The 1,153,433-nt window shown below is 42.4% G+C and overlaps 4 protein-coding genes, 2 non-coding genes and 1 pseudogene across 14 annotated transcripts; 5 read left to right on the forward strand and 2 right to left on the reverse strand.

Annotated features, from left to right (window-relative positions):
- Positions 1-111,533: 111,533 nt before the first annotated feature.
- On the reverse strand, positions 111,534-111,930 carry LOC144484801 (large ribosomal subunit protein eL33). Its single transcript, XM_078203174.1, has one exon. It carries the CDS (start codon positions 111,901-111,903, stop codon positions 111,571-111,573), a length of 333 nt encoding a protein of 110 aa, XP_078059300.1. The 5' UTR covers positions 111,904-111,930; the 3' UTR covers positions 111,534-111,570.
- A 1,233-nt stretch (positions 111,931-113,163) lies between these two features.
- On the forward strand, positions 113,164-113,237 carry trnay-aua (transfer RNA tyrosine (anticodon AUA)). Its single transcript has one exon. It is a non-coding gene; the product is annotated as a tRNA-Tyr (tRNA).
- A 111,289-nt stretch (positions 113,238-224,526) lies between these two features.
- On the reverse strand, positions 224,527-227,642 carry gpr27 (G protein-coupled receptor 27). The gene has a single exon (XM_078203181.1). It carries the CDS (start codon positions 227,640-227,642, stop codon positions 226,527-226,529), a length of 1,116 nt encoding a protein of 371 aa, XP_078059307.1. The 3' UTR covers positions 224,527-226,526.
- A 19,686-nt stretch (positions 227,643-247,328) lies between these two features.
- eif4e3 (eukaryotic translation initiation factor 4E family member 3) lies at positions 247,329-336,262 on the forward strand. 2 transcript variants are annotated; one of them, XM_078209447.1, is made up of 7 exons: positions 247,329-247,548; positions 310,888-310,960; positions 326,866-326,960; positions 327,067-327,127; positions 329,018-329,084; positions 330,549-330,704; positions 333,574-336,262. In XM_078209447.1, exons 1-7 carry the CDS (start codon positions 247,367-247,369, stop codon positions 333,618-333,620), a joined length of 681 nt encoding a protein of 226 aa, XP_078065573.1. In that variant the 5' UTR covers positions 247,329-247,366; the 3' UTR covers positions 333,621-336,262. The 2 variants fall into 2 exon arrangements, with proteins under 2 accessions (XP_078065573.1, XP_078065574.1); XM_078209448.1 differs by lacking the exon at positions 247,329-247,548 and having other exon boundaries at positions 310,917-310,977.
- Positions 336,263-458,876: 122,614 nt separating this feature from the next.
- On the forward strand, positions 458,877-961,315 carry foxp1b (forkhead box P1b). Of its 8 annotated transcripts, XM_078209450.1 has the most exons (21): positions 458,877-459,014; positions 508,277-508,399; positions 572,581-572,710; positions 660,714-660,787; positions 696,933-697,114; positions 779,745-779,834; positions 830,914-831,051; positions 843,273-843,362; positions 860,542-860,698; positions 862,677-862,872; positions 886,810-886,914; positions 895,093-895,180; positions 906,380-906,463; positions 907,128-907,181; positions 916,639-916,840; positions 917,037-917,113; positions 917,669-917,770; positions 925,857-925,978; positions 931,253-931,322; positions 949,131-949,297; positions 957,464-961,315. In XM_078209450.1, the coding sequence occupies exons 5-21, from the start codon at positions 696,944-696,946 to the stop codon at positions 957,606-957,608; spliced, it is 2,058 nt and encodes a 685-aa protein (XP_078065576.1). In that variant the 5' UTR covers positions 458,877-459,014; positions 508,277-508,399; positions 572,581-572,710; positions 660,714-660,787; positions 696,933-696,943; the 3' UTR covers positions 957,609-961,315. The 8 variants fall into 8 exon arrangements, with proteins under 8 accessions (XP_078065576.1, XP_078065580.1, XP_078065577.1 ...); XM_078209454.1 differs by lacking the exon at positions 907,128-907,181; XM_078209451.1 differs by lacking the exon at positions 572,581-572,710.
- A 50,562-nt stretch (positions 961,316-1,011,877) lies between these two features.
- LOC144491859 (protein phosphatase 1B-like) lies at positions 1,011,878-1,015,845 on the forward strand (annotated as a pseudogene).
- A 63,906-nt stretch (positions 1,015,846-1,079,751) lies between these two features.
- trnac-gca (transfer RNA cysteine (anticodon GCA)) lies at positions 1,079,752-1,079,823 on the forward strand. Its single transcript has one exon. It is a non-coding gene; the product is annotated as a tRNA-Cys (tRNA).
- The last annotated feature ends 73,610 nt before the right edge of the window (positions 1,079,824-1,153,433 follow it).

Below are 1,153,433 nucleotides of genomic sequence, written 5' to 3' on the forward strand. Positions count from 1 at the left end.
CCACTCTCTCTCCCACCAACACACAGTGGCAGCACGTATACCATCTACAAGATACACTGCAACATCTTTTCAACGCTCCATCGACAACAGCTTCCAAACCTGCAACCTTTACCATCTTGCAGGACAAGGTCACCAGATGCATCACTGCCCACAAGTTCCCCTCTAAGTCACTCACCATCCTGACTGGGTCAAAATCATGGAACTCCTTCCCTAACAGCTCTGTGGTTGTACCTACACTGCATGGACTGCCACAGGTCAAGAAGGCAGCTCACCACCACCTACTCTGAGGCAATTAGGGATGGGCAATAAACGCTGACCCAACCAGCAACACCCACATCCCATTAAAGAATTTAGAAAAATAGGACATTGAGCTTTACCGCACTTGTTCCCAAAGCCTTTCAGCATATTTGTCCTCCTATTCTACCGCATTCTTTAATTATCATTTGTAACATTCTTTTCACATATTTGCACATATTTGGAGCCAGCTCTGAAAAATTAGGTGCAAATAACAGGCTCCCATTTGAGTTGGTCTAAAACTTACAGCTAGCCACTCAATATAGAATAACCATCTATGCTGTAAAATCCATATGTTTGGGCTTTAAAAGGCCAAAATGCTCAACCAATTTATTGCATATGGAAGATTTCTCTTGCACCCGAGGGGAAAGTTTCATAGCAAGCACCCGATTAATTTGGCAACCAGATCAGCCATGACTTTATCAAATGGCAGAGCATGTGCAAAGGGCCGAATAGCCTGCTTCTAAGTCCTATGTTGCTGTGTCCTAATGATTGGAATTTTCCTTTATGTCTGTCATTTTAGCACGGGTACTGCCACAGCTGAGGAACAGAAAAAAGAACATCATTTTTCTCTCCCATTAGACTTTCCCGCAGAAGCTAGCTTAACAAACAGATGAAATCTGCCTAAATACAGGGTGGCATATTTAACTGAGACAGTAATGCCATGGTGACATCCTAGCTCGTTTATCGTGTTAATAACACTAGTTTTAATTAATGCTTCTGCAAAGCAGGCAACCAGCATTACTCAGCATTGGAAAAGATGGATGTTGGTCTTAAAGGGCAACAGTGTCAAACCTGCAAAGAGAGGCAGAGACACCTCAGAGGAGTTCACCCAAATTCAGCGGATCTCAGGGTATTCAACATGGTCTGTGGAGTAAGTGCCACCCTTTCACACTCTAATGGGGAGGTGGCGGCCTAGTGGTATTATCACTAGACTATCAATCCAGAAACTCAGCTAATGTTCTGAGAACCTGAGAATGAATCCCACCACGGCCAGACGGTGGAGTTTGAATTGAAAAAGGAATATCTGGAAATTAAGAATCTACTGATGACCACGAAACCATTGTCGATTGTCCGAAAAACCCATCTGGTTCATTAATGCCCGTTAAGGAAGGCCATCCTTACTTGGTCTGACTTACATGTGACTCCAGAGCCACAGCAATGTGGTTGACTCTCAACTGCCCTCCAAGGGCAACTAGGGATGGATAATAAATGCGGGCCAGCCAGTGATGCCCATGTCCCAGGAACAAATTTTTAAAATGGACAATTGAGCTGGTGAGCTATTTTATATAAGTACTTTCATTTTGATTTCAACAGCAATGTAATTTCAAATTAATTCCATTCCAATTCTCTTCCCGCACCTAGTGGTGCACCAAGGCAGACTTTTGTCTGTTTCCATAGCTAGTAATTCCCGGAACATTCACCTGTCACCAGAAGCTTACAGCCTGAGGGGCACCACTCCACATCAAGCATGGCTGACCAGGAGTCCCGCCAGCTCTTACTTCCAGCCATTGGCGTGTTTGGAAGGATTTGCAGGTTGACGCACTCAACCTGTTTGACTGGGTTATGAATGTACCTTCCTTGACCATCAAGTTCTGGGGTGTGGTTCTAATCCAGAGCTTCTGGCTCAGAGGCACCACAAAACCTCCTCTTTCAAATTAAGAAAGATCAAAAATAAATTCTGGTTTGGTAATTACAGAAGTATGACACCAACAACGGAACCGATACAGGAGAAAGTTGTGCAAAGTATGCCTCTAAAATGTGACTGGTTAAGTTACAAGTTATATATTACACATAATGTACTCTCTTTAAAATTATTTTGTGAACTGTAAGAGACAGTCTAATAAAAAGGTAGCTGGGTCTCAGTGAAAAGGAACATCAGCCCTACTCATGCCCACTTTGTGTTCAGCACATTCAGACAGCATGACACAAGGAGTGCTTTAAAGGTTCAGGGCACTGAAAGTGTCTTTGATACTGTGCAGTCTGTTGCACGTTGACATTACATCTTTGCATCACAGCATGCAAGTTGGCCTGTCACAGTTGGTTGAACAGGCTGATTCTCTTGTCAATCTGCTGCCTGCACTAGCATGCCAGTGCTGAAGTTCCCTTACTCAAATGTGTTCCAATTGGCATTCAGGATCATGAATTTTGCTGATGCGCATTATTCCTCTCACTACTCGACATCTCGGCCTGGAATTGTAGCTCTCCAGGGGCCTGAGGAGTTTCAGTGTCTCATACAAAGTAATCCTCTAAGTGACTTCTGCGCCTTAATTTGATGGGAGAAATCCTTCACATTGAAAGCACTCCTCCTTCGCCATCTCTTTACATCACTGTCCAACCCCACGGGCCAGTAACAATAGCAGGTCATCACATTACAAAAACTGGAGTAAGAAACCATCCATTATCTAAACCACCACAGTGGAACTATGAAGCAAGAGGGATGAAGAAAGAGCCTTTTGTTAAAATCAAAATGATAATTAGCTGGAGGTTTGTTCACAGAATTAATCTAGTCAAGGGAGAGCAGCTGATTCTCTAAACTGTGACTGAAACAAGATGTAGCATGCTGTTCGAAGACTATTTTCCCTGCAGTTTTAGATTTGTTTAATCTGCTGCCAGCACCAAGCTTTGCAATTTATTATGTACTTTCCACTCCTCCAGCCATGTTCTGTTGTCTGGAGTTGACTCTCCCGCAGCCACTGCAGCACTGCAACATGAGCATTGTCAAGTGGAACGTCACCAAGTGACAGAAGCAGAAGGTCAGGCATTTATTTTTCACAGTACGTTAGTCGAGTATACACTGTTTTAGAAATCACATGAGTGAATTTGGTTAACTAGATTTTGTCTTATGCTTGAACATACTTGTTCGACAGTGCAAAGTAAAAGTGCTGCCAAATGCAACTTAATTTGAATATGATTCCAACTCGTGCCTGAAGGAGCAAAGGAATTCTTCTTCTTTCACTTGGAAAACTTGGTATTATCATATGAAACAAAATCTGTTTGGTAGGAAAATTATTTTTATGTAAACAACCTAGAGTGAACTCTGTGATTGTCACATCACTTCACCATACCAGTGATTCTGTCGAAATCTTGGGAGCAGTGAGGAACAGGATGTATGGTTTAAATATCGCAAGCTAAGATCAAGCATCGGGTCAAGCCCAAGATGGGGTCCAATGTCCTAACTTGTCTGCTTGGATCTTGCTTTTTCTCTTGTGGGGAGCATGAATTGGATTCAATTTGAATTTGGTGTCTGGGACAATAAGGAGATGGATTTGGGTCTGCCTTGTCCACTCTGAGCATTGGCTTTGTAACTTTAAGAGAATAGAGTAAAAAAAAATTAAAATCATATTCATAAATGGTCTCATTGCAATAACAGTGTTTAATCTGTGGCCCCAAGGAACTGGGTTCAAATTCACTTAATGTTGCAGTATTACACCCAGTATGAAATTGAAACTGCTCTCTCATTAAGCTGAGATCTAACTTAGGTTGCATAGAAAGGTTAATAAAATAGTCTATTGTATTTCCAAACCACTATCAATTAAGATGCTGTAATCAAAATTAGTGAGAACAATGAAGCAGATAGAACTGAGGTGGCAGCAGCTATAGCAATTCAATAATTTGTTGCCATTTAGCACTCTTCCATAATCATCATGACTTCCATTTAGAAGCAGTAAAAGAACAAAGAACAAAGAAAAGTACAGCACAGGAACAGGCTGTTCAGCCCTCCAAGCCTGTGCTGATCATAATGTCTGCCTAAACTAAAACCATATGCACTTACAGAGTCCGTATCCTTCCATTCCCATCCAATTCATGTATTTGCCTAGTTGCCCCTTAAATGACGCTCTCGTACCTGCACCCACTACCTCCCCAGGCAGCGCATTCCAAACATTCACCACCCTCTGTGTAAAAGATTTGCCTTGCACATCTCCTCTAAACTTTTCCCCACGGCACCTTAAACCTATATCCCCTAGTACTTGACTTTTCTACCCTAGGAAAGAGCATCTGACTCTCCACTCTGTCTATGCCATTCATAATCTTGTAGACCTCTATCAGGTCACCCCTCAATCTCCGTCATTCCAGTGAGAACAAACCGAGTTTATCCAGCCTCTCCTCATAGCTAATAACCTCCAGACCAGGCAACATCCTGGTCCTTAAGCATTTGCAGCACAAAGAACACATGTTTTGGTCTTCATACATATATCAGGTCCCACTGCAGCAAAGGAACTGAGAATGTTCACCATTAGATATCATCATCCTCAGTCCCATTGTCTCCATATCTACATCTTTGTTTGGCACGCATCCCTTTCGCCCAAATCATACACCCAGTTAAAATCATGGGCAGGGTTCTCCGGCCATTCAACACTAGCGGAATTCTCCGGTCCCGCTGCAGTGAACGGAGGTTTGGCTGAGCGCCAAATTCTCTGTCCTCTCTGGCAGTGGCAGCGGGGCGTGAACAGCTGGACAATTCTGACCATTGTTCCCTTATTCATGGGAAATTAGACATTTACAATATTTTGCAAAGAAAAAGCTGTAACTGGCCAGATTCAGAATGTGTTCACTCACCAACAGGGAAAACACATGAAATGTTCTGTTGATAATATCTTTGTTCATTTAGAAAATGTATTAAATGTATTAGGGTTTCTCTTTTTCTAGTTTCACTTGTCAGTTTTATATGTTCTCTTCAATACACTGATTGGTTTTTTTTATAGCCTTCTTTTTCTCCCTCAGTGAAAAATGTATTTGGACCCGCTGATAGCTCACAGCGAATGCTACAAAACTCAACAGTTTTTCCTGAGAGAAGAAATTCTAGTTAATGCAATATTAATGCGAGCACTGGTAGATAATTTCACCTGAACATGCTGTGCAATCCAAGCATGCTGTCTCCTCAAACAAATCAAAGCTGTGTCCTCATTTTTCCCTTTTCCAATTTTACTCCTTCCTTGCCTGGCTTACGCTTGGCATCTGAGTCATTTTTAACATGTGAACTGATTCAGTGTATAAACAGGCTCTGTCACTGAGAAGGGAGTAGGGGCTCCACAGCTGAGCATCATACACATCTTCTTTCCAATAGGAATCATTAGTGGTGAGGAATGCCATTTACTCTCCCCTGTTGAGCCAGAATTTACTGTGAAACTAATTGTGGGGCTAACTTGGCTCCCCGTTCCTTATGCACCACTTAGCCATCAACTTCGGGCAAGTGCAGATGCACAGTTCAGTAGGAAACTCCAGGAGGTTGCCGTCCAAGATGTACCACTCCACTGTTAGCTTCTTGCAGATGGGATCTTGCCATCTGACTTCCCCATCAAATGTATTGAACAGCATCAAGTTCATGGACATACCTAGCAGGTACAAACTTAACACAGTGGGTGGTATTTAGTGGAGGCAATAAGGGCTTGTGCATTCGCAGAGGAGTCAGCGAAAGCCCTGTGCCATCTCTTTTCAGGAATATCCACCAGCTTCAATAGCACAGTGGTTAGCACTGCTGCGTCACAGCGTCAGGGACCCGGCTTCGATTCCCAACTGGGGTCACTGCCTGTGCGGAGTCTGCATGTTCTCCCTGTGTCTGCATGGGTTTCCTCTGGATGCTCCAGATTCCTTCCACAGTCTGAAAGAGTGTGGCGACTGGGGGATTCTCACAGTAACTTCATTGCAGTGTTAATGTAAGCCTACTTTTGACACTAATAAATAAACTTAAAACTTTTCTAAAAACTCATCAATTTTGGCTGGCTGCAAGGTGAGAATCAGACAAAAAAGTTATAATGAAATCTTGCTACCAAATTCAGAAGGAAATCTGTAGTCCCAGCCTTGCTGGGTCCTTCCCACACTGTCCACCTCCCTGCATATTGTTTCCATAATGAATTGCAAAGAAAATCTGAAGCATCGGCAAACAATGGTGAGATGGTAGGTTTGATAGCGAGATAGAAAAAAAGAAAGGTGTGTTGATTGATAGCTGATTAAAAGAAGCAGTTAGGTAAGTTAGGAGGAATACAGAAAGACAGAAAAGATATTTTGTGAGGATTTAATGAATATTAAGGACCCTTGACCCATGTGCACTTAATCTTGTTATTTCTAAATTTAGAATTAAAGAACTATTAAATTCCACTTGCTCTTTCCATAATTCTACTCATTGGTTATATACAAGTAGCACAATTAAATTCACTTCTCTTTCATGCCATAATCAGGAGTAAAGGGACATTTCTAAGAATTTAGAGAATTGCTAAATCTTCACAACTGGGCCAACAGCCAAGAATAATTGCTTAAAAAGAATGGTTCAGAATTTAGCATTTCAAGGAGCCAGTCAATTGCATTGAATAAGAATTAAAAGTGAATTGAATTTGATGGAGTCTAAGGCTTGATTTTTTGCAGAGCTTCTACCACTCCATGGATCATCCAGAATGGTGGGCAGAACCTGGATCCAGAAGTTCCACCTCCAGTTCCATCAGATCCCATTTTCACTGGTAGGGAAGGGGGGCAGGGTATGACTCAAACAGGAAGAAACCCAAATGCAATAGAGTCATTTGATGTCCAAATGGATCCCATTTTCAATGTAGTAAGGGTCCTAACCTGCAGTTTGGGAGTTATGAATTTATAGAGTAGACGTAAATACTCTTGAAGGGTGGAGGTCTGTAGAACTGTCAAGTTATAATGTTATTTAAATCCCCATCCCTTTAAAAATTGTAAAAGGCTGCCAGTGTCAATGAAAGGTAGAATGAATCTGTCCCAACAGTGTCCTAAGTTCACAGTTTGGCTGACAGTTCAAAGATGTTATTGAAGGATTAGCAATCATTGATGTACAAGTCTATTTTTTTATGATGGATAAAATACTTGAAGGGATTTAGAAGTTTTGAATGGGCCTTAATGTACATAGAGAAGGCTGTAATAGATATTTAGAACGCTATCTTATTTAATCTCAACATGGCTCTTGAGGTCTGCCCACAGTGCATACGGGGTGAGTTGGCATTGAGATATAACACCAAAGGGTGGTGGATGGATGGGTTGGCATTCATTGTCATGAGTTGATATCAAGTTGATATCATGAGTTTGTACAGAGGGCATGAGAGCCGATAGAGTGTTAGGTGAGTGCATAGTTTAACATGAGTTGGCATAGATGGGGCATAGAAAATGGGTGGGGGTGAAAGAGTGAGAGCTCGAGGACCTAAAAGATGGGAAAAAGACCCAGAGAACCAAGACAAGAGTTTTAAAGAGCCTGCCTCAGCCATCACCAACCCTTGTGGTTGTCTCCAATTTGGCTCCAGGGACAGTGGGCCTAAATCCATTCTGCCCTTATGCCCGGAACGCAGATCCCGCCATCCAAGGGGGTTTATCCCTGGGTAGGTTTCTCAAGCCAGGAAATTTCCTGACTCATGCTACCCACCTTTGGAGCAAAAATCTGGGCCAAAGATTTAAAGTAATATTACAAAATGCAGTGAGAAAGTTGAGAAGATGCAGGAATCTCAACTACTGAGCAAGTCAACAGAGAGTCTGTCTCTCATGCTAGCAAAGCACCAGTTTCCCTAAAATCTTTGTATCCAATTTTCTATTATTAGAAATGGCAAATTTGCTTTTCTTAAAGAAATCTGAGTTGGCAGCTAACAAAACTTCCAGAGGGAAAAACTCTGAAGCGAAATGTAATCTTTGTTGATGATAACTGTATCTAGTTCACAAAAGATGCACACTAATGATTAATCCCTTTGATGGAACAAAGAACCCTACCTTCTGAACTCTTCAGAAGGAAGAAATTGAAGTCCTGATTCCACTATAGGTAAATCTTAGTAATTAAAGGTTTCTGCAAGATTTTGATTTAATAGCTGACTCGAGGCTCCTTCATAAAGGTCAGCTAGGCTGGTAAATTAATAGACTAGATGTGATAAGTTCAGATACATTCTCATTTGCTCATACTTACACATTGAAATTCAAGATTCTAATCATTGCTCCATCATGGAACTAGGGGAGACATTTAATAGGGACTGGCTACTTGGATTTAGTTCATTTTTCCAGAGCATTTAGCTTCTCCACATGGCTAGTGGAGGGGTGGGGGGAGATTCTCCGGGTCCACTAGCGAGTATCGTGATAGCCCAGAGAATCAGGAGTCGGTGCAAAACTCACTTTTCCGTCAGGTGCCAAACCCATTGCAACCCTCCCAGGGTGCGCTGCCAACCCCGATCGGGTTCCTGCCAATAGCGAGAGGGAGACTGACGCATTTTCAAATTCACAAATTTAAATACGATTAGTGCGCTTGCAGCTTGATTTCATAGCTCTCGCTATTCACCCGCCTCCCCAGTGGGACCTGGCATGTTGAACCCTGAGGGTCAAGGAAACACCACCAGCCCCTCAGCAATGAGAGGTATTCCATCCGCCCCACCCACCCACCCCCCCACCACACACACCACGCAGGCATGAGGTTTATCCAACCCAAACCCCCACTTAGGCCCCCTACCCACTCAGACACCCTAGACAGCCCCCTTCCCCCTCGGAACCCCCACTCAGCCCCCCCTTGCAAACCACAAAGGAGTGAAACCACAGACTGTCAATCAGGATTAGACTCTGCCAACATTGCAGTTAGGATCAATGGGGTACTTGAGATGCATTCAACCGTGAAGGGAATTTAAAATAAACACAGATGGCTCCAGACTGATAGAAAGCCCTTGGTCTGACAGCTGAATCTTTAACCAGGCGCTGCACATTGAACTTGTTACAGATCAAAGACTTCAAGTGCAATGGAGAGGGTTCAACGATATCAACTTGCTGGGAAACCTCAGCAACTTCAAATCAAAGTTGGATACATTGAGGTTGGGTGCACAGCTGTACAGACTGAACCCCCCCCCCCCCACCCCCGCCACCCCTCAACACACCCCCAGTTGAAATTTACATCTCCTCTCTATCAGTGGATTTCAAAGGGCTCTGCTCTCACCTAAAGCTTCTGACAGGGAGAAAGGAAAATCTCTGCTGCAGAATGCAGTGTTTCTTTTTGGACGTCCCAATACATTTCATAAACTGCACTGCAGGTGGCAGTGCAGAGTGAGCAGCTCATAGTAAATGACAAGGACAAAGTGCTACTGCAGCTGAAGCAAGAAAAAGCAGAAATTTTTTGTATGAAAGCTGGATTAGAAGATTTGAAACATAAAATCCATGCTGAGTGTATACCATTGAAAGTGCATGATACACTAGAGTCTTCAATGAACCCAACTATTTGAGATCTGGACAAACACATTTCGGAGGCATCACAATTTCCACTGTTGGTAAATTGAAGAAAGAATTTGTAAAAATCATCCAGATGTACAACCAGGTACAATAGCAGGCAGAATGTATTCAAAGAGGTTGTGGCCTTGAAAGATTCTTTGAAGAACCTATGAGGCCCCAGGAAAAATATGGAAGTTAAAAAAAGAAATTCAGAAACATCTGCGCTGGAAATATCATTAGTGACAAATCAATACACTGAAGTGCAGAGTGAGAAGGCAAGGGCTGGACAAGAAAATAACCAGTTGAAAGACCAGCTCATTGTCCTTCAAAGTCACATTGAAAAATTATGAAGTGAAACAAAATTAATTTAATTCCACTTTGAAAGAAGTGGAGAACCGATTGGCAGAAAAGAATCAGGAATGCTCTATTTTCCAAGAGGAAGCCAAGAATTAAGAGAAAGAAACTAAAGAGCTGAAGAAAATGTTTGGACATTTGGAAAAATACTTGAGAAAGTATTACAAATCCAAAGAGGTATATTAAGGGATGAAAATTAATAACTTAGAATGACAAGATCAAATAGAACTTCGCGTAAAAGAACGTGAAGAATCTCAGAAATAATTGGTAAAAGTGCAATTACAGGATCTGAGCTTGAAGGATAGCACAGCGAAATTATACTCCACTAAAGAAAACCTGTATTGGAAAGATGAGAACTGATGAGAACACTGGAATATTGTTCACAGGAAGACTTGAAAGAGGACTTGAAACATTTAAATGACAAAATTGTCAACAATGTTAAGATCTTCAATTAAAACTTGATGAACATCAAGCATCTGAAGTCTGGTCAGCATCGTGAAAATCCTTGGGACAGGGGAAAGAATTGCTGATGCATCAGCACTGTTACTTGAAAGCAGGATTAACAACAAAAACTGATTCACTTCTTGATCTTCAGTCCTCTCTGAACAACATGAAGGTTGAGGTACATGGTATGGAAGAGCAAATCCAGATTTTGAAAGCAGATAAGGGAAATTCTACAAAACAGACTGATGACCCAAGGAGTGAATTGAAATTGTTCAAGGAGCAGTCATTGATTTATTCAATTTATTTATTTATTATTGTCATAAGTAGGCTTATATTAACACTGCAATGAAGTTACTGTGAAATTCCTCTCGTCGCCACATTCCAATGCCTGTTTGGGTACACAGAGGGAGAATTTAGCATGGCCAACGCACCTAACCAGCATGTCTTTCAGACTGTAGGAGAAAACTGGAGCATCCGAAGGAAATCCACGTGGACACAGGGAGAACGCACGATGGCACAGTGGTTAGCACTGCTGCCTCACAGCACCAGGGACCCGGGTTCGATTCCCGGCTTGGGTCACTATCTGTGTGGAGTTTGCATGTTCTCCCCATGTCTGCATGGGTTTCCTCCCACACGCCAAAGATGTCCAGGTTAGGTTAATTGGCCATGTTTAATTGACCCTAGTGTCAGGGGAGCTAGCAAGGGTAAATATGTGAGGTTACGGGAATAGGGCCTGGGTGGGATTGTTGTCAGTACAGACTTGCTGGGCCAAATGGCCTCCTTCTGCACTGTAGGGATTCTATGATCTATGAACGTGCAGACTCCGCACAGACAGTGAGCCAAGCTGGGAATCGAACCCAGGTCTCTGGCGCTCTGAGGCAGCAGTGTTGACCACTGTGCCACCATGCCGAGCAATCAGTGACCATGGAGTAAATATTCCAAACAGAACTGAATGCCCAGGCAATGTTGTCAAATTTTTCTAAGAGTTCCACTCATAACTCTGAAAAAAAGACAACTGAACTTACCAAAGTTGCTGAGCTGAATGATAAGATTCATAAGCTTGGAGGACAACTGGGAAAAAGAAGATACTCAAAATATTAGCTAAAATTTTGAAACAGGTCGGAATGAGTGCTCAATATCTGAAACATATGCTTGCGCGTATGTCAGGATGACCCACATGATGATGGAAGAAATGAAAGAATCGACAAGGAGATGAGCACAATGTTCATCCACTCTGTAAGAACCAGATAAAGTAGAAAAGACTGACCAGTGCAGCTGTCAATCAGATTAAGCACAATTCAACACAAAAGAATGGAAGAAAAGGATGAAAACATATGCAGATGCTTCTAATTTTCTTTTCCGTATCAAAAAATTACCAGGTATTCAATAAACCCATTAATTGTGAGCAACCGATTCAGATTTGGGCCATCAAATGAATTTGGGTGATGGGGTAGATATGGTGGAACATATTTGAGCTCTTACTTAAGATGTTGCTCTCTTTCAGGGCCTGATTTTACCATTTTGAGTCTAAGTGCCAAATCTGGGCATCAAATAGATCCGTGCCTGGAATCCTCTTTACAGCGTGCCCATACGCGTTTTGCCGGCTCCAGTCCGATTTGCGCTGTGGGCGGGACTTAGCACTGGCGGACCGATCGGAGCTCTGAACTGCGCATGCACAGTTCGAAAAAAATCTGACAGAGCGCGCCCGGATGCGAAAGAAAAAAAAAGGAACAAAGCGGAGAGAGCGTCTCTCTGACGGTCATCCTCTGGGGCGGGGGGGGGGGGGGGGGGGGGGGGGCGGGACCCAGATCATCCTCTGGTCGGGGGGGGGGGGAGGGGGTCCACTGCCAGTCTGCGGCCAATCCCTCTTCCTGGAGTGGACGTGCGGCCATGCCATCCCACAAAACCTTCAGGATGAAGCGATTCCTCGCTAAGAAGATGAAGCAGAACCAGCCGATTCCACAGTGGATCCGCATGAAAGCCAGCTACAAGATCAGTACAAGTCCAAGAGGAGACACTGGAGAAGGACCAAGCTGGGCCTGTAAAGGGATACACCATCACTGGTACACTACCAGCCACAGATTACTCTTCCCTGCAGGGGCAAGAGAGCGGGAGAGATGTACCAGTGATGGTGTATCCCTTTACAGGCCCAGCTTGGTCCTTCTCCAGTGTCTCCTCTTGGACTTGTACTGATCTTGTAGCTGGCTTTCATGCGGATCCACTGTGGAATCGGCTGGTTCTGCTTCATCTTCTTAGCGAGGAATGGCTTCACCCTGAAGGTTTTGTGGGATGGCATGGCCGCACGAGCACTCCGGCAGGAGGGATCGGCCGCAGACTGGCAGCGGAACCCCCCCACCCCCGACCAGAGGATGATCTGGGTCCCGCCCCCCCTCCTCCTCCTTCTAGTGTATAACTCTTGTTAATAGCAGTTGTGCACTCTGTGCTGCGAATTGATTGAAGTCAAAATTATTTGAGCTCGGATTAGATTCATTTAGTAAGAAATTCTTTGCAACTGGAGGTTTTCTACAACTACGTTTAGTACGTGCCACTAGTTCCCCCACCCAGCTCCCCACGTCCCCGTGAAGCCGAGTCGAGTTAATTTGTAAAATTTTGGATTCGCTTATAATTGAATGCAAAATATAACAATGGCAATTAAGAATTTTTGCATGTGTCAATTTCCAAATCTTGTGGAAAAAGTTGGTTGAACAATAATTTCAATCTGAAATGGTGAGATGTTCAAAGCTACACGTGAGAACTTTGCTGTATTTTGGTGAAGGTGATAGAAATGAATGACCTGCCCACGATCAATTATCTTGTACCAAGGCTTCTTATTACAAATGGTGTTTACAAGGAAATTAAATGTCTGCAGCCCACAGAACTGAAACACCAATCGACTTTGATTCCCCAACCCTTAATTATGCCATGACCTTATCAAGTGCTGGCTGCAAGCTAATGACTCTTAAACCAGTACAATATCAAGATGGATTAAAATTGAGTGGCACATTCTGTCACCTTAGTGATTATAATTCATGCAGGAATTGTAATACATTAATTAGAGAAGTTATTGCAATGATGAAAATGACCAAGAACAAACATGCCTTGAGGTCCAATTATTACAGCATGAACCTAATTGTGGAGAAACTGATTGAAAAGCATGTGGTGAACCGAAATATATTGATAACCTACTTGATGTCTAAACCTCAAATTATCGTGTGACATTTTAAGGTCCCTCCCTTTGATGGGAGAAGTGGTGGTTTGTTACAGTAGATGATATGGTGCTGAATCTGTTGTGTGGAAAACCGCAAACTGAAGCTTTTCTTCATCATATAGCTCATGATAGATTTGTTCATAAATCGAGAGGAGCAATCGTTCAGAAGAGCAGTTTGTTGGGAGTGAATCTGATGTACAACAATGCTTTAGAAACTGCTCTGATGATGGGAAAAGCTGTGAGTTCACTTGGCCATGAGATAGAACTTAGATAAATTCCTCCCAATCAAAATCAAAAGAGTTTTGCTAGTTATAGGCGTAATATGATTCAAAGAGACCTGGTCACCAGAATATATGTTTTTAGTGTGTTAAAACAGGGTAGTCACCTTCTATTTGAAGACTTAAAACTTGTAGAAGGCTGAAATGTTGTAAACAGTGATTGAGGTGAGTGTAACTATTGTGACAATCTTTGACTGGATATTAGTCCAGTAAGGAAAATTTATTTTTTCTGGAGTAAATAAAAATGTTGGTCCATGTAACCTAGTAACACTTGACCTGGAAGCAAGCCAACAGGAAGCAAGTTAACATACAAAAGCTGTGACAAGGCAAAAATGAGAATTGCAGATAAAGGAAAGCTGCAGGAGAGGGGAGAACAGAGAAGGCACACTATGTGTGTAATACAGACAACCTGAACAGAAAACTGAAGACAGGGTTAGAGCAGGGATTGTGAACTAGAAAATTTTACTGCTGTTGCTTGGGTTATGCCAGACCCAACCAGACTGTTTAATGTGGTATTTGAAAGGGACGGATAAAGTAGACTCTTGGAAATCCGTACCATCAAGACAGTTGTGAACTTAGCTAAGAGGTTTCAGTAGGAATGTGCTGTTTGGGTGAGTAGGAAAGCTGGGAATGGATCACAGGTGCCAGAGTATGTGACTTCAGGGCTGAGCTGATTGTGTCAGAAAGTGAGATATCCGATGTACAGAGGTTGAGTTAGAGAACATTGGAATTGCATATGGTGCCACATGCCCACAGGAAATTATATCATTTATTTATTAGTGTCACAAGTTAGCTTACATTAACACTGCAATGAAGTTACTATAGAAATCCTAGTTGCCATACTCCGGCACCTGTTCGGGTACACTGAGGGAGAATTTAGCATGGCCAATGCACCTAACCAGCACATCTTTTGGACTGTGGGAGGAAACCAGAGCACCTGGAGGAAACCTACACACACACGGGGAGAACGTGTAGACTCCACACAGATAGTGACCCAACCAGGAATCGAACCCCAGTCCTGGTGCTGTGAGGCAGCAGTGCTAACGACTGTGCCATCGTGATGTGGGTGTCTGTGGTTGTTTAAAGTTGTATCTTTGTTGTATTGACGATTTAAGATGATATTTACCTTCATTTTAAGTATAATTTGCCTATTAATTCATGTTTAGTTTGTGTTGCTTCCAATTTGTGCTAAAGCAAAAGTCACAAAAAACAAAATTGTGCTGATAATTTTTCATTTGGTTATTTACGGTTTCCCCCACATGGCCCGTAACACTATGCAGAGTAGTGGAGCGAAATGAAAATGAATAAATGTACAAGCATGGCCATCATTCCCAGGGCTGTGCACCAAGCACTTCAGTTACATTTATTCAATCATGTGTACAATGCACATTTTACCTCAAACGCTGCTGGTATTGAAAACCCCACCTTTGTCCAATTAACTCTAAAGTTAATATTTGAATTCTTCCGAATTAGAAAGTAGCTGTTCTCAGTAGACATGAATTATCCTTGAAGCAATTTATATAAAATATTTCAGTGTAAGATGTTAGCTTGTTATTCTCAAAATTCCATTTCTGTACAGCCATGCAGACCTTTCAATATTATAATCATCTTCAGCCAGAAGTGTTGACTGGATAAACCATCTCAGCTGCTTCCTGATGGATGGAGACAGGCAACAATAATGCCAGTCTTCAGCCAATTTGATTCATATCACCTGATCTCAAGAAATGGCTGAGTGCACTGAACAAAGTGTTAATTGTAAAAGTTAATGTTATGTGTACACAAGTAGAGGGACAGTCGTTGGATAATAACTTGTGCACAAACAAAGAGTTGGTTGATCTTGAGCAGAATGCCTGAGGTGATGGCTGCAGCTAAGGGCAGTGGGTCCCACAAGGCTTCCCAACAGTCATTGACTAAAGTCACCAAGGTGCCATCCAAAAAGTGGAGGAACTCTCGCAAGTGCAGCTACTTCATTAACGTGTACTGGACGTTGACCCAAGTCCACCCTTCCACCAGGATCTTGTCCTGAGTTTCAAATACATTCCGTCTGAGGCCTCACACTCATGCTATAACCAGCACCATGCCATCTCAGCAAAGGATATCCATCTGCCTCATGCTGCCAGGGGACCTGGGCCAACCACGTCCCTTCTGAAGGCACAAATGCAGTTACCAAATACATCAACTCCATTTATCTAGATTATACTAATGGTAAATATAATTGCCTGTCTCCTGTAGTTGCATCTGCACTTGTTGTCTATGGGGAGGGAGCATGTGGTGTCCACCAATAGGCCTGCGGCCTACAACAACTCATGGGCACTAGAGACCGACGTTTGACACCAGAGATCACATTTTAATTTGAGTTTCCTTTTTGTTATGTGGTTAATAGTGCCCCATTTATGGGGGTAAGGTCTTTTGGCTGTTCATGCCAGCGGGATCTTGTGGTCCCACTGATGGTGCACCCCCACCATGGGTTTCCCAGCAGTAGATTCAACGGAAAATCCATTGACAGAGGCAGGACCAGAGGATTCCGCCACCGGCCAATGGCAGGCTGTCTCTTGCTGCCAAGGAATGCCATGGGGAACTAAGAGAATCATGCCCAAGGTATTTAATTGATTCATTGGTGCCAAAAGGAGGTATTTATTTATTTCATCTTTTATGTATTTGTTACAAGTAGGCTTACATTAACACTACAATTAACTTACTGTTCGGGTACAGTGAGGGAGAATTTAACATGGCCAATGCACCTAATCAGCACGTTTTTCAGACTGTGAGAGTAAACCGGAGCACCTGGAGGAAACCTATACACACACGGGGAGAACGTGTAGACTCCGCACAGACAGTGACCCAAGCCGGAGAATTGAACCCAGGTCTTTGGCACTGTGAGGCAACAGTGCTAACCACTGTGCCACCATGCCTAAAGAGACACGCAGTGACACTAGTGGTGGGTTGTAGAATTAATCCAAAGCTGAGTAATGATTAACTTCCAATCGCCAACTGAAAGATATTTAACACACTGCAAAGGCTATGGGTACTACATCCCAGATATAGTACTCTGGACTTGTACCCCAGAAATAGCCGGGCCACTGTGGAAAATTGCCTTAGTATATCTGGTCCATTAAAAAAAAGCAGGACAAATCAATCCGGCCATTTATCACCCTATCATACTGCTATCATCAATCATCAGCAAAATGTTGGAAGTTGTCATGAGCAGTGCTAAAAGGGATTGAATATCAGAGGTGAGTTGAAATGACAAGGCAGTATCTGACTGGGGAATCATAGTGCCTTTGCACAACTGAAATCAATGATAATCAGGGGATAAACTCTCCATAGCTGGAGTCATACCTGGATGACAAAGGATGATAGCTGTCATTGTTGGAGGTCAATCATCTCATTTCCAGAATATCACTCTAGGCATTAAACCATAAGACCACAAGACATAGGAGCAGAATTAGGCCCTCAGCCCATTGAGTCTGCTCCGCCATTCAATCATGGCTGATATTTTTCTCATCCCCATTCTCCTGCCTTTTCCCCATAACCCCTGATCTCCTTATTAATCAAGAACCTATCTATCTCTGTCTTAAAGACACTCAATGACCTGGCCTCCACAGCCTTCTGCGTCAGAGTTCCACAGATTCACCACTCTCTGGCTGAAAAAATTCCTCCTCATCTCTGTTTTAAAGGACCATCCCTTTAGCCTGAGGTTGTGCCCTCTGGTTCTAGTTTTTCCTACTGGTAGAAACATCCTCTCCACGTCCACTCCATCCAGGTCTCGCAGTATCCTGCAAGTTTCAATAAAATCCCCTCTCATCCGGCTAAACTCCAAAGAGTACAGACCCAGAGTCCTCAACCGTTCCTCATAAGACAAGCTCTTCATTCCAGGGATCATTCTTTTGAACCTCCTCTGCACCCTTTCCAAGGCCAGCACATCCTTCCTTAGATATGGGACCCAAGGTAGTGTCCTGATCTAATAATCTTCAACTGATTCATTATGACCTTCCCTTCATCATAAGGTCAGAAGAGGGAATGTTCACTGATGTTTGCACAATGTTTGGTATCACTTGTAACTACTCAGGTAATCAAGAAGCAAGAACTAGAAAATAATCAGGATTGGGCTGATTAGTGGCAAGAAACATTTGCACCACACACTTGCCAGGCAATGACCATCTCCAGTCAGAACATTCAACCACTTCCCTTTGACAACTTACCGCATTACCAATGCTGAATTCCTGATTATTAACATCCCAGGGATTACCATTAATCAAAAACTTCATTGCATTAACCATCTAAATACTGTGGCCTCAAGAGCATGTCAGGTGCCTGTCCACCATTCACAAGTCACATATTTCTAAGTCAGGAATGTGGTGAAATACTCATCACTTGCCTGAATGAGTGCAGCTCCATTAACACTCAAGAAGCTTGAAATCATCCACGACAAAATTGCAATCTTGATTGGAATCCCATCTACCACTTTAAATATTCATTCTCTCTTCTGCCGGTGCACAATAGCGACAGCATCTAAAAGATGCAATACAGCAACTCACCAAATGCCCTTTGACAGCACCTTCCAAAGTTGTGACTCTGTCACTACGAAGACCAAGGGCAAGAAGCACATGGAGACACACCACATTCAAGTTACCCTTCAAGTCATACCCCATCCTGACTTAGAAATATGTTACAGTTTCTTCATTATCATTGAGTCAAAACTCTGAGCTCCCTTTGTAACGTCACTCTGGGTGTCCCTGCACTACCAGCAGTTCAGGAAAGAATTCACCATCACCTTTTCAAAGGTGCTTGGAGATGGGCAATAAACACTGGCCTTGCAAATAATGTCCACATCCAGGGGACAAATTAAAGTATAATATAACCTTAGACAAAAACACTTGTATGTTCTTGCAGATAATTGCCCAGAAATGCAAAAATAATACTCCAATTGTGGTTTAATAAATGTCCAGTTCAAATTCAACATAATTTCTTTGCTTTTGTGTTTAGTATTCCTATGAATAAAATGCATAATCTTATTTTCCCTTCACTGTTTCTTCCTCAGTCACTAATGAACAGTTTAATTTTCCCTCTGATTTTTTTTTCTCTTTTTTTCTGGTAAAATCTAAAGTTTCTCTAAATGGCTTAAGTAAGCATAAGAAATGTTATGGTTGAAAAAGGTCATTTGAATATTAAAGATCATTGCTTTAGTAACCTAAATCTCTCAATGCAATATCCAACTAAATGTGATTCCCATTACCCTATCTTGCAAATTATTCTAACATTTCATTGCTCAAGAAGCTCTTGTTAATATTTCTAGTTACCACATATGCTGCATATTCGCTTTGCTAAGATGCAAATGAGATCAAACCTTGGAAGAGGTGAGTCTGCACTTACTCCAATCAGCTTGGCTCATGTAGATCAGGCCCAAGACAGGAGTGGAGGCCCTGTCTTGTCAGCTTGGATCGGAAATGTCTCAACTTGTTGAGACTCTGAATTGGACTTGATTTGATTGAATTGGAATAAAAATACAAAAGAAAATATGCTGCATACTCCTATTTTCTTGGTTTGTTTTCAGCTAATGAGTTGCAAAGAACAAAGAATAAAGAGAAGTACTGCACAGGAACCGGCCCTTCGAGCCCTCCAAGCCTATGCCAATCATGATGCCCTAACTAAACTAAAAAAAACCTGCCCTTACTCGGTCTGTATCCCTCTATTCCGTCCCTATTCGTGTGCCCATCCAGATGCCTCTTAAATGTTGCAATGTGCCTGCTTCCACCGTCTCCTCTGGCAGCAAGTTCAAGGCACCCACCACTCTCTGCATGAAAAGATTCCTCCGCACATCTCCCTTAAACTTTTCCCTTCTCACCTTGAACCTGTACCCCCTTGTAATTGACACTTCCACCCTTGTTAAAAGCCTAACTATCCACATTATCTATGCCCCTCATAATTTTGTAGAAAACTATCAGGTCTCCCCTCAGCCTCTGTCTTTCCAGTGAAAACAATCCTAGTTTATTCAACCTCTCCTCATAGCCAACACCCTCGAGCTTCCATGTGCTTTTGCTAGTGTGGTGACCAGAACTGCATGCAATACTCCAAATGCGGCCTAACCAAGGTTTTATATAGCGATAACATGATTTCCCAACTCTTGCACTCAGTGCCCCTGCTGATGAAGCAAGTATGCCATATGGTTTCTTAATCACCTTGGCCACCTGTGTTGCCCCTTTTAATAATGGTATGCATTCTAGGACAAGTGTCATATTCTAACTACTTTCTTTCCAGCCTCTAAAGTTCCAGTTTTATTTTTATATTTCCTCATATTTCTCCCCTGGACCCTTACAACTAACGCTGTTACCCTTCCTTGCATCCTTTCCAATGCATGTGTGCCTTCCTGTTCCATGGTGGTCAAATCTCTATACAGTACTCTACTGATCTCACCAAAATATTGTAAACCCAAATGTAATTTCTCCAAATGTATTTTTAACTGAAACACTTGTATCTCCTTCTTTATGTTTCACATTTTTTGAACTCTGAAGGTGTTCTCCCATGAGGGAGAATAGTGTTGAGCCTCCATTTTCTCATGGCCTTTTACCTGCCCATTTCACTCCCCCCCCACCCCAAGGAGAGAGTGACCCCCAGCCCTGAGCTGTACTTATCTGTGTCCCCAGAGTTCTCCCTGGTGCCCCTGGAGTGTTGGCTAAGCTGAAGATAAAAGCTGCCTGTGCGTTCACCTCCAATATCCCTCTCGGAGGCAAAGGCACCAGGTTCAAGCTTATCTGGAGCTGTTGTAAATGGCTGAATATTTGGTGTGGGCTCAATATCTGGAGTGGGTGCTCGATAATGAGATGCTAATGTATTAAAATTAGATTTGCAATGTTCCGTGGCGTGTTTTACATCACTCCACTGGCTGGGCCTGGTCCCAAATTGCAAAATACGATCTCGCCAGCGATAATCACATTTGTCACAACTCTCTGGATTTTGAGTCTGGGTTCAAGGTTCCGCCCAATTATTTTTTTCCGGATTCTTGCTGCAGTAGAGACTGTCAGAGGTAAATCCACAGTTACAAACTGAATAAGATTGATCTCATAAAAGACCTAAGATGAAATGCTTCCTGCATTAATGTGAGACTGGATTATTCTTCCTTCAGTTATTCTGAAAGAAGGAAAAGCAGGAAGTGTTCTGGAATGTCAGCTGAACAGCTGATTACCGATTCAGGAGCCTCACACGCCCAACATGTTTGACCTGCTGTGATCCCGTGTTGGGGCATTATTTTCAGTTTTGAAGTCATTGAATCCCAGCTCAGTAATGATGTCAGTGCCAGCGGGAAAAGCAGCAATTTTCCTGCTGGTGGCAACACTTAGAATTCATTTGGGAGAATCGTGGCCTATAGAGAGTTTTCAGGCAGCTTAAAGCCATGGGGAGAATAATAGGAATCCAAATTTACTGCTATATTTTGATTGTCAGGGAAGTATACACTGATCTGCTGCAACATATTCTTCCTCAATGTAATTTTCAAATTTTGCTCTTGGTATTTCAATACAGTTGAATAAGAAGTGACATAAGCAATAAGTATGATTGTTGAAGTGAATAGAGTTGTATCACGAATTACCCTGTGCATTGTCCAGATATGGAAAGGTACTTTTTAAATATAATGCATCAACAGCTCTAGACTTACAAAGTACACACATTCAAATGGAAACTTTTTTTATTATTTTCATGTCAAACACAATGCTAATAGAATGTTGAGATGCGGTATAACCTAATAAAAATGTAAACCTTCCGGAAAGGGAAAACAATAGATTCACATCATACATGTTTACCCGAATTTTTAAGATGGTGGGATTTCTTTCATCTGAAGAGTTCAGAGAATCATAGAATCACTACAGTACAGAAGGAGGCCATTCGGCCCATCGAGTCTGCACCGACCACAATCCACCCAAGCCCTATCCCCCGAACCTCAGTATTTACCCTGCTAGTCCCCCTGACACTATGGAACAATTTAGCATGGCCAATCAACCTAACCCACACATCTTTGGACTGTGGGAGGAAACCGGAGCACCTGGAGGAAACACACGCAGACATGGGGAGAATGTGCAAACTCCACACAGACAGTCACCCAAGGCACAGTGCTTAGCACTGCTGCCTCACAGCAACAGGGACTGGGTTCAATTGAACCCGATCCCTGTTGCTGTGAGGCAGCAGTGCTAACCACTGTGCCACCATGCCATTGGTGGAGAATGCATTTCAACTGTTACTGCAAGCAGTCCCTGGTGCCAAAATCCTGGAAATCCAAAACCAGGTAAGTGTGGGAGTCTCGAAGAGGAGGCCTAAGTGAATGGGCAGAGGGGTGTGGGGGTTTTGGTACAGAGGCTCTACCAACAGTGGGGGAGGCAATGTTAAAAGGGGCTGCTGATGGAATATTTGAGGATGGGTTGCCAACCAAGCAGGCTGCTTTGTCTTAGATGCTGTTGAGCTTCTTGACTGTTGTTGGATCTGCACTTATCCAGGCAAGGATAGAGTATTCACTCACACTCCTGACTTGTGCGTTGTAGATGGTGGACAGGCTTTGGGGAGTCAGGAGGCCAGTAACTCACTGCAGGATTCCTTATCAGGCTTTTCATGGTGGCAGATTCAGCAATGGTAATACCACTGAATGTCAAGGGGAGATGGTTAGATTTATTCTTGGTGCAAATGGTCATTGCCTGGAACTTGTGTAGTCTGAATGTTATTCTGAAATTAAATTATCAATGTATATAGAGCAATTTAGTAAAATAACAGTGAGCACGGACTGAGAATGAGTGGGAACAGATTTAAAATAATTGGCAAAAGAAGCAAATGCGACATGAGGTAATACTCAAAACAATCTAGAACAAAGGGGGCGGCACAGTGATGCAACGGTTAGCTCTGCTGCCTCACAGCGCCAGGAATCCAGGTTCAATTCCGGCTTCGGGTCACTGCCTGTGTGGAGCTTGCACATTCTCCCCATATCTGCATGGGTTTTCTCCGGGTTCTCCAGTTTCTTCCCAGACTCCAAAGATGTGCAGGTTAGGTTGATTGGCCATGCTAAATTGACCCGAGTGCCAGGGGGGTTAGCAGGATAAATATGTGGGGTTGCATTGAATAGGGCCTGGGTGGGATTGTGGTCAGTGCAGACTCGATGGGCTGAATGGCCTCATTCTGCACTGTAGGGATTCTATGAAAGCAGCTCATTTGACTGGCACTCTATCCACCAGCAATGCACTGTGGCTGCAATGTGTACCATCCCCTCAATGCATTGCAGCAAATCAATAAAGCATTTTCACTGCACCTTATAAACCCATGACCTGTAACACCTCGAAGAACAAGGACAAGGAGGCACAAAGGAATACCATTAATTACAAGTTAGTTCCAAGTCATACACCACCCTGACTTGGAAATATATCCTCATTACTTCATTGTCTTTGGCTCAAAATCCTGGAATTCCCTTTCTAACAGCACTGTAAATGTATCAGCATTACATGACTGCAGTGTTTCAAGAAGGCAGCTCACACCTTCTCAAGGGGAATTAGTGATGGGTAATAAATGCTGGCCTAGTGTGAGGTGTAGGTTTTGAGGCATAAGACCCTTCTAATTTAAACAAGCTTTAAGGTGCAAATTGTTAATTTCTAATGCGAGGGTCCTCAGTTGTGCTTGGCGTACAAGGTACAAATTGCTAGTATTTATGAAGTACTTAGGTGGATTTCCTCCGGGTGCTCCAGTTTAGGGGGATTGGCAATGCTAATTTGCACTTTGGTGTCCAAAGTTGTGTAGTTAGGGGTATTAGCGGGTGCATTTGCGGGTGTTACGGGGATAGGGCCTGCAAAAGATGCTCTGTCAGAGAGTTGGTGCAGACTCAATGGGCCAAGTGGTCTCCTTCTGCAGTATAGGAATTCTATAATTCTATGATTCTATCCCTCAATCTCCTATTCCTCCTTCCTTTTTTGGAGATGGTCCAAATTTACTCCTCCTATTGGCTCTAGGATGCTATTCAGTTTGTGTCACCTCACCTTTGTAACAATCCCTGCTTTATGGGTCATAAACTCCGGGGGGGAAGTTTTCCCACCCCGCCCACCACGGGAATCGTGGCACGGGGAGGATGAACAATGCAATGGTCCGTTGACCTCGGGCGGGATTTTCCAGTTTTGGGGTGAGTGCGGCCGGAATATCCCGCTCCAGAAGTTTACATTCCATTATAAACAAATGCACATCTCCTTCTGCTACAGAGAAGCCATAAATAGTCATATTCTTTTGTCAATATATCTTAACCCAAGCTCCACTCTAAAGCTGCTCAAATCAACAATTATGACCACTTCTTTTCGTAATATCAGGGAATAAAAAATTACTCTCTGGTACAGATCATTTAAAACATGCATCGTTTGTTTAAATATCATCCTAATTTCACACTGTTTTAGCCATTCCTTCAGCTCAATTCAAATGAGCTCTTTCATAAAACAATGAAACAAGTTTGTTTCTTCACAAACATCTGCTTTTTCTGTTTCCCCAACCATCCTGATTTGCCAATTGCCCAACAAGAAGTCAGGACAGAACCATTCAATTTTAAATTGTGCTTACAGGATAAAACCCACAGCATTTTGGTAGAACTAATGCACGGGGGAGCTATACGATAAATGGCAGAACCATAAAGGGTGTAGATACGCAGAGGGACCTGGGTGTGCAAGTCCACAGATCCTTGAAGGTGATGTCACAGGTGGAGAAGGTAGTGAATAAGGCATATGGCATGCTTGCCTTTATAGGACCCGGCATAGAGTATAAAAGTTGGGGTCTGATGTTGCAGTTGTATAGAACGTTGGTTCGGCCGCATTTGGAATACTGCGCCCAGTTCTGGTCGCCAAACTACCAGAAAGATGTGGAGGCTTTAGAGAGAGTGCAGAGGAGGTTTACCAGGATGTTGCCTGGTATGGAAGGGCTTAGTTATGAGGAGAGATTGGGTAAATTGGGGTTGTTCTCACTGGAAAGACGGAGGATGAGGGGTGACCTAATAGAGGTGTATAAAATTATGAAAGGCATAGATAGGGTGAACAGTGGGAAGCTTTTTCCCAGGTCGGTGGTGACGTTCATGAGGGGTCATAGGTTCAAGGTGAGGGGGGGGGAGGTTTAACACCGTTATCAGAAGGACCTATTTTACACAGAGGGTGGTGGGGGCCTGGAATGCGCTGCCGGGCAAGGTGGTGGAGGCGGACACACTGGGAACGTTTAAGACTTATCTAGATAGCCACATGAACGGAGTGGGAATGGAGGGATACAAAAGAATGGTCTAGTTTGGACCAGGGAGCGGTGCGGGCTTGGAGGGCCAAAGGGCCTGTTCCTGTGCTGTATTGTTCTTTGTTCTTAGAATCATAGAATCCTACAGTGCAGAAGGAGGCCATTTGGCTCATCGAGTCTGCACCGACCACAATCCACCCAGGCCCTATCCCCATCACCCAATGCATTTACCCTAGCCAGTCCCCCTGACACTAAGGGGCAATTTAGCATGGCCAATCTACCTAACCTGCACATCTTTGGACTGCGGGAGGAAACGGCAGCAGCTGGAGGAAACCCACGCAGACATGGGGAGAATGTGCAAACTCCACATAGACAGTGACCCAAGCCAGGAATCGAACCTGGCCCCCTGGCACTATGAGGCAGCAGTGCTAACCACTGTGCCACCGTTCTGCCTGTTATATACTAATATTACAGCTTATAAAAATTAGTAGAATTCTCAAAATCTTACACTAGCCAGTGACCCACATCCCATGAGTGAATTTTAAAAAGTGAATGATAAAAATCAGTGGCAGGTCAAATTAACTCAGATTGTTAAACCTTCTTTCTGAAAGGGATTGAAATTTATTTTCAAGAATTTCACCTTCAAAAACTTCGAAGTATATGTGGCTATTTTTATGAACTGAATGATGAATGGTTTTCTGCATTGCAGTGATATATTTTTAAAAATCAATCGTCGCAGTTAATTATGTGTTGATCAGGATCGGCTTTGGCCAAGGTCTGGTTTTTTTTTCCACAGCAGAAACAGCAATTGGCTTGCTGCCAAGATGAAGGAAAAATATTACACTGCCCCATTTCTTCTCTGCATGTCATACAATATGCATATAGGCTCAGTGGCAAAGGATATTTTTGTTCCAGATTAAATATAACATGTAGGAGATGATCTAACAAGATGGTGAGGTTGAAGACTGCTCTCTTCACCTCGATGGTTACTCGCCTAGTTCCAGGTTGAGACTGTGTGACATGTCAGCCTTCTCAATCAATGACCTGATGGATTCGATAGTCGGTGGGGTCATGGCTTATCAGTTGCCTAACTTGGGATCACCCACCACTCTGTTCATTGGAGGCGCCATTTTGTGAAAATGGCACCTCCAACGAACCGATACAATGGGCAGGATTTTATGTGGGGATGCATTCCCTGCCCCTACTCCCCCCACCTCCTGCCCCATGGAAAAGTCAGCCTTAAGTCTCCCAATTCAGAACCAGCTGCTGCAGTCATCAGCAAACATCCCCACTTCTAATCTTATAGTGGAAAGAAGGTCATTGATGAGGCAACTGAAGATGGTTGGACCAGGACACAAATTTCAATCCCTTTCAAATATGCAGATTTGACAATCTGAGCTCATTTGGCTTGCCAGTGATTTTTATTATGCTGGGAACAGCATTCATTGATTCATTGATTCAGAGAGGGACTACAGTTCCCATCTGGGAGGAAGACTTGCCCTACAGAGCTGCTAGCTAATCAGTTAGGCTGGAAACACTATAGCCCCAGCGGTGGCAGGATTGAATGGCAGCCACAGTTGGGAGGGACTACAGGGAGTCAGTTCCCCTGAGAGGAAATGTCATGGAAACCAGACTTCAGGTAAGTCTGGAATTTTGGATGGGCTTGCCTGGCAGACCCCAGCGAGGAGACGGGGATGGGCAGCCATGTTTTGGAGGCTGGGAAAAAGGGTTGGGGGGTGGGGGGGGGGGGGGGGGGTGGGGGGTTGCGGGGGATGGTCGTGATGGTGAAATGGAAATCTTTGAGAAAGTGTCTTTGCTGGGCACTGGGAATCCTCCAATGGTGGAACCCCACCTTCCTGACAGCAGCCTGTGCAGTGAACGTTGTCGGGCTATCCATCTTGCCTCTGCCTTTCCCTATCGGCAGAGGTAACATGAGGCCCTTAAGTCACCATTGATTGGCTACTTAAGGGCGTCAGTGAGCCCAAGTGTGGGTAAGCTACCTGAGGTCCACCGTAATATGGAAGGCAGGTCAGGGGTGTGCTGGAAGGTGGTGTGAAGGCCATCATTTTGTTTTACCTTCAAGTATGGTGGTGGAACCGGAAAATCAAGTGCAATGGGAGTGGGAGAGTGGAGGTGTGAATATAGGGGCTTGCAAGGGTAGTAAAAATTTTAAAAATTAAAATTTTATACAATATAAAATCCCAAGGTAATCATTAAATTTACCTGAACTGTTCACAAAAATAGTAAGAAAAAATAAAAAGTGCTCTTCAAATAAATACTCAACTACAATGCAAATTATTCTGGATATTTTGACAATATACAAAAAAATGTATCAGTTTCTACTTTATTAGTAGATTTTTAACAAATATATCTCAAGGATAACTTTGAGTGGTTTCACTTTAATATTGTACTACCAATTAGACATTTAGGTGTGTTCCTTACTCTCCTTAAAATCATCATGAACATCATGTGTGCCTTGTGCGAAGCCAGGTCCTTAGCTCGTATTGGTCTTTTCATTTACCAATAAATTCTTTCAATTTTCAAGTTATCCAGCATTGGTATTCTCTTCCTCTTCCTCCTTGAAATCTTCACCCCATAATATATCTTACAAGTCTGTGTCTCCTTAAATGTTTATTTCCTAGGCTGCTTCTCCCTAATTACTTTCAGCAAATTTCCTTGTCCATTCACTCTCCAAAACATCCCATCATTGGTTAATATTTCTGTCCAACTGATCCTTTCCATTGTCCTCAAAACCCTTAGGTATTTAGCAAATTAGTCTCCTCTTTCCATAAATTCCAAGTCTCACATTCATATAAAACAACATTTCAGATCAAATACTTTTATCAATCATTCTTTGGGTTGTTTATTCAGCTTTCTGATAAAAAATACCACTAAACCTCACTAAATACAGCTTTTCCCATTGCCCACCCTGTCTTATTTCCTTGTGGCACCTTCCATCTTCAGATACCATGGTTTCAAATACTTGAATTCTTGTGCCAATTCAATGGATGCATGAATATTTCTTGGTGATTTAGATTTGTTCATAATTTTGCTTTTGTAATGCTCACTTTCATTCCAAAGCTCATGACTACTGTTACTAGTTTATCACTAGTTTTACAGTGCTTGCTACAAGTGCTTTGTCATCTGCAAACATAACTGATGTTATCAGTCATCCCCATGTCTTAATGCCAGATTCTATGACTTCAAACTTCTTTGATCATTACTGGAGCACCCAAAGGAAACCCACGCACACACAGGGAGAACATGCAAACTTGACACAGCCAGTCACCCAAGGCTGGAAGTGAACCCAGATCCCTTGCGCTGTGAGACAGCAGTGCTAACCACTATGCCACCATGCTATGTGAGTCACCTATTTTTCCAGTCTACTCCAATATCTTTCGGCACTGTCACAAGCTTAATCCAGTCAACGCAATCAAAAGTATAGCAGGTATTCTTTGTCAAAATCACCACAAATCTCACCTCAAGTAACTACAGGTCCGTTTATTTGACATTAATATCAGGTTAAAAAGTTGAATCTATGCCAAAAGAAAGGCAAAAATAAATTTAAGAAACACTCAGAATGTATTAAGAACTGAAATCTTCTGCATTGAAAATCCTTTTACTGTCTCGAGGACTGCCTGTGATATTTAGGCCAGGAAGTAAGTCTGCACAAGCAAGTACATTGACTTCTGACTCAGAAAACGTTTTGGTGCCATCTTACTGAGGTCCCTTTAAGCATCATTTCTTGAATTTCAGCTGCCTTAATGGCAGTTCAATTTTATAAAGACTGCTTTGACTAAGATCCACTGAAAGATTTGATTAAACCAAAAGCCACATGACTCCAAGCTTGAATACAGTATCAAGAAACTGGTTAGAAGATGGGTGTCTATTGAGTGGAATCCTGCAAGAGTTAGCATTTGAACCCCTGTTCTTCCTTATGTTAGTGAATGGTTTTCAGATAGCCAGATAACCACAAGGCTGGCATATGCCTATGACTGTAAAATAAGGGGGAAAGTTGGGAAAAAAAGGGATTAAGATTGGTTATGCATTTGGGATAGCAAGGTGAATTAAAATAAAGCACCGTGCATTGTTTGAAATAATGTGAATTACAAGTATACAATGAAGGAAACTGAATTAGCAACAGATGATTGAGAAAAAATGAGACTATTTGAATTATATTTGCAGAGTCCTTTCCCACAACTGCAGCAAACAATCAGAATAGTTGCTTGTAACAATGCTCATTTACTAGTTTAGGAAAAACACAGCTCATTTATTTACAGGCTAAAACTATACTTGATGGAGTTTAGAATGAGTGAAACTTACAGAATACTGAGAGGCCTAGATTGAGTGGATGTGGAGAGGATATTTCCACCAGTGGGACAGACTAGGACTCAAGGACACAACCTCAGAGTGAAGGGACGCTCCTTTAAAACTGAGATGAGGAGGAATTTCTTCAGCCAGAGGATGGTGGATCTGTGGAATTCATTGCCACAAAGGGCTGTGGAGACCAGGTCATTGAGTGTCTTTAAGACGGAAATTCATAGGTTCTTTATTAATAAAGGGATCAAGGGTTACGGGGAGAAGGCAGGAGAATGGGGATGAGAATCGTATCAGCCATGATTGAATGGCGGAGCAGACTCGATGGGCCGAATGGCCTAATTCTGCTCCTATATCTTATGGTTCACACAAAACTCATGGTCTAAATCAAGTTGGCATTAACAAGCTTCTCCGGCCCAGGGGTGAAAACAATGGGCCAGATTCCCTGACCTTGCCCGTAGCTGAGATTCTCCGGTCCCGCTGAGTGCCAAATTCTCCATTCTCACTGGCAGTGACAGCGGAACGTGAATGGCCGAAGAATTCCAGCCAATATCCACTTATTCCATCTAATTACAAGATTCTAGCAACAGTTATTTCTGGTGGAGACATTGCCCGTAATAGCAGTTTGTTTTGTTATACTCTTCATTGATCATCATTCAGTTCCAACAATGTTCAGAATTGCCCTCCGCTGTCTCATGACCACCCTACATGTGCTCAGACATGGAACCGCACAATTTTGAAACTAAATCTTGTGTTCCTCCTGGTACTGTTTTTACAACAAATTTTCTGGGGGATGGTTAAGCCTGACAGACAGAGCTTTATTTGTGAATGAAATATAATTGAGGTCAAGTGGTGACATTACAATACCAATGGTAGCAGGGCGGCATGGTAGCACTGTGGTTAGCACTGCTGCTTCACAGCTCCAGGGACCTGGGTTCGATTCCCGGCTTGGGTCACTGTCTGTGTGGAGTTTGCACATTCTCCTCGTGTCTGCGTGGGTTTCCTTCGGGTGCTCCAGTTTCCTCCCACAGTCCAAAGATGTGCGGGTTAGGTTGATTGGCCATGTTAAAAATTGCCCTTAGTGTCCTGAGATGCGTAGGTTAGAGGGATTAGTGGGTAAATATGTAGGGATATGGGGGTAGAGCCTGGGTGGGATTGTGGTCGGAGCAGACTCGATGGGCCGAATGGTCTCTTTCTGTACTGTAGCGTTTCTATGATTCTTCTATGATTCAATGCTATTTCCAGCATCATTATGTAACTAATGCCATTTCCTGATCCTGCTTGCTAACTATGGGTGATGCAGGCCCAGAAAACAGCCATTTTGAAAGCCATTCAAAGGAACTCACAGCTGCTATTAGGGAAATCTGTGGAGATCTTGGAGATATATTCCTAGTGGTTGCTGCAATGGGGTATGAACTGTGAAGGAGGGTCTGGACATTGATCCTAATTGTTGGCAGTTCATGAGACTGGAAACTGGGATAAGCCTCCAGGCAAGTCTTCCAGACAATTGTTGTACTCAACATACTCTCTGTCCACTTGTTTGCTACTTAGTGTTGAGAAATAACTCCACAGGGTTTATACCAAGTCTGGTTTTATCAATACAGCTTTATTTATTATACTAATGTCCTTGAAATGTTCCCTTAATGCAGGTATGCTGTCAATATGTTTGCAATTACTTTTGAACATCAAAATCATACAAAAGGGAATCTAAGATTAATTGAAAAGATTTGCTTAGCTTATTAAATATGGATGTGCTATTCTACTGGGAAAGTTACTTTGTGTGTAATAAATAGTGCACTAGAGGAGAGGTGCTATTTTCAAATGAATAGGAACAGGAGTAGTCTATGCAGCTTCTCGAGCTTGCTCTACCATTCAATTAAATCATGGCTGATCTGTTCCCCAAATGTATTTACCTACATTTGCCCCATTAATACCTTTGTCCCTTTTGTCTACTTTTGCCCCTTAATACTGTTTCACAAATCTAGCAATCTCAGTCTTGATCATTCAAATTGATTCAGTATCCACAGCCTCTTGAGGAAAAATTCCACATTTCCACCACCATTTCTTTGAATCAATTCTTCCTCATTTTACTTTTATCTGATTCAGCTCTAACCTCAGTAGCCGTGGGAACACCAATTTTCACATCTTCCAAAACTTCATCCTTATATGGAGATTCAGTTCCTGCAGTAAGCACGGTGGCGCAGTGGTTAGCACTACTGCCTCACAGCGCCAGGCACCCAGGTTCAATTCCCAGCTTGGGTCACTGTCTGTGTGGAGTCTGCACGTTCTCCCCATGTCTGCGTGGGTTTCCTCTGGGTGCTCTGGTTTCCTTTCACAGTCTGAAAGATGTACTGGCTAGATGTATTGGCCATGCTAAATTCTCCCTCAGTGTACCCAAACAAGTGCCGGAGTGTGGCGACTAGGGGATTTTCACAGTAATGTCATTGCAGTGTTAATGCAAGCCTACTTAGAATCATAGAATCATAGAAACCCTACAGTGCAGAAGGAGGCCATTCAGCCCATCGAGTCTGCACCGACCACAATCCCACCCAGGCCCTACCCCCACATATTTACCCACTAATCCACGCATCCCAGGACTCTAAGGGGCAATTTTTAACCTGGCCAATCAACCTAACCCGCGCATCTTTGGACTGTGGGAGGAAACCGGAGCACCCGGAGTAAACCCACGCAGACACGAGGAGAATGTGCAAACTCCACACAGACAGTGACCCGAGCCGGGAATCGAACCCGGGACCCTGGAGCTGTGAAGCAGCAGTGCTAACCACTGTGCTACCGTGCCGCCCTTGTAACGCTAATAAATAAACTTAAACTCGGGGTGACTTGATGTGGCAAGGAACAAACTAAAAGATATATTGACTGAGAAGAACTATGTACAGCTAAGCGTTTAAGAGCACAACTATCCAGATCCGCTCCCTACAAAGCCCTGACTCCAACTGAAGCCTTCCTGCCCTGGGACTGCGCGCCCTACCTCCCAGTTGGCCCAGGTTTGTGTGTTCCTGCTCCATTGCTTGAAAATTACTAATATTATTCTTTTAAATTTACTTGCAGGTCGAGAGATCCTCTGACATCTAAAGGAAGACCCGACCTGGCAGTGACCCAGAGGACCCTAACATGTGGAGTCGGCCATCGGCTCATCCGCAACCGCGATCCCAGAGGCAGCATCCATTTACCAGCCTTCGACCCATCCACACCAGAGTGTGGTCTGGACATCCTCCGACCTCTGAAGCCAAACTGCAACTCGACAGCGACCTGGAACGCCCGAACGCACAGTCCCATCTACCGACACAGGAAGCGCAAACAATTCTCCATCCACACAGCGACCAAAGCAAAAAACCTCACTGGACGCACCTACACCCTTAATATAGCATATCACTCTCACTGTCTCCCAGCCACAAAAAGAAGCAGCCACTCCAGGAAGCGCGGGAAACGTGTAGACCTGCAGGTGAGAGTAAAACAATGTGGTCCCAAGGTCCCCCTCCCCAGCTTATTCCTGGCAAATGTCCAATCTCTGGAAAACAAGCTCGATGAACTTAAAGCCAGACTCACTTTTCAAAGGGAACCAAGAGACTGCTGTGTACTCTGTTTCACAGAGACATGGCTGACTCCTGTTTCACCGGACTATGCCCTACAACCAGAGGGCTTCTCAATCCACTGAATGGACCGTACAGCAGCCTCAGGCAAGGCTAGGGGAGATGGGGTCTGCTTTCTAATCAACACCTCTTGCTGTCTAGACGTAGCATCACTGGCAACTTTCTGCTCCCCAGACCTAGAATACTTGACGCTGAGATTCCGCCCCTACTACCTTCTGTGGGAGTTCACCTCTGTTATCCTGACAGCAGTTTACATCCCACCCATGCAGACGTGAAGACCGCGCTGGATGTAATATACACCACTACCAATAGCCTTGAGATGAAACATCCCGAGGCCTTGTTCATCATGGCTGGGGACTTCAATCAGGCCAAGCTCAAGAGAGTCATACCAAGATGCCACCAACACGTCTCCTGTTCCATCAGAGGCCCAAACATTCTATACCACTGCTACACAAACATCAAACATGCCTACTGCTCTATCACCCACCTACACTTTGGCAAATCAGACCACAAGGCTGTGCTCCTGCTCCCGGCTTACAAGCCAAAACTGTAATGGGAGAATCTGTTAAAGAAAGTCGTGCAATGTTGGTTTGAGGAATCGGATGATCTCTTATGGGACTGTTTCAAGTCAGTAGATTGGTCGATATTTAAAAATTCTGCGACCAGTCTGAACGAGTACGCCACTACAGTAACTGACTGTGTGGCAAAAAAGCAAATCCGTGTGTTTCCCAACCGGAAACCATGGATGAACAAGGATATCCATCGCTTGCTAAAGTTCAGCTCTGAGGCGTTCACGTCAGGCGATGCTGACCTATACAAGAAAGCCAAATATGATCTATGGAGATCCATCGAAGATGGCCAAAAGACAGTATTCCCAGACAAAGCTAGAGTCCCAGACTAGCCACACAGACACCCACTGACTATGACAAGGTCTGCAAGACATAACAAGCTGCAAGATGAAGGCATGCAGAATCACTGGCACCGATGCACCCCTCCCCGATGAAGTCAGCACATTCTATGCCTGTTTTGATGAAGAGGTTAGCAAGAGCATGCCCTCCATTCCAGAAGCCTTGGACAAACTGGTGCCTGAGGTCACCATCGCAGACATCAGATCAGCCTTCTCGAAAGTCAACCCATGGAAAGTGACTGACCCAGATGGGGTACCTGGACGAGCACTCAGATCATGCGCAGACCAGCTGATTGTGGTATTCGTAGACATCTTTAACCTCTCTTTACACCAACCTGAGGTCGCTATCTGCTTCAGGAAGACAGCCATCATCCCTGTACCAAAGAAAAGCCAGGCAGCGTGCCTTAATGGCTATTGCCCGGTGGCTCTGACATCCATCATGATGAAGTGCTTCGAAAGGTTAGTCATGGCATAAATCAATCCCAGCCTCCCAGATTGCCTGCATCCGCCACAGTTCACCTATCACTGCAACAGTTCCACAGCTGACGCCATCTCCCTGGCCTTGCACTGCACCCTGGAACACCTGGATAACAAAGACACCTATGTCAGACTCCTATTTATTGACTGCAGCTCAGCCTTCAACACCATTATTCCTACAAAATTCATCTCCACATCCACGGACTGGGGCTCGACTCCTCCCTCCGTGACTGGGTCCTGAACTTCCTAACCCACAGTAAGGATAGGCAACAAAATCTCCACCAAGATCATCCTCAACACTGGTGCCCCACAAGGCTGTGTTCTCAGCCCCTTACTACACTCCTTATACAGCTATGTCTGTCTGGCTAAATTCCACTCCAACTCGATTTTCAAGTTTGCTGATGACACCACTGTAGTGGGTCGGATCTCAAACAATGATGAGACGGAGTACAGGAGAAAGATAGAGAAACTGGTGAACTGGTGCGGCAACAATAATCTCTCCCTCAATGTCAACAAAACAAAGAAGATAGTCATCGACTTCAGGAAGTGTAAAGGAGAACATGCCCCTGTCTACGTCAATGGGGCGAAGTAGAAAAGGTCGAGAGCTTCAAGTTTTTGGGTGTCCAGATTACCAACAACCTGTCCTGGTACCCCACGCCGATGCTATAGTTAAGAAAGCCCACCAACGCCTCTACTTTCTCAGGAGGCTAAGGAAAATTGGCATGTCCACTACAACTCTCACCAACTTTTACAGATGCACCATAGAAAGCATTCTTTCTGGTTGTATCACAGATTGGTATGGCTCCTGCTCTGTCCAAAACCATAAGAAACTACAAAGGGTTGTGAATGAAGCCCAGTCCATCACGCAAACTATCCATTGACTCTGTCTACACTTCCCGCTGCCTTGGAAAAGCGGCCAGCATAATTAAGGACCACATACACCCTGGACATACTCTCTTCCACCTTCTTCCGGGGGAAAAAAGATACAGAAGTCTGAGGTCATATACCAACCAACTCAAGAACAGCTTCTTCCCTGCTGCCGTCAGACTTTTGAAAGGACCTACCTCGTATTAAGATGATCTTTCTCTATACCCTACTGTGATTGTAACACTACATTCTGCACCCTCAGCTTCCCTATGTACGGCTTTGTCTGTATAGCGTGCAAGAAACAATACTTTTCACTGTGCACTAATACATGCGACAATAATAAAGCAAATCAAATCATTGGTTCCACTCCGGTCACACAGCCCACGAAGGATAACCCATTAAAGGGGCCACGTTACCTCAGTTTCCACACACACACACACACCCCCCCCCCCCCCCCCCCCCCCGCCCCCACGTTAGTTCTGGAATCCCAGGAATTACGAGAAAAAAAATGCATGCAACACTGAATTTGGGTCAACTTCAGATTTGCTTGTTTATTGAACCTACAAAATTCCCCAGTACAAATCCCACTGTGATTTGACTGGAATTAGCAACAATGATGTGTGGGTTAGGTTGATTGGCCATGCTAAATTAACCCTAGAGTCAGGGGATTAGCAGGGTAAATATGTGGGCTTATGGGAATAGGGCCTGTGTGTGTTTGTGGTCGGTGCAGACTCGATGGGCTGAATGGCCTCCCTCTGCACTGTAGGGATTCTATGATTCTATGATACCTCCCAGTACAAACCCTGATATGAGGTTGACTGGAATTAACAACAATACGTCCCAGTACAAACCCTTGTATGATCTGTCTGAAACTCACAATCACTCCCAGAGTGGTCGTTACCAGGGTTGATTGTAGGCCTGGATCTGGAAATGAGCGATTTCCATCCTTCTTCGCCTGACTGCAGTCTCTGCTTTCCAATGCCATCCTGTTTCATGATTCATAGAATCATAGAATCCCTACAGTGCAGAAGGAGGTCATTCGGCCCATCGAGTCTGCACCGACCACAATCCCACCCAGGCCCTACCCCCACATAGTTTACCCGCTAATCCCTCTCACCTACGCATCTCAGGACTCTAAGGGGCAATTTTTAACCTGGCCAATCAACCTAACCCGCACATCTTTGGACTGTGGGAGGAAACCGGAGCACCCGGAGGAAACCCACGCAGACACGAGGAGAATGTGCAAACTCCACACAGACAGTGACCCGAGCCGGGAATCGAACCCGGGACCCTGGAACTGTGAAGCAGCAGTGCTAACCACTGTGCTACCGTGCCGCCACGTCACAATCTCACAAAGCACAGATCCTGTTACCATTTAGCTGAGACATTCAGTGCTTAGCACCTCTTTATCTTGGTTTCTTCAATGCCCTGGTCTAGACAGGACTGTAAGAAGTCTCACAACACCAGGTTAAAGTCCAACAGGTTTATTTGGTAGCACAAGCTTTTGGAGTGTCACTCCTTCTTCAGGTGAGTGAAGAGTTGTGTTCACAAACAGGGCATACATAGAGCGGAGAAGCTACGACATCTTCTCCGGAGCCTTCAACATGTCATTGACGGAGACGAACATCGCGCCAAGGCCACCCCACACCCCCACTTCTTGCCTTCAAACAACCGCACAATCTCAAACAGACCACTGTCTGCAGCAAACTACCCAGCCTTCAGGAGAACAGTGACCATGACACCACACAACCCTGCCACAGCAACCTCTGCAAGACGTGCCGGATCATCAACACAGATGCCATCATCTCACGTGAGAACACCATCCACCAGGAACACAGTACATACTCTTACGACTCGGCCAACATTGTCTACCTGATACGCTGCAGGAAAGGATGTCCCGAGGCATGGTACATTGGCGAGACCATGCTGACGCTACGACAAAGGATGAATGAACACCGCTCGACAATCACCAGGCAGGAGTGTTGTCTCCCTGTCGGGGAACACTTCAACAGTCACGGGCATTCAGCTTCTGATCTTCGGGTAAGTGTTCTCCAAGGCGGCCTTCACGACACACGACAACGCAGAATTGCTGAGCAGAAACTGATAGCCAAGTTCCACACACATGAGGACAGTTTCAACTGGGATCTTGGGTTCATGTCACGCTATCTGTAACCCCCACGACTTGCCTGGGCTTGCAAAATCTCACTAACTGTCCTGGCTGGAGACAATACACACCTCTTTAACCTGTGCTTAACCCTCTCTCCACTCACATTGTCTGCACCTGTAAAGACTTGATTATCTGTAAAGACTCGCATTTCAACCATTATCTTGTAAATTGAGTCTGTGTCTATGTATACCCTATTTGTGAACACAACTCTTCACTCACGTGAAGAAGGAGCGACACTCTGAAAGCTTGTGCTACCAAATAAACCTATTGGACTTTAACCTGGTGTTGTGAGATTACTTACTGTGCTTACCCCAGTCCAATGCCGGCAACTCCACATCTAGACAGGACTATACAGACATAGCCAGTTCTCCTGCTGTTTGCATAACTGACTCCAGGGTTGACTAAGGTGTGAATGTTCCTTTCATTCTTGGCAGGAACTAATTGTGCCATGCAATGCCAGTTGCTCTGTGCCACTTATAATGGCCCTCTCAGTCTTCAGATGAGCCAGAGTTTCAATTCGCGCCAAACTCTGAGAGTTACAGTTAACCCCTTAGTGCCTGTACAGTTCACCTCTGTGTGTGGTTTTAAGGTTTGGCTATTTTATATCCTTACAGTTCAGGGAACATGTCCTTCAATCACAATCAATTAGCAATTGTAACAATGTTTTGCAAGAAATGATGCAAGGAAGGAAAATCTGTGCATTTTCACTTTTGCTAATAATCCCTCATGTTGGTGAATATACACTCGGGCGGAATTTTACCAGCTCGCCACGCCCATCGATTTAACGAGAGCCGGATTTTCAGCAAGGTCAGCCTCTCGTCAGAAATGGGCGAGAGGCTGAATAATTTATTTAAATATATTTAAATATAAATTTACATGTGTTTAGTGTGAGCCCGGCACTCAATCGTCCGGGCTCACTCCATTTATGGTTTTGCCAGAAGAGGTTCTCTCCGGTGAAGAGAACACCTGCTCCCCATGAACGGGGAACAGTCCTGTTGGCTTCGCTGGTGGAACTGGAGGCCATTGAGGCCCCCTAGGGAGACCACCTCAGCACTGCCAACCTGACACCTGGGCAATGCCCACCAGGCACCTTGCAGTGCCCACCAGGCAGTGTCAGGGGGCAGGGCATGTGAGGGCAGGGCCTATGGGGCAGGGCATGAACGTGGTGGGACTTGAAGGGGTGGGGCATCAAGTGGGCAATCCAATCAGGGTGAGGGAGGGGGCCCCATTGCAATGGGATCGGATCGGGGGATGCGTATCTGCTGCCACTCTGCAATGCGTTTGGTCTAGGTGGCAGGGGAGGCGGCGGGGGCTAGATGTCCATGTGTTATGGGCCCCTGTGATTGCGGCGGGGGGGGGGGGGGGGGGCGGGGAGGCGGGGGGCGGTGTTTGGTTCAGGCTGGCTCCAGCAGCAGGGGCCTGACAGCTCTTTCTCTCTGTCTGTCAGATCCCTGCTGCTAAAGTTGCACATGTACAGCAGCAGAGGTTTGCACATGCACAGTAGCAACCTCTACAGGTTGGCTGGCAAATTAAGCCCAGCCCACTGCCTGCAACAGCTAGAAATGGTCTAGACCATTTTTTCAGTGAATAAGTACATAAGATTGAGCGTGAAAACTCACCCAAAAAACAGATTAGGAACTCCTCCCATTCTACACTAGCTGGACACTTAGAATCATTCTCGTAAAATTCTGCCCTTGGACTCTAAAGGGGCTTATGGTGGAGATTAAGCCAAAGTTGGGGTATGCACCTATGCAGGTTGCAAAGATGTGTTTTAATCAAACCCTTGAAACTGAGGGCGCCAGTTACTAATTTCTAGAAGGGAGTCTGGCATCATTTACAACTCCCCCCACCTCATCAATCACCACCATCACCCCTTCTCCCCACCCCCCAACACTGCCCGCAGACCGGAGCCAACAGCTCACAGGGAGAGGCAAACACAGAGAGGTAGGTGATGCTACAAGGACCTCATGAGTGTTGGCAAGGTCAGCAGCTAAGTTCCATCATGGACACACCTCTGGCTTAACATCTGGAATCATGCCACTGCAGACCTTGTTAGAGAATGCGCATCACAACTGGTTACCAGCTTGATTTGTCTGAAAACCTTCAGACAAGTTTAGAATGAAAAATCTTATTGATCAAGATGGAAAAAAGAAAATGGACTCATTGTGGGTATTTGTGCAGATTGTTGCTTTTATTAAAGTTCCAGCTTCCGATTATTTAACAGCTTATATTTGAATACATCTATTAAAAGTAAAGAGTAGAGCATGTATTGCCACTGTCCTTGGATTGTGTGAAGAACATGACTTTGTTAGACTGTACAAAATGTTAGCAGCCATGTTAAACTCACAATTTTCTGTGAATAACTAAGATTTAGTGCACCAGGTTTTTCTCTTGCTATTTATTATCTAGACTCATAGTCAAGTGCTTTCAGTACATTTATCTTGTCATTAGAAAGAAAATGAATTTTTTGTTCAGGTGAATGCAGGAATGAGCTATTAAAAATTGCACTCCACATTTAATCGATAATGAAGTTTCGTTTTCCTACAAGATAAATTTGCAGAATGATCATATTAACATGGAATTCCACACAATGTCCAATTCATTCCCATATAATTTCTCACTAAGCTACAGTGAGGTCTGTTAAATGGTTGAAATCTTTTTAAATGAGCAGGTAAGATCAAAAATTACTCATATAATTTTTACACATGGGCTAGGGATGATTTCCTCAATTAGTGCCATCATTTCATGCAGGATTTTTTTTCTCCTTTCAATTTCAATTTCATGTCCTCTAAGAAGGCAACCAAATACCTGGGTCTCCAGTCTCTGTAAGAAGTCTCACAACACCAGGTTAAAGTCCTACAGGTTTATTTGGCAGCACTAGCTTTCGGAGCCTCAAGCTCCTTCTTCAGGTGAGTGAGGACTTGTGTTCACAAACAGGGCATATAAATCAATTTACAAGATAATGGTTGGAATGCGAGTCTTTACAGGTAATCAAGTCTTAAAGATACAGACAATGTGAGTGGAGAGAGGGTTAAGTACAGGTTAAAGAGATGTGTATTGTCTCCAGCCAGGACAGTTAGTGAGGTTTTGCAAGCCCAGGCAAGTCGTGGGGGTTACAGATAGTATGACATGAACCCAAGATCCCGGTTGAGGCCGTCCTCATGTGTGCGGAACTTGGTTTTCAGTTTCAGCTCAGCGATTCTGCATTGTTGTGTGTCGTGAAGGCCGCCTTGGAAAACACTTACCTGAAGATCAGAGGCTGAATGCCTGTGACTGCTGAAGCATTCCCCGACAGGAAGGGAACACTCCTGCCTGGTGATTGTTGAGCAGTGTTCATTCATCCGTTGTCGTAGCGTCTGCATGGTCTCATCAAGTACTATGCCTCGGGACATCCTTTCCTGCAGCGTATCAGGTAGACAATGTTGGCCGAGTCACAAGAGTATGTACCGTGTACCTGGTGGATGGTGTTCTCATGTGAGATGATAGCATCCATGTCGATGATCCGGCACATCTTGCAGAGGTTGCTGTGGCAGGGTTGTGTGGTGTTGTGGTCACTGTTCTCCTGAAGGCTGGGTAGTTTGCTGCGTACAATGGTCTGTTTGAGGTTGCGCGGTTGTTTGAAGGCAAGTAGTGGAGGTGTGGGGATGGCCTTGGCAAGGTGTTCGTCTTCATCAATGACATGTTGAAGGCTCTGGAGAAGATGTCGTAGCTTCTCCGCTCTGGGGAAGTACTGGACGATGAAAGGTACACTGTCAGCCGTGTCCCGTGTTTGTCTTCTGAGGAAGTCTGTGCGGTTTTTCACTGTGGTGCATCGGAACTGTCGATCGATGAGTAGAGTGCCATATCCTGTTCTTATGAGGGCGTCTTTCAACGTCTGTAGGTTCTGTTGCAATCCTCCTCATCTGAGCAGATCCTGTGTATTCGGAGGGCTTGTCCGTAGGGGATAGCTTCTTTAACGTGTTTAGGGTGGAAGCTGGAGAAGTGGAGCATCGTGAGGTTATCAGTGGGCTTGCGGTACAGTGAAGTGCTGAGGTGACCACCCTTGATGGAGATGTGTATGTCCAAGAATGCAACTGATTCTGGAGAGTAGTCCATGGTGAATCCGATGGTGGGATGGAACTTGTTGATGTCATCATATAGTTGTTTCAATGATTGTTCACCATGAGTCCAAAAGAAGAAAATGTCATCAATGTATCTAGTATACAGCATCGGTTGAAGGTCCTGTGCGGTGACGAAGTCTTGTTCGAACCTGTGCATGAAGATGTTGGCATATTGAGGTGCGAATTTGGTCTCCATGGCTGTTTCGTGTGTCTGGATGAAGAAGAATTGGTTGTTGAAGGTGAAGACATTGTGGTCCAGGATGAAGCGAATGAGTTGTAGAATTATGTCTGGAGATTGGCAGTTGTCAGAGTTGAGTACTGAGGCAGTTGCAGCAATGCCGTCGTTATGGGGGATGCTGGTGTAGAGTGCCGAGACATACATTGTGATGAGGAGTGTTCCTGGTTCAACTGCTCCATGGGTGCTGAGTTTCTGTAAGAAGTCCGTAGTGTCGGGACAGAAGTTGGGGGTTCTTTGTACGATGGGTTTCAGGATGCTCTCGACATAGCCGGAGAGGTTCTCGCACAGGGTCCCATTGCCTGATACGATGGGACGGCCGGATGTGGTGACCTTGTGTATCTTTGGGAGGCAGTAGAGATCTCCAACGCGAGGAGTACGTGGGATGAGAGCTTGGAGGGTGCTCTGAAGGTCCGGATCAAAGGTCTTGATCAGTCTGTTGAGTTGACGGGTGTGTTCTTTGGTCGGATCAGCGGGTAACTGTCTGTAGTGTTCCTCATTGTTCAGTTGTTGGTACACTTCTTTGCAGTAATCCGTTCTGACAGGGGCCCCTCCTTTGTCTGCTGGTTTGATGACAATGTTGCAGTTGGTCTTGAGAGCGCGGATGGTGTTGCATTGTGCTTGGGTGACATTCGGGGCTGTCTTATGTGTGCGGCTGATGAATCTGGCATTGACGCACCTCCTGACGGCTTGGCCATACATATCGAGTAGAGGGCAGGAGCCTTCTGGAGGAGTCCAATTCGACTCTTTCCTCTTCGGTCACTGCACCATGGCTCTCTCTGTCAGCTGTTCTGGTTCATTGGCTGTCTCATCAGGTTCGCTGTTGGCCTCTTGGGGTTTGTGGAAAAACTCCCACAGCCTCATTCGCCTGATGAATTCCTCTGTGTCCGCTGTGAGACTGATGGGGTTCATTTTGGTGGTCCGGCAAAAATTGAGCCCTCGGCTGAGAACTTCGATTTCGTCTGGTTGAAGTGTGTAGTCCGACAAGTTGACAACGGACTTCCCTGCGGTGGTACTGTTATCTACTGTGGTACCGGGGAAGGCTTGGTTGCTGCTGGTGATGAATCGCTGAGCAGAAACTGATAGCCAAGTTCCGCACACATGAGGACAGCCTCAACCGGGATCTTGGGTTCATGTCACATTATCTGTAACCCCCACGACTTGCCTGGGCTTGCAAAATCTCACTAACTGTCCTGGCTGGAGACAATTCACAGCTCTTTAACCTGTGCCTAACCCTCTCTCCACTCACATTGTCTGCACTTGTAAAGACTTTGATTACCTGTTAAGACTCGCATTCCAACCATTATCTTGCAATTAAGTTTGTGTCTATATATGCCCTGTTTGTGAACCGAACTCTTCACTCACCTGATGAAGGGGTAATGCTCCGAAAGCTCGTGCTACCAAATAAATCTGTTAGACTTTAACCTGGTGTTGTGAGACTACTTACTGTGCTTACCTCAGTCCAACGCCGGTAACTCCACATCATGGCTATTCCAACCTAAACAACCCCAACAAATGTACACCCTGTTCTTGGCTTGGCACAGAAAGCAAGTATGCTCATGTGATTGCGGACGTTGCAGCTTTCCAACACCTAGTGTGGATTTCTCCTTTGGATGTTGAATTGAAAATGCTGAGGCCTTCCCACTCCTGGAACCTCCAGCACACCTTGAGACACAGTGATACTACTTGCCTCTAGCTTCTCGCTGCACCTCACAGACAGCAGAACTTTCACTCCAGAGAGAGACATCGAACACAGCTTTCCAATCCCTAATACTGGCCTTGGGTGACTGTCTGCGCGTAGTCTGCACGTTCTCCCCATGGTTACGCGGGCTTCCTCCGGGTGCTCCAGTTTCCTCCCATAGTCCAAAGATGTATGGTTAGGTTGATTGGGTATGCTCAATTGCCCCTTAGTTTTGGGAGATTGGCAGGGCAAATATGTGAAGTTACAGGAATAGGGCCTGGGTGGGATTGATGTCGGTGCAGATTTGATGGGTCGAAGGGCCTCCTTCTGCACTGAGGGATGCTATGTTCTATATTCTATGTTTTAACCGCCTCTGAGAAGAGGTGATGAGCTGCCTTCTTGGACCATTGCAATCCATGATGTATAGGTACACCCACAGTGCTGTTAGGGAGGGAGTTCCAGGATTTTGATCCAGAGGCAGTGAAGAAAAAGTGACATCGTTCCAAGTCAGGATGGTGAGTGACTTGGAGCGGAACTTGCAGGTGGTGGTGTTCCCATGTGTCTGTTGCCCTTGTTCTTCTAGGTGGTTCTTCTCGGTCTTCATGGTGGAAGACACAAATAGTTTACCGAATATTAACGATAGATGGTTGGTAGGAGGAGAGGTACTCGATACAATTAATGTTACCAGGGAGGCAGTGCTTGGTAGACTAACGGGACTGAAGGTGGACAAGTCCCCGGGCCCGGATGGAATGCATCCCAGGGTACTGAAAGAAATGTCAGAGGTAATAGCGGATGCGTTCGTGGTTATTTATCAAAATTCGTTGGATTCTGGGGTAGTGCCGGCGGATTGGAAAATGGCTAATGTTACGCTGCTGTTTAAAAAAGGAAATAGACAAAAGGCGGGTAACTACAGGCCGGTTAGCTTAACGTCTGTAGTTGGGAAAATGCTGGAATCCATCATTAAAGAAGAAATAGCAGGCCATCTGGATAAGAATGGTTCGATTAAGCAGACGCAGCATGGATTCATGAGGGGAAAGTCGTGCTTGACGAACTTGTTGGATTTTTATGAAGATGTGACTAGTGCGGTTGACGGAGGGGAACTGGTGGATGCGGTGTTTTTGGATTTCCAAAAGGCGTTTGATAAGCTGCCTCACAAAAGGTTGCTGAAGAAGATTGGGTCACACGGAGTTGGGGGTAGGGTGTTAGCGTGGATTGGGGATTGGCTATCCGACAGGAAGCAGAGAGTCGGAATAAATGGGTGCTTTTCTGGTTGGCAGATGGTAACTAGTGGCGTGCCGCAGGGATCGGTACTGGGGCCTCAACTATTTACCATTTATATAGACGATCTGGAGGAGGGGACTGAGTGTAGGGTAACAAAGTTTGCAGACGACACAAAGACAAGTGGAAAAGTGAATCGTGTGGAGGGCGTAGAAGGTCTGCAGAGAGATTTGGACAGGCTGAGTGAGTGGGCCAGGATCTGGTAGATGGAGTATAACGTTGACAAATGCGAGGTTATTCACTTTGGAAGAAATAATAGCAAATTGGATTATTATCTAAATGGAAAGAAATTACAACATGCTGCTGTGCAGAGGGACCTGGGGGTCCTTGTGCATGAAACGCAAAAACCCAGTCTGCAGGTGCAACAGGTGATCAAGAAGGCAAATGGAATGTTGGCCTATATCGCAAGGGGAATAGAATATAAAAGCAGAGATGTCTTGCTGCATCTGTACAGGGCATTGGTGAGGCCACAGCTGGAATACTGTGTGCAGTATTGGTCCCCTTATTTGCGGAAGGATATATTGGCCTTGGAGGGAGTGCAGAGAAGGTTCACCAGGTTGATACCAGAGATGAGGGGTGTTGATTATGAGGAGAGACTGAGCAGATTGGGTTTGTATTCGTTGGAATTTAGAAGGCTGAGGGGGGATCTTATAGAGACCTATAAGATAATGAAGGGGCTGGATAGGGTAGAGATGGAGAGATTCTTTCCACTTAGAAAGGAAACTAGAACTAGAGGGCACAGCCTCAAAATAAAGGGGGGTCAGTTTAGGATGGAGTTGAGGAGGAACTTCTTCTCTCAGAGGGTGGTGAATCTCTGGAATTCTCTGCCCACTGAAGTGGTGGAGGCTACCTCGTTGAATATGTTTAAATCACGGATAGATGGATTCCTGATCGGTAAGGGAATTAGGGGTTATAGGGATCAGGCGGGTAAGTGGATCTGATCCACTTCAGATCAGCCATGATCTTATTGAATGGCGGGGCAGGCTCGAGGGGCTAGATGACCTACTCCTGCTCCTATTTCTTATGTTCTTATGTTCTTATGATAGAGGTCGTGGGTTTGGAAGGTGCTGTTGAAGGCGACTTGGTGAGTTGTAGCAGTTCCTCTTGTAGATGCTGTAGGTGGTGGAGGGAGTGAATGTTTAAGGTGGTGGATAGAGTGCCAATTGAGTGGGCTGCTTTGTTCTGGATAGTGTTGAGCCTCTTGAGTGTTGTTGCAGCTGCACTCATCTAGAGGAGTGGAGAGTATTCCATTATTCTCCTGAATTGTGCGTTGTAGATGGTAGACAGGCTTTGGGGAGTTAGGAGATGAGTTACTCTCTGCAGAATTCCCAGCCTCTGACCTGCTCTTGTAGCCACACTATTGATATGGCTGATCCAGTTCAGTTTCTGGTCCATGGTAACCCCCGAGGATGTTGATGATGTGAGATTCAGTGATCTTAATGCCATTCAATGTCAAGCGAATATGGTCATTGCTTGGCGCTTTTGTGTTGTGAATGTTACTTGCTACTTATGGGCCCAAGCCTGAATGTTGTGCAGGTTTTACTCCATATGGACACAGACTGCATCAGTGACTAAATACTCTATTTCTCTCTCCAGCAAAGTTGCCTGGCCTGTTGAGTATTTCCAATATTTTTTATTTTATTTCTGATTGAACCAGTTTGGGTTAATTCACAATTCCATGTATTTTCAGCACTTTTTTTCATGTTTCAGATATCCAGTATCCGTGACATTTTAAAGTTTAAAGTTTATTTATGAGTGTCACAAGTAGGCTTACATTAACACTGCGATGAAGTTACTGCGAAAATCCCCTAGTCGCTTCACTCTAGTGCCTGTTCAGGTACACTGAGGGAGAATTTAGCATGGCCGATGCTCCTAACCAGTACATTTTTTGGACAGTGGGAGGAAATCAGAGTACCCGGAGGAAAAACAAGCAGACACAGGGAGAATGTGCAGACTCCACACAGTGACCCAAGCTGGGAATCGAACCCAGATTCCTGGTGCTGTGAGGCAGCACTGCTAACCACTGTGCCACCGTTTTTGCTCCCAACCCAATTTGGGATGCTTCCTGATTAAGATTTATTTTCCAGCTGTTTAGGGAACTACATATCTGGCTTGTTCTCTGTCAGTTTTGTGCAGTGGTCATAGAACAGAAGAACTATTTTTACTTATTTCTGTAAGCAGGCAAGAATATAGATACATTTCTGGATAGTGAGAAAGAATAATACTTGCCATTGTAATATGCCTTTAAGTGATAGCAGCATAGCATCACTGGAAGGGAAGTGTGTCATGTGATCCAGCAAACACAGTCTTGCTGCTGATGTCTTCAAGCTTTCTATCTATGTATATAAGTTCCCATGTGCCTAGTTTATATAAACGAACCCACAACATGTTTACACAATCCCTTGTGAGTGATTGGTGTCTTTTGTCATTATAAAAACACGACACTTGCAGTTTCCGAGTATTCCTGTCGAGCAGTAAATACCCTGAGGCACTTTATGTTAAGTAAGACAACTTTGTGGGTGCCAAATGGTAAGAAAAATTGGAGAATCTGCAAAGACAAAGTCAAAAGGGAATCAGCTATGCCCTCTATACAAAACTAACATAGAGAATAAGCTACTATATTTGGTTCCCTAAACAGCAAGGAAATAAAACTTAATTGAGCAACAACTCAAATTGGGTCAGAAGTAAAATGCATTGAATACTGAATATCTGAAAATTGAAAATGCTTTTTAAAGGTGGGAAGGATATGGCGTGGCACAGACGACTGAGCAGAGTTAAAAGAGAGTGGGACTAGTGGTAGAATAGCTATTAATGTCGTGTGAATGGAGCAGGATGCAAGGAGCAGCACAGTGCGAGGACTGGAGCACTTTAAACAGGACGAGATTATTAAAACAAGAAGAGGGACAAAAATGGATTTAAAAGTAAAAAAGTTGAAGTAAGCTCCCTGTCATAGGGCGAGTGAAATTTGAAAAGGATCAAGTGGTGGGAGTGTGCGATTTTATAAACAAGCATCTTTTACATCCCTTAAAAGCACAAAGTTCTTTTGATGATGTCTCCAGGCAGATGTCGCTAAATCATGTACAACAACACAACTTTGGTCAATTCTTGACGTTGATACAAATACCAGGGTGAAATGAGAGAAAGGCACATATGCAATGCTAAACACCTGAACTATTTAGTCACAGAAGATCTTTTGTTGCCAAATTTTATTTTCGGTATTCACATCAGGTACAAAACTTCTGCTTCTTAAAAGCTTATGACATCTGGAGCAATTAACTGAAATATCCTTTGCTGTTTAAAGACAGCTCCAAATCATGCTGCTAGGTCTGTAAAGTTCCCATTGTTTTAATTTACTATCTGACAGGAGGACTTGCTACTTCACTTGTTTCTAGTACTTGCACAATGAAGAAAATTGTGCTGCAGGTTATGAAAATAATATTAAACACTCTTGTTCCATAGTTAATAACATGAATTAAGTTGACTGGATTTTTGACTTAAACCTCCATTTAACTAACAGTTATATCAGCATGTTATTTTGAAAAGTAACACAAACTCTGGGCCTGTCATACTTCTCCCTCTCAGTCTGGGACCGACTGATTAATGCCACATTAGTTTAGGAAAGTTGAACATTATTGTGATATCTGTGGGTCGCAATTATAAAAGAATCAAGGCAATGTTTTATTCGCTCTGTCAGAACCTAATCGGTGCATTCTGTACATCGTGTTCTACTTTATAAAATTCCACGGAGATTATTGTATGATCGCCCTTTTGTCTATTTTAAAAGGACTAAAAGGTCAATCCTCTAGTACTTTAACCCTTTGATTGATGCAATATTTCAATTAAACAATGTGTATTCTGATAGAAATCATACAAACCCTCCAGTATAGAAAAAGGCCATTCGGCCCATCGAGTCTGCACCGACCACAATCCCACCCAGGCCCTACCCCCATATCCTTACATATTTTACCCGCTAATCCCTCTAATCTACACATCCCAGGACACTAAGGGGCAATTTTAGCATGGCCAATCAACCTAACCCACACATCTTTGGACTGTGGGAGGAAACCGGAGCACCCAAAGGAAACCCACACAGACACGAGGAGAATGTGCAAACTCCACACAGACAGTGACCCAAGCTGGGAATCAAACCCAGGTCCCTAGAGCTGTGAAGCAGCAGTGCTAACCACTGTGCTACCGTGCCGCCCCATGTGGATATCAGGATAGCATGTGGTGCGGAGCAAGCAGGGGTTTTAGCTTGGAGTCAGTTATGAGCAGGCAGAATGAGTTATGAGAAATTAGATAAACAAATATACTCTGAAGCAAAGATCACAAATTATATAAATATGATTGTTGAATTGAACACAAACTGTGCAGTACTGATGGGCTTATTAAAATGATACTGCTGGAAAAATGCATTTTGTGGTTCAAAAGAAACTCTTTGGTATTTTGGTACAAAATTAATGGCTCTTCTAATAATTGGTGCTGCATGTACCTAAATAATCTCTTCTAGGAACTTTAACTTTTTATGTTGTGATTATGTATCATATTCAAAAGATGTTTTTTCATGGTGCTTGTGGGCTAAGTAAGACAAGCTATGACTTTTACTATACTTATCACAGTAAACAGATCTCAAGGATGGAAGCCTTTGTGGATGAGAGTGAATGATAACACAGGTCTACCAAAAGGGATCGATCTGTTACTAAATCATTGGTTCAATAGCACAGAATCATCTTTATAAGGCTAACTACTTTGTAACTATGTATAATTTCCATGAGATCTAGATCTCGACTGTTTAGTGTTTCCGCAACAGATTAATTTTGGTCTGCTCCTCCTTTGCTTAAGTAGGATCATAATTCTGACTTGACTGGCTTATTGCACAATAAAAATATCCTTCTGTAGATATCCATATAAAAGAGTTGTGGAAAGGTGTGGTTAAACATTTTATGGCACCACCTGTTACCTCAGGAGATTATGTTATTGTCTGCATTCATTGTGTTTCCTGGTACACTATTACAGTTGATTTATCATTGCTTTATATTGTAACCAATTAGCATATGAATAGTATTGTGAATCAGTAAATGTCAGACAGAATGATATGTACGGAATTGTTAGGAAACTGTTTAAAGGGTCTCCGATATGATTTATGTTTAAAACTGCAATACTCTCAATTGGAGGTAATATTTCAGGGGATGCATTGTGAGCCTAACAAAATGGTGACATTCCTTATAATATGGGTGCGAGCACAGTACATTGTTAGAAAGCTTACATTGCTGTATTATTTTGAAGTGTGGGGACAAGCTCATTCTGTTCTGCCTTCCCTCTTTCTTCAGTGGGCACAGCACTTCCTGCAGCCAAGGGAGCACAACAGACCACGACATAGCTGATTATAGCCTAACAGAGAGTCCCCTCCTCTTTTACCCAACCGGGTGGCAGCTGCCTCCAGTCAGCATCTCTCCACACACCACAGTTATAATCAGGAACTCAGCAATAGTAGGTTGTCAAGCTTACGTCCCATTATGCCATGGCACCACACACACTGACATCTCAATGACAGTATGACAAAACCACCAGAAATTTCAAAATAAACATTAAATTTAAGCACAATCACACTAGTTAATTATCAGCAGTGCTATTCTCCTGCATTTTATTTGAATGGCCACAGGAGGAATTGTGAAATCTAACAGCTCCTATCAATGCATTATCTAATTTAATATTCTGTCTGGAATATTAAATTTATCATGTTTTGCAAATGTATCCTCTGTGTTCAACCTCTGTTCCTCCAACACTTAGGCCAATTAATATCTGACCATAGGTAGCATAAGTATAAAGTTGACATGTGAAAATTCTCCTAATGGCCTAATGAATAAGTGTACTGTCTGATAATATATTAAGTCACAAAGAATGTCCCAGTTGTGCTGAGTTAGCTAATCTCAGCTGAAGTATGGAAATACATTGACAACAAGTGAGTACGCGGCGAGGTATGGCTATTAAAGTCTCCACTGCAAAATAATCTGCTGACCTTCACTAGTTATGTTCAGCCATGAAGAATAGTAACTTGGATAACATATCAAGGACTGTTGATCATCAGCAGGGAAGGGTATAACATTGATATAAAAACAGAATTAGATGAATCTAAGTAAATGTTTTCTCTTTTCTAAAGTGACTACCGTATTCCAGGAGATGATTATGAAATTCCTATTGCATTAAAATATTTGTTTCAGTCAAGATGCTAGGATGTGGATCTCCATTGCAAGTTTAAAGCGTTGGTGACAATTCCAGTTGTTCCACCATGGACTGCGTCCTGGATAAACTAAATTTCACTGAAAATGTAGGCATTGTAAAGAGAAATAATAATTGTGAATACAGCACAATAATTGCCATTAGTATGTGTTGTGGTGCCTGCATGCCATTGTAATGTAAAGGTGCTCAACAGAGAAAGAGTTAATGTGGGACTGGAGGATGGCACCGCCCATGGTATGATGTATAAAGTCACATGATAATAGACTCAGAGAGAACATTCTAGAAAGCATACTCTGTAAGTAAGCAGCCTACCTGCAGCACCATGCCTGCCAGTAAGCTGAGATCTGCAAATAGTTAAAGGCAACCAATAAATGGTTCATGTTTAAACATACAAGTCTCAAGATCTCCTTATTGAGACATTTAAAGAACACATACTACATGTATGATGGCAGCAAATAGAACTGGATTACAACAATGTCAACAATATCTATAAAGGCTTTGAAAATATTTACGTCCCTTCATTTGTTGTAGGAAGAACACAATTTATGAAAATAATTCAGCCTTCACTCAATCTACCTCTATTGTTATAATGGAGCTGACAGTTTTTTCTTTTCATTTTTTTTAAACACAGTCATTCACGTTATTCTATGCTAGACAAGATTCACATAGAAAGAGCTCTAATTACACACACCCAATATACAAGCTCCCACCATTATGACAGTTTGATGTTGTGATCTCTCAGCAAGACAGAAAAGAGACTACGAGCAGCACATCAGAGTTCACAGTACCCACTGAAAATGAGTCTGTTCCAGTTTGACTATATATACATACATATGCAAATGGCTACAAAAGGATACTTTCCATTCTTCCCTCCTTAATTAAAAGATTACACCATATCTGAGTTCCATACAAATTATAATAAAAAGAAAAAGCAATATCAGTTCCATTATAACAATAGAGGTAGATTGAGTGAAGGCTGATTTCATTTTCATAAATTGTGTTCTTCCTACAACAAACGAAGGATCGTAAACATTTTCAAAACCTTGATAGAAATTGTTGACATTGTTGTAATCCAGTTCTGTTTGCTGCCATCATACATGTAGTATGGGTTCTTTAAATGTCTCAATAAGGAGATCTTGAGACTTGTATGTTTAAACATGAACCATTTATTGGTTGTCTTTAACTATTTGCAGATCTCAGGTTACTGGCATGCATGGATTCTGCAGGTAGGCTGCTTACTTACAGAGTATACTTTCTTGTTTTTCATTTATTTATATATCCAAATTAACCACAGGTTTCTTATTCTTAAGAGGATGTCTTATTTCTTAACCCAAATTTCCAGAACTTGGGGAAGGACCTGAACTTATTTTGGTCTGAGTCTGAAGAGAGGTTTACTCCAACAAAGGCTGATTTTGATTTCGACATTCAATTGAACTTTCCACTCCATCAGATGTATCTGTCTGACTTTGACTGAGATCAAAACTGGTTTCAGGGACAACTTGTACTGGAGTAACTATTGGTATTCTCATATCCCAACTATCCAATTCATCAGACTCATTTGATTTTTCCCAACTCCCTTCTTCTTCCTAAAATTCTGGCAATAAAACATGGTTTCCATGTACCCAGCCTTTCCACTACAAAACATCTTGACAAAATATGTATAAGAACCACATATTTTCTTGACTCTTCCTGGTAACCACTTCAATCACTTTTGATGATGTTCTTACACCTTAACCTTCCGGGTCATCTCAGACTGCTTTCTTTCTATCCCTATCATGATTCTCTTTCTGCCTGAATTGTTTCTCTTTTACTGACTGTGCTAAGTGTGGCTGAAGTGCTGCTAACCAGTTTCTTCCGAACGTGACTGGGTTTTCACCCTTCACTACAATGATAGGCAATTTTGCACTTTGCAACTTGTATGTGCCTGGAATCAACACATTTGCCATTCTGGGGATTTTGTCTTAATGTGGAGATGTCGGCGTTAGACTGGGATAAACACAGTAAGGAGTCTAACAACACCAGGTTAAAGTCCAACAGGTTTATTTGGTTTGGCTCCGAAAGCTAGTGGCGTTTGCTACCAAATAAACCTGTTGGATTTTAATCTGGTGTTGTTAGACTCCTGACTGATTTTGTCTTATCCATAGCTTTGTAATTCTATGTGTGGTTTCTCCAGTTGATGCTGACTCAACTTTTAACAATACAGTAATTCAAAAATCATATTGTCTGATGCACCCATGTGGATCTTGATGTTTATTGGAGTTCCATCCAGCGCTACTTAGACTACGATGCCCTCCAAACATCCACTGGACATCTCTGTGCTTCAAAACCTATAGGTTTCAACCAAGCCCTCATTGACCTGATGTCTGATAGGGTGTGTCTTTCGATTTAGCAGAGTTTGACTGTTTGATACATTTCTGGGGCTGCTTCAGTCAAAAATATCACACTGTTCCTTTCCCCCATTGTCTGGTTATCAGCCAGATTATCAAGAACATTGAGGATATTATTAGTAGTGAAAAACATATCTGGCCACTCCACATACAACTAGGCCCATCACTATGTTCTTCCAGTTGCCAAATAATACTTGTTGATGCAGTCATCTCCACAGGTCAGTCCACCCACATATGCAATCAGCCTTTCCATTAAATCTGGATTTTCAAAACTATTTCTCAGCAAACAAAACTCTCAGCTCTTCGACTAGTTTTGCTGGAAGCTTCTCCAAAACCAAATTTGTTCAGCTAGCAAAATCTATAGCTGTCGCTTGTTGCCAAATGTGATATACTTGCAGGACAGGATAGAGACTACATGCAGCACATGAAGTTCAAAGTACCCACCTGAAAATTTGTTTATTCTGGTTTGACTGTACATACATACACAAGTAGTGCTAATATGGATGATTAAAGGGAAAAAGTCACCAATGATTTATAATTATTTCCTTATTGAATAGATGTTCAGTTTTATCTCTATAAACATTCCCTGAGGACTATAATCACCATGATATTCCTTCATTAATCCCCTCATATGTGATATCCAGCAATTTCCAGATGCTGTATAAGCTATCCTAAAGTTTCTCATTTATTCTTGATCAGTATTTGATAATGAACATGACTCTCCATGCTACTTTGAAGTGATCCCAATTGGAGCAAATTATATTTGTTTCCTAAGATATTTAGTCCCACTTCCCTGTAATTCTCCTAACTCATAAATAGTGACCAACCTTTAGAAAATAAGAATTTCAAAAACGAACATATCGATGAAATGTTATTGATAAAAAAACTGGAATGAAAAAGCGGCTTCAAAATATTACTCCTTCATAAATATTCCTGAAGTGATCCTGATTTCCAGATACCAAGCCATTGTACATAAATCATCGTTAGGGTTCTTTGTGCATTGCCTATTAATCTTATTTGATTAACCACATAAAGATGGGGGAGGGGAGCGGGAAGGTAGTTGTAGGGGTGTTCGGGTGGAGGGAGAATAGGAATCATTCTTTGACTTCATAAATGTCAACTTTAAAATGAACGAAATCACAGATAAACTAAATGTTTTCTGTAAATTTTCTCGCAAGTATTGACGATTTTTTTGTTCAGGTGGAATTGTTTCTTTTGTTCTGGAACAGTACTCAATGAGGGCTTGAAGTGGAAGCCTTTTTGAATCAGCTCATCCTTCTGAACACAGATGAACAATCCCCAGCAGTTAATTATTTTTTCAGACTACTGGGTCATTTATTTACTGCTGAGCCACTGAGTCATTCTTTTGAATTTGCTCATAATATTAAACCAAGAAATAGGAATCTGCACAATTTCCCAGTGCCGTCTGCTTTTCACAATTTCAGGTTACAATCAGGCAATGCTGGAAAAGAAAAGTTACAAAGGGTCCCAAACCAGATAAGCCACATGAACAGAAAAGGGCGGCACGGTAGCACAGTGGTTAGCACTGCTGCTTCACAGCTCCAGGGACCTGGGTTCGATTCCCGGCTTGGGTCACTGTCTGTGTGGAGTTTGCACATTCTCCTCGTGTCTGCGTAGGTTTCCTCCGGGTGCTCCGGTTTCCTCCCACAGTCCAAAGATGTGCGGGTTAGGTTGATTGGCCGTGCTAAAATTGCCCCTTAGTGTACTGAGATGTGTAGATTAGTGAGTAAAATATGTAGGGATATGGGGGTAGGGCCTGGGTGGGATTGTGGTTGGTGCAGACTCGATGGGCCGAATGGCCTCTTTCTGTACTGTAGGGTTTCTGTGATTTCTAAGAAATCATAATGAATGAGGCAAAAAAATGTAGTTCTGAAGTCATTGTCATTATTAATACAAAGTAATAAATGTCAAACGAGGTCAGCATTGAAAACAATTCCTGCGCCCACTGCCATGTCTTCTCTCATAGTGTGTCATACTCCAAGAAATCCCTTGATGCTTATTCTGATGTCTCGGCACATCTTTCCTCAGCAGTAACGTGCTAACTGAGCAATATCCAAATGGGGGATAGCTACAGCAACTGGAATGTACAACTGTGCAAATGACCATCATGAGCATCAAGTAGTAGGGGAGGCGATGGCCGAGTGGTATCATCGCTAGACTATTAATCTAGAAACTCAGTTAATATTCTGGGGACCCCGGTTTGAATCCTGCCATGATAGATGGGAGAATTTGAATTCAATTTTTTAAAAATCTGGAATTACGAATCTGATGTCCATGAAACCATTATTGATTTTCGGAAAAACCCATCTGGTTCACGAATGTCCTTTAGGGAAGGAAATTTGCCCGCCCTTACCTGGTCTGACTGACATGTGACTCCAGAGCCACAACAATGTGGCTGACTCTCAACTGCCATCGGGAAACTAGGGATGGGCAATAAATGCTGGTCAGCCAACAGCACCCATGTCCCACAAATGAATGGATAAAAATAGGGTACAAAATCAGTGATTGGAGTTTACATTGAATGCAGTTTACATTGTTAAAGCAATTAGGGAAATATTAATCATCAGAAAAATATATAGACTACAGTGCCAAGTATAAAACAATTTATATGTGTCCTGAAGTTGGCGGGAGGACACTGTAGTGACTTAACCTCATATTTAAACCAGTGATCTTCACCTGAATTGGGCAACCACCCCCCCCCCCCCCCCGCCCCGTGACCCCTGAGCCCCCATCCAAACAGTCAGTGGGGAATACATTTCCACCCACTCTGACTGCTCCACTCCCAATTTACGCTGTAATGAATGTTGATTGCCATTAAGCGGGACTTACGACCCTCAGGAGGAAGTCCTGCCTTGGAGGGCTCTGGCCAATCAGATTGGCTGGCAGTTCTCCAGTCTGCACAGTAATAACACTGCAGAGGCTGGAAGAGCAACTTGCACACAGCTGTCTGAGACTAAGTCCTGGGAAGCGGAGACCCAAGTGTGTGTCAAAGGGTCCCAGTGTGAGTAGGAATTGGAAGGCCTGGAAGACTTAAACATTGAGGCTGGTGGGAAACAAGGCTTAAAGGACAGAAATTGGCTACTTAAGAGCCTCAACTGTGGCAAGGGTGGGCATCCCAGCGAGGCCTGGCCAACCTCAGTGTAAAATCACTGTGAATTCAGGCAGGCAGGAAACTGGAGGGAATCCCTTCTTTGCAATTGGATTGGCCGTGCTAAATTGTCCCTTAGTGTCAGGGGGACTAGGTAGGGTAAATGTATTGGGTTATGAGGATAGGGACTGGGTGGGATTGTGGTCGGTGCAGGCACGATGGGCTGAATGGCCTCCTTCTGCACTGTAGGATTCTGTGATTCTATAATTTTACACTGCCCCTTCTCCCCACCTAAAAACTGCTTTTACTAGTGTAAAATTCTGGCTGTTACATTTCTTCATGTGCTCTTTCTCCTGTCAATTTTATACTCTGAGCTAAAAGTTGCAGGCGTTCTAGGATTGCCCAGAAAATGTTTTTGCATAGGCCCTGATTGGCAAAGAAGTTTCCCAGGGGCACTTTTTGATCACAGTATCAGGGTAACCTTCAGCTTCTTTCTTCTTCATGTGGTCTATGAAGTTCCTTGAATGTATTTTTACTAGAATCATAGAGTGGTTACAGCACAGAAGGAGGCTATTCAGCACATTTGCTGGAATTTTACCACCTCATCCACCTCGGAATTGGGGCGGGCGAGGCTCGCAGAACAGAATTCTCCGTTGGTCTCAGGTGGTATTTTACGAGCCTCACCCGAGCAAGGTCGTAAAATCACAGCCATTGTCTCTCAGCCTCCAAATCTTTGTTGTCCTCTTGTCATCAGTCTTTCTATCTTGCCTTTGTTCTGCTGAGTTGACCCAGCCATGCTTCCCTTTGGAACCTGTGCAAACTGTGTAAAATCACTCGGGCAGCGGAAAATAAGGATCAATTGACTTCTTAATTGCTTCAACCTCAGATTAATTGGCCTTTATTGGAAGGCAGGCAAGCTTCCAACTTTATGCCTTCCATTTTATTGGAGTGGGACATGATAATATTGGGGACAGAACCTGACAACATGATGCCTGATTTTACGGAAGAGCAGGAGGAACAGGTAGCCAAATAGCAAGCCTAAAACTTTGCCTTAATTTTGTATCGAACGTATTTACATTGAACATTAAGATATCATGAATTCACTTTCAGGGACATTCGTTTAAACTTAAATAGGGTGGCTCGGAAGCACAGTGGTTAGCACTGCTGCTCCACAGCTCCAGAGACCCGGGTTCAATTCCCAGTTTGGGTCACTGTCTGCCTGGAGTCTGCACGTTCTCCCCATGTCTGCATGGGTTTCCTCCGGGTGATCCGGTTTCCTCCCAGGTTTGATGAATTGGCCATGCTAAATTCTCCCTCAGTGTACCCAATCAGGCGCCGGAGTGTGGCAACTAGGGGATTTTCACAGTGATTTCATTGCAGTGTTAATGTAAACCTATTTGTGACTGATAAATTAATTAATTAATTAAACTTATTTGCCCTGCTTTGTTTCTGTTTCTAAGATTGAAAACAAATGATATATTCCTGGATCACCTCCACTCCTCTTCGACTTGTCGTTATTCAACTCTTATTTCTTGTATTTCGATCTCATCTTATTCTGCTCTAATGGTATGTAATGATTCAGTCAGGCCATCAACTTCCTACCTGTACTGCTTGTGTAGCAGTGCTGATCTGCAGGCTGTTATAGGAGGATAACCTCTGCTCAGAGATAGATAATAGGATCCCCTGGCTCCTATTCACTCATTTTGGTTTTTCCTCAGTGGAACATATTCAGTAACAACCTTCCTGACAAAAACATGAACTGCTCATAGATTTTTGGAGATTACAGCTTCATTGCCCTCTCTGTCCCCATGTGCAACTGCAGAGTTATGAATGACTACCATGTTGTTACCATGGTTTTCTGAAGAACACATTTCTCTAGCCACCTCCAGCCACATTAGCCCAGATCTATTTTCATAGTGCTTTTCTCTTTCAGAAAAGCGAAAGAAGTGGTCTACAGTTTTAGAAGGCCCATTTGTATCAGCTTCTTGCTGCAGCTTTCTGGAGATAGTTGATGAAGTAAAGGTACTGATTTTGTTCAGCTTTCTCTCCTTTCCTCCAGTAAACAAACTAATGTTACAAATTCATCCTTTGGGGGAAATTCTGGTGTGAACATTAATTACCACAGCGATTCAAGCTCGTTTTCACCTGAATAAGAGTGCTGCAATTTATCTTTATAGCTCCCAGTCCCATTTGAAGAACAATTCAAACAGTGGTTGTTATCTAAATTCTATGTATATTTCCCTGAAGGCAGGTCAAAGCCCCATTATTCATGCAGTCCAAGGTAAATCTAGTCCACATTTTAAAATGTGGTGAAAATAAGAACTGGCAATCCGCAATATTTACTGGGATTAAGCCCAGAATTTCTTCAAAGCTATTGCTTCCTTACAGAAAGGAGAGGGAGTTAAATGTGAGTTTCCGAGGTATATTCATTGGTATTCATGTTGGGGCAGGTATTGATGTTCAAATTGTGTAGAGCAGGATGTTAGCAGCTGAACTGTGAAGAATCTTTGCAGAATCTTTGAAAACAAAGTCCCGCCTGGACTTTTCAGCAACTGAATGGGTTACAAACAGATGCGAGAGGAACAATGCCTGGGTCATTTACTCCGAACTCAAATAATGTCATTGCATGTCTTAAATTTTCATTATGTTTGTACTGAATCTTGACTGGGCAAATGCCAACTGGATCCAGAAGTCACCAAGTCCAAGAAGACGGGATCAGAATTCTAAGACCTCAGACAAAGTTGACTGGGCACCAGGTGCCACACAGCCATCTTGGGGCACTGAGTTCCAACTCCTTCACTCCCGGACTACTGAGAAGTTGCACAAAAAGGGCAAGGATTTCACAAAAAGAACACACTGTATTTTCTCCCCTTTCCTTCTTTGCCCACTTTGTTCAAGATCACAGCTTTCTAAGTGTTGAATTCATGTAAAAACTGAAGTAAATCCTGCTGGTTTTTCAGCGGAATTTTTAAAACAAATCTTCCACATTCTGTGCACTGATGAGTGCACTAGGGTGAATATCATTAAAAAGATGTTGACAGGGCCTAATCCCGCTGGAGAGGCCGACAGCATAGCGCTGAGAGGGCCACTGCGCATGCGTCGATCTGTCAGTGCTGAGATTGGCCCGCACTGCCAGCCTCTCGATCGCTAGCCAGCTCCACAACCCCACACCGCTGGCCATGCAATCACCCCCCTCACAGCCCGATCACTAGCACCCCGGACGTGTCCGGGCCAGCCCCAAACCGCCCCCCCCCCCCAACCCCGGCCCACCTTGATCTCCCTCGCCCCGGTAGCCCCGACCACTGCCCCCCCACCTCAGGCAGTCCCCGCTCCCCACCTCCAACCCCTGCCCACTCTGATGGCCAGCCCCGATCGCTGGCCTTCCTCCCTCTGTCACCAAGCCCAAAGTGCAGAGTGGCAGTGGGATCCCCTACCACCCCCACCCTCACTAATTTCCCCTCCCCTCCAGAGGCCCTGCCCCCATTAGACTCCACCCCCCTGGCCCTTCCCCCTTGGCATTGCCCGACAAGGAGAAAAAGAAGTTATGGAGTTTTTAGCTCACTGGTTTACATATGGAAGTGATGAGGTATGCTGTTGATACCTTGTTATTTGGCTGTGTAACATGGATAGCCTACAACTATCAAGGAAGGACGATCGATAATGTTCATCTTCAATGTTTACAGTGCATACTCAGCATCTCGTGGAAGGAACAAATCATGAATCCGAAAGTCCATTCAAATTATGGCAACACTCAGCAAGCAGAGGCGACCTCACTGGCTCCAGCATGTCTGCAGGGAAGACAGGCACATTCCCGAGGGTGTTCTGTACAGCGAGGTAGCTAGAGCCAGGAAAACAGTCAGACATCAACTGGAGCAACAACGCTTGCAAATGTGTCATGAAGGCCTTAAACATTGATTTTTAAAGAGGGAGACACCAGCTGATGACAGGGGGAAATAATGACATTGGGTGGCATTTACAGCCTCGCTCGTCCCAAAACCGTAAAATCTCGCCCGAGATCAACGGACCTTTCCATGTTCTACCCCGCGCCCGCTCCGATTCCCGTGGTGGGCAAGGCGGTAAAATTCCAGCCATTATCTGAGGGACAGCATGATGGTCAGAGGCTGCAGCAACTTGACAGCAGGCACCAATGCCAAAAACAGCAACTCAAAATGACATTGGATTCACATGCGCCATTTTGGCAGAACCTGCCTCTCTGCCTCCCTCTCTCTCTTCAGCCCTCAACAGAATTACACCATACAAAATGATCCCACCAGCAATGGATTTGCTGCATACCCATCACCTCGCGTAGATGGAAGGATGTCGACAATGATGCGATACAAATAGAAGCAATGATGATTTGGAAGAGAAAGATAATCAGTAGTCAATGTGCCAATTGTCATTTCTTCACCCTCCAGCGATTTCCATTGTCTCAACCTCCTCTACACACTTCTGTCTCTCTCCAGGCACCAATCCAGGCCATCACCCAGAGGTAATTAGATAATAATAGAGAATGATTCACAGAACATTAAATAACCAGGGAAGTGAGTGTTGGCACTGAGGGGATGAGTGCCAATGACTTTGGAGACATGGGATCCAGAACTCACGAGTACTTGCCTGAAAAGTAAGCTATCGGAGGAATACCCAATGTTATGCTGGCTCTGTAGGTATGCAGCAGCTGGCAAGTCTCCTCCGCAGCTGTTCCTTGCAACAATATCATAGAGTTTTATCCATCTTGCAGGGAGCAATTGAGTGAAGATTCATTGAGATCTTCATTTCCCCAGCTAAGAGATGGCCAGTCCTGTGGAAGTTCAGATGGCAGCACTGCAGGCAATGCAGGCAGAATGAAGAGTACCATGTTTAATGGTTTCTAAGCCATTGTAGCTGTTCTATCTCAAGGTTTTCAGAATTGGATAGCTCCCATTAGATTAGCCAGCCCACCAATGAATGGTTCCAAGGCCCGGTGGATTGGTGATGGCTGAGGTCAACCTGCCTGATACAGCCATTACTCAGAACTGTATCACATGCCAAGCCTTCGGACATCCACAGCATTAAACAAGTGGAACATGGGACAGAAGGTAAGATTGCCTGGAAGAATCCTCCAGAGCTTAAACCAGCAGCCCATGCTATAAACAAGCTGGCATGAGGGGAAGGCTATCTCAGATTCATGAGTCATTTGTTGGGCATTAGCATGCAACCACCTCCCTCAATCATAGCCCTCACACAGTACCTAGCTGACACACAAGAATAGGTAAAAGGTACATGTAGACTCCTGGGAAAGGATGATGTTAAGAAATAGTGTGTTGTCTGTCTGCACTTTGAAATTGACTGTAAGTAGAATGTTCACTGACATGGCACTTTGTTCTTGGTGAAGGTTCAAATGCTTAGGAAGTGCTAACATGCTCAGTCAGGTGATGATAATTGGCATGGTTACGTGTTGAGATGTCGGTAGTGATTTGAGAAAATTACCCTTTATTTGAAAGCAGGAGAGAAAGAGATAAGGCTGTGCTGTCAAAGCTAAACTTTGTTCCACAGAGGAGAGCTTCAATGAAGATATGCTATAATGCTATAATCACTGCCTGAGTCTCATCCACTGATGGTCCTCCTCCTCTCTGATAATGTAGTGTGATGATAATAAGGAGAAGCATAGCAGCGACTGAACTGTAGATTTGGAATTCCAAAAACCATCCAGTGTCCTTCAATAGTTTAAGTTTATTTATTTATTAGTCACAAGTAGGCTTACATTAACACTGCAGTGAAGTTACAGTGAAAATCTCCTAGGCGCCACACTCCGGTGCCTGTTCGGGTACACTGAGAGAGAATTTATCATGGCCAATGCACCTAACCAGCGCGTCTTTTGGACTGTGGGAGGAAATCGGAGCACCGGGAGGAAATCCACGTAGACACGGGGAGAATGTGCAGACTCCACACAGACAGTGACCCAAGCTGGGAATCGAACCCGGGTCCGTGGTGCTTTGAGGCAGCAGTGCTAACCACTGTGCTGCCTGATAAAATCAAGTGAATGGAATATATGTGTTTGACCTGAAACTGTCTTGGTTTTGCTGGAGATATAGATTAAAATTGGGGCTTATTTTTCAACAGTGTGGAAATACCCAATTCCTTAGGATGGAATTTTCCAGTCCCTGCTCCCTGCAGCGGGTTTAATGGCAGGGAAGAGGGAACAAAGTGATAGAAGCCAAAAATCAATGTGGCCATCGCTCCCGGGCCACAGAAAGCGGATAAAGCGGCCCGGGAGCGAAAATCAGGAGCGATGGCCCCCTCAGACATTGCCCCACCCCCACAACATAACTGTCCCCCTTATCCACTCCCCCGCCCCCCCCCCCCTCCCGCCACTACCCAGACTGATCGCGACCCTCTGCCCCTTTCCCCCACACCGATTGCCCACAGAATGGCAGCGGACCCCCCTACCTCCCCCACCAGACAACAATCTGGCCTCCCTCCTCCCATCCCCCCCACCAGAGAGTGATCTGGCCTTCCTCCTCCCTCCCTCCCGCCCCCAACCAGAGAATGATCTGGTACACCTCCCTCACCCCCTCCCCATCCCCACCCCACCCCACCCCCCCACCAGAGAATGATCGGACCTCCCCCCCCCCCCCCCCCCCCACCCCGACCAGACAACGATCGGGCCTCCCTCTGCACCCACCCCCCACCCCCCCACCCCCGACAACAATCTGGCCTCCCACGGCCCTCATCCCCCCCCCCCCCCCACCTCGAACCAGACAATGATTGGGCCTCCCTCCTCCCTCCCCCCACAACCAGAGATACATCTGGCCCTCCTCCTCCCCCTCCCAACAAGAGAATGATCTGGCCCACCTTCCTCGCCCCCCACCCCCCTCACCAGTGAATGATTTGGCTCGCCTCCCCCGCCCACCGACGCACACCCCATGCCCATTTACACCTGCACACCCCATGCCCATTTGCACCTACACATCCCATGTCCATTCTCACCTGCACACTCTCATGCCCATTTACACCTGCATATGCCCCAAGTGCTCACTCACAGCTGCATAACCATCACCTCCTGCAGCACTGACCTCTCCACCATCCTGCACAATACCAGCTCACTCATCCAATGACTCCCGCAGTATCTCTCTCTTTCCCCTAGCACCTCAACCTCATCCATCCCCCCACTAGGAGAATTGTGAAGGACTGGACCCCCTCAGAGAGTCCTATGTGGAGGTCCCAGAGGTATCCAACAGCCACTCCTCTTCCCTTTGGATGCCCAAGAGCCCTTGCTTGCCTCATCAAGGGGAAGGGGTACCTGGAGGAAGGTCGAGGGTGCCCATTGTCATATTGCGTTCCTTTGCCTATTCTGCTGTAGAGGGCTTTTTTGGACTGCACTTGGTGTGGCAACTCATCTTGATTTTGCCACTATGGATGGCTTTACCAGGAGCAAGAAGCTCCCAAAGACATTGCTCAAAGAATCATCACAATCTCTCCAACACATCAAGGTGGCGAACCATGGAGAACTGACAGTTGCAAGAGTGACCATCCAGAAAGAAAAACTGCAATTGTATCACATGAGCTATCAAGAGTCCAAACTGATATCACTTTAGTAAGAGCCACCTTCCTGCAGAAGGGCAGATGAAGGAACAAGGAAGAGAATAGACCTTCTACTGGTAAGAAAAGGCTGAGAGTGACCCTTGTGTTCTTTTTTTGATTAATTTGTGGGACATAGGCATTGTTGGCTGGCCAGCATTTATTGCCCGTGAGAAGGTGGTGATGAGCTGCCTTAGAGTCATAGAATTCCTACAGTGCAGAAGGAGGCGATTTGGCCCATCGAGTCTGCACCAACCACATTCCCACCCAGGCCCTATTCCCATAACCCCACATATTCACCCTGCTAATCCCCTCACACTAGGGTCAATTTAGCATGGTCAATCAATCTAACCCGCACATCTTTGGACTGTGGGAGGAAACGGAGCACCTGGAGGAAACCCATGCAGACACGGGGAGAATATGCAAACTCCGCACAGACAGTGATCCTAGGCCGGAATTGAACCCGGGTCCCTGGCACTATGAGGCCGCAGTGCTAACCACCATGCCGCCTGTGCCTTCTTGAAACGCTGCAGTCCACGTGCTGCGGGTTGACCCAAAGTGTCGTTTGGGAGGGAATTCCAAGATTTTGACCCAGCGACTGCGAAAGAACAGTAATATATTTCACAGAGTTGGTTTTGCCATCTGGAATAGGGTCTTGGATGCACTGCCAGGACTTCCCAGATGTGTAAATGAAAGACTTCACATACAGCACAGCCGTAACCAATATGCTACCATCATTGGCCCTTATGCTTTAATTCATGACAAATGATAAGAAAAAGTTCAGTTCTGACCTTGATGAAGTCTTCACCGCAAAAGAAGAAAACAAACATCCTCCTGGGGACTTTAATGCTAGGGTTGAATGTGACTCCAAAGTCTGGAATGGAACCAATAGGGAAAATGGGATTGGAAAAACCAATGCAAATGGTGACCTCCTGTTGATGAAGTCTGTTCATCATGACTTCATCATAAACAACACCATCTGCTGCCAGAAGTGCAAATACAAAACCACAGGGAGTGATCCTAGATCAAAGCATTAGCACCTCATGGATTATGCTATTGTTCAGGTCAAAGGCCTAAGTGATGTCTGGATCATGCGATCCATTTAAAGGACGAATACAGCTGGACAAATCATTGACGTGTTCACATTCGCCTTTATCAATCGGGATATAGATTACAAAAGCAGAGAGGTCATGATGGAGTTGTACAGAACTTTGGTGAGGCCACAGCTAGAGTACTGTGTGCAGTTCTGGTCGCCACATTTTAGGAAGGACGTGAACGCACTGGAAGGGGTGCAGAGAAGATTCACCAGGATGTTGCCTGGAATGGAACATTTAAGTTATGAAGAGAGATTGGATAGGCTTGGGTTGTTTTCTCTGGAGCAGAGAAGACTGAGCGGCGACCTGATTCAGGTGTTCAAGATTATGAGGGGCATGGACAGGGTGGATAGCGAGCAGCCATTCTCCTTAGTTAAAAGATCAGTTACGAGGGGAAACAAGTTAAAAGTGATGGGGGAGAGTTTAGGAGGGATTTGAGGAAAAACCTTTTTACTCAGAGAGTGGTGATGGTCTGGAATGCACTGCCTGGGAGGGTTGTGGAGACAGAGGTGGAGGTGGATCCCTTAAAAAGTATCTGGATGAGTACTTGGCACAAGTTCTTTAATACTCTGGGATGTAGTGAGATCTGGGGTGCAGAATTTGCTTCCCTTTCTTCTTTCTCCGCCTCCATTCTGCAGTATCATTGAGGGATTGTGACACAGAGCACAATGTAACTTGATGGATAAGCTACCGCCATTCTAAACAATTGCTTACAAACTCCTCCCAGTCATTAACGTCAATTATACCACATGTCAAGGAGGGCTTGAAGTGTTTGCTTTGTCCTCTCCTGAAACATTGACTATTTGTAAACTGAGAGAACAGGACTTGAAGGGGAGATGGTTTTTCAGCCACCCTGACACGTTGGCCAGGCCATCAAAGTCGATTATCCAGGAGTTTACCCGGATGCTTGTGGACCTGCTTTCAAGAAGGACACTAGCATTTGTTCAACTGTCTTCCCATTGAATCCAGACGATGTAGCAGAGGCATTGGAATTTCTCCAGCACTCATTTGCGTTGCTGATACTCAATCTATGTCTCATTGCAGGACAGGAGTGCAGTGGCAACAACTTTTCTGTACACAAGGACCGATGGCTTTGCTAGATCGGAGTATACCCTGGCTATCCAATGGGAGTCGCAAAACTTTGTAGCCCATTTTAGTGCAAGTAACCTTCAATAGCACTTTCCACCGAAACATATTCTTCACGGCTGGGATTTTCCAGACTGCCACAGTGAATGCCGCAAGCCAGACAAAAGTCCATTGACTTCAGTGGGCCCAGAAGATCCCACCAGCAGGCGGGACTGGAAAATGTCAGCCCATGTTCCCAAAATTTAAAACCTCCTTCACTTGTGCTGCTCCCCGCATAAGCTATTCGACAAATTCAAGTTGTCTAATGCAGTATGATAATTCTTGTACAAAAGGTAAAATATTGCGGATGCTGGAATCTGAAACAAAAACAGAAAATGTTGGAGAATCTCAGCAGGTCTGACAGCATCTGTGGAGAGGGACTAGCACCAACGTTTTGAGTCTGGATGACCCTTCGTCAGAGCCTCATCAACTCTAGTGAAGGGTCATCCAGACTCGAAACGTTGGCATGATCATTCTTGCACTGGGAATGGGAAAGGCAGTGCTGCACATAGAGAATAGTCAATCAGTTTTGGATCATGCAAATGTCAGGATGAATGAATAGCCTGAGCTTTCTCTCGATAACATTTGGGGACCGGTAAATATTTTTGCTGAAACTTCTGAGTTTAAATGGCTGGAGCAGTGTGCATTAAATTGTGGATTTTGCGTGTTCTGTGGAGGATTGAACTAACAAGGCCAAAGCCTCTCCTATTGTAAGGTTTCTTATGTTATATAAAGGGGACCGCAGGGCACTTTTCCAATTACAGTCTTTGAAAAACAATTATTTTCAATTGTTGTAGTAATTGGTATTTTCTACCCAGAAGTGTTCTGAGGACCCAAACAACATACACCAGAGGTTCAACTCTGTATTCATTTAGTTCTTGAAGATAGGCAGTAAAATTTGTTGCAGCAATTGATCCATACACATTCTGGTCTTAGATGTCACCATAAAGATGTTGCATTTGACAGATGTGCTTTCACCTCCATTACTTGTATATTAGAGTCAGGAGAAAAGGAAGGACATTTCTTTTTTATCAGAGGCATTCACAACCAAAGTGGAAACAAGTCTTCGACAGTGATCATTTTAAACGTTGAAGCGGTATCACAATGTTTTTCATTGTTGCTCTCCTGTTGTGGATTCTTTTATCTGTTACTTGTAGGCATGTTGCAAAAAATAAAATGGAGGAAACAAAGCCAATGGTGCTTTAAAAGAAAACCAAAAATTTAGTGTAATCAATTTTCGCTGAGGATGTACTTAGGCGCATTCCCATAGAATCCCTACAATGCAGAAGGAGGCTACTTGGCCTATCAAGTCTGCATCAACTCTCCAAAAGAGCATCTTAGCCAGGCCCATTCCCCCATCCCTGGCCCCGCTTTTGCCCTTTTGCCATAACACCACACGTTTACCATGGCTAATCCACCTAACGTACACATTTGTGGACCATGAGAGGAAACCAGAGCACCCGGAGGAAAACCACGTAGACACAAGGAAAACGTGCAAACTGCATTCAGTCACTCAAGGCAGAAATTGAACTGGGTCCCTGGCACTGTCATGCAGCAGCATTAACTGCTCATTGTGTCCGTAGGATTATGGATCACAGGGAAGTATGTAAGAATAATGTAACTGGTTTCATATGTCAAATTGATCATTTTTACTGGAAATGTTTTGTCAAATATGTGTTCTTTTTCAAACAGTTTCCAAGTTCCAAAACACATATTTGGAAAGCATAAATACTTACATGCCAAGTGTAATGATACATGCTGTAGGGTTTTTTTTTTGCCAATGAACATCTGTTGCTATCACAGCTGGCTCTCCCTCCTCCATTAGCAGAAATGTTTCAATTTTTTAAAATAAGTAATGCTCTCATACTAATGGCACAATCAGAAAAGACCTGGATATGATTAGTTATTATAGAAGCAAATGTTCTGTAGATTAATGAGAATTTAACATGGTATTTAACAATATACCAAACAGATTGAAAACTAAGGCAGTAATTCTATTATGTACGGTGTTGTAACAATCATCATGCAGTCTGTGTGACAGAAAGATTGTAAAAACTACAAAGACTCATGATTGTAGTGTTGCTATGTGAATGGACTCACAGAAGATGAGAAAATTGGACAAGAATGGAATTTTCAGGTCCCTCCACAGATAATAATGGAAGCAGGTGGAACCCCAAAGTAACAACACTGGGTGGCATTGATTTCAAAGTGCCAATCCCAGTGCCAGTGATAAGTGCAGGGTAAGGATAGGGAAGGAATCTTGCTGTCCCTCTGATACAGACCACTTAACATAGTTTGAAAGTTTGTAAAGAACTTTTACGAGGTTGTACTTCTGATTTTGAAAGGGTGAAACAAGTTACCCATGCCTTCACATACTGATGAGCTGGATGCAGACAGGTACACTGTCAGGCATTATCATGGCAGCCCCAGGGCCTCAACCTGGCACCATAAGAGGGTCAACAGGGCAAAGGGGAAACTGGGCACTTGGCAAGTATTTGTCCTTGGCTTTGAGGGGCAGAACAGGAATGGGCAAGCCAAGGACAACTGGCAGCCCTTTACCCAGAGAGAAGGCTTCAGCTGGCAGTGAATCATAGGATCATAGAATTCCTACAGTGCAGAAGGAGGCCATTCAGCCCATTGAGTCTGCACCGACCACAATCCCACCCAGACCCAAACCTACATAACCTAATGTATTTACCCTAGCTAGTCCCCCTGACACTAAGGGGCAGTTTAGCATGGCCAATCCACCTAACCCGCACATCTTCAAACTGTGGGAGGAAACCAGAGCACCCGGAGGAAATCCACGCAGACACAGAGAGAATGTGCAAACTGCTCACAGACAGTAACCCAAGCCGGGAATTGAACCCGGGATCCTGGCGCTGTGAGGCAGCGGTGCTAACCACTGTGCCACCGTGCCGTACTGTGAGGGCATAACTTTTCAGATTTTTGGCCCAGTGGTAACGGGGGGCAGCAACCTGGGCATCAGAAAGGCAAAAGAAGCAGGAAGGCAATGGAAGCCAAACCTTCGACACGGATCTACCACTGAAGACAGAGTGACCTGCAGGTGACCAAGAGCGCAGAAACTCTGAGACTCCAGACAGATGGTGTGCAATCACTAAAAGAGCTTCTTGTCTGTGTGTTCTCACTGACCTGGCAGCCACTATGACTCCTTCATCATCTGCCAGCCCAGAGCACCCAAAGTTATAGCTGGATCCTCGGGGAAGGGAATTCCCCTAAAGAGATGGCTACCCCAGACAGAGGTATAGATGTGATACAAGCAATATCGCTTGCTAAACAGGGCAACCATTGAGCAGGCTATCAGCCTCCTGGAGATGTGATTCAGTTGCTTTGACCGGTCAGGTGACACCCTCCAATACCCTCCGGCAACGTCTCGATTATTGTGGTGGCCTGCTGTGCTCGCCAAGACAGCTCCATATAGCTGTGTGCCTTGAGGGAAATAAGGGCCTGGGAGGAGCTAGCTCACCCGGGAGGAGCAGGAGAGAAAAATTCAGCTGGAGTTTTTTTTTATAGCTGTAAAACAGAATAGGGGTGAGTTTTGGCTCTTAATTCGATGGTTTATATGTAATGAGCTGCAGTTCTTCCACAATTTGGCTCGTGCCTTGTACTTTGCATTCAACAGAATCAAGTATGCACACAATAGGATTGAAGATAAGAACATAAGAGCTAGGAACAATAAGATCATGGCTGATCTTTTTGTGGACTCAGCTCCACTTACCTGCCCACTCACCATAATCCTTAATTCGTTTACTGTTCAAAGATTTATCTATCCTTGCCTTAAAAACATTCAATGAGGTAGCCTCAACTGCTTCACTGGGCAGGGGATTCCACAGATTCATAGCTTTTTGGGTGAAGAAGTTCTTCCTCAACTCAGTCCTAAATCTGCTCCCCCTTATTTTGAGGCCATGCCCCCTAGTTCTAGTTTCACCCGCCAATGGAAACAACCTCCCGACTTCTATCTTATCTATTCCCTTCATAATCTTATATGTTTCTTTAAGATCTCCCCTCATTTTTCTCATTCTCATTCTTCTTTGCATCATAACCAAAGCACTGGTAGGCACCAGCTTACACCTTACCATAAAAATATATTCATTCTTCCTAGCTGAAGACTGAAAGGGAGAATTAACACCAACAAAGATCAGTGAGTGCAAATTAGTTTTGTTGTGTAAACAAGAAACTCCATGAGTATCTCTTTAATTTTTCTGAATTTTATGCCAAAACCTAATTTTGGCAGTATTGAATTCCTCTGCAAAGTGATATAAAATGAGCGTGCACAGGAAGTTTAACTATTGCAGAATTTTGGCATTAGTAACAAGTAGGAGGGATACAAGGAAACTAAGACTAATAATGTAGCATTTCTCTGCAATCTTATTTTTTCTTTGTTCCACTTGTAGAAATGACCTATATATCTCCCTTGTGGAATGGAAAGTGCATAAAACATAATCCCGTGGGGCATTCCCTTTTGACACTGCATATGCCAGCTAGCAAAGTGTTGTATTCGGTGTTGTACAATATTTATCCTCCGGGTGTTGGAAACGCTAAGAATAGAATATAGTTGCATTCTCCCATGAAGCATGAATTAAATGGGCACTGCCTTCATGGAAGAACATTTGACAAACAGCATGGGGGGGCGGGGGGCAGAGGGAGTGAAAATAAAATGGAATTAATGCCATGTCAGCAGAGTTATTAGTTAACTTTTTCTGCTGAGTCAGAGGATAAACACAGTAAGAAGTCTCACAACACCAGGTTAAAGTCCAACAGGTTTATTTGGTAGCACAAGCCACTAGCTTTCGGAGTGCTGCCCCTTCATCAGGTGAGTGGGAGTTCTGTTCACAAACAGGGCATATAAAGACACAAACTCAATTTACAGGTAATCAAGGCCTAAAGGTACAGACAAAGTGAGTGGAGAGAGGGTTAAGCACAGGTTAAAGAGATGTGCATTGTCTCCATGATGTGAAGATGCCGGCGTTGGACTGGGGTAAACACAGTAAGAAGTTTAACAACACCAGGTTAAAGTCCAACAGGTTTATTTGGTAGCAAAACGTGTGGCTTTTGCTACCAAATAAACCTGTTGGACTTTAACCTGGTGTTGTTAAACTTCTTACATTGTCTCCAGCCAGGACAGTTAGTGAGATTTTGCAAGCCCAGGCAAGCTGTGTGGGTTACCGATAGTGTGACATGAACCCAAAATCCTGGTTGAGGCCATCCTCATGTGTGTGGAACTTGGCTATCAGTCTCTGCTCAGCGACGCTGCGCTGTCGTGTGTCGTGAAGGCCGCCTTGGAGAACGCTTACGCGAAGATCAGAGGCCGAATGCCCGTGACCGCTGAAGTGTTCTCCAACAGGAAGGGAACAGTCTTGCCTGGTGATTGTCGAGCGGTGTTCATTCATCCGTTGTCATAGTGTCTGCATGGTCTCCCCAATGTACCTTGCCTCGGGACATCCTTTCCTGCAGTGTATCAGGTAGACAACATTGGCCGAGTTGCAAGTGTATGAACCGTGCACCTGGTGGATAGTGTTCTCATGTGAGATGATGGCATCCATGATGATGATCCAGCACATCTTGCAGAGGTTGCTGTGGCAGGGTTGTGTGGTGTCGTGGTCACTGTTCTCCTGAAGGCTGGGTAGTTTGCTGCGGATGATGGTCTGTTTGAGGTTGTGTGGTTGTTTGAAGGCAAGAAGTGGGAGTGTGGGGATGGCCTTGGCGAGATGTTCGTCTTCGTCAATGACATGTTGAAGGCTCCGGAGAAGATGTCGTAGCTTCTCCACTCCAGGGAAGTACTGGACGACGAAGGGTACTCAGTCCACCGTGTCCCATGTTTGTCTTCTGATGAGGGCGGTGCGGTTTTTCGCTGTGGCGCATCGAAAGTGTCGATCGATGAGTCGAGCACCATGTCCGGTTCTTATGAGGGCATCTTTCAGTGTCTGGAGGTGTCTGTTGCGATCCTCCTCATCTGAGTCAGAGGATACCAGCGAGGCTCGCTGATTGGTAACAAATTTTATTTGTTTTGTGAATGCAGAGTCCCTAAGCCAAACAGTTTCTTCTGGTCCTGCTGTGTTGAGTGAGAATAGACCTCCACTGGAGTTTATGGATTGAACACCCTTCTATGATGTGGTGCGTAGTTTGCTCTCTCCCACAGGCACATAAGGGGCTGGCATTAATGCCCCATCTGTGGAGTTTGGCCAAACAGGAGCCTTGGCCAGTTCTGAACCTGTTAAGGGTGGACCACTCTTTCTTTGGAAGGTTGAAACCAGGCAGCTGTTGGGTTGGGTTTGAGACCAGGTACTTGTTTGGCAAATCCAATGATTCCCATACATTTGTTCAGGTGGAATTTGCATCAAAGTTCGGTTTGGGAAGGTTTTCCCAGATTGGCCAGTTGGGAGTCGTACCTTGGGTGGGCTGAATAGATCAGCATGAAGAGGCAGGTGGGGCATTGAGAACTTCTATCATTTTTTGGGTTGTTACAGGTCGGTGAATATATAGAAGAGTGATGTTTGCCAGGACAGGGAGGTGAGTGAGTGAGTGTGTGTGAGTAAGTAAGTGAATGACCAAATGGGGGCACACTATTCTGCTGCTGATATGAGAGTGTGAGTGCTGAGGTTCAGAGCATTGTGGTAGCAGCACCCCTTCTAGTGTGGCAATCAAGTTATTTCTGGACTTGACCTTGGCTGCAGTTGTTTTTAGATGTTCCCGGAAGGTCAGTGTCCTACCTAGGGTCACTCCAAGGTATGTTGGAATTGGGTGCTACTTTAACTTGCAGCCATTCATTTGGATGTGGAGCTCTTTATTGGTTTTTGCATTGTGAAGATGGAGCTTTTGCATTGTGAATCAGGAGGAGGCGAATTTGCCGAACACTGTGGTTTACATAGGCCTATGTGTTCCCTCAGCAATGAGGTCGAGGAAAAAGCACCTGTCTTCAGGTTTTTCTGAAAGCCATTTTCAATGTAATTGGTAAGGGCGAGTACCTGTTCCCCTGTGCTGTGGTCCCTGTGAAAATCAGTTTGGTCAACCTAAGGACTTCTATGATTAGAGGTTTGTGCTGAAGGATAAGACATTCAAGGATTTTCTATGAGATCAACAGGAGAAAGACTGGACAGCAGCAAGCTGCAAGTATGGGGTCTTTGCTGGATTTTGCTATGGCAATGATCTTTGTTGTCCGCCATTTCTTTGGAATGGTGCTGGAATTTATGACCATTGTGTGAAATCAGGCCAGACAACAGCTTGGGGCTCAGGTGTTTCATAAATTCTGGTGCGATATTGTCATATCCTGTTGCATGTCACACTTCAAGCCCTGTAGGATCTTCTTTAGTTCTGTAACCTCAAAGGAGGTGGGTCTGATGTATCTTCTGTGTTGCTGATGGTGTTGTCTTAGTTCACCCCGGATGTTTCTTTTGGGGACAACAACAACACCATGCCGTATCTATGGCAAGCAGATAGCTTGAGACATGGTTAGGAGTAACTGAGGAGTGGTTTTTGAGTTGCTTTTGGGCTGCTCCAAGATGACAGATTACGCTCCAGCATTTCCTGATGGAGAGTGTATGGTTTAACTCTGTTACGTTTTTTTCCACTTGGTGTGGCACGCAGCACTGAGGGACTCGATCAGATGGTCTCCTATCTCTGGGTCCCCTGATGTTTCATATGCATTTAGGAGGCCGGCACTCTCTTCATCTAAACATGGGACGTAGATGGCTTGGTAGCCTCAGGGAATTGTTGTGCTGGCTGCTTTGTAGATGGCACCACAGCGATGGTTGTATGCTTCACCAACAGTGATGTTTCGTAGTGGGATTGTTGAGATGCTGCATTCTAAGGTTTCACTGTATTTCAACCGGAAGTTCCATCAGATCTTCTTGGGGTTGTTGACGACTGGAACACATAGGCCTATGTAAACCAGTAGAGGATTGAGTTGGCTGTGCGGCAAGTCATCCAAGTCAAGGTTCTGTTCAGGGTGGGGAATCCCATTGAGAGAATTGACCCAGCACAGGTCGGGGGAGTAATCCCTGTGCCATCAGGCTGAATGGAATATTCCTCGCTGTTTGCGGTCATGTATAAGTGTCAGATCATTTTGGGATGCCCACTCTGTAAGCGCTTCATTGTCACTCTCCTGTACTGGTTTCCCTAGCCTGAATGGTGAATGTTGAAGTCCCCCACATAGGTGGCTGGGTGGAGGAGGGTGGATAAGACTCGCTGCTCCCAGTTCGTGCTTGGGGGCTTGTAGACATTGGCTATGTGGAACCCACCAACTGCTAGTGTGTCAGAGAAAGTGATCATTGACAGATGATTTGCTTGAGCAATATCGGTTTGGACATGTTTGGCATGAGGGTGGTAGCACAGGAGGTCATGGTCTTTGACGGAAAAGCATCCTGCTTCTTCAGTTCCAATGTGGCTTTCTTGCAGGAAATGATATCAATGGAGCGTTGATCAGCAGGGACTTCAATGAGGCTTCGTTTGGCTACTGGCGGACCCTCAACATTGAATTGGAAGATTGAGAGAGCAGGCCCAACCGTAATGTAATCTTGAGGCATTTTTTCATTAATCCTTTCGGTTTTGGAACTTTGAGTAAGATTCCTTGTGTGCACTCTTCTCATGAAGCTTTCTTTTGGAATTTAGTCTGCAGGTAGGATCATTAGCTCCCCCGGGCAAGCCTGGGATTCTGGCTGCGGAGTGGCGTAAATACTGACCCATTGCTAATACGGCACCAACATTATTTAGCGCATTGAGTCAGATTCTGAAGACATATGAAAAAGGATTTCAGTCTTTAAGATGTATTAGACTCTCTCAATCTAACAACTTTTTCTACATCTAATTCTTCTAATAATTCTTTAAATTTATGTCACCTAGTTACCAACTCATTGGCCAGTGGAAAGTAATTTTGCCAACTGACTTTATCAATGTCCTTCATAATTTTGAACATCACTATTAGATCTCCTTCTTTAAATTTTCTTTATTCTGATATGAACAGCCCTGTTTCTCTTCATCTCTCGAAGCTATCACTTCTGGTACTGTCTCAGAATTCTCCTGGATACCCTTTCTGTGTCCTTCACATTTTTCCTAAAGTCGAATATCCAAAACTGGATATAATATTCTAAATGTCTCTTGTAGTGCCGTCTGAAATCTCAGTCACCTTGTCCCATCTGCCTAAGCTCAGATAATTGATCTATATTTATTCTTAAAGAGAGAGATGAAAGCAGTTATTCCAATAACGATCGATGAGGGAAACACTACCGTTTTCATCCATCAAATCTATGAAAACATTTAATTAACTGGTATTTTCTGTTTAGTGTCCCTTAGGATACTTCCAAGCTGTGCTGTAATGTTCACTTTAATATTTTTAACTGTTTAATACAATGAGGTTTTTGAAGACCGTGGCTTATTGCTTAGGTCATTAGCTTTTCTGGGTCACATTCTCCAATACTTATCCTGCCACATCTAAATGTCTGGGTTGTGTGATTGTTGAGTAAAGCCAGGACAAGGCCTAGCCATGATGCTCAAATGGTGGAATATTTCATCAAAGGTTTATGTTTGTGTTCACACATGGAGCTGGATTGTATGGCCCCCATTGGGTGTGTAAAATGCAGCGTGTGGCCTTGGAACAATCTTCCCACTCACTTCCGACCTGTCTCCCAGCTTACAGGGAGCGAGGCAGGCGTCAGGCCACCTGCTAATTAATTGCCACTTAAATGCCTCATCATGCCCTCACCTTTATTTTACGCATGGCAGGGGGAGGCCCACACCATGTGAGAAATCTGACAGCTTTTACTAGGCAAACTGGTGTCAGGCAAGTTGCGGTGCTGGGGTGGGTGGTGCGGTACAGTTCTTTGGAGTTCCTTATTCCTATCGGAGGCATATCCACCCTAAAATCATACCTCCTTTTAACCCTCCACCCCAGCCTCTCAAACCTCTATCCTTAACCCTGTTAACAGGTGAATGTCTATTCATTGAATTAGACAGGAGACTTCTGATAATTCACAACAGTTTTATTGTGATATAATAGTTCAGCAAAACACTGGCTTCTGGATCCTCTCCCTATCCAGAAGCCCCCTCAACTATGGAAAAACCTGGCTCTTAAATACAAGCTTCAATGTTCAATGAGCATCACCAATCCTCAGTTCACTGTGAAGCTAGTCCTGGTTAAGTCTCAAGGGACCTGAATTTCAAACACTGACAAACCCCCTCACCCTTACCACCCGCCCTTGCCAGAGCATGTCATCCAGACCCAGCCTCTACTCCGGACTCAGCTGAGGTATGGATTCCATAACCTCCTCTTGTTCAGGGCGTGCTATTCATCCCAGCAGTGGTCATCACTCAGCTGGGAATACCGAGCTGCCAGCTAGCAGCTCTCCACGGCAGGGTCTCCTCCCCGGCGGGGACAGAAATCTCATCCTGAGCCAATTAAAGCTGCTCCCGCTGTTAAATGGCTGCAGGGAAGCCAGCATTTTTGTGGGCAGATTTCCCACTGACGTTTTAGTCTGGGAGTTGGGTTTTTTTTTGGGGGGGGGGTGGCGGTGGGGAGGAGGGGGTTGGGGGGGTGTTGTGTACGGGAAATACGGTGCCCCATAAAATCCAGCCCACCAAGACTTCCATGATTCACCAGAGACCCTGAAGCACAAGCAAAAGCCCAGCCAAGGTTATATCTCCAGGATAAGGAGAGAGCAAAGTAAAATTTGGAAATATAATAGGGGTGAAGTTGGATGAGACTAGAATGCAAAACAAGCAGAATGACATTGTATGGAATTCCTTCTATTAAATTTAATGGAGGGGTGAGGCATATAACAGATGACTGCTGTGTTCATCAGCAGCCATGTCCAATTTAACCTCCAGCATTTTGGAGTTGCATTCAATCAGACTCACAGTTAAGATTACAGGCATGCTGACATCTTCTGGTACAAATAGGAACCATATAGGAATTTGATTTTATTGAAATTATTGACTCATTAACATTGATATATAACTGTGGAGAATTTGGTGAAAGAATGGTACTGCCTGGGAGAGGTATTTCATATATGGCTAACCTGTTGAGAGTGCCTCATGAACTACAACTCAGTTGGATCTGGTTAATAAAACCCTGGTAACACAAACATAATTATTTGATTATCACTGTTGACAGATTGATGAGGTATGATTTTATTAACAGATGTCGTGGTTCATTGGCATTTCCACACCTGTCTGAATAACCATGGAGTTAAGACTTGCTCTGGGTACCTATACAGGGTGACACTGTAAGAACAATTGCTTTGAAAGCACTTGCGGAGAAATTATACCCAAATCTATGTTAGTTGTGCACCAAACCTCCTGTGAAGCTTATTTGCCCATGAAGGAACGCAGAGCAATTGTCAATTCTGCAGTGTTGCGTTATGATTTCTTTGGTCTAAATGGCTGGATGAGGCTTAATTTTAGATTAGTTTAGCCACATCCTGATGAAAGTAATCAAAGTTAATCAACTATACCCTAACATTTTTACTTAACTTTAAAATTATTTAAATAATAAAGCTTGTAACAAGTGAACTACTCTTCACCACATTGGCCTTTTATGGATGTAACTAACTCAGGAAATATCCAAATTAAAACTTCACACCTGAGAATTGCAGTTACTCCTCAGACATCAGGTGGCTCTAAGAGTTGCTGTGCCTAAGTTCTTGAATGCTGAAGTGCCTTAGGACATTGTACTGCATTGAAGGCACTAAATAAATGCAAGATCATTGAATCATAGACTGATACAGTACTAAAAGAGATTGTACCTGTGCTGACTCTTTGAAAGAACTATCGAATTAATCTCTCTGCCATAGCTCTGCAAAGCTTTCCCTTTATGAGAAGAATAATTTATCCCCACTCCCTCATGTGACAAATTCATGCCTATCAAGAACGTGGTTTCTTGGAGCACTTTCATAATATTGCACTGTTCAAAATGCGTTGCACATAACTACTTAGAAGTATTTCACATATTTCATCTATGTTTTACACCAGAAAGTACCATACAGTTCTAGTCCAATATATTTAAACAGTATAAGCAGAAAATATCATCTGCACTACTGATATATCATAAATAAAACCTTCAAAATTATCTAGCTAACAAGCTGCCCTACGGAGGTAAAATATAACATTAATTCTTGCAGAGTTAAGGGTTAATTCTAACACTCCTCGCATAATATTACCAAGCATGTGCATGAGGAGTCAATTCATAATGATGTTATTCAGACAAAGATGAGTGAGAAGAACCTAAGAGAGGAGCAGTAGCTCTGCCCTGGTGTACTGTAATAGTAATGTAAATAAAAATACTTTTAAAAAGAGTTTTGCCTCCAGCCATATCTCTGACACCCAATGCCTTATGAGAGATTGCAACAATAACAGAGCTTTCAGTGAGAAAAGATGTACAAACCACTTTCTACCAAATTGAAAATATACACCACTAAGTTACCCTTCAGGGTTTTGGGATACCCTCGCATTTAACACCAGCGGAGTTCTTAACATTTCTCACACAAAGCCCATATCCAAAGAAGACTGGAAGATTGTGGTCAGGTCCTCCTCAATTTCCACCTTTATTTCCCTCAGTAACCAAAGCTGTAATCCATTCAGACAGGGTGACTTTCCTACTTTGAAAACTGACATCAAGCTTTTAACTACCTCCCTTTTATCTTGATTTTATTCTATCCAGTATCATTACCAGCTCCTCCCAGATGACTACATTCTTTGTCAGTGAAGACAGGTGCAAAGTATTTACTTAAGACCTCAAGCATGCCCTCTACCTCCAAAAGAAGGTCTCCTTTCTTGTCCTTAATCAGCCTCACCTTTCAATTGACTACATTTTGACAATTCATTTGCTTTGGATTCCCTTTCATGTCAGTCACTAATCTAGCAGCTCCCAACCAGTGTGCTGTTGGACATTGGTGTGCCATGAAACAACCACCTCCCTCTCCCCACGAAAGGCATGTAATTAAACTAAAATTAGTCTTCATCCTCAGCTGTGTGCTCAGCATCTCCAAGACCTGACAAACCTCAAGCCTCCTGCATTAGCCAGGCAAGAGCCGCACATGTGCAGTTTAGATTTTCTACGTTGGTCAGGCCCATGCGCATGCCCCAACAGGACTTGGGGCTGAAGGCAAAGGCCCCATGTGCCTGCACAAAAAGCGAAAGCTGAAAAAGGGTTCAAAAACCCTGGGAGAAGCTGGTGATCGGGAGTGGGGGGTCAGGGAAGCAGCTGGACAAACTGGCGATCGGGAGGCCGGTGATGGGGGAGGTCCAGTGCACATGCCGGCCTTGCGAGCGGGATTAGGCCCCGCCCCCCCTTACCAGCGTCAATCCCCCAATGGACTCTGGGATGCACAGAGTGCCGGAAATTCACCCCGGTAGTACGCCCAAAAAACAGGCAGGAAAATCTCCCGCCCGTTGGGCACTTAGATTCTTTGGGGAAAAATCATGCCCGTGATATAGTTCATGGCAAAAGCATTTTTATTTATTTTGTGTCCATTTCACAACAAAGTAAAGTTTATTTATTAGTCACAAGTAAGGCTTACATTAACACTGCAATGAAATTACTGTGAAATTCTCCTAGTTGCCACACTCCAGCGCCTGTTTGGGTCAATGCACCTAACTAGCATGTCTTTCAGACTGTGGGAGGAAACCAGAGCACCCGGAGGAAACCCACGCAGACACAGGGAGAACATGCAAACTCCACACACACAGTGACCCAAGCGGGGAATTGAACCTGGGATCCCTGGTGCTGTGAGGCAGCAGTGCTAACCACTGTGCCGCTTCAATCAAGTAAACTCAACTTCTTACCAATAAGATCTTCACGGAAAACCAAATTTTGGGCAGAACAGTTATCTTCCTATTGTTATGTTACAGTTTACACTTTTGTTTTGAATCCTGGTCATTTTTTTTCAGCTGACATAGTTCTTTAGATTTAAAAACCTGCCAATTTTAGTTCGATATTCCTGTTGCTACATTGGTTTATTTGATAAGTTTTCATGTTGCCTTGGGTTTGGATTCACAACAGCAAATGTGTAGCTTCACAGATGATACTTTGTATTGTGTTTGTGTTGTTTTACATATTCCACTTTTTAAAAGTGTACATTTTACAGAACAGAAGGAGGGCATTTGGGTCATCATGATTGTACCAGCTCTCCACAAGAGTTATCCATTTAGCCTCGTTACCCAGGCTTTACCACATACCCTTTTAACCTTTTATTTTTCAAACATTTATCCAATTCCCTTCTAAAAATTGTGGTGACTTCTGCTTCCATCAGTGTCACCACTGGGACATAACCACTTGCTAAAAACTGATCATGCCAGCTTGTTGGGGTGAACTCAGTGCAGGAAACAACCTCTGTGATAGAATAGGTCAATGAATATCCATTGGTCCTCAGGCTTCATTCACATCCTGCCAGTGAGCTGCAGACACCTATTGGACGTCACTGGGAAGCTCATAGGAGAAGAAGCTTGAAATTCCCAGCCAGTGGGTTCCTGCAAAGGACCTCTGGTAAGGACAAGGGAAGGCAAGCAGGGTGGGAAGGTAGGGGTGCAATCAGAGAGGAGATGACCAGGTCAGGAAGATGATCAGAAGGATGGGTGACCATGAGAGGTGGATCAATTGGCACAGTCAGAATATCGGATCAGGGAATGATCAGAATGTTGGAATGGAGAGGCAATCGGGAGTGCAGGAGAGCGAGTGGTGGCTTGTATCAGCCCATGCTTTTAATGAGGAGCTAGAAGGACATTCCAGGCTCTATATTAATAATTTGGTGGTGACCTAGGCTGCAAGAAGACCTGGTTTTGAATAAATGCAGTTAAAACATTGCTGGCTACATTCATTGGCCTGAAACATCTATATGACCCTTTATTTACATATGCAAAGGGAAGAATATCTGTTTCAGGTTTGGTCCCTGGAAATTATTTTTTGCCTTTACCAATATGGCAGATGGTATATGCCTGGCTCAGAATGAAAATCACACAAGCTGCTATGAAAAACAAAGGTCTTCTTATAAGAACCTTCACAGACAGGCACCAAGGCCATTGAACATAGAACAGTACAGCACAGAACAGGCCCTTCGGCCCTCGATGTCGTGCCGAGCTTTATCTGAAACCAAGATCAAGCTATCCCACACCCTATCATCCTGGTGCGCTCCATGTGCCTATCCAATAATCGCTTAAGTGTTCCTAAAGTGTCTGACTCCACTATCACTGCAGGCATAGTCCCATTAGTCTGGGAAAAGCTCATTAAATCAGACATCTATAACTGGAAAATGGGAGTGATCCAGAGATACAGGAAAAAGCTGTACCATGATAACTTGTAATAAAATACAATGATGTATTAAGTCTTCACGCCGATTAGGTATTATAATGAAGCAAACGTGAAGTGATCGTGATTGGTATGTGCTAATTATTTGAAATAGAATTTGAAAACTATAATTGCTCATGTACCTCAGAATACTTCGCTCTGGCTGGCTACAGAGATGTGAGCTATAGCTTTCCAGCGCCCTTTCTATAGCTTGCATTAAAACAGCTGTTTAAGAGAACTCTGGGACTTGGTCTGGTTACTTGAAGGGTGAAGTTGTGATCAATTAAAAGGCTGACATCAAAGCCCGCAAAAACATGAATCCTTAATGCTATATTGGAAGCTTATGTGCTCATTTACTGCCTGACAAACAGGTGTAGTGTCATCAAATATCAAGGTTTCTGAACGTAAAGTGAAGTTCTTTGATATTGATGTTGCCCTTCGTTCATTTGGTGTTCATCTTAAATTTTTGTCCCCTCGTTTTTTTACTCACCAACCAATGCAGCTTTTCTCTGGTACAATATCTTTCAAGTTTAATTCTGACACTATCAATAATATAAACCTCCATTCTCCATCATATCCTCTGAAACTTTGCATGCTCAACCAATGCAACATTTTGGACTTGGTGCTAGTTACGTTCTGATTTGCTGTTAAACAATACTGAAACTGGGTCACTTTATCCATGGTTTTTATTTGGATTTAAAACCACATTTTTCGCATTACAGAGGGAGAATGCCTCCTTCCACTGTGAATTCTGACAAATGATGAATAACATCATAGACATAGATTTAAACGATCCAAAAATCCAATCTAATATGAACTGTATTTTTCTCACTGAAGAGATTTGCTGTGGATAAAGACTTGGGCATATGAAACTAAAAAACAATATATATCGCGCTATCCTTTTGATCTATTAATTTAAACTATTAAGTAAATAATGTGCAAATCTAGTTTAGCTGAACAATCCTCAACAGAAAGTCTCAATCAAAAAAAGCCGACTGGCTGATAAATGAAGAGTAATGACAATATAATGGTTACACATTAGGATAGTGTCGATATCCCCACACAGCTGTGAAAACCATCACATGACTTACAGATAACTTCAATGTTTTTAATATAACTGTTTCATTATACCCCAACATTGAACCCATCAGGACAGCATTTCTAGGTTTCTTCTGGAGAAGATCAATTTGATTACATTTTAGCCATTAAAGGAGAATGAATAGAGGGGTGGGGGTGGGAAAGGGAAGGGATGGTGAAGATTCTTCTTTAACTACAGATTAATTACAGTGTGGAACTTGCTACTATGTGGAATAATTGAAGTGAAAAACTTCAGATACATTTGAAAGAAAAGAACCTGAGGGTGAATGAATAGAAGGAGAGGCTGACAGGGTTTGATGGAAATTGGTAGAAGGCTCACGTGGAGCACAAACACCAGCATGGGCCAGATGGGCCAAATGGCTTTTTTCAGTGCCATTAATATAATTCTGCAAATACCAAACTGAATTAAAAACCAAACATTATTTCAATATAGTTGCTATTGGCACATTCATGAAAATCAAATTCACCTAGATTTTGACCCATTCAATGTATCCTCCTAACTATTGATGCCTTCTATGCAGAGAATGCTATTTTTGTTTTCCCTGCTTCATAGACACACAAGTGCACACAGCTAATCATGTGCTTTTCAATCACAGTGCCACTGTCATTGTCTTGTCATCATAACAACCTGTTTTTCTGTCTAAGCTTACTGCAGAAAATGTCATGTTTATTTCCATTTACCAATCTGTGATAACGTTGTGAGGCATATGCATCTTCTGGCAAAAACTGGAATCCACACTATTTTGAATGATGCAATGTCCATATCATATAGGTCAAAAGTAGGAAATTTGAACCAGTTACTGTTATTAGCAATTCAACTGTTCTTTTGTTTGCTCAAAGCAAACAAAGAGTAACAAAGCAAAAGAACTGGGAGTGGAAACCCAAGTCCTTCCCAACTCACTAAAAGGGCATAGAAAGCTGCTGTAAGGTTGGGAAGATACAGGAAAATTGTGTCTCCAGAAAATTGTATCTCTTGCAGGGTGAATTTGTGGGGTTACGGGGATAGGGCCTGGGTGGTATTGTGATCTGTGCAGACTCAATGGGCCGAATGGCCTCCTTCTGCACTGTAGGGATTCTATTCTATGGATTCTAAAAAAAAACAAAATTCAGTATTTCGTGGCCCGATTTCGCACTGGGAGACTCAGAATCTGGTTCACTAATTTCAAAATCATGAAAGGTTTTCAAAGAGTGGGCATGGAGAGAGTGGGAAGAATCATCTGCAAACACAACCTTTTGCAGTTGACACTATCATAGAAATCATAGAAACCCTACAGTGCAGAAAGAGGCCATTCGGCCCATCGAGTCTACACCGACCACAATTCCACCCAGGCCCTACCCCCATATCCCTACATATTTTACCCACTAATCCCTCTAACATACACATCTCAGGACACTAAGGGGAAATTTTAGCATGGCCAATTACATCTTTTGGACTGTGGGAGGAAACCGGAGCACCCGGAGGAAACCCACGCAGACACGAGGAGAATGTGCAAACTCCACACAGACAGTGAACCAAGCCGGGAATCGAACCCAGGTCCCTGGAGCTGTGAAGCAGCAGTGCTAACCACTGTGCTACCGTGCCGCCCCACTATTTCTAGATCTAGACTCCATTTGGGTCAGCAGTATGCTGAGAGGGAAGATCTTCCTGAAGGCGGATAATTAGTAAAATGCCTCCATGTTCATCATCCCACTGAGGATGGTGGGTGGAAGGAGGATGTGCCCTCAGGAATGCCTGGTCTACAGCACCACTGGGAAAATAGAGTGTTGCTGAAAAAGTGGTAAGTCAACAAGGGAACTCAAAATAAAGGCACTAATGAAAAGGTCCAAAATCAGTTTTTAACAACAAGGCCCAGAACTATGAGGGAAACTATCTAGACGAACACCTGCAGGTGCGAACAGTCCTCTTGGAGCCTTATGATGGTCTCATACCGACTTTTCATCCAGCCTTTAATGGCTCTCAGACCTCCTACTGAGATGTTGCTTCCAAAGCATTGTCAGACTCCAGAAATAGCAGTGGGCCCATGCCATATCATGGAAGTTCCATTCATGTAAGAAATGGCCCTTAATTGAAGCCATTATAACTGTAATGACTTTCCCACCTCATTCCAATGGATTACCAATTCGAGTAGCAGTCCATCCTGGGAAACCTGCCTGGGGACAGGAAGACATCGGGGAGCCATCCCAACAAGGTTTTCAGCTACTCTCCCAACTCACTACCTCTGAAGCTGCTTCCAAGGGTCCAGTCTTCACCAGTTGTGGGGCAAACACAAATCTAGAGGCAATGAATACAAAACAATCACCAAGAATTCAAATAGGAAATTCAGAAGAGACCTTTTTACACAGAGTGATGAGAATGTCAAGCTTGCTATCACAGGGAGGTGTGGAGGCAATTTGTATAGATGCATTTAAGCAGAATGAGGAAGCAAATGAGGGAGAATAAAATATGCTAATAGAGTTAAATAAGGCAGGATGAGAGAAGACTCGATTGGATCATAAGCATTGGATTGGGCTGATTAAGCTGAATGCTTGTTTCTGTATTGGATATTTTATGTAATTCTATATGCAATTTGACTGAGGTTTTAAAGTCATATGGGAGTGCAATATTTATAAATAGATGCAAAAGAATATGGGTAATTTTGAACCTACTGTTCAAGACAATTCTGAGTACTCTGCTTTATGTGCAGGTTGTGGTAAGGTTACGGAAGAGAGTTCCTGTGATTATATCAGTGGTGACATGTCTTAGTGGTAGCAGATTCCTGAGAAACTGGGGCTTTACACTAGAAATAAAAAGTTTAAAAAGTGAATTGAAACAGTTGCTCAAAATTATGAGTGATTTTGATCACATAATTAGGGAAAACTAATTATGGTGCATCAGTAATGATAAGACATAAATCAAAGATCCTGCCTGAAAGAATAGTTCAGGATCAATTTATTATACAATGCTATTTGACATGGATTGCCTTACATGCAGTAGTAGATGTAGAATGGTTATTCAAATGGAAGTGAATAATTATTTGAAAAAGAAAAATCTGAAAGGCCTAATTTTGTGCTGTAAAATTTATGATCAATTGGCTCCAGTGAAAAATTTTAATTGACTCAATGAAGTGTAAACCTGGTTCCAACTGGTAACTTTCTTGCTTCCGTATTAGAAGGCTCTGAGTGGGTCTGAAAGGTCTGAAGGTGGATAAATCACTTGGACCGGATGGACTACACCCCAGGGTTCTAAAAGAGATAGCTGAGGAGATTGTGGAGGTGATCTTTCAGGAATCACTGGAGGCAGGGAGGGTCCCAGAGGACTGGAAAGTAGCTAATGTAACACCGCTGTTTAAGAAGGGAGGGAGGCAGCAGACGGGAAATTATAAGCCGATTAGCCTGACTTTGGTCATTGGCAAGATTTTAGAGTCCATTATTAAAGATGAGATCGCGGAGTTCTTGGAAGTGCATGATAAAATAGGACTGAATCAGCACGGCTTTGTCAAGGGGAGGTCATGTCTGACAAATCTGTTCAAGTTCTTTGAGGAGGTAACAAGGAAGTTAGATAAAGGAGAACCAGTGACGTGATTTATTTAGATTTCCAGAAGGCCTTTGACAAAGTGCCGCATAGGAGACTGTTAAATAAGTTAAGCGCCCATGGTGTTAAGGGTAAGATCCTGGCATGGATAGAGGATTGGCTGACTGGCAGAAGGCAGAGAGATGGCAGCTGGTGACTAGTGGTGTGCCTCAGGGGTCAGTGCTGGGACCGCAACTTTTCACAATATACATTAATGATTTGGAGGAAGGAACTGAAGACACTGTTGCTAAATTTGCAAATGACTTAAAGATATGTAGAGGGGCAGGTAGTAATGAGGAAGCAGGGGGCTGCAGAAGTTCTTGGACAGGTTAGGAGAGTGGGCAAAGTGGCAGATGGAATACAATGTGGAAAAGTGTGAGGTTATGCACTTTGGAAGGAGGAATGGAGGCATAGACTATTTTCTGAATGGGAAAATGCTGAGGAAATCAGAAACACAAAGGGACTTGGGAGTCATTGTTCAAGACTCTCTTCAGGTTAACGTGCAGGTTCAGTTGACAGTTAGGAAGGCAAATGCAATGTTAGCATTCGAGAGGGCTAGAATACAAGAGCAGGGATGTACTTCTGAGGCTGTATAAGGCTCTGGTCAGACCTCATTTGGAGTATTGTGAGCAATTTTGGACCCCATATCTAAGGAAGGAAGGATGTGCTGGCCTTGGAAAGGGTCCAGCGGAGGTTCACAAGAATGATCCCTGGAATGAAGAGTTTGTTGTATGAGAAACAGTTGAGGACTCTGGGTCTGTACTCGTTGGAGTTTAGAAGGATGTGAGGGGATCTTATTGAAACTTACAGGATACTGCGAGGCCTAAATAGAATGGATGTAGAGAGGATGTTTCCACTGGTAGGAAAAACTAGAACCAGAGGGCACAACCGCAGGCTAAAGGGACAATCCTTTAGAACAGAGATGAGGAGGAATTTCTTCAGCCAGAGAGTGGTGCATATGTGGAACTATTTGCCACCGAAGGCTGTGGAGGCCAGGTCATTGAGTGTCTTTAAGACAGAGATAGATAGGTTCTTGATTAATAAGGGGATCAGGGGTTATGGGGAAAAGGCTGGAGGATGGGGATGAGAAAAATATCAGTCATGATTGAATGGCAGAGCAAATTCGATGGGCCAAGTGGCCTAATTCTGCTCCCATGTCTTATGGTCTTATGGGTTCAAGTCTGCCTTCGGGGTTTAAACATATAATCTAGGCTGATATTTCAGTGCTGTACTGAGGGGATGCTATGTTGGCAGAGTTATTGACGTTCAGATGAGATATTGGACTATGGCCCCATTTCCTTCTTCAGTTGGAATGAAAGATCATTTTTTAAAGAATATTAGGGATTGCCTCGCCAACATTGCTCTGCCAGTTAACACCACTAATATTACTTTAACTGATCATCTGTGTAATTTTCATTTCTGGAAACTAGCCGTGTATAAATTGGCTCTTGGGTAGATAACAACAGTGATTACATTTCAAAAATAATTAATTGGATTTGAAGAGCTATGAAAATGCAAAAATCCTTTCTTTAAATGGCTGTTGAACTGTAGCTAGCCAAATTGTATACAATCTCAAGGCAATGGTTGTTTTGTTTTGTAGGTTCCAGGCAGTTGGATGTCAGAGAATGCAAGGATGCAAACCAGATCATCATCCTAATGGCTCAGCTATCAAAAAATAAGTTCCCCAGTATACAGCTAGGTCCTCGGATTTGGAAATTAGCCAGGTGCATAATTCACTATTCAAGACTAATACGATGATGCATCATTAAGTCACTAATTGGGGATGACAAGCCTGGACATGATGTGAGCTACTAATCAAATGGTGAGTGTTCAAGATGCTCCATTGTATCTCTGAAGCTGACTTCAATGTCAGCTTTCTACTTCAAGGCCACTTTAGAATGTAATAAATGCAAGAAGCTGCGGGCCAGTTCTTCCCATCTTCTTCAATGTGCTTATCCAATTATCTGAAATGAGAGCAGCGGGTTGTTTTCATTGACAAGGGCATGCAACTGCATAAAAATTATTCTCCAGCTTTTTTTTCTATTTGCTAAGTTCTATTGTTAGCTCTGAGCAAGAGGGTTCTTGTACCAATAACTAGCCCAGTCTCTTCTTTGAGTCTGTGAGGGCATTCTCAGGTGTGCACACAAAAAAAACCGAGTTGTTGCCCTCCTAAAAGATAGCATCGAGAAGTAGAAAAATGGCTTAACTGTGTGACTGATTGCTCTGATGGATGATTGTAACCACTGCTCTCGCTCCATCTACCCAATAATGTGAATTGATACATTTTGGAAAATATAACACTTGAAAAGATTAATAGTAGATTGGGGAAATCCTGGATTTGATTTGATTTGATTTATTATTGTCACATATATTGAGATACAGTGAAGAGTTTTTTCTTGCAAAGTACACAGACAAAAACATACCATTCATAGAGTACATAGGGGAGAAGGAAAGGAGAGAGTGCAGAATGAAGTGTTACAGTCATAGCTAAAGTAAAGTAAAAGTAAAGTTTATTTATTATCACAAGTAGGCTTACATCAACACTGCAATAGCTAGGGTGTAGAGAAAGATCAACTTAATATAAGGTCGCTCTGTTCAAAAGTCTGATGGCAGCAGGGAAGAAGCTGTCCTTGAGTCGGTTGGTATGTGATCTCAGACTCTTGTATCTTTTTCCTGATGGAAGAAGGTAGCAGAGAGTATATCCAGGGTGCGTGGGGTCTTTAATTATGCTGGCTGCTTTTCTGAGACAGCAGAAACTAGCAAAGGATAACTAAAAAAAGAGGGAGAAATTAAAGCATGATAGAAAACTATAGAAATAGACAGTATAAGTATATGAAAAGGAAAGGAGTAGCTAAAGTGAGCATTGGTCTCTTAGAGATTGAGACTGGAGAATTAATAACGAGGAACAGTGAACCAGTATTTTATATCTGCCTTCAGAGTAGAAGACACAAAAAGCATGTCAAGAATTGTAGAAAATCAAGAGGCAAAAGGGACCATATTAAAACCATCATGATCACTAGAGAAAAAGTATTCAGGAAACTAACGGGACTAAGGGGTCATAAGTCTCCTGAACCTGATGGTCTTCAGCCTCGGGTCTTTAAGGAAGTGGCTGCAGAGATAGTGAAGGCATTGGTTGTAATCTTCCAAAATTCCTACGTTCTAGAAATATAATACTGCTGTTCAAGAAAGGAAGGAAATAGAAAGCAGAAAATTATAGGCCACTAAGTTAGTTTAACATTTGACATGGGGAAAATGCTAGAATCCAGTAATAAGTAGTAGCAGGACATTTAGAAAATCAAAATCCTATCAGACAGATACAGAGTTAACATGGTTTTGTGTAAAAGAATTTGTATTTGACAATTTTATTTATTTAAGCTCTTTGAGGATGTAACAAGCAGGACAAATAAAGGGGAAACAGTTGCTGGAATTCTACCACCTCGCCCGCCACAGAATCAGAGCAGACAAGGGACGGACAATGGAAACGCCCGTTGACCTCGGGCAGGAATTTCCAGTCTCCCTCGATCAAAGCCGTAAAATCCCACCCAGTAGATGTAGTCCAGGATTTTACGACCCCCGTGGTTTTCCTGCGGTAGATACGTTAAGCCATTGCCCACCAGTGGGATCTTCCAGTCCTGCCAAAGCTTTTGAGCTTTTGTGCAGCTCACCAATGCCAGGAAGCCCACCACAAGGGGTTGACTTCAGCAGGACTGGAAAATCCAACTTGCAGGAGGGGCTAGTAAATCCTGCCATAGTGTATTTGGATTTCCAAAAGGCATTTGATAAGGTGCCACATAAAAGGACACTGCATAAGGTAAGAAGTGGTATTGGGGTAACTTATTAGCATGGATAGATTGGTTAACAGGAAAGAGAGATTTGGGGTAAGTAAGTCATTTTCAGATTGACAAATTGTGGAGTACTGCAGGGATCAGTACTGCGGCTTTAGCTTTTCTCTTACTTCGTGGGATATGGGCATTGCTGACAAGGCCAGCATTTGTTACCCAATCCTTATTACCCTTGAGAAGGCGTGTTGCAGTTCTAGCTCCTTTACACTAAACTCACACACACAAAATTGGTCAACTCTAGGTGGGTTCAATTTATTTGAAGATTAACCCATTACAGGACAGCTCTACTCAATAGATTCAACACATACAACAGCAACCACCACTAATCACAGCAACAGCTACTACAACAGATTGCTGGTCGCATGCTGCTTTACATCCTGGTTCTGCAATGACACCAATACATTATTTGTGTATTCTCTTAAAGTGTTATTGCAACATTCCCTATTTTTCTAAAGATCCAGTGTGGTTGCAAAAGCAATTTACACAAAAGATAGATCTATATTCATCAGATAAGTGTTTAAGATGTACAGGTGGCTGACTAATCCTCCTAGATGTCAAAACGGAATAATCTTCCTGATACCTAGACCGGGTTTTTCCAGTCCTTCCCACTGGAAATTCCTGCCCAAACTCAACAGACTGTCAGGTTTTCCATCCCGCCTGTGGTGATATCCACCATAGACAGAACCAGGAAATCATGCCCCTAGACTTATCTGTTTTGTAGCTTCATTAGCATCATGTGTATGATGGGAGTGCTGATTGTGGAAGACCATCATAAAAACAATTTCATTTTTTGAGTTCTGCTTTGGATTTGTTCACGACACAGTTGGAGTGCTGGATGTTATACAGCTGGACAGTTCCCTTAAACTGCCTCTATTTCTCCTTAACATCACCCCATTCGGTATTGTGACTTCATAGGGTTAAGGCTTACTGCTGACTTTAGATACTTCTGTGAGTAACCAGGTTCTCTGGATGGGATGTATGACCTGAACGTTTTCTCCTCCATGCAGACCAGGCAATTCTGTGTCTGCATGTTAGTAATGTGCTATCTTCATTCTCTCTTGTTTCCTTTTTGAGAAGTGTCTCCTGTATTCTTGAGAATTTGGACAGATGATGACTTGGTAAGGTTCTCCTAACGTGCCACCCAAATATGAGAAGCCTCAGTCTCAAGGTGTAACATGACAATATGGAGATCTTGTTTTGTTTCTTTGCACTTCACGATTAAATTCTTAACAAGGTGGACCATTCGTTCAACAAGACCATTAGATCTGGGATAGTATAGTGGGGCTGTCACATCATTTGAGCCCCATTTAGCTCATACCTCTCTAAAAGGTCTGCCAATATATTGTGGCCCATTGTCCCATATGATCTCCTCAGGTATACGGAACAAATTGAATATTGTGCTCATTGTGTCTGCTATGGCTACACTCACGGGACCATTCAATGGTCTGATGACTGGAAACTCTGAAAATTAGTCAGTAACTAGGAGAAAGTTGAAGCCATAAGTAATGAGAAAATCTGTTACAATTTTGAACCAAGAATGTGATGGGACCTCCTGCAGGTGGAGGGGATTTTTGTGTTGATGTGATTGGTGACTCTAGCATGCTTCATACATCCTCACTACTCTCTTAATGTCGCTGTTGATCCCTGGCCAATGCACAGTTTCTCTTGCCAGGCACCTCGTTCGCTTTTGCCCACTTGCCCCGGTGTAGCTGTGAGAATATGTCCTGGCGAAAAGATTCATGCAAAAGCACTGTTTCCGTTGAAAATCACACATCTTTGTATGGCCAAAATGGGTGTCTGGAACTTTTAATATCATATCAGGCTAGCCAACTATAATGACCCACATAATGCCTTCAGTCCTGGATCTTCTTTCCTCCAGAAGTTGGCTGCACTTGTATTGACTAAATCTCATCAGATCGACATTAACTTTGTTCTTCTATGTCAATGACTAAGTTTCAACTTATAGGTCCAGCAAAGTATCCACATTTTTTTTTTCAGATTGGGTAACCTGCTTAGTATGTTCAAGATAACTATTTTTGCCACCAGATTTGTAACAGCCTTCGAAGTCGTAGCCTCGTATTTTTATGAGAAGACGCTGCAGAGCAGGATGGCACATTCATCAGCAGTTGCGCCAAATTATTTCTAATGGTTTGTGATCTGTTTCCATAATAAATTGTTTCCCAAATAGGTACATGTGGAATTTTGTGATGCCAAACACCAGAGCTCTATCTTCGAATAATAATATTGCACTCGCAATAGACATTTGGAGCCAAATACAATTGATTTTCCATCCTAACCCTTTTTGAGATGCATCAACCTCTTTTTTTGGATCATAGTATTGTAGAACACATGTCTCTCATGGCAATGTCTGTATAAGTGACTTGAACACGTATTGATGGTCCCCCAGTCATACGTATGTGATGTCCTTCCTTAACACTTCTCTAAGTGATGCTTAATCGGCAAAGTTGGGTATATTTGGTGCTAACAAATTGAAGAATTCAAGGCATCGCTGCAAGTCCCCTCTGTCCTGGGGAGTAGGCATACATCTTTACATTTTCCTTGCTTAGGATAGACACAGGAAGTTGAACAAATAGAGCTGAAAAAATTAATCCGACCCACATTCACCTTGCATTTTCTGTTGATGGAAACAAGTCCTTCACAGCAAGCTGCTGCCATCAATGAGTGTAAATTTCAGTCATGTTCTTCTTTGGTTTTGCCCATCACCACAACATCATTGATGCTGTGTATGCAGCCAGCAACATTTTCTGTCATTCTGTCCATATACTGCTGGAACAGATCCTAACTCCATGGGGCAGCACGGTAGCACAGTGGTTAGCACTGCTGCTTCAGAGCGCCAGGGATCCGGGTTCGATTCCCGGCTTGGATCACTGTCTGTATGGAGTTTCCACGTTGTCTGCGTGGGTTTCCTCCGGGTGCTCCGGTTTCCTCCCACATTCTGAAAGACGTGCTGGTTCAGTGCATTGACCCGAACAGGCGCGCCGGATGTGGTAACTAGGGGAATTTCACAGTAACTTCATTGCAGTGTTAATGTAAGCCTTACTTGTGACAAATAAATAAAATAACTGATGGATAAACCAACAAATAATCCCTGGAAGCAGTATCTTCCAAATGGTGTCCTGAAAGTAGTGACTTCTTCAGATCGCTCTGTCAAATGAACTGACCAAAACTCATGTTTTGTGTCCAATTTAGAGAAAAACTGTGCTTCTATAAATTTGGGATTCAATACCTCTAATGTTGGAATCTTGGGAAGGCACCCCTTTAGAACAAGATTTATACATCTTTACGGGAAGGTGATGGCCTAGTGGTATTATTGCTAGACTATTAATCCAGAAACTCAGCTAATGTTCTGAGGACACGGGTTTGAATCCCGCCACAGCAGATGGTGGAATTTGAATTCAATAAGAAATATTTGGAATTAAGAATCTGAATGACCATGAAACGATTGTCAATTGTCAGAAAAACCCATCTGGCTCACTAATGTTCTTTAGGAAAGGAAATCTGCTATCCTTACCCGGTCTGGCCTACATGTGACTCCAGAGCCACAGCAATGTGGTTGATTCTCAACTGCCCTAAGGGCAATTAGGGATGGGCAATAAATGCTGGCCAGCCATGCAATGCCCGTGTTCCACGAAAGAATTAAAAAATATATACATCTTGAGCCTAAATGTATCAGGATAGTGCCATCTTTTCTTAGTTGGCATGTAATGGAACTGCATCATTTAGTATGCAGATAGACATGATAGATAATGCTGTGCTGTCCATGTCATCCAACTTAAGCTTCTCCTGAACGTGCACACTACACCTTCTAGGAGGGTTGATCGATGGAATTGCATCTTCTCTGAGATGTCGTACAGCATCGACTCTGAAATTTCCTACACCATCAAATCTGTCTGGGTATACCCATTGTAGGCCATGGACTGACTCAATGTGATTATTTTTGCCTAGCCTTCCACAAATGGTGCATTGATGATCACACGTATAGTCACAATGTTGTGTTTTGTACATGCTGGTAATGCCTGCTCCAGCTGGTTCACTCATGTCCATGTGGTTCCATGCAGACTTGTTGTAGCCGCACCTCAATGTCAACATACTGAAACAATGAATATGTGACCCATTGTATGCAATTAGGTTGGCTGACATAGGTTGTAACATTGACTTCCAATAGCCCAGATACATATCCTTCAGGATTCTCACAAGATGTTCATTCTTGTCCCAGTCTCAACTTTGGCATTCAAATGTGTTTGCTGCTTTTCTTCAGGCACATGATGTTGATAGTAGTGAAAGTCCCTAAATGTGTGGCTGCATAGTGTCACAATCGCAATGTGGAAAGCCTGTTCACTTTCTAGCTGAAGATTTCTCCATGCCGAATCATCACTCTGGTCTGTCTTACTGCTAACCTCGAGTATGTGCTTGTGTTTGCATGTTTCTCCGACATATTCCCTGTTGTTCCTGCCAGTACGTTGCACATACTTTTTGTTTGGTTGTATCTTATTTTAACCCCGGTCACGCCTCTGGAACCAGATTTCCTGTGTTGGCATCCCAATGTCCTCTTATACCACTTAACTTGCAAAGATCTTGTTACACAGGACAACCACACAGTGTGTTTGCTTTCTGTGTCCTGGCTAACATGCCAGTACTGGTAGCTGCACTCAAAGCTTGCAGGGGTTATTGTCCAGCCACAATGGCTTCTTATTATCTGTCAGCTTTTAGAAGTGTGCCAATATCATAACCTTTCTTTTTCTCCAAAAGATCTTCTTGGAAGCCTCCAATCAGCATTGAAGTTATAACTAATTCCATTGTCCATCGAGGCAGAAAATCACGGTCCTTGCCCTTATCGTGCCACCTGCTGACAGACCAATAACTGATTTTTGGGATTGTTGTCCGTAAGCTCCAATCAGTGTATTCTGAAGTTCATCTTCATGAAGCTGCTCCTCCAGCATGTTCCATAGCTTAACAGGGTCTTTCTGATCCTCCTCAGATAGTGTTGCCTCTCTGCAGCATCTAGTTTCCAATGGTTGTCTTCATTTTCACTGCTTGTTTGTCCAATTCTGTGATGGATCAATCTAAAAAATATAACTCCATCCTTTATTTAAAAGTCTAAATTGGGGTAGGACATCTGTGTCTGTCCAATTCATGCCGTCGAATTTTGGTAGCCATCTCCCTGATGGTCCCTGTCTTTCTCGACTTATAGGCAATTTGTAACCTGTCTATTTCATGGACAGATTCAGCAACAGTTTTTCATACTTGTCCCTCTTTTTTCCCTTTGCGGTTCAGGTTTTTGCTATACTGACTCCAGTGACACTATTCCCTATTTTGTGCACTTTTTGCCCTTTACGCAGAATGGTTACCAGAGATATCTCAATGACCCTGCAGCCTTTCTGCTCAATTCAAAACCCACTGCATAGTCCGACCCTTAACCACCTTGTTGCTCCCACTCACCACCAATCCAGCTAGCCCGTCAATCAGGTACTCACTGTTCTGCAAAGTACTGTCTGCAGAATGACTCTGCCTCCCAGAAGTTTCAGTACATATGCAGCCTCGGTGTTTGCTGCGGGAAGCCTGTATTGCACCAAATCTTGTAGCTCATAAGGTTGCCACTATGTTGCATTTCTGGCTGCTTATGCAGACTCAATCACACTCAAAGCACTGGTAAACTATCAGTAGGTTCAATTTATTTGAAGACTACAACTAAATATGCATGTTACAGGATAGCTCTCGAGATTCAACACACAACAGCAACCACCATTTCTCACAGCAGCTGCTACAGACTGCTTTACATCCTGGTTCTTCAATGGTATGTGTACATCATTTGTATATTCATTTGAAATAACATCACGAGTGATACCAAGGTGATGAACCACCTCCTTGAACTGAGTGGCTTGCTAGGTTATTTCAGAGGGCAGTTAAGAGTCAACAACACTGCTGTGAGTCTGGGGTAGCATGTAGGTCATGATGGTAGATTTCCTTCCCGGAAGGACATTGCTTTTTACAACAATCCATAATAGTTGCATGGCACCATCACTGAAACTAGCTTTCAATTGCAGATTTCTTATTAATTAATTGGACTTAAATTCCACCAGTTGCCCGAGTAAGATTCAAACCTCTGTCCCCAGGGCATTAGCCTCAGCCTCTGGATTACTAGTCCAGTGACATTGCGACTGCACCACTATCTCCCCGATCACATTATTGATATTAATGACCTGGATTAAGGGGCCTACTGTACTATAGACAAATTTGTTGATGATCCAAATATAGGTAGGAAAACAAGTTGTGAGGATAAGAAGTATCTGCAAAGGGATATAGACAAGTTAAGTAACCGGGCAAAAATTTGGCAGGGGGAGTATAATTTGGGAAAATGAGTTTCACTACTTTGACCAGAAAAATGGAAAGCCGAAGATATTTTAAACAGAGAGACTGCAGAATGCTGCAGTGCGGAGGGATCGGGGTGTCCTTGTACATGAACTCAAAATATTATAATACAGGTACAGCAGGTAATTAGGACATCAACTTTATTGCAAGGGGGATGGAGTATAAAAGTAAGGAAGTCTTACTACAACAGAGACCGCACTGAAGTACTGTGTACAGTTCTTGTCTCCAATTTTGAGGGATATAATTACACTGAGAAGGTTCACTGGGCTGATCCCTGGGATGGAGAGGTTTCTTATGAAGAAAAGTTGAGCAGGTTGGGCCTATACTCCTAGCAGTTTAGAAGAATGAGATGATCTTATTGAAAGATATATTGGGAGGTTTGACAGAGTGGATGCTGAGAGGTTATTTCCCCTTGTGAGAGAATCTAGACTCGGGAGCCACAGTTTAAAACTAAAGGGTCTCCTATTTAAGACAGAGATGAGGAGGAATTTCTTTTCTCGGAGGGTTGTTAGTCTTTGGAATTCTCTTCCACAAGGAGCAGTGGAGGCTATGTCATTGATTATAATCAAGGCTGAGCTAGACAGATTTTTGATCAATTATGGAGTCAAGGGTTATGGGGAACAGGCAGGGGAGTGGATTTAAGGCCACAATCATATCAGACATGATCTTATTGATTGGCAGAGCAAGCTCGTTGGACTAAATGGCCCACTCTTACTTTTATTTCTTATGATCTTATGAGACAAAGAACAGAGAATGGAAATAAAGCTAAATGGTTAATCAGTAAGAAGAGACAAATCTTCCCCATGGATGGTAAGTTAATGGATCAAAAATCTACTCATGATTTTATTTTGTTTCCTTCTCTATTCTAGCACATTCCCCTTTATCAATGTAGAGAATTTCTCTGGTAATTTCAAAGGAATCAGCTTTAAAACTATATTCGAAATAAAATAGTGGAATTGCAATTCAGTTGTATAAAAATGGATGAGTAACAAAATGTTGACATCAATTGAACCTGTCGTGATAATAATCTTGCAGTTAGTAAGCTTGATTTTAACTCAGAGCAGTGGTACAGTCGATCAGATTACTAATGTACGGCAGCTTGCAATAGTTGGACATGTGTTTTCACCTCTGATTCCTTCACACAAGAGCATATTTCTCTTATGGTGTAAATCATTACAAAAAATGTGAGGAAAACTGATAGATTTCGCAAGTTTTCACCAAGGTGCATTATTTACACCTCTCATGGGTTTTTCCCATTCACAGAGCATTGAGATGTAAATAATGAAATCAAAGAGGAAAATAACTTTTTAGTATCTCAGAGTACTCACTGGGATTATTTGACTAGAAGGAGTTATTTTTTTCCTTCTTGTCTATTCAATTGGGTCAATGTTCAAGCAGATCTGAAGCTATCAATTGGATAAGTGGCCAGGATTTTACAACCTCGCTTGAGCAAGGCTCGTAAAATCCCCGCCCTGATTTCGGGGCGGGCGAGGAGGTAGAATTCACTATCTAGATCAGTCTGGGTGTTTTTAGTGGGATGTAGGTGATGATCCTATTTGTCATTGTCACATCTGAACTGACCCCTATTGGCATTTCAACATTTACCATTGCCTCTACTTGCAACCCTGAACCACATTTCCACAGTTCACCTCAAACCAAACACAGCTGATTCCTAATAGTTGGTATATGAGACATTTACATTTTGTGAACATGATGTCCACTCTCTATATTAAGCATACTCTGGGGTCGAGCTGGTTAGTGATGCTGAACGATGCCAACAACGTGGCTTCAATTCCCGTACCAGCTGAGGTTATCCATGAAGGCCCTGTATACTCAGCCTTGTCCCTCGCCTGAGGTGTGATGATCCTCAGGTTAAATCACCACCATTCAGCTCTCCCCCTCAAAGGGGGGAGCAGCCTATGGTCATCTGGGACAATGGCGACAAGGGCGACTTTACTTTTACTGCACGTACACAATAAATATCACTTGTATAGACCAGGGTAGAATGATTGCCTGCTCACACGAAATGTAGTGCAATGGCATTGACTTGCAGAAAGTGATGAACAGTCATAATGTTATGTAATATTGTCACTATGAATTCCAGCATCCATTTCGACTGAGCCTTTGCCTTCAGTAACCAGAAACATTGCTCTGATTGCCCAATGTACCAAACAGGGTTAATTGATATTATGAATGACAGACTTGTGAATAAAATCTCACACTTTAAAATGAATGAAGCTTAAATTTGAGATTAAGTTTTAATTCATTCAGTACAGATTTAGAAGTTACAAAGGAGGTTTTGGGTGGAAGGGGAAGGTCGCTCTCAAAGCCATGTAAAACCACAGGCGCTAACGCAGAGCTCATTCTGACATCTCTGTCATTTAACTGTTCCTGAACTTTTGCACACATGGTACTGCTGGAGAGCACCTCCCATATTCTGCTCATCTATCCATTCAATACTGCAGGTACAATGCCAAAGAATTCCACATGGTATATGTCTTCAATACATTACATCAGTAACAGTGGCCGCGATTCTCCCAAAAGTGCTGAATTGGCGGGAAAACTGTTCTAAATCCCGACTGTTTTGTCAGTTTAGCTTCTCACCTGAATCTCCACACTCTGTGCACTGCAGAGATCCCAGTCGTGAATATCATTAAAAACCCAGGGGGGGTGGGGCCTATTTGCGTTTGGCAGTTCTAGAACTCTGCGCATGCGCTGTGGTCCCGATCCGTCAGTCTCCCTGTTTACTGGCCAGCCCGATCGCTGGCCAACCCGGGATCCCCGCAGTGCTGCCTCTCCAGCCACCACACCCCCCCCCGCCACAATGGCCTGATCGTGGCCCCCACAACAATTCCCCGGCCAGCTCTGACGCCGCCCCCCCCCCACCCCGGAGCACCCCGATGTCCAGTCCCCCGCACCCAGCAGTAGCGATCCCCCCCACCCCCCCCCCACCCCCCTCACCCCAACAGACCCCCCTCCCCCCCTGCTGACGCCACCCCCCCCCCCCTCCCCGGGGTCCAACCTCCCCAGAGGCAGGGTCCCACACCAGCAGACCACACTCCCATCCCCAGCCCGCCCCAATCACTGCCCTCCCTCCATCCCAGACCAATCCTGTCTGCAGAGTAGCAGTGGGACCCCTTATCCCCACTGATCACCCCTAGGCCCTGCCCACAATAGGCCTCGCCCCCTTGGCACTGCCCGATGCCCAGTGGGCAGTGCCAAGGCTCCCCCTGGGCAGCGCCAGGGGGAACTGGCTGACACTGTCAGGGTGCCGATGCACAGGGGGCACCATGCCCCCACCACCCGCCCCCCCTGAGGGGCCCCAATTGCCCCCCTTCATTCCGGCAGGGTCTCCCGCTAGTTCCCCGAATGTGGGGAGCTATTCTGAATCCCGCCGGAATGAAATACTTCTGGCAGAGTGGGAGATTCAATCGGGACCTGAAAGTTCCCGATAATGAGCTGATAAACATATTTAAAATACATTTTTAAAAGATTTAAAATTACTTACCTGCCTTCCTGCCGGTCTCCAGCGTTGTCTGACCGGTGACTGTTCGCCGGCTCTGGGAGATGCGCCTGCGTTCCCGGCGCATGCGCAAATCCCGGTTCAAGGCCGGCGACGCGCATCTCCCACTGCGACCCGCCAGAAAAGTTGCGGTTCACGATGGGAGAATCACAGCCAGTATTTCAAAATATTTCATTGACTATAAAGCTTTTGAGATGTGCTAAAAGGCACTAACAGAAATGTAATCACAGCTCCAGACAAGTATCTGGAGCAGAGGCAGCCACACAACAGCTTTCGCCCTGGTCTGTCCTTGCCTTTTTTGACCCTTCACCACCACACTGTTCTGAATCTTACTCTCTGAAAATTGAAAAAATTACACATTTTAGGGAGAGCATGCCATGTAAATAATGATACTGGGCGGCCAAGTGTACTGTCTTTCTTTGATTCTTACTATTGCTTCCTGCACCTTCACCCATGAAGAGAGCTGAGAGGACATTTCCAAGTACATTAATGCACATCTTCAATTCACTATTTATTGTGGAATTACTGAGCAGCCAAGCATGTTCTCTGTGTGAGAGTATGAAACATTGATGCTGCTGGCTCGGAAAATCAGAAGTTACCGTACACCTCATATGCTGCAGCTGTAGTGTACTGCACTCACGCCTCTTCAAGAGGATTGTCTTTAACCATCTCCATCTCAGTAAAACCCATCATTCTGTGTTAAAATGCTCTCAGGGTCTCCAATGATCTGAAGCCACATTTAGCACCAAGGTCAAGCAGGCTTTTGAATGCCTTCTCTTTACTAAAGCCCTGAAGGTTCATTTCCTTCAAGTGCCAACCCAATTTCCTTTTGAAGTCTATTGAAGTAACTTCCACTTCCACCAACAAGTTCCAAGTCATTACCACTCATTGCATAAAATATCCTCCCTGCATCCCTTCTCCAAAACCCTCGTCCTTGGCACCATCAGTGAATGAGAACAGCTTTTCTTTGGCTACCTTATCTGAACCTGTCATAATGTTGTGCACTTCTATCAAATCTCCCCACAGTCTCTTTTGCTCCTTTCTTCCTCCAACACAACCTTGTTGCTAAAGTAATTGGAGTCATTCTGGTAAATCTCCTCTGCACTCTCTTAAGGACCTGTACATCATTCCTTACGGATGTTGAACAGAACTGGATGCAATACATTAATTATGACCTAACCAGAGATTTACAAAGGTGAAGCATAACTTCCCTGATTTTGCATTTAATACCTCTATCTGTGAAGTCCAAGATCTCATATGCATTGCTAACTATTCTCTCAATATGTCCGGTCAAATTCAAAGTTCGATGCACATGAACCCCCAGGTCCCTCTGTCTTCCTACAATCTTTTGCACTGTGCCATTTAGTTTATCTTGCCTCACCTTCTGCCAAAATCTCACACTTCTCTGTGTCAAATTCCATCTGCCACTTATTTTCCCATTCTGTTAGCCTATCTGTGTCCTGATGCAGTAGATTGATGTCATTCTCACTATCTACCACACCTCCAAGTTTGAAGTCATCAGCAAATATTGAGATTTTACTCTGTATTCCAATATCCAAGTCATTTACATATGAACACCACAGCCTACCATCCTGCAGTCTGAAAAACCATGACTCGCTGTTTTCTATCTTAAGATATGTTTTACAGTGAACCTCTTGTTCCATGCTCCTCAATGTTGCTAATCAAACTTTGATATGCTTTTCCAAAAGCTTTCTTAAAATCCAAATAGACAACGGATGGGATTTTCCAGTCCAAGACCGGAAATTCCCACCCAAGCTCAGCGGACCTTTAAATGGTTCACCAAATTTCCTGTCTCGCTCGCTATGATTTTGCAGCGGGTGAGATGAGAGAATTTCAGCCAATATCTGTTGCTTTCACTTCATCTACCTTCTCTGTTACTTATCAAAATTAGATTAGTCAAGCACAATCTACCTTTTACAATCCATCCTGCCTCTCCTTAGTTAATTCAAATCTCTCCAAGTGTCTGTTGATATTTTCCTGACTGAATCTTATCAACCACTGATGTTAAATTGTAATTACAGAGAGAGGCATTTTCCTTGTCTTTGACAGAGTGCAATGGCAAGCTGGAAAAGCGGCATTTAGCCCGTTGACGCGATGGTGGATTTTTTAAGCGTCAGGCACTTAGAAAAAATTATTTCCAGGGGATGCACGCCAGTTCCCTGGCGGGCAGCCTCTGATTCACCTGCCCCGCCATCCCCTTGGTACATTCGTCATGGGGGCGCAGTATCCAATGTTCATCACCCACTTCTCTTTGGTCCACCTCAATGGATGGCTGCAAAGATGTCTGCCCCCATATTATCAGAAGCCTCCTTCACAGACTGCTGGATGCAGTGGAGGCGCATCGTGATGTCCTCTATCCACACACAGGGAGGGGACCAGCTGGCAGGGACACCAACCCGGCATGGGAGGTGGTGCCATCGGTGGTCTGCAAAAGAGGGCAGCAACCCAGTGCTGAAAGAGGGTGAATGATCTCTTCCATTCTGTCAGGGTAAGTCACTCCTCTCATCACTCTCAACTCACACACGCAGGCCCATCACACATCCACAGGGAGCTCGCTCATTTCCAGCTGAAGGGACATCACTGCTCGCTCTCCCACACACATCTTCATCTCCCCTGCAGGTTATGTCCTCAACAATTCATTGATTCCCATTCATCATCCGTACATGTCCGGCATCCTTACCATCCTCGGTGAGGGTGTGCACTGCCAGCAATCAGACAGGAGAACAATGCTCATAGAAAGGATGTCAGGATCATGGGAGGTGCTCAGTGTTTCACCTCATCACCATCCATGAATCTGGCGGCCATGAGCATTTCCCGAGCTCATCTGCCCCATCTGGCCATCACCTCTGCCTCATGGCTGACATCTCACCCTCCAAGACCTATTCTTCATCATCCACCTCGGCATCTTCCTCATCTGAGAAAACATGCTACTCCTCCATCACCTCCTCAAGCAGTTCCTCCTCCCCCCGTTGAAGTGTCAGGTTGTGAAGGGCACAACAGACAACCACGATGTGCGACGCTCTCTGTGGATTGTATTGCACCAGGCTGGTCCAGGCACTGGAACTGAATTTTCCGCATTCCTACGGTCTCAAAGTGCGAGTTGCAGCATCAGCCTCATTGTATCTTGTCTCAGCTGCACTCTGTGACCTGCGGCACAGGCATAATCAGCCACCACCTCAGTGATTATTCCCTGTCCCCGAGAAGCCAACCCTACAGCCACCGAGGACCCTCAAGCATAGTGGAGCTCTGAAAGTGGCTCAGGATATATGGGTCATGCACACTCCCAGGGAACCAAGAATACACCTGGAGGATGTGTGGTCATAGACCAACTGAGTTTTCAGGGAATGGAAATCCTTGTGGTTGATGAACTGTCCTCCTCGATGTCCCAGGGATCTGAGAGCCACGTGAGTGCAGTCGATTGCACCCTGCACCTGTGGATACTCAGAAATCTGCATGAATCCCATAGATCTTACATCTTGGTGAGCCTAATTCCGGTCAAAATGGAATTTTTACTTTCACCAATTAAAATACTAAAACATGACAAAATATAATTCTTAACAGCTAGCTATCTCTATTGGTCCATTTCAGCAGTATCTCCCATAGACATAAATCCCTTCTGTAGAACCAGTTAGCACAGAAACCAAAGATGCTTACATGGTGCTAGATTTCCAGCTTTTTAACACTTTTGGACAGAGATCCAGACAAAAATTTTCAGAGAAGGATATATCCTCAAAACAGCAAAACTTCAGAGAAATAAACCTAGTCTCTGGCAGCTCCCAATCTCCAGAGTTCAGGGACAGAAAGGGATACCTCTCTCTCTCTGCAGCTTCCAAAACAGCAACTCTCAGAGAAAGATCTACTCTCATACAGAATCTCTAAGAAAGAGACTTATCACCTGGCACATTTCTGTCTCCAACTCCAGAGAGGGGAAAAGAGAGCCCTGCTCTTTCTCAACTCAAAAGCAGAATCTAAGCTTGAATACTCTGTGTAAAGAAGAGTTGGTGAGTTTCCACAGTACACCATTTAAAATACATTCACAGCAGCCACAATACTCCAATGGTAGAGAGGGTGAATGTTTACAGTGATAGAAGGAATGCCAACTGAACAGATTACAGCCTTCAGGACTCAGTCAGCTTAGTCAGTGGTGTTGCTACTGAGCCACTTTTAGTGACGGACATTGAATTGATGGGCTTTACTAATATATATTTAGGGGAGGCATTGGCATAGTCATATTGTCACTGGACTAGCAATGTCTGGAGACCTGGGTTCTAATCCCACCATGGCAGATGGTGAAATTTGATTTCAATAAAAATATGGAATTAAAGGTCTAATGATGATCAAGAAAGCCATTGTCGTAAAAACCCATCGGGTTCACTAATTTAGGGAAGGAAATTTGTCATCCTTACCTGGTCTGGCCTACATGTGACAAGTGGTTGACTCTTAAATACCCTTAGGGATGGGCAATGAACGTTGGCCTAGCCAGCGACGCCCACATCAAAAAAAAGTACCCAACTTAAAAAGGTCAGCTTCACTTATGCAACATTGGAAGTTCTTGGCTTAGGTAAACCTTGGCCTAGGGAATCATCAAAAGAGGTAACAGCTTTTAAAGATTCCAGTGAAGTCATTTGAGAATCCATCCAATTTGCTGATACATTTGCTGCTTTTAAGAGATGATGACATCAATGGGGTGGGGGAAAATGTTGCCTGCCTTTATTTTTCAGGTATATTTCAGCCTAGGGGCAGCACGGTGGCACGGTGGTTAGCACTGCTGCCTCACAGCGCCCGGGACCTGGTTCGATTCTCGGCTTGGGTCACTGCCTGTGTGGAGTTTACATGTTCTCCCCGTGTCTGCGTGGTTTCCTTCAGGTGCTCTGGTTTCCTCCCAGAGTCCAAAGATGTGCAGGTTAGGTGGATTGGCTGTGCTAAATTGCCCCTTAGTGTCAGGGGGACTAGCTAGGGTAAATGCATGGGGTTATGGGGATATTACCTCGGTGGGATTGTGGTCGGTGCAGACTCAATGGGCCGAAAGGCCTCCTTTTGCACTGTAGGATTCTATGATTTTATGCAAAGCATATTTGAGGGTTAAAAAAATAATTGTAAGAGCCAGCGGCTGACACAGTGAAAGTGAAGATACAAAACAGTTTACGACCAATGATTAAAAGGCCACAAACTCACATCCACTACCTGGTGTCTGGCACCGTGTAGCTGGTGACAGTGAGGAAAGTTGTCTGCTCTTCCTGGGTACTGTTTCCTGGAGGACAGTAGTGTGCCTGGAAGAGGGTAGAGGTAGCGAAACCGAGGGCACAGCTGTATGTAAACTGCAAACATTCTTGCGGGGGATAACAAAGCTGACTTTGCAGATGATAAACCTGCTCAGAAAATCACAGTGTTAACAAGCAACACCCCACTGAGAAGGCAATTGGAAGGATTCATCCAGACAGATCAGTCACTGATTTATCCTTTTTGCTGCTGGTTAACTGTTTGACTTATTTTTCTCACTTCTATAACTGATTTTTGATTTTTGAGAAGAACTGTTTGCTGGTGTTGCATCATTTTTGGCTACTTTTAAAACTACTTCATTGGGTTGCCTTTGGGATGGGAAGATCGGGTGAAAAGACAGGAGAGAGCAGAAATAGACAAGATATACACCAAACCTTGGTCTATTTTACTCCCAGTTAGTAAACCTAGACTGCTATTCTATAAAGGCTGGTGATCTCCATGGTTGCATACTTGTCATTCTATAGCCAATTCCACTTCCACACACTGAAGTGAAATTGGTCTTTGGTGCAGCACCGAACAGCCAACCAAGGTCAACGGTGAAGACAATCGTGCAGAAAAGTAGAGCAATTCGCCCATTTAGTGCTACTGCCAAAGACCAATGCTCGCCACGTTGTTTAGGAAAAACAACCTTGCTGTTTTACAGTTTCAAAATTTATGGATGTCATCTTAATCTGCTGTTGGTCTTTACATTCTACAGCAGTGCGTAATTTCCCACCACCAGCCAGTGGACCCTCCATGAAGGGCAGCCTCTTTGCCCAGAGCTCATATTTACATCAAACTGATCACCAGAAACTTACACAGGGCCAACTCGCTATGTATCAGCTAGGTGCAAATTGCACAACAACCGACTACTGGCTGATTATTTGCCCAATCAGACAATCTAAACTAGAATGCTGAGGTGCTGTGGTGAACCATAGTTGGTTACCACTATGAGTGCTGAGCCATGGATGGTCAGCACTATGGGGTTTGTAGATATGTTACTGTAGTTACTGTTGGTGTTAGGGTTGGGCTGTTCTACCTGTTGATATTGTTCTGTGGTACACTCCAGTTGGCTCCGCCTACCAGGGGAAGTATAAAGGTCACTGCACTGCCTGGTGACCCTTTAGTCTGGGATTGTATTGTATATAGTGTGCTCCATTCTTGTCAGTAATAAAAGCCTTTATTTCCCGGGTACAATCTAGCCTCCCGAGTGATTTAATCGCGCATCAGGTGCAACTGCAGATTATGTTTCTGGTGAAAATGTTGTAATCTGATGCTGTTGAACTCACAACCTTGATGATACTAAAAGCTTCATTACGGCTCTTCAGTGTTACTGACCAGGGCTCTGTTATGGGTGGGTCATTCACAACCAGTGCAGCAATCTTAACAATTTTCTGCTATATTGAGACTGGAACCAAAGAAAGATATGAGATTGGTTATTCCACAGTTGGCTCAAGTTATCCTACTGCATCGCAGGATAGATATCGACATTGTGTTGCATTGAGGTTTCTGATGCTATGTTTTTCAGGGATTCCCAAGAAGCTGCCAGTTTTGGTGGCCAAGCTTTTGACTAGATTACACCAGTGTCGAGTGGGTGCGTGTGCTGAGTCACATGCTGAACCTTGTAACTGAAAAGCATGAACAATTCTTTTAGCATTGATGCAGAAAGGGAACATCTTGTTCCATTTTTTTCCCCCAGCAGAATCACAGGCTTGGTTTTCTGCAGATAATATCACTTCTTGTGTATATTTGACCCATGTCAGCTTACGAAATGTCTTGTAGATAGCAGCTAAACCACTTTGAGGAGGAGAACAACATTACTTTTCACAGCATCCAGCAACTCATTACTGAAAACGGCCAAAAACAATTCCCCCAGAAAGCCTTTTGAATTACTGTTAGAATAGGAAGATGAATGTCCATTATCACAACATGATATTTGTATCCTCCAAATAAATTCCACATCCAGTACAAAAGCACAAAAGATCAACTTCTCGCTGAGACCAGGTTGCTTCAGAAATGTCAAAAGCTACTAATTAGACTTCACACGGGCTATCAAGACAATCACGCCATTTCTGGCCTGTTATCATCATTGCCCTGCAACCAAACAGCTGGTTCTGACTGTTCAAATGTACAGCAGCTTGCCGTTCACTGTAGTTTCCAAAACCATTGTCATTCTGAGTAATAGGGAAGCAGGTCCACAATAATTGACATCTGATTTTGATTTGTTTCCTGTTGATGGGGAAAATCTTTGATTTACATTTGAATGGGATATTGGTTGGCAGGAGTAATGAAAACAGATTAGCCAAGGTAGCAAGTGTTTATAAGATGTGTCAATGCAAATTGAATCACCTCTACAATGTGAATAAGTAGTTGTTCTGGATCACACCTTTTGAGAGAAGTACTTAACGAGATACATTTCCTTTATTTAACTTTTATTTATAATAAAAATAACACTGTAAAGTTACATTAACACTGCAATGAAGTTACTGTGAAAATCCCCTAGTCGCCACACTCTGGCGCCTGTTCACGTAACTGAGGGAGAATTTAGCATGGTCAATGCAACTAACCAGCACCTCTTTCAGACTGTGGGAGGAAACTGGAGCACCCGGAGGAAACCCACACAAACCTGGGGAGAACGTGCAGACTCCGCACAGCCAGTGACCCAAGCTGGGAATCGAACCCAGATCCCTGGCGCTGTGAAGCAGCAGTGCTAACCATTGTGCCACCATGCTGCTGTATCATAGAAGACCTATGGTTATCACAAGTGGAGGCTTCCCTTTTCCAATAGTGAACACTACATTTTGTTCTCGAAATATTACTTCAGAATGATCACAGTATAGAATAGCTACGGTATAAACTACCTACAACATAAATAAATTCCTTGGTATTCAAAAAAAGATGATATATCTTAGGGATTTTACTTCAACTCCACATAAATGGATGGCCTGATATCAAAACCAAAAATAATCTTGTCATATAACAAAAACATAAAATGCTGGAAAAACTCAGCAGGTCTGACAGCATCTGTGGAGAGAGAGTAGAGCCTCTTCTCTCTCCACAGATGCGATCAGACCTGCTAAGTTTTTCTAGCATTTTCTGTTTTTGTTTCGGATTCCAGCATCCACAGTATTTTGCTAATAACCTTGTCATATTTGCAAATGACTAAAATGGAAAATACAATAGAGCCAGAGATTAAGCTAATATTTTGGAGAAGCACAAAAGGCTAAATGTAGGAACTGGCAGTAATAGAAGGCTAAACAGTTTTGATGTTCAGCAGTTTAAAACTTTCACTGAGTACACAGCCAGAGTAGAGGAGTAATTTTCTTATCCTATATTGACAGAAAGGAGTCTTGCCCACCAGCAATGGCAGAAAAAATGATTCCAACCACACTTTGTATACAGGGCTCCATTCTGGTCATCACACCATGGACAAGTGTAGAGATATCAGAAAAGAAGAGCAATAAGATTGATCTCAAATGTAACGGGCTGAAGAAAAGTTAGTGAAGCTGAAGATCTGCAAGCCAAAAAAACTTAACAGGGACCATCAATGAGGTGAATGAAAATATTAAATGCCCAAACCTAAATTATTGCTACAAAGTAAACCAGCAAAGTCAGATCAGAATAAATTAATTGAAATGTGAATAAATTAAGGCATTTTTGATTTGGGGAAGGATAAACAAATCCGTTGGCGATAATGAAACAAAAATATTCAGGACTCCAAGCTGAATTTTGATAATAAGATGGGAGAGAATACAAGAAGGAAAACCAATCAAGTACATTACTTTTCCTTCTTCTTAAGAGCTAAAAATCAGGGATTACATATTTCTGACATAGCAGCACCATGGACAGTCGTCTGAACATTTAGGCAATTTTACCTGATCACATATGACTCAGATATTTAAAATGATAAAAGTCATAGATAATGTAGACGTGAGCAAGTTATTTAATTTGGAATGCGAGCACAGAAGTCAGGAGTAGAAAACCAAAAAGCTTCAAGCAAAATTAGAACATAGAACATTTTCTTTCTAAATGCAATGTGGTGAATTTGTGTAATGAATTTCTGGCAAAAATACTTTTATGTGATGAACTCCATTAAACAATAACTGAATAGATATATGCTTAGGGAGAGGAATATTTCAGTGTAGAGACAGATGAAGCAACTGGGGGGGGGGGGGAGGGGTGAATGCAACACCACCCAGTTTGTAGCTGGCTGATCAAGACTTTCCCAGGATTAGCCCTAATTATGTACACAAAGTGAGATGTCAGAGTCAGCAGAGGCCAGGACTGGGGGAATGGTGAAGTGTTCCCTGTTGGAAAACCTAAAGGAACATATAGAAAACAAAAGAGAACATCTGTTCAAACAACCTCAACACACCCGAAAGCACAACCAATTATGCATTAGTTATAATATATTGCTCATTCACTAGGTAAAGGAGAAATCTGGAGCCAGTTTTAACATAGGTTTATTCACAAAACCCACAGAACACAGGCACAGATTCCTTTTTCCTTCCCTTGACTGGTGAAAACCGGTTCTTATACTTACAACTAGAGCATGCACTGCATTACGACAGGATTGCAACAGCACAGTCACTGTTGAAACCCAGGAAGCATAGCAACAATTGCACAGTCCAGGCATATGTATCAGTTGTGTTTCAGTAAGCAGCACTCACACTTTTGAGTCACGATGGCACTGTGGTTAGCACTCCTGCCTCACTGCGCCAGGGACGCGGGTTCGATTCCTGGCTTGAGTCACAGTCTGTGTGGAGTTTATACATTCTCCCAGTATCTGCGTGGGTTTCCTCCAGGTGCTCCAGTTTCCTCCCACAGTCCAAAGATGTGCAGATTAGGTGAATTAGCCATGATAAATTGCCCCTTAGTGTCAGGGGGACTAGCTAGGGTAAATGCATGGGGTTATGGGGATAGCGCTTGGGTGGGATTGTGGTCGGTGCAGGCTCGATGGACCGAATGGCCTCCTTCTGCACTGTAGGATTCTATGATTCACCAGCTTCTGGGTTTGAAGTCCCACTCCAGAGACTTAAACACAAAAATCTACACTGATGATTTAGAGCAGCACTGAGGGAGCACTGCACTGATGTGGAGATGCCGGCATTGGACTGGGGTAAACACAGTAAGAAGTTTAACAACACCAGGTTAAAGTCCAACAGGTTTATTTGGTAGCAAAAGCCACACAAGCTTTCAGAGCCCCAAGCCCGAGAAGGGGCTTGGGGCTCCGAAAGCTTGTGTGGCCTTTGCTACCAAATAAACCTGTTGGACTTTAACCTGGTGTTGTTAAACTTCTTACTGGGAGCACTGCACTGCCAGAGGTGTCATTTTTCAGAAGAGACAGTATACTGCTGCTCTCTCAGGTGGATGTATAATATCCCACTGTATTATGTTGAAGAGTAACAGAGTTATTCCTAGTGGACTGGTCAATAATTATTCCTCAAACAACATCATTAAAACAGATTATCTGGGTTATCAGATTGCTGTTTCTAGAGGTTTACTGTGCACAAATGGCTGTTGCATTTCCTACATTGCAAGAGTGATAAGACTTCAAAAGTACTGTGTTGCCTAGAAAGTGCTTTGGGATATCCTGAGACCATGAAAGGAGTGATATAAATGCAAATATTTCTCTCCTACCCTGTGTACCTCACAACACCTGCTTTATTTATTGAAAGGATCTACTGCCTGAAGCAAGCATCACTTCTGCTTCCCAGTGGAACCATGTGACACTTTGCTTCCACCATTACTCTCTAATGTAGAACCTTGTCAAGTGTTTCCTCTTTGAAAATCTAACTCTATTTCATCTACCGTATTTTTTCTTTGGTAGAGAAGTATTTGAACAGCTCCAGTTAGTCAATAATGATTAAATCCTGCCCCAATGATCTGTCACATGTTGTCTAAATTGAATTATCACAAAATTGAATAGAATTAAGATGGTTAAAAAGAACTTATTTTTGCGAATTCATACTTGTTATCAAACTGTTCTCATCCAGAAATTAGAGAAATTTCTGAACTTCACAAATTTTCCTCCTCTGTCACGGATCAACTGGTTTCAAATTTTCAAGTTCCTATCACAGGAGAGAAAAGATAGTTTTTATAATTGATGAAGGTTGTCTCTTATGAAATATTTTGCAACTCAGATGTGGTGAAATAAATTATTTTTACCATTTATTCCAATTCAATTTTGTGAGCATTCAATTCAAATTGCTTTCAATCACTGATGTCAAGGGTGGTCACAGTAAGAAGTCTCACAACACCAGGTTAAAATCCAACAGGTTTGTTTGGAAGCTTTCAGAATGCTGCTCCTTCAAGGAGCAGCCCACCCCAGTCGATAACACCAGCATCTCCACATCATGTCAGGGATGGTGTGATGCGTCTTGAGATTTTCAGTATTTTCCAACTTTTCCTATCTTTTTTTTTATAATAAATGATCATTTTACTATTTATTGTCAATTTATGTACATCTGTGCTTTAAATCCTTGATGGATACAGCATCACACGAATCCTGTGCCCAATAGCCTTAGCGGGCAGGTTACTCCTGAACTTGGCACGCACCATGCCACTGTTTCCATGAGCACGGGTCACTTTACCCCAAATGACACGAGTCTTGTTTGGTTTACCGCCAGGAGTGACAGTATTGTTCTTTGCTTTGTAGACGTAAGCACATCTCTTGCCCAGGTAAAATTCTGTTTCAATGCGGCAATAAACACCCTCAATCTTGAGGAGAGCAGTGTGCTCTCTTTGGTTTCGAAGGCCTCGTTTATAGCCAGTAAACACAGCTTTGCACCATAATCTTCCGGGCATTGCGAGCGCGCTGGAGGCAGCTGGATCCTCCCCGATGACAGATAACTGAAGCGCACAGTCCCCTGCGCCGGGCTAAATTCCTATCTTGCATGCTTGGATTGGACTATCTTGCTTTACACAAGATGCTTTTCAAATAAATGTCTGTTCCAGTACTTAACCGTAGGAGTATTCAAAAGCAATTCAAAATACCATTTCCTAACACTAAATACATCACAGAACTGTTAACGCTTCCATTAAATAAAAGTTACAGTGAAGAAATTTTTCATAATCAGAAGAAAAATAGACTTAATAATTTAATGTTGTGCAAAAACAACAGTGTTATTCTCTACATTTGTTTATTAACGTACCATATTATTCATGAATTTGTAATTGGATCTGCACAATCAAATTCCTCCCTTGTTTTCACTTCATCTTGTGTTGGAGTTAAAGGCTGCATTGAAGAATATCAAATCACAATACTGTTTTAAGATGCGGTGAATAGAAAAAGTATCAAAGAAAGGAACAAGGTTTTGGACGAGGCTATTCCCACCCATCTGAAAAAAAACAATCTCTTTGTACCTGAGCCACGTTTAAGTATCACATTAGGAGGTGGAAGGTTGTGATCCAAATAAGCATTTATGTATTGTAATAAGTTCAGAAGTAACCTAAATCCAGAACAAATCTAAATTAACAATTGTTAATGAACTGTTAATAATAGAGGATATGTCATGTCTGGTGATGAGGATAATAAGGATTTCCACCAGTGAAGTTGATAAGATGGCCCATATAATGAAATGACAAATGTAGTTACATCAACTTCATTTTGATTTGATTTGATTTGATTTCTTATTGTCACATATTTTAGTGAAAAGTATTGTTTCTTGCATGCTATACAGACAAGGCATGTCATTCATTGAGAAGGAAAGGAGAGAGTGCAGAATGTAGTGTTACAGTCAAAGTTAAGGTGTAGAGAAAGATCAACTTACTGCGAGGTAGGTCCATTCAAAAGTCTGAAGACAACAGGGAAGAAGCTGTTCTTGTGTCGGTTGGTATGTGACCTCAGATGTTTGTATCTTTTCCCTACGGAAGAAGGTGGAAGAGAGTATGTCCGGGGTGCATGGGGTCCTTGATTATGCTGGCTGCTTTTCCGAGGCAGCAGGAAGTGTAGACAGAGTCAATGGATGGGATACATGGGATACACATATATGCAATAACCCTCATGACAGAATTCATAGCACGTTTGGGATGTTTCCAAGTGAAAAATTGTATAATATGTCAGTTGGCACCATGGTTTAGTTGGTGAAAGCATCTGTCTATACAACAGAAGATTCTGAGTTCAAATCTCAGTGGTGCCTGGGTCCTTTTGGTCAAAAGATCTTTTTAAATCAAAACCATCCAGAAATGGTGTTGGCAAGATTGTGATATTATAGGGGTGGCACAGTAGTACAGTGGCTAGCACGACTATCTTTCAGCGCCAGGGACCGGGTTTGGTTCCAGGGTGACCGTGCGGAGTTTGCACATTCTCCCCAAGTCTGAGTGGGCTTCCTCCAGGTGCTCTGGTTTCTTCCCACTGTCCAAAGATGCGTTAGGTGGATTGTCATGCTAAATTGGCCCTTAGTGTCCCAAGATGTGTAGGCTAGGGGGATCAGTGGGAAAAATACAGGGATAGGATCTGGGTAAAAGTCAATGCAGACTTGATGGGTTGAATAGACTCCTTCTGCATTCTAGGATTCTATGAAACATCAGTTTCACATTGGTAATCAAAAAAAAGGAAAATGCCATGTGGTGAAGAGACTTTGCCAATTTGATGTAACGGTTTTGAGTTTAGAGCAAGCCTATAATTCAACAGACAACACCTACTGCATAATATATTGTACCTTCCTTAACAAAGTTACAAAAAGTTGACAAATATGTTTCTTTGTATTAAATCTATTCACATATTTTTCAAGAACGTTGTAAGTATTTTTATTCTCCTGAGATAGATGTCCAAAAATTTGCCACAAACGTGAAGTGTTTTGATCCGGATCACAAAGACCATGCTAGCAGCTTTTCACTTTATACGTTGGTGCATGACACTGATCTTGACTTCATGTCTATTTGCTAGTTGTTGGGGACTGAAAAATACTTTTCCCTGACTCTTTAACTTTAACATATCGGAGAGCAGCCTCTACCCATCACCCAGGTCTGGTACTCCAACAGACTCAAATTTCCAAATTTCCAATGTTCAGGAGAGGAGAAGGAGTAGAGAAGGTAGATGGTGGAAAGAAGGAATTGAATAAGGCAGGATGGCTGAAAAGATGATGAGACAGAGAAGCATCTGAATTAATGTGTGTAAGGTGAGGGAATCTTGGAGTTTATCTGTACGGAATACTGTATTCCATTTTGTTTTATGAAAGTCTTGCATTTTTTTGTATTGGACTTCAGTTTTGCTCATTTCACTCCTTGTGTATTTGGGGTTGATGTTGCATTTTGTGTGTATTACAATCTTACACTTGCATATTAAGGCTTGTATTTTTGCATAATCATGTGGTACTCAATCATTGCTTTTGACATATGTATTTGGTCCTCAGCTCCAAATAATCCTGCCTTCAGATACACAAAAATGCATTTACAAAACCTCATAGATGTCAAATGAATATCATGTTGTACTTAGTCCGAACTGTCAATGAGTCAAAGTCAACCATCCCTCTGTCTCACTGACCTACATTGGCCACCAGTTAAGCAACGCCTCAGGAAGTAAATATGTGGGGTTACAGGATAGGGCCTGGGCGGGATTGTTATTGGCGCAGGCTCAATGGGCCGAATGGCCTCTTCTGCACTGTAAGGATTCTATAATTCTCTGATTAGTTGGCAAGTAATGCTTCATTCCGCAACACCTCAATTCTAAAATTCTCATCCTTGCCTTTTGTGGTTGTGCCTTCAGCTGCCTGGGACCTAAACTCAGGAATTCCCTCCGTAAGCTCTCCGCCTCTCTTTCCTTCTTTACAATGCTTCTTAAAATCAACCTGTTTGACTAAGCTTCAGGTCACCTTTCCTAAAATCTCCTTACACAGTTCAGTGTCATATTATGTATTATGATGCTTTTGTGATGTTTTGCTACATTATAGGTGCTACATAAATGCAAGTTATTGTTTTTAAGGCATTCAGCTAAACTATGAAGCTATCAATAGTCATGTACATTTCCGCAAACTGACCCTATCAAATAATATGAACTGATTATTGATGCAATAACACCTGTTGCTGTTATTATCAGACCTGGCTAGGTAAGGGAACATAAAAATTTGTAAGTTAGTTAAAAATCAGTAAATATTTTAAAGCAAAATGAAGTGCAAAAAAATCAGGACAATAATTGGAAAGGACAAGCACTGTCGTTACGATATTTCTATAAATTATACATAAATGATTCCCTTAAAAGTACCCTCTGACAGTTCTTTCATCTATTTACATGTTCCTCAAATTGCGTCACAAGAATGTCTACACCAGCACATAAAGGTATATTGAGGTCCACTTACAGAAGAGAAGTTTCCCTAACTAAATTCACAACAGCTACAGTTTCAGAATTATTAGGCTGGGTTTTGCTGAGATCCCTGGAATGCCAGCACCAGGATCACTTGGTCCTAACCTCGCTGGAGTTCAGAATGCAACATACATCAGCATCTTGTCGGAGGTATTGGGTGACATCCATCTAATTACATATAGATCAGCAGGTGGAAGGAAGAAGTGGCAGACTTTGTTTAAAAGACTCACAATACCCTCAGAGTGGATGCAGCTCCAGACAGTGTCAATAATGAGAGAACAGGGTTTCAGAACATTATTCCACTTCTCTTCCTGCATTTAGTGCTGCACTGAGGCAGACTTTCATCTGTTTCCACAGTTAATAATTCCTGGAACAGGCCGCTGGTCTGGCATAGCCCAACGGTTCAATGATGCCTCCCTGGTAGTCAAGCTAGTGAGAGACAAGCGGACCATTCTATTTCCAGGGAATGGCAGGACAAGGCCTGCCAGGCTAACTAAGGAGGCATGGCTGGAGGTCACAGGAAGGTCAGCAGCTTCAATGTGGATAGTAGGACACCATTTTCACATTTGATGAGTAGAAACCCTTCCTGTTGATGAACGCTGTAGGCTGAGACAGCCGAGCTTTGATGGTCACGTGTGTAGTCAATCATGGCCTGTAACTGAGGGAATACTACCATTGAGGCAAACCCTATCGCCGTCTGTGTCAGATTGACTGCATCAAAGTCAATGGTCTCTGAAAAAGAGCATCCTTTTGCTGATAGATGCTGCTGTGGACAGCTGATTGTAAAATCTCAACTGCTGCCAACCCTGAAACAAGCCAGATGCTAGGAAGTTCAAGATTAGATTGACTATTACTGGCAGAAAGTCTCTCCACCCCACGGTCCCCCTTCCCCCCCCTCCCTGCCCACACCCCCCACTAAACCCAGGCCCTTATGGCATAAAGTAATCTTCCAGGAGTCCGCAGAATTCAGTCACCGTTTGCTTGGATGGATGAAGCCATAACCAGCACTGAGCTCTGATATGCTCAGGAAACCTTTCCTCTGCTGCTACATTCATTTCCATGGGTATTAACAGCTCCAGGCAGCGGGTGGTCGAGGAAGTCATTCGGCCCCACTGTATGCCGCTCTTCTGTGGCTATGTCTGAGGCCAGGTGAACATGAAGAGGGAGCAGGTGGTGTCCACTGGTGCTAGTGAGACCTTCTGTGACTGGTGGGTGCTGCGGGTGCTGGAGTTCCGCCATTAGTCCCCATCATGACATTTTAATTTGATTTGGCCAGTTTTCTTTAAGATTTTTGTCTTTTGTTACAGTGCCCCTTTAAGGGGCTATCACTTTAGTTTGAGGGGCCTTCTGGCTCCTCCTACCCCTCCACCAGCATCTCTGCATCCATGTCAACAAGATGACTGCCTTTGAGGCTGAGGCTCATCCCCATTGATTCAACCCATTTCTGAGTAAGTGGTGCCTATATTCAGATACAGCCTCAATCTCTAGGATCACAGCTGGCAAATTGGCCTTGCACTGTGTGGTGAACCATAGATGATTACCACTATGGGTACTGAACCACAGATGGTTATCACTATGGGTACTTGTACATATGTTACTCTTGTTACTGTTGGGGTTAGGGTTGGGGTGTTCCACCTGTTAGCATTGTTCTGTGGTACACTCCGTTTGGCCCCACCTTCCTATAGGAGTATAAAGGTCACTGCACTTCCTAGTGACCCTTTAGTCTGGGATTGTATTGTTAAGCAATAAAAGCCTTTATTCCCGGGTACGATCTAGCCTCCCGAGTGAATTAATCGCGCATCGCACTGCACAGTTTGAGCCATTCTCCAAGGTCCTCACGCTCGGTCAGCACTCCCAGTCTGAGAGCTCTGCTTATGCTATGGCACCTCACAGATGACATGAGCTCCTGTTTGCTGATTTCCCCCTTTTATAGAGAGGATTTAATGTCTGCCACTTCAGCTAAAGGTTTCCCACTGTGAAACCGCCTCATCTGCATAGACATGATACTGACACAGCATGAGACTTATGCACCTCTGATCAAATTGCAACACTGTGCTAAACGGCCTCTCAGGTGCCTGCTTAATTGCCCTAATTGCCCGCCTGCTGTTATCTCGATCCCAAACCAGTGGAAGTATGAAACTAGACGCTAATATGTTTCTCGCTAATGGGTTTATTTACAGAATACAGCATTGCATATGTCTGCTTCCTATCTACCCACCTAGTGTCCCAGAAGTCAGTCTTTATTTACTCTTTGGAGCTTTAACTGTTAACAGGTGGGAAAATTAACAAATTAGCCAATTAAACTAAAGTGATAGCCCACTGTAACAAAAGACAAAAATCTTAAAGAAAACTTGCCAAATCAAATTAAAATGTCATGATGGGGACCAATGGCGGAACTCCAGCACCCACCAGTCATGGAAGGTCTCACTAGCACCAGTGGATACCACCCTCTTCATGTTCACCTGGCCTCAGACGTAGCCACAGAAGAGCAGCACACAGTGGGGCCAGATGACTTCCTCGATCACCTGCTGCCTGGAGCTGTTAATGGGCAGCTTTGCCAGGACTAGGAGCAGCCTTACGAGGAGGTCCTCCTCTCTCCCTGCCGTCCTCTGCACTGGATGGCCAAAGATCAGGAGGATGGGGCTGAAGTGCAAACTTGAGGAGCAACTCCCTAAAATAACTAAAAAGGGAGTGCTTTCTCCCACAGCCTATGTAAAGTCTCTCTTTATTAGTGTTGTATGTACTTAATTAAACAATGCTCTTTAACTGTGTATGTTGACAATATAGTTACCATGCCATTAATGTCCATTGCTAATGGACAGTTGGCCATCCTCCCTGTGAAGATGCCTCCAGAAAATTCATGCAGTGGCAACAACAGGTCAGGCAAGTCACTCTGCAGGCAAGTTTACCAGCTGACCCATCTCCTAACCCATAGCAACATCCAACTAATTATGTCTCAAAGGAGCAGAGCTGTTTGCTTTTAGTACTATTCTTCAGTTCCTTCCACTCGGGACGAAAAGTAATTTCTTCAATTTGTGTTCTGTATCTACTTTCATTGAATAACTAAATTGCTGTTTTATTGATACTTTTGTTGCACTACATGGAATTGTCAATGTTTTTGGCATGTTCACTTAATGCTTAATAGTTAAACTATCTGAAATTTGTTAAAAGTTATTGGAAATAAAGTTGAAGTGAAAACATTCCATAAATCAAACAAATTGTTCAAATAAGTTACTAATTGGAACTTGTGGTTTATGGAAAATAAGTTACACTTTTGATGACCATAGTAACTCATAACTCTCACATGGCAAAGGCATGTTGGGGTTTGGCAAACTATTCTGCTTAAAGTACGAATTTCTGCAGTGTATTTTCTATTATAACTTACAAATTAAAAATAAATGCATTTTGGACTGTTAAACATAGTGCTGTAGACATAGTCACGTTTATGAATGCCAATAATGCATGAGTCCACTATTTAGTAAGATTTTGAGAGATGTCGTTTGCATCTGAACAGCAATAACTAGCATTAGTGCCTATGTTAAGGACAAAGAGGTCAACTATACACTGCCACTTTGAGAAACGTCCCATCCATTGACATTAAGTAACAAGTTGCATGTTTCAGTATCAAAGCCAAAGCATATTCAGTTAGGCCTTCTCACATTACTACTATTATTTAACACTGTGCCATGACACATTTAAGTCTTTAAAGTTCAGGGGCCAAATAAGCAAATCTTACGTAAAACAGCCTGCCAATTTCAGTTTCTAATAGTTTTTCAGTTAAAATAGTCACCAACATGAAGGGTGGATTTTACGGCCTCGGTTGTCTCGAACCGTAAAATTCCGCCCGAGGTCCTTTCCATGGTCCGCCCTTCGCCCTCTCCAATTCTCGTGGCAGGCAGAACAGTAAAATTCCAGCCTGTGAATCAATAGAGGTGGAGAAGAAGGGAGGAGGTCTAAAAACTCCTAAATTTAGAGCCTAAATTTATCTGATTATTATTTTTTTTATTTCAATACCTTTGGAATTAATTGTGAAATTATTCCCATCAGCTGGAGCAATCTCCTATTTCAGGAAATACTTTGAGATCTCTTAAATCAACATTAATCAAAAGATGTAGAAAACATTCTACTCTAGCTCAATTATTTAAATAAACGGGTTTAATTTCCATGGAACTTATGGCAACCTTCGTTTTTTTGATTTGTAAAGTCAACCTTTACACAAATCCCAATAATTGTGTGAAATGTTAAGCTGTTTCTCCAACTAAAGTGAACATTTCCACCTCAACTAAACACAAATAAAGAACCTTGTGAACTTAGTACATGTTAAATTGAATGATGTGCTTTTTATAAACGACAACGGCATTATACAATGTGAAACAGATCATTATTTTGCTGCTGAAGTGAAGTTGTGTTTAAAATTACTTGCCCTTTACCATTCTAACTGCTTTTTCCAAATTAGAAGATGTTTGTTTTTTTTGGTCGTTGGCTCTAGGACTGAATAACCCAAATTATAGCTTTCTCTCTCATCATTTTGTTATGATTGTTTTGTACCTGTAACAAATTGTGACATCTGGAAAGTGAAGTTTGAAAACTAACAACATAAAATAAATGCAAAACATAGATCTGAGTGGTTCACCGGTGCCAGAAATTCTGTTTTCTAAGCACAAGATCATTATTCTGCAGAATGCTCAATGCAGTATTCGCCTGCTAAGGTGCAGTTGTGTGTAACTTAGCACATCTCTTCAAGGAATTATTACAACAACTGCCCGTGTTAGTTAGAGGATAATTATTCTTGAATAACTTGGCTCAATTAGAAGTCAATTTGAATTTTTTGTACCTTTTTAAAGTGAGATATCTAAAGCAAATTATGATAGAATGCGTTTTCTATTGATGAGAAGGTTTGGCTGTGAAGTTCAGCCTTCACTGTGAAGTTCAGCCTTCACTGTGAAGTTCAGCCTTCACTGTGAGTTTGCATTGGTTGGACAGGTGGCAAATCGTGGGTATCAGAAAGCACAAATGCGGAAAGGAAATGCTGGGGTGAGGACAGGGACTGGGCTAGAAAGCAAGAGGTTCAAGGTTAAACTATCAAAAGCTTGCACTTCATATCAGATAGCAGGACAAGGGTAAAGTAGGATTTCAGAATGGGCATTAGACAGCATAATACTGTCAACCTGACAGATACCACATTGAACAGCCTCAGTAACAGCTGGCCCCATGATGTAAAGCACCATCTCTTACAAAGGACAGAGAAAATGCATGCATATCTATCCTCTGATAGTTCTCTGCTGCTCCCCAGTTATGTGCAAAATTAACCTTATTGCACAAGAGAAAGGGCAGAATGAAAGTGAATGTATTGCAATGATGTGTCTGTCATAGCTGAACAGTTGAAGAAATCGGGATGAAGGAATTGGTGTGAGGCTGGCAGCATTGGCAAGTGTGTGTTGGTGAGGTGGAGCATCCGAATGTTAGGCATGGGCCCTAGTTGCTGCTAGGTGAGTGATACGTCTGTGGTACATTAACCCAAGTGTGAGGTTGGTTGTGTGGTGGATGGATGTCATGTGACGATGCATTCATTTGGCCTTAACCACCTGTGTGAGGGAGCTCACTGATCTTTTACTGGCAGTGTAACCAGGCCCTCCAATCTGGACTTTGGCAATTGACCTCCCTGGATACCTGCTCTATTTCCCTTCACAGGTTTGCCTTGAGGCCTCACAGCCCCTGTGAAAATATGGCTAAAATTATTTTATTCAATTTGGCAGAAATGTATGTGGCACCTGAAGTGACACGCGTACCTCAAGACAATATACTTCTTGTGGCATTCTGATGGTAAGTAGATGTTTCATTGTTTTATTAGGACAGAATTGTTTCATCGTGTAATACCCGATGTGACATTCTGCTGAAGAATTAAGTTGTGCCAGCTCGGTTTTAGTAGTTGAACTGTCACATCTGAGACAGATGTTGTGTGTTGAAGTCCCAGTCCAGAAATCTGAGCTCATCTAGGCTTTCATTTCAGTGCAGTACTGAGGGAATGCTGCATTACTCCCATTTGGATGAATTGTTAAGCTAAGGCTACATCTGTCCTCTCAACTGGATGCTAAAGATTCCACAGCATAACTGTTCAACGGTTAGGGGAGTTTGGTAATTGAAATGTGCTTGTCCCTTTCATGTTGCAACTTAAAAGCATCCAATATTCATAACCTTTTTGTTTATCTGCTACAGAATGTGATATCTATACATGCTATATATGCTTAAACATTTTAATGGATAGTGATTATAGTCATAGAATCAGACACTCATAGACACTCATGAAGAAGTAGGCCATTTGGCCCATTGAGCCCATTGAGGGAAATTGAGGATCTGATCAAAAAGAAAAGAGAGGCGTACGTTAGGTCCAGGCAACTGAAAACAGATGCAGCTCTGGAGGAATACAGAGAGAGTAAGAAAGAACTCAAACGGGGAGTTAAAAGGGCAAAAAGAGGTCACAAAATGTTCTTGGCAGACAGGATTAAGGAGAATCCTAAGGCATTTTATTCATATGTTAGGAACAAAAGAGTTGTCAGGGAAAAAGTCGGACCTCTCAGGGACAAAGGAGGGGAATTATGCTTAGAACCCAAGGGAATAGGGGAGATCCTAAATGAATACTTTGCATCGGTATTCACAAAAGAGAGGGACTTGTTGACTGGGAGTGTCTCAGAGGGAGGTGTTGACCCGTTAGAGAGAATCTCCATTACAAGGGAGGAAGTGTTAGGTTTTTTAGGTAACATTAAAACTGACAAATCCCCAGGGCCTGATGGCATCTATCCTAGACTGCTCAGGGAGACAAGAGATGTAATTGCTGGGCCTCTGACGGAAATCTTTGTCTCTTCATTAGACACAGGTGAGGTCCCTGAGGCTTGGAGGATAGAGAATGTGGTACCGTTATTTAAGAAGGGTAGCAGGGATAATCCGGGATATTATAGGTCGGTGAGCTTGACGTCCGTGGTAGGGAAGTTGTTGGAGAGGATTCTTAGAGACAGGATGTATGCGCATTTAGAACAGAACAATCTCATTAGTGACAGACAGCATGGTTTTGTGAGAGGGAGGTCGTGCCTTACAAATTTAGTGGAGCTTTTTGAGGAAGTGACAAAAACGGTTGACGAAGGAAGGGCCGTGGATGTCGTCTATATGGATTTCAGTAAGCCGTTTGACAAAGTCCCTCATGGCAGGTTGGTTAAGAAGGCTAAGGCTCATGGGATACAAGGAGAGGTGGCTAGATGGGTGGAGAACTGGCTTGGCCACAGGAGACAGAGGGTAGCAGTTGAAGGGTCTTTTTCCGGCTGGAGGTCTGTGACCAGTGGTGTTCCACAGGGCTCTGTACTGGGACCTCTGCTATTTGTGATATATATAAATGATTTGGAAGAAGGTGTAACTGGTGTTATCAGCAAGTTTGCAGATGACATGAAGATGGCTGGACTTGCGGATAGCGATGAACATTGTCGGACAATACAGCAGGGTATAGATAGGCTGGAAAATTGGGCGGAGAAATGGCAGATGGAATTTAATCCAGATAAATGCGAAGTGATGCATTTTGGAAGAACTAATGTAAGGGGGAGTTATACAATAAATGGCAGAGCCATCAAGAGTATAGAAACACAGAGGGACCTAGGTGTGCAAGTCCACAAATCCTTGAAGGTGGCAGCACAGGTGGAGAAGGTGGTGAAGAAGGCATATGGTATGCTTGCCTTTATAGGACGGTGTATGGAGTCTAAAAGCTGGAGCCTGATGTTGCAGCTATATAGAACGCTGGTTAGGCCACATTTGGATACTGCGTCCAGTTCTGGTCACCGCACTACCAGAAGGACATGGAGGCTTCGGAGAAAGTGCAGAGAAGGTTTACCAGGATGTTGCCTGGTCTTAGCTATGAGGAGAGATTGGGTAAACTGGGCTTATTCTCCCTGGAAAGACGGAGAATAAGGGGAGACCTAAAGAGGTGTACAAAATTTTGAAGGGTATAGATAGGGTGAACAGTGGGAAGCTTTATCCCAGGTCGGAGGTGACGATCATGAGGGGTCACAGGCTCAAGGTGAGAGGGGTGAGGTATAACTCAGATATCAGAGGGACGTTTTTTACACAGAGTGGTGGGGGCCTGGAATGCGCTGCCAAGTAGGGTGGTGGAGGCAGTCACGCTGGCATCGTTTAAGACTTACCTGGATAGTCACATGAGCAGCCTGGGAATGGAGGGATACAAACGAATGGTCTAGTTGGACCAATGAGTGGCACAGGCTTGGAGGGCCGAAGGGCCTGTTTCCTGTGCTGTACTGTTCTTTGTTCTTTGAGCCTGCACTAACAACAATCCCACCCAGGCTCCATCCCCGTAGCCCCACATATTTACCCTGCTAATCCCCCTGACACTAAGGGAAAATTTAGCATAGCCAATCAACCTAACCTACACACCTTTGGACTGTGGGAGTAAGCCGGAGCACCCAGAGGAAACCCACGCAGACACAGGGAGAAAGTGCAAACTCCACACAGACAGTCACCCAAGGCCAGAATTGAACCCGGGTTCCTGGCACTGTGAGGCAGCAGTGCTAACCACTGTGCCAACGTGCCCCCCAATTTCTATATACAACATTAATAATGGAGCAGTGTTTCAAGGGTGTTTTTACCTGTGATATGAAATAATATTGCTGTGAAATTTACACACCAATAAGTTTTTACAAAGTAAAGAATTTTGCATTAATATCAATAAGGGTTCATTGTGAAAAAGCCCATATGTTTCTCAATAAATGAATTGACTGCAAATAAATTGTTGGTAGATTTGAACTTTTTGAAATTCTTAATCTGTCTCAGACTATTACTTTCCATATATTTGGGTTTGGCAGCTAAGGGCAGGGAATGGCTATTACTGCACATACTATCCTAACATCATTATCCTGAATCCAAGCAGTAAATTACCCTACAGGCTCTTGAACTTGTATGGGGATTGTGATCTTTGCTGGTTGATAGCTTTGGGTAGTCTCCTGTTATGTTTCCAGGTGTTTGTCATGCTTAGGGTTCTGGCCACTGCCAGTTTGTGAGATTAACAGTGAGCTGGGACGGAGTGTACTGTACTTCGGTAATGTTGGAGTCAGGCAGAGTTGCCAATGCTTTTTCCAAGTTTGCTGCGTGCAGTATTGACAATTAGCTGTGTGGCCACAGCCTCTGATGAGTCATGTTATCGAGCTGAATGATGATTCGCCCCTTTTGCTCAGACTCCGGTTATATTCCAGCAGCTCAGGTTCAACTCAGCAGATCAGTCACTCCTACAGAAGGAGCAACCTGTGTAAGTACCCCAGGGAGCCCAGAACTTCATCCAGACAGCACCATGAAGAGACTCTTCTTCGCTTTCATCAACTTCGCTGCCATCAGTTACGTTTACACCGTCATAATTACTGGGGTGAGTGAAGACATTTTCATTAGAATTATCTCCTAATGGTTTGACTATTTGAACTACTTTGGAGATGATAAATGTAATCACACCCATCCTAAAAGAGATTGTATTCTGTGCTTCAAGTTTAAACGTGCAGTCAAAAAGTTTCCCCTGTGCTAAAGCAAATTGCAACCTCCACTTGTTGCGGTGATAATTCTCCAATGAAACGGTGTTAATTCTCTCCTGAAACATCTGCTGAGTCTCAGGTGAGCTTTTTTATTTTCAAATGGCTATTAGATGTGAAACTAGAACCAATATTTGCCATTGGGAACTTCGATTTTGTTTCCCTGCATTTTGGGGGTTTGTGTGAAAAGATCTTCCTCCTCAGAGAGTATAACATTAGACAAAGCTGGTCAGATTGAAGAATACTGCAGGTTAGATTGATCTGCTGGCTCTTAGCCCAGTATCTGAGCTTCAAGAATAGGAAGACTGCTGAGAGCAACAGTGGGTTTTTTTTTGCCTAATTCTCATTAATACCACTGCCCTGACTTGCTCGAATTTGGTTTAATTGTTTCATTCTTCCTATCATAATAAATCTCCAGGTTATAGGCAAGGCGACTTCAGCAAACTGAAACATAAAGCCAGTGTGAGTCAAGTGGTATATCCTTTTGTCTTTGAAGTCACAGAACTCATTGACACCTGGAATGTCAACCATTTCAATTAATCGTCTCACCAATGAACGAAAAATTGTGCATGAAATTCCTACTGATAGAAAATCTCCTTTGCTCACTATTTTCTTTCAGCTGAAGGACCTGTGACTTGTACAGCTGTTTGTCACAAGACGGGTGACATTTGAGAGCTCCTGTGGTGTAACAAAATCATCTGAAGGCCTGTCCTTTGGTGTTTTGTTCTGATTGAACCACAGGTGTTGCAGTTTTCCAATTCACTCCTGTCTTTTTAAGTTTTTTATTTATTAAGTCACAAGTAAGGCTTACATTATCACTGCAATGAAATTACTGTGAAATTCCCCTAGTCGGCACACTCCAGCACCTGTTTGGGTAAATGCACTTAACCAGCATGTCTTTCAACTGTGGAAGGAAACCGGAGCACCTGGAGGAAACCCACGCAGGCACAGGGAGAATGTCTGCCATCCAAGATGGAAATACTTGGAATAACAGGGGCTTTGGAAAGAATTACAATTATGAGATTGCAGCAGCAACTGCATTTATATCATACATAAAATAAAAACTTGCATTTATATTGTGCCTTTCCCAACCTCGAGATGTCCATAGTGTTTTACGGTGTAGCCCTTGTTGCAGTGAAGGATATGCAGCTGTTTACACAGTCCCACAAATAGCAAGGTGATAATGGCCAAATATCACCCAGACTTTGCCATCTGACATTCAGCACCCATCTGACCCCAAAGTAAGTGATCTAGGGGACTTCATCTTTCTTGACAGCAGTTAAAATGTGGCGCCAGGTCAGGAGGATGTTTTGATGATCCCTGGAGAGATATCGCCAACGTTGCCTCCGCAAGATCCTACTAATCCACTGGCAGGATAGGCATACCAATGTGAATGTCCTCTCCCAGGCCAGTATACCCAGTATTGAGGCATTGGTCATGCTCAACCAGCTGCAATGGGTGGGCTACGTTGTCCACATGCCCGACACAAGATTCTCGAAACATGTGCTCTGCTCTGAGCTCTGCAATGGCAAGCGATCACTAAGGGAGCAGAGGAAACGCTACAAGGACACTCTGAAAGACTCACTAAATGAATGCAACATCCCCATCAACAATGGCAATTGGTTGCCTTTGAATACACAAACTGGAGAAGAAGCATCCGCAAAGACACTAATCACCTCAAACGGCACGATTTGGAAGCCAAGTGTAAACAGCCGAAAGCGCAGCCGAAGAGTGTCCCACCCACCAAACTCATCAAACCTGCCAAACCTGTGGCAGAGTCTGCAGCTTCCGGATTGGACTATTTAGCCACTGCAGAACCCAACCTCCTGGTGGGGAAGTAAGTCGTCCTCGACCCTAAGGGACTGCCAAAGAAGAAGACCACACGATAACACAAAATCATGAGGCACAAGGAGAATGATGACCATGAAGAATCCGATGAATGCCCACCTGCATATTTCCCTAATCAATACCACAAAGGCTGTAGAGATGCTCTGGTGTTTTGCACCTCAGCACAAAAACACCACAAACTTGTCGACTGCGGTGACAAATGGTGGAGTATATTGCACAAGTCCAAAGACAGCACACTAAGCAAAACAAAAATGGAGTTTTTCTGGACGTAACTCCCGACATTTCTCAATGCAAAACTTTGGCCTTTTACAAGTTCAGGTCATTGTAAGGTGCAAACAAATTGAATAATTACTTTTTCACACATTTACTGCTTTACTATATTTCCATTTTGCATTTGAATCTGTTGTTTTTGACATTGACTACATTTGTATACATATTGGGTTACATAGAAACGCATTCACAAGAGAATGGAGTCTCCTTGGCTATTATGAAACTCTGCTTAATGCAAATTTGGAGGCAGTTCCTCTGGGATTTGAGTCATCAAAATTTTACTGTATTCACATACAGCAAACTAGGAAGTTAAAAGCTCTAAATAGCCTTCTTTTTGAAATTTTCAGATAGCGTAGTAAAGGATTAAGAAAAATGTTTTTTAGAAAATACAGATTTTTTTAAGCGTTATGAAAACATTTGGAAATGCACAAGTACAACACAGCTTTCTAACAATTCTAGCAATATCAGTGAAATTAGGTACACCATTAAAAACACGGTTACACATTAAGGTATAACCTTTATAGTGAGATTAGCAATATAGCAATCAAAGCTTTCATCAAATCAAGATAACAATGGAAATTACACCTTGTTACAATCCCAGCAAATATTAGTACTGGACAAGAAGTCAGAACTGGAAAAGAAGTCAGATCCCAGAGTGAAACCTGACTCGATAAATCCTAACTTTTTTTAGAATGAGAAACTGTGGCAAAAAGTTACTGAACAAATTCAGAGGAGTCTGCTGATAAATCTTTCACACAAACAATAAAATATTTATTCAGACAAAAGAAGCAAATTATTACATCAGATAAAAATGTTGGGAAGATTTCAATACAAACACAAGAAGATGATTCAATTTCCCCATATTTCTTTATCCAGCATTATTTTTACAGACATATAAACCAGTGAAGAGTTACCACTAGCCTGACACAAAAGCTCTTTACTCGAGACTGGCACATGACAAAGTGAACTTCTTCTGGTGAATTTTTGTGCAGCCATTTGATACTTCTCACCCAACTTGTATCTCTCCCCAAGATACCCAAACTGACCTCTAAACTCACTATTGCTTCCACTGCAGAGCAAACATGAGTTGCCGAATCTCATTCGTCCCAGTATCCTCGTAATGTTTTTTTATCTCAGAGCTGAAAATCCCCGACTTCACTCTCTGACACACGATGACTAAACTCTTCCCCCATCTTTCTCTGTCTCTGTGTCACTTCAGCAGAGTTGCAAGACAACAGTAAGGCCTTTGTAATTTGCTTTTGATTCCCAAAATCGCTAAACTTCTAACATCTTTTTGAACCATCTCTTTAACTGCAAGGGTGTTAAACCTCATTAATAATCTACATATAAACAAAAGACTGACCTTTCAGCCCCAGGTCCACCCAGACCTATCGGCACCAAGGTTCATTAAAAAATAAACTTAAATAAAACTGGAAACACCTTACCATTCTTAACACAAATATATATAAATATATATATATATATAAATTCAACTTAAAAATTATACATTATTCGTCATGGGTCTATGAGAACCTCCACAGTGTACCTTATAAAGGAGAGTAACTGACTGACAGCAACTCCTCTATTTGGCTTCACTGGAAAATGACAATGAACACTGGCTGTTTTGCCATCATAATCACTACACAATCTGGGCACATCTGTTTTTCTGGTGGTGTTGGTTCATGCACAAATATTGGCCAGGACACCAAAGAGAGCTTCTTTGACGTGATGCCATGGGATCTTTTACATCGACCTGATGTAAAACAGAGCGGGCTGTTTAACATCTCATCCAAAATATAGCACTTCTGATGGTTCAACACTCCATAGAATCCTACAGTGCAGAGGGAGGCTATTTGGCCCATCAAACCTTTACCGACCACAATCCCACCCAGGCCCTATCCCCGCAACCTCAAGTATTTTACCTTGCTAGTCCCCCTGACACCACGGGGCAATTTAGCATGACCAGTCAACCTTTCTTTGGACTGTGGGAGGAAACCAGAGCACCTGGAGGAAACCCATGTAGACATGGGGAGAATGTGCAAACTCCACACAGGCCGGAATTGAACCCCGGTCCGTGGTGCTGTGAGGCTGCAGTGCTAACCATTGTGCCACCATGCTCACTGTCATATTTGTTGGATAATCACTCCTGTGAACTGCTTTGGGATGTTTCACTTTATCAAATGCACTATATGGACAAAAGTCAATGTTGTTGAGCTTCCACTGATACAACAAGGAATGTCGACTCGCTCCCATTCCTGCAATGTTGAGAAATAGCTGACTTCACTATGCTTTCAAACTCCAGGCTGGAGGAGAGATTGGGTTGAAACAGAATTTCTAACTGAAACACCAAGTTATTTTCCAAATATTTTTCCCATACTTAAAGAAATCTGTAACTATCGTTTGTCAGTCCAGACTTTGCGCTCAACTGCCTGGACTGGAACCAGAACCCACAAACATCCGTCTCTCAGGTGTAAATGAGTCATGGCTAAGCTGTTACTTCTCGGAGAGAAAGAAAGAAGAAAGACATGAGGGACAGAGCCAAAGGAGTAGCTGAAAAAAAGGTTTACAGAAGGCATTGTCAAAGGAATTGGAAGCTTCAAGAATGATGAGTCTGCATACTGAACTGTAGCTATAATCACAGCAGAGGAATATCGGAGCAGAAGGAAACCATTCAGATTTCAAGCCTGCCTACCATTCGATAGGATCATGGCTGATCTGATTGTGGGCTGAATTCCACTTCCCTGTCAGTAGTCGCATTCAACAGAATAGGCGCTGTTTGGATAAGGCAGAAATCAGACTAAGATAGGAAAAAAATAGAAGAGAGACGCATGAAGTTCAGGCAACAATATGTGCCACAGACTGCAAAGCCTGACCCAAAAAGGTAAGTGAAAAATCACTTTGAAAATTAAGGCTAAGAAGAGCAAGAATGATCCTCTGCACTCCACAAGAATGTTGTGGGCTGCTGCCATCTGGGCCATCGCCTATTCTTAAGACTTATCTTCCTGCTAGCCTAGTCTGTCTCTGGACCACGTCATATTGCACTGACCCAAAGCCAGCAAGCTACACTAGACCGTGCAGTTCACTGGTGGCATGATAATGATGCATGACCATTAAAATTAACTAAGCTTCCTGCCTGATGGATCAAGCAAGCAGTCTGCCAACGTTACCAATCAGCCAGCCCACACCTAAAGCCTAGCCAGACTGCACTTTGAACTTAATCATCCATCAACTATAACTTATTCCTCAATAAACTTGTGATATTTACATCATTATTGTTGGTCTCACACTGTGATTATGTTCATCCACTAAAACAAACATGGGAAACTACAATCAGAAAGATCTGTGCATTCCATCTAAGGCTCCTAAAGACTAGTACCTTCAATTGGCAATTTTTCAAATACCTTCTTAGTTTTCCTAGAAATACTACAGGAATGGTAACATAGTGGTACTGTTACTGAACATGTAATCCAGGTTTCCAGTCTAATGCTCTGGAGACGCAAATTCAAATCCTGTCACAGGAGCTGGGGGATTCAAATTTAAGTAATTAACGTTACATTTATAAGAAAACTAGTCTCAGTAATGATGATCATTAAGAGACTGGATTGTCACAGAAATACTATCTGGTTCATGAATGTCCTTCAAGGGAGGAAATCTGCTGTCCTCACCCAGTCTGGCCTACTTGTGACTCCAGACCAACAGCAATATGATTGTTGCTTAACTGCTGCCAAAATCACCTAGCCACTCAGTCTTATCAACCAGTACAAAAAAGTTAAATAAGGATGAAACCTAGGCACCACAAACTACAAGGGGTACTCTGCAAAATCTTCCTAATTAACATCTGGGTTTTTGTGCCAAAATGGTACAGTCTGTCACACAGACTTGCCAAGCAATAGCCTGATATAGTCAGACTCACCAATTCATACTTTGATCAGATAACAGTTCTACTGAGGCTTTGCTTCTCCACATAAATAAGGCTAGATTCTTTGATCTCTCCTCTTGTACAAATCCTTAAGCTATTAAAGTATGATGGGATATCCTTGCCACGTGTTGACCAGAATTTTACACACAGTCTAAATGTGGTCATGTCAGTGTCCTTACTCTCCTCCTTTAAGGCACCCTTTAAGATTTAACTCATTAGCTAATATTTTGGTCATCTGTCCCAATATTCTGGCTGCCACCTATCCTAATATCTTAGAGTCATATGGTGCAGAAAAGATCCTTTGGCCCATCGAGTCTGCACCGACAATATCTATCACTAAAGGCGCAAATCCCATTTTCTGCACTTGTCCCATATCCTTGAAAATTAGAATATTTCAAGTGCTCATCCACATATTTCTTAAAGGTTGTAGGGTTTCTGGCTTTGACTATCTTCCCAGGCAGCACATTACAGATTCCCACCACCCTCTGAGTGAAAAAGTTTTTTTCTCAAATCCCCTCTGAATCTCTTGCCCCTTATCCTAAAACTATGTCCCTCATGATTGGCCCCTCAACCAAGGGGCACAGCTGCTCCCTACTCACCCTGCCCGTACCCCTCATAATCTTATACTCCTCAATCATTAGCCTTCTCTGCCCTAAAGAAAACAATCCAAATCTATTGAGTTTCTCCTTATAGCTCAAATGCGCCATCCCAGACAACATCCTGGTGAACCTCCTCTTGAACCCCTCTAGTGCTATCACATCCTTCCTGCAGTGAGGTGACCAGAACTGCACACAGTACTCCAGCTGTGGCCTAACCAATGCACTGTACAACTCCAACATTACCTCCTTGCTCTTATACTCTATACCACAACTGATGAAAGCAAGTGTCCCATTTGCCTTCTTAACTATCCTATTCATGTGCTCTGCTAATTTCAGAGACCTATGAATAATTACCCCAAGATTCCTCAGTTCCTCTGAGCTTTCCAGTGTCCTACCATTCATTAAATACTCCCTTCTTTGATCCAATGCCAATTGTTAAGTGCTTTGGGATATTTAGAGGTGTTTATATCAATGCAAGTTATTGTTATTAGACAGACTAATTACTGGGATTTGTGCTCTATCCCTCTGGCTATAATAAAATGTTTCCTTATTGTTGCAGTGCACTTTTGCTAGTTACAGTAGACTATTCACAATTTCCTCCAGATCCCTTTCTGTTTTGTGTCTTGCAGTCGAGAACCATTTACAATATATTCCTCCATTTTATTTCCCTTCCTAAGTTTAATTATATTGCATTTGTTCGTGAATCATCAGCTCATCTTCTTAACTGATCTCTCTTTATATTGCACTTGCCCGTTCCCAATTGTTCAGACACCAAAGTTTAACTTTGCTTCTGTTCCTGTTCCAAATATACCCTGTAATTTGTAAGATCTCCAGGTCCCTGTGGCACCTACTAGTGATTTCTAGCCTGTCAAGTGCAGCTCTTTTCGCCATCACACTTTGCTTTCTCTGATCTAGTCAATTTTCAATCCCCTCAGGAGCTTGCCTCCTATTCCATTACCTTCCTATCTTGTGGACTAATTGTGACATTGTATTAAAAGCCTTTTTGAAGACTAAATATATCACACCACAGAGTTTCCATTGTCGACAAAGTCCCTCAAAGAACTCCAGTAAATTTACTGGATGTATTCTCATAAATCCATGCTGACTTCCACGTAGCTCAATATACCCATCCAAGTACTTCATTATTTCTTCAATTCGTATCCCTCCTAATATCTTGCCCAAGGAAATGGATTAACTCTTGCCATTCCTTCTCTTGCAGGCAGCATGCAAACTTTGTGAATCAGAGAATCATAGAAATTTACAGCACAAAAGGAAGTCATTCAGCCTATGACAGTAGCCATCAGGTCTAATCCTACTTTACAGCTTCTTGGTGTCTAACACTGTAGTACATCTTTAGGTACTTTTTGAAAATGTTATTGAGGGTTTCTGCCTCTACCATCCTTTCAGGCAGTAAGTTCCTGATCTCCACCACCAGGGTGAAGAAAAATCCCCTCCAATCACCCCAGCCTTCTTACTCTAAATACATGCCCCCTAGTTATTGGCCCCTCAACCAAGGAGAATAGGGTCTTCCTATCCAATCTATTCAGAACCCTCACAATTTTAGGCACTGCAATTAAATCTCCCCTCAACCTCCTCCATGCCAAAGAAAACAACCCTAGCCTGTCCAATCCTTCCTCATAACTAAAATTCTCCAGTCCAGGCAACATGCTCGCAAATGTCCTGTGTATCTTTTCTAGTGCAAGCACAGTTTTTCTGTAGTGCAGTAACCAGAACAGCATTCAATACTCTAGATATTGCCTAATTAGTACTTTACACAGTTTTAGCATAACCTCCCAGCTCTTATATCGTATGCCTCAACTAATTCAGGAGAGTGTACCATGTGCTTCTTGATCAACGTATCTGCCTGTATAGTCACCTTCAGGGATCGATGGACATGGAATACAAGGTCCCTCTATTCTGCTACACTTTTCAGTGCCTTACCATTTAATGTGTATTCCCTTGCCTTCGTAGCTTTCACCAAATGCATTACCTCGCATTTCTCAGAATTGAATTCCATTTACCACTGTTCTGTACACTTATTGATACCTTCCTGCAGTCTACAGGTTGCTTCTTCATTATCAAACACACAGACAATTTTTTCATCATCGAGAAACTTTGTAATCAGAATTATTTCACTCAAGTCCAAATCATTAATATATACCACAAAAGGCAATGGACATGATACTGAGTTCTGCAGAACCACATTAGAAACAGCCTTCCAGTAGCAAACACCCATCAACCATTACCCTTTACTTCCTGCCTCTGCATCAATTTTGAATCCAACTTGTTACTTTGCCTTAGATTTTATTGGATTTCACTTTTGGAAGATCTGCCATTTGGGACGTTATTGAAAGCCTTGTGAAAATCCATATGGACAACATCAAATGCACCACACTCATTGACCTTCCTTGTTACTTCCTCAAAAAATTCAATCAAAATTCAATAACAAATCCATGCTGACTGTCTTTGATTAATCTATGCCTTTCTCAATTAAAATTTATTCTCTCCCTCAGAAGTTTTTCCAATAAATTTCCCTCCACGTAGGTTAGACTGACTAGCCTGTAATTATCCAAATCAGTTCCGCACTGATTTCCAGACCCCGGAGTTGCATGGAGGCTGTGTCGCCCAGGGGGGAGCCCGCTAAACGGCCTCCGCTGATGTCTCCCAGCCCACTGTGCTGGCTGGGAGAATCGCGCCCCCCCCCCCTCTCCCCCATATCTTTTCTTTTTGTTAAAACCCACAACACCTAACATGGTTAGGACATGACAAAAAGAAAATTGGTGAAGAGTCAGGAGTTTATTCAATCCAAAACACCGAGAAAAGATCCCATGTAGAAGAAAAAATATTGTTAGTCCTCACACTTTGAATATTAGAAGCTGGGGAGAAGCAGTAACAGGATTAAAGAGTGAAGTATCAGTGCAGGAAGACAAGTAAGAAAAAGCTCTCTATGTGGCTTTAAAGGTGGGGTTTTTCCAATCAGAGAAGGGTGAGATTCCAGTCTGTATCTGGCATATTTGAAAAGAAGGGATGTTCTGCCGTATGGCTGGGGTCATTTGAAGAAAAAATAGAACAAGTCAACAGTCTCCATGGTAAACTGTGGAGTACTGGGAAGACAGTAAAAAATATATATACCGGGCAGTCTCGAATCGCAAGTGTCTGCAAGAGAAATGACAAGTCAGTTAGAATCCATGGGGCCTTTCAATGAAGAAAATGAATCATGGAGTTCCTATGTGGAACATTTTCAGTACTTTGTACAAGCAAATAAAATTGCAAACTAGTTGCTCTTGCCAACCTTTCACTGTACAGTAAGAAGTAAAATCTTCAATTTGCTTGATTCATCCAGCAAAACCAGGAACCAAAACCTATGATGATTTGATAAAGATTCTTGAAGAGCATTACTCTCCAAAGCCACGAAGGAATTAGCATGTACTTATTTTTGGTGGCCGGGTCTGGATGCTCAGATTGAAGAAAAGGAGATACAGTGTTAATCCTGTGGACAAATAAGAAATACACCACCATTGTCTCCTTTACACCCTTGCGAGTGGCCTGAAATGCCATGGCAACGATTGCATTTAGATGTTGCTTGTCTGCTTGAGGGTTACATGTTTCTTAGTCTAAAACAGGACAGAATGCTCGCTCTGAGACTCTGGGCAGGATTTTACAGGCTCACTCGAACAAGACCGGAAATTCCCACCCAAGGTTGATTCTGTGGCAGGTAGGGCAGTAGAATTCCAGCGTCTGACACAGGACTTGAGGCCTTGGTTCAGGAGGTGGGCAAGAGAAGTGAGGTTCTCCATCTACAGGAGGCAAGGAAGTCCTCCAGATAAACACTGAGAAGGAAGTCGATGCAAATAGCCATTGGGCCCGATTTTACCAATCGGAGCCTAAGGGTGGGATTCGGGTGTAATACGGATCCGAGCCCGGAATCCTCTTTGCAGCGCGTCCATACACGTTTTGCCGGCTCCGGCCCGATGGGCGCTGTTGGTGGTGTTTAGCGCTGGCGGACCGATCTGAGTTGTGAACTGCGCATGCGCAGTTCGAAAAAAATCCAAAGCAGCGTGCCCGGCCGCGAAATACAAAACAGCAGAGAGAGCAGAGGGGGGGACGGATGGACTTGGGAGGATCTTGCAAACTGCAAATAATGTAGCATCTTCTTTGTGCTGTCTAATTATTTATGAGAAAGGTAGTTAAACTACAGTGTCCTAGTGAGCAAGTAGTGACCTGTATAATACATTTGTGGTCTGTAACTGGATTGTTGATGCTCAAATGTTCAGAGTCCTGTGGTGAACTTGGCAGAATTGTCCCCGTGGTGGAACTTGGTTGGAAATAAGATTCAAGGAGATTACTAAATCTGGGAAACCAACCAGAGTGAAAAGAAGCTTGTATTGGCAACTCTTCTCTCACATTCCATGGCAGATGTGCCCCTACTTATGAATGTGACTTGCATGGGCAACGTTGGGTGCAGTTAATCTGCCTCTGGAGCAGCCTTGGATCCTTTGTCATCTTGTTTTCATCTGAACATTGCACAGAATTAGAGGAATTCCCTTTGGAAGATAATGTCAAAATTATAATCTCAGGGACTAAAAACCTGACAGTCAAAAATCTGGGATAATATTCCAGAACATGGATGGGGGGATATACATTTTGAAATATTATCCCAGATTTTTGACTGTCAGGATTTTAGTTCCTACGATTATAACTTTGACATTATCTTCCAAAGGGAATTCCTCTAATTCTGTGCAATGTTCAGATGAAAACAAGATGACAAAGGATCCAAGGCTGCTCCAGAGGCAGATTAGCTGCACCCAACGTTGCCCATGCAAATCACATTCATAAGTAGGGGCACATCTGCCCTTGAATGTGAGAGAAGAGTTGCCAATACAAGCTTCTTTTCACTATGGTTGGTTTCCCAGATTTCGTAATCTCCTTGAATCTTATTTCCAACCAAGTTCCACCACGGGGACAATTCTGCCAAGTTCACCACAGGAATCTGAACATTTGAGCATCAACAATCCAGTTACAAATCACAAATGTATTATACAGGTCACTACTTGCTCACTAGGACACTGTAGTTTAATTACCTTTCCCATAGATAATTAGGCAGCACAAAGAGGATGCTACATTATTTGCAGTTTGCAAGATCCTCCCAAGTCCATCCGTCCCCCCCTCTCTGCTCTCTCTGCTGTTTTGTATTTCTCACCCAGGCGCACTGCTTCTGATTTTTTTCGAACTGCGCATGCGCAGCTCACAACTCAGATCGGTCCGTCAGTGCTAAGCACCGCCAATAGCGCGTATCGGGACGGAGCCGGCAAAACACGTATGGGCGCGCTGCAAAGAGGATTCCGGGCTTGGATCCGTATTATGCCCGGTTCCCGCCCTTAGGCTCCAATTGGTAAAATCGGGCCCACTGAGGAAGCGTCAGCTTCCGACTTTTATTTACCAGGTCATTAAAAACGCGGACGCGGATTGGGCCGCACGGTGGTAAAATGGGATTTGGGGTAGAGTTGGGCACGCGCTTCATTAAGTCGATTTAAATGCATGCAAATGCATTTAAATCGGCGGGCCGCCCAATCCGGGTGCAGACCCAGCCCACGCCCGAATCGGGTGTTGGTAAAGCCGCGATCTGCTAGGAATTGGGTGTGCACCGCGTTAAAGGCCTCGACGCCCAACTTTACCGCGAAACGGGCGCGAAGTTTTTGTAAAATCGGGCCCATTAGAGTTAATAACAACAGTGTAGCCATAAGGATATGGGTACAGTATCAAGAGAAGTTTAATGACCTGAAGCGGTCAAGGTTAGTTGAATCATCCTGAAATGCCATAACCCACTACCTCCCATCACTCGCCTCACACACTGCTCAATTCACTCACATACCAACAATCTCTACTAGTCACAGTTCATGCTCCATATTCATAGCTTCATCTCACCCTCTTGCACTTAACATTGCTGCAAGCCTCATACTCACATCTCACAGCTTGTACAAACTGCCAGTTCTTCAACCATAACTCAAACAGATTGCACAACATTCATTCATAAACTTACCAGGTGTACAGATGGTAGCAACATGAGCTAACCAGCAGAGGACAGACATTTTCACAGGCCAATGGAGGAAACTGTAAATGCCAACATTGGAGTGGCCATAACTGAGGCTGTGACCAGTGGCAGGGCAATCTTCCTTCTCAGAACCCACTTCCCCTTCATCCCACAGTCCCTTCTGATGTACAAGCTGCAGATGGTCTAAACTTGCACATCTCACATTCCCACACTACACTCACCCCAATTCTACTCTGGTGCCTTTCTCCTTCCGCGGACTGGCACCTAACCAGGCAGTGGAGCAAGTGTATGAAGTGCAGAACAGCTAAAGGCTGATAATGATGAAATACAATGACTACATCTCAGATTCACTGCCAGCAGCTCAGATACTGGCATTGCACATACTCTAGTGGCTAGCATAGAGGTGGGATTTGCACATGGTGAGACGCTGGACATGGCCAACCATCAGTATTGGCAGGTTGCTTCGTTGCTCAGGTTCCAGCTCCATGGAAGGTCGCATATGAGAATTTGAATGAGAACTTTGATGGGATGGTGTACAGAAAAAAGGCAGGTAGAAAAGCACAATGGAATGCTTGGTACATTGGTAGGACTGCCAGAAAGGCTGCTCAGTCATGGTACATGGAGAATTCCAGCTCCAATTTGACACAGGATTAAGTGCAGCATTTGGAGCCCATACTATCCAATGAGGAAGGGGTGGCCAACTCCAGGAGAACAATTGCAACCATGATGCAGTGTCAGATAGCCATTGTCTCCATTTCCAATGCAACACAAACAAAAACCACCCAATATCTGTGCGCTGCTGTGGATACTCAGACAAAAGACATACAATCTCATCTTGTTGGCATGCAACTTCAGTTTACCGCCATGCAGACTCGGACTGCTACCATCATGGATACCAGTACTGAAAGGAGTTTCAGGGCCTCACAGCAACAGTACCAAAGACATCAACATCTTATATTTATATTTATATTTATGTATTGAAATGTCCCAAGGTGCTTCACAGGAGCTTTATAAAACAAGAAATGGCACTGAGACACAAAAGGCAATGTTAGTTCAGATGATCAAAAACTTGGTCGAAGAGGTAGATTTTTAAACCATTTCTTAGAAACATAGAGAAACATAGAAACACTACAGCACAAACAGGCCCTTCGGCCCACAAGTTGTGCCAAACACATCCCTACCTTCTAGACCTACCTATAACTCTCCATCCTATTAAGCTCCATGTACTCATCCAGGAGTCTCTTAAAAGACTCTATTGAGTTCGCCTCACCACCACTGACAGCAGCCGATTCGACTCGCCCACCACCCTCTGTGTGAAAAACTTACCCTTAACATCTCCCCTGTACCCCCAGCACCTTAAACCTGTGTCCTCTCGTAGCACACATTTCCACCCTGGGAAAAAGCCTCTGAGTGTCCACCCGATCGATGCCTCTCAACATCTTATACACCTCTATTAGGTCTCCTCTCATCCTTCGTCTCTCCAAGGAGAAAAGACCGAGCTCCCTCAGCCTATCCTCATAAGGCATGCCACTCAATCCAGGCAACATCCTTGTAAATCTCCTCTGCACCCTTTCAATCTTTTCCACATCCTTCCTATAGTGAGGCGACCAGAACTGAGCACAGTACTCCAAGTGGGGTCTGACGAGGGTCTTATATAGCTGCATCATTATCCCCAGACTCCTAAACTCAATCCCTCGATTGATAAAGGCCAGCACACCATTCGCCTTCTTAACCACCTCCTCCACATGCGGGGCCGATTTCAGAGTCCTATGTACCCGGACCCCAAGGTCCTTCTGATCCTCTACAGTACTAAGTCTTTCCCTTTATATTGTACTCCTTCATCCCATTTGACCTACCAAAATGGACCACGACGCATTTATCTGGGTTGAAGTCCATCTGCCACTTGTCCGCCCAGTCTTGCATCCTATCTATGTCCCTCTGTAACTTCTGACATCCCTCCAGACTATCCACAACCCCACCAACCTTTGTGTCATCGGCAAACTTACCAACCCATCCCTCTGCTTCCTCATCCAGGTCATTTATGAAAATGACAAACAGCAAGGGTCCCAGAACAGATCCCTGGGGCACACCACTGGTGACCGACCTCCATTTAGAAAAAGACCCATCTATACCCACTCTCTGCCTCCTTTGGACAAGCCAGTTCTGGATCCACCAGGCAGCAGCCCCTTGGATCCCATGCCCTCTCATTTTTTCCAGAAGCCTTGCATGGGGGACCTTATCGAACGCCTTGCTAAAATCCATATAAACCACATCTACCGCCTTCCCTTCATCAATGTGTTTAGTCACATTTTCGAAGAACTCCACCAGGCTCGTAAGGCACGATCTGCCCTTGACAAAACCATGCTGAGTATTCTTGAGCATACTAAACCTCTCTAAATGCTCATATATCCTGTCCCTCAGGATCTTCTCCATTAGCTTACCAACCACTGAGGTAAGACTCACCAGTCGGTAATTTCCTGGGCTATCCCTATTCCCCTTCTTGAAAATAGGAACCACATCCGCAATCCTCCAATCCTCCGGCACCTCTCCCGTCTCCATCAACGACGCAAAGATCATCGCCAGAGGCTCTGCAATCTTTTCCCTCGCCTCCCACAGTAACCTGTAATTTCTTAGAGGAGGAAAGCAAGGTAGAGAGGTGTAGGGAAGTAATTCCAGAGTTTGGGGCTCAGATAACTGAAGACATGGCCACTAATAGTGGATAAATTATAATAGGGAATGCATGGGACATCAGAATTAGAGAGACACAGATATCTCAGAGGGTTGTCGAGTTGGAGGATATTAGAGAGATGGCAAGCAATGGATGGATTTGAAAACAAGGATGAGAATTTTAAAATTAGGACATTTCTTGACAGGAAGCCAATGTAAGTCAGCAAGCATGGGTGAAGGATGAACAGAACTTGCTGGGAGTTAGTTCACGGCAGCAGAGTTTTGGGTGGCCTCAAGTGTACAGAGGGTAAAATGTGGGAGGCCAGTCGGTGTGCACTGGTATAGTTGAGTCTCCAGGTAATGAAGGCATGGATGAGGATTTCAGCAGCAGATGAACCAAGACAGAGGTGAAGTTGAGCAATGTTCCAGTGGTGGAAATGGGCGGTCTTAGAGATGGCATGAATATGAGGTCGGAAGTTCATCTCAAAATCAAATGTGATACCAAGGTGTGAACAGACGAGATAACGCCAGACTGTTGCTAGGGGGAGGTGGTGGAATCAGTAGTTAGGGAACAAAGTGTTGGAGTAGAAAATCAGTGTTCCAGTAAATTACTAGAATTAGCAAGGCACTGCCCTGGTGACATGGTAGTGGCTCCATGGAATAGCAACCCACTGTCCAGCTGCAGAATGTCGTTCACCCACTACTGCCGCTCCACCAATGCTCTTGCCTCTCAGTCCCAACTCCTGACATCTGTATCAATGCGATGCTGTCTGAAGCCAGGCTTTCTATCAGCAGAGCTACTCAGGGTCATCCTGCAGTCTCATTGCAGTCTTCCCCACTGAAAGTCAGTAGCTTTGCATCAGCCATGTTGCAGCCTCTAGGGTAGCACAACATTGGAGCACAAGGCCAGGCAAAGCAAGACAGGTACTAAACAAATGCACAAGAGTGAATACTTGACTCTTGTGTGAAATATTAGACTTTTTTTGATAAAATTGTTTTGAAATTGTTATCTTCAAAGCTGATTCTCATATTGGATCCATGCACATCTCTCTCCCTCACATACACACCTCTCAAACACTCACCACTCACAAACTCACCCCTTTCTCACACACACACTCATCCCTCTCTCTCACACATACACACACACTCACCTTCTCTCACAAACTCACTCACCCTCTCTCTCACATACCTGTTGGGCAGCATGGTGGCACAGTGGTTAGCATTGCTGCCTCATAACGCCAGGGACCCAGGTTTGACTCCCAGCTTGGGTCACAGTATGTGCAGAGTCTGCATGTTCTCCCCGTTTCTGCATGGGTTTCCTCTGGGTGCTCCGATTTCCTCCCACAGTCCTAAAGACGTGCTGATTAGATGCATTGGCCATGCTAAATTCTCCTTCAGTGTACCCGAACAGCCATCGGAGTGTGGCAACGAGGGGATTTTCACATTAACTTCATTGCAGTGTTATGTAAGCCTACTTGTGACACTAATAAATAAACTTTAAAAAAAACTCTCTCATACACAAATTCACCCTTCTCTCATACACACTGTGATGACACTGTGCCTTTAAGAAATGTATTTTAATCATGTTCCTTTGCAGGGTTTTGTTGGCATTGTGTTGTCTGCAGCCAGTGTCCTCTAATTGTTACTGAAGTAAGATAATGGATGTCATACTGATTTTAATCTGGACTAATGCAGTGTTCTCTGGATGAATGGTCCTTTGGGGATTGCTGAGTGGAGCTTGATTGGGGTTGATTAACAGGTCAGGTGATATGCTGGAGGACAGGTTTTTTTTCCCACTGTAAAGTCCAGTTTTTAGTTTCATTTCCCAGTTGCTACTAGAAGTTGGTAGAAGAAGGCAGTGTCACTGTCTCGCTCTCTCTCTCTCCAGAGGCTGGCTGAAAGTCCCAGGGAAGCTGCAGAGATTTGATCCAACATTCAAAGTACCAATTCACAGCAGGTGTTAAAAAGCTGCAAATCCAGCTTTTCATGAGCATACATGATTCTGTGCTAAGTCTGAAGAAGGGTGAATGTCTGTGGGATGGTGTTTAACTTGGAACAACTGAGATATCTAGCTGTTGGGAATTATACTGTGTCATGTTTAATCTTTGTAATTGGTAAAGTTTATGCTAATTCTACTTGTTATATTTTAACTGTATTCTTAAATAAACTTTGTTTGATAAAAAAGCTTCCTAGTGGGTCACTTGAATCATACTTGGAGTGAAACACCTTACGCTCACCTATACCAAAATCAAATGTAAAAGTTAGGGTCTAGGCTAACTTCATAAAACACCTTGCAGTTTCTGACCTGAGTCTCAACAACACACTCACCCTTCTCTCACACACACTCATCCCTCTCTCTCCCATACACTCGCCTTTCAAACACTGGCTCTGAGGACCACCCACTCACTCTAAGTACCACCACTTTCTCTGAGGACTGCCCACTCACTCAAAGAATCACCCGTCCACTCCAAGGACTGCCCTCACACTCCCAGGTGCCCAACACAGTGCCTTACTTCCGCGCATTCTTTGCTGTTGGCTGTGGATTTTTTCAGCAAGATCAAATAAATCAAATTGCCCAATCAGAGCAAGGCCTCTTGGAGCATTCAGTGCTACATAATCTCAAAGTAAGGGGGTCACCCAATTAAGACAGAGATGATGAGGAATTTCTTCTCTCTGAGGGAAGTGAATCAGTGGAAGTCTTTACTGCAGAGAGCTGTAGAGGCTGGGTCATTAATTATGTTCAAGGCTGAGATGGCCAGATGTTTCATCAGTAAGGGAATCAAGGGTTATGGGGTTAAGGTGGGAAAGTGGTGTTGAGGATTATCATATCAAAACCTCATTGAATGCTGGAGCAGACTCAATGTGCCGAATGGCCTACTTCTATTCCTATGTCTTATGGTCTATTCCATGTGTTTCAATGCCCAGTTTGTCAAAGAGATTTCATTATCGCACAGTTTTCGCAGTACACAGTAACTCAGTCAGCAACTTCTTGATTTCCACATTTAACTACATATACATTGTGTTACCCTTAAAGGGACCATCACCATGTGGTGATGATCCCTTTAAGGGCAGCATAACAGAGTAAGGATCACATGAACACATGCATGATCATAGGACTTGCTGCCTGATTTACCCTCAAGCAATGGTGAACACTGATAGCCTCGGTGTTATTTTGAACACAAAATGCTGGCTCTCATTATCAGCTTTCCCAATAAGACTTGCTAGAAACCTTGAGGATTAAAGCACAATGATTTGAACTGGCAATTAGGAAATAAGGCAGCATAGTTTTTAAGTCTAACAATATATATCTGTTTCTCATACTCTGGACCCAGGGATGAAAACTGTATGTAATGACCAAGACAGGGATCTCTCTTTCAGGGAAATAGATGATGAGCAGGTTGGGGCTGTTGGTAACAGAGAGAAAGGTGAAATGCCCGGGAGGAGTGGAGAAAAACCCTTTACTCCCAACCTCCATAGGAATCAACCATATCCTCACGATTAAATGTTGAGGATACTTGGAAAAAAAACAAGACCACTCAATTGCAAATAAAAATAAATATCTTGGCTGAGACATTTCAAGCCCAGATGGATTCCCAGCGGTGAATTTGGCAAGGCTATATCAAGATTCAACAATATATTTGAGAACCAGTGCAGGAATGAAATGCGTGATGAGTACCTAAATAGATCAGCGTTCTGCAATATTAAAGATGTTTGGAGATGTGGCTATAATCTTCGTTAAATACAGATAAGAATTATGAAAACGTGTGGTCTGTAGCTAAAACAGGATGAATGGAAAGAGGAAATGCTCTCAGTTGAAGGAAAAGTGATCTAACAATAAGTGGGGAACTTCAGCTAGACAAGAAATTGTCACCTTTCCATTGATTCAGGTAAAAGATTGTTGAAGAAATAAGAGATGTGATGGTGGTTCCAATGTATAAAAGAGAATCACAGCACAGTACATCTGATCCAAAAGCAGCAACGAACAGACAAACAATAACTAGTCTGCAACCTCATTCACTGAACTCTGAGCTCAGTGTTAAACCATCCCTTAAGCTATCTAAATAATTGTCAGAGAATTAAAACCCTCAATTCAAAACAATGCGTAGGTTCAAAGGAAAAGCCAGACAAAGCAATATGTAAAACTCCTAATTAACTTACTGCTTGACACCTGAGTAATTATTATCCTGCTGGGATCCAATACATACAACAGTTTTCTTTTTATTAAGAGGCTTCATGGAGAAAATAAGTAGGCACCTTCCATTTTAAGTGAAAGAATAAATAACTGAGCTGAGGTACTTGATCAGAAGTAAAACATGAAATCACTGTGAGCATTTGTGAAGCTAAAGGGTGGGTTCATGTTTGGGTGGGCCTTTCACCGAAACAGTATTCATTTTAAAATCAACTGCATCAGATCAAGCAAGTCTTTGCTTGTTAACAGCAATGCAGAGATTTACAGAAATATTGAAAATCACTGACTTTAATTTTTAATCACTTGTACAGTTGCACTATGAGTAATCAATGAAACTATTTACTGAGTATGCACTACCACTGCAACACAGAAGTGTGAAAACATTGGAGTGGTACAGGTTGCTATTCCTTTCAAAGCTATAAAAGCCACATGCAAACTCAGTAACAAGGGAAGAGAAAGAGTAACAAGACTCATGGGCAGCACAGTGACACCGTGGTTAGCACTGCTACCTCATAGCACCAGGGACTTGGATTCAGTTCCAGCCTTGGGTGATTATCTGTATGGAGTTTGCATGTTCTCCCTGTGTCTGCATGGGTTTCCTTCGGGTGCTCCTGTTTCCTCTCACAGTCCAAAGATGTGCGGGTTAGGCTGATTGGCCTTACTAAATTACCCCTTAGTGTCAGGGGGACTAACAGGGTAAATAAGTGGGGTTACAGGGATAGGGCCTGGGTGGCATTGTTGTTGGTGCAGGCTTGATGGGCCGAATGGCCTCCACCTGTTTTGTAAGGATTCTATGATTCTATGCACAAAGTTACGGCAATTTGGAATTGCCACCGAAGATGAATCAGATTCAACTGGAAACGTTGGACCCGATTTTACCATTAAGTTGCGCCCGTTTTCAGGTGCAAAATCTTGGTAAAGTTGGGCATGAGGCGAGTAGTGCATTCCACGCCCGCCTCTGCGCCTGTTCCCGCTTTATCAAGGCCCGAAAATAGCCGCAATCGGGACTGCATCTGAAACAGGCACGACGGCCATTTAAATGCATTTGCGTGCATTTAAATTGACTTATGAGGTGCACACCCAACTTTACCAGCACTTCCCCCTTTAACGCCGCATTTGCCCAAACAGAATCGGCGCGATTCTCAAAAGTCTGATTCAGGCTCTCTATTTAGTGAGGAGTTAAGTGCCGAGAGTCCAACGGTTCTCTGCTTGAGATCGGTGGGAGGGTGGAAGGTGGGGTCCGCTGCCACTCTGCCTGAGATCAGGGAGGGGGAAGGGGAGGTCTGCTCCAACTCTGCTGAGATCAGTGGGGGGGAAGGGGAGGGGCCCGCGATCGGTCTGGGTGGTGGGGGCATAAGGGGGTCAGTAATGTTGTGGGGGTGGGACAATGTCTGTGGGGGCCAGGGAGAGGCATTATCCGGCGCGGGGAAGGATTCAAAAGCAGGGATAGGTGGGAGCAATGGACACTGATATAAAAGGAGACAACACATTCATGGATTTTAGAGGCAAGTGTGGTTGAGGATGTGTTTTCTGAGGCGGATATGATAGTTTAAAAAGGGAAAGGGACAGTACTTAAAAACTTTATAATTTCACCTCATTTGAGAATTAGGGAAGGAGGTTGGATGGCAATAGGGACAAAGCAACATGGAACATGAGAAAGGGGAAAAGGAGTAGCCCATCCGTCCCTCAATCCTGCTCCCAAAAGGAGGGATGTGGCAGGGGAGCTGCATTCTATCATTTTTTTTCTGCGCGTGCGCAGTTGGAGACGTCAATCAGAGCTGCAGGATTTTGGGCACATTAAGCCCCGCCCAAGGCTTGTGCAGCATGTTTCAGAATCGTTGATATTCATTCAGGCAGTGTGCGAATGGGGGCGCCTGAGAACGGGTCTAAAAGTCGGATCTGAAACAGTCCCAGCACTTAGAATCAAAATGGTTAACTTTGTTTCTCTCTCCATAGATGCTAACAGACCTGCTGAATATTTCCAGCACTTTCTGCTTTTATTTCAGATTTTCAGTATTCACAGTATTTTGACTTTATTTCACTGTAGCCCATATCATGTTCAGTTGCTAACTAATTCTGAATCATAATTGGAAAGCAATTAAACACTATTGCAGCAACCCAGCTAAAATCTAAACTGAATACCCTGCAATAAATGTGCACTTACGACAATAAGATGAAGCTCACAGCAAGAAGAAATTGATTTGCTTTTGCAGACAATAGGGAATTCATTCGTGGAAATTAGGGAACCTAACAACACGCTGTACCCAAAACATGATATCTGAAGTGCTTGATCAGCCACAAGCACTGTTGATATGTTGGCACCTAGTTATCTGGATGACTGACAGAATAATGTAACAACCATTACTTAAGTAGCTGGAGCTGATACAACAATATGGATTTGTGTCGCAGCGTTAAAGTAGAAAGTCATACCAAAGTGTTACACATAAATGGGATCACAAAATGGACATTGAGCCAAAGAAGGAATGATTGTAAATGATAGCCATTAGCTTAGTCAGAGATGGGTTTTAAGGTCAGTTTTAACAGAAGAGAGAGAGGGGAAAGGTGGAGAAGTATAGGGATGGAATTCCAAGACAAGGGCTTACACAGCCAGCAGTGATGAGGTAAACTGATAGAGTGATGCGCAACAGTCAGGAATTGGTGGGGCAGGAGTTCTTGGGAAGAGAAAAGAGGTGTTATAGGGCTGGAGGATGTTACTGAAATAGGATCAGATTAGCACATGAAGATACGAAAGGGTGAGGCCACTGCCAGAGTTGTTCTGTTTATGATCAGAGTGGAATCAAGCAAGAGCAGTCTTGGCAGTTATACAACTGGGGGACATGGTGGCACAGTAGTTAGCACTGCTGCCTCACAGCACCGGGTTCGATTCCAGCTTTGGGTGACTGTCTGTGTGGAGTCTGCATGTTCTCCCCATGTCTACGTGGGTTTCCATCAGGTGCTCCGGTTTCCTCTCACAGTCCAAAAATATGCAGGTTAGGTGGATTGCCATGCTAAATTGCCCCTTAGTGTACAAAGATGTGCAGGTTAGGCGGATTAGTGGGGTAAATACATGGGGTCATGGGGATAGGGCCTGGGTAAGATAAAAAGATGGGTCAGTGCAGACTCAATGGGCCGAATGGCCTCCTCCTGCCCTGTAGGGATTCCATGATTCTAAGAATAGAGGAGAAATGCTGAAGAAGGATAGTGTGGTCACATCAAAAGCTACAGAGAGGTTGAGGAGGATGAGAAGGGTTAATGCAAATCACAGAGGATCTCAGTTGTGACTTTAGCTGTGCGTGTTTTGTGCTGTGTGCGGGGAAGGATTCAAAAGCAGGGACAGGTGGGAGTAATAGACATTGATATAAAAGGGGACAACACATTCATAGATTTTAGAGACAAGTGTTGTTTGAGAATGTGTTTTCTGAGGCGGATATGATAGTTTAAAAAGGGAAAGGGACAGTACTTAAAAACTTTATAATTTCACCTCATTTGAGAATTAGGGAAGGAGGTTGGATGGCAATGGGGACAAAGCAACATGGAACATGAGAAAGGGGAAAAGGAGTAGCCCATCCGTCCCTCAATCCTGCTCCCAAATTCAATACAATCATGATCAATCTTCTGCCTCAAATCCACTTTCCTGCCTGCTCCTTAATGCCTTGATACTCTGAGAGGTTAGGAATGCTGTGGCAGGTAATTCACCTCCTGACTCTCCAAAGTCCATCCACCATCTACAAGGCACAAGTCAGGAGTGTGATGGAATATTCTCCCCTTGTCTGGGTGAGAGTAACTCAAATAACACTCAAGAAGCTCAACACCATCCAGGACAAAATGGTCCAGTTGATTGGCACCCCATCCACAAACGTTCACTCTCTCTGCCACTGGCAAACAGCAACAGCAGTGTGTGTACCATCTACAAGATGTGTTGCAGGAAATCACCAAGGCTTCTTCGACAGCACCCTTCCAAACCCACGACCGCTACCATTTAGAAGGACAAGTACAGCAGACACATGGGAACACCACCACCTGGATGCTCCCCTCCAAGTCACTCACCATCCTGACTTAGACATGTATCGCTATTCCTTCACAATCACTGGGTCAAAATCCTGGAGCTCCCTCCCTAACAGCACTTAGGTGAACCTACACCACAGGGACTGCAGCAGTTCAAGAAGGCAGCTCACCACCACCTTCTTAAGGGCAATTAGGAATGGACGATAAATGAAGGCCTAGCCAACAAAGCCCACATCCCTTGAATGAATAAAAAAAATCCTGCATGCTAACGTTCTGAACTTCTTGGATGCGTACACCAGAAACTCTGATCATCAACATTTAAAAGTTTCAAGTTTTAAAAAGATATTCTGCTTTCCTTTTCTTACTACTTAAAATAAATAACCTCATGCACTATAGTCTACCTGTCACTTGTTGCCCACTCACGTAACCCGTCCATATCTCTTTGAAGTCTCTTTGTATCCTCCTCACATCTTACATTCCCACCAAGCCTTGTATTATCAGCAAATGTAGATACATTACTCTTGAACTCTTCAAATATATCATTGATGTAGATTGTAAATGGCTGAGGCCTCATCACTGATCATTGCAGCAGTCCATTAATTATAACATATCAACTTGAAAATGTTTTGTTTATCACTACTCTCTGCTTCTTGTCCACTAACAAATTCTCCATCCATGCTATTATATTATCTACAACTCCATGTGACCAAAGGACAAAGCGGAAATAGACCATTTGGCCCATTGCGTCTGCATCACCCTTCAATGATATCATGACTTATCCGGTGTGATAATCCTCAACTTCACTTTTCCATCTTATCCCAATAACCCTTGATTCCTTTACTGATGAAAAATCTGTTTATTTTAGCCTTGAACATACTTACTGACCCAACCTCTACAGCCCTCTGCGGTAAAGAATTCCACAGATTCACTAAACTCTGAGGGTGGCATGGTAGCACAGTTAGGACGGCACGGTAGCACAGTGGTTAGCACTGCTGCTTCACAGCTCCAGGGACCTGGGTTCGATTCCTGGCTTGGGTCATTGTCTGTGTGGAGTTTGCACATTCTCCTCGTGCCTGCGTGGGTTTCCTCCAGGTGCTCCGGTTTCCTCCCACAGTCCAAAGATGTGCGGATTAGGTTGATTGGCCATGCTAAAATTGCCCCTTAGTGTCCTGAGATGTGTAGGTTAGGGGGATTAGCGGGTAAAATATGTAGGGATATGGGGGAGGGCCTGGGTGGGATTGTGGTTGGTGCAGACTCGATGGGCCGAATGGCCTCCTTCTGCACTGTAGGGTTTCTATAGAAGAAATTCCTCCTCATCTCTGCGGCCCCTTACTCTGAGATTTTGCCTTCTGGTCCTAGGCTCTCTAGGGTGCCAAAGGGGAAACAACCTCGCAGCATCTACTCCACGAGTCCTTATCTTGCATAATAACGTTTGGTGTGGCACCCGGTTGAGTACAGTTTGGAAATCCAGGGACTGAATTGAATGGAGTACTCGCCTGGCTAAAAAGTCAGTGCTGAGTCCATTCACAATCCCGATGACTTCCCACAATAATTTAATGTTGGGGACAGTTTAGTTGCTTTGAGATTTACACCCCCATCTCAGTAGGAGATTCCACCTTAGAAAGCTGCCAGACAATCCAATTGAAGAAGCCAGAGGAGTGGATTAAAAGGTGAGATGACCTTTGAGGTTTGAGGTTTCTTCCAATGGGCTCAGGGGATGCACAAAGGAGGTTCTACCCCCTGCCCCCACCCTTTCCGACACCTGGCCCTAGCCCCCACAACTACAACTGTTGGGTTTCTGGCATGCTGTGAGCCTCCCTGTGCTATGGGTAAAATACTGGTTGTGTTGGATAAGACCCTTGCGTGGGCATTAATTGGTTACTTTCTAGCCTCAATAAATCCGTGCATAGATGTCCAAAGCCCCCATTACTCCCTGTAAAACTTTAGACAGGTTGGGAGCAGGTAGGTACGTGGTTGAAAGGAAACCTACTGGATTTTATTTACTGCATGCCTTCAAACCCATCAGTAGGGGAGTGTAAAATCCATCCCAACTATGTAGGGTGGGATATTCCTCCCCCTCCATAGTCTATTTCCTGGCTGTGGGAAGCAGTGTGTCGCTCGCTGGCCCTGTGATTTTATAGTCCCACTGTTGTCACAGAAGAGGATCTTCTTTCCCTCTGAGGACTCATCCTTGAAATCCTCTCACTTCATTCACCCAATACAACAGACAATATGGCAGAAAGAGTTGTGGGACTACCTTGAGAACTATTACAAGGAGGTATAGGGCACTGAGGCCCAACAGTAAGGCACCACACTTATTCTCACCTTAAAATAAATGATATTTTAGGAGTTAGAAGTTGCACATGATACATTAGAAATGAACAAAAGCAACAGGGTGAAAAAAAGCCGTTAACTTACAATGCAAGATGGAGTAATAAACTGGTTACGGTGTATCTGCACATTGTCCAAAGGTGCCAGAATAGCAGATGAGTAGCATTGATAGCAGTTGAGATAGAGGAGAGGACAATGTTCCAGTTATTGCTTTCATATCCATGTGGACAGCGGATTTCTTCAAATGACCAGCTCAGATGCTGACTTTGAATGTTTTGTATGAATGTCTGTCACACTGGTCTCCTGGCTATTCAGATGTTCAGGCAGCATATGTGTTCTAGGTGTTGAAATACTTGGTGTAGAGTTAAACACTTCTGATCTATAGAGACATCTAAAGCAATACTTCAAAATGCCAATTATATGCTGTACAATGGCCCTTACCATTGCATGAACCTTATTATTACTGTGGCCTACTTCTGTCTGCAAATGCAAAAGCATATCATTAGCCAGGACAGAAGAGGATCTCCTCTCCCTCTGAGGACCCATCCTTGAAATCTTCTCACTCCTATGTGAATATATTAAAAAGAAAGACTTGTATTTATGTAGTGCTTTTCATGACCATTGGACATCTCAAAGTGCTTCACAGCTAAGTAAGTACTTTTGAAGCTGTAATGTAAGAAGAACACTAGCTAATTTGCACTCAGCAAACTTCCATAAACAGCAATCTGATAATGACCAGATAATCTGTTTTTTGTGATGTTGATTGAGATAGATTTTGGCCAGGACACCAGGGATAGCTCTCCTGTTCTTCTTTGAAATAGTGCAATGGGATCTTTTACATCCACCTGAGCAGATCGATGGAGCCTTGGCTTAAGAGCTCATCCAAGTGATGACACCTCCAACAGTACTACACTGGATATTTTGTGCTCAAGCCCTTGAGTGTGACCTGAACCCAGAACCCTGGTGAGTGTGCTACCTACTGAGCATGGCAGACATAAATAAAAAGAAAAATAAAAGAAATGGTATTGGAACAGCTGCAATAATGCATATCTAGAAATGATTACAAACTAGTAATGATATCAGCATTTTGTCAACTGAAATTTAAAAGCAGGTTGCGATCACCCCAGGGTATCTGCTATCTCTATAATACCTGTGGAAATTATTTATTTTCATGGTTTGGGGTCCTTATTCAGTTTCAATGCTTCTGAAGTGTCATGTGATAATCTCCACCTAGAACAATTAATGACTAGAATGTAGCCATTGGACAATGAATAGATTAATGATAAGAAAATAATGCAATTTGTCATGAAAACTGCATTTTGCAGGATGGTTATATTTTAAAATATACCCTTTAACTTGAGGTGAATTAGATCCTTCTGAAAAAGAGGGATGGTGAATTCTGAATAAACACCTCTGTTCAGAGCCAGGTTCATGTCATCTTGTTGCCATGGAAAGAAAAACACAAGCTGAAACACATTAAAGCACCGGGTGCAAGTTTTAACACCTTTATTCAATATCTTGCAGAAAAGGGAGAGTTGTTTTGAGAGAGCGGAGACAAAGAAGCTACTGCTGTGGTGAAGCAGGTGACTTGTTTTGTGTTAACAACCAAGCAGGATGTTTGTGGGAGTTAGGTTTCTGTTAAAAAGAAGGGAACAGCATTGTTGAGTCTCTTGGAGGTTGAAGAAATTTAGAGTAGTCGAGGGGTGCCTTGTTGGTGATGATTGGACCTGAAAAGCTCAGGCTGAGTGGATCTGGAAATCTCAGGCTGAGTGGAACAATTGTCAAAGGAAACAAGGTTTCAACCTGCTTTGCTGGGGAGAAGTGAACCTGTTGGTGAGCTGGGATACATTATGGGATTGTTCCTGTAATGCTACATATCTGTCAGAAGCAAGATGTTGCGTAAGCGTATTTGAGACATATTTGAGTTGTGTTAATTAGTTAATGCAAAGGTAACTTCTCTTTAATTTGATGTATCAGTTGCCTGTTAATTTATGTTTGATCTATTCTGATTTTAGTTGGTTTATTACAGTAAAAGATTTAACACGTGAATTCTTTTCTTTCGGTTTTTTTCATCATCTGGGAAATTTAAAGGCATCATAACAAATTGGTATATACAAGAGCTGTTTGACATTGATTTTGATATGATTTATTATTGTTACATGTATTAGCATACAGTGAAAAATATTGTTTCTTGTGTGCGATGCAGACAAAGCATACTGTTCATAGAGAAGGAAATGAGAGAGCGCAGAATGTAGTGTTACAGTCATAGCTAGGGTGTAGAGAAAGATCAACTTATTGCGAGGTAGGTCCATTCAAATGTCTGATGGAAGCAGTGAATCTCAAACTTTTCTATCTTTTTCCCGACGGAATAAAGTAGAAGAGAGAATGTCCGGGGGAGAGGGGAGGGGGGGTCCTTAATTATGCTGGCTGCTTTGCTGAGGCAGCGAGAAGTGTAGACAGAGTCAATGGATGGGAGACTGGTTTATGTGATGGATTGGGCTACATTCACGACCTTTTGTAGTTTCTTGCGGTCTTGGGCAGAGCAGGAGCCATACCAAGCTGTGATACAACCAGAAAGAATGCTTTCTTTGGTGCATCTATAAAAGTTGGTAAGAGTCATAGCTGACATGCCAAATTTCCTTAATCTTCTGAGAAAGTAGAGGCATTGGTGGGCTTTCTTAACTATAGTCTCACCATGGGGGGGACCAGGACAGATTGTTAGTGATAGGACACCTAAAAACTTGAAGCTCTCACCCATTTCTACTTCGTCCCCGTTGATGTAGACATGGGGATGTTCTCCTCTGCGCTTCCTGAAGTCGATGACAATCTCCTTCGTTTTGTTGACATTGAGGGAGAGATTATTGTTGCCGCACCAGTTCACCAGATTCTCTATCTCATTCCTGTACTCTGTCTCGTCATTGTTTGAGATCTGACCCACTATGATGGTGTCATCGGCAAACTTGAAAATCGAATTGGAGGGGAATTTGGACACACAGTCATAGGTGTATAAGGAGTATAGTAGGAGGCTAAGAACACAGCCTTGTGGAGCACCAGTGTTGAGGATGATCGTGCAGGAGGTGTGATTGCCAATCCTTACTGATTGTGGGAAGAAGGGAATGGTGGTGCAGAGAGCAAGGGGGAAGTTCCCTTTGCAACCAAGGTTAGGGAAACACTGGTGGTGGCAAAACTTTGAGTATTTCATGTTTTTCCCTGATTATAACATAACAAAATGTGAATTGGCTGAGGTCCAAATATTACCATTGATATCCAATTGCCATTGAAAACACAGCTAACCCAGGAGGGAAAGAATGTCATATCTTCTTGAGTTCTCTGCCTGAAGGCAGTCCAACCCGTGGCGCCATGACCTCCACCATAGGCTGGGCAAGGTCCCAAATCCACCCCAGCTGGGACATGGGCATTCTGGGGGTCATGAAGGAGGACCCACTGGGGGAGCCCCAATGCCCCTATGCTGGCAATCCATGTCGCGGAGGAGGTGGGGAAACATGCCGCTGGAGGGGTGGAGGGTCCCGATGTCTGTGGGAGGAGGGGGATTCTCCCAGTGCACTGTGAGATTTTAAAATGGCACCCAATCACTTTGCAGCAGAACTCACCAGCATGTTTAAGCCCCGCCCCTCCTGAACCAGAGCACAACTCACCACTCTCCCAAAAAATGACTGTGCGTGGGACGATTGCGGTCCAGACCACACCTGACAGAACGCACGGATCGCTCTGGTTTTCTCACCGTTATGACATTTTGTTTATTTTGGAAAAACTATGGCCAGAAACCATTTGCTATGCACATTGTTGCTTTCACTGCACTGATACCTGGAAGAAAAATATGTGGAAACTCCAGATCGCTTGGTTTCTTCATATTCACCTAAAAGTATGCATGTTGGTCGATGACACTTTTTCAAAGCCTTTCGTCAACTTATTTTTAAAAATACGTAAGTGCCAATAGAGTTTGTGCAAACTGTCGAACATGCTGTTGGAACACCTCAGCATGTTTGATGGTGTTGGTATTAATTTGCTGTTGTTCAATCCAACTGATGTTGAACACATTTGAACACAGATAATATTTCCATTGTTCTTATTCTGCTAATTTTATGTATTTGCATCCAGGCTTGCAACAGCGACCAATAATGCGGAAGAGGCCAGTGTTGTGCTGCCTCTCTGTGAATTCAGAATCCCCGAGTATGCGTATCCTTGGGCAATGAAGGGGACAAATGCCATTCTCTGAGTCACCAAGTTAGCATCTTTAAGTTTTTATGCCAGATGAGAGTTGGCAAGTTAGAGAAATAATGCATGAAAGTGCACAGTTGTTAGTGAAATTTCTTAATATCTGCCATAATTGTGGCATTTTTCATTAATTTATTTACATTTTGCACCTCTATGTTTAATTGTAAATATATCAGTAGAGCACATTACAAGAAATGTTGATTTTAAATATCAGTAAAAATACAAATTAACACCGTTAAGAACATTCATCTTTATTTATAATATGCAAACAATTGCAATCTTATCTTTGTGCTGGGCTGTTTTGTAAGTTTTCAGCTTAATTACAAAATGGATGTTGCTGAATAAAACATTAATGTTACAGCAATAAAACTACTCAAATACCAGAAATGGCTTCACTGCTGTTATATTAAGGCTAAAGCTGAAAAGTACCATTTCATGATATTAAAAATCTTGCAGGTGGCACATACTTCATGTGAATTTAGCAATATCTGTCACACTTTTTGTGCCCTCACACATTCTCCCTCTTCTTTTCTGACTCACTGTGAACAATGCCTCGGGAGTCTGTTAGTGTTATTAATAATACAATATAAACACTTTAGATTTGGTTGCTCTGAGCCATTTGCTTTCAATCCTCCCCATCCTTTTGCATTTCAAATTTTAGCTTTACTCTCTTTTGGTGAATTTGTACTTCTCTATGACACAAACAAAAAGGGAAACCGATAGATGTAAACTCATTGTTAGCATGCAGGAAAGAGTATACACAGGGGAGAACTTTGATATTTTAAGATATAACATATCACAGGGGACCCCGTGATGTATTAAATCTTAAAATATCAAATGCTGAAAAACGATTTTACAAGATACTTCAAGCATACGCACTGTTTCATACAATTTCAAATAGCATAAAATCATTTATGGGAATATTTTTGTATTCAGTACCATTAAAGAATTCTCCCTACATAGTCAGTCCAGGATGTGAAGTGGCCTGAATTTGCCATAATTTATTCACAGGCTTGTCTCAATTTGGACCATTTAAAGGTCGTATGTATTTGACTCCCCTAAAAAAAACCGAAAGAGTCACAACTGAGAGGAGAGAAAGAAAGATGGGAAGGAGAGAAAATTATTTGAGAAAGATGTTTTTTTTTCTCTAAGGATGCAATCATGAGTTTAAATACAGAGGTTATAGTGACACATGCGTGGAGACAAATGCTGGGAGCTGTTTTGTAATTTGCAGCATCTTAAGTGAATCATACAGCCATTGTGTAGGAGGCAAACTTGAATTTATTTTAACAGCTCCAGAATAAATGTAGGATTTTTGCACAATCCCAAACAAATGAGTGCAAAATTCCAGTGCATCTTTAATTCAAATTTGTGGATACTTCAACAATTTTTTTGAAACTTTACTAACCTAAATACATTTCAATACCTGTTCTGTAAGTTAAAACAAGATCATGGAATCCCTACAAGTGCAGAAGAGGCCATTTGGCCACCAAGTCAGCACTGACTCTGACAGAGTATCTTACCCAGGCCCCGTCTCCCATCTTTTCTCTGTAACCCCAGGCATTAATCATGGATAATCCATCTTTGTGCCCACCTTGGGACACTAAGGGGCAATTTAGCATGGCTGATCCACCTAACCCTGCACATCTTTGGACCGTGGGAGGAAATCAGAGTACCCAGAGGAAACCTACATAGACATGGGGAGAATGTGCAAACTCCACACAGACAGTCATCCAAAGCCAGAATTGAACTCAGATACTGGAGGTGTGAGGCAGCAGTGCTGATCACTGTGCCACTGTGCCGTCTTTTTTTGTAACACAGTTATCTTTGATTTGTTGCTTTGTTAGTTTTACTTACTTTAGGCATTTATCTCTGTGAAGCCGTCATCTTCTAGTTACTCATAGAAAAGCAACAAAGTTAAATCAGAGGAGAACCTGAGTCCTAAGACCCGGGTTTTGGCAATTTTGTGCACAATTCAAGACAATCATCTCGCTATCAAGTGACACATATCATCCAGGCTATGCATGACAATATGTGATTGGGTGGCATTAGCAGGCTAACTTCCATAGGAAGCTCCTGCAAAGGCCTAATACAGCACACATAACCACAGTATATTGATAGAATGGTGACAATTACAATCCAATTGATAGCTCTCTGCACCTTTCTCCGAAAATTTTACTCATTTGCTTTCCATGTGGCTTCTACCCATGACAGCCATCCTTTGAACACATTCTGACTTGCTGCAGCTGCGGAGCTTTACTGTCGGAGTTAGCAGTTTGCGTAGGTTCAGAGATGACACATGAAAAGAACATTAGGTGACTTTGGTGGGATTAGTATCTAAAATTCATCCAGTTAATTAGCTACTAATGACCACATTCTGACAAAAGGAGGGAGATGTGGTTGATGCTGACAGCAGCCTGGCCAGTACCTCGAGCTGTTCTGACCTTCATCATTAGAAGGCAGCAAGTTTAAATCCTAGGGATGTCTGTCACAGTTTTAGTTGTTTGTTCCGGCATCAGGTGGATCAATAGTCCAATTCAAAGGCAATATATTAATCTCTCCCATTCTCTTAATGATCTACTTAAAAAGCAGTAATATTCATTTTAAATATGTAGGAATGGGTGTAGAAATGGGTGTGCATTTTTACGAATGATAAGTGCTATCTATTGGGGTAACTTTTCCCATCCTGCACTCTCAGCAGGAGCCAAGCTCAAAAGACTATCCGAAATAGCTTTACAGCTGTGCATTGCTGATTTTTTTTGACTGTGCTTCCTTTGAACATACATTTCCACTGGAAATATAGGTTCATGAATTTATCCCTAACTGCTCATTTTAGGTTCTTTTTCTTGTGAGACACCAAGCAAAAGCATCCTGTTTATTAATCCCATCAAGCACTTCTATGTACAGTATCCACCGCTGCAATAATGAACTTGGATTCACCTAATTCTTTCACTTTTAAAATGGTGTGATACAGGTTGCATTTCCACAAGGGATCATTTTAATGACAAATTAGTGTGAATCATACAAATGATACACAGGATATGATCAGCTGCAGAATATTAAGCATCTCAACTAAAACAAGCTGTGAGCAATTAGTTTTAAATTCAGGTGGTGCCCTTAGCATCCTCTCCTCAGTAACTTGAAAGACTTTTCTTAGAAATTAAGATGAAAGTACTTGGTCAGTCATTAGATATTTCTTTTTTGTAACAAAAATAACTTTACAGTGATTTTTTTTCAACTGCTACCTTTGCACTGCTTAAATATCTACTACAACTATAGTCCAAGCTGTAACTCATCTAATTATTTGTTCAATAACAGGAGGCAAGTAAATAATGAATTCATTTAAATAATCTTATAACACTGTCTATTTGGGTGCATGGGTTGTGCATTCTTGTTTACAAGAAAACCTATATAAATCAGCTTCATTTTTTGTATGGTTCCCAAAGATTAGCCTAATGGAAACATGCAACAAAGAACAGTTCATTGAATCATTCCTGAAATAGTAATAGTAGGTCTTTCATCTAACAATATTTCAGGCAGCATTTTGAGTTATGCCTTCAGGAAGACAGAAAATCACTTCACATTCACGGAGAGATAAAGGCCACTAGCTAACAACTTTAAAAGTGATTTTAGAGTAAGGCTGTTATTTTTATCTGGTCAAATATAAATAAGCAGGTCTGTGGATAATTTATGATGTGATGAAGAAACCTACTTTTGGAATACTGAAACAACTCCTTTTTCAGTCAATGTGCGTACAGTCTTTAGAAGCTGAGTTTAAATAGGCAAGCCTTCTTGTTATGCAACTCACACCCACAGGACTGTGATCATAGAATCACTACAATGCAGAAGGAGGCCATTCAGCCCAACGAGCCTGTACCGACAGCAATCCCACCCAGGCCCTATTCCTGTAACCCAATGCATTTACCTCGCTAGTCCCCTGACACTAAGGGGCAATTTAGCCTGGCCAAACCACCTAACTTGCACATCTTTGGACTGTGGGAGGAAACCGGAGCACCCTGAGGTAACCCATGCAGACATGGGGAGAATGTGCAAACGCCACACAGTCACCCAAGGCCGGAATTGAACCTGGGTTCCTGGCACTGTGTGAGGCAACAGTGTTAACCACTGTGCCACCGTGCCGTGGTAGGATGTAAAATCAAATGCAATCAATCATCAATCTAGGTTAAAGTGGGCCAGGATAATGCAAACAATCAATCACCGGTATCTTACAATGTCACCTCGAAACATTCTCATCGTATTCAAAAATGGTTATTTGTTTTCCACTGGCCATTCACAACCTCGCATAATCAGGAAAACATTACAAGTATATAGATTATACTGCACAGACGCAGGCCATTGCCACTCCTTGCCAGTGTTTGCGCTGCACTTGAGCCTCCTCCTGTTTATCCTCATCTAACTCTTCTAGCCTTGCCTTGAATGCATCTAAATCATTCAGGTCAACCATTCCCTGTGGTAGCGAGTTCCACATTCTCACCACTTTCTGGGTAAAGAGATTTCTTGTGAATTCCCAGTTTCATTTCTTGATGATTATCTTATGTTGATGACTCCAAGTCTTACTTCCCTCTGCAAATGGAAACATCCTCCCTATGAATATTCTATCAAAATCTTTCATAATTTAGAGATGTCTATTAGGTCACCACTCAGCCTGTTCTTTTCAAAAGAAAACCTGTTCATCCTCTCCGGATGAAAACCTGTTCATCCTCTCTGCCTATTTTCTGATATCCGACTGGTAAATCTTTTTGCAGCCTCTTCAGTGTCTTTGTATCCTTATTTTTATAATAAGCAAGCAGAATTTTGCACCATACTCCTGATGTTCTCCAACCAATATTCCATACAGGTTTAGCATCATTTCTTTACTTTTCCACTCTATTCCTCTAGAAATAAACCCAAGTGTAAGGTTTACTTTTTATGGCCTTGGTAACCTTTGTCATTACTTTTATTTGTGCTCCCAGATCCCTTTGTTCCTCTACCCCATTTAGATTTTATGGACGGGATTCTCTGGTCTTGTCCATGGTGGGGCCCATTGCTGGTGAGAACGGGGAATTTGGTGTTCCAGTCATAGCTCCATTCACTTTCAGCAGCACTGGAAAATCCCAGCCACGAACAAGGATGGAAGATTTCAGCAACCTCCTTACTTTTATTACCAACATTTAATACATTACGTTTATCTATATTGAAATTAATTTGCCAATTGTATGCCAATTCTGCAAGTTTGTTCATATCTTTTTGTATTTTGCTGTTCCTTAGTACAGAGTATGTTCCCCAATTTGGTGTCATCTGCAAATTAAAATATTCTATTTTTGATTCCAAACTCTAGTCATTGGTATAAATTGTAATTCATATCAAAACATTGACAAAACCTGGCTGCACTGAGATTGGGGTGCCATCTATGAAGGGTGCCTCAAACATAATAGGAATAAACCGCCAACCCACAGCCCACCATGGATATCTCAGAGGCTCCCCTTCCCATCCCCGATTGGAGTAGGCACATCTCTTACCCCCCCTTCCATCAAATTATTGGTCCCTACCCCCCCTATCCCCAATCATTGGCCCGTTTACCCCTCCCCTCCCCAACAGTCAGAGATGGCACACACTCCCACCTCCCATCCCCACCCCTCATCAGCCATCGCCGGCATCGCATGTTCCCCCATCCACTCCCAGACAACAACCAAATCTGAATGAATCCCCCTGCTCCTCTCCATGAGGCTTCCATTGGGGCCCACCTCATGGCACAGATTGGCACTGCTGGGTTGACATGGGCATGGTGTCAACCTGCTGTCAACAAGGGGCTGTGCTAGAGCATAATGTCAGGCCAGTTTCTGGCCATGTCCCTCTCCCCCAGGGGCTGTATGCACAGTTATGCTCCTGGGGAGACCCCCAAGACAGGTTCATATCTAGGTGACTCTGCTGTGAATGGCACCAGTGTGATGTCACAGCAGTACCTGCTGAATATCCGGTGAGGGGGGAGCAAGTCCTGGAGAGAGTCCTCACTAATGACATGCTAATGTATTAAAAGGAGTTGCCTGGGATCCCGCAGCGTGTTTGACACTATTCTGCCGGCAAGGGAACTAGAAGATCGGAACTTGGAAACTCGCCAATGCGAATCATGCTTTTCAAGTGTTTCCAGATTTTGAGCATGGCTGTCATTCCCGCAGATGGAGAGCGCGGGCTCAAAATCGCCCCCATTGTTTCATATTCCTACCATTTCTCTATCCTCAGTTTCTATATTGTGCATTAGCCACGGCTGAGTTGGCAGCACTCCTGCATCTGAGTCAGAAGGTTCGGGATCAGGAGCCTCTCCAGGACACGAGTGCAATAAACCATGGCTAACATTCGAGTGTGGAATGAAAGGAATGCTGCACAGTCAGAGATGTTGTCTATTAGATAAGATGTTAAACTAAGTTCCTCTCAGGTGGAATAAAAGATCCTGTGGCACTATCTTGTAGAGCAGGAGAGTTCTCCCGAGTGTCCTGGACAATCTTTATCCCTCAATCAATATCACAGAAACAGATTATTTAGTCAGTATCACATTTCTGTTTGTGAGAGCTTGCTGGGATCAAATAAACTGCTGCATCTCCTACATCACAACAGTGACAACTTTTCAAAAGTACTCCACTGACCCTAAAGTATTTTGAGACATCCGGTGGTCATGATTTGTGTGATATAAGCAAAAATAGTTATTCTCCCGTCTCTTTTATCAGGTTTATATTACCTTGTTTTTCATTGAATAACCCTATTCCCATCATGATTTTCGCTTCTTTATTTATGTGCCTGTAAAATATTTTACTATTCTGTTTTATGCTCCTTGATAATTTAATTTCATAGTTCTTCCTTGTCCTTTTTTTAATGCCTCCTCTGATCTCTTCATATTAGCATTTATCATGCTTTCCCCTGCTGTTCATTTATTTGGGGTGTGATCTTACCAGAATGTGGCAGAGTATTGATTCTGGCGAGAAGAATGGCATGCTTCAACCAGCTGGGTGTATTTCACTCTGTCATTCAGGGGAACGGGGCCTCAACACGCCAGCAAAGACCGGCAGCACTGAGATCAGGATACCATGTTTAAAGAACGCACACACGAGAACGTGAATGATCCATCCCCCCAGCCCGTCATTCTGGCCTCAGGGCGAATCTGACTCCTGACCCTTGACCCCCGACCTGAGTTGGCACTCACTCTCCCCCCCCCCCCCCTCCCCAATAACCACTCCCCCCTTTCCCCCCCAGCTCCTGATCAGAGTCGGCACAAACTCACGCTATCTTTCCACCCCCCTGATCAGACTCGGCACTCATGCTGCCCCCACCCCCCACACACAATCAGAGTCGGTATTCCATCTCTCTTTATCCCCATCTCTCAATTCTGGTCCTGCTTTCACAACTGAAGCATTAAAATATCCTTTCTGAGTGTGTACTGCCTATTGCACGTCAGAGTCAATCCTGATTCCTTCATTTATTGGTGACTGACCAGACTTACCTGAGATAAATTGATGGGTGGAATTTTCCAGTCCCTCCCACTGTCAGGATTTTCCAGTCCCATCGGAGTCAATGGACTTTTGAATGGCTTACCACATTTGACCATCCTGCCCCACTATAGTGGGTCATAAAATTCCACCCGACCTTTCTCAGGTAAGTTTAGTTTTTGAAAGGTGATTTGCTCTTTTCCTCTTTCTAACCAACAGCCACAATGCATTTCCTTGCCTGAGGCTTCACTCAAGACTTGATAAGGAGTTGAATTTTCACTGGATTTTGTATGCAGGATTCCTATTCGAAATAAGGTTTCTCAAAACAAAATTCCCTTTAAGAAGTGTGGTTATTTTCAGGATCGGTTAAATTTGTTGCTTTATGTCAATATGCTTATCCACAAATCTGAATACAGTAAACAAGCAGTAATAGTTCAGAACAACTGGACACTGTTCTGTTGTGTAGTCAGGGTTTGGAGGGAGGCTTCGGGGATTGTTCTCCCAAAGTATACTGTTCGAGTCTCTAGTTTCTCAAAACCATTACCTATTTATTTCCAGCAAGTATTTACCACATTTGGGCCTCTAAACAAGGTCCTCCTTCCTGATCTCTCTTACTTGTCAGGCATGTGATCTGACACCATTATCACATCAGAATATGTATGTTAACCCTTTATTCTGAAGCTATTGTAAGTCGCAATAATGAAGTGGAATTAACATATAAGTGCAAGATTGGGCACAAAACATCTTTGATGTTCTGAGGGCTAACCCTAAGGTTTCAACTAATGTTCCTGATGAAGAGAATTCATTAATCTACCAATGAACACAGATCTAGCGAGAGATAAAAGTGAATGTAGATTATAGAATTCCAACTATAGCGTTGAAAGAAAGAGACAAAGGAACTTGTGTTTAAAAACTTACGGCAAGAAACAGTGATGTATGTATATCAATTAAAAAATTTTGGATTTAATCAAGAATCATTTTGAAGAATGTACATAAAGCACACAAAATCAGGTTATCATTTTTTAAAATTGATTAATTGTTCTTGCTCCTTTTTACGTATGATCTGATATTTGTGGAATCATAAAGCTGTTAGGGGTAATCAAAAATTACTCAAGATAAGGAAAACTGAGAGCCTCCCCTCCCCCCCGCACCTCCCCTCCCCTCCCCCGCCCACCCCCCCCGCACCTCCCCTCCCCCCCGCCCCCCCCACACCTCCCCTCCCCCACCCCGCACCGCACCTCCCCCCCCACCGCACCTCCCCTCCCCCCCCCGCACCTCCCCCACCCCCCCCCGCACCTCCCCTCCCCTCCCCGCCCCCCCCCGCACCTTCCCTCCCCCACCCTTAACAAATTCCATTTTAAACAGAAGATATCTTCTTTTTCAATTTTTTTTCCGTTTCTGGTGAATACAGCCCTACAGCAGGAACCTGAATTAATTTAGCATAAGTTGGCAATCACCCCCAGGGAGGTAACAATTTGGTTGGAAGTGGGGAAAAAATCATTTGTTCCAGCAAGAGGTTGGTGTGAAATAGTCTATAAGGCCCAGGTTGTCATCCCCTTGTCAAACTTGCTGTGTCAAGTGGTTTCCCAGCTCAGTGAACCCGATCTTTAAAAGTGTCCTCCCGCAGGTCAGATTTTTATTTGGTGGTGGGGCAGGGACTGAAACAGATGGCGGGGAAGGCGACCCCAGCACAAATGCACAGGTTGCAGGGTGTGTTTAAATAAGTAGATCTGAATAAAACAAAAACATTTCTTCAGCCCTCACCCCCCCACCCCCTATACAGTCCTGATAACAACTTATGCCAATCCATGCCCCCCCACGCACTCCATCCATGTTCTTTGAGCAGTTCCTTGACAGCTTTGACTCTTCCTGGATACCTATGACAGCTTTAACATTTCCTTGGGAGATATGCTAGCTTTAAAACATTCTGGACAACTTTGACAGGTTTGACAGCTGGAAACCTTTTTAAGAGCTGGACAGTTCCATGACAGCTAGACAACTCCGTAACTGTTCCTTGAGAGCTGGACAGTTCTTTGCCAGCTTGAAAGTTTGAATGAATATTTTGTGCATAAAATGTGCTATCCAAATGCATCCCCTAAGTTCAGACCTCCTCTTACCTGTTTTAATCTGTACATTCCAGATTCCACACTCCTGTTCTGCCAAAATCCCCATTCAGTAGCAACAGCTGCCTCTACAAATTGCATATGCGCAAACCCTTGTCCAACTCTAGTCCAACCACTGAAGAGATGGGAAATGCTGGGTTTGAGGGTGGGGCTTAGAAATTTCAGCCATTTCTGTGTGAGCCTCTCCATTTTGATGTAAATCCAGCCTTAAAATTGTTTTACTTTACTGGTTGTCCATTAATGTCTGACCTTATCGTGTTTGACGCTGACACTAAATGCCACAATTTTTTTTTCAAGTGTTAGCCCAGACCTGAAGCCATAAGATTTAATTCACTATATGGTCAAACAGACCAGGTTTATGTATGTGCGAAATGTTCTATTTCCTATCATTAATATTCAACACCTCTGTGAGCACAAAATTTACCAAACAGAAAAGGTAAGTAAAAGTCCCTATAGAAAATCACTGAAGACTCATACTTTAGTTAAAACAATCTTGAATGGTGTATAACTGAAGTATGGTATTTGCATTTCCATAAAAGGTATCTTTCAAAGGCCAGTTACAAACTACATTGAATAATTATTTACTGCAAGTGATAATGGTGCTTCAGTTATCTGTTATTTATATGACAAAGGAAAACTTCCTCCCATCTGCTGGAAGACGAATACATCACAGATTCCCTTGCTTACCCAATTTTACTTGTGTGAGGTCTGGAGATGGCCAACACAGATGTTCATCTTAGTTCAAATTGGAAGGTGTCTTCTTTTAGCTGAAATAATCCGGTTTAACCAAGTGTGCATTAACTAGCCTACTTCCAATAAATAATATTTTTTTAAAGTTGTACATCATTGTAACAAACATTTGTGAAATAATATTCAAGCTTAAATAAAGACATCTTGTGTATGAATATTTTATGCATTTGTCCATCATCTTTTGGGAGTGTCTCTGAATGGATTTTGCTATTCGAAATTTCTGTTCAGGATGGGAGGAAGTTTTCCTTTGTCACATAAAAGGCAAAGTGAAACCATTTTGGGGATTTTTCTGGGGAAAGAGGACATCCACCATACACCATGAAGGAATTAGCTGAGTGGGAGGTCTTCTGATTTTCATGACCGTTGAGTACCACCAAGATCTGTAGCTGCTGCTTTAATTTAAATAATTAAAAGGAATGCATACATTCACGTTTGACTAGGCAGTAAATCGAAGAAAATCTTTTGGAGTTAGTGACAGTTAAAGATTGTGTGAAGGAATTTCCAGTTGTATACGTCAATAATATCAGTGCAATGTTCACAGATTCAGCCAAGTCAGCGGAAACCATCAGCTAATTTTAAACATAAGTGAGTTACAGCCAAAACCACTTATGCTTTTCTTTCCTCAATCTTTTATGCCAGTTTAAGATTCAATATTGTCAGATCAAGGCGTGCACACAGAATTGACTTGTACTCCCAAGTGACCATTTTGATTGTGCTAGTTCAAGCAGGTCCTTCAAATTGCCCTATTTTCCTAGACCCATGGGTTCAATTGGGCATGTGGTAAAAGCTTTTCCTGGTCACAAAATACCAAATTTACTCAGAAACTGATGAGCTCTTGGTGTTACATCTTTTTCACTGATCTTAAATCAAGTTACTTAAATCAAGTGGAGAAACAGACATTCTTAAAAATGCTTATTCTTTATGATTCACCAATTTATGAATAAAACTGGACCAAGTTGCAACTTTTAAATGCATTACTAAGTATGTTGTTAATAGAAGTAAAATGAAATAAATGATTACGTTCTATTTCACGGCCCGATTGCTCTGGTTCATGGAAGGTTTTACATTTGTAATTTTGTAAATGATTTTTACCAGAAACTCATACCGTAATTTAATCAAAGCAATTCCGAGTGCATTTTGGGAGCAATTTCCTAAATATGCCTGATGTGAAAACTACCCCTGCCAAGAATCACTTCCCTTGAAAGATGGAAGGGCAGCATCCCTTAACTCCCAGTAGCAGGTTTCACTGGAAGGGGTCCTGAGAGCAGTGGAGCCTACTTGGTGATGAAAAAGCAAACCCCAAGGACAGCAGAAAATCATGTTCAATAGCAGGAGGAGGAATTAATACTGTTTCACCTTTTGAAGATAATATTCCATGCTAATGAGTGATCTGTGTGCAGAAACAAGGGCCAGAATTTGGCGCCAGTTCACGCAGTGGAATTCTCTGGTCCCGCTGGCAGCACACCCCCGCCCACGAGTTTCCTGTCACTGTGGGGTGAGGTCAATAGGAATTTCCATTGACAGCGACGGGACCAGAGAATCCCGCTGCGAGCAAACAACTCGCCACCTACCACCGGCGGTAAACATGTGGCTGGGAGGCCGGAGAATCTCGCCCAAGTTGTTTGTCTGTTTTGACTTCCCAAATGCCTTTCTTAGAAATATCAGCTATGTGCCTTTCCTTCTGAATATAAATTCCTTTTTTTGTAATTTTGGTCCAGTTCCTCATGGTGTTTAATGACCTATTTTCTCGCTTGGATTATCCTGAAAAAAATATGTTGTGGCATCATTCTAGCAGATCATCAAAATATCAGAGATGAAACAACTGTTCTGGTCAGATTCAATTTGAGAACCTTTCTTAGTACATTCAGAGGATATGCACCATTGTCACACGACACGAAGCCAAGCATAATGATAAAGCCACCATTAAGGTGGCTGATGGTTTTCAAGTTCTTAGCGAGTAATGCTATTGTATGAGCATTATTACCAAGTGAAAGTTAAAGATTGGTCAAATTGGAAGTTGCATGAAATCCTGATAGATTTCCTACTGAAAGGTTATAATAATTTAACAACTGTATATCAAGAACAGCACACTAATTTACTGTCACAACTGCCAGCAAAGCAGCTTGCACACAACTTAAAGCAAAGCTTGCTTGCACCACTGAATAATTCACATCCCAAATCTCATAGCTCTTGGAAATCCAGATTAATGCGCAACACAAAGTAATTATGTTATGTTTTTGTTTTGTGGCTGAAAAGATTTTTAGGCTGAGAAGATTTTTATATCTTAAATCCCACAGAAACATGGAAAATAGAAGCAGGAGGAGGCCATTCAGCCCTTTGAGACTGCTCTGCTATTCATTTTGATCATGGCCGATCATGAAATTCAATATCCTGATCCCACCTTCCCCCGATATTCCTTGATCCCTCTGGCTAGGATCGACCATATCTAATTTCCCCTTGAAATTACAAATGTTATACTATGGCTCTTGTTCTATATATTGCTGGGCCAAGGGTAGAATTTCAGTACTCATTCAAAACCCACAGTCCCTTGACAGATGTAAGTGCAATCAAAAAGAGTAAAAATTTCTAAACCACCTTGCTGGCTGTACCCTCCTTTCTCGTCCTATCATTTTTATTCATTCTTGGGATGTGAGAGTCATTGGAAAGGCAAGAATTTATTGCCCATCCCTAATTGCTCTTGAAAAGATGGTGGAGCACCGCCCTCTTGAACCGCTGCATTCCATGTGATGTAGGTATACACACATTGCTGTTGGAGAGGGAGTTCCTGGATTTTGACCCAATGACAGTGAAGAAACGCCAATATGTTCCCAAGTTAGGACAGTGTGTGACCTGGGGGAGATCTCGCAAATGATCATATTTCTGCCACCCTTCTCTTTCTAGCTTGGTCAAGTGCATGGAAAATGCTGTCGAAGGAGCCTTGGCAAGTTGCTGCAAAGCAGCTTGTAATGATGCATACTGCTGCCTATGTGCACCAATGGTGGAAGGCGTGAATGATTACATGGCAGATAGAATGTCATCAAGGAAGTTGCTTTGTCTTGGATGGTGTTGATGTTTTTGAGTGTTGTTGAAGCTGCACTAATCCCAGAAAGTGGAGAGGATTCCATTGCACATATGAATTGTACCTTGGAGTTGCAGGATAGGCTTTGCGGAGTCAAAAGGTGAGTTACTCACTGCTGAATTCCCAGCTTCTGACCTGTGGCTGCAGTAAATGTGTATAGCCGGTGCAGTTAGGTTTGTCAATGATAATCCCCAGAATATTGATCATGTGCGATTCGATGATGGTAATGCTGCTGAATGTCAAATGGAACTGATTAGATTGCGTTGAAGGTCGTTGTTGCCTGGCACTTCTATGGCACGAATGTTACTTGCCACTTATCAGCTCAAGTCTCAATGTTGTCCAAGTCTTCTTGCACATTGACATGGACTGCTTCAGTATCTGAGGAGTTGGAAATGGATTTGAACACTACAATAGTCAGTGAATATCCCCAATTCTTGATGGGAAGCGGAAAGTGCACTGACGAAGCAACTGTTAAAGTTTATTTATTAGTGTCATAAGTAGGCTTACATTCACACTGCAATGAAGTTACTGTGAAAATCTCCTAGTCGCCATACTGTGGCGCCTGTTCGGGTACACTGAGGGAGAATTTAGCATGGCCAATTCACCTAACCTCCACACCTTTGGACTGTGGGAGGAAACTGGAGCACCCAGAGGAAACCCACGCAGACAGGGGGAGAATGCGCAAACTCCACACATACAGTGACCCAAGCCGGGAATTGAACCTGGGTTCCTGGTGCTGTGAAACTGCAGTGCTAACCACTGTGTCACCGTGCCGCTCCCGCAACTGATGGTTGGGTCTACGACTCCGTCTTGAGGAATACCTGTATAAATCCTGCAACTGAAATAATTGGCCTTCAACATCCACAGCTATCATCCTTTGTGCTAAGTGTGACTCAAGCTAGACGAGATTCCCTGTTTGACCTCAGTCTTGCTGGGTACCGCATGCAGTCAAAAGCTGCCTTGATGTCAAGGGCAGTCAATCTCGCCTCACCTCTGGAACTCATCTCCCTTGTCTTGTTTGGACCAAAGCTGGAATTCAGACTGAGCATTGGCGAGCAAACTGTTGCCAAGTCAGTGCCTCTTAATCGCAATGTCAACAACACCTCCCATCACCTTGTTGATGATTGAGAGTGGACTGATGGGACAGTAATTGGCTGGATTGGATTTGTTTAGTTTGTTCTGGACAGGTCTTACCTGGGTAGTTTTCCACGTAGCCTGATAGAGCTGTGTACTCTAAATATATGGAGGAGAATGTATTGCAGGAAATTAAATTGTCTGCAAGCAATGGGCAGCTGTGATAGCTCCTTGATGAAAAGATTGCAACTCCTTAAAACAACACAAATTTTAATATTCTCCAACTACATAACTTGGTATGTTTCCAAATAGCATTGTCAAAGATAAGGGCATTTTTTTCTGAAAAACTGTTGTTTTTCTCAGCATAATAATTTAACCAGGCAAAAATGATTTTGTTTTTTTGCTTACAAGTGTGCCCTAAAATCATTTTATGAGAAATTGTTCTGATTAATATTTCAGAATTAGACAATAATATTTGGTTGAAAATACTATTGAAAAATTGCCAATTCTGCCTGTCTGCCTTGATTTAAAATGAATCAATGAGATGTGAATTACATTGGCTGTAATGACTGTTCCAGGGTGCTTTGTGGTACAAAAATGGACGTGCCACTGACAAAAGAAGAGGCACAGCTGAGTTCCATACTTGGCTTGTGATCCTCAAACTGGAATAAAACACACTTGAATGTTCATTAGGATAAATAATGAACCATTGCTTTGAGTTTTTGCTTGATATGTTAACTTTTACTGCTCATTAACACATGCTGTTTCAGCAAGCAGAATCCTACTAATTACATTATATACTTAGAAGCCTTCATTCGCACATGATTGAGGAGAGTTTAAGACCATGTTTGACTGACCATCAGTAATTCATTCAGGAGAAAGATTTTTGTATTGACTACAGTACAAAGAGCCGATGGGTAGAATCTTCTGTTTTTTTCCCAAAGTGCTGGTTCAGGTGCTGTACCGCTGGCTTTTCTCGTCATACCTTCCAGCACTAAGAGATTAAAAACATTGGCGATGTGTCCCGTGCTGTCACACTGGCATCTGCAATGTCGACTTAAAAGGATGCCCCAATCTAACAGAAAAGAAAATTAAAACAAAGGACCCCCTCCAGAGATAGGCAGACCACTCTTCCGCATGCACACAGGCAATCCCTCACAACACATGAAGAAACACCCCCCCCCCCCACCCCCCCACCCTCCCCTCCCCCCCGCCATGCCCACAGGGACAACCCCTCCCCCTGGAGCTCCCCAGATGAAGCCTACCCCCAGCACTGCCCCTAGACACTGGCATTGCCCAGGCATGTCCCACTCCCCCCCCTGGGGGCTGCACTTAACTGTGCATCCATGCCAGAATCCCTTCGCCTAGTTCACATTGCTCCAGTTCAGTTGTAAACCTTGCTGGTATGACTTTGGGCCCGATTTTACCATTGCGTCGTGCCCATTTTTGGGCGTGGAACATGGTAAAGTCGGGTGTGAGGCCATTAACGCAATCTGCGCCCGCGTCCACGCAGACTGCCACTTTACCGAAACCCGGGAATGGCGGTGATCCAATTCGCGCCCAACACGGGCGCAACAGCGATTTAAATGCATTTGCATGCATTTATATTGAATTAATGAACTGCCCGCCCAACTTTATCAGCATTTCCCCCTTTACCACCGCGTTTGCCAATCCGGAACCGCGCCGTAATGGACCTGCTAAATAAAAGTCTGAATCGGGTGCTCCAGTTGCTGAAGAGGCGGTTCAGCGCTTCCAACGGTTCTCTGACTCAGATCAGTGATGGGGGGGAGGAGGGAGGCGGGTCAGTTGTTCCACCGGGGGGCGGGGGGGTGGGAGAGTGAGGCCAGACCATTCTCTTGGGGGGGGGGGGGGCAGGTGGGGGGAAGTGAGGCCAGATCGTTGTCTGGAGGCAGGGTGGGGGGGGGGCAGGTGGGGGAAAGTAAGGCCAGATCGTTGTCTGGAGGGGTGAGGGTGAGTGAGGCAAGATCATTGTCTGGTTGGGGGGAGGGGAGGCCCGATCGCTCACTGGTGGGGGGAGGAGGCAGATGGACCTCTGTTGGGGGGGGGGTGCAGATGGATCTCTGGTTGGGGGGGGGGCAGATGGATCTCTGGTGGGTGCGCGGGAGGGGGCAGGGGAGTCCGCTGCCACTCTGCGGGCAATCAGTGGGGGGGGGGAGGGGGGCAGGGGTGGCGATCAGTCTGTGTAGCGGGGGGTTTGATAATGGGGACAGTGATGTGTGTGGGGGCCATCCCGGGCCGCTTTCTCCGGTTTCTGCAGCCCCGGAGCAATCTGACACAGGCGCGCTTTTTCACATTTTTTTCCAACTGCACATGCGCAGTTCAGAGCTCCGATCATTTTGGGTGCGCTAAGCCCCGCCCACAGTGCAAATGGGATGGAGATGGCTGAGTGCGTATGGGGGCGCCTGAAAGCAGATTTCCAAGTCGGATCTGCATTATGCCCAGATTCAGCACTTAGAATGAAAATGGTAAAATCGGGCCCATTATGTTCGTGAGAGGGGAGATCCCAATGTGGGGGGACAATACATTGGGGTGCTTGCTAATAATATTAAAATGTATTTAAATGAGGTTCCCAACCTTCTTGGGAAGACCTCATTACATCAACGGCAGGGTGTTGGGATGATTGTGTCACGTGATCTCGCCAGCTATATTCTCGCCTTTGGCATTTCGTGGGATTTTGTGCTCACATCAGCTTTTATGCCTGCAACAAAGGCAGGAGTAAAACCACAGCAAATATGAAAGAGTAAAATGCTACATTTTCACACAAGAAACGTTTGACATTGAGGTTAAGTAATGTCTACTTTCTGAAAAATGAGGAGTATTTATTCTTCTTTCCTGTGTGTACGGATTCTGTCAAGTTGGGACTGGGCACTCAGTCAAGCAACTGCTGGTGGATTAGCTCATCTTTTAATTTACTAGCCCACACAAGGACATGTGCCTCAGCTGTTTACTTGAGATAAGCATTTTTATTCTGTCCTTGGTAATGTCTACTATGATTTGCATTGAGTAGCAAAGTTATACAGGACATCAAACGCCACAAAAAAGCTGTCAAACCTTTTGAGGGCTGGATTGTCTTATGCATCTAGAGTGATCCAGACATATTTAAGCAATAAGCATTTACTGCAAGTCAAGATGATCAATGAATTTGATTTTAGTGTTTTTCAACAACGGAGCAGCTAAGTTTAAGCAAAACTGTCATCATCAGTCATAGTTTCAAACCATAATGACTATTGGTTAGTTTGGTTTGTCTGAAGCCCTTGAGAGATGGAATGAATCTCTTGACAGAAACCTACTTAATTGTCAAAAGCCTATATAAATGCTCTGTGAAAATTGTAGGATCCATGCACATTCCTAACAATGTAATATGTCTCTGTTCCAGAAAATAGACAGTAAACTACACCAGTGGTGAAATCATCATCAATGCTGCCTTGGAAGAAAGTTTAGCAGGAGCAGCCCTAACTACTTCACATTCCTGTCTCCATTGCAATTAAAAGTTATTCTGGGAACTTGTCTCTGCTATTGAACAGCTTCATGTCAGCAAAAGATAGCCCTTATCAAAATAGTTATTTTAATAAACAAAAATTAATTTGTGACAAACGTATATTGATGAGCACATACGCTCGTGTTTTCATTTTCTTCACAATACCAATGTGAGTTGGGATACATGTCATTTGTTTTTAAAAAGGATGCACACCTTTGTTACAGTAAGGGTGGGAATGAGGGATATTGAAACGGGTAAGATCTAGCCATCCCAGCGACAGGTTTGCATTGTCTCTGCCTCATTCTAGTTGCTGTGATTAAGCTTTTCATTTAAAATATAAGGTGCCACTCTTAAGGTTCAAGAAAGTCTTATTATTCTTTGCTGATACTCCTTTCTAATTATATTCTGAGCTTGGTGCTATGCGCACATTCGATGCTCTCAATTCCTTCGCTACTAAACTGTGAACACAGTTCTCCTGTTTCTGCCCCTTAAATTTTAAAAGAAAATGGAACCAGATTTCTTATCTGTTAAGAGAAGTGTTCAATTTCCTTTACCCTTTCACGGCGCGTGGGCATCATTGGCAATGCCAACATTTGCCCATCCCTAACTGCCCTTGGGAACAGTTAAGAGTCAGCCACATTATCGTGGGCCTGTGTTTTAGAATAAGCCATGATGTGGAGATGCCGGTGTTGGACTGGGGTGAACACAGAAGTCTCACACCAGGTTAAAGTCCAACAGATTTATTTGGTAGCAAATAATCTGTTATTTGTTATTCTGTTATTTGTTATTTGTTATCAAATCTGTTATTTGCTACCAAATAAACCTGTTGGACTTTAACCTGGTGTTGTGAGACTTCTTACTTTTAGAATAAGAACAGGAAGAGACAATATAAAATAAAGGCACCATTCTATACCTGTGCATAAGTCATTGCAGGTGGTAGATTGAGAGTGCAGTCAAGAAGCACACAGTATCCAGGGCTTTGTTAACAGGATGTGGCGATGCCGGCATTGGACTGGGGTAAGCACAGTAAGAAGTCTCACAACACCAGGTTAAAGTCCAACAGGTTTATTTGGTAGCACAAGCTTTCGGAGTGTCGCTCCTTCTTCAGGTGAGCATACATAGACACAGTCTCAATTTACAAGATAATGGTTGGAATGTGAGTCTTTACAGGTAATCAAGTCTTAAAGGTACAGACAATGTGAGTGGAGAGAGGGTTAAGCACAGGTTAAAAAGGTGTGAATTGTCTCAAGCCAGAACAGTTAGTGAGATTTTGCAAGCCCAGGCAAGTCGTGGGGGTTACAGATAGTGTGACATGAACCCAAGATCCCGGTTGAGGTCATCCTCGTGTGTGCGGAACTTGGCTATCAGTTTCTGCTCAGCGATTCTGCATTGTCGTGTGTCATGAAGGCTGCCTTGGAGAACGCTTACCCAAAGATCGGAGGCTGAATGCCCATGACTGCTGAAGTGTTCCCCAACAGGAAGAAAACACTCCTGCCTGGTGATTGTCGAGCGGTGTTCATTCATCCGTTGTCATAGCATCTGCATGGTCTCGCCAATGTATCATGCCTCGGGATATCCTTTCCTGCAGCGTATCAGGTAGACAACGTTGGCAAGAGTATGTACCGTGTACCTGGTGGATGGTGTTCTCACGTGAGATGATAGCTTCTCCACTCCGGGGAAGTACTGGACGACGAAGGGTACGCTGTCCGCCATGTCCCGTGTTTGTCTTCTGAGGAGGTCAGTGCGGTTTTTCGCTGTGGCGCGTCGGAACTGTCAATCGATGAGTCGAGCGTCATATCCTGTTCTTTTGAAGGCGTCTTTCAGCGTCTGTAGGTGTCTGTTGCGATCCTCCTCATCTGAGCAGATCCTGTGTATACGGAGGGCTTGTCCGTAGGGGATGGCTTCTTTAATGTGTTTAGGGTAGAAGCTGGAGAAGTGGAGCACCGTGAGGTTATTCGTAGGTTTGCGGTACAGTGAAGTGCTGAGGTGACCGTCCTTGACGGAGATGCGTGTGTCCAAGAATGCAACCGATTCCGGAGAGTAGTCCATGGTGAGTCTGATGGTGGGATGGAACTTGTTGATGTCATCATGTAGTTGTTTCAGTAATTATTCTCCGTGAGTCCAAAGGAAGAAAATGTCATCAATATATCTAATGTATAGCGTCGGTTGAAGGTCCTGTGCGGTGAAGAGGTCTTGTTCGAACCTGTGCATGAAGATGCTGGCATATTGAGGTGCGAATTTTGTCCCCATGGCTGTTCTGTGTGTCTGGATGAAGAACTGGTAGTTGAAGGTGAAGATGTTGTGGTCCAGGATGAAGCAGATGAGTTGTAGAATTGCACCTGGAGATTGGCAGTTGTCGGCGTTGAGTACTGAGGCAATTGCAGTAATGCTGTCATCCGGGGGGATGCTGGTGTAGAGTGTCGAGACATCCATTGTGACAAGGAGTGCTCCTTTGTACTCATGGTGAACAATCACTGAAACAACTACATGATGACATCAATAAGTGCATCCCCTATGGACAAGTCCTCCGTATACACAGGATCTGCTCAGATGTTCTGCAAGTTTCGCACACATGAGGACAGCCTCAACCGGGATTTTGGGTTCATGTCACACTATCTATAACCCCCACGACTTGCCTGGGCTCACAAAATCTCACTAACTGTCCTGGCTGGAGACAATACACACTTCTTTAACCTGTGCTTAACCCTCTCTCCACTCTCATTGTCTGTACCTGTAAAAACTTGATTACCTGTAAAGACTCGCATTCCAACCATTATCTTGTAAATTGAGTCTGTGTCTATGTATGCCTTGTTTGTGAGCACAACTCCTCACTCACCTGAAGAAGGAGGACACTCCGAAAGCTTGTGCTACCAAATAAACCTGTTGGACTTTAACCTGGTGTTGTGAGACTTCTTACTTTGTTAACAGGGGCATAGATTACCAGAGCAAGGAGATTAAGCTGAACTTGTAAAGCAGACTAATTTGGCCTCAGATGGAGGATTATGTCCTATTCTGTGGACCACAATGAACAAAGAATGTGAAACCATTGGAGAAAGAGCAGAAAAGATTCACAAGAATGTTCCAGAAATAAGAAACTTCAGTTATGAAGACAGATTGGAGAAGTTAGGACTGTTTTCCCTGGTGAAAAAAAGAATGAGAGGAGATTTGATAGAGATATTCAAAACTAGGAGGGGCCTGGACCGAGTAGATGGAGAGAAACTATTCCCACATGTGAAAGGATCGAGAACAAGAGGGCATGGATTTATAATAATGGGTAACAGAAGCAAGAGCAACATGAGGAAAAGCTTTTTCACACAGCGACTGGTTAAGGTTTGGAATGCATTGCCTGAGAGTGTGTTGGATGCAGATCCTCAAAAATTCTGAAAAAGAAGAATGTGCAGTGTTACAAGGAGAAGGTGAGAGAATGATACTATGTGAATTGTTCATTTGGAGAGCCAGTGCAGACAGGATGGGCTGAATGGCCTCCTTCTATGCTCTAACAATTCTGCGATACTGTCACGTGCAAACCAGATCAGGTAAGGAAGGTAGATTTCCTTCACTAAAGGAATTAGTGAACCAAATGGGTTTTTAATGACAATCGATGATAGTTTCATGCTTACCATTTCAAAAATCTTTATCTTAAAATGAAAGTACAATTGGATCAATGTGAAGAAGGCTATAATGGTTAAACTTCATCAGGCTTCAGGATGAAATTGAGGACCTTTAATTAATTGGAATACTGAACTCTGATCTGAAGTATTAATTAGCTGTCTGGCAATAAAAAACCTGCTGTTGCAGTTACATTCATGGCTGGGTGGCCTTGGAGAGGAAGCATGGGGTGTCCACTGGCTTCAGGCTTTCCACTACTGGTGGGCCCTGCAGGGGTGAGGTACAGCATCAGCCCTCGTAATGACATTTTAGTTTAGTTAGTAAAGTTTTCTTTTGAATTTTATTTTAGTTACGGTGCCCACCAGGGGCTTTCACCTCTGTCATTTTTGCTTAATTTAATGATCATTATTTTATTCAAAAGAGGATAAAGCCCGCTGGATCATTCACCACATACTTAATTCATATATCATTTTAGAGATTGCATGGCCATAATAGTGTGTGGAAAATTATAAATAGTTCTATAAGCATCGTGAAGCATATTCATTTCTAACAAACTCCAAACTGATTTTCTGTCCTGATGTGGGGGCAAAAACTGAGACATGCAGGTATGTAATCTTGTTCTGTCAGCCAACATGCTGATTGGTTGACATGATGCCACCCACGTCATTTTCCCAGAAGCAGTGTCAGGAGCAGAAGGCCTACCCGCTTCAAGCAGCAAGTAGCCAATTAGGGTGAATAACAGGCCAATTAAGGCCAAGTGACAGAGGATGACTTGAATTTTTCTGTTGGCCTGCAAACCTCCTGTGACATCGGGAACTGACTAGCTTCCTGGGGCCAGACTGGGGAGCAAGCACTCCAAGTAGACTTTGAGGCCCTTCCTGCCTACCTTGTTCCAGTTCTAGCCTGTGTCGGGATTTCCTCTTTATGATGGTGGCCTGGCAATTTTCAATTGAAAAGGTTTAAAATTGTTGAGGAGACCTCAAGATGGAGGCATCCTCTTCCTCTCTTACCTAAACTGTAGGCCACAGCTCCTTTCAAGCTATAGGGCCTCCTATTGGCCCTGCAACTTTGAGAGCCCAACCACTGTCATTAATTGGATGGTGAACACGCCTACTGGCACGAATTGATCAGTTCAGGTGTAAAGATGGACACTCACAGATTTCATCAGGAACACAAAGGTATTTATTTACAAGGGACAACTGTTCGCAGGCCAGCAGCTCACCACCACTCCCCTGCCCCCAGCTGCCCTAGAGCAGTCCACCAGCTGCCCCAGTCCCTACATGTAGTCTACAAGTCTTCTGCTTAAGATAGGACTCCACACTCTGGGATGATTAGCTACTCTCAGTCCTAATTAGTCCCTCAAGCCAGGTGATCCTCTTCTACTGTGATGTCCTTAAAGGGAAAATCACAACATCCCTCCCCCTTTAATTCCTTTATATAATTTTCAATAACTAAATTACTCAGTCCTAGATGCTAACTAAACATTATGCATACAAGGTGGACAATCATCGAGTCTTTGAGGGTTTTTGCTGTTTCTTGTAGAACGGTGTAATTCTGTGGTCTGAGATGTTTCCACAGGATCGACATTAACAGGAACTGCAAATAACAGGTACCTCTTCTGGTACAGGCAGCTCATTACTACTTGCTTCCACGGAGACATCGGTCATGTATATAACAGGTTAATCAGATACTTCGATGCCCTCAGGTTTGAAAACATTTATTGACGGCAACACTGATTTATTGGAGCACCTTTCTACTCCACAAGTGACCCACGTGTTTCAGAACAATCCATCCCTCTATGTCTACTGGGTACAACAGGAATCTAGTCTCAGAGACAATAATTCCAGAGATCTAATTTGGTTCGTTACTGAAGTTTCATATTACAAAGAACAAAGTAACTTACAGCACAGGAGCAGGTTCTTCGGCTCTCCAAGCCTGCATCAACCATGCTGCCATGCTGAACTAAAACCCCCTACCCCTCTGGGGACCATATCCCTCTATTCCTATCCTATTCATGTATTTGTCCAGACGCCTCTTAAAGATCACCATCATATCTGCTTCCACTACCAGCCCCGGCAGCGAGTTCCAGGCATTCACCACCCTCTGTGTTAAAAACTTGCCTCGTACATCTCCTTTAAACCTTGCCCCTCACACCTTAAACTTATGTCCCCTAGTAATTGACTCTTCCACCCTGGGAAAAAGCTTCTGACTATCCACTCTGTCCATGCCTCTCATAATCTTGTAGACTTCTATCAGGTCGCCCCTCAACCTCCATTGTTCCAGTGAGAACAAACCAAGTTTCTCCAACCTCTCCTCATAGCTAATGCCCTCCATACTGGGCAATTACCTGGTAAATCTTTTCTGTACTCCACATCCTCTGGTAGTGTGGCGACCAGGATTGAACACTATATTCCAAGTGCGGCCTAACTAAGGTTCTATAAAGCTGCAACATGACTTGCCTATTTTTAAACTCAGTACCCCGGCTGATTAAGGCAAGCAAGCCGTATGCCTTCTTGGCTACCTTCTCCACCTGTCTTGCCACTTTCAGTGACCTGTGCACCTGTACACACAGATCCCTCTGCCTATCAACACTCTTAAGGGTTCTGTCATTATTTATATTTCCTCTCTGTGTTAGACCTTCCAAAATGCATTACCTCACATTTGTCCAGATTAAACTCCCTCTGCCATCTCTCCACCCAAGGCTCCAACCGATCTATATCCTGCTGTATTCTCTGACGGTCCTCATCACTATCCGCAAATCCACCAACCTTTGTGTCATCCGCAAACTTACTAATCAAACCAGTTACATTTTCCTCTAAATCATTTATATATATATTACAAACAGCAAAGGTCCTAGCACTGATCCCTGAGGAACGCTACTTGTCACAGCCCTCCATTCAGAAACGCACCCTTCCACTGCTACCCTCTGTCTTTTATGACCAAGCTAGTTCTGTATCCATCTTGCCAGCTCACCTCTGATCCTGCGTGACTTCACCTTCTGTACCAGTCTGCCATGAGGGATCTTGTCAAAGGTCTTACTCAAGTTCATGTAAACAATATCCACAGCCCTACCCTCATCAATCATCTTCGTCACTTCTTCGAAAAACTCGATCAAGTTCGTGAGACACGACCTCCCCTTCACAAAACCATGTTGCCTCTCGCTAATACATCCAAGTGGGAGTAAATCCTGTCTCAAAGAATCCTCTCCAATAATTTCCCTACCACTGATCTAAGGCTCACTGGCCTGTAATTACCTGGATTATCCTTGCTACTCTTCTTAAACAAAGGAATAACATTGGCAATTCTCCAATCCTCTGGGACCTCCCCTGTAATGTGGAGATGCTAGGGTTGGACTGGGGTAAGCACTCACCTGATGAAGGGGCAGTGCTCCAAAAGCTTGTGCTACCAAATAAACCTGTTGGACTTTAACCTGATGTTGTGAGACTTCTTACTGTACCTCCCCTGTAGTCAGTGAGGATACAAGGATTTCTCTCAAGGCCCCAGCAATTTCCTCCCTTGTCTCTCTCAGTATTCTGGGTATATCCCATCAGGCCCTTAATGTTTCTCAAGACTGCCAATACCTCCTCCTTTTTGATCTCAACATGAGCCAAACTATCTACACACCCTTCCCCAGACTCATCGTCCACCAAGTCCTTCTCTTTTGGTGAATACTGACGCCAAGTACTGATTGAATACCTCGCCCATTTCCTCGGGCTCTACGCATAGATTCCCTTCCCTGTCCTTGAGTGGGCCAACCATCTCCCTAGCTCTCTTGCGCTTTATATATGTATAAAAAGCCTTGGGATTTTCCTTGATCCTGCTGGCCAATGACTTTTCGTGACCCCTTTTAGCCCTCCTTACTCCTTGCTTAAGTTTCTTTGTATTCCACACTTGCTTCCTGTGTTCCCAGCCTCCTAGCCTTGACAAATGCTTCCTTTTTCTCTTTGACTAGGCTCACAATATCTCTCGTTATCCAAGGTTCCCGAAACTTGCCATACTTATCCTTCATCCTAACAGGAATGTGCCGGTCCTGAATCCCTATCAACTTACACTTGAAAGCCTCCCACGTGTCAGATGTTGATTCGCCCTCAAATATCTGCCCCAAATCTACATTCTTCATTTCCTGCCTAATATTGTTGTAACTAGCCTTCCCCCAATTTAGCACCTTCACTTGAGGACTGCACTTACCTTTATCCATCAGTACTTTAAAGCTTACTGAATTGTGGTCACTGTTCCTGAACTGCTCCCCTACTGAAACGTTGACCACCTGGCTGGGCTCATTCCTCAGTACCAGGTCCAGTATGGCCCCTTCCCTAGTTGGACTATCTACATACTGTTTCAAGAAGCCCTCCTGGATGCTTCTTACAAACTCTGCCCCATTAATGCCCCGAGCACTAAGTGAGTCCCAGTCAATATAGGGGAAGTTAAAATCTCACACCACAACAACTCTGTTACTTTTACACTTTGTCAAAATCTGCCTACATATCTGTTCCTCTATCTCCCACTGGCTGTTAGGGGGCCTATAGTAAACCCCCAACATTGTAACTACACCCTTCCTATTCCTGAGCTCTACCCATATTGCCTCACTGTCTGAGCACTCCGAGGTGTCATCCCGCAGTACAGCTGTGATATTCTCCTTAATCAGTAGTGCAACTACCCCACCTCTTTTACATCCCTCTCTATCCTACCTGAAACATCTGTATCCTGGAACATTAAGCTGCCAATCCTGTCCATCCTACACCAAGTCTCTGTAATAGCAACAACATCATAGTTCCAAGTACTAATCCAAGCTCATCTGCCTTACCTGTTACACTTCTCGCATTGAAACAAATGCACTTCAGTCCACCAAACCCTCTTTCATTAGCAACCACACCCTGCCTGCTCTTTCTCTGAATCTTACTGGCCCTACTCTCAGTTCCCCTTCAGTTAATTCATCTTTGCTTTGGTTCCCACCTCATAGTTTAAATCCTCCCGTATGACACTAGCAAATCTCCTGGCCAGAATATTTATGCCCTTCCAGTTTAGATACAACCCATCCTTCTTGTACAGGTCTCACCTGCCCCGGAAGAGATCCCAATGGTCCAGATATCTGAAATCCTCTATCCTACACCAGCTGTTTAGCCACGTGTTGAGCTGTACTATCTTCCTATCTCTAGCCTCACTGGCACGTGGCACAGAGAGCAATCTTGAGATTACAACCTAGAGGTCCTGCTTTTTAACTTTCTACCTAACTCCCTAAACTGCTGCTGCAGGACTTCGTCACTCTTCCTATATCGTTAGTTCCAATATGTACCACGACCACTGGCTGTTCACCCTCTCCCTTCAGAATGTTTTCTACCCGTTCAGAGACATCCTGGATCTTGGTACCATGGAGGCAACATACCATCCTGGAGTCTCTTCCATGTCCACAGAAGCGCCGATATGCACCCCTATCTATAGAGTCCCCTAAAACGATTGCTTTAGTGCTCTTTGTCCCTCCCTGCTTAACAACAGAGCCCGCCATGGTGCTATTGCTCTGCTATTGTGGCATCATGTCATGTTATGTATTTAATATGGGTTTTTTTTATTGTTGCAGTGGTGATGGCTGATTGGTGAAGTCTTGAGGCTTGTGTGTCCAGTCATTAACACATTTATTGGTAGGCTTTTAATATGTACAGTTCCAAATATGGTCTTGCATGTTGCACTTCTATACAGGCTTGCTGTGTTTCCATTTGCGTGACCAATTCAGCAATCTCGTTCTGGCACGTAATCTTAGTTTCTCTGTTTGAATTGTTGATTCTGCTTCAATTTCAATGTTTTTCCCTCTTCAGTTAATTTCTCATTGCCAAATTTCCCTTCTTCAATCTCTTAATCACCTGATTCAATTCTCCAGTTGACTTGTTCTTATTTTCTAGTTGCTCTTTTACGGAGTTCAGCTTTTTCTACATTGTCTCATTAAGTTCTCCTTAACTTCGTTTTGTCAATTTTGCAACTTTTTTTAGGTTTTGCTGCCAGTCATTGCATCTTGTTGTTTTAATGTCTCCTCTAGAGCTTTCATTCTTTTTGCTGATTCACCTTTATGTTCAATAGTTCCTGGTTTCTTTTGAAGTCTTTAAGTTCTATCTTTCTTCTGAGATGAATCCATCATGTTCTTACTGGGCATACCCATTTCACAAATGGAATCTTCATTTCTGCTTGTCTCAACTTCAACTAAACCCTTTTTGGCTTCACTGTTGGTCAGTTCTGTCTCCAATGAAATGTTGACTTGTTTCCATTCTGCAATTATCTTGTTGCCCTTCCTTCGTCATTTGCTGTCTTCCATTGCCTGATTTTCACAGTAGGTCAGGTTGCTGCCATATTTGCCTCTGCATCTCATGAATGCTAATTTTAAAAATTCCAGCTCACTGGAGTTATGCCCTGAACATGGGTGAAAAGCATTTGATTCTTCTCAACACCATCACTTATCATGGCAAGTCCTGGACTGAAGAGAGGGAATGTGTTTTTTTTTAAGTTTTAAAATTTATTCGTCACAAGTTGGCTTACATTCACAAAGCAATGAAGTTACTGTGAAAATCCCCTAGTTGCCACACTCCGGTGCCTGTTTGGGTACACTGGGGGAAAATTTAACGTGGCCAATGCACCTAACCAGCATGTCTTTCGGACTGTGGGAGGAAACCAGAGCACCCGGAGGAAACCCACGTGGACATGGGGAGAATGTGCAAACTCCACACAGACAGTGGCCCATACCAGGAATTGAACCCGGGTCCTTGGCACTGTGAAGCAACAGTGCTAACCACTGTGCCACCGTGCCGCCCGGGAATGTATGCATGGGTGCTGTTAAAAATGGTGCACAGAAATATGAGCCAATGAGCTAACAGTGGGGTGGACAAATCCCAGACTGCCCTGCCACGAGATATGATGTGCTCCTCATTTTTGCATAGATAATGAAGCGCAATGCTATCAAGCCACATTTATGCAGCATTTGCCCACTCATGATGCTCAGTTTGGGTTGTGATAGGATCACTCAGCTGCTGGCCTCATTACAGTCTCGGCTCAAACATGGACAAAAGAGCGGAATTCCAGAGGTGAGGGAAGTGACTGGTTTCAGCATCAAGGCAGCATTTGGATAGGTGTGGCATCAAGGAAACTAGTATTATTGAAATCAATGTGGGGAAAGTCTCCACTAGCTGATGCCAGATCTGGATCAAAGGAAAATGGTTGTGGTTGTTGGAGGTCCATCATCTCAGTGTTGGGGCACTGGGGCATTGCTGCAAGCGTTCCTCAAAGCAGTGTCCTAGACCCAACATCTATGCCCCATGCCCAAAGAGGTGAGGGTTTGGTTGATTGGCCATGCTAAATTGACCTTATTGCCAGACGATTAGCAGGGTAAATATGTGGGATTATGGGAATAGGGCCTGGCTGGGATTGTGATTGGTGCAGATTCGATGGGCCGAATGGCCTCCTTCTGCACTGTAGGGATTCTATAATCTTCAGCTGCTCCCTCAATGACCTTCCATCCAACATAAGGTCAGAAGTGATGATGTTCACTGATGATTGCACAGTATTTAGACATTTAGTATCACTCACAATTCCACAGATACTGAAACAGTCTGTGCCCATATGCAGCAAGACCTCTACAGCATTCAGGCTTGAGCTGATAAGTGGCATTTAGGATACACAAGTGCTAAACAATGATCTTCACCAACAAGAGAGAATCCAAACATCTCTCCTTGATATTCTGCATTGTCATTACTGAATTTCCCACCATAAACATCCTGAGGCTCATGATTGACCAAAACCACAACTGGATTAGCCATATAAATACAGTGGCAATAAAAGCAGGTCAGAAGATAGCAATTGTCCAACGAGTTGCAGCCAAAACCTTTCTGCCATTTACAAGGCCAGAAAAATGATGGAATAATTGCCTGGATGAGTGCAACAACACTTAAGAAATACAACACCATTCAGGAAAAAACAGTCCATTTGATTGGAACCTCCATCCACTACTATAAACATTTACCCACTCCACCACATGCTCAAGATGCATTGCAATAACACACCAAAACTTATTTGACAGCACTTTCCACAGTCATGGCATCAGGCACATGGGAACACCACCACTTGATGGTTTTGCTCCAAGCCACTCCACAACCTGACTTGAAAGTATATAGGCATTCCTGAATTATCACTGAGTCAAAAATCTGAAACTTCCTTTAAAACAGCACTGTAGACGTACCTTTAGCACATGGACTGCAATGGTTCAAGAAGACAGCTCACCATCACCTCTTCAAGGGAAAATCAGGGTGGAGATAAATGCTGGTCTTGCCAGAAACACTCAGATCCAATGAATGCGTGAGAAGGAGCCTTTTTGCCCCAAGGTGACAATGCTACAAACTGAGCCAGGGTTTACACTTGTAAATGCACAAATAGCATATTGGAATGAAAACCACCAATCATGCTGTCCTGAAGAGCTATAAATACGAGATCAGTCTATTTTCGAAATGGTAAGAAGAAAAGAGATTTAGGAGTCTAAATACAAAAATCATTAAAAGCTTCTGAAGAAGTACAAAAATATCTTAAAGGGCTAATAGAATGTTAACTTTTATCTCAAGGAGATTGGAATACAAAGGAATGTAAGTTATTTTAAAGAAAATCTCTAATTAGGTCTCATTTAATGAAGTACTTTCAATTACGGATGCCAAACCTCAAAAAAAACTATATTAGTCTTGGAGGGAATATCATATAGATTCACCAGAATTATACGGGGATTAAAAGGATTGAATTACGGGAGGAGATTGCATAGATTAGACCTTGTTAGGGACCAGATCAGAAACTCCTAGGTATATTATGAAGTTAGCCTAGACCCGAACTTTTACTTTGGCTTTTGGCATTAGGGTGAGCACAAGGTGTTTTACTGCAGGCATGATTCAATTGACCCACTAGGAAGCTTTTATCAAAACAACCTTTATTTAATAACACAGTTAGAATATAACAAAAAGAATTAAAATAACTTTAATCAATTAAAATATTTAAACATGACAAAGTATAATTCTTAATAGCTATCCATCTCTGGTGTTCCAATTTATCAGTATCCCCATAGACATAAATCCCTTCTTCAGAACCAGTTAGCAACACAAGTAGATATGCATACATGGATACCAGATTTCCAGACTGTTAACACCCCTGGACAGAGATCCAGACAGACTTCTGACTTTCATACCATAGACTCTCAAAGAAAGATATATTCTCAAATAGCAGAATCTCAGGGAAAAAGACTCAATTCCTGGCAGCTTCCAACTTCAGTTTACTTAAAAGTTTACTTTAATAGTGTCACAAGTAGGCTTACATTAACACTGCAGTGAAGTTACTGTGAAAATTCCCTAGTCGCCACACTCTGGCGCCTGTTCGGATACGCTGAGGGAGAATTTAGCATGGCCAATGCACCTAAACAGTATGCCTTTTGGACTATGGGAGGAAACCGGAGCACCCAGAGAAAACCCCATGCAGACACGGGGAGAACGTGCAGACTCTGCGCAGACAGTGAACTAAGTGGGTTGGATCTCAAACAATGACGACACAGAGTACAGGAATGAGATAGAGAATCTGGTGAACTGGTGCGACGACAATAATCTCTCCCTTAATGTCAACAAAACAAAGGAGATAGTCATCGACTTCAGGAAGCATAGTGGAGAACATACCCCTGTCTACATCAATTGGGACGAAGTAGAAATGGTTGAGAGCTTCAAGTTTTTAGGTGTCCAGATCACCAACAACCTGTACTGGGGTGGCACAGTGGTTAGCACTGCTGCCTCACAGCGCCAGGGACCTGGGTTTGATTCTCGTCTTGGGTCATTGTCTGTGTGGAGTCTGCACATTCTCCCCGTGTCTGCTTGAGTTTCCTCCAGGTGCTTCGGTTTCCTCCCACAGTCCAAAAGACATGCTGGTTAGCTGCATTGGCCATGCTAAATTCTCCCTCAGTGCACCTGAACAGGCGCTGGCATGTGGCGACTAGGGATTTTCAGAGTAACTTCATTTCACTGTTAATGTAAGCCTTTTTGTGGCACTAATAAAAAAAACTTTTGCTCTCCCTATGCTGACACTATAGCTAAGAAAGCCCACCAACGTCTCTACTTTCTCAGAAGACTAAGGAAATGTGACATGTCAGCTGCAACTCTCACCAACTTTTACAGGTGCACCATAGAAAGCATTCTTTCTGGTTGTACCACAGCTTGGTATGGCTCCTGCTCTGCCCAAGACCACAAGAAACTACAAATGGTCATGGATGTAGTCCAGTCCATCACAGAAACCAGCCTCCCACCCATTGACTCTGTGTACACTTCCTGTTGCCTTGGAAAAGTAGCCAGCATAATTAAGGACCCCATGCACCCCGGACATTCTCTCTTCCACCTTCTTCAGTTGGGAAAAAGTTTGAGGTCATGTATCAGCCGACTCAAGAACAGCTTCATCCCTGCTGCTGTCAGACTTTTGAATGGACCTATCTCGCACTAAGTTGATCTTTCTCTACACCCTAGCTATGACTGTAACACTACATTTTGCACTCTCTCCTTTCCTTCTCTATGAACAGTATGCTTTGTCTGTATCGCACACAAGAAACAATACTTTTCACTGTATGCTAATACATGTAACAATAATAAGTCAAATCAAGAAATCAAATTAAGGAATGTTTAAGATGATTAAATGAGTTGATAGGGGACATAGAGGGAAGCAATTTCCTCTGTGTTCATATCAAGAGAGCATAACCTTAAAGTTTCAGCCTGGCCAATCAATGATGATGTCTGGAATACTCTGCACCCCAAAAGCTTGAGATTGATAGATTTTTGTTAAGCAAGGATAATATGGGTTAATTAACCAAGGCAGGTTAATGGAGTTGAGATTTAAGAGCCACCGTGGTTGAGGCAATAGTACCCTACCAGTGAGCCAGAATGCTCTGGGTTCAAGTTCCACTACAGGACCCACTGGCAGTCACTGGTGCAGGCAAACCAGTTTGTATTGGTGCCAGTTCCCAGCCTGAATGAATGAGGAGAGGTAGCTACAGGAAGGGCATCCAGCTGCAAAACTACCTACCAAATCTAAAAATGCTGGTTGATATGAAGGGATAAAAAGAAAGACCGAAAATGGAATTAAGATACAGGGCAGCTGTAATCTATCTCAATGGCGATAGCAGCTGAATGGCAAGGTCCAGGTACTATGAAAACCATCAGTTAAGATTGGCATTCAGCAAATAGAACATAGAACATAGAACATTACAGCACAGTACAGGCCCTTCGGCCCTCGATGTTGCGCCGACCAGTGAAACCCATCTAAAGCCCCTCTAATCTACACTATTCCAATATCATCCATATGTTTATCCAATAACCATTTGAATGCTCTTAATGTTGACGAGTCCACTACTGCTGCAGGCAGGGCATTCCACGCCCTTACTACTCTCTGAGTAAAGAACCTACCTCTAACATCTGTCCTATATCTCTCACCCCTCAATTTAAAGCTATGTCCCCTCGTGTTAGCCATCACCATCCGAGGAAAAAGGCGCTCACTATCCACCCTATCTAATCCTCTGATCATCTTGTATGCCTCTATTAAGTCACCTCTTAACCTTCTTCTCTCTAACGAAAACAATCTCAAGTCCCTCAGCCTTTCCTCATACGATCTTCCCACCATACCAGGCAACATCCTGGTAAATCTCCTCTGCACCCTTTCCAATGCTTCCACATCTTTCCTATAATGCGGCGACCAGAACTGTATGTAATACTCCAAGTGCGGCCGCACCAGAGTTTTGTACAGTTGCAGCATGACCTCCTGGCTCCGAAACTCAATCCCTCTACCAATAAAAGCTAACACACCGTACGCCTTCTTAACAACCCTATCAACCTGGGTGCCAACTTTCAGGGATCTATGCACATGGACACCCAGATCCCTCTGTTCATCCACACTACCAAGTATCTTACCATTAGTCCAGTACTCTGTATTCCTGTTACTCCTTCCAAAGTGAATCACCTCACACTTTTCCGCATTAAACTCCATTTGCCACCTCTCAGCCCAGCTCTGCAGCTTATCTATGTCCCTCTGTAACCTGCCACTTCGCTCCACACTGTCTACAACTCTACCGACTTTAATGTCATCCGCAAATTTACTAATCCATTCTCCTATGCCCTCATCCAGGTCATTAATAAAAATGACAAACAGCAGTGGCCCCAAAACAGATCCTTGCAGTATACCACTAGTAACTGGACTCCAGGATGAATATTTCCCATCAACCACCACCCTCTGTTTTCTTACAGCTAGCCAATTCCTGATCCAAACCACTAAATCACCCTCAATCCCATGTGTCCGTATTTTCTGCAAAAGCTTACCATGGGGAACCTTATCAAATGCTTTGCTGAAATCCATATACACCACATCAACCACTTTATCCTCATCCACCTCTTTGGTCACCTTCTCAAAGAACTCAATAAGGTTTGTGAGGCACGACCTACCCTTCACAAAACCGTGCTGACTATCCCTAATCAAATTATTCCTTTCTAGGTGATTATAAATCCTATCTCTTATAATCCTTTCCAAAACTTTGCCCACAACAGAAGTAAGGCTCACCGGTCTATAATTACCAAGGTTGTCCCTACTCCCCTTCTTGAACAAGGGGACAACATTTGCTATCCTCCAGTCTTCTGGCACTGTTCCTGTAGACAATGACAACACAAGGATCAAAGCCAAAGGCTCTGCAATCTCCTCTCTAGCCTCCCAGAGAATCCTAGGATAAATCCCATCCGGCCCAGGGGACTTATCTATTTTTACCTTTTCCAGAATTGCTAACACCTCCTCCTTATGAACCTCAATCCCATCCAGTCCAACAGCCTGCATCTCAGTACTCCCCTCGACAACACTGTCCCTCTCCTGTGTGAATACCGATGAAAAATATTCATTTAGTGCCTCTCCTATCTCTTCAGACTCCACACACAACTTCCCACTACTGTCCTTGACTGGCCCTAATCTTACCCTAGTCATTATTTTACTCCTGACATACCTATAGAAAGCTTTAGGGTTTTCCTTGATCCTACCTGCCAAAGACTTCTCATGTCCCCTCCTGGCTCTTCTTAACTCTTTCTTTAGGTTCTTCCTGGCTAACTTGTAACTCTCAAGTGCCCTAACTGAGCCTTCACGTCTCATCTTAACATAAGCCTCCTTCTTCCTCGTCACAAGAGATTCAACCTCCTTAGTAAACCACGGTTCCCTCACACGACTGCTTCCTCCCTGCCTAACAGGTACATATTTATCAAGGACGCGTAGTAGCTGTTCCTTGAACAAGTTCCACATTACAATTGTGCCCAGCCCCTGCAGTTTTCTTCCCCAACCTATGCCACCTAAATCTCGCCTAATCGCATCATAATTTCCTTTCCCCCAGCTATAACTCTTGCCCTTTGGTATATACCTATCCCTTTCCATTGCTAAGGTAAACGTAATTGAATTGTGGTCACTGTCACCAAAGTGCTCACCTACCTCCAAATCTAACACCTGGCCTTGTTCATTACCCAGTACCAAATCCAATGTGGCCTCGCCTCTTGTTGGTCTACCTACATACTATGTCAGGAAGCCTTCCTGCACACATTGGACAAAAACTGACCCCTCTAAAGTACTCGAACTATAGCTTTTCCAGTCAATATTTGTAAAGTTAAAGTCCCCCAGAACAACTACCCTGTTACTTTCGCTCCTATCCAGAATCATCTTTGCAATCTTTTCCTCAACATCTCTGGAACTTTTCGGAGGTCTATAAAAAACTCCCAACAGGGTGACCTCTCCTTTCCTGTTTCTAACCTCAGCCCAAACTACCTCAGTAGGCGAGTCGTCATCAAATGTCCTTTCTGCCACCGTAATACTGTCCTTGACTAACAATGCCACACCTCCCCCTCTTTTACCACCTTCCCTGCACTTACTGAAACATCTAAACCCTGGAACCTGCAACAACCATTCCTGTCCCTGCTCTATCCATGTCTCCGAGATGGCCACAACATCAAAATCCCAGGTACCAACCCATGCTGCACGTTCACCCACCTTATCCCGGATGTTCCTGGCGTTGAAGTAGACACACTTCAAACCACCTTCCTGCCTGCCAGTACACTCCTGCGACCCTGAAACCTTATCCATGACCTCACTACTCTCAACCTCCTGTACACCGGAGCTACAATTCAGGTACCCACCCCCCCTGCTGAATTAGTTTAAACCCTCCCGAAGAGCATTAGCAAATTTTCCCCCCAAGATATTGGTACCCCTCTGGTTCAGATGCAGACCATCCTGTTTGTAGAGGTCCCACCTACCCCAGAAAGAGCCCCAATTGTCCAGGTATCTGAAGCCCTCCCTCCTGCACCATCCCTGTAACCACGTGTTCAACTGCTCTCTCTCCCTATTCCTCTCCTCACTATCACGTTGCACGGGTAACAAACCAGAGATAACAACTTTGTTTGTTCTAGCCCTAAGCTTCCACCCTAACTCCCTGAATTTCTGCCTTACATCCCCATCCCTTTTCCTACCTATGTCTTGAGTGCCTATGTGAACCACAACTTGGGGCTGGTCCCCCTCCCCCTTAAGGATTTCAAAAACCCGATCTGAGACATCATGGACTCTGGCTCCTGGGAGGCAACACACCAACCACACCAATGGCTACCAATAAAGCAAGAAGAGCAATAAAATCACTTATTTTTTGCAAATCATTTTGATGACCACTTTGTATTGTCAGTGATCACAGACTTATAAAGCTAAATTTGTACTTTTTAAAAATTACATAATTCTCAACAAAGTCTTCCAATTTAGCCATATTACATAGGATTAAAATGAATATACTGCACAAAAACAAGGCATACAGCGCTATTATTCTGTGTTGGTGTTTTTACTCCTTCCATTCCAACTATCTTATCTTCAGCATATATTTCTATTCCCTGCTGTCTTATTAATTCACCTTGCTTCCTTTGAAGGCATCTAAATTATTTGTCTGAACCACTTCTTGCAGTCCTTCCTTCAGCATTGTAAGCATCTGTGGATGATATTTCTGTTCTTCTACCGAAGTGTTTCATCTTATATCTACCTGTGTTAAAATTAATTGGCATTTAATTGTCCAGTCTGCAGGTTTTCTAATGTCTAACATGTTTCAAATGTCTTATATTGCATTCTGCCTCAATAATAGGGTGGCACGGTGTCACAATGGTTAGCACTGCTGCCTTACGGAGTCAGGGACCTGGGTTCAATTCCGGCCTCGGATCACTGTCTGCGTGGAGTTTGCACATTCTCCCTGTGTCTATTATGGTTTCCTCCGGGTGCTCCGGTTTCCTCCCAAACTTCAAAAATGTGCAGTTGAGGTGGATTGGCCATGCTAAGTTGCCCATTAATGTCCAAAGATGTGTAGGTTAGATGGATTAGCCATGGTGAATGTGTGGGGTTATGGGGATTGGGTGGGGGAGAGGGCCTGGGTAAAATGCTCTGTCAGTGAGTCGGTGCAGATTCGATGGGCTGAATGGCCTCTTTCAGCACTGTAGAAACTCAATTACAATAGCTATCTGCTTCAGTTTAGTATCATTTGCAAAATTTGAGATTGGGTTATTTATCCCTAACTTCAAATCATTAATGTAAATTAGAATTAAAAATATCCTAGCCTTGATTGTTGTTGAACACTACTTCCTACGAAGTTCCAACTTGCTATGATGCTTTGAGTTTTCTAGGTCTCAGGTTTTGGAGGGAGCTGTTAATGGTGATGATGACTCACTGGTGGATAAATCCCAAATCAATGAGCAAAATCTGTTAGTACTAGCAACTTGACACATAAGTCATTTAATAGGAAACTTGAGCTAAATTTAAATATAGCTCCACATCTTTGTGCGATCAACAAAAGACAGAAGCATTCCTGCTTCCATTGTTTACTAAGGTGCTTCTTCAAGTGGGCGGCACGGTGGCACAGTGTTTAGCACTGCTACCTCATAGCTCCAGGGACCCAGGTTCAATTCCAGCCTCGGGTCACTGTCTATGCACATTCTCCCCGTGTCAGCATGGGTTTCCTCCGGGTGCTCCAGTCTCCTGCCACAGTCCCAAGGTATGCAGGTTAGGTTGATTGGCCACACTAAATTGCCCCTGAGTGTCAGGGGGATGAACAGGGTAAATATGTAGGGTTATGGAGATAGAGCTTGGGTGGCATTGTTGTTGGTGCAGGCTCAGTTGGTCTAATGGCCACCTTCCGCACTGTAGGGATTCTATGATCTACATGTTTGGTTTGAAGGAATAGCATTTTAGAATCAGGAAAACTGTAATATTGATGTGTTTGTATTTTGCACAACGTGTCAATTGGTGAAATCATGCCAACTAAGCTGAGACAGAGCCATACATCAGGTTTCTTTTATTTTCTATTTCAATCAAAAGATATTCTCTTGACTGTTATTCACGTACAACATGTGATCCCAGTCAACATTTTTGATAAATAATATTTTATTCTGGTCTCTTAGTTTTAAAATTCTAATTATTAGGAATACTTTGAGTGTACCATGGTCTGTACTTTAAGGAAGCATGGTATCCTCTTCAAGGCTTAAGCACTATGCAGCTAGAAAACAAGGAAAACTTGATAATGTAATACCAACAGCAAGCGGGGGGCTTGTCATGCACGAGGCACCACAAACAAACCCATGTAGGGTTTCATGTGGGGTCCCAAGAGGGTGCTCTTAGGTACTTAATGCCTAATCGCGGGACCGGGCATCAGGAAGGAGGCCTGATTCCATAACCCCCACCTCTCGAACACCCACCCAACAACGCTCACCTGTGTCCTGGAATCCAGCGACATTCCTAGACCCCAGCTGTGTGTCGTACCGGCAGCAGCCACCACCTCTCCAGTGGCACTGCCATTCAAATGAGCTGGCAGCCTCTGATTAGCCAGCAGCTCTTGGCAGCCAGGGCTTCCACCCCGGAGTCCTTGATCCTGGAAAAGACTTGACTCGCACTTAATTCAACCTTCACTAAAAGAGGAAACATGGGGCTCTCGCCGACTCTCCAGCCAGCAAGTAAGACCCCCTCCCCCATTAAATATCGCTCATAGAGTTATTACTTCACAGAAGGACATTTGGTCCATTGAATCCATGCTGGCTCACAGTAGAGCAGTTTTATCAGTCCCATTTCCCCAGTCTCTCCCCATAGAGTGGTAAGTTTAATTCTTTCAAGTGCAGAACCAATTTCCATTTAAAATTACTCATCATCTCCACTTCTACCACTGTTATAGGCAGTAAGTTCCAGTTCGTTACCACTCGCTGCATAAAACAATTCTTCCTCATACCCCACATATCTCTTACCCAAAATCTTAATCTGTGCCCCCTAGTCCTTGTCACATCAGCTAATGGGAACTGATTTTCTTTGCCTACCTTATGTAAGTAAGGTAGTTTGCAATTTAAATCACATTTTTGAATGTTTCTCAGTGCAGGACAATTGCTGAGAGGGAGTGTGTGCTGTTGAGCAATAGCTGTGCAAAACCTTAGTTCTGAGAGGGGTTCCCTAGCTCATCTTTGGGGTACCCTCCCAAATCTGATGCTAAGGAGCTCAGATTCTTAGAAAAAGATCCAAACTAATCTATACCCTTGACCATGGACATTTGTGAAATATAGTTTTCTTCCAAATATTTGGCTATTTTCAACTCCGCTATTGCTTTGGTTGTTATCCTTAATCCTGCTAAGAATTCATTTGGAACAAGTTCATTCCTCTCTTAATCTCATTAATCAATATCAACCTTCACCTCAGCCCCCCCCCCCCCCCTTTGCTCTGAGGAGAACAAACCCAGTTTCTCCAAGATAACCTTGTGGCTAAAATCCCTCATCCCAAGGAACATTCTGGTAAATCTCCTCTGCACCCTCTCATCCTTCTGAAAGTTTGGTGACCAGAATTGAGCACAATGCCATAGTTATGGTTGAACCAGAGATTTTTACAGGTTCAACACAACTTCCCTACTTTAGTAGCCAATACCTCTATTTATGGAGTCCAAAATCCCATATACTTTGCTAACTGCTCTCTCAATATGTCCTACCATCTTCAAAGAGCAATGCACATAGGTCTCCATGTCCCTCTGTCACTGTAGAGCTTTTAGAACTGTGCCATTTAGGGAGCCATTTTGAGCCCGCTTTCACCATCCGTGCAAATGCCGGCTGGGCCTTAACATCCGGAAGTCGCAGTTCTCGCCGGCGATAACATGATTTCGGATCCTCACCGACGAAATGTTATAAACCCATCCCCTCACCAGATATTGATCCCCCGCCATATATTGACACTTATTCCACTGGGAAGGAGGTGTTATTCAAGGAGATTGCAGATGTGATGGTTTGTGTGCATTGGAGGTGGGTGTGAGCCCTTAGGGCAGTAGGGGCGTACCGTGGGGTCTCGATCTGGGTCTTAATACTCAGAGGTTAGAAGAGGATTTCATTCTTCCAACTTTTTCTCAGTAACTATTGGTGTAACCCTGTTGGAATCATCCAAAGTTTGCAATTTAAATCACATTTTTGGATGGTTCCCAGTGCAGGGCAATTGCTCAGAGGAAGTTCGTGCTGTTGAGCCATAGGTGTGCTAAACCTTACCTGAGATGTTCTGAGAGGGGTTCCCCAGCTCAGCTTTGGGGTACCCTCCCAAATCTGACGCTGAGGAGCTCAGGTTCTTCGAAAAAGAGCCAAACTAATCTATATCCTTGACCACGGACGTTTGTGAAATCTTCCAAATATTTGGCTATTTTTAACTCCGCTATTGCTTTGACCCATAATCCAGCTAAGAATTGATTAGGAACAAGTTCATTCCTACGAAGTACATCAATTTTACTGCTAATCTTCAACACTGTGCCACTAAACTGTCCTCTGTGATATAGATCAGGAATTTATGCCATTGCATAAATGTTGGAACATTGATATGTTGTTGTGACTTGGTGCTGTGGTATTTTACTCAGACCTATGGAGATGAATAGGTGAAAATGACAGCATATATTAAAGCAAATGTTCTTGCATTCAGAGCTTGATCAAGAGATTTAAAACAATTTTTTTAAAAAGCCAACAACTTAATCGAGCAATTCCCCAGTAGTCTATTTTTATATAGAGTGCTTGGTAAGCGTGATGTGAAATAACATAGTAGGTGCTGCTAATACTATTTACTGATGGGTCTTCAGGGATAAAATAGTAGTCCTGTCTGTTATGTCAGTAGGAGCACTTGTGGTCTTTAATGCATCAAGTTATCAGTAAGTAATAAGATATCCTGTGTGATTTATGCCAACAAATTCTGTGTGATTGTTGCCGACTCAGTGGGCAGAATTTTCCCAGCTCCGGAGAGGCAGTTTCCAGTGCAAGCAGGGTGGGAAAGTTCCTGAAATTGACATTGAGTCGGAATGCTAGTGTAAATCCTCCTTCTTCCAGCTTTCCCTGGGGTGGGTTTTAAATCCAGTGGGGAACTCCTTGATTCTGGTAGGAAAGCAATTGAAACAATCAAGCAGGTAATTAAGAACCTTTTTAATCGTGGATTCCCAACAGTGCACAGGCTTCATGTTATGTCTGCACCTTGCCAGAGTCACCATGGCAAGTGTACAAAGAGAAGAGCTTCTTTAGTGAAACTGACAAACTGTGAAGGATTTGATTACTTACACTGAAGAGCTCCAGACATGTCTAGGTGAGAGACTGTTGTTGAAGGCACTTCTCTCCAAATGCACTATCTCTGCTTGAGAAGTGATTCCAACTTCTTAGAAGGCACTTCACCAGTCTAAGCACATCACTTACCTTCAACTGCACATCCCTGCTGCCTGCTTTCAACACCAGGTTAAAGCCATTAGCTTTCGGAGCGCTGCTCCTTCGTCAGATGGAGTGGAAATCTGCTCTCAAATTTCCACTCCATCTGACGAAGGAGCAGCGCTCCGAAAGCTAATGGCATTTGCTACCAAATAAACCTGTTGGACTTTAACCTGGTGTTGTTAAAACTCTTACTGTGTTTACCCCAGTCCAACGCCGGCATCTCCACATCAGGCTTTCAACACAACATGGGAGCAACTTATGCAGTTCCACCTGCACCTCTGATAAATAGCAACAACAGAAACCACACCACCACTACCTCCAGCAGCAGCAGAAGCAACACCCGCAGCAAATGAAATGGAGACTGAGATTCAGCTGGAAGGTGGGAAATCCCTCCCACACAGGCTCTACAGTTAGAGGGTTATCTCTCTCAACATGTCTGAACACCAGTGCAGAAGGAGGCTCAAGCTATCATGACACATCACTGTTGACATCTGCAACCTCCTTGAACAACACCTCCTTCCCAGTGGAACAGGAGGACACACATTACTAACGGCTGACAAATTGCCTATCACTGGAGGGCCACCCCTAACATTGGCCCCACCCCCAAGATCACAGCAGTATCTCTGCAATTCACCAAATTTCAGGGAGTGTCAACAAAGAGGTGCAAGTGATCTCAATGGCTTATGTCAAAGGAGGGTAGGACAACATTTGAGGAGGTTGACTGTGGTGCATGTGAGTGGGCAATATGAGGGTGAGTGTGAGATTTGTGTGAGTGTGAGATTTGGATGTTTGAATGGGGAAATGTGGTACCGAAAGAGAGAGGACAGAGTGGAGCTGCAAGGTGCGTGCGTGTGACAAAGTACTGTGTAGGAGAATGCTAGTTAAGTCAGAGTGTGGCTATTGGGACCTGAATTGTTACATCACTCGCCTATCCTGCCCTCCTGAGGTTCTTAATCTTTTGGTGCACTCTCTCAAGTCTGGTGGGAACACATTTTAGCTGTTGGCTTCTTGGTTTCTTCCATCCACACTTGCTTGATTTGAGCGGCTGGCCGCCTCCTCTCCTCTTTGAGGGAGCTTACCGTACCACAGCCCCAGGGAGCCCACAGTGGGCCCTCCAGGTAAGAGTGAGAGACCTGGGGAGCAGACTTCCTAGGTCTCCACTCCTATGTGCTACAAACTTCTAACCCATGCCATTTGATTAGAAATCCTTTATTTGCCATTCCACCCCACCCTCCTTAATTGGTCAGAAAACTCAGAGATCAAATGCTAAGGCCTTGATTCTGGGAAAGAGCCATGGTAAAGTCCACCCATTAATAAATCAGGTTCCTGCCCAAAAAACAGTCTCAATGTTCCAGCAGCGACTAAGTCCCTAAAAATCTGTGCAACATACAAAACAGTTGCCAAAGGATTTGGACTCCGATTGCTCAGTAACTATTTATTGGTCTGAATTCCACTCACACACACACATTTTGAATATGTCTCGTGACATCCATACTCATCTTGGAGTTTCAATACATTTGCAGCAAAGCAAGCACATCTAAAACCATGAAGTGCTTACAGTACATCCTTTACACTAATCTCAGCTCGCTTGTCATCATAATTGTAGCAGTGGTGCTGCATCACCGCCTCCCTGCTTGGTATGAGCCATTGTTTGGAAACAATGGTGATAGATGAAAGAGACTCAGAAGCATCATGCAGAGGCCTATACCAGATGGATGAAAGTGCAATAGTTCAAAAACTTGTAGGTCAACACTGATTTTAAGAAGTAACACATCTTAGTCATTCTGATTGTACGAAGTGTTCTTATTTTGGAGCGGCACGGTGGCACAGTGGTTAACACTGGTGCCTCACAGCGCCAGGAACCTGCATTTGATTCCGGGCTTGGGTCACTGTCTGTGTGGAGTTCTGCACATTCTCCCTGTGTCTGCGTGGGTTTCCTCCAGGTGCTCCGGTTTCCTCCAACAGTCCAAAAGATGTGCTGGTGAGGTGCATTGGCTATGCTAAATTCTCCCTCAGTGTACCCAAACAGTCACCGGACTGTGGCGACTAGGAGATTTTCACAGTAACTTCATTGCAGTGTTAACGTCAGCCTACTTGTGACACTAATAAATAAACTTAAACTTATTGCATTGAAAAAAGACCATTCAGCCCCATCAAAGCTTATCCCTCTCGTACCGTAACAGTCCCATTTTGGCACCTAATTATATTCTAAATATCACAAATGATTTTTTTTCTCTGCTTCTTGGCTTTGTAGAGATGCCCACCATGTATCATCATTGAATAAAGAAGTATTTATAAAAATAAATGATCCTACTCAAAAAAGCTTTAGTGCCTTCCAGCCAGTTCCCATTGCCAGAGTTCTATCTGACAATGTTATGCTAAATCCAATTGTTAAATAACCCTCAAGCCTGAAGATGCAATTCATTCAACACCCTCTTTCCTTTAACAATAAGAGCTCATAGCACTTTTCAAGGCTCAAAACAGTGAAAAGAAACGAGAGCTTATAATATGAAGAGTCACTAGGATAAATTCACTTATTGTTCCTCAGTGGAATCATAGAATTCCCGCAGTGACAGAAGGAGGTCATTTGGCCCATCACTGACTCACTGACAGAGCATCCCACCCAGGCCTTATCCCCGTATACCCATATATTTACCCCGTTAATCCCCTGAACCGACACATCTTGAGATACTAATGGACAATTTCGCATGGCCACCCCACCTAACCTGCACATCTTTGGACTATGGGAGGAAACCGGAGCACCCAGAGGAAACCCATGCAGATATGGGTAGAACGTGAAAGCTCCACATGGGCAGTTACCAAAGGCCGGAATTGATCCTGGGTCCCTGGCGCTGTGAGGCAGCAGAGCTAACCACTGTACCACCATGCCGCTCCAAGGTCCAGTACTGTTTCTTTAACAGGACTCTTTTTGGCCAAAAGTGTACCTCATTTTTGATATTTTTATCACACGGTGGCAGAGTCTTATATCCTTTAGAAGCTTGCAAATGTGATCAATTGGGCCAGTGGGCTGACAAAATGGCAGATGGAGTTTAATTTAGACAAATGCGAGGTGATGCATTTTGGTAGATTGAACCAGGGCAGGACTTACTTAGTTAATGGTAGGGTGTTGGGGAGAGTTACGGAACAAAGAGATCTAGGGGTACATGTTCATAGCTCCTTGAAAGTGGAGTCACAGGTGGACAGAGTGGTGAAGAAGGCATTCGGCATGCTTGGTTTCATCGGTCAGAACATTGAATACAGGAGTTGGAATGTCTCGTTGAAGTTGTACAAAACATTGGTAAGGCCACACTTGGAATACTGTGTGCAATTCTGGTCACCCTATTATAGAAAGGATATTATTAAACTAGAAAGAGTGCAGAAACGATTTACTAGGATGCTAACGGGACTTGATGGATTGAGTTATAAGGAGAGGCTGGATAGACTGGGACTTTTTTGTCTGGAGCGTAGGAAGCTGAGAGGTGATCTTATAGCAGTCTATAAAATAATGAGGGGCACAGATCAGGTAGATAGTCAATATCTTTTCCCAAATGTAGGGGAGTGTAAAACTAGAGGGTGTATGTTTAAGGTGAGAGGGGAGAGATACAAAAATATCCAGAGGGGCAATTTTTTCACACAGAGGGTGGTGAGTGTCTGGAACAAGCTGACAGAGGTAGTAGTAGAGGTGGATACAATTTTGTCTTTTAAAAAGCATTTAGATAGTTACATGGGTGCGATGGGCATAGAGGGATATGGGCCAAATGCGGGCAATTGGGATTAGCTTAGGGGTTTAAAAAAAAAAGGTGGCATAGACAAATTGGGCCAAAGGGCCTGTTTCCATGCTGTAAACCTCTATGACCTCTATGACCTCTAAAAGACTGTTCCACTCCACTTTAATGATTTTCACTGATTGTTAATAAAGACATAAACACATTGATTAGTTCTAACTCCTTATTACGTATGATCTGATACTTGTGGAATCATAATGCTGTTAGGGGCAATCAAAAATTACTCAATATAAGGGCGGCACGGTGGCACAGTGGTTAGCACTGCTGCCTCACAGCTCCAGGGATCCGGGTTCAATTCTGACCTCGGGTCACTTTCTGCGTGGAGTTTGCACATTCTCCCCGTGTCTACATGGGTTTTGTCCGGGTGCTCCGTCTTCCTCCCACAGTCCAAAGATGTGCGAGTTAGGTTGATTGGCGATGCTAGATTGACCCTAGTGTCAGGAGGATTAGCAGGGTAAATATGTGGGGTTATGGGAATAGGGCCTGGATGGGATTGTGGTCGGTGCAAACTCAATGGGCTGAATGGCATCCTTCTGCACTGTAAGGGTTCTATGATTTCTATGACAGAGAGGGATTTTCCGGTCATACAAAGAACAAAGAAAAGTACAGCACAGGAAAAGGTCCTTCGGCCCTAACTAAAAAAAGCTTTCTACCCTTACTCGGCCCTTATCCCTCTATTCCCTCCTTGTTCATGTCCCCATCCAACTGCCTCTTAAAAGTTGCTAATCATCCCCACCCACCTGGGACCAGAAATTCTCGCCTAGAATCAATGGACCTTTGGCTGGTCCAACAAATTTTCCATCCCACCTGCAATGATTCCCGGGGTAGGTGGGACCCAAATATCCCACATTATATGCACTTTTGCTAAACTGGGTACATTGGCAATCACACAGAGACTAAGGTTACCTTTTAGTTTCCATGGCTACAGAGCTGCTTAATTTACAGAGACATTAGGTTTTACAGCTTTATCATGAGATACATTGTCAGTTTATATATTGCCTCATTAATGATGTTATAGTCTACGCAGGCTGAATTATAGAGGATAATTTAAACTGGAGTTCCTCCCCTGTTGCAGTGCCAGGTTGTGTGCAGAAGGCAACACAATGCGTGACAACGTCCATGGATTTTATTGCAGGGCTCCATCAGACTGGCCCAGGCACCAGAACCTCATGGTTTGCTCCACCAAAATGCGAACTGCAACATGAGCCTCATTTATCTTTTCTCAGCTGCACCCTGTTGTCTCCGCACAGGCGTCATCAACCATCTCCTCAGTGGGTAGCCCTTGTCCCTGAGGAGCCAAACCCGCAGCTCCTAGGGACCTTAAAGATGTCCAAGATTTGAGAGTGACTGAGAATATATGAGCCGTGCACACTCCCTGGGAATCAAGCATATACCTGCAGGATGCATTTGGTGTGGTTTTTATGTTGGAGGGAAGATCAAGGATGAAGCACCTGAAGATGGTTGGGCCAAGGGAATTTCCCTGAGGAACTCCTGCAGTGATATCCTGGGGCTGAGATGAGTGACCTTCAGTGATCACATACCTTTGTGTGAGAGTTTGGGATAAATGGTTCTTTTTCTGGATGGCAAAAAATAACTAGTGCAGTGCCACAGGGTTCAGTCCTTGGGCCACAGCTATTTACAATCTGTCTTAATGGCTTGGATACAGGGATTGAAGGCTCTATAGCCAAATTTGCAGATGACACAAAAATAGGCAGGACAGTAAGTTGCAATGAGAACAGAAGAACCTTACAAATGGATATAGATAGATTGGAAGAGTGGGCCAAAGTTTGGAAGATGGAGTTTAACGTGGATAGGTGTGAGGTCGTGCATTTTGGTCAGAAAAATGGGAAAGCTACTTATTTAAATGGGGAGAGACTTCGGGATGCTCTGGTGCAGAGGAATCTGGGTGTCCTCATTCATGAGTCACAGAAAACTAACATGCATGTACAGCAGATAATAAAAAAAGCGAAGGAAAGTTGGCATTTATAGCTAAAGGAATAGAACATAAAGGTAAGGAAGTATTGTTGCAACTATAAAGGCATTGGTGAGGCCGCACCTGGAGTATTGTACTCAGTTTTGGTCCCCTTATTTGAGGAAAGATGTGGTGGCAATGGGGGCAGTTCAGAGGAGGTTCACTAGATTGATTCCACTAATGAGGGGTTTGTCGTATGAAGAGTTTAGGCCTATACTCTCTGGAATTTAGAAGAATGAGGGGATATCAAATTGAAGTATACAAGATGATAAAAGGTATGGATAAAGTAGACGTGGAGCGGATGCTTCCTCTTGTGGGGCATTCTAGGACAAGAGGTCTTAGGATAAAGGATAGCAAATTTAAAACAGAGTTGAGGAGAAACTACTTCTCCCAAAGGGTTGTGAATCTGTGGAATTCGCTACTCCAAAGTGTGGTTGATGCTGGGACAGTGAGTAAATTTAAGGAGGAGTTGGACAGATTTTTAATTGGTAATTGGTTGAAGGGTTATGGGGAGGAGGCAGGAAAATGGGGATGAGGAGTGTATCAGCCATGATCGAATGGCGGAGCAGAATCAATGGGCCGATTGGCCTAATTCTGCCCTTACATCTTATGAATTTATGAACTTATGGTCACAGACCAGCTGAACATTCAGCGAGTGGAATCCCTTGCAGTTCACATAGTTCACTGCTTGATGTCATCGAGCCCTGAGTGCCACATGAGTGCAGTCGATGGCACCCTGCACCTGTGGAAAACCAGAGATCTGTGCAAAGCCCATTGCTCTTGCATCTTGGCTTGCCTGATCCAGTTGAATTGGATGAAGTTGTGTGCCCTCAGGAAGATTGTGTCCGTCATCTCTTGGATGCACTTGTGTGCGGAGGCTTGTGAAATCCCACAGAGATCACCCGTGGAGCCCTGGAAGGAGCCACTGGTGTACAAATTTAGTACTGATGTAACTTTCATCAACATTGGCAGTGGATGCCCTCCAAGTTCACCTGGCACCAAATCCTGCAGAAGAACATAAGAACTAGGAGCAGGAGTAGGCAATACATCCCCTCAAGTCTTTTCACAGACATGACCAAAGATTAGGAATGCATTCCTGGAGTCAAACCCCCTGTACCCTTCGAGTCTCACCCCAGTCTCCCTTTGAGTCTCACACCTGTCACCCTTTGAGTCTCACACCATTCTCTCTTCGAGTCTAACCCCGGCCTCCTTTCGAGTCTTACCCCAGTCTCCCTTCAAGTACCCTGAGTCAAGCTTGGAGACTTCCAAGTCAAACCCTGTTACCCCCAAGTCAAGCCTGGTTACCCCTAGTCAAACCCCAGTATACCCTTGTTATACATTAAAATGGTTGCGGATTGCTTTAAGAGCAGGTCACATGATTTGATGGTGATGTCATTAGGGTGTTGCACAGGTTGATGTTTCAATTTCAGTTTGTCCTCTGTACAGGCAAGAGCTCCTTTAATAAATCTGCTGTTGCTAGTTTGAATCGATGTCTGCAAACCACATATTTTCTTTTTGTTAAAACCCACAACCCCTAACATAGTTGGGACATTACAACCCTTTTCCCCTTGAACACATGGAGCCGCTCCACAAGCTCTGCGTTCACTTCCAAGCTCCCCTCAGTGATCTGCTTGCCAGGTGCACACCTTTTGAATCCAGTTGTGCTTTGCGTCATTTTGACATCACACCGCAGTGGAGGGATTTTTTGACCAGGGTGTGATTCCAGCATGTAGGCCCGACAGCATGATGTAAATTCATTATAGTGAAGTTCCCGATGTTCAACGTTGGGAAATGCGGCCTGCCACTGATGGGGGAGGGAACAATCGCGGCAAGGTTTCACGCCAATATAAAATGCAACTTTGCACTTCTCGCAGTAGTTTCCACTCCCATCAACAAACTCACCTGATGTGAACGGGAGTGGAAAATCCTGGCCAGAGAATAATATTTTCCTCCTTTAAAAGAAAATAGATTTCACCTGTCTTATTGGTTTACCTGTTGCTGTTTTCTCCTATAGTTTAGATCTATCTACATGCTATTATGTCTGTCATTATTCCATGTATCTTTCAGCAGTGCCTGTTATTACTGCTGTACTCAAAAGAATGCCCATGTAGAGTAGTGCGTTTACAGCTGATGTCAAGCTGTTCTTTGTGGATGACATCAACAGTGGTGTTCATCAATTATGCTTGATGTCTCTGGCATGATAATCATTAAATGTAAGATTACAAACAGGCAAAAAATGTTCATTCTTCTCATTTCTGTTAAGAAAAAATTAATCCAACACTCTGAGTTGCTGTAGCGTTTACCTCTTAGAATTGCACATTTTTATGAAATGTTTTTGTTTATTTAGTTCTAGGCTGACATAAATGCAAGACAGAATTAAACTAGGTTTGACACTGCATCATCAGTCAGACTGATATGAAAGATATGCATAACACTGTGACTGAACAGCATCACATCTGTCACATTATGTGTTTTCTCAATAGAGCGTAGAAAATGTTACGGCCTACATCAAACAGTGGAAGATAAGACAGGCAGTCACATGGTTACCACTGTTCTTTGAGAAGACCGATGAGGCCTGTTTCCTGAGGGATAAAATATTGGCAGTGCGCCACCACACAGTGATAATCTATGGTCATTCTTTTGGTTGGCTTGAATATTGTTGTCAGCTTTTTCATATAGCTCATGCAGATTAAATCCCGGGTGTGTGTTACATATTGCAGCAATGTCACTAGGCTTTTTTTAATACTTTATGCTGCATTAAGGTTGTACTTATGCCAATGTGTTTTAATTTTATGCAACATGCTTCATGACTTCCAGCTTTAATTTATCACCTGAAATTACTCTACCACTACAAACATTGTTACAATTATGAGATTTATACAATTTTGGGACTATCTTCAAATTTAGGGCAAATTAAAGGGATCACGTGACCTGTTCTGCAAACTGTCTGACAGGAACCCTGGGTGGTTTGATTGATAGAAATCAAAGGAAGACTTAGATTTTACAGACAAGATGGTGCAAGGTATTTGCACTTGGACACAATGGAAGCAACCTCTGAGTTTGCAATGAGTAGACTCTGAGTCTCCCAAAGTCCCAGAAAGGTGTTATAGGTATCGGGTTACTGTTGTGCTGTTAATGATCCATTTACTTCTAGGGTGAAAGTGAGTTGGGATCAAAGATAGCTGATTATCATTTCTACCTAGATAGATAGAATCATAAAATCCTACAGTGCAAAAGGAGGCCATTTGGCTCATCGAGCCTGCATCAATAACAATCCCACCCTGACCCTGCCCCTGTAATCCCACGTAATTAACCTGCTAATCTCCTTGACACTAAAGGTAAATTTAGCATGGCCAATCCACCCAACCAACACATCTTTGAATGTACAAAGTTAAGAGGTTTTCTGTGCCATGAGGCAGAGGGCAGAAAAAAAATAATTTTTATATCTGTTTGAAAGCTTCCCTACAAGACCCATCAGGCCCCAACTCTTGGTAGTGCCAACAATTCACTTCCCCCTGGCTTTTCACTTCCTCTTTGGGGTAAACATTGTGGTTAGGAAAAATGGGGGTACTTGAGATGCATTCAAGCATGAAGGGAAAGGTAAATAAACACAGCTGACTGCATGCTGAATAAAAACCATTAAGCTGTCAATCAATTGAGAGTTTGAAAGAATGGACTGAAATTGAATGGATACAAAGATTCCCGAAGGGTTGGAAGGTATTTCAAAGACACATAGCTTTCTATGAAGGCTAAGAGATTTGAAATAAATGCTGTGTTAAAACATGGGGCTGAGTGAACAGCTGTAGAGGTGGGCATTCACCCGCACCCCACACCCCCCCTCGGCGAAAGTGACTGTTTTCTGACAGTCAGAAGACTTGAAAAGGATTTGCTCAAACCAGCAGCTTCCTAGACAGAGAAAGGGGAATCCCTTCTGCTGAATGGAGTGCTGTGGTGATTTGTAAGCCTTCCAGCTGTCCGGAGACATGAAGATTTAAGTGACATGGGGACCTGAATGGTTTTAGAGGACAGAGACAATAACAAGTATCATACCCCAGGATAGTGTCTGAATTCACCATCCTGAAACTGAACAACACCACTCCCAGGGCTAGAAGAGGCAGACCAGCCTAGAGACCCCCACCCTGGGGGAGAGTGTTGAGGTCAAACCCTTGCCTCAAACCTGAGCCTTGCCAACCCCCAGGACCTTTGGGGGAACCCCTCTTCCGCAGCCTTGCAGCAGCAGAGGGGCACATGGCAACTGAACCTACCTCCTCGACCACCTTCAGAGCCCAAAGTGCCAGGTTCACGTTGGTCATAACCAACACCAAAGCCTGCCCGGTGCTGTTCCCGCTGGGGAGGTGGATGAATGGCAGGTAGCCATTAAATAGGTCATCCAGCCCATCAATGAAATGTCAACAAGTCGTTTTTCTTAATTATCGGGTTCCTGCCCAGGCCAGTGGTGCAGGCTGGGTAAATCCCTCTGCTGGGAACCCCATTTCTAGCCCCAATATCCGGTTCAGCAAGCAATCAGGATTCCCAACATCGATGAATGGGGCCGGTGAATCCCCCCCGAAATCGTGATGTGTAATTGTTTTCATAGAAACCCTACAGTGCAGAAGGAGGCCATTCGGCCCATCGAGTCTGCACCGACCACAATCCCACCCAGGCCCTACCCCCACATATTTACCCGCTAATCCCTCTAACCTACACATCTCAGGACTCTAAGGGACAATTTTTAACCTGGCCAATCAACCTAACCCGCACATCTTTGGACTGTGGGAGGAAACCGGAGCACCCGGAGGAAACCCACGCAGACACGAGGAGAATGTGCAAACTCCACACAGACAGTGACCCAAGCCGGGAATCGAACCCGGGACCCTGAAGCTGTGAAGCAGCAGTGCTAACCACTGTGCTACCGTGCCGCCCTAGGGTGAAAGAGGATTGAAGCTGATCTCATGAAATGTGGTAAATTCTGCTGATACCAAGCCTGGTTTAAAGGGGCACCCAAGTTGTCTTATTAGGAAGAAGATACAAGCTACGCACACCTCTGAACAACGGCTCATGATTTTGTGCTGCTGGTGGTTAAACTATTAGTCCCCAACTCCCATGGAGACATTAGGAATGTCAGACTTTGTAAATGGGTAAACTTTAAACTACTTATTTTAATTCCATGATAGAATCGAGTTGGCTTAAAGGAATCAACATTTTCATCTGGATATGAGGCCCATATATTCCATGTTGCCATGGAGATGAACTTTTAGAGGGGAAGAGTCCATCTGAAGCCATTGTAGGATAAGCTTACAGGTTTTTCTAAAAATAGAATTGAGAGAGGAAAAGAGAGAGGAAGTAAGGATGGGATTTTCCGGCTGCACTCGCCCCAAAACCAAAAAATCCTGCATGAGGTCAACGGACCTTTGCATGTTCTGTCCCCCACCCCATCCCATCCTCCCTCCCCCACCCATTATGATTCTCATGGCAGGCAGAACGGGAAAATTCCCCCCGAGTCTCTATTGTTCAGCTCGCAGAGTGCAGGTGTGAACTCATGCTTGGATTGAAGAGACCAAGCTCATGAAGATTTAAACCAAGCCGGTCCGATGGTAGTGGGTTATCATTGACATTTGCTTACAAAGTCAGTTACAGATTTCCTTGTTTTTTCTTTGTTCTTTCAAGTACATGAATAGGATGGGAATAGAGGGATACGGTCCCCGGAAGGGTAGGGGGTTTTAGTTCAGTCGGGCAGCATGGTCAGTGCAGGCTTGGAGGGCTGAAGGGCCTGTTCCTGTGTTGTAATTTTCTTTGTTCTTTGTACTTTCAAAAGATTTGCTTAGCTTTGGCTAGAGGGAAGGATCTCCAATTTGTCCGTCAACATGAAAGCCATTTCAGGGAGTAGAAGTTATTGGGCTGGAAAAGGAAAAGGGAGCTGAGAGTAACTTGGGACAGGTTCCTAGAGAATAGAAGGTTTGCGTAAACGACAGAATAAAGGATAATAGTGGAGGGAGATTTTTGGTCATTTTAAATGTAAAATGGGGGATCTTTTCAGTAAAGTATAAGCTACCTACTGAAATAGTGTCTAGTCAATGTCACTTTTATTTTGTTACAGTAAAAGTCTTAAACTTGAAATCTTGTTGTTTGATCCTTTCACGCATTCACTTGAAATTCAATTTTTTTCAAGTTATCGTCTCTCCAGGGAATAATTTAAAACACTTCGTGCACATACACTCTGAGATTGGAAATATATAATTTGCTGAATAGGATATGAAAGTCCTATAAACTTACTGTTACACTTCACATAAGAACACAGGCCTCAAGTCTGTATCAACATTTAATGAGATCAAAACTTTTCTACGCCCTAACTCCATATACCTGCTAGAAAGAAAGACTTGCATTTATATAGCACCTTTCACAAACTCAGGGCATTCTAATACAGCTTATAGCCAATGAAGTACTTCTGAAGTGAGTTCACTTCTGTCATGTATGAAATACAGCTGCCAATGTGAGAACAGCAAACTCCCACAAATAACAGTGTGGCATTGACAGCATAATCTAGAGGGATAAATACTGCCAGGACACCATGGATAAATCTCTTCAAAATACAGTCATGAGATATTTTAAATCATTCTGAGAGAACAAACCAGGTTTCAGCTTAAGCTCTGTAGGACTGTGCCTCTAACTATGCTGCTCTACATCAGTACCACACTGGAATGTCAGATTAGGTTTTGTGCTCATGCCTCTGGAGTGGAACTTGAACACAAGAAATAGGTGCAGGACTAGACCATATGGCCATAGTTCCTAGCCCAACATTCTTTACAATCATGGCTGATCTTGGTCTTCAACTCCATTCCCCTGCCTGCTCCCCATATCCCTTAATTCCATTCAAGACCAAAAATCTGTCTATCCCAGCCTTAAATGTATTCAATGATGGTGCCTCCATAACCTAGTGGGGTAGAGAATTAATTTGCGTGAAGTAATTTTTCCACATCTCAGTTCTAAATGATTGGCCCCTTACCCTGAGACTGTAACCCCATGCTTTAGATTCCCCAACCAACAGAAAAACGGTCTCAGCATCCACCCTATCAAACCTGTCCGTTGATACTTTCTCTTGTCTCTACTTCTAAGGGATCAATGTTTACTTTAGCGACTCTGTTCCTCCTTATGCACTTAGAAAAGCTCTTAAAATCTGTTTTATATTCCTGGCTAGTTGACTCTCATATTTTATTTTTTCCCCTTTTTATCAAATTTATGGTGGCCTTCAGCTAGTTTCTAAAAGACTCCCAATTCTCAAAATTGTTAGCATTTTTGGCAACATTGTAAACCTAATCTTAATCTAATCCTATTCTTAACTTCCTGAGTGAGCCACAGATGGATCTTTCTCATTGAGTTTTTGTTCTTCTATGGAATTTACGTTGTTGAAGATTTTGAATTGTTTCTTTAACTGTTTCCCAATGTTAATTACCACAATACCTTTAAGTCTATTTAACCAATCAACCTTAGCTAATTCTGCCCTCACACCTATGTAATTGGCTTTGTTTAAGTTTAAGATTCTTATTTGCAATTGGAATATGGCACCTTCAAATTTAACAAGGAATTCAATGGTTTTATGATCACTATTTCCCACAGGATCTTCTACCACAACATTACGAATTAACACTATTTCAGCACACAATACTTGATCCAAGATAGAAGTTGTCATGAAAACATTTTGCAAACCCATCTTCTAAACCATTCTTCCAATTTGATTGAACCACTCTATATGAAGATTAAAGTCCTGACAATTATTACATTGCCTTTGTTATAAACTCCAATGATTTCTTGTTTAATGCTCTATCCAATGATATAATTACTGTTAGGAGGCCTGTATACCACTCCAGCCAGTGTTTTCTGTCTCTTGCTATTCTTAATTTCCACCCATATTGATTCTACTTCATGATCTTTAGATGTCAGATCTTTTCTCATTGATGTCCTTTGATTTAAGGGCTAATCCACAACCTTTGGCAAATATTGTGTACCCTGGAGTATTTATTTTCCTTCCTTGATCAATTTATCTTTGTAGTGGCGATTAAATCTCAATAAATGATTTCTATTTTTGCAATTAGTTCATCTACCGTATTGTGAACACTTCACACATTCTTGTAAAGAACCTTTAATTTCAATTTTTTTACTTCTATTCTCCAAAATGTCTTTATTTGTTAATGAAAAGATGTTGTTGAATTTTCTGCCCCTTCCTGACTCACTCTGCTTTAGTCATATTGCAATATTGTTCAGATGCCTCGACCTTTCTGACTATTCACTCATGCCCACCCCCCCACCCCACCTTACCAGCCTTCACAACCCCTTTAATGCAAGGAGCACCTTGACATGAAGGGAACTTAAGGCCAACAAGTAACCCCTCCTGACCTTCTTCCTGAAATGGCAATTCTGGGACCCCCACCACCAGCCCTGCATTGAACCTATCTCTGTCCCCCATGTTCTCACTGATGCCCCGTGAGCAGTGCACACCAAGGAGGGTCCTGGCTGCCTGAGTGCTCACTTCCAAAATCCCCTTCAGAGGTGAAGGCACCAGGTTCATGCTTATGTAGACCTGTTGTTAATGACGCCAGCATGATGTCAAGCTATCGCCTACTATATGTCCAGTGACGAGGGAGGTTCCGGAGAGAGTGCTCACTAATGACATGCTGATGTATTAAGATAAGCGTTCTGCAGTTCCGTAGCGTGTTTCAGGCCACTCCGCCAGCAAGGGGCTGGGGAGATCAGAACTCAGAAACTCACCAGAGCGAATCATGCTTTCTGGATTTGAGCGTGGCGCCATTCCTGCAGACAGAGAGCGCGGGCTCAAAATTGTCCCCATTTTCCCAAACTTTGTTATCTTGCACTGGATCATCATCTAACCACACATTTAATTCAAAATATTTGTTCTTATCCATCAATTTGTCCAAGGTTTTGTAGAGATTTTAATATTTCCAATTTGTTTTTGATCAGAAAGTTAACAGAAATCAATTGCGATCAATATGGTGGATATATTTGAGCTTAATCAGAGTTTAGGATAGGATAAATCACATCAGTTATACAGGAAAAACATGTAAGTAAGAAAAATAGCAAGAACCAGTCCAGGTCACAAAAGCTGGCTAGCACATGCAAACATGTCTTCTTTTCTTCTTCTTTCTCTTTTCTTAGTGTCATTACATCGCAATAAGAGGCCCTTTGGTCCATAATGTCTGAGCCAGCCATCAAGCACATATCTATTCTAATCCCATTTTCCAGCACATGGTCCATAGCCTTGTATGCTATGGTGCTTCAAATGCTCATCTAAATGCTTGTTAAATGTTATTCTTGGTGCATTATTTCTTCAAGACTTCCCAAACTATCTAAGAGTGTTAGCATGAATCTACACTTTGGGGTTTCTTCCAACTGTCTGTTGTGCAGAGGCCTTCCAAGTCTTTTACTTTATACACTTCTTCAGAGGTGGACCTGGAAGAATTATTGACAGACCTTATCACCCTGTAAAGATATCTTTTATTAAAAAATACCCAGTAAAATGTTGAGTTCCTTGTCCAAACTATGGGGGAAAACCATCTTTAATGTTACCCACCTGCTATTAACTTTAGTGAGGCTTCGCACACGCCTTCGGGCCCATACCTCATCCTTTCCTGATCTCACCCTAGGTTGTTTCCCAAGACTGGTTTAATAACTCCCTTCCATCTCATCCTTGACCTTCAATTAACTTTCAGGGCCGCCATTGATTGTACTGGCCTATAATCATTTATTTATTCTATTCATAAGGCCTGTTAATGACCTGTACATAATGAATATCCAGCCTAAGTGGTCTAATCCCTTATCAAAATATTGTATCATGGGATTGTTCATTAAAGTGACTTGTAATCTACTTTCACAAATGAATTAACTTTCACATTTCAGCAAGCAACTTAATTAAGTAAGGTTAACTGAAAACCCTAGCAGTTTTGTAGTTATTTGTTTTAAGTGTCTGCCCTGTTGCTCTCCCATGATTGCTAAGGCCTCAGCTGACCATGGCCCCCTTAGGTTAGCTAGAGCTGTCATCACCTAAGAATAATCATTCCATTAGTTTGTTTCTAGAGAAATTTAACCCTAAGATGTTTTCAGTACAGACAAAACTTACACACTAAATTATTCCTATACCTATTTCAGACGGACGGACTATTAAATGTGAGTTCATTCTAAGCATATTTTTAACAATTTTGCTCCCCCCTACTTCTGCAAACTTGTTAGTCCTATTCAACAACTTCTACAATTAAAGGCTACTTTGTGGCTTCCCATTCCACCAGTCGACCATTTGTGGCGGTGTCTTCAGGCATCATGACCTTAATCTCTACCTAGCTTCATTTGTCTGACCTTCAAAGGAGTCCATAATCTCCTATTTGGTCACTTCGACCTCTTTCTCCCAACCTTTAATCAATGCTTGCTTTCTCCCCTCCTGTTTATGAAGCATCACAGGATAGTCTAATATGTTTGCTCTCTGTTTAAGTTATTTCTGTTGTTTAACAGAATATTAGTTTCAGAGTGTGAATGATTACGGCTAATGTTTCTTAAAAAATGCAACTTTTCTTCATTTCTTTTAAGGCTTGCATATTTGCATTTGCAATATTTTGGAGTTTGTTTTTGGATGGCAATATTTTTCAGTTGATGTATCAAGCAATAACTACACATTTATCAAAAATGTGTGTGTGAATATAATAATAGATGTCACTACTAGAAAAACGTATCTTAATCCATTGACACCCACACACTCACAACAGTTTACGCTGATGTCTAGCACTTGCATTACTATAAATTTGCCCTTCTAGTGCATCTGAAAGTGTTTCTACTCATTACAGTGTGTTAACTAAAGTGTGAAAATATGGACTAATTTATTCTACCTAACGTGTGGCTTTCCGAATTTCATAAAGTGGCACATCGTGAGTTCATCATTTATCGTTTCCATTTGTAAATAATTTGTCAGACAAAGTCTGGTGACTATTCAAATACAAGAATATAAAACTCAATAGAGATTAAGAGGAAAACTGAAGAGAATTAGGGGAGGCATTAGCCCAGTGATAATATCACTGGACTGGTAATCGAGAGAGCCAGGCTAATGTTGTGGGGACAAAGATTAATATCCCACTACGGAAACTGAAGGAATTTTAATTCCATTAATAATCTGGAATCAAAGCTATTCTCAGTAATGATGGCCATGAAGCCATTGTCAATCATTGTAAAACTCTAGTTCACTTACTAGTCTTAATCTGATCTGACTCCAGTCCTGTAGCAATGTGGTTGACTCTTAAATGCCCTCTGAAATGGCCTAGCAAGCCACTCAGTAGTATCAAAAGCCACTCCAAAGTCTAAAAGGAATAAAACCAGATGCACCACCCAGCATTGACCTCATGGCTTGGCATATCTCACACTCTACCTTTACCATCAAGCCGAGGGATAAACACTGACTCAGTGAAGAGTGCAGGAGGGCACATCAGGAGCAGCATCAGACATACCTGGTGAAGCTACAATACAGGACTACTTGCATGCCAAACAACAGAAGCAGCATGCAGTAGATGTAAGTGATCCCACAAAGAAAGGATCAAATCTAAGCTTTGCAATTTTGGCCGATCCAATTATGAATGGTGGTGGACAATTAAACAATCAATAGGAGGAGAAGGCTCCACAAGTATCTCCATCTTCAATGGTAGGGGAGTCCAGCATATCCATGCAAAAGACCAACCTGATGCATTTGTAACCATCTTGAGCCAGAAGTACCAGATGGATAATTCACCTTGGCCTCCTCCTGAGGTTCCCAGCATCTTAGATGCCAGTCTTCAGCCAATTCAATTTACTCCATGTGGTATCACAAAATGGCTGAAGGCACTGGATAATGAAAAGTCTGTGACCCTGACAACGTTTCAGCAATAGTACTGAAGACTTGTACTCCAGAACTAACCACACCTCCGGACAATCTCTTCCAGTACAGTTATAGCACTGGCATCCTCCCAGAAATGTGGAAGATTACCCAGATATGTCCTGTCCATAAAAAGTAGGATAAGTCTATCCTGGCCAAATATTACTCCATCAGTCTCCCCTTGATCATCAGCAAAGTTATGGAAGATTTTTTTGGCAGTGCTATCAAGGGATACCTACTCACTAATGTTCAGTTGGGTTCTGCCATGGTCACTCAGCTCCTGACCCCATTACAACCTTGATCCAAACATGGACAAAAGAGCTGAATTCAAGAGGTGCACTCAAGAGGTGAGGTGAGAGTGATTGCTCTTGTCATCAAGGCAGCATTTGGCTGAGTGTTGCATCAAGAAGCTCTGGAAAAACTGAAATCAATGGCAATCAGGAGGAAAACTCCACTGATCATACATAGCACAAAGGAAGATGGTTGTGGTTGTTGGGGGTCAATCTCTCAATCCCAAGATATCACTGCAGGAGTTCCTCAGGGCAGTGCCCTAGATCCAACTATCCTCAGCTGCTTCACCAATGACATTCCTCCAAGGTCAGAAGTGGGGATGTTTGATGATGACTACGCAATGTTCAGCACCAATTGCAACTCCTCAGATACCAAAGCAGTATGTGACCATATGCAGAAAGACCTGTACAATATTCAGGCATGGGCCATTAAATGGCAAGTTACATTCATACCAGACAAGTGTCAGATAATGACCATCTGCAACAAGAGAGAATCTAACTATCTCCCACTGACATTCAATGGTATCATCCCTCCACCCTCCCCCATCAACATCCTGGCAGTTACCATTGACCAGAAACTGAACTGGACCAGCCATATGAATATTGGGGCTGCAAGAGCAGTTCAGAGACTAGGAACCCTGTGGCAAGTAACTCACCTCCTGATTCTCTGCAGCTTGTCTACCATCTACACGGCACAAGTCAGGAGTGTGATGGAATACTCTCCGCTTGCCTGGATGAATCCAGCTCCAAAAACACTGGTGGCACTGCTGGGAATACAGAGCTGCCAGCTAATCAGTCTGGCCAACCATTCTCTGAGGCAGAACTTCTCCAAGTGAAAACCACAAGGCTGAAAAATCCTGCCTGAGGTCAACGGACCATTTGCATGGTCTGTGTCCCGCCTGCTACGATTCTCGTGGCAGGTGGGATGGAAAAATTCCGCCCTCTGTGATTCAGATCAATGTATTTCCCTTTTGTTGTCAACTATACAGGCCTGTCTTGTGATGTACTTAAGTTTGCAGGCATTAGGTAGTATGTGGTCATTCATCACATGTAGAGCTATTGGTGTATTACATGTTGAGCCCATTCTGTCTCCATACACCAGTAATTTCCAACAGGGATCACTGGAAAATGTTCAGTTGTGTGATCCCATGCTTTAACCTCATTAATTGGGGCTCTTTGTGACCACTGGTAGTGTGATACCAATGCATTGGCCTATTCTGTCCTGGGACTATCTCAGTCTGTTGAAATGTCAGGAAAGTGATTTAGGTATTCCACAATGGCTGAACAGTACCGAAAGCTGCAGAAGCATCAGTGAAAAGAGATTGTGGGATGTCTGACTCAAGATTGCAAAATTCCCATTTTTAATTTTTTTCTAACATCCTTTTTCCACATGCAAAATACAAAGAAGAAGCATTCGCAACCATCTTCAGCAAGAAGCACCAAGTAGCTGATCCACCTCAGCTCCTCCTGAAACCAGCATCATAGAAACCAGTCTTTAGCCAATTTGATCAACCACATAAGAACAGTGGCTCCAAGAACAGGTCAGAGATTGGATATTCTGTGGCTTGTAATGTATCTCCTGACTCCCAAAACTTTTTTCACCATCTACAAGGCATGAATCAGAGTAGGGTGGAATATGGTCCACTTGGCCAAATGAGTGGGGTTCAACAACACTTAATAAACTCAAGGCCATTCAGGATATCCTTTGCCATCTAGAAGGACAAACACCACCACCTGTAAGTTTCCCTCCAAGTCACATACTATCCTGACTGGGACATCTTTCTCTCATTGTTGCTTCATGAAAATCCTGGTACTTACTCTCTAACAGCATGGTGGAGGTACCTGCATTGCTCAATGGTTCAAAAAAAGGAGCTCATCACCACCATCTCAAGGGCAACTAGGGATGGGCACTTAACACTGGCCAGCCAGTGACACACAAATCCCGTGAATGAATAAATTTTTAAAATTCCATGGAAATGTAGATGTCCCATAGAGACTATGACTCACCTCAGTAGTGTAAAGCAAACAACCTGATCCAATATAACTAAGCATATTTAACCAAAGCTATTCTTTCATGTTTTATGCATTAGAACAATGTAAGTAGCAAATTTTAAAAATCCGCTCAATTCACGTAGCTTTAACTGTGGAGTACAATGCACACAAACTGGCGACAATTACTGAGGTCTTCAGGGTAGACTTATTCTACATTGAACGATGTGTACTCAGCTGATCTCAGGTGAGCTGGTGGGAGCAAAGTAATGATCAGCCTCCACAGCACTGTAGAGGAAGGAAGAAAAAAGAAAGAGATGAAGGAAAATAAAAGAGTTCCTGGTCCTGGTTGCTACCATTCTCTTCCTGCTGGAACTCAGTTTATGGATGTTGAGCCTCTTGTAATATCCCAGAAATAACCATCAGGTAGGGTACTGTGAAAGCAATTGCAGCCCGTGCCGAATAATGGTCAATGGTTTCAGCATATGAAAGGGCAGCTAAACTGATGAGAAGAGAACTGGAAGGAAAGATGTTAACATATTTGCATATAAAGGAGGATGCCAGCAGTGATAAAATGTTCTTTGGAAATTGCCAATGTATAATTGATATTTTAAACAAATTTTTAGCAAATTTTAACAGAAATGTTTGATATGGTAGGCTAGCACAGAATTCTTCCAACTCAAATTGGCAGTTTCCATTGGCACTATTTCAAAGAAGAGCAGGGTAGTTCACCCCAGTGCCCTGGCCAACATTCACCAACATCACAAAAATGTAAAAGATTATCCGGTTATCATCTTATTGCTTTTTCTGGGACCTTGCTCTATGTAATTTGACTCCCACCTTTTTCTACATTACAACAGTGTTTCATTTGATGAAAAGCATTTGAACACACCTTGAAGACTTGAAAGGCACTTTATCAATGCAAGTGTTTTTGTGTTTTCTTTGTTGGGCTACTGTGGGAAGAACAAAAATGCGTGTTATCACATAAAGATTGCTTTGGATTATATCATATTGGAGGGGCAGGTTGGTGGGAGCTATGCTCTGAATGCAGTCTCTTCAATACCCGACTTGAGAGTGAAGTTCTATAACCCTGACATCCTCTTCACTTTAAGGCATTCATTTATATATACACTTTTAAGTATGATGCAAATTGAAAGATCAGATTGCAAATGTATAACACCTGAAGCAAGATAAACTTTCCTGGCAGCCAGTCTGACAGACACCCAGTAGTATTTTCAGGAATGAAACCTGCTTTATTGTTCTTCAGCAAATGATGTTAGCTATTCAATAACAAGGTTTCAATAAAATGTTTCATATATCGAGTTTCTTTGCTTCCATGAAATTTTACATTAAATCTCGGAACCTACTCTTTACTTAAAAGGGAGGTTGCATTATTTTGGATTATTTAGCAAACAAAATAGAGGAGAGATGGCAAAAATTTCCCATCCCGCCCATCGCAGGATTCGTAGTGGCCGGGACAGAAAATTCGGTGGATTATTTAGAAGTTTGTTAACCTTGGGTGGGAAGTTTTGGTCCTGGGGCATGCAAGGCCGGAAAATCCTGTCCTTGTTTTTCTTTCCCTTTTCCTCTAGATTTTTCTTCTTTCTTAAACACTGTGAATCATACTGGGTTTGGGTCAAGCAGTGTCAGCTACACTTCAGCCTGAATATTAAACCCAGCCAAAGGTTAAAGGCAGGGCATGATTCAAATGTTTTTGTCTCCATTTCTGGGCCACAACCAACCAGGTTGAGGAGCTGGCTGGCTGTAGGGTAGAGAGGCCTTTGGTACCAGGTCACAATTGGGGAGCAGAGAGGAAGATAGTGGGTTAATGAGGTTGAAAACCTGCTTAATTGTTCATCAGCAAGGTTTCAATATGAAATTTCATATATCGAGTGAGAGGGTATCCAGAGACAGTGTGCTGAGCTGGTGACATGGGCAGCAGGAGATATTGGAGCCAGGGTCATCATGGAGGATATAGAGATCAAGAGGTACTGGACACCTGGTGACATCAGATTGATGTGGAGATGCCGGCGTTGGACTGGGGTAAACACAGTAAGAAGTTTAACAACACCAGGTTAAAGTCCAACAGGTTTATTTGGTAGCAAAAGCCACACAAGCTTTCGAGGCTCTGAGCCCCTTCTTCAGGTGAGTGGGAATTCTGTTCACAAACAGAACTTATAAGACACAGACTCAATTTACATGAATAATGGTTGGAATGCGAATACTTACAACTAATCCAGTCTTTAAGAAACAAAACAATGGTATCAGATTGCCAGAGGTATCAGAGACATTAGGGGGCCAAATACACTGGGGGCAGGGGATGTGTTAAATATATCAGGACTGACAACATCAGAGAGTTAGTGACACTGGAGAGATGGAGAATTCCAGGAATTAGAGTTATTAGTGGGTCAGAAACATTGAGTGCAGAATACTTTGGGGTGGTCATGATAATCAGGGGTGTGGGCCTGGTACAGTCAGAGACAATGTAGGGGGTGGGGGGGGGGGGGGGGGGGGGAGGGAGCAAGATTCATTGCAAATGAAATCAGAGACATCATTGGTACCCCAAAGGGCAGGATGGATTGGAGGCTGGGGAGAACAGAGGTGTGGTTAGGGAGCAGATGAAGTGGTCAGATCAGAGACATCCTGGGGTGGGAGAGAGAAATCAGAAGGGTCAAGTTGGTGGGAGATATTGACTGTGGGTGGTGTTCAATCGCATTGAGGTAGGCATCAGAAAAGCTGGATCCGACAGATAAGTGGAAAGGCATTTACTGAGGACAGGGAAGCCAAGCCAAGTGTGAAATTTATAATGGAAATTAAATCTGAAGCATCCTCATTATAATATTTAAACCACTTCCTGAGAGTACAGCACGTTGGTTGTTTGCCTATTGTCCAGCCTCAATAATAACAGAAGTGTGGAATTTGGAGAAGGCTTCTGGTCAGATTTGAGATTTTTAATATTTTTATATCTGATCTGAACCAAACCCATTCATTAAATTCCTAGTGTTAGTTTTAGCTAAATAAATTTGAAATGTTGCATCTTAAACATGACTTTTATTTACTAGGCAACAAATACAACCTATTTTGAACTGAGTAATTGGCACAAAATTGATACATTTTAAGTAAAAAGCTATGTCCCCTTGTACAAAACTAGTCTGTAGCTGGACGTTAGCTGAATGGCTAGCTGAAATGAGATTCACCAGCTCTTGGTAAAAAGATAATCAGAGGTTGTTACAACAATTTGAGAAGGTGCAGCTGACAACTAGTGTTTATATGAGGAAGATTGAGGAAGTAACAAAGTCCCACACATCAGGTACTGCATCTGGAAAAAGAATGATTTAAAACTGGGTAACATGGAGTGAGCCTACACTTCTGCACTGGGGGAATGAAAAGATAGCAAGAGTCAACATTCATAAGATCAGTTTTTATATGCAACTCGTGGAAAGGCTATGGTATGCACCTACTTAACCCAGAAAGACAAAGAAAGCTAAAAGGATTTGCTCTGTACCTTTGGTACCTGATCATATGGTTTATATTGGTGCTTTTAAACATCATTATTGATTATAATATTAACATTTAATTGTTTTAAAACAAAATAAAAATGTATCAGAAAAAAAATACTCAAACTTTAGTCTATTTTGTGGTTCAAGAGCACAATTATTCCAAACATTACTGCTCCATAATTTAATCTCTGAACCAATTTAAATCATTTGAGATTTAGAAAATCAGCATTGAAAAAATTGCTTTAATCTCTTGAGTTCACTGCAGATAATCCAGTAAACATAGAGCGGCTAACATGGTGTTGCTTTCAAAAAGATTGCCCTAAATAAAATAGCCCAATTACAATTATATTAGGCAATTCACGTTGCCTATAATAAATTACTGTGAAAGTGACAAGACTGAATCTCTGAAGACCTAATTTGATTCAAGCTCAGGGATGATGGTCACAAATCAGCAAAGGCTGTTACATGACACAAGATAAATGAGTTGTGGCAAATTCAGTCTACTCCCAGCAGATCCGAGTGCACCACGCAAACATGTTCCTCATTTAGCACGTCAGCACTGGATGTAGGCTGGTATTCTCCCAATGTACAGTGCGTGTTTGAAGATGTGATTCAGGAATTAATGCCTGTAGCTGACCTACTTGCACTTTACCTGAACTGCACAGCTAAAGCAAAAGGAGAAACATCAAATATGTTAATTACCAGTTTTGTCTCCTACTCCATTATGCAAAAACGATTAAAAATCTGAAAATTCTTACATTTGTTTACAAGGAGCAGGAATTATGCCGAAATATTTTAAGCATGTATATGTACACTCACATATGCTGTGCTGACACAATATCAATAAAATGACTTCCATCATCTGACTCTTAAATAGGCCATGTAAAAGATGATTAAAGAGTTGTGTCATTATTAAGCTGCACTTTAACCTAAATAAGTACAGTAGAATGAAGATAAAATTCTATACAAAAGAGATTGATGAGAGAAGATCAATGATATTAGATTGATATATTACATTGGGTCTGATGTACCATGTTTACTGATGATTCTTGCATGAGAAGACCATATTTGTATGAGCACTGGACAGCAGTAAAACAACTTGAATTTATATACTGCCTTTCATAACCTCAAGATGTAACAAAGCGCTTTACAACCAATAAAGTACTTTTGAAGTGTAGTCACTGTTGTAAGAAAGACAGCGGCTAATTTGCAAGATTCACAAACAAGATACAAATAGCAGTACCATAATGACCAGTTAAGCTGTTTTAGTGATGTTGGTTGAGGGATGCTTATTGACCAGGACTTGGAAGGATTCCCATGCTCTGCTTCAAAATAATGCCATGGAATCTCTTATGTCCACCCGATGGCCATTGGTTTAATATCTTACCCAAAGGACAAAGACTGATCAATATTCTGTGTAGAGCACAAAGACTTCTGGTTGATTTTATAAGTGGAATCACAATGAATGCAACCAGGAAACTGGGTTTGATCTAAGAAACTGCTTGTATTTAAAACCATGGTGTAGCCATACTTAAAATTTTTCACTTCACATTATGAAGACAGATTACTTAGGCTGTGTGATATATCTAACTGCAAAATGGTTGTGATGGCATCCTTTCTTGTTTTATTCAGTTTGAATGGTCAAATTAAAGACCTAAGTTGTTAAAAAGAATTAACACTAAATTGGGAAAAGCAAATTGTTTGTGCAGTACATACTATTGGGCCAATATAGGAAATAAACAGTACAATTTTTCAAGATCACAATTACTCACACATTTCTACCATCACTTTGACCATTCTATTGAATTTAGGCAATAATACAGCTGCAAAGATGGTCTTATCATTTCTTCTGAAGTTATAGAAACATAAAAGATAGGAGCAGGGGGAGGCCATTCGAGCCTGCGCCGCCATTCATTACAATCATGGCTGATCATCCAACTCAATAGCCTAATCCTGCTTTTTCCCCATAACCTTTGATCCCATTCGCCCCAATAGGAATTAAAAATGTCCATTTAGAAAGTTGGATTTTGTTTCAAATACAGGGGCGAATTTTACTGTACTGCCTGCCACGGGAATCAGAGCGGGCGAGGGCCGAACTATACAAAAGTCCGTTGACCTCGGGCTGGATTTTCCCGTTTTGGGGCGAGCGCAGCCGGAACCTCCTGCCCATAAATTCCATATTTCATATGCAATATAGATTCTGTAGGTTAGACACAGAATCACTCAACACCTAACAACCCAAACACGGTGCCTTAAAACTAAAATTTAGATAAGCACCTTGAATTAATGTGGTAAAGAAATCACCCTAAAATAGAGTCTTCAACAATTTTGCTGAAATCTAGTGAAACAGAAAGAGTAACGGTACTTCAAGATAAACACATTTCACTACCAGTGGTGGTGGACCTAAGTTGTTAAGGCCACAAGCTTAAAGGTAGCATACGTTGGGATTGACCCAGAAAAGTATCACTTTTATCTGACTTTTGATTTTTTTAAATGAAAAGCTGAGAATTTATGGGGAGCCACTAACCAGTTAGCATGTTGGCTTTTGTTTTGTGGTTAAAATTGGTTCTAAACAGACATCTGTTTATGATTGTTGACAACTAAAAGTTAATCCTTACAATGGGGTGCGTCACTTAGGATAGCTAAGATGGTATGGACGGTAAGAAAAAGTTACTTTTGTGAAAATGAAAGGTATTAAAGATGGTGTTTATAAATCCAAATGAGAGAGGGAAATCAAAAGATGTTGTACCAGATGGTTTCTTTCTCAGATATTTTTCATTTATCTAAAAGGTCATAGGTGAGATGGAGGTGCGCCACTTTGATGTTCCTGGTAGCCAACATGAGCATCCCAGAAGAAGGCAACACAATCAGCTGTGCTGAGCTGCATGGAATGATGCAAGAACCATTGATATGCAAGAACCATTGTTGAAGTTGCAATCTTATCAACAATAAGCTGAATTAACTGGACTTTCAATATATCCAATAGGTTTGTTTTTCAAAGCTGTTAATTTGTCAGCTATAGCATCTAATCAACACTAACCTTGTTGGCCTTATGTCAATATTGAATATTGTACTTAATATCAGCTTGCAATTAGCGAAACCCAGTTGGCGCTGAATTACTTTGATATACCTAATTGTCTTTACAAACTTCAGTTGATTGCATCCAGGTGGTATCTTGAGTACTCTGTGTTTAGTATTAAAATATTGCCAATTGTTATCATAAGTGTGAAAGAAGAAATGGTAGTTCATGACTTTCTTGTCTGACATCTTTAATAATCTGAGAAGAGGTCAATTTAGCTCATTTGGTGCTACATTGGAGAGGGATGATTTATTGTGCAATTGTTAATATAATTTTATCTGGTTGGTGCAAAAAAATTTAAAATTTTGATAACTGATAATCCCTTAGATGTAAACAGTGAATCTCCAGATGGTTCTTTAATGAGAAGATGAAAGAGTTAAGAATTCATCTGATTCTTCGACTGTCTTGTGAGGATTAAAGATTTACTGACCATTGTATTCTTCTTACAATTTTTTTCTATTTACATACCAGCAGACTTGTGGCCTTTCTGAGTGAGCTAACCAACAAATGCTAAATAACACTGACAGTTTTATATTCATGAATGCACCACCCCCATAGTCAGGAACACAATCATTTCATATAAAATCACTGCAGTCACCAAAGATGGAAGACTTTAAGACTGGGTTGCATTTATTTTGGTGAAAGAATAATACTTTAACCCATTGCACCACCCAGTCTCTAGAAAAGTAAAACTCACGTTCAGTCTGAATTTGTAAATTCTTGAATTATTTGTCACTGTTGGGCTGAACTTATTTGTACATTTAAGATTAGGTTTACTGATACCCTCCAAAAAGAAAGACATATAAATGTTCTTGCAAATGCACATCAGAAAATGTAACATTCATTATTGAGCAGAATCTATCATGACACTAGAGATTCTGTTCTATATTTACCAATGATGTCTGTCACTTTTATTTTTGCCTTAATGACTAAGTCACTGATATTCTGAAATTTTCAGTTGCCCGAGGCTGTTGATTTTTCAGGTCACTAAGCCCATCCTTTTAAAAATCTTTTTAGTGCATTCTCAGTTTAGTGAACAGACAATGTTGAGAAAAGTAAAAGCTGTTGAATGTGACCATGGGAAATATTAAAATGTCCTACATGTTGTTAATAGTCCTAATTAGAAGGACTGCTTTAATTTCTATTTAAAATGGTATAAATAGGTTGTTCAATGGATAAATGTGGAATACAATTTTAATCCCATTTGGAAGGAATACATTTATAACTCACTCATGGGATCTGTAGACTTCCTCATTCAGGACAAAAAAAATCCACAATCCTTAATTAGAATACTTTCATTTCTTTAGTTTCAGGCTGAGTCTATAATGTCTTTGATGTCTTAAGTAGAATCTATGTTGGTCAATTCATGTTGTAGTACAATGGAACTTGCTAATTACCATGCATATTTCACCATACTCAAATTATAGAATTCCAAAAACACTAAACCATTAATTATTCCTAAGGATTGGTTTTATTGTATCAAATTTTCCACTACACTAAGACCAATTTACATCATAGGAATTAGATTCAAGCACCTCATTTTGTCACAATTCATCTTAATTTGGTATTCAAACACATCTAACATCTCTTCACTTTAACCCTTTGATTAAATCACGTGTTTTTGTAATATTTCTACCTCTCCTCAAATTGCCCACTTAAAATTTCTTTCTTGGCCTTCTTTTTACTTCCTTTTGTTATACCATTTATTTGACTTTTACAAACCATCACAGTGTTACAACCCACTTTATAGTCAAAACCTAGCTAGCAAATTGGACGGGTAATAAAAGGCCTCCAGTATATTTACAATTTATTTTCATAACCTTTATTTTTTTCAACTTTGTGACAGGGTTCCAACATGCCAAATAAAGAATTATAGTTTTCATTTAAAAAAGGTTCTCTTTCACTTTCACATTAACAAAAGCAAATGATGAATTGTTCTAACTTATGGGAAGAAGTTATATCATTCCAGAATAAGTTGCACTGCATTTAGTAGGTTGCATATCCTAATTAAATACAGTACACGTATTTCAATGTCTGTTGGAGTTGTACCATGTGTTGGAGTCTTAGTAATATGTTGATCCAAGTCAATTGTCCAGTAAAACATTTGCATCACAATCTCAGCAACAGGCTAAACAAAGTAACTGTATTCCGGTAACCTTTACCTGATCTATGTAGACATTTTTGGCTGTCATTTCTTGCATAATAGTTTGAAACTGTTGAGCCATTCAGTAGCATTTAAGTTGCATTTTACCAACTTTGCCAGTTACTATGCCATTTGAAAAATGTATAGGAACAAGAATTATCCATTCTACTCCCTGCCAATTCTGCCATTCAATTATTCAACTCAACTATGGCTGATCATAAGAAAGCTACAATTTTAAAGATGAAATAAATTTGTCATCTCCTATCTGATACTTGACATAGTTCCTTTGATATGGCTCATTTCTTTCTAGAATTGGCTTTTTTATTCATCATTGTCATTCCTTATGGAGTAAGGCAGAAAGTTGGGCTCTCAACTTCTCCTTTTCTGCTTAAATTACGTTAGTTGTAACCTTTACTAAAATGAACTCCAAAGTACATTTAATTTGAGATCCATTAATTTAATTTCCCACTGCAGAGAGAAAAACTGTTCTTCTGCTCAATAAATTTATTTTCAAGTAAAAACAGTGGAAATGTACAAGAGGAATAAAAGCTACCATCTTGAATCAATCAAATCATGAGTACAGTATAACTTACTAAGTTGCTCATTTTGTATGACAATAACTACAGCTAACACTAAACCATTAGACTGTTATTTACATTCAGCTAGAGAAAGTAATGTAAAATTGACATTTGTTTTTTTTCAAAGACAGTCTGTAAAATGTACATTAAGATATGAAATTGCAAAAAAGTAACGTTTAAAGGTCAAAACATTTTTCCAATATATTACAACGCAGAGAAACAAGCTAAGAAAATATCAAAAGGGAAGGTAGGGTCATACAAAGTTCTTAAATTGGAGGGGCAGGGGTGGGGGGGAGGTGTCACTGAAATTATGATTTGTACAATTTTTACATTCCAGTTCGTTTTCATCTTCTGGATATTAGCAAATAATTGGCTGGCCAGCGTAAAGAACAGCGCAGCTAGCAAACAAACATTAAATTCATTTGTTGTAAAACGACACTGAGATTGGGGAAAGTGCTTATTCATGTTTGAACTCCCTGATCAATACGTTTTCGAGCACTCTGATTCTTCTCTCAAATTGGGGCCAACGTGAGATGACGTTAGAAATCCCATTATAAAGTGGTCTCGATGAATTCGTATTCCAGGAGAGATTAACTTGTCCTCACAACACTCCATCCAGCATCTCCCATGTTTTCAATGTAAACAGAAACCAATGGATTTGACTGTCCCTGTTGACCCAGGATTAATCCGCGTAAACGCCTGCATGTACATCATTAAGATGAATCTGGATTTTGGTGTGTGGTGTCAGTGTGGGGTTTTCAACCTTGTATAAAGGAAAAAAAGGGATGATGTGTGTGTGTCTGTATGTGTTCCTGCTCTTCAAGTGTTCTTATATAACGCAGTAAGCTTCCCTGGGCGTCTGTGTGCTTTGAAAACAAGGGAAGTGGGTTCTGAAGCAAATCCTCAGCTCTTTGTTGAAGATAAAGCATAGGATGGGGTTGACCCCCGCCTGGGCAAATGTCATCCAGACAGCGGCGGTCAGGTAGACCTGCGGGATGGCACTGGCTTTGACAAAGACCCGCAGGTAGCACGCCACAATGTAAGGGGACCAGAGCAGCAGGAAGAGGACGGTGATGATGTAGAACATCCTCCCTATCCTCTTTTCCATCTTGAATTCATCCAAGACCAGGAGTCTCTTGTTCTGGTTGTGGCTGGTCTGCCGGATGCCCACCAGGGTCGGGGGGGTGGGTCCGCGGCCGAAGCCCGCGATCCAGTTGGCGGCCGCTTGGCCGGTGGCGCCGGGGCCGTGAAACGTCCAGTTCTGGCTGATGGCCGGGATGAGCTGGGCGGGCTTCATCTTGCGGTGGTCGTACACGAAGAAGATGAGCTTGACGTACACCATGTGGGTGGCGGCCACGATGACCGCCAGCATCAGCATGAAGCCCAGGGTGTCGTTGGCCTTCACGTAGCGGTGCTCGAAGATGCACTGCTCCTCCTCCCGGATGAACTTGTAGGTGCCCACGTCGAAGACGGGCGGGAAGGCCATGGCCACCGAGAGCGTCCACACCATGCAGATGACCGCCACGCAGGTCCACACGGTCATCCGCTTGGAGTAGAAGCGGTGGTGGGCCACGGCCATGTAGCGGGTGATGCTGATGCAGAAGAGCATGAAGGCGGCGTGGAAGCAGAAGAGGACGGCGGCGAAGGCGATGATCTTGCAGCTGAGCAGGCTGTAGGTCCAGGCCGAGCCGCTGCTGATGGAGATCATGACGAAGGGGAAGCAGAGGAGCGAGCGGACAATGTCGGCCAGGCACAGGTCGAGCAGGAAGTAATAGGGAGCCCGGTGCAGGCTCGGCTCTCGGAAGATGAGGAAGGAGAGCAGCAGGTTCCCGCTCAGGCTGATGCAGATGATCAATCCCAGGGAAGCCAGCTTGACGGCGGAGGCGGTGATGGCGTAATTCTGAAGAGAACTGTTGGTCTCTTCGAACTCACTGGCGTTCGCCATCGATGAAAAAGCCTCAATCCTCCTTCCCTCCCTCTCCCTCCCTCCACCCCCACTCTTCAGCCGCTCAATCTTTCCATCTCCATCGGAAAGGGCAGAGCAGACACCTCACAAAGTTCCTCTTCATCTTCACCCGCCAATCTGCCCTCCCCCTGAATGATTTTCTCTCTCTCCCTCTGTTTTTTTTGGTTGTTGTTCTCTCTCTCTCTTGCTTTTCTCTCTCTTTTTTTTCATCCACCCTCAATCATTTCTGAAATAGGAACAGGAGACATTTGTTTAACTGAATCGCTCTCTCAAAGCCCCATCAGCTTGTGTTTACCAAAAGGAGAGGCACGGTTAACACCACAACATACACACCACACACACACACACACAATCTCCACAAAGGTGAAAATCAGAATAAATACTAATACCTCTTCTTTCCCAGCCATGGCAGTGGGAGCTGAACTTCCGGTGAGTGGTTAAGAGAATGACTTTAGGGTTAGAGTGAGGCTGCGCAGAAGAGAAGAAGGTGACAGCTTTTTTCCTCCATAAAAAAAAATCCCAATCCCCTTTGTTTTCAGCTGGTAAAATCCCTGACCCCCGCCATCTGGCCAGCCCGGGCTCCCAGCTTTCTCTCTCGCATGAAGACAAATCCAATGCTTCCCAGCCCAACTGCGCAAGTTCCCTGCTGCACTGTGTAAGAATACCCCCCCTCCCCTCCTCTCAGCTCCCCACCCTCCCTCAGCTCCCCCCCCCCCCCCCCCCCCGGCAAAGCAGGGTCGCTCTTTCTGTGCTCCTGTCTCCCTCCACCCCCAGAGTGACTGCCTCTAACCACTGTTGATCAACACAAAGAGATGACAGTCTTGTTTTTTTTGTCCCCTGATTTTATTTTGCAGCTATTCGAAGCCCAAACCGTTCCCAGATAGATCAGAGTCCATTATACATCCGTGGGAATAGGAAATCCTTATTTTGTTGCTGCTGATTTCATTAATAACCCGGAGGATTTGTTCTCTTGGAGACATTATACAGCATTTCGCCCATCTGTGGATTGCAGAGAGGAAAGACTGATCCTGCAAATTTCTGCTGCACTTATTCCATAGCCACTCCAATAAAATACAAAGGCATACAGACCAGCACACACACACATTGCACGGTTGACAAGAATTAACACTTTAACTACGCTGCCACTCTGTTCATTTTTCACTCGGGGTGGGGATGGGGAAGAGGGGTGGGGTGGAATTAAGACTTTCGAAATGCATAGTAATCTCTGCCCACCTTTTTGATTAAACCCGATGCATGTTTTACACTACTGTCTCAGAGTACAAAAGCATGATGCAACAGAGAATCCATTTTACATTATTGCGACGAAATACCTGTGGGTTTTTTTTGGTTTAAGGTTTTTTTTACACCAGGCACTATCACAGCAACATTAGAAGCAAATGAAAGGAGAGTGGAAGGTAAGTAATCCGGTATCTTTCACACAAACAATTGGAGCAAAGCAGCCTATTCGATGCCAGCTTGGAAGCAGCTGCGACTCTCCTCTGCTTGAGGTTTCCTATCATGTAGTTAATACACATGCACCCCCTATGGACACGTTCGCTGTAGCTCTCTGATCCTGTCAGAAGGCAGGCTTCACTGAAGTCCAAACAGAGGAGCTCCGGAAGATTTCCGGGCCAGAGAGCTGGGAAGGGACTCGCATCTGTTCCCGTTTTTGGGAGAGTAAATAAAAATCCCCTAACAGGCTATGGGTATTCACTGGATACTCAGACCCGGAGATTGCTAAGTGAATATGTAAACCACTAAAGCCACCGCAGTTAAATTGGCAAGACCATAAGAAACAATGGAGTGAGTGTAATTTAACACAGCAGACAACAACTGTAATTTTATATAAGCCCTTTAACCTAGTGAAACGTCACGGGAACGTTATCCAACTAACTTTGAGACGGAGCCACATGAGACACACTCGAGGAGATGGCTGAAGGCTTCCTTAGAGGTAGGCTTGCAGGAGCTCTTATAAAGGAGAAGGCAGGGAGAGGCAGAATGGTTTAGGGGGAGGATTCAAGAGCTTAGCAACTAAAGGCAGAGCCACTAATCATGGAGTTATTAAAATCGGAGCTGGTCAAAAGGGCAGAAGTGGAGCAGCACAGATATCTCGGAGGGTTGTAGGGCTGGAGGAGATTACATCGAAGGGGAAGGTTTGATTAGATTTATTATTGCCACATGTATTGGGATGCAGTGAAAAATGTTGTCTTTTGGCGCTATGCAGTCAAACATACCTTTCATTGAGTACATGGGGAGAAGGAAAGGAGATGGTGCAAAATATAGTATTACAGTGACAGGTAGGGTGTGGAGAAAGATCAGCTTAATGTCACAGAGGAATGATGATTATAAAGAATAGAATTTGAAATCATTGTATTGTTGTATCAACTCGCATTTTCAATTTGAGACCACTTATGGGAAGAGATGCTTGGCAGACAGGTGGATAGACAGTCACACAAGAGGGGTGAAATCTATGCATATCGGCCTGGAGTTTCCACCTGATTTCTGTTCAAGGGATCCGCAGAAATTCAGCGTGATCCAATGAAATAACACTAAAGATTGCCCAACTTGATTTTTTTTACACTGGTTCAGAAGTCCTATTAACAACCGAAGCAGTCCCTGCCTACAGAACTGGTCATGCCTCCAGGTCAAAATGATCAGGTTCTGCAGGGTGCACCCATTCTCGTGTTCTCAACACGTTGCTCTCAGATTCGCAAGCCCCCAGGCTCGGTATTTATCACCTTTGCTGTACCAGCAGAGTCCAGCAAACAATTGAAGACTGACTCAGGTTTGTTTCTTCATTTGCTGCTACTGCAATTACTTTAAATTCAATTAAAATTCAACCAAAAACAGCTTAACAGGACACACTTGTGTAACTTCAAATGACTGCTCCATTCAAATGTTTTATGTACTACCAATAGATCAAAAGAGACAAGTGAAATAAAATTTTAAAATATGACCATGTCTATTAAATTGATCATTCCCTGGCAATCTTACAATTATAGTGATGCTTATTTTTATTGTTCGATTGCAGTGATTGACGGGTGATTTTAGATTTATGTAAATAAGCACGAATGGAAACTTGCCTGTAACTTCACCTCAGCAAAACTGAAACAGTCCAAAGATGTGTGGGTTAGGTTGATTGGCCATGCTAAAATTGCCCCTTAGTGTCCTGAGATGCATAGGTTAGAGGGATTAGTGGGTAAAATATGTAGAGATATGGGGGTAGGGCCTGGGTGGGATTGTGGTCGGTGCAGACTCGATGGGCCGAATGGCCTCTTTCTGCACTGTAGGGTTTCTATGATTTCTATGAGTGTTCTGGGCAGATATGGTGCAATTGGAAACTCCCTACCATTGTACTTAAGTAATTCATTCAATGAAAGTCGCCTATTTGCTTTGTATCTAGGTTGCATAGATCCGTGGGCGTAATATGCAGGGAATTCAATGTGGCCATGTAAACGCAACGTACGATAGCGAGCTGGAGGGCTCCTCACTCTACTTAATGCACTCTAAAATCAGACTTGGGCTTTCATGCGCACATCCGAAAAACAAACCCTTAACATGAATGTAAAAGTAGCAACACAACTGAAGTCTTACTTATTAAATAAATTACAAAGGGGCAAATTATTGTATATAGGAATCCTAAGAGCAATATTTTAAGTGCATCCTTTTCTTTCGTCCTCCAAACAAGTTTCCCATCTAATTTCCAAATTCTTTTTACATGTTATTTTTCATTTTTTGCAGATAGTCCTTTTGTCCAGATCTTCCCTTTCATTCCTGACATAATTTTACAGGTAGAAAGTCTCATGTTTTATTTTATTGCTCAGTTCTCCAGTCCAAAATGGATGACCTCATGTGAAAAATTCTGATGCAAAGCTCTTTGCAGTGAAGTTTTTTAAGTGCAAAATGCAACCCACTTTTGAAGGATTGGATAACAATGAAATGGAAGCATTTACCCCTGTTTCTGCTGTACAGTTCAGATTAATTCAGTTCTATCATATTGTCAGACTCAATCAAGGAGGTGATTTAACCCATCATCAAGTTCCATTTTAAGGTTTTTTTCTTTGAAATCAATGTTAACAAAGGGCTTGTTCGTAATGAACTTGGCTTTTGTTTGATAAAGCAAATATAATGTCTGGCAAACGCTTAATATTCATCTCTTCACAAAGGAATTACATTTTTTTAAAACTCAACTTTTGAAACTAACAGCTAATCACTTTCTGAATAAAATTTCAGTTTTACACATTATAACAGTCCCAACCATTAGAATACTTAAATTTGGCATTATAATTTGTTGACAGTTCTTGATGGTCACAACTCTAATTGTGAGCACTCAACCTTTATCGACATATTAATCTTCAGAAATAAATATCTATTTGCCATTTCACCTTGTTGCCCATTTACTAAGATTACATTATTCTTCATCTTGTACACTATTGCAAAGAGAGGGAGGAGTCAACTCTATCCAGATTTAATATTTCATAATGTGCTGATGTTAAATATTCTCTAGAGTATAATTCGCTCATCCTTTTCATTAGCTGTTAAGGTCCCACAGAGCACATTTATTATAAATATGGATTCTTACTCATGTTGAAAGCACACAGAGCCCATGTAGCAGGATTTGCGTTACACAGAAATGGTTAGAAGCTCAACTGCAACAATATACATCAATTCTACTTAAAAGATTTGATTAAAGATTGGACTTTCTGGGAGCTATAGAATAAAAATCTATGATTATCTGATAATTAAGCAGACCAATTTGATATATATCTTATGTAAGCTCTTTTGAAAATATTAAATACTCTGAGTCAAATTCAGAGCACACACAGTTAAAAGAAAAATGTCCAATCTTCACATTGCTGTAATCTGAAAAATAATTTTATGAAAAATTATGTCTCATTAAACATCTACAAAGTGCAATATTTCATGGCTTTGCTTTTGAATGATTAAATTACAAAATGTATATGTAATATTTGTATGTTCAAATATGCTGACGTGTTTTACCTATGGTACATTTACACTGCAGTTGTAAATATTGGTGAAAAGTGAATTCAGGTTCATCATATTAGACTGATGATGTAAATCTAGAGTCAGGGTCCAGGATGATTCTGGTGAGAAGTGAAATGAAGCTCCCTAGAAGCAGGTTGACATTGCATGGACTGTTAACCCAATTCAGTGTCACACCTAGTCTGCAAGGTGCATGGGGACCCATTGACCTTAATTTAAATTTTTAGAGGGCAAGCATATGCCCCTCCCCATCTTCTTAGCATTGACATGTAAAACTTCTGGGGAACAGCTCTGGGCTTATATGTATCCAGGCATGCTAAAAGGCTCTCTTACACAGTACAGCTAAAGTTGTCAGGCACCAGGCCAATAATGTGAATAGAATTCTGCCTGACTGGAAGTGAATTCAGTCCAGAAAGTGCAGAGTGAATGCATCATTAGAGCACTTTTGTTTTTTATCTGCAGCAATCATAGACAATTGCCTTATCATCAGATGATTGTGGCTAATCTGATTAGAAGAATGCTTATGATGTTGTTTGTGATTAGTGGGTAAACTGGCCCAAAATAAAGAAGTACCTTTTGAAACTGAAAAGTAAAATAATCTACTAGAAAAAGTACACAAACCTTAAATTAGAAAGGCTAGAGAAGAGGTTTACTGTAAGAATTCAACTGCATAATAAGTAGCAAGAGCAGCTGCAATATAGTCCAGATTCAGTTCTATTCTCCTTCCACATGGGTGAATGATGGAGAAAAGTGATATCTTTAAATGCAAATCTACATTCTGTCACATAGGACAGAATATCAAGATCATTAGCTGTCATATCACAATTCCTCTAACCTACCAATGTTTGGATATTAAAGGACAATTTAGCATGGTCAACCCACCAAATTCACACATCTTTGGACTATGGAAGGAAACCAGAGGAAACCCATGCACACACGGGGAGAACATGCAAACTCCATACAGTCACCCAAGGCTGGAATTGAACCCAGGTCTTTGGCACTGTGAGGCACCAGTGCTAACCACTGTGCCACCATGCCATCATTAGGACCATGACCATAACAATTTGCATGTAAACAATACCTTAGCACAGAAAAAAATGTGTCAAGGTGCTTCACAGAGGCATATAATCAAAAATAATTGGATATCAAATCAAAAAAGTAGCTATTAGGAGCAATGACCAAAAGTGTGGTCAGATGAGGGCTTTCAAAAAAACTTTGAAATCGGACAGGACAGGAGAGAGACGAAGGTGCTTAGGAAGTGATTTTCAGGGCTGAAGGTTTAGCCACCATTAAGTGTATCCAGTGCATTCTGTCATTTCTTAATATCACATGGAGTGAATCGAATTGACTAAAGACTGGCATCTATGACACTGGGGACCTTAGAAACAGCTGAGATGGTCACCCACTTGACACTTCTGGCTGAAGGTGGCTACACTTGCTTCAACCTTGTCTTTTACACTCACTGGTTGGGCTCCCCATTACTGAGGATGGGGATGTTAATTGAGTCTCCTGCACCAATTGTTTAATTGTACCCACCATTCATGACTGGATGTGGCAGGACCATAAAGCTTTGATTTGATCAATTTTGTGTAAGATCGCTTAGCTCTTTATATTGCATGCTCATTCTACTGTTTAGCATGCATTCAGTCTAGTGTTGCAGTTTCACCAAGTTGGCTTCTCATTTTTAGGTGTGCCTGGTGCTACACCTGGCATGCTTCCCTGTAATCTTCATTGAACCAGGTTGACCCCCTGGATTGATGGTAATGATAGAGTGAGAGATATGTTGGGCCATGAGCTTACTGACTGTGGTTGAACAGAGTCCTGATGGTCCATAGCATCTCATGGATGTCCAGTTTTGAGTTGCTAGATGTAGTGTCACTCCATCCCATTTAACATTGTGGTAGAGCCACACAACAGGGTGGAGGGTATCTATCCTCTGCTAGAAGACTTTCTTTTCCACAAGGTCTGTGCGTTGGTCACTTTCACTCCTACCAATACAGTCATGGGTAGGTCTATCTGCGCCAAGTAGATTGGTGAGGATGAAGTGCCAAATAGATGATGTTTCCCTTTTGTATGTTCTTTTACTGCCTATCACAAGCCCTATCTGGCAGATATGACTGGCCAGCTTAATCAGTAGTGGTGCTCTTGGTGGTGAACTTTTATTTAATTTGTTCATGGGCTATGAGTATCACTGGCTGGGTCAACATTTATTGCCCATTCCTGTGAACATTTAAGAGTTGACCACACTGTGGTATGGAGTTACACATAGCCAGACCAGCTAAGGACAACAGATTTCCTTCCTTAAAAGACATTAATGAACCAGATGCATTTTTAGGACAATTGACAATGATTTCATGGTCATCAGGGTGGCACAGTTGTTAGCACTGCTGCCTCACGGCTCCAGGTACCCAGGTTTGATTCCAGCCTTGCGTGACTGTGTGGACTTTGCACAGTCTCTATGTGGCTGCGTTTGTTTTCTCTGAGTGCTCCGTTTCCTCCCACAGTCCAAAGATCTGCAGTTTAAGTGGATTGGCCATGCTAAATTACCCCTTAGTATCCAAAGATGGGTGGGTTACGAGGATGGTGCAGAGGGACAGGACTGGGAGGGATGCTCTTTTAGAGAATTGGTGCAGACTCAGATGGGCTGAATGGCTACACTTCAGGGATTCTATGATTAAACTTTTAATTCCAGATTTTTATTGAATTTGAATTTCTCCTTCTGCCCATGAGTGGGAGTCGAATTCAAGTCCCCAGAGTATTACCCACATTGGTGATCCAAATGGGTTTTTACAACAGTCTGGTTGTTTCATTATTATCATTATTGACACCAGCTTTATATTCTGATTCATTCATTAATTGAATTTAAACTTCCCCAGTTATTGTGGTGCAATTTTAACTTCCATTTCTGGAGTATTAGTCCAGGGTCGGAATTCTCCGGTCCTGCGTGACCTGCTACTGCTGCCAGCAAGAATGGAGAATTTGGATTTCAGCCAAATCTCCATTCCCAGCAGTGGGACCGGAGAATCCCAGCCACCAGCAATGATGGAGAATTCTGGCCAAATCTGTGAATCACCAGTTCAGTAATTTTATCACTAATCGGTTAGGCCACACTGAGTGTTCAGCGCAAAGTTCTGGTCTCCTTATCTTAAAGTGGTTATAGGACAGGAAAATGTACAAAATGAGATTCAGATAGATGACATCAGAGATTTTCTCTAAAAAATACAAGGTTTTTAATGAAGGCTTTCGATAGAGTAATTGTCGGATAAATGTTTCCACTTGTGGAAACTAGGGGCCATAAATATAAGATCAATAAATTCAGTGGGGGATTCAGAGAAGCTTTTTTGCCCATAGAGCAGTTAGAATGTGAAATTCTATCATCAGGAGTAGGTGAATGGAATAGCAAAGAAACATTTAATGGAAGGTTAGATAAAGACATGAGGGGTAAAGGAATAGATTATATTTTCAAGGTTGGATTAAAAGAAGTGGGAGACAGTTTATGTGGAGCATAAACACTGGCACAGAGCTGACGGGTTAAATGGCCTGTTTCTCCGCTGTATGTTCTAAGTAACTATGTAATTAAACCACCACTAATTAACTATATATCTTAAAGAAATACCATCTAAGAATATCTGAAAGGAAAAACATATACATTTTTTAAAATTTATGTTTGAAACACACACAAACCAGAGAAACGCAATTAGTAGACAGGTAAAATTACATAGACGGTGTGCAACAAGTTCTGCTCAAGATATGGAAATAATTGGTGTTTACATAATCACAGTAACAGCAATGTCTGCTCAGATCAATTGCATTTTAATCAACCACTAAATTCTCTGTAAGAGATTAAAACTTTGAAGAAATTAGTGGAACTATAGATTAAACAAGCTGGCAAGCTGCCCTTAGTCGCAGGGATGGAAGTACAAAATTTGCAATTTGCTGTAACATTTATCAAAGGTTTCAATGTTAAAAGATCTACAACTGATCAAATTGTCTTGTTTACAAAGAATTTTGTCAGTTCTCGGAAACAAATAATTCAGCAATTACAACATAGCTGGTAAATTATAGCAATCCAAGGCCATGTCAGTCTGAGGCAAGAGTGACCCAGGTTATCGACCTGATTCACCAGGTTTGAGCATAGTTAGGTAAGGAAAAGTGCACTTGAACTGTACTGCGCCTCTCCAGACCTTATGTTTAAAAAAAGGAGAGGAAATCAGGATCACTGGATGAGAGATACTCAGAAACAGTAGGTAACACACAAGGGATATACAGAATCAATAAGAAACTTGTGCAAAGAGAGAAAGAGGAAAAGAGAAAAGTCAAAGACAGATAGCTAGTAGAATCATGTAGCACAGAATGAAGCCATTCAACCAATTCAATGCCTGTACTGCCTCTTTTAAATAACTATCTGATTAGTTCCATTCCTTTTCTCTTGCTCCATAACCTTGCATTTTTTTCTTTTTAGCGTCCTTTTGAAAGTTACTATTGAATCAGCTTCCACCACCCTTATGGCAATGGATCCCAGATTCCAACTGGCTACTTTAAAAAATCATTTTTCTTTTTTTTGTCTATTATTTTAAATTGGTATCCTCTGCTCACCTATATTCCTGATGTGGAGATGCCGGCGTTCGACTGGGGTAAGCACAGTAAGAAGTCTCACAACACCAGGTTAAAGTCCAACAGGTTTATTTGGTAGCAAATACCATAAGCTTTCGGACCTGACGAAGGAGCATTGCTCCGAAAGCTTATGGTATTTGCTACCAAATAAACCTGTTGGACTTTAACCTGGTGTTGTGAGACTTCTTACTGTACCTATATTCCTGCCAGTGGAAACAGTTTCTCCCTACTTATCAAAACTCTTGATAATACTGTATATTTAAAAACAGTAACATGACAAAGTGGGCAGCACAGAAGATAAAAGGAGGTGGACAATGAACTAAGACAGAGACAATGAAAGACAAACAGACAAATTCTTAATGACTAAACTCTGAGGTTGTTAGAATACTTGCTGTTAAATCAATGATAGCCTGGCCACTGACGTATGTTCTTGCTGTTGGTCACTGGCTTTTCTCTGTTATTCCCTTGCAGTGTTTGATTTCAACTTAGTTACAAGATGTTAAAGTGCTGTACTGCATAGTTGCAAGTGAGATTTTAAATCAAGGATAGAAATGGTGGGTGTAAAGCAACTAGGTAGTCACCAGCCATCAGTGAGTTATGCCAAATGTCCTTTATTTAGTGTGATATTCTTTCTAATTGAAAAATACAACCTCTAATGATGTATGAAACACTGGAAATTAAGCACAGTTCCTTTCTTCAGCTCACTGTTAACCAGATGTTACTCAGTAATGTTATCCAAATCAGGGAGAAATTCAATTCTAGTTGTCGAATTTGAACAATCAGGAATTAAAATCCATGTGAGCTGGGGGAATGGGCATCTTGATTGTCCCATTAACGCCATAGTCCCACCTGGTGTTATAATGGGTGAGCAGCCAACCCACCTAAAAGAGAAATAAATTAAAATCCAAAGGCACAAATTAACATTGGAAGTTGTATCTTGTACTCAGTCACTAATTTTGAACACTCATTCTGACTTGAGCTGAACCTAATACTGACATAGATTGTGGACAAATCAACAACTGAAGTCACTATGTGCTTGTTAATGAGCATGCAAGAAACCTAATTGGAAATCCTGCTGCTTAACATGTCATCTGTGTGAGAATCTCTTGTAATAATACTTGGCAGTTGTGGTGTTCACAGCAGCTGAGTGATTTCATGAAGCATATTGGCTTTTGACTGATCTCTATAGATACTTTGCTCTGAGATCACTCTTTTTGTTTCTTTGATTGCTATTCTTTCTTAAGTGTATTTGACCAGTTCATTATTCGGCTTTTCTTTTTCTCTCAACTCCTTTTGATCTCTCTAACTTGTTCAAATTCTTTGGCTGATTTATTTGGAGGCCATTTGGCCAGTCCAACGCCGGCATCTCCACATCATGACTGTCAAATCCAGGCCAGCTTTCTGCAAGAGCAACTCAGCCAAATTCTTTGGCTGATCATCCTTGGCATTAATCCAGTAGTTATATGCACTAGGGAAACAGGAAAGGTGAGAGCAGCAGGCTGAGTAAATTAGGTTTCACTCTAGGTAAATGTATTCAGCGTTTTTTCCATTCAGTGGGTGTATGAATATCAAAACTGCTTCAATATGTCTGTTAGCAATGCTTCAGGAGGCTGTACCTAACTGGAACTACGCTGGTCCCCATGGAGCAGGGTATGTTCTACCATCAGTAACTATTCTATTAGATTTAAGTGATTAGTAGTTTGGAATTCCCCATTTGCAATATATGTAACATTTGAGAGTTTGTTATCTACCCCCTGTTGAGATTTACTGACTCCTTTATCCATCATCAATAGTTCCCTTACCTTCCTTTTTGAGCTACAGCAAAAGCTTCTTTTTTATTCCTGAAGATGCAGTGCAATAATGTTAGCAGCAAAATTGTTCCTTGAACTTTCCACCATTACCTGTCAAAACATTCCTAATATAGGTTCCATATTTGCTACTAATCACAATTTTATGCAATGGTCCTAAAAGTATATATTTCATGGTGTTTTGCATGCAAAAACTGTTTACTTATACAATGCACTGAAGTAGCAAAATACAATGCCACATTTGGTACAGTGTAATAACTAGATAGGACTACACGGTAATAATAAGATTCAATAACAATGTACAGTGCATTTAATACATTTATCCTGATGCTTCTCTGTGTAGAAATGTCACATGGTTTCCTCATGTCTTACTCCTAATTTAGCATCCAGCCAGCAACGGCCCCTGCCCCTGTCCTTAATCAGAGAGAGGTGCTGCTGTTGAATTTTCCTGATTTTGGAGAGGCAACATCTCTAGATGTTAAGATATCCCTGTATGGCTGGAGTATTGGCTACTTTACCTGTGATCTGCATGGTGCCCAAAACTGTATTACTGAAATTGTCATAGAATAAGTGACACATTGCACTGCAAGGCTCTCCTGCATTATAGTAGAATTACCTTACTAGCAAACTTCAATATACTGCCTTGTACTGTTGCAGCTTATTGTACATAGAAAAAATGATTGTGTGGGTTTGGTGGCAGACTAATTTAGAGGCTGGACTAATAACATAGAGGACATGATTGAACTGGAAGTTTGAGAATTTTATCTCAGTTGACAAAGTCTGGAAATAATAAGTTGATATCAATAAATCTGACCATAACAATTTGTTTAAACCCAACTGGTTCATTACTATGAAAACAAAATACTGCGGATGTTGGAATTCTGAAGTAAACATGGAAAATGTTGGAAAAACACAGCAAATCTGGCAGCACTAAACATTAACTCTGTTTCTCTCCCACATAAGCTGCCAGACCACCTGTGTATTTCCAACATTTCCTGTGTTTTGTTTTAGTTCACAAATATACTTTAGGAATCAAACCTTCCACTGTTACCTTTCTTGGCCCTTCATGTGACTTCAGTCTCACTAATACGGTCAACCCTTAACTGCTTCCTGAAAGAGGATACTGTTCTTGCTTCACTCAGTCAGAGAAACTTGCTTCAGTTCCAAATACAGGACCATCAACATCTTCATAGGCTAGCTGGGGATGGGTAATAAATGTTGGCCTTGCCAGTCGTGTCCACGTCCCCAGGGTGAAAACAAGTAATTTGTGCACATGTATTCACACCTCTTCTGAAGTGGCCAGATAAGGCCAAAAATTAACAGCACATAAATATTTAGAACAGCTACAGTGCAAGCGTCTGGCATTCCTCGATGCTAACAATACCTTTACCATCAGTGATATTTGGTTCATTCTATTATCTCTTATTCTTCACTGGAAGTACACCTTATTTTTGTTACTGGCCAGTATGGCTAGAGGAGAGGAACACATAGTACTGTACAGCAAATAGATCCTGCTTTCCCACAATGTATCTCAACTCCAACCCCAAAAGAACAACCATACTGCACCAGCTATATTAAGCTCAGTGTGAATGACATGCCAATTAGTGTCAAAATTAGGCCAGACTAGCTGGCCACTTACAAATTGGACTGGAAATGCCCAAATTCATTTTACAGAGACAATGAAAATGATTTCCCTATTATTACTTCATTGTAATATTGCTACCAGTTGACACCAGTTGATAATGTAACCATTTTTAAGAATGCAAAATACAGATTGCTAGTATGCATCTGGAGACATCCCTGCTGATAGAAGGAAATGACCACAAGCAGGTAGTTTTGCATCGCATGGTGGAATTGATAACTGAAAGACAATTGGATCACCCGATTCAAGGTATTACCTTATATGTCAAGGGACCAGAGTTAGAAAGGGATATAAAGCCTTAGCCACAAAAATATCGCTGCAGCAGCCGTAGAAACGTGGCTTAGTCATGGGAGATCATGGAGAAGAATTTGTTCAATGGACTGACCACCCAGGAAGGAATCCCAGGACTCAGGTCTCACCAATCACCTGGTGTTATAAGTATATACTATTGTTAACTGGGTTAATAACGGTTTTCCACATCAAGTGGAAATTATATGTAAGGGACTGAGGAAAATTTGTGGGGAAGACAGTTACCAGTGTTCTTTATCCCTGGTGGGCTTCAGTGTCCTGTTTGCCGGGTGAGTGCTGTGAACAGGATGCTGTTGGTTGAGTGATGTGGGCTGGGCCAATGGGATTGCTCTGGGGGCGGGAGGAAAAAATAAAGGCGCCAGGAAGTGAAGAGGCAGGGCTGGAGAGGCAGAGAGCTGGAGAGAGAGGCAGAGCTGGAGAGGAAGAGTGCAGAGAGAGAGGCAGAGCTGGAGAGGCAGAGAGCTTTTTCCAGGCAGGGAGAATTCGGTTTGGAGTGAGAGGCAGCCAGGCATTCCCCTGCCTGTTCTTTTCATTACTGCCGAGGAGGACAGCATTCAGCGCACTCGACCTACGTTGCTGCACGGATAGCTCGCGGCACCTTTGCCTCCTGCGGCATCATCTTCCACACGTGTGTCTCTCCTAGACTGTGTGTGGGTGTCGTGAGTAACTGGTGGGGACTATACAGTCCAACTGGATCAGTATCTATGAATGTGTTACGGAGGATGAGTTTCCCCATATGTGCACCAACGGTTGAAGATCAGAGCTCACTGTTTTATGTCTGTTAATGATACGTGTTATTAAATTTATTTTTGATATTCCGACTTACTGTACTGACATTTATGGGTAAACAGGGAATTAGCCAAATCAACATCAACCGCTAGGAATTCGGGATCCTGTTGATTGAATATTTAAATAGTAGCCCCCATATAGTGGTCAGCAGGGGGTTACATATATCTAAACTTTGTTTGTGTCATTGATACTTGGTACAGGGTGAGAACCTCAGAGGGAAGTGAGAGCACCTATTTAAGAGTCTTGCAGATTTATGGTGATAATGGAGGCGTCAGTGTAAATAATGCAAATACAAACCCACTACAACCTGTGAGAACCCAGCAGCAGGTGAGACAAACAAGAAGGGGGGGGAATCCGGAGGAATTAGACATTGAGAGCCTCTGGTCATGACTTGTACTCCGCTACCACCAGAGAGAGGAAGGAACAAGACAGTAGAAGGCAAAACTGTAATGAATCGCTCTTGTACCTTCAGAGTGAGGAGTGAGGGAGTACAAAGAAAACCAGCAAGGAATCTATAACCAAAACTGTGTGAATCATAGGATCACTATAGTGCAGAAGGATACAATCTATTCTGCACCGACAACAATCCCACCCAGGCCCTATCCCCATAACCCCACATATTTACCTTATTAGTCCCTCTGACACTAAGGGCAATTTAGCATGGACAATCAACCTAACTCGCACATCTTTGGACTGTGGGAGGAAACCAGAGCATGCAGAGGAAACCCAAGCAGACACCGTGAGAATATGCAGACTCCACACAGACAGCGACCCGAGGCCGGAATTGAACCTGGGTCCCTGGCACTGTGAGGTAGCAGTGCTTGCCACCGTGCCGCCCCAGTAATAAGTAACTATAATACGCCCTTAACCAAATTTGCTAACAGAGCAAAATTTTGTTTTGTCTTATGTTTTACAGGAAAGGTGCTGAAGTTAATCTTAACAATAGTTAACAGGCAAAGGATATCGAACGGCAGCAGTATATGGTTGTTGTGATCCGGAGAGATCATTACAAACCCCAATAGTGATATCCCATAATGCATGAATATTCCGTTGCTCCCCTGTTGCACATGTGATGACTTTATGCCCATCCATCAGAGACTCACTGGTCCTCAGGGGGTGTCATTTGATAATTCCATAAGTCACTGCAAAAAGATCCCTTGGTGCAAAAAGGTCCCTTAGCCCATAAATCTGCAAGACTTTTAAACAGAGACTCTGTCTTTCCTCTAAAGTCCTCACCTCTTGCTAAGCATCAATTACATGAAATAAACTTTGGATATAATTTCCACTTAATATGGAAACCTCTATTAAACATACTTGTACTTACAACACCTGTTGATTAGTAAGACCCAAGTGCTGGAATTCCTTCCTGTGTGGTCAGTCCACTGAACAAGTTCTTCTACGTGACTTCCCATGACTGACCAAGTCACGTTTCTATGGCTGCAGCAGCGAAGTCCTTGTGAGTTCTGGCTTTATATCCCTTTCTAACGCTGGTCCCTTGACACATTAGATAATATCTCAAATTGGATCATCCCATTAAATTTCAGTGTCTTATCAATCCCACCAGCTAAGCAAGACTGTTTTTAAATTCATCCATTGGATGTGGGCATCATTAGCTAAGCCAGCATTTATTACCCATCCTTAATTGCCCTTGAGCAGGTGCTGGTGAACTTTCTTCTTGAACCATTGCAGCACATATGGTGTAGCACATACCGTGCTGTTAGGAAGGGAGTTTCAGGATTTTGACCTAGCGACAGCGAAAGAACGGCAATATATTTCCACGTTAGGATGGTGAGTTGCTTGGAGGAGAACTTCCAGTTGGGAGTGTTCCCATCTATCTGCTGCCCTTGTCCTTCTAGATTATAGTGATCATGAGTTTGGATGGTGCTCTCTAAGGAGCCTTGGTGAGTTCCTGCAGTGCATCTTGTAGATAGCACACACAGCTGCCACCGTGTGTTGGTGGTGAAGGAAATGAAAATTTGTGGGTGGAGTGCCAATCAAGCAGGCTGTTTTCTCCTGGATGGCATCAAGCTTCTTTTAGTGTTGTTGGAGCTGTATTCATCCAGTCAAATGGAGAGTTTTCCATCACAACACTGACTTGTAGATGGTGGACAGGCTTTGGAGAGTCAGGAGATGAATTACTTGCCACATGATTCTGAGCCTCGGACCATAGCAATAGTATATATTTGGCCAGTTCAGTTCCTGGTCAGGGGTAACCCCAAAGATTTTAATAGTGAGGGATTGAGCAATGAAAGGGGCGATGGTTAGATTCTCACTTGTGGGAGTTGGTCTTGCCTGGCATCTGTGTAGCACGAATGTTACTTGCCATTTGTCTGCCCAAGCTTGGATATTATTTAGGTCTTGTTGCATTTGGACATGGACTGCTTCAATATCTGAGGAGTTGCAAAAGGTGATAAACGCTGTGCAATCATCACTGAAAATCCCCACTTCTGACCTTTTGATGGAAAGAAGGACATTGTTGAAGAAGCTGAACATGGTTGGGCCAGGACACTACCCTGTGGAACTCCGACAGTGATGTCCTGGAACTGAGATGATTGATGTCCAACAACCACAACCATCTTCCTTTGTGCTCGATATGACTCCAATCAGCAGAGCATTTTTAACCCCATTTCCACTGACTCCAGTTTTACCAAAGCTCCATACTGCCATACCTCGTCAAATGCTGCCTTGATGTCAAGGATAGTCACTCTCCCCTCACCACTGGAGTTCAGCTCTCTTGACTATGTTTGAACCAAGGCTGTAATGAGATCAGTAGGTGAGTGTCCCTGGTGTAACCCAAACTGAACATCATTGATTATTGCTAAGCAAGTGCTGTTTGATAGCACAATTGATGACCCCTTCCATCATTTTACTGATGATCGAGAATAGATTGATGGGATGGTAATTGACTAGGTTGGATTTGCCCTGTCTTGTGTGACAAAGGATCATCTGGACTCAAAACGTCTGCTCTTTTCTCTCCTTACAGATGCTGCCAGACCTGCTGAGATTTTCCAGCGTTTTCTCTTTTGGAATCTTGGACAGCAAGGTTTGGAGCATAAGTCTTCAGCAGTTATTGCTGGAATATTGTCAGGGCCTATTGCCTTTGCAATATCCAGTGCTAACAGCCATTTCTTGATATTTGTGGAGTGAATTGAATTGGCTGAACACTGGCATCTGAGGAGGCCGAGATTGATTATTCACTTGACACTTCTGGCTGAAGATTGCAGCAATCCTTTGCACAGGTGTGATGGGCTCTGTTGTGCTTTTGGTCCTATAACCTTTCAAGATCAATCAGTACACAAGTTGCACAGATGATTCTTATTGCAATTGTTCTTTATTGCTGCAACACTCAAACTAACAAGAAAGCATGGATCCTGCATTCCAAAATGCTCTGGGCTTACAAAGTAGAGGAAGCCAGACAAGACATAAAATACACATTTTCCTCCCCATTACTGGAAATATTGGTTTAACAAACATTTTCTAAATTATGGAAAGAGCGTAGACTGCCTTAAAAAATGTGTTTTCCTTAATGATAACTCAGACATTCTGGAAGTCTTCTCTACCAGTGTGGGTTACAGCGCATCTTTGGTGCTTTTACAGAGTAATTAATGATCTTTGGAGATGAAATTTAGTGAAGATGGATTGTGATGGATTAATTTTGATGGAATGTGGAAGTACAATATAAAACAAAAAGTAAAATTCTAAAGAAAACTCAAGAGCAGGTGCATGAATCATTGGCAGAGGCAGGACAGGTTGAGAGAGAATACGGCATCCTGGGCTTTATCAAAAGGTCATTGAGCACAAAAGTCAGGAAGTTAGGTTAAACCTGTGTAACACATTGATCCAACCTCAACTGGAGCATCACATCCAGTTCTGGGCATCACACTTTAGGAAAGATGTGAAGGCCTTAGAGAGAGTGCAAAGATTAACAAGAATGATTCAATGGATGAAGTACTTTAGTTATGTGGATAGATTGGAGGGGAATGTTCTCTTTGGAGAAGAGAAGGCTGAGAGGGGGATTTGATAGAAGTGTTCAAAATCATGAGGGGTCTGAACAGAGTAGATAGGGAGAAACTGTTCCCACTGGTGGAAGAATCAAGAACCAGGAGGCACAACTTTGAGGTAATTAGTAAAAGAAGCAATGGTGACATGAGCAAAAAGCTCTTTCATACAAGAAATCCCGGCTTGGGTCACTGGCTGTGTAGAGTTTGCACATTCTCCTCGTGTCTGCGTGGGTTTCCTCCGGGTGCTCCGGTTTCCTCCCACAGTCCAAAGATGTGCAGGTTAAGTTGATTGGCCATGCTAAAATTGCCCTTAGTGTCCTGGGATGCGTAGGTTAGAGGGATTAGTGGGTAAATATGTAGGGATATGGGGGTAGAGCCTGAGTGGGATTGTGGTCGTTGCAGACTCGATGGGCTGAATGGCCTCTTTCTGTGCTGTAGGGTTTCTAAGATTCTTCTAAGATTCTAAGAATAGTTAGGATCTGTAATGTGCCTGAGGGGGTGGCGGAAGCAGATTCAATGGAGGCATTCAAAAGTGAATTATAATATTATCTGAAAAGGAAGAATGTGCAGGATCATAGGGAGAAGAGGGGAGGGAGTGACTCTAGGTGAATTTGATTAATTACTGTCACGTTTTGGGATACAGTGAAAAGTATTGTTTCTTAAGCTCTATACAGACAAAACATACCATTTATAGTGTACATAGGGGAGAAGGATAGGAGAGGGTTCAGAATATCGTGCTGCATTTACAGATAGGGCGAAGAGAAAGATCAGCTTAATATATGGTAGGTCCATTCATAAGTCAGATGACAGCAGGGAAGAAGCTGTTCTGAGTCGGTTGGTACGTGTTCTCAGACTTTTGTATCTTTTTCCCGATGGAAGAAGGTGGAAGAGAGTATGTATGGCATGCGAGGGGTCCTTGGTTATGCTGGCTGCTTTTCTGAGGCAGCGGGAAATGTAGACAGGATGGGAAACCGGTTTGTGTGATGGACTGGGCTACGATCATGACCCTTTGGAGTTTCTTGCAGTCTTGGTCAGAGCAGGAGCTGTACCAAGCTGTGATACATCTGGGAAGAATGCTTTCTATGGTGCATCTGTAAAAGTTGGTGAGAGTTGAGGCGGACATGCTGAATTTCTTTAGCCTCCTGAGAAAGTAGAGGGTTTGGTGGGCTTTCTTAACTATAGTGTGGAGGGGCCAGGACAAGTTGTTGGTGACCTAGACACTTGGAAACCTGAAGCTCTGGAACATTGCTCCTTTAGAGGGCTAGTACAGGCGTGGCGGGCTGAATGGTCTGCTGCGCTGTAACCATTCTATGATTCCATTCATTCACTCAGTGCCACATCCGTCCGCCCTGCACCTGGACAGCCGCGAGCTCCTGCCCCAGCTCCCCGCGACCAATCACCGCCGAGCAGGTGTGTGACGTATTCTGGGTGACGTCAGCGGTCCTGTCCCGCGGCGGCGCGCATGCGCTCTCCGCCTCGCCCTCGCCTGCCTGCCTCCCCCCACCCCCTGTCCCGCCCCGCGGCTGGTTATTGAAAATGGCGATCCCGGCGAGCCAGGATTTACAGCTGCAGCTGGAGAAGCAGAGGGAGAGCGCGGCCACCCTGCCGGCCGCCGAGCAGGATACCATTCACCTCGATCAGGGGCACATCGAGGAGATCAACAGTCACGACAAGTCCGGAGTCCCCCTGAACTCGCCCTGGACCTTCTGGCTGGATAGGTGAGTGGAGTTGGGCCGCGGTGACCAGGGAGGGCCTGGATTGTAAACCAGTGGGTCTTGGGAGTGGGGGTGGTCGCGGTCGCCAGGACGTGCATCACCCTCCCCACTTCAGCCCCACCAGGAAAATAGACCTGATTCCGCGGGGGCGGGGGGAGAGACAGGATGAACCCCAGGGTTGAGTGAGGATTTGGGGAAGGGTGTCGTCAGGGTTGAATGATCCCGGGTACAAGTGAAGAAGGAAACTCAGTAATCATAAGTAGTATTGCACTTTCCACCATCAATTTTCTTACTTCGTCTGCAGCCAAAGAGAGATTTCATCATAGTTTTACTTGGACAGCAAAACACTTCGGATTCTTGAGAAACTTGAAGTTTTTGCTATTGTGCTGGAGTTAGAAGAAAAGTTGAAGGCAGAATACGTGATGCTGCAACTTTGCAGTTCAAACACTGCCTGGTTTCAGGAACTTTGAACGACTTTATTTTTCTTCCACAATCTGAATAAAATGGGTAGTTGTTTTGAATTGATATGCATGCATTTGGGATACAATGAAAAGTATTGTTTCTCGTGTGCTATACAGACAAAACATACCATTCATAAAGTACATGGGAGAGAGTGCTGAAAACAAATGCGAAGTTATTCACTTTGGAAGAAATACTGGCAAATTGGATTATTATCTAAATGGAAAGAAATTACAACATGCTGCTGTGCAGAGGGACCTGGGGGTCCTTGTGCATGAGACGCAAAAACCCAGTCTGTAGGTGCAACAGGTGATCAAGAAGGCAAATGGGATGTTGGCCTATATCGCAAGGGGGATAGAATATAAAAGCAGAGATGTCTTGCTGCATCTGTACAGGGCATTGGTGAGGCCGCAGCTGGAATACTGTGTGCAGTATTGGTCCCCTTATTTGCGGAAGGATATATTGGCCTTGGAGGGAGTGCAGAGAAGGTTCACCAGGTTGATACCAGAGATGAGGGGTGTTGATTATGAGGAGAGACTGAGCAGACTGGGTTTGTATTCGTTGGAATTTAGAAGGCTGAGGGGGGATCTTATAGAGACCTATAAGATAATGAAGGGGCTGGATAGGGTAGAGGTGGAGAGATTCTTTCCACTTAGAAAGGAAACTAGAACTAGAGGGCACAGCCTCAAAATAAAGGGGGGTCAGTTTAGGACAGAGTTGAGGAACTTCTTCTCTCAGAGGGTGGTGAATCTCTGGAATTCTCTGCCCACTGAAGTAGTGGAGGCTACCTCGTTGAATATGTTTAAATCACGGATAGATGGATTCCTGATCGGTAAGGGAATTAGGGGTTATGGGGATCAGGCGGGTAAGTGGAACTGATCCACTTCAGATCAGCCATGATCTTATTGAATGGCAGGGCAGGCTCGAGGGGCCAGATGGCCTACTCCTGCTCCTATTTCATATGTTCTTATATAGTGTTGCAGTTACAGATCGTGTGAAGAGAACGATCAGCTTAATATAGGGTAGGTCCATTCAAAAATCTGATGGTAGCAGGGAAGAACCGGTTCTTGAGTCGGTTGGTACGTGTTCAGGCTTTGTATCTTTCCTGACGGAAGTTACATTGCTCAGTAGGTAGCTTTTGTATTGCATTGATGTAGAAGGTGCTTGGAAACAGGAGAGTGAAGTGCCCAAACTGAATTTTGACAACCGTGGAAGCATTGCATCTGAGTTGGAAGGTTGTGGACTCGAGGCCCAGTCGAGACTTGAGCGTATAATCCACACTCATACATAAGTGCAGTACCGAGTACCGTGCTATTGGAGGTGTTTTTCAGATGAAAAGTTAAACTGAGGCCTCCTCTACCTCCTCAGATAGGTGTAAAAGTTCCCAATCCGATTTGAAGAACAAGGGAGTTCCCTGGCCAAAAATAGTCACAGTAATCTTACTGTGCTTACCCCAGTCCAACGCCGGCATCTCCACATCATGGTTACCATCGACACCGCAAACTGCCGGCTCCAAGTGAAGAGGATCTCCAAGAAGATCGCACATATCAGCATCTTACTGTGCTTACCCCAGTCCAACGCTGGCATCTCCACATCAAAAATAGTCAACCAGCATAACGAAAGATTTATGTCAGAGGGAGAAAGCCATTTGGCCCATCATGTCTGTGGCTGAAAAAGAACTCGCCAGTCTATTTCCTCCTCCCAGCTCTTGGTCCATAACCTTGTGGGCAATGGTACCTCAAATACAAATTTAAGAGTAATGCTTTGAGGGGTTCTATCTCCAACACCCTTTTACAGGCAATATGTTCCAAGCCCCAATGTTTCTTTATAGATACAGTTCTCCATTATTGGCAATCTCCTCATAATTTTCTTCTGTCTCGTCTCCAGTGTGATCATCTTTCCTGTCATGCAGTGACCAGAACAACACACTCCAACTAATATTTTATGGATTTATAGCATGACTTATCATATGCTCTAGGCCTCAATCAACAAAGGAAAGAACGCCCTCTTGACCATCTTTTCTACTGGTCTTACCATTTTTCTACTTAATCAGAAATTAATTAGTCATCGATATATCTTCCTGCAGTCTACAGCTCTCTTCCTCACTTTCAACCACAGGGCTAATTTTCTAGAATTTACAAACTTCATAATCATCTGACAAACAAAATCGATGTCATTGTTATGTACCGTGACCAGCAAGGAACTCAGTACTGAATCCTGCAGAACCCTACTGAAAGCAATCTTCCAGTTTCACAAACACCAGTGACCATAACCTTTTGTTTCCTGCCAGTGAGCTACTTTTGGGTCTAATTGGCACTTTCCCTTTGATCCCATGAGCTTTTAATGTTCTGACCAGTCTTCCATGTGGGACCTTCTCAGAAGCATTGCTGAAATTCATATATCAAACCGTATCAAATGTGCTACCCTCCAACCCTTATTGTTACCTGCTCAAAAAATTCAATCCAGTTAGATATGGTCTCACCTGAACAAATCCATGCTGACTGTTTTTGATTGAACTGTATCTCTCTAAATGACAATTTATACTGCGTGAATCTTTTCCAGTCATTTGACCACCACTGTTGTTAGGTTGACTGCCCTGTAATTACTTAAGCTAGTAAGAAGTTTAACAACACCAGGTTAAAGTCCAACAGGTTTATTTGGTAGCAGAAGCTCTCTTCCTCAGTTGGACTTTAACCTGGTGTTGTTAAACTTCTTACTCCAGTCCAACACCGGCATCTCCACATCATTACTTAAGCTATCCATTTCCTACCTTTAACAGCACAATGTTACAACAGCAGTCTTCTGGCACCATTAGCTGCCTGAGTAATTTGAAGAATGATAATGTGAGCCTACACTATTTTTTCCCTTGCTTCCCTTTTCAGCCTGGGATACGATTTATCTTGGTCTGGTGATTTATCCACTTGCATGTATGCTAAACACTTTAATGTTTCCTCCCTCAGTATGTTTATCATGTTTATCCAATATTTCATAGACCTCCCTGCTTTGTTCCTATCTTTTGTGAAAACAGGTTTAAACTATTCAATGAGAACCATGTCCATGTCTCACACCTTTTAAGCAGCTAATTGGGTCTACTGTCCTTTAGATATTCTTGTTCTGTGTTTATACAGCCATCTGACTGCGTTCTGCAGTATGAGTTCTTTGCATCTGATGCAAGCTTTCTTATCCTACTCAGTATGCTGTTTGACTTCTGGGTGGGTGGGAGGTGTGGGGGTGGAGGAAAAGGAGTGGTGGTGCAGTTGGAGCAGATTTTTGAGTCCCATTCTTTCTTTGTCATGAGGTTTGGGATTCTAGTCCCACTCCAGATTAGTTCTCCAGCACAGTGTGGTGTCATTTTTCAGTTGAAATGTTGAGAAGCCCCCATCTGCCTGCTCGAGTGGATGTAAAAGATCCCATGGCATTATTTTGAAGATGAGCAGGGGAATTATACCCTGTGATCTGGCTAATCTTTATTCCTCTATCAACTTCACAAAAATAGATGATCTGGTCATTATCACATTGCTGATGGTGCGAGCTTCCTGTGTGCAAATTACTTGAGGACAGCCTCAACCGGGATCTTGGGTTCATGTCACACTATCTGTCACTCCCACGACTTGCCTGGGCTTGCAAAATCTCACTAATTGTCCTGGCTGGAGACAATACACATCTCTTTAACCTGTGCTTAACCCTCTCTCCACTCACATTGTCTGTACCTTTAAGACTTGATTACCTGTAAAAACTTGCATTCCAACCATTATTTTGTAAATTGAGTTTGTGTCTTTATATGCCCTGTTTGTGAACTGAAATCCCATCCATCTGACGAAGGAGCAGCGCTCTGAAAGCTAGTGGCTTTTGCTACCAAATAAACCCGTGGGACTTTAACCTGGTGTTGTGAGACTTCTTACTGTGCAAGTTAGCTGCCATGTTTCCTCTATTATTGCAGTGACTATACTTCAAAAAAAACATTTTATCCGTGAAGCACTTGGCGATGTCTGGTGATCATGAAACACTTCAGATGTACTTTGTAAGCTGTGATTTGCTTTTGGTTGTGCTGAGGACATGGAAGTTCATATAAATGCCAGTACTGTACATTCATACAATTAAAACAATACACTGTCAAAAAACTTGCAGCTATTTTTAAACTGTGTTCTCTGCAAGAACTTAATTGGAATATGGATGTGAGTGGAGTGGTATGAAGCATCTATACATGCGCGCACACATGCACAAAACAGTAGCATGGTCAGTCATGCAAAAATTAGAGAGTAACTCAACACTATAACATGAACAAGCCACTGCACTATATTTTGAGTTCTTTCCATGCAGATAATTTAATGCCTTTTTTGGTTCAACACTGTGTTCAAAAATGGTGTAGATGGAAAGTAATTGAAAACGATGATATTCCCTGTGATGGAGTGTATTACGGTGTGCCATACTGAGATTTTTTTTCCATCAATAATCTAATGGCTAGAAACCTGACTGAACTAATATTATTAAATGCCAAATTTGCCTTGCCCATGTCAATATTGTCAAAGAACAACCAAAGTGTAATTTTCTCCTGGTCTGTTACCATAATTCACAGTTAATGCAAGTATTTTATTGAAGATGATTGAAATTAAGTCTGTTGGACGCTGGTGGTATCAGAAGTGAATGGTTGATGGTAGGATCAATGTAAAAGCCCACACATTGTGTGAAATGCTTGAGAATGTGCTTTTTATTTCAGTGGCCTTCTTGTGAGCTGAAATAATTTGAAAAGTGCTCAACTTTTAAAATGGAACATTTTTCCTGAATTTCCTTCGGAGGTTTCGAGGGACATTAAAAAAATTGTTATCTTGATAAAATTTAAACAAGCTTCTGTCCAATTCTAGAATATCTGTTTTATCAAAAACTTTTTTATTTCACTGGAACTTAATAAATTATGATGTGGATATGCCAGCGTTGGACTGGGGTAAATACAGTAAGAAGTCTCACAACACCAGGTTAAAGTCCAACAGGTTTATTTGGTAGCAAAAGCCACTAGCTTTCGGAGCGCTGCTCCTTCGTCAGGTAAGTGGGATTTCGGTTCGCAAACAGGGCATATAAAGACACCAACTCAATTTACAAAATAATGGTTGGAATGCGAGTCTTTACAGGTAATCAAGTCTTAAAGGTACAGATAATGTGAGTGGAGAGAGGGTAAGCACAGGTTAAAGAGATGTGTATTGTCTCCAGACAGGACAGTTAGTGAGATTTTGCAAATCATGGGGGTTGCAGATAGTGTTGCAAGTTACAGACTTGATTACCTGTCAAGACTCGCGTTCCAACCATTATTTTGTAAATTGAGTTTGTGTCTTTATATGCCCTGTTTGTGAACTGAAATCCCACCCATCTGACGAAGGAGCAGTGCTCTGAAAGCTAGTGGCTTTTGCTACCAAATAAACCTGTGGGACTTTAACCTGGTGTTGTGAGACTTCTTACTTAATAAATTAGGCATCAGTATTTAAACTAGTAAGAAAATGTCACTTTAAAGAAAATACAGATGCTGCTTTTGGAAAATTGTGTTGCACCAAGATTAAACTCGGCAAGTTTTCTGCAAAAGTTGGTAGTTTGTGTTGCTGGCTGGCCTTTGTATTGAGCCAAGTTAGTTTAACACTGAATTTTGTTGCTTACTACTCCTAATGGTGTTGATTTTGCCACAGCCACAAATGGGTAGTTCAAGGGGCATATGGTACATGTATACATTCCTGACAACAAAACTTCTGTCCACTTTGAAATATAAAAAGAACAGTTTATTTAACGGGTATTATATAAATAGAACAACTGTTGACATTACTAGTTACAATATTTGTTCAACAAACAACTGTGATGTAATGGATCTGCAGCTTCATCACTGATGTTGTTTTGTCAAGTCTGATCAGTGTTTAAATAAATAGGTCATTTTGTGTCCTTGAAGTAATCTATGGGCACTGATCCCTGAAGTAATTTCTATTGATCCAGACTCGCAAATTTTGAATGTTACAATTCGTAATAGACTTCTGGGCTCTTTTCATTCCACATAGAACTGCGATCTAAGTTTACTTAATGCTTTAGCCCACAAATTTTTCTCTCTTACTTAGCTGGGTGGGATTTCCTATGGAAGTGCAAACAAGAAGTTAGTCCTAAAATTATGTTCATTTTGCCAATGTCTGTTTACGTTCAAATTTCCTGGCAATCTCACTATACTGAAAATAGGTGTAAATAAGCAGAATTCAGCTGAACAACTAGGCTCTGAGGAAACTGCTGGTGTTAAACTGTATATTTACATTTTGAAGTTTCAAAACATCTAACGATCATTAATACATATTACATACACTGTTGCCATAAAAATGCATTCAAACACAAAACTAAAGTGAGGGTCTCGAATATTTTTAATTGCTCAAAAAACCACTGCAAGATTAGAAAAATTATCTTTTTTTTTGCTGCACCCAGAATTTTGGGTCTAACCTTGCATCCGTATGATTTGAACAATATAATTACTGGAAATTAATGTGTGTAGCTCTTTAGCTGGGGGCAAAGCCCAATATTGAAACAAGATGAGTTCAAGTGCAAGGATCCATAGATGGGCACAAGAACCAAAAAACTCTGTAGCCTAATTATGTGTGAAACGCATTTGTGCTAAAAATTTCTTCGATCTTTTACGGCAGATATGCTTTACATATGAATGCAACTACACAGAAAATTCCACCCTTGTTACTTGAGTCTTGTGTGACTTCACATTGTTTAGTATGCAACTTCACAGGACATGAAGGGATTTACTAGACAGCAATTCTCAAAGTTTCCATTTGTGTGAAAAGTAGTTTCACTCGATGTACCAGATGATTTGGTCTATTGCTGATGCAATTATGGACCCATCGTTTACACCATCTACACTTATCATTTGCAAATAATGCTCTTTGCCAGTACCACTGGAGTCAATTTTTAAAAAGTGCCAATAACATTAAGTACTTCTGTTGTTTCAGGCATTTCAGTAATTTCTTTTTATTCTTTACCTTATTTGTATTTAAATTCTTTCTTAGATAATTCATTAGCAAATATCCACGTTTCAGTTACCAGTATGTATTGTAAAGATTTATGGAATTCTGCAATATGTCCACTCTTAATTCTTCAGCTGGTAGTTTTGGAACATTGAAAAATACTTAATTTGTGTTGTGAACAAGCTATCTTGATCCATTTGCATGTTAAATTTTATTAACAGCAACTGTGAGGAAGAATTGGAATCCAGTCTTCTATTTGTTTCCTTCTTTGTTCCCATTCACTCTGGCTCAGATGCTTATAGTTGACCAAATCCATTCATGCAACATGTCTGATATAAACAGTGGGGGCAGTAAGTTACTCAGAACCCAAACCTAGAATATTCAGAATTTGGTGTAAATACAGTAAAACAAAGCTAAATTGAGCACAAGCACACAAGAAATAGGACCAGGAGTAGGCCGTATCTTTTTCAACCTGTTCACTATTCAGTGCGGTCATTTTCATGGGCTTTGTTAAAAATCTCGCTGTTGTTAGGTGTGACAGTTTCCTAAAACCCAGAAGGATAACATGGAACACAGGTTCTTAAATGTGCATTTTGCGTTTTGATGCATTGCGCAGAAGAATATGCAAGCCAGTGAGGAGTATTCAAATAAAATAATGTTTATTAACTTAAAAGAAGTACACAACAAGAAAAGCCACAATACGGAACAGGCAGCACGGTGGCACAGTGGTTAGCACTGCTGCCTCAGTGCCAGGGACCCAGGTTTGATTCCTGCCTTGGGTGACTGTGGAGTTTGCATGTTCTCCCTGTGTCAGTGTGGGTTTCCTCCCACCGTCCAAAGATATGCTGGGTTAGGTGGATTGGCCATGCTAAATTGCCCCTTAGTGTCCAAGATGTACAGGTTAGGTGGATTAGCCATGATCATTGTGTGGGGTTAGGGCAGGGGATTGGGTTTAGGTAGGGTGCTGCTTTGGAGAGTCGTGCAGAAGAGGCCATTCGGCCTACCACCGGGATTCTACGAATACAAAGGTACACTTAACTAAAATAATGGCGACACACAGTATCTTATGGAATTAACCCTTTCCCATCGACCTTCCTGAACTCTGAGAAAGTTCCTTGTCCCAACTCAACATCCCATATAATATACCTCCCTGAGGTAAATCCAGCACATAGTTGACACCCACAAGCTATCTTTAAGTTTAGGAAGTCCTTCTCCGATTCGGAGTGTTTCTGAGGTTTGCAAACAGCTGCTTGGAGCCTCAAATTCTGTTCTTTGGGAGTGTTCTGCTTTCTAGCTGGGCGTGGCAATGGTCATGACTGCTTATCAGCTGTTGTCCTCTCCTGAACACTCAGAAGCTATCTGGCTACTAATATGCCATATTTCCCGTTTGATCTATCTCAATGGCTCGCCATAGAATAAATATCTTTATAAAAATCTAATTTTGTTTGTATTTGTGTTTAACATTTAACTGCCAGCATTGTTTAACTTGTAAATCTCATCCGGGGCCTAAGTAGGGGGAGAGAAGCTAGCTACTGGTAGCAACTGAAAGAGTTAACTAATGAAGAAAGCTAGCTTGAACTGGTTTCTGCTGTATCTGGGCTCAGCTAGTTCCTTTGTTCAGAAAATATGAATTCAGGCACTCTCACTGAGTGCGACTTTGGACAGAATGTGGGAGTTTGGTGAGGAGGGCAGGGTGGTATTCCTTTTCTAACTCTTTCACCCTGTAGAATTGATTTCTGTTATTCTACAGGGGAGGAGGTGGGCTGTTGGTGAGTACCTGGTGAATATCCATACATGGTCAAGGTCAATTTTCCGAAGGTTTGAATTTGTCCTGTAGTTATGCTAAGTTTAATATCTAAAAGAAAATAATTGAATAACTCAAGTAATTAGTTAAAGATCATAAGTTTGGCAGGGCAGGTGATGTGTCAAGGCTGCAGCATGTGGGAGCTTGTGGATGCGGACTTTATGCAGGGCAAACACATCTGTAGTAAGTGTCAGTGGCTTGAGGAGCTTCAGCCCAGAGTCATTGAGCTGCAATCTGAGCTGAGATCACTGCAACACATCAGGGAGAGAGAGTTACCTGGAACCTTTGTTTGGTCACACCCCTTGGGATTACATTTTCCAGTTTTGAAAGTGGTCAGGATAAGAGAGTGTGACTCCAGCTGAGGCAGATAAGGGGGCACAGAAGGCAGGAGTGTCTGCCACTGCAGTTGTCCAACAGGTTTGAAGAGGAGAGAGCAGATCTGGTTGTCGTGGCCCATATAGGGGCAAATGGCATAGGTAGCACACGAGGAAAGAGGTTCTGCAAAGAGAGTTTGAGGAGATGAGCACTAAATTAAACAACAGAACTTCTGGGTTATCACCCGAGTTCTGTCCAAGTTAGGGTAAGGTGCATAAAGTTAAAAGAATGATTACATGGCTCAAAGACAGGTGTGGCAGAAGTGGGTTTCAGTTTGTCGGGCACTGGTATGAGTACAGGGGAAAGTGGGCGCTTTACCGTTGGGCTGGCCTATAACTGAACTGTGCCAGGGCCAGTGTTCTTGCAAACTGCATAACTAGGAAAGTAGAGAAGGCTTTAAAATAAATAGGGTGTTTTTCAGAGACTAAGCATTAATCTGGCTCAACTAATACAAAGACTTGCGGAGGCAGTATTCTGGTTAAAGACATTCCTTTATTTCCCGGGCCTGGTTCAACGCAACGAGGGAGAGCAGTTTTGGTGGCAATTCAAAGCCACTCTAAAAGTACATTCAGTATTACAATTATGCAAATTTCAAAAGTCACTTGCCCGCCCTTTTGCTCTCCCCAGCAGTGTGTGAGCCAATCATTATTAGCATGGGTTATTTATCATGGCCAATAATATTTACACTCTGACCGCATGGGTCTGCGTGAGTTCGTGGACTTCGAAAGCTTTTCTCACAGTCTCCTAACATTCCCCTTATTAGACTTCCCCTTATCTTGTGCAATGTGTGGTCTATTCATTTGACCTGTCTGAGAACTTTAGCAGTCCTTGGAAGATCCCTAGAGATGCTGTTAAGAATTGCTTTTTTTCCCCATGACTCAGTAGCTCTACTATTCCGAAAAATGTGGTTCATTTTACTTGACTAAGTCCCATCATGCCTTAGAGCATTGTGCCATTGACCAAGGTATATGCTTTTAATACAGAATATTTAGAAATACATGTCTAAATTCTCTAACAGTGGTAATATGTGCCTCCATGCAAACAGGTACCTTTGTAAGATGTATTCTAGGCATTTTGTGACTTCACTCTAAATTAATCTACTCCTGAGTCTTTTAGTCCCAGGTTAATCTGAATCCCCTCTTAGAGGGGAATGGATCTGGAGAAGGGATGTGTAGGTTTTCAAAGTAAAAGGATATGCCAGCATTACAAGGCAACTATTTAAGTAATGATACCCACAGTGTGACAGGAAGGAACAGAGTGCACAAATGTATGAAAAATAGCAAATTGGGTCAAAAAGGGAAAAAAGATAAGGCAAAATTAATAGCTCGACTTAAATGTACATAGCATTCGGCACTAAATAATTAACGACAAAAATTGAGGTTAATGGATATGATCTTGTAACCATTACAGCAATGTGGTTCCAAAGAGATCAAAACTGGGACCTAAATATTCAGGGGCACGTGACGTTTCATAAGGACAGACAGAAAAGAAAAAAGCTATTAGGGTAGGTTTGTCATTGCAAGTTGGAATAAGTACAATAGTAAGAAATGATCTTGGATCAGAAGATGTAGAATCCAAATGGGTAGAGGCAAGAAATAACAAAGGCAAAAAGGCACTGGTAGAAGTAGTCTATGGGCTCCCCAGACCATAGGTCAGAGAATAAGTCAGGATATAATAAGGGCGTGAAAAACAGGTTGTACTTTAATCTTCATGTACATTGGGAAAATCAGATTGGCTGAGGTAACCATGAAGAAGAATTCTTAGTGTATTTGGGACAGTGTACTAGAAGTGTACATTGTGGATCCAACCATGGATCAGGCAGTTTTGGATCTGATGTGTAATGAGGCAGGAAAGGATCCCCTAGGAAGCAGTGACCATAACATAATAGAATTTAGCACTTGCAGTGGACAATTTCGTTTATAAAGGTGATCAATGTCTAAAAGCTTAGACTCTGTTCAAAAACTCGCAAAAGGCAAAATCTCTGTTCAAAAGACGTAAACAAAATTTAAAAATACAAAAATCATACAAGACAAACAATACATTAACATGCGGCCATTCAGAGGTCTTCAGAGGGTTAGACAGCTAAGGTTCAGGGCTGTGAAACCTCCCCAAAAATCTGAGGCGCTCAGCCAAAATACAGAACGATTATACTTTCTGTTATCTAAGATATGCCTCTTCATTAGCTTAAAAACAATTTATTTAGTGTTCACATGTCCGTCCAGTTTTTGACAGAGTATCTCAGTCAATTCCAATATGCCATTCAGTATAATATATGTCAATAGTCCATTCAATTCCGGACATCTTCCCATTTTGGCTAAACCCACTTCCTGGTTGCTATGTAACTATGGAAGCTTTCCATAGATGAACCCTTCCCACCAGCACATTGCCAAGACATAGTGCATTTGAAATGCACTGTCTTATGTCTGGACAAAGTATGTCGCTATAATGTGAGAACATCTGTCCCAAAAACTTGAAACTTCTAATGCTTACCTTTGCTTTCAAATGGATTGCCAGTTTATAGCTCTGACCTGACCTTACCATTACACTTTGCAGCATTTGCTCTTTTTTACTGAGACAAACAACACACATTATATATTAAAATACATTCAATGCTTTGACAAAATCATATTCATTTATTTTAACACCGTTATTAAATCTTTGTCGCTTCTTTGGACACGGGTGAGGTCCCTGAGGATTGGAGGATAGCGAATGTGGTCCCGTTGTTTAAGAAGGGTAGCAGGGATAACCCAGGAAATTATAGGCCGGTGAGCTTGACGTCCGTGGTAGGGAAGTTGTTGGAGAGGATTCTTAGAGACAGGATGTATGTGCATTTAGAACGGAACAATCTCATTAGTGACAGACAGCATGGTTTTGTAAGAGGGAGGTCGTGCCTTACAAATTTGGTGGAGTTTTTTGAGGAAGTGACAAAAACGGTTGATGAAGGAAGGGCCGTGGATGTCGTCTATATGGATTTCAGTAAGGCATTTGACAAAGTCCCACATGGCAGGTTGGTTAAGAAGGTTAAGGCTCATGGGATACAAGGAGAAGTGGCTCGATGGGTGGAGAACTGGCTTGGCCATAGGAGACAGAGGGTAGTGGTCGAAGGGTCTTTTTCCAGCTGGAGGTCTGTGACCAGTGGTGTTCCGCAGGGCTCTGTACTGGGACCTCTGCTATTTGTGATATATATAAATGATTTGGAAGAAGGTGTAACTGGTGTAATCAGCAAGTTTGCGGATGACACGAAGATGGCTGGAATTGCGGATAGCGAAGAGCATTGTCGGGCAATACAGCAGGATATAGATAGGCTGGAAAATTGGGCGGAGAGGTGGCAGATGGAATTTAATCCGGATAAATGCGAAGTGATGCATTTTGGAAGAAATAATGTAGGGAGGAGTTATACAATAAATGGCAGAGTCATCAGGAGTATAGAAACACAGAGGGACCTAGGTGTGCAAGTGCACAAATCCTTGAAGGTGGCAACACAGGTGGAGAAGGTGGTGAAGAAGGCATATGGTATGCTTGCCTTTATAGGATGGGGTATAGAGTATAAAAGCTGGAGTCTGATGATGCAGCTGTATAGAACGCTGGTTAGGCCACATTTGGAGTACTGCGTCCAGTTCTGGTCGCCGCACTACCAGAAGGACGTGGAGGCATTGGAGAGAGTGCAGAGAAGGTTTACCAGGATGTTGCCTGGTATGGAGGGTCTTAGCTATGAGGAGAGATTGGGTAGACTGGGGTTGTTCTCCTTGGAAAGACGGAGAATGAGGGGAGATCTAATAGAGGTATACAAGATTATGAAGGGTATAGATAGGGTGAACAGTGGGAAGCTTTTTCCCAGGTCGGAGGTGACGATCACGAGGGGTCACGGGCTCAAGCTGAGAGGGGCGAAGTATAACTCAGACATCAGAGGGACGTTTTTTACACAGAGGGTGGTGGGGGCCTGGAATGCGCTGCCAAGTAGGGTGGTGGAGGCAGGCACGCTGACATCGTTTAAGACTTACCTGGATAGTCACATGAGCAGCCTGGGAATGGAGGGATACAAACGATTGGTCTAGTTGGACCAAGGAGCGGCACAGGCTTGGAGGGCCGAAGGGCCTGTTTCCTGTGCTGTACTGTTCTTTGTTCTTTGTTATTTCATTCACATATGAACAAACTGTCCATATTAACTTGTTATAAATCATTTAACCCCTTCTACCTATCCTGTCATTAAAAGACTACATCTGTCTGTGAATCTCACTAGCTGATTTGAAATTTCCTTCTACAGCATTCAGTTTGAGTGAGAGAAACTTGGTCAGGAACAACTGTGCTGCACTTAAATTAGGGTATTTATAATGGAATGATGAGAAACATTGGCTGAAGTGGTGAGGATGACAGAGTCTGCAGAGGGATATAGAAAGGTTAGCTAAATGGGCAAAAACTTGGAAGATAAAATGTCAAGTTATGCACTTTGTTAGAAAGAATAAAGGAGCTGAATATTTAAATGGAGAATGACTGCAGAAAACTGCAGCACAGGGATTGGGAGGTCCATATGCATCAATTACAAGAAGTTAATATGCAAGTCCAGCAGGTAATTGGGGAGGCAAATGGAATGTTGACCTTTATTTCAAATGGAATAGAGTATAGAAATAGGGGGTCTTGCTAAAACTATATAAGACATTCTCACCTGGAATATTGTAAACAGTTTTGATCCGCTTATCTAAGGAAATATATACGGGCATTGGAAGCAGACTAGAGAAGGTTGATCCTATGAATGGAGGGATTTTCTTATGAGGAGAGGTTGAGTAGGTTGGGCCTGTACTCATTGGAGTTTAGAAGAATGAGAGGCGACCTTATTGAGACATGTAGGATACTCAGGAGGCTTGAGAGAGTAGATGCTAAGAGTTGTTTCTCATTGTAGAAGAGTCTAGGACCAGAGGGCTAATCTCAGAGTAAGAGTTGTTCATTTAAGACCGAGATAAAGAGGAATTTATTCGGTTGAGGGTAATGAATCTGTGGAATTCTTTACCTTAGAGGCTGGGTCGTTAAGTATGTTCAAGTCTATGCTAAACATCTTAAGGGAATCAAGGGTCTTAGAGATAAGGCAGTAAAGTGGAGTTGAGGAATATATCAGATCAGTCATGATCTCATTGGCGGAGCAGACTCGATAGCTTCTGTGGCTATGTTAAAACATACGGGAAAGATTGTAATTTCTGCTGTACCTGTTGTAGGTAAAAATACCTCCTGAGACTAGTCGTAGGTCAAAGTGCAGTGTTTATTTTCACAATTTTGGGAGAGGTCCGATGCCTAACATGGCCTCAGACTTCTCACTGAATACAGGTCAAGATTAAACATTTACACAATTTTCCGCCCCTGGCTGTGTCGTCATCTTCCCATAATTACTGCCTTCTCAGCTATTCCATCCTTCGCATAGTCCACGTCACGGTGGCAGTGTCAAGGCTGTGTTTTGTCTTATGTGGACTCCTGTGGGTTGTTTAGATTATAAGTTTGCACAAACAGGTTAACTAAAACACAAGAGCCTATTATAGCAATTTATATCAGTTTAAAATAGTATAGATGACTAGCATATAATGAATATATATGAATCTATTGTTATACGAAGACAGAAGGCATACATGTCAGCTTCACCGTGTTAAACAAAGGTACATGAAAATGGAGTCTGTTTAGCTGATTCTGCTAGCTCAGTTAGTCACATTCCTGAGCACAATTGGCAGAGACAGCTGTGTCTCTTATCTGGTTTGGATACATGAACATGAAAACACCCTAACGTAAACATGAGTTCTACAGTATTTCTCACCAAATTACAGAGTTCGGGTCAATGCTTAAGTGTTACAAAGTTTATTAACCCATTCCCGTCTTCAGTACCCTTGGATGTTAAGATTATTATATAGTTTAAAATGCAATCTTGCAGATATAGACCTCCCAAAAATATTTTTAAAATAATTCTAACATCTGTTTCCTCTTTACAAAAGGAGAAAGAATTAGAAGATATACACCCATTTTGAAGCATGTATTGTTTTCTTGTTTGCCCAAACCCAAGCCTTGGACTGGTTGCACATTTTCAGGACCATGTAACCTACAAAATTTAACTCTTAGATACGCCCTTTAGTTTTTACAAGATGTCACTGGCATATGGACCATTTTGTTTTTGTTGCAGGTCAACTGAAGTCGGCGACAACTTGCATTTAGATATTTTATTAAAAAACACAATAAAAGATTCCAAGTCACTTCACAAGAGCATTGCCAAACAGAATTTGACAGCAAGCTACATAGAGATTTTAGAACAGATGACCAAAAAGAGTTTGGTCTTGAGGAATGTCTTTGGGAGGCTGGAAAGGTAATGAGCTTTAGGTAGGGAACTTCAGAACTTGACTGCTCCAGAGGTGGAGCATTTAAAATTAAGGATGCACAAGAGGCCAGAATTGGAGAAACATAGCAGTCTGGTAAGGGTTTTCAGCCAGGAAGAGGTTGCACAGATAAGGAGGAGCAAGTCCATGGAATGATTTGAAAAGTGGGGTGAGAATTTTAAAATAATGCATTGTTAGACAGCTCGGTTTTGAAGTCTATAGAGAGTACAAAATTGGAGACACACTACGAGAATATTGGGATAATGAAATCTAGAGGTAAAAGTGGAATGGGTGAGTGCTCCAGCAGCAGGTGTGCTGAGAGAAGAATGGAGAAGGGCGATATTAGAGGTGAAAGATTATGATTTTGGTGATGGAAAGAACATGTGTTGGAACCTCAATTTTGTCAAATATACAAGTGATGTGCAGTCTCAGACAGTGGCCGTTGAGGGTGGTGGAGTTGGTGGCTACGAACTGGATGTTTAGAATTGAAAAAAGAGTAAAAACTCTCCTAACATGTATGTGAAAATCTTTCTATTTTGTTGTTGCCAGATTTGTCCCATAATATAAACAATGCCGACGCAACTCATGTGGCATCTCTTATGGAAATATAACTTATTTGTTTAATTTTCAAATGCTATCATTTGATGAATTCACCTGAAATTGGCTGTAAGTAAATATTTACTTGGCGAGCAAAACAAAAATTGCAAAAATCTTCAAGTTTAGTCAACAGAACTTTGGAAGAAATAAATGCGTAATACTTTATGTAACAAATGCAGTGATTTGAGTAAATAAACCTTCATCTGTTGATGATGCAGGAAAATAAAGTTGTACCATATATTGATGCTACAAATTGTTATGGATAAATATAATGTGCTTGTTACAGAGATGGCCAATGGTAAATCATATGCTGACACTAAAGTTTGTGTGTTTAACAAATTTAAACCCAGTTTTGAAATTCATAGCAGGAAACCACAGGACAGTTAGCTTTACATCTGTCATAAGGAAAATGTTAGAAGCTATTTTATGGCAGGGCACTTGGAAAAGTTCAAGTCAATCAGACAGAGTAAGCATGGTTTTGTGAAAGGGAAATCATGTTTGGAGTTCTTTTGAAGGAGTCTTGTGCTGTGGATAAAGGGGAACTGGTGGATGTACTGTACTTAGATTTTCAGAAGATCTTTGATAAGGTGCCACATCCAAGGTTACTGTGGAAAATAAAAACTCATGGTGTTAGAGTAATTTATTTGCATGGATAGCTACATAACAGGAAACCGAGGGCAACCATAAATGGGTAATTTTCTCGTTGACTATTCATTTGAAGACAATTCCAGAGCTGAGGCATAAATCTGGTATAAATTCAACTCTGAGCGTACTTTGTCATTTTCAAGCCTGAACCAACATTGTGAAGAATAACAGTGTTAATTGCTTATATTCTACGTTGCAAAATTACTTTTATGCGCATGAGTTGCTGCACTTGAAAAGAAAATGTTAGGCGAGATACTGCTAATTAACGATGCAGTGGTGTTATTCAAGGGCCATTTTGGTGTTTGTTATACATTTTTAGCCCAGTGCATTTGTTTTTAAGTACACAATCCTGTGAATTTGATGGCATCTGAGGCCAAGGAGGTGTGAAACTTGAAGACAAAAAATGCATTTTAAATGTGATGTTTAAGAAAGATGAAAAAGTATGTCGCAGAAAACTAGTACTTCCGACATTAATCTAGAACAAAGAGTATGTCCAACTACAGGCCAAGTTGTTGCATGGTCTATTTTCATTATTTCTATCACGACCCTTGGCTTTGTCAAGTGCAAAGTGGGCATCACCAAAAATGACAATTTGCAGAACCTAAGTATGGAACCAGGAGACTAGCTGCAGGATACTAAAATGTTCAACTATGGAGTGTGTGACAGGTAAAAATCAAATAAAAGCAATGGGAAGCCCTCTGACATTGAATGCAGCACTGGTTGGGTTAGTAGATATGATAATAGAAGAGGATGGTAAGACGATTCCTCTAAGATCAAGTCACTAACAACCAAGCTAACATTAGACAGCCAGTGACAACATCTGCAGTAGGAATATATCTTGTGAATTTGATAACCTTGCAATCCTGTAGGCTTGTATTGGAAGAGAAATGTTGGATTTAAAAAATCCTTGAAGATATTAAAGGACTGCTTTAATCTTATTGGATTGGTCATCTGGATAGAAATGGTTCGATCAATCAGACGCAGCATGGATTCATGAGGGGAAAGTCGTGCTTGACGAACATGTTGGATTTTTATGAAGATGTGACGAGGGCGGTTGATGGAGGAGAACCGGTGGATGCGGTGTTTTTGGATTTCCAAAAGGCGTTTGATAAGGTGCCCCATAAAAGGCTGCTGAAGAAGATTAGGGCACACGGAGTTGGGGGTAGTGTGTTAAAGTGGATTGGGGACTGGCTATCCGACAGGAAGCAAAGAGTCGGAATAAATGGGTGTTTTTCCGGTTGGAGGAAGGTAACTAGTGGCGTGCCGCAGGGATCGGTACTCAGGCCGCAACTATTTACCATTTATATAGATGATCTGGAGGAGGGGACGGAGTGTAGGGTAACGAAGTTTGCAGACGACACAAAGATAAGTGGAAAAGTGAATCGTGTGGAGGACGGAGAAGATCTGCAGAGAGATTTGGACAGGCTGAGTGAGTGGGCGAGGATATGGCAAATGGAGTATAACGTTGATAAATGCGAGGTTATACACTTTGGAGGAAATAATAACAAATGGGATTACTATCTCAATGGAAACAAATTAAAACATGCTACCGTGCAAAGGGACCTGGGGGTCCTTGTGCATGAGACGCAAAAGCCCAGTCTGCAGGTACAACAGGTGATCAAGAAGGCAAATGGGATGTTGGCCTATATTGCGAGGGGGATAGAATATAAAAGCAGGGATGTCTTGATGCACCTCTACAGGGCATTGGTGAGGCCGCAGCTGGAATACTGTGTGCAGTATTGGTCCCCTTATATGAGGAAGGATATATTGGCATTGGAGGGAGTGCAGAGAAGGTTCACCAGGTTGATACCGGAGATGAGGGGTTTGGATTATGAGGAGAGGCTGAGGAGATTGGCTTTGTACTCGTTGGAGTTTAGAAGGATGAGGGGGGATCTTATGGAGACTTATAAGATAATGCGGGGGCTGGATAGGGTGGAGGCGGAGAGATTCTTTCCACTTAGTAAGGAAGTTAAAACTAGAAGACACAGCCTCAAAATAAAGGGGGGTCGGTTTAAGACAGAGTTGAGGAGGAACTTCTTCTCCCAGAGGGTGGTGAATCTCTGGAATTCTCTGCCCACTGAGGTGGTGGAGGCTACCTCGCTGAATATGTTTAAAGCGCGGATGGATGGATTCCTGAGCGGTAAGGGAATTAAGGGTTATGGGGATCAGGCGGGTAAGTGGTACTGATCCACGTCAGATCAGCCATGATCTTATTGAATGGCGGGGCAGGCTCGAGGGGCTAGATGGCCTACTCCTGCTCCTATTTCTTATGTTCTTATGGTCGTTGTGGTTTTGATATTTGTATTTCATGTTGTTTAGTTTGCTTATGACATTGTTACACTGGCTCTTGTTTCATTCATATTAAGTGAGATTGTAAGTTACTATTATTATTGCACTCTACAGGGTATCAAGTGTGAAAATTTCCATAAAATATTACAGTAATCAACAAAGAAGCAGAAGTAATGAAGTTACGTAAAATGCTGTCACAGTATGGCTTGATCTATTTTTAATACATTTGGCTGTAGGAAAGCTCATATTTCTACTTGTGCATTTCTTGCTTCGATGCGACTGTGCAGAGATTAAATTTTGATTGCAGAGACCATCTGTGATATTGTTTATTTTTGACATTTGAGCTCCAATATTGTGATAGGTAGTACAACCTTTTTATCTCTAGAACCACTGGAGGTAGTCTTATTAAGTGCCTGTTCAATTGGTACTGAAATCATCCTATTTTACTGCAGGGTGTATATAGCGCAAGAATAACTGCACAAACTATTTATTGCATGTGTTATTTGTTAGAGTTGTCATTACAGTTTTTTCCATTCTGGACAGATTTTGCCGAGTGTTTGGGGAAAGACTGTACAGGCCAGCATTGTGAAAAGTGTAAATATAGCATGTCCTCAAACTGTTTGGAATCAAAATGGTTAATTCAATACAATTTCTGTTACTTGAATCTATTAACCTTTGTATTAGAAATCCGCAATCGGAATGTTTCCTGAGAAGGGCCCTGACACTTGTGCCAAAAGCCATTCTCACACTGCTAAATACTTGATCATATTCTAGAAAACCAAAATCCATAAGCAGGTTTCTGATGTTTTCAGTTCTCAATTTGGTTTCCTTATCCCAATTATGCAAACACTCGGCTATAAAACACTGGCAATGTAAATACTAGAAGCCAACACAGGCATGCCAATCTCTTAGAATTCAATCTTAAAAGAGTCAGTGACTCATATTGTTCCAAGAACTGGTATGTTCAGTTTTGTTCTGTTTTATGCAAATACACAAATATTCTTTTTCTAAATAAATATTTTGTCAGTATTGTTTTTGCTGATGCAATGCATATTTCTGAAGATTTAAAATCAGCAAAGGAAAACATTTTTGAGATGTTAATGTTTAGTACGATATTTTTTTAATAGTTGTATCCAGTTGGTGATTGGTGCACAGTTGTCCTGCAAGGTGATGGACATGAGGCACCTGGGGTCAGACAGTTCATCAATTGATGCTCTGTAAATTGAGCCCCTATCCCATTGGTGCTTCAATCTGCTTAAAAAAAAGTGCTGGTGAATATAAAAAGGAAGAGTTTACTGCTGCAACACATTTATGACTACGTAGTTCTATGTAATATATGTAACTGTTTCACATTTGAATATAAAAACATAACAATGGAATATAGCATTACAAGCTGAGAGATGATTGGCAGTGGTATTCCCCAGTGGACAGTTTTGAGGCCATTACTCCAATTTTCATAAACAACCTAGACTCGGGGATAAAACCAGAAAATGCTGGACAGACTCAGCAAGTCAGTTTTGGGGTCATTACTCTGCAATTTTCGTAAACAACCCAGACTTGGATAAAAACAGAAAATGCTGGATAAACTCAGCAGGTCTGGCAGTATCTGAAGAGTTAATGTTTCAAGACCATGTGACCCTTCTTCTGTAGAAGACAGTGATTTAAAAAAAAACATTTTGGTAGGAAACTATGTTACTTTATGTGTGCAGTTAGCAATGTTTGATAATTGCATTAAGTTAATTGTCTAAGTTTCGATAATGACCATGACAGCAGTTGAGATTTACGGGTTGCTATAATAAAGAAAAGGGTGCTTTTTTTGGCATAAGGCTACTCTTGATAGGTACTGCAGCAATATTAAAGTATGATGGTGTGATTTTGTTTTTACAAAAATCATTTATACAAAAATGAAGTGTTCTTGTTCTGTGTTTACTTTGTGATGGGCCCCCCACCACCTCAAAACATTCCACAAGCATCTTCAAGCGTGCATATTCTTGTTCAATTGTGTTATAATTTTCTGATCTATCTTTCTATGTAGTTGGTATGGTAAATTCTGATATTTGTAGGTCCACAGAATGATACATATATCTCTGTCACAAAGAATTTATCCCTCCAGAGTAGCTGAATTTTCTTCGCGAAAAGTCCAGGTGTCAGATATAAGTGAACGTTTTTGTGAGAGAAATCTCGAGTACCTTTCTAGTGTTAAATGACACATTTTGTGCACACTCTTCTTTGAAAGTTGTGATTTTTTTTATTTGGTCTGTCTGTTACAAATGTTACCTCGCTCCACAAAACAGAGTGAAGCAAAGAATCAAAAGCAGAAAATGCTGGAAAATCTCAGCAGTTCTGACAGCATCTGTGGGGAGAGAATAAAGCCAAAGTTTTGAGTCTGGATGACCCTCTGTCAGAGCTCATCCAGATTCGAAACATCTTAGTGAACAAAAGAATGTTAGCTGAAAACAGCAAAGAAACTAGTGGGTTCTGATAATACTTGTTCTGTGAATGTCAGCTTTAGAAATAATAATGTTTAATTGCTCAGTTTTAGCTCATTGATAATTTGCAATACTTTTTGCTCGCAATTAATTAGCCTGTTAAGAAACTGGTGATGTTCTGAGTTTCAAAAGCTCTAAGACAACACTTAGGCATTGAAAGGTGTAACAGTACAAACAGTGCAAACTTTTAACTATATCATTATCCAATCCTGAACAGAGAAAATTATTTCTCTGGTTTCCTAATTGTGCCAAAACATAAAATCTTTTTTAAATTGTTATTGTTGGTTACGGCCAAATACACAGAGAAATGTGAACTGATGCCCTACAACTCAGATATCTACACTGTTCCTGTTCTAGAATCTTGTGCATCCCTGATTTTCATTTTCCCCAATTGTGGTGAAGGCTTTAACTACCTAGACCGCAAGGTCTGGAATTGCCTCGCTAAACCTCTCCTTGACAATACACCTCACTCCTTTTCAAACGCTAGTCAAGACCTACTTTGTCCAAGCTTCTGGGCACCTCTCAACATCTCCTTATATGGCTTAATCTCAAATTTTCTTTGATCTGAAAAAACGTTAAGTTCTTGGGACGTTTTTGTTTAGAAGCACTATATGAATGCCATTTGTTGTACAATTAAATCGGTGCTACTTTTTCTAAGGCATTACTATGAGATCTACTTTATGATTTATCCTATTGGTCTCCACTTAAGAACTAGAAGCAGGAGGAGGCAATTTAGCTCCTCGAGCCTGCTCTGCCATTTAACACATCTCATCTCAACCTCAACTCCACATCTACAGGATCCCCATTATCCACCTAGCTTGTTACATCTTTGAAGAACTCAAACAAATTGATCAAATATGATTTACCCATCATAAAACCATGCTGATTCTGATGCATTGCATTTTGACTTTCTAAATGTCCTTTTATTACTTTGTTTAGAATGGATTCTAACAATTTCCCCAATGACAGATGTTAAACTAATTGGCCTATAGTTTCCTATATTTTGCCTTCCCCTTTTTGAATAAGGGAATAAGAATATTAGCATTTTTCCAATCATTCGGAACCTTTTTCACATAAAGGGAATTTTGGAATATTGTAACCAATGAATCCACCATCGCCAACACCACCACTTTTAAGACCCTGGGATGTAGGCCATCAGACCTGGGGCCTTGCCTGCCTTAAATCTCAGTATCTTTCCCCTAGTGGTAGTGATAGTTCGAAGTTCATCCCTTTCTATAACCCCTGCATTTTCTGTTATTGCAATGGTGCTTATGTCCGTTACTGTGAAAACTGAGGCAAAATATTGATTTAGTGTCTCAACCATTTCTCTGTTCCCCACTATTAATTCCCCAACCTCATCTCTGAACTGAACCCTCACCCCACTATTTAGTTTGTTCCTGTTGAAGTGGCGTAGCAGTTGTCTATTTAAAGTTGCAGTGCCACTGAATTTATGAGATCTTAATTGTATTTCTGCAAATATTATGATATAGTTGTTCATACAATTTGTAAATGGCAAGCAAAAGATGCAAGAGAACTGCTAATTTGCTTACTTTTTCAGCAGGCCTCCCATTTCTAACAGTACATGAAGTATTTGTAATCACCTCACGGCAGCTGATGGAATTTAAATTAATTAATAAATCTGGAATTAATAAAAACTTGTCTCTAATGGTGAGGTGTGATGAGAATAACTTTCCTTGACATCAAGGCAGCATTTAACTGTGTGCTATCAAGGAGCCCTAACAAAATTGACGTCAACAGGAATTGGGGGAAAGCGCACTCCACTGCTGGGGCCATACTGAACACAAAAGAAGATGGTTGTTGGAGGCCAATCACAAGTTCCTCGAGCCAAACCATTTTCAGATGCTTCATCAATGACCTCCCTCCTGCATAAATTCAGAAGTACAGATATTCGCTGATGTGTTCATATGCAGCAAGACTTGGATGACATTTAAACTTTGTGTGGCACAATATTATTTTCCACTTAGCCCAAGTGCCAGGCATTGACAGTCTCCAACAAGAAAGCATCTCACCATCTCTGCTGTTGGTATTCAACAGCATTGCCATCACCAAATCCTCTAATATCAACATCCTGGGAGTTACCATTGACCAGAAACTTAACTGAGCCTGTTACACAAATATTGTGACTACAAGAACAGGTTAGAGGCTGGGATTTCTGCAGCAAATAAAGTTTATTAAAGTTAATTTATTAGTGTCACAAGTAGGCTTACATTAACGATGCAATGAAGTTACTGTGAACAATCCCCTAGTCGACACATTCCGGCGCCAGTTTGGGTACACTGAGGGAGAATTTAGCATGGCCAGTGCACCTAACCGGCATGTCTTTCACACTGTGGGAGGAAACCGGAGCACCCCGAGGAAACCACATAGACATGGGGAGAAGTTGCAGACTCCGCACAGACAGGGACCCAAGCCGGGAATCGAACCTGGGTCCCTGGCACTGTGTGGCAGCAATGCTCACCACTGTGCCACCATGCCATCTTGATGCCGCAAAGCCTGTCCACCACCTACAAGGCACAAGTCAGTAGTGTGATGGAATACTCTTCACTTGCCTGGGTGTGTGCAGCTCCATCAACATGAGCTCAACATCACCCAGGACAAAGCAGCCACCTATTTGCCACCCAGTCCATCACCTTCAACATTCATTCCCTTCACAATGGTGCACAGTGGCAGCAGTGTCTACTATATACCTGCTGCATTCCAACAACTAATCAGGCTCCTTCGACAGCACCTTCAAAACCTGTGATATGTTACTTTTTCTAAGGCATTACTGTCTACTATATGATTTATCCAATTGGTCTCCACCTCTGTCATAAGAACTAGGAGTAGGCAATTTAGTCCCTTGAGCCTGCTCCGCCATTTAACACAATCATGGTGATCTCCTCTCTGCCTTAACTTCACTTTCCTGTCCGTTCACCATAGCCTTTCAAGCCCTTAATTCAAAATCTGTCCACCTCTTCCTTAAATTTACTCAATAATCCGCATTCACCGCACTCTGGGATAGTGAATTCCACAAACTCAGTACCCTTCGAAAGAAGTAATTCCTCCTCATCTCTGTTTTAAATCTGTCACCCTTTATCCCAAAACTATGACTTCTTGTTCTATCTTGCCCTACAAGAGGAAACATCCTCTCCACATCTACTTTGGCAATCCCCCTTATTGTCTTGTATACCTCAATTAGATCTCCTCTCATTCTTCTAAATTCCAGAGTATGGGCCTAAACTGCCCAATCTCTCTTTCTATGACAAATCCCTCATCTCTGGAATCAACCCAGTGAGCTGCCTGTGAACCGCCTCCAATGAAACTACATCTTTCCTCCCGTAAAGGGACCAAAACTGTACGCAGTACTCAAAGTGCAGTCTCACTCATGCTTTGCACAGTAGAAGCAACACTTCACTACTATTATATTTTATCCCTCTAACAATAAATGTCAAGATTCCGTTTGCCTTCCTTTATTACCTGCTGCACCTGCATGCTACTTTTCTGTGATTAATGCAAGAGGAAAATCAGATCCCTCTGCACCGAAGCACTCTGAAGTTTTTCTCCGTTTAGATAATTTGCTTTTGTATTTTTCCTACCAAAATAGGTAACCTCTCGCTAATCCACATTAAATTCTATCAATCAAATTTTGCCCCATTTACTGAACCTATCCATATCCATTTGTACGTTTCTTATTTCATTATTGCAATTTACTATCCCACCTATTTTAGTGTCATCTGCAAATTTGGCTGTGGTGTCTATTATCCCTGCATCCAAGTCATTAATATAGATTGTAAATAGCTGGGGCCCAAGGACTGAACTCTGTGGTATCCCACTAGTTACATCTTGCCAACCAGAAAAGGACCCATTTATCCCGACTCCCTGCTTTCTGTTGGTTAACCAGTCCTCTATCCAAGCTAATAAATTACTGCTATTCCCATGTGAACTGACACTGACCTTGTGTATTAACCTTTTTCATAGAATCCCTATATTGTTGATGGAGGCCATTCGGCCCATCTAGTCTGCACGACAACAATCCCATTCCAGACCCTATCTCCACAACCCCACACATCCACCCCGCCAATCCCTCTAACCTACACATCCTGGGACACTAAGGGGCAATTTAGCATAGCCAATCAACCTAACCCGCACATCTTTGGACTGTGGGAGGAAACCGGAGCACCCGGAGGAAACCCACGCATACATGGGGAGAATGTACAAACTCCAGATAGACTGTGACCAAAGCCGGGAATCGAACCCAGGTCCCTAGAGCTGTGAGGCAACAGTGCTAACCACTGCCACCCAATGTGTGATCCTTTGTCAAATGCCTTCTGGATGGCCAAATATACTATTGATACACAGACTCAACCAGTAGCTGCAGAGAGTGGAGTAGGGTGGACAAAGGTGACAAGTCTTAAACAGCAACTGACAAGAGAAAATAAAAGACTGAAAATGGTCACATTTGCCAGACCTATGGAATATTTTGATGGGTCTGTTTTACAGTGGAGTTCCTACATGAACATTTTGAGATTTCTATCCTTGCAAATGGAATTGGAAATGATGGAAAGGCAAAAACTTCCTTAAGTGTAATGGGACTTCAACCCTTTTGGTTTATTAAAAAGCTTGATGCTGCCTGACAAACTGACACAAAATCATATAAGGACGTCATTTTAAAAGTCCTGGAAATACATTTCTCCCCTAAGCCACTTGTCATAGCAGAAAGATTTAGGTTTCAGAAAAGAAACCAAGAGGGAGAGATATTTGCACAGTATGTTGCAGTACTTAAAAAGTTTCATTATCATACGTTGCAGGTTGGTCTGTGGCCTTCGTAGTGGGACAATCCTGAAACGCCTCCTGACAGGCTAACCTCACTTTGCAGAAAGCCACAGAGATTGCAGTACCCACGGAGCTGGCTGCAAAAGAAGCAGAGCAGCTGAATGTGTCAACTCGACTGCCTAATGTGATAGTTGAGCATGCACACTTAAGGTAGCAAGCAGCTGGCAATGTTACCATTGTGGAAAGTCCGATCACCATCCATCCGAATATTGGTGTGGAGACTTTGAATGCCGTCAGTGTGCAACAAGGGACACATTGAGCGTGCATGTAAAAACAAAATAGAAACACTGAATCTGAAAAGAAAACCAGAGGAAAAAACAGTCTGGGGTAACAAGATGAATAATCTGCATGTCATGCAGCAGGACACAGGAGGACAGAGTGACACTGAGTCCAAAGAAGGGCCCCTTCAAATCTTTTCAATGGCAGGTAATTTGCAGAGCTATTGGTTAACACTGCTGCTGGAGAGTTAACCAATACATATTTTAACTGGATACAAGGTCAGCAGTTTCTCTGCTACTAAATGCCATGGAAAAGGAAAGCTTAAACATCTTCCTTTAACATATTTTGAAAACCTATTCTTCAGGGATATCTATACCTATCAATGCAAGTTAATGAGGGACATGGCTGCTAAGCTACCACTTCTGGTCATAGGCAACCACACAGCTTTAGTTAGTCATGGCTGAAAGGATCTGGTTAAACTGGGATGAAGTAAATAGCATTGCCACAGAAGAAAGTGGTCTGACATCTGTTATACAAAAACATGCAGTTGTTTTCAAAGGAGATTTGGGAAGCATGAAGGGGATTACTGTAAAATTAAAGAAAAATCACAAGAATATCTTACCATTACAACAGACATGGGACTGTATGGATATTGCTGTTTATCTTTTAAAATAACGTTAGCTCCAGCCCTGTTTCACAGGGCCATGGACCAGGGCTTGAGTGGCTTGCCTGGAGTTAAGTGCTACTTTGCTGACATCTTGGTAACGGGCAAGACTGATGAGGATCATCTCAAGAGCTTGGCTGCAACCCTAGAAAGGCTAGAGTAGTAAGGCCTACAGGTTCGCAAAGGCAATTGCAATTTTTTTCAGCCTTTTATGATCTATTTGGAGCATGCCATTGGTGCTGCTGAGCATCACTCAGCACCTTCCAAGGCCACAGCTATTGTGAATGCTCCAGCTCCTCAGAATATCAGCCAGCTTTGCTCATTCTTAGGGGCTGTTGAATTATTACAGGAGATTCACTCCATACCTGCAACCGTGCTGAAACCCCTGAATGAGCTTCTGAGTCCGAACAAAGCCTGGAAATGGACAGAAGTCTGTGATAAAAACAAAATACTGTGGATGCTAGAATCTGAAACAAAAACAGGAAATGCTGGAAAATCTCAGCAGATCTGACAGCATCTGGAGAGAGAATAGAGCCAATGTTTTGAGTCTAGGTGACCCTTTGTCAGAGCTCTGATGAAGGGTCATCTAGACTCAACGTTGGTTCTATTCTCTCTCCACAGATGCTGTCAGACCTGCTGAGATTTTCCAGAAGCCTGTGATGCTGCATTCAAAAATGCTAAAGAAGCACTGATCAATTCCAAGGTACTGACACACTTTGACCCCTCCTTACCTCTACAGTTTGCATGTGATGCATTACCATATGGAGTTGGGGCTGTTGTCTCACATAATGCCTTCTGATGTGGTGAGGCCCATAGTGTTTGCTTCACAGACTTTAAAACAGTGAGCCAATATGCTCAAATCGCACCTGAAGCAATGGGTATCTTTTTCGGAATCCACAAATTTCAGCAGTACCAGTTTGGACAGAAATTCACACTCCTGACTGATCATCAGCCACTCACCACAATATTCGGTCCCCACACAGTCACAGGTATCCGTTCTTTAGCTGCAGGCAGGATGTAGCGTTGGGCATTGATGTTGAGTGTTCACACATAAAAATATCGACAGTCTACCTTGCATGACAATGCAGATGGTCTTTCAAGGCTGCCCCTACTGGTCCATCAGAGGGACATTGCTCAGATAGACATCTTCTACTTTGCACGTGGGGAGAGCACACTCATCACTTCAGTCCAAATCGAGAAAGCCATTTGAGTGGACCCAACACTATCCACAGTCACTCTTGTGAAGTATGCAACTCTTCCCCAAACCTCCGAGTCCCACCTGACTTTCATCCTTGTGTTTCCAAGAGGACGGTGTTATCAGTCACTTCAGGATGTTTGCTTTGGGGCATCTGCTCTATTCCACCAACATTGAGGGAACCAGTATTGGACCAACTGCATTTGGGACACTGTGGAAAAGTTTGCATGAAAGAGATCACCAGGAGGTTTTGGTGGCCTGGCATGAACCAAGGCATTGAAGCTAAGGGACAAGATCTTGTTCTTCTTGTCGGAGTGTGCAAAACATTCCTCAGTTGGCACTCCTCCATACATGGGATTGGCTGGCAAGCCCTTGACAGTGCATCCATGTCAGTTTTGTTGGTTCATTTGGAGGAACAATGTTCATGGTGGTTTTGGAAACTAATTCCAAACGACCAGAAGTTATAGTGATTTCCTCTCTTACTGCTAACAGTACAATTCAAAGGCTAAGAGAAATGTTCAGTCGTTACGAGTTATCAGACCAAACTGTGACAGAGAATGGAGCTCAATTTGATTGCAAGCATTTGAGAATTTCTTGAGGCATAATGGAAATCAACATTTCGCCTCCGCACCATGCCACCCATCCACCAACTGATTATGGCAGAGAGACTAGTTCAAACCATGAACAATTTTCAGTCGTCACAAAGAAATTCCTCTATCCAAAAGTTTTTGCACACATTTCTGCTGACATGCCAAAACACGCCACATGCTACAACTAAAGCATCGCCAGCATTACTACTCGTGCTGGCAACTGCACACTTGCTTAGATCTGCTAAGACCAACAAAAAAGTTGACACATTGTCCAAGATCAACAGCACGAGCAAGTGGAGAGAATACCATAAAGATCAAACGCAAGAATTTTCTGTTCGGGACAAGAAGTTCTAGCTCATAATTATGTGACTGGAATGGAATGGGTTCCTGCTACTGTAATTGCTCAAATAGGACCTATTTTGTACACAACCCAAGTGGCAATTTACTTCACCTGGCAGAGGAGTCATGTTGACCAACTGTTGCCAAGTCTAGCTCCATCTGAGGATACACCTCTAATGGAAGAACCTGATTTCATCACTTCCTGAGTCCCATCTCCAAATCAAAGAATCTGACTTCTGTCTCACCACCTCAGTCTAGCCTGACTGAAGTTGGAAGTCAACTTACCTTCACTGGCATTAGGCAAAACTTCAAACATGTCCTAAGCTGTCATCAATTTCTAATGAGCATTACTACGTAAATGCACCAGAAGTCCACCATAACATATCAGCAAAGAAGACCTTCTAAGCACATGAATTACAGTTGAGGTGAGCCCATGCATTTTTGAGTTAGTTACTTTCTTTCCCTAATTCAGAAAATGTTTTGTTAAACTGACATTTCCAACAAGCAGGGAGGAATATGTTATATATTGTATATTTTTTATGGCTTGCATCACTTTGCAAACACTGCATTGTGAGATCACAGGTTCCGTGTTTTTCTTAAAAGTTAAACTGTGACAGCAATAAAAAACAATTGCAGTATTAATCTGCACTGGTGTCCACTTGTGTACTGATTGATCTTGAAAGGTACCAGGACCAGAAACAAGAATTATCCTTTTCCTGTTTGCCATTTAATCTCCTGCCCTTCAAATCTTCCCTTTTGTTATAATCACCTCAACCCCGATTACTTCTTGTAGCGGGATCCCTCTTTTTAACTCCACTGGGCTTATTTTAGGTTTGGTTCTCCGTTACCCAAACCCCACCAATGCCCGAATGATTCTCTCTACAATGCCTTATGCTCTATAAGACTATAGCTAAGGAAGGAATACTAAAACGGGCACAACGAGAATGCTTACTTTACACAAGTTTACCAGTGTCTTAAACTGTGAAAGGTGCATGCAAAAGGCCCTCCCTTTCCCCAAAGCCTCATCCACTATGATGATCTCGGGAACTTCGCGAATTACCGGAGGATACTCGCAATCCTGGATTAAATTGCTCAGTGGGCTTCGGGCTGCGTGCTGGAGACGAACGAGAGGCAGCCAGGAACAGGAGGAGAGAGAGAAGAGGCCAGAGCTTGCTTGTCCCTTTTTTAAAACCGAAACCAGTGATTCTCTCACACAAAACAGTTTCTGATCATTGATAGTTTCGATTGACTGGGACAAAAAGGGCCGGAACTGTCAGGACTGCCCTTAATTGACATTTTAATGTCTTTTAAATGTTCTCTGAGTCATCCTGATTGGAATCCCATCAGCGAGCTGAGTCATTGATGTTGTCTGTGGATGAAATGATCTCTGTTCTCATTGTCTTGCTGCTGGGCTATTTACTCCTTGTCTGCTGGCCATGGTTTCTCCTTTGTTTCCTGTTGATTAGATTATCCCTGTCTCGACCTTCTCATTATTCCCAGCCTCTTGCATATTCATGTGGCTGTAAAGGTTCCTGACAGCCAGTCGGCCATTTTCCTTATCCCTGGGTTTTTTAATCATGGAGGATTTGCCCTAAAACTTACACTTAGTATCTGTTATATCTCTAATTTGGCCAGTTTTGAAAAAAAAGTAATCAACCTGAAACATTAGCTCTATTTCACTCTGCACAGATGCTGCCAAATCTGTTGCGTATGTCCAGTGCTTCCTATTTTTATATGAGAGTATGTTGCTTGCCCACCAGAATTTATTCCTTTCTGATTAATTCCCCTGTAAGGACATGGAGAATTTTCAAAATATAACTTAGTGTTTTTTGATTGTTCTGACTTGGCTGTTAGATTATTCCAACTATTTTTCACCCTTTGTCTAATCAGTTTTGCCTGATATCTATCTTAAAGTTAGCTTTTCACTAACGGTCATAATGTATATTAAAATAATCTCTGCTTATCTTATCTGCAAATTTTGGCTGCTTTTCTTTTCTGTAGGGCTTAGATTTCTCTAATCTTTCCATATCTTTATTTGCATTTGAGATTATATTTTTGGTTAAACAACTAAGAGCTATAGTTAGTTGCCTTTTTACATATAAAATATGTAAAAAGGCCCAATGAAGCTGTGACTTTCTGTTCTACTAGATTATTACCAAAGCATAAAGGTCGTCACTGCAGTTATTTCAATTTATTAGATTTAGCAACTGGTCTGAAATACCTAATTGAGTAGTTAAAGTTGTCAACCTTGGCTGAGCAGTAGCACTCCTCCTATCTGAGACATGTTACAAACCTTGTAGAGATCAATTTTTTTTAAAAATCAAACTTCCAGTGAATGGCTGTGTGATAATCCCCACAAGATCCATGGGGAATCATTGATTGATCTCCCTATGTTGTTCATTGAGTATGAGTTCCCCTGGTAACAAGCAATGGCTTACCCAACTGGAACTCATTGTCTAAGCCTTTTTTAAGGCAGACCCAGGACAGGGCCTGCAGAACTACTTGTCCCAGGCAGGGACTAGTGTGTGTATATCATTATAGTGGTTTTACTTTGTATTCTGGAAATAAACTGTGTTCCTCTCCAGTTGGGCTTCCTGAGTTATTACAGACTAAAAGGATTACACAACAAAACTTAAAATTTTCAGACTTTTACTATAGCAAACAAAGAGCAACATTGGCTAAACAGTTTTTCCAATAAGCAGCTAGTACTCTAAGCTATAGAAAATATCTCCCTCACCCTCCCAACCCTGTGCCATTTAAAACAACCAAAAATCTCCCACCACTTACATTTTGGCTGTTAAGTAGACACATCATTCTCTAGGAGCCAGTCCAAAGTTATTCTTGCCTTTTTGCCCTTTTCCAGCCGGGTAACTGATTTTAACAGTGAGATACGAATTGGAAATCCATTCTCCTACCCAAAGCCAGGCAAATTTTTCAGCTTCATTTTAAGCCTTACAATCTTGGTCTCTTAAATCTGAGTGCGAGCTCCCATCCACACACTACTTGATGTGATGAAACTCTTTAAAATAAAACTTACCTTAAGTTGAATTAGTGAGTTAGAGGTTACAACTTGGGACCTTCGGTGCATTTGCTGACCGAGGATTGACCACACATGAGCTGTCCAGGTTTTTAATAAATGTAGTTCAGGCCTTTCGCACACATACTGGCTGAGAAAGGGCCACACGTGCAGTTAGTTTTTTTAAAAAAACATTCTTTAAGCTGGGAACTGGCCTATACATAGTGTACTGGGAGATCCGTCACCCCCCTGGATTTTGGGGGTCTCGGGCATTGCCTGTCCCTGCCCTCGACCACCTGGGTGGCCTCAATGGCCTCCGATCCCGCTGGTGAAGCCTTCACGGGGACCATATGTGATCCTCACCAGTGAGGACCTCCACTGGCGAGCAGATAAGTTCAAGTGAACCTGGACAATTGCATCCGGGACACACTAATGACATTGAAATTAACAAATGAATATTTAAGCCGATTTTTCCTTGCAGAACGGGGCCGGTAACATTGCGAGAGGCAAGATATCGGGCTCGAGCCCAATTTCCCATCTCTCACCCAAGCTTACCGGCTTGTCATGCTGGTTGATTAGCGTGACGAACCGGTATGATCGCCCCCATTATTTCTAACCATGGTGTAGCTATACTGTCTGAACAAGTTTGTTTAGAACACAATGATATTTTTGTTGAAATGATCATTTGAAACCATAAAGTGCAGAGTAATGATTAGCTTTTTATCCCCCTGTTAAAAACACAATTCTTTCTTCTCATTTTTTTGGCTTTTTTTCAGGTTAATACAATCCAGCTGATAAATGTTGAAAGCCGCAAATGAGATATTAAAGAGCTAAATGTTGCAAACCCCTAGATTAAATGATGCCTTCAAAAGACACGAACTGTGATATTATTTATGGATACATGAAAATACTTTTAATAAAGTTATGTCTAAAGATCCAAATACTGTACGCACCCTGAGCATGAATTTTGCACGCTTCTTCCTTTCCTGGGTATTGATGGAACTGAGACTGTTTTGCTGATGGCATGATCCTCCTTACCACTCTTGAACCAATGCATCATTGTTAGGAAGCTAAATAAGAGCGGTTATGAAGTATTTCTTCCAAATCCTACATCCTTTGCCCCACTTTGTCAGAGCAGAGTTAGATATAGTTTGATGAAGAACAAACTACTATTGGGATGTCCTGACACACTGTTCTGAGACAACAGTGTATTGCTTTCAGGGCTTTCATATGTGATATCAGGGTTGATCTGCTGGTGTTTGAAAAATACCTATTAGGACATTTCCATCATGTTTGTCTGAGATAGACGAACAATCTAAGACGCGCTCAACTTTTCCATGCCACCTCTAGTTTTCTGACCAAGATTTGTGACATTTGACATCATTGGCATATCTGTTCTTCCTTCATTCATTCCCTCCATTTACAGTTTATATTTTTAGTAAGATAACTTATTGTAAGTGAAATGCTACCAAAATTTTCAATTTTTTATTATCTTGTGCCTATTTATTACGATTGAACCTGAGCAAGAAATATTGATTCTGATTTTGGTTTGCTATCATGAAATAAAGCAACCAAGTTATTTATGTGTTGAACTAATGTACAAATGAATTAAAAGGCATTGATACATTCTGGAGTGTGGTCTCATTAGAATGCAGAAGTATTTACATGTAAGGGGAATACTTGCATTTTTCAGTACTAAGGATGCCTTGCAATGCCATGTGGTCCTTTTTATATGCTCCCGAACCATCAGCATATCTGCAAAGCACCTCCCCCAGTGCAGCCTTCCATCCTCACTTCCAGCATTGATCACTGAATAACGGTCAGGTGTGAGGACTTCTACAAAGTGGGGACAATTGTAGTGCCCAGGCAATAAACAGCTAACTCGGCATAAGCAAAGGATCAAACTTCCCAGGTTCAATCCTCTCTACTTACTCACTGTCTTTAGTTAGCTGAGTGAGTAATCATGGGAGCCTTGACCAATTATTGTACTGCCCTTTCATAGTTTATGACTTGCATAATGATTGTTTAGTGAAGGGAGAATGCTTGTCAAAGACTTCAGACTGCCTAGCAGTAAATTGGATTTCTAATCTTCCTGTAATAACAATTCAAAAGTCTTCCTTTAAATATTAGACTAAAATGCACTTACCTTTTTTTCCCTTTCTGGCTTGGTGTTGAATATTGCAATGCGATAGCTTGAAATCATACATTAAAGTCATTGTGTGAAAATATTGTAATATGTAAAACATGTTCAGCAGTGGAGGTCTAGTGCCATCTTGTGTTAATTTGATTCTGTACGTTAAATTTGTAGTTTTTTTATTTACATTTCAATAAATGTCCAAACTTTCTGCACTGAAACAGACTGAGCATGTAGCTGAAGAAATATTGCCAAATTTTAATCTGTGTGCCATAATCAATTTAAAATTATTTTGTACTTAGAACTTTTACAAGGGTGGAATGTTTTATCAATTTATAATTGAAAACTGGCTAACTATCACAAAGTGGAGATGCCGGCGTTGGACTGGGGTAAACACAGAAAGAAGTTTAACAACACCAGGTTAAAGTCCAACAGGTTTATTTGGTAGCAAAAGCCACACAAGCTTTCGGAGCTCTTAGCCCCTTCTTCAGGTGAGTGGGAATTCTGTTCACAAACAGAGCTTATAAAGACACAGACTCAATTTACATGAATAATGGTTGGAATGCAAATACTTACAACTAATCAAGTCTTTAAGAGATGAAACAATGAGAGTGGAGAGAGCATCAAGACAGGCTAAAAAGATGTGTATTGTCTCCAGACAAGACAGCCAGTGAAACTCTGCAGGTCCACGCAACTGTGGGAGTTACAAATAGTGTGACATGAACCCAATATCCCGGTTGAGGCCGTCCTCGTGTGTGCGGAACTTGGCTATCAGTTTCTGCTCAGCGACTCTGCGCTGTCGTGTGTCGCGAAGGCCGCCTTGGAGAACGCTTACCCGAATATCAGAGGCCGAATGCCCGTGACCGCTGAAGTGCTCCCCAACAGGAAGAGAACAGTCTTGCCTGGTGATTGTCGAGCGGTGTTCATTCATCCGTTGTCGCAGCGTCTGCATAGTTTCCCCAATGTACCATGCCTCGGGACATCCTTTCTTGCAGCGTATCAGGTAGACAATGTTGGCCGAATTGCAAGAGTATGTACCGTGTACCTGGTGGATGGTGTTCTCACGTGAGATGATGGCATCTGTGTCGATGATCCGGCACGTCTTGCAGAGGTTGCTGTGGCAGGGTTGTGTGGTGTCATGGTCACTGTTCTCCTGAAGGCTGGGTAGTTTGCTGCGGACAATGGTCTGTTTGAGGTTGTGCGGTTGTTTGAACAAAGAACAAAGAACAATACAGCACAGGAACAGGCCCTTCGGCCCTCCAAGCCCGCGCCGCTCCCCGGTCCAGGATTGAATCCTGAATCCAGGATCCCCGCCCAATTTTCCAGCCTATCTACATACCAATATCCTATCCACCGAGCTGTCCCTCACAGCTACGATGCTTTGTTCATTACAACCTATTAACTTACCCCCACCCCCCCCATTCCAGACCATGTGATCTCCAGGGAGAGGCGAAAACCCAGAGTGAAAAACCCCAGGGCCAATATGGGGGAAAAAAAATCTGGGAAATTCCTCTCCGACCCCCTGAGGCGATCGAAACGAGCCCAGGAGATCACAATGGCCCTGATCGGAAAATGCTTCCCAACCCTAGTCATTTCCACTTCCACGAACACCATATGAATTCCCTGCCCCCGAGACAGGTTCCCAACTATCCGCAGTCTCGCTCTGTACTGGCAGCAGCAAGATGATCATAGAATGAAGCCATGAAACGAGAAACAAGGAACAATTAGCCCGCACAAGAAGTGGGGGTGTGGGGATGGCCTTGGCGAGATGTTCGTCTTCATCAATGACATGTTGAAGGCTCCGGAGGAGATGCCGTAGCTTCTCCGCTCCGGGGAAGTACTGGACAACGAAGGGTACTCTGTCCACTGTGTCCCGTGTTTGTCTTCTGAGGAGGTCGGTGCGGTTTTTCGCTGTGGCGCGTTGGAACTGTTGATCAATGAGTCTAGCGCCATATCCTGTTCTTATGAGGGCATCTTTCAGCGTCTGGAGGGGTCTGTTGCGATCCTCCTCATCCGAGCAGATCCTGTGTATACGGAGGGATTGTCCGTAGGGGATGGCTTCTTTAACGTGTTTAGGGTGGAAGCTGGAGAAGTGGAGCATCGTGAGGTTATCCGTGGGCTTGCGGTACAGTGAGGTGCTGAGGTGACCGTCCTTAATGGAGATGCGTGTGTCCAAGAATGCAACCGATTCCGGAGAGTAGTCTATGGTGAGCCTGATGGTGGGATGGAACTTGTTGATGTCATCATAGAGTTGTTTCAGTGATTGTTCACCATGAGTCCAAAGGAAGAAAATGTCATCGATGTATCTAGTGTATAGCATCGGTTGAAGGTCCCGTGCGGTGAAGAAGTCTTGTTCGAACCTGTGCATGAAGATGTTGGCATATTGAGGTGCGAATTTGGTCCCCATGGCTGTTCCGTGTATCTGGATGAAGAACTGGTTGTTGAAGGTGAAGATATTGTGGTCCAGGATGAAGCGGATGAGATGTAAAATTGCATCTGGAAACTGGCAGTTGTTGGCGCTGAGCACTGAGGCCGTTGCAGCAATGCCATCGTCATGGGGGATGCTGGTGTAGAGTGCCGAGACATCCATTGTGACGAGGAGCGCTCCTGGTTCAACTGCTCCATTTGTGCCGAGTTTCTGTAGGAAGTCCGTCGTGTCGCGACAAAAGCTGGGGGTTCTTTGTACAATGGGTTTCAGGATGCCCTCGACATAGCCGGAGAGGTTCTCGCACAGGGTCCCATTGCCCGATACGATGGGACGGCCGGGTGTGTTTGCCTTGTGTATCTTCGGGAGGCAGTAGAGATCTCCAACGCGGGGAGTACGTGGGATGAGAGCACGGAGGGTGTTCTGAAGGTCCGGATCAAAGGTCTTGATCAGAGTGTTGAGTTGACGGGTGTGTTCTTTGGTCGGATCTGCAGGTAACTGTCTGTAGTGTTCCTCGTTGTTGAGTTGTCGGTACACCTCTTTGCAGTAATCCGTTCTGTTCAGTATGACGATGGCCCCTCCTTTGTCTGCTGGTTTGATGACAATGTACCGACAACTCAACAACGAGGAACACTACAGACAGTTACCTGCAGATCCGACCAAAGAACACACCCGTCAACTCAACACTCTGATCAAGACCTTTGATCCGGACCTTCAGAACACCCTCCGTGCTCTCATCCCACGTACTCCCCACGTTGGAGATCTCTACTGCCTCCCGAAGATACACAAGGCAAACACACCCGGCCGTCCCATCGTATCGGGCAATGGGACCCTGTGCGAGAACCTCTCCGGCTATGTCGAGGGCATCCTGAAACCCATTGTACAAAGAACCCCCAGCTTTTGTCGCGACACGAAGGACTTCCTACAGAAACTCGGCACACATGGAGCAGTTGAACCAGGAGCGCTCCTCGTCACAATGGATGTCTCGGCACTCTACACCAGCATCCCCCATGACGATGGCATTGCTGCAACGGCCTCAGTGCTCAGCGCCAACAACTGCCAGTTTCCAGATGCAATTTTACATCTCATCCGCTTCATCCTGGACCACAATATCTTCACCTTCAACAACCAGTTCTTCATCCAGACACACGGAACAGCCATGGGGACCAAATTCGCACCTCAATATGCCAACATCTTCATGCACAGGTTCGAACAAGACTTCTTCACCGCACGGGACCTTCAACCGATGCTATACACTAGATACATCGATGACATTTTCTTCCTTTGGACTCATGGTGAACAATCACTGAAACAACTCTATGATGACATCAACAAGTTCCATCCCACCATCAGGCTCACCATAGACTACTCTCCGGAATCGGTTGCATTCTTGGACACACGCATCTCTATTAAGGACGGTCACCTCACTGTACCGCAAGCCCACGGATAACCTCACGATGCTCCACTTCTCCAGCTTCCACCCTAAACACGTTAAAGAAGCCATCCCCTACGGACAATCCCTCCGTATACACAGGATCTGCTCGGATGAGGAGGATCGCAACAGACCCCTCCAGACGCTGAAAGATGCCCTCATAAGAACAGGATATGGCGCTAGACTCATTGATCAACAGTTCCAACGCGCCACAGCGAAAAACCGCACCGACCTCCTCAGAAGACAAACACGGGACACAGTGGACAGAGTACCCTTCGTTGTCCAGTACTTCCCCGGAGCGGAGAAGCTACGGGCATCTCCTCCGGAGCCTTCAACATGTCATTGATGAAGACGAACATCTCGCCAAGGCCATCCCCACATCCCCACTTCTTGCCTTCAAACAACCGCACAACCTCAAACAGACCATTGTCCGCAGCAAACTACCCAGCCTTCAGGAGAACAGTGACCATGACACCACACAACCCTGCCACAGCAACCTCTGCAAGACGTGCCGGATCATCGACACAGATGCCATCATCTCACGTGAGAACACCATCCACCAGGTACACGGTACATACTCTTGCAATTCGGCCAACATTGTCTACCTGATACGCTGCAAGAAAGGATGTCCCGAGGCATGGTACATTGGGGAAACTATGCAGACGCTGCGACAACGGATGAATGAACACCGCTCGACAATCACCAGGCAAGACTGTTCTCTTCCTGTTGGGGAGCACTTCAGCGGTCACGGGCATTCGGCCTCTGATATTCGGGTAAGCGTTCTCCAAGGCGGCCTTCGCGACACACGACAGCGCAGAGTCGCTGAGCAGAAACTGATAGCCAAGTTCCGCACACACGAGGACGGCCTCAACCGGGATATTGGGTTCATGTCTCACTATTTGTAACTCCCACAGTTGCGTGGACCTGCAGAGTTTCACTGGCTGTCTTGTCTGGAGACAATACACATCTTTTTAGCCTGTCTTGATGCTCTCTCCACTCTCATTGTTTCATCTCTTAAAGACTTGATTAGTTGTAAGTATTTGCATTCCAACCATTATTCATGTAAATTGAGTCTGTGTCTTTATAAGCTCTGTTTGTGAACAGAATTCCCACTCACCTGAAGAAGGGGCTAAGAGCTCCGAAAGCTTGTGTGGCTTTTGCTACCAAATAAACCTGTTGGACTTTAACCTGGTGTTGTTAAACTTCTTTCTGTAACTATCACAAAGACATTGTGTTCTGAGTGAAAATTGTTTGAACCTGCTTTTCAAATAGTCTGGGTTTTTTCAAATTCACTCTCACAGAAGAGGAGCTACAATGCAACTTCACTAAACATGAACATTTACAACAGGATGGTTAAGTGTATATGATGCATAGGCCTCTTGCCATTGATTGTGGATCTCGGACGAGAAAGTTGTGAATGCACATGGCTCGGAAATAAAGCACGGTGGAGATCAAGTAGCAGCTAATGGTCAAAGCCAACATGTTTTGCAGCCTTAAAACAAGCTGTAGGAAAGACTGAGGATGAAAGTGGAAAGCCTGGGGATATTGGTGGACAGGAGAGGTGGAGGGTCTGCAGGTATCTGCAACTAAATTGTTAACCTTTTTTCTCTTTTCCAGATGGTGACAGACCTGCATATTTTGAGTACTTTCTTTTTATAGTGTTATTTATTCATGATCAGTTTCTAATTTCCTGAAATGGAAATTGGCCAGAGATCTGTGCAAAAGCAAAATACTATGGATGCTGAAAATTTGATATAAAACAGGAAAATGGAGGGATTACGCAAACAGGTCTGGCGCCATCTAAGGAGAATGAGTCAGTTAACATGTTAGGGCAGTGACCTTACATCAGAATCAGTTCTCTGTTTCTCAGTCTTTAGATGCTGCAAATCTGGTGCATATACTGTCTGTATTTTCTGTTTGTATTCTCATGATCTGAGCACCTTTTTGAGAATTTAATCAACTGAGCTATTATAATAAAAGTTAAATTCTAAGTACAAAGAAAAGATTATAGGACAGGTAGAAGTTTCCTTTGGAAACTAAGATGTAAGTGAGGAATAGAGTTGGTTTATGATAGGTAATAACCAATGTACAATCTAAATCGTTGATTTATTGGTACTAAAAGGTTATTTTAAGTTTATGGTCGTGCTATCCGGCTTTTAATTTAAACACCTTGCAAGCATTCCAGTTTAATGATGAACAAGGACAGTAATTCAACTATTTCTTTATTTAATACTTCTGATATCAACTCAAACATTAACAGTTGCAACTCATTAACTCTTTACTGAACTTCAACTCTAACTGGACATCAACTCTCAACTGAACTTTAACTCTTAACTGAACATCAACTGTAACTAATTAACTGGAAATAGATACTACCGAGTTTAGGAAAAACCTTGGCCAAAAATATATTCGATATAGAATCTATTTTCTTCTCTGAAGCATCCTTCGGGGTACATGTCTTGTGATGGTTAATCTCTATTGAGTTATCGCTGCCAAACAAAGTCTGCACATGTCTTTTGTCCATAATCCTCCACTTGCTTCCAAAAGATTCTCTGTCATCCAGCCAACTATGTAACCAGAAACCGATCACATGGCTCGAACAGCCAGTGAAATTACTTGCACATGATGCCATTACGCTTAGTTCACTTGACGTGGTCCACACGTAACAGTAATATAAGTTGAGGCCACAATGTCGGAGTCAAATGTAAACAACTTCGCTTACCTGATCAACGCAAGAAGCTTCAGATCACAACTCCCGGACCAGAGCAACTTTATGACCTGCATCTGGTTTTAATTACAAGTTGACCAAAAATCCCAGCATGCTCAACTCTCAGCCAGAATAGCCATTTTAAAGCCACTATTGTTAAATTATTGTTGCAGCCGTTCTTTTTCTGTATACAGTAGATGCTATATATCCTGATACTTGAAGAATATTTTGTCCTAATTTCCAGTACTCAGTTTATATATGTTAAAGGATATCACAATGTATGAGAAGGTTGAACAGGAAAAATCAATCTTGTCGATCTAGCTTGTTACATTGAATAATAATGTCTTGCATGTCATAATGCAGACTCTTTCACCCACAGAACCTTCCTTGAAGAGGTGTAAAAATGAAACAAAAACTGAGGCTAATGGCATGAGATGGAAGTGGAAAGTTCCTCTGTGACCCATGTAGACAGTCAAACCGCGAGAGGCTATGTTGACCCTAACTTGTATTACCCGGATCCTCTTTTTGCACAAATGTTCCCTGGCCCAGCCAGGAAAATATCTGGCTGTTTCTAGTTATGCAGTCAATTAGCATTCACTACACGAGCTGAAAATTTATTCTATCGACAAAAAAGAACTAGCAAATATTCAACCTACTTCTACTCTTGCATAACTTGCAAGTATAACCATTGGTCCTCTCTAATCTATCCAGTTGAAATAGATTGTCCTCGAAAACACAGTCTAGTTGCTGTCATTATATTATAAAACCTGATCAAATAGCTCCTGTGTCTCTTTGCCTAAAGCATACAGATTTGGTTCTTTAAGCCTATCTGGATAGTTAAGGCAGTTAACCTAGGACTCGATATTGTAGCCTTCATCTGTATTCTTTTCAAAGCTTTGATAACACACACCGTGTTAGAGAACCGAAACGGGGCACGGTGTTCTAAATGAAGCCTAATCTCATTGTTTTGTATAAGGGCAAAATTCTGTTTATTTAAAAAAAAATGTTTTATTGCCTTGTGAATACAACAATATACTTTTGTTTCCTTTAAAATTATGCTTTGTGCTATTCGTCATGACATTTTTAGTGATGCTCTATAATACCCAAATTTCTTTCAATACTGACTTTAATTCCCTGCAGGGTGTATGTATGTTTAACATTCGATCTGCAAACATGCAGATGTATAGTTTTCTAAATTGTATATAATTTACCAAACACTGGCTTATTCCTCCAGGCTTTTAAAATCTGCTGGTAATTATTTGGTATTCTCTACAGTGCTAACATTCACACACTGCTTTGTGTCATCCACAAACTTACAGATCATTCCTTCCACCACCTACGACCAGGCCATTAAAGAAAATAATGGCAGCAAAAATTCCACCATTAATCCCTGAGGGACACAACTCGTAAACAGATCCCAATCCATTGACAACAATTTTCTACTTGCAGACATTCAGACATGGAACATAGAACAGTACAGCACAGAACAGGCCCTTCGGCCCACGATGTTGTGCCGAGCTTTATCTGAAACCAAGATCAAGCTATCCCACTCCCTATCATCCTGGTGTGCTCCATGTGCCTATCCAATAACCGCTTAAATGTTCCTAAAGTGTCTGACTCCACTATCACTGCAGGCAGTCCATTCCACACCCCAACCACTCTCTGCGTAAAGAACCTACCTCTGATATCCTTCCTGTATCTCCCACCATGAACCCTATAGTTATGCCCCCTTGTAATAGCTCCATCCACCTGAGGAAATAGTCTTTGAACGTTCACTCTATCTATCCCCTTCATCATTTTATAAACCTCTATTAAGTCTCCCCTCAGCCTCCTCCGCTCCAGAGAGAACAGCCCTAGCTCTCTCAACCTTTCCTCATAAGACCTACCCTCCAAACCAGGCAGCATCCTGGTAAATCTCCTCTGCACTCTTTCCAGCGCTTCCACATCCTTCTTATGGTGAGGTGACCAGAACTGCACACAATATTCCAAATGTGGTCTCACCAAGGTCCTGTACAGTTGCAGCATAACCCCACGGCTCTTAAACTCCAACCCCCTGTTAATAAAAGCTAACACACTATAGGCCTTCTTCACAGCTCGATCCACTTGAGTGGCAACCTTCAGAGATCTGTGGATATGGACCCCAAGATCTCTCTGTTCCTCCACAGTCTTCAGAACCCTACCTTTGACCCTGTAATCCACATTTAAATTAGTCCTACCAAAATGAATCACCTCACATTTATCAGGGTTAAACTCCATTTGCCATTTTTCAGCCCAGCTTTGCATCCTATCTATGTCTCTCTTTGCAGCCTACAACAGCCCTCCACCTCATCCACTACTCCACCAATCTTGGTGTCATCAGCAAATTTACTGATCCACCCTTCAGCCTCTCCTCTAAGTCATTAATAAAAATCACAAAGAGCAGAGGACCAAGCACTGATCCCTGTGGCACCCCGCTAGCAACCTGCCTCCAATCCGAAAATTTTCCATCGACCACCACCCTCTGTCTTCGATCAGACAGCCAGTTACCTATCCAATCGGCCAACTTTCCCTCTATCCCACACCTCACTTTCATCATAAGCCGACCATGGGGGACCTATCAAACGCCTTACTAAAATCCATGTACATGACATCAACTGCCCTACCTTCATCAACACACTTAGTTACCTCCTCAAAAAATTCAATCAAATTTGTGAGGCACGACTTGCCCTTCACGAATCCGTGCTGACTATCCCGGATTAATCCGCATCTTTCTAAATGGTCGTAAATCCCATCTCTAAGGACCTTTTCCATCAATTTACCAACCACCGAAGTAAGACTAACCAGTCTATAATTACCAGGGTCATTTCTATTCCCTTTCTTAAACAGAGGAACAACATTCGCCATTCTCCAGTCCTCTGGCACCATCCCTGTGGACAGCGAGGACCCAAAGATCAAAGCCAACGGCTCTGCAATCTCATCCCTTGCCTCCCAAAGAATCCTAGGATACATTTCATCAGGCCCAGGGGACTTATCGACCTTCAGTTTATTCAAAACTGCCAGAACATCCTCCCTCCGAACATCTATTTCCTCCAGCCTATTAGCCTGTAACACCTTCTCTTCCTCAAAAACATGGCCCCTCTCCTTGGTGAACACTGAAGAAAAGTATTCATTCATCACCTCGCCTATCTCTACTGATTCCATACACAAGTTCCCACTACTGTCCTTGACCGGCCCTAACCTCACCCTGGTCATTCTTTTATTCCTCACTTAAGAGTAAAAAGCCTTGGAGTTTTCCTTGATCCGACCCGCCAAGGACTTCTCGTGTCCCCTCCTCGCTCTCCTAAGCCCCTTTTTCAGCTCATTCCTTGCTAACTTGTAACCCTCAATCGAGCCATCTGAACCTTGTTTCCTCATCCCTACATAAGCTTCCCTCTTCCTTTTCACAAGACATTCCACCTCTTTCGTGAACCATGGTTCCCTCACTCGGCCATTTCCTCCCTGCCTGACAGGGACATACCTATCAAGGACATCCAGTATTTGTTCCTTGAAAAAGTTCCACTTTTCATTAGTTCCTTTCTCTGACAGTTTCTGTTCCCAACTTATGCCCCCTAATTCTTGCCTAATCGCATCATAATTACCTGTCCCCCAATTGTAAACCTTGCCCTGCCGTACGGCCCTATCCCTCTCCATTCACCATGGTAGGCTTCTGCAGAAAATGCAGATGTATGGGATTGGGGGTGATCTAGGAAATTGGATCAGGAATTGGCTAGCGGATAGGAAACAGGGTGGTGGTTGATAGTAAATATTCATCATGGAGTGCGGTTACAAGTGGTGTACCTCAGGGATCTGTTTTGGGGCCACTGCTGTTTGTAATATTTATTAATGATCTGGATGAGGGTATAGTTGGGTGGATTAGCAAATTTGCTGATGACACCAAAGTCGGTGGTGTGGTAGACAGTGAGGAAGGGTGTCGTAGTTTGCAGGAAGACTTAGACAGGTTGCAAAGTTGGGCCGAGAGGTGGCGGATGGAGTTTAATGCGGAGAAGTGTGAGGTAATTCACTTTGGTAGGAATAACAGATGTGTTGAGTATCGGGCTAACGGGAGGACTTTGAATAGTGTGGAGGAGCAGAGGGATCTAGGTGTATGTGTGCATAGATCCCTGAAAGTTGGGAATCAAGTAGATAAGGTTGTTAAGAAGGCATATGGTGTCTTGGCGTTTATTGGTAGGGGGATTGAATTTAGGAGTCGTAGCGTTATGTTGCAACTGTACACAACTCTGGTGCGGCCGCACTTGGAGTACTGTGTGCAGTTCTGGTCCCCACATTACAGGAAGGATGTGGAGGCTTTGGAGAGGGTGCAGAGGAGGTTTACCAGGATGTTGCCTGGTATGGAGGGGAGATCCTATGAGGAGAGGCTGAGGGATTTGGGATTGTTTTCGCTGGAAAGGCGGCGGCTAAGAGGGGATCTTATTGAAACATATAAGATGATTAGAGGTTTAGATAGGGTGGATAGTGATAGCCTTTTTCCTCTGATGGAGAAATCCAGCACGAGGGGGCATGGCTTTAAATTGAGGGGGGGTAGTTATAGAACCGATGTCAGGGGTAGGTTCTTTACCCAGAGGGTGGTGAGGGATTGGAATGCCCTGCCAGCATCAGTAGTAAATGCGCCTAGTTTGGGGGCGTTTAAGAGATCCGTAGATAGGTTCATGGACGAAAAGAAATTGGTTTAGGTTGGAGGGTCACAGTTTTTTTTTTTAACTGGTCGGTGCAACATCGTGGGCCGAAGGGCCTGTTCTGCGCTGTAATGTTCTATGTTCTATTGCAATAACAAAAGACACCGAATTGTGGTCACTATCTCCAAAGTGCTCTCCCACAACCAAATCTAACACTTGGCCCGGTTCGTTTCCCAGTACCAAATCCAATGTGGCCTCACCTCTTGTCGGCCTATCCACATATTGTGTCAGGAAACCCTCCTGCACACACTGCACAAAAACTGCCCCATCCGAACTATTTGACCTACAAAGGTTCCAATCAATATTTGGAAAGTTAAAGTCCCCCATGACAACTACCCTGTGACCCCCACACATGTCCATAATCTGCTTAGCAATTTCTTCCTCCACATCTCTATGACTATTTGGGGGCCTATAGTAAACTCCTAACAACGTGACCGCTCCTTTCCTATTTCTAACCTCAGCCCATATTACCTCAGTGTGCAGATCCCCCTCGAAGTGCCTTCCCGCAGCCGTTAAACTATCCTTGACTAACAATGCCACTCCTCCACCTCTTTTTACCAGCTTCCCTACACTTAGTGAAACATCTATACCCCGGAACGTCCAACAACCATTCCTGTCCTTGTTCTAGATCTATCTTGATCTGTCATAAAAGATTGACACGAGTTCATCAACATACTATTTTGTTGAAGACTTCTGTGAGGTGCCTTACCAAAGGATTTCTGAAAGTTTCAAGTAGACTGTGTTTGTCATGTGTTGTCCTCCAGTGATTGGCTCACTGAAATGACTATCAAGCTTACCACCTTGAATGGGAGCTGCAGCCCTCCCAACCAATGAAGGCTCATGCATCTACATGGTATGTTTTGCTAGATTCTTTGATTGGTTGATTGCCGGTTGATTGGAAAACGGCTAATGTTACGCCGCTGTTTAAAAAAGGAAGGAGACAAAAGGCGGGTAACTATAGGCCGGTCAGCTTAACGTCTGTAGTAGGGAAAATGCTGGAATCCATTATTAAAGAGGAGATAGCAGGGCATCTGGATAGAAATGGTTCGATCAATCAGACGCAGCATGGATTCATGAGGGGAAAGTCGTGCTTGACGAACATGTTGGATTTTTATGAAGATGTGACTAGGGCGGTTGATGGAGGAGAACCGGTGGATGCGGTGTTTTTAGATTTCCAAAAGGCGTTTGATAAGGTGCCCCATAAAAGGCTACTGAAGAAGATTAGGGCACACGGAGTTGGGGGTAGTGTGTTAAAGTGGATTGGGGACTGGCTATCCGACAGGAAGCAAAGAGTCGGAATAAATGGGTGTTTTTCCGGTTGGAGGAAGGTAACTAGTGGCGTGCCGCAGGGATCGGTACTCGGGCCGCAACTATTTACCATTTATATAGATGATCTGGAGGAGGGGACGGAGTGTAGGGTAACGAAGTTTGCAGACGACACAAAGATAAGTGGAAAAGTGAATCGTGTGGAGGACGGAGAAGATCTGCAGAGAGATTTGGACAGGCTGAGTGAGTGGGCGAGGATATGGCAAATGGAGTATAACGTTGAGAAATGCGAGGTTATACACTTTGGAGGAAATAATAACAAATGGGATTACTATCTCAATGGAAACAAATTAAAACATGCTACCGTGCAAAGGGACCTGGGGGTCCTTGTGCATGAGACGCAAAAGCCCAGTCTGCAGGTACAACAGGTGATCAAGAAGGCAAATGGGATGTTGGCCTATATTGCGAAGGGGATAGAATATAAAAGCAGGGATGTCTTGATGCACCTGTACAGGGCATTGGTGAGGCCGCAGCTGGAATACTGTGTGCAGTATTGGTCCCCTTATATGAGGAAGGATATATTGGCATTGGAGGGAGTGCAGAGAAGGTTCACCAGGTTGATACCGGAGATGAGGGGTTTGGATTATGAGGAGAGGCTGAGGAGATTGGGTTTGTACTCGTTGGAGTTTAGAAGGATGAGGGGGGATCTTATGGAGACTTATAAGATAATGCGGGGGCTGGATAGGGTGGAGGCGGAGAGATTCTTTCCACTTAGTAAGGAAGTTAAAACTAGAGGACACAGCCTCAAAATAAAGGGGGGTCGGTTTAAGACAGAGTTGAGGAGGAACTTCTTCTCCCAGAGGGTGGTGAATCTCTGGAATTCTCTGCCCACTGAGGTGGTGGAGGCTACCTCGCTGAATATGTTTAAAGCGCGGATGGATGGATTCCTGATCGGTAAGGGAATTAAGGGTTATGGGGATCAGGCGGGTAAGTGGTACTGATCCACGTCAGATCAGCCATGATCTTATTGAATGGCGGGGCAGGCTCGAGGGGCTAGATGGCCTACTCCTGCTCCTATTTCTTATGTTCTTATGTTCTTTGCTGGGCATGTTGAGTAGAAATCTATTTTCATACTTGAGTGTGAACTATAATAGAATGTGCTTGGACTCCCTATATAACATAAGTTTGTTATTTTACTGTCTCAGAACTAATGTGTTTACCCCGCAGTGCAGTATATTCATATTGATATTCTTCAATGTCCATGCTTATGTCAACTCAATGCACAATATTAAAAATACGCCTTTGTCCCTTTTCAGCCGGATTACTGGCTACAAGAAAGCAGAGAGCAGGGCTTGAATATAGATTGGTATAGGTGAAAAGTAGGGCCCCACAAAATCAATGCTGGGATCACTGTTCACAGTTCATGTTAATGATTTTGACTTTTGAATCAAAAACACAAGTTCTCAATTTACAGATGATACCAAATTGTCGTTGAAACCAAATTGGAAAGGATAATACTGAAGAGGGCTGCAACAAATTATAATAATACAAACAAATTTGTAGAATGGGCAAATAATTGACAAATGAATTTCAACATAGATGAGGTTACATTTTGGTAAGACAAATAAGGCCACATATTATTGGGCAAATGAGAATCTAAATTGGTAAAAAAGCATAGGCATTTAAAAGTACAAATACACATCACCTAAAAGTACGGATATAGATTAATAAGGTGATTTAAAAGTCAAACAAAGCTCCCGGATTTATTTCTAGACGTATAGAAATGGAAATTAGTAGGTTATGTGAAACTTGTATCGGGCACTGATTAAACCACACTTGGAGTATTTTTGTGCACGGTTCTGGTTGCTGTTTAATAAAAAGAATATAGAGACATTTGAACAAGTGATGAAATGTTTACAGAGATTATACCAAAAGGGTGAGGTTCTCTTGATCAGAAAAGGATGAACAGGCTGGGTCTCTTATCTCTTAAAAAGAGAAGGCTGAGGGATGTTCTAATGGAGGTATTTAAATTTATGAAAGGAGTGAACACAGACTGTATTTCCATTTGTGAAAATGAGCAAAACAAGAGGCCATCAGTCTCATTGGCTGTCCCTCAATTCAATGATGACTCTAGTCAAGGATCCCAAGTTTCTGCCATGCATCTTCATCTGACTGAACAGGCCAATTGTCGATCTGCAGATCTTTGGGTACATGGGGCAGGCATCTCATGATAATAGGATCTGGAGTGCAGGGGTTGCTTCCACTGCCACTGCTCTACCCTGTTATCAAGGCATTTGGACTTGAATCATAGAATCCCCACAGTGCGGAATGAGGCCATTTGGCCCATCGAGCCTGCACCAATGACAATTCCTGCCAGACCCTATCCCCATAACCCCATGATTTTACGTTGCCAATTGACCAGGCATTAAGGGGCAATTTAACATGGCCACCCAACCTAACCTGCACATCTTTGGAGTGTGGGAGGAAACCGGAGCACCCGGAGGAAATCCACATAGACGGGAGAATGTGGAATTCCACATAGGCAGTCACCCAAGGCCAGAATTGAAACCAGGTCCCTGGAGCTGTGAGCCATCACAATGCAGTTTCATGGACAAGTCGTGATTTTGAATGATTGGTAGCAAGCTCCTTCCAGTCATTGATGTCAATGTTGCCATGCTTCAAGGGGAGCTTCAGAGTCTTTTTAGCATTTTCTCTGTCTTCCCCTGGATCACTGGCCATTTCAGAGTTGAGAAAACGGGACCTTGCAGGGGAAATGGTTTTCGGCCATTCAGATAGGTATTATTCATCATGGTTAGCTTTGCACGTGTTTTGCCTGAATACTTTTGGACCTGGCTTCAATAAGGACACTAGCATTTGCTGGACGATCCTCCCTTTGAATCCAGAGGATGTGATGAAAGCATTGATGATGGAATTTCTCTAAAGCTCTTAAGGGTCCCTGATACACAGTTCCAATCCCATTGCAGTACAGGTGTGCGGTGAAGATAACTGCTCTGTACACTAAGACTTCTGTTGACTTGCGGAGGTCTTTGTTGTCAAACACTCACTTCTGTGGTTTGTAGAAGGCTGAGCTGGCGCAGCTGATCCATTATTTGATCTCCTCATCAATGGTGGCCTATTCAGAGAAGTGGCTGCCATGGTATGGGAAGTGCTCAACATATTACAGAATCTCTCCAACATATGTGGGAGATGGAATATTTGCTGACCAGGTGTGCATTGATATGAGATCTGTTTTGGCAACATTCAAGGCCAAGTATGCAGATTTAAAGAGATTGAGAGTAGCTTACAAATCTGGTACAGAGTGGGTAACAACACTGCCATCGTCTGTAAATTGTTGATCATGTACATCTGCAGTGGTCAGTTTAGTTTTGGCCTGGAGGAGATGGTGTTGCAGTTTTCTATCTTAGTGGTATTTAATACTCGTACCAGAGGGCTGTTCTTTTAAGCTGAACAGCCACTGTCAGGTAGATTGTAAATAGTATGGGGACTATCGCACAATCTTGCTTGACCCCAATCTAGATTTTGAAGGGAAATGTTTCCAATTTCAACTCCAGGTAGTTGTGGTTATATCATAAAAGCAGTTGCAACACTATGATAAATCTTCTTGGACATCCAAATCTCTGAAGCACAATTCCCAATCCTTGTGATTTATTGAGTCAAATGTTTTGGTCCGTTCAATGAATAAAATGGAGAATTTTGAGGTGTTGTTTGCTACATTTTTCTTGGATTTGTCTGCCAACAGAGACTATTTTGGTGGTTCCTCTGGAAGATCTAAAGCCATGCTGTGTCTCTGGGAGGGTTTCCTCAGCCACAGAAAGTAGATGACTCGGGAGAATCTAAGTCAGGATTTTCCTTGCAATGGACGAGACAGAAATAACTGAATAGTTTTCATAGCCTTCCTGAAGACTGTTGCAATTCTCATTCCTAAAGTCAGAGTGGGGGTGAGGAGTGCTTCTTTCAAATCTCTAGGGTGAGTGCTTGGAGCTTGATGTGAGCAAAAACCTGCCAGCTTTTAAGATCTCAACTGGAATACTATCAGGGCCAGAGGCTTTGTTTTTCATCTATTTAACTGCTTTTTGCAGGCCTCCTATCAATGGTGGTTCATCCGTGGTTCTATCACAGGGGATGGCCTGAGAGGATCAGCTGCCACTGTAGATTCACACTTAATAGTTGTTTAAAATGTTCTTTCCAGCATTGATGGATGGTTAGCACTGCTGTCTCATAGTGTCAGGAACCCAGGTTCAATTCTGGGCTTGGGTGACTGTATGAGTTTGCACGTTCTCCCCATGTCTGCGTGGATTTCCACCAGGTGTTCCGGTTTCCTCCCACAGTCCAAAGATGTGGAGGTTAGGTGGATTGGCCATGCTAAATTGCCCCTTAAGGTTCCAAGATGTGTAAGTTAGATGGATTAGCCATGGGGTTACAGAGCTAGGGCACGGGAGGAGAGCTTGTGTAGGATTCTTTGTTGGACAGACTTAAAGGGCCGAATGGCCTCTTCTGTACTGTAGGGATTCTATGATATTGCTATCCTTTAGAAGAGAGACACCATCCTGTGAACGAAGGGGATTTTGTCCATTTGACTTTGGTCTACGGACCACCCTGGTGACTTCAAAAAAGCTTTTCCTATCATAACGGCTAGCTTAATGTGGGATTTCTTGGGCTTTATCTTCTGGATCTGTCTTTAAGTGTTAATTTTGAGCTGTTGTAACAACGTCTTGACTAATGACCTTGGGTAATTCTGCCAAACAATGAAGGTTGCTCAATTTTGTTCCAGGAGGTCATTTTTTGAACATTTATTTTTTGTCAAACCAGTCCTGGTGAAGATGATTAGTATAGCTGATTTTATTTGATACCACTGTTCTGAAATTGAGATGGATGTGTAAAAACTTTCCAGATTGGTTGGGCTGAGATGTTGATCTTCTTTATCTTGGACTTCTAGTTCTTGCGATGTTTTGAAGCTCGTGGATGCTCACTTGTGCGTGTGCGTTTCCGTTTCCGTTCGTGAAAATGAGCACTCGAGGTCATCAATGTAAAATAGTCACCAAGAAAACCATTAGGGAATTCAGGTGAAACTTTATCCGAAGAGTGGTGAAAATGAGTAACCTATTATCACAGGCAGTGGCTTTGGCTAATGACATGGATGTATTTATGCTGAAGCTAGATGAATGTTTGAGAGAAAAGGTAACAGAGGATTATGCTGATAGAATTAGTTAGTCATTGTGCCACAGTAGGATGCAATCAGGCTTGTCAAGTCCATTCAAGCTCTCTGTAGAGCAATCCCTGCTCCATCCTCTTAGCCCTGTAAGTTCATTTCCCTTAAGTGCCCATCCAATTTTTTTTTTCAATTGTTCCACTGCCCTCATTGACAGCAAATTCCAGGACCTTGTCACTTGTGGGTTTTTTTTAGTTCTTCACGTCACCCCTGAATCTCTTGTCCAAAACATTAAATCTGTGGCCACGAGTCCTTTATCCTTGCACTATCAGCTAATGGGAACAGCGTTTCCTTGTCTAAATCCATTAGCTTGTAAACCTCTATTAAATCTCCCCTCAATCTCAACCCTAGCTTCTCCAAGATAACCATTTAGCTAAATTTCCTCATCCCTGGTAAATCTCCTCTGCATCTCAAGGACCTTTACATTCTTCCTAAAGTGTGGTGACCAGAATTGGACACAGTTCTCTCATTGTGACCTAAGCAGAGCCTTACTTTAAGCATAACCTCCTGCTTTTGTACTCAGTGCCTCTATTTATGAAGCCCAAGTGCTTTTCTCACTATTCTCTCAATATGTCCTTTGACTTTCAAAGATCGATACACATGGGTCTCTTTACTCCTGAGCACAAACTGAGTCATTGCCTCTCCTGACACCTTCTGCAAAAATGCATCACCTCAGTTATATGTATTAAATTATCCGCAAATTTTGAAATTTTAGCTGATATTTTATATATATATTATTTATATAAAACCTGAACTACAGCTGGGTAACTCTGCAACCAACCACTCTCCGTAACCATCCAACTAACCCTCAACACCCATTTAACCCCCCACTAACTCCTAGACCAACTACTGCCACTAAACCTGACTACCATGCAACTACTGACTCACCCACTATACCCATTCACGAATGCACACATTTGTTAAGACTGGACATTTTTAAAACTTGCCAGAAGACAACAGCTGGTCTCTTTCCCCGAACTCTAGATGCTGCACAGGATTGGAAAATCTCCAAAGAAATGAGCAGTAATGTACACATTACTGCTGACCTGAAGATTCAGGCCATCCTTGTGTTTGTGAACAGTGCATTTTAGAAATTGTTTAATTCGTATACCGCTTAGTATGCCCATTTCGACAACAGAACTTTTATAATTCCTGCATTTCTGTTAATAGCTGATATTTTTCTTTGTCTTTTTGAAAAGTCTATGAAGGTTCAATAAGAAAATAATACATAAATACTGTGTTGACCTCTGATGCATAAAGCTGTGCAGAACCACTTCTCTCTAAGAATTGATAAGGCATAGTCATAGCACAACTGTTAACCAACTTCTAGTGGTTAAATACAAAATAAATCCCTGACACTCGCTCTAAAATCAACACGTAACAATTTATCTACTGTTAGTTAGATAAATAAATTGTTACGTATTGATTTTAGAGCGAGTGATTTGTTCAACTAACAGTGAACAAATTTACTAAACTATTAACAAACCAAATAAATCCCTTCTAACTGTTAACTATTCCCGAATAAACAAGATTCTAATGGAATGCTGTTCAAATAAATACAATTCCCACTCATTAACAAAAATAGAATTTTAGTCACTATCTAAATTACAAGTGGGTTTTGTTTCTTCTGGAATAGTCTGGGCATTCTCTGTTGATTCTTCTGCCTGGAACTCCTTTCTTCTTTGGTACCTTTGCTATCTAGATAGTGCTGTGAGCTGTGGCAGGTGGCAGTTGCTCTCTCCTTTTTGTCCCACTTCTTTTTATACCTGTGATGACATAAGACCATAAGGCATAGGAGCAGAATTAGGCCACTAGGTCCATCGAGTCTGCTCCGCCATTCAATCATGGCTGATATTTTTCTCATCCTCATTCTCCTGCCTTTTCCCCATAACCCCTGATCCCCTTATTAATCAAGAACCTATCTATCTCTGCCTTAAAGACACTCAATGACCTGGCCTCCATAGCCTTCTGCGGCAAAGAGTTCCACAGATTCACCACACTCTGGCTGAAGAAATTCCTCCTCATATCTGTCTTAAAGGATCGTCCCTTTAGCCTGAGGTCGTGCCCTCTGGTTCTAGTTTTTCCTACTCGTGGAAACGTTTTCTCCATGTTCACTCTATCCAGGCCTCACAGTATCCTGTAAGTTTCAGTAAGATCCTCCCTCATCCTTCTAAGCTCCAACGAGTACAGACCCAGAGTCCTGAACCGTTCCTCATACGACAAACTCTTCATTCCAGCGATCATTCTTGTGAACCTCCTCTGGACCCTTTCCAAGGCCAGCACATCCTTCCTTAGATATGGGGCCCAAAACTGCTCTCAATATTCCAAAGGGGGTCTCTCCAGAGCCTTATACAGCCTCAGAAGTACATCCCTGCTCTTGTATTCTAGCTCTCTCGACATGAGTGCTAACATTGCATTTGCCTTCCTAACTGCCGACTGAACCTGCACGTTAACCTTAAGAGAATCGTGAACAAGGGCTCCCAAGTCCCTTTGTGTTTCTGATTTCCTAAGCATTTTTCCATTCAGAAAATAGTCTATGCCTCCATTCCTCCTTCCAAAGTGCATTACCTCACATTTTTCCACATTGTATTCCATCTGCCACTTCTTTGCCCACTCTTCTAACCTGTTCAAGTTCTTCTGCAGCCCCCCTGCTTCCTCAATGCTACCTGTCCCTCCACATATCTTTGTGTCATCTGCAAACTTAGCAACAGTGCCTTCAGTTCCTTCTTCCAAATCATTAATGTATATTGTGAAAAGTTGTGGTCTCAGCACTGACCCCTGAGCACACCACTAGTCACCGGCTGCCATCCTGAAAAAGACCTCTTTATCCCCACTCTCTGCCTTCTGCCAGTCAACCAATCCTCTATCCATGCCAGGATCTTACCCGTAACACCATGGGTTCTTAACATATTTAGCAGTTTCCTATGCATCACCTTGTCAAAAGCCTTCTGGAAAGCTAAATAAATCACGTCCACTGGTTCTCCTTTATCTAACTTCCTTGTTACCTCCTCAAAGAACATATCAATATTTCCCACAATGGGATTGGTTCTAGGTTGTCAAAACCATCAGATTTAAATTTAATAGGTTTTTGATACCTAAGTGCCTTATTCAAATTGGCTAAATTCATAAAGCCTGTTGTCTTGTTAAAAACTGCTGCTTGGCCTTTTGATACAAATGTTTCAGTTTGGGGCTCTATATGTACTTGCATTTTTTTTAACTCTCCAAGCACAGTTAAAGCACTACCTTTTTAAAAGGACCATGCAGTTCTTTCTCCCTAGCATTTTACAGTTTTACAAACACCAATATACTCTATCCAACTTCACAACACTATTAACCAACCTTGGAGATAGATAGGACATGATTCATCATCAAATTGCAAATGATTAATTACACATATACATGCCAAGTTCACCTTGAAATTATACTTTAACAAAAAGGTGTTAAGCTGATTCAATGAGCGAAATTTAATCTGGTTCATCACAGCAGGAAAGATGGCGGCGGCCGAGAACAGGGAATCATGGGGAGGCTGTGCATAAGTTATTCGGCAGCGAGAAAACCCCACAGTTAAGTTGTCATTGGGAGAGCGCTAATACACAAAGCCACCTGCTTGTGATAGGAAAGTAATTCAGTTCATCAATAAGCATGTTAAATCCATTTGAATATGAATTTGGCGTTACCTGCCAAATTAAGTGAAAACCCCATGGGTCTCCCATGGCTGTTGAAACACAGTAAGAAGTTTAACAACACCAGGTTAAAGTCCAACAGGTTTATTTGGTAGCAAAAGCCACACAAGCTTTTGCTACCAAATAAACCTGTTGGACTTTAACCTGGTGTTGTTAAACTTCTTACTGTGTTTACCCCAGTCCAACGCCGGCATCTCCACATGTTGAAACACACCCAGTTGAAGCTGACAGTGTATAAAGGGTTCTTCCTGAGCTGGTGTAGCTCTGGACAAGAATTGCATTAATATTGCATCTATTGTGTTTGGACCCAGTCTGAATATGATACAGGCCTTGATGGTGACCCCACAAGTGTGACCTCCATTTACAGGGACTCGCAATGGGATTAAAGCACCCGGTAAAGGTGAATGTGCTTGGATTTTAAAATTGCTATGATGAGCATCTGGGCAATGATGCAGGGGCATTGGAACTATAACTGAGCTATACACTATTATGCAGGCTGATATCCACCCAAGAGCCTATTGTAGTAACACCATGTCAGTCATGCTTAGTTACAGATGTGCTGAATTTTTGTGCCATTTGTTCCTTTCAGGACTTATGGGCAGCCACACATCTGTGTCAAGAAGGTCACCAGCCCTCTTCAGGAGGGCAGCATTTCCACAAATGCAGGGTGTAATAGCGTTGTGAAGTTGGATAGAGTAATTGTAGATTGGTGTTTGTAAAATGCAGGGAGAGATTGAGTAAACTAGGGTTGTTCTCCCTGGAAAGACGGAGGTTGAGGGGTGACCTAATAGAAGTTTATAAAATTATGAAGGGCATAGATAGGGTGAACAGTTGGAAGCTTTTTCCTAGGTCAGAAATGACAAATGCAAGGGGTTACAAGTTCAAGGTAAGGGGGGCAAGGTTCAATACAGATATGCGGGGGGCATATTTTACACAGAGGGTGATGGGGGCCTGGAATGCACTACCAAGCAAGGTGGTTGAGGCAGACACACTAGGATCATTTAAGACTTATCAAGATAGCCACATGAACAGACTGGGAATAGAGGGATACAAACGGATGGTCTAGTTAGGAACACATGATCGTTGCAGGCTTGGAGGGCCGAAGAGCCTGTTCCTGTGCTGTATTCTTTGTAATCAACTGCATGCGTGTTGCCTCTGGACAGCCAGCTGCCTTCATGAAACTGGAAGGATTTCTACTCTTTATACGTGCAGGTAGTGTGTGGTCACCAGAAAAAGATTCTTCAGGTATGTGCCAGTTATCAGGAAGCCTTCATTATGTCTACATACTGCAACACTCCCAAGTATCACAGCTGTGCACTGCATGGTAGCAGCACAGAGGATGGATCCTTGGGACTTGAGGATATCCTCTCCAGATATGCACCGTGATGCCCACGAGAGAGCCTTCCACTGAAGTGGAGGAAATATATGTTACCAACAATACTCCACAGGGACCATCATTGAACAGGCGATGGGGTTACTAAAGCACTAAAGGAGTTTTTCACTTGCCTGGAAAGGTAATATGACCCAGAGAGGATTTAATATATCATCATGATGCATTGTGCTGTGCCCGCTACAATCTCACCATACATAGGGGAGAGCACCTGAACCCAGATGAAAAGGCAGCAAATGCCTCATTTGGTGATGAGGAGGAGATTCTGGCAGAACGACATCCGCATCCATATGGTGCAGAAGCCATAGAGGTGCTGTTTGATGTAATAAGAGACATGAAACAACCTTATCCTGCCTCGATTTCAGTGCCTGGTTATGCAGTGAGCGCTAGCTGGGCAAAGATCTTCCTTGCGTGCTATTAGTGTTGGATCTCAGTCATGTACAAATCCTACCTGTCCCATCCTTTATGCTGACATGATCTCTGCTAAACAAAGCAGGCACACATCATGCCCGTAAGCAGTCTTCCCATTCTTACCCTGTCTCCCATCATGATGCCTTCAATGACTGAATCTCACATCTGAAAAACAAATAGGTTTAATTCAAAATACATGGAATAATAATGGTCAAAATAAAGGAAATCACAGTGATGTGTTTACATGCCCTTCTTAAAACATTGCTGTGGTGAGGCACATTCCCAAGTTACCCTGAGATAACTTGAGGCAGCTTGCTGCCCTCTTTGCCTTGTGGCCTTTGACTACGGCAGCCATCCTGCTTGGGCCAGGTCAAGTAGGGGGCTCCTGCACCCGTGTAGTGTCTGCTCTGTGACCTTTGCCACTGGAGGTGTTTGGATCACAGGCAGAGGGGATGGAAAGCTACTGGCAACCATTGAAGTACCGAGTTCCCCATAAGTTTTTCAACTGGCCTTTCCACACTCCTCTTGACATGCTGTGGCACTTCCTGCTTTCCATGGGTGAAGGTGCTTCTGGAACGATGTACAGGAGCACTGTCCACCCCTCACTGATCCACTGCAACACTGTTGTCATGGTATCTGCAGTGTGGTCTGCAGGTTCACGCTAACATCAGGCATCTACTGTGCAGTTTTCTGAGTCTGCCTCTCCATGATGGTCGCGAACCTAACCATGGAAGAAGCAATGCACTTGCCCACTTAAGACCTAACAGAAAACATGACCTGGATGGAGTTTTCCATCAACCATGTATGTTTGCTCAAAACCTCAAGCAGCTGTGCCAGATTTCTTTCTGTTTAACTCTGCAACTTCAGAGGCTGAATGTGGCCCTCATCCAAGACTCTTCATCCACCAGGAGCTCAGCAAGAGCCTGGCCTCCAACAACCCTCTTACCGTCAGTGGCCTGGGTTTTCACAGCCTCCATCATCCATGTTTGCATAGCTGTTATGGTTCTTGCCAGATTGTAACCCAGGACCAGTCCGTGATTGGTGCTACTCCCCTGCCAGCTCCAATGCTTCTATCGCAGCTAGTTAATCAGTTAATGGCCTGGTGTTTGCCACTCCTCCCCTCACCTTTGCCCTCTACCGGTTTCTGTGCACTCTCTTGCCCTTCAAGCATAAAGTGACAGCTAGTGAGGCTTCAAGTTATGCCAAGGAGCAATCCTTATTGCCAAACAGCCTCCGTGTACAATGAACTATTACAATGCTCATCTGTCACTCCAAAACTGGCGCGCTCAAGAAAGGTGAGAGGAAGAAGCAGATTCCTATCATGCATGCAATGCAAATAGGGATCTGATGAGGATCACAGTGCACACATCAATGCCTTGCAAGTCCATAATTATTGAGTGTCCATTCTGCATCAGCCCACTTTCAAGACAAAATTTTGCCAGTCGGTCACTCAAACTCACTAAGGTATGGAATAGATCATTCAACTTTTTCCTGATCTGTACCCAGTCCCTTGGATGCACCTCATGACTGCTCACCTCCGCTGCAACCTTCATCCAGGCCTCCTCCATCAGCTGATATTGCCTTGTATGGCATGACTGGGAAATGATATTGCTGCTCATGGAGGTCAAGCAGCGAACGTTCACTAAACAGTGTGGCGATCCCCTGACTTGACTGTGACATCTGAGACATTTTCAGGTGGCACAAAGAAATTTAGTGGTGCTGGTGGACCCATCTCACTGGACCTTGGATGGCTTTTTATTTTGGAACCTCAGAAATGCCCCTGCCAAATATTAAAACTGCAGAGCTTTCGTAGCCTGCAAGATTAATTCCAACACAGGGCTGGCTGCCCTTTAAACATGACACCAACTCCTGCACAGCCATCAGGTGATGCGGGCCTTTCTGACGTCGGAACTATCCCTGGCACACGATCTGGCAGCGAGCCCATATCATCCTGAATAATTGCTGGTCACAACGTGATCGGGGTTCAGCCAGCCAAAATAAACCCACGCCAGATTCCCACAACGTCCGGTTTTACCAGTGGGAGTTGCGTCGGAGACATTAAATCCAACTCTGACTAATGGCAATACTGTAAAAGAAAATCAGTTTCCAAGATTTGTCTTTAAATTCAGAGCACTCTAAAGCATTTTTCAGCCAATGGAGTAATTTTGAAGTGTAATTGCTGTTGTCGTATAGGAAAAAGAGGCAGGTGATGCAGAGCTGGAACACAGAAAACTCTCCTGCTCTTTGAAAAGTGCTATGGGATCTATTTGTCCACCTAAGAAGACAGGCCTCAGTATAACATTTCACTGAAAATTGGTACCTCCATCAGTGCAATGCTCCCTCAGTACTATGCTACAGTGTCAGCAGAGGTGAATTGTCTGAACTCTGGCATGGGCTTTGAACAGTTAGTCAGATATATGGGTCTTGACATTAACCTGCTCGATAGGATGAACAGTGGTGAACTCATCCCCAGCAAACATATATGCGTCTGTTCTGCAGCTCCCTCTTCATTCCCCAAGAGTCCCCTCCTGCTGGTTTTCCTGGCTGGCAACCAGTCAGCCTGTCAATTTGTCCAACTGCCAGGCAGGAAATGGGAAGAAAAAGATTATGAAGCAGTTCTGCAGTTGAATGCAGCAGCCTTATCAAGTTTGCCCCGCACTTTCCCAGCCTCCTTGTAAATATGGGTCCCTGATGAGTTCGGCAGTATAATCCGTTTTCTCTATGTTCCTGATTGAGGTTGCCTTAGTCGTGTTTCTTTACTTGCTCATAGATTCTAGCTATGACCTTTTCTCTATACCTCTGTTTAAAATCTTGCAATTTTTGATACTCCTGTAAGCATCTGTGCTGACCCTTGAACCAGACTGCAGTCATCTTGTATCTAAAATCTACTGAAAACAATTTTTAAGCAATGAAAGATTAATCATAAATGTTCAGATGATAATTAAAATTGGACCCTGGCTTTCATAGGTTTTGGCTTTCTGGTTAACTGTAACCTTGCCAGATTCTTCTCAAATCCACTTAATTAAAAATCAACAAATTACACATTGATACAGCTGCTCAGTGCCCACTGTTTGATCATTAGCTTGTCAATGGAGACAGCTCCATGTCAGGTTTGAATCTCTTGGCCTATTGCTTTTTATTGGTTTCAATACCATCCATAATACCAGATTAACCCTGTTTGATAGATTTGATAGCTGTTTACACAGTACAAAATCTACAATTGAAAATAGATCCCAGCAAAAAAAATTGTATTGCATTATTTGAAACACAATCCCTTTTGCAGGATTTATTTTGCAGTAGCACCATGACACGTTAAGAATGAAAAATGTCAAACATCATTTACTCTTGGCATTATTTTTTACTCCAGTAGTACATGCCCAGGAAATCCTGAAGCAAAACCCTGACAAGGCTATTGTTATGAGACTTCAAATGAATTATCCCAGTAATATAGCATCCTCCAGTGTCAAGAACTTTGTATTGCAGGACTGTATTTTTGGTATTTGCAGTATAGTATTTTCTAAACTCATTGAACTTTTATCTATAAAATGCATTGGTCCAGATCCTCTGGCCAACAGTAATGACAGTAGTAGTTGCAGTTTAGTAAGTTAAGCATATGAGCATTTGAATTAGGTGCAGAAATATGCCATTCAGCCCCTCAAGCCTGTTCAACCATTTGATAAGATCATGGCTGATCTGATTGTGACCTATACTTTTCTGTCTCTCCCCTAAGCTTTATGAATCCCTTGACAGTCAAGAATCTGCCTAACTCAGCCTTAACAATATTCAATAACCCTGCTTCTACTGCTCTCCAGGCAAGAGAATTCAACAGGCTAACAACCCTCTGAGAGAAAGTAAATTTTCCTCATCGCCATCCTATCCTTAAACTGTGTCCCCTAGTTCTAGTCTCTCCCATAAGGAGAAAGATCCTTTCAGTATTCACCCTATCAAGCCCCTCATGATTTTGTATGTTTCTAAGCTCCGGTGGATACAGGCCTAAACTGTCCGGCCTTCCCTCATAAGACAACTCCTTCACAGGAATCTGTTAAGGACTGCTGCTTCTAATGCATTTAGGGCCTTTCTTAAAGATTAAGTGTCCAATGTGAATACTACTGAATGTGTACGTGGGAGGGGTGATTTGAATAGGTAGGCAAGTAGGCCAGTTGGTTGGTGGGTGAGTGGGTAGCTGTGTTGGCCGGTAGTCAGTTTGGGAAGATAGTGAGGGGTTTGGGGGGGGGGGGGGGGGGGGGGGGCTAGTTGGGCCGCGAGATGGTGAGGGAAGAGAGAATCATGTTTAAGGAGGTTTTAAGATGAGGAGAATTTATTTTCTCTAAGGGTTGTGGAATTATTTTGCCTGCAGAGCAGCAGACCCAGAGTTATTGAATACTGAATTAGGATTTTTGATTGAACTTGGAGTCAAAGGCATGGGAGGTAGTCAGTGTGTCGGGGGAGGGGGTAGTGAATCATGGATGCTGCTTTGGGAGGCGGGGGAGGGTTGGGGAAGGTGTTCAGTTTTGTAATTACCCACATGTTAGCCTAGGTTTTAATCTTTCTAACACTTCATGGATAACTACCCAGATGAGACCGTGGAACTGTCTGTCGCCTTTGACTCTAGCTCAGAGTCTGAGACATTTGCAGAGCATCCCAGAAAACAAAGATTGCCCAATCCGAAGTTGAGACTTCACAGGCAATTCCCACAGAGGTCAGGACTTCTACAGATCATGACGCACATCTTCAGTCATATAGCAGGTGACTTACAATCTGGAGACCGGAGGCTTTGGCCCATTAACTCTATTTGCATTGATGGAATCTCAGTATGATTATGCCAAAATTGGTGGTTAACTACTTTGAATCTTATTTATGTAAGAGTGAAATTTGGAAACTGAAGTGGGAGCCAATTTCCCTTAAAGGATTAAAGTTTCAGGGAATTGGAATGAAGCAATTTCCAGATTGGTGGAATTTTGCTCCATCAGAACCTACCACTCCTGAGTTCATACTGTCGATTTGTTGGATTAAAACTTGTAAAATGCATCAGAAATGTTGGCCTCCTGTTGGTTAAAACACACTCTTTTGAGTATCAATCCTGAATTTAGTTTTTTCTTTGTTTTTAGGTCAGTACCTGGAACTACTGCAGCAGAGTGTGAATCCAACCTGAAAAAAATTTACACTGTGCAAACTGTACAGGTGAGGAGAAAACATGGGTATGTGAAAGAAGTCTTCAAAATAAAAACCTTAAATAACTCTTCTGTACACTTTTTCTAAAAGTTGAACAGCAGTATATTGTGCATAATCAGTATTGTCAAGCATATTGAAAAGAAATAGTATGTAATTCATTGGAGTGACTTAAGAATTAATGGGCCATTGTCCCTTTCCAGAAGTATGGAGTTACAAAAAAAGGTGATTGTTACATTTAACTTTGCCATTGGTACTTTTATGCTGTAAAGCGTTTGTGAAGTTTCTGTTGCTATTTCTTAGTTTTGTTTCCAAACTTCCTCTTCCAAGATAGCCTTTTCACAATTGAAAATATAGGCCCAAATTTTCCATGAACTGTTCCTACCTTTCTGCGCCACGATGGAGCTCCACATTTCTGGCCAGGTCTTCAACCTTGGCCTCTTCTGCGGAGTGGCCTTCCATTGGACTGCTCCCTCATAGCGCTAGTTCATTGGGGAGGAGATGAGCCACGCCTCCATTTCACGATGCTAGCTGCTGTATTCTGATAAGTATTCGCCATCACAAGGAAAAGCTTTGGGACTTCTAAACAGTGTGTGAGTGAACCGGTAGGTGGGCAGGTTGAGATGAAGGATTGTCAGGCCAGAGTGCATCAGGTCTGGTCAGGTGGGGACTAGGATTTTTCTGTCTGGGTAATTATCCAGGTAAGTACGTCAAAATTGTCCAGAGTCTCCGACACTAGCCCAGATTCGGAGACTTTTCAGAGGGTTCTAAACCAGGGGTAGTTCAAAATTCCTGGGCAATTCCCAGTGAGTTATTGCAAACGGACTTCCAAACAGTCCTGAAGTGCATCATGCACATCCAGAGACCAGAAGATCTGGTTCGCTATTGTCTTACTTTCCATTTGCCTGGTTTCAATCTGTGAAATTAGCTGTCACTTTGTGCTACTCAGCAAACTTCATGCAACAATAGGATATGTAGCTGATTCTAATCAGTGGATGATTGCGATTTTTATTTTTCCTTTGTGTAGATATTAATAAATGTTATTAATGGGTTTATTATTGCAGATGTGCTGCACTAGAAAGTATAAATGAGTAGTCACAATTATAAAGCACACTCGTATCCCTCTGAAATTGGGAGAAGGAAAGCTCCATGTATGCAGACTACATGGAAAGGATTTTACCCGCCCATCTGTTTTGGCTGACAGCAGAAAAGCAACACCACCAGAATCATTGGGCCCGATTTTACCATCAAGTTGCGCCTGTTTTCGGGCGCGAAAACTTGATTAAGTCGGGCATGAGGCGAGTAGCGCGATCTGCGACCGCATCCGTGGCCGTTCCCCTTTTACCAATGGCTGAAAATGGCCGCGATCGGAACCGTGCGACGGCAATTTAAATGCATTTTAATGCATTTAAATTGAATTAATGGGCTGGACGCCCAACTTTACCAGCACTTCTCCCTTTACCACCATGCTAGTCCGTCCAGATTCGGTGCAAAACAGACATGGCCTGCAAAGGTCCGATTCGGGTGTTCCAGCTTCTCTGGAGATAAGTTCAGAGCTTCTGGCAGCTCTCTGACTCAGATCAGTGGGGGAAGGGGGTGTCCGCTGCCACTCTGCGTGTGATCGGTGGGGTGGGAAAAGGGGGGCAGGGGGCCGCGATCGGTCTGGGTAGCGGGGGATAAGGGGGTCAGTTATGTTGGGGGGGGTGGGGCAATGTTTGTGGGGGCCAGGGGGAGGCATTATCCGGCCCAGGAGCGATGTGGCAGGGGAGTGTTTTTCTATTTTTTTCTGCACATGCACAGTTGAAGGCTCCGATCGGAGCTGCAGTGTTTGGGGTGCGTTAAGCCCCACCCACAGGCTTGTGCAGCACAATTCAGAATCGCTGCAATGTTTTCTGGCAGAATGTGGTATGGGGGCGCCTGAGAACAGGTCTAAAAATCCGATCTGAAACACTCCCAGTTTCAAGTCCGCCCAGCACTTGGAATGAAAATGTTAAAATAGGGCCCATTGTGTGTGAGAAGTGTTCCTAAAGCTGACTGGATAAAATAAGTTGCCCCCCCCAACATCACCACCCCAACTGACCTACTGTGCTCCCTATTTTCCAAATGGGAAATAGGTGCAATGAGATCCAGTGAATTTCCCACCGGTGTTAGATATTAATCTGGTTTCTATTTTAATAACAAACTGCAATAATGATTTCCACAGCCTCACTCCCTCTGGGTATTAAACAAAAATCCTCTTTATCCTAAATCTCTTGCTTTTAATCTCGTATTCATGTTTCTTCATTTTAGATCCCCGAAATGGAAACTTAATATTTACAGTCTCATTCTTTCATTTGCCTGCTTGTATGTTTGCAAATCTGTACTGTCCAAGGTACATCAAGTTAATGCTATGCCACCAGTGTTTAAATTTGGTTTTTAGCGTTGCTGATATTTGCCAATAATGATTAGAAACTTTTCTAACAGCTTACCTCAGTGAAATTAATCGTGAATTGAATGTGCTGTTATAAACCATGAGTTTCCTTTCTGATTTGTTTCTCTTGCTGTTCTTCCTGTTCTGGCCTCTAACATGTCTTCTTCCTTATCCCACCATACCCCTACTGGTGTCCCAATGTACTTGCCACAAAACTTCGTGCTGCCATTGCAGACCTGAATCTTGCTATGTCAAAATGGCCACCTCCTCGAGTAAGGCTCTCCTCATCCATAACATAATTCTGAACAAGTCTTTTGACCTACTGAACCAGGCCAAATCTGGCTTCCCCAATAATGAGACTATCTTGGTTGAAAGAACAGTAGCAGTCTAACTTTGCAGTGCTGTAGGATAGGCCTGTTCTGATTTCCATTTTTAATTTCTACATCATTGCTAATCTTTAGGCGAAAAAAAAAATCCAAATTGTAGGAATAAATTTAGGTAAGTTAAACCTATATTTTTCCTCGAATATTACAATTAATTTATCTTTCTATACCTTTTGGTTTCCATCTCCACTGCTTACAATCCAGCTTTTCTTGATATCATTTGCCTTTTATCACACTAAAGCTGATTATATACTCTGGCTAAGACCCCAACTTACATCTTTGCAGAACACAACTATTCGTATCCTGCAATTAGAGTACCTGCCCATTATGCGTACTCTGTCTGCTGCCGTTCAGTGAAGTTCCTAACTAGGCCAATAATTTGCCTTCAATTCCAAGAACTTAACAGTCTTTTTGGTGGGGCATGGTCAAATGAATGTGGAAGCCCATATAAATGATATGCATAAACATTCCCCTATCCACTATTTCAGTCACTGCTTCAAAAAATTGAGATTCATCAAGCATAAACCTACCCTTTAAAAATCCATGCTGCCTCTCTTTAATTTAGCTGAAAATCTTCAAGGTGTACAGTCATAGACTCCAGCAATTTCCTGCCCATAAATGCTAGGCCACCCTGCATTTAATCTCTGGTTTCACCATCATGGGACTGAAATCTTGGAACTCCCTTCCCAGCAGCATTATGGGTATACCTGTACCCAGATGGACTGCAACAGTTCAAGAAGGTGGATCACACCCACCACCTCAAATGCAATTAGAGATGGGTAGCAAATACTGGCCTTGCCACCAATGCCCATATCCGATGAAAGAATAACAATAAAGAAATAAAAATGACATGCTGGATAGTTGCCTCCTGTACTGTGACCTTCCTATGATCACATTGAATTTTTTTGACAGCCTCCTACTGATCTTCCGTTATTTTAACGGACTTGCTGACTTTACTGTATACAGTCTCTGTCTCATTCCATTAAAGTCAGTCTCATCTAAATTTGGAATTTTAGTCATTTTTACATTTTTCCCTTTGAAACACTTCATTGGGTTCGTTCATATTATGACCATTCTTTGATAAATGTTCGTTCACTGTGTCACTAACACTGTTAAGTAGCATTCAGTATTTTCTGCCTACTGACTAGCATATTCTAATTTAGTAATTTATTCACATGACCACAAACCGAACTTGTCCGACACTCGGATGCAAGCATTGGCTTAAGTCGACAGTAAACCAGCAGTTGGATCTGCTGTTCATAACATTGTCCACCAGATGCTGCAATATTACTCTGCAGTTTATTTTTACTGATTGATATATATATACTTCATTTTGCAGAACTGAACAACATTGTCACCTAATTAGTTATGTTGAGTATTAAATACAATATAAAACAGTCAATCTATAGATGTAAATTTAAACAATTTAACGTATAATAATAAAGATACATTTCTTTAGCTGAACTTCACACTGAATGGAAATAGAAAATGGTAGAAATATTCAACAGGTCAGGCAGCATCTGTGGAGAGAGAAACGGGGTTAATGTTTCAGGTCAATGTTCTTTCATCAGAACTAGGAAAAGTTAGAAATGTGAAAGGTTTTTAAACAAACGAAATGGTAGAGGATAGGGGGCTCGGGGGAGGGGGGGAGAAGTGAAGGTTTATAATCCATCCCTCCCCCATGTAAGGCAGTACAAGAAATTGAAAGAACTCCCAAGTAAATCATTGTTTTGTCTGGAAGGAGCATTTAGGGTCTGCTTTGTCAGTGCGAAGGGAGGCGGTAAAAGGCCAGCTGTTACGCATCCTGCATTTATCGAAGGGTGCCGTGGGAAGGAGAAGAGGTATTGAGGGTTATTGAGAAATGAACAAGTGTGTCGCAAAAGGGACAGATCCTTCAGAATACCGGAAGGTAAGGGGAAGATGTGGTTTTGGCATCATGCAGGAGTGACAGACATAGTGGTGGATGAATAGGTAGAGTGGAAGGTGAGGACAAGGGGAAGCGCATAATGGTATCTGATTAAATCCATGTTCCCACATTTTTCCAGTGATATTAATAGTTATCCAAAATAAATGCTGCTCTTTTTTAAAAAAAAATCAATATTAACTTTTCTGGTAGCTCAGTTGTTAAAATGTGCAACTTAAGCAGGAGAAACTGTTCGATGCCAGGTTTCATTACTGGTCCTTGCTGAATTAACTGATCTCAGCCTGCTGACAGTTCTGGTTGTTCAGTGACGTCAAAATTCTCAGCCAAAGTTCTGTCTCCTGATTACTATCCAATGATCCATGCCGGAAGCTGTTTGTGCAAACATTTAGTGAGGACAAGATGAACCTCTCCTATGATTTTCAATTTAATAGCCTACCAGTACTCAAATGCTGGACTTGTTCTCTTTAATTGGTTATTTTCCATCTTTTCTATTTTCGTAATTCCTTCATAATATCGTAGAAAATCTTTCTTTCTCCCACTTCAACTTTCTGTTATATTGCACCAAATTTCGATTCCTGTCATCACTTTTCAGCAAAGGAAAATTTGCAAACTTCACCTGCTATACACTCCTGAAACTTTCTTATAAATAAATGTAAAATCTCAAATATACCCGTAAGCATAGCCCTGACACTCGATCTATCAGACTTCTGTACATTCAGGGATGTTTTCATCCTCCACAATTAGGATTCGCTCAGTGATCGGTTGATTCCATAGTGTGCTCCAATGCTCATTGCCTCACCAGAGTAATTTGGGAAGGGAAGTGCTGTCTTCATGTTTTGCTGTCTGCTTTTTGCATGGCTTACTCGTCTGGTGATCTCTTTTTTTAAAAAAAAACAGAAGTTAGAGTCTGCAACCTTCTAATTTCTCCTTCCTTGTTCAAGCTACAGATCTTTCACAAGGCACATGATGTAAGAAATATGGCAGCCAATGTGCACACGGCAGTTTTGAGGGACAGTATTGGCTAGAACACTGGGTAGAATTACTTTGCTCTTTGAATAGTGCCCTGGGATCTTTTACACCAGCGTAAGAGGTAGATAGAGCCTTGTTTTAACATTTTACCTGAAGGAGGGCAATGCTGCAACATCGGGGCATTCCCTTTGTATTGCAATGGAGTGTCAGCGTAGATTCTGTGCTCTGGTCTCTGAAATAGGGCTTGAACTACCAATCTTCTGATTCCAAGGGAGTGTGTTACCACTGAACCACAGTGAACATTCTATGGATTATGGACAAGCGATTACTTGTTCCATGGCCACAGTTGGTTGTGTCAGAAGACTCCTAACCCATGACAAACAATTCAGAAATTCGGGCCCACACAAATCGCACCTGACACTGAGGTCCATGGCCCCCGTAATATTGGGTTTTGGGACCCATTATAATTGAGCTGAAAAGGCATCATTGGAGCATAAGCTGTGCCTTTAGTGGGGATTGAATCAGGCTGGGAATTACCAGACTAGAGATCAGAGGTTGCAGGGAAGATGGGATGGGGCATTGGAGTCTGGGAGTCTTGGGACCATGGAACGTGCGGGGGATTGGGGAACTTGGATCGCTGCTCAATCAGTTAAGTTACTTAACCTTTTACTCCTTGGCTGGAAATCCTAGACATTGTTTGTCCAAGTGCAGCTTGGCATAGGCTGCCTTAACGAACCAGTCTTGAGAGGAGGCCTGAAGCATGTCTTGGATTCCTTACTTGCACATGCCTGTAGCCTGTTTCAGTCATGGGTAAATGATGCATTTTTTTGGTCCTTATTCAAAATGGCAGATGGTCAGAAATATGCACATACTTCCTACCCACCACATTACTTTGAGGTCCTATTAACTGGCAGGATGCTGAACCACTTTCTAAATCACATTTTTATTTCCTTTTTTTCACAATCAAGCAACTTGCATGTTTGATTAAATTCGCTACAGATTTGCTCTGTATGCTTTAGCTGATAAATTGGAACAAAATATGCAAAATAGAACTTTCAATCTAAAGCTAATTATTAGAACCTATTTTATTAGCAATGTAGCACTGATTTTCTTGTATCAAATGTAATCTGTTTTGATTGCAATGTGTGTCTTGAGATTTGTTTATGGATGGTCTTGAATATGTGAATGCAGCATTGATGCATGAAGCACTGCCAATTTTAATAAATTGGTCAATTTGTAGTTAGTTCCTTCTACACCTAAGAACCTATAAATTTTTATGAAGATGTTCCTGTTGGTTTATTCATTTTAATGATTTATAAAGTTGTGTGTGAGAAGATGAAATTTCTTAATGTTTTGCTTCCTAACAACCAATTGGTTGCTTAAAAATGTCAGTGATGACAGATCTGGCATCAGAGTACCATAGTATCAGTAAACAGCTGATATTTTGTTATTTGAGTTCTGATAAAAATTGATGAGTGTTGATAACTAACAAGCACCAAAAAGTGGACATCTGCTTATTGTCTGGCTAATGGAGAAAACTGCAATTATAGCAAAATATTTGGGAGTCTTTGTGAACCTGCACTGTTAATTGATCAGTTGTAATTGGCAGCATCCACTTTGGTAGAATTGGTTACCTGATGCAGCTTTGAGCCATCTGCTGCATATCTAGGTTTCCATAAAACAATGTGACCTAGACATAAGCATGTGTCATTATGGATTCGCAAAACTACATGGGGATTTTAGCATATTCTGGCTCGAACAGCAGTGGGCAAGTATGGTTTACCTCAAGGCCCAAGGTTCCCAATCCCTCCTCCCGAATGCTTTCCATTGATCCCTCCTGGAAGAACCTTAAGTTAGACCAAAATGTTCCCAATAATCAATAAACTGGGAATAATAACTTTTTAGATTTGCACATGAAAATGTTCCTTTTGTTGTTTGGTATGTGTTGCTACTTTCAAGAATGAAAGGCAAGAATAAATGAAGAAAGTCATTAATTTTTTTAAGAAGTGGGTGTGTTAGAATCATAGAATCCCTACAGTGCAGAAGGAGGCCATTCAGTCCATCAAGCCTGCACCGACTCCAACAGAGCATTTTACCCAGGCCATATCCTGGTTGAAATGTATTTATCTTTAGATGAAGCATTATGAAGGAGCTGAATAATTTAGACCAGGACAACATTATTTAGAAGTCTCTTTGTTGTCTTCCTTTCACACTATTGCCCTCACAATGATGAGGTGGTCTAGATCATTCTTTATTCGTGCATCTCCAGAATCAACTCTATCTGGAGCTATGCAGAACAACATGAAGAGCTAGCTTTCCTTATCTAATGATCTGCCCAAGACCAGTAGATTTGTCTCCTTGGAAAATCTTCCATACAAGTGTTGTAAGAAACTCAAGTTTGAGTTTCCCAATTTCAAGTCCAGCATCTTGGTGATGCAACTGTTAAGACTCATCATTGGTTTGCAGATGAATAATTAAAAATGAATTCTTAATTCTACAAAGTTTGTTTCATCTCGATTATCATGTTGATATTAAAATGTGAATGTAAAAACCCAATTTGAAGTAATATCACGTTGAGTGTTTAAGATAGATTACATTTGCATTAAGGCCCTGCTTTTAGCATATCTCAAGTTGACCATCTGTTCAGCTTCCCATTACTTAGTATCTCTTTGCTGCTGAAAATCTATACCACAGGAGTCATGCTGAAATGCACTTTCTATAATTCCCATGAATTTCCGACTTTCATGGCTCAATGAATATTAAAGTGCTGTAAAATTAGCCTTTTTCACAATATGTTGGCATTTCCTATTCAATTACTGTAAAGGATAGACAGATGGACCTACAAGGCAGTCATATTTAAATTTAAGTTTACAAAACTCAAGAGCACAGTGAATTTAATTACATGCTTCATTTGTTTTTCTCTGCATACTGTCGGTATTCCATTAAACCAACAAATTACATAAGTGATTTTATTTTGGGGCACTGTCTATTTAACAGCGCAGTGACCCATCATTTTAATCCTTTGTACATACCCCAGGGAATATCCAGTGGCATTTCTTGAAGGTTGCAAGATACTGTGGGGCACAAATTTTCGATTTGGAACAAATTTTGAAAAAGATTTACTTGGTGACAGAGAAGTATTGGATTTGTTTTGTCTAGTTCTTGGGAAATTTCAGTCAGAGGAAAGTGTTCTGCAGTGGATATTTAGAGTGCACTGAACACCTAAAGGCTGATTGTCCACTATATTGTTAGCCTGATGGGGGTTTTGAGCACAATTGTGATATTTAATAATGAAAAGGTTTGACCTTTCATATCCTTCATTGCTGGTCCTTCCGTGCCACTCTTAAACTTGCTTGCAAGGCACCTTGCTGTGCTTGGTGTGAAGATACAACAATGGAATGAAAGCAGCCAGGAATACATTCATGGTGCCTGAAAGTGTGCATTTCTTGTTTAGTTGCCATGAGCTGGCAGTACAGGACAACCTGTAGAGGAGCCAAGTGACAAGACAAATGTACTCTCCAGCTCTGAAGTTGAGTCTAGGGATGATAAACTGACAAGATAAGTATTAGATTCTCAGGTTACCAATATAGCAAAATATGCACTGCCATACTTCTGCTTCATTTTCAGTGCCATCAGTTATTTAAAATTATAGCTCTCAATGGCAGTCAGTGGCAACCTGCCTGAAGCACAGATATCGAACCATTAGGTAAATATAATAATTTTACAGACCAAACTTCTATGAATAGATCCAGCCAGAGTTGACTTGTTTACCCCAGAGGTAGTGACTGGCTAGTTTTACAGATTATTTGTTTTATTTAATGCTATTTTCATTTATGATGGTGTGACACTTTGAAGTAGAAAGAGAACTTTTGAATAGGAAGCACCCTTTAATCTGATATTCCTTAAACTATGTTACCTATTCTCTGCCTTTGATTGCTATCAAGTGAGCTTTTTGGTGTATAATTATGTTTGTACCAATTTACATGTTTTTCTGACTTTTGAAGAGGGGAAGAGTGACCAAAATGCATCATAAAATATAATGCAGAAAAACCCACCTTATCTATGAATAGCTGGATCTTCTCATCCTGAGATCAGGATTATAATAAACTCAGAACTTTGAGGTCAGATAGAGAATATTGAGGTTGATGCTACGGAAGACTTCTGCAGACCAATGATAGAAAAAATCTCATACCTTTCTATTAAATTCTCTAAAAATATTGAGAATACCTTTTCTTAATCAATTCCTGTCTGATACTGGCATGGATAGTATTATTGCTTGCTTCAAATTTCCCCGTGTAGGGAATGAGACCAGTAACTGATAGCACTTGAGTAGTTTCTGGAATCTGACTTCCGCATTCAATCTGCATGGCTAGCCATCATACTAAAGCAGACAACTGTAAGGTCAGAATAAAGAGGTTGTATTTTGCACTGATATTGCTCTTCGAAAGAGCCATTGCAGGCTTAATTAGCCAAATGGCTTCACTCAGACTGTACTATTTTATGATATTGTTTATCAAAGATAAAGCTCGAGGTGGCAGCACCTGGAGTGTATCTTCCCACAACTTCAGTTCAATATCTGATAAGAGCTAAGATGGATGCTACCTCTAAGATCTCTTTTTAAGCTATTGCGAATCCGAGCTGATATCCTCCCTCTCCCTCCAGTATGAGATCTTCCTGGGCTGAAATGACTTGGTTACACGTTGAATAAATTTACCAAGTCATCAGGTAAGCTTCAAAAAATATATTTTGTTTCATTTGTTGAGCATTTCTTATGGCCCACATTGTTGAGAGTTGTAAAGTGATGCAGTGATGCTCTTGTAGAAAAAAAACATAATACAAGAGTTGCCCTCAACACGAATGATCTCATTTGAAGGTAAGTTATCTTCGTTAACACTTCATCTTTTATTCTGTACTTGCAAGTAAGTTTGTGTGTGCTTTCTCACTCTGAAAAGACACCTCTTGATGGATTTTTGAATGCTCCTTATGTATAATAATTTGGTTTTAGGTTTCATTGTGCACATTCGTTTTTGTAGACATAGGTTTCAATGAGCAATAGCTTCTTGTATCTGGTCTTTATTTTTTCTTCTTTGCTCAGATGTGAGTATTACTGACAAGGCCAGCATTTGTTGCCCATTCGAATTATCCTTGAGTTCCCTTCTTGAACTGTTGCAGTCCAGCTGGTATAAGTACATCCACAGAGCTGTTGGGAATGGAGTTCCAGGATTTTGACAGTGACAGTGGCAGAATATATATTTAAAATACAACATTGTTTGTAGTATGGCATTAACTTGAGGGCACTTGAAAGCTTTATCATGTCGTTTTTCAGGTCTAGTGCTGTTTGTTTTAAACTAAATTATCATTGATATGGAAACTATGATACACTTGGTACTTTGCTTAAATGGCTTTTAAAATATTTGGGTATCCAGGGTCTTCTAAAATAAAAATGGTTCATATAAATACTAAATCTGTTCCCACAGTGTTGTCTCTGTATCTTGGCATTCCCATACAATGTGTTATATAAGTTCTAAAAATGGCATATAACCCATTCCAGGAAAATTATTATAAAGTTGTGCAGTCAGCCAGTAATTTTGAGAAGATGCTTAGAAAAGCAGCAAACAATAGATTTCATATGCTGAAAGTCTGCTATGTAGGTGAAAGGTAGACTTAAAAAAATATTTTAAAACTGAGTGGAATTGATGTAAATACAACTGCTACTGAAAGAAACAGAATAAATAAATTGCATGGAATAATGTATTGTTCCAAATCATTAATGGGCCATTAATTTCTTCAGTACTCTTCTACCTCCCTAATTCCGTTCTCATGAAGGATGTTCATCCCAATCACTTAGCTTTTTGATTTTTTTTTTTTCAAATGCTTTTGGATCTGTGTATACTTCCAATGCGTTCTACCTTTATTTGAAAAAAAATCTCTCTTCCTTGCTTAACAATTAGATACAGCAAGCTTTAAAAACCTGACAGCATAGTGTCCCATCTTTAAATAAAGTTTTTGAATGGAACAGACTGGAATTTCCTCTAGGTTGTTTACTTTTATATGGTTAAGTGCATCCATGGTGTCACATTTGTCTTGCTATACTAAGTATTTTTGATTTATTATTGTCACATGTATTGGGATACAGTGAAAAGTATTGTTTCTTGCGCATTATATAAACAAAGCATACTGTTCATAGAATACATAGAGGAGAAGGAAAAGAAAGGATGCAGAGTCAGTTGGTATGTCACCTCAGATTTTTGTATCTGTCTCCTGACGGAAGAAGGTGGAAGAGAGTCAAACTAAACCTGTTTTGTCATGCCAAAACTGAGCTTTTCTTTCAACGCTTTAAGTTTTATTTTCCCAGAGCCTGTAAATGTACATAATCGTTATTATTTTCATGATCAACCTCCAGAGACTTCTGACAGTACCCATTTTAGCCAACTTGATGAAAAGTTGAATATGGTACTGACCGATTTTCTACATCTCTCAATGCAGTTTTTGGCTGGTTTGACTCTTGTAATACCTTTAGGATAGAAGTGTCAAATATGTCAATAGTTTTGAAATGAACGAAACTTACCAGTTTGTTGCTAAAGGTAACTTGGGTATTGTTTCAAAGGACTGTTAAGTATACTGGACTAAGTATGTGTGATACTACTGAAGTAAAAGCCAAAATCATAAACTTTGTATTATCCTATTTGTGTCGTTAAAGTTGTCTATATTTGTGCAATTAAATGAATATTTTAGACACTTTTCGACTTTCTAATTTGATTAAATTAGGGTAGGCAGCAGCATAGTGGTATTGTCATAGAGGTTTACAGCATGGAAACAGGCCCTTCGGCCCAACTTGTCCATGCACCCTTATTTTTTTTTAAACCCCTAAGCTAATCCCAATTGCCCGCATTTGGCCCATATCCCTCTATACCCATCGTACCCATGTAACTATCTAAATGCTTTTTAAAAGATAAAGTTGTACCCACCTCTACTACTACCTCTGGCAGCTTGTTCCAGACACTCGCCACCCTCTGTGTGAAAAAATTGCCCCTCTGGACACTTCTGTATCTCTCCCCTCTCACCTTAAACCTATGCCCTCTAGTTTTAGACTCCCCTACTTTTGGGGAAAGATATTGACTATCTACCTTGTCTATGCCCCTCATTATTTTAAAGACCTCTGTCACTGGACTAGTGATTCAGAGACCCAGGGCAATCCTCTGGGGACCCGGGTTCAAATCCCACCACAACAGATGGTGAAAATTGAATTCAATAAAAATCTGGAATTCAATAAAAATCTTGAATTAATAGTCTAATGATGACTGTGAAACCATTATTGATTGTCATAAAAACCTACCTGGTTTACTAATGTCCTTTAGGGAAGGAAATCTGCTGCCCTTACCTGGTCTAGCCTACACGTGACTGCAGATCCACAGTAATGTGGTTGACTCTTAAATGCCCTTTGAAATGGCCTAGCAAGCCAGTCAGATCAAGGGCAATTAAGGATGGGCAATAAATGCTGGCCCTGCGAGCAATGCCCACATCCCATGAATGAATGAATAACTAATTGGGGCATCCATAAAAAGATTTTTTTTACCTGAATAAAGCCAGATTATTTGATTTTTTTTCACTAACTGATTTGATTATTATTAATAGGAATCTAATAATATCACTATTATTGCTGAGAAAAACAACATGTCTAATCTTTTTGTCAGGATACTTTGCAAGATTACCAAAAAAAACAGGAAAACAATTTATACTACATGAGAAGAAAGTGCTGATTGGTTGGCAAGTAGACACTGATTAGTAGAGTTGTTGCTATGGAGCATGCCAGAGGTGACTGATAGTTAGCTGCCAAGCATTGTTTGAAATTTAAAACCATGCAGCTTGACCCTGATTGGTCAGGGCATTGCCCTGAGGAATGAGTCAGTGAAGTTTACAAAGGGTTGAATGTGCCAGGCCGGCCAATGGGTACATTAGAATGCAGAAGTCAACTGGAAACAGACAAGGATAAGGATTTCGACAGCAGATAGGTTAAGGCATGAGTGGGGATGGACAATGTAACAGAGGTTGAAATAGAAGGTCTAATGGTAGTGTGGATATGTGGTTGGTAGCTCATCTCATAGTTACTGAGGTCGCAAGCAATCTGATTCACAGACAATTGCCAGGGAGATGGATGAATCAATGGCTAGGAAACATAGTTTATGATGGGGACCAAATACAATGGCTTCAGTCCTTCCAATTGTTTGTCAGATGAAATTTGGGTTGATCCAGTGTTAGATGTGTGACATTTTAGGACAATATACGTGTCAAGAAAGATGGTGGTGAGATAGAGCTGGCTGTCATCCATGTACATGGGAAACTGATGCTTTCTTTTCAGATGTCTTAAAGGGGCAGCATGTAGGTGAAAAATAGTAAGGGGCCAAGGATAGATTCTTAGGGGACAAAAAGATGAAATGATGCGGAAGCAGGAAGAGAAGCCATTACCACTAATTCCCTGACTTTGAATGTATAGATAAGAACAATAATGTAAGACAATTTAAATATATATTTCCAAATTAGTACTCTTAGGAAATTGCATATTCTATATAACCAAAGTGTCATAATGGGTTTCGTTTGGCTCAAAATGTAGGATGTGTCCCAGCATGGCCTGATTCTGTGCTGGCTCAACACCTTTTTAAGCAATCATTGGTTGAATTTTTATTTGCCCTTAATGCAAGGCCATTAATACCACCCATACTACTCGAACTAATAACTTGACTCAACCTGTTCTATTCAGTACTGTATTGGACAGTGGCAGAATTTTAACAATGGTTTCTACGAACACTTCAACTAATAATGGTGCAGCAGTAAATATTAGTTATTTGCTTTTATATCTTCACACATTTTCCTTCGCTCATCTTGTGAGGCAGTGAATCCTGTGAAGGATTTGTAGGCTTACTAAGTCTGACAGGCCACAGCATCAATACTGTTCACCTTTTTAAGGAACCATTTTAATGCCAGATATTAGCATAGTTAGTCCTGCAAAGCAAATGATTTATGGACTCCCACAACTCGCACAATGAGGGAAGGACACCAACAAACTTAATTATCCCACCGAATTTCAAAACTCAGTAGAGTTCAAAGCCAGCATTCTGGTCTAGACCTACAGAGAGGAGTTTTAGCCCACACCACTAACTTACACAGGTGAGAATATTATCACCTCAGCAAAAAGCTCACTGTGAATAAATATTTGTGGCTGAGAGGATGTTAATATAATTGGAAAGGTGGGACGAACTCCTAATCAGATTTTTTTATTGTCTTATGAAATTTTTTTTTTCACTTTCTCAAGTTTCAGTAAAATGAAGACAACAATACACTAAGACTCTCTCTCATGAGCTTTCACGGCCCACAGAAGTTTATATTCGGCACCAGTTCCACCAGATAAGCCAAAAGGGGAGAGAGAAAAGAAACTTGAAGCATTTATTTGTTATCCTCTTTTCTGCATTTTCTTCAAAGGGGTTGTTGAAGTTCAGGCTTTAGCAGATAATTTTTCTGGTGTACCACTCAAGCAGCCAACACTCTGAGGCTTCAGCTGAGTTTTCAGAGTGTTGTATTTCTGACATATCCTAAAACCTGATGCATTTAATGTATCATAACAACTTAATTATTTTTGTAGTTTTTTTAAATGGGCTGTTTTCATACATACCCTTGCTTTAGACATTTCTGTCTCTTAAAATTATTCTCCAACTAAATGACCATACAAGCAATCATAGCTTATGTCTAGAACACCTTGCGACCAACTTGCTTATTAGTACGCTAAAAATTGCAATAGCAATCATATAATTGAATGCATATACAAAATTACAATTGATCTTGCTGTCTTTGGATTATATGTACATGAACTTCAGGTAATTAATCTTGTTGGGCTATCAAAGAAACAATCCACTAAGGTTGCAAAATGCTGCTTGATTTCTGTTTGAAAACAGTTTTAAAATATAGATCTTCTAGGTGTGCACATTCGTTTTTTGAGAATGTGGCGTCTAATTTTCATCCAAATGGTAAATCAGAATGTTTATGGTATGATTAAATGTTTGTTTCATGCATGAATCATTTATTTATTGTAAAGTGTAGTTCAAAATAAAATTAACTCATTTTGACTAAAATCTAAGAAGCAATTTAGGATTATAGGTTGTTTACCAAATCAAATGCAGTGTTTTTCTTGTGTGAACTTTTTATTTTGGACTAATTGCATTTCCCCCTCTCCCACCAGAGTTTCTGGAGTGTCTACAATAATATTCCTGCAGTGACCAGCTTGCCCCTGCGATGTAGTTACCACTTAATGAGAGGAGAGAGACGGCCATTATGGTAAGTCACTGGCTATGGTATTAAATATCTAAAGAAGTGTAGTGTCTAAAATGCTCAGCCAAGCAACTTTTCAGCACTTTAAATTTATATTTTCTGGTTTCCATAGGGAAGATGAGAGTAATGCTAAAGGAGGATTGTGGAAAATGAAAATCTCAAAAGAACATACTGTAAGTATTTTTAATAAATGGTATGTGACATTGTCCATGCTCAGAAATATTTGTGTTTATCGGGTTTTATTTTAAACATATAAGATGGTGATGGAGTTGTGAGAAAAGCTTGAGAAACTCAATTCTGCATTGCCACCCAGGGTAAAGGGTTATCGCAACTGTTTTCCTGATTAAACTGAACATTTTTGAACAGTAAATGTCAGCAGTGTGACCAAAGATCATAATAACAGGAATTAGAATTTATGACATCAAAACTTTAGTAACATATCAGTTGATCTCCCATGACGTGCACATGAAGTAAAGATGAAATCCAATGTTGAGATGAAAAGGAGTTAGGAAATGAGTGATAAATTGAAGCAGTATGTGCAGTTACTGTGGAAAGTAGGAGTACACTTAAGTGCACAGCAATCTTTTAGCAAAACTAGTCAAGGCAATGGGGTTATAAACTAAGGCACTACAATGCCACCACCAGCACAAGAGTGTAATTACCGCATGACAACTTTGTATGGGAAGTTCCCATTACAGCATAAACATGGAGATTTAAATTAAGCCCCATCTTCCCTGTCTGGTAGAGGTAAATGATCCCATAGTGTTATTTGAACTAAGTGTTGTGGCTAATGATTATCCCTCAACCAACATCGCTGAAAACAGATGATCCAATTATCACATTTTTGGTTGTGAGGCCTTGCTGTATGCAGGTTGGCTGCACAGTTCCTACTTTTCCACATTCCAAAAGTATTTCATTGGCTGTAATGTGTTTTGGACCATCCTGTGTGGTCAGAAAGGGATCTAAATAAATGCAAGTTTTTTCTTATTGGAAATTATAGTGGGACAAGTTGACACTATATAGATAAAAGGTACTTGCTTTAAATCTCTCCATAACCATCGGAACATTAAATTAGTTTTCTTCCTTGCTTCTGGTATTAGTCCTATTTATAAAGTTGGTAGAGGAAAACAGATTTTTTAGTTTATTTTCAAAGCCATTTAGTAACTTCTTAATACACTGACATTATTTTTTTAAAAGTAGAATGGGGAAAGATTGAATTTGTTCAAAGGTTCCTTTACACCTACAGCAAAGATTTCAAGGCAGAATTTTGCAACCTTAATTTTGTAAGAACTTTTGCAGACTGCCAATTCTAAAACAATGCACTGAATCTAAATGAGTATCACATAAGACAATCAAAAGGATAGTTGTGATAAAATAAGAAATATTTATAGCAAAAGGTATGTTTAGGAATTAAATATTTTCCTATTTAAAAGTTCTGAAAGTCAAATCTTGATTGGCAAGCAGAGAAGGAATAACGGCTGTATTCAAACAATTCGGTCTCAAATCTGAACACTTCAACACTGGGTACTCCTGTATTGGGTAGGAAAGGCAAATCACATTACAGATATAAGTCACGTGAGAGATCAGGGGCCCATGTGATTTCTTGGATGAAAAGCTTACCTTGTCTGGAGTGAGTGGAGGATAATTACACTTGTGGATCGAGTACATCTGAAGGTAGCTAAGCTATCTTTTATAGACTTGACTGCAGTACAAATAGCTACACTTCAAACTGAAATTCAGAACTAGGCCAGTTCCAATTGGATGTAGAACTTATTGCTATAGATTATTCTTTTTTTATCAAAACCATCCTTATTAATATGACGGTTGTTTTGGCTATCTTACAATGTAATATTCATTTAGATTCAGTGTATTACTTTACATTCCAAACAAATTCAGCTGGCACTATGACTGTTCTTGCAATTTACATTCCCTGTTTAAACACTTGCAATTAATCAGTTTGACATGGTCTGTCATAGTTGAGCTTATTTATGCAAGTTTCTTCATATAAGGTCATTTTAAAAAGACATGTCTAATAAGAATTCTTTATCTGTTTCTCCTGGTAGGCTGCTGTTTGGAAAGAATTATTACTGGCCACAATTGGTGAACAGTTTGTAGATTGCTGTACAGCAGGTAAGATGAGCCTTATCGGTGACCGTTATTTTTGAGTTTTGTGTTTTTGTGACTATTTATTTCAAAGCTGTTCAAGATTAGAAACAGGCATTTGGACTGCTGTATATTTGTTAGAAAACTAAGCTTCCTCTTCCCTCCGCGTAAGCTAATTGTTTTATATGTCTTGAGAAAGGAGTGTTTTTTCAAAAGAAAAATCTAAAAATAGTAACTGGACAGTTTCTATAAATTTTTTTAGATCATTTCATTTTAATTCATGCTGAGGAAAGAATACCGTTGGGAGGAATATCTGTAATGTGTATTATTGCCTTTTTTATCCAATAACTCTCCCCACCTGACCCTCCAAAAAAAGAAATGTCAAGTGGGGAAATTGGCCACAATCATGCTTCTGATTGCATCCACTGACCCTATCAGAAAGTGAATTTTGTATGCAACCCCCTTGGGAAGTGAGAGAGGAAAGGAAACTAGTGTGAGAGTCTCTGTCTCATCTGTTTCTTTGTGTCAATAAGTATATCTGACTAGATTGCATTTTATTTGAGAGTTTCTGGTTCAGGCTGTGATCATAACAATTCTGATTAATTTAGTACATCAACTGAGAAAACAAAATATTATTTTCTCCCTCATGTAGTATGGCTGTTCTGCACAGTTAAAACACTTATCCAAATACTAGGGACAAAAATTAGCTCCCCTTTCAAAACAGAAGTACAGGACCAATTGCATAGTACAAAAAGAATTTAGCCTTTGTGAGTGCTGCAGATATAAAGCCAAGCAAAATTACGAAAGCAAACAGGTTAGTCCTAACTTAGCTTTTATAATGTTGTATGACATGCTGTCGACCCCATTGCCAGTAGCACCATCTGCTGTTCCATACTTGGGTATCCCGCTGCTGTCCTTCACTTCCCTCTTGCTCTGTAATGTGCATGGTTCTTGACTACCATTTTTCTGTACTTAATTTCCTCTCATATGCCCACTGCCTGGGTCTCTTCCTATTGCTTGTTCCCCACTTATGTTCGTTAACCACTCTTGTACCTCTGCTCATGGCCAGTGATGAGCAGTACAGGATCATTTTGTTTAAAATGATTCATCTGCCAGAAGAATTTAAATTTCCAGTATTGGGTTTGAGCACTGTGGAAATCTTGTAACAGCTCTACTAAAATCAGGGTGATGTGACAAAAGAGGCCTCCTTCATAAAGTTAGACAGTGGATGGTCAGGATGCTTTAATTAGTTTTGTGAGCTGTCCAAAAACAGTATCAACTTTTCCTGCAACTGTCTCCTTAATTTTGATTGTTACTGGCTTAAATTGATGACAACAGCATTTTATATTGAAGCAGCTTGTCTCCCTTCCATGCTTCCATATATTATTTGCCTAATGCCAATTAGGCGTTTGATTAAAAAACTTCAGCTATCTGGGAATACAGCTTTAATTGTTACTTAATACAGTCATGTGGTACTTTTTTTTTAAACAGATGATGAGGTAGTTGGTGTCAGTGTGAGTGTCAGGGATCGTGAAGACATTGTTCAAGTTTGGAATGTAAATGCTGCTGGAGCAAATGAAGTAACTATTATACAAAAGATTTATGAACTTCTCCCAAAAGTAACTTTTAAGGCAGTGTTTTATAAACGTAAGTATAATGTCTAAATACCTTTTTATGAAACTATACTTGTAAGCTTTGAGTTTCAAGTTGGCAGTTTAAAGATTACTTTGATTTGAGCTTCAGGTCATACAGATATATTTTTTCAGTAGCTTCTATTTAACTTTTTTATTTATTTATCTTCAAATACTGAGTTTTATTTTTATTGTTTAAACGAATTTTACTCAGCAAGCACTTGATGGTGTTTTATACTGAATATTCATGAAAATAAGCATTCGGAGAAACTGGTGGGAGTGAACTAGAAACTTAAAGATCATTAATACAAGTCCTGACAGAATAAATGCTGGATTATGGTTAAAAACCTAACTAATTTCCTTCAGGGAAGCAAATTCTAATGTTTAGGGAGAAACAAAATATTGCAAATGCTGAAATTTGAAATTAAAAATGAAAAATTCAACAAATTAGGCAGCATCTGCGGGAATAACCTTTCATCCTGAAACATTAATTCTGCTCAGTTGCCACATATTCAACGTGATCTGCTGCATATTTCAGTTTTTATGCCACCTCTACCCTGGTTTGGCTTGTGTGTGACTCCTATATATGGTTAATTCTTGATGCTTTCAGGACGGCCAGGAATGAAAGATAAATGCTACATTGCCTGCATTCACATTCCATGAACAAATGATAAAAATCAATATGATTAAGCATCTGTGTATCATTTTTCTATCATTTGATGCAAACCAAGTTGGAATGATGATTTTTATGAATTGGAAATATTCTTTACTTGATTCACTAGAAATGTAAGATCATTCGGGCAAAAATATACCTTACAGATGAAATTCCTTTAGGATAATGCTTCTTGAAAATTAATCATAAATTTTTAAGTTCCTGCTCTGAATCAGAGATGGTAGGGAACCTATGACATTTGTGCTGTTTAGTAGGTGAAGTGAAATTGATGTTAAATTGTGAACAAATCTCATAATGATGACTTCTCATCGAATCACTTAATTTCCTGATGGACATATTAATAGCAATATATTCTATTTGTACACACTGTTCTTTAGGAAATTTATGCTTGAAAGATCAGGTAGCCTCCCTCCAGTGAGTTGTATATAACACCTTGTTCTAGCCAATGTTTCCAATTCTTTTTTCTGATCATTGACAAAATATATTTGTTTTCCGCACTAGAAAATAATGAAATCACTAATTAATTATGTGTTTATCAAGGGAACGTATTGTACAGTCATAGTATTCGCAGAGAAAATGTTTCTTTTGAAGTTTGAGTTTCTATGCAAATCCTAAGGCTGCTTTTGCAGCAGTGCCATTTTGAAGAGCAACCCACTGAGGCCCAACTTAGCTGAATTAACCCCAATAATCAGTTTTTTAAGCCTCTCTCACACTTCTCACTCCTCTGCCCACATGACAACAGACCAGTGCTAACCTCCAGCTTTACAAGTATGGATTTGTCCCAGTCACACTCTTGCCATCACTACAGAATTTTGGAAATGCAATCCTTGTTCCAGACTCAAACAAGGACTCAGCAAATCATTTGCTGAAGGCTATTCTGGCTGCAAGAATACTGAAAGTAGATTCTTTTCAATCAAGAAAGCATTCAAGGTTTTGCCCAGCTCTACTCCACAGAAGGGTTGAGAATCTAGAGTGAGCACGAAACATTTCCAAAACAGCTCCCAGGCATGTACATGTCTATCTGCAGTCCACATACATTCACAAAGTTTTCCATGAACCCAGATATCCCCGACCGCTGCTCCTATACCACTCATTGATCAGCTTGTTCTATGGAGTTTGAAGTAAATGTTGATCCAGGTCAATTCATAGCCCAGGCAGTATTAAAAAAATTGTACGGATTAGTCCATCATACTTCTCAAGGGAAATATTAAATTTCCAATTAAGGAACCTCTTCCAAAGGATTTTCTAAGGTGTAGTTTTAGCACTGCATCATCAGCAAACATAAGCCTGTTGCCAAATTTTAAATGTTGTTCCTCTGTTGCTAGTCACAGAACTAATTCAGAATCCGATACAATAAGCTGACTAGCATCATCCAGAGTAAAGGGAGTCATGGCTTTGTCTAGATGATTTAAGAGAACTCTGTGCAGAGACCCAGCGTGTGATCTCCATGTACAAGACCCAACCCAACACAAAAAAGGCTCAAACTTCAAGTAGTGTATCTATTCTAAAGGCTAAATATAAAGTAGTGGTGTTGAAATATGAGTCAATACCTACATTGGGGTCCTGTACATTAAACAAGTTGAGACTTGCTATACAACCTTCTGCATTGTCATAAGATTGTGGTTTATACTGCATTTGATGATTAGCAGCCCAACTCCGATTTAAGACGATAAAACGAAAGCATGAAATCCAAGATTGGCATTTAACCACAAGAGGATCCTGTCACCAAAGCAACCCAGTTGATTTTTAATAAATGGGTCTGTTTCACAGATCAACCTAACCTTCAGAACAAGAAACTAAAAATTCTGAGGCTTCACATGAATGTAAGGCACTTGGAAGTTCCTTTCTTCCCTGGATCATCAAAAAGACTTCATACTCAACAACTTCTGACATATTTCTATTCCATTTATCTTTCTTGCATTGGAATTCCAATGCTGCCTTCTCAGGAAGGGTATTTTCCACTGTGCTTCCTTGAGTACAATGTAGAATTATAGGTGAATATCATCTGACTCTTCAGGGCATGATTTTACCAGGTGATCATTTCCCTGTGGGTTGATAAGTTATTTATAGGTGGAGGTTGAACATATTTGAAGAAATTTAGAAGATCATTAGATTACTTAGTAATCTAACATTTTCATTTTTTGTACTGTATTGTGTCACAATTAAGACAGCAACAAGAGATTGAATTAATACTATCCACATCCTTTTTCAGCTCATGAGGAACACCATGCTTTTGAAGGTGGTCGTGCAAAGCCATAATGATTCACAGCGAGCATTTTGCATTGAGAGATTTTATTTGTATGCAAGATTAGAGAGTTGGACTCTACCCACCAAAATGGTGAATTCGAATAGAAGTTTGATGAAATTGTAAAAAATCAGGTGACTAATTCTCAAAGGAAAGAAATATTGCCATCTTAGTATATTACAGTTATGTGTCTTGTATCAATATCTGTATTTGGTAAAATCTTTCTCAAGGTTGAAATGTTTCTCATTATTGATTTTATATTCTTTATTTTAATATTAGATAACTTATTTTTGCTTTTAACTGCATTCCTGTTCCTTCAAGCATGAGATTTATAATTATTTTAGGTTTAAGTATACGTATTGTACTTAACAAGTGGTTGCTAATATGCACATAAGATCCGCTGCTTAATCTGAAAACAAGTATCAAAGTAGGAATATTGTTTCGCATAGGTTGTAGTTGAACCTGATTTATGGTGGCATATTTCTATCTAGTGGATCATAGTTTCCTATTTTTCTTTAGAAAATTGATTGCACTGCGTAATCATGTAAGTCACTGTAATTTTTGGCCTTGTGGATGCTCGCACTGATATACAAATGTTCCATCAGCAGAAAATTCTGCAGATTGTCTGAAAGATCCATCTAGTTTTCTATTTCATTACCTTACATTGTACAACTTTCTTCAGCACCTATTATTTTAGGCCATTTGGTAATTCAGTTTACAATATATTTAAGTGTTTGTCTTCACTGAATTTTGAATCTATAACTGTAATCCTTTGCTGGTTATCTATTTCACTTGCTTAAAAAAACTTAAGTCTTATTTGAAATCAGAAATTTTTGAGAATTCTTTCTTACTACAGCACCTTAAACTAGTTTATTTTCTGTCCATAGAGAAAGCATGCAGTGAGGCAGTACAGTGTTGCAGTAGGTTTTTATTCTGTCACAGTCCTTGCTGTAGTAAGTGATGTTGTATGGTGCAAATTGTATATTTCATTGCTACGGAACCAAAGAATTCCCTTGTAAGGTTTTGAGAAATGTTGAAGAAAAGCAAAGAGAAAGCTGTGAATGTACACATGCCATGCCAAAACAAGATTAACATCCAAATATTATTTTGGAATTGCACAATGTAAGTGTAAATGTAAGTGTTTACTGCTATGAACTTCAATACTATATATATATTTATATATAGTAATTCTGCCTTGATAGTAAATGCAATCATGGTAATTATAACAGATTCGTATGAAAGATGTTCATAAGATCATGTGGGCTTCATATCGGATATTCTGATTACCCAACTGCCATGGAACTTGTTCAGAATCCAAACAACTTGCCTGAACTTATAATTATAACTAAATTGCCCTGAGAGGGCATGCGGTTCTCCGGATCAGAGGTTGTTTATCTATAATAAACAATTTACATGAAAATTTGCCATACTTTTGTCTGATCAGACTGGACTATCCATTATCTATTAAGACCATCAGGTTTTAAGTTCTGCAGCATCCATTGCACAAGTTTTTTGCCCCTAATTTACAGTAGTTTCAATAAAAATGCTTTAATATACCCCTAAAGACTAGGAAGTAGAGTTTTTGTGAAAGTGAGTTCTATATTTGATTTGCCATTACATACGGTAAATCTATAACAGAGATTTATCAGAACTGTGCTGGTTTCCTATATGTTGCATAATCCACATTAAATAGTATCAAAAATTATGAATTCTTCTTGGGTTTGTACGATAGTTTTTGTGTTTTAAGGAAAAAAAAGCAAGGCCCTTTGAAGTTACTGCAGTTTTCATGCTGTTTTATTTCCTGCGCACTGATTGATTTTTTTTTAGAAGAACGTAAACAACTGCTATTTTATCTCAATTACCCAGATCTTTTTTGTGAATAATGGATTAAAGCACAAACATTGTCATAACAGTTGGGGCAAACTGTTAATTCATAACTGTGAAAACTATACACTTCGCTATCATCATAAGGAAATTTCTATTTCTTCATGAATGAATCAGTAAGAATGTTTAATACTTTCTTAGCTTTTCATACACTCATAAGAAAGTTCTGTGACAGCCAGATATGTGAATGTTAATGTGCTATTTTTGGAGTTTTGGATATGGAACCTCCAAACATTTAAATCCAGATCTACTGGGACCCTGGTCAGCCAATGGCCAGTTTTAAATTGTATTCTCTTCTGATTTGAAAATAAAAACTATTTTTTTATTGCTTAGTCATGGTTGGTTATTGTATTGTAACGACATAAATTATTTTCAAACATGCAAGGTCATAGTTCTGGAGAATACTTTGCTCTTGAAAAGTCCCATTTGAATATTTGCATGTCACCATACAGAAATCACTGCTAGAATAATGGGTGATGTTCAGAAGAGGTGTGGCATTTAGAAATTTTTAAAAATATTTTTCTAGAATTGGTTAGCCTGTTTATTCAGAAATTAATATCGTTTGATTTATTTAATTGCCTTAACATGGGAACCAGTAGATATGACTTCAGATTGTTTGAAAGATATCGTAAGAGCTGGGGTCTTCTGTGCTCAAGGTTATCAAGCCTGCTGTAGAATTTGATATTTAGTCATCCCAATAGTATGACTCTATTCAATGTATGCCAGTTTTGAATTTTGTTCTTTTGATAGCAACTATTGAATAAAAATAAGTTTGTACAATATATTGTATTATTTGCATTGCAGCGACTTCCTGATTAAAAAGCTAATCGCAGCTTGACAATGTTTCATTCCCGGTCGGCTGAGACTATTGTGTTCCATTGTAACAACATCAATTTTAGCATTCCTCTAAAATCTAGGTGGCAATCTCATAGTTTAATTTTTAGTCCCTTGAACAGATCACCCTAGGGGTTAAGAGACAAAGGCTCAGTGTTTTTACTTACCTTTTTGTTAGTTTGTCATTTTAGAGACAAGTAGGCTTTCGACCTGCTCCATCATTCAATTGGCTCATGGCAGGCTCACACCTCAACTTATTTACCTGCCTTAGCTCTATCTCCAGTCATCCCACAACCTTTTATAGAATCATTGAAATCATTAGAAACACCACAGTGCAGAAACAGGCCTTTTGGCCCATCAAGTCTTTACCCACAGAGCATCAACCCAGACCTATTCCCTAACCCCATGTATTTATCCGCTAATCCCCCCTAACCTACACATCTTTGGACACTAAGGGGTAATTTAGCATTGCCAATCAACCTAACCTGCACATCTTTGCACAGACAGAGAGAACTCCAGACAGTCACCCAAGCCTGGAATGACTGCAATTTCTCAGTAGATTTATATTAAAAAGCTTTTAAGAGTATTTGAAAGTTTACCCAGTGCATTTTCCTCCAATTTTCTTTCCAGACTCCAGTAACCAAAAGGATGTTATTCATTGGAGAAGAGAATTTCAGATGTATACTTCTGATACAAGTAAAAATGGTTCTGATTTCCCTCCTAAATGGCCTAACTCTAATTTTAAGAGCATGACTAATCACTCTTGATTCTGTCACCATAAGAAATAATTTCTCTGCATCTACTCTGGATCTTTTTACCTTTTTAACCATGTTGATCAAACCTCCCTCAATCTTCTAAACTTGAGGGAACATGCAAGTTTAAGCCTCAACAGTCTTACTGGCCTATTTACGCTCTGTTTTCTAAAAGCTCCTGTAATCCAACAAGATAAAAGTCTTGATTACTGGTTATTTATCAATACTCATATCAGGTAAATGATTACGGAAACTTCAGCGGTGGGGGTGGAGGCCGGAGAGAAGTGGATCGTGACAAGCACTAGGCTAATTTTTAAAAATGGGTGTCAAAGATGGTCAATGCTTTTGCACTTAGCGAGTGCAAAGGTTAACTGTGACTTGTAGGTCTAAACCTTATTGTCTTAGTCCTGCTGTAGAACTGCGTGGACTGCATCATTATGTTGTGAACAGTTGTATAAGCAAACAACAACTTGCATTCATATGGCACCATTAACACAGAAATGCCCCAAGGCATTTTACAGAAGTGCAATCAGGTAAAAGTTGACAGTGAGCCCATGGAGATGTTTGAATGGGTGATTGAAACTTGATGAGGTAGATCTTAAAAGAGAAGGAAGATGAAATAGGCAGAGTGCCTATTGAGCTTGTGATAGAACTTAATTGATGAAACATCTAAATATAAGTTAAATTGAGGACATTGAGGAATTGCTGCAGCAATGTCCTGGAACTACATTAAATACCTATTAACAACTGAGGTAGCCAGTGGTAAGCTTTCCCTTGACTTAACTGCATCTTTTCATTTTAAATTTCCAGTTTTTTATAGTTATTTCCCAAAGTATCCCACAAACTGAAGCTAATCTTTAATCTTAACTCCAGGTGGGACCTGTGTGTTGTGAAAGTTTCTGTAATGCTTCCTGTATTGCCCAAAGATTTTGAGCAGATATCTTCACACTCCCAAACCATTGCTGCTCTCAAATTTAGTTGAAGAAAGTTTCGCTCTTTAGATTTGTCTTCATTCTTTCATGGGATGTGGGCATCGTTGGCTAGTCAGCCTTTATTGCCAATCCCTAATTGCCCTTGAGCTGAGTGGTTTGCTGTGGAGCTGGAATCACAGGTAGGCCAGATGAGGTAAGGACGACAGATTTCCTTCCCTAAAGGACATTAGTGAGCCAGATGGGTTTTTAATGACAATTGGCAATGGCTTCATGGTCATCATTAGATTTGTAAGTCTAGATTTTTTTATTGAATTCAAATTTCACCATCTGCCATGCTGGGATTTGAACCAGTGACCCCTCCCCCGGGCATTACCCTGTATCTCCGGAATACTAGGCTAATGACAATACCTTCACCTCCCCTAAATGCTGTCACATTTCCTCAGCTGACTTTTGTTTTCATGTTCACTGTAGCACAGACCCAAATGTAAATCAACTGGCACATTTTATAGAAATGGTCTTTAAATATTAATTCACTCAGCACCTATAACTGCAGTTTTATTGGATCTTGCATTTTCTTTTTTTGATATGTTTATTGAAAATGTTCTTATATTTTACACCGCAAACAAATACAGATTCACGCGTGTACATTCCAACGCGACTGAGCACAGGGCTCCCCGTGTCCAGGGGACAAGCCCCTGGTACCCCCAGCATTCACCCTGAACAATTGCACCAGTAATGACGGTAATAATATTAAAAACAAAAAGGCAGAGGAACGCCTCTGGAGAACCAACAGCCCAGGTTATAAACTCGCGAGCGGAGAAAAGAAAGAAAGCGAAGGAGAGAGAAGAAAGAGAGTGAGAGGGAAAAGAGAAGGATGGCAGGCATGCTCAGATAAAGGACCAGGGCTTGCCCACCAATCGGGGTGGGGTTCTGTGGCAGCACCCATGGTCCTGGGGCCATCGGGTATCTACTCACCCAGTTCCAACTGCAGCATCCCAACATGCGCTATAAATGGTTGCCATGTCTTATAGAACCTAGCACTGGACCCAGGTAGCATGCACCTCATCTTCTCCAGCTTAATGGTATCTACCACCTCCTTCACCCACTGAGAGTGCATCAGGATGCCCCTGATTTCCACCTAAACAGGATTAGCCATCTTGCCAGGAGTGTAGTGAAAGCTACAAAATCCGCTTGGAATTTCAGCAGCGGCAGATTTAAAGGCAAGATGCCCCAAACAGGGCAGTTTGGGGGGGCTGCACTTGTGTCCCAATCTAGCGTTGCCACAATCGTCTCAAATATTGATGTCCAGTAGTTATACAGTGATGGGCAAACCCAGAGCATATGTAAGAGAGTGGCGGGAGCTTGCTGACACTGTTCACAAATGGGGCTTGTGCCTGGGTACATTCTAGAGAGTCTAACCCTAGTTAGATATGCTTTGTGAAGGAGTTTACTTTGTATCACACTCAGCTTGGCACATATTGAGGAGGAGTGTACTCGATGCAGCACCATGTCCCAATCCTCCTCTGAGAATTCCTGCCCCAGACCTCATTCCCATAAAGATTTAACCACTGATAGTTTTGTTGGGACCGAATTTGAGAAATGATACCACGCATAGTAACAGAAGAGACTAAGAAGATGTCAATGGAGGCACGAGGTGGGAGCGTCGGAAATTGGGGGTCATCCCTACGCACAGTCTCGAAGTGCGTTGCAAGTAAAACAAACATCCACCACCTGCTAGAATGATGCAAACACGCCGTCCACATACAAGTCCCAGAATGTTACTGAGCCCGTGCTTGGCCCATATGCTGAAGGCAGCATCCAAAACAGACCAAGGAAAAAAAAATGGTTAGCCGATACTGGGGAGGCCAGCGACCAGGCCTGAAACCCAAAGTGGCGTCTAAATTGCGTCCAAATTCTGAGACTTGACAAGTGCACTCCTAGTATATTGGGAGGAGGGAAAATTTACCAAAGAATGTATCAAGGCAGCCAGGGAAGGCGGAGTGCAGGAGGAGGATTCTAACTGAAACCAACTGTTGCCTCTCTGCACCCAACACACTACTGTTCTCATATTGGCTGCCCAATAATAAAATAGAAAATTGGGCAATTCCATACGTTTAGGGCTTTGCAAGACTGTCCACATTCTTGGGTTTTTCTTATTCCAGCCAAAGCTTGGAATGAGCCGATCAGGTCTGTGAAAAAAGGATTTGGGGGATCTTGCATTTTCAAAGTACCTTGTTTTGTAAGCAGAATTCATTTTCCAAAATCTTTTGAATTTCTGCCAACATAAAATTCTATAATTAGATTATAATTAGTAAATGAATTTTGCATTATATTGTAATGCCAACCTGAAACCAGTTCTACCTGAAAAAAAGCAGTATGTACTTCACCGATGTGACAGTATCAACAACTCTGGTCACATGCCTCTTCTCAATTTGTGCTGATTGAACTTTAAAACCTTTTTTTTGATTGTGATTATTATTGTGGTTAATTAATGTGGTCAATATTGCATTTTAACTTGCACTCTGGGTTGTCTTTATTGCATTCCCCTGATCGGAGGATTTCTGTCAATGCAGGAATCATTTTTTTCAGCTGCTTTGCTTCATCAGCATTGCGCTATTGTTTTCTCTTTGTTTTTTCCCCCCTCAAGTTGGAACTGCCCTTCTTCGCTCCTTCATACGGAGCCCTAACTACTCCAGTCGTCACATTTTCAGAGTTTTAAATCAGATTGCAGTTTGTCCTTCATCTGCTCACTTCATGGCATTCTGCCAATTTTGCATTAGTTGACCAACTTTGAATGTTTCAGCAGCTCATTTGAACTGAGTGGTATTATCCTGTTTTGCTACTGCCAATTTCTGCCATTCTGGGCATTAAAAATATAGTTTCCTTTTCATAAAAAATATATGGCATCTGGATAGTGGAGGACTTTTGCTTCACTGTTCACATGCTGGATTATAGAGTCCAATCTTGCTGAATTCATATCTCATTAAAATAGGCATTAGAATTTCTTAGCCTTTGCCCCATGTTTTTAGTTGGTGCACAGGTAGGATATCAGTAAGAAAACTGCAACTTTTAATTTGAAGTTCTGAAGTACCTCGCTAAATTTGGAGTATTAAATTGGAAGATGGCACCATTCAGTGGTATAATTCACAGCATAGTCTAGGATAATAGGAAATTCATGAGATTGGTCATTAATCTACTGTAGAACGGAGTTATGGAGTGGGGGTTGTTGTAAGTGGACTCTGTATATGATTTAAACCACTGATCTATGAAAACAGTTTTTTCAGGCTTTTTCTTCGAGATTCAGTGGGCGTTCACCTCTGAACTGAGCATCTAGCCATGTTTTTATTATTCAATAACCTATCAAGCTTTACGATTGTGGTATTGAGTACAACTCAATGAGGTTGATTAAGCTAACACACAACAGCATGCAAGGTTTGGTCAGCTAATTTCTCAGGAGTTGAGCAGTTTTCTTTTGACTGCAAGCACAACTAAGGTGTTAGTCATGCCAAATCAAAGAGTTAAGAGTCAGCCTCATTGTCATGATTTATTCATTAATATGACTACAGTGCGATGCACAGCCCTTTCTAAGCCCACACATTTAAACAGGACAAACTAGCAAATTAAAACTACAAATGCAGCTAAAAACAAAATACTGCGGATGCTGGAATCTGAAACAAAAACAGAAAATGCTGGAAAATCTCAGCAGGTCTGACAGCATCTGTGGAGAGAGAATTGAGCTAATGTTTCTAGTCTGGATGACCTTTCATCAAGGGTCATCCAGAATCAAAACATTGCCTCTATTCTCCCTCCATCATAAATGCAGGTTGAGCTTATTTGCTATTTAAGAGCAGGATTGCCAAGGCGTAGGACCCCAAGTTGAGAAGAAGGTTGATTGACCATGCTAAATTGCCCTTAGTGTCCAAGGATGTGTAGGTTAGATGGATTAGCCATGGTAAATGCATGGGGTTACTGGGATAGGGCCTGGGTAAGATACTCTATCAGAGAGTTGGTGCAGACTTGATGGGTCGAATGGCCTCCTGCATAGGGATTCTATGGTAACCAGCATTCTTTTAAGCCAATAAAATAGACTACTGCAGATTTTGAAACTCGAAAATATAAGCTGAAAGTGCTGAATATTATCAGCCTCAGTGGAGAAAGAAATGGTTAATATTTCAGGTCAATGACCTTTCATCTGAATGATGAGATGAAAAGTTACACTTAAAGCATAACCCAGGGCTTCTCAAACTTTTCAAGCTGCAGAACCTCTCATGAACACTCAAGAGCATCAGGGAACCCCAAACATTCCTGTAATGTCGATGTCCCTTTTGCAAAATAGGTGCAAACACAAATCAAATATTAAATATATTCTAACTATACCTATGCATATATTAGAGTCACAATTGCTTTCACTAGCTACATGGTCCCATGACATTAAGCCCAGGCCAAGCCACCCTCTCATGGCTCCATAACATTAACTGCTGGAAATAATATTAACTTTAGGAGTGGGTAATCTAAAAGGTTCTCTAAATTAAAAAAATGTTTATCTTGGCTTTTGTCATTATTCGTGGAAAGTTGATACTCAAAGCGGACACACGCGCTTCTCCCTCCCCCTCTAACACAATCTACCCTCCTCTCACTCGCCCCTCCTCTGCCCCCCCCCCCCCACCCCGAGTTCTGCTCTACCCCCACCCTGAAGCCCGCACTGCACCCTGGGGCCTGCTTTTCCCCCACAGCCCCAATTTAGGAATCCCTTACGTAACTCTGGTTTTGTCTATAGTAGAGTACAATGTATCACCACCGTAATCCAATACAATAAATGCAACAAGACGCAATTGTAAACCAATGCAGTGGGCCAATCCAATGTGATTGATATTTCAGGCATAGGAGTTCTGGTGGAAAACATGTCAACGAGGTCGTAATCAACAGTTTGACTTCAGTTGCATTTTATTTATTTTTAATCATGGGGTATATTTTCAACTTCTGTCTTGGAGTCCTTCAAAAGGTTTATGTAGTTTTCTAATGCAAACATGGGTAAATACATCAACTCGTAGGAAGTATCACATATTACGTTGTACTTAACACAGAAAGCGACCATTTCAGAGGAACCTAGCACTTAAGAGCAAAGGATAGGCAATTCAGCCCTTTGAGCCTGCTCTGCCATTCAATAAATCATGGTTGACCTGGTTGTGATCTCAACTTCACTCTCCTGTCTGCCCCATCACACCCCAACCCCCTCTTAACCGTTGTCTATCAAAAATCTATCCAACTCCAATTGAATAAATTCAATACCCCAGCCTCCATAGCCTTCTGAAGAAGAGAATTCCACATACTAATAATGGCCTTCTGAGAAAAAAAATCCCTTCCGTCTTAGAAGGGAGACTTTTTATTCTTAAAATGTGTCCCCAATTTCTAGTTTCCCTCACAAGAGGAAACATCCTCCCAGTATCCACCCTATCAAATCCCCTATCAATCTATTCTATTACACTTTCTCTCATGTTTATCAAGCTATCCTCCAAATGCATCTATGCTAGCCACTTTTACTTGTGATAGGAAGTTGCACATTCTTATCATTCCCTGGGTAAAGAAGCTTCCCCTGAACCCACTTTGATCCGCAAGTCATATTTTGCTTTGTTGCGACAATTCTGGATTTAAATAATAAAAGTTTCCTTTTCATAAAGAATTTATGGTATATGGATGGTGGAGGACTTTTCCTTTACTATTCACATGCTGGACTATAGAATCCATCCTTACTGAGTGAATACCTCATATTAAACTTAAGTACTGAAATGTCTTTGAATCACTCCATATTTTCACTTCCTGGGTAGGAATAAGGAGAGCATAACTTTTGCATTTAAAGTATTACTATATTATGGTATACTCAGTTCTGCAAATAGAAACATCTTCACCCTATCAAAGCCTTTCTTCATCACAAGAAAACCTCAATTAGGTCACCCCTCAGTCTTCTATTTTCTAGAGAAGAGCTCCAGCCTGTTTGACCTTTCCTGAAAGGTATAACCTCTCCAGTTCTATATCATTCTTTTAAATCATTTGTTGCACCTTTTCTGCAATGTCTCTGTAATTTTTGTAATGTGAAGACCAGAACTGTTCATATTACTCCACGTGATCCAATCAAAGTTCTGCACATGGATACTGTACTTAGATTCAGTGTTTAATATAACTTCTCTTGTTTTCAGTCCTATCCCTCTTGGAGTGATTCCCAAGGCATTATTGCCCATTCTTTTACATCTTTATTAATGTTTACAGTAATACTGCTTTGTGATTTATGTATTTACCCCCACATCCCTCTGCTCCTCTACCCAATTTAGACAAATGTTCCAATAATTATGTGACTTACTTATTCTTATCTATATTAAAGATCATTCTGCATGTTTATTAATGTTTTCTGTATTTGGTTGCAATTCTCCTCTAAAAACTGCACATCCTGACTCATCCCCTTCCCAATTTTGTGTTGTCTGAAAACTTTGAAATTGTACTCCTGATACATAAGTCCAATTTGTTTATGTAAATAATGAACAATAGTCATCCCAACACTAATCCTTTGCCTGTCTGGTTAATGACCTTCAACCCCTATGTTCTATTTACTGATTCAGAGCCAGTTTGTCAACTGTCCTGTGACTTGTCCTTTGACTCCATTTGCTCTGACCTTCATCAGGAGTCCATGCATTTTGTAAATCCAAATATGTTGCACCTACGAAATTATCCTTTATCTTACTTCAAAGATTTTAGTAGCATGCATGATTTTCCCATTTGGAATGTGTGCTGACTGGTATATATACAGTTTCTAGATGTTGTTGTAGTACATCTTTGATTAAGGATTTAATTATCTCCCTGACCACTGGCATTAAATTAATTGATCTATAGTTCCCTGGATTTGTTCTACCTTCCTTTCTAAATACAAGGTCAACTAACGTGTTTCAGCTCTGACCTTTTCCATCTGTAATAGTGTCTCTGCTATCCTTACTCTTGCATTCCCAACCCCACCAATTTTTAACATATACAAATGCACTCCATCCTGATGGGGGGTTTTAGCCTCTTTTAGTTAATACATTATCTCTTATCTTAAATATATTTGTATCGTTTTTAATGAGGTAAAGTAATTAATATTTTTTCCATTTTGCTGGCATTACTTGTGAGTAGAATAATATGGTCTGATAGATGATTGTTTATCCAGAACTATCAAATCAACATATTTGGAATGAACTCCGTGATGAACAAGAGCTGAAACTAAAGGTAATCATGTTTCTTCAGTTAGTCATGTGCAATTTGAGGAGGGTATTAGAGATTGTATGATATTGCTGAATGTGTGTCTGTAATTAATTTGATGTGTTTGGTTTTGAATGGTATAAATACACTCATTCATTAGATATATACAATAAATTCTTGTGCGTTTATTTCCTAATGGATCAAAATTGAGCTGATTATTAAATGTACCTGGCTGGCAATGATATTTGATGTACTCATCCTTTTTTACTTTATAAAAGTGAATCTGTTTATTTCAAAAGTGTGGGAAAGGAGCAGGGTATGCTCTCCTCTGGTGCCCTAACCAATATTTATCTGACAACTGCTAAAACTGGGACATGGTTCCTACATTACCACAGTAACTGCACTTCGAAAGTACTTAATTGGCTGGAAAGCACTTTGAGATGACCTATGCTTGTGAAGGGCACTCTACAAATGCAAGTTCTTTCTTTAGCTAGATCTTCAGCAAAGGAGCAATCATGTGATTGCCACACCAACTATACTGTTCTCCAACCCATGCAACTCTGCATTTCTGGCCGGGTGTTCTAAGCCCAGCTTCTCCAGAAATGCAGAGTGTACCATCCATCGGAAAACTCCATCATAGCGGAATAGTGTTGGGGTGAAGCTTGGACACTCCCTCATTTATGACACTAGCCACTGTAAAGTAGGTTTAAAAGTCCAGTGTGAATTGGTAGTGTGAATTAGGTAAATGGGTAGGGTGGGTGAGGTGATGGGTGGGTAGGATGGGTGAGACCATAAGATGTAGGAGTAGAAATAGGCCATGAGAAAATCCTTCCACACCTGGGATCAATCTGGTGAACATTCTCTGGATTGCATCCAATGCCAGTATATCTTTCCTTAAATAAGGGGACCAAAACTGTTCACAGTATTCCAAATGTGGTCTATCTAGTGCCTTGTAAAGTTTTAGTAAGATTTCACTATTTTTATAGTCAATTTCCTTTGAAGTTCACCTTCCCCATTACCTGCTGAACTTGCATGCTAGTTTATGATTTGTGCACGAGGACCCCCAAATCCCTCTGTGCTGCAACTTTCTGCCGTCTTTCTCCATTTAAATAATATTCAACTCCTTTATTCTTCCTACCAAAGTGCCTAATTCCAAATTTTCCTACATTATATTCCATTTGCCAAGTGTTTTGCCCACAACCTAACCAGTCCGTATGCCTCTGTAGATTGTGTGTGTCATCCTCACCACTTGCCTTCCCATCTATTTTTGTCGTCCACAAAATTGGCAATAGTACATTCACTTGCCTCATCCAAGTCATTAATATATATTGTAAATAATTTTGGCCCCAGCCATATGATCCAAATGGCACTCCATCAGTGACAGGTTGCTATTCTGAAAATGTTCCTCTTATCCCAACTCTGTCTTCTAATAGTTAGCCAATCCTCTATCCATGCTAATATGCTACCCCGCAACACCAAGCACTCTTATTTAGTAGCCTTTGTGCGGTACTTTAACACTTTTTGAAAATCCAAGTAGTTACATCTACTGGTCCTCCTTCATCTATTCTGCTCCATAACCACCTCAATGAATTGTAATACATTTGTCAGGCATGATTTCCCCCTTCATGAGGCCATGCTGACTCTACTTAATTACTTTATGTATTTCTAAATGCTCCGCTATTAGATCTTTTACAATGAACTTTTAACATTTTCCCAATGACGGAAGTTAAGCTAACTGCCCTATAGTTTACCTGTTTTTGTCTCCCTCCCTTGTTTTTGAGGTACTGAGTGGGCAGGTTGTGTGTATAGGTGGGGGGGGAGACCGGTCAGGATACCTCGTCAGGTCCTGGGCTAGTCAGGTGGGGTCGGGGGGACTCGCTAGTGGAGGATAGTCGGGTCCGGGTTAGTGTGTACGGAATGGTAGTAGGTTGGGGGAGTAGTTGAGGGTCAGTGTGAGTGGTAATGGGTGATGGGGGCGGGTGCAGCTCTGTAGTTATCCAGGAATTGGTTAGGATTTTTCTGTCTAATATTTCTTGGGTAACTATCTGGACAAATAAGTCCGAACTCTTCCAAGACTCGGACTCTTAACTCAGTTCAATACATTTGTGAGGGTGCTGGGAATGGGGGGATTGCCCAATGGAAGTCCAGCTTTCTGTGGGTCCTGAAGTGCATCTTGGCGGTTACATCCTGATGCGGAGAGACTGGAAGATCTGAGCCACGAGTAACACTGCTCCAGGAATATCTGGCCGCTTTGACCTGTATTCTTCCCAGATTGGTGTAATTTAGAGCATTCGACCTGTTCCGCGAGTTATCATGTGAAGGGTTTGAGGTTTGTGAGACATCAGTGCTAATAGTGTGTGGTGAATCTGATGGGTAGTTTCTGATTGGCTATGCTGGGAGATTGCCAGTGATATTTTTGTAGGAATTTAAAGTTTGTATTCAGCTGTTTTTTTATGATTGAACTCGAGACAAGAGCTGATATTTTTCTGGCTGCATTTAGAGAAATGAGATTGCTGGACTCATCCGTTGGGTTTGTTCATATTTATGGTCCAATGTGTTACATTGGTGCTGTAAATTCTTGCAGGAACAGGAACATGTCGGGAATATCCAGCTGAAATGTTAAGTTTCACCTGGCGTTTACAGGTTCTGCAATGTGTACCACAGCCCCGGAGGGATAGTACAGAAGTGGGACCACAATTAAAATCCATTTGAAACTATTTAATATAACAGTAAAAGGCAATGGGACCTGCCAAAATTACCATTTCTCTCCCATGGAACAATTTCTGGCATTTGTTGTATGCATCTTATTACAATGAAACTGCCCAGGATATCAAACTGGTTCCAATTGGTTAGTCCAACTGGACTAGCAGTGGATCAAGTTTAAACTGCAAGTAACACAGTACGTGCGACCGCCTGAGTTTTGTCCACCTAAAGCGCCATTAGTGGTGTTAGTGACAGTAAGTAACTGACAAACTCTGCCCCTTAATTGTTCTGTCAACGAATGAAGTTCGAAGGAGAGGGTCTGATGTATCCAAACTATCCTGAGAGATAAACGAAAGGTTACATTTAGATAGACAGGAAGACTGACAAATGATTGGACTTGTACCTGTGTGGGTCTAACTGGGCGGTTCCTGAGCGCTACATTATACAGCCCCACCATCCCCATTTATCAACCTCAACTCAAGGCAAACTCCACCACACAGACCGCTGCTACCTGTTGCAGCTGCCAAACAGGGATAGGCTTTGAGTAGAAGTGAGGGGGGGTGCGATGGCATCTGCGAATGTGAGCATCAAACCATCATTCTTCAGACCGTTTGCGGATGCAGATGCCATGGAGCAGGAGGGAGCCAGCCAGGGAAAACATCTGGATGTCAGCTGCTCCTCGGCGCTCTACCTCGCTGGGACTGAGATGCCCAAAGGGAAAGGGGATCCGAGCCGGAAAAGTGAGGCAGAGGACAGAAGCTATCTAGATCCAACTGAGATCCCCCTTCCGAGTCACTTCATCCACCAGCCCAGAGATGAAGAACTGAAGGAAAGACCAAGCCAAGAGCAGAAACCAGCCATGTCTTACATCGCTCTGATAGCCAAAGCCATACTGGCTGCTCCCAACCAGAAACTCAACCTGGGCTCCATTTATAAATACATCGAAGAGACCTTCCCGTATTACAAAGGTCGTGGTCAAGGCTGGAGGAACAGTGTCCGCCACAATCTCTCTCTCAATGAGTGTTTCATTAAAGCGGGGAGGTGTGAAGATGGGAAAGGGAATTACTGGAGTATCCATCCTTCCAACCTAGATGATTTCTCCAAAGGAGACTTCAGGCAGCGCCGGAGGTGCCGGAGAAGAGGTCGTAGTAAGGAGCTGGAACATAAGCTGCCTGTGACTTACCCGAGCTGCCCCCTGCCAGTGGAACCCCTCGCCCTGCACTCGCTGTACTCCCCGTACACCGAGCAGGAGCGCCGGGCGTACCGGTTGGATGAGGTGCTCTACCGCCAGTACATCACCAACCCCTTCTGGAGGTGGTATCACAGCTGCAGGAACCCAGGGGCTGCCTGCGAAGCTGGGGTGGGGCTGTCCTCGGCCCCGGGCTCAGGACCTCAGTGGCAGGGACTGGGGGAGAATACTTCCTCACCAAACTTCTTCAAATCAGCCAGCAACTGACTTTAGAGAAACCATAGATTTCCTGTGCAACTTTCAACCTAAAGAGTCTTTGTAGCGTCCCTCTTATAATTAGAAATGTGTGTAAATGTTAGAATCAATCTCTTTATTGTGGCTCTTGAATTCATGGAGTGAATAAGGAAAGCAGTTTTCATATTCGATAACACCCTGCCGCTCAGAGTAAGCATTCCCGTAAACTTAGGAAGAGTTTACTGAATGTAAGTAAACAGAGGTCCATGTCTCTATGAGCAGAATGAGAAAAAGATTATTTAAGGGACCTAATTGCTATCTCCAACTGGAGTCAAACTCTTTTACTAAACTAATAGTTATCTGGTGAATTTAGTAAATGAATATTTCGCCTTGCGGATAGAAGCCAGCCTCTATTTGATACCCTAAGGACCAGGCTGGTGTCCGAGGTCTTTCCTTTCCTGATCCATTCGGCAGCTTCTCAACTTGTTTCCACTTGGTTCTGTAACCTCTTCATTGTTCATTGCCAATCTAGATGTTTGCTTTTGTAAATCAAAAACGCTCTTTTATGTGAAAAAATGTTTATCATGAAATAAAAATTGGATTCTTTGCAATCGAATATATTGTTTTGTTTTCCCCCACTTCTGGTCGTTGTTCTGCAAGTAGTTTGCTTTTAATGGACAGACTATGAAAGCACATTGTTCACTCACTGTATCTAACCCACTGTGGGATGCTGACAGCACAACTTCGGAAGGGATTAAGTAGATGGTATTTTACATTCCGCAGTTGTTGTACTCAGGATAGGTGCATCTACATCACAGTTAAACTGGGTCTGTATTGTTGCTGCCCTCGCCGAGACTGCAGCTAACTGCAAAATGAAAGGTTATCAGGCTATGGCTGCCACATTTCCACTCGGCGAGAAGAAGTTTTCCTATACTTCCAGTAAACCACCACCGGAGGAGATTGGGAAATGTCATAAACTTGCGAAAACAAATCGCTGGAAACAAATAACCAAAATAATAATAATCTTCGATATCAGTGATGGCCCCAACTATACAGGGATCACCCACATTTAATCATACCAATGGCTGCAATGTTTTAACCGTCTAGCTGACGATTTCCAGTTGATTATCCAGTAAATGATACATTTTCTAAATTATAAACTTGATTTGTTGTGCTGGTCGGATGCTCAAGCAAGCAATGGAATAATGTTGTCCATTGGATAATGTTGTCCAGTGCTGAGCTACTGCCAGCACCCTGAATGCTAAACTGAATTGTACCTCTTGCTGTATAGCCATCAAACACAGAGCTTCACATAGACACTTAAATCACATTTGTGTAGTCTCAAACCAACTGCGGGAGGTTTTGTTGCATCATTCTTTCCATCCCATCCTGTCTGTATGTTTATTTCTATCTGCATATTTAAGGGTAATTCAGGACTTCAGAATCAATGCACAACTCGTTGAATTTCGCATCTAAATTATTTTTTCCCGCTGACCTCCTTTAAGTTAGCGATGTGAAATGACGTTTAGTTAAAAGTTGCTGGTTGCTGGGATTCCGTGTTCAAGAACTCATCTGTAAACTTTTAACAGTTCCACCTTGCGACGTTTATAACTTATTTTATTTCTTTATGAGCCCCTCACATATCTTCAACATGTGTTGTCTCGGGCAGAAAGCAAGGACACTGCTCAGAATTTAGCCCGGCTTGGTAAATTCACTTAATTATAGCATTCTGCTGGGAAATCGGTCAACACTGGAGCCTCAGTGACCTCCACACAAATTGTGTCATTTATAACAAGAAGCTTGCTCTAATAAAATATTGAAAATCTACGACTTGATACAAAACAACCTGTAGAAGAAGCCCAGTCCACCGTAAGCATTTCAATATAAATGTCGACTTGCAGTGTTAATGAAAGCCTACTTGTGACACTAATAAATAAACTTTAAAAACTTAAAGAAACAAATGATCAAATCACATTTAGAAAATAATGTCTTCCAAACTCTGCCATTAAACATCGCCAAAATAAATTACTTAGTTAAGATGATTTGCCCGAACCAAACTGTTATTGACAAATATTTAGAATGGAAGTCTCGAAATGTAATGTAGTTTAATGGGAAACATGTCTTTATGGCAACCATTATATGTGGTCTCCAATAAATACTGTTCTGCCCAGACTCCCTCCACCAGTGAGGCTGTCGACATCTCCTCGCACAACTTGGGGCGTTGGTCCTTCAGATGCAGCCTCCCGTCCCAGTCAATCATTCACTTTATTGTTTCCTGACTGAACCCAACGGTTTGTGTAATCTTCAGCAAAAGAGCGAAAACAAAGCATTAACTCTCATCAGGTGAAGTTGCATCTCGTGTCTAATGATAGAGGCGCTGTGATAAAACGGTAGCGGCAGGAAACAGAGCCGCTGCTAACAGGGCTAAGGTCCTTGGCAATGCTTGTTATCAGCCGTGCCATTACTGTTTGGGGACAATCAATGTACCTGGAATAACAACCAGATGAAAGCATCACTAACGACACCAAACTATCATTTACTGTCTGTCACATTAGTCTTTTCTCCCCCCTCATTTCTTTTCCAGAGTTTTGCAATAGACACTGGCAGCAAACAAAAAAAACAAATAACCAAGCGACCTCTTCAATTTTCTAAACTTTTAAAAGCTCTTTCCCGAGCCCCTTTCCAGAGATATTCAGTTGTTGAAATAATATTTTACTGTTGCTAAAAGCAGACATACCTTCCTATCTACCCACATCAGGCAAATGGAAACTACTTTGTCAGTGATCTGGTTTGGAGACAGTTTGGTGCTGGCCCCAATATTGTACACCCGGGGAGTTCAGGATAAATGGTGCATTTGGCGTCATCTATCTTGGCAATTAACTGTTCAATGATCAAGTTACCAACAATTGTGGAAGTGCATTTTAATCTTGCTGCAAATATTAGGGGATAATGTTTTTTTCCAGAAACAAAATATTAAGAATAAATTATGTTTGATAGTTTATTGAAATATAATCTAAGGTGCTGTCAAGGGAGTTAGACGGGGCATGTTGTTGGATTTGATTCAGACAATTCCACACATGAACAGTAGGAACGACAGCAGAGTCTCAGATGTTTCTGCTCTCCTCATCTGCTCCAGACACAGCTTCTATTTCTTCACTTGTCCTCTTAGCATTTTCTTTCTCCTTTCATCATCTTCCATTTTGCCCCTTCATCTCTCCCAGCTTCCACCCAATCACAGACCTTATCTTCAATTATTCTCCCACCTCGCTTTCCCTGCCTTTCAATGTATATCTAAAATCTGGTACATCTTGAACTTTTCCTGCAAAATTAGCTGGATATGAATCCTTCTTGCCCCGAGGTTTGAAGGCTGGGGGCATGAGGGGCACATAGAATCCTTCCCTGCCTTGTCTGAAATTTTACAAGGGAGGTATTGGGCAGTTCCCCTGCCCTTGGGCTTATTAACTCTCTTAAGAGGTTAGTTTATGGTCACTGAAGGGCCTAATCCCACAACCACCAGTATTTTTACACTAGCAGAGGGAGCTTGCCTTGCAGGCAGGCCTTGGCCAAGAGGAAAGACCTCCTTTGAAGGCTCCTAAGCTGATTGCAGGCAGCCCCACCCCTCAAGGTTACTTCCTTATTTCCAACCTTCCTCCCCTGTCCTGTTGAACCAGCTCCCCACACCCCTCATCCTCCCACTCCCTCCCTGAGACAGATTGGCAAGTCTCTGCAAGACCCCCAGTCCCAGATATACCTGAGCTCCACAGCACTGTGGGTTTACAAAGCTGCCAGCCATCCAATTTGTAGTTGTTCTCTAAGGTGGGCCTTCCTTCCAGCATGGGATAGAAGTCTCTCCCTAATGCAATTCACTTTGCTTTGGTGTTGCTCCCCAGGCTAACTTGCTGCAGGGCAGCCATTGGAATCATGGGCAGTTGCCCCTTTTAATGGGGAATGAGGGGTGGGGGCTGGAATCACAGCAGCCCTTAAGATTCAGCCCAATGGTTTTCTCTCCACAGATGCTCCGTGACATGTTAGGAACTTCCAGCCTTTTCTGTTTTTATTTTAGAATTGAAAAAACCAGGGGAGAATAAACCATTGGCCCCAGTGAAATTAAACTCTCCAGTAATTACAGACTCGCTTTCAATAATGTCACTCAATGTGCTTGATGTCTGTATTTCTACTATTTTACCTGGATGATTGTTCCAGAAGTTTGCTATCTTTTGTGTGAAGAGATTTCATTGGAGCTTCTTTTTCTTCCAAATGGCTGGGTATAGAGCAACAACTATCATTTTACATCAAGGTGGTCATACCAGGATGTTACATGAGGAGTGGCAGTGTGTATTGCTGTAATACCTCCTTCATAGTTATGAGTTGAACATTGAGTCATTATGTGTTCCATGCCCTGGGTGACCACAGACACACACAATTATTAATTTTCCATTTGTGCTTCAGGTATCCACATCTGCCATAGTTTGTACAGATGTGGTTTAGGGATATCCATTAGCTTCGTAAGAGGTCGAAGCGAGAGAACTTTATGGGGAAACGGCAAGAGAATGGGGATGAGAAACATATCAGCCATGATTGAATGGCTGAGCAGACTCAATGGGCCGAGTGACCTAATTCTGCCCCTATGTCTTATGGTCTTATGGTCTAAATTTGAGCTGATCGAACCATATCTCTTAGTCTATGCTTATGGTCACTAGCCATATTTTCAGCCTAACTTTGAAGAAATATTCAGAATTTATGTTATTTGGGCCATTTAACATTTTATTTATTTCAAAAAGCTTTTGCCTCACACACACCATCCTCCTCACTAAGGTTTGTAATGGAAAGTGAAAGCCAGTTCAAAAATGAAAAGGATGACTCCTGCTGTGGAACAAAGGTAGCAAGACACATTGATGCAGACTTGGGCAGAGAAATGGCAGATGAAGTTTAATCTGGACAAATATGAGGTGATGCATTTTGGAAGATCAAATTCAGGTGCGGATTATGTAGTAAATGGCAGATCCCTTAGGAGCATTGACATACAGAGGAATCTGGGTGTACAGGTCCACAGATCCCTGAAAGTGGCAACACAGATGGATAAGGTGGTCAAGAAGGCATACAGCATGCTTGCCTTCATCAGTCCGGGCATCGAGTATAAAAGTTGGCAAGTTAGGTCGCATCTGGAATATTGCATGCAGTTCTGGTCAGCACACCACCAGAAGGACATGGATACTTTGGAGAGAGTGTAAAAAAGGTTTACTGAGATGTTGCCTGGTCTGGAGGGTTTTAGGTATGAGGAGAGGTTGGATAAATGCAGATTGTTTTCACTGGAAAGACAGAGGCTAAGGAGCGACCTGATAGAGGTCTACAAAATTATGAGAGGCATAGATAGGGTGGATAGTCAGAGGCTTTTTCCCAGGGTGGATGTGTCAATTACAAGAGGGCACAGATTTAAGGTGAGAGGTGGTGAGTTTAGGGGAGATGTGCAGGGAAAGTTTTTCACACAGAGGGTGGTGAGTGCCTGGAATGCACTGCCAGTGGAAGTGGTGGACGTAGGTATGTTAGCAACGTTTAAGGTATAACTTAATAGACACATGAACGGGAGGTGAACAAAGGGACGCAAACCATGTACTGGCACAGGCTTGGTGGGCCGAAAGGCCTGTTCCTGTGCTGTATTGTTCTTTGCTCTTTGCTCATTGTTCTTTGACAATGCAGAAAAACAATATGTATCATGGGACCATATTTGGACAATGGGCTGAAGCCTGATCAGGTTCTTGTTAAGGGGTATGTACTGCCAACTCAGGTGAAGCAGCTTTGTTGGTAATGATTCCTGGCATCACTAAATATTTATACATTGCTGCATTTTACAGTTCTACAGATATTTTGCTGTGATTTAACTTTGTTTAGTCTATTAACTGTTACAGAAAATGTTAATTATTTGTAACAGTCTCCTTACAACCTGCTGTCACCAGGCATCTGTATGTCTTGGGAGATGATGGAGTGCCCCCAGGGTGTATATCACTCTGTGTTGAACATCGTCTGTTGTCACTGTAGAGGGTGTTTTGGAAGTGGCAGCCCCTTCCACAGCTGGCACAGATGACTGGGTTGGCCTGAAGTCGACTAATGTTTTTTTCCTCTCAGTGGGCTCTCTTTTTCGTCATCTGGTCAGTTCTTTTGTCCTCTGCTTTTTCCATGCCTTTCCTGACTGGTTGTATCCAGGCACGCCAATTAGCAACAAGGATGCCCATGCATCAGCTCAAATCCCAAGCAACTTGATGTCTTGCTTACTGACATCCTTGTATCGCAGACAAAGTGATCTGTTGGTCTCGTGTCAATAGCAAGCTCACTATAGAGCATGTTTTGAGGATACCGCTGTCAATAATTCGGCTCACATGACTCAGCCAACAGAGCTGCCACCATCTCACGAGCAAACATGCTGGGGATCCCTGCACACTGGTGTACTTCCATATTCAGTGTCCTGTCTTGCCAGGAAATGCCCAGTATTCAGCTGAGGCAGCGAAGATGTTCAGTCACTTTGCTTGGTTTGTAGATGTTGTCCATGCCTCACTACCGTAAAGGAGGGTGCTAAGAACACAAGCCTGGTACACACAGAGCTTTGTGTTTTTGGTTAGTTTGCTGTTGATTCACACTCGACTCCTCAATTGTGACATGACATCTGTGGCCTTGGTAATCTGGTACTGATTTCAATGTTAGGGGATGGTTGCTGGTAGTTCTTGATCCAAGGTATGAGAAGCTGTCGATGACAAGGAGGTCAATATTGATGCAAGGTGGAGTCGCTGCAGCTTGGCTCAGAATTTTGGCTTTCCTGATGCTGATTGTCAGTCCAAACTCCTTACAGGCCTAGGAGAACCAATCTACAAGCTGTCACAAGTGAACTTCAATATAGGATACCAATCTTATAACCAAACAAAAAACTGACCTTTTCATAGAATAGGTTTCACTTCACATGAAGTTTGTGTTCCTCTTTCTGTCTTTGTTTTTCCTTTATGTCTGCATCTGTATATTGATCGCTTTTGTCCTTTCATTACAGTTCTCCTTTGTCTTCAAACTCTTTTTGTTTGCCAGCCAAATGGTTTCTGGTTTTAATGTCCTTGGTGCTGCTAAGCGTTGTCTGGCCACATGGACCCTTATTATTGAAGAAAATTATAATTCATTCCTTTGAATTTTTAAAAGTCCTTTCCAAACATTCTTAAAAGCAATTACAGCTTTGACAGACAATTCAAAGAAATTACAAATTTTCCTTACTATACTGTTTCCAGGTCAAAGGTTTTTATTTTGCATTTGAGTATGTGGCTCAAAATTACTGACATGAATATTTTATGGTTGGGTCTGTTTATTCTCAATGTTGTAAAGTTAGAGATCAGACCTGTATAAATACTGTCAGATACAGAAGCTGAAAGACAAACCAGCTAATTGACACTCTGTGTCATGTTCCCCACCACAGCTCATTTAAACATTTACAATCAAACTAATTTGTGATCTGGTCTTTTCTAGTAATGATTGAATAAGAAGATATTAGTGTTTGGTTCCAATGACATGAGAAGAACCCCAAAACTCTACATTCAAATCTTTATCCGTATTGTTATTTTTCTTAATAGATTTTCTGCTGAACTAAAAAAAGATGACTGCTACAAGTCAATTGACTACACGGTTGGTCCTATGTCTACCAGCTATCCCCAGAAATTGCAAGAAAAAAATAAGTCTTTGCTCAGCTTCTTGAATCTCATAAATTATTGTATAGATCCCTTGTAATCACAAAAGTCCAGGACACTGGCACATCAGCACACTCATTATGACGACAGAGCCACTGACAAGCTCATATCACACGTGGGACTGACCAGGCCCATTTCAAAAGGGATGCCATTTGCATCATCTTGCGAGTACAGTCAGTGACTCTGCCTAGACAATGGCTTCCAAAACCTCATAGATTGAAGCTCTTTCAATCAATAATATCTGTGACATTATCAGTTCTGAAATCAAAGTAATTCAAGACACTGGATAACATCCCTTTTGAAGCCATTGTGAAGAAGGAATATCACATGGATCAAGCAACCATTTTGAACTCCCTATATATCCTTGAGAACTGAGAACTAATCAGGCTGTTGTTTTAACATCCAACCTGTGATCCACCAAGAAGCTAAACAACAGCCTGTAGCTCAAAGCCTGTCTCTACTGGAAGATTTCATACCATCACCTTCTGAACCGACCCAGTCTCTGCGTACCCACTTCATCTTGCGGTTAACACCAACTGAAAAGCTAACACTACAATTCCAGTCTTCATCCAGTTAAACTCCAACTCCTCAATGTCAAAGAATTCCTCAATGGACTATGACTTGGGGCTCTGGAAATCACATAAAATAATATTAATTTCTGTGATTGTTCCTCTGTAAATTTCCTCTTCTCCATCCCGCTCTTTGCTGTGTGTCAGTGTGGGTCTATGGAGTGGCACTTTGATGACAATATGTTTCCGTGTTTTTGAACATGAAATAAACGTAACCTTCTGAGCTCATCTCATCCTAACTCGAGTTTGCTGTGAATTATTAATAAATTGGATCACAAAAAAAGCAATTGGGGAAACACGCCACCACATATTTTTAAAACATTTCAAAGCACCTTCTGCTTATAGACAGGTGATAAGAAGAAATAAATACAGTTAATCTATCTTTCCCTTGCCCATAATGATACAAAGTCTGCCTCAATAGCAGGTCAAGGGTAATGTGAAGAAATCTATGTCTAGTTGTTAGCTTCTCATTTGACCCTTGCTAGAAGTATTCGTCACCACTCTGTCCACCTGTGACTCCACTTTCAAGGAGCTATGAACATGTACCCCTAGATCTCTTTGTTCTGTAACTCTCCCCAACGCCCTACCATTAACTGAGTAAGTCAAGCTACCAAAATGCATCACCTCATATTTATCTAAATTAAACTCCAGCTGCCATTCGTCAGCCCACTGGCCCAATTGTTCAAGATCCCGTTACAATCGGAGATAACTTTCTTCACTATCCACTACGCCATGAATCTTGGTGTCATCTGCAAACTTACTAACCATGCCTCCTATATTCTCATCCAAATCATTAATATAATGCAAAATCATCCAAATCATTAATATAAATGACACATAACAGTGGACCCAGCACTGATCCCTGAGGCACACCGCTGGTCACAGGCCTCCAGTTTGAAAAACAACCCTCTACAACCACCCTCTCCGAAGCCAATTTTGTATCCACTTAGATACCTCACCCTGGATCCCGTGAGATTTAACTTTATGCAACAACCTACCATGTGGTACCTTGTCATAGGCCTTGCTAAAGTCCATGTAGACAACATCAACTGCACTGCTCTCATCTATCTTCTTGGTTACCCCTTCAAAAAACTCAATCAAATTTGTGAGATATGATTTTCCACTCAAAGCCATGCTGACTGTCCCTAATCAGTCCTTGCGTCTCTAAATGCCTACAGATCCTGTCTCTCAAAATACCTTCCAACAACTTACCCACCACAGATGAGAGGCTCACTGGCCTGTAGTTCCCAGGCTTTTCCCTGCAGCCCTTTTTAAACAAAGGCACAACATTTGCCACCCTCCAATCAATGTTTCTTTATTCACTCTATCAGAAGTTTCAATATTTTAAAAACACATGTCGATAAGTCTCCAATGATGTAGTGGAAAGTCTCTTCTCTTAGCTTTAACTTCCTATTCTTGGTGTCCTCCTGTCCAATGTACACAACTGGCTTTCTATGGCTTGAATACCTGTTCTAACATGGTGTACCCAAAACTGCACACAGTATTCCGATTGCATCGTAACCAATATTTTGTGTACATTTGTAATTATTTCTTTATTCATCTACTCCATGCCCCTATTTATTCTACCCAATATACTATTTTTGTGGCTTTATTTATCTTCATTGGCTGTAAAGCACTTTACAAATATAAGTTTTTTTAAATTCATTCATGGGACCTGGGTGTCGCTGGCTGGCCAGCATTTATTGCCCATCCCTAGTTGGCCTTGTTCAGAGAGCAGTTGACAGTCAACCACATTGCTGTGGCTCTGTAGGCCAGACTAGGTAAGGATAACAGATTTCCTTCCCCAAAGGACATTATTGAAAGAGATGGGTTTTTCCAACAATTGACAATAGTTTTATAGTCATCAGTAGATTCTGAATTCCAGATTTTTTTTACTGAATTCAAATTCCACCATCGGCTGTGGCGGGATTCAAACCCAGGTCCCCAGAACATTAGCTGAGTTTCTGGGTTAATGATCTAGTGATAACACCACTAGGCCATCACCTCCCCTTTACTCAGTTTAAAAGGAAATATGTACCTGAGCTCAGTTAGCAGTGACCTTTCTGCATCTTTCCATTGGTTGTATAGTTCCACTTCATGTTATTTCTCCTAAAATATTTTATTTCACAACAGCCCCCATCTACCAATGTCTGCCCTTTCCACCTACCTATCCATGACTTCCTAAGGTCTTTCACACTCTGAATTGCTGTTTGCTAAATTTCTCGCGTTTGTGTCCTGAGTAAATTTGAAAATTGTTTTTCTTACCCCAGATATTCAGTAAACGCAGAGACTCACTTTTACTGACCCCTGGGGGGAAGCCTTTTCCAGCTCTTCCCATCTCCAAACTCTACCCATTTACTATAATATAAATAGAAAGTGCTGGAAAAACCCGGCAGGCCTGGGAGCATCCAAAGAGAGTGAAGCTGAGTTAGAGTCTCAAGTTCAGATGGCTTCTTCAGAACTGAAGAGAGGTAGAAATGTGATGGGGTTTATGCTGTTGAAAAAGTGGGGCAAAAAGGAAAGTCGGACAGGTTACAGAGAGGGGGCGATTAAATGACAAATATGTCATGGAACAAAAGGTAATGGTTGTAGTGAAGAAGCAGAGTATTGACCCAGAGTAAGTGCTAACAGCAGATCAAAAAATGGGGGTTCTGTTATAGCAAAAAACCAAAAAAGAAATACAGACAGGCACTTGAGAAAAAACATATAAAGTGAAGAACAGAGTTCATGATCTGAAATTGATGAACTCAATGTTGAGTCCAGAAGGCCGTAAAGTGCCTAATCAGAAGATAAGGTACTGTTCCTCACACTTGCGTTGGGTTTCACTGGAACACTGTAGCAGGCCAAAGAAAGAAATGCAAGCATGAGATCAAGCTGGTGAATACAAATGATAAGCAATCAGTAAATCCTGTCCTGGTTGCAAACTGAACAGAGGTGTTCCTCAGAATGGTCACCCAATTTGCATTTGGTCTCGCCAATGTAAAGGAGACACCATTGTGAGCAACAAATACAATAGACCGGGCGTACTGGTAAAATTCAGACAGGCGTGTGGTAGGGTGGAAACTGTGGACAAGGGGAATTATATCTTATTTTTCGGAGGGAAGGGAAGGACTTGTGCAGAAGTACGGGAAATGTGTCTGACAAGGTTGTGGACCCTGTCAACCATAGTGGGGTGGAATCCTTAGTTAAGAAGAAAGGAAGGCATGTTGGAAGCACCAACAGTTGCATCGTCAGAACAAATGTGATGGAGAAGGAGAAACTGGGAGAATGGTTGGAGTCCTTATGGGAAGCAGGGTATGAGGAAGTATATTCAAGGCAGCTGTAAGGGTAGGTGTATAATAAATATATAGGCTATCTCCAGAAATAGAGACAAATAAGTCAAGGAAGGGGACAGAAATTTTGGAGATAGTTCAAGTGAAGGTGAGGGAAATTGGAAACTGGTTATGTTTTCAGTTCCGGGCAAGAGCAGGAAGTGACACCAATCCAGCCATCAATGTACCGGCAAAAGTGTTGTGGGAGGAGGCCTGCATAAGACTGGAACAAGGAATGTTCCACATGCCCCACAAAAACACAGGGATAACTGGGGCCCATGCAGGTACCCCGAGCAACGTCTTTTATTTGGAGGAAATGAGACAAGCTAATGGAGAAATTGTTCAATGAGACAATGGGTTCAGCCTGGCAAAGGAGGGTGTTGGTGGATGGGTCTGTTCAGGCCTCCATTCATGGAAGAAATTGAGAGTCCTCAGGCTGTCCTGGCGGGGGATAAATATTCACAACACAAAGAAGGTAGTTTGGACCAGGAAACTGGAAACTGTTGAAATGACGTAGGGGCTCAGAAGAACCTCAAATGTAGGTGGGCAGTATGATATTCTTGGTCTCATTGAGCTAATATAGAATATTTGCAGAGTCTGCTGAGGTAGAGAAACCATTAATTTTATTGGAATATCTCTTCCTGTGGCTTCTTGCTATCTTGCTATGAGGTCTACAAGAGAGCAAAATCATGAGAAATCCTATCACTTCCTGAGATGATGCATAGTGTGTCTCATTAGCATATCACACTGTTATAATTAACCCCTTTATACTACATCTCCCCCAAGTCTCTGACTTCAATCTATGATTTATAGAGAGAACTGTTGTGTCAGTTTCACTAGTTCTACCTTAGCTCCTTTAGAGGAAATTGAGGATTTGAGTCCTGTGGGTGATCTCTCAGGCGCCACTGGACAAGAGTGAATTTATGGATGGTTCAGGTTCACCAGTCAGATAGTCATCTGGATCTCTCGATGAACACCGCATCTCTGGTCTATTCAGTTGTGTAGATGACTGCTACAACTGTATAGGAGGTTGCTTCTATGTCGCAACCAATGCATGTCTGTCCCATCTCACTATTCCGTTATCTGTTTGGGTGAGGTGGGACCATGGATGTGGTGTCTGTTCCACCACTTGTCCATATTGAATTTGGTCTCAGATGCAAACTGGTTCTCTTAGCTGGAGGTCCGGAGTGTTGTGTGCTTTGTGATGTTTGTCATAGTTCCACATCTGGCTGGAATGATGCTCACCCTCCTTCTTGCTCATCTTGTCCGAGTCATCAGTTTGTACACATAGCATGGCATGTGTATGGGAGAGTAGGATGTTGAGTTCTCAGTCTTCTTTCCATGAGGAGTTCACATGCTGCTGGACCGTTTTTGGAGTTGGGTTGAACAATAGCTTAGGAGTGCAAGTTGGATGTCACCATTCTTCTTCAGCAATGCTTTCACTGTACACACTCCTCTTTAGCTTCACCATTGACTTGAGACTATCTTGGTGAGCAGATAATATGGATAATTCCTTACAATGCTGTGAATTCTTTGAAGTGTTCGTTCGCAAACTATGGTCCATTGTCCGAGATTACAAGGTCTGGGATTCCATGCGTTGTGAATATCTCCTTCAGTTCTGTAATCACTGCTTCAGAGGAGTGACTCTATGGTTGTTTGATTCCTATCCAGCTGGAGTACTGTTCTACTTCAATCAAGATCACCTTATCTCTGTGCGCGATGAGGCCCATTCCAAGGTATTCTCATGGTTTTGATGGAAAGGAAGGTGGTGTCAGAGATTCTCTTCTCTCCTGATGATGAATAGCACAAACAATAAAGCTTAATATTACCTCTTCCAATGTCTTTGAGAGACCTGGCCACCAAACAGATTACCTTGCTCTGCCTCAACATCCTACAGTGCACAAATGTTCTTGGGGCAAATGTTGTCGTATATCAAGACTGAATATACCAATCTCTCATCATAAATGAGGAAATCATCAACTACACTGGAGATGTTCTCTCTGTTCATAGTGCTGTCTGAGAATAAGATTAAAAACAGAAAATGCTGAAAAATCTCAGCAGGTCTGGCAGCATCTGTGGGGAGAGAATAGAGGCAACGTTCTGAGTCTAGATGACCCCGCGTTAGAGCTCTGGCATGAACGGCTCCCGGAGGAGACATCGTGAAGGCCAGCGATCAAGTTTGGGGGGATCGGAGGAGCAGCGATGGGGGATTGCGAGGCTGGCCAGTGATTGGGGGTGGGTGGATTGGAGGCACAGTGACGGGGTATCGTGGGGCTGGCCAGCGATCGGGGGGTGGAGGGATCGGAGAGGCAGTGATGGGGGATCATGGGGCTGGCCAGCAATGGGGTGGGGTGGGGGGATCGGAGGGGCAGCGATGGGGAATCGCAGGGCTGGCCAGCAATCGGGGGGTGGGGGGATCGGAGGGACAGCGATGGGGGATCGCGGGGCTCGCCAGCGATGGAGGGGGGGATCGGAGGGGCAGCGAAGGGGGATTGTGGGGCTGGCCAGCGATCGGGAGGCTGGCAGTGTGGGGCTACTGCGCATGTGCCGGTCTCTGCTCTGACAGATTGGTGCAGGCACAGTGGCCCGCTCAACGCTATGCTGCTGGTCTCTCCAGTGGGAATAGACCTGCCTACTGATTTTCAATGTGAATCCTGCTGGGGCACGCTGCAGTGCACCGAGTGTGGGAGATTCATTCTGAAAATCCCGCTGAAAAATCCAGCAGGAGTTACTCCAGTTTTTAGGTGAATTTGGCACTTAGAATTTTTTGGGGAGAATCCCAGCCAAGGTTTGGCACTGCAATAAACCAAATTTAAAAAACAAACTTGGGGTTTTAAGGAAAGACTGAATTACTGATCAGAAGTACAGCTATAACAAGAAATAGTGGAGTTAAAAAAAAGTAAGTAATAAAAATGACCAGAAGGTGAGAGGATCAGTGTGTGTGTGTGTGTGTGTGTGCGTGTGCGTGTGTGTGTTTGTGTGTGGGTCTGTATGTGTGTGCGGGTGGGTGGGTGGGTGAGTGGCTGCGTGTCGGTGACTGTGTGAGTGGGTGAGTGTGGGTGGGTGTGGGTGAATATGTGTGTGGATGGGTGAGTGTGTGTGTGAGTGTGTGTGTGTGTGTGTGGCTGTGTGGGTGGGTGTGTGTGTGGGTGGCTGTGTGGGTGTGTGTGGGTGGCTGTGTGTGTGGGTGGCTGTGTGTGTGTGTGGGTGTGTGTGTGTGTGGGTGGGGGTGTGTGGGTGTGTGTGGGTGGGTTTGTGGTGGTGAGAGCGAGTGAGAAAGCTGAGACTAGGCGTAAGGGCGACTCCCACTCACTCCCACTCATTCATTCAGTCTCTCACACTCTCCACTGCACACTCACTCACTCACTCACTCCCACTCCCACACACTCCATCACTCCCACTCCCACACACACTCTGTCACTTTCACTCCTACGCACACACACTCCATCACTCAGTGACTCCCACTCATATACTCTCCGTCACTCACTCACTCACTCCCACTCCTACGCACACACACTCACTCACTCACTCACTCACTCCCACACGCACACACTCGGTCACTCACTCACTCACTCACTCCCACACACACACACTCCATCACTCACTCACTCACTCCCACGCGCGCACACTCGGTCACTCCCACTCCCACACATGCACACTCCGTCACTCAGTCACTCCCGCGCAGTCAGGGTGCGATCTTACCACCCACGCTCCTGCTGCAGCAAAGTCGGAGAATTTGGCGATAAGTCAAATCTCCATTTACTGCAGTGAGATGGGAAAATCCTGCTGCATGAACAATCGGAAAATTCTGGCCTCAGTCTCTCACTTCTCCCTCCCCAGGCCTGCTTGAGCTCAGCCCTCCCCAAGCCAGCCTGGAGCCCTCCCTCCCGGCCTACCTAGACCCAGGCTCCCCTAGACCCCTCCCTCCCCAGGCACACCTGGACCCTCTCTCCCTGGCCCTACTTGGCCCCCTCCCTCCCAGTCTTGCCTGTTCACAGGCTCCCCAAGACTCCTCCCTCCCCAGGCCTACCTGCACCCTCCCTCCCCAGCCCTGCCTGGACCCTCCCTCCCCAGGCCCTGCCTGCCCCCCCCCCTTCCCCGGGCCCCCCTGGACCCTCTCCCCATGAGCACACCTGGACCCCTCCCTCCCCAGGCCCCCCAGAGCCTCCCTCCCCAGCCCTGCCTGGACCCCTCCCTCCCCAGGCCCCCCTAGACCCTCGCTCCACAGGCACATAAGAACATAAGAAATAGGAGCAGGAGTAGGCCATCTAGCCCCTCGAGCCTGCCCCGCCATTCAATAAGATCATGGCTGATCTGACGTGGATCAGTACCACTTACCCGCCTGATCCCCATAACCCTTAATTCCCTTACCGATCAGGAATCCATCCATCCGCGCTTTAAACATATTCAGCGAGGTAGCCTCCACCACCTCAGTGGGCAGAGAATTCCAGAGATTCACCACCCTCTGGGAGAAGAAGTTCCTCCTCAACTCTGTCTTAAACCGACCCCCCTTTATTTTGAGGCTGTGTCCTCTAGTTTTAACTTCCTTACTAGGTGGAAAGAATCTCTCCGCCTCCACCCTATCCAGCCCCCGCATTATCTTATAAGTCTCCATAAGATCCCCCCTCATCCTTCTAAACTCCAACGAGTACAAACCCAATCTCCTCAGCCTCTCCTCATAATCCAAACCCCTCATCTCCGGTATCAACCTGGTGAACCTTCTCTGCACTCCCTCCAATGCCAATATATCCTTCCTCATATAAGGGGACCAATACTGCACACAGTATTCCAGCTGCGGCCTCACCAATGCCCTGTACAGGTGCATCAAGACATCCCTGCTTTTATATTCTATCCCCCTCGCAATATAGGCCAACATCCCATTTGCCTTCTTGATCACCTGTTGTACCTGCAGACTGGGCTTTTGCGTCTCATGCACAAGGACCCCCAGGTCCCTTTGCACGGTAGCATGTTTTAATTTGTTTCCATTGAGATAGTAATCCCATTTGTTATTATTTCCTCCAAAGTGTATAACCTCGCATTTATCAACGTTATACTCCATTTGCCATATCCTCGCCCACTCACTCAGCCTGTCCAAATCTCTCTGCAGATCTTCTCCGTCCTCCACACGATTCACTTTTCCACTTATCTTTGTGTCGTCTGCAAACTTCGTTACCCTACACTCCGTCCCCTCCTCCAGATCATCTATATAAATGGTAAACAGTTGCGGCCCGAGTACCGATCCTGCGGCACGCCACTAGTTACCTTCCTCCAACCGGAAAAACACCCATTTATTCCGACTCTTTGCTTCCTGTCGGATAGCCAGTCCCCAATCCACTTTAACACACTACCCCCAACTCCTTGTGCCCTAATCTTCTTCAGCAGCCTTTTATGGGGCACCTTATCAAACGCCTTTTGGAAATCCAAAAACACCGCATCCACCGGTTCTCCTCCATCAACCGCCCTCGTCACATCTTCATAAAAATCCAACATGTTCGTCAAGCACGACTTTCCCCTCATGAATCCATGCTGCGTCTGATTGATCGAACCATTTCTATCCAGATGCCCTGCTATCTCCTCTTTAATAATGGATTCCAGCATTTTCCCTACTACAGACGTTAAGCTGACCGGCCTATAGTTACCCGCCTTTTGTCTCCTTCCTTTTTTAAACAGCGGCGTAACATTAGCCGTTTTCCAATCAACCGGCACTACCCCAGAATGCAACGAGTTTTGATAAGTAATCACTAACGCATCCACTATTACCTCTGACATTTCTTTCAATACCCTGGGATGCATTCCATCCGGACCCGGGGACTTGTCCACCTTCAGTCCCATTAGTCTACCCAGCACTGCCTCTCTGGTAACATTAATTGTATTAAGTATTTCTCCTGCTGCCAACCCTCTATCGTTAATATTTGGCAAACTATTTGTGTCCTCCACCGTGAAGACCGACACAAAAAACTTATTTAAAGACTCAGCCATATCCTCATTTCCCACTATTAACTCCCCCCTCTCGTCCTCCAAGGGTCCAGACACACCTGGACCTCTCTCACCCTAGCCCTGCCTGACCCTGCCTGGACCTCTCCCTCCCCAGGCCTACCTGGAGCCTGACCCTGCCTGGACCTCTCCCTCCCCAGGCCTACCTGGAGCCTGGCCCTCCCTGGGCCCACCTGGATTTGGCTCTCCCCAGACCCACCTGGACTTCACCAATTTGCTCTCCCCCTAGCCTGCCTGGTGTTTGCTTTCCATGAGCCAATTGAGGCCAAGGTTGTACCCGGTTCTGAAGCCGCGTCACCCCCACACTGACACACCCCACCCCCCTTGCCACTCGCTTGCTCCGTTGTTACCCCCCCCCCCCCCCCCCCTCCTCCAGGCCACCAGCTCTTACCCACACACTCCCTCGTGAACCTACCTGCTCTGAGTTCCCAGCCAAGAACTATGATATTGAAAAGCTTACCCAGCAACTGATGAACTTAAGCTTGTACAATCACAGGCTGGTTTCTCCGTGCATTGACTGCTGATAGCAGCCATTGATGTGCTTATCAGCAACCAATGAATGGGGATTGGATGAGCAGGCCCTGAACATCTTTAAGAATTCTGTCAGGAGTTGGATGGTTGCCTACACACCATGATGTGGCGGGCCACATGTAAATGTGTCATGGGTCAGGGAGTGGCAGGATGAAGTGTTGGTGCTCAGCCTCTGCAAGGTAGAGGTCAGCATGCCTGATGTCGGTAAGTTTGGTAACAATGTCAGGGTAAGAGCTGAATGGAACGCAACATTTCCAGACAGAGACAGATTAGAGTGAGTGAGAAGAGCAAGAAAATAAAGATGGCTGATGTCCCGCCAACAGTTCTCAATTAAAAGATCAAGAGCGGGTAAGAGGCCAGATGAAGGGCCCCAGGTGGAGGTAGAGTATTGTGCCGAGCCCAAAGTTCATTGGGGTGAGAGTGTAAGGCAGTAAAGCAGAGTCCTTTGCCAGGTACAGATTGTTCAATGTCAGACAGAGGAAGCTCAAAGGGTGTAGTGATGGAAAGAGGTGCGATCAGAAGAAGGAATGAGGGCAGAAGAAATGGATAGGGAGACATAATCCAGAGGGGTGTAACCATAACTTGTTGGAACTTGTGCTCCTTAAAACCTGAAAGGAAGAGAAGAAAAAACATGCTTAGTCAAAAGTATATAATTGAACTACCTTTTTGGCAAAACCATTTATAAAATTTAACTATAAATGCCCAATATCTATAAATATCCAATAAATACTACCGAAGTCAAGGAATTGTCATTTTAATGAAGGTACACTTCACACCTTCTCAGACACATCCACTCTGATGTGGAATTCGAAAATGATGTTCAGAAACAAACTGTTTTCTAAAACAGAGACTCTTCTGGCTTAACACTGAGTAGCTGCACCCAATTCAAAAGCTTCACAGCTTCTCAGCATCCCACACAAAGGAACTACTCTACAGGACTTACCCCCACAGCCACTCAACTCAGTTAAATAACTAGGCGGAAATGTGAGTGTTGAGGAGGAAGTAAAGAGGCTTCACAGTGATTTAGACAAATTGAGTGAGTGGGTAAATACATAGCAGTTGCAGTATAACATGGATAATTGGGAAGTTATCCACTTCAGTAACGGTGGCACAGTGGTTAGCACTGCTGCCTCACAGCGCCAGGGACCTGGGTTCAATTCCCGGCCTGGGTCACTGTCTGTGCGGAGTCTGCACATTCTTCTTGTGTCTGTGTGGGTTTCCTCCCACAGACCAAAAGATGTGCAGGTTAGATAGATTGGCCATGCTAAATTTTTCCTCAGTGTTCCTGAACAGGCGCCGGAGTGTGGCGACTCGGGGATTTTCACAGTAACTTCATTGCAGTGTTAATATAGCTTACTTGTGACAATAATAAATAAATAAACTTAAAATAGAATATAGAATATTATTTTAATGGTGATAGTTTGGGAACCGTTGATGTACAAAAGAACTTGAGTGTCCGTATTCAATAGTCATTGAAGGCAAACAAGCCGGTGCAGCAAGCAGTTAGAAAAGCAAATGATATGTTGGCCTTCATTGCAAGAGGATTTGATTACAGGAGCAAGGATGTCTTACTGCTATTAGATATTGCTAATGGATTCTGGTCTACCCCATAGCAAAAGAACACCAACACAAATTTGCATTCACTGTTGAGAATCAACAATACACTTGGACCTGCCTGCCTCAGGGATTCCAGAACAATCCAGCCATTTTTCACAAGCACACGGCACAAATAATTGAACCTCCTGCCTGTGCAGGGACAATCATCTTACCATATATGGATGACATCTTAATTGCTTCCATGAAACACTACCTAGCTTTGCACACAGTAATCCAGGCAATCCAGGAAGCAGGTCTTAAGCTTAACCCTAGTAAAGCCCAAGTAGGACAGGAACCGGTGACATATCTGGGACACGTTATTTCACAAGGCAAAAAGAAAATCCCCATTACACAGGAGCAAGGATGTCTTACTGCCATTATACGGGGCCTTGGTGAGACCACACCTGGAAAATTTCGTACAGTTTTGGTCTCATTACCTAAGAGAGAATATGCTTGCCATAGAGAGAGTGAAGAGAAAGTTCACCATACTGGTTCCTGGAATGGCACGATTGGCGCATGAGGGCTGGACAGACTGGATGTAGGAATGTTGTTTCCCCTTGCTATGGGGGTCTAGTGCAAGGGGGCCTCGAGATACAGGGTAGGCCATTTAGGGCCAAGATGAGGAGAAATTTCTTCACTCAGAGGATGGTAAACCTGTGAAATTCTCTATCACAGAAGGCTGTGGAGGCCAAGTCATTGAATGCATTTAAGAAAGAAATAGATTTAAAATCATAAGAATCCCTACAGTACAACAGGAAGCCATTCGACCCATTGAGACTGCACCAACAACAATCCCACCCAGGCCCTATACCCGTAACCCAATGTAATTACCCTGCTAATCCCACTGACACCAAGGGGCAATTTACCATGGCCAATCAACTTAACCTGCACATCTTTGGAGAGTGGGAGGAAAAGGATTTCTCGCCACTAAAGGTGTCAAAGGGTAGGGGGAACAACAGGTGTATAGCATTGAGCTAGAGGGTTAGCCATGACCACATTGAATGCCAGTGCAGGCTTAGTGGGCCAAATGGCCTCCTCATGCTCCTGTTTTCTATGTGTCTGTCCCTTTCCTTAAATATCTTTTCCCCCTTTCATCTCAGATGCTATTGTCATCAAACACCCTCTTTGAACTCAACTTCTTCAAATATACAAAACTTTTCATGTTTTCTATTTTGTTTTTACTTTTGGGTCAATAAAATTTTAAATACCCTATCCTGTTTACTCATGCACCCCTGTGAAATGCAAATATCCCTTATCACCTCTGAACTTCCCTTTGAAATTCAACAGCTGAAAAACCAATTTCCCCACTTCCTCACAACGTAAACTTTAGATCCAACCTATTTTCTGGTGACTCGGACTCATCATAACCTCTCATTACAAATCTACAACCTAACTCCTCTAACCTCACAGACAACCTGTCTCTAGTAACCTTCTCCCTGTTTAACACAAACGCACAGTTATCTTTAGCTACACAGAAAACATAATCGCAAAACATAAAAATATACATCTCTCATCACACATTTTCCCTAATATTTACATCAAACTATATGGAGTGTTTTCACTCTCCCTCCCTTCTTAAATAGTGGAGTTACATTTGCTTTTCTCTAACTGGCAGGAACCTTTCAAGAGTCTATAGAATTTCCCTGTTGCCCATGATAAATTCTCCTGCCTCTGCCTGTAATGGACCCACATTTGTCCTTGTGAATGTTTTCCTTTTTACACACCTAAAGAAGCACTTACACTCCACCTTTATGTTTCACACTAGCTTGAATTCATATTCTATGTCAGATTAAATGACAAAAATGTCATGGAACAAAAGATAAAGGGAGTGGTAATGGTTGTAGTAAAGAAACAAAGCATAGTTTTGGTTGTAAGGGTGATATGTGTTAAGCAGGCACAAAACTTGCAGCTTTGGAATTCAAAGGAAAGCAGTAAATATTTGAAGACTGATCTTTACATACAAAAGAAGACCCCAGTAGGCATGAACTGACCAAGAGGGACAGGTCCAAAGGCATAGAAATAGGAGCAGGGGTAGGCTAAATGGCTTCTCGAGCCTGCTCTGCCATTTAATAAGATAATGGCTGATCTTCAACCTCAACATCACTTTTCTATGCAATCCCATATCCCTTGATTCCTCCAGAGTCCAAAAATCCATCAATTGTACCTTGAGTATATTTAATGACTGCGCATCCACAGCTCTCTCAGGTAGAGAATCCCAAAGACTCGCAACCTTCTGAGTGAAGAGATTTCTCCCCATCTTAATCCTAAATGGCTGACCCCTTATTCTAAGACTATGTCCCCTAGTTCTAGACTGTCCAGATTGGGGAAAATGCCCTCTCAGCATCTACCCAGTAAGGAAATCTCAGAATTGTACAGGTCTCATTGAGATCATCTCTCATTCTACTAACTCCCAGAGAGAGTAGACCATTTCTACAAAATCTCCTCAAAGGACAATACTTTTGTCATGAGAATCAATAGTGAACCATCAGTGGATCTCATTCGAAGCAGGTTTAGAAACCAAACCTGTACACAGTGCTCCAGGTATCTTCCCAAAGCTCTCAGCAATTATAGCAAAACCTCCTTTCCAGAATTTAGGGAACTTTGGAAGATTACAGCTAATGCATTCACTATCTCTGCAGCTACTCATTTTAAGATCTTCGGATGTAGGCCTTTAGGTCTTAGGGACTTATCAACCCTTAGCTCCATTAGTTTACCTAGTACTTTTTCTGCAGTGATAGTGATTATTTTAAATTCTTCTTCTCTTTTGGCTCTGGATTTTCTACTATTCTTTGGATGCCTTTTATGGTTTCAATGTGAAGATAGATACAAAATACTTACTCAAAGTCTCCGCCTTTTCCTCGTTTACCTTTCCGAACATTAGGGTTGTAATCCTGTTGCTATTTTCCTAAGAGCTCTGGCTTAATATTAAAGTAAGAACTTTTTCTCATACTCTTTCCATTTAATTATGCCACTTGAAGAGATGTTAAATATTAATTGGTAAAGCAATGAAAATATGTCCATACCGAATCGGTACTCTAATCATTTTTTACAGGTCAAAGTAATAGACATAAATTGCCTTTGGGACTTGTATTAGTGTTTATAAATAAATCATATTTATATTCCATTTTTTCAATTGCAATTAACAACTAAATAAAATTGAGCAAACACATCAGCAAGTCCTCATTGTTAGTACGGCAGGCTGAGGTCTACTTTAAAAATATTGATGTGGAGATGCTGGCCTTGGACTGGAGTGGGCACAGTAAGAAGGCTCACAACACCAGGTTAGACCTGATGAAGGAGCAGTGCTCCGAAAGCTCGTGATTCCAAAGTTGGACTTTAACCTGGTGTTGTGAGACTTCTTATTGGAAATATTGATCCTATCAAAAAGAAACTCTTTACCAAAGAAATTGATTATTTTTAACAGTCAGGCTTTTGACCAAAGTGGGTGAAGAGACCGCTTTCGACCACTGTTTGCAAAATTATAATGACATCATGGAAATTGCACAGCTTTCAAACATGTTGCTTATGACCCTTCATTTCAATGGGGACAGTGGAAAGTAGCTGTCAATCAGGATATATCCACAATGGTGAGCCTTTCAGTACTTCTCAAACAGCTATCCAAGGACTGAAAAAGTACAAATATAAATGGATAATCCAATCGTCTGTTGTGACAGAAATTCTAAGACAATAATTTGAACACCTTCTAAGACACTAATCCCTCAAAATGTACAGCAATAAAGACAAAAAAAGCAGAAAATTCTGAAAACACTCAGCAGTCCTGGCAACATCAGTGATAATAGAAACAGAGTTAATGAGTTGAATTCTCCCATATCATCTGCAGCTGGGTTCAATGGTGGACAGGCGGGTGGAGAAGTTGGCAGGCTGGAGTCCAAAAATTGTTTTTACGCCGGCGTGAACATCCCGCAGGACCTTCTGCTGGTGTACACCATGGTGGATTGAGAAACCCACCAGAGGCTGGCATGAAACTGATTTGCATCCCGCTAATGAGATGCAGATTAAAGCCCGAGTGGAATCTTCCACCCACCCCAATTCTCTGCAGCGCCAGTGGGAAAACACTCTGGTCCAGAACACGTCTGGAGCAACATGGTGTATGGAAGATGGGACTCACCTGAACAATGCCTGGAGTTGCCTCTGGATTTTGGGATGGAAGTCACCAGCCACCCCGGACCCCGGAACACCACAGCAATGAGTAGGGGGGAGCATCCACCAGTGGATCTTCCAGATTAAGTGTCATTGAGGAGGTCCATCTTCCAGCCTCAGAGTGTTCCTAGAGGTCCAACTTCTTCCACAATGGGTCATTGATGTTGGACGCCTTTTCAATATGGCACCCAAATGTGACAGTGGGACGCTTGCGATCATGCCCATCCCACCGTGCAAAACGGCGCTGAACCCCAGGTGCATAATTAATGAGTTCAGAGTTGGAAGATATGGGGTGGGATTTTACAACCTCGCTCGGGCGAGGCTCGTATAATCCCGCCCAAGGCCAACAGAGAATTCTATTCTGCGAGCCTCGCCCGTCCTGATTCCAGAGCAGGCGAGGCGGTAAAATTCCAGCCATGGTGTGACTTCCTGCCGGCCTCCGAAGTGGGACACCTTCCCTGTTTGTGCCACGGGACTTAGGCTCTGAAGGGAGAATTCCACCCAATGTTTTAGGTCATAAAATGTAAGGCGTGTTTCTACATTAATGATGGTTTTTGAAAACAACTGTTGTTGAATATAGTCTAAGTACAGAGTGTGGGGCACATAAACAAATGAGTTTCAAGTTCCAGCTCCTAAGTATTAAAAGCTGTTTTGCAGGGGCAAAAAAAATCATAAACATTGTGGGATGTTGAACTTCAACAAACATGGAAATACCATAATAATTACTGAGAGTACGGGTTGGACCTCTTCACCTCTTCTGGAATATTGATCCTGAATGTCCTTGGCCCTTTGATCCCTGTGTAAAGGCCAAGACAGTAAGAAGTCTCACAACACCAGGTTAAAGTCCAACTTGGTTAGACTTTAACTTGGTGTTGTGAGATTTCTTACTGTGTTTACCCCAGTCCAACGCCGGCATCTCCACATCATAAATGCCAAGATCCACGCCAACTGGGATTTTTTGTTAATAACACTGCTGTCCGGCTCCTCGGGAGAGTTCCTTGTTTACATAAAGTCATTATGGACAATCTGAGGTTCCTGCTTGAGCTGCAATGTGTGGGTATTGCTTTGGCAACCCATTGCTTGAATAGGCATTGGCCACCTCAACGTCAGCACCTTTCCTCCTCTCTTTTATCTGCAGATGTTCAGGCTTAGACTCCCAAGTGGGCCTCACTAGCATTCCTGCCATTTACAGAACTTGGCCTCAATCAGACCATCCTCCTGCCAAGCTCATGGCAAAAATGCTGTTTTAATTGTGAGGTTTACGGGATTGTTAAGTGTTGGGATTCTGTCTTTAAGATAAAATGAAGGGGTCATATGACCTGATCTGAAGTCTGCCTGACAGCAATCCTGCGTGATTTGATTGTTTGCAATTACAAGGATTGTGTTCCTGGGAACAAGGCACAAGTTGTTTACCCTTAAAGACATTGGTAGCAGCCTGAGTGTTAAATGTTGTCACGACCATTTTAGGAGGGGTGGGTTTCTCCATTTGTCCCACTCTGTTGGTTATAACCGAGTTTGATTTTTTTTTAAATGTGATTTTGCCAATTCAGTATTTACTTAACTATAGCTAAGAATTAGCCAGCCAGATTCATTGAGTTAACAAGTGAGGAATTCGTTTTATTACTATAGATGTGAATGTCTGTGCTGACATTTATTGCCCATCCCTAATTGCCCTTTGAACCCAGCGGCTTTCTAGGCCATTTAAGAGTCAGCCACATTGATGTTGGTCTGGAGTCACATGTAAGTAAAATAGATAAAGTTGGAAAAATTATTTATGAATTGTCCGAATGTTTGTTCATAGCTTAGGAGTTGCTTTCCATGTTGGCTGCTGGTATTTTGGTTTCTAACAGAAGCAGTTGCTCTGCAGCCACGACTGGCTGATTCTCTTGAAGGCAGTGGCGGTAGTAGCTCAGTGGTTAGCACTGCTGCTTCACAGCTCCAGCGACCTGGGTTCAAATCCTGGCTCGGGTCGCTGTCTGTGTGGAGTTTGCACAATCTCCCCGTGTCTGCGTGGGTTTCCTCCGGGTGCTCCGGTTTCCTCCCACAGTCCAAAGATGTGCGGGCTAGGTTGATTGGCCATTCTAAATTTCCCCTTAGTGTCCTGGGGTGCATAGATTAGAGGGATTAGTGGGTAAATATGTAGGGATATGGGGATAGGGCCTGGGTGGGATTGTGGTTGGTGCAGACTAGATGGGCCGAATGGCCTCTTTCTGCACTGTAGGATTCTATGATTCTGTGGTATTGAGTTGGAATCCTCCTATAAGAACTCTCAATTTGCAGCAATGTAGTCTTCTGGTAGGTTTTTAAGCCATAAACAAGGCTCAGCTATGTTGACAGAAATTTCAGACAGAGAGTGAGAGAGTAAGGCTGTTTCTCCTATTGCCCTTATGGCCATCTCCATCTGTTAGATCACATCCAGTATTTTGTACACCTAGAGCTGGGTCATATGACCTCTCTCGGGTTTCATTCTGGGGCTTATGTTAGCCATTATCTCTGAGAGTTCTGTAGGCTCTGCGATTCCATAAAGTGACTGGTGGCCTTTACAACTGCAACTTAGTCGCTTGCCACAGGGATGTATCCTTTGGTTTTCACAAAATGTTATTTTCAAAAAGTTCAGTAGGTGACATTACAAATTAATATTCTACATTGCACATCTTTGTAACTGTGGATAGACTGTGAGTCTCCACCATCCCAAGTGGGAGAAAGGCTTTAAGGGGTAGGTAGGAATGTGGGGTTGAAGTTACAATCAGATCAGCCATGATCTTATTGAATGGTAAAGCAGGCTTGAGGGGCCGACTGGCCTACTCCCACTCCTAATTCACATGTTTGTGTCCCAGAAAAGTTTTGAGAATGTCAACTTGTAAACATTTTGCTTTAAAATATCCATTTACTTGCAAGATAAATGAGTGTTTGGGTCTCAATGATAACTAATCAGCATTTCTGCCTAGATACAAGGCCCATGTGATTCACATTGCCATGGAAATAGGCTTTGAAAGGGAAAGAGTTTCCAAGATAGCCCTGAAAACTCACAGAATCACTTAGTTTACCAGGATCTTGGAGAACGAGAGCAGCTCTTGGCACCAAGACATTGGCTCACCATGCAGGAATGCAAGTGGGAGTTCACACCCAGATTGAAAAAAAGTAATGAGAAGCTAAAATGAGGCTGGAAGATTCACTAGGTTTGCATTAGAGGAAGAATTTCTGGGGAAAAACACCTCACTGTTAAAGACAGTTCTGAGTTTAAAACCTTTGTGAAAGGGAGATCGGGTTTTGTGAATGGGAGGTCAGGCCTCACTAACTTGATCGCGTTTTTCGAGGAAGAGTCGAAGATGATAGATGAGGGAAAGGCAGTGGATGTTGTATACATGGACTTCAGTGAAGCCTTTGACAAGGTACCTCATGGTAAACTAGTACAAAAGGTAAAGTCACATGGGATCAGAGGAGAGCTGGCAAAATGGATACAGATCTGGCTTGGCCATAGAAGACGGAGGGTAGCAGTAGAGGGGTGCTTTTCTGAATGGAAGGCTGTGACTAGCAGCGTTCCATAGGGATCAATTCTGGGATCTTTGTTGTTCTTAGTATATATAAATTATTTGGACGAAAATGTAGCTGGTGGAGTTGCTGATAGTGAAGAGAATTGTCAGAGGATACAGCAAGATATAGACCAGTTGGAGACTTGCATGGAGAAATGGCAGAAGGAGTTTAATTCGGATAAGTGTGAGATAATGCATTTTGGAAGGTTCAATGCATGTCGGAATTATACAGTAAATGTAAGAACCTGAAGGTGTATTGACAGGCAGAGCGATCTGGGCGTACATGTCCACTGATCACTGAAAGTGGCAACGCAGATGGATAAGGTAGTCAAGAAGCATATGGCATGCTTGCCTTCATCGGTCCGGGCATTGAGTACAAAAATTCACAGGTCATGCTGCAGCTGTACAGAACCTTAGTTAGGCCTCATTTAGAATATTGTGTACAATTCTGGTCACCACATTGTCAGAAGGATGTGTGGATGACGGAGGTTGACGGGTGATCTGAAAGAAGTTTACAAGATTATAAGTGGCATGGACAGAGTGAATTGTCAGGTGCTCTTTCCTAGGGTAGAAAAGTCAAGTACTAGGGGACATAGGTTTAAGGTGCGTGGGGAAAAGTTTAGAGGAGATGTGTAAGTCAAGTTTTTTACACAGAGAGTGATGAATGTCTGGAACGCACTGCCTGGGGAGGTGGTGGGTGCAGGTATGATTGTGGCATTTAAGGGGCAACTAGACAAATACATGAATAAGATGGGAATGGAAGGATATGGATTCTGTAAGTGCATATGGTTTTAGTTTAGGCACGCATCATGATTGGCACAGGCTTGGATGGCCGAAACGGCCTGTTCCTGTGCTGTACTTTTCTTTGTTCTTTGTTCACAAGCTGTGAAAGAAAAATAACAAAATTAAACCCGCAGCAGCAAAGAATCAACTTGGACAGTAAGAATCAACTTGGTATATCTGTGATAAGCCTGCTTTTGGTTATGCAAAAAGAAAAAAGGCAATGTTCTGTTCTGTAGTTTCAAATATAAGTTGCCAACAAAAATAGTGTTTAGTTCTTTTAGTCTGTTTGTCACAGTCAAATCCTGTGTAATCCTTTCAGCTATTAACTGACAGTTCAAATTTCCTTTTAAAAGTCATCGGTCTCTACAGAGATCATGGCCGGGATTCTCCCAAAACAAAACTAGGTGCCAATGGGCGGGAAATATTTTCCCAACATGATTGTGCTAAAAAGAAGTGCTTGGGAGACTCGTGACTAGCGTTCAGCTAAAGGCACCCCCCCTCTCCCCCCCCCCCCCCCCCCCCCGCATTGGTTTCTCCGGGCCCATATCATCGTGCCGCAAAGCCCACGGATTTTCAGGGTTATTGTGTTTAATTAGTGGAAGAGAATCCTGGCCTTCAGTGGGGATTGCAGTGGGTTGAGGTGATGGGGAACGGGGATTCCTAACAAAAATTCAGGAATTGATTCTAGAACTTTCCTGATCAGACTCAGCAAATCAGTATCAGTAAATCCTATCTCACTCAAAACCCTAGTCACTTGCGCAAAGTTAAAATTGGGCTCAGTTACTTACAGGTTAAATCCACTGAGCTATCATGAAAGCCCATTCAGCACATCTTTAACTTCAACTTTTAATTCATTTCAATTTAAAATGAATTGCAAATAGGTGTTCTCAGGCTCCATCCGGTGGCCATGGTTTGAAATAGTTTCACTCCCTTCGATTGTTATGCCCTGGTAATGGTGCTTAAAAGTTCAATTTAAAGCAGTGTTCCGGTGGTGATATGTCACTGAAACATTCTTCATGCAGATGGTCAACCTAAGACATTAACTCTGCTTCGTTACTGCAGAAGCTGTCTGAACTGCTGAGTATTTCTAGAATTTAATTCTTCAGATATCTGCAGCACTTTGATTTTGCGGTAGAATTGTCAGCTGGGATTTCCCAGTCACACCCATGGTAGGACCTGTCGAGGGTGGGACAGAAAATGTGGAAAGGCAGCCAATCATCCATTGACTTTCAGCGGGAATTTCAGGGCCTACACATGGAAAATCCCAGGCATTTCAAAATTCAAATTCAAAATTCAAATTCATATTTCAAAATTCCTTGGATTCTGGTAAGGTCCCGGTGGTTTGGAAACACATTAATGTGATGCTCTTTTTCAAAAAGGGAGAGAGGCAAAAGTTAGAAAACTATAGGCCAGTTAGCTTGACCTCTGTGGAGGGGAAGTTGCTGGAATCAATCATTAAGGAGGAGATGAATGAGCATTTGAAAAGGCAAAGCTCAATCCACCATTGCCAACTTGGTTTTATGAAGGGAAAGTCTTGCTTGACAAACTTGGTTGAGTTCCTTGAGGACATAACCAGCAAGGTGAATAGTGGGGAACCTGTGGATATGGTATATCTGGTCTTCCAGAAGGCGTCTGACAAGGTGCCGCATAAAAGACTGATCCAGAAGGTGGGATCGCAGGGGATTGGGGGTGGAGTACTGGATTGGACTGAGGATTGGCTGACTGACAAAAAACAGAGGGTTGGGATAATGGTTCCTTCACTGGCTGGCGAAATATAACTAGTGGGGTGCCGCAGGGGTCAGTCCTCAAATCTCAACTGTTTACAATCTAATAAATGATCTGCAAGTAGGGACAGAGTATAGCATAGCAAAATTTGCAGATGATATTAAAATAGGTGGTAAAGTAGACAGTGAAGAAGATATAAAGATTTTACAGATGGATATAGATAGGCTAGGAAAATGGGCCAAAATTTGGCAGATGGAGTTTAATGTAGATAAGTGTGAGGTTGTCCATTTTGGCAGAAAAAATAGAAAGGTAAAATATTACCTAAATGGAAAGCAGATCCAAAATGTGTCCAAGCAGATCCAAAATGTGTCCAAGCAGAGGGATCTGGGTGTCTATGTTCATGAATCGCAGAAAGTCGGTATGCAGGTGCAGCATGTAATAAAAAAGGCAAATGGGATGTTGGCATTTATTGCAAAGGGACTGCAGTGTAAAAGTAGAGAAGTGTTGTTGCAATTGTATAGGGTGTTGATGAGACCACATCTGGAGTATTGTGTCCAGTTTTGGTCTCCTTATTTGAGGAAGGATGTGGTGGCATTGGAGGCAGTTCAGAGGAGGTTCACCAGATTGATTCCGGGAATGAAAGGGTTGACGTTTGAGGAGAGATTAAATAGTTTGGGATTATATTCGCTGGAATTCATAAGGATGAGAGGGGATCTGATTGGGGTATATAAAATTTGGGATTGATAAAGTAGATGTTGACCAAATGTTTCCTTTTATCTCAAACAAGGTGTCACAGGTATAGGTTGAGTGACGGTAGATTTAAAACTGAGATGAGGAGGAACTTCTTCTCGCAGAGGATGGTGAATTTCTGGAATTCACTGCCTCACTGTGCGGTGGAGTCTGAATTGTTGAATGGTTTCAAGAAGAAGGTTGATATATTTCTAATTTAGAAAAGGGATAAGAGGATATGGAGAACAGGTGGGGAGGTGGATTTGAGATGAGGGAGAGATCAGCATGACCTGATTGAATGACAGAGCAGGCTCAAAGTGCTGAATTTGCCTACTTCTGCTCCTAATTCCCATGTTCCTATTATTTATTCTTCCATGTGCTGCTCTCTCCCCACTCCCCAACACTCACTGCCATATATAATTTAATAAGACTTTTGGGACCAGTTTCACTGGGGAATAATTGTGTAGGATTGCATTAAGTGTATTGTATTTTTATTCATTTGAAACATTTTGCATCATAATTGATTACAGCTTAACTCAATTTTTTAATTGCAAAATGCAATGACATTTGAGTTAACTCAGATATAAAAGATCAGTATCATCATTGTTTTCTGAACAGTTACTCTCCTTTTCACCTCCCTTTTCCTCTGCCTCAACAGTATACTGTGGCAAAACAATCCTCTGTATATGAAAAGTTGTACCCTTTCCTGGGCATCTCCTAGCAAACATGTGATGCTCTAATGGGATAATTGGCAGGTACCCCTGTCTCTGAGGCAAAGACATTTGGTGGATCAACTCCCAACGAGTGCTTATTGGTTACAAAGTCAATTCTCGGCTTGGGTCACTGTCTGTGTGGAGTTTGCACATTCTCCCTGTGTCTGCGTGGGTTTCATCCGGGTGCTCCGGTTTCCTCCCACAGTCCAAAGACGTGCTGGTTAGGTGCATTGGCCATGCTAAATTCTCCCTCAATGTACCCGAACTGATGCCGGAGTGTGGCGACTCGGGGATTTTCACAGTAACTTCATTGCGGTGTTAATGTAAGCCTACTTGTGACTAATAAATGAACTTTAACTTTAACTTTAAGATACTCAAGGACACAGCAAGATAGTTAAACGACAAAAAATTGCTAAACAATGGACCTAAGATCAGTTTGTAAAATCTGTTTCTTACTTCTGTACGATAACTGAGTTGCAGTTTAGTACAAAACAAATTGTCAAAATTTGAAGACTCACGAGATGTTTTCAAATCCTTTCTGAAAGGTTCATTTCCACAGGTTAGTCTGTGCTTCCTATGAACGACAACAAGACCTCATCCCCAAAGTAAACTGGGCTAACATCCTTTATTGTTGATAAACTCAAGTGTCTTTGCACTCCTCAATGGACATACACGTGACATTCTGGCATTCTACCCCTCAGATAGCACGTTAAAACAACTTTATCGAAAAGTTAATTGAAACAACGGCATCAAATCTAACAGCTTTTTCTCGATGATAATGTGTCATGCCTTCTCATTGTTTCTCTTTCAAAACAGCAAAAATCAACTTTAGCTGTCTTCTGCACTAACTTAAATAACCTGTGCTGTATGTAAGAAAGATAAACTCAGCGAGCACAGAAATTCTGTGGCGCTGTGCCTGTTTTTCAGACACAAAACAAGTGCTACACAGCTGGCGGATGCCCATTACATGCCAGAACTGTGCCTTCCATCATATTGGTGATGCGCGTTATCACACACGAGGCTTGAGATGCTCAGGAAATAAAGGCTTTTATTTGATGTTACAACGAAGCTACTAATTATATACACGCTCCCAGACTGAGGGGTCCCAGACAGAGCAGTGACCTTTATACCTCTCCCAGGAGGCGGAGCCCGACTGGGATGTACCATAATAACTATAATACAAGGTGCAACAGCCCAACCCTAACCCCAACAGCAACAAGTAGAACAACCCATCCCTAACCCCAACAGCAACATATATACATACTTGTAGTACTGGCCAGACCCTGGCTCAGTACTACCTAGTGGGAACCAACGATGGTTCACCACAATTGGTGAAGGCAGAAAAAGAGGGCCTGTGCCTGAAAGAGTTATTCCACTCATTGCATGTACAAATATGGGTCCAATGCCTGTTTGAGGCTGGCTTCCACCCTCCAGGTTGCTTTTTCCCCTCTGTGCTCTCCCTCTCAATCCACTTTGCTTCTCCCTGTTGATCACTTTTCTCCCCTCTCTGGGCTCTTACCTGAAGGTTGCTACTGATGAGGCAGTGATCGAAAACTGAGACCCTCTTTGTCGACAGGTCGTGTGGCCACACGCATTCAGTGTCTGCTGATCTCCAGCCTCTTTGAAATGAAACCAAGTCCCAGTATCAGATGTGCCTTGGGCCTACTCCTTTGTACAACGGGATCATTCCTTAGGCTGTGAAGTCTTCCATTTCCCCCTTCCTGGATAACGTGGAACGAATAAACTGGGAAGATCAAGTTACTTTTATGTAATAGATCGAGGGCAACTTGATGCAGCTTCACAATAAAGGCTTTATTGCTAGCAGAATAATTATATACAGGTACAACAAGGTAAGACTAGATTACAAATGCAACTGCTCTTCTCCACTCCCTGGTTCCAACTGCAAGTCCCTTCTCAACCTTCAGTCTGTGTCTTCCTGCCAATTGGCTTAGCTTCCCACCGGGACAATCCACGGGGTCTTCACTGACCACATGGCACTTGGAAAAGCCCCTCCCCACCTCCCGCCCCTCTCCCACCCCCTTAAAGGGCTGCGCTTCTATAATTTTTTTCCAAATCAAGCAATTTATACTTACAAAACTGTCAGGACTTCAAAGACACCTGAGCCTTACCTCAAAAGTCAATTTCCAGGATTAACCCAAGCAATGTATCTGATGAGCTGAACGCACTAGTGAGACAATCATCACTACTTTGAAGTCTTGATATAAAAGCAGATGAATCACTCTGTAAATCTGAGATCACATTTCCCAAATGATCCATATTAATGACTTATATTCCCCAGGTGAATGTTTGAATCTTCTTTCTTTTGCTAAATAACAAAGGTTTGGAACATCTATTCTATCTGTATGGCCCCATTGATGTAATACTTGCATGAAACTGACAAACCCAGAAAAGAAAAGGAAATCAAAGAAAGCCTATTTATATTGAAACGAGTCAGGAAAATGTGTTATCCTGCAGCCATTGGGAACTTGTGTCAATTTTCAAATCCCATGCCAATATATTAAACCGATCCAGAAAAATACACAGGCGTATGTTCCTGACAGTTATGGAGTGGGCTTTCAGTGCTGAGCACATGTTCTAGAAGGTTAGGGCAGGTGTTTTAATTCAGTGTATACCTTTGCTGGGTTAGCTTGTATGCTCACAGATACAGCCGCATTTACACCACTATTTCAATGTTGAGTGTTTGTTCTACAACTGGAGCTCGGAACATAGACAATATGAACATTCGAAAGTTCAGTAGGGCTTCTCAATCCACGTCTGCATAGGAATCAGGGTACAGGCATATCATTCGGGTCATCTGATTTTTTAATCTCCATGTCCAAACATTTCATTTGTTTCTTGCTGCTGATAACCCATTGAGCTGTGTACGGTATAGACACAACTTTTTAACAACATTTTCCTTGTTCTGCCCATCATGGCTGGATATCACATCTGAAGTTCATTTACCTTTAACTACACCACAAGTGATTTATCTCTGCAGTTTGTTTCAAAATACTTTTCATAGACTCCTTCCTCTATGTAGTGTAACAGCACAGCTCTTTTCTAACCTTATCTGTTACATCAAAGATAGACAGAATCTCCTAATTTAAGAGCTTTGGTGTGTTTTGATACTGAGTGAAGGGAGTGAGGTGGACATTTTAGTGATTAACAATGACAAAATGTAAGCATAACAGGAGTATAATAGCTACTAAGTGTTAAGCCTATAATCCTTATATAATCCTGATCACCAGTGTTGTGAATAAATATTAAGATATTGGCATTCAGAACAGTTGAATTGTATTGTTGAAACAATCACCATCAGCATAGTCTGCAAAGAATGCTTTCTACAAGGATGGCACGGTGGCACAGTGGTTAGCACTGCTGCCTCACAGCACCAGGGACCCAGGTTTGATTCCCGGCTTGGGTCACGGTCTGTGCATGTTCTTCCCCTGTCTGCAGGGTTTCTTCCGGGTGCTCCGGTTTCTTCCCACAATCTGAAAGATGTGCTAGTTAGGTGCGTGGTAAATTCTCCCTCAGTGTACCCGAACAGGAGCCGGAGTGTGGCGACAAGCGGATTTTCACATAACTTCATTGCAGTGTTAATGTAAGCCTACTTGTGATTAATAAATAAACTTTAAGTGTCCTCCACCTCTGACCTCTGGTCTGTTTTTAGGATGCATTTCTATTGAGAATGTAGCTGCAGTTCAGCTTTCCTCCAGGGAGAGCATCTTTTACATTGCTTGGCTCCTGTGTGGCTGGAATAAAGTATCTCTATTAGGAGTGAGTTCTGAGGATGCCAGAATACATGCGTGCACAGACCTGGTCTCCCAAACATCCAGAGAATGGGGTAGAGAGCTGGGTGGGTTTACAAAGCATCAAGGCAATCCAACAGTCTCAATAATTCCAACACTGATTCGTCATATTGAGCCCTGATCCCAATTGTGTCGGTTGAGCATCAGTGTAAAACTAAAATATCACTCTACGCTGACAGTAAGCTAAAAGTGTTTCTCTTTCCTCCTTCCTCTGGAATTCTCAAACCGATTGCATCAGATACAATATTCAATTAACTGATGCTCTGCAAATAGAAATGAAATTGAGGCTTTTTAACTTATAAGCGTGGAAAGTGTTCAGAATTTGAGATGTTACAAGCTCCAGTCAGGTTTACATTCAGGTTGCTCTAGGGGGTGGCATGGTGGCACAGTGGTTAGCACTGCTGCCTCACAGCTCCATGGACCCAGGTTCGATTCCGGCCTTGGTTCACTGTCTGTGCAGAGTCTGTATGTTCTCCCCGTGTCTGCGTGGGTTTCCTTCGGGTGCTCCGGTTTCCTCCCACAGTCTGAAAGATGTGCTGGTTAGGTGCATTGGCCATGCTAAATTCTCCCTCTGTGTACCTGAACAGGCGCCGGAATGTGGTGACTCGGGGATTTTCACAGTAACTTCTTTGAACTCCAGCACCTGCCTGTTTCTGATCTAATCTAAAGTGACCTTGTGTTAGGTCGCTAGTTTGCCTAGATTAAACCAGCCTTTTTTTAACCTCGGGGAACAAAAGTCTCAATAGTTCTTACACAGAAGAACATTTCAGTCAATTGTTGTCACACTACATTTGGGCTTTCCCATTGAGATACCTGCCAAAAGTTAGGGTTAGTTTCTTCTTTCTCGAGAGAAAACACAGGAGTACATGAATTTGACCTCCATCTATGCAATTCGTTCCTTCTCTTATTCTCTCCCCATCCGCCCTTCTGAAGTCAAGAGATCCTGTTGAGTATGATACAGTTCCACAGTTTCTATATGTCCACTGATGTGACCATTCATCATGCATGGGTTCAGCCAGTGAATGTTAGTGGGCTGTTTAACTGTAGGGGCATCACGGTCAGGTTTAACCTGGCAGGACAGCAGTGACAGATAGCAAGGCACACATGACAGCTATCACAAGGAATGCGATCTGGAGGTTGGAGCTACAGTCAATGATGAGGTGTCAGGCAGCCTGCCCACCCTTAGGCCTAATCAGGTCCTTCAGTGGACAATTATCTGCCACTTAAGGACTTGAGGGCCTCATTTTGCCTCAATTTTTCTATCCAGCTAGGGAAGGCGAACAGCTTTCACTGCACAGTCTGTTGTTGGGGAGGAAGGCGGGGGGGGGGGGGGGGGGGGGGGGGTAATCTCCTGAAGGAGCGTCCCTGGGCCCATCGGCGACAAATCAATTACAAAGAAAGAATAATAACTTACAAAATCTCAGGGGGAGTTTCCCTTCTGGAGACTAAGTGCAGTGATGGGCAGGAAAGTTGGCATGATTCCCATTGGGTTCTGAGCCAGATTGTCTGCTTCTCTGCTCATTTTCTTTGCATAAAGGAGGAACTTATCGAATCTCATGGTGGGGCGGCAGGAATTTGTCTACCTCACGTAACCTCATGGGTACTATTTTTAAACAGCACACACACACTCACACTTACAATCACACACACACACTCACACACATACACTCACAATCACATACATACACACACAATCACACACACACACTCACAATCACACACATACACACACACACACAATCACACATACAATCACACACACTCACTCACACATACACTCACAATCACACACATACACACACTCACACCCACACTCACACACACACACACTCACACTCACACTCATGCTCACTCCCTGCAGCCCAGGACTTGTTGCAGTGAGTGTTGGCCCCCAAAAGAAACAGATCTACTGCCCCTAAGTTCAGCAACAAGTGGCTGGACAGCCACCTCCAGGCGGTCCAGAACTGGCAGGAGATCCTCTATCTACTTTTGTGAGGAAGCCAGAGGTCCAGCAAGCACAGCGGGCCACCTGGGGAGGAGGTAGCCAGAGAGGGCAGCACATGTGGATGCTGGAAGAGGTGTGCCGTGCAGCAGGAAGAAGATGAATGATCTCCACTCAGGCAGGGTAAGCCAACCATTTCCTCACTCAAAACTCTCACTGTAATAAGGACACCAAGCATTCGCAGGGCCTCCAACCATCTCCAACAATAGAGAATCTAACCATCACCCTTTGACAATCAATGGAATTACCAATGCTGAATCACCACTATCAACATCCTGGTGGTTACTGTTGACTAGGAATTGAACTGGACCAGCTATATTAATATTGTGACGACCAGGTCAAAGGCTAGGAATCCTGCAGTGAAAAACTCACCTCCGGACTCCCCAAAGCCTGCCCACAATCTGCAAGGCACAAGTCAGGAGTGTGATGGAATACTTTCCACTTGCCCAGAAGAGTGAGGTTCCAGCAATAGTCAAGAAACTTGGAACCATCCAAGGCAAAGCAGCCGGCTTGATTGCAAAACCTTCCCCAAAGATTCAATCCTTCCACTGCCACCACTGTGTAGTGGCAGCAGTGTGTACTATCTACAAGATGCACTGCGGGAACTCACCAAGGCTCCTTAGACAGCACCTTCCAAACCCACAACCACAACATCTAGAAGGACAAGGGAAGCTGACACATGGGAAAGCCACCACCTGGAAATTATCTCCGAGCCACACACCATCCTGACTTGGAAATATATCACCGTTCCTTGACTGTTACTGGATCAAAATCCTGGAATTCTCTCCCTGGCAGCACTGTGGGTGTACCTACACTGCGGGTGTACCTACACTGCGGGTGTACCTACACTGTGGGTGTACCTACACTGTGGGTGTACCTACACTGCGGGTGTACCTACACTGTGGGTGTACCTACTCTGCGGGTGTACCTACACTGTGGGTGTACCTACACTGCGGGTGTACCTACACTGCGGGTGTACCTACACTGTGGGTGTACCTACACGTCAGGGACTGCAGCAATTCAAGAAGGCAGCTCACCACCACCTTCTCAAGAGCAATTTGGAATGGGCAATAAATGCTGGCCTGGCCAGTGACACCCACATCCTATGAATGAATTTTTAATAATTAGTCCACAGGAATCTCTCACACTACCAGCGGAAGTAACAACTACACTGATTCTCTCATCCACTCTTTACCATCATCATCCCCAAATACATGCTGCAACCATTACAATTCCAACATGTGCAGGTTCGGTAAATTGGCCATGCTAAATGGCTCCATAGTGTCAGGGACATAAGTAGGGTAAATATGTGGGCTAACAGGGATAGGGCCCGGGTGGGATTGTTGTCGGTGCAGGCTCGAAGGGCCGAATGGCCTCATTTTGCACTGTAGGTATTCTATTCTATAATAATTTCATTACTGGGGACTGTTCAATGCACATAGCAGGCATGTGTGCTAATGACCAGTTCTTCAATTAGTGTTGCCCACAACACTCTGCCCCACACTGCCCACATCACTGTGCCCCCGACACTGTGCCCCACACACTGTACCCAATACTGTGCCCCACACTGCCCCCAGCACTGTGCACAACACACTGCGCCCCACACTGTGCCCCACACTGCCCCCAGCACTGTGTCCCACACTGTCCCCGACACTGCCCCACACTGCTCCACACTGCCCCTGACACTGTACCCCACACTGCCCCACACTGCCCCTGACACTGTACCCCACACTGCCCCTGACACTGAGCCCTACACTGCCCTTAACACTGTGCCCTACACTGCCCCTGACACTGTACCCCACACTGCCCCACACTGCCCCTGACACTGTGCCCCACACTGCCCCGACACTGAGCCCTACACTGCCCTTAACACTGTGCCCTACACTGCCCCTGACACTGTGCCCCACACTGCCCTTAACACTGTGCCCCACACTGCCCCTGACACTGTGCCCCACACTGTGCCCCACACTGCCCCTGACACTGTGCCCCACACTGTGCCCCACACTGCCCTTAACACTGTGCCCCACACTGCCCCTGACACTATGCCCCACACTGCCCCTGACACTGTGCCCCACACTGTCCCTGACACTGTGCCCCACACTGTCCCTGACACTGTGCCCCACACTGCCCCTGACACTGTGCCCCACACTGTGCCCCACACTGCCCCGACACTGTGCCCCACACTGCCCCTGACACTGTGCCCCACACTGCCCCGCACTGCCCCGACACTGTGCCCCACACTGCCCGACACTGTGCCCCACACTGTCCCTGACACTGTGCCCCACACTGCCTCTGACACTGTGCCCCACACTGCCCCACACTGCCCCTGACACTGTGCCCCACACTGCCCCTGACACTGTGCCCCACACTGTCCCTGACACTGTGCCCCACACTGCCTGACACTGTGCCCCACACTGCCCCTGACCTTGTGCCCCACACTGTCCCTGACACTGTGCCCCACACTGCCTGACACTGTGCCCCACACTGCCCCTGACATTGTGCCCCACACTGCCCCTGACACTGTACCCCACACTGCCCGACACTGTGCCCCACACTGCCCCTGACATTGTGCCTCACACTGTCCCTGACACAGTGCCCCACACTGCCCCTGACACTGTACCCCACACTGCCCGACACTGTGCCCCACACTGCCCCTGACATTGTGCCTCACACTGTCCCTGACACTGTGCCCCACACTGTCCCTGACACTGTGCTCCACACTGTCCCTGACACTGTGCCCCACACTGCCCCACACTGCCCCTGACACTGTGCCCCACACTGCCCCTGACACTGTACCCCACACTGCCCCTGACACTGTACCCCACACTGCCCCACACTGTCCCTGACACTGTACCCCACACTGCCCCTGACACTGTGCCCCACACTGCCCCTGACACTGTACCCCACACTGCCCCACACTGTCCCTGACACTGTACCCCACACTGCCCCTGACACTGTGCCCCACACTGCCCGACACTGTGCCCCACACTGCCCCTGACATTGTGCCCCACACTGTCCCTGACACTGTGCTCCACACTGTCCCTGACACTGTGCCCCACACTGCCCCACACTGCCCCACACTGCCCCTGACACTGTGCCCCACACTGCCCCTGACACTGTACCCCACACTGCCCCTGACACTGTACCCCACACTGCCCCACACTGTCCCTGACACTGTGCCCCACACTGCCCCTGACATTGTGCCCCACACTGTCCCTGACACTGTGCCCCACACTGCCCGACACTGTGCCCCACACTGCCCCTGACATTGTGCCTCACACTGTCCCTGACACTGTGCCCCACACTGTCCCTGACACTGTGCTCCACACTGTCCCTGACACTGTGCCCCACACTGCCCCACACTGCCCCTGACACTGTGCCCCACACTGCCCCTGACACTGTACCCCACACTGCCCCTGACACTGTACCCCACACTGCCCCACACTGTCCCTGACACTGTACCCCACACTGCCCCACACTGCCCCGTCACTGTGCCCCACACTGCCCCGACACTGAGCCCCACACTGCCCCGACACTGAGCCCTACACTGCTCTTAACACTGTGCCCTACACTGCCCCTGACACTGTGTCCCACACTGTGCCCCCCAACACTGTGCCCCACACTGCCCCTGACACTGTGCCCCACATTGTGCCCCCAACACTGTGCCCCACACTGCCTCTGACACTGTGCCCCACACTGTGCCCCCAACACTGTGCCCCACTCTGCCCCCGACACCGTGCCCCTGAAACCGTGCCCGACACTGTGCCCCCAACACTGTGCCCCCAACACTGTGACCCCACACTGCCCCACACTGCCCCCGACACTGTGCCACACGCTGCCCCACACTGCCCCCGACACTGTGCCTCACGCTGCCCCACACTGTCCCCGACACTGTGCCCCACATTGCCCCCGGCACTGTGCCCCACACTGCCCCACACTGCCCCCGACACTGTGCCCCACACTGCCCCACACTGCCCCCGACACTGTGCCCCACGCTGCCCCACACTGCCCCCAACACTGTGCCCCACACTGCCCCTGACACTGTGCCCCACACTGCCCGACACTGTGCCCCACACTGCCCCTGACATTGTGCCCCACACTGTCCCTGACACTGTGCTCCACACTGTCCCTGACACTGTGCCCCACACTGCCCCACACTGCCCCTGACACTGTGCCCCACACTGCCCCTGACACTGTACCCCACACTGCCCCACACTGTCCCTGACACTGTGCCCCACACTGCCCCTGACATTGTGCCCCACACTGTCCCTGACACTGTGCCCCACACTGCCCGACACTGTGCCCCACACTGCCCCTGACATTGTGCCTCACACTGTCCCTGACACTGTGCCCCACACTGTCCCTGACACTGTGCTCCACGCTGTCCCTGACACTGTGCCCCACACTGCCCCACACTGCCCCTGACACTGTGCCCCACACTGCCCCTGACACTGTACCCCACACTGCCCCTGACACTGTACCCCACACTGCCCCACACTGTCCCTGACACTGTACCCCACACTGCCCCACACTGCCCCGTCACTGTGCCCCACACTGCCCCGACACTGAGCCCCACACTGCCCCGACACTGAGCCCTACACTGCCCTTAACACTGTGCCCTACACTGCCCCTGACACTGTGTCCCACACTGTGCCCCCCAACACTGTGCCCCACACTGCCCCTGACACTGTGCCCCACATTGTGCCCCCAACACTGTGCCCCACACTGCCTCTGACACTGTGCCCCACACTGTGCCCCCAACACTGTGCCCCACACTGCCCCCGACACCGTGCCCCTGAAACCGTGCCCGACACTGTGCCTCCAACACTGTGCCCCCAACACTGTGACCCCACACTGCCCCACACTGCCCCCGACACTGTGCCACACGCTGCCCCACACTGCCCCCGACACTGTGCCTCACGCTGCCCCACACTGTCCCCGACACTGTGCCCCACATTGCCCCCGGCACTGTGCCCCACACTGCCCCACACTGCCCCCGACACTGTGCCCCACACTGCCCCACACTGCCCCCGACACTGTGCCCCACGCTGCCCCACACTGCCCCCAACACTGTGCCCCACACTGCCCCCGGCACTGTGCCCCACACTGCCCCACACTGCCCCCGACACTGTGCCCCACACTGCCCCACACTGCCCCCGACACTGTGCCACATGCTGCCCCACACTGCCCCCGACACTGTGCCCCACACTGTCCCCGACATTGTGCCCCACACTGCCCCCGACACTGTGCCTCACACTGCCCCCAACACTGTGCCCCCGACACTGCCCCGACATTGAGCCCCCGACACTGTGCCCCACTGTGCCCCACACTGCCCCGACACTGTGCCCCACACTGCCCCGACACTGTGCCCCACACTGTGCCCCACTGTGCCCCACACTGCCCCGACACTGTGCCCCACTGTGCCTACGCTGCCCCCGGCACTGTGCCTCACGTTGCCCCTGTAACACTGCACCCGACACTGTGCCCCCGAAACTGTGCCCCCAACACTGTGTCCAACACTGTGCCCCCGACACTGTGCCCCTGACACTGTGTCCCCGACACTGTGTCCCCGACACTGTGCCCCCGACACTGTGCCCCCGACACTGTGCCCCCGACACTGTGCCCCCAACACTGTGTCCAACACTGCGCCTCCGACACTGTGCCCCCAACACTGTGCCCCCAACACTGTGCCCCCGACACTGTGCCCCCAACACTGTGTCCAACACTGCGCCTCCGACACTGTGCCCCCAACACTGTGTCCAACACTGCGCCTCCGACACTGTGCCCCCAACACTGTGCCCCCAACACTGTGCCCCCGACACTGTGCCCCCAACACTGTGTCCAACACTGCGCCTCCGACACTGTGCCCCCAACACTGTGCCCCCAACACTGTGCCCCCGACACTGTGCCCCCAACACTGTGCCCCCAACACTGTGCCCCCGACACTGTGCCCCCGACACTGTGCCCCCGACACTGTGCCCCCGACACTGTGCCCCCGACACTGTGCCCCCGACACTGTGCCCCCGACACTGTGTCCCCGACACTGTGCCCCCGACACTGTGCCCCCGACACTGTGCCCCCGACACTGTGCCCCCAACACTGTGTCCAACACTGCGCCTCCGACACTGTGCCCCCAACACTGTGCCCCCGACACTGTGCCCCCAACACTGTGTCCAACACTGCGCCTCCGACACTGTGCCCCCAACACTGTGTCCAACACTGCGCCTCCGACACTGTGCCCCCAACACTGTGCCCCCAACACTGTGCCCCCGACACTGTGCCCCCAACACTGTGTCCAACACTGCGCCTCCGACACTGTGCCCCCAACACTGTGCCCCCAACACTGTGCCCCCGACACTGTGCCCCCAACACTGTGCCCCCAACACTGTGCCCCCGACACTGTGCCCCCGACACTGTGCCCCCGACACTGTGCCCCCGACACTGTGCCCCTGACACTGTGCCCCTGACACTGTGCCCCCGACATTGTGCCCCCGACACTGTGTCCCCGACACTGTGCCCCTGACACTGTGCCCCCGACACTGTGCCCCCGACACTGTGCCCCCGACACTGTGCCCCCGACACTGTGCCCCCGACACTGTGCCCCCGACACTGTGCCCCCGACACTGTGCCCCCGACACTGTGCCCCCGACACTGTGCCCCCGACACTGTGCCCCTGACACTGTGCCCCTGACACTGTGCCCCCGACATTGTGCCCCCGACACTGTGCCCCCGACACTGTGCCCCTGACACTGTGCCCCCGACACTGTGCCCCCGACACTGTGCCCCCGACACTGTGCCCCCGACACTGTGCCCCTGACACTGTGCCCCTGACACTGTGCCCCCGACACTGTGCCCCTGACACTGTGTCCCCGACACTGTGCCCCCGACACTGTGCCCCCGACACTGTGCCCCCGACACTGTGCCCCCGACACTGTGCCCCCGACACTGTGCCCCTGACACTGTGCCCCCGACACTGTGCCCCCAACACTGCCCCCAACACTGTCCCCGACACTGTGCCCCACGCTGCCCCCGACACTGTGCCTCACGTTGCCCCTGTAAGACTGCACCCGACACTGTGCCCTCGACACGGTAGCACAGTGGTTAGCACTGCTGCTTCACAGCGCCAGGGGCCCGGGTTCGATTCCCGGCTCGGGTCACTGTCTGTGTGGAGTTTGCACATTCTCCTCGTGTCTGCGTGGGTTTCCTCCGGGTGCTCCGGTTTCCTCCCACAGTCCAAAGATGTGCGGGCTAGGTTGATTGGCCAGGTTAAAAATTGTCCCTTAGAGTCCTGAGATGTGTAGGTTAGCGGGATTAGCGGGTAAAAATGTGGGGGGTAGGGCCTGGGTGGGATTGTGGTCGGTGTAGACTCGATGGGCCGAATGGCCTCCTTCTGCACTGTAGGGTTTCTATGATTTCTATGACACTGTGCCCCACACTGTCCTCGACACTGTGCCCCCGACACTGTGCCCCACGCTGCCCCCGACACTGTGCCCCCGACACTGTGCCCCACACTGCCCCCGACACTGTGCCTCACGTTGCCCCTGTAACACTGCACCCGACACTGTGCCCCCGAAACTGTGCCCCTGACACTGTGCCCCATGCAGCCCTCGACACTGTGCCCCTGACACTGTGCCCCAAACTGCCCCCGACATGTGCCTCACACTGCCCCAAACACTGTGCCCCAAACTGCCCCGACACTGTGCCCCACACTGCTCCCGACACTCTGCCCCACACTGCCCCGACACTGTGCCCCACACTGTGCCCCGACACTGTGCCCCACACTGTGCCCCACACTGTGCCCCACACTGCCCCGACACTGTGCCCCACACTGTGCCCCACACTGCCCGACACTGTGCCCACACTCTGCCCCCGACACTGTGCCCCACACTGCCCCTGACACTGTGACCCCGACACTGTGCCCCACACTGCCCCTGACACTGTGCCCCACACTGCCCCTGACACTGTGCCCACACTCTGCCCCCGACACTGTGCCCCACACTGCCCCTGACACTGTGACCCCGACACTGTGCCCCACACTGCCCCTGACACTGTGCCCCACACTGCCCCTGACACTGTGCCCCACACTGCCCCTGACACTGTGCCCCACACTGCCCCTGACACTGTGACCCCGACACTGTGCCCCACACTGCCCCTGACACTGTGCCCCACACTGCCCCTGACACTGTGACCCCGACACTGTGCCCCACACTGCCCCTGACACTGTGCCCCACACTGCCCCTGACACTGTGACCCCGACACTGTGCCCCCATTGCCCCCAACACTGTGCCCCACACTGCCCTGACACTGTGCCCCCGACACTGTGCCCCACACTGCCCTGACACTGTGCCCCCGACACTGTGCCCCATACTGCCCTGACACTGTGCCCCACACTGCCCCTGACACTGTGCCCCACACTGCCCCTGACACTGTGCCCCACACTGCCCCTGACACTGTGCCCCACACTGCCCCTGACACTGTGCCCCACACTGCCCCTGACACTGTGCCCCACACTGCCCGACACTGTGCCCCACACTCTGCCCCACACTGCCCCTGACACTGTGCCCCACACTGCCCCTGACACTGTGCCCCACACTGCCCCTGACACTGTGCCCCACACTGCCCGACACTGTGCCCCACACTCTGCCCCACGCTGCCCCTGACACTGTGCCCCATGCTGCCCCTGACACTGTGCCCCACGTTGCCCCTGACATACTGCACCCGACACTGTGCCCCCGACACTGTGCCCCCGACACTGTGCCCCTGACACTGTGCCCCATGCTGCCTCCGACATTGTGCCACACGCTGTGCACGACTGTACCCCGACACTGTGCCCCACACTGCCCTCGACACTGTGCCCCACACTGCCCTCGACACTGTGCCCCACACTGCCCTCGACACTGTGCCCCACACTGCCCCCGACACTGTGCCTTCGACACTGTGCCCCCGTCACTGTGCCCCTGACACTACCCCCAATACTGTGCCCCCGACACTGTGCCCCATGCTGCCCCGACACTGTGCCCTCGACACTGTTACCCAGTCTGCCCCCAACACTGTGCCTCAAACTGCCCCCGTCACTGTGCCCCACACTACCACCGACACTGTGCCCTGACACTGTGCCCTGACACTGTGCCCAATGTTGCCCCTCTCCCTATGTTTCAACTTTCCACTGGTGGGAAATAGAATTTTGCCATCGCTTTGAATTTTTTTGCCTCCACACATCCCCTTCCCACAGCTCGTAGGTCTGTAAAATTCCAAACTCAGGCCATGCAAACACCCACAGAGGTCAAATATCAATAAGTCAAGTGAGCAAAAGTAATCAATATTTAGAAAACTCCATCACGTATAAGTAAAGCCAGATTTTTGTTGTATTGTGTTTTTCTCCCCATTTTCTACCTATTTGATGAGTCTTAACAGGGTGTGATTCCAGGGAGATGATTAGCCTTCTATCCTGCCAAGTGATGACTCTTCATGCATGAGTGAATGTAGTTAATATTAGTGATTATTTGATCTTGGTGGAGATCAGAGCTCTGTGGTCTCTCCTGATCTCCACATACATACTCTTCAGTTTGAATTAATGCACAGCAGTAGGAGCAGAGACCTTCTCATGTTGAAGTTAATTGCAGATCCATTATTGTTGCACTGACTGAGACTAGCTCACTGAGCAGTGTGGGCAATGAGCATGGGGCTTTTCCCACAGTATCCCTCAATATTAATAAATAGACCCAACAGCAGGGGAATCTATTCTTCCGCACAGTTCTTCCTCAGGATTTAAAATTGTTCAAAAAATTAGATTTGGAGACATGACCCTGAATTAAGTTTTTGAAAAAGTGTCTAAGATTCTCCGTTAACCGTGATTCTGTTTATTATGTATTCGTGTGCCTCCATCTACTGTCAGGATGGAATACTGCTGGAAGGCCCTTTCTCCTGTGGGAGCGACTAATCCTTGAAACAGCAGCATCAGTATGCAAGCAACATGAAATGTTCACTTCTTCCTTGTAATTATGCCACCTTGATACATGAGTGTGTCAGGAGATCTTGGAGAAATCAGTGCCTTGTGTACAATGCACCAGAAACAAATAGAACTAAGAATCAGCTTTTGTTTATAAGTTGACTGTCATTAATATTTCAGAGGCTATACCTGTTAGCTTTGTGGAATTGTGCTATATAGCATACCTTTTAATAGACTGTGCATTTAATACATAGGTTAAAGCTCGGATATGACAGAGAGAATTCAATGGAAACTGTGCTGTTAAGCTTCCCTATTGGGAGCATTGTGCTGGGTAGCTTACCATCATTGGTCTAATTAACTAATTAGTGAGAAGCTAATCACTCCACTGTCTGCATGAATGCATGAGTAGGGGGAGTTATGTAACAGGTTTAATCTTCAATTAATATCATTTCACAGGAGGAAGAGCTATGTCAAGAGACTAAACTTCAGCCCTTGGGTACTAGATTTATGCTGTAACCTTTTATGGGCGAGCATATTTTTGTTCTAAAAAGTAAGGTGTAATCACATTCATTACACAATGAAACACAGTTCAAAACAAACCACCTTTCATCAAAAGTTACTTAAACATGAAGCATTTTTTTTCATTATGAAGAATTGAATGGTGGAGCAAGTTTGAAGGGCCAAATGGCCCATTCCTGCTCCTATGATCCTATATTTCTTATCCTAATATAAGGTCCGATTGGACGGCATGGTGGCACAGCTGCCTCACAGCACTAGGGATCCGGGTTCAATTCCCGGCTTGGGCCACTGTCTGTGTGGATTTTGCACATTCTCCCCGTGTCTGTGTGGGTTTCCTCCCACAGTCCAAAAGATGTGCTGGTTAGGTGTATTGGTCATGCTAAATTCTCCCTTCGTGAGACCCGAACAGGTGCCAGAGTGTGGCGACTAGGGGATTTTCACAGAAACTTCATTGCAGTGTTAATGTAAGCCTACTAATAAAAAAAATTTTTTTAAATGACTTCAAATCTTATCCCATTATATCAGCGATATTCTCTTCAAAGTTAAATGCATTGAATACATTGAATGCATTCACAAATTAAGAAAAACTATTTTAAAATCCCCCCTCTGGTTTACATTATAAATAACACCAGTTGCCTGCAAGTCAACTGAAGCCAATAATCCGATCCAGACAGTAAATATTAACGACCGTGTTTCGATCTTGAGCTTTATGCTATTGTACAAATCCTTAAATTGGCTTACTGCCTTCTATTCACTTTCAGGTCTCTGTTATCCTCCACTGAATTATATTCTTGTGTCTGTTTTTTAAACAAGCTTGCTGGCGATGAGAGGCAACTTCTGAAAAAATACACCAGGTGGAAAATAAACTCAACATTGTTCATTTTCCAACAGTGTTGTGGTACTTCCTGTCTGAGTTTCTATATGCTTGTGTTTTATTTTTTAAATTGCAATCTGGGTAATTTGGAACGATGATTGTCAGTCCCAGAAACCAAGAGAATCAGCCAACAGGTTTGTGAAATGCAAATCCCAGTGTACCAGAAACCCATCTTACTGGGAGGGCAGTTACACTTCCAGTGTAACATCACTGCAAACTCATTCTAGCTTTGCAGCAGTGTCAATGTAGGAGCATTGGAACATAAGTAGACCTATGCCCTCTTTCGAACCTGAACAACTGTTCAATTAGATCACAGCTGATCTGTATTCCAACATGGTAGGTGAAGCCAAATCAACATGTCGCCAGACTACTTTTTTGAGTGTCAGGCCACCTTTAGGATAAAACAGAAGGTTCCTCGATTGAAGGTGAAGGAAGCAGAGGCCAACAAATCAGTGTTAACAAGTGTCATGACCCCACATTCAGCCTCTGCTCTCTTCGAGCATGGCTCCCTATTGGGAACGTGGGAAAGGTGTCCCATTCATCCTGTTGTCTGGCTCAATTACACCTTTACCCTGGCTGCAATGTAACTGCAACTGATACTTCTAATCTTCGAACAGCTTAAAATTTGTAACAGATCTTGGTGTTCAGTGCCTTGGGCCGCCTTGGGGTTTTAACATGAGGAAAGAACCAATAGGACAAATTGCTCTTCAATGGCATTTCACTGCTATTTAGATACCACTTAGGAGTTCAAATGTCCTTGCTTTCTGCAGTTAGTTTCAATTGCTTTAAAAGCCAGGCCTGTGGTTTCAAATTGTATAAACATTGCTATAAAAAATAGTATTTTTAAAATTACATTAGCATCCAAAGATGTATAAAAGTAACTGCTCAACCATGAATTTTCATTCAGATAGTTAAACATTTAAACTTTTGTTTGGAAATGTTTTGCATTTGAAGATACAGCCATCATATAAATCATTTCCAGTGAAATGCCTAAAATGGTCATTTTCCAGCTTGTGCCAAGCTTGTGTTCACTCCAAGCACTTATTTCGACAGTACATGTGTAATCTACTTTGGAACTCTGACCCAACTCCAAATGAATGATCTGTTAGCCAGACAAAAGGAAGTCATTTATTTTAAGGTCTAGTATAAACATGGGCAATATATTATAGTTCTTAAAAATGCATTCACAATATAATTAGCAATAAATTAGATTAGTAAAATGTCTTTTTTTTCTACTTCTATGTTGTATAAAATTGGTTATCATCTTGAATTGCCTGGAACTGATCACATCTTTGTACACATTGTCCAGAAAGCATACAGCAACACAATGCAAAGATCATTTAAAAGTCAAATCCACATAAAAAATAGAAAGAACAAAATCATTTTCTTCGATCTTTTCTAAGATTTTCCTCTTTTCTTTAGTCCTCTCACTTTGCAAACCAACTTTGACTGACAGGCGAAGCAAACGACCTCCTTCCAGGACTCCACCTTCACATCTTTGAAGCAGAGTTGTGAGCAGTAGGTCTTTACGGCCAGGAATTTACATGCCATGACGTGTGTCCTGCCGGTGGGTCAGTTAAATTGCTGTTTACTTTGGTGGGAATGTAATATCCTGTTGGGTGGGGTGGGGGGGAGCGACTGTAAAATCCTGGCCTATGACTTTTCAAACACTTGTTGTGTGAAAGAGGTAGGCCCCACCTTAGCATTTCTGACTGAAAACAAGAAACATAGAAATTAGAAGCAGGAGTAAACAATTTGGCTCTTCAAGCCTGCTCCACCATTCATTTTTAATCATGGCTGATCATCGAATTCAATATCCTGAACCTTTTCCCCCCATATCCCTTGATCCCTTTAGCCCCAAGAGCTATATCTAATTTCTTCTTGAAATCAGACAACATTTTGGCCTCAACTACATTCTGTGGTAGTGAATTCCACACATTCACCACCCTCTGGGTGAAGAAATTTCTCCTCACCTCAGTTCTAAAAGGTTTATCCCTTATCCTCAAATTATGACCTCTAGTTCTGGACTCCCCCACCATTGGGAACAATCTTTTTGAATCTACCCTGTCTAACCCTGTTAGAATTTTCTAAATTTCTATGAGATTTCCTCTCACTCTTCTAAACGCCAGTGAATATAATCCTAACTGACTTAGCCTCTCCTCATATGACAGACCTGCCATCCCAGGAATCAGCCTGGTAAACCTTCGCTCTACAAGACCTTATTAACTTGAGGGATCATAAGCAGAAATCTGCAATCACCATTTTGTCCAGTGGCAATTTGGTTCACAGAGCTCAGGCAGCTTGATTCTATTTGTGCTTACTTTCTTTGCTTGTGGTTTGAATATCGTGGGTCTGGATTTTCAGAGAAGGCTTTTCTTAGCACTCTTGCCTCAACTGTACATAAACAACAATTCTTTTTAAAAATGCATTTATAAAGCACATTTGACTTAAATGTCCCAAGGCAAATTGGCATAATAGAATAATAAATAGACCTGTTAGCCCTGCACCTTCTGCTGAATGCAAATTAATGTGAACATTGATTTAAGCACCATAATATGCACTGCACTTAAGCAGTCACAAAGGCAACATTTCTGAGCACTCCTACATTGCTTTAAGGGTATTTCATTATGAAGAAGTTAAGGCTTCCATAATGGTTCTGTTGATAATGCCAATGACTAACGCAGAGCAAGAATGCCCCAAGTTCAATTCCTGATCTGCACTGAGTTAGTGGATCTCAGTCCATGTGGGAATAGCATCATTGCCCTTTGCCTGGGAAGGGGAAAATCACAGAGTTGCCTAGTGTTAACTCGACCGAGTCATCCCTGGCTTGAGAGTACACAAGTTTGAATTTGGCAAAGGATTGAATCGGACATTAAGGTGATATCCACCGCAGTCAATAACCCCTTGGAGACGGCATCAGAGAGCTGCAGGCAGACGTGGAACTGTGCCTCAGCTGGTGGTAGCACCTTTAGGAGAGGATAGCACCAAATCAGAATGTGAACACTTGCCTTGACGAATGAGGGCAAAAATGGCAGATACAGACTAAATAATTTTTAAAACAATTTTTGTCCTTATTGTAACAACCACTTAATGATAGAATGTTATGCAATTTAAACCCATGCTGATGTGCGAAGAGCTGATTTATGTTGACCTCAGGAATGGCCATTCAGGTTGGCCTTCCCCTTGAATGGTTGCAGACCTTGTACTATTCTCATTATGACACTGGCTAGGCAATTCCAGGATTCTGACCAAGGGACAATGATATATGTCCAATTCAGAGAGCGTGTGACTTTTAGGCTAGCAGTTTCCATGTGATTTACTACTTATATTACCGTAATCAGTGAATTGTGATGTTTAATTCAATGAGTTTTATTAAACAATGTAATGTTTCATCCACAGCAAGATTTTCTACTTTATTCTTGGCTCCATGTTAAACGTTCTAACTTAACGTTCCATCTGATTCTGCCAAATGAGATTCTTCAAACAAAAATAAAGGCAGCACAAAAGACTATCAGACTTCAGGGCTGATCAAACTAGGAAGCATTCAGGACATGAACACTGGATTTATCTTGTTACAACTGACAAACAATAAATGCCAAGTTATTTAGGGCAACTTTCAACTTCCCACATGAGGTCAGTGGAGTGATTGAACCATCCAGTTAAATTTCCAGTTGGGAGGCCTGCCTCATTTTTGGTTTGAGGTTTAAGTGCTTTGGGTAATTATTGGACTCATTGCTGTGGTTCACTGATTCTGATCTGCTGGTAGAAGTGGTGATGACCAATGTAACGTATGTCTTAAATTTTCCTCACTTAAAATGTTGTAACTTAGGACATTGCTTAGCAATATAGTCAGACCAATTATTAAACACTACTAATTCTGTTATTAAAATGGGCCAAAATTATAGGACAATAGATGTGCGGGTTAGGTTGATTGTCCATGATAAATTGCCCCTTAGTGTCAGGGGGACTAGGAGGGTAAATATATGGGGTTATGGGGATAGGACCTGGGTGAGATTGTTGTCGGTGCAAGCTCAATGGGCCAAATGGACTCCTTCTGCACTGTATATTCTATGATTCATAAAGAAGTTACAACACAGAAGGAAGCCATTCAGCCCTTCTTCTCCATGCCAGCCCGAGGACATCCAGGTGCCCTTTCTAATTCCACCTTTCTGCACCTGGCCCACAGCCCTGTAGCTTACAGTAATTAAGGTGCAAATCCAGGTACATTTTAAAAGAGTTTAGGGTCTCTGCCTCTACCACCAACTTGGGCAGCGAATTTCAGGCACTCATCGCCCTTCACGTAAAAAAATTCTTCCTCATGTCCCTTCTAAACCTACTGCCATTTATCTTGAATCTACACTCCCTGATTCTAGAATTCTCCACCATGAGGGAGCTTGGCCGGAATTCTCCCCAAAAATAATCTAAGTATTGAATGTACTTGAAAACTGGAGTCATTGGTTATTTCAGTGGGAGTTCAGAGAAGAGTCTCCACACTCTGTGCATTGCAGAGGTCATTAACGTGAACATCATTAAAAATCAGTGAACGGGGCCTATCCCCACTGGAGGAGCCGGCAGCATAGCGCTGAGCAGGCCATTGTGCATGCGCCGCCGTTCTGTCAGCACTGAGATTGGCGCATGCGCTGTAGCCCTGCACTGCCAACTTCCTGATTGCTGGCCAGCTCCATCACCGGCCAGCCCTGCGACCCCTGCGTCGCCAGCCCTCTGCCCCCCCCCCCGCACTGCCCGAGCGCTGGCACCCCCGACCATTCCGGGGCCAGCCCCAAACCACCCCCCCCTCCCGGCCCACTGCAATTTCCAGCCCCCCCACCAATTCCCCACTCCCGCAGTCCCAATATCCCTCCCCCGCCACAGTCCTGACCTCCTCCAGCAGGCTGATCCCCCTCCACACCGCCCAGCCCGATCGCTGGTCTTCCTCCTTCCCCCACCAGATCCTGTCTGCAGAATGGCAGCAGGACCCCCACACCCACCGATTGGCCCACCAGGCCCTGCCCCCATCAGGCCCAGTCCCATCAGATCCCGCCCCCTAAGCTGCATCCCCCCATAGGCCCCACCCCCTTGGCACTGTCCCATGCCCAATGGGCAGTGCCAAGTTGCCCCCTGGGCATTGGCACTTTGCCTCTTGGGCAGAGCCGGGGGCCCAGGCTGGCACTGCCAAGGTACCAATTCCCAGGGCACACCCAACTGCCTTACCCTCTGGGGGGGACCTCGAATGTCCTCCCTTCACTCCAGCGGGGTCAGGCCGCTAGTTCTCTGTTTGTGGGGAGCTACTGTAATCCCCGCTGGAGTGAACCACACTGGTGGGGTGGGAGATGCTAGCGGACCTGCTAATTACATTGAAATGAAGTTAAAATGACCATTTAAATGGTCTTTGTGCCTCCCCGCCGATTTCCGGCGTGGAACTGATGCCGCCGGAAATTCAGTGCTGGGAGGCGCTATCGGGGCGGGAACACATGTGCGAACCACGCGAATTGGCCAATGCGAGAATTGGTCCAATGCACTAAAAAATTAGTCATGATGTAATGTCAGAGGTAATAGTGGATGCGTTAGTGATTATTTATCAAAACTCGTTGCATTCTGGGGTAGTGCCGGTTGATTGGAAAACGGCTAATGTTACGCCGCTGTTTAAAAAAGGAAGGAGACAAAAGGCGGGTAACTATAGGCCGGTCAGCTTAACGTCTGTAGTAGGGAAAATGCTGGAATCCATTATTAAAGAGGAGATAGCAGGGCATCTGGATAGAAATGGTTCGATCAATCAGACGCAGCATGGATTCATGAGGGGAAAGTCGTGCTTGACGAACATGTTGGATTTTTATGAAGATGTGACTAGGGCGGTTGATGGAGGAGAACCGGTGGATGCGGTGTTTTTGGATTTCCAAAAGGCGTTTGATAAGGTGCCCCATAAAAGGCTACTGAAGAAGATTAGGGCACACGGAGTTGGGGGTAGTGTGTTAAAGTGGATTGGGGACTGGCTATCCGACAGGAAGCAAAGAGTCGGAATAAATGGGTGTTTTTCCGGTTGGAGGAAGGTAACTAGTGGCGTGCCGCAGGGATCGGTACTCGGGCCGCAACTATTTACCATTTATATAGATGATCTGGAGGAGGGGACGGAGTGTAGGGTAACGAAGTTTGCAGACGACACAAAGATAAGTGGAAAAGTGAATCGTGTGGAGGACGGAGAAGATCTGCAGAGAGATTTGGACAGGCTGAGTGAGTGGGCGAGGATATGGCAAATGGAGTATAACGTTGATAAATGCGAGGTTATACACTTTGGAGGAAATAATAACAAATGGGATTACTATCTCAATGGAAACAAATTAAAACATGCTACCGTGCAAAGGGACCTGGGGGTCCTTGTGCATGAGACGCAAAAGCCCAGTCTGCAGGTACAACAGGTGATCAAGAAGGCAAATGGGATGTTGGCCTATATTGCGAAGGGGATAGAATATAAAAGCAGGGATGTCTTGATGCACCTGTACAGGGCATTGGTGAGGCCGCAGCTGGAATACTGTGTGCAGTATTGGTCCCCTTATATGAGGAAGGATATATTGGCATTGGAGGGAGTGCAGAGAAGGTTCACCAGGTTGATACCGGAGATGAGGGGTTTGGATTATGAGGAGAGGCTGAGGAGATTGGGTTTGTACTCGTTGGAGTTTAGAAGGATGAGGGGGGATCTTATGGAGACTTATAAGATAATGCGGGGGCTGGATAGGGTGGAGGCGGAGAGATTCTTTCCACTTAGTAAGGAAGTTAAAACTAGAGGACACAGCCTCAAAATAAAGGGGGGTCGGTTTAGGACAGAGTTGAGGAGGAACTTCTTCTCCCAGAGGGTGGTGAATCTCTGGAATTCTCTGCCCACTGAGGTGGTGGAGGCTACCTCGCTGAATATGTTTAAAGCGCGGATGGATGGATTCCTGATCGGTAAGGGAATTAAGGGTTATGGGGATCAGGCGGGTAAGTGGTACTGATCCACGTCAGATCAGCCATGATCTTATTGAATGGCGGGGCAGGCTCGAGGGGCTAGATGGCCTACTCCTGCTCCTATTTCTTATGTTCTTATGTTCTTATGTGGAGATGCCGGCATTGGACTGGGGTAAGCACAGTAAGAAGTCTCACAACACCAGGTTAAAGACCAACAGGTTTATTTGGTAGCAAATACCATAAGCTTTCGGAGCACAGCTCCTTCGTCAGATGGAGTGGATATCTCAAACAAATTAGCACAGCCGGATGGGAGAATTGCCCCCCGACATCAAAAAAAGATTATGTCCCAAATTTTCCGATGGTTCCTGCCAGCAGGAATTTCCTATCCCGCTGCAGTGAACAGAGATTTGTCTTGTTGCCAAATTTTCTGACTTCACTACAATGGGAGCATGACGTGAATGGGCAATAAAATCGAGCCCTACACTATGCTATTTCTGATAAGGACCTATTTTATTATAGAAAGGCCAGGTTCAGAAGCATGAAAGGACACCCAAAACTCTGAATTGCAAAGTCACAAATATTGCAGTTACCTAGACCTAACTTGGAAAAATGATGTGCAATCTTTACTACAACAATAATCCTTAGAAGGGAATAGGTGAGATAAACAATATCCCATGCTTCTCATGGAATCATAGAGTGATATAGCATAGAAAAAGGTAAATCCATCCCTCCTGCCCTCATAATTAAAAAAACATACAAAGGTACAGTTAGCAGTTGTTTTTAGTGCTAAATCAGTTGTGTATCATAAGTGGCTAAGTGCATTTATAGCACAATTTCCCTACAATCTTAGCACCAATGTTAATGTTAGAAGGACTGATGTTTGTGGAGCCTTGCCTGTCAGATGTGGTTATTGGGAAATGATGGTCACATCACTCTCACTATGCAGGTCATAGAATGATACATTCAGCCCATTCTGTCTGTGCTGCCACTTTGAAAAATTCACATGTGAAGAGAGCTTACCTAGATATACTTCCGTGACAACTCTAACCCGAGTGAAAAATAGAAAGAGAAGAAAGATTTGTACTCATATAATACCCTTCAGGATGTGTCAAAGCACTTTACAATGAATGGCGTAGTTTAGAAGTGTAGGAGCAGGTTCAATTTGCACACAAGAATCTCTCACAAATGCAAGTTTTAGAAATGACCAGATCATCTGTTTTATGCATTGGTTTAGGGAAAAATGCTAAGCAGAATACTGGGAGTGCTCCTCTATCCTTCATCGAAGAGTGTAGGGGACCTATGTCACTGAACGACAGGAGCTCTGACAGTGCAGTGCTCCCTCAGTGCTGCACTGAAGTATTTTAAATCCATTGGAAAAATGACTATGCAAGGATTCTTTAAGAAGTCTCACAACATCAGGTTAAAGTCCAACAGGTTTATTTGGTAGCACAAGCCATTAGCTTTCAGAGCGCTGCCCCTTCATCAGGTAAGTGAAGTTACCTGATGAAGGGACAGCGCTCCGAAAGCTAGTGGCTTGTGCTACCAAATAAACCTGTTGGACTTTAACCTGGTGTTGTGAGACTTCTTACTGTGTTTACCTCAGTCCAACGCCAGCATCTCCACATCGAGGATTCTTCACCATGGCACGGTGGCACAGTGGTCAGCACTGCTGCCTCACAGCACCAGGGACCCGGGTTCAATTCCAGCCTTGGGTCACTGTCCGTGTGGAGTTTGCACGTTCTCCCCGTGTTGCATGGGTTTCCTCCCACATGCCAAAGATGTGCGGACGAGGTTGATTGGCCATGCTAAATTGTCCCTTAGTATCAGGGGAACAAGCAGGGTAAATGCGCGGGGTTATGGATATAGGGCCTGGGTGGGATTGTTGACAGTGCAGGCATGATGGGCCGAATGGCCTCCTTTTGCATTATAGGGATTCTGTGATATAAACATGTAACCTACCTATTACTACATTGACTATTTTAATAGATGTATTAGCTGATTTAATTTAAATAGGTAAAATCATGAAAATTACAAATAAAGTAGTTTCATTACCAATACGATGAAGCTCAATTCCTCTGGTGAGAGAGTGTTTGCTAAGTTGTTTTTATTTGTTTACTAGCACTTACTTAAATCACATTGAAGAATATCCATATGTCCCCGAGCACATGACATGTTGCTCTGAACATGATATACTGCTTGTCTGGATGTTCTCTCCCACCCTTCACAAAAATTTTTATGACATACTTTTCCTTATACGCAGTGACCTTTAAAGATTTTCATAAAACATGCTTATTCTAATTGGTTGTGACATAGCAGCAATAAAACTGGTTATTCCTTCTGACAAGGGTGTGAGACTGTATAAGTGAATGCCTAAATGCAGCTTAGTTGAGCACAGAAAGGCAGATAATGGGTGAGTGACAGGGAAAGAAAAATATTGCATGGGTTCCCAAGGCATAGATGTGGATCATGCATGCAGCATTATTGCATTTGAGAATTCTTAAAGTTGTTAGCCTTCCCCTGATTGTATTGGATAAACACAATGAAATGAAAACTTGTTTTGGCTAAATAAATGCAATCTCCTCCTAACAACGTTACAGCTACTTTGTGCGGAGGAACCTTATTAGCCTGGAGGTACAATTTGTTCATATCTCAACAGCATGCATTTCAAATAGTGGCTTTGAGCCAAAATCATGATGTCACATTGCCAAGGAACTGATGTCAGTGTTTGTAAAGCTGTCCGCAGCAATGCAGTGTAATATCACAGCAAGCAGACTGGAACCTTTCAAACCAATGTAATTACAGTCCTGAACTGATTCTCCAGAATGAAGCCAGAACAAATCTGGGTTTATGTTCATGAAAATAGATTAGTGCTGGTGAAAAGGTAAAATATGAGACGTGATTGGAGGCAGTTTATTTCACCGACGGTAATCCTCAGTGGTATTTACTGTTGATTGATCTGATGGCCCTAATTTGGGCTCCTTCAAATCAGCCCTGGAGATCAGTGCACACAGGTCATGCCAACAGGTTGTGGCTTGATGGAAGAAATAGATTAAAACTAGTCCTGTGGGAAGTCACGGAAAGGCTTTACTAGCCTCGATTGTGTCGAAGGCTATTCGAAATTAATGACTATTTTTTAAGAGAGGGTCCGCTGTTCTTGACAACTGCAAGCATTAAATGGAAGTTAACAGCGATGAATGTTCATTTACCGAAATGAAAGCACTGGCTCAGAACACCAGCCAAGCCTAAACTTCATTTTTTTTTACAGATCAATAATTTATCATATTTGTGTTTGTAATACCGATGCTTCAACAACAGAAAATATTTTTTTAATCTATTTGAAATTTGATACAGATGCCTGGACTAATACAGACATGGGCCTAGAAATGCCTACAGCAATTACTATTTATTGGATAATACCTAGTCTAATGCTCAATATTGCAGGCAGGAAGTGTGTGCACATTTCTGTCTGGAAATCTGCCTCCCATCATTTTGGTCCAAGTGGATGCATTGGCAGCAAGAGTGCGCATTGGCAACATTTACAAGGCAGAATAATGTATTCAAATCAGAAACAAAGTAACACAGAAAATGTTACAGCACAGGAGGGGAAGCCATTTGGTCCATTGCGTCTCTGCCAGATGAAGGAGAGTTATCTGGCTTAATCCCACTCTCCAGCTCTTGGTCCCTACCCTTGTAGGTTACGGCACTTCAAGTGCATATTCAGGTACTTTTTAAATGGACTAGGGATATATGCCTCTCCCATCCTTTCAGGCAGTGAGTTCCAGATACCCACCACCCTCTGGAATTTGTAAGTCCCATTTTCCTTTTCATATGCCCCAGTACTTCAATCACCATGTGCAAAAGCATTACATAGAAATCATAGATAGAAATCATAGAAACCCTACAGTACAGAAAGAGGCCATTCGGCCCATCGAGTCTGCACCGACCACAATCCCACCCAGGCCCTACTCCCATATCCCTACATATTTACCCACTAATCCCTCTAACCTATGCATCTCAGGACACTAAGGGCAATTTTTTTTAGTATGGCCAATCAACCTAACCCGCACATCTTTGGACTGTGGGAGGAAACCGGAGCACCCGGAGGAAACCCACGCAGACACGAGGAGAATGTGCAAACTCCACACAGACAGTGACCCAAGCTGGGAATCGAACCCAGGCCCCTGGAGCTGTGAAGCAGCAGTGCTAACCACTGTGCTACCGTGCCGCCCCATGGTGCTAAGTTTCCCTCTCCAGCCTCCTCCTTATAGACAGCCTGGCATCTTCATCAAAAAGGATTTTACTCCCTCAACGTACAGGCAATGGATCGTACAGGTTGATGCTCACTATCCCAGCAGCAGTAATGATTCATTTATCCAGCATCAGTACTCTGTACCACTCCTATTCCGAGTCGCCAATTTACTGGCTGCTGAATGCTGATTCTCCCTTCCCAATAAGACTCATGACTCCTGTCAGACATCATGCACTGCTGCAGAGCAAGCCTACAATGACAACCAGGCTGTCACAAGAAACATAGCAAACAGACAAGTAGTGTGCTTCAAGGAATGCTTTCGCTGACTGGGTTGGTCTTCAGGAGCTTTGGAGTGAACCATTGGGTGGATATCTGGATTTGGCACGGTGGCACGGTGGCACGGTGGTTAGTGCTGCTGCCTTACAGCACGAGGGACCCGGTTTCAATTCTGGCCTTGGGTGATTGTGCATCTCTCCATGTCTGCCTGGGTTTCCTCTGGATGCTCCAGTTTCCTCCGACACCCCAAAGACATGCAGATTAGGTGGATTGGCCATGCTAAATTGACCGTCAGTGTCAGGGGATTAGCAGGATAAATCCGTGGGGTTATGGGGATAGGGCCTGGGTGGGATTGTTGTCGGTACAGGCTCGATAGGCTGAATGGCCTCCTTCTGCATTGAAGGGATTCCATGATTCTATGATTTGTCAACATCTGCTGCCTGCTCTACCACTTTGTCATCATGAAGAACTGGTCTTCACCACTACCACCCCCCCCCCCACCCCCCATGGTCCCTCATAGCCTCCATGCCAACCTATGCCCCTCAACCCCCACCCCTCCCCCACCCCCATCCCCACCTCCATAGTCCTAACCAGCACAGGAGGAAGAGGAAAGGGAGGAGGAGGAAAGGCAGAGCTCTGAGATTTCTTCATCAAGAAATGCTTCACCTAAATCAACTATTGCATTCCATATTCATCAACACTTCCATAATTCTAACAACTTTCCATCCACTATCCAATTGCTTCTTTCGCTCCAGATTAGTATGCCTTGACCTCACTTCACCACAGTGGTAACCACACTAACAGCAAATCCAGAGCCCAATGTATCAAACAAAATTCTGACAGTCAGTTTTCAGAAAAGAAATCCCAAGTCACCCCTTGTGCCTGCCTTGTTGCCCAGGCTCAGTCACACGCATTTCCAGCTCTGAGTCAAAGGTTGTGGATTCAATTTCCGTTCCAGAGGTTTGAGTACAAACACCTAGGCTGACATGCTGGTGTGGTACTGAGGGGATGCTGCACTGTTGGAGGTGCCATCCATTGGATGAGACAATAAACCAAGCTCCAGACTGCTCTCCAAGGCAGAACAAAGGTTCCATGGCATCATTTCGAGGAAGAGTAGGGCAGCCATCCCTAGTGTCCTGGCCCAAAGTTACCTCTCAAATAACATCGCAAAAACAGATTTTCTGCATGTTATCACATTGATGTTTGTGAGAGACTGCTATGCACAAATTGACGCTTTATTCCTAACAGTATAACAGCGACCCCCTCTACAAAAGGTTGTAAAGTACTTTGGGAGATCCTGAAGCTATGGAAGGCGCAATATAAATGCAAGTTGGCATAGGAGCTATAAGGGGTTATGGAGGTTGTGCAGAGGGGCATAGGTTGGCATGGAGGGTATGAGGGGCCAATGGGGTCTGGGTAGAGAATATAGGTTGGCATGGAGGATACAAAGGTCCATGGAGGGTTGGTAGAGGGGCATAGGTTGGTATGATGGTACAAGGGGCCATGAAGAGTGGGTAGAGGGATATGATTGGCATGGATTGTGTGAGGGGGGGTTGTGTGCGGGGGTCAAGCCTCCCACCCCTGGAAACAGTGCGGAGGAAGCCACAGGGGCTGCTGAGTGCCAAGACAGGCTGCTTAAAGGACTATCTCAGTATTCTGAGACCATCCCAGTTGTAATGAAAGTAGTTAGGCTCTCTAGCCCTTAAACCTCTGAAAATCCACCTGTTGAGGGCTAATTCTCTCAAGGCAGGTGCGGTGAGCCAGGAAACATCCCAACTTGCACAGCCATTTCAGGAGTGAAAATCCAGCCTCCGTGTGTCAGATGCAAAGAAGAGTAAGTGAGCTTTGTAATAGTGGTGAATGTTTAAGTTTATTTAATTAGGGTCACAAGTAGGCTTACATTAACACTGCAATGAAGTTACTGTGAAAATCCCCTCGTCGCCACACTCTGGCGCCTGTTCGGGTACACTGAGAGAGAGTTTAGCATGGCCAGTGGACCTAACCAGCACATCTTTCGGTCTGTGGGAGGAAATCGGAGCACCCAGAGAAAACCCACGCAGACACGGGGAGAATGTGCAGACTCCACACAGACAGTGACCCAAGTCAGGAGTCGAACCTAGGTCCCCGATGGTGTGAGGCAGCAGTGCCAACCACTGTGCCACCTTGCTGCCCCAAAGTGCTTGAGTATGAGGAAAAGGAGGAGAAGTAAAGTGTGATTCAATGATTGTTGTAGGTTGGAGGGTAGAGCCATAGAAAAGATACAGCACAGAAAGAGGCCATTCAGCCCATGGTGTCCGCGCCGGCCAAAAAAGAGATAAAAGAAACTACCCGTTGCAGGTTACAGCACTTCAGATGCAGATCCAGGCATTTTTAAAATTAATTGAGCATTTCAGCCTCAACCACCAACTTAGGCTGTGAATTCCAGATGCCCACCATCCTCTGGGAGAAGAAGTTGTTTTTCACATGCCCCTCTAATCCTTTTACCCATCACCTATAACCTATGCCCCCTAGTAATTGATCCCTCAGTCGAGGAAGCAAGTCTTTCCTGTCCATCTTGTCTCAGCCCCTCACTTTTGCACACCTCAATTAGATCCCCCCCTTAGCCTCCTCTGATCTAAGGAAAACAGCTCCTCATAGCTGCAATGTTCAAGCCCCGGCTTGTGAAGCTGTTAGTGCTCTGATTAATGAGGCTATAAAAGGCGTAGGTGAGAGCAGTGAGTATGGGAGCAGCCTTCTTATCTTAGTACCTTTAGTTAAATCATTATATTCCTTGCAGCATTGCAGCTAGGACCTGGCTGCAATCTTTTTGGCACTGACATGCTGAGCAATTCCTTCCCACTCTTTAATGAAGTAGATACTTGGTGGGCTTCCTCCTCCTCTCCAATACCTGCAGCAGGATCGCTAAGGCAGCATCCTAGAACCTTAGTGTCCCACTCATCACCTCCTTCAGCTATTTATTCAAACTAAGCTTCATTGATCTCTGCAGTTAGACTGCGCCTCTCCTTTAAGAAAGACTATTTGACTTTAAGTGGTGGCATAAATGCCCAATAAATGTCTGCCACTGATATTGTGTGCAGCGGATGAGCCACATATCATGCACATGGACTGCAGCATTTCAAGAACGCAATTCACAATCACCTTCTCAAGGACAACTAGGAATGGGCAATAAATGCTGGTCTCGCCAGTGACGCCCATGTCCCATGAATGAATTTTAAAAAGCCACTTGCCTGCATCAATATAATGAGCAGACAGTACAAATATTGCACATTGCCTGAGTCAATACTAACAGGTGTATGACCAGCCCTTAATTTCCCATCTTTAGAATTTACAGTCCAGAAGGCGGCCATTTGGCCCATCAAGCCTGTACCAACAACAATCCCACCCATGTCCCATCCCCGTAACCCCACATATTTACAGATCTAATCCCCTGACATAAAGGGGCAATTTAGCATGGCCAATCCACCTAACCCGCATATCTTTGGACTGTGGGAGGAAACCAGAGCACCGGAGGAAACCCACGCAGACACGGGGAGAATGTGCAAACTCCACACAGACAATCACCTGAGGCTGGAATTGAACCCAGGTCCCTGGCGCTGTGAGGCAGCGGTGCTAACCACTGTGCTAACCACTGTACCACCATGCCACCCTTTTAGACACAATCAGACTCCTAGGCCATTATTATGTCTGACGAGATAATTCTCCATTGCTGTGTGCAAACTTAATGTCAGCACAAATTTAGGGGTTTAGACTTTAAAGGGAGATTATGAGACACAGAGAAAATTCTTGTAAGAGCCAGGTGCCTATTGATACTGATGGTGAAGATGTAAGTCAGAGAGATTTTATAAAGGGAGCTGAAGGAGGAAAGAGTAATGAACGTTACTGGGATATGGATGAAGGAGAACAGAAGAGAGACAGGTCAGATATTTAACACTCCCACTGCAAAGTTGAATGAAGGGCAGCTTTTGAAGGGACACAAATCAGCACTTGGTTGAGGAGTGGCTGATGTGTGGGTCTGGGATGTGATGAAAGTGCATTAGTCCAGTAGAATTGGGCGATCAATCTGAACCAGCAGATCTCTACTTCGACAACACATGTAATATAAGATTGTGTTAAAAGCCAAAGGCACATGGCATAAACAATGGTAAAAATAATGCTTCATTTATCTATTTTGTTATTTAATGGTCAATACTCATTCATTTTGCCACACCAGCCTTTCTAGCCATTGTGTGAAGATCTGCCTATCACCCTGTTTTATAGACACTCCGATGCTGCAAAATAAGCTGTGCCAGTGTCCAAGAGGAACATGAATGCTTATCCAGGCCTGACAAAAACTTTCCCACTCACTACCAGACCCTCCAATACCACTCTACAGTGTCACACCACCAACACCCCCTCACCATCCTTTGAATCATTCATTTCAGCCTAGCTCTACAAAGAAGCCATTGGATGTTCTGTAGATTTTTGATCGGCAAGTTGCCAACATGCAATGGGTCTGAACTTCCAGAACCAAACTCTACAACAATGGGGCAAACTTTACTGTGGCAGGGCATTGCACAGCACTGCCAGGAATGAGACTGCACACTTATGAAGTTAAATTTTTATACCAGAGAGATTGTTTGGCAGTAATTAAGCCTTATTATTTTACACTGGAATGGACATGCCCTAACCTTTTCTGGTGATTTAATGCCTATCCGTCAATTAAGTACAACAGCTTCACACCATTTCCTGCATTTCAATGAGCAGCCTCTTGTGAGAGACCATTATTCTGTAGCTTCTGGAGGAGCAGGAAACCTCAGTAACTCTCTAATGTTTGCATTTAGCTGCATTTGACCGATTATCACATGTTACTGTCTGGTTTGCACCATTATTTGCGCTGCAAAATCCGAGCCGTTGGATTAACAGAGAAAGAAGCAAAGAAATGGAAAGTTAAAGCAAGATTTTAAAAGTCTCCTGAAAAATTCGAAACAAGAAGAAAGAATTTGCAATGGCAGAGGTTGACTATAATAATTAACAATTATCTCATCATTGAAAGAGTACTTACAGTGCAAATTACCAGCTCTACATATCTGCAGTGGCTTTAGTTTGTACACAGAAACTTCATGACGTTCAATGGCAAAGTAGACAGCAACTTTCCACTTTCACAAAACCAAAGATGGAGCGGTACAACTCAGATTGCAGCTTTTAGATGTTGGTATTTCACATTGCATTTGCCCCTGCTCTGAATTTGCCATATCATTTAGTAATAAATCATTGTTGAGTGTCATTCACCTCACCAGTATTTGACAGCAGATTCTCATCGACTGTCTCATAATGTGATGGTTAATAGGAGCAAACTACAATGCAGCATTTGCGTAATAATCAAGAAAAAAATCTAAACCTACTGTCGCTAGCTTTCTTTAGTAACGTGGCAGAATCATTTTCTAAAGTGGTCTCTTTTTTTCATTTAAAGTAAATTACTGAGGATGTTCCAGCTTTGACAAAGGGTCACCTGGACTCGAAACGTCAGCTCTTTTCTCTCCTTACAGATGCTGCCAGACCTGCTGAGATTTTCCAGCATTTTCTCTTTTGGTCTCTTCTTTTCTGGCACATCTGCGGGAGTTTGTACTCACGCTGTTTCTTGCTATTTTCATATTTATTGGCAAACCTAATAGAAATAAATGCTTTCTCTGACATCGAGTTTCTCTCTTGAAAAGCTATCATTAATCTTTTGCACCTGTAAGAGACTGAATTTACAATATCGTACCTGATCACCTGTTTGGACAAAATTATCAAGTAATAGTTCTGTCGATATACCCAGACATTTAGTCACCAACACAGAACCTGGGGCGGCATGGCGGCATAGTGATTAGTACTGCTGCCTCACAGCACCAGGGACCCGGCTTGGGTAACTGCCTGTGCAGAGTCTGCATGGGTTTCCTCCGAGTGCTCCGGTTTCCTCCCACAGTCCGAAAGACGAGCTGATTAGGTGCTTTGGCCATGCTAAATTCTCCCTCAGTGTACCCGAACAGGAGCCAAAGTGTGACGACTAGGGAATTTTCACAATAACTTCATTGCAGTGTTAATGTAAGCCTACATGTAACACTAATAAATAAACATAAACTTAGGGGTTATTCGAAGAGACCTGTGCCTATTCTCAGTGTTTAATTTATAGTGGCAGCATCTGGAAAATGCCTTCGCATTTCCGACTGGGAGGAGATTCAGCTAAGTGATTTCACACCATAATGAAGGCCTGAGCGAGGCTGATGAGATGCATGAAAATGCCAGCCTTCAATAGTCTCCAGATTCCCCCCACTTTATATCCCAGTAATATTAAGTGTGGAAACACTGTGCATGTACTGTTGAATATGCTTATCTGAAGTGCCTTGGACAATATGACTGATCAAAGAGAATTCTTTATAAAGCTATACTCTCAATTGATTAGTTGTGTCTGGCATAGATTTGTCACTCAGCATTGAGTGGAAGGAACAGTTTACTCTCTAGCTCAGTGCCTGCTATGTCCTCTGTATAATTGGAACCCTGGTTATTTTATATGCAATTAAAAGAAAAGCAGAAACATTTCATAAAATGACATTAAGGAGTTTAAAGGGATCAGTGAATTAATTAGTGAATACAGTAACAAAAGCAAATGTTATTAACATTGAATAACATTTGTACCAATGAAAAGAGACATTATTTTCAGCTACCTGTTCACTTGTTAATGTGAAACAGATACCAGTAGAAACAATATGATTACTACCTGTAGGTTCACATCGACCACCAACAATTCAGATATTGGTCGTTGATTGAAATAAATGTTTATCGTGGAATTTAAGAGCAGAAGAAGGAGTGAAATGAGGATTGGACTTTCAACCTATAGATCCCATTCTTACTACAAATTATGTTTCAATCTACCCTTTGACTCTTTGTCCACTATACAACACTGGCTTCCTGTCCCACAGACATACTGGTTATCCCTCTGTCCCTAGCCTCAACCCCAGTCCAATAACAATGAGCTCTATAAAATATTTGATTGTCTCAGTCGCTACACATCTCTATAACTACCAACCCCATTTTAAACCAGCTATTTATCTACCGCTATTTTTTAAACAGAATGAATGAATTATTTTCTACACTACAACAGTGACTAGCCTACAAAAGTACTTAATTGGCTATAATGCACTTTGGAAACCTCTAACGTTACATTATCTAAATGCAAGTTCCTATTTCTTTTTATTCTGTCAGCCTTAAAAGCCTTTACATTTTCATATTTAATAGACACAGATCTTAATGCTTAATGAGATGAAAATTCTAGAGTAATCGTTCTGAACCAAATCTGTTGGTTCTCAACGCACCAGTTACAAATATTCAGGATGGAGAGACTGAAAAAGGGAAATGGAATGGTACTGCTTTCAAAGCTTCCATTACAAACTAGAATATAGGGATGATGTGTGGGATGGTGTTAAAGGTGAAACCAGTAATTTAGAATTAAGGAATAAGAGGAGTATTATTTACTCTGGATTGTATCATAGACTGCTGAAGAGTGGAAAGAAGGTTAAAGATAAGAAATTAAGCAAATGAAATAAAAATGCAGTGCTGGGGGCATTGCAATGAATGACTTTTATATTCCAAAGATAGACTTCGGAAAGAAGTAATGTGAGTGGCAAAGAAAGCAAAGGGTTGCTGCAATGTCCAAGACTGTTTCCTAGAACATTATCCTTTAGATCCAACAAACGAAAGAGGCAATGTTGGATCTATGTTTAGGAAATGAAGTGGGAGAATTAGGTACAGGAACCCTAGGAAACAGTACCCATACCAGAATTAGGCTTGTTATTAAAAACTGAAAAGGAGAGGTTGCAAAGCTAAAAAATGTTGGCCATAAAAAGTCAACTTCAACGAAACAAAAAGAGAATAGGGTCAAACAAAATAGAAAGGAAAGCTGGGGGTGTTTAAGGAACAAATTAGAACATATTCACACAAGCATGAAGGGGATTCAGCAGAAGTCTCAAAAAAGAGGCCCTCCAGACAAGTGTTGAGAAGGCAGTGGGAGCATGCAACTGGAGTTAATGCCAGCAAACTAGCCCTGAGGAACTGGATGACGTGACAAAACATGTATTTTTGTTTAATTTGCTTCATTTCTTACCTTTTATCTTCTTTACATTCTTCAGCAGTCTATAACACAATCCAACAGAGTAAAAAATACCTCTCTTATTCCTTAATGCTAAATTACTGGATTCAGCTTTGACACTACCCCATATATCATCCCTCTGTTCTAGTGTTGTAATAGAATCTTTTATGACGTGACCTACATCTCACAGCAACTGTGGCAGACACATCATCTAAACTCATTGCACCACTCTCACCGACACACTTCCTTCTCTCTTGCAAGACAAAGTGACCCCTAATAAGTGGCAACAGCAGCTAATTTATTAGGGGGGCAGGCATAGCTGCATGAGTTCATTCCCATGGAAGAGACACTGCTGGGGATAATTGAAATAACCCCCACTGAGGCCCTGATCAATGACAAGAATGAAACCATTGAGGATGATGATACGTCCTTGCCGAATGCACCTTCTGACTTTACTTTCATCCTGCAATCTACATAAGCTGCAAATTGTGCAAGTATGCATCACTTCTGCCAATACCTTTTCTTTCCTCACCCAAACCTGGCCTTGTGCTCTTAGACTACCAGATACTTGAGAACTGCCACTTGGCCAGCCAGTGGTGAGGGAGCCTGAATACCTTTGAGGGAGAAGATATTGAGGAGGAAACAGCACCATTACCCAATCTGACACTCACAGCCACCAGCTTAGATCCTGGCATTATGCATACTTTAAAGGGTAGCAGAGACACAATATTAGCATGGAGTGAGTCACCAGGACTGAATGGCCCACAGGAAAGGATAACATGTGTATCAGCTCCTGCAGGGTAAAGTTGTACATATGTTCTGTCACAGACAACTCAGGTAACGTCTTTGATGGGCGGCCTACAAGAAAAGACTGATGGGCACACACATTGAAATGCTTGGCACATTAGCACATCTATTAGAAAGCATGTTATCATTGTCCAGAAGTCTGGCACCAACTTTTGCACAGGACTTTACACAGCTTGGAATCCATCCTTCCCAGCATGGAAGTGGTAGCCAATGTCACAAGAATACATGGTGATCCAGCCATGGTGACCAATGTCTGATGACTAATGTTTGATGGCCAATGTCTGATGGCCAATGTCTGATGGCCAAAGTCTAATGACTAATGTTTGATGGCCAATGTTTGATGGCCAATGTCTGATGGCCAATGTCTGATGACTAATATCTAATGGCCAATATCTAGTGGCCAATGTCTGATGACTAATGTCTGATGGCTAATATCTCAGCATGGATTGTAGCACTAAGGAATCGCAGGAAGATGACTTGTTAAACATTTGGGTATTTTGTTATCATGTCGGTATGGACTGGCTTTCTTGTGGGGGTTTTATTTCAGGATTATGACCAAGAGGACAGTGTATTTGTCTGTGCCCGAGGAACAGTAAGGTCTGGGAATATTGAACAATGGAGATCTGGGGTTTATTGAAGGGAACCAGAGTTGGATGATGCACTGGTGGACAACCTGACTGGAACATGAAAGTGACAGCTCCCTCTCCCTTCTTCCTCCTCCTCCTCCTAAGGAGCTTGATGAAACCATGGTGGCAACAGTTCTATTTTGTCCAAGCTATGGAGGATGCAACATGCCTCCACAAACTGGGGCACCTGCTCCAATGAGTAGTGGAGGTCTCCAGGCAGCAGAACCATTGCTTCAGCAACATGATTGTCTGCTTGATGATGTCCCTCAGAGCAGCATGACTCTCATTATATGAATGCTCACCAAGGGTTGGTGTTTGTGGGTGGAAGTCATCGGCCCAGTGTAGAATAAATAACCTTTATCATCGAGCAGCCACCCTCAGTTTTTTTGTGGTAGTAGAAAGATTTCTGGTACAGTTGAGGTATGCTGGATGAGGAAGTATTGACTGCTACTAAGATATTCCAGCATAATGTGTTGAGTGTTTGCACATCAACTGCATATTGAGTGAGTAGCATCCTTTGCAGTATCACTACAACTTACCATTGAGATGCACGGCCCAGAGAGACATGTGTATGTGCAGACAATGGCACCCTGCACCATGGGAAAATTTGCTATGCACACACCTTCTCTCAGTAGAGAAAGAAGACAATGAAATCCTGATGGACGGAGCCTCTGTCACCTATCAGATGCAGCAAAGAACCGCAAACTTTTCGAGGTTTGCTCCATCATCCATTCCTGGATGGAAGGATCCACTCATGAAGAAATTGAGGGCAGCAGTCACCTTCATGGTCACTTCCCTGCCCTAATTTGAGGTTGCAGGTCTAATTCCATGAGGTGGCAAAATTCTGTGGCCACCTCCTTGCAGAAATGCAGCCAGTGAACATACTGTTCCTGCTTTCTATGCCAGTAAGAGAAGTGCTCTGAGAAGACCCTAGGTCCTGTTGAGATACCTTTCCCTCTCCCCCTCTTTGTGAGCAGCTTTGTGAACCCTTTGTGAGCAGCTTCACCTTTGCTGCCTTTGCTCCATCTTCTTTGGATGATTTGATTTGATATATTAGCATACAGTGAAAAGTATTGTTTCTTGCGTGCTATACAGACAAAGCATACCGTACACAGGGAAGGAAACGAGAGAGTGCAAAATGTAGTGTTACAGTCATAGCTAGGATGTAGGGAAAGATCAACTTAATGCGAGGTAGGTCCATTCAAAAGTCTGATGGCAGCAGGGAAGAAATTGTTTTTGAGTCAGTTGGTACATGATCTTTCGTATCTTTTTCCCGATGGAAGAAGGTGGAAGAGAGTAGATCCAGGGTGTATGGGGTCCTTGATTATGCTGGCTGTTTTTTTGAGGTAGCAGGAAGTGTAGACAGTGTCAATGGGTGGGAGGCTGGTTTGAGTGATGGACTGGGCTTAATTCATGGCCCTTTGTAGTTAGTTTCTTGCAGTCTTGGACAGAGCAGGAGCCATACTGAGCTGTGATACAACCAGAAAGAATGCTTTCTATGGTGCATCAGTAGAGGTTGGTGAGAGTTGTAGTGAACATGCCAAATTTCCTTAGTCTCCTAAGAAAGTAGAAGCATTGGTGGGCTTTATTAACCATAGTGTCCGCATGGAGGGACCAGGACAGGTTGTTTGTGATCTGGACACCTACAAACCTGAAGCTCGTGACCATTTCTACTTCATCCCCATTGATGTAGACAGGGGCATGCCCTCCACTACGCTTCCTGAAGTCAATGACTATCTACTTCGTTTTGTTGACTTGGAGGGAGAGATTATTGTCATTGCACCAGTTCACCAGATTCTCTATCTCTTTCCTGTCCTGTGTCTTGTCATTGTTTGAGATCCAACCCACGACGGTGGTGTCATAAACAAACTTGAAAATTGAGTTGGAGAGGAATTTGGCAATAGAATCAAAGGTGCATAAAGAGTATAGTAAGAGGCTGAGGGCACAGCCTTGCGGAGCGCCGGTGTTGAGGAAGATTGTGGAGGAAGTGTGGTTGCCTATCCTTACTGACTACGGACTGCGGGTTTGGAAGTCTAGATCCAGTTACAGAGGAGGTGCTGTGGCCCAGGCCACGAATAATTTGCTACAAGCCAAAGGGAAATCTTACTTGGCCCCTAGGCAAGTGATGTTCCCAGCAGGCAAGCAGTGGCAATCAGCACTTCCACAACATGCAGCACCACTCCCTGTAGATTTATCACATTTTTTTGAACTCTTCCAACATCACAATACTTCCAAAACTTGGCAAGAGCCAGTAGAAAGCAATAAACAATGAAGTTGCAAGTTGGATAATTATGTCTTTAAATAATACTGTTAAGGGAGAAGTGTCTCTCCTGCTGCTAAACACATTCTCAGTTGTGTGTGTTTAAGATTTTTAAGTTTAAGTTTATTTATTAGTGTCACAAGTAGGCTTACATTAACACTGTAATGAAGTAATTGTGAAAATCCCCTAGTCGCCACGCTTCGGTGCCTGTTCAGGTACACTGAGCGAAACTTTAACATGGCCAATGCACCTAACCAGCACGTCCTTCGGACTGTGGGAGGAAACTGGAGCAACCAGAGGAAACCCATGCAGACACGGGGAGAACATGCAGACTCCTCATAGACAGTGACCCAAGCTGGGAATGGAACCCGCGTCCTGGCGCTGTGAGGCAGCAGAGTTAATCATTGTGCTACCGTGCTGCTGAGAACGTTAACTAAAGCAGCAAGTTTGAAAATGACAAGTTCGGCGTCAAATCAGCAGTAGACTCTGATTGACATCACGATGTATCTCATCCACATGCTTCCAGTGCATGCTCCTAAAACCTGCTTAAACATCCTTAAGATCACTCTTCCATGGGACACATTGAAATGTGGTTGTAAATCACACAAATGTCACTCCTCTAACGCCAAAACTACTCACACTTTGCAGCTTCTTTCACTTTCCACATACGGGACAATTTCTTCCTCTGTGACCTATAAGTTCCTTTTAATGTCAGCGTAGTTTATGAAGCTGCACTTCAAATGCTGCAATCATTTACTGGATGAGAAATCAAACATTAAATTTACCTGAGCCCACAGTTTATACGCAATAGATTATTCATTCATGTGTCCTCTGCTCGAAGGGAGGACCTTGGTTCATTGTCTGCTGATGCATTGTCCTGAGCTACTCAGCAGTTTTTTGTCAGTGGTGGTGTGTTATTTGTTTCCTACTCTCAGGGGCAGAGCGAGGAGGCAAGTCCTAATTCTACCTCAGCCCGAACGGGAAATGACCCAGGCTGCTGGCATTATTCTGAACTACACATGAGCCATCTCAATAACTGAGCTAACCGGTCACCCTATAGATTGTAAGGGCTCACCAAAAAATAGTTACCCTGACTACCTCAACTATATCTGACTCATACCTCATTGAGAAAACTTGATACCTATGGTGGCACAGTGGTTAGCACTGCTGTCTCACAGCGCCAAGGACCCGGGTACGATTCCTGGCTTGGGTCACTGTGTGGAATCTGCACGTTCTCCCCATGTCTGTGTGGGTTTTCTCCAGGTGCTCCGGTTTCTTCCCACTTGCTGGTTAGGTGCATTGGCCATGCTAAATTCTCCCTCAGTGTACCCGGACAGGCACCAGAGTGTGGCGACTAGGGGATTTTCACAGTAACCGCATCGCAGTGTGTAATGTAAGCCTACTTGTGACACTGATAAATAAACTTTAAAAATTAATGAAGTTTCCCTATCACCACTATTTAGCTTTTCAGCTGTTCCAGTGCAGCACATTATTAGTAAACCATAAGGACAGACAAACAAGCTGTTCCCTCCCTGCCATCTGTTGATGCTTAGAACTGGCTGTTAAAAAGATCTATGTGAACAGCTTGAAGTCATTCAATCTCTTATGAGGGAAACCCTTCAGCTTTGATCATTGTTTCCCTCTTTATTCCAGCTGTGATCAATTGCTGACTGTGCAAGGAAATCCTGAAAAACCTTGGATCCCAGGTCTCCATGGTACACCACACTGGTATAGTGACATGCTCTGCCACCAGTCCTTTCAGAAGATCTGCAGTTGTACACTTGAGGGATGCCGTACTGTACAAATGAACAGCATTGTACAATATGTTTGCAAATGGCATCCAATAACAAACAGAATAAAATGAGACAGTACTGTAGATAAGGGAGAGCAAACTGAAATCCTTGCTTTTTTAATAGTTGGCTTAATCTGGCCAATCTAAGCCAAAATGGCAGTTAACATGGAGCATGTTCTTTGCATTGGCATCATTAAATTAATAAACCCAGTTGGGCAGTTATAACAGTACATAATTGAATGAAGATCACAGAGGGAAGTTACAATTTTAAGCTCCAAAACCAACGGAGATTTTTCACCTCTCCAGTTTTCAGGGATTAGTTTCCTTTCCACTTACACACAATTGTCCATAAAAGAGGAGGACAGCTTTTGGCTTCTGTCAGTAATTGTCTAGATGTTAGCAAGTGCAGGACAGAAAGCAAGAATGACACACTGGGGAGTAGTCCTTCCCTTTGTCACTCCTTTTCCTGGATGATTTCGTTAAGAACAGAAAACGATGGGAAGAATTGTATCCCTCTGCACCCTAGATGCTGTGTGAGAGCATGGAATCTTGATCCACCGTACTGTGAACTTTAAGACAGCTGTTTTTCTGTATGTACATTTTCAGTATCCCACTAATTTTTCCTTAAAAATTATGGTGTGTGGGGGTAAGGGGATACAGAAACTTTTACATATACAATTTTGCCTCTGACTTCTCAACAACTTTCTTCTCTCCCTATTTATTGAGAAAGTGTTGACCCCTGTTGGGCAATAATTATCCTCCAGTAGCTCACTCAAATCATTATCAACATGTTGGTGTTATTGATAGTGATACAGTGAGTATCACCAAGCCACTCAATTATGGAATATTTTGGAGATCAATTGTGTTTTCACCTGCACCTGGAAATTCGACAATGCTACACTTGAGTTACCGATGAAAAATGGGCTCAAAAAAGTGCAGTGATATACACGCACACATTGGGTGAAACCTAATTCCCCCTTCGGGAACCGGCTGGGAGGTTGGAGCTTAGAAATGGGAGGTAAGGCAAAGGGTAGAATGGCCATCGCTTTCCCAACTCCCCCCAGTTAAATCCAGGACACAGAAGGCCACAAGTATTTCCTCCTGCTGCTCATTTTCATCCACGTCTTTGTTTCCTCAAGATTCAACTATTCCAGCCCTCTCCTGGCTGGTCTCCCACATTCTACTCTCTGTATATTTGGTCATCCAAAACTTTGTTGCCCTTGTCTTAAGTTGCTTAGGTCCCAGGTTCTGGAATTCCCTCCCTACAGCTCGCCACCTCTCTACCTCGCTTTCTTCTTTTAAGACACTCCTTAAAACCTACCTCTTTGACTAAGCAATTTGGTCATCTAACCTAATAGTCCTTATGTGGCTCAGTGTTATATTTCATTTTCTCATGATCCTGTGAAACACCTTGGGATCTTTCATTATGTTAAAAGTGCTATATAAATATGAATTTGTTGTTGTTACTGTTGTGGGGACTGTCAAGAAAAGGCTGGCAGCCTCCCTGTGGACACAGGGTGCAAGCACCCTCCTGATTGTGCATCCTGCAGCTCACAAACCCACCATGGTGGCAAGGGCCACCTACCCTCACAACCGAATGCCTCTCCTCCAACTTGCTGGTGTCCCATGAGGACCACAAATTCACCTTGATTCCAGGGTCTCCTTCACTGTGGCTGGCTGGGCCTGCTGTAGTCCCAAGAGTGGCCACTGCTGTCAATGGCGCTGCTGAAACTTATGAGCTTCTGCCCTCTGATTGGCAGCTCTTGGAGATAGGATTTCCTCCCTTGAAGAAGCAGAAGTCTCGTTGGCAGGAATTAACTGCCCGATCGACAATAAATTCTGTTGGGGCTTCCAAAAATGGTCACAGTGGATTCAGTTTTCCAGCTGATAGACGTGGCCACCACCATACCCATTAGATTCCCATTAGATTCAGCCCATTCTGTGCTAGTGATACATCACTCATCCTATTAAAATGGATAAAAGATGTGGTATGGACCAGAACTTGATACAGGTCCTTTGCGTATGTAAATATGAGGCCTGACAACTGTTTGACACCTCCTTTACCTTGAATGCAGCTGGCAATGAGTCAGCTGCCTTCAGGAAAACCAGGTCTACATGAGGCCTAACCATTATTCCTTCAGGCCACCCCCAATTAGGCAATTTTAAAATAAATTATTTCCCAAGTATAGATCCAGTAATGTTCGTCACCGCTTCACTTTAAAGTCACAGGCCATTTCTGGCTATTGCTCACTCCTCCTCCCTTTCACAACCTTCCCCACGCCTGGTTTTCCCTTTTCCATGCAGAGGGCTGCTGTCAGTGATGAAGCAACTTGATACTCAAATGGTCTGTATCTGTGAGCTGCTTGGGAATCATAGAATCCCTACAGTGCAGAAGGGGGCCCTTCGACCTATCAAGGTTGCACCTACTCTCTAACAGAGCATCTTGCCCAGATCCACCTCCCTGCCCTATCCCCATAACCCGACGTATTTACCCTACTAATCCCCTAACTTACACATCTTTGGACATTCAGGGGCAATTTATCATGGCCCAATCCACCTAACCTGCATAACTTTGGACTGTGGGAGGAAACCGCAGCACCCAGAGGAAACTCACACAGACATGGGGAGAACCTGCAAACTCCACACAGACAGTCATCCATAGCCGGAATCGAACCTGTGTCCTGGCACTCTGAGGCAGCAGTGCTAATCACTGTGCTACCATGCCTCCCAGCAGCTGCCTGCATTTCTGTCTGATATAAATAAAGCCTGCGTACCTATACCAGGGGTGCCTTGATCCTATTCCAGCACAGGGATAGTTCCTGTTATTTAGTTTAGATCAATTCAACCCTGATGTCCAGATGTGTGCAATTCCAGTGAGTTCACTGGATACAATGGTCCAGATCTTCCAGCCTCCAGATTATCGGAGACCTGGCACACAATCCAAGATGTGGGACATGAACCTGCCTCCATGGCCAGTTCCCCTGCTGCCCGGTCCCCCTGAAAATGTCACCAACTCTGAGTTAGAGTCAGATAATTTGGACAGCTCCATAGGACTTGCCTAGAAATTTACTCAGGAAATGTTAGGCAGAAAAATCACAGTCTAACTCAAGGGTAATTAAACAACTGACCCACCTATCACTCACGCTGAAGTACAAACATACTTAATAGGAGCAGAAGTAGGCCATTTGGTCCCTCAAGTCAGTTCTGCCTTTCAAGAAGATGATGGTTAATTTTTTTGTGTTTTGAATTCCACTTTCCCATCTACCCATGATAACCTTTGATTCTCTTGCCAAACAAGAATCTAGCTACGTCAAAAATGACCTCCTCATCTCCACCACCTTCTGATGCAGAGGGTTCCAAAAGCTCACAACCCTCTGAGGAAAAAGAATTGTCCTAAAGGGTGACCCCTGATTTTAAAATTGTTCCCTTGTTCTGGACTCAGCCACAAGAGGAAAAATCCTCCCACCTCTACCTTGTTGAGACAATTCAGGATCTCATATACAGTACTTCAATCAAGTCACCCCTCCGACCCCTAACTATTCCCCCTGACCCAACGTGACCTGAATATCCCCTTTGACCATCCAGCTACATGCCCAACCTGACCTGATTCCCTCTCCTGACCCAACTATCCCCGACCTACCTGTCATCCTACACAGCATACATCTCACCCACCGACCACCTTACTCAGTTACCCACTTACCTCACCCAAACTACCTACTTTACACACTTCCTCACCACCCTACCCACGTTACACACTTACCTCACCCACACGACCAACTTTACCCACATATCTCACCCACACTATCATTTTACACACTTACTTCACCCACACTACCCACTTTACACACTTACCTCACCCACACTACCCACTTTACACACTTACTTCACCCACACGACCCACTTTACACACTTACCTCACCCACACTACCCACTTTACACACTTACTTCACCCACACTACCCACTTTACACACTTACCTCGCCCACACTACCCACTTACACACTTACCTCACCCACACTACCCTCTTTTCACACTTACTTCACCCACACTACCCACTTTACACACTTACCTCACCTACACTACCCTTTTTTCACACTTACTTCACCCACACTACCCTCTTTTCACACTTACTTCACTCACACTACCCACTTTACACACTTACTTCACCCACACTACCCACTTTACACACTTACCTCATCCACACTACCCTCTTTTCACACTTACTTCACCCACACTACCCACTTTACACACTTACCTCACCCACACTACCCACTTTACACACTTACCTCATCCACACTACTCTCTTTACACACTTACCTCACCCACACTACCCTCTTTTCACACTTATTTCACCCATACTACCCACTTTACACACTTAGCTCACCCACACTACCCTCTTTTCACACTTACTTCACCCACACTACCCACTTTACACACTTACCTCATCCACACTACCCTCTTTTCACACTTACCTCACCCACGCTACCCTCTTTACACACTTACTTCACCCACACTACCCACTTTACACACTTACCTCATCCACACTACCCTCTTTTTGCACTTACCTCACCCACACTACCCTCTTTACACACTTACTTCACCCACACTACCCACTTTACACACTTACCTCCTCCACACTACCCTCTTTTCACACTTACCTCACCCACACTACCCTCTTTACACATTTACCTCACCCACACTACCCACTTTACACACTTAACTCACCCACACTACCCTCTTTTCACACTTACCTCACCCACACTATGCACTTTACACACTTACCCACACTACCCACTTTACACACTTACCTCACCCACACTACCCTCTTTTCATACTTACCTCACCCACACTACCCACTTTACCCACTTACCTCACCCCGACCCACTTTACACACTTACCTCACCCACACATCCCACTTCACATACTTATCTCACCACTTTACCCACTTACCTCAACCTCTCGACCCATTGTCCACACTTGCATCACCTTCCTTACCCACTTTACCTACTTATCTCACCCATGCTACCCATTTACCCACCCTATTTATTCACTCATTCATCTACTCACCCTCTCACTAACATTTACATTAGACATTCAATGGCAGCTAGTACTGTAAAAATGTGTGTTTTCTCTTCCCCCCCCCCCCCCCCCCCCGACACAACAGTGCTGCCATTTAGTTCTCCAAGGGACGCTGACATTTCTGGACAAGTCAGCTTGGAAGACCAGCAAGAAATGTGAAACAGCATTGAGGCATGGAAAAGTATGAGCATGTTAGAAGAAGAGTTTGAGAAGATCCAGGCCAATCTTCCCTTCCCTACCAAAGGATTGTTGCATTATTTATAGCACCCCCAGAACAGATCAAAGACTAAACCTGGAACTTCACTCGGTTGCTGACTGCATTGATTCACTGAGCAATTGAAGTAATGGTGGGGCGTTATAGATTGCTCAGAGACTCTGAGTTGCTGTGGCAACATGCACGTTTCCATTCATGCTGTAGCTTTGAGCTAGGAATAGTGGTGGTAGATGCTCCAATTTATTTCAAGAATCCCTCACAGTCTCACCCCTTGCCATTGATGTATTTTGGAAGCATTTGCAGGTTGGTAAGCAACACTCTTGGACCGATTATGAATGCACCTCCCATGGCCCTAAAGTCTTGGGGTGAGACTGGACCCCAGAGCTTCTGACTCTGAGGCAGGGACACTACCCACTGTGCCACAAGAATCCAAGCAATAGAAGAGAGTTATTCAATTTATGCCTATGTAACACTGAGATACATTGTAGGTCTCCTTTGGAACAGAGGGAGATTCTAGTCAGATGTAGCAACTGAATAGGAATCAATTAGGAAATTACATAGTGGGATCAATTTTATTCCTATCTGTCTGGTGAAAAATAGGTAGGAAGGAAGATAAGATTAACCAAGTGACTTATTTGCCAACGTCGTGCCTGGTTGCTGTTGTCTTCAATGTTAACCTGCTCTTTTGAGATGTTCAACCTGGCAGGGTATTGCTTTAAATATGTAGATCGGGAATTGCTAATTCATTGTATCCCCAAATCCAATCTTAGCTTCCAGCCTGAACAGGAAAGACATTCCCACCAAGTAAAGCCACATGAGAAGGAGCAGCGTCTATTCAGGACTGTTCCTTTTTTCACTTTCCTTTGAGGGTTCAGGAAGAGCAGGAGCGACCTTTCAGGCCTTACAAGGAAGGTTTAGGCCCCCACAGCCACAGACTTTCCTTGCCTCACTTTCCATACCAGGAAGCTCCCTCTGGAAACCTGCTCCCCACATGTAGCTGTACACTGGCGAGCACCCGGGAAATGCTCAATTTTCTTTAAATCAACAGATAATTTCCACCATTTCATGCTAATGAAGCCCCAGAGTCAAAATCACCATGGCCACATTCTGCAGAAGACGGGAAACTAATGGAAACCAACGGTTCTGCCCCCGGAAACCCACTGGCAGTAAAAATCCCCCACCCACTGATTTGAGTCTTTCGGTCCGACCAGTTCTTGCTGACGCTGCAATTCTACTTGAAAACACTAGATGTCAGCCCTGTGCCTTCAATGGGATTCCTTCACAGACCAGCCTGAGCACATACTCAGAATAATTTCATGCTGAATATATTGTTTGCACATGCCTTGGCTTTGTAATAATTACATTCTCGGATGCAATTTTCTATGCACAGAAATTGCACTGGCTTCAGAACAGAAATCTGACTGCAAATAAACCTTTAATAAAAATGAATGGATTTTAATTCTATTATACTGGATATGTGCGATCTCTTAGTGACTAAATAGGATGTATGGGATAATAGGATAAAGTAAATATAAGACTGAACCATTGAAAGGACATTTTTCCCAAATCTATCAAGAGTTACACAACTGAAATGGCAAATTATTGTCTCCTTAATTAACAATATTTAATGGTGCAAGTGTTAAACTTTGATATGCGATAGAGGTTCTAGTAGCTATTGCTCCTGGCCTCAGAAGTCATAAGATTATAATTTTCAGTTCAAATTCTTGAAGTTTTACCATAGCAAATACCTTTGACCCTTACTTTTATTAAAGAGCCTTGGCAAAGGATGTGCCTCATCAAGATTCTTGCAAACCAAACTCTGGAGGGTATTACTGCTGTGGAGACTTGAATGATCTATTTCTCCTTGATACTTGGACCAAGGTAGTTATTTTCTTAAACTACAGCCACCCAATATAAAGTCAAACTCCATCACCTTCTCAAGGGCAATGAGCGATGGATAACTGTGTCACCCACTTCCTGAGAATTATTTAATAAAATAAAATGTAATAAATTAGAAATTGGGTATTTACAATAATTTTGGGGGGTTACAAAAAACAGAAGAAATGAAAACCTGATCCAAATTATTTTTTAAATTGCAGTACAAGCATTGGGTGCAGGGTTGTTTTCCTCATTACCGAGAGGGCATTAATGCCATTGCGAGTCCACATTCACCAGATGATACCAGGGATGGGAAACTGTAGCTGTGATGAGAGACTTCATAGAATCATAGAATCCCCACAATGCAGAAGGAGGCCATTCAACTCATCGAGTCTGTACCGACCACAATCCCACCCAATCCCTACTCCCGTAACCCCACACATTTACCCTGCTAATCCCCCTGACCCTAAGGGGCAATTTAGCATAGCCAATCAACCTAGCCCACACATCTTTGGACTATGGGAGGAAACCGGAGCACCTGGAGGAAACCCACTCAGACACGGGGAGAACATGCAGGCTCCACACAGACAGTGGCCCAAGGCCGGAATTGAACCTGGATCCCTGGCACTGTGAGGAAGCAGTGCTAACCATTGTGTCACTGTGCCACCCTTGTGGGACTTGTAGGACTATTTCCACTGAAGCAAAGATGTCTAAGGTAAGATTTAATAGAAGTTTTTGAACCAATGAGGCATTTTGGTAGATTGGATGGTGTTAGGCCATTTCCTTTAGTTGGATAATTAGTGATGAGGAGGTCACTGACTATCCAACCTGAGGAAAAATAGAAATATCAACTTGAAGTGTGAGAGTGTATAGAAAAACTGTCTTTGTACAGCAGCTTGTTGAAGCATGGAATGCTTTGCCACAGGCAGAGGTCATTGGATCTTTTCAGGGAAAATTGGATAAATATTTGAAGCAGGGAAAGATACAAAGCTGTGAGGTGGCAGTGGGGCAGCATGATTAGTTTTTGATTGCTTTCGCTACAACACATTGGGTTGAATGCCCAACCCCCCACCCCCAACCTGCCCTGCCTTGTCCTGTAAATGTCTTTGGTTTACTGGATTCTGCAGCTATTTCATAATATTCCTGTAATCAGTTATATTTTATGAACACTGAGTGTAGTGAAGGGAAATTTTCAATGGTTCCAGGATAATAATTTTTCAAGGACAGTTATTGAAAAATATTTTGGGTTGATCTTTGTTTTTACTGATAATGATAGTCTTTTCTGAGATACTGCAGTATGAGAATTTTTTTTAATAGAAAAGAAGCTATTCAGTGCAGTGAACTCAGAATCTGAGGGACTCAACTGAGCCAACATTCTTTGAAAAACTTTCAAAATGGAACTATGTTCTGTGAGTTTTGCAACAAGCGATCAGTGTCAAAATAGACCTCAGCCAACAAGGGTCATGTGGCAGTCCAATAGTAGTCCACCCCGACCAATCTCCCCCTGAGGCCCTGTTCCCTATTAGGACCCACATCCCTGGCACTGCCTGATGCCTGGTGGGCAGTCAGGTGCCAAGGTGCTCCTGGGCATTGCCACTTTGCCCCCTGGGCAGTGCCAGGGGACCAGGCTGGCACTACCAACCTGGCAATGCCCAGGGGGCATCCCTTCTTAACCCCGACTCTCTAGACGTCCTCCATGCTGGCTGGCTAACCAGGCATATTTAACAAGTGGGCAGTTCAAGTCCACCATCAGGAATTGAACGTTCAAGGAGGGAGAAAGATTAATTTATATTACCTGCGATCTAATCGAGTCTCCACCACAAGCTTCCCTGCATTAGGGTTAGGGTTAGGGCCAAATCAGTTGTTTGAAGCACACCCTTCATCAGATATAATGAAATAAGTTACAGAATGGAGGCCTGAAGGTAAATTTCACCAATCTTAAACAACTAAAGGCAAACATTTTTATACCCTAAGAGGTATGTTTTTTATTCTTAAAGATACAAGAGATTGAAATTTCATAACAGTAACAAACACATTAACAAGCATATGATTTTTTCCTTTCTGCCATTGTCATAAAGGCATTAATCAGTCTAGAATAAATGAGGTAGCACCTTTGTTAAATCATTTAATGTGTTCCTTATGAATATGGAAAAGTGCAATTTCAGTGCTACAATGATAAAAGATCCTGAATTCTCCGTTCTAATTCACAACTAGCTTACAATGCTCCTATTCCTGTCATTCTGGGAATGACTTAGAATTCTTGTGTTGCATCTCAGTCATGCTTCTTGCAATATCATGACCACATTCAGTGAAACTGTTTCCATGAAAACAAGAAGTAGCAGACATTTGGTAATAAAATGGGATAATTTAGACTTCGGAACATGTGGTTTATACACGGAACCTATGAACCACCAGAACTTTGAAATTATGTTGTTAGGTCTTACGTTCATTGAGTAAACAACTTAACGAAAAAGATTGTAAACTATGGTGTGAGAAAAGCAGAAAATGTCTTTTTTTATATATATATATAAACAAAAATTGTTGAAAATCCAATAATGGGACAAGTCACTTGGCTTCAATTTTCCAAAACAGCTGCATGTCCACACACGCAAATCCTCATTGCAGGAGATAACATTCTGGGTCATTTTTTTGTTAGATTCTTTAATTTCACAGGGAGCTAAAACTTGAGGCCCTGAAGTATGTTTATTCTGTGGACATGATTGGTAGCTTTACTAACTCATCCAAAAATCACAACTGAAAATTCACACAGTGTGACCATTCGAACAGTTAGGCACCAACGTGGAAATTCCACTTAAACTGCTTCTTAGATATTTTTATTGCTGAATAGAATTTCAGTCTCATTGTCTACTCTCCCTCATTCTATTTATTAAATCTATCATTCAAACAATGTAGGGAGGCATCCAAAGACTGGAATGGCTTAATGCTCATGGCCCTACTGAAATTTCAAGAGATCTCATGATCAAATGACAATTAGGAGGTTTCCAGTTATATTGCCTCTTCTCTATGAAACGCTATCTCTAAACGATCTCCTTTCTACTTTTCTGTACTCCCATAAAAGCCCCTCAAATGTTTTATTCCCAAATAAATGCTCAGTCACGTTTCCTAAATTTTCTCCTATGACTCTGGATCTGCTCCCCATATTATTCCAATTTGAAGTGCTTTAAGATGTTAAATGCAAGCTGTTGTCATTGTCAAATAATGAATACCATCGAGCATTTTTCAGCCTATTGCCAGAAGTGAAATGGAAAATCGACTTCATGCATAGAAAATCCATAGCTTTCCCAATAGCTCAGTTGGCAAACCCATAAAGCTTTAAATAAGAGAAGAAAACTTCCATTAACATCTTCTATGTAGTTGAACAATGCAAATCAGGACGTTATGTTGGTAGTTATCAATAGACTATCGTGTTTCAATTAATCTCCACCTTTGAATTGGAGAAGATAAATTCACTATGATTTAACTATTTGGTTACATTCAACATGACTGTGATATGAGAGTAACATGTCAATGCTCACTAACTATGATTCATGAAAAATAGCCAATTGGATTAAATATAGGGCGATGAGAAGCTTTTTAGGGACTGGACATCAGGAGGAGCGTCTCCCAAAAGAATTCTCAGATTTAAGTAAAAACTGGGGTAAATCCCGCTGGTTTTCCAGCAGGAGTTTCAAAATGAATCTCCCACACTCTGTGCGCTGTAGAGTGCATTAGTGTAAATGCTGTTAAAAATCAGTGGGTGGGACCTATTCTCACTGGAGAGGCCGGCAGCATAGCGCTGAGCGGGCTACTGCACACATGCCGATGTTCAGCACCGGGATTAGCACGTGCACAGTGGCCCTTCACTGCCAGCCTCCCAATTGCTGGCCAGCCAGATGACCCACCATCACTGTCCCACCGATCCTGCCATGGCCCGATCGCTGGCATCTTGGCCGTGTCTGGGTCAGCCTCAACTCCCACCCTCCCCTGCCCGCCCCCCAGCCTGCTTCAATCTCGCCACTCTCAGCAGGCCCAGTCTCCCCACCCACTGGCAGTCCTGATCTCCCCACTGCCACCAGCAGCCCCAACCACCCTCCCTACCGGTCCTGACTCCCCCCACCCCCACAGCCCCAATCCTGGCAGGCCGACCCCATCTACCCCCAATTGCTGGCCTTTCTCCCTCTGTGGCCAAGCCCAAGTGCAGTGTGGCAGCAAGACCCCCCCACCCCCACCAATCTCCCCCCTGAGGCCCAGCCCCCATTAGGCCCCACCCCCTCTGGCCCCACCCCCTTGGCACTGCCCGATGCCTGGTGGGCAGTGCTAAGGTGCCCCCTGGGAATTGCCACTTTACCTGATGTCCAGTTCAGTCTCCCAGCTGGAGCAGTGCAGTGGACTGGGAGAATCACCCCCAATATCTTTTGGCAGAAAGGCAAACCTAGATTAATATTTGTTTAGATTGGGAAGGAAGGGAAATATTCCTTTAGCCACTGCTGAATATTGATAGGAGTATTAACTTCCTTGGACAGTGTTCCTGTTTCTGATTGCTATCCAGACATCCTTACTGAATGGCAACTTCAGAGGAGGACAAGATTAGACTTTGCTGTCCTGCCTCTCAAAATCAAATAATCTGCCGATACCCTTTGTGTAGATACACATGGGAGAAACAGTCACTTGAATTATGTACCAAAAGGTTGTTCACAACACTGGACTTGTGAACATAACACATTCAGGAATGGAGTAGAAAATCTACCGTTCGGGGCGAGGGGTTGTGCAGAGTGCAGTGAAGAGTCTGAACATTCTTACAAATACAATGCTTTTTTAAAATATTCTTATCTTTATTTGCCACAGGACCGCAGGAAAGCTAATTGACTGCCTAAAGAAGAAAGCATTAGATTTATTTTCTCAATTTTATTCTTGTTTGATAAAATGAATGAGCTGTCAAAAGAAATAGATACGTTCACATCAGTCCTGCTACAATGCAGAGGTAAAGAGGTCACCTCCTGTCCACAAATGGGAAAATATGGCTGTCACAAAAAGTTCTTCCAGTCCTTTGGATACCTGAAGCAAAACAAAAACTCATCATTTGCTGATGGACCAGTGAATGTTCTGCAGAGAGGGCAGATAAACCATGAGATCGAGTGAAGTGTTATGTCAGTATTTGGTTCTTATTTTTGCAGATGTATTTTCTCGAGCTCTCTAGATTCAAGAACTGTGCCTTTGGATTCGAAAATTGCGAATGTCACTCCATTATTTAAGATCGGAGAAATCTGACAACTAGAGAGTTGTTGGTTTAACATCAATTATGGAGAAGTTAGCACCAGAGATGGAATGAGTGCTCGAAGAAGTATGAGCTGAACAGGGAGTCAACATAGATTTCTGAAGAATAGGTCAGACCTGAGTAGTTTAGCTGAACTTTTTGGGATGATCATTAATATGGGTGGATAGGGGAGCATCTATATATGTTATCAAAACAGATCCCCATCAGGAATTTGATACCTGCACAAGATTATTAACAAGAATAAGAGCACACAGAAATGGAGGTAACCTTGTGTCAATGTTTGGTAAGTGATTGGGATAGAGGAAACAATGAGTATGGATAAAGGGGATGTCTTCTGGTTGATGGGATGTCATCAGTAGTGTCCCAGAGAGATATTTACTAGTATCTCAGCTTTTCATTATCTTTGTCAATGAATTTGATGAAGGAATTGAGTTATGTATCCAAGTTTACAGATGGTACTAAGTTAGGAGGTACAATGATGGCAGGAGGAAGATCCAAAGGGACATAGACAAATTAGATGAATGTGCAGTACTATAGAAAATGAATTTCAATGTAAAGTTGCCATAATCCCAGATCACCATCAGCTGCTCTCCCCTTCAAAGGACTGATGGTGATTTAACCTGAGGATCACTGCACCTCAAATGAGGGACAAGATTGAGAAAGTAGGCCTGTCAAGAATAACCTCAACCAGTGCAAGAACTGAACCCGCACTGTTGCTGTCGCTCTGCATCACTAAGTAGCTGTCCAGCCAACTGAGCTAAACCGACCCCCAAATTCAATGTGGTGAAGTATGAGATCACCCATATTAGATCCAAGATGGAGATGTCAGAATATTTTCTAAAGAGTGACAAGCTGAAATTTGGGTGTTAATGTACACAAATCACTAAAACCTAATAAACAAGTACAAAAAATAATCAGAAAAGGCTAATGGAATGTTGGCCTTTACCGAAAAGGGGATTGGAGTAAAAAGTTAAGCTTCAATTGTACACAATCTTGGTCAGAACTCATGTGGAGTACTGCATTCTAGAATGCGGTGTTACCTTTTACATAAGATATTAAACCAATCACCCATTTGTCTGACACTGTTACTGTGTACAGTTCTGGTCACCCTATTATAGAAAGGATATTATTAAACTAGAAAGAGTGCAGAAAACATTTACTAGGATGCTACTGGGACTTGATGGTTTGAATTATAGGGAGAGCTTGGATAGACTGGGACTTTTTTCTCTGGAGCATAGAAGGCTTGGGGGTGATCTTATAAAGGTCTATAAAATAATGAGGGACATAGATCAGCTAGATAGTCAATATCTTTTCCCAAAGGTAGAGGAGTATAAAACTAGAGGGCATAGTGAGGGGGGAGAGATACAAAAGTGTCTAGAGGGGCAATTTTTTCACACAGAGGGTGGTGAGTATCTGGAACAAGCTGCCAGAGGTAGTAGTAGAGGCGGGTACAATTTTGTCTTTTAAAAAGCATTTAGACAGTTACATGGGTAAGATGGGTATAGAGGGATAGAACATAGAACATAGAAAAGCTACAGCACAAACAGGCCCTTCGGCCCACAAGTTGCGCCGAACAATTTCCTTACCTTCTAGGCTCATCTATAACCCTCTATCTTACTAACCTCCATGAACCTATCCAAAAGTCTTTAAAAGACCCTATTGAATCCGCTTCCATCACCACTACCGGCAGCCAATTCCATGCACCCACCACCCTCTGAGTGAAAAACTTACCCCTAACATCTCCTTTATACCTACTCCCCAGCACCCTAAACCTGTGGCCTCTCGTGACAACCATTTCAGCCCTGGGTAAAAGCCTCTGAGAATCCGCCCTATCAATACCTCTTAACATCTTATACACTTCTATCAGGTCACCTCTCATCCTTCGCCTCTCCAAGGAGAATAAACCTAGCTCTCTCAACCTATCCTCATAAGGCATACCACTTAATCCCGGCAACATCCTCATAAATCTCCTCTGCACCCGTTCTATGGCTTCCACATCCTTTCTGTAATGAGGCGACCAGAACTGGGCACAGTACTCCAGGTGGGGTCTGACCAGGGTCCTATACAGCTGCAGCATTATCTCCCGATTTCTAAACTCAATTCCTCTCTTGATGAAGGCCAGTAATCCATACGCCTTCTTAACCACAGCCTCTACCTGCGATGCTGCTTTGAGCGTCCTATGAACCCGGACCTCAAGATCCCTCTGTTCTTCCACACTGCCAAGCGTCTCACCCTTAATATTATATTCTTCCATCCTATTCGACCTGCCAAAATGAACCACCACACACTTATCTGGGTTGAAGTCCATCTGCCACTTCTCTGCCCAGTCTTGCATCTTATCTATGTCTCATTGCAACTGCTGACATCCCTCTACACTATCCACAACACCTTTAACCTTTGTGTCATCAGCAAACTTGCCAGCCCATCCTTCCACTTCCTCATCCAGGTCATTTATAAAAATCACAAAGAGCAAGGGTCCCAGAACAGATCCCTGGGGCACCCCACTGGTGACCGACCTCCACTCTGAAAAAGACCCATCTACAACCACTCTTTGCCTTCTGTGGGCAAGCCAGTTCTGAATCCACAAAGCAATGTCCCCTTGTATCCCATGCCCCTTCACTTTCTCCATAAGCCTTGCATGGGGCACCTTATCAAACGCCTTACTGAAATCCATATAAGCCACATCTACCGCTCTTCCCCATCTAAGTGTCTAGTCACATCTTCAAAAAACTCAATCAGACTCGTAAGGCATGATCCGCCTCGGACAAAGCCGTGCTGGCTACTTCTGATCATACTATTCCTTTCCAAATGTTCATAAATCCTGCCTCTCAGGATCTTTTCCATCAACTTACCAACCACTGAGATTAGACTCACCGGTCTATAATTTCCTAGGCTATCTCTTCTCCCTTTCTTGAATAACGGAACCACATCCGCCATCCTCCAATCCTCTGGAACCTCTCCCGTCTCCATTGACGACGCAAAGATCATCGCCAGAGGATCAGCAATCTCTTCCCTCGCCTCCCACAGTAACCTGAGGTACATCCCATCCGGTCCCGGCGATTTATCTAACTTGATGCTTTTCAACAGCTCCAACACATCCTCTTTCCTAGTGCCCACATGCTCAATCTTCTCAGTCCACTGCAAGTCTGCACTGCAACTACCAAGATTCTTTTCCACTGTGAATACTGAAGCAAAGTATTCATTGAGTACCTCTGCTATTTCAACCGGTTCAATACAGACTTTGCCACCGTCACATTTGATAGGTCCTACTACTTCACATCTTATCCTCTTGCTCTTCACATACTTGTAGAATGCCTTGGGGTTTTCCTTTATTCTGTCTGCCAAGGCCTTCTCATGTCCCCTCCTGGCTCTTCTAATTTCCCTCTTTAGTTCCTTCCTACTAGTCATGTACTCTTCTAGATTTCTAACATTACCTAGCTCCCTGAACCTTTTGTAGGCTTTTCTTTTCTTCCTGACTAAATCCATTACAGCTTTCGTGCACCACGGTTCCTGTAACCTACCATAACTCCCCTGTCGCACCGGAACATTGCCGTGCAGAGCTCCAGACAAATTTTCCTTGAATATTTGCCACATTTCTTCCGTACATTTCCCTGAGAAAACCTCCTTCCAATTTATGCCTCTAATTTCCTGCCTAATAGCATCATAGTTGCCCTTACTCCAGATAAACACTTTCCTAGCTCGGCTGATCCTATCTCTCTCCAATGCTAGTGTAAAGGAGATAGAGTTATGATCACTATCCCCAAAATACTCTCCCACTGATAGATCTGACACCTGCCCAGGTTCGTTCCCTAATATCAAATCAAGCACAGCCTCTCCTCTTGTAGGCTTATCCACATACTGTGTCAGGAAGCTCTCCTGAACACACCTAACAAACTCCTCTCCATCTAAACCCCTTACCCTATGGATATTCCAATCGATTTTTGGGAAATTAAAATCTCCCATCACGACCACTCTGTTATTATCACATCTCTCCAGAATCTGCTTCCCAATCTGCTCCTCCACATCTCTGCTGCTATTGGGCGGCCTATAGAAACCACCCAGTAAAGTTACCGACCCCTTCCTGTTCCTAACCTCCACCCACAGAGATTCCGTAGACAATCCTTCCGTGACATCCATCTTTTCTACAGCTGTGACACTATCCCTGATCGACAGTGCCCCTCCCCCACCTCTTTTGCCTCCTTTCCTGTCCCTCCTGAAACATCTGAAACCCGGCACTTGAAGTACCCAGTCCTAAATGCGGGCAATTGGGACTAACTTAGGGGTTTAAAAAAAAAGGGCGGCATGGACAAGTTGGGCCGAAGAGCCTGTTTCCATACTGTAAACCCCTATGACTCTATGTGAATGTAAAAACTCCTATGTCACTGTTTAAAGACAAATAGGGATTTTGACTTGGTCAACATTTATCTCTCAGCTGAAGCCTGTTACTAGTCATGTATATTGGCTGTCATGTTTTCCTGCATTAAAACAGAGTTGACCAACGCTTGAAGAGTAATGAATTAGCTGTGAAGTATTAGACAATATCTTGAGGATGCAAAATGCATGACAGTCAGCCCCTACCAATTAGAGTAGGCACAATATTGTCATTGCGATTTGCCTGCTATAAGCAGTCATTAAACCCTAATAGTTTAAGTCTCCCAAATTTGATCTTGGTGTCAAGCTTCCTCGGTTTGTTGCTGTAACAGAGGCTGAAGTTAATGGATTCTCAACAGGCAGAAGTCAAACAATATTCAGGTGCTAAAGGATGAAATCGGCAGTCCATGAATTCACTGCTAGTTTTGACTGTGCATTTCTTTCTTCCTCTATCACCATTCACAGTTTTTTTTTGATACTTTCCATGATTATCATGACTAAGGCCGATTTCACAAATGTGAAGGATTAGCAGGACACAAATTTTTTGAAAAATCTCTTGAACTGTCACTATTCTGAATTCATTAATAGAATCATAGAATCCTTACAGTGCAGAAGGAGGCCATTTGCCCCATCGAGCCTGCACCCATTCAGGCCCTATCTCCGTAACCCCATTACCCTGCTAGCCCCCCTGACACTAAGGGGTAATTTAGCATGGCCAATCCACCTAACCCACACATCTTTGGAGTATGGGAGGAAACCGGAGCACCCAGAGGAAATCCACGCAGACTCAGGGAGAATGTGCAAACTCCACATAGACAGTCACCCAAGTCCGGAACTGAACCCAGGTCTGTGGCGCTGTGAGACAGCAGTGCTAACCACTATTAACCATGAGCAGTGCTAAGCAGAAATTTCACAACTGACTCCTGCAGTAATGGCAAATGATTAGTGCTTTTGCATTACATAGGCAACTGACTTTAATATCTGCAACAGCATTATTGGTTGGGACAGTGACTGCAAGTCCTTTCTTTCATCATTGGGAATCTATGGTGTTTTCAGAACTAGGAAATCTCTTCACAAAGGAAGGTTAGCACACATGTGGCTTATGCCAGCATTATCCTATTTAATTGCTTGTTACAACATGACACAAAAGCATGCAGGAGAGTAGACTAGAGGGTCAAAGGGTTACTTCCTTCTTTCCCTAAAGAACTAGTTAATGGAAAATTAAGTACGAAGGATGTGAAATTCATGTACAGTGGAGAGAAGATATTGAAAACTACACAATAGAAAAGATGTGAGAAGACTGACCACAGTTATGCTTGTGATAGTGGAAGTGAAAGGAAAGGCCAGGCCTGAAGTATAAAACATGTCCATTTGGCATTGCATTGGGTAACTTCAGGGTTAGCAAATTGAGCTGTTACAACATTGCAAAGAACTCAATTGCACTACACAAAATTATCTGCAATCCACTTTCTGAAATTGGGGATAAAATTGCAAATCTGCTGACTAAGTTCAAGGAGGAATTTTTATTTAGCTGGCATTACAATCATTGTGCCAAGATTAAGAGACTTGTCAAAGATTTTTCATATTGCACTTGGGGAGGCGGTCTTACCAAAAATAGCAAAGTGTTGGTTCCGGCGAGAGAAATGGTATGTTTCTCTCCAAACAAAACTCATATTTCTGGCACGTCAGTTTTCTCTCCAGATCTTTTCTACACAAAAGTTAAAATTTCATAGAATAGAGATATTCATAGAATCCATACAGTGCAGGAGGAGGCCATTCAGCCCATCAAGCCTGCACCGATGATAATTCCACCCAGGCTCTATCCTTCTAACCTCACGTATTTACCAAGGATGTTCTATGCCTTTCTACCATCTCTTTCATTTGTTATTTTTCATGTTAGCCTTGGCAGAATTCACTCCCACCTTGCCAATTCTTCCAGCTCCTTGGTTAAGGAGCAATTATTAGGCTTCTATTTTATGACATACCTTCTCTTGCTTTGGTGAACTATTTATTGAGGAACTTATCTTTTTACGCAGAATGATGGACAGTATCTTTGCTCTCCAAACTGGCATCAGAGGCACTCCTTGTTCTAATTGTAGGTAAATACATATTAGGTTTAAGGGAACGTGTTTTTTGTTGCTGTAGGGATTAGGGTTGGGCTGAAAGCTTGGGGTCTGAGCTGGAATTTAGGACAGGGGCTGAAACCATGGAATGGAGCTAAAGGTTAGGGTTCAACTTGGATTTATTCTTAGAGTTAGAGTTGTACTTAGGATGAAGGTAAACCTATTTCAGAGATTATATTGTTTTGTTAAAGGGGTTTTTTTTCATTCAAGGGATTGTGGGCTTCTCTGCCTAGGCCAGCATTCATTCCCATTACTAGTTTCCTTTGAGAAGGTGGTGGTGAGCTGGCTTCTTGAACAGCTGCAGTATAGTGGTGTACCTACACCCACAATGCTTGTTAGGGAGGGAATTCCAGGATTTTGACCCAGTGACTATGAAGAAACGGCAATATATTTCCAAGTCTGAGTCATGAGTGACTTAGAGGGGAATGTGATAGTAGTGCTGTTCTCATGCATCTGCTGCCCTTGTCCTCCTATATGGCAGTGGTCACAGGTTTGGAAGGTGTTGTCTAAGTAACCTTGGTGAGTTCCTGCAGTTGATGGTACACCTTGCTGCCACTGTGCATCAGTGGTGGAGGAAATGAAAGAGGTTTGTGAAAGGGCTGCTTTTAAGTGGGCTGCTTTTTCCTGGATGGTGTCAAGCTTCTTGAGTGGTGTTGGAGCTGCACTCACCCAGGCAAGTGGAGAGCATTCCATCACACTCGTGACTTTGCCTTGTAGGTGATGGACAGGCTTTGAGGGGTCAGGGGCTGAATTACTTGCTGCAAGAGTCCTAGCCTTTGAGCTGCTCTTGTAGCCACAGTATTTATATGGTTAGTCCAATTCAGCTTCTGGTCAATGGTAACCCCAGGAAGTTGATAGTGGGGAATTCAGTGATGGTAGTGCCATTGAATGGCAAGAATAAGTGAATGTTTAATTTGGAAACTTTGTACCACGTGGATTTCCTGGGGGAGTGGGTTGCCTGTTATTGAAGATGACATATTTCTTGAGACCAATCCCAATGCTGTTGATGTTCCCTCTATGTTCTTTGGTTAAGGTACAATTACTGCTCTCCTTTGCCTTCACTGATAACAAACCATACAACCCATATCAAAGAAGAAGAAAAGGAGTAAGGAAAAAATATTTGCTAGGTGCAGTGGTTTACACATATTTGGTACATTTGTGAAACTAGTTAAAGTTCAAATTTATTTATTAGTGTCACAAGTAGGCTTACTTTAACACTGCAATGAAGTTACTGTGAAAATCCCTTAGTTGCCACACTCTGGCGCCTGTTCGGGTACACTGAGGGAGAATTTAGCATGACCAATGCACCTAACCAACACATCTTTCAGACAGGGGGAGGAAACCGGAGCACCCGGAGAAAACCTACACAGACACAAGGAGAACGTGCAGACTCCGCACAGACAGTGACCCAAGCTGGAGATTGAACCCGGGTCCCTGGTGCTGTGAGGCAGCAGTGCTAACCACCGTGCCACTGTGCCACCCTAGTGGATCTAGTGGAACCTAGTGGAAGTAGTGGATCTCTCATGACATTACTCAATGTAATTCAGGATGTCCCGTTTATTCTGACAGAAACATTACATTATGTAAAATATATTATTTTGTTAAAGTATATTTGCTTTATATACTTTGGGATATAGTTTGGATTGACATAAATGTTGCTTTAAAAGAAAAACATGTAATATAAATTAAATGGTATATGGAAATTACATGGTGTTTTAAATTAAGTCAATTCATTTGAAAATTAGATGCAAGTATTTAGAAAATATTAAACATAAATTTTGAGTTTAGAAATAAAGGTAATGTCTGTTAAAGTAAATGTAAATTGGATTAAATTATGTAACTAAAGGATTGAGCAAACAAGGAAAGAGGAGAGAGGAATGTGGTTTTGGACCAGCTAGGCAATGAAACAATAAGCGAGCGGTGGGAAATAATTCCTGAAGGTGGCATATATTTTTGAACAATTGGACATTATTATCTACATTCACATTGGCCTGAGGTTTCTGCTTGATTGCATTGCTTCTTCAGCACAATTTACCCAAACTGGGGCAGAAAATAACAGAAATTTAAGCACAACCCAAGTTCCCACAATCTCTGGTGCTAGATAGAAAAACATTGAGAAGCATTCAGAAGCAGGCTCTGGTCACAGAACTGGATACTTCCCCCAGGGCTGAATTGATGATCATTGGGAGCTTCTGCTAATTGCACTCATTTACAGGTCTTCAAGGAGGCTCCAAAAATTAAACTGGATCATTTGGTCATAAGGACAATGTGAGGTATATTTTGAAAGGTTTCATTCTTTTTATTCACTAAGGAACCTCAGTCTTTGTACAAATCTTTAAAAGTATATTTTTTAAAAACACTTTTCAAAACAGATGCAATATTGCACATGATTTACGTCAGAACCACCAAATGTACCTGAAACCTTCCACTGATACATTATACTGAAAACTATTTCTTCTTGTTCATAGAATCATAGAATCCCTACAAGTGCAGAAGGAGGCCATTCAGCCCGTTGAGTATTTAACCGAGGCTCTATCCCCATAATGTCACATATTTTCCCCTTTAATCCCCTAACCTATACACCTTGCGACATTAAGGGGCAATTTAGCATGGCCAATCAAGCTAACCTGTACATCTTTGGACTGTGGGAGGAGCACCCACAGGAAACCCACGCAGACATGGGGAGAACATGCAAACTCCACCTAAGGCCGAATTGAAACTGGATCTCTGGCGCTGTGAGGCAGCAGTGCTAACCACTGTGCCACTATGCCGCTCTTTTTACTGATTATCAGCCTGTAAATCCTTCCAAAATTCACCAATGGTAGGCTGATAATCGACCTGTTAGGCCATGTTATGAACACACCTTCCTTTACCCAACAGGTCTTGGACTCAAACCTGGAGCTGTTGGCTCAGAATCAGGGATGCTACATACTAATCACAAGACCTCAGCTCAAAATTTTCGTTAAGAACAAGAGTTCTTAGTTTTGCAGTGACAAACCTATCTTCCCCGTAAAATAGCGTCCCCCAAAGCTTTCATGAATTCCCCTCATATCTATATATATCATGTTGGAGGTAAAGTTTTAAAGTTTATTTTTATTGGTGTCACAAGTAATGAAGTTACTGTGAAAATCCCGTAGTTGCCACACTCTGGCGCCTGTTCGGGTACACTGAGGGAGAATTTAGCATGGCCAATGCACCTAACCAGCACCCGGAGAAAACATACGCAGACATGGGAATAACGTGCAAACTCCATCCAGACAGTTGGTCCAAACCGGAATTGAACCCGGGTCCCTGGTGCTATGAGGTAGCAGTGCTAACCACTGTGCCACTGACTAACCATTCATCTTCCAAAGTTCATGCAACAAAATTAGTATGCAGACCAACAAATCAGGACTGATCATATTTTTAAAAAGAAAATACACAAAAAGAGGAAAGGTAGTTATTTCCAATTATATATTGACCTTCAGGTGACTTGGTTGCTGCCCAAGAAGAGAAGCCAAGGAGCTGGGAAATTTCTAGAGAAATTTCTGTCACAATAATTAACCCCTCATTGACCACAGGATAGGCCTTTTAAATCTATTTTCTAACGTATGTGGCTTAATGTGTGATTGGAAGATTGGTGTGGGAGAAGTGCATTTTAATTCATGGAACATTGGCACCGGTACTGGGGAAAAGAGGAGCTGTAATGTTGGGGTGCTCTTCCACTGAACCACACTGGATCATGTGTCACTGGTGAATTGGGCTGCAGAGAAGGTTTTAAACTATAAATAGTAGGGGGAGGAGATTGGTGGGAGGGTTCATATTAGGGGGATTTGGAAAGTTAAAGAGAAAGGACAAGGCAACAATGCAGAGTGACAATATGTGTAAACCAGAGTGTGACAGGAAGGGACAGAGCATACAAACATAACAATGCAATGGTAAATGTGGTCAGAGTCTGGAAAAAAGGCTTTAAACTAATAGACAGGGAGGAGGTTTCAGGTGAAGAGAGATTTAAAACTCTAAAGATAAAAGTTTAGGCGGTACAAAAGTACAAAAGATGGGGGTAAAGGCAAGCCATATGAAACAGGTCTGGACAGAGAGTTTAACAGTAATATTGCATCAGAGAGTAATGTTAATACAGGGAAAAGTACAAAAAAAATAAAATTGAAGTTATTTTATCTGAATGCATGGAACATCTGCAATTAGTTAGATGTACTCGTGGCACTAATGGAGATAAATGACTTAGATCTAATCACTGGTACAGAGACATGGGCTGGAATTTTCTGGCTGGTCCCGCAGGCGATGCACCCCCCCCCCCCCCCCACCACCCCTCCCCCCACCCCCCACCCACCCCACTCTGGGATTCCCAGCAACGTGGGGTGCAGTTAATGGGAAATCTATTTGACAGTGATAGGAACAAGGGATCCCGCCACCATCAAACGGCACAAGAAACACGCCGTGCAGGAGGCCAGAAAACCCAATCCCCCCCGCCCCCCAAATGTCCCAAAGTGAGCAAGATTGGGAAATAAATATTCCGTGGTATGCAACGTTTTGAAAAGGAAGAGGTTAGTGCAGGCAACAGTACTCTGGGAAAAGAGGGCTGTAATATTGGGGTGGTCTGATGATAAAGGGTGACATAAGGACATTAGTGAGAAAGGAACTTGGCTCAGATAATCAGGAAAATCAGTTTCGGTAGAGATCAGGGCCAGGTGAGAGTGGTGGAGTCTCACCTCCCGCCATTCAAATTGTCAAAAGGGAACACATCCGCAGATACTCTGAAGATATGCATTTCATTCTTGAATGAGCCTTAAATGACTGTATGCAGAATTTCTGCCCTAGCTTGGGAGAAAGTCCTGCCTTAGGAAGCTGCCAACCAGTCAGATTGGTCAGCATCTCTCCAGTTCCTGCAGTGACAGCCGTGTAGTGGACAGAAGAAGAAATGTAGGAGGATGCCTTAGACTACGTCCGGGCACCAGAGGCCCAGATAAGTTCAAGAGGTCCTAGGGCGGTGAGGGGTGTGGGGGAGGGGGGGGGGGGGGATGTGCGGGGTGGAATGAAGGGGGCTAATGGAGTCTTAGGAGAGAGGCCAGAGGGAGGTCCTGAGGTCACCAGGCCTTAAGGTTGGGGCTGAGGCATCCAACTTCAGAAGACAGATTCTGATGGAGGCACCCCCCCTACCTTCTCACCCGGGACCTAACTCTATTGATTTTTGGCCTTCCACCACCTGAGTACAATCCTTCCGCCAGCCTAAAAATTGAAGCTGGGCAGGAAATGGCTTTAAAGTGACCAATAATTTGCCTCGTAAGGGCCCCAATTGTGGCAATGACTGGCTTCCTGTCCAAGGCCTAGCCCGCCGCAGTGTAAACTTGCTGTGTGGTCATGGTGGGCAGGAGCTTGGAGGGAATCCCATTGCTTCAATTTCATAGTCCTGCACCCACCTAAATACCGAACAGTGGAAGAGCGTAAAATTTGGCCTTGGAATAGCTAGAGTCAGAAAAAATGTTGCGAATAATTTATAGGCCTCTTACCCAGTAGTTATACCATTGCACAGAGCATTTAACAAAGTATTGAAACTTGTAACAAAGGCAATGTAAAGGTTGGGGAGGACATTAATCTTCATATAGATTGGACCAATCAAATTGCCAATGGTAGACTAGAAGATGAGTTTGTAGAATGCTTTTGTGACAGTTCCCTGGAGCAATATGTTGTGGAACCAACGCGAGATAATGTTATTTTAGATCTAGTATTGGGAGGCAGGGTTAATTAGTAATGTCATAGTAAAAAAGTCCACTGGGAAATAGTGAAGATAATACAACTGAATTCAACATTCATTTTGAAAATGACATACTCCAAACACAAACAAGAATCTTAAACTTAAAGTCAATTACATAGGTATGAGGGAGAGCTGGCTAAGATTGATTAGACTAAAAGACTTAAAGATATGGGAAACATTGAAAGAAACAAATCAAATATTCAACAAAACTGCATTCCATTGAAAAACAAAATTCGACAAGCAAGATCCACCCTTGCCTTACTAAGGAGGGTAAGGATAAGATTAGTTTCACTATAGAGACTCAAAATGTTGCAAAGAATGGAAGTCTGAGCATTGGGGGTGTTTTAGAAACCAGCAACAGGCCACCAAAACATTGATAACAAGGGAAAAATGGAAAATGAGAGTAAACCATCCAGGAATATATTGGTCTGTTGGAAAAAGGGACAGGAGAAATTCTTGTGGGGAATGAGGAAATGGCAGAGACATTGAACAATTGTTTTGCACCTGTCTTCGCAAAAACTAATACAAGTAACCTACCAGAAATAGAGAATATGCTAGGGGCTAAAAAGAGTGAGGTAATTAAGGTAATTACTATCAGTAGAGGAAAACTGGAGAAACTGAAGTGTCAAAAATCTAACAAATCTCTGACCTGATGGCAGATATCCTAGGGATTTTTAAGAGATAGCTGTAGATACAATGGACGTGCTGGCTATGATTTTCCAAAAATTGCCTAGATTCTGGAACAGTCCCAGCAGACTGAAAGTTAGCAGATATAACACCACTATTCAAGAAAGGCGGGAGAGAGAAATCAGGGAACGACTGTCCAGTTAGCCACACGTCAGTCATCAGGAAAGTGCTGAAGCCTATTATTAAGGAAGTCTTAACAATGCACTTTGAAAAGCATAGTCTGTTTAGAAAAAGTCAACATAGTTTTATGAAAGGGAAATCCTGTTTGACAAATTTATTAGAATTTTTTGAGGATGTAACTAGTCGGTGGACAAAGGAGAATACAACCTGGAATACTTGGACTTCCAAAAGGCATTCAATAAGATGCCACACAAAAGGTTAATACACAAGATAAGGGCTCATGGAATTGAGGGAAATGTATTAGCTTGGATAGAGGATTTCTTAACAGACAGGAGGCAAAGCGTAGACTTAAAAGGGGCATTTTCAAATTGGCAGGCAGCAATAAGTGGAGCGCTGCAAGTATTGGGGCCTCGGCTATTTACAACTTATATGAATGACTTAGATAAAGAGACAGAGAGTGATATCTCTAAGTTTTATATTGATGCAAATATTGACATAAAGCCAAATGGGAATGCAAACCGTGAGGAGGACAGAAAGAGGTTGCAAAGAGATATAGACAGGTGAAGTGAGTGGCCACATTTTTTCCAGAGAAAAGCAGTGAGCTGAAAAGTTGCATAACTCACTGGTCTTTGTTTTCTTTGAGCTCTCTTCTTGGCCAGCCGTGCTTCTCATTTCTGCTTGCCCCTAACAAAGCCCTTCTAAACAATAGGGCCATAACTATCAGTGACTGTCTCCAAGTTGTCAGTGTCTATGTCCATTATCTTTATATCTCCTTGTAGCAGAGGTCTGGATGCTCAGAAGGTCATGACCCAGTGGTCAGTTCACTGTATAGAAAGTCTTTTGGTATATGATCATCAACGATTCGATAAATGTGCTGAGCCAATGCTTGATGTAGCAAGGAGTATATGTTGATGGAATTAGCATGCTCCAGGTCCTCTGAGTTGGTGATCTTATCCCGCCAAGAGATGTCAAGGATATGTTTGAGACTGTGAAGGAGAAAACCATTCAGGATTTTCTTTTGTCTAACATGTGTTGTCCACGTCTCAACACTGTAGAGGAGGGCGCTGAGGAGGCAGACTTAGTAGACACACAGTTTGATGTGCTCAGTCAGGCTGCTGTTGTTCCACACAATCTTTCTTAGCTTGGACATAATAGCTATAGCTTTTGTGATATATGTGTAAATTTCAGCATCAAGTGACAGATTGCTGGTGATTGTAGAGCTTAGATACATGAAGCTATCAACATCTTCCAGCATCACATTATTAATGCTGATAGATAGCAGTATGGCAACATCCTGGACCATACAATTTTTCTTTTTGATGTTGATGGTCAAACTAAACACTTTACAGGTGTGAAAGAGCCTTTTAATTTCCTGCTGCAAGTGTTCTTCGGTATGGAATGCTAATGTGGCATCATTAGCATAGAAAAACTGTCTGATGAAGACTTGTCATACCTTTGACTTGGATCTCAGTGAACAAGGTTGAACATCTTTTTGACAGTTCTGGTATCTAAGCAAGCACCCATTGTAAATGCCTTGAAGGCATATGACAGCAGCAAGGGGAAAAATACACCAAAGTGCATCAGTGCCAGAACATGAACCGATTTGACCCCACCACAGATCTCAAAGAGTTCCAATGTTGTCCTGTCATAGCTGACCTTACCCATCATATTGTCATGGAAAGAGGAGATGACATTGAGCAGCTTAAATAGACTGCTTCTGCTCACGTGGTCGAATGCCTTGGTGAGGTTGATGAAGGTGATAAAGAGTGGTCTCTTTTGTTCATGGTATTTCTCTTGCAGCTGATGGACTGAGAAGATCATGTCAAAAGTAGCTATGCCCAATGCAATGGAGAATCAGCTATCATTTAATAATTACCTATATATTAAATGATAGCCCCTTTGATAATTCATACCCCTTTATAACTATCATTAGTAGATAGCAGTTTTTATTACCATTGCATTGTTACTACAAACACGCACCAGAGTACTACAAATATTACGAATAAGTTATGATTCCATTAAATTTGTTTAAAGATACTGGTTAAAATACTTTCTCTTTAGTTTGATCACACATTATTAAAAAATAAAATAGAACTCGCATTGTCAATGTATCGTACTGTCTTTATACAATGGAAACAAGCTTAATTCTGTGTCCAAGTTAGTTTCTATGAAAAACTGATATATTTTCAATTAACCATATTGTGAATGTAATTTTTGCAAATCAGGTTATTTTAATCATATATTGAAATAACTGCTGGAAAATTAATTTAATGTTCAATTCAAAATAATCTTGATCGCAGTTTCAGAACTAAAAGGTAAACAATTTTCCCCAGTTGTACTCAATATTGGTTTCATGTCTGATGTAAAACTACTAGACTTTCTGCAACAAAATTATTTTGGGGACAGAGCTACCAATTCATTTATAAATGGTTTGATAACAAAATAACAATTGTACTCTTTGTCAACCGTAAAACAGTATAAGCGCTATGCATACTTTAAAAACACTGTAGCTATGATTAGCATTTTCTTTATGATTAAGAAGTACTGTATTCCACAGGGAATAGTAAAATTCCAGTTTCAGACTGGAATCAATCCTATAATGTATGTGGTACCACTAGGGGCTGTGAGACAGTGAAATGATCCACTGGGAGCTGTGCGGTAATAGAATAATCAACATATCTCACTTCCAGGCGTCTTGTCACTCGTGAGTACTGTATTCTAAAGTGTTCTGATTATGGGAGGGGTGCCACAACTGAAACAATGTGGTGTTTTATTGTTTTCCTTGGTTTGTCATGGAAGGGAAGGATATTTACTGTTAAATTGTTAACAGGCCAATTTCTTTCCACCCTGTGTATTTAGATATGCTGCCAATAATCTCCTAGAAATCTTGCAATTTTAAAACAATGTGTCTGATCAACTCACACAGTTTGAAAATGCTGGAACTTGAATAAATGACCCAAGATCATTTGATAGCTGAAAATGAACATGAACAGAATGAGACAGAGATCAATATATTTTGATACCCATAAACTATCAATAAATTATATGCTTCCTTACATTTTAATGGATTATTAGAGCTAACTAAATAATAGAGACAATTATGCAATATTTCAATAAAGTCTCCAGATTGTGCAGCACAATACTCACAAACAACAGAACAATTCTTGATTGTAGTTGGGTATTCATCTGAAGTATTTGTAATCTTTCTTTGAGGTCTTATTTCATCCCTGATCCAGTTTAGGTTTAGCAATGTAAAACTACCAATGCATATCTAGCAGAAGAGTAGCATATTTAAAGGTTGAATTCAGGCCAGGAATAAGCTTTATTTTCTGGATCTGTTACTATGCAAGATGATTTGCCCATCAGGTGTGCTCATTTACGTAGCTGGTTTAATACAATGCATTTGAAAGTAAAGGTTAATATCAAAAAGCATCTTCATCAAATGCCTAGCTGGTACACATCAGAATAAACTAACCTCTGTTTTGACTCAGTGGATGCAGTGTAGTTCATTAGTATTCTAATATTTTCTATTTGGTTTAGATCTGAATGTCTTTTAAGATTCATTTGATGGATAATGCATTTAAGCACTATATTTTAATAAGAATGTGATTCATACTGTAAGGGATCCTTAATTTAGCTTAATTTACCATATTTCAGTATTAATTTTCAGGGTGCTTTTATACTTCATGAAATTTAGCAACATGGTTTTCAGGAAATGTTCTAAATTGTCCTATTAATTTGATTATGAACTTGAAGAATTCCTAATTTTACATTAGAATGCAAGCCATAATCAACTACCAAAGCCTTAATTGATCCATTTAGTTTGAAGCTAAAATGTTAGCTTCAGTACATTGTTCCATTCAGTGTGATTGAAGTCAACAACATTGTCTGCTTCTCTAACATTATCATTGCTGCCAAATCTTAGTTATATTGTACAGATTCTGAGCTTTGAAGCCAAAAACAGTTTCATTCCACCTCTAGTATCATAGAATTAAACCTTAATGCCTTAAGGGTGACAATGAGAAGTTAATGAGATAGTAGAACCAGTGCCAACTTCCCAATCATAAGGACAATTATCATATTGTTGTACTGCCTAAAGATAAGTCACTGGTTTTAGGGGGGAAATTAATGGTATAATCATCTGCAATCACTGGTGACAACACCATAGAAAACTCTTTTTGAACAAAATGAGTTTGAAACACTTAGAAAGACTCAGCCATAAGTACTCCAAATTATTTATCTTCCTTACGTTGATGTTATTGGGCTTGCCACATCCTCTGATATAGCATTAAATACTCGAATTACATTCTTTGTTGTGAGAGAATAGGACCGAGATTTTAGTCATCCTCTTGGAGGCTTGTATCTGTTAACAGGACAGGACATATTGTCAAAGTACGGCGCGGTGGCACAGTGGTTAGCATTACAGCCTCACAGTGCCAGGGACCCCGGTTTGATTCCTGGCTTGAGTCACTGTCTGTGTGGAGTTTGCACATTCTCCCTGTGTCTCTGTGGGTTTTCTACGGGTGCTCCGATTTCCTTCCACAGTCGAAAATATGCGGGTTAGGTGGATTGGCCGTGCTAAATTGCCCCTTAGTGTCAGGGGGACTGGCTAGGGTTAACACATGGGGTTATGGGGACAGGGTCTGGGTGGGATTGTGGTCGTGCAGACTCAATGGGCCGAATGGCCTCCGTCTGCACTGTAGGATTCTATGATTCTCTTATGGTGGTGAGAAATCTGTGCTTTAGACCAAAACCTTCCTTATCACTGATTCTATTCTCATGTCACACTTTGTGCTAAGTAATAGAAAATGAATTGTACAAATGCAAGATTTAGTAAAACAATGCAAAATTCCTATTTTTATACCTTAACGCAAAGTAATTGAGAACTGGCTATGGTTGGACAAATTGCATGCTTATTTCATATCAGAAAAGGGAAAAGAATTTCAATTCTGAATCTAGAATTGGAATGGCATTAATGCATCAATATTTCATCCATCTAGCCCAACAAATTATTTGCTAACTGCCTTTCAGAAATGTTCTTAATCTTGTTTTAGTTTTCTACAGTGGCTAGCTTCTAACACTGGATGCAAATACTCTTTAATGAGCATTTCATTTATCCATTTGTTTTACTTGTCACAAATACCCTAGATGTAAGAAAATATGTTGCACAACATCCGGTTAGGGAATGTGATTGATTTGTCAAGATGAAATCTTCGAACTCCTTTATCTTAGAAATCAATCTCCTTTCATTTATCCACCATATGTATGATTAGATATGATACAATTTGGTTCAGCTAAAAATATATAAAATTACCTCTCTAATTAGCCACCAGGAGTATAGGGATAACTTCTTGCATTTATTGCAACTATCAACAGGCCCCAACTGAAGTCCCTATATGTCCTGCTAGCAGTATGGATGATTGGGAGAAAAAACATAATAGTTGTATCCTCGAGCACCCTATTTTCTTTGTAGGTGGAAAGAAGAGGTAGATTTCCATGTACCATTTTGTTTTTGAGTTAGCTGTATGATCAATGGGAACCTATTCATTGCTGCAAAATTGTAGAAAGGGTTTCAAGTTGTGAGGTTGGATGACTGATGACAAAGAAATAGATTAAAGGAACAAATTAAGGATGTAAGGGCGGAGCGAATGAGGATAATATTAATAAATCAAAATAAATTAGAAAAATAAAATATGAACAAGAAATATATAATGAAATCCAGAGACAAAATAAAATAAAAATTGTCTTTCAGCTTTTGAAAAGAATAAAAATAGAAATACACATCAATTTCATCAGCTTCTAAGGTTAACATTGGATCATTAGCAAGTTGTATATTTCCAGTATTTCATATGATTATATCAGAACTTAGAATTAGTTTCTCCAAATTCTACTGCAAATTATACATGCATATGATAATTGTTATTTTTGAACATTGAATAAACTTTATTTTGAGTGAGAAGATTTAATTTTTGCATTTTAGTGGTATTTTGCCACATATATCACACCAGGTTCTGTGAAATTATCCCTAGGTGTCACTGATATGAATTTTGTATGCCGAATGTTGAGCTTCTTTCTTCAAAATTTATGAGTTTCTTTACAGTCAGTGAGAGGTGCTTTATATGGGGGAAAAGGTTTATATTTTCTTTATGGTCAGTTTACCTCTGCCAGACAGGCGAGAAGCAATGGAAGAGACTTGGATTAGGAATGAGGCAAACTAAAAGAATATGAGAAGAAAACTTGGAACAAAGGCAGCAAGGCAATTCAAAATCCAGATGAATAGTTTCCTCTACATGGACAAATGTCAACATCAAATAATGTGGAGTCGCATTATTTATATTGTGTGGTTGCAATCCTGTGCATACAAGGAATTATAAAGAAAAATACACTGTGCATTGCAAATTTACCAGTCTGCACAGATCCCAATTTCAACGTCTAATCTGTAAGTAGCCAAGCAGTCATTAACTCTTCTTGTGCTCCCAACTGGATGCAGGGCTATATGAAACACAGCATGCATAAATGGGTGCTTTAGCCACGATGGCACCTTCTCTAGTACATTTATAAGAAAAATCCTTAACATCCCCAGTTGGCCAGAAGGGCAGGGATGGCTGCTGATGTGTGAACTGTTATCCACTGATGAGAAATACAAGAAGTAAGCAATCTGATTAATCAACAGGCATTGGAATGAATGTCTCCACAGAAGCCTTCAAAGTGTTGAGGGGTAAAAACAGAAAATAACTAAAATCAAAAAGAGTTTTGTAAAGACGACCTCGAAAAAATGTTAAACAAATTGCTAAGTGCGGGGGTGCGGCGGCGGGGGGGGGGGGGGGGGTGGAATAATGAGGACGAGTTAAGTGGAAATCCAACTTTGAACTCTATTTTCCGTCCACCCGCCCTGTCTTGTGATCACAGATTCGACTATGTTTTTCTACGTGTGCTGGTAGCGACCTAAGGACAAAATCAGTTGAACAGCGAATGCATTTTAAAAAAGTGAATCCATCCCCAGTGTAAATCCGTCCCTGTTATAGCCTGAATTGGATGTGTGGCAAGCACAGCTGACAGCCCATCCCGCTCACTGACTGCACATAGGAAAGCCCATACTGATGGGTGACTAAACAAGAAAATAGCTGTACAACTAACAGGGACGACACTAGTAGAAGCCTATAAAGGACTATATATAGATATATATATATATATACATGGACGTCAGTCATGGGGGTAGCCAACATAAGCTAACATTCACAAGTCCGAGAGTCAGTATCGATCCAGGTGAGTGACTGCGCTTCTGAAGAGCTACACAGTTGGAACTTCACACAGAGGAATCCCCCCAGTAATTTAACGCTAATTTACACGACATTGTCGGTGCTCCTTCACAAAAGTTAAAATGCCCCCTCTGATGCACAGTTTGAGTTTGGTATTCTTGATAATTTTAAAGTATGATACAACCGTTAACAGAGCCAGGGGTCAGGGAGACACGGACTGCACAAGGTTATTCTGAACCGTTTTAACTCTCCGAGATGCATACAGTGAGGTTAACATCTCTAGAACACTACAGATGTGGCAGGCAGTGAATGGACACCGTGCTTAGTAAATACATTAATCTTTTCATAAAATCTTTACTACATTTCGCGCGGCTGCAACAAAATTCAATTACTTTGCAACCGTAAGTACCACGGAGACCAGGACCTATGGAATGAAATATCGCGAAACCCCATTTATCCGATTTTGAAATAGTTTTCACTGGGATTTAAGATTTGAAATAGGAATGATGTGATCTTAGGAGGAAAAATCATTCGTGTAATATGATATAATCTGCAAAATCATCCATCAGATGCTTAAAGTTTATCTGAATGCTGTAAAACAAAATACACTAAAGCGGTATCATTTTTTAAAAATTCTGATTGAACATTATTCATAAAGGACATCATTCGGTGGGAGCTGGACAACATTAGGCTGGGGGGCACCTCATTACCTAACGATGAAGTGAGTTGAAAATGTGGCTATTAAATGTGGAATTTGCTCTTTGAGAAAATATTTGAGGGCGTAAAGCACACGGGGGTATTTAGAAATCACAGTTGGGTTAACTTTGCAGTGAAGTTTAACGTTTAGATTGCATGCCAGATTTATTGATAGTGATCTCGCTGTTTATCGCTACTCCCCGCTTTGCCATCTCCCAATTGAGTTCAAGCGCCTGAATTCGGAATCGCCAAACTGTCCGCTCGGTTCAGGGAAATTTCCGCGCACCTTCGCCCAACTTGAGGGTGGCGATTCGGATCGAACTGGCGGCGCATTCCTCGCGGTTTGGGGGGAACAAGATCGCACAGCCGGCGTGGGGGGGGGCATTCGGAAATTTGCTCCGAGACGATTCAGGAAACTACGGGCAATTAAGGCACGAACTAGGGTTACTTTCTGCTGAAGCTATTCGTTAGGGTAGGAAAATATCCCAACGATTTTCGGTTTCCACCTTGTTGCCAATAAGCGATTTCAGTTTATTTTGTGTACAATGGGCTAATATTTACACAGCTGGAAAGAACTGCGGGGTTTGCTGGAAGTTCCATGACTCAAAAGTTTTAACCGTTGTGCAGGTATTTGATGTTAAGGCTCTTCTTATAAACACATCTGGATTGGCTCAAACCGAGTTTGTCGCCCATTCTCTAAAATGTATCTGAACTAATGATATTAATAAAAAAAACGTTTCTGGTACAATTGGGATGAAATCTAAATGTGGCAACCATATCATTTGATTCAGACTTGGATATCTGATTTTTGTTCTGTTCAATTATTTCAATTATGACTAGCACACTTCAGGCATGGAATATTTATAATATTCCTAACTTTGTGCCATCTAGTTCTGCATCGGATCGCGTTCAAATAATGCACCCATTGTACATGTATTATTTTCTCCTTGGCGTTTTCCGATGCTTCTACAACCAGGGGATGGCGTTCCAGGCTCTCCATTTGCTCAAATCCATCTCTCAGTAGAACGGAGACGAGAGAAATCCGCCACTCTCCAGCACGGCCACTGATGGCCCCGTAATAAATTAAGCGTCATTTATAAATAAATTTATATCTCTGCATTTCAGTCCTTGATCAAGGACACGCAAGGTTTCAGAAAGATTTCAGTTAAATTGCAGATTAATGTTACGTTCTAGAAGTGTTAATTGGACTACTGAACCGATTCGCAAGCATTTTTCAAGAAAAGAAAAATCGCCCCATCGGGTTCGTAATTAATGTTTTTATTATAAGGCTATCAAGGAAAAAAAACCTGTCGCAGTTTCGTGTGCTCGATTGTTTCAGAAAGAGTTATATATCAATTCCAGTAATCTGCAGAGTCACAATGTATCAGAAGATGGCTCTTAAAAAGGAGACTAAAGGTTTGAGGACTGGTGTCATACTCGGCTATGATGGAGTTCAAAGCTGATCACACCCAGGCAATCATTTCAAAGAGGATCTCTTCCATTCGCCCCAGAGCTGGAACATTACAACAAGATACGCGCAACAGCAACCCACGTTAATAAGCAGGGTGACATACATTGCAAGTTACAAACTTTACCCTCCGCATCTTACCCCCTTTCCAACACAACTTTCTGCTATTTCTTCCCCTTTGTGGAAAAAAAGTCAATGAAGCTAGGGGACTTGTAGCCCCGGTGGTTACTGAATGAGAGACGGAGAGGTTGGGTGGGGGGGTTGTGGATATGGATCGGCACTTTCGCAGATTGTCCCTGTTTGTGTGTGTGTGTGAAATGGTCAGTGAAGTAGATAAGAGTAGGGTTGGCACTCTATAGATTGACACTTTCTACTTCCTGACAGGGTTGTCCTCTTGCTGAACTTTCACCTCCCGAACCCAGCTGCCTTCATTGGCCAGAGAGCAACCGAGCCGAGGGGAGGGGAGCGGAGCGGGAGCGCCTCTCGGAGTCGCTTTAGCTGCTTGGCCCAGCTGTCTGTACACACACTCACACACACACATATATATATATATATAACACACATTCAATATTTTCACAATCACTTTCACTGGGCCGAGCTCCCCCATGAGACAGACAGTGGGGCTTGGGTCTGGCTGTATTTGCTGTTTAATGCCAAACTTGCTCTCAGACAGCAGCAGCTTTCCCTCTTCCCCCTCTCTTGTGTGTCTCTGAAAGCTCTGATACATGTTGTTTACACAGCAGGTGGATATGACGTCAGGGGGCAGCTTGCAGCAAAAAATAACAACATCCAACTCCGCGATTTGTATCTTTCCCCCCTTCCCCCCCTACCCACCCACCCCCCACCCCAAACCAACCAACCACTCCAAAAAAAAACAGCTCCATTAAGTTCGCTAGAATTGCGAATAATGAAAAGTGAAGGGGAAAGCGCGGGCGGGAGGATAGCAAAGGATCTCGATCAAGTGTGAGTTTGAACCGGCTTGCACTGGAGGGATCTGTGTGTCTTTGGAGAAGAGCGGCTGCTCCACAACGTAGTGCCCGAGCGGAGTAATATATTGTTATTTATTGTGTGCTTGTTGCATGCTTTCTCGTACACAATCGCATGTGTGTGTGTTGCAGGGTCAAATTATCTGCTGGTTGCCCAACAACCTAAAAGCTGTACTTTAACTGGTGAGTTTGAATTTGATTCTTTTCTCTCCCCTCTGCCCCTGCTCGCTTTTAGGTTAACTATTTCTGCTTGGCTGGACTCTTGATTTCCTGCAAAGCCCCACGTGTAGTTTGGGGTGTTTTACTGGGGAGGAGGAGGAGGTGAGGGAGGGAGGGGGGTTGTTGTTTGTCAAAGTGGCTTTCGACTCGGAGCTAAACAGTTTGCATTGCCTACACACAAACACACACACACATACACAGAGACCGACACAACTGCTGCTGACCGGGGGTGGGCAGCAGTTTGTGTGTGAGTTTTGAGGTGTGTGTGTGTGTGTGTGTGTGGGACTCTTGTTTCGCGAGAGGTTATTTATTCATCAGTGCGGGCAGTTTGGAAGGAGTTTGAGTTGCGCCCAGGTTTCTCTCTGCCTTTACCGAGGGATAAATGGACAGGTCAGCGGAGACTTGACAAGGATCGAGGGGGTCTCTCCTTTGGGGAGGGGGGGCGGGAGATACGGGGGGGGGGGGGTCTCACCATTCCTGCAAAGGGTAGTGGTGGGTGGGGGACGGGGGACGGGTAGTAGACACACTAACCGCACAGGAAAGGGGAACTCCTGAAACTTTCTTTTTGTCACTTTCCTTTTTTTGGAACCATCCTGTACTTTCAGACCCACGCGAGTTCGCATGGGTGTGATAACCATCGGATTACCCAGGACGGTCATCGAAGTTAGGTGTGGTGGTGGTGGTCGGGGGGGGGGGGGGTGGTATTTAAGGGGCTCAACATTTCCGCAGTCTTATTTTAGTCAAGAGTTTGGCCGATCCGTCCTGCACTGTGTCTTGAGGTTTTGTGTATCAAATATGTATGGAGTGTGTGTGTGTGCGTTGTGGGAGTGGGAGGAGGGTGTGTATGGAGTTAGTGCAATGTATCATCTCCAGCTTTCGAGTGCGTCCCGAATACTTCTTCAGCGCCACTTTCTCCAGTTGGAAGCTCCAATACTGGAAAGTAAGAAAAGCCGCAGCCAAGGTACTGTGGCGGTTTAAACGTCCTGTTGTTTGGCTGAGGGAGAAAGCGTTGCTGGGCAGTGGTAGTCTCCGGTGTACCACACGGCCTAAAGTCTCTCCAACAGCGAGGATGAGCGCAGGTCTCCACCTCTTATCACCCTCGGAAAATAGTAACAGCCTTTATCCACGCACCCACAGCCCCTAACCCCAGCCCAGCGCCTTCCCTATCCTCCTCCACTCCTTCATTCAACTCTCATTGAGAAAGATGCCTTTTCCCTGGGGTGGAGGAAGCGGAGTTCGCTTCCTCACTGTCTCTCAGACTTTGGAGGGGGATGAGGTGAGGTGTCCCTTTTGGGGGAGGTGGGGTTGGTTTTGGTAGCCCCCTGACCCAGCAAGGGCTGGGTGGACAAAGCCCGACCCTTCCCCCCCGCCCGAAGCGCCAGACAAAGATTGTTGTGCGAGCCCCCGGGAGATGAATCAGGCGCCTCCACGACTTTGTTGTTAACTTGGTGTTTGTTTAACTTTTTTGTGTGTTGTTGATGAAAGGAGAGAGCTGGGGGTTGTACAGAATAGCCGCGGAGTCCAGAGGCTCTTTTTTTTGTTATGGTAATACTGGTGTTTACTCAGATCTTCCTCAAAACTTTCCTGTCAGAGGCTCTGGGCTGCCCGTGCACTTCAAGACACTTTATTCCCTCACGACACCAGTAAAATACCACAGAATCAAACAAACCTCACCGTCTGAACACCAATCTTCCATAAATAAATATACATCTATATATCAATTTCTTTTTTTTAAAGTAGTTTTTTGGTCACATTTTTATTCGACAGCTCTACGCGCGGGTCACTCTCTCTCTCTCAGCTGCTCACTGAAAGTTTGTCCGCTTGACTTCGCCGAGTTTTTTGGCGGCTGCTGGGCGGACAATGAGTTTTTTGTGTCTTGACAGCGGAGTTTAAAGAGGACAGCTTCGGTAGGAGCAAGATATTGCATTTTATTAAATACAAATTCACCACAAAGTGACTGTGGAGATGACAAAAGTCAGCCAAGGGCTACTACCCCCCTCAGACCTAGGGACCACTTTCTCTCTCACTCTCTTATTGAGACCCCCTCTTATTACTGAGTTTGGTCATCTCATCTCCTCGGGGTGGGGGGGGCGGGGCTCGTAAGTTGGGAGAAAGTGGGTTGGGGGGGGTGTTTTTAGCAAAAAGGAAAATTAGTGGAATTCAGCCTCCTTCATCTCAGCCAGCGCCTGAGAAAATCGCACTGAGGTAAACAGCCCCGGCAAGAAGCGAGCCTTGACAACCCAGATCAAGCCAGCAGTTGCAGATCAAACAAAGTGTGTGCTGAGCCGTTGTCAAGGGTCCGCTTCTCGGGAAGCTTTCAACCATGTGGTGCCCGGGCACTCCTACACAATCGAGACATCAGGGGGTGAAAGAGAATGTGGAGCGTGGGGGGAACGCAGTCACTTGCTTCACATCAGCCCCCAGAACGTCCCACCCGTCCAAAAAGAGCTTGAAAACTTTCTGCGTTAAGACAAGATTCAACCTTGAGTCACTTCACATTTGAGTCATCAGGATCACATCTGCCTAGTCCATTCTTAACAAGTTGAGGCATAAAGATTGATTAGGAGTTTCTCGTCTTGAGCGTGTCTGTGTCGGCGCTTATACTATATATATATATGCAATGACATAAGCAGTTTTATAGAGACATTTCAGCAACAAAGTCAAATATTTATTAAGTGCATTGCAAGGGTTTTGTCTTTAAGGAAAGGGGTTATGTGCCAGGTACTGACGGTAGATTTTCGTTGGGCAAAACTGTTGAAGTGTAATTTTATTACCTATTGCAAAAGCATGGTTGCAATAAGATTAAGCGGTACTTCACTGATACAAAATACAACATTGCAAAAAAAAGGTGGTGCCACATCTGAAGTATTTATAACCAGATTTAGCATGCACTGATAGTAGCTAGCATCACATTGGAACAAATTGAGACTTGGTGAAGTTTTAGTCATAGCTGGAATTTGCCAGAACTTTTTTAAAATGACAGGGCAGCATTCAGCCAGAGTTCATCTACTTGTTCTAAAGAGACTGACACCAGCTAAGTTTAAAGTTCAGGTAAACAATATGCAAAGTGTGATAAAAAATGTAAAACTAAGTATCAATATAATATCTGCAGAGGTTGATTATCTTAATTTTTATAAAAGTCTAGGTATCTCATATAAAAAAATCTAGCTTTCATCTGAGAAATTGCAATGAGACAGCATATTTTAATAAACCTCGTCTATATATTTAAGTGAAACCCATGGAAGTATATCATGCCTGTAATTTGCTTAAGTGTATACAATTTACTGAATTAAGTTCTTACATTGACACCATTTATAATTACATGAAGTGTAAACAATTTCAAAAGCCAACACCATTTCCTGTCTATAGCTATTATATCCAGTTATTTCTATGTCTGTTTGCTATAATGTAATATTGTAACAGGTTGTACAGGGACTACTCTTTATTTGTAATTGTTAGTGTACTTTAAATTATAAAACTGAATGAATTGGAGAGTAATGAAAAAAGTTGGCAGATAATCGAGAAGGGCTGCCTAAAAAAAAAGTAATTAAGCGCACACCAACTTTGAGAGGAATGTAATGATGTTTTAAAATTTCATCTGTGTTCTTTAAAAGTCATTTGATTTTTATAAAACTGAATGACAAAAAATAATGCTGTGCTTTGTTAGGCAAGATTGGGGTGAGCATATTGAACCTGTCAATCAGTAACAGAGTCTTCCTTTTTGCGGTGGTTGAATCACTTGCTTTGCACTGTTGTGGCTGTAGGTTTGAGTCACAGCATAAGCTGACATTAGAAAATATCAACTGTGTGGTCCAGCGAAGGACTGGGGCCCTACCGGACCATATGAACAATTTGAGCACTCACTGAACTAAATAAAGTTGCACAAACTGAAGATCTGTGATTGAGGGAGCAGTTAGAAACTTTAAACCTTGCGAGTTGTATATTTTCTGAGAAATGTATTCATTTTGGCTATACCAGTAGCACCTCGTGACAATTTACATTAATGCTGAACCACACGTACAATGAAACAAATTGCACTCTTTAAATAGTATAATACATTGACAAGTCTGAGGTGTTTGCAATAATTATTGTTTTACTTCATATATGGTTGGTTAACCTTATTAATGATAATCAGAACAGTTTGCAATTTACGGTATTTCATTTTAAATTATGAATCAAAATCCTTTTTCAGTTGATATTCATTCAAATCAATAAATGAATATCAATATATTAATATTTGACAAATATGCATTTTGCCATGTTGGATCTACATTAACAGCTATTTGCCATTTTATGGCAAATAATCAGTATTCATACCTGTACATAAATTCACAAAATTGCTGGACAAGCAATCCCTAGTAAAAAAGTAATTGGCTGTTAATGAATAAAGTTGGCATTAGATATTAGAGAATTAATGATTTTTGAGAACGGTACATTAGCAGAGTGCTGACAGACCTAATTACATGTAAAGTAAGATGTAGATATATGGTTTTGTATCTGCAGATCAATATACTGTACTTCCCAAAAGAATACCAGATTCTCTAGAGGATTGTTTTAATATAATAGTTCAGTTTGACTGTTTGCCAATGGCCTTTGTCAACCAGCAATAACATTTTGAATAGGTTTTAAACCACTTTCAAATGTTGACAAAGCCAGTATACGTTGTTTTCTTTTTGCTTTTTAAGTATATGAAGTAAATATTTTTCTAAGTTTATTTCCTCCGGATCTATAACAGTGAATTGTTTATCACTTATTTTGGCATCAGGAAGTTTCTTTTGGTATACCACATGGATGTTGTTTAGATGCAAATATGAAAGAAATCTTTTCTCAGTTTTTGCACGCAAGCTGAACTGATAGAGAAAGGGTTAATGATGCATGACTTCTGAATGCCAGCAGCACATTCTGTGAAAACTAATAGGCTTACATGAGAGCAGTTGCAGCTAAAGTACCATTTGATTACTTTCACTCTGTAAAATGGTTGTTTACTGAGATCTGACGGTAGTTTTCATACGTTGAGGTGTGTCTTTATTTTTGAGATTATTAGAACAGTACATTTTAACTCCAGAAGTTGTTTTGATTCATTTATTTGATTTTCCCTATTTGATAGAATATGTAGTCACTTAGCATCAGTTTAAAATCATTGATTTGTTCTATTATTTTGGATGATCAAAAAACAGTTTATTTTGAATGTATCTCCAAATATTTTAAATTCATATTCTGGATTCAAATATTCTGGACTATTCAATTATGGAATCAAAACGTCAGCTCTTTTCTCTCCTTACAGATGCTGCAAGACCTGCTGAGATTTTCCAGCATTTTCTCTTTTGGTTTTAAATTCATATTTGGTTTATTACACACACAGATCTGGAAACTGAGGATTCTGTGTTGAAAATAGATTAAAAACAATTTCATTCCATCTTCGATTATAGTGTTGTTTCACTTGGTTCCAACTGTAGACTAAAAGCTTATTTCTGTCAAATTTTCTAGCTTAAAAAAAACAACTCCATTAGTGTAACAAAGAAAGCACTTAAAATTGTGATTCAGACCCTCTTTAAAAATCTAATGAATTCAAATGTGAGTGTTTGTAAATATAACACTATCTGTTTACACTGTGTCCAGAAGGCCTGCTGGCAATCCATTTATGATAATATGCCATAATAACTTTATTCCATATATAGTCCGAACACAGAAATATTATATATTATTGCACTTTGTCATTATCTATGATTGACAGCCAGCCTTACAGATCCAATGTAAACAGTGAATGTCATTTGCTGCAATGATTGAAGTTTTAACAGCTTCAAAATGGAAAGAATTGGAATTGTATTCTTTTTCCACCCTAAGAGACTACATAATTTTTTGTGGACTGTTGATAAACTATAGTAACGGTTGTGTGGGTGATGCAGTTTTAAGGAGCTCTGCAATGTTAACAAAATCTTACCATATTAAGGGTGGTTCACAAAAGCATATCCAGAAGTTTAACACTTCGTTTCTGTGCATCTAAAACAAGCTTAGTGAATGATTAAAGGCTTGGAAAGCTTTGGGGGAAAAGGAAGCTAAATCATTCCATTGTTACAAACTATATTGCTTAATTTGTAGAAAAATAAAAGTTTCAATTACTGACTTATTGAACTGATTAGTTCTTCATCAAATATGTGAATTTGATGTCCAGTAAATTATCTTCCAATGAAGAGTGTAATTGAGATTAGGATACTCTATATTACAAGGAAATTGATTGAATTCGTTATTAACAGTACCAATGATATTGTATTACAAAGACACAGGCAGAAGGTATACTTTTTAAATGGTTTGTATCATATTTTAAGATGCTGGAATGTCTTCATAGTAAAGTTGAAACATACCAGTGAAACATCTGCCAAGGTCATCTAAAATCTCTTTGGCACCTGAGATCTTGGTTGTCGGGCCAGTAGACAGCACCACTGCATTCACAACAAAAACTGTTGGTATTTCAAACTGAAAATATACTTCGCTTTTACAGGCATTTTCTTTTGAAGGCAAGCAAACCTGACAGAAATATTTGCAATATTATTGTAATATAATGTAATGGGCATCCGTGATTGTTGTCATGTGCCCATTACCATGTCACTGAACCAGTCACACATCCAATGCTGATGGCTTTGGTCCGGTGAGTCAGTGTCAATTTCTAGTCTGATCAGTTGAAGAAATGCTTTTGTTTTAGTTTAAATTAGTTTTTTTTAACACTTAGAAGTAAGTAAATAATAATCAACTTTTCAAATAAGTCACCAGCTTTTGTATTGACCAAACATGGGTTATGTGAAAAGTTGCAAATCTCCAATCGTATACATCACTGCTTAATTTGAATTTGAAAATATTTCCTATCAACTGGGAAATATTAATGTATTTTTTTTAAATGACCAAATCTTTACATTAAGGAATGGAACATAAATGCTTGTTAATTTTAAAGTTTGCCTATACATAGTAATGTATAAGCTTTGAACAATGCTGAGGGACTTTTGCCTGACTGCTTCAAAGCAGGTAACATGCATACAGTAATTTTATTAGTAATCTGTGCAACCTTGATTACACATGCCCTACGTTTGCATTTCACATTGCAATAGATAGAATCAAGCCTTAACCTGGTGACAGAATCTACATTGAGCTTTTAATATTTAACACACTTTGTGTCCCACCCACAACCAAATTAATTGAGATAATTGGCACCTGATTTAAAAAAAAGCTAGCCACTACGCTTATAAAAAAATGCTAAATGCTTGTAATTTGAAAAGCACCTTTATGCTTGAAAAAGCTGTTTAGCTGCAAGCAAAATTTAAAGGTTAGAAACACAGGAACAAGTAGACACGGTTAATCTAACAATGCATTTAACTATTTTAAAGCTCATTTAACACCAGTGAGTTCATTTTGGTTTAGTTTGGTTTTGGAGCACATTTTATGCACATTTGTCATGGTAAATTCCTCCCCCTCCCCTTGAAAAAAAGAATGCAACACTTCATCTTAAATTGACTTTTACACTGCATTGTGCTACAGCTAGTTATTTTAAAACCTGCTTATCAAAAGTTACATTTGAAACCAAATTTATTCTTAAGATTTTTATATTTTGTAGTTCAGGTTAAATTTAAAACCATAAGGATGACATTCTGATCTTCACAGGTGGAGATTTTGTTATGGACTTCACAAAGGCTGCAAATTGTAGGATAAAATGAGTGGTGGTCCAGAGGAGATTGATTTTCTTCTAGATATGGCCTGATAGCTTTTTTGGAGCTTGCTGAGTTAGGCCATTCTGTGCCTTGAGAGGATTTTCCCAGATCTTTCATTCTGGCGTAGTCTTCACTGATGTATCTTTGCAGAACCTAGTGACCAACCCATGTATGTCTCCATAATTTAGGATGGGGGGGGGGGGGGGGGGGGGGGGTCTGTGGACCTGGGTATTTGGAAGTTCCACTGTACTTTGATTCCCAAACCAGAACTTTGATTCCCAAATGTCCAAATATTTGCTTTACTAAGCTCATACCATTCATACAGCGAGACTGAATGTAGCTATATTTGTGAATACCATTTAGATTTTAAATTACTACCAAATTTAAGAAAAAAAGAACGCATACATTTCCCTCACAAGTTTGTTCCTGTCTTTCGTTTACTTACTAACATGGTTCTACTGACACTGATTGACCTTCTTTATTCCTGGTGGCAATTGGCAGTGTGTGAGCTTTAACAGTTTTGACAATCTGTTCCACTGGGGAGACAGGGGTATATCACAGCAGACCCCAGCCTATTTTCAATTGGCTTCCAACAGGGGTCAGTGCTTAGTTGTGTGTTTTCCCTAGCAAAATTTCCCCTCCCTAACCCAGGGACAGTGAAGCCAGTTGTCAGGTCCTGTTGCTTCCTAACTGAGGTAAGCTAATATAGCCCAGCTCGAGGGCTTGGTTCCTTACTGGTCTATAGGACTTGGCTACTTATTGGATAAGTGCACTGAGTGATCAGGAGAGCCCACATAAATGACTTAAACACAGATTGCATATGAAATAGGATTGCTGGCAGGTTGCTTTCATTATGATGTTTCCTTTGGAAAAGTCAATTTGTGGGACAGCGCAGCTTAATAAAAATGCTGTTTGCATGTGTGTAATGTATTAGCTTTTGCCACATTGTCTCTTGTGGTTCCCTGCTAGTCATAGTGTGTTAATTCAACAAGCTCAATATCCGATAGATATCTGTCCAGAACAAATGTGCACATTTGGTTTAAACCTCAGTAAATGGACATCTTGAGTTTTGGACTATGGTATATAAATAATGGAACAAAGGTGCAATTTTAGATTAAATCATCCCTGATAATCAGTCACATAGTGTAATGCAGCTTTTGAACAGCAAATTTAATTACACATATGTAGTAAAATGTATCATTACAGTGTAGTGTACCAAAAGAGATACTCTCATTCTGCAACAAACGTTACGACCATTGTATCACAGTATATAGCATATAAACATCACGTTTCCTACCTCTAGTTGTTCTGAGCTTTTTCTCACAGCAATGTATTTACTGAATCAAAATACTGTTAATCCAGTAGTTTGATTTTGCTAGATGTAGACAGGTGTACAAGATGCCATAATATAAATAACAAAAAGATGTTAACAAAATGCTGAGTGCAATTAATGGGAGTTGTACTTGAAAAGGTAGAAAAAACTTTGCTGTGTCTATTGAGAGGAAATGGAAACTGGGTTCAGTAAGCAACATGAAATTAGACTTCACAGAAATGTCACACTATGTATGTCATTTGTATCTATCTACCTATCTATCTATATATATATATATTACATATAATGTCTGCTGGGAACCACATCTTCCTAACTCACCTGAACATAGAAATGAACAACTTAATTTGTTTTTACTGGTCACTATTCAAGATTAATATAGCTTTTTGGAATCTCTCATTAAATTTCCTTTCCTTGGTTGCTTATCACCTTCCCATTTCTTGATTAGGTCTTTGAATAGGAGGTTGCAGTGGAATAAGTTAGGCTTCCAAAAGCAAAACAGAAAGATGGGAGAGAAAGATAATTCGTAGATTGATGATGGAAATAAAATTGAAAGAATCAAAGCAGTGAGAACAATATTGAATGTAGCAACTGGTAATGGGCGGATTACTATACACTTGTGTTAGAGTCAGTGCATGTTAATTGTGCATTAAAATATAGTCATTTTAAATTGTTTTGAAGATTAAGCAGGATAAATACACATTTAAGTTTATTTATTAGTGTCACAAGTAGACTTAGATTAACACCGCAATGAAGTTACTGTAAAAATCCCCAGTTGCCACTCCAGTGCCTGTTCGGGTACACTGAGGGAGAATTTAGCATGGCCAATCCACCTAACCAGCACGTCATTCGGACTGTGGGAGGAAACCAGAGCACCCAGAAGAAAACCATGCAGACACGGGGTGGAACGTGCAGACTCCGCACAGTCACCCAAGTTGGGAATTGAATCTGAGTCCCTGGTGCTGTGAGGCAGCAGTGCTAACCACTGTGTCACCGTGCTGCCACTGTTATTTATGTAGGGACCTAGCAGCAACTTTTTAAAAAGCTTGTTAAACATCAGTTTGAATCTTTCTCCCAAATTTGCACCAGCTTAACTTCAACAGAATGGTATTCTGAGTTGACCTTAAGAGTAGTGGAAGGAACAGAGTCATAGGCCAGAATTTTACTGCCCTGCCCACCACAGGAATTGGAGCGGACAAGGGGTGGATCATGGAAAGGTCTGTTGACCTCGGGCGGGATTTTATGGTTCCGGGATGAGTGAGGCCATAAAATCCCATTCATAGAGCTTTATAGCACAGGAGGGGGTCTTTCAGCCTGTTGCGTCTGTGCCAGTCATCAAACACCTATCTATTCTGATCCCATTTTCCAGTACTTGGCCCATAGCCTTGTATACTATTGCATTTCAAGTGCTCATCTAAATGCCTCTTAAGTGTTGTGAGGGTTCCCGCCTCTGTCACCCGTTCAGGCAGTGAGTTCCAGATTCCCAGCTCCCTCTGGGTTAAGAAAACTTTTCCTCTAAATCCCCTTACCTTAAATCCATGCCCCCTCTACCAAGGGAAAAAACTTCTTCCTATCTGTGCTCCAGCGCAGGCAATATCCTGGTGAATCTCCTCTGCACCCTTTCTAGTGAGGTGATAGGTGTACAAAGATATTTGAGAAGGAAAGGACTAGGATGCAGCACCGAGAGGAATTAGACTTGTGTATAGAATGGCAAGATGATCACAGAGTAACGATCACATTCCACAAACACCTCATGGATGCCCAAAGCACATATTACCATTGACACCAAGGTCATCAGTCATCTTTCTGTACGGCTACAATTCTTCACTGCAAAGTGATACAACACAACTTCATAAAATATGTTAAGATTGTTATTTGTATTACATTGGATCAGCAGGACTGTTGAAATTAACTACATCTGTTGACATTGAATCAACTATTAGCAATGGAATAGTTTGTTTATTTTTGTCACACATTACTAACGTCAAAATTGTGGAACTAAGAATGATCTCTGAGCTCAGTTGTTAAATTGTGATGTGCCTAACTTCTTCCAAACTCAGCACAAGAATTTCTATTTCAAGTTCAAGAATATTGCATGCTTCCATCAGTTTCTTAGTATGTGCACAGATCTTCTAATTCACTACTGTTTTGAGCAGGCACTTGTTATACATAAAGTTTTCTCATCCTTTTGGTTACTGGTAAATTTTATGGTAATTAGACATAGGTCACAAAGGACCACAGACATTTATCTCCATATTAGAGTTAATTGGTTATATATAGCTTGAGGGATGTTACTTTTCATTTCACTTCTGTTAAATGCAGGGACATCTGTCCACAACTGTGGGGTGGGGCAAAGAGACAGGCCTCCACAAATTACCACAGCCAGTACAGGGATTGAACCCATTAAATGTTGGCATTACTCTGCATCACACTCTAGCCATCTAGCCAACTGAGCTAACAAATAAATTATCCCAAACAGAATAACCAAAGGATTTGCAACCACTTACAAGGCAGTCCCTCTCCTTCAGATAATTAGGTTACACCACTAAACTTCAGCACTTGGCTAAATTGTCACCCTCACAAAATATACCTCGGATTGAAAGATCTCCTGACAGTGCAAAATAAGCAGGCTCAGAATGATTGTGTACCTGAGTTTATAAGATATCCCCAAAATGACAACACTGTTCAGTTGCTATTTTCTGTGTATGGCAGAGTAAAATTTCACATTCACAAGAGGATTGTGGCGATGTATTAATCCTTGCATTCTGACCAATGTCTGTCCTGTGGTGGCAATGTATTTTGTACCTGGTGATAAACCTTTTAAAAAGGTGCGCAAGGACTGCACACCCAAACATTTATTTTACCGCATGCTCCATTTTTTTGTAAGGTGAAAAGCAGAATGTTACCATTATTAATAGGAACCAATGCTGGTTCTTCTGGTTATAATGGCTTCCCACAACTTTATAGGAACCACTTAGAAGAGAAAGCACACACCATTGCAGCATTGTCCCAACTTTTGTGCATTTTAGCTTGTGAAGCATTTGGTTAAGATCTTAGCAAGTAGATCTGTAGTGTTACTGGAGATACATTCTGATTGATCATGCAGTTGTACATTGTTTTTAACTTGTATTTCAGAAACAGCACTGCGTAAAGTTGTATGTTCCTGTGTTTGCATTGTAGATGGGGAGAAAAGCTGCATTTAATGGAAATGACATGAAAAGTAAAATATAAAAGAGAGGAAAAGTAGAAAAAATGGAACTCAAAACAAGGGGTTGGATTTTATGTTGTTCGGTGGGCTGAGGAAAATGGGATGGAAACTGCATGGTCCACTCACTCCCGCTGCCCCTGTCCCCCAGCCTCCATGCCCCCCCCGCCCCAACCCCCACCCCACCAGCTCAGCTCATTCAATCAAGCAAATGGTGGGCAATTAGTGACTCTCTAGTACAAAGGGGGCCACTTAGAGGTGTAAAGGGAAGGGAGCGGGGGGCTCTGGGCCGAGTCAGGACTGTGTACCAAGGCAGAAGGGTAATGCCGCAAATGGGATGTTAGTCATGTTGACAAGTTTAAAGGGTCCTTGCTCTCCAAATGTCTCTTTATATTTTATTGAAGGCTCAAAAATTTTTTTTAAAAAACATGCAAATGTTGCCACCTCCACTAGTAGAATCTGCTGATACATTCAGCCTTGGTCCTGGAGACAAGCCTTTGCTTCCGCCCTTGTGTCACCTTGACATTGTGGGCGTAAAATATTCCTAAACCTTTTCATGGCTGAGGCCCGAAAATGTGGCGAGCAACGAAAAAGTTCAGACAATCGAGTTGTTAACAAACTCAGTAACTTGTTAATTAGTAATTTCAAAATGGTGGGCAGGCTGCCAATTTCTGCACCCGCGTATCTTCTGTAATTTTGGAGACTGCTGTGATGATGTTGTATTGCTGATCTAACATCATAGCACCCTATTTCCTACAGGGGGACAGCCTACCTAATTTGCGGATGTAAAATCTAGCTCCAGGAGAAATAAAGCAGATGGTTTGAATGAAGGAATAGTTATTTTTTAAAAACTAGCTATTCCAAACCTGGCCTTCAGATAGTAAGTAGATCCTTGGAACTTTTACTGTTGGGTTCCTTGTTTATTCTAGGACATGTGACATTCTTATGCCACTAACACAAAACCAGTAACATTCCAAGGGTGTTCCAGCCTTTAACATTCATGACCAGTGCTGTCAAGACATGCTTATTGATTTGTGCATACTCAGCAGAACACAAACAATAGCAGATTTAACTTCTCCACTAGGCTGATGGACAGTTGCCAATCAGTGTGACTGCATTATCCACTGCTTATTTTACTGATTTGATGTCACTTATTGTTCGGAGATGTTAGTGATTAAAGATTTTTGAGTAATTGTGGGTCACTCTTTAGATTGCTGTGCTTTAAAGTCATTGTGATGTCTGATCGTCACAAGCTTAGATCAACACTGAAATAGAGGTCCTTGAAGGTATGATGTTCCAGGTCAGGGTTGTAGTCAATGAGTTACTAAGATTTTGATTTTAATTCAAGTGCAGATCTCAGGTCAGCATGATCATGTTTGAAGAAGGTCGTTAAATATAATCTACATTAATGGAGACTTATTGATGCACTGAGGAGAATCTTCAAATACAATATCAGAAACATATAAAAGTATGCTATTGTACGTTCTGTGTTTTACTTCCCCATAGTCAACTTGTTAAAATGGATGTTGCAATTTATCTGGATTTGCAATTTGATGGAGCAATTGATATTTTAATGATATTTGTTTATACCCTGGATTGTTGTGTATGAAGTAATAGAGTGCAAGACTGTCTTGAAACTGCAGCTTATACACCATTAGATTGAACAATGGTAAATATTCAATAGAAAATATGAATATACAGTAACAGCTGTGATTTATCTTTGCTCTTTGTTTCTTTATATAACTTTGTTTCTACTCTTCCATTCTTCCCCTTACCACACACCAATTTCTGTGCAAGAAACATGAGTGACTGGGAAAAGCAACACCTTCTTGTATTTCTGCAAATGTGCTCTTGAATTGACTGCTAAAGGTTGTACATGTAACTGCTTTTTTGTGAATAATAAAGTGTAAAATAAAATGTTTCCTCTCTCAAAGCTTGTCTTATTTTGGAACCATCAGAAATTTGGGTTGGAATTTAATGCAGAGCAGGGTGGTCCCTGCCTCCAGCTGAAAAGCTGGAACTTGAGTCTGGCCTCCACTTGGCTAGGTCACTCTGCAGTGATTTAATGGCTTTCGGGTTTCACTTGGTTCAGGGCAAGACTTAGTCCCAGCAGAGCCACTCGGAGCCGTGGCCACTTTTGGACTACATACAGCTGAGGAGGCATGGAGCCAAGACCCAGGTAAGTTATGGATTTCGCCAGATTGGCAGGCCCTGGCAAGGGGAGGGAAGGGGGTTTGGGTTCAGGAGGACAGTGGTGGGGAGCACATGGAAAAGGAAGTACAGTGAGGAACTGGGGGCACAGGGTACAAACAGGAGGGACCCCCTTCTCAGGGGCCCTTGGTGATCATCCATTGGCTGTTTACCTATGGGCGCCAATTGATCCAAGCACTGGTGCGGGGCTGGGCTGCTTGATGCCTCCAAACCTGGTAAAATTCCACCCCCACCCTTATTGTGAGGGAAAGAAACGTCGAAAGCAAGTGCCCTGCTACTCTGTGAACTGACATCTTGCATCACTAGGTCTTAAACTTAAAATTGTCAATATTTTCATCATCATTCGCCCTCTTAATCTTAATAGGGCTTCCTTGCCCTTTGGCTCTGTTCTCTCTCCACAGATGCTACCAGGCCTGTTGAGATTTTCCAGCACTTTCTATTTTTGTTTCAGATTCCAGCATCCGCAGTATTTTGCGTTTATCACAGTAAAAGTGCCAGTTTGAATGAGCTCATTCAGGAGCTTTGCTGGTTTTTGTGACACCTGGAGCTGAAGCATTTCCAAAGAAGAACAAGTACTCGGGTATCACAGTATATGCAGTAATGTGCCAGTGTGAATAAATAGCTGAATCAACCGATCTGAGGAAAAATATGCTAATTTTTATATTCTGAATGAATATTGAAAACTCATCAGCTGAAAGAATTGTCACTATGTACTATATTTGTAAAAATATTTCCATTCTCCTCCCCTGAAGGCACTTCTGGTGTGTGTTTCCACAGGTGCTGGCTTTTAAGTGCCTCACCCAAGCAACCATTCCTAATTCATGAGTCCAGACAATGAGTGCCAGCATGATATTGAGTTGTGATGGTATCGCTTCCATCCTTGATTCTGTTCTCGCCTGATATCCATGCAAATAGATCTGGATTATAAGCTCTTCTGCCACCACCCACCACAACCACAAAACCCCTCCCTAAAATAACAGCAAAATACTGTAGATGCTGAAAATCTGAAATAAAACAGAAAAGTGCCTGAAAAGCTCAGTAGGTCTGGCAGCATCTTTGGAGAGAGAAATGGAGTTAGCGTTTTATATTGAAAGTGTCTTCTTTGGAGTCCTTTCGAAGAAGATTCATATTTGACTCAAAACTCCGTTTCTCTCACCACAGATGTTGCCAGACCTGCTGAGATTTTCCATCACTTTTTTGTTTTATTTCACCCCTTCCATCTTTGGATCAGGGAAGCTATTTGTAAACCTCTCATGGGTGTTTCAGCTAACGTGCCATCTTTGGACAAGACTGCTATAGATTGGCAGTCTTTGTATTATTCAGAACTATACTAGATAGTGCATATGTACATGAAGCTATCAACTGAAATTATTTTCTCTACATATTATGATTGCTACTATTTATTTTGATTCAGGATATTTTTGCAATGCTGCATTTCATTAACTCCTTTGCACTAAGGGGATGGGCGGGGGAAGTAGGTGGTAATGACTGTACAAGCAACCCAATATTTTGGTAATGTAGCTAAATAAACATTTTTTAAAAGCCCCAAATCTTTAAGCTGCTTTAGAATCCTTCTTAAATTGGAGTGACAGTCTCCGCCTTTGGTTTCAACCTGTTGAGTCCATCCTCCGTTTCAAAAGACAGTCCACATGCATGTCCGTTCTTGCTTAATAGGTTACAAAATCAGTGCGCAATATCTACATTATGTGCTCTGTTTTCTTGACATTAATGCATCGTTTAGATGTGTTGGGCTGGGCATGTTTCAGTATGTTTGTTTGGGCAGTGCCATTCAGCTCTTCCCCATGCAAAATGGAGGGCAAGCTTCCACCAACAGCTACTCAGAGAGCAATGTGACATATGGTTTCTTGTTTTGTAGAGAATAATTTGCAAATTATTAAATGTATTTCTAACCACAAAGCACAGGATGACTGAAAACGCATTAAAACATAATGAATTTAATGTTGATTGTTTCTGAAAGGTACATTCTGATAGGTACATTACAAAGAGTAAGCTTTGCTTGGTTACCTCGTGTGCTGCATTTATGCTGAGTAGGACTGCCCGATCGTTTCAGAAAATGTGTTTCTAACGTCAACAGATTTGGCCTTTTTTATGTATATGAACTTGGGCTGTTTGGTCTCTCCTTGACCTTCATTAATGTACATCCATTGTGACCATATGTGTACAGATAATGGCTCTGTTTGTGTGTCCCTACAGTGCGACGATTCAGTGAAGGTAGATGTTCCTTGGATGTAGCTGTCAGCTTGAAATTCAGTGACAGTTTACAGTGTACCGCCTCTGAATTGCTGTTGGCTTGAAACCTACCCCTGAAGTGGGGTGACTTTGAAACTCCAAATTTGAAGAGTTTATACTCAGTGCCAAAAATATGCCGATAGGGATATGGGTTTAGTTCTGTCAACTTGACAGGGCAAATGGGGTGTAAGTCAGAAGAACAAATTAGGAAGGGGTTTGTATGCCTGTTCTCAATCATGTCACCAAAAGATTGCGATCATTCAGGCACTGCCCACTGCTGTTAAAACATACAGCTCTGTGTCAGCATGCACCAGATGTTGTAGTCATACTTGTGTGTGACTAATCCTGCAGTCAATCTGAAATGTACCACTCCTCTTTCATAATGTGCAGTCAAAGCAAATTTGTAAAGATCTTATTACTTGAATGAATATTACAGACATTTCATGCTGTACTCTAATGAGTAAGATGTTGCTTAGCTTTGTTTTGTTTTGGAGTGAAAGAGTTTTCTCTGGACCTAAAAAAAGCTCCAGTGTCAGTTATGATTAGGGATTTGAGGATTCATATTTTGATGCTAACGTGACAGGCTGTGGTTGAGTTGTTGAAAATGTGAAAGTGCCTGATACAAAGGAGGTTATAGATACCAGCGATGGCCTCACTGAGTTGATGTTTTACAGAATACTAGGCCCAGTGAAACCCACTTCAAAAGAAGTATTGGTTTTAAAAAGGATGTGTGCTACTCAGGTCACGGTGGTCTGCAAGATTACTGTGCTGCGTCTTTCACATGTGAGGGACTTAGTTAGAATGAAATCACTGCTGTCATTTCACTATGAATCCACGGTCTTGTTATATTGCTGTTTATAGCCTAAGTTGCAAAACATTATTTGGATGACACAGTAGAAATAATGAAGCTGATTGTTCTTTAAGTGTTTTACAGTAACAACAGTAAGTGAATGTTAAGTAAATGATGCAGTTTATTTCCTTACATTTCCATTCCAGCTTGCTGCAGGAAAGCTGCCAGATTTAAATAAGCGGTACCCAGATGGTATTCTTACGCCTCTGAGTTGGTACAGAATCTGTGAGGGAATAACTATGCTGCCACAACAGCTCCTACATGCTGTAGGTCAATTGAGGGGAATGCCTGTTGCTTCTGTGTTTTGCATATGTAAATCTGTTCTGTTTTGTCATTTTAATAAACACAAGAAGCTGCTTTCTCTAGGGGCTGTAAATGAATTTGGAATGCAGCCCAGTTAATGAGGAGTTAGCAGAGGTGTTGTGGTTTGTGAAATGCTGCCACAGCTTGCTTCCTCTGTGCGAACACATTGCTTCCTGGATGCTCTCATTTTCTGTCCCATGCACACACACACACAGCTCAAAGTTGTATTGAGGAAGTTACATTGATAGGCTGCTTCTAAATGGCATAAACAGAGAGGTTAACAAGTAGAAGGTTGCAGAAAGTGATTTTTTTTAGTAGGGCAGAGTGGAATACAGTGCTTTGGACAGGCTGTCTGCCACACTTCTCCGCTCTCAGTCTCATCAGCTGCAGATGTGGCTAGAAGCCGTCTCAGTGAAGTTGTGAACTGTGTCGTCTGTGGAGTTTAACAGCCAACATCTGCTGCAACAGTCTGATGGAAACTACAATGTGGAAATGATTTTTAAGAAAGGGGAATGAGGTCTGAGATCAAGTGGTCCAGCTTGCTTTGTCATTTTCCACATTTAACAGATTTTTGCAGGAACCTATTGCATCATGCTCAACTATTACTGAACACAAGTTTTCATTTTGAATGTTTAATAAAGTATCTGAAACTTAAATTCAATTTTGCAGGGAATTCTGCATGTGTTACATTTGATCTGATAGTTCTATATGCGCCTGATGTCACATATCTGAGGGGTACAATGATCCGATTAGCATTATTATTCACATCATTTCAAGCAGATCTTTTTCTTTTAGGCATATTCATCTTTCAGAATTTTTTTCACTTATTACAAGTTATTTTATAATGTAAAGCCAGATTACTTGGGATTAATAAATACGATACTTTGGAGCAAACTTGTTTTTGTAATTCATTGGCTGTAAAGCACTTTGGGACATTATGTGGTCATGAAAAGTGCTATATATATATGCAAGTTTTTTTGTATTACTATGTTTCAGCCCTTTGGTCATAAAACAGAATCTTTGGAGTTTGCCATTGTAGTGACAGCCCATTGATAAACTTTGAAGGTCATGTGGAACTTCTGAAGACTGCAATATCTAGGACAGTGTTTCAATGTTTGAATGAATCCTTTGCTGAGCGATTATGGCAGCAATGCTCGCATTTACAAATTAAGAAAGTGGAAAAATTGGGAGACAGAAAGATTTGTTTTAAAATCCAATATCACACTGAGGAAATTTGAGTGATATTTGTATTGACTGATCCATTAAACGTTTCTCACTATCAACTAAACCCATTCTTTCGAACAGTTTAATGTGTAAGCTACTGTAAACATGTAAGAAATGTATTTTGATTTTAAGTAAGATTTAAGTGTTAGGCAAATTATGAAGGACTTACCTTTTCCATACTTGTAGGATTGGAAACAATGGGATAGATAAGGTGTTTAATTTTAGTAATACATTAGAACTGTGCCTGACGGTGCTGAGTTTGTTTTGTCCAGCATTATCATGCAGGTGATAAAAGGCCTCAGCGTTTTATTGTTCAACCTGAAAAATGCAAAAATGAAATTATTTAATTGTTTGTTAGTGCAAGATACCACTGGTGTGTAAAGAATGCTCAGATAAACTGAAAATATTGAAGTCAAAGTATGTTAATTGATTTCCTGTGTTTTCTTTTGACTTTGTTTTCTTTTGTACTGCGAATAAACCTCATAACATGAACTTTCTGTGGTTTGTTTCATTTCTTGGTCTGTACTACTTTCTGTCTTTTCTGTGTGTGCCTCACAAGCTGGATAAAGCTGCCATGACATTTTTAAAAATCTGGTGATACCTGACAGAGCAACATATTTTAGAATTGAAGGTCCAGTATGTGTCCTTTTATAAATATTATTGTCTTGGATTTCACATTTTGAACGATGCAAGCTCCTTTTGTAAATTAAGTTGTTTAGTCTGCACCTATGCTGCTGTAATGAAACACATTTGGACTGTCAGTTGTGGGTGACTCCCATGAATACTAAATTATTCGAAAGATAGATGTTTGTCAGGGGCTTTTGAAACTGCAAATGATCACATTCCATTAAGCCAAAAATAGGACATACCTGAAACTACTACAACCTGATTAGTTTCAGTTAACTATTTGAATGCTCCCTCTCTGCACATTTATATTCTGTTTGTTGAATTAAAAATCAAATCAATTTTGCAAATATATCTCCTGAATAATTTGTAATGAGTACTATTTTGGCACAGACCTTAGTGGGAAGAGGCTCTTGCTGAAACAAACCATTTCGAGAGCCATGTTGATTGTGCAGTGTGTGGGGGAGAAATTAAATCCAACGGTGGTATTTAAGGATATAGTTCACTTCTTTTGCTTCTCTTTTATAGCAGACTTAGGATATTTTTTACAATCAGGAAGAACAGACTCAGGTGTATTCTGGGTTTAGAGAATCAGCCAAAGTAACTGAGGCATATGTAGCCGCAAAATGTAATAACTATTAATCTGTCGTGAAACTAAGACATTCTTGTGTGAAGCTCTGAATAGCTATTTTAACTGGTAGGATGTTTAGGATGTTTATAATAGTTTGGCGACAATTCTAAATATTTAGTAAATTGTTTCAATAACCAGAAGAATATTGTGTGCAAATAATCAAGTTACTGCAATAGTAAGTATGTTAAAATGCCTTAAAATGGTTTCAATTCAAATAAATATGAGTACTTTTGTCATCTGACTGGAAAAGGCTCAATAATACCTTATTTTTCCTTACCTCACCTGGGAATAGTAATTAATGCACAATTTGAATTCCGTGGCACCAGATCTCTGGTCTTGACCAAAGTAGTCATTCATGCAGGAACATAAACCATGACGTGCATTGGATTGTGACATGCATCATAGAATCATAGAATCCCTGCAGTGCAGAAGAGGCCATTCGGCCTATCAAGTCTGTACCAACTCGCTGACAAAGTATCTTACCCAGGCCCTCTCCCCTGCTCTATCCCTATAACCCCACCCATTTACCATGGCTAATCCATCTAACCTACACACCTTGGGACACTAAGGAGCAACTTAGCATGGCCAATCCACTTAACTTGGACATCTTTGGACTGTGTGAGAAAACCAGAGCATCCGGAGGAAACCCACACAGACACTTGGAGAACATACAATCTTCACACAGTCACTCAAGGCCAGAATTGATTCTATCAAAGTGGGTACTTTCCAGCATGGTAGACACTAATTGAGAGCAAGGAGCCCTGGCTAACTTCAGCCTTCAAAATCCATGGACAGTGAAGCCAAAGTTATTGGCTGGGGTCAGGTGATTATTAAATAGGGTTCTTTTGGCTCTAACATGTTGGTTGGTATATTTGCAGCCATCCCTTTGCAATGAAAACCAAATCGTATGCATCATCCATCTCTTGTTCAGATTCATGCTTCTCTCATACCTCGCTAGTGATTATCAAGAGACTATTCAGCTATGGGAACAATCACAGATGAACTGTTATCAAGGCCACAGTTTTGAAGTTTTCACAGATAAATGGATGGAATCATGATATTCAGGCCCGAAAACACTGGCAAAAATCTCAGACTACCATTTTTGGAATCCCATGCAATAAAAATAGAATGTGACTTATTTGGTCACCATAAACCAGCATGCCTAATTATAAACAGATGTAATTTTGGAATGTGATCCCAAAACACTGGTCAATATCCTGGAATTCAATGCATAAAAAGCTGAGTTTGACTCAGTCACTTTAAGTCAGTGCCACTCGCTTGAACCTATCCCCACTTTCCAGCAGGTATCTTTGGGTAGACTGAAGGATGCATGATTGTTTTCACCCATTGTCTCCTTTAGTTTGGAGGTGTTCTTGCCAGTTTTAGTATCTTCAATGTCTCTCTGATTTGAACTAACTCAGCATGAACTAACAAACAGGGGAAGGATCAAATTTGGGATCTTCCTGATTGAATATAACTTAGTATGTCATAAGGTGCAACAAGGAGACTACTGAAAAAATATTCAAAAGACTTTCTGTCCCTTGGCAAAAGCATATGTTCAAGCACCTGATGGTATTGGCATACTAAATGCTGTTTCATGGTGAAATTAATAAAGACATGTAAATCTGCCCATCCCTGTTACTGTTGAGAACGATGGTAGTCATGATGTGGAAATGCCGGCGTTGGACTGGGGTAAACACAGTAAGAGTTTTAACAACACCAGGTTAAAGTCCAACAGGTTTATTTGGTAGCAAATGCCATTAGCTTTCGGAGCGCTGCTCCTTCGTCAGATAGAGTGGAAATCTGCTCTCAAACAGAGAGCAGAATTTCACTCCATCTGACGAAGGAGCAGCGCAACGAAAGCTAATGGCATTTGCTACCAAATAAACCTGTTGGACTTTAACCTGGTGTTGTTAAAACTCTTACTGTTGAGAATCTCAGGAAAAAAAGACATAGGTTTCCCTAAGTGAATTCTTTCCTCAAATAACTTTTTTTCCACTGTAGGATTTTGGACTCTTTGAAGAGTATATTAAATTCCTCTTTGAGTAATTTATTCGTTTTAAATTTTTTTGAGGGAACTTTTGTGTTTGTCACACAGAATTCTGAAGAGAGAACAGTTGACCCTGGAACTTGAGTTATTGGTTGAAGTGTAAAGTTGTCGAAAGGTTATGGTATTGGTTTGTAAGCCCAAAGCTCACCTTGGAAAATTTGGCTTTTGTGTGACTCGTGTCCCACATTTGACGATTGACGCTTAATGTCTTCAGGACAGCCAAAAGTTAGACGGTAAATGCTGACTTGCTAGTCATAGAAATCATAGAAACCCTACAGTACAGAAAGAGGCCATTCGGTCCATCGAGTCTGCACCGACCACAATCCCACCCAGGCCCTACCCCCATATCCCTACATATTTTACCCGCTAATCCCTCTAATCTACGCATCCCAGGACACTAAGGGGCAATTTTAGCATGGCCAATCAACCTAACCCGCACATCTTTGGACTGTGGGAGGAAACCAGAGCACCCGGAGGAAACCCACGCAGACACGAGGAGAATGTGCAAACTCCACACAGACAGTCACCCATGCCGGGAATCGAACCCAGGTCCCTGGAGCTGTGAAGCAGCAGTGCTAACCACTGTGCTACTGTGCTGCCCAGTGTCATCCACACTCACTCAAAGAACAAATATAAAAATATAATCAAGAATGTCTTGGTGCAGAGTAGAAAATGGTGCATTGGCCATGCTAAATTCTCCCTCGGTGTACCCGAACAAGAGCCGGGGTATGGTGACTAGGGGATTTTCACAGTAACTTCATTGCAGTGTTAATGTATGTCTACTCGTGAGACTAATAAATAAACTTAAAAAAATGCTGCACTGTATACAATTGAATATTTATTAATTGTTAACATTGCAAACCTGTCACAGTGAAAGTGTATGCTCTGGTATGAGAGCAGCTATTACTATTTGGGGAAAGGTTAGGGCATTATTCTTAAGTATATCTAAGAGCTGGTTACCACCTGTGGAGGGAAAGGTAAAGGGTGTCGTTTGGGTTTTGGAAATAAACCTATGTTAAGGGAAGAGTGGTTCTAGATTTCTTTACTCAGTGAATGAGCAATGATTTATAACATTAATGACCATCCAAGTGTATTTTTTACTCAATCATGGGATGAGTACATTGCAGGTATGGCCAATGTTATTTGCTTATCCTTAATTGAAGGTGGTGTGAGTTGTCTTCTTGAACTGCTGCAGTCTGCATTGTGTATTATAATTTGTACAACTAAACTCATTTTGTTTTGAGCCATTTCAAAGATGTGATTTTCATGGGATAAATCTTGCATGATAATGAAACATCTGAATGAAACTTTAAAGAAATCTTCATTGCAAAATAAAAATTGGCAGATAGGTTTGCCAGCTTTAATATTTGATATTTGCTATTGTTTGAGCATATGAATTTTTGGCATGCAAGTTGGAAATTTGTGATGGCCCTGTAACCGTTAAAGTTTAAAAAGGAACTCCAAAATTATATTTCAGTGGTTATTTCTGAAGTAAGTTAGATTGTGAAACTTCGTCAGCATCTGTTTTTATTGAGTAATACCACTTGTGTCGTTGAACAGGACCGAAGGACAACACAATAATTTTTTTTTGGATTAAACTTTGAAAAAAATCCAAGTTATGACTATAGCATTCAACCGTTACAGTAGAGCTGAGAAATTAGATTGAAAAGGCTTCAAATTTGCTGTTCAACAATTCATGTGAAGTGATCTGAGCCTACAGTGTGGCAACTTCGAAAATGTGTTGTTGAAGCTAAAAGGGCACCATTTTGGAAAGCTTGCGAATACTTCTCAAAAGCTTCAATTGCAGGTTAGCTGGATGAGCTGAGTTCATTGAAGCAGTGAAATTAACACCTTTTAAGACTGTTGTTATTATAGATAGCCCAGTCCACTATCATTAATCCACAGATCTAGTGAGATGTCATGCATACACACTGCCATGTCATTTATAATCCACATTATTATTGATTGTGGTGTGAATGACAATTTTATTTATCACATTGTATATGTCGTGTGACTGATAACCCAATTGTGTATTCAATAATCCGGGCTTCAGTCTTGAAATAAGGTTTTCATGAATGCCATTTTTAGTCCCCTTCAAAATAACCAAGCTCATATTTTAATATTTATTCTTAAACAGCTGGAACTGCACTAACACCTACTAGTACAGGCTCTATCCTTCTCTTACTTCACATATCTACCTCTGTGCTCCTCTAACTTCATTGTATGTCTTCTCGTTTTCCTTCATTGTACGTTAGTTTTTTTCCTCTCATATATTTTCTCTTTTTTCATCTGATTCTCGGTCACGCTGCATACATCACATTTTATCTCTTATTCTTTTTGTGTGACATATCTTTATACATCTTTTTTGTTCTTACGTATATAAGCCAACCCTATGAGAACAGTACTAATAATCAAGTGCCTGTGAATATGAAATTTTGCACACTTACTTCAGCATTCAGTATCCGGCATACTAATGTGGAATTAATTTCTTCCAAGTTGGCAAGGACTGAGTGTATTTAAGGTCTGACTTATACACCAATTTTCTATATTAGTTATTACTGTATGACCTCATCTCGCCCCCACCCACCAGAAGCCAATGTATGATAGATTATAGCAGCTGGCCTCCTCTGCCTCACTTAAAAGACCATTGTTGCGTAAACTTGCATAGAACATTTCAGTGAGCTATTTGACCATGGGCTGTTGAAATTATATATGCACAAATCTATGAGTAAGCTTCGTTGGATTGTGATGAAGAATGGAATCCTGGATGATTTTTCACATCTAGTCCATGGTCTCTGAAGCCAGGCTGACTTTGACCAACTCTAATTAAACCTGGTCCCTTCTTCAACTGCATGACACAGTAATACAATGTTGTATAATGTGACTGCTAGATCATATTATTTGTTGCCTGGTCCCAGGAGACTTTTCCACTTTGACAAGTTTTTTTGCAAGACAGTTACAGGTAAAGCACCAATGTGCTTTTTTTCCTTAGTAGAGTTGTTCTGCTGGTTCTTTTGTACTTTATTAAGTTCTTGAAAGTTTGTTTGTGTTTCTTGCATTAATGGGTGCAGGTAAGTGCATGTTAAAAAAATAATTGTGCACATATTTATTTCAACAATATGGAGGGAGCAGTGACTGTTGCTCATTCATCATATTTAGCTTGTATCTTTTAGAATAGGAAACTCTCTTCCCTTTGCTGAAAATAATTTAAATGCTTTTGCTCATACCAATCCATCTGCAAGATTGGTACATGTGTGCTTAAATCTCAGGGATGTGAAGCCAGGTTTGAGACAAACTTCAAATTGCCAGCTATACACCTGCTTGCGATCATTAGGAGAGTTTCAGTGTTGCTCAGGTTTTTTTTAGTATTGTTTCAGCCTCTGTAATGATGAATGATATTCACAGAAGAATGAGATTTCATTATGTTGCTCTACTAGAAAATAATCTGTTGTAAATCACAGGCAAATCCCATATATAATGTATAAGAAAATATTTATTGATGTGAATCGGTAATCATTTCATGAATCACATTGTTCTTTAGATCTCAAACACACAGGTTAAATCTCCCCAAATGAATAGGTCAGGCCTTGGCAAATAGTATCCATTTAAGCATTCTCAGTAGATTTTATCATATCATTCTAAATATTGAATGTTTATATTTAGGGTTAGGCTGTTTCATAAGTTGTCCAAAACCATTAATGTCCTATTTTCCAAAGCAGCATCACTGAAAAGATTGTTACAGAAATTTGTAGGGCATTTAGACCTAAAACATAGATCATAAGGCCTGAGTGGATTTGAAACTTAATGTTGCAAACCTTTGAAATCATTGAAAGTTGTCAATATGTTTTGAAAATTCTCAAGAAGCAATGGTGCACGTTATCTGAAAACAAACTAAAGGTGTAGAATATCTAACATTGAGGATTGTATTTACAATCCTCCTTTTTGCCATTCCCCATTCCCAGTTTTGAATTTGATGTATTATGGTTCATAGCAATGACCTTGCAGGAATGTACACGGACAAAGACTGTCACAACCGGACAACGAGACAAATAGACAAATGTAAGATGCCACACAGTTTCTTGCAGGTTATTTAAGGGATAAATAATGGTACCTGTGGAATGTTCATAGGACTAATCCCCAAGCAAGAAGGTAAAAGCAACAGCAGGGTTCCATTGACTGGAATATATGCCAGTCGTAGAAGGCTCACTTAAGTCAAACCTATATAAGTTCATTGTTTAATAGTATATACTAAGCCATTGACAGTATATAGAATCTTTTATGAACAGCCAGAATCCCATAGGTTTGATTAAGTCAAATCTGACAGAATCAGTTTTCTTTTACATTTTTCAGCTCAGTCAAGGACATGGCAATCTTAAATCATTTGTACTGTCACAGTGCTACAGGAGCTAGAACACATGATGCAGTTATACAAGTTGAGTTTTTATGGAACCCTTTAAAAATCATCTGTGATGAGATCACTTTGGTTTTAATGTGCAGCAGTTTATTTCCTGATAGTGTCATTTTCCACTTATGGTTAGAGTACTGAAGTTTTCACCGCTCTGAGAAATTAAAGGATTTTTTATTTAGAAATTAATTGGGGATAGCAGTTTTATTTAAGTTAAAACATTGCACTCAATCCTTTTAATTTTATAACATTTACTGGCGTTATTTTCTTCATATGAATTAAACTGACAGTGAAAAATCACATACTTTCCTGAGTAATTTGTGTAATTACAGCATCAGATTGTACTTTGCAATGATTGGTTTGACTTGAAATGCATTGCAGTTGTGATAATTGTAATGATTGGCGACCACCCGGTTAACAACAACTGTTTATTAACTAACTCAAACTATGCACAGAGTGCTTCAATATGAGTCTTCTCCTTTCAGTTCCAGGGTCGATTCTGATGGTAAAAGCCTGTGCAAATCCTGGGGTTCACATACTCCTGCCCCATTGAGCTATCGGGTCACATGACTCTCCGGACACACACCCTTTAAAGGGGCTCGCTACTACAGCAATCATGCAAGCCTGTAAATTATAGCTGGTCGTTTTAGCTAAACACATTTGCATGGCATTCCTCTGTCCGCTACTGGAGGCATTAAACTGCTGTCTTGGCAATATGATTGTGCATGTGTTTGATACATTTGTACAATATTCCTTTCTCTGCCATCTTATCAGAGACATTAACCCATTTAATATAAATAAATGAGGAATTTCTTTAAAAGATCAGACAGATGCATGCCGTCCTAATGTGTTAAACATGCATTTTTTAGCTGGTGCAATGAAGGAGTGCTTCACCCCGGCCCTTTAACAAAACCTATTTGTTTTTCTTAATGCATGTTTAAAATTATTGCTGGACATGAGACTTCACCAATCCCAATTGGGTCATGAGCCCTTCTGCATTGCCAACAGACACCAAAAACCTACCAATGAATCATTCCAGTTCTTCTGAACCCTAAGATCACCACACCCTGTAGTGATGCCAGTTCAAAGGATCTTCTTTTACTGTCAAATTCTAGGATGCCTACTCCAGTGCTAGTAACTTCCAGGCCCCCTAACATTTACTGTCAAAGCCCAAGACCCTTAGTACTGCCAAACTGCAAGACTGTCCAGTGTGTTTAACCCTTCTTATCCGGTACTGATAAATACCAGATATCTAACTCCAACTGATATCCCAACTTGTTGTGTATTCTTAACTTTAAAACTGGCAAGAGCTATACAAATAGGGAGGTCATGTGCACAATGGGCAGCTTCCCTGCCTCTGAGCCAAAAGCTTTGGATTCAAGACCTATTGCAGGGCTTGATGGCCACTATAGGTGCATTCTTAATGCAACCAAGCAGGTTGGTTATCAACCACAAATCCTTTCAATACATATGGCAGGCAGTAAGAACGCGAGAGACTCCTGGTCAACCATTGCTTGATGCAGAATGGTGTCTCTCAAGCTTTAACCTTTGACTTCAGGTAGGAAAAAAACAAGCCATGGAAAACAGACACGAGCTTGTGCTTTGTCTGCCTCTTCATCTCTAGACATGGGAATTCTTCTAAGTCTATGGGATATATATTAGAATATAATTGTTAAAGGAATATAAATTTGTGAAATAAAACCATTCATTTATGGCTTGAACAGAATAATGGACAGCGCCATAAAATGTGATCCCTACGCCACCAATAAAAATTGTGAAACACCATGTATTAAAAGTGGGATTTGATTTATTTAACCATTATAAATCAGTTGCCCAGATGTTATCTCTGACATGGCATAAACATTCTTATTGTAATAAAGCAGTGTAACCTTTGACTCACTGTGAGCAACACCATGGGAGAGCTGTTAAGAGCATAATATATTTCCACAAAGCATAATTGGTTTACTGGAAATGCAAAGAGTATTGCTTGTTCAAATCCAAGTACATTTTGATTAATGCACCAAACCATACCTCAATCTGTAGATCTCTGCATTTCTCCTGTCTTGGTGCTTTGCTCTACTGCAGCTCACCTTTACCTTCTGCTTTCCGACTCCTCAGCTGCTCTGCCAGACTTGAATTCCCTTTGAACATGTGCAAAATTATCCACTGTGCCAACATGATCACCAAGGCAACTTTATTGAATGGTACCCCCAACTGACTGAAACTTCTGCTTTGGCAAATTTCCTGCTTAATGTGGTCATTGGGACTCCTTTATCTTCTCCCACCATGTAAACTCTTCTATCCATATTCACCCCTTCAATCTTGTCATCTCTCTGCTCTTATTATCTTGAACACAGATAAGGTTGTCTCAAACCACCTTGCTGTATCCCTCACCCCCTGTATCCCCCACCCCCTGTATCCCCCACCCCCTGTATCCCCCATTCCCTTCCAGTGGCACCCTCGCCAGCATTTACAACTGCACTTAACTCCAATTGTCTAACCTTAGACTTCCAATTGCTGCAAATTGAAAGAATGTCAGTGCCAGCAGAATCATAAACATAACAAGAATCCAAGCCTATAGGAGAGGAGGAAGAAAATGAGAAACATTTAAAAATTAAATCAAAAGATTACTTTTCAACTTTACGATGAACAGAGACTTATCAGAATGTTTTAATGAGTAACTTTAGTGATGCAATGGAGCTATACAGTGAAAAATAATTTTAATTTCCATTAGGTATAGGGTAGAGAAATTGGAGATCTGGACAGTAATCTCATTTTGTTCAGTGTGTGTTTTGGCAAACACATTTTGCTGTGTTGCAAACCTCGGAGTTTACTATGTTGTATGTTGTGTTCCCCCCCATTTATCATGGTACAATTTATTTTGTAACGTGCCACCAGGGAGGGGCAGTGATAAGTAGTGCCATTGATACGGGAGTGTATTTGTTTAAAGGTGTTGCATTTGGCGTGACTGATCTTAAAATCAAAACCAACTGCTTATATTTTACCTTGACTGGTTGTAAAATGCGTTAATGATATCAATAATTAATTTAAAGGTATGCAGATCATAATATGCATAGTTTTCAGTTTTCAAACCTCAATTAGCTGATCTCATCTGGAGGCTATTAGGTTGCTAAAATGACCACAATGCCCCTGGGTTAGTGAAACAAGAAGAAATCTGTCAGGGTTTCCATTCCTAACCACAGTCTGATGGTCCCGGATGGAATGTTTGTGTGTGTATGCATATGTGGATACTGATTGGGCTGAACTGTGATATGCATCATAGATGAATAGCCTGCACATGCACTGTGCAGTCATACACATGAAGAATGGATTTGTGGATGAGTTACTGGAAGCAATTGGCATCTGTGATTAAACACAGGCTGCAACAGTACACATTACAGAGGATGAGATAAAATTGGGAAATATGCATGAAGACCAATTAAATTGACCATTGGTATTTATTGGGTGACCATAGAACCCCAGCAGTGCAGACGAAGGCCATTCAGCCCATCGAGTTTGACCCAACTCTCCGAAAGAGCATCCCCCCCCCAGACATGGGGAGAATGTACAAACTCCAGACAGTTAACCCAAAGCCGGAATCAAACCCAGGTCCCTGGCATTGTAAGGTTGCAGTGCTAACGACTGTGCCGCCCATGACGTGAAACAATGATTTGAATCATTGAATAAATTGAGAAAACAGTGCTCAGCGTTAGACTCAATGAAGATCATAATTTAAATCTTTTTGGCTACTATATTAGTATGAGAAATGGTAACAGTTAATTCAGATTAGCATACTGTTATTAGTTCCAATGATTCAAATGGATGATTGGAAGACACGAGTTACTATTTTTGTCTCCTTCCCATGAGCAACCTGCAGGAGGAGGTGTTGGGTGGGGCTCATCTACTTCTCCTTGTGATGGTATGCTCAGCTACTGCAAAATTTTCTTGCTGCCAACTCGGTCAAGAATTAACGAAACATATTTCAAGCAAGAATAGACCAAATGTCAACCAAGGCTAATTAAATTCTAGGTACTTTGGATGGCAGTCTTAATAATCAACTGTTCAAGCCACAGGGCTTAACTTAATGTTCTGAGAATATTTTTAGCAGTCGTAGTTGGTACCTTCTATGAGGAATCTATTTCACATTCAGTTGATACCGCCTGACTTAACATAACTTATCAATTCTTGGTCATACTAATTTGTTCTAAAATGGGGAAGTCTGGTCTTTGACTCAGTTCTGTGGCTAAAAAATATTTTGGTTGTCTCTGTTTTACATTTTTTGACATGATTTTTATTTAAAAGTTAACTGCATAAAGTGAAGTTTACTGTGCAACATGGTACATGGCTTTTATTTGAATTTTTAGATAAGACTTATTCCTTGGTAAATTGAAAATACCACTTAGGGGCCTTAATGCCTGTTGATTGATCCCTCTTAAAAGAAATTGTCACCAATGAGCAAAGCAGACATCAGGATTTATCATCAACTCCTGTGTCCACAGTTACACAAGAGTTTAAAAAGAGCCTCAAGTGGAAGCAGGAGGGGAGGGACTATTCCTCCTGACTGGACAGTCATTGCTATCACCCCCCATTGCCTGTTTAAGTCCTTTATCCCAAAAATTCTTTCTGGGCACACCCAGTTATGAGTCAAATAACTTCATGGCTCTCCTGCAGAGTTTAAAAAAAATTATTCATCCATTTCCTGGTTTAAGATTTAACGTAAATAGATTTATTAGAAAAAGAGACCACTGAAGTTGCACCAGCTCTAAAATAAACTCCCAAAAGTTACTTTATTCCCGATTTAAGCCATCAAAATGATGATTAGAAAAGGAAATAAATATTGCTGCTGACAAAAGCCAATTGTGTTTCTTTTTCAAAAGCCTATAGTGCTGTTAGAATTATTTTCACTTTTTGCTAAAAGATACAACATGTAGATACAATCATTTAAACTGAATGTAGAGTTCTTCATCCAGTAATACATACAATAAAGCACTGCTCAACATTGTCTTAACTGGTCCACAGTGAGCCAAGGAAATCTTTACAAAAAATATGTAGAGATTTGATTTTGGCAGACAAGCATTATTTCAAAACTTGCTACTGGTTATTGCTATGTTTTTTGGTAGTCAGTTTAAAAATCCTATTCCTATTAGGTTCAAAATTGAAATTTGCAAATATATTATTTTACACACTGTGATGATGGCAAAATTTTTAAGAACACAGTTCTTTTGTACAGTGAGAATTTTTACTCAGTCAATTTTGCTAATTTTCGTTGAAGTAAAACAGGAATTATACAGGTTAAATTTGGATAAATATTTGCATGGAAATTAACTTGGATAAAATTATGTGGTGTAGTTTAATGAAGTGGACTTTCATTTATGCCTTGCAATAAAATACCTTAGTGGTTCCTTGAATAGTTAGATTTCTTTTGTAATAAATGTAGAATTAGGTGGTTTTAATTCTTAATTACTGGCTTGATTGTTATCTGTGGGATGTGAGCAGTCTTGGTTGTGTTCAATCAAGTGTCTGCTTAGCCATGACCAGGAGTAATTGTTCTCAAGTGGTTTGCACAATAGCGTATTAATGCTTACTTTGACCTCGTGACCTTTTCTACCCATTTTCAAGAGTTCTTTTAGTTTGGTTTTGGGGTTAAGTAAAAATCTTGGTTGAACTATTTCTAGTAACTTATTTCTAGTTGGCAGCTGTTCTAGAACTTAAATAAGTCACCGTGAAGCATTGGGAATATTCAAATGAGAGCAACAATATTAGCCAGCAGCTTGCAGTCAGCAGAAATGTACTAAAATTAGACGTGGTAATATTTACATTTTTGAGTGCATCTAAATTATGTTATCATTTAAGGTTTGCTAATTTGTGCAGGGACACAAGGTGCCAAGTTTCTGTTCCCTATTGTGGTTGTGTAGACCAATAGTTTTATTTGGTGGAAAGGGGCATGAAAGGATTCTTTACATATAATTTGTTTTGTCTCTGAATTGTGGGAAAACTGAACACATGAGTGAGGTTGATTTTATGAAAAGGTCTCTTGTATGCTCTGTGAGTTAGATCTAGTTGTTTAGTTGGAGTTATAGATGTGTCCTTAACAAAACAGCAAAATGAGAGGGTTTTTTTTTCTCCAAAAGATGCACAACTTTAACATGGTTAAGAAGAATGGCCACATAGCCTGAGTCAGATTTGTAATGTATAGCTTGTTTTACAGGTTAACCTAGCTACAAAGCATATGTTCAAAGAAATGTGTGTCTTTTATGCCTTTAATATTTTGCCAGCTTCTTAAAAATGATACTTGATTTATGGGAGTTGAGGCAGTTCTTCAGCATATTGCTGTTCTAAACAGAGGTTTATCGGAATGTAGCTGTAATCTCTAATGGATGACATTGAATAGAGACCAGTCACTTTTCGCAGGGTGTGAAGACAAGTGGGCACATTATCCTGGTTCAGTGTTGTCACTAAAGTGTAATGCTGCATGTGTTGTACCAAGTTCGCTTGGCCTGTGAAAAAAAAAATCCAGCGTTGTCTTTAGGAATGTGGAGTGTGCAATTTGAGTAAATAACACTAGGATGTTAGTTACAGGTCTGTCATTAGTAATGTCAATAAGACCATGAACTTGGAGATGGTATACACTAAATTGTATTCGTGTAACTTTTCATACAACATTGATACGAACACGTTAACTAAACTTATTGACAACACTTGGGTACACTTATGCATCAGTACGCACACAGGAATAGGTTGTCTGCCTGCTATCTATAGTGCTAATGCTGTTGTGTAATGAACAGAAGGGTAGAGGGCAATGAATAACTTACTTTAAGATAAACTCATTTGCTGTAATTGAGCCATGGCACTTTAACCAATCAAGGGAGAAATCAGGGTTTCAACTTCAGATCATCATGTTGGAAGTGTGAATGTGTGATTGTTGAATAAGGCTCAGATCAGGCAGGTAAGCATTTTGTTGCCTTCTACAATTAAATAATTTGCCAATACTGTCAAAGCTCACACTTGAGGAATAGTTACATGGTCATGGAATTGGTAGGCTACTGGTTCCTGCAGTGCTGTATCCCAACAAGTTTCAGCATCTTCAGGGAAGGCAGGAATAAGGAAGGAGAAAAAAATCTGGTTTTATATTAGAAAGAAATAAGCCAGGCAAACATGATGATATGTTCAATGCAACACATGAAGATATGTTCAATTAACCTAACAAGGCTTCCTACTCACAGTACTATACTTTATAAAGATTATTATTGAAACTGCTATAGCTAAGACTAAAGCAAAACTACCAGTGCTTTTATTATTCGTTCAATGTCCTAACTTGACTTCCTCTCTTTGTGCTGTTCCCTCACTCACTCCTTACCGGAAAGAACCTGTGTTTGCTCAACATCTCCAACTGATAGATGGATTGATACATGGATTGCACTCAGTGCCACAGGATATTATTCACTTGGTAGCTCCTAACATAATGTGAAATGAATGTTTTGTGCAAATACATGCATATTTATATATATATATATATATAAAGCGTGGGACTATGTTCACCATTTGTGCATTCGTTTTATGTTTTAAGTTTATTTATGTCACAAGTAGGCTTACATTAACACTACAATGAAATTACTGTGAAAATTCCCTAGTCGTCACACTCCAGCGCCTGTTTGGGTACACCGAGGAAGAATTTAGCATGGCTAATGCACCTAACCAGCACGTCTTTCGGATTGTGGGAGGAAACTGGAGCACCCAGAGGAAACCCGCGTAGAGACGGGGAGAACATGCAGACTCCACACAGACAGTGACCCAAGCCGGGAATCAAACCCGGGTCCCTGGTGCTGTGATGCAGCAGTACTTGCCACTGTGCTGCCCATTGTGTACATAGATGGGATTTTTTTCTGTTTCCTACAATAAAGAAAGTGCTTTGATTATTCTTGTTTTGTCCTATTACTCCTTTTCTGAAGACTGGGCTTCATCAAAGGGTCTCTTGCTCATCATTCAAGGCAAAGGTAACATTCCACATTTCTGGAGTATTTGGTGGGGTTTCTGTGGCACATAGGTGACTGCTAAGATTGACCTTGCTTGGAAGGTTCTGCTGCAAATAGGACAGGATAGTGCAGATGATTGCGTATTGGATGAGTTTCTGGTTTGAGACTTCCTCTCCTTGTGCAAACAAAGGAGGCTACATTGTCTTTTATTTGTTTGAGCCAGGTGCAGTGATTCTGGGTGAGCTTCTCTGAGAACTCAGGGATGATATCAAGAGTGTCCTTATAGCAATTTCTTTGACTACCATGAGAATGCACGACAGACATAGAAGATTCACTTTGGTGAGTGTTAGGTATTCTGGATACATGATCAGACCAACTTGGTTGTGATTGTCTCAATGTTTTTGTTTATTCAGTCATGGGATGTGCCCCATTTTTCCCATCCTTAACTGCCCTTCAGAAGGTGATGCTGAGCTACCTTTTTGAACCATTACAGTCTATCTGGCGTAGGTGCAACCATAGTGCTGTTAGAGGAAGTTCCAGGATTTTCACCCAGCGAGAGTGAAGGAATGTGATATATTTCCAAGTCAGGTTGGTGAGGAACTTGGAGAGGAACTTCCAGGTGATTGTGTTCCCATGTGGCTGCTGCCCTTGTCCTTATAGATGATAATGGTCATTAGTTTGGAAGGTGCTGACTAAGGATTCCTGGTGAGTTCCTGCAGTGTATTTTGTAGGTAGTACATACTGCTGCCACATTGTATCAGTGGTGTAGGGAATGCGTGTTTGTGGATGAGTTACCAATCAAGTAGGCTGCTTTGTTCTGAACGGTATCAAGCTTCTTGAGTGTTGTTGGAGCTGCACTTGTCCAGGAAAGTGGAGAGTATTCTATCACATTCCTGACCATGCCTTGCGGATGGCAACAGGCTTTGGGGAATCAGGAGGTGAATTACTCATTGCAGGATTCCTAGCCTCTGACCTGCTCTTGTAGCCACAGTACTTACATGAATAGTCCACTTTAGTTTCTGATCAATAGTAACCCCCAGAATGTTGGTCGTGGATAATTCAGCAAAATTAACGCCGTTGAATATCAAGGGGCGATGGTTGGATTCTCTTTTGTTGAAGATAGACATTGCCTGGCACTTGTGTGGTGTGAATGTTACTTGCCACTTGTCAGGCCAAGCCTGAATATTGTCCAGGTCTTGCTGCATTTGGACACAGACTGTTTCAATATCTGATGACTCACGAATGGTGCTGAACATTCTGCAATCATCAGTGAACATCCCCACTTCTGACTTTATAATAGAATGAAGGTAATTGATGAAAGGTGGTTGGGCTGTGGACACTATCTTGAGGAGCTCCTGCTGTGATGTCCTGGTACTGAGATAATTGAGTTCTAACAACCACAGCCATCTTTCTTTGTGCTAGCTATCACCTCAACCAACAGAGGGTTTTCCCCTTGATTCCCATTGGCTCCAGTTTTGCTAGGGCTCCTTGATGCCGCACTTAGTCAACTGCTGCCTTGGTGTCAAGGGCAGTCACTCTCACCTCACTTCTGGAGTTCAGCTCTTTTGTCCATGTTTGAACAAAGGTTGTAATGATGTCAGGAACTGAGTGGCCCCGGTATAATCCAGATTATTGCTCAGCAAGTGCTGCTTGATAGCACTCATGATCCCTTCCATCACTTTGATGATCAAGAGTAGACTGATGGGACGATAATGGACTGGGTTGGATTTGTCCTGCTTTTTGTGTACAGGACCAGGGAATTTTCCACATTGTAGGGTAGATGTCAATGTTGTAGCTGTACTTGAATAGTTTGGCTAGGGGTGTGGTAAATTCCGGAGCACAAGTCTTCAGGACTATTGCCAGAATATTGTCAGGATCCATAGCCTTTGCCGTATTCAGCGCCTTCAGTTGTTCCTTGATAATATGTGGAGTGAATTGAATTGTCTGAAGACTGGCAGGTGTGATGCTCAGAACCCCATTTCCTCCAGTGAGTTGTTTAATTGTCCAGCATATGACTGGATGTGGCAGGACTGCAGAGCTTAGGTCTGATCTGTTGGTTATGGAATCACTTAGTTCTGTTTATCACTTGCTGCTTCTGCTGTTTGACACACGAGTAGTCCAGTGTTGTAGTTTTACCTCATCTTTAGGCATGTCTGGTGCTGCTCCTGGCATGCCCTTCTGCACTATTCTTTGAACAAGGGTTGATCCCCTGACTTAGTGGAAGTGGTAGAGTGGGAGATATGCTGGGCCATGAAGTTACAGATTGTGGTTGAGTACTATTCTGCTGCTGCCAATTGCCACAGTGCCTCATGGTTGCTAGATCTGTTCAAAATTTATCCCATTTAGCCTGGTGGTAGTGCCACACAACATGATGGAAGTTAGTGTCAGTGTGATAAGACTGAAATAAGGTCAGGAACTAGGACTGGTCACTCCTACTGATACTGCCATGGGCAGATACATCTACAGCAGTAGTTGGTGAAGATGATGTCAAGTATGTTTTTCCATTTTGTTGGTTCCCTCACCACTGCTGTAGACCAGGCCGGAATTCTCAGATGTTGTCCGCTCCATCCTCGCTGCCAGAGAGAACAGATAATTTGACATTTGGCCAAATCTCCATTCACCGCAGCGGGACCGCAAAATCTCAGTCATGGGCGAGGTCAAGAATTCCGGCCCAGACTAGCAACTGTATCCTTTAAGACTCGACCAGCTTGGTCCAAAGTGATGCTACTGAGTCAGTCTTGACTGAAAGAGTTCTGTGAACTCTTGACCAGTCATTGACATTTGACTTTGCAGATTTCTGCTGTGATAGCATTGGCTCCTGGAGCTTTATCACTTAGAAACAATGAAAACTATCAAACTCCTATCTAACGTTAACGGATATTATTCCAGGCGCACTAAATGCCCATTTTTCTTGTCTGAGCTTGGACATTGGATCTCACTACTGAGTCCAATTAGAACGTAGAATCCCTACAGTGCAGAAGGAGGCCATTCGGCCCATCAATTCTGTACCAACACAATCCCACCCAGGCCCTATTCTGTAACCCCACACATTTACCCTGCTAATCCCCCTGACACGAGGGTCAATTTAGCATGGCCAATCCACTTAACCTGCACATCTTTGGACTGTGGGAGGAAACCAGAGCACCCGGAAGAAACCCACGCAGACAAGGGGAGAACGTGCAAACTCCACACAGACAGTGACTCGAGCCAGGAATCGAACCCAGGTCCCTGGCGCTGTGAGGCAGCAGTGCTAACCACTGGGCCACCATGTCTTAATTGTACGCCCCTATCTGCATACTTCCAGCAGAGGTCACAGAACAACAGTTTAGAGTGGGAATTTTTCCTCTTCCCAGTTGGGAGGACACTCCTCACTGCCCCCAGCTTAGGTTAGCAAGCTCAGCGTTGATCAAGAATCAATCCAGGTTTAATGCATTTATCCACTGAACTACTGGTGACAGTGAAAATTGTAGCTCAATTTCCATAATCAGTGTTGAATACAATGCAATCATGTTTTTATTAATAGAAGTAAATTATGGTATGTAGTTTGCAGTAGCTTATTTTCAATCAGTTGCAGTCTGCACATTATGTTGTTACTTATGTAGCTTTATAAAGTAAACAGTTCTTCTTAAATTGTTATAATTTGAAGAATTGATAGAACAGATTTCCACTCCACACCGCCTGTCCACAATTTTTCTCCTTTCAGTCTCTCCTTATCTAAAAGCTATGACAGATGCTGTGGCCGAGTTTCAAAATACCTTGTGCATAATGGTCTTTCTCGAAGTGAATGTTGAAAATTTGGTACTCTGAGAGATTTAAGCACATGTCTGAACCTTTCATTGCCCAATATTTATACAAAACATTTAGGCAAGTTTTCTCTCTTCTCCCTTCTCGTCCACATGAATTCAACAAATATTAAAGATGGTCTTCTTAGCGGTGGCCAATCAATAGGCTGCAACCCCATACAAGAACAATTCAGTTTCTCCAAGTGAATGGCATGAGGCCATTCACTTTCATCTATAAACGGATCAAAGCCTGTTTTGGACAATCTCTTCAGCTATATTGGTCTTGAATAATTTTGAAGCATCCTTGGGGCATGGAGCATAGTCGAACATAAATGCCTCAATTTTCTGTTTGGAAAACGGGCACAATGATCATCAATTTATAACCCTATGACTTACCTTTGCTTCGACTGTCCCAAGGAACTAATATACATTGCTGAGGGCTACAGACTTTATACACCACCTCTTCCAATTTGGCACCTTACCAAATGCCAAGACAAAGCAGCCCACATAATTCGCACTGCATTCACCACCTTAACCATTCACCTACTCCATCACTGCCATATATTGGCAGCAGTATGTGCTATCTACAAGATGCACTGCAGCAGCTTGCCAAGGCTTCTTCAAGAGCACCATCTAAATCTGCGACCTCTACCACCTAAAAGAACGAGGGCACAGATACATGGGGTCACCACAACCTGAAAGTTCCCCTCCGAGTTACACACCATTCTGATTTGGACTATATTGCTGTTCTTTCACTGTTGCTGGATCAAATGCTGGAACATACTCCCTAACATGACTGTGAATGTACCTAAACCGGATTGACTGCAACAGTTAAAGAAGGCAGCTAACTGCCACCTGGCAATTAGTGATGGTTATTAAACGCTAGTTTTGCCAGGAACGTTTGCATTCCATGAATGAATAAAAAAACCTATCTGTTCAATTATCTCATTCATATTAGTATCCAAACAATCTAGATTTGATTCATATAATACTATCAGCACGCAATAACTGCTTATGATGGTATGTTGGTTTTGGCATGATGCTGTGTAATTAACACTGATTCCCATTACCTAATAAGGAAAACACTAATTAAGTTATTTACAAGATGAAAACAAATGTGACTGTTGGGGTTCACATGGGTACCGACGTCTTAGGTAGGAGTAAAAAAAAGGTTCTGCTGAGGGAGGATGAGCAGCCTTGGGGCTAAATTAAAAAGCAGAACCATAATTGTAATAGTCTTGGATTACTACCTGAGCAGCAAGCCAATTGGGGTTGGGTCAATAAGATCAGAGAGTTGAATATGTAGCTCAAAGATTAATATGGGGGAAATGGAATTCGACCCTTGGGGCACTTAGCCCAGTACTGAAGAAAGAGGGAGCTGTATCTTAGAGTCGACATACACCTGAACTGTACTGGAATATGTCCAGGAGAGTTATATAACTAGATCTGTAGAGGGGGCTTTAAACTAAATAGTGGGGTGGGGTGGTAGGGGGTGGAGGTTTCATATGAGGGCAGATTTGGAAAGTTAAAGAGAAACAGAAAGGCAATAAAGCAGGGAAGTGATTTGGGTAACACGAAACAGAGTGTGACAGAGTGCATAAATGTGAGTGCACCGACAAATAAAATCAGAGTAGGGAAAAATGGTTTTGAGCTAACAGAGGGGCAAGAGAGTTCTGGTGAAAGGAGATTTAGAAATCTAAACATAAAAGTTGAGGCAATAGGTAAGACAAATTGAGTAGGATATTAAAGGACAGAGTTTAACAGTAATGGTGCATTGGAGAGTAAGGTCCATTTAGGGAATATTAGAAAAAATTGAGTTCGCTTATTTTGAATTCTGAATGCGCCGTTAATAGATTAGATGAATTCATGCACAAATAATGATAAATGGTTTAGAACTAATCACCATTACAGAGACATGGTTACAAGGTGACCAAGGTTGGGAAATAAATATTCCAAGATACACAACGTATTGAAAAGATGAGCAGAATGGAAAAGAAGGAGGGTTAGCCACAAAATAAAGGATCACATAAGGACATTAATGAGAAAGGATCTTCGCTCAGCAAATCAAAATGTAGAATCAGTATGGATGGAGATTAGAAATAGCAAGAGTTAGAAAGTGCTGATGGGAGTAGATTATAAGCCTCATAACAGTAGTTATACAGTTGGTCATTAAACAAGAAGTTGATTGGATAAATAGATTGATGGTATGAGGGTAAATAAACAGTGGGTAACATTTAAAGAAACAATTCAAAACACTAAACAAAAATGCGTTGCATGAAAAAGAAATTCTGGGCAAGAAAAATTCATCCATGGCTTTCCAATAATGTTAAGGATAATATTAGATTAAAAGAAGAGTCTTGTAATGTTGCAAAGTATAGTAGTAAGTGTAAGGATTTAGAAACCAGCAAAGAGCCATCAAAGAGTTGATCAAAAAGGGAAAAAAATATGGGAATAAACTAGCCAAGATATCAAAATTGATTGTAAGAGTTTTTACTTGTATATAAAGAAGAAGCAACAAAAGTAAATTTGGTCCCTTAGAATCAGTGACGGGATAAATTATCATGGGGAGTGAGAAAATGGCAAAGACATTGGCTGGAATTCTGTTGTCTCGGATTTCCTACCACTGCTGCCAGCCAGAACGGAGAATTTGGTGCTCAGCCAATTCTCCATTCACTGCAGCGGGACTGGAGAACCCCAGCTGCAGGTGAGGTCGAAGAATTCCAGCCAGTACGTTTTGTCTATTTCTACATTAGAAGGCACAAGTTGCATACCTGAAATAGAGGTTAATCCACTGGTTCCCAAACTTTTTTCACTGGGCCGCACTTTCGGAATAAAAATTTGCTCGCTCCACACCAAATTTTTTATTGATAAGAAATACATTCAAAAACAAAAAAGAACTCCTAGCTGTGCTTGATTCATAACATAGAACACAACTACTTTACAATATGATCATGGGACATCCAGAAAATATATAACAACCACTTTGGAAAAATATCTATCCATGTTTAAATGTTTCTTTGATTCTCCTTGAATCTTCCCACCACACTTGCCATCCTCTCTTGCCGCACCAGTGTGGTGCGCCGCACCCTTTGGGAACCACTGGGTTAATCTATAGGCTGATAGAGTGAGGCAATTAAAGTAAATGACATCAGCCGAGAAAAATATTGGAGAAACTCAAGAGACTAAAAATCTGACAAAAGGAGCTGATGACCTACATCCTAGGGTTGTAAAAGAGATAGCTACAGAGTTAGTGGATGCATTGGCTGTGATTTTCCAGATTCTGGAATAGCCCCAGAAGATTCAAATTAGTAAATGTAATACCTCTATTCAAGAAAGGAGTGAGAGACCAGGAACTACAGTCCAGTTAGTCTAACATCGATCTTTGGGAAAATGCTGGAATCTATTATTTAGTACATCTTAAGAATGCACTTAGGAAATCATAGTATGATTAAAATCAACATGGTTTTATTCAGTAGAAATCCTGTTTGAACACTATTAGAGTTTTTTTGAGGATGTAATTAATACGGTAGATAAAGGGGAACCAAGACAATGTAGTACACTTGGACTTAAAGGCATTTGGTAAGGTGCCAAATGAAAGGTTAATTCACAAGGTAAAGGCCCATGGAGATGTGGTGATATAGTAGCATAAACAGAGGATTTATTAATGGACAGCAAAGCAGAGAGTAGGGTCCAATGGGACATTTTTAAATTGGCAGGTTGTGACGTGTGGAGAGCTGCAAGCATCAATACTGCGGTCTCCACTATTTACAATCTATTTAGTGTCTTTAAAAAAAGAGCCAGAAAATAAAGTTTCTAAGTTGCTGATGATGCAGAGCCAGTTAGGAATGCAAGCTGTGAGGAGAACACAAAGAGGCTGGAAAGAGATATAGACAGATTAGGTGATTGGGCAACAAATTGGCAGATGAGATTATAAGGTGGGTAGTAAGAGGTTTTTAACTTTGGATATGAGTAGAAAAGCAGAATTTTAAAAAAATATGTAAAACATGTAAATGTTGATTTTCAGAGAGACTTGGGTGTAATTGTACAAGGAACACAAAGTTAGCAGGCAGGTACCGCAAGCAATTAAGAAAGCAAATGTCACGTTGGCCTTTTTCGCAATGGAATTGGAGAATAAGGATAAAGAATGCAATCATATGTTGATCCAACACCTAGAATAGTGCATGCAATTTGGTCTCCATATTTACATTGGAGACAGTAAAGTATAGCGAAGGGCCACGAGTTTGGTGCCTGGGATGAATGGGTTTTCTTATAATGAGAAGCTGAATAAATTGGATCCATATTCTCAAGAGTTTAGAAGAATGTAGTGATTGCATTGAAATATTTAAAATAATGTAGGGGCTTGACAGAAGAGATTCTGAGAGGTTGTTTCCCCAGGCCGAGGAATCTATAACAAGTGTTCACAGTTTCAGGGCTGATTACTTAGGAATGGGATGAAAAATTTTGTAACTCAAAGGGTTGTGAATCTTTGGAGTTCTCCTCCCTTTAGGGCTGCGAACAGTCCATCACTGAACATATTTAAGGCTGAATGAGACAGATATTTGGCCTTGCAGGGAATCAAGGCATATGGGGAGCAGACATAAAAGTGAATTCAATCTCAAGATTAGAAATGAAGGCATAAAAGTGAATTCAATCTCAAGATTAGAAATGATCATATTAAATGGCTAATCAAGCTTACTGGGCCATGTGATCTTCTCTTGCTCCCATTTCTTGTGCACTTACGACTCAAGTAAATTAACCAAACTTTGACTAAACTAAGTCAACTAGTAATTTTCTGAATTAGATACTGTCCGTTAATTCTCTTCATATTATGAAGGATTTTGAACTGAATTTATTCAGCGATGTGATGGCATGATCAACATAGCTTATCAAGCAAGCTCTGGAATGTTTCTCGAAAATCAATTGTTGTTTAAACAGAATAGACTAGATTTTAAATTTTACTGCCAAGTCAAACCATGAAGGGCAGACTATATCTATTAAAAAGCAGGGTTGTACCTGATGTGTTGAATAGCTATTTCTATTCTTGTTCTTGATTTACCCGTACTACCACAAGATTATTTATAAAGTATACACTTCAAATATCCTTCTATCTTAGTAAGATGGAAGTTGGGCCCTCAGCTGTATGTATTGGTTCAGCCAGGAGCTTCTTAGCATATTAACAGACTCAAGCTGCAGATAGCGTTGTTAGCTCTGTTGGTGTTGAAAGAACGGGTCCACAACAGGTATGCGACTGTCTGAAGAGACAACAAACATAAATATAATGTAGGACTATTAATATGCAGGGAGGGCTCTGTCCTGACCTTGGAATAATGCCCATTGTCCTTATGCCAGTATTTTTGGTCAGTATCCATGTAGATTATCTGCAAAGTATGGACAAACTTACATGTTTTTGTCTAACTTTATTGTCTTGATCTGACAATTTGACACTTTGGCAGTGCTATACTTCAAGCTGCCAAATCAAAATTAACATTGCGCCATATAGTTTGTCCTATCCAATATTTGTACTTATTTTTTGTATAATCCCACAGTATGTGGAGGTTTAATGAATAAATGTGTTATACTAAATAATGTAGGTAAAGCCTTTCTTTTCTATAGATTTAAATAATTTAAAATTTCATACATAAAATATCTCCATTTCCCTCCTGAAGGCACTAATTCATCTAGATACAGTTTCGCAGCCAACAGCTGGCTTTTGGTATTCCTTATGAACAAGCTTAGATAATGAATAGTAGGCTATTTGGCTGTGGGGGACATCATATTTGAGCCCAATTTTGTTGTCAAACAAACATCAACAAATGCATGCATTTTCAGAAAAATGCATTGGATGATGCTTTGAAGTCGGAACTTTGGCAATTTTTTTTCTTGTCCTCGCCCATAGACTTACTTACATTACTCAAACATACTCCCATGTTCTGGGTGGGTGCAGCAGACTTGAGATTGAACCTGGGACCTTCCTAGTCTGTAAGTAAGTTTTGCACTGGTAGTACAATTACTAACAAACAGCTCATTGTGAAGATTTCTGGAAAGTTTCTGTTGGATTTACCAAGGCACATGCATTGGAACTACTGACAAGTTCAACCCCCAAGACTAATGTCTTCATAGCGGTAAAGTCCATGTTTTGTGATGTGGTTTTATTGGGATATTCAATCCACGATTTTGATATTTTTTTCAAACTTAGTATGTACTTCACAAACTGATATACAATCATTCATTGATTGTCAATTTGTATGAGCTTCTCTGCTTTTCCGTAGTATGAACAAGTTACTTTGCATCAAAAGTAGAAAGCAGTCTGTGGTCATTAATGAGTGTAAAGATCTATTTGAAAATGACATAGGGGCGAAGTATGAATTCATGACTGAGAATACTGTTGGAAACACCAAATAATTTACAAACTAAAATGGATGCAATAATATTGGACAACACAAGTTTTTAAAATCAATTTTCAGTTTTCATTTATACGCGTGGTGTGGGGAATTGAGTAGTTCCATTAATTTACTCGACCATTGCAGGTTTTCAAATTCCAATCTGCGAGTCACGTGTAAGTTTTATTTCCCTGCTGTGGAAATATTTTTTCAAAAATTGGAATACTTCATCTCCACTGCCTCCAAGTGTGGAAATTTGGTTGTCCCTTTTGTTCGTAGTTATCATGGTACCAAACTGAGAGGGACTGCAAGCAGCAGGCATGAGGGCAGTGAAATACCAAAGGAGCTAGAGAGATGAGGGACATGTGGAAATACGTATATGCAGACAAAGGCAAAAATTATGAGTGTGGGGAACAGCGGTTTTATTTTACATGAGTCAAAAACAGAAGAGGGTTTGGGGGCCCTAATGGATAGATATCTGAAGTCAGCTATACATGGTACGTGGCAGCAGTGAAGAGAAGGAAAACTGTAAAGAAATGATGCTGTGTTTGTGCGAAATGCAGTTTGACCCACCTGGAATTACTGTGTATGATTCTGACCGTTTCAATCTGAGAAAGACACTCGGATATTGGAGAGGGTGCAGTGAAGGATAACTCAGTTGATAACTGAAATTAGGAATCTGACTCTCAAAGAAAAGCTGAATATGCTGGAGAAAAGAGAGCTCAGGGTAATTTTAATGAAATATTCAAGATCCTAATGGTTATAGACAGGATAATTGTTAATATGCTTAATGTCAATTCTACATTAAAAGGTATAGACAGTTTTGGTTTAACTACTTAATATACGGAACAGATTGCCAAGGGAAGCACGGGGAACTGATGGTATCATCAAATTCAAGAAAGTTGGATAAGTACCTAGAGAAAATAATTGATAGAGAGTTTAAGAGGTATTGTGAGATCTGATACATCATAGTCACTGAGATTAGCCAGTTGGACTCCAGTAGTCTTTTCAGATCCTTTACATTCCAATGTTCCTTTGAACTTGCAATAATCAAGGTGATTAAAATAAGTGTGGAACTTTAGAATATGTGCACTGCAGATTGTCATTTATCTCTCTGAATATTAACACAAGTTAAATGCTTGCTGTTCTCATTGTGAATCATAATGCTGCCTCTATTTCACCATTGTTTTGTATGTAGACCAACTGGCTTAAAGCTTGGCCTTGAAGTTAAATGTTCATTTGAACCAAAATGTTGTTTATTGGAAATTATAATAATCTGTGTAACAAAATAATTATTAATGATTAACTGACTAGAATATTGAGGATATGCGCATAGTTAAATAAGGCAAGAGACTACTGTTCATTACTTCAAATTATTTATTTCCCATTTCATCACTTAGAATCATAGAATCCCTACAGTGCAGAAGGAGGCCATTCAGCCCTTTGGGTCTGCACTGACCTACCAACAGAGCATGTTACCCAGGTCCTCTCCGCACCCTATCCCCATAACCTCATTCATTTACCCCACTAATTTCTCTAATCTACTCATTTTTGGGCACTAAGGGACAATTTAACATGGCCAATCCACTAACCTGCACATCTTTGGACTGCGGGAGGTAACTGGAGAACCTGGAGGAAACCCACACAGACACGGGGAGAACATGCAGACTCCACAAGGACTGTCACCCAAGGCTGGAATTGAACTTGAGTTCCTGGCGCTGTGAGGCAGCAGTGCTAACCACTGTGCCACCATGCTGCCCCATGCTGTTTCTCATAAAATAGAATTAAAGTTAGCTCTGCCTGATCTGACTTGTGTTAGAGCACTATATGTACAGTAAATAGTTTTACTTTCAACATTATTTCCCCACCCCTCTGTTACTTCCCCTGCCCCCTTGGCATCCATACATGCAATCTTCATGTGCCAGCTCCCTCTTTTTCTTGGAACTTTTCAAATTAACCTTACTTTTAAAGAAAGAATCCTACTTTATTGCACTGCAATCTGTGGTAAGATTATGATTTATAGTCACTAAGGATGCCTGTTATTTCAGGAGAGGTTAGTAAGGTTTCCTTGTAGGCTACATGCGAAGTTGGAGCAGATGCTTGATCAGGAAGGTCACCTTTACTTTTCACTTGCAACGGAAGCCTCATTTGTCCCATGTCATTTTAAGAAGTTATTCAACAATGGATTTATTTACGTTGTTTTTCGGCTTTCTGGGACTTGTAGAAAAGAAGTAATGATTTCCCATTGATGCATAGGTCCCAATTTTAACCAAACCTGTTCAATTTGAATGGAATAGTTTTGAGTCTATCATCCGTTTTATACCTTGCTTGTTTTATATGCCATTGTTTCAATGGGAAGTAAAGTCAGATTGGACACAAAATGGATATGTGACCTGAACTAGCCCAGTTCTCATCAAGCAGGATAGGTCAAAATCAAGGCTACAGTGTAGGCTGGTTTACTGTTTTGAAATAACTTAATTTGATTAAAAAATCTGCACTCTTTAATCAGTGTAAAATCTACAGTTAATAGACATCAGTTTATAATAGGCACATAAACAAATGGATTTAAATTAAGCTGTTTAAGCAGTCTAATTAAAACCTAGTATTCAGTTATTACTCACCTCTATGCTCTGACCAGCATGTATGTCAGACAGTAATGTGACACCATCCAGCTTTATTCTAGTTAAGGACAGAGAACTGGTATAAACACCGAGAAGTCACAATCAGTTTCAATTAGTGCAATTGTTTTAAACTGAAGGAAACCCACATGTAAATTAAATGTATATATGAACTAAAATCATTTTAGATTTTTTATAAGTTTGGATCAGCCTCTAGGAGACTTAAATTAATTTAAAGATCTTTTGAAGTGCATTACGTGCAGAAGCGGTCGCCGATCATAAAGAGTGTGGGGAAATTTGGTTGGATTCACGCAGAAATAGATAAACTATCAGTGGTGTCTTATCATAAGTTTTCAAAACCAAATGTTCTGGTAGGAATATGCCACTGTGGAAATTTAGCTTTCAGTAAACGGTGTTACAGTTGAATTCCACTCACATAAATTATGACAACTAAGGTTGGCTGTTCTGTGGTTTGTTGTGTCTGGTTTGGTTCCTACTTTGAAAGTTGCCGTTACATTTGGTCATTTGAGGCATGTTTTCATAGTCTGGCCCTACCAGCAGGATCCCCATGCACTGCAGGGGAACAGAGCAAGCAAATTTAAAGCCACGAATGGTTTAACTAGTGGTAATAACAAACAGTGGTTAAAAAAATGTACATTATATGCAGCTGTTACACTATCTTATCTTCTTCACGGTTGTTTAAATGTGTAGAAAATCATTCTGAAAAAAATTGCCATGTTTTCTTAGACATGTGGCCTTGATATTCTCACTTCCCTCTACCATCCCCCAAAACTGATATCACCTCTCCTGCTCTTATAAAGGGGTGATTTTTGATAAGTAGAATAAACAAGGTAAATAGCTGTTGTTTGAGGAACATCTGTTGATAAGACAGATTGTAGAGTATACAGTCTGCAAATTTAGCAGCGTTTGGAAAGGGAAAAAACATAGCGGTAACACTTTAAAAATCCATCAGGGAGTTACAGATAATAATAGAATAATAGAAGTGGCAGCACAAAAATCATCAGGCTGCCTGGCTGTTTCCATCATAAAATTTGCTCAATAATTTTGAACAGTGTTTATAAGTTTTTGTAAGAGAACCTTGTAGGACATACCTGCTTACATATTAACCAGTTTTATTGTCAGTTAGAGGAGACAGATAAATAGTTCATGTTTACCACATTCAGACAAGAGAATACACAAAGGATTAATTTTCCGTGAGCTACATCATCAGGGAGGTACAATCATACTGCAGAATGATGTGCAATTCCAGATTACAGACAGTTGCTCTAGTTATTTATAGTATGGTCGACATGAGAGATCTGAATAAAATGCCTTTTCTCTTGCATTGTCACTCATCTGTCTGGAATAGATGTCCAAACCTAAAGTTTAAATTCATGTATAAATGATGAGTAGAATGACATTTTGGAAATGAAAGAAGTAATAGTAGTTTTTGGCACCCACACATCTTGTTTATTTGCATTTTAAGTTTTAGTTTTATGTCAGAAAGAAAAAATGCTTCATATGTTCCAAGAAAATGGTAATTTTTTATTTGTTCTGGTCTGCTTTAGGTGTTTCCCCCACCTCAGACCTTTTATTTTTTTGTTAGTTACGTTTATCGCGAGGAAGTTGTGGTTTTTCAAGATATTTCCCACTTAGAGTCTTATCAATAACTTTTGATTTTGCTTTGTTTCAGTGCCCTCACTGAGCACTTCCACCTTAAGAGTCACTTAAGATGGTGACTTTATCATCAAGAGGGTTGGACCCGGAATTTTGAATGCATGGAATTGAAATCTATCATCTATCGAAGGGCACAGAGGTAAGCTATATAACATATGGCTAAGCATTTGTGTGTGTGTACGTATGTGAGAGTATATGGAGGGAAGGCAAAAGAGTTTGGTGAGGGGTGGGGTGTGGGTGCAGAAATGCTTTGATTTCCTGGAAGTGAAAATAATCTAAGCTTTCTCATAATTACAGGTAAGTGGTTGTCTTAACCCACAGTTTCCATTCAATAACTTTAAAAACTGCAGTGTTGCTGTTCTAATTTGGCTAATCAGTGGTGATTAAGCCAACACTTTCAAAAGTCAAACTGGATCTGCAGTCATTTGAATGTCTGACTTGGCTGATGGATCAACAGAGAATTGAAAGTTCTTCCTTGCTGTGTGTAGAATTAGACAACTGATTGAGGTTCTGGAGGGATATGTGGGTCGGGATTCTTCCAGAAAGATTCTAAGTGCCGAATTCACCTGAAAACTGGAGTAATTCATGCTGGTTATTTCAGTGGGAGTTCAGAGAAGAATCTCCCACACTCTGTGCACTGCAGAGGGCATTAACATATATATCATTCTAAATCGGGGTGGGGCCTATTCCCACCCGAGAGGCCGGCAGCATAGTGCTGAGCGGGCCACTGCGTGTATGCCGATCTGTCAGAGCCGAGATCGGCGCATGTGTAGTGGTCCCTGTCTCCTGGTCACCCGATTGCTGGCCAGCTCGATCGCGGGCCAGCCCCGTGACCCCCCGTTGCCAGTCCTCCACCCCCCCACGAACCGATCGCTGGCACCCCCCTGACCATTCCTGGGCCAGCCCCGAATCCCCCCTCCCAGCCCATCCTGACCTCCAGCTCCACACCCCAGTCGCTGGCCTCCCTCCTTCCCCCACCGATCCCATCTGCAGAGTGGCACTTTGTCTCTTGGGCAGTGCTAGTGGGCTCAGGCTGGCACTGCCAAGATGCCAATGCCCAGGAGGCACCCCCTGCCACCGCACAACCCTCTGGGGGGCCCCAATTGCCCCCCCCTTCACTCCAGCAGGGTCAGGCTGCTAGTTCCCTGTTAGTGGGGAGCTACTGTAATCCCCACTGGAGTGAACCACTCTGGGGAGGGATGCTAGTGAAATCCTGGGCCCGCTTATGAAACATAAATTATATTTAAATGACCATTTAAATGGTCCTAGCGCCTCCCCACCGATTTCCGGCATGGAGCTGATGCTGCTGGAAATCCAGCACTGGGAGACGCTATCAGGGCGGGGAATGCATGCATGAACCCCGCGAATCGGCCGACGTGAGAATCCCCCGGCCTGCTGCACTAAAAAATTAGTACAGTGGGATGGGAGAATTGCGGCCGTGGTATTTTAGTGCAATGAGTGTGCCAGCACCTATGAGGGAAAGGATGGGAGTACTTCAGTTAACCACTGCATCCCTGTAATACAGTCAAGAAAACACAAGCTAATGACCCTCGCTCTTCATTGCTATCCAATAAAAAGATCAGATTGAAATAAAAAGAGAAGATGCAGAAAATACCCAACAGGTCAGGCAACATTTGTAGAGGGAGAACAGAGTTAATATTTCAGTTTGATGATCAAAGGTCAATTCTGTTCTCTCTTCATGGATGCTGCCTGACATGCTGGGAATTTCCAACATTTTCCCTTTTCAGATTTCCGGCATCCACACAGTATTCTGCTTTTTGACAGAATCAGATTGGCTGTGGTACCCTATAAAGCCAAGTAACACTCCAACACTCACTACCTACACAGCTTATACTCACAAATGAAAGGGTGAAATACTAGAGGGGTTCAAGCATCCATGGAGATGTAATTCAGCGGGAGTCACTAACTTAAAATAGGAGGGGTGAAAGGACAAAAGATTCAGAAAAAGATAAACTCTTGCATTTGCTGTTTCACAGAGGCTTGCCATTTTGCCCTCATCAGTCAGTTCATTTTATACGGTACAGGATGCAGCTGTTTTCCCCAGTGGTTCCATTCACTGCAGCTGGGACTGGCACTTTGGGCTGACTTGGAAGCCAAATCAAAGGCATCCAACCCCAAATATTGCTTAATTCCGGAAAAATATAGGGGACTCAGGCACCTTTTTATTTTTGTCCCAAGTTGTCCTGAAATGCCAGTCCCAATAGCAGTGACGACAGCCACTCTGTGTTGCATGCGACGTCTCTGCTTAATAAATGTCTTGCTGCGACTAAAAGGGAAGAAGACCCAAAGTAGCAGTCCTCCTGGATAACATATTTGATGACATTCCTGTTAGATACCTGAAAGTTTTATACTTATGTATTTTTCAGACAAAAATGCCTGGAGCATTTTGAATAGTAAAGATCCTCTTAAATCTTCCTTAACCTGCCTCAGATGCCTCTTGGAACTCCAAGCATATTGAAAGTTGCCTGAGCCTTTGGTGTTTGGTATAACAACTTTGTTTGAATGTTTACAAGTTCCAAGCATACTTACAGCAACTTTTTATTTAAAGGTGCCACTTGTAACGACCTTCACATGTGAAAATGCTAGTTCAATGCTAGCCTGGATCTTTATTTGAATTCGGCTAACCCCAACACCCATTCTATCTCATCCCACACGGTATTCCTATCTCTTTAGGCATGTTTTCCCAGTTCTAATTGTGCTGCAAATAATTAAGTCCTAACAGAAAAATTCTTTAGGGAGGCTCATTTTCCTCATTAACAATATAGTCTTGTTGGTCAATTTGAAACATGTGCTGGTGGGAGCTGAAGAGATGTCTGATTTATGTTTTTTCTTCTTTAAGGGAGTAAGTAAAGTTGGTAATCATTCAGCATGTAACTTTCTCCCAGAAAAGATTATTGTTGAAAGGTGTTGGATAGGTTTTGAATTTTGATGAATAAGACAAAATAGTAAACTATGGGACAATGAAAACAATACTCAAAATGTGAAGTCTGTAGCGCTCTGAATCTGCAGTTATTTAAATTAGAATAAGAACATTTATATAGGATTACACATGTATATAACGTTATCATGATATGATCAGTTAGGTTTTCAAACTCAGCAGGATCAGAGTCATTGTTTTCCTCATTTGTTATGGTGAATAACACATTACTCTTAATGCCTGTACTTCAAGAACTGAACAAGATGCCTCTATGGTGAGCTAGTAGAGGACGTAGAAGTTCAGCTACCTCCCAACATAGGGGACCATGTCAGTGGAGGGCCACAGTTGGTTGTTGATTGGACTAGCCTGTCACTCAGTGGCTTGACTGCACTCCTAGCCTGGATGTTTCAGGGAATGGCAGACATTGCTTAACCCATTATTGGTGTTCTATGATGTGACTTGGATGACAATAGTCCATTGTCCAAACAGTCCTTCAGTCCGAACTGAAACCTGTATAATTCCCGTGGGGAATGAATTGGAGTAAAGGAGGGATACAAATGCAATTTTATTTAATTTTGTTCATTTTTGTAACAAGCTGATGTTGCCTAGGGTTAAAAAAACTCATTTTAAAATCTGCATAACTTTATGGTGTCCTGTTTCTTTACACTTTTTTTGTATTTTAGCAGAAAGATTCTAAGCTGTCAATGTTTTTTACATTCAAAGACATCAAAACTGTGCAGGTTATTAGGTTTGTGTTCTGATGAAACTTTCCTCAGGGGTGTATATTTGATTTGTTAGTTCTGCTGCAGTTAGGCCCTGCTTTTTAACTATGTGGAGCTTGGGGAAGTGTGAATGCATATATCTATAAAATCTCAGATTCTGCATTGTCATGTCATTTTAAGGTGTTATCTTTGTAGTCATAATAGAAGCTAGTTTTTTTTAATTGTTCCGATAACTAATGTTTGAAACATTTTACTATCCTTTTTAACATTCTAAATGTTGTTAGATTTTACTTTTAAAAGTGTTATTACTTATTATGCTTGAAGAAATTGTCTTGTGAAGTGATGTTTCTTTTAAAAAAAAGGTCTAATTTCACAGTGATTGGAAAGGAATATGCAATCTGGCTAATGACATTGGACGTTGCATTCCCCAAGGTTGCTGTGAAATTTTCACAACATTGATATCAATGCAGTGAAAATTCAGCGGAACCTATTAAGGTTGGTCATTCATTCTGCCAGGTTGCCACAAGACAGTCAAGTTGAAAATTACCTCCAGTGTTTTCACATATCCAAAGTGAAAATGGCATTTCTGCTGGTTGTAGGATAGTGGACTAATTCCAGAAAGTAACTTGAAGATTCGACCTCAGTAACTTGATAGTGTGGATGAGCTGCCTGTTCTACAACCTAACCAATTTTCAGCCCACTAATTTCACTAAATGTAAATTGGACAAGTTTTACAATGGACAGAGAATCAGCTTTGCCAGGTTACCGTCGTGTTAGTAAAATTTCAACTTAACCCTGAGTAGTTTTATTCTTTTGCATATCCTATGACAGAGAATCTGTTTTATTATGATCTGTTACATGATAGTTGGTGCATGTTCAATGACACAGTGGACAATATGTAGTGGCAGAAAGCGATGATCAAATTGTGACAGCAATCAGGGACGCATTGGTGTAGAGATATTGCCACTGGACTAGTAATCCCGAGACCCAATGTAATGCTCTGGGGACCTGTGGCAGATAGTGAAATTTGAATTTAATAAAAATCTGGAATTAAGGGCACGATCTTATGGCCTCATTGTGCCCGATTTTCGGTGAGACGAGGTAGTAAGATAGGATGAGAGGTGAAAAATCAGGTTTGCGCCCAGCTTCTCACCACCCCCAATCATACCGGTCTTGTTTTGCTGGTGAAATCTATGAGTTCCTGACAGTATTGTCCGGGCTCGCTTACTTTAACCACCTTGCTGGTCGAGAATCATGAATGGTCTCCACCAGCAGAGACCAGATGTGATGGCCTCGCTAGGGGGATCAGAGGCCTGAAGCCCCCTGGGTGGTCAGAGGCAGCACCAGGCAGTGTCACCCTGGCACTGCTCAATGGGCACCATAACTATGTCGGGGCAGTGCCAAAGGGGTGGGGCCTGAATGGGAGTGGAACCATTGGGGATGGAGCTATGCAGGGGAGCTCCGCAGGGGTGGGAGGGGGGAAGGGAACTCTGCCGGGGTGACGATCGGGATGGGAGAAAACTTTGCAGGCAGGGGCGATGGGGTGGGGGGGGGGGGGGGGGGGGGGGGCGGGTGGTAAACAGGCACAGGGGGTGATCGGTGGCATGGGGGGGGGAATCTGAAGTCTGTGGGGAGGGTAGACCTGCACGGGAGGTGTCGGGAAGGATGGGGTCTCAATGTCCATGGGGTGGCGAGCAGGAGATCTCCCAGTACACTGGGAGATTGGAGCATCCAAAGAGCTCAGCAGCTGGCTTCCCCAGTGAATTTAACCCCCACCCCCCTGCCCCTGGCTGGTGAGAATCACATCCTGGTACTTTTTTTGCACAAAGTGCCATAAGACTGCAGCTCTTAGCTCACTGAAAATAACCAGTGCGATTCCCTCCCTTTTTCTCATTCGTTCGGCCCTTCGAATTTTTTTCGTTAAATCGCACCCATGATGACGATTAAACCATTGTCGATTGCCGTAAAAGCCCATCAAATTAACTAATGACCTTTCTGGAAGAAAATCTATCATCCTTACCTGGTCTGGCTGACATGTGACTCCAGATTCATGACATCCACTCTTAAATGCCCCCTCAAACGGCCTAGCAAGGACAATTAGTGGTGGGTATTGAATGCCGGCCCAGCTAGTAATGCCTACATCCCATGTATGAATATGGCTTGATTGCAAAGCGGACTGAGTGGTACAAAAACAAGTCATGTCGGCCAGATGTTTGCAGATTCAATTTCTGGTTTATATTGAAACTTCAAATCAGAATAGACTATTTCACACTGGAGGTTACTGTGGGTGGAATGATTGTGTCCAACCTGCCCCACCCCCTGTAGATGAATCCAGCTGTGGTGCCCCCACAGCTGCTGAGATAGATCAGCCGGATCAGCACACATTGAGGATCATATATAAACCCTTGCTGCTTTACATAGCTCAATACTACACTGGGTATGGGATTTACCTCTTAAGTCTTTGGGGAATCATATCACCTATTTATTTTTTTCTTGCTCACACTTACCGTCCTGTCACGCAGGCTGTTCTCTGGCTATGGACTGACAAGCAACTGCCTCTGTTGACTCATACGCCTGCAATGACTGGCTGTCAGGTTTAGTCTCGTTTCCTGTGGGGAATTATCAGGCTTTCTCCCCGATCCCCATGGGCTAATTGATATCGGCAAATCACTGTCTGAGAGATATCTGAGGGGAGAATCCTCTACGTGTTACACCAGAGCAGCCATGCGTACCACCGCAACATTCACTTCATAGTTAATATTCTTAACAGAAATGAGTATTGCAGGGATTTCACTATTATTCTGTAACCTTTTTGCAGATGTGCTTTGAATCATGGTGACATCGTTATTATCACCTATTTTTAAATGCTGTCATTTCCAAGCTTTAAACTTTGAATTTGTGTGAAACAATAGCTTTATCGAATTCTAAAGAAGCTGAGTAAACTCTAAATATGGGAAATCTGAAATATAAACAAAAATGCAGTAAATGCAGTGCTTGTTAGTATTTATTGGAAGACAGCTGTACACATGTCAGATTTGTGATGCTGCTGACGAAAAGTTTTATCTTTTTGGTGTTTAGTGGTGCTGCCTTTTTATTTTAACGCAAATGACTGCAGTTAAAATTGGTTGTTTAAAAAAATTAGCACATTGCTAAATGCCTTAACAGCATTTAATGATCAATTTAAAAAAAAAATTCCACCCTTTAGGAAGTGACTTTTTTCTCTTAATAAATATTGCAAAAATCTTAGAAGCGGTGGGCGAAAGGATAGCTGCGTTTGGTTGAAAGTAGGATTTAGAAGGCTGTGACCTGTTTTTAAGGAGTTTATTCTATGATAATTTAAGTTGGCAAATAAGCAAGATGGTCCTAAGATCATGATTATATTAGCAGACGAGTTCCTGACAGCATTTAAGTAATGCAGCATGGTTTCTCTCTTAGATGCCATACATGAGCATAGTGATGTGTTGAGAACGCTTTGAATAATGTATTTGACTCATAACTCAAAGCATTATATTAAGCTAAGGTCTCAGACCACAAGTCTCTTATTATTTTCAGTTTAACAAGGATAATAATATAACACTGCACTCATGTTCTGAAGTTTGTTTTTAAAGTTGATGCCCATAGTAATTTATTGCACTGTCTTTGTGAAAACTCAAGTTACAATACTACTTATGAATTGCTGCAGAGACTTTTGATTAAAAATTTCAATTGCTGCTTCACTAAAACAAAATTAAATCCATCAAAGTTAAAACCTAATTGGGTCCCCCTAAAGAGCTGCTTTATTTACTAAATCAGCATGTGTTCAGTAAAGCTGTCACTTAGCATTTGTAAGCTCCTCTGTAGATCTCAAAATTTGCCTGGTCATAGTCCTCGCACTTATCTGTAAAGATACCTTATTTTAACATTTAACATTTGCTTCCCCTTCTCATAGGTCTTCTTCCCAGTTCAAGTCAAGTAATTGGCTGAGTTCTCCTCATTTTGTCTGGCTAGCTGCCAGTGTGAAACCATTGTCTGAGTTGCTGATGATTGAAATTAACATGACATTTGTGCAGTGGTAATGGAATACGTTAGTAATTAATTTCATGACTCTGAGGAAGGTTCCATCATCCACCACCTCTGATCAGCAGGAGGGGAGGGGGAGATGATGAAACTCTCCCAGCAGGCACTGTACTGCAGTAGTTAGCCCAACTCAGTGTCAAATTTATTTTTGAGATCTTCCAACAAAACTGAAACAATTGATAACATATTACAACAAACGTCACTCATTTTTTTTCAAAACAATGCAGTGAATTCAAAATGTAATTATAAAAATTAGAAAGGAAGACATTAATAAGATTGGATTAATGAACACTATGGCACACTGTTAGGCTTCTCTGTCTTTTGAAAGGAACCTTGAAAGATGCATTTTGCTTAAAAACAATTCTGCATGAAACTCATCTAAAATTTCCAAAGCTACTTACAGCAGTGTAGTCTCCTGCATGATATCTGTCTATCCAATTGGCTTGAAACCATTTTTAAATATTCAAGAATGTTTCGGTTTGCTTTATGTTTTCTGTAGTTGCCCAGAATGCACTTCTGTAAAGATACATATCTAGGGTGGAGTTCTCCCAAGTTGCTGCAGGCGGGTTCAATGGTGAAGGGAGAAGTGGTGTGAATTTCCCACAGGATTCTCTGCTGATACCCACCATGGTGAATCGGGAAACCCTACCTCAGGCCAGTGTGAAACTGGTTTGCATCCCGCTAAGAGGACGTAAATGAAGGTCTGAGCCCCACCCCCACTCCCTCCCCCCAAAACGTTGTGTTCAGGTGTTGGGATTCACCTGAACAAGGCCTGGGGCTCCCTCTGGAGTTCAGGATGGAGGCCGCCGACATCCCCGCATCCCCTAAAACCAGTGGGTGGGGGGAACATCCACAGGTGGACATTCCAGATTTTGCGTTCTGGAGGAGGTCCATCTTCCAGCCTCAGAATGATCCCGCATGTCCGTCTGCTTTTCTCGGGAGGTCTGTCTTCATTCTCAGGAACCCCCAGTTGTATAATTAATAAGGTTGGGGCCTGAAGATTTGGCTTGTTTTCCCACTGGCCTCCACCGTGGGAAACACTCCACATTCCCGTCCCGCCATGGGACTTAGTCCCAAGATGGGAAAATTTAACCTTGGAATCAAATAAACTACCATTAAATTATCTGAATTTTTTTATCCTGTTGACAATACATTGGTGGAAAATTGGATTTGGAGTAGTGTAGAATAGACAGTGTAGAATAGACTGGCATCCTATTTATACCTTCCCCAATTTTCTTTTACGTTAAATAAGTGAGCAATTCACATTCATCTCTTTATGTCCTTCAGTGGATTATATGAATTACAGATCAATCATTCACAGCTATCAAACGTTACAGCACATTGAAGCCCAAGGGGTCTCATGGATGGAATTTTTTTTATTCATTCATGGGACATGGGCGTCACTGGCTGGCCAGCATTTATTGCCCATTTACGTCAGCAGGATTTTACGGTCCCAACAAAGTCAGTGGACTTTTGAAAAGCTCACCATATTTTATGCAGTGTGGCCGTAAAGTTCCACCCCATGTTTTGTGACTGCATTTTATCACGGAAAACGGTTGCATGTAAAGTCGGAGGAGGGCGGGGGGGTCTTACCGGCTCGCCACGGCGATCGACCAGCGTGGCGAGCCAGTAAGATAGGGCGAGAAGGAAAAATTGGGTTCACGTCTGATTTCTTGTCTCTCGCGATCTTGCCGGCCCCATTCTTCCAGCAAAATCAGTGGCGCAAGGCTGATTTAAAAATTAATAACATGCTTAGCATATCATTAAGGAGCTTGGGATGCAATCATCTGGGCTCACTTACTTTAGTCCCGTCGCCATTTGACGTCGTCACCAGTGAGGATCACAGATGGTCCCCAACAACTGGGAGCAGATGTGATGGTTTTGCCGGTGAGACCGGGTGTGATTGAAGTCCCTGAGTGGTCAAGAACAGGGCCTGGCAGTGCCCATGGACCAGTGCACCCTGGCACTGCCCACCAGGCAGTGCAAGGGGACGAGGCCTGAGGTGGGGAGGGCGAAGTTGGGGGAGCTCCGTAGTGGGGTGGGAAGTGGGAGTGAGACAGTTGACAAGCTGGGTGGTGATCGGGGTGGGGGTGGGGTGGAGGCATGCTGTTTGGGGCCACAATCACAGCGAGTTTGGGGGCGTGATCATTGGGGGAGGGGTGGTGTTCGGGGCCGTGATCGGTGTGGAGGGGGTGTATTTGACAGATCTCCGTACACAGTATACTGGAAGATTGGGGCACCTGCACAATGGCACCCCTAGAGCTCAGCAGCCAGCCTCACGGGCATGCTGAGACTCCACCCCCTCTCACTGGTGAGATTCACATTACGGCCTCTGTATTGCATAGAATGTCGTAAATGACCATGACTTACCTCGCTGAAAATAATGGCCAGAAAACCTCCCGTTTTGACACTTAGTCTGTTTTTGAGAAATTCCGCCCAATATCTTATAAGAATTTTCCTCATGTACTGAATGGTGTGGAAGCATCGCTACAGCAATCCTACACCATACCATGGAACGTCAATACTTGTGCCCGTAGTTACAGTTCCGCACAGAAAAAGTTACCAATCCCCATTCTGTGAGGTAATAAGAGACTGCAGTGTGAGCCATTGAAAATTTGTACAGATTGTAGCAGTTGACTGCAGAGCAGCATTGGCTAGGGCTGGGAAGTAGGCCATTTAAGTGCTCCATATAGCTGAGGTGTAGTACGTGATGCTTTGAAACTTAAGGCAGAACAACCTAGAGACAATTAAACAAATTATAAAAAGGAAATTACTCATCTGTTCTGTTAAGGAGCACAGTTTTGCATAAATAGAGTATAAACCATCCTGTTACCCAGCAGTATATGTTAGTGATACTTTTCTTTCCATTATGTAATCTCTAATTTTGTTTTTAAATGATGAATTTGTTAAACCAAGTCTTCTCTGCAGTTTCAAATAGTTTGGTGTACTTAATTTTCCCTTAACATATTTCATTACTTGTGACTGTTCCCTTGCTATCTTCAAATTAACCCATGAAACATCTTTGTAGATTTGGTGATGGGTGAAGGGCACAGTGCCAGGGACCTGGGTTCAATTCTGGCCTTGGATGACTGTTTGTGTGGAGTTTGCATGTTCTCCTTGTGTCCATGTGGATTTCCTCCGGGTGCTCTGGTTTCCTCTCACAGTCCAACTGTGTGTGGGTTAGGTGGATTGGCCATGCTAAATTGCCCTTTGGTGTTCCAAGATATGTAGATTAGGGGATTAGCAGGGTAAATACATGGGGTTACGCGGATAGGGCCTGGCTGAAATGCACTGTCAAAGAGTCGGTGCTGATTCGATGAGCCAAATGGCCTCCTTCTGCGCTGTGGGTATTTTATGATTTATGGGAAGGTATTTGTGAATTTATTTCACAGAGTACTGGTGAATGCCAATTTCCATTCAGCAAAAATCAGTTCAGTTTTGTTAAGTGAAGGTGCTTGAGAGCATCTGTGTATGTGTGGGTACATACACAAATTATGAATTGAATGTGTGTTAATTTGCCTGTATTTAAGTAGTTAACTGCAGTTGAGTGTGCAGTGTAGCTGAAGTAAAACATTAACTCGGTGATATGTTCGTGCATAGCAAATAGCTTTTCTAACTGAAATTAGTGAAAGACGGTGGTGAGGGTTATTTTAGTGAATTCATAAGAGTTATTACATTGTGCTGCAATAAAGTATCTGTTTAAATTTCCTGGGATATTTTTGGGTTATTGCATTAGCTATTGCGTCAATAATTGCATATTGCTTCATGATGTTGCAATCAAGGAGTTCAAAAATTCCAGGCAGATTACGAGTTGGTTTTGTTAGCATTAAAGTGTTGTAATTTGTTTCAGCGCTCGCTGTTCCTCTTTTGTGTCAGCATTGGGATTTTGAGCTAGAGTGGTAGAGTGAAGGTATGCAGTAGGATCAAGGAGGTGGGAGAGAACATAAATGTTGGGGGAAGAGTTTGGGAAGGGAACACCCGAGATCATGGGCGAAATCTTACCAAAATATGGCAGTGTTGTTTCCGGTGAGAAAACTAGCATGTTTCTCTCCAGAGAAACAGGTCAGGTTTCACTCCAGGTCTTACAACACTCTACCAAAAATAATCAAGGGGGCGTGTTTCAAACTGTCATATAGAGGGGTGGGGCGTCAACATGTCAGCAAAACCCGGCTACATTGAGATCAGGGCGCCATGTTTAAAGGGCATCCCGATTAGAACAGCAATAAGCCTCCCCAGCCCACCACTGCGTCCCCCCCAACCGCAAGCAGCCATCACCGGCATCCCCTGCATCCTTGTCCACTCCAGCTCACCACCACATATAAATGAATCGCCCTCCATGAGGCTCCGACTGTGGTCCACCCCTTGGCTCCTGTTTGCACTGCCAGGGTGGCACGGGCAGAAGAAAACTCTGGAAAAAGAAAGGAAAGAGAAGAGGCTCATTAAATATTATTAAAGATCTGAATTGGAAGTGTCTCTCTGCTATTGATTACTGATTAGGGATGAACAAACCTGCATCCAAGCCAGACAGATATATGATGTTGTATCGATGCTTGTGATATTCAGATCTGCACTTTTAGACAATTTAGGAACTTAGGAACAGGAAAAGGCCATTTAGCCTCTTGAGTCTATACCGGCATTCAGTTACATCGAGCCTGCTCTGTATATTAGCATCATCTACATGCCTTGGCTCCGTAACCTTTTGCACTTTTGCTGAACAAATCTATCAATCTCAATTATGAAATTTTCAATTTTTGTCAGCATGTGTAACTTGTGAATCAATCTCAGTCAAACTGCGGTGCTTTAATGTAGAGGCAAAAGCATAACGACACAGAGATAAATGGGAATGGGAGACATTAAGGTGATCTTACAGTTTAGAGGAAGGGGAAGGGATAGACATGACCCATGCCAAAAAAAAGTTTGAGGTACTTGTTATCCCAATTGCCCAATCTCTCCAGTGGACTGATAGGAAACTTGTGTTATTAATACTTGTAAAGATGACTGGAGAATACATATTTACTATTGACATCTTTACAACTATTCCAAATTAGACCACCTTGACTAAGTTTTGATTTGCCACATCGCAGCAAAATGAAATACTACCACTCCAGATTTGCACTCTGTCGACATCAGTGCTGAAGCTTTGTAGTTTAGACACAGGTTTACTCATTCCCATTATTCAGAATCCATTTAAAAAACTCACTGCTACACCCTGGTATTGAAATGAAGAATTCAGATACCTGGACGGTAGGAACGATAGTTGAATAACTGTTCCTGCAACATAACCAGCTTTGAAATGCAATCCATCGGCTTTTCTTTTACAGTACTGGACTGTTAGATGCAGCTCACTTTAGACCAAACAAGGGAAGGTGAATATATATATATATTGCTGTTGAAATGCATTCACTGGTCAGTGGGGTCAGTCATTCCTTTAGTGTTGTCAATCCTTTGTTAAATATAAATGGTCTTTAATTAATGGGGCCAATGCTAATTTTGAGGCTAGAAAAAATGTAACTTGTTGAGCTTTTTGCAGATGTTATTTTTCCTGAAATCAACAACAGGTTGTACTCAATTTTATGTCTTTTCTGATAAGTTTCATTATGTTTTTGCTTTCTCTACTGTTATTCAAAGCACTGAAGAGTGGAGTTTTGCACCCTGTTTACTGTTAAACAAGGTCATTAGGTCATTCCTAACTTGTGCCTTCTGTTCTGCAACCTATTTAGTGTGTGACACTTGGCAATCCCCGAAGATTGCACAGTATAGTGCTACTCAAAAAGTCAATAGTTTAGGTGATGCTTTGGCCTTTTCCTGAGTCTTGACAAGGTTGGCAGCTGCATTATAACCATTTGACATGATTTTCACTTTTTTAAAGTGATAATATTAACAACATCTTGACATTATTTACATGAAGTAATCTCTACATTGCAACCATATATGTTGTTTTTGCAATGTGGTCAGGATCTTCCTTGGAATTTAAATAAAACAAGATTTTATTACTAGAGGATGAGAAATTGGGTTTGTTGACAGCTGTTTTTTTGGGTGCCATCAGTATCCTGAAAAGCTCCAGAATAGCTTTGGGACGAATTGCAGTGGACTTCATATTTGTGCTCGTGTTAGGATGTATGTAGTGAATGTTTGCAGAGCGGGTAGATCATGATGTCAGTGTGTTGCAGAGAATTTCCTTTGGGCCTTGGAGACCTGGCTGTCGGCTGCACCATCTCAGAAATTTAGGTGGTTAAATAGTGGTTTGATCAAAGTTTCTAAGACATTAAGAGAACAGATAGGATAGACAAAGGGAAACTATTTCTACTGGTTGGGGAGTCTAGCACTAAAGGCCATAGCCTAAAAATTAGAGGCAGACATTTTTGGGAATGAAATTGGAAAGCACTTCTACATAATGGCTCGTTGATGCTTGGAACTCTCTTCTGCAAATGGCAATTGAAGCTGGATGCATTTTATCACAGACCAACCACAATTTAATTGAATGGCAGAACAGTGGCTACGACTGCTGTCCCTTTGTTCCATGCTGGAAAGACCATAAAACAGAGGAGCAGAATTAGGCCACTCGGTCCATCGAGTCTGCTCCGCCATTCAATCATGGCAGATATTTTTCTCATCCCCATTCTCCTGCCTTTTCCCCATAACCCCTGATCCCCTTATTAATCAAGAACCTATCTATCTCTGTCTTAAAGACATTCAATGACCTGGCCTCCACAGCCTTCTGCAGCAAAGCGTTCCACAGATTCAGCACTCTCTGGTTGAAGAAATTCCTCCTCATCTCTGTTTTAAAGGAGGTTGTGCCCTCTGGTTCTAGTTGTTCCTACTAGTGGAAACATCCTCTCCACGTCCACTCTATCCAGGCCTCGCAGTATCCAGTAAGTTTCAATAAGATCCCCCCTCATCCTTTTAAACTCCAATGAGTACAGACCCAGAGTTCTCAACCGTTCCTCATACGACAAGCTCTTCATTCCAGGGATCATTCTTGTGAACTTCCTCTGGACCCTTTCCAAGGCTAGTACATCCTTCGTTAGATATGGGGCCCAAAACTGTTCACAATACTCCAAATGGGGTCTGACCAGAGCCTTATACAGCCTCAGAAGTACATCCCTGCTCTTGTATTCTCATCCTCTCGACATGAATGCTAACATTGCATTTGTCTTCCTAACTGCCGACTGAACCTGCACGTTAACCGTCAGAGAATCTTGAACAAGGACTCCCAAGTCCCTTTGTGTTTCTGATTTCCTAAGCATTTTCCCATTTAGAAAATAGTCTATGCCTCCATTCTTCCTCCTAAAGTGCATAACCTCACACACATTGTGTTCCATCTTCTTTGCCCACTCTCCTAACCTATCCAAGTCCTTCTGCAGCCGCCCTGCTTCCTTAATACTACCTGTCCCTCTACATATCTTTGTATCATCTGCAAACTTAGTAACAGTGCTTTCAGTTCCTTCTTCCAGATCGTTAATGTATATTGTAAAATGTTGTGGTCCCAGCACTGACCCCGGAGGCACACCACTAGTCACCGGCTGCCATCCTGAAAAAGACCCCTTTATCCCCACTCTCTGCCTTCTGCCAGTCAGCCAATCCTCTATCCATGCCAGGACCTGTAACACCATGGGCTCTTAACTTATTTAACAGTCTCCTATGTGGCACCTTGTCAAAGGTCTTTTGGAAATCTAAATAAAACATGTCCGCTTGGTTCTCCTTTATCTAACTTCCTTGTTACCTCCTCAAAGAACTTTTAACAGATTTGTCAGACATGACTTCCCCTTGACGAAGCAGTGCTGACTCAGTCCTATTTTATCATGCACTTCCAAATACTCCACAATCTCATCTTTAATAATGGACTCTAAAATCTTGCCAATGACCAAAATCAGGCTAAATGGCCTATAATTTCCGGTCTGCTGCCTCCCTCCCTTCTTAAACAGCGGTGTTATATTAGTTACTTTCAGTCCTCTGGGACCCTCCCTGCCGCCAGTGATTGCTGAAAGATCGCCACCAATGCCTCCACAATTTCCTCAGCTATCTCTTTCAGAACCCTGGCGTGTATTCCATCCGGTCTAGGTGACTTATCCACCTTCAGACCGTTCAGTTTCCCCAGTACCTTCTCCTTAGTGATGGCCACTACACTCACCTGTGCCCCCTGATTCTCCTGGAGCTCTGGCATCCCACTGGTGTCTTCCACCGTGAAGACTGATGCAAAGTAACTATTCAGTTCTCTGCCATTTCTTTGTTTCCTATTATTACTTCTCCAGCCTCATTTTCCAGTGGTCCAATGTCTATAAATAGACATTTATATATATATAAATATATACCTTTTATATATTGAAAAAAACTCTTCCTATCTTCTTTTATATTACTAGCTAGCTTACATTCATATTTCATCTTCTCCCCTTATTGCTTTTTTAGTTGTCCTCTGCTCGCTTTTAAAGGCTTCCAATCCTCTGGCTTCCCACTAATCCTTGCCACTTTGTGTGCTTTTACTTTTGCTTTTATGCTGTCCTTGACTTCCCTCATCAGCCATGGATGCCTCGTCCTTCCTTTAGCATGTTTCCTCCTACTTGGGATGAATTTCTGTTGTGCCTCCCGAATAATCCCCAAAACCTCCTGCCATTGCTATTCTACAGTCTTCCCTGCTAGGCTCTCTTTCCAATCAACCCTGGCCAGCTCCTCCCTCATGTCTTTGTAGTTACCTTTATTTAATTGTAATACTGTTACATCTGATTCCAGCTTCTCCCTCTCAAATTGCAGGGTAAATTCTATCATATTGTGGTCACTGCTCCCTAAGGGTTCCTTCACCATAAGTTCCCGAATCAAGTCTACCTCATTACTAATCACCAAATCCAGAATTGCCTGTTCCCTGGTAGGCTCTGTCACAAGCTGCTCCAAACAAACCATCTCTTAGCCATTCCACAAATTCCTTTCATGGGATCCACTACCTACCTGATTTTCCCAGTCCATCTGCATATTGAAGTCCCCCATGATTATTGTAATATTGCCTTTTCTATCTCCTGATTTATTTTCTGCCCCACATCCTGATTATTGCTGGAGGGCCTGTACATAACTCCCATCAGGGTCTTTTTACCTTTGCGATTCCTCAACTAGGGCGGCATGGTAGCACAGTGGTTAGCACTGCTGCTTCACAGCTCCAGGGACCTGGGTTCGATTCCCGGCTTGGGTCACTGTCTGTGTGGAGTTTGCACATTCTCCTCATGTCTGCGTGGGTTTCCTCCGGGTGCTCCGGTTTCCTCCCACAGTCCAAAGATGTGCGGGTTAGGTTGATTGGCCATGCTAAAATTGCCCCTTAGTGTCCTGGGATGCGTGGATTAGTGGGTAAAATATGTAGGGATATGGGGATAGGGCCTGGGTGGGATTGTGGTCGGTGCAGACTTGATGGGCCGAATGGCCTCTTTCTGTACTGTAGGGTTTCTATGATCTACCCACAGAGATTTTATGCCTTCTTATCTTATATCACTTCTTGCTATCGATTTAACTTAATTCCTTACGAACAGTGCAACCCTGCCCCCTTTTCCCAACTGCCTGTCCTTTCGATAGGACACATATCCTTGGATATTTTGAACCCAGCCCTGATCCCCTTGCAAGCACGTCTCTGATGCCCACAACATCGTACCAGCCAATTTCAATGTGCGCAACAAGCTCATTTACCTTGTTCCATATACTGCATGCATTTAGGTACAACACCCTCAATCCTACATTGATCACCTCCCATCTCATCCTTGCTACCTTTTTCGCTCAGCCTGAGGTTAGATTCCTGCCACCTTCTATACTCTCTGCTCTATTTCGCGGTCTTGAAACTTTGCTAACCTTTTCTGAGCCCTTGGCTCCTTTAACTAGTTGAAAGTCCTCAACATTAACCTGCCCTTCTACCCTCTCCTTTAACTTTGATTTTGTAATTCTCCATACAACTGAACCCTCCCCCCCACTATTTATTTTAAAGCCCTATCTACAGCCCTAGTGCTACGATTCACCAGGACTCTGGTCCCAGCTTGATTCAGATGAAGACCGTCCCATCGGAACAGGTCCCCTCTTCCCCAATACTGTTGCCAATGTCCCATGAATTCAAACTCATTCCTCCCACACCAATCTTTCAGCCACACATTTACCTCCTTAATCTTATTGAGCCTGTGCCAATTAGCTCATGGCTCAAGTAGTTATCCAGAGATTATTATCTTTTTGGTTCTGCTTTTTAATTTAGCTCCTAGCTGTTCATACTCCCTTAGCAGAACCTTTGTTCCTGTTCTACCTATGTCATTGGTACCTACGTGGACCACGACAACTGGATCTTTACCCTCCCACTCCCAAGTTCCTCTGCAGCCCAGATGAGATATCTCGAACCCGGCAGGCAGGCAACACAACCTTCGGGATTCTCGATCTTGGTCACAGAGAATAGTGTCAATGCCCCTAACTATACTATCCCCAATTATGACTACTTTTATTTTTTCTCGCTCCACTTGAACAGCTCCCTGTACCACGGCCGTGGTCAGTTTGCTCATCCTCCCTGCAGTCCCCGTTCCCGTCCACACAGTGAGCAAGAATCTCGAACCTGTTGGACAAGTTCAGGGACTGAGGCTCCTGCAACCCTATCTTCTGGATCCCTCTACCTGCCTCACTCGCAGCCACACCCTCCTGTCCCTGACCACTGGCCAAATTCAAGGAAAGTATTCTAAGGGGTGTGACTGCCTCCTGGAACACAGTGTCCAGGTATCTCTCCCCCTCCGTGACGTGTCGCAGCATCCGAAGCTCAGAATCCAGCTCAGGGATGGAGGGGCTCCAAGCTCTGTGCCATATGTCAAGTTGGTGCTGGACTCCTCAATGATTCCTGACATTAACTGCAAGCCTATTGATGGATTTCCCAATGCATCAAGCATTTTGTTGAGCGTACCTATCAGCATTCTTCCATCAGCTGTCATGATGAGATCCTCATCTGAGTCCTCTGCAGTAGAACCTGTGTGTGACCTCATCCCCTGAGCTGGTAACTCACTATCCTCATGCTCTGCCCTGACTGTATAATAGAATCATAGAATCCCTACAGTCCAGAAGAGGCCATTCGGCTCATCAAGTCTGCACCAACTCCCTGACAGAGTATCTCATATAGGCCCTAACCCTGTAACCCCGCACATTTAACATGGCTAATCCAACTAACCTACACATCTTGGGATACTAAAAGGCAATTTAGCATGGCAAATCCACCTAACCTGCACATCTTTGAACTGTGGAAGGAAACCGGAGCTCCCGGAGGAAACCCACGCAGACAGGGGGAGTCATCCTGACTCGAAAAGTTGGCTCTATTCTCTTCCCACAAATGCTGTCAGATCTGCTGAGATTTTCCAGCATTTTCTGTTTTTGTTTCAGATTTCAGTATCCACAGTAGTTTGCTTTTACCTTACTGAAAACCTTGGAGCCTGCTCTTGTCCCTGTTATGCCTTACCTCACTCTTTCCCAGGTCAGGTTCTCATATGACTCTCAGTATCTGCCCCAAACACCTTGCAGTTTTCCTTCAAAAGGCGTAAACTAAAAGATGTAAGCTAGCTTTAAGCAATGCAATCTAGCTTTAAGTGGTATTAGCCACTCAAGATATTGGCCCATGCTGATGCATCCAGCCAAGTTTTGTGCTGACTGGATGCAGAGATCATTCAAATGAGTACACGACAAGAAATTGGTGGGTTGCTTGCATGGCAATTAACAGGCATGTGTTAATATCGTGATTCTTGTGCTCATTTTCGGGGGCTATCCATTTTGGCCTCACCCAACCTCATTAGTAAAAATTACTCACCTGTTAGCTTACTTCCACCACTATAGTTAATTTATGTGGCCATATGGAGCACACTTGCGGTGCATTAGCATTTGAATATATCTTCTGCAGTTAATGTGACATTGTGCTCTTTGAAGTTTGCAATCTGTAATGCAGAATGGAGCTAAGAGTGTCCTAAGTGAAGGGCTCATTGTATAGATGAAGCTTTGTATGGTTGCTGCTACATAAAGATTTAGTTTTTTTTAAAGTTTAGATAAATGTATTAATTGGCAGCAAAATAGTTTTGACCATGCATGAAAATATTGTAGAGGAATGAGGTAAATCTTTAGGATCTTAATGTATAGCATGCTCGACTTAAGCTTTTTTTCCCCCTACTCAAACTTTGTTCGTGTTGTTTACCTGAAAGTAAAGCTCAGACCGGTTTTATTTGCAGCACACTGAGCAGTTCAGTGTAAAAACAAAATGCATGCCAAGTTGAAGCCATTAGAAGGAAATACTGACCTAACAGCAGTTAATAAATACATCACTATGATATAATTTTTAACTCACCTGGACAGGGCAGTGATGTTTTTTAGTCATTTGACAAAGTTCATTTGAGATAACAATCAGTGGTAAAATACTTGTAATATCCGGGAGGAATATCAGAAAAATCGAATGAAAGAAATGCTTAAAATGTACTTTGGAAAAATGTGTTGTGTTGAGAGTTAGTAGCATGAATGATTGCATGTTACTGATGTATAGAAATAACACACTGTAGTTTGTTAAGTATCTGTTCTGCTTTTCCATTTGCGGCCTCAAACTTGAAGCTTTTGAGAGTCTAGAATATATGCCCTGGATTTGTGATAAATATAAAAAATAATTGGATGGAAGCAACAGAGTCAAATTTAAATTTTATAAAGATAGCATTAACTTAACGGGCTGGATTTTTTTGCACCTCCCTGGACGTGTAAAATGGCAGCTGGGACCCAGTTCTGGGATTCCCAATCTCATTCTCGGTGCCATTCGCAGTGCAAGGTTAAGGGTGCAGGCTGGTACAAGTCACGAACCAGCACCCTGCAGCTCCGATTTGGCTGGCACTATAGCAGAGATAGGCACCTCCTATTCTCCCACGGTTTTCAGGAAATCGGGCCAGCTTCTAAAGGTCTTGTGATTCATGGTTCCTCGAAAGGTGTTGAGAACCATAGTCTGGATGAGGGAACTTTTTTGAAGGATAAATTCAAAAGGTCTTACCCATGCGTGCCCAATGCCAAGCTGTGCTTGCACCAAAGCTTCATTCTGCATTCTTTGTTGAGAGCCCAGACTTCCATTAGGATATTGAAACAGCTGTGCCCTCGGGAAACCATTAATTTATTTACACAGGAAAACAAGATGTGAAGTGCTTGCAGTTTCTACTATTGATACTTTAAATTGTCTGGATGATTAGCACTTTTATTGGGCTAGGGTAAAAACATTTTATAAAGAAAATATAAAGTTATGAAAGAATAACTTTTTTGAAGGTTTTGCATGCATCCCTTTGTTATTATAGGGTTCATTGGTTCTGTGTAAATTGTACAGCAGGTGAATGGACATGGAAATGTCCCAGCTTACCATGTAGGGAATGGAGGGGGAGGGGTTGGAGGGGCATAGTTTAGAATGGAGGTTATCGGGCCATTGGAAGGGGAAGGGGGCTTTGGGGGCATAGTTTGGCATTGGGGTGCGTGAGGGGCATGACATGGCATGAGGTGTTATGGAGTGTGAGGAGTAATGTCATTATTACAACTGTAATGAAGTCCCAGAGCTCCAAGACAGGCCGTTTTTAATGTCTATATTAAATATTTTTCACTTTACCACATAACACACTAAACCCCCCAAAATCCAGTACAGCACAGAATAATTATGACTGCATGATACATACAGAAAAGACTGGTAAATATCATTACAATTGGTTCAAATTATCAATTACAATTCATTGTAATTGGCACCTCTCTTGGCATGAATAATGAAAGAATATTACAAAGAGTGAGGGAATATCAGGAAACGGGATAAAGCCATGAGCATGTGGCACAGTGGTGTACACCCTCACCCATAGCATAATAACGACTGAGCTACACAGCATAAGGGAGTCCTATGGGTTAAATACAACCAATCAGAGCCTAAAAATACCAACCCAAAACCTCCACTCAATGAAAGGATATCCCAGAAAGAGGGGAACATCAGGATACAACCCCGAACCCAAGACATGGCGTGACAGTGTACGCTCACAGGTACAAGATATCTTTGCAGTTCATCAGTGTGGGCACCAATGATTTGTGGCAGGGAGCTGAGACCGTCATCCACAACTTTCCTCACAATGGCAGCCATCATCTTGATGCCTATAACTGCCAGAATGTGAGCCCGCTTACCACCACTGTGAACAAGGCCCCACCCCAGCTGTCTCCAACCACCTTGATCTAGCAAGGATTTTCTTGACTTTGCCTGGCTCTCCATCTCCCAAACCTAACCAGGATCTTCCAGGAACATAGCACAGGGTATACATTCCAGAATGAGATAAAGTTTTTAAAGTTTATTTATTAGTGTCACAAATGGCTTACATTAACACTGCAATGAAGTTACAGTGAAAATCTCCTAGTCGCCACACTCCGGGCCTTGTTCGGGTACACTGAGAGAGAATTTAGCATGGACAATGCACCTAACCAGCACGTCTTTTGGACTGTGGGAGAAAACCGGAGCACCCGGAGGAAACCCATGCAGATGTGGGGAAAACGTGCAGACTCCGCACAGACAGTGACCCCCCAAGCCGGGAATTGAACTCGGGACTCTGGTGTTGTGAGGCAGCAGTGCTAACCTCCCCCCCCTCTCTTTAACTCTCTTTTTCTCTCCATGGATGCTGCCTGACCTGTGGACTATTTCCAGCATTTTCTGTTTTTATTTCAGGTTTCCAGTATCTGCGGTACTTTTTTCATATAAAGATGGTTTTACCAGGTGTTACAGATCAGTGTAGCCTTAAATTTTGAGTTTTGGAATTTAAATCCTCTAACATAATCAAACACCTTTTCCATTGAAAGAGTTGTCCTTTTACTAAAACAAATCTTCCAGTACAGTCCAAATGTGCAGTATCCCTGCAGCACACTGCTTCCCAAACTATGATCCAGTGGGACCCAATTTTAACTCTTAAACAAAAACAAAATAGCAATAAAGGAGCACAGCAACATTCAGGATATAATGATTTAAATTTCTGTATCATAGGTCAACATATAATGCATGTAAATATGAAATATGTTTTAAAGTACCTCGTGAAAGTGTTCTTATATCCTGTCAAGAGTCCGTAACTTCATCTGAGTATCTCTAGCTCATGGACTTTGGCTAAACTGGAAGTGCAGGTTGAGGGTCTTAAAGTGGCTGATGTTGGAACTCGGGATCTTCTGCTATGCCAGGGTGACTGGGTTGAGCTCTGACAGACCCCAGCTCAGCAGCCAAGGCATCACTTCTGGGTTCAAGGTCAGCACCAGACTTTATGAGGAGTGGAATACTTCTGAACAGGCATAGAATCTACTGTCAAGAAACAGAGGCAGTTTAAAATAACCTACAGAAATAAGGTATAGCTTTAAGTAAGTTTAATTTTGTGTTTCTGTATTTGAAAGGTTTTGGTTCAGATGCCTGTATGGTGATGAGGATTAATGACGTGAATGCCAACAGGATTTAAAGATAAAAAACTAGGGTTAGCAACTAGGGGCCACCCTGGGACAGACGGAACTTTTGAGTTAGTTGCAAGCTGGAACCAGGGGAAGCTGGACATAGGACAAGGGAACTGCAGAGAGTAGAATCCCCAAAAGAACAAAAGAAAGTCCCAGAAACAAGCAAGTGGGTACAAAAGAATGCCACGAGGGCAAAGGAGTACTAAAAGGAGAGGTTGAAATCCTGGAGGTTGATTCTTGCTCAGGGCAGAGAGAGAAAACATTGTTTGGGATAAGATTCCAAGGCATGTAGTTTAAGAGTTGAGTTTGAAAATGCGTGTGAAAGCCAGAGTTCCAGTGAGAGCAGTTGGTTTACAGTCTGACAGGCGTCTGGGGGGGAATTGGCTGAGAAATTCTCAGAAGTTGTTTTGGGTGGCATCTATCACTTGGTTTCAGAGTGTCTGACCACAATTTGCCTATTGGTTTATTCTTTTGTTAATGGCTGATTGGCAGTCCTGTGACTGTGTTCATCCACGTCTCTAAACAAATACTAAAAGTTAGGATGTATGAAGCCGGGCTCTACTCTGATCTGACCTGTCCAGTAGTAACACCAGCTGGGCTCGTAACACTATTGTCTGACTGGCCACTGAGATTTCAGACAAACTCTCCATATTCCCAGTGACAGAAGAGTCAGCGAAGTGGCCATAGTTAAAAGTCCATGGCCTAAGAGAGAGAGACTTGAAAGACAAGCAGGCCAAGGGAAGGGCAGGAAGCTACCTGAGTCTCAGTGCCTGGATGGGGTACAGTTTCAGAGGAGAGGGAAATGGCAACAGTTTGCTATATCAGTGATCCCAATTGAAGTGTGAACTCAGTTTGGAAACCACTGCTGTTGCATAAAAACACAGATGCCAGAGTTTATAAGAGTGTGGTTACATGATTATGATTGTGTCAAAAATCAGATTTATACACGTACATTTTTAACCTTGGCAATTGCTGACTATGTTAAAATTAAAAAGTGAAAGTAGAAATTCAGCAGTAAACCAAATTAGGCATACACCTCTGTTTAGAAATGAATATGGATTACGTTTAGTGTAGTTGTTCAATTAATGTATAATTTTAATAATTGACAAAAACAAATTACATGATACATGATTTATATTTAATGGAGACATCTGATTTAATTTTTTTATTTCCGCATTTTCTTTGGTAGCAATTAACATGTTCTTTTAAAACTCCATATAAAATGGAGAGCTCATTTAAATCCTGCTTGAATCTAATTGAGTTTAAGATGGCAGTTACAGCACCTTTGTATAAGGCCCATTTCCATTCTCTCAAGTGTAAAATAATCCTGATTTAAATAAATTTCAAAGGGTAAAATCCATTTAATGTGAATATATTTTAAATGATTTTAGTCCAAGATCATGAAATTTACTACTTTTCCATGTAACAAGAATGTGCTAATTAAATCATTAAGTGAATGATTTGCTCGTCCTTCGCCTTTTTGGCAAGATAGATTTGCATGCTATACTTTGCTAATCTTGGCAGCAATATTTTCCTCACGAACACAACTGATATGGGTACATGGAATACACAAGATGTATGTAATTTTTTACAATATATTTTTTAAAGTTGAATTTCTTGCCGCTTACAATTAGTATGGCCATGGGGATGCCACTTGCACCAACATGAACCACTTCCATAATAGTTATATTCTATGCCAGATACAAAATAAAACTCTCCCTATTCTACCAGATAGAAAGCACCTTCTACTACAATGTTTCAAACATTTTCCCTTTCCCAAACATTGTGGACAGTTTTATTCTGCGAGCCAATGCCTGTGAGGAACTAGGTTCAGTTTGCCCAAAGTAATTCATATAAGTCTGCAGCCACTTGAACGAAGAGATCATCATCCCATCAGTGTAACATTGGTTTGGGTGTCAATACCAGAGATGAAGTAATGGTGACCTAACCCACTACCTGACTCTGTTTTCATTTTTAAGTATGCAATGAGAGAGTAACTGGATTTTAGACTCATTTTATTTGGTGCAGTTTACATTTTATGAGCTTCGTTAGAATTTCGGGACCAGTACATTTGCCCTTTTAAATCCAGCACTGGTCATCAGAAGCCTCGAATTTTTTTTCAGTTTTTGTCTCCAGTGTCAGGATATTACACTCGCAGATCAAGCATAACACTTTGTTAAATTCAGGGTAAGCTCTCATTTCATTGCTGCCCCCCCTTAACAAATACTCTACTGACGTTTTCAATTTGCACATTTGTTCTCCTCGTGGTTTTAGAAGGCAAGAAATTCAGGTTTTATCCATTTTGTGCATGCAGGGGGCATAGGGAGAGAGAATGGTGTGGTTTGAGAAGCCCCTATTAATGGGCCTTTGACCTTATCTCCATCAACCTGGTGAGCTTCAGATAGAGAAGCAGGCAGGTCATTGACAAGTGCATTTGCAGATTGGGTCACAGCAATGCAGGATAAGTGAGATATCAGTGTTTCTGGGAAGAGGGAGCGGGAAAGGAGAGTGATGACTAGTGACGATATACATTCTTTGAATGTGGACTTGAGAAGAGCACTTACTGCTCCTGTACATTTAAATAGAGGGCTAACTTAAAATCAGGCACCTGCAATTTTGATTTCCAAAACTCCTTGCTATTTGCATCACAGAATGTTCTGTCTGATCAATATTAGTTATTTGTCCAAGAATAAATTGAAATGAAAATCCTTGCTCCTGTCTACAAATTCCTTCCTTCCTGTCCACAGCAGAAATCTCCCTCCCACCTCTCCCAACCAAATGTTGCTCGAATGTAATCTCTGGCTCTGATCTCCCCCCTTTGCTCTACCTTTGATGACAGACCCTTGTTCCCCGCACACAGCACTCCTTCTCAAAATCCATTTCTTCAGCTAAGCCTTGGTAACTTTTTGAATACCAGCATACTTGCAATGATGTTGGGTGGGATTTTTCTCCTTTGCATGGCATGTTTGATCGCAGCGAAAGTGGCGTGCCAGCCATTGTCTATGGGGTTTCCCGTTGAACACATCCACCGCCATTGGAAAACCTGCGGCAAGGGTGCACCATTGACGGGACTGTAAGTTCCTGCAGCATGAAAGGCAGCATAATTTTGGCGTTAGTTACCACTCATTTTCCTCTCTGTGAAGTGTTTTGAAATGCTTTCAATGTTAACGCTGTTGATTTTTAAATAAACTGTTTAAAATTCTGTTATAGCTGGTATATTTTATAGAATAAATGGGTAAGAACATAGAACATAGAACAGTACAGCACAGAACAGGCCCTTCGGCCCACGATGTTGTGCCGCGCTTTATCTGAAACCAAGATCAAGCTATCCCACTCCCTATCATCCTGGTGTGCTCCATGTGCCTATCCAATAACCGCTTAAATGTTCCTAAAGTGTCTGACTCCACTATCACTGCAGGCAGTCCATTCCACACCCCAACCACTCTCTGCGTAAAGAACCTACCTCTGATATCCTTCCTATATCTCCCACCACGAACCCTATAGTTATGCCCCCTTGTAATAGCTCCATCCACCCGAGGAAATAGTCTTTGAACATTCACTCTATCTATCCCCTTCATCATTTTATAAACCTCTATTAAGTCTCCCCTCAGCCTCCTCCGCTCCAGAGAGAACAGCCCAGCTCCCTCCAAACCAGGCAGCATCCTGGTAAATCTCCTCTGCACTCTTTCCAGCGCTTCCACATCCTTCTTATAGTGAGGTGACCAGAACTGCACACAATATTCCAAATGTGGTCTCACCAAGGTCCTGTACAGTTGCAGCATAACCCCACGGCTCTTAAACTCCAACCCCCTGTTAATAAAAGCTAACACACTATAGGCCTTCTTCACAGCTCTATCCACTTGAGTGGCAACCTTTAGAGATCTGTGGATATGGACCCCAAGATCTCTCTGTTCCTCCACAGTCTTCAGAACCCTACCTTTGACCCTGTAATCCACATTTAAATTAGTCCTACCAAAATGAATCACCTCACATTTATCAGGGTTAAACTCCATTTGCCATTTTTCAGCCCAGCTTTGCATCCTATCTATGTCTCTTTGCAGCCGACAACAGCCCTCCACCTCATCCACTACTCCACCAATCTTGGTTTCATCAGCAAATTTACTGATCCACCCTTCAGCCCCCTCCTCTAAGTCATCAATAAAAATCACAAAGAGCAGAGGACCAAGCACTGATCCCTGTGGCACTCCGCTAGCAACCTGCCTCCAAACCGAAAATTTTCCATCCACCACCACCCTCTGTCTTCTGTTAGATAGCCAGTTACCTATCCAATCGGCCAACTTTCCCTCTATCCCACACCTCCTCACTTTCATCATAAGCTGACCATGCGGGACCTTATCAAACGCCTTACTAAAATCCATGCACATGACATCAACTGCCCTACCTTCATCAACACACTTAGTTACTTCCTCAAAAAATTCTATCAAATTTGTGAGGCATGACTTGCCCTTCACAAATCCGTGCTGACTATCCCGGATTAATCTGCATCTTTCTAAATGGTCGTAAATCCCATCTCTAAGGACCTTTTCCATCAATTTACCAACCACCGAAGTAAGACTAACAGGTCTATAATTACCAGGGTCATTTCTATTCCCTTTCTTAAACAGAGGAACAACATTCGCCATTCTCCAGTCCTCTGGCACCATCCCCGTGGACAGCGAGGACCCAAAGATCAAAGCCAAAGGCTCTGCAATCTCATCCCTTGCCTCCCAAAGAATCCTAGGATACATTTCATCAGGCCCAGGGGACTTACTGACCTTCAGTTTATTCAAAACTGCCAGGACATCCTCCCTCCGAACATCTATTTCCTCCAGCCTATTAGCCTGTAACACCTTCTCTTCCTCAAAAACATGGCCCCTCTCCTTGGTGAACACTGAAGAAAAGTATTCATTCATCACCTCGCCTATCTCTACTGACTACATACACAAGTTCCCACTACTGTCCTTGACCGGCCCTAACCTCACCCTGGTCATTCTTTTATTCCTCACATAAGAGTAAAAAGCCTTGGGGTTTTCCTTGATCCGACCCGCCAAGGACTTCTCATGTCCCCTCCTAGCTCTCCTAAGCCCCTTTTTCAGCTCATTCCTTGCTAACTTGTAACCCTCAATCGAGCCATCTGAACCTTGTTTCCTCATCCCTACATAAGCTTCCCTCTTCCTTTTCACAAGACATTCCACCTCTTTCGTGAACCATGGTTCCCTCACTCGGCCATTTCCTCCCTGCCTGACAGGGACATACCTATCAAGGACACCCAGTATTTGTTCCTTGAAAAAGTTCCACTTTTCATTAGTTCCTTTCTCTGACAGTTTCTGTTCCCAACTTATGCCCCCTAATTCTTGCCTAATCGCATCATAATTACCTCTCCCCCAATTGTAAACCTTGCCCTGCCATACGGCCCTATCCCTCTCCATTGCAATAACAAAAGACACCGAATTGTGGTCACTATCTCCAAAGTGCTCTCCCACAACCAAATCTAACACTTGGCCCGGTTCGTTTCCCAGTACCAAATCCAATGTGGCCTCACCTCTTGTCGGCCTATCCACATATTGTGTCAGGAAAGCCTCCTGCACACACTGCACAAAAACTGCCCCATCCGAACTATTTGACCTACAAAGGTTCCAATCAATATTTGGAAAGTTAAAGTCCCCCATGCCAACTACCCTGTGACCCCCACACATATCCATAATCTGCTTAGCAATTTCTTCCTCCACATCTCTATGACTATTTGGGGGCCTATAGTAAACTCCTAACAACGTGACCGCTCCTTTCCTATTTCTAACCTCAGCCCATATTACCTCAGTGTGCAGATCCCCCTCGAAGTGCCTTCCCGCAGCCGTTAAACTATCCTTGATTAACAATGCCACTCCTCCACCTCTTTTACCAGCTTCCCTACACTTACTGAAACATCTATACCCCGGAACGTCCAACAACCATTCCTGTCCTTGTTCTACCCACGTCTCCGTAATGGCCACAACATCGTAGTCCCAAGTACCAATCCACGCCCCAAGTTCATCTACCTTGTTCCGGATGCTCCTTGCATTGAAGTAGACACACTTCAACCCACCTTCCTATCTACCGGTACCCACCTTTGACCCTGATACCTTCCCCAATACCTCACCACCCTCACTGACTTCTGGACTACAACTCCTTTTCCCACTCCCCTGACAAATTAGTTTAACCCCCCCCGAAGAGCCGTATCAAATTTCCCTCCTAGGATATTGGTGCCCCTCTGGTTCAGGTGCACCCCGTCCTGTTTGTACAGGTCCCACCTTCCCCAGAATGTGTTCCAATTATCCACGTATCTGAAACCCTCCCTCCTACACCATTCCTGCAACCACATGTTTAACTGCACTCTCTCCCTGTTCCTCAACTCGCTATCATGTGGCACCGGCAACGTACCAGAGATGACCACATGCTTTGGCTTGGCTCTCAGCTTCCAGCCTAGCTCCAAAAATTCCTGCTTTAAATCCCCATCCCTTCTCTTACCTATGTCATTGGTACCAATGTGTACCACGACTTGTGACTGTTTCCCCTCCCCCTTCAGAATCCGGAAAACACGGTCTGAGACGTCACGGACCTTGGCATCCGGTAGGCAACATACCATCCGTGGGTCTCTTTTGCTGCCACAGAACCTCCTATCTATCCCTCTAACTAACGAGTCCCCAATAACTATTGCCCTCCCGCTCTGCTCCTTACCCTCCCGAGCCACAGAGACGGACACAGTGCTAGAGATCCTCTCACTGCGGCTCACCACTGGTATGTCATCCCCCTCAACCATATCCAAAGCGGAATACTTGTTGCTAAGGGGAACGACTGCAGGGGATCCCTGCACGGACTGCTTCCTCCCAGCCCCTCTCACCGTCACCCATCTGTTTTCATTCCTCGGAGTAACTGTATCCCTAAAGCTTCTGTCTATGGACACCTCTGCGTCCCTAATGATCCTAAGTTCATCCAACTCCAGCTCCAGTTCCCTAACACGGTTTTGGAGGAGCTGCAGATGGGTGCACTTCCCACAGATGTAATCAGCAGGGACACTGTCATCGTCCCTCACCTCAAACATAGTGCAAGAGGAACATAGCACTGCCTGCACACCCATCCCCTCTAGATACCTTCCCAGTACCAGGTAGAAACAGCAAAAATGAATTAAACTCACTCTTGTTCGCCCTATCTGCCTGAGTCCTGTGAGCCAAAGCCTTATAGCTCACACTCTGCTTCCCACATACTCCCCTGCCTGCTCCCGACGCTGCCCGCTGTATACTGCAGCCTACCTTTTATACTTCGCGCGCTTAAAAAAACCCTTCCCAGACTCCTTAGCAGCCCACTTGCAGTTTTCACTTTAAACTTAAAATACTACTACAAAAGTAAAGGCCAAAAAAAAACCACACTAGCCGACGAATTAAATAAATAAACAATTCAATCAATGTCTCACCAGCACTCCTGCCTCCAATCACTCCCTCTCAGCTTGCTCCAGTGGAACAATGAGGTAAGGCATTTCTGTATCTGTAATTGTAATTTTTAAAGGTGGAATGGAGAATCTGCCTTAAAATGTAGTTGAATTTTCTAATGGTTTGATTTGCAGCCTACTCACAGACAACAGAAAGTGATTTTTGTTTGTGTTGCAGTGAGTAAGACTAACACAGGTGCGATTGCAGTTGACCATTGTTGAAAACTTTATCTACACCTCCCCAGCAAAGTGAGCAGCAGAAGGGACAGTATAACAAAATGCTGAGCTCCTACAATATACTACACTCTCTCCCCACTTGAAGAGAAAAACTTGTACATTAAAATGCAAAATGGTACATTTACATATTTTCCCAGAATAAAGTATGTCTAAACCAACATCAGCAACAGCTGAAATTTAACAGGTCGAGTTGCATATTTGTTTTTACTGTAATCACAAACTAAATATATATGTGGCCAAAATTATCAGAGTAATTTACATGTAAATATTGTTTCTTTAACATCAGTATGTCTTTAACAAAATTATCATCGTTTGACAAAAAGTAATGAAAAGAACAACTTCCTACATACTTTCAATTAACCTATCTGGCTTGTTTCTCTTTCTGATTGGTTATCTCTTCCCATTTCCATTTACCTTACTCTGTGTTCTCAACATCACTTGAATGTGTCAAACCTGAACTTTGACTTTGACTACCAGCTCCACTTAATGGTTGGGACTGTGACATTGATTGATTTGTCTTAACCAAAATTCCTGGATCACTTCACCCGACTGGTGAGTTCTGTTACATCAGAAAACTTTCAGTTTCTTTGTGACTTTCACTTACTTTCTCACTTTCATTAGGGAGTGCAGAAGGAATTTGGACCACATTTCTCCTATTTTCCCTTTGTCAGATTTCCTCTCAAGCAAATTGATTGACCTATCTGATCAACGCTGATGGAGTCTCTCTCCAATCTTCATTAGATATGTGAATGCACCCAGTCTTTTTCCAACAATTCCAACCACATGCTTCTTATCAGCGCAGTAGTTTTTCACCATAACCTTCCAATCATCAAACTCTCAAAGTTTACATGCCTCATCTTCACTTTGTCTTGTTTTTCTCTTACTTTGCTATTGATGTCAGACTAAACCTTGTCCTAGGAGCATATTTGAACACTAACTTGTAAAGTGCGCAGTTTGTGGTAGATTGGGGTCTCGGAGAACTGAAAATATCTCGCCCGTGTAGAAAAGAAAGACGGAAATTAGTTTGTCACCCAGCGAATACCTCTTCACAATCTGTACACTTCTTTCTGCAGCACCATTCAATGCTGGGGAATACTTGTAGAGTGTCTTTGACTCCATTCTTATGAAAAAATAGTTCAAAGACATCTGAGATAAACTGTGACCATTAATTGCCATCAACATCTCTGGCAACCCATAAATTGCAAACCAGTTCCTTAAATCCACAGTAGTTTTGGTACTTGTGGTATTGGGTATAGACCCTATCCATTTGCTATATTGATCAATCAAAACAAAGTACTCTTTCCCATCACCTTAAAGAAATCAACTTGTACTCATTCCCATGGTTTTCTCGTGTTTCACCATGGAATGAAAAGAACCTTGGTTAGCTCATTTTTCATTCTGAAAAACCTTTAGAACTTTTCACCAATTCTTCAATAATCTATTTACCTTTGGATTCTAGAAACAGCTTCTTGATGTTGCTTTCATACAGACTATCATTGTGTATACTCTTATTGAAATTTATCTACCAATTTAAAAATCTCTCGCTAAACCTTGGAGATATACTGACTCTTATAGCCCCGAAGAGACGGCCCTGGGGGCGGTGGGAAGGGAGATCGGGGCCAGCGATTGGCTGGGGGAGTGGGAGGCAGAAAATGGGGCCAACGATTGGCCTAGGAGGGGTGGCGGAGAGGAATATCGGGGCCAGTGATTGGCCAGGAGCGTTGGGGAAGTTTTCTCAGTGCACTGTGAGATCGAGCCACATGCGCAATAATGCCCCTACAGCTCAGCAACCAGCTTCCTGGCATGAATCGGCTTCACCCCTTCTCCTACTGGCGAGAATCACATTTGGGGCGTTTTTTTCTAAGTGCCATATGATAATGTCTGAGCTCGCCCAAAAAATGGGTGCGATTCTCTCCTGTTTTCACGCTCATTTGGCACTTAGATTTTTTTGGGTAAGATCACCCCCACTGTGTTTGGACATTATTGTTTGTTGTTACCATTCTGCCTTATATCAATTGAAATTTTGATTATGGAAACAGTCACACTTCCATATAATTATTTTCCAGTGTTATACTTTTCTATTGTACTCCCAGAGTTTAAATTACCAAAACTTAACATACAGAATGAGAATTATAAATTGCTATGATATAAGCATGTCAATCTTCAACTCAAAATTAGTTGTGGGTGTGGCAAGAATGTGCATTTAAGCTTAATCGCTAATCTGATTCAGTACTTCATTCAAACATTCAGAAAAATCAAGTTGCTAGTCTGTCTTGATGAAAATACATAGGTCTCCTTAGTTGATGATGTTGGATATTTATGCAAGTGCTAAAACTTTTTATTAGTTGCAGCAGAAGAATTTGAGTATTTGTCAAGTGGCATTGCCAGAGGTGTAAGGGACCATTGCACTCCCACATTCCAGGGCAGATTGTGTGTTGGAGGGAAATAATAGAAGCAGGTACTCATACCTACTTCTTTAAAATCTTTTTGATTTTTTTTGTAAATATTCTACTGCTGATTTGGTTTGTGTGGCTTTATTGGAACTGAGAGTAATGACTCAGAGTTCATTCGAATGGAAATTAAAATTTGAACACGACTACGACTGAAGATTTCCGCTTCCACAGTGGCAAAAACAGCATGAAGCAACAGACAAAATAAAAGGTAATATTATCTACTCAACATCTTACTTTGATTTGTGGTTGTTAGTCATTAACAAGACAAAGGATTTTACGACCCCTTTGTAGCAGGACCCACCAGGGAGATTCGGCAGCCCAGCCAACAGTCCATTGACTAACGGTGATCCTGGAGGTGGACAGGGATGGAAAATCCTGCCCAAAGACCTTTTCAAGTGTTTGATTTATAGTGTTGCTGCTCAATTTCATTATTGCCTGATCAAAAATATACAAACCTAAAAGGGCATTGACTTGGATAATAGTAACTGTAATCTCTGACTCCCCTCATACTTCTGATGTGACCTTTTTAAGTTTTGCAGAACTTAATTTGTTTTTTCTCTTCAAGATCCTTAGATGCATTGCTGCTACGCAGTACTCATTTCTCTCAACATTCCTTGTTCAGGTCTCTAATTTGATGTTGATCCACCCAAAGCACCAAAGCAATTTCAATTAAAGCCATCGGTGGCATTCTGTGCAACTGTGACTGAATCTTGTTGGCTCTCCTTCACCATTTTGCTGCTTCAGTAATGTTGACCATCCCACCATACTCTACTATTACCTCTCCACCATGGTCTTGACTGGTTGTTAAGCTCTCTCATTGTTTCACTCCTATCAGTGCATCACCTTCAGTTGACTCTTCTGGTTCTATCTCTGACTAATATCTTTGGATCAACCTACGCATCATCTTCATGTTCCCCTTTGGTAGCATCATTCACATAGATGGGATAAACTTTCACATCCATTCTAATGACTCCAAATTCTATCTCTCTGCTGTTGTTGTACTAATCGATTCACTAACTAATGGCAAATCCTGAATGAGTTGAAAATTTCTACAGCTCAATATCAGTAAAACTGGGAAGAGCTAAAGGATTCAGTCCTTGTGTACCTCTGGTTCTAGTTTCATCAATTTCCCTGGCTGTCTGTTTTGCCTGATATCCGTGGTGTACAACTTTGCATTCTGATCTGAGCGATAATTATTGTCGCTAAAACCACTTTCTGACATGTTTGAAAAATTAACCAGTTATGCTGCTGTTTCACTCCTATCTATACAATGTTTTCTTTGTTGGCACCCCCGACTTTACTTGCACAAACTTTAGCTAATCCAGAACTCTATGACCTGAGTTATTTCTGGTACCAAGTCCTTGAGACCCATCAACTATTTCATCAAAAGCTTCACTACTTTCCTAATCAGCACAATATCAATTTGGAGATCTTTGATGTTATCTTCAAATCTCATTCAACTTTTGATTTCATCCAATGGAAATCTTCACGTGCACTACACTTCAACAGAATCCTCCATTTATTTACTCTAAATTCTGCTTCCTAATTGTTTCTCTACTGCACCATGTTTTCGCTGTTATGCTTATAATCCTGTTTCAAAACACAATTGCATTGCAAATGTTCTACTTCCCTTCAAAATCTTCTCAAAGTTCTGTTTTTTTTTGTAGCCATACCTTAGCCATCCCTCAAACTCCTGCACTATCTGCTTCCATTTGTAAAGTGCTCTGAAACATTTCTTTGTGATGGGCGCGAGACAAAATGGCTATTGCAGAAAGCTGTGGTCTTGCCTTTTTACCTTGCAAAGTTTCTACAAAGTATGTGAAGCATCATATCATCAAGGGTGTTATCAAATCTGTTTTCCTTGCAGGATATCAAAAGTAAATTGTGCAATATTATTTTTGAGACATTGCAAAATTAAATATGAGAAGTTGCAGTAGCTTTAATATAGACTTTGGACTACTGAAGTGTGGGAGCTTGCAAGTTACTTCAAAATCCATCAGCATCTTTAAAAATGGACCAGCAAAATATGCACCTCAGGTGTTTCAGGTGTCTATGACCCCTTTTGCATTTTTATGCTTATGGTATGGCATTTCCCCGTCTACTGGTTTAGGATTTCAAATAACTTACAAAGCTCCTTTTAATCAGCGGATATGATTTGTAATAGTAGTGGGTGTAGGGAAAAGTTATTTCACTGAACAGCCATATTTTATGAGCTTCAAAGTGATGTCAAGTTAAGTCTAGCAAAATCTAATAGTGGCACAACAGGTGGTGCCAGTTTCAAAGATAAGCTAGTTCAAGTATCATGTCACAGGAATGCACTGAATGTGACTTACAATATATAAATGATTATGGGGTTCAAGTATGTGCTGTTCCCCATCTTTCCCTGAGAATATTTTGCCAATTGTGCTCCACTTTTGGTAAAATTTGAACTTTTTGTTGTTTGTGCTATTGATTTTCGATTGCTGAGGGGTTACATATTACATAGAATGGTCCTATTGCTGGGAAAAGCCTGTACTTGAAAATCTAATTAAGTGTAATTATCTTGTGTTACTTGGAGTCCTTTCATTATTTATACATTTGGTTTCTACCAGCGACAAAATAGTGGCTACTTGCAAAAACAAACCAAGTATGTACTCAGCTCTTTTTAATTCATATGTCAGAGAATTTACCAGTTCCCAATTTTTTGCTGAAGAATCTTTTCACTCTTTTTGCCATTGAATCTTTTTTGGGCTTTCATCTTAAAGACTAGATCACACTAACAGGAAGACTGACCAAATGTTTCCAATTGGGTATAAATTCCAGTAAAGCCTGAAATGCATTATACACTAAGTGCCAAGAAATGTGCTGGTACAGTAGTTGCACAAGTTTAGTGCAGTAAAACAGCTTAGCTACTTATGGCAATGAAATAAAGCAAAGCTTTTTATTGGCAAGTAGTTAACATACACCAGATGATTCTGCACCACAGACAAATAAAAAACATGTTTGTTTGGTTGAATGTGTTTTTTAACAGTGATGGTTAGATGTGGGAAGACAAGCTTAGTAATGTATTTTAAAGTAGTACAATTTGGTTTGCTAGTTAGCAAGCACAGTAGAACATTATGTTTCATTTGCTTATATCATACTAGTTTGACCAACCCACAACAGTGTTTGTGAATATACAGAACTTATTTTATATCCCTTTTGATTTGCTCGGTTACTCAGTCTTAACCAATGATTCCAAGTCCTTCTCTCTCTATTTTCGTCACAGCACCTGGTCTTTGATGGGCAATTAAAAAAAATTGAAGGGGGAAAGGGAAATATTTCATGTGTCAGTAAAATTTCTGCCAAGTGGAATTTTTTTTTTTGCCAGTCTGAATCAATCAGCGAGAAGAATATTTTCACCAAGTGTTAAAATCTGTTAAATTAGCTGCTTAATTTGAGGGGCTCAAATCTATCTGGAGGCAGCATAGCGATGCACGATTAAACGCAGACATTTCAAGCAGAATTCAGTCTTCTTAGTTTAAACAACTTCAATTTTCCTCATTAAGCTTTTTACCATTTAGATTTTGACACTTTCAAATGATTGGGGGTATAATATTCTAGTTTTTGTTAGACTAATACAGAATATTTACTGCGCCTGCAGAGGCATGGAAAATAGGAGCTTTATTGAGACACATCTTTCTGTGCTGGCTGCGTCTCACATGAGGCTGCATGTGGGAGAGTAAACCATGCAATGTTACATCTTTTCTTCATGATGTACACACAATCTGATTAATATATTACACTATTAAAATTAACCCCATACACTACAGGAGATGGAACATGAGATGCGAACTGGCAAATAGTGAAGGAGAAGACAAGATAAATTTAGAGGATTTTAACCCACTGACTTGTCAGGAATTGTAGGTTGGCCTATAAATTGGCCCCATTTTTACCATATAACCAGTGGTTTGATGATGGGGTTGGCTCAGCGGACTTGGGCAGGAGCCTCATGATCCAATGCAAATGATTTTAGTCCAGGCTGGAGACTTTCCAAGGGAATTAAAGACAGAAGCTGCTGTAAAAACTCAGCAGGTCTGGCAGCATCTGTGGAGAGAAAAACAAGAATTAACATTTTGAGTCCAATGTGACTCTTTTTCAGAAACACCTAAGGAAATGTTCATCCTCGCCGCATGAAGGAAGTATTTTGGCTTGACATCGGAGTGAGTGCATTTTTGTCCTTTCAACAATCGCTATCTTGCCTTCATCAGACAAGGACGATCTGGCAGCTTTTCTAAATTTTTGTAGGTTAATAGCTCATGCCTACTTTTAGCTGGTGCCTCAGCCACTGAAGTACAGTTAAAATGGTGATTGGTGGAAATGCCCATTTTAAAGTCTCTCCCACCATGTGGGTTTAAATACTCCCGATTTCTGGCTTGGACTACTTCCCTCTTGGCAATCATTTCTGCTAAAACATTCAGCTGTTTAATCAAATCCTCCGACACCACTGTCCAGAGTCACAAGTGCTTCTCCTCTGAGACTGCAAATTGCATGCAAGTCCTCCTATCTAGTGCATTGCACTTGCTGCTCACAGTGCAGTCTATACTTCAGAAAACCAAACACAAATTTGCTGATTGTTTTGCTGAACACCTCCGTTCTGTTTGTGATTGCAACTCAATTCCCTGCTGCCAGCTGTTTCAGTCTTTAGTTTCGCTTCCACTCAGGCCTTTGTTGTATGCCTTGTGCACTGTTCCAATGCTAACACCTAATGTTCAAACGTGTGTTCATTGTGGGTTGGGTATGCTTGCACTTTGGGGATGGGGTGGGTGCAAAGGGTGGGCAGTTACTTGGGATGGGGTTCCCATCAGAACACAATTGGTGGGGTGATCTGCAATCACCAAATTCCTGGGTCACTGGACCATGTTTTGCCTTGTGGATTGCTCCTGCTTCCCTTTTTATGAAGCCATTCTGCACCCTCCCATCACCGCCCCCCCCGGATACCCTTTGCATTTTCTCACACTTCCTGTGTATATGTTTTCTGTTTATTTTATTTCTCTCATAATGCTTCCTTTTTTCTCTTAATATCACTTCTGCTGTTTAATCATTTTGTATTTTTTTCACAAGCACTTCTGTTTAGATTTATGCATTTGTGGGATTTCTCCTTCCTTTTCTAATTCCCTTGATCTGTTCTGCTTTAATTAATATTCATTTAAATATCTTCAAATCCTGAGAAAGAGTTGGAACTAACTGACTTCTGTTTCTGCATTAATGTTGTTTAACTTGCTGAGTATTTTTGTTTTTTTTTGCTTTTGTTTGTTTTATCAGATCTCTTGCTTTCTCCATTGTTTATTCCTTGTCTAATTCTCCAATCAGGTCTTTGGTTTTTATCTCAAAAGCTTTATAATTTTTACTCTTTTCACACTTTTCATTTTCCTCTTCAGACAGTGAATGATACAAGAGCAGTGGTTCCTTGTGTGGCTCTGCAGACCAGAAAGAAAACCTGATACTTTATTATGTGTGTACTTATAGACTGAAGCATCAGGGGAGGCCCACATACCCAAATATGCTTTTGTAGAGGGTTAAGTGTCTGATTTACAGTTCATTTTTCTACTTACTTGCAATTATGATTGCTATTATATGATTAGTTATTTTTAGTAGAGGTTTGTGTGTGGCTGATTCAACAGAGAATGGATGGAACGTTTTCTGGAAACTGGTGTAAATATGCCAAAACTGTCTTCTGCCTGCAGGTAACCCCTTTACTGTTCAGAGCCACTAACTATGTGATCAATACCATTACAGTGTCTGGTATGCTCATAGCCACAAAGGCTTTTAACAATAAACAATAATAATTTGGAGGCAGAAGATGGAACAACGTCTCAACACGTATAGAATCCTTAAAATATTATTTTACTTGCAGAGAGGATGATTTGAGCCTAACTGTATCAAGGCTCGCCCAACTGCTGTGTCAGCATTTCAGCATTGAGAAGATTGTGGCGAAAATATATTTGCCACCAGGGTTATCAGAAAAACTTGAAAAAAACCTAGGCCACTCCTCATAAATCTTTATCTCAAGCCTGGGATTTGATTACAGTATTGCAAAAGCTAATTTAACCTCCATTTGAACCTGATGTTCTGTTATGGAAAACTGTCACACTGATCAGGTCACTGAGAGCCAGAAGGGTACGGTATGTGAATTGTGTGTTTAGTCACTGAATATTCCTTCCTACCTGATCTAATATAAGGATCAGACCTCATCCCATATCTCTACCAGGTTGTATATGAATTCCATCTAGCTTAAGATATCATCACTTTATCTATCTTTGTATCAGAAAATGAGGAACTACAGTATAAGTTGTACAAATCTGAAGAGATATCTAGTACAGTTTGGACAGAATAAAGATGTTTGATTATCCATTCAACTGTTCCTGCATTGTTAAAATGCAAATTGAATAAATTGTTTCACTTAAAAATTGAATGTTCATTGTAACTTATCCATCGTACAGGAGTGGTAGTAACCAGGTTAGTAGCATGGAATAATCTTCTCACTTTCAACAGACACAAAGTAGATTTGAGCTATTTGGTTTGGTTGCTTAGTTGATTCAGTAAATATAGAACAAAATGTACTGACATTGGTTTTCCTTTGCTTTCAGCTATAGGTTTAGGAAAAACTGAGAGGTACTTTGATGAAAATTATATTAAATTCAAACCCGGCTATTGGTGTCAGCTGATAATGAACTTCACCTCACTGTTTTCTCCATATTTTTCAAGTCAGATTAATTGTTGACAATGGCAGTTATGTCACAGTAGCAATGTTGTTGAATCAAAACTTTGAGATATGTTACTTAATCTTTTTCACACATGCTTGTAAATTATGATTGGTGTTACTGAATGCATGCACGATTCGTGCATTAGGTAGCAGTCATTTCAGGAATGTGGAACTACACCCATTTAATCCATTAGTGTTGTACCAAGCAAAGCAACTGATGGGACAGGTTACATAGGAACAGATTATATAAATCACAGCACAGAAGGAAACCTTGAGATCTGTTGTGCCAGTGTCCGTGTTAGCTCTTCAACTGGAACTAAATATTATAATCCTATTTATTTTCTCCTTTAATGTTTCTTTTGAAATACTTAACCTATTCCATCTTAAATAGCGTGTTAGTCTCTGTCTCGATATCCACTTTGGTAAAGAATTCCATGGTCTAACAACTCTTTAAATTAAGAAAATATTAACCCCTCCCTTCATTTTTGTAGTGATAATATTAGTCTATGACCCTTGCTGTGATTCAGCAGTTAATTTATATAATCTTTCATTATTGACCCTCTGAAAACATTTAATGATTTTAATACATAAACAGAAAATGCTGGAAAATCTCAGGAGGTCTGACAGCATCTGTGGAGAGAGAACAGAGCTAACATTTCAAGTTTGGATGACCCTTTGGGTGGGATTTTTCAGCTACGCTTGTCCCAAAACTGAAAAATCCCGTCCGAGAAAATGTTGAATGCATGAAGATTCATTGGAATGATAACAAGGAAGATTATAATTTGGGAAAAAACACAAAAATGACTTTTACACTAAAGCAAAAAAGCTCAAGATATGTAACAGACAAATGGTGGAATTTTCCCGCCCGCCACAGGGATTGTAGCAGGCGAGGGGCGGACCATGCAAAGGTCCGTTGACCTCGGGCGGGATTTTCCGGTGTTCTTTGACACAACTTTCATATTGAAATATCTTTGGAAAAATATAGTTAGTGCCTCTGCTAGGTGTTAATGTAAGTTGTGGGAAGGACACATAGGCTGTAAACGGATGGAGATGTGTTAAGTGAATGGTGGGCAACAAACAGACAGATGGAATACTATTTGGGGAAATGTGAGATTATTCACTTTGGTAATAAGAATAAAAAAGCAGAATTTTCTTTTAAAGGACATGAACTTGTAAATATTGATGTTCAGAGAGATTTAGGTATACTTGTACAAGGAATACAAAGTTAGCATGAAGACACAGCTAGCAGTTAGGATTGCACATGGATATTGACATTTAATTACAAGAAGTTTGGAATACAAGATTAAGGGAGTCTTGTGACAATTGTAGAAGACTTTCTTCTATCCACACCTGGATTTCATCTTTGTGCAGTTTTGGACTCCATTAAGGAAGGATATATTTGCTACTTCTGTTACAGCATAGGATTACTGGGTTTGGTTCCTGGGATGAGAGGGTTGTCCTATGATGAGAGAGTGAGTAAATTGGGTTTATGTTCTGTGGAATTTAGAAGAATGAGAGATAATCTCATTAAAATGTTCAAGGATCTGTAGGCTTATAGATGTTCCATTATTTAATATATACAAAGATGAGAGAGATGGATTTTAATCTCTTAAGGAATAAAAAAGGATGGGCGCATACACACACACGTTGCAGAATAGAACAATGTTTTAACGTCATTGCTGTCATTGCTGGGAGGCAGAATGTAGGTTGTAGGATGACTTAATTGTAAGGACAATGAAGACTTTTCAATGAAAACTGATCCAAAAGAGAAGACCAAGGAGAATGGACCTTTGGACCCTCTGGAACTAGAAAAGAAGAACTCAGGACACTCTGAGGAACTTATTGCTTCCTCAAAAGGCTTTGGGAAGAAGCTTCAGAGGAGGAATGATTTTCCACTGCAGGGAAGACTTGTCACATCTGTATCCTCCACTGCTGTATCAAAGATTGAAAAGACATTGAAGATCTGAGATTCATGTTGGTGTGCAGGATTCCCATTATATCATTGACAGGGAGCGGGGACAATCGGAATGCGAAATCCTGCCGGCGTAAACCGCATTTTGGGATTCCCGTGGGATTTCCTGCTCCTGCTGCCGATCCCGCTCCCTGAAAACAGGAGTGCAAAATCCCCACCATTAACTTTGTTTCTGCCTCCACAGATGCTACCTGACCAGCAGAGCATTTTCACCATTTTCAGTTTTTGTTCCTGAAACTTGTCATTGTATATGAGGAATTGCAAACCAGCTGCATTCACAAAAGCCATGCCTCAGCTTAGTTCAATGATGGTTTAGTTTGTTAACAAATACAAACATACGAATTAAGAGCAGGAGTAGGTGTAGGCAGCTCAGCTCCTAACCCTGCTCTGGCATTCAATGAGATCATGAGATCTAGTGCTGCCTTAAAACTATTCAAAGATTCTGCTTCGACTACCTTTTGAGGAAGAGAATTTCAGAGTCTCAACCTTCGTTGAGAGATCCTTATTTTTAAATAGTGACTGCTGGTTCTAGTTTCTCTGACAAGAGGAAATGTCCACTCCACATCCACTCTGTCAATACCCCTCAGAAATTTAAATGATTCTAGTGGATACAAACGTAACCTGACAACCTGCTCATTTCTGGTATTGATCTAGTAAACCTTCGCTTAACTGCTTCTAAAGCATTTACATCTTTCCTTAGATAAGAAGGCCAGTACTGTACACAATGCTCCAGTTGTGGTCTCGCCAATTCTCTGTACAACTGAAGCATAGTTCCCTACTTTTGTAATCAATTCCCCTCATAATAGACTATAACATTCTGTTAGCTTTCCTTCTTATTTGCTGTGCCCACATACTAGCCTTTTGTGATTCATGCACAAGGACACCCAGATCCCTGTGCACCTCACTGCTCTGCAATCTCTCACCACTTAGATAATAAGCTTTTTTCATTTTTCCTGCCAAAGTGGACAATTTCACATTTTCCCACATTATACTCCGTTTGCCAGACTTAACCTATCAATGTCTCTTTGTAGCCTCCCTCTGTCCTCTTCGTAATTTACTTTCCTACCTATCTCTGTGTCATTGACAAATTTAGAAAACATACCTTCAATTTCTTCACCCAAGTCATTTATAGAAACTGTAAATTGTCAGACCCGGTTCTGATCCCTGTGACACACCACACGTCACATTCAGTCAAACAGAAAAAGACACATTTATGCCAACTCTCTGTTTTCTGTTAGCTAGCCAATCTTCAGCCCGTGCCAATATATTACTCCAGACCATGAGCTTTTATTTTCCGCAATAACCTTTGATGTGGCACCTAACCAAATGCCTTCTGGAAATACGTACTGTAGCTCCACCGGTTCTCCTTTATCCACAGCGCATGCGACTCCTTCAAAGAACTGCAATAAATCGGTTAAACATTATTTCCCTTTCATAAAATCGTGTTGATTGCCTGATTTGCTTTGAATTTTTCCAAGTGGCTTGCTATAACATAGAATCCCTACAGTGCAGAAGAAGGATATTCAGCCCATCAAGTCTGCATTGACTCTCAGAGTATCTTACCCAGGTCCACTCTCCATCCAATCCCCATAACCCCACACATTTATCCTTGCTAATCGATACAACTTTGGACACTAAGGGGCAATTTATCATGGCCAATCCACCTAACCTGCACACCTTTGGACTGTGGGAGGAAACCGGAGCAGATGCGGGGAGAATGTGCAAACTCCACACAGTCACCCACTTTAATAATGGCTTCTGACATTTTCCCTACGGCAGATGTTACGACTAACTGACCTGTAGTTTCCTGTTTTCCGTCTCCCTCCCTTTTTAAACAAAGGAGTTACATTTGCTATTTTCCAAACTAATGGAACCGTCTCTGAATCTAGAGAATTTTGGAAAATTCAAATCACTTGCTTAAGGGAGGTGCCAAGCAACTGAATTCAATTTTAAGCCTCCTCTGTGCTTTTTTCAGATGTGTCTGATTGGCAGCACTTTGAATATAATAGGCATCAACTGCTAAGTTTACTTGTAAATATTCATTATCTAAATCCGTTTTTAAAAATGTTGCTGTGAACAGAGTCACAAAAACACTTAATAATTGCATTTTCCACATACAACCCCTATTCATGCTATTAATTCATTGTCCTGGTTCTTGCATGACATTGCTAACCGCTTATCTTTCTTACACTATTTTATATGATGGAAGAGAAGGCTGACTTTCTTGGGTACTTGTCATGCATATTAATAGCTTTGACATGCTTTAGTGGATTTTTTGAGATCTGCCATTTTCTTCCTCACAGCCCGCCAAATCCTTCCATACCTGCTGAACCTGTCACTTCTCAGGGTGCGGGTCAAAATAGAAGAGGTGATGAGGGTGGTGGTATCCACCCAACCCATATATGCTCTCCTTTCCCTCCCATCTTTTGTAGAAATGCTTGCAGAACCTGGTCATCAAATGGCACTTCCTTTATCTAGTATGCTTCATTTAACAGGAAAATCACTGGGTAAAATGCTGGTCTGGGCTGATGTGCACTATTTTAGTGTTTTAATTGTTTACTTAGTGCCGTTAAAGGGTGCTGGCTGTGATAATTGCTGCCTGTGTTCTATTGGATGTTTGTGGTGTGCTATATTGCCCTGAAGAAAACAGTGAAATTGCACTTTTATGAATGTGCTTAATAATGCACAAACAGCATAAACAATGTTACTTTAATCCTTCATTGCTAACAGACAAAAGTTTGTTCTGTTATGAGATTTTAATTTGTTTTTAGACTATTTCAAATAATTTTTAATTTGTGCTCTGAGTATTTACTTGGTTTTATTGTTCTTTGTTGCAGTGTTATATATCCTTTAAGCATTGTCATAGAGGCAGTCTGGTTCTATATAAAATTAACTCACTTACTTGAAGCTGCTTTAAGAATTTCTGTTCAGTAGTGTGGAAAATGCTTCCATTGCCTTTCATTCAGAAATGTTGCTGTACTGTATTTTGGTTTGACTTTTCTTAGGTGTCTATTGATATGTTTAGTGATGTGGAAGCCCTTTAGAATTTCAATGTGCATTGCATATGCAAGTTAGTTTGGTCTGGCATGCATCCCTTGTTTTGTTTCAATCTGTACAGATTTCTTCACAGTCTGTACATGGTGACTTGCTTTTTGTAATGCTTTACAATCTCTTGTTGAGGTTTTTTGGCTGGCAAAGTTATCACGGATTTTACAATCATATTGTCATTTATTCCCAGGATTTATTTTACTGAAGAGTTAATTTCATTAAGGAAATTGCTGTTTGTATTCATGATTTCCTTTTTGGTTTTGCTAATTGGACTTGTTTGCATACCTAAAAGAGCAGAGAAAATTAACTAATCTCGGTTCAAGTGTTATACAATGTATTTAGTAAAATTGGGTGTGTATATAAAAATATTTTTGTGTTTCCCTGCAAACCCTTAGTGGCACTGGCTGATAGAACAGAAGTTAGAGAATACTGAGGGAGTTGTTTTGGTGCAAGTCACGGAAGGGATGGTTAATTCTTTCTTACTTTTGAATTCTTGGCCATTTTACTTGATGTGGAATTCCATTGAAAGATAGACCAGCTAAAAATGAGAAATTAGCATTTGCCCAACCAGACAAATATTGATTAGAATTCAGTTGTTGAAGTACAGTTACACCAATAAGTAGTCAGTGGTTTATATAGAGGCACTAATACAGTGGCAGGCTAGATTAAAGATCAATTTAATGTAATGTACCTTTCCTTTCTAAGAGTATTTTTTGATCACTGTCTCCAGTGACATCACTGGAGACAGTAAGTGTGTTCATGACAAATGATTACAAGATTGAGCATGGCTGTGATGCCATTCAGTGTCAAATAGCCTGTCAACGCTCGCTGCTTGGACTATTTATGAGGTTGGTCACGTGGAAAAAGTACCGGTGGTTTGGGAGTACTACTTACATAACCATACACTCTTTGGGAAGGGTGAGAAAATTATCGCACGCTAAAAGGAAAGCATGCTTATTTTGAAATTGCCACTTGCTGCTTAGAGGAATTTGATGTTTGTGAGTTATAAAGTGTTCTCAATAATAGTAATAAGGTTCTACACAGCTGTCATACACTATTAAGTACAATTGAATGTGGCTGAGTAGCTTTGTGGCTGCTCATACTGTGTAAATGAAGACCTGATTGGAAATTAGGTGGTGGATGATAATTCGATCCACAAGAGTAAATGTATAATACTTCACTCCTCTAATAGTCAAGCAGCACAGCTATTACCAGATTTCTATTAAATCACCATGCAGCTGAAGCTTCAGATAGTTTGTTCAATTACTTTACATTTTGAAATCCACATATATTGCAACAAACACCCAAGTGGGAGGGGGAGTTTTACTCCTAGGTTGGAAGCCAACTGGATGACTGTCTAGGAGTGTCTGGCAGTCCATATAAGCCCTATTTAACTATCAGGCCACATTTATATCTTCCTTCCCAGCTCTTGAAGATTGGGCAGTCCCAAGGCTGCTGCTGACATTTGGGTAGGTCTTCGGGAGAAGACTTGACTGGATCTCACAGGTGGCAACCTTTTGTGTGGCACCTGAGTGAATGCCTTTTGGAAATCCAGGTATACTACATCTACAGGTTCCCCTTTATCTGCTCTACTAGTTGCATCCTCCAAAAACTCCAACAAATCTGTCAAACATGATTTGCCTTTCATAAAACCATGTTGACTTTGTCTGATCATACTTTGAATTTTCTCAGTGCATTGTTAAGATTTATCTGACCTGCTTTCATCAAGATGCATTTCCTACATTCTGTTCCATCTAACTCAAAATGGCCATTTTGTTCACTCACACAGATCACTTTCACTGTCCTTGACTGTATAGACACCCATTTTGTGTCTCATGATTCCATATCTATACTTAATCACCTATATGCTACCCCTTTGGGATGTCATCCAGTTCCTTAAGTTCAATTTTGCCAAAGCAACCAATCTTGTGTCTTTCAAGAGTCCCAAATCAGTCTCTGGCTCCATTCACCACCCTCAGTTGCCCCAGAATTTGCAGCTGTAAGACCCTCCCAAATCCTCACTTAATAAGCTTCCCAAGGCAACTTACTTGTCCTTGATTGAGTTTTGAAGTTACCGCAATATGTTGAGAAACCTTTTCTATATTTGTGTCAAACTCTTTTATCAAACTGATGCTACTTTACATTTATCAACTAATTTTGCTAACTTACCTTAAAAGGGAGTAGTTCTACCCATGGATATCAACTTTAGATAATATTTATTTTGCACTGCTGGAAATCATTCAATCTCATTTCTAAGCACAGCATATCAACTGCAAAGAACATTAATTCAATTTTTGTCTGTAAGCATCTGCCATACTACATCCTATGTACACATATGTTCTTATGAGATAACATTAGCTCATATCAGCTTTGAAGGGATGTAAATTCTGACGTTTGCCAGTATTCTGGGTTAATATGGTGGGTGTAGAAAATGTACATAGAACATAGAAAGCCACAGCACAAACAGGCCCTTCGGCCCACAAGTTGCGCCGATCACATCCCCACCTCTAGGCCTATCTATAGCCCTCAATCCCATTAAATCCCATGTACTCATCCAGAAGTCTCTTAAAAGACCCCAACGAGTTTGCCTCCACCACCACCGACGTCAGCCTATTCCACTCACCCACCACCCTCTGAGTGAAAAACTTACCCCTGACATCCCCCCTGTACCTACCCCCCAGCACCTTAAACCTGTGTCCTCTCGTAGCAACCATTTCAGCCCTTGGAAATAGCCTCTGAGAGTCCACCCTATCCAGACCCCTCAACATCTTGTAAACCTCTATCAGGTCACCTCTCATCCTTCGTCTCTCCAGGGAGAAGAGACCAAGCTCCCTCAACCTATCCTCATAAGGCATGCCCCCCAATCCAGGCAACATCCTTGTAAATCTCCTCTGCACCCTTTCAATGGCTTCAACATCTTTCCTGTAATGAGGTGACCAGAACTGCGCGCAGTACTCCAAGTGGGGTCTAACCAGGGTCCTATAAAGCTGCAGCATTATCTCCCGACTCCTAAACTCAATCCCTCGATTAATGAAGGCTAGTACGCCATACGCCTTCTTGACCGCATCCTCCACCTGCGAGGCCGATTTAAGAGTCCTATGGACCCGGACCCCAAGGTCCTTCTGATCCTCTACACTGCTAAGAATGGTACCCTTCATTTTATACTGCTGCTCCATCCCATTGGATCTGCCAAAATGGATCACTACACACTTATCCGGGTTGAAGTCCATCTGCCACTTCTCCGCCCAGTCTTGCATTCTATCTATGTCTCGCTGCAACTTCTGACATGTGCTCTAAGTATAGAATTACGATGTGCCATTTATTTTTATTCCCATTATGAAGACATCCAGGCTGAAACATAGTGCAGCGATTCTCCCCGCTGGGCGCCACGGCCTCCGCGAGTCTCCAGCCAGCGGATTTCCAGCGCCGTCAGCTCCACGCCGCAGACCGGCACAGAGCTGTATAAATTATTTAAAATAAAATTTGCATATCATTAGCTGGCCCAGAGACTGAAGTCTCTGGCCCCGCTAAACCGTGCCACCCCCCCGCCCACCCTTCCCAGGCCAGGAATGTTTCACTCCAACGGATTCACAATAGCTCCCCACTTGGCGGTCCAACCCCACCAGAGTGAAAGGGGGCCAGGAGGTCAGGGGTAAGGGGGGCTGGCCCCCAGCACTGCCAAGGAGGTACCTTGGCACTATCCACCAGGCATCGGGCAGTGCCAAGGGGGTGCGGCCTAATGGGGCTGGGACCACTGGGGGCAATCAGTAGGGGTGGGGGTGGGGGGGTCCCATTGCCACTCTGCACTTGGAAGTGACAGAGGGAGGGAAGCCAGCGATCAGGGCTGGACATCGGGGGGGGGGGGGGGGGGGGTTGGCCTGCTGGTGGGGAGGGGGGGGGGGGCTGTTTGGGGCTGCGACGAGGGGGCGGAGGCCACCAGGACTTCCGGAGGGCAGGGGGTTCGAGGCTGGCCCGGACACGTCCAGGGGGCCAACAATCGGGACGTGGGGGGGTTGGGGAGGGGGGGTTGCACGGCTAATGTTGCAGGGTTGCGCAGCTGGCCAGCGATCGGGAGGCTGGCAGTGCAGGCCACTGCGCATGTGCCAATCTCGGTGCTGACAGATCAGCGCACGTTCAGTGGCCTGCTCAGCCTATGCCGCCAGCCTTTCCAGTGGGAATTTTTTGCGAGATTCATGCTAGTGCACTCTGAGTGTGGGAGATTCATTTTGAAACTCCCGTGGAAAAAAACAGCGTGATTTACTCCAGTTTTTAAGCAAATTTGACACTTGGAATTTTTTTGGGAGAATCCCACTCAATATTTCTCTGCATATTTATTTAACTTCAACTATAGCACTCTTCTTCTTGCCAGCATAAGTTGCATAAAAATAACCTTCAAAGAGTTTTAAAACCTCTTACAATTTATGATTTGCTATTTCCAGATAATCAAAAGATGTGTAGAATCATAACAGCACAAAGAAGGTTGTTTGGCTCATTGCCCTTGTGCTGGCTCTTGGAAAGAATTTTCCAATTTGTTCCACTCTCTTGTTGTTTCTCCACAGAGGAGGCAATTGTTTCCTTTTCAATTATACACTCAGTTCTCTTGAAAATTACTATTGAATCTGTCTTCACCATTGTTCTTGGCACCAAATTCCAGATCATCCCAACTTGCTGCTCTTTGAAAACCCTTCATAATTTTGAATACCAGTATTAAATCTGGAAAGCAATCCCAACTTCTGTTTCTACACACACAATTAAAATCCCTTATCCCATGTACTATTCTAGTACCTCTCCTGTGCATTCTCTCCAAGGCTTGCCGTCCTTGCTAAAGTGTGATGCCCCAGAATTGGACACAAGAGGACGATCACAACTTACCTCACCAGGCATGAGATCAGGTGGAAAGGCAACAAAGTCCACCCAATGTTACTCCCCATTAACTTCAACTGGCTGGGGCACAAAACCAACATTGTACCCAATCCTGTCAGTTTTACAATGAATGGATTAAGTTAAAATATCTCAATATTATAACTGAAACCTAACCAATGATTTACAACATCCTTGCTTATGGAGGGAACAGATCCAAAACAACTTCAAAAAGAATTCTGCACACATTCAGGGAGCTTGGTGAAACTGCCAAGGAGACTATCTTTTTAAAAATAGAGACTTTGGGGAAGTGCAGGAAGATGTGTAAATAATAACGTTGGGATAAAAACTTGAGTGGAAATGTATAGAGAAACATTAGTAACAACACTCTAGTAATAGCTACTGATCATGTTCATAAAATGTGTAAGTCATAATGTTGTTACTCGGGGAGAGATGAGTGAGGAGAGAGAAGAACCTAAGATAGGAGCAGTACCTCTGTCCAGATGTTCTGTAATCAAGTATATAGTTAGTCATGTAAATGAAATTATTTGTAAGGATAGACCATTGCCGCACAGCCAGATCTTTTATTAGAGTTAGACACCCAACAATAATAGTCCTAAGAGGCCAAAATTACAGGGGTGGAACTATCTTGGCGGGCAGGAGCAATGGAAGGGGTGAGGTCATGGGGGGATTTCAAAACAAAGATGAGAATTTGAAAATTGAGACATTTCTCCATGAGGAATCAGTGTAGGTCAGTAAGGAATGGTGGGTGAACAGGATTTGCTGCAAATTAGGATGTGGGCACCACAGTTTTGAATAAGCTCAAGTCCAGCCCCGATTGTGTGTTTTGCTATCTGAATATGGCAGAATTGTGTGAGAGTTTTTGACTTTAGACATAAGAGGAGTCATATTTGTGATATAAGGGGTGATTTTAACACAAGGTGTATATTGGGCAATTGGCGGATGATGCAATTGTCCTGGGTGAGGGTCAAGCATTTTTGAAGCGGGGAGGGGTTGCGGGGTGCTCCTTTACATTAGATTAGTGAGCTGTGAGCACTTACATCTTGCCAACTGCAGTGGACAAAATTTGGTTGCTGCTTGTGGAGCAGTGCCAGAGACTTCGTCTACAGGGGTGAGTAGATCAGCATTGGGCTGTCAGAAAACCTGGGATTGAAGAAGCCTGGAGCAGTCCATTTAAGGGCCACAATTTAGACTGCTTAACACCTAGTATCAGTGTGTGGAGTGCATATCATGCCCATTGATATCTCAAAATTAATTTGGAGTGTTGTGTATGTTATAGGATCTCAATTAGAATTACACTGCAGCCTAAAAACAAGCCAGATTTTGGGAGCCTGTGTGGAAAATTCCAGGAAAATGGCAGCATGTGGAAAAGTATTTGTTTGATTTTCACGGTGTTGTGATTTGTGCTTGTTGGGTTGAGGGTTTTAAAACTGAACCTCTTGTTGATTTGACGCATGGAACTTCTTTCGTGTACGATATTCTCTCTTCCAGCCACGTTAGATACAATAAAATTGCATCATGTTTACTTTATTCTATGTTAATAGATTTTTTAGAAGTACATTCTTCATAACCTCAGCTATGCACATATGTATCTCATGCTGCTGTGTTACAGTAATATTCAGGCAACACTTTGGTGCTCTTCTGAGTCACGCAATGTTTTTTGTGTTTTCTGCCAGGTCCCTCTGGTTGTTGGCATTAAGTATACCACTTCTGGTCACTTATTCCCTCACTTGCTACTTTTTTGCATTTTTTTTGAGAGCAGAGGTCACCTGGACTTGCTGGGTCGAGTTAGTAGAATAGATTTTTTTTTCTCTGCTGGATTTGCTAATACAATTGTACACTTCAGACCTTGATTAACAAATTTTCTGCACTTAGACTGGTTAAGTGGCTGATTAGTTGTTTGAGAAACATAAAAGGATCATTAATGAAGGTGCATCATAAATTGCTATTTTTGTGAGTACTAATGAAATTATCTCTATAATCACATGTTTCCCATGTATTTTGTCAAAGGTTCTATAATATCTTTCAAAATTGGCATTCGCTCATTTTCTTTTGGAAAACGGAAAGTAAGAATGGCAAAGCTTTCGTCTAAGAATTGGTACGACAATGTGACCTTTCTCTTCTGCTGTCCATAATGATGTAGCCCATGTAACCATCTTTGCTTGGTTTCTTCCATCATCACGTCAGTTGTACTGTTGCTATTCTAGCAAATTGAAACATTGTTCTTTTAAAGTAGACCAGGAAGTAGCTGGTCTACACGACAGATGGAAGGTCATTAATGATGCGGCTGAAGATGGTCGTGCCTAGGAACACTAGAACCATAGAACCATAGAAAATTACAGCTCAGAAACAGGCCTTTTGGCCCTTCTTGTCTGTGCCGAACCATTTTATGCCTAGTCCCACTGACCTGCACTTGGACCATATCCCTCCACACCCCTCTCATCCATGAACCCGTCCAAGTTTTTCTTAAATGTTAAAAGTGACCCCGCATTTACCACTTTATCCGGCAGCTCATTCCACACTCCCACCACTCTCTGCGTGAAGAAGCCCCCCCTAATATTCCCTTTAAACTTTTCTCCTTTCACCCTTAACCCATGCCCTCTGGTTTTTTTCTCCCCTAGCCTCAGCGGAAAAAGCCTGCTTGCATTCACTCTATCTATACCCATCAAAATCTTATACACCTCTATCAAATCTCCCCTCAATCTTCTACGCTCCAGGGAATAAAGTCCCAACCTATTCAATCTCTCTCTGTAACTCAGCTTCTCAAGTCCTGGCAGCATCCTTGTGAACCTTCTCTGCACTCTTTCAATCTTATTTACATCCTTCCTGTAACTAGGTGACCAAAACTGTACACAATACTCCAAATTCGGCCTCACCAATGCCTTATATAACCTTACCATAACACTCCAACTTTTATACTCGATACTCCGATTTATAAAGGCCAATGTACCAAAGGCACTCTTTACGACCCTATCCACCTGTGACATCACTTTTAGGGAATTCTGTATTCCCAGATCCCTCTGTTCAACTGCACTCTTCAGAGTCCTACCATTTACCCTGTACGTTCTAATTGGGTTTGTCCTTCCAAAGTGCAATATCTCACACTTGTCTGCGTTAAATTCCATTTGCCATTTTTCAGCCCATTTTTCTAGTTGGTCCAAATCCCTCTGCAAGCTTTGGAAACCTTCCTCACAGTCCTCTACATCTCCAATCTTTGTATCATCAGCAAACTTGCTGATCCAATTTACCACATTATCATCCAGATCATTGATATAGATGACAAACAACAATGGACCCAACACTGATCCCTGCGGCACACCACTAGTCACAGGCCTCGACTCAGAGAAGCAATCCTCCACAACCACTCTCTGGCTTCTTCCATTGAGCCAGTGTCTTATCCAATTTACTACCTCCCCACGGATACCTAGCGACTGAACCTTCCTAACTAACCTCCCATGAGGGACCTTGTCAAAGGCCTTGCTGAAATCCAGGTAGACAACATCCACCGCCTTCCCTTCATCCACTTTCCTGGTAACCTCCTTGAAAAACTCTAATAGATTGGTCAAACATGACCTACCACGCACAAAGCCATGTTGACTCTCCCTAATAAGTCCCTGTCTATCCAAATATTTGTAGATCCTATCCCTTATCACACCTTCCAATAACTTGCCCACCACCGACGTCAAACTTACTGGCCGATAATTTCCCGGATTTCTTTTGGAACCTTTTTTAAACAACGGAACAACATCAGCCACCCTCCAATCATCCGGCACCTCCCCGGTGAATACTGACATTTTAAATATGTCTGCCAGGGCCCCTGCAAGTTCAACACTAGCTTCCCTCAAGGTCCGTGGGAATACCCTGTCCGGTCCTGGGGATTTATCCACTCTGATTTGCCTCAAGACAGCGAGCACCTCCTTCCCTTTAATCTGTAAAGGTTCCATGGCCTCCCTACCAGTTTGCCCTATTTCCGTAGACTCCATGCCCGTTTCCTCAGTAAATACAGATGCAAAAAAACCATTTAGTATCTCCCCCATCTCTTTTGGTTCCATACACAGTCTACCACTCTGGTCTTCAAGAGGACCAATTTTATCCCTCACTATCCTTTTGCTCCTAACATATCTATAGAAGCTCTTTGGATTTTCCTTCACTCTGTCTGCCAAAGCAACCTCATGTCTTCTTTTAGCCCTCCTGATTTCCCTCTTAAGTAGCTAATTACCCTAAGGAACCTCTGCAGTGATGTTCTGGGATGGAGTTGATCAATATCCAACAATGTCAACCGTCTTCCAATGTGCTAGGTGTGATTTCAACCAGTGGAGAGTTTCCATTGACTTCAATTTTGCTTGGGCTGCTTGATGCCATACTCTGTCAAAGCCTACCTTGGATGTCAAGGGCAGTCACTCTCACCTCACCTTGTGATGCAGCTCTTTGTCTATCATTGTCCAAGGTTGCAATGAGGTCAAGAGTTGAGAAACTGTGATGGAACTTAAACTAAGCAGGTTGGTGCTGTGTAGTTGCCACTTGATAGCACTGTCGACTATCTCTTCCATCACTTTGCTGATGATTGATAGTAGTCTGATGGGGCAGTAATTGGCCAACTACAAATTGTCCTGTTTTTTGTGGACATGCCTGGGCAATTTTCCACATTGCCGGGTTAGATGTCAGTGTTGCTGCTGTACTGGAACACCTTGGCTGGTGACGTGGCTTGTTCTGGAGCACATATCTTCAGTAACTACTGGGATGTTATCAAGACTCAAAACCTTTACTGTATCAAGCACTATTTCCTGTTATCATGTGAAGTGAATTGAATGCCTGAAGACTGGTATCTGTGATGCTAGGGACTGAGTTGGATCATTCAGTTAGCACTTCTAGATGAAGATGCTTTTGCTTCATCTTTTGCACTGATGTGCTGGGAACCTGATCATTGAGGATAGGGATGTTTGTGGAGTTTTCTTCTCCTCTGAAGGGTTATGGAAAATGGGCAGGAAAGTGGAGTTGAGGCCAAGACAGGATCAGCCATGATCATGTTGAATCGTGGAGCAGGCTCCAGAACCTAAATTGCCTACTTGTGCTCCCAGTTCTTATGTTCTTATAGGTACTTTAGGGAATTCAGTGCTAGAGTGATCTCCTGGACACTTCAATGGCCTAGATCGGTTGAAGAGGCAATTGTCAAATTTCCTCCCAAATTGCTCTGGATTTTTATCTGTTTTTTCCCCCTCTCTTAGGATGTCACATGGTTTTGTGTGGGATGGAGGGTATATAATATTTTGATATTCAAATTGTCACAATTGTGTAGGTGAAGATGTTTAGTCCAAAGGGCCTTTACTATTCATGTGATGAAGGGAATTAAGGGTTAAATTAAGGGTTAAATTAAGGAATTAAGGGTTATGGGGAGCGGGCGGGTAATTGGAACTGAACCTACTATCAGATCAGCCATGATCTTATTGAATGGCGGAACAGGCTTGAGGGGCTAGAAGACCTACTCCTGCTCCTATTTCTTATGTTCTTATGTACTCATCATTGTATGTTTGTCATAGACCATAGATGAGCATTGCAAGTTAAAAGTGACACCCACATATGCATATTAGTTACTTCATCAATGGCCAAACATGTTATAATAGGAAAAGGTACCACACTACTTGTTTGTTTCTGGTCAGTATCCAAGTTCCATTTGTTACATTTTAGACAGAGATCATACCCCATGGGATACTCTTAGTCCTTTCTTTGTTGCTAATTTTCCCATCTCCTCTCAAAGTGTCAGGGTTTGAGGGAGAGGGACATGACAATGCAAGTCCAGGTAGAGGAGGTCAGAGGAAGATAGATCACCTGTACTCTCAGGAGTGAAGTATGACTCTGGCCCCTCTCTCTTCAAACAGCTGGTGCTGGCCTGTGATTCCTTGTGCCCAGCACTGATTGCTTGTCCCACCAAGTGGGACCCCCTAGCATCAAGTACCCCTATAAGGTGATTCCTATTAAGTGAAGTAGCACAGCACTTAGTATTTTTAGGTGACATCCTCAGAGAGTTTGCAGAGTAATGTGTTGGTGAAGTTTTGACAAATGTCGCAGAAAGTCAATCAGTCTGTTTCAGAGATCTGCATAGGTCTGGCAACTGGACGTGAAATGCTGAGTAGCCCTTTAAGAAAAAGTTGAAAACGCACATTTACACCTTGTTTACTCCCAAATAGTTGGTCACTGTTATGTGAGGGTGTTAAGATAAACATTTGCCATTAAAATGTTGTGCAGCCTTCTTATTAAATGCTAGTGGCACTTTTGGCACTTATTGAGTGCTTTAGTCTCTTAATGAGTTTCCGGGTAGCCATTCCCAGTGCGTGTGTCAACTTCTTTTCCCAAGATGGTGTCTTGTGCTCAACATTGGCTAAACTGGCATTTCAGTTCAAGGCCTGATCTTGACCGTCTTGGAAGATCTTCTGTGCTAGAATGCATGACCAAAAAATGCCTCACACAGGAAATTTCTGAACCAGCATGAATATTGTACTTGGTACAAACTTTACCCTTTTATTAAGAAGCTAGTAGCTGTTTACTTTTGGCTTGAACTTGCTGTGTGCTTTTACTTATTTAGCTGACTGGCTTTTTGGAGCTTACTTTCAGGAAGGAACCACGGGAGTTGTCCTTCACATTACTGGAAAATCCCCAGATATGACCCTCATAGGTGTCAAATTTCAGACTTTCTAAGGTTGGTATCAAAGGGGTAAGGATCTTACTTAGATAAAAGAAAAAAGCTGATTGTTTTAGATCAGAATTACAACTGAAGCATATTAGACCTTTGCAGCTGTTGGAAGGATCCAGTAATTATATAAAAGTTGTAAATCTGGAGCCAGGCATAACCAGACTTCCCTCCATTCATTCAAAAAGTGAAGAATAGATTGACTCCATGTAGTGAATTTTCATCTCCTGATTCAGAGTATCCTGAAGGAGGGCCAAGGTGGAGGGGTACAAGGCAGCAATTTTGAATTTCTCCCTGCCATTTTTGTCAGACTGGGAATAGTGGCTGGCTGTGACCAGGCACCCAGGTTGGCAATTTAAATCCCTGCTGGAAATTCAAATTTCCTTGACTTCGTTCCTGAAGACTGTGGGAAAGCTGCTAGCTAAGTCAGATTCAGAATCTTGGCACCAGCCTGCTGAGGAGCTGAGAACCTTTCTATAGGTAAGCCTATAAGCTCTTGCCAAAGGCCTTCATCTTCCATACCCCTCATATCTCCATCCCCCCTCCAATTCCTCATCCTTCTCCCATATCCCTTCTATGTCCCTTGTGCCCATGTCCACTTTTACAGTATCCACTCTGTACTGAATCAGTGACCATTGGAGAGTCTGGCAAGACTTTTAAGTGCCCTGGGAACTGATGCAATAAGCAAAGAGACTTTGAAAATCTCCTTTTCAAAAAAACTGCTCATCTTACAACCTCGTAAAGGTGCTAATCAACCACAGCCATTTATAGAATTGAAGACAAAGCTTGAATCCACTTGACACATCTTAATCAAGTAAAATAAACAAACAGGTACACATCAAAGAAAGAATAACTTGGTACAAGGTAATAAGGATATTAATAAGACAAAGGTAACAGTCCCTTTCAAACTGCACAAACAGACCCGTGCCAAGCTGAGTCCAAGCTTATCACTTTTGGAACTCAGCCAAGCATTCATATTGAGACCATCTGGAAAAACGAGTGTCTGGCCACCAGTTCAGACTGATTTTGACATATGTGAGGGCTGGAGACCCCCAAAATTGAACTGGATCAATGCATCAGTAAATTTGCCTTCTTACCTGCAGCCTTGTCATCCACACATTTCCATTCCTACTTCGGGCCCGCCTTGGTAGCCTGTCTCCAGCCTGCACTGAACACTCGGGAATCAAAATATGAGGTGGATGGGCTAACTTTTCAAAGTGTGGAGTGTAACTTCCTAATACAGCTGGACTTGTGGCCTGCTTCTCCCAAAAAATTCTCAGTCCCCAATTCACAGAAAACTAGAGTAACTACCATTGTTTATTTTAATGGGATTTTTAGAATGAATCTCCCACACACTGAGCACTGCAGAGTGCCCTAGCTGGATTCACTCTGAAAATCAGAGGGCAGGGCCTATTCCCGCCTGAGAGACCGGCAGCATAGCGCTGAGTGGGCATTGATCTGTCAGTACCGAGATTGGAGCATGCGCAGTGGCCCCGCATTGCCGGCCTCCCCATCGCTGCCCCTCCATCCCCCTATCACTGACTTCCTAGACCTCTCCGGGCCACCCCCTATGTGCTGCCCGATGCCTGATGGGCAGTGCCAAGGTATCCCTTGGCATTGCCAGTTTGCCCCTTGTGCAGTACCAGGGGCACCCTCCCTTACCTTGGATGGGGCCTCCATGGCCTCTGTTCCCTCCAGCAGTGTCGGACCACCTGTTTCCCGTTAGTAGGGAGCTATTGTAAACCCCAGTGGAGGAAACCATTCCTGGTGGGGGGTTGGAGGGGAGACGCTAGCGGGCCCTGAGACTTCAGTCCCAGGCCTGCTAATGGGATGCAAATCCCGATTTAAATATCAAAATCAATTGACAAAGAGCTGATTACATGAACAATCTTTCCGCTGAGGTCGTGATGCCCAGTGGGAACCCCGCAAAACAGCCTCCGCTGATGTCATATCGCCCCCATGGTTCCTAAACTTAGGATGACAAGTTGACCCTTTAAAAGTTGTATTCTCCAAATTTCTGAATTGACCGCTATTTGCTGAACACAGATGATTGCACATACCTGCGAACAGACCGGGGATAATGTCCCGTCATATCTGTATGACACTTGCCTCCGGAAACTGTTGGTTTTTTGGAAGACATTTACAGATTTGGGCTTTCTTCTGCGAGGAAACTTACGGGCCAACCTGGCTAACTGTAAGTGATGATGTGGAGATGCCGGCGTTGGACTGGGGTAAATACAGTAAGAAGTCTCACAACACCAGGTTAAAGTCCAACAGGTTTATTTGGTAGCAAAAGGCACTGACTTTCGGAGCACTGCTCCTTTGTCTGGTAAGTTCACAAACAGGGCATATAAAGACACAAACTCAATTTACAAAATAATGGTTGGAATGCGAGTCTTTACAGGTAATCAAGTCTTAAAGGTACAGGCAATGTGAGTGGAGAGAGCATTAAGCACAGGTTAAAGAGATGTGCATTGTCTCCAGACAGGACAGTTAGTGAGATTTTGCAAGTCCAGGCAAGTTGTGGGGTTACAGATAGTGTGACATGAACCCAAGATCCCGGTTGAGGCCGTCCTCATGTGTGCGGAACTTGGCTATCAGTCTCTGCTCAGCGACTCTGCGTTGTCATGTGTCGTGAAGGCCGCCTTGGAGAACGCTTACCCGAGGATCAGAGGCTGAATGCCCATGACCGCTGAAGTGTTCCCCAACAGGAAGAGAACACTCTTGCCTGGTGATTGTCGAGCGGTGTTCATTCATCCGTTGTCGTAGCGTCTGCATGGTCTCCCCAATGTACCATGCCTCGGGACATCCTTTCCTGCAGCGTATCAGGTAGACAACATTGGCCGAGTTGCAAGAGTATGTACCGTGTACCTGCTGGATGCTGTTCTCACGTGAGATGATGGCATCCGTGTCGATGATCCGGCACGTCTAGCGGAAGTTGCTGTGGCAGGGTTGTGTGGTGTCGTGGTCACTGTTCTCCTGAAGGCTGCGTAGTTTGCTGTGGACAATGGTCTGTTTGAGGTTGTGCGGTTGTTCGCAACCGCACAACCTCAAACAGACCATTGTCCGCAGCAAACTATGCAGCCTTCAGGAGAACAGTGACCATGACACCACACAACCCTGCCACAGCAACCTCCCCAAGACGTGTCGGATCATCGACACGGATGCCGTTATCTCACGTGAGACCACCATCCACCAGGTACACGGTACATACACTTGCAAGTCGGCCAACGTTGTCTACCTGATACGCTGCAGGAAAGGATGTCCCGAGGCATGGTACATTGGGGAGATCATGCAGATGCTACGACAATCACCAGGCAAGAGTGTTCTCTTCCTGTTGGGGAACACTTCAGCGGTCATGGGCATTCAGCCTCTGATCTTCGGGTAAGCATTCTCCAAGGCGGCCTTCACGACACATGACAACGCAGAGTCGCTGAGCAGAGACTGATAGCCAAGTTCCGCACACATGAGGACGGCCTCAACCGGGATCTTGGGTTCATGTCACACTATCTGTAACCCCCACGACTTGCCTGGGCTTGCAAAATCTCACTAACTGTCCTGTCTGGAGACAATACACATCTCTTTAACCTGTGCTTAATGCTCTCTCCACTCACATTGTCTGTACCTTTAAGACTTGATTACCTGTAAAGACTCGCATTCCAACCATTATTTTGTAAATTGAGCTTGTGTCTTTATATGCCCTGTTTGTGAACAGAACTCCCACTTACCTGACGAAGGAGCAGTGCTCCGAAAGCTAGTGGCTTTTGCTACCAAATAAACCTGTTGGACTTTAACCTGGTGTTGTGAGACTTCTTACTAACTGTAAGTGACCATGCAGCTAAGACGGTGACAATGGCTGGGATTTTGTGCCCCTATTTGCCACGGACATAAATGACAAGGGGGAGTAAAATCTCATGAGAAGGTGAAAACGAGATTCAGTTTACAATGTTTGCTTAACATATACTTATTGAAGTGTGGATACGCATAAGATGCAAGGAAAAAACAAAGCTTGTGTCAAGTCCTAGCATATGCAAATATTACAAATGAAACATGCCACTTTGTGCGAAGCAGACATGGGCTATCAACCCACTAAATTTACTAATGCTACCCTGGTGGCACAGTGGTTAGCACTGCTGCCTCACAGCACTCGGGTTCAATTCCCGGCTTGGGTCATTGTCTGTGCGGACTCTGCACGTTCTCCCTGTGTCTGCGTGGGTTTCTTCCGGGCGCTCCAGTTTCTTCCCACAGTCTAAAGGATGTGCTGGTTAGGTGCATTGACCATGCTAAATTCTCCCTCCGTGCACCCGAACAGGCACTGGAGTGTGGCGACTTGGGGATTTTCACAGTAACTTCATTGCAGTGTTAATGTAAGTCTACTTGTGACAATAATATGTAAACTTAAAAAGAAAAAGCTAAATTCCTTGGAGCATTCTGCTAATGTTTCCGAGTCCTGGAGTAATGCTATATTGCTGCCCTCTGGGATGGTGTTTTAAAATAACTTCCTCTTTTACACACTTCACACAGCAGCACAGATGTTTCACCAGTGTTGAATAGTGGATAGACTCCTAAGTTACTTTGCCACTTGCCAACAAGCTTAAATGCTCATCTCCTCAATGGGTTTCTATTGACATCATTTTTGCTTGGCATTTTTGCCCCCTTCCTTCAGTTGTGTCAAAGACTGCTAATGGATCCAGATGCACTTGGACCCTCTAAAGCTAAAAGAATCCTTACTCCTATTCTCCTGTAGGTTACTTACCTTTAAGTAGCCTCCTCCCATTAAATGTCAGCTGCACTGTGATGTTCTGCTCCCACATCCCTTAGGTACCTCACTGTACAAGACCAAGGAACATATGGCATTATAAAAATGAACTGGACCTGGACAATTACTGCATGCTTGCTCAGTGAGTTCTTGGTTAGTAATGCACCAGCTACTAGCTAATCTATTTTCCCACCTCGCCGTGCCTGGTATGGATCATGCTGATCTAGGAAAATAGTGTACGGGCCTAAAAATCGGTTTCATGCACGCCACCAAACAGTTTGCGATCATCCCAGCCCATTTTTAGAGTGCGAATCGGAAGTAGCATTTAAATATGTATAGCCCATTCAATTGCCAGCTCACAGGATCTTCTGACCTTTGGGCGCAGAGCAACAATAGCAAGAATCACTACAGGCCTCGCTCACGGAGGCCAGGCATGATAGCCACAGCGGAGGGCTCAGAGGCCATTGAAGCCCCCAGGTGGTTAGGGGCATGGCTGGATGGAGCTCAGCAGGCAAGGCTCAGAACACTGGCAGTGCCCACCGGACATCCTGGTAGTGGATGCGAGGCAGACCGGAGGTGCCAGTTGGGCACCACCGGTGTGCCAGGGGCAGTACCAAGGGGAGGGGGCCTGAGGGAGGCTTTATCAACTTAATTGAAATCCATTACAGAGAGTATAAACAAGGATCAAAGATAATCAAACTGTCGGCAGGATGAGAAACAAAATGAAAGTTTTTGCAGCGGATTTATCTTGGCAATGATTTTCTCACTGCAGTCACACCTTGAAAATCTTCTGATTCCTGTAATTTCATTAGACTTCAGACTTAACATGCATGTACCCCAACTGAGCCACATATATCCACATCTGTCACCTATATATATGTACTTTGGATAATGAGCAGGAATGGGATCCTGCATGTTTTTTTTCCCTAATCTAAGGATACTGAGGCCAAATGTATTGCCGCTGCCACCGCTTTGGCTGAGATCAGCTCAGTTGCCTACATATCAACTCTGGAATCTTGTTTTGTAGAACAGCACAACATTCTGTTGTGCATTTACATGCTGAGCCACGTTGGGTGCCACAAGTGCACCAGAACACCAGTTTTATGCTTTTGAAATAATTCTTATGATTCCATACTCTCACTGGGGAGAGCCAATCAAAGGGGATGTGGATCAGAGCTAGTGTGGCAACATCATCATGTTCCTCCTTTTGAGTATGGTTCTTTATTGCGAGCAAGCGGTAGCTGAATTTACCTTTTCTTGTGTTTAATAAATTTACAGCTGTGTAAGGGGAAAAGAGGTCAAGTGATCTGAAAAGAATTGCCGTATGTGAAGATTCACCCATTAACATGCTGAGGAGTACAATATGTTGTAACTTAGGGGAAGGGTAACGATGTCACCTTGGCTCGCAAAAAGGATACATGAACATGAGTGTGAAAAGCGACACAAACTAATTATGAGCTCTCGATTATGGATACATTCCCCAGCCTCCTACCATGGAACTGAGAGTGAGGGTAGGGAGGGAAGCCTGCTTTGTGTGGGCACATTTCTAAGCCATTATTTTATGACCCCAAATTTTAAGTTCCACCCCAAATGTACATAAGGTTGAGTTTAGTAAAGTACAAACATATAACGGCAAATGTTCACCGTCCCGCTCGCCATGGGGATCGGAGCGGGTGAAGGGCGGGCCACGGAAAAGATGATTGACCACGAGAGGGATTTTCCGGTTTTGGGGCGAGCGAGGCTGGAAGTCCATAGTTTTATCTCTGTATATGAGATTTAGGGCAGAGGCTGGTAGCAACTTTTTTACACCAGTGTTTGTGAAACTTTGGAATTCATTACCAGTGTTAGTGATTAAAAGGTTGACCATGACAACATTTAATAATAGGTTACTTAGGTGGCTGATGGAAAAGACAATAAAATAGTATGGAAATAGAGTGGATGCATGAGATTAATACTACTCATCTGGAGGAAGATAAACATCGCGACTGGGTGGGCAGAACAGCCTTTTTTCATGTTGTAATTCTATCTAAGGTGTTTAAGTAAGCAGTTTGGGAATATGATGCCCTGAACTCTGAGTAAAAAGATACACACACAACTACAAATGATGTGATTTAATTGGCTGCTACAATTAGAGATCGGATTCTCCGACCTCGCCTACAGCTGGGATTCTCCAGTCCCATTGCAGTGAATGGAGATTTGGCTGAGCGCCAAATTCTCCGTTCTCACTGGCAGTGGTGGCAGGGCGTGAACGGCCAGAGAATTCCGGTCCAGAAGTCTCTTTCAATCATCATATCAGGAACATCATGAAAACCAAGTCAAGTCTTAGTTCCTCTCTCTTATGCTTAGTTATTTCCTTTAAAGTTAAATCACAAGCCACCCTGATATTTATTCTAAAGTGGAACTGACGTTTATGTTTTAAAACTTTTGTATGAAAAGAAAATGTCAGCTTTGTGATGGAATTACTATGCCTTCATTTTGCTTCATGCAATTTTACATTTTCATTTCAATGTGTTTTTTGATATTTTTAAGTGAGAAATTTTAAAAATAATTTTAAATGAATGTATTCACCTTTTAAATTAAGCATTTGATGTTTTAATGTTATTAAATTAGGCAGGATATAGCTTAAGCTGATAATAGTAAACTAAAATTAATTATTACATTGGGAAAAAATGATATAAAAGACAAAAGTTATTGTTCTGCAAAATCGCATAGAATCTTAATATAACAATTAATTAAAATTTTGGTTAGGTAAAATTAAATTAATTTGTAGCCAAACTAGTTTATTTTGATGAAAGATGTATAGTGAACAAAATAAATGATATTTATTGTATTAAAATGAGTCTGGTTTAAAATAAAATTATAATCAAGAAAAATTCCTTACTTTTTGAGTTACCAGTATTTGTTATGCTAAAAGTGCTGATCATCTATATTCATTACAGCTCACATATAACCGAATTACAAATAGACTACCTGTATATCCAGTGGTACTGTTATCACAGTTATCTACAATCTGACTGTACAAATACTGACCACAGCAAAGCAGTTTCTTAGTCAACAACTACAAAGAAGGTAAGCCTTAACCCAGTATCTGTTTGATTGAAATTCATTTTTAAATACAAAACGCCTTTTAAGCAGGGCTTTAATTCACACTAGCACCTTGATTTGTAGTTGCCATGGTGAATCAAGTCTGTCATTTGACAAGAGATTCACCCATTTATGACAGCACTTTATCTTGTCTCTCCAGGGGAAGAAAATGTCATAAGTGAGAGCAGGAAAAATTAAAGCTTTGAAATACCAAAATTCCTTGATTTCATTTTCATTATTCAGCTATCATTGCCTCCTGATAATGGCAACTCTATGGAAATAAATAATGTTTATTCTAAAAAAAATTATCAAATGTTTTTGTGCTGAAACGGGCAAGGCTTTTTGATTGTCAGCCTTATGAAGTCTAGCAAGGAATAGTATTATTAGATAAACCTTCAGTGACCAAATCTCATTTCCTTTTCATTATGGTGTCAAAATAATTATACATAGGTAATTTGTGGTGGGAATTGTGGAATGAGCAGAAAGATCAATTGCTGACGACCACTTGCAGCTCGTGTTCTTAACTGGGTTGAGTTTAACAGCAGAATGTGAATGCTGATAGAATAGGTGGCATAGTACACTGGTGCGACACAGCATGCAGAACATTACCGATATACTGTATAATTGGAATCCTGCTATAATGAAAGCTTTCACACATGGAAAATATTATTGTGTCTGTTATATTGTATGCAGTTAAAACTGTAGAATCCTCTTTTCATTCTGAGGTGAAATTCAAATCAAGGAATACTTACAATGTTTCCTTCCAAATGATGCAGATATTTTGAAAACACTTGAGGTGTTTTTCAATTTAAGCTAATTAATATTTGGGTGAGCAAGCAATTGACAGTTGGAAATTGCCAATTTATCAGTAAAATACACTGAAAACATTTTGTTTTCTTTTGTCAAGAAGACTTGAGTAAATTTAACTATCTTTCTTTATATTTTATATTGTCGAGCTTGCAGAGTTGGCCTGAAATTGAATAAGACAGCATATCATAGCTAATTCGTGAAACAAATGAAAAAAAAATCAAGTGAAATCATACCCACCTATTTTGTTATTGCACTTGTTTAGGCATGTTTTGCATTGCCTGTATTTAAGATCATTAGTTACAAGTACATTATTTTCAGGAAGTGTAATAACAGAGGAACATTAATTTTGGTTGTGCATTTGAGCATAAGCATACATTTCTGGAGGGGTAGATTGCAGGGGGTGGTGGTGGGGGGAGGGGGGAGGGGGGGAAACAGCTTTGGTGTTTATAGTATAAATGTGTCAGTGCCCCTATTCGCTGTACATTTGTATAATCACTTCACAAAAGTAAATCTATCTCCTATATTTACCAGATAAAAATACATTCTGAGTCTGCTTTTCCATTTTAAACTTCATATTATTTGAATCTGAAAGCAGATTCTGACAAAGACTTTTTCTGAATCTTAATATACCTCATCGTCTGCTGTTAAAGCTGCCTTAGACTCTGCATAGGTCTTAGGGTTTATTTTAGCATTTATGTGGGGTGGCCACATGTTTAACATTTAGCTTTCTCAAGTGACATTTGATAGGACTTTCACAATCCCTTTATAAAGGAGCTGATCCATTAACATCACCCGCTCCTGCTGTAGTATACAAGATGTTCTTCCTTCCAAGGAGCTGTACATAATCTTTTGTCAGGCCAGTAACTGAATGATTTTTTAAGCCCGGTGGGCAATACTTGTGTCCATGCGTAACATAGATAGACCGCAGTAGTCAGCAGCTGCATGCAATTTTAACTACACTCATTGAGCTGTAATAAAACAATATAAGCATTGCTCGGGGGAAAGATTGTATGCAGTTATCTTTAGACAACGCTTGAGCATATGAATGCAGAGCTGGATGACAAGAGGATTTTCAGATTGTGTTTTGATTGAATTGCAGAATTGAACAGGTCTAGAGTGTCAGTGGAGAGCTAATGTTTGCAGTATTATAAAAGTTTTGCTCACGGAGAGTTTCTCATGTTAAAACATTCAGCAGATTTTTTTGGCGGCTGAGAACAATAAAGGGGTGAGTCCACATTTGGACAGGAGCACACTTTGCTGGGCTCACCCATAATAATACTGTTATGACAGAGAAATTATGAAGGTTAACAGGAAGGACCCAGGTCCAGGAGTGATTCCAGGCAGCTGGCAGCTAGGAGAATCGGAAACACACCACCAATGAAAACTGCAGTGAAAAGCAAATTAAACCCCGTATCTGCCATCTCACTTGCTTTTCTGTACTTTCCTGTTTGGACTTGAAGGTGATTACAGTCAATGCAGTGACAGTTGACGGAAGCTCTGCTACAAGAGTATTTATTTACAGTGAATCGTGGTGATGCTGTGCAGGATGCGGTTTCACGCAGGATGTGCAGTCCCCACCCCCTGGTTTGATCATTTTTTTTAAAGCAACCTGATTACTGAGGCCAGAGTCTTTTGGGAGAAAGTATTGTGTCACATTCTTCTGCTTGGAATACACTTGTAGTGCAACATCATAGGAAGCTCCTTCATAGGGCTGGAAACCCAGGATCAAGGCAGCTTCAGATTCAGAAATGAAATGTACCAAAGATAATGTTTGGGCATAGAAAGTGGGAAGTGAGCATCTTAAATTTGCTGCTAGCTATTAATATTATAGAACATTTTAAATTCAAATTGGGTAGCTTCAGATATCATGGTAGCACCATTAATAGTTCTCTTTTTAAAACTAAACTATTCTTAGTTGTAAACCAAATACATGGATTCAATACTTCTCTGAAAGCAAATATAATTAGGTAATTATCTTATTTAGCTTTGGCTTGTTCTAAGGTTTGTTTGTGGGGGCCTTAGACTGTAGTCACCGACAGTGCAGTAAACCTAGAAAAACTGTAGGCTGCATCTTGCTTAGAAGGAAAATGCCTTCTGTTTTAACTGTAATATTATGCCACATTACTTGATAAAAATTGAACTTTGTCAATGTGAAAAATTATTACTTTTTTTTAGAAAACTATTTTCACATATGGTTCTTTTTAACCTTTTAAACTTCCTTTTTAAAAAAAAAATGCACTCTGTTTCCATGGAACCATACTTTTCCTTGTGGTAATGTAACTTTAATTCTGGAATTGCAAAATACCTAGAGAAATGTTTTACTGCGATGTCTCCTTTATGTATTTTATATATATTGAAAACACTATCTCGGACCACTTAGTACAGTCATTTATTTCTGTAATTTTAGGACTTTTTTGTGTTTTTGCTCTCCTGATCCTAGTCAAGCTTTGTTAGTTTCTTGGCTGTCTTAAATATTTACTATTGGGTGGAAGTTTGAACTTTAAATCAATCCCATTACAGTCTCCTGCTGAGCCTATGCTTTGACATCTAATACTTATACAATTTGAATACTAGTATTTGCAATAAACTGCACAAGCTATGAACTTCAGAGTGATTGTTATCATTGTTAATATTGATTATAACACTACCCATCTCCTGAAACTCATCTTTAAAATCGTCAACCTTCTCTCCTTTCTGTTCTTGATGTTGACCCTTTGCTGGTATATGGTTCCATAATGCAGCAGCACATTGCTCAACTGCTCATCATTTTGTTAGTGAGTCATGACATGTTTTTTGGTTGCACATGTGTAGCTAACTCAACATAAGCAAGACTTCTGTCTACTATTTGCAGTTTTAGCCAAGAGCTTTGAAGCCAAGTTTGCCACCTCTCCCCTGCCTTGGCAGCTTCCTCAACACAAACCACGTGGAGTTCACGTGTCTGCGTGGGTTTCCTCCGGGTGCTCCGGTTTCCTCCCAAAGTCCAAAGATGTGCAGGTTAGGTGGATTGGCCGTGATAAATTGCCCTTCAGTGTCCCAAGATGTGTAGGTTAGGTGGATTAGCCATGGGAAATGCCTGGGGTATTGGGGATAGGGTGAGCAGGGTGGGGGCGGTGGGCTTGGGTAAGACGCTGAGTCAGTGCAGATACGAAGGACCGAATGGCCTCCTTCTGCACTGTAGCTTTTCTATGATCTAATCTGGGACCTTCCTGGTCTGTGGAGCTGAGATATCTCCTGAATAAACTCACTGAACTATCCGAGAAGCCACAGGTAGTTAGAAGTACATTTTTAAAAAATGTAAGATGCTGTCCGTGACTTGTCTCAGTTGGTTACATATAAGGATAGATTTGAAATCTCAGTGCATCTTATGTGCCATCCATGTGATAATCAGAACTTGGGTGTGGAGATCATTGGGCCCAGCAGGATCATCCATCCATGAATAGGAATGGATCTAAAATCCTGTGGAACCCACTGAGCTCGTATCTGAGCTCCCGATATGTGCTTCTGGTGCACAGCCATAAAATCTACCCTTCAGAGTTCACACTGAAAAGTATCATTGATGTAGGAATTAGGAATTATTTCGCTGATGGATGTTGGCCTGTCCATGATTGAGCTCAGTGGTTCCTGTAACCCTTCCACACCTACCAACTGCAGGTATATCTCTACCAGCATATTTGAACCCCTTTATTTCCCAAGCATTGTGCAAGATATACAAATAATACACATAAATGCAACTTTGAACAATGTCTTAATCAGATTGCTTGCGACTAAAGTGACAGGTGAACTTGTTTGTTCAAGTAAAGGCACATAATGTTTGAAGTGAGAGGTGATAGTTTGAGTTCTAAGTTGCTTTCTACACAAAAGCACTGATGATACTTGATTTCATTCCAGTGAGTGATGAAGATCCTCTTTCATGCAGATAAGTTGTAACAACGGTAGCAAAACCTTGACAGCCTCTCTGACAATTCACGGAAAACCTGTTCGCGTTTGGACTCAAAACTCAGATGATTACTTTTTGTTGGAACTCGATCCTAAATTGAGTTTAGTAATCTCAGTCCTGCTGTCTGTTGGGATGATGTGGAGATGCCGGCGTTGGACTGGGGTAAACACAGTAAGAGTTTTAACAACACCAGGTTAAAGTCTGTTGGGATGGCCAGGAGGTTCTCTTGATCTTTTATTGACACGTCTTACAGCATCAATGCTACAGAAGTTGCAGCAGACTCAGCCATTTGCATTTCACATTGCTGGAAAGTAAACACATTATTTCCACATTACTTGCTGTCATCTTTAACACTGTCCTGCAACTGTCTTCTCAGGAATTCATGCATGTTTGGGAAAATTTCACTTTACTCCACGAAGCAAACCCAAAATTGCAACTTTTTTTAACTATTGAGTCGGTTTTGTCCTGGACATTGAAGATAATTGCACACAGTCCTTGAAGCCCTAGATGTAGCTCATTTAGGCATAAAAAATGCCCGACAAGCATTAAGCTGAGAGCCAGACCATGTCATGCAGTGGGAATGGGTTGTCCGTAAAGAGAAATTTGACCTCAGAATGAATTTCAAAGAAACATGCTAAGACCTTGCAATGTGACAGCGATCAAACCTCTATGTGGAGCATTATATCAATGTGCTTGCTACACATCTCATTAAATAGAGCAGAAAATAGTGTGGAATTTATGGTTCAGACTTTTTTAAAGCTTACCATATTCATAGCATTGCCCAGGAGTGCCTACAGGTTGGTTGCCAAGCATGTGCTTCTCTATGCATACTGCAGTGCAGCCACATCATTTTTGGGGCAGCTGCTCTGATGAGTGTCACTGCACCTACCAGTCATTGATTTCACTCTGCATTGGTGCAGATGTCAATGCATTATACCAGAGAATAGCATGTTGATTCATGAACTGGTCAAGCGATGGCAAAATCTTTTCAGCGGTTGTTTGTGTAGACAGCATAAAACATCCTCTTGCAATGCACCTTTGTAAATATGCCTCGTGTAGACCAGAAAGTGAGCTATCCCTGCCTTGTCCATGGATTTGTCTGGCGGTAGAACGAAGTACCGGCTACATGTAGGCCAACACAAATCAGCTCATCTAAATTATTTGTGTGTCCAACAGTGCAAAACATTTGAGGAACTCACTTGGGCACACTGAAGAAAATGACAGGGAATGCTGGTAATGATATGGTTCACTAATTGATTTTTAGGCATTGACATTTCATTAAATCAGTGTCATTTGGTAATAGCAATGATTGAATTAATTTTATGACCTTCTCTACAAGCATGGTGCTTACCATGTTGCAGGTTGTAATTCCTTTTGAGTTGAGTTCCTTAGGTTCTGAAGATGAGTCATATTGGACTCATCCAAAGGTGTGCGGGTTAGGTTGATTGGCCAGGTTAAAAAATTGCCCCTTAGAGTCCTGGGATGTGTAGGTTAGAGGGATTAGCGGGTAAAATATGTGGGGGTAGGGCCTGGGTGGGATTGTGGTCGGTGCAGACTCGATGGGCCGAATGGCCTCCTTCTGCACTGTAGGGTTTCTATGATTTCTATGACTCCATGTTAACTCTGTTTCTGTCTCCATACATGCTGCCATACCTGTTGTTGCCTTACCGGTGATTTTCAGCAAGTGTACTGTCTCCAAACATGAATCTCAGTTAGCAAAGTGAAACCTTGACACCATGTACAAAACAGGATCACATAAATATGACAAAACCTACACTGAAGTGGGATTTATTTGGACTGCAGCCATGGAATGCCCTCAGTTGCAGTGTCTGTAATACGGTGAAGCCCTGTTGCATAACAGCTTGAAACCATCTCTACTACACAGACACCTGGAACCAAAAAATAAATAACACAAGAACAAACTACCAGAATTTTTCAAGTGGACACGAGAACAATGTAATAAAAGCAAAATACTGCAGATGCTTGAGATCAGGAATAAAAACAGAAAATGCTGGAAAAACTCAACAGGTATGGCAGCATGTATGGAGACAGAAACAGAGTTAACAAGGCAAATTTCATCACTTTACTTCTCATCACTGATACTTGGTATGTTCTTAACCCTGTCATTCATTATTTGTCAATATTCACCATTATTGCAGATATGGTACCAGGTGCTTCGTGTGCAACCAATGAAAAAAGCCCCAACAAAAACCACCCCCAACCATCCCCACCCCCATGACCCTATCAGACCTACTGTCAGATACAGGTTATAATAACTCACTGGTTCTTACTGTCTGGAGATGTGCATGTGGCTCACATAACTAACACTGAGTCCCCTGGAACCTTCCAATGCGCTTGGGCTATTTCAATAAGCAGCAATGACTGAGAGCAATGACTTTCGTACATCCCAGATTTTTAGATCCTTCCCCTAAGATTGAGAGAACAGCGTTATCTTATTGAGAAATCATGCACAGTGAATGAAGGAAAAACAACAAATGGAATGCGCGCAAAGTAGAAGAATTCTGAGGAAGGAAAAGAGCCAAGGGAGGATATTTTAAAGAGGAAGCCACCATTACACAATTTCTTCTGTGTCCCAACAAGAGATGTGTTGGGGTATGTGTTCTGGAGTTTGGGAATGCCTGATCTAACTGCTGGAGATGGCACATGGCTTGAGAAGAATATTCCTCCATTCCCATTCATGGCATCAAATTATATTTATAAAAATGTGTGTTATAGATTCAATTGTACTTCATATGTGCAGTGTCCTCCACCTTTTCCATGGTACTAGTTTCCTGATATCTTGCAATTTTTTAATTTAAGATTTTGAATGACGTATTTTGTTTACGAATGTTAGTGAGCCATACTGTTTGAGAAGTAAATGCCATAAGCAACATCCCCATGAGGCCAGGTGGGTGTATGGCCAGATAGCGGCCCAAATGATAGCACGCAGACCTTGTTCTGTCATCAGTAACTTGTTTACCACTGTGCAAAAACAATTTAAAGGAACCATCCACAACAACTATATTTTAAAAGGAATGTTGGTAAGTAGTAAATGCTAATCTCCTAATGAGCTATATGTACACCAGGAAATTCCAATATTTGATTTTCACCCTGTGCTAAGGTAGCTGATATAAATTGGGGATGCATATGCTGCTCTCAGGACCATGTGTTACGGAAAGGAGAAAAATTAGACTGATCAAGATTCTGGCTGTTCATTGATTCTTGGTTGAAAATGCTCATATGGATTTGAGATGAAGGCAGCATTGAGAATCAACTGGTGAAACAACATGCAAGTATTCACTCTTTAGACACCCACGTAAGGTATGTCCACCAAAGCATAGTAATAGCAACTACCAGCACGTGAAGAGATAATGGCCGGAATTCTCCCCAAAAAATCCGAAGTGTTGAACTTGTGTGAAAACTGGAGTAATTCACGCTGTTTTTTTCAGTGGGAGTTCAGACTCCAATATCCCACACTCTGTGCACTGCGGAGGCCACGAGCAGGAAAAGCATTAAAAATCAGCGGGCAGGGCCTATTCCTGCCCAGGAGGCCGAAACCTCCGAGCCTCTGTGCATGCGCAGTGGCCCTGCACTGTCAGCCTCCCGAGTACTGGCTAGCTCAATCACTGACCAGCCCCGTGACCCCACAATGCTGCCTCTCCGACCACCCCCCCCCCCAACAGCCCCAATCACAGACCCCCACGGCCCGATCACAGGCCCCTGACCATTCCCGGGCCAGCCCTGGCCTTCCCATCCCGTCCAGGACTGCCCTGATCATGGGCCTCCCTCCTTAGTTGATTAATCCAAATGGCAGAGTGGCAGCGGGACCCCCACCCCCCACTGATTGCCCCTATGCCATGCCTCCATCAGGGCCCACCCCATATTCCCTCTACACTGCCCTATGCCTGATGAGCAGTGCCAAGGTGCCCCCTGGGCATGGGCACTTTTCTCCTTGGGCAATGCTGGGGGCACAAGCTGGCACTGCCAGGGTGTCCATGCCCAGGAGGCACCACCCCCACCCCGCCACCCGATCCCCTTGTTGCCCCAATTGCCCCCCCCCCTTCACTCTAGCGGTGTTAGGCCGCTAGCTGCCTGAAAGTGGGGAGCTAGTGTAATCCCTACTGGAGTGAAACACTCTGGCAGGGTGGGCGAGGCTAGCAGTCTCAGAGACTTCAGTCCCAGGCCCACTAATAGCATTTAAATGATATTTAAACTGTCATTTAAATGCTAGTCCCACCTCCCTGTCGATTTCTGGCACGGAGCAGACTGACAGAATGGAGCTTAAAATCCGTTTTAATTGGCATTGGCTTTTAAGTTCTGTTTTAGAACATTAATTTTACTTGCCAAAATCAGCGGTTGAAAACTCAAATCATAAAATGAGCCCTGTCAAAAAACTGGTTTCCCTGAATACATCTTGAGCAGGTTGTTTACTACATTCTATGTTCTTTCAGTGAATAAACATGGTTTTGTGGTTTGATCTAGGGGTGTAACTATATTTTGATATTTGTTACAAAATATTTGACACTGGTAATAACAGTAGCATTGAAATGTCAGTATGACTACTGCCTGCATGTCGGCACTAGTCCAGTGACTTTCAAAGGGATGTTTTATTGATTCTGTAATTGCATACAGTAGAATGGACATATTGTCACTGCCCAAGGGCAAGGAAAGCCCCTGTATTGAATACATCTGCTATATCCACATATACAATCAAAACATTTGACATTTCTGGGCAGAAAAAGCTGCACTTTGAACTGTTAACTGTCCCATTAGCCTTTCTTTTTTCTGAACCGCCCTCTTATAGAGAGGGATAAGACTTGGTAAAGCACAAATGACAACTTTTGTCTAAAATATTCACTGCAGCTGGTGCTTATTTACTGTCAATGTTGCAGTGGTATCTGGCCTACCTAATGCTGTCTGAAGAGAACACTCATTGTCAAGGGACTCTTGTCTTCTCAGTTGGGGACTATAAAGTGATAAATAATAAATGTACAATTGTGTCCTGTACACTGTGTTTCTGATACTACATAAATCCATTCTTTCCCTTGAGTGCATATGCACGTCTTTGGAACCTGCTGCTGTACCATTCCTTAACGCAGTAGGCACAGCCGTTCTGGCAAAAACTGAAAAAAGCCTTCTCAAGGGGCTAGTCTGTGAGGTACCTCACTTGTTGTCACAAGAAGCATGATTATATTCACAGTCTCTATCAAGGGATGCAGCAGTTTTCATTTCAGAAGTGACTCTGTCAGGTAATTGAAAGAAAAGGAGAGACATCACATTTTATCCTTTGGTATACTCAGAGGGCCCAAGCCTGTTAAAGAGGGTTAGACATAAACTGTAATGAAGAGGAGTGCTATAATGAGGCAAGACAGACACCCTGTAAAATGGAAAGATTTATTCAGTCGATTATGAGCTTCATGCAGACCTCATTTGTCTTATTTACACAACATTACAATTGGTTCACCTTTTACTGGGTGTTCTCTCTTCAGTTGTTTTCACTTGAACAGTCAATTTCTAGCAGCAGAAAATGTTTGTTCTTTTTTTTTAGGAACTATAACCTTAATGGTTACGCCAGAGTGCTGTATCTTGAAGCTGAGTATCACTGGTTACACCTTGGTCAAAAAAACTAACACCAAAATGTAAAACCCAATTAAAGGTTTCAGGCAGAAATGAAATCCATGACTCAATTTCAAACATTCTGAGAAACAAAAATCACTTCCTTTATGTTAACAAGCATTCATTAGGTATGAAATTTATCATTAAATCCTGCACTGGCAGCACGTTCTTTCCTGTTTCAGCACACAAAGAAGACATGTTTCAGTTTTGATCATATCAGGAGAGATCAACATGCTTAAAAAGAACTAAACATAGCAAAAATGTTTCCACGTTCACTTGAGTGGGAATGTAATAAAATAGAAAACAACTTTGTAATGGGCCTATCATTTTTATTCAGACCCCTCTCAGAAGGCCAAAATATAAACTAAAGGTCAGTATCAACTGAAGTTATTATCTGAAGAAGTTGAGAAAAAGTTTGCATTATGACTTACATTTTAGATCGTAAAATTCTAATACAAATTAAGAATTATATGGTGTTTGATGATCTTATCCAGATTTGTGCATCTGAAATTAAAGCGTTAGTGCAAAAAAAGTGCCAAGATTTAATGGGAATTTTTGTAAGTAGTTTTATCAAGAATCTCTAAAAGATCGATCTTGATGGTTTATATTCCAAATTAGGTTTTATTTCTTCCATATGCCTTTGCAATTGGCAAATAAAATAATGATTTTGCAATGGCAAAAGTTTTGTATCTAATTTTGTAAGCATTATATATTCTGTAACAATGAAGAAACCAAACATTAATGTACTTCAAGACATGGATTTTTAAATTTGTTGGATGAAAAAGTAGCATATGATTACCATGTGCAGTATATTGATCCTAAACCCAACAGACACTCCATGGAAATTCTGATTATGGGGACTGTCATGCTCTGAGATAATGTGTAGGAAAACCACAAAGAGTGTATTAAACGGAAGAAAAGGGCAATCACTGCTTGTCTCTCTGGTAGCAGTCTAATATCAGTAGTTGCGTGAGAGAGAGTAAGGAAAAAATGACATCGCTCTTGTTTTTATTTTACATGTTATTTTGTTAAAATCTTAAGTCGTAGTATAGCAAAGACTTTTTAAATTAGTGGGCACAGTAAAATGCACGAAGATGCACCTTGCACGTAAGTTTTGAATTGTTTAAGTATTTCATTATATGCAGTTTACTGAAATTCTAGATGGCCAACTCAATGAGTCAAACAAATGCTAATGCTGAAATTCATTTTTCTTCAGTGCCAGTGCCTCACTTTTAAAAATTGATCATTTTATAATGGCTATAATTTTTCCCAAGTTAAATCATCTTAGCTGGCCATAAGCTAATGTATTCAGAGATGCAAAGGAGCAAGTGTAGGCCATTCAACCCCTCAAGCCTGTTCTGCTATTAAGCGAGAAAATGTCTGATCTGTATCCTAACTTCATCCATCCACCCTGTTTCTATATCCATTTAATACACTTAGCTGTTATCTTGGACTTCCACCAGTGGAAAAAAAATCTACTCTGCATTTACCATTTTGATTGCTTTTGAATTCTGAAAATCTCAATCAAATTACAATTAAGCTTTTATATTCTGAGGAATACAAACCTAGTTTATGTAATTTTTCTGCATTATTTAACCCTTGGACTCCTGATAACAATGTTGAATCTGCACTCCTTCCAAGGCGAGTCTCTCCTTTCTAAGATGTGGTGGAATTTTACAACCCCTCCCACCAGTGGGATTTTCTGGTCCTGTTTTTAAAAGATTTTTTACTCCATTCTTAAAGTTACAAAGCCAAAGCTCAGAATGTATCGGACAAACCCAAATCCATTCCTTGCTTGCTTCAAAAACCAAATTCAAAATCCAATTGAATCCAATTCAAGGTCCCCACAAGGGAGACAAAAAGGATCCAAGCTGACAAGATAAGGCATTACACCCCATCTTGGGCTTGATGTTTGATCTTAGCCAAAAGGCTCGGAAGCAATTGAGGTCAACAGACTTTTGAATGGCTTGCTTCATTTTCCGTCTCTGCTTCTATTGCAGGGGGATGGCAAAATTCCACCTGTGGTGTCCAGAAATGTACACAGTCCTCCAGATGTGGTCTAATCAAAGTTTTGAATAGCTGTAGCGCAACCTTCTCGCCTTTATTTTCAAGCCCTCCAGTTACAATGGCTACAATTCCATTCGTCTTTCTGATTTTTTTGTTCTTGACCACTACATTTTAGTGATCTGTGTATGTGAACTCCTAAATTTCATTTGAATTTCTATTGTTTCCAGTTTTACAGCATTTGAATAATTCTTGGATCCATATTTTTTTAGTCCAAGATGGATGACTCCATACTTCCATCTGCCGCAGTTTTGCCCCATCACTCAATCGGTTAATGTCTTTGTAATTTTATACTCCCATATACATTATTTACTATGCCGCCAATCTTTGTGTCATCAAAAAACTTGGATATATGGCTGTCATAAAAATGAACTTCAACATTTTCACACTCATAGACGATGTAAGATCATAAGAAATAGAATCCAGAGTTGGCCATTTGGCCCACTGAGTCTGCTTCGCTGTGCAGTAACATCATGGCTGATCTGATTATGGTCTTAATTTCACTTTTTGCCCGTCTCCCATTACCCTCAACTCCCTTTTCAATCAAAAATCTGTCTAACTTAGCTTTGAATATGTTCAGTGATCCAGCCTCTACTGATTTGATTTGATTTGATTTGTTATTGTCCTGTGTATTAGTATACAGTGAAAAGTTTTGTTTCTTGCGTGCTATACAGACAAAGCATACCATTCATAGAGAAGGAAACGAGAGAGTGCAGAATGTAGTGTTACAGTCATAGCTAGGCTGGAGAGAAAGATCAATTTAATGCGAGGTAGGTCCATTCAAAAGTCTGATGGCAGCAGGGAAGAAGCTGTTTTTGAGTCGGTTGGTTAGTGACCTCAGACCTTTGTATCTTTTCCCCGACAGAAAAAGGTGGAAGAGTGTATGTCCGGGGTGCATGGGGTCCTTAATTATGCTAGCTGCTTTGCCGAGGCAGCGGGAAGTGTAGACAGAGTCAATGGATGGGAGGCTGGTTTGCGTGATGGATTGGGCTACATTCACGACCTTTTGTAGTTTCTTGTGGAAACTATTCTCCGTGGCAGAGAATTCCGAAGACTAACAACCCTTTGAGAGAAGAAAATCCTCTTTATCAAGGTCTTAAGTGGAAGATCCCTTATTTTGAAACTGTGTGCCCAGTTCTACTGTTATCCCCTAGGAAACATCCAGCATCTAGTCTGTCAAGCCCTTTGGGATCTTGTATATTTCAATAAGTTCACCTCTCAATTTTCTAAACTCCAATGACTCTAAGCCCAACCTGCTCAACCATTCCTCTTAAAACAACTGTTTCACCTCAGGCATCTGCCTTGTGAGTCTTCTCTGAAATTCTTCTAATGTATATCCCTTCTTATCAAGGGCTGACTCTTCCAGGCCTGCTAACAGCAGGAAGCTTGGCGGGCAAATTTAATTTGGCAGGTGGTGGGATGAGCATTTGCAATTATATTCTCGGGACTTTAAAGGCAGGTTGAGCTTCCTGACAAGCAATGCTGGAAAGTCCTTTTGCATGTATGAGCATGTCATGTATGCTGATCAAAAGGCCAGCTCGCCAGAATTAAGTTCCTCCTCCAAATTTTGTTCTTTACCAGTCAAAAATTGAGTCATTGATATTTGGCCTTCCTGGGGCTTGTTCACAAATATCAGCCTCTTGATTGAGATTGGGTCCTGGTAGGACAAGCTGCACAATGGCTGCACACAGGAGGCGGGTGAAGGGCTAGGTGAAGGGGGGGGGGGGGGTGTCAGGACCAGCAGGGAAGAATAGGGCAAGAAAACAGATTGGGAGAGAGGAAGGCAGTGAGGTGCTTCATAGAATCATAGAAACCCTACAGTGCAGAAGGAGGCCATTTGGCCCATCGAGTCTGCACTGTGAACAATCCGACTCAGGCCCTATTCCCGTCACCCCACATATTTACCCCGCTAATCCCTCTAACCTATGCATCATGGGACACTAAGGAGCATTTTAGCATGGTCAATCAACCTAACCCGCTCATCTTTGGCATGTGGGAGAAAATTGGAGCACCCGGAGGAAACCCACGCAGACACGGGGAGAACGTGCAAACTCCACACAGACAGTGACCCAAGCAGGGAATCGAATCCAAGTCCTTGGTGCTGTGAGGCAGCAGTGCTAACCACTGTGCCACCATGCCGCCCTTAATGTGAGGTCCAACCTTCCCTCGGTAAAGAGATGAACAGGACACACATTACTCCAGGTGAGGTCTCACCAAGTCAACTGCTACCTGTCCTCTTCAATCCTACACTCTCTTGCAATCAAGCGCAACTTGATAGTTGCCTACTTACTTGCTGGCTGCTTGTTAGCTCACAGTTACTTTTGAACAAGGACAGCAGGTCCATTTGGCTAGCCATATTTCTCATTATCTTATCTTAGGAAAGATTTGTTTGCTGTTCCTCAGACCACTGTGGAGCCTGATGCTTTTGACCCACATACTCTATCTACCATGTTCCTGACACCTCACTTATCCTGTCTAACTCCCCTTGCAGCATCTTTGCATCCTTCTCATATTTCACATGAGGACACCAGCAAGACAGGTAACGATGACTGAAATTGCTGCATAGATAACATTCTAAGTGGGCTCAAAACTGAGTGAGCAATACCTGCCTGATCATGCCTAGGCTGTACATTAATGAATGGTGGACAAGGCTGAAACATGCTTGTGTCTGAATACCCAATGATGACACCACTGCTGATATGAGACAATAAATGGTGTATCGTTAGAACCACTTCACTTGAATCTGATTGGGAACGAAGTGCAATGACCTTAATTCGCCACAACCATTGTGACAACTAGTAGCAAAATGAGAATACAGCAAACCTAACCACAGTACAATTAAACATGTTTACAAGTGTCAGAAGTATTTACAATGGACGGAACCTTACCCTCAGTGCACAGAGATTTTAGTGTATTCATAGAATTCTACAATGCAGAAGGAGGCCATTCGGTCCATCGAGTCCGCACTGCCCACAATCCTACCCAGGTCCCACCCCCACAACCCCATGCATTTACCCGAGCTAGTTCCCCTGACACTAAGGGAGAATTTAGCATGGCGAATCTACCTAACCTGCACATCTGTGCAAAGAAAATTTTGGGGTATGGTTTTCACTGTCACTCTGGTGGGGCAGGGCCTTGTGGAGCCAGAGTTGGCTCCACAGAGATTAGACCCATCAAGTTTGAAGGCTGTCCCAATCTGCGATTAAAAATTACTCCCCCGTACATGGGACCTCCCACCACACAGGCATCTTGGGCGACCACCATATCATCACTCATGTGATATCTGAGTGGAGGTGTTATGGTACAAAGATAGGTTGAACAGACTGGGCCTATATCCAAAGAAATAGAGGTGATCATATTGAAATAAATAAAATTCATATTTAACTGGACAGGGGTCAGCCATTTAGAACTTTGATGAGGTGAATTTCTTTACTCAAAAGCTTGTGAAACTTGGAATTCATTAACCAGCAGGCTGTGAATGATCAGTTGTTGAGCATATTCAAGACAGAAATCAATATTTTTTTGGGTTGTAAGGGAATCGAGCGATGGGGGGTAGTGCACGAAGGTGGAGTTGAGGTAGAAGATTACCTGTGATCTGTTTAAACGGTGAATCTGGCTTGAAGGGTCAAATGGCCTCCATCTGCTCCTAATTCCTGCACAAGTGGATATTCAACAATTCTTTTACTACTCATCCTTGGAATATGGCCATTGTAGGCAAGGCTGGTATTTATTCCCCATCCGTCGTTAACCGAAGAATACGTTTGGACCAGTGCAGGTAGCTGTTTAATACAACTGAGTGGCTTGTTCATCCACTTCAGAATGCATTCAAGTGCCAGCCATATTGGTGTGTGACTGGAGTCACATAGCGGTCTGGCTGGGTAAGGGTGCAGATTTCATTCCGTAAAGGACAGTGATGAACCAGTTGGCTTTGAGGGAAATCATCACCTTTACTGATACTAGTCTTACTTTTAGATACTTTATAACTAAATTCAGTTTTTCAAACTGCCATAGTGAAGTTTAAGGGTGGGAGTTTACGGCCTCATTCATCCCAAAACTGTAAAATTCCACCTGAGGTCTTCGGACCTTCCCATGCTCCACCCCTCACCTGCTCCGATTCCCGTGATGGGTGGGACGGTAAAACTCCGGCCTAAATCTTTGTTCACTGGATTTTAGTTAAGGGTAGGTGTAATTCTACTTGGAATATAGCCACAATACTGTTATTGTGTCTGTTGTACCCATACATATGAAGATAACTTCAGTTCACATGTAGAAATGATGGTATGGGCATCAGTTACACACCTCATCTGAAAGGTAAGATACTAAATACTAATCAAAATGGCTAACCAATCCGGGAGCCAAATATGGGGCTTCCTGGCCTGTGTGTTTTGGTTACATATTCTTTTACAAGGACTGGACTTATTCACCCTTATGTCCATTCTTAGTTGATATATACAAATGCACCTTTATCAGGGCACCTATGAGGGTTGAGTACATAAATGAATTGTGTGATGTGGCATTTAACTATATAGACGAGGTGAGGTCTGGGTTTTATCTCTTGTCTTTGCTTAGTTTTGTTGGTATTGTATTGGGAGTGTTGTGAATGACCTTTGTATCTTAGTGACAGGAAAAGTATCAGTTTGTGTTCGTACTCCTGATTACTAATCAGTGACCCATGCTAGGAAGTATATGTGTATAAATTTTTGTGAGAGTAGAACTTAACTCAGCAGTGATGCTCCCATAATAAAAGTAAAGGTAAAAGCGCCATAGTCCCAGATGACCATAGGCTGCTGTCCCTTTTGAGGAGGAGAGCTGACTGGTGGTGATTTAACCTGAGGGTCACCACACCTCAGGCGAGGGGCAAGTTTGAGAAGGTGGGAGCCTTCATGAATAACCTCAGCCTGATAAAAATAGCTTGTTGGCACATCATGTCATTTGAACAAGTTACCAGACGGCTGTCAGTAACCTCAGCATTCTCAGAAGAGAAGTGATGAGTGTTGGGTAGATTGTGGAGAAGGGGGAGGGGAGGTGAAAAACAGGAGGAATTGAACTTTTCAAAAGATAAATTTCTCCATCTTTGACTACCTCTGTGTGATGATACATCTACCGTATTTGACCAGGGTGCCTGTGTTGCTTTGGTTTTCAGCTGCCTGCTTTATATCATTTTTATGCTGCTACCTAAAGCAATGTTGCAGACTTCAGTTCTGAATGTGTGAAAATGAAGATTAGAGTTATGACTTCAACTCCCCACATTAAAACACTCAGAGATAAAAGGCTTGATGAAGAGCATGAGGCCAGGTTTCAGGTCACATCAATGTTTGCATTTTCATACCATGAAGTTTAAAGGGAAGCGTTATAGTGAAAGATTTACCCAGTGTTATTCTACCAATCGTCTCAACATTGTATGTAGTTTTGTTTCTTAACTCTGCTCTGGGTGTAGTTTGGATGAAAGTGCTCTGCCCAAGTGTTTTACACATCTGAAATAAGAAAGTTGTCTTTTGTTTTTGTATTCATCAGACCACAAACAATCGCGTTTTTAAAAATTGATAAAAATCAGGAGGTTAGCACCTTAAAGTGAGAAAAAAAATATCTGAGGCGATAGCAGCCTGATTTTATTAGCTTAACTGTAGTGAGAGAATCTGGTTAGAAAACAGAAGCACTGACAGCTCTCTTTCCTGTCATGAGGAAAAGAACAGAGATGGAGCTTCGTTCCTCTAGGAATTCACTGAGGTCACCCAGCACTATGAGTAATGGGTTGCAGATGGGCAGGTTTGATCAAAAACAACAAAACGCCTGATTTGTGGGAAGATAAATTAGTGTTACAGGTGCGATAATAATCTTGATCCCAAAGTGGTGCATCACAGGAAAGATGTCTGTGAAGCCACTGTTGAGTTTAATGATGCTGTGCTATTGTTCGAAAAAATTACAGATATGTTAGTTTTACTGGGGCGTTTTAAACAATTTCTCCTGTATTCAGTTTTATGTTTAATGTTACAGAAGAAACAAAGCTAAAGAACTACTTTTAAGATTCAGAATGAGACAGCAGCTGTGGTTATTGTAGCATTATTGTACTTCCTTTTGAAAGAACGAATTACAACCCCTGCTTCAATTCTCATTTGGAATTGATTGTCCTCAGTTTGAAACATTTACCAGTGGCCTGTTGAACAGCTAGATGGGCGATAGTGGCAGAATATGCCATTAGAGTAGCATGTTTCTACTATTGGTGAAGCCAACAACACAGACTGTACTTTCTAGCTGAAAGAGGAAGTGTGTTGCTGGGGGACTGAAGGGGGAAAATGAAGGGACAACCATTTTTTAAAAAACCCCGATGATTCACACTTAATTTCCATTTTTTATTTACCAAGATAGTCATTTTTATTCTTTTTTCTTTCTGCCAAACATAAAGGTCATCAAACGCTTTTCATTAAAAGATACTATCAAGCTGCAAATAGAAATGCTAATTTTTGCTATGACTACCAAGTGGTGCAGCAGATCAGTGTACTAACAGGATAGTAGTATATTTCTACACATAATGTTCACTGTGTTCACCAGCTGCTTGGGGGACACATAGACAAGAGCCTGGGGGCATTTTCTAGTGGGAAGGAAGAATCAGACATGATTACCCTGAGCAAGTCTTGCACAACTTTTAGTGTTCAATTATAGAACATCATTGACCGAAAGCAAGCTATTATTCTGCTTGGTCTCCAAGTTAGGGAATGGGAGTGAAGTGCGAATGTGTGAAAGCAGAGAGAGAGACTTTTAAATAGGGACAAAAGGATTTGCACTATGATTGACTGTACCGCCACCCTACCAGAGATACATTTGCTTGAATGAAAAGCAGCAATGTGTAATTGAGCTGCAAATTTAGTGGACAATAAAATATTATTCTGCTTTGAACACAGCAGCATGAAATATTTGATTTTATTTTTTTTCTGCATTGATCATTCTTCTGCACTACCACTTCGTCAATTTTGTCCAATTATTGACTTCCTTTCCTAAAGTTGCGAATGTTTTCTTGTTTTTTTCCATTTCATTCATGGTATGTGTGTGTCACAGTCAAGGCCAGCATTTGTTGCTCATCCCTGATTGTCCTCAGGAAGGTGGTAGTGAGCCACCCCTTTGAACTGTTGCAGTCAATGTGGTGTAGGGATACTCACAGTGCTGTTATGGAGGGAGTTCCATGGTTCCATGGACTCACCTATCTCACTCAAGTTGGCATTCTTATGTGCACAGGTAGTGATTGCCAACAGATTTCTCAACCATAGAGAGCATCACAACTGAGCATGATCCTGGTCCTCTCAACAGTCACATGTGTATGTCTTTCTGCGGCAGCTACTGTTCAGATTGTGAATGAAATCTTGGACATTTTGGCTTCATACTGTCCACTTACTTGCTCAACCATTAACGCAGCTTGATCCCATGATAGTTAATTACCTTGAGAATATTAGGAAACAGTGAGTGGAAAATATTTGCTATGCATTGAATGGTTGCCATTTGATTTTCCCTTCAGATAGTGGCCTGAATTCTCTGGCTGTTTAGTCCAGCAGGATTCTATGGTCCCGCAGGCACACACCCCCACCACAGGTTTTGTGGTGATTTGGGGTGACTTCAGTGCGAATTTCCATTGCCAGTAATGGGTCCAGAAGATCCCACCACCACTGAATGGTGCACTACCTCCTGCCCCAGAGAAAAACATTGAGTGGAGGCCAGAGAATCTCGCCCAGTATATATTTTGCTTTTGTCCCCACATGTTGCATCCTGACCAGCCAAAAAATGGCAGAACGATCACTCAGAAGATGCTGTTAACGATCTAATTTCCCATTATTTTTATTATACAAGGATTGAAAGTTTCTCTGTCATTAAAAGTTATTGAAAGATTTGGACATTTATTTCAAATTTTGAAGATGCAAGTTAAATGGAATATTACCACTGCTTTAGTAAGTAACTTAATCATAAAGAGCGCTCTAATTATCCTGTTCAGTTTAACATTCTGATTTTAACCAAACTTAGGTACAACCATGTGAAAAATGTTCAGAACAAAACTGAAAATCTGATAAGGGAAGCAGTCAACAAATAAGCAGATATGTACTGTAAAGAAGCAAAATATAATTAAATGTTTCTTTAAGTATTGTAAAATAGGCGGGAAGGGATTAAAGGATTAATTCAAAGATCAGGGCTATTCAAAGGGTAATGTTATTCATGGTTCAATTCTCACCTAGGCTAGGTGCATTTATGTATTGAATTCAAGTTAGTTCACTTTCACTGAAGTGCTTTATTGCAGAAAATGTATGGCATTAGATAATCTCTATTATGACACAAACAGTATAAAATTATACGGGAAGACTAAATGAGAAGATTGATGTTGTAGAATTTTGAGATGATCAGATTCTAATAGAAAATAATTTGCGCATGCTGAGTTTAGCTGTAACAAATACTGTACTGTGGTAACAGTATGCTATGCACTGCAGGTTTAAGAAGCTTTATATGCTGCTTATTTTCCTTCATTATCTAGAAGCCAATGGGCAGAATTTTACAAGATTTTTTCTAAGTGTCCAGCTAGTGTGAAAACGGGAGAGTTCCTGATCCGTTTTTTGGATGAGTTTTCATGCCTAATCATATGTCCTCAGTCTTTGAAAATATGGGCTAGACCATCTCTAGCCGCTAGAGGCAGTGGGAAGGGCCTATTTCGCCAGACAGCCAGCAACTCAGATTGGAGCCACAAACAGCACATGCGTAGGAACAGTGAAAAAAAGCAGTTCTCCAGACAGAACCTTCCCGGGCCAGATACAGACCACCCCCCCCCCACCCCCCCCCCCCCCCCCCCCCCCGCCCCTCCAGATGGCTCAGGTGCATAGGGGTCCCTTCCTGCAACACAGGACACAAGATTAAGCACAAGAGGAATCTGGGCTGCATGCAATTTACTTGAGATTTCTCCAACAAGTGGAGGATTGGCTGGTGCTCACTTCTATGCTCCAGCCGGACCATGCTGTCGCTAATGGTCTGCATCCCCTCTTCTCCCGCAAGCTCCAGTGCCCATTGCTCAAAGGGGGTGAGGATGCGGATTTCAAGCATACCACCCCCTGTCTTCACCCTATCCTGGCGATTATGGGCATTCTTCTCCTGTGGGGAAAGAAAAAGCCATATAACATCTGATGGCATGAATCCTGCAGGGTATCAGGGGGTGGCCCTCAGAGAGCAAGGGTTGTGATACTCTTGGTGAAGGGAAAGGGAGGTGCTCAGGGCCTGAAAGCATGCAGGGTGCTGGGGATGGGGGGATCTAGGAGTCATTTAGCAGGACGATTCTAGATGAGGTTAAACATTCATCCTTGCTGACTAGATGAGGTCATTCAGCTTTTTGCGGCACTGCTTCCCGATTCTCCTGACCAGTGCCCTGGCATTAACACATGTTGCCACTGCCTCCCAGGCTGCGTTTCCATCCTTTCCTCTGGGATGGCATCCTGCTGGGGGGAAGAGGGTGTCCCGCCTTGCTTCCACTGCCTCCAGCAACCTGGCCATGGGCATCACAGGCCATGGAGCACGACAGGCAGCTGGTCACCTCCACCTCTGATGTACATCGTAGGGAGACACCGAGATGTAGTGGTAGGTCACGTAAGGTTAAGAAGTTGAAGCGGCACTAAGATGGCATGAGTGAATGGCATTACTAGGTAGATAGAATATTTAGGCGCTTTAAAGTCTCACGTTCACAAAATTTTAAATGATCACTTATTTTGAAAGCACTATTATTGGCAACAATAAGTGTTATTTCACCCCACACCTATGACTATCTTGTCTTTAATTAGTCTCTAACAGGAATGTACTTACCCCGATGGTCAGCGGAAGGACCCTGCACATTGATGTCAGTGGGGGAGGCCCCTCAACACACTGCAACTGAGAAAATCAAGGCGCTCAAATAATTCACTGGCTACAGCGGGTGGCATGCATTGGCAGTGACTTCTAGCATCTGTCATAGCATCCCCAGAACCCACGAGAGATTCCCTCTCCTCCCCATCTCTGGACCCTTCACGGGGGTTTAGTGCTCCCTCACCCATCACCCAGATGTGGGCCCAGGCGACAGCGTGCATGCGGAGCTCGGGTAGGAGTCAGACTAGTTTGCACCAGGGCATCATCACAGTGGTGCATAGCGAGTCATCATCACCCTCCTGCCTGCCACAGAAACTCGCTAACACAGCGTACCCAGGCCCACCACTCTGGTGTTACAATGTTCCAGGAGATGCATCGGGGGTGGGGGGAGAGAAATGGAACCCATGTGCGGCAACACTGGCCCCTAGTGACCAAAGCGCATGGTGATCAGGGCCTCCCTCGCCACTCTCGCATGCCTTATCCTTGCTGCCACCAGCCCTCCAGTGCCTGAGTGGTGTTGCTTGTCATCATCCTCCTCCTCCTCTTCCTCCTCCTCCTCTTCCTCCTCCTTCTGTGCGGCTTCCTCCCCAGCGATGGCCAGCTGGTCGGACGCCATGTCCTCCTCCTCAAAAAAGCCTCCTCGCTGCCAGGTTGTGTAGGGCACAGCACACCACCACAATGCGGGATGATATCAGGGGGCTATATTGGAGGGTCCACCAGAGCGGTCCAGACACTTGAACTGCATTTTAAGGAGCCCTATGCACCGCTCCACTATTGAATGTGTGGCAATGTGGGCCTCATTGTATCAGGTCTCCACATCAGTCTCAGGTGTCATCAGCCATGTCTCGCAAGCCATTCCTGCACCCTGGGCTCCTCTTCAAAGACCTCTCGGACATCAGAACTCCTCAATGTGAAGCTGCCATGCATGCTGCCGGGGTGTCTGATGCAGACGTGCCTGATGTTCAGCTGATGGTCACACACCAATTGCACATTTATTGAACTGGAAGCTCTTTCTGTTCATGAATCGTCCTGGATTCTTCACCAGGGCCTTGATGGCGACATGGGTGCAGTCTATGGCCCCCTGCACATTTGGCATCTCCGCGATGGCCGCGCCTCCTGCAGCCCGGGCTTCCTGCTGGGCCTGGTCCAGGTCAGATTTAATATACCGGCCAGCATGGGCATACAGGGCATCCGTGACCTCCTTGACACACTTGTGGATGATCATTGGGAAATGCCACAAAGGTCTCCACTGGTGGTCTGAAAGGACCCTTCGGCGTAGAGGATTAAGGCGGCCGTCACTTTCACAGCCACCGGGAGAGGGTGCCCCCCAATGCCCTGAGGTGCCAGGTCCTGCAACAAATGGCACAGGTGTCGCACTGTCTCCTTTCGGAGCCAGAGCCATCAGCAGCACACGATGTCCCAACAGTTGCTCGAAGGACACTCGCATGAGGAACCCCACCCCCCACACACACACACACACCCCCAACTTGGGGTGAATGGCGGCCACGTCCTGCCTCCAGCAGCCATCTCCCGCTACTCCTGTGAGTGGTAAGGCCTGGGCCTCCTCTGCCCTCAATTCATCCTCCTGCTCCTCCTCCTCAGCTCCAGCAGCAACCAAAAGAACAGCAAGATCTATGGATTGCATTGAAAAAACCATGTAATTAATCTGAAAGGGGGCGGGGGTGGAATTTAAGAAAGGGGAGAGACAGATGGGGAGGTTAAAGAATTCTGCTCACCCCCAGCCCAGCACACACACTCCCCATACCTCCCCCACAGACCCCCAGCAATACATACTCCCCATATCCCCCCACAGGCCCCCAACAACACACACTCCCCATACCCCCCCACAGACCCCCAACAACCCATATCCCCCACAGACCCCCAGCAACACACACTCCCCATACCCTCCCCACAGACTGCCAGCAACACACACTCCCCATACCCCCCCACAGGCCCCCAACAACACACACTCCCCATGCCTCCCCCACAGACCCCCAGCAACACACACTCCCCATACCCCCACAGGCCCCCAACAACACACACTCACCATATTCCCCCCAACAGACCTCCAGCAACACACACTCCCCATACCCCCCACAGACTGCCAGCAACACACACTCCCCATACCCCCCCACAGGCCCCCAACAACACACACTCCCCATGCCTCCCCCACAGACCCCCAGCAACACACACTCCCCATACCCCTCACAGACCCCCAGCAACACACACTCACCATATTCCCCCCAACACACCCCCAGCAACACACACTCCCCATACCGCCTGCCCTGATCCCAGAATAGCAACACAGCCTCCCCCCGAACTCAAAGACACACCTAGAAGCCATGCAATAGTGATCACACACAGCGCTGCTTGATAGGTCCTGAGACTGCAGCACTGCCACTTCAGAGTTTTCCAGCCCATCCCCCGCCAATAACAGTGCTTTTTGCTGCCAGCACTGGGACCCAGTTTCAGCACCAAGAACTGAGGTCAGCGCTGTGAACCGGGTCGATCCTGAGAGGCCAAAGTCGGACCCTGTGAAAAACAGCAACCCCTCTCACACACTCGCAGGCCTCCCCCCGACCCAAGCGGTTATTGGATAGGCACATGGAGCACACCAGAATGATAGGGAGTGGGATAGCTTGACCTTGGTTTCAGACTAAGCTCGGCACAACATTGAGGGCCGAAGGGCCTGTACTGTGCTGTACTGTTCTATGTTCTAAAACGCAACATGGCCACCATGAAACAACCTCCTCTGAGCAGCATGGAGCAGTTTGAAAGCAGAGACTTACCTCCTCGCTCACCCTCTCTGCTGAAGCACCTGAATCCGACTTTTATACTTGAGGTGTATTTCTGACCGATCCAGCTGTAGCGAGCGAGGTGGTTAAGGCAGGTGAGTTGGGACGATTGGGAGTGAAGATCGCTAGTTACATTGTGATGAATGCAAAAAAATGCAAATTGAAGTTTCGCCTCATTTGGATGGGGTCCTGATCGCGGTGATTTTCTTTTCTTGGTAAAATGGGAGTGGGCACGAAAACGGGTGCCTTTCCCATTGGTTGCATCACGCCCAATTTTATGACATTTTCCCGCCGCAAAACAGGCGCAATGAGGTCATAAAATTCCACCCAATATTGTTTTGCTACAGTTCTTAAAACTTGGGTGAAAAAACCTGCTCACCAACTTTATAAGTAGCATGAAGAGAAAAACGCTAACAATTACAAGTTTTACAAAAATATTTTCTAACTTTTACCAGGATAAGTATTATTCCAAAACGTAACTTGACGTATTATTGAAAAACTGAATGACATACTCTTAGTTTTGCTTTTGGTTTCTTGAGCTTTTGCTGTTTTGTTGGACTTGAAATCCACTGTTCCAATCAGCCATCGTCAGTATTGTCACCACCATTTCTGGGAAAGCTATAAAGGTGTTAGTTCAGTCATTGCACACGTTATTTTTAATATGGTTATTCCTTATATTAAAAGAACAAGATGCTTTCTACCAAGCACCTCGATATATAAGGTAATTTTGAAAACTGAGGTCCCCAGTTAGGATTTGCATTTCAGTCAGTGCAGTTGGAGAATCAGGGCTACAACCTTATTGCTTTATCACTGACACACACTCCTGACAAATATATATATTAAGAGATGTTTTGTGTCTCTTATGGCTCAGTGGGCAAATATATCTCGTATTGTTTCATAAAGATCAAGAATGTCCTGGCTTCACTTCCTGGTTTTTGGTAAGTTTATCTGCTCTCAGCCAGGGTGGTATAGTAGGAGCACCTGGGGAAACGAAAGATTCCTGCTCTTGATCACTATCTGGTGACCCTGCTGTAGCGCATTTGTGCATGGACAGTAGGCAAAGACAAGATTCAGCACAGTGTAGTTTCCTGACAGTTGAATAGCTAGTTAACATTGACTGTAAAGGTCACCTGTGATAAATGGATGCTTGCGCAAAGCACGCATGGCAATGTAAACCCAATCTGAGTCAGTACTTTTTGGAGAGGAGGGCAGAAAAGGAGAGAAAAGTATTGTGGGGAGCGGAAGACAAGATATTGCCTATCATATATGAATAGACAAATATCAATTGCAAAGTTGAATTTAGCATTGCATGCTATTTTTTTCCCACACCCCCAGTTATACTTTCATTGATTCATTGCTGCTTATCTTAGTATGATTCCTGATTCATCTGTCACACACGGGTCAGTGGTTGAGTGGGTTACAGATTGCTTTCACTGGAAATGTTTCATGGATACACCGGCAAGCAAATGTGCTTTATATGATAGGAAGCAGATAGGTTGTCAGTTTTTCCTGTGGTGCCGGATCTCTCACCTAGTGGATTGGTTGGGAGCTGATGAGTGTGCTTATATGTACTAACAAACAAATACTCTGGTGACCTTCATCAAGATACATCCTGATCCAATATCTATGGTTAAAACAAGGAGAATTTGATATGCAGTTCATTGTCAGTTCACATATCGATATGTCGCATTTATTTGTAATTAAGGCCCGCATATGAAGTACAATTTATGTTTGGTGTTCAAAAATAACTTGCCATTTTTAACTTCTCATTCATCATTCACTAATTAAGATGAAAGAGGTCTCCATCAGTGCTGCTACCTATCTGGACATGAAAACAACAATACGTTTGCTCCCTGATTGGTTATTTCTCTCGTTGTGGGCAAGCTTGGGCAAGCAGGATGGACCGAAGAGTCTTTTTTCTGTATGAACCCAAGTTTTATTGGACATGGGTGCAATGCACTGTTTCAACCATTTATTGTGCTATTGAACTGCTTATCCTAATCTATGAAACAAAAGGCTTTGAACTGCTTGCCGTAAATTCTGTATTAATGTAGATTGCTATCTTGAAATGGCTCAAAGCGTTTCACAAAATGAATTACTTTTGAAGTACAATCCCTCTATATGTAGGCAACACTATCACTGCTTGTAGAACTTTTTCACTGCAGTTAAAAACTGAATGTAACTGAGTGTAACTCTAACAAAAAGTTACCGTAATGACTGCGATGATTACTTGTTTGTATATTTGTAAATCTTTTTGGATGCTTAGCCCATTTTCAGGCTTAGGATTGACAGCTGTCCGAACGAACATAGATGGGTTGCCGTGTAATTGAGCAGAGACCTATTTGGGTGAACTGCTGACACCTGTTGCACCCCCATAGATTGTTTACTTCAAAAAGATGAATTCGCTTGCAATGCAGGTAATGGCTTGATTATAGGTCCTGGGGTAGGAATCATGATGCTGTGGAGATGGTGAAGCACTGCACCTCCACTTGGTCCCACAGGAATGTTTAACATTTAATGAAATAAAACTCTTTGGTGGCAGCCAGTGAAGAAACCTACATGCATAAGGCCTGGCTCTACCACTGGTAGACTGAACCGGAAGCAGTTCTTAAGCATTTACATATATATATATATAAGGTGCAAATAGCTGAAAAATGACCCAAGCAAATGTTGTCTCCAAAATGTATCCCTTTGTTTAGTAGCCAGTTGGATTGTCTTATGTGTTCTCGACATGTAATAGTTATATTAGAGGTCTTAGTGTCACAATAGACATGATTATGGCAATGAATTATTTGTAATGTTATTTCTTAAATTAATTTATAGTATTATAATGCATTATTACTGAGTTTTGTCAAGTCAGTGTAATGTAAAACTACAGCTGATACCCACAGAATATTTGCATGCTATTTTGACTTGAGAATCTTGAATTTTCAGTTCAGTAGTTTATCTTCACGTTGTATTCCTGTTTTTGATATTCATAGAAATCATAGAAACCCTACAGTGCAGAAGGAGGCCATTCGGCCCATCGAGTCTGTACCGACCACAATCCCACCCAGGCCCTCCCCCCACATATATTTTACCCGCTAATCCCTCTAACCTACGCATCCCAGGACTCTAAGGGGCAATTTTTTTTTAACCTGGCCAATCAACCTAACCCGCACATCTTTGGACTGTGGGAGGAAACCGGAGCACCCGGAGGAAACCCACGCAGACATGAGGAGAATGTGCAAACTCAACACAGACAGTGACCCAAGCCGGGAATCGAACCCGGGACCCTGGAGCTGTGAAGCAGCAGTGCTAACCACTGTGCAACCGTGCCGCCCACAAATATTAATATGATCAATTCAGGAAACTAATTCAGCATTTTTAGATAAGCAGAAAAGTCAGAATTTTTTAAAATTGCAGAGTATTTGCAGAAATATTCTTTGGGGTAAAAATGCAATTGGCACAGAACCATATAGCTATGAGTGTGGGCATAAAATCCCTGCAATGATGCTATAGCCCTATTTGTGAATCACAATCACTTGAAGGCAAAGCAGCTCCCCATAATTTCAGCCCTAATTGATCTTGTTTCCTTCAGTTGTATATTATGTAAAAGAATATTGTGGTGGCAAGACATTGGAACAGTTGTGCATTAGACTCCTAGCAAGGAGATTCGAGGCTGATTTACACTCTCTTAGAGACCCTAATTCTTACCTTTTCATATTTATAATCTCTCTCAAACCCTGGTCTTTCAGCTGGGGTTTCTTGTGCTGTTCATTAAACATTCATTTTTGCTAACTTTAGGTCACATTGTCTACAGTTGGACAGGGCAAAATTTAGGAACTGGGCTATTGCTTTTCATACTATTCTTTAAGTATCACATATTAATCTTTTAGGGCATCATTTAGAGCATCTACTTGCTGAACTACTAGATTATTCCATCATTCAGTTTTCCTTTTCTTCCAGCTGGTACATACCAGGAGGAGAAAAGTGGATAAGGCCTGAAAACAGACATGGGGATTCTTATGCATGATTAACCCATACCAATTTTTTGTGATCCAGACAACACGCAAACTTCATGCTTAGTGCTAATTGAAATGAGAATAGCTGAAGCCCAGTGCTAAATGTGCTGATAAGTGGCTGCATGCCTCAGCATGTGGGTCAAGGCCATTTAAGGCTAACACCACTTAAAGTTCAATCAGATTAGTCATGATCTCATTGAATGACGGAGCAGACTTGCGGTGCTGAGTGGCCTACTCCTGCTCTTAACCTGCATGTTCATATGTACTCCGCACAATTTAAAGCTGGCCTGCGCATCTTAAAAGGAGGTGTTTTGCTGCTGCAGCAGCTACCGAAAGTGGCTAGGGGAGTGTGTCTGATGTATAAGAAGAGTCAGTATTGTGCCACAGAGCAAAGAATTTGCTCCAAGGTATCTGATGCAGCAGTAAAGGACTTGGTGCAGGAGGAGAACTGGAGGAGAGAGGTCCTGTAGCCACAGGGGGCAGGAGGCCTTCTAGATAGACACGAAGAAGGCAGTGGGAGCAGTTAGCCAATGCTCTCAATGCAAGCAATCTAGCTCCAAGGATCTGGACACAGTACAGGAAGAGGTTTAGTGATCTCACACATTTTCCTCACTGCAATACGGCACCTTGCCTCCAGTAAATTACCCACAGGCATGGGGAGAATCCATAAACCAAAACCACTCCAACCTCAGTCATAGAAAGCTTCAGTATGCAGATGACGCTTGTGTGTGTTCACTCAGAACCTGTGCTCTTGGTCGTTATTGACTCTTTCTCTGAAGAACATGAGGAAATGGGTCTTTCACTAAACACATGGAAAACTAAGGTCCTCTTCCAACCATCTCCCATGGCAAAACACCACACCTTGGGAAGCTTCTCCTGTGAAGGCAGACATAAATGACAACATTTATCATTGCCTTCAATGTGCAAGAATATTTGAGGATAAGGATCTCAAGCCTGCGACAAAGGTCATGGTTTACCAGGCAGTAGTGTTCGCACTCCCAAATGCTTCAGAGACTTGGACAACTTCAGTAGGCAGCTTAAAGCACTGGAGAAGCATCAGCAGTGGTGCCTTCATAAGATTCTCCAAATCCAGTGGCAAGAAAGGTAGTCCTCTCCGAAGCCAACATGTCCAGCTTTGAGGCATTAATCACTCGGAACCAACTTTGCTGGGTGGGACATGCCGTTCACAATCATGACATCAGACTCCCAAAGCAACTGTTCTGCCTTGCACTCAGTGCTCCGTCTCCCTTTCATGTTGTCGGCCAAGGTGGATGGTAGCTACAGTACCCATGACTTGGAGTGAGTGGCAGGAGCAGAATCCTTGTAGTCTAAACCAATATTGTCACCATGTTCAACACCATTCCTTGCAGACTTCACCAATTTTAAGCAGCACTACAGATCTCACAGCAGTTCTACAAACTCGGACAGCACCAGTGAAAATCAACAACTAACCTGAAAGCAGTGATTGATCCTATAAAAAGCATTGGTTGGGGATTCTTTCTGCTGCTGAATGCATGTTCAGCTGTACGAGGCTAAGCAGAGGTGTTAAACGGTGAGATCAAAAATGGCATTGCTGGCAGCAAATCAGCATTTATACGGTGACTGATACTGTGCTCTGCCAACTCTACTGCCTCTGGCTCGTGCTCTTAATGTATGCTTGTATTTTGATACTTATCTTGGGTTTAAAATTGAAGTCCTGGTTTGGGAACTACAGTTCTGGGGGTTGGTTCAGGACTTTTGCGCATGCGTCTGCTTGGGAAGTGGCCACACATGCGTTATTGGTGTCTTTTGCTATCTTTAGGTCAGGAGTTTGGGTCTCCTATGCATGTAGCAGCCGGCAAAGGCCACACATCTATTTTCACATCTTCTGGTTGGGAACTGCCTCTGTGTGTCTGTGCAGAAGGAAAATAAGTAAAATGGCATGAAACTGCAGTGCACCATTTGAAAGAAGGTGTCCCAGCGAGCAGGACTTGGGTAGGGAGACAGGAAGAAGATGCCAAACAAGAAGAAGACCAGAGAGTGGGCAGGAAAATGTCCCAGGCAGGGACAAATAGAAGGATTAGAGATAGATCCCATTGAGTCAAGATAAATGATGGGAGCAGAGAAAGAGTCTCCAAGTTAAAGAGAGAGCTGCGGGGAGCAGTCTTGAAGCAAAATGAGCTCGAGAGAAGCCTCAACATCTGAGAGGGCAGCTGATGATTGGTGACTCCGTTCTGTGGTTCATTAGGACGAAGGTGCAAGGGGAGCAGTGGTGTTCTGCTTGGTGCAGCAGAAGGCAGGATTTAAACTCTGAAGGTGGGTCTTTGCTGAAGCAGTTCAAGTGGGAATAATATTTGAAGAGAATTCTAAGATGAATCCTTCAAATACAGAGATCGGAAACCCTCATGAGAAAGGTGGAGTTTCAGTGAGACTGGTGGGGTCACAGTGTGACAAGCATCTGGGTGGGTTGTCGAGGAGAAATCCATAGAATCTGCTTTGGTCACACCTGCCATTTACTTTGGAGTGTGATGTGTCCGCACTTTACCAGTTGGTTCACACGTACTGCACACTCACCCTGAATATTAGAGTATGAGATAGATATAGTAAATTGTTTTATATTTCTGAATTTGTCTGTGTCTGGAAAGATATAGCTGAGGTAAAGGAACATTGAAAATCTGAATAATTTTCATGTGTCTGTATTGAGATATTTCCAACCTTTTTGTCTGGTGTAACGTAGTTAATCTTTCCTTGCTTAATAAATGTTTTATTCTTTGAGTTAAAGTTCATCAGCAGACTCCTGTGAATTTGTTCAGTAACTTTCCTCCACGGTTTCTAAAATAATAAAAGGTTTGTTGGGATCTGACTTGTTCCACTAATAACATCAGCTGGGATTGTAACCGTTTGCCCTCACCAAAATTGTATTTTGGTGGCATGTACATGCACAGCGTGAATGTCATTTTAGTTTCCAAATGGAATCCAAAGCCTCAAAGCCAGTGCTACGGAGCTGAATTTATAGCCGAAAGATCTAAAGGTTAAGGTTAGAAGAATTCGTTAAGTCAATCACTTAGGGATTTTTAATGACAATTAGTTTTTTGTCAATACTTAATAGCATTGATTTTCTTCATAGATTCTCCAGCCAGGGAACACAGGGAGCCCCTGTGGCCATCAGTTTTCAGTCTGCCTAACATCAAATTTATTTTGTGCAATCTATTGACGCTCTAGTACATGAATTAAGTTGTTAGGCATAACTGAGAAATGTTTTCTGCAGCGATACCATTCTTTTACTTTGGGCAGCTTGCATTGTGTTACATAGAATTTAAAGCATAAAAACAGGTTATTTGGCCTCATTGATCCCTCCTCCACACAAACCTCCTTCTATTCAGCCTATCAACCAGATCCTCCTATTCTTTAGTTAAAGGCAAAATACTGTGATGCTGGAAATCTGAAATAAAAACAGAAAACATTGGATAAACTCAGCAGGTCTGGCAGCATCTGTGTGGCAAGAGAAAAGGAGTTAACATTTTGAGTCCATATGACCCTTCTACAGAACTGAAGAGGAATAGAAATGTGGGGATGGGAGGGTGTCTGGGGCAGAATGCAATTTCAGGGATAGGTCAAAACGTAAGGAGAGATTAACAGATGTCATGGACATCCTATTCCTTTCTCCCCCATGCATTTATCCAGTTTCCTCTTAAAAGGATCTATGTTTTAGAATAGAAGCAAAATACTGTAGATGCTGGAGTTCTGAAACAAAAACAGGGCAACACAATGGTTAGCACTGCTGCATCACAGTGCCAGGGATTGAGGTGACTGTGGAGTCTGCACATTCTCCGTGAGTCTGTGTGGGTTTCCTCCAGGTGCTTTGGTTTTCTCCCACAGTCCAAAGATGTACAGCTTAGGCAGATTGGCCAAACTAAATTGCCCTATAGTGTCCAAAGGGACCTGGGTAAGCTATTCTTTCAGAGAGTCGGTGCAGACTCCTTAGATACTGTAGGAATTCTATGGTTCTAAAATGCTGGAAAAATTCAGCAGGTCTGGCAATATTTGTGGAGAGAGAAACAGAGTTAATGTTTCAAGTCCAATATGACTCTTCAGAACTGAGAGGTTGAAATGTGATGGGCTGTATGGTGTTGAAAAGTGGGGAGGGTCGGGTGAAACAAGAGGGAAGGCTGGGGATAGGTTGGAGGATAGGGGAGATTAAATGACAAAGATGCCATGGAACAAAAGGCAAAGAGTACTGGTAGTAATAATGAAACAAAGTATTGTTCCAGAGTGAGTGCTAATGGCAGACTAAAGGTCAGCTCTGTCTGAAAATAGAAACATGAGAACAGGGACTGACTGGCACTTGCGAGAAAAAAAATCAAAATGGAGGACACAAAACGGAGCTCTGAAGTTGTTGAGCCCCGTGTTGTGTCAAGAGACTGTAAAGTGCTTAATCGGAAGAGGAGGTGCTGCTCCTCCAGCTAACCTTGTAGCAGGTCAAGAAATCATGAACATGAGAGGAAGATGGTGAATTGAGATGGTTAACAACCCGAAGGTCATGGTTATCCTTACAGTATTCCATAAAACTGTCACCCAATCTGCGTTGATCTCCCCAATGTAGAGGAGACTGCATTGTGAGCAGCAAATGCAGTAAACTAAATTGAAAAAAAGGACAAGTGAATTGCTGCTTCATCTGGCAAGGTGTTTAGAGCTTTGGACAGTGAGGAAAGAGGAGATAAAGAGGCAGGTGTTACACCTCCTGTGATTTAATGGAAAGATGCTAATGGGAAGGGGGATGAGGTATTGGGAATGAAATAGAAGTGGACCAGGGTGCCATGGAGGGAATAGTCCCTAAAGAATGCTGACAGGAGAGGGAAGGGGAAGATGTATTTGGTGGTGACATCATGCTAGAGTTGGCAAAAATGGCGGAGGATAATGCCTTTAATATGAAGGTTGGTGAGGTTGGAAATGGAGACATAGAACACATATCATGTTTCTGGGAAGGATGGGAAGCACGAACATGCAAGAAATGGGCTGGACATGGTTGAGGGTCCTGTCAATCACAATGTGGGGGAAAAGGTTGAAAAGGAAGACATATTGGAAACATCACTGGAAGGTAATATGATCAGAATAGTTGCAACAGGGACAGAGAAACTGGGAGAATGAAATAGAGACCTTTCAGAAGCCAGGTGTGAGGAGGTGTAGTCAAGGCAGCTGTGGAAGTTGTGGTTTTGGAATGAATATTATAGACTATCCCTAGAAACGGAGACAGAGAAGTCAAGGAAGGGAAGAGAAGTCAAGGAAGGGAAGAGAAGTTTTGGAGATGGACCATTTGAATGTCAAAGAAGGATGGAAATTGAAAGTAAAATTGATTAATCTTTGCAGTTCCAGTTGAGAGCAGGAAGCAGCACTGATATGGTCATCGGTGAACTGGAAAAATACTTGTGGGAGAAGGCCTGAGTAGGATTGGAACAAGGAATGTTCCACATACCCACAAAAGAGAGGCATAACTGGGGACTGTGCAGGTCCCATAGCCACATCTTTTATTTGGAAGTTAGAAGCACTGCCAAATTGCACTTTCAAAACCCTTACTGCCAGATATTGATTGAGGTTTAGAGAGTGCTATTTGTCAAAATCTAGGATCATGTTGGCAGGAATAAGTTTGAAGGGAAGAAAGTGAAGATGGGAAAACACTCTTGGCAGTAATTAACATGGGTAACATCAATTTCACCCGCCAACAGGAGAGCCGGCAAGACAGAGTGCTCCATCACCTCTTCTAGGGAAGGCCCACTGAATTAAGTGCAACTCAAGCACTTAACTGGACAATAATGGGCCTTCCCCAGGATCAAGGACCTCCAAGAGTAAAGTAAAATAAAGTTTATTTATTTATTCGTCACAAGTAAGGCTTACATTAACATTGCAATGAAGTTACTGTGAAATTCCCCTAGTCGCCACACTCCAGTGCCTGTTCGGGTCAATGCACCTAACCAGCACGTCTTTTGGACTGTGGGAAGAAACCAAAGCACCTGGAGGAAACCCACGCAGACACGGGGAGAACGTGCAAACTCCACACGGACAGTGACCCAAGCCGGGAATCGAACCCAGGTCCCTGGCGCTGTGAGGCAGCAGTGCTAACCACTGTGCCACCATGCCGCCCCGAAGTTGAAGTCCTGCTAAGAACTACCAGCCAGTCAGAGAGAGAGTCAGTGGCTGATGCTGGTTCAACACCCATCTGAGGCCTCGGCTCACTGCTGGATCCCAGGCCACAGGTGACTGATGATGGGGTGGGTTCATGGAATGGGGTTGATGGAAGATGGGTCCCTTCCTGAAGCTGGGTCCTCCAACAGGAACTGTGTGCTTTTGAATGGGAGACCCAACAGGGAGCAGGCACCGGTTTGCTTATCATGATCTCCTCAAGGTGAAGCCTCCACCTGGCCTGGATGAATGCCCATGGTAGTGGGGTGAGGCCCTTAAGTGAGCTGTTAAGGGCCTCATTTGGCAGTGGGGTGAGAAGGCCATCTATGGGCCTTCCCAACACAAACAATCAGGATAGAGGTGTGATGATAGCGTGGTCAGCACCTGCCAGCCTCCACTGATTAAATGTCCCTCTGCTATCAACCTCATCATGAGAAGGGAGCGGGTGGGGGAGGGGTATCAAATTCTGCCTTTGGTATGTGGCAATATTTCTTTGTGGCAGTCATTTTCTCAAAACGGTTTGAAAAGCAGTGACTGAAAATAGATTGCATCCATTATCTTTGCAAATTTTGTTTGGAATTTATTTTTGCTAATTACTAATGAAAGAGTACAAAAGATCTAGCATTTCTCATCCTGGCGTCATTCAGTAATATATGGTGTGTGTTACATCCTCCATCACGAAATTATCAACGTTGGATATTATCATCGCCGTACAAACTTTTCTAATCTAGTTCTGGAAGAGGTGTTTTGGCAGGAATACAAGTGAATTATTAAAGACACTGTATGATGATTTTTTACACATAGAAGGCATAGAGTACCATGAGGTATGACTGAAGATATGAACTGCTGTTGAAAATGTTTGGCTTTGATACAATTCCACACAAAATGTGTAGTTGAATTTCAGTTCTCTTGTTGCCCATGGAGTTGAGCAGCCAGGTGAAAGGTTTCCTTTGGATCTTGCTAACTATGCACTGTCATAAACCAGTACAGTGGTGGAAAGTTAAGTGTGGCTTGTAAATAAGGGGAATTAGAAAATCGAGAATGTAAAGTACAACCAGTTTTTAAAATTATACATGCAAAAAAGCAGAACAAAAAAAAGAGTCCAACATGGGATCAGCATGAACACCCACAGACCTGGCAGCTCATATTGTCATTGTTGGTGCTTGGGGGAGCTTCCACAACTGTGCCACCTCCAGCTTTCCTCTGGGCACATTAACTGTTGCGAAATCCGCACAAGTGCTCGTCAGAAACATTCTGAACCAAGTTTCAATGCTTGTCTTTACATGGGCCGGTTGGCTGTAGTGTTTTCTCAAGAGAGGTTGTTCTACGATGCTGAAGCTTGTAAGGCTCTTTTTTTAGGTTGTCCTTGTATTGTTTGTACTGACTGCCTTGATGCCATTTTTCCCGAGACAGTTCCCTATAGAAAATCTGCTTGGGGATTCTGCAGTCATCCATGAAGGAGATATGGTCTGCCCATCTATGTTACTTTGTTTCGATGGTCGTCTCCACGTCATTGAGCCATGGAGACGACCATGAAGGACATCATTGCTTGTGATTTTGTCCTGCCATCGAATTGTCATGATGAACCTCAGATGTCTTTGGTGGAAGTGTTCCAGAGTTTTGACATGACTCCTATAGTAGATCTGGTATTCTGCACTATTTGGCAATGTGGTAAGGATAATGGTCTAGTAGAGTTTGAGTTTAGTCCAGTATAGTGGCTGCCAGTACTAATGCCAATTTAGGAAGTATTTTTATCAAATTTTCTCGGATTGTTTCTGTTTTCTAATGCCTTCATTTTTAAATTCCTTGTACGTTTCATTTTATCATACACCATTCTTACTAGGCAAGTGTTGTTACTACTTCTGCCTCCATTAATTAAGAAATTGCTTCAAGTGGTTGGTGCTGTAACATGTTAAAGCAGAACAAGATGTGCATAAATATTACTTCCAGACTAAAATGCTCTTTCTGTGCATGTACTTACCAACATACACTTAATTCATTCCTACTAACTGTGAGGATAAGCTGTAGCTTTGAGCAGCCATTTGGAGTCCTGCCACATTGCACTTCAACACTCTTTACTAGGAGACCACAAAGTGGCATTGACAGAGGCTTTAGAGGTTTCTGCTGTTGCCCACAAGTTCTCTCGGTCACTGTCTAAGGTCAGTGGTATAGAAGGCTGTGAAAGGAAGAAACGAGTGAAAAATAAAATGCCGATTTACACTTAAAATTCTGCAGTAACATTTTTAAAAAATCCTCCAAATGTTAGAAGTTAAAGGACCACATCTCTAAAGTCAAAGCCTGCACTTCACTTCACAGTTTCTGATTAACCTATGATGTATTTCCTGCATTCACAGTTTTACTTTTCACAGTCCCCTTAGTCCCGGGCCCTTATCCTTTGATCATTGAAGCAATATGTTTACCACTGTCCTTACAGGCTGATTTTTGCTTCAGAAATAGAAATATGTCATTCTGCAAACATTCAGTAGATCACAAGTCTCCAAAGATTTTGGAATCAAAACATTTTCCCTCGTGTCGGCAGGTTGTGTGAACATGGGAATTGCAGTTGAGCCAGATGTCATTGCATCCTATATCGACATGGGTAAAGTTTCCAGCAAGAGATCAATGGATACCAATCAGGGATATGAACCCTGTCTAACCTTTATCCCATCTCCTTAGACCGGGAAAATGAGGCTAATTGTAACGTTTCTGTCATTGCATCACTTGTTCACTAATAGTGACATTTTTTCTCTCATTGAAGTCTCCTCATTTGCTAATCTATTCTACTCTACCCAAATTGCCCATGATGATGATGTAGTCTTCGTCACCAAATCACACTTAGGCCTTTCCCTTGTCCTTTCATACCTTCTGCTCCTTTGAGTGCTTCACCTTGTTTTACCTCCCTTTTATAAATGCGCATTCTCTATTGAAGTCCTAGCCCCGCTTCTAGTTTCTCATGGAGATATTCTCCTTTCATTCTCTCAGCCTCTGTACTGAGTGACTCCTTGTCCTTGATGATTTTAATCTCCATCTTCACTCATCTTGTCCTCTGTCCTCTGATTTTACTGATCTTTTTGTCTTTGCTCAATCTCTCCTTTCTAAATTCACTTCCCATATTTACAGCCACCTCCTTAAACATGCCAGCTCTCTTCTATCGTTTCAATAACAGACAATGCTATTTGACCACTTCCTTATATCACTCAGTGCTTACATTCCCTACTCCCTTCCCATCCCATTTATATCTGCATCCACTTCTAGAATAATATTTCCCTATGTCTGCAGGTATTAATCTGATGTGGAGATGCCGGCGTTGGACTGGGGTGAACACAGTAAGAAGTCTCAGAGAAAAATAGTAACAGGAGTAGGCCATTCAGCTCCTCAGGCCTTTTCCACCATTTCACAGGATAATGGCTGCCCTGCAGCTTAACTCCATCTACATGTTTTGCACCATAATCCTTAATACTATCACTGAACAAAAATCAGTCAATCTTTTGAAATTTTCACTTGACTAAGTCTGGATGGATATTTGGGAAGATGAGTTCTAGATGTTCACACAGGTATGCTAATGACACCTAGTTCTATTGTTCTTGACAATTCCACTGCCTCTTTGTTACTCGAATGCTTGTCTAAAATCTTAACCAGGATGAGCTGTAATCCAATTTACCAGACGCATGTAACATATGTTGCTTTACCTGGAATCTGCTGTTCACAAATATTTCAACTTAACGTACGGTTGATTACTTCTGCCATCATAGGTCCCCATCATGTTTACAATGACAGGATTAGTTAAACTTTTATTGTGTCCTGTAAAACTAATTTTCAAGGACAAATGTAGTGAATGTAGCAGGATCCAATCTAAGGTCCCCCAGCAATTGGAGTGCAGCAGATCCCCTTTCAGCGCCAGCTGTTCTCGCAGATATAAATTGCTGCAGTGAAATTTTCTTAATATAATTCAGGAAGCTCAAGAGAATACTACAAAACAACTGTGCCAACAAGGAAAATGTTGAATTTTTCATCAAGAGCCCAGCACGGTTAGTTTGTAGCCTTTCTGATCATTCATGGCCAGATGTTCAGTGCTGTTCTACTCCACAGTCAGCTTGAACTTTGTGACCTTAAGTACCATTGGCTACAAGGACATTTACAATCAGTTGGCACTGGAGAATTGCAAGCTTTAAACTCAAAGACTGAGTGTGTTTGTGGGGCTTCCTAGTCTCATCTCATTCAGTAACTAGACAAGGCAAGAGGTGCTGAAAGAAAAATAACATTGCATCAATCATCATGAGCAGACATTGATGAAGTGCATTTAGCATTTGCGACTTGAGAGATTCGACTTTTTTTCGTTTCCTTTGCATAATTTAGCCGTAGTTCAAAACTTTGAAAATGGGTGCATGTCAATCGATATAAAATAACTTTGTTTTAAGAGTATAGTTTAAAATGCCCCTTAGAGTAAATATACAGGCCTGTAAGAATACTTCATTTTATTCAAATACTTCTGTTTTGCTTTTACATAGATATATAAGTTTTAACTTCTTAGCTATAATGTTTTAGACACAATGAACGGCTTTAGAAAGGAGCAATTTGCAACCAAAATAAAATGCTGCAGATGCTAGAAATTTGAAATAAAAACAAAAAAAGTGCTGAAAACACTCAAACCGGTCAGGCAACCTCTGCGAAGAGCAACTTGAAATGTTTTCAAGTTAAATTATTTTTGTGCCATAACAGTTTTAAATCACCATTCTATTATATAAATAATAAATTTGTGGTTGATGCTGCTTTATTAAATTCAGAACCTTTAATACAATATATGGGTTTACAAAATGTTACTTTATAAATCATGATCATGTAAGATGTTAACTTCTTTTCAATTTTCCCATTAGTTATATGTTAGTCAACACACAATGGTCTAAATATTGTCCCATGGTTAATTTCTCTGGTTTTACTTTATTCTAAAATAATAAAGAATTAAGGAATTTAAACTAAATTCAAGGTATAAACAACTTAGCTTGGACATCTCCATCGCAGTGCTCAAGTTAGACATTGATCATTTGTTCTTTAGGGAGGCAATTAAAAGGGAAGTACAGGAGAGCTTTGCAGAAACCCTGAAAACCTTTTTGACTGAGTTAGGTCGGCATCGGGTATCCATTAGTAACTTTTACTACAATAACATCAACTTACATTTATATAGTGCCTTTAATGTAGGAAAACATCCCAAATGCTTCACAAGAATGTTATCAAACAAATGTTAGGAGCAGTGAAGCAGTTCACAGTAGCACTGATGCTGCATTTACCTTTTTTCACATTGCCGCAGCTGCAGTGGGCCCTCAGGAAGCCTTTGGTGTGCACGCAGTTTGTTCTTGGGTGTGAAAGAAAACTGTATTTGAGTTGGCAGTGACTTCCCTTTCAAAAGTTTGCTGCCTCTGCAAGAAACCACAGCAGCGGGCTTTCTGCCGTTGAATGTTTCCACTGGCAGTGTGGACTTTTTCCATGTTTCCTTGGTTTGAGGAAATGGATTTTGATTTTTTTTAGACAAATGCCATCATTTAACAGCTGTAGCAGTCAGAACTCTGCGTTCTTAACTTGAGTTAATGTGAGAGCCTTGTAACGAAACACAAACCACTGCCACTCTTAGCTTTATTGTTCAGACTTCATCTATTTAAATAATGGATTTTGTTTGTATAATGGGGGGGAAAGGGATTCCATTGGATTGTCTATCCTCAGCACTGAATGAGCATATTGTTTTAACTACTTTGTGGCTGGTTAAAAGTTAACTAGTTAGGCACTTTGCATACAATGCTACTTAAACCTTTTCAGAATTTCAAAGTGGCTTGTGCTACACTTTAAAGAGTCTTTTATATTGGTCTTTTGATTTGAATCCTGAGAGACAACTATCCATGACTAGCTTTTAATTCTACCTTTCATCATTTGATAACAGATGAAACTGAGCCTGCTGGTGGAAATTGGATTGAATGGTACGAACTTTGGGAACTGACTCCTATATACTGGACTCTCACAGTCTGAAGTATTGGAATGCCAAAACTAAATCTTTTTCAAAAATTGGATTTTCCCCACTTTTCTCTCTTAACAGATTTTTCTCTTGTCCAACTGCTCTTTTGGCTTCCTTCCAATCAGGAAGTGGAATGAATGGGTCAGTACTGAAGATTTCATAATCGCCTTCCATGCTCATGTATGATCGCCCACCTGTACTCTTTGAGAGGAAAGCTTGGTGCTTTTATTGCCCCCAACTACCAAAGGGAAAAGCCAGATTGTGATTCTTGTCAGGTTCCAGCTGAGAACTACTGAGAATTGTCCAGTCACAGATGCATTTCAATTTTGAAATCCTCTAAGTTCAAATCCATTGCTTTACAATTACTGGTCTTGGGTATGTTTGGTGTGTTCAGCAAAAATTAAGAGGGTTAAACTTTCTTTTGTTTTTTTGTGTTAAACATCATTGATAATGCTGCGGCGTATTTTCTTTCTGAAATAGTGATAGGTAATGGAAAGACTAGGCGAAGGTAATGCAGTAAATAACATATCGTGGCTCGATTGGTACCACTTGTGCCCCTTGAGTCACAAGGTTGTGGATTCAAGTTCCACTTGAGGGCAGAAAGTTTAGACTGACACTTCAGTGCAGTACTAAGGTCTGCTATGCTGTTAGAGGTACCTTCTTTCAGATAAGATGTGAAAAACCAAGGTCCTGTCTGCACTGTCAGGTGCATGTAAAAGATCCCATGGCACTATTTCGAGGAAGAACAGGAAGTTATCCCCAGTGTCCTGACCATTAATGCAAGTCTGTTTATTAACGTACTTGGATTTTCAAAAGGCCTCTGATAAGGTGCCACATGGTGAGCTCATGGTAAATGTTCAGGCACATGGTATAAGGGGACAGAATATAGGTTGAAAAGTAGAAAACAGAGTATGAATAAAGGGTCAATTTGGAGGAAAGTGAAAAACCACGAAACAACAAGGATCTGTGTTGGGACTTAATTCACAATCTACTTTAATGATTTGGATTTAGGAAAAAATAACTTGGGTCAGAATTTGCAAATCATACCAGACTGGGGAGATGGGGAGTGGTTAGCCTGATACTGAGGAAGAATGCAACACAATACAGTTCTGATCTTTCAGCTCCTAATAGTTTTTTTTAGGCAAACTGTTTTCAAGTAAAACAGTTGTGAACCTCTGACCCCAGAGTATGGTTAAAATGTGGAACTCTGCTATAAGGAGCAGCTGAAGTGAATACCATAGATGCATTTAAGAGGAAGTTTGATAAGTACATGGGGAAGAAAGTTATAGAAGGGTCTATTAATGGGATTGGATGAAGGAGAGAGGAGGCTTAATTTATGTGTAGCATAAATCCTGACATGGACCTTTAGGGCTGAATGGTCAGTTTCTGTGCTATAAATACTTTATAACATCTTGTAATTAATTGCCTTTTACAATTTGACATTTATTTGCTTTACTTGCCTCTACCAAAATTACTTCTGGCTATGAGAACAGAGGTTCAACAGTTAAGTGTACTCAGTGACACTCAATGGGGCAATTCTATGAACACATGCCACTTCTGCTCTGCCGGAACTATTTTCATAAATAACGTTAAGTGACATTTTACATTGAAAAATTCTCAGCACCACCTACAGGTACTGTGATTATCTGTGGACAGTTTTGTACTAGGTTTTACCACAGATAGACAAAGCCTGACACGAGGAGTTTTGTAAATTGGCAGGCTTCTGTAGTTAGAGACAGAGGCTGCAAAATTCAGTGTAGTACCCATATTTTCAACACTACGTGTATCAATCACTGTGTTTATAAAATGGTGTCTGTGACATGCACTCATGTGTTAGCTACGCTATGTGCCATTTTGCTGAAGCATTGACCTGATGCAGAGAGCTTGCATCAGAATAGATAGAATATGGGCCAGAATTCTCCGGCCGTTCATGCCGGCAGGATTCTCTGGTCCTGCCAGCAGCGCACCCCCGCCCGCGGTTTTCCCATCGGTGTGGGGTGATGTCAGCGTAAACTCCCATGACAACGGCGGAACCAGAGAATCCTACTGCTAGCGAACAATGCGCCACTTCCCGCCGGCTGGAAATATGCGACTGGCAGGCTGGAGAATCTCGCTCATGGTGTCAGTCAGAGTGTAAGCCTGATTTGGTGAAAGTGCTGCCATTATCTTAACCTTGTACAACTGAACATGAATTCAGTCGTTGGAATGATAGCCAAAGCTGTTCTATTTGAAGGGGTTTTCAACTTCTTTCAGTTCGGTTGCTGTTTGATGTTTGCTGGCTGTTGCTGAGTTAATAGGAGTATTCAGTGGTTTGTACTGTTATTTAATGTTGGTCAAGTCTACAGGGACTGGTTGGCATGTAGTGGAGGCCTTGATTTACACTTCAAGGGGTCTGCTCAGACCACTTGCTCCCCCTACACAAGTGCAATAGTTTCCATCATCTTCACCTGTAGTGTAAGAGAGAGATTGAGCAGAGGTAACACAGAAAAGGGCAAGCTGCTCGAAGAGTGAGAAGGAGGAAGAGGAGATAGGATAAGACTCTGGGCAGGAGGCCGTATCTGCCAGGGTCTGCAGAGACCAATTCTCTTACCTCAACCCCAGCAAGGAACAGTGTGTCAGATGTTTCCTCTTATCTAAGGATATGTTCACTGAAATCTGTTACTGCAGCCTCAGTGCAAGGTGAGGATGGAATTGTCACTGGTTGGGAAAATGACCACAAACATTTGTGTGTCACACACATTCCAGATGGGAGCATCTCTCAGTTCACCATTCACTGTTGGAGGTCACTGATGCTCTTGCCAGGCAGAAGCAAGTGAAGCATGCAAGTGACTTTGCAATGACTGCAGGTTCCCATGGTGCAAGGTGTCGTTGACTCTACAACTGTCATTTTGCAGGCACAAAGCCCTATATCAAGTTGGATCTGACCTCCACTGTGTACTTGGACATTTTACACAGACTTACTAACAAGTTTGCCACTGCATCAAGAAATTCAATGTGCATAACCATCAACCTTATTCTGTAGACTGCACCAATGAAGTCCTTGTCTGATTTCTTTGTAGTAGAACACGTGTGCAACTTCACGCTCCAGTTAGCTGGCAGCTGTGCTACCCATGTCACTTGCCCTGGCTGCAGGCCACATGTGCCTAGTGTGTCACCATGTACGGATCCTGCCTCTGAGCTATTCTGTAAAGTCAGGAGAATGTCAATATCCGTGCTGTAGTCTATGAGTATGAGAGCAAGTGACAATGTTTCATCTTCATCACTGCTTTCCTGCTCTTCCATCTGTTGCTCTTCTACCACTGCCTGGTCAGGTGGCAATTCTTAGATATGTGAAAGTCAGACAAGGGGAAGGGTTGTGGTGAGGTGGGATGAAAGCTAAAGATGCACACTTACAGCATGTGCAGCTCTAAATCAGAAGAGATAGTGGGATGAGGGGAATTTGGATGTGAGGAGGAGGATTAGGTATGAATGTACTTCAAATTTCAATGGTTTGAGCCTCACTAGTGTTCACTGCCTTGGTTATGGCTGCTCCAATGATGGAAAACATCATCTTCATCAATGTGTTAATAAGGATAAGCAACCGTGCCTATCTCCAATGGTTGGATGCTGCTGTCTCCAGTTATGTGTCACTTTCTTCTACAAGAGAAAGGGAAATCTATCAATGAGTATGGTGCACCTATTTTGATGATTTGTCTATCATGGTTGAATAGCTGGCATTTACTCTGTGTGTGTGTGTGTGTGTGTGTGGCTTTAAAGGGTGAGCTGAAGTATTGAATGTGAGTGGAGAGATTATTAGTTGGAGAATTAACATTTTACACAGACCTGTTTATTCCCACTCTCTGCTTCCTTTTGAGCATTTGAGCAGTGTTTGGGTCTAATGGTTCAGCTGTAAAGATTTGGCATTTGAAATGAATTCACTGGGCCTTAACCACATGTGAGTTTATTAAACATTTTTTGGCATTGCATCCAGGTCTTCAGATCTACACTGTTTGCATTGACTATGCCAGCTATCTGTGTGCCCATTGTCCTCTCAGAGATTGTTTGTGGGGCTCCTGGTCCCCCGTAGATAGACATCTTTCCTCTCCTGCACCAAGGCCTTCAGTGCTGAGTCCAATAACCTTGGAACACCCTCCCTGCCCTCTTGTGTCCTCTGGTACATCAGACTATCTTCCCTAGCCATTTCTAACACCTGCTGCAGCCAGAATACACCCCCCATTAAGAGGTGCATACAAACTTTAAGTGGTGCTAGCCTCGCATGAACCTGGGGACTCCTGCTGATGCATGCAGATGTTCAACAGTGCATTTTGGCACTGGGTTACATGCTGCTATCAGTTAAATTAGCAGGCAGTGCAAAGTTTGCATGCTGCATGCATCACATCTGTTTCAGCTGCTAATGACTTTTGCTACCAAAGTAATTAGCAGTCATCAGAAATTTTAGAGAGATATAGGAATAGTAACTATGGGCATTTTAATCTCATTTCCCTTGGGCTGAATATGTGAAATGCATCTTGGTTGACAATTGACTTGTTCCTAAATGTGAGAGGTGGTCTAAGATGACTGGTAGACCTAGCAGTTGAACCTGTGAACATCAGATTGGGATGCAGATCTCAGCTGTTTAAATGATTATATTACATGTATGTCTAGACATTTTACACATTACATGTGTACCTGGACATATTAAATGATGATATTACATGTGTAACCTCTTTCTAGAGGAGAAAAAGACTGGTGAAGACAAATGTAGGTCCCTTACAGTTAGAATCAGGTGAATTCATAATGGGCAACAAAGAGATGGCAGACCAGCTGAACAAATACTTTGGATCTGTCTTCACTAAGGAGGACACAAATAACCTTCCAGAAATACTAGGGGACAGACGGTCTAGCATGAAGGAGAAACTGAAGGAAATCCTTATTAGTCAGGAAATTTTATTGGGAAATTGCTGGAATTAAAACCCGATAAGTCCCCAGGGCCTGATGCTCTGCATCCCAGAGTACCCAAGGAAGTGGCCCCAGAAATATTGGACGCATTGGTGATCATTTTCCAGCATTCTATAGACTCTGGGAGAGTTCCAGTGGATTGGAGGGTAGTAATGTAACCCCACTTTTTAAAAAAGGAGGGAGAGAAAATGTGGAATTATAGACTGGTTAACCTAACATCGGTGGTGGGGAAAATGCTCGAGTCAATTATTAAAGATGTAATAACTGAGCATTTGGAAAGCGGTGACAGGATCGGTCCAAGTCAGCATGGATTCACTAAAGGGAAATCATGCTTGACAAATCTTCTGGAATTTTTTGAGGATGTGACCAGTAAAGTGGACAAGGGTGAACCATTGGATGTTGTGTATCTGAACTTCTAAAGTGCTTTTGACAATGTCCCACACAAGAGGTTAGTAAGCAAAAGTAAAGCTCATGGTATTGGGGATAATGTATTGACGTGGATAGAAAACTGGTTGGCAGACAGGAAGCAGAGAGTGGGAATAAACAGGTCCTTTTCAGTGTGGCAGACAATGACAAGAGGGGTACTGCAGGGTTCAGTGCTGGGACCCTAGTTATTCACAATATACATTAATATTTGGACAAAGGAATTGAACGCAATATCTCCAAATTTGTAGAAGACACCAAGCTGTGTTGCAGTGTGTGCTGTGAGGAGGATGCTAAAAGGCTGCAGGGTGACTTGGACAGGCTGGCTGAGTGGGAAAACACTTGGCAAGTGCAATATAATGTGGATAAATGTGAGGTTATCCACTTTGGTGGCAAAAACCCGGAAGAAAGATTATTATCTGAATGGTGGCAGTTTAGGAAAAGGAGAAGTGCACTGTGCTGTCATGATGGAACAGTCACTGAAGGTTGGCATGCAGGTACAGCAAGTGGTGAGGATAGCTAATGGCATGCTGGCTTTCAGAGCAAGAGGATTTGAGTATAGGAATAAGGACGTCTTGCTGCATTTATGCAGGGCCTTGGTGAGGCCATACCTTGAGTATTGTGTGCACTTTTGATCTCCTAGTCTGAGGAAAGACATTCTTGCTATTGAGGAAGTCCAGCGAAGGTCACCAGACCTTCTCACTGTGCTCACTGGAATTTAGAAGAATGAGAGGGGATCTCATGGAAACATATAAAATCCTGATGGGACTGGACAGGCTAGATATGGGAAGAGTATTCCCGATGTTGGGAAAGTTCAGAACGAGGGGTCACAGTCTAAGAATAAGGGGTAAGCCATTCAGGACTGAGATGTGGAAGAACATCTTCACTCCGAGAGTTGTGAACCTGTGGAATTCTCTACCACAGAAAGCTGTTGGGGCCAGTTCATTGGATGTGTTCAAGAGGGAGCTGGATATGGCCCTTGTGGCTATAGGGATCAAAGGGTATGGAGAGAAAGCGGGACTGGGATACTGAAAGCGCGTGGTCAGCAATTATCATATTGAGTGGCGGTGCAAACTCAAAGGGCCGAATGGCCTACTCCTGAACCTATTTTCTATATTTCTATGTTAATTTAATATACCTTATAAACTGTTACCTTCATTAATGTGCTCATTGCCAAATTAATAAAATAGATTATTTCATAAAATTCTGGAGCCGCTAAACAAAATGTAAGTTTTTCTATAGTACATGGAAAAGCACGTGAAAAATTGTTCCTGCTTCTCATTTGTTCATCATGGTACAATTGATGATTCATGTTTAAAAATCCAGTATTTATAATGTCACAATGGTCCAAACTTAAAAGGTTTTGCATATTAGCTGCTCATCCTTCGATCAAGAAGTTTGTCATAAAAGAATAATGGACTCACAAATCCTTTTGAGATGCTTTTATTTTGGAGACTATTAGAACACTCTCTCTCAAGCTTTGAACCCCGCACTGATTTATTTTCATTTTAGCTGTAGTGATATGTCCTCAAATCTCAGATCTTAGTAAGTATTGTCTATTTTGTCTTACCCATCAGTCCCCAAAATATATGGAGGTGGTGTGAAACTCCATATTGTACCTGTAACATAGTCCTCTAACATAAGTGTAAGATCCCTTCTTTGTGAAATAATTTGGCAATTAAAAAAGAAATGTAATCTTTCACGTGGGCAAATATCACACTGAAGATATGATTTAACTGGTGCAATTTGGATGTGGAAAATGGCAGGTTTGTATATTTTTGTTCTTTCAAAGGATGTGGGCATAGCTGACTAAGGTGTGGAGATGCCGGCGTTGGACTGGGGTAAACACAGTAAGAAGTTTAACAACACCAGGTTAAAGTCCAAAAGGTTTATTTGGTAGCAAAAGCCACACAAGCTTTCGGAGCTCTAAGCCCCTTCTTCAGGTGAGTGGGAATTCTGTTCACAAACAGAGCTTATAAAGACACAAACTCAATTTACATGAATAATGGTTGGAATGCGAATACTTACAACTAATCAAGTCTTTAAGAAACAAAACAATGTGAATGAAGAGAGCATCAAGACAGGCTAAAAAGATGTGTATTGTCTCCAGACAAGACAGCCAGTGAAACTCTGCAGGTCCACGCAACTGTGGGAGTTACATATAGTGTGACATGAACCCAATATCCCGGTTGAGGCCGTCCTCGTGTGTGCGGAACTTGGCTATCAGTTTCTGATAGCCAAGTTCCGCACACACGAGGACGGCCTCAACCGGGATATTGGGTTCATGTCACACTATTTGTAACTCCCACAGTTGCGTGGACCTGCAGAGTTTCACTGGCTGTCTTGTCTGGAGACAATACACATCTTTTTAGCCTGTCTTGATGCTCTCTCCATTCACATTGTTTTGTTTCTTAAAGACTTGATTAGTTGTAAGTATTCGCATTCCAACCATTATTCATGTAAATTGAGTTTGTGTCTTTATAAGCTCTGTGAACAGAATTCCCACTCACCTGAAGAAGGGGCTTAGAGCTCCGAAAGCTTGTGTGGCTTTTGCTACCAAATAAACCTATTGGACTTTAACCTGGTGTTGTTAAACTTCTTACATAGCTGACTAAGCCAGCATTTTTTGTTACCCATCCGTAATTGCCCTTGAGAAGCTGGTGGTGAGCTGCAGAATTCCCAACCTCTGACCTGTTGTTGTAGCCACAGTATTTGTATGGCTAGTCCATTTGAGTTTCTGGACAATGGTACCCCCAAGATGTTGATATTGGGGGATTCAGCGATCATAATGCCATTGAATGTGGAGGGACGGTGGTTATATTCTTTTTTGTTGGAGATGGTCATTGCTTGGAACTTGTGTGGCACAGATGTTACTTGCTACTTATTAGCCCCAAACTAATTTTTATTCAGGTTATGCTGCATTTGGCCATTGCCTGCTTCAGTATCTGAGGAGTCATGCATGGTGCTGAAGATTGTGCAGTCATCAGCAACCATCCCCACTTTTGACCTTATGATGGAAGGAAGGTCATTGTTGAAGCAGCTGAAGATGGTTGGGCTGAGGACGCTACCCTGAGGAACTCCTACAATGATGTTCTGGAGCTGAGATAATTGACCTTCAACCACCACAATCATCTTTCCTTGTGCCAGGCATGAGGAGTTTCCACCGATTCCATTTGACTCCAATTTTGCTGTCCAATTTTGTTGTGGCTCCTTAATGTCACACTCAGTCAACTACTGCCTCGATGTTAGTCCTTCCCACCTCACTTCTTTGGTTCAGTTCTTTTGTCCATGTTTGAATTAAGGCAATAATGAGGTCAGGAGGTGAGTGGATCTGGTGGATTGAAAACTATCAGTGAGCAGGTTATTGTTGAGTTAAGAGCAACTTGATAGCACTGTCGACAATACCATTCATCACCATGTTGCTGATGGAGAGTAGACTAATGGGGCACTAATTGTCTGGGTTGGATTGGTCCTGCTTTTTGAGGACAACATACTTGGGCAGTTTTGCAGATGGCTTGGTAGATGCCAGTGTTGTAGCCAGATTGCCCTAGATAATAAATAAATATTACCCGGATGGATACATACTTCAAAGCTTTGTGTAATTGAGAAACTGAGGTGTAATTGGGATTGGAATCCAGACTTATGACAAATGCACCCCAATGTATCAGTGAAATAAGCTTAGAACATGGCACCATTCTTAATCATTGCATTTTAGCAACAGTGGGAGTCAAAGAACTAGAAAAAAATCACCCTGAATTAGGATTTCTTGTGACTGAAGTGCAAAGAAGAGGCCTCGATTCATTGCTTATCAGAATCCACAGAATAAAAGTCTGAACAGAAATGCTCAGGAAGGAGTAAAACCTGGAACACATAAACTGAAGCAATGGCTGCTTGAAACTGGCGAGGGAAAGGGAGGCACATTCCTATTAACTGTGGAGGAAAACAGATTGATTCCATTCTATTGTTGGTCCCTGATTTGCCTATTTTTGTATATTATCAAAGAGGCATCAGCGGTTATAGTTTGAATTTAATTCAGCCTGTTAGAGAAATGGCGAGGCAGGATTTCCACACTCCTATTGTGACCTCCCCAATTACTGTCTGTATTTTGGGCTGGCTAATTTAATATTCCAGGCAGGGTCAGAGAAGGAACTCTGCTCCAGATTGTTTCTCTGCTGCTCAGAGGGAGGGGGAAAGTCAGGTCACATGGCAGTCCAAAAGTTGCTGCAGTTTAAGAGCCAGAAGCATTGCAGATTGAGGAGAGTGAAGGAAATACAAAAACAAACTACACATTGACATTGATCTGAGGGGTAGGATGAGTTAGGAGACAAGGATTGACTGGGAATGGGAGGAAGAATTTAAGAACATGATAATGGGCTCACTCAGAGACAGAGAAATGACCACGATTGTGCATTTGATTATGATGAAGAGGGGGGGATGGGGGGTGGTATCATAGACCAAGAGAGGTGTAGATATTCTGAGGCCTCCAGAATAATCCTGGAGGAAGGTGAGAAGTAGTTAAAACAGTTTGGAATGGTTGATTAAATTATATAGGTACCAAGTGCTTGCTTGCTTTTGACCTTTGGAATTAAGATGGTAAAGATGGGATCAGTAGCATGGAAAAGGCAGAGATGGGAAATAGTCATATCTGAACTGGAAGGGCACCAATATCCTTCCTGGGAGGTTTGCTAGTGTGGTCCGGGTGGATTTAAACTAGTGTGGCAGGTGAGTGTGGCAGAACAGTAGGTCAGTAAGTGTAGAGACTGGGGATGAGAATGGGACCAAGGCCAGGCTAGCTAAGAGAAAGAGCAGGCTGGGGGAGGTTGAACTAAGTGGGCCAGGAGGTCTGGAATGCATCTGCTTCAATGCAAGGAGTATAACAGGTAAGACAGATGAACTTAGAGCCTTGATTCATGCGCGGAACTTGGATGTGGTTGCGGTAACGGAGATTTGGTTAAAAGAGGGACAGGACTGACAGCTAAATGTTCCGGGATATAGGTGTTTTAGGTGAGACAGAGGGGAAGGCAAAAGAGATGGGAGAGTTGCAATACTGGCTCGGGAACATATTACAGCTGTACAGAGGGAGGACACCTTGGAACGAGATACTGTGGGTAGAGTTCAGAAACAGGGAGGGGGCAGTCACAATGATGGGGGTGTACTAGAGGCCTCCCAAAAGCCCACGGGAAGTTGAAGAATGGACATGTGAGCAGATTCTGGACAGATGTAGAAATAATAGGGTTGTTGTAGTGGGAGACTTAAAATTTTCTCATATTGACTGTAAATCCCTTAGGGCCAGGGGTCTGGATGGTGAGGAATTTGTTAAGTGTGTCCAGGAAGGGTTTTTGGAACAATACGTTGATTGTCTGATTAGAGAGGGGGCTATACTGGACCTGGTACTAGGGAATGAGTCCAGCTGGGTCATCAGAGTTGCAGTGGGGAAACATGTGGTGAACAGTGACCACAATTTCATAAGTTTTCGGATATTCATGGAAAAGGACAAGTGTTGTCCTAGGGTTAAGTTGGGGGAAGGCTAACTATAACCGGATTAGGCAGGATTTGGAGGCTGTTCTTTGGGAGAGGCTATTTGAGGGTAAATCCACATCTGGCATTTAAGGAGCAGTTGATCGGAGTGCAGGGCAGGCATGTGTCTGTGAAAAAGAAGGACAGGAAAGGCAAGATTCGGGAACCGTGGATGACCAGGGAAATTATGTGTCTAGTCAAAAAGAAAAAGAATGCATACATAAGGTCTAGGCAACTAAAAATAGGTGAAGCACTTGAAGAATACTTGAAGAAAGTAGAAAAGAAGTCAAACAGGAAGTTAGGAGGGCAAAAAGCATCACGAAATGTCTTTGGCAGACAGGATTAAGAAGATTCCCAAGGCATTTTATACATATATTAGGAACAAGAGGGTAGCTGGAGAAAGAGTTAGTCCACTCAAGGACAAAGGAGGGAAGTTATGTGTAGAACCAAAGGAGGTGGCTGAGATCCTTAATGAGTACTCTGCATCGGTATTCACAAAGGAGAGGGACCCTTTGATTGATGGTGTCTCAGAGGGGTATGTAAACCCTCTACAGCAAGTCATCATTACGAGGGAGGTGTATTAAATTAAGGTAGACAAATCCCCAGGGCCAGATGGCATCTTTCCCAGATTACTGAGGGAGACAAGAAAGGGAATAGCTAGGCCTCTAACAGAAATCTTTGTTTCCTCGTTGGCCACAGGTGAGGTCCCAGAGAATTGGAGGATAGCCAAATGTTGTCCCGTTATTTAAGAAGGGTAGCAAGGATAACCCGGCTAATTATAGGCCAGTGAGCTTCACGTCAGTGATAGTGAAATTGTTGGAGAAGATTCTTAGGGATAGGATCTATACACATCTGGAACTGAATGGTCTTATTAGCGACAGACAGCATGGTTTTGTACGAGGGAGGTCATATCTCACTAATTTGATTGGGTTTTTTGAGAAGGTGACAAAAATGATGATTGAGGGAAGGGCCGTGGAGGTTGTCTACATGGGCTTTAGTAAAGCATTTGACAAGGTCCCTCATGGCAGGCTGGTGCAAAAGGTTAAATCACACGAGATCAAGGGTGAACTAGTTAGATAGAATCAGAACTCGCTTGGCCGTAGAAGACAGAGGGTAACGGTAGAAGGGTGTTTTTTCTGAATGGAGGTCTGTAACTCATGGGTGTTCTGCAGGGATCAGTGCTGGGACCTTTGTTGTTTGTAATATATATAAATAACTTGGAAGAAAACGTAGCTGGTCTGATTAGCAAGTTTGTAGATGATACTAAGATTGTCGGAGTTGTGGCTAATGATGAAGATTGTACAAGAACACAGCAGGATATAGATAGGCTGGAAAATTGGGTGGAGAACTGACAGATGGAAATTAATCCGAACAAATGTGAGGTGATGCATTTTGGTAGATCCAGTTCAGGTGGGAGCTATAAAATAAATGGCAGAATCATCAGGAACATTGACACACAGACAGATTTGGGATTTTCAGGTCTAAAGATCCTTAAAAGTGGCAGCACAGGTGGTGAAGAAAGCACATGGCATGCTTGCCTTCATCGGCCGGGCCATTGTGCATAAAAGTTGGCAAATTATGTTACAGTTATATAAACCGTTGGTTAGGCCACATTTAGAATACTGTGTCCAATTCTGGTTGTCACATTACCAGAAGGACGTGGAGGCTTTGGAGGGAGTACAGAAAAGTTTACCAGGAGGTTGCCGTGTATGGAAGGTATTAACTATGAGAAGAGATTGAATAAATTGGGATTATTCCCCCGGAAAGATTGAGGCTGATGGGCGACCTGATAGAAGTTTATAAAATTATGAGGGGCATAGATCAGGTGAACAGTTGGAAGCTTTTTCCCAGGGCAGAAATGACAATTACAAGAGGGCACAACTTCAAGGTAAGGGGGGGGAAAGGTTCAGTAGAGATGTGCGGGGAAAGTCTTTTATACAGAAGCTGGTGGGGGCCTGGAATGCACTGCCAAGTGAGATGGTTGAGGAAGACATGTTCGTGATAGTTAAGACTTAACTGGATAGCCACATGAACAGGTGGGGAATAGAGGGATACAAGGGGTTGGTCTAGATAAGACAACGTGATTGCGCAGGCTTGGTGGGCCGAAGGGCCTGTTCCTGTGTTGTACTGTTCTTTGTTTTTTTATAACGAATGACAGTGAAAATTAGGGTGTTGAATTCAGGAATGAAGAAGACAGCAATAATAAAGCTGTCATAAAAGGAGAAAGGACAAAGAGGAGTGGTTTGGAGTTGAGGTTTGTGAGGGAGTTGGGTGGGGAAGGAGGGTGATTTTTTTGCAAGGATGGAGTGCGAGTATAATGGATGGAGGGAGGCAGAAGGTTTTGGTAAGAATAACAAGGAAATGGTCTGAGATAGTTTTGATGATTGAAAAGTTGGAGGTAGGCTGACTTGTTGAGCTGACAAGATCGGTGAGACAGCCTGTGGCTGAGGATGCAGTCAGAGAGGAATAGATTTTGATAAGTCACCATGGGGCTCAGTAGGGGCAGCAAAAAGGCAATGGATCAAGCTGCTTAAAGGGAAAGCAGTTTCCAGAGACAAAAGGAGAGAGACCAAGATGGAACTTGGCAGTAAGTGCTATTATATTGCCAGAGTTTATTGGACGGTGTATTCCCTAAACTGCTTTAGGGAAAGAAAAGTGCTGTCCAGAGATAGGTGGGATAGAGTTGTTGGGGAAGGATTGTGGCTTGTGTGTGACTAGATATTCAGAGAATGTGGTTGGCACTTAACTATCTCTGAAATAGTCAAGCAAGCCGCTCAGTTGTATTCAAGAAGGCAGCTCACCACCACCATCTCAAGTGTAATTGGAGATGGGCGATAAATGTTGGCCATTCCAACTATACCCACATTCTGTGAATGCATAAACAAAAACAATTACATTTATGATGTGTCTCAACGCTGCAAAAATCTAGCTTGGTGTTGGGCAAATCGTCTATTATATTCGTATTTATTCTTAGAAGAAATCTTAGAAACCCTACAGTGCAGAAAGAGGCCATTCGGCCCATCGAGTCTGCACCGACCACAATCCCACCCAGGCCCTACCCCCATATCCCTACATATTTACCCCCTAATCCCTCTAACCTGCGCATCCCAGGACACTAAGGGCAATTTTAGCTTGGCCAATCAACCTAACCCGCACATCTTTGGACTGTGGGAGGAAACCGGAGCACCCGGAGGAAACCCACGCAGACACGAGGAGAATGTGCAAACTCCACACAGACAGTGACCCAAGCCGGGAATCGAACCCAGGTCCCTGGAGCTGTGAAGCAGCAGTGCTAACCACTGTGCTACCGTGCCGCCCTTTTCTCTATTCTCTTTTCCTATAGCTCCTCATTGGAACTATAAGGTACGTGCTACTTAAGACATCAACAAACTTCAACTATTTTCCTGGCTGAAAAGGCAATTCACCAGATGTCCTATTACTTATAGCCTTTTTTGAAATACTATCAAGTGTTTTTGCTTAGGAGAGCTCATGATCTGCCTATAGTCACACTGACTCAACTTAGGTTTATTGATGCTGTTGCTCAACTGTACATATTACTGCTAATAACTTTTCAATCTGTTGTATTATACAATATATAAGTATTCGGCTTCCTTTAGATATTGGGCCGTTTCAACCGCACAAATGTTGTTTCTGTGGCATCTCCTTGCTGCATATTTTACTATTTTTGTGCTGTCTAAACCACTGCTTAACTTATCAAAATCACTTGGTCATAATCATTTGAGCTTGGCAGTGTGAGCATCCTTTTGTGTCCATATTCTCAGTTAGATCATAGACATCATTGAATTCATAAAATCCAGCAAGATAACTGTCTTACAAAATTATACTTTGAATTCTTGTGACTTTTGCGGACCTTAATATTTCAAAAACTCTGTGATCTTTTCCAGCTCTTGTTTCAAGCCTTGATTACAGGGAGATACAATATAAACACAACTTCTGGCACATTAATTGAGTTTTATCTCTGTTTAAGTTTAACATTTTACATATGACTTTTGGTGAGGGCATGGTTGCTAAATTTGCGAATGATACAAATATATGTAGAGGGACAGGTAGTGTTGAGGAAGTGGGGAGGCTGCAGAATGACTTGGACAGGCAAGGAGAGTGGGCAAAGAAGTGGCAGATGGAATACAATGTGGGAAAGTGTGAAGTTATGCACTTTGGTAGGAAGAATAGAAGCGTAGACTATTTTCTAAATGGGGAAAGGCTTCGGAAATCTGAAGCACAAAGGGACTTGGGTCCTAGTTCAGGACTCTCTTAAAGTTAACATGCAGGTTCAGTTGGCAGTTAGGAAGGCAAATTCAATGTTGGTGCTCATTTCTAGAGGACTCAAATACAAGAGCAGGATGTACTGCTGAGGCTGTATAAGGCTCTGGTCAGACCCCATTTGGAATATTGTGAGCAGTTTTGGGCTCCATACCTAAAGAAGGATGTGCTGGCCTTGGAGGGGGTCCAGAGGAGTTTCACAAAAATGATCCCAGGAATGAAGGGTTTGTCATATGAGGAGCGGTTGAGCAGTCAGAGTCTACACTCGATGGAGTTTAGAAGGATGAGGGTGGATCTAATTGAAACTTACAGAATACTGATAGGCTGAGATAGAATGGATGTGGAGAGAATGTTTCCGCTAGTGGGAGAGACTAGAACTCAAGAGCACAACCTTAGAGTAAAGGGACAATTCTTTAAAACTGAGATGACAACGCAGGCATCTCCACATCGAGGAATTTCTTCAGCTAGAGGGTGGTGCATCTGTGGAATTCATTGCCACAAAGGGCTGTGGAGGCCAGGTCATTGAGTGTCTTTAAGACAGAGATAGATAGGTTCTTGATCAATAAGGCGATCAAGGGTTATGGGGAGAAGGCAGGAGAATGGGGATGAGAATCATATCAGCCATGATTGAATGGCGGAGCAGACTTGAAGGGCCGAATGCCCTAATTCTGCTCCTATATCTTATGGTCTCTTGAGGTACCTTCCATGGTCAATGACTTCTTTAACTGTGTTACTTTCAACATGCACCAGGATGTTAGCTACCTTTGCTCCGGTTGGTTCTTGATTGCTGAATGTTAACCTGCGCAACACTTCAGAATTAATTTTTTATTGTCTGTGAGACACTTTGTGAATGCAAGTTATTTTTACTCTCCCCTTCTCACTAACCCATGACCATGACACTTATTAGCCTTATTCAGCTTTAAAGTAATAGCAGCTTATGCTTATATAGTCTTTAAAATAAAAAAGCATCCCAAGACACTTCATAGGAGCATTATAAAACAAAACATGACACTGAACCACATGGAGGATATTAGATCAGATGACCAAAAGCTTGGTCAAAGAGGTAGGTTTTATGGAACGTCTTAAAAGGTGGAAAGGGAGGGAGCGTGTTGTCGGAAGAGAATTCCATGGCTTAGACCTCGGCAATTGAATGGTGAAGTGATTAAATCAGTGATGCTTGGGAGATCAGGATTAGAGAATTGCAGGGTTGTAGGGCTAGATAAGGTTACAGAAATAGGGAAGGAGATATAGTTTCAACATATTTAAACCATTTAATATTGTTCCCTGTCCTTTTACTTATTTTCTCCAGTTCAGCTTTATAATTTTTCTCTCATGCTTTGGATTGTTCCAGTTGTTTTTTTGATGTTTGAACATTTAGTTGTAGCAACCAAAACTTCACATTGTGCTTCACATGTTTTGATGCAAACGTTTATTGCAATTCCTGCGTAGCTGACCATATGTGGGACCTTTTCCTTTTTGCTGTTATGGGTTCTGCCCACAGTACTTACACTTTGTATTGATACTGGCAGCTGTTGCTATGCTCACTTCTTGGACCGTTGAATGTTGTTTGGCTTTAGACTTACTTTCTACTTTAAATCCTGAAATGTGTCTGTGTTCTATAGGCACTTAATACACTCTTTTAAAAAAAAGTTCTGCAACTCGGGGCATAATTTGCTAAATCTAAATGTTTTGCTAAGAAATATCTCCCTCAGTTGTGAGCCTCTAATTTCACATACAGGCTGATCTCTGACTAATAATCTTACAATTTCCAACAATTGTATTTTAATGGCAATTGTTCCAACAATCGCCCTTAAGAAAAGAGCAAGGGTGTGCTGCCAGTCGGTCAAAAGCTGACCATGGCTGTGAATACCTTTGTATTGAGATGCTTCCAGGCTGGAAGGTGGCATCTATCATTGATTGCTGTTAAAGACCATCCAGTTCACTAATGCCCCTTAAGGAAGGAAATCTGTCATCCATTCCACATCTGGTCTACATGTGACTCTGGACCCATGGCAGTGTGAGTGGCCTGTGACTGACCTCTGAAATGGCCAAGCAAGTCACTTAGTTCAAGGGCAATTAAGGATGGGCAAGAAATACTGGCCTTGCCAGCAACGCCCACACCTCATGAAAGATTCAAACTTATGCCCTACTCACTTACCCTTTACTCACCCCACTCATTCACATTAAATACCTTTTCTGCAAATTGGGTTCTTTCAAATCTGTGCAATAGCTATTAGTCCAGCAGTCATGTCATTTTTTTCCTTTGCCATGTTGAAACTTGCTCTTGCTATTCATTCACTTATTTTTATTTCTTTTCATTGACAGGTTCCTATAAAATACACAATATGCCTGCAACTGTTAAAAATCTAATAGTTATTGCTTCCACAACCTCCTTCTGTGTTTTGGGGACTTTTCTGAAATTGAAAATGTGTACATGTAATGAACAGCAGACTGCTATTAGATATGAAAGGGGCAGAAGAAAATTTTGCCAATTTTCCGCAAAGGTTTTTGGCAGAGAACTTTTGACTCCAATTTCTTTTACTTTCTGTCATTGGTACCAACTGATATTGGGCAGCAATTTAGAATAAAGTTCGCCCACCTTGATATTTCCAAGCAAGAACATTTTATTATCCCTACAATCCCTTTTGCCGTTGAATATTGGCCCAGGTCATCTGAGAAACGGCAGTCATCGTCATGTTGCTGCTGCATCTGAAAATTTGTCTGACCCAATATTGTTCTGCATTTCTAATGGGGTCTTTCAAATGTGTCTGTCCCAGAAATGCAGAGCACAGCGCCCCTTTGAGAACTCCAACTGATCATAGTAGAGTCAGAGGAAGACAACACAGACCCCTTTTTACAGCACTAGCTGCTGTATGGTAAGTTTAAATGTCCAGTTTGAATGTTAAGTGAATGAATGAGGCGAGTAGAGCGTAGGTGGGTGAAGTAGGTAAGTGAGTAGGGCATAAGTTTTATTCTGTCATGGGATGTGGGTGACACTAGCAAGGGCAGTATTTCTTGCCCATCCTTAATTGTCCTTGGACTGAGCGACTTGCTTGGCCATATCAGAGGGCAGTTACAAGTCACGCACATTGCCATGGGCCTGGAGTAACATGTAGGCCAGGTGTGGTGAGAATGACAGATTTCCTTCCTTCAAGGGCATTAGTGAACTAGATGGACTTTTACACCAATCAATGATAGATTCATGGTCAGTATTACTAAAACCAGCTTTCTATTCCAGTTCCATTAACTAAATTCAAACTCCACCACACAGTAGTGCTCCGCCACATTAGGATCTGAATTCATGCCCCAAAACATTAACATGGATCTCTGGATTACATTTACCACTATCCCACTGTCTCCCTCCAGTCATGGGTGAGTTGGGTTAGTGGGTAGGTGGTTAAGTGGGTAGGTGGATCAGAGGGTATGTGGGTTAGGGGATAGGTGAGTTAAGATGTAGGGGGTGAGGTGGGTGGAATAAGTGGTTACTATGCCTTATGAAGGAAAAGACTTCCTCTATTTGAATGCGTGGAAAAGTATCTATTTATTTGACTATTCTTTTACTGGTGCTTCATATTATTATTAAATATTGGCTCAAAATTGCTATTTAGCTAGTAATTATTGACATGTTTAGAAACTATATATTTCTGCATGTATTAATAAATGGTTACCTCCTTACAACTTGAAAGCTTATTTACTGGAATAGATTTACACTACAATTTTTGTAACAGAATTTTAGTACTCAATCGCTTTCAGAAGATTTGAGGGGATGTAAATGGAAAAATATAAAAACCTAATCTTAAGTTGAAGGGAAGCAATGTGTCACATTCAAAAGCAATATACATGTATAACCATGTGAGAACACACCTTTATTTGATTCCTCTTGCCTGTGCAATAGAGGAATGGGGAAGTTTTGAATTTGATTGGAATTTTTACGAAGCATAGAATTACCAGTGAAATTTACTTTTGCATTGCATTAATGCAAGCCCAATTATTTCATCTTTGCACAAGTACACATAATGGAAACCAATTATCAACTCGCGATGACCAGTTCTCCCCCTTTCTAATCATGGTATTAAAGGTATATGAATGTGTTTGCACTGCATACCACTTTATGGAAAATAGTTCATCGCCACAGTCATTTTCAGCTAGAAGAATGATCTGCAATACAAATTATTCCATGCCATTTTCTGTGCAACTCATTGATTGTCAGTCTGGGGATGGAGGACTACTTTTAGATCCCTGCTGAGTGGGAAGATTTTGTTCTGACGAGACATGCCGTCTAGTGGCTAGCATGGGAATTGACACAATTTCCTGCAGGCTGGTTTGAGTGACAGCCAACCCTCAAATCATGTGTCAGTTTGGTGGGGAAGTCACTTTCTACAGTGCTTGATATCACACCATTATAGTTTCATCATTATTCAGGTACTGCAAATGCAATGGAAGTAGCTTCCTATGGGATGCCTGTGCTAACTTATCCGGTAGACAGTTGACATTTGTTCGCAGTATTGAAATTGTGGTACTATTTCAAACATGACTAATTCTTTCACTCTCACGACATTGGTGTTAAGAACTCAGTGCTTTGATTTGAAGGAGGTCTGGTGTCAGCACGCTCTATTTTGCTCACCCAAAGAAAAATATCACAGATGAGTCCAGGCCCAATAAAATCAGGCATTATTACTTTCTCAAGCCATTTTCATTGTTAAATATTGCAGCATAGAAATTCCAGCCCTGAATGGGACCGGAATCCAGCGGACCTGGAGCAAACCAATTCTGCCAGAAAGTGTTTTTGCCTGCCTGGTTTCAACTCATACCTATTGTACCAAAAGCTTTCAATTGAGTGCGTGGGACGTCTGTCATCACCTCGCCCTGATGTTCCTTTTGCGGCATGTCTGGCTGAATTCCAGTTTTCTCAAATCTGACGTTATGCCTCATGTAGACCCAATTGTAAGTGCACATGCATGAAGCAGGTGTACTTAGTGTACACAAATTTGTGTGTTGTTCGACAGAACCACATTCAAATAGCAATCCATTCCAAATAGATTAATTGCAATTTGAATTTGGCCTAACAGCAAAGCAGCAGCAATGATGAAGGTTTGGATCCTCTCGCAGACCTGCATGTTCTTCCCCCTGACAGAGTGGCAGGTTTCTGCTTTGAAATCCTGCTGAGGCCATGTGGTAGGTGTCCACTCAGTAGCACCTGGCCCTATTATTTAAATGGCCTTATCCCTGGGACAGTGTCATGGTGAGGCCAGACTCACACAGCAGCAACAAAGTTGGAATTTCTCACCCTATTTTTAAAATAAAATTTAAATAAAAATTTGATGGTAACTTGTTTCATGAAACTTTCTAAATAGTTTAAGTCACTCTTTTGAAAAATAGAGTGCATGCCAGGCTTAGCTGATAGCATTAAAGCAGCTCAATCAGAAGGTTGAGGGCATGACCAATTCTGAGCCTGGAGCAGTCCAAGGCTGGCACTCCAGTACAATATTGGAGGAAGTGTCCTATTACCTGAGGGACCATTCCTCAAAGCAGATCTCAAAACAAAAGTTCTACTGATTTGGTAACAGTTAAATGAGAACTGGAATTCTCCCAGTGTCCTGGTTGATGTTCTCCTCTTAAGTCATACTAAAACAGATTAAGGTCATTCTTTTTTTACTGTTAATGGAATCTTGCTGTGCACAAAATGGCTAATTTGTTTGTCTGCATCTCAACAGTTATGATTTTCAAAGATTAATTGTGTGCTAAGTGCTTTGAGATATTTATGCGAGGTGATAAGGTGCTAAATAAATGCATTTAAAAATATATAAATTCCACAGCGATAGTTGTTGCATTCAATTACATAGGGAATGATTCTTGCATCCAATTTTCTTTGACATAAAAGCCACAAATAACCAATAAACAGGGCAACAGCTGTTCTGTATTCATTATCCTACCCATTCTGTTTCAAAATTTCTGCTTATGATGCTAAATAGATTTAAAAAACTTACTCATCAATGCACAAATCATGTGTGCAGATTAAGACAGATCCCAGGAATGTGAACTAGAACGCATAGTTAGGAATGGTTTGTGGTTGTGTCAGTCAGGGCCTGGACATTGTGTGCACTGTTTCATTGTGGAATATCTGATATTGTTGCCAAATGAGAAATTCTTAAAGTTAGGAAATCTTGCCTTCTTTAGAATGGTAACTTAATCAACCCCAATTTTGTTGGAATGAAAGAGTTTTGGAAACATTGGAAAGGTTAGCCTACATGTTCCAAACTGTAAAAGATTGTTTCCAAAACTTGTTAATTTAAATTTGGATTGAGAATGAATGCACTCTATTGTGACTGTGGTGACCAGATGTTTACTTTAAATCCCATACTCTGCAAAAAAAAAATGAATGTTACACCCAACTAAAACATCCATGTTTTCTTTGCTGTATCAAATTTTGCTGTGTTGAATTCTGGAACTGCAATTATTGTTGACCACATTCTAGTCGACTGTCAAATTTGTAACTTTTGGATGAGTTGTACTTCATTGAATTGAACAGAACAGCTGCAGCAGATCCTTACAAATCAAAATGTCATAACGAGTTGCTATAGCAATGCATATGTTTGCAATCTGCACGATTATTCTGAGTGTGCAAAACGTGTTGAAATACAATTATTTGCAGGATATTTAAATATCCATTCCATTCATTTCTGCATGGAAATGTGTAGATGTGCAGATAAATTCAAACCACCTGTGTTTTATTGCAGGTAAAAGTGACTATGGGCATGGAATCTCAGTTTTGAAAGTGTAAATTCAGTGCTAAATTAGAGTTTGACTTCCATCCAACCCTGTTAAACGAGTATTATTAGTCTTCAGAATCTAATTCTGTTATAATAAGAAAACAAAGTTTACATTGGATAGCAGTAGGTAAGATTAATACAATGTCTAGGACCACTGCAATAAAAGCAAATTAGCGCAGATGCTGAAAGTCTGAAATTAAAAGATTTTTATTATAGTATGCAGTTGCTTTCACATGACTTAGGGTTGAAAGTATTGCCATTGCATCAGGAAATCTAAGTCAGGCCTGTTACCTCTAGAGGCAGTTCAGAGGTGGTCATAGAGGAGGGCTAGTGTGAGGTGGGCTGACTGGAAGACCTACCTCAGGTTCTTCAAGACTTCAATCCAGTTTCATTAAAGGTTGTTTGGCCTTCTTGCCATCAACAACATCTTTCCACCCATGCCAGCTCATAAACACAAGCCACTGCCATAGCCAGTCACCCAAAACGACTGTGGGCAGATAGACCTCAGGACCATATGGAGATGAAAATGAATTAAACTTCTAACCAACTAAAAAAGCTTTAACTCATACAGTTGATGCTACAAGCAAACACCCTCCCATTCATGAAATATATTGAAAGATTTTAAATGCCCTCAAGTGGCCAACCTGTTATGAAAACAAACTTCTATTCAGTAACCACATCAAAGATATTTAATCCTAAATGGCCTCTTAAAAATATCAATAAAAGGGTGAATTCCACCCACCTGCTGAGAGAAGTGGTTTTGAAACTTGTGAAACTCAACCAAGCATTCATAATGGGCTCAGCTGTAATAACAACCCTTGGGAAATGTCAACAATGGGGTCTTTTAAAATTGCCAAAACATACGGTAATTTTTTTCTAAGCTACACCAGATGGTCTTGTCAATCAGTGCATCTTTCTTTTACACGGACAGCTGATGTTTGCTTTATTCATGTTTAAATGGCAGGAGATTTAAAGGGCTTCAGGACATGATGCTTAAACAGACTGTATCCAGCCTTCAAGAGCATTTACATCCCTTTCAGCAATTTGTGACTTCCACATTGCGGGTTAAGGGTCTTGGAACAGCTAAAATGGGGTCCGTTTGAACTCAACATGAATTTCCAATGGCCTTACTGAGTTTGGGTTTCTGGCCTTTGTGATTCGCACTCTGCCCTCTTCCTCCTGCCAGGAAAAATGGGATTTACCAAAAATGTGGGTGGTATTTCAGTATCTAGTTTGCACCTGCCATTTTTAAAGACCTCTGAAGTCAGTCTGACTCCACGCAAATCTGGACTGTAGTCTTACTAGTTAACCACTAGTGTATTAATGTTCTTAAAAGTATACGAAATGATCAACACCAGGCTGCATTTAGCATTTTCATCCTGTTGATGGCATTTTGTTCTTGAGCGGGATTTATATCTGGTTGTGTGCGTTGGTGCCTCAAAGGGTAGTTTAAAGGCATAGCTTAACAGTGCTGCAAAAGATAGCAGAAGGTGCTTACCATTATACAAATAATTATATTGTTAGAGTTATACTTATGCAACATTGCTATAAGTAATATTTCGATTTGCTCTGTTTTTTCTCTGAATCTGGGATGCTTATGCCTGTCAGCCAGTTCTCTGTGTTTACAATTTTAATTCCTTTGATTCCTTCATCCTGGTGGCTGAATCGTAAACCAATCAAAAATATATAAATTTAGCTAAGGACATACTATTGTGCCTTTGTGCAGTTCTGTGTTTATAACTTTAAAAAAATCATTGCCAGGCTACATTGCTCTTTATTCCCCAATCCCCCCAGACCACATATCAACTACATTAAAATAATCTACAGACTACCCTGTGTCTGTGAGTTGGGAATCAGCTGTTGCTTGAGAGCTGCCTTGTAATTTTATCCCCATTCTCATGAATCTTGAGTCTGCTTGGCACAGTTAACACAGTAAGAGTTTTAACAACACCAGGTTAAAGTCCAACAGGTTTATTTGGTAGCAAATGCCATTAGCTTTTGGAGCGCTGCTCCTTCGTCAGATGGAGTGGAAATCTCCACACCATGGCACAGTTAATGCAGCCAATTGAACTCAGGAACACAGCCCAGTTGGTGGTACTGCCACGTGGCATTTCAAAAAGTGATGTGAGAGTGACTGCCCTCGACATCAAGTCAGCAATCAACAAAGTGTGGCATTAAATACCCTCGCAAAACTGAATTCAATGGGAATCAAGGGGGAAATGTTCCACTGGTTGGAATCATGCTTGTCACAAGGGAAGATATTTGTAGTCATTGGAAATCAACAATCCTAATCCCGGGACATCACTGCAGGAGTTCTTGAGGGTAGTGTCTGAGGCCAACCATCTTCAACTGCTTCATCAATGACCTTCCCTCCATCATTAGATCAGAAGTGGGACTATTCACGTTCAGTACTGTTTGTGATTCTTCAGATACTGAAGCCATCCACGTCCATATGCAGCAAGGCTTGGACAATATTAAGCTTTGTGCTGATAAGGGGCAGGATGCATTCATGTCATATTGGTACTAGGCAATGACCATCAACATCTTGGCTGTTACCACTGACCAGAAACTGAACTGAAACAGCTATTTCAATATTCCGGAAGAACGGTCAGAGATTGGGAATCCTTTGGTGACTAACTCGACTGCTGACTCTCCAAGACTTGTCTACCATCTACAAGGCACAAGTTAGGAATGTGATGGAATACTCTACACTTGCCTAGATGAGTACTGCTTCAACAACACTCGAGAAGCTTGACACAATCCAGGAAAAAGCAGCCTGCTTGAATGGCACCCCATTCATCACCTTAAACATTCACTCCCTCTACCAATGATGCACAGTGTTAGCAGTATGTACCATTACCAAGATGCACTGCAGCAACTCACCAGGTTTCCTCCAACAGCAACTTCAAACACGCGACCCCTGCCACCTTGACAGACAAGGGCAGCAGACACAAGTTCCCCTCCAAACCACAAACCATACTGATATAGAACAATGTCGCCATTTCTTCACTGTTTCTGGGTCAAGATCCTAGAACTCCTTTCACTGTGGCCAATGTACATCACATGGACCACCGCAGTTCCAGAAGCTGGCATACCACCAACTTCTCGAGGGCAATTAGATATGGACAACCCACCTCATGTGAAAGAATAAAAAGAAATGCACTGACTATGGAACGTTTGGTACTTTGAATTGCATTTTTGATTCAGGTATAGTAAAGTAAATCCTTCTGCTGTGTACCTTGTGATTCACAAGGTATTGTTTGTAATATTATTTGCAAGCTTGACAAGATAGACCACAGTGTTGCCATTGCCCAATTTCCTCTCAACATTCTTAAATGTAGTCACAGAAATTTGTTTTATCAAAACTGCAAATATTTTAAGTATGGACTTTGGATTTTTCTTTCTATCATGACTATCTATTATCACAAAACTCCCTTAATACCAGTAAACATCAATATTAAACTTGGTCTAATACTCTGTTGTTGGCGTCAATAAACCAAATCTTAGATTAAGAGTTTATTATTTGCATTAAACATAATCTAAAGACTGTTAAAAGGTTTATTCGTGTATTTAATCTTTCAAAATCTTTCCTATCACTCTGTAACTAAGATTAAATAATGGAGATTTTCCATTGTGATTGTCAGCAATATTCAGTGGAAAATTACATTGAAGTAAAATTCACTGATGATATCTAATAGCTCATCTGTCTTTGTTGGTAAATGGTAGGTGTGATAGTGCACCACGTAGACCAGAAGAGCAAGGACCTAGCTTTGATCTCTAGATTGTGCAGAGTTAACTAATCCCTGCTAGGGTGACAAGTAGGGTGTTACAATCAGCTTCAGAAGCCTTAGGCTGGGGAGAGGCAAAAAAATCAGACGGCATTCCTGCTCCTAGCTGTTCTCCTAGTGACCTATGTGGATGTCATGCCGAGAATTGGATATAACTTGGCTGTGCTGCTTCTCTGATTTATAAAGTCAGTGCTCCTACATGACGAATGGCCACTTTGTGAGATATAAGAGAAATCCTTGTAACCCACAAAATTCTACTATAACGCATTAATGCTTTCATGAAAGGAGAAGAAAAAAGGAAAAGGGCAAGTTGACAGGAAGAAAAATAAAAAATCCTTTACATATTGGTATTACATTAAAATACCAATCTTGATATTTGCAAAACTTGTTGTGATTAACTTTGGCAGTGCAGTTAAATTGGTTAGCTAAAGTTTATGATATCTTCTCAACAATTCAGTCTGTTGCAGCTAGATAACATAGAAGAGATTGATTATTAATCTTTTTTGTAGTTTTTATTTCTTTTTACTTTATTTAAAATTAACTGATACGTTATTTTGCAAAGGACAATACCGTGCCACTTTGTTAACGGCAAAAAATGCCCTTCTTGGAAAATATTAGTTTGTAACATATAATGATGCATGGTAGGTTTATCTTCCAATTTTCACACATTGAAAACCAGGTGATGAAGATAGAAATTGCTCCCCCATATCTCTTAATGAGTGAGTATTCCTGAATATTGATTATGTCTTACTTTTATGGAAGGAATTGTGAAAGTAATTTTCAACATACACTCTGGCACTGGGAAACCTCCTCTGTCGGAGGCTCATTATCAAAAGATTGTGGATGTTAAGAGTGGAAAATTATCCCCGCATAGGTCAGATAAAATGCCTTTTGAAGCATTGCAATGGTTAGAGGGGATAGATGTTAAAATTGTTCACATTCATGTCTGTGATAGAAGTTAGGTGGGTGTGATCTGTCCATTGCTATTACTCAACAAATTGCTTGCTGACAACACGAGGGTTTTGAAGGAAATTATTTCTTAATTTTCTTTTGCCAACAAAATATGCCACCAAAGCATAAGATAGTTAAAATAAATTCATATTGGGCCAGATTTAGCTTTTGGCCTGCATGCTATCTGCTATTAGTTAGTCTTGCCTTTGCACATTTGGATTGTTAGATTATTGGCATGGCAAGCTACTAAAACTGAGTTGGCAACAGTGCAGACAGGGGAACAGGGCACCCGGGACCTGAGTAAACTGTTAATCAATCAGATTGAAGAATTTGCAAAACTAACAACACAAGGACTGAAGGTAAGCGTGAATTAGGGTGAATTCAATGTGAAATCAGGTACAGAAAGAGAAATAAAGGGTGGTACTTTATATTGGATAATAATGCTAGGAGCATGGAGAGTTTAAAACAAGAGAGTTTTATTTACAGGTGTGTGTTCTCTTTCATGGCTGCTGCTTCTCTGCCTGTTTCCCATGCTAGGGACTTGTGACACCACTTCAGTTGAATATGTGAGTACATAAATATAACAGAACTTCTGTAAGCTAATACAAATGCATAACTTCTTCTCCCCTCTTAAATTGAACGTTCCCAACAAGTTCAAAACAATAATCAATAAGTCAGTCACTATTAACAAGTCAGGTGATCTGGAGGCCCTCTCTCTTGGAACAATTGATGGTGAACCTCTGGCGTGTTCTTCTTTACACTGGTGGCAGCCTCTGGCATTTTTGCCTTTGCATGAATGTGGTGGGTTTAACTGGTGTTGATGTAGGCCCTAGAGGTTGTCTCGGTATCTGATCTGCAGATGAGGTGTTGCTTTCCTCAACAGTGTCTGTTGGTGTCAGGGTTGTAAGAAGGTTCAGATCAGGACTTTGTACGGCTGAATCTGGATTCTCAGCAGTTTCCAGTCAACAGCTGGTCCGCATGTCTCCTCCTGATAATGGTATCTCTGGTCTGGATAGTATGAGAGACAGGTCCGGTTTGTGCAACGATTTGTGATAGGAACCCATTTCTGTCCTGTGGAGAGAAACTCAATCCTTTGTTTTACTTTCCCACCGTTCCATTTGTCCTTGTTGTTGCTATTGTACGATCGCTTTAGTTTTCGCATGTTTCAACAGATCACATGCTAATTCTAGTTGTCCCTTAATCATTATTAATGCAGAAGAAATCTTGGTCATTGAATTTGCGATATTCCTATACCCTAATAGGAATTTGTTAAGATGTTTGATCAGTGAACCTTGTTCTCTGGTTGCTCTCAAGGTACGTTTCATGGTTTAGACAAAACTGTTCTGCAAGTCCATTGGTAGCAAGATGATACAGTGCGGACTTAATATGTTGAATACCATTCTCTTGCAAGAAATTTTTGAATTCTTGTGAGACAAATTGGGGTCCATGACCACTTACCAGTGGGTCATGGAATCCAAGCCGACTAAATACTTCTCCTAGCTTCTCGATAGTCTTGTCTCATCACAGCGACCTCTGGCCACTTTGTGTGAGCCAATTTTCGACGGTTCCAGCAACATATATCCTTCAAAAGGTCCTATGTCCACGTGTACTTGTTGCCAAATCTCTTCAGGCCATTCCCATGAATACAGTGGAACTAAGGATGGCAGGTTTCTTACCTTCACCTATGAAGAACACATTTTGGTTTTCTCTTCAATTTCTGCATCCAGTCCTCCAGCCCACCAGAAATAATTCCTTGGCAGCATGGTGGCACAGTAGTTAGTACTGCTGCCTCCCAGCACCTGAGAGGTTGGCATCAGCATGCCGAGCAGGCCACATGCGCCCTGGCCCCACCATTGCCGGCCTCCCAATATCTTCCCCAACTCCCAGCCGATCATCTGCTTCCCCCACCCCCACTCCTGATCGCTGGCCTCCCTGATCTCCCCCTCCCTCTCCCCGATGGTCAGCCCTGATCGTCTCCCCTCCCTTCGAACCCCACCGATCCCTAATGCAGAGTGCACAGCAGTCCTCACCACCATTGGGCCCCCGCCCCCTTGGCAATACCGAGTGGGCCGTGCCAGGGTGCCCAGTGGGCAATGCCAGGGTGCTAGGCTGGCATTGCCCAAGGTGCAACCCCCTGCCCCCGACCTCCCGGAAGGGCCTCAATGGCCTCTGTCCCCACCAGCGAAGTCATCACAGCTGGTCCCCGTTGATGGGGACCAGTGTTAATCCCTACTGGTGGAGACCTCTTCCAGCGGAGGCGTGGGAGAACATGACATTGTAATTCAGACTTTAATATGGTAATCAGCCTTGTGCTGATTATGCTGAAAAAAATGGCCAAGGAAAGTCGTGACCGGCTGGATGCCAGTCGTGAAGCTCGCTACAGCACTCCCCCTCCCACTGACATTTCCCAGCCCATGTCTTTACACCAGCATTCAGCTGCAGAATGTCTTCACTTTACATACCAGTGGCAGGTACAAATTTTGAAGTTCTTGGGTCGATCCAGCCGATAGTTTGTGTATTTGACTACACAAAATCAATTGTTGAGCTTATTTTGCAGCGAGTTCCATTGAAACTGCCATTTACATGGCCTCTTTCAAAGTAAGGTTACTTTCGATTAGCAACCATTTCTATATTGCCTCGCTGCGCAGCCCATGGACAAACCTGTCCCGATTTGTGTCATTCAGTGAATCTCCAAACTCTCAATATCCTGCAAGTCTTTTAACACAACCACGAACTGTGCAATTGATTCCCCCTCGTCTTGGTTTCTTCTGTGAAATCTGAAGCTCTCTGCAATCACCATAAGCTTCGGTGAAAAATGTGCTTGCAAAATATCAACAAATTGTTCATATGTCTCAGTGCCTGGCTTCTCAGGCTGCACTAAAGTTCTGAGGAGATTAAACATTTTCCCCCCATCATGCTCAGGAAAGTGGGCACCCTAATACCTTCAACTACTTTGTTTGCCTGCGCAAAATTATCAAACTGCCCAGTATAGGAGCTCCATTACTCCAGATTTTCATCAAAGGATACCACGACACCGAGATCACCTGTCATTTGCTGTACTAATGGAGGTTTCCCGTATGCGCACTTCATAACATGTTTCCAGCAGCTAACTTGATTTTTCTTTCACACGCAAGGCAACAACCCTAATTTCAACTTCTTCCTTAATGTACCCAGCTCTATAACTGCTCTGCAGCAGATTATCGTTACTCATGTCCACCTAGCCCATCAAGTCCGGAACACATGCAACAAGCTTCTTTTCTAACTTCTCTGTTTCCAACTCTTCTCGGCAAATATCTTCATCCCAGGTGTCTAGCAGCATTGCTCGGCATCCTTATCGCCAGTTATTATATTGTATATCGGAGAATGACGCTCGGAGCATTGAGGGTTTAAAACAATGGAACTTTATTTATTGTGTGAATTCTCTTACATGTCTGCTTCTTCTCTGCCTGTTTCCCGTGCCGGGGACTTTGTGACACTACTTGCAGTGAATATACGAATACAACAAGGCGTCGATAAGCTAATAAGAATGAACACACATATATAACAGCCGGAATTTTCTGGCTTCACCCAGCAGCGGGATCTTCTGTTTCTGTCAAAGTCAAAGGACTTTTGGCTGGCTTGCCATTTCCGCCGCTGGGGAATTCGCTGCAGCGGGCCAGAAAACTCCAGCCAAAATGAGGAAACAGAAAATTGGATTCAGGGAGAGAATAAAAAGCAACAGAAAGGAAAAGTAATAAATAAATTTAATTTTAAAAATCTCCAACAACGATCACCTGAAGGAGTGAAATTTTATATTTGTGATACTTAATTTTCAATCCCGGGAAGGTTGACTGGTAGTAATTAACACTTTACCACACCTTGAAAAGTTTATTGGACTGAAATGACAAAGTTTAACTTTCTGTGATTAATTTAGTTCATAACTTCTGGGCAAATACAACAACTCCACGCCATCAATGCACATAGGTCATGGCTCAGTTGGTAGCACTCTTGCCTTTGAGTGCAAGGTTGTGGGTTCAAGTCCCACTCTAGGTTAGGAATGCAGAAACCAAGGCTGACACTCCAGTATGGTACTGAGGGGGTCCTGCACTTTTGGAGGTGCCACCTTTCAGATGAGATGTTAAACTGAGGGCCCATGTGCCTTCTCAGGTGGATGTAAAAGATTCCATCGGACTATTTTGAAGAAGAGCAGATGAGTGTACTGGCACTCCAGTATTTATCCTTCAATTAACATCGCAAAAGCAGTTTATCTGATCATTATCACATTGCTGTGTGCTGTGCACAAATTGGTCAACCTTTAACACGGACTACGCTGAGAGACTTTGCCGTTGCACCTCTCTCACCTTCCTCAAACACCTCATACACCAACTCTACAGCAAACGCCGCAGCCTGGAAACCAAGATCGAATCCATAGTCTCAACTTGCGCTCAGGACGCAGACCAGCTGCGAAACTCTGCCAAGCAGACGAGACAAAGGAACTACACCATCTACATGCACACCAAGAACAGGAAACTTGAGAAACTCGGCATCACCACCAGCAGCAACCAAGCCCCCCCCGGTACCACAGTAGAAAACAGCACCACTGCAGGGAAGACCATTGTCAACTTATCGGACTACACACTTCAGCCAGATGAAATCGAAGTTCTCAGCCGAGGGCTCAACTTTTGCCCCACTACCAAAATAGACCCCATCAGTCTATGAGGCTGCGGGAGTTCTTCCACAAACCCCAAGAGGCCAACAGCGAACACAATGAGACAGCTAATGAACCGGAACAGCAGACAGAGAGATCCGCAGTGCAACCGAAGAGGAAAGAGTCGAATTGGACTCCTCCGGAAGGCCGCTACCCTCGACTTGACATGTATGCCCAAGCCATCAGGAGGTGCGTCAACACCAAATTCATTAGCCGCACTCACAAGACAGCACCGAACATCACCCAAGCACGACGCAACGCCATCCACGCTCTCAAGACCAACTGCAACATTGTCATCAAACCAGCAGACAAAGGAGGGGCCATCGTCATACTGAACAGAACGGATTACTGCAAAGAAGTGTACCGACAACTGAACAACGAGGAACACTACAGACAGTTACCCATGGACTTTAACATGGTGTTGTGAGACTTCTTACTGCACAAATTGTCTGCCATATTTTCTACATTATAACAGTGAATACTCTTCAAAAATGCAGCATTTGCTGTAAAGCACTTTGTGAAAGTTGTGTAAGTATAAGTCTTTCTTATGCTTCAATGGTGAGCTTCAAAGTGAGATATTGTTTTTGCAAAGCTAATGGCAGAGCAATGCAAATTGGACAACAACTTTAGGATATTTGAATTACCTAATGTTGCTGTCGCATTATGCATAAATAACAATGAGCACCATTAGCCTCACTGTTATTTTGACAGGAAACTTTTTTTCATATAAAAGGAGATAGCCAGCCATTACTTCAGAGGTATTATAGTGCTGACAACCAGGTGTAATGAATATCATCTATCTAAATATAGGCACAAGGGTAGGGTAGCCATCTGTAATTTCAAATTTTCTACTCTTGCAGTGTAGTGGTTGATTTTTAAAGATGTAGCTTGCCCACAGTATACCAATAATTATTTTTTTGTCAACCTACAGGTTGCCCTTGTAAAATCAAACCCATTAAAAAATAATGTTCTCACCTCATTCCAAATAAAATAATTTAAGGTTAAGTAATAAAGACCAATTTCACAGAAATTCAGCTTGTATACTTGTATCACCACCTTATTGTTCTGTCCATCAAGTTCTTGTTCAGTGATTACCTAGCAGATTACCTCAGTACTCAACGCCGTCAACTGCCAGTTTCCAGATGCAATTTTACAACTCATCCGTTTCATCCTGGACCATAACATCTTCACCTTCAACAACCAGTTCTTCATCCAGACACACGGAACAGCCATGGGGACCAAATTCACACCTCAATATGCCAACATCTTCATGCACAGGTTTGAACAAGACTTCTTCACCGCACAGGACCTTCAACCGATGCTATACACACGATACATCGATGGCATTTTCTTCCTTTGGAGTCATGGTGAGCAATCACTGAAACAACTATATAATGACATCAACAAGTTCCATCCCACCATCAGATTCACCATGGACTACTCTCCGGAATCAGTTGTATTCTTGGACACACGCATTTCCATTAAGGACGGTCACCTCAGCACCTCACTGTACCGCAAGCCCACGGATAACCTCACGATGCTCCACTTCTCCAGCTTCCACCCCAACACGTTAAAGAAGCCATCCCCTACGGACAAGCCCTCCATATACACAGGATCTGCTCGGATGAGGAGGATCGCAACAGACACCTCCAGACGCTGAAAGATGCCCCCATAAGAACAGGATATGGCGCTCGACTCATCAATCAACAGTTCCAACGCGCCACAGCGAAAAACCGCACCGACCTCCTCAGAAGACAAACACGGGACACGGTGGACAGAGTACCCTTCATCGTCCAGTACTTCCCCGGAGCGGAAAAGCTACGGCATCTCCTCCGGAGCCTTCAACATGTCATTGGTGAAGACGAACATCTCGCCAAGGCCGTCCCCACACCCCCACTTCTTGCCTTCAAACAACCGCGCAACCTCAAACAGACCATTGTCCACAGCAAACTACCCAGCCTTCAGGAGAACAGTGACCACGACACCACACAACACTGCCACAGCAACCTCTGCAAGACGTGCCAGATCATCGACACGGATGCCATCATCTCACGTGAGAACACCATCTACCAGGTGCACGGTACCTGCTCTTGCAACTCGGCCAACGTTGTCTACCTGATACGCTGCAGGAAAGGATGTCCTGAGGCATGGTACATTGGGGAAACCATGCAGACGCTACGACAACGGATGAATGAATACCGCTCGACAATCACCAGGCAAGACTGTGCTCTTCCTGTGGGGGAGAACGTCAGCGGTCACGGGCATTCAGCCTCTGATCTTCGGGTAAGCGTTCTCCAAGGCAGCCTTCACGACACACGACAGCGCAGAGTCGCTGAGCAGAAACTGATAGCCAAGTTCCGCACACATGAGGACTGCCTAAACTGGGATGTTGGATTTATGTCACACTATCAGTAACCCCCACAGCTTGCCTCCCGGACTTGCCGGCTGTCCTGCCTGGAGACAATACACATCTCTTTAACCTGTGCTTAATGCTCCCTCCACTCACATTGTCTGTATCTTTAAGATCTGGTTGGTTGTAGGGATTCGCATTCTAATCAGTATTCTGTAACTTGATTTTGTGTCTCTGTGCCCTGTTTGAGAGCAGATTTCCACTCCATCTGACGAAGGAGCAGCGCTCCGAAAGCTAATGGTATTTGCTACCAAATAAACCTGTTGGACTTTAACCTGGTGTTGTTAAATCTCTTACTGTGTTTACCCCAGTCCAACGCCGGCATCTCCACATCATACCTAGCAGAAACCCGGGGACAAGAGCTTAGCTCATTGGCTTGGGTAACTCAGCTCCATACTCCTGAGTTTGCTGTAGAGACTTGAACATTCTGAATGTTCTTAACTGATTTTGATTTGATTTATTATTGTCACATGTATCAGTATACAGTGAAAAGTATTGTTTCTTGTATGCTATACAGACAAAGCACACCGTTCATAGAGATGGAAAGGAGAGAGTGCAGAACTTAGTGTTACAGTCATAGCTAGGGGGTAGAAAAAGATCAACTTAGTGCGAGGTAGGTCCATTCAAACGTCTGATGGCAGTAGGGAAGAAGCTGTTCTTCTGTCGGTTGGTACATGACCTCAGACTTTTGTATCTTTTTCCTGACGGAAGAAGGTGGAAGAGAGAATGTCCGGGGTTCTTGGGTCCTTAATTATGTTGGGTGCCTCCCCGAGGCAGCGGGAAGTATAGACAGAGTCAATGGATGGGAGGCTGGTTGAATCCTTGAGCTCCTACCAAACGTCAAAAAAAGATTAATTGTGGGCCAACTAATGTGTCTCTGCTCCTTTAACCCATTAACTACAGTAAGCTTCCAAATCCATTGTATTTAAATTGGATCTGTTTGACACGGTGTGCGATGGGTTACAGTTTTGCATGTAAACAGAAGGGAGGAATAAAGGGATAAGTATGCATGACGGATGGTATTAAAATAAGATAAGCTTATGTGGTTCCTTAATGAAGTTTCAGGAAAATTCTTCTCTTTAATATCATTATCATATATTTGTTTGTAACCTGGTATTCAGTAGAATGATGCTTGTTTATACATGATTGCAACAAAAAGGAAGGAAAATGCATTATATAATTTGTACGGTTTAAATATCTTTATTTAAGTAATGGGCTTTCAGAATGTTAATTGCCTGCTAATAGCCATATTATTTGCATAAACTGAATGAAACAAAGCTGTATGTGCTCAGATCTTTTCATTGTTGCCAGACCTCTTCAATTCTTGGCAAAACCACTTGCATATAAACTGATTAGGTAATGGGGCAACATCTGAATAGCAGCATTCTACTTCCGGCTCCTATTATGTGAATTTTATTGATTGACATAAGAGCCCTCTAAGGCATCATACACCTGAACAGTATTCATGATCCTCCATACAGGCCTTTATTAGCTCTGGTTTAATTGATGGGAGGTAGAGAGATAAAAAAAATTAAGATTCCCCGTACATTAAGCATTGTAATTGCCTATTACTGGTGTATGACTATCCTGCAATTAAAGTATCTTAGGTACATACTGCAATGCAAAATGGATAGTGTTCAAGCTTGTCCTATTTGGTTAGTTTTACTCACAGAGGCAGAAATGTTCAAACAGCACTCTGTCCTGGAGGTAGAATGAAATAAGTCTATTTTGTTTGACAGATTTTTGAGACAGTTAATGATAAAAATGCTTGTATTTTTGTAAGTTTCTTTTAACAGCACTTTCCTGTAAACTGCTGGAAGTTATCGTTTAGTAAGTCATCCTACTGTAATAATGTCAAAAATGAATGCCGTACTCGGGTGGCATGGTGGCACAGTGGTTAGCACTGCTGCCTCACAGCACCAGGGACTCGGGTTCGATTCCAGCCTTGAGTGACTGTCTGTCTGGAGTTTGCATGTTTTCCCTGTGTCTGCCTGGGTTTCCTCTAGGTGCTCCGGTTTCCTCCCACAATCCAAAGATGTGTTGGTTAGGTGGATTAGCCATGGTGAATGTGCGAGGTTACGGGGGTAGGACGGCAGGGTGGGCCTGGGTAAGATGCTCTTTCAGAGAGTCAGTGCGGACTGGATGGCCGAAATGGCCTCCTTCTGCACTGGAGGCATTCTATGGTTCTGTGGTTGTCTGTGACAGAACACATCATTGACCACTGCAGTGCAACACTTGGATGCTTGCGAAAATGACATAAAATGCCTGAAGCTCTTACAAAAATCATAAACATTTTCAAAAGTCCAAAGATGTGCGGGCTAGGTTGATTGGCCATTCTAAATTGCCCCTCAGTGTCCCGGGATGCATAGGTTAGAGGGGTTAGTGGGTAAATATGTAGGGATATATGGATAGGGCCTGGGTGGGATTGTGGTTGGTGCAGACTCAGTGGGCCGAATGGCCTCTTTCTGCACTGTAGGATTCTATGATTCTATGATATTATAACTTACATGATGTGAGGTAGTAAGCCAGGCTAAAGTTAGTAACCTAATCTCGGGGTTCATATGACTTATATTCTTACTGTTCTCTCATGATTCATAATATCACCTGAACCCCTTGATTTGGTTATTTTCTTATAATGCACTGTGATATCCATTATTCCTGGGGCCTCACTGTTAATCAGATTTTATAATGGTTCACAGTTAAAGGATTAAAACTCCGCAAGGTCTCACCATCTTTAATTGTTGCACAGCTTCAGCATTTGATGCGATTCTACCATTGATTACCACCTACACTTCACCAGCAATAATTGAAGTTGTAAAGCCAACTTTTGGAGGTGTTATGTAGACATGTTTGAAGGGCTTTGGAATTAGACATCTGTAAAAAGTGCACCAACGACAACATTCCAACACTCGAGTGTAGTTTGTAATTGATGGGATCAGTACTGTATGGGAAAAAATAGCTGCTTTTGATCAGAATCTATGTTTGCTCACTTTATTTGCATTTAAAAGGAACATTTGCTGTAAAACAATTGTGGCAGAGTAATGGTTTACTACCATTTATTAGTGGAGATATAAAAAGTTACATTGTATTCCTTGGTATGCAGTTAACAAACAGAACCTTTCAGCAAATATTTATTTTGGTAACACATAAAAAAAGTCAATAATACAGTTTTCTGATGTATGTGGGGTCACAGTTATTAGTCTTTGCATAGAGGCTGAACAACTAAGTAAAGCCATTTCCATGAGAGGTTTTACTAATCTGATAGCTGAGAGCTGTAACCCAAATTTTCTCCTGTGGAATCAAGGATGGTTTTCTTTTAATTTGATGGGCACAATAAACTGGGTCTTATTGTTTTCAGATGATAGCTTAACCTGTATTAAAAATGACACACCAGCATACAAGTAGTTATGGGCTCCCCATATGGAACTACAGTTTTGACTGATGGGGAGCGTGCAGTTTATGTGTGTGTTGTGTGCAGGTGCGATAGATCTTGTATGCTCTCCCTCTACAATCACTAAGAGTCTCTAATAAGTAACCTCATTCTAAGGACAAAAAGTTAATTAAATGTGTGGCGTGCATTTTCTACTGCTTCTGGAGCCTCTCCTTCCCTCTTCCTTTCCAATATTTATGATATTGTATCAGACTCTACAGTTGTATCGCTGGACCTCTTAGGTGAATTATGTGCCCAAGACTCTTTCAAAACTGTAACAGAGCTCTGGTTGTGGTGTATAGAGTCTTTGTAAGCTGAATATAAGGGGGCGTGTGTGTGTGTGTGTTGGGATAGCTACTATAGATTGAAGCCTCGTGGGACCAAACCTGGCTTCTATCTTCATGCAGTTTAAATTATTATGAAGTGGCAGTTGCTAGATGTGGCTGTCATGGCAAGAATTTCAGTCAAAACATTTCTTGCATTTGTTACATAAGTTTTAAGATAAAGGAAATACCAAGCAGTTTTTATATACCTGTACCTTCTATGGTAAATGGTTAGATTTTCTTAATGATCCATGTGTATAATTCCTCTAAATTTGCCAAAACTTTATTATCTAACTTATTTACTGTAAATGTAAAGAATCCTGAATGCATACATTTATGGTAGATTACATTTGACGTCATTCTGTAGCCTGAGGCATAACTAATTTATCAGATGAAAATTCTCATTTTTTCCATTCTTAATTTTTTTCAACAACAATACTTTAATGGTTCTTCATACACAAGTGGCTTGTGGCATTTGGGTTTTGAGTGGGAGGGGGCTGTTTTGTTTGGTGGGTAGTGATAAAACTGGTTGTCTGTGTGACATTTACTGCAGCTGCCCACTATTGAAAGCAGACTCTTTTAACACTCAAAAGATTACATATGGCAGAATCAAATCTTCTAAAATGACCCCATCTGTAGTCTGAGTCCTTGCACTGAGGACTGTTTGACTATTTGAGATGGCTCTAGGATTTCATCATCTGTTGGACAGCAATGGAGTGCTTGAAACAAGTCAGCAACTCTGAATCCATCTGTTGTTATTATTTTCCACTGATAATTGGCTTCAACAATGGAATGCCTGTATCCCTTCCCTTTGAAATACTACACTCTGTTTATTTTTGAGAGGTCCCACTCTCTCCCTGCTTCTAGCAAGTAGAGCTTGCAAGAAAATGACATCTTTGACTCCTTACATCAGTATGTGTCAGTCAGTATCCAAAGCTATGCAGTCGATTTTCTTCAGGGCTGTGTTTCTGTTTTGTTTGTTTCGATCTAGGCTTTTCAGACGAGCTGATCCAGACTGCCTGGATACACTGGCTGGAATGTAGCATTCCCATGTCTCTGGTCACTGAGTTGCTGCTTAGAAAACATTTTTTTAATGTGTTGATGAAATTTAAATGATTTATAAAAATAAAACAACGGTTCTGAGAGTGGGCTCAAAAAGTGACTAGCATGTCAGACAGAGAGAACAGCAAATTACCGCTCAGGCAAAGCTTAATGTGCATTAAGGATAATCACAAACATTTCAGTGACTTTTCACCTCAAAGCAGGACAGGTAGATGGTTCAGCAAGCAGCTGACTTGAGCCAGTTGCTCATTTGCTGACTGTTTGTGTTTATGCAAAGGGGCCTCTTCCTGAATATTTAATCTAGAGCAAGGCAGTGGCTTTTGTTGTGTTTAGATCACATACCTTCAGTCCTTCATTATACCGCAGTCTGCTGGAGTTTGATGTTGAATATTGAAGGAGTTAGTTTTTAAAAACTCAGTAGCTTTACTGTCCCTGGAGATTACAGTACAATCAAAAGCTTTTTAGCTTCATAGTTAATGGGTAAGTGCTGTTGCAGCTATATTTTCAGTATGTTTTTTGTTGTTTGGATAAAAGTGTGAAAAGATATTCATAAGCTTTAAACTACTAACAGATTGAAGTTTCTGAAGCATACGTGAATAGATCTGTGTAGTTTCTGGTCGCAAGGAATGGAGAGTACAGTATGTACTTACATGCAGGTGGCTTCCAGGAATGCTTCAAAGCATATGTCCAAAGTATTAAGTGTTGTGTTTGTAGCCATTAAAACGTAAATGGGTAAATCGAACTGATTCATTATTTTTCTATTGCTTAGTCCTGGTTCTGTAGTATTGTTCATGATAAAGCCTCCTTTGTGCACTCTTTGAAAAGGACAATACATAGCAGTCTTAGGCAGTTAGAGCCACCAGTTAGCATTGTTTTCTGACTGCGCTTCTTCAGCAAAATGACTACTGTAACTTGAAGATTTTCTTACGTGGAAATGGAATCTGCTCTTCGTTGATATTAATAGCACACTAGAGATGTTAGTCTGTGATGCAGTGAGTAGCAGGACTACAGTTTGGAAACCTGATATTACAGAAGAGAACTGACAGAGCTGCTGCCCTGTTGTTGGGGAGACAGTCATCCATAAAAATAGTCTTTGCATAATGGCACTGTAGGTTATCAGTTTTTGCATAGGGCATTTTGAACTGTCTGGATCAGTTCTTATTTTCTGGGAGCGAACTCAGCTGCTGTTGCATTCACTTTTTATGTGTATCTGCAGCTTCAATGGAAGAAGAGTATGTTTTTCCACTGCCTAATTCTGAAAATACCCGATAAAATGAAATGAACCAAATTAGTTTCTGACTATTGATTCATTAATGGTATTGTATTCTGTCAATTGACAAAGATTATTCTTATCATATAACCGATAACAAATGTACTTAATGGCTTTGTGATAATTATTTGCGTCGCTTTCATCTTTCACACTGATGGGGGTTGGGGGCGTTTCTTGTTAACTATTGCATTGCACAATACACCACAGAGGAACGGGACCACTTTAAATTCCTTACAGATGTAAATGTTTAAATGCCCAACAGCAAAGGTCAACAAAAAGACACACCCAGCAGCAACACTCCAATGGAATTGAGAAACGGACCAGTTTTTCAACCTTGTGTTCAAAGCCACCCTGGCATTGTTCTGCTAGTGTTTCTTCTGAGTGTATTTATAGCTGTAAAACTCATCAATTTTGTAAATCAGCTCATCTGAACAAATTTGAATGCAGTATGAAAACAGGGGAATGCTCTGCAAATACCAAGGTTAATTAATAATCCCCAGGCACATGTCTTCATAAATGATACAACTGCTGCTAGACTATTCAAGAAGAAAAAAAAGCTTTGCATTTTTTACGTTGTAATCATTGGAATTGGATAATTAAAACAGTTCCAGAGTTCAGTTCTCACTAGTATTTGCGTAATGTGAACTCAGTTGCTGATTTGTGACTCAAGAAATAGTCAGATCATTAATATACGTTAGTGCATGTACTGCGCTTTCTTTGGATTTTGTGTATGAATTTTAATGCATTTTTTTCTGTTGGTACTTTTCAAATGTCATATATAATTTTGACGTTCTTACAGGTATGCTGTACATTTGAAGATAATATAGTTAAAGACGTTTTTTGCTCTATTTATGGGTCATTTGAGCATTAACCCTTAAAATGCTAGTTAAAAGAAAGAATGTTTGTTCAGCTCAATCTTCAGGAGTTCCTGTTTCTTCATTGGGGTGAAGCATCCGTAGGTACGTTTCCAACACTATGTGGGCCATTGTAGTCAGCTTCACATTCTAGTTTCTAATCAGACTGACGCCAAAGTGGATTTGAGGTTTGTTTTTGTGTTTTGCATTTCCACTGAATGGGAATTGGTGCCTGATTGTTGCAAATAAAGCTCTGTTTAAAGAAGTGGAGAAAACGAACATGTCCACAGTTGAAGTAAACGAACCCCCCCGCCACACAAACATGCATCTAGGTTACATATTTGTGGCGACTATGTCGTGATTTGGTTTGCCGCCTGAAAATTATAGGTCCAACAGATGTTCAGGCATTGACTCAAATGTCTTACATGACACTACACTTAGCAAAGTGACTGCACTGTGCACTACACAGAATTTGAGGCAATTCTGTGAGGCTTTTAGCCAATCGTTGATTTTCTTTCTCCCATTTTGATTACAGTGGCAGTTTCGGAAAGTTACTGGTAGGGTAACCATGTGGTTATTTCAAATCTTGAACTGGGCACAACTTAATTTCTTGCCTGCTCCTGTGTGCACATGCGTTATCTTTGCACTGTAGAAATCATGCAGTGGACTTAAAAAATTCTACAAATGGGTTTCTATAAAACAAATCCCACTCTGGTAGGGTTGCAAGAGAAGCACAAAATGAAACAGCTGGTTGCCTTACATGTTGTTTAAGTTATTTAGTGATAATTGAAAATAGTTCTATTTTTGCAAACACTACAATATTATTGATGGATTTCAAACCATTTGTTTATACTCAGGAAGTATAAATCAGCCAGCTAGTCCATTTGCTCTTGCTCATACCTTCAGTCTGAAATCTTAAACAGCATGACATTTTTCTTCTACAAAATCTATTTGTAGTGGAAGGAATGAATGGCAAACTGAGTCTGAACTCAAAAGGACCTGAAATGAGAGAACTCCAATTAGTTCACAAATACCTGACTTTTGCCTAATTTGGATAACTTTAGACTCCATTGGACCCTCTTGATGGATGTAAGAATCCAACATTTACATTTGTGCAACAGATGTGCAATGAGTTGGGGGCTGGGGAGAAACACAAAGGAAAGTCTGGGATTTAGAGCATTGAAAAGGGTGGAACATAACCCTAGCAAAACATTATTAAAGTGTGGTTTCACTCTTCCCCTATTGTGTTTCTGTTGTTGGCAGTGTGATTAGGGTGAAGGGATGGAAAGACTGCAAAGGTGAGTCTCCCTGGACTCATTGGAATAACTGCACCATTTCTGTCCCACTAACTCAGTGACTAAGATATGAATGTGTCAATTTGACTGTGACTATGTATCAGGAGAGAACTGTGTAAAACGTGGATGCTTGTGTAAGAATCCAAAATTTGCATTTATGCATCAGACGTGCAATGGGTTGCGGAGGGAAGTACATAAAGCGGGTGGCCTAGGATTTAGAGGAGAGGAGAGGGTGGTGACGGAAAGAGGTCCTATCTTTTGCTTTTCTTTACTTCCCTCCCTGTCAGTAAACCGTGTGACTTTTTGAGTATTCACAGGATAGCCTCAAGTTTAAACTGCCAATCATTACTGACGTTCTATACATTCAAATTGGCGCAGAAATCGCTGAAAAGTTTAGCTCGCCTTCTCTTTCATAATCTGACCTATGCATTACTTAAACAAAATATTTTCTTGACCATTTGGGTCCTGTTAGTCTTAGGCCTGAGAAGCTGGCTGGATGCAGATGCAGCAGAAGCGAGCTACCGCTCAGTAGCGGGGTAGGCATGTGCTAAAACAATCAGTTTGCATCTGGTGTGCCCCGTGAAGCTACCTCGTTAGCCAATGGGACTTCCAGCAGCATGGGGAATTTCAATCAGTTGGGGATTAGCAGCTCAGATCCCCACTTGTGCAGGTGCAGAGAAACAAAGTACTGACATCAGAAGGAGGAACCCACTCCAGACAAAGACAACCATGCCCGACTGGAATAAAATCAGAGAATAATGGAAAGCCTCTGCCTCTTTACCGGTTGTATCCCTCACTTTCTTCAGTTCTGATGAAGGGTCATTGAACTGAAACATTAACCCTTTCTCTCTGCACCAATGCTGCCTGAGCTGTTGAGTATTTCTAGCATGTTCTGTTTTTATTTCACTTTTTAAGCATCTAAAATATTTTGCTTTCATCTCAAATTGAGCATGCATTGCAGACTTAGCATTAGCATTGGCTTGCCAAATATTGATGCTTGTCCTTGGTTAATTGTTCCTTTGACTCAGGCTTAAAGATAAAGACAAATACAGGGTAGATCAGGGTATTCTATCGCGTGTTTGGACAACTGCACTTTTGATTTACCAACAGGTTTGGAGTGGCTCCTTGGATTGGTAACTATGGAATTGCTATTGTGCTATTGTCTCTCAGCACATGGGGTGGAATTTTCCATTCAGGGACTAAGTCCCGTGGTGGGGGTGGCAATGGGGAGTGTTTCCCACTGCAGAGGCTGGTGGGAGTTAAGGCCATATCGCCCGATGCTGCTGTAATTAATTATGCAGTTGGGGTGTCCTGACGTTTTGCATGGAGGGGTTGGCTGGATGGCACACATCCTGCCATCATATCCAAGTGTCATTTTTAAGGCACCCAGGCATCAAGTTACCCACCATTGAAGGAGGAGATGAACCACCTGGAAGGTCCTGAAGTTAGGAGATCCATGTCATTGATGCTCCACCCACTCACCCACACCTGCACATGGTGTTCCAGGGTCCACAATCACTGGAGATCCCCATCTTCCCATTCGATCTTGTTGCAGATGAGTCCAACACGTGCATGGCATGTTGGTCCAGATATGTTCTGGACTGGCGTAATGGCCTGCTAGTGGCGCAGTAAACTAGATGGGCGGTGGCAGTTCACTGGGAGATAGGGGCGCCTGCACAATGGTGCCTCAGGAGTTCAGCAGTCAGCTTCACCGGTGAGGTTAGGCTCCATCTTCCCCCGCCCTTTCTGGCGAGAATCACATCCTGGCTCTTTTTTTGCAGAAAGTGCCAAAGGATTGTGATTCGCAGCTCGCCGAAAAAAAACTGGCGCGATTCTCTCCCGTTTTCTTGCTCTTTAGGCACTTTGTATTTTTTTGTTCAGAAGATCCCATCCTTAGTGTTTACAGAGGTCACAAACTATTCCAGGGAACTCAGAAGTTTCCTTTCATGTCTCTTCCAAGCTATTTCATTAAAAGTTCTTCCCTGTGAACATGCTGCAGGTGAAAACATTTATGCCACAATGGCAGTATTTAAATAGCAAGCGGCAGAATTTTAAAATCCAAGAATAAAAAGACAAAAGAGGGTAGAGGGGGCGGAATCCTTTTTAAAAAAACTTCAGATCAGGATGCCCCGATCTATCAGGGGCCAAGATTGCAATCGGCATGATGCTGTGGATACCTCCCCTTCCATTTTCGACAGGTGGGAAAGCCAGTGGGGGCAGAAAATCCAGCGGGAGTCCCCAAAAGGCTTTACGCCGTCAGGAGGGGAGAAAGGCTGAGGGTGGAGGGAGGGGCCATGTCCATGTTTGTGGGGGAGGGGGAAGAGAGCTTCCACTGGGGAGGGTCGGGGTGGTTTGGGGGTGGTTCCGTGTCCGTTGTGGGGGGGAGGGGGCAGAATCCTTTAAAAAAAAATAATTCAGATCAGGACGCCCCTATCTATCCCCCCCCCCCCCCCCCTCCATTTTTTAAAGAAGTGTTTGAAAATTTGGTGGGAAAAGCCAGCAAAGCAGCTGACGGTCTGCCCTCCATTTTTCCCGCCCAAGACACTTTTTTTTTAAATCATAAAATTCCACCCAATACCTTTCTGAAGCAATCCTGTTGAGCGTAAAAAGGTTGTAGTGTCCAACATCAGATGTATGGCACCAGGCTGCATGTCCTTTGGTTTAAACATTTTACACAAGAAGTACAAATCCATTTCTATTGTGCTACAATGTAAATTTACAGTGCGGATACTTGGTGGTAAACTTGCGTTAGTGTCGAGAAGGAACCAGCTAAGTTCTTGCTTTCGACACTGCAGTTTTGTTTCGTACACAGTGTATTGAGTGGAGACCATCTTAATTTAAATGTACTTTTAAAAAAACAGAAATGAAATTGGACATTAAGAAGGACAGTGGGGTTTGGATCAAAGACCTTTCCAAATAGAAAAATATTTAATGTACTACGGTCTTTAATGAAAGTTGACACCACCGCCAGCAAATTCAAAACTAATATAAGAGTACCTCTTGGAGGATGTAGTAGATGTGCTGAGAACGTTTTGATGTTCAGTCTACGATCAGAATATATTGGCATATATCTGAATCTATTTCAGCCTGAAACCACCTATACTCAACATCCAAGGTTCAGGTGGATTAAATTATATACCGGAGGTCAGACTGAGCAATTTAGGAGATTATCTGGCCTCAAGTGTGCAAGTATCATTGTAGCAAATTGACCTGGGAAAAGACAAACTCTTAAAGGAGCAGACACAATTTTCTCAGCAATGAACTCCAAACTTTAGTGCAAGTGTAATAGTGATGTTATGGATTGAAGCGGCATCAATGAATAATATCTGTCAAGAATCAAGAAAAGATGAGTAATTGCTCGCAGCCTGTGGATAGTTTATTTCTCTCAGCAATGCATAGCAAAGCAGAAATGATATTCCAGGCCCGATTTGAACTCTGTGCAAGTGAAGGGGTTTTTGAGTGGGTTAAAATTGGATCTGATTTTTCAATGGAGGGGGATCAGAATTCAGTCCAGATTGTGTCAACTGTTCAGAAATGAAACAGTGTGTACTGTTCAGGGAAATCTCCCCGCATTTAACTGTGCAGGTGTATGCGTATTTGCAAGAGGCAAATTTTAGTACCCCTATTCAAAGCATTCAGTTGTGACTTTTAATCATCCACATTTTGATGAAGCCTACTTGTATAAAAGTTAAATCAGTTCCATGCAAAGCAAACTGAAACTGTACCATTCTTGACTGGCCAGTATCTCGCAGAGAATAAAGGAGGAACAGAGTGAAGATGTCACAGGAATTGGATAGAACACACCCTTGGCTTAGCATGTCTGCATATTCATAGGGTGACAACTAAATCAAAGTGTTGAATGATATTTCATATAATCTATTTCAGATTTGCAACCATTTTCGAATTCAAATTTTTTGGGTCCAAGGCCAATAATTTATACTAGATATCTGATAAACTTGAGATAGTATTGAGAATTATAGGCCTGAAAAGACAAGATTTCTGCCAGATTTTGTTTTATTTCACCTTGGATGCCTTTTCATGTCTCTTGAGATCTTAAAGTAGAAACAGTTGCTGTTACTAAACTTTGAAGTCAAAGAGAAAGGCAGTATGCAGTGAAAGCATTGCTTTTCAGGGCAGCTCGCTCAAGCATTGATGTTTCGTGTTTGAGGATTACACAGGGAGAAGAAGCTGTGGGCTTGTACACAGGCACACTAGACAAACCAGATTTTTTTGCTTCCTTTCATTTTGTATTTTCATTTAATTTAATAAATATGGAAGCATGTAGCGTGAACCAGGACAGATGGCATCTGGTTCCACCCATTTTATTTTGCTACTGTGTCGCAGGATTTTACTCATGTAATCTGTATGCATGGGTTTTACTTATAGAACAAGAAGAAAGGACTAAGTTCAGTGATACATGAAGTGATTTGCACTGTAAAGAAGTCCAGAGGCATCTGGAGTTGGAAAGCATAATCACATGAAAAATTGTTTCATCTGCTGTGTTTCACACACACACAGCAGCTTGGGTTTGTTATGTGAATACCTGGCACTAGCTGGTACTGATAAGCAGTCGTCCTGTGACTTCATTGTTTCTATTAACTTTGCTGCAAGTCATTTGCCATTAAGCACAATTGGAAGCATTTTGTTTTATTTGTATTTGTACTTTGCTGTGTGGTGCCACTGAAAATGCTGAGACAAGGTAACTACCATCAAACGTCCAATCAGATTCTATCATTTTTTGTCTCCAGGGTAAGAAGAGTGAATACGAAAGGTGGTTGTAACAGAAGATTGCTTTAAATAAGCAACTACTACTCAAAAGAAGGTAAATAAAAGGTTTGTCCTTTATAGGAGATTCCTTGTGTGGAATTTACAATGCTTGTTTAATGAGTAACTTATGCACACTCCGTTTAGTAATACAAAGTATTGGAGAATTTTTGGAAGTAATAATAGCATTTGTATATATAGAATATGTATATATTTTTAAAGACATCCATAATCATTCACAGAAAAATATTTTAAAGTAATTGGAAAACCTGTAGAGTCCGTTTTTATTTTAAATGTTATACCCTCTAGCTGTGCTGAGACATCTACTTGGAATTCAGCTGTCTGTTTCATAATCACCTTTTGTCAGAAATTAATAGTCAGTTAAGTGCCATAGCAACGGTGATGTAACCATCAAGCAGTGACTGCAGAAGCTTGTGATGTAGGCACCCATTAGTGCTGTTGTCCATCCGACCTTGCCAGATTAGAACATTAGAAATAAATTGACTTGATCTATTAATTAAAAAAAATCTAAGATGTGAGCAAAGAACAAAACCAAATCCGAGGAAAAACACAAATGCAGCGCGTTTTTAAAAAATCTGGCTAAATGAATTGTGCTACCTGTTCTGTTTCATGCATTTATAACACTTTGATTCTTAAGAACCTTATTTAATCCCTTTGCCTGGCACAGAATATAATAAACAACTTGCTGGTGCTAAAGTGCCACATGGGGGTGGCTGCTAACAAGAGAGTTTAATGTTTCTGCCACTAGCAGTTTTGTCGCTGTATTTTTCATGAGCTGTAACTACCGGTAATGTACTTCGGTAGCTCCAGAGGAGTAGTTAAACATAGTGACAAGCTAAACAGCCCCAAGGCCCTTGCGTTGGGAGTAAGAGAACACATAGAATGTCACATTGCTTCAGAATGATTGCAGAAAATAGAAACAACTTTAGAATTTCTTGTGATCTGTCAAAATAGTGGTGGCTTTTGTTTTTTCGCCACCACAGGCAGGACTAACACTTTATTACCTTCCTTCAGATTTTTATTGAGATTGGCTCAAGAAAGCGTGTGGAGGTTGGGGAAGGGGGTGGGGAGAGCATGGAGAGCTGTTGCTTTCCAAGATGGGAAGAGTGAAGGCCTTTGCATGGCTCAAGCTTGTTACAGTGAACTTTGCATGTGTTTTACCTGTACTTCATCCTTACGGAAAGGAATCGAGTGTGTTAAAGAGATATTGGGATAAATTTTCCAGTCCCGCCCGCCACGGGAATTGTAGTGAGCAGGGCAGAAAATTTAGCAGACTGTTTAAAGGTCCGTTGACCTCGGGCGGAATTTCCTGCCTTGGAGTGCGCGCGGCTGGAAAATCCCACCCATTGAATTAACTTACTACTTTCTCAATTTATCACTAAACAGCCATGTTGTGTTTAAAATCACTGAGCTTTCAAGAGTATAGCGCAGTATACTATTTAGTAATTTTAAATTATACATTGGCTCCTGTTTTAACATGCCACAATTTGACAAATTGTCATCTTGGCTTTCAAATCTCTCCATGGTCGTGCCCCTCTCTATAATCTCCTCATGCCCTAGACCCTGTGGGATATTTGCACTCTTCCAATTCAGGCCTCATGAACACCCCAAATTTTAATCACTCCGTCATGGTGACGTGCCTTCAGTTGCCAAGGCCCTGACCGTTGAGATTTCCTCCCTAAACCTCTCTACCACTCTTTCTTTAAGACCATTTTAAAACCTACTGAACCAGCTTTTGATCATCTGTCCTGATATCTCTTTTTATTATTTGGTGTCAAATTTTGCTTTGTACCACTCCTGTGACGTACTGCTGGATGTTTTATTATGCAAAGTTGCTATATAAATACAGGTTATTGCTGATATATTTTTAAAAGGAAAGTTGGCTGCATTTTGCTTCAGTTAAATTAACGCCAGTTGAGTGCTAAGCACAGATGGCAAAACAAATGACTTTAGACTTAAAGGCACATCTACAACATAATATCATAATGCAAGCTGTGCTACATTAAATGAAATATAAAAATTGAGTTGGTGTGTGAGGCTCATTTAAAGAGACTGGAATTTGGAATGGCATTGCATTGTTTATTAGCTTACAGAAATTGCCTTTTATGAGAATTTAAATGGTGCAACAAAGGCTCAGCATGACATGATTCACTGTTTATATTTAAAGTCTTAATTTTGGAATGCAGTATCTAGCTGTCTCACTCTTCTGATTTTGTTGGCTTGTTTAAATATTTTCTGCTTGTAATTGCACTGCCAACTAAAAAGGCTGAAGCATCCTGCAATGGATGTGTAAGAAAACATCTGCTAGATCCTAGAAAAAAAATGCCATTTTCAAACCTGATCTTGTCTACAAAGAACGGAGAGATAGGGTATTACTGGTTGAGCATTAAGATGCAGAGAGTTGGCCACCATGCCTTTGAACTTGTGAACTGATACTTGTTACCTTGATTTATTGATTCTGATATGTCTTTGTGGTGCATTAAGCTTTATTCCAGCACAGTAGTTGGGGTGTGCATCTTTAACTTAAAATGACTTCCAGAGTAGTTTATGCACAGCATCTTCTCTTCAAAGCTGTAAGCTTGATGTGTGTGTGTAGTGGGATTGTGAGAGAATGAATGAATTTAGCTTTTTTTAAAACACTGTTATATTGAATAATAGAACCACTGCACGCTTGATTTTATGTTCTAAACATTATTTTCCCTTACAACAGTAAAGCATTATTAGATTTGGTACTTGTTTATTTTGTATAAAGGTCTGAAGCTTGTCTTAAGTTGACAAAAAATTTCCTACATAAACAGCAGTGTTTCAAAAAAGCTGCACAGTGGGAAAGGCTAAAAGAGGACTGACAAACACCATTAGCTTGGAAAAAAAATTCCATTTCATTGCAAGTATGTTATTGTTTACTTTACCATACACATCCTAATATGGTTACCTCCCTGTAAAGGCAGCACGCAGGGTCTGGGGGCCCCCACGGGGAACATTTTCTAGCAGCTTGTGTTTAGAGCCAGCAGTGAGGACAATAAGAAACAAACTGTACAATTCCACAAAAGGCTTCCCGGAAAAAGGTGTCACATAAATCCTGAGCAACTCTCTTCCTCTGACACTGGGCACTGTGTGTGTAAACCTGCTATTCCGTGCTGCCCAAGCATTACAGTTCCCTCTAGCTGTTGTAGTTTATATGTCTGGCCATGTGAATCACTTGTGTCTCTGTTGCTCTGTAGAGAGCTTACAGCGAGTGCCTGCTTCCTTGAGATGGAGCTCTGCTTGCACCTCAGTTGAGTTATCAGGAGTAGTGGTTTGAAGGTTCCCTTTATTAGGAACATTAAGGTAAGCATGCTGATTTAGGCCTGAACCTCTGTCACCCCTCATGCTACTCACCAAAGACATATCCCAGTGATTAAATACTGATTTTGTGTATCATTGTCCTCAGTCGCCAAAACAATCACAGAGCTGTGCGTTTTGTTTTAATTGCCAGTTATGGAAAAAAATGCCATCAGTTCTGAACGTGTTCGGGCTGAGGTGCACTCACTCTAGTGTAAATAGTGCTGTAAATACTTGCTTGTGTTGGCAGTGACTGTCAGCTAGTGCTGAGTTTTTTTCATGCCCATCTTTTCTCATCTGCTTGCAACTCATCTGAGACCTCACATCCGTTCCAAAATCCTCATGTTACTGAGGCTCGCAAGTTATCTGTAACACTAGAACAAAGGTAGGTTGTTCCACAATGGGACACTGTGGGAGGGACAAGTGGTTTTTGGAGGGTTGTCTTCCTAGTGCTTGACGGTTCGACCTACAGTGCGAGAAGGTTTAGAAAGAGAAATTAAGTGCTAGGACCTGTGTCAGTGGAAAAAAAGTGAATTAGATAGCTGTGTTTAAAGAGAGAAAAGTACTGCATTGTGAAACTCCTTTTTCCTCTCTGCATTTTTCTTAATATTTTACAAAATTAATGAATAGTACTAAATGAAGTTCAACTTTTTATTTTGCGTGAAATAGTCACATGTGGAAAGCATGTGGTAATCTGTAAAATAGAAGGTTGTGATTCCAAGGTTCAGTTTTGCTAAGTTATGTTGGACTTGGGTTTTGATAGTAAACTTGTCAATATAAATTTGAACAGATTTTTTGTGAAGAAGTGGTGCTTCATGTTGATGGTTTGTGTAAAGGAATGTGATCAAGGATGTTCCGTTGTGGACATGATTTTCAGCTGTACATCTTGCAGCTCTTGATAATCTGCAGAACTAAATGCCATGTTTCTTCTTTAATTACACTGTTTGATTACTGCAAGAAATTGACATTCAGATTAGACCAATTCTTGGCACTAAAATTATTGATGCTTTAGTAAAATGTATTGTGGAAAGATGTAACTGGGTGACAAGATACCTTCAGTTTATAAAAGTTACTGTAGTTAAAATGAATGTGGTTTTTGCTGTTGTAATTACGCACTGATTATAGTAAAATATTTAAATTGACACAGGTAATGATGTGACTGACTCAGATATAAAATCGTTTTTTTTTATACAATGACGTTCAGTTCTGGTTTCTGTGTTTATTTTGTTGTTGATTTCCATGTGAACGTGGACGTACTGTTTTAATAACTCCAGCTGGACATTTCATTGCGTGAAAACCGCTTTCTAATACTGATTTTGAAGACTTGGATAAAGGATTCTGTATTCATTACTGCAAGACAAAAGGTTTCATTCCTATCAGTTGATTGCATTTTTGTAGTCACCAAAAACAGCAAGGAAGCAAAAACTGCAAGTGCTCTCGCATTTAAAAAAATAACCATATATGTGATGCTTGTGCAACGTACTATTAAAACAGAAATTTATTTTGCTACTTATTACCCATGAAGGCACATTTGGACTTGGTACTCTCTAATTAGAAGTGAGATATTAACATTTCATAGGGATTTATGTTAGAATGTGGAATGGCGGGCGGCTGCTTCCTCATTATGAATACTCTCTGCATGTAATGAGGTCCATCATTAGTTGATGGAGTGGATTTGCCCCAGCTCTACCTTGAAAGGCAGATAATTTACATAGTTCTCCAGAGCTTATGGTTTAATGGGTTCTTTAGTGAATAAAATGAAAAGCTACATCTTTAAATTTTGTATCATCAGCCTTTTGGTAATTTACTGTTTCAATTTTGATTCTCCTAGCTTCTTCAGCATTAGAATTTTAAAAACTGATTCTTAAGCATATATTTGTTTAGGGTGTTTTCATTGGAGTGTACATGACAATTACAGCTGTTCATTAACAAAATTGGGTATTTGTTTTAAACTTTAACCAATCACTTTGATATGCTAATTATGGTGTAATTTAATTTGAGCCCTGTAATGATGATGCCGTTATTATGGACATAAATGATGCAGTTAAGCTGTGTAATCTCATTTGCATACTGTACACGCCAGTAAATTAAAGCCTTCCTAGACAGCCTCAGCTTTAATTTTCCACTTCTTTTCACACAGTGCCTTTTGAGTTGCTTTCTGATGAGCCCACTTTCTAGTAGTGGTGATGGTTGTTTGATGTGGAGAGTAGGCATGCCGCACTAAAGCTACAGACAATATGTAACAGATAAAGGGACTCATTATATACCAAGTGTTTATTTTGAGGATTTTTTAATAGGTAGAGATGTCTTGTATTTAAAACATTGACGCCTCTGGCACAAAAAGGGGTTAAGCACTTTTTGCCAAATCATTTTCATATTCTTTTCCATTCTTTTTTTTTGTAAGTATCTGCCAGGAAAACAACATATTTTATGAACTTGTTTTGTGTCCATGTCCTTTAGAGGGGGACTTTTATTTGTTGTACCATAAAGAATATGATTTTTCTGCCAACCAATTTTCTCTGTTAGTCACTAATTGGCTACATAAATCTTGATGTTGAGAATGAGGAATGTTTCTGTGTCATAGAGTGTAATCTTCACCCTTATTTACCAATTCATTAAGATTCATTGATGCAGGATCGGTGAGAGGAAATGACAACATAAATCAGACCTCCAACATAATGACCCTAATCAGTTGGGAATAGCTAGAAATGTCATGATGAACTATGTCCTTGTATTACTGCCACTGTACATTGTCATTGGTATGCTTTATGAGTTGGACGCATCCTCCTGACACTAGCTATATTTAACAAAAAAGAGTTGTTAAAAACTGATTTCATTAAAGGTGGGAGCTCCAGACAGGGTACTTCTGTATTTAGCCTTGTGCCCTACACCTCCATTTTATCTGCTTAACAGATTGCAATTTAATATACGTTTAAATAGGTGTAAACAGAAATCCCAACCAGTAACAGTGTTGATTCAAGGATTGCCATCTAAATAGGACAGTAAGGGATCAGCAGGGTCAGCAATAGAGCACTGAGACATTAGCCACGTTCCTTTTGTAAGAGAGCAATCAGCAAGTGAACATCCCAAACCCAGGAACAATGGATTTCAGGTACAAATGTGTATTCATTATGAATTGTGTTGTACATTCAAGTATTGAAATAATAATGTTATACAGATACTGTATATCTGTAACTATATAATTGGAGTGATATTAAACCAGAAGATTGCTTTTGGATTATTTTAAAACGCATGTATCTTGGGATAAAATAAACTGATGGTGTTTTGAAAGTGTTAACATGTTTTCAGTGTTCATCAAAAAAAACTTTTAAAAGAAATTGAGACATTTTTCTGAAATATGAGATAGCTCTGCAAGATTTGATATGAATCTAACAGTGATACTGTTCCAGCAGAACAAGATAAGTTTTCCTAATCTTGACAGGTTTGGATGTAATCCTGCTTTTCATTTGACAGGCTAGACTCTAAGATTTATAACATATTAATCAACTAGCTGGAAAAAATACACAAACATTTTGCCATAGAACGATCCCATGGTGTATGTGCCAATAGTTGTGTAGACTGTTCCATGACGAAAGCATGTTTTTACCATTTGTTATGTAGTTGTAGAAAAAGAGAATGAATCTAAAGAAATGAATGTTTGTATATATCAGCGCACAACTATGTTTCCTGTGTGCCATATGGTAGCCGTGTCTATTCTGAAATGTTAGTAACAAATGAAATACAGTTGGTTTGGTGTGCTAGATATAGAATATATTCAGTATGCTGAATCCCCCGTTGTGAAGAAATAACCTTTTACTAAGCATCTTCTGTTGTCAGCATGCATACAAGCATTTTTTTAATAACTTATCATCAATAAGTTACCACTTTATTCTGATTTTGCATTTCTAGGCTTGTGCACGGCCAGCTTGCAATTTTCCCCTCATTCATTTTAATTGACAGGAGAATCACAAGCTGACTAGGTGTAAAACCCGAGCACTAATGTTCTGTTGTCAAATCACCTCCTCCTACCTCCAGTTTTCGGCTTCCTTCCTGGATGATTCCAAACTCATACAAGGGCACCTGTTGTCCTTTGTTACCTCATCCAAGTGGCTGTTCTTAGGGAGTGAAAGTGAGAGTTGATTATTTATTGTGGGGAGCATTGCAACTGAAATGAATTTTATCCTTTACTTAATCCCACACATTTTCACTTTCCAGTTGAATAGTAATTGGGTTAGTGAACTCCAAGAGCATTCATGACTTGTTTTCTTCGTCCTCACCCTGAGTGTTGCTGACCTTAATTGTACAGTCTCTCCAGCTGAGATCGTCCAAATCAGCATATATAAGGAATCAAAACTGGGCCTTCTGAATTGTGTGGTTCAAGTAACTGTATATTAGAAACAGTCACTTGCTAGATCAGAACTTGAATATTGCTGAAAGGAAAGACAAGTTGCCAAAGCTTTTCATCTTGCACTTATAAGGACAAATGCAGGAATGCCAAATTTCAAATGATCACAAGAGTTCATACTCAATAGAAAAGGGTACCAATTGTTTGGCACATCAACTCTGATTGGCTAAGGCAAGGAGAAAGCAGCAGGAAACTATAGCATCCCCAACCTCCCAGACAATGCAAACAAAAGGAAGATGTTCAAGCCTTGTGCTTTTTAAAAAATTACCTGTCCTTTTTCAGCAGTATATGTTGTAAGCTTCCTTTACTGACTGAATCATAAAGGAGGATATTTATATTTCAAACTGATAGTTTACCTGTAGTAAGGAATTACAAAAACAAATATTACTATAGGCCTCGCAAACTGATTAGTGGTGAGCTTGATCCTCCAGCTCCTATCTGGCAGTTTCTCTATTTATTGAGTCATTCTGTCTGCAGTTAGTTTATGCTTTCAAGCCACTGTCATATCTAGCGTGCAAAACGAGTCATCTATCTTGAAATTATCAGGGCATAAGACATGCATAAATGTAATCACTGCTGTTAGTCTGGTGCAATAATGGTGAAGATTGCCTGTCTGTTTTATTCCTTACTTCAAATATGTTAAAAATGTCTCATAATTGCCAAAATGAATAATTTTTATCTGCACTCTTGTAACTCTTGAAGACAACTTTTTGTCAAATACAAAAGTTATTCAACATTGTTATGGTTAGCTATGGTTCCGTTGGTAGCACTTTTTACTCTGAATCAGAAAGTTATGGGTTCAAGTCCCACCCCAGGAAATCAAGATAACATTCCAGTGCAGGACTGGGACAGCGTAGACAGTAGCTGGACTGGAAGATTCCACCAGCGGCCAGTGGCCTCAGCCACTGGAAAACAAGCCTAGGGATGCCGGAAAATCCTACCCATTGTATTTGTGGGAGCTTGCTATGCGTAAATTGGCTGCTCTGTTTCCTGCAATATAACAGTGCTTCATTGGCTGTAAAGCAATATGGGACATCCTGAGGGTATGAAATATACAATATAAATGCGTGTTTTTCTAACAAGAAGTTAGTCACAGCTTAGTAAAAGAAAATATTGAACACAAAGTTGAATGACTAAGGGGCATGGTCTGTGGGAGTTTGTTTATCTTTGGACTAATATTTACAAGTATCCAAACTTCTAACATTGTCAATCCTTACATTGTATCCATTTGGTTCATTCATCATTTTCTAGGGATGTGTCCCAAGTAGGAAGGAAATTATTCCATAGTGTAACTGACTTATTGAGTTGACTTTTTTCTTCTCTTTTGCCAATGCCTCCTCTCCTGAAGGAGAGGAGACTTCTTTTGGGGGTACAGTTCCGCAGATGCCTTGTATCCTGTATAAGTTAAGACAAATAGCCATTACTTGTGTGTGATCCCTGACTATGAGCTTACTCAACTGGGGGGTGTAATACACTGGACCCTGATGCTGATTTGATCTGTTGTTTCATATGCCACTGTTCCCAACTCAAATTACTGAGATGGCGTGGTCAACATCAGCTAAGTCACCAAAGAGTGACAGTTGAATCAAGGACTCTTCTACTCCATGTGACTCCATTCCTGATTTGTATAAAGGCACTGCGGTCCTGGCAGAGTGGGAAAAAATATAATGAAATGAAGCCCATAAACCTCCAAGATGGATTTAATCTTATGCCAGAGGCTGAACAAGCTCTGTACTCTGGTCTGGCATGAATTACATGACATATTTATAATTAAGTTATAATGGCATATTGGCATCTACAAACCAGCTCCCAATATTTGCTTTAACGCTGCTGTGGACTCTTGTTCCATGTACTACAAGATTCTAAACATTAGAGCCAGATTCCTCAGCACTTCATTTCTTTAATCATCCTAACATGGGGTCACACATTCCATTGAAAGTTGTCATGTAAATATTTCTTATGAGAAATCAAATGTAAAATTATCTACATTTATCTGTAAAACTGAGCTGTTATGCTTTGCTGTAAGTGGCACTGTTATAGGAGTTCCAATGTTAATTTGGTCACTACTCTGTCATTGTTCACTGCAAGACCAGAAATGGTACTGTTACTGTTTCACCATCAATCACTCAGAATGCTTCCTAAAATTAATTTTCATTTGCTGTTTCCTTTTTATCCTCAGTAATCATTTTGTGTTTAATACCGAGATAAAAGTTTTTATTTAAAAGGCTTTTGCCTATCCAAAGGTGATATTGCCCAGAACTGTAACTCTGTTAGTCGGATGCACATAGTGTACTTGAGTATGTGCAGTGTATCCAACATCATTACTATTTGACCATTGGGCATGGCCGGCACAGGGGAGCGGAGTGGGGGGGTATGGCAGGCGATCTCCCAGTGTGCAGTGGGAGATCGGGATGCTTGTGTAATGGCACCCCAAGAGCTCAGCAGCCAGCTCCACCAGCGAGCTGACCTTTTAAATAGCATCTAGTTCCGAGATCAAAACCATGTTTTGGGAAAGGGCGGGCCAGGCTTTGGACAGCTGGAAACTGTCCACAAGCTGCAGGGCATTACGTATTTTTCAGTCTGACCTGTGCTATTGATCATTTTTGCTGCTGTTTTTCACCTAGATTTTAAGCAAACACAGGGACTCTGTTGAGTTTAGAGCTCCCTTGGTGATTTTGCAGAGGTTAGTTTTCCTTCCTCTCAGACTATTTCCATTTTGTCGTTCACTCATCATACTCTTTCATATGCTCCTTTTAAATAATGATCCAATATCCTTTTGAACACCGAAGTTGATACCACACCTATTGCCACCTGTAGAAAAGCATTGCTCATTCCGATATCTGTTTGCATGAAAAAAAGCTTCTAATTTTCCATCTTGCACATCTTGTACAGTATTTAACTTTGGGAGCCAGACATTGAGATAATTTTGATTGTATTGTAACTCAATCTTTATCCATTCTTTTTTATCTCTGAACAGGTTTACCCCTAACATCTTGGTTTCAGAGTATACCATGCTTGTTGCTGTTGCCTTTCCATGTAAATTCAACTCTATCATCCTAGCAGACCTTTTCTCCAGGACTGTTATATTCCTCCTGTAGGGAGAAGTCTAATGCTATATTTGGGGTGTAGCCTAACCATAACTTCATGCAAGTCATCATTCGTTCCTTGCTTTTGTATTTACATCTTGACTTTATAAAATGTTTAAGAATTCATGGTGATGGCTTTTACAATACAGTGTTTCCAATGTGGAATAAATAGCACTTCAGCGGAATAAACTGTGAATGTGCACCCAGTGATGTTGAGATGCGTACCTCATATTGCCTCAGGTGGATTCACATTTTGGGACAGAGTTATGTTAAACTTGATATAAGCAAATTACTGCAGATGCTGAAATCTGAAACAAAAACAGAAAATGCTGGAAAATGTCAGCACCTGTGGAGAGAGAATAGAGCTATTGTTTCGAGTCTAGATGACTCTTCACAGCTATTTGTGTTGTTGAACAAAACAGATCTGTGCAGATTTCATAAAGACACAATAAACTGTAGATGATGAGAATGTGTGCAAAAGCCAGAAGGGTCAGCCTGTGGAATGTCTCATTAGTGTGGATGTTAGTAATCGGAAGTAAAAATAAATGAAAATGCTGCAAATACTTAGAAGGCCATGTAACATCTATGGAGAGAGAAACAGAGTTATTCTTCAGGTCTATAGCCTTTTTGTTAGTTAGAACTAAAAACCTTCGACGGGTGATAGAGGGTGAGGAAAGGGGCAAAGAATAAAAGGTAATGTCTGTGATAGGATGAAAGGTGGGGAAGATTGAATGACAAAAGGAGTGATGGTGCAAAGTAAAAGGAGATGGTATTCGGACAAATAAAGCAATTAAAGATGGTCTAGAGGAGATGCAGATGAGACTATTAAAATCATCACCACCAGTTGTCCTTGGGAAAATGGGACGATTAGTTATAATCTGAAATTGTTGAACTCAGTGTTGTTCCTTTAGCTTTATTGGACCAGTGTAGGAGGTTGTGGACAGAGGTCAGACTAGCAACTGGAAGCTTAGTATCATGCTTGCAGACTTAACGGAGGTGTTCCACAAAGCAATTACCCAATCAATGTTAGTCTGCCCATTGTAGAGGCAACCACATTATGAACAGTGAACGCGGATTGAATCATTGAGTGAGATTCTCCTGCCTCCCAGCCACCTGTTTCTCGGCAGTGGAAGGCAGTGTGCCATTGGTGGCAGGATTCTCTGGTCCCGTTGCTGTCAATGGGATTCCCAATTGAACATAGCCCACACCGCCAGGAAATCCTCGGGCTAGGGTGCACTGCCAGTGGGACCAGATAATCCCGCTGGTGTAAACGGCCAGAGAATTCTGGTCATTGTTTCATCAGAAGGAGTTGGGGCCCAGGTTGGTGGGAAGGGAGGACTTAAAAAGGCACTTGTTGCAACTCCTGCAGTTGCATGAGAAGGCGGGGGGGGGGGGGGGGGGGGGGATACTGGGGGCGCAAAATAGAGGAATTTTTCAGAGTGTCATGGAGGTAATAGTCTCCATTTCAGAATGCTGAATGGCAAGTGGAAGATGTGTTTATTGTTGGCATCATGCTGGAGGTGGCAGAAACATGAAGGTTGATTGAATCATAGAATCTCTGCAGTGCAGAAGGAGACCATTCAGCTCTGCCAACAATCCCACCCAGGCCCTATCCATGTAATCCCACATATTTACCCTGCTAACCTCCCTGACACTAAGGGGCAATTGAGCATGGCCAGTCGACCTAACCTGTGCATCTTTGGACTGTGAAAGATTGATATCTCTTAATAATGATATCTCTAACCAGCAGTTCTCAATAAAATGATGTAAGGAAGGTAAATGGCCAGGTGGAGGGATTCAGGTCAATATTTGCTCCATGCTGCATGGATGTATGGCTATGCAGCAATCCAGAACATACTGCAGAGGGATCAAACAGGCCATGAACATTGATGCTTCCTTCAAGATGCACATGTACATGGTCGTGCAGCAATTATAGAAGAAAAACAATACAGACAAACAGGCCATGTACAGCAAAGAGAAATTAAAGCGAACAGTGGTGCAGGTGGAGCAAGAACTCTGACAATTATCTTGGCGCAGAGAGCCAAAAGCTGCTCTATTTAAATGGACAACTCTGATTCATGGGGTCAGAAATAAAGTAGAAGGAAAAACCCATCTTTGCAGGCACTGAAATCAAACAGCATGGGTAAACCTGTGGCCATGTGCTGGAAGAACAGTCAGATTTGAGTTTATTGTTAAGAGGTGACTGGAAACTCATTATTGCCTCCAAGTGTGCCAGCTCAAGCTTCAGATGGCTGAGGAAAAGAGTATTTGAGGACCAGGATCACAAACCTGAGACTAACACCATGATTTAGTAGGCAGTAATGATCCCCTTGTTCCTGTATGCTTCACAACCTTGGACAACTTACAGCAGGCACATCAAGGCACTGGAGAAGTACTACCAGTGATGCTGTTGCAAGATCCTTCACATCTGATGGCAAGATAAATGGTCCAATAGCTGTGTCTTCTCCCATGCCAACATGCCCAACATTATTCAAAACCAGCTCTGCTACATTGCTCAATTGCCTTACACCAGACCCCTGAAGCAACTGTTCTGTTCAACGATCAATTGTGGCAGGAGACTCCCAGGACGACAGCAGAAACAGTTTAGGGATGTCTTCAAAGCATCTCTGAAAAGAACAAACTCCCCTCATGGGAATCTCTAGCTTGTGACCAATCAAAATGGAGAAGGTTCACGCGGAAAGACACTGAGCACAATGAGGCACTTCATTGGGAGTACACAGAGCTGAAGTTGAGGTGTTGGAGGGAGCGCACAAAACCCCACACACCCCATCTACCTGACCCTTCACGCGCCACCTGCCTTGTGGTATAGTCTGCAGATTGCACATTGGACTTATCAGCCATCGTATCAACCATTGAACTAGAGCGGAAGCAAGTCATCTTTAATCCAGAGGGACTGCCTATAGCAAGTCTGTGTGGATTTCCTCCGGATGCTCCAGTTTCATCCCACAGTCCAAAAGACAAATTGGCCATGCTAAATTCTCCCTAAGTGTACCCGAACAGGCACCAGAGTGTGGCGACTAGGGGATTTTCACAGTAGCTTCATTGCAGTGTGAATATAATCCTACTTGTGACTAATAAATAAACTTTACTTTAGGGAGGGTGACTAGTTTGAAAGTTAATGCAAAAAAAAACAAGAGAATGAGTCCACAAAAGAGACAGGGGGGTTGGTTTGTTAGGTCAATAATCAATGACTATATCCAGTTCCAATAGCAAGGGGATCTTATTGTTACATTCCCTGGGTTATGCCATTGGCTGTCTGGATATTGCGTTGTTCTCTTGCTCCTCAATTGTGTTGAAAATTTACTGTGAGTGTATTTCCTTTCTTTGTTTTTGTTCTTAAATGTATTAAGGAAAATCATTTACATGTCTCTCATGGCCTCAGGACTGGCTCCAAAACGTTCACATCCTTTTATGTGCTTTTGAATTTTGATCATTGTCATAAATTAGGAAGAGTAGTGGCAAATACATTCTCAACAAAGTCCCAAGAACAGCCATGAGATTAATAGCCAGGTAATTTATTTTTATTAGTTATTTTAAATAGCCTTTAGCTGTTTCTGTGATGTGGTCACCTGAATTCTTCCTGACGCTTGTTCAGCAACAAACATCAGTGTAACCTCTTTTTCATTTGTAAAATAATGTTACCTCTTTTGAAATCGGGTGGGGGGGTGGGTGGTTGCGTTGGAGGTGGGATGTGTATGCAGTATACTGGAGCGCCTGCAACATGGCACCTTTTGCGCTCAGCAGCCAGCTTCACAGGCGAACTGAGGGTCCACCCATCCCCCTACTGGTGAGAATCGCATGATGGCTCCTGTTATGCACAGAGTGCCGTAAATTCACCGTGCTTACCTAGCTGAAAAAGACAGTGAGAAAACCTACCATTTTCTCACCCATTCGATACTTTGAATATTTTTTGAGAAAATTCCACCACTATCTTTGAGCTGTACTGATTGGGTTTGATTCCTCAGCCTCTGCTGCATAGGAGTGGCACAGTGGTTACCATTGCTGCCTCACAGTGCCAGGGACCCGGTTCGATTCCCGGCTTGGGTCACTGTCCGTGTGGAGTTTGCACATTCTCCCCGTGTCTGCGTGGGTTTCCTCTGGGTGCTCCGGTTTCCTCCCACAGTCTAAGGATGTGCGGGTTAGAGGGATTGGCCATGTTGAATTGCCCCTTAGTGTCAGGGAGACTAGCAAGGGTAAGTGCATGGGGTTATGGGGATAGGGCCTGGGTGGGATTGTGGTCGGTGCAGACTCTATGGGCCGAATGGCCTCCTTCTGCACTGTAGGATTCTATGGTAAATTGATCTAAGTTCATTTGCAATTGGCTGCATTGCCTATGGGTTAGCTATAGAAATATCAGCCAGTGCGCTTTGCTCGAGATTTATGTTTAGGGATGTAGGCTGGAATTCTCCAGTCTCGTACACCCCTACCACCGCTGCTAACAAGTATAAAGAATTTGGCGCTCAGCCAAAACTCCATTCACTGGACAATCCCAGCCGTGGACGAAGTCGGCGAATCCCGGCCTATGTCTTTAATCAATGGTACACGACTGAAGAATTCCGGCAATAATTGTGCCCTGCTAAGTTGTCCGACATAGACCAATAGCCCAGCATTGACTGTTGAAAGTATTGCATGAATAATGACGATTTTGGATAAGGTACCAGAGAGCGATTCTTCAAACTGAGCTTTGTAAAATAATCTGTGCTTTTAGGAGGGAAAGGGAAAAAAGAAATCTGAGAGAAAAATAATGTCCTGTCCAGACTCACCTGTTTTGAAGATTTTGTATTTTTTATAATGGTATTCAACATGAAGTATATGTGGCTTGTGTGGCACTTTCACTATTGGTTCTAATCCAAGGGTGAAGTGTAGTTGTTTTGAGTACAATACAATGTTCAGGAAATTGATCTAAATTGTTCCTGCAAATATATTTGAGTTTTTGCAATGTAGCATCCGTACTTCCTCTCTGTTAGAAAAAATAATTACAGGACAGCTATGGGGCATCCAGTTGTAATCGTGCGTAACCTTGTGGTAAATGCAGTGTCCAGTTATTTCAATTAGGCAGATCCTAAAGACAGCATGGCAGTGGAATCAGGGAAATGGGTGGTGCATTACGTTAGCACACTTTACCTTTACCTCCGAGACCATGGTTCAGATCCAATCCAGACTGAAGGAGTAAAAGTTTCTTTTATCTATTAACTGTAAAGCTCCAAGTGAAATGAGTTTGGACTGCTTCAACCTGGTGAATCTGCATCACAGAACTGTCCCTAATTCAGCACTAATTGTGCAATTGTATTTATTTGCTGCAAGTTTGAGTCAATGTACTGTTTTTATTTTTTTTGGAGAGCCCCACTGTGGGCCATCTGTGCATGTTCCTGCCTACTCATTGATGTTCCTGCCCCACAACCTCCAACTAAAATTAATGATCTTTTAAATTTCACATTTTGTTATTTTTTTCTGTATTTTTCAAGGTAAGAAAAATTCAACCCTTTGGGCAGCTGGCATTTCCAGCTTAGTATAATTTGAACCAGGTTCAAAATATAACTACTACTATTCTGCCCAAAAAATGTACTTTAATGCATTCACAGGATGTGGCCAACACTGGCAAGACCAGCATTTATTGTCCATCTTTAATTGACCTTGAGAAGTTGATAGTGTGTCACCCTCTTGAATTGCTGCAGTCAATATCATCGAATTATACAGCACAGGTGGAGACCATTCGGTCCATTGTGCATGTGCTAGCTCTTTCCAAGGCAATCCAATTTCTCACTTTAACTTTCTCTTTCCCCATAGAACCATAGAAAATTAACGCTCAGAAACAGGCCTTTTGGCCCTTCTTGTCTGTGCCGAACCATTTTTTGCCTAGTCCCACTGACCTGTACTTGGACCATACCCCTCCACACCCCTCTCATCCATGAACCCGTCCAAGTTTTTCTTAAATGTTAAAAGTGACCCCGCATTTACCACTTTATCCGGCAGCTCATTCCACACTCCCACCACTCTCTGCATGAAGAAGCCCCCTCTAATATTCCCTTTAAACTTTTCTCCTTTCACCCTTAACTCATGCCCTCTGGTTTTTTTCTCCCCTCGCCTCAGTGGAAAAAGCCTGCTTGCATTCACTCTATCTATGCCCATCAAAATTTTATACACCTCTATCAAATCTCCCCTCATTCTTCTATGCTCCAGGGAATACAGTCCCAACCTATTCAATCTCTCTCTGTAACTCAGCTTCTCAAGTCCCGGCAACATCCTTGTGAACCTTCCCTGCACTCTTTCAACCTTACTTACATCCTTCCTGTAACTAGGTGACCAAAACTGTACACAATACTCTAAATTCGGCCTCACCAGTGCCTTATATAAACTTACCATAACACTCCAACTTTTATACTCGATACTCCGATTTATAAAGGCCAATGTACCAAAGGAAATCTTTACGACCCTATCTACCTGTGACGTCACTTTTAGGGAATTCTGTACCTGTATTCCCAGATCCCTCTGTTCAACTGCATTCTTCAGAGTCCTACCATTTACCCTGTACATTTTACTTTGGTTTGTCCTTCCAAAGTGCAATATCTCACACTTGTCTGCGTTAAATTCCATTTGCCATTTTTCAGCCCATTTTTCTAGTTGGTCCAAATCCCTCTGCAAGCTTTGAAAACCTACCTCACTGTCCACTACACCTCCAATCTTTGTATCATCAGCAAATTTGCTGATCCAATTTACCACATTATCATCCAGATCATTGATATAGTTGACAAACAACAATGGACCCAACACTGATCCCTACGGCACACCAGTAGTCACAGGCCTCCACTCAGAGAAGCAATCCTCCAGAACCACTCTCTGGCTTCTTCCAAGACTGTTCTCTTCCTGTTGGGGAGCACTTCAGCGGTCACGGGCATTCGGCCTCTGATATTCGGGTAAGCGTTCTCCAAGGCGGCCTTCGCGACACACGACAGCGCAGAGTCGCTGAGCAGAAAGTGATAGCCAAGTTCCGCACACACGAGGACGGCCTCAACCGGGATATTGGGTTCATGTCACACTATTTGTAACTCCCACAGTTGCGTGGACCTGCAGAGTTTCACTGGCTGTCTTGTCTGGAGACAATACACATCTTTTTAGCCTGTCTTGATGCTCTCTCCACTCACATTGTTTTGTTTCTTAAAGACTTGATTAGTTGTAAGTATTCGCATTCCAACCATTATTCATGTAAATTGAGTCTGTGTCTTTATAAGCTCTGTTTGTGAACAGAATTCCCACTCACCTGAAGAAGGGGCTTAGAGCTCCGAAAGCTTGTGTGGCTTTTGCTACCAAATAAACCTGTTGGACTTTAACCTGGTGTTGTTAAACTTCTTACTGTGTTTACCCCAGTCCAACGCCGGCATCTCCACATCACGTTCTTCCATTGAGCCAGTGTCTAATCCAATTTACTACCTCCCCATGTATACCCAGCGACTGAACCTTCCTAACTAACCTCCCATGAGGGACCTTGTCAAAGGCCTTGCTGAAATCCAGGTAGACAACATCCACCGCTTTCCCTTCATCCACTTTCCTGGTAACCTCCTTGAAAAACTCTAATAGATTGGTCAAACATGACCTACCACGCACAAAGCCATGTTGACTCTCCCTAATAAGTCCCTGTCTATCCAAATATTTGTAGATCCTATCCCTTATCACACCTTCCAATAACTTGCCCACCACCGACGTCAAACTTACTGGCCTATAATTTTCCGGATTTCTTTTGGAACCTTTTTTAAACAACGGAACACCATGAGCCACCCTCCAATCTTCCGGCACCTCCCCCGTGAATACTGACATTTTAAATATGTCTGCCAGGGCCCCTGCAAGTTCAATACTAGCTTCCCTCAAGGTCCGTGGGAATACCCTGTCCGATCCTGGGGATTTATCCACTCTGATTTGCCTCAAGACAGCAAGCACCTCCTCCTCCCCTTTAATCTGTAAAGGTTCCATGACCTCCCTACCTGTTTGCCCTATTTCCGTAGGCCTGTAGATGTTTCCTTCGCAAGTAACTATCCAGCCTGTTGAAAGTTGTCACCTAGATCAGACAGGTACTGAGCTCAATTTGAAAAGCTACACTTGGAGCACGGCCAAGGAGAAACTTCCAGCTCAGTGTCCACCTTAGAGCCCATTAAATATCACTAATGGCTCTTCAGGCCTGAAACCTTGCAGTGAGAACAAGTGAAGTAGTCAATCCTGCTGTGCCTCAATGTTAGAGAACACTATCAAATCTTCACCCAATTGAATCTGCTTGAGATTCTCACAAGACCAAGATACTGACTGTAAGCCACTCACCATTCCCATTTCTTGCTGCTCAATTACATCACAGTGTGACATATTTTGAATTGTCCACTTGTGCCCAATGCAAACTCTTCACCTAATCTTTGTCTTCCTGTGAATCATTTTACATTCTTCCTTCTGAAATATCTGCTGCCTATTGAAATGTTGGACAGTTTCTGTTTCAATAGCCATTTGTTCTCTCAAAGAATTGCGCAAAGAATTGTTTTAAGTGAAGAAAAATCTAACCTTTGAGTCTGCCATCCAGATCGTCAGACAATCTAAAATCCATTTCCAGCACAGATCCACATTAAGGGGAGAAAGCAATCTGCGGTACAACTAAACCTCAGTGTCCAGTTAGTGAAACAGCACAGACACAGGGAGACTTCAGGCTCCCTAACCCTCCAGTAGAGTGGCTATACTAGCACTGTGGAGTGAAGTGCCCCCACAGGCATGATCAGTGTCTGGCAATTTCAGCCCAATGTTTTCAATGTAACCGAATAGGACACTTCTGGAAGATGTGCAAAGCCAAAACATCAAAATGCACATAAGATCCCAAATGAATGCACAAGGTCAAGACAGCACACCAGGAGGACACAACCAAGCTTCTTTTGTGAGGTCAAAAATCCTGGATTTACATTCTGGGATGTGAATATCTCAGTCAATGGTCATCCCACAAACGGACACTGGAGCCAGTTGCGGTCCTATCGGACAAAGAACCATGGCTGTGAGACCTCAGGCTACAAACAGCAGACACACCACTTTATGGGCCAGAAGAATCCGTCTTGTGGTTGTGGGAATATTTCTGGAACCACTAAGAAGGTACAATGGCAAGCAAATCTTCGTGCTTAAGGGTCTGGCACATAAAGGGTTAATGTGAGACTGAGTACAGTACTGCCCACACAGTCATGTAAGAGAACACATGACCTCCACTTAGGAGTCAGTATAGTGTTGGACAGAGCCATGTGTAGAGGCAAGTATGAAGACCTTCCTGTACCTATAAGAACATAAGAAATAGGAGCAGGAGTAGGCCATCTAGCCCCTCGAGCCTGCCCCGCCATTCAATAAGATCATGGCTGATCTGATAGTGGTTTAGTTCCACTTACCCGCCCGCTCCCCATAACCCTTAATTCCCTCATTGACCAGAAATCTATCTACCTGTGACTTAAACATATTTAACGAGGTAGCCTCCACTGCTTCAATGGGCAGAGAATTCCAGAGATTCACTACCCTCTGAGAGAAGAAGTTCCTCCTCAACTCTGTTCTAAACTGACTCCTCCTTATTTTGAGGCTGTGTCCTCTAGTTCTTGTTTCCTTTCTAAGTGGAAAGAATCTCTCTGCCTCTACCCTGTCTAGCCCCTTCATTATCTTGTATGTCTCTATAAGATCTCCCCTCAGCCTTCTAAACTCCAACGAGTACAGGCCCAATCTACTCAATCTCTCCTCATAAGCTAACTCCCTCATCTCCGGTATCAACCTGGTGAACCTTCTCTGTACTCCCTCCAAGGCCAATATATCCTTTCGCAAATAAGGGGACCAAAATTGCACACAGCACTCTAGTTGCGGCCTCACCAGTACCGTGTACAATTGCAGCAAGACCTCCCTGCTTTTATACTCCATCCCCTTCGCGATAAAGGTCAACTTTCCATTTGCCTTCTTGATCACCTGCTGCACCTGCAAACTGAGTTTTTGCAATTCATGCACAAGGACCCCCAGGTCCCTCTGCACAGTAGCATGTTGTAATTTTTCACCATTTAAATAATAGTCCATTTTACTATTATTCCTTCCAAAGTGGATAACCTCACACTTGTCAACGTTATACTCCATCTGCCAGATCCTCGCCCACTCACTTAGCCTATCCAAATCTCTTTGCAGACTTTCCGCATCCTCCACGCAATTCGCTTTCCCACTCATCTTTGTGTCATCCGCAAACTTTGTTACCCTACACTCAGTCCCCTCCTCCAGATCATCTATGTATATGGTAAACAGTTGAGGCCCCAGCGCCGATCCCTGCGGCACACCACTAGTCACCAACTGCCAACCAGAAAAGCACCCATTTATTCCAACTCTCTGTTTCCTGTTAGATAGCCAATCCTCAATCCACGCTAACACTTGACCCCCAACTCCGTGTACCTTAATCTTCTGCAGCAACCTTTTGTGAGGCACCTTATCGAATGCCTTCTGGAAATCCAAAAATACCACATTCACCGGTTCCCCTCTGTCAACTGCACTCGTTACATCTTCATAAAAATCCAGTAAATTCGTCAAACACGACTTTCCCTACATGAATCCATGCTGCGTCTGCTTGATCGAACCATTTTGTTCCAGGTGTCCTGCTATTTCTTCTTTAATGATGGATTCCAGCAATGTATAGAGTTTCTAATAGTTAATGGATATTTAATGTTGAACTACCCTTGACTATGAATATTTTAATCAGACCTACTGAACTATATCCAACACCTCATAACACTGCAGAATTCTCAGTCTTGCTCTTGTAGCCACAATATTTATATGGCTGGTTCAGTTAAGTTTCTGGTCAATGGCACCCTCCACCTACACTGATCCACTCCCAACATGTTGGTAGTGAGGGATTCACCAGCAGTAATGTCATTGAATGCCGTGGGATTGTTTACAATGAGATGGTCATTGCTGTTACAATTCAGAAAACCATTTTGTGAAGGATGGAACTAAAGTCAATCTTTACACTTTTATAGTTACCTATTACAAGCATTCACCTCCTAACAAAACAGCCATGGTTTCAGTCAATGTCTACTTATTAGGGCACAAGTGAATGTCCACCAACTGCATACCATTAAACACTTTCTTGGTTGTTCTATGGCGCAAATGTTACTTGTTACTTATTAGTCCAATTCTGAATGTTGTCCAGGTAGGTCAATGAATATCCCCACTCCTGAACTCCTGACCTTATGATGGAGGAAAGATCAATGATGAAGCAGCTGAAGATGGTTGGGCCTAAGATACCACCCTAAGGAACTTCTGCAGTGATGCCTAGGGCCGACATGTTTGGCCTTCAACAACAACAACCATTTTCCTTTGAGCTAGGTATGACTCCAGCCAGTGGAGAGATCTCCCCTAATTCCAATTGAACTTAACTAGTGATTTGATTTGATTTGATTTATTATTGTCACAAGTATTAACATACAGTGAAAAGTATTGATTTTTGCACGCTATATAAACAAAACATACCGTTCATAGAGAAGGAAATTCTGCGTAGGTTAGAGGGATTAATGGGTAAATATGTAAGGATGTGGGGATAGGGCCTGGGTGGGATTGTGGTCGGTGCAGACTCGATGGGCCGAATGGCCTCTTTCTGCGCTGTAGGTTTTCTAAGTTTCTAAGAAACGAGAGAGTGTAGAATGTAGTGTTACAGTCATAGCTAGGGTGTAGAGAAAGATCAACTTAATGCAAGGTAAGTCCATTCAAAAGTTTGACAGCAGCAGGGAAGAAGCTGTTCTTGAGTCGATTGGTATGTGACCTCGGACTTTTGTATCTTTTTCCCGAAGGAAGAAGGTGGAAGAGAGAATGTCCGGGTTGTGTGGGGTCCTTAATTATGCTGACTGCTTTGCCGAAGCAGCGGGAAGTGTAGACAGAGTCAATGGATGGGAAGCTGGTTTGCGTGATGGATTGGGCTACATTCACAACCTTTTGTAGTTCCTCCTTAAAGGCACACCCAATCAAGTGATGCCTTGATGTCACCTCTGGAGTTCTGCTTTTTTGTCCATATTTGGACCAAGGCTGTGATGAGTTTGGAGCTGAGTGATCCTGACGGAACCCAAACTGAGCATCAGTGAGCAGGTTATTGTGAGTAAGTACCACTTAATAGCACTTTGCTTATTATTTGAGTGTAGACTGCAGGCGAGGTTACAGCTTTCTGAGTCATCTGGCCACTATGCCAGTGGCAGTTAAAGCGTTGGTTGCCCTCAGGGCCTTTTTGGGCTGCAGCGGGGGACATGGCACACATTAGCCAGTCAGCTGCACACCGCTGCATGATAGAAGCAATAGATACTCTTATTTACTAAAGCAACAAGTTTCCCACTAACAGGACAGAGCAATGGGATTTGCAGCAACTGCTGGGTTCCCAAAAGTCCAGCCTGCTACTCAGAGCTCTCATGGAAATTTAGGCAGTGTCACATGAATCAAGAGCTTTTATTATTCTGAAGGAATGCCCATGCTCTGTGTGCACCTGGCATGTATATGGTATCCTGGTGGTAGCCATAATGCATTCATCTTGCAACTCCAGGATCTCAACACTTTTAATGCAGAGCAGCAGATCCATAGGTGATTATTCTTCATGAGTTCTCTGTCTGAAGGCAGGTCTGACCCACAGTGCCATGACCTACATTTGGGTAGGGCAAGGAGGCAGGACCTGCACTCACCCCAGCTGCAACAGAGATCAAACCCTGTCCTGTTGGCACCAGTCTGATCTACACTGCGTATAGTTGATTATTCGGGGACAAAACATGAATGTGATCATCATGGCTGATGATGCCTGATGTGAAGATGCCGGCGTTGGACTGGGGTAAACACAGTAAGAAGTCTCACCACACCAGGTTAAAGTCCAACAGGTTTATTTGGTAGCACAAGCCACTAGCTTTCAGAGCGCTGCCCATTCATCAGGTGAGTGGGAGTTCTGTTCACAAACAGGGCACATGTATTAACATACAGTGAAAAGCATTGATCCAGGGAGCGGCGTGGGCTTGGAGGGCCGAAGGGCCTGTTCCTGTGCTGTATTGTTCTTTGTTCTATATAAAGACACAAACTCAATTTACAAAATAATGAATTCTCATGATGCCATGCAAATTCTTGAGGTTCTGGGTCAGTAATGGAAAAAGCTATTGTCATGCTGAAACAGTAATTCAGGGGATAAATTCAGGACTTTCATGGTGAACAAGACCTGCTTCTGTCCCTGCACTGTGCATTCACTTGTATTCCCACTGCTACACCGTTGACATTTAAAACTCTCGTCTTCAACAATCTTCAGACTCTGTAAGCAAGTGGGAATTGGTAGGACATGTTCTTCTCAGAGCACTCAGCTCACATTAAATACTGAGAAATTACACAAAGAAACCGGCAGGACAAACTTGTCTCAGAGTGATTTGACACTTGTCATCAGTGCTGCAGATCTGAGACAGAATCCTGTCCTGCATCATCTGCTGGTGATCTTAATGCCTGGGACATGAAACAGGTGGCCAGGAAAATTGCTCTGCCTATTGGCTGTTTGAATACCTGAGAGAAAATGTCCCCTAGTTCATCTAGCTGCCAGTTTATACTGGCAAAAAAGACTCGTGTTTATCTAGTACCTTTTATGACTCCAGGACATTCCAAGCACTTTACATCTAATTGAGCACTTTCACTGTGTAATTATTGTAATGTAAGAAATGAGGCAGTCAATTTGTACACAGCAAGGCCCCACAAACAGCTGTGTGATAATGATGAGATAATCTGTTTTAATGATGTTCGTAGAGGGATAAGTATTGGCCAGAATATTGGGGAACTTTTTTGCACTGTTTTGAAATAATGCCATGGGATCCCTTAAATCTGACTGAGAGGGCAGACAAAGTTCTTGCTTTAATGTCTCATCAGAAAGAAAGCATCTTTGATCTTGTAGGATTCCCTCAGTACTGCACTGGAGTGTCAGAGTAGATTTCCTGCTCACGTCTCTGGCATGGGACTTGAATCATAATCTTCAGAACCGGAAATGAGTGTTCAGATGCATCTGAGCCATTCTGATCCCTGAGCTGGCTCCATTCACCTGCAGTCAATCCAAAGTGATGAGCTTGGATCATTTATGATGGCTCAAGAAGGCTAGATGACAGAAATGGTATGGCTTTTATTTTCACTGCAAGAAGTCTGACAGCACCAGGTTAAAGTCCAACAGGTTTATTTGGTAGCACAAGCTTTCGGAGTGTTGCTCCTTCTCCAGGTGGGTGAAGAGTTGTGTTCACAAACAGGGCACACATAGACACAGACTCAATTTACGAGACAATGATTGGAATGCAAGTCTTTACAGGTAATCAAGTCTTTACAGGTACAGACAATGTGAGTGGAGAGAGGGTTAAGCATAGGTTGAAGAGGTATGAATTGTCTCAAGCCAGGACAGTTAGTAAGATTTTGCAAGCCCAGGCAAGTCGTGGGGTTACAGATAGTGTGACATGGACCCAAGATCCCAGTTGAGGTCGTCCTCATGTGTGCGGAATTTGGCTTATCAGTTTTTGCTCGGCAATTCTGCGTTGTCGTGTGTCGTGAAGGCCGCCTTGGAGAATGCTTACCCGAAGATCAGAGGCTGAATGCCCGTGTCTGCTGAAGTGTTCCCTGACAGGAAGAGAACACTCCTGCCTGATGATTGTCGAGCGGTGTTCATTCATCCATTGTCGTAGCGTCTGCATGGTCTCGCCAATGTACCATGTCTCGGGACATCCTTTCCTGCATCATATCAGGTAGACAACGTGGGCCAAGTCGCAAGAGTATGTACCGTGTGCCTGGTGGATGGTGTTCTCAGGTGAGATGATGGCATCCGTGTCGATGATCCGGCACGTCTTGCAGAGGTTGATGTGGCAGGGTTGTTCCATTGTGTAAAAAAGGTTCCAAAAGAAATCTGGGAAATTATAGGCCAGTAAGTTTGACGTCGGTGGTGGGCAAGTTATTGGAAGGAGTGATAAGGGATAGGATTTACAAATATTTGGATAGACAGGGACTTATTAGGGAGAGTCAACATGGCTTTGTGCGTGGTAGGTCATGTTTGACCAATCTATTAGAGTTTTTCAAGGAGGTTACCAGGAAAGTGGATGAAGGGAAGGCGGTGGATGTTGTCTACCTGGATTTCAGCAAGGCCTTTGACAAGGTCCCTCATGGGAGGTTAGTTAGGAAGGTTCAGTCGCTGGGTATACATGGGGAGGTAGTAAATTGGATTAGACACTGACTCAATGGAAGAAGCCAAAGAGTGGTTGTGGAGGATTGCTTCTCTGAGTGGAGGCCTGTGACTAGTGGTGTGCTGCAGGGATCAGTGTTGGGTCCATTGTTGTTTGTCATCTATATCAATGATCTGGATGATAATGTGGTAAATTGGATCAGCAAATTTGCTGATGATACAAAGATTGGAGGTGTAGTGGACAGTGAGGTAGGTTTTCAAAGCTTGCAGAGGGATTTGGACCAACTAGAAAAATGGTCTGAAAAATGGCAAATGGAATTTAACGCAGACAAGTGTGAGATATTGCACTTTGGAAGGACAAACCCAATTAGAACGTACAAGGTAAATGGTAGGACTCTGAAAAGTGCAGTTGAACAGAGGGATCTGGGAATACAGGTACAGAATTCCCTAAAAGTGACGTCACAGGTGGATAGGGTCGTAAAGATTGCCTTTGATACATTGGCCTTTATAAATCAGAGTATCCGTATAAAAGTTGGAGTGTTATGGTAAGTTTATATAAGGCATTAGTGAGGCCGAATTTAGAGTATTGTGTACAGTTTTGGTCACCTAGTTACAGGAAGGATGTAAATAAGGTTGAAAGAGTGCAGAGAAGGTTCACAAGAATGTTGCCGGGACTTGAGAAGCTGAGTTACAGAGAGAGATTGAATAGGTTGGGACTTTATTCCCTGGAGCGTAGAAGAATGAGGGGAGATTTGATAGAGGTGTATAAGATTTTGATGGGCATAGATAGAGTGAATGCAAGCAGGCTTTTTCCACTGAGGCTAGGGGAGAAAAAAACCAGAGGGCATGGGTTAAGGGTGAAAGGAGAAAAGTTTAAAGGGAATATTAGAGGGGGCTTCTTCACGCAGAGAGTGGTGGGAGTGTTGAATGAGCTGCCGGATAAAGTGGTAAATGCGGGGTCACTTTTAACATTTAAGAAAAACTTGGACGGGTTCATGGATGAGGGGTGTGGAGGGGTATGGTCCAAGTACAGGTCAGTGGGACTAGGCAAAAAATGGTTAGGCACAGACAAGAAGGGCCAAAAGGCCTGTTTCTGAGCGTTAATTTTCTATGGTTCTGTGGTTGTGTGGCGTCATGGTCACTGTTCTCCTGAAGGCTGGGTAGTTTGCTGCGGACAATGGTCTGAGGTATGAAGGCAAGAAGTGCGGATGGCCTTGACGAGATTTTTGTTTTCATCGAAGGCTCCGGAGAAGATGTTGTAGCTTCTCCGTTCTGGGGAAGTATCGGACGACGAAGGGTACTCTGTCCGCCGTGTCCCGTGTTTGTCTTCTGAGGAGGTCGGTGCGGTTTTTCGCTGTGGCGCGTCAGAACTGTCGATCGATGAGTCGAGCGTCATATCCTGTTCTTATGAGGACATCTTTCAGCGTCTGTAGGTGTCTATTGTGATCCTCCTCATCTGAGCAAATCCTATGTATACGGAGGGCTTGTCCGTAGGGGATTGTTTTTTTAACGTGTTTAGGGTGGAAGCTGGAGAAGTGGTGCATCGTGAGGGTATCTGTGGGCTTGCGGTACAGTGAAGTGTTGAGGTGACTGTCCTTGATGGAGATGCGTGTGTCCAGTATTTTCACTGGCATGAGAAAGGGCACAAGGTATAACATTTTGAGCTTGGAGTAAACGTTTATTTGTGGAACTGCAGCAGGGAGGTTTTCCCTGCATCCAACCCATGTTTTGCTGGACGTTGGATTGCACGATGTCATTACTGGGGTGGCACGGTGGCGCAATAGTTAGCACTGCTGTCTCACAGTGCAGGGCCCTGGGCTTGGGTCACAATTCCCAGCTTGGGTCACCCTCTATGTGGAGTCTGTATGTTCTCCCTGTGTCTGCGTGGGTTTCCTCGGAGTCCTCCAGTTTCCTTCCACTGTCCAAAAGATGTGCTGGTTAGGTACATTGGCCATGGTAAATTCTCCCTCAGTGTACCTGAACAGGCGCTGGATTGTGGCGACTAGGGGATTTTCACAGCAACTTCATTGCATTATTAATGTATGCTTACTTGTAACATAAATAAATAATAACCTTAAAATAAGCATAAACTTACTGCTTACCAAAAGCTGCAATATGTAATCTGTTCTTCACTAGTGATAACCTTCACTTTGATAACAAAAAAGAAATCATTCCTTTGGATTTTTAGAAAGAATAAAGGGGGCAATAGCGGGCCGGGAGACTTAAATGGAGGCTGTTTAGCAGGCTTCCCGCTGGGCGCCATGGCCTCTGCGAGTCTCAGGGCGCCGGATTTCCAGTGCCGTCAGCTCCGTGCCAGAAATCGGAGCAGAGCTGTATAATTTATTTAAATACTCACTGTAATATCGTTTCCATGTAATTTGCGGGCCTGGGTCTGAAGTCTCCGAGCCCATTAGCCTCTTCCCCCCGCCAGGAGTGGTTCACTCTAGCGGGGTTTACAATAGCTTCTGGCAGCCCAAACCTGCTGGAGTGAATGGGGGTCATAGAGGCCCCAAGGAGGTCAGGGGTAAGTGGGGGATGTGCCCTGGACATTGCCAGCTTGGCAGTGCCAGCCAGGCCAGTGGCACTGCCCAAGCGGCAAAGTGGCAATGCCCAGGGGGCACATTGGCATTGCACTGGGCATTAGACAGTGCCAAGGGGTGGGGTCAAATGGGGGCAGGGCCTCTGTGAGGAGATTGGTGGGGTGGGGGTCCCATTGCCACCCTGCAGTCTGGCTGGGTGACAGAGGGAGTGGGGCCAGCGATCGGGGGGCGGGGGGGGGAGGAGATCGGGACTGCTGCAGGCGGGCAAGGTGGGGGATCAAGGCGGGTCAGGGGTGGAAGGCAAGACAGGCCCGGACAGCGATTGGGCCGTGAGGGGGGGTGGGGGGTTGGTGAGACAGCATGGCGGGGGTTGCGGAGCAGGCCAGCGATCGGGAGGCTGGCAGTGCGGGGCCGACTGTGCATGCACCGATCTTGGCACTGACAGATCAGCGCATGCGCAGTGGCCCGCTCAGCGCTATGCTGCCGGCCTCTCCAGCGGTAAAAGGCCCCGCCCACTGATTTTCAGCATGATTCACGCTTGTGCACCCTGCAGTGCACAGAGAGTGGGAGGTTCATTTTGAAACTGCCGCTGAGAAAAACAGCAGGATTTATTCCAGTTTTTACGCAAATTCGACACTTAGAATTGTTTTGGGAGAATTGCCACCAAAAGTTTTGATTGTTAAAACAACTGATGTCATTACTGGGGTGGCACGGTGACGCAATAGTTAGCACTGCTATCTCACAGTGCAGGGCCCTGGGCTTGGGTCACGATTCCCGGCTTGGGTCACCCTCTGTGTGGAGTCTGCATGTTCTCCCCGTGTCTGCGTGGGTTTCCTCGGGGTGCTCCAGTTTCCTTCCACTGTCCAAAAGACGTGCTGGTTAGGTACATTGGCCATGGTAAATTCTCCCTCAGTGTACCCGAACAGGCGCCGGATTGTGGCGACTAGGGGATTTTCACAGCAACTTCATTGCATTGTTAATGTACGCTTACTTGTGACATTAATAGATAATAACTTAAAATAATCTTAAACTTACTGCTTACCAAAATTTGCTATAACAACTGATACCAATTTGCTATAAAGTGCTGCAATCAATTATTTTTCGAAAATGTAAGCAAGCACTGAAGCTGTTGTACAGATTCACTTTGATCTCAAAGCTTTTTGTGTTTGAATTTGATATGGATTCTCTTTAAAGCATTCTAGGTGGAATTCTCCCAACCCGCTCCTGGTGGGTTTGGTGGGGGTGGGTGCGGATTATCTGGCCAGTGTAAAATTACATTGGAATTCTCCTAATGGTGGGTCGGCCATTTTGCTGGCATGTGGTGGTGAGTGTTATTTGCATCTCAGGAAAGCTCACTAAAACAGCTGCCCTCTGGAATCCCGATGTGGAGATGCCGGCGTTGGACTGGGGTAAACACAGTAAGGAGTTTAACAACACCAGGTTAAAGTCCAACAGGTTTATTTGGTAGCAAAAGCCACACAAGCTTTCGGAGCTCCAAGCCCTTCTTCAGGTGAGTGGGAATTCTGTTCACAAACTGGGCATATAAAGGCACAGACTCAATTTACATGAATTATGGTTGGAATGCAAATACTTACAGCCAATCAAATCTTTAAGATACAAACAATGTGAGTGGAGAGTGCATCAAGACAGCAAAAAAGATGTGTATTGTCTCTAGACAGGACAGCCAGTATTCGCATTCCAACCATTATTCATGTAAATTGAGTTTGTGTCTTTATATGCCCTGTTTGTGAACAGAATTCCCACTCACCTGAAGAAGGGGCTTGGAGCTCCGAAAGCTTGTGTGGCTTTTGTTACCAAATAAACCCGTTGGACTTTAACCTGGTGTTGTTAAACTTCTTACTCTGGAATCCCGTCAGGCCTTCCAACCTTGCGCCATGCCAGCGGGAAATGATGTCAGTTTCAAACCCAACTGTTAAAGAGTGGCATGCACAAGATGGTCCTCAGTTGACAAGAGATCGAGGTGGCTGCAGCAAAGCTTTCTGCCACAGTGCTGCACTGCTCCTGATGTGCTGTTTACCACTCTGCTGGGGCAGACCAGTTCCATCCCTCCATGTCCATGCGAAGCTGTCTTCATGGAAAGCACCTTGCTGCTGGACTCATGGACTCTGCTGTGTCACTGTCTCAGATCAGTACAACACTAGGGTTGGGGAATACAGGGGCCTCCTTCCCCTCTGGTGCCACACACTAGTGTGTACCTGGCCATGACTGTGCTGTGGAACACTTGTGCCAGCAGCCACCACTGGGGGTGGATTGCGAGATGAAGAGGGGTGGGGTCGGGGAGTGGGCTTGGCCTGACGAAGACAAAGTGGGCAATGTGGGAGGAGGTAGGGTGAGGGCTCACTAGGACAGGCAGAGGCTAAGGAAAGAAGTGAATGAAGAAGGCGAACAATGGAAGACAGAGGGAAGAGAGAGGGAAGCTTGACCCCAACAAGCCGGCATGCAAAGCTCACAAACAAGAGTGTCAAAGGGATACTACGTTATTTACTGGAAAGGAATGGATGAAGACTCTGGGAGTGGTGGGAAGTAGTGATGCATGGGTGCACGCAGGTCATGGGCTCAAGGGGATGGTGATTGAATTGAGGAACTGACTCTTCTTGAGGCTGCTTGCCTTTCCCTCTGGGTTGCTGACATCCTGCACATTCTGGTGGAGAGAGTGATATAAGTGTGCTGGTCTGGTATTTCAATATTACACCGGGACCTTCAAACCTGTCACCTGAGGACAGACGGACCAATCAGTTGCTCACCTGCCAGGAGAATTGGAGGGGAATTTGCCTGTGCATAACTAATGAGGTTCAAAGCGCACAATCTGGCGTGGGCTCTGCCATTGTGGTTGGCAGGACTACCCGCTACTGCACTTGGTCTCAAAATGGGAGAATTCCACTCTCTGTTTAGAAAATGCTTCACTTTGAAGATTATTTAAAATATATTTTTATCTTGAAGAGTAATGCGTGTGAAATATGGTCAGTGGGATTTGTTTTGTATGATTACGGTGTCTGAGTAAATTTAAACATGGATGTTGTGCAACATTTGAGAACCGCAGGGATGGGGAATCTTCAGAAACTGATGATAATCTGAACACTCTAAAAGCCTAAATGCAATATTGGAACAGGGGTCACGTATGCAGAACTGCACAAAAGTTATCTAAATAAATGAATTTTACAGCTCAAATTGGTAGCAGATAGAACAACATTTTGATCAGGTGATAATGTCAAAGATATATTTTCCTATGTTGGTCGACAAACAGATTGTGGACAATAATTCATAATGTGGAACTTGAAGGGAACACGTTATCTTGTAGAACAGTTGTAAACTGTATCTCTTCTCCTCAAATCCAACCTCCTTGTGATGCTTCAAGATTGCTCAAGTGTTATAATGCTTTGAACAACACATGCTCAGAAAAACCATTTCCCACATGTTGACATTTGATGAAATTATTCAGTTTTGCCTGGAGCACATCGCTCTCAGTGAGTGTGTTTATTTCAAACCAGTTTAAATGCACACTTAAGTCATATTTGTGTGTCAGACAACTTTTTTAAAAATTCCATATTAGAAAGAATAATTTCTCCTGCAATCTTTAATGTTCTCTGGTTGTGCTGCCCATATTAGGGCTGCAAAAAGTACATGCGAACTGTAACAAAAGGAAATTGGAAGAATTATTTTAACATGAAAAAGACACTCAAATGGAAGAAATACAGCCAAGGTTGTGTGTGGTTAGCAATGGATGGATAAGGCTAAGCTGCTGATACGAATGATTCTTCCTTGTGAGTAAATAGAACCTTGTGTAAACAGGTTGGCCTGATCTCTCACTGGGGTGATTTCATGGTGGGCAGCAGCTGATATATGTTAATATACGAAAAAAATCACCACTTGTATAAATGTCAGTGGATGAAAGAAGACTGAATAGTTGTTTGTCTTAAGTTCTTCCCACTGTTTACTCAAGCCACAATGCATTGCCTCGACCTTGATTCCCGAAGAATGGCCCCTTTCTCCTCCTCCATTCTGTTTACATTGTCTTGGCTGAGTGTCACCTCCAAAATCTGTCGATTATTCCACCTGGTTAATGTTAAATTGGTCTTGCAAGATGATGTGTTTGTTCACGAACACAAATGCAGGCATGTTGTTTACTGTAGCTATGGCAGCAATCAGTTATTAAACAAATATACCTCTGTTTACGGGTGCGCGCAGCAGTTTACCCTGTATGGTTGAACAAAATTTAGTGCTGTGTTTTGATAAAGAAGAAGGGAACTTGTCCATGGAATGCAGCTCAAGCAGACTTGGGTTTGCTTTTCTTATCGGAGACTCGAGTGAAGGAGCTAGCAGATTAGCAAGGCTGTTTAGTTCTCCACTAGATTTCCTTAGAGTGGAATGGTATCTATGCAGTTGTTTGCTTTCTTTTCCTTCCCCTTCCCCACCCACCCTGTCAGCCAACAAAAAGAGACAGAGCTGAACAAGAGAAGTATGGGCATGCTGGGTGCGTGAGATGGACGAAGTTCTTTTGTCCAACAAATGCTAACTTAACAGGCCTGTGGCAGAGAGTTGCAGTGTTGTGCTTGCAAGTGTGAGTGAGGCAGTTGCAGGTGACCATCTGCCCAGTTTGTTTCTCATGATGTTTGGTAAACAAGTTAGACACCTTTACATGGACTGTTTGTGTTATTGTTCTAAATGTTGTTGTTGTTTCAGGATATTTGTTGTGCATTTAAACCTGACGGAACCTGTTAACATTGGCAACAGAATGCTAGGACAGTTCAAAGATAAGGAAAAAAACAACAGACATTGTGACCTTGACAAATCATATGTGTTTGAGAAGCAGACCCTTTCCCCCATTAATTAATGCAGTTTTGCTCCAGATGAGTATTCAAAGAAAATCACATATTTTTTATCTTCAATAATGCTGAAACTCACATTATGCATTGGAAATGATAAAACATTTATCATTTTTACCAACAGGTAATATACATAATTTATGCTGTTTTAGTGCTACCCTTTTTTGATATTCATGATGGATAACACTTAAGATTTCTTCTCGATATTGCAGCATGGTATTACACTACAGTAAAATTAATGAGAAGGTAGATTTATGAGTTTCATTTGTTTGTCGATTCAAAAATTAATTGAGTGTTAATTTTAGCTGTTCCTCATCAGAATAGGTACTTAGCATTTGGGCATTATTCTGCATTCATTGTGGGCTACCTTCAGTTTATTGTGGGTCAGTAGTTTTGCATACATTGAAATAGCCTTTAGGCTCATTCTCTTGATTACTTTTTAGCTACTGCACATTAGAAAATTTACTCCTCTTATAATTGTGAAAATTCATTATGGGGCGACAGTGCATGCGTAATATTAGTAGAATGGCACGTTAGTATTTTTAAACTGCATTATAGACACATTGTGTTTGGATAATTATGTTTCTCGTTTACAGATTTGGTAACATTCCTTACTGTTAAGCATTTTCTGTCACACGGCATTTGAAATTGTTTTAATTTGAAATCTTTGTCAGTCAGCTTTTATTAGCCCCATTCTGGTTCCAGTGACTGAGCTTCCCACAGGAGTAAGCATGTGATATTATAAATCTGTGTTTAGCTCAATTTTCACTTCCTTTGATGATTAGGCAGAGTGTTTTAAGGGCATTTTTTCTGCTTCATATAAATAATTGATCAGTTAAGTTAATTCATTTCAGCCTGACTTGGTCAACCTTCATTAACTGTCCCGGAATAAAGCCTCTCTTCTTGTTAGCTGAGCAACTTTCCCAAAAAGGTTAACTCATCAAAGTAGAGTTATTGTTGGGTTTGATCACACAAGTACATCACTATCAAGGTGTGAAATGAATTAAAAGCCTGCCAACTGCCAAAGGCAAACCAAAGTTAAGGGGGTGGTACTTCTTTTGTCAGACTGATTAGGTTTTATTTCTTAACTATCAGAAAAAATAAACCCATGTAACCTAGGGCATGTTTTCCATACCCAGTCAATTATCTCCAGTACTTTAGAATACAGATGTACTGATCCAGCAATATAAAGCTGCAGCACCCATCCTGCATAAGTTTAAACACTTTTCTGAGTCACCCAACTTTCCAAAAAAGAATTGTTTAATCCAAATACCTTATTATGCACATCAAATTAATTTTCAATAAAGATTCATGGCTATTCATAGTACAGTGCGGGAAGCATGCAATTAGTCCAGCTAAACGGATGACTATTTCAGCATTGGACCACCATGATGGTTGACAACTTTCTGTTTGCAGACTGAAGATGTAGACCTCAAATGGATCAATACTTCATCTGATCCCCCCTCCCCGCCCTGTCAGTTTCACCATTTTCCTTTGTCCGTTGAAGGTCCTGACTCCCTGCTAGGATCCTGACGAAGGAGCAGCGCTCCGAAAGCTTATGGTATTTGCTACCAAATAAACCTGTTGGACTTTAACCTGGTGTTGTGAGACTTCTTACTGTGTTCACCCCAGTCCAACGCCGGCATCTCTACAGGATGTAGTTTCACAGATGTCAGCTGACCTCCAGCATTTTGCCCACATGGTTGTTCTACATGTAGCAGCTCAAAGGAATGTCAGCAAGCTCCGCAAATTGGAGGTGGGTGGGGGGAGATTGGGGAGATCACATCTGAATTTGAACCAGTCTGCCCAAAAAGTAACTTTTTTTTCAAAAATGGGAAGCAAACAATGTTCCAGGAGTACAATCATGCAGCAATTCTTGGATATGACTTTGAAACCAACTTAACTTTTCCAGAGTACCAGTATAATGCTGTATTTTATTTTTAAGGCACATGATTGTTCATTGGAATGTTTTTCCTCCGTCATTAATGTGAGCAAAAAAAAAAATCAGTGCAAGTATGAAATGGGTTTCTGCTTTTTTGTTCACATTAGTTACTGACGGGGAATGAACCTAATTGCCTTTTTTGCTCTTTTGTTGCATTTTAATTATGTTGCATAGTACTGACACAAAATAAGCCCAAATTAAACTCTTTATGAATCCTACATGCACTTAGTTTTATGGCTATTTTAACATCACCAGTGAAATTAATTCCCGCAAAAATAGTGTGATCCAATGAATAGAAGATAATCATGTGTTGCATTAATTTTCTAATATATGTAAGGTCCAGCCAGTGTGACTTACTAAAAATGGATGCTTTTTTGTGTAACTAATTAAGGGGCAGCACAGTGGGTTAGCACTGCTGCCTCACAGCTCAATTCCCAGCTTGGGTCAGTCTCTGTGTGGAGTCTGCACTTTCTCCCCATGTCTGCGTGGGTTTCCTCCCGGTGCCCCGGTTTCCTTCCACAGTCTGAAAGACGTGCTGGTTAGGTGCATTGACCATGGTAAATTCTCCCTCAGTGTGCTCAGACAGGCGCCGGAGTGTGGCGACCAGGAGATTTTCACAGTAATTTCCTTGCAGTGTTAATGTAAGCCTTCTTGTGACACTAACAAATAAAACTAAAAATGAAAAAAAACTTAAACTTAAAACTTAAGTAACTACAAAATCAATGCACAGCAACCTGAAAGAAATAAAAGTGTTCTAGGTGCTATCTTTTCAGCGTTTTGGCAACTCAAAAACTTAAAATCTAAGGTTACTGCGTTGACAGCTGTTATTCTGAATTATTTTTCAGGTTTTTGAGTCATGATGCAAGAATCTGGGATTGAAGCAGCAAGCAACGGTTCAACCAATCAGAACGAAGTTAGCAGTGGTAACCACTATCCAGACAGTAGCACAAGGGAAGGGAGATCAAACGGTGACACGTCCTCGATCGAAGTGACTGCTGCTGAATTGGTTCATCTCCAGCAACAGCAGGTATAGTTAACGCCTTGGCTTTTCCCCTTGATCCAGGCTGCAGTTTACCTCGGTCAACATAGACATGCAGGTTGTTGCTTGAAATAAATGTGCCATTACTTAGAGAATTGCAGGCATGCTGAATTCATTACAGCTGTAGTCACACAAAACCATGGATAAAATTTCAATAACTGCAGGCCACAGTTGAGTAAACAGTTGCACTGAAACTTAATTCCTGTTGACTTTTCCTCATTCTTTGCCAGGGGCAGATTCTGATTTGCTGTGCAAAGACAACAGGGTAGAGCTTTGATTAATGTGAGGCATAAAAACAGCATCAGAATTGTTCAAAAGAGACTTTTTAAAAAGTTTGCGCTGTCATCAAAAGCAGTGATTGCTCTCTTTCTTGAAATAAAACGAAATAGAACTGTGTATGTGAGCTGTTGAATTTATGATGAGTTGCGTATCCCAGATTGTTAAAATCATCAGTTCAATCTCTACTATTCACCTTTTTTCATCAAAAGTATTCTGAATCTTCTTTAAATAAAATGCTGTAGTATTTTGAATGAAAAATATTCAATGGATTGTATTTTCAAGGACCGAGCACGGCAGTCCCATTTAAGTTAGTCAGTGTTTTGTAAATCCTTCAAATTCTGTACCTGTTGAAAGGTCCAGAAGCCATTTTTAACAATAGGAGAGAAGCTTCAGATGTATATCATGTCATCAGAAAAGAACTTACAGCAGTTTCAATACTCTAAACAATATAGAAACAACATTGCTTCAAGCTAACTGTTGAGAATGAGGCAAGAAGGCGTAGATTCAAACAAGCAAAAGGCAAATTTATCATGCCTGTCAGGGAGTTCCTCACATAAAGAGTGATCAACACATGGAATGAATTCTGGGTATGGCGGAGGAGCTGAAACATTTAAGAAACGAGAGAGGCTCTTATGGGAGACAGTAGGACTTTCTGGGATGGATGAGCTATTCTGGGTCAAAGAATGTTCCTCATCTGTATCTTAACATGCAAAAAGATGAAGGTCATGGTAGCTAGAAATTTGAAAGGAATATTTTGAGTACCTGAAGTTGCATGCTGATACCAATTAATATTCTTTGTTAAGTCTGCACACAATTCATGTACACACACTGTTAGGGCTGGATTTCACAAGGTGCCACGATTCCCACCCTGCCCCACCGGTTGAAAAGCAGTGGGGAGCATGCCCACAATCCTGACAGCTGCCCCGCAGCAGATCAACGCCAGGAGCTATTCTGATTGCTTCAAGGCGAGGGTTCTGCCCCCATCCTGCCTTAGAGAGCTGCAGACTAGTCAGATTGGCCAGCAATTCTGTACCAGCGCCAGTGTGAGCGCTGGCAACTGCTGGGAGTACAGGCAGTCACACCATGCCACAAGGACCGCCGGTTAGTCAGAGGACTCGGAGCAGAGGATGGAGGCGGCTGGGTGCAAGAGCAATGCAAAGAGTTAAAGGGGGTGGTGAGGGTGGGGTGTTGACCTTTGGTGGGCCCATGGGGCCTGCAAAGGAGGTACCCACCTCTGTCCAATACAGTCCATTTAGGTAAAGCTGACAGGGTTTCCCTGTGACGTTGTCTTCTCCTGCTGCTGGTAAGACACTGGCAGTGGTGGCCATTCATTGGCCACTAATTCACCAATATGCCTAAGGGTGGGGTGTGTCACCAAATGCCCCCCTCTTCCCCTTAACATTTTAGTCAGTTTCGGTGCAGGCAGATAAGTGACAGGAAGACTGAATTTTACATGGTCCAACTCACCCTCCTCCATCCGCAAATCTACTTGCGGAGAGCATAAAATGCAGCCCACAGTTTCATTTTTATCTTGAAAGGAACTTAGTGCTTCCTGGCACTGGCACAGCGAAGTTTAAATTTGGTTAAGGACATTTAGATCTCGTAGTCATGTGGACAGTATATCAAATTGTACCCTAATACTTTGTATATTGAAAATTATTTTGCGTAGCAAGTACTCCTTGGTGAAGCAGGGTATACATGTTTGATTAGTAATTGGATATGGTTTGGTAGATGTTTCAGCAATAACACTGGAAATAGGAACCATGTCTGATTCAGTTCAGGATGACCTGATCAACATGTAATCCAAAAAGGATTTGACTGATAGTGACAGTAAAGCTCTTGAGAGACAGACAACTGCTACCATTTTAACTAAGTAGAATGGTTTCAAAGGGCTGTTGGATTTTTATACCGTATCATTTTCTTTAGTATTGTTATCTACAAATATACGTACATCTTTTTTGAGTATATGTTTAAAATTGCTACTGTTCCTGTGAAACTCTTTTCTTTTAGTCTGGGCATTTAAGGTTAAGATGGTTTAGAAAGCTGAGGAAAGAGAATAGCCCCTTCAGTCTTATCCAGTGTTGTTGGCAAAATGGAAGGGGTGCTTATAAAATCCTCTCACAGGAAAGAGTGCCCTACTCCTAAATGGAATTAAACATTTGAAGTGTTAAGGTGAGCAGTCAATTCTTTTTTAAATGTAGGGGTGAACAAAGACCAGAAAATGCTCCAAGAAGCCCCCAGATTTAGTTAGAATGTACTCAGGGTACTGCCTGTGAAACCTACCACAAGAGGGCCACAGAGAAGGGGCTTCATCCTGCTTCGGATGCTGAAGATCTTAGTGATGTGGCCACTGTCACCAAAGCCTCTTCCAGCCATGACATCAAATAATCAGCCTCATAAGACAATAATGTACATATATCTCTGCAAAACTATCAGAACGTTTAAGAGGTATGATTTTGATCCTAGTCTATTGTTCAGATTGGTGCTTAGTGTTGCTGTGAATTTGTTCTGCAGTGCTTGTATATTGCACCTTGCTCATATCAATGTTCTAGGAAAAATAAATGCAGGTATTTTGCAATTGCTAGCATTTATTGACAAATAACGCTGAGGAGACAGAATTTAAATGTTTGTAATGTGCATATACAGAGGGTGTCTGATGGATCTGAAGTGTACTTGAGCTGGTACAGCGCTTTATTAGTAAAAGGTTAAAGAACCACGGTTTTATGTGGAACAATATAATGCTGGTATTGTGCCTGCCAGTTCACATTGGTGTTTATTTACAGGGCAAAAGAAAAGCTCTAGTTTGAGCTGCTAAATGGCAGAGAGTTGCTTGGTTTGTGAGCCAACACCTTTTTTTTACACACAGGGGTATTGAATTCAATTTGGATCTGTTGATCTGAAACAAATTAATTCCCCTTAGTATTTGAAAGTTCTTTCTATTCAAGGCAGCAATGTGTTGGACAACGCTTACGCAGTTCACACACTACACTGCTGAGCAAATGGTGGTTGATTTGGTGGTTGGGTGTACGTGGCTAGATGAAAATGTGTATTTTCAGACTTCAGCGTGAGTTATCTCATTTGAAAGTTCATTCATGCATGGCACCAATGGTCAGGACCTTCAGGAAAAGTAAAGATCTGCAAAACTGCTTATACACGGCCAATTTCACAGAAAGCATGTTAAAGTTTTGTGAACCTGTGTTAGCTTTACCTTATTAAAATAGAAACATAAAAAGCAGCACTTAAAATGTTAGATATAGGGTACAATGAATAATATTCATTTTGGAAAGGACAGGGAGTATTTGAATGGGCTCTGCATTTCTCTGAGCAATGTAGGGTGGTATTCAATTACGAGCACACTGCATGCCCTGAGCTCTGCTTTCCTGCAGGAGATTTGTATTAGCCATTTATACCAGCCCAATGTCTATCTTCTGTTCACAATTCAGGTCAGTTCCGAGGTCAAAAGATGGGAGTTTTTACTCCAAAATACAATCAGGGTAAATAGCTGAGCACCATTATCTAACCGCATTGCTAAATTCAGCTGCAAACTCAAAACAAATGTGAATCTGAAGCTTAAGTATAAATGGTGTTTTTGATTTAAAACAGCTGTGAATCATAAACCAATTCAAATTTGCCCCCATAGTGTAAATGAAAGCCTGGTTACTTACAAATTCTCCAGCACACTATGATTGTTTTTATCCGATTTAGTCCGTTTGCACATAGTCTTTGTAAGGATTCTGTTTGAAATTTTATATCATAAATAGAGACAAATTGATACAGAAACAGAACCTCAAAAGGCCATCATTATTTTCCAGTCGCATGAATATTCATTTTTGTAGGCTCATGCCTTATTCAGTCAGCAAGCATCCTGAGTTTTAATTCAAATTATCAGAGACTTTCAAATGATCTCTCTCTGACAAAAGGAGTTTGCTGCCAGACTGCTGGTAGTCTTTATTAAGTTTGTTCAGCTGCACTTTTTTTCACAAATTAGTTTGCTGGAAGCTGATGGGAAGTGTGGTTTATATTTTCCTTTGTTTCGTCACTGGACCTAAACATCAGTGGAACAATTGTGTTACTTTGAAAGCGGTTAAACTCAGCTTTGATAAGCAAAAACAATGCAGTCTGATAGTCTGTAGTTTAACTTGGAACAATACAACAAAGGTATTCTGTGAATGCAAGTATCACCTTTTTTACTAGAGGGTCAACAACAAAGCAATATTTAAATACTCTTGTAAAGAGAATTCCTCCATTAGAGTCCCCTTGAAGACATACCTTGAGTTTTACTGAGTCATAGGGACCCCTGATTTATTTAACTACGAGAGACCTACTGCTACACTGTTTTCTGTGTCTATTTAAATTAGACATTTGCATCATCCCCTACCCCATGACTGCTACAAATTCTTCTGGAGTCTGGATGGTAAGACAATCCATACTGTGAAAATCTGTATGAATACCAGTTAGCTGGAGACTAAGGAACTAAAAATCATAGATAAATTCAAGATGTCCGAAAGTGAAGGACTATTTAATGGCATATGTCATAAATGAAACAAGTCTATTAATATAGTCTTCCTGAATTGATGTCCCAGAACCATCTCATGCTAATTGTACTGAAAACCTGTTTTGAACATTTCTGCCTGGATTTTGCTAATGCATTCACTGTTATTAAAATGTAAATCAAACAACAACTTCTGGCATCTGCACTTAAATGCAAAAAATCAGGAAGTTGCTGTCCAAATTGTTCTTATCTTCTCGAAGCTTTGCTGTGAAAGTATTTTGCTGATTTTATACAAAAAACCTTTTCTTTCTGTTCTTTTTATTTCAATCCTATCTTTCTTTCCCTCTCTTTATTTCACCTTATGTGCACCATTTGCCACTGAATTAAATATTCTACCTTACAGTGCCTGGTTTAGGCACCGCACACTATTAATAACACTTTAGCCTAATAGAAGATACAGGCCGCGAATCTCCCATCTTGCTGCGCTAAAACATTAGTGCAGAATCTGTGGCGGCCAATTTGCGGAGCTTGCGCGAGCATTTGTGCCCCACTTGCATCTCCCAGCGTCGGATTTCCGGCGGCGTCTGTTCCACACTGGAAATCAGCGGGGACACGCACGGACCATTGAAATGGTCATTTTAATATTTGAATATGATTAGCGGGCCTGGGACTGCAGTCTCTGGGCCCGCTAACGTCTCCCACACCGCCAGAGTATTTCACTCCAGCGGGGATTACACTAGCTCCCCACTTTCGGTGAGTTAGCGGCTTGACCCAGCTGGAGTGAACGGGAGGCAAACAGGGTCCTCCAGGTGATCGGGCAACGGGGGTGGTGTGTCCCCGGCATTGGCAACCTGGTAGTGTGAGCTTGGGCCACCTGGCACTGCCCAAGGGGCAAAATGCCAATGCCCAGGGGCTACCTTGGCACTGCCCACCGGGCATAGGGTAGTACCAAGGGGGGGCGGGGCACATAGTGGGGCAGGACTTAGGGGGAGATCAGTGGGGGTAGGGGCGTCCCGCTGCCATTCTGCATAGGGATCGGTGGGAGAAGGAGGGAGGCCAGCTTAGGGGGTGACTGCGGGGTGGGATGTCAGCCGGGGGCGGGGGAGCTCGAGGCTGGCCCAGGAATGGTCGGCGGGCCGGCGATTGGGCCGTGGAGCAGTGGAGAGCCGGCGTTGCGGGGTCCTGGGGCTGGCCAGCAATCGGGAGGCCATCAATGCGGAGCCAATGCACATGCGCCAACCTTGATCCTGACAGATCAGCGCATGTGTAGTGGCCCACTCAGTGTGCTGATTTCAGCATCTCCAGTGGGAATAGGTCCCACTCCCTAGTGTTTAATGATATTTGCGCTGGTAGCCTCTGCAGTGCAAAGAATGTGGGAGATTCTAGCCTAAACTCCCACTGAAAAAAACAGCGCGAATTACTCCAGTTTTTACGTGAATTCGCCACTTAGAATTTTTTTGGGCAAATTCCATCCACACTTGGTTTTCCTGTTCATACAGGTTCCTAGATCCCCGAAATGGCTCAATAATTACAACAAATTCAAGTGCAAAAGCCCATAGAAAAATCTGTGGGCAAACACAAGCTGCTGCCATGCATTCACCATTGAGAAAAAAATCTGAGCAACGGACTCAGTGAATCTCAGAATGAGACATTCATTACCACCAGATCAAATCCCACCATTATTGTAGACAATGATAAACCAATCTATAGCCAGCAAGCTTAGAACTGTAACCATCTTTGAAATGCTGTCATCAGCCTAATGAAGCATGCGCTTTAAATATAGAGTATAGGGAAATAACCTTTACTGATGTTAAGGTTGTAAGTGCACTTTTATTTGCTGAATTGATGCCCGAGTCTCTTGACTGGCCGTCTTTTTTGTTTTTCTTTTGAACCTGTCTCCTAAACCCTCATCCTTTTCTCGTAGACATACATATCACTCACTCACTCGCATGTGTGCACACACACACACGCATACTCTCTCTCTATCTCTTGGACTGTTATATCACACAGGCAGGCACTTCGAATAATCTTTCTCACATATTTTCTCTTTTACAATGTACTCTTCTGTACAGCCACTTAGTGTTATGCCTTCTCAGAGATGCTGTTTCTTATACTTGCAATGTGTCCTCTCACTCTCATTATTTTCTATAGAGTCTCTTGCTCACATTGTTCTACTCATGTGCATGTATTTGTGAATGTTCTTGAGCTAATCTCACATTCTCTGTCTCTCAGTAATTTCTCTCCTAATTTAATTGTGTGGTCATGTGATTTCATTTTAATGTTCTGTACTATCTGCAAAGTCTTTTTTTTTAAGCTACATGTTATTTAGGTGCCACTGTGTTTTGCAGATTCTTCTCCCTCTTTTAGGAACCCCTATCTGAAGAGGGCAGGTTGATAACCTACTCTCAAATCTCAAAACGACCCCACTCTGTAAACGTCACCATAAATTAGTGTCCCCTGTTTCTCATCCCCGATCCAAGATAACCTGAGTAAGATTTGAATCTCACTATGTTGGAGGTAGAATCCATCTACTTCCAGCCTGTGATGCATACAAGCACATTGTTCTGACAAGCTGTTTCATAGACATATTTTGAGTTTGTCGTATGGCTTCCTATCTACAATCTCCAGACTCTTGAATTAAACCTTATTTTAATCTTAGAATTGCATTGATCTTTTTAGTAGTTTACAGCCTCTCTTTTTAGTGATAATGCCAATGTAAATCATAGAATCATAGAAACCCTACAGTGCAGAAAGAGGCCATCTGGCCCATCGAGTCTGCACCGACCACAATCCCACCCAGGCCCTACCCCCATATCCCTACATATTTACCCGCTAATCCCTCTAACCTATGCATCTCAGGACACTAAGGGGCAATTTTAGCATGGCCAATCAACCTAACCCGCACATCTTTGGACTGTGGGAGGAAACCGGAGCACCCGGAGGAAATCCACGCAGACACGAGGAGAATGTACAAACTCCACACAGTGACCCAAACCGGGAATCAAACCCAGGTCCCTGGAGCTGTGAAGCAGCAGTGCTAACCACCGTGCTACCGTGCCGCCCAATCACCACTGTTATGAAAGAGACTTCATTCTGCTGTAAGTATTTGAAATAAAAGACACTAAAACATATCACATGAGAGGGTGAAAGAAACAGAAATTGAATGAAACACAAAAATACCAAGACCAAATATAGAATGATAGAAATAGAAAGAAACGAGGGCAAAAAAACTAAATTAAACAGATAAGTGGATATAAAAGAGATAGGGAAAAGAAAGAAAACAGTAAAGCAAATGAGGAAGAAACTAACTGTTGGATACATTGCATATGATTGTATAGATAAAAGACCTCTGATCACCTCATAAACTGCAGTGGAGGCATTACGGGGTACAAAGTTGAACAGAAATGGGGTCGTCCCAGAATATACCTACTAAATTGTTGGTATGCAGATCTAAAAATAAAAGCTAACCAAAAGCATCAGAACCAAAGTATTTTATAGAGGCAAAAACTGGAAAGGTAGGAAGAAAAATAATAACGGAAGAAACTGACAAAAGAAAATAAACGTGGCCGTGTCAATGTACACTGATATGCTGTGTATAGAGCAGTAATTCAACAGAATTGTTTGACTCGTGATTTTCATGGGACTATGCAGTTGGCTTCCTCAATCTTTTTCTTCCTTATCCTGAGCCCCCGCAACATCTTCATATCTCAGCCTCACCTCATAGCTTTCAACAAGGATAGGGAAAGGTGTTATGATCCAGAAAGCCAGCAGGTGAAGGATGAATTGGAAGTTAATGTTCACATATTTTTATAAGCATTTATTTGCAGAATTACATATTATAAGCATCCATCTCCTTACCCAACAACTATAGTTTCAGCTTTTGTCAATTTATCGGGGCAGAAGCGAATTCCCAGTTAATGGCCACCACCTACTACAATTAACAAAAGATACAAAGTCACTTCACATGAGAATAATCAGAGCAACAAAAACAAATTGATACTAAGCCAAAGAAAGAGATGTTAGGTCAGGTGCCCAAAAGCTTAGTAAGAAGTCTGGTGAGTGAAGGAGCAGCGCTCCGAAAGCTCGTGCTACCAAATAAACCTGTTGGATTTTAACCTAGTGTTGTGAGACTTCTTACTGTGTCTACCCCAGCCTCTCCAGTGGTACCCCCCACTACCCCAGTGTCTACCCAACGCCAGCATCTCCACACCATGCCCAAAAGCTTGTACAATAAGCTAGATTTTAAGGAGCATTTCAAAGGTGGAGAGTTTTAGGAGGTGAATTCCAGAGTTTAGGAGCTATCCAGAGATTGCTGAAAAAAAAGCTGCCAATGATGGCAAGAAGAGGTTGTTAGGGTTATGCAGGTGACCAGAATTGTAGGACCTCAAACCTGAAAACCTGAAGGGGCAAGGCCACGGACAGATTTGAACATGAGGATGAAAATTTTAAAATTGAGGCATTGGCGTACTGGAAGTCAGTGTAGACTGTGAACACGGGTGATGGATGAACAAGAGGGTACTGGCAACAGAATTTTGGATTAGTTCAACTTCGGGGTGATAACTCCATCCCATCTTTCTCATTGATATCCTTATCAGCTTTGGCTCTTCCAAGACATGGCCTCCATTTCCTGATCTAGCTTCACATTAAACATATCCAATACCTGCTCCCATTGTTAGTAGCTCTCTTCCTTACCTTTCTCAAAAAGCCTACTGTTGCTCTCTGTCCTGTCAGCTGCTGTCTTAACTTTTGATTTTTCTTGAAGATTTTTGACTGTTGTGAATATTCAGCTCTGTTCTAATTTTTTGCCACTACTATCTTTTTCAAACTCTTCAGGATGATTCAAACACTGCTTAATGTGTGCCAGCCACTACTGAGCCCTACTTTCCTACCACACTTGTACTTGTGAATCTCAGATGGCTTCTTGTCCCCCTACTATAATGAATTTAAAATCCTAAACAACAAATTCCTTTGCAACCTTTCCCATCTTTCCTTTGCAACCTCTTCCGGCTCTAGGTGCCAACTTCTTTTGATGCTCTGGTTTCTTTTTGCACTCTACCTTTGAAGGCTTACCCTTCAGTTATCTCAACACAATGCTGTAAAACTTTCACAAACCACACCACCTTTCTACCTTTCTCTCCATCCATCAAAGACCTTTAACCGTGTCTTAGTTTACTTCCCTATCTCTTTCCATACTCTACTTTGTCTTGCTCTTCATCTCCGTGAAGTACATGTTAATGTTTTGATACAAGTTAAGGCACTATAAAGATGCACATTGTTGTTCTTCCCCTCCTCCAGGGAAGCACCTCGCCTCTGCTGTTTCCACAAGATAGCCTGCCAAGACTTAAATTCACAGGGAAGAAACCATATCATACTGTTTCTTTTAACCCACTATGTCATTGTACTAGTGTCCTATACTATTGCACCATCTGACCCAAACCTGTTACAATACTAATAGGGTGCTTGGCTAGTAAGCATCCCGTCAATAGCATTTTACAGCTTCATTGGTTGTTTAGAGCAAATCTTCTTGCCTCATTTCATCGAGTTTAACAGGTTATGGTTTGCTAATTAATTTGATTTTGTTATGGTTAATCTGAGAAAATTGGAGTATTGGCAGTTTGAGGTTTTTTGGGACGGGGGTGATGGAGGAGTGTATCACTTCCTTATGTAGAATTGTATAATAGAATTGTACAATATTATTATTGTATAAAAGGGAATATAATTAATTTGGGGAGAGTAGAAAGATTTGTTCAGGATGGTGATGCTCAAAGTGTTTGCAAGTGTCTTTTATAACGTTCCACAGGAAAACTCAGTACTGAGAAAAGCAATCCTGTGTAAACAATGTCATTTGGCAAAAGCAACTTGAATTTCTATTGTGCTCCTCATATAGAAAGATATGTCTGAGCACTTCACAGAATGGAGGCCAAAAATTAACACTCAGAATGGTTAGGACTGGAGGGGCAACTTCAGAGAGGGCACAAGTGGATAGAAGGAGGTGCCTGAAAGCAGAATGCAAGGTTAAAAAGTGGAGATATTTAAGGAAAAATTTCCAAAGTGTTGGGACAAGAAGAAGGAAAGATGAAACCAGGACTCATACAGTACCTTTCACATCTTTAGGTAGTCCTAATGCACTTTGTATCCAACAAACTGCTGATGAATGATAGTCACTTTTGTTATGTCGACAGAGATGAGAACCATTTTACAATTGACAAGATCCCACAGCGGAAAATGAGATAAATGGCCAGATTACTTGCTGTTAGTGGTGTTAGTGCAGAGGACAATATTGACTGTTTTTACCTTGAATATTACAATGGGATCTTTTACGACACACAAACAGGCAAGTGGGACCCATTTGGAGTCTCACCCAAAAGGCACAGAAACGGAATCATTTCCAACAATGGAATGGAGGGAATAAAAGCTGTTTGCAGAGGAGTGACAGTCCTGTGTAGGGAGATAAGGTTGAGAGAGGTCAATCAGCTAAGGTAAGGGGTGATGTGATGGAGGGAATTGAAGGGGGAAAACAATTTTGAAATCCGTTCTTTGGAGATAATAGGATTGGGAAAATTTAATGCAGGTGAGAATGTGTGTCACAACTTTTTGCATAAGTTTTATTTTATAGCACAGAGTAGGCTAGCAAAATGAGTGTGTGTGCCTCAGGGATCAGCAATTGTTTACGATTTACATAGATGATTTGGAATTGGGGACCAAGTGTAGTGTGTCAAAATTCGCAGATGACACTAAGATGAGTGGCAGAGCAAAGTGTGCAGAGGATGCTGAAAGTCTGCAAAGGGATATAGATAGTCTAAGTGAGTGGGCGAGGGTCTGGCAGATCAGTACAATGTTGGTAAATGTGAGGGCATCCATTTTGGTAGGAATAACAACAAAATGGACTATTATTTAAATGGTAAAAAATTACAACATGCTGCTGTGCAGAGGGACCTGGGTGTCCTTGTGCAAGAATCACAAGGAGTTGGTGCAGCAGGTAATTAAGAAGGCAAATGGAATTTTGTCTTCATTGCTAGAGGGATGGAGTTTAAAAACAGCGAGGTTATGTTGCAGCTGTATAAGGTGCTGGTGAGGCCACACCTGGAGAACTGTGTACAGTTTTGGTCTCCTTACTTGAGAAAGGGTATACTGGCACTGGAGGGGGTGCAGAGGAGATTCACTAAGTTGATTCCGGAGTTGAGAGGATTGGCTTATGAGGAGAGACTAAGTAGACTGGGGCTATACTCATTGGAATTCAGAAGAATGAGGAGAGATATTATAGAAACATATAAGATTATGAAGGGAATAGATAAGATAGAAGCAGGGAAGTTGTTTCCACTGGCAGGTGAAACTAGAACTAGGGGGCATGGCTTCAAAATAGGGGGAAGCAGATTTAGGACTGAGTTGAGGAGGAACGTCTTCACACAAAGGGTTGTGAATCTGTGGAATTCCCTGCCCAGTGAAGCAGTTGAGGCTACCTCATTGAATGTTTTTAAGACAAGGATAGATAAATGTTTGAACAGTAAAGGAATTAAGGGTTATGGTGAGCGGGCGGGTAAGTGGAGCTGAGTCCACAAAAAGATCAGTCATGATCTTATTGAATGGCGGAGCAGGCTCAAGGGGCCAGATGGCCTACTCCTGCTCCTAGTTCTTATGTTCTTATGAGTATCAGAGAAGTTGAGCCTTAAAGTCATAAAGTCAAATTCTGGGTTTTTGCAACAGTGGAGAGAAGTAGGTGGCATATGTGCAATAGGAAATGAAGGGCAGTTTTGGTAACAAATTGGATGCAGAATAGGAAACTGAACTCAGGCTCTAGCACATTTTGGACTTTGCTTAAGGGGGCTGGAGGTTTTGATAGAATAAAGTATGGAAGCAACTATAAGTAAAAAAGAATGGCTTCAGTCCTTTTGAGGAAATTTCAGCTCACCCATATGTTAATATTAAATAGGCAGTTGGAAAATACTACATATTAACACCTTTGCAGTCAAGAAAACTAGGTGTTGTAGACATACATTTGGAAACCAACCTTCTGCTTCACTTGCAGATTTTGTGGTTTCTTTTCTTTTTGTGGAAAGTGAGAATTGCTGGCAAGGCCAGCATATGTTGTCCAGCCCTAATTTAGAATGTGGTGATGAACCATCTTCTTGAAACCCTGCAGTCCCGGTGGTGTAGGTACACCCACAGTGCAGTTAGGAAGGGAGTTCCAGAATTTTGATCCAGCAGCAGTGAAGGAACGATGATATAGTTCCAAGACAAGATGGGGTGTAGCTTGGAGGAGAACTTGGAGGTGTTCCCATGCATCTGTTGCCCTTTTCCTTCTAAATAAACAAAACAAAGAACAATACAGCACAGGAACAGACCCTTCGGCCCTCCAAGCCCGTGCCGCTCCCTGGTCCAAACTGGACCATTCTTTTGTATCCCTCCATTCCCACTCCGTTCACATGGCTATCTAGACAAGTCTTAAACGTTCCCAGTGTGTCCGCCTCCACCACCTTGCCTGGCAGCGTATTCCAGGCCCCCACCACACTCTGTGTAAAATATGTCCTTCTGATATCTGTGTTAAATCTCCCCCCCTTCACCTTGAACCTATGACCCCTCGTGAACGTCACCACCGACCTGGGGAAAAGCTTCCCACCGTTCACCCTATCTATGCCTTTCATAATTTTATACACCTCTATTAAGTCTCCCCTCATCCTCCGTCTTTCCAGGGAGAACAACCCCAGTTTACCCAATCTCTCTTCATAACTAAGCCCCTCCATACCAGGCAACATCCTGGTAAACCTCCTCTGTACTCTCTCCAAAGCCTCCACGTCCTTCTGGTAGTGTGGCGACCAGAACTGGACGCAGTATTCCAAATGCGGCCGAATCAACGTTCTATACATCTGCAACATCAAACCCCAACTTTTATACTCTATGCCTCGTCCTATAAAGGCAAGCATGCCATATGCCTTCTTCACCACCTTCTCCACCTGTGATGTCACCTTCAATGATCTGTGGACTTGCACACCCAGGTCCCTCTGCGTATCTACACCCTTTATGGTTCTGCCATTTATCGTATAGCTCCTCCCTACATTATTTCTACCAAAATGCATCACTTCGCATTTATCTGGATTGAACTCCATCTGCCATTTCTTTGCCCAAGTTTCCAGCCTATCTATATCCTTCTGTAGCTTCTGACAATGCTCCTCACTATCTGCAAGTCGTGGTAGAGGTTATGGGTAAATTGTCTGGTATTACCAGTTGCGGGAATTGTCATGGGTGAAACAAAACATTTGATGGACCATTGAAAAGTCTGTTGACTTTGGGCAGGAATTTCTGCACCATGAGTTTGGAAGGTGCTAGTGAAGAAGGCTTGAGTATGATGGTCCAGACTGCTGCCACTGTACACTGGTGGTGGGGGGAAGTGAATATTTGAGGTGGTAAATGCGGAACTGATCAAATGGGTACTTTTTCCTGGATCTTGTCAACCTTCGTGAGCGTTGTTGGAGTTCACTCATCCACGCAAATGGAGAGCATTCACTCCTGATTTGTGCCTTATAGATGGTGGTCAGGCTCTGGGGGAATCTGGGGATGAGTTACTCACTGCAGAATTCCCAGGCTCTGACCTGCTATCGTAGCTACAGTATCCATGTGTGTTGGTCCAGTTCAGTTTCTGTTCAATGGGTAACCCCCAGGATTTTGTTTGTGGGGAAATTCAGCAATATGCCATTGAATGTCAAGAGGAGATGTTTTGATTCTGTCTAGCTGGAAAAGTCAATTGCCAAGCATCTGTATGGCATGTATGTCATTTGTCACTTATCAGCTCAGCGAGCCTGAATGGTGTGCAGGCCCTGCTGGAAATAGACATGGACTGTTTCAGTATCAGAGAAATTATGAATGGTACTGAACATTGTGCAGTCCTCAGACCTTCTCCTCTTATGATGGAGGGATGGTCATTGATGAAGCAACTGAAGGTAGTTGGGTCTGGGGCGCTACCCTGAGGAACCCCAACAATTTCCTGACCTGAGACGATTGTCCACCAACAACCATAACCAACTTCCTTTATGTTAAGTATGACTCTAATCAGTGGAGTATTTTCTGCCTGAATCCCACTGAGTTCAATTTTGCCAGGGCTCTTTGATGCCACACTTAGTCAAGTACTGCCTTGATGCCAACTGAAGTCACTCTCTTCTCACCTCTTGATTTCAACTCTTTTGTCTATGTTTGGACCAAGGCTGTAATAAGGTCAGGAGCCAAGTGGTCCTAGCAGAACCCAAACTGAGCATTGGTGAGCAGGTTGTTGTTGTGTAAGTGCTGTTTGATAACCCTGTTGATGACACCTTCCATTTCTTTGCTGGTGGTTGAGAGTAGACTGATGGGGTGGTAATAGGCTGGGTTGGAGTTGTCCTGCCTTTTATGGACAGGGCATTCCCAGGCAGTTTTCCGTTTTGTCAGATGGATGCCAGTGTTGTAGCTGCACTGGAACAGCTAGGCTAGGGGTGCTGCTAGTTCTGGCACACATGTCTTCAGTACTACTGCCAGAATGCTGCCAGGGTCCATAAAATGGTTGAATAAAATTGTTAAAATGGTAGATACACAGAAAAATCCAAAACAAAGGAAAAATGTTGAACATGTAATCCAATTTTAATTATATTGATTGGAGAAATGCTGGCACCACACTCCCACATTTGCATCATGCACTGTTATTGAACAAGAATCCCTGCTAGCATCACAGACATGTAAAATTACCTCTCTATAGTTTCTGAAAGCTCCTGGTATAAAAAAAGAACAGAATGCAAAAATGTTCCAAGAAATGAATCACATCTTTGTTTTTGAAAAGGGTTTTCAACAAGCTGGTAGAAAATGCTGGTAGCAGTGGTTGTTGTGCAGGAACAAACATAAACTGAGTTGAAGGAGCCCATTTTCCATTTAAAGCATTCCCATTTATTGTCATTATCCATAAGTATGCGGAGCTTGAAGTTATGAAGTATAAACATTATCCAGGTGCCGGGGAACAGCTGCCAATGAATGACTTTGTATGTTTGCTTTTGTATGTTTGTTCAGTATTGTGTGGCTTATTGAGCCCCTTTCACAGCAAGAAATATTTTGACTAAAATATTTCCGATTCGTTCTGTTCTAGGAATTCTTCACCTATTTTTCATATTAACAGGGCAGTGTGTCGAAAATCTACCATTCATTGCATCCTTTTCACGTTGTATTTCTGAAGAATGATATTTCTTGTTCAGTAACAGGTTCTGTTTGTGGATAAAGTCTTGTTCTTTACGCAATTAGTGTTTTTTTTTGCTGACATGCTATTGAAAACCCCCCAGTTTACATGTTTTGTTCAAGAATCTGGCAGGAATCTACCTTGCTACAAAACAGTAGTGAGGGATTAGAACAAAGAACAATACAGCACAGGAACAGGCCCTTCGGCCCTCCAAGCCCGCGCCGCTCCCCGGTCCAGGATTGAATCATGAATCCAGGATCCCCGCCCAATTTTCCAGCCTATCTACATACCAATATCCTATCCACCGAGCTGTCCCTCACAGCTACAATGCTTTGTTCATTACAACCTATTAACTTACCCCCACCCCCCCATTCCAGACCATGTGATCTCCAGGGAGAGGCGAAAACCCAGAAGCACATCAAATTTATATACCATCCTTCAGTTTTTTAGAGATGGGTAACTTTATTACAGATTTCTGTATCTCTTGAAGAGGAGGTAACAGAAAGCAAAGTGCAAGATATCTTTTGTCTATGTCAAGAAGTTTGATCAAAAAGGTGACATTTCCCCTCGGAGTGCTGCAATTCCTAAGTAGATAGTGTCCATGCAGAAAGAAACCACAATAATGTCACAGGAGTGTTTAAATATGTTATTAAGTACCTTTAGTGGAGTATTCCATTTTGCTACCATTCCACAATGCAAATTTGCGAACTACCAAATTTTTTTTTTAAATTGCCAGGCTGCAATCATTTTTATATTTAATAACTTGGCATTGTCTGAGGTCCTCTTGAAAATGGCGACATGGGGATTCCTCCTCATGTCCAACTGCATCCAAAGGCAGTTTCTCAGAGCAGTCATTTCAATAACTTTGAAACCATTCTGCATCGCGCATACCTACCTATGTGCAAGTGCAAGTACAAGTGTATTCAACTTCTGGTCAGCCCTGTCAGCTATTAAAACTAACCCAAAAGTGCTACTAGATTTAATACTTAAAACACCAAAAGCAATTAATATTCTGCTTTAGGCCAAAATGCAAAGAATCTTAATCAAAGGACACTGTAACTTGATTTTTTTGTTTAAATCTTGGTTAGAAAGGTTTATTATGATTGTAAAACAAGTGCATTTTTCTTGTGGTGCATTTTAACTAAAAGGTTGTGCTAGGACTGATTTGGTGATCCAGGAGCTCACAGCAAGGATTGATGGGTAGAGTACCTGTTCATGATGTTCTGTTCAATGATGGATAGAAAATTACAGATTGTGGGTGGGATTTTCTGGCCGCACTCACCTCAAGACCAGATAAGCCCGCCCGTGGTCAATGGACCTTTGCATGGTCTGCCCGTGCCTGCTACTATTCCCATGGCGGGCAGGACGGGAAAATTCCTGTATGTCTGTGATATCCCAAGATATGCTGTCTGTGAGTCCCAGAATACAACATCACCCCAATGTTATACACAATCCAAGAATCAGACAGAATAGAAGACCAATTTGCCTGTGCCAACTGTTTGAAACAGTCATCCAATTAATCCACTCTCCTTCCCTTGCCCTGTACCCTTTATCTATTTTTTAAAATCATCTTTTACTTGTATTTGGGTAATGTGAAAGGAATGTAAGGAAATACTAGTTAGAAGCTGTTCATAGCTGCACAGAGGCAAACATTTCTCTCCAAGTCTGAGGTTGCTTCCTTTTTGCCAATGATACTGTTTAGAAATCCTAAGACTTTAAATCTTCAAATCTGCAACTTGATGCATTGATTCAATTATAATGTATAGGAAATATGAGTACATAGGAATCACAGCCTCTTTTCAGGAAATGTTTTGAAAATTATGTTCCTTGACAACCCTGCCAAATCAACCTACTATTGACACAAACTCTTATACAAGATGCTTCTTGTCCACAGTTTTTGGTTGCTTCACTTGATAGTGGGGGAAAGTGAAACAAACAAATTATCAAATGTTAATGTAGAGCCCAATAGCCTTTTTAGCATTTAATAAAGCACATCCCACTATCAACTCTTGACTTCCGTGAAAAATTAATGCATGTGTGTGCGCATATGTGTACATCCGTAAGTGCTCAAGTTAAAGTACTTTACGATTGAAATAAACTTTTGAATGATACCTCTCATTGCACACGAGGAACTCAACATTCTTTTGTTGTGGAAATTAGAAAAAAAGTCAATTTTTGAAAAAAGATCACCCGTAAAATCTCAGGAATATATTGCTTATAAATACGTGATTCCTGATAATGCCAAATGTATGAGTGATAATGAACAGTTAGCAGATAGCCACAGCACCTGAAAAAATGACCCTTTAATGCTTCTCAAGCACTTAAATGTTAGAAAGTACATGAATCTAGCTGTGAAAGGCACAATATCTGTTGAAAGTAGCTCAATAACAATTAAGAAAAAACATATTTACCAGCAAGTCCTTGCCATTGCTGTTAACTCCTGTCATGGAAAAATGCAAACAGTTTTGGTGGGCGAGAACCACCCTCATAGCATGAGAAAGAGTTGCCAAGTATGGTGGTGCGTCACTCAGTGTTGACTGTTAGGGGGATCTGCTTGAAGGTCTGATTAGCTTGAAGAAAAGCACAACGGCAAGCCCTGACGAACTGTTGCTTAAAAACCTCAGGCTCACTTTTGTGAGTCCGGGCGTTGCTATTTCCATGCTCTCCTGGTCAATCTTCTATTTATTTTAACCCTCCATAAACTTCAGTTCATCCTAAACCTTGTCGCCTGTATCCTAACTCCCACCAGGTCATGTTCATGTATCACCTCTGTGTACAGTGGCATTCAATTCGACCATGCCTCAAATTTAACATTCTCATCCTTCTGTTTAAATACTCCACATGATCCTCACTGTTCCCAATCTCTGTAACCTGCTCCAGTCCACAACCCTTCAAAATTTCTGCATACTTCTAATTGTGGCCTTCTGTGCATTCAAAATTTCTATTGCCCCCCAACCCCATCTGGTGCCTATGTCTTCACCCACCTGAGTCTAAACTTTGGGATTCCTTCCCCAAATATTTCTATACATCTCTCCTCCTTCAAGAAAATTTTCAAAATCCACCTCTTTGGCCAATCTTTTGTCATGTTGCTTTAATGTGACTTGGTGTTAAATGTATTCGGATTTAGATTTAATCTCCTTGTTAATCACCTTGGGATGCTTTACTACATCAGTGGTGCTATGTAAATGTAAGTTGTTGCAACTAGATTGCAAAACATCAACAGACAGCTTGAGCAGTTGAAGGCTCTTTTCTTTGGCAGGAAAGAATAAATAGAAACCTGAAAGAGGTAGTTACAGTTATGAAGAGAATCAACAGGATGGTTGTGAATTTGCTGTTTGCATGAGATAACTACAACAGAGCTATTAAGGAATTTAGGAGGATTATTTTTACAGTGAGATTGATGAGATTGTGGAGAGAAGAGAGTGTGAAGCAGATAGCATTGACACATTTAAAGGAAGGCTTGATGCTTCCATGAGAGAGAAAAAAAGAGAAGGATATGGGGCAGGCTGGGAAGAGATAACTTGTACACAAGAGCAGGTTGTGGAGTATCAACACCAGTAGAGACCAGTTGGGTTATTGCGTCTCGATCGCTCGTACTCTCATGTTTAAAGGTAAAACTAATCCTTGGACTCCCTTGTGTATCAAAAATCTATCTAACTCGAGAGTCCTGAAAATGGCGGTTGATCTATTCTGCCACGGCCCGCAGGTGTCATGCATGGAAGGATGTTAGCATGGATGTGCCATATGTGTACTGGAAGTATACATGTGTGCAGATTCTGATCTCACTCAGTGACTAACATGGATTTGGTGCCTGAACCTCGCAGGAGCTCTCTTTAACACTCTCAGCTGAGCATGTTTTCAGCAGCACAAGGGACTTCCTATTAGTATTATTTTTAAGGTTTGGGGCGCAATTTTTCCACCCCGCTGCGCTGGGTGAATAGCGTAGTGGGGCGGCAAGTTTGAACGGGAACCAAAAAATCGAATTCGCACTCGGTGTCTAGCAGGTCACAATCTTTTCATCTGTGATGTGATCAGCCTCGTGCCCAATTTAAATATTTATCACCTGATTTACATCTGGTTAGTGAGCTCTGGGCGCTGTTGTCTGGACTCACTTAGGTTTCTGACCTCGCCAGTGAAACAATCACCAGACAGAGTACAGGAAGAAGATGGAGAATCTGGTGAACAGGTGCGACGACAATAATCTGTCCCTCCAGTTTCAGTAAAATGAAGATGATCATCGACTTCAGGAAACATAGTGGAGGACATGCCCTTGCCTACATCATGATGTGGAGATATCCACTCCATCTGACGAAGGAGCAGCGCTCCAAAAGCTAATGGCATTTGCTACCAAATAAACCTGTTGGACTTTAACCTGGTGTTGTTAAAACTCTTACGTTGCCTACATCAACAGTGATGAAGTGGAAATGATTGAGAGCTTCAAGTTTCTACGTGTCCAGATCACCAACAACCTGTCCTGGTCCCTCCACGCTGATGCCTTGCAGGATGCCCTCAAGCAGCTCTGACACGTGAGGACTCAGCTTTGGACAGTACAACTGTAGCATGGCAGCCTGCATTAGTCAGTTGAGAGCACTGGCAGGGGCACTATTGGAGTGCAGTGATGGAATATTGAATGCTATCTTTCTGAGAGAGGACAGCAGGCCTATGGCCCACGGAACCACTGCCATCTCTTGAGGCAGTGCTTCCGCAATTCTAGTTATCTAATGGAGGACAGATGGCTGGACTACAGTGAGAACCTGTATGCCGTTATGAGCACTGGTACCTGGAGTCATAACGAACCCCACCTGAGCCCGCAAATCACCATGCTGAGTTTACATGGCAACAAACATGTAAACTAGAATCTTAGTCTGAGTTTCCACGACTGTGCAGAGATGTTGGGTGGTTTCTGCTTGTGCTGCAAAGGAATCTGAGACATGGGCTTGCTGACACTGCATAATGAATGGGTCTGCAGTTGGCCACTTCCATGCCAGAAAGAATGGGCCTGTGCCACATTGGCGCCAGACTCTTCCATGCTCTTTGACAGTGCAACAGGCTCAGTGGCTCGCCTTCCAGGTACTTTTGTGTGCATGCTCATCAACCTTCTCCTTCACACTGCCCCATTGAAGTCTTCAACTGAACCCTCCATGGCAGAACCTGTTTGCAACCTCACCCTCTGGGGAGCTGGCACAGGCACAATCCTTTCTCTCGGGCTTGGCTACCGCCTATTTGTGTGTAATAGTTCACTGTATGCTGATCTCACGTCTGTATTAACCCCTAAATTTTGTGCAGTGACCATATCTGAGCTGGTGGCGCTCACTGTCAGAACAAGAAACGATACTGCTTCATCAGATATGCACTTGTTCACACCCTATCTGATGAGAATGCAGTGGCTGGCCAGAAAGCAGTTTTTGGGTACCTGAAAGCAGGAGAGTTGGGGAAATTGTCGATGGAGTTCAAGAGGTCCATGGCCACACCACTTGCAGCTTGCACTTCATGCCAGATATTGGGATGAAGGTGAAGCGGGTTTGAGAATTTGCAGGAGGCATCAGCACCTCTGCATGTCAAACAACACACAGATGGAGTCCAGAACTAGCCACGTCGTGAGCCAAACTATGCCAATACACTGACAATGTTGGTGTGTACCCAACAATGTGGAAAAGTGCTGAAGTATATCCTGTTTACCAAAAGCAGGACAAATCCAGTCTTGCCAATTATTATCCCATCAGTCTTCACTCAGTCATCAATAAAGTGATCCAAAGGATTGTTAACAATGCTATCAAGCAATACTTAGTCACCAATAACCTGATCACTATGTTCAGTTTGGGGTCCTCAGGACCACTTGTCTCCAGATCTTATTAGGGCATCCTGAGGTGAGGTAAGAGTGACTGCCATTGATACTATGGCAACACTTGACTGTGTGTGGCATCTGTGAGCCCTAGTATAATTTACTTCTGTGGAAATTCAGGCAAAAACCCTCCACTGGCTCTGACACAAAGAAACATGGTTATTATTGTTGGAGGCCAATCTTCAACCCAGGTATTGTTGCTGGATCTCCCCAATACAGTGTCCTCAGTTCAACCACCTTCAGCTAATCCATCAATGACCTTCCTCCATCATTAGAATCAGAAATGGCAATGTTTGTTGCACAGTGTTCAGTTCTATTTGCAACTTCTCAGTTAATTATGCTGTCCATGCCCACCTGCATCAACACCTGGTCAGCATTCAGGTTTGGGCTGATTAGTAGCAAATAAAGTCCTCACCTCCCCATGACATTCAATGGAAATACCATTGCCTTTCCCTCAATCAACATCCTGGGGTCACCATTGACCAGAAACTTAACTGGACCAGCATATGAATACAGTGGCTACAGAGCAGGTCAGAGGTTGGGAATTCTGTGATGAGTTACTCGCCTCCTGATTCCATAAAGCCTTTCTACCATCTAGAAGGCACAAGTTAGGAGTGTGATGGAAAACCCTCCACTTGTCTGGATGACTGCAGCTTCAACATCACACGAACCTCAACACCATGCAGGATATAGAGGACCATTTGATCAGCATCCTACTTACCACCTCAAATATTCCATCCCTCCCATCTCAGGCATACCTTGGAGAACCCTGGCAGTGCCACAGTTTTTAAGGCATATTGGTTAATGCAGGTTCTAGTTTTTCTATATCCATGCAACTCACCAGTTCACTCTGGAGCCATACATCAGTGTTCCCCTCCCTCCCTCTGCCTCACCTACATGAACACTTCATATATATAAGTGGACAAACAACACTGAATAATTCACAAGACAGAAGGGACAAATCAGGGAGCACAGCGTAAAACCAAATGAATTAATGTTTAATATATTTTGTAGCCAAACGTCTTTCTGTGTACAAGAAGAGAAAAAAAGCTAATAATCAAAAAATGAACCTTTGCTCCTAGCTTGGTTCTTCTACCTCCTTTTTAGAGGGGTAAGAATACTCAGACTGGCACCTCTTATGCTGATTTAGAAGATAGGAATGCCAGGCCCTAGGTATCTAGCAGAAACTGGCATGCCAGAAAGTGTCTGCACTTCCTGTTTGTAAGTGTGTGTACACTTATTGTCAAAAAGCAGAATAGCTTCTGAGTAAAAAACAATGTCACTCCATGACTCAAGGTTAGAAGCTCTTAATACTATTGAAGTGTTTGGAAAATAATAGCAATTGTGTGTTAAATAGAGTGGAGGCAGAGAGGAAAATATCGAAAGAAGTAGCATGATAAGATATACTGTACATCCTGGCCTGAATGCCAATGACACCCTGTGCATCTTTATATTTACAGAATAAACTTGCTCCTTGTCTTAAAAACACTAAATATAAATCATAGAATCCCTACAGTGCAGAAGGAGGCCATTTGGCCCATTGAATCTGCACCAACAACAATCCCACCTAGGCTCTATCCCCATAACTCCACATATTTACCCCGCTAATCCCTCTAACCTACCCATCCCAGGATACTAAGGGGCAATTTAGCATGGCCAATGTACCTAACCCGCACATCTTTGGAGTGTGGGAGAAAACCGGAACACCCGGAGGAAATCCACGCAGACATGGGGAGAATGTGCAAACTCCACACAGTGACCCAAGCCGGGAATCGAACCCATGTCCCTGGAGCTGTGAGGCAGCAGTTCTAAACGCTGTGCCAAAAAAAACTTTGCCTATTATTTATAAGATGTTTGATCTTTTGCTTTGAATGCATTTTTTTTTACATATGTAAGTTTATTATCACATTTCATATTAGCAGTTTTATTTAGAAGAGGTGGGTGTAACAGAGTCTGCAGTTCTCATTCCATGTATCACATGAATGATGATGCCAGGGGCAGGTTGTGTTGTTCCACTGCACAAGTGAAAAAAAACCTGAAGTGTTTCAAAATAAAGCATTTTGTTTACCTTATTTTGTTTTTAGGGTGTGAGATCGATTTGGTTTTGAGGATGGAGAGAGCAATTTCCACTGAGGGTAGAGTAGGTTGGCTGACATCACAATAGTTCATGCAATACACGTCTTGTGATTTTTTCCTCTCTGTTATGACATATAGATGTCTTAAGAGATTCATCAGCTAGAAGTTGCCTACAAGCTTATGTGATCATTTATTCTGTATTCCAACCAAGGTAGGAAGACTAATAGATTGTTAAACGGTGAGCAATTCATAGAAAACATTTAACAATTTTTCATTGTTTTAGTTTGTCCCCTTTAGTTGTAATAGTTCAATACTCTGAAGCACACATCCTTATACATTTTTTATACTTCCAGATAAAAAGCATCAATCCTGTGCTTTTAAAAATAAAACAGTGAATCTGACTTCTCCTTTGCTTTCCAAAAACTAACTCGAACTACAAAGAAAACTACAAAATAATTATGCTTAAGACAAAATGTTATGATAGCTAACATTAATGACTGGTCTCATTTGCACCTAAAATGTAGATAAAGGGTGGCTCCATTAACATTTAATGGGGCTCTAGGGTTGAGTATTAAATGAACATTTGCAACTGAGACCTTCCCCAATTTAAATGTTGTTTGTTTCTGTATTTATGTCAGCTGCATTCCTCTCCTATTCCATTCCCCACACAGAACGCTCCATAGGTTAGCACTGGTAATGATCAGGATCCAGAGATGGAGAAAGAGAGAAGGCAGACAGCTAATGCAGAAGTAGTGTACTGAAAGCCACTTTTATTTCTTATTTATAATGTACATGCACAGTCTGGATTAAGGATGACACCACTTTAACTTCAGAGCTCTGGAAGGGAATGGATGACAGAACAGTGAGCTGGAGCACAAAGGTACTAACAAAAAGAAATGATGACTGTTTATTGAAATGCATTTTCTTTTGCATTAGCTTGTCTTCAGATATCGTTCCCATAGGAATGTGTATGAAATATGTTTTGAGAGCTAAGCTTTAACAACTGGAAACTGGTACTTGAGAGTTTGCTGTCTTATTTAGTGATATAGTGATGATAACTGCAGGGACAGTTTATTCTCTCTAGCTCTACAAACAGTTACAGGCTTCAATTAAGCAAGTCTTATACTGTAATAAGCAACCTTAACGCAAGGCTTGCACACATGCAGCTGGTGCACTTGTTGTTTGTCAAGTCTTTAACTTAAGAGACCAGTGGGAGTTTTTAATTAATGTCTGTGAGAAGTGTAAGCTAGTCTGTTTAAACCATCTTGGCAAGTTTGACTCATCTCCCCTTGCAGTTGATGCAGTCACTTGAGCCTTTGGGAATTCACAAAATTAAAAGTTGTGTTGCATGCTGTTGTCTTATATAGTATCCACCTCATCAGTCAAAAAATCTCATACACATGGTTTGCCTAGGAGATTAATAATTTGACTAAGAGGAATCAAATGCTGGCCTTGGAAAGCTCAACCTTCATGTGCAAGTCCTGGCTGCTTTCGTTTCATCCAGTGGTCATAAAAATGCTAGGTTTATTGTTTTTGAGATAGAAAGCAAACAGGGTTATGGAAAAAATGAAACTTTAATTTAGTTTTCAAATGATGTTAAGCATCTCATATAGAAATTAACAATAATTACATGGAACTGGCTAATGTAATTGCAAACTTTAAAATTTGAAATAATCAGACCAAATTACAATTTGAAACTTGATTACTAAACACTGGGGTCACGCTTATGATTTTTAAATAATTTGCATATACAATAAAAGAGGCAAAACACTGCCAGAATTGATTAACAAGGGCCTTTATTTAGAAAATAATATTAATTCAGTTGTTATTTTGCTGTTTGTGTATTGTAGCATTATATAATAATGTTTATAGAAGTCCATATAATATAATTTTAATGGAGATTAGCTGATACTTTTTCACAATATGTGTTGTGTCTAGAATTTGGAGGTTGTAAATGTACAAATTAAATTCTGTGTAAAACCACTCACTTGTCACTAAGGAGCAGGGCATGGTTTACCCTCATAATTCTCATATGGTCAGTACCTGAAGTGATCCAGATCATCAAGCAGAGGCATTTCCCTGCATGAAGTGAAAGAAACTCGGGGAGCCAGCCACCTGTCCTAATGTGTCTTGCTTTTGAAAAGTTTCTTGCAAAATCACCATTGTCTGAATACACTGCTAATCGCCTCAGTCATAAAATGGTAGGTGGGATGGGGAACCGAACAAACTGCGCAGAAAAATGCCTAAACAGCAAACAAAATGAAGCACCAACTTCAAAAAAAATCAACTTGAGTCCTGTTTCATAAAATAGAACATGAAAATTGGATAAAGTAATGGAACAATATCAATCACTGATGGTACACTTGAGTACATTATCTTATTTTGTTTTGCTTATTATTTATAAAAGTGATCTAATGTAGTGCTTAGGTGAAAATGGCGATGCATTTCACATAAAAGCCCAGAAAGCAACAATCTTGTGCTCTTTTGCCTTTTCTTTGAGCTGAGAACATGCTCTCCTTATTACCATAGGAACATGAGTCATGAATGTAAGTAACTGTTTTTTGCATTAGGTGCTCCCTGGAGGTATTAGAAAATATCATGTCCCTGCATGAAATGTAGATGTGAAATCTACCAGAAAGAAATATTTATGACCATTTTATGCTTGATTAGATTTGGATGACATCTGTTAGAAGACAGGGACTGGACAAAGAGAAAGCTGCTCCTGGGCAAATGTTAACAGAGTTGTTTAGATGATGCAAGGGCAGAACCTTCCATTATGCTAGGCAAAACATAAGAACACTGTTAGTGTGAATGCAGTTGACAGGAATCTGCTGTGATGGGGACAAAATAATCTGACTTGAAGATGAAGCTGCTACTACATAATACACTGGCTACCACATAGAACCAGGTAATGTATAGCTCCTTCCTCTTTTTATAGTTTGTTTTAAGGTCAATGCAACCTTTTTAGGTTTAAATAGCTTGATAATTCAATAAGATATGATATTTGCCTTTGCTGTATTTTAGTTTTGTTTACATGACTTTCATGGGGAGTGCTTTATTTTGTAGTTTCCATTCTAACCTTTACTTGATTTAGTTTATCAAAATTATTTGAAGGATTCGGTATTTTTATACAGCTTTTATAAAAAATAATATCCTAATTTTTTTCACTTGCAAATTAAGATCAGAAAAGATAACAGGCAACTTAATAATTGATAAGAACAAAACACTACATCTGAATAGTGCTTCCCTAAACTTTTACTACTTAACTTTGTGCTCTTGTGAACCTTCTTAACATTTTACTTTTGTTTCCAGTTTTGCAACTTAAAAATACTTTTTCAAGCTGAGATATATCTTTCTTAACTGCTCAATATGTGACCAAAAGAGTTGGATCAGCAGGTGGGTTCTAATATGTAAAGTCATTAAACCCACCATCTTTTCCAAAGAGTAGTTGTTAAGTCTTTATTGTTTTAGGGGAGTTTAAAGCAAGCCAGTGCTAAGTGAGAAAGTGGTTTTGATTATTTAAACCCCCCTCTATGCCTGTAAAGCCTAAAGAAGGGGATTACATAGGTTATTCAGAGTTCTTGCTCATACATATATATTCATTGACAATGAACAAAGCATGCAACTGAGCTATTGATTTAAACCAAATTCAGCTGGGAATGCTTGTAACAGTTGTGACAAAGAAGTGCTTTATTGGGACACTGGCAAAGGTTTTGTATTGCATGTTTGTACTTTTAAAGTACTTACAATGTTAAAAATTTCTCAACAACGAAAGAAATAGTAAGGTTTAACTTACTTCAACTGGTTTAACTGACTTCAATGATAAAGTTTCACTAACTCGCTAACAGTGGTCAGAGCAGAGGTATAATGGCTTCTCATTTGTTAAATGAATTCTAGCAGTTGCATCAAACGGTAGAATGCAACCAGAATTCTGCTATTGGGAAATCTTTGATCTTGGATCCTATTCTTACAAAATCCATACTAGCTATGGCAGTGCTTGTGATGTAGGAAGTGCTTTTCCTGCTTTTGAATTCATGTTTTGACCTTACAATGAAAGTGCTCCTATTTTACACCAAAAATGTGATTGATAAATGAATAGGTCCGACATGACTCGTAAGCAGCGTGATAGCACAAATAGCAGATGAATGATTGGTCTGTTGCTTCAGTTCCATGGGCCTCCATTCAGACCCGTAACATTACATTTAACCCTTTGATTACTTTGAGGACTGAAATCCGTTTAACGCTTTCAAAATTGCTTGCTTCTTACTAGATACCCACTACAGAAAATTAAATCTGAATGTTGCTGACTAAGAACAGAAGAAAGTTTGTCAGTGGTTTTAATTAACAAATAAACCACAAACCTGCTGTATCTTTCTTTCTTTGGGGTGTAAGGGTGATATCACACAGTTGTACATGCCAAGAGATTATAATAGTTATTTTCACTTAAAGCTTCATGTAAATTTTAATCGATTAATTAGAAAAGGAATTGTAAAGGAACCAAATAAACAAAATATAAAAATAATTTGCAGCATTTGTTAGAAAGTCTGTGTGTGTGTAAATATATAGTTGGAGATTGATTTCTATTTGGTAACATGGCAGTTCTATTCAATGTGTTGCTGAAACATGCCTCATTTCTCAGCAATATTCAAGTTCTGTACAACCAATCAACTATTTAAAATGTATTTCAGTTTTTACTCTACATAACCAGAAATTATCTGTACAACCAGGTAAATAAATGTCATCCATGTGGTATTTCCTTTGTCAAAAATGCAGTCAATCTTGTAATGTTGGCACAATACAAGAGGAATAAGGCAATGAGAGTTTGAATCTTAAAAACCATAGTACTGAAGCTCAGGAATTCTATACAACTCTTTGAAGTGAAACTTGGGATGAACCATTTTTATTTTCTTTACAATACACACTGTGTAGTGTGAATAGTTTATCTTTTCCCTTTGGTTGTTGGTAAAGAAAGAAACCAAGCAGTTTAGTGTGCTGACACCCTCTCTTTGGATATCTCCTTGGTACATACTCCCCTTAGTGTAGAAAGCCTAGGAGGAGACCTGGTTGTCAGCCTCTACCATCTTCCTTCTGCAGCTGAGTTGGGACTTCAATACATGAGATAGTGGTATATATGCATGCACATCCTGCTATCCTATAGCTATATCATATGGATGCTTAGCTTTTATATGAATGCAGTTCCAGGAGGCACCATTTGGGAGGAATTTGGCCCACTCGTACCATTTCTGCAATATGGTGGTTGCCCCTTTAATTATCGATCTGTAGTGTGCGAGTGCTGAGTTTCAGAACTTCACCTCACTCAATGGTATCAAACACAATAGGCCTATGCCTTACCATCCAGCATCCAACAAACTAATTGAATAAGCTGTCCAAATTTTTAAGCCTGGCCTTAAGAAGCAGTTAGGAGGGACCCTGGAGACCGAAATCTCATGATTCCTTCTGGGCTATAGGACCACGCAACATGCAACAACACGAGTGCTGCCAGCAGAGTTGTTAATGGACCATTATCTCAGAATGAGACTGAGCCTTGTGTTTCTAAATTTGCTAGGGAGGATAGAGGCCATCCAAAGCAGTCAGCAAAGTCAACATACTTGTTTTCAGTGGATGAAGCTGTGTATCTGAGGAATTTTGGAAGTGGGTCGAGTTGGGTCCCTTGAGTTATTATATCCAAAATTGGATCTCTGTTTTATCTAGTGGATGTAGAAGGATCACCAAGAAACATATAGGCCCTTGGAGAGAACAAGAGGTGCCCTAGCAACCAGTACTGCCATCAGGAGCCACATTGCCACCTGGGAATGTTGTTGAGTATCCAAGCACTGAAGTACCTGGTCGTCCTGTAGATCGCACAATTGACGTCTGTATGGAAACAGATATAGCTGAACTGCCTATGCCTGAAGAGGCACCTGTCATTATGGTTTTGGCTGCACGCAATCATGTGAAAGCTCCCCAGACACAAGTTTAAGCCGCTTCACAAGGATTTGGGAACCACCTGAAAGACTTAATTCATAATTGACTAAATTCATGTGCTGAATGTTAAATTATCTTGGACTGTGTAAATTGAGTATTGACATTTGTATAAAAGGACTTAGAAGGGGAGGAATGTGGTGATTGTCCCTTTAAAGATCCTTCTCGTGAGCAAGGGTCATGTGACCTAGGGAGCAATCCGGGGAGCAGGATGGGGGATCACCCTGTTGAGCTCAGATTTCTGTTCCAGAACCTTCTCAGAAGCTGACTGGCAGCCATGAGGCTGCAAGCCTCTCATAGAATCCCTACAGTGCAGAAGGAGGCCATTCGGCCCATTGAGTCCTCACTGGCCACAATCCCACCCAGGCACTATTCTCTGTATTATAGTTGGATGTAAATAGATATTGCAGTTGTTATTTAACTAATTGGTAAACAGGAATTATTATATCCACCTTACTTTTTCCAAGCTTACCATCTCTAACTATTCAGGATGCATGATGCTTAATGTCTGCAGTATAACAGCAACTTGCATTTATGTTCCACCTTTAATATAATAAAACTTTCCAAGTAGCCAGGGAGAATGAGGTAAATTACATTTTGTGTTTATGATGAATAGGAACTTTTATTTGTACTGCTCCACTGTTGCTATATTATCTGATAGCTTATCTGACATCCTTCGATAGCACTTTCCAAACTTGTGACTTGAAGGACAAGGCCAGCAAACTGGGAACAGTACCACTTACAAATTCCTCTCCAAGCAACACAACATCCTGATTTCTGTTTGTTTTATAATGTTCCTGTGAAGCCACATGGCACATTTTGTTATGCTAAAGGTGCTACATAAATAGAAGTTTTATAATGTTCTGGAATTTATATTGCACTTATAATGCAAGAGAAAGCTGAGGTCTTTATGCCTCTATCTAGGCCTTTGATCTCCTGTGGCATTGTCAGTGCTGAGTTAAAGGATTCCTTTTATAAATTGGGGCTTATGGGAGAGCTATATCCAGGCTCATGTTGAACAAAGATCCATAAACAGAAACAACAGAATTTGTTCATCAGGGGATGTATGTGGAAATTTATTTATCTGCCTAAGTTGACTTTCTGGATTCTTAACAAAAACAGAAAATGATGGAAAATCCCAGCAGGTCTGACAGTATCTGTGTAGAGAGAATAGAGCCAATGTTTCGAGTCTGGACAACCCTTTGTCAGAGCTAAAGACAAAGAAAATACGCCAAGATTGAAATTGTAAAGGGGGTTGTGAAATTGACCACGATGTCATAGACAAAAGATCAATGGAGATAAAGGCTGATAAGGATGCGAATAGCATTCGTTAAGATATTGGAATGTATAAATGGCAGAACAAGGGTGCAGAGTGTCAAAGGACAACCTGAGGAATGTGGCAAATGGCCCTCGTGAGATGGACAGGGGGCGGGGAGAGTGGGGAGCAAGATGGAAAGCGAGATTTAGAAGTACACAAATGAAATGATGGAAAAAATTAAAATTTAAAATATATAATAAGAAGATAAAGTAATACAAGAAACTAAATGAAGTAAAATAAATGAAAATGGAGTGGAGGTGAAGGAGAGAGTTCATGCTCTGAAGTTGTTGAACTCAATGTTCAGTCCGGAAGGCTGTAAAGTGCCTAATGGGAACATCAGGTGGTGTTCTTCCAGTTTGCAGTAGGCTTCACTGGAACATTGCAACAGGCCAAAAACAGGCATATGGACAAGAGAACAGGATGGTGTGCTGAAATGGCAAGGGATAGGAAGGTCTGGGTCATGCTTGCGGACAGACTGAAGATGTTCTGCAAAACGGTCACCGAGTCTGCGTTTGGTATCTCTGATGTAGAGTAGACCAGATTGGGAGCAGTGAATGCAATAAAATAGATTGAAGGAGGTGCATGTGAAGTGCTGCTTCCCCTTAAAAAAGTATTTGGCCCCTGGGATGGTGTGCAGGGAGGATGTAAGCGGACAGGTGCTGCGCCTTCTATGATAACATGGGAAGGTGCCGTGAAGTGAAGTGTTGTGTGTGATGAAGGAGTGGACCAGGGTATCCCAGAGCAAACAGTCGCTGCAGAACACTGACAGGGGGAGTGAGGAGAAGATGTGTTCGGTGGCGGCATCATGCTGGAGTTGGCGGAAATGGTGGAGGCATTTGAATGCGGAGGCTGGTGGGATGAAAAGTGAGGACATCCTGGTTCTGGGAAGGAGGGGAGGGAGTGAGAGCACTGGCGTGGGAGATGGGTCATACAGGGTTGAGAGCCCTGTCAACCACAGTGGGTGGAAAACCACAATTAAGGAAATAGGTCTCTTTTTCTGAGATTCTCCTGTTTGGGAGTAGATCTTTCTCTTGAGATGGTTGTATGAGAGAGGACAGGTGTCTGGATCACTGTCTAGAGGTGTTAAAATGCTGGAAATCTGGCATCCACATGAGCATATCTGTTTTTTGGTGCTAACTGGTTCTGAAGAAGGGGTTTATGTATATTGGGTACTGCTCACATTGGAACTATAGAGATAGCTAGCTGTTAAGAATTATAACTTGTCATGTTTAAGTTTTTAAATTGGAAAACATGCTAATTCTTTTTATTATATTCTAACTATGTTCTTAAATAACATTTGTTTTGATAAAAGCTTCCTAGTGGGTCAATTGAACCATACTTGGAGTGGAATAACTTATGTTCACCCTAATGCCAAAATCATAAAAGTTGGGGTGTAGACTAATTTCATAATGTGCCCTGGAGTTTCTGATCTGGTCCCTAATGTTGGAAACACCCACTCGTCCCTCACAGAGATATATATGTAAAATTCTTCATTCAGATTACACTGAAGACACAAAGTATTTACTGTACATAAATGGGCGGCATGGTAGCACAGTGGTTAGCACTGCTGCTTCACAGCTCCAGGGACCTAGGTTCGATTCCCGGCTTGGGTCACTGTCTGTGTGGAGTTTGCACATTCTCCTCGTGTCTGCGTGGGTTTCCTCCCACAGTCCAAAGATGTGCGGGTTAGGTTGATTGGCCATGCTAAAAAATTGCCCTTCGTGTCCTGAGATGCGTAGGTTAGAGGGATTAGTGGGTAAAATATGTAGGGATATGGGGGTAGGGCCTGGGTGGGATTGTGGTCGGTGCAGACTCGATGGGCCGAATGGCCTCTTTCTGTACTGTAGGGTTTCTATGATTTCTATGAAATGTTATACATACACTACGGACACATGGTATATCATAAAATCATGAATCTGAGCATATTGAGCGCGTTCCTACCTGCCGATTGTGCTACGCTCCCGCTGCAGCGAGGTTGGAGATTTTGGCGGCCAGCCAAATCTCCATTCACTGCAGTGGGATCAGAAAATCCCACTGGCTTGAACGGTGATAATGGCCATTATCAGCCAACCTTTTGCATTGTAAATTCTCACAAGCGAAGTTGCATTGGAGACTGCCAGTGTAAACTTGTCATGCTGTAAATGCTCTCTTTCAAAGGTGGAGGCACTATAACGTCATCACAGTTTGGAGGGCAAAATGACAGCATGACAAACCAACATTGGCAGTTTCCATTACACAGTAAGAAGTCTCACAACACCAGGTTAAAGTCCAACAGGTTTATTTGGTGGCAAAAGCCACTAGCTTTCGGAGCGTTGTTCCTTTGTCAGGTAAGTGGGAGTTCTGTTCACAAACAGGGCATATAAAGACCCAAACTCAATTTACAAAATAATGGTTGGAATGCGAGTCTTTACAGGTAATCAAGTCTTAAAGGTACAGACAATGTGAGTGGAGAGAGCATTAAGCACAGGTTAAAGAGATGTGTATTGTCTCCAGATAGGACAGTTAGTGAGATTTTGCAAGCCCAGGCAAGTCGTGGGGGTTACAGATAGTGTGACATGAACCCAATATCCCGGTTGAGGCCGTCCTCATGTGTGCGGAACTTGGCTATCAGTCTCTGCTCAGCGACTCTGCGTTGTCATGTGTCGTGAAGGCCACCTTGGAGAATGCTTACCCGAAGATCAGAGGCCGAATGCCCCTGACCGCTGAAGTGTTCCCCAACAGGAAGAGAACACTCTTGCTTGGTGATTGTCGAGCAGTGTTCATTCATCCGTTGTCATAGTGTCTGCATGGTCTCCCCAATGTACCATGCCTCGGGACATCCTTTCCTGCAGCGTATCAGGTAGACAATGTTGGCCGACTTGCAAGAGTATGTACCGTGTACCTGGTAGATGGTGTTCTCACGTGAGATGATGGCATCCGTGTCGATGATCCGGCACGTCTTGCAGAGGTTGCTGTGGCAGGGTTGTGTGGTGTCGTGGTCACTGTTCTCCTGAAGGCTGGGTAGTTTGCTGCGGACAATGGTCTGTTTGAGGTTGTGTGGTTGTTTGAAGGCAAGAAGGGTACTTACTCTGTCTGCCGTGTCCCATGTTTGTCTTCTGAGGAGGTCGGTGCGGTTTTTCGCTGTGGCGTGTTGGAACTGTCGATCGATGAGTCGAGCGCCATATCCTGTTCTTATGAGGGCATCTTTCAGCGTCTGGAGGTGTCTGTTGCGATCCTCCTCATCTGAGCAGATCCTGTGAATACGGAGGGCTTGTCCGTAGGGGATGGCTTCTTTAACGTGTTTAGGGTGAAAGCTGGGGAAGTGGAGCATCGTGAGGTTATCCGTAGGCTTGCGGTACAGTGAAGTGCTGAGGTGACTGTCCTTGATGGAGATGCATGTGTCCAAGAATGCAACCGATTCCGGAGAGTAGTCCATGGTGAGTCTGATGGTGGGATGGAACTTGTTAATGTCATCATATAGTTGTTTCAGTGATTGTTCACCATGAGTCCAAAGGAAGAAAATGTCATCGATGTATCTAGTGTATAGCATCAGTTGAAGGTCCTATGCGGTGAAGAGCTCTTGTTCGAACCATCACAGTTCTCCACATCACAGTTTCCATTACAACAGAGGTGCTAAACCCATGGATTTTGGCACCTATACTGCCACTGCAAAGAGAAACTGAATCACAGTAAAGGTGTTTCTGTGAATTTGCAGGGTCACTTTTCAGTAGTAATTTGTCACTTTTCTCTCTCTCTGTGTAGCATCCTTGTGGTTGGAGGCTTGCTAATCCTGACTGAATCACAGTAAGAAGTTTAACAACACCAGGTTAAAGTCCAACAGGTTTATTTGGTAGCAAAAGCCACAAGCTTTCGGAGCAGAGTCGCTGAGCAATCCTGGCTTAAGCCATGATACCACTAAGGGGTAAGGTGAGGAGGCAGGTACCAAGAACTACCTCAACTGGTTAAAGGTTTGAACATCCCCTCCCCACCCCTTGCCCTAATTCTGCCCCCTCTCTGGAATTGTGGTCTGCTTGTGATGCTTGTTTGTTGCAGTTTCCTCGTAATCATGTGAACATCAAAGAATTCAAGCTTCACCATACGAACAACACACCCAGTATACATTCTGTAATAAAAATGCAATCTTACTGTATCATCATGATTCAGTGATTCCCATGTGTTGTCTTTTACATTATGGAAAACAACTATTTCCCTGATTCACAACACAATACTGTAGGGGATCTCCTACTTATATATTAAAATTCCTGTGTTGAATGTCTGCTGTCATGCACTTCCTGCAATGCCTCCACCTCACTAGTTTAGTCTAAAAACTCAGAAAACTTTGGTTCTGTGTCAGCTGATTGGACTATTTTTCTCACATAACTGACCTATGCTTTTTAAAAGTTGCAGCAGACTGTGCACAAGTAGGTTAAAGTTGCTTCAAGCTATGTGTTTATGTCAGAACGTTAAACCTTTTTTAAACAATAAATCTTACAATTAAAACAATTTGCACTTTCAACTCACAGTCGACTCTTACAATTTTATACTGTATACGTTTCAGCAACCTTGCTCCAGAAACATACCAGTTCTAAACCATCTCCTACTTGTTAATTGAACTATCAAACAAATTCCAGATTCTTATCTGCAATCTGACTTTTAAGTGAACTGACCACTCAATCCAAGACTGCTCTGCACTTGAACCTTTTAAAGGAATACACAACTACGTTCTATTTTAACATTGTAAAATATTCTTGTCCTTAGAAAATATATTATTTGACTTCCCATGAGCAGTGTCATGAGAGATTTAGTAGTAATAGGTTAGAAGGATTACATACAGTATGTATTGTCATGATCTTTATGTTTGGTTTTGTGTAACAATTTTGTATCATACCTAATTGCAGACAAATATTTTAATTCCTAAATTTATGCTGTAGATTTCTTGCAATTGATTGAATGATATCCAAACTTTTTCTACTCGAGCAAATACCTTCCTGTAGACTGGGTGATGTGCGAATAGAAATATCTAAATGTTAAATATTTTCAAAGTACTATTAAATTTAACCATATAGCTATAGCTAGTGTTTTTTAATTAAGGTTTGTTCTTTTCACATGTTGTCTTCTAAATAGTATTACCAGATGAAAGTAACTTATTTATGGTTTTCATGGAAAAATTGCCAGAACCATAGTTAGATTCTAAAACTACTGGAATAAGTTGAAGGATGCAGGAAATTCAATATTGTAATTTGATTTACATTCAGTTGGCATGAATCAGAGGCCCAGAAATTTTACATGTCATCAAAATGACAAATGAAGATATAATTTAAGGGTTGCAATATCTTGGCACAGTATAAGTATGTGAGAGCCATTTTGTTGGTTCTGATGGCTTTGTTCTGTGCCACATCACAAAATATTGTTCTATTATCTTTTATCAGTTTTAGTTAGGCCAAAGTAACAGGAAGTTAAGGAGGAGCTTTGTCAGTTAACTGCATTTTAAAATTATTTTCTGCATCCTATAGGCAGAATATGCGAACATTACCTTGGATTGAATTGTTTGATTTGTTTGTTGAAGTAGTTTATATTTGTAATTTCCTTTTGTCCTATATTTTTAGTTATTAATGAATTCTTTGTGATACAGTGAGTTGGAGGGAGCATTATTTTACATAACAAGATTATGTGGTGTAATATACAATGCAATTCACTGCCAGTAAAGTGCTTTGGGACATCCGGTGGTTGTGAGAAAGCTTTATATAAATGCAAGCATTTGTTTTTGCCTTTGGGTTGTACTACAGGAGGTAACTTGAAGTTGTATAGGTTTGATCAATAGTGTAGAATACCCATTTACCTTTATCTTTTACCACAGCTGCTTCCGTCCTCAGGCGGGAGTTAAAATTTGGGGTCCAGTTGATGTCAGTGGATCTGAATATGCAAATTCAGTCAGGACACCACCAGCTGTCGATGGCTGCTATACCACCTGCTTAGAAGATTAAAATTGGATATGGCAGGATCTAGTCAACTTCCTGGTGAAAAGGAGACCCAGTGCATTTTAGCTGTTTTGTTTCATTGTTAGTGGACATCCACTTATGGGGCAGAATTCTAACGGCAAAGCAGAGAGGGGTTTGGATGAGAGGGATGGGGGTTAGGGGGTCATGGGGATGGGAGGTGTGGTTAAAGACTTCAAAGGTGGCGCCATGTCAGGTGCCCAATGTGATCCCACCATATCCAGAGCTAACCTGCATGTGTTTGCAGGTGAGCAGAGAACACTTGCTGGGTAAATCATGAAAATATGTGAAGAGGCAATCAATAGGGGATTTAATCCAGCATTCTATTCTGGCTTTAATAGCCAGGATGTGGAGATGCCGGCGTTGGACTGGGGTAAACACAGTAAGAAGTTTAACAACACCAGGTTAAAGTCCAACAGGTTTATTTGGTAGCAAAAGCCACACAAGCTTTCGGAGCTCTAAGCCCCTTCTTCAGGTGTGTGGGAATTCTGTTCACAAACAGGGCATATAAAGACACAGACTCAATTTACATGAATAATGGTTGGAATGCGAATACTTACAACTAATCAAGTCTTTAAGAAACAAAACAATATGAGTGGAGAGAGCATCAAGACAGGCTAAAAAGATGTGTATTGTCTCCAGACAAGACAGCCAGTGAAACTCTGCAGGTCCACGCAACTGTGGGAGTTACAAATAGTGTGACATGAACCCAATATCCCGGTTGAGGCCGTCCTCGTGTGTGCGGAACTTGGCTATCAGTTTCTGCTCAGCGACTCTGCGCTGTCGTGTGTCGCGAAGGCCGCCTTGGAGAACGCTTACCCGAATATCAGAGGCCGAATGCCCGTGACCGCTGAAGTGCTCCCCAACAGGAAGAGAACAGTCTTGCCTGGTGATTGTCGAGCGGTGTTCATTCATCCGTTGTCGCAGCGTCTGCATAGTTTTCCCAATGTACCATGCCTCGGGACATCCTTTCTTGCAGCGTATCAGGTAGACAACGTTGGCCGAATTGCAAGAGTATGTATAAAAAGAGTATGACAGCAGGTACACGGTACATACTCTTGCAATTCGGCCAACGTTGTCTACCTGATACGCAGCAAGAAAGGATGTCCCGAGGCATGGTACATTGGGGAAACTATGCAGACGCTGCGACAACGGATGAATGAACACCGCTCGACAATCACCAGGCAAGACTGTTCTCTTCCTGTTGGGGAGCACTTCAGCGGTCACAGGCATTCGGCCTCTGATATTCAGGTAAGCGTTCTCCAAGGCGGCCTTCGCGACACACGATAGCGCAGAGTCGCTGAGCAGAAACTGATAGCCAAGTTCCGCACACACGAGGACGGCCTCAATATTGGGTTCATGTCACACTATTTGTAACCCCCACAGTTGCGTGGACCTGCAGAGTTTCACTGGCTGTCTTGTCTGGAGACAATACACATCTTTTTAGCCTGTCTTGATGCTCTCTCCACTCACATTGTTTTGTTTCTTAAAGACATGATTAGTTGTAAGTATTCGCATTCCAACCATTATTCATGTAAATTGAGTCTGTGTCTTTATAAGCTCTGTTTGTGAACAGAATTCCCACTCACCTGAAGAAGGGGCTTAGAGCTCCGAAAGCTTGTGTGGCTTTTGCTACCAAATAAACCTGTTGGACTTTAACCTGGTGTTGTTAAACTTCTTACTTTAATAGCCAGCGCATTGTTTCCGAAACTGTGCAGAGCGCTCCAGGCTGATATCATACTGGCAAGTGCTAATTCAGTGAAACTGACTGGCTGGGCAGCTTTCAACCAGCGAAACTGAACAATGGCAACCATACCTAGGTGAGAAGCTGCTGTTCCCAGTACTTATTACTGCTTCACAAGTGATTTCCAGCTTCTTGGAAGTAAGTTTATTTGGGCTTCACCTATCTTTTATTGTAATGTCCTGCTGTCAGTCTTTACTGCACCATGGGAGCAGCTATGCAATGTGCCTCTATTAGGAACAAGTGGCGCAGTAACACCAGCAGCACCAGCTACCTTCTCCTCAGCCAGTGCACAGGATGGAGGAGATGGACACACAGATTCAGCTTGAATTGAGAACACCCCCAACCTCGGGGTCTAGAGAGAAAAGATTAGTTCTCTCGACATGTGTCGGCACTGGCCTCAGAAGGCTCAGGCTTTTATGGCAGGTCTTTGCTGATATCTGCTGTCTCCTGGAACAAGACCCTCTTCTCATTGGAGCAGGTGGTATGCACTGGAGCCATCAGCCCCTTCAGCCCTTGGTGCTCGGCTTCTCTGGAGTTCTACAGTACTTCAGCAATGAGAAAAAGCAGTAAGTGTGAGAAATGGATTGCCCGAAGAGGAGGGGAGGGATTTGTGGAGGGTGACTGTGAGGCATGGGTGTTAGATGACATGAAGTTGAGTGAGAGCTTGTGTGCTTGTTGTTTAGATTCAGATGAAACATGTCTAGCGAGAGGAGCCCCAAGTTGTGTTGTCATGAGGAGCACTTTGCAGCAGAATGCTAAGAAAGTCAAGAGTATGAGACTTGGCAGCTGACAGTGTTATGTCAGTCACCTTTCCTTCCTTCCTTATGTCCTGAAACCTCTTGCTGCACTGACTCCAGTTTGGAGGGACCACACTTCTGCTGCTCATTTCCTCTGCCACTTCCATTCATGCCTGCATGTTTTGGAGCAGCTGGTCATTTTCTCCTGTCCTTGGTAAACATCACCTCATCTCAATCTCTCAGATCCACCAGGAAAATCTCCAGGTAAGAGTCTGAGACCTGGGGGGCGTTGAGCAAAGGTGGGAACAACCTTCCCTGTTCTCCTCTCCATTCCTCTGGTTACTGTGGCCACAGGATTCAGTGTACAATTTAGCCACTTTGACACTCCCTTTAACTAGAGATCCTTACTTTAAAGATTCGGCACATCATCATGCCCATCCTCAGTGATTGGTAGGGAAACCCCGAAGTGGTGTGCTAATGTCGTGGCTGAGTTGAAGAGCCATGGCAAAGCCCACCTCAGTTAGAAACAGGTTCTTGACCTGCTACTGGTTAACTCGCTGCGTGCGAGATCTTGCTTTTGTGGCAAGCAAGAGTAAAGAGATTATATGAATTGTAACAGTCACTACAGTTTATCTTCTACTTTCCAACAACAACTTATATTTATTGAGCACCCTTAATGTAATGAAACATCCCAAGATACTTTACAGGAGCTTTATACAAAAGCAAGTATGACACCGAGTAACATAAGGAGATATTAGGACAGATGGCCAAAATCTTGCTGAAAGATGTTTGCTTTAAGAAGTGTCTGAAAGGATGAATGTGAGGTAGGAGGGAATTCAGAGCCTGGGGCCTAGGCAACTGAAGGCACAGCCACCAGTGATGGAGCAGATATAATTGGGAATGCACAAGAGGCCAGAATTAGAGGAGTGCAGATATCTCGGAGGGATCTAGGGTGGGAGGAGATTACAAAGTTCCTGGACTACCGATTTCCTGGATTAATTAGTCATTAATTGATTTGTCATTAATCAATTGATGTGTATGTGTTTGCAGTAGCCTTTTACGACACATGTAGTCTAATACATTCTCTGATAAAATAAGCAATCCTTAGGTCTCACTGTCTTTTTCAGTCATCATAGAAATCATAGAAACCCTACAGTGCAGAAGGAGGCCACTCGGCCCATCGAGTCTGCACCGACCACAATCCCACCCAGGCCCTACCCCAATATCCCTACATATTTACCCGCTAATCCCTCTAACCTACGCATCCCAGGACACTAAGGGGCAATTTTTTAGCAATGCCAATCAACCTAACCTGCACATCTTTGGACTGTGTGAGGAAACCGGAGCACCCGGAGGAAACCCACGCAGACACGAGGAGAATGTGCAAACTCCACACAGACAGTGACCCAAGCCGGGAATCGAATCCAGGTCCCTGGAGCTGTGAAGCAGCAGTGCTAACCACTGTGCTACCGTGCCACCCTCAGACATACACTCCCAAAGACATCTTGATACAAGATCATTACAACGCATAGAGCAATGCATATACTCTTGTCCTCTGCATAAGGGCACTGTATGTTATGTTTTATATTTAATTTTTCTGATTGACTAAACAGTTCATTATTCAGTTGGCACTCTTAACTGTGACAGGTTTCACCAAAGATAATTAGTGAGTTTCATTTACAAACCACATTCACTGCTATTTGTATGACTTTCTGATTTCCAAAATTTAAATGTTACACTTAGAATGTATTATGGTAGCTGCAGAGATTGGATCCTGTGATTAATTTACTGATTTTTTTTGTCTGAAGATATGTAATTTTTGTACCCACAGATCACTTAGGGCTGTCATTAAACATTTAAAATGTAAAAAAAAGTTAGGTTCAAAAGATGGTAGCTTTGACTGAATAATGTAAAATGACTGTAGGGCAACGAAATAGCTGGGTTATTATGGAGAAATACATTTCTGCTCTTTTTTCTAGAATTAAAAACTACATTTCCGTAACAAAAGCCTTTATTGTTTCAGTCTAGAAGTTCACAGTCTCTTCTTTCTCTCCATGCCCCCTGTTCTCACCCCCCCCCCCCCCCAACACACACACACAAAGCATACATGCATGAACATGTTTGTGGTTACATACACAGTTTATATTCCCTTGCCCATCTGTCTATGTGTCGTTGCATTGGTCGTTGGAACCAAAAAGAGGGAAGCTGAAATTGAATAAATGCTAAGCTGTCAGCCAAACAGGAATGTTAAACAGAAGTCAGAGTAGGTGTTGAAAGTGAAGTAAATTTTAGTGAAACTATGTAACAGAAATGAACTGATGGTGATTTGTAACAAAGTCTCCATGGAGAGACAGCATGACAATGACAAAAGACTATATTGCTGAATGAGTGAATGCTAACATGAAGTGAATGTGAGGGATATGGAAAGAGCACAAAATAAGGTAATGACCATAAGATAAGTTGTGGCTGCAAGCAACAATGAGGCCCACAGGGGAAATGTTAAATAAAGGCAAATGGGGTGGCAAGCAACGGCAACGCTGTGAGAAGTAAGATAAAAAAAATAGAGAAAGCATGAATTCTGAGACACCTAAATGGAGATCACAAAACACAAGTCAGTCCAACTTATGTTTTTCCTGGATTTCACGGGAGTCTCCTTTCTCAGGCCCTTCCTTTAGTTGGAATGCTAACAAAGAGTAATCCTGAAGTGAATATTATCTAGGTTTCCACTGTGAAATTTGAGCACCTCATACATACACATTCTTATAAAGACCAAGGTCAGGACTTTACGTTGCTCGGGTGAGTGTGCGCCCGACGTGGAAGTGTGTGAGATTGTGCGAGAAGGCATTGGCAGCAGATCCCAACGTCATCATGCACTTGTGTAATATTTTGGGCAGGGGAGATGAGTGGGAATTGGCTGTGTCCACCAACAATTAAACAGCTGGTTAAAGAGGTTAAAATTCCAATTAACTGGAATTTTATGATTCCTGTGTGATTTTTCAGATCAGCGCATGGGCAACAAGGGCATGTAGCCATCACATTTATTTACTTTTCTTATCTAAGGGCAGGATAAAAGGAGGACTGGAGCATTGACTGTGTGAGTTGTTAGGAGTCAAGGCGAGAGATGGCTGCAGTGTTACTGTTGAGATTTCAGACCTTTTCCTCTGGTTTCTTGTGAGGTATTTGCTTTGTCAACCATGTTCTGAAGACTCTTTTGTTCGGGTAATTCTGTTGGAGCATTTCTGCCCATTGCGACCCTCAGTGCACAGGGCAGTACCATCTGCATTTCAGCAGATGGGGATTGTGCATTCCACTGTGGAGACCTCCTCTGAGTAGGAAAAGAGGAGCAGAAGGAAGGCAGGCTAGGTGTTCACAGGGAGCATCACAGAGAGAGACTTTGAGAAGAGAGATGCAGGAACAGGGTTTGCAGGACCATCAGGGAGGGCAAGGAGAACAGGCCCACAGAAGATGCCACAATCTGTTACCACTATGTACAGGCAGGATCCAGCTACTTCAACATGTCTGACGTCCCATGTGGCAGGAAGCTCTGCCTCTCTAGGGCAACCGTGACATTATGACATCACATGATAAGGTTGGAGAATCGCTTCCAACTGTGTGGATAGACACCCAATGTCAGTACCTCTGAAGGTCATAGTTGTTCTCAATTTTTATCCATCTGGATCTTTCTAGGGCTCAGTAGGGGATCCGAGCAGTGTCCAAATCCGCTGTCCATAGCTGCATCAAGCTCATAACTGACACTCTGTTCAGACGAGTCCAAACATTCATCCATTATCGGATGGACCAAACCAGCCAGGCTGAGTGAGCCAGAAGCTTTGCAGCTATTCTTGAGTTCCCCCACATCCAGGGTGCCATAGACAGTACCCATGTGGCCATCAAGGCACTAGTGGGTCAGCCAGGCACCTTTGTGAATAGGAAGGGTTATCACTCCATGAATGCCCAGGTAGTATGTGACCACAGGACACAGATTCAGCAAGCCTACGTAAGTTATCCTGACAGCTCCCATGATGCATGCATCCTGTGACATTCCCAGGTGTCAGGGCAGTTCCTAGTTCCAGCTAGGCTGGATGGTTGGTTGCTGGGTGACCGCAGGACAGTGGCGGAAGAGAGACACAATCGGAGTCATGCCTCCACAAGGGTGGTGGTTAAGAGGATAATAAGAGCTACTGAAGATGAGGATTCACTGCCTGGACCATTCTGGGGGGGGGGGGGGGGTGTCCCTGAAAAATCCTCCCGAGCGTGTGTCAGTTATTGTTGTGGGATGCTGTACTCTGCACAATCTGGCACTGCCAAGGGGAAGCCCCCTCGAAGTTGAGGATGCTGAGGCAGCTCCATACATCTCAGAGGAAGACTCCACAATGGATCTGCTGAGGAGCCTGGGCAGGCAGAGGGTGAGAACGAGGAGGCAGCTTTGATAAACTTTCAGGGAGACAGAGACACCAGGGAGGCATTGGTTCAACCAGCGCTCCTTCATCGAGAATGCCAAGGCTTGGCTTTCATCTCAATCCAAGGGCACTGCCTTCTTCCTGCATATTTCTGAGACGCAATGCCATGACCCCAATGTCACCCCACACCTCTGTCATAAAGTTTGCTGCTACTTGAATCCCGATGAGGCCTACACAAATGGAAAACATGTAGGACACTCAGATCATTGCAACACAATACTTACTTATATCTTTAGCAAACTTGCAAACAAGGGTGGCACAGTGACACAGTGGTTAGCATGCTGCCTCACAGCAGGACTCTGCTGCCATGTCGGTCCTGATGACTTGGGCAGTCGTGTTCTGGTCAGTGGAGATGCCGGCATTGGACTGGGGTAAGCACAGTAAGTAGTCTCACAACACCAGGTTAAAGTCCAACAGGTTTATTTGGCAGCACAAGCTTTTGGAGCGCTGCTCCTTCATCAGGTGATTGAGGAATTGTGTTCACAAACAGGGCATATACAGACACAAACTCAATTTACAAGATAATGGTTGGAATGCAAGTTTTTCCAGGTAATCAAGCCTTAAAGGGCCAGAGCAGGCTCTGCCTGGAAGGGTGCAACCAGTGACATGGCTGCATATTCCTCAGTCGTTGCAGCCTCAGAAGATGCCATAGTCACCGACAGAGGGGCAGTAGTGGGGGCAATAAGTGCCCAGTGTGAACTACTCACGTCACGGGCTGGCAAGAGGAGGCAACCCACCAGATTGTAAGGAACGCCGTGAGAGGAGCGCAGACAGACGGCAGGCAGCTTGTCTGCCAGAGTGCATCGCTTCTGGACCTCCCTGCTTGCCAGTGATAGACGGGAACCTAGCAGAGAGTAGCGACTCATGGAGAGATTGCTCCAGGAATTGCACTCTGACCTGTAAGTCTTTACACTGGCAATGACCCCAGGAGGTCGTTGTCGGTGTGAGAGATGGAAGAGGTACCTAGCCTCTCCATGAGAGTCACCACTCTCAGTGCAGGAAGCTGTGTGCTTAGTGCTCAAGGTCAATGTATTGCTCAGGTTCTGAGTAGATTCCTCCATGACAGATATCATGGGACACAGCCCCTGCGAGATCTCTGCCAGATCTTCCCGTGCATCCTGCTGGACATCCAGCATTTTTCATCTGATGGATGACTCCAGAGGCTCGTCATCTGCCTCAGACTCAGCATGGTCCTGGCTTCCAGCAGTGCTCCTCACTCGTGCTCCAAGTCAGAGCATCCATCTCAAATATGGACAGGATCAGGATATTGGGCGCCCCCACAACCGTTCTGTGCACTCTGCATTGTGGCTTCTCTTCTGAACATGAACAACTGGATTCATTAGTCCAGCCTTTACCTACTACACCATCCCAGCCTTCCAAGTCTCCCCAGAAGAGCCCGTTTTAAGTGCCCCTTAGACTGGGACTCCTCACCCTTCCATATACAAAAGGTGAACAGCCAAATTTACCACGCTTGGCATGCACAAGTATATGTGCCCTTTGGCACTATGCAGCTCTCAACCTGAGTGCTGCTAGTTACACCCGCTCTCCAAGACATCTGTACTCAGCAGCACGCCAAGGTGGTACTCACTCGTGTGGTGTGCAGAAGAACCATTTCCGACACTGGATCCATGTGTGGTGTACCACATCATGCCTGCTCATGCCAATGCAGCCACCACTGTCCAGGCCTCCTTCATCTGGTGGGTTGCCTCCTCTTGCCAGCCCGTGACGTGAGTAGTTCACACCGGGCACTTACTGCCTCCACTACACGCAAGCTGCCATCTGAAAATCACGAGGCTGAGTGCCCACCAGTTTTGGCATCCCGCCTGCATGCCTACTAGGTGAGGCCATCACATGCCAGATTTTCCACTCTCTTGTCGACAACTCCACTAGGCTCCTCCCCAACTCCTGGCAACCTTCAGGGAGCTGGCTAAGCTCATTTTAAACCCCCCCGACCCCCACCAAGGTTGCCATTGGGCCACACCCCCGGCCCCATTGGTAGCACTGCACCAATGTCTGACTGCATTTCACACTGACCATTAATTGGCCAGCCAGCATGAAACCACATCTTTCCAACGATGTTCGTGAGTGGACGTAGATACCACAGCTATCTCCAGGCCTGCTAATCAGACACATTCAATGAGGCAAAATTCAGGCCAAGTAACTGGAGCGTGCTTCTAATGTCACTATCATTGCTGTCTTAAAGTGAAAAGAGGCCTGGACCTCTCTGATACAGCATTGCAAGGAGACAGGATCTGAGAAGAGAGATGGATCCTTTGAAAAATTAACTTTGCATCTTCACTTGAGATTCAGTTAAAAACAACATCCACCTGACCATCAAATTTTGCATTTTGGCAACATATTCCAGAGCTCTGCAGTAGGTTTAACAATAACCAGCAGAGGTGGCCTTAAGAACAGACTGGATTCAGAATTTGTGCAGAAGGCACACCAATGATTTTTTTTAGACCTAATCTTGTCCTGAAGCAGTTGTAACAATAGTATTAACTGCTGCAGTGCTAATGTTGAACATGCAAAATAGTCTTTATTTTGGTCTTCATACTTAACACAGGCTGGTGTTAAAATGTGTTGTGACATCAGTTTAGCACTTCTGCCCTATTATATATATATATATGGCATCCTTAGTCTTGCTTAACCAGAATTTTCAAGAATCTTCAAACCATAACTCGACAGATGTTTTAAAAGAATAAGTAATTTGAACATCTGCACCTGCAACTTGAGGAGCTCTGTGGTATGGGATCTAATGCAGTGCAGAGATGCACTTGGCTATACCTTGAATGACAACAATCTAATTGAAGCTGTTCAACTTCCATAAGGGCTGAAGATGCAAAGAAGCCATATGACAGTTCTATTTGATTTACTTGTTCGTGGGATGTGTGTGTCTCTGGCTAGGTCAGCATTTATTACCCATCCCTATCTGCCCTTGAGAAGTTGGTGGTGAGCCACTTTCTTGAACTGCTGCAGTCCCATCTGGTATAGGTACCAACGTGATGGAAGGGAAGTTCCAGGAGGTCATGGGTTAAGATATTAGCATGGATGGAGGATTGATTTGCTAACAAGAAGCGGAATATGTATACAGATGGGTCATTTTTGGGTTGGCCTGATGTGATGAGTGGAGAGCCAAAGCGGTCAGGGTTAGGGCCTCAATTACTTGGATGACTGAATGTATGGTAGCTAAATTTGCCACTGGCACCAAGATAGGTAGGAAAGTAAGTTGTGAAGAGAACGTAGGTTAGGTTGAGTGGTCAAAGATTTGGCAGATAAGAGCATAATGTGGGGAAACGCAAACGTGTCCTTTGGCAGGAAAAATAGAAAAGCAGCATTTTATTTAAAAGGAGACAGATTGCAGAACTTGTGAGGTACTGAGGGATGTGGATGTCTTGGTACATGAATCAGGAAAAATTAGCAAGCAAGCGATTAGGAAGGCAAATACAATGTTGCCATGTATTGCAAGGGGAATTGAATATGAAAGTGGGGATGTTTAGTTGTACAGGGCATTGGTGAGACCAATTTTGGAGTACTGTGTACAGTTTTGGTCTCCTTATTTGAGAAAGGATGCATATGTGTGAGTCGCAGTTGCAAGAAGGTTCACTTGACTAATACCTGGAATTTGGGGGTGGGGGAGGGGGAGAAGTGTGGGGAAGAGGGGTTATCTTATAAGGAAAGGTTGAGAGATGATCTTATTGAAACATACAAGATCCTGAGGAGATGATGGGGTGAATGCTGAAAGCATGTTTCAGCTTGTGAGAGAGACTAGAATGGAGTGGGGAGGACAGTTTAAAAATAACGGGTGTCTCATTTGAGATGGAAATGAGAAGAAATTTTTTCTTAAGGTGTTGAAAGTCTTTGGAACTCTGTTCCCCAGATAGCGGTGGCAGCAGGGTATTAAATAGTTTTAAGGCAAAGTTAGATAGATACTTAACCTACGACTCCCATGGTAGACATCAGGAGTAGGCAAAATATGGGGTTGAGACTCTTGTTGCATATCATTGAATGTTATACTTCAAGTGCTTATCCAAATACTGTTTAAAGGTTGTAGGTTTTGTGGCCTCTACCACCTTCCTAGGCAGTGCATTGCAGATTCTCACCACCAAGTGATTTTTTTTCTTAAATCCCCTCTGAATCTCCTGCTCCTCACCCTAAAACGATGCCCCTTCATGATTGACCCCTAAACCAAATGAAACAGCTGCTTCCTATTCACCCTGTCTGCTGGAGAAGAGATAAGGGGGAAGATAAGGAAAATAATATTTCACCCAGAAGATTGTGAGGGTCTGAAACTCGCTGCCTGAAAGGGCAGTAGAGGCAAAAACCCTCAACTCATTTGAAAGATCCCTGCAGGAATATGGATCAAATGCTGGAAAGTGGGATTAGGTTGGGGAGCTCGTTTTTTAGCTTGTGCAGACACGAGAGGCCGGGGGGCCCCTTTCTGTGCCGTAAACATTCTCTACTTCTATAAGATGATAGTTAAAATCTCTTTCAACAGCAAGGACTACAAGTGTACCCTTTCTTAAACAATTGACTGTGAGGATAGCCTCCAAAAATCAAAGCTTCAGAAACATCATTTGGGACATTAGTATAGCTGGGCATTTTACTGAATCAATTCCACTTAAAAATTGATATGTCAAGTTGTTGTAAGAAATATACAGCCTGAGCAATGTACATGTGAGTCTTGAGACCTTACTGATTTCTTCTGGCCAAATGAAGTGATGCTGGGAGTCTGACACTGGTAATCATTAGTCAACAGTGTACACATTTGTATATATCCTGCCAAATAATTATATTTTGATCATTGTGGAATAATTTACAGATTTTGACTAATCATTAGAAAACAGTCAATGTATCATATTAATTCACTAATAAGCTGATTTAGATCAGGAAGTGCTTTAGTCCTGAAATTAATTGCAAATTGAGATGTTAAAACATATTACCCTTTAATTTGTGCTTTAAATTAAACATAATCTGACATCAGTTCTATTTTAGAAGTGAATATTTGTGCTCACCAAGAATAATAGCACTCAGGATTAGAATACTTCCAATTTGAGACAACGCACAATCTGTATTAAGCACACCTTGGCAGCAAAGCCAGCTAGAAAGCCCCCCCCTTTGACTTTGAAAGCACACCCAACAGTAGATAAAGGTAAAGTTGCCATAGTTCTGGATGACCATAGGCTGCTTTCCCCTTTAAGGGGGAGGTCTGACTGGTTGTGATTTAATCTGAGGATCACCACACTTCAGGCAAGGGGCAAGGTTGAGAAGGCAGGCCTTCATGAATAACCTCAGCCGGTACGGGAATTGAACCCAAGCTGTTGGCATGACTCTGCATCGAAAACTAGCTGTCCAGCCAACTGAGCTAAACCAACCAACCCCCAGTTCTCCTTACTCTCCCACTGTGGTGTTTCTGTTTCTCACATTTTGTGCAGTTTTGTGTCCTTGGGGGCTGCCCACAAGGAATTAGTTTGAAACTGTTTTGTTTCACGTCAAACCTTCCCAGTCAGTAGTGTGTGGGGGCCTTATAAATTTCAGGTTGGTGAGATTGCAACTATGTTGGTGGGGTGAAGGGCTGGAGAATTAACTAATATCAAGTATCAATGTATAATACCAGAACTATACTAGTTAAGTACTCTACCAGAATCTGCAGATCAGCTGGAAGGTTTTCCAAGGTTAGTTTCTAAATTAGACAGTATATTTTCCTGAAAATGGAAATCTGAATAGCTCTGACTAGATCTTAAGAACATAAGAACATAAGAAATAGGAGCAGGAGTAGGCCATCTAGCCCCTCAAGCCTGCCCCGCCATTCAATAAGATCATGGCTGATCTGAAGTGGATCATTTCCATTTACCCGCCTGATCCCCATAACCCCTAACTCCCTTACCGATCAGGAATCCATCTATCCGTGATTTAAACATATTCAACGAGGTAGCCTCCACCACTTCAGTGGGCAGAGAATTCCAGAGATTCACCACCCTCTGAGAGAAGAAGTTCCTCCTCAACTCTGTCCTAAACTGACACCCCTTTATTTTGAGGCTGTGCCCTCTAGTTCTAGCTTCCTTTCTAAGTGGAAAGAATCTCTCCACCTCTACTCTATCCAGCCCCTTCATTATCTTATAGGTCTCTATAAGATCCTCCCCTCAGCCTTCTAATTTCAACGAGTACAAACCAAATCTGCTCAGTCTCTCCCCATAATCAACACCCCTCATATATACTTACACAAAACATTATTAGTTAGACTCGTCAACAGTTTGGTGTTTCGTCAGGTAGTATATTAATAACTATGGGTGGGATTTTCCAGCCATGTTCACCCCAAGACCGGAAGTTCCTGCTCGAGGTCAATGGACCTTTGCATGGTCTGCCAAATTTTCTGTCCTGCCTGCTACAGTTCCTGTGGTGGGCGGGATAGGAAGATTCCATCATATGTTTCTGACAGCATCATACAAAGCCACTTCACTGTCTAAGATGCCATTTTTGTGTGAACACTGGTGTCTACAGGTTAACAGTATGAAGGAAACAGGTTGGTTACTTACCAGCAGTACGGTAACTCCTGGAGCTGTCGGTAAAAATATTGACCACCCACCAGCTACATGCTCTTACCTTGTGACCTAGAAGTAAAAAGATACAAAGCAAACTGTGGCTAAAGCAGAACTAAGATAATATTATAGTAGGAAGTCATGGTCACAGAAAATGAAATACATCTTGTAGGAGGTTGTATTCTGATGCAAAATTTAAAGTAAGAGGCAAATGTTGTATTTTCTCTCAAGGAATTTGCTAAATATGGGATACAGTGAATGGGTAGGAATTGTATTAGAAGAATAGATCAGTATATCATCAGCGAGTAATCTATATTTCTTATAATTCATTGCACTGCTGGGTTGTGAAGTGGATTTAAGTTTAAATGGCAATTTATATAAAATATCTCGTACAGTTCCCACAAGTATCAATCAGAGTTCTTACTTTAGAGGTTTCAGTCTATCTCTAAGCCTGTATTTTACTTTCTTTATTTGACACCTGCTGTTTGTAATCTTACAGCTCTTGAACTACAGTTAAAAGAAATTCTGGAACAGAAAAGCTGACCTTTGGTAATATGAAAAAATATCCAGACAACTATAAATGTCCAGCTGTGCTTGTCTTTTTGTGTTCTGTCTTCATCACTTTGCTCAGTTTCACTTAATAACATCTTCATCACTGTGGTGCAGGGAACTGCGTTTGCTGATCAAATTCAATTGGATAACATTCTGATCTAGTAGCCTAAAACAGCAGAGATGTGCTTCGAATATACAAATATGAAGCAATGTGATTGATTGATTCTGCTTGTCACAGATAAAGATAACTGTATCTGTAAATACTGTGTGCCATTCAGCAAAAAACACAAAATTAAGAGTTAAGGGCAACACAGGGCTTCCCAAAACTGAGGAATGATGGGAATACACGGTCAGAATGATGGAATTAACAATAACTGTGTATATGAGACTTCTTAAAAAATGGAGGCAGTAAATGCTCACCTTACACTGACAAAAATCTACATTTCGTTTGAATGATGTGCATACCAGCAGCATTATCCAATAGTTTGGTTCCAATTATCAAATTTTTGATGTTCAAAATTAAACTGCCTAACTATGAATTTTATAATTCTAATAATTTTATGAACTAAAATTCAAAATTAAAATCTTTGCATGTCTTAAAATAATAAGGCTGGAATTTTACCGCCTCGCCCTCCCCAGAATCAGGACGGGTGAGGCTCGCAGAACAGAAATCTCCATTGGCCTCGGGCGGGATTTTATGATCTCGCCCGAGCGAGGTCGTAAAATTGCGCCCTAAGTATCAGTGAATTGGTATGAAAACAATTCAATGATAACATGAAGCAGCCAGAAATAAATCCCATTGACATATAGGTACGGCAAAGGCAAGATGTCCAAAGGGTAAAATATGTTAAGAACTGTACCTTATCCTAGATTCTTCCCTTTCTCGGACAATAGGCAAGAAAAAAAGCAGTTGTGGGAAAAAGGAGACACCAAAGGGCCATGGGTAAATTGTATATAATATAGCTGATGCAGAAGGCTCTAGTGGATTATGAACCTTAGGTGGGTGGGTCGAGAGGTTGGCAAGAAATTACATCCTCTCTCTCCACAACTTGGCTTCACTGCAGATTACAAATGATACAAAGTATACAAGACTTGTCAGTGTTAAGTTGCATTTGGTAAGTGCAGACAGTATCAGGAAAGTGCTGTATACTATTCCAAGTGGGACAGATCTCTTCAGTAAAAGCTGATAATTAGTTCCTTATCATCTGAAAAAAATCAGGTGAGGTGTGGAAGCAGTGGGTTTTTTGTGTTTATAAATGGCACATGAGGAAAACACATATCACCTTACCACTCTCCAGATAAAAAAAGAAAGACTTTAATCGACGGTTAGTATTTTTAATGTAAATGTGTCAGATAACCAATGGAGTTAAAGAGTTACCAAAATCCTGTTGAGTGGTGTGTGTTAAATTGAAATAGGTGCCATGGGGAATTAAGGTCCCCTTGTGTTCTGCTAGATGTAAACCTATCCTAGTTCCTGCCTTTTCTTTTTTCTTTTTATCCTGTGGTGCTGCTAGACTATTAGAAATACCGTCTAGAACATAGAACATAGAACATAGAACATTACAGCGCAGAACAGGCCCTTCGGCCCACGATGTTGCACCGACCAGTTAAAAAAAAAAAACTGTGACCCTCCAACCTAAACCAATTTCTTTTCGTCCATGAACCTATCTACGGATCTCTTAAACGCCCCCAAACTAGGCGCATTTACTACTGATGCTGGCAGGGCATTCCAATCCCTCACCACCCTCTGGGTAAAGAACCTACCCCTGACATCGGTTCTATAACTACCCCCCCTCAATTTAAAGCCATGCCCCCTCGTGCTGGATTTCTCCATCAGAGGAAAAAGGCTATCACTATCCACCCTATCTAAACCTCTAATCATCTTATATGTTTCAATAAGATCCCCTCTTAGCCGCCGCCTTTCCAGCGAAAACAATCCCAAATCCCTCAGCCTCTCCTCATAGGATCTCCCCTCCATACCAGGCAACATCCTGGTAAACCTCCTCTGCACCCTCTCCAAAGCCTCCACATCCTTCCTGTAATGTGGGGACCAGAACTGCACACAGTACTCCAAGTGCGGCCGCACCAGAGTTGTGTACAGTTGCAACATAACGCTACGACTCCTAAATTCAATCCCCCTACCAATAAACGCCAAGACACCATATGCCTTCTTAACAACCTTATCTACTTGATTCCCAACTTTCAGGGATCTATGCACACATACACCTAGATCCCTCTGCTCCTCCACACTATTCAAAGTCCTCCCGTTAGCCCTATACTCAACACATCTGTTATTCCTACCAAAGTGAATTACCTCACACTTCTCCGCATTAAACTCCATCCGCCACCTCTCGGCCCAACTTTGCAACCTGTCTAAGTCTTCCTGCAAACTACGACACCCTTCCTCACTGTCTACCACACCACCGACTTTGGTGTCATCAGCAAATTTGCTAATCCACCCAACTATACCCTCATCCAGATCATTAATAAATATTACAAACAGCAGTGGCCCCAAAACAGATCCCTGAGGTACACCACTTGTAACCGCACTCCATGATGAATATTTACTATCAACCACCACCCTCTGTTTCCTATCCGCTAGCCAATTCCTGATCCAATTTCCTAGATCACCCCCAATCCCATACATCTGCATTTTCTGCAGAAGCCTACCATGGTGAACCTTATCAAACGCCTTACTAAAATCCATATATACCACGTCCACTGCCTTGCCCCCATCCACCTCCTTGGTCACTTTCTCAAAAAACTCAATAAGGTTAGTAAGGCACGACCTACCTGCCACAAAACCATGCTGACTATCACCTATCAATTCATTACTCTCCAAATAACTATAAATCCTATCCCTTATAATTTTTTCCAACATCTTGCCGACAACAGAAGTGAGACTCACCGGTCTATAATTCCCGGGGAAGTCTCTGTTCCCCTTCTTAAACAATGGGACAACATTCGCTAACCTCCAATCTTCTGGTACTATACCAGAGGCCAACGACGACCTGAAGATCAGAGCCAGAGGCTCTGCAATCACTTCTCTTGCCTCCCAGAGAATCCTTGGATAAATCCCATCCGGACCAGGGGATTTATCTATTTTCAGACCCTCCAGAATATCCTGCACATCCTCCTTATCAACTGTAATACTGTCTATTCTACTCCCTTGCAACCCAGTGTCCTCCTCAGCTATATTCATGTCCCCTTGCGTGAACACCGAAGAGAAATATTGGTTCAATGCTTCACCAATCTCCTCCGGTTCCACACATAACTTCCCTCTGCCATCTATAACTGGCCCTAAACTTGCCCTAACCAACCTTCTGTTCTTGACATACCTATAGAACGCCTTAGGATTCTCTTTAACCCTATCCGCCAAAGTCTTCTCATGTCCCCTTTTAGCCCTTCTAAGCTCGCTCTTCAACTCCCTCTTAGCCAATCTAAAGCTTTCTAGTGCACTACCCGAGTGCTCACGTCTCATCCGAACATAAGCCTCCTTTTTCTTTTTAACCAACAAAGAAACTTTTTTGGTGCACCACGGTTCCCTAGCCCTACCAATTCCTCCTTGCCTGACAGGGACATACCTATCACAGACTCGCAGTAGCTGCTCCTTGAAAAAACTCCACATGTCGGACGTTCCCAGTCCCTGTAATCTCCTAGTCCAACCTATGTTTCCTAATTCTCTCCTAATAGCCTCATAATTACCCTTCCCCCAGCTAAAACCACTGGCCCGAGGTTCATGCCTATCCCTTTCCATCACTAAGGTGAACGTAACCGAATTGTGGTCACTATCACCAAAATGCACACCAACTTCCAAGTCTAGCACCTGGTCTGGCTCATTTCCCAGCACCAGATCCAATATAGCCTCACCTCTAGTTGGCCTGTCTACATACTGAGTCAAAAAACCTTCCTGCACGCTTTGAACAAAAACTGACCCCTCTAACGAGCTAGAGCTATAACAATTCCAGTCAATATTAGTCAAGTTAAAATCCCCCATAACAATTGCCCTATTACTTTCACTCCTAAGCAGGATTGACTCCGCAATCCTTTCCTCAACCTCTCTAGAACTTTTAGGAGGTCTATAAAAGACTCCCAACAGGGTGACCTCTCCTCTCCTATTTCTAATCTCCGCCCATACTACCTCAACAGATAAGTCCTCATCAAACCTCCTCTCTGACACTGTGATACAATCTCTGACCAATAATGCTACCCCTCCCCCTCTTCTACCTCCTTCCCTACTTCGACTAAAACATTTGAACCCCGGGACCTGCAGCATCCATTCCTGCCCCTGCTCTATCCATGTCTCTGAAATAGCCACAACATCGAAGTCCCAGGTACTGATCCACGCTGCAAGTTCACCCACTTTATTGCGAATACTCCTGGCATTGAAGTATACACATTTCAAACCCTGCTCCACCCCACCTCTGCAATGCCGTGCATTGCAGTCCCCATCCATGCATCCCTCACTTTCAGCCCCACTACTCAGGATCCCTCCCCCCCCCCGAATCAGTTTAAACCTCCCTGCATGGCCTTAGCAAATTTACCCCCCAGGATATTGGTCCCCTTCTGATTAAGGTGTAGACCATCCTTCTCATAGAGGTCACACCTTCCCCAGTACGAGCCCCAATTGCTTAAGTACCTGAACCCCTCCCTCCTGCACCATCCCCTCAGCCATGAATTCAAACCTTCCCTCTCCCTATTCCTCTCTAAACTATCCCGTGGTACAGGCAAGAGTCCAGAGATAACCACTCTGTCAGTCTTGGCCTTTAGTTTCCACCCCAACTCCATAAATCCCTGTCTAATATCCCCTTCCCCTATCCTCCCTATGTCGTGTGTCCCCACATGTACAATAACTTGTGGTTTATCTCCCTCCCCCCTAAGAGTCCTGAATACCCTGTCAGACACATCCCGGACCCCAGCCCCTGGTAGGCAACACACCAACCCTGAGTCCCTACCTTTAGTTCCGACCCTCCTATCTGTCCCCTTAATTGTGGAGTCCCCAATCACAAGGCCCAGTCTTTTACAGCCCCTAACCACCTGAGCTTTCTCACTCGGCTCACCCCCAGAGATCTGCTCTCTATGCTCAGTTGATTCCTCCTCAACTGTAGCCTCCAGCACCGAAAACCTATTATGGAGGGGAACCGCCCCAGGGGATTGTCTTCCCGATTGCTTCTTACCCCTCCTCCTGGCATTGACCCAAGCCTCATTTCTAGGAGTTACTATTTCTCTATAACTCCTATCAACTTCCACCTCCGCCTCCCGAATTATGCGGAGTTCCTCTACCTCCCCCTCCAGCTCCTTTACACGCTCCTCCAGAAGCTGCAATCTAATGCACTTCTTACAACTAAAATCTCCTGAAACACTACTGGATTTCCTCACCACATACATCCCACAGGAGATGCAGCATACTGCCTGAACTGCCATCCCTGAAGCCATTACCAGCAAGAAAAAAAAGAAAACAAAAAACTTCCCCACACTTATAATTAGGTTAGAGGAGGATGGAAGGGTGGGATCCTCTACCAGTGTAGAGGATCGGGTATCTCCTCTGCACCAATTTATAGGGCTAGGGGCCCGAGAGAAAAAAAAACTACTACTGAGGGGGAACCACCCAGGTAACTGACTTTTAAAGTTAAAATAAAAACCCTTCCCAGACTCCTTTGCTGCCCACTTCTAGTTTTCACTTTAAACTTGAAAAACTGCTGTTAAAGTAAAGGCCAAAAAAATACACACACTAGCTGACTAATTAAATAAATAAACAATTCAATTAAGGGTAATCTTTATAATGCAGGTATTGTTTTGTGAGAAAATTCATACATTTGAATGAAATGCATAAAGTGGAAGAGTTCAGTTTTAATGATAACAATATACCCCTACACTGTATGACTTGTTTTCCTTGGCAGGAGCCTCCTGGATAAGCATGACATATTTATGCAGAGGGCTGGTATTCGGTTTGGAATTTACACGTATGGATGATGAACTAAACAGAACCCAGTTGTTGCTTTCCCTCCCTTGCCTATGGAAATCTGAAGTTATTGCAGACAAGTCTGAACCCATCCACACAGCGTTTGGTCACTAGAATTAATAAATAGTTGAATTCTTGGATGATCCACAGAGATGAAAGGCTATGCAACTCTGCAATGCAAGAAGTTTAAATTTAAAAATATCATTGCTGGCACAAAGTTTATACATAGTAGTCTGTTTGTCCTGTATTTTCAGCACCTGAGTTTGAGCCAGAACACAATTGTCTTCTATGTGTTTCAAACAGATGCTGAGGGAAACATGCAAACAATGGAAATAAAAGGCTGGACTTAAACTTGAAAGACTTGAACTTAAACTGTTTACACTCTTTTTGGTTTATTGCTGTAGTTGAATCTTGGCTAATGGATTTTATATTGCAGCGCTCAGAAAATTAATGAATAATAGCTTTACTTTCCAACCCCTTAACTTTCCTCCATGCATAATATATTACAATAAAAGAAGTTAAGTTTCTTTGAACTGGAGTTTTTTTTTACATTTTGCCACTTTATATACTGTGCATCTGTACTAGATATGACAATTGGAACTAACTGAGTGTTTCCAGTCTGAACAAGTGATAAGGGAGAAAGAAATAAGTCATTACTCAGCATCTTCAGTGTTGTAAAAAAAAGGGTGTTATAATGGAGCAAAACAGAAAATGACATGACAGACGTTTGTGACAGCACTAAAGTGATATATTTTTCCATGTCATTCATTCATTGAAATTTTTCGGTTTTGACAATATGCACCTGTTTGCCATCCGAAAAAAAATGTTATACTGATTTTCTGTGGATTTTGAGTGGTGTATTTTCAAGTGTAAAGGAGCAATAGAACCGCTCCAAATGTGCAGCAGTTTCCAGAAAAACAGATTTTTATAACATATTTTTGTACCAAAATACTTTTGCTGTCTCGAAAGAATTAATTTAGCAATGTTTCAATGTTAGGAATGGCCAACAAAGCCAACCCCTGCCCCTAGTTTTCAAAGAAATCAATATTTTAAATATCAGGATATTTGGAAAATATATAATTTATCATTGAAAGATTTCAGTGTTGGATAAACATCCTTTCTGAATAACTCCTATGGTATGCATCTGTGGTGCCATTTTATTTTCTAATAAAGTTTCCCTCTACCAGGGCAGGCTTTTGATGGTTAGATATCATTGCAAAGATGTTATTTTCTATTTTTTGTGATTGCTTAGTAGGTTCCGTCTGTTTTCATAGTACTTTACTAAGTATGTATCTAATTATTTTCTTAAAAGGATCATGTTTCTGGTTTTCTTGATGACAGAGATTGCATTTTTAGTTTTCTTCTAATATAGTAGGTGTGCCTCTGGTTTTCCAGGCACTTAGATGCATACGTAGAATACGCCTGACTTTTTTGTTGGATTAGTGGGAATATGTCTTGTTTCCTAGTGGTTATGGGTATGTTTCTGGTTTTCCTGGTGATGTAGCAAGTTGCATGTCAGGTTTGTCTAGTGCTTAATCGTTAAATAATTGGCCTGCTGGCTTAGCAAGGATGTTCCTTGGTTTCTTGATATTTAGTAATGATATTTCTTGGATTATAGGTTATTGACGTAGGCCTGGTCTTTTAGACATGGAGCCCATTGCAAATCTAGGATGGATAGACATTTGTTCTCGTAGAGGTTCATGCACTTTTTATGTCAGTTTAATAAGAATGTGCCCAGTTTTCATAGTGGTTTAGTAGGTACACATCTGATATTTTTATGTTCAATCTGACTTGCTTTGTTGGCCACAGGTCCAGTTTTTGTGGTGATTTAATGGGAGGAAATGTGGTTTTCTTATTGATTCGAGGTTACATGAATGGTTTAAAGAAGGAGGAAATTAAATAATGCTTTTATTTAGTGCCTGCACATCCCCAGGAAGTGCTAAGGTGCATAACATAAATTGTCAGTTAATCGGCTCTGGTAGTGTTGGTTGAGGACTAAATATTAGCCAGGATAGAAGGAAATCCCTCTACCCCTCCCCTCCACTCTTTGAATAGTGCCAGGGTTGTTGACATCTCCACCCTTTGTTGGTGTAATGATGGGTGTGCATCCTAACCACTGCATGTGATGATGGGTCTATTTTTAAGTTCTTATGATGCGGTGTTTCTTTGAGTTCTTACATCTTAGTGATGTGCGTACATGTCTGGTGATTTGATAGTGACTATTCAATGTTTGCATTGGCCTTTATTAAATTTAGATTCAAAAAGTGAGGATTGTAAATTATGAATTGATACCATATTAATTAGTTGTAGTTTTCTTTAATCACATTTAGAATCTAGAAAAGAATCATTTGTGAAATTATTTTAGAGATTGCGAGTGTTTTTAGAAAGTTTGAATTAAGTACCTAAATTGTATGAGAATCGCAGCATTAGAAAGTGTTATTTATAAATATTTGTAGTACTTCTATTGAAAATGCATTAAACAGTTGCTTTATTTTCAAATTGCATCTTCATAAAATTTATGAGTTGCATTTGTTACTATAGTATTTATTTGAAATTGCACTATAGTGGTTGTAAACTGAAATGCTCATCATCAAAGCTGTGGAAATTGAGTTTCTCCTCCCAGCTGTATACACAGTACTCCTTGAATAAAACCTATTTCTGTAAATCAGTACAAGTAATCTGTAAGTGTAATAAAGGATCTCTGACTTTCAGGTGTGGTTTTGGCCATAGGAGGGTTAATGAGTTATTGAGTGACTCCTTGCTGGAGGACATCTATGTTGTTACTTGTTTTGCTGCCATGACAATGTCATTCTTCATGCTTTATAAATAACACACAGTAATACAGAAAAAACATTTTAAATACAAAAGAGTTTAGGTTCATCACAAGGCCAGAACTGAAGTCCACTCGTTGTTATAATACCCCCAGCTGCTTGTAGAGTAGGTTAACTTTTATGTATCTGGAACTTTCTCTGCATTAGGAGTATTGACTGCAATGTTGGATTATGGAATACTGTTTATGGGACATCTGATGATGTTTAATACTGCTTGAAAATCTTGTAGCTTTTGTGTTGAGCTGCAATAACTGAAAGAGGTTCACGATCATTTTTAAATAGGACCCCTGTACCAGCACTATTTATAGGGATCATGAGCCATTTCTAGGTTAATTCTGGTTGATGGTGCAAATGTTGCAGCTTTCCTATACTTGGCTAAAGTTCAAACCGTATGGGAATTGGAAATTGTCTGGGTTTTTATTATATTAATTATATTTATTAAAATAATATATTAATATATTAAATATATTATATTAAACACTATGTAAATGAATATTGTTAAGTACACATTTGTTGATTTAACAGATAAAAGCAAAATACTGCAGATGCTGGAATCTGAAACAAAAACAGAAAATGCCGGAAAATCTCAGCAGGTCTGACAGCATCTGTGGGGAGAGAATAGAGCCAACGTTTTGAGGGTGACCCTTCGTCAGAGCTAGCTCATGAAGGAATCATGACTACTCCTAGGATAATGGTTATTTATTTGCAAATGAAGTGCCTTTGGGCCACACATCAAGAGGGAGACAAGTCCCTTTCAGTCTTTGAAAAAGGTCAGATTCATGAGATACACACAGAGACACAGAGAGACTCTGATGATAGGGTCATCCAAACTCGAAACTTTGGCTCTATTCTCTCTTCACAGATGCTGTCAGGCCTGCTGAGATTTTCCGGCATTTTCTGTTTTTGTGTTGATTTAAAAGCTTGGGTTGAAATAATTTGATTCCAGAATGTGGGTGAATTTGATCATTGCTGCAGGCAACACAGTTGAAGGCTCAAAGTAGGGCAAGGGCAGTATTGCCAGTGGCAGTCAAGTGTGATTTACTCCCCCATAGTCTGCTGCTTCAGATATAAGCAACTTCTCACAGTTTGCCATGCAATACTGCATAAGAGATGTCAATGGGGGTCACTATCCACAGAGCGACAGATTCTCTCTTGCCAGAAATGAGCAGCCAGGTGAGCATGAAGGTTTGCACGGATTACAGGTAGCCATTGATGACACACATTACTTTGTGTGTATCTCGTGAATCTGGCCTTTTCCAAGGGACTTGGCTCCGTCTTGGTGAGTGACCATAGGCACCTTATTTGCAGGTATATAACCATTATCCTGGGAGTAGCCATGATTCCTTCATCTTCTGTGCTAATTGTGGCTGGAACTCTCTGACCTCTCCTGCATCTGGGATTCTCTGGTCTCACTGCTGTTACTGGAGATTTGTCTGAGTGCTAAATTCTCCGTTCTCACTGGCAGTAGTTGCAGAGCATACGAGACCGCTGAATTCCTGCCTGTATTTGACATTATAACAAGTCGAAGGCTGACTACTGGGCAACAAGGGTTATCCGCTCATGAATCCTGAATCCATGCAGACCTACACAGTAGGCCAACAGTGAGAGACATGCTGCCATAGGAATATTATAGACACCATTGATGTTTTTGTTGTATGAACCACTCTGGAGGTGCCCTTACAGTACTCAACTGGGCAGGTATTGAGATTTATGGTGGTTGCATGCTGAACACTCTGTCCATTATGAAGTAACAGCCCTTGCCATCACCCATCAAGTGAGAGGTTGAGGAGCAGTAACATGCAAAGAAGGAAATAGAAATAAAAAGTAGAAGGGAGATTACATCATGAACAGCCCTTTCCTGCCGAGATACTATGTGATTAATTAATTAATGAGCGCAGGTGGGAATGGCAGCGGGGGCGGAGAGTCCAACGAGAGTTCCCAAAGAGATTGAAAGAATTCTGTTACCATACATTTTAATGTCATTAGTGGCGGGGGGGGGGGGGGGGGGGGGGGGGGGGGGATTTTCCTGGGGGTAGGGCTGTGTCCAGTGTGGGCAGAAATTCCCTTATCTAGGGGTGGCATGTGTGTTGGGATTCCCTGGGAGTGGTTTCCTGTGGGATGGGGGGTAGTTCAGTGGCTGTGGGGGCAGGGAGGGGATATTGTGTTTAGGTCACGGGACCCCGATCTCTTGAAGGCAAATTTTGCTGCCAGCCCACCCTGCCAGCATGACACCTCCAGGACATTTTTTGACTAAGTGTCAAAAAATAACGGGGAATAGCCAACAGTTGAGCTGGTGGGCTACATATCACTCTTCCTGCCTGAGTTGACACTTAGTTAAAAAAATGGAAAATTCTGCCCATTATCACTGCAGTGCATCCACAAGACTGAGAGCAACCGTGTTTGGGATGCGATCGTGTTGCAGCTTAAGGGTGCTCAGGAAGCGAGGGAATGAATGACTGCCAGACAGTCAGGGAAGGCTAGGCACGTATTGCCACTGAGGACATTTCCAACCCGGCTAAGGGCAATGTTTCCTTTGGGGTTCATAGCCAGAGCCAAGTACATTACACCGTGGATGGCTTAGCTGTGTTGGGGAGGGATGTGTGTGTGCAGGTAGGTGAAAGGTTAGGAAAGCAATATTGATGGAAATTTCAATAGTTAGGGGAGCAAACAGACATTTCTGTGGCTGCAGATGTGATTCCAGAATGGTATGTTGCCAGTGTCAAGAATGTCATCGAGCAGTTGCAGAACATCCTAAGAAAGGAGGGTAAATAGCTAGAGTCGTGGTCAATGTTCTTACCAACAACACAAATCTAAACCTTTACTGGATGTCAAAAGAGCATACAAAGTAGGATAAGACAAAAGAAGAAAGCTTATGTCAAGTGTCTAACAAGCTCAAAACTGCAGAAACATCAGTACAGAAAGTGCAGGGATGAATTTTTTAAAAGTTAGCAAAGCAAAGAGAGGGTCGGAAAATATTTTGGCAAGTTAAAAATCAAGGAAAATCTAAAGAGAAAAAAAAACTAATGAAGGATTAGGATCAATTAGAGACCAAAAAGGTAAGGTTTGCGTTTGTTTTCACAAAAGGTAGGAACAAAGCAGACACTGTCGTTTGGGAGGAGGAGTGTAGAATGGGGGAGGAAATGTTAAGATGTTTATTATCCTTCAAAGTGGATAAATCACCAGGCTCAGCTTAAGTGTACCCAAGGCTGCGGAGGGAAAAAATAGTGGAGGCTCTAATTATTTTTTTCCAATCTTCTCTGGCTAAATACTGGAGGACTGCTAACATTGTACAGTTGTTTAAAAAGGGAAGAAGGGATAGCCTGAACAATTACAGGCCCATCAACCAAACCTCGAAGTCGGGCAAATTATTGGAAAAAAGTCTAATAAGCAATCTACATTGTAATTTAAAGAGGCACAGATTAATCAAGGACAATTGGCTTGGATTTGTTAAGGAAAGGTTATGTCTGACGATTGTAACAAATTTGACATAGTTTACTGAATTTTAGCAAGGCTTTTGACAAAGTCCCACACAGTGGGCTGGTCAGAAAATTAAAAGATGGGATTCAAGCAAAAGTGGCAAGTTGGATTTGAAGACCAGTGGCAGGAAGCAAAAGGTTACAACTGACAGGTGTTTTTGTGACTGTTTCTAGTGGGGTCCAAAGTACTCAGTAGTGGATGGAATCCTTGATGTATATCAATGGTGCATTTGGGGGAGACAAATGAGGCAAGGGAACACAGAAAAAAATGATTTTGAGAAATGTAGAGGAACAGAAGAAATTGGAGTGTGTGTCTGTAGATCTCAAAGGAGTAGCAGAGATGGGTCAGGTGGTCAAGAAGGTATGTGAGATACTTTTATTTGTTGAGGCCGAGAGCATAAGAGGAGCTAGGTTATGCTAGAACTGTATAAAACACTAATTAGGCCACAACTAGAGTACCATGTACAGTTCTGGACACTGCATTACAGGAAGGATGTGATCATACTAGAAATGTATACAAGAGATTCACAAGGATGTTGTCAGGTACAGAAAAATGTGGAAAGATTGTATAGGCTGGGGCTGTGTTCTTTGGAACAGAGAATGCTGAGGGGAGATCTAATTGAGATGTGTAAAATTATGAGGGGCTTAGTTAAAATAGATAGAATGATTTATTTCTGTTAGCAGAAAATTCAATAACCAGGGGTTATATATTGAAAGTAATTGGTAGAAAGATTGGAAGGGAGTTGAAGAGTATTTTTCTTTCACCCAGAGGAAGGTGGGGAATGGGTGGAACTCATTACCTGAAAGGGTGACGGAGATAGAAATCCTCATCACATTAAGAAAAAAGACTTGGATATGCACATGATCTGCCAAAAGGGTTACAGACTGAGAGCGGGAAGTTGGAATTAACTTGAAGGCTGAATGGCCTCCTTCTGTGCTGCAAATGTTCTATTATAGGGATACATTTGGATAATAAAACATACTGGGTGGAATTCTCACAATCCCCACCAATGGGTTTGATGGCAGGTGTGGGGGGATGATTATGGAAGGAGGCCCAGAAATTGGTTTCGCACCTGTGTGAATTTACAGTGAGATCTTCCACTGGTGCCCACCATGGCGGGTTGGAAAAATCACCAGATGCTGGCATGAACCTAATTTGCATCCCATTAATGGGATGCAGATGAAGGCCCAAGACCCCCCATGTCAGGTTCTCCATGATGCCAGTGGGAAAACATGCCAATGTGAAACATGTTTGGATTAACGGTGCATGCAGATGTCAGGACTCACCTAAACAATGCCCAGGACCGCCTCTGGAGTTCTAGGTGGAGGCCGCTGGCAATCCTGGACCCGGAACACCACAGCAGTGGGTCAGGGGTACATCTGCAGGTGGATCTTCCAGATTCATTGTCCTGGAGAGGGGTCGATCTTCCAGCTTCAAAGTTCTCCAAGAGATCTATCTTCAATTTCAGGGGGTCCACCTTCTTTCTTCAATAGTGGGTCAGTGATGTTGGGCACCTTTTCAATATGGCACCCGGACATGCACCATCCAGGCCTGCCCCACCACTGAATACGGCCTGAAACTCGTGGGTGCATAATTAATGAAGTCGGGGGCGTAAGATTTGGTGGGTTCCCCCTCCCACCTCTGCAGCGGGAAACATTCCATGTTTCTGCCCCCGCCATGGCACTTAGTCTCAAAATGGGAGAATTCCACCCAATGTTTCTGTTGGTAATTGATAGACTTTCATTGTGAGTCATTAACCTGAAAGTAGACCTCAATAACTTCATGAGGTTACTCAGTCAACCAAAATTAAAATTACATTATTACTAGTCTAGGCCCATGTAATATAGGTATGATGAGTCCTCTGTCTAATCATACACTAATTCAGGAGGCAGTACAGAGAAACCTAAGGCATTGTCTTCCACTTAAGAAACTGGTTGAGCAGATGCCTTAATCAGCTCCATTTCATCTTTTTTGGGGAGTTAAAATGGTCTATAAAACAAATTATTTTAAAGATGAAATGTGAGTATGTATGTGGATCAGTTGTTCATTGTATATTTGACATTAAAAATATGACATTATTATGAACAATATGCTAAAACACATGAATCATACAAGTGCTACATTCTTTATAAACAGTAGTTGGTCTTTTCCAGTAAGATTTCTAATAGATCTTTTGCACGTAAAGATCAGGGGAAACAAATTGCGAGATTGACTTCTTCATTTTTGTATCAGTGAAAGCCATTGTGACATAATTTTCTGATACGTTACAAATTCCAGAGATCCATCTTGCTTTTGCTTTTATTTCTTCCTTCCTTAACTCCTGAATGTGCAATATTCCTCAACCAAGATTGACAAGTGATCCAGCTTCAAAACATCCACCATTTCCTTTGGAGCAGTACTAGAAAGGTATTATAATTACGCAAAAAATATCAAATCAAATACTTAATTTTTAAAATACACTGCATTCTTAAATCCCACCTTGGGATAAATCTAAGTAGCTGCATCCTTCAATATGGTTCTGTGTTGAGGGCTTTCAGAAACATTGTGCACTATGTTGGTGACATCATTTGAAGGCTGGATGGAGATCGCTGGATATAAAACCTCTATTGTACTTGGTACATTTTACTACACAGGCAATTCAGCATAAAAATTGTCTTCATTCAGTCTATTAAGTTTCATGAAATTGCTTAAAAAAAATAAAGTCTCCTAAAAGCCAGTGATGTCTTACTAACATAATACCTTTCACTTGAATATTTTCTATTTAAACTCAGAACAAGTAGTGTGTGCTGCATCACTGTGCCACGGGATATTGGATAATTTTTTTGAAAATACAGTGAGATTAGAAGCTAATTCTGTCACTCCATATTCTATGGCATTGGCAAATGTCTACCGACTGTCTGAAATTTTGTAATTTTTAAATGTATAGTTTTCTTGATTTACTGAGTTTTTAAACTTTCAAATCATATTGTGCAGCTAAATTTTCAAGCTATTCACTTTTACACATACGTTCACACAAAGATTGCATATAAAAGAACCAAGATATTCACACACTGCAGTAAAACACAGCATACTAGTTACATGAAGTACAAATAGGAAAAGCTAAATGATGCTGATTTCTCCCCCCTCCCTTTGCTTATTACAGAGGCAGATTTTTTCTATCATTAATGAAGGTAATTTGCTGTGGTTGAGGGATTGCAATTCAAAAGAATTAATTCCGCATTCCCATTCCAAGATTTAAACACATCTTAGACTTTTTCACAGGTCGTCTGTTAGTGGATGGTGTTACTCTCGCATAGCAGCTAATGGGCTTGAACCACAGCCTGTCATTTATTGTTACCTAAGTGTGTAGGTCCTTTGCCCTTGATGGTGTCTGTGCTTTCCTAACAGAGCAAGTGTGTTTAGTACAGCATTACACATATATGGTGCATTTTAAATACACTTTAGTAAGTAGTAAAGTGACTTCTATGCGGTATGGTCACTGAATTGTGTTAAATACTTAAAGTAGGGTTGTTGAGGGAGGTGCAACATGCAACTCTGAGATTAAACTTGATATTAGATTTTTATACTACTTTCTTTTGTTGTAACTATAAATAGCAGCAGTTTGCTTGCTCAGATAATGAGCAATATAACCAATACAAAAATGAGAAATCAAAGAGGCATTTTACATGTAATAGGTTTCCAGACCATTTTCATGAACAAATAACAGCCAGAGAAGCTATCTGCCATACTAAAGAGAGCTTCCTTTTTAAATCTGCTATTTATCATCTGTAAGATTTCTGACATTGTTAAAATAAGATGCTTTCTCGTTCTCAATTAACTTAAAGCAGGAGTGTTAAAGATGCAGAAAGCTACTGTGGATGATTACAAGTACGTAAAAATGCAGTACTTTAATGGTACATATTTTCATGTGGCAGCTCTGTTGCCTTTCATTTTGCAGCTAATATGTCTATTCTTATGAGTCATTTACTTCTTTAATTACCTTTTGGAACTGAGGCATCGTAATGTATTAATGCGAATGATTTTTACAGCCAGTTTATCATACAGTGCCCCTGAAGTTGAAAGATATAATTGACTTGGAAGAGCAGCTCATGAATGAAACAATATTTAGTTGACAGTTTCCTTGTAGTCTTAGATGGAGTTTAACAAATATGTACGAGGCAAAAAGAAGTGATGGAGTCAATTAAGAAAAAAAAGAAGCAGGATCCCAAGTAAATTAGCAGAAATGAATTACTTTGCACATAATCTTATTTAAAAATAGAGAAAATATTCATTATAGATTGACATGTTTAGCATTGTGTGTGTTTTGACCTTCTTAACTCTGTAGTACATTTTCTATGTACAGTAAATGCATCAATAATATTACAGTCAAGTAAATTAACAGATTATAGACTATAAAGGCATTTATATTCAAATCTTTGTTAACCCATAGAACATGGGTCTCATGTATTCTCACATTATATAGCACTGTTGTTTATTTAATGGAATAGTATAAGCTTTTTCAATTTTCTGTTTATGATGTAGACTACCTCTTGAATTTGAAGCATATCAAAATAAAACACATGGGGGTTATGAAATACTACATATTTTTTTTAGAGGGTTAACACTCATATTCTCGTGCAGTGTAATTCAAATAACATAATGGAACTTTCTTGCCATATGTTTTAAGATAGTGGTGAACAAGGTCAGGATATCCAAACAAAGTATTGGTCTCCTGTAAACTGAACCTGTCAACTAGACATAGCTCTGCTGACCTACCCAGTGTGCAGGGCATTATCTAGTACCAGGCACTGGTTTCATTTATAGCTTACAGGAGGGGACCACTGAAAGGGAAGATGTTTACTTGTCTTAGTTGGATTCCTTTATCTAACTTAGAAATAATTTGCACAAAACCCTTAACCAGACAGTTCACCATATTATATAATTCCGCATTTTAGGAATTTAATGTGAATTTCATTTTCTCATAGCAATGGTCTAGTGTAATTTCCTTACTTTTTCACTGCTTTTTATCTACAAACCCTTTTTGTAATAGGGAAGAGGGAGTTCTGTGGAGTTGGCCTCCAGATTTAGAAATCTGAACTTAAGGTCCAAATCCAAAACACTCGTACAACAAGAAAAAAAGATTGAAGGTTAGTGAAGGATAATATCTTTAGATTGTCAGTCAGGAAAATTGTCATAATGAGTTAGACTCAACCGAACCACCAGGAAAATGGACACCCAGCCATGAGACCAGTGAAGAAGTTTAACTGATCTGGAGGTGGTTACAGTTAAAATAAAACCAAAATACGAAAAGGGTTTGTTCACCAGTCTTTTCAGAATTTGATGCAAAATGTCCATTGGACTTTAAGCAGCGCAGATGTTTAGTGTGCTGCTGTTAATGTAACATTACACATGTACAGGACAGGCCAACAACATCCCACTCTCCATGTCTGGTATCATTGACTTTTCTCAATAGTATATCATTATCTAGTTTTTCTTCCCAAGCTATTCACTTGTCAATTTTTTTTCAGTTATTCAGCAGTGCTGGTCTTGCTCTAATTACTAAGATGTGCACAGGAGATACTTTTTTTTTAGTATTTAGTAATCAACTTGTCTACAATTTACCTAATGGAGATTGGGAACATGGCACTTAATATATTATTATATTGGTGCTGTGCCAGTTGGCTATACATTCAATATTTTGTTAATGGATATGTACGTGCAAGTGCAGATTGGCACAAATTGCAGTTTATTTTCTCAAATGTAGATTGACTTTAGATTATATGTTGCTTTTTTCAGAGCACCTTATTAATGAAGATGGTGGGGTTTCCTTATTAATAATATATTTCCTAAGACCCCTAAAATTGACTCTTGTGATAAGCTTATTAACTGCAATAGAATAGTAATTTTACGGAGTTTCTCTCCTTTAGTGCCCTGTTCTTTTTTCCTGTTTTAATGCCTTTCCAGGAGATTAAATGGCTTTTGGTATCATGAGTGAGGGGCAGACTTACTGGACTAGCTCATCTTTTCATGTCTGCTACTTTTGTATATTCATAAATGATAGTATAAGATTTCCATTAGTAATGTGTTATTCTAGAATTTGTTTAAATTCGAGCTAGTTTTGATTATTGGAAGCTGAAGGCAATTTGAAAATGATGGTCAACATTTTCAAGGTTAAAATGGTACTAATTTTGTTTATGAAGATTTGTGTACTTTGAAGGATTTGAACACTTGTTTCATGCAAATTCTTTGATTTAAACCATAACCTTCAAACATAAGTAGGATAGGATTTCTGATCTAAATGTCAGGTTCTCTTAAGTACTGAGGAAGTGTGAAACGCTACAGAAAGTCAAGCAGATAACCTTGACATTTGGGACATTGGCTGCCAGGATGCAAAGCCATACTTTAAAAAAGGACTACATTAAGAGGTCACCTATTAGTGATGTTTTTGCTGACTGTCTGAAAGCCAGGCTTGCCTGTCTATTAAACTCCAACCATTGTGTAAACATTCCTCTGTTGTTCCTGGTCTCCACAATGGCCTCGGGGATCAGGTTTCACCTGCGTGCACATCTTCAAGCAATTATATCAATTAGCTTCAAGTCCATTTTCACATTCGAGGTCTAAAGTGGTATTCAAAATGTGGCCATTGTTAGTTGAAAATTCAGAGCAACCTTTAATTCATGCTGCAGGATGTTTAAAGCACCTTTGACATTTTATGGACACGAGATGTTGGTTAATATGATGTATTTTAAAAATATTTATCTCAGTTGTATTGAACAACATTCTGAGAATTGTCATATGCAAAAGTAGTTTTCAAGGGAAATGTGCTTTTTCTAATTTGCCTTATATTTTAAGCAAATATTTGCTGACATCCTACTGCACTGAATTCCTGTTTGGTGAGAATTGAGTATATTTCCAGGATTGGATCACTGAATGAGGAACATTGTTTTTTCCCATATTTTATACATTGAATAAAAGGATTTAATTGAAATCGTGGATGCTATTGAGGTAGGGTACTGTAGCACTTCAAATCCCTTACTTCCAATAAATATATTTTTAAAAGAGCAACTCACGTTACAGCACCTTACACATCCCCAAGATGTCCACAGGCTTCTTTTTGAAGTATAGTCACTGTTGTAATGTAGACAACCACAGCAGTTAATTTGCACTTGGTCACATCCCACAGTCAACAGTCACATCCCACAGTCAACAATGACATAATTAACCAGATAGTTATTTTGTTATTTTGGTGGGCTTGTTACTATAGACTAATTCCAGAAAGGGCAGGATAGTAATATTAACCGTCTCTGATGTAGCTGAGACCGCAGCTTGATTTTGCAATGGGGCTTTAGGAAAGCAATGTAAGCTAAATTATGATTTGGAAAGTTTGTGCTTTCTAACCTAATACCACTTGCTCGATTCCAGGTATGCTAAATCACTGCTGTCTAAGCAAAATGTTTAACTGTTGAACGCACTTACACCTGGTTTATATAGTGTCAACACATTGTCTCACAGAGGGTACTTTGCAGGCTCGCAACCTGAAGTGACCACAAGGTGAGATTTCAATCTTGGTTGGATTTTTGAGAGAGGTACAAAATGATTTGAAACATTGATACACAAGAAAAAAGAATATTAGAGGCTTGGGTAATCCTGGTCAATATCACCTACCTCATAGTCACTGTTTACAGGGAAATATTAGAAGGCATCAAGGAAAAGATTGCCTGCTTGTTCTCACAACTGAAGAATGTTAGACTATAATGGTATGTAAAAGAGGGGAGGATAATGAAACTAACAAAGGGTTTTCCAACTGACAACCGTGGTACCTGCTCTACATGCTATGTTATGGAAAAACAATAATGATTAACTGGCCAGTCACTGAACGTCTATCATAAGTAAAAAATGTGTGGTTAGTGTTAGACTACAGTAAATCTTTAAAAATATATGTTTATGTTTAGGATAAATGATTGGAATAGTTTATGAAAGAAGATACGCTGTAAAATTATTTTAAACCTGATAACATGAGGAACAGTAAGACTAATTCGCAGGATGACTAATATTCTATATGTCACTGACACTCTGAGTGGGATTTTCCAGACCTGCCCATCACCGGGATCATCCAGTCCTGCCAAAAGTTAATGGACTTTTGACTGGTCCGCTGAGGAAGATGTGGCGGGCCCTGCCATGGTGGAGCCAGAAAATCCTGACCTTTAATGTTGCTATAGAACCATAGAAGTTTAGAACACAGAAAGAGGTTCACTAATGCTCTTTTTAGGAAGGAACCCTGCCAGCCTTCTCCTGGTCTGGTCTAGTTGTGACTCCAATCCCACACCTACATGTATGACTCTTAACTGTCCTTTGATGTGGTTTAGGAAGCCACTCAATTGTATCAAACTCAGAGCAACTAGGGATAGGTGACGCTCCGGCATTGCCACTGATGCTCACATCCTGAGAATGAATCAAAGAAAATGCTCCAACAAAACCTCCCAGTAAAGGCATTTTACCGTAACCCCACTTATGGCTCTTCTACTTACAGTTTTCAATTGATGAACACTTGTCACTACTCTTATCAAAACTTTCATGATATTAAAAATTTTTGCGTCAAAAATCTCCATCCTCGTTCGCGGCTGGGATTCTCCGGTGCCGCTGAAAATGAATGGTGTTTTGGCTGGAACACCAACTTCTGTCCTCACTTGCAGCGGGTTGTCACGAACGAAATCAGAGAATCCCGCTCATTAAGTCTCTTCAATCTTTTCAACTCCATTGGACATATCTCTGGTATATTTAGTCTCTCAACAGAGCTATCGTTTCCCATCTCTAACACCGTTTTTGTCAATTTAGCTATACACTCCCTACAGTGTTCTTTCTATAAGGGGGCACATACACATCTGATTGTAGCCTAACCAATACTTTATATAAATTTATATTTACATCTTTATTCTAATGCTTTATGCTCCTAATAATAAAATCCAAAATGTTGTCAGTTTTACTCACCTATGTCTTTCTCATAACTTTTACATTCTTTCTAGCCACTTGCTGGATCTCCTACTTTTGTGTTATCAGCCATTTTTGAGATTGTTTTTATACATAAAATTTATAGAAATTTTCATGAACATTAGTAAATAGAGGAAAGTACACGACAATAAAACCAAAAGCAAAATACCACATATATTTCTGTATAACTATTAATTAGGTGGGGTAAGTGAAGTGAGGAAACAATTGTTCAGTTTAGACATAAATTCTAGAGCAATGTTTACTGTTGCATATGGTAATATTGCAATGTGGTATGAAGGCTTGTAATGAAATAGCAGATGCTGACTTGGTAGAAGCAGTATAGGCATTATGAAGTGACATTTTTAAGTGTCTTTTGGATAATTGGAAATATACGAGATGCTGGTCACTTGTTGTAGTAATTCTGAATTTATAAACTGACATCTCTCTTTCGCATTCTCTGGCCAAGCTCAACTGTTTGCCATTGTACACTTTGACCAATAGCTAGATTAGAAACAGTACTTGTCACATTCCTTCAATTTTTCCCTTCTTGAGAATGCAGTATACATGTGTGTGCTGTTCTACATATGAAGTATATGAGATTGTTATGTTTTGGTAGTGTGTCTTAACCTAAGAATAAGCTGAAGGGGGATCATGTCATCTGATGTGTCCTGACAACAGGTCTGGGTGGTGTGGCTGTTAAAAGATTAAATCAAGGCCTGGGTTGTTTTGCTGGGGAGAAGGTTTGAGGTATTCACACTTGGAGACATTGGCAGCCCCGTTTGTGCTTACAGTGGCTAGCCTGGTAATCTCCAAGGTCCCAGGAATGTGTTGGGAATGTCAGGTTGGAAACAGTTGTGCTTTAAATTGTCCATTTGGTTCCAAGATAATAGAGAGTTGGTCACTAAAGCATATCTACCTGGATACAAAACCCTTGTGATTCATGTTGCCATGGAGATGGAATTTGAGAGGGAAAGGTTTCTAGGATATCTCTGATATTCACAGACCACTTTATCTGCCAGGAAAGTAGATAAAAAGCAGCAAGATGTTGTGGTGCACCACAAAGAGCTCTGGGTGAGATCACGCTCAGATTAAAATGGCCAAATTCATGAGGAGTAAAAATGAGGCTGGAAGATCACCTAGCTTATACTAAAGAAGGAAGGTCTTGTGGTGCGGTGATAGTGTCACTACCTCTGGGCCAGTGGCTCTGGGTTCAAGTTCTACTTCAGGGCTTGATAGCCATGCAAGTTGCTTTCATAGCGTGGCCAAACAGGTTGATTATCTACCTGTAAATCCTTCCAAAATGTCTGATGGCAAGTGGTAGGAGCAGGAGAATTTATTGTCAGCTATACTGCGGAAGCAATGGCAAACCCCTGCAGTACTTTGTCAAGCATAACCATGGGCCAATCCAATGGTTGTCAAAACCCACTTAACTGGTGCCTGAAAGAGGATGATGTTGGAGGAAGAATCTCTGGAGAAATACTTTGTCGTTAAAGACAGTTCCTTTTTCAATAGTTGAACTGTCAATCTCAGAAAAGAACAGAAGTAAATCGCTGCAGCTAAGAATTACCTTGGACTGGTTCTGGGAGAATTGAATGTCTACTTAAAGAACAGTTTAAAATATATCTGTGAAATGTGTTTTCAATTGTGTGAAAAGAAAAATAGGACTGCGCTGTTTTGTGGTTTAAAGTATAAGTTGCCTACAACTATGGTGTTTAGTCAAAGGTGCTTTTAGTTTCACAGAATTGTTACATCGTAGAAGGAGGCCATTTGGCCCATTGTGTCTTTAACAATTTTACAATTGCTTTGTTACAGCAAAGATCTTAAACTGAGAAATCTTATGTCATCCTTTCAACTATTGACCAGAAGTTTGAATTTATTTTGTGAAGTTATTGGTCTCTACGGAGATTGTAACAATGATCATAATCAGTTCTGCTAGTAGGTAGGAAAAACAATGCAGGTGAACAATCTTGTGGGTGGTGAAAAGATGAAAAGAATTCTGTTTGAAACTTGGATGACAAATTGGCAGTCATTCACATATACATTTATCAAACCGGTTTTCAAGTGCATGTTGAATTAAACTTGTAAACAAATGATTTCCATCTATCATAGAGGTTACCAACAAATGATCTGCTTTGAAAAATTGTAAACACATTGACAAACAATCTCTCTCTAAATGTATTTTTAATTTGATTTACTGCTGCAGTTTAATACATGGATTGCTGTGACTAGTATATCTTGAACACCTTTTTCAGTATTGCTGCAACTTTATAATTATAAAAATAACACACTGTGGTACCCTGAGGTGTTAAAATACATGAAAGGTATATATGCTCACAGTGTGATCCAAGTTAACTCTTTGAGTACCTTACATTCTTTAAATATCTGAATAATGATAGAATCATGTTCAGATAAACAGGATACAATAAATAGTTTGGGAAATGCTTTTCAATTGTGCAGTGCACAACACACCTGTGAATCTCAACCAAGCATTACATAGGAAACAATTAGAATACAGTGAAATTCTACTTGATGGTTTCCCTTGAACAATTTTTCATGTTGCATTGGGTAACATAGGATCTAGAAATAAGAGTAGACCATTCTGCCGTATGCACCTACCCCACCATTCAATAAGATCAGGGTTGATCTGATTATGGACTAAAATCCACTTTCCTCTTTGCCCCCTATAATCCTTGACTTTCTTGTCTATCAAAAATCTGCCTAACTCAGCTTTGGATAAGTTCAATGACGCAGCCGCCACTGCTTTCTGGGGAAGAGAATTCCACAAATGAATGACCCTCTAAGAGAAAAAAGTCCTCCTTATCTCCATCTCAAAAGGAAGACCTCATATTCTTAAATTGTGCCCTTAGTTCTAGAACCTCCCTGTGAACTCCCCTAAGGATCTTATGGCCGGAATTCTCTGACCTCACCCACAGCTGGGATTCTCTGGTTCTGCTGCTCTGAATGGAGATTTGGTTGAGCGCCAAATTCTCCGTTCTCACTGGCAGCGGTGGCAGGGTGAATGAGATGCTGTGTACCGTTCTGGTCACCCTATTATAGATAGGATATTATTAAATTTGAAAGGGTGCAGAAAAGATTTACTAGGATGCGACCGGGACTTGATGGTTTGAGTTCTAAGGAGAGACTGGATAGACTGGAACTTTTTTCCCTGAAGCGTAGGAGGCTTAGGGGTGATCTTATAGAGATCTATAAAATAATGAGGGACATAGATAAGGTAGATAGTCAACATCTTTTTCCAAAGGGAGGAGAGCCCAAAACTATAGAGCATAGTTTAAGGTGAGAGGGGAGAATACAAAAGGGTCCAGAAGGGCAATATTTTCAGTCAGAGGGTGGTGAGTGTCTTGAACGAGCAACTAGAGGTGGGTACAATGTTGTCTTTTAAAAAGCATTTAGACAGTTACATGGGTAAGATGGGTATAGAGGGATATAGGCCAAATGCAGGCAATTGAGACTAGCTTAGTGATAAAAACTGGGCGGTTTGGACAAGTTGGGCCGAAGGGCCTGTTTCCATGCTGTAAACCTCTGAGATCAGCGATTCCAGGCCATATGTTTCAAACAGATCATTTCTCATTCTTCTGAACTCCAATGGGTATAGGCCCAGCCTGTTAAGCCCCTCATCCCAGGAGTGAGTCTCTGAACTGCTTCTAACACCCAATATATCCTTTTTTTCAAATAAGTTACCAAACTATACACAGTACTCGGATGTGGTCACAGCAAGGCCCGGTATAGTTCTAAGAAAACCTCCCTACTTTTATATTCCATTTCCTTGCAATAAATGCCAACATTCCACTTGTCTTCCTAATCACTTACATATTAACATATTGTGATTCAACTACCACAGCACCAGATCCTTCTGCACCTAGGAATTCCGCAGTTTCTCCATTTAAATAGTATATTGCTTGTCTATTCTTCCTGCCAAAATTGAGGACCTCACATTTTCCCACATTGTTCTTCATCTGCCAAACACTTGTCTAATCACTTAACCAATCTATATTCCTTTGTGGATTCTTTACCTCCTTGACAACTTACTCTCCTACCTATCTTTATGTCATAAGCAAATTTAGCTCCCATACATTTGGTCCCTTCGTCTAAGTCATTGATAATAGATTGTAAATAGTTGAGGCCCCAGCACTGATCCCTCTGGCACTCCACTAATTACAGTTTACCAACCTGAAAAAGACAATTTATCTCTGCTGTCTGCTTCCAGTTTACTGACCAATCCTTTATCCATGCTAATATGTTACCCCTTTACACCATGAGCTCTTATTCTGTGTAGCAACCTTTGATGTGGCACATTATTGAATGGTGTTTTGGGAGTCCCAAGTGCGCTGCATCTACAGGTTCCCTTTTATCCACCTTGCTTGTTACTTTCTGAAATAAGTTAGTGAGGTGACATCTCATTTCAATTGTCAAAATGGCTTTGTTTTTGAAAGTTTGTGTGAACACCCACTGTCATGGCTCAGTGATGAACTGCAAGGCATTATTTGTTTCAGGGCCGCACAGATCAAAGAGGTGCTTGCCTTAAACATTAATTTGTCTTAAGTTAACTGATGCAGTGATGGGGATGGACAACTTGGGCCAGGAAGGGCAAAATTGACTAGTGTTTCCTTTCCTGATTGTTAGCAAGTACACATTCTAGTATGGGTATTTGCAGAGTCCAGATTTGCTGTGTGAGAAATAAATTACATCTATGAAATAACTTTCAAACATCAGAAATTGCTTAAATCAGCACTGCATAGGCGGGAAGCCGCCCTTTTCTGAGACTATGGACCAATTTGAACTGTTTAGAAACATGGCCCAAATTAGAGTTCGATTCAGTGAGGTCAAAGTTGTCAATATGCACACGCACAAAATCACTTTCCATCTTCATACAAGCATTTGCACTTCCATCATAATGATGGGTCTAGTTGGAAGCAACTGTAAGTGGAAAAAAAGGTATTTTGTTTTGTCAGCGTCCATTTAATATTCAGCTTTTTTTATGGTTTGCATTAGCATCTAACCGAAATTAGTGACAGATATGCATCAAAATCAATGAGAAAATCTCTTGCTTTAGGAGTATTAACCCCTTGCTGTGCATGTGTGTGCGTGTGCCTGTGTGTGTGTGAGTGCACGAGTGCATCTGAGTTCATGGCGTCACCTGTACATCCTTCTCATAATTTTGTCATGGGTATGAAGCTCAGTTACACAACATGTCTGCAAGTCCCTGCCAATATTGTTGAGGATGTGTGACAGATTCTCTGGATCGGGCCTAAGTTCTGTGAATCTTTACCACCCAAAAGCTGGTCGAAATACTCAGAATTTTGAATCCCTCAATTCCTGATTCAAAAACTGGAGTTTACCCAAGTGTTCAATATCTTCGCCTTAACTCCGCGGACTGTAATGAGCAAACACATTGAAATTTTACCCACTGGGCATACAACTTGCATTTATGTCTAACACCTTTATTGTAGGAAATCACCCAAAGACACGTAATGAGAGCCACTGAAAGATATATCAAGTTTAATGATCAATAGAGATTAATTTTGAGGAACATCATAAAGGAGGATAAAGAAGGAAGAGGCCAAGAGGTTTAGAGGGGGGAATTCCAAAGTGTCAGGTCAAAACAGTGGAAACCCAGCCACCAGTGGTGTAGCAATTAATGATGGGATGCGCAAGAAGCCAGAGTTTGAGGAGCACAGAGGCCCTGAGGTTTATTGGACTGGAATCGGTTATAGCAATGGTGAGAGGTGCGGCTCTGGAACAATCTGAAAAGATTAATTAGGATTTTAAAATTGAGGTGGGAAATTTATACAACCCTATAAACACATTGACATGAACACTTCTGAAAGCTGGGTGAGTTCCCCGTTCCTTTCAGTCTTGGTCTGTAATTCTTTGATAGCCTTTGTTTTTCTGCATCGCTTGTATTGTACTGTTGTACAGCTTTTATTTTTGCCTTAGTTTGTGTTTCTATCTTTTACACTCTCCCATTTAAACAAACGTGTTGCCCAATCCGTCTGTCCTTTCCTTTCTTCCTGCTTTGGTTTGCAAAAGCTACTCTTGAATTGGGCACTTGAAAGTGTCTGTGAATAGTTTGGGACCACTGACCTATTTATTACTTTTCTCCTGGGGATGTAGCTTGCTTTAAATCTGTACACCTTTGTAAGCACAAGGTCAAGAACTCTGTGAAGGGAATACTAAATATGAACACGTATTTTACCATCTGTGGTGCCAAGGTACTCTGAGAACATACTGTCCACATCACTTCTTCTGTTGTTTTTAATTTGTTTTCATTTTTTCACCTCACATGATACAAAACATTCCTTAAATCTCCACCAAAGCAAACATTGTCCGTGGTCTGAGAGAGCAGTTCAGGCTTGGTAACACCTCTGCAGTTATAATCACACACTTGCCTCTCTCTAGCATAGACTGTCTCGGAAGTCTGGAATTAGCATCATTTTGGCTATCACAGATCTGCCCTGCATTTTCCTACATTGTGAGACAGAATGTGGCTTATCCAGCATTGCTCTATTATATAGTATTCTTCAGAAGTAAGAATAAAGCTATCCCAAATTTATTTTGTATTTAAATCTGAACCTCTTACTAAAAATGGTGAAAAGAATGTTATTACAATAGACAATTAAATGGTGTTATTTTGTTACAAAATAACATTCTATTTAATTAAATTTTGAGCTAGATTGTTAAAGTTTCAATATCGATTATTTTATGACAGCATCTAATTTTGCTGATCTTTGCATCATCATAAAGTAGTACAGTGGTTGATGCAAGACAACTACTGAATATGTATTCAAGGTTGTAACCTACTCAGTAAAGGTATTCTGTCAATATATACACAACAGCAAATTGTAAAGCTGGATTTGCATTGTTTGGGAATATCTATTTAAAATTATAAAGGATATTTAAAGTCAAAGACTAAAAATGCTGATGCCAACAAGAAGGATGACCATCAGACGGCTGTAGAAGATTATTCAAACTATTCCTTACTTTCTATATCATAAAAAACATAATGTTTTTTATTGTCAGCATGTTTTATTCAGTTTTAGCAGTAAAAGAAAAGTAAGTCCATTAGCTGCCACAAATGCTTTGTCTGGGATACCTTTGACTGCCCAGTGGGCCTATACTATCTGGTGTGTACTAAGTGCTTGAGTAAAATGTCCTAGTTTTATCCCTCAACTATGCTAAATTAGCTAATATTAGCAGTAGCAGCAAATAGAACATTATAGTTGACCTCAAGCATTCTGAGTTAGTATGAGGAATAAGCAGCTGAAGTTCCTGGATGTTCTTAACTGACATCCAGTTACCACTGCTACAAAGTATATAGGTATTAACATTGGATGAGGACAAGATGTCTCTTAGTAGATGAGCAACTTGTCATCACTTGCTCTCTGGACTTGTATACAAAGAATGTCACTTGAGTAAGGTGCCAGAGGGCTGCTGGAATCCATGAAGAAATATTCCATTACGACTCCGGTGTCTTCAAGAGAACACCGAAGGGAATGATTTTGTTCACTTTGCATAAAATTGAGTGAAGAATTAAGACTCGGTTCAAATCTAGAAGGCGGATCTGTAATTTGTTTGACATATTCACAGGCAAACCACTAGATGGCACGTCCAACTAGGGAAAATACTGTAAGAACATGCTTCCTGATTACCAAATTAGAAACCAACATTGGCAACAGAAGTTATGGGGAGAGCCTGTGGCCTTCTCACAATACATTCCCAGATAGATGGGAATCTATTATAAGCTGGTGTGAGAAGGTTCAGCAACGTAAATAAGATGTCAGTTATCTCCACAACCCACATCTGTGACATGTCACCAATGCAATGGAGATTCTATTTGATATCTTCAGTATCCCATGTACATCGATCACCAGTTTAGAGTACAAACTTCTGTTGGTATGATATAGTTATTTTGACTTATGGCTGCCTGTGCTTTTCTAAGCTAATATTCTGGTCTTGTGGCCCCACTTTTTTGAACTTGAATGCATGGACAGTCAGCTCCACCTAATATATATCTTGCTTTTGCCATAATACATACTCAGACAACATGCTGTTACCCCCATTTGTGAGCTTTAGATGCTGCTGTCTGTCAGCCTCTGGTGGTTTATCTCTAGTGTCTGGATTTACTTTAAGACTTGTACGTCTATCACAGTGGTGTTGCTTTGAATGTGAGATCAAAAGAAGATGAATTCCAGAAAAAATTTCCTTGTATGAAGAAAGGAACAGTCTTGTGTAAACATCCCCATGACAGCTCCCAATGAGTTATTTTACTAGAGCATTAGCACCCAGGATGACAGACAGGCAGAGACTACGTGCAAAATAACAGATCAGTCCCTGTGAGCCAGCAGGCAGTTGCCACAACAGAAATAAGATTTCTAAAGGAATTTTGTTCCACTTTTATAGTAAACGTTTGTGTGGCAGCTCATCTTTTTACAAGCTGTCTTGTCTTGGAGTCTTGCAAAGCAGACACTGGTTTTCTTTACGAGGTGATGTTTGTTATTAAGGCACTCACCTGACAGAAAGCAGCAGTATCATGAATAGAGTCGAGGATAAATTTGAGAACAAAGTCAAGATGGCTATTGTACGTTTTTGTTTATTTGTCATTTACTTATATGGGCATTGCTACTGTGGAAACGGGCCTTTTAAGCTGGCCAAGAAGGGCAGCCTTCCAGTATATTTTCATTTCAGTGAGCTTCAGCAGCATAGCACTTCCTGTTTATTCAACATCTTTACACCATTCTTCAGCCCCCGCTTCACAGCAACAGCCAAAGAACAACTGCAAGCCAACGGAAATTTAGAGGCATTAAGATCTTTCGGTAAACTTCCCCACTCTGTAATTATTTGTGTCATATCCAGAATTAAATCTGCCAATTAAACAGTCCCAGTGAGCCAAGTAGGGGAGCTGTCGAAAGATGCAAATGTTATGATTTAACCTTAAATTGATGGTAAATTAGGTCATGCTGAGGAATAAGGAAAATATTACGAAGAATCAATTTATATTTTTATCAGTCGGTTTTGTGTATAAATAATGGGGATGACTGTACAACCAAAAAAATCTGCTTAATAAAGTCAAATAACAGGTAGTAACAAAGAACAACTCATCTGCCAAAGCACATAAAATGAATGTTTTCAAAATAATATTTAACTCCATAAAAGTTGTCTTTTGTGATTAACAGTGGTCAGATGTTTGGAACTGGTCTGAACTGTTTGTTTAATAGTAGGAGTAATCACATGGGGGAGGGGAATGGAAAGAGTGACTGAATTTATTTACTCAGATGTTATACTGATGTAGGTGTGGAACTGAAAGTCACTGTGGGAACTGTGGGTTGCTTTTTGTTGGTATCTTCATAGTTCTGATGGTCATCGAATTTCCCAGCTTGTTGGTTTTGTTTATTCTGGACAGTCTAAGTTTGATTATTTATCAGAAGGAAAAGGGAGTAGTTTGGGCATAAAACGCCTATGCTAGGTTTTATTTTTCCAGCAGCCAGAAGCATGGTTTAGTGCATCGCAAATCTTTTAAAGCCAGCATTCTATGGTATGATTTATTTTGATGAAAGAGAGTAGAATTTTTAATTCAGTTCTAATCATCCCAAGTAGCATCGTACTTGTAAGTAAACAAATGGCCAATAATGTTCTTTACATCCAACTTTTTGTATTATTAGGATAGCTTTCATGATTTCTTTTTGGTTTGTAAGATATTTTAATATATCCCATTTTATTATTCTCCCACTCACAGCCCAAGGGATTCTTTGGTTTAGCTGTTTTGTAACATTCTAGCCAGCTCTTCATAATGCATTGTTCCTTTGGAAAATTTGATATCTACTGACAACCATCCATCAATATAGTCTGAAAATGGAATACTCTTTTAGTGCGAAAAGGAGAGATCAGAATGCAGAATATTTCGTAGATATACCTTTATGTTCAATAAAAGCATGTTAACTTTAAAGAGACTTCCAGAATTTAATGTTGCAGAATTATATGTGGCACTGTCATCAATCGAAATAAATTTCATTTATCTATTTAAAAATTTTCTTTCAGGGTGTTAGCTGTGGAGGTTTGAGCTGTAAAACAAACTCTATGAAGCACCATTTGTGGTAACTCTTCTTTGTGTGATAGAGTAGTAAACTGTCCCATTGGGTCTATTTATGGTTAAAAGGTGAATGTTATTCTTTTTTTATGTAGGCTTTTCAAGTTGCACGACAGCTCCTGCTGCAGCAACAAGCCAGTGGGTTAAAGTCTCCCAAGGGAAATGACAAGCAACCGACCCTACAGGTAAGTGTATATTTATAGATTATATGTATAACATTGTGTGCATGTTTGAACTGTTCTTAGATGGGAAGAATATAAAGTGGACAACTTTGACGTGGCTGTCATGTGCTATGCTTAATGGAATGACGCAAAATAATCTTTAATGATCTGTGTGCTAACCAGATCTGATGTTAGGTACTGAAGAAGTGCTTTGTTGTGTTGTTGGTGTCTAAAAACTCCCTTAGAAAATCAAATATGACTACTTTGACCTTTCAGCTTATTTGTGAGGATTCAAATAATTTGAAAGGATCAAACGAGCCACTCTTCATAGTCAAACTAAGAATTTTATTACAGAGGATACTCTTATAGTAGGTTCTATTACAGAACCAATTTGATTCTTATGAAGGCTTGGTGCCACTGAACTGAGGTATCATTATTAAAATTCAGTTTTATTAAGGCATTCAAAGAATAATTTAATAAAATGCTATATTTATTCTAATGCCACTTTGGGTCTTTGATATTTATATATAAATCTACATACTGTTAATACCATGAATGATTTTTGCTCTCTGCTTTGTCTCTTGCTCACAAAAAACATGAAATGAAATGCAGTCCAGCAATATGCATTCTTGCCATTTTTATTGGCTGCACTAAAATTGTACATTAAAAAAGTTCTGCATTTCCCTAAACTGGGTTGAAGTAAAATGACCTTGAGCTAGGATTACAACATTTTCATGGTAAAGAAAGATTTATATCAGCCAGTATACTTTCGATATTAAAAAAAAGAAAAAAAAAACTAAAAGTGATTTATGTTTCCATTTTATATTTGGAAATTTGTTCTCACTTTTAAGTATGTGCACCTCCACTGACCATAGCCCTGTTCTCCACTGACATCCACACACACATCACTGAAATTTTGTACCCTGCCAAGTTCAGGAACGGTGAATAATGGAGCCTGAAAATACTCGCGCCGCTCAGCGTGCCAATTTTCTGATTCTGTTCCTGCCGCTGCCCATTATTATGCTGAAGTGGCTTTCAGTGAGGCAGGTAGCCAATTGTGTTAGCCAGGGATAAAGAAGGCTGTCTAGGATTTTTTGCAGCAGGCTTCCAGGAACAAGGGACCATGTGACTGCTTGAATGCATGAACATAAGAACTAGGAGTAGCAGTAGGCAATTCGGCCCCTTGAGCTTATTCCACCATTCAACACCATTGTGGCTGATCTTGTCTTGGCCTCAACACTACTTCCCTGCCCATTCTCCATAACCCTTCAACTCATTACTAATTAATAATCTGTCTATCCCTTCAAATTTACTCAATGTCCCAGCATCCACTGAACTCTGAGGTCGTGAATTCTACGGATTCACAACCCTTTTAGAGAAGCAATTTCTCCTCATCTCTGTTTTAAATCTTCTACCCCGTATCCTAAAACTATGACCTCTTGTTCTAGATTGCCCTACAAGAGGAAAGATCCTCTCTACATTTACCTTGTCAATCCCCTTTAGCATTTTACATGCCTCAAGTAGATCTTCCTTCATTCTTCAAAATTCCAGAGTGTATAGACCTAAACTGCTCAATCTCTCTTCAGAAGACCAACCCCTCATCTCTGGAATCAATCTAGTGAACCTCCTCTGGATTGTCTCCTATGCAACTACATCCCTCCTCAAGTAAAGGGACCAAAACTGTACACAATACTGCAGGTGCCTCACTAATGCCTTGTACAATTGCCAAAACATTGAATGTATTAAAGAGGCGGCTAGATGTAGCACTTGGGGCAAATGGGATCAAAGGTTATGGGGAGAAAGCAGGATTAGGCTATTGAGTTGGACGATCAGCCATGATCGTGATGAATGGCGGAGCAGGCCTCCTCCTGCTCCTATCGTCTATGTTTCTATGTTTGTTACAGCGACATTTTCCTACTTTTATACTCAATTCCTCAATAAATGCCAAAATTCCACTTGCTTTCCTTATTATCTGCTGCACCTGTATACTAGTTTCCAGTGATTCATGCACCTTAAGTGAACAAGGAATCATTCTCCCTGAGCCATCATTAGTTTTCAGTTATGCTTACAGAAACAAATTCAAATGCAGTGTTTGCAGGTTATGTGAAGCAGATTCTGCACTCTGAACTTTCTCTCCATTTAGATAATAAGTTACCTTTCTATTTTTCCGACATGGGCATTCCAGGCAGGATTACAGGCCCACCCTGTCTGTCTGCCTGGTGTGGGTGCAGCCAAAGCCCATCCACTGGAAGGATTCTTATCCAGCCCCCCGGGGTTGGTGAGAGGGTATCTCTATGCTGAAGCACTCTCTTAGTTACTTACCCTTTTTACTGCAGGTCTTTCAAACTGGAAGACCTATGATTGACCTTCCAGCTTTGAGAGCCCACCCGCTGCCCTTAATCATAGAATCCTTAATCACAGAATGGTTACACTGCAGAAGGAGGTCATTTATCCCACTGTGTCATGACTTGGAAACTGTCCCAACTCCTGTTTCCCACTGGAAAATCAGAGATCAGATAATTCAACACACACCAACAGTTGTGCTTGGGATCTCCCTAAAATTCTCATTGGATTAACTCTTCAAATCTTTTGAGAAAGATCAAATTTCAGTTGTAACCACATATATAAAACTCAAGTTATTTTTGCATAGCTCCTCAAAGCCATGGTGATGATAACTTATGCTATGAAAATATCTTTGGTTAAAATCAGATTTGTAATTCAGAGCATTCAAGCTACATGGTCTGTGCAGCTGAAGGACTAATACTGAGGCTGTTGGTGAGTAGGCAGAGAGACCTGAGTGACTATTACAAATTACCCCACAATGCTGACAAATGCATTTCTTCACTGAAATAGCAAGAAAAAATACTAACTTCAGTGGCAGCATTGAAAATAATTTTTGTAATCAATTGATTGGCACAATTCAAATTGAATTTGGACATAACATCCCTCCTCTGCCCCTCACCAACATCCACCAGCTGAAACAAGACTACATATGGAAATATGTAGTTATATTCATTTGTGCATGCCCTCTATATAGGTGGCAATTATTGAAAGGTGTAGGAATATTCATTCCAGAGTATAAATTGGGCCAATTAATTGCTGTTTGCTGGTCTAAATCTTTAAGCCTACTTTAACTTAAGAGTTTTGGTTGCTTTAACCTTAAGTGAACAAGGTATCATTCTCCCTGAGCCATCATTAGTTTTCAGTTATGCTTACAGAAACAAATTCAAATGCAGTGTTTGCAGGTTATGTGAAGCAGATATTATCACTTTTCATAGTGAAATGCAAAACATTGCCTAAAGATATCTAACTCAATTCTCCAAGCTGAGGTAAAACATGTAACATTTTTTTGAGGAGGAACAAAGACAAACTAAGTGTACTGGACTGGCTATAAGTGTGCAAATTGTTGACGGTTTTCCCTCAAATATTCGATGTCTCCCTTCCCCTCCCCCACGACTTGGTTTACCCATAGAATCCTGCAAAAGAGACTCCCACCTAGCTAATTAACATTATCACTGAAATGGTAGGGTTGAGTCATTAGTTCCATGTGCATTTAATTAGAGGCAGACTGAAATTGGATTTAACTTATTACTTTTCATGGATCACTTTCTTGTCATCACTTCAAATTGGATTGCAGCCCCAGGTAACTAATTATGGGAGCCACAGGATCAAGAGTGAAGAAGAAGGTAATTAGGAACCACAGCGTTGGACCCTTGCTGATAGTCCACTAGTACTGGGGAAAAATATAGTTTTATTTTGTAGCACTGCCACAAGCAGGGGCATTAAAATTGTGGAAATAATATTCTGTTCTGTTTGGAATCATGGGAAGGCTGCTGCCACCTATTGCGGTTTATGTGATGTGCAGCTGTGTTGAAGATGTTATGTCCACATGGTTCCACAATGAACTTCTTAATGTGTAGTTTAAACAAGTGAAGTCAACATATTGCATGTAGGCATGAGGTAATGCAAGAACTATGTACTCTGAGGCTTTTTCATTTGTGTGGAAAAAAAAAATATCATACAAAACTGTGTAGCAGGATGTGGAACAAAATCTTAATGTTTTGGATTAGTGTACATGAGAATTGTCTGTACATTGAGATGTAACCAACTGATCTCAAAGTATTCCATTTGTGTAATTTTCTCATAGGATGAAAAATATCTACTTCTGTAGGATCATAAGACATATGCATTAAAAAATTGATGAAAACATCATGACGTGGACTTTTCAAGCAGTGCTCATTGTTTCCTGTATAATGTTAGTAGGTTTAAGAAATAATCTGGGCTCAAAATATAAACTGCAACACATTAGCCTTTACTACTGCGCAATTTTCCTTTAATGAACAGAAATCCACAACATTATGCAAAAAAAATCTCAAGGCATCTTCCACATCTTAATAATGATTTAAAGTAAAATCTTTGTGCGGCTTAAAGAGTTTCACATTAAGGTCAAATAGCATAGTGTTTTCTCTTTTTCTGACGGCTGGCTGAATGAGGATCACGGTGGGAGATGAATGCTAACCTTTCTTCAAAGTCTGAAGCTTTTTCTGTTGGGAGCTGAGGGTCCTTTTCCTTTAGTTTGTGTAGGCAGCATTTGAACTACTGTGCTGTACACACCATAGCATTGTCCCAGCATATGTGCACCAAACGGCTCAAATCTGCAACTCATTACTGCACAGCACTGGAGCCCATCCAGTGGTTAGAATATTTCCTGAAGCCTAGAATAACAGCAGTTAGTGCAAGCGCCACACTATAGAAGTGACAATGAGGGGCGGTCTACTCCTGTTGGCATGGTGCCCAGTCAGGAAAGCTAGTTGAGATAGCAAGACAGTAAGATTGCTGCCATCCATATGTGTTGTGCTGTCGGACTTGGACGAGACTGATTTTTTTTTTCAAAGGAGAATGCGGTTTAAACAATGTGACAGCATCAATCTGCTCCACTTCTTGCTTGTGCTATGTAGAATTTGGTCTGTGATTATGTATTTTTTATGACTTCTCTCAAGTGCTGTATGCAGCATATCTTTAATGACTTAAATTGGTTATTATGGATGTGCAGCTACTTTGCAACTGCTGCATACATTTTTACAACGGTACAAGTTTGGGAAAGATTGAAGACTTAAAAAATGTTTTTCTTGTCAAAAACAATTTGCTATGTATATCAGATATTAGAACCAGATTGTGGTAATTCTGCTTGAATTAAATAGCTGTTCTTGCTTTGTGTGCTTTCTCTAAGATTATGGACATCTAAGAAGTCATAAGATTCCAAACCCCACTACCCCCACAGCACTCACCATCCACCCTTTTTCTCTAACTAAAGATGTAAATTAATTTTTTGTCCATTCTGAGACATTTTGATGTTTGAGTTCACAGCCGTTGTCCATTACATAAGCAGACTGGGGAAGGGGTGTGGTTCACATCTGTATGTCTGCTGTTTTGAAAGCTTTAGGAATTTTCCTGAAACTTGAGTAATATGTCACTCAAAGTGAGGCTATTGTAATAAATTTAATTACAGTTGGAGAATCTTACATCTGCAGGTTATGTCTGGATAAAAATATTTCTGCATTTTTTGCCCATTTCTATTTCCTTGTTTACAGCTGAAGTTGTACAGCAATAATGCATAAAATTACTATTACTAAATAATAACCAATACTCTGTGGCTTCTGAAAATTCAAAAAGGCACATGGGTGTTTGTATTAAAACAGTTATTTTTACTTATTGTACCAATTTCGACAACTGGCTTAAGAAAAATGCCAGTTGCAGTTGCCTATGCAGGAGCAAGAATTTGTTCCCTTAACCAGGAATAGAGAGATCTGTGTGGCAGGGTACGGTATTTGTTAAAGAAAAAAAGCTGTCCATATATGTAGAACAGGTCTGTTGTCATTTGCAAATGTCAAATGGGTCCTCCAACACGTATGGACACCCCTTTTAAAATCCAGCAATCAAAAATTCGACATTCAGGGGGAGGTGGGGTGGAATTAGACAGGTGCGTGTGTCGGGGAGAGGGATGTGACATTCATTTGTTGGAGGGTGGAGTGATGTTTAAAATATTAAAAATTGGATTCTGACCTAAAGCTACTGCCAACCTGCCCACTTCTGACTGAAGTTGGGTGAGTGACTGACCCACTCCAAAAGGGCAGGTTGACATTTTAAAATTACAATGAGGCTCATTTTTATTCAGCGTTTCCACTTTGACTATGGGCGGCTCGGCTCCAGAACCCTGAGAAATCCAGCAGGCAGCAACATTCATTGCTGGGCAGACCCAGTAGCATCTATTTCCTGAATCCAGTGTGCCTGTTATGAGGCAACTCGCCCAACCACCCCCAACAGTTCTCCAATTCCACCTGCCAGGCTTCTGACCTTGACTCAGACTCGCCCTGCCCAGTGGCATTCACCAAACTGTTCCCCATCCGACTGGAAGTCAAGCCGGTCAATCGGGTAGGCTTCTGGGCAGGAACCAATCGGTGACATCACGGACAAACTATGGAGTTGCACTAAAATGTCACAGATTGCCGGGGAATCCCAATTTACCGGGCCTTTTTGACTGCATCCAATTTTTAAATGTCAACCTGCCCTTTTGGAGTGGGTCAGTCACTCACCCAACTTCAGTCAGAAGTGGGCAGGTTGGCAGTAGCTTTAGGTCAGAATCCAAGTAAATAATGGACCAGGCCACACTGTTGAGTTTACGTTCCTAAAACTATTCAGCAGCCACCCCAAAAGGTAGACCTGCCACCCAACACTGCATACTACCTGTGCCTTGTTCCACCTTCTCAGATGAGGGGGGGCACATTTCAATTGTTTTCTTGCTCATGAATTTTAATCAAATTGTATCATTGTTGTATCATACAACAAAAATTTCAATGTCAAAGCAATAAATTTCAATAAAGAGTAATTCATAAAAATGCCCATTAAAACGTGCCAAGCAGCAGATTCACCGGTTAAAGCTCTTTGCCATTTTGCTTAAGAAGCAAAGCTAGAGAGAGACACACAGCCAACGCCCCAGGGTCACAAGGCAAGGGTTAGGGACAGGTCATAGCTATAGAGTTGGATTATCAAACATTGACCTTCACCCCTGGAGGCACACATTCTGTGGTGGCCTGAGCAGAATTCATAAGAAAACAGGTTATCTTTGAGCCTAGATTTTCCTCCTCTCCCAGTCTGCTTTGTGGATAGATTTCACACACACGCGCGCAGACATTCACTCCCCCTCACTCAAAGGCCTACCTATCATGCTTGCCTTTATAGGACGTGGCATAGAGTATAAGAGTTGGGGTCTGATGTTGCAGATGTATAGAACGTTGGTTCGGCCGCATTTGGAATACTGCGTCCAGTTCTGGTCGCCACACTACCAGAAGGTCATGGAGGCTTTGGAGAGAGTACAGAGGAGGTTTACCAGGATGTTGCCTGGTATGGAGGGGCTTGGTTATGAGGAGAGATTGGGGAAACTGGGATTGTTCTCCCTGGAAAGACGGAGGATGAGGGGAGACTTAATAGAGGTGTATAAAATTATGAAAGGCATAGATAGGGTGAACGGTGGGAAGCTGTACTGGTGCCAGTACAGAGCGAGACTGCGGATAGTTGGGAACCTGTCTCGGGGGCAGGGAAGTCATATGGTGTCGTGGAAGTGGAAATGACTCGGGTTGGGAAGCATTTTCCGATCGGGGCCATTGTGATCTCCTGGACTCGTTTCGATCGCCTCAGGGGGTCGGAGAGGAATTTCCCAGATTTTTTTTCCCCATATTGGCCCTGGGGTTTTTCACTCTGGGTTTTCGCCTCTCCCTGGAGATCACATGGTCTGGAATGGGGGGGTGGGGGTGAGTTAATAGGTTGTAATGAACAAAGCATCGTAGCTGTGAGGGACAGCTCGGTGGATAGGATATTGGTATGTAGATAGGCTGGAAAATTGGGCGGGGATCCTGGATTCAGGATTCAATCCTGGACCGGGGAGCGGCGCGGGCTTGGAGGGCCGAAGGGCCTGTTCCTGTGCTGTATTGTTCTTTGTTCTTTGTTCTTGTTATCCAAGCTGCAGTCGCTGCTGGGTCTACCCGAATTCCAGCCAGACCTTCTTGGCTGCCAGCCTCTCCCCGACCTATCTGACCTGTCCTCCAGCCGCTCCCAGACCTACCCGACCTCCAGCCACTCCCGGGTCTACCTGGCTTCTCGCTGCACCCAGACTTACCAACCACCTCCTGTTGCTGGACAATTGTTGCTTTCTACTTGCCACCCCACCTATCGCTTCTCTCCTGAGCTCTTGCACTCTGCTTTTCCTTGTGTCTCCCTACTTGTGCCACCATTTTGGCCCTTTGTCCTTTCAGGGGCCGGTGCCTACGCAGGACAGTGAGAGAGCACACACTCTGAAAACAAAGGAGCAGTCAATCACCTTTACAAATGCTATTGCTCGTCCAATAAAAGGATGTTCCTGTCGCAAATTGCCCATCAGCCACAAATACAGCAGAGATCAGACTCTCTGATTGCACAAGCAGATTGTTGCAGATCTTTCATTCACTTACCGGTAATTTGAAGAGTGAGTCCATGGGGTGGATACAGGGGCCTCAGATGCCAGGTTGTGATCCCTCGGCAGGGTTTGGACAAACCTGCAATTGACCTTGATAAATTGCGTTAGTGTGAGCTAAACAAGAAATGGTTCTTATGATTTGCATGCCATCTGTTTCCCTGCATCTTTAGTTTCTAAAGACAACTGACCTATCCAGGGAAAATATCAAATTGATGTGAGATACTTACCCAATTAAATGGTGAGAAAATTGATGACAGTTGGATACCTTTTGTTATTGGCAAATAATTGGCAACAATAAGTGTTCAGTTGAGAACATAGCATCAACATTGTGGCACAGTGGAGTTTACATATCCAGTTGCAATAGTTCTCCACCTTGCCGTTGACTGGATTGCTTGCCAAATGGCACTACTTAAAGGTTAGGTCATTCAGCCCCACGAGTCTGTTCCATCATTCAATTAGATCACTACTGATTGGTATCTCAACTCCATTTACTCACCTCTGTTCCATTCCATCTTGGTTTGAATGATAAAATAAGTTGGATTAACTCAAGGGAAGGTAAAGTTTGAAACGAAAATAGGGCAGACAGGAAGAAGATTGGGAAGGAAGGACCAAATGCCTACAGAAGGATTTACATTTATCATTTATATTTTAAGTTTCTTTGAGTTGTGTGAGATTGTTACATTAAGAAAGACACAGTTGACATTTGAGCAGCATTTTTTCCCCTGGATCTAATTATTTTCAGGATTTTTCCAAAATCAACAGCACATCATATTTTGAGTGTTTACAACAACAACTTGCACTCGTACAACATTTGCAGCATGGAAACTGAGCCTAAACCACTCCGCAGACACTCAAGGACAAATGAATGGTTAAAGGAAGAATTATTGGGGGGGCGGGGATCAAAAGTTTGGTGAGATGGGTGGGTTTTAATGAGGGCTTTAACATAGAAAAGGGGATAGAGATTTCAGAGGCCTTTAGGAAGGGAATTCCTGTGTGTGGGGAGTAGATAGCTGAAGTTGATTTTCCCAAATTAAGTTGCATTGTCTGGAATGATTGTATTTTTAAAAAATCATTATGAAAATTCTGACAATGTCCTATTTTTGGGAATGACTGATGTGCATGAATAATGAGGTGCTGGTTAGCATTTGCTAAGGTGAGGACAGAGGCCATCAATCTCCTGTTTAAACATGCATTATATGTGTATGTTGTAAAAAAACATACAGTTAAATGAGTTTGATCCTTACCATATATTTAATGTAAATTATACATAAATATTTGATGAAAATGAATGAGTAGAAATATTGTTCAAGTAATTTAGCACTTAAACAAGATGAGTTTGACCCAGAAAACCCCTGTAGCTGCAGCCACTTTACCATTGTAACTTTGGTGGCAAATGGGTTTTCAACCAAACTTGCATTCGAATTACGGTAGTGGAGCAGGAGAAACACCCAGGAAATTCCAGGTCTATAGCCTCAGTTTTAATACCACTTGAGAATGGGATACACACTGTTTATACGTCCAATTTGCACCCAGTTCAATTCTCGGCTTCATCCATGTCAATGGAGTGTAAAATCAGGCTGGGCATAAATCAGGTTCCAGACCACACTGCCTTTTTCCCAGATGTGCTAAGTTAAAATTCGGGTTTTAGATTTTATCAGGTATACAAAGAGTCTACTTAATGAATTTGTTTTTGTTACATGTCATTGTGTCAAAAGACATTTTTTTGCTGCCTTTGCAGCAGCACTGGCACTTGGCATCTGTTTAAATATTTTGTGCAACCTTAAATGTTTCTGAGTGTATATTAAAATAAATGTCCCTGTGAAATGACTTGATCTTTAAAAATGTGAACATATTTCATAATTTAGTATATTGGCACATTTTACTACAAAGGCGGTATACAAGTGTAAGTTATTGTTCAAATAATTTATGGATGTATTCGATCCACTGATGTGCTGACCATGTTAGATGAAGTAAAGTGGGAGGAGGCTTGTATGGAGTGTAAAGTAGCAAAGACCATTGGATTCCTTGCATTAGTAACCATTGAGTGTAAAATCTCTATTTCTTCCCACCTCATACAACACTTCTGGGTGAAAGGGTGGCACAGTGGTTAGCACTGCTGCCTCACAGTGCCAGGGACCTGGGTTCGATCCCCGGCTCGTGTGGAGTTTATACGTTCTCCCCGTGTCTGCGTGGGTTTTCTCCAGGCGCTCTGGTTTCTTCCCACAGTCCAAAGATGTGCGGATTAGGTGGATTGGCCATGCTAAATTGACCCTAATATCAGGGGAATTAACAGGGTAAATATTTGGGGTTATGGGAATAGGGCCTGGGTGGGATTATGATCAGTGCAGGCCCGATGGGCCAAATGGCCTCTTTCTGTACTGTAGGGATTCTATGAAAGAGGAGATGCTCCTGCGCTCAGGCCAAAGCTACTCTAAGCCAGTAGCTAGCAGACATGCGATGCCAACCTTCTATCTTACAGTTAGGTTCCTGAACTAATAATCCAGAGAGAATATGAGATCAGATTCCACCATGCAGTTTGGGAATTTAAATTCAGATTTTTTTTTAGAATCTGGAAATAAAAAACTAGTATCAATAATAAAAGTGGCTGTGGAGCTGTCAGATTATTATATATTAAAAAAACAACTGGATTACTTGAGTGTAAACAGCAAGTGTTTCAGCCAGAGGAAGATTCCTCTGAGTATCCACATGCTTTTCCCACCATCTCAGTTGCCAGTTTTCAGCCAATTCGCTTGACGCTACTTGATGTCAAGAAGTGACTAAGTGCAGTGGACACACCAAAACTATGGCAACATTCCAGCTGTAGTGGTGAAGACCTAACCACACTGTTGCAGTGCAACAAGAACACTAGTGTCTGTGAAACTGCATGAAAAGTTTTCCGATACCTCTTGTCCACAAAAATGCAGGAAAATTCCCTGCATTTACTTTATTAGTCTACTCCACATCATAGCAAAATATTGTCGGTGGTGGAATTGAGCCGCAGTTGGGGAAGATGGTGGCTAGTGGTAATGTCACTGGACCAATAATCCAGAGGCCTAGGCTAAGGATCCGAGGGTTGTGGGATTGAACTCCGCCATGGCAGCCGATAGAATTTAAATTAAAGTAATAAAATATGGAATTGAAAGCTAGTCTCAGTAAAGGTGACCATGAAACTATCATCAATTGTCATAAAAAGCCATGTGGTTCACTAAAACCCTTCAGGGAAGGAAATCTGCAATCTTTACTTGGCCTGGCCTACATGTGACTCCAATGTGGTTGATTCTTAAATGGCCTTGAAAGCCATTCAGCTCAAGGGTAATTCAGGATGGGCAACAAACATTGCCAGTGATGACCACGTCCCGTGGAAGGATAAAAAAAAGTTACTTGCCAATAATCTGCTTAAATTGGGTTCTGTAAGGTCCACCCCGCTCAAATATTTCTTAGAGCTCTGATCAAAACATGGGAGCAGCAGCTAAATCCCAGAGCTGAGGTGACAGTGACTTGTTTTAGTATAAAGGCAGCATTCAACAAAGCATAGCATAAGAAGCCCCAGTAAAACTGAAATCAGTGGTGATTTCTCTTCAATACCCACAACATACCAGAGATGCTACTGATGCTTTGGTAGTTGGAGGATGCTCATCTTGGTAGTGTAGGAGTTCTTCCAGGCACAATCCTGCACCCAGCCATCTTCAGCTGCTTTATCAATGATCTTAGTTTACCATGAGGTCAAAACTGGGGCTGTTTGCTGATGATTGCAGTGTTCAGTTCTATTCACAATTCCCAAGTAATGAAGCTGCCCATAAAGCAAGACTTGCACAACACCCAAGTTTGGACTACCGAGTGGCATTTTCACGACATAACTGTCCGTCAAAAAAAATAGTAAGAGAGAGCATAACCATCTTCTCTTAACATTTAGTGACATTTCCATTACTGAGTCCCCCACCAACAACATCCTAGTGACCTAATTGACCAGAAACACAATTGGATCAGTCACATGAATACCGGGGCTATTAGAGTAGACCACAGGCTGGACTTTCTGAGGTGAATGGCTGATTTTCTGACTCCCTGAAGTGTCTCTGCTACCTGCAAGTTACAGATCCTTTTTACGTCTAGTCTTTATCTTCTAGTGACTCCTGTGGGAAAATGAACACATATGGATCCTAAGTGGTCAAAGGATTGTATTTCCTCTAAAGTGAAATAGTCTGCCCACTCTGTCTGTGTTCTCACATGAAGAATGATCACTTATGTGAAATACTGGAAAGATCAGCCAACGCTTTGGAGATGTGCCCCGACATGAATCAGTGCTTTAAGGATTGTGGCCAGGGATCTATTTGGGGTTCTTCTGATTGGTTATTGTAGCTACAGTGAAATATTTGCGTAAACCACAGAGATGTCTGATTATAAGGTCTCCTCTGAAATTACAACAACTGATTGGGTAAACCTCTGAAGAAATTTCCAGTGATGATCTGAAATAACATCAGTGCAGCAGTGAGGGAGCACTTCATTCTCAGTCACCATCTTCCAGATGAGGTGTTAAACCAAATCCCCTTGTGCTTGATTGCACAGAGGTAAAAGATGCCATGATAATTTTTTCGAAGAAGAATGGGGAGTTCTCCCAGTGACTAGGCTAACATACCTCACTACAGTTGAAAAGTAATTAATTGGCTTTGAAACACTTTGGGACATTCTGAGGTGATACAAAACTTTTTCTTTCTTTCTGTTGAGGAGAGAAGAAACTCATAGTTGATGGAATACTCTTTAGCTGGTAATATTGTAAACAATCCTTATTAAAATTGTGCCATAAACTACCTTGACATGACTTTCAGAATGATGATTATTGACCATTTTCTTTGTTTGCCAATGTTACTTCTGATTGCACTTCTTGGAGGATATGCAAGTGTAGATAAGGTAACTCCCAATTCCCTTGATTCTCATAGTGAAGTTTTTGGCTAGTGTTTCCCTCCAGATAGTGATTAATGTAAGGAACTCACCGCATTGGTAATCACTGGCATAAACTATATTCTAACACATCTAATGCTAAATTAGAGGATCAGCGCACTCACTATCTTTCCATACTAATGTACTTTAATGTATTTGGTCACACATTGATACCACTACATTTGTCCTATTGCAAACTGTTATACATTTTTCACAATTAATTTTTAACTTATAAGGTCACTGTGCAATGGGAAGGAAAGCAATGTTTTAAAAAAAACTGTAGGAGCCTTCACTTGGAGCACGTGACAATAGTATAATGAATTATAATACTGTAAAATGGAAGTGATTTAACCAGAAGTTTTGTAGCTTTAGTATCCTTTGCTCCTCAATTTTCTGTGCTAATATCTCTTCTCTAATGAAGGCTTTGACTTTATTCTTTGCTGTGCTTCATCGACATTTCTCTTTGCTTCCACAATCATTCACATATGAACCTTGCTGGGAAAGCTTGAAGGATATTTCTTGAAGGATTCAAAGCTGAGCCCAACTCTGTTCTCACCTGAACTCCATACAGATGCAATTTCTAGCAAAGATCATGCTTGAGAAGCTAGAACCATGGCTAACTTTCCTCTTGTTCACACTGCAGAGGCAAAGGACCGAGGTTAATTCTCGGTTCTTTGCTATTGCCTTGGTTGACAACTTCAAACATAGAATATTATTGGGCTGTAGGACTTAGTTGTACATTGGCTAAGCTTTTAAAGGAGCTCAGTTTAATTATGATGATCTTAAATGTGTGCTGCAATGCACTTTTCTATCATAAATGACACAAATCCATTATTGTGTTTTGATTGAGCAGTGTGAAGGTTTTACTTTGTACGCATTACTTGAGTGATCTGTAATTGAAGCAAACAAAGCAACAACATTTAATTAGGCCATTAATTTTTCCTACTTGGCAAAATTTCAACATGACTAATTAAATAATGTTATCAACATTTAATGCAGAGAGCTAAATTTGTTAACCCCCAAAAATGCGGTCAGGTGTCATGATGCATGATTAACCAACATCATAGATTCCAATTCAGGCAGATCACAAATGTTGTGCTGCCTGTTAAGTTACATGACTGCAGGTCCAGCCAGTGCTAACTGTGCTATTGATTGGTGAGATGTCTGAACCGGGAGGAGGCAGTATCTTGAGTGGCTAGCACCGATTTAGTAGACCTGAGCCTGCACCACTTAAAAGTGATGGTGCACTATGGCGGGGCAGCACTGGAAGTACTTTGTGAGATGCCGCTGTGATCCTCATGCACCACTGGCCTGGTCCCTCTGCCATATTAGACCTCTCCTTGGGTGCAGCAGCCACCGCTCTCCATGGTGCTGCCAGCCTCTGATTGATGGGATTTTCACCTCGAATCCGGAGGCAAACCCAACACTGGCCAGAGAAGTACCTTGTAAGAAGTTTAACAACACCAGGTTAAAGTCCAACAGGTTTATTTGGTAGCAAATGCCACTAGCTTTCGGAGCGCTGCCCCTTCGTCAGGTAGAGTGGAGAAATGCTCACAAACAGGGCATACAGAGACACAAACTCAATTTACAGAATAATAATTGGAATGCAGTCTTTACAGATAATCAAGTCTTAAAGGTACAAACAATGTGAGTGGAGAGAGCATTAAGCACAGGTTAAAGAGATGTGTATTGTCTCCAGACAGGACAGCCAGTGAGATTCTGCAAGTCCAGGCAAGCTGTGTTTACCCCAGTCCAACGCTGGCATCTCCACATCAGAGAAGTACCTGACAGACACTTAATTCCATTGGGCCTTCTCCAGCTTTGGGAACTTGAGGTTCCCGATGGGTTGGCAAAAAAACCACTGACAGATGTTTCCTGCACACCAACAGGCATCCTCCCCTGCCCACTTTTTGGTACCATGGCTTTCATTGTGTGCACACTAGGCACGTGGGTTGCTCAATGGAGTCATCAACCATGGCTAACTTTTCCATTTCACATGGGAGTCGCCACAATGAAGGCTGATCACTCTTAATATCAGCCAACATTCTTTGGGGAGGATTTGATGGGTGGTTTTACAAACAGCTGCCCTTCCTGACACTATCTTTCCCCATCCTTCACATATATCTGGACTGTAACCAAGCACCAATACATGCCTGCTTACCTGAGCCAAAGTCTGGCTTCTTCCTTGGTGAACAAGTCCTGGAGTGCGACTTGAACCTGGGATCTTCTGGCTCAGAGATAGAAGAACAACCCACTCAGCCACTCCAGCTCTCTAAAAACTATTATTTCAATAGCTTACTTTAAGTGGCATGTAACATTCAAACCCCTCATCATGGTGAAGCCAGTGGGTATAATGGACTGAGTACTGCAGGCAAATGTTGACATTGTCTATGGGAAAATCTTACACAGGAACTTTCAATGTATTTGATTACTGCAGGCCACTCAGCATTTTGGCTGTATTAAATATATAATCGAATCCACCTATTTATGGTTTTCATGAGAAAATAAAGCTGTTACAATTTCTGGGCCCTCCTTAGATATTTCACATGTCCAATATCAATGCCTATTTCCATAAAAAAAGCCCTCACTCTTTACTGTGTCTGCAATATCTGACAGGGGTGCACAGATTGCAATCCTTTTGTGATCTGTTCATTGGAAAAGACGTAAGCCCTCACTTGGCCTTTTTTGATAACGGAGGAATGATTAATTTGTTTGGTTGTAATGGTTTAGGTTATGATCAGAGGGATCACAGGATTGTTACAGGGCAGAGGGAAGCTATTCAACCCATCGCATCTGGACCCGCTCTCCCAATTGAGCAGTTCACCTAGAGCCATACCCCTGCTTTCTAATTGCAGCCTTGCACATTCTTCCTTTTGAGTTCACAGTATAATTCCCTTTTAAATGCCTTGATTGAAGCTGCCTTCACCACATGCTCTCACTTCTTAATCAACTTTATGAAAGTAAAAATTTAACAGTGGCCAAAAAAAAATTAACATCACAGATTCCATTAAATTATATTTCTTATTCCACAGAAATAAGATGCATTCTTTCTTATAACACACAATTTGGATTGGTGTGTGTAATACAAACTTTATGCCAGATACTCTCTGCCTCAAGGAGTCTTTCTTTGTTCATCTCTATGTGGTCTGCAGCACAGTAGAACAGGAGGAAGTATTAAGTTAGATAAAAGCTGCTGAATATGTTTCTCTGCCTGGATATGAAGCTGTCAATCAACTCCATTCCCCCATAGACACGCTGAGGCATTCCCTGCCATAAGAAGCAGGTTACTTTAATCTGATTTTGTAGACATTTGAGATTGCCACTCGTCAAACAAAAGATTTACCATTCCTAATGCATTTACATGTCAGAGGAAAGTTTTTTTTTGCAGGATTTCTACCTTTAAGTATGAGTGTTTTTAAAACCAATTTACAGGATGTGTGTGTCACTGGCAAAGCCACATTTCTTTTGGCCTTTTCTGATTTCCCTTGACTGAGTGGCTTGCTAGGTCAATTCAGAGGGAAGTTGAGGATCAGCCACATTAGTGTAGGTCTGGAGTCACATACAGGCCAAAGTGGGTAAGGACCACAGGTTTCCTTTTCTAAATGATATGAACAAACCAGATGGATCTTTACAACAATCCGCTGGTTACATGGTCACGATTACTGATGCTCATTTTATTCCAGATTATTTTTAAAATTACTAAATATAAATTCTCCAGATGTTTTCGAGGGACTATAATTCATGTCTCCAGATCATTGGTCCAAGTGTCTGGATTATGAGCCCAGTAACGTAAACACTATGCTATCATTCCCTATGAACAATTTCCTCACACCTCTACAGTTCACTCTTGATCCTCTGCCAAGTCACCATTTGCATCATTTGAATATATCAAACTGAGGCTAGTGGTGAAACAACTCCACATTTCCTGGATTTGGACCACAGCAGTATTTGGGGTAAATTACAACGATAAACTGCTGTTAAAGCAGAAGGTGGAGTTTTTTGAATTCAGATTTCCGCAGGTAAAAATATAGAACAATACTGAAAGTTTTTTTTTCGCTGTTGTGCCCACAACCACCTTATTCTGATTTTTTCGCAACCAGATTAATTTTGGGACCCACCCACCCACCCACCCACCCAAAAGGAACAGGGCACCAATTCTTGTCTTCTAGACTGCCTGAGAGCCAGGTTTACAGCAGTTGGTTGGCTGCTCATGTTGCACAAAAGACCCATGGAACTGAGATGGCTCTTGCCTCATCTCTACTTGCTTCTTGGCAGCTTGCTGTTGCTTCCAGTGTTCTGTAGTGCAATGAGGGACATGTCTGACCTAGCAGATGATGGTATACTGTAGGTGCAGCTCCTCGCTAGTCCTCAACATCATCATCATCATCTTCCTCCTTCTTGTCTGTTGCTCATTGTTGTGATGGATTTGCATTCAAGAGAAAAAAAATGGTGCTCCTTAGCCTTCAGATTAAGGAGACAGAAAAGGAGTATCCAAGGTTATGGGAGTAAGAATATTGCACAAGAATAGTTATGCAACTGCTGCTTTAAGAGGAGCTGGGGTCCAGGCTGGGCAAAAAAAAATGAGAGAAAGTTTACAGGTGTAGAAGTAGTAGTGGGAGTGGAGTAGATTTAAGGGATGAGCCACAGACGTCGTGGAAGAAAGACAGGTAGAGATAAGTATACAGGTACCGAGTGACTATATTCCTTAATTTATCATGTGCAGCACCACTGCAGATCTGCTAGCATTATAAATATGCTAGTACGGCTAGTGCCCAGTTTGTTAATGCTTCTTGTTACTGATCAGTTTCACAATTCCTTGAGTCACATTTTTTATATCCTATCTTTGTGAAACTTCTTGGCTGCTGTGCAAAGTTATTCCTACTCGATACAAATTTATTCCAGCTGATTGGCTAATATGCTTGTTTATTAATTATCATTAACTATAATCATATGCAATTTTCTTATAAATGAGAAGACAGCTCAGAATCACTTAATGTATTTGTCAGAAGCATCTTGTCCATGCTATTCTCCTTCAGCCTCTCTATCACATAGCTTCTAACACAATAAGATATGTTAAAAAAATCACACTTCTTCATGCAATTAAGTTTGCAAATAAAATTGTTTTTGTGTCTTTGAGTATTTGCATTACTGTATTCACATGAGGGCCTCAGCATCTCTCCAAATCCTAGCATTGGGGTTGCTATTCATTCCATTCCGATCAATCATTCTTGTCAACTGAAGTAAATTACCAGCTACTTCACACTCCCCTCCTCAGTGCCTTCCTAAACATCCCTCCCCAAAGCTGTCAGATCCTGACACTTCCCTAATGTTGTCACTTTCAGGTACTCCTCTGCTATTAAAATTCCTTCCCACAGCATTGAAAAATCCAAGAAATCCTCCACTGAACAAAACTCTACAGACTCGCAATCCATCTGCCAGTTTTACCAAACCCCAGATGTAATAACTTCAGTGAGGTCCATGAGGTAGACCTCTTGGAGTATGAGCTCTCTGATTGAGGCCATGATTGCCTGCTCGCCTGTATATTATTACAGGAGTGTCAGGCCTCCTGGCACTCTGGATTCCGACTTTGTACCTGAAGCACTCTTAGGAGTAGAACTGAGTTTGTAAATAAAGGGAATCTGATGAAGGGACACCGGCCTCTGAGGAGTTATTTCATCAGGTTCCCCCTCTCCAATGCTGCCAAGTTACAGGATTCAATACAATTAAGCTCAGATTTGTTCTTTTGAAGTGTTGCTAAAGCCTAGGAAATCTCACCTCCTACCACATCACAAAACTGCAAAACACGTGACAAAGAAAGGAGTGAGGAACTTGGATATGTGCAGTACCTTTCATGATTTGAGGACATTCCAAAGTGTTTCACAACCATGAAGTAGTTTTGAACTTTAATCACTGTTAAAATAATGCAGGATAGTATTCAAGAATCCATTTCCAAATCTGTAAAAGGCCAATGCAGCTGAAACCCGACCAGCACCTCTCACCAGCATACAGAATCCTCATCTAATCACGGGTGAAACCTCAGGATTCTTTTTTCCTGTTGCTAACAACTAAAATACCCCCTTCCATACTTGTAAAGCCTCAGGCCCTTTGCTCTTTCCCCCCACTGCTAAACCCCAGGATCTTTATCTGATTTTGAATATGTTGATGCATTGTGCATTAATGGCATAACAAATTGATGCAATGCAATGCATCATGTGACTCACTGTGAGTAATGCGCTGGGAAATCTACTAATGAGGGCTATAAAATTTTATATATACACATTTCCTACCTGCAAAATTTCTGAGAGCTGATCCTGCTGTTTGAATTGCCCAGGGAACATTAATCCTGTTTCTTGGGTGCCAGCAGTGCCTTCAAAAGCTCCAAGCTGGTGTTTGTGGCACATACACACTTGTGGAATGAATGATGGCAGTGCCATGATGTAAGCTTCAGTATGTGCATAATGAATATCACCAGAAATTCTCATAAGTTGCATAAATAAACAAAACAGGAAGGCCCCATTCCCCATGATTCTGAGCTTTTGTTGCTTTGTGTAATTATTTCAAGTTATAAAATTCTAGATGGAGAAGTGTGGAAGGTGTTGGAAGTTTTTGCTGACCTCAGAGCTTCAACTCAAAGCAGTTGCTCCCAGACATGGGTGTACTAGTAGATATTCTTTTTGGAATGCTGCACAACTTGGAGATTAAAGAAAGGACACACAGAGCAGGAGAAGCTTCTGGGAGAGGGAAGAGGACCAAGAGTAAGATGAGGGTAACCGAGACATTCCCATTCTCTCGAGGTGGTCTGTGAAGAACTCATCCGAGTGTGACACTGATAAAAGCAACCCAAGTTTTTCATTCACTAACAGTTCTGTACCATCTTTTCTATCTGATTGATAGAGATTGTTGGTTGGTGTTTGATGGAGTGTGATGATTTGAGGAGTGTCTTGTGCCGCATTTGGTAAGACATGACATTGGAAATAAAGTCACTGACTTGACTGAATCATGCGAAGTTATTGAACTTTTAGCGTCACTGCATATTGGTCCTATGGCCCATATTCCTGACATTGACTTCCACTGCTCTCTACTCCTACTGCCTTTTTGACTGTGGGCCCGATTTTACCATTTTGATTCTAAGCGCTGAGCAGACTTGAAACTGGGAGTGTTTCAGATCTGACTTTTAGACCCATTCTCAGGCGCACCTATACGCACTCTGCCTGAAAAAATATCAGTAATTCTGAATCGCGCTGCACAAGCCTGTGGGCAGGGCTTAACGTGCCCAAAACCCTGCAGCTCTGATCGGTACCTCCAACTGCACATGTGCAGAAAAAAAATGATAGAATGCTGCTCCCCTGCCACATCCCTCCTGGGCCGGATAATGCATCCCCCTGGCCCCCACAGACATTGTCCCACCCTGACAGCATTACTGACCCCCTTATCTCCCCACCGATCTCAGACAGAGTGGCAGCGGACCTCCCTTTTCTCCCCCCCCAACTGATCTCAGGCAGAGTGGCAGTGCCCCCCCCCCCCCCCCCCCGATCTCAGGCAGAGTGGCAGTGGACCCCCCTTCCTCCCCACTGATCTCAGGCAAAGTGGCAGCGGACTCCCTTTCACCCCCACTGATCTCAAGCAGAGTGGCAGTGGACCCACCTTCCCCCCACCCCCCCAATAAATTCATGCAAATGCATTTAAATGGCCGTTGCGCCCATTTCGGGCGCAGTCCCGATCGTGGCCATTTTTGGGCCTTGCTAACGGGGGATCCGGTGTGGAGGCGAGCGCAGATCACGCTACTCGCCTCATACCTAACTTTACCAAGTTTGCATGCCCAAAAACGGGTGCAAAGTGATGGTAAAATCAGGCCCTGTGTGTCTGTTGGGTTTCCTGATCCTTTAAAGATACTAGTTGTCTCGCCCACTTTCCATCTCCTCCACCAGGCCTCTATTGCGCATAGGACAATGTTGGGAGCATGCTCTCTCCCATATTGTGTCATTCTTCACTGTTTCCCGGGCCACATTCACTTCCTGTACGACTGCAAGCACCTGCTCCAGCCATATATTACACCTCCCCTTTAAGAGCTGCAGGCTAGCTTTAAGTGGTGTTCAGAAGTTAGGATTTTGGGCTGCCTGCTGATGTATGCAGCAAGTAAAGAATGCAATTAGCACTGGCTGTGTTTAGCAATCATTTTAATGAGCATGCAGTAGAATGCTGGTGCGCTGCCTGCTTTTCAATCAGTTGCCAAGGGTTAATCTCATTGTGATCACCAGACTTGTTTCAGGGGCTTTCCAGTGTAGTCCTGTATGTATGTATTTATTTTCAGATGCCTGTCATTAAGAAGTAGTTACTTCATTGTTGCAAAGCTGATCTTTTCAAACTTCTTTCTTAATTGTTTCTGTGCAGGTTAATCCCTCCCACTACGTTCAAACACGGGTCCTTTCCCCCCACAACATTCTCCATGAACAATACTACAGGAAGGCCACTAGTATTTATAGAAAAAGCTCACAAAAGGTGATATCAGGTTTTGAATGACTGAACAATGATTTCTAAAAACATCTACCATAAAGTCCTCTCAGTTGTTTACTAAGGTATAACGGTTATAGCAATGTTTGCATCTGGTAGATCAGTATTCCATGATCACTTTTGTACATCAATGCTAAGAGTTCTTAACTACCTGAGTTAATGTAGACCTGCATACTATATTTCACTGGACTAAAAATCCATGGGCTCTGTAATTTGATCCCAAAATAAGTGCCAGAAGCTTTGCCACTGAATCCCAAAGTTTGAAGAATCAGTGAGACATTTACTAATTAATTTGCTCGTGATGGTCACCTGAACTTGCCACTGATGGTCACCAGCACAACCAAGAGCATAACTAATGCTCCTGCCCAATGAAGAACCTACATAAAGCATCATACTGTGTCATTTCAATGAATGCAGCTTGGTCTCACTGCCTCGCAAAAAAAACACATTTTGTTAGTTCTGTTTGAAAAGAGTCTGCTTTTAAAAGTTGAAAATAAATTCCTTGTCTAAAATCCAAAAGGTTGCAGGCCTTGGCCTGAATCCCAAGATGGGGCTGACTATGACCCTGGTTTCACTACCACCCATCATGGTCTGGACCTCCGCAAGTTTTGGCAACTCCAGCTGGTGGATTTCCTTCCTTTCTGCCATATTAATGATGTTGCTTTGTACTTATGGCATCTCTATTCCCTACAAGGTAACATGAAAGCCCCAACATTTTGCTGGAATTTGGCATTTATGTATCTGAATCCATGCATTTCTGGTTCACTCCTGCTAGGGTTAGGTGGGGCAGTTAAAAGGCAGTAGGTTTTCAGCCTCAACATATTTTTTGGCTTGCCATTTATTTCTCTATGTTTTATTTCATTTGAAATTTGATTCTATGATCTGGTTGTAGTAAGACCTTCTCTGCTTTGTAGAAGAGCTGTAAATTAATTCTTATTTTCAGGATCACAGTTTTATAAACAAATTGCACACACAAATCTTCCCCACTATTGTTAAATGCATAAAGGAATAAAGGAAGTGTAGATTGGGGCCACTACACAATAGTAGTAATTATCCAAACATCACTTGTGGTTTTGCTGTACGTTTTTGAGCAATGCTAAGTAGTCTAGACATGAGCAAAATGATGCCAAAATCCTTCATCCTGGACATTTTCAGTCTTAACTCAAACCCAAAAAAAGCAAACTTGGGTGATGCATGACTTTTCACAGTCAAGCAATACTGATATCATTGATCAGAAACTGGTTAGTCAGTTAGCGATGCGAGAAGGTGAAATATTTTTGCTTATTTATGAGAGCCAGAGAATGTTGAACATCCCTGTCTTGGGTTGGTACTATAAACAGATGAGGGCAGCAAACTGAAGTTAGTGAAACTATTTCTCTTCCTTTTTGAAAAAATGTATATTTAGTTATCCTAACTCCGTAACATTTAAGGGAAGTTTGTGATTGATTCTGAAATGGGTCATAGCTGTCATCCTAAAACCTACTGAAAAGCAGCTGTTATGGATTTAAGACACTGGCTTGCTTTTTGAAAGACACCTATTGTCCTTTTAGCATGTCATCATGGGGGAAAGAGTCAGTCACTGGCCTTTTTGTTTAGTGTAAACACCTGCCAAAGCATTGTGCACAATTACACTTTCCAGCACACCAGTAAAAATAATTGTAAAACTGGCTAAACAGCTTACAAAACAATAATACTAAAACCCATGTTAGACATCAAGAAAATTATATTTTAGAATGACTTGGGTGCTCAACTTAGGTACCACGTCACATTGACAGTACTCAAGGAACCAGTGAGGTAAATGCTCTACCCAACTGCAGTTGAGGAAGATTTCCTATTATCTCTACACAGGACTTCCTTTGTTACCAAAAACACAGCTATGAAATCTTTAATACAGTTGAATTCTTCCTGGAAGCGCAGATAATTTGCCAAAAGATGTTACGGTTGAACTATGCCTTTGAGTTTAATTTAGATTAGCATTTTTTATTCTTCCCCCCCCCCCTCACATGGTATTTTATTATTCGTGAAGATCTCAAAACTAATTGTTACATGAATATATATCCTGGGGTGTCACATACACTGCTACACTGCAGTCATATACCAATTAATGGTGCAATCCGCCAGTCTACCATCCACATGGAGAACTGAAAGAAATAGGCTCGATGAAGTCCCCCCCAACATTTTGAGTCGAAAGTGTGATTATTTCTAACTAATGGTAATCTGAAGATATAACATGGTGGCAGTGGGTGTCTTGAGAGTAAAATACCCAAACATTTTCTCCTAATTCAATGCCGTATTAGACTGAAAAATCAACCTGGATTAGTACCGGAGAGAGAAAGAGGGAAAAAGTTAGTGAATGGTGCAAAAACAAAATGGCTGCCGCAGCAATAAACACAGGGCTCCAGTCCGTGATGAACTAGGAGTCTGATGATTTTGTAGAAGCATTTGCGAACTTTAAACAAAAGTGCAGACGTATTAATAGTTTTCTAAAAGGCACGAGCAAAGAGGAAAGGGTCGGCTACATCCTTTTGTAGGCAGGAGAGAAAGTGTTAAATTTGTTTAATACCTGGGAGCTGAATGAAGATGACAGCAAAAAACTCGAGACAAAATTTTTGAAAAATTCAGCACGCATCACCAGCCAAAGAAAAGTCACCAAGTCTACTGATATGAATTTCGAGGCCTGAGGCAGAAGCTGGTGATCCTGTTGACAATTTTACAACAAGAATGAATATGTATCTAGGGACACCGATGAAAGACTGCCAGTTCATCTGGGGTTCTGCACACACTGAAGTGCAAAAAGATTCAGTTGGAAAGGACCAGCTCATAATATCACAGGCTTAGACAAATGAAGATGATGACCACTCAAATGACTGTCTTTCTCTTCACTTAAGTGAAGAGAAAGGCAGCATGGTTGATGTGGTGGACAAAACAAGAACATACATCAAAAAGGAATGTACACCAGGGAGAGAGAAAGGTGTGTAAGAGCTGTGGATGACCACTTGAGTTCACAGACAGAAGGAAATCTGTCACATAGGGATCAAACTGCAGAGCTTGAGGGAAGCCAAATCACTGGTATAAGGTGTCAAGAAAGAAAATGGTAAACGAGTTATCAGAGATGGAGCAACAGGGTGAATGAGAAGTTAAATAAACCAAAACATTCATTCAGTGGAAGATGGCAGTGCTTTTGTGAACACAATAGGCATATGAACCATACAACTTAATGAAATGACTCAATACAACAGTTCCCATGGAAATGAAATTCATACAATTCAGATCAGAACAAGGGTGAGAAATAAACCCACAACATAAATCTGAAGCACAAGCATGACATCAGAGCAAAGTAACATCACCTTGTTCAGATAATACCAGAAAATCTTGCCTGAAGATTTGAAAGAAAACAAGTATCCAAGGAAAGGCTGAAGCAAATCATGCATTGAAGGCACAAGGGAGAACTGGGATTTGACAGTTAGGAAACATAGAAAATAGGAGCAGGGGTAGGCCATTTGGTCCTTCGAACCTGCTTCACTATTTGTTATAATCATGGCTAATCATCCAACTCAATAACCTGATCCCAGCTTCCCCCCATATCCTTTGATCTCCTGCACCCCAAGAGCTATTTTCAACTCCATCTTGAAAACATACAATGTTTTGACCTCAACTGCCTTCTACGGTAGAGAATTCCATAGGTTCACAGGTGAAGAAATTTCTCCTCATCTCAGTGCTAAATGGTTTACCCCATAACTTTAGACTGTGAGGCTGGGTTTTGGACTCCCTTGCCATTGGGAACATCCTTTTTGTATCTACCCTGTCTAGTCCAGTTAGAATTTTATAGGCTTCTATAAGATTCCCCCTCATTTTTCTAACCTCTAGTGGATATAATCCTCACTAATCAATCTCTCCACAAGTCAGTCCTACCATCCCAGGAATCAGTCTGGTAAAGTTTTACTGCACTCCTTCTCCAGCAAAAACATCCTTTCTTAGATAAGGAGACCAAAACTGCACACAATGGCCACGATTCTCCCAAAAGTGTTGAATTGGTAGAACTAGTCTAAATCCCGACTATTCTATCAGTTCAGCTTCTTACCCAAATCTCCGCACTCTGTGCACTGAAGAGATCCCAGCCTGGAATCTCATTAAAAACCTAGGGGGGGGGGGGGGGGGGGGGCAAGGCCTATTCACGCCGGGGGTTGACTGTTCTGGAGCTCTGCATATGATGTGGAGATGCTGGCGTTGGACTGGGGTAAACACAGTAAGAAGTTTAACTTGTGTGGCTTTTGCGACCAAATAAACCTGTTGGACTTTAACCTGGTGTTGTTAAACTTCTTGCTCTGCATATGCGCAGTGGCCCCAAACTGTCAAGCTCCCATTTTCTGGCTAGCTTGATCGTTGGCCAGCCCAGAACCCCCACAGTGCTGCCCCTCCCCACAGCCCGATCGTGGCCCCCACAGCAATTCCCATTCCAGCCCTGACCCCAACCTGTCCCAGAGCGCCCAACCCCGTGGGGGGGGTCCCAATTGACTCCCCCCCCCCCCCCCTTCATTCTGGCAGAGTCTCCCGCTAGTTCCCCGAACATGGGGGGCTACTCTAAACTCCACCGGAATGAAGTACTCCTGGCGGGGTGGATGATTCAATTGGGACCTGAAAGGTCCCGATAATTAACTCAGATGTATATTTAAAATACATGCAGAAAAGATTTAAATAACTTACCTACCTTTCCGTTGGTTTCCAGCATGATCTGACCGACAACTGTTCGCTGGCTCTCGGAGATGCGCATGCATTCCCGGTGCATGCGCAAATCCCTGTTCAAGGCCGCAGACGTGCATCTCCCACCGCGACCCGACAGAAAAGTTGCGGGCCGCAATGGGAGAATCACGGCCAATATTTCAGGTGTGCTCTCATCCAACTGCATCAAAATATCCTTGGTCCTGTACTCGAATCCTCTTCTATGAAGGCCAAAATACTATTTGCCATTTTTACTGACTGCTGCACCTGCATACTTACTTTCAGCAACTGGTGTACAAGGACACCCACATCTTGCTGCACATTCCCCTCGCTCAGTTTGTAACCATTCAGATAATAACCTACCTTCCTGTTTTTGCTACCAAAGTGGAGAACCTCACATTTATTCAAAGAGAATCGCGCGTCGGCCGTGCATGGGATTCCCGCAAGTGTTCAGGCCACGCTTGCATCCTCCCAGGCCCGGATTTCCAGCGGCGTCTGCGTGGCACCGGAAATTGACTTGGAGGCGGGGCTAGCATTTAAATAGTATTTTACATACTAGTTAAATGCTATCAGCGGGCTATTGACTGAATTCTCTGGGCTCGCTAGCATCCCTCACCCTGCCAGAGTGTTTCACTCCAGTGAGGTTCAGAATAGCTCCTCACTTTCGGGGAACTAGCAGGACGACCCTGCTGGAGTGAAGGGGGGGCAATCAGGGCCCTTCAGGGGGTTTGGTGGTGCGGAAAGTGCCCCCTGGGCATGGGCATCCTGGCAGTGTCAGTCTGTACCTCAGTGACTAGGTGGAAGTAAGGCAACAACTTATTGATGCACAGGTCGAAGGAGGTCGACACGTCAACAAGCATACTCAAACTCTGCCTGAACTGTTGAAAGGACAAATTGTACATGTACAGGATCCAACTATTAAAATTTGGAACCCAGAAGAAGTCGTTGATGAAGCTGAACTTCAAGGTCATACATCATTGAAACTGAAACCTGTAAGCAAATGAAAAGTAACATAGTTCATATTTGAACTGTACGTGAGTTGGTAAAGCAGAAAATATTATCACCAACATCACTAACCAGTGAGATATCAACAGCATCACCAACAAGTGATGCAACATCAACAGTGTCACTAGCAAATACCTATTCGCAAAATCAAACATGAATTCTAGCGCACCAGGACCAACATGCACAACATACATGCATATGAATTAGAGGCATGAGTAGGCCACTCGGCCCTTTGAGCCTACTCTCGCATTCAATACGATCATGGCTGATCTGACTGTAACCCGACCCCACATTTGTGTCTACTCCTGATAACATCACTTAGCAGCAGGCTAACTGACCACTGAGAACAAGATGGAGAGACAACATCCTGCCACCTAAGTGATGCTATGAGTATTGTTTTACTGCAAAAAGAAAACTAGCTATAAAAGACTCTTAAGGTTTTCAATTTATAGAAGTCGATTGTTAACCTTTAGTTAGAAAAAAGTTAATGATTGGAACAGTTATATTGATATAGAGGCATTATATTTATTTAAAAGAAGAGGGATGTTTCATTTTTATTGTGGTAAAGAGCTAGGCATTAATTGTTCGATGAATATCTGTCCCAGGGTGTCACATTCACTGTCGCATTGCATTCATGTGCCAAGTAACAGTATAACAGTCTTATCAGTCCACCATCCACATGAAGGGCTGAAAGAACTAGACGCGATGAAGCCTTGGCATTTTGAGTCTAAAAGTGTGATTATTTCTAATTAATGGGAGCCAGAAGACACAACACCCCATTTTGCACCTCAGTGTTGCTTTTATATTAAATTATTTTTAATGTTTGGGAATGAGATCTTCATGCGTTGCTCTTCCCTGTTCAAGTTGTTGCTTTGTTCTGGTCTTTGTGTAGCTCCAGTTGGGGAGTGGGCTTGTGAGTCCTTCCTTCTTTGGTTAGCCTGCATGTCTCTTACATCAGTACATGTTGAAGCAGCTCCTTATATGGTCAAAAATATTGGAGGGGCTCACATTCTGAAATAATGGCGGCCCATACAGAGTTCCCATCTGCACCACAAGATGCATAGTGTGGACCTTAATGAACTCACAAGACCAAAAATAAAATACGACAGAAGTTGGAAATCTGAAATAAAAACAGAAAGTGCTGAAAAAATTTTTTAAAACACAGAAAATGCTGGAAATAATTCAGAGGTTAGGTAGAATCTGTGGATGAAGAAACAAAGTTCAAGGTTCATCAGAAAGTTAATTGACCTGAAACATTAAGACTGGCTCCATGTATTTACTCTGCTGGACTAAATCCTTAATCTGACAGCAGTTTCACATCTTTATGGGCTGATAGTGTTGTCAGCACTCCACCATTACCCCCTTTTTTGCCTGGGAGCCAGTAGTTTGAAAACTATGCATTTACAGTTGTCTGTATTCCAGTAAAGTAGAAGTGCTGTTTGATTTCCAGAACTGAACACCATGCCAAAGAGGATCAGTGAAAATTCCAGGTCTCTGGCAGTGCCACTCTTGAGCTAACTTTAGAAATATATTCTTTCAATGGGCAGCACAGTGGTTAGCGTCACAGTGCCAGAGGCGCCGATTCAATTCCGGCCTCCGGTGACTCTGTGGAGTTTGTACATTCTCCCCATGTCTGTGTGGGTGTTCCGGTTTCCTCCCACGGCCCAAAGATGTACAGGTTAGGTGGATTGGCCATACTAAACTACCCCTTAGTGTTCAAAGATGTGTAGGTTAGGTGGATTAGTGGGGTAAATGGTGGGGTAATGGGGATAGGGTGGAGGGGGGGAGCAGGATTTTATTTCAGAGAGTTGATAGGCCGAAGGCCTCCTTTTGCACTGTAGGGATTCTATGTTTCTATGTGATGCAAGTGTTGTTGGCCAAGCCAGAATTTGTTACCTTACCTAATTCCCCTGGAGAGAATGTGGTGAGCCACCTTCCTGAGCCTCTGAAGTCCATGCGATATAGGTACATGTAGCATTAGTGTGTTCAGGACTGTGAGGGTTAATGTGGGACTGGGGAAGCAGCACCAGTCACATGAGAATAATAATATAGGAGTGAGTCGGATAGAAGTCAGCATGAAGATAGCTTCCCTATATATATGTATACTCCAACTCCAGTTCTCTTCCCGCACCTAATGGTGCACTAAGTCCATTTCCATTGTTACTTATTCCTGGAACAGGTCGCTAGTCTATCGCTAGGAGCTTATAGCTCGAGGGACGCTACTCCACATCAAGTGTGGCTAACCATGAGTCTCTCCCGCTCTTTCCACCAGTCATTGCCGTGTTTAGAAGGATTTGCAGGTTGGCACTCGACCTGTTTGGCCGATGTATGAACACATATATATGTATATAGTTAGTTGTTATTAATATACAGTTACTGTTCATCATATAAGCTTCTAGATCTCTTCATGAAACAACTTTTACAACATTGTGGCAACAGGTGAATGACCCCAAAATCTCTCAAAATGAAGAAGAAATTGCAGTCCAATCTGAGAGAAGTATGCTTAAGTTGACCTTGAATACACAGCTGGAGATTACCTAAGAATCTCCAATATAGGCGTGGAGTCTGATGGGTCGAAGAAAGATCCACTGTGCAGCATGCAAGGACTCCACCAGAGGTCTTTGCAAGACCCAATCAAAAGTAGAGTCAAAGTTCCAAGCAAAAGGGTTAGCAACCTCCAAAAAAAGGCTGAAAGAAGCTTTTAAATTTGGCATATTAATCAGGCAGCACTGGCAGACCAATTGTTTTAACAAGCACAGCTTAAAGAACATTGAAGCCCAGATTCAGAGTTGATGCCATACACGGTGACCATGAGCAAATGAGAATTTTTTTTTAATGAGAAGTCTAGCTCATAAAGCAAAAAAAGGGCAAGGAGACTCCAGTGCATGGAAAGCAGTACCCAAGCAAAATACAAGATGATGGCAGACCATGCCAGTGCTGTGGCACCAAAAGACTTCACAGATGTGAGCAGCAACCACTGTGCAGTGGTTTCACTGCAACCACTTGAGCAGTTTGCAAAGATGTGCAAATCCAAAACCTCAAGATGTGCATTATAATGTAAAGGTTGCATTGGAGTAGTAGAGTGTAGGAGTGAGTTGGGTAGAAGTTGGCATGAAGATAGCACCTAAATCAGGACTACATCTTGTACATATGTATATAGTTAGGAGTTATTAATAAACAGTTATTGTTTAACCATATGAGCTCCTGGACCTTTTCATACAAACTTACAACAGCATGCACACAGTGCAGTTAGGAAAGGAGTTTCAGGATTTTGACCCAGCAACAGTGAAGGAACAATCATATAGTTCCACATCATAATGATGTGTGGCTTGGAGGGGAACTTGCAGTTGGTGCTCTGCCTCTGTATCTCCTGCCCTCGTACTTCTGGGCAGTAAAGATCACGGGTTTGCAAGGTGCTGTTGAAGGAGGCTTGACGAGCTTCTGAAGTGCATCCTGTATATGATACACATCACTGACACTGTGTGCTGGTGAATTTGATTTGATTTGATTTATTATTGTCACATGTTTAAAATACAGTGAAAAGTATTGTTTCTTGCGCGCTATATAGACAAAGCATACCGTTCATAGAGAAGGAAATGAGAGAGTGCAGAATGTAGTGTTACCGTCATAGCTAAGGTGTAGACAAAGATCAACTTAATGCAAGGTAAGTCCATTCAAAAGTCTGACTGCAACAGGGAAGAAGCCGTTCTTGAGGTGGTTGATACGTGACCTCAGACTTTTGTATCTTTTTCCTGAAGGAAGAAGGTGGAAGAGAGAATGTCCGAGATGCGTGGAGTCCTTAATTAGGCTGGCTGCTTTGCCGAGGCAGCGGGAAGTGTAGACAGAATCAATAGATGGGAGACTGGTTTGCATGATGGACTGGGCTACATTCACAACCTTTTGTAGTTCCTTGTGGTCTTGGGCCGAGCAGGAGCCATACCAAGCTGTGATACAACCAGAAAGAATGCTTTATATGGTGCATCTGTAAAAGTTGGTGAGAGTCGTAGCTGAAATGCCAAATTTCTTTAGTCTTCTGAGAAAGTAGAGGCTTTGGTGGGCTTTCTTAACTATAGTGTCGGCATGGGGGGACCAGTACAGGTTGTTGGTGATCTGGACACCGAAAAACTTGAAGCTCTGAACCCTTTCTACTTCATCCCCTTTGATGTAGACAGGGGCATTTTCTCCTTTGTGCTCCCTGAAGTCGGTGACAATCTGTTTCGTTTTGTTGACATTGAGGGAGAGATTATTGTTGCCGCATCATTGTGATTGTAGTCACATTATTTATTTCACTAGTCCAGTTACTTTCCTTGTCAATGGTAACTCACAGGATACTGATCGTGGGGGATTCAGGAATGGTAATACCATTGATTGTCAGGGGAGGTGTTTAGATTCTTGCTTGTTGGAGATGCTTATTACCTGGCACATGTGTGATATGAATGTTACTTGCCACTTATCAGTCCAAACCTGTATGTTGGCCATGGCTTGCTGTATATGGTAAGAGTTTTAACAATACCAGGCACCTCCACATCATTGCTGTATATGGACAGGGACTATGTAGGTATCTGAAGAGTCACGTATAGCACTGAACATTGTGCAGTCATCAGCAAACATGACCACTTCCAACTTTCTGATGGAGGGAAGATCATTGACGAAGTAGCTGAACTTGATTTGACTCTAGTACACTACCCTGAGGAACTGTTGCCATGATGTCCTGGAACTGAAATGATTGATCTTCAACAACCATAACCTTTGTGCTAGTTATTTGGACCAAGGGTGTAATGTGGTCAGGAGCCGAGTGGCCTGGCGGAATCCAAACTGAGCATTGGTGAGCAGCTTATTGCTGTGTGAATGTTGTTTGATGGCACTGGTGGCCACTTTCCATCACTTTGCGGATGATTAAGGGTAGACTGAGGTGGGTGGAATTTGTTCTGCTGTTTGTGGATCGGACATTCCTGGGCAATTTTACACAATTGTGGGTAGATGCAAGTGTTGTAGCTGTACTGGAACAGTTTGGTTAGGGGCATAGCTAGTTCTGGAGCGCAAGTCTCAGTGCCAGAATGTTTTCACGGCCCATAGCCTTTATATTGTCCAGTGCCTTCAGCCATTTATGATATAATGTGGAGTGAATCAAATTGGCTGAAAATTGGCATCTGTAAAGCTGAGGATCACAGAAGAGGATGAGATGAAACATCCACTCAGCACTTCTGACTGAAGACAATTTCAAAAATGCCGGGCTCCCCATCATTGAGGATGGAGATATTTGTGGAGCTGCCTCCTCTGATCCAATGTTTATTTGTCCATCACCGTTCACGACTGGATGTGGCAGGGCTTGCAGAGCTTTGATCTGATCTGTTGGTCGCTATTAGGAGGTGAATGCAAGCAACCCATGAGGACTCCAATATTTTTCTATGTCCAAAACGCGGGCTGAGATAGGAATCATTCAGTATGAGAACCAGGAACACAAATATATATTCTATCAACATGTGATACAGTGCATTTGTCTGTATCAGAATTTCAGCAAAACATGAGGGATTGGAATTGTTATGTCGGAATCCAATACCCAAATCAGTTATATATTTATCAAGATTCCATAATGGAAGTTCAAATGCTGGGCAAATTGTCTGTTCCCAGGGAGGTCTGAGGGGTGGGGAGGTAGTGGGCGCAAAAAGGAGAAAATAATGTAAGCAAAGAAATATGATAACCAACACTTTAATTTATGCTTTGCTTATATAAGTGTCATAAATCACCTAATAAGTGATAATTTAGGAGTTGCATTTCAACAGCAGAGAGGAAAAAAATGCACAAAGCTGATGCTTAGAAATATTTCTTCACTGCTGTTGCTATGCATGAAACACCAAAATATATTTCTAAATTTCCACTGAGGTGTACACTCATGAAAACTGTCCTTTTGAATATTAGTGTTTCTGTGCAAGTTGGCATGCAAAACAATATATTCAGCTCAAAATAAGACATTTTGTTTTGAGGAAAATACTCATTCAGAAATGTATTTACAAAACAGGAAGTGGGGACAGTTTGACATTAGAAATGCAATGCTGATTACTTTTAATAAAAATGGTTGCACTTCATCTCTCAGCACAGTGTTCTCACTGGATTATTAAGCTCTTCCTCTAGCAGCAGTTGGAGCTGGTTGATATTAATAGACAAAAACTACAAAGCAGCAATAAAAACAGCATTTTTCTTTGCAAAATGAGCTGGAATCCATACTGTAAATAATTGGCCGTGAAATCTCAATTACACAAGGACTTTGTTTTACCTGTCGTCTCAAAAGAAGGCGGCCACTGAAGGCATCTGAATCTAAGGATTGATTCTGGTGAGTAGTTGACTATGATTGGTGAGCAGGGTGTGGCTGATTGGCTTTCCACCATGTCAGTCGGTGCTCACCCTTGCGAGTGTAATCTGTCTGTATCTGCAGAAAGCTGAGTTTGTACAGGAGGCTTATTAGTGTTTCATGGCCCACCACTCTGTTTACTGCGGCAGCTAAATGGAGTTTGTCAGGTTTGTCAATATGATTGATTCTGCAATTTTAGTACCTTTCCTCTGTAAAACTGACAATTTAATTTATCTCAGAGAAAAGAAGAAGCACAACTTCCTTTGTGCAATATTTTATGATTGTTGCTACTTTATTCATCAGCTTCCTTTAAGAGTTCTTTTCATCATTGAAACCATTGTCATTTACTGGGTCTTTCAAAAGCAGGAACAGGTTTTGTGAGAATTCATTTATGCTGCATTTAATGGCAATTTATAACATTTTAGAATCATAAAATAGAAATGTCCCAGAATATTCTTTGTTGGTCGCCACAACCTTTTTAATCCATTTCTATATTTTTATATGATCATGCAGAAGCCAAATACCCATATATCACCTACTGTATGTCGGAACAACAGTGAAAATAAATGGATTAAGTTAAGGTGAATGCTGAGTTTACGTGTCAGGCACTCTCTCATGTAAAGTGTACAGCATTGGGTATGTTTTCTTTCACTGAACAGTCACATTCCTGCATAGTCCAATAGGGTGTGAGAGGCAGAGAAACCAAATGTCAATGTTACAATGTTTAGAATCAACTGGGATGTTGTAATAGTTAAGGAAACCTTTAGGAAATGAAGTAATGGAAGATAGGATTTTCAAAAACTGTACATGCATTTTAAGTTATGTTACATTTTAACCGTTAAAAAAAATCTTGCAGCTCTATTTCTATTGCTACAAAAGGGAGTTTCCACATCTTGGGTCATTTGAGTTGTCAACAATGGTTCTAAAAGTTACTTGAAAGGACACTAATTAGGAGACAAATGAATGACATGCTCTCTGGTGTCTCTACTGTACTTACTGTAAGGAAATAGATAATCCTATCTTGACCATTTTAATTATCATCTGCAGGAGAGGTTTCTGAATGTTGTTTGTTTTTAGTTCATTTGCACTGTGTGCTTTGTTAGCTTAAAGTTTTATCTTTTGAAGTGGGTTTTGACTTTCAAATTTCTATCACTTTTTTTATCTGAAACCAAATACAGTGTTAAGTTACAGGTTACTGTATGCACTAACTCTATCTAGAGTGGATTGCGATTGATATGAAGAGCTTAAAGCACCACTTAGATGATAAAGACATTGCTTTTATGTCGTGGAGCACTGTGGTTAAAGGATTTACCTGAGCCCCCAATTCAAAGCTGGTTTGGAGCAGACACTTTCTGCTGGCTGGGGGGGGGGGGAGGGGGGGGGGGGGAATGTTTGTTTTGATTTTCAGTTTCTACTTTCAATTTGAAATTTCAATGTGGTGTTATGTGAACAAAACTAAATGTAGATGATGTATTCCAGCAATGTGCAGCTGACTTGGCATAGAATCTCAGAGTGCTGAACTGAGAACTGATTTGTCTGACAGTTTATAATCAAAGTTGATTTATTGTTCATTAGTAGTGCATTAGCCCTTTCAGGAAAGGCAGTTATTTGTGCAGTGGCCTGTCAACCAGAGAGACTGCTAGCACCTGTCATTTCTTTACCATGACATAGGCAACCATATATTACTGTACTGAGTGGTGCTTTGGCACAGTAGGACTGAGTCTGATATTTTCTTTGGCTGTCATTTTGCGTGCATATTTTAATTGATGGCACTGTAAGCAACAACAACAGAATGTTAAACAAAACAAAATTTGACAACTTTTGTCTGTCGCCATGGAAATGAGGATTAACTTGTGTTGTTACAAAGGATAGAGTCAAAACAATCTGTGCTGTGGTGTTGCACCAGGATGCATTGTGCATTGTCTTCTATGAATTTTCATGGGGCAAGGATTTTAAGGGCTGTGATCTTAATTAAATCTCAACTGACTCAAATAATACTTCTGAAGGCATGCAGCGTTGCATAACCTTGTGGAGCGGATAAACCATAAATCATCTACCCACATGATAGGAAGAGGTGTTGAACATGGTTTTCTCTTAGTTTTTTTAGGTTTAGTTTTAAGATTGTGAATGCCACAGAGTGCAACAAGCTTCACGCTATAAAAATCCACTTTGACCTCTGAAAAAGGGGTGTTACTTAAAACAAAAGAGTCCAAAGAGAAAGAAGGGGGGAGGCTGGGAAAGCAAATGAGAGAAAAAAAACTGTTGTATTGCCTCTCTGTTATGTTGGTTTTGGTATACATTTTGTCTGCAGCCTTTGAGCCTCTAAACATCTGAGTGCTGAGATAAGATGTTAAACCAACGGTAGGTTGTGTTTTCCCTTTCAAAATTGCTGGTGCTGGAGCTGTAAACACCTGTGGGTAACAAGAGCCGAGTGTGGGAAAGTCCTGACACCACCAACTAAATTTGTTGTTTTTAGGTGAAAGGCTTAGCTGGTTCCTTTTAGTGATTTGTTTGTTCACAAAGAAAACAAAAATGACCTTCAGGGGAAAATTATTTGTTGGTTTTGAGAGATTATTGAATGCATGCATATGTCCATCGACATTGAAACTCTCTGCTTGCACTATTTTGTTGTCTATATGGGCTGCAATTAAGATCTAAATCCAGTGTCTTAAGGTATACATCAAGCATATGATTTCCCGAATATAAACTAATATAAATTGGGTAATAAATTAACCAAATTTACCAAGAAGGCTGTTTTACTTGTCCTGAGCTCTGAAACCCTGAGCTGCCACCTTTAATTTTGCGATCATTAAAGTTATGAAAGGAAATGACTATAAATGAGTTTTAAATGTTAATACATTTCTGATCATTTCATTCTGGGCAATCAATGAGAGGAACACTTATGTTTTGAAATGGCACGGTGTTCTTCAAAGAAATACATGTGGTTGGGTTATTGTTCAAAAAAATGTGTTGTTGCTATCATCATAATATATTTAGTCATGAGTTGATGTGTTAACATTAAGAATTTGTGGATGAAAATGCTGGAATCGGTTGTTTTTGATTTACAATTGCTAATGGCTGTGTGCCCGCTCTCATGGAATTTCACAAGTTGCTGTACGCATGCCTCTACTTAAGAGAAAGATATTTTTAAAGGGATGAAGCATGATTTGTTTGCATGACTTACCCTTGCTACTGAAGTCAACTTCATTATTATTAAAATATTTCTGAACATGGTAAACCAACAATATCAGAAAGGTCAGCCTCTCTGATTTTCTCTGGGGCTTGTTATTTTGTACTTTTCAATTTTATTTGATGTCCTGACAAAACAAGATGACATGAGGAAGCATACATTAAAATCTGATTTTCATCTAACCTGTTACAACATTGGCAGCTTAATTTCTGCTGCCATTGATAGAAGTTGTCTCTTTGTGCAATTACTTTAATTGCCACACCACTCTGAAAAAGGTTTCTTTCAGTGCTTTCGATTTGTCTTGATTTGCTTTTGGCTTTTTGAATTCATTTTGACCTCTGACAGTTCAAGAGCATTCTGGATAGAGTGTGTCTTCATTAGGAGTGAATCAGTGAATAGTGAAATCATCAGAGGAGCGACTGATGTTTTCTCATTAGAATCTAATTTGCACCCTTTTGCTTAGATGTGATGTATAGCCCATCTACCCAAAGGATATGTCTTGTGCAGGCTATGTGCTGCGCTCCCTATGTATTTAAACTAAATAAAAGTTTAAAACTGTTCAATAGAAACCAGAAGGTTTCAGATTCTGTAATGACAGAATGACTGAAATGAGCAAACTGTTATGTTAAAATAACGTGTGGAATGTAATAATTCAGATGTATGCTTGAGTACATTTCTGAGATTTGTAGCTTATGACTGCATATCTTGGTCGTGCTGATTTGATTGCCATTATTCTTGTACTTTGAATACTCCTCCCAGGATATTCTCTGGGAGCCTTTCTGTTCAAACCTAAGGCTGCGCATAGAAGTTCGCAGACAACTTTCAGTTTTTGCTGCACTTCTTCAAACTAATATTGACATGTTATCAGAATCGACAGCTGTATACAGTCCCTGTTGCAATATAGTGCTTTACAGTAACTAAGCACAGACATTTTCTTAGATGTAACAGCTAGAAGAAGTATGCATTTGATGTGATGCTGTGACCAATTAACTAAGAATTATTGTTCCTTATCTATGCTTCCAACCATTGATTATGTTGCTTAACTTGTAAATCAATACTGTCAGAATATTCTATTAATTACATCATTTACCTTGTCTTCAGAAATATACATAATATATTTTCCTTATTATAATACAGGCTATTTTCAATTAAATTTTCTGCAGGCATGTAGAGCAATGCAAGGCACATACATAGGCTACTGTGTACATGGTCCATTAACTGTTCTCCATTTAATGATGATTGAATGAAAATTAAAAATTTAAGAGACTGATTAAACAGCTGGGGTAAACTTTCCCTCATAGAATCATAGAATCCCTACAGTGCAGAAGGAGGCCATTCGGCCCATCGAGTCTGCACCGACCACAATCCCACCCAGGCCCTACCCCCACATATTTTACCCGCTAATCCCTCTAACCTACACATCCCAGGACTCTAAGGGGCAATTTTTTAACCTGGCCAATCAACCTAACCCGCACATCTTTGGACTGTGGGAGGAAACCGGAGCACCCGGAGGAAACCCACGCAGACACGAGGAGAATGTGCAAACTCCACACAGACAGTGACCCGAGCCGGGAATCGAACCCGGGACCCTGGAGCTGTGAAGCAGCAGTGCTAACCACTGTGCTACCGTGCCGCCGGAATGTGCAAACTCCACACAGACAGTGACCCGAGCCGGGAATCGAACCCGGGACCCTGGAGCTGTGAAGCAGCAGTGCTAACCACTGTGCTACCGTGCCGCTGGGGTATGAACTCAGTGTAGTCCATGCTACATCCATCTAATGGATCCAGTGGTATGGTCACCGCAAACTGGTCTATCAGCCTCATTAGAGGAACACCAACTAGCTGTGGGTATGTGTTATGGCTCTAGAGGCATTTTTCTGAGCGTTGGGTGTAGCAAGATCAGACATCCATGCCCCATATCTTGTGATATGACTGGATAAATCTGTAGTGTGGTATCTTTTTTAAATAAATATATTTCTTAGAAGACCAAAGAAGCATTTGGTCTTCTATGCTTCTTTTCATCAATACTTTTGCTTTTCCTCTTATAAGAAACTGTACAATACGTTGTTTGTACTGAAACATAATACTCAATATTATAATTGAAGTTAACTTTACTGACCACATATATTGACAGACCACCACACAAGTGACATTTGCATTAGCTGCCAACTGTGAATGAGGTACACTTGAGCTGTAGTAATCACCTGAAATCATTCCCAGTGAGCGCCATTATGGATGATCATCACTAAAGTTGTAACATATTTCAGTTAACTTTAAATTACAGTTTCTCAAACATTGTGGCTGAAAAATTGGATCATTATACCCCTGTTTTTCAAGCACCTGAAGATCTAGCGTGGTGGGCAACCTGTGCAGACTTATTCTACTGCAGATGTGCACCATCTGCCATATTGGATAAGGCTGTTCAGTAGGTGTCCAGGGTGCATGCCTGAAAGAAGTTCCCCATTTGTAAATGTAATGCTTGTTTCAGACTCCTTTGTCAAAATGGCCTGCAATTAACCACAGCATGCGCCATGCTTGCTTTACTCAAATTTTTCGGGCATGGAGAAGCCAAACCAACAATCCTGAAAGGAAACGCTGAGGTGGTCAACCGAAGTGTTTTTGTGTGACTGTTTTGTGGAGCTAGAAGAAGCAAAGGCCAGGATCTCAACTTCATACTAAAACTGCCAACTATCTATCATCCTATGCTGACTGCCCAATCCCTATCTCTCCCAAGGCCTCCAGCCACCATTTGGATTGACTGGTCTTGCTACACCCAACGCTCAGAAAAATGCCTCTAGAGCCATAACACATACCCACAGCTAGTTGGTGTTCCTCTAATGAGGCTGATAGACCAGTTTGCGGTGACCATACCACTGGATCCATTAGATGGATGTAGCATGCACTACACTGAGTTCATGCCCCGGTTTGGGCACGGTCCAATTTCTAGGCCCAGATTTCTTTTAATTGCAGTGTTAGAATGACAATTATGAGCAAAACAGATTATATTAAAACCATGCCAAAATTCTGTACGCTGCCTTGTGAATTGTTAAAGATTTCATGGACAATATAATATTTTAATTTAATTTGCTGAAAGATTTGAATAATGTTTTTCTCATCACTTGCAAAAAGCTGCTGAAAGGGCACTTTCTGCTGCCATAGTAAAACATTTGGCACACGTTCACCTTCTTTTAATGGTGTCATTTTTTCAGGATCTATATTTTGTCTTTTATAGATGGCTACATTCTGCAAAAAATTGATTGATCAGCACATGTGTACAGCCAATCTCCCTTGTAACAAAATGCAGGAGGATGGTATCAAGGTCTCGTTTTTTTTTTAGTGACATAGGTAAAACAAATATGCTTTGTGTAGTCAGAGAGATCTTCGATTTTTGATCACATTTCTAGGTAATGAGTTTTATATTTTCTCTTTAAAAACAAACCTGCAAGCTAAATATCATTTGCTTCATTATACAGGATTTGTAAATGTCAGGAATGTACGTTGCATTTCCCTTCTTTTGTAATAAAGTCATTTCAATAAGGTCAGTTTTTAAAGTTTATCCTCTTTGTAAATAATTTCTAAGTATGACCTGGTGCAGATTACTTAAAGCAAAAACCTGAAAACTATCTCTATTTTATAGGAAATTATTGACAGTGTATTAATATTTCCTGGTTTCCAATACTAAGTGTATCCTGCTGTTTCTCTGATTTTCTTTTGAATGTTATTATGATTAGAAATGTGCCTGATGCAAAAATAAGTTTGTGTGCTTAATGTACATTTTAGCAACATTGATTCTAGACAAGGCAGTTTGTTGTTTTATATCATCTTGCTTCTTAATGAAATGACTTTTTTTTTGGTGGGGGGGATTTCATGTTAAATAATTGAAATGACATTGAAACCTCACAACCTGAGATAGGTTGTAATGTCCAAGTGATTGTTGAGAAACCAGGTGCAAATAATGTTTTCATTTTCTTCAGCAAACCTATTTAGTGTAAGTTACATTTTCAGTAAAGCAAGCTTTTAATAGTGTATTTTATTCTTCTATTAATAAATGCAGGCTCATAGTAATTTATGGAAAAATGATTTTGATTAAATACTTCTATATCTTAGAATATAGTCACTCGAAAAGCAGTAAACTCGCTAGCAGAAGTGTTGCATATTGGGGGCTGCATTTATCATTGGAGCTGAGAATTATACATTTGTGGAGGGAATTCATTTTGATAAAGCAAAACTGCACTCTTCAGCTTGGCTGTCGAAGATGTAGGGCACCAAGTACCCTAATTAAACAGTTCTCCATGGGGAAGGAAGGAAAAAAATTGAGCATATCACCCCAAGCCACTTTTAGGAACTTGCTAGTACCCACATGAAGAACAGCATCAACAGAGACCTAGGAGCAGGTTAACTGTCCTAGTGGAAAAATATTCGAAAGTGCATGTAAAAATTGAATTATCTTCTGTGAACATTATGAAGTGTGACAATCCTTAAGCAAAATCCTAATTTGGCTGTGCCATGCCAATAAGAAATAGTTTGATCACTCTTCAACTATTAATAACCATCTAACAAAAATATGCAGTGGTAATACCATCTAAGAAAGTACAAGAGTTAATTAGTTATTCTGGTAGGAAGGATCATCTTTTGGTAAGGATTTGTGAAATCCAGTTGCGTTCTTTTCTGAATATTACTCTATATCTCAGATGTAGTTTTACTCCCTCAATCATATGGTCTGCGGGGTAAAAACATAAATTTGGTTTTCACTTCCCTTTGTTCCTTCTTATGTTGAGAATTCCAGTGCAGCTATTCTTCTGAGTTGTCTTTCTGTTGTGATTTCAGTATTTGTTAATGACTATTAACAATGTGCAAATAAAAAAATAAACTTGAGAAAAAGATTGTAGTCCAGACGCCATAACAGGCAAACAATGCAAATGTGGTTGTACAGTGGTGTAATTGTTCCTTTATTTTAATCAGAGGTTGATCTAGTATAACATTTCCTTTTCTTGTGCTTTGCATGTTTTCATGTATCAAGTTTTAGCTTTTAAATGCAGAAAAAGTACAAGGGATGAAATTTGCACAGAGATACTGGATGCACATCTGCATATAGGGTGGCACGGTGGTTAGCACTTTTGCCTCACAGCACCAAGGACCCCGGTTCAATTCCCGGCTTGGTCACTGTCTGTGCAGAGTCTGCACGTTTTCCCCGTGTCTGTGTGGGTTTCCTTCCACATTCCGAAAGACATGCTGGTTAGGTACATTGATCATGCTAAATTCTCCCTCAGTGTACTCGAACAGGCGCCGAAGTGCGATGACGAGGGGATTTTCACAGTAACTTCATTGCAGCGTTAACGTATGTCTACTTGCGGCACTGACAAATAAACTTTAAGAAACATCTTTACAAAATAAATCTGCAGAGCCTATACCAAGAATTAATATTTTACCTGATTAGGCATTCACAAACTACATAAATTGTAACTAGCAATGAACTACCATATTTCCTAGTTCATTGTAAATTAGTCCAGCGACTTTTGCTGCATTGATATTTACACTTAGTGAATATGGATGGCACTAAAACTAATAATTTATGTGGTACAAGTGTCTTCTTTGTGCTGGATAGTATGAATAATAAATGTAAAAGAATTACTTATTGCTAAGGGTGAGTGCTACTTTAAAAGCTTTAATTGATTCTGTTTCTATTTTCGGAGGACTGAAGAAAATAAACTCATGTCAAAGATTTTTTAAAAAGACCCGACTAATAGTACCAGCAGTGGCACATCTAATGCTTTGATGTTATTATGAATAGGGATATATGATTACGGGATAGTTGCGGATTTCACAACAAAATGAACCCTGCAAGAAAATAACTTTTGAGGTATTCGAGAAACTAAATATATCATCACTGTTCTCAGTGAGGTGCTAGATGGAATAGGGTCTCAGAACTGAAGATTTTGGCAGGGTTTCATCATTTGATTAATGCCTCATAAAGCCAGTTGCAGTTCTTTATTATTTTAAATGTTCATCCATTTCTTTCATCATTACTATATTCATAGGGCTATGAGCTACTCATCAGAGGCAGGAGCAAATTACATCTTGAGACTGGGGTTGTTTATAACATCACATTAGAAATCTGGGAATTTATGAGATGGCATTGTCTGCTCACCACCTATTGTATGCATCTAGCATTTGTCACGTCATTAACTTATTGGCACTTTGCTTAAAACCTTTACCTAAACTTTGGTCAGTAACTTCAAACCAGAAAGCATTAGATTCCATTTTACATCCTTCTATCTTTAAAATTGTAATCACCCTAACCAGAGGATATTTTTGGCCATTTCCTATAACTGTACTCTGGTTTCTAAATGAAGATGGACTTGCTGGAAGCTGCCTTCCCATTAACCCATTGATCTTCAAATTCTGACTGTTGACCTTAATTCATTTGATCAGATTTTCACAAAGCTGCATCTCTGCTTAGTGGGTCTCCTTTCTGGACTTGTGCCTACATACCTGTAATGACTCGGGAAGCTTGACTGGAAAGGAACACAACTTATTATAGAATGCAAAGTAAAACCACTACTGGGGTGTACACACACGAGTCTCTGCCTGAGACTACAGTTCAGCAGGCCCAGTCCTGGGCCTGCCTCACAAAAGGCTCAGGTAATGAATTTCAGTTGGCAGGCTACTGCCTGTTACCAGAGGAACTCATGCTGAACGAGCCCCACAGGGAGTTCAATCAGTGATTCCCTATTGACCTCATGAGGGTTATCACACAGCTCCCCCCTCCTGCCAAGTCCAAATGTTCCTCTCACTCCCATGACAATGGGGCCTTCTCCATCTGCCTGTGGCATCATCTCCATTGCTTATAGGGTCTGGTTGGGGGCATGGAACAGATCACCCCTTTCGCAATGAGCTTCAAAGAGCCACTACAGGAGGGTTGTCCTCGGTTCATGATGCAAATGGGATTGGAAGTTCTGTCCCATCGTCCCAATGATATGATAACATTACTCTTATCCCATAGGGAGAGGCATCACAGGTTACAATGAGTGGCCTTGGGGGTCATAATGTGCTGGTATATTTGTTTGAAGTTTACAAAGGCTTTCTCTTGTGGCATTTTCCACAACCATTTCTGATTTTTTTAACAGTACGTGAAGAGATGGCAGCAGGGTCGCCAGGTTTGGTATAAATTTTCCATAGTAGTTTATGAGACCGAGGAAAGACTTCAACTCTGTTGTGTTCCTTGGAGTCGGAGCCCCTTTTGTAGCCTTCAGCTTCTCTTCAACAGGGTGCAATCCATCCTTGTCAGCTCTGTACCCGAGGTACGTTACCTCGTTAACCAGGGACACATTTTTTCCTTTTAAATTGAACACCAACATTTTTTTAAAAAGCCATAAGACCTCTAAACTTTGCAAATGTTCCTTTTCAGTAACTCCTATTAAAACATCATCCAGATAGACTGCAACTCTGGGCAACTCTTGAAGGATGTTCTCCATCACCCTTTGAAAAATAGTACAAACCAAAGACAGCCCAAAGGGCAAGTGAGTCCGCTCATACAGTCCTCTGTGAATATTTATGGTGAGATACTTCCTGGATGACACCACAAGCTCCAGTTGGAAGTACGCATGGCTCATGTCTAATTTTGAAAATATGTGACCCTCTGCCAGCTTTGCATACAAGTCTTCTATGTGTGTGGCATTGGGTATTTGTCTAAAGTGGACATTGGGTATCTGTCTATAATAGTCAATTTATAATCCACACGGAAATGGACCGAATTTTCACGTTTTAAAACTGGGATTATTGGCGCAGGCTATTCAGCAAATTGTACTGGACGTAGAATGCCAAGTTCCTCTAGACATATTTAGGTTAAGCCTCTTGGCCCTAGCACCTCTAATCTTCCTGAGGCCTGCTTGGAACACTTCCGGATACTTCCCTGTGACTTTGTTTAAATCGCCAGTACCCACTTTAAGGATCTGTTGTCAATCCAGGTGGATTTTCTGTTGCTAGTCCCTTCCCAAAAGGCTGGGCCTTGGTCCTTGCAACAATATTAGGAGGAAGTCGCACTATCTGTTGCCATGCGTAAGTAAGATTACACTGGTCCCAACAATACATATGGGCTCCCTAGTGTATGTGGCTTATCTAGTCATGGTGTCTTGCAAGCTTAAGGGCAAGATGCCCAATCGGAGTCACCTAAAGGTTTGCTCCCCACTAATAGATACAGCACCCTCTGTGTCTACTCCATGTCAAGGGGATGGCCATTTACTTAGAGTTTAATCTTGATTGTAGCCACTTTGGATGCAGCAATACAATTTAGCTGCATCAATTTCTCATTCTGGGTCTGGTTTATTCAAAGCCCTGTCCTGAGTTGGTACCGCCCTTCAGCATGGGCAGTATGCATTTTGCCTGTTTCAGTAACCTTGTCTGTGGCGGACCCTATGACTACAAGTGCAGCACAGATGTGCTCGCTCCTCACTGTATTGTGGAGAGACGTCCCACCTAGTTCAAGAATCTTGTGGCCTCTGACTCCAATCACCCTTTCTTGGCAGCAAATGGGAGATGCAAGTGCTATTTGTTGTGGACTTGGTTCTGTGGGATGGGGGTCATCTAAGGCTGAGGATGGAACCACCTGTGGACCCTGATGCTCTTGGGTCCCTTTTTCCACATTTTCGTCAGAAAGGGCCAGTTCTCTGGCTTTCTTAAGGTCCAGAGTTGGGTTAGTCAGTAACTTCCTTTGGGTCGCAATATTACTAATTCCATATTCTAAATGGTCCTTTACATTTCTGGAATTGCTGACCTGTACTCAGTGTTCTGCCAATTTCTGCCATTTCAACAAGAATTCAGTGACTGGTTCCCCAGGGAGTCCATTTGCTGTGTTAAGCCTGTAGCATTGCAATATAACAGATGGTTTAGGGTCATAGTGTCTTGACACTATATTTACCAATTCATCAAAAGATTTTGGGGAGGTATTAACATCTTGCCCGGTTGTTGGTCGTAAGAACAGAGATTTGCGCATGCACAATGGCGACCTCTACTGCAAGCAGCCAGCTTTCAGCGAGCTTGGGCCCCGCCCCTTCCACCAGTTGGTGGGAAACAGATCTTGCTTTATTTTTGTCCTCAGAGTGTGGTAAGATTCGATTTTTAACTCGCCCAAACAAACGCCGCGATTCGGTTCCCATTTTCACGGTCGGTCGGCACTTAGAGTTTTTTTTGATAAGATCGTCTCCTTTAAATCCAGAGCTGCCGAATAGGTTACACTTTTTATGATGCTGAAAGTTGGGGCCCCACAAGCGGTCAGGAAGATGATATTTTTGCTGGACATCCCCTTCTATATCTGATAATTTCAGTGTACTGGGGCCGATCCTCCACGTTTGCATCAGAAGTTTCCAATTTCCCAAACAATGGCATTTTCACTATCTCCCTGTCACTGTCTTATCAGGTTCATTGAAAGGCAAAGCTGTCCAAAATTTTCTTGTTCCTCGTCACCAATGTAATGACTCAGGAAGCCTGACTGGAAAGGAAAATAGTTTATTACAGAATGCAAACTAAAACACTACTATGGCTTACATACACTATTCCCTGCCTGGGACTACATTTCAGCAGACTCAGTCCTGGACTAGCCCTATAAAAGGCTCAGGTAATGAGTTCCAGCTGGGGCTGGCCACTGCCTGTTACCAGGGGAACTTGTATTCAACGAACCCAACAGGGAGATCAATCAGTGATTTTCCCATGGATTTCCTAGGGGGTTATCACAATGCCTGAGGATTCAAATGTAAAAACTGCTTTGCTGTGAAGTGCAAATAGAAAACAAGACAATTATTTTGTTAAAATAGTAAAATTAATCAATGATTTGGTTGAAAAGAATTTAATAGGGGACATCACACTCTCACCACGTGACTCCCATTTGTTACTTTGATAAAGAGGAATATTACCTGGATGGTAAACTACAGTTTATTAGGATATGAATAAGGTGTGCTTTAAACTTCAGTGCATTAATTTAAAATTAGTAAGGGTTTGAAGGGCTATGGTGAACGGGCAGGAAAGTGGAGGTCAAGGTGCGATCAGGTATGATGTTATTAAATGGCAGAGCATAGTATCATAGAATACCTACAGTGCAGAAGGAGGCCATTCAGCCCATCGGGTCCACACCGACTCTCTGACATATCTTACCCAGGTCCTCTCCCCGCCCTATCCACATAACCCCACACATTTACCATGGCTAATCCACCTAACTTGCACATCTGAGGACTGGCTCAAGCGGCTAAGTTGCCTATTCCTGCTCCTAGTTCTTATGTAATAACCTTCTCTCTAGGTCAGAATATCTTGAAGTCAAACCCCACTCCAGACTTGAGCACATAATCTAAGCTGGCACTTCACAGCAGCATTGATGGATGATTGCATTGTCAGAAGTGCCATCTTTCAGATGAGGACTTAATCCAAGGTCCATTTATTTGCCAGGTGAACGTAAAAGATCTCTATTTGAAATTGAGCAGGGAGGTCTGCTGGTATCTTTAAGAGCTTTCCTCCTTCAAACACCACCACAAAAATAAATTTGTTAGTCGTTTAACTCATTTGCAGTTTGTGAAATCTTGTTTTATACATTCTCTGCTGTCTTTGCCTCCAAATAAAACAGTGACTACACTGCAAAAGTAATTGGTTGGCTTTGATGCACTTTGGCATGTCTTGAAAAGCTTAAAGGTGCTTTTTGTCTGTGGTAATGGCATTGAGGTTGAAACTTAAAATGACATTTATATGTCAATGAGTTCAGTTAGTCTCGGTCCACGTTAACTCATGCCTTGAGTCGTTTGTTGCTGCTTCCTTGAGAAAAGTTATTGTTTGTACTTTCTGAAATCAGTACGGTCTGTTTATTAAAGATTTGTGAGTGGTTACAACCTTGTGTTAGTCAGCACTTTTAATTAGGAAGCATCTGTTCCCAAATTCCAATATACAATCTGTGTGTAGATCTCACATGAATACAAGCTGTTCCCTCTCATAAACATGATATTATTTATGAACTTGTGATGTATTAAATATATGATTGATAGATGATAACTGCCAGGTGGAATGGGCAATTCATCCTATTAGTGATGTCATATCTGGACTGGCTAACAAGTGAGTGGACCTTTTTTTTTGGAATGAATAACTTGCTTGTGTCATGTAACTTTCATTATCTTAAAAGGCAGTTGATTTTTACATTTCTTATGGAAGCAGCAGTACAAGTTTGCAAGAGAGCAAAGGAAGGGACTATGGCTGTAATGGATGCATGCCTTTGAATTCTTTTGCACCACTAGTTTTATTTCGCTCTGCATGATATAAATTACTCGTGAAAAACTCATAAGGTCACAAATAAATTTCATACAGGAAAATACATCACACTGTGGCTGCTCTTTTAACTTCAAATCATACTTCAACTCTTGAGTTAACTACTTATTACCTGTCTCTGCTTTTAAGCTGTTGTATCAGAATCGAATCTTGCTTATCTGATTTACCATCAGGCATGAATTAAGGTATGACATTTTTAGCCTGTAGAATTATGGAATGAAGTCTCCTTTCTCAAAAACAGGGACAATTATTTTAAACTGGTTTTTAAAATTTATCTAAAACTTTATTTCCCTGGATTATGATTAAGTTTGTTCATTCATTGCAATATATATTGCACATTGTGTATTTTAGAAATGTTCTGGTGTTACATTTACAATTTTGTGGTTAACTTTTTATTTTAGAATTAATTTAGTTTATTTTGTTTCACTGTGCAAGTTTTGAGTTCTTTTCAAAGTATCCAGAATGTAGCTTCATGTTGGTAAAATGGTTACTACTGGATTCATACATTTTGTTTTTCCGTTTCTTAAGTAACCCGTGTTATACGTTTCTTTATGACTTCTGAAGTTTGACTGCATTTTGCTGTGTTAAAGCATTCCTTCCAGTGTGCCTTATAGCATTTTTCAGCCATTCAACAAGGGATTAAATGGCAGTAGTTGGAGTGATCAATAGGTTAAGAACAATACAATCACTCTTGCTGCTAATGATCTCTGTAGTGTGTAATAAAGTGTGCGCTGTAATAGCCTATTGCCTATGCTGCATGCTCTTTGATTTCTGACATTAGTTACTACACAAAAGACGGTAGGGTAGCACATATACATTGGCAGTGTGAACTTCCATCACCTCTCCACCCCAAAATAGCGAGTAGGCTTGGTGAGTCCAAGTATTTTAATAGAAATTAATTGGTATCACGTAGAAAGAAAGCTCTGTGTAGAGTTTGGAATGTGCTTTCATCTGTCTGACCTTCATCAGTGATTTAAGTTCGTCAAGATTAGTGATGCTGAGAAATCAGGACATCAGTGCATAATGACTGTGAAATTAGGAAAGTGAATGTGCTATGCAAATGGCAGAAGAAATCAGTGAAGGTGGTAGTATAGACATGATAAAATAGAATCAGAGCTCTTAACTACAGAAACACTAAAATTCATCATCACAGCATAAAGATGAAGAAGTTTGTTTGCTGGACTCTATATTTATGAGTTTGTTATTTAATACCTTTTTAAATCCTTTCACCGACACTAGCCTATTTTTAGGTTAGAAATAAATTCCCCCAGGATGATATAAAGCTATAGATCACTTTACACTTTCAAGTTTCTACTTTTGTGTAATCAATGGGAATTTACATTTGAGTATTAAGTGTATGAAAACCAAATCGTATTCAGTAATATTGTACAAAAATAAGCTAAATATCTGCGAAATAATGGTGACATTTAAATATAGTTTTACAAGGAAGCAAATCCTTGCTTTTTATTTTAATAGGAGTTTTAGATTAATACTTTTCAGCTGATTAAACATTAAGAACAGTCCTCTTGTTCATTCAGTTTTTCAAAAACTGCATAAAAAAGCCTTTTATTTTGATGAGCTTGAAATTTATGTTCAATTTTCCAGCATTTCAACAAAATATAATGATTGATTTGAAAAGCTGAATTTCATTCTACAAACATGCAAAATTTATAGAATTGTCATTAAATATAAGCTTGAAAATAACTATGCAGCGTTGTTTGAGACAGACTGTCATTTTAATGTCGTCTTCATTATCAGAACAAGACATCATCCTTCATACACAATGTGCAGGTTACTCGGTTTCAGTTTAGAAGGATGTCCATGCACTGGGGCACGTTAACATTAGCAAATGTGAAATGCTATCAGGTTCATCACTGTAACTGTTTGTCACTGAAATGTCAGTGAGAAAAGCTGCGGTGGGTATATCAGCAATATGAAAAATCTGGCAGTATCAACATTCACATAGTTTAGATCAGCATATGGACAATTGAAATCACATTGGAGGCTTCTTTTAAGAAATGGCAAAGCTCTTGTTCAGAATAGGATAATGCAATTCAGATTCGTATTAGCGATAGCAATATTACTGTTTTTTTCATTTGTATTTAAAGTACAAATGCGAATATTTCATAGTTTTTTTGTAAAGTTGCAGTGCTCCAAACGATCTCATATTTTAAATACTGTAATTATTGAAACATGTTAATTCCTAAACCTCCAATTTCCATCATGGTGCATTGGATAGATTTAATTTTTTTTATATGCCAGAGGCAGGTGTTTTTAATATAAGAACAACCAACCTCTGTCCTTTAGCCCAATTCCTGTCAACCACTGACCCAGGAAATAAGGGCAAAGGTCAGTGCCTTAATTAAAAAGTACATAGTTTTAGGGTTTGAGCTTTGCTAAAAGAAAAAAAATTGCACCATACTTTTTCATTGTAATTTTTCAGTGAATTGAGTCAGGATATAGCTTGAAACTCATTTGACAATCTCTGCATTCCAGTCAACAATTTTCTGCATTGTAATAATTGTTACAAGTACATGTACAGTTTTATAAATATTTTGTCCCTTATTCTCATGTGTTATGTCTTTAGGTTCCAGTATCAGTGGCTATGATGACACCTCAAGTGATAACTCCGCAGCAAATGCAACAGATTTTACAGCAACAAGTACTGACTCCCCAGCAACTCCAGGCTTTGCTTCAACAGCAACAGGCTATCATGCTGCAGCAGGTAACTTCATTATCAACCAGTAAATCACGTTTACAGTCACATTACCTGAAACAACTCAGTTCGCTTTCAGTCAAAACTGAACAACATTATTTATATATGTCTTGTTTAGCTGGTTTAAAATTGGACAGGTGTTTGTATACAGACCAATTTTTGCATGTTTAAATAATGAGTAACATTATGTGTACCGTCTAGTTCTCCCTCCATAACATTGCTGCCTGCACCACTGCTTCAGCTAATCTGCTGCTGAAACCCTCTTCTATGCCTGTGTCAACTCCAGACTCACCCCATGCATTGCTTTCCTCGCCAGCCTCCATAAATGTCAGCGCATCCAAAACTCCACTACCCATATCCTATCCTGCACCAGGTCCTGCCCACCCATTGCCTGTTTCTTTACTGAATTACATTGACTCCCAGCCACCAACACCCCCAGTTTAAAATTCTTCATTGTGCTTAAACACCTCTATGGCCTTCTCCTTTTCTACTTTGGTAATCACAGGCCCGGAGCATTATTCCTGCTCCCACAGAATTCTGTATTTCTCTTGCCTCCAGCCCCATCAGAATTCCTCTCTCATCCATCATCAATGGCTGTGTCTTCCGCTAACGCTCCCTGCTTCTCCACCTCCTTTTCCTCTTTTGCAACCCTACCTAAAAAGTTCACCTCTTTTACCAAGTTTGGTCACCTCATCTAATTTCTCTGCCTTTGGCTCAGTGTCTGTGTTTGTTTGATTACACGGATGTGAAACACCTTGGGATGTTTTCCTATGCTGAAGGCACAATATAGCTGTAAGTTGCTGTTATCAATAGTATCAATGAATAATTTTGGCCTGGTTTTCTGATTGAGGAGGACCTCTGCCAGGTGGAAATTCCACCCAGTACAAAACTGCCTGTCTGTGTCCTGTTGCAAGGCCATCTACTCATGGCAGGTCCGCTCCATGGTCTCTAATGTGGAGTCAAGACTGGGAACACTTAACGCAACAGGGGGCTTGCCACAGAAAGGGGCAGTGACATCAATCCAGCTGCCTAAAAAATTGGGCTCATTTTTAACATGCATTTGGAAGCTGCTCATGGGAAGCTGTACATGGCACCATCATAAAACTTGTGCCACAAGCTCCAATATCAAGAACACCCCAAGATCTGCTCCACTTGCTTTTAAATGTTGGGCACTAGGACTCCCACTTTCCAATGCTCAACAATGTAAGGCTGTGTTAACCATTTAGGCCGGAATTTTACGGTCCCACCCGCCACAGGAATTGGAGCAGGTGAGGGGCGGATCATGGAAAGGTCCGTTGACCTTGGTTTCGGGATGAGTGAAGCCATAAAATCCCACTCTTAGTTTATATGTTAGTGCCCTCTACAAATCTGGCAAAAACTTGGTGAGGAAGTGGAAAATTTAAAACCATTGTATTTTGTCCAGGACATAAAGCTGTCCTAAATGTATATAAATTATATATAAAATCTATACCAGGGTGTTACCTATGCACACAACTTTGAGTGACATTACTCCCCAATTCATCCTGCATCAACATATAACTGAGCTGTGTTCTTTTACTGATTCAAGTGCTTTGCTGAACAGCTGAACTGATGAGCTTTTTGCAGTTGTTCTGCATGAATATGTTGCAAGGTTTTATGGTGAAATCGTGTTCTATGTAGCAATTCATCTGGAAGAGATGCTTGCATTTGGACCTTGATAACATTCTGCATAATAGCTACCTTTTTCCCTTTACTTAGTTCTATACCTGCAATGCTGTAATTATTTGAATTCCAAAAATAACCAGCAGCCTTCTCAGTACGATCCTGCATGCTATGGCATAATTCTCTACTATAGCACATTTTTAAAACAATTCTTTTATTAATAAAACACCAGCTAAAATATCAATGGTTATGTTCTGCCCATGGCACAAATGTTGGTTGCATGTGGCAAAAGATGTATGCTGCAACATGTATTTAAACAAAATCCTTAACTCGAAATATGACAACAGTATTTACGATAATTGTACTTTTCCCTTTCTGAGTCTTGTCTAAGCATCATCTGGCTGTGAGTTCAGCAAAAATGACACTCACTAGATTCCCTTACATAGTAGATACTGTAGGATTTCTCTTCAACACATTCTCGGGTATCCCCTCACTACTGGAAACATTTACTATCACTGATATATCTCCAATAATCTACCTATGTAGATTTGGCCATTGAGCCCAGATTATTCAAGGACATTTCAGTATAATCTTGGTGGAAGATCTTTTTTTTAATTGTCTATTGACATCTCACTACTCTTTGCTCTCAAGCACTAATGGCAAACTGGCAGTAGACAATGTACTCTTCTTTCCATAGTTTGCCACATACCACTTTCCATATGATTAGCACTGTTGTATGAATCGTGATTCCTTTCACTTCATTTTTCTGGTTTTATATTCTAGTTTTTTAGGCAGTTCCTTGTGACAGTCCCAGCTAAGGGAATTGTTGATGATCAGGTTGTACCAATGTTGTCCTATAACTGGGCACTGGGAGGTGATAAGGAGCTGTCAGGCCTGTTCATCAAAAATATCACAGTGTGGCGCAGTAACTTGGCCACAAAATTCGGCTCTTGTCACACAGCTAGTGACAGCATTGACATGAACGTTACATGAGCGTGCCAGAAGTATGCATCAGTGAGCTTAAAATGCCGATTTGATGTCAGACTGGCAGTTTTGGATCTCACAGCGCTTCTCAACACCTGGCTCTAAACATGCAAGACTGGACATGTGTTCAGCATCTTAAAGAATCCCCCCCCCCACCCCCCCCCCCCCAGCATCTTGAAGAATCCGCCCCCCCATTCTGCACTATTTAAAAGGATTGTTAATAACTTGCAGATTAGTTGCTGATTGCTTTCTGCTGACTCTGCGATTCTGTAATTTCTGGATGTTTGGAGGAGTTGACAACAATTGGTAAAGTCTTCAGGGAGTGATGCAGCATTTGGGGAAGATGTTGCTTGTGACTGCAAGGGCTCTGAGCTCACCACTTACTCCCAGTCATAGCAGCTATAGCAATCTTCCTTGGGCTGCAGTATGAGAGACAGATGGCGCAGAGACAGAAACTAAGAAGACAAGCTGTGCACAGAGAGAAGGAGGGTGAAAAGATTCCTAAACCAGAGACCTTACCTACTTAGGGTCTTCCGAGAACACTACCATCTCCTAGCTCCAGTGCATTTGGTGTCTACGATTCACAAAGGAGATGGTCAAAAAAGAACTCTGCTGGCTTTTGGAATTAGACCTGCAGTCTCAGATCAGGGCAAGGTTGGCACTGCCATTGATAGTGAAGGTGACTGTGGCGTTCAATTTCTTTGCGATTGGATTCTTCAAAGCTCTAATATGTCTAAAATCTCTTAGTTTACCATTTATTGCTGCATCTCCAAGGTGACAGAGGTTCTTTATGCCAGAAGAAGGAACTTTATTGTGTTTTCCCTGAGCAGAATAGAGAGAATGGGAAGGATCGTGCGTGTGGCTTTGTCAGGATAGTGGACAGCCCATGGTGCATTGTGCCATTGAATACACGCTTGTGGCTTTGTGGGCGCAGCATGTCGATGCCGAGATGTACTTCAACTGTAAAGGTTGACATTTGCTGAATGTGCAATTGGGAGCTTTACTCTTGCTGGGGAATACCCACTACCCTGGCAGCAGTCACAATATATTCATTCTGCTCCAACCCACTGTTCCCTCAGTCTTTCAGCAATCACATCAAACAAGAGGGTGGCTGCTGGGTGACGAGGTTTGTCTGTTGTACCCCTGGCTAACAATTCCCCTCTGCAACCCAACAGCACGTAGCCATCAAGAATATAGTAAGAACCATGCTACCTTGAGGGATATCACTGAGCAAATTATAGGGTGCTGAAACAATGGTTCTCCTGCCTTGACTGCTCTGGAGGAATCCTCCAGTACTCCTCAGAGTGAGTGCCACAATTCCTTATAACCTTTTGCAGTCTTGACAGCCTGGCCATTATGAGTGAGCAGCCTTTGCCCCCACAAATTTGGCAAGCCTTTCAGGAGGAAAGGGAGAAGGCCATTAAGGCCCCCAAAACCTTGGAGCACATGCTCTGGTCTGTTGCGTCACTTTTGTAGGTCCTCCCTGCTCTTCTACAGTTCTGAATAAACCAGTTCCAACCCCAGCAGTAGCCAAAGTACACTTTACCTGTCAGGTGCAGTTTGGCCTTAAGCAGTGCAGGCTGTCTTTAAATGTTGCCAGCCTTGCATGAATTTGGGGGCCCCCTGCCAGGCTGCAAGCTACAGCCATTATAATTAGCAGGCAGCAGGAAGTTTGCAATTTCTTGGGGAGGGGGATGGGGGGGTTTGGCTATTTAGGCCCACCTTCCGCACTTTCTCTCTCCCCGCACTGCCCCACAAACCAACTTAACGATCTGTGATTGGGAGCTCACTGCCTGGGAGTGGTGAACTTAAGCTCGCTCCTGCTTTTGTAGCTGAGTGCTTCAATTTACCAACAAGCCATGCCACAAAGTTATTCATCTAACACATTTATGTATAGATCCAAAGACAAGCAGAATGAAGAGGGTTTACTGTAGTAATTAGACAAACATTCTAAATCAGCTAATAATTTGAATACTACCCTGGAGACTCTTGTTAGGCCAATTAGTAGCATGCTGTATTCTGAATTAGTAATCACTTGCATGAAACTGTACCAAATAAATATTACAAATTACCTTGAATTTTTTTTTAAGTAGTTGCAATTGCTGGTTTAGCATCTTGTATTCTGCCTAAGGTAGATGATGTTCAGTGAAACTGATTTCCATTATGTCGGATAAAGAATAACTGTTTTTTGTGTATGGGTGGGTTTAGCAACAGGAGCAGAAAATCTCACAGAAGGCCCCCTCCCCGTTAGAAACTCCGTTCACATCAGTGTGAGGGCAGACCCCCCATGAATTATGGCTAGTCTCCCATGGCGTGAATCTGGAGAGCAGACCTCGGTGGCACAGTGGTTAGCACTGCTGCCTCACACTGCCAGGGACCCGGGTTCGATTCCCGGCTTGGTCACTGTCTGTATGGAGTCTGTATGGTGTCTGCGTGTGTTTCCTCCGGGTGCTCCGGTTTCCTCCCACAGTCTGAAAGACATGCTGGTTAGATGCAGTGAACAGAACAGGCGCCGCAGTGTGATGACTAGGGGAATTTCACAGTAACTTCATTGCAGTGTTAAGATGAGCCTTACTTGTGACTAATAAATCAACTTTTCATAGAGGAGCTCGAGTGAGTGGATTGCTCAGGGGGAAGAGGGCCATGCCTAGGCACTGCTCCCTGGCAGTGCCTATGGCAGTTCTGTGGGGGCGGTAGGCCCTGGTGAACTTTTGTGCACTGGGCCAGCTTTTAAAAAATTAAATTGCTGACGCAGTGTGATGTTGAGGGACCACCCCTTGAAGATTTGTTTACTCGTTCCCAAGGGTACGGCGAGAAAACCGCATTTGGTGCTTTTCCCAGCTATTGTTACACTCTGCCAAATACAGCTAAAATTCCGCTCACAATGTACACTTTTGGGCTGTAATTTTCCAACACCTCACGCCAGTAAATCTTTCGGCTGCACCAATGTGAACGGAGATTTCAATAGCTCACTAGGCCTGCCGCAGGAGAACCTGTGGCAGGGTAGCTGCTGGAAATACCAGCCTTGGTGTGTATGTGCATACTTTTTTGGTGAATTGTACCAGGTGCTATATTGGTGTCCTGAATGTCCAACAAAAGTATACAGAGCAGCCAGATGATGATGTCAATCAGCAATGCCATTTTGAAGCTCAATACTTCAGCCAGTACCCTCTCTTAACCACACACAGCTTGACACATGTTCAGCACCATAGCAGGCTACCACCACTGCTATTTAAAGGGATAATCAGCTCCTGGCAGGTTAGATGCTGTTTGGTTTCTTCTGACTATTGCTGTAATTCTGCGGTTCTGCAAGTGTTCAGTGCTTTCTGTATTTGTTCAAAGTTGCAAATGTGTACAGAGAGTGGTGTCGCAGGTGCTGAAGGACGTCTTGCTGACTTCAAGACTTCTGCACAAACCAGTTGCTCTCAGACATGGGTGCAGTAGTAGCCATTCCCTTTGAACTATCGTATGATTGGAAAATTAACCAAGGCCACCACAGCAAGACAGACCCCAGAGTGTTCAAGGAGCAATTCTAATTCCTGAATATCAGTGAGCAACAATGTGCATGATGTCTGTGCTTCACTGCGGATGTCTTCACTGAAATCTGACACTTTCTGTAGCCACGTTGCAATCTCGGAGCAGGGTGAGGATCTCTTTTTCAGTGATTTGAAGATAACAGTGACGGTGAATTTGTATGCGTCTGGATCCTTCCAGGCACTCGAGCTGGAAGTGTTTTAAATATCTTGCAGTTTACCATCCACTGTGGTACAAGAGAGGTCACAGAGGCTCCCTATATTCGAAGAGAGCTAATTAAATCTCATTCCCGCTTGTCAAGAACAAGCAGGCACCTTGAGGGATCTATATACATGCACTTCAAGGTCCCTCTGCTCCTCTACACAGTTCAGAATTCTACCTATTGTGTATCCTCTTGCTTTGTTGGTCCTTCCCAAATGCATTACCTCACTCTCCTCCAAACTGAATTCAATTTGTCCCACCTGACCTGTCTATTTGTAACTTCCGACAGTCAGTACCTTTATTCCTCACTATCATTTATTAATTTCTGTGATTCCCTGTTTCTTTTTTAATCCATCCTCAATCCTGCCCAAAAACGCTGTCATCAGTAATATGAGCAGCCATCCCTGCCCTTCTTTAAGCCATATTTTTGCGGATAGCGATGAGGACCATCAGAGGATACAGCAGGATATAGATCAGTTGGAGGCTTGGGTGGAAAGATGCCAGATGGAGTTTAATCTGGACAAATGTGAGGTAATGCTTTTTGGAAGGTCTAATACAGATAGGAAATCTATAGTAAATGGCAGAACCCTTCAGAGTATTGATAGGCAAAGGGTTCTGGTTGTACAGGTACACAGGTCACTGAAAGTGGCAATGCAGGTGGAGAAGGTAGTCAAGAAGGCAAACGGCATGCTTGTCTTCATCGGCCAGGGTATTGATCTTAAAAATTGGCAAGTCATGTTGCAGCTTAATAGAACCTTAGTTAGGCCACACTTGGAATATAGTGTCCAATTCTGATCGCCACATTACCAGAAGGATGTGGAGGCTTTGGAGAGGGTACAGAAAAGATTTACCAGGATGTTGCCTGGTATGGAAGGCATTAGCTACGAGGAGAGGTTGGAGAAACTTGGTTTGTTCTCACTGGAGCGACGGAGGTTGAGGGGAGACCTGATAGAAGTCTACAAGATTATGAGAGGCATGGACAGAGTAGATAATCAGAAGCTTTTTCCCAGGGTGGAAGAATCAATTACTCGGGGCATAGGTTTAAGGTGTGAGGTGCAAGGTTTAAAGGAGATGTACGAGGCAGATTTTGTACACAGCGAGTAGTGGGTGCCTGGAACTCGTTGCCGGGGGAGGTAGTGGAAGCGGATACGGTAGTGACTTTTAAGGGGCGTCTTGACAAGTACATGAATAGGATGGGAATGGAGGGATGTGGTTCCCAGAACGGTTGGGGTTTTTAGTTAAGTCGGGCAGCATGGTCGGTGCAGGCTTGGAGAGCCGAAGGGCCTGTTCCTGTACTGTAATTTTCTTTGTTCTTTTATATGTCAGTAACAGCGATGATAATATACTTCCAAGTGCCTATCTATACCCAGAGTTCATCTAACTTTTTAACTAGCCTCATTGTATTGAAGTACATAGAACATAGAAAAAATACAACACAAACAGGCTCTACGGCCCACAAGTTGCGCAGGTCATGTCCCTACCTACCTAGGCTTATATATAGGCTTACCTATAACCCTCAATCCTATTAAGTCCCATGTACTCATCCAGAAGTCTTTTAAAAGACCCTATCGAGTTTGCCTCCACCACCACTGACGGCAGCCGATTCCACTCACCCACCACCCTCTGAGTGAAAAACTTACCCCTGACATCTCCTCTGTACCTACTCCCCAACACCTTAAACCTGTGTCCTCTCGTAGCAGCCATTTCAGCCCTGGGAAAAAGACTCCGAGAATCCACCCGATCTATACCTCTCAACATCTTGTACACCTCTATCAGGTCACCTCTCATCCTTCGTCTCTCCCAGGAGAAAAGACCGAGCTCCCTCAGCCTATCCTCATAAGGCATGTCAACCAATCCAGGCAACATCCTTGTAAATCTTCTCTGCACCCTTTCAATCATTTCCACGTCCCTCTTGTAATGAGGTGACCAGAACTGAGCACAGTACTCCAAGTGGGGTCTGACGAGGGTCTTATAAAGCTGCATCATTATCTCCCGACTCCTAAACTCAATCCCTCGATTGATGAAGGCCACGCCTTCTTAACCTCCTCTACCTGCGAGGCAGATTTAAGAGTCCTATGGACTCGGACCCCAAGGTCCTTCTGATCCTCTACACTGCTAAGAGTCTTATCTCCTTCATCCCATTTGACCTGCCAAAATGGACCACTACACATTTATCCGGGTTGAAGTCCATCTGCCACTTCTCCGCCCAGTCTTGCATCCTATCTATGTCACGCTGCAGCTTCTGACATCCCTCCAACCTATCCACAACACCACCAACCTTCGTGTCGTCGGCAAACTTACCAACCCATCCCTCCACTTCCTCATCCAGGTCATTTATGAAAATGACAAACAGCAAGGGTCCCAGAACAGATCCTTGGGGCACTCCATTCAGAAAAAGACCTGTCTACAACCACTCTCTGCCTTCTGCAGGCAAGCCAGTTCTGAACCCACAAGGCAACAGCCCCTTGGATCCCATGCCCTCTCACTTTCTCGAGTAGTCTTGCATGGAGGACCTTATCGAACGCCTTGCTGAAGTCCATGTAAACCACATCTACCGCTTTTCCTTCGTCAATGTGTTAGTCACGTTTTCAAAGAACTCCACCAGGCTCATAAGGCACGATTTGCCTTTGACAAAGCCGTGCTGACTACTTTTGAGCATACTAAACTTCTCTAAATGTTCATATATCCTGTCCCTCAGGATCTTCTCCATCAACTTACCAACCACTGAGGTTAGACTCACCGGTCGGTAATTTCCTGGGCTATCCCTATTCCCCTTCTTGAATATAGGAACCACATCCGCAATCCTCCGGAACCTCTCCCGTCTCCATCGACGACGCAAAGATCATCGCCAGAGGCTCTGCAATCCCTTCCCTCGCCTCCCACAGTAACCTGGGGTACATCCCATCCGGTCCCAGTGACTTATCTATTTTGACGCTATTCAAAATTTCCAACACATCCTCTTTCTTAATGTCCACATACTCAATCTTTTCAGTCCGCCTCAATCCTGTAATACAACCATCCAGTTCTTTTTCCACCGCGCATACCGAGATAAAATATTCATTAAGCACCTCTGCTATTTCTTCCAGTTCTGTACAGACTTTCTCACCTTCACCTTTTTATAGGTCCTATTCCGTCACATCTCATCCTTTTACGCTTCACATATTTATAGAACGCCTTAGGGTTCTCCTTAATCTTACCTGCCAAGGCCTTCTCGTGACCCCTTCTGGCTCTCCTAATTTCTTTCTGAAGTCCCTTCCTACAAGCCGTATACTCATCTAGATCCCTATCATCGCCTAGCTCTCTGAACCTGTTGTACGCTTTCCTTTTGTTTCTCACTAGGTTCAGCGCAGCTTTCGTGCACCACGGTTCCCGTAACCTACCAACACCTCCCTGTCTCATCGGAATGTTGTCATGCAGAACTCCAGACAAACATTCCTTGAAAATCTGCCACCTTACTTGAGTACTTTTCCTCAAGAATGCCTCCTTCCAACTTACGCCTCTAATCTCCTGCCTGATGGCTTCATATTTCCCTTTACTCCAGATAAACACTTTCCTAGCTTGCCTGATCCTATCTCTGTCCAATGCTAGCGTAAAGGAGATAGAGTTATGATCACTATCCTCAAGATGCTCCCCCACTGAGAGATCTGACACCTGTCCAGGCTCATTAGCCAGTACCAGATCGAGTACAGCCTCTCCTCTTGTAGACTTATCCACATGCTGTGTCAGGAAACCCTCCTGAACACACCTAACAAACTCCTCCCCATCCAAACCCCTTACCCTAGGGGTATTCCAATCGATGTTTGGGAAATTAAAGTCTCCCATCACGACAACCCTGTTATTCCTACATCTCTCCAGGATCTGTTTCCCTATCTGCTCCTCAACATCCCTGTTACTATTGGGCGGCCTGTAGAAAACACCCAGCAAAGTTATCGACCCCTTCCCGCTCCGAACTTCCACCCACAGAGACTCCGTAGACAATCCCTCCACGGCTTCCACCTTCTCTACAGCTGTGACACTATCCCTGATCAGCAGTGCCGCCCCCCCCCCCCCCCCCCCCCCCCCCCCCCCCACTCTTTTGCCTCCCTCTCTGTCCTTTCTGAAACATCTGAAACCCGGCACCTGATGTATCCAGTCCTGTCCCTGTCCCCAAGTCTCCGTAGTGGCCACCACATCACACTTCCAAGCATCGATCCACACTCTAAGCTCATCCACTTTATTCACTACACTCCTAGCGTTAAAATAGACATACCACCACTCACTGAACCACTCCTTTCTTGTCCATTTTGTAGCCTTTGTTTCTTTGACCTTCGTTCTCAATTACTAATTTGCTGCCTTCTGTTTCTGGATTTGCTTCACTTCCTTCTGAATTTATGTGCAAATTCCCATTTCACTGCCTAGCTCGATTAAACCTACCCAATAGCACTAGCAAACCTCTCCACCAAGATATTGGTCCAATGGTGTGGAAATGCTCCAAAATTGATTCCAATGCCCCAGGAATCTAAAGCCCCCCCTCCTGAATCTCCACCAAGGAACTCAGTTTTACTATCTTCCTATTTCTGTACTAACTAGTGTGTGGCACTGGGAGTAATTCAGAGAATGCAGACACTTCCTGCTCCTACTTCAATTTTTGTGGCAGCAGACAGAGCTAGCTCCAGTTTTAAAACCCATTGGGTCTCATTATTTGAGCTATTGATGGGAAATGTGGGGGGAGGGGGGGGCCTCCTTCCCAAGGCCTGTGCATCACAGTCTCCATGCCCCTCGCCTGGGCCTCCTAACTTGGCCTTTCCAAAATCCCCCCCATCTTACCTCCTCCCATCTGGCTCCAGCGATGATCGCAGTCCTGGATGCAGTCCTGGCAGTGGCCACCACTGCAGGTAGTGCTGCTGAGACCAGAGAGCTGCCAGCCAGTTGCTTGGCTGGCTGCTTCCTACCCAGATAGCGATAAAAGTCCCAACCTGAGACAATTAATGCCCCACCGAGTGTAAAATGGCTGGAGGGCTACCCAGCAGAGTGGGGCAGATTTGCCACTGACTTTCTTGCCAGGGTTTTGGGAACCCTGGCACAGTGTAAAATGATCCCATGCTTGTTCTTGGTGACCATCCAAAGTAGACCTCCAGGTCTGCAATGTTTCTCTTATTGGGTAGTATTCTGCAGTGATAAGTAGGTGGGCAGGATGTAGCTTCCCTGAGCATCATTACTAAACACTGACAGATCAAGAGCTCGCCGGTAGAAATTGTTTTCCTTGTTGCAGCACATATAGGGAGAGTGTCAGAGGGAGTGAGCTTGGACCGGGTTGATTAAAACTGATCGTAACTCTGACTTAAAATGGAGCTTTTGTCAAATTCAGATTTTAATTGAATTCACATTTTTTTTCAGTGAGTCTGCTCCTGAAATAACGTCACTAATTCTGGTGTTATGCCCTTGTGCCAGATATATTAGAGGAGGTTGACTGCTCTTGCTTACGGATCACTTTTGAGTGACCTGTTTAGAAAATTGCTAATAATTACTCCTATGAATTATTACATTGACTGCTCCGTGAATAACCATGTATTCTCAGCAAGGACACTTTTTGGCTTTCTTGTTATAGACAAAGGTCATTTCTTGCCATATTTTAATTAGTTCGTGTGGAAAATGGCATGTTTTCATCAGTTCATTTTGAAGATTAGTTCTGAAATGATAATGCTAAGAATAGTTCATACACTGAGGGATTTATTGGCAAGTTTTGATCCAAAAGGTCGGACAAGTGTTGATAAGAGGACGTGACTTTGTATCTCTTTTCAAATTGCAGGTCCGTGTGTCATGGCAAAAAGAAAACGTTTTAAATGTTTATTTTGTTCTAACGTAATTATTTTATGACCTTTTCACAACAGCAACAGCTTCAGGAGTTTTATAAGAAACAGCAAGAGCAGTTGCATCTTCAGCTTCTGCAGCAACAACATGCTGGGAAACCAACGAAAGAGGTATGTACATGTATCGAAAGGAGTAAATATGCTATAATTAAAATGGAAATGGCAGAAAGAGAAGCGGCCTGACGTTGTGAGTTATGTCTGTAGTGAAGAATTTCCAGTGGTGTCTCAGCTTTGTTTTCTAATTCAGAAAGGCTTACTCATCAACTGCAGTTCAATGTGCATTAATGACTTGGGGATGCAGTCCTTATGATGGACAAAGAAATGATTATTGTGTAGTCAAAAGAAGTTCAAAGACAGACACGGAATTTCAGTTTTCCCTTAGAGATGCACATTTCAGAGCATATAAATTAAGGCAAATGTTAAAACCCCACAGTCTGAGTCTAGTCTTCAAAGTCACAACGCTCTAATTAATGAACTGTGCGCTTCAGTTTGGACAAGTCGCAGTTTGATGCACTCATAAATCAACATGACAGGCTGACTTCTCATGCCTAGACAGTACTTGTCATTGAGTCACATCAGATGTAAACATGATAGAAAAAAGAGAGTCTGAAGGAGGTGCAATTGATCAACAGAATTGGTAGAAAACCAACTTTTGAAGCATATTATGTATGATCACAGGAAATGGCTGTAACCTCAAGAGGCTTTCTCCTTCTGGTGATGCTTTTTTAAATAGAATTTCTAACAGCCATCAAAAGTGGAATAGGAATTACTTAGCTTTTCTCCTGTGGTTTACAAGCCATAACCCCCTATTGTTACTTTGCATAGCTTTCTTTTAAAGGCATCAGATGTTTTTTTTCAGATCCTCACCATTATATTTGAAGCCGAACAAAAAAAGACTGTTGATGTTATTCTTCTCAAATGTAAGGCACCATGGGTATGAAATTCAGCTCGGTAACACCCGATATTTGGAGCAACTGGTGCTATTTTGGGTCCAAAATGGCACCCAATGTTTGGACATGCCAGTTTTGCTGCAAATTGTGCTGAACACCTTATTGGTGAAAGTAATAGTGCACAGCTGTTTCAACGTAGGCAGAACAGGTAGATTGTGATGTCAGTCAGCAAGCAAATCTGATGTCAATTTGATGTCAATCAACAGTGCCATTTTGGAGCTCAGCGCTCCAGTTGATATCATCTCTGAACCTGATGAGACGATGGCCTCATGGTATTATCACTAGACTATTAAATCCAGAAACTCAGCTCGTGTGCTGGGGACCCAATTACGAATCCCGCCACAGTAGATGGTGGAGTTTGAATTTAATTTAAAAATATCTGGAATTAAGAATCTACTGATGACCATGAAACTATTGTCAATTGTCAGAAAAAACACATCTGGTTCACTTTAAATAGAATTTCTGACAGCCGTCAAAAGTGGAATAGGAATTACTTAGCTTTTCGCCTGTGGTTTACAAGCCATAAACCCCTGTTGTTACTTTGTATAGCTTTATTCTTTAGTGAAGGAAATCTGCTGTCCTTACCTAGTCTGGCCTACTTGTGACTCCAGAGCCACAGCAATGTGGTTGACTCTCAGCTGCCCTCTGAAATGGCCTGGCCAAAGGCAACTAGGGATGGGAAATAAATGCTGGCCAGCCAGCAACGCCCATGACCCATAAAAAAATCTTACAGTCGAACAAGAGCTAAGCAGCATGAAGAATCTCCACCAACGCTATTTAAGGATCATCACCTAGTTATAGAATAAAATCCCTACAGTGCAGAAGGAAGCCATTCGGCCCATCGAGCCTGCATCAACAACAATCCTACTCAGGCTCTATCCCTATCACCCCATGTATTTACCCTGCCAGTCCTCCTGACACTAAGGGACAATTTATCATGGCCAGTCAACCTGGTTGATTTACGCTGGTTGATTTTTGTTTTGGCTGTCAGTACAATTCTACAAATGTTTTCTGCAAAGTTGCCAAAGTCCTCAGGGTGTGGTGTGGCAAGTGCTTGAGGGACTTTGTCTGAATTCAAAGCCAGTTGCTGCTACATATGGGTAGCAGCTGACTTTTCTTTTGAAATAGAGCTTGACTGGGAGAATGAAGGGAAGTGACACAGAACAGGATAAGCTACTAGAAGAGGAGAAGGAGGAGTAAGGGAGGTGATAACCCTTCTGCCTAGGATATGCTTAAGGATCTCCTTCAAGAGTGATACCAGTAACCATAACCCCAATTCATGTTTAGCCCCACACTCCTCCTCACTAACCATCACATCGTCAGCCACAATGCAAAAATAAAAACAACCATTAAATAAATATTACAAATCAAGTCAGATTGGCCAGCAGCTCTTCAACCCGGCCAGGCACAGCACGGTTGTGGCCAGAGGTAGTATTGCAGCACTCTGCCTGGGACTAAGTCCTTAAAACTTTCGAAATGGTAAGTCCCGAAGATCCTGGCGGGGAGAGGGTTTGGGAGGGGGGAGATTGCAGGGTTGGGAGGGTGTAGGTCAATGGCTGGTGGTCCTGGAGCTCCAACATCCGGGGAACAGTGCCCCAAATCTGAGGGGGCCTTTAGAGTGAGGCTATCCACCACCCCCCCGCCCATCTCCCACCTGAGATGGGGAAATGTGTATTTGTCACTTTCCCACCCACTCCCACCAGCCTAAGAATTGAGGCTAGGGGGATAAGGCTCTTTAGTGGCCACTTATGGACCTTAATAGGTGAATGGATGCGTTTTCTGCCAGAGGCCTTGCCCGGGGGGGGGTATGCTGTCCATTCAGTTTCGTGCTCCACCCCAGCCTCAGATCCCACTTTGATGGGAGCATAAAACTCTGCTTTTAGTATCTGCCTTCTGTGTGCCTTTGCTACCCCTATTGTTGGTCACATGATTAGCAAAAGGCTGCTGACTTCCAGTGAAGGAGACTGCGAATGGGGGATGACTTCAGTCAGCTCACAGCCTAGAACACATAATAGAATCATAGAATCCCTACAGTACAGAAAGCCATTCGGCCCATCGAACCTGCACTAACAACAATCCTACCCAGGCCCTATGCCCACAACGCCACTTATTTACCCTGCTAATCCCCTGTACATTAAGGAGCAACTTTTTTTTTCCTAACCCATACATCTTTGGAGTGTGGGAGGGAAATCAGAGCACTCGGAGGAAACCTACGCAGACACAGGGAGAATGTGCAAACTCCACACAGTCACCCCAGGCCAGAATTGAGCCCCGGTCCCTGGCATTGTGAGGCAGCAGTGCTAACCACTGTGCCACCCTGTTGCCTTTGAAGTTTTGGATCTGGACTGCAACATCTCTGCATGGGTGGAGCAGTCTGGGCTGACTGGTTACAGATAACAGCAAGAGAACTGATAGTGTTGCAGTGATGGGGGATCACGGTAGGGTTGTGCTCCATAGACCTCTGCCGCTCCCCTTGGACGGTATTGGAGGACGGATTGTTGAGCAGCTCTGATATCCTCTAAACCCCTCTGAACACTGATTTTAGTGCTGTGTCAGTATTTATACTGGTGGTTGAGAGTTTGAAACTTTGTAACGCTGTGTTTTCATCACCAATCACCCTCTACTTGATCTTCCCCTGCTGCTTGCCGAGGTTGCACCTTTTCGGTATATGAAAGGAGAAAAACACGGGTAAATTTCTGGGGAGGGGGAATTGGGATATGAGAAGGCGGATTAAATATGAGAATACCTTCATTTTCAATTGATTCAGCCTTTCTACAGGAGCAAGAAATGCTGTTCCAATAATGGCCAGCACCCTTTTTTTCATGTACCTATCTTCCTCCGATTAGTTCCCGTTGCCTCAGGTCATCCTGCAAGTGTGGCTGTGAGTGGCTATGTGGCTATCAAGGTTGAAATGTTTGTGCGACCCATGAGATGTGCCCTGGCGGCACGGTGGCACAGTGGTTAGCACTGCTGCCTCACAGCGCCAGGGACCCAGGTTCGATTCCCGACTTGGGTCACTGTCTGTGTGGAGTTTGCACGTTCTCCCCGTGTCTGCGTGGGTTTTCTCCGGGTGTTCCGAATCCTCCCACAGTCTGAAAGACGTGCTGGTTAGGTGCATTGACCCAAACAGGCGCCGGAGTGTGGCGACTAGGGGGAATTTCACAGTAACTTCATTGCAGTAATGTAAGCCTTACTTGTGACTAATAAATAAACTTTACTTTGGATATGAGGCTTGCAGCAGGTTTCAGAGTGTGCAGTGGATCATTTGAATGTTAGTTATGAGTCCTGATTGATAGAGGTTTCTGGTATGAGGGTGTGGTGAATTGAAGAGTGTCTGAGGCTAGAGGTGCAATTAGTGGGATGTGACATTTGATGATGTGTTCAATTACCTTAACCACTTGTTTGAAGTCATTGAGCTTCTTGCGGCACCGCAGTCAGGTCCTTGGGCCTAGACCACGAGCATTGACCTCAATGACAATCTGCTCCTGTTGCCTATTGACCACAGGACGGCTGGGCCTTCTGCCCCCTGTGGATGTAGGCCATCTCTCCTATTTCCATCTCCTCCACCAAGGCGTCCTGCACAAAGTTGGAAAATCTTGGCCCTTTTCCCAAGTCAGCTTCACTTCCTGTATGACACCCTCACACACTTACCAGTGTCTAGTCCAGATGTGTTGTCGCTCTTATTAAGTGTAGGCTAGCTTTAAGAAGTGCTCGGAAGTTACAATTTTGGGCTCCTGCTGACGCGTGTAGCCAGTGAACAGCACAGTTAGTGCTGGCTAAATGCTTCAGCAGGGGCCCAGAAGTGAAGTTGGCATGCTGCCTGCATTTCAATCAACAGGCGAGGGTTAATCGTGCATCATGATCCCCAAGCCCTTTTTTGGGAGCTATCCAATTTACCCCTCCTGTGTTTTTCTTGATAATGCTACATCTCATAATTTGGTCTGTTACAATTAGTGCCATGTAAGTATAGATATACTCCATGGAGCACATGCCAGTGCAAGATTCAGAAGGGATGGGAAACATATGAAAAAATTCGAGTGTTTAAAATGTAAAGATGTAACTAAAGGGTTATTATTACAAGTCTCATGAAGCCATTGCACAGCTGACAATTTACATTAGACTAATGGGGAGTAACCTAGGGAAGGAAAGTAGACCTTTGACACGTATTTGAGGGAGGGAAGTGAGGTACAAGTTTATCTGGATATTTCAGTATTTCAACACTGATTATTGACCTGACAACGGAGCTGTGCAGGGACCTTTTTTGTATGCTTTCAATTGTAAGATGTAAACAAACTTGGTTGTATCCTGTGTTTGATAATTGGGTGGGGAGTACAGTTTGGCAGCATGTTTGGTGCTTTTAAATTCTTTCCCTGACAATGGGTCCTGTACATTTTATATCCTGGTTTTTCATTTGTAAAGCTGTGGTTTGAGTTTTCCTATAGACAAATGTATTAAATGGAACCAGAACATCGCAGTCAAATTTGGATGAGTATGGAATTGTTTAAAGGCATATAATCTAAGATACAATCCAAAGGCAAAAAGATGTTTAACCAGTGTAGCTAATACTATAATTGACTTTCCAGAATTGTTAGGCATGATTTAGATAACATCATCATAGTTTGTTATGAATTATGTTAGATTATGCATGTTAGATAATTTCCTTCCATTCATTGTAGTTGCGGCACTCCATTATCTTTCTATCAATCAGATAATTATTGTAGGAAATCTGTATAAAAGTTCTGTCTGTATTGTAGCCAGCATTGTGACTTATTATGCTTGGGCATTTGTTCTGCTGTTTCTTTCCTTGTCCTGTCGCTGCCCCTCCCCCTAATAGACTCCTCACCTCTCTACTGATAAATGTGAGTGTCATGTCCATCCATCCATTGAATTCTGCACTAGGTCAAGTCCTAACTAAAATCACAGCAATTACCTAGAAATTGGATTGCGCATGGATAAGGATATGTTCCAGCAGCATATACTACACACAACTAATAAGGCTGATGGTGAAATTTTGTCTGTCGGCCTCATTAGGGGATGTTACTGTTGAGCATCAGCTTCAGCCCCAGAAGAAGTTTGCCAGTCAGTGGTGGGAGAGAACACTAAATGAACTGACTGGAACTCCAGCTGACAGCCTCAGATATGCCTGCAAGGTGGGAGGAAGGAAGGCAGTCAAGATTTGGGGAAGCATTGGCACACAGTTCTGTTGTGGAACAGGTGGAGTATTCAGCTAATTATTTTACAAGGAATCTAGGTTAAAGAATACCACCTATCTTTTAGGATGGACAGTTTGGGGGCTGGGGAGCATCCCCATCCATCAGATGCAAGTACTCTGTTGCCCACCCAATATTTAGAGATGTATCATAAAGTCACTCACTGAGGCTGCGGGGATGGCCATTCATTCTGCTGGGATGGTGCTCAAACATGTCACCTTACGACTTGGTCACCGTTAAGCCAAAGGCTTTCTCTTTCATTACTTTAGATATACGATATTATTATCTGGAATACAGTTCACTGGATTTTAACTAGGTTCTTTTCAAAAAGTAAAGTGTGGAAAGCATGTATTTATATCCATAAATACAAACGTGCTATCTCACGATTCCTGCCTACATTATTGAATGACTTTACTTTTTCTTTAATAAAAATATGATTTATTATAGATTTGAATTTAAAATAAAATTCAAGGTCGTGCACAACACCAAACCTTGAACAAATTATCCTGAAAAAATAGGATTGAATGGGAGAGTAATTGCCAACAATAGGGTTGTGGCTCTATAACTTGTTTGTTCTTACTTCAGGAGAGAGGTGAATCTGAACTGACGTTATTTACCCTTTTTTCTGAAATGCTTCATGAAGAGTTTCTTTTGAAACTAAGCAAGTTAAGAACTGTCCATGTGTGACTAATTTCCAAACTTTGATTAGAGTATTTTTAAAATCAAATTTAAGATTTTCATGTCTCTAAGCTGTTACCAATATAAGAGATAATACCTTAATCAGCAGCTTTACTTTATTTCTACTGGGAGTAGGAAGAAGGGAGTGTTGACTAATACAGTGACGTCTATTTTTTTTCTTGTTTTGACTCAATACCCAGAATTTTATTTGTAGGATATGGTTAAGTATGAAAGCTTCAGCAAATTTTCTGCTAATTGATCATCAGTTTATTATTGAATTTGCATGTCTCTGTATTTAATTTTCAGATCATACATTGTTCCCACAAATGGCACAGTTGAGTGCACTATTCTTCTACATGCGGGGGAATGTTGTCTTGTGGGTGTTGTTTTCGATAAGCTTGCTATAACTAATAGTTTTTAGCAAAGCTCTTTCTCATTAAATTGATTTACAATCTTGCTATTTTTGTCACAAATTTCTTGTTACGTTGAATGCATGAATCATTTTTTTATACCACTCAATGCATGAATCTTACGATTTTTAATGACTGCACAATTTCTTTATGGAGATCACCACATTTCAGGACTGTATTTTGATTATTTACCCTTTACATACTTTTAACACCATTTTAATTGTTCAGATCAGAAGTGCAATTAAAGAATCTTGATGTTTGGACAAGGCTCATTTTATTTTGTTATGATTTTGAATATTGAAATTTTGAAATTGATTTTAGCTATTGCAAATTTCCCTAACCTTTATGTTTTTCTTCACACACAATGAATTCAAATGAAGGTCAATCCAGCAAAGAGGAGAAACTGTACTCTTGTTACTTAAGAATTTGCTTTGGAACTCTTGATGGAGCTATACATGCTACCTCCTTGATTTGCTCACACACTGCTGCACCCACTTAGTTCATTTCTGCTATTAGTTGCAGATTGGTGCACTACACTGGTCAGTTTGTTATTTCTAATACAATAGAGCCATAGAATAATACAGCACGAAGGATGTTATTTGGTCCATTGTGCCTGTGCTGGCTCTTTGCTAGAACTGTCCAATTAAACGTGGAGAGGCAGCTGCAGCAAGTAATTAGGAAGGGAAAGGCCTGCATTGCAAGAGGATTTGAGTTCAGAAGTAGGGATGTTTTACTGCAGTTAGTAAGAAGTCTCACAACACCAGGTTAAAGTCCAACAGGTTTATTTGGTAGCAAATACCATAAGTTTTCGGAGCACTGCTCCTTCGTCAGATGGAGTGGAAATGTGCTCTCAAACAGCGAAAGCTTATGGTATTTGCTACCAAATAAACCTGTTGGACTTTAACCTGGTGTTGTGAGACTTCTTACTGTGTTCACCCCAGTCCAACGCCGGCATCTCCACATCATTACTGCAGTTATACAGGGCCTTGGTGAGACCACATCTGGAGTACTGCATGCAGTTTTGCTCTCCCTACAGGGAGGACTATTTAGGAGTGAGATAAGGAAAAATGTCTTCATGCAAAGGGTAGTGAATCTGTGGACTTCTCTACCACAGAAGGTTGTGGAGGCTAAGACACTGAATAGATGTAAGAAAGAGATAAAGGGCGGAATCTTATGGCCGATCACGCCAGCGGGATTTTCAGGTCCCACTGCAATGAACGGAGATTTGCCTGGGCACCAAAATCTTAGTTCTCGCTACAGCAGCAATGGGACGTGAACAGCCAGTAAGACCATTTGGCTTGTTGTGTCTGTGTTAGCTCCCTACAAGAACAACTGTGCTTGGCCCATTTGCCTGCCCATTCCCCATAATTCCACAGTTATTTTCATTCTAAGTGCTTATGCAGTTTCCTTTTGCAAAGCAAGATTACGCATACCTCTACCACACTTTCAGGCAGTACATTCCAGATCCTAACTATTTGCCATATAAAAAACAAATCTGTCCATGTCACTCATTTTTTTTCACCAATCATCTGAATTGGGTTTCCACTGGTTCTTGTCTCTTAACTGTTGTGCGCAATGCTTGATAGTAAATTCCAATTGGTGCAATGGAGCAGAATGTCTGCTGCCACGTATAACAGGGGACTGAAATGGTAACACTTAGTTTGCGCCACTGCCTGTTGAATTTATCTTATCCAATATCTCTACTGTCTCCTCAGTTACTGCTCCATTGGCAGCATTCTCTTCTCCAATGAGGGCAGATAAATGGTACTCATTTCATACATCAGCTGTGCCCTCTGCCACCACAAAAAGATTATTTTCAATCCCTAATTAGTTCCACCCTTCTTTTGACCACCACTTTACTATTTGCGTTTAGAAATATATTAAGGTATTTTCTCTTGTCCAAATGAAGAATGTCCTGAAGTAATTTTTGCAACTGTCTGGCTTTCATGGTCTCCAGAAAACAGCATTTCATATCCATATCAAACATCACCTCTAATTTCTCCAACAAGGACTTCTGACTAAGTGGAAGCACAGTCTTTGAATATTTTTAAAGCGGAGGTAAATAGATTTGTGATAAGCAATGGGTGAAAGATTGTTGGGGTAGGCAGAAAGTGGAGTTGAGGTTACAATCAGATTAGCCATGATTTTATTGAGTGGTGGACCAAGCTCGAAGGGCCAAATGGTCTGCTCCTGCATATATTCATACATAGTAAGTCCATCGTGGGAAGGCCCATGGATGACTTTCATCTCCTGCTGCCAATTGAGGCCCTTAAAGGGAAAATTAATGCCCAATTAAAGGTCTCTTCCAGCCACTGTTAGTATTAAAGACATGCAAATCTGTGTCGGTTGCTTGTGGTTTCAATTTGGGGTGGGAGGTGGGTGGGGATGGCTGCTGCTGAAAGCCATTCCCTGTCCCTCTGCCATACTCCACATCACCTCCCCCTGATGCCCACCTCAGGAAATTCCTCACGCCATCATTTCCTTGTGGTCTGGGTCACTCTGTGATCATGGCTCTCTGGTTAGTTTACTTCCTGAAGCAGCTCTCCCTCCCACTCTGACACTGCTGAGCATAATGCTTGTCTCTAATTGGCCAGCAGCTTATGGCAGGCAGGACCTCCCACCCTCAGGGGGCCTGGTCCCATGGAAGGCCTGCCTGATTTGGCTCTGAATTTAGCAGGTCTTCCCTAAATGAGGCAACGTGGATCTCCTCCCCGGCTCTCCAGCCGAGACCCTTATTGCCTCCATAAAATTCTATTGAGTGTAATGCTGCTCTGTACGAAAGTCAAAGCTAAAAATGGCTGAAGCAACAGCTAATGCCAGTTCCTACTATGTGAACACTTTGGTGGCGTCTAATTGCACATGATCAACAATTTTAACATTTGCTTTATGTGAAAGATTGGAGCACAGCATATGCTCTGAATCAGAGAGTGGCATGGCTGCCCAAATGTGGGTCTTTATGATATTGTGAAAATTCTGTTCAACAATCTGAGACCAGTGCAACTTGGCTCATTTGGAGAGGTTGGGATCACTCCTCATGCAAGCTCCTGGTGGGACTGAGGGATATAAGCATGTGTATTGCATAATTTTGGGCTAGTATCAGGAGCCAAATTGACAAGGAAACAGTGTGTCCCACCATCATTTACGCACAACAGCAGGGAAGGTCACTGGCAGTGATCCAATCCTGTGCAATATAGTAGAGGAAAATCAAGATTGGTGACACTTGCATTCCAATCATGCTGTGTCACCCTAAAAGGTATGTGTGAGAACTGAGCATTACAGTAGAATTGGTATGCATCTTGCGTAGAATGCTCGACACATTGACTACAGGACTTTGTCCAGCACTGTCTAATCAGCAGCCCTGCAGTCACAAAATTTGTGAAACTGGTTTGGGTGGAGATGGCCAAGCATGAGAGAAAGGATTTCAAGTTCTATGCTTAGGCAGGCTGATGTCTCATATGAGGAGATGCCTTTTGATAGAGCATAGAACTCTGGGCGCTGCAAAGCCTTTTGATCTCACCCTCTTGAATGTCTATAAATGTTCTCCAAGCAAGTTAAAACTTGAAATGTTTGCTCCAAAACGTCCACAGTGTTAAGAGCAGCATTCAAAGGAAATGTTCCTCTCATGTAACTGTGATCAGCATTGCAGGTGCCACTGACATTGCCAGTGGCAGATTTCAATGCAGACAACCGTTGTTGCACGTCCTTGAAATTTTTACTGAAACATCTGGGATAATTACAAATAAAGATATCCACCAGTGGATCCTTCAAATAGAGGAACATTTAAAGGCAGTACTCATGCAGAACCAGTAGAGAAGTCCACAGCACACAAGGGGCAATCTCAGCAGCAAAGCACGTAAGACAATTGCCTGCCACTGCAGAATCCAATAAAATTAATTAAATAGCAATAATACTTCCATTTTATATAAGTATGTTTAAATGTCTCAGAGCTCGTCACATATTGGGTTACTGTTGTCGTGCAGGGAAACTTCTAACTCCCATTAAAATTTGAATGTACCTTGCAATTTTCTTGTGTCCAAAATAAAGAATTAAAAGGGACAATTCTGCTGATCTCCTCGGAATGCCATCTTTTATCTTGTACCATTTTAACCATAATATTTTGTATTGGAGCTGTCTTGAATGCAAGCTACCTTAAGCGGTGAACAGCAATAATCATCAACATATTTTCCAAAACTTGGTTAGAATAACCTAACAAAAAACTGCAGTGAAAATGCAGCATAAATAATGCAAAACAAATCTTCCATGGCTGTTCAAGAGTTGCTCTGCATATGGTGCTTTCCTTGCTCCCATTCCAAATGAGCACACAACAGAAAAAGAGCAAACATGGCACAAATACCTTTGAATTGTGCTGGACGTTTACGTAAGTGTTTTTGCATTACATCTGCAGACTTGATGAGGCTTGTGTAGAAATTGAGCGCAGGCACTAAAACTGGAAAAGCATGGAACTGCAGGCCAGCAATAGCCAAAGAATGATGCCTGGAAAAGCAACCGAGTACGGCAATCATTACACCATAACAAAAAAAAGGTTAAAGATACCACTTCCAGTCTAATTATGTACCCTTCTTACATTATACTGGTGCTGATGTACTACATCCACTGTCTGCTATATATCACGTGCTGTTCTCCCCTTCCCTGCTGCTATTGATGCGCTACAGGATTTTAAATTTTCCAACAGAAAAACAGGCACAATTGTGTCCATTTCCACTCCTGTGCTCCCTATGCAGACAAACTGGTGATCAATTTGTGGTAAAGGTTAATTGACTAAATACCCCAAGTTTTTCAGCAAGGTGCAAGTCACTTCATGCAGGTGTGAGTAAACAACAGCGCAGGTGTGGAATGTATCCGTAACTAAAGGGGTGCAAAATCCTTCTACAATGCAGCAATGCTACACAGATATGGCATCTAAATACACAGGAGAATATAGTTTCAAATACACAGAGGCTACCAGATCACCTACGCGTGAGTGACTGACGTTAATAAAAAATGCTTTAGTTCCAGGTCCCTGGATCCCAGAGCTGTCAATCTGTTTGTAAAGAGATCTGTTGTGTATATATTTCCCAATTCCTTTTATTCCGCTGCTTTTCTAGGCAAGTGAGTGTTAGTAATCCATATTGCTGTAAAGTGAAGGACATGGATCATGGTCTTGTTTTTAGCTCCGGATAGATTACTAGTTCATTTTTTTACAGAAATGATGTACCTCTCCAAAGTTTGAGTGCTGAAAAATGTTTGGTACCCAGATCTTTCCAGCTTCACAGTAATAGTGTGACTGTTGATTACAAGAGAACCACTCATGCTGGATTTTCCAGCCCTTCCCATGGGCAGGATCTTCCGGTGACTCTTCGCCAATCCACCAACACCCCCCCGCCAACACACACACACACAGCAGGTTTCCCGTCGGCGGGATGGGCGAGCCATAGATCTCAGTGGGACCAGAAGATCTCGCCAACGGCCAATGCCACATTGCCTCCACCATCAGAAAACACACTGCATGATGTTGAGTTGGCGGCGGGGGGGGGGGGGGGGCAAAATTATTGGGTCCATAATGGTTTGATTTATTGATTATACTAAGTGGGATAAATATACATCTTATTAAAGTTAAAGTTTATTTATTAGTCACAGGTAGGCTTACATTCACACTGTAGTGAAAGTACTGTGAAAATCCCCTAGTCGCCACACTCTGGCGCCTGTTCGGGTACACTGAGGGAGAATTTAGCATGGCCAATTCACCTAACCTGCACATCTTTAGACTATGGGAGGAAACCAGAGCACCTGGAGAAAACCCACGCAGAACGTGCAAACTCCACAGACAGTGATCCAAATCAGGAATCGAACCTGGGTCCTTGGCGCTGTGAGGCAGCAGTGCTAACCACTGTGCCACCATGCTGCCCCAATTGTGAAAGTTATGGTACTAATTCACTCTTACAATTAGTATGATGCCAATGCATTTGCTTAAGGCAATAAATATATATATATATATATGTAGCAGCCATTACAACTTTCCAAGCTTCATTGCAAGATGACCTGAAAGTGGTGTTCGTTGGAAATGGACTTTGTCAGCTTAACAAAAAGATTTGGAATATTGTCAACAATATCAAAGAAAGATCGTTACGAAGCTGCAAAATTGACAGGCAGCAAAAGATCAGCTGGTCTATTAAGCCTGCTCCAAATTGAGGTTGGCTGGAACAGCAGGGGTAATCACTTATTTTCTCCCTCTTTCCACACACCACCACAGCCAATCTCAGATGTCCGGGAGAGACAAAGAAAACCCCAGGACCAATAAGGAAAAACATACTTTGGAAATTTCTTTCCAAGCTCCTTAAGTGAGCAAAACCGGCCCAGGGGATTTTTCTCTGTGCTGGATATTGTTCTTTTAAGCTGCTAACTCTTTCTGATTTTGAATTTCCTGTTTTAAAATTAGTATTGGTGTCGGCTAGACAAGTAATAAGGTTGTGATGTAAATAGGGTAGAATTGACTTTGTGTGATATTGTAAAAAGGATTATAATGAATCTCGGCCATTTTCCATCTCTCCCAGCTTATATTTCCATTTCGGGAGAAATGCAAAGTAAGTTCTATCTGGACTATAGACCATTTTATACTATCGCACAGTCAAAATGTACTCTCAAACCCTCTCTATCTCTCAAATGCCAAAGATTGGATAATTCTCCAGTATTAGATCAGTGCTGCCTCCAAACTTCAATTTACCTCAAGAAGGTACAGTCTCTCATCCACCACCCCGCCCCCCCCCCCCCCCCCCCCGCCCCCCGCCGCCACTTTCTGCTAATCTAAAATGCATGTTGCTTTTACCAGAATATTGTCTTTATCAGAGACAGCATCAAAACCATGCACAACTAACTGATGGTTGCAGAACGAATGTGTTATTGATTGTTCCAATTAATAGAGGAACAGGTACATGTCAAGCCTTGATATACCTACCTCTCGTGACCTGGAATGGCTGAGCAATCTTATCTTCACTGATTGCTATCTCAGGGCAGAGAGAAGTTTTTTCACTTGCTGAGGAAATATGGTTTTGATTCAAGTAAACCATGTTATTTACATCAAATAATCTCCTCATTAATGTCCCCTGAAGTTAGGCACATCTATCCTTTTCTCTACAAAGACCAACTAGACGGATGACAGAGAGAGCATTTTCCAGTAGATGTTCAGTGTAATCCAGAATCTTTAATGGAGGCTTACTACTTAGCTATTTATATGAGGCACAAAACTGCATAATGCCTTCCAATTAGAGTACTGAGCTTGAAAATTAAATCATGTAGAGAAGAATGAAAATGATTGATTTTGATGGCAAGCTACCAATTCTTGGTTTTCATTTTTAAGTTAGAAGCCATTACTTTCTGTAAAATAGCACTGATTACGTTTAGGTGTAAATACATGCAAAATATAGCATTAAGAATTAAAATTAAATCAAAGTATGCTTCTAAGCTACAATATTAGGCCAGCAGCACTTTGAGCTATTTGAAATAGCTGAATTTAATGGTTTGAATCAGTCAAGTATTTTGATGTGCAGAAATACATAAAGATGATCATAAGATTAATTTGAATGAGGAGAACCATGTGGCTAATCAGAGCTGGTCTGTCCAGAATGATCCTACTACAACCTCTCCACTTCAACTTCCAGTCATTTTGGCAAATGATTCCAGGGCTCTTGATAATTTAGCCCCACCCTCACACTTGCGCGCAGTGCAAACGTTTTCATCATATTTACATCTGGCTCGAATTTACTATTAATTAGACATTATAGTCATACTGAAGCATAAATAAAACACAAAGAAAATTGGGGGGGGGGGGTAAAAAAATTGCAAATGTGAGTGGGTGAATCAAGCGTTATAATGCTTACCTTCATGGAACAGCTTATCCTCTGATTGTCCATATCAATGCCAGGCAAGAAACATGAGTATTCAATGCAAATACAAAATTTCTCAAAATTCCAGTTTCAAGGATATTTGTTGTATTTTTCATTTATGCTTTAACATAAGGAAATAATTATTTATGCTCTGTAATTTGTAATATTTAGCCTTCATTCAGTTGGCTTTTTACATTTCCGACTGACTTTGGACTGGATTTCTTTGTATAATTTCCACCATGCCACATAGCACTTCAACTTGTATTCATATTATGGTCTTATAAAATTATAATAAAGTGAGTAGGTGTGGAAAATAATGCAACAAAACATAATGCTATTAAATGCACTTTGAATTTTGTTGTAACATTAAAACTGTGGCATGTGTCTTTAAATAAAATGGAAAAACTGGTATAGATTAGTTAACCAGTGTACATATTGATTTTTTTTAATCAGTTGCATAGCTTAAATCAATTAATGGTGGTGGAAGGGGGGAATGGAGAAATAGACTTTAAAAAGTAAAATTAATAAATGTTAGTACATTACTGTATGACCAATCAATACAAGGGCTTTGTGAAACTGAATGACGTATTGGGATACCAATATTCAAGTCAGATGCTGTTTGCTAAATTATAAATGCCTGTAATTAAAATCCAGAGGCTGTTTCTATGAATGATTTAGTAAGTTATTTCATGTTTTGTCATGGCTGATTAACAACATTAAATTAACTTTTTCTTACTCAAGTCTTTGACTTTTCCATTTACTTAAAGGGCTATTGTCAACAGGAATTCTGGCTTGCATAAAAGTCATTCATGTTGATAAAAAAAAACTTACAAATTTTAATTATTTTCAATTCGATCACGGATTGTGGGCGTCGCTGGCTAGGCTAACATTTATTGCCCATCCCTAGTTGTCTTCGAGAAGATGATGGAGAGCCACCGTCTTGAACTGCTGCAGCCCATAAGTTGTAGGTATACCAACAGTGCTATTGGGGAGGGAGTTCCAGGATTTTGACCCGGTGACAGTGATGGAATGGCGATAAAGTTCCAATTCAGGATGGACTGTGGCTTGGAGAGGAACTTGCAAGTGGTGCAACAGTATCTGCTTCCCTTGTTCTTCTAAGTGGTAGAAGTCACATGTTTGAAAAGTGCTTGGTGAGTTGCTGCAGTGCATCTTGTAGGTGGTGTACATTGCCTTCACCACCAATGCATGGTGGCAGCAGTGAATGTTTAAGTTGGTAGATGGGATGCCAATTAAACCGGCTTCCTTGTCCTGAATGGTGTTAAGCTTCTTGAATACTGTTCAAGCTATACTCATCCAGACAAGTGGAGAATATTCCATCATAAAACCTATGCCTTATAGATGGTGGACAGGCTTTGGAATGCCACTGAATTCCTAGCCTTTGTCATGCTCTTGTACTTACAACATTTATATGGCTGGTGCAGTTTAGTTTCCGATCAATGGTAACCCCCAAATATTAGTAGTGGTGTACTCAGCAATGATAATGCCAGTGAGTGTCTTGTGGAGATGGTTAGACTCTCTCTTGTTAGGAAGAGTTTAGTGAATGTCACTTATATGCATCACAAATAGGTTTAAGAAATTGTATACATTTTGATTTATTTAACAATATTCAAGAGTGTTATTACAGTAAATGTTGCGATATTCTCCAGTGGTCATTGTCACTTTCAGCTCAAACAACCTCCTGCAATGGAATAAGGGCAAAATACTGCGGATGCTGGAATCTGAAACAAAAACAGAAACTGCAGAGAAACTCAGCAGGTCTGACAGCATCTTTGGAGAGAGAATAGAGCTACTGTTCTGAGTCAGGATGACCTTTTGTCAGAGCTGTGATGAAGGGTTATCCAGACTCGAAACATTGGCTCTATTCTCTCTCTACAGATGCTGTCAGACCTGCTGAGATTTTCCAGCGTTTTCTGTTTTTGCTCCTCCAATAGGATATATTTTATGTACAGCAGCGATCATTATATCTGTGTGAACACACTTGGAATCAGGTGGGAAAGATTAGGTCAACTTTATATAGAAGGCCAACCATGTTTCCAAGACAAAATTATTTTATTTCCTATAAAATACAATGGTTCTTAAAATTGAATTATCCAGACTGTGAATCTCCTCTCTAATCCAGAATCTTTGCTGTTTTATTTCAGCAACAACAGCCACTAGCAGCACACCACTTAGCCCTTCAGCAGCAGCTTCTCCAGGTGCAGCAGCTTCAACAACAACACATCATGACTATGCAGCGTTGTGGCTTGCTCACAGTCCAGTCTGGACAGCCGGCTCTCTCACTGCAAACACTGGCACAAGGTAAGCATGGGGCCTGGAGATGGGTCTGTTTAAAAACAGGCCTCTAGGTCGGACTGCTCAAATGGGAGCTGCAAAGCCACAGCAGTTAAGTTGTTCAGGAGAGGGCAATTGAGCAGTGACAGGACACACCAGCGTATAATATGAAAGCTATGAATGAGACGATGCATGAAGTGTAATCTGTGCAGCAACACATCAGGGACACCCTTAGGTAATTCAACAGCCATGTCATTGATTGATTTGAATAGTTGTATGTTACAGCTAGCCTGTTCCTTTGGTGTTTAAGGAGCATGTTTAAAGCCTAAGGGTGTCTATCTGCAAGCTATTGACCAAAGAACCTACTGAGTGGCTTCAGAGTTACAGTTCTACTGGTGCAGTAAACTAATAGCAGTGACACTTCTCCCTGAGGAACTGGGATTCTTTGGAAAGCAACTGAGAGTTTGTGCAGGCAGAAATACAAAGTAATTTTTTATCACTGCGATAATAGCCCAAAACTGATGTCATTATGAACCTTAAATCAACTTTATGCTTGCTTGAACATGGTCACCTGAGTATAGAGGTACAAGGACGAAAAAGGTTGAGCAACTATGTTTGTCTTTCATCCAGTACTACCTGGGATTGGGAAATTGAGTTCTATGAGCAGTAATCAATCATGTTTTCCAACAACATACATTTTTCAAAGTAGTGTCCATTTCTTTTATAATGAGGAACAGCAGTGTATGTGTTTAAAACTAAATGAAATAAATATAGAATAAAATCCATCATGGTGCATCCTTTTCAGGGTAATCCCATTAAAGATAGCACATGTCACAATCTACTTTCTTGCAGTAGAATATCATGTAATCAGCTAGCCTAACTATTTAGCTCTGTTTTAACCATGCAAATAGTGGTTTTGTGGTTAGCTGTGGCAGTAATTGTTACCACACAAGCAGTGTTGTTCAGCATATTTGCTAAACAAATTAATATTTCTAGTATCATGTTTGAAATAGAAAGGACAGTGCGAAGGAATAGGGCAATCTGTGTTGTGACCTTCCTGGTTGATGTGCTAGTTGTTATTGCTAGGCTAATGCTTGGAAGGTTGTTCTACTGTCCTGCGATAATTCACTATTCTTTGATATGCAAACTATCTGCCCAGAACATGTAAAAATCCTATCAGTCTCATTTCACACTTCTTAACCACTTAGACTCTCTGGAGTCTATTGCCTTATTAGACCTACACTCTCCAATGCTACCGTAATTAAAATCTTTAGCAGTAGTTTAGTAAAGTAAAGATATTTTGGCTGATCACTTTGAGATTATTATCCAATCCTTGCACCCAAAATGAAAGTAATAAATTAGATTTTGACCTGGTATTCTTCCTGATCTGAAGTGCTTGAATATTTAATTGTGATTTGTAATTAAAATATAGTTAGAACCACAGGTTTTTTTTGCTTTCTGCTTTCAAATTTGCACATTGGTTTATGAATGAAGTCAAATTTTAATGATAAAGACAGGTGATTAAAAAATAATTACTGACATAATATTCTAATTTTGTAGTAAAATTATAAAAGGCCTTTGAATATGGTGCAAATGAATTGGTTACATTTACAGCACATTATTTTCAATTATGCTTTTTATATTTAAAGAGGAATGCATTTTCCATTAATATATTGCAAAATATCTGCGATAATAACTAAGTGCTTTGATTTTAAAAGGAGAGTGATGTGCAGAGCAGTCTGGTTATGTTGCAATTTGAACAGATCAATTATTGCATACACTTGAAGAATTTACTTTTAATTATCAACACTAACTGAACATACAGCGGGTTACACTGTGTCTTGTTAGAAGTATTGCAACACATAGGAATATAGTTAGGAATTGTCTAATTAACATCAGACCTTGTTTACATACACTTTGGTATTTTAATTAGTGTGTGAAGAAGGATAAGTCTGCTGTTCATGGATCTAATTATACAATATGGAACTATTGCTGTTTGACACAGGCATGACTCCAACAGAACTGCAGCAGCTGTGGAAAGAAGTGACTGGAGCTCACACGATGGAAGAAAGTGTAACCAAAAATGGCAGCCTAGATCTTTCTACTAGTTCGATTTGCTCTCCCGCTCCACCACCTAAGACCTCACTACCAGTAACCCTGATGAACGGGCAGTCTACGGGTCACACTCCAAAAAGGGAATGGTAGGCGTTAATAAGACATTATCCGCCACTGATCCAACTAATTTGTTTTATCTTATAAGTCCTTTTATAGCCCTCACTTGTCAGGCTGGTGGTATCTCCATTCATTCATCATAATCTATTATGTGTAATGATGCCTGATTATCCTGCTAGTATTTCTTTTTTATATGAAAAAAATGAGACCTCAGAAGAATTGTGTGGGTAAGTAGCCATGCAGTGTTAATGGGATTCTGCACAATGTTCTAGGACAAAGAATGCATAGTTTTGTTGCTGCTCTGTTTCCTAAAGAGAGTGGCATATCAATATAATGATCACTACCACTACCTACCACAATACGACTTCCACTAATGTCATGTTTTGAAGAGTATATCTGAATTATGTAGTGATGCTTGATAACTTACTTTTCATTACAAATATTCAGAATCCCGTTAAATCACATGGCAACATATGTTCCCTTACCTCTTGCCTCCAGCTCAGTAGGTTTGCATACTTAAAATTGAGAGAGCCTGTATTACATGAAAACAAATGAATGTAACTGCATTTGTGTAGCATTATATCACTCGTTCATGATATCCCCAAGCACATTACCTTTGAATCACCTTTGCATCACCTTTGAAGTCTTGTAGGCAAACATTTGTGCACAGTAATACCCGACAAACAGCAAACGATTGAATAACTAGATGATTGATTTTTAGTGATGGCACTTCAGGGAAGAATGTTGGCCATGATTGCAGAGAGAACATTCTGCTGTTCTTCAAATTGTTCTAGCAGATCCTTCATGGCCACCTATGGGGATAAATTAGATATCTGTTTATCACGTGAAAGACAGTATAAGATCCTTCAAAGATCTTAGGTGAAAAAATACTTCCTGCCTTATTCATGTATTTAGAAAATGAAAATTTTCTTTAAAAACAGTCTCACATATACTGGAAAGATTGAGGAAGTAGTGTAGAGTAAGGTCCCAGATTTCACCAGTTTTTATAGACAGGGCAGAGAAAATAAGTGTGTAGAGATAGAGGAGAAGAGTGACACCAGCAAGAAGGGGAAGGAGGCCGGAACATAACCTAGGAGCTAGACTAAAACCAAGGGTGGCAGGAAGACATAAAAGCTGCAACTACATAAAGGAGCAATCGCAACTTGGGAAATAGAAAATAACAATCAAGTTGAAAAAATCTTCAGAATGCTGACCCAAACGTCCTCATACTGGAAAGGTGAAGTAGAGATGGCCTCTTTGTGGCTGGAGATTTCCTAAAAATGTGGTGGAGTGTTTGGGACAGGAAATTGACAACCTCACTGGAGCAATCGAAGTAAACCCAATATGTTCCCCTGACCATCTTTGCAGTCATTTTGTACATTTTGGATGCCTTCATTCATTAGATGATGGGCTTAATTCCATCTTGTAAGACTATAGTTTGCCTGTGGTGGTCAATGCTATGTTAAACATTCCCTGATGTAGCTCAGGAGCCCTCATTCTGACTCTGAGATGTTAATTGCAGAGGATGACAGTGGGCTGAAAATGTGCATGATTTGCTGCCTTCTCTAGGTCCTCTTAGCCAGTTGAGCTTTTTGTTTCTGTTCGGTGCTTCCAATGTCTTTTCAGACAGCCACTCTCATAAGAACATAAGAAATAGGAGCAGGAGTAGGCCATCTAGCCCCTCGAGCCTGCCCCGCCATTCAATAAGATCATGGCTGATCTGACGTGGATCAGTACCACTTACCCGCCTGATCCCCATAACCCTTAATACCCTTACCGATCAGGAATCCATCCATCCGCGCTTTAAACATATTCAGCGAGGTAGCCTCCACCACCTCAGTGGGCAGAGAATTCCAGAGATTCACCACCCTCTGGGAGAAGAAGTTCCTCCTCAACTCTGTCTTAAACCGACCCCCCTTTATTTTGAGGCTGTGTCCTCTAGTTTTAACTTCCTTACTAAGTGGAAAGAATCTCTCCGCCTCCACCCTATCCAGCCCCCGCATTATCTTATAAGTCTCCATAAGATCCCCCCTCATCCTTCTAAACTCCAACGAGTACAAACCCAATCTCCTCAGCCTCTCCTCATAATCCAAACCCCTCATCTCCGGTATCAACCTGGTGAACCTTCTCTGCACTCCCTCCAATGCCAATATATCCTTCCTCATATAAGGGGACCAATACTGCACACAGTATTCCAGCTGCGGCCTCACCAATGCCCTGTACAGGTGCATCAAGACATCCCTGCTTTTATATTCTATCCCCTTCGCAATACAGGCCAACATCCCATTTGCCTTCTTGATCACCTGTTGTACCTGCAGACTGGGCTTTTGCGTCTCATGCACAAGGACCCCCAGGTCCCTTTGCACGGTAGCATGTTTTAATTTGTTTCCATTGAGATAGTAATCCCATTTGTTATTATTTCCTCCAAAGTGTATAACCTCGCATTTCTCAACGTTATACTCCATTTGCCATATCCTCGCCCACTCACTCAGCCTGTCCAAATCTCTCTGCAGATCTTCTCCGTCCTCCACACGATTCACTTTTCCACTTATCTTTGTGTCGTCTGCAAACTTCGTTACCCTACACTCCGTCCCCTCCTCCAGATCATCTATATAAATGGTAAATAGTTGCGGCCCCGAGTACCGATCCCTGCGGCACGCCACTAGTTACCTTCCTCCAACCGGAAAAACACCCATTTATTCCGACTCTTTGCTTCCTGTCGGATAGCCAGTCCCCAATCCACTTTAACACACTACCCCAACTCCGTGTGCTCTAATCTTCTTCAGTAGCCTTTTATGGGGCACCTTATCAAACGCCTTTTGGAAATCCAAAAACACCGCATCCACCGGTTCTCCTCCATCAACCGCCCTAGTCACATCTTCATAAAAATCCAACATGTTCGTCAAGCACGACTTTCCCCACATGAATCCATGCTGCGTCTGATTGATCGAACCATTTCTATCCAGATGCCCTGCTATCTCCTCTTTAATAATGGATTCCAGCATTTTCCCTACTACAGACGTTAAGCTGACCGGCCTATAGTTACCCGCCTTTTGTCTCCTTCCTTTTTTAAACAGCGGCGTAACATTAGCCGTTTTCCAATCAACCGGCACTACCCCAGAATGCAACGAGTTTTGATAAATAATCACTAACGCATCCACTATTACCTCTGACATTTCTTTCAATACCCTGGGATGCATTCCATCCGGACCCGGGGACTTATCCACCTTCAGTCCCATTAGTCTACCCAGCACTGCCTCTCTGGTAACATTAATTGTATTAAGTATTTCTCCTGCTGCCAACCCTCTATCGTTAATATTTGGCAAACTATTTGTGTCCTCCACCGTGAAGACCGACACAAAAAACTTATTTAAAGACTCAGCCATATCCTCATTTCCCACTATTAACTCCCCCCTCTCGTCCTCCAAGGGTCCAACATTCACTCTAGCCACTCTATTCCTTTTTATATATTTATAAAAACTTTTACTATCATTTTTTATATTAGTTGCTAGCCTAGCTTCATAGTCTATCCTTCCTTTCTTTATCGCTTTCTTAGTCTCTCTTTGTTGTTTCTTAAATTTTTCCCAATCACTTGTTTCTCCACTATTTTTGGCCACTCTGTACGCAGCTGTTTTTATTTTAATACTCTCCTTTATTTCCTTCGTTATCCACGGCTGGTTCTCCCTTTTCTTACAATCCTTGTTTTTTGCTGGAATATATTTTTTTTTTTCTCCGGAGGCAATGGCTCTCACTATCTCCCGGTTGTCAGTGTCATATCTCACTTGCAGATGTCCTTGTCGCGCGTTGAAAGTTGCAGTCTTGTCTCAATGAAGTTCATGTTCTGGTTGCAAGTGAGAGCAGCTGTTATTAATTGGGGGAAAAGTTAGGGCATTTTTCTTAAGTTTATATAAGAACCTGTTTCCACGGGGGTTGGGGACATGGAAGGGGCAGTAAAACTGAGACTGTGCCTTTTGTCAATAAACCTGTTAAGAAATGACTGGCTGCTGACTCCTCCTTTACTCAATGAATGAGCAGCACGTTATAACATAGAGGAGGTATGGGCACGCAGGAAGTTATGTGATCAATTCACTGCACCGAAGGTCTTTGGGTATATGGTTGTTACCTATCCAATGAAAGTGGCTAAGCCAGCACAGATTTTAGCAACGAATGTGTGCTGATGGCATTAACATGCTCCACTACCTCTGAGTTGGTGACCTAGTCCTCCATAAGATGCCGAGGATATACCTGAGACAGCAAACGTGGAAATGCTCAGCCCTTTCTCCTGTCTGCCATATGTTGTAAGAAGTTTAACAACACCAGGTTAAAGTCCAACAGGTTTATTTGGTAGCAAAAACCACACAAGCTTTCGGAGCTCTAAGCCCCTTCTTCAGGTGAGTGGGAATTCTGTTCACAAACAGAGCTGATTTTCACAAAATTCTGTTTCACAAGCTCTGTTTGTGAACAGAATTCCCACTCACCTGAAGAAGGGGCTTAGAGCTCCGAAAGCTTGTGTGGCTTTTGCTACCAAATAAACCTGTTGGACTTTAACCTGGTGTTGTTAAACTTCTTACTGTGTTTACCCCAGTCCAACGCCGGCATCTCCACATCATGACTACCATATGTTGTCCAGATCCCACCACTGTCGAGGAGTGCACTGAGGAGACAGGCTTGGTAGACTCAGTTTGATGCCGTCAGTCAGGTTGCTGTTGATTCATTTGTTACCCTCAGAGTAACAGAAAAGTCAAAGGTGTGAATGGGACAGTGGTGAGTGGATACTCTACTGAAGTCATTCCCTGCTTCCCAAGCTTACTGTCTCAGCAACTTTTTAAGTCCCTTTCACATAACAAAGCATCCCAAGGTGCAAGTAACCTCCATACCCCGCAAATACTCCCCAAGGTCTAAAGCTATGGGCCTACATTTTTCAGATGGTGGATCTCCTTTCCCGCCATCTGAATGGTCTGGTTGCTCCGTAACCATTTCCCACTGAAAAAACAATCGTGATTCATATCAGTTTTCCCGCGAATTCAGCACTTAGAATGCTTTTGGGAGAATCGCCCCCCCCCCCCCCCCCCCCCCTAATTGTTCCACCACTAGTGGCTACACCATTAGCAGCCTGATCGCCCCCTCTGCACCTCCCCTTCTCCCCCCCCCAACTAGACCGTCCTAGCTTCCCACCCTGGGACCCCTTAAGCTTACCTTGTGCTCTGATCCCAGGATTTGGCTCAGGCATGTAGATAGACTTCTCTGTAGTTCACTGCAGCTCTCTTCACTGCAGGAACTGGGGAGCTGCAGCTGCTGGCCAATTTGATTGGCTTGCAGCTCTGTAAGGTGGGACTTTCTCACTGCTGAGGGGTGGAAGTCCTGCCTGCAACCAATTGACGTTCAGTCGAATGTGAAATGGTTATGGAGTGACCAGACCATTAAGATGGCGGGAAAGGAGATCCCACCATTTGAAAAATGTAGGCCCATTGCCTTAGATCTTGGCTGCTAATGGTACAGCCACTAGTGGTGGAACAATTAGGGGGGGCGATTCTCCCAAAAGCGTTCTAAGTGCTGAATTCGCGGGAAAACTGTAATGAATCACGATTGTTTTTTCAGTGGGAAATCACACTCAAATCTCCCACACTCTGTGCACTGCAGAAGTCACAATCGTGAATATAATTAAAGGTTCGGGTGGACAGACCCCCACCCCAGCCTGCCCCGATTGCTGGCTTCCCTCCAGCCCCAATTGATCCCCATGCAGAGTGGCAGTGGGACCTCCTACCTCCACTGATTGCCCCGCCCCAGATGGGCAGTGCCAAGGTGCCCCCTGGGCCTGGGCACTTTGCCCCTTGGGCAGTGCTGGGGGCACAGGCTGCCCGACCCCCTGCGGCACCCTGATTGCCCCCCCCCCCCCCCCCTTCACTCCAGCGGGGTTGTCACGCTAGTTCCCCGAAAGTGGGGAGCTAGTCTGAACCCTGCCAGAGTGAAATTGTACTGATGGGGTGGGAAATGCTATTAAGTCCCGGGCCCGATAATCACATTTAAATAACAGTAAAATAAGATTTAAATTACTTATCTGCTGTTCACGCCAGTTTCCAGTGTGGCCCCAACTGCGCCGGATATTTGACACATGATTCTAAAAGGAAAGTACTAAAAGAATAGCGCGGCAGGATGGGAGAATCGCCCCCTAAAATTGGGGGTCCACGAGTAGCCAGAACTGGAGGAGTGCGGATATTTCATAGAATTGTGGGGTTGGAGGCAATTGCAGCAACGGGTGGAATAGAATCATGAAAATTTTAAAGTTGAGATGTTGCTTAACCTGAAGCTAATTTTGGTTAGTGAGCTCCAGGGTGAACTTGGAGCAGATTTTTCCGATGGCATGTAAAGTCAGTGACTTCAGTCTTTCCAACATTTAATTGGAAGAAACTCCTGCCTATCCATCAGTAGATGTGGGATAAGGATTTTGGAAATTTAAAGACAGTGGTAGCGGGTGCCATTAGCGTAGGCGTGCAGTTGTTTTATTTTAGGTGATGCTGCCAAGGATTAGCATGTAGATAGAGGGGCCAAGGATAGATTCTTGAAGTCCACCTGATGTCAGGGTGCACATAGAGAAGCAATTGTAGGTGATTCACTGGTTATGTTTGAATGCAACTAGGCAAATGTCTGTGCGCCCAATAATCTGCGTCCCTTGATAGGTGGCCACTCACTGTGAGGCATGATTTGAACCTGCTTTCATTGTTCTGATCTCGCTGCTGATAACTATTGAAGGTAGTTCTCCCACCCACCCCCAGCCAGCTCGTCTGAAACCCTGCTCATATTGATGGCAGAATATATTTGCACCTGCCAACAGGAGCTGCCAGGAAGTCCTGGGACTCAGAAGCTCAGTGTAAGGACAACCAGGTTCATGTTACCACATTGTAATCGAGCACCACAGCTCCTTATCCCTCAGATATCATTCAAAGTTAATCACCGGGATTCCCTGGTCTCCCTGTGGCATGTTTCTTGGCACCAGAAGGTGGCACACCATTGGCCGGTGACGGGACCAGAAGATCTCGCCACTGTCAATGGCATTTCCCATTGAATTCACCCCATGCTGCCAGGAAACCCGCAGCGGGGGTGTGCCGTCGGAGAGACCATTAGATCCCGCCGGTGTGAAGAGCAAGTAGATCGCGGCCAGTGTTTCTGACAAAGTTATGGACATTCAAAACCTGTGTGCATAAAGGCCCACCTTCTTAACCTTGAGGTGCTGTGACCCTCAGGTTAAATCACCACCAGTCACAGCCTATGGTCATCTGAGACTATAGCGACTTTACTTTGACTTTTCTTCCTGATCTGGTAGGTAACCTGACCTTTGTGGCCCGGGCTCACATCTGGCCTATCTTAACTTAGGTGCTTGAGAAAAGCTCGAAGTAAATAAAAAAATTCTGGGACAGCAGCTTTCTCCCTCATTAACACACCACCTCCAAACATCTCACATTTCAGAAGTAACTGGATCTTCTGCTAGTAGCCACTTCTACTGGAATCTACTGTGCATTTTAGAATAGATGTAATTCTGACTGGCTTTACAAATTCTGATCCAATGCACCCCACTTCTGCACCAAAAAAAGTCTGTATTTTGAGGCAGTAGTTCATTTTACGTAACAGAAGCATTGAAATAATTTACAATTTACTGTGCCTAGGTCAGAACAAGATTTTATTTCAACAGCAGAGTAACAGTTTTACATTTGTTCTCATATTGGAACTGCTGACAAAAGCAATTTTACCGAGATTTTATTGACTTTAAATACTTCATCTTTTTGCTTAATTTTGCCAATTACTGAACTGAAATATAGATCACTTCCAACTGGATCCTAAGTTCCTCTCAGAAAAAAATGATGTTTAGCCTTCTATCAATCTTACTTTAGTAATATAACTAAAGTTTTTCACAAAATTCACAATTGATTAAATTGAACAAATGGGGTTAAATCTTACAATAAATTGAGGTCAGAAAAGAGGTAATGTGCAGTTAGTTTGATTTTTTTCCCTTTTATTTTGTACATGGTAGGTATATGCTATCCATTTGCTCAGGGTGATTGAATTACAGCCATGTCCATAAGTAAAGCACAAGAATAACCGAGGAAGGGTGCCCACAACTGCACTTAGAGCTTTAGTTGCAGTCTTGTCAGGCATTGTGGTGCCTGACCAGATTTCACATGACACATGAAACTTTCCATGTTTAGCTGAATAGTGTTCAATTCCATTATAAATGAAGACAAGTCCAGGGGCAAGCATCCTATCAGTGGGGTAGATCATGTTTTGCCACTGTGAAAAATGTTATTGTTAAGAGGTTTATAAGATTAGGGCCTATATCTTTAATTTATGGTAAAATAAAAGGGGTTGTGTGAGCTGTGCTGATATCTGCCTGACAGGAGACCAAGGTGAGTGGGCTGTTAAAGATTAGAGGAAGGTCCAGCTTGTTTTTCTGGGAAGAAGGTGTAAGGCACTCACACTTCAAGACAATGGTAGCAGCATTTGAATTTACGATGGTAAGACTTCTGGTTTCCCAAGTTCCAGGAAGGTAGTGAGATGGTCACATTATAAACTGTCCATTTAATTCCAACGTAGAATAGAGTTGGAGACTAATGGATAGCGAATCAACATCTCTAGCTGGATACAATCCCATGTGCTTCTTGTTGACATGAAAATGGGGTTTGAAAGGGGAACGGTTTCTTAAGATATCCCTGGAAACTCACAAACAAGTTGGTCTGCCAGGATCCGGGAGAGAGCGAGAGCAGCCAGAGGTTGAAAGCCTCTATGGTTCACCACACAGGAATACAGCTGAAAGCTTGTGCTCAAACTACCAAATTCAAGAGGAGTTAAAACAAGGCTGGAAGATTGGACTAGAGGAAGAATCACTGGGGTAAATGCCTCACTATGAAAGACAGTTCTGAGATTAAAAGTTACCAGGCTAAGAAAGCAAAAGAACAGGAGTAAGAATCGTGAGATAAGTATTACCTTGGACTGGTTTAGCGAGACTTGAATATCCACCTAAAAAGGACAGTGTAAAGTATATCGGTGTAAAGTATATCTGTGGTGTGTTTTTGGCAGTGCTGTAAGAAAAAAATGGAATGTCCTGTTTTATGGTGTAAAGCACAAGTTGTCTACAAAAATAGTGTTTAATCAGTAATGCTTTTAGACTGTTTGTTACTATATAAGTCTTAAAACGTGAAATCTTGTGTCATCCTTTCAGCTTTAACTGGAAGTTCAAATTTATTTATTAAATAACCAGTCTCTACATGGATTGTAATGAAAGGGGCAACTTTCCTCAGACTCCTGGAAATGTAATCTTAGAGGAAACGTTGGTTCAGAAAAAAATACTTTTGTTTAGTTGTGGACTGAATCAGAAAACATACAAGTTTCTGCCCCATATTCCACCCTGCATCCATCCGCATCAGCTCTGGGCTTTGGAGTTGCAGCAATCTGTTAAGGAGATAAATAATCTGATTTGGCACAACACTCCTACTCTCCTCTTTAATTTGCCTTACACGAGGAAAATTATAATTAAATCATTCAGAGTAAAACCCTTGAGTGTCTGGGAGGAAAACGTTTTTATGGACACTGCTGGTAAAGACCAACATCCATATTGCGCTACGAAGATATTTATCCACCGGTATTATTAAAAGAAAGGAGGGGGAGGGAATAACATTTCTGCATCATTTGTACAGCAAATGGAATTGTGCGGTTCAAAACCTGTAAAACTAAATAATAAACGTGGCTGGTTGCTATCTAAAAGGCAACCGGAGAGCAAAGCAAATGATATTAAATTGTACAATTTGTTTTTTTTCCCCCCCAAAAAAACCAAGCACAATAATTTATTTTATGATAATCATTATTTTGGTTGTAGAGGAGGAAAAAACATTGTAAAGTTATTCATATCAGTTCTGTCAAGCATAGCAGAATGTCACTGGGCACTGGTGGGTGATTTTTACTGCATATTACTGTTGACTGAATAAAGCTGTTGCTTGATCACAACAGCTGTTGAAATAAGAATAGAGAATAGGAAAATAGTACACATTGAATATTGCTGGTAGGAGCATTGAAAATATAATATGGCAGAAGAGATAAAATAATGTAATATTAAAACTGATCTTTTACATATTTTACCTCAGAGGTCAGATACTGCTTTTTACAATGCATGTCTTGAATACCCATGAGTGTTTAAGCTGATTAAAATTTAGTGCGTACACATTGCGCTCAACATAGATTAATTCTGCACAGCTTTTCTGACATTTTTACATTTAATTCCATACTCCTGTTCTGCATAGTCTAGATAAATTTCTGCTAATGCTTTTTTTTTCAGTTTGAATGTTTTAATAGCAGCATGTTTGATGTGAATAAACAACAACAACTTGCCTTTATGTAGCACAGCTAACATAATAGAATGAGACAACATTACATGATACTGGAATACATAAGTAGATATTAAGACAGATGATGAAAGTCTTGGCCTAAGGAGCAGACTTTAAGAAATGCCTTCAAGCAAGATAGAGAGGTGGAGAAATGTAGGGATGAAGAACCAGAGCACAGGGCTTAGGCAACTGAAGGCATGGCCATCAATGACAGCAATTATATTCGAGGATCCTCAAGAGGCTGGAATTAGATGAGTGCAAATGTCTTGGAGGATAATGGGGATGGAGGAGATTAGAGATAGGGACGGGTGAGGCCATAGAGGGATTTGAAAACACAGATGAAAATTTTAAAATCAAGACATTGCTCAATCGGGAGCCACTAAAGATCAGCGAGTGCAGGGGTGATAGGTGATTAGGACTTAGCGTGAGTTAAAACCTGGACAGCAAAGTTTTTGATGATCCCCATCCTTCTCATTAGATGTTGGAATGAGAAAGATTAGTGTAAAAATCATAGAATTATATTGTATAGAAGGAGGCCAATCATGCCCTGAGCCTTTGAAATAGCTATCAATTAAGCCCACTCCCCTGAACCTTCCCACAAATATTTTCCCTTTGAGTTTTTAATCCAATTCATTAAAGATCATTTTCTTCAAATAATTCTAAATGATATTCCTATTTATACTGATTTCATGTAATAAACAAAATATTACAATGTGAATTTAATATCTGTCTGCTTGTCGGTCTATTTACTAAATCACAATATGTGTTCTTAATATGTAATTGTCATTTTAGAAATGATTCTTTTGAAAAAGTATGGTTGAATACTTTTGTGAATGCTTCAGCAATTTTTGATTGCACTGCAGTTATGACTTGTTATGCAATATATCTAAAAGTAATTATACATTTTGTAGAAAAGCTGCTACAACACCTTCAATTAAATACTTGTGGTACAGCTTTATCTGCATCTAAAGTAAATTTTATTTTGGTGATATCATGTCGTTTCAGTTGGCAAATTAAAATGCATTTGCTGGGATTGAAGTCGAGTAGTTTTGGTGTGCCTGTGACCTAGCTGAAAATACGAAATATGTTCTTGAGACCCCGATGGCCAGTTCAAACTCTCAAAGAGATTTGATAGCGCAGGTGGTGCTAATATAGGACAGACCCCTAGGCACTTGTAGTCCAGAGTTGTACAGATTGTAAGCTGTCTGAGTCCATATGGCAATATGTCCCACTCTGCAAAAGGCATTGGAGATGTGCCTGCAGGTGGAATGGTCAGTGTAGTATATGCAAAAGACAATCTTTAACCGTTACCACGCAGGCAGAACAAAGAGGAAATGCATTTCTAATCTACTCAGCTATATTTATTTTAATATGTATTTTATTTTGTGTGATTGGATATCAGCACCTCCAATTTGCCTTCTGTTCAACTAGCCAATCTATAATTTATGATGTAAAGATTCATAACTTTGGTTGTCTTTTGAGAATGCAAGATTGCAAGTAAAGTCTGATGCTGAAATAATGAGTGGGATTTAATGTTCCTAATATGGGTCCAACCCCTATTAGTTGGAGAATCAGTGAGAATCAGTGAAGGGAATGCCCTGATAGAATTAAGTGCCTGTCTGACTTTTAACAGGCCTGCCTCCAGCCTTGCCCTGGATTTAGGATCCTAGGCCAAGAGCTGCAAGCGAGTCAGAGGCTGCAGGGACTTCAGGGATCATCATTGGATTCCTGGACAAGAAGAAAGAATTTTTGTTCCCTTCACCAATTTCACCCCAACCACATGCTTAGTCTATTATTCATCCTGCTACTACCTTGACAGCAGAACATCAATTTCAACTGCCATACTGTCAATAACAAATTCTCCAAAACTCTCCTCTTAACCATTTCTTCATCCACCTGTAAATGTCTCTCAGGCAGACACCATTTGGCAACATGCATTTATGTATAAAAGCATTCCAAGGTGCTTCAGAGGTGCATGGGGAAAATGGGTAAATGTTGCTCAAGGCTGGGTAGTAAGGAGAGCTTGAGGAGAGGAAACTGAAGGGTTTGAGGAGGGAATTCAGGAGTGTGAAACTCAGGCAACTGAAAATTAAGATTTCTGTCACTCTTTCTATCTCTCCCGTCATGTCTTGGCATTCATTTCTCTCTTTATTGCTGTGATGAAGAACTTTGAGACAGTTTTTTTTATATTGAAAATACAACTTTAATGTAATTTGTACCTGCCATTGTAATGTAACAGCTCTTACCAAAATCACCAATGGTATTCAAAGTGTTGAAGGTAATCTATGCATTCTTGTCCTCCTTGAGTTTCTTCAACCTTTCATCCACCATCCTCTTCCAGCATCTCTACATGGTTGTCTCAACTGGGTGGCACTGCACTTAACTGGTTCTATTCTACAATTCATTTGTAGCCAGAGAATCATCTGCAAGTGCTTATTTTCCCTCTCCCACACCATTGTTCTGGCATTCCCCAAGGATCGATCCTTTGCCACTTCCTATTTCTCATGTTGTTCTTTGGCTATATCATCAAAAATAGTGCCAGGTTCCACACGTACACTGAGGCCAGCTCTGCCTCACCACTGCCTCTTATCAAGTCATCCACTCAGCATCTCTGAATTATCAGACAGCTTATCTGACCCCACTACCAGATGGTGAGACAATTCCTTCCAACAAAAAATTGGGAAGACCAAAGTCTTTTTAAAGAAATTATTATTCACTCACAGGATATGAGCAACGCTGGCAAGGCCAGCGTTCATTGCCCAACCCAAGTTGCCCTTGAGAAGGGTATGGTGAGCAGCCTTCTTTAAAACAACTAATAGGCTTGCTGGGCCATTGTAGACAACACTTATGAGTCATCCACATTAATGGGGCCTAAAATTATGAATGGGCCAGAACAGGTAGAAATGTAGAAAATAGGAGCAGGAATAGGCCAACAGCTCTTCAAACATACTCCGCATTTCAGTATGATCATGGCTGATCCTCTATCACAACACCATACTCCAGAAGTCTGCCTATACCCTTTGACATCTTTTAGAGTCTGTAAATTTATTTCCTTCTTAAGTATAATCAGTGATTTGGCCTCCGCACCCTTCTGTGATAGAGAATTCCACAGGTTGCCACACTCTGAATGAACAAGTTTCTCCTCATCTCAGTCGTAAGTGGCCTACCCTGTATCCTGATAACTGTGACTGCATTTTACAGCATTTGCCATGTATTTGCCCACTTACTCCACTTGTCTAAATCACTAGAAACCTCATAACATCCTTCTCACCACTTACATTAATGGATACTAAGGAACCAAATTCTTTACAGCAAATCCAGTGATGTTGTGGCTACCATTACTGGTGCTTTTTATTCCAGATTTATTAAATAGTAAATGCCACAAATTGCCTCCTACCCACTGACTCCCACCCCCATCTCTGGCAACTGTCCGAGACTGAATCAGATTATTTGCAAGTTGGTGTCTTATTTTATCCCGTGATGAGCATCCAACTAAATATTCACAGCATCAGTAAGACTATATCCATTATAACATAACTTGACTCTGCCACTGCTTCAACTTAATTAGTGCTGAAAAACTCAACTGTGCCTTGGTTACCTGTAGACATGACAATTTCAATGCACTCCTGGGCAGCCTCACACACTCTACCTTCTACAACATTGAGGTCACCCAAACCTCTGCTGCATGGGTCCTAATTCACACCAAGTCCTGTTCACCCATTAAATCTGTGTTTGCTGACCTACATTGGCTTCCATCTGAGCAATATCTCAACTCTAATCCTTGTTTTCGAATCCACCCATTGCTTTTCCTCCAATATCCTGCAGCCCCACAACCATCCAAGATGTCTGCACAAATTCTGTCCAATTTTCTTCAGATCCCCAGTTTGAGTTGCTGCTTAATCAGAGGCTGTGCCTTCAGCTACCAAGGGTGTAAGGCCTGGAATGACCTCACTAAAACTTCGGCATATCTCTTTTGTTCTTTAAGACATTACTTTCAAACCTTTGGCCAAGCTTTTGATCATCTATCCAAGTATCTCCATGATGTGGAGATGCCGGCGTTGGACTGGAGTAAGCACAGTCAGAAGACTTCTTACTGTGCTTACCCCAGTCCAACACCGGCATCTCCACATCATGGCTACCATCAACACCGCAAACTGCCGGCTCCAAGTGGAGAGGACCTCCAAGAAGATCGTGCATATCGACACAGACATCAAGTTTCTACAAGTATCTCCATACATGACACAATGTAAAATTTTGTTTGATAATGCTCCTGTGAAATGCTTTGAGATGTTCTATTACTTTAAAGGCACTGCATAAACATGTGCTGTTGTTATTGTTTTTGATGTAACTGTTACTTAGGGTTCAGAGGCTTGCATCTTGTTTTCTGATATGCTGTACTGGTCGGCTCAGTTTTATAGCCCCAACACACTCAGAAAATTAGCCTTTTATGCTAGCTTTCATTTTAGAGATGCAGTTCAGATGCAAGGTCATCAAGATGTAGGCTTTTTACTGTGTGCTATTAAGCTTTTGATTTTAAAAATGGACCTGAATTTCTTGGGAGCTCTCTCTCCCATTTAGTTGTCAATCTTTGTACTCTCATCTCTGAATCAGAAGGCTGAGAGTTGAAACCACAGTCTTGAAACTAATTGAAGCAGGCACTTCAGTACAGTACTGAAGGAGTGGTGCACTGTTTGAGATGCCATCCTTCAGATGAGACATGGCCTTGTCTGACCTCTCAGGTGGAGTCAAATGATACCATGTTTCTATTAAAAGCAGAAAAGTGGAGTTCTCCTACTGTCTTGACCAACATATGTTCCCTCAATAATTACTAAAAACTGATGATCTTCTGAAGACATAAAAGGTGCTATATAGATGGAAATCTTTGAACCCCCCCCACCCTTGAATCCTCTCCGCCCGCCCCCCCCCCGCCCCCCCGTCAGTGGCAAACCATATTTCCTGCCATTCAATATCAGAAACCTCATTCACATAAATTAGCATGTCATTATCGGGCCCATATGCCAGAATCAGGGCCCTATGCCAAATAATGGATCAGTGGCGGAGTTCTGTCAGAACGGTATGCAAGCACGACTGGCCTTGTAAGGCGTGTACTTGATGAGCAGTATTCCCAGAGGAGCTCGGAGGTGAGTGCAATGCTCAGTGAGGAGGGGATGATATCAGGGAGTGCCGGGGTGCACCTGGTGAAGATTATTTCCTGGTGTATGCGCTGTGCTCTGGGTGGATCATTGATTCACTTAGCTGATGGTGGGGTGAGTGGATCAGAAGCTGCCTACCAGTGATATATTGTGGAACCCCTGCCTGCCTTCCTTCAAAATTGCACACTCATTGCCGCTTGTGGCCTCAATGCTGCTTATCGGAGAAAATCTTCCCCTTGGTTTTTGTTTTCCTTTTTCTTTCACTGACAAGAAGCTCTCAGAACCCTGAAGAAGAGTTCAAAACGTTTCCGTTGGAGCTCCACTGCAGTTATGGCAGGAGATCAGGAATTTCAGAATATAATTAGTCCCTAAGATGTTGGATAAGGTGGTTTGTTTGATAAAGTTATCAAATGGAGTAGGATTCTCAAAAATTGGCTGTGGGAAGAGGCCTCAAGTTCTGATGTTTTCTTTGTTGTACTGATCAATTCATTGGGAGCCTTTAGTTAATGCTTCCACATCATAAGACAGAAATATGTGGACAAATGTATTTTTGTTGGTACCTCAGCTGTTATTAAATCATATATTAAACTGATATGAAATTGTGAATTGGTTTATAAGGAACAAATTCTTAATTTTGGTACCCCTGTTTGAGAGGAAATGTTTTTCTTTGTTATTCCGTTTACAAACGAGAAACCTTTGGCTAATATTGATTGCACTAATAGGTGCAGTTGACAGACCATATAATAGTAAGCGGGAGGAGGAGGAAGAAATATTCAGACAAATTAGAGAATTGAATGAAAAAATTAATGGGAGAATCTCAACAATATGGTATTAATTAGGAGGTGTAGCTAAAAGGGATAAGGAAATGGAGTTCTTACAATATGTATAGGACTCCTATTGAACCCAATATGTAAAAGTCTTGACAAGGTACGGTTCACTTTTGGTCCAGTAATGGAGCATGAACGAGGGCAGATAAGAGGTAAAAGTAAGGGAATATCTAGGCAATATAATATGCTTTAAGATGATGCTGGAGAAAAAAATGAATATAGCAATACCAGGTTAATGGTATGGGGAAAAGCTGATTTGAAGGGTTGAGAGTAGAACTTGTGAAAACAAAATAGACGGCAATATTGGCAAACAATGATATAGAATAACAGTGGGAAACATAGTATGGTGAAAAGCTGATTTGAAGGGCGATCTTACTGGCTGTTCACACCACATTCCCACTGCAGCGAGGCCAGAGAATTTGCCGCCCAGCCAAATCTCGGTTCACTGCAGCGGGATGGGAAAATCCCATTGGTGTGAATGGCTGTAACATTCCGTAAGAAGTTTCATAACACCAGGTTAAAGTCCAACAGGTTTATTTGGTAGCAAAAGCCACACAAGCTTTTGGAGCTCCAAGCCCCTTCTTCAGGTGAGTGAGAATTCTGTTCACAAACAGGGCATATAAAGACACAGACTCAATTTACATGAATAATGGTTGGAATGCGAATACTTACAGCTGATCAAGTCTTTAAGAAACAAAACAACGTGAGTGGAGAGAGCATCAAGACAGGCTAAAAAGATGTGTATTGTCATTCCGGCCATGGTTTTCAACAAAGTCCAGCTAAAAGGAAAGAACAAACTCAACCACACAGAGACTGTATGGATGAATAAAGACATTGGAGAACAATTGAGGATTAGGAAAGAGGAATACATTAAGTACATAGACAGTGGAAGAGTGCAGGATAAGGGAGAATATGAAAAGATTAGGAAAGATGTGAAAATAATACAGTGAGGAAGGCAAAGAGGAACCATAACATCAAATTATTAGGGGACATAAAAGAAAGGAGTAAAATAATTTGCATGCACAATAATTAAGAAAGGGAAGACTCGAATGGGATAGAACCATTAGGGGATAAACAGGATATATGACACGTAATGATAGATAGATGGGAGAAATATTAATTAATTATTTTGCTTCTAACATTTACCAGAGAGATTGAACAGGTCGATGTAACATTGCATGAAGAGATGAGTAATGAGATAAGTGCATTTAAAATTAAAAAAAAGGATATACTGAATAAATTTATTCAACTCCAAAGAGGATAAAATCCTGAGACTGGACAGATTGCATCCACACATTTTAAAAGAAGCTAAGAAAGACATTGCTACACATGTTTAGTAATTTGATAGAAAAAGGTACTGTGCCAAAGGACTGGTGGATAGCGAAAGTAATCCCTGCATTTAAGAAGGGGAACGAATCATGACCAGGGAATTATGGACCAGTCAGCTTAAAATTGCTGGTAGGAAAAATAATGAAATTCCTACTAAAGGAGAGAATAGGAGAAACAGCTAGAAAATAAAAATGAATAGACTGCTGGATTGATCAACCTTTATTGAAATTTTAGAAGAGGCAACAGAGAGAGGAAACAGTGGCAATGTAGTAGATGTAATTAATCTGGGCCGGGATCCTCCCAAAAAAATTTGACGTGTCGAATTTGCGTAAAAACTGGAGTAACTCCTGCTGGTTTTTTTAGTGGGATTTTCAAAATGAATCTTCCACATTCTGTTCACTGTAGAGTGCCTCAGGGAGAGTCACGCTGAAAATCAGGGGGCGGTGCCCAATTCCCGCTGGAGAATGTGGCTGCATGTCACCGAATGGGCCACTGTGCATGCACCAATCTGTCAAAGCGGAGATCGTCGCATGCGCAGTAGCCCCGCACTGCCGGGCACCCGATTGCTGGCACCCCCCCCCCCCCCCCGATTTTTAAAAGGTTTTTGAGAAGCTGCATTCTGAATGATGAATAAAATTAGTGAATGTGGAGTCAGGGGACAAATGACAGAATGGATTCCTAGCTGGCTTCAAGATAGAAAGCAGAGAGTGAGAGTAAAATATTGCTATTCATGTGACAGAGATTGAGAAGTGGTATTCCACAAGGATCAGTGTTGGGACCACTGTATTCGCAATTTGCATCAACAATTGGAACTTCGGAATCAAAAACACATCTTCTAAACTTGAAGTTGACACCAAATCGAAGAGAATAGTCAATGTTGAGGAGGACTGCAATAAAATACAGGAGGACAGTGATAGACTGACAGAGTGGGAAATAATTGACAAATGAACTACAACACAGTTAAATGTGAGATAGTACAATTTGTTAGGAAGAATATGGGAGTCCCTTATTACTTGGAAGGTGCAAGTCTAGATGGGGTAAAGAAATAAAGGGATCTTGGAACCAATCATTAAAAGTTGCACCACAGGTTAGCAAGATCCTAAAATAAAGCAAATCAAGCACTAGGCTTTATTTCCAGAAAGATTAGAATTGAAAAGTAGAGCAGTTATATTACACCTGTTTTGAACCTTGGTTAGACAACTTAAGAGACTGTGTGCTCTTCTGTTCACTATATCATGATAAGGGTATCTCGATACTGGAAAGAGTGTGAAGAAGATTTGTAAGGATGCTGCGCAAATGTGTGGGTGTATGTATCAGAAAAGGATCAATAGGTTGGATCTCGTTTCTCTCTTGAAAAAAGGAAGGCTGAGGGAGATCTTGCAGAATTTCTTAAAATTATGAAAGATTTTGATACAGTAGATACAGAGCATATATTTCCATTTCTGGGGAAGAGTAACTAGAGACCATCAACATAAGATAGTCATCAAGAAATTCAATAGAGTGGCAAAAATATGAACCTCACTACCACAGGGAATTGTAGAAGTGGATAATATAGATGCATTTAAGGGAAAGTTAGGCAAACATTTGAGGGAGAAGGGTTGCGATAGTAGATTTGGTTAAGGAAAGATGGGAGGAGGTTTGAGGGAAGCATAAATGTTGCATGGACTCGTTTGCCTGTTTCTGTGTCGTGTACACCATGTAACTTGTTTAAAAAAACTGAACGCAGATGAATAGTAGTAATTCAGCAGGTAACTTTACAGTGTACAACTGTTTTTAGTTAGAGTTTCAAGTCTGAGTCCCCAAATCTCTGCAGTTTCTGGGTGAAACACTAATTGGAGTACTTTGCAGCAGTGTTACTGCCCCAAAGAAAGACTATTCTTATCAGCTGATCATTGAGGTTCATTGCAGATCAAAATGTGCCAAACTCAAAAAACAGGTTAATTACTTTCTCTTCAGTATATTAAGAAATTGAATATAATCGTAGTCTCTATGTTTGTTCTTCAACCAAATATATTTAGGAGCCAAACCTGTAGCTGAAACTCCTTCATAATGATGACAAATTCATCCCTTGGTTGTGGATATGATTTTGGTATTTATACAATGTTAGGCTGGATTAATATCAGTGTCCATCTTTAACCTGTGACACATTTTTAGGCAAGCGTTGATACTACAGTAACACAAAATTGCTACATTATTTGGGTCCATCAGTGATGTGGATTAAAGTCCATAGGCATATATCAATGCAGAATTCCGAGTGTATGACTGACATTCAGAGAAATTCAGTTAAGATTATCGCAATAAATGAAATAATGTAAGCCCAAAGCTATTTAATTTCTCAATAAAATGTACAAAAAGGCATTTCTAACTGCTGCCTAAATGATAAACCTCTTGCAAACATTTCAGTCATTCTCATTTTGTGTTCTGGAGTTTGAATGACATTCATGTCTACCTTGACCAACTAAATGTTACCATAACTTTACAAGAAGGATGTGGGTAAATGAGCAGAAAAAGCAGTTTGCACGAATATAATGAAATGCGGCCTATATGCCTTCCCAACCACTTAACTAGCTCAGAGTCAAGGGCCAGAGACTTGATGGAGCTATATTGCTTAGCTTTTACACCATATCAGGGTGTTTATGTGTTGACCTTTAACACATAAATACTTCAACCTCAATTACTGCACCATCTCTAACCTTACAAATTTAGCTAGACTTACCACAAATCACCAAACAATGCATATGTACCATGCAATCACATTTTACTATTTGCAAAATAAATCCTGATTGGATATTAGAGGTGTTTAAATTGAGCGCTGCTGAAATTCACTAGGCTCATGCAGGTATTAGTTGAAATAGAGGTTAGAATTTTTTTGCTCGTGTTGGTCGGTATTGTGAATAATGGGACTCCTTTCTCTTTTAGAAATGGTATTTATGCTGACATCATGCAGAAATATGAAATTTTGCCTCGATCCCAATCAGAATTTTCTATCAAGATTCCACCAAGGTTGACATACAATTGAACAGTCTGGTTTTATTTGTTGATTTCCAGTCCAACGGTCTTATTGTCAGATGATAAAACGATGCCTTTAGGAGCATTAGAACAAAAGTAAGCCATTTAGCTGGACGTTCTCCACTGATTGACCAAAGGAAATCAAACTCACTTGTGCATAGGCTGCAACGGGAGCTTGTTCTCCTGGCTGCAACAGGGCTGCAGCATGATATCGGAGGCCTAGCGGCGAGGCATATTCTTGATGAAGCCATACCCCACTGGTGAAAGAAGAAATCATGTTTCTTGAGGTCAGCAGTCCGTCACTTTTAAAATTTTAAAATACTTTTATCAGCAGTCATGCAATGAAGAGAAAGTTGCTTTAGCTATTTGTGAACTGATGAGAAGTGTCCTCAGCTTCCTGACACTGCATCGTGGCATATAATCAGGATCATTACTGAATAGCTCCCTGGCTCCTCTTCCCCCATTCCCATGGCTCCCAGATTCTGCCCATGTCAGAAACAGCACTGAGATTTTGGTGACAGTAGCTGGGGGGAAGAAGTGGGTGGGAAATCTTGAACATATTTGTTGCTGATTATATCAGTTTACAGGAGTGATGCCTTCATTTACCCCATCTGTTTGCTGACTTACTGTTGTGTCTAACTTGTATGTAAAAATCTCTGCAAGCTGTGGGCAAATAAGCAAAATTCTCACACTAATGGTGCCTGATGTTTCAAGAATAGGAATTGTAGCTGAGCTGCTCTGGAGCTTATTCAGGCACACCACATCATTTTGGTTTCACTATAAGTGAGGTCGCTGGAAGTTGTAGTGTGTGTTGAGTCCCACAATAGTGACGAACCTCTCGACATTCATTGCTATTGAGGTAGCAAATCTGGGCCAATATATTCTATCTAAGATGTGGTGCCTAAAACTTCTTACAGCACTCCAGTTATGAAGCATGACTTCCACCCTCTTGTATTCTAGAACCCCAGATATAAAGACTAGGATCCCATTAACCTTAAAATTATTATTTTCTATACCTGTGCATAACATTTTAATGATCTTGCTGTTACATTGATAGATAGTACTCGTATTCAAGCATGCTATTGTGTTGGTATGCTGTGTCGGAACTCCAATGTTGCATGTCACAATGTGGTAGGTCACAACTTTTAAGAAATGCTTTCCCATGCATTGAGTTCAGTAAGTAGTCTCATAACACTGCGTTAAAGCTCAACAGGTTTATTTGGTAGCACGAGCTTTCGGAGTGTTGCCCCTTCATCAGGTGAGTCACCTGATGAAGGGGCAACGCTCTGAAAGCTCGTGCTACCAAATAAACCTGTTGGACTTTAACGCAGTGTTATGAGACTACTTACTGAACTCAATGCATGGGAAAGCATTTCTTAAAAGTTGTGACCTACCACATTGTGACATGCAACATTGGAGTTACTCTGCCTATCCCAGTCCAATGCCGGCGACTCCACATCATGCATTGAGTTCTCATTGATAACCTTGCCCTTATAGGAGGGGGGTGTCAGGATTGGCCAGATTGTGTCTCTAGAAGAACTTAATGGTCAGAAAGTTAATTTTCCTTGGGTTCTCTTGCATGCTTAGCAGCTGGTCATATAGTGCCATTGGCTGAAACTTGGGAACAATTCATTGGTGTCAGCAGGAGAGGTACTTAGCCTGATAAAATTTCATGAAAGAAAAGGTGAACAATAATAGGTTTCCAGTTAGGATTAACTGTAATATCTGTATTATCAGTAGACCGTGGTGTTACCGTTGCAGATGCTGCCAGCATTAGTCTGGCTTTTACAGAAAGATCAGCTCACTTTCATGTTTGAACTTGAGCAAAATTCTTGGTTTCTCCACTATTGTGATTTGTCAGTTGTGCCAGAGTTTCTGTGCAGGATATTTCAAATAGGCTTCTATTTAACTAATGAAAGTCCTGATGGCATTGAAATACATGAAGGGGGATGTGGTTTATTACTCAGTTGAACGGAGATAACATCTGACTGCTCACCACATGACCTGGATCATTTATGCCTTGTGACTCAGACAAGTGAAGTAAAATCATTCTTTCGGGTTGGTTATAACAAGAAAATGAGCAATATAGGTAAATGTACTTAAAATTAAATTATAAGTAGAGGTTTATTTTTAGAACTGTGCTCATTTATTTTAACTTGCTTGTGCTCTTCTAAGTGTCTCGCCTCCCTATCAGGATTCTCCAGCACAAAGATAGGCCGAGAGATTTTTGTGTTCATTCTTTTGCTGACCCCCCCCCCCCGAAGATGAGCATTAATAAATTCAAATCCACTTGAAGGTGGCTGAAGGTTTATAGGTTTTCTCTCATTGTTTTCATATAGGAACAACCCAACCTGCAACCATCAAAGACAGACAGAATTCACTACAATTGTGGTAGACTGGCTGGATCGCTAATATTTACCAAGCCCTGAACCAGTCATGTAACCAAGCCGTTGCTTGTTCACTGAATACATAGTGCTTTGTTTCTGGAGAAATTAGTAACCTAACATTTGGAATATACCAGCCTTTGTCTTTTATCTTTGTTGCTGTTTGAAATATTCCGAAATGGTATAATGTATTACTAGCTTTGCAAAAGTTGGCTTTCAGCAGTGAATGTTTGCTTTATTGTCCTTATAGTAAATATTACTGCAGACGATTCTAAGAAATGACTGATGTTCGATATTAGCAATGAGTGAAAGGCTGTAGAGAAGTTGAACTCCACTGATCTGGATATAGAAAGGCTGCATTAAGCACTTGTCCAGCATTGAGTGTCTGTTTCCTGTTTAGGAAGGACTATGTCATGCATGCATTGGAATGACATGTCTTTTGTTATTGTAGCAAATTTTCATAATCAACCTTTTTTCCCATTTCTGAACTTTTCAAAGTACATCTACTTTATTAATGTAACAGTAATTTCAACTGCTGAGAGCAGATCATATGCTCATAATTTATAAGCTTCTGAAAAAACACTGACATTACATTGCTGTAGTTCAACAAGCATAATGTGTGGACCACTTTTATGAAGCTCTTTGATATACCACGTGTTGCATTTATTGCAGATCTCTGACTAACTGAGAAACCATATAATGCATAACCCATTAAAACTCTGCTATAATCTTGAATACAACAATTTTTATAGTGCTATCCCCTATTATAACATTTCTCCCCTATAATGTCCCTTTTGTATGGCTCTTGTGCATTTCAGCCTTGTAAAGGGACTGTTCTGTATATATAGTCTTAGCTGTAGCTAAAATATACATATTCTGTTTTCTGTTCTTCAGCTTATCCCATGAGGAGCACGGGTGCAATCATCCTTTATACGGTCATGGTGTGTGTAAATGGCCTGGTTGTGAGGCAGTCTGTGAAGACTTTGGACAGTTTCTGAAGTAAGTCCAGCTCTGTTTTTTCATCCATTAATTGATTGACGTTTGATTAACTCAGGGATCCAGCAGAGTAATGCAGTTGACCTGAATAAAATGCCATCTACGATGTACAGAATTGCAGTAAACTTGCTCGTTAAAGTGTAGAATGGCAGTCATGGGACTGATGTCTGAATCAAACTGATAGTCCCATGTTTGTGATTAGTGGAGGATAAAGTGTTGTGGGGGGGGGGGGCTTGCTGGTTGGGGAGTAAGGCAAAGTATACATATGCCATGCCAGTTAATTTCTATATCTAGGCTGTTGTATACTTAGACCAGCTGAAAAGAAAATGAACGTATATACAATTCTATAACTGTCACTAGTGGATGTTGTATCAGGAGAAAAAGCAGACTCTGTAAGCAGTGTGCATATTTATTTCCTTATTTGTTTTTAAGCTAGTTACAATGCTGGCTCATAAACTCCTGGTTATTAATTAACTGCCAAACATAATTGGCCAACTGTTGTTCCAGTTAGTGTTAGTCAATACAGTGCCAGTAGGTACTCTTATCCTGTATGATAATCAGCATTGTTCGAAAACCATTTCGTCATAGGAATTCAAATATGTGCTTCGACAGATCAATTACCAAAGCTCTAATATTAAGTCTTACATTAAGTCAGTTTTTTAAAAATGCTATCAGTGAGAAAGTGTCCTGGTACTAAGTCAACTCAAAATTGTAGCATTTAACCATTTATGAACTGCATTAGGATATGAGTGGCTTGATAGTCACAAAAAATGTTTGTTACAGTCATATGATGAGACCACCCGAGCCAACAAATTCCATATGTGCTTTAATTTATAATTCTTACTTGATATTCACAAAAATCATTCTAGTTGAGTAATCAGATCACTGTCACATTTTGGATACTGAAAAAGTTTCAGTACTGAAATGGCTAAGAGATTAGGTAATTTTTCAGACAGTGATACAATCCCATCTGTTTTTAATACTGAAGTATACAAACAGCTTTAGAGAATGGAATGTAGCACTTAAAAACAAATTACTGACACTTGACTGTTGCATTTTTATATCAGCTTCTTTTAATAAAATTTCACATAAAATAGACCCAGCTAAGATGGAAGCTGTATGGAAAATGAAAGAAAGACTTATTATGAGTGATTTTTTTGAACTTGTTTTTATTAGCTCACTGTGGCGTAGTTCAGTTGTTTGTCTAGACTATTCAAACTCAGCAAGCATTTAAAGAAAAACTTTAATTACAAAGAGACTTCTATTTAATGTGTTCCATGAGTACAAGGCCTTCAGAATTCTCATGTGTAGATTCAAAACCTTTCCGCATGAATTTGCAGCATTGGGGTTTTTAATTTTAAGGAGAATATGTTAAACAGCAATGGACGTGAAAAAGTCAACGTGCAATAAATTGTGAACTTGTTCCATTCTTGAGAATATTATGAGGGGACAATTGGATCAGTCATTTTCCTATGCTTCCTTTGTTTACTCTTTGACATTTTTTCTCCCCAGAATCTTACTTAAAGTCATATTCACGAGGACCTAAGCATTATCAGATGCGTTGATATTAGTTGAGATTTTCCTGTGTACAAAACCTAACCGTTAATTAAGTAGTGTTAAAACCTTTGGTGCGATGGTCTAAAAGGGTCAGAGTGACCCATATGCCACAGTGCCCTCTAGTGACACTAGAATTGAAGCAATGACAACTTCCTTTTAAACTGAAGATCATTTGACTTCCTCATGATTTTTTTAAAATGCTGTTTACTGAAGTTAAATATTGCTTAAAAAGTCAAGGGCAAAATTAATGCTGCACCTTTTAAGTCTTATCAGGAAAATGGAAAATTACAAAAGTAAACTGGGCAATAACTTTCACACCAGTTCACTTCATTATTGAACTGGTTATGATTTTTTAAAAAACATTTCCTTTCAAGTAATATGGCACAAAAACTGTGTGTTAGTTTGGGGTAAATTGATCATTTAATAGGATTTGCTTTACTTACTTAAAAAATCCTCTTAGATTCAAAATCCATGAGATCTTGGGTGCACGAGGTTTGAATGAAACTCAGCCGATGCTAGCAGCTGGGACAAAGCATGATCAGAAGGATGGAACAAAGAATGGGCAAGCAAAATAAAAGGGGTACATATAGACAGACCTGGAGTTCTGCAAGGAATCTAGCATTTTGCCATTACATAGGCAACAGAGGCGTAAATAGAAATATAATTATCAACTATGTGATGCAAATTTTCAAGGTTTTGAGAGGGAATTACAAAAATAATATCAAACTTTGCTAGGTCCTGACTCCACTTGCAGCAAAAATGGACCCATAGAAGCAGACATCCTGAAATTCACAAAAATCACAAGCCCTTTGGAAATTGCAACAAGTTGAAAGCTATGGTGGAACTAATTAAAAAATATATGAATTATTCTAAAAGCTGCATATATATGGATCAAATTGATTTTAAAACTGAAAATGAACTTTAAGTGTCAACCAATGTTGATAACTATTGTAACAAAATATGTGGAAGTGAAAATTCTGTTTAATACAATGCAATTGAATCTGTTGATTCAACGATAACATTTTTGTAACATCCATGGGTTTGTCTATTTTTGTAACATTTTTGTAGCTTTTAAAATATTGTTTACATTATTTTAAAACATCAAATGTAGCTTAAGTGTAGTGTAGTCTTTTATCAGCCTAATATATATGATCACAAAAGATGATTCAGGGTTAGATTTTTTTCTCCCAATGAAGGTGCAGAGTGGCAATTTTTTGCACAGGAAAAGCTCATTTCCTCTGCTTTCCTAAACCCACGCCATTTTCACGTGGACCTGGATTCTTTGGTCCCGTTCACCCTGCCACTGCTGCCATGGACAATGGAGAATTTGGAACTTGGTTAAATCTCCATTCAGCCATGGGCAAGGTCGGTGAATTCCGGCCATAATCTTTTCTGGGGTTGGGAAATCCTTGCGTAGAAAATGCACATTCATTTCTTCAGAAGTTGGAGGTCCTCTTGGCGATGACCATGGAAAAATTATATTTCCTCCTGCACAATATTTGCATTTGCTGGTGTGGGTTTTGGATGTCCTAAAAAAAACGCATTTCCTTGGAGAGTTTGTGATCACTGAGGGAAGCCTGCTGAGGAGTCAGGAACATTCTAAAAGTTAAATGTAAATTGTTCTGAAACCTTCAGATGTCAGTATTAAATGCTGTGTTGTAATGTAGATGTGTTTTTAATTCATTTATTCACTATAGGGATCTATCCTCCCAAGGTAAGTTGACCCTTGCATTGGCCAGCATTGTGTAACTGTTGTCATGCATTACAGTACTTTTTCCATTGGAAGAACAAACTGATATAATGCATTAGAAAAGTAAAAGGTCTGTCAAACTCCGCTGTTAAATTTTGTGCTGTGATTTAAATCGGTTGACAGCTGTGGCTCTTAAGAAGCCTTACTTTTGAAGGTTGAAATAAAATCTTTGTGCCTGCTCCCATTCATAAATTGATTGGCACTCTGCTTTGAAATGCAAATTGAACAGCATTCTGTTCTATGAGTTTCAGACAATGGAGCTGGAAGCTTTTATTATAGCAACTTTAGTCATTATGAATGCTTGGCTGGATTTGAAAAACTACTAATGGCATCAGCTCACCAGGTGACCGATTGATGCAAAAGCTTTTGAAATTTTTAAGAGGCTGTAATAACAGAATATGCATTTATTGCGATTTCGTGTTTGTTTACACACCTAATAGGAATTTAAAGGATTGCATTTCTTTGCTCTGAAACAGTCTTGCTTTCGTTCTAGTATTATAGATAATGGGGGCGATTCTTCCATCCCGCTGCGCTGCTTTTTTAGCACAGCGGGCTGGGAAACTCGAGCGGAGGTCAATTCACGCTGGGCGTCCGGGCCTCCGCGCATCTCCCAGCCCTTGATTACTGGCGCCATCAGCTCCGCACCAGAAATTGGCGGTGCCTAATGTATGCAGCCCCTAATTTGAATCTACTTTAAATCCCATTAGCGGGCCAGTGACTGAAGTCTCCAGGCCCGCTAGCCATTCGCGAAGCTTGTCACAATCCAGGACATGTCCGGGAGACCAGCGATCTTGGAGGCCAGCAACGCGGGGATCGCGGGACTGGTCAGCAATTGGGAGGCTGGCAGTGTGGGCTACTGCGCATGCGCCGATCTCGGTGCTGACAAACGGCACATGCGTAGTGGCCCACTCAGCGCTATGCTGCTGGCCTTTCCAGCAGGAATACACCTCACTCACTGATTTGTGGAGTGAATCACACTAGTGCACTCTGCAGTGCACAGAGTGTGGGAGATTCATTTTGAAACTCTCGCTGAAAAAAACAGCGTGATCTATTCCAGTTATTATGCTAATTCGACACTTAGAATTTTTTGGGAGAATCTTTGCCAGTGCATTTGAATTCAGGGTTTTATTGGATTGGTAGAAGTGTATTTTTTTCAATGATTTTTTAAAATTCCCATTGCTTTTGAATGGCTCCTGAAGACTGTACATAGTGCATATTGTGTGAGAGGCTATGAAGGATGCATGGGGTGGCATGTGGATGGGTGTGGGGGTGAGGGGACATGGATGGCATTGGTGGAGGGATGAGGTCTGGGAGGCCTTTAAAAATGGTGGGAACTTGGCTGCTTTGGAGAAAGACGAGCCTTCTAACTGGCTTTCCTCCCCACAAACTCAAAATGTGTTTCAACTCCACCCTTGTATGAAAAGACAAAACTCTTGGGCAAAGTCACAAATGAGCAGGGTGTGCATTTCAGAAGGTGCAAGAGTGCACAGGTTGGTTTTACCAAACCCACAGGAAACTCCAGCTCTCTGTCTCAGCTTATGATAGCACTTAAATTATTAACCAAGTCAGAATTTTTACGAAATAAATAATAATTTCCAGTCCATTGTATCAGGACATCATGGCAGGTTTTCCTCAGGATGGTGCCCTTGGTCCAACCATCTTCAGCTGCTTGATCCGTCACCTTCCCTCCATAAGATCAGAAGTGGGAATGTTGGCTGATGTTTGCATTGTTTTCAGTGCCATTCATAACCCCTTAGAAACTAAAACAGTCTGTGTCCATATGCAACAAGACCTGGGTGACGTTCTGGCTTGGTATAATAAGTGGCAAGTAACATTCAAGTCATACAAGTGCCACGCAATGATCATCTTGAACAAGTGAGAATTGCACCATCTCCTCTTTATGTTCAACAGCATTACTATCACTGAATTTCCCACATCAGCAGCCTCAGGGTTACCATTAATCATAAACTTAACTGGGCTAGCCACTTAAATACAATGGCTGAGGGACCAGGTCAGAGGTTGGGAATTCTGTGTATCTTGCCTGACTCCTCAAAGCTTGTCCAACATCTGCAAGGCACAAGGCAGGAGTGTGACGGATTACTCACCACTTGCCTGGATGAGTGCAGCTCCAACATCATTCAAGAAGCTCGTCACAATCCAGGTCAAAGCAGGTTACTTGATCAGCACCACATTCAGCATCTTAAGCATGCAGCTCCTCCACTACTGACGCACTGTGGAACAGTGTGTATCATATACAAGATGCACTGCAGCCACGTGCCAAGACTCTTTTGACAGCATCTTCCAAACACACAACCTTTACCACCCAAAAGGACAAGGGCAACAGATGAGTGAGATTATGACAGGTGCAACTTCCCGTCCTCGACACACACACTGTCCTGATTTGGAACTATATTGTCATTCCTTCACTGTTGCTGGTTCAAAATCCTTGTGCTTTCTCCCTAACGACACTGCAGGTGTACCTACACTAGATGACTGCAGTAGATCAAGAAGGCAGAGTAATAATTGCTGGCCTTGCCAGAGATGCTCACATGGCACTTAAAAAGCGAAATAGCCATTCAGCTGAGATTTAAGGTTTCCTAAAGAAGCATGTTGATGATAAAGACAATCAGCACAATTGTACATCAGATATACAATGAATGGATAAGTATATTTTGCAATTTTAGCATGAAACAAGTTACTCTACTGCAATGTTGCACTCAGAAATTTGAGAGTCAAACCTGGGGACGTAAAAGCTAGTAGGGGGCCTTCCCTCCTTACCATGTTTGAGTCATACCTAAAGTGTTTTAAATTGCACGATTAACCTTCCATTTAGTTCTTTAAAACCACAACTTTTGCATACATAATCAGAAATGCATAGTTGGAAATTTTAAACTGGTTTTTGAAGGACAGCAGATTTTAAAGTGCCTGTGATGGTTAACATTGTTAAAAGGGCGCTGGAATGTTCGCAGGAGGGAAAATGAGATCCTACATAGAGGCTTAAATTTGTTTAAAAGTTAGAGAAGTGGTTTCAGACAGGGAAATTATTTTAATATCAAGATAACATGGATGGAGAGAGTTTTTTAGTGAATATTGATGTGACCAATTTTCTGCTCTTCCCCCTTTTGCCTGTAACCAAAAATTCACCCCAGCCAAAATAAATACAGCAGGGTCAATCAATGCTCAAAGAACCTTTACTTTGCCTTAGGATTCAACTGCTATTCTTGCCCATTATGTAATTAAAAATAATCCTGGATTAATGATTAAATTGAAATAATACTTTCATACATTACGTTGGTTGTTTATAGACATTAGCTGACATTTCACATCTCATATTCCCATTTAATGGGTACCCTAAAAAAAATGCTATTCTGTCACTGCCCAATTATATATGAAACACTTCTGTATGTTTGTTGATATTCGAATCTGTGTTTGGTTGGAATATGAGGAAAGCCTTGGCGATAATGGTAAACTGACTGGATGGAAGAAGGCCTGGCTTTGTCCCATGAAAGGGTCTTCATTTAGTTGGTTGTTTTATTGCAGCAATTTACATTAGCAACTGTCATTTCACCAGAAAGCTTTTGCGTACACTTCATCTGAGGTCTAAGAAGTGACACATGCCAACATTCATAGTCTCTCTTTATGTCAGTTCCACACTTTTATAGCCTTTTTATTTAAACCACATTTCACCGAGCTGCATTAGAGCATATTTGAATATTTCATTTCCTATTAATTATGCACTGTGACCCACGCTGTCATTACGGGAAGAGAGTGACCCATCTCATGTAACAAAGTCTGCAAAGAATTGTTGGATATTCCTGCTGAAGGGAGAAAAATTCCTGAATGGTGCAGAAACCCTGGCCAGGTGTGGTCAGTCTACTGTTGTGATGTGTAGTAAATGACAGAAATGAATTTCAGAAAGCAAGCACAAACGACATTTTGCTAAACTGACGAGCTGAGCATGAAGGCATGCTTAGTGACAGTGACCTACATGGTCATTGAAGATCTGATATAATTTATGATATATATAATATATTGGATCCATTAGTGAGCATAATGAAGTAGTGAAATGAAAGGGTATTTGTGAAATCAGTTCAAACATCCTGCTAGGATTATGATTAAATGATTAATGAAATGCTACTGCATAAGCATTTTCAAACAGTAATTCATGCAGAGGCTGATAAAAATCCTCCAATCATATTTCCTTCACATGCGAACCTTATCTAGACCATTTTATATAAATCATGAAATATGCTGTCTGCTGGCAAGGTACTTATTTAGATTAGTTATAAACGTGCAGAAAAAGGGAACATCTTCGCAGTATAAAATAATCATGCATAATTATATTCATAATTCAAGCTTGTGACAGATTCCATCTTTCTTATTCTTGTTGTCCTTTGCCTTCATTCTGGCTTCATTTGATTTCTGTTATCTTGATGACATAATTAACTGTTAAAGCTCAGAAAATAAGGAGACCTTCGAGAAGAAAAAGGTTGGTTGCTTTTTAATGGCACCAAAAGCTTTATGTGCCATACATATTCAGTCATACATTTCTAGAAGAAAATCATTTCGTGTCATTTTGGTGAATTACAAAACAGTACTTTCACAGGATGATGGGATTTTAGCTTCGTTTCACATTAAAATGTTGATTCCTACTCATTTTTGTTGTCAGTTTTGGCCTGTTAGCTTTTTTTTAATAAATCATAAAGACCTTTATGACCAGTTTTGAAATATAAAATGTTTTTTTATTTTAAATGAAAGGATTAAATATGTACAACTGGGTGTGTTTTTTTTGCTGTCCCAGGAAAGCACAGCAACTTTTCTGTATTTTTAAAAATGTTGATTATCTGAAGATTTCACATTTCATTTCTTCTCAGACATCTCAACAATGAGCATGCACTGGATGACAGAAGTACAGCACAGTGTCGAGTACAGATGCAGGTTGTACAACAGCTGGAACTTCAGGTAGGTTTTTTTCTGAAACAGATGCTTTGACCCAATTACCCAGCTGGTTTACCATAATCAAACATCTAGCGGTAGCAGGCACACAACAACTAACATCTATCTCAGTTGAAGTTCTTAACCACAGTCAGGGACCATCATCATCATTCTGTTAATGTTTCCTCAGTACTTTCTTCTTAGGCAGTCCCTCAGAGCTGAGGACAATTTGCTTCCACACGAAAAGTGAGTTCTCAGGTGACTGGGATCCAATGTGCGACCTATATTCTGTGTCACAAGAGGGACAGTGGTTGGAGGAGTGAATGGGTGGGGTGTCCAGGTTGCCACCCGCTCCTTTCACTGTTGACGCTTGGCTTCAGCTTGTTCTCGGTGATGAAACTCGAGGTGTTCAACTCCTTCCCAAATGCTTTTCCTGCACTTCAGGTAGCCTTGGGCCAGGGATTCCCAGGTGTCAGTGGGGATGTTGCACTTTTTCAAGGAAGCATTGACGGTGTCCTTGAGGTTTTTTCTAACCTCCTGGGGCCGTTTGCACTGTTGAAGCTCTGAGTGGAGGACTTGTTTTGGAAGTCTTGTGTCAGGCATGCAGTATTGTGGCCCACCCAGCAGAACTGATCGAGCGTGGTCAATGCTGGAGATGTTGGACAAGGAGGCTTGTTCTTTAGATATATGTTTTCCTTAAGTACGATACCAGTATCTGTAGCTCCTTTTCCTGACCCAATTGACTTCCAATATCAGTTCTTTCACCAACAAATGAAGACAAGGGACTAGTATTCAATGGTATAGCTATTTCATCCTGCATAGTATCAGTGAAGAGGTCACTGTGATCCCATTTTAGTCATAGATTTTTCATTTGCGGTCTATAGGTTGAAATGGTGCTGTCTCCTAATCATGTTCCCAGCAGCCAGGTTTACTAGGGAGCAGAGCAGAAGTAAGGGTGGAAATGGGGTGTGTGGAGGTACAGAGGATGGGCTGGACAAGACAGTAAATAACAACTCGGTGGGGGGCGGGGGGGAGGGGGTACGGGGCGGCGGCTGAGTTCAAATCCCACCATAGCAGGTTTTGGAGTTAAATTTGAAATACGTGATAATTAAATAACTGACAATGACTTTAAATAACTTATGACCCTTTGCAATAGTAATTTTCTAAAATTTTCAGAACTTTTAAAAGCCTGAGTGCTTTGCACCCAAAAAAAGTTAACTTTTTAAAGTTTTCTCAAAAGACCACAAATTTGAGCAGTTAGCAAAAAACTTCTTAAAAATTAGCAAAGAAAAATGGGAATGAGAGAATATTTTTCTCTGAGGGTCATGAGTTTTCAAAACTTTGTTTCCTGGAGAGTGGTGGAGATAGGGTAATTCAAAATTTTTAAGGCAGAAGTAGATAGACCTTTCAGTAGGAGGTAGGTGCGATGTGGAGGTGAGGCCACAATTAGATCAGCCATGATCTTATTGAATGGTAGAGCAAGCTAGAGGGGCCAAATGGCCTCTTCCTGCTCCTAATTCATATGTTTGTATAAAACTTTCAATGGTGATTCATGCAGTTGGGTGGGTAGTGGGGGCAGCATCAATTACAGTGGTTTATAAACAAATGTACAAGATTGTGGGAATTCTTCCTGGCACTGGACATAATTTGCATTGGAAATTCTGCAATCTTTTGCACTCATGGCCAATTTTGGGCACATTGCACTGGAAACAATAGAATATTCCAGCTGAATGTGTAATGCACATTTGTTGCGCAAAATAAATGAACTCCAACAAGCAACAGCAAATTTGGTGATAACATTCTGTATGTGTCGGTGAGCATAGGTCAGAAATTGTACAGTTTTGGAGGACAGCAACTAGCATGCAAAGAAGATTTAAAAAAACATTACAGCACAGTCAGTTTCTGTACCATTTTTAATCACTCTATAACAGTCTTGCTGGAGGTGCAGAATAAAAGTAATGGCAAAAAAAGAAAGCAGTGGTAAGCCATGGATTGTACTGTAAGGCAGGCATGAAAAGTTGTTGTTGTTAACATGGTAAACAAGCATAATTACCAACGTGGAGAAATATCAGCAAGATATAGTAACTGAGACATTGGATGCGGAAATATGGTTATACATTATGTATAACATAGTGGAAGAGGGAATTTACAGCAGGAAAGAATTTGCATCAGTCAAATCACCATATCTTAATCCCCACTGATGCTATGTTTAAATGAAAAACTGGCATAAGTAAGAGAGCATGACTTTTATTGTTCATTTGTAGGATATAAATAAGCATTGCTGGCAAGGCCAGCATTTATACTCCAGTCCTAGGTGCCCTTGAAAAGGTGATGGTGAGCCACCTTCTTGAACCATTCAACCCTATGTGGTGTACATACACCCACAATGCTATTAGGAAGTAAATCCCAAGATTTTGAGTCAGCGACAGTGGCAAAAAACGTTCCCAAGTCAGGATTATGTGCAACTTGGACATAACTTTGATGGTAGTAATGTCTACTTTCCTTGTTCTTTTAAATGATCAACGTCATGGGTTTGGAAGGTATTGTTGAAGGAACCTTGGCAAGTTGCTGCAGTGAATCTTATAAATGGTAAACACTGCTCCCTTAGTGGAGGGTGTAAATTTTTACGGTGGTGCGTGGGGTACCGATTAAACAAGCTGCTTTGTCCTAGGCTGTGTTAAGCTTCTTGAATGTTGTTGAAGCAACATTGATCCAAGCAAGTGGAGAGTATTCTATCACACTCCCGACTTGTGTCTTGTATATTGGGGACAGGCTTTGGGGAGAAAGAAGGTGAGTTATTCACCATAGAATTCCCAACTTCTGACCTGCTCTTTGTGCCACAATATTTATATGACTAGTTCAGCCAAATTTCTGGTTTATGGTGACTCCCAGGATGTTGTTGGTGGATAATTCAGCAATGGTAAAGTTATTGAGCATTACGGGGAGATGGTTAGATTCTCGCTGAAGATGGTCATTGCCTGACATTTGTGTGGGTGAATGTTATTTACCAGTGATCAACCCAAGCTTGAATGTTGTCCAGACCCGGCAGCATGCTTGCAAGGACAGCTTCAGTACCTAAGGAGTTGCAAATGATACATAGCATTCTGCATTTGTCAGCAAACATCCCCATCCCTGACCTTATATTGGTGGGAGGTCAATAATGAAGCAGCTGAAGATGGTTGAGTTGAAGACACTACTTTGATGTACTCCTGCTGTGATATCCTAAGGCTGAGATGATTGCCCTGCAACAACCAGAACCATCTCCCTTTTTGCTAGTTATGAGTGCAACCCCAGTAGAGTTTTCCCCTGATTCATTGACTCCAGTTTTGTTAGGGCTGCTTGCTGACACACTTGACCAAGTGTTGCCTTTTTGTCATGGGCTGTCATTCTTAACACACCTTTGGAATTCAGCCGTTCTGTTCATCTTTGGAACTGTCATGAGATCTAAAACTGAGTGACCCTAGCAGATCTTTAAACTGAGCATCGATGAGCAGGTTATTGCTGTGTAAGTGCTGCTTGATAGCACTGTCAATGACACATTCTGTCGCGTTGTTGATGACTGAAAGTAAATTGACTGGATTGGAATTCTCTTTTTATCTGCAAGACATGCATGGGCAATTTTCCACATTTTTTGATAAATGCCAGTTTTGTACCTACAGTGGAAGAGCTTGGCAAGAGGCATGGCTAGCCATGGAGCACAAGTCTTCAGTCCTGCTAAAGGGATGCTGTCAGGGCCCATATACTTTGTTGTAACCAGTGCATTCAGCTGTTTTTAATATCACGTTCAGTGAATCAATTGGCAGAACACTGACATCTGTGATGCCTGGGATTTCAGGTCAAGGCAGAGATGGATCATCCTATGTAACAATTTTGGCTAAACTTAGTTTTAAATGCTTCAGCCTTGTTTTTTGCATTGAAGTGTGGGCTCCTCCATCGTTAAGGATTGGGATGTTAGTGGAATTTTTCAGCCCACCCATGCCTGCCACAGGGCGATTTCTTTTTTATTGAAACTATCTATCATGATGGGATTCGAGCCTGGAACCCCAAAGCATTGCTCTAGGTTAATAGATTCCCAGTTCAGTGACCTATACCACTGGGCCACAGGAGGTTTATTTTAGAACCAGTCAAATAACTAATTAAAATAAACCAAATAAACTAAGGGACAAATATAAAGGGGCAGTCACTTGTGCCACCTCCTCCGATTAGTTGTTTAATTATCCATCACTCTATTACAACTGGATGTGGTTGGATACAAATGGTTAAGCCCCAGACATTAAGATCATTGAGTTTATTGTGTTTCATTTCTTCTGTGAATGGCTAGCTGGCATGCATCTGAATGCAAAGTGGACAAATACAGAGAGAAATGAGAAAAGCCAAAACCGGCAAAGGTCTCCATTTTAAAAGAAATGGAGACAGAGGTTATGATCTAAAATTGTTGAACTCAATGGTGAAGTCCAGAAGACTGGAGAGTGTTGAGTTGAAAGGTGGGGTGCTGTTCCACTGGCTTCATTGGAACACTAACAGAAAAGTCAGAGTAGGAGCAAGGTGGAGAATTGAATTGGCGAGTGACAGGAAACTCCGGGTTAAGCCTGTGGAAATGAGGAAATAGCAATGGTAGATTTGTTTTTGATGAAGATCATAGAATCCCTACAGTGCAGAAGGAGGCCATTCGGCCCATCGAGCCGACACGACAACCTAGATCCTGGAATGCAATGAGTTAATGGAAATTGGAGCTCCTACTTAAGCACATTACTGATGAAACCCTTAACTGTATCCATTGTTGCCTCCAAACTTGATTACTTCAGTATTGTTCTTGGCAAAGTCTTGAGCCCCTTCACAAATTACAACTCATCCAAAAACTTCTCCACATGCTGCAGTAGCTACAGGATTTATGCAACTGCTCCATGTACATGAATCTTATATAAATGTACGTGAGGAAAGTAACAACAGCAAGTGACCTTTGGGGGTGGTGGAATTAGAATACAATGAGAATCTTGCAGCAATATTTTGTGTTGCAAGATCAAGTCAAAAGGTGTAATATAAATCTGCTATTTATGCCCAGTCAGCATTAACTCATCCATAGATAACACTTCGTTAAATTCAATTTCAGGTATGGCTGAAATACTGGAGAACAGTAGGATATTGACCTTATGCATAACTAGAAAGAGTCTTGCATGAGTTTCTGAACAACTCAAATAGTTCAGAGGTAACTGCACAGGAAGTTGCAAGGTACAAAGGCCACAATAAAGTCTCAACATCTTTCATAACTAGTGATGAAATAGTTGCTTTTTATGTACGACAGTGAAATCAAGATCATGTTTGGAAGACCTTGCATTAATTCAGATATCAATAACACTCTTAAGAGCTGTTAAAACTTCTCTATTCTGACTAGTGGCAGAAAACAAAATTGCTTCTGAAGACACAGACTGGTGTATTTCCTATGAAGCATTTTGCTGGAAATGTATTTTAACCTGATGGCTTTACTAATGGACCATAACAGATTTGCATCTAGAAAGGATCGCCTGTTTCCTGGAATTTCCCATTTGACTGTCTATCATAATCATCGTGTCCTCTGGTATTTTTTCACAGATAGAGGTGCCAAGAGTTGAGGATCCAGCTTTCTGGCAGCAGTCATGTTATACTTATTCTGTGCTGATCTGTTGTGCCATCAGTATTCCAGCCACCAGGTCAAAGCAGAATGGCTGCTAGGTGACAAAGGCTGTCAACTGGCCATCTAGTTCACGACTCCCTTCTGTAACTAAACCACACGTGGGCAGCATACATATGAAGGAAAGTCTTGTTGCCACATGGAACACCATCGACCATTGTGTTAGTCAATGATTTAGCTACCAAGATGGGAGGAGTCATTGAGTACTTGCCAGTGTGTGGGACGATTCATTGTGTGGTCTGCTGTATCCTATCATGAGGACATAGCTCAGACCATCAAGTATAAGGCAAATAGCTCAGAAGGAATGAAGAAGGCAACCAACACTGTCCCTTTCTATTTGTGGTGTCTGTGATTGGCTAATCTGACTGTGGTAGCAATGAACATAGTTGCAGTAAGTTCCTCAGGGTAGTGTCCTAGGCCCAACCATTTTCAGCTGCTTCATCAGTGACCTTTCTTCCATCATTAGGTCAGAAGTGGGGATGTTTGCTGATGATGGTACAATGTTCAGCACCATTTGCGACTCCTCAGATACTAAAGCAGTCCATGTCCAAATGCAGCAAGACCTGGATAATACACAGGCTTCGGCTGACAAGGAACGTACATGGCACACAAATGAGGATCTAACCATCGCCTTTTAACATTCAATGGCAGTACCGTTGTTAAATCCCCCACTATCGACATCCTGGTGGTTATCATTGACTAGAAACTGAACTGAATTAGCCATTTAAGTACTGTGACTGCAAGAGCCAGTCAGAAGCTAGGAATCCTGTGGCGAGTAATTCATTTCCTGAGCCCCCCTCCCCCCCTAAAGCCTGTCCACCTTCTACAAGGTGCAAGTCAGGAGTATGATGGAATACTGTCCACTCACCTGGATGAGTGCAACTCCAAAAGCATCCAGGACAAAGCAGCCAGCTTGATTGGCATCCCGTCAACAAACATTCACTCCTTCCACCACCGACGCATGATGACAACATCTTCCAAACCCTATTACCATCTAGAAGGACAAGGGCAGCAGATACATGGGAACACCACCACCTGGAGGTTTCCCTTCAAGTCACTCACCATCCTGGCTTGGAAATACAATTCCTTCACTATTGCTGGGTCAAAATCCTGGAATTCCCTCCCTAACAGCACTGTGGATGTACCTACACCACATTGTCTGCAGTGGTTCAAGAAGGCAGCTCACCAGCATCTTCTCAACAGCAATTAGGGGATGATAAATGCTGATCTATGCTGATCCCATGAATGAACTTAATAATTCCACATTCTACAACAGTTCCGCACCTTGCCTCCCCTCTATCACTGACAATCGCAATGTCCACTGAGCCGCAATGCTGAAAGAAAAGCCACCGCAGAACAAACATTACATTCTAACTTTAGCAACTAAGTCATTCAATATTTCCTCCAAAAGTGAATAGGGGAGGGGATGGCCAAGTGGTATTATCACTAGACTATTAATCCAGAAACTCAGCTAATGTTCTGGGGACCTGGGTTCAAATCTTGCCACGGCAGCTGGTGGAATTTGGATTCAATAAAAAATATCTGGAATTAAGAATTAATTAAGTCCACTCTGCTTTTGGGTGGCACGGTGGCACAATGGTTAGCACTGCTGCCTCACAGCGCCTGGGACCCGGGTTCGATTCCCAGCTTGGATCACTGTCTGTGTGGAGTTTGCACATTCTCCTCGTTCTGCGTGGGTTTCCTCCGGGTGCTCCGGCTTCCTCCCACAGTCCAAAGATGTGCGGGTTAGGTTGATTGGCCATGCATAATTGCCCCTTGGTGTCAGGGGTGGCGAGCAGGGTAAATGCATGGGGTTATGGGGATAGGGCCTGGGTGGGATTGTGGTCGATGCAGGCTTGATGGGCCGAATGGCCTCCTTCTGCACTGTAGGATTCTATAAAAGTGCATTCACTTACTGCCTGAGTTTCAGTTGCTTTTGCCTGGTCTAGTGCTCCTATGCAGTGCTGCCCAAGTACCTGGAGAATGGTGGTGAAGACTGCTGACTACAGATGGCCTTGCTGGATGAATTTACACAGTTTTAGCCTGTGAAGATCCTGGTCTGGATTGCATCACCTCAACGTGAACTGGATCAACCTGGGATGTGTGGCTGGCTGGCTGACAGGCAATAGCAAGGGCACTATTGGAATGATAGCAATAAGAGGACACAGGCTGTCAACCAGAGGGTGGACAGAAGGGTTGTGTTTTGAAGGAGCCACTGCCATTCCAAAGAGGCGGCACTGCAGCAGTCCTAGTAACCTGTTAGAAGGCAGATTACTGAACTGCCACGAAATCTCAGCGAATATCAACCATGATTGCAGCTATCTAAGCCTGCATGAACAAACTCAAATGCAATAACTTTAGTCTCAGCTTCGACTGCAGTACTCCGTGTTGGATGGCTTCTGCTTGAGGTGCACTGTAAGCTGAGACATCGGCTATCAGACATTATATTGTGGTTGGGTCCACAAGCATTCTCATGGAATTGGGCATCTTGACAGGCTTTTTCACGGGCTTGCCAATGAACCAAGCATACAATTGTGCAATCAGCCTTTTTCCGTCTGCAACTCCATCAAAGACTTTATCTGAGTTCTTTGCAACAGAGCTGGTGTGTAGCCTTGCTCTCCGGGGAACTGGCACCTGTGCTACTTTTCTATTTGCCCTGTCTGCAGTCCACTCATGCCTGGTTACTCATCACATGCAGACCTCCTGAAGTATGCTTAGTGTCAGTATCTGAGCTGTGCATGTCAGATCAAGTATTGGTATTTCTTCCTCGTCCATCTCTTATTTTTCTTCCACTTCACGCTCCTGTACTAATGCTAGGCCAGATGGCAGTTTTTGGGTATCTGAAAGAAGAAAGGTGCAAGGATAGAGTTCCATTGAGTGAAAGGGGGAAAACAAAAAGTATATGCTTACATCAGCTGAATCTTGTAAAGCAGAAGAGACTGTGGAATGAGGGATAAAATGGTTGTGAGAGAAAATTAGGTAGGAATTTACCAACATCTGTGGTTTCAACCATGCCACTGCCCAAGGCTTCATTTGTGACTACTCTAATGATGCTGAGAAACTTTTCCATCAGGGTGCAGGCATGCAGCCTTGCCTGTTCCCTACTTGTTATGCGCTACCTAATCCTGCAAGAGATGGAGAAATATGTCCGTGAGTATGGTGTAATTTGTTTGAGTGATGTGTCTGTCACGTTTGAGTAGCTGGAGTGAGTCTAGCAGGAGTGCTAAATGTGAGAGTGAGTTGAAGCCCTGAATGTGAAGTATGAGTGGTAGTCGGTAAGGGTTGTTGGTGGGTGAGTGAAGGGGATTTGATGAATGAAGCCATGTGTGAGGCTGGTTCATCTGAAAGGATATGGGCCGCACGATGGCACAGTTGTTAGCACTGCTGCCTCACAACGCCAGGGACCGGGGTTCGATTCCCGGCTTGGGTCACTGTCTGTGTGGAGTTTGCACGTTCTTCCCGTGTCTGCGTGGGTTTCCTCCGGGTGCTCCGGTTTCCTCCCACAGTCCAAAGATGGGCAGGTTAGGTGGATTGGCCATGCTAAATTGCCCCTTAGTGTCAGGGGGACTAGCTTGGGTAAATGCATGGGGATAAGGGATGCTATGGGGATAGGACCTGGGTGAGATTGTGGTCGGTGCAGACTTGATAGGCTGAATGGCCTCCTTCTGGACTGTAGGATTCTATGATATAGCATTTGAAGGTACATTCACTGACCTTGACATAAGTTGTATAAGGTCATTGAAATTCTTTTGACACTGCATCCAGGTCCTCAGGTTTACTCTGCTTTTGGCTGAGACGGTGATCTACCCCCACTCCCTCTGTCAGGAGGGCCTCCGGGATCTTTATGGATAGAGGGCCTCTCTCCTTTTCTCCAATCTTTACACAAGAGATCTCCAATAGTACAACTTTGAGCAATCCTGAGAGTGTGCTTTCTTTCCAGTTGCACGATTAATTAGTGTTCTCTCCCAGCCATTTTTTGCACCTGTTTCTGCCAGAAAGTAACTCCCATTGGAGAGGCGTACAGTAGCACAGGCTAATTTTAAGTTGTGCTAGCCACACATGAACTTGGGCTGATTGCATACAGCCAAACAATAGCCAGTTTAGCATTTGGCTATGTACTAATATTAGTTAAATTAGCAGGTGGCACAAAGTTTGCATGCTGCCTGCATCAGAAGCAGTGGGTGCTGATTAATCATGCATTATACTCCCTGTGTCCATCTTCAGGCCTCAAAGGCATTCAGTAAGGTGCCACAAATTCCATGATTTTAGGGATGATATATTAGCATGGATGAAAGACTGGCTAACTAACAGGATGTGGAGATGCCGGCGTTGGACTGGGGTAAACACAGTAAGAAGTTTAACAACACCAGGTTAAAGTCCAACAGGTTTATTTGGTAGCAAAAGCCACACAAGCTTTCGAGGCTCTAAGCCCCTTCTTCAGGTGACTCACCTGAAGAAGGGGCTTAGAGCCTCGAAAGCTTGTGTGGCTTTTGCTACCAAATAAACCTGTTGGACTTTAACCTGGTGTTGTTAAACTTCTTACTGTAACTAACAGGAAACAGAGAGTCAGGATAAATGGGTCCTTTTCAGGATGGCAAACTAACTGGCAGAGATGATTGCTGAGGTCTCAACTACTTATGATCTATATTCATGACTTGGATGAAGAGACCAACTGTATTATACCTAAATTTGCTGATGATACAAGGATAGGTAAGAAAATTGAGCATACTAAGAATCTCCAAAGTTGCGTGAGTGGGCAAAAACATTGGCGGAGATGGAGGAAAGAGTGAGGTTGTCCACTTCGGCAGGAAGAATAGAAAAGCAGAATATTATTTAAATGGAGAGAGACGGCAGAATGCTGCTCTACGGCGGAACCTAGATTTCTTTTGCACGCATCACAAAAGATTTTGCAAGGGGGAGTGAAGTAGGGAAGTCTTGCTCAAAATGTACACAGCATTTGTGAAACCACATCTCGAGTATTGTATACAGTTTTGGTCACCTTAAGGAGGGATATACTTACATTAAAAGCAGTTCAAAGAAGGTTCAGTAGGCTGATTGTTGGGATGAAGGGTTTGTCTTATGGGGAAAGGTTGAGCAGGTTGAATATATACTCATTGAGTCCAGAAGAATAAGAAGTGATCTCTCTGAAACATATCAGATTCTGAGACTGAACAGGGAAGATGCTGAGAGGATGTTTCCCCTTGTGTGGGAATCTAGAACAAGGTGGAACAGCTTAAAATTAGGTGTCTCCCATTTAAAACCAAGATGAGGAATTTGTTGGTGTTTGGAATTCTCTTCCCAAGAGAGCAGTGAAGACTGTATCATTGAATATATTCAAGACTGAGTTAGTTAGATTTTTGATTGACAAGGAAGTCTACAAATCACCGTTTTCATTAATCAAATCATTAATTTAAATGTAGAGGTGTTAGAAAATGCAACATATGTGAAAATAAAAGATTTGCAGCGACTGAAAGTTTTACTAAGGATGATTCATAAGTCTTTATTGTTTTTGATTGTTGTGGTTTTGCTTCGGAAGCTAAAATGTTTTATTTCTGCAGCTTGCAAAAGACAAAGAGCGCCTGCAAGCTATGATGACACACCTGCATGTGAAGTCAACTGAACCAAAATCTACTCCTCAGCCTGTAAGTAGTGATCTATGGGCAAACTGATAAATGCTTAGAATGATCAACATATGCACCAATTTTTGTATGTTCTTGCTTCTGAGCAGTTTTTGAATTACCCCTCTCACTGACTTGCTCTGAACTTCTGCAATGTTGATACTTGTGTTGTTATTTTGCAGTTGTAGGCAGATTCACCAGTTCATCTAAAAAACAGTGCTGATCAGTCATGCCACTCCAGCTGTGGACACTGTAGCATCAATAACTTTAATGAAATAAAATATAGGGAAGTCTCATAACTCTAATGGTGGTATATTAAGGTTCCATGCAGAAGGTTTCATATTTACTTGCCTGGGCATTGGTGTTTGAATATAAATGCCTTTATTGCATGAGCTATATCAGCTCTTGCCTATATTGCCATGTGGAGTACTAAGTATTAAATCCTGCTGCCAGACTGGGATTATTGATTCAAAATACTTGCACAACTTGTTCCATCCCACAAAACTATACTTCCTGTCAGCTGATCGTTAGAGGGGTGTGGATGGCAAACATAGAAAAAGGCATTTGACCCTTCCAGCTGAAAGAAGGGAATGTGTTAACAGAATATTCCCGTGGGGGATAGGAGAAATTAGTTTTTCAGAAATGAGAAAAAAAAGTGAAAATACAATTTTTAATTCTTTTTTCTAAGATTTTTCTGACGCCTAAAATCAAGGAGCTATGTTTGACCATTCCACAGAATAAGGTAAATAAATAATTTGTAACCTAACAGCTATACATAATGCAGTTGTGCACCACACACACACAATGGCATAGAATGTATATGGTCCTTGGCATAGAAAACTAAAGCCATAAAGACCTAATAGGGATTTACCATGGAGTTCAATAAACTTCTAATAATGTTCATACAAAAAAGTAATTCCACTTAATGTTAACAGGTAGCAGATTACATCATAATCATTATTCTGCTACCGTCTGTAATTCTTTAAATGAACTAATCAATTGTAATGGAAAGATTACCTTATTTCTTGCTTGAAACATGTATTATTCAGTCGCTGAAGGTACCCAGCCAACAACAGTATCATTCAGCATCAATATCTGAGAATTAATTGAGCATGACTGGGCCTTTAGTTGCCACTTGCAACTTCAGTCAATATGTGTTGATGCAAGATAATGGAAAGCTAGTGGTTCATCTGCACAGAGTGGATGTTGAATAAAGAAGAATAAAATGATGCACACCATGTTTTAATATTAGTCATAATTAGGAAAATATATCTCTGTTAACAATCTCAGATTTGATAACAAAATGTTCCAGTGTCAGAATTAAGCTGTTAAATTTGATTCTTGATGCATAAATACGATGCCTGCGAGATGACATTTTACTGTTAAACTTGTAAGTATTGAAAAAATATTAAGAGCAAAGCAGGAGTAAAACAAGTAAAATTCATACCCTTTATTTTCTATGCTGTTTGCGAGTTTTGTAATATGTTTATTTAAAAAATGAAATAAAGGGCCCAATTTTACCATTTTGATTCTAAGTGCTGAATCTGAGCGCAATTCAGATCCAACTTAGACAACTGTTCTCAGGCGCCCCCATACGCACTTAGCCTGAAAAAGAAATCGCGAGTTTGAATTGCGCTGTGGGCAGGGGTTATCGCACCCGAAACGCTGCAGCTCCAATCGGAGCTTTGAACTGCGCGTGTGCAGTGAAAAAAATTTTGAAAAACGGGCCCCTGCAAATGCATTTAAATTGATGTCGCGCTCGTTTCGGGCGAGGTTCGGATCGCGGCCATTTTCGGGCCTTGGTAAAGTGGGCACCTGTGCAGACGCGGGTGTGGATTGCGCTAATCGTCTCACGCCCGACTACCAAGTTTCGGGCGCGACACAATGGTAAAATCGGGCCAAAGTGTTGTGTTCAAATATTAAAGAAAACAGGGAATTATATTTTACAGTAATTAATTTAAGGTCAAAATTATATGCCCTGCACTGTGAACTATATACTGCAGCTGCTTGGAAACTAACTTGTAACACTGCTTCTCAAAACTATTCTGTATCATGCTTTACCATGGAGCATTTTATAGAAATTCATCTCAAACTTAATTTTTGTTTAAACCAAAAAGGGTATTTAAATGCAATTTTCAGCAATATTGCAAATGCATCGTGACATTTTTCACATGATAATTGTTAGTTGGATATCTATCTTCCTTTTCAACTCTAAATGATCCATTCCCCTTTTGTCCATATTTCCCCTTTCTTTGAGTTTGAGTTGAATGCCTATTCTTTAATAGACTACTCTATTAGTTTTTCTCATTACCTGGGTTTCTTAAACAATTACTACTGCATGTTGTAAGTTAATTAAATAAAGAAACTTGCATTTATTGAGCATCTTATAATTTCTGCAAGCTATTCTAAATTACTCTTGAAGTGGAGGCATTTTCGTGTTGACCAGATACTATAGCCAATTTGCATGCAGCAATGCCTCATAAACAGAAGATGAAAAAAATGACTAGTCTGTTTTTGGTGATGTTGATTGTGAAAGGAATGTTGACAAGATCAATGGAAGTTCTATTCTTCGAATGTTGATATAATTTGCTGTCACCAGAATAGGCAGACAGAACCTAAGGTTAAAAGTCTAGGTTAAAAGACATTGCAAAATGAGTTATTGCGATGTTTAATAAAATTGGAAGCATTGGCTCAGTTGCGATTGTGGTTTGGATCCCCAAAGTTGGAAGGGGGCAGAGAGATTTGCAAAGATTAGCATCTCAGAGTGGATAAACTGATGATGGTTGTTCAGAAAATTGTGACTCGGGTGCAGTGAAATGCAATGAATAAGTCATTCAAACAAGTCATTTTGCCACAGATTTCGTGATTATATTTTACTTAGAAATGTAGAGTCATAGAGCGTAGAAAAAGGCCCTTCGACCCATCACATCCATGCCAGCAAGAGACAAACCACCCAACTATTCAAATCCCATTTTCCAGCAGTTGACTCATAGCCTTATATGTCTTGGCATTGCAAGTGCACATCTAAACACTTCTTAAATGTTATGAGAGTCCCTGCCTCCACCACCCTTTCAGGCAGTGAGCTCCAGACTCCCACCATCCTTTGAGTGAAAAGTATTTCTTCACATCCCCTCTAAACCCCGTGCCCCTTGCCTTAAATTTATGCCCCCTGGTCACTGACCCCTCCATCTAGGGGAAAAACATGTGAAGCATACCAAATACCACCGTCTTATCAGTAAGGGATAATTATAATGATTCTGATGCAGAGGATAAGTGCTTAAGATTGAAAGTTGCCCTTTGCTCTTGGACTTAATTTTCATCTTTAAGTTACCCCAAATATATCTTCTCCTTTGATTGTTCTGCTAAATTCCAGATAACAACAGTTTTTATTCCTGTTATTTTATAATCGCCCAAACATAGAGAAATTCAGGTAAACATTAGAAATTGAAATGCTTCTTAAAAAGGAGAAATTTAACATTGCATTTTGCCTCCCATCATCAGAGTTACCTTTACCAGAAAACTTGCATCATACATTCATTGTGATGACTTACATCTAACCATTCGAGAGAAAGGAAGAATAATTGAATAGCCCCAAAAAACAGCAGGGCATTTTGACGTTCATTCCTTCCAAAGAATCGGCACATAAGCTTTATACTATCTGCTCATTGCCATGATGTTAGCATGCAGCCGGCGCTAAATGCTTTGTTGAGTGGCTACATGCCTCAGCAAGGGACACAGGTTCATGCTGGGTTAGCGAGTTTGAACCTATCCTACAGTACTTAAAGCTGCAGGAGATGCTGGGTAGGGCTGGCCATGTGTTTGAGCAGAAACATGGAATAATGGTGGAACAGGATGAAGAGCATTTTCCAATGTAACATACGTGCCTTGGTGCCGGAGGTCGACAGGCAGAGATGTCTTCTGCCAAAAGGAACCAGGAATTCTTCCAGACAGCTACTGTGAAGCCATTGGGAGCAGTTAACCGTCGTGTTCAATACTGGCAGTGTAGCCCCAAGGACTTAGATTAGATACAGTGTACAAGAAGTTCAATGATCTCTCTTGTGTTCAAAGTGAGTGAATGCATCTTCAAATACTCACACATGACTGAAGACTATACCAACAAACCACCTTCACTCATCTATCAACATTCTCTGTGAAACATCATCATTGCACTGCCTCACACCAACTTTCAACAGCTTGTACACATTTTCAGCTGTTGCACCAAGACAGCCATATCACCCAAACAGGATCAATCACCAAAACACCTTCCCCTCTCTCTTGCAGGACAAAGTGGGATCCAAGCACAGGCAGCAGCACCTAACCGGTGGGGAACAAGCACAGATGCATGTCCTTGCCTGGATTGAAGAGACGGTGCTTTCCCAATAATTTCTATAGATTTACAAGTTGCAGATGGTCTAAGTAGGCACCTCATGCTTCCCCTGGCCCCTTTCCTCATGATGTGGAGGTGCCAGCGTTGGACTGGGGTAAACACAGTAAGAAGTCTCACAACACCAGGTTAAAGTCCAACAGGTTTATTTGGTAGCAAAAGCCACTAGCTTTCGGAGCGCTTGCTGCTCCTTCAAGCTAGCTTCCAGCAAGCACTCCGAAAGCTAGTAGCTTTTGCTACCAAATAAACCTGTTGGACTTTAACCTGGTGTTGTGCCCTTTCCTCACCACAGCCTTATTCTTGTGCTTCTCTCCTTTCAGATACCCAAGAACTGTACTTTAGGGAGTCAAATAGAGAGGCAGGATCTACACGTGATGAGTCACCTTGCAGCCAAGGCAGAGAGAGAGGGTACCAGAGGGTGAGGTTGGGCATAATTTCTGCTGGGTACAGGAAAAAACTGATGGGTATGCACAAAGTAATGGTAGGTGCATTGGCAGACCTGCCAGTGAGCTTACTGACATCAAAGAGCATGGAGTCCAGCATAAACCTTGCACAGGGCTTTACACAGAGCTGGGAGCTTATCCTTTCCAGCAAAGAAGTGGTGGCTAACTCCTTTACCATACTTGTGGACTCAAGACCCAACAATAATACAGCTGTGTGAGAGTAAATGAGGATATTAACTGGAGTGTTCAGATCAAAAATGGCATTATTGGCATCAAACCAATATTACACATTGCCCAATGTCACAATTTAACTACTCTGCATATTCCAGCACATGTTTCCAGTGTCTGGACGAACCATCTTCCCAATGGCACCCAGGACCAGCTGCACCAGAATTGTGTGTGTGCCACACAGGTTGAAGTATGAGGGCTGTACGGTTGTATTTTGTTTTAATCTTTTTTAAATAGCTTAAAGTGCTGATGAACAGAGGTACCTCTACTGTCCAGGCCGTCTTCACAGCTGGTAGCCTCTGCACTTGTTCCAATCCAGCCCACTTCCCCCCTCCCCACCCCACCAACTGAATGCAAATCTCAGCTACAGGCGGCCATTTTTTAAAAGTCAGGTCTGCAGAGCAGGGAGTGAAAATCTGGGGTACTCCTGGAGTATAAAAAAAGTATTCCCTAAGTCGCAAATAGATTTCAATATTCAATAGAATTTAGCTAATATCTCATTGTTTTGGATTTAAAATTGTCATACAGCATAGAAACAGGCTGTTCGGCCCACCATGTCTATAATGACCATCAAATACCAGTCTATACTAATTCCATCTAAATGTTCATCCAGATGTCTATGTTCAGTATGGATTTTAAATACCTAAGAAAATGGGGCGGCACGGTGGCAGAGTGGTTAGCACTGCTGCCTCACAGCGCCAGAGACCTGCGTTCAATTCCGATCTCGGGTGAATGTGTAGAGTATGCAATTTCTGCCCGTGTCTGTGTGGGTTTCCTCCGGGTGCTCTGGTTTCCTCCCACACTCCAAAGATGCGCAACTTAGGTGGATTGGCCATGCTGAAATTGGCCCTTAGTGTCCCAAGATGTGCAGGTTAGGGGGATTAGTGGGGTAAATGCGCAGGGTTACGGGGATAGAGCAGAGGGGTGGGGGCCTTGGTTAGGTGCTCTGTTGAAGAGTTGGTGCAGCCACAATGGGGTCGAATGGGCTCCTTCTGCACTAGGGATTCTATGATTAATTAAAATATACTACCAAAATTATTTTTGCTGGGGGTGATGTGCATTCACCAGTTTTATATTCTGTTTTGACTTTCATGCATTAACTAATTTTTTACTTGATTTCCAGTAATGGAATGTTGGTTCTGCCTCACTGCAGTTCCTTGCTTTTTTTTAAAGTGATAGGCTTACAGACAGAGCATTTTTTTTCATTTGCCAGCTTTACTGAGGCTTTGTCAGCTTTTGTTTAAATGTTTCTGGCCAGCTTTTGCTAGTTTTCTAGGTTGCCATCTGTATATTTAAGTTTTGAGTGAGTGTTGTTCAATTTCTAAATTGAATCTAACCCAGATCACAAATGGAATGTATAAATGACTTTAGTTGGCAGAACACCAGTGGTATTGTCAAGGGAAATATGCACATTATAGGGTTACTGCTAAACAATCCCAATCAGTGACTGCTATGGTCCGGGTAGGTGGTCCTATCATAAACACTTCAGCACTTTTCATATTGTTCAGCTATGATAATGCTAGTTTATTAAAATGTCTAGTTGGGATATAACTGAGTAAGTGTGGCATGAAGGAGTTAACTGTACAGATACTCTCATGTAACGTTTCAAAAAAGCTATAAGGCATTAATTGGAAATTCTTCACTGGACTGACATGCTACCTCAGAATATGTGGAGGAGTTCTTCATGAGGAAAAATGGCAGTAGTTCCACTCTTGAGTTAAATTTTTCAACAATAAAATCTACACATATTAGATGTCACCTATATTATCACAGACCACTTGGTACTATGAGATTGTTATAATTCTGTCTTAAGGTGGACTTTATATAAATGATAGTTAATGATTTCAAAAATAATACTGCATTTCGTCTGAACCAACTGCTAGCGACTGCAGCCAGAAAAGTACGACAGTTTGGGGTCAGGCTCTCCTGATTTCCCTATCCTGTTCCCATGAAAGATCAAGTACTCTGTTACATTGTGGTGCTTTTTCTAGTGGTTTGGCTGAGAGACGTTGTTAGCTCACCCAACCAAGCCAAGTGAATTTGAGAAAGAGACAAGTTCTCAAGATTCAGGACTATTTTCTGGCTCTGTTTAGGAATTGAGCAGTGCTTTGAATGGCAGCCTTTTAATGACATGTGACATGAGTGTTGAAGAAGTAGTTTAAGCAGGAATGATGCAGTGCAAGTCAAACACCACTGGAAATAAAACAACGATATATATGATATAATGTTACATACCCTTGGTAGTTCTCAAAGAATGGAATTTCTAACATAGAGAAACAACAGCCATTCAGCCTAAGATTTTCCATTGTCAAAAGCAGATTGTCTGTACCATTGTATTAGGCCTTTTTTATAAATATCACACTTTTGTATGATAATGATTTAGTTTTAAGCCTGAATTTTTTCCAAATCTTTTCTTTAACTCAAGAGTAAGAATTAAAATAAGCTCTCAACTTTCCAATTCTAGTCAACATACAGAAAATATACCTACCACTGCATCATGTCTGGAATTCAATTCCATTTTATGTCAAAAACTGAACATATTTATAAATAGGAGTGCAGAACACTTAGCAGTAACAGTTCAGAGTTTCAATGAAGCGCACGTATTGTTTTGTTATAAATATTTTGCTTTGCAAAATTGAAATTAATGTAGCAATTTCAATTGTCATCTCAAAACAAGACTTACCGATAGTTAACCTGTGTTCCATTGTCAGTGAGTTTCAGTTTGCATGCTTGGTAACTTGATAATTATTTTCCGATGACGAACAGAATAACCCATGCAATTGATAAATATTAATATTGTCTTATTATCAAGGAGAAGTGGGCTCTGATGATTAATCATTCTGCTGGGTAACAGATGTCAGAATGTGAGCATACTGTTTATTAGCAGAATTATGCATCATTAAGTGCTACCTTTTAAAGCAAGCTGAGAGTAGCAATTTTTGTTGTTAAGAGATTTCAGTTTGCAAATTACTGCTTTATTTAATTTGGCAGTTTACAGACAGACCAAAATTAACATTGCACTTTATAAGATGTTTCCATTAACTGTTATACATTTCTCATTTTGCATGGTTAATAGTAAAAGTAATATCTATAACAAAGGGTAAAAAATACTTGCCAGGGATTTCTAAACAGTTGAAAGCACTTCTAAACCTGCTCAATGGCACCTAACAGGTGATCAATATAGAAATTAATATGTTTGTCTTATGGAGCTGCTGCAGCTGCAGGAAACAACATGCAGTGTATGCTGCCTTGAAGGTTAATTCATTTCCACATCAAATTTGCTAAACAAGTGGAAAAAGGTGTGATATGGGAAATACCTGAGCCTGAGTTGAAATAAATAATTCTGATGGAAAATGCTTTCAAGGCAACACGCTAAAGATACTGAATTTGAAATGTGATTCATATAGCTTAGCAATTCTGTTTTTGTTTTAAATAGTGACCAGTTTTGTTTAAAAAAGCTGTCCCATTTTAAAGATTTAGTAAGAATATTGTAAAAGAAAATAAATATTAATGTCAAACTCAGCCAAAAATAAGTGGCGCTGCTAAAAGTCTTCAAAATAGCAAGAGGATGAGGCAGTGCTCCAGTTTCCTGGCTGTCTATAGTAACTTTTTTTTAAATCTTGGCAATTAACCAGCAGCTAGTTGAAGTAAAAAAACAAGTATTCTTAACTATTGTCAAAAGATGGGATCATATTTTTCAAAATTAAGTTAAAGTATACTGGGCGTTTGAGGTGAGGGAATGCTGCCCATATAAGCCCATTTTCTCATAGCTTTTCATGTCACTTTTTGAAATATCCTAATACTTTTGTATCAGTGAACACAACATCATATTGTACTAACAACACATTACTTTTTCTTTTATTAGGGAATGTAACTATTGTTTAAAAAAATAGAGCTTTTGTCCTTATTTAAATATGCATTAGATTCTTTAAAGGCATGTTATGAAAACTACTTTTGTTTGTTTTTGTAGATGACAAATTTCAAGTTTATATAATTACATCATGCTTCCCTTGTCTTAATATTTGATAGAGGACAAGGCTTGTGATTAAAATTTTATTTACTGTGCAGTGAACCAAGAGATGTAAAAGAAAACCAAATAGCTTGAAAATTACTAAACTAAACCATGTCTGTTTGCCTTTATAGTTCTTCACTTGTGTTTGGAAAGGTTATTTAATAGGGCTGATCTGTGATGGAATTCTGTAATTTGTGTGGTGTTTTAAAGTAAGCAAGTGCATAACCTCCAGATAATGACTATTAGCAGGACTCTGGTAATTGGAGAACTTGTGAACAAGGAGGTGCAGAAGGGTGAGGTGTTAAACATGGGTGATACACTTTTCACCTGAACCCTTCTGCCTCCATTGCTACAGCAGGCTGAATCTCATCAGCAGTAATTGATGCCGTTATCAAAAAAAAATTGAAAAGTGACACTTCCAAAGCAATTGACAGAGTTGACATTCCATTAATTTGTTAACGCAATTCACAAGTGATTGTCATAGATGAAACACCTTTCCCCACGACGCCCGCATTGGTGCTTTCTTTTCTACCGACTGCAGTCATATTTAATTTGGAAACTCAGTTCCTTTGGCAAATTAGCAATTAGAACAATTTTGTGGGAATATGTATTTGTGTCATTAGTTTTCTTCCAAATTAATAGCAAGAGCAGAGGTCAGTCTGAAATTTTCCAGTTGACTGGAGTGCCTCTGTTGAGATTTGGAGCTGGTTTGGAATGGCTGCAGCTGCAAGCTAGAACAGAACAGCTGCTTACAACCACTCTGGCTTCAGAGCTCCACTTTAATTAGTTTACCTCATAGCTATTATTGCGAATATCACTGCCTCCTCCTCAAAAAATTACTGTTTCGATAAAAAATTCTTCAGACATCTTGTGTCACTATAGGCTGATGATGGGGTCAGTTTGATGCAGCGTTTAATCATTAGATCACCTCCATAAGCATCTCTTAATTAGAGTCCTTTCAATACAATTTCATCTTTTAATTAGCTGAGATTGTCTGCTTCCTCTGTAGCTTATTAGTGGCAGCACAGTGGTAGGTGTGATTTGCACTGTTATTTGTCAAGCCTGTTAAAGCTTTCCCCTTTCTCCTTTTTTCCACCATTACCCAAATCTCACCCTCAATCTATCTTTGTAGCTGAACCTGGTATCGAGTGTCACGTTATCAAAGACTGCATCCGAGGCATCTCCACAGAGCTTACCTCACACCCCTACAACACCAACGACCCCCATTACCCCTGTCACACAGGGACCCTCTGTTATTACCCCAACTAGCATGCATAGCATGGGACCCATCCGGCGGCGATACCCAGACAAGTACAATGTGCCAATATCATCAGGTAGGACCTTTTGTTCCAGTAGTCATTGATGTATTCAGTTTTTACTTTGCAAATTATTGCCTGATGAAAGATTACTCTTAAAATTATAATGATAATGAATCAGCTGTAATATATATTTTTTGTGGTACAACTTTGAAGCTATATGTTTCCCTCCAATACATTATAGACTTTAATAGAAGTTTATGTCTAACTTCAGACATTGCTCAAAATCAAGAGTTCTACAAGAATGCAGATGTGAGACCTCCCTTCACATACGCTTCATTAATAAGGCAGGTGAGTACAATTCTTGATTTTTTTAAAAACAATCTTGACATTCTGATACTTAAGTAAGAACATAATTTTGTGAAACACTTAAAACCCATGAAAGCTGATATGTAAATTGATCAACAACAAAATATTTATTAGTGTCACAAGTAGGCTTACATTAACACTGCAATGAAGTTACTGTGAAAATCCCCTAGTCACCACACTCTGGCACCTGTTCGGGTACACTGAGGGAAAATTTAACATGGCCAATGCAGTTAATTATAAATTATCACCGTGACTGGGTGCTAAAAATATTGAAGCACCTCTAAGTATTATGCATCTCGCTATAGTTTTTGCTTTAATATAAATGCATAATTATAAGAAAATTAATTTGCTAATTATGAAAATAATCTAGTCAAGGTCCATTATCTTTGTTATTCACATTTTTCTTTATCTACATTAAAACACACTTACTGTTGAAATAAGGTAATTTAAGAATATGAATTTCTTAAGTTCATATATTTCTGTTAATTAAAAGAAACATCTACAATTGTCATATCACAAACTGTATTTTTGTCTCAGGCAATTCTTGAATCTCCAGAAAAGCAGCTAACACTAAATGAAATCTATAACTGGTTTACACGAATGTTTGCCTACTTCAGACGCAATGCAGCTACATGGAAGGTAACTAATTATAATTTAAAGAAGAAAATGTTCCAAATGAGTTCCTTGTGTTAAAAACCTAAGAATCTCAGCTATTCTCTTGCTCAAAGTAAACATGACATTGCATCTGACTTTGGAGTATTTGCCACGAATTGTCAGCGATCTAAGCTGTGACTCTCACAATTAATTTCCTTTGATCTACAGAATATGATGAAAGAAGCTACAATAGATGTTTTCACCTGTGCCTTTTATTGTATTTTATATATAGTAAACATGCTAGTACACAACGATACTAGATAATCATCCTGTCATCTGAACTAAATGTGCTGCAAATGTTCAGGCATGATACACTAATTAGATGAAAGAATGGCTGTTTGCCTTGCAATGCAAACAGAAGATGCAGTCTTTGTCGTTGTGTTTCATGTCCTTCCACATACCATAGTTCATTCCATAGTCTGTGCTTGCCACAAGAGTTGGAGCTGTGCCTGCTCACCTGGAATCTGTTGAATAAAGAAAACCATCTTCCAGTCAGCAGCAATGCTGGGGGGATCGCTGCTGACTGCGAAGCTCACTGCACCCTTCCCTTTTCATGGCCTTTTGGTCGGGTATTCCTCCCCCGGCTGCAGCAGCGATGCTTCAGCTCAACCATCCACCAAAGGAAATGACAAACAGAAGCAATGGAAAGGACTCCCCCCAACACCGCTGCAGGTAAGTATTTATAAAGATCTCAAGGGTTTTCAGTGAGTGGGTGAAGGCTAGTTGAGGGATGTGAAATCAGGCTGGAAAGGGCCCTGTGAGGATGGGTGGTAAGGTGGGGGGTGCGGTATGGGTTGTCACGTTGGTGGGGTTGGCAGTCGGGTCTGGGAAGAGTGGGCAGTTGGGTTGTGAGCAGTCAGGTGGGCAGTTAGGTCGGGGGGCGTGTGGATAGTTGGGTCAGATGTTGTGTGGGCAGTTGCGGCAGGGGGCAAGTAGGCAGTCAGGTTAGGGGGTGTGTGGGCAGTTGGCTCACGGTATGTGGGCAGTCAGGTCACAGTATGTGGGTGGAAGATACAGGTGTATGGGCAGTCGGGTCAGAGGAGGGTGAGAAGACAGGTCAGTAGCTGTGCGGGCAGTTGAGTTGGCAGAGGATGGGAAATCAGGTTGGAGGGTTGGGCAATTGTATCGGAGGGGAAATAGTATCGGTTGGGCAGTCGGGCCAGAAAGATGTGGGCAGTCTCGTGTGGGGATGTATATTTAGTTCAGTGGGCTGGGCTGTCAGGTTTTTGGGGATGCAATTGGGTGAGTAGCCAGGTCAGGGAGGTGATTGGCTTTGTAGGAGGTGCTGGGTTGAACTATGCTGTTAATCATTGAGCTCCAGCAGAGATTAAAAAGTGTAACTATTTTAGGGTAAGTAAATGGGTAAGTAATGCATACCTAACCCAAGTCTCCAAAAGTGTGATTAGTTGAGGGAAATTTGCAGCATAATTAAACCCTTCGATGTTTAAACTTACCAGGCAATTAGAGCACTTATGTGTATGTCAGGACCTCTGATGGATTGTAAACCGGACTCCTCAACATTTGCAAATGCTGGCATTAGAAGATCTGGCCCATCATTACATACAGTTTGTGTATGTGGAAAAAGCTTTCATCTGTCTCTTTCTGTGAGCTTATTACTCATTTGAAGAGCTGCACGTGCCTACGGTCAAGAAAAAGGGTACTTTAGGTGAAATATTTCGCAAGTAGTATAGCTCTTGTGTTGCAAATTCAAAATGGAGCAACGTCAGTTAAAGACATCGATCAGGGAGACTACATCAACTAACTTGGTAACTGTTTGTTGTTCTAATATATTAAATTAATGTCATTCCTCAATTTTATTTTCCAATTCTAAAACACGATTCTTCTCAAGTGAGTCCAAACACAAAGGAGTTACTACCAGTAGAGGTGTGTCAGTCCATATGGCCACACTTCAGAGCACGGATTATGGTGATACTGGAACTGATGGTCCCACTCATGTACATATTATTTGCTGAAATATCTAAAAATAAACTAGTACAGTAAACAGCTCTGCCCTATATCCCTCTGGCATCACTGATGATTCCACTCCCCTACGCTCATAGCCTAAAGTATCATAACTCAGCCCCCACTTCTGCTGATGGTGAATGAGCGACCAACTATTGGTTGTGAATAAGTAGCTCCTTGTGGTTGAAGAATGTTTGCAGACAGGTGACCTTTAGAGACCGATTGGCTTCTGATAACTGTCTGACAGTCAATTGTTGGGTTGACTGGCCTTATAGTTTGGTTATTCCTTTGATCCAACAATTCTGCTATGGTGTGTTTTTGCACATCTTAAAGTAGCGGTAAACTAGTAGATTATGTATTTTGCTAAATTGCTTGAAATGCAAGAAAGTGATTTTTCTTTTGGCGATGACGTGCTCGCAGGTCTCTGAGATTTTTTTAAAAAATTCTTTCATGGCATGTGGGCATCACTGGCTGGGCCAGCATTTATTTCCCATCCCTAACTGCCTTCCATTTCAGAGGGCATTTTAAAGAGTCAATCACATTGCTATGGATCTGGAGTCACATGAAGGCCAGACCAGGCAAAGTCAGCAGATTTCCTTCCCTAAAGGACATTAGTGAACCAGATGGGTTTTTATGGCAATTGAGATTGATTTCATTAGACTTTGAATTCAATTCTTTTTAATTGAATGCAAATTTCATCATCTGCCACGGTAGGATTTGAACCCAGTTCCCCAGATCTCACCCTGAGTCTCTGGATTACTAGTCCAGTGACAGTACACTACGCCACCACCTCCCCATAAATCTGAGCGTGACAAAGAGTATATACCTACTCATAACAACACGGCTCTTAACTATTTTTCTGTGTGTCCCACAATGTCTAATTCTTTGGGCTGGATTTTCCAGCACCTCCCACCCTAGGAGGATCCCCCAGTCCCATCCGAATTGACCCCTTGCAGCAGGTGAGCCACGCAAAAGCCCATAGACTTCAGTAGGACCGGAAAATCTTGCCAGTAGCCAATATCTTGCCGTATCCGTGGTGGGGAAACCTGCCGATGGGGGCTGGAAAATCCTGTCCTTTGCCTTTCTGCCTGTCCTCCAATTTTTTTTTTAACTCTTTGGATTTCTTTCTTTTTTTCGAACATAGCTTTAAAATCTTTTTATTGCACTTTTTGTATATCTTTGTTTCTGATTTTATCTGACTTTTTTTCTCCCATTTTTATACACTTGACCTACACTGTTCTGTAAATCATCTGATTTCTCTATGTATCTTTATTTATGTTGTCTCTTTCTTTTGCTTGGTTGGTATCTGCTAACCAGATGGACCTTATATCCATAATACTGGATATTTGATTTAATAATGCATGTAGATATATTTGTTTCTCCCATCCACTCCTGAAAGTACTGACACTTGATGGGCTATGGAACCCACAGATCCTTATCATCCTCCAGAATGTTTCTGAAGTTGTATTCTCATGTGCAAAACTAGGCAGTGAGTGTTGGCAAACTATTCAACCATAATGGGCAATAATTCAGTGTCCACTCCTGTCCTTATCTAATACCTAACTCCCTTTCATTATCTGCAAGAAATTCATATTTACCACACATTCCAGCTGTAAATTTCAGCCTAGCTTACACACTTTCTTCATATTTATAGCCCAAAGAATATTAGCTTATACAGTATGCTTTATTACTGTTGGTAACTTTTGTTACTTGTACCAACATACAAAATTGAAGTAATAGACTAGCAAAACTGTAAATTTGTTATTGAGAAATTATTCCCATTCTTATTATAGGCCCATCAAGTCGGTACCGACTCTCCAAAAGAGCATCCCACCCAAGTCCATCCCTGTAACCCCAAACATTGGGCGGCACGGTAGCACAGTGGTTAGCACTGCTGCCTCACAGCTCCAGGGACCTGGGTTTGATTCCCGGCTTGGGTCACTATCTGTGTGGAGTTTGCATGTTTTCTCCGTGTCTGCGTGGGTTTCCTCCAGGTGCTCCGGTTTCCCCCCACAATCCAAAGATGTACGGGTTAGGTTGATTGGCCATGCTAAATTGCCCTTTAGTGTCCCAGGATATGTAGGTTAGAGGGATTTGTGGGCTAAGTATGTGAGGTTGCGGGGATAGGGCCTGGGTGGGATTGTGGTCGGTGCAGACTCAATGGGCCGAATGGCCTCCTTCTGCACTATAGGATTCTGTGGTTCTGTTCTATGACATTTACCCCACAAATTCCCCTAACCTACACATCTTGGGATACTAAGGGATAATTTAGTATGGCCAATCCACCTAACCTGAATATCTTTGGACTGTGGGAGAAAACCAGAGCACCCGGAGGAAACCCATGCAGAGATGGGGAATACGTGTAAACTCCACAGTTATCCAAGGCTGGAATTGAACCCAATTCACTGGCTCTGTGAGATAGCAGAGCTAACCACTGTGTCACCGTGTCACCCTATCATATGTTTAGAACTCTTGAGCTTACATTTAGCCAGAAAGGTGATTGTTATAGATAGTGTTCAAGAAACTTTACCATATAAAATTATTAATTAATATTGCATAACATATTCCGAATTCTTGAACAATTTCGATAGAAAAATAATGGACACACAATAGAAATTGACTGCATTATATAAAGCTAAAGGCATTACTCATACGTGTAGAATATTTTGCTGAATTGTATAAATATCTATGTTGCAATTAGCTGTTTTGCTTCAAATTAGCACAATAATCAAATAAATGGGTTTTTATCAAAATAGACAATGAGGACAAATGGAAAGTCTTTTATGAGGGAAGGGTAAGTCCCTATTTTGTTTCACAAGGTCTGGAAAGTTTTTGTTGTGTCGTGCTTGACAAAGTAACTAGTTTCAGAAGCTCCACCTAACTCACTTAAAGGTGTTTGAAGCCCAGGATGCCTCTGCTATATTGTTCCTTCAAAATTATAGTCAGGGAGTAATTAATGTACATGGTAGAGCAGCTGAGTTCAATTGCATTCATTTTCCCACATTAAGGCTGAAAATAAACAGATAACTATAATGCTGTATAATGTACCTGGAGCTTAGATAATTTTTCAGAAGGAAAAATTACGTAAAAGAATTTCTGAGGACATCCGAGAAGAAAACTTTGGCTTCCCTTTTATGCAGAAGATTTATCTTCCTTACCAATACCCAACCCTTGAACATACAGTGTTCTTAGAATAAGAAGATCTACTCTTCATATACCGCTATAAATGTCATTACTGTCATTGTTTGTGTCAACCTGCACAAAGGTGCAGTTGAGGATTACTGGAAGTAGCCTTAGTCTGTTTTAATACATGCCACACAGTGGTCACAGACAAATTACAATAACAAGAAAAGAAGCTCAGCAGTTTCCATCTTGGTTGTCTGTGGTACATTATGTGTATATTCTGGCAGGTCAAAATCACAACTATGACTGTCCTCCAAGGCAGAGCTCCCAAGCAGAGATGGCTTTGTTGGCCAGGGCATATCTGCCCTCGGAGGGTGGTTGCATACCCAAGGGCTTTCTGTATAGTGAGATAGCCGGAGTCAGACGACCAGTACGATGCCCAAAGTGCTGCTTCAAGAATGCTTGCAAGTATGACATGAAGGTCCTAGACATTTATTGTCACACATGGAGGTCACTGGCTGATGAAGGAGGAAAATATTGACACCTCCTATTGTTTAGCATGCACCACCACGATGGCTAGTGGCTACAGTGGCTTGGCAGCAGATGTCAATGCTGAAAACAGGGACCCAACAATGACTTAGTAGCTTTATATGTGGCACTTTCAGCAGAACCTGAGGATTGGCCTTTTCAATGATCAACAAGGAGGTGCCATATGAAGAGACCCTGGCCAGAATTTTACTGGCCCACTCACCACGGGAATTTGAGCGGGCGCGGGACGGACCATGGAGAGGCCCATTGACCTTGGGCAGGATTTTACTGTTTCAGGACAAGTGAGGCTGTAAAATCCCCGCCCCCCCCATTTGAAATGGATTTGTTTGCTGCATGTCTGTCATCTTTTGTAAATGAAAGGATGGCAGAATACACAGTGGCCATAACGAACCCTCAAAAGAAAGAATGAGTTTGACTGGCAGTTAAGATTCAGATCTTCCATTCACATCCAGTGCTTTAATGCAGTAGCTGTTCAACCCTGACCTTAATATTAATTAAAACTGGAATGGAGCTGTTCTTCAGTGTCATTCTTGTTGTGTCATAAAAGTACTACCAAATTGTTACTTGTTTCTTAACTGCTAAATATTTCTTATCTAAAATGTAGCCCCAATTTTGTTTTGTGTTTTTGCAGCCTATGTAGTTGTGTAAAATGAGACTTCTCTCATCTAAAGATTCTTGAAGATGCGTACACCTTATTTAAACGACATGGCAGATTTAGTCCATCTTCAACATGTCAGATCTACAGCTGTGACTTTGACAAGTATCAGCTCAGTAGATTCATTCAACTCTTTAACAGAATGCTCCACCAACTGCTGACAGTCCTTCCATGGGGCACATTTTAGTGATGAACATTCATCTTCCCTACTGTGACTCAGTCCTGCATGGCAGCATGCAGTATTGCAGAAACACAGAATTGGTTTGCTATGTATGAAAGTGGCTTCCATCTATTTATGAATAGCCAGCCTGCATATAAATAGCCTGTGAAAAGCAAATATATATATGCCTTCAGTAATAACTTGTGATCCTTTCCTTGACTTTTCTTTAAACACACTGCTATAGGGCAGGAGCCTCAACTGGTTCTGACAAGTCAGAAGCAATCTCTTGTTTACTTTATTCATGCTATTTCATTAAGAGTGGAATATGGCCGAACAAGAGGGTTGTAGCTCTGGAAAGTGTTACTGTGTTCACTTATGGGTAAGATTTTCGGAGGACTACTCAAAATGAGTGATGCCACGGTTATTCTGAAACAATAATTTGAAAAAATGAACTCTTTTCTACTCGTTTAAGTCTTTTATTAAAAATGACCGCAATTTGCTAAAAAGATTGCCAAATAAAATGATTGCAATATATTGCCATTTCACCAAATGGATATATTTTCAAACCTTAACTATGTAATACACACTACCAGAACTTTGTATTCAATATATGAACAAATGGCAATTTTTACTTTATTCATCAATAAGAGGTTTTTTTATATGTATGTATACATGCTTCAGCCAATGTGAATATAATGGCTTCACAGTCGACCCTGGGTGACGTGGTAGATGAGCATTGCTTCCCATCTTGGTGAGCATCAGTCAAATCCAGTCTGGGCATATAGGATAAAGGCATCCTTTTGAAGACTGTTGAATCTTAAGTGGAATTAGTTTGGCCAGATTAGCTACGTGCAGTCAAAACTCTCAACAATATTGAATTCTGCTCCATATTGGTAATCAAATGTTAGATATTTGCAAGAATAGTCCATTTGGTAATGTTACAAAAAGACAGAAATGTTTGTTTAAAATTATGTTTAAACTTCAATGTTGGAATAATAAAAGATGTAAATAATGCTCTTTGTGTGACCTGTTACTCCAGAGTAGCTCCCAAAACAGCCTGAATTTGCTAATTCAGATCTATTCGTGGTTCTTCCCCATTGTATATTTGCTCAATTCATACATAATTTTGATTATCCCAAATAAGCACAGTACTGCAGACTATGACCACTCGTGCTACAAATAATCAGTGCAAAATTGAGGTTCATATTTAGACTTCCCTTAAATGCTGATTCCTAATGCCAGTCACTAAATAAAAAATGTTGCTGTCTCATGCATTGTCATTTATTCTGAATTTGATGAGATTACCTATAGGAAAAATAGCTTGTGTGTTACCTTATTTGGAATTATGTCACAGTTTTATAGCAAACCAAGTACACTTTACTTTTTGGCTATAGGGAAATGGCACAGATGTATTATTTTTCACAAACTATTTATCTGAGAAAGATCAAAGAGTTAATTATTGATGAATCACAGTAGCTTGACAAGAGCCTGCCATTATTGAAAACACTCACAGCAGGATTGAATTCTGTAATTCTTTAGTCTGGCCTTGGCAACACTTACAATTTATACTTCCTTTCTTTTAGATACAATATTGAATGTTTTCTTCTTTGTACTTACTATAGAATGCAGTGCGCCATAATCTTAGTCTTCACAAGTGTTTTGTTCGAGTAGAAAATGTTAAAGGGGCAGTATGGACAGTGGACGAAATAGAGTTCCAAAAACGAAGGCCACAAAAGATCAGTGGGTATGTCCACCATGTTTGATTGCTTGAATCTCCTAGCATAGCTAGCTCCCATGTAGTTTAACCTACAGCTTATGGCTGCTTGCAGGTGATGGAGGGGAGGGTGTCGCTTGATTATATTCTTGCTGTCTAGGAAAATGTGGGGCATGGAAAGCAAGTGCTTTGTCACAGGGTCCTTTCCCCTTGTTTTCCCCTGTGTATGCCATGGTGCCCACCCCATGTCCTTTCCATCTGCTTGCCTAGTGTTCTGCATCATATGCTTCTGCTTGCAGGCTACACATATTAACCCCACAAACCATTTGCTTATTTCATTTTTTTTTCTCCTTTCCCTTACCCAATCCTTGTGTGTGATTTTTGTTCTCTCCCATATCCCCTTACCCTTGTTTGTCTTTTCCATCGCATCTGCTTGACTGCTGCTATAATCCCAGGGTGCCATACGCACCAATTTGTCACTGCATAAGTGCTTTATCAGAGTAGAGGATGAGTTTGGGTCCTTTTGGACTGTTGATGATGAAGAATTTAAACGCGGTCGCCACATTCAACGAGGTCGTCCTCGAAAATACTACCCTGATGAAAGCTTTGATGAACAATTTGCACAGTAAGAGCTTTTGCTTGCTACTATTTTGCTTCTGCTTTGCATTGCATGGTTACTATCTGTCAGATTTCCCTGAGTATTAATATGTCAAATAAGAATAACTGTTTCTGTACTGTAGTGTATGTTGTCGAATTAAAGACACAGATCATTTTGTTGACCAACTTGCAATTTATTCAAAGTGCAGCGTTCCTATAACAGAGCTCTATTTTAGAAAATCCAGTGATTGGTTAAAGAGAAGGTTCCAGGTTGCATCATGAAATATTGTTCCAAACTCAATCCTGAAGCCCATTATTAGAATTGCTCCCCATTATTATTCACAGTATAATCACAAGAATCTAATCACACAAGAAAACTTTCTTATGAGAAACTCTTAAGAATCCTACAATCCTAATAACTGAACATAAGCATAGAAAGGAATTGGCCTTTGGATCTTACAGTCAATACAGAAAGGTTACTAGAAAAATTATCAGATCTATATAGATGAAGCAAGATGGAAGATTTATTAATGGGTGAAATCACTAGTGCAATATGCTTCACAAATATCTCAACAGGTACTAAATATTCATCATGAAAACACTGTACAAAGCTGCCAACATTTCATAGAATCGTAGAACCCCTACAGTGCAGAAGGAGGCTGTTCGGCCCATGGAGTCTGCACCGGCTCAGCATCTTACTCAGGCCCACACCTCCTCCCCCGCCTGCCCAATCACCATCACCCCTAATCCACCTAAAGTACACATCTTTGGATACTAAGGGGTAATTTAGCACAGCCAATCTACCTAATCTGCACATCCTTGGACTTTGTCTAATCCCACTTCAAATATGGAAATTAACAATATATTGTGTAGTATTCCTTTTATCAAGTGCAAGAGCTCAACTCCAGTGCAACTCAAGCTTACAACAAAGTAACATTGCCTGTATCCATGTCACTCACATACTGTACTAAGTTAAAAAAAATCAGATGCTAAATCTACTAACTGGTAATAATGGCAACTCAACAATTCAATTCTATTAGCACAACACAATCACACATCTCTAAGCTAAACGTAAAGGATTCAGCTACTTCATTTATCAAGCATAGATTTCCCCATTGTCAAGCATGCTCTTAGCATCATCTGCACTGAACCAAATGTCATAATTCAAATTGTTTGCTAGATGACACTGCAAATTCTTGTATTAAACTTACTGTTCCAATAGTTCAGTGTAACTTCTGTACAAATTCACTGATTTCATTGCAATACAAAGCAGGTTATACATGGTAAAACTTACAATCAAAGTGATGGAATAGTTTGGGAAAAGACTATATGATTTATCTATTGTCTCCATGCAGCAAAATATCAATCCAATACATTTGTGCTTATTTTCAGTGCAGCTGGATGAGTGGGAGGGAGAAGTTCTGGAAAGGTAGAATCCTGGAATAACCTAGCATTAAAGTATTCAACGCCTAACCAGATATAGTAATTCAAATTGCTGCGGAACATAGTGACACTTATTGGATATATTTCACAAGATTTCAGTCCAACTATGGTTGGAGTAGTTTTGTGGAGGACATCACTTTGGGGGAAGGAAAACTTCCATTAGCAATACTACAATTCTGTTATCTGACTGTGTAAGATTCCACTCCCTCCTCCTCCTCTGCTGGCTGAATAATTCAGCATATGATAGTAGTAGTAGAATATCTAAAAAAAAAAGTGGGGGGAAAGCTAGGGCATAGAAGAATAGATGTAAACAGGGAAATAAATTCTTATTTGACACGATGATTAGAATAAGATGATAACGTGAACCTTTTCTTTAATATTTCAAAATCTTTATGATGTACAATCAGTCCATTCCAAACAATGAAAAAATGCTCTGCTCTGCCTCAATTCATATTTCAGCTACAAACTTAAAAATGTTTTGGATCCAGTTGTATAAGTGAGGCTGGTGTGCTAATCTGATAGTTTCAAACTTGAATGGAGCCTGCTTATTATCCTATCCCTTTAATCTTTATTCATCTTTTTTTAAAACTGTATGGCTCAGGGGTAATGCACTGCATGATGTGGTACCAAGCAGACAAGAAATGCCCCAAATTAGTTTCTTAACCTGTGTATTGCAGCTGATAATTGGGTTTTGGTTTGTGTGCAATTAAGTAACCTAGTTTAGGGTGCAGATAAATGGGTGCATGTGTATGAACAGCAGTGTTGCCGGACCACAGAGCTCTACTCCCATCCCATGCCATCTGTTGTAGCAATGTCCAGTTCTGCCAAACCCCAGGGCTCTCCCCCATTGAATTTTGAGACTTTAGAACTCCCCCTACTTCTAAACTCCACAATGACTTTGGTACTGGAAAATCTCAGTTCCTCCACCAAAAAGCAACTAGGCTCTAGCCATCTGAATTGTTACCTAAGCCCAGGAACTCTCCATCCCAGTCCTGTCAAACTCCCAAAATCCCAACCCCATCCACCACTTCCAGCACGGCTAAATGCCTGGTGCATCCTTGCAATTTGCAACATCAAGTGAAATCATATAATGACAGGTTTATTCAGGAGTTGTGACCATTTCTGATAGGATATTCCAGAAGGTGACATCCTAATTGGTTGCTTTCATGTCCACCATCCAATTAACGACAGCAAACTGGTTCTTGGGACTGCATGCCAAATCCTAGGGCCCTCAGCTAAAGATGGTCGGCAGCCAGAGGGAGAGGTGGATGTTGCTCAGGCAGAAAGGAGAGCACGAGTCCCCTCAAATTGGAAGCATTCTCAGAGGCACCAATACAATTCTAGAAGTAAAGAGGCCTGAAGCTGGTAGGGCGATTATAGTGGAGGAAAAACCTCTCGAGGATTCAATCATTTCACCCTCAAAGCCCCTACAATTAGTTTGTGGAACTTCCAGTTTTTGATGGACTCCTGGCCTGTCGCCAGGAGACTGCCGTCATGGAGCTTCCAGGGTCCGCACTCAGTGGGAGTCCGCTCCAGTGTTGGAAGATCCCAGTGGAATTCTCCCTGTCCTCATTCATCCCTTAATTGCTCAGAATTGACTACCTGCTGCTGCCAATCACTGCCAAAGTTCATCCTCCTCCAGCAAGATTTCTCTAACTCTATTTCTCCCCCTATCTCTGTTCTTGCTCCTGATTGTACCTTCAAAACCCTTCCTTGGAGCCAGGAAGAATCTACCCATCACCCTTCTCATACTTCTCTTGTCCCTTGTCCTCCAGAAAGTTGAGATTAAAAATGGCTACTTAAGTAAAATTAGAATAATTAAAACAATAAATGTCACAATTTCGCAAGATTTTCACTCAAGCGCCCATTCTTTAACAAGAAAATGGGCACAATCACAAGTACGATTTACGCAACATCGGTAAAAAAAAATATTGACATATTCAATCATCGTAAATTAATGATTAAAATGGTTCATGAAGGCTGGAACTTTGCTGAGGCAAAAGGAGTCCTGCCCCTGGGGCCAAAAACAGGGAGCGAGCTCGCTTCAGTGGGTGGCTGATCCCAATACTTTTTACCAATACTTCCCTGCATCATTTTGCCAGCCTTTCCATCTGTAGCCCATCCGCAAAGGGCTGGTAAAACCCAGCCTGAATGTTAATGATAAAATACCCCTGAAATTTGGAAACAGCATTTCTTCCAACTCATCGTGAGCGGTGTCATGGGAGATCCACTCTTGTGTTCACTTGTACATGTGTATATATTTTAAAAATATATAAACTTCCAAGCCAAAGTCACTTTTCTTGATTTTTGTATCTTCGTAAACTTCCAATTAAGTAATGATGACACCTAGCCTACATGTAAATTGACATTCCCCCCCCCCCCCCATATTAATCTTTATCATCCCAATCCTTGCATTTATCTAACTACTGTTCATATTGCATTTATTTTCTGCCACTCATCTTCACTTGCAGTACCTCACCTGCTTAATATCTGTTTCTTGCAGTATTATTTCTCATTTCTATATAACCTTTCTCATTTCACTTTTATAAGCCTGGTTAATCTAATACTCTCCTTAATCTTATTAATTTGCTTGCCAAAAGGCCAAGATAATAAGTGGGCTCCACCGTGTATCCTTTGCACTCAATAAAAAGGCGTCCAGCAGCTTTATACTCTGAGCCATAATAATTATCACCCATCATCTCCAAACTTTTCTGAATAATTGCAAGATCTAGAAACTGTGCATTGCTCTGTGAGTCATGTCTTTGAACAGTATCAGCAGGAATTCCTGATAAAATTACATACGTCAGCTACTTTTACTTTGAATTGTATGCATTTGGATAGAATGCCACTTTATTTTTGGCACATTACTTTGAATCAAATTATGTAGGGATTAAATAGGATTATATTTTGTTCTGTGTCTACATCAAAGATCTACAGAGACAAATCCATTTGCTGAATGATATCCAAATAAGTTAATAAATTAATATATTTTGTAGTTTGATTTTTAAAAAAAGACTTTTAAAAGCTTTTTTTAAACCATGCTTTAAATGGACCCAGAAGCATTACAGTAACTTTAAATTCAAATTAATCGGTTAAAAAATTGGCAATGTCAGTTAAAGAGCTTCTTTCAATTTTGAGACCAGTTTAAAAGTATTTTTTCTCTGTTCGAAGAATGGAACCTAATACACTAATACCTGCAGTACATCATTTACTTATCCAAAGTGAATTGTGAATATGACTTATCCTTTTTTTTCTTACACACAGCAATCCTTCTATTATAAAAAATATACAGACCAGCCTTGCATACGGATCACCACTTAATGCTGCTTTACAGGTAAGATCAACAAATGCATTCAGTCTGCAAAGTCCACGGTACCCAGAGCCCTTGCTCCACACTGAGTCTTTCACTAATTAGATATTAAAATTTAATTTCTTTAAAACTTTTTAAGTGTATAATGCAATAAAGCCCCAGGGCAAACCCATTGTAAGCCACTAGAGCATTAGCTGGTTGTTTCACATTTTGAATATTGTGGCAAAAATTAAAAGTTCACTTATTAATATTTATCAGTGGTATCATAATTTCCACCATCTTATTTCAGAGACTTGCTTGAGGGAGAGGAACCATAAATGTAATTACTCCAGCACAACTATTAATGACTGAATGATGGGATGCAGTGTCACATGACCCCCTATTGTTACTGGTGATATGGAGGAAACACAAAGACAGCATGAATTCTGTTCAGTCTCTTTATCATGAACATATTTGTATTTTCTGAAACTCGACAGTTTTAATTCCATTTGGAAATTTTGCATTTATATCTTCTTCCACCGGTGGTTCATTCAACCACTTTCAGCTCGAAGTATGTATTTGTCCACCAACAAGCCCTGTGATCATTCATGACATGAAGTGGTGCAATTGCATTTGGGGCTGGTCAGGTCCTGCTGCATTTTCCTTGTCCTATACTGGAACAATTCACCAAATGGTTAAAAATTGACAAAACACACCCATCTGATGCAGACTAGGCAACATAAGAATATGGTGGCACACTGGATTAGTGAGACCCAAGATAATGCTCCAGAGACACGGGTTCAAATCTCATCAAGGCAGCTGATGGGATATAAATTTGATTAAAAGTCTGGAATTGAAATCTAGGTCAAAAATAATAACCATGAAAGTACCATTGATTGTCATTAAAAACCCAAATGTCCTGGAAATCTGCTATGCTTATCAAGACTGACCTACATAAGCCTGAGCATTGTTCTTGGCTCTTGAACTGCCCACTGAAGTGGCTTAACAATTTGTTCAGTTCATTGTTAATAAGGGATGGTCAACAAACGCTGGCCTGGTCAGTGATGCCCGTGCCCATGAAAGATTTTTTAAAAAGCCAAGAGACAATTTCAGGTGTCTTTTTTTTAGGCAAACTGTTAACAAGCAGACTTTTAGAAGAAGCCTTAATTATTACTTTTCTAACCAGCAGCATTAATACCTTCCAACTCGCACAATTGCATTGGGGCTATGTGCCAGACAGGGGGTCTGAGCAGACCCGCCAGCCCTTGGTTTGGAGTACCAATGCATAAATGCACTCGGCTCTAGAATCTGTAGTCCATGCAGCCCCCGGAAGAATCCCAGTCTTAGTTACACATTTTATCCTGCGTTACATGGCATGCAGCTGCACAAGGGCTTCCCCACTCAGATGTGCAAAAGCTCACCTCACCTTTGCAAACCTCATCAGTACAAAGAAAATTACAGTACAGGAACAGGCCCTTCAGCCCTCCAAGCCTGCACCGACCATGCTGCCCGACTGAACTAAAACCCCCTACCCTTCCAGGGACCATATCCCTCTATTCCCATCCTATTCATGTATTTGTCCTGACGTCCCTTAAAACTCACTATCATATCTGCTTCCACTACCTCTCCTGGCAGCGAGTTCCAGGCATCCACCACCCTCTGTGTAAAAAACTTGCCTCATACATCTCCTTTAAACCTTGCCCCTCGCACCTTAAACCTATGCCCCCTAGTAATCGACTCTTCCACCCTGGGGAAAAACTTTTGACTATCCATTCTGTCCATGCCCCTCATAATCTTGTAGACTTCTATCAGGTCGCCCCTCAACCTCCGTCCTTCCAGTGAGAACAAACCAAGTTTCTCCAACCTCTCCTCATAGCTAATGCCCTCCATACCAGGCAACTTCCTGGTAAACCTTTTCTGTACCCTCTCCAAAGCCTCCACATCCTTCTGGTAGTGTGGCGACCAGAATTGAACACTATATTCCAAGTGTGGCCTAACTAAGGTTCTATAAAGCTGCAACATGACTTGCCAATTTTTAAACTCAATGCCCTGGCCGATGAAGGCACGCATGCCATATGCCTTCTTGACTACCTTCTCCACCTGCGTTGCCACTTTCAGTGACCTATGTACCTGTACACCAGAACCCTCTGTCTATCAATACTCTTAAGGATTCTGCCATTTGCTATATATTTCCTATCTGTATTAGACCTTCCAAAATGCATTACCTCACATTTGTCCGGATTAAACTCCATCTGCCATCTCTCCACCAAAGCCTCCAACCGATCTATATCCTGCTGTATCCTTTGATGGTCCTCATCGCTATCCGCAAATCCACCAACCTTTGTGTTATCCGCAAACTTATTAATCAAACCAGTTACATTTTCCTCCAAATCATTTATATATATATTACAAACAGCAAAGTGTTTTGCTGGATAGTATGTCTAGTAAAATGTGGGGGCTCCAAACTAAACTTCTGAAATTAAAGCAACACTCCCATTTCTAAGCATGTAATACTTGCCAAGAGACAAATAACTGTTGGGGTCAGTAAAATGCATTTATTTGAGTAGGCAACATGTTTTTCTACAAATGTTATCGACAACGTACATAATGATTCTGTGGTGTTTTGATTAGCAAAGCATATGTTGACCTCAAACAGAAAAAATTAGAAAGAATGTTAATAGGTGCCTTGAAGAACAATAGTCAATACCTTTTGCTGTCAACTTGCAATCTCTGGAGACACATAAAACAGTTTTAAAGCTTGTTTTATCTTGCAGAAGATATTAAAAATTGCAAGCAGTCTTGTAGCTTATATATATGAGCCAAACAGGCATAAAATAAAGCTGCCAGCAAGCACCAACCTCCATGCAAATTGTCATGGTATTTAACCCATGCGTAATCATATTATTTGCCATACTTGCTGCATAGACAAAAAGCAAATACATTTACAATTGGGTGTTGTCCTCTTGATGCAGATAATGTATTGAACATCTGGATAAAAACATTGAATAGAATAAACATAGTAGCAAGCTTGCAATTAAGAAGTATGGGGGGGTGAGGAAAATTAGCAATAAAGATGAATTTGTGGGCATAAAGTGGCACATTGAAACCCAGTAGGGTTTTCCATGAAGAGAACGGCCATGGTTCAGACCTACATTCCTGTAGATGGTGAGTTCCTAATCTCTGTCTTGTGAAGTAGACTGATATGTATTTTCCTGGCAGGCAAGAATCAGCTCCAGGGAAGCACATTTATAAAATTGGCTCTTACATGGTGGTCGACAAATATGTCATTATAAACAAATTACAGGTCATTGAAACAACAAATTTAACTTTATTCAAAAAAGAAAATGTGGCCCAGGTTGCATCCAATGAGCATAGGGAGTCCATCACCTCATAATTGCCTTATCCCGCCCAGCCTCAACATTTTAGCATTGTGGAGCTGCACACTGTAACATTAAAACTGCCTGTATTTAAGGCAGAAACGTGACAGTAGGACATTATGGCAAGTGAAGGCTGGGTTGAAACAAGGAATGTTTTTTCCAGCTTTGTCAGGAGGAACAGGTTGCTTAGTTATTTTTAACGTAATGTTACAGAACTATGACAATTAGATGATTGGATGATCGACTAAGCCATTTGAGAAAAGATGATCTGAAGATTTACCACAAAATCTGCGAGCTCTATCTGGTCTTTCAGCCTTTAAATTCTCTGTTTATGTGTTTTTAGTTATATGTTTGACTGCGATGATGGGTGGAATTTTACCAGCACGTCCACCCGAGGTTTGTACGATCTTCCCCGAGGCCAACGGAGAATGCCATTCTCCGAGCCTCGCCCGTCCCCAGAATCAGGGAGGGCATGCCGGTAATATTCCGGCCGATATATCTCCTTGTGTGTGTGTGTATAATATATATAATGCCTTCCCCCTGAAGGCATTGATTAGCGCTGTGAAGCATTGCCCCAAGCGTGAGCAACCCACTCTTTAGCTGTGGAATCAGACAGTTTCAACAGGTTATTCAGCTGAAATGGACAGCTCCCAAGTGAAGTAAATATTTTGTTATATTGCTATTTGATTTGTAATCCTAACAAAAAGAGTAGATGTCCATAATCAGTAGTGAATTACCCATCTAAAAATGGGTTCCCAAAACTATGAAATATGAGAGAAAGATCATTACTTGCTAAAGTCTTGTTAATGTTAATTGATGAAAAATCTGCATATTTGGACAATGTGGAAAATATTCATAGGGAGCATTTATCTCCAGATCATATTTCCAAATATATCTTTGTTAATGGTATAGCCTACCGCCTGCAGCACAGGTAGCAGCCATTGCTGAGTGCAACAGCGCAAGACACAGAGAGAAAAGGCGATGCATGACTCACATCAGGCAATGATTCAATTGCCATGGAATCAGCTGCATAGGCAGAACAGAGGAACTGCTGGTTATTATATTTAGGTTTAGTGGAGCGACAGTGCCTGAGGTTTGCTTTTTGACTGAAGTAGTCCTTCTACAAGCCCTTTTTAGGAATCTTCAGAGGATTTCTGTTGCATCTTTGTATAAAAGGGGAGCGAGAGATAATTGCATGCCAGTCAGTCTGATGTCAGTAGTGGGCAAATTGTTGAAATCAATTCTGAGGGACAGGATAAACCACTATTTAGATAGGCATGGATTAATCGAGGAGAGTCAGCGTGGATTTGATAAGGGAAAGTCATGTCTGACTAATCTGATTACATTTTTTGAGGAAGTAACAAGGGGGATTGATGAGGGTAGTGTAGTTGATGTAGTCTGCATGGATTTGCCAAGGTTCCAATCTTAGACTAGGTTAAAACGAAGCCCATGGGATCCAAGGGAAGGTTCATTCAGTGAGAGGAAACAAAGGGCATTTGTGGATGGATGTTTTTGTGACTGAAAGGCTGTTTCAAGTGGGGTACCTCAGGACTCAGTGCTAGGTTCCCTGCTCTTTGTGGTACATATTGTAGAGTAAATGTTCAAGACCTTTGCAGACAATGCAAAAATTGGCCATGTAGTAAATAGTGAGGAGGATTGCTGTAGACTTCTGGAAGATGTCAATGGACTAGTCAGGTGGGCAGGAAAGTGGCAAATGGAATTCAACCCGGAGAAGTGTGAGGTGACATAGGTGGCACAGTGGTTAGCACTGCTGCCTCACAGCGCCAGGGACCCGGGTTCAATTACGGCCTCGGGTGACTGTCTGTGTGGAGTTTCCACATTCTCCCCATGCCTGTGTGGGTATCCTCCAGGTGCTCTGGTTTCCTCCCACAGTCCAAAGATGTGCGGGTTAGATGGATTGGCCATGGTAAATTGCCCGTCAGTATCAGGGGGATTATCAAGGTAAATATTTGGGGTTACAGGGATAGGGCCTGGGTGGAATTGTTGTTGGTGCAGGCTCGATGTGCCGAATGGCATCCTTCTGCACTATAGCGATTCTATGGTTCTATTCTATGATGCATTTGGGGAGGTCAAATAAGGCAAAGGAATGCACAATAAATGGGAAGATACTGAATGAATAAATGCCCACAGTTCCATGAAGGTAGCAGGTCTGGTCGATGAGGTGGTTAAGAAGGCATATGGAATCCTTTCATTTATTAGCTGAGTCATAAATTTTAGAGCAGGGAGGTTATGCTGGAACTATACGAAACATTAGTTGGGCCACAACTTGAGTGCTATGTGCAGTTCTGGTCACTTCATTACGGAAAGGATGTAGTTGCATTAGAGAGAATACAGAGTAGATTTACGAAGATGTTGCCAGGACTGGAAAATTACAGCTATAAGGAAAAATTGGATAGGCTGAGGTTGTTCTCCTTCAAACAGAGGAGGTTGAGGGGAGATTTGATTGAGATGTACAAAATTGTGAGGGGGTCTGGGTAGAATGGATAAGAAGGACCTAGTTACCTTAGCAGAGAGGTCAGTGAACAGGGGGCATAGATTTAAAGTGATTGGTAGAATGATTAGAGGGGAGAAAAGGAACAAATGTTTCACCAGATGGTTGTTGGGGTCTGGAACTCGATGCCTGAAAGGATAGTAGAGGCAGAAACCCTCAACTCATTCCAAAGGTTTCTAGATATGCACCTCAAGTGCATAACCTGCAAGACTATGGACCAAATACCAGAAAATGGGATTAGGCTGATGGCTCAATTTTTGGCCAGTGCAGACACAATGGACTATAAAGATTCTACAATTTCTCACAAATCAGCCTCATTGCAATGTACCATTTCATTAAGGCAGTCACTTAAGCCCTGTATTAACACAACTAGCTGCATAAATTTAAGCATCAGCCAACACAAGTAGCCACATTGTTACCAAAGTGCAGATCATCGTTGATTGAGCATGTGTAGCCATTTTTGCATCCATCCTATTCCATACCTCAATAGGAAAGATTTGCATACATTTTTAAAAGATATGTAACCCGCATAAGAAAATATTCTAAGGCAGTAAAGCATGCCATGGCACTTTAGCAAAGGATAAGAAATAGTTGACTTTTTAGGAACTTAGTTTAACGTTGTGCTATCATTGATGATATTACACAGCCCTCACATCCCAGCAGAAGATAACTGTGCTGTGACACATAGATAAACCAGGGATCACGAGTCTTGCAATGTACAATAATAGGGGGAGTAAACTAACAGAGTAAGCTACATGGTAGAAAATAATGCAATTGGCAAATGCCTCACCAAGAACTAAGGGGAAGCATAGGAACAATAATGGCACATAACAGCAAGCAAAAAATCACTCACTATAATTAGGAAGGTAGTTGTATGAAGAGCTAACTGTGCACTTCCTCTAGTAAACATTACAGTGAGATATTCTATATTTTTTCATAGACCTACATATGGAACTTGTGGTTGCTTTTGAGCAGCTAAATCTATTTTCCTAAAAACCCTTTCAAGCTTTTGAACACTGGTATCTAATATCCCCTTAACCTTCTTTGTTCCATAGAGAACAACAATAGTTTTTCTCATCTCTCATATAACTGAAGTGCATGAATCCTATTCTTCCTGCCTTATAGACAACCTCCATGTTTATGAAGAGAGCAGATGGGAAGTTGTGGGTTAATTGTTCCATTTGCTAATGTTAGTGGAAAAAGTTGCCATGAATAATAAACTGAGGGAAAATGTCAACTTTTTCACTAACGTTAGCATATCAAAGAAAATATATCCCTATGAATACTAAGTTCATGTCAATTTGAGCGTTGTATTCTCAATTCAAGTGTTTTTAAAGTTATGCACAGTGTGTATATATTGACACATTGACATAACATGCAAATTATATCAGAGATAATAAGACACGCATTTGGTGATCACAGCAGCCCACCCATATTTGTAGTCTCAAATGCCTTTCAGGGACTTCCTTCTTCATAAATCCATTCTTCCTTTCTTATATAAGTGAAAGCTTTTTGTTGATAGACACTACTACATATTCTGCCCTATGCCTGACAGTCTCATATAAGTTTTGCTTTTGACAGACAAGCAGTGTGAATTCAAATAAAAAGGTGATTTGTCCTCTGAGAGTTTCTTCCTGCAGGATATTTGTTTGCCATACTGTTTCGTATAATGTGATTTGCATAAGCCTGCAATTTGCAATTGTACAACCTTCCTTCTAAACATTTCTCTGCGTGAATACCATGCATTTCTTTCATCTGACATTTAAAAACTACCGGTCCCTCAATTTCCAAATATGTGCTGTGCTGCTGCATTGCAGTAACATTCATGCTTTACGTTATGCTATTATTTTGGTCATGCAGATCTCCTATTAGGTCCTCTCAGTATTTTGCATAAAGGTTGTATTCTCTACATTCTGTGCCATGTTTGGGGCAGTCCAATATCTTAAAACTTGTGCCCTGAATCTATAACAGTTAACAAACACATGTTGAGCATTATTGGTGCGTCAGAATTTTAAAACTTGTGCTATGTATTACAAAGAAATTTACAAGCCACAACTGTGCTTCTATTTTGTTAATTATACCAGTTCAACAAATAACGACTTGAATACTGGAGGTTCATTATTAAAGTTGTATTGTAAGTTATGTATTTTTGCTTCCACCAACAAAAATTGTATTCAACAAAATTGCACAGTTTAAAGCCTTCTACTTCTGCCCTTTACTAGTGGTCTTAAATAGCAATGAAAAAGGGTGCAAGTCTCTTTTTAACAAAAGAACAAACCACAATCCTGTGCATTTTATTTTTCTATGTCATTTTTAGCAAAAAAAAGTAGATCCGAGTACACTGCAGTGTTTACACTTTAATAATCTTTGATTTTCAAGTAGTTTTTTTTTTAATGATCCATAGTTGAAATGGGAGACATGCCAATTTTTAAAAGAGTAATTTTGTGAAATATAATTCAGTTAGCAGTATAGCAAAAAAGCAGTCAATCACAACACACCTACAATAATGATCCATTAACACTTTTCAAGCAGCTCACGAGCCACTTTACCGGTAAAAATGACGAGACGATCATGAATCCAGTGGTAGAGTGGGAAAGCTGTTGAGAAATGACTGAGCAGCAAGGTCATGAAGCCCACTTTGCAGGCTGGGCATAATGGAAAAATGGCAGTGTAGTAAATTGCAAGATCTGAGCATTTTGTTATGTTGCCCTCCCTGTTGGGGAGGTGTTAATAAAGTTAGTTCACTAATTGCAGCCTGCAGCTGAGCATGTGTAAGTCTAACTCAGTGCAGTACACAAGAGAAAGAGGCGATGTGGAGCAGGTGAAATATAGACCTGGCACAGTAGCAAGTCAGTATGATACTGCAAAGAAGGTGGACACACATCTGCATCGTTTGCTAAATATTAAGGGAGTGAAAACCCTTATGATTCTTCATGGTTGCTGGCTGATTCCAACATCAAGGCCAATCAATAATGCTCCATACATATGGCAAATGTACAATATACACTGCACCCAGAGCCTTTCCCTGTTGGTGCTAGATGTCCTTGGAGAAAGTTCTGAATGTTCGTCACATACTTGATGGAGGCATAAGCTGCAAACTTACTAATACTAATATCCCCTGCTTCAGTCTATAAGAGCTTGTGGCCAAGAGGTTGAGGACAGATATTACTTCTAGTGCCATAGGAAGTGCATTACCAACTGTGAAAATGCGTTTTCAGCCTTTGAGGCAGCAGAGGTCTGTAACTGCCTGGGGAAATACAGCCTTCCTACACAATACTCCTTAGAAAGCTTGTGTAGATGACTGTGGGCCGATCGACCCTATGGTCTGGCCGCAGAAGTCTTCTGGATGGCCTCACCCTGTTGAGTCTTTGAAGACGAACTTCTGCTCGATGAGGCTGTACCCATTGTTGCTGCAGGTGCTCAATTTGCTCCTCTTTCTGAAGCTAGAATGGGATGAGCAGTTGATTTCCATTATTTGCTGTAGCCAGTACCTTCCTAAGCTTGCTGAAAGTTCAAACAAAAGCACAGCTGATATCCATCCAACCCTGTCCAAACCTTGGGCCCATGGCCTGAGGTTGTGGGTCAACTGCTTAGAGCCAAGATCATCTTCTTCACGTATGATCAAGATAATCAAAGATGTCTCCAAAAACATTCCCACATGCAGATGTGTGTTGTTTCAAATATCACTCGAAATGGCTGCTTCAAGCCTGTACCACAAATAATCGGCACAGGGCGTCAGTGAATTGTCCGGCATCAAAATGGTTCCAGACTCTTTACGTCATAGTACCTGCATTTACATTGCATAATGATGCTCCTGCTTGTTTCCTATAGCTAAATCGAGGCTCCCTCAATGAGGACAGTAGGCTAATCTTGGGCATTAAGTCATTGGTGCATATTCTTGTATAAATTTGGCCAGATTACACCCTTTTGCTTCTGAAAATGTCAATTAAAAGTCCACTATTTAGGCCCCAGTGTAATCGGAACAGAAAATATATTGAACATTCAAATGCTGAATAAAAGATCAATTGTTTAAAAATAATGCTGATATAACATACACAGCCTTTAGGTGAAAGTAATAATGCTTAACAGCAGAACTCATTGAAAAAACCTAACACATAAGTAATTATAATGTTTTAGTTCTACTGCTTGCTGGTGGTTGCTTGGAACCTGTTGCTGTTTATTCACACACCTCCTGTAAACATATCGCAAGACCTCCACTCACCAGTTCCAGCACCTGAAAGCCTGAGTGGGCGATCTTACTGGCTTGTCACACCGGTCGAAAGGCATGGTGAGCCAATAAGATTGGGCGAGAGGCGAAAAACCAGCTTTGTGGCTGGTTTCTTGCCTCTCGCGATATTACCGGCCCTGTTCTGCGTAATCAGCCCCGTGCCCGGGTACGGTGAAGCCTAAGGGGAGGGGGTGGGACTTGAAGGGGGAAGGGCCTTGGCGGGGGGGGGGGGGGGGGGGTGTACTTTCTATTGGGGATCGGCCAAGGTGGGGGATCGGGACCAGCGATTAGCTGGGGTGGGGGGGGGGCAGTGGTTCTCTGCTGTTTCTTCACTTGTTCAACACTTAGAAATTTTTGGTGAGATTGCCCCCTTAGAGTTAACTTTCAAGTGTTTCTGTTTTCCTCTCCCAGGAAGCATACGATGACATGAGTTATTCTTTGCCAGGAGTTACCTATAATAGTGCAATAGTTGTTCCTGTTTAAATATGGCACAGAATTTTTGGCAAGCATGTGAATTGCAACATGTACATCAAATAATGTCCGGCACCCTTGAAGCAGCTATAAAATGCATAGCTCAATGTACCTCTGCTACTGCTGCTCATGGTGTTCACTTCCGACATGCATGCAGTTGAACACCTTAAGATACCATAGAACCCCTCCAGTGCAGAAGGAGGCCATTCGGCCCATTGAGTCTGCACTGACTCTCTGAAAGAGCCCAGGCCCACCACCCTGCCCTATCACAGTAATCCCGTACATTTACCGTGGCCAATCCACCTAACCTACACATCTTGAACTGTAGGAGAAAACCAGAGTACCTGTATGAAACCCATGCAGACACGGGCAGAATATATAAACTCCACATAGACAGTCACGAAGACCAGAATTGAACCAGGGTCCCTGGCACTGTGAGGCAGCAGTGCTAAGCACTGTGCCAACATGATACAGGGCTTCTGTTCTTGTTCTTTGTTTTGTCTGCTCGCGTTGCCATTTGCGCTGAAGCAAACACAGGTGCAAAATCTCGGGTCACTATTTGTTCAGGTTCCTTCCATTTCAGCCTCTCTCAGTCATCCTTTGAATTCTTCACCATTGGCCTTTTTAAAAAAAAAGTCTGAACAACTGCAAAGCTTTTTTTGTTTTACTTCACACTAATTTTCTTCAAAGCATTTTTGGAAGGGACGTATCCACAACAGTGCTAAATGGAGATGGCGTGTCTCTTAACATTTCATAGCAATATTCCAATACTGTTTAGTGCTTCTACATTTTTGGAAAACTATCGAGCAGCAAAGTATATATCCTAACAAATGGATCCTGTGTGCTGAACTCTGGCCAGCCAGACTTGGCTATCAGGCTCAGCACAAGTGAGAAACACAATGCGGCTCAAATTTCCTTGTGTTGTTATTTCAGTGATGGTGCAGGGAGTTTTGAATTGTTAATCCAGTCTTCCTCTCAGAGTTGCCAAAATACCACATCCACATTATACACAAAATCAGCAGTTAAAACCTGACAACTTAAAATTTCATTGACATTAAAAGACTAGTCACAGAGGTGAAGGCTTGGAGTAATGAGTTATCTGAAAGAATATGGGGGCCAAATGCACAATTGACATCTGTCTGCTGATTGCAATACGAAGTCTCACAACACCAGGTTAAAGTCCAACAAGTTTATTTGGTAGCAAAAGCCACTAGCTGGAGAGGGCGTTAAGCACAGGTTAAAGAGATGTGTAAAGTCTCCAGGCTTGCAAAATCTCACTAACTGTCCTATCTGGAGACAATACACATCTCTTTAACCTGTGCTTAACGCTCTCTCCACTCACATTGTCTGTACCTTTAAGACTTGATTACCTGTAAAGACTTGCATTCCAACCATTATTCTGTAAATTGAGCTTGTGTCTTTATATGCCCTGTTTGTGAACAGAACTCCCACTCACCTGACGAAGGGACAGCGCTCCGAAAGCTAGTGGCTTTTGCTACCAAATAAACCTGTTGGTCTTTAACCTGGTGTTGTGAGACTTCTTACTGTGTTTACCCCAGTCCAATGCCGACATCTCCACATCAAGATTAACAATCTGATTGCAACACAGGGTGCCTCCTCATTCCTGTGATTTCAAAGTCCAACCAGCAATAACAATGCCATTGATTGGCTGGACCCATCAAAAGGGAGCTAATGTTATAAGTGACTAGCTACGCTTAATCATCATAGAAATTATCATCATAGAATCCCTACAGTACAGAAAGAGGCCATTCACTCAATCGGACCTGTCCAACCACAATCCCACCCAGGCCCTATTCCCACAACCGCACACATTTACCCTGCTAATCCCCCTGACACTAGGGTAAATTTAGCATGGCCAAGCAACCTAACCCGCACATCTTTGGACTATGGGAGGAAACCCACGCAGACACGGGAGAATGTGCAGACTCCACACAGACAGTGACCTGAGGCCGGAATTGAACCTGGGACCTTGGCGCTGTGAGGCAGCAGTGCTTGGCGCTGTGAGGCAGCAGTGCTAACCACTGTGCCACCCCTAATGCCAACCTGCACCTGTTAAAGCGAAGGTGTGTTGTGGTTGGAGTAAGAAGTGAGTCTGACCTGGAAAAGAGCAACAAACAAGGGAGAGAGTGGGCTCCAGGGTATTCACCTTGCGTCGGAGGCCTAGCTGGCAGCGATGGAAAGGAAGAGAGATATCCTCAGGTTAAGTTAAGTGAATGCATCTTCAAATCTCATATCCCACCAATTGCTGATCAAATCACCACACCTCCATCACTCGCCTACCAACAATCCATATAAATTAGGACTCATACCTGACATTCATATGCTCCATTGTACCCACAGGCAACTAGCACAGGTACAAGCTTCATATCCACATCTCACAGTATGCACACAATTCCAAATATTTAGCTCTTGACAATTGCATCATCCAAACAGATTACTTGAAACACATTGAAATACTTCCTTCTGTTGCAGGACAAGGTAGTCCACAACCACAGGGAGGAAAAACTAATTCACCTGCATGTCCTAAACCACACTGAGGGGCTGCTGCTGGCCATTATTAGGACATGATGTGGAGATGCCGGCGTTGGACTGGGGTGAACACAGTAAGAGTTTTAACAACACAAGGTATTTGCTACCAAATAAACCTGTTGGACTTTAACCTGGTGTTGTTAAAACTCTTACATTATTAGGACAGCCATTGTTGAGGTTGAGGTTATTCATGGGGCAGAAATCATTGCAGATAATTGTATCTTCATAACCAATTGTCCTTCTGAGATCTCACTCGTCCATATTCCCGTACTTTACAAGCTGCAGATGGTTTAAGCATGCACCTCTTACAATTCACCACTTACTTCCCCAACCTACCTAAACCACAACCTTACCCTTGTGCCTTTCTCCTTTCAGCTATCCAAGAAATGCAACTTGATTAAATAGTGAAGAAACAGCAAGAAGACAGTGATGATAAAGACACACCATCACTTGATTTCACACTTGCAGCCACCAGCATACTGACACTGTATCTATTTTAGTGGATAAATTACAGGCAGGATGGGCATGTGGTGAGACACCGGGTGTGGAGTAGGCTACAGAGATGGCAGGGGATAAAATATAGGTGCCAGCCTCCTGGAGGGTAACGTTGTATACAAGTTCTGCTACAGAGAACTGAGATGTGGATTTCAGTGCAACAGCATAGAGAAGACCACTGATGAGTCTTGACATCAAAATGCCTGGTGCAGAGAAGGAAACCTGCCAGAGGGTATGGTCAGTATTGAGGAACAGGGAGGAGTCCAGCACCAACTTGACATAGGACTTGTGCAGAGCTTAGATTATTCTCTTTCCAGGACAGAACTGATGACCAACTCAATTTACGGAGTTGTGGATCCAACCATGGTGCCACATCTGAGGCTGCAGTTGCCTCTTCCATAGCCCCAGAAGCAAAAGCCACCCAATGTCTTGAGTGCTGCAATGGATGCTCACAATGATGCCTGACAAGGTCTGCTTATTGCCCTGCAAGTTCAGATTACTTTGTGGAGTCAGGGGAAAGTGGCAGACTTGATTGTCAGCTGGCTTCAAGACAGAGAGTGGGAGTATAGGACAGTTATTCAGTATGACTGAATGTGAGAAGTGGTGTTCCAAAAGGTTCAGTTCTAAAACCACTGCTATTTACACTTTGCATTAACAACTTGGACTTTAGAATCAAAAACACAGTTTCTAAACTTGCAGATAACACCAAATTGGGGTGATTGGTCAGCACTGAGGAGGACTGCAGTGAATTATAGGAAGGCATTCATAAACTTGCAAAATTAACAAATAATTGTCAAATGAAGTTCAACACAGAGAAAGGTGAGGGAGTACATTTTGGTAGCAAGGGTACAGAAAGCACAAGTTTCTCAGAAGGTGGAAGTCTTGGTGATGTCGAGGAACAAAGGGATCTCAGATCTCATTAATGACTAGTAGTTTCACCACAAGTTAGCAAGCCATTGAAGTAAAAGCAAACCAAACACAATACTTTTATTTCTAAAGGGATAGAATTGAAAACTAGGGAAGTTATGCGAGGCCTTCATTGATCCTTGGTTAGATCATTTTGCCACACGTAGAGTACAGCATGCAGTTCTGGTCACCATATTATCAAAAAGATACAGAGGCACTGGAGAAAGTGCAGAGTAGATTTATAAGGGTGATACCAGATATGCATAGGTATAGATATGGCGGCATGGTAGCACAGTGGTTAGCACCGCTGCTTCACAGCTCCAGGGACCTGGGTTCGATTCCCGGCTCGGGTCACTGTCTGTGTGGAATTTGCACATTCTCCTCGTGTCTGCGTGGGTTTCCTCCGGGTGCTCCGGTTTCCTCCCACAGTCCAAAGATGTGCGGGTTAAGTTGATTGGCCATGCTAAAATTGCCCCTTAGTTTCCTGAGATGCATAAATTAGAGGGATTAGTGGATAAAATATGTAGGGATGTGGGGGTAGGACCTGGGTGGGATTGTGGTCAGTGCAGACTCGATGGGCCGAATGGCCTCTTTCTGCACTGTAGCGTTCTATGATATCAAGAAAGGCTTGACAGGCTGGGTCTCTTCTTTCTTGATTAAAGAAGGCTGAGGGTTGAACTAATAGACATTTTCAAATTTTAAAAGGAAGAGTGGATTACAGAGAATGTTTCCTCTTCAAGAGAAGGAAATAACTAGAGGCCATTAACATAAAAGAGAACAGAATAACTAGAGACCATTAATATGAAAGACTCACCTAAAAATCCAATAGGAAAATCAGAAGAAACTTATTCACCCAAAAAGTGGTGAGAATGTGTAACTCGCACCACAAGGAGTGGCTGAAATGAATAATATGGATGCTTTTAAACAAGCACGTGAGGAAGAAGGGAATTGATGGTTACGATGGTCGATTGGATGACAAAGAAAGGGAGGAGATTCGAGTGAAATATAAACACTGGCCTGGACTGGGTGGGCGAATGACCTGTTTCTGTTCTGTATACCCTGTGTTGTCATCATGGCTGTGGATTATGTAAAGGGGCTTAAATCTGTATTCCATCAGATTGCTAGGATTGCTGAGATTCTGCCCCCACCCCTCCAATAGGACAAGTCTGGTGGCAGACTCTTATCAAATTTCATGGAGCATCATATCTTTCATTGTACGCATGAAGCGCAAATGTGCGTCAATTGTTCTTTGGAGTTATTGGATTCTCTGGTCCCGCCGGCAGTGCACCCCCGCCCGTGGGGCTCCCGCCAGCATGGGGTGACGTCAGTGGGAATCCCCATTGGCAGCGGTGGGACCAGAGAATCCCGCCGCTAGCAAACAATGCACCACCTCCCACCAGCAGGAAACGCGGCTAGGAGGCAGAAGAATCTCGCCCATTATTTCTTTTGCGCTATACCGACAAAGCATACAGTTCATAGAGTACTTGGGGGAGAAGGAAAGGAGAGGGTGCAGAATGTAGTGTTACAGTCATAGTTAGGGTAGCCCTCATTGCCCAGTAGCCACCCTTTTGTTTGAAGTAATGGTTCATGCCACTGGCACAGAATCATGACTGCTGCCAGATTACTGGGTTTTGACCTGTATGAGTTATTTTCTTATAGTGAGTCACCAAATGGATTTCCTTTTCAATTCCAGGATATCCGTGTCCACAAAGTGATGTGTATGTAACTAATTGCACCCTGCACCAAGGGCAAGCCTGCAATCTTGGTGAAGATTGTGCTCCCTCTACCTGTTTCTCTCTGAAAGAGAGAATGAAAGGTAGCCAGTTCTTACTGAATAAAGAGCTTTAGCGACTTTCCTTATGCAACAGTGGATAGCAAACTCTATGAGATGTTGCAAGTACCTCCAGCTGCAGCATGGAAGCAGCCTGGCACATAAAGACACTCACCGTCACAGTCAATGACAATACTGTCCTTGGCCTGCCCTGAAATTATGGCTGCAGAAGGTGGCAGATTTCGATGAGGAACTGAAAAGCAGTCGTCTCACAGATTCTTTGCTAAGGTTCAGGCTGGAGAATTGCTCCCTGGTTGGATATTGCTTCCTGCTAAAAGCCCTTTTCTCCCCCCACTTTCTCCTCCTGCAGCTTGTCCTGCTCTGGTGGTTTCTGCTCATTCTCCCCGTCATGCTAAATTGCAAAGGGAATTACTGGTGCATCGATACATGGGAACAACTGGTTTGTGCAAAAGTCTTCAAGTCAGCACCTGTCAGATTACTCCCTGTAGACGTTTGCAACTTTAAACAAATGTACAAAACATCAAACACTTGTACAAGTGAAGCAACAACCAAAATAAATCAGCCAGTAACCAATCTGTAAGTAGTTGGTGATCCCTTTGTATTGTGCTGGTGGGGTATCATTTGCTACTGAACATATGTTGTTCTGTGCAAGGTTATGGGTGAAGGGGAGGGTGGTGTTGGCTGGAGAGTTGACCTCCAAAATGACACACTGGCTCCAAATAACCACTGCACACTGATTGACCTCAAGACCTGCCTTCTCTGCCTACTTCCAGTGGATATTCACTATGTGCCCAATCTAACCTCCTCATCAATAATGCTTCAGGCGTGATTCATACCACAATTATTTGCACACAATGCAGTTACCATTTTGAAACTGTAAGGACAGTCATAACACTGAGAAAACAATCCTAATTTCTCACCTAATTTGTTTAAATTTTGCACGTTGCATGGATAACCGTCACTAATGTTGCAAATTAGTTCCAAAATGCCTGTTGATTTAGGGGAGAACTTACTGTCTGCATTTTTTCTATTCATTCATGGGATGTGAACAGTGCAAGCAAGAAAAACATTTGTTGCCTATGTTTAATTGCCCTTGAGAATATGGTGGTGAGCCACCGGTCCATCTGGATTAGTTACATCCACAGAGTTGTTAGGAGAGGAGTTCCGGGATTGATCCAGCCTCAGTGAAGGAACAATGATATATTTCCAAGTCAGAAAGGTATGTGGCTTGGACTGGAGCTTGCTGTTACTGTCAAAGGAAAAACTTTAGAACTTCAAAATAAATAAGTGTCCGAAGGTGCAATGCATTTGTGACATTTATTTTCTCATTATTATAATAGAGGTGATATCCTATTTAGTTTAAATGCCTTAAAATTACTGCATTCAATATTGGTGGATGAATACATTTAGCAGGGAGATCTAAGGAGTCCTAATTGTTCCGAAGATTAACCCAAAAATGTCAGAATGTATCATATTCAGTTGAATCAATTTTTAGAGCTCATTTTCATTGTGTGCTCCATAGGCTTCAATGGCTGAGAATAACATACCTCTATACACTACTGCTTCCATGGGAAATCCCACTGTAGCCACCATGGTGGGTGCTATTCATGAGGAGCTAAATGGTGCAGTGGAGCATTCAAATAGCAATGAGAGTGACAGCAGTCCAGGACGCTCACCCCTGCAAACAATGTGAGTATTGAAGCACGGTTTCTTTGTTTCCTCTTTAACAGACTTGCTCTTTTGCAATAATCTTCTCCAGGATGGTCAGGATTTTTGTACGTCTTGGCTTTGCTGTCAGGAACAGATAAACTTGTTTGTTTGGAACCATGTTCTCCCTATGTTCACACACTACCCTTTATCCATTTCTGTACAGTCTCAAACCTTCGTTACTGCCCTTCAGAATTTTGTTGACATTTGTGCAGAGGCTCTTGGTGGACACCTATCCATAGTAACTAAATAGTACCTGTGCTAAGGCTTATAGGCATTGCTGTGTAAATCAATGACTCAGAATTTGTTTCTGTCTCCACAGATATTGTCAGAGTTGCTGAGTGGTTCCAGCATTTTCTGTTTTGGCTCAGCATCTGATTGGGATTATATAGGTTTGTGCAGTTGAGCCAAAATCAGATGTTGAATGCTGAGGGTGTTGAATGCTCAAAAACACTGCCTGAGCTACAGCACCCAAGTAACTATTTTCATATGTGGGTCAGGAGGCAGAGGGCATGTTAGTCCAGCCCAGCCACCTTCTTACCTGGCACACAGGCGTGTGCTTTTCAGCCGAAGTCACCAGGTAGAAACTAGGATTGGGAATTTTTTTCTCAATTGCAAATTTATTTGGCTCTATTTTTTTCTTCGCTCCAGACGTCAATTTTAACACAACAAAGGCTGCCGTGGTTTAAATCATCGAATTGAACCAGGAGCACCTGATCAATATGGGTCGGTGCTACACCAGGCTGTGGAAGAATTCAAACTGCATTTATTACTAAAGGTCACTCACTAAACTCTGTAAACCAGTAGTGGTAAATCCAAATTAAATAAAATGAAAGATGCGCCCTCATAAACTTAAATGGCAGGTGCTTAAGCGCTTACCAGAATTAGTTTTGCCCAAGCTGTGAGCCAAGTGTTTGTCATTTTATTTGCACCAGAGATTTAAAAAAATATCTTTTTAATTACTTGTAAAATACTGGTCTCCAGTGACCATAATTTCTTTGACATCTTCACTATTATTTCAGATCTAAGTGTATGCCGTTACTCAGGACCCTCATATCTTGTCCCATTAGACCCAGAGTGTAATGTTCTTTAAAAAAATACACTCTCCTAAATTTTCTCTCACGAGGGATGCCAAAGTCATTTTTATTGTTATTTTTGGCAGGTCTCTAATATATAATTTTTTGTGTACCGTATTGTTTTAAGTCAAAAGACCCTTCAAATAGAAGGTAATTATTTTGTCAATTTTATAGATTCCCATCACAGCTGGCTGTATCTGTCTTTGAAACACTGCAGGCCCAATCGCTGTTCTCCGCCGGCAAAGCAAATTTTATTTTCCCGCCAGGGCTCATCAAGTCAGGACTGTAGGCTCCTTAAAGTTAGACCTGTCCCAAATAATTGGGAACAATTGTTAAGCCTAGTTGGTCCAGTTCTCATGCTCATGCAAGTATGTTTTATATCATAGGTCCCAACCTGACAGAGCACAGGTTTATTTTTTAATCAATGTGTTATTGCATTTACTGATGTGTCCCATGGATACTTACCAAGGAAACTTCTACAGAAGTTAAATCATAAGATCAATTATGTACTGGTGGATGCTGCGACATTGAGCAAATTTAAGGAAGAGGTAGACAGATTTTTAATTAGTAAGGGTTTGAAGGGCGATGGTGAACAATCAGGAAAGTGGAGTTTAGGCCAAGATGAGATCAGCAATGATTGTAAAAAGGGAGGATTCAAAAACGGAGGTAGAGCGAAAACCGGGAATGATAGACCAGTGAGTCTAAAGTCAGTACTGGGGACTTTGCTAGTGTCCATTATCAAGGATTCATAGCTCAGTATTTGGAAAGCAGTAATATGATCAGACAAAATCAATATAGATTTACAAAGGGGAAATCATGCTTGACAAATCTATTGGAATTCTTTGAGGATGTAACCAGGAGAGTTGACCAAGGAGAACCAGTGGATGTGGTTTATTTAGGTTTTGAGAAGGCTTCAGACAAGGTCTCGCATAGCAGACTACTATGTAAAGTTAAAGCGCATGGGATTGCAGTAGTGTCTTGAGATGGATAGAAAACTGGTTTGCAGATAAGAAGCGAAGAGTTGGCATAAATAGGTCTTTTTCCGATTGGCAGGCAGTGACTAGTGGGGTACCGCAGGGATCTGTGCTAGGGCCCCAACTGTTCACATTTATATATTAATGATTTGAAGAGGGAACTAAATGTATTATCTTCAAATTTGCAGATGATACAGAGTTGGGTGGGAGGGTGAGCTGAGAGAAGGATGCAGAGATGCTTCAACGTGATTTAGACAGGCTGAGTGAGTGGGCAAATGCATGGCAGATGCAGTATAACATGGATAAATGTGAGGTTATTGACTTCGATAGCAAAAATAGGAAGGCTGATTATTATTTGAATGGATGTAAATTGCGAAAGGTGGATACTCAACAAGACCTTGGTGTCCTCGTGCATCAGTTGCTGAAAGGAAGCGCGCAGGTACAGCAGGCAGTAAAAAAGACAAATTATGTTGGCCTTCATAGCAAGAGGAATAGGGATGTTTTACTGCAATGGTACAGGGCATTGGTGACGCCACACCTGGAGTTTTGGTGTCCTTATCTGAGGAAGGATGTCCTTTTTATAGAGTGAGTGTAGCAAAGGTTTACCAGGCTGATTCCTGGGATGGCAGGTCTGTCATATGAGGAGAGACTAAGTTGGTTAGGATTATATTCATTGGAGTTTAGGAGAGTGAGAGGGAATCTCATAGAAACTTATAAAATTGTAATAGACAGGATAGAACATAGAAAAACTACAGCACAAACAGGCCCTTCGGCCCACAAGTTGTGCCGAACACATCCCTACCTTCTAGACCTACCTATAACCCTCCATCCTATTAAGCTCCATGTACTCATCCAGGAGTCTCTTAAAAGACCCTATTGAGTTCGCCTCCACCACCACTGACGGCAGCCGATTCCACTCGCCCACCACCCTCTGTGTGAAAAACCTACCCCTAACATCTCCCCTGTACCTACCCCCCAGCACCCTAAACCTGTGTCCTCTCGTAGCAGACATTTCCACCCTGGGAAAAAGCCTCTGAGAGTCCACCCGATCTATGCCTCTCAACATCTTATACACCTCTATTAGGTCTCCTCTCATCCTTCGTCTCTCCAAGGAGAAAAGACCGAGCTCCTTCAGCCTACCCTCATAAGGCATGCCACTTAATCCAGGCAACATCCTTGTAAATCTCCTCTGCACCCTTTCAATCTTTTCCACATCCTTCCTATAGTGAGGCGACCAGAGCTGAGCACAGTACTCCCAAGTGGGGTCTGACGAGGGTCTTATATAGCTGCATCATTATCCCCGGACTCCTAAACTCAATCCCTCGATTGATAAAGGCCAGCACACCATACGCCTTCTTAACCACCTCCTCCACCTGCAGGGCTGATTTTAGAGTCCTATGGACCCGGACCCCAAGGTCCTTGTAATCCTCTACAGTATTAAGAGTCTTTCCCTTTATATTGTACTCCTTCATCCCATTTGACCTACTAAAATGGACCACGACGCATTTATCTGGGTTGAAGTCCATCTGCTACTTGTCCGCCCAGCCTTGCATCCTATCTATGTCCCTCTGTAACTTCTGACATCCCTCCAGACTATCCACAACCCCACCAACCTTCGTGTCATCGGCAAACTCCCACAGTAACCTGGGGTACATCCCATCTGGACCCGGCGACTTATCTATCTTGATGCCATTCAAAGATTCCAGCACAACCTCTTTCTTAAAGTCCACATACTCAATCCTTTCAGTCCACCGCACGCCCGCAGTACATCCACCCAGGTCCTTCTCCTCTGTGAAAACCGAGGCAAAATACTCATTGAGCACCTCTGCCATTTCTACTGGTTCCGTACAGACTTTCCTGCCTTCACCTTTTATAGGCCCTATTCCGTCACGTCTCATCCTTTTACTCTTCACATATTCCTTAGATTCAGAAAAAAATGTTCCTGATGGTGGGGGAGTCCAGAACTAGGAGTCATAGTTTGAGGTTAAGGGGTAAACCTTTTAGGACTAAGGTGAGGAGAAATTTCTTCATCCAGAGCGTGATGAATATGTGGAATTCACTACCACAGAAAGTAGTTGAGGCCAAAACATTGTGATTTCAAGAAAGAATTAGATATAGCTCTAGGGCTAAAGGGATCAAGAGATATGGGGGGAAAGCGGGATCAGGATATTGAATTTGATGATCAGCCATAATCAAAATGAATGGCGGAGCAGGCCCGAAGGGCCAAATGGCCTACTCCTATTTTCTATGTTTCTATGTATTAAATTGTGAAGCAGGCTCGAGGGCCTAAATTGCCTACTTCTGCTCATAGTTATTATGATTCTTATAATGGCTGCTAACAATTAAAGTTAGATACAAATAGAAAGATTCACTGCAAGCACCTTCCTGAGTGGAACACTTAAAACTCGAGGAACACTTTGAATATATTTGCACACTTCTTCTTTAAGTTTTCAATTTTTAGGTCTTTTTTCTGAGATGAGCAGGATGGATAGGAAATCTAGCCTCCAATCTGCTGATGAGTCACATAATGGACCAGTAGAAAGTGTATTAATGCTGCTTGGCTGACAATTGTTCCTTGCCATTTGTTAGGAAGGCCTTGACCTCCAGTCACCAACTCCCCTGACAACTTAACTGAGATCAGGAAGCCAGTATATGGGGAACTTCCAAGTACAAAACCATATCCTACCACACCCTTGGCACAGTGACTTGGGTGTTCCAACACACTGCACCGCCCAATACAAATGCTTCAAAAGAAAAACACACCTGTTTGTAGAAACAAACCCAACATGTTTTAGTGCTGAGGTTGTAAATGTTGTCAGGAAAGTTTTATTTTCTATAAATGACATCTATATGTGTTAAATTATTGTCTTTTAAAATTTCTCTACTGCAACTGTAATAACTAATCTTAATGCATCAAATGGTGTATGGCATTCAGTGTCTTGGAAGGGAATTTGATTAGAAGCCAACCACCAGGTATGAGATTTGTGCTGGATTTTAACTGTGGCGACAACTACCAAGGAACACCTGTTGTATTTTAAATTTTGTTTTTCGAGTCATGTGAATATTACTTTGCCTGTATTGCTGGCAATCAAAGTGCCGCCATTGCCCAGGTTACTTTCATCACACAATACCTACTAATGTTAAAAGTCAAGTCGGATCACTAACCCTGGCTATTGGTGCTATGATCACATTCATTGCTGAGCATTAATGCCTTTACAAGACATCATAATCTTGTGTTATTGCAGCCGTGGCAGTAGAATGAATGAGTCTGTCAGTAAATAGGAGCAAACGTTTTTCTCTTTATTAATCTCCTTCCTGATACTGCTTGTAGGTGATCTCGGGATCAAACCAAGTTAGGAAAAACTCCGATTATTTTAAGCTTTGCTCTAGTATTCTTTGAAAGGTGTCATGTTTCTAGCTGTGGTTACAAAAACAAAATGTGTTGAACTTGACAGAAGATGAACAACTGTCACGGTAGCACGTGCCACTCTGTAATGAGCACTTTATGTGGCACCGTGTGTGTGTGTGTTCCATAGCTCCAACTCCTGCGATCTTTTTGAGAAATAACCATTCAAACAAGGTTGAGTACACAAGTTCAAAAGTGGGATGATTAGATCCAAAATAGCCAACAGCAAAGCTTTTTTCTTTTTTAATATAACATGGTTAGAGCACAATCCTTTGTATCATTTTGCATAGCAAATGATGCTGATAACAAAATGAGCACTCAAACAAAGGTGTTGAATAATTTTGCCTTTAGCCACTGTAAACCTAAAAGTTGTAATAAATTCTGCAGGATAAAACCGCTCATTCACTTGCTTACATTATAAGCTTAAAATAATATGCTGCAGACAGCATCATTGCCAGACATTAATGGTGGCTCATATGAAAGGCTACATGATTTATAGATCACTCTTAAAATATCAAAAGGAAAATTAATAGGAGCATTATAGTACCAGACGGCAGTATAATGAGCGCATATATAACAGTATGAAGTAATGGGAGATTGCTGTCCATGCTAAGTATGGATGGTGTTGAGGGCAGAATACTGGAACAGGAAGGGTAAGGCAGGATGGGTGGGTGTGCATTCCCTCTGGATGTTCAGTATTTATGGGGATTATTGAGTAAATTCCCCAAGCTGACTCTGGGAAAAAAAACGCATCTTAATGTAATCTTTAAAACTGCCAGTATAAGAGGAAGTTTCCATGTATATGAGATTAGATTTTGTGATTAATTGGTGTGGTTTGTTACATCATGTGCATCTGCTTTACATCCTATGATTTGAATCCTGTGCAGAAATTAATCCAGCAACTACATTCAAATTTAAAATTAGTCTTTAATGATATCTTGATGCAATAAAGTTGAGTGATGGTGTCCAGTGTACAGGCTTAGCTTTCCATCTGGAATTGTATATTCTGCAACTTGTTATTAGGTATTGGTTAGCATTTTGCATGCTTTTTAAACTGCGTACGTCTTGTTTACTGTGTCCCATCTGGCATGTTGTGCATGAACGGTAACTTAGATAAAATCAACATTGCTTTGTACCTAATGTGAAAAATACACAGGTGAAGTGTTGGGTGAAGAATTTGAACACAGCAATAGTTATGTCAAACCACTTGCTGGTATAGCAGCACTCTTTAAAAACCCCCTCACATGCTGTTAAAAGCTTTACATCCTTCTTCAAACACATCAGTAACAAAGTAGGTATTGTCAATCGAGGCATTTTCACATTGTGGCTACAAACCACTGAAGCTTTTTGTTTTGTTTGAAATGCTGGAAAGTACACATGCAGTGGAATAATTACTGCTCCAGGATAGCACTTTCATCCTGACATGCTTCGAAGTTAGTTCCAAAGCAAACCAGCACACAGGGTGCACCTCCAAACAGAGAGCTTCACTCAAAGTTGCTCCCTGAGACTAAAGAATGATTATTATGTAGCAAATAAGGATTGAAATATTGTCAGCAAGTGGGTATTATTAGAGAAATTTGGTCTGTGGGTGCTGGAAGTCAGTCAACAAGGAGTGGGGATGAGGGTAAGGGAGACCAAGTCAAATATACTGCTATTTTTTTCTAAACAAAAAAATGAATGCCTTTAACAAGTGAATTGTTTTGAAAGCAGTAAGGGCGTTCTCTGCTTTTCCACTTTACTTCCTGTTTCAGTGCATGATAGTTAAGCAAAAGAAACAAAATTATTTGAACAAACTGTCTTTTTTTAATTCTGGTCACTCAGGAAGGCACTGTTTGTTCACTGGCATGTTTACATGAGCTTCCTGACAAAGCCACCCCAAAATCTATTTGTGTTTCTGACTAGATTGTTGTAAATGTGATTTACACAGGACATTTTTCAATTGTTATCACTGTGGTTTCATAAAATCAACCCACCCCTGCTCTTCCCCTCCTCTTCCCCCCCCCCCCCCCCCCCACCCCATGGGTTATTCATGTGCTATTCAGTAATGAGAATTTGGCAGATCTCATCTCCTTAGTGCATCCCTTGCCCAGTCCAAGGACTGGGATCATGTTCTGCCTTGTTTACAACTGACAGCATTATTATTCTCGTTAGGAATGCAGTTTCTTATCACACTGTTATGTTTAGCAGGCTTTTTCCCCTCAGCCTGTGTTTCCTGGCAGTGCTTTTCTTCCATTATTGACAGTTTGTAAAAATATGCATTAATTTGGAGTTTAAAACATGTATCATGGTGTCTAGTTGCTGTGTTTGGTTGAAGTTGATTAATGATAGAACCTCACTCAGGGTCATCCTCTAGAGAGAAAGCTCACAGGTTCTGCATGTTAACTAGAGCAGCAGTACTCACAGTGTTCAGTGATCAGCCTCCGCAAGGTGCTTGATAAACAGCTGCTATGTTGTACTTTACTTCATTCAATTTATATTTTCAGAATGTCCTGAATCTATTGTTTCATTAGATTAAAGTACATTATGGTTAAGTACAATAATTTTTGTCTATTAATTTGTCAATAGTTTCTTGGGCGCTTGCTTTAATTCAACCCTTATTTTTAAATGCTGTGGTAATTACTTTTGCATTCAGTTATAAGCTGCCTAAATTACATGTCCCTTTGTTACTAACTATGAAATGGTTTTGTTATAGGTATCCTATCCATGTTAAAGAGGAGCCAATGGACCCAGAAGAGATGGAAGGCCCCCTGTCTTTAGTGACAACAGCAAATCACAGTCCAGAACTGGACAATGACAGAGAGTACGAAGAAGACCCAGGGAATGAAGACATGGAATGAGCATGTTTCCCATTTTTCCTGAGATGAAGATTATAATAAAAAGAGAGCTTGTCAGACTTACCTGTGAAATCTCTCCATAATGTGGAAGTTTGGAGGAATTTTCAGCCCCTTTTTGACAAAGTAATGAAATGTTTTAAATGACTTTTAGTGCCATTAAGAATCCCATTGGGGAATGTTTCTGATTTTTTTCTACTTTTTGTTGGAAAAATGGAATTTGTATTCTACATACATTGGATGGACTTGTTTGGTACTTGGGATGTTCCTCTCCTGAAGTCAACATCAGTGTTGAAAGTTACTGAACTGTACAGTCATACACATAGACTTTGCAGCAGATTTTGGACTGCAGTCCTGCCAAGTTGGACTCATGGGTCTGATCTGTTCATAGTTCAAACTGCAGGTAGAGCTCTTCCCAGAACTCGCATATTCAAATGGAAGACTGAGGCTAAAACTGATTTGCACAGTACTGGAAGTGGATTATTAAAATATCACTGCCTTTAATCCACATTTGTTTCCATGGGGCAGGGGAGAAGGGAAAAATAATTTGTGAAAAATAATTAGACAAAATTTTATTGTATCACTGTTTGCTTCTGCTGCACTCGAGCAGTTTTATAATCGTAGGCCACAGGCCTCTGGAGGACCTCATTAAGCTCTATGTTCAGCTGTAGCGGTTGAATGTTAAGATTTTTTTAACCAATGGGACAAATGCCTGACATCAATTTGTAACATACACAGTAGTTTTTTCTGTCATTCATTCCCCTTAACTTCATTGAATTTTTTTTAAAAAAAAAGATAAAACAACAATTAAACCTCAGACCAGTTTTTATTCTGTGTACAGTTTAACAACAGCTACATTATTTCATTTGCTTTCACTCAGCAATCAGCAGGCCCGACTTTTAGTATCGACTGGCGGAATCAATGTTCCACGACTCCAGAGAAGAAAGGTTCACTTTTAGGAAGGCTGCAGTAATGAAACGAGGGGACGGAATGACAGAAAAACAAAATGACATTTAGTAACTAGCCCTTGTCTCCTGCATAGCACCATAGAATTATTCCTGTTGTTCAGGCTCAGAAAGTAGTGAGGAGACACAGGCGTTGAGTCAAAGAAAGTAGAACATGAAAAGTTTTGTCTGTACAAATAATAATTCGCACGGCAGTTAAGCTTTTCAGTTAAGGTTTATGTCCAGTGCTGTGTTAAGTAGCTCTGTAGGTAGAGACTTGTTATTTCCGTAAACTTAGAAAACTTCACAATAGATGACAAAGTAGAAAGCTATGTCACTAGAGCTTATCTTGCAAGCTTATAGTGATTCTGAAGCAAACTTTACGTACAGAAAGTAATTCTGTTAATATAGGTCATTGAATTCTTTTCCAAAACTCTCAACATCTTTCCTGTTTCAAGACTGCGACTTGGTCACTTTTCTGTCCCCCTCACCCGCCATATATTTATTTAGGACTATATAGGTTGGCAGTTGAAGAAGCTTTCAGAGCTTTATTTATTTTTCCTTTTTTAAAAAAAAAAATCAGATAATTTTTCTGAGATTACCAAAGATGATCTAAAAGGTAAATTATATGTTCTCTGTTTGATGCTTTATCTGATGAAGCCAAATATCCTCTTATTGTTGATCAAAGGAGGTACCAGAATCGAGAGGGGGAAATGGCTAAAAAGTAAAACGGACTGATGCACAGACAGTAACCTGTGATGTTAAAGTCTCCTTTTATCAGTGTCTGCAACAGGCCAGGTGGATGTTTGAACCAAAGGTATTATCTCTGAAAATTCAGCTTTCTCTCTCCTATGGTGACCAAGTTTGCTCACTATAGGAAGATGTAATTAGTGACCAAACCAGGGAACTATATCGCTGAGGCCACAAAAAAAGGGAGCATTCCATCAATGGAAGGTGAATGTAGATCCTTTCTGCGCAGATAAGAGTAACACAAAAAGATGAAGATGCAAGATTCCAATGGTAATACAGAGAGAAAAGGAATAGCTTCCATGATGGAACTGGACCACAAAATAGTGTTTTAGAATAATGCTCGTTATGGAGGCTGTATTTGAAAGATAGTGTGCCACTTTTGTTTGGAGACCAATATGCTTTGTTGTGCCAAGATTACTTATTTTTGGTTTGCTTTGGCACACATCTTCAAACTTGTTTAGTTTTTGTTCCAGCATTCTTCATACAAAAGCACTCACAAGCTTGGTACAAGAGACATTACAGCAGATTTTTTTTTAAGCTTAATCCAACTTTCTGTTAAATGGGCAGTCTGTGGTCTTTTGAAATATATATTTGTAATGGCATTCCAGGCAGCTTCATGAGGATGTGCAGGCAGTAGTTAAATGGGATCATGAGAAGAGATCCCATACTTTCAAACTGAGTAGCCTGTTGGTTAACTCTGTATTTGAGGGAGTAAGAAAATGGTTAGATTAGTACATTCTCAGCATGTGTAGCTAGACATGGCTAAAGTTAACAGCATGAGAAACTGTTAGTACGCATACCTCAGTTCAAACTTTTAGGGAATGATAAATAAAACATTTCACTCAGTTGCACTTAGTTGTATGTCTTGCATGTTTAGTCTAAAGACTAGCAAAATTAGAGCTTGCATATCTAGCAGGTGCCATAGCCTTTCAGCAGAATCAACTCTGAACCTCAGGCTCTTTATGTACAGGACTTCAATGATTGAACATTGTCACCATATCCGTTTGGATATACAGTTGCTTCTAAAGGGTGGGGGTTTGTTACATTGTACATAAATATCCCAATGTGTCGGTGCAAGCCTTTGTCTTTTCTGTTTCTTTTTCAACACTGTTCTTTCAAACAAAAACAAAACTAGTCTGTTAAATCACATTTGCTTTTGTGCAACTGCTTTGTATTGACTATATTAAAAGAAAGCTTTGAAAACTACTGTATGTATTGAAACTGCAAATGTTCTGCACATGTATTTTAATTATTAACCCTTGCTTTGAGAATAACAGAAGTTATTTGCTGACATTTGGGAGAAAAGATCCCTTTTTTTTGCTTTAACTGTAGTACAGTTGACAGAATTTTAAGTTACTATTGAACGAAGCATTTTGTACAGTTTTGTTTGTGTTAGGCTGTTTTGATACTTCCCGCTTACAAAGGTCCAACCACTGCCCTCTGCAGCTGTCTTAAAAGTTTGAAGGATTTGGAGAAGACAGTTTAAAAAGTCATTTCTCTTCCTGCTGTCGTGAATACTTAGCATGATGAATTCCAGGGCCAGTTGCAGTGAAGTAATGATTATTAAAACTGGGGAGTGTCAACCTGTTGAATAATTTTTTTTTTAAAAAAAAGAACTTTACAAGGTGCCAAGATGTAAAGATAATTTGTTACATGCTTTTTCTCTAAGAAAAGCATACATTATCATGATCGGAGTACCATGATTCAGGTAACTTCAATGTCAGGAATGAGAGTCACAGCCTTCTATACTGTCACAAGCCAGTGAATAAATATCTGATTGTTTCTTAAAAGGTTGTTTGGAAATGGTACAGAATGAGGACATTGTGTTATCATGGTGCTTTGAACGTTGTTGCTGCCAGTTAAGAGATTATTGTAGAAGCATACAGGAACTCATTCCTTACATCAGTGTAATCCATCATTCCATGTCTGTTGATACAGACAATAAAAAAATTCATTGTGTAGTCAGTACTAATTACTGACATTAGCATTCTCAAATGCAATAAAAATGCTGGTTGTTCACACCGTTTGCAGTGTTGTCATTTTCAGGGTGATGTTGATCCCTGCCAAGCCCAAAGTCATCATTTTCCAGTATTGTTCCCATTTTTATCATGCATCATATGAAAAATCTTTCATAACAGATGAAATGGCTAGTTGTCAAGCACTATTCTGACATTTTACTGACCCAACCATAAAGATGACCAATACAAGTGCCAGTACTTAAACATTAAATTCTCCCATAATTAATAATGTCGGTTAAACTGTCTCCTTGTAACAGCAATTTAGGTAACTGCATTTGATCAGCTATAAATTCTAACTGCATTAAAATTCTAGAAATATTAGTAATATGGATTTCTTGATGGAAATTATTGCTGATCACAAGTGGTTTGTTTTAACGACCAATGCACAGGTCATGTTGGCCACAAAACTGAGTACACAGGTCAGGTCTGTACACTTTTAATCTTGTGAAACACGCAATTACAAATAGTTGCATTGATTTGTTAAAAAGCTTTAGGTGACATGAATTGTTTCCAGTTTATCTTATTGCTCAGTATTATGAATGTCGGGGGTATAATTTTAATTTGGGTCACAGAATGATCAGGGTCACTACAGGAAATGTGCAATCAAATATATGATTAGCTCACTATCTTTAAAAACTCCCCTGCGGAATCTGTACTTTGCTGGATTGGCAGGTTGCTTGAAAAAATATCTTTAGATGTTTTGCACAAATGTTCAGAAAATTTGTTTAGCAAATATTAGCACATGTTGTAATGGGATACAGAAGTAACTCGACACTTCTTGCATTCCTCGTTAAGTTGACCCCTTTTTAAAACACACATGCTTCTTATTATTCTGCGCCCAAGTAGAAAATCCACATTTAGAGAATTTCCATCAAGTGCGGAATGTCTCTGGCACATGCACAGCTGAATAATTCAAAATACTTGAGCTTAAAGAGAACAAACAATTCAAGAATCTCAACAGCTGCTACGTGTCTTATTGAAGATCTGTTTTCAAATGGAATTTAATCAGTTTTCAAATTAAAAATACTTTACAACATGAGAGGAGGGTTATTAAATGGGGTATCTTGAAATAAAAGTGCTTACAAACATCTGTTGCGCTATAATTGTGCAATAATTGTTATAAAATTTCATGCAAAACTTTTTCTTTTGTTTTACTTGCATCTATTCAGTGAATTAATTATGGCAGTGAAAGTATTGGCCAATATTCCAGATGAAAATACACTAACTTCACTAACCTACACCTGTCAAAGCAGCTAGATAATACATATATTTAGACCACTTTCCTGTACCTTAAATAGACTACAAACACCTAATTCAATAAATTATGAGGCAAACAGCACTAAAAAGGAACTCTATGTAGCCCATTAGCATAAAAATATGTTTGCTGTACATATGAATTGCACATATAAATTGAACTCCAGCAGAGTGATGGATTGTTAACCTCCATTAAGTTTTTGAATATGTTTTCTATATTCAACACAGCCAATACTGGAAAGTTTTAATTTATGTTTATACTGAAAAGAATTCCTATCACTTAATGCACAATACTTATAAACCTAGAAATTACTCTGTGATATCAGTGGACAAACATTCGTCACTTTCATTTCAAATTTCTCTGCCTGCTATTTTAACAGTATAGTTAAAATATACTGGCTAACACATCCATTAAAATTGCCAACACTGGACTTTTATGTGAACTTGAAAATATTCGATTGGTAATCACCAATAGTAATTTCTAGCAATTAAAATGCACATTGATAAACGTGACACTGTGCACTTCTGATGTGATTAAATGTGTTTTGAGAGTTAAGTTTTTTTTCATTTGAAAGTGCAAGAGTGTTCAAAATTAAAGCCCCATTCTCACTACATAACATTTTATAATTGCTCTCTAATAAAAGTCACTGTGGTTCAGCTGCTCTTTATATTAATAAACCTTATGCTAAACAGTTTAGACAAGTGCATGGAGCTTTCTAAAAGTTTAAAAGATATAGGCCAGAATTCTCTGATGTCGCACACCCCGCCACTGCTGCCAGCGAGATCAGAGAATTTGGCGCTCAGTGAAACCTCCATTCACAGCACCGGGATTGGAGAGTCCCAGCCACAGACATGGGCAGAGAATCCCAGACATAAGCAGCTCAGAAATAGGCTTTTGCAGTTTCAGTGTAATGTCTTTGATGGCTACAGTGCACTAGATTGGCTGGAATATTTCAGGAATGATTAGCCTTTTAGTTACTCAAAAGTCTTCAATCAAAAATCTAATCTATAATTATCCCAGCAAGTGGGACCTACGGAATTGTTTCACAATTGTAATGATTATTACATTTCAACGGCAACATTTTGAATTTTCTCATAAAAACTACATCTAAAATAATGAGTTCCTTGGTGATTAGCAATATAAAACAACCAGTTTGACTACTCGAACGTGCAACCTTTAGAATTTGTTCTTATGAAATCGCAGCACTGTGCAAATTCTGTTATTTGTTGACCGTGCTTAACGTTAAAGTTCCACATTATTTATTCTCACACTCAGGGGGTGAGATTCTCCAGCCTCCCAGCTGCATGGTTCCCACCGTCGGGAGGTGGCAGGTTGTTTGTTAATGGCGGGATTCTCTGGTCCTGCCACTGGGAATTCCCATTGACGTCACCCCACGCCGGCGGCAAACCCGCGCTGCTGGCAAGATCAGAGAATCCCGCCAGCGTGGACAGCTGGAGAATTCCTGCCAGGATCTTTTTTTAGGGCAAAGTTTTGCCATCCAGGTGAGGTGAGTTCCAGGGTGGAAAAGTTCTGAAAATTGTCAGTTCAGGATCCCACATGTTCTGACCCTCTTTGCTCTGGTTGAGGCAATTACTGAGACAATGAATTCCTTCTGTCCAAACACTAGACAATTCCCATGCTGCATCAGCACCTCTACAGGGACACTGAGGCAAATGCGCAATGGAAAGCCTTTTCGTCAGTAGTGCTAACAAGCTGAAAAAGCTTTGATCAGTTACACTGAAGAGCCCAAGCCATGGTGAGGTTAAAGGCTGCTTTTCGAAGTACTTCTCTCAGAGGAGTGATTGCCAACTTCTTGGAAAGCACTTCACCTATTTAGCATGTATCTGTTGTCAGCTCTCAATGCATGGAAGCAGCTTGCAACTTCCACTCTGATGAAGGGAAAGATCACAAACCACACCACCATCAACAACAACTCCAGCAATCACAGGAACTAAACCAACAACAATACCTGCTGCCTTCTCCACTGCATGCCCCTCTGCACAGCAGGGAGGATAGATACTGAGATTCAGCTAGAAGGAGGTGCCATTGCAACACAGGGACTACAAACAGAGGATCAGCTCTCCCAACATGTCTGAGCACTCGTGCCTCAGGAGGTTCACGGTCTCGTGGTGGGTCACTGCTGACATCTGCAGCCTCCTGGAGCAAGACCTTCTTCCCAGTGGAGCATGCATTGCCAACACCACTGGTCTTTGCCTCTCGTCAGGCTGTGTGCTCTTCCACAAGGAGGGACAGCAGGGAGGTGGGTAAATGATTTGTTGTTAAGTGAGCCTTGACGTGAGGAATGTGCAGCTGAAGGAGTTCAGGTATACAGCAGCAGAGCAGAGAGTGTGAACATTAAGAACAAAGGGAAATAAAAGTACCAGAAAGAGCGGACTGTAACAGTAAGTGAATTAACAATGAGTGTAAGCACAGAGCAGGTTAGAGGCATTCACAAAAATTGCTTAAGTTCAAGCTCAAGGTTTCTGAGTAGCTGGAGTCACCGTGAACCATCATGGAGGCTGAGAGTATCCTGGATCGTACATTCCATGAGGTGGTCACACTAAGGCAGTGAAAATCCAACCATTGGGAAGAGAGGAAAGGGGCAGGAAGTGCAGGAGTCTTCAGAGTGTCTGCCTGTTACAAACTGGTCCTTCACACTGAAGACTGCTGGGAGTGATGACACCTTGAAGGAATCCAACCTAGATCATGATACCCATGAACAACTAGTGCACAGGTAAAAATCCATATGTTATAGGAGATTAGTTAGGAGGACAGTTGTGAAATTCTGCAACCATTATTGTGAGTCCTGCAAGATATATAGCCTCCCCGGTGTCGGGATAAAGGACTTCACGGAGAGGGTGCAGAATATTCTGCAAGGAGAAGGGGGTGGAGCTTCCAGAGGCTACTTGCAGCCATGCTTGAGTGATGGAGAATCTATTCAGTCCATGAGTGCTGTAATTTCTCCAGCCTGAGGGCACTTGGCTTTCTCCATGGAGAGATTGTGACCCTCATGCAGAGTCACATCCAATAGAGGAGTCTGTGGATACTGGAGATGCGCGCAGACCTGCATGCCATCACCTTGTCAATTAATTCAGTGCAGCAATGGCAAAGCACAAGGGAGACAAGTCACCTGGAGCCTCCCCCAGCTCCTCGTCCAGCTCAGATCCGCAGGGAGGTGTGTTTGCAAGACAGGAAAAGCCTCTTGCTTCTCATGGAACCTCCCAGGATACTTCTTTTATAAACAATGGCTTCACAGCCTCTCTGCCATGGGCCCTGATGCCTCGAGTAGCCACAACAACAGATGAGGTCCAAAACCTATGCAAGGCCCTATAAGCCTCAGGCAGCCAGGGGATGTTGGCCAGTCAGGGGTCAGGGGCAGCAGCACATAGCAAAGTCAGTATGAGCATTCAGAAGAGCTCCATCCTGTACTTGGGTTCACTGCTATTCAGATTATGTGAAGCCTTGTTTCTGCTGCACACCTCAATAAACCTTTCATTCACGTTAGATGCTCCCAATTGAAGCTGCCCTGTGAGGTCTCATCTACAGCCTTGCTCCCTCAATGGGCTGGACACAATGGACTAAGTCATATCCATTCAGCACCTCAGGCTTGTCACGATGCGCTGTGCACCTGGATACTGGATGGTGCAGTGCAAAATGAAAGAGGTGACAGCAACACTGATTGAAAGTAAGGTTTTATTGTCTCCCTTGTATATAACTCATTGCACCTTGCCTGTGGTCCAATGGATCCCACATCTCCCATCAGCTGTCTCTCCTCCACATCTTCATCCTCAGGGAGCGTATAATGAATGGTAATGTCCTCAATTATTCAACAGCGCCTCAGTTCTGCAGCACCAGGTAATGCAGGGCACAGCAGGCCACCACAATAGGTGAGAGCATTATATTCTAAAGGGTGAACAGTATGGGCATGTTAATTCCATTTTCAGTAGCTCAGTTGCCTCCTCGATGGTCTACTCGAGGCAAGTATTGCACCTCTCCCCTGCATTTGTGTGTGTGTGTTCCACACTGACATTAGAAGGCATGTTTTCAATTGGTGGCTTTGTTGCTGAATATCTATCACTGAAGGTGTGCGGCAATCCAGAAACGCTGTGGCACCTGAGACTACCGCACCATGTAGGTGTCACTGTTGCTTTCCAGGAACAGTGCACACATCTGAAGAATCCACTTTCTGCAGAATAGTTGGAGGTTGGTGGTATGGAAGCTCTTCCCATTGATAAAGGTCACTGGTTGGCTGGTCTGTGGGTGCCTTGATGGCCAAATGTGTGCAATCAATGCCACTTCCCACATGGGGGAATCCAACGATGGCCCCAAAACTGATGGCCCTCTCTGCCTTACCGTCCAGATCAGTGCCGAATTGCCCACAATCATCTGTCCTCTTGAACATGGCATTGGTCAACCCCTTGATGGGCTACAGCCCGGGAGATCCCGCACATGTCCACAAAGATTCCCTGGAAAGTACTGGAGACATAGAAATTGGCAGCTGTGGTGAACTTCAACACCACCAACATGGGGTGCCCACCAGCCCACATGGATCACAGTTCCTCCTGTAACATGGCAAAGGAATCAGTGACGGCCTTCCTGGAGAACTTCGGGGGATATTTGGACAAAGTTCTACCTCAGGTCATAGAATCCCTGCAGTGCAGAAGGAGGCCATTCGGCCCATTGAGCCTGCACTGACTGCAATCCCACCCAGGTTCTATCCCATAACCCCATACATTTACCCAGCTAGTCCCCCTGACACTAATGGACAATTTTAGCATGGCCAGTCCATCTAACCCGCATATCTTTGGACTGTGGGAGGAAACCGGAGCACCGGAGGAAACACATGCAGACATGGGAAGAATGTGCAAACTCTACACAGGCAGTGACCCGAGGCCAGAATTGAACCTGGGACCCTGCAGCTGTGAGGCAGCAGTGCTAACCACTGTGCCACCAAAGTGCCTCCCAGGTGGTGCACTCTCTCTTGGAGATAGCTTCATCCATGCATGAGGCAGTCGGTGTGCCCCTCTTTGCCCTTCTCCAGCATCCCCATCTATATTTGTTGCTCTTGCTGGTCCTGAGGTTCCTGATGTGCCCTACAAGTGCCTGGAGCTCCCTCCCTCTGAGCTGCCCCTTCTCCTCACTGAGAGCAGCCCCAAAGAAACTGAGCAGATATAAATCATACAAATGAAGCAGCACACATTTCAGACCAAAATTTCACAAAAGGACAATTGTAAACCACATGAGTCAAATTCAAGTTATAGAACTGATGTAGGGATGGATTGCATCTTGAGTATGTTACTGTGTGATAATTGAATATGAATTATTTATGTGGCTTAATCATAGAATTATAGAACAGTACAACACAGAAGAAGCCTTTTCAGTCCATTGAGTCTGCACCAGCTCTTTCAAAGAATAATAGTTAGTCCGCTATCCCACTCTTCCCCATATCCCTGCAATTTTTCCTCCTTAAGGTTTTTGTCAAACTCCTTATTAAAAGCTCCTATTGAACCAGAATCCAGCACCCTATCAGGCAGCGCATTCCCAATCTTTGCACAGAAATATTTTCTTCATGTTGCCTCTGGTTGTTTCGCCACCTTAACTCTGTGTCCTTTGGTTATCAATCCTTCACCCATTGGAAACATTTGTTCTAACTAAATCCTTCTTGATTTAAGCACCTCTGTCAAACATCCTGTTCTCCCTGGAAAGACGGAGGCTGAGGGACAAACTGATAGAAGTTTATAAAATTATGAGGGGCATAGATAAGGTGAACAGTTGGATGCTTTTTCCCAGGGCAGAAATGACAATTGCAAGGGGGCACAAGTTCAAGGTAAAGGGGGAAAGGTTCAGTAGAGATGTGCGGGAGAAGTTTTTTACACAGAGGCTGGTGGGGGCCTGGAATGCACTGCCAAGTGAGGTGGTTGAGGCAGACACATTAATGACATTTAAGACTTATTTGGAAAGGCACATGAACAGACGGGAAATAGAGGGATACAGGTGGTTGGTCTAGGTAGGACGATGTGAGCGGCGCAGGCCTGGTGGGCTGAATGGCCTGTTCCTGTGCTGTACTGTTCTTAGTTCTTTGTTTGTAGCCTCTCCGCCTTCTCTTCTCTAAGCAGACCATGCCCAGCTTCTTCAGTCCATTCACATCACTGTAATCCCTCACGCCTGGAACCGTTATAATAGATTTCTTTCATTTCCTTTCCAAATCCTTCATGTCCTATCTAAAGTGTGGTGCCCGCAACTGGCAAATACTCCAGCTGGGGCCAAACAAGTGGTTTATATGAGTTTAGTGTAACCTGCTAGCATGATGTATTTCTCTGCTCCTATTTATAACGTCCAGGATCCCATCTGCTTTATTAACTGCTTTGAAAACCTCTCCTGCCACCATCAAAGATTTATACACAAATACAATCTTGAACCCCCTGTAAAACTGTACCATTTAACTTGTATTGTCTCTCCCCATTCTGCCTACCAAAATATATCATTTGTTTTGAATTTCATCTATCACATCGCCACCCATTCCACCAGCTTGTCCATGTCCTCTTGAAGTCTGTTACCATCTTCTTCATTGACTACACTTCCAAGTTTCATGTCAATTTTACAGGGTGCCCCGTACCCCCAGTCTAAGATGTTAATTTGAATCAAAAACAGCCATGGTCCTAGCACTGAACCTTGGGGAGTGCCACTGTGCCCTCCAGTCTAAAGAACAGTCATTCACTACAACTCTGCAATACGCTACTGCTTTCCCGTGTATCCCATACACTTTAATTTGATATCGTTAACATATATGTTGTACCCAATCAAATTTTTCTTGTTCCCGTCTTTCGCGGGATGTGAGTGCCACTGGCTTGGCCAGCATTTCTTGCCCATCTCTAATTGCCCTTGAAAAGGTGGTGGTGTGCTGCCTTCTTAAACCCTTGCAGTCCACATGTGTAGGTACACCCACAGTGCTATTAGGGAGGGAGTTGCAGGATTTTGACCCAGTAACAGTGAAGATATGATTTTTATAGTTCCAAATCAGGATGGTGTGTGTCTTGGAGGGGAACTTACAGGTGGTGGTGTTCTCATGCATCTGCTGCCCTTATCCTTCTAGGTGGTAGAGAGTTTGATGGGGTACATCAAATACCTTTGGAAAGTCCATATACTCAATAGCAACTGCACTATCCTCATCTAGTCTTCCAAGATCTTTTTAAAAACTCAACCGCATTAATCAAGCTTGATTTGTCTTTGACATATATGTGGCGGCTGTCCTTAATCAGCCCATGCTTCTCTAAATGGCTGCCAATTTTCTCACAGATCAGTATTTCGAAGTTTCCCCATCAATCAGGTTAAACTGACTGATCTGTTTATCCTTCCCTTTTTTGAACAAGGAGGTAATCTTTGCAGCTTTTGGAACCACCTCTGTGTCTAACGGTGATTGGAAGATTTATGAGCAGCACCTCTGCAATTGCTACCCTTTCTTCATCAACCTGAGATGAATCCCATCACTAAAGCATTGTCTTTCTCTCCTCTTTTCATTATTTTATCTCATTCAATATCATGATAAACTTCTTGTTTAGTCTAGATTTGGAAAAGATGCCCTCTTTGGTAAATACCAGTGCTAAGTATTTATTTCGTACCCTAGCCCATGCCTTCTGCCTCCAATAGATCTCTATTTTGGTCCCTAATCAATCCGCCACCCTACTAACAATGCTTTAACTGTTAAAATGCCTGCAAGAGACCTTGGGATTCTTCGTTATGTTAGGGCTAATCCATTCTCAAACTATCTTGTTTCCACTCTTATTATCTTTTATACTTTTCCTCTGTATTTTTTATCTTCCCCATATAGCCAAGCTAACATTTGTCAAAAATCCTATTTCCATGCTTCATCCAACTCTCCCTGAGGCACTAGCTTTGGTTGTCTTCCTTTCCTCCTTGTGGGAAAGCACCTGGACTCTACCTGAAAGAATTTGATTTGATTTGATTTATTATTGTGGCATGTATTAGTATACAGTGAAAAGTATTGTTTCTCATGCGCTAGTGTGTAGAGGAAGATCAACTTAATATGAGGTAGGTCCATTCAAAGGTCTGATGGCAGCAGGGAAGAAGCTGTTCTTGAGTTGGTTGGTACGTGATCTCTGAGTTTTGTATCTTTTTCCCGACGGAAGAAGATGGAAGAGAATATGTCTGGGGTGCGTGGGATCCTTGATTATGCTGGCTACTTTTCTAAGGCAGTGGGAAGCGTAGACAGAATAAATGGATGGGAGGCTGCTTTGCGTGACGGACTGGGCTTCTTTCACGATCCTTTGTAGTTTCTTGTGCTCTTGGTCAGAGCAGGAGCCATACCAAGCTGTGATACATCCAGAAAGAATGTTTCCTGATGTGCATCTGTAAAAGTTGACAAGAGTCGTAGTGGACATGCCGAATTTCCTTAGTCTCCTGAGAAAGTAGAGGTGTGTTGGACTTTTTTAACTATAGTGTCAGTGTGCAGGGACCAGACAGGTTGTTGGTGCTCTGGACACCTAAAAACCTGAAGGTCTTGACCGTTTCCACTTCATCCCCATTGATATAGACAGGGGCATGTTCTCCACTATGTTTCTTGAAATCCATGACTAACTCCTTCATTTTAGTAACATTAAGGGAGAGATTATTGTCGTCACACCAATTCATCAGATTCTCTATCTCTTTCCTGTACTCCATCTCATCATTGTTTGAGATCCATCCCACTATGGTGGTGTCATCAGCAAACTTGAAAATCGAGTTGGAGTGGAAAGAAATCCTCTTTAAAGCTCATTCATTTCTGTCTTTGACTCCAAATTATACAGGCTAGGTTATGGCTCAATACGCTGAAATGAGCCTTTCTCCTCGTAGATATTTTTATTCTAGATTGTTTCTTGTCCTTCTCCATAAATAATCTCAACTTTTTGGTACTTTGATCCCTATTCTTGAGGTGCTGCCTGACCTTGACATTCTCCACTAGACACATTGCATTTTCTGGGAATGGATCCAGTGAGACTCCCTTACTCGTTCAGCCAGAAACATGTTGCTCAAGAAAATTCTCCTAATTCATTTTAGTAGGAATACGGTGGAGAGAAAATATAAAATATAGGGTACGTTTAATATAAGGTAGAATACTAAAAGGGGTGCAGGAACAGAGAGACCTGGGTGTATATGTGCATAAATCATTAAAGATGGCAGGAATGGTTGAGAGAATGGATAATAAAGCACACCAGTGGCTCTATCAATGAGTACAGAAGCTAGAAAGTTATGTTAAACTTCGATAAAACACTGGTTCAGCATCAACCGGAATATTGCATCCAGTTCTGGGCCCCATACTGTAGGAAGGATGTAAGGGCATTGGAGAAGGTGTAGAAAAGATTCATGAGAGTGATCCAAGGGTTAAGGAACTTCAGTTATGCAGATAAGTTGCAGAGCTCTTTGTTCGACTGGAGCAGGACTGAGAGGGAGAGATTCTTAGCAGGAGTGCTGAGGGTAAGCAAAGTACTGATTTTTTATTTTATTTATTTATTTATTGTATTCCTTGTTTGTTTCGTGGGCTTTTTTCAAGGTTTTAAACTAAGGGAAGTGACGTCAGCTGAAGGGGATTCTGGGAGGTTGAGTTCTTAGTATAAAAGTCAGTTACCTGGGGGGTTTGACCTCTTTGTTCGACTGGAACATAAAAAGCAGGCCGCACTATATAGCGGGCAGTGTCGGGAGTGGGCAGTGGAGTGAGTGGGAAGCAGAGTGAGAGCTGGAAGGGCTTTGGCTCGCAGGGCTTAGGCGGAAACGGGCGACACAGGACAGGTTTAAATTAATTCTGTTACCCTTCAATTTCGAATCCTTGTTCTTTCCCAGTGCACTCTGAGGAAGGGGAAAAAGGGTTCAGTGTTCCATTGGAGCAATTCTTTTTCTTTGTAGCAGTAAGTTATATGGAGGGGATGGAAGTGAAGGCAGTGCAATGTACCTCCTGCAGAATGTTTGAGGTGAGGGACACCGACAGTGTCCCTGCTGATTACACCTGTGGGAGGTGCACCCATCTGCAGCTCCTCCAAGACCGCGTTAGGGAGCTGGAGCTGGAGTTGGATGAGCTTAGGGTCATCAGGGAGGCAGAGAGGGCCATAGACACAAGCTTCAGGGATATAGTTGCTCCAGGGAATGAAAATAGATGGGTGACAGTGAGAGGGGCTGGGAGGAAGCAGTCGGTGCGGGGATCCCCTGTGGTCGTTCCCCTTAGCAACAAGTATTCCACTTTGGATACAGGTGAGGGGGGCGACCTACCAGTGGTAAGCCGCAGTGACCAGATCGTCAGCGATGAGTCCGTCCCTGTGGCTCAGAAGGGAAAGGGGGAGAGCGGTAGAGCTATAGTTATTGGGGACTCGTTTGTTAGAGGGATAGATAGGAGGTTCTGTGGCAACAAGAGAGACTCACGGATGGTATGTTGCCTCCCGGATGCCAGTGTCCGTGACATCTCCGACCGTGTCTTCAGGATTCTAAAGGGGGAGGGGGAACAGTCACAAGTCGTGGTGCACGTCGGCACGAAAGACATAGGTAAGAGAGGGGACGGGGATTTAAAACAGGAATTCAGGGAGCTTGGGTGGAAGCTGAGAACCAGGACAAAACAGGTTGTCATCTCTGGTATGTTGCCCGTGCACGGGATAGCGAGTTGAGGAACAGGGAGAGAGTGCAATTAAACACATGGATGCAGGGATGGTGTAGGAGGGAGGGTTTCAGCTATGTGGATAATTGGAACACTTTCTGGGGAAGGTGGGACCTGTACCAACAGGACGGGGTGCACCTGAACCAGAGGGGCACCAATATCCTGGGAGGGAAATTTGCTACAGCTCTTCGGGGGGGGGGGGTTTAAACTAATTTGTCAGGGGGATGGGAAAAGGAGTTGTAGTCCGGAGGTCAGTGAGTGTAGTGAGGTACTGGGAAGGGTATCATGGTCAAAGGTGGGTACCAGCAGACAAGAAGGTGGGTTGAAGCGTGTCTACTTCAATGCAAGGAGCATCCGAAATAAGGTAAGTGAACTTGGGGCGTGGATTGGCACTTGGGACTACGATGTTGTGGCCATTACGGAGACATGGGTAGAACAAGGACAGGAATGGTTGTTGGAAGTTCCGGGGTATAGATGTTTCAGTAAGTGTAGGGTAGCTGGTAAAAGAGGTGGAGGAGTGGCACTGTTAATCAAGGAGAGTGTAACAGCTGCAGAAAGGCATTTCGAAGGGGATCTGCCTACAGAGGTAATATGGGCTGAGGTTAGGAATAGGAAAGGAGCGGTCACGTTGTTAGGAGTTTACTATAGGCCCCCAAATAGTAATAGAGATGTGGAGCAAGAAATTGCTAAGCAGATTATGGATAGGTGTGGAGGTCACAGGGTAGTTGTCATGGGGGACTTTAACCTTCCAAATATTGATTGGAACCTTTATAGGTCGAATAGTTCGGATGGGGCAGTTTTTGTGCAGTGTGTGCAGGAGGGGTTCCTGACACAATATATGGATAAGCCGACAAGAGGTGGGGCCTCATTGGATTTGGTAATGGGAAATGAACCGGGCCAAGTGATGGATTTGGTTGTGGGAGAGCACTTGGGAGATAGTGACCACAATTCGGTGTCTTTTGTTATTGCAATGGAGAGGGAGAGGGCCATACGGCAGGGCATAGTTTACAATTGGGGGAGAGGTAATTATGATGCAATCAGGCGGGAATTAGGAAGCATAGGATGGGAACAAAAATTGTCAGGCAAAGGCACTAATGATAAGTGGAACTTTTTCAAGGAACAAATACTGCGTGTCCTTGATAGGTATGTCCCTGCCAGGCAGAGAGGAAATGGCCGAGTGAGGGAACCATGGTTCACAAAAGAGGTGGAATGTCTTGTCAAGAGGAAGAAGGAAGCGTATGTTAGGTTGAGAAAACAAGGTTCAGTTGGCTCGATGGAGGGTTACAAGTTAGCAAGAAATGAGCTGAAAAAGGGGCTTAGGAGAGCTAGGAGGGGGCATGAGAAGTCCTTGGCAGGTCGGATCAAGGAAAACCCCAAGGTTTTTTACTCTTATGTGAGGAATAAAAGAATGACCAGGGTGAGGCTGGGGCCGGTCAAGGACGGCAGTGGGAATTTGTGCATGGAGTCAGAAGAGATAGGGGAGGTGATGAATGAATACTTTTCTTCGGTGTTCACCAAGGAGAGGGGCCATGTTTTTGAGGAAGAGAGGGTGTCACAGGCTGATAGGCTGGAGGAAGTAGATGTTCGGAGGGAAGATGTACTAGCAATTTTGAATAAACTGAAAGTTGATAAGTCCCCTGGGCCTGATGAAATGTATCCTAGGATTCTTTGGGAGGCAAGGGATGAGATAGCAGAGCCTTTGGCTTTGATCTTTGCGTCCTCACTGTCCACGGGGGTGGTGCCAGAGGACTGGAGAGTGGCGAATGTTGTTCCTCTGTTTAAGAAAGGGAATAGAAATGACCCTGGTAATTATAGGCCGGTTAGTCTTACTTCGGTGGTCGGTAAGTTGATGGAAAAGGTCCTTAGGGATAGGATTTACGACATTTAGAAAGATGCAGCTTAATCCGGGATAGTCAGCACGGATTTGTGAAGGGCAAGTCTTGCCTCAGAAATTTGATAGAAGTTTTTGAGGAGGTAACTAAGTGTGTAGATGAAGGTAGTGCAGTTGATGTCATATACATGGATTTTAGTAAGGCGTTTGATAAAGTCCCCCACGGTCGGCTTATGAAGAAAGTAAGGATGTGTGGGATAGAGAGAAGTTTGGCCGATTGGATAGGTAACTGGCTATCTAACAGAAGACAGAGGGTGGTGGTGGATGGAAAATTTTCGGACTGGAAACCGGTTACCAGCGGAGTGCCACAGGGATCAGTGCTTGGTCCTCTGCTATTTGTAATTTTTATAAATGACTTGAAGGAGGGGGCTGAAGGATGGATCAGTAAATTTGCTGATGACACCAAGATTGGTGGAGTAGTGGATGAGGTGGAGGGCTGTTGTAGGCTGCAAAGAGATATAGATAGGATGCAGAGCTGGGCTGAGAAATGGCAAATGGAGTTTAACCCTGACAAATGCGAGGTGATTCATTTTGGTAGGATAAATTTAAATGTGGATTACAGGGTCAAAGGTAGGGTTCTGAAGAATGTGGAGGAACAGAGAGATCTTGGGGTTCATATCCATAGATCTCTGAAGGTTGCCACTCAAGTGGATAGAGCCGTGAAGAAGGCCTATAGTGTGTTGGCGTTCATTAACAGGGGGTTTGAGTTTAAGAGCCGTGGGGTTATGCTGCAACTGTACGGGACCTTGGTGAGACCACATTTGGAATATTGTGTGCAGTTCTGGTCACCTCACTACAAGAAGGATGTGAAGACACTGGAAAGAGTGTAAAGGAGATTTACCAGGATGCTGCCAGGTTTGGAGGGTAGGTCTTATGAGGAAAGGTTGAGGGAACTTGGGCTTTTCTCTTTGGAGCAGAGGAGGTTGAGAGGAGACTTGATAGAGGTTTATAAGATGATGAGGGGGATAGATAGAGTGAACGTTCAAAGACTATTTCCTCGGGTGAATGGAGCGGTAACTAGGGGGCATAACTATAGGGTTCATGGTGGGAGATATAGGAAGGATGTCCGAGATAGGTTTTTTACTCAGAGAGTGGTTGGGGTGTGGAATGGACTGCCTGCAGGGATAGTGGAGTCAGAAACTTTAGGAACATTTAAGAAGCTATTGGATAGGCACATAGAGTACTTCGGGATGATAGGGAGGAAATAGCTTGATCTGGGTTTCAGACAAAGCTCGGCACAACATCGTGGGCTGAAGGGCCTGTTCTGTGCTGTACTGTTCTATGTTCTATGTTCTAAGTTGTGACTCCTCCTTGGAAAAGGTTGAGAGGAAATTTGATAGAAATACTCAAAATCAGTGAGGGGTCTGAACAGAGCAGATAAGGGGAAACTGCTCCTAATTGTGAAAGGATCAAAGACCAGAGGGTACAAATTTAAGTGAATGGCACCAGGTGAATTGCTCCTTCAGAGAGCTAGCACAGCCACAATGGGCCGAATAACCTCATCATCTGCTGTAATTATTTTATGATTCTATGATAACAGATTTCAAGAATCCATCTCTTTCTGTGCCTTAACTGCTTCATTCAATGTTGGGGCAGTTATATTAAAATTTAGTCATTGAGTTTTACAGCACAGAAAGAGGCCCTTCAGCCCAGTGCCGGCCATCAAACACCTATCCATTCTCATCTCATTTTCAATTGGTCCATAGCCTTATATGCTAGGGCATTTCAAGTGCTCATCTAAATGCTTCTTCAATGTTGTGAGGGTTCCCGCCACTACCACCCTTTCAGGCACTGAGTTCCAGATTCCACGCACCCTCTGGGTGAAAAACATTTTCCTCAAATCCCCTCTAAATCTCCTGCTCCTTACCTTAAATCTATGTCTCCTGGTTTTTGACCCCTCTACTAAGGGGAAAAGCTTCTTCCTATCCACCCTATCTATATCCTGTATAGTTTTGTACAGCTCAGTCAGGACCCTCTCAGCCTTTTCTGCTCTAAGGAAAACAATTCCGGCCTAACCAGCCTCTCTTCATAGCTGAAATATCCCATATGCCTTCATGAACGACTTAGCTACCTGTCCTGCTGCCTTCAGGGATCTATGGACATACATCCCCAGGTTGCTCTGGCTCTCTGTACTTCCTAGCATCCTACTGTTCATTGTTTAATTTTTTGCCTTGTTAGTCCTCCCAAAGTGCATCACCTCACGCTTTTCATTTGTCACTGTTCTGCCATCTGACCAGCCCATTTATACTGTCCTGCAATGTAAGGCTTTCCTCCTCGTTATTTACCACACCACCAATTTTCGTGTCATTTGTGAAGTTACCGATTATACTCCTTTCACATTTAGATCATTAATGTACATTGCAAACAGCAAGGGACCAAGCACCAATCCCTGTGGTACACTACTGGACAAGGCTTCCAGTCACAAAAGCAATCTTCAACCTGTTTCCTGCCACGAAGCCAATTTTGGATCCAACTTGCTAAACTGTCCTGGGTCACATGGGCTTTTACCTTCTTGATCAGTCTCCCATGTGGGATCTTGTCAAAAACCTTTTATGTCCATGTAGACAACATCAACTGCACTGCCCTCATCTACACACCTAGTCGCCTCCTTGAAAAATTCAATCAAATTTGTTAGACATGATCTCCTCCTGACAAAGCCATGCCGACTACCCTGGATTAATCCTTGACTCTCCAAGTGGACGTTAATTCTGTCCCTCAGAACTTTTTCCAATAATTTCCCTACCATTGGTATGAGGCTCACTGGCCTGTAATTACCTGTTTTTTCCCTACGTCCTTTCTCAAATAATAGTACCACATTAGTTGTCCTCCAGTTCTCTGCTCTCCTCTGGTCAGAGAGGATTTGAAAATTAGCATCAGAGCACCTGCAATCTCCCCCCTTGCCTCACAGAACAGCCTGGGATACATCTCATCTGTGCCTGGGGATGTATCCACTTTTAAGCCCATTAAAGCAACTCACACTTCTTCCCCTTCAGTGCGAATCTGTTCAGTTATATAAAAGTCCCCTTCCCTGCTTTCTATACCTACATTGTCTGTCACCATAGTGACTACAGATGCAAATTACTCATTTAATACCTTACCTACGTCGTTTGGCTCCATGCACAGATTGCCACTTTGGTCCATAATGGGCCCCACTCTTTCCCTGACTACCTTCTTGCCCTTAATATACTTAATTTACTTATAAAACACCTTGGGATTTTGCTTTATTTTGCTTGCCAGTGTTTTTTCATACCTCCTCTTTGTTCTCCTAATTTATTTTTAAATAGCACCCTACACTTTCTATATGCCACTATTTTGAGGCCACTGTACCTGCCATAAGTTTCTCTTATTTTCCTTATCCAATCTTGTAGAAACATACAGCTGATACATAATGCACGTTTACCAGGAATAAATCAACATCTTCGCTGAATAAAAGTGCTAAATGTGATCAGTGGCACAGATAGTTTCCCCTATTATGTTATATTTGCATTTATAAAACACATATTTCCATGCATCTTTGACAACATGCTGTTTGGTGCTGTTTATTTTCTGTCTGTAAACTAAAACTTTCCAAAAACCTTCACACGTGAATTAAATAAACAAGTTAGAATGAAACTCAACATTGTAAATAGTTGCTTGCATGGCATTTAGTTACTAATTATTTGGTATACGTGAGAACATATTGTTGCTTAAATCTTGATTTGATTGTCAACTGATTTTAAAAAACCTCCAGAACTGGAGTGGTAAGTCAAACTGCAGCATTGTGGAGTTAGAAACAGCTCCGGTACCAAGTGGAGTCATTGTTGTTGTCACAAACCACATCCTCAGAACAAGAGTGTGATGAGTGGCACAAAATCCCCTGGCATGTATACATTTATAATTAGAATGCAAAGCAGGAAAAGCAGAGTATAAGGTTATGGGCTATAAGCACTACAAAATAAGGCTACAATATACCTACTTAACAACTATAGTTACTTCAGTTTCTGTAATTTTGGATCCACACATTACACAACTAGTTTCCTTTTATTGACCCTGTGGTACTGATCCGCCTTTTACAGTCCTGCGTAGTCCCAAAGGGAGGAGATAGTTGGTCAATCATAGCAACAATTTAGAATAGCCTCAGCTGTTACCATAGTGATGACAGCAGCGAGGGACTGGCAAAAAAAATGACAGGAATGCAAATCACTATGATTTTTATGGTAAAACTTTCAGATTTCCTTTGTTCTCTATTTATCTATTCACAGAAGAACCATTTTTGCGCTTCTGTTGAATTTTTATACCTGTCATGTCGGTGACATCAATTTTCCTCTTCCTCACTGGTTAAGTATCTTTACTTTTGTTTCAATATTGGACCACCTCACTTTGTATTGTGTAAATAGTGAAGCCTCATTCTAAGCCTCCCAATTCTCAGAGTCGCCCTGACTCTTGTTGAGTTTCATTCATTAACTTCCACTGGCCTCTAACCTAATGCTTTTCTATCACCACAAAAGATTGACTCAATGCTTTTGTCCCCTTTGGCCGGTAAATACAATTTCCAGCGTGCTTCATGGTCTTACAACATTAATTCTCATAGAGTAACATGGGAAGTGGAATTTGACTATCTTTCTGTAATATCACTCAAAATCTACTGCTTACAGAAAATTGCTACCTACAGGAAGACAGAAAACCCTTTGGATAAGGTTCTTTACAATGACTGCTGTTTTAACAGCACGCTGCCTTGTTCCACCATGTGACAATTCCTTAGCTTGCAGAAATATTCCCATGCTGTCTATCATCATCATTCCCTACCATTTGCATCAGTCCTTTTGCACTCAGCCCTTGACTGAGTACAAACTGCTCTCTGAACACCATAATCTCTGTTTTTATTTAGCGAATGTGAATTTCAGAACGTTTATAACCATTTCCAGTCAGTACCGTTCTAGCAAGTTCTTTTTCTCCGTGAAAGCGTTGACTCTTCACTGGGTTACACTTCTAAGGCCTCTTACAAGTGATCATTCTTCACATGAGCCCAGATAGGAGTGCAAATTGACACTTTGGGTGGGATTTTCCAGCCGCGCTTGCCCAAGACCAAAAAACCCCATCCGAGGACAACGGACTTTTGCATGATTCCCGTGGCAGGCAGGACGGGAAAATTCCACCTTTTGACTCAATGATGATCAGTGCCCTCACCCACGGTCTGCATGGATCAGCAACCTTCCTGCCGGGGTCACTGAATGGTATAAGACTTTGGAGCCGTAACTGAATTTCCATTCCCCGACTAATCCACATTTTACAATCTAATGACACAACATAAACATGAATCTAAGATAAAGGCAATTTGAGAGGGAGGTGGTGGCACAGTGGTATTGTCACTGGACTAGTAATCCAGAGACCCAGGGTAATGCTCGGAGGACTCTGGTTCAAATCCCACTACGGCAGATGGTGAAGTTTGAATTAAATAAAAATCTGGAATTAAGACATGTCTAACAATGTCCATGAAACCATTGTCGATTTGATGTTAAAAACCCTCTGGTACACTAACATCCTTTAGGGAAGGAAATCTGCCATCTTTACCTACATGTCACTCCAGATCTTAAAAGTCCTCTGATCAAACCATTCAATTCAGGGGAAATTAGGGATGGGCAATAAATGCTGGCCCAGCCAGTGACATGCACATCCCTGGAATGAATAAAAAGAAAGAAAGCACTGGAAATCTGAAATCCAGCACATAATGTTGGAAACACTCAGCTGGTCAGGCAACATCTATGGAGATACAGTTCAACATGTTAGGTCAATTACTTTCATCAGAACTTTGAAAAGCTAGAATTATAATAGGTTTTAGGGGGAACAGTAGCAAATAGAATAAAAGAGAATACCTGTGATAGAATGAAAGATGAGAGATATCAGATGACAAGATTTGGTGGCACAAGGCCAAAGGAAATGGTAATAAGGAAAGTAAAGAAACAAAAGATGTGTCTAGTGGAGGGAGAATGGTAGAATGATGAATAGCTGCTCTATGAAAGCAAAAAAAATAGGGAAACACAAGAGCAGGAACTTGTTGCCTTTGTGGGTGGTGGAAGCAGAGATGATGAATGATTTGAGAAGGAAATTGGACAGGCACATGAAGGAAATCTAATTCCAGGCTACAGGAATTGAGAAGGATATAGGACTGACTGGATTGTGCTATGAAGTTCTGACATAGACTCAACGGGCCAAATGGCATGCTTCTCTGCTGTAAATGACTTGCTGGGCTAGATTTTCAAATGCCTGCAGAGTTGGTACCCGGTGTGGGTGAGATTGGAAAATCGCCATTCCAGAGATCACGTCAGGATCTTGCCTTCTCCAGGAAAGTTTCACATTTTCAAAGTGTTGCCAAGGTGGGGAGGGGACAGAGGATCCGGTTGCTGCCAATTAACGGTCCATTACGTTCCTTAAGGAGATTGTTCAGAGACCAGGCTGCTTGGGAATGCAATTTTAAAAGCTTATATTGGCAAACTGGAACCGTCTGCTTCACTGTAGTACACAGCTGTTGGGATTGCCACGAGGCCAAAAAAATGTTAATTTTGTGACAGGATAAATTATTGTGTCTTCAGCTAATCTGTGCAAGATCATGAGGATCACCTTGTGGTCTGGATGAGAAAGTATTTATCCTTCATGGTCCTCTCATGAGTTGTTTGCTCAATTTAGCCAGGTAATGGCAAGATCCAATATGGCTGCCACCTGGCTTTGCTGCTGGTACAAAGCAGGCAGCTCCCGCCACCTGGTGACTCTCACCATTACTAAAAATGAATTGGGCCCCGAACTTGTCTCCTGTTAATTAGGGTATTTACACTTAAAAATAGTGTTATGGTAGTGACGCAGTTAAGACATGACAGGCTTTTAAAATTCATGCAATAACTCATGTCTTATGATGAAAGTCATCGATCTGCAATGTTGAGTAGAATTTTGTGCAGGTGATTGGAGGTCTTGGCCTCTGGCTAGAGAGATGGCAATCTCTTCTTTTTGGGTAGGTCTGCTTGTGACACTCAGGCAATTTACAGGTCAGCTGGCGGGACTTTCCAGAGATCAAGTACCACTCGGCCATAGCTCTCGGCGGGTGGAGGTCCAGCCGAGGGCCATGGCCAATCAGATGTTGGCAATTCTTCTGCATTCAGCAGCACCATCAGGGAGGTGGTTGCTGTTGCTGGCACTATATCCACTCGCAGTCTTGGATCGAGGAGAGACTCTGGCACAGGGGAGTAATGGTGAGAAGCGGGTTGCGGAGTATGGGAGAGGGTAGAAGGAGTTAGCAGGAAAGGCAAATGGGAGTTCTTGGTGCCCCCCCCCACTCAAATTCCTGATACTAGGTCCCTCTCTCAAGCACTAATGGCTTTTGACTGTGGGTCACCCACTGGGAGCCCGCAAGCAACCGTGCCATGGTTTGTTTTTGTGTTCCCCAGATGGCGAGCCCCCTCGCCTGCCCCTGGGTTAATACCAGCAGCGGTGGGATAAAGCCCTTTTATACTTGCGCAGACAACCCTTTCACCAATTGTCCCAGGAAGTACACACCAATTGATACAACAGATTGTGGAAAGGGACAGCCCGACACTATCAAAGTTCTCATCCAAAATATGCTGAATAAACTACACTTTGATTCAGCTGATGCAAACTATCAGCAAAATATATTTCACACGCACTCAGATAACACAATCAGTTATCTAATTTGATGTAAGCTCAGGTGATGGGACATTTTATGCTCTCAGATCAAAGAGAAAATGCTCAGAGGTCTATGAGACGGGGCTTCTAATGTTGCTGTTTTCTTCGGGCCAAATATCCACACAATTTCAGTCCAGCCTAAACAAACTCTTAACAGGAAAAATGCAAAATGTTGACTCTACTCACCATCTTGCAAGCAGTGTGCCTGAGGGAGTAGCCGTACCTCACATATTTGAAAATGTATACTTCCACACAGTCATCAGAGAAACCCACAGGAAATTCCTTAGCTTCTAAGTAGCACGTACCAGACCTGCTACCAGTAAAAGTGTTACCTTGAGAGGTTACTCCTGTGGAACCTGCCAAGTGCCAAGGAGAACTATGCGACACAGCTCTTATGTTCAAGCAGTGGTCTTAACTGGAGAAGCCCCAGATGGAACCATCCCAGGGCATTAATTCCATAGAAGCCAGGGTTCGGCTGTATGGGGGCCAGGGTTCGGCTGTATGGGGGATCCACTTCTTGCCAGAAAATGCTTTTTTGGAAATTCAGAAACTGGCAGCTTTCATTGCTGGGAACAGGATCAGAGAAAAAAAACCTACTTCAGGGGTTTGGAATTAATGACTGCAGCCATTTTTGTACTCAGGCACACTAGTCTTTTCATGGAGCCTTTCAGCCAAAGCCCATAGTTACTCAAGCATTGTCCAGTGTTATTAAGAGCAGGAATAAAACCAAGAATGGCACAAAATGTCTAGAATTAGATTGACGGACAACACACTGGAATTGATCTTTCCCATCACACGAAGAGGAAAGAATTTAATATTTTTTGAGCAAAGTTGTCCAGCACATTGATTTCTCTGGTATTTTGTCCTTGGTAAGTTATAAGAATAAATAAGAGTGCCAGGGCTTTTTTACAGCAAAGAAAAGCTTAGTGAAAAGAGAAATTTAAACGCACGTTTGAAAATCAAAAACATCTTTTCCAAAAACTAAGAAGGCTGGAGAAAAGGATTTTTAAAAGCCTTTAAGCGCCAAGGAATGAGAGTCTGATTTCTGTTCAAAAATAATTGATGAGGGGATGCTATGAGGATGCTTACTGAGGCAGAAGAAGGAAGCATCATGCAATTGGCTAAAACAATGCATTCTTCAAAAACAAGCATGCTGGAAAACCTCCTGCTATGGAATTTGCTTTCTTTGGATCATTCCCACAGTATGTGGAAAAGTCCACTGGAAAAATAGGACCACTATAACTTTAGCAATTAATCAATCTTCTTGGAGTTTGTCTCAGAATCACACCCTTCCAAATCATTTGTGATTTGATTTGATTTATTATTGTCACATGTATTGGGAGACAGTGAAAAGTATTGTTTCTTGTGCGCTATACAGACAAAGCATGCCGTTCATAGAGTAGATAGGGGAGGAGGAAAGGAGAGGGTGCAGAATGTAGTGTTACAGTCATAGCTAGGGTGTAGAGAAAGATCAGCTTAATATAAGGTAGGTCTATTCAAAAGTTTGATGGCAGCAGGGAAGAAGCTGTTCTTAAGTCGATTGGTTTGTGACCTCAGACTTTCATATCTTTTTCTCGACGGAAGAAGGTGGAAGAGAGAATGTGCGAGGTGTGTGGGGTCCTTGATTATGCTGGCTGCTTTTCCGAGGCAGCGGGAAGTGGAGACGGAGTCAATGGATGGGAGGCTGGTTTGCGTGATGGATTGGGCTACATTCACAATCCTTTATAGTTTCTTGCGGTCTTGGGCAGAGCAGGAGCCATACCAAGCTGTGATACATCCGGAAAGAATGCTTTCTATGGTGCATCTGTAAAAATTGGTGAGAATCGTAGCGGACATGCCAAATTTCCTCCTGAGAAAGTAAAGGCATTGGTGGGATTTCTTAATTGTGAAATTGCTTTTAGCTTTCTCTTCAAAAGGATCTGCACCCTAAGAATTCAGCTGAAGCTGTAGATCTGGGGCCGTCTGTGACAAGCCAAATCTGCTTTGGGAGAAAGGAATATCTGTTTTTACAAACTGAAAATTTAAGATCACATATGGCTTTTAAACTGGAGACCTGCAACCTTTATTCTCCATTAAGGGAGTGGTATGGCTATTATTTGTGATTTTTATTTAATGAATGTAAGGCACCCCCGCATCTCCAGATGGCACTTTATAAAAAGTACTGAAACAACTTTTAGTCGTTACATTAACACACCTCCAATTCAGTGAGTCTCAATTCCTTTTGCATCAGCTGGAATGGGATGGGATGGTGGCTCGATTACACAGATGCCAGTATCCAACAATCTTTCCTGGAATCAGAGTTAAACTACAATCTGAGAATAGCAGCCTTGGCTGGAGCAGCAGAATTATTCTTTAAAAAATTTTTTTCCTGAATATTCATTTGAAACTTGAATAGTTTTAATTGGCGTATTGTTGGTGGTAAAACTGCGTTGTGAGTCATCAGTGTTAAGTAGAATTTTATTTGTTGTTGCTGCTCGCAGTTTGGCAGGACCTCCCGATATATTTGTGCCTGGTGTTAAAGTTTATTGGTGGGGGCGAATCATTCTGTGCACACATGTTAAAGTGTTTCGAATAAGAAATATGCATGAGCCACGCATACTTGTTACCGAGCCATGAGTATATTTGCCATTTCCACATGGTAATTTTATGTTGATAGTAAATTGCTCGATAAATCAAACACATTTTCCATAGATGGTAGAGGAAACTTTGCAAACTGGAAATGAGGCTACTGATTCTCAGCCATTATTTCCAATAACTTGCTGCACAGTAATGTCAGCAGCTCACATTGTCTAACTTTAAATTTATTTATTAGTGCCACAATGTAGGCTTACATTAACACTGCAATGAAGTTCCTGTGAGAATCCCCTGTCACCACAGTTCAGCGATGGTTCGGGTACACTGAGGGAGAATTTGACATGACCGATGCACCTAACCAGCACGTCTTTCGGACTGTGGGAGGTAACCGGAATACCCGGAGGAAACACAGGCACAGGGAGAATGTGCAGACTCCACACAGACAGTGACCCAAGCCGGGAATCAAACCCAGGTCCCTGGCGCTGTGAGGCAGCAGCGCTAACTACTGTGCTACCATACCACAAATGATATCGTCATAGAAGAGGAGATTGGACTAACCATGGAGATGTTCTGAAGAGCTGGCCTGCCATATTTGGACCATCATTGCTGAGTCCCAAAACCTTTGATTCTGGCATGAAATTAGAGGTCATATACCATGTCAGCATAACATGACAAAAAAAGAATCAAAAAGTGAATACAGTAAAAGGCAAAATTACATTCACATAGCTCAACGAAGAAACTGTCCCATAAAAAGCAGAGAATCTCATAATTGTTTTTATTGTCCAAAGGGGATGGTGGCCAGAAATTACGAGCTGTTCATGCCCCACTGCTGCTGCCAGCAATAGTGGAGAATTTGGTGTTTAGTCTAATCTCTGTCCACTGTAGCGGGACTGGAGAATCCCAGCCACAGGCATGGTCGGAGAATTCAATCCGGTGTCTGTGGTAATGCCAAATCTTTTCCGGTATGTGGCCTAATTGTCAACATTTACCTCAATTCCTAATGCAGGCTGATCAGGTCAAGTCACTGTATGCAAATCTAATATTCAACACAGGATGATATTTGCAAAAGCCAAGCCATGCTCTGACATTCCAGACGTTGTAAGCGGAATTTCCATTCTGTGCACAGAGTGCTGGCTGAGGCAACAAAACAGACGTGTGGCTCAGCTGGGTTTTTTCTCCAGATATTATGGCACTCTGCGCACAAAAAATCTGGAGGTGTGGTCTTTTCCGTCATCCTGGCAGGGCAGGGCATGCTCAGAGATCGGGCCCCCAATTTACACTCAAGGTAATTCACCCCAACCCCCACCCCATGGAAACAGGGACCACTCCCCCCACCACGAGCACTGGAGCGACCCCCCCATCCCCCTTCCCCCACCCACAGGGATAAGGGGAGCCAACCCCTCAGAAGCACTGGGGCAACCCCCCGGCAAAGGATAAAGGAACCCCTCCCCCCAACACACATAAAGGGAATCCCCCTCTCCAGTGGAGCTCCCTGGGGCAGTACCAGGGTGCCCAGGGAAGCCAAGTCTCTCTCACCCCAGTGGCTATACTTAACTGTGCACTCCACGGCGGATTCCCCTCCACTGCTTCATGCTTATACAAAGTAGTTGTTAACCTTGCTGACATGACATCACCTCAGCAAATGGGGGGCGGCGGGGGGGTGGCGTGGGGGGGGGGGTGCTAAATGTGGGGGGGACATATGGCAGGGAATTATATTAAGAGGTATTTACATGTATTTAAATGAAGTTACCGCCCTTTCTGGGTGGGAACCTCATTACGTCACTGGCGAGGGGCGGGGAAAATCCAAAAATGAGATCTCTCTGGCGAGAATCATGTTGTCTGATTCTCGTCAGATTTTATATCGTTTGCACACATGGCTAACACGGGCACTAAGTAATCCCCCATGGGTGAAATCTTCTGGTTTTAGGATATGAGTGAGAGTCAGGAGTATTTCTGGCTCCTGATCCGGCTTTGACTGTCAGGGTGTGTACCTTTGAGATTTTCGTGACTAATAAGAGGCTGCCTCTGGGTTCACCGTCCAAATAAGGTTGGGCTCAGGTTCCTGAGGCTGCAGTACCAATCAGAGGCCCTGTAGCCTTGGAACATAGTAGCAGCTCAATCAGAGTTGCCATTGTTGGAGGTGGAGATGGAATTGCAGCAACCATCTTAAGATATCCTCTGACGTTTAAATCTGTTTTAAAAATAGAATTCCCTCCACAGGATAACTGATGGCCACAGCTCTGGTCTATGGATGGTTGCGGCTCTAGTGTTGGTTGGAGGGTAAGTGTGTGTTTTTGGGGGGGTAATTTGAGCAAGCCTTGAGGGCCCCTAGGCCAAAAGGCACCTTCAAGCACTTGCTGAGTTTGTTCTCCAGTGGGAACCTGTCCACCACTCGGAAGATCCAGGTGGCATCACCATCAGTCCACAGATGACCATTTAATAATGTAGATTGACAATCCGTCATGGCTGGGCCGGTAGCCTCTGCCAGTAATGACTCACCTCTGGGAAGATTTCCCAGAGGTCATATGCATCAATCCACTGGCCTAATGCCAACTTCCATGAAAGTCATCCCAGTTCCACCTCAAGCCTTGGCTCTGCTCCTTGTGTGACTGGGGCGAATCCGCCCTGAATGTGCAGGAAATGTTCTGTCCCTGTACAAACATGTTAACTTATCGAATCTTCATTTTCCCTTTCTGCACTTGACTGACACTATCTGAAGGAATCTGGGTTCAACAGCAGAATAAACAGCGCAACATAATCATCACCATGGCATGGCTGGTTAAGACTGGCATCAGTGTAAACAAATTGGCAAGAGCAGAAATATATCTCAAAACATTTCTGGTCCAATACGAGGCCCACCAGTATTAGTTGCCCCGTTACCAGGAGAGGGCACGGACCCTGAATGGAACGGTATCTGAGGTAAAGGGTTTGCGTATGAGGCTGTACACCTATGATTCAGCTACTTGTCCATTCTCTCTTCCACCTTCTTCCTTCGGGAAAAAGATACAAAAGTCTGAGGTCACGTACCAACCGACTCAAGAACAGCTTCTTCCCTGCTGCTGTCAGACTTTTGAATGGGCTTACCTTGCACTAAGTTGATCTTTCTCTAAACTCTAGCTATGACTGTAACACTACATTCTGCACTCTCTCGTTTCCTTCTCTATGAACGGTATGTTTTGTCTGTATAGTGCGCAAGAAACAATACATTTCACTGTATGTTAATACATGTGAAAATAATAAATCAAATCAAAATAGTGCAGATTGCAATAGAATTAATCTTGTCTTAATGGTAGCACTCTCCCCTGATTCACAAAACTGTGGGTTGAAGTCCAGAGACATAATCACATAATCCAGTTCAGCGCAGTACTGAGGGAGTCCTTGTCAGAGATAAGTCATCTTTATGATGAAATATTAAACAGAGTTTCTGCCTTGCCTACATTGTGAAAACAAAATAGAAGCCATGATGCTATTCTGAAGAGGAGTTGGGCGAATTTTCCCCAGTGTCCTGACAAAATATTTTATCATCATCACCAGAAAACAGATTATCTGATCATTATCCTATTGCTGTTTGTGCGCAGTGCGCCCAAATTAGTCATTTATGGGCTAAATATTTTATAATTATTTTCAATATTACAATAGTGAATATGTTTCTTTTGCCTCTAAGATACTTTGGGGTGTCCTAAGGCCATGAAAGATGCTAAGGTGCTTTGTGTAAGGATTGATTTATTTCAGATCTCATACACCTGATTCACACTGCACCTGGTTTGATTTTAATAAGTTGGAAATCAGGCAGATCCGACCACAGTGAAAAATCTGCTCCATCAGATCACCTCCCCTGGCATCGAAACTTAAAATTACCCCTCTAGTGTTTTGTTTTATGAGCAAGCACCAGGCATGAAATACTGTATGCTTTCCAGATTTTTGTGATGGCAGCCAGTAAGTTTATGGGCTTGACTCAATATGTGAATTTTCCAAGACAGCTTTAGTAAATGAAGCCGTCAGCATTTGATCGTAAACTTGGTGTAGCAGCCCACCTACTCTGCCAGCTCAGGTCCCCCCATGCCTCGGATGTTATAATGTTTCCACAATTGCAAAAATAAAGCCATTGCTGCTTCGTATCAAGTTTAGGTGAACAACAAGACCACACTGAGAGAATCTGTCTGGACTGGTTGGGGGGAAAGGGAGGGAGTGTGCTGTCGTGCTTAAAGTTATTTTTTGAAGTATTTAGTTGAAATGTTTCAATATTTTTAATTGCCAGATTTTTGATGATAAATTTGAAGTATTAAGAAATCTACTGCCAACAACAACAATTAAAATACAACATTCAAAGTTCATTTACAATTGCTGTTAACCTGGCAATAATATATTCCCATGTATTTTGGCCAGATTAAACATTAATTGAGGAGAATGATTTTGTGCGGATGGCAAAACTAATTTCCATTAAGGACGGTGTGCTATTTCTGAAATAATAATATAGCTAGAAACATAGAAACTAGAAGCAGGAGTTGGCCATTTGGTCCTTCGAGCCTGCTCTGCCATTCATTTTGATCATGGCTGATCATCGAATTCAATATCCTGATCCCCCCCTTCTCCCCATATCCCTTTAGCCCCAAGAGATATACATAATTTCTTCTTGAAATCAGACAACATTTGGCCTCAATTACTTTCTATGGTAGTGAATTCCACAAATTCCACAAATTTCTTCCCTCTTGGTGAAGAAATTTCTCCTCACCTCAGTTCTAAAAGGTTTACCACTTACCCTCAAACTATGACCCCTAGTTCTGGACTCTCCCACCATTGGGAATATTCTTTCTGAATCTACCCTGTCTGACCCTGTTAGAATTGTATAAGTTTCTATGAGATTCCCTCTCACTCTCCTAAACTCCACTGAATATAATCCGAACCGACTTAGTCTCTCCTCATATGACAGACCTGCCATCCCAGGAATCAGCCTGGTAAACCTTTGCTGCATTCCCTCTACAGCAAGGACATCCTTCCTCAGATAAGGACACCAAACTGCACACCATACTCAAGATGTGGCCTCACCAACACCCTATACAATTGCAGCAAAACATCCCTATCCCTATACTAAAATCCTCTCACTATGAAGGCCAACATATCATTTGCCTTCTTTACTACCTGTACTTGCGCACTTACTTTCAGTAACTGATACATGAGGACTCTAAGGTCTCGTTGAGTATCCACCTCTCTCAATTTACATCCATTCAAATAATAATGTGTTCCTATTATTGTTACCAAAGTGGATAACTGCACATTTATCCAGTAAGAGCTAATTAGAGATTTCTGGGTGGTTTTCTGTATTTTTCAGAAAGAAATGTCCATGGATTATGTTTATGTTTATCTTAGAAGCCAATGTCACCATACCCTCTCCTGGTGTGGCCTTCTGGAGCTATCATCTGTTGCCATGCTACGTATCTCGTCACATGACTTTTTGTATGATTGAATTAAATAACATGCAACGCACCAAAGGTGTTCAAGGAATCCCACCATGCCTGTACCTGTTCCTTGAAAGAGTTATCCAATTAGTCCTTTTCCCCAGCCCTTTGCCCATAGTACTGCTTTTCTTTTGACTTTTCAAGTATTTATCCAATTCCCCTCTGAAAGTTTCCATTGAATCCTTTCCACTATCCTTTCAAGCAGCAATTCCAGATCATAACACCTTGCTGTGTAAAAAACATTTATCCTCAGCTTGTTACAGTTATGAGGTTTATAAGGACTGTGTCCTTAATTTAAGGTTATGAAGTCTGCCTGACAGCAAGCCTGTGTGGTTTGACTGTTTGAGATTAAAGGCTGTCCAGATGATTTTACTAGGAAGAAGGTGCAAGGTGGTTACATTGGAGATAATAGCAGCAACCAGTGTATGAATAGTGGATAGATTGTGAGTCTATCCAGATAAGTGTTAATGATTGTAAAAAGTTGTGAATTAAACTGTCTATTTAGTTCCAGCATGAAAGAGAATTGAGCTCTCAAGGATAGCTAATCAACATCTCTACCTGGATACAAGGCCCAAGTAGTGCATATTGTTTTGGTGATGGGCTTTACGATGGGAAGGGTGCAGAGAATGCCATTGTGATATTGCATTGTAGGCTTTCCTAAAATACCTCTAAATATCAGGTTAGTCTGCCAGGATCCAGGAGAGGGAGAACAACCATAGGCAGCAAGATGCTCAGCTTCACCATGCAGGAATGCAGTTGAGAGTTTGCCCTCAGATTGAAAAGACCAATTTTATGGAGGGGTTAATTTGCTGATAATTTGCTAAATTTAGCTAGAGTGAGAAGTCCCTAGGAAAGCTCATGTCACGAAAGACAGCTCCGGAGTTATAAGTTTGCAGGTTGGAAAAGAAAAATATCTGAAGTACACCCTCAGAAGCTAAAAATCCTCTGGACTGATTCTAAGTGTCTACTCATAGAACATTGTAGCATACACCTGTGAAGTCTGTTTTTTTTTCTATAAAATAAACAGTAAGATATTCTGTTTTGTGGTTTCGAGTCTAAGTTGCCGACAAAAATAGTGTTTACTCAATATAACTTTTAGATTTTGTTGCAATAAATGTCTTAAAATTATATATTTTGTGGCGTCATTCTTTTGGTTGTGAACTGAAAGTTTGAATGTCTTTTTAAAAGTTATTGGGCTCCTCGGAATCATAAGAACCAACAGGTAATGAAATTGTTACTAATGAGGCTAATTGCAAATCAAAAGTGAGTATGGTGATTATAATAAGTCCTTGGAGTCCCTTCACCACAATCCCTTTATTTACAAGTCTGACAACTGCATACAGAGTGCTTTCAGTTAGCAGTTTACACTAGGAGTCCCAGAGGAACTGACACTCCTGGTTAAATACAAAGCAAGAGGCTCCCTGATTGGCCCATCAATTTGGCCCTTAATCAGGGAGTCCATATTCTGACAGGCCCACCTCAATTGCCTGATTAAAGTCATTACAATAATGCTAATAAGAATGATCAAATCTTGGGAAAAACAGTCAGATACTAGATTCTGTCAAGGCCAAAGAGATCATTCTTGCCTGGTTGACTTCCTGTGGTACTAAATGCAAGAGGCACCAATTTATCCAAATACTGGAAATAGTGAAAGATCTCAGGGTTTTGTGTAGCCCATTATAACTAGCTGTAATGTGCAGGCATTTGTGAATTGCATGGATTTGAGCCCACCACCATGATCAGCCAGGAGTCGTCCATGTAGTCTGCTATCCCACTCTTAAACAAATGTGCCACTGTAAATGAGTCACATGATGACCTACAAAAAGCCTGACATCTGCAAGTCAATGACTACTATATGGTTCTAGGTGAACATTGTTTGGAATAATTGACCAGGAAAAGTAGTGGAGACCAAGGCAAATATATAAATAGAATAAACCACTATGCATTTTACATGAGTGCATTAACCAAATCACTACTAGAGGGAATTAAACCTGTAATACATTTTAAAATGTAGTTGAATGCTCTGCAACTAAAATGATCAGCTACAAAGGGAAGATGTGACTTTTCTCGTCCTTACTGTTCTCACGCTGTGGCCTCTAGTTCCTTGGATTTTGTCATGGCTAAGTCTGGAACCCACCTGTGGAAGCTACCTCTGGATTTGGTTGACTACGAGATGCCAATGTAATCACTCCCTCATGACTGGAAGGAACCTGTGACACATCGATTCATAGCTGCAGTTACCTTCACATCTGCAGATAATGAAGTTGCTACTAATGAGGATAATTACAAATCAGCACTCAGTATGTGACAGATGCCAATGAGACTGTTTCTCCTGAGACCAAACTATACTGTGTCGAGGCCAAGTATTGCTTGTCTGTACATGTTATGTAAAGGGAAATCTCCCTTATTCCAAACCATCTTCCCCCTTTCTTCTGCCTGCTCTTGAAATGCTTCAGTGACCACACTCGCTGATCCCAAATACTTGCTTCAATTCTTTTTGAATTCCTGGCTTGGTATAAAAACTTCCTCTGTGCCTTACTGTTGTGATGCATTAAAGGGGATACATTGAAAACAACAGCCTGTCTCATTTTAGTCTGATCCACCCTATTTCTTGGGCTTTATCAGTATTTCCATCTTGTTGCACGAGCCCACCTCCGCTGGCACTGTGGAAAATCTGGGTTTGGAGTAACCTTTGAAAATGTTGCATTGCCTCTAATGTAAACAAGCACAGGTTTGTGGTAAACCTGCTCTTGTTTATTATTACACTGAAGGATGATTCAGCATTTGTTCTTTACAAAGTTACTGGTAAAGTACATTCTGTTTCTTCTTTTATAACCTCCAAAACATTGCAGAAAGTTTATTTTTTTAATTCATTCCTGGGACATGCGCGTCAGCATTTATCGCCCATCCCCAGTTGCCCTTGAATCGAGTGGCTTTTGCTACGCCATTTCAGAGGGCAGTTGAAAGGCAGCCACATTGCTGTGGCTCTGGAGTCACATGCACCATACTAGATAAAGACGACAGATTTCCTTCCCTAAAGGACATTAGCGAACCAGATGAGTTTATCTGACAATGGTTTCACGTTCATCAGTAAATTCATAATTCCAGATTTTTTTATTGAATTCAAATTCCACCATGGTGGGATTTGAACCCGGGTCCACCAGAACATTAGTTGGGTTTCTGGATTAATAGTCCAACGATAATACGACTCAGTCATCGCCTCCCATTAGACTGACAAAAGGGAAGTTTTTTTTAATGACAGTTAATTTGAGATCATGGCCAATCTTTACAAAATAACTGCTGCCTCTGCACTCGAGCACACCTGCCAGGATATGACTAGAAAATACCACTGGGTTCTATTGGCCTTTGATGAAATCCGGTATTGCTGGTGCGTATTATTTTCTATTTACTCAGGTTAAAAGGACAACTCTACTTTTTACAGAATCCGATGACTAAACTTGAAAGTTTCCAGTAATTTGCAGTGAGTGCTATAATATTCACCTGGATTGCTGTAACACTTCACTTGGATTGTTTTTGCTGCTACACCTTTCCACCATATGTTCTGCGTCAGGCAGAATAACTGTGGGCTGACTTGTTGGACCTGTTCTTCAAAAAGCTGCAGGGAATTCGGTGCTCATTTTTTTTCAAGAAATTCAAAATATTGCCACGAGTTAGAAAAGAAAGTCTTCATAAAATAACAAGCAGGGAACAAAATTCCACCTCAGTCCTTTTTCTTGTTATTGGTGACCTCCCTTTTTCTGTAATGTATGAAAACACTAATTCCCATCTGAGGAAAGAATTTGGGATTTTCTGGAATTTCCTATCGTGATTTACACTTGTCCGTGTATAACTTTTCATCTAACTTCAGGAAAATGGGACTTAATGAAAGAACAATAATTCAAAACACGATACTAGCACTCAGTAGGTGATGTTAAATTGAAGTTGGTTAAAAGCACATACTGGACTCTGTGATAAGTGATTTTTATAAAGCTGTTTCTCAGCATATCTGACAACAGTCTTGAGTATAAACTATTGAGGGATTTTTCACTTAACCAAGCTATAAATAATATTGCGTTAATGAGGTTTGCAACCTTTAACTTTACTTTTGTAATTAAACAATGTCATCATTGATTTGGATGGAATCTTTTTAAAGTTGAAATGCACCGCTGTATTGCGATGTAAAATCATTATAGAAACTCAATAAACAGAACCTGGATTCATAAATAAGTGTTAAGAAATGTCACGCGACTGCAAATGCTGCTTTACTGGATTGCTGATATGTAGGGTCTTTGCTCAGTGGCAAACTATTGCCAAACAAATCATACGTGTTTGTCTCATGGGTAACGCATAACCATTAGGAAAATTATATAGTACCACAATCCAAATGAAAAATGGCAGCACAAATTATAGGGGACCATTTTTATTGATCAGCTAAGTAAATCCCAGTTAAGTATAATTTAAATGCCTTTCCACACAGATTGGGCTATGATTGAACTTTAGTGGAAGATGTTAAACAGACACACATTGGAATGCTCGATATTCACTGGTAATGTACACAATTCATAGTAATACTATAGTAGGCTCTTAAATGCTCAACCTTTTAGTGCTTGTATGAATAGCTTTCATTACTCTCTGGCATTTATGTCAAGGCCCTCATGTCCCGTAAGGGTTTTTTTTTTCACAGTTTACTTGTATTAAAGGTTGTTTCTGTCTCAGCAGCTGAAAAATTACAACAAAGAACACCACATTCCTTTTCAATTTTCAAGAAAAACAAATGACTCAAACCCATAGTTATTTGTTGGTAAATTGAAATGAACTTCAAGTGTAATTAATTTAGCCATTGCTTTTTGAGAAAAATATGGTCTGAAGATACACAAAGATGGTATCTGATCCAGAAGCTTCTTTTTTTTTCTGGAGATTGTCCCTGCTAATGTTCTAACCTCTAAGGAATGCTCTTGAGCCAGCATTTAATTTCCACTTACGGTTTTATGGTAGAAAATGAAATGGTATAACAATGTAATGCCATAACGCCCCCTCCTCCATAGTTTACACACAGTTCATTACATTTATACGGCAGCTTTTTAATTATACTTTATACCATACCATTGTTAAGCAACTGACACAGCCTTATCAGCCAAGTGGCATTCATATTTATGCATCATCAAGTATTCCCTCTTAATGAAGCTTGACAAGCTGTTTAATTCAAAGTATACACAATTTATTATGTACTTTTACATTTTTAAAACACTTTGTTTGCAAGAATTGTCAATTTTTGCACCTTTTATATAAATTTCTACAATTAAACAGAAAATCTAATTGGCAGAACTGACACAATGTAAAATATTAATAATATGAAGCAATCTCCGCACATTATTAACAGCTTTTGATTTCTTTAATTAAATGGACTTAAATGCTAATTTGTCATTTGAAAAGGTTCCCTCACATTCTGAGAAGTTTACTATTAAAATTAAATTGTATTTGGGGACTGGCTTAGTAGCTCCAATACCTGATGAAAAAAACATGCAATATGAAATGCACGTATGAGCCCCCCTGGGCTCCTTGTCACATGAATTTGATAGGTAAATTCGCTGTCAGATTAGGAGAGGGAAATGCCGGGGCTGACATCTTCACACTCACTCCATCCAAACTGCCTCCTGCTGGTGAATCAAATAACAGCATTAAGCCATTGAGGGAGCAATCCGATTCTCTCAGTTTGCGAGATGTGAAGAATTTAGAAAGAGGAGATGACGTAGAGAAGAAAATTAAAATGGAAATTCAAAATAATTCATACAAAATGAGGGGAGACCTGATAGAAGTCTATAAAATTATATGAGGCACAGATAGGGTTGACAGTCAGAATCTTTTTTCCAGAGTTGAAATGTCTAATACTAGGGGGCACGCACTTAATGTGAGAGGAGGAAAGTTCAACGGAGATGTGAGGGGCAAGTTCTTTACACAGAGAGTAGTAGATGTCTGGAATGTGCTGCCAGAGGTGGTGATGGAGGCAGATATGATAGGGCCATTTAAGGGGTTTTTAGATAAGCATATGAATATGCAAGGAACCGATGTATATGGACCAAGGGCAGGCAGAAGAGATTAGTTGAATTTGGCGTCATGTTCGGCACAACATTGAGAGCTGAAGGGCCTGTTCCTGTGCTGTACTGTTCTAAGATCTATATTGTGTATTGTAACTTAATTTAGGGAACAATTTGTGTGATTAACTAATCTACCATGTACAGAGTTAGGTTTCAGGGTATAGTATAGCTGGTAAATGATAGACATGAACTGATAGCTAGATTTGTCCTTGCCTGTTTAACTTTTATAACCTTTTGCATTGTAATGTGCTGTAAGTTAGAGATTCCAACAGTGCAATGCTCTCCACAGACATCTGTGAGAACAGTGTAAACAATTATATATCTGTTGAAGTATACTTAATGAGCAGCACAGAGTCTGAACCAGGAAGTTTCAGTTGAATTGTCGAATTAGATGTCAAACCAGGTACAGAAACTGAAATAATGTAAGGACATCTGAATTAAGAGAGGGAGGGAAAAAAACAATATTTTTAATAGAATCTCCAACAGCAATTAAAATCTGGAGAATGAGACTCCACACTTGTAAAAAAATTTCATTGCCAGAGAGGTTGCTTGACAGTAATGAAGGCTTATCGGGCCATTAACCAGGGTACTTTGGCTGAAATGGACAAACCTTAACTTTCAGTAGTGGGTCTACTTTGTATCTAGCTGTCAATGCATGAACTTCCCACTGTTGTATACATGTAAATATGGTGCCAGATGGTACGATGGCATTGGTACACAAATTATGGAGCAGCAATGCCTCTCATATAACAACTTCTGGGTTTTTTATTTAACTGTGTATCCGTGGTTGCCTGAAATGGCTTCACTTTGCACATAGATGATGGTCAGCACTGTTAGCCTCACCATTATTTTACATTAAATTCTAGCCCATTATGTTCAATTATTGCTTATAATGATACAATTTAAGTGCATTTAAAAGAATGGGAGCAATTCTATTAGACTTGCTGAGTATTAAATTTATGCATATTTCACTGAAGAAAATAACATGATTTTAGCCTTTTGACAGCTACATAGCACAATTTTACAGGGGCTTCAAGATATATTCGTTAGCTTTGACAACATCCAATTGATTCCATGGATAATTGCTATCAAGACAATTAGTCAAACTGAACCATTGATGAAAAACAGAAACAAGCAAAATGCTCCTTCAGAAGGTCACAGTACAACTCTGACAGTATCTATTATGTAAAATAACAGAGGTAGTCATACATCTTTTTGTTTGTTATTTGAAACTTTCATTAACCCGTGTTTCTCCCGAGAGCAGGTTTTTGTTTTAAATCTCTTGAATTAGAAAATTGTCCCTTTAATGCAGTTAATTCTACCTCATCACAGCAGGCCTCTTGATTAGCTGCTCTGACAAATGCAGCAACGATACAATCAGGCACCCCATGTGACAGGAGCAGGCTATGAATGGATGGGAACATAAGGTGAATTCTGGTCAGCCACCCCCATTTCAAATAGTGACCCCAAACAATTTTTAAAAATTTTAAAGCACTTTTTAACAGATTGCTGGCAGCAGAATGACAACATTTGCAAATCTACCTTTGTTGTTATCCTGCCAACAACAATGAAGTATTTTGGAATATTGCTGCATTAAAGGCTGTAATTCAGCATTAAGGGTTCTCTTGCTGTTTGTAAACTGTTGAGGCGTAACTCTTCACTGAATTATAGTCTTTTCAGTTCCTGCAGTAACATTGAGATTAAGTTTATTTTAAATTTTTAAAGTTTATTTATTAGTGTCTCAAGTAGGCTTACATTAACACTGCGATGAAATTACTGTGAAAATCCCCAAGTCGCCACACTCCAGCACCTGTTCGGGTACACCGAGGGAGAACTTAGCATGGCCAGAGCACCTAATCAGCATGTCTTTCGGACTGTGGGAGGAAACTGGAGCAACCGGAGGAAACCCACGCAAAGATAGGGAGAACGTGCAGACTCCACATTCACATTTTTGGAGCATAAGTCTTAAATTTATTTATTACTGTCACAAGTAGGCTTATATTAACACTGCAATGAAGTTACTGTGAAAATCCCCTTGTCGCTACAGTCCGGCGCCTGTTCGGGTACACTGAGCGAGAATTTAGCATGGCCAGTGCACCTAACCAGCACGTCTTTTGAACTGTGGGAGGAAACCAGAGCACCGGGAAGAAACCCATGCAGACATGGGGAGAATGTGCAGACTCCACACAGACAGTGACCCAAGCTGGGAATCGAACTTGGGTCCCTGGCACTGTGAGGCAGCAGTGCTAACCATTGTGCCAGGGTAGAGGTACATAAAACAATGTACAAATTTGAAAGATTATGGACAGAATTTTCCAGCTGTTCATGCCTCATCACCACTGCAAACGAGGATGGAGAATTTGGTACTTAGCCAAATCTCCATTCACTGCAGCGAGACCAGAGAACACCATCGACGTGGATGAATGGAAAATTCCGGCCTATAATTAATTGATTTGCCACTGTTTAGGAATTTGGTGTATACTACCCATGCTCTTGGAATTAACACAACCTCAGATTTGACTTCTATAAAATGATTTTATTCACCTCGCAAAATTCAACATTCAATAGATCCTGCATTGTTTATACATAAATATGTATTCTGATGCCTAATAGAATATCAGGAATATTTGAAAGTATTCCAATTATTCAAAAATATGTTTCATTTAAAGCAGGAACTAAAAAGGACTTATTTATAATTACATGTAAAATATTTTATTTTAATAAATCTGTAGGGTATACAGTTAAAAATATTGAAGTTACTGAATTTAGACATCAAGATAGAAATGGTCTGTTAGCAGACTACCTTATCTAGTCTATGAGATGAATTTGACCATTCCCCACCCCCCCAGCCCCACCCCGCCCCCCGCCACAGGAATTGGAGCGGGTGAGGGGCAGACCATGGAAAGGTCGATTGACTTCGGGTGGGATTTTCTGTTTTCGGGGCGAATAAGGCAGGAAAATCCTTTTATGTAGTATGAACTTAACTGAGTGCTAACTTACGGAACACAACTGACAATCTCTCAGACCACTTGTTCTGCATTTTACATAAATAGTAACCCATCATTTAACAAATATACATGGGATTCAATTAATTGGATGGAAAAGCACCAGCTATTAATCCATTTAACATAATACATTTTTCTAAAATTCAATGAAATCACTTTAATTCAACTCATACAGCTGACTTTAAAAGTTTAATTAAAAATAATAAAAAAAGCCCTTGAAATATGAGTAGTTTAACATAGGTTCACTGCAAATTCTTTTCCGCAATCAAAATTTCACAATATATCTTGCAATAATGCAGGCCACCTTAATAGCCATTGTAAACACCTACGCACGGAAGGAAGCTATTATCTCTAAATCTTTCCTATAATCTCAGCTGTTGGTTTACCTTCTTTTATATCTCACTATTGAATGGTGCATTGTGAATTGTGTTCGAAAATGATATTGTCTGCACAATTCAAAAGAGAATGTGAATACAATGTATTAGATCAGGTCCATGTTTTGAATGCTTTCTTCATTATACTCTGACGGCAATATACAGAATTCCAACAGTATATACTTTCACTTGGGATTCAAGAATTTTACATCCAGTGCATGCAGTTAAAATGATAATGAGTACAGCTATACTTTAATGTCATACAAAAATGAGTGTTAATGATATGGATAGGATGGGGATTTCAGCTGTCTGAAAAAGCAATTTCTATAGTGGCCCAAACTTTTGCCTCAGAAATCTGCACCATGATTACAATAAATTTCAATTATAATATACTTCGTCTTACCATCATAATATCATCAAATTTAATTTTATTAATAAATCTTTGAATTGCTTGCAGAATCGTATTCAACAAAATATCATAATGGATTCTATATATTCCTTGTGCTTTCTCTGATAATGCAAAATGGTAACATAAGAAGTAAGCTAAATGTTAAATTGCAGTATTTAATGCTTTGAATGGATATTTATGTGTATCTATAGGCCAGTGAACATTTATAGAGCATCCATTGAGTGCAGCATGGGATTTCCATCCTTGAAGTCATCCCGCGGATATTTTCTGTGATATATTGTGAGACTCATGGATTGGTGTATTTGATGTTAGGTCAGTGGCTGTCACAGTAGATGCCAATAGGGAGCATACTCTTGTTGATATAGTTTGACATACACGTTGAATGATTAATGATTAAAATGTACACTTTACAATATACAGTTAGCAGCAGTTAGTTGTGATCACTCTAGATGACATGTATAAATTTTCTTCAGATTTCTTTCACTTTTTTTATTTCTGATTTTTTTTTTTGGTTGCTTCCAATATCACAAATCATGTGCCCACTGAGGTGGCGGGCAATTTGTTAAGTGCTACCTGGAAATATCCAGAGGGATTGCCGCTCTTCCACCGAGAAGGTGGCCTATTCGGTGATTAATGGGAGGTAATAAAGTTGACTCAATCTTCAACTTCGCTTACTTTCCTTCAAGTAAGTGGTAAGATTCTACATGATGAGCAAAGTTATATCCTGTAGTGTAATATCATAACTCTGCATTGCTTAAGAAATCAAGCTGACTGATTAAAACATGTTGCGCTCAGTGCAAAAGATGCTATGAGGGCACCATTGTAATATTAAAAAATAGGGAAACATAATTTAAACTTGCACTATGCACCTTGGTAGAAAAGACAGAAGCTATATTATACTTTGATGCATCATTAAAGCAGAGCAAAGTTTACTTTACTTATTTTAAATTCCATCTCAGTGTACTAACTGTAATTAGATTTTCTAATTTATTATTGAAACATTAGAATGAATGATTTCATTTTGTACTTTTAATTTATATTTTGTAATGGGAGCTTGCCCATTACATTACTGTGACAGTCTCTGCTGTGAATTCCCTCTACCAGGTTGATTAGGTGTTAATTGAATGGAGGAGGTGGATGCCTCATTTCAGATTTAACAACCATCAGCACCAGTGTATTTGATTAATGTATTTAGCAGATAAATGCGTTTATGTGTATGTATATATATTTAATATATTTATGTATATATACATAATATAGAATACATGTTATCCATATCTATCTATACGTATTATAAATTGCATTCTTGACTGGCACAGGGAATAGGGATCATAAGTTCTGATGGATGGGCACTAATTAATAAAGAAGCAAACTATGCAGATGAAGGAATCTTAAGGGAGTTACTGCCTTAGGGTGTGTGTTGAGCAACATGCAGATGAGCAGGGTATATAGATGGAGGGCTAAACTAATAAACACTACCGGTGAATTGGATTCATCTAACCATTGATCTGAGCTGTTCGTCAAAGCAACCACTACATCATAAAATCAGCAGATTTGAAAATACAGCTCTTGCACAACATGGCAGGATATGTATTACAGACAGGACTGTTCTAAAGGCTCACTCAATAGGCATTTAACACAAGCTTGTGGCCCTTGTCTGATATGTACTACCTTTGACAAAACCAGTCATTTGTCTTTGTCTGAAATAACAAGACCCATTGATCCAAGCCTGTTTCCATGCAGAATATGGCATTCTTTCCCGAAAAAGACATTGGAGATGATTCGCCCAGCCCGCTGCGCTGCTTTTGCAGCACAGTGGACCGGGAGACTGAAACGGAGGCCGTTTCGTGGGCTTCCCGCTGGGCGCCATGACTTCTGCGCGTCTCCGAGCGCTGGATTTCTGGTGCTGTTAGCTCCGCGGCAGATATTGGTGGGGAGCTGTATAATTTATTTAAATTAGAATTGACATATACTTCACATCTGACTAGAGTCTCCCCCCCTGCCAGGAGTGTTTCACTCCAGCGGTGTTTGCGGGGAGCTGGCGGCCTGACTCCGCTGGAGTGAAGGGGGGCCATCGAGGGCCCCTAGAAGTTCAGGAGTAAGGGGGGTGCCCTCTGGGCATTGCCAGCTTGGCAGTGCTAGCCTGGGCCCCCAGGGGGCATCAGAAAGTGCCAAGAGGGCAGGGCCTAATGGGGGCAGGGCCTAATGGGGCTGGGCCTCTGGGGGCAATTGGTGGGAGTGAGGGGTCCTGCTGCCACTCTGCACTGGGAGATCGGGAGGGGCTGGAAATAAAGGTGGGGGGAGGGGGCCGAGGCTGGCCCAGACACGTTCGGGGGGCCAGCAGTCGGGCTGTGGGGTGGTCACTTGGCCAGCAATGGGGGTTGTAGAGTTGGCCAGCGATCGGGAGGCCGGCAGAGTGGGGCTATTGCACATGCACCGATCCCAGCGCTGACAGATCGGCACGTGCGCAGTGCTCAGCGCTATGCTTTCCAGCGGGTATAGGCCCGAACGAAATCATTCTGCAGTGCACAGAGTGTGGGAGATTCATTTTGAACCTTCACTGACGAAACCAGCAGGATTTACTCCAGTTTTTACGTGAATTCGACACTTGGAATATTTTTGGCAGAATCACCCATATGTTTCTGTGTTTAATTTTACTTCTTTGCCAAAAACCTGAGCAGAATTACCTCAGATATTAAAAACAATACATTCTCATATTCTTCCATTTTGTATAAGAATTGACCCATGCAATCCCACCTGTTAGTGTGTTACCATTCAAATCCTACCCCTGTCAGTGTTTCTCATGTTGCTGTGACATACAATGGCAACTTTTGTTTGGAAGTTCCTGCATTCTTTAGATCCTTTGTTAAAATGCCTAACCTGTGATATTCATCCAATATCAGCAAATTCTGTCCCCTCTCCATTCTTATTAATCTTTGCTGGTAAGTTCATTTCCCTTCCACTCACCCCCTTCAAGTGGATATAAAAGATCCCATGGTTGTATTCAAAGAAAAATAGGGAATTCTCTTGGTGTCTTGGCTAACCAATACCACTATAATCACATGGTCTTCTCTTTCACTTGTTTTCTGTGAGCAGGACTGGCACGTGTATAAACGGTTTGCCATGTTGCCTACACGCCTCAAGAAGTAAACTATTGATTGTAAAGCACTTTGGGATGTTTGATGACTTGATAAGGCCCTACAAAATCTAAATTCTTTCTTTCCATATAAAATCAACTCTGCTTTATACAACGTGTAACAATTTTCATCATGGGTTAATACTGGTACGAACTGATCAAAGTCAAATTTTTCCTCTATATCATGCTATTCTTTTTTGCACTTCCTAGTCACTTACTGAGTAAAAGCCAGCAAGTATAGAATCAATTATTCTTCCCAATATTAAATAAATACAATGTTATATCTAATCGAGACTAATGATTAGTCTCTAAATGGTGCTATGACAAAGTGGTTGCAGATACTGAATACTACAAGCTTAATGATCATAACTTTGGGTGGGGTTTTCCGGCCTTGCTTGCCCTGAAACTGGAAAATCCTGCCCGAAGTCAACGGTCTTTTCCATGGTCTGCTCCTCACCCACTCTGATTCCCGTGGTGGGTGGGATGGTAAAATTCACCCCTATATCCTCGTGGAGTGGCAACAAACCCATTCTTCTCCCCATACAACTCTGAGTAGGGCCTGGCCTCCTGTACTCAGAGGCAGGTAGATCCTAGGCTTCTGCCAAAGCTATTCTTGAGTCCGCTACAAGAATATTCAAAAGAAAGTTGTCAATGATGCTTTCTCTGATGTTCTCTCTGTTCTGCACAGAAGGAATAGACCTTTTAGATTTTGGCTGGGTAACATTGAGGGCAACCAGCCACTGTTTTACGTATTAAAATTAGTCTTTTTCTAACGATTATCCAGTGATCCCTTAATGGAAAGTTTGCATACATTTTGACTGAGAGCTGGCTGTGATAGCCTCCATTGTTGCATACGCTGCTGTCACTCACTGTCTAGTTGATAGGCACCAGAAGGTCACTGTCATCCCATTATTCCTTCAGGACAGAAAAGAAAAAGTGGAGTAAATTGGAATAAACATCTTTGCCATGCTACTTCTAACCAACTGATTTTACCTTTGCTCCGATGTTTTAGTTCAGATTATTGCCCTGGTTTTTACTTTGAGATCCATTATCAATTTGTCTATACTGCTTTGCCTCAATTTTAGTGCACTGGGATCTGGAAGTGGGTTTATTACTAACTTAACTAGAAATACTTTCAGAGCATTGACAGTTCTACAGTTCAGATTTCAGTCCGCTTTGAAATGTGACAAGGGGAAACTGCCTTAGACTGTCAGCTCAAGGTGAACAGGTAGATAACAGTTGGTTTAAGCAATAAATGTGATAATTATGAGGCAATGTTAATATCCCAGAGGAAAAGTGGACAATTGAGAGGGAGGGGTGAAAACACAATTTCATCGACAGAATAAGGGAAATCTTTCAAACACAACACATGGAGGAGGGCAAAGATATTGAGTTAATATTTTGCAGCTCACCAGAAATAATTAATAACCTGAAAGGTGGGTGAGCACTTGGATTCCAATGATGATTAGATAGACCAATTTGATATTGCAATTAAGATTTTAACAGTGAAGATATGTAAGCCTTTAAAAGAGAAAACTTTTGGGCGATGAAGAAGGTTCTAGGGAGGAATAAGTGGGAGGCAGCGTAAGAAAATAAAATAAAGGAAGTAAAATGAAGAATTTTAATGACTAATTTAAGGGATGTGAAAAGGAAGTGTATCCCTAAGAGAAAATGGAGGAAAATATCATTGTGACTGAATGAAAAGGTCTAGAATAACCTAAAGGCTGAGTAAAATTATTTTAAAAGATTCAAGCCATCAAAAAGTAATTAGGACTGGGAGTCAGAGTCAGTGGAGGATAACTGTATATTAGAAGAAGTGAAAGGTAAAAAAAAACAATTTGTGAATAGCAGCAAGAGGGTTAAAAAAGAATATTTTAGCTACATACAAAGAAGGTGGAGTGTTAATGAATGGAGCAGTCCTTGAACTGGATCATTTGGGGAGACTTACCATAGATAAACTAAGGAATGAACAATGCATTTCACAAGTTTTTCATATCGCTTGCTTGGGAATCCAGAGCACACAGTAAACCACGGGTGGAATTTTACAGCCCTGACATTGGGGGGTTTGACTTCGACGGAACCATTAACTCCCACCAGCGTAAAATTCTGTCCCACATCTTATGAAGCAACTCCAGGAAGGCAAAGGCCAATTCATTAAACCAACAGGGAGCCATGTTAGAAAGATGTGCATGTCAAAGATAGGGCCACAACATTGTAATGCCTGTTAACCAATCCACCCAGTGTGGTTTCTCACTGTGAATGGAGAATGAATTAACCCTTTAATATCAATGGGACATATGGATCAGAGGGTATGTATTCCAAAGCTTTCATGGTTCGAGAAGAAACTTAGTTCTGGAGAAGTAAGTGGAATGCAGAGGGCGCATTCCAGAGCATGGAAATCTGCAGTCTTCAGTACAAGTTCATAACTATACTTTGCCACAAAGAGAGTTCCTAATTTTGGCTTTAAATTCAAAGGGTGGGGCAAAGCAGAAGCCAAGGCCTATGCAGAAAGAGGAAGGGAAAAATACCAATATCTTATCATGCAGGGCACACTTGTGGATCTTCTATTGGTTGTTTGTAGATGTGGGAGCTTTGGATTCACTGAGGGAAGCATGGCAATTCCACAATGTGGGATGAAACATTGATCCTAATTATTACACTTGAAGCAAAGTGAGCTCTTTTGCTATCTTATTAGAGATCACTCTCTTTCTTCCTCTGGTTTGAAATAAAATACACAGCTATATATTATATACAGCACAGCTAAATTCACCGATCCAGCAGCATAATGGCATCCAGGCAATCATTAAACTAGCCAAGGTGACAGCAAAGCATGCTTTAAATGCTTGTTATTGCATCCACACTGAATATTACAAACACTAACCAAAGTACACCAGTCCAACATTAGCAAAACTTCTTACTCAGGACAGATTGTCTTCCAGCAGTGGTGGTTAAAGCAGCAATGAGCTCAAAAATCAATAAGAAACCATTGTTGGGCAGTAACATGAAATCCAGCTCTTGTGTTATTGCACTAACCTGCACAGTGGGTTTAATTTGATTCCATGGAATCAAAAATCAGTAATGTACAATTTAATCGTTACACATCGCATGACCTTAAGCATAATCTCTTACACTTGACAGTCCTACTTTGTTAGGTGAAATACAGTTCTTCAGACATAAAGAGCAGGATTTTATGTACTTGTTGCACCCAGGATGGAGGAGGAGCCCAGGATGCTGGGATGGCTTGTGGGGACTTGACTGCTGCAGAGGCCTGAGACTGCATGGTGAGGATCCCCTGCCTCAGGCTTTCCACCGCGGACACCACCCTTGCAGTGTTGACCTGGGAACCATGCAAGACAGGCAATAGCTGGTCCGCCTGAAAGCTTTGGGACCCAGCAGCCTCACAGTTGGTCCAGTGTGGCCGTTAGCTTCTCCTGCATTCCCTGGCTCTGTTTCTGCATCTCCAGCAGCTGAGGGAGAAGTGATCACAGAGGCCCAGCATGTAGCCTGGGGCCAGCTGAGACCTCACCTCCAACAGGCCCCCGCATGCCAGAGGCCTCGGACCTTCCCTCCTCCACCTGATGTACATCAGCAGATGTGTCGTGCACACTAGAGAGTGACCCAGATGTCTCGTCACCAACTTGACCCACCAATGTGAGAGTCTCTGGATGGTGATTCGCGAGGTGGAAGCTGACGCCAAACTGGCGCCGTCCTCAAAGGTCCCTTTATCGCCTTCCTCCAAGGAGTCCTCCGAGCTTTCAGGGGCAGGATGGGTGGCAGCAGCAATGGGGACCAAAATGCCAGATGGCCTGGGCGTGTCAGTATCCCTTTCTGCAACACAGGACACAAGGCTAAGTGCAAGGGAGGGAGAAGACATGGAAAATCCGATGGCATGACTCCTGCAGTGTATCAGGGGGTGGCCTCAGAGGCAAGTGCTGTGATATACTTGGGGGGGGGGGAGAGGAAGGAGGCACTTGGGGGTCAAGGGCTGGAAGCATGCAGGGTGCTGGGGATGGGAGGATCTGGGGGTGATTTGGGGAAAGATGCTAGATGGGGTTAAACACTCATCCTTGCTGCCTGGATGAGGTCCTTTATTTTCTTGCGGCACTGCTTGCTGGCTCTCCTGGCCAGTGCTGTGGCACTCACACATGTGGCCACAGCCTCTCAGGCTGTTTCCTTGTCACTTCCCCTTGGACGATGTCCTGCTGGGTGGAAGAGGGTGGCCCATCTTGCCTCCACTGCCTCCAGCAACCTGGCTAAGTCAGAAAATTGGGGAGCTGTCTTTCTGGAAGGCATTTCTTCCTGCACTGCCTGCCAATCTGTCCATCCTTGGGGTTTCTATGGAGCTGCCCCTTGTTAGGGCAGATCAACTGCAGGCGGTTTGGCAAAGCATTCCAGCAAGAAGTTAAATGCAGTTTGCTTCTTAGCATTGAGGGGAAGGCAAGTGAGCACTTGCAGGTGTGCTGATGGTGGCGGGGAGTGCGGTGGGGTGGGGAGGGGGAGGGGGGGGGGAGGGGGGCGGAAGGTGTGCTGATGCTGGCAGGGTGGGGGGGAGGGGGGAGGAGGAATTTGTAATTTGTGCCTCTATGATGACTTGGGGTAGGGGAGGGAAAGGGAGAGAGGATCGTGTCAGACAAGCATCGGGGCCGGGGCTGATGGGGGCAAGTGCAAGTGGGTCCGGAGTGGGCAGACCCACTTGTACACTCAGATTGAAGACCGAGTTTGAGAGGAATTAAAGGAGGCTGGAGAATTTGCCAAGCTTGGAGCTAGAGGGGGGGAAGGGAGGGATCTACAGAATAATCGTCTGAAAGGCAGTTCTAGATTTAGAACATACCCATGTGGGAAAGTGAAAAGGAAAGAAAGGGAGCTGAGAATAATTTTTGATTGGTTTCTGTAGGATGATATGTCCCCTTAAGGGTCAGTGCAATACGTAAGCACAGCAGGAGATTTTCAGTCATGATAAAAAATAAATGGTGGATTTATTTTCTGTGGTTTAAAATATAAGTTGCCTTCAAATTGAAAATAATATTTAGACAATGTTTTTTTTAGTAATTTATTGCAGGAAAAGTTTTAAAACATGGAATCTTGACTTGTTATTTATTCAGCTGCTAATTGAAAATTTGAATTTCTCTTTGCAAGTTATCAGGTTTTCGGGCATGTTAAGCCCCGCCCACTGCCTTCTGTAGTGAGAAACGGAGACGCCCCAAATTTTAGAGACAGAATGCGTGAGATTGGGCCTGAAACCGTGTCCACAAAATGGGTCTGGAACTCTCCCTGTTTCATGCCCACCCAACACTTAGAAAAGATATCGTAAAATCCCACCCATAATCCTAAAAGTAGGGAAATTTTATGAATAATATAGTTCAGAATGTGGCTTCCCTTTAGATGGTTGCTGAAATCAGATTGGTGCTGTTTGGAAGACCTGCAGAAAGCGTTGCCACCACAGGTGTCCTTATAGCAGATGGCACAGTTTAACATCTGCCCCTCTGGTGACACAGTCATTGAGATGGCAGGTTCCCATGAACAGTCCCAAAGGTTTGCCAGGACCTGCAGAAATGGTTGGTGGCTTCGTAACAGGTTCTGGCCAAGTTGGCAACATTGCCTCCTGATTGCCCTCGCATCCTTTCTTTCAAGCACTATGTTCAGCATGACATACTGTGAGCAGGCTGCTACTCAGCTAAAGAGCTTCCAGGAAATTGATTCGTTAAACATTTATATTTCATTGAAATGGCAGCTGAAACCTGGTGGTTCTTAAAAATCAAATTACCAACTGGGGAAAAATAAACAATATGAAAATGCAGGGTATTTCAACAGAGTTTTAAACATTGTAGACCTTTTCATCTGAGACAATCTATTGTTACAATTATTTGGTTTATAAGATTGTTATATTTTGGGATTGTAGCTTTAAATTTAAGGTCAATGAAGGGGGTCATGTGACCTGTTATGGAGTCTGGCTGCGTGGTTTGATAGTTAGGGACTAGCAGAAGACTCAGATTGTTTTACTGCAAAGAAGGTGCAAAATATTTACACTTGAAGACAATGGCTGTGGTCCATGAGTAAGCTATGTTTTTAGTCTCCAGAAATTCCAGAAAGATGTTAAAGATATTGAGTTATAAATAGTTGCGCTGTAAACCATCCATTTACTTCTAAAAAGAAAGGAAGTTGGGATCAAGAATGACTAATTAGCATTTCTATTTAGATACAAAGCTAATGCATTGTCTGTTGCCATGGGAAAGAGGGTATGGGAAGCCATCTTAGATCAGGTTACAGGCTTCCATATTAATCCATGAATATCACAGATAGACAGCAGTTCTCTCTTGGATGGTCTGCAGTCATCTAAGAGAACAAAAGACAGAAACAGCCAGGTCTGCATCTTAAGCAGAAAAAAATGTTGACTCCAACGTTCACCACGGAAAATGCAGATGGGAGTTCACACTCAGATTGAAGACCGAGTTTGAAAGGATTTAAAGGAGGCTGGAGAATTTGCCAAGCTTGGAGCTAGAGGGAGGGAGGGATCTACAGAGTAACCCTCAGAAAGGCAGTTCTGGGTTTAGAACATACCCATGTGGGAAAGTGAAAAAGAAAGAAAGGGAGCTAAGAATAATTTTTGATTGGTTCCTGTCGGATGATATGTCCACTTAAGGGTCAGTGTAATGTGTGAGCAGGAGATTTTCAGTCATGATAGAAAATAAATGGTGAATTTCTTTTCTGTGGTTTAAAGTATAAGTTGCCTTCAAATTGAAAATAATATTTAGACAGTTTTTTTTAGCCATTTATTGCAGGGAATGTTTTAAAGCATGAAATCTTGACTTGTTATTTCTTCAACTGTTAATTGAAAATTGGAATTTCTCTTTGCAAGTTATCAGTTTTTACATAGATCATAACAATCCCCATTGGGTTTCATTGACACACAGTGAGATCTGGGAGTACAGGTCCACAGATCCTTAAAAGTGGCAGCACAGGTGGAAAAGGTGGCGAAGAAAGTATATGGCATGCTTGCCTTCATCGGCTGGGACATTGAGTATAAAAGTTGGCAAATTATGTTACAGTAATATAAAATGTTGGTTAGGCCACATTTGGAATACTATGTCCAATTCTGGTCGCTACACTACTAGAAGGACATGGTGGCATTGGAGGGAGTACAGAAAATGTTTACCAGGATGTTGCCTGGTATGGAGGATATCAGCTATGAGGAGAGATTGAATAAACTGGGATTGCTCTCCCTGGAAAGACGGAGGCTGAGGGGCAACCTGATAGAAGTTTATAAATTATGAGGGGCATGGATAAGGTGAACAGTTGGAAGCTTTTTCCCAGGGCAGAAATGACAATTACAAGGGGGCACAAGTTCAAGGTAAGGTGGGAAAGGTTCAGTGGAGATGTGCGGGAGAAGTTTTTTACACAGAGGCTGGTGGGTCCTGGAATGCGCTGCCAAGTTGAGGCAGATACGTTAACGACATTTAAGAGTTATCTGGATAGGCACATGAACAGGCCGGGCATAGAGAGATACAGGCGGTTAGTTTAGTTCGGACAATGTGACCGGCACAGGCTTGGTGGGCTGAAGGGCCTGTTCCTGTGCTGTATTGTTCTTTGTTCGTTGAATGCGCTGAGGATCCAGTCAATCTAGTATACCCAATGGTTAGAAACTGACATGAAATTCATCCCTGTTACTTTGACATATGTGTTATATATTTATATTGAGTCTTAGTAGCTGCAAAAAGCACTGTGCATTGATATATACATGTTGTCACCGCAGTTGACGTTGCAGGTTGCTAGAACAACCTGTGACATCACCTGCGGGGGTTTCTGTTCAAATCTAACAGGGGGGAGGCTGGGCTATGCCTGGGGCTCAGGGTGCTTCCACTGGGGAGGGAGCTGCCCAGGGCCAGGAGCATTCATCCCAGCTCCTGTCGCAATCTGACCATTCCCAATCAAACAGGAAGGCTCAGTAGAGCTTCCCCTCATTCCCCACTTGCTGTGTGTCTGGGGAGAGGGGGAAAGGGGGGGCAGGGGGAGCTTTGAATTGTGTTTTAAAGATTGTAATCTGTGGCAGATTGGAAATGTTCACCACTCAAGCAGCCCGTCTTGAGATCAAACTGCCCAGGAGGGTAATTGCGATTCGAAATGGGGGCATTTTTGGACCACCCAAAGACAGAGAAACAGAATGACCATGGTGAAGGGAATGGGATTTGCTGCGGTCTCAGCAGTATGCAGGGGTGGCGTGTTGAGATGGAAGATGCACACGCAGTAATGCCAGAGTTACATGACAAGCTCAAAAACTGGTCCTTCTTCGCAATCTACGATGAGCATGCAGCGTCAGGCGTTGCCAAATATTGTGCCAGGAACCTCCTCCAGCACATAACCAGCAATCAGGAATTCAAAGGCATGGTGGACGGCAGGAGTGATTCACAGGCTGCCATTGAGAGTGTGAAGCGTGCCATCAGGACTGGATTCCTGAACATTGACAACACACGGGGAATGACTCCGAGCTCGGGAACAATGACATGGACCGCAGTGGGTCCACGGCTGTGGCTCTCCTGGTTTTGCTGACACATGTCTACTTCATAAACTGCGGAGACTACCAGGGTGTGCTGTGCTGCAGGGGGGGCACTCTGTACACTTCTCCACAGAGGATCACAAGCTCTGTAACCCACGCGAGAAAATTGAGGATCCAAAACGCGGGGGCAATGTGGTGATCCAGCGGGTTAATGGCTCGTTGGCCATCTCCCAGGCACTTGGAGATTATGACTACAAATGTGTAGATGGAAAAGGTCCCACTGAACAGCTGGTCTCCCCAGAGCCAGAGGTCATGGTCATCGAGCGGTCCCAGGAGGATGAGTTTGTCATGCTGGCTTGTGGTGGCATTTGGGATGTAATGAGCAATGAGGAACTGTGCGCATTTGTCCGATCCAAGCTTGAGCTCACTGATGACCTGGAGAAGATTTGCAACCTGGTGGCAGACACCTGCCTGTAGGCATGGACAAGTTGGGCCGAAGGGCCTGTTTCCATGCTGTAAACCTCTATGACTCTAACAGGAAACTGCCAGAGTGACGAAGCAGCCTGTAGTGAACACACCTTGTAAATCAAGCTCTGTTAGTTTTTAACTGTCTGCGCTTCCTAGCATCAATGCCACAATACACAGGATTGTTACTTACTTCCACTATGCCCTTGGTGTCTGGCGCACATGCAAAAGTTTTTCTTAAGTCTTCTTTTCCAACATTTTGTTAATCTTCACACAAAAACTGGCAATGAGAACTTTGAATGGAGCTTGCTAGCCGCCTGGGAGGGGAAAGGTGAATGAAAAGTCGGAAAAGGAGACTTGAGAAAAACTCCTGAATGCGCGCCGGACATCACGGGCATAGTGGAAGTGAGTAACAATCCTTTGCAGAGCAATTATAGAACTAGGAGTGTTTAAAAAAAGAGGCTGAATCTCGGGTTGTTGCCTTGTTTAAATGGGAAAAGCAAGATAGCAGCTGAAAACATGTTGCAAAGTCAGCATACGGGAACCTCTGTACGGAAGAAAATGACAGGAGTTTATGGTACTGTGGGACCATTTGATGAAAATGTGGAACAATGGGGCTCCGATGCTGAGCGTTTTGACTATTTTGTGCAGGCAAACAAAACAGCAAAAGAGTTCCCATGTTCCTGAGCATGCCTTTGGTGATTGCAGAGCATTTCAGATTTCAGAAAATCAATCAGGAAGAAGGGGAATCAATTGTGCAATTTGTGGCTGTTTTAAAAAGACTTGCAGAGTACTGTGAGTTTGGTAATGTACTGAATGATACAATTCGAGACAGACTCGTCTGTGGTCAGTGAAATAAGGCAATACAGAAACGGTTGATAACTGAGAGTAACTTTACTCTGAAAAAGGCCATGGAAATTGCTGTTTCTATGAAGCTGGTTACGAAAGAAGCTGAACAACTGAGTTTGAATACTGGTTTTTGAAATTCGTACATGTCACCGATGTGTGAACACAGGGCATTCAGCTGTGGAATGCTGGTGCAAGGATATTAGATGCAGAAGCTGTGGACAGAAAGGTCATATAGAGTGTGCCTGCTGGAAGGAAAAGCAAGCTGCGAGCAAAAATAATACGAAGCAAGAACAAACCAAAGCAGCCTGTAAATGGAATAAAAGAAAAAGTGTTCATGCTGTGCAGAAGGTTTGAGAGAAATGAAATAATTCAGTCTGAGGACGAGTTATCACTGAATGTGCCTGCCATTGCTGGTGCTAAGAATCGATACTGGGTCACTCCACTGCTGGCTGGACAGCCAATAAAGGTGTAAGTCAACACTGGGGCAGCAGTCTCACTGGTGCCAGAGACTGTACATAAGGAAAAACTCAGACACATTTCCTTGAAAGCTTCAAGAATAATGTTGAAGACATACAGAGGTGAAGTAGTTCCACTGAAGGGCTGCATTGAAGTAGTTGTGCAACTTAACACACAAACAGCAGATTTGTTCCTACATCTAGTAAATGAAAATTATCCAACATTGATGAATCGAACATGGTTAGAGAAGATTGGACTAAACTGAGCTGAAGTTAACCTGATGACTAATGGAGAATCAGTCCTTACAAAACTTCTAAAGAAACACGTAGTTGTGTTTGATGGAGAACTGGGGAGGATGAAAGATATCACAGTTAAATTGAAGATTAAAGAAGAAAGCCAAGCAAAATGCTTGAAGGCAAGATTAATACCCTACACCATCAGGCTAAAATGACTTGGAACGACTGGTGAAGACAGGGGTCTTGGAACCTGTCAGTATTAGTGAATGAGCTACACCAATAGTATCAGTCATCAAAAAGAGATGAATCCTTAAGGATTTGTGAAGACTTCAGCCAGTGTTGTGTGCAGAACAATACCCACTATCTCACATTGATGACCTGCTTGTGGAATTGGCAGGAGGTCAACATTTTAGCAAAATCGACCTGAGCTAGGCTTACTTACTGATGAATTTGGACACAAAGTCACAGGAACTTTTGACAATCATGACACATAAAGGGTTTGATTTGATGCCGAAGATTATTGTTTGTTATCACATCAGCTCCAGCATTGTTTCAAAGAGCAGTGGATCAGATCCTGAAAGGACTGAGCAGAGTCCAGTGCTATCTGGATGCCATCCTACTCACTGGAAGAGATGATGAGGATGCCACTCTTCAGAGATTGGCAATGGATGCATGTCGACTTTGCAGGACCTTTTGAAAGATATATGTTCTTAGTAATGGTTGATGCTCATTCAAATGATGCACAGGGAAACTGCCAGAGTGAAGAAGCAGCTGTAGTGAAATGAAGACACCTTGTAAATAAAGCTTGGTTAGTTTTTAACCCTCAGTGCTTCCTAGCATCAATATCTCAATGCATAACAATATGCTAACAAGGTTACTAACTGCTTCAGACAGGAGTTTCATGTGCCCACCACAAATATGGCCATAAGATTCAATGGGACTTGTAATGAGTAAGATGAGACTGGTAGTATTGGTCTCCAGTTCCCATTCTACATCCACATAGAGCAACAATATTCTGGGTAGAAATTGATATGCATTATGGCTGTTTTAAGTGACACAAAGGGGCACGATGGCACAGTGGTTAGCACTGCTACCTCACAGGGCCAAGGTCCCGCCAATTCTGGCCTCAAGTCACTGTCTATGTGGAGTTTGCACGTTCTCCCCGTGTCTGTGTGGGTTTCCTCCGGGTGTTGCGGTTTCCTCCCACAGTCCAAAGATGTGCGGGTTAGGTTGATTGGCCATGCTAAATTAACCCAGAAGTTACCATAATGAAGTCAACGTAATCAGAAAAGTCAATCAAGAGGTTATGAAAAGTCTTTTGTAGGTTTGGATTCCCTGAGCAACTGGTAAGCAATAACAGACCTCAATTTGTCTCCCAAGAATTCAAATGTTTCTTGAAAGAGAATGGTATTCAACATATTACATCTGTACCGTACCATCCTGCTATGAATGGACTAGCAAAATGTTTTGTCCAAGCCATAAAACACATTGACAGCAACCAGGGAACAAGGTTTGCTGATCAAACATCTTAACCGATTCCTACTAATATATAGGAATACTGTTCATTCAACAACTAAATTCTCATCTGACTTATTAATGATGAAGAGACAACTACGTTTGACATTTAACTTGTTGAAACCTCCCAAAACAAAAGAAATCATTCAACAGAAACAACAAGGGCAGATAGAATGGAGGGAAAGCAAAGCAAAACATTGTGTCTTCCACCAAGGACAAGGACTTTGGCTGGGAATTACTCCACAGGAGAGAAATGGGCTCCTGTCACGATCTTCATCAATCATTCCGAGAGTGACGACCTCCAAACCGTATGACTTATTGATTATTGTTATTTGATCATTGTTATTTGATTATTGTTTGATTATTGAACTTGTTGGGGATGTTCAATCTAAAAGGGGAGGAAATTTTATGTTTTTATATTGAGTTTTAATTGCTGCAATAAGCACTGTGTGTTAATATATGCATGTCATCACCAGAGGTGACGTCACAGGTCGCTAGCACGGGGAAACTGCCAGAGTGAAGAAGCAGCCTGTAGTGAAATGAAGACACCTTGTAAATAAAGCTCTGTTAGTTTTTAACCCTCCGTGCTCCCTAGCGTCAATACTTCAATACATAACAATATGCTAACAAGGTTACTAACTGCTTCAGACAGGAGTTTCATGTGCCCACCACAGATATGGCCATAAGATTCAATGGGACTTGTAATGAGTAAGATGAGACTGGTAGTATTGGTCTCCAGTTCCCATTCTACATCCACATAGAGCAACAATATTCTGGGTAGAAATTGACATGCATTGTGGCTGTTTTAAGTGCCACAAAGGGACACGGTGGCACAGTGGTTAACACTGCTACCTCACAGTGCCAAGGTCCCGCCAATTCTGGCCTCAGGTCACTGTCTATGTGGAGTTTGCACGTTCTCCCCGTGTCTGTGTGGGTTTCCTCCGGGTGTTGCGGTTTCCTTCCACAGTCCAAAGATATGCGGGTTAGATTGATTGGCCATGCTAAATTAACCCTAGTGTCAGGGGATTAGCAGAGTAAATATGAGAGGTTACGGGAATAGGGTCTGGGTGGGATTGTGTTCGGTGCAGACACAATGGGCCAAATGGCCACCTTCTGCACTGTCGGATTCTATGATTCTAAATGGTAATCGAATTCACTCCATTTTAACTCCCACTCTATCCAGCTTCTGCAGGATAGAGGGAGTTAAAATTCCCCAAGTTCGTGTTAAGGGGTAAGAATGTTTACTCATTTATTAAGACAGGAAGTTTAACATTATTGAAAATGGAATTAAATTGAAAATGAGAATTATAAAAGAATACATTAAAAGCTCAGTATAACAGGATTACAGGAGATAGCTGCTGTTCAAGTGTTAGTACCAGCTTAGTCATGATGGAGCATGTGTGATCATTTTGTTCTTTAATGTCTATGAATTCTATGACTGTACGCAAAGTCATTAATACCAAGAATGGTCTCCCAGGTGGAGTAGGTGTGGTATCAATATGGTAATTATCCAGAAGGTAGTCGGACACAGAAATGGAGAGAATCTGAGATAGATGAGCTGAATATATGGCGCTGAGGTAACAAAATTAATTTGCCGGGCTTTTGGGTAAAGATTTTGTTTTAAAAGCACAGCCATTACAAATCAGAGCCATCTAAAATTAATCTCCTGTACTGGAAAGAGCATTTTGTAGTGCACAATTTGTTCGGTGATAAAAAAGGGAAATGGATATTTTGGCAAAATGTCTGACAATTAACACTTAGGCTGAATTTATACCAGCCATTATAATAATACGGGCTCTTAATTTTGTGAAAGGCAGGCCTGACCCAAGAGACACTCATTAAGACTGGATTCAAACTACACAAGATAATCAGTAGAAGATGGCTGTTGTCATGGTCATTTTCAAAAATGTACCTCTGGGGGCAGCAGATAAATGGCACAACATGGAGACGATGAGCTTCTTGTCATTAGTTTAAATCCTGTTAACTGTCAGCAAATAGTTACAGTGATTGAAACACTATCTTCCAAGCAGTAAAGGCTAAGTCCTTACATATTTAATGCTTTACCTTTGGGTTGTCAATGCAATTTTACATTTTAATTACTCAGCCAGTTTTTGAGTTTACAGATTGCGGATATTCCAAACTGTCTTGGTACGAAAATGTGAATGACCTACATTTAGCATTTGAAATTATTCTGTCAATGCATAACCCTTTTTGGAGAAAGGGACCCCTCCCTGCTGCCATCACAAAGGTAGATAATGACAGAGACCTTTTAAAAAAAATTCTCAACAAGCCTTGAAGAAATGAGGACAACCATCACCACTGTTCCCCCTCCTGCGTGATTTTATCTGGCAGGTCCATTCTACACATGCTGGAAATAGATGTTGTCAGACCTCAAGGGAAGCACTAATAATGATAATATCTATAACACCATAACAACAACAAAAATTCCACAGGGCAAGATTGTCTTGGGGGGGTAAGCACTTTGGAAAACAGGAAGGCATTCTATGGGTCAGTGGTGAACTAATCTATACAAAAATCTCTCACTTTAAGTAAATAATTCCAAACATAAAGAACACTCCTGCATAGAGAAAGGATTTAGAACTTGCTCTTTGAACAGCTTGTCACAGTTTTTTAGGTTAATAATGCTGGGGAAAGCAAACAAGAAGGAAGAATTTTTCCTGAAAATCAGAGTGATGCAAATCGTATCATTTTTATGAGTGAAAAAATATTTAATAAGTTTACAGTTCATTGGCCGATCTGAGTGACTCGAATATAATAGCATCTTAGCGATTTGAATTAAGAAGTGGTTCTGCAAATTTACTCATGGTGACAGCTATTGAAGGATTATGTAGATTATGTTGATGCTGCAAATGGAGGTCTGAGTATTGTCAACAGCAATTCCTGTAAAATAACAAATCTCAATTTGTTATGTCATAGGCAAAGGCATTGTCTGTCTGGAAGAAAACCAACCTGTAATTCACACACCCAAAAATATAGAATTGTCTTTCTCCAGAAAATGTAAAACTAGGTTGGAACTCTAGCCTAAAATCCAATAACACCAGGCAACAGGTGTGTAGAGGGAGGAGCGCAAAAGGGGGGAAAGAATAGTTCTGGAGGCAACACTAATTTGGGCAGCACTAATATTGCAATACACTACAATTGTGCAGCCAGTGCTAACCATTGGCTACACACCTACTGGGTCATCAGTTGTCTTTGATGCCATTTCAAAGCATCTGCTCCCTTAAAGGAGCAATGCAAAGTGGCAGTGGAATAAGGGCAACACTCAACAATAGCGAAATGGCTGTACAAACACTGAGAGAGCAGCAAACGTCTCCAATGTTGCACTGTAGACCCTGATGCAGGAAGAGGACAATATGAGGGATATTCTCTTCCCTTCCAGAGGCTAGAGGACAGGGAGTGCCCCTCCCTCTGCCCACCCCACCCCCACACATCAACTCAGGAGACAGTAGGAAGAGGTTGCGAGAAGTTCAGGTCCAAGGACCCACCAAGTGGGTCTTCCAGCTACAATATTCCTGGACCACCTTCTGCCCACCATTTCATTGGAGGCAGAATTTGTAAGAAAGGATCCTTCCTCCTGTCCACATGTGTGTGAGAAAGGGAGCATGTTGTCTGCTGAAAGATTGTGAAGGTCCGCTTTTCAGGGCATAATCTTGTGGCTAGAACAAAGAACAAAGAACAAAGAACAAAGAACAAAGAACAATACAGCACAGGAACAGGCCCTTCGGCCCTCCAAGCCCGCGCCGCTCCCCGGTCCAGGATTGAATCCTGAATCCAGGATCCCCGCCCAATTTTCCAGCCTATCTACATACCAATATCCTATCCACCGAGCTGTCCCTCACAGCTACGATGCTTTGTTCATTACAACCTATTAACTCACCCCCACGCCCCCATTCCAGACCATGTGATCTCCAGGGAGAGGCGAAAACCCAGAGTGAAAAACCCCAGGGCCAATATGGGGAAAAAAAAAAATCTGGGAAATTCCTCTCCGACCCCCTGAGGCGATCGAAACGAGTCCAGGAGATCACAATGGCCCTGATCGGAAAATGCTTCCCAACCCTAGTCATTTCCACATCCACGAACACCATATGAATTCCCTGCCCCCGAGACAGGTTCCCAACTATCCGCAGTCTCGCTCTGTACTGGCACCAGCAAGATGATCATAGAATGAAGCCTTGAAACGAGAAACAAGGAACAATTAGCCCGCGCCGCTCCCTGGTCCAGACTAGACCACTCTTTTGTATCCCTCCATTCCCACTCCGTTCATATAGCTGTCTAGATAAGTCTTAAACGTTCCCAGTGTGTCCGCCTCCACCACCTTGCCCGGCAACACATTCCAGGCTCCCACGACCCTCTGTGTGAAATATGTCCTTCTGATATCTGTGTTAAACCTCCCCCCCTTCACCTTGAACCTATGACCCCTCGTGAACGTCACCACCGACCCGGGAAAAAGCTTCCCACCGTTCACCCTATCTATGCCTTTCATAATTTTATACACCTCTATTAAGTCTCCCCTCATCCTCCGTCTTTCCAAGGAGAACAACCCCAGTTTCCCCAATCTCTCCTCATAACCAAGCCCCTCCATACCAGGCAACATCCTGGTAAACCTCCTCTGTACTCTCTCCAAAGCCTCCACGTCCTTCTGGTAGTGTGGCGACCAGAACTGGACGCAGTATTCCAAATGCGGCCGAACCAACGTTCTATACATCTGCAACATCAGACCCCAACTCTTATACTCTATGCCCCGTCCTATAAAGGCAAGCATGCCATATGCCTTCTTCACCACCTTCTCCACCTGTGACGTCACCTTCAAAGATCTGTGGACTTGCACACCCAGGTCCCTCTGCGTCTCTACACCCTTTATGGTTCTTCCATTTATCGTGTAGCTCCTCCCTACGTTATTCCCACCAAAATGCATCACTTCGCATTTATCAGGATTGAACTCCATCTGCCATTTCCTTGCCCAAATTTCCAGCCTATCTATATCCTTCTGTAGCCTCTGACAATGTTCCTCACTATCTGCAAGTCCTGCCAGTTTTGTGTCGTCCGCAAACTTACTGATCACCCCAGTTACTCCTTCTTCCAGATCATTTATATAAATCACAAACAGCAGATCATGGCTGTGTTTATCATAACTCCATTTATTTACTTTAACTCCATATTCCTTAATATCCTTAATTGACAAATATTTGTTTGTTCTGAAATTTTCAATTGATTTGGCTTTTTATGGAGAGAGAATTCCAGAATTCCATTGCCCTTTGTGTGTAGAAGTACTTCCTGGCATCACCCTTGAACAATAGAGCTCCAATCTTAAAGCTATGTCCTGTGGGCTACAGGTGATGCAGGGCTAAGCAGAGAGTAAGAGAGATAGGTGCCTTACCTTGACAGCTCTTGTCAGATTTTTGATTATTTTTTGTGACATTACAACCAGGTCCAAAACTCCATGCACCTTACATTGACCTGTTCTCCCACCACTCACCCCTGATGTTATTTAAGAATCATAGAATCCCTACAGTGCAGAAGGGGGCCATTCGGCCTATTGAGTCTGCACCAACAACAATCCCACCCAGGCCCTATCCCCGTAACCCCATGTATTTACCCTGCTAGCTCCCCTGACACTAAGGGGCAATTTTAGCATGGCCAATCAACCTAACCCACATATTTTTGGAGTGTGGGAGGAAACTGGAGCACCCGGAGGAAACCTGCGCAGAGACAGGGAGAATGGGCAAACTCCACACAGTCACCCGAGAATTGAACCCACGTCACTGGTATTGTGAGACAGCAGTGCTAACCACTGTGCCGCCCATAGAAAGAAGCTATTTGGCCCATTGAGCCTGCACCAATAACAATCCCATCCAGTCCCTATCCCATAACTTCACCTATTTACCCTGTTAATCTCCCTGACACTAAGAGGCAATTTAACATGGCCAATCCACCTAACCTGCGCAATGTTGGACTGTGGGAAGAAACCGGAGCACCCGGAGGAAACCCACACAGAGACGGGGAGAATGTGCAAACTCCACACAGACAGTCATCTTGGCTGGAATTGAACCGGGGTCCGTGGTGCTGTAAGGCAGCAGTGCTAACCACTGTGCCACTGTTCTGCATATCTTGGATCTCACCTTGGCGATGCCTGATGTGAAAACCACTTTGGTAGCCATTGGGAATCCACACTCATTTGATCTGCTGGGAAGAGGGTCTTATTCCAGGAGACTGAAGTAGCGTGCTGTGATAGCCTGAACTCCCTGGGGCACTGGTGCTCAGCTATGTTGAGAGAACTGATCAACTCTGCCTGTAGACCTTGTTTTTGGGGTCTCACCTCCTTCCAGCTGGATCTTATCCCCTCTGCGCAATGGGGTTCTCATCCCTTCTGCCTTGTGGGGTTCTCATCCCCTCTGCCCTGTGAGAATCTCATCCCCTCTGTGCAATGGGGTTCTCATTCCCTCTGCCCTGTGGGGTTCTCATCCCCTCTGCCCTGTGGAGAGACATGTGGCCGAAGAGAAGGCAGCGGGTGCTGCTGTTGCTTCTGGTGGAAGGTGGAATTGCATTAGCCCCCTCCCATGCAATGCTGCAGGGATGTGCAGCTGAAGGTGAACTGCTAGACCAGTGAAGTACCTTCAAAGAAGTTGGCAATCACCTGTCAAACAGTGACTGCAATCTCTGAGAGAAGAAATGCTTTGAACAGTAGAATACTTTCTGGGCAAGGCTGGATATCCTCAGAGCAACTGATCACAGATTTCCCAGCCTGTCAGTTTCACTGAAAAGGCTTGTCACCTTGGTGATCTTGACAAATTGTTGACAGGTCAGGAAACAGGTATCCCAACTGGGAGAGTCAGAATGCAAGGTCAGAGAAGATTTTAATTCCCTTCATTGGTTTCCTGCCAGATTCAAGGGTGTTTCCCACTGGCCTTGGAACCAACCTCAGGGGAACCTGCAAGAGGAGGGGTTAATGTTGGGATCCTAACCCAGTCTCATTTTCAGGGGATTTAGTTCCCCTGCACACACGCAAACCTGCCTCTCTTTGGCGGGGCAAACTTCCTCCCTTGTCCCACCACCAGGTTAGAGGTATTCAAACATGGAAGGGAGATTTTTACAGACCCTCCCTCCCAGTGGCATATTTGAAGATGGGGGCATGTGAAATAAAGTTGGATGCCAATCTGCCATCTTCTCTCCCACCCTCGACCTGTCCCCATGTTGGAGGGAGAGGATGAGGCATCAGGCAGCCCTTAGACCTATTGAGGCCTCTAACTGGCCACTTAAGGGCCTCCTTCTGCCTTTGATTCATATGTTCAGTCTGTGGGGGAAGGCAGAAGGAATGCGACCAGTTTTCATTGCACAGACTGAAGGCATGAAGGAGGGAAGGGAGAGGATGGGATACCTCCTTTGGGTAGGGAGGTCTTCTGTGCCCATTGGGGGCACACCACAAGATGGTACCCTCCCACCACATCCCTCTCCCGCTGGCATCTCTAACTGATCTCCCTCCCATGCCTGCCCAAAATCCAAAATGAAGTCCAGTATCCGTCTCTTCTTTTTGGGGACTGCCTTTAGTCCCAGCATTGAGACCCGCTCTCTTCTGGTGCTGCTAGGTCTACAGAACTGCCTGCCAATCTGATGGGCCAGCGGCTCCCTGCAGTGGGAGTTCCTGTCCCTGAGGGGCAGAACTTTAGTATTAAGGCTGTCCCTGGTATGTTATTGCTGTGGGGCAGCCAGATCTCTGGTCGATGGTCTTCCCCTTCCAGGGAATTGCAGGGAGGCTTTGCACATATTTGGAAGGCAACATCGCATTCATGGAAAGGAAAGGAAAGTTGAAGATCGGCATGGATAGAAGGGTTTGAATGAGGGGTTTTGACATGTGCGGGGAATGAGGATGCTGTTTTGAAAGGGAGGGGGAATCCATTCAAAGTGCCAGCTGAGATGGGAGCCAGTAAGTGAAGATGGGAGCCAGTAAGTGAAGATGGGTGGTCACCAGTTTAGTGGCCATGCAGTCAATGAAGCAGAAAATGAGTCTCATGGGCAGGATGAAGAAGGAGGATCAAAGTGAAATTAAAAGATTCAGGGCTCGGGTAAGGAACAGAATATTCTTGATTGGGCAAGGGAAGAAGCAGAGGTCACTGACTGGATGGTCTCCATTAGAACTGATTTATTACAAGCTTAAAATTATGCATAAGACATCTCATATGGTATAAAAAGTATAGGAAGGCTAATGTAAATATTGGATATTTCCTCAGATGTATTCCTTACTGAGTGACAAATTGGGTATGGCAATCTTCCAATGACAATCTTACTCCAGATAATGACATTTTAAGAATCAGTAATGTGAGGGGCAGTGATCAAAGAGAGGAGACTTGTTCTGTATGAAATCAACCAAATGCTTCTCTGCTACAAAATGAAAGAAAGAAAAGGAACAGATAAGCAGATAAATTAAGATTATGAAGCAAAGATCTTTACATGTATAACACGGATTCCACAAGATGTAGATTATACAAGTTTGCAGCTCACAATGCAAGATCTGAAGACTAATGTAAGCTGCTACTTGTCTGAAAAGCAAGATAGTGAAGATTCCTGAATCGAATCAGCTCAGAAAGTAATGAACAGAATTTGTTTTAACCAAACTGACCTGTTTGCAATGTGGTTGTGGGCCATTGGTCAGGAACCTATTTGCCAGGAAAGCGGGCTCTGCGGTGACTGTTCAAATTAAGCCACAGTATTAACATCTCACTTCCAAGTTTCCTGACCAATCAGAGTTTGGGCTTGATGCTGACCTTCATCTATCAAAGGGAGGATTTGAACTTCGAAGGAGCCCCATTCGCAAAACTCTTTGCAGCCTTGCCCTTCCATATCTTTTCAAGCTCTTTCGCCTATTCACCCCATGTCACCCCAGCCTTGGACAAATATGTGAACTAATTTTGAAGCTTGATTAAGTTGAAAAATGTGGGCACATATGAAACTATTGGCCTTTAAATGCGCTTTTAGTTTGGACCGGACATTTGGAATTCCCCATTATCCCATGTGCATGCTCTCTGAACAAGGATATAACTGCACAAGTGGCAGCAAAATGATCATAATGAGCTAGAGGCCAGAGTGCAAATTTGGAGCCAGTCAATGTTTACACAGGAGCAGTTTACAGCCTAAGCTTTTTACATGTATAATACAGATTCCACACAATGTAGATTATACAAGCTTTTAGCTCACAATGAAAGATCTGAAGGCTAATGTAAGCTGCTACTTGTCTGAAAAGCAAGGTAGTGAAGACAGAATCGAATCAGCTCAGAAAGTAATCAGCAGAAATTTGCTCAAGATCCATCCTACATAAATTCTTTCACCTGCATCCTGTCCTTCTTTATCATCCTTCACTTTGCCAACCTCCATTGGGCTGCCAATCCCCTAATGTGCTCAATTGACAATTTTGTTTTACTTTATGCATAATGTCCTTGATGACAAAAAAAAGCATGGAGGACGGAGTTGAAATTCACGTGCAAATTAAACTCTTTTTATTGTGGGTGGCACGGTGGCACAGTGTGGATGGCACGGTGGCACAGTGGTTAGCACTGCCTCACAGCACCAGGGACCCAGATTCAATTCCAGCCTCAGTCACTGTCGGTGTGGAGTTTGCACTTTCTCCCCCTGTCTGCGTGGCTTCTTCCCACACTCCAAAGATGTTTGGGTTAGGTGGATTGGTCATGTTAATTTGGCCCCTAGTGTGTCAGGGGGATTAGCAGGGTAAATGTGTGGGGTTAGGAGAATAGGGCCTGGGTGGGATTGTGGTCAGTACAGACTTGATGGGCCAAGTGGCCTCCTTCTGTATTGTAGGGATTTAATGATTCTATTCCATGCTCTGATGTTTCATTCATTGTGACCATTTCCTTGATGTGAAGAGAAATTCTAACATAGAATTGGAAAGATTTAACATAAAACCAGCAAAGAATTGACTCTGTACCTTTATTTGACAGAATTGCTGTTCCCACTAGTTCACAATCAACACATTATGTGTGAGTCATTATCATAGTCTCTCTCGTTCTGTGCAGAGGCACCTGTCAACGCAGTCCCATCCTCCCTATTGTTTGTTCTGGCATTAAAACGACTGCCAATAGCAGTTCTGCACCACCCCTACCAAGGGAATACAAAGCAGGAAGTGAAAGCAGAAATTCAGCATGCATACCGATTATGTGTTTCTGCTCATTTCCTACTCCAAGTAATCCCTCCCTGCTCTCTTTGACCTCATCAACTGATTTGACTCGTTTTTAGTTTGCAAATTTCACTGCAGCTAGTCTGAGGCACACCTCTTTCCAAGTTGAAAAGTTTTTTGTTTTTGTTTAAATAATTTAAGAAGCAAAACAAATTGAGTTCATTGGCTTTAATTTGGATTATGCTGCAGCCCTAACTTCTAGCTGAGTGAACTAATTTAATCATAACTAGTAAACCTTTGTTGGTGATACTAATGAACAATCCTTTAACAAGTTTGAAAAATACTTCTTTGTTCAATATTTTTAAAGAATCATAGCATCCCTACAGTGTAGAAGAAGGCCATTCGGCCCATCTAGCCTTCACCAACAACAATCCCACCCAGGCCCCAATCCCGGATTTGCCCTGCTAATCCCCCTGACACTAAGGGGCAATTTAGCATGGCCAATCAACCTAACCCACACACCATTGGAGCGTGGGAGGAAACCGGAGCACCTGGAGGAAACCCACGCAGACATGGGGCGAATGTGCAAACTCCACACAGACAGTGACCCAAGGCTAGAATTGAACCTGGGTCCCTGGCGTTGTGAGGTATCAGTGCTAACCACTGTGCCATTGTGCCACCCTCAAATTTTAATGGAGGAGTTAACCTATTTCAAATAAATACTTCAATGCCTCCAGACAGCCTAATGTTATAGAGATACATTTAAAAACTTGTTCATTCACACAGTCACTGGTAATTTCTAGGCTCATATCACCATTTTCCCCAGTTACTCTCCATATAGCCTCCTTAATGTAACTTGAAGCCTGATTCTAACTTGTTTACACCAATTAAATGCTCAAGTTACTTTATAGGCTACTCTAATAATTATTACAAAAATAGAGTATATGCACAGACAGATTTCTTGACTCTTTGCTGGAGTAATGTTCCAACACTGATCACCGTCCAGGACTTGCCCAAAAGCCCATTATTGACATGAATGTTTACCTCAGTGTTGCCAGCCTAATTGATGACAGATGGTATCACAATCAAACTTCATCCTGATTCCTTCCTCCTCCCATATCGATATATATTGTCATGGACAAACCTATGTGTTTTCTTATTGCCCACGATCAAACTGTTTTGTATTTTCACTTTCAGAGTTGTTGTCCCACTTTAAGTAATCCTGGCAGCAAGCCATTTTGTCAGTTTTGAAATAAAGGAGGTTATTTATTTTCCGATACTTGCCTCAGAGGTTTAAAAACACACTATCGTTCACACAAAAAAAAGATACAGATGAAGAATATATAATTACATCATATAATTGTCTCAATCTCTCTTTCATGGCAGGCTTGTAGACCCTGAGTTATAAGGAGAGGCTGGATAGACTGGACTTTTTTCCCTGGAGCGTAGGAGGCTTAGGGGTGATCCTATAGAGGTCTATAAAAATAATGAAGGGCACAGATAAGATAAATAGTCAACATCTTTTACCAAAGGTAGAGGAGTCTAAAACTGGAGGGCAGAGATTTAAGATGAGAGGGGAGAGATACAAAAGGATCCAGAGGGGCAATATTTTCACACAGAGGGTGGTGAGTGTCTGAAACAAGTAGTAGAGGCGGATACAATTTTGTCTTTTTAAAAGCATTTAGACAGTTACATGGGTAAGATGGGTATAGAGGGATATGGGCCAAATGTGGGCAATTGGGAATAGCTTAGTGGTAAAAACTGGGCAGCATGGACAAGTTGGGCCAAAGGGCCTATTTCCATGCTGTAAACCTCTGTGAGTCTTGGAACAGGTTGGTGAGAGTCCTTCTCTCACTTTCAAGGTTTGGCTATTTAGTTGACTGTAGCTGGTTAGATGGCTTACTACTTCTCCCTCTGTCTCTGCAGAGTTTATTGCTGTGGTTGTTAAAGCAGGCAGCAACATTTTGCCTCAGCATGTGACCTGTTGCAAGTCTAAAGTCCTTTTTCCAAATATAATGAGTATCTAGGCCAATTATAAATCCTGTGGGATGTATTTAACACCTTGAGTGTTGGTTGACAGCGAGTGTCTTTACATCACAATGACACATTCAATTTGAAATTATCCTTTTGAGTTAGTTTCAGGAAAAAGTGTTGAGTCAACTTCAGCCTTGAAATTTCCTTGTTCCCTCTTGAGACAAGGGAGTATTTCAATCCATAAGAGAAATCTGGTGAGCCTCGATCTTTTTGTAGTCTTTTGCATTTAAAAAAAATATAAAGTATTGACTGAGAGTTCATAATATATTGGAAGATGGCACATACATGATTAGTCTCCACAGTCACACTATGCATTGCCTCTCAGCTTCCAGAGTTGTAAGAAATGATTTAACCAATTGTCATCTGTTTATGAGTGTTTCCAATGGAACGTTAAGAGTTATGCTTCTGTCCAAGGCTACTGCTGAGTATTTGCTCATTGGCCACAAAATGTTACATTAAGTTACATGATGGTTTGTTGTGTATGTGAAAAGTTTTATTATAGAATCCTAGAACCCCTACAATACAGAAGGAGGCCATTTGGCCCATCGAGTTCATAACAGCCACAATCCCATCCAGGCCCTATTCCCATAACCCCACACATTTATCCTGCTAATCCCCCTGACACTAGGGTCAATTTAGCATGTCCAATCAACCCAACCTGCACATCTTTGGACTGTGGGAGGAAACCGGAGCACCCAGAGGAAACCCACGCAGTTTTGTCAGCTTTGGTATGAAGCTGCTATCGAAATATTTCTACTATTAACTTTGGGTGGACAGAGAGGGTCCTATCCATGTGAGGGTAATGGTTAGAAACATTACTGAATTTCCAATTATGTAAATGTAGATGTTGAATATTGAAGGAGCCAGCATAGATCCTTGATGTAGAGCATCATCGCGTTGTGTGCCCCACTAACCTGCTCATTCAAAAGGACACAGTGTCAAGGGTATTTCAATATTTTGACCATGAATTGCTGTGACAAAGAACAAAGAACAAAGAGAATTACAGCACAGGAACAGGCCCTCTAACCCTCCAAGCCTGCACTGACCATGCTGCCCGACTGAACTAAAACCCCCTACCTTTCCGGGGACCATATCCCTCTATTCCCATCCTATTCATTTATTTGTCCAGACACTCCTTAAAAGTCACTATCTTATATGCTTCCACTACCTCCCCGGCAGCGAGTTCCAGGCATCCACCAGCCTCTGTGTAAAAAACTTACCTCGTACATCTCCTCTAAACCTTGCCCCTCGCACCTTAAACCTAACATTTGATCACACTTGATGCCTTGAGCAATAGATCTCTTTTCATAACATTTTGGGGGCAATGGATGAGACGATTAGCACTATTAAGATTATGCTGAAAATTAGCCCAATGTTGCTTGACTTTGACCGGAAGGATAGAAGGGCAGTATATTATTTAACTGGAGAGAGAATGCAGCATTCGTGGTACAGAGGGATCTGGGTGTCCTGGCACATGAATCACAAAAGGTTAGTATTCAGGTACAGCAAGTGGTTAGGAAGGCAAATGGGTTGTTGGCTTGTATTACAACTGAATCGAATATAATGTAGGGAAGTTTTGCTACAGCTGTACAGGGTCTTAGTGAGACCACATCTGGATTCTGTCACCGGAATGTTCCCATCCCACCCGCCACAGGAATCATAACGGGGGGAGGGGGGCAGGAGGGGGGCGGGGGGGAGGAGGGATGCAGTGTGGGATTTTCTGGTTTTGGGGTGAGCGTAAAATCTCATCTTGTGTTTTGATTTCCTTATGTAAGAAAAGATATAATTGCTTTAAAAGTTGTTCAGCGAAGGCTCACTCGACTGATTCCTGGGATGAGGAAAGCTTGAGCAGGTTGGGCCTATATCTATTGTAGTTTAGAAAAGTGAAAGGTGATCTTATTGAAACATATAAAAACCTGGGAAACTTGACAGGGTGGATGCTGAGAGAGTTCTTTATGGGAGAGTCTAAAACTAGAGGGACACAGTTTATTAATTAGAGGTCTCTTATTTAAGTCAGAGATGTGAATTGTTTTCTCTCAGAAGGCAGCAGAGGAAGCTGGGTCTTTGAATGGATTCAGGGCTGGGTTAGATGAGTTTTTGATTGACAAGAGAGCCAAGGTGCACAGGCAGGAAAGTGGAGTTGTGATCATAATCAGATCAGCCATGAATGGCAGAGCAGGCTGTGGGGCCGATTGGCCTAATCCTGCTCCTCATTCGTGTGTTGCGTGTAATGGTGAGACCCTGGTTGTAGCGACTTCGGCCTGGTCAGAAACCAACATGGCACAACAATGTCAAAGATGGAGCAGAAAAATTCTCCAGTAAGGTGGCACGGTGGCACAGTGGTTAGCACTGCTGCCTCACAGCGCCAGGGACCTGGGTTCGATTCCCGGCTTGGCTCACTGTTTGGTTGACTGGCCATGCTAAATTGCCCCTTAGTGTCAGGGGGATTAGCAGGGTAACCATGTGGGGTTACAGGAATAGAGCCTGGGTGGGATTGTGGTCGGTGCAGACTCGATGGGCTGAATGTCCTCCTTCTGCACTGTAGGGATTCTATGATTCTATGAGAATTGAAAGCTGTGGATTGGAGTGATATTGTAGATGGCATTTAATCGGTTCCCATATTTGGCAAAGGGGAAGACTATTGTTTCATCTCAATGTTTTAGAATATTGCCTGTCTCGGAGGGCAACAGCTTTCATATATAGTGCTCCTGTTATGTGTTATTGATTAATATATTGGCTTCAATACGGAGGTGAGAATAGGAGGAGACACATGTGGAGTGTAAATATCGGATGGTACAGTGGCACAGTGGTTACCACTGCTGCCTCACAGCGCCAGGGACCTGAGTTCGATTCCCGGCTTGGGTCACTGTCTGGGTGGAGTTTGCATGTTCTCCCCGTGTCTGTGGGGGTTTCCTCCCACAGTCCAAAGATGTGCTGGTTAAGTTGATTGGCCATGCTAAATTGACCCTAGTTTTGGGGGGATTAGCAGGGTAAATATGTGGGGTTACGGGGATAGGGTGGGATTATTGTTGGTGCAGGCTTGATGGGCTGAATGGTCTCCTTCTGTACTGTAGGGATTCTATGTAACAGAGACTAACTGGACCAAATGTCCTATTTTTATGCTGTATATCCTATGTAATTTTATGTAATGTCAAAAAGTTACCAGACATTGAACTGTTGATCACCCAGTATAATTAGCAACCTGAAATTTGCTAAGAGAACTTATTTGATGTTCACACATATATTTTCTATCATTGGGAACTCCCTGTGTCCCTAATCCAGGGGGAATGAAACAAAAGAAAGCACTTCCACTGCTGCTCAAATTGAAATCAACTAAATCATCTTAAAGCAGGGATCAGATCTGGGGCCTTACTGATGTGTGTGATTCATCTACTCACCAAATAAACTCTATGAGGCACCAGGGATTCACTGCGCGAACACACTTTCAGAGCCAAGAAAATTCATTACGATCATAATGTCTGTTCATAATTTAACTACTAATGTTGATTGGGTAGGCACTATTGACAATAACTGGTGAGATTGTCCAGAGAGGTGTGGTGGTTCGAAACACCAAAAACAGCCTTTATATTAGTCTCTGAAGAAGAAAGAAGTGAAAATAAAGTTAAAACAAGATTAATTTTACCATCTCTCAACTAATCCCATCTCCAACTTTCTTATCTGTGTCTTCCCCATCCAGTTCAAAACACTGACTTCTCTTGGGCCATCATTCAAGGAATGCCAAGCACCATTTGTTGACTCCGCAAGCATCGATCCTTCATGCAGAAGCCCAGACACATCAAACAGCATTTCCCCAATTTGGTGGAGGTTGCATTTGGAGCGTGCATGGTAGAAAAGTCTCACTCATTGACGTGGGATTGGGGATCACAATATTTCCCCTCCCTCTTCCAGCCTTGGGATTGACGATGGGCAGGAAACCCCCTTGGACTTGTCAGGTAATTACAGGGTTGTTGAGGGTTTAAAGAAGTCAACCATGACCTGCGTTAGTCCTGAATCCTGGGTATGAAAGCTGTTTCCTGACCTGTCAGCAACCTATCAGGGTCACGGAGGTGAGTACACAGTGGGAAAGGTTTCTTCAGTGGAACTGACAAGCTGTGAAGGTTTTGATCAGTTACACTGAAGAGCTTTAGTAATGGCCATTGTGAGACTGTTGTTCAAAGTCTTTCTTCTCCCAGAGTGCTTTCACTGCTTGACATGTGATTGTCAACTGCTTGGAAGCCACGTCACCTGTCAGCGCGTCATTCACACTCAACTGCATGTCTCTGCTGCCAAGCTCCAGCACTACATTTGAACAGCATGTGTACAGCATGGAGCCTCTGATGAGGGGCTCCAGCAGAAGCCATTCCTAAAGCTCCAGCACTCCAGGGCAGCGAGGGATGACTATCAAATGCTGGCCTTCCGAGTGATGCTCACTTCCCAAAGAATCAAAAAGAAGCAGCCACAGGAGCAGTGCCGGCAGCACCAGCTGTCTTCTCAGTCACATGCCACTCTACAGGGCAGAGGGGATGGGCACCAAGATACAGCTGGAATGGGACAAGATGCCAACACAAGGCCTATAGAGAGAGGATCAATTCTCTCAACAGCCTCGGGAGACTCAGACTCTCACAGCAGGTCACTGCTGACATCTGCAGTCTCCTGGAACTAAACCCCCTCCCAGTGGAGGTGGTGACCTCGGCCTGTCACAGGGGAGCCTTTTACTATCCACATCCCAACCATCCCACCAACCCCCCACCCACCCCTCCACACCCCCCACCCCCACACCCCCCAACTCCCTCCCATTACCCCCATACCCCAACCACCCCCCCACCACCCCCCAAACCCCCACCCCCACCACAACCCCCACCATGCCCCCACCACACCCCCCAATCCCCCACCCCTCACCACCCCCACCACCCCCACCACTGCCCCCACCATCCTCCCAACACTGCTCCCACCACCACCCCCATCTCCACCACTGCCCCCCAACCCTCCCACCACCCCCCACCACTGCCTCTACCACCACTCCCCCCCACCCTCTCACCACTGCCCCCACCACCGTTCCCCCCGCCCCCCCACCACTGTCCCCACTACTGCCCCAACAACCACCTGAGAGATTCTGGGTGGAATTTTCCCATCCCACCCACGATGGGAATTGTAGCGGGCGGGACAGGAGCATGCAAAGGTCCCTTGACTTCGGGCTCTTACCAAGACTTGTGCTCTCTTTTCCTGCAAGAAGAGAAACCAGAGAGCTGTGAGTACTCATAATGGCTTGTACTTATTTATATTCATTCATGGGATATCGACGTTGCTGGCTAGGTCAGCATTCAGTGCCCATCCCTAATTGCCCTCGAGAAGGTAGTGGTGAGCCACCTTCGTGAACCACTGCAGTCTATGTGGTGTAGGTACACCCACAACGCTGTTAGAAAGGGAGTTCCAGGATTTTGACCCAGCAACAGTGACGGAACAGTAATATATTTTCAAGTCCGGACGGTGAGTGGCTTAGAGGGAAACTTCCCGGTGGTGGTGTATCTGCTGTCTTAGTCCTTTTAGATGATGGTGGTAGTGTGTTTCGAAGGTGCTGTATAAGGAACCTTGGTGATGTCCTGCAGTACATCTTGTAGATGTTACGCACTGCTACCACAATGTTTCTGGATGAGTTGCCAATCAAGCGAACTGCTTTGTCCTGGATGATGTCAACCTACTTAGATGGGGGGTAGGGGGAGAACAATATTTAGAGAGAGAAAGAGGAATTAGTGGACTGTTGTACCTGAGATGATCCAATGCAGTTGAAGCAGGGCATTTCAGAGTGTGGGGCTTAGTGTCTAAAAGTGTTGCACCTCTCTTCATTCCTGCACTCCTGAGATCACTGTCTCCAGGTTGGAGAGACTACAGTCCCACTGTTGGCCTCCTCAACCACTTCCACCCACCCCTACTTGGTTTGAGAGTTTGCCTTCTTCCTTCAGTCCCTGGGAGGGTTCACATTGCACTTCCTCAGATTCCACCGGAAGACCTCCAGGTAAGAGTGAGAGACCTGTGTGAGCAGCCTTCCCAGGTCTCCTCTCCATTTTCATGGTTGCTGCAGCCTCGAAAATTCAAACGCTGGTGAGTCCTTGTAACCCATGCTGAGCTCCTTTAATTAGAAACACATCCTTTGGCAGAATGGACACTGCCTGTATTCCTTATTGGGTGGAATAACAATTGAATTGACCTGATAAAAAGCATCCCAGTAAGATTAGCAAACTTAGCATACAGTGGGACCTCTGGTCTGTATGGCATTGCTTTATACAGCCTTTCTAAACAAAGCATTTAAAAAATAAATAACCAAACCAAAGAATCTCCAAGTTTGAGAGACACAAATAATCTGCAGGAAAACAAATAGAATCACAGTGTAGAAGAGGCCCTTTGGCCCATTGATTCTACACCAACACGCAAAATAATTACACATGAAGAAAGAAAAAAGAAAGGCTTACCAATATACACTGGGAACCTGTTTTTATCAGTGAATCTCTTCCTGTATTCTTGCTCTTGATGCATTGAATCTTCAGTTGCTACTTGCTCCAATATTATCAATGAAAGTGGTTTCAGCAAAATGTACCGGCCAAGACTAGGACATATTCATTACAGAATTGTCAAGCATGAAACTGTATCTATCCTCCCAAATAGATAACTCCAGACTCTGCAAAAGAAATATGAAACAATCCATTTACAGTAATGGGAAGATTGGAGAAATTGAATTTCTTCTTGTGGAAAAACAAAAAAATCCCAAGTACAGAAGTGAAACAATTAAACGGGAAAACAATTAAGATAGAATAGAATGGGGTAAGAGTTTAGAAATAAAGAGTTAGGCCTTGAAATTGAATCTTGGGACATTGGCATGGGAATGCTTAACATACCTTTGTCTGAAATTCCTGTCCCTTCTATTTTCACATTGACTGATTTACTTTGAAATAGTTAACAAACTAAAAATGGTAGAGAGAGAAAAATTGATTAAGCATCTGCATAATAGTATCCATCCCTCAGCGCAATTTCAGGGCCCAAGGAAGAATCCCAAAGGATTAATTTGAAGCCGGTTGGATTCCTACAAAGTCTACAAGGTGGATTAACAACTAAATTTCTTTAAAAAGAATATTACCAGAGGACCGGGCTGCCAATAGAAAAATTACCTGCAAGAACAATTGAGTTTGTTCACCATTCTCGAAGGCAATGGCCAAAATCTAGAAACTACTTCAGACCATCAATATTTAAAGTACTTCATTTTAAGGTTAAGAAATTCAGCAGCTTGGAAAAAGGAAATTACCTTTGGGAATAAAAGAAAATATCTCAGGTCCTGACTATTCAGCAGAACTGGAAATGCAATGTGCACTTGTAAATTACAAAAGGTTCCCTTTCAGTGTTGCAATCCTGCTAATCTTAAATTAGTCATCAAGTGAGTACCAAAAAAGGTTTATAGCTCTTGAAATAGCATAGTGCTTTTTTTTAGAAAAGCGCCTTTCTCTGACAGTCTAATCACGTAAGTAAAAAATAAAGGCCACTCTTTTATCATTTAAATTTTAACATTAAAATTAAGTAAACAAATATGCGTAGCCAATCAAAGGTTTTAAGCAGTCATTCATTCATGGCATTCAACCCAATAAAGTTATGTGAAAGCGTCTTGAGTTTTCTTCTAAGTTGATCATTTAGTTAGGTAATATTACAAAGTGGCGTCAGTTAACTGTAGATAATTCGAGTTGTCAAGGGAAATTAAATACTTGAAACCATAATCTTTTGTCACTTTCAGTATCACCAAACAGGGGATACTGGACTAAGAATAGATAAAAGAAAGATAAAAGAAAATGGAAAAATAAATGATATGTTATCATAGTTATTTGGAATCATATAGAATTATGATACTGCAGGAGGCCCATTGTGACTGTGCTAGCCACATAAGAGTTATCCAGCCTAATCCTACTCTCTGGCCCTCGGTCTGTAAACCTGTAAATACAGCACTTCAGGTGTACATCCAAGTATCTTTTTAAATGCAAAGGGATTGGGCAGAATCTTCCAGCCGTTCATGCCGATGGGATTTTCTGGTCCTGCCACAGTGAATGGAGATTTGGCTGAGCGTCAAATTTTCTGTCCTCGCTTGCAGCGGCAGCGGGGCGTGAATGGCTGGTAAGATTGCGCCCATTTTCCGCCTCCAACACTTTAGACCCCCATCGCCCTCTGGGAGACGAAAGTTCACAACTCTCCTCAAATCTTTCCACCAAATACTTCAAATCTATGACCTTTGGTTGTTGATCTCTCTTCTAAGGGGAAAACATCCTTCCTATCCACTCTATCTGATTTGATTTATTATTGTCACATGTATTAATATACAGTGAAAAGTATTGTTTCTTGCACGCTGTACAGACAAATCATACTGTACATAGAGGACGAAAGGAGACAGTGCAGAATGTAGCGTTACATTCATAGCTAGGGTGTGGAGAAAGATCAACTTAATGCAAGGTAGGTCCATTCAAAAGTCTGACAGCAGCAGGGAAGAAGCTGTTCTTGAGTCGGTTGGTACGTGTCCTCAGACTTTTGTATCTTTTTCCTGACAGAAGAAGGTGAAAGAGAGTATGTCCAGGGTATGTGAGGCTGCTTTTCTGAGGCAGTGGGAAGTGTAGACAGTGTCAATGGGTGGGAAGCTGGTTTGAGTGGATTGGTCTTTGTTCCCAACCCTTTGTAGTTTCTTGCGGTCTTGGGCAGAGCAGGAGCCATACCAAGCTGTGATACAACCAGAAAGAATGATTTTTATGGTGCATCTGTAAAAGTTGGTGAGAGTCATAGCGGACATGCCAAACTTCCTTAGTCTTCTGAGAAAGTAGAGGCGTTGGTGGGTTTTGTTAAATATAGCGCTGGCATGGAGGGACCAGGACAGTTTGTTGGTGATCTGGACACCTAAAAACTTGAAGGTCTTGACTCTTTCTACTTTGTCCCCGTTGATGAAAAGAGGGTTATGTCCTCCACCTATGCTTCCTGAAGTCGATAACTATCTCTTTTGTTTTGTTGACATTGAGGGAGAGATTATTCTCTCCAGTTCACCAGATTCTCTATCTCCAGTGTACCAGTTCACCAGATTCTCTATCTCTTTCCTGTACTCCGTCTCATCATTGTTTGAGATGGTGGTGTCATCAGCAAACTTTAAAATTGAGTTGGAGGGGAATTTGGCCACACAGTCATTGGTGTATAAGGAGTATAGTAAGAGGCTGAGTACACAGCCTTGTGGGGCACCAATGTTGAGGATGATCATGGAGGAGGTGTTGGTGCCTCTTCTTACTGGTTGTGGTCTGTGGGTTACGAAATTCAGGATCCAGTCACAGAGGGAGGAGCCGAGCCTCAGGCCACGGAGTTTGGAGGTGAGTTTCTTAGAAATAATGGTGTTGAAGGCTGAGCTGTAGTCAATAAATAGGAGTTTGTCATAGGTGTCTTTGTTATCTAGGTGTTCCAGGGTTGAGTGCAGGGCCAGGGAGATGGCATCTGCTGTGGACCTGTTGCGGTGATAGGTGAACTGTAGTGGATCCAGGCAATCTGGGAGGCTGGAATTGATTCGTGCTATGACTAACTTTTTGAATTACTTCATAACAATGGATGTCAGAGCCACCGGATGATAGTCATGCTGCTTGGCTTTTCTTTGGTACTGGGATGATGGTTGTCTTCTTGAAGCAGATAGGGACCTCAGATTGTTGTAAAGAGAGGTTGAAGATATCTGCGAATACCCCAACCAGCTGGTCCGCGCAGGATATGAGTGCTCGTCCGGATATCCTATCCAGACCAGTCGCTTTCCGTGGGTTGACCTTTGAGAAGGCTGCTCTGATACAGGTTTATCCGAGGCTTCTGGGGTGGAGGGCGTGCTCTCACTGAACTCTTGCTCAAAACGGGCGTAGAATGCATTGAGCTCATCGGGGTGGGGTGCATTTGGTGCCGGCGATTTTAAGTGCCTTCATCTTGTAGCCTGCTGTCTGGGCCTATCTGGGCCTTTCAGAATTCTATCCGCCTCAATTAAATATCCCCTGAGCCTCTCCAATTCCAAAGCAAGTAAGTTCTATCTAATATTTAAAACGTTGACTCTACTCTCGCTCCATAGATGCTGTCAGACCTGCTGAGATTTTTCAGCATTTTTCTGTTTTTGTTTCAGATTCCAGCATCCGCAGTATTTTGTGTTTATCAATCCAATATTTCCTCATAGTTAAAATTCTCCTTAGCTGGCAACATCCTCGTAAATCTTCTCTTTATCCTCTCCAGTGTGATTGCATCCTTCCTGTTAAGCAGTGATCTGGACTGTACACATTACTCTCAATGTTTCTGATTCACTTCACATTAATAGTAAGCACTGATAATTTTATTGTTGTCACATAGCAAAACCCAAGCCAGGCTGTTCACTGTGCTCAAACAGGTCACCTTGAGGCCAAGAGAAAATCGAAATCAAGTGATGCTAGGATATCAAAATGCACTTAGACCAATGGAGGACATCCATTACTAGGCCAGAATATGCTATGTTAGAGTGCTTATTATGCCTTCCAAAAAACCACATCAACAGCAATGGCAATGGCTACAGATACTGAATAAGATGGTTCAGTTGTTTCAATAGAATTTCAAGACTTTGATCGGCCAGCCAAGATTTACCATAAATGACCATTTCTCAAAAATCAATCTTTAACATAATTACTATATCTCCAGGAATACGCCTGGATGAAAAGAAATCTCGGAGACAAACAATGCATTTTAAAAAACAATTATTTAGCATCAGCACACTGATATTTTTTAACTTGATCAATTACCAATGTTTCCCAGATACTTTTCAAATTTCCTTCTAGACCAAAGATAATAAAGAGGAGGGGGAAAGGAGAAAGTGCTTTATAATTGAAGGATTGAAATGGAGTGGGAGGGGGGTTGGTGGAGAACGGAATGGTGGTGATACCGTGACTGGTTTATTAGTATACATATAATTCAATTCATTTAGTCATATATATTCACGTCTCAATAAAGGCACATCACAACTTTTTCACATTTATTATGACAGTTCTTTCATTTGATCCCGATGGAGCAGATTCTGTGGTACTGTGCAGCATGGCAGTAGTTGCACCATTGGCATGTAGGAACTCTATTCAGCCTCTTATGCCCGTTCCGCCAATCAGTTGTATAATGGCTGATCTGTACCTTAACCCCTTTTGCTCCACATCCTTGATGTCCTCTTTGAATAACAATGTACGGATTTCAATTTGAACTTTCAATACAATACATACGGCATTCCTGTTTTTATTTTAACAGGGACAAAGTCCCACATAACTGGGTTTTAAACAGCGCGCTTTCACATTCAGCAGTTCCTGTGGTGCCTCCAAACCTTTTCCCGAGTCGACTGGCCTGACCCCAGCCACACCCACCCCCCCCATCAATGAAAATCCTGACTTTCCTGACTCTCGCTACCTGCCTTGAGGATGAACGGTGTATAAATTATGCAGAATTGCACTAGCTGCTCATCTGAATGTCTGAAATTTCAAAGAGGTTAAAAGACAAAGTGGACACTGTACTCTAGCCTACAAAATGCAAGAGAGCAAAGGATGACAGTCTTGTAAGAAATGGATGAGGAAGCTGCCTTGCCAGTTCTATAATCCTCTGAGGAGCACACAATTGTGGAATTTTGTCATCTTCAACAAGGATATCTGCAGCCAACTTGTAACATAGGGCTTATAGCTGCAATTGTTAGCAAGGTGTCCTCAACTGTATTGCCAGGGCTCATACATGGTAAGCGCCACAATAATACATTTTGGTCTGTCATAAATATAGGCCTGGATTCTTGCAGAGTCGTGGAGACACCCTGGTCCTGCAAAATGGTGAATGTAATCCAGATCCAGAGGTGCTGCCACTGTTTTGGACAGATCCTATTTTAGCAGGGTGGTAGAATGGGGTGGCTGAGGCTTTCAGATGTGAGAAACCCGGAGTCAACAGGGCCATTTGGACTCAGTGCTCAGTACTGACAAACCCTACTTTCACTGAAGCAAGGGCTTTCTCCCACTGTGTGGGAGTTATGAACCTTCAGAGAGGTCATAAGTGCTCTTGAAGGCAGATAAGGGTTGGCGCTGTAGAACTATCAAGGTGTCAAATTATTTAAATATCCAGCTCTTTAAAAATTGAACCAAGGAACTGTGTGCCTGTGTCTGGGAAAATTGAGAAAGCTCAAGCTGTCAAGTTATTTCAATGGGCAACATTTAAAAAAATGAAAACAAAAGCTGCCTGCCTATGATGTGAATTATAAAAAGTCAGTTCCAGCAGTTTTGAGAATTGTTGCCATAACCCTTAGTGCTAAAATCATAGCATTATTCATGAAAGTCTTTGATAGATATTTAGAACGTTATTTTATTTAATTTCAGCATGGCTCCAGAGGTCTGCATATGGTGGATAGTGGGTGAGTTGACATGCAGAGTGTAAGGCTAAAGAGAGGTGGGTGGGGGCATCTGTTAGCGTAAGTTGTTACGAGGTTGACATAGTGAATAAAAGGACCAGGGGGGTAGTGGGGGCCATTGATGGGCATGGAGGGTATGAGAGGTCATTGTAGGTGGGGTTTTTTAAAAATATTCATTCGTGGGACATGGACATCGCTGGCTGGGCCAGCATTTATTGCCCATCCCTAGTTGCTCTTGAACTGAGTGGCAAGGCCATTTCAAAGGGCAGTTGAAAGTCAATCACATTGCTGTGATGCTGGAGTCACACGTAGGCCAGACTAGGTAAGGAGGCAGATTTCCTTCCCTAAAGGACATTTGTGAACCAGATGGGTTTTTCTGACAATCGACAGTGTGGTTTCATGGTCATCAATAGATTCTTAATTCCAGATATTTTTATTGAATTTAAATTCCAGCATTTGCTGTGGTGGGATTCGAACCTGAGTCCCCAGAACATTAACTGAGTTTCTGGAATAATAGTCCAATGGTAATACCACCAAGCCATCGCCTCTCCATGGGTGACATTTATGGACATGGGGGTTGGGATTTTCAGCACCGCCCCCCACCCCCCCCCCCTCCCCCCCGGCCGCCAACCCCCCATCCCCAGGCCCTGCCAAAACTCAATAAACTTTGCTGAATCATCTGCGGCAGGATCCACCGTGCTGACACCGGAAAATCCTGGCTGGGGAAGGGATGAGGAACTATTTTTTCCGAGGTGAGTGTCCTGAGCCAGGAAATTTCCCGACTCCTGCCACCAAACTTGAGAATGAAAATCCTGGCCATAGTTCTCAGGTTCAGTGGCTTCAGTTACTCTCTTAAGTGGTCTGAGAATCTTTTATGAAAATTGGCTCACCCTGCTCTGCTTCTATCTGTGCAATAGTATAACCCAGGACTGTAACAACAGCATTCTTGGACAGGATACTCATGTCTCTCACAAGTATCTCCTTTTAATACTAGATGAGAAAGTTTGGTTGAGTAGAGTAAACTGCTTTATTCCAATAAGGAATAGCTATGACCAAAGTCACTTATTTTAATGGGTATAATTTTATGTAATGATACAAAATGAAACACATATGTTGCCACATTTTGGTGGGTTGGTTTATTTAATTTAAATGGAAAAATTCCTCTGCATCCTGTTCTTCAGCCTGGGGCAGAACCACCCTTGCTACAGTTTTTTTTTGCTATCTGCTTGCGCAGCAATCCATCTCCAAAGTAGTGACTTAGTCTTATGGTATGTGTGACCTGAATTTTAAATGCTTCTCCTGCTGTGTCAAAAAGCCAACCAATTTTCTATCCTCCCTTCGCAAACCAATTGAGAGCAAAAGGTTTTTCAACAAGGTGTGGACACTATCTTTCAAAGTACTCAGATATTGGCCTCAGTGATTCTACACTCAACAGCATTTTGGGGTTTTCTTAGTACATCAACACACCACATTACAGGCAAGATCCATCTCTAACATTATTCCAATTCTAATTTTCTTCCCACATCGAGTAGTGCCCTATGACAGACTTCCATCTGTTTCCATAGCTAGTAATTCCCAGAACAGGTCATGAGTCTGTCCCCAGAGGATTATAATTTGAGGGGTGCCACTCTACATCAAGCATGGTTGATCAGGAGTCTCCCACTCTCACCACCAGCCATTGGCTTGTTTGGAAGGATTTCAGGCTGACACACTCAGCCTGTTTGACCGCATTATGAACGCACCTTTCTAGGCCATCAAGTTCTGGGGTGGGACTCAAACTCAGAGCTTCTGGCTCAGAGTCAGAGACACTACTCACTGGGCCATAAGACATATCAGCATTATATTATGATACAACTACCTTCATAATCGATCTCCCTAGCTTTATGACTGACACAGTTCGAAATGAAGAAAGGAAGAAAGAACACTAAAACAGAAAAAGAAAGGAGCTGTGAGCCAAAATGCAAAGAATAGGGAAAAGCAAATATTTACACAGATATAATGATGGGCTTTCAATCATTAGATACCTGCCATTTAATTATCCAAAGTAAGATGTACTTTATTCTCATAGAATGTTCCATTGGACAAACACTATTCTGTTTTGCACATTAGGTAATCCAGGCTTCTTGTTCTGGTGAGAATGGGACTCACTGCTGCTTTTCCAAGGTTTTTGCATTCGTCCAATTAAATCTTTAAACCTCCTGTATTTGGTGTTTTCAAAGATTGGTACCTGGATGATTACAAAATGCTGTAATTATAGAGCAGGTCTGTCTGTATCTGAGAGATGAAAAACTTCAGCAAAATATTAACTCCTTCATAGGTTGATTGGCCCAATATGTTTTTCTAGTGTTTTGCATTTTTACATTATCTGTTAATTGCAGTTTGGAAGAGTTCAATTATCTGGGAATTGAACAACAGTCATAGTGAATAAAGTATCTTAAAATAATTAATCGCAGCTCTCCTAAAAACTATCCATTTATTAAGGATGATGTGACAACATGGAACCTTCATCTACAGAATCTTTGAACTCTGATAGGAACAAATAATGTAAATACTGCAACCAGTTTAAAAATAGATAATCTGGCAATTTCTTCTGCCAAATAAATCAATGTTTATCCGTTAACTTTAACAATCAAATATGAGGTTTAGAAATCTTACAAGCTCATCTTTGTTCAGTGCAGCTTTAACACTAAAATCTTCAACAATGGGTCCACCTGTCTGAGAGAGGGAAGTGATTCAGAACAGTAACTGACTGTGTTTCCCTTCGGGACCTCTGAAGAGCTGTGATTAATCCAATCACCAAGGACTCATTGCACACCTTCCATAAAGCTCATAGATACAGTCTCTTGTTTCCCAAAGGCCTGGATTGCTCACAGCTCCTAATTAAAAATCAATGACAAATGTTTATTTCTTTTAAAGGAGTCCCAGGTTCAGGGAGGAGCTGAGACAATAAAATAAACTTATAGTTAACATTGCTCCAAAGATGTGCGGGTTAGGTTGATTGGCCATGCTAAATTGCCCCTAGTGTCAGGGGATTAGCAGGATAAATGTGTGGGGTTACAGGAATAGGGCCTGGATGGGATTGCGGTTGGTGCAGACTTGATGGACTGAATGACCTCCTTCTCCACTGTGGGGATTCTATGATTCTATAATTTCTGAGAAAAAACTTGAAAATAGGATGAGATCTGCTTGTGGTTTAAACTGTAAATACCAAGCAGCAGATTTTTTTCTCTCTCTCAGATTGCCAAGCTCCATATTGCTTTAAACTTTCTCCCCAAAATGTTCACTCCTTTCCCTGGTACCTCGTTCAAGTGGCCATTCCTCATGAGTAAGTCCTCACCTGACAAGCACGGCTGCCAAACATTCGAGCAGAAACAATTCATTAGCGGTTAGATGTATAAATCCTGGCTTTCTTCGTTTTCTTTGAGGGTGGAGAGTGGAAATGGTGCACAATGGGCTGCTGGATTATTACTGCCTGCTTTGCACTATCACTGAAGTTAAATTTCACCCCCATGGTGTTCAAATCCTGTTGCTACTCACTCTTGTCTCATCAGCCGACTTGATCCAACTTTCCTGATCTGTGTGGCTCATTTTTACCTTGGACACTCTATGCAACAACGTAATTACGGTTGGCAAAAATTCATACCATCTTTAATGTATATGAAGTAATTTGTTTTAAAGAATAGGAAGGCTTTAGAACTTCTAGAGTTGATCAGTTGAGCAGGAGTACATGGCTGTAGTTAGTGCTGTTTAAATCCCTGCACTTGGTCCAAATTATATAGTAACGTACAGACAGGTACAAAGGCATGGAAGGCCCTGTGACCCCATACTTCCAGCAGATTATAACCCATATCTTTCTATATTAAATGGCTTATTTAATAACTTTGAAGTTGACTTGTTGTAGCTTCTAATTATAAAGGGTTTATTACCAGCAATATTTACACATACAAACAAGTGTCTGGCAGGAGGGTCATATACATCGATTCTCTTTTTCTTCCTGCCTCCAACTGAGGTTCCTCCTCGGGCCAGGATGCACATTCATGCACCAATTGGCTTGGCTTCCCACGCTGCCTCTCCATTGGGTCTGGCCCCATCATGTGGCCTTTGGGTATTGCCCCTTAAAAAGGGCCACGCAACCACACTCCTTCCCCCCTAACTCTGAGTTCACCAATGAATGACACAAGAGGGATACCATTAAACATGGACGTATAAGGCACAGCAAGACATCGGGAATATCCCAGGAAAATCTCATTGCAAGTTCAATTGATCAGGAGACTTCTGAACCCTGGAGGAACGTCTCAATTTGGCACTGTGATCTTAGGTGAGTAATGGATCTGAGCAGTCGCAAAAGGTAAACTCATCAATCTGGGGTCAAGATACTCATCATTAGCTTCTGTCTCCAGCACTACAGAAACCGCTGATTGCTCCGGTTCCATATTTACAACAGCGATCTCTGTATCAGCAACTGATGAACCTGAGTCTACTGCTCGAGATGTCTATTGATTCCCTGTATCAGGCCCAGCTCTCTTCCTCAAATGATCCATTTTTTTTACATGATGATTTTGTACTTCCACAATGTAAGAGACCGGTACTGTTCTTTCCACAATTTTCCCAGCCACCCATGTCAGAAATTGGTGTGGAGCTGTATAAATTCTGTTAATCGTCATATTAATATAATGCCGGTGGCAGAATATCGGGACTGCCGGGGGGGTTGGGAGATCGGGATGCCGGGGGGGAGGATGATAAAGATCGAGGCAAGTCGGGGGTGGGAGGTGGGGCGACACTGGCCCAGTCTGGAAGGCTGGCGATCGGGCCATGGGGGTTGGGGGGGGCAGTCACATGGCCAGTGTTGCAGGATCATGGGACTGGCCAGCGATCGGGAGACCGGCAGTGCAGGACTACTGCGTCTGCACCAATCTTGGCGCTGAAAGAATGGTACATGCGCAGTGGCCCACTCAGTGCTATGCTGCCGGCCTCTCCAGCGGGAATAGGCCCTGCCCACTGATTTTTCACGTGATTCACACTAGGGCTCTCTGTGATGCACAGAGTATGGGAGGTTAATTTTGAAAATCCTACTGAAAAACCAACAAGATTTACTCTTTATGCAAATTTGACAGAAGTTTTTTGGGAGAATCGCCCTCTCTGTTTTTTTCTCGAGTCGTGGTTTTCTTTCTGGGAGGCTTGTCTAGTCTCCACCCTCCCCACCAAATCTGGGAATATCATATCCAACCGTATCCGTAAGCGGTACCCCATTACTCATTGGCTGGCATGACTCCTGTGATCGCATTTGGCATGGTATTGTATGACAACAAAAAAATTGCCATAAGTAAAGCTAATGGTCTCTTGTTTCTTCACCAATGATTTGAACATTCGCACAGCTCCTTCTGCTAACCCATTGGAGGCTGAGCGCTAAGGTGCTGACCGGACAAACTCCTCCACTCTAAATCATGTGCCATTGTCTGACACTGAGGGCTCTGGGATGCCATGGATAGCAAAAAGTTTCCTCAGTTTGTCAATGGATGCTGTAACTGTTGCAGAGTTCATCAATTGGACAATTTAGAAATCACTTGGAATGCGCAACAACTAATATGAGAAACATATGTCCCATGAACAGTCCCACAAAACCTATAGGTAGTCCTACTCATGGCCGGCCTGGCCACTCCCGAGGCTGCATATTTTCTGATAGCAGCAATGCCTTTTGGGCTTCATAATTCGGGCAGTTCCTGACCATTCTTTCAGTTTCTTTATCGATGCCTGGCCACCAAACATAACTTCAGGCAAGTGCTTTTATTCTACTTTACCCTGAATGTATATTGTGCAATTCCTGTAATAAAAGTTGTTTCCCCCATGGGGTGACACTATAACAGGAACCCCCCCAAAATAACCCAACATCCTCATGTGTCATCTCCATCCTTCGCTGCTGGTGCAGTTTAAGTAGCTCTGACTTATCATATTGCCATCCTTGCATTATTATCTTCTTAACTTTCGATAACACTGGATCTGTTTTGGTCCAGGTTTTTATGTGTTTAGCTGAGACCACAAGGTCTCTATCAGATGCAGCGCCAACATTATTTCTTGTGGAACCGGTGGTGAAATTTACTGTCTGTGACAGAGGTAAATGGCTGAGTGCATCCACATTTGATATTTGCATCCCCGGATAGCAACAGAACCCATCTCTGTACCCTTGGCGACATTGGTTTATCCTCTCGGAATAAACCCATCAACGGCTGTAATTTGATACTATCCTGAAATGTCTTCTTTATATATTGATCAACTATCTTCATCGCATAAATTACCATCAGACTTTCTTTATCTATTGGAGAATACTTTTCCTCTGATAATATTCTTGACAAAAATGCAATTGGCCTTTCTACTCCATCAGGCATCTGGTTGGATAAAAGTGCTCCCACTCCATATGGTGATGCATCACAGGTAACTAACAACAGTTTGGTAGGATCAAAGTGCATAAGCAGTGCTGACGACTGTAAGGCCTGCTTTACTTTGGTAAATGCATCTTTTTGAGCTTCTCCCCATTTCCAACACTGATGCTTCTTCAAAAGCTGTTGAATTGTTGAGTTGGTGTTGAATGTGTAGGCACATTTTGTAAGGATCTGCCATAATATTTTACCATTCCTCGGAACGATTTTAATTCCAATGCACCTTTTGGCTGTGGTACTTCCTTAATGGCTTTAACTTTATCCTCCAAGGGATGTAAACCTTTTGCGTCTACCCTGAAACCCAAGTATGTAACTACATTCACCTGGAAAATACATTTCTCCCATTTCAACTGGACACCTCCGCTTCTTTAAACCTCTCAAAACCTCTTCTAAGTTTGATCTGTGTTCCTCAGGTGAGGCTCCTGTAATTAGGAAGTCATCTTGATATACCACTATGTTAGTGATGCTGTGTGATAAACTTCCCATTATACATCGGAAAATGGCACAGGCTGATGAGACTCCAGAAGCGTGTATTCTGGTATAGCCACTTGTGGGTGTTGTAGTAACTAAACTCTGGGAATCTTCATCCAACTCCAGCTGTTGGTAGGTGTGACTGAGGTCAAACTTCGTTTACTTTAGGCCCCTGGCTAATTTGGCATAGAGGTCCTCAGTGCTAGGAATAGGGTGTATGTCTATCTGAGCTCCTTGACTAACTGTTAGTTTAAAATTCCCACAGACTTTTACAGTACAATTTGGTTTGTGGCTGGGGGCTATGCATGCAGCCCATTCAAAGAACCATGCAGGTTTTATAATACCTAAACCTTCCAATCTCCCAAGCTCTACTTCAACTTTATGATGAAGAGTGTAATGCACTGGACAGGCCTGAAAAATCTTTGGCATTGAATCATAGAATCATAGAAACCCTACAGTGCAGAAGGAGGCCATTCGGCCCATCGAGTCTGCACCGACCACAATCCCACCCAGGCCCTACCCCCACATATTTTACCCGCTAATCCCTCTAACCTACACATCCCAGGACTCTAAGGGGCAATTTTTAACCTGGCCAATCAACCTAACCCGCACATCTTTGGACTGTGGGAGGAAACCGGAGCACCCGGAGGAAACCCACGCAGACACAAGGAGAATGTGCAAACTCCACACAGACAGTGACCCGAGCCGGGAATCGAACCCGGGACCCTGGAGCTGTGAAGCAGCAGTGCTAACCACTGTGCTACCGTGCCGCCCGTGCATTGGGATTCAAGTAAATTTTGGTTTTTGCCCTTTTTTTCATCCCAGTTCCTTTTGGAAAACCTCAGAGTATTTATACAACAGCTCTTGAAAGCCTCTGTCCCGTAGGTTTAATATTTCCAACAAATTTAATTTTATCTGCTTTAATCAATCTCAACCCATTAGGCAAGGTCTGTGACCTTCAGTTACTAGAACAGGTAGTTGCACTGTTTGGTTTTTGCAGGATGCAATAACTATTGCTGACCCTACTGTCTTCAAGGTCTCTTCCGTGTAAGTAGACAATATGGCTCCTGGCTCACTCAATCTCAATTTTGAAGGTATTGAAATGCCTACTCCCCTATGGCTGTAGCCACAGCTTAAGTGTTGACATCTGCTGTTTGCCATCAAGGCTCTCTGATTAGGAGGCACCTTATTAGGTTGGACTTGGTCCATGGTCCCTTGTCAGGCTCCTCATCCAGTTTTTTTAACAAGAGTTAAACGAACCGTTGTTTTTTTTTGCATCTTCTGTCCTGACTGCTTCATTCTGCATCATGTTTGTAAATAACCCTTACTTTTACGTTGGTAACATATATAATTTCTGCATCGCCATGTTTTTTGTGAGTGCTCTCCCCCACATCGGAATCAAGCTTCCAGCCTAGGTGCTGTACTCCCCTTCTCGGGCTCTCTTACACCCTGACTCGGGCTGTTCCTGGCAGCAGCCATTTCCTACCATAAATGGTTCACCTCGTTGGGCACGCCTTGTAACTCACTTACGCCCTGTTCAGCGCTTTCACGGTGGCACAGCGGTTAGCACTGCTGCCTCACAGCACCAGGGACCCAGGTTTGATTCCCGGCTTGAGTCACTGTCTGTGTGGAATCTGCACGTTCTCCCCATGTCTGCGTGGGTTTCCTCCGGGTGCTCCGGTTTCATCCCACAGTTCAAAAGATGTGCTGGTTAGGTGCATTGACCATGCTAAATTCTCCCTCAGTGTACCCAAACAGGTGCCAAAGTGTGGCGACTAGGGGATTTTCACTGTAACTTCATTGCAGTGTTAATGTAAGCCGACTTGTGACACTAATAGATAAACTTTTTTTCATTCACCTGGACCATTTATTTCTAAAGAGATTTTGATCTCAGCGAGTAACTTCTTTTGCATTGTGAGGCTGTTTATTCCACAGACCAAGCGGTCTCTTAACATCTCCGTTAAAGCTGGGCTGAACTCACAGTGCTCTGCTAACTGTCTCAATCTGGCCATGAAGCCTGAGACTGTCACCCTGGTTCCCGGACTACTGAATGAAATTTGTATCTCAACATCATTGAAGTTTGGAGTTTAAAATGGTTTTTGACTTATTCGACTATCTGTGTCTGGGGCATCAGGTGATGTTAGACTCCTCACTAAGCTGTACGTTTGTGGGCTATAAACTGAGTAGTATCACCTTTTGCTTTTCCTCTGCTGTGATCTCATTCGTTACAAAGAAACAATGCATCCTTTCGATATATTGTTCCCAGTTTTCCATTTCTGGATCAAATGGCTTTATCTTTCCAATTAAAGGAATTTTTATTTGGTGTATGTACCTTGCTTCTTCATAGTTTTGACACTCACTCTCCTTCCCCTCTACCTGCACACTGTAATTCCCTGATAACTAATGTAAGTTTTTCCTCATCGCCAGTGCAATAACTTTGTAGGCGACTCCTTGTGGCTTCAAGTTATAAAGCGTTTATTACCAACAATATTTAAACATGTACAAACAAGGTTCTGACAGAACTGCAATACACATCTACACTCTTCTCTTCCCTAGTTCCAACTGAGGTTCCTTCCTGACTCAGGATTTGCCCCCTTGCACCCGATTGGCTCGGTCTCCCGTGCTTCCTCTCCATAGGGTCTGACCCGATCACATGGCCATCAGGAATCACTCCCTAAAAGGGGTCACGCTCCCACAATGTAGATCTTTGGAGCTTAAATATGTTCTCCGGCAGACATCAGTGAACAGCTGAGGAGAGAAATCATAGGAAAACTAAAGATAATTGTGCATTTTGTTCACCTTAAATATTGTTGTTTATTAATTATACAAAGTTTAGTGAGAAAGAAAAGGTCAACTGGAGGCAGGAGGTAATGTGATGAAGCTTTGGGAATATGAGTCCTCAAAGATTGGCCAATGTCACCCAACCCAGAATGCCAAGCACATCTGCATGGTCAAGGAGATCCACTGGCATCTGCAAGAGCACATCACTGGCAAATACCCTGGCCCAGACATACAGATCTCACAGGAATTGCTTTTCAAAATGGGGTAACTTCTGAGCATATAAACTGTATAGAATCTTTGCAAATAATCTGCAACAAAGGAAGATAATGTGGAGAAGTGTGTTATAGGGCCTATGCAGTGATGACAGAGAGACTCGCAACAGAAATATCCATTATCAAATAGATAATGACCCAACAATCACCATCAGTGGAGTCAGTCTTTTGTGTATGGCCAGATTGCTGTCACAGAGAAGCTCTGGGTTCTATTATGGAGGAAACTCTCTCTCCTTTGAAGTACATTAAGGAAACTGCCAGGTTGTCACAGATATTAATGAATGCCACTGAATTGCTACATTGGACATTGTGGGCATGGTAACACAGTGCTCAGCAACAGGACCATACCACAAATTGACATGGATGAAACAGCGTTCTTAAGTGATAGCACAATGCCTACATGCTTCCACCATCTGCTTAAGTAACAGTACATGTGAAAGAATGTGCATGATCAGGGCACCTGGTAGTTAACTTATTTCAAGGAGGTAGAGGGTTAGCCCTTTCACAAAAACTCTCAATGATACACAGCATAGAATGTTGGCTGTGAACTTTGGGACCCTGCCTTTCAGCTCAAATGGGGATCAAAAGCCCGCAATATGTAGGAAACAGCAAGTTAGTTGTGATTTTCCACAAATAGACCAATTAGGGGCCAGAGACCAGATTCTCCACCCAATTAATGACTTTTGATGGGCCCCCAAAGCTGGAGGGCCAATAGGAGCCCTTGAGTATAGACGGAGCATAAACTGGCCTTTAAAAGTAAGTGAGAGGGAGAGGGCATCCAGCCAAATCTCCGTCCACTGCACCGGGATGGGAAAATCCTGCCAGTGTGAACGGTGGTAACAATCTGGCCTATATATTTAAAAGAAAGACATGCAATAAGCAGCTAGGTCACCATTTTGCAGGTCTGCTGTTAGATCCAGGCAGGTAGTGAGGTTTTGTAAATCTGCCTGGAACACTGGGGTGAATTTTACCATCCCGCCCGCCATGGGAATCGGAGCAGGCGAGGGATGGACCACGGAATTTCTTGATTAATAAGGAGATCAGGGGTTATGGGAAAAAGGCAAGAGAATGGGGATGAGAAAAATATCAGCCATGATTGAATGGTGGAACAGACTCGATGGGCCGAGTGGCCTAATTCTGCTCCTATATCTTATGGTCTTATGGAAGGGGCCACAGACCTTGGGCGGCATTTTACAGTTTTGTGAAGAGCGTGGTCAGAAAATCCCTCCCACTCTCTCCTCAGGCCACATTCTTAGCAACATCCTCAGGGGATCCAGAGGCCGACTGGAAAATTCTAGTCAGCCTCCAAAAATAAACTTTAATGAACCATTTACCCTCTGAATTAGCTGTCTACTGCTTGCAGGCTAGCCCTTCCAAACCCCCAACCCTGTTATCCCGCTTCTGGGAAAAGGGCCAAGAGAAGGGACGGAGTTTGGGAACTGGCACGCCGGCCAAAATTCTGCATGCACCTGTCTCTGTACCCAGCCTTATTTGGACCCAAAAATTCTCCCCACAGTACTCGGACATCTGACTTGCCGCATGGTGATGTATCTACAGGAAGATGACTCTGAGGCAGATAAAGCACACTACATCATCAAAAGAGATCAGAAAGAAACACACAACACAATGCTGTTACAACTTGTTTTACCAACTGTGGCATACAAAGATAAAGCTCATCTAAGATTTAAGTATTCCTGCCTCTGTTGACATATGTGCAGTATAGCTCACTGCAACCTTATATCCCTGGCATGTCCTCCTTCCAAAGCCCATGCTTTCAAATTAAAAACCTACAGTGCAAATGACATTACAGAGACTAAGAAAACAAACTTTAGGGCAAAAAAAAAGAAAATTACACCAATGTAACACTATAGTCTGCATCCTCTCCTTTCTGGCATGGTGACATAATGGTTAGCACTGCTGCCTCACAGCGCCAGGGACTTGGGTTCAATTCCCAGCTTGGGTCACTGTCTGTGTGGAGTTTGCACGGTCTCCCCATGACTGCGTGGGTTTCCTCCCGGTGCTCCGGTTTCCTCCCACAGTCCAAAGATATGCAGGTTAGATGGATTGGCCATGCTAAATTGCCCCTTAGTGTCAGAGGGATTAGCAGGGTAAATACTTGGGTTATGGGAATAGGGCCTGGGTGGGATTGCGGTCGATGCAGTCTCGATGGGCCGAACGGCCTCCTTCTACATTGTAGGGATTCTATGTATGGTATGCTTTGTCTGGTTAGCACGCAAGAAACAATCCTTTACACTGTGTACCAATACGTGACAATAATAAATCAAACCAAATCCAATAATGTTATGTTGCAAGCTCAAAAATTCTAAACTCACAAATGTCACTTTACTGTTAAACCCTTACAATTCGAAAGACAAAACCTAAGAACCATGATCATCAGTTTTTTTATGGGCATGAAACAAGGGAATTGCATGACTTTATCCTAATTTAAATGTCATTACAATATTAATATAAAGCTCCCATCTGTTTTCAACAGGATCTTCCTGTCCCTAAACCTGCCCAGTCTCGAGTGTCAATGGAATTCATCCAGAAATCTGCAGAGCATGATCTCTACCTCGTCTGCTCCTCTCCAACACTCAGCTTGAGTTATTGCTGATGGCAGCAGCCATTGGAAAATCCTCGCTACGTGGCTAGCAGAGTTAATAATTTCTCCCGGTAAATCAGCATTGATACTGAGTGATGTACAATGTGTTATTCAGGATGTGGTAGGCAGGATGATCATCCACGTGTCCAGTGATGATGACAGGAGGAGCAATCAATTGTCATGGTCAGGCTTTATTTGCACGCAAGAGGCCTATATAATTGCACTGCTTTCTGTAGGCAGCTTTCCATTTAACATAGAACATAGAATCCCTAGAGTGAAGAAGGAGGCTGTTAGGCCCATCAAGTCTGCACCGACATTCCAACAGGGCATCTTACCCAGGTCCTATCCCTGTAACTCCATGTATTTATTATGCAGATCCCCCTAACCTGCACATCTTGTGACATTAAGGGGCAATTTAGCATGATCAATCCACTTAACCTGCACATCTTTGGAGAGTAGGACGAAAACGGAGCATCCAGAGGAAATTCGCATAGACACAGGGAGAACGTGCAAATTCCGCACAGTCATCTGAGGCCGGAATTGAACCCACGTCCCTGGCGCTGTGAGGCAGCAGTGCTAACCACTGTGCCAATGTTAGGAGGGTGGAAAATCCCTTGGGACTGGTGCTATTTAAATACCTCCAACAATATGAAGAAAAGTGCACCCTTTAAATGTGAGACCTATTAGGGAAGCAACTACAAAATGTCCGGGGCCACTGGATTCTCTCTAGCAGCAGCGGAGATGTGCTCGCTGAGAAAACCAGGAAGTGGATGAAGATCTTCTATTCCTCTGATGAATGAGAGGTGCCTCAGAAAATTAGCCACCAGCAGCACAAAAGAGATAGCTAAGCAGGTACATGTCAGTAGCATAATTCCAAGGACCAAATGCAGTGCAAGAAATAAACTCTTACTGGGGATGCTAAGGTAAGTCTTGTCACCATGGGCCAGGTATTCACAGAGCGGTAGAGACTCTGTGGGCCTTGAGGAATGGTGGACAAAACTTAGATTCGGGAGTCCTGTCCCCTTTTCCAGCAGATAGCTTTTTCACTGGTGAGATGAAAAGGGCCAGGACACGAAGCACACAGGTGTGAATTACAATTCGTCCTGGCCACTTGAATTCAGTGCACAGGACAAGCCGACCTGTTTTGCATTCCAGGAATGGCCTCAACACATAGTTTGTGTTTCGTTAGATAATGGTGAATATGTAAAAGTTTATGAATGGCAGACAAGGTATGTAGAACTGTCAAGCTGTCAGCTTCCTTAAAATCCCGACACTTTAAAATTATAAATTCTGCCTGTGGTTTCAAAACATATTCTATTAATTTCAATAGCTGTTCATTGATATAATCCTAAATCATATCACTAAAGCATTATTCATGCTTGACTGCTTTCAATAATCTACCACAGTGGAGATTAATAGCTCAAAGAGGTTATTGATGGATTAGTTATTTTTGATGTGGGGTTGTGAATACACAGTTTTTATAAGGGATTAAGTACTTAGAAGAATTAAATGTGTTGAGTGGGCTTTCATGAATGGGGAATTTAACAAAAATATTGTTAATTCTGTAATAGATATCTATAACTTAATTTCTTGGTTGGTTTGGCTTCTGAGGTCTGCCCATGATGGATATCAGGTAAGTTGGCATGGAGGGTATAAGGCAACGAATGGTGCATTAGTGAGCATGAGTTGGCATAAGTTGGCATGCATGGGGATTAGATAAGGGTGTGAGGGCGAGAGGGCCTTATATTTAATGAAATAACTGGGACCAAGTCGTAGATAACAGAGGCAAGCTTTTTAAACAGTCTGCCCTGGCACTTGGAAGCTCCCATGGATGTTTGTGATCCGCATCTGAGGTTGGTGGGCTTGACTCCATTCCGCACTTGCCATCCCAGAGTGAATAGTATGCCATTTGGTGCACTTTTCCCCAAGTGGGGATGCGCTGTGCCTGGAATATTTGCAACCGGCCTCGGGAGTGAAAATCCCATGTCTTTCCTACTCTCTGAAACAGTTCTGCAACACCTTAATATATCCTCAGGACAATCAATCCTTCTTTCCTCTGCTTCCATAGGCTCTGCCCCAATCACAATGGGAGACTTCACCACATCACCTTGCATTTGCCTTCACACACTTAACACCTGCTACTATTCACAACTAGTTCCCCTGCTTGCTGCTTCTTTTCTGCTGTAAGAATAATGTTCTTTGCTGCCTCACCTATCTTTAAAATCCTTGAACATAGCACACATTAATCCATTCCCAACATTTGAGCAGATGTTGGCAAACAACAAAAGTGAGATCAAGAATAGGAAGAGTTCCTATCAAATTGCTAAACTGGGCACTAATGGAGAGTACAGCTAGTAATGTGATTAGCAGAGAAAGGGCTCATGCCTTGAACGATGCTGAGGCAAGATTATCTAAGTAACAAAGATCACTGTGCATATGAACACATATACAAAATAGGAGGAGAAGTAGGCCATTCAACCCCTTGAGCCTGCTCTGCCATTTGATAATGCAGGCCGGCAATGTGGGGCTACTGTGCATGTGCCGATCTCCACTCTGACAGATCGGCGCATACGCAGTGGCCTGCTCAGCGCTATGCAGCTGGCTTTTCCAGAGAGAATAGGCCCCACTCCCTCCTTTTCAAAAGGAATTCCACTAGGGCACTCTGCAGTGCTCAGAATGTCAGAGGTTCATTCTGAAAATCTCGCTAAAAAACCAGCTGGGGTTACTCCAGTTTTCACGCGAATTGGGGACTGAGAATTTTTTGGGGAGAATCCCGGCCTTCAACTTTTAATGCACTATTCTTTCTGCAAAATGCAACGAAAATGTTCAGCCTTTCGAATGAAGTGTAAGAGAGTTTTAAACAATGCACAACTCCTGTTGAGCATCCTTTCAATCTCTGAGAAACTAACTTCCCTTAACGATGTATTCAAATTCCATGATTCTTTAAGTAAAATTTATTTATGAAAATGAATTCAGCTTCCACCAGAATTCCATGTGTTTGTCCCAATCTTCATTTTGTTTTTTGTGAAATTATTTGAAAGTGAATTATTATCGGTACTTTTTACTTTTTGATTTGCTGTCTGTGAAAATTTGTCTTTCTGATTGGTTGATCAGCCTGCTTGATCACTTCATTGCCAGAGACCTCCTATAGATGCCACCATGTTCCAAGTCACTTTGGAATAGGCATGACTCTAATCTACAGCCTGTTAAAATGTTGTGGGCAGCTTTATCAGGGTCACCAATCATACTATTTCTTTACCACTGATGGCAAAATCCGGGCCCTTAATCGTGTGAAGCAATGGAATGGTCAAGCAGCTTGATTAGCCAATCAAATAGAAGAATTTTCACAGACAGCAATTTAAAAAGTAAAAAGCACAGATAATAAAAGTAAAAAACTGTTTATTTATTCGTCACAAGTAGGCTTACATTCACACTGCAATGAAGTTACTGTGAAAATCCCCCAGTCACCACATTCTGGCACCTGTTCGGGTACAGAGGGAGAATTTAGCATGGCCAATGCACCTAACCAGCACTTTGGACTGTGGGAGGGAACCGGAGCATCCAGAGGAAACCCACCAGACACGGGGAGAATGTACAAACTTCACACAGTGACCCAAGCCGGGTCCCTCATGTTGTGAGGCAGCAGTGCTAACCACTGTGCCATCATGCGGATAATAATACATTTCTTAGTAATTTCACAGAAAACAAAATAAATACATGGAATTCAGGTAGAAGCTGAATTCACTATCATTAAAAAACTTTAGAAAGAAATCATGGAATTTTTAAAAAATGATGGAGGAAAAGTTAGTTGCTCAGGGATAGAAAGGATAATCAACAGTTTTTATGAATTAATACACTGTTCAAAACCCCCTTACATTTCATCCAAAAAGGCTTAACATTCTAATTGCTTTTTGCAGCAAGAATTGTGCATTAAAAGTTGTAGTTACAGATTCTATGTTAATTGCATCTGCAAAAACTACAACAGCATTTCCTAAGGGAATTGGGCAGAGTATCACTGACAGCAACTTCTGCTTTTATCTGCACAAGTGCAGACACTAGACATTTCTGTCAATTTTACCAATAATTTTGCAACTGCCATCATTCCAATTGTGAATTCCACGCCAATGTGTTCAGGTATTGGAAACTATGGCGGAGGTGGGGGGTAAATTATTGAGGGCATCTTTTCCATACTTTATTATGTTAGAAACTAGGGCCACAATTATCCTATCCCGACCCACAACTTTTCTGGTGGGTCGGAGTGGGAGATGCACGTTGCCGGCCTTTGTGTGTGCACCAGGAACGCATGCGCATCTCCCAGAGCCGGAGAACAGTCGCAGGTGAGATCATGCTGGAAACCGGCGGGAACGCAGGTGAGTCATTTGAATCTTTTTTTAATATGTTTTAAATGTATTTTAAATATAATTTTTGGAAACTTACCAGTCCGATTGAATCTCCCACCCTGCCAGGAGTACTTCATCCCGGCGGGGTTTAGAGTAACTCCCCATGTTGGGGGAACTAGCAGGAGACCCTGCCGGAATGAGGGGGGCAATCGGAGCCCCCCAGGGGATTGGGCAGCGGGGAGGGTGCCCCCTGGGCATGGGCACCCTGGCAGTGTCAGTCTGTTCCCCCTGGCACTGCCCAAGGGGCAAAGTGCCCATGCCCAGGGGACACCTTGGCACTGCCCACTGGGCATTGGGAAGTGCCAAGGGGGAGGGGCCTATTGTGGGTGGGGCCTAGGGGTGGTCCTGTTGCCACTCTGCAGACAGGATCGGTCTGGGATAGAGAGAGGGCAGCGATTGGGGTGGGCTACAGTGGGGGGTAGTCTGTTGGGGAATGCCTGCCTCCCAGGGGGGGTCTGACCCCGGGGGGGGGGGAGTCTGCCGGGGTGAGGGGGGTGGGCGCTCCGGGATGGGGGGGAGTCAGGACTGGCCCGGGAATTGTTGTGGGGGCTGCGATCGGGGTGGTTGGGGGGTTGCTGGCCTGTGATTGAGCTGGCCAGCAAACGGGGAGACTGACAGATCGACGCCACTGCGCATGCACAGAGTTCCAGAACTGTCAGGCTCCGGCCCCCTGAGTTTTTAATGATATTCCCGATTGTGAGCTCTGCATTGCACAGAATGGGGAGATTCGGGTCTGAAGTTGCACTGAAAAAACAGTCGTGATCTAGAATAGTTTTCCCACCAATTCAGCACTTTTGGGAGAATTGCCCCCAGTATTCTTGCAGTTAAAAATTTCAGTGACTGAGAAAAACGGGTGGGTAGAGGTGACTGGAATGACTTTTGGAATGATTCGATTGTTCTCGATTCTGCTTTGTTTTATTCGTAGGTTTAGGCTGCTGTTGATTCATTGGTAGTTTACTTACTTTTGAGTTGCACATTTATGAGCTACTGGAATCTGATTTGTTGCTGTTTCATGAATTTGAAATTTGAATAAATCAAAAAGATTGATTACAAACTGCGATGCCACTTACTATCATAATGTTCCTAAATAATTCACAGTGGATCACAAATGATGCTGTGCATGGTCAGTGGCAGGGATGTTTCTCTGAGCTGTTTCTGTTCTCATGTTACGCTTTTGATCTGCTGTCATATATTTTCTGCTTGACTCTATGTTGTCTCCTCATATCTGTCCCTTCTTACTGTGGACAGATGATGGGTCAGTTATAAAATACAGAAGTTTATTGACAAATAATTGCCAGGCTGTAAGTAATTCTGTGATATAATCATCTTAGAACTGGAGTAAGTTATTTTTGTGGCAATTAACCCTCAAAGTGCCACTGATTACTTTTATTCATATTACATGTGGGAAAACTTACTGGTCGTTGTCACTTCCTGTGGTAACTTCAATTTTACTGTTGGAGACCTCAATTATAAAGAAAATAAAAGAAATAAAAAATGACTCCAATTTCTATTCAAGCACTAGTGAATCTACTTATAAAGTAGGAAGTAAATTGAATTTAATCAATCCTATGCTGAACCTACTGGTGAAATAAGCTCAGTTACAAAATTCACCCAATACTTATGGACGTAACGATCAAAAGCTTATCTCCTTGCTGTGAGAAAATTATATCGGTCGCTATGTGGAAAACTTAGCTAGTTTCTGGAGATTAATGATACCGCTGCAATATGATCCGGGAGAATGCCAAGATTGTGCTGCAAGGGCACATTATTTGTATGTCACTTCCTGCAGAACAAGCATTACTTGCAACTTCAGTCATCCTCCCACAATCTTGCAGTTTATACTTGGATATCATTCATCTGACAGTTCAGTGTCACACATGGTCTATTCAGATGTTAGATTGGATATCAAATCGACCATCATTGCTCAATAATATTCAGGTGAATTATGTATGCTGGAACTGCACTTGTTTAAGTAAAATCCTGTTCCTAAATGAGTTTTCATGCTGGAGATGATTTATACATATCCAGTGCAAACGGCATGGACTCATGATTTAATTTTTCCAATTTATTTCCCACACTTTCAATACACCTACTCACCTGCCTTATCTATCATCTATTCTACCCAACCCTGACCAAGTATCACAGTACCGATGCACGATAACTAAAATACGTAAGTGTGGGAACATTAATGTCATAAAAGTGCATAAACAAGGCCACCATATTCAAATCTGCAATCATATTTTTGTCCACAGCACTTAGATTCTGCTCTCAGTGTTTGTGTTGATGATATTAGTAGTAACATGCTTTAACATAGAGAAACACTCCAATGCATTTAATAGGTGGGAGTGGAGGAGGCCTTCAGGGAAGAGATGGAAGATAAGAAGCAGATGGATTTAAGGAAAGGATAAGTTAATATTGTGTCAAAGCTACACATCACTAGGGTTGGCTAAATATTTGACGCAAGAGTTTAATGCTTTTTGGGTGGGATTTTCCGGCCACACTCACCCCAAGGCCAAAAAAACCCATACGAGATCAACGGACATTTGCATGGTCCTTGTCCTGCCTGCTATAATTCCCGTGGTGGGCGGGATGGGAAAATTCTGCCACATATGTTCAACATTTTATCATTTGGAACCATTGCTCTCCTTGGTGTGTAGAAACCAATGCATGGAATATATTTAGGAGAGTTGTTTATTTGCTCATTGCTGATAAAGTCATTTATATATAATTCAATCTCCCGATAATTCTCTCACTTTCTCTATCAGCATGTCAGGTTGAATGTGCTATTTGGAATTTGCACATTTTCCCCCTGTCTGTGTGGGCTTCCTCCGGGCGCTCCGGTTTCCTCACACAGTCCAAAGATGTGCTAGTTAGGTGGATTGGCCATGCTAAATTGACCCTAGTGTCCCAAGATGTGTAGGTTAGATGGATTATCCATGGAAAATGTTTGGGGTTACAGGGACAGTGCGGGGGCAAATGCCTGGGTAAAATGCTCTGACAGAGACTAGATGCAGACATGATGGGCCAAATGGCCTCTTCTGCACTGTAGGGATTCTATGATTCCACTTAAGAAAAAACTCAATAGCCATTAATATGAACACGATTGCAGTATTGAAACTTTCTAAAGAAGGCTTCCAATATTTGGCTATGCATTTTCTCCCCACATGCTCATCCATGTGAGACTTCCCTCCTTTGGTTTCCGAAGTCAGATAACTAGGCCTAGCATGATGAATGTTACAATGTCCTAACTTTCTACAAAGGGTTAGTGTCATGATTAAAATATTCCTCTTCTTCTTCAGTTCTCTGCTCAAAGGCAGGTCCAGAATCCACCCCAGCCAGAACAGCAATCAAACTCCATACTGCTAGGAGCAATCTGATCCATGCTGGCCATCCAGTCAACTGAACCAACTTGACCTTCTGAAGAGTCCAAATTGCTGCGGCAATATGCACTTTTACATGAATGTGGTCTGGAGCTATAAATAGTGACGTTGGAAGCTCCAGACTTCTTTCCACCACATGGCTGACCAGGAATCTAGCCCGCTCCTTCCCTCTGCCATTGGGCTATGATGAAGGGAGTTGCAGGTTGATACTCAACCTGTTTGGCCACATATCAGTGCACATTCTGTGGCCATCAAGTCCTGAAGTGGGACGTGAACCTGGAGTTTCTAGCTCAGAGGCAGGGACAATATCCATTGTTTCATAAGACCTCCCATTCAAATATTTATACTGACCCAATATGACACTTATTGCCATTGCCAGTTAAGATGGTAAACAAAACATTACAATCATTTTAAGAAAGAGAGATTTAATTAATTTCAAATGGCAAACAATCAGGAAATAAAGATGTAGCATCTTCAACTTCTTATTTGCTTCCAGCATACTTACTACAAATGAGCTTATTAATTGAAGGTTACATCGACATGTTGTCCACTATCTAACGACTCATGAAAGCTGTGTTGTGCTATCTATCCACTTGTACAGATTAAACTATTAAACAGGGTCAAAGGTAGGGTTCTGAAGACTGTGGAGGAACAGAGAGATCTGGGGGTCCATGTCCACAGATCTCTAAAGGTTGCCACTCAAGTGGATAGAGCTGTGAAGGAGGCCTATAGAGTGTTAGCTTTAATTAACAGGGGGTTGGAGTTCCAGAGCCATGGGGTTATGCTGCAACTGTACAGGACCTTGGTGAGACCACAGTTGGAATATTGTGTGCAGTTCTGGTCACCTCACTATAAGAAGGATGTGGAAGCACTGGAAAGAGTGCAGAGGAGATTTACCAGGATGCTGCCTGGTTTGGAGGGTAGGTCTTATGAGGAAAGGTTGAGGGAGCTAGGGCTGTTCTCTCTGGAGCAGAGGAGGCTGAGGGGAGACTTAATAGAGGTTTATAAAATGATGAAGGGGATAGATAGAGTGAACGTTCAAAGACTATTTCCTCGGGTGGATGGAGCTATTACAAGGGGGCATAACTATAGGGTTCGTGGTGGGAGATATAGGAAGGATATCAGAGGTAGGTTCTTTACGCAGAGAGTGGTTGGGATGTGGAATGGACTGCCTGCAGTGATAGTGGAGTCAGACACTTTAGGAACATTTAAGCGGTTATTGGATAGGCACATGGAGCACACCAGGATGATAGGGAGTGGGATAGCTTGATCTTGGTTTCAGATAAAGCTCGGCACAACATCATGGGCTGAAGGGCCTGTTCTGTGCTGTACTGTTCTATGTTCTATGTTCTAAAGGTAAACACTCCCAAACACCATTACTGGCCATCTTCGAATATAGTCAACTGTAATTTAATGTCCACTCTGCCTAAGAGTTAAATAAAGATCAATATTCAACACATAGAGAATTCTGACAAGGTTTAATGTATATATAGATACCCAAAGAAATGCAAATTACATACATCAAAGTGAATACCATTTTTTTCCGGGTGTCTGCACATTCTCCCCGTGTCTGCGTGGGTTTCCTCTGGGTGCTCCAGTTTCCTCCCACAGTCCAAAAGTGGTGCTAGTTAGGTGTATTAGCCATGCTAAAGTCTCCCTCAGTGTACCCGAACAAGTGCCAGAGTGCGGCGACTAGGGGATTTTTACAGTACCTTCATTGTACTGTTAATGTAAGGTCACTTGTGACACTAATAAATAAACTTTAAAAATACTATAAAGTTAAAAGCATGTTGTGACAATGAATTAAAGTTTTGTAACACAACAGAACCCTGCAATGTATTGAATTTATTACATGGGTCTGGTTGGATACCTATGGTATAAAGAACAGAATTGTATAATTTCATTTACACTGGAGACTGAGCAGGCACTTTCACCTGGTGATTTAGGGAGCAGTGATTGAGTTGTGTGAGCTGTGCAAATGTACATCGTGATGTGGAGATGCCGGCGTTGGACTGGGGTAAACACAGTAAGAAGTTTAACAACACCAGGTTAAAGTCCAACAGGTTTATTTGGCAGCAAAAGCCACACAAGCTTTCGGAGCTCCAAGCCCCTTCTTCAGGTGAGTGAAGGGGCTTGGAGCTCCGAAAGCTTGTGTGGCTTTTGCTACCAAATAAACCTGTTGGACTTTAACCTGGTGTTGTTAAACTTCTTACAAATGTACATCAGCAGGGTTCAAGGTTTATGCGCCATAATATGGTTATTCAGTTCCAGGTCTAAGGGTTATGGGGTAGGTTCCGCAGTTTATGAAAATGTATTAAATGGTATTTTTCTGTACTTTATAGTTAGAGTCATTCTATATTTTGATTGGACTACTATATTTTTAAATCATGTTCTCTATGTCTCTGACAGGTAAAACTCTGAAGAAACATCTCAAAATATTTCACAGACAATAAATAAGTTAAAAATGTAATGATTTCTGGATCATTAACAAAGAGGAGCACAGAAATGAAGGTGAGTCTACTTATTCCAATACTTGACATCATCAATAACTTTATATGGTTCATTTGACACTGGCATTCTAGTAAACTTAGTATTATATCAATGTCCAAAGATTCAGTATAAAGCCTCCATTACACCAGGATATCAAGTTCCTGTAAGAAAGACTAGCATACAAAAAGATCAAAATTGCAATAAGATATAACATAAGAGCAAAAATAGATTCTTTCAGAGAGAATTAAAGAGGTGGAAAGAAAAGAAACCCGAATGGTTTCTCTTTTTCTTGAAGAAAAGTAATACATTCTCCATGTTTGCCTTAACATTCTCCCTCTGATTTTTAAACTGACAGGTCACAATTTTACAAACTCATCTGGTCAGATAGCTGTGTGTGAGGAAGTAAGAGAGACTGTGTGGGATCTGAGTGGTTTCAGTTTTTAGAAAAGAGTAGGTGAAATTATGTGACAATATGAGTGTGTGCAGTGGGCTAGATTTGAATATGTGTCAGTGGCGGTTAACTGTGTCTCTGGTGCTTTCAATCATAGGCACCCGACACTTTCCGTACTTGGAATGGAAGTAGTCATTTTAAAAATATGTATTTATTATTGCACACTACAAAGTTTACATGCTCTCACACATCACTGTACACTTTAAAACACATGCTATTTGACAAATAACACAGTACAGATATTTAAAGAAAGATTAGTCAGAACTGTTGCCAGCTTGTTTCATTGTGGCAAAGCAAAGGCAGCAGAATTAAACCCTGTTTTTCCCCCAGCCATTGAGTGCATTAAGTTGAGAAGAGAGTCAGCTCTTTATAATTGATATAAAATTCTTCAAACAGATAAGCTAAGGATGTATTCTGCATCACCAACCAGGAATGAAGCAAGACCGTGGGCTGAGTATCGCAGGGGGTGGGGTGGACAGCTGACCACCACCACCCCGCACCTCCCACCCTCCCCACGATCCACGCTGGCCTGCTCTGCCTCGTGGCCATAGCATAGTAGGGACGGGCTAAACATAGAAATCATAGAAACCCTACAGTGCAGAAAGAGGCCATTTGGCCCATCGAGTCTGCACTGACCACAATCCCACCCAGGCCCTATACCCCCATATCCCTACATATTTACCCGCTAATCCTTCTAACCGATGCATCTCAGGACACTAAGGGGCAATTTTAGCATGGCCAATCAACCTAACCCGCACATCTTTGGACTGTGGGAGGAAATCGGAGCACCCGGAGGAAACCCACGCAGACACGAGGAGAATGTGCAAACTCCACACAGACAGTAACCCAAGCCGGGAATCGAACCCGGGACCTTGGAGCTGTGAAGCAGCAGTGCTAACCACTGTGCTACCATGCCGCCAGTGCCAGTGAAACAGGGCCAGTGTCCTATGTCCCTCATTGGGGAAGAAGGAGTAGCTGGCCAATTCCGCTGGCCCCACAGCTCCATCAGTCCAGGCAATGCCAAGAGTACATTAGTAGGCATTGCCAGGACTACAAGAGGAAGCAGAAGAAAGCTCAAGGATCCCTGGGAACAGGTAAATCTTGGGTCTTGGACAGGGAGGGTTTGGGCAGTTGAGGGAGGAAGATCAGGGAAGGGGTTGGTGGTGGGTTTAAGGCAGCAGGCAGGTTAGGAAGAACAAAGGGGTTTTATCATACGGCGCCATTCCCCACCGCCCCCACTAATCTGTAAAGGGAAGACCCCAAAGATAGAACCCCCTTCCCTCTTGCCCTTTGAAGAACTTAATTTAAAAATCAACTTAACCTCTCCTGCCTGATTGTCTATGCCAAATGCTTTATAGCACGGGCACTATATTATCTGAGTCAATAACTGACCTGGTAACAAGCCTAATTGGCCCTTGATTGTCTATTTAAATATGGTGGATGGGCTGCCAATTCTGGGGTGAGCTTGAATTGGATGTGGGAGGTGGTAATCCTGCTGAAAACATACTTGGGGAGTGGGGGAATGGACTTGAAATGCAGCCCTATATCTTAAAGGTTCTCTTACATGTCCTGTTGCCAGGCAGCGACATCAGCCACATTTAACTCATATTTGGCACTGGAATGCTTAAAATCTCCAAAGGTGAAGTATAAAAAATACAGAATTACTCCAGAATTATTTTCAGGCTCCAGAAAGTAGCACTTATGCTAGTAATTCAGGGACATGTCAATGGCATGTGCGCCTCTTTAAAATCAAGTTACTACAGAAATTGTGGCATAAATATTCAACTTCTTCCCTTGCTTACATTTAAAATGGCAATCAGAGAACTGCTTACTATGGATCTATCCATGTCATGTCAAGGCTTGATCAATTTACTGCCTTGAATAAAGAAGGACCTTACTTTAGTTAAGGAAACAGAGCTTGACCTTCTGGTTCCATAGAAACCTCGCAAAATCTCCATACTAATAGGTGTGATGGACAGTTCTGAAGGAACATGTAACCACTGACTGTTCACTTGTAATTGTAAAGAATCAAATGTCAAAACCTAGTCATGGAATTTTTATTACCTCTCTTTGGTATCGAGTTTAGGGATATTACTGTCGAAGGTCATACAATCTTCATATGACTGGTGAGGTAATATCAATTTATTACATTTTAAAATTACACTTCTCTAATCTTTACATCATTCTGTATCCTTTTAAGTTGTAGTATAGCACTTGTTTGGAAATTGCCATTGTTGAATGTAACTGAAATTTATCAAAGAAACATACCACATCTAAATTCAGTTTCAGAGACCCAAGTATAGGCGTATGGAGTACGTTCAGTATCTCAAAATGGTCACTTTCTTTTGAGTCAATCCGCACAAGAATCTGCTGAAAATAAAGTTTCCCTAAATGCTTGTGCTGTCTAAATGTCACTTCACATCCTAGGAGATGTACAGAGACTGATTTGTAACCACACATGCTCACATAAATAAGGGACTGACATCAGTATGAGACATAAAGCAGCAATAGTACGTAGAAACATAGGGCCAGGTTTAAGCTACATAGCCCCTTAAGCCTTTTTAGCCATTCTATGAGATCATGTTAGATCTGTGACCTAACTCCATGGGCGGAATTTTCCCATCACGGACCATGCAAAATATCCATTAACCTCGGGCGGGATTTTCCGGTCTTGGGGCAAGTGCGGCCGGAAAATCCCACCATATATCCTCTTTTTCCCCATAACCCTAACACCTTTGGTTGACACAAAAATCTTATCAACTTTGGTCAAAATAATGTATACTATAGGACATTTAACCATGAGGAGTGGATGGGCAGTGAGAGGGTCTGTGGAGTAAGGGCTAGAGGGCATAATATTTAGCAACACAGCTGGGCTGAAGTCACAGAAAACAGAGATGGGACTTTTAACAATCCCCGCCTTGGCACTCAGCAGCCTCTGCAGCATCCCGAGATGGTGCACTTGACTTCAGCTTGTACCTACTGCCCCACAGAATGAAGATCCTGCCATTCAAAGCTGTATCCCAAAACAGGTGCGGCAAGCCGTAAAATCTCTTGATTCTGCGCAGTTGCCTCAGGAATGAAAGTCTCAGCCTTAGAGTCTAACTGTAATGCCTTCACATCCCACACCGCTATATGGGAATCCCTCAAGGATCTGTCCTTGTTCTTCTCCTATTTCTCACCTGTATACAGTTCCTCGGTGACAGCATTAGTTTCCACATTTTCCTTGATGACACCCAGCTCTACCTCACCATCACCTCTCTCAAATTCTCCACTGTTGCTAAACTACCAGACAGCTTCTCAGGCACTCAGTTCTGGATGCTCAATCAAGTGCATCTACTATACATAGTGAAGAGTGTGCATTTTCCATTCTGGCCAGGTAGGATTTCCCCAATGCAAACTGGAAGAACAGCACCTCATCTTCCAATTAGATACTTTAAAGCCTTTTGGGCTTAACACTGAGTTCAACAACTTTAGACCATGAACTTTGTCCTCTATTTTGATATTTATTTTCCCAACCCCCCTCCCCCCACAGACCTAATCTGTACCTTGTTCCCATATTTTGCATTCAGAGAGCGCTGACCCTTATTAACACATTCTGCGATCTCACCCTTATGCCGCTATTAGCACCTGCATTAGTCTTTAACACTCCATTAATAATCCCTTTGACTTGTGTCCATGATACTTTTGTCAAATCTTTCCTGAGCTCCCACCAACCCCAGACCTTCTATTTTGCTCCACCTACTTCCCTCCCTCTTTTCGATAGTATAAAACCCATCATATTTCTACCTCTCCGACTCTGAAGAAGAGTTGTACAGGCTTGAAACATTAAATCTCTTTTTCATTCCACAGGTACTGCCAGACCTGTTGACCTTTTCCAGAATTTTCTGTTTTTATTTTAAACTTTATCCAATTTAATCTCTAATCTTCATAAGCGGAAGGGATTTCAAAAGTCAGCATGTCTCCCCCAGCTGTTGTCAGTGAGGAGTTGTCCCATTTATTACATTTTCCAAGCACAGATATCTGTGTTATCAGAGCAAGGGAAGAGTCAATAGAGTTTGGACAGAAGCTGACTGGATTCAATTGTAGTTTAAAAACCCACCCACAGGAACTGTCCCTTAGAATCCTCATAGAATCCTACAGTGCAGAAGGAGGCCATTCAGCCCAATGTGTCTGCACCAACCACAATCCCACCCAGGCCCTACTCCCATAACCCCATGTATTTACATTAGCTAGTCCCCCTGACACTAAGGGGAAATATAGCATTGCCAATCCATCTAACCCACACATCTTTGGACTGTGGGAGGAAACAGGTGCACCCCAGAGGAATCCCACGCAGACATGGAGAGAATGTGCAGACTCCACACAGACAGTGACCCAAACAGGAATCGAACCCGGGTCCCTGGAGCTGTGAGGAAGCAGTGCTAACCACTGTGCCACCGTGCCGCCCCTTAAAAAAACAGATCCCAACCCCATTGCAAATCCTGTCCTAAAGATGTATTATTGCCTTCTAGCCATGCTTTTGCAGTGAGGTGAATGGTTAATTAGCTGAAGTCAGAAACTGGCACGATGATGTTGAAATGATGCTCAACGTCATCACGTCCCACAATAAAGGCAGGAAATGCTCCCAACCTTGGAGCATAAAATTCAGGCCAAAGCCACAGCAGGCAAGTAGCCCTGTGCCGTAAATGATGGCAGCCTGTTCCAGTCAACATGCACATTCCAGGGAGAGAAGTTGCTCCCAGCAGTGCAACAATCAACTTAAAGTGGCTGCAATACTGGCAAAACGCAGAGTTCACTCCACCAAAAAATATATAATGGAGGTTTTGATTGTTTTATTTATTCTTTCACGGGATGTGGGTGTCGCTGGCTGGGCCAGCATTTGTTGCCCATCCCATTTCAGAGGGCAGTTAAGAGTCAACCACATTGCTGTGGGTCTGAAGTCAAATGTAGGCCAGACCAGGTAAGGACAGCAGATTTCCTTTCCTAAAAGACATTAGTGAACCAGCTAGGTTTTCCAACAATTGGCAATGGTCATCAATAGACTTTTAATTCCAGATTTATTATTGAATTCAAATTTCACCATCTGCAGTGGTGGGATTTGAACCCAGTTCCCCATAGGGTTACCCTGGCTATCTGGATTACTCGTCCAGCAACAATATCACTGCGCCACTGGCTCCCCATTATACTAAACTGCATAGATCTCCAACCTGCCATAAACTGCAATGTACTGCAGGCCAGTTAATTATTTTGGTGATATTGATTGAGGGAGGAATGCTTGCCAGAATATTACTGCCCTGCTCTTCCTCAAAGAGTATCATAGGATCCTTGACTTCCACATGTACCATGGGAACGCAGAGAAGATCTTGCTTTAACAACTCAGATGGTGCACCTTAAAATGCACATTTCCCCCCGTGAGGAGACCCATTTTGGGCATAAATAATGGCACAGACAGTTGGGGCAAAGGGCCTGTTTCTGTGTTATAAAATCTAGGTATTACTTGGTAACCAAGTATATAAGCTCAGTCATTGTATGGGGTTTTTAATTTACAACTTGGCTCATAGGTGAGAATTCTACCAATTGAAGAAAGCTAACAGTATAGGTGGAAAAACGGACTGGTAGATAAATAAACAGCCAAAGCTGGTCGGGATATGTTTTACCCTTCCCCCTACCAAAAAAATAGCATAAGAGAGATGAGCTAACTCATTTTCCAATTTGCATCTTGTTAGTACTCAACCATGCTGCATCTTGTGTGTGGTTGCAAGTCCCTAGGATTCTATAGTATGCCAAGTCATATTTTCATATTTCTCAAATTCAACCCATGCTTTTCAGAGCTGAGAGCCAAATTGAAGACAATTTTGTGCTGTGGGCTCGAGGGACTGAAGCGAGAGTGCCAGATCACATTTCACTCATGCTGTTCAACAGTCATGAGAAAAGGGCCATTTTCTTCATGTATCCCTGGGCTGGAATAAAACAAAAGTCCTTCAAATGTCCATGGAACGCTTTTTGTACAGTTTGCCTATTGTACATCAAGCACAGAGGAGTTGCTGATTGCCATAACTAAACTGCCATTTGCAAGGAAGCTGATAAATAAAATAAAAATTACCCAGTTATCTTATTTACATACTGAGTTGTCGTAATACACCCAATTTCTGCCTCTCATTTCATTCCTATTAAAGCGTAGCAGAGCAACTCCAATTCACACAAGAGCTTACTTTAATAGTCAAAGCTGGCAAATTCCCAATATCCAATGTAGCAATTAGCAGCCCTGCTGTATTTGCTATTCATGGTTTGATGTAAAAACTTGTTTATTAAGATGGGCTTGAGGCACTGGTGTGCAATAGACCTGGATGTAATTAGATTGCAATTATTTGTCTGTTTCTGATATTGTAAACTGGCACTTAGCACATCAGTTAATTTGACACTGCACTGCATGGTTTACTCTGTAATTAAAACATGTTCTGTTAATTAGATGATGACCACTTTATTTCAAGCTCTTCTGTTTTGGTTTTGTTCTATGGTGTATTTGTATCATCGGCAACCAGACGCTGCACTAATGAGTTCTTGTTTTGTTTCAATTACCACCTGCTATGGAAAGCAAAGACTTTCCTCCCCCCGCCAACCCCCACCTCCTGGGTTTTTTTTTGTTGCGTTGCTTTATATTAATGAGGCAACATTTCTCTATGAGAATGCTAACATTAAACAGATTAATTGGTACTTTTTATGAAGTGCCACACTGTAGCTTTAAACGTGGTCCTTGCAATTAAAGGAAACACAGTTTAAAAGTTGCCAAATATGCTCCTGAAGCATAAAATTCCCAATTCTAACTACATTTCTTTGCAATTAGTAACTACAGATCACAGATCAGTTACTTCTGGTACCAGTTGTTGCTAATGAGAATGTACAAAAGGCACCAATGTTTTCATCGAAATGTTCTTCGATTGCAGTTGTTTTCAGAACGCTTCTTGAGTTAGCATTCCGGATCGCACAAGGTGCTTAAAAGTTACAGGTATCAGTATTGCTTGAAAAAAATCAACAAGGCGATACAGTATGTGGAACATCCATCATAAAATTCTGTAATTTGTGTAGTTATTAATTTACATATATGATTTTATTTTTGCAGCAGTAAGCTCTTCAATAAAATATTCACACATCAGATGTCCAATAAATTCTTCTTGAGATAAAAACATGTCAGGTATAATATGTACGTTATTTTGACACAACCTTGGGGCTAAAACACCTATTGCTTTCTGATGAATAGGCTCTGGCTCCTAAGGCCATGTTTATATAAAAAAAACTTTTTAAAAATTCTGGGAAGGATCCACAAGTTCCAAATAACCTTCAGAAGCATGGTTACCGTCTCAGTGTTATATCCATGCTGTAATATTCTGTGAAATTAAGATTTACAATAGACAACAGCCAAGTTGGGTCCATATTTGGATATCATTATCCACTTCACCAAATCCTCAAATTTGTCTCTAAACGACATCATTTTTTATTGACATAAGGGGGGAAATTTTACTGTCCCGCCCACCACGGGAATCGGAGCGGGTGAGGGGCGGACCATGGAAAGGTCCGTTGACCTCAGGGCAGGATTTTCCGGTTTCAGGCCGAGCGTGGCTGGAAAATTCTGCCCATGGTGTGACATCATTTTGAGGAGCACTGCAAACAGGTTTTTAGATTCGATTAAGATTTTTAATTTTTCCAATTGTCAAATTCTATGCTGAACTTCATTAATAGATCCTAAAAGATAAATGATAAATAGAAAATAATGTTTCTAAGGCAGAAAAAGTGTAAGCATCTAACAACTAACTGCCTTTATGCATGGTATCTATGAGGGACAAAAATAAATGTTCAAATCTTTAGGATTAAAGCCACAATAAGTATAATGATGTTTGACTGGATTCCACTGGCTTCACAATAGGACAAGACTTTTCTTATTTCTTTAACAATCAGAAGATGACTAAATGGTTGCAGGTGGTGATGAAAATAAGAGCCATCCATCATTATTTATTAGCCATGAAAAAATACACAATAATGTAATTTAATCTCAAAGAAAAAGACAATTATTTGCACATATTGATAATATAACTTGAAAACTGTCGAAATATTAGCGGTCTAATATGATGTTTGAGTTTTTATTGCTTCAGCACCATTAGCTACGAAAAATAATGTAATTTCATCAGAAGGAGAAAATCCACAATTATTCAGATATGCTAACAACATGAAAAGCACATTGTTTTGAATAATTGCATTCTGATATCCTATCTGGTTGCATGTTGTTACACTCTTATGAATTCATTCATAACGCTTAACTGTGTAGGTTAGAGGATTGTAACAAAATGCATTGGAAAACTTTTGCTTTTAAATTAAACCAACTTGTCTGTGCAAGTTAGCAAAAGGAACATTTCATGCTTGATTGTTAAAAGTTGCAATATTCCCTTTCCTGGATCTTTTTATAGGTCTATATTGAACTCTTTAAAAATATCTCTACTTACGTTTCTAAAATGATTTCATACTGATCACTTTTCCTTTAAAAGGCAATTAAATGTTAATGCAGTAATGTTGTTCCTGACAGTCCTGCTTTTAGATCCTTCTGAATATCCACTGATCCCTGCTTGGATGACTTTGAACTGTCATAACTGATCTGTGATTGACAGGCAGTGCATTAGAATTGGGACAAAGCAGTTTTGAAGAAAGAAAACATAACCTTTTCTATATTTTATACTTGCTAACATCTAGCAAAATTTCACCATGTCCTTCATGGCTTTTTTTTTAGCTTTCTTATTAATGTGTTTCATAATAATAATGGCATGCGAGTTTAAAGTCATTTAAAAAAAAGATTATTTGCAGATGCTGGAATCTATTATGAGCAATTGAGTATTTACATGATCTTTTTCTCAATGTTTTATTAAAGTGATTTGCTTGGAAAGGTATTAGTAAAGACTGAATGACTGTACGAACATGCAAAAGTAGACAATGCAGTTTTATATCAGTGGCTAAATTAAAGTTGCAGTTTCTGCACATATTTAGTGACTGGCATTTCATTCCCTGTGTTTTCCCCCATTACAATAGCTTTACAAAGATGGCTTTAATGTCAGAAAACGTCTCAGGGTGCTTCACAAGAGCTTCCTTGCCCACCAAACTAATCCAGATGTGTTAAATGATGGTAATAATGTTACAGTTTTTCTTTCATGGATATATCTGCCCTCTCCCACTCTGTTCCTGCCCACCACAAAGTGTGTTCCCTCATAATATGCAGCCCTTTTACCACAGCCCCAGTGTAAGGATTCATATGAGTTTATCCTGCGCAGTCCTACTTGGAGAAAAAAATGCTTACCATGTGTATCGCAGCATGATGCAAATAGAACCCGAACTTAGACCTGAAACCGTTGACACAAATATATCATAAAGGGACTGGACCTCAAAATCTTTCGAAATTATTTGATGTTGCACCCTACAGCCTAAAACAGGCATCTCAGTGTCTGATATATTTGATGCAGAGTGTTCTACGATATAAGTGTGCCATCTGCCAGATTATTCAAGATTTTGGTATGGGCAACACCCGGGGTCTACTGTCTGAGGATGTGCAGCAGACATCTACAACTTGCTGGTTAAATGATGCCAGAGATCTAGTTTTGTTTGGACCTTGGGCCCAGCTATTTGGGTGCAGGGAAAATACCCTTCAGCCAGCTTGCACAGGCAGGTCAAAACTGTCCAACTTCTCCCTCATCAAATCCTTATAAGACAACCCAGCTGCATGATCCAAATGATTAACTGTCAAACAAGATGACAATATGTGCCTGTCAACTTCCCCAGCTTCCTGCATTTCAAGATTGCTCCTTTAATTTCAAGAACTTTAGCGCACATATTAATGGGAATAGAAACTACAGTCCTATGATGTAGCTGACATGGCCACTTTGAAAATAATTGGTCATAAAGTGCACTGAAGCAATAGAAGAGGATGAAGTTGAAGGCCACAAACATCTACCATAGGAATGGGAATCACAAGATGCAAAAAGATCAAGAACCATTTACTATCCTGGTAGCTCCGTGACACAATTGACTAATCTCTAATATGAGGCAAGGAAAATCTGAAGTGGTAGAAAGCATTGAGAATCATGTCCAAAGTCACCTCTTCCTCCTAGGTATCTCATACTTACCATATGCTGCGTCATAAATTACTCAAACACTTATCCGAAAATATTACTTTCTGAAATAAATCGATCTAATTTGCATTTAAATGAATTAACACTCCCTGCTTTCGTCATTTCCTTCAGGAACCTGCTTCATAGGTTTACCACTCACTCATTGAAAAATATTTCAGCAGATTAGTTTTGAATTCATACCTGTAAGAGCAGACTGTGCCCTCTGGTTTACAGTCCTGTACAAGGTGAAATCATTTATATTATCTAATCTCTTTAGAATCCAAAAATAAGCAATCACTTTTCAACCCTGTTTTTTCCAAGTAAGAACAGGCCCATTTTATATCATTGTTTGGCATTAGGCAATTCCCCCATTCTCTCAATGATTCCAGATGATCTTTTTTACATTCACTTAATAACATACTTTCTCTATTGTGTTAATGAGAACTGTATGGATGCATTCCCAATTTACAAAATGGCAGGATTAACTCAATATTTTGGCCTGACATTGACCCTTTAATTCATCCCAACATCTCTTTTATTCACTCCGACCATTGATGTGATAGCTTCAATTAGTTATCAATCAGGATCCCCATTCTTTCTTGCACCAATATTCTTTCCATTTAGGTACTAGGCCCTCCCTGGATTTATTTGGACCCAATGTGAAACACTTCTCATTTCTTTACGTTGACTTTCATTTAACAGACAAACTTCCCAAATTTAAACACTTCCTGTAGCCTATCTCAACCTACTACCTACATTAAAATAGAAGCAAAATACTGTTGGCAGCATCTGTGAAGGGAGATTTTAAAAAATATTCATTTGTGGGACATGAGCGTCACTGGCTGGCCAGCATTTATTGCCCATCCCCAGTTGCCCTTGAGAAGTTGGTGGTGAACTGCCTCCTTGAATTGCTGCAATCCATGTAATGCTTCAAGTCCATTATGACGGATATAGATAGGTACTTGATGGCTGGCGCAGACATGATGGGCTGGAGGGCCTTTTCTTGCGCTGTAAAACCTTGTTACTCTATGATATGTCCAACGTGAGAGTGGAACAGGAATCATATTGGACTCAAACGGTTATTTTCTCTCCACGGATGCTGCCAGATCTGCTGAGCTTTTCCACACTTTCTGTTTTCATACTACCAACATTAGCTTCGTATCACCTGAAAATTTGGCCACTGCACCTATGCCTCCAGTTCCATCCAAATCACTTATGAAGATATTAAGCAAAAAACGTCCTGGTGGGATGTCACTGTAAACATTCTCCCAACTCGAGAGTAATTGATCGGTCAATTATAAATCTATTGTAAAATATGCCAGCTCCTTACATGTGTAGACACGATGGGCCAAATGGCCTCCTTCTGCTCCATAGCAATTCTGCGATTCTGTTTTCTTTACAGAGGAATAGCGGCACTGAACTTTCTGAAATCCATGTATCATTTCCATTGTCTTATCCCATCAAGCTACTTTGTTGTACGCTTAAAGAAATAAGAACAGTAAATTCGATTAGCATAGACTCTCCTTCATATTCTCAAAAAATATGAGAAAACTCATATTCTTTATGGTTTAAGATTTTACTTCTGTCAGATGCTCCACACTCTTATCTTTAATTAAGGTTTCCAGAACTTTACACAACGGACGCTGCTGGTAGTTTCTTCGGTCAATTTTGCTACCTTTTGTTCAAAAACTGGAGTAACATCTGCCTTTCTCCAGTCCCTTGGCACCTCTGTAGTGCTCAGAGATTTTTGAAAGATTTGCACCAGAGTTCCTTACTTCCTTAATGATTCTCGGATGCATCTTATCCGGCCTGCAGGATTTATTTACTTTAAGTCTGCACAGCTGTTCAGTAACCATGCTGGTAATAATGGGAATAGTGCCACCACTTATCTCTGCAATACCCTCTTTTCCATTTTCCAGATCAAATAAATTACCTGTCTGCTCCTTGGTACAAACCGAGGCAACACACTTACTTAACACCCTTCCAGACAAAGTAACATCAGATGCCAGGCCCTCACCCAACTCCACTTTGTGTTCCGACTCCATCTCCTGCTTTTAGTATAGCTAACTGTAAAAAAATCATAGAATACTTACAAAGCAGATGGAGGCCATTCGGCCCATCGAGTCTGAACAGACAACAATCCCATGCAGGCCTCATCCCCGTAACCCCACATTTTAACCCCACTAATACCTCTGACTTACACATTGCGGGATACTAGGGACAATTTAACATGGCCAATGCACTGAACCCTCACATCTTTGGACCATGGGAGGAAACCAGAGCATGCGGAGGAAACCCATGCAGACACGGGGAGAATATGCAAACTCCACACAGACAGTGACCCAAGCCGGGAATCGAACGCAGGTTCCTGGAGCTGTGAGGCAGCAATATTAACCACTGTGCCACCATGCCACCCACAAAACAAAGCTTGGTGAGCCTGACATGATCTAATGATTCTTCATATCACTTGCCATATATAATTCAAAAAATGTCTGTACTATTTTGATGCCTGTTTTATAATCCTGGCATGCCTTTTTGTATTAAATTCATCTTAATTATGTTCCATTATCCTTCCATTAAAGGGAGACAGTGACATAGTAGCATCGTCTCTGGATTAGTAATCCAGAGACCCAGGTTAATGCCCTGGGGATCTGGATTCGAATCGGACCACAGCAAATGATGAAATTTTAATTCAATAAAACTCTGGAATTAAAAGCCATGAAACCATTGTCGATTGTCATAAAAACCTATCTGGTTCATTAAAGACATTTAGGGAAGGAAATCTGCCGTCCTTACCTGGCCTGGCATACACGTAACTCCAGATCCACTGCAATGTGGTTGACTCTTAGCTGCCGTCAGGAATGGGCAATAAATGCTGGCCCAGCCAGTGATGCCCACATCCCATGAACGAGTAAAACAAAACTCTTTCCTGGTCTTTATGTGTTGCTTGTTGGTACCACTTCCGGCATAGCTTCCCCCACCCCCCACCCCCAGGTTCCCTAACTAGCACATCTGCAGATACTGAACTGCAGAACAACAATCCATGTACTCATTGAAGCTGGTGCTTAGTGGAGTTAGCATTATAATGATGTCTATATCTTCAGGCCAACACTGCCAGGGTGAAATCTTCCAAACTAGAGTAGACCGTCAATGGTAGGGCAGGAAGTGACTGTCACTTTTGCCTGTGCTTGACTTTCGATTTAACCTTTCTTGTGCGATTACAAAGAACAAAGAACAATACAGCACAGGAACAGGCCCTTCGGCCCTCCAAGCCCGCGCCGCTCCCCGGTCCAGGATTGAATCCTGAATCCAGGATCCCCGCCCAATTTTCCAGCCTATCTACATACCAAAATCCTATCCACCGAGCTGTCCCTCACAGCTACGATGCTTTGTTCATTACAACCTATTAACTCACCCCCACCCCCCCATTCCAGACCATGTGATCTCCAGGGAGAGGCGAAAACCCAGAGTGAAAAACCCCAGGGCCAATATGGGGAAAAAAAAAAATTACGTGATAGTCAGCTAATTAGATATGCATGCATGAAGAGTGCGGTGAATTTTGTGGCAGGGGCAGGCATGGAGTTGGCACCCTTGCTGTTACCACACCAGGTTGAATGTCCATGCCCATATTTAAAGGACACCTGGACAGGTATTCATTCCCTGAAAGCCAGGAGCCTCATTAGGCATCTGTCCTGGTTGGTTCCACACTTCACATGCCCCTCTCCTTTTTTATATTCACCTGCTGATACCCTGTCTTCATCCGCCCCCCCCCCCCCTTTGGATTCCTTCACCTCTTGTCTGCTACTCACTCACTGTGTGAAGTGTCGGACTGCAGACATAGAATAGCCCCATGGTTTAATGACACGCTGCTGCGGGTCCTCCTCCAGGCTGTCCAGAAAAGGCAGCAGGAGGTGTTCCGTCTGACTCAGAATACCTACCCGGGAGTGACAGCACACATCAGTGACCCTGGGGCCCAGTAGAATCTGGGTGCAGGAAGAGGATGAATGATCAGCTGTGTGCCACAAGGGTAAGTGGCACATAATTTTCACTGCAAACTGCATTCATCAAGAGAACAAGCAGTGTTGACATGTGAGTGCAGAGACCTCAGCATCAGATGAGAAAAGTTGACTGAATGTGAGAGCCACTTCACGCATTAGATGTAGCAGCTGCGGGATAGTGTGTGTGTGTGTAGAACACTGTTATGTTGTGGCTGTTATGGCGTCATCAAGAGATTTCAGACTTTTTTAGGAACAAAAGGTATTTATTGATAAGAGAACTTGTTACAGGAGGTTTATGCAGCATGAAATCTGTCTTGGGCAGAGCCCCAGTTCTACAGGCTTACAACATGGTTCCAGAAAATTCTGCCTGAGAGAAGACCCACCATCTGGCGTGACCACTCACGATCAGTTCCCATTGGTCCTTCAAGTCAGGTGATGCACTTCTGCTGTATTGCCTTAAAGTGACAGACACCACATACACGACAAACACAGTGTGGGCACAGGAAGAAACATGTCATAGGCATGCATGCTCACTGACTGGTGATGCACCCCTTGGCATAGCACCCAATCCTTCTGCTTGTCTAGGGGAGAAAAGAACTCACAATCAGCATGAATGAGAGAAAACTTGAAGAGGGTTCCCTGACCTCTGGCTCCTCACTCCAGCTGAGGAGGAGACTGCAGGAGTGGTAGGGGAGGACCGTCTCCCCCCCCCCCCCCCCCCCGAGCAACCCCCCTGCCCCGCCAACATCCTATTCACTTACCTTTGACACTTACCTTCTCCCTGGCCTTTCAAGGACCTTTACATTCCAATTGACCTTTAAACTTACTAATGCTAATGTCAGAAAATAGGGGACATAGCCTCCTTCGATTCAACTTTCCAGGAGTGGTGCTGGGCCCTTGGGATGACTGCAATGCCTGTATTCTCAACCAGTCTGAGTCAGAAGATCAGGCAAAATAAAATCAAAGAAAAATAAGGTAAGAGCTTGCAATCCGATGCTGATAGCCATTCCAAGCATGTTCAGGCCCAGTATTTTCATTACCTTGCTAGTTGCTGCAATGCTTGCAGGCACTTTATTCCCGATGATGTGAGTCTATGGGTACACCATTTATTCTGTCATGTCGCCAGTATTTGCATCTCTGAGTATCCTGACAAGTGTAGGATTGTACCTTGCCCATCATTTGCAAAGTTACGGCCTTGGAATGCATCTGGCAACCCAGCAGTAGTGTTCACCCAATTACCATCCCTCTGAGGCTGCTGCCTGAGCAATGTCCACAGATGAGTCATTTCATGTCTTTCCGGTGTCTGCATGATTGCAACTTGGGGGAATGGGTGTCTGTGAGACATGAGTATATCACTAGTAAATTAAGTGTGCATTAAAGAGTGCACGTGGCTTCCAATGTAGCATGAATAGGGGCTTGCAAGTGACAAGGGTGTGCAGCAATTTTCCAACCGGATGCCAGAGGTCAGGGGAATAAGCAGCGTTATGCAGGTAGTGCTGCACTCCTGCTATCACTACCACTGCAGTGTGATTGGAGCAGCACATTTTGCCTAATGGGATGTATTTCATTTCAGTTTGGCCCATGCACAGGATCACAATACCAACAGTTTTAACATGAAGAAAAGGATTCAAACCTCGAGATGATTCGGTGTCTCACTCAGCCTGGAATCTGGTGGTGATAGGAGTGTCACATTGCCTGCCACATTGCACCATTGTCCTGTTCCCTGCATCTGCAACATCCACCGGTGCCAAAAATATGGCAGTCCCATTTAAGATGGAGATGCGGAGGAATTTCTTCTCCCAGAGGAGAATTATTTGAATTCTCTACTTCAGAGAACAGCACTATATATATATTCAATGTAGAGTTAGACAAATTCTTGATCTACAAAGGACTCAGCTATGGGAGGGGTATAGTTCAGTGGTAGAGCATTTGACTGCAGATCAAGAGGTCCCTGGTTCAAATCCAGGTGCCCTTTTTGATTATTTTCTGTATTTTTCACATTATAACAATATCTGCACTTCAAAGGACCTGTTTGTCTAGAAAGCACTCTGTGACATGTGCTGGTCAGGAAAGGCACTATATCAATGCAAATGTGTCTTTCATGGTTAGCACAGTGATTAGTACTGCCTCCTCACAGCGCAGGGACCTGGGCTTGATTCCAGCCTTGGGTGATTGTGTGGAGTTTACACATTCTCCCCCTGTCTGTGTGCATTTCTGATGCGCTATCAATAAGGCGAAAGACTACCGATATGCCAATATAAGTGTAGGCTTTTATTCACAACAGAATCAGGAGCAGATCCCAACAAATAACCGACCTGGACTGAACAAGGGGGAGGAGACAGCCACCTTTATACTAGGTGCTGAGGGGAGGAACCAAACTGGAAGGGGATGTGTCCAGGTATGACAAACACACACAACGGTGGTCCATATAGGACAAAGGCACAACTGAGGTCCACCACAATTTCCTTCATGTACCCCAGTTTCCTCCCACAGTCCAAAGATGTGCAGGTTAGGTGGATTGGCCATGCTAAATTGGCCTTTAGTGTTTAAAGATGGGGGATTAGCAGGGTAAATGTGTGAGGTTACGGGAAGAGGGCCTGGGTAAGATACTCTGTCGGAGAGTTGGTGCAGACTCAGTGAGCTGAATGACCCCCTTCTACACTGCAGGGATTCTATGGGTTCTGTGTAACAGGTTATGGGGGCAAGCAGAAAAGTGGAGTTAAGGTCACCATCAGATCAGTCATGATCTTAATGAAAGGTGGAGCAGGTCCAAAGGGCCAAGTGGCCTACTCCTGCTTGTTTTCTTGGCCGGAATTTTACCACCCCACCTGGCACGGGAATCAGAGAGGGCGAGGGGCAGACCATGGAAAGGTCCTTTGACCTCGGGCGGAAATTTACGGTCTTGGGACGAGTGAGACCGTAAAATTCTGCCCCTTATGTATCAGCTGCTCGGGATAGTTTACAAAATTGTTTTCAACTCCAAAAAGATTAGAATTGGACTATTTTCCAAACTTTTTTTGATTTATCTCCCAATAAGTATGATATACATGGATTATTATTTGGAATGTGGAGCTTAAAGATATCCATTTGGTTCAAATAGTCCGTGCCAATGTTTATTCTCCACTCCAGATTCCTTTATCCTCCAGCTAATTCTATAAGCATTGTTACTCTGTTCGCTTCTTCTAAATTCTCTTTAAATACATCTGTATTATTAATCTCAACCACTCCTTGCAATATCAAGTTCCACATTCATATCACCCTCTGGGTAAAGAACTTGCCTCTGAATTCCCTATTTGATATTGATGTGATTATCTTATTTTGATGCCTTCTGGTTTTGTTCTTTTTCTCTCTCCGTCAAAAGCCATGCTTTTAATTTCAGGCAGGAATAGGGCAGGTTGGTAGCAGTGGGGAAATACCTGAAAACCCTCATGTCATCACCAGCATGAAGACTTGGTCATTTCAATGACTGGATTTCATTTTAATATCACTGAGAGGCTACGTAGAAGAAAAAAAATGACAGCACAGTAGGAGGCCAATCGGCCTATCATGCCTAAGCTAGAAACCCAATTGCATTGGAAATCAGGCACTCTACTCATTTTCTCTGTGCAGTTTACAGAAGACTTCCTGAGGTCTGTTTATAGTGGGAATGTATCTCACAGATTTCATTGTTCTTCATTTACAAGAAGGAAAATCTCAGAACTGGGGTGGTGGGATGCAGAACCCCCAGGATTCTGATGCCTTTCTGGAGATGTTGTGGAGGAGGTCACAGCAGTTATCAGTGCAGGGTCAATAGGCTGAATGGCCTCCTTCGACACTGTCGGGATTCTATGATTCTGTGTAAGCAGTAGGTAATGTTCCCTAGGACCTGTAGTGGTAAACCCAGGACCACTATTCAGCAGGCATAGACCTAGGTGATGGGATCAATGTGACTAGCATGATGAATACATGGTCAAATCATGGATTCTATTCAGCATGTGTAATCCAGTTCCGAGAATCCTGTAGCCCAACTCTCTGAAAATAGGTGAATCGCAAGCTTGTCCACTGTGATGTTCTATTTAATGCCTTCATCAATTATATGGTGAATAACACTGGAAAGGACAGCTTTATTGGTCATTTGTAGAGGCACAGAAGTGTTCCTTCCCAATTATGGCATTGCAAAGCATGCTGGTGCTGAGGACAGTGATCTGCATAGCTGTTCTGCATATTACTGGCTAACAGTAACCTGGACTTTCCTGTTTTCTATGGCTTAATTCCACATACTCTGCTTCACTCATGTACCCTACTGACAACTGGACATTGGTAGACCTAGGATCCTGCTGGTTCATGGCCATCAACAGAAAATTGTGACACCAAATTCAGGACACGAACACTGGATCTCATTTCAATCTCTGACGATGGGAGAAATCTTACCAAAAAATGGCAGAATGTTGTTTTTGGAGAGAAAACTGGCACAGTTCTCTCCACCAGTTGGGTTTTTCTCCAGAGAAATTAACCTTCTGTATGTTATTAAAAAAACTACACCCTGTAAAAATCAAATAGTTGTACATTGGCGTTACACAGGCATATAAAGAAAATGAACTGAAGTCAAATTGCTACAGGTTTATAACAGTCCATGTGACGCTTATTAATCTCTGCACATTAGATGCTATTTTTCTTCTTGTGTGTTTTGGAAAGTTTTCCTTTTTATTAGTTTATTAAAATGTTATCAGCACTATGTGAGACATACCTTCCACAGGTCATAAATTACAGATTTTCTTGGCTACAAACAATTATAAATATATAACGTACACTAGGTTTTCAAATCAGGGTCACTGTGCCTTTATGTACATATAACTTGATCCCTGCAATGTGAGATCCTCAGATTTCTGTCAGTCTGCCACCAGATTTGTGTTTGTGTGTTTTTAAGTAGTGTCATTTTCACTGCTGTGCGCAAATTATAAGTGTTCTCTGCAATGATAGCACTGTTTTCCTTTCATAAGAATGACTTTTGGAAAGTAAGGCAGAATCCCCAGAGTACATCAGTATTTTGGAGGAGTCAGGTGGGGATTCTCACAAAGAAAAAGTTTGTCTTTTGAAATGCATGGAAGAATACTGAATAAGTTAATAATGCTTTTGTTCAAGTTTGGGTGCATTTTAAGGCAGCAACGTATTTGAGAATTAAGATGATATTAATAAACAAATACAACTTGTTGAACAGGGTGGCCACTATCTAAGTTTCAATATTTTACTGCCGTATGCACTACAGCTGATGAGATAGCCACTCATTTACTCTGAGCTTTAGTATTGTACACCTTTCAATGTATAGAATGCGATTCAATGTATAGAATGTGTTTCAATGTATGGAACTGCAATTTCCATTCCGTTGCATTGGCTTTTCTGGTGCAAGTCAGCTGAAAAAGGCGACAGAAATATAAATACCATTTACATTCAGTCAAATTGAATTTCTACAATCTCACGTCCTAATTTTAAAAATATTATGCTGAAAGCGGGTCCCACCCAAAAACTGGCTACCCCACCCACCCACCCAGGGTGAAATAATCACCACTGGGAGTTTCCGTCAATTGTGCTTGTTTGTGAGTCTTTGGGGAAACTTTCAAAATTAAGCTAATTCTTTTGGGCTCCAGGGCCCTAAAACACTAAAACATACATTTTAAACACTCTCAAATGTGGTTTTTGTTCTTATGATGAAAGTGGCTCAGGTACCCAATACAACTGGAAAATAGTGCCACGATTCTCCTATTGCGACCCGCAACTTTTCTGTTGGGTCAGGATGGGAGACGTGCGTCTGCGGCCTTGAACAGGGATTTGCGCATGCGCCGGGAATGCACGCGCATCTCCCAGAGCCAGTGAACAGTCGCCGGGCAGACCACACTGGAAACCGGCAGGAAGGCAGGTAAGTCATTTAAATCTTCTCTGCATGTATTTTAAATAGAATATAGAACAGAGAACAGTACAGCACAGAACAGGCCCTTCGGCCCACGTTGTTGTGCCAAGCTTTGTCTGAAACCCAGATCAAGCTATTTCCTCCCTATCATCCCGAAGTACTCCATGTGCCTATCCAATAGCTTCTTAAATGTTCCTAAAGTTTCTGACTCCACTATCCCTGCAGGCAGTCCATTCCACACCCCAACCGCTCTCTGCGTAAAGAACCTACCTCGGACATCCTTCCTATATCTCCCACCATGAACCCTATAGTTATGCCCCCTAGTTACCGCTCCATTCACCCGAGGAAATAGTCTTTGAACGTTCACTCTATCTATCCCTCTCATCATCTTATAAACCTCTATCAAGTCTCCTCTCAACCTCCTCTGCTCCAAAGAGAAAAGCCCAAGTTCTCTCAACCTTTCCTCAGAAGACCTACCCTCCAAACCAGGCAGCATCCTGGTAAATCTCCTTTGCACTCTTTCCAGTGTCTTCACATCCTTCTTGTAGTGAGGTGACCAGAACTGCACACAATATTCCAAATGTGGTCTCACCAAGGTCCTGTACAGTTGCAGCATAACCCCACGGCTCTTAAACTCAAACCCCCTGTTAATGAACGCCAACACACTATAGGCCTTCTTCACGGCTCTATCCACTTGAGTGGCAACCTTCAGAGATCTATGGATATGAACCCCAAGATCTCTCTGTTCCTCCACATTCTTCAGAACCCTACCTTTGACCCTGTAATCCACATTTAAATTTATCCTACCAAAATGAATCACCTCGCATTTGTCAGGGTTAAACTCCATTTGCCATTTCTCAGCCCAGCTCTGCATCCTATCTATATCTCTTTGCAGCCTACAACAGCCCTCCACCTCATCCACTACTCCACCAATCTTGGTGTCATCAGCAAATTTACTGATCCACCCTTCAGCCCCCTCCTCCAAGTCATTTATAAAAATTACAAATAGCAGAGGACTAAGCACTGATTCCTGTGGCACTCCGCTGGTAACCGGTTTCCAGTCCGAAAATTTTCCATCCACCACCACCCTCTGTCTTCTGTTAGATAGCCAGTTACCTATCCAATCGGCCAAACTTCCCTCTATCCCACACATCCTTACTTTCTTCATAAGCCGACTGTGGGGGGCTTTATCAAACGCCTTACTAAAATCCATGTATATGACATCAACTGCACTACCTTCATCTACACACTTAGTTACCTCCTCAAAAAATTCTATCAAATTTGTGAGGCAAGACTTGCCCTTCACAAATCCGTGCTGACTATCCCGGATTAAGCTGCATCTTTCTAAATGGTCGTAAATCCTATCCTAAGGACCTTTTCCATCAACTTACCGACCACCGAAGTAAGACTAACCGTCCTATAATTACCAGGGTCATTTCTATTCCCTTCCTTAAACAGAGGAACCACATTCGCCTCTCTCCAGTCCTCTGGCACCACCCCCGTGGACAGTGAGGACGCAAAGATCAAAGCCAAAGGCTCTGCTATCTCATCCCTTGCCTTCCAAAGAATCCTAGGATATATTTCATCAGGCCCAGGGGACTTATCAACTTTCAGTTTATTCAAAATTGCTAGTACATCTTCCCTCCGAACATCTACTTCCTCCAGCCTATCAGCCTGTGACACCTTCTCTTCATCAAAAACATGGCCCCTCTCCTTGGTGAACACCGAAGAAAAGCATTCATTCATCACCTCCCCTATCTCTTCTGACTCCATGCACAAATTCCCACTGTCGTCCTTGACCGGCCCCAGCCTCACCCTGGTCATTCTTTTATTCCTCACATAAGAGTAAAAAGCCTTGGGGTTTTCCTTGATCCGACCTGCCAAGGACTTCTCATGCCCCCTCCTGGCTCTCCTAAGCCCCTTTTTCAGCTCATTTCTTGCTAACTTGTAACCCTCCATCGAGCCAACTGAACCTTGTTTACTCAACCTAACATACGCTTCCTTCTTCCTCTTGACAAGACATTCCACCTCTTTTGTGAACCATGGTTCCCTCACTCAGCCATTTCCTCTCTGCCTGGCAGGGACATACCTATCAAGGACATGCAGTATTTGTTCCTTGAAAAAGTTCCACTTATCATTAGTGCCTTTGCCTGACAATTTTTGTTCCCATCCTATGCTTCCTAATTCCCACCTGATTGCATCATAATTACCTCTCCCCCAATTGTAAACTATGCCCTGCCGTGTGGCCCTCTCCCTCTCCATTGCAATAACAAAAGACACCGAATTGTGGTCACTATCTCCAAAGTGCTCTCCCACAACCAAATCCAACACTTGGCCCGGCTCATTTCCCATTACCAAATCCAATGTGGCCCCACCTCTTGTCGGCTTATCCACATATTGTGTCAGAAACCCCTCCTGCACACACTGCACAAAAACTGCCCCATCCGAACTATTCGACCTATAAAGGTTCCAATCAATATTTGGAAGGTTAAAGTCCCCCATGACAACTACCCTGTGACCTCCACACCTATCCATAATCTGCTTAGCAATTTCTTGCTCCACATCTCTATTACTATTTGGGGGCCTATAGTAAACTCCTAACAACGTGACCGCTCCTTTCCTATTCCTAACCTCAGCCCATATTACCTCTGTAGGCAGATCCCCTTCTAAATGCCTTTCTGCAGCCGTTACACTCTCCTTGATTAACAGTGCCACTCCTCCACCTCTTTTACCAGCTACCCTACACTTACTGAAACATCTATACCCCGGAACTTCCAACAACCATTCCTGTCCTTGTTCTACCCATGTCTCCGTAATGGCCACAACATCGTAGTCCCAAGTGCCAATCCACGTCCCAAGTTCACCTACCTTATTTCGGATGCTCCTTGCATTGAAGTAGACACACTTCAACCCACCTTTGACCATGATACCCTTCCCAGTACCTCACTACACTCACTGACCTCTGGACTACAACTCCTTTTCCCATCCCCCTGACAAATTAGTTTAAATCCCCCCCGAAGAGCCGTAGCAAATATATACATTTGTTCATTATCGGGACCTTTCAGGTCCCGAATGAATCTCCCACCCCGCCAGGAGTACTTCATTCCAGCAGGGGTTCAGACCAGCTCCCCACATTCGGGGAACTAGCAGGAGACCCCGCCGGAGTGAGGAGGGGGCAATCGGGGCACAGCAGGGAGTTGGGTGGCGGGGGGTGGTACGGGCACCCTGGCAGTGCCAGCCTGTGCCCCTGGCACTGCCCAAGGGGCAAAGTGCCCATGCCCAGGGGGCACCTTGGCACTGCCCATCGGGATCAGGCAGAGCCAAGGGGCTGAAACCTATTGTGGGCAGGGCCTAGGGATGATCAGTGGGGGTGGGGGGTCCCACTGCCACTCTGCAGACAGGATCGGTCTGGGATGGAGGGAAGGCAGCAATTGGGGTGGGCTGGGGGGTGTGGTTTGTGGGGGAGGGGGGCCTGCCTCCGGAGGGGTCTGACCCCGGGGGGGGGGGGGAGGGGAGTCTGACCCAGACTTCGGGGCGCCTCAGGACAGGGGGTGGGTCAAGGCTGGCCCAGGCATTGTTGTGAGGTCTGCGATCGGGCTGTGGGGGGTTGCTGGAGGGGCAGCACTGCGATGGTCCCAGGCTGGCCAGCGATCGAGCTAGCCAGCAAACGGGAGGTTGACAATTTGGGGCCAGTGCGCAGAGCTCCAGAACTGTCAAATTCCAGAGTGAATAGGCCCCGCCTCCCTGGGGTTTTAATGAAATTCATGACTGGGACCTCTTCAGTGCACAGAGTGCGGAGATTCAGGTGAGAAGCTGAACTGATAGAACAGTCGGGATTTAGAACAGTTTTCCCGCCAATTCAGCACTTTTGGGAGAATCATGGCCTAGTTTTCTATACTTTCAAAGGGAAATTTCAGTCATTTAAAATTGGCTACTCAAATGTCACTGATTATAAATACTTAACTACTGCGGCAAATCTATTTGCAATTGTTTTGTTCAAATTTCACAGGGGAGAACTTCATGCATGATGTCTACGCTTGGTGGATGGAACTGGAAGCAGTCGTGTTTCCCAGCCCTGCCCGAGATCAATTCACAATCGCGATATGACGCTGTCTGGCCACTTAAGTAGCACGATGTGGAGATGCCGGCGTTGGACTGGGGTAAACACAGTAAGAAGTTTAACAACACCAGGTTAAAGTCCAACAGGTTTATTTGGTAGCAAAAGCCACACAAGCTTTCGGAGCTGCAAGCCCCTTGGGGCTTGCAGCTCCGAAAGCTTGTGTGGCTTTTGCTACCAAATAAACCTGTTGGACTTTAACCTGGTGTTGTTAAACTTCTTACTGTACTTAAGTAGCAGCCAGTGTAAATTATGGCCGCATTGGGACAGCAGGGTCGTAGGGGGAGGGGGTGGGCAAGCGTGCAGTTGGTGGCATGTCCAAGGGCAGCCCGCTGCAGAGTTTAAGGGCAGCATGTAGATGCTGAAGAGGCAATACTGCCTGCAGAATGGCCAGTGCTGGTAGACATAGCAGGCAGCAGGGGAGCTCCAGCTGCCAGCAAGAGGACAGCAATGTCCAGAGAGCTCCACACTGTGCTGAGCCCAAAACAGAAAACACCCTCTCAAACATCCAAAACACCACCTTAAGTGCCTCTCTAAAACTTCCAACTCCTCATCCAGCATTTGCTCCTTTCCTCTTTTATCCTGCTCTTGAATCCAAAATGTTACAAAATGGTTCTTCCACCTGCCTGTGTTTCCCATGTGCTGAGCTTGAGATCACATGGGGCAAGTAAAATGTTGGGCAGCACGGTAGCACAGTGGTTAGCATTGCTGCCTCATAGCACCAGGGACCCGGGTTCAATTCCGGCCTTGGGTGACTGTGTGGAGTTTGCACATTCTCCCTGTGTCTGCGTGGGATTCCTCCGGATGCTCCGGTTTCCTCCCACAGTCCAAAGATGTGCTGGATGGGTTGACTGGCTATGCTAGATTAACCTTAGTGTCAGGGGGACTAGCAGGGTGGATGTGAGGTGTTGCAGGAGTGGGGCCTGGGTGGGATTGTGGTTGGTGCAGACTTGATGGGCTGAATGGCCTCCTTCCGCAGTGTAGGGATTCTATGAAGTGAGGATTTATTCCCCTCAAGATCAGGGTAGCCAATGAGGTTAAACTGAGGCTTTCCCTGATGCAATTTTTCAAAAACATTTCGGCCTTTTGGCCAAGATGAAGCATTAGATCAAGCTCGGGAGGGGATGCAATGCCCCCTCTTGTCAGCTCGGGTCTTGTTTGATCGCGCCCAGGATGGGGATGCAATGTCTTGTCTTGTCAGCTTGGATCTTGTTTATCCCTCAGGTGGGGAACATGATTGGACTTAATTTGAATTGTTTTTTTCATAAGAATTAAAGTACTGACAGGTACCAAAAAACAATACGTAGCATGTCTATTGGCAGGCACGCTGCTAATCTGCGCCTGTGCCCACCAACCAAAATATCACATGAGTGTGTGATGATGTTGAGATACGCGTCTTATATCATCACACACTATTTAACGTGCTTCAGGTCAGGTGTGTGCCTGCCTGGCAGATGTAAAATTTTACCCATAAAGGTACCTCTTTAAACTACATTGAATAAAAATCTATAAAGCAAAGTTTATTAAAAAGTTTTTAAAAACTGCCTGATTGTATTGGTTCATGGCAGAGTTCGTAATGTCAAAATATAAATGAGTGAGCAGTAGCTTCGGTGAAATAAAACTTTTCAAAAAGAGCACAATTTTATCCCAATAGTCAGTTTCTGCTTTTCTTCCTAATTCTTGGAAGTGTTGCTTGATTATAGTAAGTATTTTAACCTGTTTAATATTAATCAAGTAGAGTTAGGAGCTGGATTGAGAGAGAATAGTTTAAAATATGATTGTCAGATGATTCTTCACAAATTCAGAAATGATAAATTGCAAATAAGTTACCTGTACACAGTTGAAATAGATGCTATAAGAATTGTTACTCTTCAGTAGCTGACGTGAACTATTCACCCTACTTCAAGAGGCAGACTTAGCTGTTCGGTAAGGGATGCAGAGTTAAACATTTACAAAGCCAATCTGCCCAAAATAGATTGTATGCACCAAGTCACACAAATAGGGTGAGTTGTAATTTGGCGATTCATACAAGAACCAAAATACACAAAAGGCTTTTTAAAAAAAACATTGAAGGTCACTTGCAGTATAAATTGCAGTAAAAATTATTTTTCTGGTTATATTGAGTCATAGAGATAAACCTCACCCTAATTTTGTGACTCATAGAAAGAGCAGAATATACAAGTGGCTTTTAAAAAAACAAAATTAGAATCCAACCCTTTTGCGTGAATTGAAGTGGTGAGGCACCTCTTGACTTATGTTGATTCACAAAGATTCTAGTCCGGTAAAATGGTTTTCTTTTTGACTAAAATTATGATAAAAGAACTGCCTCCAAGGCATACATCAGTTCTCTTTACACAGCACTTTGCTGACTATAAATGTATTTATGTGCACACAGGTATGCCTGCACACACACACACACACACAGAGTGATGCAGTCCTCCAAGCATATGTAAATTTAAGCTCATCTTTGAACTTGGCACTTTGGTCTTAGTCACTGAAAAAGAAATGCTTAATCTAGTTCTTTGCTCCCAAAGTATGGTCATAGTTTACTCCACATTTTGGAAAATGTTTGTATCAAAAATGTTTGTTTTTGCTTTCTGTGTTTTTGCTTCAGAGCTTTCAGGAGTTTTTAACTTTGAGTTTTAGATTTAAAATGGTGCCATAATTGCTATTTCACTCCTCACACAGTTCACTAGACCACAGGAAATTTGAAAAGTAATAAACCAGTACTTGAATGACAACCAAGACTTTATCTTTCCGTTTCAATTTTCAATGTCTGATCCAAAAAGTTGTGACTATGTTGTTTCAGTCCTCGTTGTTTTCGCCTCCGCCCTTTATCACGAATGTTAGTTTTATTTTAGGTTTTAACCTTAACAAGTTAGGGCTTGACATCATGACATGGCATGCTATAGATAAACGCCTCTGTGCAAAATAAATATGACGGATCAAAATTTCATACAAATGCATTATGTTTGTGTTGCAGCATCCCGATAGTTCTCATTTTAATTCCAGTCAACAATTATTTCTCTTTTCATTTGAAGTGCCTTATATAGTGCTTTTCATGATCTCAGGATGTCCACAGTATTTTCGAGCTGATGAAACAGTTTTGAAGTGAAGTGGCTGTGGCATAGGAAATGCAGCAGTGAATCCGCACACAGCAAGGCTTCCACCAACAAGAATAATGACAATAATCTATTTCTAAATAATATTCAGTGAAGGATAAATGTTGGCCAGGACAGCGAGAAACTAGACCCTAGGATCTATGGTGCCCTCCAAAAGACAGCACCTCCTACAGTGCAACACTTCCCCTGTGACTCAGATGCAAGAGTGCTACCAACGAAGCTAAGGCTGACACCTATTTATGTTGACAAAGACATTGTTATAATCAACATGAATCATTTAACTTGAATTTCATACACAGTTGTTTGAAGACATAAGGTTGTTCTTCAAAGCAGACCCAAATCCCACGAGGCAAAGTACAAGATAATGTTATCAGCCCAGCAAATTCAAAAGAACTTCTTATGCGAGTCATTTTTTTCCCGAATGTGTTGTATTGTTTTTCTGTTTTGCTGACTGACATCAATAGCTTCATATAGGCGTTTGTGATCCAGTAAGTTGATAACTGACAAGTTATCTTCCTCTGAAATATCTTCTGTGAATACCGAAAGACAGTCAATGTTTGAGCATAATTGTTCACATACATATCTGTTTAAATTCAACTGCTAACACTCCTGACGTAATATTTAACATTTTCGCCTTTCCTGCTATTTCTGCAAGGTATTAATCAAAAGATGAAGGAAATAAGAGGAAAAAAGGGTAAAACTAAAATCAAAGTTAGTCATGGCTCAGCTAACATCTATCTTGCCCCTGTTGTCAATGGATGTTCATTGACATGTTAATGGTGATTTGCTCAAAGCAAGTCTGATATAAAAGGCACAGAAGGAATATCCTTTGAAACGAAGGGATGCGCTGTATGTGTGTTGCTGAGCTTATTGTCATTCCTGAACAGGGTGAATAATTTTTCACCTCTGTTGTTAGATCTAGTAATTACACAGCAACAGTTTTATTACAACTTTATTTAAGAGACAAATTCTATTTGCTATCAAGCAACAAGCATGTCCTGTATTGATTAAAGTGTGGGAATTGTGTATTGCTGGGATGCTGTGGACAAATAGAAATTATTGATACTATACTAGAAAAGAAATTGGTATGGGAAATAAATAGGGCATTGGGTCAAGTGAAGGTTATTTACATTTTTTACTGCAAAGTTGCAATATATCTTCTTGGCCTTTTCAGCGCTTATTGAAACATTAATATATTTTGAAACTGGAGTCGGTTTTCAGTGCATGAGTTCTTTTGTCAGTTGAAAAATGCTCTTGCTGCAGACGGAAAGAGGCCTGGGGCATTTTAACTCCCAGTCCTCATTTAAATGCCCCTGGCTGACTTCCCTCACAGTCTGGCAAGCAGCAGAACGTTGCACAGCTTGGAAACTGCCCCTCTGCATAGCTAACTGCACAGGACTGGCTGCTGGGGTTTGCTGTAATCTGGAAATGAAGGGAGGTGGGTTGTGAGATTTTGGCAGGTATGATTTTCAGGGCCTGCAGGAGCACCCACACTTTTCCTGTCCTCACAAGGAAAGATTTTTAACATATGGTAACATACATTTTAGGCTGTCTTCTGGCACTGATCCTACTTCTGTGCTGGGTAGGCCTCGCATGAAACTCTCCAACTTTTTCCACCTGCATGGTAAAACTGAAAAGGTGGGCAATCAGCAGTGTCCTTGGGGCCAGGCCTGAGTATTTTACAAATAAATTTGTTGGTTTTGGGCAACTGCCCTTGCTGCTTAGTGGGTTAAAATGCAAACCTGTCATCCCACTCCATCTGACGAAGGAGCAGTGCTCCGAAAGCTTATGGTATTTGCTACCAAATAAACCTGTTGGACTTTAACCTGGTGTTGTGAGACTTCTTACACTGATCTCAAAATGGGACAGTAAGGAGTCTCACGACATCCTTTAACCTGGTGTTATGAGACTTCCTACTGTGCTTACCCCAGTCCAACGCCGGCATCTCCACATCATCTTAAATTGGGGCCAGATGGGGTTGTGATTTTAACTGCTCAGTAGTTTGTATACTGATTTCTCACTATTCAGTGAACAATTTTGTAGGTGTAGCGTTTTGCATTCATTTGTATTTTCTAACATGGCGGCATGGTAGCACAATGGTTAGCACTGCTGCTTCACGGTGCCAGGGACCTGGGTTCAATTCTGGCCTCAGGTGAGGAATTTGCACGTTCTCCCCATGTCTGCGTGGGTTTCCTTTGGGTTCTCTGGTTTCCTCCCACAGTCCAAAAATGTGTGGGTTAGGTTGATTGGCCACGCTAAATTAGTGTCAGGGGGATTAGCGGGATAAATATGTGGGGTTACAGGAATAGTGTCTGGGTGAGATTGCTGCTGTTGCAGCCTCGATGGGCTGAATGGCCTCCTTCCATCCTGCAGGGATTCTACATGAACATGGGTTTTACAAAGGTGTAACTTTTTCATCCTGGTGGGTTAAAATCACCAGTAGTAGAAGCAGGAGTTCTTGAAGGAGCTGTAATGGATATGAAAAGGATCACCAAAAGAAGACAATTTACACTTGTTTTAGTTACCCTCCTGGCCTGTTAACAAGTCCATTTTTAGATTTATGTTCTACCATTGACACCTATCAGGGTTCAGTGCTAAAGGGGAGAAAAATTAGGAAGAAGCAGCAATAAGCTGGAAGGTTTTAGTGCTTTTCAGAATTTTCTGCTTTGGGTAAAAAAATTATTAATTCAAATGCTCTTATCATTTTAATGGCAATAGCTTAATGTCGAGCAAAGGACCGTTAAGAGCTGTTAATGCTAATTTTTCCTGTTTCCTATACATTCTACATCAATGCCCATTGCTCCCAACTTGTGTTGGATATCTCCAGAATAGGTAAACACATAATCAGTGCTAAATGGGCTGCTATATGAGCTCCCTTGTATCATTGCAAGAGCTTGAGACAGAATAGCAGCAACAAAATCCTAAAATACTCACACTTACTACTTACACTGGCTGTACAAACTAAGGGACAGCTATCTATGCAATCTCCTGAATAGCCAGTTGCAGGGAGAGTCTTCCAGCAGTATATCATCCCTGTGCCAGTCAAGGTACAGCAGTTCTCAATTTCTATGTCACTGATAGCTTCCAAGCCTCAGTAGGTACTAGATTGATGAGTTGTGGTTTGGTTTAGAGCAGGTAAATGATGCACTGTTTGTCCATTCCTATCACCATATCATCCTTGGCCCATGACAGCATCAACAATCCCAAATGTAGCAGGGATACAAACCACTTTCATGATTCCTTGAAGCTCAGTGAATTACATAACTTTTTAATAGTTGACCCCAGTACGCTATGTACCTAATTCACAAGGGCTTGCTCTTTACATTGTGTAGATGTCACCTGATTCCCTGCGTAGAATTATTCTAATAACCTCTTATCCATGATTCACACATCCTGGTCATGCAATATTAAGTTATTCTTAGTGATGGAGTAGTTCGATGACTAACTACTGGGAGACCTGTGCTGCAGATTTTAACCGTGGTTCACCATCTCTTCCCAACCCATCCAGGGCTAAGTGGAATGGTGAGGCCAAGTGAAGGCCTCAGTGCTGCTTGAGCAGGCTTTTGGAATAGATAGCTGGATAAGTGTGTGTGCCTGTAGAAATAAGCTAACCAAAATAGCAACCATGTGTTGTGTCCTGTACAGGGATTACCACAGAGAGAATTGGCAGCCTAAATTTCCTCATTAATGGCAGGCACAGGTAACAGGGAGAATGAAGGACTGGCCCAAAGGAAGAATGTCTGCGGACTGCACAAGAACAGCAGCAAATGATTGATGGTTTCTTTGGCTCAGCTGCGACAGTTTGTTGTGATATTTATTTTATGTTGGCCGGAATAAAGTCCACCTTATTTGCTTGGCCACTGTTGTTGTATGTTTTACCAGTAACTCATCAACATGAGCATATGTCAGGTGTTTACAGAAGAGGCAGAGGCAGCATGATTTAATTATATGAAGTATTAATTTAGGTGCACTATATGCGTTTGCATGTGTACATCTGGGTGAGACAGGCATCTCTGCAATCTTCAAAGGAGTGTAAGTATTGACCTTTTGCATGTAAACTTCTGTGTTTATATGTAAGGATTTACGTGCAACAAAAAGGAAATTGGTGCCACTAAATGAATTGGGTGAAATAAATTTACATTCTGGGTTGGAGTTTCCTTCTGTCTGGGTTGTGTGACAATAATCAGCAGACCTTTCACAGATTTTCCAGTCATAGCGGGTGATCTTCCAACCTCACTGCACCTGGCACAGATTGCGTCCAATCCTGGAAAACAGCGTGCGCACCCAAAAATAGGTTTTGTGCCCGCCGCCAAACAGTTTGCAATTGTCCCCGTCTTTTTCTAATGGCACAAATCGGATTGTGCCCAGAAAGGGCGTGCGGCTGATTAGCATATGTAAAGTAGCATTTAAATATGCATAGTCCATTCGATGCCAGATTCTCCCAGTTCCCGAGATCTTCCAACGTTCGGGCGCTAGGTGAGGATGGCAAGAATCACTACTGGCCTCCACTAGCGGAGACCGGGCACAATGGCCACGTCGCGTGGGTCGGAGGCCATTGAAGACCCTGGGTGATCAGGGGCATGATTGGGCAGCATCCATAGGACAGCGTCCACCTGGCAGTGCCCACCAGGCACACTGGCAGTGGCCATCACGCTCCCCAGCAGTGCCCATCAGGTACCCCGACAATGCTCATCTGCCATTCTGGCAGTGCCCACTGGACACTGACGAAGTTCCAGTTGGGTGGTGGGGCCTGAGTGGGAGCTAAGATGGGGGGGCTATGGTGGGGGTGCTATGAGGGGTCCTGATGTCCAGTGGGGGGACAGAATGGGTTTCCCAGTGCATTGGGAGATTGGGGCACTCTTGCGAAACAGTGCCTGAGCTCTCTGCAGCCAATGCGTTAAGGTCCCACCCCTCCCAGTACCGGCGGACAACTCAGCGCTTCCCTTAAAAGTGATTGTGGGATTGTGGTGGTGCAGAGTGCTTCTGATTGACCAGTGCAGATCGCTCTGGTATTCTCACCGTTATATCACTTAGGGCAGAATTCTACCAAAAAAAAATTGAGAGCAGGATTCTCCAGCCATTATTCACCTCAGCGGCATTCTCCCGTCCCACTGCAATGATCGGGGATTTGGCTGAGCGCCAGATTGCCTGTCCTCTCTGGCAGTGGGGTGTGAATGGCTGGAGAATTCCAGCCTAAGTGTCATAATGACGAGAATAATGGAGTGATCTGCGCCAGTCTCTCAGGCATGCTCCGCACCACGATCCTCCCACACTCAGTCACTTCTTGGAAGGGTGGCGAGTTTCATCCCAATACTGGGGGTGGGGGGTGTGGGGTGAATAAACATCCGGTGAGCCTGGCTTTCGAGTGCTTGGGCACCGTTCTATGGTAACTGGAAAATGAGCAAAAATGCTTGAAAAAGTCAGCACCAGAACTGAGCAATTCCAACTATTGGGAAAGATTCAACAGGCTGGGGTTTCTTCATTTAAAAAGAGAAAACTTCGAGGAGACCAGACAACGGTCTTTAAAATTATGAACAGGTTGGACAACTGCATTTTCAAATTTCCACCTGTTTAGCCTTTGTCCTTCCATTCAACGCATCACTTCTGCAGCTACCAGTGTGCTTAATCACTCCCTCATCCCCAGACCCCATTAAAACATTATTCTCTCTCAGTCTCCTGGTACAGTTTCATCTCCACTCCCTTACATCCAAGGAACACAGCTTGAACTTCTTTGTTAGACAATTGGCTTAGCCATCCAATGAGTGATGTGGCTGGCTGCAGTAACATGTCCTGCTCTCCTCTGCTAAGTCTGCTCACTATTCCAGGGTCTTCCCGGAATGCAAAGATAATCCTGGTTTCTCTTCTTCATTCCAAACTGCCTTCTTAAATCCCGATCCCACGTTTCTTCCAACCTCATCTTCAACATGAGAGAATTGCTTATATTTTAAGTGCCAAAGGGATTAACACCCCCAACATACTGGGGACAGAAACCCGACCTGGTCACGTTCATTTCTGTCTTCTACCAGGCATGTTTGGAGGTGTAGGGAGCCCCTGTCGAATTGATACTGATGACAGGTCACAGCCCTGAAATGTTCCCTCTGATTTTCTCTCCACAGATGTTGCTTGACCTGATGAGTATTTCCAACATTTTCAGTTTCTTTCAATATTGCAGATAGGATGTTGTCAGGGCCCATAGCCTTGGCTGCATCCACTGACAGACCATCCATTCAACTGCCTTTGCTGATTCCCTCCCTTGCCCCAGCCCTATGCACAAGGACACATTTTCTTAAGGACGCTCCTATGCCCCAGACCTGAATTTGTATCATTCCCTACTTTCTCTCCCAGCCCACCGCCGCTTCCTCTCATATCTTCCCAAGCTCATCTTGTCCATAAAACACAGCTCCTGCACTCTCAGCTCTATTCCCCCAAACTGCTGACCACCCAACTTCTCTTCCTGATGTCCATCCAACTGACATTGTTAACAGTTCTCTTTCCTCAGGTACTGTTCCCTTCACTTTTAAATCTGATGTTATCAATCCCCCATCTGAAGAAGAATCCTTGACCTCTCTGCTCTAGCCAACCACTGCTCCGTTTCTTCTCCAGAGGCCTAAAATGTGCAGGGGTATTGGATGACTAGAACTTTGTACAATTTGTGTTGTCTCACAAATCCCTGCTCCTCTTATCTAGAGCTGCACACCAGGATCACTATAAATAGAGTTGACACCTTGCCACAGTACTGATATGACACTTATCAATGTCACAAATGACATCCTATGTGACCATAACTGTGATAAAACATCTTTCTCCAACTTGTCCGCAGCCTTTGACATGAATGACTGCACCATCCTCCTCCAACATAGAATCATCGAATCATAGAAACCCTACAGTGTAGAAAGAGGCCATTCGGCCCATCAAGCCTATACCGACCACAATCCCACCCAGGCCCTACCCCTATATCCCTACATATTTACCCGCTAATCCCTCTAACCTACCCATCTCAAGACACTAAGGGGCAATTTTAGCACGGCCAATCAACCTAACCCGCACATCTTTGGACTGTGGGAGGAAACCGGAGCACCCGGAGGAAACCCATTTCCACCTTTGTCCAGCTAGTTGAACTCATTTGCCTGACTCCATTCTCATCCATCCAGTCATATCTGGAGACACCTGCAACAGCTGTTCTTCCTGTTCCCGCTGGAGTCTTCGAGGGATCTTTCCTCAGCCTGCTTTTATTCCTCAATCACATGCCGCTCCTTGCCTGGAAACAAACTAAAATTGGGAAGTCATTTGTCACAGGCTCCATTCCCTAGCTGCCGACTTCCTCCCCACCACCACCAGAAAATGCAAGAGGCTGAACCCGATTGCTCAAAAGATTTCGTGTAGTGTTTGACCCCCAAGTTACCACAACGGCATGTCCATGCTATCACCAAGGCTATCTGCTTCCATCTCTGTAACATTGCCCAACTTTGCTCCTGCCTCAGCTCACATGATGTTGAAACCATCACCCATCCCTTTATTGCTTCCAGATTTGAATATTCCAACATTTCCTTGTCTAGCCTTCTATCACAGTGGTTAGCACTACTGCCTCCCAGCGCCAGGGACCTGGGTTCAATTCCTGGCTTGAGTCACTGTCTGTGCAGTGTTTGCATACTCTCCCCGTGTCTGCGTGGGTTTCCTCCGGGTGCTCCGGTTTCCTCCCACAGTCCAAAAGACATGCTGATTATGTGCATTGACCATGCTAAATTCTCTCTCAGTGTACCCGAACAGGCTCCGGAATGTGGCAACTAGGGGATTTTCACAATAACTTAATTGTAAGCCTACTTGTAATCTTCCACCCACCATTAACTCGAGATCATCTAAAACTCTTCTGTCCATATCCTAACATGCACCACGTCCTATTCATCCATCACCTCTAAACTCGGTGAACTGCATTAGTCCATGGTCCAGCAAGGCCATCATTTTAAAATGTTCATCTCTGTCTTCAAACCCCTCCATGGATTCACCCACCCATCTTTATCTCTTCTAGCCTCCAGCCCTTCAAGATATCGGCACTCCTCCAATTCTGGCCTCTTGTGCATCCCTGACCTTATTCACTTCACCCATTGGTGGCCATGCTTTCAGCTGCCTAGGCACTAAGCTCTGGAATCTGTTGCCCCACCCCCAACAACATATTAACATCGCCACCTCTCCTTTCTTTTATTATGCTTCTTAAAGCTCATCTCTTTCACCAAGCTTGTGATCATCTGGACTAAACACTCCTTATCTGGATCAGTGTCAATTTCATTTTGAACATGCTCTGTTAGGATGTTTCACTTACATTAGATGTCCTTTATAAATATACACTGTTGTTGTTGAAAAAACCCAAAATAGGCACAGGGTGCAAAATGGTGGATTTAGAATATAATGAAGAGGAGCGTGTTTGCTGAAGACATGTTCAAAGTTGAATTTGAGGGTGATGACCACAGGAAACGTTGATCTTTGACACTTTATTCACTTGTTTCTGAGTCACTTTGAAGCCTTGAGTAAATCTACCTTATAAGCCAAAAAAAAAGAAGCTGTGAACTCTTTTGGTTTTTTTTTAAATAGGAAAGGAAATATTTGTACAAAATTCAGTACAACGTTATAACTTAAAAGCAAGTGAGCTAGCACCCTTATCAAAATAGGAGATGGAGGAAAATTACAGGAACGCATTCATTCACCATTATCACTAATTGTAAATTGGAGCCTATTTCACTCTTTTGATCCAAAATGAAAGGTTTATTTTATAGCATTGGAAATAAATGCTACGTGCAGCAACCGTGCAGCTAAAGGAAGATACATGAAGATATGAAAGAGGAGTATGAGATTTAACTGAATGCCTCCTAATTGGGTTGTCAACTATAGTCTTATTGATTATTAATGCCACTCCAGAAAATTTACCATGCCCTAATACCAGCAACATGGTTTCCCTTGGAGAGCAGAATACTGCAGATACTGGATATCTGAAAGCAAAAAAGAAAATCCTGGAAATACTCCATGTCAGGCAGCATCCGGAGAGAGAAACGAGTGAATGTTTCATGTTGACGTGTTTTCATCAGAAGTGGAAAAAGTTGGAGATTTGGAGCAAATGCTGTGTGGGGAAACGACAAAAGGAAGGTCTGCGGTAGGAAGAGATTGAATGACAGATGAGCTAGTCTTCCGGGGCCAAAGTGAATAGTGATTGGGCAAGAAAAACAAAAGAAGATGTGCTGCTGTCAGGTGAAAAAAAAACCGAAAAGAGGGCACAGAGTTTATGGTCTGAAATTGTTGAGCTCAATGTTGAGTCCGGAAGGCTGTAACGTATCTAATTAAACGATGAGGAGCTGTGAATGAAGGTTGTGCTGAGCTTCACTGGTTTTTGTGTGGCTTCTCTCCCCAGTTTCTATATTTCCTTTTCCAGTGTCACATTATGGGCAGAATCTTCCAGTGGTGGCGAGATCATTCTGTTATCATTATTGTGGGTCTCAGATGAGGTTGTTCATGATCTGGATTTAAAGATACTTCTGGAGGCAAGGCTGTTGATACATTTTACCTTTTGTTGAACATTACACCAACAATGTACAGTGCAGGCTTTGCATGAGGCTCTACATAGAACCATCTTTCAGCATATACTGTGGTCATGTGATCTTCTATCAGTGATAATCATAGAAATCATAGAAACCCTACAGTGCAGAAGGAGGCCATTCGGCCCATCGAGTCTGCACCGACCACAATCCCACCCAGGCCCTACCCCCACATATTTACCCGCTAATCCCTCTAACCTACGCATCCCAGGACTCTAAGGGGCAATTTATAACCTGGCCAATCAACCTAACCTGCACATCTTTGGACTGTGGGAGGAAACCGGAGCACCCGGAGGAAACCCACGCAGACACGAGGATAATGTGCAAACTCCACACAGACAGTGACCCGAGCCGGGAATCGAACCTGGGACCCTGGAGCTGTGAAGCAGCAGTGCTAACCACTGTGCTACCGTGCCACCCTATCACCACATCCTATAATGTTGACTGCCTATTTGCATATTTAACGCTAGACCTTCATGCTACCAACAATTTAGCTCAACGCTTCACAACCAAAGGTAGTTCTGACAAGACCCATTTCATTGCTGCTGAAGGAAGCGTACCATGCAGTTGAGCATTATCACCATTACTTGCCACTTGCTGGATGAAGCTAACCATTACACTGCTTTCAGATCCAAAGTGGAGTCAAAGGTTTCATGTGGGATGCCATGTCAGAGCATCATGGGAAATATTTTGGTGCTCTGTTCAGTAGAATCTCACAAACAGCACTCCAATATTTGTGGGACGTTGGGAAGGGTGTATGTGAGAGGCTGAATATCACTGAAGAACCTGGCAAGGCCTGAGACAGTGAGATTTTACCGAACTTAACAGCAAGACAATGATACCATTTATAAAATTCAATTTCTCACCCAACAGATCGTTATGTTGACAAGTGGGACAGCAGTTGGTTTGAAAAATTAACAATAGGAGACCATAGCTGGAGAGTCTTGGGGACAATTTGCACCGAGGTGGGGACGATGAGGGGAGAAGATCAGCTAAAGTAGCTGGGGGAGATGATTGGGGCTGGAGGGAAGGAGTGGCCAATGGGCTGGAGGAGAGATTGAAGATAGAAGGAGGAAGATTGTTCACCCCAACAGTGGGGAGAAATCAGCTGGCCTCGACAAAGGAAGAGAATCAAGATTTCATTAAGCGACCCGGATGGACCACTCCTGCTCCTCCTGCCCCACAGGAAATGCTAAAGAAAGCAGTTATCTTGTGGAACTAGCAGCTCCTACTTCCATTTCATTGCCAACTTTTCCAGCCCTGGGCAACTGCAGTCAATTTTAAATTTGGGTCCCAGTTACATTGGGGGATGCCTATTTAAGTTTTATCGTTCATTTTTGGGATGTCAGGGTCTCTGGCAAGTTCAGCTTTTATTGCCCATCCCGAATTGTCCTTGAGAATGTGGCTGCCATCCCATCTAGTATCAGTACGCCCACAGCACTTTTAGAAAGGGAATCCCTGGATTTTGACCTAGCGACACTGAAGGAATGGTGATATGGTTTAAGACAAGATGATAAATGACTCAGAGAGGAATTTGCAGGTGATGTTGTTCCCATACATCTGCTGCTTTTTGTCCTTGTAGATGATAGAGATTGTGAATTAGGAAGGTGCTGTCGAAGGATCCTTGGTGAGTTGCTGCTTTGCATCTTATAGGCAGTGCACATTTCTGTCACTGTGTGTCGGTGGTGGAGGGAGCGAATGTGATTGGAGTGACAATCACGCGGGCTGCTTTGTCCTGGATGGTGTCAATTGTCATGTATGTGGTGTCTGTCTCATTAACACAGTCGAGCAGAAGTGAGTTACCTGACTTGAGGGACAAATGGAAACTGAGAGTGAGTGATCACTCCAGAGGGTGGTGTTCTCTCTCAGGGAAAATCTTTTAGCAGGCATGTAGTTAATATTAAAAACTGGAGCCCGACTCCAGGGCAATCCATAGCTGCAAATATCTGCACAAGTTCCACTTATCAATAAATGCCTTTCATTCCGAACAAAGTCTGAAATCTCTTGATGATGCTTTAACAGCCACAACATAACATCAATCTTCTTGAGTGTAGTTGGAGCTGCACTCATCCAGGCAAGTGCAGCGTATTCCACCACACTCCTGGCCTGTACCTTGAAAATGCTGGAGACAGGTGGTGAAGTGCTCACCCAAGCATTCCCAGCCTCTTTCTGGCTATTATTGCCACAATATTTAAGTGGCTGGTCCAGTTAAATTTCTGGCCAATGGTAAGCTCCAGGTTGTTGATAGTGAGGGTTCAGCAATGGTAATGCCACTGAATGTCAAGGGAAGCTGATTCAATTCTCTCTTGTTGGAGGTGGTCATTGCCTGGCACTTGTGTGGTTGAATAGCACTTGCCACTTATCAGCCCAAACATGAATGTTGTCCGGGTCTTGCTGCATGAATGCATGGGCTACTTCAACATCTGAGGGGTTATGAGTGGTGTTGAACACTGTGCACCATGTTAATGAAGTATCCTACCTCTCCATGAATCACCCTCATATCTGCCTCCATATAAAAGCTGCTCTTTTGGGGATCCATTTCCACATTTAAGTCTTTAAGCCCTTTTCACCTCTGCCTAGATTCTCTCCCATCTGTCATTGTGGTTGGAGTTGGGAAAGGGTTAATATCAAGACCAATAAGTCATTTTCCATTGCCAGTGCCATCTCAAGTAAGAGGAATGTTAAGTACTATCCACAGTACAGTACAATAAGTTTCCATGTCTAGTTGCCATGATGTGTACTGCACAATGATTCACACAGGAAATGAAATATCATCAAAAGAGTTAACAAAACATAAATGTATATTTGTGAGTTGTGTTAGAGAGAATTTACTTAATTGTTATGAAGAAACTCCCAATGTTATAAGCAACACAATATGTGATTCTGGATGATAATGGTTGAAATAATGGTATAATGGAATAAAGGTCTCCTTTGTGGCTGACAGTGTGCCAGGTAATTGTGGGAAAAAATTCCCAGCATCCTGTCTGTTCACAAATTTCATTCAATGTGCTTATACTGAAAATGAGCAAGCTCTCAATAATCGAAATACTGTTTAACTAAGCAGCAGCACTATTACATCATATTAACCTTTGTGTTTCTGTTATTATTATTCAGCCAAGAAAATAGTTCTGTGCCTTCCCAGATCATGGAACAATACCTAAAAATGCATTGGAAATTACGTAATTCTCAAATAACTGTGAATGAAGTAAGATTAACACAAAGTGTATTTCAGGTCAGGATGATGTAACCTTTCACACCAGCACTTCCAAACATCTGTTCTAATGATGCAAGCTTTCATACAAAGGCCTTTGATATATCTTCCCTTTTCCTCGACTATAGATTCCACCCTACCATGGCAGATGGGGCCCTCAAGACTCTTCCATTTTCCATGGTTCTGCTCACATCCCTTCCCTACCTCCCAGAATTACAAAAGGGTTCACTTGGTCCTCATCTCCCACCTTGCCAGTCTTCACATTCAACTGGTCGCCTTGCGCCATTTCCCACCACCTTCAGCATCAAATACATCTACTCTTATTTCAGTGATGCAGAGGGATGGTTCCCTCTGTAACACCTGATACATTTCTTGGTCACCCTTAACAGCTCCTCCCATTCCCACACCACCTTCCCAGGAGATGCAACACGTGCCTTTTTACCTCCTTCCCCAAACTCTTCGACCAGGTGAAACAGCAATTTATTTGTACTTCTTTCAATCTAGCATATTGTATTCATTGCTCGTACTGTGGTCCCCATTACTGTGGGAAGAGCAAACGCAAAGTGGGTGACTGTTTCGCAGAACCTTCCAGTTCAGGTCACAAGTATGACCTTGACCTTCCCATTGTCTGTTGTTTTAATTCTGCACTCCACTCCCACTCTGATCATGGCCTCCTACACTATTCCAATGAAGCTTAGCGTAAGCTCATGGAACACAACCTCAACTTTCCGTTGGGCCCTTTACAACCTTTTCCAGTCAATACTGAGTTCTACAATTTCAGACCATAACCACTGCCACCATTCTGCTTTCTTGTTTCTAGTTTATTTTTGGACAGCAAGCTGTTAGTAATGGTTCTAATTTCCCAATCATACCTGCTCTAGACATATTGGGCAGTGGTTCACGCAGTGGGGAGACGTGATGTCCACCCTTAAAACTCGTGGCACATCCGCCAACTGATCTCCAGGATTTCCATGGGGATTAAATCCCTTTTTAGCAGTGAGAACCAGGGCTTCCAGCTCCACAGGGGACATGTCATTCCAGGACTTCTCCCAGAAAGTCTGCAATACTGGCAGCACCATTGAGAATGGTGCCTGCTGCCAGTAATAGTCTTATGATTTCAGCAGGGATCCTCATTGAATTACTGGACAAAGGTGAGTGAAGGAAGGTCAAGGATCATAGAGAGTGGCTCACCAGCAGGTAAGGAGAAATAGGGTCTAGGAAAAAGACAGAGGGTGGCTCTCAGCAACACCTCATTGCTTGATGCTGGATCTATTGACTAGACATTGAGTACCTTTGGAGTGAGGGAACCCCCCCACCTTACTGGACAACAAGCAAACCAGTTGGCCTTCCTGTATGGCAAGTCATCTGCCTCCGCTGGTTGATCATCAGCGGCAGTGGGATTTTTAAAGTTTATTTATTAGTGCCACAAGTAGGTTTACATTAACATTGCAATGAGGTTATTGTGAAAATCCTCCAGTCACCATACTCCGACTCCTGTCCAGGTACACTGAGTGAGAATTTAGCATGGCCAATGCACCTAACCAGCATGTCTTTCAGATTGTGGGAGGAAACCGGAGCACCCAGAGGAAACCCACGCAGACACAGGGAGAATGTGCAGATTCTGCACAAACAGTGACCCAAGCCAGGAATCGAACCTGGGTCCCTTGTGCTATGAGGCAGCAGTGCTAACCACTGTGCCACTGTGCCACCCACCTTAAGTAGGTATTAATTGCCCACTTGAGGATCTCAATTGGCATCCAGGTGGGATGGCCATCATTAAGCTGGACTGAATTGGGGGAGGTGGCAGGATCCTGAATCCTCCTGTCTGATTAAGCGGTCCTCCGAACTCCCCTCCTTGAGGATGGAATTGAATTCCACTCATCTTATTTTTTTCTTCATTTGTCATGTTTTCATCCACTTCTCCCTTGCATTATCTCCACTTGTCATTTAATCTTTCTTGTCTTCCACCCTATTAAAGACTTTCCTTCTGTTGTATTCTCCACTCCCCCATTTCACTGCCTCTACATTTGCTCTAAGAGTGTCACATCTCTAACTTGTTACATTTCAAATGAAAGAACATTGGAACATTGGGCAGGATTTTTGGCCTGGTACGGGGGTGGGAATGGAAGTGGGCAGATGAGAAATTTCCAGATGCTTTCAACCTGACGGTTTCGATTCCGCCCGTCATTTTCTCAGCTGTCAAATCAAATATGGAATGTAGCTTGTTAGCACAAATGAATGGCCAACTAGGGCCTTTGGTCAGAGGCCAGCTGGACTTTCCTGGGTTCCTGCTAGTGCTGGGAGCAGGGCAGATGCCTGGAGGCAGCCTCCTCCTCATGATAAGCTCACTTTGAGGCTCTCCCCCTCCCATCCTACAGCTACCACATCTACCTGGAGACAGCTGCAGCCAAAGGCCACCTCAAGAGTCCCCCTTTCACAACGATGGGCTGGTACTCGTATTTTATAATTGCTGCGAGGGCGCCTCATGGCCACCAGACATCTCAAAACACTCTACAGTCACTTAAGTGCTTTTGTAATGTAGTCACTGCTGTAATGGAGGAAATATTCAGCCATTGTGTGCACAGCAAGATCCCACAAACAGCAACGTGATGGTGATGACTAGATAATCTATTTTTGAGATATTGATTGAAAGGTAAATATTGACCAGGACACTGGGGCTAACTCCACTGCTCTTCTTCAAGATAATACCAAGGGATCACTTACATCCACCTCAGAGGACAGCTGGGACCTCGGTTTAAGGCCTCGCGCTCTGACAGTGCAGCACACCCTCCCTCAAAACTGCACTTGAATATCAGCTTAGATTTTTAATACTCAAGCTCAGGAGTGGGACTAGAGGTGAGAATGCTACCCGATGAAACACTTGTTTCTGATACCTTCCTTTAAAATAGCACATATTATCTGTAGATAATAACTGCCTCAGGGCAGTTATTACATGGAAAGGGGGAGAGTGGTAGAAGAAGAAATTAGAGCATTGTCCACTGTGTGACATTGAAACAGGAAATCATCTCTAGAACATTGTTTTAAGATGAACTTTTGAAGATGATTACAGAACGCTAAGTCCACGTGTTGCATTTTGACCGATGTTGCATGATTTGAAATTTATTCAATAGTGGACTTTCCTCTTCACATCCGTGGGGAAATCAGTTGGAAGCATGGCACGGTGGCACAGTGGTTAGCACTGCTACCTCACAGCTCCAGGGATCCAGGTTCAATTCCAGCCTTGGATGAATGTGTGGAGTTTGCTCATTCACTTCATGTCTGCGTGAGTTTCCTCCAGTTTCCTCCCACAGTCCAAAGGTGTGCAGGTTAGGTGGATTGGACATGCTAAATCATCCCTTAGTGTCCTAAGATGTGTAGGTTAGATGGATTAGCCATGGAAAATATGTGGAGTTGTGGAATAGGGTGCGGGAAGAGGGCCTGGGTAAGATTCTCTGTTGGAGAGTCAGTGTAGACTCGATGGGCCGAATGCCCCTTCTGTACTGTAGGGATTCTATAATTAAGCCACTTCTGCTTTGAATGTGTGAGGCTTTCAATACTTCCCCAGAATTTATGAACCTTCTGACATTTGGGGCCCAATTTTACCATTGCGTCAGATCATTCTCTGGTGGGGGGCAGGGGCGGGGGCGGGGGAGGGGGAGGGGGAGGGAAAGTGGGTCAGATTTATATTTAGCTGGGGAGGGAGGGAAACCAGATGGTTCTCTGGTGGGGGTAGGGGGGGAGGGAGGGCCAGATCATTCTCTGGTGGGGGGACTGGGGCAGATCGTTCTCTGGTTGTGGGGGGCGGGCAAGGAGGGAGGCCCAATCATTCTCTGGTGGGGGGGGAGGGAGGGCCAGATCAATTTCTGGTGGGGGGTGAGGAGGGAGGCCCGATCAGTCTCTGGTGGGGGGGAGGTGGGGGGGGGGGGGCGGGTGGGGGGGTCGCGGAGGCCTGATCATTCTCTGGTCGGGGGGGTGGAGGGAGGCTTGATGGTTCTCTGGTGGGGGGGGCCGGGGATTACGCTGGCACTCTGCAGGCGAACAGTGGGGGGGCAAGTGGGGCAGGGGGTTGTGATTGGTCTGGGTAGTGAGAGGTAGTGGGTGGATAAGGGGGACAGTTATGTTGTGGGGGTGGGACGATGCTTGTGAGGGCCATCGCTCCCGGGCCGCTTTATCCGCTTTTTGTGATGTGGCAGGGGAGCATTTTTCCATGTTTTTTCACCACGCATGCGCAGTTGAAAGCTCCGATCGGAGCTGCAGCGTTTCAGGCGCGTTAAGCCCCACCCACAGCGCGATTCGGACTCGCAATTTTTTTTCCAGGCTAAGTGCCTATGGAGGTGCCTGAGAACAGGTTTCCAAGTCGGATCTGAATTGCGCCCAGATTCAGCACTTAGAATCAAAATGGTAAAATCGGGGCCTTCGTCTGCTGAGTCGCCGGTTGTCCCACTTCTATTTGCTGGAGTGAGATCTAGAAGAGTTGCGCCTTGTGTTTTCTGGGGTTGCATTATGTTTGCACTCTGGGATGAATGAGATACAGTAACTGATAAAAGTTGAAGTGAGGACTGTGCGCTCAAATAGCCTGCAAAATCTATAGTCTTATCTGCAGCGTGGAAATGCATTTCTTTCCAGCTGACCTGCAATTGATTCCATCTCCCTCTCACAGGGTAACAGAAGATGATTTTTTAAATGTTAAAAAAGAGACAACAGTCGTATAACTAAATTCAAAGAAACCCTCAGCCTGCATGTTGACACCTCGCTCTGTTCTGCGTATTGCGTGTGCAGTGCAGTGTATCAATGTACGTAAATAAGCCACTTCAGCACATTACTTGGCAAAGTTGCAATTCTATTAGAAAACATTGAGGTGTAAATGACTAATTTTCTCCACCATTATTTACTCTGCTCTGAAGCAGCGTAAAACATGGCACTCGATGTAAATGGTTGTTTTTCACAGATGGCAGATGAGTATTGGTGGCACTACCACGGGTGAATTGTACAAACAGAGCCATCCCTACGATTTACAGACGTCACATTAGTTTTACAGATTGGACTGACGTGCACTATTTACAGAGATTTACATTCAATAAGAAAATGCTTTGACCCATGTGAGGAAGTTAAAAGAGGATCTGGAATGTTGTGCTGCCATGAATTATTGACGGCTGGTGTCAGTGAATTTGTCCACTGCTCACCTATTTACTGACATATTTCCAACTCCCAGCAGAATAGCCATACGCAACAGTCAGTCAATATTATTCAAGGTAATTTTCCTTTTCTTAGCGTGCTGAATCAGAAACAAACAACGATCCTTTATCATTAATGCTTTCTTGACGTCCTGGATACTGGCAACTGTACCCGTCCACGCAGCTAGTCAGACACCATAAGAAGACCACACCAGGAAATGTTTCCATTGTGTTAAGTATTTTTTGATTTCACAGATATCTGTGCCAATTATAGCAGCTTCACTTTATTTATTCTCCAAAATTCTAAATTAGCAAGAGAGTAATGATTATTGGTTGATCGGTTGAAAAATGAATCTTGTAGCTATGTTCTGTGAAGTTCCACTTTGTCCTTTCAGAATCCAGCAGCTTTCAGTTCAAGTAGAGAAAACCAAATTCTCTTAGAAGCGGAACTCTAAACACAATCCTACAAGATGACTATTGCGCCATCTGATTGGAAAGAACTTTCTTTCCCTAGCCCCCTCTAGCAAACATACTAAAACCATGCCTGTAACATAGAACATGTAAAGTACTGCTGAAATAATAGAACTACAGCTAAACTTCTAATCCTTTAAACAGCTTCTAAACATGAACATGTAAATAAGCAAACAGGTGCAAACTGAAAAACTGTAACCAAGACATGCATTTAGCCTGGTGCTAACCATCAGGCGGCCCGATGGCACAGTGGTTAGCACTGCTGCCACACAGCGCCAGGGACTTGGTTTCAATTCCCGGCTTGGGTCACTGTCTGTGCAGAGTCTGCACGTTCTCCCCGTGTCTGCGTAGATTTCCTCCGGATGCTCCGGTTTCTTCCCACAGTCCAAAAGATGTGCTGGTTAGGTGCATTGGCCATGCTAAATTCTCTCTCAGTGTACCCGAACAGACGTCGGAGTGTGGCAACTTGGGGATTTTCACAGTAATTTCATTAATGTAAGCCTACTTGTGACACTAATAAATAAACTTAACCCACCTCTGAAATTCTCTTACAAAGTAAGAATCCATCCTGTTTAAAGACACGTGTAGAAATCTAGATGCTTCTTTTCACTACTAAAATCAACGCCTGGGTCTCAGACCTGCACAAGTACAAACATCAACGTTAGACCTTTGAACCCAGTTACATTACCAAACAGTCACAATCATGCACTCAAATATTATGCTCATGATAATAATTGTGTCTCCGAGTACGATTGTTCAGAACTGTGATTACCAAGAAAAATCTGTAATCTCTGTTCTATAACGTTTGCATGTTCTCTTTGTGTCTGCGTGGGTTTCCTCCGGGCGCTCCAGTTTCCTCCCACAGTCCAAAGATGTGCACATTAGGGGGATTGGCCGTGTTAAATTGCCCCCAAGTGTCCCAAGATGTGTAAGTTAGGGGGATTAGTGGTGTAAATGTGTGGTGTTATGGGGGTGGGGCGGGCGGTGGGCCTTGGTAAGATGCTCTGTTGAAGAGTCGGTGCAGACACAATGGGCTGAACGGTTTCCTTCTGCACTGTAGCGATTTTATGATTCTATGACACATGTAATGCCAATCTGTTGCAGGCGACCGTGACTATGGGCCACAGTTTTCTGGCTGGTCACACTGGAGGGACCTTCTGGTTCCGTCGACGGTGCACCCTGCTGTGGGTTTCCCGGAAATGTTGGGTGCAGTCGATGGGAAATCTGATTGACAGTGGCGGGACCAGAAGATGCCAGTGGACGGCACACCGCCTCCCACCACAGGAAGGCCAAAGAATCCCCCCATAGCCTGAAGATATGGATCACAAGTCCAGTTTAAATCCTCTGAAACCAAGCGCACAAAGATTATTTTTTTCAAACAGCCCCGTAGATGTACAGCACATAATAATCAATAAATGTTTTAAAAGTTTATTTTTATGTAACTCATATCTATGAGTTTCAGGGTTTCACAGTTCAAGTTTTCTGATTTATGTCCTGTTCTCTTTATTCTTTTCATCCTTGCTGTTACCTTGCACTATAGGCCTTAGACATTGACATTGGTTTACAGCAATAAAAGCACACATAATGAGAGTCAAGCAATCATGCTGGTATAACAGAGATAGATATTGCTTCCCAGGGATATGTGATTGCCATTATTTTTAAGGGAAATCCAACACAATTAGAAAATACTCACATGTGGTTCACTGAAAGACAAAGGTCACGGACACCCATGTATATGATTCCATTTCACTGGAGCTGCCAGAGAACTACCTGCAAAAAGCTGCCCATATCCTTGAATTTGTCAGCTGAACATAACTGAAAAGAAAGATGCTGCAACCGATAAGGAATATACTGCAGAAATATCACATCCTGAAGCCAGAGCAACGATGTTATTTTCTTGCAAAAGGCTCGGTACATCTTAAACATTATTAATATTGCAGATGTGGATTTAAAGTCTAAACTCATGCACAAATTAAAAATATTTGCATAATCTATTACTGTTGATGTCAGACAAAATGAAAAGCATTTATTTCTAAAAATAGTTAATGGTGTTTGTGTCGCACGCACACAAAGAAATGACATTTGTAAAAACAGTATTATCGCTGTAGACAAAACGACAAATTAATCAAATCATACTTCAGTTTTATTTCTCAGCCTGGGAAACTGTCTCCTTCTGCTGGAGCCTGGTGACAACCTTCATCACCCTTAGTGGCCTGCTACATCTGATCTGAGCAGCTAGACCATGTCAGTATGAAACTGACAAGGGCTATAAGGTAGCATCAGTTAAAGGTTTATTATTTAATACCTCCCTGTCCTTCACAAACCTACCCCTAACCTCCCACATTATCAGATATGAAAAATCAAATTCATACGTTATATTGTTCTCCTTGACCGATCAAATACTTATAAGGAAGCTGATGGTCTCGAAGGTTCATGTGAACAATGTATCCAACTCTGCTAAATCCAAAAGTTACATCCTGCCCTTCAGGCAAAACTGCCTTTAGAATCTCTTCAGGTTTGAAATGCTCATAAATCAATTGCTAAACAGTACATATGAATCTAAAGATCAACATTATATTCCTTTATATTGCCTTCTCAGAGGCCTCAAAAGATTCTGAGCACGATATTTTGCACGGATCCAATAAAGTAAGTCTACTGAACTCTACTGTATGCTTTGTTTAAATTTTTGCTAACCAAGATGGAGTTAAGACAGAGATTACCATCAGCTGACTGAATTGCTGAACAGGTTCAAGGGGCCCAACATCTCACTACTACTCCTTACCGTTAAATCTTTTAGTACTGAGGTGTGTTCTCAAGAAATCCACAGCCAGACGTCAGGGAACACAGATCTTTATTCAGTCTACTCGCTCCACACTCCAAACATTGACTGCTCACTCAGGGTGGTTCCCAACCAACTCACTCCGCACGCCAGGTCACATGACCTGTTCCCTGAAAGGGGTTAAGCCTCAACATACATAACACTTATGTTCCTACGCTTCTGCTAATGCTTTTCAAACGTTGGTAGAAAAATGGGATAAAGCCTGAGAACGGGCACAGGGATCTCAAACCTAGCACTGCCTACTCATTATAATGAGAACAGCATTAACTGCAGTACTAAATGAGATGCTGAGGAACTGAATGCCTCAACGGGAGGCCCAAGTTCATGTGAGGCTTGCACCATTTAAAGATAGGCTGCATTGGTTAAAGTCAGACTGCATCTCTGAAAGGGGAAGTGCGCTCTGGCTGCAGCAGGTGCTGGAAGCCATTGGGAAAAGTTCTTGATCTGGAGGAATGATGTAAGTGATGCAACAGAACACAGTGTGCTTCAAGGTTCTCTGGAGCAGCACTGGAGGTCTTGGTGCAGGCAGTTAACAGGAGGAGTTTTGGACAGTATAGAGGTGGGATTTGCATGGGGTGAGCCACCAGGCACAAGCTGTCTGAAGCTGGAGCAGGTGGAAATGATAGTGCTGATGCCAATTCCCTAGAAGGAGAGGTCCACATATATTCTGCTTCAAAGGGCTTATGTTGAGTTTAATGAGGCAACATACAGTAAAAGGCTGAGAGACATGCACAATGAAGTGTTTGGTGCATTGGTAGGCCTGCCAGAGAGCCTGCTGTCACTCCCAACTAGCATGGAGGAGTTAAGCACCAGCTTCATGCAGAGCTCAGAGCCTATTCTTGCCAGCATGGAAGTAGTGTAGTATGGCGGGCATTGGTGATTTGCAGGAAGGGGGGTGTCAAATCATGGTCGTGAAATCTCAGTATTGTGCCACGCAAGTGTAACCTGCTGTCATACAAGCTCAGCCTCCTGCTATCATGGGGCTTGCAGGTTCGCACAGCAGTCCAAAGGTTTTTCTCCAACAGATTACCAGGAGTGTGGAGGCAGCTCCCAAAGGGCAGTGACACTGACTATAGCTCAGTGGAGCACAAACTTGCCATCCACTCTCAGAATGACAGCAGTTGTCCCCCAATCCATGGCAAACAGTCAGCTGAACTGTTGTTGCCCATGGCGAGGTGGTGCAGTAGGAAGCTGGATCTTTTCAAGCCCAGAGATGCTGAAGGCCGCCCTGTAATGCCATCTGCAGTTTCTCCCACTGACAGTCAGCATTGCTGCAACCATTGAGGTAACACCGCATGGGAGAGTAGAATAGGCAGGCATCTGGAAAGCAGGTAGCAAAGGATCAGGAACTGCCTGCACAATCCTGGTAATCTGTTGGAGAAAATCCTCCAGACTGCTGTGCGAACCTGCAAGCCCCATGATGTCAGGAGGCTGAGCTTGCCTGACAGCAAGTTACACTCACACTGTGCCATGTGAGTGTAACTTGGGGCAGCATGGTGGCACAGTGGTTGGCACTGCTGCCTCACAGCACCAGGGACCCGAGTTCAATTCTGGCCTTGGGTGACTGTGTGGAGTTTGCACATACTCCCGTGTCTGCATGGGTTTCCTCCGGGTTCTCCGCTTTTCTCCCACAGTCCAAAGATGTGCAGGTTAGGTTGATTGGCCATGCTAAGTTGTCCTTTATTATCCCAAGATTTGTAGATTAGGGGGATTAACAGGGTAAATACATGGGGTTACGGAGATAGGGGCTGGGCGGGATTGTTGTCAGTGTAGGCTCGATGGGCCAAATGGCCTCCTTCTGCATTGTAGGGATTCTATGAATACAGAGATTTCATGACCATGATTTTACACCCCCACCTGCTGCAAAACACCAATGCTCGCCACACTACACCAAAAAAAACCACAGCACAGGAACAGGCCCTTCAGCCCTCCAAGCCCGTGTCAATAAACTTGCTGCTGGCAAGGATAGGTTCCGAGCTCTGCATGAACTGGTGATGCACTCCTCCATGCTACTCGGAAGTGATTGGTTGACTTTTGTTGGGAATGTTTTATTATAGAAATGTTTTGAAATATTTCTTTAGTTGCTTTTATTTCAGCATTGTTGTGAAGAGGCTCCTGCGCTGGTCAGTGACAGAGGGAAGGGAAGGTGTGGGACAGCTGTAGACTTTGGGCTGTGTTCAGTGGAACTTTAATATAAAAGAAGTGAGCGTGGAAAGCGAGTGTAATGGTTTCCTCCTCTGTCTCTTCCTGCTCCTCAACTCCCTGTCATATTCCTGGTGGCAAGGGTTGTACCTACATGTTGACGTGGTTACACAGGATACAATGAATCAGGACACAGCTCCAGTGAGCACAAAGACCTCCTTCAGAGCAGTCCAGGTGGTGGAACCACTGGGTTCCTCTATGACATTTCTCATGGCAACTTGGCACTCATTGTATGCATGCTGTCCAAATGTGTTTGGTTTTGGAGCAGAATTATTAGCCTGGTGTTAATGGATAACCAGCTGTCATTCTCTGGTTTGTCATGATGGATCAATGATTGGAGCAGAATAAATAATAAATGAGTTAAGAACAAAGAACAAAGAACAGTACAGCACAGGGACAGGCCCTTTGGCTCACCAAGTCTGTGCAGACACAAATGTCTCTCTAACATCTCCATGCCTCTTCGTGGTCTATATCCCTCTATTCCCTGCCTATTCATGTATCTATCCAGATGCCTCTTGAACGTTGTCATAGAATCTGCTTCCATCACCTCCTCTGGCAGCGCATTCCAGACATTCTCCATCCTCTGTGCGAAAAACTTGCCCCTTACATCTCTTTTAAACTTACCCCCTCTCACTTTCAACCTATGCCCCTGTAATTGACCCTTTGACCCTGGGAAAAATACTCTGGCTATCCACTCTATCCAAGCCTGTCATAATCTTGTAAACCTTTATCAGGTCTCCCCGCATCCTCCGCGCTCCAATAAAAACAATCTAAGTTTCACCAACCTCTCTTCATAGTCGATATCCTCCAAACCAGGCAACATTCCGGTAAATCTCTTCTGCACCCTTTCCAATGCATCAACCCCCTTCTGCTAGTGTGGCAACCAGAATTGTACACAATACTCCAAATGCGGCCTAACCAAAATCTTACACAGCTGCAACATGTTTTTCCAATTCCTATACTCAATGCCCTGACTGATAAAGGTCAGCATGCCATATGTCTTCTTGACTACCTTGTCCACCTGAGTTGCCAACTTCAGGGAACTGTAGATCTGTAAGCCGAGATCCCTCTGTATGCTAATGTTTCTAAGGGCTCTACCATTTACTGTATACTTCCCTTCTGCAATAGACCTTCCAAATCACATCACCTTGCATTTGCCCGGGTTAAATTCCATTTGCCATCTTTCGGCCCAGGTCTCCAGGCAATTTATATCCTGCTGTATCCTCTGACAATTGTCCTCACTTTTTGTATCATTTACTAATCAGACGACCGACATTTTCCTCCAAATCATTTATATATATTACAAACAACAGAGGCCTCAGCACTGATCCTTGTGGAACGCCGCTTGTAACAGGCCTCCAGTTCAAAAAGTACTCTACCATTGCTACCCCCTGCTTTCTATGCCCAAGCCAGTTTTCTATCCATCTTACCAGCTCACCTCGGATCCCATATGACTTCACCTTCTGTATCAGCCTGCCATGAGGAACCTTATCAAAGGCTTTGCTAAAGTCCATGGATACAACAGCCACTGTCTTGCCCTGGTCAATTTTCTTTGTCACTTCCTCAAAGAACTCAATCAAGTTTGTGAGACACAACCTCCTCTTCACAAAACCATGCTGCCTATCGCTAATAAGCCTATTCCCTTTCAGATGTGAGTACATTCTGTCCCTAAGAATCTTCTCCAATAATTTCCCCATCACTGATGTAAGGCTCACAGGCCTGTAATTTCCCGGAATGTTTCTTCAGCCCTTCTTAAACAGAGGAAAATCGTTAGCTACTCTCCAATCCTCTGGTAGCTCAACCGTGGCTAAAGAGGATACAAAGATTTTGGCCTGGGCCTCAGCAATTTCTTCGCTTGTCTCTCTCAGTATTCTGGGATAGACCCTATCTGGCCCTGGCGACTTGTCCACCTGAATGTGTTTCAAAACCTCCAGTACCTCCTCCCTTTTTATCTCAACATGTCCTAGAATGTCAACATCCTCATTTCTACACTCACCATCCACAACATCCTTCTCCTTTGTGAATACTGATGCAATGTACTCGTTAAGGACCTCACCCACCTCATCTGGCTCCACACACAAATTCCCTCCATTGTCCTTGAGTGGACCTACCCTTTCCTTAGCTACCCTCTTCATCCTTATATACGCACAAAACATCTTGGGATTCTCCTTAATCCTGCCTGCCAAGGACATTTCATGGCCTCTTTTTGCCCTCCTGAGTCCCTGTTTAAGCTCTTTCCTGCTATCTTTGTATTCCTCAAGCGTCTTATCTGTTTTCAATTTCCTGAAAATTATGTATGTCTCTTATTTTTCATTAAGCTCGCAATCTCTCTTGTCATCTAGGGTTCCCGAATCTTGCCATCTTTATCCTTCATTTTTATATAGGCATACTTGCCCTGAATTGTTAACAACTGACTTTTAAAAGACTCCCACATATCGGATGTGGATTTACCCTCAAACAGTCCCTCCAATCTACATTCCTTAGCTCTTGCCTCATACTGCCATAGTTAGCCTTCCTCCAGTTTAGGACTTTCAATCTGCAACTACTTCTATCCTTTTCTATAAGTATCTTGAAACTTACAGAATTGTGATCACTGTTCCCAAAATGGTTCCCCACTGAGACAGCAATCACCTGTCTGGGCTCGTTCCCCAGAACCATGTCTAATACAGCCCCTTCCTGAGTTGGACTATCTACATATTGCCTCAAGAAGCACTCTTTCCACGCTGAACAGACTCTGCCCTGTCCGAGCCTCTAGCAATAAAGAATCCCAGTCTACGTTGGGGAAATTAAAATCGCCCATCACAACAGCCCTTGTTGTTTTTACATCTTCCCATAATCTGCTGACATATCAGTTCCTCCACTTCATGCTGGCTGTTGGGAGGTCTGCACTACAACCCCAACAGTGTGATTGCACTGCTCCTGCTCCTGAGTTCTACTCATATGTCCTCACTGCATGATCCTACCAAGGTGTCCTCCCTCTGTATAGCTGTGACATTCTCCCTAATCAGTAAAGCAACACCCCCACCTCTTTTGTCACCCTCTCTATCTCGCCTGAAGCATCTAAATCCTGGAATGTTAAACTGCCAGTCCTGCCCTTCTTTCATCCAAATCTCCGTAATTGACTCAACATCATAGTTCCATATAGTAATCCAAGCTTTAAATTAATCTGCCTTACCGGTCATACTCCTTGCATTAAAGCAAACACACCTCAGAGCATCTGTCCTGTCATGTTTTGTACACTCTCTTAGCCTTACTGGACCCATTCACCGAGTTCTCCTCAGTTTCTGTACTTGGTACTGTGGCCCTTTTTGATTTTTGTCTTTGGTTTCTCTGCCTTCTACTTTTCCCCTCACTGCCTTTTGTTTCTGTCCCCACTTTACTTCCCTCCGACTTCCTGCATCGGTTCCAATCCCCCTGCCATATTAGTTTAAACCCTCACCATTCCTTAGCTACCCTCTTCCTCCTTATATACACATAAAAAGCCTTGGGATTCTCCTTAATCCTGCCTGCCAAGGACATTTCATGGCCCCTTTCTGCACATGGGCAGGACTGGACATTAGTTCCAGTCCTGCCCATGTGCAGACCATCCAATTAGCACCGGTCCCACCTCCCCCAGAACCGGTTCCAATGTCCCAGGAATTTGAATCCCTCCTTCTCAGCTATCCTAACATTCCTACTCTGACTAGCACATGACAGCGATAACAATCCTGAGGTTACTATCCTTGATGCCCAACTTTTTAGTTTAACTCCTAACTCCCTAAATTCAGCTTCTGGACTTCATCTCATTTTTTACCTCCATCGTTGGTGCCTATATGCACCGCGACAGTTGGCTGTTACCCTTACCCTCCAGAAATGCCCTGCAGCCGCTCCGAGACATCCTTGACCCTTGTACCAGGGAGGCAACATACCATCCTGGAGTCTTGTTTGCGTCTGCAGAAGGCCTGTCTATTCCCCCTTACAATTAAGTCCCCTACCATTATAGCTCTACCGCTCTTTTTCCTGCCTTCCTGTGCAACATAACCAGCCATGATGCCATGAACCTGAAAAATAGAGGAAAAAGAAAAGAAAAAAATACTTACCAGTCACCAGCCAATCATTTACCTGCTGCTGTGATGTCACGGTTCGATTTCCTTCTACTCTCACTTGCCCTCGAGTCTCCCTCGCAGGTCCGCCTCTCCGCTCCTCCCAAAGATGAGCACCTCTTTCCCCTCAGCACCAAATTCCCACTCAGCTCCAAATTCCCGATACCCTCACTCTGGCTGAATCTCACTCCAGCTGCAGTCTCTCTCCCACTGGCTTGCGCAAGCTCACTGGTCATGCGCTTGCTAAAATGACTACCTCGCTGAGGTGAGCTGAGATGACACACACCAATTTAAAATTCCTAAGTGTTCACATCTATTGAGGCCCTAATCAGGCTTTAGTTAATTGACAGATAACTGCCATTTAGCTAACTGGGTCAGTTGCTTATTGACCTTAAACTAAACTACTGAATTTAAAAAGGAAAAAAAGAGAAACACTTCCCAACACTTACCAATACTTACCCATTCAGCACTAAATTTTTGATACCTTCACTCTGGCTGAACCTCACTCTGGCTGTAGTCTCTCCCCCACTGGCGTGCGCAAATTAATAAACACATTATAACTACCAGGATAGCGGGCATTCACCAACATGATCCCCTTATATGATTTGGTCCCCTTATATGAGGAAGGATATATTGGCATTGGAGGGAGTGCAGAGAAGGTTCACCAGGTTGATACCGGAGATGAGGGGTTTGGATTATGAGGAGAGGCTGAGGAGATTGGGTTTGTACTCGTTGGAGTTTAGAAGGATGAGGGGGGATCTTATGGAGACTTATAAGATAATGCGGGGGCTGGATAGGGTGGAGGCGGAGAGATTCTTTCCACTTAGTAAGGAAGTTAAAACTAGAGGACACAGCCTCAAAATAAAGGGGGGTCGGTTTAAGACAGAGTTGAGGAGGAATTTCTTCTCCCAGAGGGTGGTGAATCTCTGGAATTCTCTGCCCACTGAGGTGGTGGAGGCTACCTCGCTGAATATGTTTAAAGCGCGGATGGATGGATTCCTGATCGGTAAGGGAATTAAGGGTTATGGGGATCAGGCGGGTAAGTGGTACTGATCCACGTCAGATCAGCCATGATCTTATTGAATGGCGGGGCAGGCTCGAGGGGCTAGATGGCCTACTCCTGCTCCTATTTCTTATGTTCTTATGATGCACTTTACACAGTCACACCAACTGCATATTTCAGGAGTAGAACCTTTTGCATCTCACCATCGAGTTGCAGCATCATTTGTGTGCAGTAAGTGGCACCCGGTAGGTGGGAAGCCAGCAATCCAGGAAAAGGCATGCACGGCCTCCATCTGATTCACTCCGGTCAGAATACTGTGTGCTCCCTTCTCTGCTTGTTAACTCCATTATACAGCAGTAGATAACAAGCTGGGAGATGTTACAGATGATGCCTGATGTGGCCTATAAATATCCCAACACAAAGTAATTCAGAGCCACGGTTAACTTTCACAGCCACTGGCAATGCTGTCTTTGCCCTACCCTTACAAGTCTGAGAGCAGGAGGCAGCTCCTTCATAAGATTGAGACAACACACACACACTGCCCTTGTTTAGGTGGAGGTAAGAGAATAACTCCATGAGAACTTGGTTGGATAAGGCTTCATGCTGGGAACTCACTTCCCCTTCTTCCTCCTCCCTATGCAAACAGCTTATCCTTTTCTTTGCTCCATCTCCTTCCCATTCTGCAACCCAAGGTGTGTGGTAACTATAGCAGCCATATCTGGGAGCAAGTGCTCTGACCTGTATCCTTCGAATAAGAGTCACGTTGGACTCAAAATGTTAACTTTTGTTTCTCTCTCCACAGATGCCGCCAGACCCACTGGAATTTTCAAGCACTTTCTGTTCTAATCAGAAACTAACCTGAAAGTAGTTTATGGTCTCTTTAGATTGTTATACAGATTTAACATAAACACCTTCCAAACATTCCAGTTTAATAAGACAACAAGGGCAGGAATTCAATTATTTCTTTATTTAACACTAACTCAAACATAAACAGTTGCAACTCATTAACTCTAACCGAACATCAACTTTAACGAAACATCACCTTTAACTATTTAACTGAAAATAGATACTACAGAGTTTAGGAAAACCTTGGCCAAGAAATATCCTTGATGTAGAATCTATCTTTTCCTTCTCTGAAGCATCCTTCAGGGCACAAGTCTTCTTGCGATGGTTGGTCTCTTCGAGTTATTGCTGCCAAACAAAGGACTGCATGTCTCTTTATCCACAATTCTCCGCTCGCTTCAAAAAGATTCTCTTCATCCAGCCAATTGTGTAACCAGGAATCGATCACATGGCTCGAACATCCAATGAAATTACTTTTGAAAGATGCCATGATGCTTAGTTTATTTGTCATGTCCCATACAAAGAAGCCATATAAATCAAAGTCACATTGTCTTGGTTAACGTTAACAACTTCCCTTATCTGGGAAGCTTCAGATCACAGCTCCCAGGCCAAAGCCTTTTTACGGCCTGCATCTGGTTTTAATCTATAAGTTAATCAAAATTCCCAGCATGCTTATCTCTCAGTTAGAAACGCCATTTTAAAGCCACTGTTGCCATTATTGTTGTTAAATCATTGTTTTAGCCATTCTTTTTCCATCCACAAGATAGGGCTGGTGAATTGGGGTTGGATATTATCTTTGTTAACAAAAGTTCAGCCATGCACATTTAAAAGATTCACTGGAGCAGCAAGTTTGAAAATGGCAGGATGGACATCAAATTGATGTTAAACACTGACTGACTTTACAATCTGCCTCGCCTGCATTCTTACAGCTCATGCTATTAACGCCTGCCCTACTCTTCTTTATTCATTTATGGGACATGAGCGTTGCTGGCTGGCATGCATTTATTGCCCATCTCTAGTTGCCCTTGAGAAGGTGGTGGCTGTGGTGGACCTCAGTTGTGCCTTTGTCCTATATGGACCACCGTTGTGTGTGCTTGTCATACCTGGACACACCCCCTTCCAGTTTGGTTCCTCCCCTCGGTACCTAGTATAAAGGTGGCTGTCTCCTCCCCCTTGTTTAGTCCAGGTCGGTTACTTGTTGGGATCTGCTCCTGATTCTGTTGTGAATAAAAGCCTACACTTGTATTGGCACACCGGTAGTCTTTCGCCTTATTGATAGCACATCAATTTTATTCACAACAGTTGACCAGCATAGAGCAGTTTCTAAAACCCGACAAGTTAGCATTAGACCCTCAAGAGGTTGGAGCCTCTGATAAATTCGATCATTGGCGGGACTGCTTCGAAGCATTCGTCGACACCGCTACGGCCAACGACACCGACGACGCTAAACTCCACGTGCTCCGCGCCCGGGTAAGCGAAGCTGTCTATGGAATCTTCCGGGACGCTGCTACATACGCGGACGCTATCGAACTCCTAAAAGGACAGTTCCGAAAGAGCCCTAATGTGGTTTACGCCAGACATCTCCTAACTACCCGCAAGCAGCAGCCAGGAGAATCGTGCGCCCAATTTCTGCGCGCCCTGCGGGTCCTAGCTCGAGCTTGTGACTGTAAGGCTGTTACAGCAGCTCAGAACATGGAGGACCTGATCCGCGACGCCTATGTTGCAGGCATTGAGTCTACATACATCCGGCAGCGCCTGCTGGAACAAGATGACCTAGATCTCCGAAGAACAGCCACGATGGCTGAAACGTTAGAAGCGGCCTCTCACAACCTCGGGTCTTACCCTGCATCCCATTCTATCGACGGCTCCACCGCGACGGCTGTTCCGGCGGGGCCCAAATGTTACTTTTGCGGCCTACCTAAGCACCCTCGGCGTCGCTGCCCGGCGAAGGACGCGATTTGCTCCGGATGCGGTAAGCGAGGCCACTTCGCTAAAGTCTGCCGGGCAAAGCCGCTTCCGAAGCCTTGTGGTGCCACGTGTGTTCCGCGGGCGCAGCCATCTTTAATGCAGGCGGCGGCTGCGCGCGAATCGCCATCTTTGATGCGGTCACCGGAAGCGCGGGAATCGCCATCTTTGAGACTGGCATCAAGACGCGCTGAGCAGGAAGCTTTATCCGTGATGTCATCAGACGGGGACGAAGACGGATTCTTCTTTGATTCGACGGTGGCATCGATTTGCCTGGGCCAGTCGCAGCCTCATCAACTCTCCAAGTCAATAAGGGAGATCAAGGTAAATGGTCATGCAGAAAACTGCCTGTTCGACTGTGGGAGCACAGAAAGTTTTATACACCCTCGCACAGTGCGTCAATATGCCCTTCCCGTGCGACCCTGGAGCAAGACTAGCTCCATGGCCTCGAATTCCCACTCGGTGGAGGTCCTCGGGTGCTGTTTGGTGATGCTGACGGTACAGGGCACAGTCTACGAGCGTTTTCGGCTCCTCGTGCTGCCGCGACTCTGCGCAGCTGTACTGCTGGGGTTAGATTTCCTCACCCATCATAGGAGCGTCACCCTGCAGTATGATGGCCCTTACCCCCCGCTCTCCGTCTGCAAGGCGCCGTCACGGCAGCGCCCCTCGCGCACCACCTGCAGTCTCTCGACCCTCAAGATCACCCCCCTCCCCTTATTTGATAACCTCACCCCGGATTGTAGGCCTATAGCCACCAAGAGTAGGCGCTATAGTGCGGATGACCGGGCCTTCATTCGGTCCGAGGTACAACAGTTGCTCCGGGAAGGGATTATCCAGGCCAGCACCAGCCCCTGGAGGGCGCAAGTGGTCGTAGTTAAATCGGGGGAGAAACACCGCATGGTGATTGACTACAGCCAGACCATAAACAGGTATACCCAACTAGATGCGTATCCTCTTCCCCTTATCGCGGACATAGTCAACCGCATCGCGCACTATAGCGTTTTCTTGACGATCGATTTGAAATCGGCTTACCACCAGCTCCCTATCCGCTCGGAGGATCGCCCATATACTGCCTTTGAGGCGGATGGCCGCCTCTACCAGTTCCTCCGAGTCCCCTTTGGTGTCACCAATGGGGTCTCAGTCTTCCAGCGGGCCATGGATCAAATTGTAGACCAGCACGGGCTACGGGCCACTTTCCCGTATCTGGATAACGTCACCATCTGCGGCCATGACCTGCAGGATCATGATGCCAACCTACAAAAATTCCTTCGTACGGCCACTCTCCTGAACCTCACATACAATGAGGCGAAGTGTGTTTTCCGGACACGCCGCCTCGCCATCCTTGGGTACGTGATAGAAAATGGTGTCCTTGGCCCCGACCCAGCCCGTATGCGAACCCTTATGCAGCTTCCCCTTCCTACTACCCTCAAAGCACTGAGGAGATGCCTGGGCTTCTTCTCCTATTATGCCCAGTGGGTTCCCCGTTACGCGGTTAAAGCCCGTCCGCTCCTAAAATCGATCTCTTTTCCCCTGGCGGAGGAGGCCCGTCGGGCCTTCGACGACATCAAAGCGGACATCGCGAAGGCCGCGATGCATGCTGTGGACGAATCCATCCCATTCCAAGTGGAAAGTGATGCGTCTGACTTTGCCCTAGCCGCCACCCTTAACCAGAGGAGCCGTCCGGTGGCCTTCTTTTCCCGGACCTTACAAGGCCCTGAGATTCGACACTCCTCGGGCGAGAAGGAGGCCCAGGCCATCGTGGAAGCCGTCCGGCACTGGGGCCATTATCTTGCGGGCCAACGATTCACCTTAATTACGGACCAGCGGTTGGTTGCCTTCCTGTTTAACACCAGGCAAAAGGGCAAGATTAAGAATGACAAGATCTTGCGGTGGAGGATTGAGCTCTCCACCTACAGATATGACATCATGTACCGGCCCGGGAAGCTCAATGAGCCCCCAGATGCCCTGTCCCGTGGATCATGTGCCAGCACCCAACTAGACCAGCTACAGTCCCTCCATAACCTCTGTCATCCGGGTGTCACCAGATTTTTCCATTTTGTCAAGTCCCGTAACCTGCCCTTCTCCCTCGAGGAAGTCCGGACGATTACCAGGCAATGCAGGGTCTGCGCTGAGTGCAAACCGCAGTTCTACCGGCCAGGTAGGGCGCACCTTGTAAAGGCCACTCGCGCGTTTGAGCGCCTTAGCATTGATTTTAAAGGCCCCCTCCCCTCCTCTAACCGCAATGTTTATTTCCTGAATGATGAATACTCACGTTTCCCTTTTGCCTTCCCCTGCTCGGACATGACCACGGCTACAGTGATTCGGACCCTGAACAAGCTCTTCACCCTGTTCGGCTTCCCAGCCTATGTTCATAGCGATCGTGGGTCCTCTTTCATGAGTGACGAGCTGAGGCAGTACCTGCTCGCCAAAGGCGTTGCTTCCAGCCGCACCACTAGCTATAACCCCAGGGGCAATGGTCAAGTAGAGCGGGAGAACGCAACCGTCTGGAAGGCCGTTCTATTAGCGTTACGGTCTAGGGGCCTTCCAGTCAGCCGTTGGCAAGACGTCCTTCCGGACGCATTCCATTCCATTCGGTCACTCTTGTGCACAGCGACCAATACGACCCCTCACGAGCGGATGTTTTCGTTTCCCAGGAAGTCCTCCTCAGGTACTTCGCTCCCGGATTGGCTGATGTCCCCGGGGCCCATCCTGCTTCGGTAGCATGTCCGGACTCATGAGGCAGATCCCTTGGTCGAGGAGGTCCAATTGCTCCACGCTAATCCTCAATACGCTTACGTAGCGTACCCTGATGGGCGGGAGGACACGGTTTCTGTGCGTGACTTGGCACCCACGGATGCCCCTGAGGTCACCACATCCTTCCGCCCCACGGTCCCTGGTGTTGTCCACTCGGAGTTTGCTGCGCCTCTTCCTCCCTCAGTCCCTGTCCCCAATGTAGTCCGCCCAGAGCCTGTTGCGGCCCCCCACCCCTCGCTCCGGTTCCCACTGTTCCCCATACGCCACCAGGGCCACTGCTCACTCCTCTCGCCCCTGTGTACAGCTCGCTTGAGTCGCCGGAGCCATCGCCACGCAGTACCCGGCGACTGGACGGGACGACGGATCGGTCCGCTTCACACCACCTGGCGCCTTCTCTCGACGCTCACTGTACGGAGCCTGGGCCGACATCGCTCCCTGCTCGGACGACTCTGCGACCTGCACTACGACGATCGCGACGGCGGATCAAGCCACCGGTTCGTCTGGACTTGTAGTATTGTTTCCGCTTCACTCCCGTGTCGTTTTGTTTTCAAGGAAGGGGTGAATGTGGTGGACCTCAGTTGTGCTTTGTCCTATATGGACCACCGTTGTGTGTGCTTGTCATACCTGGACACACCCCCTTCCAGTTTGGTTCCTCCCCTCGGCACCTCGTATAAAGGTGGCTGTCTCCTCCCCCTTGTTTAGTCCAGGTCAGTTACTTGTTGGGATCTGCTCCTGATTCTGTCGTGAATAAAAGCCTACACTTGTATTGGCACACCGGTAGTCTTTCGCCTTATTGATAGCGCATCAGTGGCAAACTGACTTCTTGAACTGTTGCAGTCCACGTGCTGTGGGTTGGCCCACAATTCCATTAGGGAGGGAGAATTTGTAATGATTAATACAACTGCGTGGCTTGCTCCTCTGCCAGTTGAGAGTCAACCACATTGCTGTGGCTCTGGAGTCACATGTAGGCCAGACTGGGTAAGGATGGCAGATTTCCTTCCCTAAAGGACATTAGTGATGAGTTTTTCTGACTATCGACAATGGTTTCATGGTCATCAGTAGATTCTTAATTCCAGATTTGTTTTATTGAATTCAAATTCAAAAATTCAAGGGGTGGCACGGTGGCTAGCACCGTTAGGTCAGGGTTCAATTCTGGCCTCGGGTGACTGTCTGTTTGGAATTTGCACGTTCTCCCTGTGTCTGCGTGAGTTTCCTCCGGGTGCTCCGGTTTCCTCCCACAGTCCAAAGATGTGCAGGTTAGTTTGATTGGCCATGGTAAAATTGCGCTATAGTGTCAGGGGGACTAGCAGGGTAAATATGTGGGGTTAAGGGGTTAGTGCCTGGGTAGGATCGTACAGACCCGATGGGTTGAATGGCCTCCTTCTGCACTGTAGGGATCCTATGAAATGCCACCATCTGCCGTGGCAGGATTCGAACCAGGATCCCCAGAACTTTAGCTGAGTTTCTGGATTAATAGTCTAGCACGAATACCACTAGACCATCACCTCTTCTTATCCAGCCATTTTGTGCTGGAAGTTGCCATTATGGGACAAATACAGCACCCATGGTGGTGAACCTGCAGGATTATAACATCTGATTGCATTTTAACTCTTTGCTTCCTAATATTAATGTCCCACAGTTTTTCATGGTTTGACCTCCTCAGTTTAACTTTGGACGATTTGACATGTCATCCCTGAGTCCAGATATATGCTCTCCCAAAATCTTTCCTTAATTCTATAATTAACAGCGACCCGGATATGCAGCCAACAATCATCGAGTTATTTCCAATGGATGTTGTTATCGTAACTCCTCTTGTCCCATATGTAAGAGCAAGCTGTAATGAATAAATGTTAGAAAAAGGGACATCGACAGTTGGCATATTAGACAATAGAAATATTATTGGATTGTAGTCAGCTGCAAATAAATGTGGATTGGCTCCAATCCCTTAAATTTGATTTGGCAAAAACAAACCTTCTTGCTGCTGATTTACCAACTCAAACATTTGTTGCAAAATGCTATTTAGAGCATTATTTCAAGTTACTCTCCCTATTCAATATCCTTCCATTTCACTTGCTTTTATTTAACTTTTTGGCTGAAAAGTTTTATTGTCCTGTGCCCTTGTGTCAGATACTAAAGAATGTGCAGGGTTACGGGGAAAAGACAGATAATGGCACTAAGGGAATTGCTCATTCAGAGAGCTGGTGCAGAAATCATGGACTGAATTACCTTCTTCTTCTGCACTGTAAAAATTCTGTAATCCAGTTTACAAACTGCCAGACAGGAAGTGCAGGCAGAAGGAAGTGCATCAAATGCCATATTATGTTGGGCTTCCCTGCAGACATGCATAGCGCACACCTGTACTATTTAAAGTAACAGCAAGCATATTTAATTAAAGATATTATGCTTATTGGTAGACTCTTTTGCGAATGGATCACCCCAGCACCTCCTCTACATGTGATAAGCACTTTTCTTTGGGTTTTGAAATGCAACCAGTCTGATTGACACCTCTGGCTTTCCACAGTCATGTGACTATTTCATGAGGCTGCCACTGGAGGCTTCTGCTAAATAAAGCCTCTCACAGAAACAGCCACTGATGAAGGTTGCTTTCCTTATACGTGAAACATGCTGCACAGAAGTGACGAAAAAAAAATATTTTTGAAACCTGGAAATGATACAGAGAAAAATAGAAACATAGAAAACATAAAAACATAGAAAATAGGTGCAGGAGTAGGCCATTCAGCCCTTCGAGACTGCAACACCATTCAATATGATCATTGCTGATCATGCACTTTCAGCATCCCGCTCCTGCTTTCTCTCCATACCCCTTTATCTCTTTAGCCACAAGGGCCATGTCCAGCTCCCTCTTGAATATATTTAATGAACTGGCCCCAACAGCTTTCTGTAGTAGAGAATTCCACAGGTTCACAACTTTTTGGCTGGAATTTTACCGCCTCACCTGCCCTGGAATTGGAATTCTCCGTTGGCCTCGGGTGGGATTTTACAAGCCTTGCCCATGCGAGGTCGGAAAATCTCGGACTCTGAGTGAAGGAGTTCTTCCTCATCTAAATAATGAATGGCTTACCCCTTATTTTTAGACTGTGACCCCTAGTTCTGGACTTCCCCAACATTGGGAACATTCTTCCTGCATCTAGCCTGTCCAGTCCCATCAGGATTTTATATGTTCCTATGAGATCCTTTCTCATTCTTCTAAATTAAGAAGACATCGAGAACCCAGGAACATAGAAGTTCAAATCTGCAAAAATAACAAAGAAAACTGATAAATCCTGCAAGTGGAACAGTTCAGAAAGGCAGACATAAAATTACAAATTTGCAAAAAAAGCTGATGATAGAAGGACAAAAAAAAAGCACACACAGGCTGCAAGTGAAATTACTGGATGCAGAGAGAAAGGACAAAGGGAAAATGGACAGAGGCTGCAAGTAAATTACGAATTGAGTATAAATTCTGCAGTAATTTTCTCCAGTATAATTGAAAAATGATGCATGACAAAACTGGCAGTTTTTCCACTTACATTGGAAAACTATGAGATTGCAACAGACTTAGTGAAAAAGCCTGAACTGATAAGAGTAGCCAAACTCCTAACACTGCTGGGGAGGGACTGCAACAAAGAGTATACCACCCTGTATCTAACAGATGAACAAAAAAAAATGGCAGCAATTTTGAAAGTCTTGAGTGCACATTTTAAACCCTGAGTGAATGTGACATATGAGTGTTATGTATTCAACATGAGAGTTTAGAGTAAAAACAAGGCCATTGAATGGTGTGTCGTGGCAGTAAGCAGCTAGCAAAATCATGTGAATTTGGACAGCTAAGAGATGATCAGATTAAAGAGAGATTGGTCTAAGGCGTGAGAGAATCCTCGGTGAGAGCAAGTCTACTGAAAGATGAGAAACTTAAAGAGCTTTAAAGAAGTGATAGATATATTTAGAAATGCATACGTTGTGAAACATCAGCTAGAGCATATATTTGACAGAGCAGACCTGGAGATACATTATGCTTAGAGACAGTCCAAGCAATTCACCAAAGGTCCTTGGATAGCACCTTCCAAACCCAGGACCACTTCCCTCTAGAAGGACAAGGGCAGCAGATACATGGGAACACCACCACCTGCAAGTTCCCCTCCAAGCCATTCACCATCCTGACTTGGGAATATATCGCCATTTCTATGCAGTCACTGGGCCAAAATCCTGGAATTCCCTCCCTAATGGCATTGTGGGTCAACCCACAGCACATGGACTGCAGCGATTCAAGAAGGCAGCTCACCACCACCTTCTCAAGGGAAACTCGGGTTGGGCAATAAGCGCTGGCCAGCCAGCGATGTCCAAGTCCCACAGATGAATGAGAAAAAATCTGAAAGAGTAGAGCATTCACAGACGGAGAGCAAGGTGCAAATACAGTGGAGCACAGCATGTTCAGGAAAAGAAGAATTGCCCAGCATGGGGAAAACAGTGTTTTAACTGCAAGAAACAAAATAATTTCATACAGAAGTGTCTAACCAGCAAAAAAACAAATCAAGCCTTTTACAGATGCCACTGGAGAGATATCAACAGATGAGTCTGATAAATAAATATACACAATTCAACAGGTTGGTTCAGTCAGGTTCATAGGTGACAAAAGATTTGTGACTGTTATAATGATGACCAAAGAGGGAGAGTATCAAGTGAACAATACGTGTCAGATAGACACAAGCAAGTCATGCAGCGTAATGAGCTTTGCAGATCAATGTGAGTGGCTCAACATGGTGATCCAAAAATGAAGCCCTCAAAAGTAAGTTTGAAGCTAAATGGTGGCATACCAAGAAAACAAATTTCTCTGAGAGCCTGATGCAATGGCAAGAAGGAAGATCTTGAGCTCCAGCCTAAAGCTGGTAACCCTAAACATGCCAAGGGCAACAAAAGATCTCAGAGGAAGGGCAGAGAAAGACCCCCGAGGGAGAGAAACAAAATACTCCAGAGTAAAAGAGACAGAAGTCCCCAGAGAGAGGGGACAATATTCAAATAAACTGCAAGGTGGATGCCGATCATGTCAGTGCCATGAAATGTACAACGCAGAGGTAAATGAAGCAGATCAACAGGAAAATGTTCACATCAGAGCTGAACTGAAAGATTTGCAGGACAAGATTCTAGCTGAGTATTTATCTCTGAAAATATATGCACCAGAATGCTACAGCCTTGCCCACCACGGAATCAAAATGGGCGAGAGGCAGACAACGGAAATGTCCGTTGGTCTTGGGGGGGAATTTCCAGTCTCACTCAAGCGAGGCCATAAAATTCCACCCATGATAAACTGAAGTCTTTAATGAAACAAGCTGTGCGCGGTCTAACCAAACAAATTTCAGGGACAACACAAAAGTACCAGGAGGAAAGAATGACCCACAGTTGGCAATTTAAAGTGGGAGTTGAAAACAAATCAGCTAGATATACAGGCATAGCTGTAGGCAGATGCACTCATTGCGCAAGCTGCTCCTTCATCGCAATTGGCTGGTCAGGGAGAAGGGAGATAGCAGTATAGAACTACCATCAATACCAGAGCTCCACTTGTTCCCAACAACCGCAATGGAAAAACAGTCACCAAGGCAAAATGGGGCACAGGAACGACATTCTCTGTACCAGGAACATCACCCAGACAAACAGCCAATGTCAATGCATTGCATTCAGAGACTTGCACCTTTTAATGACTATCACATCCTATGTGTGCAGTGCATGTGGAGAGACTTACTGGAAGAGCAAACAGTTTCTAATTCATGAGAGCAGTAGGTGTATAATGGGTAACGGAATCGTGCATGCAAATGTGTCTTTTGTTCACTTGGTAAAGGGAGATGTTTGTATCTTTAGTTCAATCTGAAAGGGGGAGTTTTTGGGTTTTGAAATGTAACCAGTGTGATTGACATCACTGGCTCTCTCGTCATATGACCATGTCGTGAGGCAGACATCCTAAGACCAGTTCAATAAAACCTCTCACAGAAACAAGCACTAATGAAGATTATTGTCCTTATACATAAAACAATGGTCATGATTTGTTGAACTAACAAGTTGCACGGGCCTTCCCAGCTGCATTTAAAAAGGTCCTGAGTGTTATTTGCTTGTAGGCCATTTCATTTGTTGGCTTACTTTTATCTGACTCTGAATAGTTAACTTTGACATGCTTAGAAGACAATATTGCTGCCTTCTTTGACTGTCATCATGGGTGGTCTGTATGTGGGAGTTTGTGGGCAGCAAGAATGTCACGGATTGCCACATCTGCAGGAAATGTCTCCACCTTGAGTCACCCTAGCTGAGAGTCATTGAGCTGGAGTGCAAATTAAACACCCTCTGATACATAAGAGAATGGGAGAAATCTCTGGAAACCTTACTCCAGAGCACAGTCACCACTCAGAGGAAAACACAGGCAGAGGAAGGTGTATGTGTGAAAGTCACTCAGCAATATGGAGGGAATAAAGAAGAATCAAGGCCTCCAGATACTGCCAGTGGGCCCAATAAATAGAATACATTTGAAGATAAGGAGAAAGACTGAAAGGGTAACAGCCACAATGCTGACCTAGGTACGAAGGAGTAGAGGGTTGTACAAAGGATGGAGGAGCAGAATAGAACTGTAGTTGTTACAGTGGATTCAAAAATTAGCGTCCTCTTGATTCACAAGGAAAATTTGTGAAATGTTAGTAGACTACATGGTACTAGTGTAAGGAAAAGCGATATAGTTAGAAACAAGCTTGGAAAAGGAAAGGCGAGATCCAGTAGTTGTGGTTTATGTCAGGGACATTGTCATAGGGAAGAAAAGGAGGATGTTCTGCCAGGAGATAGGAGCAAAATTAAACCTGGAGTTTAAGGGTGATAATCTCAAATGCAGATTGCATTCAGGACAAATAGAAAAGTTAAAGCATTGGTGTGGGAAAGAGGAGGTCCATTTTATTGGACATCACACCTGTATGAGGACAGAAAGGAACCGCACAGCTAGGATATTCTTCACCTGAAGCAGGCTAGGACCAAACTCATTGATGAGAGAATACAGAAAGGACTTCAAACCAATAAAAGGGAAGGGGGCATGGGAGTGTTGGGAGAGTCACCCAGACGGAAACACAGGTAAAAATAGCCGAAAGACTAACAAGACAGAATGTGAGAGAAAATTCTTGCCATCCTTACCACTTTCTTCATGACCAAATTCCTTCCTTCAGCCTTTGAGTTTTGTCTTCACATACCTTCACTGTAAATATAAACACAAACATGAAATGCAGATGAAAAAAAAAGCTTTATCTCACAGTTCAATTTCACCTGTGCCAAATAGTGAAGGTGTGAGTCTAAGATTAAAGCTGACCTCCTTGTCCTCAAGTGGATAGCTGAATCTTTTCAACACCTGTTATAAAAGAGTGAGCTTGAAGAACAGAGAGTGTGAGAGAGAGTAGTGAGAAAGTATCTGCAGCCTGTCATTGCGAAGTATGAAAGTTTTAAAAAGTTTATTAGTCACAAATAGGCTTACATTAACACTGCGATGAAGTTACTGTGAAAATCTCCGAGTTGCCACACTCCGGCGTCTGTTCAGGTACACTGAGGGAGAATTTAGCATGGCCAATACACCTAACCTGCACATCTTTCGGACTGTGGGAGGAAACCGGAGTACCTGGAGTAAACCCATGCAGACACGGGGAGAATATGCAGACTCCACACAGACAGTGATCCAAGCCAGCAATCAAGCCCGGGTCCCTGGCACTGTGAGGCAGCAGTGCTAACCACTGTGCCACCGTGCCGCCCGTTGTAAGGTGAGAGAGAAGTAATAAGGGACAAAGAGGATAAGGTTGTGAAGAAATCCAGTTGCTATGGTCATGAATGTGTCCTATCACAATGGCCAGCATATGTTGCTTGAGGTGGAGAGGGTGTGCAGGCAGATCTGGCTGCCTTCACTGTATGGAATTGTGGGCAATCTTCTCCTGCAAGAAAGAAAGCAAAGTATTGGTGCCATCCTTGTGAGGTGTTTAGAAACTGCCTGTCATGATGGAATATCTAATGAGCAAACTATAAGGTCTGAGGAATTGGGCATTGCAAATGTGAATATCATAGAATTACAGATTTGTTATGGTACAGAAGGCAGCCATTTGGCCCATCATGTCTGCACCTGCTCTCCAAATAGGCAAAATGGATTAATGTCATTCCGCTGCCTTTTCCCCACACCCCTGCATTTTATTTCTATTCAAGTAATTATCTAATGCCCTCTTGAATGCCGTGATTGAACCTGCCCATACCACATTTCCTGGCATAATCTTGAAGTGTTTCTGTCACAGGAATGAGACAAAGTGGGGCCAGCACCCCAGAAAATGTGTGTGTAAGGAGAAGGGGGTGCAATGAGATGCAGTGCAGTGAGTGTAGTGGGTGAACAGAGGTAGGGGAGGGGAGTATTTTAAGTAGTGAGGCTGAAACTGATGGAGAAATCAGCATAGGATACTGTTATTGTAGTATTTAATTGTTGTTTTATTTTCTGTTAGATTACAGGATTCTGTTTACTATTAATGCTCACTGTGCTTGATTAGTTAAGCTAGAGCAATGCAATTAAGACCTGTTAGACACATAGAAACTAGTGTCATCTCTGTGTAGATCTGATATATAAAATATACAACAAGTTGGCAATGAGAATGGTTTCGAAAAGTATAACTTTACCAGTCCCAGCATTGTTTCTTTCTTCACCAGGGCATCTGTCCATGTTGTTGGATTGATGGATTTTGGACTTCAATACCTACTTACTCACCAGAGCGATGTGTAGTCCAGATGTAGCAGCAAGAAAACAATACTGGTACATTGTCTCGGAGCAGAAGGCCAACAAATATTCGAGCAGCTCACAGATGATTCTTCTATATTTGATAAGGTATAAAGTGCCCTCAAAAATACTTTGGGCCAAGGAAACATGTGATGATTGAAAGATATACATTCTATCAGTGATCCCAGGGAAATGGTTAACTCATTAAACAATACATTGTATTGTGGCAATTGGCTTGTATGTGCAACTTTGGCACACCATCCAATGAACTAATTTAAGAGCAATTCATTGAAAAATCTTCAATTCCACAAATTAGGAATCGAGTCCTCATTGAAGATGATGATTTAACCTTAGGGAAAGCCACAGCCTTGACTGTCCAAACCAAAACTGCTGTGTTAGATTCCAGGAGGTTACCTAGCGGTGCACCCTGAGACTCAGTGTTGGAGACACAGGTTGCTCAACCTGTGCACGGATTATAGACAATGAGACGTTAGCAATCTTATTAACACATGGCCTATCATGGTCAGATACCTTCAAAACTCTTTCCAAATTGTGGCGGTGCTTATCAATTCACAACACCATATCCAGCTCGAGGGGAAAAGTGTAACTCATGCTTAAAGTGGAATCATTTTGTAAAGATTTGCATTGGGTTTTGGCCCCACTTTCTCCCACCCCTGAAACAGATGCACTTATGATGTCTCAATTATTCTAGTTTTGGGAATGATCACAGTTCCAGTACACTACAAAAACATCACCCTAGATATGGTCATGTTTTAATATAGCTAAAGAGGGAAGCCTTATGGAGTAAACCTTTTCGAAAGGCTTGGATTTAAACTGGAAGATCTCATCGGCAATACAATAACCTGATGGATAACACAGTTATACACGTTGGTATCCTTCCTTATTTACTGAATTTGAAGAGGTTAAGGGGTACTGCCATACTCTGTGCATCGAAACATTGACCCTGCCAGTTTTGCAAATTTTGATATAGTTGCCATTTGCAATCCATGCCAAAATGTCATAGGAACTGAAACAACTAGAAGCTGATGTGATAATTGCATTCATTGATTCATCACCATGCATATCAAATCATTGCACAATGAAAAAATTGTGAACTTATTTGTGTTGACCTGATGAGCAATCAACAAAGCTATCATTGCAGACAAGTAAACACTGGCTACAATTCAAGAACTCTCAACATTATTTCATGACTGCACAGTTTTCATGAAGATTAACATGTGACAGAACTCTTTTCAGGTACCACAAGCAAAGCAAAGTTGGTATCTTACAGCTTTTCACCAATCATATTCCAGAAGATCATTTCTTCCGTCTTGTCAGATGCTGAGGGGATGGTCAACCTATCTGATGATATTGTTGTCCACAGGAGAGACTAAACAGAACAGGAGCAACAGTTTTCACTGGTGCTCATTTGACACAATTTGACATTCAACATGGACAAAAGCAAAATTGTGGCACTCAGGATTGACTTTCTAGAGTACAGAGTGACAGCAGCTGGAGTACAGGCTACATATGACAATGTCACAGCCATGCATGTGCTGAGTAAGTTCCATATTTTATATTATTCTGTCTAACATAAAAGAGTTGGCATTGTCCCTCAATACTCCCAACTTTTATCAAAAATTCATTCCTAAATATACAAAGATACTGGAGCCTCTTCAAAAGTTACTGAGCAAAGATGCACAATTCGAATGGACAATCATAGAAACTAGAAGCAGGAGTAGGCCATTCGGCCCTTTGTGCCTGCTTCACCATTAATTTTGATCATGGCTGATCATCAAATTTAACATCCTTAACCCCCCCCCCCCCCAATATCCTTTGATTCCTTTAGCCCCAAGAGCTACATCTAAGTTCTTCTTGAATTTTGCACAATTACACCGCAAACAATGTTTGATATGTTAAAGGCAAAGATAGCCAGTCCTTGTGTATTTCAACCCATATGTGGAAACGTATGCCACAACAGATGCACCAGGAAATACAACTGGAACTGTACACTCACAGTACAATGAAACAACTAATTGCTTATGCATCACATTTGTTGAAAGCTGAACACAAATATTCTACTGGAGATCAAGAAGCAATAGCCTGCATCTATGCACGTGAACATTGGCACTCTATCTCTATGTTAAAAAGTTCACTCTCCACACTGATCATCAAGTGCTGACTAAGTTGTTAACCATGTCAAGATCTGGACACCAATCTCTACACAAATACCAATGGTCAGATTGGCTTCATGAGTATAGGTTTGAGGTTGAGCATCTTGCAGGTTCATGCAGTTGAGTAGGTGACACGCTGAGCCATGCTACCATCACAATGTTAATGACATGCCATGTGCCATTGAAGATTGCAGGATTATAGTGATTTCACACGTGGCTGCGAATCTGGTTGTGTGCAATAATCTGAAGGTAGAATTGGCGACAGAGAGTGCACTGCAGAACGTTAACCAGTACCTAAAAATGTAGTGAACTCACACAGGGTATGTAATGAACTTGCATTGCTTGGTGGCAACTGTATTGCACGTGGAGCTCAGGCAGTTATCCCTAAAGCTTTACAGCACTGTGTATTGCATCTTGTTCCTGAAGAACATCCAGGTGTTGTGAAGAAGAAACAAGATGGAGCAGCCTGATAGATCATTATATGGAAGAGTTCATTGCAAACTGTGTAACTTGCAAATTCAGTGAGAAATCTGTTAAAGTGCATCCCTAAAACTGACCCCATGGCCAAGAAAACCATGGCACCTGCTCAAAGTCGATGACCAGAATGCTACAGCCATTCACACTGGCGGGATTTTCCCATCTTGCTGCAGTGAACGGCGATTTGGCTGGATGCCAAATTCTCTGATCTCGTGAATGGCCAGTAAGATCGCCCCCGATATATTTGGAGAAGATGGTTGATTGGCCATACTAAATTGCCCCTTAGATGTGTAGGTTGGGGGTAAATACGTGGGGTGACGGGGATAGGGGCTGGGTAAGATGTTCTGTCAGCGAGTCGGTGCAGACTCGATGGGCTGAATGGCCTCCTTCTACACTACGGGGATTCTATGATTCTTGATTTTAAGCTAAAGCAGTCCCGAGGAATCAATGTTTTCTGTTTGTTGTTCATTGTCCACATGGTTGGAACTCACTGTAACAAATTCATTAACCACCACTTTGGTCATTGCGATTCCAGTCAAGTTATTTACAAAACAGGGTTTGCTGAAGACCATCACAGACAATGGGGACAATTCTCCCATTGCGGCCCACAAATTGTCTGGTGGGTCCGGTCGGGAGAATCGCGTGTGGGTCATTTTCCAGGAATTTGCACATGCGTCAGGAACGCATGCGCGTCTCCCAGAGCCAGAGAACAGTTGCTGGAAAGCAACGGGAAGAGAGGTAAGTAATTTAAATCTTTTTAAAATGTATTTTAAATATATTTTGCATGTGATTATCGGGCCCGGCACACAACTTGCAGGGGCTGATAGCTTCTCCCACCTTGCCAGGAGTAATTCATTCTGGCGGGGTTTAGAGTAGATCCCCACATTTGGGGAACTAGCGGGAGACCCTGCCGGAGTGAAGGAGGGGCAATCGGGGCCCGCCAGGGGGTCGGGTGGCGGGGGTGGTTCCCCGGGGCATGCGCATCCCAAGGGGCACCTTGCCAAGGGGCAGGGCCTATTGTGGGCAGGGCCTAAGGGCGATTGGTGGGGTTGGGGAATCCCGCTGCCACTCTGCCCATGGTGATTGGTTTGGGTTGGAGGGAGGCCAGCGATCAGGGAGGGCTCGGGGGGGTGTGGAATGCCGGGGGAGAGGGGGTCTGCCTCCCTGCGGGGGGAGGGGGGGGTCAGTGGAGGGGGAGGGGTCTGCCAGGGTGAAGGAAGTGGGGTGATTGTCACTGCTGGGAGGGTTTAGCTGGACAACGGAGCACTCCGGGGCGGGGTGGGGCGTGTCAGGACTGGCCCAGGAATTGTGGGGGCCGCGATTGGGCCATGGGGGGGGAGGGCGTGGCTGGAGGAGCAATACTGCAGTGGTCCCGGGTTGGCCAGCGATCGAGCTGGCCAGCAAACGGGGAGACTGACAGATCGGGGCCACTGCACATGCGCAGAGTTCTAGAACTGTCAAACGCGAATAGGCCCCGCTCCCCTGGGTTTTTAATGATATTCATGATTGTGACCTCTGCATTGCACAGAGTGGGGAGATTCAGGTCTGAAGTTGCACTGAGAAAACAGTCGTGATCTCGAACAGTTTTCCCACCAATTCAGCACTTTTGGGAGAATCGCCCCCAATGTTTCCAGTCAGTTCACAAGAGGTGGGAGCAAGCTATGAAATTCATCACCATCTGACATTGCCATACAATCCACAATCAAATAGTGGCATTAAATTATGCAACAGTGTGATAAAGGACGGTCTGAGAATGATATTATGATGGGTCATAACTTTCCCATGACACTGACCATTCTTCAGCCTCTGCTGCTATTCAACAAGAATGTCAAGGCAATAGCAGAAGAAATTGCAAAGTGACAAGCTAAAGCAAAAGCATACCTACACAAGTGAACAGGCACAAAGGAACCATGAGTTGGACATCGGGCTCACATCAATGAGCCAACTAGCAGCAAAAAACTTACCCCGGCACGGCGGCACAGTGGTTAGCACTGCTGCCTCACAGCACCAGGGACTCGGGTTTGATTCCCGGCGTGGATCACTGTCTGTGTGGTGTTTGCACATTCTCATCGTGTCTGTGTGGGTTTACTCCGGGTGCTCCAGTTTCCTACCACACTCCAAAAATGTGCGAGTTAGGTGGATTGGCCATGATAAATTGTCCATTTGTGTCAGAGGGATTAGGAGGGTATATATATGGGCATTACGGGGCCTGGGTGGGATTGTTGTCAGTGCAGGCTCGATGGGTCAAATGGCCCCCTTCTGCACTGCAGGGATTCTATGATTCTATGATAACTCAATCTGGGAGCAGCTCAAACAATTTCTTGGTACCAATGCTTTTCTGGTGGATGACAACACTAAGTGGAATACACGATGTTTGATAGCAAATTTTTCAAGGACAGTGATTGTGGGAATATGTTTCCTTTTCTAACTATGATGCTGATCATCTGCCTCAACAAGCTGGTCGCACAGGATCACAGCCACAAATTCATAGATCTCAATGTAGTCATTGGAGATCTTCGTATCTCAGAGACTAGTTCTGTATTCAGAGAAAACGGATAAGCTTAACTCTAAGAAATCACTCAATGCACACATGTTTGTTTTTTAGGATAGTTTAATTTAAAATGAGGTCTTTCGTTTACAAGGTGAAGATATGAAGGGTAAACTTTCCAGTCCTGCCTGCCGTGGGAATCATTGCGGGCAGGATGGAAGTATTTGATGGACCCTTTAAAGGTCCTTTGACCTTGGGTGGGAATTTCTGGCCTCTGAGTGGGTGCAACCGTAAAATCTCACCTTTAATTGTTCTGTTTTGATTTTGAGTCTGTTTACTTTTGACAATACTATTGTCCATTGTGCTTGAGCTAATGCCTCACCATTATGGTTCCTGGAATGACTAGCATCAGAAGTGTGTGTCTATGCAGCCCAGGTGCCATTTTGAACCTCGAAGGCCACCATTTAAAAAAAAATTCATTCGTGGGACATGGGCGTCGCCGGCTGGCCAGCATTTATTTCTCATCCCTAGTTGCCCTTGAGGAGGTGGTGGTGAGCTGCATTCTTGAATCGCTACAGTCCACTTGCTGTGGGTTGACCCACAAGGCCGTTAGGGAGAGAATTCCAGGAATTTGATCCAGTGACTGCGAAGGAACAGCGATATATTTCCAAGTCAGGATGGTGGGTGGCTTGGGGAGGAACTTGCAGGTGCTAATGTTCCCATGTTTCTGCTGCCCTTGTCCTTCTAGATGGAAATGGTTGTGGGTTTGCAAGGTGCTGTCTCAGGATCTTTGGTGAATTGCTGCAGTGCATCTTATAGATAGTACACTCTGCTGCTACTGAGCGTCGGTGGTGGAGGGATTGAATGTTTGTAGATGTGGTGCCAATCAAGCAGGCTGCTTTGTCCTGGATGGTGTCAAACTTCTTGAGTATTGTTGGAGCTGCACCCATCCAGGCAAGTGGGGAGTATTCCATCACACTCCTGGCTTGTGCCTTGTAGATGTTGAATAAGCTTTGGGGAGTCAAGAGGTGAGTTACTCGCTGCAGTATTCCTAGCCTCTGGCCTGCTCTTGTAGGCACTGTGTTAATGTGGTGAGTCCAGTTGAGTTTCTGGTCAATGGTAACTCCAAGGATGTTGACAAGTGGGGGATTCAGTGAAGGTAACACTCAGAAACCACATTTTGTGGTGCCACGTGTTTTTTAAAGATTATTTTGGTGACTAGGTTGCTCTATCTCAGCTGCTTAGCCATTAAATATTCTGTTGCCAGGCTCTCATTGTACTTTGAGTATGTGGAGCATTCCAAAATATTGAAAGATATAGAAGGATCCAAACAACTATGCTCTCCACCTTTCCTAGGGCAATCCTTGGGGGTGTGTGGGGGACACCATCCATGCAGGTGACCCCATCCTGGAAATTCAGACATGGTCAGAACCGAAGATCCATTTTACCACTCTTTTACTGGATGGCAGTCACGCCAGAAACTTAGGGTCATGCATCTTAATAGTTTGCCAATGTAACCTTACCTCTGTACTTTCTTTGGGTTTTACATTCCATGCCTGTTATGTTGATTTGTTGCAATTTGATGAATGTAATAGTTGAGCTACAAATTAGGAATGCATTCATTGTGTATAAAAATGGGAAATACTCAAGTGTGGTATGAGAAACATGATGACACACAAGAAGCAATTTTCTTTATCTATTCAGAGCAATATATAGCGAGGGGGAAAGAGAAAGAGAGAGAGGTAGAGGCATAGGATCTGTTAAGACATTGCTTATGCAAAGTTAAATTATGTGCTTTTCTCACAAGGGCAGAAGGTTCATATCTTGTAATGCATAATGCATTATTCTTCTGCTAAGGTGGAGTTGCATTCTTTAAGGTTACAAAGTGTAATTGTTGTTAAGTAAACAGACGGTCAGGTCAGTCAGAACTTAATTATTGGTCGAATTGGAAAGTTTGCAGATAGTTATTATATGTTTCTGAAATTACAAACTAGGACTAGCCAACATTGAATGACTGCATTCCGCACCCCCCCCCTTTTGAAGTGTGACTGCTGAGGTCAACCCGAGGGTATAGACATTCCGACTGTTCACCCAGTGAAGTATTTCTGTTTATATTGAAAATGATTAGTTTTTTTCTTTTAATAGTTCTTTGAAGTATGACACAGTAAAGAGAAAGCATACTGCCAAACGTGACAGTAAAAACTAGACTTGCTATATGTATATATATATATATATAGACTCATAGGAATTATTTGGGTCAGTGAAATGCTTTATTATACGTATTACAACATTTCTCCTCTGAATATTAACCAGTCTCTTGAATTTTTCAAGCAAAGTTTGACAGTTCCAGCAAAAATCTCCACAAAGTAATGTAAAATATGGAACTTACTCAGCACACATTTTTGTTAATGAAAAGTTTGCACGAATACAGCATAAACACGTTACATTAAATAACAGTTATGGTCTACTTTTCTTTCCATGATACTTAACTATGGCTTGCAAGGGCAAAGGATAGCAAAATAGTATCTGCACACTGTTAAATTGTTCAAAAAAAATTGTCAGTAAGGCGGCCAGAATTTTACCACCCAGCCCGCCATGGGAATCGGAGCGGGCAAGGGGGCGGACAATGGGAAGATCCATTGTCCTCAGGCGGGATTTTATGGTTTTGGGATGAGCGAGGCCGTATCGCGGCAGTTTTGTTTCGTTTTAAAACAACAGACATTTTAGAATAATTACACAACTCCATCAGAATAGTTTTTTGTACTGGAGAAATGTGTAGAAATTGAACAGAATTATGGAAACAATACATTAAATTTGAGCAAAAATCTGAATGTAGACTTTTTTAAAAAAGGCAACAAAGTCCAACTCATGAATGTTACAGTCTATAAAAGATTGTCTTGAAGTGCAGTACTTCCTGAGCTATAGGAATGCATTACCTCTTTAGTGAGTAATAATTGTGCAGTTTTTGAAATATGTTAAGTATCAGAAAGGAAAACTGTAAGGCTATATTCGTATCTGTGCTGCCCTGCTCAAAGTATCAGGCTAATTTGCTGTTGTGTAGTGGACGCTTTTTGAAAACAATTACTGTGAAATATTTATCTGTTTTTCATTTGAACACAATGAACGCTTAGACAGGAAAGAAAACGTTCAAAGCTGCAGCAACCCTACATGGTAAAGCTGAATAAACAAACTCTATTTAGACTGGTCATCAATCATGTCATTTGATTCACTGTATATTGTGTGTGGGACAGTTGTTTTATCTAAAACCTCTGTCCGTAAAAATCCATAACAATAAAGTTGTTTACTTGACACATGTTTTGAACCCTGAATTTTAACTTTTAGTGTATGCTGATATATGTTCTCTTTGAGGTTACAGGGAAAACAATTCTCCAAAGTTAAAGATTCAGCAAAATAAGTTCAATAGAATCACCCCTCAAATGAGAAAAAAAGGTTGAACTTCTAATGTTGCTTAGGTAATGCAGCAAAAGAGGATCAATTGTTAATATGAGGCAAGCTGCCAAAAAAGTGTACAATTTGTAAAGTGTATGACATGAGAAGAGGTTTCACTACAAACACAACGTCTACATAAAATATATCCTTGGCGTCTTGGTTTTGGCCATGCACAGAGTGAGTTATCGGTTCAATGCTGATAAATGGGCCAAAAACTAATTTCGAAGCCCATAATATGCGGCATAGAAAATCAAAATATTGTGGATGCTGGAAATCTAAATAGAAAGTGCGGAAAACACTCAGTAGGTCAGACAGTCTGTGCAGAGAGAAACAGAGTTAATGGGAATGTTCATTGTTTTTCTCTCTACAGATGCCGCTTGACCAGCTGAGTATCTCCATTAGATTGGTTTAGGAATGATCTATTCTCTGCCATTTTCCAAATTCTTCCACTATTTCTTGAACTATGTTGATGGAGGAGAGCTCGGTATTGAAATGATTCATCTATGTTGCCCTTAAAAAAATTGAATGTTCCATTGTCCCTCAGAAACCCTGAGGGCGATTCTCTCAAAAGTGCTGAATTGGTGGGAAAATTGTTCTAAATACCAACTGTTTTCTCAGTTCAGCTTCTCACCTAATTCTCTGCGCTCTGTGCACTGCAGAGATCCCAGTCTTGAATATCATTAAACGCTCGGAGGGGTGGGGCCAAAGAGCCTGAAATCGGCAGGATGAGCAGGAACCCGCGCATGCGCACATCACTGGAAGATCGCGGAAAAGACCTCCCAGCATTCAGATCATTGCCATCCAAACCCCACACACATCACTGGGCTCATCGCTGGCCCCCACAACCTGCTGCTTGGAGGGGTGTTGGGGAGGAGCGGGAGCACTTGATACTGCCTCTCAAAGTGTGTCTCAGCGCTGCTTGGAGGAGGGTGTGGGGTAAAGGGATCCCTCGAGGCTGCCTCTCACAGTGCACTTCAGTGCTGCTTAGAGGGGGTGGGGAAAGCGGGAGCCCTCGAGGCTGCCTCTCATAGTGCGCTTCAGTGCTGCTTAGAGGGTGGTGGGGGGTGGGGGGAGCGGGAGCCCTCGACGCTACCTCTCACAGTATGCTTCAGCGCTGTTTGGGGGGGGGGGGGGGGTGGGGTGGAATGGGACTGCCTGACAGAACCTCACCCAGGGAGTTGTGAGGAAATGGAAGCCGCCCCGATCCCCGCCTCCCCACAGATGTCACTCGTCAATGGGCCAAAACCTGAAAGCAGCAGGAGGAAGGCCACCAGGCATCTCCAGGGCCTGACTGCAACATTCCCTGCACTCTGCTAACAACACTGATCTCCACACGCCAGTTCAAAGCTGCCATGCCACGTTGCGACTTTTAAATACCTAACGTGATTCGTGCCAAAACTATATCACGCCAATGAGGTGGGAGACGCAGACGTGGGTAGAGATTGCTGTGTGGATTCCGATAATGGCATGCAAAGGTATGTAGACTCATGCTAAACAGCGGCCCACCGATTTTCAGCGGGTTCCCGGCGGCGCCATTTTTCTCCGGCTGGGAGATGTGCGCGGGTCGTAAAATCTGTTGGGGAACCCGTGAAATGACCGACACGTTCATCTCTCGGCCCAACCCACCAGAAAAGTTGCGGGTCGCAATGGGAGAATCGAGGCTCATATGCGTCAAGAAAGCTTGAGTTGACCGTCAAGGTGAGTGTCTTTTGTGGAGAATCCAAGTGATCATTCCTCCTAGCCTATGTAGAAGTGACCTTGAACAACTAAACGAAGGACGTACTGATACAGTCCAGATGAAGGAATTAGCATGTCATTATTTTTGGTGGCTGGGTTTGGATGCTCAGATTGAAGAAATAGTGGGACAGTGTCAATCATGTGCACAAATAAGAAATACACCGTCATTCTCTCCTTTACACTCTTGGGAGTGCGCCTAAAATGCCATGACAATGATTACATGTAGATTTTGCTGGTCCGTTTAAGGAATACATGATCTTCGTCATGATTGGTGCACACTCAAAGTGGCCAGAGTTTGATGAGAACTACTACAACTTAACAAACTATTGAAAAACTTGACAGGCTGCTGTTTTGGTTGCAGTTTGTATTCTGTACAGACAAGGCCTCCTAGGATGAATCAGTTGTTGTTGGTTTGAATCTACATGTGCAAACCACAGCTTTTCCTTCTGTTTAAAACCTACAACCCCTAACATAGTTAGAACATCACAGTGTGGCATGGAATTCGATTGTAATTCCTTCTAATCATAAGATTTATCAGAATAACTCTCAAACCCCTCTTTTTGAAAGGGCAACTGTGTTCTATAATTATCTAGAAAAAAAAGACTTTGTTAAAAGTTACTTCAATTTATGAACTCAACTGAGTTTCAGCAGGAGAGTTTATGAAACTCATTTTGACTGTGAAGTTCAGATGAATTCTTTATTTGGTTTGACTAATTGTCATATGTATTGATGTACAGCGAAAAGTATTGTTTCTTGCCTGCTGTACAGGCAAAACATGCAGCTCATGAAGTATATGGGGAAAAGGAGAAAGGTAGGGTGCACAATATAGTGTTGCAGCTACAGGTAGGGTGAAGAGAGTATCAGCTTAATATATGACAGGACTCTTTGTCAGAGCACTGGATTTTCTAGTCTCCACCTCCCTTCTTCACACAGCAGTGTATCTAACGATAAAAGCTGATATCGTAATATCCAACTGAAAAAAAAGCACCTGTGATATCAGGTTAGGAAAAAACAGCCTGGATTTTAAACAATGATGCTCACTCCTGACCATGGAGAAAGTTCCCACAAAATCTAGCAATCTCTGTTTTATGGATTATCCCTTTCCTGATGTCTGATCGATCCTGGTGCCAAGTCAAGGGAATCACCAGGCATTAAGAAATGTAAGCAACCAATCACACTGAAGCATCCTCACAGACAGCAAACCAAGAAGTAAAAAACACTGGAACCCCTCATTCTTACTTCACTATTTTAAACTAAATGCTTGGGATGGTGGCACAGTGGTTAGCACTGCTGCTTCACAGCACCAGGGACCTGGGTTCAATTCCAGCCTCGTGTAATGGTCTGTGTGGAGTTTGCACGTTCTCCATGTGTCTGCGTGGGTTTCCTTCAGGTGCTCTGCTTTCCTCCCATAATGTGGAAATGCCGGCGTTGGACTGGGGTAAACACAGTAAGAAGCCTCACAACATCAGGTTAAAGTCCAACAGATTTATTTGGTAGCACAAGCCACCAAGGCTTGTGCTACCAAATAAAGCTGTTGGACTTTAACCTGGTGTTGTGAGACTTCTTACTGAGTTCCTCCCATAACCCAAAGATGTGCTGGTTAGGTGGATTGTCCATGCTAAATTGCCCCTAAGTGTCAGGGGGGTTACTGGGATAGGGCTTGGGTGGGATTGTTGTTGGTGTAGGCTCAATAGGCTGAATGGCCTCCTTCTGCACTGCAGTATTTCAATGATTGTATGATTCTAACATGTGGAATATGAAGCTGAAATATCATAAAGCAACTTTTTTTGAAGTATATTATTTAAAAGATGTGCAGATTTTTTAATCATAAAGGAGATAGTTATCATTACACAAATTTATTTCAGGACCAGTGAGGCTATTTAGCAGTAATTATGAACTTAGTACTTAAAATTCTAGTTCGACCTCATTCAATAGGGTGTTACATTTTTAAGGGTTTATTCAGCAAGATTTAATAGTGTAAAAATGAAAGTGCCTGTCAGTTAAGTGATTTCTACTCGATTACATTCTGGAGAACTTAATGCACTCTTTGGAGAAGCATAGACTCCCTAATGGAAGCTTTTGGATTTTCATATGCGTGGACTCCAGAAGTTGCTGTCAATTTTAAAAAAGGCAACAGCAAACAGTTTCTTCATCACTACTATCTCAAACATCTTTTGTAATTTGAATTACTTTCATTTTCGATTGAGTCTAACAGTAGACCACAATTGTCTTGTTTGCTGGTTGCTGCTCTATGTTACCTTTGGTAACTGTGATCTGACTCAAGAGGGTTACTTCAAACTGCTTTAGTTACATTATATACACCACAGGCATGATGAGCTACTGGGTAGGCACATCCCTCGGGTACAGACTATTCCATCTGTTTTACTGAGTGAGTGTCTAGCACATGACTGCTGGTGTCACTGTTACATTTTAGAATCATAGAATCCCTACAGTGCAGAAAGAGGCCATTTGGCCCACCGAGTCTGCACAGACCACAATCCCACCCAGGCCCTACCCCCATAACCTCACTTATTTACTCTGCTAGTCCCCCTGACACTAATCTACATCACTAACTCATTATCATAACTATTAACCCATTATACTACATCTCGTCTCATGTATACTATCAACTTCTTTAATAATATTGTTAAATTATTTCTTAGACTATTTACATTGCATTTGCCCTACTTCCTCCTCCTCATAAAGTTCACAGGTCACAGGTGGTGCCTTGACAACTCTTCCTAAGTTGTGAAGAGGACGTAAGGAGGCTACAAATGAACATGGATAGGTTAAGTAAGTGGTAGAGTCTGGAGTACTGTGTACAGTGTTGGTATTATTACAACTCACAAACAAGCACCAAGACCTGGCTTGGCTGGTGGTGAGAAGGGCACTCCCCGTCAGATCCTTTATGCACGCCCGGGGTCTCAACCTCACCGCACGCTGCCCTCGAAGCGGGTGCGGGGCTGATGAGACGGTTGCACACCTCCTTGTGGAATGTGCCTTTGCAAAGAAGGTCTGGAACGAGATGCAGTGATATTTGTCGCGGTTCGTCCCGGGCAGCTCGGTGACGCAGGGCTCTGTGCTCTACGGGCTGTTTCCGGGGACGCACACCGAGACAAATATCAACTGCTGCTGGAGGGTCATCAACTCGGTGAAGGACGCGCTTTGGTCCGCCCGAAACTTGCTGATCTTCCAGCTGAAAGAATTGTCCTCGACCGAGTGTTGCAGACTGGCACATTCCAAGGTCCAGGACTACGTGCTCAGGGACGCGCTCAAGCTTGGGGCAGCCGCCGCCAAGGCACAATGGGGAAAGGCCACCGTGTAAAGCATCTCAACCGAGGCAGACCGAGGGCCGGGTAACTGCAGAATACCCTCGGCCTGCGTAACTGTGTGCCCACCTGAAAAATAACGGCACACAGTAAACTCTGACACATGTATATAGTTTTAAGAAATGAAACGTAACGAAATGTAATGTTTTTGTAAATAAGCACTGTATTGTACTGTAAAAATGATTCTTTTTTGCACTGTTTATGACTTTTGGATCTGTCATTTTGCAATGTTTTATTGGAGAGTTTTTTTTTGTGAATAAAGTATATTTTTGAAATTAAAAAAAAGTTGGTATTATTACAGCATCAAGTTCAGTGAAGTGGATGATTTTGGCAAGTTTTGTCAAGCTGTCATCCATTGACACCAGAGGATAGGTTTCTCTCTGGCTTTGTTTAATTGTGTGAGGGCAATGCGAAACTGAGGCTGGCCATTCAGTTTGGGAACAGTCATAAGCCTTGAACACCATTGGATTGGCACTGGAACAGTGATGCGCTATCAATTAGGCGAAAGACTACTTGTGTGCCAATACAACTGTAAGCTTTTTTTCATAACAGAATCAGGAGCACATCCCAACAGATAACCGACCCGAACTGAACAAGGGGGAGGAGACAGCCACCTTTATACTAGGTGCCGGGGGGAGGAGCCGAGCCGGCAGGGGATGTGTCCAGGCATAACAAACACACAACAGTGGTCCAAGCAGGACAAAGGCACAACTGAAGTCCACCACATTCACCCCTCCTTTAAAAAAAAACAACACGGGGTGAAGCGGAAACAATATCACAAGTCCAGACGATCAGGTGGCTTGATCCGCCATCGCGATCGTCGTAGTGCAGGTTGCAGAGTCGTCCGAGCAGGGAGCGGTGTCAGCCCAGGCTCCAGGCACTGAACATCGAGAGGAGGCGCTAGGTGGTGTGAGGCGGACCGATCCGTCGTCCCGTCCAGTAGTCGGGGACTGCATGGCGACGGCACTGGCGACTCAAGCGAGCTGTACATAGCGGTGAGGGGAGTGGGCTGTGGCCCTGGTGGCATATGGAGAACAGTGGGAACTGGGACTGGGGGGTGGAGGGCCGTAGCGGGCTCTGGGCGCACAATATGGGAGACTGGGACTGAAGGGGGAAGGGGCGTAGCGGTCTCTGGGCGCACAACACAAGGGACAGAGGGACGTGCTGGCCTCAGGGGCACCTGCGGGTGCCAAGTCGCGGACAGAGACCGTGTCCTCCCACCCGTCAGGGTACGCTACATAAGTGTATTGAGGATTAGCGTGGAGCAATTGGACCTCCTCGACCAAGGGGTCTGCCTTATGGGTCCGGACATGCTTCCGAAGCAGAAACGGGCCCCGGGGACATCAGCCAAGCTGGGAGCGAAGTTCCTGAGGAGGACTTTCTGGGGAAAGTGAACATCCGCTCGTGAGGGGTCGTATTAGTCGCTGTACACCAGAGTGACCTAACTGAATGTAATGCATCCGGGAGGACATTTTGCCAATGGCTGACTGGAAGGCCCCTAGACTGTAGCGCTAATAGAACAGCCTTCCAGACCGTTGCGTTCTCCCACTCTACTTGACCATTACCCCTGGGGTTATAGCTAGTGGTGCGGCTGGAGGCAATGCCTTTGGCGAGCAGGTACTGCCGCAGCCCGTCACTCATGAATGAGGACCCACGGTCGCTATGAATATAGGATGGAAAGCCGAACAGGGTGAAGAGCGTGTTCAGGGTCCAAATCACCATAGCCGTGGTCATGTCCGGGCAGGGGAAGGCAAAAGGGAAACGCGAGTATTCATCGATGACATTCAGAAAATAAATATTGTGGTTAGAGGAAGGGAGGGGGCCTTTAAAGTCAATGCTGAGGCGCTCAAACGCGCGAGTGGCCTTTATAAGGTGCGCCCCACCTGGCCGGTAGAACTACGGCTTGCACTCTGCGCAGACCCTGCATTGCCTGGTAATCGACCGGACTTCCTTGAGGGAGTAGGGCGGATTACGGGCTTTGACAAAGTGGAAAAATCTAGTGACACCCGGGTGACAGAGATCGTTATGGAGGGACTGTAGCTGGTCCAGTTGGACGCTGGCACATGTTCCACGGGACAGGGCGTCTGGGGGCTCTTTCGAAATTGCCCTTTTAAGAGTTCTATAGCGTCCACGTATGTAGTAGCGTCCCGGAAGATACCGTAGACTGCATTGCTTACCCAGGCGCGGAGCACGTGGAGCTTATCGCCGTCGGAGTCGATGACCGCAGCGGCGTCGATAAATGCTTCAAAGCAGTCCAGCCAATGGTCAAATTTATCAGAGGCTCCGACCTCTTGAGGGTCTAATGTTAACTTGTCGGGTTTTAAAAGCTGCTCCATGTCGGTCAAATGTTATGAATAAAATTGATGCGCTATCAATTAGGCAAAAGACTACTTGTGTGCCAATACAACTGTAGGCTTTTATTCATAACAGAATCAGGAGCAGATCCCAACAGGTAACCGACCCGAACTGAACAAGGGGGAGGAGACAGCCACCTTTATACGAGGTGACAAGGGGAGGAGCCGAGCCGGCAGGGGATGTGTCCAGGCATAACAAACACACAACGGTGGTCCAAGCAGGACAAAGGCACAACTGAAGTCCACCACCAACAGGTGACTATGGCTTCTCTATGTAGCATTCTGTCAAGTTGCTCTTTAAATTTTGGCAGCAGTGGATGTCATACCCTCCTGGGGTGAAATAGGCATACTGGCATAACATCTGGAATCAATCTAATATGGTATTCATGTTTGAGCTTACCAAGTCCCTGGAGGAGCTGTGGAAATTCATGGCAGAATTCGGTCCTGTTGTCCGGTTGTCAGAGTTCATCCACATTTTGCAGAAGGTTATCAGGGGTATGGTGAATGTGGAGTTGAGGCCACAATCAGGTCAGCCATTATCTTATTGAAGAGCAAAGCAAGTTCAAGGGGCCAAATGGCTTACTCCGAATTTGTTTGCATGTATGTATGTTGTCCAGTTGCATGCACACATTTCTACTGAGTAAAGAAATCTTTTGGTTGCACAAGATTAAGAGGGTCTCTGTTATCTGTCACCCTTGTGGTGAAGATTGGCAGTGATCTTTTACTTGCAAATTAATTCAATCTGGACCTTAATGTTTGATACTATTTGCATGATGATTATAAATGTTGCTGTTTGGCTTTATAGACGTTTTGAAGTATTAATGTTTTAAAGTTAGACCTCATCTTCAAATGACAAGAAATAAAGGGCTGGATTTTATGATTTTATTGAATTTTATCTGGTTCCCTCGCCTCATCCCCGCTAAAAAGTCAGGGGGCGAGCCCGCTGAGGGGAACTCCAGCTGCAAGCAGCCATTTAACGGCTAACTGGAACAGGAAGTCCTGCCTCATAGAGTTGTCAGCCTATCCGAGGCCAATAGCCTTACAACACTTTGTTGCAGAGATGTGCACTGTTGGATTGGGACCTGGGTAAGTGTTGCCAGGTGTCCAGCAGGCAGGCAACATGAGGGGAGACGAGGGAGGGGTGGGGTTTGAAATGTCAATGAGGGGAGGGCATCCTGGAGGACAAGGGGATGGGCGGTCTAAGGACAACTATTCCCCCAGCTGTTTACCCATCACCAGCTACACAGGGAAACCTGCCAGGCTGGCTGCTTGGCGCGGGCTCTTCTGCTGCCAAGTGAATTCTGGCATTGGTATGATGAGGCCGTTAAGTGGGAAATGATTGCCCACTTCAAGGCCTCAAGTGGCCCATTGCTGGCGGCGGATGTGCAGTGCAACACCAGCTCCACTACTGGCATAATTGTGGTGTGGAGATCAGGCTGAGTGGGTGAGTAGGTGGCAGGCAGTCTGCCTGCTGGGTTTTACAAAATCTCACCTTCAAACCCATCGAGGGGTGGGGGGGAGGGGGGGGGTGGGATGTAGAAGAATCTAAAATCTAGCCCCTAGATATTTTTCGCAAAAGCATCCAATAAATGCATACCACATAATGTGTACAATTCATCAGTCACAATTTTACCTTCTGTCACATTCACAGAATCACAAAATGACCAAGGAAGCCTTTTACATACCACTCACATCCAATCAGTCCATTAGGTGCATCCTTCATTTTGTTTCTTCAGCATTCTTGGTTTACCTCTGTGAGAATGAATAACAATTATCCATTGAAGAATCCCACATTCTTGTTGGATTTCAGGCACTGACTGTTCCTGCACAGATTAAGCAGGTGAGTATACTAGCAGAACCGAAAGGGTCCTTGCAGCTTAAATGGACATTTTCAGGCAAATGCAAATATGATAAACCACCATAAAGTGAAGTTTTGGAAGGAAAGAACCTCAGTTCGACGTTGTAAAAAATCCATTAGTTCATTTTTTTTCAGTATGATGGATGGTCTGCTGAAAGCCTATCATTGAAACTCTGCCAGAACCCATTTGAGGAGGATAACCCTATGGGGACACAGGAACAATATTATCAAAAAAATGATGTTTCCCCTTCTTATGTCTGCCAAGTAATTTGTGTTCCTTTTTTTCCCATATTATTCTGATATTATTGCGTCTTATTTTAAGATACAGGAGGTCCTATTTTAGGAACTTTGCCAACAGCAGGACGAGAAGATTAACAATTTATTACCAAAAGTACCTGTGCCTTCTGAATGCCTAGAGGATATATATGCAGCTCTAATCCGAAGCAATGTAGATGTAAGTCCCTCATGGGAAGCAAATATTTGTTTCATCTTGAGACATTCTAATAGGATTTACCACCTTGTTGGGATGATCATAAGACGACCTTCACCAACATTGATGGATGGCATGGATACTTATTAAAGGGATAATATGGAGTGGGTGAGGGTCCCCAGTCTTTAGAAAGATCCATAGCGTTCATTGAACCGGAGGTGACGTATCTCCGGCATTTTAAAAAGGAGCAGATGAATCTCAGGAAAGTTTCTGAAGGTCTGAAGAAAAGTAGTTAATTTTGCGCACAGAAAAAGACTCCAATGCTCAAACCTTTTATACGTGTTAGGTCTCACAAAACAGAAACCACCACTGAAATAATGAAGCATCGTGTGCAAAGTGAGAAATAAAGCATCCAATACTGTAAAAGCTGAAAAATAAATGTCAGTTGGGTCAAATTACATTGCTTGCTCCATCTGGTGCAAATAAAACATTTTTAATAGTGTTGTTAACTATGCCCATTCCTTGCATTTTGCACTGTTTCACATTCAGTCTGCATCAGCAAGCAAGCTCACCTCTTGCGAAAGTACCTATTCTGAAAATGTTCCACTTTAATTTGTGCTTGTTCCTAATTACACTTTGCCATGTAACATAGATACATAGAAACTAGAAGCAGGCGTAGGCCATTCGGCCCTTCAAGCCTGCTCCACCATTCATTTTGATCATGGCTGATCATCAAATTAAATATCCTGATCCCCCCTTCCTCCCACATTCCTTGATTGCTTTAGCCCCAAGAGCTATATCTAATTTCTTCTTGAAATCAGACCACGTTTTGGTCTCAACTACATTCTGTGGAAGTGAATTCCACACATTCACCACCCTCTGGGTGAAGAAATTTCTCCTCACCTCAGTTCTGAAAGGTTTATCCCTTATCCTCAAACTATGATCCCTTGTTCTGGACTCCCCCACCATTGGGAACATTCTTTCTAAATCTACCCTGTCTAACCCTATTAGAATTTTATAAGTTTCTATGAGATCCCCTCTCATACTTCTAAACCCCAATGAATATAATCCTAACGGACTTAGTCTCTCCTCATTTGATAGACCTGCCACCCAAGGAATCAGCCTGGTAAATCTTCGCTGTACTCCCTCTAAAGCAAGGACATCCTTCTTCAGATAAGGATACCAAAACCGCATCAATACTCCAGATGTGGCCTCACCAATGCCCTATATAATTGCAGCAAAACATCCCTATCCCTATACTCAAAATCCCCTTGCTATG

Source organism: Mustelus asterias, chromosome 3 (assembly GCF_964213995.1).
Source record: "Mustelus asterias chromosome 3, sMusAst1.hap1.1, whole genome shotgun sequence".
Classification (NCBI taxonomy): Eukaryota; Metazoa; Chordata; class Chondrichthyes; order Carcharhiniformes; family Triakidae; genus Mustelus; species Mustelus asterias.

Bases quoted from the DNA above. Each gene is read 5' to 3' on its own strand.
- LOC144484801 (XM_078203174.1), bottom strand. From the start codon at position 111,903: ATGCCCGGAAGATTATGGTGCAAAGCTGTGTTTACTGGCTATAAACGA.
- gpr27 (XM_078203181.1), bottom strand. From the start codon at position 227,642: ATGGCGAACGCCAGTGAGTTCGAAGAGACCAACAGTTCTCTTCAGAAT.
- eif4e3 (XM_078209447.1), top strand. From the start codon at position 247,367: ATGGCGATCCCGGCGAGCCAGGATTTACAGCTGCAGCTGGAGAAGCAG. The intron at 247,549-310,887 runs GTGAGTGGAGTT...CTTTGTTTTTAG, and splicing joins TGGACCTTCTGGCTGGATAG to GTCAGTACCTGGAACTACTG. The intron at 326,961-327,066 runs GTAAGTCACTGG...TGGTTTCCATAG, and splicing joins GGAGAGAGACGGCCATTATG to GGAAGATGAGAGTAATGCTA.
- foxp1b (XM_078209450.1), top strand. From the start codon at position 696,944: ATGATGCAAGAATCTGGGATTGAAGCAGCAAGCAACGGTTCAACCAAT. The intron at 862,873-886,809 runs GTAGGCGTTAAT...TCTGTTCTTCAG, and splicing joins CACACTCCAAAAAGGGAATG to CTTATCCCATGAGGAGCACG. The intron at 949,298-957,463 runs GTGAGTATTGAA...GTTTTGTTATAG, and splicing joins CGCTCACCCCTGCAAACAAT to GTATCCTATCCATGTTAAAG.